The following is a 1,153,433-nucleotide window of genomic DNA, read 5'->3' as shown; positions in this document are numbered from 1 at the left end:
ATGCGGTAAAGGAGTCACGGTCATGGGCATGGCCGTGACAGAATTATTACTACTGGGGGGGGGGGGGGCATTATAGTGGGCTTTATTACTCCCCCATGGTATGACCCCCTAGTAGCAGCACCAGCCTCCCCCTGCTCTGCTATCCCTCTGCCCCTTCTCCAAATCCTTATTATGAAATATTTCTCATTAGGATAAAGCACAACATCAGCTCTGCCGAGCCCCCGGCCAAGTGTTGAAGTGGTGTCCGAGATCCCCAAGGGTCAAGTAACTGTAAGTTTTCATATGAAATATGTTTATGTTATACACACACAGCCTACACTGTGCCACACAATATACAGTATACCTCTACACTGTGCCACACAATATACAGTACACCTCTACACTGTGCCACACAATATACAATATACCTCTACACTGTGCCACACAATATACAGTATACCTCTACACTGTGCCACACAATATACAGTATACCTCTACACTGTGCCACACAATATACAGTATACCTCTACACTGTGCCACACAATATACAGTATACCGCTACACTGTGCCTCACAATATACAGTATACCGCTACACTGTGCCAAAGGAGTGGGGTTTACACAGGAGGAGGGTGGTGCAAAGCGCGCTGGAGGGGCCCTTACAAATATTTGCTGTGGGGCCAAGTCACTTCTAGTTACGCCCCTGCCTAGCTTATACCATACCATGAAACTCGGGATGTTGTGAAGAAGAGGCTGATATGAACAAAAAACTAAGGGAAAAATTTTATAAGGTTCATCAAGTGGGCTGGGATAGGCACTGATGTTTCATGATAAGGTCTGGTTTACAATCAGTGTTCCAATTCATCCCAAAGGTGTTTCATGGAGCTAAGGTCACTGTGTAGGACACTCGCATTTCTCCATTCTAAATTTGTCATACCATGGTTTTATGGACCTTGCTTTGTGCACAGGGGCACGGTCATACTGTTCTGTAATAGTAAAGGACCTTCGCCAAACTGTTGTCAGAAGGCTGGAAGCATATATGGTACTTGTATAAAATGTCTTTGTATGCTGTAGCATTACATTACCCTTTACTGGAAATAAGGGTTCTAGCCCACACCCTAAAAAACAGCCCCATACCGTCATATCAATATCCTTCTATTATACATTCCTATAGGTACATCTTTCTGGTCATCCCAAAAAAAAAACTTATTTGTCAATCTGACTGTCAGCTATTGCTTCATTTTATTAAGTGGATGTGAATAGTTGTGTTTACTTTATTGAGATGATGTTTCAGTTACTTCTTGCACCAGACAATATCACACCACAACTTAGTTTCTCAGGCTTTCTGACAGTATGTACTGTATGTTGCTACACTCAGGAGAACAGTCACAGGACTTTTACATAGTTTCATTTTATTTAATAAAGAATGATGCAAATTCCTAAATCACTTCATTTAAAAAATATGTCTGCATCCACCTGAAAAAGCTGTAAAGTCAAGGCCACTAGAGGTCTTACTTCCACCTAATTTTCACTGCCTGTTGTCGGGGAAGATCTGTCACTAGTAACAAAAACTCAGAAGATGACTCACAGGAAATTGGGTTGTGTTAGAGCTAGCTGAGATCCTGAGCCTCATAAAAGAACTGCTTCTACACTGCTTCTGAATTCACAGGAGTCTCCGGCCTTTCTGTAAATGTTATTTCCCCCTTCCTTATCTGTTCTGTCAGCTCCAGAGCGGAAAACACACATAGTGAGAAGTAAGGGAAAAGATGTCACAGCAGTACAGTGCTGGTAGATTCCACAGAAGGAATACGCCCCCTGTTTCTGAGTGAAATGCATCTAGCTGTGCAGTTAAAACAGCGAATAATATGGCATAAAAAGACTGTAGGGAAGACCCAAAAAAATGGTAGAGAAGATTGTTCCTTCACGGTTATGATTGTACAAAGAAGCAAAGCCATTATGTAAACTGTCTTTGAAAACTTTATTTCATGTCTTATGCTGCATCCGCACGTCTTTACTTTCCAGCACTTTCCTACTCTTGGTTCGTATTCACTCAGATTGGTCTCACATTCAAGCTGTGGGCACCTGTTGGCTGTTACATCTCATTCTGTACCCAGCCGACAGCCGGATCCGTATTACACGCCTGTTATTACTTGTTGTGTACTCGGCTTACAGCTGCTACTGTTACTCTATTTTTATTCTCGGGACGCACCACCCTGGTGTTCACACCTTGCTCCACTCTCAACCAGAGCTGCGTTCATGCGTCAACTGATATACCATGTTTGCTCTGCTCACTGTGAGAGCTGTGTTTACACGTCCGCTGTCACAACATGTTCATACTAGGCTTGTTTCAGAGCTGCATTCACTTTCACTGTTACATCATGTTTATGCTCCACTCACATTTAGAGCTTCTGTTCTACTAATTTCATTCTCGGCCACACCCAGAGGTGAATTCACACTACGCTGTCAAATCATTTTTTGCACTCCACCCTCGACAGGTTACTTCTGCTATTTATAATAAAATTTGGAAAAAATTCTGCTCCTGGATGACACTGAGGGAAAAAAATCCTCTACTCCCGAGTCTAGGAGACGTTCTAGATTTTCTCCAAGAAGGGTTCAATATGGGTCTTAAACCCAGTACCCTTAAGGTTCAGATAGCAGCCTTAAGCTGGTTCCTAAATTACTCTCTTTCAGAAAATCGATGGGTAAACACGTTTCTAAAGGCAACGACATGGATTAGACCAACACTAAAGTCCCCGGTTCCACTTTGGGATCTGTCGCTAGTTCTCAATGCCTTAATAAAGCCACCCTTTGAACCTTTACATGAATGCAGTTTAAGAAACTTAACCTTGAAAATTATATTTCTAGTAGCTATCACATCAGCTCGTAGACTAGGGGAAATCCAAGCTCTTACTATCCGTGAACCATACCTTACAATCTGTGAAGATAGTCATACTAAGACTAGATTTGAAATGAAACTAGCAAGATGTGCTTTAACTGCAGACTGGCATCTTTAATTTGAAGGTATTTACTTCCAAATCAGGTGAACGGTGTAGGAATTACAACAGTTTGCATATGTGCCTCCCACTTGTTAAGGAACCAAAAGTAATGGGACAATTGGCTTTTCAGCTGTTCCATGGCCAGGTGTGTGTTATTCCCTCATTATCCCAATTACAATGAGCAGATAAAAGGTCCAGCGTTCATTTCAAGTGTACTATTTGCATTTGGAATCTGTTGCTATCAACTCTCAAGATGAGATCCAAAAAGCTGTCCCTATCAGTGAAGCAAGCCATCATTAGGCTGAAAAAACAAAACAAACCCATCAGAGAGATAGCTAAAACATTAGGTGTGGCCAAAACAACTGTTTAGAACATTCTTAAAAAGAAGGAATGCACTGGTGAGCTCAGCAACACCAAAAGACCCTGAAGACCACTGAAAACAACTGTGGTGGATGACCAAATAATTATTTTCCTGGTGAAGAAAACACCCTTCACAACAGTTGGCCAGATCAAGAACACTCTCCAGGAGGTAGGTGTATGTGTCAAAGTCAACAATCAAGAGAAGACTTCACCAGAGTGAATACAGAGGGTTCACCACAAGATGTAAACCATTGGTGAGCCTCAAAAACAGGAAGGCCAGATTAGAGTTTGCCAAACAACATCTAAAAAAGCCTTCACAGTTCTGGAACAACATCCTATGGACAGATGAGACCAAGATCAACTTGTACCAGAGTGATGGGAAGAGAAGAGTATGGAGAAGGAAAGGAACTGCTCATGATCCTAAGCATACCACCTCATCAGTGAAGCATGGTGGTGGCAGTGTCATGGTGTGGGCATATATGGCTGCCAATGGAACTGGTTCTCTTGTATTTATTGATGATGTGACTTCTGACAAAAGCAGCAGGATGAATTCTTTAGTGTTTTGTGCAATATTATCTGCTCATATTCAGCCAAATGCTTCAGAACTCATTGGACGGCGCTTCACAGTGCAGATGGACAATGACCCAAAGCATACTGCAAAAGCAACCAAACAGTTTTTTAAGGGAAAGAAGTGGAATGTTATGCAATGGCCAAGTCAATCACCTGACCTGAATCGGATTGAGCATGCATTTCACTTGCTGAAGACAAAACTGAAGGGAAAATTCCCCAAGAACAAGCAGGAACTGAAGACAGTTGCAGTAGAGGCCTGGCAGAGCATCACCAGGGATGAAACCCAGTTTCTGGTGATGTCTATGCGTTCCAGACTTCAGGCTGTAATTGACTGCAAAGGATTTGCATCCAAGTATTACAAAGTGAAAGTTTGATTTATGAATATTATTTTGTCCCATTACTTAACAAGGGGGAGGCACATATGCAAACTGTTGTAATTCCTACACCGTTCACCTGATTTGGATGTAAATACCCTTAAATTAAAGCTGACAGTCTGCAGTTAAAGCACATCTTGTTTGTTTCATTTCAAATCCATTGTGGTGGTGTATAGAGCCAAAAATTTTATAATTGTGTCGATGTCCCAATATTTATGGACCTGACTGTGTGTGTGTATATATATATATATATATATATATATATGTGTATGTATATTTAAATTAAGATTAGCCTCTATTTATTTGTGACAGGATTTGAACTCACAGCTTCTGCATCACAGCCCAGAACTTTAACCAGTACACTATATAGCTGCATGGCCAGTCACAAAAAAATAAAATAAAATGAGACTTCTACTGTATAGGTCTCAGTAGAAGTACAGTGCAGTTAAAGTTTATTTTTTTAATAGTAACTGGCTATGCAGCTATTATAGAAAAGTGGTTAAGTGCCTTGCCTCTAGTACAGAAGGTTGTGAGTTTGAATCCTGGCAGAAACTTCTTTGAAATACAAGCTACATTTAAATACACTGGGGTGTCTCCAAGCACTGACTCCATATATGGACATAGCTGTATATGGAGTCAGAGCAGGGACTCCTAAGCCAAACTAGAATCCCGACACCCTCCCCTCTTCAGAGCAGGGGGTGCCTGGGGTTCTTCCATTGTGCTCGGTAGAACACCCGGGCATCGTGAAGTGTTCTGCTCGATTAACAGTCATGATAATCATTTATTCTTCCTCCATATACCGTAAATACTGTTTTCACAAAACTCCACCACAGGAAGTGTCATCATCATGATTATAATGTCCACAGTACGAGACACTACATGAAGAATGAAGAACAGTTTCTGTGGCTTAGGTGTTGCCTTCCTTTTGCCGATATTACCCAAGGAGTCTTCCTGTTGCATTAGTAACTTTTTTTTATGTCATTATTTGTCCTTGTAAAAACTAGAATTGCTATGCATAATACCATTTGAAAATTGACTATAGTTAACGGATCACAATGTTTTCAGAAATGTTATATTATAGACAAAAGTTTTGATCGGCTGATTAGCTCTTAGCTCTCATCCACATGGCTGGCACCCAGAGTCTTTTCAGCTTTGTACTATGCAGCTGTAAGCACTCATTATTCTGCTGTACTGTGTTTAGATGTTTAGCTGTTGACTTCCTTTTGCCGATATTACCCAAGGAGTCTTCCTGTTGCATTAGTAACTTTTTTACTGTCATTATTTGTCCTTGTAAAAACTAGAATTGCTATGCATAATACCATTTGAAAATTGACTATAGTTAACGGATCACGATTGTAACGGATCACCTGGCACCCCGACTGGGTACCTCCGTTGACGATGCTCCTAGCGTTTTCCTGAGGTCTCCAAGCACTCTGGCAGACACCACCATCACCGAACCGAAGAAGCAGATAAATCCTCTTCCAATATATGAATGCTGTAGCCAGTGGAATAGGAAACCATACGAATAGGTTTACGATCCTAGCAGTCAAACTGGAACAGCATACCATAAATCCTCCCCCCAAGAATGAGACGACACTTCACTTTGAGGGTTAAAACAGGAACTGACTGTACTTCACGTACAGCCTCTTTTATTCACAAACCAAAAACATAGTACTGCCCACAGGGGTTTGAAATACAACCAATCAATATATTACAACACATCCCCACAAAATCCTCCCCTCTGTCCGTGATAGAATTACCTCACACTGGGTTGATGCAATCACCACAGACAGACGAATACACAATATCCTCTGTCCTGGAGACAACCGAGAAGTAATTCAATTATCTCTCAGGACAAAGGACATCGCCAATACACACAGAGAGACAACAGGACAGGAATCCCCACCCAAATACACAAAATCCTCCCTTCTGTCTGGGATATAATTATGGATTAACATAACTATCACAGACAGTAAAAATACAGTTTTTAAACATACTCTATAACTTTAAAACCATACATTCCATCTCCATAAAAATTACATATTTAAACTCAGCATACATCAAATATAAACACTTCCAAAAATCACACAAATCCCTGCAGCGGATCAAAAGTTTAGTGGAAGTCCTTTATGACCGACCGCAAGCACAATTTCCTGCCCAAAACAGTTCCATAGATTTGGGCTGTGCGGTCGGTCAATTTCATGCAGAAAAACGACTAAGTCCCATCTTCGAACGGGACTTAGTCTCTGGAGCTGAAAGTTCCGTATGGAAGAAGGTAAGGGTCAGCGGTGTTCGTGTATTTGCGCATCCGATTTTAGTTCCACAGAATCTTTAGTATACACCGCTGACCGCGTTCGGTCCTATTAACAGTCCAGACATGCGGCATAGTTCTGTTACACTGTTCTTGAAGGGTAATATGTCCCGGGGCCATAGTCGTAAGGCAAGAGGCTGGTAAACAGGCCTCTCCAAAACCCAGTGGCGAGGTTGGTTTCGCCACAACGATGTTTTCAGAAATGTTATGTTATAGACAAAAGTTTTGATCGGCTGATCAGCTCTTAGCTCTCATCCACATGGCTGGCACCTAGAGTCTTTTCAGCTTTGTACTATGCAGCTGTAAGCACTCATTATTCTGCTGTACTGAAATGAAATCCCACAGAAATCTTTATGCTTCTAGAAAATTGAAGTAAAGTCTGTGAGTGTGTAAGGGGTGTCAGACCCTTACAATATGTATATTTGTGGTGATATATCAGTACAGTATGGTGGAAGTAATCAGGCAGACACAGTTGTACAGTAACTTAAACAAAGCGGTCTTTACTTGACTAACATGGGGAAATAAGCTTACGCTTTTTAGCAGGACGGATACGGACCCTTTCATTTCAATGGGGCCGCAAAAGATGCGAACAGTGCATGGTGTGCTGTCCACATCCGTTTTTCCATTCCATGGCCCCACAAAAAAAGAGCATGTCCTATTCTTGTACACAATTGCAGACAAGAATAGGCATTTCTATCATAAGGCTGGCTGGGTGCATTCCGCAAAATGACTTAAAGGATGGACGCGGGGATGTCATATAGGGGCCATGACTTTGGGGTCAGATTTAAGGGTTGGAGGGGTGGAGATTATAGGGGTTATGAATTTGGGGCTAATCTGGGGTCTGTATTTATTTTGGGGTCTGGTCTGGGTTTGATGCCTAAAGTCTGCACTGGGTCCTATTATTTTTGAATTTAATAGCTGCACCCTTTTATTTTGACAGTACAGTATTTTCAGGGCGGCAGCACTCACAATAATGGTGGATGCTACAGGATAGGGGCAGCTGGATAGGGCGTTCTTCACTTTAGAGCATGGATGCCCAACCTGCAGGCCCTCCAGCTGCCTACAGATATCAGCCTACAGCAGGACTTCACAAGCACTGTGCACACTGTTATAAATTGCCATATGACTTCCACATGACACACAGTATTACAAATAGTATTGCTTACATGCTGGTTGTTCTTTGTTACGGACTTGTCTCTTTTACAAGCCTTGGCTGTTTCTAGAATGCACAGACTAGGTGACTTCACTGTACCCCTTAGCTCTGGCAAAAGGATTTTTGCTTCAGTTTCCCTAGTTAATACCTGAGATGGTGTACATTTATTTCCAATATCGATCATCTCCTCTAGTTACATGTAGGAATATATACCGGATCTGTTTCCAGCTTCTTCCATTTCCTGACTGCTACTGAACACGTATACCGCTGAGGACAAAGGCTGGCTGTAGTGGTCATTAGTGTTGAGCGAGCATGCTCGGCCAAACACCAGTGTTCGGCCGAATATCTGGTGTGCTCCAGCACGATGCTCGAGTCAGTGTATTTAAATCCAATTTAGCCTCTATTTCTGAAAAGTTTCTGCCGGGATTTGAACTCACAACCTTCTACATCAGAGGATACAGGTACATGTTAACCTACTCTGAACTATGAAATTATGCTTCTGCTGTATAGGAATACTTACTAAATGACAAACTACTATGAGGTTTTTCTGACTTTTATCATTCAGCTTTATAGCCGAGTGGTTAAAGTCCTTGCCTCTAATGTAGAAGGTTGTGAGTTCAAATCCTGGCAGAAACTTTTCAGAAATAGAGGCTAAATTAGATTTAAATATACTGGGTGTCCCCAAGCACTGACTCCATATATGGACATAGCTACAGGAGAAACTTGAAAAATTTGAATATTGTGCAAAAGTCCATTTATTTCAGTAATGCAAATTAAAAGGAATTGCATTAATGCAGCTTAAAATTAAAATGTTGTGAAAAGGTTCAATATTCTAGGCTCAAAGTGTTACAACTCTAGTCAGCTAATTAATCCATATCTCCTGAGCAAAGTGTACCTGAGATTGTGACTTTGGGGTTTCATAAGGTGTAAGCCATAATCATCCAAATTATAACAAATAAAGGCTTGAAATATCTCGCTTTGCATGTAATGAGTCTATCTCATATATTAGTTTCACCTTTTAAGTTGCATTACTGAAATAAATTAACTTTGCACAATATTCTAATTTTTCGAGTTTCACCTGTATATATGGAGTCAGAGCAGGGACTCCTAAGCCGGGGATTCCCTCACTGTACAGCGATCTTCTGCATGGACCTCAGTGGAACCCGACACCCTCCCCTCTTCAGAGTAGGGGGTGCCTGTTTTAATGCTCGGTTTCTCCCATTGTAGAGCACCCGAGCATCGCAATGTGTTCTACCTGAGCACTTTGGTGCTCGATCAACACTAGTGGTCATATTTCATATCCTGACACTTTACCGCTGCTGTTTGTAAAGAAACAGCGTCTGGAAAACTGGACCAGTAATAAACAGACTGGAAAGTCTTTAAGCCATTTTAGAGATTGCCTGAGCTTTTACTACCTCAAGCAACCCTTTTAAGGACCTTACACTAATTAGTCATAGGTCTTTCACCTGCTGGTATTATCCAACTGTGATAATATCATTGGTCAGTAGATGTCAGTATAAGCTCAGTTTAGCTCCCAGCATTTACATTATACAACAGTTCCCATTCCCTTGCTGGCTTAAAGGCACACTACATGGTAAATCATATACAGTATATCTACATGGCACATTAAGTGCTGGGATATATAATACCATTTATAAATGTAACATTGCAAAGCTGAAGTGTTCCAGCAACAGTCACATTATAGTTCAACAGTTCATGTAGGTTTCATCTCTCTTAGGCTAGTTTCACATGTGTGGCAGGGCTCTTGGCAGGCTTTCCTACAGAGAATAGCCTGCCAGAGTTCTCCGGAACTGCCATTGTCGGATACCGCTGCCCGCCGGACCCTATTGACTATAATGGGGTCTGGCAGAGATCTGACCGCTACCAGGCAAATATGCAGAGAATCGACAAGACAAAAAACTCCACACGCAACATTTTTTTCCTGACATTACAAAACAGCAGATGTGAAAGTAGCCTTACAGGTGCCCTGTTATGTCTCCACTGAACTCAGAGGTTGTACAGAAGGATAATGCAGTTACATACCTCCCAACCATCCCAGATCTGGAGGGACAGTCCCGGATTTCAGTGGCTGTCCCGCAGGCCAGGAACGGCTGAGGTATGTCCCGCTCTCAGTTGTTACTGCATTGCATCCACAGGGCACAGAGACAGCTGATGGTGAAGCAGGGAGCCATCCCCTCTCCACTTCACCATTCAGCTCAGCTCCCCCACTTTCCATTAACCTAGTCCTTAGGAGAGGGAGAGCTGTGGAGTTCTGAGGAGGACTTGCTCTGTTTCAGTGTCCTCTGGTCTGTGGAGGAGAATTGGTGGAATCGGAGTGTGCTCCTCCTCATTCTCCTACGCAGCAGAACGATGTGAGAGGGCATATCGTGCTGCTGTAGAGCGCAGCTCATCGGCGGAACTAGGTGAGAATTTAGTTGCTTTTTTAAATTTCCAGTGAAGGCGGGACATATCTGTCATAAGTACTGTGAGGGAGCACATATCTGGCATAACCTGTGTGGGGGCACATATCTGGCCATAACTAGTGTGAAGGGGCACATATCTGGCATAACTACTCTGAGGGGGCACATATCTGGTCATAACTCCTGTGAAGGGGGCACATACTTGGGCATAATTACTGAGAAGGGGGCACAATGTGGGAAAAACTACTGTGAAGGGGACACAATGCGTGAATTACTACTGTGTGCTGGCACAAAGGGAGAATAATTACTATGTGGGAGCATTAAGAGACTAGATTTGTCAAGCTGCATGCCCATTAGACATTGTAATCTCCAAGCTGTGTATCAATACGTGTAACCATCAAGCTCTATGTGACTTTATAAGGCATGCTAAGTGTCCCTGTTTTGTAACCATTACACTTGTTGCCCCCAACCAGAGAAAGCTCTATTATTTTAAATGGTCTGTGCAGGGCCGGATTAAGAACATCATGGGCCTGGTGCTGAGGATTTTGCTGGGCCTTTTTATGGAACTGCACTCAGTGTCTTAATTACATATATATTTTATCGATACCATTAAAGTATTTTGTTCCTGCAACTACCCCTTCATTTGGCGTCTATCTTGGCAACATGGAGGGGGACCACGGGAGGGGGACCCTGAGGGTGGGGGCACCCTCAGGTCACTATAGTGTCAGGAAAACCGCTTTGTTTTCCTGACACTATAGTGATCATTTAACATGACTATGAAGATTACTGTTTTCTAGCTGCTGTGGACTGTGGACAACAGCAGCTAGAAACAGTAATTTTCATAGAGCTGTGTTATGATTTATGGACACAGCACTCAGCATGCTTAGCCAGTCAGATAGAAGGCTGGCTAAGCATGCTGAGAGCTGTGTCTAAATAACATAACACATTAAAGGGATTCTGTCACCAGGTTTCACCCCTGTCAGCTAAAAATATGCTGATGTTCAGGGCGTCTTTACGATTCCTAATGTGGGCTTATAAATGTCATCTGTGGGCTTATTTAGCTTTTACTAACCTGTCAGTCAAACAAATAAGGTGCCCAAGGGGATGTTAATGAATGCAAGGTGTCGGCCGCACCCGCCGCCGTTCGTGCCCAGCGCCGCCTTTCCGGACTTCTGCGCCACCTCCTAATCCTCTGTGCCGCCTCTCGCTCTCCCTCCCTCCCCCCTCCTCCTGCTGTAAGATCTCGCGCATACAGGGGTTGAGCGAAGTGCCGGCGCATGCGCACTTCGCTGTAAGAAGCCAAATGGAGAAGTCTGCACGGGCGCATCAGGCAGAGCCCTGTGCGCAAGCGCGAGATCTTACAGCAGAAGGAGGGGGGAGGGAGGGAGAGCGAGAGGCGGCACAGAGGATTAGGAGGCGGCGCAGAAGTCCGGAAAGGCGGCGCTGGGCACGAACGGCGGTGGGTGCGGCCGGCACCTTGCATCCATTAACATCCCCTTGGGCACCTTATTTGTTTGACTGACAGGTTAGTAAAAGCTGTTTTTTAGCTAAATAAGCCCACAGATGACATTTATAAGCCCACATTAGGAATCGTGAAGACGCCCTGAACATCAGCATATTTTTAGCTGACAGGGGTCAAACCTGGTGACAGAATCCCTTTAAAGAAATTACTGTTTCTAGCTGCTGTGGACTAGCAGCTAGAAACAGTAATTTCTTTATGTGTTATGTTATTTAGACTGAGCTCTCAGCATGCTTAGCCAGTCAGTAATTTTCATAGTGCTGTTATGATTTATGGACACAGCTCTCAGCATGCTTAGCCAGCCTTCTATCTGGCTGTGCTTCTTGAGAGTCACAGTCCACAGGCTCAGAAACAGCCTGTGGACTGTGACTCTCAAGATGCAAAGCCAGATAGAAGGCTGGCTAAGCATGCTGAGAACTGTGTCCATAAATCATAACAGCACTATGATTGCCCTCCCTTCCAACTGGATAAGTTTATCTGATACCTGCCCTGCTCCAGAAGCTCCTGCTGTCTCACGGGCTGGTGTGGCTGAGCGCTGTGGGCCGTGTGCTGGTCGAAACTGCTGAGTAGGTTGTACACAGCGCAGCGTGCAGGAGGGATAACCGCGGGCACACTGAGGTCATATCCGGCGGGCCGGCATTACAGGAACCGCACCAGCTGCTCTGACGTCCTGCCGCCGGATATCCTGTGACGTATATCCAGCGGCAGGACGTCAGAGCAGCTGGTGCTGTTCCTGTAATGCCGCGGCCCGCCGGATATGACCTTAGTAGTGATAGGAAGTTCGGATCTTTCAGATGAATCGGTTCATTTGAATCAGCTCATTCAAATGAACCGATTCATGAATCGGATCTTCGGTTCACTTGCTGAGTCACTGACTGCTGAGCTGACTCGCAAGTGAACCGAAGACTCTAGGTGCCGGTGCGCATGCGCAGATTCTATCCATTCGATTCACTTGCTGCTGCTGACTCAGTTTGCTCTTCAGCTCTCTAATGAGTGAGTCAGGATCAGGAAGAGTGATTGATTATAGTGATAGTGAAGGGAAGCTGAGGCTGACGCCGGACAGGAGTCAGGAGCTGTCACTGTGGTGTGCATTGTTGTCTGTTGTGCATTGTTACCCACAGTGACAACCGTCTGACACTGACAGTAGTACAGCGAACCAAGTGAAGTGAAATGTGAATGCACGCACAGGGAAAACTATGTGCTGAATTGATAACAGTATTACAGTAACACAGTCACTGGCTGATAATAAAATAGTCCCCACAGTCCCCACTTAACGGAATCCATAAAGGAGATATGAACCCACCCTTAGTTATATAGCTATTGAATGAGATGCCTTTAACATATATATCTCCTGAGAAGCCAATTTGATCCTAAAGGGTTAATTCAACCTGTAATCTAAACTCTGTGTCATCTGTCACTTCTCTTATCTCTCTGCTCCTGTCAAAGGCGTACATAGAAATCACTGGGCCCCATAGCAAGAATCTAAATTGGGCCCCCATTCCCCTTTTATAGCCCCTCCCACTACCCATTCCAGGCCTCTCTCTTTGTTCCATGAACTATGTTCGCTGCTGTTTTATAATTTATGCCATCAGGGCCGGATTGGGATTACAAAACAGGCCTGGCACACAAAAGAGGCATAATAGATACAGTGTGTACAGATGTATAGTGTATACAGCAGTGTACTGATATATGAGGAATAAATTACAGCTCGTACCTCACATATCAATCCAATACTGTATATACAATATACCTGTACACACCATCTATTATACCTCGTAACTAACATATCAGTACACTGCTGTATATACAATATATCTATACACACTGCATATATTATACCTTGTACCTCACATATCAGTACACTGCAATATATATTAGATATCTGTACATATTGCATCTATAATACTGTTTAATATATGCAGTGTGTGTGTGTGTATATATATATATATATATATAATATAGATGTGAGGCATACAAGGTATAATACTGTAGATGCAGTGTTTATAGAAATATGTCGTCAGTTATACAATTATGGTCACTGTGTGTGAGGTACATGAGGTTGTGGTCACTGTACCTGTCTGAAGTATTATACATGAGTGAGCAATGAGTAAAAACAGGGCATGGAGGGGGGGTAAATGATGAGAAGTGGAGGACCTCCTCTTACCACTCCATTCCAGTCTGTATGGATCAATGCAGAGCTGCTTGTGAACTTCTAATACTTGCTGTTAGGGGTTGAAGGACCTGTGATGATGTCATCACAGGTCCTGGCAGATGTACCTTTCAAATTTAGGAACTACACCATTTTTGGTGCAGTTCCTTTGCTAGATTCTGCAGGACCTGTGATGCTGAAGATGATGTCATCACAGGTCCTGGCAGATGCACTGTTCTAACCTGGGAACTACACTTTACACTGTGCAGTTCCCTTACAGGACCTGTGAAGACTCCCTGTACTACTCAGACGACTCAGAGCTGCTAGTGCTTGCCTTGCCTCAGCTCTGATTGGTTGATGGGCGGGGAGGGGTGGGGCTGTCAGAAGCAGCTTCCACTCTAGGATCAGATTACGCTCCTCCCGAGTCCCTCCCTCAGGCTCCTGCTGTGTGCTGTGTGACGCTGCGCTGTGTGTACAACAGAGGACTTTTAACCCTCCCGACGGCCTTTTGGCTGGCAGATGGGCCTATTTTATGGTAGGGGCCTGGAGCTGCAGCTCCATCAGCCCCTACGTTAATCCGGCCCTGGGTCTGTGTCTATAAAATATACTGTGGTTCCCAACTTTTTGTTTGATGTTGGAAAAGTGTTGATTAATCCTCTCCCTAACCGTTTGAGTGGTTCGGCCTATATACTGGAGTCCGCATGGGCATTGGAGCATGTAGACAATGTAAGTGGACCCACAGTCTATGTAGTGTTGTAGCTGAACCCTCTCACCCATATTTGAGATGAAAACTTCCTCACTTTGATGGGAAATTTTCTTGTAGCATTTACATAGTTTAGAGCCACATTTAAAGAACCCTTTCGTCTCCCTAATAGCTGATTGTTTGTTCTGTGGTGTTGTTTGTTATTGTTTTACATTAAATGGTTTTGGACAGGATGGAGCTAGCAAGTTTTTCAGGGTGCAGGCCCTCTGGAATGTGAGGTTGGGTTGTTCTGGAATAATGCTTCCCAATAGTGATGAGCGGCATAGGCAATATTTGAATTCGCAATATTTTGCAAATTTTTGGCCGAATATTCACCATAAATTTCCAAATTTGAGAATTAATAATTGCAGAAATTGGTAATGTAATGTAGGCATATTGCACGTACAATTTCATTACCTATAACATATAATAAACAGACAATCACACAAAGGCTGTATGCAAAAAGCCAGGTATGTACAAGCTAACACGCCTATCCATGAGACAGGTACAGTCAGCATACCTTACAATGGCAGCCTTGTGCACTATGAGATATTCAAGACCAGCTTTACATCTTTATTATAAAACAAAAAACGTACAAACAAACAATTTCATCAAAAGTTACTCAAGAAGCACATTCCACATGTTAATATTCCACAATGTAACAGCTCTAACACCTAAACATTTTCTGTCACGTAAATAGAAAACATAAATCTCATTTAAAGCAATTTTGATGCAATGTTTTTCATCAATCAAGTCTCTCCTGAATAACAAAATATTACGAACTTTCCATAATGCATTTTCAAGCAGTTCACCATAGTCCATAATAACTGCTTCTTACCTGTCTGCGTCACAGTACAAAGTTCTAGTTCGTGATTCAAGAAGACAAGATCACAAGTATGCTTCAGCAACACACCCACTCTCCTCCATAAGTTCTGTGCATACTTACAATTCCACATTACGTGGAGAGAGGTTTCATCCATAACACAGTCACTTCTTGGACACATTGCTGTTGACACCAGTCATCTCCTGTGCTGAAAGGCTTTAGTTGGTAGACAATCCTGCATTACCATCCAGGCTAAGGCCTCTTTCACACGGGCGTTGCGGAAAAAGGTGCGGGTGCGTTGCGGCAACATGCACGATTTTTCCGCGCGAGTGCAAAACATTGTAATGCGTTTTGCGCGCGCATGAGAAAAATCAGCATGTTTTGTACCCAAACCCGAACTCGAGCTTGGGATCGGTGTTCTGTAGATTGTATTATTTTCCTTATAACATGGTTAAAAGGAAAAATAATAGCATTCTGAATACAGAATGCATAGTACAATAGCTCTGGAGGGGTTAAAAAATAATAATAATAATTTAACTCACCTTAATCCACTTGCTCGTGCAGCCGGCATCTCTTCTGTCTTCTTCTTTGCTGTGTACAGCAAAAAAAGAACCGTGGTGACGTCACTCCGGTCATCACATGGTCCATGACATGATCTTTTACCATGGTGATGGATCATGTGATGGACCATGTGATGACCGGAGTGACGTCACCACAGGTTCTTTTCCTGTACACAGCAAAGAAGAAGACAGAAGAGAAGCCGGGCTGCGCGATCAAGTGGATTAAGGTGAGTTAAATTTTATTTATTTTTTTTAACCCCTCCAGCGCTATTGTACTATGCATTCTGTATTCAGAATGCTATTATTTTCCCTTATAACCATGTTATAAGGGAAAAAAATAAAGATCGGGTCCCCATCCCGATCGTCACCTAGCAACCGTGCGTGAAAATCGCACCGCATCCACACTTGCTTGCGGATGCTTGCGATTTTTACGCAGCCCTATTCACTTCTATGGGGCCTGCGTTGCGTGAAAAACGCACAAAATAGAGCTTGCTGCGATTTTCACGCAACGCACAAGTGATGCGTGAAAATCACCGCTCATGTGAACAGCCCCATAGAAATAAATGGGTCCTGATTCATTGCGGGTGTAATGCGTTCAACTCACGCATTGCACCCGCGCGGAAAACTCGCCCGTGTGAAAGTGGCCTAAGTCTTTTAAACATTTCGAGAGGTAAGCACAATTACACTGCTTCCAACATTCCACTGTATTCCACTTGGCTTCTGTATAATTTGAGACGGGACAGACTTATTCCTTATTATTCAGTCTCTTTCACAATTCTCTAGGGAGTATTGTTGAATGATCTTCTCAATTAATACATATTGCCTTGGTGGAACAAGCAACACTGGTATTGTTAAAGGAATTTGTATCGATTGGCGTTTCCGGAACAAATGTCCCGCTGCATACTTTAGGAAAAAAGACCAAATATTCTCAGTTCTTTTAATCATCCTGAAGTACAGGGAAAAGAAATGCAGGTACAGAATTTTCTTAATATTAGATATCCCTTTGCCTCCGAACTTTTTTTTGTTTATACATTGTCTCCGTGTTGACTTTCTCCATTTTCGAGCTCCAAATAAACTGAAAGATTACTCTCTGAAGATATTTCAGACACTGATACCTTGGAGGGAAGACTACATTCAAGTACAGTAGAATTGGGATTATTAAGGCTTTTAATGATCAAATTTTTCCCTTCTATTGTTAATTTGCACAGCTTCAAAAACTCCACTTTCTTTTGGACTTTTGCTTTGACTTCCTCCCAACTCCTTTGACCGTTATTGTCATCAAAAATGACTCCAAGTATTTTTATCTGCTATTTTTGTATTTTTAAATCCAGGATATTTGCTCTCTCCAATCTCCCATGGCTTCGTTCTATTAAGACGAAAGGCAGAAGCTTGTCAAAAGAATTCCGCAATTTGTACGGCTCTCCTCAATGCAGGTATTGTACACAAGATTGTGACATCATCCATGTAGGCCCCTGTTTTAACAGTAAGTCCATTACCACCAGGTATAGAGACACCCTTGATTACCTTATCTTTTCGTAGTAGCGAGAGTAGTGGCTCCAAAACACAAATAAACAGAATAGGTGACAAGGGGAACCTTGCTTGACTCCGGAAAACAAAGTGACTTTTCCAGACAGAAAACCATTAATAAGAATTTGGCTGAAGGATTCTTTGCAGAGCAATGATATCTCTTTTATTACAACATCGGGAAAGTTCATTTGCTTTAGCATTAACCACAGAAACTCATGTGACACTCTGTCATATGCTTTGAGAAAGTCCAAGGATAGTATGGCTAAGATCTTGTTTTCTCTCATTCTGATACCTAATACAGTCTCTTATTATGTTGAGATTTTCCCATACTCCTCTACCTGGGACTGCACATACTTGATCTTTATGTATTACTTTGCCAATTACTTTTTTAATCCGGTTCACAAACAACTTGGCCATAACTTTGTAATTCGTATTTAGGAGTGTGATTGGTCTCCAATTTTCTAATTGCCATTTGTCGCCTTTTTTGTATAGGTATGCCACGATACCTTTTATCCATGATTCTGGCAACACTTCTGTATTTAAAGGGTTTCTGTCACCTGAAAAATGGGTATTAATCTGGCTGACATTAGCATTGTCCTAATGTCAGCTGAACATAACTATATTAGTGCCATCTCACTGCCTAAAGCCTTTATTTAGAAAAAAAACAAACTTTTATATTATGCTAATTAGCCCATAGGAGGGGGCGTAGCCTAGCAGCAGAGCCGAATGCATGCACCCGCGTGAGCTCTGCAGAGGATCGCCGGTGTGAGGGCATAAAAGCGACTTTATACAGCCCCAACATGGGAAAAATCACCAGAGACAAGTCCAAGGACACCCCTGGGACCGGCAAGTCGTTGTCAGGGCAAGGAGATTTGGATCGCTTCGTCAAGAAAACGAATCCCTCGAGCGTGAGGCGGACAGACAAGATGGCGCCGAGAGCAGAGGTGCATGAAACTTACGATTCAGATGAAGAGGAAGGCAGTGAAGCGGCGGCCCCTGCTGTGAGGGAGGATTTGCCTGTCTCTAGAGCCTTCATGAGGCAGCTTTTAGTGGAGGCACTGGATCCACTGGTCCTGGAGCTTAAAGAGCTTAAACAAGACCTCAAGCAACAAAGCGACCGGGTGGAGGTGCTGGAAACCGCACAAGAGTCAATAGTGGACGTTAACACTGCGATTTCCCACAAAATGGATTATGCACAGGCCCATTTGAACTCTCTTTACAGCCAACTTGAAGATCAAGATAATCGGGGCAGACAAAATAATTTGAGACTCAGAGGTTTCCCAGAGTCCATACAGGCTGACGCCATTATGCCCACATTGATTGAATTCTTTAAAAGCCTTCTGCAGGAGGAGGAGAATTTGGACTTTACACTAGAGAGAGTCCACAGAGCCCTGCGTCCACCTACAGGCCCGACTGAGCCCCCAAGGGACATTGTAAAGAAAACGTGCTTAAAGCGGCCAGGTCAGCGCCACATGTCTCCTTTGCAGGATCCAATATCCTGATATACCAAGATCTTTCCCCAATGACCCTGAGAAAGAGGAAAGCACTCAAGCCATTACTGGATATTCTAAGGGACAGCAAGATAACATACCGTTGGCTTTATCCCTTTGGACTGCTAATCAACTTCCCGGACAGGAAGATTACAGTTAGATCACCAGCAGATCTCAGGAGGGTTTATGATAAATTGGACATTTGCGGATCTACAGATTAAAGATTGGAACCCGGTCCAAGAACTAACGCAGCTTCCAACTCTGCCACTGATCACCCCCTGGACACCGGTGAACTCGGGGCGACCCCGGCGTCAGAGGAGAAGACTGGAGAAACAACGTTCCCACAGCCCCACTGAGTATATTTGTATAGGCCTAAGGTTTGATATTATCTTTGCCTTTAGATATTTCAGCCTTTTATAACAGATGTTTGCCATATATTCCATTGCTGTTCCTATGTTACAGTAGCTGCCTGCACACCCAACTAGATCCTCTAGGTGGCAGCCTACGCCCACGATTCTTATAATCACCTTTGAGAATCACCAGTTGCTCCTGAAAGGAGCTATGTTAATGTTTACTTTAGTTTATGATTTGAAGATAACACCCGCACATATGAAAATTGTGTACGAGACAGAAATAGCCGCAATTATTAGGAGATGTGCGATTTTTCAGATGTCTGAATTGTTATGTTATGTTGATAGTGACGGAGATGACTTAGTAGTATATTGAGTGTCCTAAAATGTAAATGGCTGTGACTACTGTATGTTCCTTTAATGCGCGGGGGCTGAACGCACCCACTAAGAGAGGGCAGGTCTGTGCTTTGATGAAAAAGCAAAAGGTAGAAGTCCTGCTGTTACAGGAGACCCACTTTAGGACGAATCACGTGCCTAGACTTAACCACATGACGTATAATCAATGGTTCCACAGTACCTCGCCAAACTCTGCCTCAAAAGGCGTTAGTATAGCAATTCATAGACATGTCCCTCTAGAGGTGCGTTGTTCCCTTGTAGATACGGAGGGCAGATATATCTTCATTAAGGGGGTGATAGGACAACAAATGTATACATTTGGGAGCATATATGTTCCAAATACCGCACAGGCGGCCTGGCTGCGGGACACACTGGCATTACTCCAGGGGTTCGCAGAAGGCCCAACAATACTTGGTGGAGACCTACCGTATTTTTCGCTTTATAAGACGCACCTGATGATAAGACGCACCTAGGTTTTTGAGGAGGAAAATAAGAAAAAAATATTTTGAACCAAAAGGTGTGCTTTTGGTAGCTTTTGAACTAAAGGTGATCTGTGGATGACGCACTGTTATGGGGACCTGTGGATGACACTGTTATGGGGGATCTGTGGATGACCACTGTTATAGGGGGATCTGTGGATGACGCACTGTAATGGGGGGATCTGTGGATGACGCACTGTTATGGGGGGATCTGTGGATGATGCACTGTTATGGGGGATCTGTGGATGACACTGATGGGGATCTGTGGATGACACTGATGGGGGATCTGTGGATGACACTGATGGGGGGATCTGTGAATGACACTGAGGGGGGATCTGTGCATTACACTGAGGGGGGATCTGTGCATTACACTGAGGGGGGATCTGTGCATTACACTGAGGGTGGATCTGTGCATGACACTGATGGGGGATCTGTGGATGACACTGATGGGGGATCTGTGGATAACACTTATGGGGCTCTGTGGATGACACTTATGTCATCCACAGATCCCCATAAGTGTCATCTACAGATCCCCCATCAGATGCATCAGTGTGGAGGGAGGAGGCGGAGACACTCATGGCAGGGCCCGGTGCAGTGACTCTACTCTAATACACCGGGCCCCGCAACTGTTAAACATTCAATCTGATTTATATCTAATAGTATATGCTCTGTACGGCTCTTACTGTAGTACTGTAAGTATAGCGCAGACCGGCATCTCCATCGGTCATGCGCCGCTTGCCGCACCTCCTTCCTCATGCGCCGTCTGCTCCAGCTCCCTCTGTCATGTTCCGCCTGCCCCAGCTCCCTCCTCATGCGCCGCCTGCCTGCCTATCTCACTTTATTAATGAACGGGCAGGCGGCGCATGACAGGGAGCTGGAGCAGACGGCGCATGAGGAAGGAGGTGCGGCAAGCGGCGCATGACCGATGGTGATGCCGGTCTGCGCTATACTTACAGTACTACAGTAAGAGCCGTACAGAGCATATACTATTAGATATAGATCAGAATGAATGTTTAACAGTTGCGGGGCCCGGTGTATTAGAGTAGAGTCACTGCACCGGGCCCCGCCTCCTCCCTTCACACTGTCACTGATACTTCGCTGGCCACGCTGTGCAGCATAGCGGCCAGCGAAGTATTCGCTTTATAAGACGCACGGCCATTTCCCCCCCACTTTTGGGGGGGGAAAAGTGCGTCTTATAAAGCGAAAAATGCGGTAAATGTAGCTATGTTCCCTGATGTGGACTCTTCCCTTGGGAGGTCATCGGTTTTACATGCGGCATTGAGGTCTATAAGAAGAAACATTTCCAATATAGGTTTAACTGATAGTTGGAGGGCCCTCCACCCGGGGCAAAAGGATTATACTTACTATTCCCCGTCTCACAAAAACTACCAAAGACTAGATTATGTCTTTATGTCCGCCTCGCTGCTGTCCTATTGTAGTAAGGCTTCTATTGGCTCTATATTGCTGTCGGATCATGCGCCAGTTTTCATGAGCTTCCAATTGCCAAACATTCCAAAAAAAGAGATGATATGGAGACTCAATGAAACTCTTCTGCATGATCCGCAACATCTAGAGAACATGAAGGGGAAAATTGAGGAATACTTTGCTCTAAATGATTCACCGGAAGTTCCCCTTGGAACGGTATGGGAAGCACATAAGGCAGTGGTCAGGGGACACTTTATCTCACTAGGATCTTACTTAAGAGGCGTAGAGAGGCGGACATATTAGAATTACAAAGCCAAATACATAAGTTGGAATCTCTGCACAAAAGGCTACTCACACCTGATGTGCTATGTCAGTTAGATCTTCTTAGGTCACAGATGAAAAATCTGTTGAATACTAAATCGGCGAAATTATTCTTGTCCGCCAAGTTTAATTACTATGCCCATGGGGACAAGGCCTCTAAATTTATGCTGTCCCAATTAAAAAAGCGGAAAGCCCACTCTTATATTAAAAAAATGCAGCCCTCCCCGACGCAAACTGTCTACCAAACAGAACAAATCGCGGCTAGCTTCACGGATTATTACACCCAGCTATATAATCTAAACCCGGGGTTACCCCCCATGGAGCGCCAAGCGAAAATTTCAGACATGAAGCAATGGTTGTCAACACTTGAACTTCCTAAACTGACAGAAGAGCGGTCACACGTGTTGTCCCGTCCTTTTATGATTACAGAATTGAGAAAAGCTATTAAAGACTCCCCCCTCCATAAAAGCCCGGGTCCAGATGGCTTACCGATGAAATACTATGATTCCTTTAAAGCCACCCTCCTGCCTAATTTTTTACAGGTTTGCAACTCACTATGGGAGGGGAAACCCCTTCATCCATATATGCTTGCGGCCCAAATAACGATTATCCACAAAGAAGGAAAGGATCCCTCCTTGTGTGCTAGCTATAGGCCAATATCCTTGCTCAATACCGACCTGAAGCTGCTGGCTAAGATGTTAGTTTCTCGCCTTCAGTCACTCCTACCCCAATTGATCCATATGGAGCAAGTGGGTTTTGTGGGAGGACGGGAGGGGAGAATGAACATAAGCCGTCTGATAAATATTATATACCATGCCCACTCCACATCCACCCCACTAGTCCTTCTTGGCACAGATGCCGAGAAGGCTTTTGATAGGGTGGACTGGACTTTTATGTGTGAGGCCCTGACAATTTTTGGCATACCTAAAAACTTCATAGAAGTGGTAATGGCAATGTATAATAACCCTAGCGCAAGAGTCCTGGTTAATAATGTACTCTCCCCCTCATTCAAAATTAGCCACGGCACCAGGCAGGGCTGCCCCCTTTCCCCGCTCATTTTCATCCTTTCCGTGGAACCGTTATTACAAGCGGTACGGCGGGATCAAAAGATCCAGGGAATAACTATAAAAGGGAAAACCCATTCACTCGCAGCGTTTGCCGATGACCTCCTCCTCATTATTACAAACCCTCTCAAAGCTTTTCCAGCAGCTCATACTTTATTGGAGTTTTTTTGATCTCTCTCTAACTTTAAGGTGAATCTTTCCAAATCACAGGTCTTAAACGTATCTTTAGATGCACGAACGCAAACCATATTAGAGTCGATTACACCCTTCACGTGGTCACTCCACAGCATTCCCTTCCTGGGCGTTAATATCACCTCCCATTACTCAACTTTGTATGAAGAGAATTTTAAAAACTTACCGCGTAATATTAAGGACCTCATAGCTTCTTGGGATTTACCGTTTACCTCCTGGTTCGGCCGCAGAACCCTAATTAAATCAATTGTCCTCCCGAAGGTATTGTACTATCTGCAGGCACTACCAATATGTATACCAAGGCAAAATACAACCAGCACTCTCCCACATGTTGGTACTTGCATCCCTGGATCCGATGAAAGCTGTAATGGCACCGGACGGGGTTAAAAGCAGAGTGTGCTTGGCGTGTATGCTGTACCTGCACTCCCTGGACTTTGTGTGGCTGTCATGGCCCATAACAGGTAGGAACTAGTGTTAGGGACCACTCATAGAGGCGACCTTGATGTGGTGAGTGGCTTATTACGCTTTGGCCAAAATGTACACCAATGCCTCATTCAACATCCAGCATAGAGGCAGGGGAGAGTGCTGGTTGCAGTCATGCACACCTGACCAGTTAGTCTGCCCTGGAGGCTGGTTTTAAAGTCAGTATAAAACTGAGTCTGCTTATATAGCACCTACCAGTAGCCATTTGGCTCCAGGAGAAGTATATAGTGGGCTCAGCATGCGTGTTGGTACTTGCATCCCTGGATCCGATGAAAGCTGTAATGGCACCGGACGGGGTTAAAAGCAGAGTGTGCTTGGCGTGTATGCTGTACCTGCACTTCCTGGACTTTGTGTGGCTGTCACGGCCCATAACAGGTAGGAACTAGTGTTAGGGACCACTCATAGAGGCGACCTTGATGTGGTGAGTGGCTTATTACGCTTTGGCCAAAATGTTCACCAATGCCTCATTCAACATCCAGCATAGAGGCAGGGCAGAGTGCTGGTTGCAGAGTGTTATTGCATTTGTATTTTGCGTTTGTATTTGTATTTCGCCATAGTGATGTGCACCTGCATACAGGGTTGTGCTGACTGAATCCCCCACATTTTTTCTTTGTAGTATATATTGGAGGCGTGGCGATCTCCATGCAGTCATGCACACCTGACCAGTAAGTCTGCCCTGGAGGCTGGTTTTAAAGTCAGTATAAAACTGAGTCTGCTTATATAGCACCTACCAGTAGCCATTTGGCTCCAGGAGAAGTATATAGTGGGCTCAGCATGCATGTTGGTACTTGCATCCCTGGAGCCGATGAAAGCTGTAATGGCACCGGACGGGGTTAAAAGCAGAGTGTGCTTGGCGTGTATGCTGTACCTGCACTCCCTGGACTTTGTGTGGCTGTCATGGCCCATAACAGGTAGGAACTAGTGTTAGGGACCACTCATAGAGGCGACCTTGACGTGGTGAGTGGCTTATTACGCTTTGGCCAAAATGTTCACCAATGCCTCATTCAACATCCAGCATAGAGGCAGGGCAGAGTGCTGGTTGCAGAGTGCTATTGCATTTGTATTTTGCGCTTGTATATGTATTTTGCCATAGCGATGTGCACCTGCATACAGGGTTGGGCTGACTGAATCTCCCACATTTTTTCTTTGATGTATACCAAGAGCTTTCTTTCTGCAACTAAAGGGGTTACTGACGCGTTTCCTCTGGAGTAGTGCCAGACCTAGATTGCCTTATAGCCAAGTGGTTAAACCTCAGAAACTGGGAGGCTTGGGAGTACCAGACTATTTTCTTTATTATAAGTCAATTCAGGGGCTGAGGGTTTTAGAATGGTTACGGTACCCGCCAGAGAGATTAGATGTTGTGTTGGAACAAGACCTAGTGGGAATACCACTGCGCTCTTTAGCTTTAATTAACAGACATAGACAGGAAACTATGAAACAAGTATCCAATCCCCTTACACGTAACACTCTGAGAGTATGGTATACCGGGGTCTCGGAGAAAGTGCTAACAGATCAAATCACCCCATTATTGCAGGTCCGAGATAGTTTGTGGGACTCCACCCCCGAGTTTAGATTCACGCTGGGTGAAGGGCCTAAAGCAAACACAACTCCAATTCTAGATCTGGTTTCCAGTCCTCTTGAGGATGGAGAAGTAGCTCTGGAACACCCCCAATTAGCGAATCTGACCCAATTTCAATACGCCCACATTCTAAAGTCTATTGCAGGGAGGCGAATACATAGCCAGAGTACTCCTACACACTTTGAACAAATGGTTAGAGGGAAAAACGAACTGAGGAAAAAAATTTCCAACATCTACTCCTCCCTTCTCGAAGTCCCCAGTTTATCTACTCCGCCCTTTGTTAGGAGTTGGGAAACAGATCTAGATGTTACATTCTCTTCAGAGGAAATAAAAACACTTCTATCGCAAACTAACAAGATCTCTAGGTGTGTACGCCTTCAAGAGAATTATTACAAATTGATCACTAGATGGTACTATACTCCGTCAAGGTAGCATAGGATCTTTCCCTCCTCCTCATCAAAGTGTTGGAGATGTTTAGATACTGAGGGCTCGTTCCTACATATATGGTGGACGTGCCATTTAGTGATACCCTTTTGGAGAGGAGTCTGCGACATCATCTCCATACTGCAGAGTAATACTTTCTCACTCACACCACAATGTTGTCTTATAGGTTTGAAATCCCTGAGTTGTCACTCTTATCATGCAAATCGCCTCCAACAACAACTTTTAGCAGTGGCTAGACTCCTCATTGCCTCTAACTGGAAATCAAGAACAGTGCCGAGTGTTCCACAGTGGATCTCTCGTTGTGACCAGGTGTACAGGTTCGAACAAATAGCGCACTGGGAGATAAATAATTCCCCTCTGTTTGAAAAGGTTTGGGGGGTTTGGAAAAAATTTCGCAACTTTGCTTAAAGAGGAATTCATGCTGGGACACTGAGTTGCTTTTAGTACCTGAGCTACTTTAGTTTAATATACTACGAAAGATGTTTTGGAGGTAGATCAAAGATGGTTTACTATACAACAGCTAGGAAGTCATCTCTGTAGTTTACTTTGTTCCTATTGCTCTATAAAATTGTCGCTTTAATGTGTCAATGTATATGTCAGACTCCTATTTGCTGTGTGCATATGCACACTATAATATATCTCAAGTATGTATGAAGATGACATTTTTGTGTTTTCACAATAAAATATTTTAAAAACTAAACTAATTAGCCCATAGGAGCAGGGGGGGGGGGGGGGGGGGGGGGGTTGAACCTGCTCCTAGAGGTTCCGTTTGCCTGCTTCTTTTCACGCTCTTCTTCTCTTGATTGACAGGGCCAGGCAGCGCTGCTCTCCTCCCGCTGGCCATGTCTGCAGTGTAAATCTCACGCCATTCAGTATTCGGCGCAGGAGCAGTGACGAAGCCAGCAGCTGCTGAGCATCCTTCCTTTACTGCGCCTGCGCCAAATACTGAATGGTGCGAGATTTACACTGCAGACATGGCCAGCGGGAGGAGAGCAGCGCTGCCTGGTCCTGTCAATCAAGAGAAGAAGGACATGAAAAGAGGTGGGCAAACGGAGCCTCTAGGAGCAGGTTCAACTCCCCTCCCCCCTCGCTCCTAGAGGCTAAATAGCATATTATAAACATTTGTTTTTCTCAATAAAGGCTTTAGGCAGTGAGATGGCACTAATATACAGTAGTTATGTTCAGCTGACATTAGCACATCACTAATGTCAGCCAGCTTAATACCCATTTTTCAGGTGACAGAAACCCTTTAAAGCTCCTTGAAGATAGCCATCAGGTCTTCTTTCAATACATTCCAGAATGTTAAGTAAAATTCTACTGTAAGTCCATCAGATCCTGGTGTTTTGTTTCTTGCGAAACCTTTAAAGACAGCATGCAATTTTTCTAGCGAGATGTCCTTGCAGAGCATTTCTTGCTCCTCTTTTTCCAGCTTGTTTTCTAAAGAGTTTAAGGCATCTTCAACAAAGGCTTTATCTATTATTTTTTTTTATTAAACAGCTCTTGATAGAATTGTTTGACTTTTTTAAGCATTTCTTCTTTCTTTGTTCCACCACTGATATTTGAAAATTACAGTTTTTTGCCCAGTTGTTTTTTTGAAGAAGAATCTTGTACATTTTACATTTTTCGTCAGTTTCAAGCTGCTTCACTTTGGTATTAAATATTATTTCTTTGCCTTTCTGGCAAATTGCCTTTTTAATTTCTCCTTTTGTTTTCTCTATCAGGTCTGAGACATCGATGCCTCCATTTCTCAGCTCCAGGTAAGTCTGTAGTTTGGTATTAAGATTTTTGAACCACAGTTTTTGCCTTATTTAATTCCAATTTTGAGGAAAAAGTCTTTAGTTTTGGCTTTTACATATTCCCACTAATATTGACGTGAACTTTTCTTTACAACAAGTCAATTTCTTGTCGTTTTTAACTAATACTTTATTTACATCTTCATCATTCAATAGATCCACATTTAGCCTCCATACTTCTTTGCCTTTTCCACCTTCAGTTACTTGAATTTGCACTAGAAGCAACTTATGATCAGAGAAGATATTACCCTCCAGGGACATCGTCACAGGCTCCAGGACTTTTGAAATGAAGAAATAATCCAGTCTTGATTGAACTAAATAGTTACTCAATGTGTATCCTGGGTCATTGTCCTTTACATTACTCCAAATGTCAATTAAATTAAAGTCCAAAGTCATATTCTTAAGTTGCTGCACTGTTTTGTCCTTTCTTACTTGCTCACCAGTTCTGTCTTCCTCTTTTAGGGTACAATTAAAGTCTCCGGCCATGATCACTGGTGATTGACCAGCTAAGAAAGGTTGGATGTCCTCTAGCATCTCAGCTCTTTCATGAAGTTCAGGTGAAGTATATACATTTAGTAATTTGATTTCTCTGCCATTAAAGTTGATATTTACTAATAAAGCTCTAATCAATTGTATGTATTAAATGATTTGGCAACTATTTCCTTGAATAGTATTCCAACTCCAAAAGCTTTGTTATTGTTGTCTCCAGACCACAATGAAGGGCCCTGTGTCCAACTTTCCCTTAGGTCTGCGTAGTTTGGGGAGTATTCTATTCCACATTCTTGCAAAAAAAGATGATGTTGTCGCAGTTGACTGTCTCCAGATAAGCAAAAACAGCAGCTCTCTTAGGTGCTCCCTTAATACGCCTTAAGCCTCATGCACATGGCCGTTGTTTGGGTCCGCATCCGAGCCGCCGTTTTGGATTAGGACCCATTCACTTCAATGGGGCCGCAAAAGATGCGGACAGCACTCCGTGTGCTGTCCGCATCCGTTGCTCCATTCCGTGGCCCCGCTTAAAAAATATAACATGTCCTATTCTTGTCCTCGCTTTGCGGACAAGATTAGGCATTTATATTGAAGGTTGTCCGTACCGTTCCGCAAATTGCGGAACGCACACGGACGCCATCTGTGTTTTGCAGATCCGCGATTTGCGGACCGCAAAACACACCACGGTCGTGTGCATGAGGCCTGTGTGCATGAGATTTTTAGCAGATCAGACATTGTCCATTAAGAAATAACTTAAATTAACAGAAAGTCTCTTTGAATACAAAAACAGCTCTCTTTGTTGTGCTCATTAGGTCATTTCATCAGATGAACTACTTGACATAAATGGAACTAATGGATCTGTTGATGCTAAGCTCTCAAACTGAAGAATGTGCATAGGATCAGATAACGTCACGCTTGGTCTTAAAGGGAACCTGTCACCAGGATTTTGTGCATAGAGCTGGGTATATGGGCTGCTAGATGGCCACTAGCACATCTGCAATACCCAGTCCTCATAGCTCTCTGTGCTTTTATTGTGTTAAAAAACCGTTTTGATACATATGCAAATGACCTGATATGTGTCCTGTGTCCGGAGATGAGTCAAGCGGAAAGGAGCCCAGCACCGCCCCGCGTCCTCCGAATCTCCTCCTTGCTGGCTTACGTCACAGAGCTGGAGCGTCGAAATCTCGCGATGCAGGTTCATTTGCATATGGATCAAAACGTTTTTTTAACACAATAAAAGCACAGAGAGCTATGGGGACTGGGTATTGCAGATGTGCTAGCGGCCATCTAGCAGCCCACTAGGCGGCGCAGGCACGTGACGTCAGTGAGTGAGCGCCGCCCGCACTGCCTGCTGTTACCAGAGCTAAGAGTCAAGACAGAGTAAGATATCCAGTAAAGAGATTAGCAATGATTAAAGTTAAAGTTAATGATTCGTTTATAAATGTTCTCCTGTGAGTGGCGTGGCCCTGTATATTCTAACCCCCAGGCAAGCGTCCCTGTCACCATGGGAATGCCTGGGGGTTAGAATATACCATCGGATTTGAGTTTTTACGATCTCACTGAGATTGTGAAAACACAGATCCGATGGTATATTCTAACACCCAGGCAAGCGTCCCCGTCACCATGGGAACGCCTGGGGGTTAGAATATACCATCGGATCTTCTGAGTATACCGGCGGCAACATATAAGATGGATGGGACAGGGGCAAACAAGGCATTTTGCCGCCCCATTGGCAAGTGCCGCCCTAGACAAATGCCTTGTTTGCCTCGTGATAGATACGCCACTGGGTCCATGGCTCCATCTCCTGCGATCGTCCCCTTCACTCCTGCATCAGTAGCAGGTTCCCCTGCCACCTTTGCAGGAGAAGATTTTCCAGGAGCACTCTTCACGGGATCCACCATTTTCTCCTTCATCAGCAATCTGGATGTTCCAGATACGCTCATACTCTCAGGTTTCTCTGGTTCTTTCATAGCAGGTGCAGCTCCAGCCTTTTTGGGGGCCTCCGGTTCTTTTGTAGGTCCCTTGCCTACGGCAACATCCGCATAGGACTAAGCTCTACACCGCTTTGGAAAGTCTTTAAAGGCATGGCCTTCCATCCTGCACAGGGTACATATAATCACATTCTGACATTCGGCACATTTATGCCCTGCTTGTTGGCACTTCCAGCAAAATCCTGCCTCCTCTTTACAGTTGGCTTGTACATAGCCAAATTGATGACACTTTCGAAAAAAATTCCGGCATCCCTGGATAATAAATGTAACCTGTGCCTCTTCCAATTGTGAAGCTTAATGGGGGGAGATTTAATCCTCTAATTCCTCTAGGGTCTTCCCTGAAGGTGACAAATAATTTATACTTTCCGGTCCATAAGTCCGCTTTATTCATAAGCTTCCAGCCAGATTTCAAAGTTAAACAATATCTTGAAAGAAAAAATTCAATGTCATATAAGGAAACAAAGGGATCGTACATGAGTACAATTTGTGGAATTCCCCCGTCAAGTTGAGTAAAACAAAATTGACTCCATGTAGAATAGAATCAGCGTGATGGATTTTCATCTGCTCGTACAAGTTGTGACAGTCTGAAAGATTATCAAATGTGAGAATGTACACACCTTTCCTTGAATAGTTGAGAGCAAGAATGCTTCCCTTCTTCACGTTCAAAGTCTTAAGTAGAATGTTGTTCACAAAGAAAAATAGCTCGCCTTTCTTCTCTTCTTTCGAGATTTCAATATGCACGGAATTTTGGATCCTCATTTCGCCTTGGTTTGTGAAATGGACGTTCAGCATATATACTGCCATCCTTCAGCTATCAGCAATAAGTAATCGCCTTCCAAGTCGTCGCTATGAAGCTCTGACAACCCCTTGCCCAAGTCCACTCAAGCCAGAAATCTCAGACAAAAGGCAGAGGAGCGATCAGCCAGGCTAGACCTGCTTTCTATCCACATAGACTTGTGAGCCAGTGAGCCTGAAATTCGCTTGACTTTTGTTGGATGGCTTGGGGGACCTGCGCACCTAGATCATTATCATTAGGGTGACAAAAATAGTATATTTTTTTTATAAAAGTGGGTTCACGTGGATAGCTCACCACCTTTCTCAGAGTGGGAAAGGTGCTCTAGTCTAAACTGATCACCCAATCAGTAAAGAGTGCGTAATGAAGAAAATATATAAGACTGGCACTCACTATGTGTGTCACATCAGCACAATTTATTAAAGAAGCAGAAATACAATGCTAATCACACTATAAAAATTGCTAAAACAGCTCTATACAGCCACAGTTCCGGATCGATGCATATCTGTGGGAAGCATACAGTAAAAGCAATCACATTCAAATCACACCCTAAAATGTATAAGAAATATATAAAAAATGTAAAAAAAAACTCAATGCACTCACAGCATTCCTCTATATACAAGATAGGGCCCTGTAGAGGAAATCCCTTCAAATGCGATGCTGTAGGGTATAATGCTACACAGGTGCCAAATGTACCACAAGCCTGTTATTATGCAGCAGTATATTTCATCATGCTCCTTGACAAGGATTATTGATACTGTCCGTATGCCAATGTCCGTCTTAGTTCCTATAATAGAAAGTTCGCATTAAACATATAATAGGGCAATGAACGTAACTCAATTAAAACAGGCAAGGGACGCACTCGCGTAATCGAGCATATACGGTACCAACATGGAGGGGATGAAAGCGCCCTGCGATTTGCGGGTTTGGAGCATGTTCCCCCATTAATTCAGGGAGGTGATAGACACCGTACCCTGCTCCAGAAGGAAGCTCGGTTTATCATTAAAACCGATGCTACCGCTTATTTGGGTCTGAACGAGCGTAATGATCTATTGGTATTCATTGAATAGGGTGTTATATGAATGTGTCTCTTTTTGAAATATATTATTTACTATAGGGAATTAGCAGCGAATTTGTACTTAGCTCACCCTTTGTGGACATAGATATCATTCCTGGTATACATGTCAGCTTTGTGTCACTTCTTTGTAACTTTTGTTTCATTTATGTTATTACTGTTTTTAAATTTTGCACTAATGTATCTATGCACCTGTGTCTTGTGCGTGCGCTGCTGTTGCAGCGTTAAGGGTCATTGAGTGATGGGTCGGTTGAACCCTCCCCCATATGATGCTATAAGTCAGCGCACGCACGATTCTCAGAGTGGATTAAACAGCCGGAAGAAGCGGTCGCACCGCGAAACGGCCGTCGCTGTAAGTTGATGCTCTATGTGAGTCTGCCCCTGGAATATTCTCTGCAATAAAAGCGTGAACACGGATGGTGAGTGAGGCTTATCTTTTCATCTCGTATCTTGTTATAAATTCTGTTCAAGCCTCGCACCCCGCTTTCCCGGATGGTCGGAGGAGGCCAGGACTGTGTTCCCTGATATTTCAGGTGGGAGGACGGTGCCCTCAGTACCTCTCGTTATATTTTGCTGACTGTCATTTGCTGAGAGAGCACACCCTATCTTCAACACCTGTGTGAATTTTGGAACCATGGCCGAAGACACAACCCCAAGTGTTACGACAGGCAGAGTGGGGGCGGACTCATATTTTTTGGAGTGCAATTCCAAGGACTTGTTACAGTCTTGTAGTACAAGGACTTTAGAAAACAAAGTTACACAACTTGCTGACAAAGAAGTGCGGCTTTTTTGGACCATAAATTCACTAAGGTCCTACAACGAAAGTGGACGGGTTCGACGCGGACTCCGCATCTATAAAGAGCTGGCACAGTTTGAGGAGGATATATAGTTTGTGAATGAATGGAAAGAGCTGCACAAGGACTTTTCAATAAAAATCCTACAAGCTGTTATGAACAGAAATGAAAGAGAATATGATACAGTTAATACGGAGCTAAAAAGAGCAAAAGATGAATTAAAATCACGTCTATCTGAGATCCAACAATTTGTTGCATTTGAAAAACGCCTAAACAGAAAGCTCGTTGTAACACAGACCGAGATCAAAGAAAAGAGGAAGGACAAATTCCTACGAGACAAAGCGGATTATGACACGGGGCGAATTTTTGATTGGCATAAAAAGAGGTTTAAGAAACGTGTCCCATTCCGGAGACCTAAAAGTGACTATTGGACGACAGAATCAGAATCTAGTGCGTCCGACAATTCAACAAACCAACCCATGAAACCCTGCAGCAATCTCCCTTTAGGAGGAGAACTAGGAGAGGGGGGCGGGGAAGAAGAAGGCGTGCCCAGATCGACACGCAGAAAGAAACAGGTCTCGTGGAGGAGTTAATGGAAGGGAATAATGTTTCTTCTAACCTCGTAATCAATATTTGTGGTGTCGAGTTGCCCTCGGACTGCACCTCGGTCCTCAATTTGGGACTGGGGTTCAGTCCGACAGAGCAATTCGATAGGACCACATTCGAAATTGATTTGTTCAAAAATGTTTGTAAATTGTATCTAAAAAAGCATTTTAGCAATGCCTCGGTCTCCCATAATATTATAAGAGAAGGTGATAAACCTGTGATTTTAGATCCTTTAGGGTACATCATCTCCGAACACTTTAATATACAGGAAGTAGCCTGTTTGGAATTTTTGGCAGACATAGATTTGAGTCCCGACTCTGTACCAACCACCACACATAGCGACTTCAGAGGAGGTATTCCATCCTCCTTTTGTCCCCCTATGCCCGCCGGCTCGATAATTGATGAGTTCTATAAGAGGATTCTGAGAGATACAAAAGCCCTGTTATATCCGAAAGAGAAGGAGAATTTGAATAAAAGGCAATTTACTGCCATACAATGGCTATGGAACTCAGACCTCATTATCAAGCCGGCGGACAAGGGGGGTAACGTTGTTGTAATGTCACGCGACTTTTATGTCACTGAGGCGGAGAGGCAGCTGAATGATGCCTCCACATATGAGAAGTTAACCTCGGATCCGGTTCCTGAGATCAGGTTCAATCTGGTGGACCTGTTGCGGAGGTACATTGAGGCAGGTGTGCTCCATGGATCAACCATTGACAAATTGGTTCCTCTCTTCCCCAATAGACCCTCCTGGTATTTTCTCCCTAAGGTTCACAAGTCACTGACCCATCCCCCTGGACGACCTATTGTGTCGGGGGTTGGGTCAGTGACTGAACCCTTATTGAGATACCTGGACTGGTTACTGCGTCCTATTTTATTTAGATTCCCCACATACCTTGGTGACACCAACGACTTCCTCCTGGCCCTTGAGGGTTTCCAGTGGCAGGATGGTTGGAGTTTGGTGTCCCTCGATGTGGTCAATCTTTACACCCGGATTCCACAACGTGGAGGTGTGAACGCAGTTCTTGAACTCATTGAGCATTCAGGGAGAGGTCCTTTATTTAGTGAATTTGTAGAAGAGTCACTGCTGTTCATTTTGGAGAACAATACGTTTCTCTTCAATGATCAGTGGTATAGGCAAATTTTTGGGACTGCCATGGGCACACCTGTTTAATGTACCTTCGCTAACATATTTTTGGGCAGATTCGAGTATAGATACGTCTTCTCGACGTCTAACCCATTCCTCAGTTGCATACGTCTATTTTTGCGCTACGTGGATGATATCTTCATGGTGTGGTCGGGGACACAGGAGCAGTGCGAGGAATTTGTGGCCCATCTCAATGGCACGAACGACATGAACATGATGTTCACCCTCAATTTTGGAGGGTCTACCATCGAGTTCTTGGACATTCGCGTAGTTGTGTAAGATGGTGCCCTACATACCGAAGGGTATCGCAAACCCACTGCTACCAACACCCTACTGCACCATGAGAGCTATCATGCACATAGCGTAACAGAGTCAGTCCCTTATGGACAATTTTTAAGACTCACACGAATCAACAGCCAGGATACAGTATTCCTGAGACAGGCGAATGAACTAAGGGATAGACTGATTCAACGCGGGTACCCGCCAGAACAATTGGATACAGCTTTGGAAAGGGCGAGAACCCACACACAACGATCATTGATGAAACGCAGAAAATGTGAGGTGGAATATGATGCAGAGAAATAGGACAGATTCGTGTTTGTGTTTAAACATAGTCCTATGGCAAACTGTATAAAGAGAACAATATTGAACAACTGGGAGATTTTAAAAGCAGAAGGAGATCTGGGTAAACTTGTAGATCAGAAACCTATATTAGCTTTTAAAAGATGTCACACATTTAGGGACATTTTGGTGAGTAGCCGCTACAGCGAGCGGAAACCGCGCGATTGGTTGCCACTCGGTAAGCCGGTTGGCAACTATCGCTGCGGTGACTGTTCCCTGTGCGGCTATATGTTTCAAGGCCGCCATCTCTTCTTTGGAGGCATTGAACATTGCGTGCACCAATTCATCAATTGTAGAACAACATATGTAGTTTATGTATTGATCTGCGTGTGTGGATCCTTTTATGTAGGAAAGACCAAAAGATCCTTAATGGAGCGGGTACGAGAACACTGTAACTCAATTAAAACAGGCAAGGGACGCACTCGCCTAATCGAGCATATACGGTGCCAACATGGAGGGGATGCGAGCGCCCGATGCTACCGGTTATTTGGGTCTGAACGAGCGTAATGATCTATCGGTATTCATTGAATAGGGTGTTATATGAATGTGTCTCTTTTTGAAATATATTATTTACTATAGGGAATTAGCAGCGAATTTTGTACTTAGCTCACCCTTTGTGGGCATAGATATCATTCCTGGTATACATGTCAGCTTTGGCTCACTTCTTTGTAACTTTTGTTTCATTTATGTTATTACTGTTTTTAAATTTTGCACTATTGTATCTATGCACCTGTGTCTTGTGCGTGCGCTGCTGTTGCAGCGTTAAGGGTCATTGAGTGATGGGTCGGTTGAACCCTCCCCCATATGACGCTATAAGTCAGCGCACGCACGATTCTCAGAGTGGATTAAACAGCCGGAAGAAGCGGTCGCACCGCGAAACGGCCGTCGCTGTAAGTTGATGCTCTATGTGAGTCTGCCCCTGGAATGTACTCTGCAATAAAAGCGTGAACACGGATGGTGAGTGAGGCTTATCTTTTCATCTCGTATCTTGTTATAAATTCTGTTCAAGCCTCGCACCCCGCTTTCCCGGATGGTCGGAGGAGGCCAGGACTGATATTTCAGGTGGGAGGACGGTGCCCTCAGTACCTCTCGTTATATAATAGGGCAATGTAGCCACAGAAAGTCTTTTTCCTCCTAAGGTGCTAGAATTCACATATCTTTGGCTCAGTCTTGCTTTCCACATCCCCCACCTATTAGTAGAAAGCAAGACTGAGCCAAAGATATGTGAATTTTAGTGTATGACATAACTAACACATAATGGATGTAGTAGTATGTTTTTTTCCCTATGAATATGTATTTATCATATACTGCAGGTCAATACACCCCCACTTTTAACATTTTTAATGTTTTTTTGAGTTTTTTAATGAAAAGCAATGCCGCAGCGTTTGTTCCTTCATTGCCTCTCTTAGTTGCAACAATATGGAGACAGTAGGCGTAAAGCAACTGAGGAAGGGGAGTGAAGTCCCTGAAACGCGTTTGGCGTTATACCCCTGCACTGACAAGAAACTGGATACAGCTTGGACCACCTAAGAAAGTTCAAAAATTGGAGTGCTCCAAATCTCTTCACTTTGTGAGGAATACCTCACCTACGAAGCGGTGAGGTATACAGGCCCCAAAAATTAGGCAATAGGCATTCACCTGACAGCAAAGAACTTTGGATTCTGTGGCTGGAGGCACATTAGGCGGTCACAGGATAAATATGTAACTGTCGGCCAGTACAAGCCTAAAAAATTAGGCAATAGGCATTCACCTGACGGCAAAAAACTTTGGATTCTGTGGCTGGAGGTACAATAGGCAGTCACAGGATAAATATGTAATTGACGGCCAGTACAGGCCCCAAAAATTTGGCAACTGGCATCCACCTGACAGCAAAGAACTTTGGATTCTGTGGCTGGAGGTACATTAGGCGGTCACAGGATAAATATGTAACTGTCGGCCAGTACAAGCCTCAAAAACTAAGCAATAGGCATTCACCTGACAGCAAAAAACTTTGGATTCTGTGGCTGGAAGTACATTAGGGGGTCACAGGATGAATATGTAACTGTCGGCCAGTACAGGCCCCAAAAATTAGCCAATAGGCATTCACCTGACAGCACAGAATTTGGATTCTAAGGCTGGAGGTGCATTAGGCAGTCACAGGATAAATATGTAACTGTCGGCCAGCACAGGCCCCAAAAATTAGGCATTCACCTGACATAAAAGGCCTTTTATGCTGCTGTATATACATAAGGCAAGGACCATTCTTTGTTCTGGGTGGTGGCGGATATGTGTGGGCTGGCATGAGGAAATTCAATTACATGTGGTCATCACAGGTGTTGAATTCCTCTGAGGTCCATGCCTAAATAATTTTTAAAAATGTGAGGTAGTCCACAATGTCATGAGCTAGACGAGTGAGCTTATCGGTGACGATCCCCCCTGCTGCTCTGAACGTCCTTTCGGACAGGACACTCGACGAGGGGCAAGCCAAAAGTTCCATGGCAAATTGTGCCAACTCTGGCCACAGGTCAAGCCTGCACACCCAGTAGTCAAGGGGCTCCTCGCGTCTCAGAGTGTCCACATCGGCCGTTAACATGATGTAGTCGAACACATGTTGGTCTAGGCGTTCCCTGAGGCTGGATCCGGAGGGCGGCTGTCGATGGGGTGGTTGCAAGAATGATCTCATATCCGAAGTGACCAACACATCTTCAAACTGCCCTCTTTTTGCAGGCACGGTAGGATTGGTACCCGCACCTGTTTCGCTGTGGGTAGAAATTCCCCTGCCAGTGCCCGCAACAGCAGAATGCAGCATCTCTCGCAACAAGGCCTGGAAATGCTGCATTCTGACAGTCCTCTGTGATGCTGGTAACATGTCTGCCATTTTGTGTTTGTCTAAGTACGTTGCCACCCAGTACAGGTCCTTGACCTTTATGCTTTTTATACAGGGGTCCCTCTTCAAACACTGGAGCATGAAGGCCCCCATTTGCACTAAATTGGAAGTGGTGCTTATCGCCCAGGAGAATGTCATCCTCGGTCTCCTCCCCCCAAACACGGACAACACCAGGGATCCCCGAAAAGTTTAAAGCCTGCTCTTCTTGCTCCTCCTCCTCCTCCCCCCAGCCACCATCCTCCTCTGACTCCTCTTCAGACTCCTGCTGACTTGTCTCAGATGGAGTAGCTCCCCCTGGGAATTCATTCAGCATTGCGACTTCCTCATCTTCCAGCTCCTGCTCCTCGACAGCTTGATCAATGACACGACGCAATGCACGCTCCAGAAAGAAGGTGTAAGGTACGATGTCACTGATGGTGCCCTAGCTGCGACTGACCAGTTTGGTGATCTCATCAAATGAACGCAGAAGTCTGCATGAGCAGCCACTGGCGTGGTGAAAAGAAACCAAGCTCCCAGAACCTGTCCTGCCGCAGAGTTCTTACAGGTAGTTGTTAACTGCACGTTTCTGCTGGAGCAGCCTATCAAGTGTATACAAGGTGGAGTTCCAGCACGTCGGGCTGTCACAAATCAGACGTCTGAAGGGCAAGTGGTGTCGCCGCTGAACGTCAGCAAGGCAAGCCTGGCCATGTAAGATCTTCTAGAATGGCCAGAGATTTTCCTGGCCTGCCGCAAGACGTCCTGGACTCCGGGGTATTTGGCACCAAATAGCGGCATGACTAAGTTCAGGACGTGTACCGTGCACAGGATTTTTCCCTGTTTCAGTGCACTCAGCAGATTGGCACTGTTGTCGCACACCACTTTTCCTATGGCAGGTCTCAATCAGTTGTTAGATAAAGCTGGTAATTTTGTTCACAAAGGTATATGGAAAACCTCTATCACTATTTTGTGGAAGCTGATATATGGCAGGCCTCAATCAGTTGTTAGTTGAAGCAGGTATATCACCCTCAAGAAGTAATTTTGTTGACAAAGGTATATGGAAAACCTCTATCACTATTTTGCGGAAGCTGATATATGGCAGGCCTCAATCAGTTGTTAGTTGAAGCAGGTACTGTATATCAAAACCCGCAATCTATATTTTGTGGACGCAGGTATATGGAAAATCTCTATCCCTATTTTGTCAATAATCATGTGGATAATTGATTGATATTGATCACCCTATTTATATGCTTGGAGTACCCATTGTTTGTATCACTGCTTGAGAAAGATTTCAGTGTGTGGAACGAAACATTGCAACTGGTGAATAAATTACACTTTTTTACCTAAGTAAGTGCCGTGGACATTTTGGTATTTCGATTTTTGGAGTAAGGATTGCTCCATTAGCCGCTGGCACCCAATTACGGCATTTTCTGCTGTGCTGTTCACAAATTTTGGACTTTGTTATTTTGTGGAAGCTGATATATGGCAGGCCTCAATCAGTTGTTAGTTGAAGCTGGTATATCACCCTCAAGAAGTAATTTTGTTGACGCAGGTATATGGAAAACCTCTATCACTATTTTGTGGAAGCTGATATATGGCAGGCCTCAATCAGTTGTTAGTTGAAGCAGGTACTGTATATCAAAAACCGCAATCTATATTTTGTGGATGCAGGTATATGGAAAACCTCTATCCCTATTTTGTGGAAGCTGATATATGGAATGCCTCAATAAGATGTTAGTTGAAGCTGGTATATCACCCTCAAGCAGTAATTTTGGGGACGCAGGTATATTGAAAACTTCTATCACTATTTTGTGGAAGCTGATATATGGGAGGCCTCAATCACTTGTTAGTTGAAGCAGGTATATCAAAACCCGCAATCTGTATTTTGTGGACGCCGGGAATTATCATGATTTTTTTATATTTTTTATACACTATATATTGTCTTTTTCAATAATCATGTGGATAATTGATTGATATTGATCACCCTATTTATATGCTTGGAGTACCCATTGTTTGTATCACTGCTTGAGAAAGGTTCCAGTGTGTGGAACGAAACGTTGCAACTGGTGAATAAATTACACTTTTTTACCTAAGGAAGTGCCGTGGACATTTTGGTATTTAGATTTTTGGAGTAAGGATCGCTCCATTAGCCGCTGGCACCCAATTACGGCATTTTCTGCTGTGCTGTTCACAAATTTTGGACTTTGTTATTTTGTGGAAGCTGATATATGGCAGGCCTCAATCAGTTGTTAGTTGAAGCTGGTATATCACCCTCAAGCAGTAATTTTGTGGATGCAGGTATATGGAAAACCTCTATCACTATTTTGTGGAAGTTGATAGAGAGCAGACTTCAATCAGTATTTTCTGGAAGCATACAAATGCACTATAATATACTTTCTATGTTAGAAAGTATATTATAAGAATATCACACCCCTCTGTGTATCGCACCTATCGATAGCACAACGTTACCAGTCCTTAAAAGGACAATTGTGGCCCTATTAGCTAGCGTTTGGTGTCCCTAAGTTCCTAACAGCCTGTCCCTGCTCCAAAATGCAACCTCTCCCTACACTGGCAAAACACATAATGTAAAATGGCTGCTCGATCAGGTTCTGTTATAGGGTTGGGGTGTGTCATGTGCTGAAACATCTCAATTGGCTGTCCTGTCCCACCTAATGGATGTGTCATGGGTCAAAGTTTGACGCAATGCAAAAGACTATGGCGCGTGCAGACATCGCCATATGTTCGCATATTCAGCAGATCGCGAATGCGCAATGTTCGCCGCAAACCGACCGCCGGGCGAACCGCAAGGCCATCACTATTTAGGTGTAGTGTTGAAAGTGAATATTCGAATTGCAAATTTTAATCGCGAATATCACCACTTCGAGAATTCGAAAAGATTTTGAATATAGTGCTATATATTCGTATTTGTGAATATTCTAGATTTATTTTTCATCAGTAACCTCCCTTCTTGCTTGTGGGCCAATGAGAAGGCTGCAATGTCTTTGTCTGAGCTTAGCAACATCCCTAGCAACCAATAGGAAAGTTGTTTACCCTTTACTATATAAGAACCTCCCCAGCAGCCATTTTCCATAGTTTTATGGAGTTCTGAGAGAGACAGCAGTGTTATTGCTGTGTTCTGTGCTTTACTGTTTAATTGCATAAGTCAATTAGCTTTTTTTTATATATATATATATATATATATATATATATATAAAAATGGCAGCACCGTCACAGTTGAAAAATGGATGAAGGGTGCAAAAGCCCAATATGGATATAAGCCAATCCAGTTGCATACGAGTAATGAAAAGAAAGGCAGCACTCCAATAGATAAAAATAAAAATAACTTTATTTACCCATAAGGCTGTTGCGACGTTTCGGCTCTTACACAGGAGCCTTCCTCAAGCAGTGTGTACAAACCAAACTCTAGACATATATAGTGTTATAGCTGACCATAACCAATTACATGTCAAGTGAACATAATTAATAAATAATCCAAATACATGATACATTATAAATATAGAAACAAGTAAAACCAACCATGCAGCATTATCAAATCGTGATGCACATAATTACACAAAAATTATTACAGTGAATATAGGGTATAGTAGACTATCTATACAGATACATAATTAATAATATTATTGGTGCCAACTGTAGACAATTAAACAAAGTGCTAAGTGCTTACTCATACAGGTGATGTGTGCAGAGAATGCAGGAGGGAGGACGGTTGTCATCCATGTTGACATGTGCGATCCGGCGTACCCGAATCGCCACTGCGCATGTCCCTATGACGTGTAATGCGTGTTTCCGTCTTGCACTAACCTCATCACAGGGCGCATGCGCTCTCGAGCCACAGTATTGAATCGGCCATTTTGGATACGGGAAAAGACAGCCCATTATGTTGCGCTAACGCTCACAATAACAGTTATGTCCGGTACAATGCAGGATCAGGATGACAATGGCATAAGGAGATGCCAGAGTATCACGGTGGCCAAATGGGCTCGGGTGAGGGCTACACCTACATATGGAAGTGGAACCGCCAGCCATATATGAGTAGAACCCTCAGCCATCTCCTTATGGAACCGCCAGCCATATATGAGGAGAACCCTCAGAGTTGGGTGGTGATAGGTGGGTTTTGATCGCTGTAGCGGTGCGACCCTGCATTCACATGCAGATGCGCAGACGCTCTTTGGTCACGGCTGGCGATTCCACTTCCATATGTAGGTGTAGCCCTCACCCGAGCCCATTTGGCCACCGTGATACTCTGGCATCTCCTTATGCCATTGTCATCCTGATCCTGCATTGTACCGGACATAACTGTTATTGTGAGCGTTAGCGCACCATAATGGGCTGTCTTTGCCCCTATCCAAAATGGCCGATTCAATACTGTGGCTCGAGAGCGCATGCGCCATGTGATGAGGTTAGTGCAAGACGGAAACACGCATTACACGTCATAGGGACATGCGCAGTGGCGATTCGGGTACGCCGGATCGCACATGTCAACATGGATGACAACCGTCCTCCCTCCTGCCTTCTCTGCACACATCACCTGTATGAGTAAGCACTTAGCACTTTGTTTAATTGTCTACAGTTGGCACCAATAATATTATTAATTATGTATCTGTATAGATAGTCTACTATACCCTATATTCACGGAAATAATTTTTGTGTCATTATGTGCATCACGATTTGATAATGCTGCATGGTTGGTTTTACTTGTTTCTATATTTATAATGTATCATGTATTTGGATTATTTATTAATTATGTTCACTTGACATGTAATTGGTTATGGTCAGCTATAACACTATATATGTCTAGAGTTTGGTTTGTACACACTGCTTGAGGAAGGCTCCTGTGTAAGAGCCGAAACGTCGCAACAGCCTTATGGGTAAATAAAGTAATTTTTATTTTTATCTATTGGAGTGCTGCCCTTCTTTTCATTACATATATATATATATATATATATATATATATATATGAAGCAAAAGAAGGCAGCACTTCAGATAATCATGAAAAAAGTGGACGGTTTATTCACTCATTCAGCGACGTTTCAGCTCTCTCTATGGAGCCTTTTTCCAGCTGAGTAACATGTGCAAAATTACATATATAAATAGTGCAAGTAATTGCCAAAATACAAATTGGTACATCATATAATAAAGTGCAAATGCATACAAATTACAATCATATTACAGATACAATTAGTATAACGTCATGATTCAGTATAATAACAATATAAATAAAATCATAAAAATTCATAATGTGATAAATCCGATGTACAATCTCCGAAATACTATAATTGTCAATCAAACATGTGAAAGTGAACAAGGGTGTATAACATAATATAACAATCAAAAATTTAAAAACCTTTGAATGAATCACTTGCGGCTGAATAGGCATGGTGGAATCTGTTGGCGTCCGGAAAAGACAACGGCGCATGCGCCGCTTCATCCGCTATCGCGAGAATCACAAAGATAATGTGTGGTATGACAACCACATCTAAGATGGCCGCTTAAGAACTTTACTCTAGGGCGCATGCGCATGCCAGTAATGACGCCCATGTAGATTTAACAGACACTTGTACAGTGTCAGAGCGCCGCAGTATATAGCAGAAAAAGGCTGATCCATACATCGGAGACCGGCGAATCAACATCGGTCGCCAATGGGATATCTGTATCAGCAGGACGATATGGTATTCACACCGTTAGCATCCCGCTGTCCAGAATGACAGCAAATCCGCTCCATGTCCCATACAGCTGCACAATAGAAATGAATCCACTGTGAATCGACGGAAGGGACACAGACAAAACTGCATCAGGGCTCATCATATTAGTTTATTAACAATAAATGTGTCAGTACCAACCGTCTGTGTGGGTGCCGCTCAAGTCCCAATGGGGGGCTGGAGTCGCACCATCTCACAGACAGGGGCTGACCCCAAACACTAATTATACATATTACAAAAATAATTGAAAGAGGGATCGCCAACATAGTTCCTCCAGTATTCGCCTTACGTGAACATTCATACTTTTATGCTTCAAAATAATGTCCTATAAGGAAAAGAAAAAAAATGTTAATATATAGCACATGTTGTTTTCCATAAACGCCATCAAACTAGGGAAAGCATACATAAAATCAATGACTAGACGACCCTGAAATCCACATTTAGACCATGAGGCCTTAAAGTGCCAAGTGTGTAGATCCAGTAAAGCTCAAGTTTTTTCAATAATTTTATCCGGTCACCACCTCGCCTTGAAGGAGATATTTGTTCTAGAATTCTAAAACGTAAATCATCTTGTGTATGTTTGGCTTCAGTGAAGTGTTTGGACACTGGGAGATCCATTTTTTGTTTTCTGATCGAGTACCGGTGTTGGTTGAGACGGGTTTTGACGTCCCATGTGGTCTCACCAATGTATAGGAGACCACAGGGGCATACTAACAAGTAGATAACATAAGAAGAATCGCAGGTTAAATATTGTTTGATCTTGACCCTGTGACCCAAAGTAGGGTGCACAAAGGAGTCTCCCCTCAACATTAATTTACAGTTTATGCAATTATAACAAGGATAACATCCTTTACGTGTAGAGCCAAAATAGCTCTCACACGTCTCCCTAGTGGAACCAATATCTGATTTCACTAATTTGTCACCCAGGTTGGGGCTACGTCGATAGGAGCATAATGGTGGCAATTTAAACTCCTGTACTGTCTCAAAGTTACTGCTGAGGATACGCCAGTGTTTTTTAATTATAGCAGCAATCCTGCCACTATTGGTACTAAATTCCGACACGAAGGAGATTCTCGCCTGGGAACCCTTGTGATCACCTAATCCCTTTCTGATATTTTCAGTGGTGAATGGTTTGATTCTATTCAACTGTTCTTGAATCAGTTTTTTGGGGTACCCACGTGTCTGAAATTTAGACCCCATTTCCTGTAATCTATTTTCTGCTTTTACCGGATCCTGAACAATTTTTTTAACCCTAAGGAGCTGGCTGAAAGGGAGAGACCTAAACATAGGTTTAGGGTGGTGACTCTCATAGCGCAATAGAGTGTTTTTGTCTGTAGATTTTACATATAGGTCGGTCACTAACCTATCTTTCTGGATGGTGACTTGAGTGTCCAAAAATTGTAAGATGGCCTTAGAATGTATCAATGTGAATTTAACGCTAGGATCAATGGTATTAAGAAAACCATGGAAGGCGATGAGGTCCTCCGTGGCGCCGACCCAAATCAGGAAAATGTCATCAATGTAACGCCACCACCCCAGCACTTGGCTGAAGTGGTGGCTCCCATAGATGACAGACTCCTCAAGATGTGACATGTAAAGATTTGCATAGGTCAGCGCCACGTTGGACCCCATCGCGGTCCCCCGCAATTGTAAGAAAAAATCATCCTGAAACAGGAAGTAATTCCCGGTTAGGATGAATCTCAACAAAGTGCTCAAAAATCTCTGACAATCATAACTATAATCAGTTTTTTGTAAAACCTGTTCAATGGCCCGTATGCCCAATTCATGTTCAATCGAAGTGTACAGGCTTATTACATCGAAAGAAGCCAATAGTGCCCCCTTGGGGATGGAAAGACCATCAATCTTAGTCAAGAAGTCACTAGTGTCTCTAATGTAAGATCTTGAAGATAGCGCAAAGGGACGTAAAATCTTATCAAGAAAGATAGCTGCCTTGCAGAACAATGAGTCCATCCCCGAGACGATGGGCTGTCCCGGGGGTGAAGTCAAGGACTTGTGTATCTTGGGTATGGTGTATAGGATGGGGGTGGCAGGCTTATCACAATATAAAAAAGAAAAGATTTTCTCATCAATTATATTTTTATCTTTAGCCCCAATAAGCATTTCCTTAAGTTCCCTCAATAACCCAAACTTGGGATCATTGTAGATCCTCTCATATACATTTGTATCTGCAAGTTGCTGTCTGATTTCAGCTACATAGGATCTGGTATCCATGACCACAACCCCACCACCCTTGTCCGCAGATTTGATGGTGAGGTTGCGGTCCGAAGCCAGATCACTAAGTGCCTCCATCTCTGCTTTTGTCATATTCCCAAATTTGAGTGGTTGCTGTAGAGATTCTTGTTTGAGACCTTCAATCTCACGTTTGACCGCGAGACCGAAGGCCTCAATAGCAGGGTGATCAACAGCCGGAATAAAATCACTTTTAACATATAGATCCAAATTTTTCAAACTCAGCTCACTATTCCTTACATTTTCAGATATGGGCCTGTCCCCCTGTTCCGCAAACCATACCTTTAATTTCATATTGCGCAAGAATCGTTGCAAATCAATTTCTAAATCAAACCATTTAGTGGTATTTACGGGACAGTATGAAAGGCCCTTATTTAATACAGATAACTGTGCATTACTCAACGGTGTTGAAGAGATATTTACCACTATGTCTTGCGTCTTAGAGTCCTCCCCTGCTGGGGCTGCACATTTTTCCCTTTTCCTTTGTTTGTGATGTCTCCTCCCCCCTCGGCGTGTTCTGCCAATCGGGGGGTTCCCCCTAAAAAAGATGTGGATGACATAATAGGGTTAGTGTCCAACTGTGATGCCATGGCATTCTCCCGGGTATTATGTCCCTGTGGCTTCCTGGTGGTGGAGGGGGACCTGGATCCGTATTTCTCCCCTGTCGTCCTGCGATTCCTTCTTTGGTCACCTTGCCAATTATAGACGAAACCTGTAGCGTAGTCATCTACATCCCGCGTCCATTTGTGGCGTTTCTTGCTCTGTAGTTCTCCCCTGAATTTGTCAAGATGTGACACACTATTGGACATATAAATATCAAAGTCCTCAATGGGCAATATACTTTTCAATTTCTCTGTTAATGCAACCAGGGTCCCTTGTACTGCTGCTTTCTCCTTGCATATGCGTATTTGTTTGAAATTTGAACAAATCTTGCGCAAAAAATCTGTATTGTTGATGAATAGATCTGGTCTCAAATGAGAACGCATCCCTCTGGGAATCCTATGTGCAATATGATATTCACTTAAAGTGGCGAGATGTAATTCCAAACTAATGAGACGTTTACTTTCATTTTCCAATTTCCTTTTGATATCAGTAGCAGAGAATGTGGATAAAAAAGTAACGTCTCTCACCGAATCATGTAATATTCTCTCTTCATCTTCAGGCGTATAGGAAAACACATCTGAGTGTGTACATCCAGCGGTATGTTCCATGTTGTAGGTGCTAGGCTTTCTTGGGTCCAAAAATACAAGCGAAAAAGAAAAAAGCAGCACACAAGATGAACGGGTGCAAAAAATCCTCCTAGGGACCTGCGACCAAGATCCCAAATTGAATAGGAAGCAAAAGAAGGCAGCACTTCAGATAATCATGAAAAAAGTGGACGGTTTATTCACTCATTCAGCGACGTTTCAGCTCTCTCTATGGAGCCTTTTTCCAGCTGAGTAACATGTGCAAAATTACATATATAAATAGTGCAAGTAAGGGTACTTTCACACTAGCGTTTTTCTTTTCCGGCGCTGAGTTCCGTCCTAGGGGCTCAAATCCGGAAAAGAACTGATCAGTTTTATCCCCATGCATTCTGAATGGAGAGTCAGTCCTTCAGGATGCATCAGGATGTCTCCAGTTCAGTCTTTTTGACTGATCAGGCTTTTCAGAAAAACGTAGCATGCAGTATTTTTACCTCCGGCCAAAAAGCCTGAACACTTTGACTGAAACCGGATCAGGCTTTTTTCCCATTGACTTGCATTAACGCCGGATCTGGCACTGTGTGTTCAGTCAAAACGGATCCGGCTTTTGCATGTTAAACCCGAAAAATGTGAAAAAAAAGTTAAAGTCCATAAATGGCGGATCCGTTTTTTCCAATGCATTTTTTCATTGTGATCAAAATCCTGATCAGAATTCAAATGTAATCCGTTTTCACACGTTTTTCCGGATCCGGCGGGCAATTCCGGTGTCGGAATTGAACGCCGGATTAAAACAACGCTAGTGTGAAAGTAGCCTAATTGCCAAAATACAAATTGGTACATCATATAATAAAGTGCAAATGCATACAAATTACAATCATATTACAGATACAATTAGTATAACGTCATGATTCAGTATAATAACAATATAAATAAAATCATAAATGAGTGAATAAACCGTCCACTTTTTTCATGATTATCTGGAGTGCTGCCTTCTTTTGCTTCCTATTCAATTTGGGATCTTGGTCGCAGGTCCCTAGGAGGATTTTTTGCACCCGTTCATCTTGTGTGCTGCTTTTTTCTTTTTCGCTTGTATTTTTGGACCCAAGAAAGCCTAGCACCTACAACATGGAACATACCGCTGGATGTACACACTCAGATGTGTTTTCCTATACGCCTGAAGATGAAGAGAGAATATTACATGATTCGGTGAGAGACGTTACTTTTTTATCCACATTCTCTGCTACTGATATCAAAAGGAAATTGGAAAATGAAAGTAAACGTCTCATTAGTTTGGAATTACATCTCGCCACTTTAAGTGAATATCATATTGCACATAGGATTCCCAGAGGGATGCGTTCTCATTTGAGACCAGATCTATTCATCAACAATACAGATTTTTTGCTCAAGATTTGTTCAAATTTCAAACAAATACGCATATGCAAGGAGAAAGCAGCAGTACAAGGGACCCTGGTTGCATTAACAGAGAAATTTAAAAGTATATTGCCCATTGAGGACTTTGATATTTATATGTCCAATAGTGTGTCACATCTTGACAAATTCAGGGGAGAACTACAGAGCAAGAAACGCCGCAAATGGACACGGGATGTAGATGACTACGCTACAGGTTTCGTCTATAATTGGCAAGGTGACCAAAGAAGGAATCGCAGGACGACAGGGGAAAAATACGGATCCAGGTCCCCCTCCACCACCAGGAAGCCACAGGGACATAATACCCGGGAGAATGCCATGGCATCACAGTTGGACACTAACCCTATTATGTCATCCACATCTTTTTTAGGGGGAACCCCCTGATCGGCAGAACACGCCGAGGGGGGAGGAGACATCACAAACAAAGGAAAAGGGAAAAATGTGCAGCCCCAGCAGGGGAGGACTCTAAGACGCAAGACATAGTGGTAAATATCTCTTCAACACCGTTGAGTAATGCACAGTTATCTGTATTAAATAAGGGCCTTTCATACTGTCCCGTAAATACTACTAAATGGTTTGATTTAGAAATTGATTTGCAACGATTCTTGCACAATATTAAACTAAAGGTATGGTTTGCGGAACAGGGGGACAGGCCCATATCTGAAAATGTAAGGAATAGTGAGCTGAGTTTGAAAAATTTGGATCTATATGTTAAAAGTGATTTTATTCCGGCTGTTGATCACCCTGCTATTGAGGCCTTCGGTCTCGCGGTCAAACGTGAGATTGAAGGTCTCAAACAAGAATCTCTACAGCAACCACTCATATTTGGGAATATGACAAAAGCAGAGATGGAGGCACTTAGTGATCTGGCTTCGGACCGCAACCTCACCATCAAATCTGCGGACAAGGGTGGTGGGGTTGTGGTCATGGATACCAGATCCTATGTAGCTGAAATCAGACAGCAACTTGCAGATACAAATGTATATGAGAGGATCTACAATGATCCCAAGTTTGGGTTATTGAGGGAACTTAAGGAAATGCTTATTGGGGCTAAAGATAAAAATATAATTGATGAGAAAATCTTTTCTTTTTTATATTGTGATAAGCCTGCCACCCCCATCCTATACACCATACCCAAGATACACAAGTCCTTGACTTCACCCCCGGGACAGCCCATCGTCTCGGGGATGGACTCATTGTTCTGCAAGGCAGCTATCTTTCTTGATAAGATTTTACGTCCCTTTGCGCTATCTTCAAGATTATACATTAGAGACACTAGTGACTTCTTGACTAAGATTGATGGTCTTTCCATCCCCAAGGGGGCACTATTGGCTTCTTTTGATGTAATAAGCCTGTACACTTCGATTGAACATGAATTGGGCATACGGGCCATTGAACAGGTTTTACAAAAAACTGATTATAGTTATGATTGTCAGAGATTTTTGAGCACTTTGTTGAGATTCATCCTAACCGGGAATTACTTCCTGTTTCAGGATGATTTTTTCTTACAATTGCGGGGGACCGCGATGGGGTCCAACGAGGAGGAGTCTGTCATCTATGGGAGCCACCACTTCAGCCAAGTGCTGGGGTGGTGGCGTTACATTGATGACATTTTCCTGATTTGGGTCGGCGCCACGGAGGACCTCATCGCCTTCCATGGTTTTCTTAATACCATTGATCCTAGCGTTAAATTCACATTGATACATTCTGAGGCCACCTTACAATTTTTGGACACTCAAGTCACCATCCAGAAAGATAGGTTAGTGACCGACCTATATGTAAAATCTACAGACAAAAACACTCTATTGCGCTATGAGAGTCACCACCATAAACCTATGATTAGGTCTCTCCCTTTCAGCCAGCTCCTTAGGGTTAAAAAAATTGTTCAGGATCCGGTAAAAGCAGAAAATAGATTACAGGAAATGGGGTCTAAATTTCAGACATGTGGGTACCCCAAAAAACTGATTCAAAAACAGTTGAATAGAATCAAACCATTCACCACTGAAAATATCAGAAAGGGATTAGGTGATCACAAGGGTTCCCAGGCGAGAATCTCCTTCGTGTCGGAATTTAGTACCAATAGTGGCAGGATTGCTGCTATAATTAAAAAACACTGGCGTATCCTCAGCAGTAACTTTGAGACAGTACAGGAGTTTAAATTGCCACCATTATGCTCCTATCGACGTAGCCCCAACCTGGGTGACAAATTAGTGAAATCAGATATTGGTTCCACCAGGGAGACGTGTGAGAGCTATTTTGGCTCTACACGTAAAGGATGTTATCCTTGTTATAATTGCATAAACTGTAAATTAATGTTGAGGGGAGACTCCTTTGTGCACCCTACTTTGGGTCACAGGGTCAAGATCAAACAATATTTAACCTGCGATTCTTCTTATGTTATCTACTTGTTAGTATGCCCCTGTGGTCTCCTATACATTGGTGAGACCACATGGGACGTCAAAACCCGTCTCAACCAACACCGGTACTCGATCAGAAAACAAAAAATGGATCTCCCAGTGTCCAAACACTTCACTGAAGCCAAACATACACAAGATGATTTGCGTTTTAGAATTCTAGAACAAATATCTCCTTCAAGGCGAGGTGGTTACCGGATAAAATTATTGAAAAAACTTGAGCTTTACTGGATCTACACACTTGGCACTTTAAGGCCTCATGGTCTAAATGTGGATTTCAGGGTCGCCTAGTCATTGATTTTATGTATGCTTTTCCTAGTTTGATGGCGTTTATGGAAAACAACATGTGCTGTATATTAACATTTTTTTTCTTTTCCTTATAGGACATTATTTTGAAGCATAAAAGTATGAAAGTTCAAGTAAGGCGAATACTGGAGGAACTATGTTGGCGATCCCTCTTTCAATTATTTTTGTAATATGTATAATTAGTGTTTGGGTCAGCCCCTGTCTGTGAGATGGTGCGACTCCAGCCCCCCATTGGGACTTGAGCGGCACCCACACAGACGGTTGGTACTGACACATTTATTGTTAATAAACTAATATGATGAGCCCCGATGCAGTTTTGTCTGTGTCCCTTCCGTTGATTCACAGTGGATTCATTTCTATTGTGCAGCTGTAAGGGACATGGAGCGGATTTGCTGTCATTCTGGACAGCGGGATGCTAACGGTGTGAATACCGTATTGTCCTGCTGATACAGATATCCCATTGGCGACCGATGTTGATTCGCCGGTCTCCGATGTATGGATCAGCCTTTTTCTGCTATATACTGCGGCGCTCTGACACTGTACAAGTGTCTGTTAAATCTACATGGGCGTCATTACTGGCATGCGCATGCGCCCTAGAGTAAAGTTCTCAAGCGGCCATCTTAGATGTGGTTGTCATACCACACATTATCTTTGTTATTCTCGCGATAGCGGATGAAGCGACGCATGCGCCGTTGTCTTTTCCGGACGCCAACAGATTCCACCATGCCTATTCAGCCGCAAGTGATTCATTCAAAGGTTTTTAAATTTTTGATTGTTATATTATGTTATACACCCTTGTTCACTTTCACATGTTTGATTGACAATTATGGTATTTCGGAGATTGTACATCGGATTTATCACATTATGAATTTTTATGATTTTATTTATATTGTTATTATACTGAATCATGACGTTATACTAATTGTATCTGTAATATGATTGTAATTTGTATGCATTTGCACTTTATTATATGATGTACCAATTTGTATTTTGGCAATTACTTGCACTATTTATATATATTTTTATATATTATGTAATTTTGCACATGTTACTCAGCTGGAAAAAGGCTCCATAGAGAGAGCTGAAACGTCGCTGAATGAGTGAATAAACCGTCCACTTTTTTCATGATTATCTGAAGTGCTGCCTTCTTTTGCTTCCTATATATATATATATATATATATATATATATATATGTAATGAAAAGAAGGGCAGCACTCCAATAGATAAAAATAAAAATTACTTTATTTACCCATAAGGCTGTTGCGACGTTTCGGCTCTTACACAGGAGCCTTCCTCAAGCAGTGTGTACAAACTAAACTCTAGACATATATAGTGTTATAGCTGACCATAACCAATTACATGTCAAGTGAACATAATTGTGTGCTGCTTTTTTCTTTTTTGCTTATATATATATATATATATATATATATATACACTGCTCAAAAAAATAAAGGGAACACAAAAATAACACATCCTAGATCTGAATTAATTAAATATTCTTCTGAAATACTTTGTTCTTTACATAGTTGAATGTGCTGACAACAAAATCACACAAAAATAAAAAAATGGAAATCAAATTTTTCAACCCATGGAGGTCTGGATTTGGAGTCACACTCAAAATTAAAGTGGAAAAACACACTACAGGCTGATCCAACTTTGATGTAATGTCCTTAAAACAAGTCAAAATGAGGCTCAGTAGTGTGTGTGGCCTCCACGTGCCTGTATGACCTCCCTACATGCTCCTGATGAGGTGGCAGACGGTCTCCTGAGGGATCTCCTCCCAGACCTGGACTAAAGCATCTGCCAACTCCTGGAAAGTCTGTGGTGCAACGTGACGTTGGTGGATAGAGCGAGACATGATGTCCCAGATGTGCTCAATTGGATTCAGGTCTGGGGAACGGGCGGGCCAGTCCATAGCATCAATGCCTTCGTCTTGCAGGAACTGCTGACACACTCTAGCCACATGAGGTCTAGCATTGTCTTGCATTAGGAGGAACCCAGGGCCAACCGCACCAGCATATGGTCTCACAAGGGGTCTGAGGATCTCATCTCGGTACCTAATGGCAGTCAGGCTACCTCTGGCGAGCACATGGAGGGCTGTGGGTCCCTCCAAAGAAATGGCACCCCACACCATTACTGACCCAATGCCAAACCGGTCATGCTAGAGGATGTTGCAGGCAGCAGAACGTTCTCCACAGCATCTCAAGACTCTGTCACGTCTGTCACGTCTGTCACATGTGCTCAGTGTGAACCTGCTTTCATCTGTGAAGAGCACAGGGCGCCAGTGGCGAATTTGCCAATCTTGGTGTTCTCTGACAAATGCCAAACGTCCTGCACGGTGTTGGGCTGTAAGCACAACCGCCACCTGTGGATGTTGGGCCCTCATATCACCCTCATGGAGTCTGTTTCTGACCGTTTGAGCAGACACATGCACATTTGTGGCCTGCTGGAGGTCATTTTGCAGGGCTCTGGCAGTGCTCCTCCTGTTCCTCCTTGCACAAAGGCGGAGGTAGCGGTCCTGCTGCTGGGTTGTTGCCCTACTACGGCCTCCTCCACGTCTCCTGATGTACTGGCCTGTCTCCTGGTAGCGCCTCCATGCTCTGGACACTACGCTGACAGACACAGCAAACCTTCTTGCCACAGCTCGCATTGATGTGCCATCCTGGATAAGCTGCACTACCTGAGCCACTTGTGTGGGTTGTAGACTCCGTCTCATGCTACCACTAGAGTGAAAGCACCGCCAGCATTCAAAAGTGACCAAAACATCAGCCAGGAAGCATAGGAACTGAAAAGTGGTCTGTAGTCACCAACTGCAGAACCACTCCTTTATTGGGGGTGTCTTGCTAATTGCCTATAATTTCCACCTGTTGTCTATCCCATTTGCACAACAGCATGTGAAATTGATTGTCACTCAGTGTTGCTTCCTAAGTGGACAGTTTGATTTCACAGAAGTGTGATTGACTTGGAGTTACATTGTGTTGTTTAAGTGTTCCCTTTATTTTTTTGAGCAGTGTATATATTACAGATAGTTAGTGGGAGATAGTCAGTGTAGGTTAGATCATGATAGTGTAGCTGATAGGTTCCAGTACAGGGTGTTAGGTAGTGTAATAGGTTCTGCTGTCCATACATACATGCTACAGACATAGTGCTGTGATGTCACAAGTTCACATCACAACAATACTTAGTGCACCAAGCAGTAATATGTAGTGTGGGGGATTAGCTCTTCTCCAGGTGTCATTCACACAAGTATCTTCGCCAGAGACCAAGTTTAAGGTCCAAACATCGCTTTTATTTGGCACCTCAGCAAAACAAACATAATACAAAACAAACACCTGCCCGGCTGGGCTCTAACTAAACATATGGTAGAATCCCTGACTCACCTATACAGTGCTGTTCAGACACAGTGTCAGGTCCGGCTTTCTCAGCCAAGCGTATACCAGCCCCCTAGGCTGGAACACGGTCAGTCCAGGCTATGTTCCAGCCTTGTGGTTTCTCAGTCTAGCCTGGCTGGAACCACACACCCAGAGCCTCACCCGGCCTCTGTTTGCAACCACGCCCCTACTGACAGTCTGGGATGGGCTTTTACTCCCCAGTAATGATCCCAGGTGATTACACCTGAGGATCCCTCATGCTAGAGAAAACCTGTCCTGGAATGGGAGGGGTGGATTGGCAGCTTCCTCTACCAACCTAGTTCCCAATCCAAGTAAAATCCAGCCCTTAAATACTAAACAAAATAGCTCCAGCAACTATGCCTTGCTGAAGCCAGCACCACTCTGGAACATTACTCATCTCACCCAGTTGAGGACCCTGGGTGAGATATACCCTTCTTCCGGGATCCTTATTCACTTTAGCGTTCACATCACCACAGTAGTCAGACCTGCTAAAATGTGAAGTTGTACGTATTGCGCAAAAATATGCACATCATTAATTGCCGATTTGTGCAATCACGAATATATTGGAGCACTCTATCTGCATATAAAGCTACTGTATTGTAATGTTCTGCCGTGCCAACCATTTTCTCCAGTCTCAGGAAACTACTAGCAGCTTGAAAAATGTAGCAACAGTGACCCACGCCTGTATTGCGCACGCAATACGCGCATATTACATTGCTGATTTTCACAATCAAGAAAATAATCGCAAATTCTCGAATTCGCCCAAATATTCGCAAAATATCGCGAATTCGAATATTGCCCCTGCCGCTCATCACTACTTAGGAGTGCTGCATAAAAATTTTCAGTTTTCTAATTGTCCTAAAATTTATATTCAATAACTTTTCAATACTGTTTTGTCATGTAAACTAATTTACATAAACATGGGCATATGGGAAAGACATGCAAATTCAGTTGAAACAATATTTGCATGTCTTTCCCATATGCCCATGTTTATGCAAATGAGTTTACATGACAAAACAGTATAGAAAGGTTATTGAATATAAATGTTAGGACAATCAGAAAACTGAAAGTTTTTATGCAGCCCTCCTAAGGAGTGAGAGAAGAGTTAGCTGGCATCCAAAAAAAAAAAACATTTATAATTTTTGTCACCCTAATGATAATGATCTAGGTGTGCAGGTCCCCCAAGCCATCCAACAAATCAAAATCAAGCAACCTTGAGGCTCACTGGTTCTCAGTCAGATGAAAGCTGGTCTTGAATGTCTCATTGCACACAAGGCTGCCATTGTAAGGTATGATGACTGTACCTGTCTCATGGATAGGTTACTGGCTTTCACATACCAAGTTTTTGGCACACAGCCTTTGTGTGATTATCTGTTATATGTTGTCTATTGTATGTTATAGGAAATGATTTATTTAAAAAATAAATTAATATAGTATCTATAAAAAAAAAAAATAATAGGTAGGAAAATACTTATAATAAAAGTTTATTAATGATAGGTAAAATAATAAGTATAAAAAAGAAGGTTATGGATGATAGCATATAATACTTCCCGAATTCTCAAAATGCAGATATCCGCGATAAAAATTTGTGATTAGAATATTCGTGTTCAACACTACTGCCCAATATTTGGTCTTTCTTTAGTTTACAAATGCGGAAACATAACTTTATAACCACACGGTGGCACTATTCGCATAAAATAACTATATTAAGAAGCTTTTGGAGTTTTGAGTAGATATAAAAAGAAAGATGAGAAAGAAACAATGGCAACAGGTGTCAAAATTACGATATATATCTAGCTTCATATTTGCATTGTAAACTATAGCTTTAATTATCTGACACTTTGCTCAATGACTTTACATTTGTATAGTTCACTATAGCTTTTTTGCCTGAACAGTGCAGCATAGCCTATTATTAACCAATTTCACACGGACAAAAAAAAATTACATAACTACTATGCTCCTATAAAATCTAACAATAAATCAGATGCTTAATATACTGCAAATACATATATTGAATGACATGTTTATAGTTAGAGGTGTAGAGGAACTCAATAGTCATATTATATAATTTTTTCTCTTTGTGAAAGGTTATGCAACATGGTGAAACTGGTCAACAGTTACTAGCAGTCCCCACTCCAACTAATCTTGTTGCATAGTGGTCTGTAGATATACCTCTTAACTAGTGTTGAGCGAACTTGCAATTTGCAAGTTCGGCGTTCGGGTTATATAAGAATTCCGTAATGGATTCAGTTACCACGGACCATAACGGAATTCTATGACAGCATGCACCATGGAAGCCTATAAGCGGCATTCCATATTGCATTTCGTCATAATAGAAGTCTATGGCCAACATAGACTTCTAATAGTGTAAACATAATGTTCCCCCAAAATTATTGTGATAAATTGATAATGTGCCAGGGTGCCCCCCACAGAATAGTGCTCCCCAAAATCCCACCAATAGAAATAACTATCTCCCAGAGTGCATAGTGTTAACAGTGCCCCCAATAGTAATAATGCTCCCATTGTGCCCATACTAGTAATCATGTTCCCCATAGCCCCAGTAGTAATAATTCTCCTAGTGTGCCAGTAGAAAAATGCCCCTTAATAACTGCCAGTACAAAAATACCCCCTAATAATGTGTGTCAGTACTAGTGTTGAGCGAATCAAAGCACGTGAAGTGGAATTCGATCCAAAGTTTAGGGAACATTTGATTCACAACGAATCAGAATTTTCTAGCGCTTCATGGTAGCAAATTGGATTTTTCCTAAAATAGCAGCTACACATGTTACAAAGTGAAAGTAAGAAGCCCGGGAACGTGAGATCACCCATAATGCCATGCAGACAGCCAATCAGCAGCTAGCCAGCCCCTGTAATGTCACAACATCCCGTGCAGTCTCCGCCATTTCACTGTAAGCTGAGCATAGGAAGGAACATGACAAGCGCTAGAGACAGTGTTGCTAAAAGATTTTAATTGTGGAATATTGGATAGGGAGAGAGCAGAGGCAGTGCAGGGACAGTGTATGGAGATTGTAGGGAGAGTTTTTAAACACTGTAGGGAGAGAATAAGGAGAGCATGGGGAGACTGCAGGAACTGTAATCTGAAGCTTAAGGGATCCATAGGAGCCAGTGCAGTTTGCTTCAATCCTTATGTAGGGCACAGAGCTATCTAATTAAGCTGTTTAATAGATAAAAAATTCTATTATACCTTCATTTTCAAATTAGGGTGAATAAGCTTTCTAATTTTACTGTTATTGGGGTGTCCACCTTGTTTAACCCCTTAAGTACCAGGCCCATTTTTGTTTTTTCCTCCCCACATTCCATAACTTAAAAAAAAAAATTGTTCACATAGCATATGATAGCTTGTTTTTTGCATGACAAAATGCATTTTTAACGGCATCATTTAATTTACCATTTCTGTTATTAGAAAACAGGAAAAAATTATTTGGGGGGTTGAATAAAAAATAAACACACAATTCCACCAAGGTTTTTTGGGTTTTGATATCACAGCGTTCACGGTACGCTAAAAATGACATAATGTTTTTATTCTGCAACTTGATACGAATCCAGCTATACCAAACTTGTGTAGGTTTTTTATTTTTTTACTAGTTTTTTTTATTTTGGTTTACAAAGCTGTATAAGGGCTTGTTTTTGGTGTAATGAACTGTAGATTTATTGGTACAATTTTTTCGGTACATACGACTTTTTGATCACTGTTATTAAATTTTTTTGGGGTGGGAAAGGTGACTAAAAATGGTTTTAATTTTTTTTCTGTTTTGGCATTTACCAGACAGGAATTTTTAAATGTCTTTTTTTATTGTATATATGTTTTTATATGTAAAATTGGGAAAACAAGTCAAAATGAGGCTCAGTAGTGTGTGTGGCCTCCACGTGCCTGTATGACCTCCCTACATGCTCCTGATGAGGTGGCAGACGGTCTCCTGAGGGATCTCCTCCCAGACCTGGACTAAAGCATCTGCCAACTCCTGGAAAGTCTGTGGTGCAACGTGACGTTGGTGGATAGAGCGAGACATGATGTCCCAGATGTGCTCAATTGGATTCAGGTCTGGGGAACGGGCGGGCCAGTCCATAGCATCAATGCCTTCGTCTTGCAGGAACTGCTGACACACTCTAGCCACATGAGGTCTAGCATTGTCTTGCATTAGGAGGAACCCAGGGCCAACCGCACCAGCATATGGTCTCACAAGGGGTCTGAGGATCTCATCTCGGTACCTAATGGCAGTCAGGCTACCTCTGGCGAGCACATGGAGGGCTGTGGGTCCCTCCAAAGAAATGGCACCCCACACCATTACTGACCCAATGCCAAACCGGTCATGCTAGAGGATGTTGCAGGCAGCAGAACGTTCTCCACAGCATCTCAAGACTCTGTCACGTCTGTCACGTCTGTCACATGTGCTCAGTGTGAACCTGCTTTCATCTGTGAAGAGCACAGGGCGCCAGTGGCGAATTTGCCAATCTTGGTGTTCTCTGACAAATGCCAAACGTCCTGCACGGTGTTGGGCTGTAAGCACAACCGCCACCTGTGGATGTTGGGCCCTCATATCACCCTCATGGAGTCTGTTTCTGACCGTTTGAGCAGACACATGCACATTTGTGGCCTGCTGGAGGTCATTTTGCAGGGCTCTGGCAGTGCTCCTCCTGTTCCTCCTTGCACAAAGGCGGAGGTAGCGGTCCTGCTGCTGGGTTGTTGCCCTACTACGGCCTCCTCCACGTCTCCTGATGTACTGGCCTGTCTCCTGGTAGCGCCTCCATGCTCTGGACACTACGCTGACAGACACAGCAAACCTTCTTGCCACAGCTCGCATTGATGTGCCATCCTGGATAAGCTGCACTACCTGAGCCACTTGTGTGGGTTGTAGACTCCGTCTCATGCTACCACTAGAGTGAAAGCACCGCCAGCATTCAAAAGTGACCAAAACATCAGCCAGGAAGCATAGGAACTGAAAAGTGGTCTGTAGTCACCAACTGCAGAACCACTCCTTTATTGGGGGTGTCTTGCTAATTGCCTATAATTTCCACCTGTTGTCTATCCCATTTGCACAACAGCATGTGAAATTGATTGTCACTCAGTGTTGCTTCCTAAGTGGACAGTTTGATTTCACAGAAGTGTGATTGACTTGGAGTTACATTGTGTTGTTTAAGTGTTCCCTTTATTTTTTTGAGCAGTGTATATATTACAGATAGTTAGTGGGAGATAGTCAGTGTAGGTTAGATCATGATAGTGTAGCTGATAGGTTCCAGTACAGGGTGTTAGGTAGTGTAATAGGTTCTGCTGTCCATACATACATGCTACAGACATAGTGCTGTGATGTCACAAGTTCACATCACAACAATACTTAGTGCACCAAGCAGTAATATGTAGTGTGGGGGATTAGCTCTTCTCCAGGTGTCATTCACACAAGTATCTTCGCCAGAGACCAAGTTTAAGGTCCAAACATCGCTTTTATTTGGCACCTCAGCAAAACAAACATAATACAAAACAAACACCTGCCCGGCTGGGCTCTAACTAAACATATGGTAGAATCCCTGACTCACCTATACAGTGCTGTTCAGACACAGTGTCAGGTCCGGCTTTCTCAGCCAAGCGTATACCAGCCCCCTAGGCTGGAACACGGTCAGTCCAGGCTATGTTCCAGCCTTGTGGTTTCTCAGTCTAGCCTGGCTGGAACCACACACCCAGAGCCTCACCCGGCCTCTGTTTGCAACCACGCCCCTACTGACAGTCTGGGATGGGCTTTTACTCCCCAGTAATGATCCCAGGTGATTACACCTGAGGATCCCTCATGCTAGAGAAAACCTGTCCTGGAATGGGAGGGGTGGATTGGCAGCTTCCTCTACCAACCTAGTTCCCAATCCAAGTAAAATCCAGCCCTTAAATACTAAACAAAATAGCTCCAGCAACTATGCCTTGCTGAAGCCAGCACCACTCTGGAACATTACTCATCTCACCCAGTTGAGGACCCTGGGTGAGATATACCCTTCTTCCGGGATCCTTATTCACTTTAGCGTTCACATCACCACAGTAGTCAGACCTGCTAAAATGTGAAGTTGTACGTATTGCGCAAAAATATGCACATCATTAATTGCCGATTTGTGCAATCACGAATATATTGGAGCACTCTATCTGCATATAAAGCTACTGTATTGTAATGTTCTGCCGTGCCAACCATTTTCTCCAGTCTCAGGAAACTACTAGCAGCTTGAAAAATGTAGCAACAGTGACCCACGCCTGTATTGCGCACGCAATACGCGCATATTACATTGCTGATTTTCACAATCAAGAAAATAATCGCAAATTCTCGAATTCGCCCAAATATTCGCAAAATATCGCGAATTCGAATATTGCCCCTGCCGCTCATCACTACTTAGGAGTGCTGCATAAAAATTTTCAGTTTTCTAATTGTCCTAAAATTTATATTCAATAACTTTTCAATACTGTTTTGTCATGTAAACTAATTTACATAAACATGGGCATATGGGAAAGACATGCAAATTCAGTTGAAACAATATTTGCATGTCTTTCCCATATGCCCATGTTTATGCAAATGAGTTTACATGACAAAACAGTATAGAAAGGTTATTGAATATAAATGTTAGGACAATCAGAAAACTGAAAGTTTTTATGCAGCCCTCCTAAGGAGTGAGAGAAGAGTTAGCTGGCATCCAAAAAAAAAAAACATTTATAATTTTTGTCACCCTAATGATAATGATCTAGGTGTGCAGGTCCCCCAAGCCATCCAACAAATCAAAATCAAGCAACCTTGAGGCTCACTGGTTCTCAGTCAGATGAAAGCTGGTCTTGAATGTCTCATTGCACACAAGGCTGCCATTGTAAGGTATGATGACTGTACCTGTCTCATGGATAGGTTACTGGCTTTCACATACCAAGTTTTTGGCACACAGCCTTTGTGTGATTATCTGTTATATGTTGTCTATTGTATGTTATAGGAAATGATTTATTTAAAAAATAAATTAATATAGTATCTATAAAAAAAAAAAATAATAGGTAGGAAAATACTTATAATAAAAGTTTATTAATGATAGGTAAAATAATAAGTATAAAAAAGAAGGTTATGGATGATAGCATATAATACTTCCCGAATTCTCAAAATGCAGATATCCGCGATAAAAATTTGTGATTAGAATATTCGTGTTCAACACTACTGCCCAATATTTGGTCTTTCTTTAGTTTACAAATGCGGAAACATAACTTTATAACCACACGGTGGCACTATTCGCATAAAATAACTATATTAAGAAGCTTTTGGAGTTTTGAGTAGATATAAAAAGAAAGATGAGAAAGAAACAATGGCAACAGGTGTCAAAATTACGATATATATCTAGCTTCATATTTGCATTGTAAACTATAGCTTTAATTATCTGACACTTTGCTCAATGACTTTACATTTGTATAGTTCACTATAGCTTTTTTGCCTGAACAGTGCAGCATAGCCTATTATTAACCAATTTCACACGGACAAAAAAAAATTACATAACTACTATGCTCCTATAAAATCTAACAATAAATCAGATGCTTAATATACTGCAAATACATATATTGAATGACATGTTTATAGTTAGAGGTGTAGAGGAACTCAATAGTCATATTATATAATTTTTTCTCTTTGTGAAAGGTTATGCAACATGGTGAAACTGGTCAACAGTTACTAGCAGTCCCCACTCCAACTAATCTTGTTGCATAGTGGTCTGTAGATATACCTCTTAACTAGTGTTGAGCGAACTTGCAATTTGCAAGTTCGGCGTTCGGGTTATATAAGAATTCCGTAATGGATTCAGTTACCACGGACCATAACGGAATTCTATGACAGCATGCACCATGGAAGCCTATAAGCGGCATTCCATATTGCATTTCGTCATAATAGAAGTCTATGGCCAACATAGACTTCTAATAGTGTAAACATAATGTTCCCCCAAAATTATTGTGATAAATTGATAATGTGCCAGGGTGCCCCCCACAGAATAGTGCTCCCCAAAATCCCACCAATAGAAATAACTATCTCCCAGAGTGCATAGTGTTAACAGTGCCCCCAATAGTAATAATGCTCCCATTGTGCCCATACTAGTAATCATGTTCCCCATAGCCCCAGTAGTAATAATTCTCCTAGTGTGCCAGTAGAAAAATGCCCCTTAATAACTGCCAGTACAAAAATACCCCCTAATAATGTGTGTCAGTACTAGTGTTGAGCGAATCAAAGCACGTGAAGTGGAATTCGATCCAAAGTTTAGGGAACATTTGATTCACAACGAATCAGAATTTTCTAGCGCTTCATGGTAGCAAATTGGATTTTTCCTAAAATAGCAGCTACACATGTTACAAAGTGAAAGTAAGAAGCCCGGGAACGTGAGATCACCCATAATGCCATGCAGACAGCCAATCAGCAGCTAGCCAGCCCCTGTAATGTCACAACATCCCGTGCAGTCTCCGCCATTTCACTGTAAGCTGAGCATAGGAAGGAACATGACAAGCGCTAGAGACAGTGTTGCTAAAAGATTTTAATTGTGGAATATTGGATAGGGAGAGAGCAGAGGCAGTGCAGGGACAGTGTATGGAGATTGTAGGGAGAGTTTTTAAACACTGTAGGGAGAGAATAAGGAGAGCATGGGGAGACTGCAGGAACTGTAATCTGAAGCTTAAGGGATCCATAGGAGCCAGTGCAGTTTGCTTCAATCCTTATGTAGGGCACAGAGCTATCTAATTAAGCTGTTTAATAGATAAAAAATTCTATTATACCTTCATTTTCAAATTAGGGTGAATAAGCTTTCTAATTTTACTGTTATTGGGGTGTCCACCTTGTTTAACCCCTTAAGTACCAGGCCCATTTTTGTTTTTTCCTCCCCACATTCCATAACTTAAAAAAAAAAATTGTTCACATAGCATATGATAGCTTGTTTTTTGCATGACAAAATGCATTTTTAACGGCATCATTTAATTTACCATTTCTGTTATTAGAAAACAGGAAAAAATTATTTGGGGGGTTGAATAAAAAATAAACACACAATTCCACCAAGGTTTTTTGGGTTTTGATATCACAGCGTTCACGGTACGCTAAAAATGACATAATGTTTTTATTCTGCAACTTGATACGAATCCAGCTATACCAAACTTGTGTAGGTTTTTTATTTTTTTACTAGTTTTTTTTATTTTGGTTTACAAAGCTGTATAAGGGCTTGTTTTTGGTGTAATGAACTGTAGATTTATTGGTACAATTTTTTCGGTACATACGACTTTTTGATCACTGTTATTAAATTTTTTTGGGGTGGGAAAGGTGACTAAAAATGGTTTTAATTTTTTTTCTGTTTTGGCATTTACCAGACAGGAATTTTTAAATGTCTTTTTTTATTGTATATATGTTTTTATATGTAAAATTGGGAAAGGGGGTGATTTAGGCTTTTAACATTTTTTATGTCTTTTTTTTAAACTTTTTATTTTTTAACTATTAGCCCCCTTAGAGGGCTAGAACCTGGGATCCTTTGATCCCCTCTCCTATTTACCCTAATAGAGATCTATTAGGGTGAATAGGATTTCTACAGTGTCCGTTCTGAGCTATGCCTCATGCATAGCTCAGTATGGAGAAAGCCATGGCAGGCCTTGAACGCATTAGCAGTGTCCATGTTGCCATGCCAACCAATCGGAGCCCTGTTCATTTTACTGTTATTGGGGTTGTTTAATAGATAAGCAATTCTATTAGGCCTTGATTCTCAAGTTGGGATGAATAAGCTTTCTAATTTTCTGTTAGCGGGGTGTCCACCTTATTAAATAGATAAGCAAATCTATTACGCCTTGATTTCCAAATTGGGGTGAATAACCTGTCTAATTTTACTGTTATTGGGGTGTCAGCCTTGTTTAATAGATAAGCAATTCTATTAGGCCTTGATTCTCAAATTAGGGAAATAAATGTTCTAATTCTACTGTTATTAGGATGTCTACCTGCCTGTCACAGTAACTGTTTCACTACCAGAAAGGACTAGCTATGCATGTTGCTGCAATGCACAGTGATGTACTATACACCAAGATACACTCTTCCTGCAGGCCGGGATTTAGCTGATTTAAAAGGTTTTTTGAAAAGATTCGGCAAAGCATCCGAATCGAATTTTGAAAACGTCGCTCATCTCTAACCAGTACAAAAAATACCCCTATAAATTGCAAAAGTACAAAAACTGCCCCCTTACAATGTGCATCAGTGCAAATACCCCCTTACAATGTGCAAAATCAGACCTCACAAGTATCAGACCTCAAATCAGACCCCCCCAGTATCAGACTTCAAATCAGACCAACAATTATCAGACCTCAAATCAGACCCCCCCCCCAAGTATCAGACCTCAAATCAGACGCCCCCAAGTATCAGACCTTATATCAGAACCCCCCAAGTATCAGACCTCAAATCAGACCCCCCCCCCCCCCCCAAGTATCAGACCTCAGATCAGACTCAAAAAAAAATAAGTTAACTTACCTCTCCTGCTCCTCCACTCCTCTCCTAGTCCGATGGTCTCTCCTGCCTTCTCTTCTCTGGGCCTGCACTGCACTGTCACCTGACTGCATGCAGCATCAGGTCATAGTGTGCGCACAGGATACAGCAGCAAGGCCCGGAGGAGACCAGGGAGGAGGGTCGAGTACAACACTTCACTAATAGAACATTATGGCAACTCCAGTGTATGCCATATTACACAGCTATGACAGAGGAAAATACTTGCATTATCCAACATTGTAATTACCATAATTTGTAAGACTGCTATGCAGGGGCATAACTTGAAAATGCTGGGCCCCATAGCAAATTTTTGAAGGGGAGCCCCCACTCCCAAGCAGCTTCACAGCAACCCCCCCTTCCATGGCTAGTGAAGATAGTCTATGCTTGCCATACAACTCTCCATTTACTTAGTAGATATGCCCACTTGGTGCCCCCACACAGTAGTCAAGCCCCTTTTGTGACCCCCACAGTGATTATTCCTCTTAGTGCCCACACAGATTAGTTATGCCCCCTTAGTGCACGCTTCACTGTACTTTTTCCCCATAGTTCCCACTTCATTGTAGTTTTGCTACCTTAGTGCCCACACTGTAGTTTTGCCCTCTTTGTGCCCCCAGACAGTAATGCTCCCTCTTAGTGCCCCCAGACAGTAATGCTTCCCCTTTACATTAGTGCTGGCCTTGTGGTGTAAATAAAAAAAAAACATTTATGCTCACCCAACCCCATTCCCCCAATTAATGGAGCACATCTCACTCTCCCCAGCTGGCATGATGCAGTGACATCGTGCCTGCTGGTCTGAGAGAGTGCACAGGCCAAGGACAGACAGAGGAATGTGGCCCTGGCTGTAATGTATGATAGACATCCATTACAGCTTACTGCAGGCCGCTATGGCAGTAGTTCCACCACTAGGGCAATTACAGTTCTGACAAGGGGGCATTTACTTGTGCCCTTTCTTTCTGTGATTTTTGCTAAATTCCTTCCCCCTAAATAAATTTCACCCCCAGACCAGTCTCCAAAATATGACAGAAAAAACTAAATGGACAGAATTCACGAGGGGTATATGTGCATGCCTTCTAGTGGGTTTGGTCACAGTATTCCATGATAAAAAAAATATGTTGAGGCAACACCACAAAGTAGTTAAACTAATTTAAATTAAATAGGTAAACAAATTTAATACAGTGTAGTGGATTTTTGGTTTAGACAAAGCATCTTCAAGCATTTAGACCCCAAAACAAACTGAGACATCAGACCAGCCTAAAATAAAGATCCTAGACCTTACACTAAAACAGACCCATAAAAAATTGAGGTCCCAGACCAAACCATCTAAATCAGCAGTCCATATTCAGAATGGTGGTACCAGTTGTCTGAACCTCGCAAACCTGCCCATAGATGCATTGTCTCTATAAGGCCCCTTTCACACAGGCGAGTATTCCGTGCGGGTGCAATGCGTGAGTTGAACGCATTGCACCCGCACTGAATCCTGACCTATTCATTTCTATGGGGCTGTGCACATGAGTTGTGATTTTCGCGCATCACTTGTGCGTTGCGTGAACATCGCAGCATGCTCTATATTCTGCGTTTTTGACGCAACGCAGGCCCCATAGAAGTGAATGGGGCCGCGTGAAAATTGCAAGCATCCGCAAGCAAGTGCAGATGCTGTGCGATTTTCACGCATGGTTGCTAGGTGACGATCGGGCTGGGGACACGATCTGTATTATTTTCCCTTATAACATGGTTATAAGAGAAAATAATAGCATTCTGAATACAGAATGCAAAGTAAAATAGAGATGGAGGGGTTAAAAAATAAATAAATTAACTCATCGAGTCCACTTGATCGCGTAGTTGCCGATCTCTGTCTTCTTCTGTAATGTTGAGCTGCCGGCTAAGGACCTGTGGTGACGTCACATCACATGATCCAATCACATGGTCCCTCACCATGGTGATGAACCATGTGATTGGACCATGTGATGAGCACAGTGACGTCATCAAAGGTCCTATTCCTGTGCACAGCAAAGAAGAAGACAGAAGAGATGCCGGCTGCGCGATCAAGTGGATTAAGGTGAGTAAAAAATGTTTCTTTTTTTTAACCCCTCCAGCCCTATTGTACTATGCATTATGTATTCAGAATGCTATTATTTTCCCTTATAACCATGTTATAAGGGAAAATAATACAATCTACAGAACACCTAACCCAAACCCGAACTTCTGTGAAGAAGTTCGGGTTTGGGTACCAAACATGCCGATTTTTCTCACGCGCGTGCAAAACGCATTACAATGTTTTGAACTCGCGTGGAAAAATCGCGCATGTTCCCGCAACGCACCCGCACCTTTTCCCACAACGCCCGTGTGAAACCAGCCTAACACTACATCTACGGTCATGAGGCTTGTTAGCATTGTATGTCCAAAAAAATGAGGGTGCTTATTTGAGTGCATTCTATTACTTTGAAAACCCCGTTCATATTGTAGGTGGTTCATAGAGAAGCTGATCAAAGGGAATTTCACTGCTGGAAAACACCACAATCAGTAACTATCATTTAAAGAACCACTGAAAGATGAAATGAAGCATTTAAAAGAATTGATATAAAGTGTTTAAACCCTGCAAAGCCTACATTTGCTTAACCTGGCGATACACTTAACAAATCAAGCGCATCTCAAGCCAGTGCAGGGAGATTGTGACATTTGATAAATTTGGTGCAAATAATGGCAATGCGGACTCAAGCAAAACTGACCAATAATTTCCCTTACAAGTTTTTAAATAACACCTGCAAAAAAAGTACAATAAGCAAATTTTTGCAATACATTCCATTAGGCTACATTCACACGACCGTATATGTTTTGCAGTCCAAAAATTGCAGATCCGCAAAACACAGATACCGGCCGTGTGAATGTAGCCGGCCCTATGACAGAAATGCCTATTCTTGTCCGTGATTGTGTACAAGAATAGGACATGCTCTATCTTATTTGCAGGGGCCGTGGATCGGAACTACGGATGCGGATAACACAGTGTGCTGTCCGCATCTTTTGCAAAATTGCAGAACGGATGCGGACCCAAAAATACGGTCTTCTGAATGCACCCTTAAGCAAATAACCGTACCGAAAACAACCTGTACATATGGTGACAGATAAGCATACTAAATCACTAATGTAAAAAAAAAAAATTGTCAAAATTGGAGCCTCCACAGACTGCACCTGATCTGAGTTTAGACCCCCACCTGGTTTTGGCTCAAAATCACTGATGGAAATCACTGATGTGTGAATGAGGCCTCATGCACACGACAGTTCCGTTTTTTGCGGTCCGCAAACCGCAGATCTGCAAAAAACTGAAGCTGCCCGTGTGCCTTCCGCAATCTGCGGAACGGAACGGGCGGCCTATTGTAGAAATGCCTATTCTTGTCCGCAAAACGGACAAGAATAGAACATGCTTTATTATTTCCTTGGAACGGAGCAACAGATGCGGACAGATGCGCATCTTTTGCAGCCCGATTGAAGTGAATGGGTCCGCACCCAAGCCGCAAAAAATGCGGCACGGATGCGGACCACAACAACGGCCGTGTGCATGAGGCCTGAGGCATAATACTGCTAAGTTGCGTTAAAGTATAAAATGTCTGGCTACTGGAATTTCCAAGAGTAAATTACTGCCTTTCTCGGTCTTAGAATATTTAAATGAGTCATTATTTCATGTGCTTTTACTGCTATTTTCATAATTATGGGAGATGCTTAGGGCTATGATGAGGGGGAAGCGCTTCCCCTGACCTAAGCTGGCTGTGTTGTGCCGGGAGCCAGGAGCGAGGGTAAGCCTAGCAGTGGGCGTACCCTAAAGGGAGTGTTTGAGAACAGGGGGGGTGGGTGGGTACGACCAGAAGCGCCCTGAGGAGCTGGGGGCTGGAGCTTAAGAAGGTAAGATGCCCCTCCCACAAATTCAGGCTGACTTTTCAGCCTTCCATTTATGGGAGAGGCTTAGGGCTATGATGAGGGGGAAGCGCTTCCCCTGACCTAAGCTGGCTGTGTTGTGCCGGGAGCCAGGAGCAAGGGTAAGCCTAGCAGTGGGCAAAAATAGACGAGGAGAGCAGAGTATTGTCCAAAACATTTAATTCCTCTCCGAGAGCAAGGTTACAGAAAGCCTGGGAAATCTCTACATTTGGGTTCGGGATGTACCTCGTGAAGCAAGAAGAACGCCAGCGATCCATGCATTTGATCACATGGTCCCCATTTTTTGATGCTGAGGACGCGGCCCCGATTCGGAGCGAGTGTCCTGTGATGGCCGGCGGGTTGTAATCGAGACCTGAAGCCAGCGTTCTGATGTGGGACACGAACTGGATTGAAGTCAGGAAACTCCCATGCCAAGAAAGCAGCGGGCCATCTAGGGGGGCATCTTGCAACAGGGCTACCAATTGTTGGAGGACCATGACCGGGCACCAATCGTTCGAAGTTTTGAAGAACCTGACCTCCGAGGGAGGCCCATGCTGATTGGATTTCATGGAAGGGAGCCAGAGGACAAAAGGGTCATGGACCCAGGACAATTGCCGCACCTGCAATCCCTGACGTGTAGGGGAGGTGCTGGTGAACTCACCTGGCCTAAGGAACCCATAAAAACCCGAGGTACATGGCTGCCTTAATAACCAAACTAGGAGATTGCCCAAAAAGGATGTCTATCCAGCGCGGACGACAGTCTCCTAAACATCTCGCTGGAGACAGGCTTTCTACGGGCGGTAGGGGCATCCCCGCACCTCTGGATCCCCCTAAGGGCCGCCTTGACTGCCTGCACTGAAGAAATGGAACCTCCATTTGGATTATGAAGCATGGCGCAGTGCTGTATCCCCGCTAGGTACAGCCCGATGGTGTTAACTGACAGCCTGAGATTTGACAGTGGGCTATGAACGCCAGGGTGTAGGAGAAATCATCCAAGCCACCTTGCGGGTGGGACCTGGAAAAACTGTGGAAACCTTGATGCCGACTTAGTAGTTTCCTGATGGTATGGGAAAACCCCTGAGCCAGGGGCGTACATAGAAATCACTGGGCCCCATAGCAAGAATCTAAATTGGGCCCCCTAACCCCGCCCACTACCCGCCCCTGGCCCATCCCACCTTTTGTCATGGCTCCTCCCCTGCCACAACCTCATTTGCTAATAAAGAAATGTATGCATGACCTACTGAAACCGTTAGGGAAAAATCTTTTTCATTTTTTTTTTTATTAACCAACTTTGTTACAGTAATTTAAAAAAATGGATACGTATTTTCCAATAAGGATTTATTCTGTGAAATAAAACAGAAATCAAATATTATAGATAAGGGTACTTTCACAGTAGCAGTTTTCCGGTATTGAGATCCGTCATAGGGACTCAAAAGCGGGAAAAAAATGCTTCAGTTTTGTTCCCATTCATTGTCAATGGGGACAAAACTGAACAGAATGGAGCGCTCCAAAATTAATTCCGTTCCATTTAGTTGTGCTCCTATACCGGAGAGCAAACCGCAACATTGACTTTCAATGGAGTTAATGACGGATCCGTTATGGCTATGTTAAAGATAATACAACCAGATACGTTCAAACTGATGCAGACGGTTGTATTATCAGTAACGGAAGCGTTTTTGCTGAACCCTGCTGGATCCAGAAAAAACGCTAGTGTGAAAGTAGGCTAAGCTAGATTTATAATATTAAAAAAAAATATATAAAAAAAAAAAAATATATATATATATATATATACAGTATATATATATATATATATATATATATAAAAAAATATTAACTTACTTTGAAGGTGACATGGTTCTGCATCTAAAAGTCCAAGTCAAAAGAAGTAGCATGGCAGGGATCATAACTATAAAAAGAGTTATGGGGGTCAGAATATGGTGATGTAAAAAAGTTTTAATTAATTTTCACACTTTTTTTTTTTTTAATTCTACCCCATTTGGAATTTTTTTGCCCGCTTCCCACTACATTGTATGCCCTATTAAAGTTCGACTTCTCCCGCAAAAAATAAGCCCTCATACATCCATGTGAACGGAAAAAAAAAAAAAAGCTCAAGGAAACTAGGGAAGAACAAAGAAAATGCAAAAATGAAAAAACCTTTGGTATCCTAAGGGTAAAGGGGCTATCTAACCCCAAAATTCCAGGCACCACATACAGATAATACTTATGCCCAGTGGGGGGGGTGCAGCCAATAGCAGGCCGCGTCAGAAATGAGCCTCCGTAGCATCACCCGCAGTGCTAGGGAGGCTGGTTCCCATCGTGGCCTGCTATTGGCTGCCCCCCATGTCGCTGAATGTTTTAATCTGTGTGACGGGAGGGGTTGGCAGTGGGGAATTATAGGTATTGGATAACCCCTTTAACTCCATGCTGCTTATGCTGAGTGTGCACATAGCCACCAATCATATTCCCCCGCCCCCCAAAGGTGACTTCTGTGCTGGGGGAAAATATGATTGGTGGCTATGTGCACACTCAGGTGCACATAGTTAAAGGGGTTATCCAATCCCTAAAATGCCCCCCAAAATGCCCAGGGTGGGGGTGAGGAGTAGCAGGAAAGCACACTGCCCTCCTGAGTCCTTTATAAGCTTACAGCCCCCCCCCCCCCCAAAAAAAATCACCACTGCTTGCTGCTGCCCTCCCCCATCAAGACTTCTGACCTCTTACTGTGGCAGTGGCACACTACAGACAACAGTGTGTTTTGTCTGTGTTCACTGTCCGGACTCCAGAGCGGTGCTTTAGTCTCGGCGGCCGGGGGACGGGGGCGGCGTGTTGAGGGGGGCTGATCTGATGACAAGACTTGGGGCAGACGTGAGTGCACAGGACACTAAAGCGGTGCGCACCTCTGTATGTGCGCCTGCTCCTGCAGCCTTCCAGCGATACACTGGCCAATCAGCAGCAGCCTCCCTTGCGCTGCTAAATGCTGATTGGCCAGTGTGTAATTATGCAGCAGAGCAGACGCAGTGCCTGGCAGGGAGGGAGCCCGGATCAGGGAGGTTAGAAATGGAGCAGGGAGAGGAGGGGGGCCCGAGGGAGAACACAAGTGGGCGGGGCACAGGCCGCCTCAATGCCTGTAGTGTATTAATAAACAGTTTCTGCAGAGACATAGGGGGCGGGGCCTTCCATGTGCTCTGGGCCCCCCTGTGCCGCGGGCCCCATAGCAACGGCGTGGTCTGCCTATATTGGCGGTACGCCACTGCCCTGAGCGTTTCAGACAAATATATTGGATCCTGACCGATTCAGGCAAATGCATACAACTTGTGGGGAATAAGACCTGAGCGATCCAGGCAAATGCGTACAACCTGTGGGAACTAAGACCTGAGCGATTCAGGCAAATGCGTACAACCTGTGGGAAATTAGACCTGAGCGATTCAGGGAAATACGTGACCTGAGTGAATCGGGAAAATACATACAACCTGGAAATACCGTCAACCCGAAAGAGACAGGAAAATACAAACCTGAGCGATTCAGGGAAATACATAAACCTGAGTGATTCAGGAAAATGCATGACCTGAGTGATTTCAGGGAAAATACGTAAAACCTGAGTGATACGGGTAAATACATAAAACCTGGGTGATTCAGAGAAAACATGAAACCTGAGCGATTCAGGTAAATACATAAAACATGAGCGATTCAGGGAAATACATAAAACCCGAACAATTCAGGGAAATGAGACCTGGGTGAATCGTGGAAATACGTGAAAATTTGAGCTAATCATGGAAATATATGAAAACCTGAGATTCTGGAAAATACGCCCTGAGATATTCAGGAGAAAACACAACCTGAGTGCGTCAGAAAAGACACTCCCCCCCCCCCCTTGAAAAAACCAAAAAAAGATATATATATATTTTCCCTTTTTTTTTTATTCTATTTTATTTGTTTATTTATTTTTTAAGCGGTGGCCGAGTGACCGGGCGAGAGCGGAAAGGAAACAGGAATGACCATGGTATAAAAAGGATCGCCCCCTCCCCGAATCCACGGACAGCGCTGCCAACTCTCCGGCGATACTGAAGACCTAGGAATGGAGGCTCGTGATGAATGAAGGAAGGCTCTGAGCTGCGGAGGAGCGTAAAGCCGCCACACGGCTGGACCTTACCTGAAACCTGGCACCGTGGAATGACCGGACACGGAGAAGCCCTACGACACAATTGAGGATGGATCGAAATTCCGGTGGCCTGAGGCCCTGCTTACCTGAAAATAAGCTTGCATTGGTACGAGACCCGGAGAGAGGTGCGATCTGGTGGCACTGGAATGAAGCGACGGAGAACCAGGATGCAGCCTGGGCGTCATGGCCAACTGCTGGATGACCCTGAACTGCCAGAATCAGGGCCCGAAGTCACGCTGCATGCAACAACACCTGCGGGAAACAGAGATCCAGACATGCAGGACACAAACCGGGTAACCAGGAACCAGCCGGACCCTGCTGAGAAACCCCCGAGCGTTCCAGGCAGATGCACGGAACCTGAGCGATTCAGGCAAATACATTGAATCCTGAGCGGTTCAGGCAACATGGAATCCTGAGCGAATCAGGCGCTTACCTACACCTTTCGTGAAGATGACGGACCCTGGGTGCGTCGGGCATTACCCTGAACCTGGGTGGACCTGGCCACTACCTACCCACTGTGAGACCAGGGAAAATACAGAAGCCTGAGCGATTCAGGCCAATACCTAAACCTGAGTGATTCAGGGGAATACATAACCAGACTGTTCCAGGAAAAATATGCAATAACTATATGTGACCGGAACGTAGTACGACCGGTGCCTGCGAGAAGGCTTGTGTCGGTCTGAGTAACGTACCTGGGATTAGAGGCTACTACCTGTACTGATGTCTTGGGTCACCTGACCTTGGTCCAAATGTCGTACAAGTGAACGGTCAGAACACGTTCCTGAGAGGACAAATCCATAAAGTTCGGAAGGGAAAGAGAACATAACTGGGGGGGATGACAGGCCTGGGTGAACCAGGAGACAGAGGTAGTTGCGTGCCTGGGCGATCCAGGAGGCAGAGGTAGGTATGAGCCTGGGTGAACCAGGAGACAGAGGTAGTTGCGTGCCTAGGCGATCCAGGAGGCAGAGGTAGGTATGAGCCTGGGCGAACCAGGAGACAGAGGTAGATGAGAGCCTGGGCGAACCAGTAGAGCAGGGAGACAACAGCATATAACGTGAAAGCACATACATATATCATGTGGCCCTGTCGCCACCATAGAACAGATGACTGCAGTGAGCGTTTAGTGACCGCTGGTTGCTTATGGCGTGTGATGACGACCTAGCGTACTCGTGGTGATACCCCCAGCTCTCTTTGACCACCACACAGAAACTAGCGCCCTTCCAGCCCAGCGGGGACCCGGGAGCCCTCCCTCTATATGAGGGGACCGAGGATGACTTTGTCTTCCTCCCACCTGGCGCTGCGTGGCACGGCGGGAGTGCGTATGAGATGGCTGGTTGTTGGATAATCCTGCTGAGGGTTTTAAAATTTTCAATTATTTTTTTCATTTATTTAAAAATTATTATTATTATTTTTTATTTTTTTGGGCTGTTTGTAGACATGGGCCGTTGTTGCCCAGGGGCTAGATACCCCTATTTACTTTGTATATGGCCTGTTTTGACGTGTGTTCCACCCTGGAACGCACCGCCATCTAGCCCCGGAAGTAGATGGTTCGTAATGGAGTGTGCAGGGGGGTGACCGGGTAGCCTGGGGGACGGGGCCCACCCGTCCCGAGTAGTAAGTGGGGCGGGAGACCCGGGTGTGGGACAGAATTTGCAGCGGCGTCGGCAAAAGGGTTGTGTTTCCTTTTTAATGAAGGAAACTGCAGATTTGGTGCTAAGTGCAAATTTAAGCACGAGTGCACGGTGTGTGGGGGACCCCATGGAGCTAACCGCTGCTTCAGGGGGGGAAGGAATAAGGGGGTTGAGGGGGCTGGAAAAGGGACGGACGCCGGTTCGGGTGGAAGAGATGCAGGAGTTTCTAGATAAGTATTCTGATCGGGTTGCGGCTGGGTTGTTGGGGGATGAGTTTAGGTTCGGTTTTCGTATTCCATCGGTTGTCTCGGCGGGGCCTATTGTTCTTAAGAATCTTAGGTCCGCGCTTGTTCATGCGGGGGTAGTGGCGGAGAAATTGAGGAAGGAGGTGGAGTTGGGGCGGATGGCGGGTCCATTCAAGGAACCGCCGATCCCAGGGCTAATGGTGTCTCCTCTAGGAGTGGTGCCTAAGAAGGAGCCGAACAAGTTTCGGCTCATTCATCACTTGTCTTACCCAAAAGGTGCGTCGGTCAATGATGGTATAGATCCTGAACTTTGTTCGGTGGTCTATACTTCCTTTGACGCGGCTGTTAGATGGGTGAGGCGTGGGGACGGGGGACGTTGATGGCTAAGGTTGATGTGGAAGCGGCTTTCTGTTTGCTTCCGGTTCACGTGGAGAGCATGGGTTTGTTGGGTTGTTTTTGGGATGGGGAGTATTTTGTGGATAGGTGCTTGCCGATGGGGTGCTCTCTATCGTGTGCGTATTTTGAGACCTTTAGCTCGTTTTTAGAGTGGGTGGTGGTGGAAGATTCGGGTTGTTCGTCTATTATCCATTATTTAGACGATTTTTTGTGTTTGGGGCCGGCGAATTCACGGGTTTGTTCTTTGTTGCTGCACACGGTGCAGTCGGTTTTTGCGCGTTTTGGTGTACCGTTAGCGCGGGAGAAGACGGTGGGTCCGGTGACGGAGTTGTGTTTTTGGGGATCGTCATAAATACGGAGCGCATGGAGTGTAGGCTTCCTGAGGATAAGTTGGTGGATTTGCGCCAGGAGATTGATAGGGCCATAGGGAGGGAGAAGATTAGGTTCCGGGATTTGCAGTCATTGTTAGGTAAGCTGAATTTCGCTTGTCAAATTTGTCAATGGGTAGAATTTTCTGTAGAAGGTTGGCCGCGGCGACGGCGGGGGTGTCAGCGCCTTATCATTTTATTAGGTTGCGTAAGGAGTTGAAAGGGGATTTGAGGGTGTGGGTGGAATTTTTGGGTCAGTATAATGGCAGGTCTTTAGTGATGGTGGAGTTGTGTGATAGTGTGGATTTTGAGTTATTTACGGATGCGTCGGGGGGAGTGGGTTTTGGGGCTTATTGCCAGGGACAATGGTGTGCGGGCGGGTGGCCGGATTCGTGGGTAAGTCGCGGGTGGGTGAGGAACATGGCTTTGTTAGAACTTTTTCCCATTGTTATGGCGGTTGTGTTGTGGGGTGGGAAATTTGAGAACAGGAAGGTGCGGTTTCATTGTGATAATTTGGGGGTGGTGCAGGCTATCAACAGTTTGTCCGCGTCTTCCCCGCCGGTAGTTAGGCTCTTGCAGTTTCTGGTATTGCGATGTTTGTCGATCAATGTGTGGTTGGTGGCAGAGCATGTTGCTGGAGTGTCTAATTCTGTGGCGGATTCTCTTTCTCGTTTTCAGTGGGAGCGGTTCCGGCTTCTAGCGCCAGAAGCGGAGGTGGAGGGTCTGGAGTGTCCACCGTGGCTTTGGGGGATCCTGGAGGAGAAGTGATGGGGTTGTTGAGGGATTCACTGAGTCCGGGTACTTGGAGGGAGTACGGTAAGGCGTGGACGACCTGGAAAAACTGGAATGGGGCTTGGGGGGCTGGTGTGGGGGATGGGGATGTTAGGTTGTTGATGTTGCTGGATCAGTTGAAGAGTGATGGGTGGTCGGTGTCGAAGGTGAATCATTTTATTGCGGGCGTGGCGTTTGGGTTGAAGTTGCAGGGGTTACTGAATTTGACAAAGAGTTTTTTGGTGCGGCAGGTTTTGAAGGGATGGCGTAGGGGGGCAGGTAGGGTGTTGGATGGTAGGAGGCCGGTGTCTTTTGAGCTGTTGCTGCAGATGGGTGATAAGTTGAGTGTCATTTGTAGCTCCGCTTGGGAGATGGGGTTGTTTAGGGCGGCGTTTGCTCTAGCGTTTTTCGGTGCCTTCCGTTTGGGTGAGTTGGTGTGTGGCAGTGTTAACAGAGCGGGGGGGCTTAGGAGCAAGGATGTCGAGTTGGCAGGGGACAGAGTTTTGGTCCGGATTCGCAGGTCAAAAAGAGATCAGGAGGGCAGGGGGCAGCGGTTTACTCTGTTTTCGGTGCCAGGGTGTAGTATGTGCCCGGTGCGGTGTGCAGGGTCTTATGGTTCAGGTTTTCAGAGGGATGCGGTTCCATTTCTTAGGCATGAGGATGGTTCCTTTTTGTCTAGATTTCAATTTTTGGCAGTCTTTAAAAAATGTTTAAAGGCTTTGGGCGTGCCGGTCAAGGACTATTCTGGTCATTCGTTCAGAATTGGGGCGGCAACTGAGGCAGCCAGGTTAGGTGCCAGTGAGGACGTGATTAAGAAGATAGGGCGTTGGGAGTCGGTGCGTTTCAAATCGTATGTGCGGCCTGCATTGTTGTAGTGGTACTGCGGGGGGTAGGTTTTTTGTGTTAATTATGTTCTTTTGTTGTTCACAGGTCTGACGACGGCGGCTTTGGTGTGGATCTTAGGTCACTCCTATGTGTTTTGGGGGGCGATCAGAGCAGACGTGAGACCGAGCGGTCGCCAGTTGGGATTTAGTTCGGAGTTGGCTACGGTCAGGTGGTTAGGTGTGAGAGGTATGTTGTGGGGCGGAGTGTTGCGGGAGATTCATCATTTTGTGCGGTTGGATCGTCATTCGGGTGTGGTGGTTCTACATGTGGGTGGCAATGATTTGGGGAGGCGTCCTTTTAGGGAGTTGATTCGAGATGTTAAGTTCGACCTGCTGAGGATCTGGGCGTTGTTTCCGGGGGTGATCACAGTTTGGTCGGACATTGTTCCGCGGAAGGCTTGGAGGGGTGCGAGGTCGGTGGAGAGCCTTAATAAGGCACGGATTAAGGTGAATAGGGCAGTGGGCCGGTTTATGGCGAAGAAATGGGGGTGTTGTGGTGCGGCATGAGGTATTGGAGAAGGGCATTGGTGCATTTTGGAGAGCGGATGGAGTGCATCTCAATGCGGTGGGGACAGATTTGTGGTCTCTGGGGCTCCAGAGTGGAGTGGAAATAGCCTTACGTATGTGGAGGGACGCGCAGGTTTGAGGAAGTCAAGCTGCGCGTTCTTGGAGGTGGGGGAGGTCCTTGAAGTGGAAGAATATGGTGATACCTGAGGATGGGAGGGCCCCGCGGGAGGAGCTGGTAGTAACTAATTACGCGTCCATCAGTTGCTGCCTCCGAGCTGGGTTCAACGGCTCGGGGCAAGATGGAGACGCAGGTGTTCCAGTGTTTATGAGGTTATTGGGGCTTCTAGGACCTCCCTCGTCATTGGTTAATTTAAGTTATTATATTATGTATAAATTCAATAAACGGCTGCTGTGGCCGATTAAATCCAAGCAGTGGTGTTGTGTGTTTATTTTTATGGATTAGGTGGGGGTGGGGGTAAGGTGAAGGTTATTCTGGGGGCCCGAACCAATAGCCAATGCCCTCTTCAAGTCAGGCCGGACTAGGAGCGCAGCGGTGGGGGAGGCCGAGCATGAAGGGGCTTGGCGGTGAAGGGACAGGTGAGGCAAGGGTTAAGTGTGGGTGGGGGCGGGCTTGTAAGAAGAGGCGCGAGTTACTAGGGTAGCGGGGGGTGAAGCCAGCGTGGAGACGGAAGGAGGAGGCGGGAGTAGGAGCATTGCGGCCAGGGGAGAGAAACGCCCACCCTCCCGTCCCTTGTGTAGGTGGTATTTGAGGAAGAGTTGGGGTTTTTTATGTGTCGCGGCAGTCATGGAGGCGGGGGAGGTCCTTGAAGTGGAAGAATATGGTGGTACCTGAGGATGGGAGGGCCCCGCGGGAGGGGCTGGACTCTCATTGAGGAGCTGGTAGTAACTAATTACGCGTCCATCAGTTGCTGCCTCCGAGCTGGGTTCAACGGCTGGGGGCAAGATGGAGACGCAGGTGTTCCAGTGTTTATGAGGTTATTGGGGCTTCTAGGACCTCCCTCGTCATTGGTTAATTTAAGTTATTATATTATGTATTTATTTCATAAACGGCTGCTGTGGCCGATTAAATCCAAGCAGTGGTGTTGTGTGTTTATTTCTATGGATTAGGTGGGGGTGGGGGTAAGGTGAAGGTTATTCTGGGGGCCCGAACAAATAGCCAATGCCCTCTTCATGTATATCGGCGTGCGTTCCACGCTGGAACGCACGCTGACCCAGAGAGCCGGAAGTGTGTGACCGCCGCTGGAGGAGCCCTTGTGGAGCAGGGAGCATCATCGCACATTATTTACCTCTCCTGAAGATGTGAACGGCGGTGTATGGAAAACGAAACGAAGCAGATGAAGCAACTCACGACGTGCACGGATGCAGAGCAAGCGACTCCCTATCCAGCTATGACCAGAAGCGCCCTGAGGAGCTGGGGGCTGGAGCTTAAGAAGGTAAGATCCCCTCCCACAAATTCAGGCTGACTTTTCAGCCTTCCACTTGTAGCAAAATTGTTGACATTTTTTTCTCAGAAACAATCTCATTCATCTGCATTGGGGCCTTCGGAAATCTAAGAACTTACTACGAAAACAACCCCATTCTGATGTATGAAACTGATTTTGATTAGCTGAACTAAGTATATTACCCATAACCACTTCCCAAACAGCGATGCAGCGGGCACCATAGCCACTGGCTTTCTGCTGTTTTAAACAGCAGACACCTGGGCTAATGTCTGCGATCAGCGATAATGCAGGACTAACACAAGAGAATCACTGAAACAATAAATGGGTCATTTACTAATCAGAAATGAGCCTATATTAGGCGTATTTTTGGCACAGATTGTGGCACAAAGATCCTTTGCGACTTTTCTCCGCTCCTGCCAGGTCTTATAAAGACGTGTGGTGAGGAAGGGGAGGGGCCGGTAGGCTCATCTCATTTACCATTTTTTTTGCCTGGTTTTTGCCGTAGAAAATGGTCTAAATGTAAGACAGCTAGGAAGCTGTCTTACATTATAGAACAATGTAACAAATTGCTTTAAATACCCAGGGACCCCTAGCCCCGTTCACTTATAAAGACTTTATTACATTATGGGGTTTTACAAAGGAATTAAATGTTTTACAAAACAGCACCATTCACTTATAAAGACTATTACATTAACCTCTGTAGGAAGGCGCAAGGGTCCGTCATTTAATGAAGGTAGGTGTCACCAAGGTTCCTGGCCTCGGCGAGATAAGAACCGGAAATTTTGTGTGTCACCGGCAGCTAGTGCTCGCTGACACTGTTTTATTTAGTGTGGCTGTAAAGCCAATCCGGGACGGTTCTTATTGGGAGCAACCAAACAGAAGCGTGGGTGGATGTTCCCCACAACAAGGCCAGGTTTTGGGCTGGGGTTTAAAAATCCAGCCAGCAGCTCAGCTGGGTGTGGAATGAACCTCCAAGTGATAGTGGTGATGTGGGAGCTGAGGAGATCCGCCATACTGCACGGCTGAGAGCTGCATGAGAGCCGCCTGCTGGGAGTCAGGCGCCCTAAAGCCTGCTGTGGTCTGCCAGGTGATTTATGTTATTTTGGGAACTCTTGCTGTGTGAACTAACACCAGGACCCTGTAAAGTATTGTTTTTCTTTTCTGCCTTCTCTGTGTGAATAAACACTGGACTTTTGTTTTTTCAACCGTGGTCTTGCCTCTGTATTGCGTCCGCTTACCCTGCCTACCAGAGCAAATCCCTATAATTGGTGGCTTGGAGCGGGCAAGTGCAGTGAGGCTGTCGTGATCGCCAAAATATTTTTGGTTTGCACACGGGTGTATGTTGTTTATCAAACCTGCTAGATTTAAACCTGTGTCACGTGACAAAATGGAGGCTGTTGTGAAGGCCCTCATGGAGACTAATCTGCAGCAGCGAGAGACCAACCTGCAGCAATGCGAGGCTAATAAGCAGCAGCAAGAGACCAACCAGTTGCTGCTACAATACGTGATGGCTTTGCAAACAGCAGGAGAAACCCCAAGCATCCACGATGCCCAGAAAGCAGTCCGTGCAGCGATCCCTAAGATGACACCCACAGATGACATCGAAACATACCTGGCGATGTATGAGAAAGTGGCCACCAGGGATAGGATGCCCCCGGACCAGTGGGCTGAGGTCATTGCTCCTTTCCTGGCATCAGAGTCTCAGCGCGTGTATTTAGATTTGCTGGACGATCAAGCAGCCGCCGCTCCAGTGCTGCACTATACAAATGACCCCCCACTTTTAATATTACCGTACACCCTAACAGCTTCTGTAGAATGCAGGCAGGCTGGGCGGGCGGCAGCATAACTTTATGAATGAAGCAGGCGGTGCAGGCACGTGACGTCAGTAAGTGACGCGCCGGCTGCCCGGCCTGCCTGCGTTGTACAGAAGCTGTTAGGGTGTACGGTAATATTAGGAATGAGGGGGCATGTTTAATCACTTTTAATTGAATGAGACATTTTTATATTTGTATACTGGAGCGGGGGGGGAATCTGTGGATGACAGTTTTATGGGGGACATCTGTGGATGGCACTGTTAAGGGGTGGGGGGTCTGTGGATGGCTCTGTTATGGGCTGGGGGGTCTGTGGATGGCACTGTTATGGGCTGGGGGTCTGTGGGTGGCACTGTTATGGGCAGCGGGGTCTGTGGATGGCACATATATTACAGTGCCATCCACAGATCCCCCATAACAGTGCCATCCAAAGATCCCCCATAACAGTGCCATCCACAGATTCCCCATAACAGTGCCATCCACAGATCCCCCATAACAGTGCCATCCACAGATCCCCCATAACAGTGCCATCCACAGATCCCCCATAACAGTGTCAGCCACCGATCCCCCCTGTAACAGTATCCTTCACAGATCACCCCCCATAACAGTGTCTGTCACAGATCCCCCCATAACAGTGCATCATCCACAGATCCCCCCATAACAGTGCATCATCCACAGATCCCCCATAACAGTGCATCATCCACAGATCTCCATAACAGTGCGTCATCCACAGATCCCCCATAACAGTGCCATCCACAGATCCCCAGTAATAGTGCCATCCACAGACCACCATTAGTTCCAAACCCACCAAAAGCACACCTTTTGGTTAAAAATATATTTTTTATTATTTTCCTCCCCAAAAACCTAGGTGCGTCTTATTGGCCGGTGCATCTCAGAGCGAAAAATACGGTAAGAATAAATTAGCAATTCTGGGATAATTTACATTTATGTAGTCCAGGTCGTTACGGACGCGCAAATACCAAACATATAGGGAAGATTTTTTTTTTTTGTGCTATTTTTGTCATTGAAAAGCGTATTTTCAATTGAAAAAAAAGCAGAATATTTTATTTTTTTGGGGGGGGGGATTTTTTTTATTGAATAAATGTTTTTTTTTTGTTTTGTTATTTTTTTTTTTTTACTTTTTTTCCACTTAATAGTCCCACAAGGGGACTATAACAGACATATTTTTGATTGCTTTTAAAAATGCTATTCTAACATTGACCAGCAGTCTGCGCTAGAGAGGCTCAGCCTGCTGGAAATTACTGAAGGCTGGTCTGGGGCCTACATCAGACCCCAGGCAACCTTCACACACATCGTCACCCCGCGATCGCATTTGCGGGGTGCCGATGGGAGACAGAGGGAGTCCGCTCCCTCTGTCAGCACTTTACATGGGGCGGGCGCCATGTAAAATGTAATGTGAGAGCTGGGTCCCTGCTACCCGCTGCACGAGGGGACCCGTGCAGCGCTTAGACTGGGCCGCAGTAAAAAAGCAGCGGCCCAAAGGCCCCTTAGTAACCGCCATTAATACATGTATGGGTGGTCACTAAGGGGTTAAGGGTTTTTACAAAGGAATTAAATGTTTTACAAAACAGCACCATTTACTTATAAAGACTTTATTACATTAATGGGGTTTTACAAAGAAATGAAATGTTTACAAAACACCACAGCTCACTTAACCCCTTAAGGACCCTACCATATTTCACCTTAAATGGAACCTGTTACCTCCCAAAACCATCCCAAGCCGCCAGCAGTACCTGGGTGTAGCCAGCAGCGTGTTTCTGATGATGCCCTTCTTCCTGAAGGCAGATGCAGCAAAAGTACTGAAAACGTTGTTTTATCCCCTGCCCGGCGCGCTTCTCCACACATGCTTGAAGTCAAGGAGGCAGCGACCTCCTTGCTTCAAGTCACGGTAACTGCGCCCCCTTTCCTGCCCCTTCGCTGTGACTGACAGCCGGCTATTCGGCAAAGGCAGCCGAACTCTCATGCATAAGCGCTGTAAGTCGAAGGGGCAGGGAAAGGGGCGTGGTTACCGTGACTTGAAGCAAGGAGGCCGGTGCCTCCTTGACTTCAAGTATGTGTGGAGAAGCGCGCCAGGCAGGGGATAAAACAAAGTTCTCAGTACTTTTGTTGCATCTGCCTTCAGAAAGAAAGGCATCATCAGAAACTCACTGCTGGATACACGCAGGTACTGCTGGCGGCTTGGGATGGTTTTGGGAGGTGACAGGTTCCATTTAAGGACCAGGCCATTTTTTGAAAATCTGACATGTGTAAATTTATGTGGTGATAACTTTAAAATGCTTTTACTTATCCAGGCCATTCTGAGATTGTTTTCTCGTCACATATTGTACATCATGACAATAGTAAAATTGAGTCACAAAATTAAGCAAATTTCTACATTTACATTTCTCTACTTTTATAATAGTAATATATCCAAAAATTGTTATTACTTTACATTCCCCATATGTCTACTTCATGTTTGGATCATTTTGCGAATGCCATTTTATTTTTTGGGGAAGTTAGAAGGCTTAAAAGTTTAGAAGCAAATCTTGAAATTTAATAGAAAGAGAGAATCCAGCTTCTTGTGGAGTAAAAAATAGTTCTTTATTGGCTCATCGTATAAAATCCACCCAAATCACAGGAAAAAGATGTACAGTAACATGTTTCGGGCTACAGAATCCAGCCCTTCTTCAAGACATAACACACATATTAAAACTATTCCTTTTTATGTAGCACAAGGTCCTACCCCCTCTAATCAGCAAAGTGTCCGCACCTGGAGCCTGGAATGGGAACCATTCAGCGGTCCAGGGGAGGAGATCCAGCATCACAGGTGATGCATACATACACATAATGAACATGTATAGGCGCGGTAGACGCCGCATTTGTGTGAGGGGAGGCGCCAGCACCACTACAAAAGGTGGGAGCAGGGAGCTCCCGGGTGACGCGGTCTTCAGCTTCAGCTCGGCTGACGTCACTTCCGGGATTCTCCTGCTCCCATTCTTGCTCCGGCGTCGGCGTGGATACGCGATCCCCCGATACTTTCTCCGGTGGGTAAGTATAGGGCGTGCAGCCGAAGCGAGGGGCCGTACATCGGTACACACGGAGGGTAAGTGGGGCAGGGGGGCGGCACGGCGCTGACACCAGCCAGACAGGTTCACACTCACCAGCGGCAGCCGGATCACTGGCACGCACGCCCGATCCTTGCGCCGCATCCACCCGCCTCCTCACGTGTGTTCTTTCCACAGGTCGTCGCTAGTGGCAGTCCGGCATCCCTCACTATAGCAGCGCTTACTGTGGGTGTGTTACAGGTATTGTCTGGGGATGTTAGGGCCGTGGCACTGCAATTCTGGGATTTGATCATAAAGTACATCTTCCTTTACAGGGCGCCAGTCTCAGTAAAAAATGAAAAAAAAAAAAAAAAAAAAAGGGGGAGTATCTGCCTGTGGGGGAGGGGGGGGGGAAGAGGAAATATGGGCGAAGGTGACATTATCCTGCTGCATGATAGGTCGTGTAGGGGAAATATTCATAGGGGGCAGTACGGCCCGGGTATCTGCAACAATCAGCTGCGCCCCCCCATCGCTGGGGCGCCAGTCGCGCATCACCATGTATTGTCAGGCTCACGTGTCTGTCAGTCCCCTCTGAGTACCCAAATACGCTTAGCGCACGCGGGGCGCGTGTTGCAGTTGGCTCAAGCACGCATGCTGGGTCAAGTAATAGTAAACGTGGATCAACTGTCAATGGTTTAAAAGCGGTCCGTGACGTGTAGCGCTTTGGGGCGAAGGGGGTTGGGCTCCAATGGTCAAATGATCGTGGTTAGGATGGTTACCTTCAAAGCTACATCCGTGTGTCTGCATTTACTTTTGTCCTATACGCCATTCACTACTAGAGCAGCGTTCGCTGTTGCATTACATTAATACTCTGCTCACTTCAGATTGCATTCATACGGCTGCTCCATACCATGCTCCGCACATTCACTCAGAGCTGTGCCCATACTATGTTTTAGGCTCCACTCACATCCAGAGCTGCATTTACCCACTTGTTCTTACATCATGTGGTATACTCCGTTTCCACTTAAAGCTGCATTTCTTTCATTACTTCATAAGGGTTACTCCGTATTCTTACTAGGGCTATCAGCGCACTGCTCTGATACTGCTCTTCCAATAAACATAGCTGCTCTTTTCAGGCTTACGTTTCTTTCCTCTGTGGTTTGTTACATTCCTTTGCCTACCTTTTTCGGTGTGTTCTTTAAATCCTGGTTGGCATTCACTCAGACTGGTCTTCTTTACTTCTGGTTCGTATTCACTCAGATTGATCCCCCGCCCCAGTTAACCAAATAGCTCCCTAGCGGATAGTGGGCCAATAGGAGTAAGTTCCTACTATGTTTTCACAGCTGTTCATTTTGGTTGTCATGACAAGGGTCTTTGCTTAGCGAAACGCATGCCTCTGGCTCTTGGTTTCTCCCATCTGTTCAATCTTGCGGTCGGTTAATGTTTCGTTTATGCAAGTGGTTCGGATCACTAATGTCATGCATTTTCCAATAGGTCTGGCTCACGTTTTAAAGTACTTATCGTCACTGTAAAGTCATCCAGGTCAGTCTCTTGGCTTCAGGGGGCCTCGTGGCTTAGGGGGCCCGATGACCGTTCGTTAGGGGCACATATATGCGAGTCCCCAAGTCATACTGGAGCGGCATAAGTGGTCATAAAAAAAAAAAAAAAAAAAAAAGAAAATATAATTAAAAATCCGCCATTAGAATATCTCTCGCATGGCTCCGCCATAAGTCTCTCACGCATGACTTCTCCGTTGTAGTCTTGCACATATGGCTCCACCATTAGAGTCTCCCACGCATGGCTTCTCCGTTTCCAGGTTACACATATGACTCCGCCATGAGTCTCACGCTTGGCTCCGCCATTAGTCTCTCACGCATGGCTCTCCGGTTAGTTTCACACACATGACTCCGCCATTAGAGCCTCTCACGCATGACTTCGCCATTAGTTTCTCACCATGGCTTCTTCGGGTTTTTGATTACACATATGACACCGCCATTAGTCTCTCGCACAGCTTCCCAGTTTTAGGTTTACACATATGACTCCGGCATTAGTCTCTCACACATGGCTTAGCCATTAGTCTCTCACGTATGGCTTCTCCATTTTAGGTTTACACACATGACTCCGCCATCAGAGCCTCTCACGCATGGCTTCTCCGTTTAGGTTTACACATATGACTTCGCCACTAGTCTCTCACGAACGGCTTCTCCGTTTTAATGGTACACATATGACTCCGCCATTAGAGTCTCTCACGCATGGCTCCGCCATTAGAGTCTCTCACGTTTGGCTTTCCCCTTTTAGTGGTACATATGACTCCGCCATTAGAGTCTCTCACGCATGGCTTAGCCATTAGAGTCTCTCACGCATGGCTCCGCCATTAGAGTCTCTCACGTTTGGCTTTCCCCTTTTAGTGGTACATATGACTCCGCCATTAGAGTCTCTCACGCATGGCTTAGCCATTAGAGTCTCTCACGCATGGCTTCCCCCCTTTTAGTGTTACATATGACTCCGCCATTAGAGTCTCTCACGCATGGCTTAGCCTTTAGAGTCTCTCACGCATGGCTTCCCCCCTTTTAGTGTTACATATGACTCCGCCATTAGAGTCTCTCACGCATGGCTTAGCCATTAGAGTCTCTCACGCATGGCTTCCCCCCTTTTAGTGTTACATATGACTCCGCCATTAGAGTCTCTCACGCATGGCTTAGCCATTAGAGTCTCTCACGTATGGCTTCCCCCCTTTTAGTGTTACATATGACTCCGCCATTAGAGTCTCTCACGCATGGCTTAGCCATCTGAGTCTCTCACGCATGGCTTCCCCCCTTTAGTGTTACATATGGCTCAGCCTTTAGAGTCTCTCACGCATGGCTTAGCCATTAGAGTCTCTCACGCATGGCTTAGCCATTAGAGTCTCTCACGCATGGCTTCTCCATGTTAGTGTTACACGTATGACTCCGCCATTAGTCTCTCAAGCATGGCTTCTCCGTTTTAGTGTTACACATATGACTCCGCCATTAGTCTCTCACGCATGGCTTCTCCGGTTTAGTTTACACATATGACTCCGCCATTAGTCTCCCACGCTTGGCTTCTCCTTTTCAGTGTTACACATGTCTCCGCCATTAGAGTCTCTCACGCATGGCTCCGCCATTAGAGTCTCTCACGTATGGCTTCTCCGTTCAAATTTTACACACAACAACGCCATTCGAGGCCGGCTGCGCAGTCCCACAACAAGTAAGTCCCATGTCTTTTCTGCCTTCAGACCCGCTCGCATGGCTCGGCATTCTGTGGTTCGCAAAACAAATTTCTCGTGGTGGCTCGCACGTGTGACTCGTGCCAACAGAGTCTCACGCACGTTATTGTTTTCCCTGACTGTTATTTTCTAGGTTGTTGGGTTTCATTGTTTTCTTTATTAGCAGTCATCCCAAGCCTGCCTTTGCGGACATCATCTTCTCCCAGGCATGCTTACTTCAGCTACAAACTCGGGCTGAGGGTGTTGGTGTCTGGCCTAAGTCCTGAGTATCGGTCCATCTTCCAGTAGAAGGTACAGTAATAAGGCGCAGCTTACGAAGTCTGTCATGTCTTCTGACACGACCAGTCCTATCACGACTACAGGCGCAGCATACACAGTTCATCACGACCTTAAGCATTTTCTGTCACAACTGCAGGCATCGTGTACGTTCTGCCCTCATTACAGGCAACATTAGCTCGTTAATCAAATAGCCATGTATTCCGGTGGATGGTTCCCCAGGCCTGGTGGGTCACACATTTCACTTAAATTACTACTACAGTAAGACGGCAGACACCATGTTCTGACTCATGGGCCCTTAATAGGAAGTGTGGCCTGGGGAATAAGTAGAGGTAAAGTATTTTGCCACCAGGAACAGTGGGTGCCCGATCAGGGCCCTGGGCGGATGGTTGGAATTCATCTAGGCCCTACCAACAGATTCACCATTATTTGTTTCAGTCTGCAGCTCTCAGGATTCAGACCTTCTCGTAATATGGTCATACGTTAGTCAACATAGGAGTAAATTGTTTCTGGTTACTGGCCACTCTTTCAATTACATCGCATTAACCATCTCCAAGAACGAGGTGGCGGTTCACATGACAAAGAGGTAAGGTAGATGGTAGTCACTGTGATATATACGGTATATTCCGCACCTCCATCGTGAAAGGTCTTTTTCCGTTCAAAATCGGGTGTCGTAACGGTATGTATATATTTATTCTAAACAAGGGCTGCTCTTTTTGGCCCCTTAGGGCTGCCATACCGCGGCAGTCGTGGTGTGATTCTACTGCTTGTCATGGACTGGGGTAGATAGGTTGGGTTCACCTTTCTGACGGCCTGTCCGACCACAGGTATCAAGCAAATATATTGCTGCATTTGTGGGAGGGGAGGCGGATTACAGGGCTAATTTCACGCACCTGTGGGCCCAGGCTGGCTGACCGCTGGGCTGATTATACGTACCTGTGGGCCCAGGCTGGCTGATTACTAGGCTATTCATAGGCACCTGTGGGCCCAGACTGACGATGATTCAGCTGATCTCCCCTACTAGCTCTTGGCTCCATTCCCCTCTGCATTCAGGTCTTCCTAGAGCACGTCCGGAGCCTCCTCTCCAAGGTAAAGGTAAACCCGCAATCAATCGCGGGGCATTCCTTTAGGACGGGCGCGGCTTCCGCAGCTTCAAAATATAGCACCCTGGTTCACGTCGTAGAGAGACTAGGTCGGTGGCGGTCTTCTTTCTATACCGGGTACATTCCCAATCCAAGCTCCGAAATGTCTTGCGCTTTTCAGAAGGTAGTACTGTAAGTCCGTAACATGAGTCCTTTGTACCATCCGTGTCTCACGCGTCATTTTTGGCCCCTTTAGGCTTTCCTTACACAAGCAGTTCCGCCACACCCCCACTGCTAAGGTTAGGACTCATCATCTGCTAGCCGATCCGATCACAAGTATAGGCGCGGTAGACGCCGCATTTGTGTGAGGGGAGGCACCAGCACCACTACAAAAGGTGGGAGCAGGGAGCTCCCGGGTGACGCGGTCTTCAGCTTCAGCTCACCCTCCCACCCACAGCCCTCAACTCACACATCCTCCTTCCAAGGTGGCCCCCTTTAGGCTTTCCTTACACAAGCAGTTCCGCCACACCCCCACTGCTAAGGTTAGGACTCATCATCTGCTAGCCGATCCGATCACAAATCTTAGTTGTATTGCAGAGTGAGGTCATGTTTTCTATTTAACCCCTTTGGCATGCAGGTATCAAGTAAAAACATCCAAAACATTTAATATGTGTGTTATGTCTTGATGAAGGGCTGCATTCTGTAGCCTGAAACATGTTACTGTACACCTTTTTCCTGTGATTTTGGTGGATTTTATACAATGAGCCAATAAAGAACTATTTTTTACTCCACAAGAAGCTGGATTCTCTCTTTCTATTGGATATTCTTAGGCCCAGTTCTGGCCTTTTTTCCGTGCTTCGTGGATTAAAGTCAGAGGTGAGAGCAGCAGCCATTTCTATCATTGTTTTGGAAATCTTGAAATTTTTCAGAAAATTTCCAAAAGCCGCTTTTTAAGGACCAGTTTTTGGGCAGATTTTCAATTTTAATCAATTTTTTCCAGTAACAAAGCAAGGGTTAACAGCCAGACAAAACTCAATATTTAAACGGAGAATAGAAATGTGATCGCACTCTATATCCAGCATTCTGCCCTGCCTCCATGCTGGATGAGACATTGGTGTACATTTTGGCCAAAGCGTAATAAGCCACTCACCGCGTCAAGGTTGCCTCCATTTGAGTGGTCCCTATCACTAGTTCCTACCTGTTCATGGGCCATGACAGTCACACAAAATCCAGGGAATGCAGGTCAGCCTGCACGCCAAGCACACTCTGCTTTTAACCCCGTCCGGTGCCATTAGAGCTTTCATCGGATCCAGGGATGCAAGTACCAACATGCACGCTGAGCCCACCATATACTTCTCCTGGAGCCAAATGGCCACTGGTAGGTTCTATATAAGCAGACTCAGTTTTATACTGACTTTAAAACCAGCCTCCAGGACAGATTAACTGGTCAGGTGTGCATGACTCAAAGGAGATCGCCACGCCTCCAATACATACTACAAAGAAAAAATTTTGGGAATTGAGTCAGCACAACCTGTATATAGGTGCAGATCACTATGGCGAAATACATATACAAACGGAGAATACAAATGTGATCGCACTCTATATCCAGCATTCTGCCCTGCCTCCATGCTGGATGAGACATTGGTGTACATTTTGGCCAATATTTTTTGCCCTGATTCTGTAGTTTACAGAAACACCCCATTTGTGATAGTAAACCTCTGTATGGGCAAACAGCAGGGCGCAGAATGAAAGGAATGCCATATGGTTTTTGGAACTCAGATGTTGCTGGACTGTTTTTTTGGCACCATGTCCCATTTGAAGCCCCCCTGATGCACTCCTAGAGTAGAAACTCCAAAAAAGTTACCCCCATGTTAGAAACTACGAGATAGGGTGGCAGTTTTGTTGGTACTATTTTAGGGTACATATGATTTTTGGTTGCTCTATATTACACTTTTTGTGAGGCAAGGTAACAAAAAATAGATGTTTTGGCACCTTTTTTATTTTTTATTAATTACAACGTTTAACTGACAGGTTAGATCATGTGGTATTTTTATAGAGGTTGTTACGGATGCGATAATACCAAATATGACTACTTTTTTTGTTGTTTCAGTTTTACATAATAAAGCATTTTTGAAAAAAATTATTTTTTAGTGTCTCCACAATCTGAAAGCTGTAGTTTTTTTTTTTTTTTTTGGGTGAATGTCTTATGTAGGGGCAAATTTTTTTTGGGCATTAGATGACCGTTTTATTGGTACTATTGTTGGGTACGTATGACTTTTTGATTGCTTGGTATCACACTTTTTGTGATGTAAGGTGACAAAAAATGGCTTTTCTGACACACTTTTAATTTTTTTTACGGTGTTCATCTGAGGGGTTAGGTCATGTGATATTTATATAAAGCAGGTTCTTATGGATCTGGCGATACCTAATATGTATACTTTTTTTATTTATGTAAGTTTTACACAATGATATCATTTTTGAAACAAATAAAAATCATGTTTTAGTGTCTCCATAGTCTGAGAGTTAAGTAGGGTATAATATTTGCGGGATTTAATTACGGTTTGAATGGCACTATCTTGGGGTGCATATGACCTTTTGATCGCTTGCTATTATACTTTTTGTGATGTAAGGTGACAAAAAAGTGCTTTTGACACCGTTTTTGTCCGGTGTTCACCTGAGGGATTAGGTCATATGATATTTTTATAGAGCAGGTCGTTATGGACGTGGAAATACCTAATATGTATATATATATTTTTTATTTTATTTAAGTTTTACACAATAATATCATTCTTGAAAAAAAAAAATCATGTTTTAGTATCTCCATATTCTGAGAGTTATAGTTTTTTTTATGTTTTGGGTGATTATCTTAGGTAGGGTATCATTTTTGCGGGATGAGATGACGGTTTGATTGCCACTATTTTGGGGTGCATATGACTTTTTGATCGCTTGCTATAACACTTTTTGTGATGTGAGGTGATAGTAAATGGCTTTTTTGACACCGTTTATTTTAGTATTTTTTTTTACGGTGTTCACCTGAGGGGTTAGGTCATGTGGTATTTTCATAGAGCAGGTTGTTAAGGACGCAGCAATCCCAAATATGTATACTTTTATTATTTACTTAAGTTTTACACAATAACAGCATTTTTTAAACCCAAAAAATTATGTTTTAGTGTCTCCATAATCTGAGAGCCATAGTTTTTTTTTATTTTTTGGACAATTGTCTTAGGTAGGGGTTAATTTTTTGTGGGATGAGGTGACGGTTAGATTGGTACTATTTTGGAGGGCATACGCCCTTTTGATCGATTGGTGCTGCACTTTAAGTGATGTAAGGTGACAAAAAATGTTTTTTAGCACTTTTTTTATTTTTTTTACGGTGTTTATTTTAGGGGTTAGGTCATGTGATATTTTTATGCAGCCAGTCAATACGGACACGGGAATACCTAATATGTCTACTTTTCTTTTTTTCCGTATCTTTTACAAAAAAAATTTAACTTTATTTTGGGAGAAGGAAGCTTTTCTTTTTTCTTCAAACTGATTTTTTTTTTTGGGAGGGTCTGATTCCCTTTACAATGTATCACAATACTTCAGTATTGTGATGCATTAACTGTAAGTGTATTACACACTGTAATACACTTACAGCCTGCTTGCCTGTAAGATCCAGGGGGCTGGATCTCACAGGCTGTCACGGAAGGCAGCCACGATGCCTAAAGAAGGCATCGGGCTGCCTTCCCTGCCATTGGGTCCCCGTCACAGCAACGTGGGGACCCGATGGAAGCTCTCTCCCTCCCTCCACACATCGCACATGCCTAGGTCAGCGCTGACAGCGGAACATCAAGGGTTAATGCACCGTGCATGCAGCAGGGGTCCTTAAGTCACGCATATCTGCGTCGTACATGTATGGCACAGGTCATTAAGGGGTTAAGTCTGCGTGACTTTAAATGCTATGTACTCCTTTGGGGCATTTTTTTATTATTGCATTGAGCTAAAAATAATTTTTTCAATTGGTCTTTATTAACAATATGGAGCCCTTTTTGTGTACAGAGCTGAGATGCTCTACTAGCTACCTATGGATTTTCTATCTTCTCATTCATCTGGGGGGGGCAGATGGACTCATTATCTCTGCTTTCTGACCTTATAAACACTCATTATAGCTCAGTTCTTATCTTTCTCATAAGATCATCGCTTTAATAAGTGTTTATGACCTCTCAGTAGTTAAGAGATAAGGGTTATTGGATGAGTGGCACAAAGTGAAAGTGAAAGTACCAGTCACACAGTTAGAAAAACAGTTAACCCTTTGTGAAAGAACGGCTCAACATTTTTAATAAATGATTATTGAAAATATGATTTTTAGCCAAAAATTTAGTAAAATGCAATCATAAACAAAAATTGCCTCCAAAGGAGTACATAGCCTTTAAGGAGTTTTACAGCTCATACAACCAATGCCCATATGCCCTATTAATGACATACAGACTCCTTCATTTTTGACTCTCTATATCAGCTATAGCGCAGAGATGCAAGAAAGATTGTTTCTCTCTTTAGAGGACCCACTGGATCCAGGAATGACCCACTGATTTAAATAAGTGGTATGTAACCTATTCAGATGTGGCAGATATGTTGAGGATTTTCAGTGTGGAATTGGCGCCCGATACAATATAACACTCTATTTGAACATATAGATGTAGCAGGGGTAGCACTCAAACTCTTAATTCTAATTTCTCAAATCATCATGTTATCTTGAAACAAAAGCCATTGAAAAGCAATTGAAGGTGTTTGCTTAGTTTAGATAACACATCTCAGAAATCTCAGAAAGCATGAGTGTTAACTCTACTACATCGGTAGATAATTTTAAATCAGGCAGCAGATTTTACATCTACAGCCAGGTCCATAAATATTGGGACATCGTCACAATTCTAACATTTTTGGCTATATACACCACCACAATAGATTTGAAATGAAACAAACAAGATGTGCTTTAGCTGCAGACTGACAGCTTTAATTTGAGGGTAATTACATCCAAATCAGGTGAACGGTGTAGGAATTCCAACAGTTTGCATATGTGCCTCCCACTTGTTAAGGGACAAAAAGTAATGGGACAGAATAATAATCATAAATCAAACTTTCACTTTTTATTCTTGGTTGCAAATCCTTTGCAGTCAATTACAGACTGAAGTCTGGAATGCATAAGCATCACCAGATGTTGGGTTTCATCCCTGGTGATGCTCTGCCAGGCCTCTACTGCAACTGTCTTCAGTTCCTGCTTGTTCTTGGGGCATTTTCCCTTCAGTTTTGTCTTCAGCAAGTGAAATGTATGCTCAATCGGATTCAGGTCAGGTGATTGACTTGGCCATTGCATAACATTCCACTTCTTTCCCTTAAAAAACTCTTTGGTTGCTTTTGCAGTATGCTTTGGGTCATTGTCCATCTGCACTGTGAAGCGCTGTCCAATGAGTTCTGAAGCATTTGGCTGAATATGAGCAGATAATATTGCCCGAAACACTTCAGAATTCATCCTGCTGCTTTTGTCAGCAGTCACATCATCAATAAATACAAGAGAACCAGTTCCCTTGGCAACCATACATGCCAACGCCATGACACTACCACCACCATGCTTCATTGATGAGGTGGCATGCTTAGGATCATGAGCAGTTCCTTTCCTTCTCCATACTCTTCTCTTCCCATCAATGTGGTACAAGTTGATCTTGGTCTCATCTGTCCATAGGATGCTGTTCCAGAACTGTAAAGGCTTTTTTAGATGTCATTTGGCAAACTCTAATCTGGCCTGTTTTTGAGGCTCACCAATGGTTTACATCTTGTGGTGAACCCTCTGTATTTCACTCTGATGAAGTCTTCTCTTGATTGTTGAATTTGACACACATACACCTACCTCCTGGAGAGTGTTCTTGATCTGGCCAACTGTTGTGAAGGGTGTTTTTTTCACCAGTGAAAGAATTCTTCAGTCATCCATCAGTTGTTTTCCGTGGTCTTCCGGTTCTTTTGGTGTTGCTGAGCTCACCGGTGCATTCCTTCTTTTTAAGAATGTTCCAAACAGTTGTTTTGGCCACGCCTAATGTTTTTGCTATCTCTCTGATGGGTTTGTTTTGTTTTTTTCAGCCTAATGATGGCTTGCTTCACTGATAGTGACAGCTCTTTGGATCTCATCTTGAGAGTTGACAGTAACAGATTCCAAATGCAAATAGCACACTTGAAATTAACTCTGGACCTTTTATCTGCTGATTGTAATTGGGATAATGAGGGAATAACACACACCTGGCCATGGAACAGCCAAACAGCCAATTATCCCATTACTTTTGGTCCCTTAACAAGTAGGAGGCACATATGCAAAATATTGTAATTCCTATACCGTTCACATGATTTGAGTGTAAATACCCTCAAATTAAAGCTGACAGTCTGCAGTTAAAGCCCATCTTGTTTGTTTCATTTCAAATCCAATGTGGTGGTGTATAGAGTCAAAAATGTTAGAATTGTGTCGATGTCCCAATATTTATGGACCTGAATAAATGCTATACTTGTAGTCCAATGACACAAGTGGCTGGCACAACCATAGCTTCCTCCACTTATCTGCTGTTATGGAAATCCAAATATGAATGCTCCACCAAATCGCTCTTGGTGGTGCTCAATGCCAAAAAGTCACTTGTACCATTGCTTATGAACATAGTAACATAGTTTATAAGGTCGAAAAAAGACATCTGTCCATACAGTTCAGCCTGTTCTCCTGCAAGTTGATCCAGAGGAAGCCCAAAAAAAACCTGTGAGGTAGAAGCCAATTTTCCCCACTTAAGGGGAAAAAAATTCCTTCCCGACTCCAATCAGGCAATCAGAATAACTCCCTGGATCAATGACCCATCTCTAGTAGCTATAGCCTGTACTATTACACTCCAGAAATACATCCAGGCCCCTCTTGAACTCTTTTAGTGAACTCACCATCACCACCTCCTCAGGCAGAGAGTTCCATAGTCTCACTGCTCTTACCGTAAAGAACCCTCTTCTATGTTTGTGTACAAACCTTCTTTCCTCCAGACGCAGAGGATGTCCCCTCATCACAGTCAGTCCTGGGGATAAATAGATGATGGGAGAGATCTCTGTACTAACCCCTGATATATTTATACATAGAAATTAGATCTCCCCTCAGTCGTCTTTTTTCTAAAGTGAATAACCCTAATTTTAATAATCTTTCAGGGTACTGTAGTCCCCCCATTCCAGTTATAACTTTAGTTGCTCTCCTCTGAACTCTCTTCAGCTCTGCTGTGTCTGCCTTGTTCACAGGAGCCCAGAACTGTACACAGTACTCCATGTGTGGTCTGACTAGTGATTTGTAAAGTGGCAGGACTATGTTCTCATCACGGGCATCTATGACATTTTTTTATGCAACCCATTATCTTATTGGCCATGGCAGCAGCTTCCTGACACTGGTTTCTACAGCTTAGTTTGCTGTTAACAAAAATTCCTAGGTCCTTTTTTATGTCAGTGTTACCCAGTGTTTTACCATTTAGTATGTATGGGTGACTTGCATTATTCCTTCCCATGTGCATAACCTTACATTTGTCAGTGTTAAACCTCATCTGCCACTTCTCTGCCCAAGCCTCCAATCTAGCCAGATCCATTTTTAGCAGTATACTGTCCTCTTCCGTGTTAATTATTTTACACAGTTTAGTGTCATCTGCAAAAATTAATATTTTACTGTGCAAGCCTTCTACAAGATCATTAATCAATATATTAAAGAGAATAAGGCCCAATACTGACCCCTGAGGTACTTCACTAGTGACAGTGACCCAATCTGAGTGCATACCATTAATAACCACCCTTTGTTTTCTATCACTGAGCCAGTTACTTACCCACATACAGACATTTTCTCCCAGTCCGAACATTCTTATTTTATATTCTAACCTTTCATGCGGTACAGTGTCAAATGCTTTGGAGAAGTCCAGATATACGACTTCCATTGATTTGCCGCGGTCAATTTTAGAACTTACCTCCTCATAGAAACTAATTAAATTAGTTTGACATGACCGATCCCACATGAAGCCATGCTGATATGGCGTTATTTGCTTATTTTAATTGAGGTACTCCAAGATAGCATCTCTTAGAAAACATTCAAACAGTTTACCCACGACAGATGTGAAACTTACCGGCCTATAGTTTCTGTGCTCTGTTTTTGGACCTTTTTGAATATTGGCACCACATTGGCTATGCGCCAATCCTGTGGAACACTCCCTGTCAGTATAGAGTCCTTAAATATCAGAAATAAGGGTCTGGCTATGACATTACTAAATTCTCTTAGGATACGGGGGTGTATGCCATCTGGTCCTGGCGATTTGTCTAATTTAATGTTTTAAAGACACCACTGTACTTCTTCCTGGGTCAGACAGGGCACTTTTAATGGGGAATTTACTTTTACATTCTGCATTTCATCTGACAGTTTATTTTCCTCAGTGAATACAGTAAAGAAAAACATATTTATTAGCTTTGCTTTCTCCTCATCGCTCTCTGCAACTCCCCCCTCATTACTCTGTAGAGGGGCGACACCTTCAGATTTATACTTTTTACCATTTATATAATTGAAGAACATTTTAGGGTTAGTTTTGCTCTCTTTGGCAACCAATCTCTTGGTCTCTAGTTTGGCTGCTTTCATTTGTTTTTTACATATTACAAATTTTTCCTTATAGTTTTTCAGTGCTTCCTTGTTACCATCCTGTTTTAGTGATTTAAATGCTTTCTTTTTGTCATTTATTGCTTTCTCTACAGTTCTATTTATCCACATTGGTGTTTTCTTGTTCCTTAACCTTTTATTCCAATAAGGTATGTACCTCTCACAATTTGATTTTAGGATGCTTTTAAAAATATCCCAATTTGTGGCTGTATTTTTTTATTTTTGAGGACTTTGTCCCAGTTAGTTAGGCCTATGGCCTCTATTAGTTGGCTAAATTTAGCTTTTTTGAAGTTTGGTATTTTTGCTCCTCCCTGAAGAAACACTCTTTTGAATGATAATTGGAAGGTTATTACTTTATGGTCACTATTCTCCAGGTGTCCCCCAACCCGCACATCTGTTGTTCTGTCAGGTCTATTGGTAAATACTAAGTCCCAGTATGGCTCTCCCTCTAGTAGGGTCCTGAAACAGTTGGGAAAGTTAATTGCCTTTGATTATTCCTAAGAACCTGTTTCCTTTATGAGATACACAGGTTTCAGTTTCTCAGTCTATATTTAGGTAGTTGAAGTCCCCCATAATAACGACCTCATTATGATCTGCCGCCTCGTCTATCTCGTTTAGTAGCAGATTTTCTGTGGACTCTGGAATATTAGGTGGTTTATAATAAACTCCTATTAGTATTTTATTATTGTTTTTGCCTCCATGTATTTCTACCCACAGTGACTCCACATGATCATGTCCCTCACTTATATCTTCTAGGACTGTGGGCTTTAGACAGGACTTTACATAAAGGCAGACCCCTCCCCCTCTCCGGTTTTGGCGATCCTTTCTAAACAGACTGTAACCCTGTACATTAACTGCCCAGTCATAGCTATCATCCAGCCATGTCTCAGTTATTCCCACCAGGGGCGTAGCTAGAAATGCATGGGCCCCATAGCAAAAAAAAATTATGGGCCCCCCACATATCTATCGGGCCTCCCACCACCCCTTCAAGAGCTCCCACCCAAACACCCATCCTAGATCTCCCACCGCCATGAGCAGTTTCACACTTGCGGCAGGGCGGATCCGACAGGCTGTTCACCATGTCGGATCCGTCCTGCGGCTATTTCGCCGTGCCCGCGGACCGCCGCTCCGTCCCCATTGACTATAATGGGGACGGGGGCGGAGCTCCGGCGCAGCACGGCGGTGCATGGAGAAAGGCCGCCGGACTAAAATTACTGCATGTCAGGCTTTTTAGTCCGGCGGCTTTCTCCGTGCACCACCGTGCTGCGCTGGAGCTCCGCCCCTGTCCCCATTATAGTCAATGGGGACGGAGCGGCAGTCCGCGGGCACGGCGAAATAGCCGCAGGATGGATCCGACATGGTGAACAGCCTGTCGGATCCATCCTGCCGCAAGTGTGAAAGTACCCTTAAGAATTTAGATTATCTCAGAAATCATAAATTCTCAATAATCTCACTTCCTTGAATTCCAATGAATCACATATTCACATCACTTACTTGTAGTCACACAGACAGCAGGTGCCAGCCAGGCACAGACTGGAGTGGCACGACCGACGGCGTCACGGCGGGACTGAGTCTGTCACTGGACTGAAGAGTGGAGACCAGGCAGTGAGGCAGGCACTGACTCCACTGAGACTGAGGACTGGAGTGACTGTGAGGTCACGGGTGGGTTCCCCTCTCTCTCACTTTCTCTGAGTGTCTGAGGCTCTGAGCTGCGCCGCCGCCTGCTCTGCTCAGCCAGACTGGTTTCGGGCAGTCAGATTAGCATATCAGCCGCCAGCCGCATAGCGCCTAATCTGACTGGCGCCAGTGCGGCCAGCGGGACCCTCCATTCTCCACAACAGCCAACAGGTACCCCGGCCCGGCCCCGCCCCCTCCACCGCCTGAGTCCACCTCCTGAGTCCTCCCTCTAGTTACTAGGACTCTAGGAGGCGGAGCCGGAGGAAATCTTTCCTGCACGCACTGCGCTGGTGCCAGCCTGGCTCCGCCTCTGCTACGCCCCCGTTCCGGCCCCCTCCACCGCCTACCTCATGTTCTCCTTCCTTGTGTGTGCGGCAGACAGTGCGCCCCGGCCCGGGCCCGCCTGCTCCTACTACAGCTCCTCCTTCCTGTTGGCTTCCTTCCCCCCAGCCAGGCCCGAGCCGCGGACCGCCCGATCCTCGCCCAGTGGGCAGGCGGTCGGGCCTGGCTGGCTGTGCCTGCCTGTGTGTGTCGTGTTTGTATTAATAAAAAAAATAAAAATAGTTATGTGCTTTGGACGGGCCCCCAGTGGCGTAAGGCCCCATAGCCACTGCTATGGTTGCTATGGCGATCCCTACGCCACTGATTCCCACTATGTCATAGTCCTCCTTACACATCACTAATTCCAGATCACCAGTTTTATTAGTCAGGCTTCTGGCATTAGTATACATACAATTAAGATGTTTATGTATATTATGAAAGAAATTAAAACTGCATGGCACTCACCCAAAGGTTAAAACATCTTCTTTGTTAGGCTTGCAAGTACATCTAGAAATGTAGAAATTAGGCAACGGATGTTTTGTGCCTGCTCATACATAGTGATGGATGAACATCGGCCGGGACGATTCGCGTTTACAATCAAATGTTCGTGAAACCGCGCGTTCGCGGCGGGCCCCATTCACTTTAATTTAACTGAAAAACCTTCAGGTCATATTTGCACCCAGCAAACACTTACTAGAAGTACACAAATAGTCCCACAACATGGACAGTGATATAGCAGAGGGGGATCATTGGCAAAAATTCCCACAAAAAATATGTATTTTAATCAGGGGCCATTTTTATGCGTCTTAAAGGGAAACTCTCCAAAATGTGTCCTGCTGGAGCCTAGGAAATGTTTATTTCCTATCGGCTTTATGTATACAAATGTGCAGCACTCCACGTTTTTGTATCCTGCAGAGTCTATTAAAAAAATGCATACGTTAACGTAAATTTTTCTTCTACCATGGAACTGTATGGTGAACGTACGGCATCAGTCTGAGGCATCTGTTAACGCATACAAAAAAGGATGGCAAAAATAGGATGTGAACTTAGCCCTAGTGTCAGAATAAGCACCAGTACAGCGGAGCAGCGTGGCGGAGAGGGGAGGCCGCCATGTACTGACAGTGCGCTACCTGGTCCTGGTGGCCAGGGATGAGGACTGTGTTTCCCAAGGATCATTTTCTACTCGGAAATACAGGGCACAGTATAATACACTAGAATCTATATAATATAAAGATATTAGCCCTAACCACGAATAATAATACAATTAGATGGTCATTTATTATATCGAAATACGTATATGTTAGGCGTATTTCTGACACAGACTGTGACACAAAGGTCCTTAGCACCGCAATCTGCATATTTTTCCCGCTCATGCCAGTTCTAAAAAAGGATGGCGTGGGCAGGGAAAGGGATACAGTTATGGCCATCCAGTTATTGGATAACACCTCTGTACAGTGATAGGATAACACCGCCATACCGTCACTGGATAAAAGAGTATAAGAGGGCAAAGTACAGGGAATAACTAGGGGCACTGCACAGGGTGTAGTAAGAGGGCACAATGCAGGGTATAAGAGGGCACAGTACGGGGTGAGGGGCACAGTAACATGACATTAAAAGATCCTTATGGTGAATGCGGTTCATACGCCACCATAATGAGAGGCAGAGGAGTGAGACAGGGGTGTGATTATGTGGCTAGAGATAGCCAATAGGCATTCACCTGACAGCAAAGAACTTTGGATTCTGTGGCTGGAGGTACATTAGGCGGTCACAGGATAAATATGTAACTGTAGGCCAGTACAGGCCCCAATAATTTGCCAATAGACATTCACCTGACAGCAAAGAACTGTATTCTGTGGCTGGAGGTACATTAGGGTCCATTCACACGTCCGTAGAATGGGTCGCAATCTATTCCGCAAATTGAGGAACGCGTGCGGACCCATTGATTCTCTATGGGGACAGAATAAATGTGGAGAGCACTATGTGCTCTCTGCATCCGCATTTACGGAGCGCGCCCCCGATCTTCCGGTTCGCAGCTCCGGAAAAAAATAGAACATGTCCTATTCTTGTCTGCAATTGCGGACAAGAATAGGCAGTTCTATGGAGGTGCCGGCCTGGTGTATTGCAGATCCGCAATACACTACGGACGTGTGAATGGACCCTTAGGCCATTACAGGATAAATATGTAACTGTCTGCCAGTAAAGGCCCCAAAAATTAGGCAATAGGCATTCAACTGACAGCAAAGAACTTTGGATTCTGTGGCTGGAGGTGCATTAGGGTCAATTCACACATCCGTAGAATGGGTACGCATCCATTCCACAAATTGAGGAACGCGTGCGGACCCATTCATTCTCTAAGGGGACGGAATAAATGAGAAGAGCACACTATGTGCTCTCCGCATCCGCATTTCCGGACAAGAATAGGCAGGTCTATGGGGGTGCCGGCCTGGTGTATTGCGGATCCGCAATACACTACGGACGTGTGAATGGACCCTTAGGCCATCATAGGATAAATATGTAACTGTCGGCCAGTATAGGCCCCAAAAATGAGGCAATAGGCATTCACCTGACAGCAAATAACTTTGGATTCTGTGGCTGGAGGTACATTAGGCGGTCACAGGATAAATATGTTACCGTCGGCTAGTACAAGCCCCAAAAATTAGGCATTCACCTGGCATAAAAGGCCTTTTATGCCGCTGTATATACATAAGGCAAGGACCATTCTTTGTTCTGTGTGGTGGAGGATATGTGTGGGCTGGCATGAGGAAATTCAATTACATGCCTCATTCATTTTAAAAAAATGTGAGGTAGTCCACACTGTCGTGAGCTAGGCGAGTGCGCTTATCGGTCACGATCCCCCCTGCTGCGCTAAACGTCCTTTTGGACAGGACACTCGACGAGGGGCAAGTCAAGAGTTCCATGGCAAATTGTGCCAGCTCTGGCCACAGGTCAAGTCTGCACACCCAGTAGTCAAGGGATTCCTCGCTTCTCAGAGCCTCCACATCGGCCGTTAACCCAATGTAGTCGGACACCTGTTGGTCTACGTGTTCCCTGAGGCTGGATCCGGAGGGCAGCTGTCGATGAGTTGCCTGCAAGAATGATCTCATATCCAAAGTGACCAACACATCTTTAAACCGCCCTCTTTTTGCAGGCGCGGTAGGATTGGTATTCGCACCTGTTTCGCTGTGGGTGGAAATTCCTCTGCCAGTGCCCGCAACAGCAGAATGCAGCATCACTCTCAGCACGGCCTGGAAATGCTGCATTCTGACAGCCCTCTGTGATGCTGGTAACATGTCTGTCATTTTTTGTTTGTACCGGGGGTCTAAGTACGTTTCCACCTAGTACAGGTTCTTGACCTTTATGTTTTTTATACGGGGGTCCCTCTTCAAACACTGGAGCATGAAGGCCCTCATTTGCACTAAATTGGCAGTGGTGGAGAGCCCTGGCTCCTGCTCATCGCCCAGGAGAATGTCGTCCTCGGTCTCCACCCCCAGACACGAATAACACCAGGGATCCCTGAAAAGTTTAAAGCCTGCTCTTCTTGCTCCTCCTCCTCCCCCCAGCCACCATCCTCCTCTGACTCCTCTTCAGACTCCTGCTGACTTGTCTCAGATGGAGTAACCCCCCCTGGGAATTCATTCAGCATTGCGACTTCCTCATCTTTCAGCTCCTGCTCCTCGACGGCTTGATCAATGACACAATGCAATGCACGCTCCAGAAAGAAGGCGTAAGGTACATTGTCACTGATGGTGACTGACCAGTTTGGTGATCTCATCAAATGACCACAGAAGTCTGCATGCGTCACGCATGAGCAGCCACTGGCGCGGCGAAAAGAAACCAAGCTCCCCAGAACCTGTCCTGCCGCAGAGTTCGTACAGCTAGTCGTTAACGGCACTTTTCTGCTGGAGCAGCCTATCAAGCATATACAAGGTGGAGTTCCAGCGCATCGGGCAGTCAAAAATCAGACATCTAACAGGCAAGTGGTGTCGCCGCTGAATGTCAGCAAGGCGAGCCATGGCCGTGTAAGATCTTCTCTCCCTCTGAACTTCCCTTCTCTTCCTCTCTTGTGGGCACCCACGTGACGTCCATCGACACATCATCATCGTCACCTTCACCACCACTGACATTAGAGATCTCTGAGTAGGCAGCAACAGCGGGGACCACCCTCGGGCTGATCTGGGTACTGCTGGGTGGCGGCCTTTGCTACCTCCTCTTCCTCATCTGATGCCAAGAATGGCTGCGCATTGGTAAGGTCTGGGAATGGATGGGAAAATAATTCCTCTGACTCGGGTGGAGGCGCTATGGTGGTGGGGGTGGGGGGGTGTCTTTGGGGGTGCACATAGCAGAGAGTGAGGAGGATGCAGATACAGAGGATGCAGAAGCGGAAGTCTGAGTGAGCCGCTCAACCTACTCTGGTGTCTCCTTTGACATAATCGCACGCACCTTCTCCAACTTCCCACTTAGGCTCCGTCCTGGTGCACCTGCCTGACCCCTACCACCCCTGCGGAATGGCCTGCCTCTTCCTCTGCCTGTCATTTTCAAAATGACCCTGCGCCAAAGTCCCTAGAGAAGAGAAGTATTTGTGGAAGCTGATATATGGCAGGCCTCAATCAGTTGTTATTTGAAGCAGGTATATCAAAACCCGCAATCTGTATTTTGTGGACGCAGGTATATGGAAAAACCTCTATCACTATTTTGTAGAAGCTGATATATGGCAGGCCTCAATCAGTTGTTAGTTGAAGCTGGTATATCACCCTCAAGCAGTAATTTTGTGGACGCAGGTATATGGGAGACCTCTATCACTATTTTCTGGAAGCTGATAGATCGCAGCCCACAATCAGTATTTTCTAAAAGCATACAAATGCACTATAATATACTTTCTATGTTAGAAAGTATATTATAAGTATATCACACCGCTCTGTGTATCACACCTATCGATAGAACAACGTTACCAGTCCTTAAAAGGACTTTTGTGGCCCTATTAGTTAGCGTTTGGTGTCCCTAAATTCCTAACAGCCTTTCCCTGCTCCAAAATGCAACCTCTCTCTACACTGGCAAAACACATAATGTAAAACGGCTGCCAGATCAGGTTCTGTTATAGGGTTGGGGGGGTGTCCATGTGCTGACATGTCTCAATTGGCTTTCCTGTCCCACCTGATAGTAGTGTCATGGGTCAAAGTTCGGTGCAATGCAAAAGAATATGGTGCGCGCGGCCATCACAATATGTTCGGCGGATCGTGAACGCGCAAAGTTTGCCGCAAACCGACCGCCTGGAGAATTGCAAGGCCATCACTACTCATACTTTGTCTGGCCAGATGAAGCGGGAGCAGGCATGAAACGATTGTAGTGTTTGCCAGTAACCAATGAGGAAAATGTAAAAGTATAAAAGATATGTGTCTCCTGAGCTGTACAACACTGTGCAAGACTATGCAGGTTCAGTTGTACTCTGTGTGTGTGATGCAGAGCCTAATTTGTTGTTTTGCTTGTAGTTCTATACATATGGCATACAATAGAGGGTTAATGTACTCCCATTACGCCCTAATGCATTTTCATATAAAACATAGCCCTAATATAGCCAGAACTCTCCCTTATAATAATTTTTAGTGTCATAGACCTAATTGTCAGTTAATACCATTTTAAAATACCATTGACTTAGATCCCTTATTCAGGGCTTCCATCCATTAGAAAATAAGGTACCGTAAGAATCGATCCAGCTTTTATTATCCATTAAAAATGTACAGAATACACATGTAGAGATCACACTTCTGATGCAGTATACTGTATGCTCTTAATCAAAGCATGATTCAAGGTGCATATTGCGGCATGAACGCTATATGCATTAACATCGGAGATGGGTGCTGGACTGGTGATTACCTTTTCAGTGCATGACAACAAGGAATGATCTCTGGTGGTGATCTGGACTTTGTCTTTTTGCTTTTATGTACTTCCATCAATCTCTCAAAACAGAGAGCATCTGCAAATAACATATCTCTCACTGGGGGACCCAACATGTCCATGCATTAGAGCAGGCATCCTCAAACTGCGGCCCTCCAGCTGTTGCAAAACTACGAGTCCCAGCATGCCCGAACAGCCTACAGGTATCAGCCTACAGCAGGGCATTGTGGGTGTTGTAGTTTTACTTCAGCTGGAGGGCCGCAGTTTGAGGATGTCTGCATTAGAGAGTCCATTGATTCCAGATTACAGCTGATCACTGGGGTCTTCTGTTATCAGCATATTGTCAGGGATCATTCTAACAAAAAGTGATTCTTCAAAGTGAGCAATCCCTTTAATGGGGGTAAATTGTTCAGATTGTTAAAAATAATCTTTACATATGCGACTAAATGAATGGGGTTGCCTTCTTCACAAAAATATTTCCTAGTTGTGTGCTGTGGCACAAACTATATAGCTACTTATACCCCCACAGGTTGATAGATCTATACACTATGTAAACAGTGTAGGGCCATGGATTCAGCATCAATAGGTTGCAAGATGGTGGTTGTCACATGATATACCCATGTGACTTCTTTCTCAGATGACCTCAGCAGCATTATTTTCTGCACTGTAGCTGAAAGTGTTGGATACAGTTGGGAAAAGCAAAAAGAGCACTCACATGGGTAAATCAGGTAGCCACCACCATCTTGTTTCGTATGGATCCCAGGTGAGCACATAGGGATTTTCCAATGACTTGCTGGGGTAAAGTATGAGAATTTTGGAATTATTTTTAGGATGTGGCCAACCATTTTAATGTCTATTTCACACTACCATAGTGTTTTCCTTTGTTCTGCCCTGTTATAGAAGCAGAACAACAAAAATAACGGACTATAATGGGGTCCATTTGGAGTACACTTTTTCAGCGGAGATAAAATTATTCCTGCATGTGGGACTTTTCTCTCTGCTTTTTTTTTACTGAATCTGCAACAAAGCCCTATATGGAGCCTCCAACACAGATGTGAACAAGGCCTAACTTGAAAGAAATGGAAGATTTATGACTTGGGTATTACTTTGGAATATAAGGTAAAGAAAATGCTTAGATAATTTCATCATGTATCAAATGATATGAACTGAAATACTTTTCGGTAGTAAGTTTTTACCGCAAAGAAAAGGAAATCTAAACAACTGAGTGCAGTTATGCTCAAACAAATTTCATTGGCATAGAAGCATTCCTTTGTGTGGTTCACATAGTAGATCTTTAACATATGGAAAGGAAAGAAACACATTATCATCACTAAAATAAAGAAGAGACTTTTAAGTTGCACCCAGGTTTCCTGATAGGCAAGGATAGGTCTCTGGACTTGTTTTATGACCTCAACTATTATAAATATCTGCACAGCCAGAAGACAAGAAACCACTGTGAATATGATGGCTGAGGAGATATAGTTCACTATAACCACAGCCTGGCTCTCAAAGGCATCTTGAAATTGGAAACACTCTGTTTCATTGAAGTTAGCAGATTTACCATATTGTGTGAAAACCAAAGGTAGGATTATAATGGATGTAACAATCCACGTAGCCCCGCTGACTCCTAATGAATGGAGCATCCTGTAGAACTCAATCTTGTCCTTTTTCTTAAAGAAGCTGATGTACCTCATGGACAGCATGATGACGTAAAATATAAAAGAAATATAAATATGGATGTGTGTCATGGCACTAACTATTCTGCAGAAAAAAAGTCCATAGCTCCATTTCTTCTGAACATAGTATGCAATGCGAAAAGGAATAGAAATAAGAAAAATACCATGGACAAGCAAGAGATTGATGACTGATGTGGTTGTCACAGACAGTTTGTTTGCGCCTATTATCAAGAAAATCATAAGACTTATTCCAGTTAATCCTCCAATGAAAATCACAACGTAAATTGTAATCAGAATGGGATGTGCAACATTGGGGTCTATAAAGCAAGATGTTTGGTTGCTTTCTTCTTCCATATTTTTTTAATTATCTAGGGGAAAAAAAGAAAGAAAAAGAAAAAATGCAGCAAAACTGTAGCAAGATATAGACTGATAGAATAAATTTCAATTTCATATGAGAAATGTCGATTAATAGTCGCCGCGCTTTCTCTTCCACTCTCATGGGCAATTTTAAATTATCCCACTATTAGACATTCCACTATTTTAAATACTTTCCTTGGACTTTCTTAACTACAACTGGCGATTAGTTCTTTTTCTTGTGTTTTGTTCTATATACACTGAACAAAAATATAAACGCAACACTTTTGGTTTTGCTACCATTTTACATGAGCTGAACTCAAAGATCTGACACATTTTCTACATACACAAAAGACCTATTACTCTCAAATATTGTTCACAAATCAAGATAATCCATCCCACCTCACAGGTGTGGCATATGAAGGTGCTGATTAGACAGCATGAATATTGCACAGGTGTGCCTTAGACTGCCCACAATAAAAGGCCTCTCTGAAATGTGCAGTTTGATCACACAGTACAATGCAACAGATGTCGCAACGTTTGAGGGAGCGTGCAATTGACATGCTGACAACAGGAATGTCTACCAGAGCTGTTGCCCATGCAATGAATGTTCATTTCTCTACCATAAGCCATCTCCAAAGGCGTTTCAGAGAATTTGGCAGTACATCCAACCGGCCTCACAACCGCAGACCACGTGTAACCACCCCAGCCCAGGACCTCCATATCCAGCATGTTCACCTCCATGATCGTCTGAGACCAGCCACCCGGACAGCTGCAGCAACAATTAGTTTGCATAACCAAGGAATTTCTGCACAAACTGTCAGAAACCGTCTCAGGGAAGCTCATCTGCATGCTCGTCGTCCTAATCGGGGTCTGGACCTGACTGCAGTTCGTCATCGTAACCGACTTGAGTGGGCAAATGCTCACATTCGATGGCATGTGGCACTTTGGAGAGGCATTCTGTTAATGGATGAGTCCCGGTTTTCACTGTTCAGGGCAGATGGCAGACAGCGTGTGTGGCGTCATGTGGGTGAGCGGTTTGCTGACTTCAACGTTGTGGATCGAGTGGCCCATAGTGTCTGTGGGGTTATGGTATAGGCACTCATATGTTATGGACAACGAACACTGGTGCATTATATTGATGGCATTTTGAATGCACAGAGATACCGTGACGAGATCCTGAGGTCCATTGTTGTGCCATTCATCCACGACCATCACCTCATGTTGCAGCATGGTAATGCACGGCCCCATATTGCAAGGATCTGTACACAATTCCTGGAAGCTGAAAACATCCCAGTTCTTGCATCGCCAGCATACTCACCGGACATGTCACCCATTGATCATGTTCGGGATGCTCTGGATCGGCGTATACGACAGCGTGTTCCAGTTCCTGCCAATATTCTACAACTTCGCACAGCTATTGAAGAGGAGTGGACCAACATTCCACAGGCCACAAACAACAACCTAATCAACTCTATGTGACGGAGATGTGTTGCACTGCGTGATGCAAATGGTGGCCACACCAGATACTGACTGGTTTTCTGACCCAACCCAAGTAAGGCAAAACTGTGCACATTTCAGAGTGGCTTTTTATTGTGGGCAGTCTAAGGCACACCTGTGCAATATTCATGCTGTCTAATCAGCACCTTGATATGCCACACCTATGAGGTGGGATGGATTATCTCGATTTGTGAACAATATTTGAGAGTAATGGGTCTTTTGTGTATGTAGAAAATGTTCCAGATCTTTCAGTTCAGCTCATGCAAAATGGGAGCAAAACCAAAAGTGTTGTGTTTATATTTTTGTTCCGTGTATATTCTCTTAGATCCAGGCAGACATGCAAAATTACAGTCTCGATCCCCAAGGCTCACTTTTGCAGAAAGCACTAAGATTCAGGACTTTTAGACTGGGAGCACTGTAACTTACCACACTACCTACAAAGCATGTAGTTATGAGGTCATGGATGTATATTTCGCCTGGTCAATTTGTCAGTTTATTAATTTAGCATTTTCTTCTATGTTCTGACTTTCATCTGTTAAAAATCTTAATAAAAACAAATTTTACAAAAAAAGATATGAGTTCATCTTAATCTCTATCATGCTCCTCCTCTACTACTGTCTACAGGTTAACAATCAGATAGGGCAGAAAGAGTGGCGTAACATGATTCTTCCTCATTGGATTATATGGACATTGTCCTTTGTCTTATTGCTAAATATATAGGGTGGGCCATTTATATGGATACACCTTAATAAAATGGGAATGGTTGGTGATATTAACTTCCTGTTTGTGGCACATTAGTATATGTGAGGGGGGAAACTTTTCAAGATGGGTGGTGACCATGGCGGCCATTTTGAAGTCAGCCATTTTGAATCCAACTTTTGTTTTTTCAATAGGAAGAGGGTCATGTGACACATCAAACTTATTGGGAATTTCACACGAAAAACAATGGTGTGCTTGGTTTTAACGTAACTTTATTCTTTCAAAATGGCCACCATGGTCACCACCCATCTTGAAAAGTTTCCCCCCCTCACATATACTAATGTGCCACAAACAGGAAGTTAATATCACCAACCATTCCCATTTTATTAAGGTGTATCCATATAAATGGCCCACCACAATTGTGTGTTAAGCACATTGACACAATACATTGCGATATACAGCCAGGTCCATAAATATTGGGACATTGACACAATTCTAACATTTTTGGCTCTATACACCACCACAATGGATTTGAAATGAAATGAACAAGATGTGCTTTAACTGCAGACTGTCAGCTTTAATTTGAGGATATTTACATCCAAATCAGGTGAACGGTGTAGGGATTACAACAATTTGCAAATGTGCCTCCCACTTGTTAAGGAACCAAAAGTAATGGGACAGAATAATAATCCTAAATCAAACTTTCACTTTTTAATATTTGGTTGCAAATCCTTTGCAGTCAATTACAGACTGAAGTCTGGAACGCATAGACATCACCAGACGCTGGGTTTCATCCCTGGTGTAGAGATGTCGCGAACATAAAATTTTCCGTTCGCGAACGGAGAACGCGAATTTTCGCAAATGTTCGCGAACGGGCGAACCGCCATAGACTTCAATAGGCAGGCGAATTTTAAAACCCACAGGGACTCTTTCTGGCCACAATAGTGATGGAAAAGTTGTTTCAAGGGGACTAACACCTGGACTGTGGCATGCCGGAGGGGGATCCATGGCAAAACTCCCATGGAAAATTACGTAGTTGACCGAGTCGGGTTTTAATCCATAAAAGGCATAAATCACCTAATATTCCTAAATTGTTTGGAATAACGTGCTTTAAAACATCAGGTATGATGTTGTATTGATCAGGTAGTGTAAGGGTTACGCCCGCTTCACAGTGACAGACCAAACTATGACAGACCAAACTCCCTGTTTAACGCACCACAAACAACCGCAAACAGTCCATTTGCACAACCGCAAACTCCCCATTTGCACAAGGTTGGATACCAAGCTAGCCATGTCCCGTTCCTTGTCCTCACTGATGTCATTGAAGGTCTCTTCCTCCACCCAGCCACGTACAACACCAAGGGTCCCCGAAAGGTGACAACAAGCCCCCTGGGACGCCTGCTGTGTTTGGTCTTCCACCTCCTCAAAGCCACCTTCCTCCTCTGACTCCTCTTCTGCAGACTCCTCTCTCTCTGCGTTGCCTCTCTCTGCGTTATTATAAGGTGTGTTAAGTAGTACTATTCCTATCAGTTTAATCCCTGTTACGTACCCTATCAGGGGACGTGTATATGGAATCGATTTTAGGAACCGGGAGATGGAAAAAGATGCTTGTTCGGTCCTTCTACTTCCAATTTGGGGCACTGCGCGTGCAATCTACTGTGCCACCAGATAGGAGTGGTGTGTTAAGTAGTACTATTCCTATCAGTTTAATCCCTGTTACGTCCCCTATCAGGGGACGTGTATGGAATAGATTTTAGACAACCGCAAAGAGTTGTCAATAGTTGACACACTCATGACAAATTTTATTCCTCTATGCGTCAATCTTAGTGTAGTGATGACTGTGCTCGTGCGCACGTTTGGGAGATTGCAGGCGATGGGGGTTTTTCAAAGCCTATGGTCATGCTGAGGTAGTTCAGTGACAGTTAAGTGACCCAGAAAACAATGATTCTGCAGTGTGGGCCCATTGTTGGCCTAGTAGGCTTTAATGATCACTTTAGATGATCACAAAGAAAATTTATGTTTTTTCTATGCAAAATTATCTAGCCGATCGCTTTTGGTCTGTTCACAATGAAGCAACGACCTTATCATCTGGGGTGTGCCAACATTGCTATTGCCAACACACTCATAGAGGTGATTGCTTCATTGTGATATGCAAGCCCCTTCACCACAACAAGGTAACGATCACGAAGGGGAATTGACACATGTATGTGCCTTTTTTTTTGTTTTGTTTTTGCAGTCACAGTGCAGCACCAGAGGCCAGAAAAATTAGGCATGTACACATGCCTGAAAAATTAGGTATTGTTGCAGCCAGAAAAATTTATGTTTCCCAGGCAGAAAGTGCCCTAAAACTTTGCGGCTTGAACCCTAGTTGGTGGCGGATAAGTCACGAAAGTCATCCGGCATTCAGAGATAAAATACAGCAGCGTGTGGACCATTTTTAGCCCAAGGCAGCTCATCTCATCAGGCCTTTTTTAGTTGAATGTATCGCCCACTGTCAGTCCCTTCGGGATCCATGCCTCATTAATCTTAATAAAGGTGAGGTAATCTAGACTTTTTTGACCTAGGCGACTTCTCTTCTCAGTGACAATACCTCCTGCTGCACTGAAGGTCCTTTCTGACAGGACACTTGAAGCAGGGCAGGCCAGAAGTTCTATCGCAAATTGGGATAGCTCAGGCCACAGGTCAAGCCTGCACACCCAGTAGTCAAGGGGTTCATCGCTCCTCAGAGCGTCGATATCTGCAGTTAAGGCGAGGTAGTCTGCTACCTGTCGGTCGAGTCGTTCTCTGGGGGTGGACCCCGAAGGGCTGTGGCGATGCGTAGGACTTAAAAAGGTCTGCATGTCCTCCATCAACAACACCTCTGTAAAGCGCCCTGTCCTTGCCGGCGTGGTCGTGGTAGGAGGAGGATTACTTTCACCTCTTTCCCTGTTAGATTCCCGTTGTGCTGTGACATCACCCTTATACGCTGTGTAAAGCATACTTTTTAATTTATTTTGGAACTGCTGCATCCTTTCCGACTTGCGGTAATTCTGTAACATTTCAGGCACTTTCTGCTTATAATGGGGGTCTAGTAGCGTTGCCACCCAGTACAGGTCGTTCTCCTTCAGCCTTTTTATGCGAGGGTCCCTCAACAGGCACGACAGCATGAAAGACCCCATTTGCACAAGGTTGGATGCCGAGCTACTCATGTCCCGTTCCTCGTCCTCAGTGATCTCACTGAAGGTATGTTCTTCCCCCCAGCAACGTACAACACCACGGGTACCAGATAGGTGACAACGAGCACCCTGGGATGCCTGCTGTGGTTGGTCTTCCTCCTCAAAGCCACATTCCTCCTCTGACTCCTCTTCCTCATACTCCTCTTCCTCGCACTCCTCTTCCAGCGTTGCCGCAGGTCCAGCAAGCGATGCTGATAAGGCTGTTTCTGGTGGTGATGGTGACCACAACTCTTTCTCTTCCTCTTCATGCTCATCTACGGCCTGATCCAGCACTCTTCGCAGGGCACGCTCCAGGAAGAAAACAAATGGGATGATGTCGCTGATGGTGCCTTCGGTGCGACTGACTAGGTTTGTCACCTCCGCAAAAGGACGCATGAGCCTATAGGCATTGCGCCTGAGCGTCCAGTAATGTGGCAAAAAAATTCCCAGCTCCGCAGAGGCTGTCCTAGCACCCCGGTCATACAAATACTCGTTAACGGCTTTTTCTTGTTGGAGCAGGTGGTCGAACATTAGGAGTGTTGAATTCCAACGTGTCAGGCTGTCGCAAATCAAGCGCCTCACTGGTATGTTTCGCCGCTGGATATCTGAAAAGTGCTCCATGGCCGTGTAGGAATGCCTGAAATGGCCACACACCTTCCTGGCCTGCTTGAGGACGTCCTGTAAGCCTGGGTACTTATGCACAAAGCATTGTACGATCAGATTACACACATGTGCCATGCACGGCACATGTGTCAACTTGCCCAAATTTAATGCCGCCAACAAATTGCTTCCGTTGTCACACACCACTTTGCCGATCTCCAGTTGGTGCGGAGTCCGTCACTGATCCACCTGTGTGTTCAGGGCGGACAGGAGTGCTGGTCCGGTGTGACTCTCTGCTTTCAGGCAAGTCAACCTCAAGACGGCGTGACACTGTCGTATCCGGGATGTGGAATAGCCCCTGGGGAGCTGGAGGGGTGCCATTGATGTGGAGCAAGACGCAGCAGCAGAAGAGGACTCAGCCGAGGAGGTTATGGAAGAGGATGGAGTAGGAGGAGTAGAGGAGGTGGCAGCAGGCCTGCCTGCAAGTCGTGGTGGTGTCACCAACAACTCTACAGAGCCACGCATTCCATGCTTGGCAGCCGTCAGCAGGTTTACCCAATGCGCAGTGTAGGTGATATACCTGCCCTGACCGTGCTTTGCAGACCAGGTATCAGTGGTCAGATGGACCCTTGCCCCAACAGTGTGTGCCAGACATGCCATTACTTCCTTTTGCACAATCGAGTACAGGTTGGGGATTGCCTTTTGTGCAAAGAAATTTCGGCCGGGTACCTTCGACTGCGGTGTCCCAATAGCTACAAATTTTTGGAAGGCCTCAGACTCCACCAGCTTGTATGGTAAAAGCTGGCGGGCTAAGAGTTCCGACAAGCCAGCTGTCAGACACCGGGCAAGGGGGTGACTTTGTGACATTGGCTTCTTACGCTCAAACATGTCCTTGACAGACACCTGACTGTGGGTAGATGAGCAGGAACTTCTCAAGGCGAGACACGGAGTGGCGGATGGTTGAGAGGGGGCAAGGAGGACAGCAGTGGTTGACGTGGCTGAAGATGCTGGATCAGGAGGAGGATGGCGGCTTTGAGTTTGTGTGCTGCTTGTACTCATGTGTTGATCCCATAGGCGTTTGTGATGTGCAATCATGTGCCTTCGCAAAGCAGTTGTACCTAGGTGGGTGTTGGACTTCCCACGACTCCGTTTCTTTTGGCACAGGTTGCAAATGGCATCGCTGTTATCAGAGGCAGCAACACACAAAAAATGCCACACTGCTGAGCTCTGCAATGACGGCATTCTGGTGGTGGCAACAGCATGCGTTGATTGGCGTGCTGTCTGGCTGACCCCGGGTGCCAATGCATGCTGTCTGACTGTGCCACTAGCTCCTTGCGACGACCTCCCCCTGCTTCCAACTCGTCTCCTCCTCCTCTCTGTCTCTCCATCTGAACTTTCCCCCTGTTCTTCTTCTCTTCGAGCGGGCACCCACGTGACATCCACGGACACGTCGTCATCATCAACCGCTTCACTTGTATCTGACAACTCAGCAAAGGAAGCAGCAGCGGGTACAACATCATCATCATCACACCGTACGTCCATGTGTGTAATGCTGCCTGACTGAGACATATCCCTGTTATCTACATCCTTTGGCAATAATGGTTGCGCATCACTCATTTCTTCCAACTGATGTGTAAATAACTCCTCTGACAGATCAAGTGAAGCGGCTGTGGTGCTATTGTTGGTGGTGGCGGCAGGCGGGCGAGTGGTAACTTGAGAGGTGCCCGAAGCTGAGCTGGAGGATGGTGCGTCAAGGTTCCGAGCGGAAGCTGTAGAAGATTGGGTGTCCTGTGTTAGCCAGTCAACTATGTCCTCAGAACTTTTCGAGTTCAGGTTACGTGGCCTCTGAACACTGAGCATTATTCTAGGGCCAAAGGGAATCACAGCACCACGACCACGACGGCCCCTGCGGGGTGGCCTACCTCTGCCTGTCATTTTTTTTAGATTAGTTTAGTTGTACTATGCGTGCAAGCTACTGTGACACTAGATATGAGTTGCGCTGGTGACACTATGCACTTGCAGCAGGGCCTTAAACACACAAACACGTGTGTGCAACTGACTGCTATTTTTTTACAGTCAAAATTGTTGTTGTTTTTTTTAATGTAATCTACTGTGACACCAGATATGAGTTGCACTGGTGACACTATGCACTTGCAGCTGGGCCTTAAACACACAAACACGTGTGTGTAACTGACTGCTATTTATTCACAGTCAAAATTGTTGTTTTTCTTCAAATGTAATCTACTGTTACACCAGATATGAGTTGCGCTGGAGACACTGACACTATGCACTTGCAGCTGGGCCTTAAACACACAAACACGTGTGTGCAACTGACTGCTATTTATTCACAGTCAAAATTGTTGTTTTTCTTTAAATGTAATCTACTGTGACACCAGATATGAGTTGTGCTGGTGACACTATGCACTGGCAGCTGGGCCTTAAACACACAAACACATGTGTGCAACTGACTGCTATTTATTCACAGTCAAAATTGTTGTTTTTCTTTAAATGTAATCTACTGTGACACCAGATATGAGTTGCACTGGTGACACTGTGCACTTGCAGGGCATGAAACACAAGCGCGTGCCAGCAACTGACTGCTATTATATTACAGTCAAAAAAGTTTATTTTATTTCATAATAATAAACAATTCATAATTATTGGGATATTTAAAATAACAAAAAAAGGTTTGAAGAGTCAGCAGAAAACCCCGGATGCCGCAGTCTCCCAGCCGGTGTCTCTGTAACCCGCCAAAAGATGGAGCACATGTCAGGTGTGTATAAAGTGTGCAGTATGGTGATTCACAGAAAAAAAGAGGGTGTAAAATACAAACCACTAAAAAATAATAATAATAGCTGTGATCATCACCTTAGTGCATAGCCGCAGGATGAGTCAAAAACACTGGATCCTAATGTTTCACAAATGGAAACATAGACAGAGAGTAATATTCATATGGGATTCTCAAAATAAATGAGACCCCATACACCAAACCTTCAAATGAAGGCTGTGAGCAGAAATCATCCGTGGGTATCTGATGGACAATCACAACATACCATGAGACATGATGGAGGGCAGAGACAGCAGGCACAGGACAGGCAAAGGACCCCGACGCGCGTTTCGCCTCAGCTTCGTCAGGAGGTAGTGTAAATGTGGCCATAGGCTCCTATTTATATCCCCCATGTGGCTTCAGGGCATAACATAATCAGTTATAGTACAGCAGCTGATACTTATTATCGAGAGCTCCTGCCCGATGATGCACGCCGAGTCAGTCATGGCGGTGCCGCATTCGTCAGGAGGAGGGGTGGAACGCAAGCCATGCGTTCCAGCCCGCCTCCCAAGGAAACCTAGCGGCGTCCCCACGTAACCCGGCGCACAGCGCATCATAGCATAGCGCTGTATCATCCAATCAAAGTAGGAAGAGGTCAGAGCTGTAAAGGTATCAGAACCGCATCTACCATACTACGCAATATTATTCATATTAAGAAGCCCAGTATATGGAGTCCACATAGGGGATATTGTCAGTATAGGACAACAAATGGAAAGCTGAATACATCTGAGTACATATACATTACATTATAGGGAGAGAGAGGGCAATAACCAATATCTCAATAGGTCTGGGGCTGAATACATTAAGGCACATCTCAAATAGATATCATTTCAAAGAGACATATAAATATGATTAACACATATCGCCATTATACCGTCACGTGATGGAACATAGCACATATCACATATCATGTAATCCATCAAAGTCTGCAGAATAACCACCATCGCATATGTTCGCCTGCCGCGGCGAACGCGAACAAGCTATGTTCACCGGGAACTGTTCGCCGGCAAATAGTTCGGGACGTCTCTACCCTGGTGATGCTCTGCCAGGCCTCTACTGCAACTGTCTTCAGTTCCTGCTTGTTCTTGGGGCATTTTCCCTTCAGTTTTGTCTTCAGCAAGTGAAATGCATGATCAATCGGATTCAGGTCAGGTGATTGACTTGGCCATTGCATAACATTCCACTTCTTTCCCTTAAAAAACTCTTTGGTTGCTTTTGCAGTATGCTTTGGGTCATTGTCCATCTGCACTGTGAAGCGCCGTCCAATGAGTTCTGAAGCATTTGGCTGAATATGAGCAGATAATATTGCCCGAAACACTTCAGAATTCATCCTGCTGCTTTTGTCAGCAGTCACATCATCAATAAATACAAGAGAACCAGTTCCATTGGCAACCATACATGCCCACACGATGACACTACCACCACCATGCTTCACTGATGAGGTGGTATGCTTAGGATCATGAGCAGTTCCTTTCCTTCTCCATACTCTTCTCTTCCCATCACTCTGGTACAAGTTGATCTTGGTCTTATCAGTCCATAGGATGTTGTTCTAGAACTGTGAAGGCTTTTTTAGATGTCGTTTGGCAAACTCTAATCTTGCCTTCCTGTTTTTGAGGCTAATGGTTTACATCTTGTGGTGAACCCTCTGTATTCATTCTGGTGAAATCTTCTCTTTATTGTTGACTTTGACACACATACACCTATCTCCTGGAAAGTGTTTTTGATCTGGCCAACTGTTGTAAAGGGGTTTTTTTTCACCAGGGAAAGAATTCTTCGGTCATCCATCATTGTCTTCCGTAGTCTTCTGGGTCTTTTGGTGTTGCTGAGCTTACCGCTGCGTTCCTTCTTTTTAAGAATGTTCCAAACAGTTGTTTTGGCCACCCCTAATGTTTTTACTATCTCTCTGATGGGTTTGTTTTGTTTTTTCAGCCTAATGATGGCTTGCTTCACTGATAGTGACAGCTCTTTGGATCTCATCTTGAGAGTTGACAGCAACAGATTCCAAATGCGAATAGCACACTTGAAATGAACTCTGGACCTTTTATCTGCTCATTGTAATTGGGATAATGAGGGAATAACATACACCTGGCCATGGAACAGCTGAGAAGCCAATTGTCCCATTACTTTCAGTTCCTTTACAAGTCGGAGGCACATATGCAAACTGTTGTAATTCCTACACCGTTCACCTGATTTGGATGTAAATACCCTCAAATTTAAAGCTGACGGTCTGCAGTTAAAGCACATCTTGTCCGTTTCATTTCAAATCCATTGTGGTGGTGTATAGAGCCAAAAATGTTACAATTGTGTCGATGTCCCAATATTTATGGACCTGACTGTATATATCACCATAAGATGCAGGCAGGTGGGAGACAGACAGACTTTACTGTGGTAACTTTATCAGGAAAAGAATAACAATGACAACGCTCTCCATTATATGAACAGATGACACAAGTTACAAAAGTCAATGCTGAATGAGTTAACGACCCCTTTACATGGGGCGATGATCGGGGTAATTATTGGGAAGAAGTATTCCTCATTCATTGGGTGAAACCACTGTGGAATCAGACACCAAAATCTATGTTTCTGGACAGCAGAGTGTCTATATAAACAGATATCTGCTGCCGAGAAACAGCAAATCTGTATTGGGATGTGCAATGCAGTTGAATCCAGTTAATTGCTTGCTATTCTGACTCAGATTGTTGTAATAGCGATTTATCCCTAGTGAGATCTCTATGCCTGGCCTGTATGAGCATACATAATCACTGCGGACAATCCTTATCAGATAGCTTGAACTCACCAACACCGAGTTTATCTGTGTAAATTGCTTTATTCTGTAAGCCAGATAACAGAGTACAGCAGAACAGATGGATTCTGGTATTGTGCGGTCAGAAGATGATGCTTTTGTAAGATTACATGAGAATACATGTGTTACTGTTCAATGCCTGGAGCAGTATGGAGAAACAGGAAGTGAGGTACACAGAAGAAGAGGTGGATGAATGAAATTAATGACATATATATATATATATATATATATATATATATATATATGAAGAACAGAAAAAGAAGTGCATTACCAAAAACGACCACTAGATAGGTGCATATAACCAAATATAGAATACCATATGAATTATACTATATAGATTTTAACTGCGTAGCAGCACACTCCCCGTCTGGCATTGAAAATGTCACTATTTAAACCATAACGGTAGTTAAATAATTACAAATAAACAACTATTTGCTTGATGTCCGAGGATTTATGTCCTGAAAAACATAAAGAGAACAGGCATATAATGCAACAATTAAATGTAAGGCTTCAAGTGAATCAATTAAAGTTCAAACACTTCTTGCTTGAAGTTTCAGGCAGGATTCAGCAGCATAGGCAATAAGTTCACTCTCCAAAGGGTAAAAGCAGAATAAGTTCTGTGATAGGCCTGATGAAAGTCTTTACAGTCCCTTGTCTTGCAACTTTCACCTCCACCTTGCGTACCTTACCGTCATCACTAGGAACGCTCTTCACAATAAGTTCCATAGGCCACTCGATTCTTTTGGCATGCTGGTCCTTGAGCAGAACAAGATCTCCAACTTGTATGTTAGGGTACTGTCGTTGCCATTTCCTGCGTCCTTGCAGAGTGGAAAGATACTCCATCTTCCAACGATTCCAGAAGCGGTTGGCAAGGTTTTGTACTCGCTTCCATTGATCATAACACAGATTTCCGTCTTTAAAGTTTCCAGGTGGAACAGGAACGGACCCAAGCTTCTGGGTAAGCAGGGTAGCTTGGGAAAGGATAGTTGGGTTCTTGGGATCTTTGTCAGGTTCTAGAAGACCAAAGACGTCAGCCGTGGTCTCTTCTATGTGATCCAGCAGGAATTCAGGACCTGTTAAGCAGGAAGAATTTGCAAATACACTTGCAGACACTGGCCTAGTAGCATGATCTGCAGGATAAATTTCAAATGGGACATAATGCCATTGTTCAGGTTTAGATGATTTCCTGATTCTTTCTACACGGTTGCTGACGTAGATATGGAAACGTTTAGTCTGGTTGTATATGTAGCCAATAACAACCTTACTGTCTGTGTAGAATTTGGTGTCATCTATCTGAATGTCTAGCTCGTGTGATATGAAATCTGAGATTTCTACAGCTAGCACAGTCCCACAAAGTTCAAGTCTAGGTATTGTGTGCCCAGGCTTAGGTGCTAACTTAGCTTTCCTAAACAGAAACCCTATGTAGGTTTGATTAGAAGAGTCTCTCACCTTGAGGTAGGCAACAGCCGCAATGGCCTCAGTAGATGCATCTGAGAAGATGTGAAGCTCTTTTCTCCGGCTCGTAGCAAGGGAAGCTGAGGTGTAGCAGCGTGGTATATGGATTCCATCTAAGGTGTGTAGAGATTGCTTCCAGGACTCCCACTTTGAAAGCTTGTCAGGTGGCAGTGGAGCATCCCAATCTTTAATAGACTCTGAGAGCTGTCTAAGTAAGGCTTTAACTTGTATAGTGATGGGAGCCACAAATCCCATTGGATCGTATAGGCTGTTTACCACTGACAGATCACCACGCTTGGTAAATGGCTTGTCTGTAGAGCTGACTTGAAAGCTGAAAGTGTCCTTTAATAAGTCCCACCGTAGGCCTAGACTTCTCTGTATAGGTGGCATGTCCATTCCCAGATTTAAGTCCTTAAACCCTGTGGCATGATTTCCAGGTTGAAAGGCTTTCATAACAGCAACACTATTTGAGGCAATTTTGTGTCCTTTGGAGCAGGTCTATGGCTTCTTCATTTGTAGGTAAAGACTTAAGTCCATCATCAACATAAAAGTCTCTCTCAACGAAGTGTCAAGCATCCATGCCATAATCCTTTTCTCCATCAATGGCAGTCCTTCTTAAACCGTATGTTGCAACAGCGGGTAAGGGACTATTTCCGAAAACATGTACTTTCATGCAGTATTCAATAATCTCATTGTCCATGTTGTTGTCACCGTGCCACAGAAACCTTAGGAAGTTTCTATGATCTTTACGTACAATGAAGCAATGAAACATCTGTTCAATATCAGCAGTTATGGCAACTGCTTCTCTTCTAAATCTCATAAGTACGCCTACAAGGTTGTTGGTTAGATTCGGGATGGTGAGAAGAACATCGTTTGAGGGATACACCTTGATGCTTGGCACTGGAGTCAAATACTATCCTGATTTGTTTTGGCTTACTTGGATGATACACTCCGAAGAAAGGCAGATACCAGCACTCATCGTGTCTTTGAAGTGGTGGCACTGATTCGGCGTGATCATTGTCAAAGATCCTTTTCATAAAGGCGATGAAATGGCCCTTCATTTCTTGCCTGTTCCTTAGTGTTCGTTGAAGTGAGTTGAATCTGGATAAAGCCTGTTCATGATTTGGCCCTTGTAGCACGAAGAGGTAATGGTGCAACCCAGCTGTTAGACTCATCCACAGAGAATTCCTTATCCATTATTTTGATAAATTCTCTGTCTTCAAATGACAAGGCTATTTTGTTGTCCTCACTTGTAGTACAAAACACTGTAGTACCTAGGTTGTCATCACAAAGGACAGGAGTAACATCAGGTACTTGGATGATGTCAATAAGCTTCTCCTTTACTTCATAATAGGGAGGCCACTGTTTGAAGTGGGATGCACGTCCGTTTTCCAACACGTAAGTCTTGAAGGAGTGGATCTCAGATGGCGTACACATCCTGTCCAAGCATACATTGCCCACTATTACCCAGCCTAGGTCAAGTCTTTGTTAATAAGGGGCGTTGTCAGGCCCATTGCACTGATCGCGTACTTTATGTACTCTGAGAATGTCCCTTCCTAACAGGACTAAGATTTCAGCACTCTTGTCCATTGCAGGAATCTCATCAACAAGGTGCCTTAAATGAAGATGTTGATATGCAGCTTCTGGAGTCGGAATCTCTTCCCTTTCGTCTGGTATCTGGTAGCACTCAACTAACGTTGGTAGGGGTATGCCCTCCTCCTTATTGATATAAGAGACCAATAACCCGTCAACCCTTCTGCCGAAGGTCTCTACACGACCAGAACAGGTTCTAGGGGTATATGGTGTTGCGTGACCCTCTATGCCAAAGATCTCAAAGAATTTAGGCTTAACCAGGGATCTGTTTCTCTGTTCATCTATTATGGCATGCATCCTAGCAGCTTTCTCAGGATGGTCCCTTGGGTATATCTTGACTAGGCATATCTTGGCACAGCATTTGTGGTCCTTGCCTTCTCCACAGACTTCTGTACATGAAGAAGAGACATTATCTTTGGTTGAAGCATGACCTTGTCGCTCCCTGCCATGATTTGAGACAGGAGTGGAGGTAGGAAGCTGCTGTGGGTTGTCTGGAAGTGGAATAGGATGCATGACTGTAACATGTCTGTCGCTACCGCATTCTGTGCACTTTATGACAACTTTACAGTCTTTAGCAAAATGGCTATAAGAAGCACAGCACTTGTAGCATATGCCAAGTTTCTGGAGAATCTCCCTGCGCTCTTGTAAAGTCTTTGCCCTAAGCCCAAGACATTTCTTAAGAGGGTGAGGCTTCTTGTGAATAGGACACTGACGATTAGGGTCATTATCTCACAATGCCCTGATCAGTAGGTGAGGTTGTGGAGGGTGAGATGTCTGTCCTTTTAACAGATATAGCTCTATTTAAGTCTCTATGTTTAGCTGCTGTGTTATCATACCTTGATGATGGTGAGGATGAAGCAGGCAGGTTGGGTTCACTGAAGCTGAAGCTGGGATCGTTTTTCATCCAGGCTTGATCACTAATGAACCTGCAGAAATATGAGAATGGAGGAAAGGATACATTATAGTCTCTTTTGTATCTTGAGCCCTGTTGTGCCCATTTCTCTTGTAGGCCGTATGGCAGTTTAGAGACCACTGGGTTGACACCATGAGCGGTGTTGAGGTAGTTTAGTCCAGGTAGACGTGGGTCAGTCTTTGCCAACTCTAGCTCCATGAGGAGGTCACTTAGATCTTTGAGCTTGCGATAGACTTTGTTCCCTATTTTTGGGAAGTTTTGCAGTCTCTTGAATAGAGCGCTTTCTATGGCTTCAGAGCTACCATAGGCTTGCTCAAGTCTTGCCCATGCAGCAACAAGACCTGCATCTGGGTGATCAACATGTACTGTTCTGAGTCTTTTAATACGACCTGCAGATTCTGGTCCCAGACACTTTATGAGAAAATCAAGTTCTTCCTTAGCAGTAAGGTTGAGATTGGCAATAGTAGCCTTGAAGGTTGATCTCCAGGCCCTGTAGATATCTGGACAGTCGTCAAACCTTGAAAGGCTGGTGTTAACGAACTCACGGCGTACCATGTATCTGGCAAAGTCATTCATGTCTGGTCTCTCACTCCTTGGTGTCAAAGTAACTTGTGGAACCCCTTGGGTGTGAAAGTTCTATGGTAATGTAAGGTGAGGCTTAACAGGGTAAAATGATTTTGCATGAGCGTTTAACTGTGGTGTAGTCTCTAAGGCTTGTGCTGGCTTTGGTTTGAGCTGCGGCTTATTACCGGAAGTCACCTTGTTGTTGACATGCATTGATCCAGTTTGCTGCATATATGTATTTGTGTTGTAGGCTTGAAGAGGCTCAGACATATAGAGCTGAGAGGTCTCTGCGTTGGGAGTCAGAACAGTGTTGTTAGTAGGAGGTACAGGAGATGACTCTGTATCTTTGCAGATGTTATGCTTTAGAACGTATTCACTGGTGCGTTCAGCTGGATCTTCCAGTTCTGCTGGGATAAGGCAGTCTGAATTAGTACTTTGTCCCATTGCTTTCAGCCTTTCTAGGGAAGCTGCTCTCTGCTTGGAGAGCTTTGCTTTGTGCTTCCATCTTGGCTTGATGAGCTGCCATCTCTGCTTGTTGAGCTGCCCTTTGAGCTTCCATCTCTGCTTGACGAGCTGTCATCTCTACTTGACGAGCTGCCATCTCTGCTTGTTGAGCTGCCGTTTGAGCTTCCATGTCTGCTTGCTTTCTGGTAAAGGAGCCTCTATTAACTTGACTCTTAATTTTGATCTTCTGGAATGAGAGGATTTGGAAGAAAGTGCAGTGTGCTTGGTTGTGGTGGATCTGTGAGATCAGGTCTCCTGCAGTTGAGTAATTCGGAGTTCTGCCTTAAGTTTAGCATTTTGCACTGCGAGATCCCTTTGTTGGTTCAGTGCATCAGTCCTAGTCAGTTCTGCTGAAGACTCCTCTATATTAGAGTCCTGCAAGAAGGCTGAGTATTTTGCAGACAGCTGCTGGTAGCGTACATACACAGCAAATAGGTGATTTATAGAGTCTCTTATTTCAGCTGGTTGATCATTAGAGTGTGACAAAACTGACATGCGGTGTGAGGTTCTGTCCTAGAGGTCTGACAGATTACTGGAGAACTCATCTCTAGTGGTTTGATAGTTTTCTCTGAGATTCTGTGTTGGTTTTATTGTACGTTTGGGTCTTACACTCTGATTGGTAATATCTGCAGAATCTGCTCCCTGTACATCTGCGGGTTCAGAGGCATGATGTATCTGCATTGCTTCAGCCATAAAAGTGTTCAGAACCTTGTCTAGCCTTTTTTTTTGTTTTTTCAAAAAATTGTACTGTCTCTTTAATAAGACTAACAGCGGCTTAGACAGGTGAGGTAACACAGTGCAATGTAGAGAAACAGTTTTGAATATTCACTTGAAGTGCAGTAAGCTTGTGCGACCATGTGCTTTCACAAGATGGCGGATGGCACTGAGCTTGATTGCAGTTTAGGCACACAAATATACACAGCAGGCTGTAGGAATTATATGCATCTTTTGACTATTCTGACTCAGATTGTTGTAATAGCGATTTATCCCTAGTGAGACCTCTATGCCGGGCCTGTATGAGCATATTTAATCACTGCGGACAATCCTTATCAGATAGCTTGAACTCACCAACAACGAGTTTATCTGTGTAAGTTACTTTATTCTGTAAGCCAGATAATAGAGTACAGCAGAACAGATGTATTCTGGTATTGTGTGGTCAAAAGATGATGCTTTTGTAAGCTTACATGAGAATACATGTGTACCTGTTCAATGCCTGGAGCAGTATGGAGAAACAGGAAGTGAGGTACACAGAAGAAGGGGTGGAGCAGTAAAATGAATGACATATATATATGAAGAACAGAAAAACAAGTGTATTACCAAAAACGACCACTAGATGGGAGCATATTTCCAAATATAGAATATCGTATGAATTAAACTATATAGATTTTAACTGCGTAGCAGCACACTTGCTGTGTTAGCCTGTAAAAAGGAGCCTTTAGAGTCCACAACAATGAACCAGCAGGCCAGATCTTTTGTCTACCATTTGAATTAGTCCTTTTTTTTTGTCTCACTTAGTCTATAAGGCTGTAAAAAGGTTCCCTGCACACTCAGCTTCTGCCAGTCTCATTATCATCCACTGATCCGAGCACCAGACAGCTCTAGAGTTTGCGCAGCCAGATCTCTGCCGGTCCCCATTAAAGTCAATGGGGTTGGACAGAGACGTTCAAGCTTCCAGTATCGCATTCACTTGCTGTCCCCAGTGGAGTACAAAATCTAAGTATCCCTATCAGCATATCTTTGGAGTGTGGAAGGAAACCAGAGTAACCGGAGGGAAGCCACTGAAAAATGGGAGGAACATACAAACTCCATGCAAATATTGGCCAGAATTATGCTGCAAGGCACCAGTGCTAACCACTGAGCCATCTCGCTGCTTGTTGAAGTGCGTACTTCTGGTTGCTGTCACTGGGGGGGGGGGGGGGGGGGAGGTCCTTTTGGCTACTAACGTCAAAGATCTAATAATAAAAGATGTTATTAAATTATTAACATTTATCATATGTTTACAAAATACGTGATAGTGGGGTGCGGCCTATGGGACCATCATTTCAGTGGTGAGCAGTTGTATGAAGTGATAGCCAAGCATGTGTTTTACATGCTGCACACAACAGTACTGGAGATATAGAACAAGGTGTTGTTGTTGTCTTTTTTTTTTTTTTTGGGGGGGGGGGGGGGTTTAAAATTAGGGGAACCTTCTCTTTGTAGGCTGCTATCAAAGATAATCATAAAAAACAAAGGGTCAAACAACAGAGATCAGGGATTTCAGCGCTCTACCAGCTTAGTCCATGGTCAGTTAATATCGGGTGTGCGCTACCTTCTTTAACTGTATATAACACGTAATACTTTAACTTTATGTAATAAACACACAAACCCTAACCCTAAAGTAGGGAGGCACTGTGGTTAGTGGTCCTAACTGGCATGGATAACTGTCCCTAATTGGAGTGGGTAGTGTTCCTAGTTAGCATACAGGGCTGGCCTTAGTAGTGTGCGACCTCTGCAAGCTCACAGGGTACACAGTACTTGTAAAGTCAACGGAGCACTGTCATCTCTAGAACACGACTAAATGCTGATTACAGTGTGACTGACGACAGCATTAGAAGAGTTACTTGATCCCCAGTCTGCTTTATCTTCCCTTCATCCCTGTGTGTGCTGCTTTCTAAAGTCAGCAGTGGGTTTTCAATGCTCCACCACAGTGGCGTATATAGAGAAGTAAGGGCCCATAGCAAGGATCAAACTGCCCCCCCCCCCCCCCTCACCACTGCACAGGACAGGGTTTCTGCCTAAACCCCTTTCAATGACCCTTGGGCCAGTTTTCCACTGCCTCATTTGATAAAAGTTGTTCCTTTAGACGTTTGAGTCCTGACCAAGTTTTCACTTCCAGTAGAAGAGGGGATGATCCCAACTAAGACTGGGCCCCCTCTTACTCTGAACCCCATAGCAGTCACATGGTTTGCCGCTATGGTAGTTACGCCTCTGCTCCACCACACATCTATGATCCCAAGGAGTCACCCTGCATACACTTTGCAGTTTGTATTCTAAACATGCCTCTCCCTTACCCCTCCTAGCCTCCTGATATGTATACTAGCTGCGGAAGTATTATTATTATTATTATTTATTATTAACCCCTTAAGGACACAGCCTTTTTACACCTTAGGACCAGGCCATTTTTTGCAAATCTGACCAGTGTCACTTTAAGTGCTGATAACTTTAAAACGCTTTGACTTATCCAGGCCGTTCTGAGATTGTTTTTTCGTCACATATTGTACTTCATGACACTGGTAAAATGAGTCAAAAATTTTTTTTTTTTTGCACCAAAAAATACCTAATTTAACAAAAATTTGGAAAAATTTGCAAATTTCAAAGTTTCAGTTTCTCTACTTCTGTAATACATAGTAATACCCCCAAAAATTGTGATGACTTTACATTCCCCATATGTCTACTTTATGTTTGAATTATTTTGGGAATGATATTTTATTTTTTGGGGATGTTATGGCTTAGAAGTTTAGAAGCAAATCTTGAAATTTTTCAGCAATTTACAAAAACTAAATTTTTAAGGACCAGTTCAGGTCTGAAGTCACTTTGCGAGGTTTACATAATAGAAACCACCCAAAAATGACCCCATCTAAGAAACTACACCCCTCAAGGTATTCAAAACTGATTTTACATACGTTGTTAACCCTTTAGGTGTTGCACAAGAGTTATTGGCAAATGGGGATGAAATTTGAGAATTTCATTTTTTTGTCTAATTTTTAATTTTAACCCATTTTTTCCACTAACAAAGCAACAGTTAACAGCCAAACAAGACTGTATCTTTATTGCCCTGACTCTGCCGTTTACAGAAACACCCAATTTGTGGCCGTAAACTACTGTACGGCCACACAGCGGGGCGTAGAGTGAAAGGTGCGCCGTTTGGTTTTTGGAGGGCTTATTTTTATGGACTGGTTTATTTACACCATGTCCCATTTGAAGCCCCCTGATGCACCCCTAGAGTAGAAACTCCCTAAAAGTGACCCCATCTAAGAAACCACACCCCTCAAGGTATTCAAAAATGATTTTACATACGTCGTTAACACTTTAGGTGTTGCACAAGAGTTATTGGCAAATGGGGATGAAATTTGAAAATTTCATTTTTTTGCCTTATTTTCCATTTTAACCCATTTTTTCCACTAACAAAGCAAGGGTTAACAGCCAAACAAGACTGTATCTTTATTGCCCTGACTCTGCCGTTTACAGAAACACCCAATATGTGGCTGTAAACTACTGGTTTTGCGCATGGCATTATATGGCTTGAGGACTTGATCAGAGAGATCAACTCCTCCCATATACCGATTGTAGGCGACGATACAATCGGGCTTGAGGACCGTTGCCGCGGTACCTCGCACAGGGACAGGGGTGATGCCGTTACCATGAATTGTGGACAGCATAAGGACATCCCTCTTGTCCTTATACCTGACCAGCAACAGGTTTCCAGTGGTAAGGGCACGGGTCTCACCCCTGGGGATAGGTACCTGGAGGGGGTGGGCAGGGAGGCCGCGTTGATTTTTCCGCACGGTCCCACAAGCGGACATGGATCTGGCGGCAAGGGACTGGAACAAGGGGATACTGGTATAAAAGTTATCCACGTAAAGGTGGTAACCCTTATCCAGCAGTGGGTACATAAGGTCCCACACAAGTTTCCCGGTAACACCCAGAGTGGGGGGACATTCTGGGGGTTGAATCCGGGAATCTTGCCCCTCGTACACACGAAATTTGTAAGTGTACCCTGAGGTACTCTCACAAATTTTGTATAGCTTCACGCCATACCTCGCTCGCTTGGAGGGCACATACTGGCGGAAAATGAGTCTCCCCTTGAACGCAATGAGAGACTCATCAACCGCGACCTCCCTTCCAGGTACATAGGCCTCCATGAATTTGGCCCCAAAGTGATCGATGACCGGCCATATCTTATACAGACGATCATGGGCAGGATCACCTCGGGGGGGGACATGCTGCATTATCGGAATAATGCAGACATTTCCGGATGGCCTCAAACCGGGAGCGTGTCATGGCTGTACTGTAAAGTGGGGCCTGGTATAGGACGTCCCCACTCCAGTACAGCCTGACACTGGGTTTTTTGACCAGGCCCATATGCAGCACGAGGCCCCAAAATGTCCTCATTTCGGCTGCACTGACCGGCGTCCAGCCACCGGGCCTGGCCAAAAAGGAGCCCGGGTGTTGAGCGACGAACTGTTGGGCGTACAGATTCGTCTGCTCCACCATCAGATTTACCAGTGAGTCACTGAAAAAATGACAAAAAAAGTCATATTCAGTGTAGCCCACTGTGGAAATCTGGATTCCTGATTGGCCTACAAAATCAGGAATCACGGGCTCGTATCGCTCTGGGCTACACCAGACAAGTTCACCGGCAGGGGGCTCCGGTGGATTTAACTGGTGGGCCGGGAAACCAGTACGAGCCCCAGAGCTGCTCGTACTAGTGTGGGCCACAGGGTCCCTAACATGGCGGTCCCCTTGCTCCGCCTGGCGGCGTCTCCGCCGCCTTGGGGGCTCATCATCATCGCTAGATGATGAGGAGGATGCGGATGACCACAGGAATGTGGGGTCATCCTCATCCTCACTGGGACTCTCGGAGTCGGAGGCAAGCTGGGCGTATGCCTCCTCGGCCGCGAACCTCCGGCGGGCCATAGGGGAGTGTGTGTCTGCGTGTATATGTGCGTGTGTGTAACTCTTTATTTTGTGTGCGTGTGTGTGGGGGCACGGGTGTTCACGAACTCACCCTAAAACTAACAGAAAAAAATAATAATAATTTGATCAGCGGTGGGGTGTGCGATGCGCTAACAGTGGCCGGACACTAAGTGCCGGCCACAGTCAGCATACACCAAAAAAAAATATAAATGCACCCCAAAAAAGGTGGAGGGGGGCAGGGGGCTGCCTAAACCAAACTTTCCCTTTGCTGTCCCTATGTACCTGATGGGGGGTGCTGGGGCACAGATCGGGTCCTGGGGGCACAGATCGGGTCCTGGGGGTGCTGGCAGCGATGGTGGACACACGTGCAGTCCTCCGGCTCCGGAACACAAAAGGAGGAGGAGAGGAGCGCCTGCCTCTTTTGAATCTGCCGCCGGAACGCCCACAGACCAATCAGAAAGCGATCCTGAGTGGTGATGTCACCATCACCACTCAGGATCGCTGGATGGTGATTGGTGGGGTGAAATCACACCACCATCACCATCCTGTTCCGGGTTATCGGGTCTTCAGAGACCCGAACAACCCGGAAACGCAGAAAACCGCAGGTCTGAATTAACCTGCGGTTTTCTGCGATCGCATACATGGGGGGGTCAATGATTTGAGCAGGCACGGGGTTCCGATCACCGCCCGCCGCGCGGCGGTGATCGAAAATACACAGGGCGTACATGTACGCCCTGTGTCCTTAAGTACCAGGGCACAAGGGCGTACCTGTACGCCCTATGTCCTTAAGAGGTTAAAGCGCCATTCATTCCATAGCGCTGTACATATGATAAGTGGTGCACATACATAATACAGACAATTGCACTAATCATAAACAAGACAAGTTACAAACTGGTACAGAAGGAGAGAGGGCCCTGCCCGTGAGGGCTTACAATCTACAAGTATCTGCTACTTCTCACCTCCGACCTCTCCCACCTGCTCCCACACACACAAGGTACTGACATCACTGTTAGTTTTCAAATGATGACTCCTTCCCCCTATAAAGTTTGAATGGAGCAGTAGTGCGAATGTGATCAGTGTAGCATGGTCAAAACTGGCAACAGATTTCCTTTAATATGGCAAAAACATCTTATCAAACAGAAATAATATTTCACCTTCATCATAGAGTAGGTGTATGTGTTATATTAATACAGAGAGCAAGTTTAAAAATGAAAATAGAGCTGCTTTTTTACCATACAAATTTATAGGCCTCTACAATCTATCCACAGGCCACTTGGTGGTCTATGAACCCCCAAGCCAAAACACTGTCCCAGATATACTAATCCTAAAGATGGCTTAAGCATAGACAGGCTGTCTACACCTGCACTAGATTTTTCACAGTTGATCAGCCTGGATGATAAATGTGGCACGGGTAGGCATTTTTCTCTGATTCTTTACCAACTATTGTGGAGCATTTTAGGTCCATGACTACCCCCCTTCCCTACAAAGCTCCACCCCCTTTCTGCTAAGCCCCACTGTTTGTTGAGCATGTCAGGAAAAAGTGTAGAAACTCTAGGTCTGCCAATTTGTGCCACTTTTGATGGATTTTTGATGAGACACATTAGTAAATATGATATGGGTCGTTGTGCATTCAGATGTGGTGGTCAAAAAAAAACAGGAATACATTTTGCCTTTTGAAAATGAAATGTGTGCTGTTGCCTTCTTTACTTTCAAATGTCTATAGGAGATCAGCCCATTGTAATGCTGTACCATCAGGCTCGGACTGGCCCACAAGGGAACAGGTGAAGCCCCCCCCCCACCCCCGCGGGAGCCCCAGTCCCCCGGAAGCCCCAGTCCCCCACGTTTTGTACAAGTGGCATATGGCACAGTGCAACATACAGATAGGCAGTGTACAACATCTCAACTAGCTTATGTTAATGTAAAAAACTGGGTAGCTTATTTAACAAACTATTCGTTTTATTATTAGAGAAGCATCAGGTGGCTGAGATAACTGGTAGGTACAGGCCACTGGTATCATCTTTCCCCAGGGAGCCACTTTCTCAAAGTCGCTGCAGAGATCCCCATAATCAATCATCTTGTAGTGTCCTCCTGCTGCTGCTACCACTGTGTGAGCAGATAATATTTGCATGTAACTTTTTAGTGGGTCCCCAGAATAAATTTTACTGGTGGAGCCAAGGTGCCTCAGTTCGACACTGTGTACCTTCACTTTCTCCCTTTTAGTAAAACTTCTGATTTCTACAGGGGCATGTCTACAAAGATATTTACAAGCACTGTAATTCATGGCAGTAGTCTAATCCTAAAAACCCTCCTGACAGGTTCCTTTTAAACCTGACACCAGCTCTACACTGACAGATCTTCTCTTCGGAAAAATCTAAGTGCAGAAAAGCCAGTGGTGCACCAATAAGCATGACCTACATGTCTACAGCCTATTTTCTCCATTTTTTTTTCTCAGAGGCAACAATCATAGTACTGTATAAGTTATCATTATTTCCTGAGATACAGGCATTGGTTCAGCAGCAAGTTATTTGAGTTGGAAGAAATGTTATAACTTTATGTATACTGTATAGTGCACATCTTATGTAATCCTGACTTTCAAGCCCTGTCGCAAACATTATGTATTTGGCATCATATAAAGTAATATTTCACAGTACTGAATACCGTCTTCTAAACCATAATTGTTAACATTTCTAGCTAATATTATGAAAATATAATTTGGTCACACAAACCAGAGCTGCAGACATTGTGCACATTTTTAGAAAACGAGTGAAATGTTTCAGGAGTTATAACTATAAAAGGTGTACATTTATGCCAGTTTCCTAAAAGAGCTTCAGCCTTACCTTTGCAGTGCAGTACAGTCACTTAAGAATGTGTTTACACAGAATTCTCAGGTCAGTCTTATACTTCCTGAAGTAATGTGGTAATCCGTAGTCAACCACTCCAATAAACAGATTTGTTCAAGCAACAAAGGTCTATTACCAGTAATACCAGGGATAACAGAATTATATATATGCCACAGGCATGCCCAGGGACAGCAAAATAGCTTGCGATAGTGAGGATACCACCAAACAACTCCCTGGGGTATTCTATGTATGTAGATGGCATAAAGTTAGACAGGCTGTCTGGACCTGCATCAGATTTACCACAATGGCTCAGGCTGGATAATAAATGTGGTGCAAGTTTGTCTAGCTTTATACCAACTATTGCAGGCATGGCCAACCTGCGGCTCTACAGCTGTTGTAAAACTACAACTCCCACCATGCACTGCTGTAGGCTGATAGCTGTAGACTGTCCAGGCATGATGGAAGTTGTAGTTTTGCAACAGCTGGAGAGCCTCAGGTTGGCCATCCCTGAACTATTGGTTGGTTTAAAGGGGTTGTCGGGGTTCAGAGCTGCCGGGAGGGAACAATCAAAATCATTTTTGTTGATGATCCCTACAAAATTACTGAAGGATTCCTTAGTCCCCTTCCAAAGAATAAATATGTCTTCAATGAATCTCAGCCACAGGCAGATATGATCATGCCAGTGGCCGAGATCATCGGACCAGATGACATTGGCCTCCCACCAGCCAAGGAGCAAATTTGTGTAAGACGGTGCACAGGGGCTTCATATCGCGGTGCCCCTGAGCTGGTGGTAATAACTGTCATTAAACATAAAATAGTTCCTAGTAAGGTTGAATTCTATAAGGTCAATAACAAATCTATTATGTGTCACCAGAGCAGTATTTCTAGTGACCCAGACCTGAAGGAAGTCATCAGTCCCCAAGATTACATACAAGAAGGGATGGAGCCTGAGGGATAGGTTGGTTAATAGCCACTACCAAAACTCACTACAATCTGACACATGGTTATCACCGAGACCAAGAGGGTTGTTCCTATGCGGATAGGTGACAAACATATTCACTGTTTGAGACGTAGCCAATGTGCACTGCATGAAATCCCTGTCTCTTCCAATCCGGAACAGTTTCCTATAGAATTGTGTCACGAACCAGCGTGAGTGAACCCACTGTGGCACTGTCTAAGTGAACCCCTTGATCTTCATAGTACCCCTGATGGTGGGGATAGACTTTCTCGAGGGGAACACCAGGTCACTACCTCTTGAGGAGGATTGGCACACGAGGTAGCTGGTCCAGGCGGACCAGGAGGCACCTGAGCAAGGTACCAGAGGTAGGCCATGTTGTAACCAGGAGCAACAATGCAGTACCAAAGGATGAGGCAGAGGCGAAGTCAAACAAGCAATAGGTCTGGGCAGGCAGCACAGATACAGGTCAGGCAATCCGGATCGGCAGCAGGAGAGTAAAGGCAAGCAGGCAGGGATCAAACAGGTAGCAGAGTCCAGAAACACAAGCACGAGTCAGGTACAGAGGAACACAAGCAGAGATAACCGCAACCTTATCAGGACACAAGGACCTTGACGCTGACGCATCTGGGAAGGGGACTGAGCCACTTATATATGTGCAGGAAGGCTAGGATTGGTCAGCAAGGTCACATGATCTAACCCATTAAGCACAGGAAGTGACACGCGTCAGCCCTTAAGGAAGTGCTGCAGGGAAACAAGCAGCAAGCATACTGTGGCCAGGGCTGAAAGGAAACTGTGGAGTGGATCCCAGAACAACAGTACCTACACAGACAGAGCCCAGGACTGCAGCGGTGAATGGGGAAGCACTGAACACAACACCCGGGACCGCGGCGGTAAGCAGGGGAACAGCAGAGCACAGCAGATGCTGTTACAAATTGCCTTTGATTCTCATTAGTGATGGAAGAACATCTGCCGGGACGGTTCGCGAACGCGATCAAATGTTCGCGAACCGCAAGTTCGCGGCGGGTCCCATTCATTTTAATGGCAGGTGAACCTGAAAAACCTTCAGCTCATATTTGCAGCCAAGAAATAATTACTAGAAGTGCACAAATAGTCCCACAACATGGACAGTGACATGGCAGATGTATTATTCGAATTTGCGATCTCCATTCATTATTTTTTTCAATACAAAATATCGGCAATATAATTTTCGCGTACGCGCATTCGCAAATGCACTATACAGTACCCAAATGCACTATAAAGAAAGTATATTGGTATATAACACCCCGCTTCAATCAGTTTTTTGGGGGTACGACTGGTATATCACACCAGTAGAAATTATTTGTTCCAATAACGCTTGTCCCTCTATATACCTGCAGTATCGCAGCAGAACTGCACACAACTGCCGCACAATACAAATGCACTATAATATACTTTCTAACATAGAAAGTATATTATAACATTGTACAAGGAAGGCAATCCATTAGAATATGCATAAAGATAAAACATAACCTTTAATAATGTTACTATGAGGGTCCATTCACACATCCGTAAGTGTTTTGCGGATCCGCAAAACACGGACACCGGCAATGTGCATTCCGCAATTTGCAGACCGCACATCGCCGGCACTATAATAGTAATTGCCTAACCTTGTCTGCAATTGCGGACAAGAATAGGACATGTTCTATTTTTTTGCGGAAACGCAAGCAGGGATGCGGAGGTGTGGATCCGCAAATGCGTATGCGGACACACATTCCGGCCCTAAAAAAATGGGTCTGCATCGGTTCCGCAAAATTGTGGAACGGATGCGGACCCATTTTGCGGACGTGTGAATGGAAAAGATATCCCTCAAAATGAAAATAAATTACATTATTAAAGTTAAGCAAAAATCATAGATGTGGTAGGTAGGGATGAGCGAACCCGAACTGTATAGTTCGGGTTCGTACCGAATTTTGGGGTGTCCGTGACACGGACCCGAACCCGAACATTTTCGTAAAAGTCCGGGTTCGGTGTTCGGCTCTTTCTTGGCGCTTTTTGAAAGGCTGCAAAGCAGCCAATCAACAAGCGTCATACTACTTGCCCCAAGAGGCCATCACAGCCATGCCTACTATTGTCATGGCTGTGATTGGCCAGTGCAGCATGTGACCCAGCCTCTATTTAAGCTGGAGTCACGTAGCGCCGCACGTCACTCTGCTATGATCAGTATAGGGAGAGGTTGCAGCTGCGACGTTAGGGCGAGATTAGGCAGATTAACTCCTCCAAAAGACTTCATTCTGTGATCGATCTGCAGCTGTGGATCATTGAAGTGCTATTATTGACTTGCTCACTTTTTTGAGGCTGCCCAGAGCGTTTTTAGATCACTTTTTTTTCTGGGGTGATCGGCAGCCATTTTGTGACTTGTGTTGCGCCAGCACAAGCTATCACCAAGTGTATTTAACCATCGATAGTGTGGTTATTTTGTGCTATATCCTACATCAGCTGCAGGCTGAGCCTGTGTCACCGAAGTGCATTTAACCATCAACAGTCTGGTTATTTTTTGGCCATATACTACATCAGCTGCAGGCTGAGCCTGTGTCACCGAAGTGCATTTAACCATCGACAGTCTGATTATTTTTTGGCCATATACTACATCTGGTGCAGGCTGAGCCTGTGTCACCCAAGTGCATTTAACCATCAACAGTGTGGTTATTTTTTGGCCATATATTACATCAGGGGCAAGTTGAGCCTGTCACCCAGCGCCTAAAAAATAGACCTGACATTTCTATTCAACCAAATCTGTACTGTTTTAGCTGGTCAAGTTATTTGTAGTGACTGTAAAAGCACACTTTTTTTTCTGGGTTGAAAAACCATTCCCAAATTTGCCATTCTCAAAATAACTAGTTTCTGGTATTTGAGGCCTACTTGAAATCTATCCCAAAAAGAATATCTTACATTGAAGCTAGTGATAGTGTCATTCAGAAAAACCTAAGACACACGCTAGCGTGCTGATAGAAATCTGATTCTGTGATTAAACCTATACCTGTCACACAGCGCAAAAAAAAACAGGCCTCACATCTCTATTTAACCAAATCTGTACTGTTTTAGCTGGTCAAGTTATTTGTAGTGACCGTAAAAGCACACTTTTTTTTCTGGGTTGAAAAACCATTCCCAAATTTGCCATTCTCAAAATAACTAGTTTCTGGTATTTGAGGCCTACTTGAAATCTATCCCAAACAGAATATCTTACATTGAAGCTAGTGATAGTGTCATTCAGAAAAACCTAAGACACACGCTAGCGTGCTGATAGAAATCTGATTCTGTGATTAAACCTTTACCTGTCACACAGCGCAAAAAAAAACAGGCCTCACATCTCTATTTAACCAAATCTGTACTGTTTTAGCTGGTCAAGTTATTTGTAGTGACCGTAAAAGCACACTTTTTTTTCTGGGTTGAAAAACCATTCCCAAATTTGCCATTCTCAAAATAACTAGTTTCTGGTATTTGAGGCCTACTTGAAATCTATCCCAAAAAGAATATCTTACATTGAAGCTAGTGATAGTGTCATTCAGAAAAACCTAAGACACACGCTAGCGTGCTGATAGAAATCTGATTCTGTGATTAAACCTATACCTGTCACACAGCGCAAAAAAAAACAGGCCTCACATCTCTATTTAACCAAATCTGTACTGTTTTAGCTGGTCAAGTTATTTGTAGTGACCGTAAAAGCACACTTTTTTTTCTGGGTTGAAAAACCATTCCCAAATTTGCCATTCTCAAAATAACTAGTTTCTGGTATTTGAGGCCTACTTGAAATCTATCCCAAAAAGAATATCTTACATTGAAGCTAGTGATAGTGTCATTCAGAAAAACCTAAGACACACGCTAGCGTGCTGATAGAAATCTGATTCTGTGATTAAACCTATACCTGTCACACAGCGCAAAAAAAAACAGGCCTCACATCTCTATTTAACCAAATCTCTACTGTTTTAGCTGGTCAAGTTATTTGTAGTGACCGTAAAAGCACATTTTTTTTTCTGGGTTGAAAAACCATTCCCAAATATGCCATTCTCAAAATAACTAGTTTCTGGTATTTGAGGCCTACTTGAAATCTATCCCAAAAAGAATATCTTACATTGAAGCTAGTGATAGTGTCATTCAGAAAAACCTAAGACACACGCTAGCGTGCTTATAGAAATCTGATTCTGTGATTAAACCTATACCTGTCACACAGGGCAAAAAAAAACAGGCCTCACATCTCTATTTAACCAAATCTCTACTGTTTTAGCTGGTCAAGTTATTTGTAGTGACCGTAAAAGCACACTTTTTTTTCTGGGTTGAAAAACCATTCCCAAATTTGCCATTCTCAAAATAACTAGTTTCTGGTATTTGAGGCCTACTTGAAATCTATCCCAAAAAGAATATCTTACATTAAAGCTAGTGATAGTGTCATTCAGAAAAACCTAAGACACACGCTAGCGTGCTGATAGAAATCTGATTCTGTGATTAAACCTATACCTGTCACACAGCGCAAAAAAAAACAGGCCTCGCATCTCTATTTAACCAAATCTCTACTGTTTTAGCTGGTCAAGTTATTTGTAGTGACCGTAAAAGCACACTTTTTTTTCTGGGTTGAAAAAACATTCCCAAATTTGCCATTCTCAAAATAACTAGTTTCTGGTATTTGAGGCCTACTTGAAATCTATCCCAAACAGAATATCTTACATTGAAGGTACTGATAGTGTCATTCAGAAAAACCTAAGACACACGCTAGCGTGCTGATAGAAATCTGATTCTGTGATTAAACCTATACCTGTCACACAGCGCAAAAAAAAACAGGCCTCGCATCTCTATTTAACCAAATCTGTACTGTTTTAGCTGGTCAAGTTATTTGTAGTGACCGTAAAAGCACACTTTTTTTTCTGGGTTGAAAAACCATTCCCAAATTTGCCATTCTCAAAATTGTGGTGAACGGGAACAATGAGGAAAACATCTAATAAGGGACGCGGACGTGGACATGGTCGTGGTGGTGTTAGTGGACCCTCTGGTGCTGGGAGAGGACGTGGCCGTTCTGCCACAGCCACACGTCCTAGTGAACCAACTACCTCAGGTCCCAGTAGCCAGCAGAATTTACAGCGATATTTGGTGGGGCCCAATGCCGTTCTAAGGATGGTAAGGCCTGAGCAGGTGCAGGCATTAGTCAATTGGGTGGCCGACAGTGGATCCAGCACGTTCACATTATCTCCCACCCAGTCTTCTGCAGAAAGCGCACAGATGGCGCATGAAAACCAAGCCCATCGGTCTGTCACATCACCCCCATGCATATCAGGGAAACTGAGCCTCAAGTTATGCAGCAGTCTCTTATGCTGTTTGAAGACTCTGCTGCCAGGGTTTCCCAAGGGCATCCACCTAGCCCTTCCCCAGGGGTGGAAGAGATAGAATGCACTAACGCACAACCACTTATTTTTCCTGATGATGAGGACATGGGAATACCACCTCAGCACGTCTCTGATGATGACGAAACACAGGTGCCAACTGCTGCGTCTTTCTGCAGTGTGCAGACTGAACAGGAGGTCAGGGATCAAGACTGGGTGGAAGACAATGCAGGGGACGATGAGGTCCTAGACCCCACATGGAATGAAGGTCGTGCCACTGACTTTCACAGTTCGGAGGAAGAGGCAGTGGTGAGACCAAGCCAACAGCGTAGCAAAAGAGGGAGCAGTGGGCAAAATCAGAACACCCGCCGCCAAGAGACTCCGCCTGCTACTGACCGCCGCCATCTGGGACCGAGCACCCCAAAGGCAGCTTCAAGGAGTTCCCTGGCATGGCACTTCTTCAAACAATGGTTTGCACGCTGTGCCATCAGAGCCTGAAGCGAGGCATTAACGTTCTGAACCTTAGCACAACCTGCATGACCAGGCACCTGCATGCAAAGCATGAACTGCAGTGGAGTAAACACCTTAAAAACAAAGAAGTCACTCAGGCTCCCCCTGCTACCTCTTCTGCTGCTGCTGCCTCGGCCTCTTCTGCTGCTGCCGCCGCCTCGTCCTCTTCCTCCGCCTCTGGAGGAACGTTGGCACCTGCCGCCCAGCAAACATGGGATGTACCACCAACACCACCACCTGCGTCACCAAGCATCTCAACCATGTCACACGGCAGCGTTCAGCTCTCCATCTCACAAACATTTGAGAGAAAGCGTAAATTCCCACCTAGCCACCCTCGATCCCTGGCCCTGAATGCCAGCATTTCTAAACTACTGGCCTATGAAATGCTGTCATTTAGGCTGGTGGACACACACAGCTTCAAACAGCTCATGTCACTTGCTGTCCCACAGTATGTTGTTCCCAGCCGCCACTACTTCTCCAAGAGAGCCGTGCCTTCCCTGCACAAACAAGTGTCCGATAAAAACAAGTGTGCACTGCGCAACGCCATCTGTGGCAAGGTCCACCTAACCACAGATACGTGGACCAGTAAGCACGGCCAGGGACGCTATATCTCCCTAACTGCACACTGGGTAAATGTAGTGGCGGCTGGGCCCCAGGCGGAGAGCTGTTTGGCGCACGTCCTTCCGCCGCCAAGGATCGCAGGGCAACATTCTTTGCCTCCTGTCTCCTCCTCCTCCTACTCAGCTTCCTCCTCCTCTTCTTCCACCTGCTCATCCAGTCAGCCACACACCTTCACCATCAACTTCAGCACAGCACGGGGTAAACGTCAGCAGGCCATTCTGAAACTCATATGTTTGGGGTACAGGCCCCACACCGCACAGGAGTTGTGGCGGGGTATAGAACAACAGACCGACGAGTGGTTGCTGCCGGTGAGCCTCAAGCCCGGCCTGGTGGTGTGCGATAATGGGCGAAATCTCGTTGCAGCTCTGGGACTAGCCGGTTTGACGCACATCCCTTGCCTGGCGCATGTGCTGAATTTGGTGGTGCAGAAGTTCATTCGCAACTACCCCGACATGTCAGAGCTGCTGCATAAAGTGCGGGCCGTCTGTTCGCGCTTCCGGCGTTCACACCCTGCCGCCGCTCGCCTGTCTGCGCTACAGCGTAACTTCGGCCTTCCCGCTCACCCCCTCATATGCGACGTACCCACCAGGTGGAACTCCACCTTGCATATGCTGGACAGACTGTGCGAGCAGCAGCAGGCCATAGTGGAGTTTCAGCTGCAGCACGCACGGGTCAGTCGCACTGCGGATCAGACACACTTCACCACCAATGACTGGGCCTCCATGCGAGACCTGTGTGCCCTTTTGCGCTGTTTCGAGTACTTCACCAACATGGCCAGTGGCGATGACGCCGTTATCAGCGTTACAATACCACTTCTATGTCTCCTTGAGAAAACACTTAGGGCGATGATGGAAGAGGAGGTGGCCCAGGAGGAAGAGGAGGAAGAGGGGTCATTTTTAGCACTTTCAGGCCAGTCTCTTCGAAGTGACTCAGAGGGAGGTTTTTTGCAACACCAGAGGCCAGGTACAAATGTGGCCAGACAGGGCCCACTACTGGAGGACGAGGAGGACGAGGATGAGGAGGAGGTGGAGGAGGATGAGGATGAAGCATGTTCACAGCGGGGTGGCACCCAAAGCAGCTCGGGCCCATCACTGGTGCGTGGCTGGGGGGAAACACAGGACGATGACGATACGCCTCCCACAGAGGACAGCTTGTCCTTACCTCTGGGCAGCCTGGCACACATGAGCGACTACATGCTGCAGTGCCTGCGCAACGACAGCAGAGTTGCCCACATTTTAACGTGTGCGGAATACTGGGTTGCCACCCTGCTGGATCCCCGGTACAAAGACAATGTGCCCACCTTACTTCCTACACTGAAGCGTGATAGGAAGATGCGCGAGTACAAGCGCACGTTGGTAGACGCGCTACTGAGAGCATTCCCAAATGTCACAGGGGAACCAGTGGAAGCCCAAGGCGAAGGCAGAGGAGGAGCAAGAGGTCGCCAACGCAGCTGTGTCACGGCCAGCTCCTCTGAGGGCAGGGTTAGCATGGCAGAGATGTGGAAAAGTTTTGTCACCACGCCACAGCTAACTGCACCACCACCTGATACGGAACGTGTTAGCAGGAGGCAACATTTCACTAACATGGTGGAACAGTACCTGTGCACACCCCTCCACGTACTGACTGATGGTTCGGCCCCATTCAACTTCTGGGTCTCCAAATTGTCCACGTGGCCAGAGCTAGCCTTTTATGCCTTGGAGGTGCTGGCCTGCCCGGCAGCCAGCGTTTTGTCTGAACGTGTATTCAGCACGGCAGGGGGCGTCATTACAGACAAACGCAGCCGCCTGTCTACAGCCAATGTGGACAAGCTGACGTTCATAAAAGTGAACCAGGCATGGATCCCACAGGACCTGTCCATCCCTTGTGCAGATTAGATATTAACTACCTCCCCTTAACAATATATTATTCTACTCCAGGGCACTTCCTCATTCAATACTATTTTTAATTTCATTTTATCATTATATTGCAGGGCAACCCAAAGTTGAATAAACCTCTCCTCTGTCTGGGTGCCGGGGCCTAAATGTGTGACAGTGGCCTGTTCCAGTGGTGGGTGACGTGAAGCCTGATTCTCTGCTATGACATGAATACAGATTCTGCGCTGACATAAGGCCAGATTCTCTGTTACGGGACCTCTCTCCTCTGCCTGGGTGCCTGGGCCTAAATGTGTGACAGTGGCCTGTTCCAGTGGTGGGTGACGTGAAGCCTGATTCTCTGCTATGACATGAATACAGATTCTGCGCTGACATAAGGCCAGATTCTCTGTTACGGGACCTCTCTCCTCTGCCTGGGTGCCTGGTCCTAAATGTGTGACAGTGGCCTGTTCCAGTGGTGGGTGACGTGAAGCCTGATTCTCTGCTATGACATGAAGACAGATTCTGCGCTGACATAAGGCCAGAATCTCTGTTACGGGACCGCTCTCCTCTGTCTGGGTGCCGGGGCCTAAATGTGTGACAGTGGCCTGTTCCAGTGGTGGGTGACGTGAAGCCTGATTCTCTGCTATGACATGAAAACAGATTCTGCGCTGACATAAGGCCAGATTCTCTGTTACGGGACCTCTCTCCTCTGCCTGGGTGCCTGGGCCTAAATGTGTGACAGTGGCCTGTTCCAGTGGTGGGTGACGTGAAGCCTGATTCTCTGCTATGACATGAAGACAGATTCTGCGCTGACATAAGGCCAGATTCTCTGTTACGGGACCTCTCTCCTCTGCCTGGGTGCCTGGGCCTAAATGTGTGACAGTGGCCTGTTCCAGTGGTGGGTGACGTGAAGCCTGATTCTCTGCTATGACATGAATACAGATTCTGCGCTGACATAAGGCCAGATTCTCTGTTACGGGACTTCTCTCCTCTGCCTGGGTGCCTGGGCCTAAATGTGTGACAGTGGCCTGTTCCAGTGGTGGGTGACGTGAAGCCTGATTCTCTGCTATGACATGAAGACAGATTCTGCGCTGACATAAGGCCAGATTCTCTGTTACGGGACCTCTCTCCTCTGCCTGGGTGCCTGGGCCTAAATGTGTGACAGTGGCCTGTTCCAGTGGTGGGTGACGTGAAGCCTGATTCTCTGCTATGACATGAAGACAGATTCTGCGCTGACATAAGGCCAGATTCTCTGTTACGGGACCGCTCTCCTCTGTCTGGGTGCCGGGGCCTAAATGTGTGACAGTGGCCTGTTCCAGTGGTGGGTGACGTGAAGCCTGATTCTCTGCTATGACATGAATACAGATTCTGCGCTGACATAAGGCCAGATTCTCTGTTACGGGACCTCTCTCCTCTGCCTGGGTGCCTGGGCCTAAATGTGTGACAGTGGCCTGTTCCAGTGGTGGGTGACGTGAAGCCTGATTCTCTGCTATGACATGAAGACAGATTCTGCGCTGACATAAGGCCAGATTCTCTGTTACGGGACCTCTATCCTCTGCCTGGGTGCCTGGGCCTAAATGTGTGACAGTGGCCTGTTCCAGTGGTGGGTGACGTGAAGCCTGATTCTCTGCTATGACATGAATACAGATTCTGCGCTGACATAAGGCCAGATTCTCTGTTACGGGACCTCTCTCCTCTGCCTGGGTGCCTGGGCCTAAATGTGTGACAGTGGCCTGTTCCAGTGGTGGGTGACGTGAAGCCTGATTCTCTGCTATGACATGAAGACAGATTCTGCGCTGACATAAGGCCAGATTCTCTGTTACGGGACCGCTCTCCTCTGTTTGGGTGCCGGGGCCTAAATGTGTGACAGTGGCCTGTTCCAGTGGTGGGTGACGTGAAGCCTGATTCTCTGCTATGACATGAAGACAGATTCTGTGCTGACATCAGGCCAGATTCTCTGTTACGGGACCTCTCTCCTCTGCCTGGGTGCCGGGGCCTAAATGTGTGACAGTGGCCTGTTCCAGTGGTGGGTGACGTGAAGCCTGATTCTCTGCTATGACATGAAGACTGATTCTGCGCTGACATGAAGCCAGATTCTCTGCTATGGCATGAAGAGACTGATTCTCTGCTGACATGAAGCCAGATTCTTTGCTATGGCATGAAGAGACTGATTCTCTGCTGACGTGAAGCCAGATTCTCTGCTATGGGACCTCTGTCCAATTGATATTGGTTCATTTTAATTTTTTTAATTTTTATTTTAATTCATTTCCCTATCCACATTTGTTTGCAGGGGATTTACCTACATGTTGCTGCCTTTTGCAGCCCTCTAGCTGTTTCCTGGGCTGTTTTACAGCCTTTTTAGTGCCCAAAGGTTCGGGTCGCCATTGAATTCAATGGGGTTCGGGTTCGGGGCGAAGTTCGGATCGGGTTCGGATCCCGAACCCGAACATTTCCAGGAAGTTCGGCCGAACTTCTCGAACCCGAACATCCAGGTGTTCGCTCAACTCTAGTGGTAGGCAATAACAAGTGCTCGGCAGCACTAAATCAGGTGCTCGGCGGCACCAAATGAGAAACCATATGTCCTACCACAATCCGGGGGGTTCCAGTGCACATCCATGAATCCCGGAGGGAAAGCAAAAACCATCTATCCCTGGGCTAGATGATGATGTGGTATTGAAGGACAGGGTGGGAAAAGAACTGTCCCTGATAATGCCATACAGGGGGGTGTTATTCTGGCCCTGATAGACTAACCACAGAGCACCTGCCCTGATAAGAGTGACCCCGTCCGGAACCTTACCCTAAATAAAAATGACCCTAGTAAGCCCCTAGGCCCTAGGCCCCTGACTTCCAGGTGATCACTATATAGATCTATGTGTTTTGACTCATTATAAAAGTATATCATAAGTAATAAGTATATCGCACCCCTCTGTGTATCATACCTATCGATAGCACACCTATACTAGTGCTTAAAAAGACTTTTGTGGCCCTATTAACTAGCGTTTGGTGTCCCTAACAGCCTGTCCCTGCTCCACACAGCAACCTCTCCCTACACTGGCAAAAAACTGAATGTAAAATGGCGGCCAGATCAGGTTTATTTATAAGGTAGGGGGTATGTCCATGTGCTGAAATGTCTCAATTGGCTGTCCTGTACCACCTGATGGATGTGTCATGGGTCAAAGTTCTTCCCAATGTAAAAGAATATGGCGGGCGCGAATATCTCCATATGTTCGCATGTTCGGCGATTCGCGAACACGCAAAGTTCACCGCGAAACGCCTGCCAGGCGAACCGCAAGGCCATCTCTAATTCTAATATTATTCTAGAAAAGCAATGATCCTGATGTAGAAATCTTACAACATTCATGCATACGCATATAGGGCCACATTTATCATTTTTGTTGTGTGAAAAAGTTGCAAACTGCACACTTGCAATTTGCTCACCGGCACATAAAGGGTGCAAAAACAGACCCCGGAAACTATAGGCCAGTAAGTTTAACATCTGTTGTGGATAAACTGTTTGAAGATTTTCTGAGAGATGCTATCTTAGAGGATCTCAATGAAAACAAGCAAATAACATCATATCAGCATGGCTTCATGAGGGATTGGTCATGCCAAACTAATTTAATCAGTTTCTATGAGGAGGTAAGTTCTAGACTTGACAGTGGTGAATCAATGGAAGTTGTATATCTGGACTTCTCCAAAGCATTTGACACTGTACCACATAAAAGGTTAGTATATAAAATGAGAATGCTCGGACTGGGAGAAAACGTATGTATGTGGGTAAGTAACTGGCTCAATGATAGAAAACAGAGGGTGGTTATTAACGGTACACACTCAGATTGGGTCACTGTCACTAGTGGGGTACCTCAGGGGTCAGTATTGGGCCTTATTCTCTTCAATATACACTGCTCAAAAAATAAAGGGAACACAAAAATAACACATCCTAGATCTGAATTAATTAAATATTCTTCTGAAATACTTTGTTCTTTACATAGTTGAATGTGCTGACAACAAAATCACACAAAAATAAAAAAAATGGAAATCAAATTTTTCAACCCATGGAGCTCTGGATTTGGAGTCACACTCAAAATTAAAGTGGAAAAACACACTATAGGCTGATCCAACTTTGATGTAATGTCCTTAAAACAAGTCAAAATGAGGCTCAGTAGTGTGTGTGGCCTCCACGTGCCTGTATGACCTCCCTACAACGCCTGTGCATGCTCCTGATGAGGTGGCGGACGGTCTCCTGAGGGATCTCCTCCCAGACCTGGACTAAAGCATCTGCCAACTCCTGGACAGTCTGTGGTGCAACGTGACGTTGGTGGATAGAGCGAGACATGATGTCCCAGATGTGCTCAATTGGATTCAGGTCTGGGGAACGGGCGGGCCAGTTTATAGCATCAATGCCTTCGTCTTGCAGGAACTGCTGACACACTCCAGCCACATGAGGTCTAGCATTGTCTTGCATTAGGAGGAACCCAGGGCCAACCGCACCAGCATATGGTCTCACAAGGGGTCTGAGGATCTCCTCTCGGTACCTAATGGCAGTCAGGCTACCTCTGGCGAGCACATGGAGGGCTGTGCGGCCCTCCAAAGAAATGCCACCCCACACCATTACTGACCCAATGCCAAACCAGTCATGCTGGAGGATGTTGCAGGCAGCAGAACGTTCTCCACGGCGTCTCCAGACTCTGTCACGTCTGTCACATGTGCTCAGTGTGAACCTGCTTTCATCTGTGAAGAGCACAGGGCGCCAGTGGCGAATTTGTCAATCTTGGTGTTCTCTGGCAAATGCCAAACGTCCTGCTTGGTGTTGGGCTGTAAGCACAACCCCCACCTGTGGACGTCGGGCCCTCATATCACCCTCATGGAGTCTGTTTCTGACCGTTTGAGCAGACACATGCACATTTGTGGTCTGCTGGAGGTCATTTTGCAGGGCTCTGGCAGTGCTCCTCCTGTTCTTGCTTGCACAAAGGCGGAGGTAGCGGTCCTGCTGCTGTGTTGTTGCCCTCCTACGGCCTCCTCCACGTCTCCTGATGTACTGGCCTGTTTCCTGGTAGAGCCTCCATGCTCTGGACACTACGCTGACAGACACAGCAAACCTTCTTGCCACAGCTCGCATTGATGTGCCATCCTGGATAAGCTGCACTACCTGAGCCACTTGTGTGGGTTGTAGACTCCGTCTCATGCTACCACTAGAGTGAAAGCACCGCCAGCATTCAAAAGTGACCAAAACATCAGCCAGGAAGCATAGGAACTGAGAAGTGGTCTGTGGTCACCACCTGCAAAACCACTCCTTTATTGGGGGTGTCTTGCTAATTGCCTATAATTTCCACCTGTTGTCTATCCCATTTGCACAACAGCATGTGAAATTGATTGTCACTCAGTGTTGCTTCCTAAGTGGACAGTTTGATTTCACAGAAGTGTGATTGACTTGGAGTTACATTGTGTTGTTTAAGTGTTCCCTTTATTTTTTTGAGCAGTGTATTTATTAATGATCTTGTAGAAGGCTTGCATAGTAAAATATCCATTTTTGCAGCTGACACTAAACTGTATAAAGTAATTAACACTGAAGAGGACAGTATACTGCTACAGATGGATCTGGATAGATTGGAGGCTTGAGCAGAGAAGTGGCAGATGAGGTTTAACACTGACAATTGTAAGATTATGGACATGGGAAGGAATAATACAAGTCACCCGTACATACTAAATGGTAAAACACTGGGTAACACTGACATGGAAAAGGACTTAGGAATTTTAATAAACAGCAAACTAAGCAGTGTCATGCAGCTGCTGCCAAGGCCAATAAGATAATGGGTTGCATCAAAAGGGGCATAGATGCCCGTGATGAGAACATAGTCCTACCACTTTAAAAATCACTAGTCAGACCACACATGGAGTACTGTGTACAGTTCTGGGCTCCTGTGAACAAGGCAGACATAGCAGAGCTGGAGAGGGTTCAAAGGAGGACAACTAATGTAATAACTGGAATGGGTGGACTACAGTACCCTGAAAGATTATCAACATTAGGGTTATTCACTTTAGAAAAAAGACGACTGAGGGGAAATCTAATTACTATGAATAAATATATCAGGGGTCAGTACAGAGATCTATCCCATCATCTACTTATCCCCAGGACTGTGATTGTGACGAGGGGACATCCTCTGCGTCTGGAGGAAAGAAGGTTTGTACACAAACATAGAAAAGGATTCTTTACGGTAAGAGCAGTGAGACTATGGAACTCTCTGCCTGAGGAGGTGGTGATGGTGAGTACAATAAAGGAATTCAAGAGGGGCCTGGATGTATTTCTGGAGCGTAATAATATTACAGGCTATAGCTGCTAGAGAGGGGTCGTTGATCCAGGGAGTTATTCTGATTGCCTTATTGGAGTCGGGAAGGAATTTTTTCCCTCCTTAAGTGGGGAAAATTAGCTTCTACCTCAGTTTTTTTTTTTTCCTTCCTCTGGATCAACTAGCAGGATAACAGGCCGAACTGGATGGACAAATGAATTTTTTTGGCCTTATGTACTAGTTACTATGTTACTTGCACAAAAGTTTTTGCGCAAGTGCTTTTTTTTCCACCGGCCTTGCCACTTAACTGAAAAAGGGGGCGTGGTGAGGGTGAGGCCAGATTTCTGGTGCAGAACAAAGCTGAAATCTACGCCAGTCCCTGTCCAGACGCACAGACTGACGGATGTTGCGTCTAATTTATAACAAGGCGTACGCCTCATCATAAATCATATATCTGCCTCAATGTTCTTTCCTGGAGATTATCCGAAATGTGGAATAGTTGGGGCGGGTTCACATCACTGTTATGGATTCCGTTTTTGTTTTCCGTTATAATAAGGATATAGCGGAAAATAACAGAATCCATAAGACGGAAGTCAAAACGGAAGCCTTTAAGAGGCAGTCCGTTTTGATCCTTCATAATACAGGTCTATGGGCAGCATAATGGATCCATTACGGACGGATCCGTTATGCTGCGCTTAGACTTGTATTATGACGGAATGCAAAACGGAAGACTTTAAAAGACATTCCGTGAGGCTTACCGTCATAATAAAAGTCTATGGGAATCATAACGGATCCGTCTGGTTTGCGTTATGTAGAACAGAAGAAAAAGCCCTGTCGACAGAATTTTGTGTTCTGTCTTGCATAACGGGAACCAGATGGATCCGTTATGATTCCCATAGACTTCTATTATGACAGATCAAAACGGAATGCCTCTTAAAGGCTTCCGTTTTGACTTTCGTCTTATGGATTCCGTTATTTTCCGTTATAACCATGTTATAACGGGAAACAATGACGGAATCCATAATGGTGATGTGAACCCGCCCAAACTTTTGATACTCATTTGTTTCTCTATGCAGTCTGTGTTTCTAAAGATAATAGGAGAAATACTTGAAGTCAGTTTTGCATGAATCGCGTTGGAGTACTTTGCACCAAATTTATCAAACAGAGCACATTGATAAATTAGCTGCATCTTTAAATGTAATAATGCTACTCATGTTTTTCTCCGCAATCCCACTGTTGGTGTGAGTTTGTGACTTTTTGCGACTTTTATATTGGGCTGACTAGATGGACCAAATGGTTCTTATCTGCCGACACATTCTATGTTTCTATGCTTTGAAAAAAGTCCCAGTGATAAATCTGGAGTGAACCTCATTAACATAGCGAACCCAGCCTACTTCCCTAACCACTTTTCAAAACTGAAGTAAGTGCTGTATGTTTGCGACTTTTTGAAGCCAGACTTCTGGAGTGCAAGACGTGATAAATTCCACCCTTTGCCTTGTGTAATGTACAGTAATACTTGTGTATCTTCCAGGTTCCTAGGTCATCACTAAAGAAACCTGCTTTAATGTCATGTTTGCATAAGATTTAATACTTTATTGCAATACATTTGTATATCAACTATACTGTGTGTTCAGCTGCTAAGCAACCACCATTTGATAACATGTTATGAGGAAGTGCTGTGCATTTTTCTTTTATTACTATACAGTACTTTGGATAACAGTGAGGAAGGTATAAAATGTGCTTACATATGCTGTGTTATTCATACTATATACACAATTACAACTGGTTAAACATACACACATATGTCACATGATTATTTATATATTGCCTATTTTTTTGAAGTCTCAATAATCAACTACACTTTTTTTATTCCTGCAAGTGTAGTCCAGATATCCACTCCAAAGAAAGAACTAGTACTTTACTGTATATATTTTATTCAGTACTTGGATAGTTTGGAAGATAATTGAAAACTCAAAAAATTTGCTTAACAAATTTCCTATTACAAAGTTATGTAAGCAACATAAAAGACAGGGGTGGAGTGAGAACTTAAAGTTGCCCTGGAAAAAATAAATAAAAGTGGCCCCATATTGTAGGTGGGGCAATACTGATAAATGACAAGAAACACAAGTAGGTGGAGCCAACACGTGTAGGTAGGGACATGAGAAGTAGGCGGGGCCAGCAATGCCGTAGTGCAGAACAAAATACTGCCCCAGCAGAGCCAAATACCACAGGGCTGCACACAAGATTGGCTTAGCAGAACCAAATACCAGAGTGCAGAACAAAATATATACTGCCACCCCAGCTGCAGTGTTCAACTGGGAGGACAGCAATACAGTTAAATTCAGAGGGGCATCTACAGCTGCCAGCTAGGTGCATAAGTACCTCATGCTCTCATCAGTTAATGCTGAGTGCATCTGATCATTGTGTATCCAGCTGGTGGCCATAAGGAGGGCTGGTGTGGCCCACTGAATATCTGCCCACCAGGAAATTTCCCTGTAGGGTCTATGGCAGTCCACCCCTGATAAAAGACATGTTTCCTTATTTCAGCCTGGTTGTTGGCTGAAAACCATCTGTTGGAAAGTGTAGATTAGGCCTTGTTCACACATGCTTTGGAGGCTCTAATAGTGGCCTGTATTGCAAATTCCATCAATAATAAAGAAAATAATAGCATAGCATGTGCCACTATTGTGGCCAATAGTGTTAAGCAAAGTTATGAAAACTTTGATTCGGCTGCTTCCCCGAATTTCATAAAGAAGCGCATTTCTTTGTAAGCAAGAATTGAACCCGTCAGTTACCAGGGGAAAGAGGGGGGGGGGGGGGTTTAAAAAAAAATAATACTCACCTTATCCATTTGAGTGTGAAGAGGCCATGGCGTCCATCTTGAGTGAAGATCTTGAGCAAAATCTTACGAGATATTGCGCGGGATCTTCAATTAAGATCGCCGCAGCAGCCTCTTTGGGCTCAAATGGAGGTGATTTTTTTTTAATGGATTTCAGAGAAAATTTGTTACCATGAAGCATGAGGAAATTCAGCTTTGCAACTAATCAAATTTTCCCTGAAATTCGGATCAAAGTCCACTTCAGATACTTCGATTTTCTCAACCCTAGTGGCCAATAAAAGGCTTTCTAAAAGAAAACCAGACTGATCTCATTATAATTAATAGGATCTGCCCATCGCTGTTTGTCTCAGTTATGTGCCAGATCTGGCACTTCCGTTATTCTCTTTGTTCTGTTCCTATAATGTGAACCCAGCCTTAGCTCTACATACTTTTATTGCAACAGAAAAAATAATATTTAAAGAGTAAACATGTGGCCATATTTGCTACTGTGGCTGTGCCAGGATTCTTGAGTGAATTGTGCTAAAATTTGGCACATCTGTAGTGCAATCTGGTGTATTTCATTTTAGACATATTTATAAAGCAAGAAAGACAAAAAAGTCTTTGCCCTTCAAAGGGGCATGGGTTTGTGAGAAATGGGGCGTGGTTAAAGATGTGACATTTTGCATCAAAATTCTGTCACAGCGTTAGCAAACCCATTAGGTGGCATAGACAGTCTAAAGTAGCACTAGATTTATCATTCAGCATCAGCTGGATACATTAGATTTTTAGATTCTTAGGGTACTTTCACACTAGCGTTTTTCTTTTCCGGCATAGAGTTCCGTCCTAGGGGCTCTATACCGGAAAAGAACTGATCAGGTATATCTCCATGCATTCTGAATGGAGAGTAATCCATTCAGGATGCATCAGGATGTCTTCAGTTCAGTCGTTTTGACTGATCAGGCTACGGTTTTATCTCCGGTGAAAAATACTGAAGACTTGCCTGAAAGCCGGATATGGCATTTTTCCCTATAGGAATGTATTAGTACCGGATCCGGCTTTCAAAATACCGGAATGCCGGATCCGTCCTTCCGGCCTGCGCATGCGCAGACTGGTAAAAATGCAAAAAAAAAATACAAGACGGATCCGTCTGTCCGTATGACAAGCGGAGAGATGGATCCGTTCTTGCAATGCATTTGTGAAACAGATCCTTCGGAACTGCCCGCCGGATCACACTGCCGCAAGTGTGAAAGTAGCCTTAGACTGTCTAACCTTACACTGTCTTAATATTTGACAGGATTAGTAAGACTAGGGGTGCTGGGGTGAGCCTGCCACTAGTTAAACAGGTGTCATTTTTATCTGGCTGTAGGATTTGTTGGATGGTAGAGCACCCCCAATCCAGACTCCAAAAAAGGGTTGAGCCGCTGATATCAATTGCATTAGTAAGACTAGATGTTGATTGTTAAGATAAGAAACTTTGTAATATGGTATATCTTATGACCGAAAAAAAATTATCTTTCTTCACTTATGAGACTCCTCTTACCTCTTCCATGCCTCCTGTGTCAATTGCTCAATCTCAGTTCCATGGCAAAATAGCCTCACTGGGAGATTAGGTTACAGCTTCTGTCTATAAATTCCTATAAAAAGGAGGTAGAAGATGAGAAAGAAAGGTACTACAGAAGCAGAGAGACACACATAAACTCTGCCACAGTTTCTAGTAAAGTGTTCCTCTATGTCACACCATTCCTGGATTCACAGCAACCCTGCTCATTGGTGGGCATAATGTTATCTATGCTGCTACTGCTTATTATGTATCTATGTCAGAGAGACATAGGGAAGTAGGATCTCCTCTTCTCCTTCTGATATTCTTGGGAGACATCATTGAAGCTATTCTCTGCCCCTTTTCGAGCTGAGTCCAGAGAAACCTGACAATTAGAGATGAAACCTACAAAAGGAAACTGCTGCTTATTCTGAAACAACAGTTACTCTTTAAAGGAGGTTATAGGAACTTTAATATTGATGGCCTATACATAGGAAAGCTCATAAACATTTAACACCAAACTTACTACAGTGTTTATCCCAGCTCTGTTCAATCTATCACTAACTACCGGTGTCCCTGGAAGGAACTAAAAGTGGCCCCGTGTTGTAGATGAGTCCAAATTGACAGAAGGCAGGGCAACACACGTAGGCAGGGACAACACAAGTAGACGGGACCTGCAATAATGTAGTGCAGCACAAAATACTTCCCCAGCAGAACCAAATAGCACAGTGCAGAAGAATATAATGCCTGCTTCACCACAGTATTCATACACCATTCTGAGGATAGTGATAGAGTTCCTGATGCTCCTAGCATTAATTAATACTTAGTGCATCAGATCATTATGTACTAGGCACGGTGGACGAGAGGAGGGCTCAGGCAGCCCCCTGGGCATCAGCCCACCAGGTAATTTCCCTGTAGGGTCTATGGCCAATCCACCGCTGCTGGTGTTTTCCCTTCTTCAGTTATGCATGTGACCATAACACCTGTTATCAACTAGCCCTTTCCGTCCAGTTATTGCCCCATTAAAGTATTCCTATTCGCCTCAAAACTCAATGAAGAAATCCACCTTGAACTGTCCTCCCATCTGTCATCCAACGTTTTAGACGCTGGTCATAATTAGGCCCTGCGCTGGATGATCCGCTGAAGTTATGTAGAGGCGCCAGACGATCAACCGCCGCTTCTGAATCTATGACAGCTCCATTGCTGGTGTAGATTTAGACCATTTCCTATACACCATTGCTGGTGTAGATTTAGACCATTTCCTATGCCTAAAACAGGCGTAGAAATTGATGAATGTGACAGGCCTGCTGTCCTTTTTACCTGCCCACGCCATGCCCACTTTTTTAGACCTGGTATGAGCAGGGAAAAGTCGCAGATTGTGGTGCAAAGAACCTTTGCACCGCAATCTGTGCCAGAAATACGCCCAATATAGATGTATTTCTGTTAGTAAATAACCCCCTTAGCGTCTCCCACTAACACTATCAATTCATTTCACCCTTGGTTGGTGTCCTTCAAGGCTTTGTCCTTGGACTCCGGCACCTCTCGGTCTACACTTTTTGTTTAGGACAGCTCTCAGTACCTCTCTGGCCCAAATGTTACCTCTTTGCTATACAACGTTCCAAAATGTTTTTCAGCTGGCCGTCCAACTTCTTGTTCACACACACTGATCAGCTGAATGAAGGAGCCAAACCTGAATAAAGGGAAATCTCCTTTAGATGTCCACAAATTAGCATCAAAACTGATGTATATATAGATATATAGATATATAAATGTTTGCAATAAGAAACTTCCTATATTATATAGCTGACTATATAACCACATATTCTAATTTTCTGCTGGAGAGCTGGTAAATGTAGTCTTTCTGTAACTTCACACATGTTGCAGAGGAGGAGAGGAGGTGGTATTCTATTCAAAATAAATCTTGGCATATTATGCACCTGCTTTGCATATTTTACACTATGTATTTATAGTTTAAGTACACGGACCAAGTACCCAATAAAGTATTAGTAAATTTAATTTTGTACAAAAAATATTAAAGGGGTTGTCTCACTTCAGCAAATGGCAATTATTATGTAAACAAAGTTAATAAAATGCACTTACTAATGTATTGTTATTGTCCATATTGCCTCTTTTGCTGGCTTGATTAATTTTCCCATCACATTATACACTATTCATATTTAGGGGTTACAACCATCCTGCAATCCAGCAGAAGTGGCCGTGCTTGCACACTATAGGAAAATGCGCAAACCTCTCTGGTGGCCGAGACCGCGGGACTACACATAGGCCAGCACTTTTTCCTATAGTGTGCAAGCACTGCCACTGCTGCAACCGTTCACTGGACTCATAAATGACATGTCCCCAAGAAGCATGTGACCACTGAGACAAGTGAATGGCTACAGCAATACACATGATGTCGGACAGAACATCACACTTCTGGTGGAAGTAGCGGGGATGGGAACCCTGCGCTGGAACGGGGCATCTTTGAATATTTTTTTTTCTGTAGGCTGAGCACGCTTTTTTTACGTTTTCCCTCCAAGCCAGCAATACCTGCAAAGAAATCCATACTTGTTCCTCACCTCTCCTTTTTGCCTCCATAGCTCCTTGGCACTCTTTACTGGACTTAGAATCCCTATCTGTTAATTTCCACATATGTTACATGCCGCTTGGGGATGCAACACCGCTGAAGTCATGTATTGGCTGCAGTACCACATGTGACACAGTCCAGGACAATTCTGTAATGATGCCAGTTGTTCACAAGACCACGAGATATGCAGTACGCAGCCCTGCAGGGTATCGCGATGGTGAGGTCACGGTTAATAGGCAAACGAGGGTTGCTCTGGGTTACTCACAGTTTGTAGGGAAACCCTGGGCAGGCGTACAGCAGTAATAGAGAGGCTGGCACAGGGGTCCTCTGGGGCACTCTCTGTATATAGGGACCAGGCCTGATGGTGGGTGAGGTGCCCTGGATGTTGCAGATATTTAATGTGCCGGGGGCAAGGTCCCTTTAAGATTCGTGACGCCAGTGCCTGTAACGGTGGCACACCGGTTGATGATAGTGGTAATAAGTGAGGAACACGTTGTTGTGGTGAACCAAAACTTCCTTTACTGGAAACAGTTAACTTTATACAGTCTTTTGTAAGTTCCAGGTACAGCAGCAGTAATAAGCAGGCTTTATAAATATATGGCAGGCACAATGTTCTTGCAAGATACACAGAGGGTAAAACACTCACAGACCAGGCTGCACTTCTCCTCAGAAATCCTGTGCACTATTCCTCAGAACTCCTGTCTGTCTTTATCCCAAGGCCCGTATGCCCTAATGCTGGCTTTATCCTTGGTAGAAAACTTCCTCAGGTATATATCCTTGCTTTAGGTAAAATACTTCTGCCCTTCAGCTCTCTTGTCTAGCTGGAATACTGGCTCTGCTCTGCTTGGTTATGGGAACTTGGTTTCTCAGGAGGCAACTCTTCCCCTGGTGACAATCTTCAGAGCTAACTCTGGCTCAATATTCTCAGGCTGGCTAGTCTTCACTCACTAGCCTCCTGGACTACACTCCCCTTTTCCTGTCTGGGCCTAACTATATATATTAGGGATTCCCTATCTCCCTCTACTGTCTTGGAGGAGGAATTACACCCTAACAGGCCTGATACACAGATAAACAGGAAAATGCAAATAAAAATCATATACATTACAATGATCATATTAGCTCTGGTGTAGTGCCCACCTTTACCTAGTGGGACACTACATACAATGATGCTTTAATGTTGACCGTCCTCGGCGCAACATAAGGGGCCCGCCCAGCTGGAAACTGCAACCTGAAAGACAAAAAGTGCAAAGCAGGAACACACATCTACATTTGCAGTACATATATATATATCAGGCAGTTCCGCTGGCAAAGGAACAAGTCCGGTGAAAAGGGGCGTCGTTCTCTTCACTCAGGATAGTATAGGGAACAGGGGCGCTGACCTGGTACAGCGTATCAAGGATAACCAGGATAGTCCATAATAATAAAATGCAATAATAATATAAGTTCCTGGAGGCTCAGAAGAACAAAATGAGTCCGTACCCGGGTCTTGTAAATAGTTAAACAGAGGTTTCCCGGGAGGGGCTACTTGGGCCCACAATGTAGTCCCTGAATATCACAGGTGGGCGCCCCTTAGTAGACCGTGTGGACCTTCTTACTGGCAGAGGTTCTTCCTGCCTTGGTTCAGGAAGGTCAGAGGAGTCCACAGGCTATGGAGCTCTTTCTGGTACACTCTGGGACAGGTCATCCTGGGGTTGAGGACTAGCAGTAACTGAAGCTGGTTCATCCTGGGGTTGAGGACTAGCAGGAACTGGAGCTGGTACCACCAAGTTCAACCAGGGTGTGAGGAACCAATGAAGTGGCTCTTTATCATGTATCAGGTTCTCAACAGCCTGCATAGGATCAGCAGGCTGGGCTGGCAACTCGGGCTCAGAAGCCTCTGGCTTAATGTCCTCTGCTGCAATTTCTCCTTCTATACAGGGTTTTAAACGATTCCTGTTTACAATTTGGGAGCCTTTATCTTCTCTGGAAATTTGATAAATATGGGCCTCAGCATTAGGGATGGCAGAAATGACATAGGGAGTCCTCTCCCACGTACTGTCCAATTTACTGGTTCGGTGGTTATTTTTCAACCACACCATGTCTCCTATAGCTAGAGGCTCTACATGAGCAGCCAGGTCATAGTCTCTCTGCTGTCACTCTCGGGCATTTTCCATGCGCTCCTGAACAATCTCCTTAGCATCAAGGAGCCGTCTTTGATGCTCCTCCACCCAATCAGTCTTTGGTAGTGGATTGATGACATCAGGCACCTGTACATCCAGGGAGTGGTCAGCAGGTAGCCTCCCTTGACGGCCGAACATCAGATAGAAGGGCGTGTACCCGGTGGAGCAGTGAATTGTATTGTTATAGGTATACATGAGTTGTGGCAGCAGAGTAGGCCAATTACCCCTTGTCTCAGGGGGTACTGCTCTCAGCATTTCAATGAGAGTTTGATTCATCTTTTCACAGAGTCTGTTACCTTGCGGATGATAGGTGGTGGTCCGGACTGTCTGGCAATTATGTAGCAGGCACATCTCTTGGAACAACTGTGACTCAAACGCAGACCCCTGGTCAGTGAGGATCCTCTCTGGGAATCCGTAGGGCAGAAGGAAGTGCTTCCAGAACGCCTCCGCCGCAGTCCTGGCCGTCAGGTCTTTCACAGGCACTGCTACGACAAACTTAGTGAAGTGATCAATAATGGTCATGGCATAAGTATACAGCTTCACATGATCAATGGCAACAAGTTCTAAGGGAGTTTTACTTACGATAGGATGGAGAGGTGCCCTCTGGTCATGGCGTTCACTTCTCCCCACCATTTCTCAATGTCTTCTCTCATCCCGATCCAATAGAACCTCCTGCGAATGGTGGCCTCAGTTTTCTGCACGCCGAAGTGTCCGGACTGGTTGTGATACATCTCTAAAACCAGACTGGCGTCTCGACGTGGTATGAGAATCTGGTATACCCTATCGCAGGACACTGGATCCAGGCTCCTTCTAAGCAACAGGCCTTTTTGAAGGAAGATTTGGTGGCGATGTCTCCACAGTCTCAATAGTTCTGGGTCTGCACTCTTCCTGCGGACTCTCTCAGGAGTTCTCCCACTAGTAAGGAAGTCGAACAGTTCACCGAGGACTCTACTTTCTGACTGACTTTCTTGCTCGCCCCTGGACTCAGGGATGTTTGATGAAGAGGGATCAGCAGCCGAGTGATTTTCAGTGCGGACATTATCTTGCTGAGCAAATTTGTTGTAAAACGCCGGCATCTCCACTTCTTCCCAGTCATCCTTTGGTTCATCTGGTGCTTCTGTAGTGGGGAGCTGAGACAGGGCATCAGCATTATCATTGGAACGGCCTGCTCGGTATTTCACAGTGAAGTCATAGTTGGCAAGGCGGGAGGCCCATCTTTGCTCCAGTGCCCCTAACTTGGCCGTATTCAGATGCGCCAGGGGGTTATTGTCCGTGAAGGCAACAAATGGAGTGGCAGCAAGATAGTCTTTGAATTTTTCTGTCACAGCCCACACTAAGGCAAGGAACTCCAGCTTGAAGGAACTATAATTCTGATCGTTTTTCTCAGCTCCCTTCAGGGATCTGCTGGCATAGGCAACCACCCTCTCTTTGTTGTCTTGCACCTCAGCCAACACGGCTCCCAGGCCTCTTTTACTGGCATCCGTGTAGAGGTGAAACGGCTTCTGATAATCTGGGTAACCCAGGACAGGAGGTTCAGTCAGCTTCTTCTTTAGGAGCTGGAAGGCAATCTCCCATTCTTCATTCCATTCAACAGGGATAGGAGTCTTTGGACTCTTCTTGGGATGCCCCCTTAGTAGTTTCTGGATCGGATCCGCAATTTGTGCAAAATGCGGAATGAAGCGTCTATAATACCCTGCAAAGCTGAGGAAACTTCTCACCTCTTTCACGGTGGTGGGAGTAAGCCAATTACGGCCAGCAGCAAGTTTATCAGGATCAGGCTGGACTCCTTCGGCACTAACAACGTGCCCTAGGTATTTTACTGCTGGTTTCAGCAGATGGCACTTGGACGGCTTGATTTTAAGGCCATATTTAGCAAGGACTTGAAACACTTCAGCCAGGTGTTTTAAATGGTCCTCATACGTCTTGGAGTAGATAATGACGTCATCCAGGTATAGTAGTACAGTCTCCAAGTTCTTATGGCCTAAACAACGCTCCATAAACCGCTGAAACGTTCCTGGAGCGTTACACAGTCCGAAAGGCATATAATTAAATTCAAACAGACCCATAGGCGTAGTGAAAGCGGTCTTCTCTCGATCTTCCGGGGCCATGGGTACCTGCCAGTACCCACTAGTTAAGTCCAGAGTGGAGAAGTAGGCTGATGACCCCAGGGCAGTCAAGGACTCCTCAATGCGTGGCAACGGATAAGCGTCTTTGTGGGTGATTTGATTGATTTTTCTATAGTCCACGCAGAACCTAATGCTGCCATCTGTTTTTCGGACAAGAACTAGGGGCGCAGCCCAGGGACTATGACAGTCCCGGATTATATTAGAGTCCTTCATTTCCTGTATCATGTCTTTTACGGACTGATAGGAAGTAGGTGGTATGGGTCTGTATCTCTCCTTGATAGGAGGATGAGAGCCAGTGGGTATGGTGTGTTTGATTACACTGACCTCTCCGTAGTCCGTGGAGTGCTTGCTAAAGGCCTTGTGGTGTTCTTTCACCAGATTCAGGACTCCCTCTATTTGTTCCTTCGGGGTGGATTCGTTCCCCACATGAAGTTCCTCCCACCAGGTTACTGAAGAGGCGCTGGCAGGGGTGCTGCTGCTCTGTGCGGTCTGGAACGTCTCTGTGGCAGGCAGGCGGATAACATCCTGGAAAGACACCTGGAAAAGCTGAGCAATGGGGCAGTGCTTAGAAAGAGTAACAGGGTGATCACCGAAATTAATCAAACGGACAGGCACTTTACCTTGAGATACGGTCACCAGACTCTTGGCTGTTCGCACGAAGGGATGATTCTCAATCTGGATAGGTTCCACTAGGGCTTGATAGTCCTGGCCCTGGATCCCTAGCACAGCACAGCACCACAGGATGATCTGGGAATTCGGAGGCAGAATTACCAGCCGATTATCCCGGATCCGGGCAGTACAGATTTCCCCTTTTCCATTTGCAAATCTTTGCTGAGCACACAGCACACTGATAGTCTTTTGAATTACTCTTTTAGAAGCAGGTGAAGCTGAGGGTATGGACTGATTCAATGCTTCAAGCACCTCAGAGTAACAATTTTTAAAGACAGTAGTTCCTAGGATCACGGGGTGTCCCCCTTTATCTCCGGCTTGCACCACAATCACACCTTGCTGTGGTAAGGTGGCTTCTCCCACCTGAAGGGTGGGTTCCTAATACCCATGGACTTTCACTGGCTTACCGTTGCTGGCAATGATATCCAGGCAGGATTCTGGCGGCTGGGTGAGGAGACTTGAATCCCAGAATTTGTCAAAGGAGGGTCGTTGGATGGTGGTGACCTGAGACCCAGTATCCAGCAGGGCTTCAAAAGGTATCCCGTTGATGCATATGTTAATCTTTGGTCGAGATCCTACGTATCTGGGCATCCAGCTTGGATCCTTTGGACCTATTGTTCTACCTCCCGAGGGGCGGTCCTCGGCCTCGGGGGTGGCCCGTTTAACTGCCAACACGTTGATTCAGTATGTCCATACTTTTTGCAATAGTGGCAGACAGGCTGCTTGCGACTCTTAGACCGTAACTCTGTCACCCATCGGGTTCTTTGGGGTATACCTCTTTATATGCAGGCGGGAGCCTTGGAGGCAGGGGACTTTCATCTTCCAGTAACAATGGTCTCTCCCATTCCTCTATTTTCCTGCACACCTTCTCCAGGCTCTTAGTGAGGTGGTTTACCTGCTCCATTAGTGCCGCCACCACATCTGTTACTGGAGCCTGCGTGGCTTGACTGACTCCAGACGGCCTCACATTGACAGTTTTTGGCTGACAGGCTGGAGGTTCAAGGGAGGCTGCTGGCCCCGTGGGCGGGTTTTGGCCTAGGATACTGATGGCCACCTCTTTAAGTCCAAAAACGCACAATTGGGGTGTTGGGCCGACAGCATCCTCAGCTGGCCCTTTAAGTGCTCAGTGTTTATACCCGCAAGGAACTGCTCTCTCAGAGTCCGGTCCTGGTCCTCAGCCTCCTTGGAGTCCACCTGGACCACAGCCCTCAGGGTCTCTTGTAGGGACAAAGCAAAGTCACGGAGTGACTCACCAGGCTGTTGCTTCCTGCTGAAAAATCGCATCTTAACTTCGGTCACCGCTCTGGCCTCAAACGTGGTGCCGAGGCGATCAAAAATCTGTTCTAGGCTACTTTTTTAAGAATGAGGCCATGACATGACTTCCCTGCGGGCGGCCCCTTCTAACTGGGCTAAGAGGATTTCCATTTGTTGTTCAGCAGAAATAGGGTATAATTGGAATAGGGCCAGGATCTGGTCTCTAAAGTCCTTTAACTTATGGGCTTCCCCGGAATGTCGCGGGAACCAGGGGGCCCCAAAATAATATGGCATGGTCAGTGGCATCAGGCTTGAGGCTGCCGCAGCGGCAGGCGCCCTATCATCAGCTGTGGGCACTTCAGAGGGCACATCGGGGGCCGCCTGCCCCGCTTCTTCCGGTGCGGACATAGCGTTGCTAAGGGGGCTATGGAGTGAGTATGGCCCTTTAAGAAACAACGGAGCGGGCCGGATCTAAGGTGGACGTAATTCTCCCCCGGGTTAAGTCTCTTATCACTAGTGGGAGATCTTTCCCATTCTCTTTGCAGGGATCGGAACCTCCCCCCGGTGCTGATATATGAAGGGGGCCGGTGAATACGAAAGTTTTTACTTACTTCGGCGATGCGTGGTCCAAATCTCGCAAGGTACGTGGTTACGTCGTACGGGAGTCCCACGCGCAGCGTCAGAAGGTAGGCGTGGCCTCTTGGAGCTCCGAGATTCAAGGTAGGCGGTATCTTCTTTACCGACAGGGCGGTGTCTTTTTCTTCTTGCAGGCTGGGCGGACCTTTTCTTTGTCTTTTTCGCGCCAAACAGACGCAACGAGGCGCGCAAATAGTCCAAACCACTTAAGCGGACATCTTTTAGTATAACGCTGTCTATTCACTGACAAACCAGTCCACAAAATACAATATTCACACCGCAATTACAGTTCTTTGGCCGAGCAATTTTAAATAAACGGATGGGGCCTTTATCACTTTATGGAAAATAACGGCACACAGTTTATATTCCACAATGGCGTAGGAATGATCCTGTTTGTGATGCCAAAATATGCAGTACGCAGCCCTGCAGGGTATCGCGATGGTGAGGTCACGGTTAATAGGCAAACAAGGGTTGCTCTGGGTTACTCACAGTTTGTAGGGGAACCCTGGGCAGGCGTACAGCAGTGATAGAGAGGCTGGCACAGGGGTCCTCTGGGGCACTCTCTGTATATAGGGACCAGGCCTGATGGTGGGTGAGGTGCCCTGGATGTTGCAGATATTTAATGTGCCGGGGGCAAGGTCCCTTTAAGATTTGTGACGCCAGTGCCTGTAACGGTGGCACACCGGTTGATGATAGTGGTAATAAGTGAGGAACACGTTGTTGTGGTGAACCAAAACTTCCTTTACTGGAAACAGTTAACTTTATACAGTCTTTTGTAAGTTCCAGGTACAGCAGCAGTAATAAGCAGGCTTTATAAATATATGGCAGGCACAATGTTCTTGCAAGATACACAGAGGGTAAAACACTCACAGACCAGGCTGCACTTCTCCTCAGAAATCCTGTGCACTATTCCTCAGAACTCCTGTCTGTCTTTATCCCAAGGCCCGTATGCCCTAATGCTGGCTTTATCCTTGGTAGAAAACTTCCTCAGGTATATATCCTTGCTTTAGGTAAAATACTTCTTTCCTTCAGCTCTCTTGTCTAGCTGGAATACTGGCTCTGCTCTGCTTGGTTATGGGAACTTGGTTTCTCAGGAGGCAACTCTTCCCCTGGTGACAATCTTCTGAGCTAACTCTGGCTCAATATTCTCAAGCTGGCTAGTCTTCACTCACTAGCCTCCTGGACTACACTCCCCTTTTCCTGTCTGGGCCTAACTATATATATTAGGGGTTCCCTAGCTCCCTCTACTGTCTTGGAGGAGGAATTACACCCTAACAGGCCTGATACACAGATAAACAGGAAAATGCACATAAAAATCATATACATTACAATGGTCATATTAGCTCTGGTGTAGTGCCCACCTTTACCTAGTGGGACACTACAGATGGACTTCACCTATAGCAGTGGCATTTCCCAAGTACTAACAGTGTCTTTTGATTAACAACTACCCCCAGAACTTACAGTTGCATAACAACCATACGATCTCAAGAAAAATATATGAAACACGAAAGCACATATCAACACTGTCAGAAAGAAAATACACAGCATTAACAAAAACAACAGATGGCAGGAACCCAATGATGATGGCAGCTAGAGATGAGCGAATTTTTCAGAAATTAGATTCGGCCGGTTCGCCGAATTTCCTGAAAAAATTTGGTTCGATACGGATTTATTCGCTTTGAATCACGGTAAAAACTGGCTATTTCCTGCCTGCAGAGAGCCTTTATAGTGGTGTAGAACACCGTGCCTTGCAGTAACACACATAGGGAGTTTACTGTGGTAGTAAAATAATACTGTGAGTCAGTATGACATGCAGATGACAGGCGTCACTCTTAGAATCACTGCACACTTCACTTATTTGGGCAGTTACGGGGCCAAAACTGACCAAATAACTCAAGTATGAACTCAGCCTTACAAGTCGATGTTAGCATCAAGAAGAAGCGCACTCCTTTTACACCGTTGTCAGCTGATTCCACATAGACAGTTACAGAACCTGTTCTATTAAACACTTATACAAGTAGAGCCCCCCAACAGAGTAGAGTAAGTTTGTGTTGACGTCACTGATTATTTTAACCTTCCTCTGATCCGACAGAACAATAACCCCCAAAAAACGGATCCTGACTGTGGAGCATCCGCCTTCACTCCGTCAGCATTTAGTCAGTAATCTATCAGTATTGCTAATGCCAAAAAAAACAGGAGTGGATCCAAAACAGAGATGACACGTGAATGGAATATTTGCATGTCTTCTGTGTTTTGTACCCACTCCTTCCTTTGGCTACCACATCACAATCCAATTCTGATGGTACCATACAGGCCTTACAGCTGCTACACAGACAGGATCCGTTGTGCGTCTCATTTTATCTTCCTTCTGACAGATCAAAGGAAGGGTCAAATAAATGATGATGTCAGCAGGCCGAAAGGCAAAATAGTGCCCAGTCATTAAGTGAAGAGGGTGGGAACAGCCTGAGAAGTCCACAGAGTGGCATAGTGTTGAGGTGGAAGCAGCATAAGGAGGCCAAAGAGTGGCACAATGACAGTGTGGAGGTGGCGGCAGCAGCATCAGGAGGAGGCCACAGAGTGACACAATGACAGTGGGAAGGTGGAGGCAGCATCAGGAGGCCACAGAGTGGCAAGGTGACATAGTGTGGAGGTGGCAGCAGCATGAGGAGACCACAGAGTGGCAAGGTGACATAGTGTGGAGCTGGCAAAAGCATCAGGAGGCCACAGAGTGACCCGGTGACAGAGTGGGGAGGTGGGTGGCAATAACAGTACCCGCTGACAATGGTGGGTGTAAGAAGGAGCACATGGCATCAGATGTGTGGCATCAGGTGGGTGGCAGCATCAGAATAGTAGCTGAGGCAGGTAGCCAGAAGAAACCGGTCTCTTTTGTCAAAGTGTTGGTGTGGCACCATGGATGATCTAGTGTGATGCATCAGGCATTGGTGGGTGGAAATCCTGGCTGATCCACGCCTGATTCATCTTGACAAAGGTTAGTCTCTCCACATTTTGGGTGGACAGGTGAATTCTTCTTTGGGTAAATATGGCCCCCGCCACACTAAGCAACCGCTCTGATGCCACACTACATTCCAGGGTAAACTCGGCCAGTAGCAAATACAAATCCAGTTTAGCTGCCCAGTAGTCCAGCGTATCTTCAATGACGGCTGGCAGGGTGCACTCCATGTATGCCACCACATGCTGGTTTAGGTTCTGCTCTATGTCTAGCTGCCGGTGAGTAGTTTCTAGTGTTGAGCGCGAATATTCGAATTGCGAATTTTTTTCTCGAATATCGCAATTTCGAGATTTCGCGAATATTTAGAATATCGTTCTATATATTCGCGAAATCGAATATTCGTTTTTTTTCTTTTTTTTTTAATTATATTTTTTTCTTTCCCACTTCCCTAAAGTTGTTCTTACCTGTCCTTTGGATTCCTGGCTTCCTGGCTGCTCCAGTCAGTGGCGTTTTCAACTTACTGCTATATTCCATATTAGCTAAATTACAATCTAATCTATATGTGTATTTTACGAAATTTCGCAATAGTCGCAATTGCGATGCGAGTAATATAACACGAAATATTCGCATGAAGATTTCAACTTAGCACTGCTATACTCCATATTCTAGCCTAATATGGAATATAGCTGTGCTAAGTTAGCACTGCTATATTCCATATTAGGCTAGAATATGGAGTATAGCAGTGCTAAGTTGAAATCTTCATGCGAATATTTCGTGTTATATTAGTCGCATCGCAATTTCGACTTTTTCAAATGTTCTTAATATTGCTCTAACTTCGTCTTTTAGAAATTTCGTAATATTGCTCTAACTTCGTCTCTTAGAATATTACGAATATTCTAAAAGACGAAGTTAGAGCAATATTACGAAATTTCGTAAAATACACATATAGATTGTAATTTAGCTAATATAGTGCTATAATCCCTTTTTTTTCCTGTAATTTTTTTTTGCCTCTTCTGAACTTAAGTTTTGTAAAATATGTATACTATTAAAAATTATTACTATAGCAGTATATTAGCTTAAATACAATCTATGTGTATTTTACGAAATTTCGGAATATTGCTCTAACTTCGTCTTTTAGAATATTACGAATATTCTAAAAGACGAAGTTAGAGCAATATTAAGAACATTTGCAAAAGTCGAAATTGCGATGCGAGTAATATAACACGAAATAGTCGCATGAAGATTTCAACTTAGCACAACTATATTCCATATTCTAGCCTAATATGGAATATAGCAGTGCTAACTTAGCACAGCTATATTCCATATTAGGCTAGAATATGGAATATAGCAGTGCTAAGTTTAAATCTTCATGCGACTATTTCGTGTTATATTACTCGCATCGCAATTTCGACTTTTGCAAATGTTCTTAATATTGCTCTAACTTCGTCTTTTAGAATATTCATAATATTCTAAGAGACGAAGTTAGAGCAATATTACGAAATTTCGTAAAATACACATATTAGCCTAGCCATAGTCATTAGCATAGGAACGTTGCCTTATACTATCAAGATAAATTTTCGCAATATGCGAAAAAATAATTTCGCGATAATTGGAATAATTGCGAATATTTCATTTCGACGAATATAACACGAATATTCATGCGAATATTCGCGAAATATCGCGAAATCGAATATGGCACCTCCCGCTCATCACTAGTAGTTTCCTCACTATGCGGGTGAAGAAAGCTGCTCATCAGCGACTCTAGACTCAGGCTGCTGCTGATGGAGCTGGTACTGCTCCGGCCACCACACCCTTCCCAAGCAGTCATGGCAGTGGAACGTGAGCGCAGAGGGCCGCTCCGGTCAGTCCTGCGAGAGGATGGATGATGGCGCAGATAGGCGGCGGCAAACTGACTACATAGGATGTCTCTATAGTAGTTCAGTTTGTCCTCCCTCTCAGCAGGTGTAAAAAAGGCCCCTATTTTGGACCGGTAGCGAGAGTCCAACAAGGTGGAGAGCCAGAAGTCATCCCTCTGCCGAATGCTGACAATTCGTCTGTCACTACGTAAGCAATTAAGCATGCATCGGGCTATTTGTGCAAGTGACTCAGAGGAACTCCTTGCCTTAATCTCCACTGCATACTGCCACGGTGTGTCTGGGTCCTCTGCCTTCTCTTCCTCATCACCCAGTAGCTCCTCTGGCTGCTCCTGCTCCTCCTCTCCTGTCACCTGTGAATGAAAAACACCCATTTTGCTACACATTGCTTGTGTTCCAATGTCCTCCTCCTTCTCCAGCTCAGCGCCCACAGGGCACATGTGGCTTTGAGATCTAGGCACCATGTCTTCAGTCCCCTGACCAGCTAGATTTACCAGCATCTGTTCCAGGACATGAAGCAGTAGAATGATATCATTTATCCCGTAGTCCTGGCGACTGACAAATAACATAACCTCCTCAAAGGGCCTGAGCAAACGGCAGGTGTCACGCATGAGCTGCCACTGGCTGACATCGAAGTTACACAGGGGAGTACTCCTGTCCGCTTGGATCATCTCTGTTCATATAGTCCATCCAACATGTCACGGAAAGTGAAGGTAGAAGGAAGTGCACCCCCTAGACTGCCACCCTCAACCCTGTCCCTGCCTACTTTCACCACCCGCCCTAGGTGACGGGGCGCAACTGGGCGACGGTCCCTAACCTCTGTTAGTGCCGGGTAGGGGAGGAAGGAACAGAGAGGGTACTGGACAGCTAGGCAGAGAATAGTACGCGAGATGCAGGCAGACAAATGGACAAGGAAGTGGACAAGAGAGAGGTACCCTGTGAAGGAGAAGGCAAATGCGGGTCAGCTAGCCGAGGTCAGTCTGGGAGGTCACGTCAATACAAAGGGAAGAGGCAGGTGGCAAATCCGAGAACGAGCCGTGGTCAGAATCCGAGATGTAGCGTCAAAACCAAGGGAGCAGGCAAAGGGAGGTCAGGAAACGGTCAAGGTCAAATTCCAGAGGTCAATCAATAGAGCAGCTAACAATACACACAGCCTAAGAGACTAAAATCACAGGCAACCTGTAGCTAGCAGGCCATCTGTATTTATAGTGGGGAGTGAGGGTCATGTGACGTGGCCAGCGTCACATGACCGAACAGACAAGTCGAGCACCGAGTGATCAGCTCGGCGCTCAAGGCAGACCTAGGAGCAGGGAGCCTCCCAGCTAGCAAAGCCGCCTTGGGAACGAGGCCAAACACAGATCCTCGCTCCCGAATCTAAGCAGCAGGTCTGTGGCTGATAGGAGACCGAGTGCGCCTTTGGCGCCCCGTTACAGTACCCCCCCCCCTTCCACGAGGGGCCTCTGGACCCAACTATCGTGGAGAGGGCTTCTCAGGGTGTTCCCAGTGAAATTTAGCAATTAACTTGGAGGCATGCATCCTAGACACAGGAACCCAGGACCTCTCTTCAGGTCCAAAACCTTTCCAGTGGACCAGGTATTGAAAGGAGTTCCTAACCTTTCTAACATCAATAATTCTAGAGATGATGAATTCCTCCTGACCTTCAACCTCCACAGGTGGGGGAGGTTTTTTGGAAGGAGCCACTGGTGACACATTATGAGTAACGATTTATGGAACAAGTTATGTATACGAAGGGAGTCGGGTAGTTTCACTCTAAAAGACACCGGATTAATAACCTCAATAATATTATATGATCCTATGAAACGCGGAGAGAATTTCCTAGAACAATGTTTCAAAGAAAGATTTTTAGTCGACAACCACACTTTATCGCCGAGTACAAAATTTACTCCCTTAGAGCGTTTCTTATTGGCCTCTCTACGTTGAATCTCCTGGGCCTTTTCCAGGTTCGCTTGAACCTGTGCCCAGACTGTGCACAGTCTAGAGGTAAAAGAATCTGCCTGCGGGTTGAGTGAGAACACAGAAGAATTAGAGCAAAAACGAGGATGAAAACCACCATTACAAAAAAAAGGAGATACCCCCCGTGGATAAATTAACCCGATTGTTGATGGCAAATTCTGCCAACGGGAGGTATCTCACCCACAAGAGCTAATTGTGCGATACTTAACACCTTTGAAAAAGCTCCACTGCCTGGTTTAACCGTTCCGTCTGCCCATTAGTCTGTGGATGGAAGACAGACGAAAAGGATAAAGTGATGTCGCATCTTTGGCAAAAGGCTCTCAAAAATCCAGAGACAAACTGAACGCCCCTGTGGCGAAACCAACCTCGCCACTGGGTGGTGGAGAAGCCTGGTTGCCAGCCTCTTGCCCCAGGATTATGGGCCCTCTCATCAGCCCATGCTAAACTTAAACCCCATGGCAATTTGACTGTGTTTGTGGCATCTGAGCGCTGTTTGGATATATTGAGCGCTCAGATCCAAGCCATCTGGGGATATGTTAAATGTCTATGTTTACTGTAATGGTTGGGATGTCCTATTGTCTCCACGTGTGTATTGGCGATTTCCCTTTGTCCCGAGAGATAATTGAATTACTCATCGGTTGTCTCCAGGACAGAAGACATTGTGTATTCTCCTGCCTGTGATAATTACATCAACCCATTGTGTAAGGTAATTTTATCATAGGCAGAGGGGAGGATTTTGTGTGGGGGTGTTTTACTGTATTGTACGTGTTTATTGGTTGTTTTTACAAAACCCTGTGGGTGGTACTAGTGTGTAACAATGTTATATAAGAACAATAAACACACAGCTCTGGCTGTCCACTGCTTTACCCTCAACCCGGAGCTTGGTATCGTTCTTGGGGGGATTTACTGTATGCTGTTAGAGACTGATTGCTAGGAGTGTAAGCCGCTTGGGTGAGTTTCCTATTCGTCTGCTAGCAGCTATTAGTGAGGTTCCGTTCGGAAGTTTGGAGCATTCCCTTGTATCCTGTTATAGCCCCTATCAGAGACGATATTTTCAGGAACACCATGCAGGGGTACCACGTGTTCAATAAACAAGGATGCTAAGGTTTTTGCATCAGGGAGCTTACTTAAGGGAACAAAGTGCAGCATCTTGCTTAAACGGTCAACCACCACCCAAACCACTGACCTCCCCTCAGAGGGGGGCACGTCAGAGATAAAATCCATGGAAATGTGTGACCATGGCCTGCAGGGAATGGATAGTGGTTGTAGTTCACCAGCGGGATGTGACCTCAGGGTTTTAGATCTGGCACATACCTCACAAGCCAAAACATAAGATCGCACATCCTTAGATAAAGTGGGCCACCAGAAAGACCTCAGCAGTAATTCTTTAGTGGCAGCGATGCTTGGATGACCACACAGAACGGAGTCATGACACTCACCCAATAGTCGAAAACGAAAATGCTCGGGAACGAACAACTTATCTGAAGGTGTTTGTGGAGGAGCAAGTTGCTGAGCCCGTTGAATCTCCGAGGAAACATTCGAAGAAATCGCTGCCACAAAGATGCTTGCCGGCAAGATGGGTTCAGGAGGGGTGTCAGGAGGTTGGACGGCATTAAACTTCGGGACAAGGCATCTGCTTTAATATTTTTACTTCCTGGTCTGAAAGTAACAGAGAAGTTAAAACGAGTAAAAAACAGGGTCCACCTAGCTTATCTAGGATTAAGGCATTTGGCCGCCTCAAGAAACACAAAATTCTTATGATCTGTGAGAACAGTAACACAGTGTTTAGCCCCTTCTAAAAAATGTCTCCATTCCTCGAATGCCCACTTAATGGCCAGTAACTCACGGTTTCCAATATCGTAATTTCTCTCCGAGGGAGAGAACTTGCGAGAAAAGAAGGCACACGGTCTTAAATTTGTGAAGTTGGAAGACCCCTGGGAGAGGATGGCCCCCACTCCATCTTCCGAGGCATCCACGTCCACCACAAAAGGTTCCTCTGGATTAGGCTAAACAAAGACTGGGGCCTTTTGAAAACAAATTTTTAGAGTCTCAAAGGCCTGGCAGGCCTCCAACGACCCTTTCTCAGTCAAGGTGACATAGTGTGGAGGTGGCAGCAGCATGAGGAGACCACAGAGTGGCAAGGTGACATAGTGTGGAGCTGGCAGAAGCATCAGGAGGCCACAGAGTGACCCGGTGACAGAGTGGGGAGGTGGGTGGCAATAACAGTACTCGCTGACAATGGTGGGTGTAAGAAGGAGCACTTGGCATCAGATGTGTGGCATCAGGTGGGTGGCAGCATCAGAATAGTAGCTGAGGCAGGTAGCCAGAAGAAACCGGTCTCTTTTGTCAAAGTGTTGGTGTGGCACCATGGATGATCTAGTGTGATGCATCAGGCATTGGTGGGTGGAAATCCTGGCTGATCCACGCCTGATTCATTGTAAAGGGGGGATAATAATCACCAATATTTATGCAAATATCAATAATTAATATTCACAAATGGGAGGAGCTGTCTATTGATGACTCCGCCCATTTATACCTTTATATAACAATAATAATACAATACTTTGCCTTTACCTTACGCTAATCACTAAGCTAGCTGCATGCGCCTTACTAAACTAACAACGGATAGTTGTTCATAAAACACAGTATTTATTAACACCTAATACACTAAGCACGCAATACACTAACAATACAGTACTATAAATACAGCACTAAACTACACTACACGGTTCCCAATTCCACCCACAAACTAACTATACAATACACACACACATTTATAATCACCCCACCCCACCTGACTAATTCTATCCCTAAGAGTACGACGAAGGGTTATTGGTGGCACTGCAGGGGTGAATGCAGTCCACAGACATTGGGTAGGGGTCCAGAAATGTACAATGTGCTATGGGGTTTCAGGGTAGTACAAGTTATACGTCCCGAACCCTCACAGGAAACAAAGTGTGTCCATACAATATTTGGCTACAGGAACAATGTTTGAGTTATGTCCTGAGCCTCCTCCTTCGGTTAGTTCGGTAAAGTTCTGTCTGGTTCTGGTGTATTTGGTCAATAAGTCCCTTGACCCCCCAATACACAGTCTAATGTAGATGACGATGACCAGAACCAGAAGAAGTTTCACTGGGTGAAACAAGTGAAAATAAGCCCTTCCACCCGAACGTCTCCAAGTCTTCCTCCAGAGCCTGAGATAATGCTCCCGCTGGATTGTGGCACAGTCTTCCATCTCTAGAACACCTCTAGACAGAGGTCGCTTGATTGCCAAAATCCAGTGGGATCCTCTGGAGCCTCACAAGAGTGTCAGGGGGAATAGCTGGTCTCTTCTGTGGCATCTCCTGGGTTTTTCTTCCGCTTCATAATAAACACACCTATGGCAGAAGAAAATACCAGGCGCTCCCGGGGGAATCTCTCCCCTCACAGTGCAATTAAATGTCATAAATTCCCAGCACCAATGCCTTTGACCCATGGGTAGAGAAAGGTATTGGGCTGCCCTTTATCTCACAGGACCCCTCGTTATCCCAACACTGGTGTCTGAACACCCTACCTTCAGAGGATCGCGTCCTCTGCTACACATCCCTCTGCGCCAACAGATAAGGATGGCCATCCTACTAGGTTAGGATAACTGAAGTGCTGTGGACAAAGTACCATCTTGTTATTGATGGCACCGTATCCCCGTCCACTCATGTGTACCCAGGCCGATTTCCCCCTGTGATCCCGTCTTGTGGAGGCCCGCAGAACCAATGGCATCATAGGCGTGCGCACGGGGTGTGCCGGGTGTGCCTGGGCACACCCTAATCACACCCCTGTGCTCCACCTCCTGCATTGCCGCCTGCCGCTTGAGCCCCGGCTGCCAGCCCTGCACATTCAATGACATACATCTGCTCAGACTGCTCGACTGATGGCTCAATACTATATAGGACTGCTCACTGCTCCTGTGCTCCGTCTCCCGGTCACTCACTCCGACATCACGCACCTGCTCCGCCTACTTCATTAATAAAGTGGGAGAAGCAGGTGCGTGCGGCGTGACGGAGTGAGTGACGTCACGTTACGCTGCCGCCGGCCGGCTAGTTTGAATGTTTGAAGAGCCTGCTTGCCCGCCCAGTGCCCATGCCCAGGCAGCCCAAAAGGTGAATCCTAGCTGAAGTCCTGTCCCAGTAAGTTGGTAACAGATTAGATAGTAGTACGTACAACTTGGCACAAGTTTAATTACAACACTTTACATAAGGAACTCGGCGGGGTCTTTCAATAGTTGCCGGCCTCCACCCCCTGTTGGGGGTCACTGTCAGAGACACTGTTATGGGGGTAAGATCTGTGGATGATGACACATATATAGCACAAGATGCTGCTATATATGTGTCATCCACAGATCCCCCCCGGCCCCCCATAACAGTGTCATCCACAGATCCCCCCCGCATCTGTGTCAGATTCCACACAGATGCCCCCATAACAGTGCCATCCACAGATATCCCCTTAATAGACTGTTAAGGGGATATATGTGGATGACACTGTTATAGGGGCATCTGTGGAATATGACACTGTTATGGGGGATCTGTGGATGACACTGTTATGGGGGATCTGTGGATGACACTGTTATGGGGGATCTGTGGATGATACTGTTATGGGGTATCTGTGTGGAATATGTCACCTTTTATGGGGGATCTGTGGATGACACTGTTATGGGGGGGATCTGTGGATGATACTGTTATGGGGGGATCTGTGGATGACGCACTGTTAATAACAGTGCGTCATCCACAGATGCCTCATAACAGTGTGTTATCCACTGATGCCCATAACAGTGTCATCCACAGATGCCCATAACAGTGTGTCATCCACATATGTCCCCATAACAGTGTCATCCACAGATGCCTCATAACAGTGCATCATCCACTGATGCCAACAACAGTGTCATCCACAGATGCTCATAACAGTGCGTCATCCACAGATGCCCCCATAAGTGTTATCCACAGATGCCTCATAACAGTGTCATTCACTGATGCCCATAACAGTGTCATCCACAGATGCTCATAACAGTGCATCATCCACAGATGCCCCCATAATAGTGTCATCCACAGATGCCCCCATAACAGTGCGTCATCCACAGATGCCCCCATAACAGTGCGTCATCCACAGATGCCCCCATAACAGTGTCATCCACAGATGCCTCCATAACCGTGTGTCATCCACTGATGCCCATAAAAGTGTGTCATCCACAGGTCCCCCATAACAGTGTGTCCTCCACAGGTCCCCCATAACAGGTCCACAGGTCCCCCAATGTAGTTTAAAGTTTTTGTCTTTTATTATATTCTGGCTTTTCTTTTTTGTTATGTATGATGCTTTTTGATAATAAGTAAATGTAGTGGTGCTATAATGTGGACCACAGGCCTCTCTGATGTCCTGCAGGCTGGGCTGGCGCTGTGGCAGCATACGGTTGGTCAGGCAGCAGAAAGGCTCTGGGGTTGTCATTGTGTGCTCTGGAACTTTTCCCTTCACAGCCACTGCTATCTCTCTCGTACAGTGCAGACTCTGCAAGAGGCTTTCCGTTTGCTCTCCGTCCTCATAGAAGTCTATGGGAATCAAAACGGATCCATCTGGTTCCCGTTATGCAAGACGGAAAACAAAGTCCTGTCGACAGGGACCCAGACGGATCCGTTATGCTTTCTCAAACTTCTTTTAGGACAGAGCAAAACGGAATGCCTCTTAAAAGTTTCTGTTTTGCATTCCATCTGGCCATTCCGTTACATTCCGTTTGAAATGGAACCTATAACGGAATGGCATAACGCAGATGTGAACCCACCCTTAGGAATAGATTGTTTCTGAATACTCAAGCGTACTGAGGAAGAAAGGAAAACTCTTGAAAGCTTGTCTTTTAAGTATTAGGTTAGTACAATAAAAATTGACACAGTGTTATGGAGGATCTGTGGATATAATATATATATATATATATATATATATGTGTATATATACATACATACACACGCGCGTGTGTTTGTGCTTTAGGGTGCACAACCTAATGCAATAGGCTGCGCACGCCTATGAATGGCATAGTCATGCCCTGGCTCCCCAGGACCCCACAACACAAGAACACAGTCCACACTCTGCTGCCAAACACTGTGCTTCCAATCCCTATCAGAGCTGTGCTACCTGCTCGGACTAGAATTAAGTGCGCAGCACAACATTACACCAATGTTGTCTGTCCGCCCCAGTCCCCAGTGCAACACAGCCCTACCGAAAACCTTGAGCACAACAGTGTTATCTGTATCGATCTGAGACCCTGGTTGCCCAGAATAAAATCACATCATCCTTTGTGCAGGATTTCCCGTGTGAAATTATCTGCTCGCGAACCTATACGTTCTCGATCCACAGTATAACACTGTTCCACTCCAAGGGGACACAGAATGAAACACAAACAGAAGACGGGACTTACAACCAACTACATAAATCAGCATGGTGGAACACATTCGTAGACAAGGACTATCACCATCAACATCAAGAAAACTTACAAACAGATAACAAAAACACACAACATGGACATACACAGGGAACAAACTGTGTAACAAATAGTACAGGGGTGTCAAATGTTGCCTAGCCTAGCCTGGCCACTCTGACCCCTCAGCAGCTGGTGATGCTGCCGGGAGGTAACCCCTTTATGGCCAGGCTTACTAGACCCCACTGCACGATTTGTTACCTGAATCCCATCACTGGACACATTGCAATTACTTGCACAAGGGCAATTCCTTGCAATGTGTCCTTTGTTCCCACACCTGTAGCACCTGATTGGGCTTTCTGTTTTGTGTGTTTTGCAGTGTTTCGCTATATGACCCAAGCCACCACACGCAAAACATTTGATGTTTGCCCGGCATGGCTTAGGTCCGTCCACACTGCATCCGTGCTCCCTGAATTGTTCCATCTTCAGGGAGGCGCTTTTCACAATCTTACTTTTCCCCAAAGTCAGGGAAAAATCTCTGTTAGTCTGGACAAGCTTGGTCTGGTGATTTGGCCCGTCACAGACTACTCTCCCCCCTTTTTGCCCTGCATAGGGCAAAGTTTTGGGAGATTCCGACCCTGACTTTATGGGAAAAGAAAGGGCCGGCACCAACTTGGTGATGACCTGTTGCATGCCAGTCATTATCTGGGACCTTACAGCAACCTGAGCCTTCAATTTGGCTACCGTCACATTAGTAGAGGCAGTCTGCTCCTTGAAGGCCTTGACCTCAGTATAAGACTGAGTCAACTTAGTCTGAATTTCCTCCTTCTGCCTCTACAGCTCTACTAACTGTGACTCTATCCTAGCCACCTGCATATCTCGGTCAACAGTAGACTGCACATTCTCTGCCAGCTGTGCCTGCAATGCCGAAACCTGGTCCGAATTACTGGTACACACTGGCAGTGAATGGCCGGAGGAATTGTCTCTGTTGACTGAGACACCAGCGCAACTTCCTTTGGCTTGCAGATGGTAGCCTCAAATGTATGCACAAGTTTGGCTAGCATCCGAAGCCGTTTGGTGGCCTTGTTCAACACCGTCCGTTTGTTAACACATAGCTTGTCGTAACTACAAGCCTGTGCTAACAAATCGGACCACAGCATTTCTGCTGACTTGTAAGTGGTGGGGAGGATGGGGTTAAATGTGCTGTGTCTGCTCAAGTGTTGCAGTGTGGGGAAGTCCATACTCACCGTTTGCTGAGCGTCCATCTTCTCGCCAATGTAAAGGGGGAATATTAATCATTAATATTTATGCAAATATCAATAATTAATATTCATAAATGGGAGGAGCCATATATTGATGACTCCGCCCATTTATACCTTTATATAACAATATTACAATACTTTGCCTTTACCTTACGCTAATCACTAAGCTAGCTGCATGCGCCTTACTAAACTAACTATCGCTAATAACCCCACATTACACAGATAGTTATATATAAAACACAGTATTTATTATTACCAACAATACACTAGGCACGCAATACACTAACAATACAGTACTATAAATACAGTACTAAACTACACTACACGGTTCCCAAATTCCACCCACAAACTAACTATACAATACACACACACATTTATATTAGCAGCCCACCCACCTGGTTCTACTTACTGTCCCTATTGGGTACGACAAGGGAATAGGGGTGAGGTACAGTGGGGGGGTGATCAGGGCTTCAGGGATCGTTGGTGGGACAGGGTAGGTAAGGGTTGACAATGGGGGTGTTCAGGGCTGTACAGCAATGCAGGGGTTAATACCCTACAAGTGTACAGTGAGGAGGTATATGCAGGCCACAGAAATACCAAGGCTGCACAGCAATGCAAGGGTTAACCAGGGGGGGATATTCATCCAATTATGGCACTGCAGGAGTTAATACATACAGGCCAAGGAACACGGGGTAGTAACTATGCAGGGGTTAACCAGGGGGGGATATAGGGGTAAACCAGGGGGGATAATCTTAATCTAATTATACGCTATATCTACAAACCGGATTCCAAAAAAGTTGGGACACTAAACAAATTGTGAATAAAAACTGATTGCAATGATGTGGAGATGGCAAATGTCAATATTTTATTTCTAATAGAACGTAGATGACAGATCAAATGTTTAATCCGAGTAAATGTATCATTTTAAAGGAAAAATACGTTGATTCCAATTTTCACGGTGTCAACAAATCCCCAAAAAGTTGGGACAAGTAGCAATAAGAGGCTGGAAAAAGTAAATTTGAGCATAACGAAGAGCTGGAAGACCAATTAACACTAATTAGGTCAATTGGCAACATGATTGGGTATAAAAAGAGCTTTTCAGAGTGGCAGTGTCTCTCAGAAGCCAAGATGGGTAGAGGATCACCAATTCCCACAATGTTGCGCAGAAAGATAGTGGAGCAATATCAGAAAGGTGTTACCCAGCGAAAAATTGCAAAGACTTTGCATCTATCATCATCAACTGTGCATAACATCATCCGAAGATTCAGAGAATCTGGAACAATCTCTGTGCGTAAGGGTCAAGGCCGTAAAACCATACTGGATGCCCGTGATCTCCGGGCCCTTAAACGACACTGCACCACAAACAGGAATGCTACTGTAAAGGAAATCACAGAATGGGCTCAGGAATACTTCCAGAAACCATTGTCAGTGAACACAATCCACCATGCCATTCGCCGTTGCCAGCTGAAACTCTACAGTGCAAAGAAGAAGCCATTTCTAAGCAAGATCCACAAGCTCAGGCGTTTTCACTGGGCCAGGGATCATTTAAAATGGAGTGTGGCAAAATGGAAGACTGTTCTGTGGTCAGACGAGTCACGATTCGAAGTTTTTTTTGGAAATCTGAGACGCCATGTCATCCGGACCAAAGAGGACAAGGACAACCCAAGTTGTTATCAACGCTCAGTTCAGAAGCCTGCATCTCTGATGGTATGGGGTTACATGAGTGCGTGTGGCATGGGCAGCTTGCATGTCTGGAAAGGCACCATCAATGCAGAAAAATATATTCAGGTTCTAGAATAACATATGCTCCCATCCAGACGTCATCTCTTTCAGGGAAGACCCTGCATTTTTCAACAAGATAATGCCAGACCACATTCTGCATCAATCACAACATCATGGCTTCGTAGGAGAAGGATCCGGGTACTGAAATGGCCAGTCTGCAGTCCAGATCTTTCACCTATAGAGAACATTTGGCGCATCATAAAGAGGAAGGTGCAACAAAGAAGGCCCAAGACGATTGAACAATTAGAGGCCTGTATTAGACAAGAATGGGAGAGCATTCCTATTTCTAAACTTGAGAAACTGGTCTCCTCGGTCCCCAGACGTCTGTTGAGTGTTGTAAGAAGAAGGGGAGATGCCACACAGTGGTGAAAATGGCCTTGTCCCAACTTTTTGGGGATTTGTTGACACCATGAAATTCTGATTCAACATATTTTTCCCTTAAAATGGTACATTTTCTCAGTTTAAACTTTTGTTCCGTGATTTATGTTCTATTCTGAATAAAATATTAGAAGTTGGCACCTCCACATCATTGCATTCAGTTTTTATTCACGATTTGTATAGTGTCCCAACTTTTTTGGAATCCGGTTTGTATATATATTTATAGATCAATGGTTATAAATATATATACATATAGATGTACACACCACAATACAAACCTAGCTACACTAGACAATTCCCAATTCCACCCCACACTCTAGCTGTACATACATTCCTTAGCAGCCCAACCAAAACACACACTCAGCTGCTACTGGAGTAAGCAGGCAGCAGTGAAGGGATAGGATTACAGGGAGTTGGAGGCAGGGAAGGGGTGAATATGGTTGGCACTGCAAGGGCAGAGGTACAATGCCATGCCAGCGTATACTCAGCCATCTCCAGGGGCATATGGGCCTCTCTTCCTTCAGGGACCTGTTCCCATGTGTGGCTCTCTCTGTAGTCCAGTTCCAAAAGACCCTTGTTCCTGGCTTCGGGCTCATATATCAGCCTCAAGTACTCCAAAACATCTCTCCTCCCCCCTCCTCAGGGATGTGACATCATAGTGTCACCATAGGCGTGCGCACGGGGTGTGCCGAGTGTGCCCTAAGCACACCCTAATCATCACCTCCGTGCTGCACTGCCATCTGCCAACTCCTGATGCGATCCTTCACATAGGCTTCAGGCTAAGGGTCTGAAGCCTATGAGACAGTAGAGCTCTAGAATGGATTTGCTCTAGGGAGGTATGATGTCGGGAAAGAGGCGGAGTCTCGTCATACAGGGGCGGGGCCTCAAGATATGCAGGAAATTCAACAGAGCAAGTTGAAGAGAGAGGGTGAAGTGATATTATTTACCTGGGGACTGTATGCTGGAGGGGCTAAAGGCAGAGATAGTGATGTATTTTACATGGGACTGTATGCTGGAGGGGCTAAAGGCAGAGATAGTGATGTATTTTACATGGGACTGTATGCTGGAGGGGCTAAAGGCAGAGATAGTGATGTATTTTACATGGGACTGTATGCTGGAGGGGCTGAAGGCAGGAGGGGGTGATATTATTTTACATGGGACTGTATGCTGGAAGGGCTGAAGGCCGGGGGAGTTTTGTATTTTACATGGGACTGTATGTTGGAGGGGCTGAAGGCAGGGCGTGATGTATTTTACATGGGACTGTATGCTGAAGGGGCTCAAGGCAGGCAGCGAAGAGAGAAAGGGTGATATTATTTACATGGGACTGTATGTTGGAGGGGCTGAAGGCAAGGAGTGATGTATTTTACATGGGACTGTATGCTGGAGGGGCTGAAGAGCGCCATAATTATTACTATTAGGTTTCATTCACAAGTCCGCAGTGTTTTGCGGATCCACAACACACCCGCCTGGCACCCCCATAGAACAGCCTATTTTTGTCCACAGCTGCAGACAAGAATAGGACATGTTCTATTTTTTTCCAGAGCCGCGGACCGGAAGTTCGGCAGGCCGCTCCGGAAATGCGGATGCGAAGAGCACACTGTGTGCTTTCCACATCCATTCCGTCCCAATGGAGAATGCATGGGTCCGCACCCGTTCCGCACAATTGCGGAATGGATGCGGACACATTTTGCGGACGTGTGAATGGAGCCTAATACAGAGGGGGCCATTATAATATTAAGAATAATAACAACACAGAGGGGCCAGTATATATTATAATTATACAGAGGGCATTATATTTATGGGCACTATGGGTGGAGGGGGGGTCTGTTATCTGAGGAGGATAGTAAAGTGAGAAATCTAAACATTTTTCTGTGAAACTCTGCAGAGACGTGGCTGAAAGAAGGTATCATGGCGGTCTTATCTCCGAATGAAGACGTTGAGGAAGGTCTACATCACAGGAGACGTCACTGGATGTAACAGGTATAGTGCTGCTGTACTCTACTGTATATAATAATGTCCATCCACATATCTGTTTGGGGGGGGGGGGCTATAGGATTTAGCCCACACGGCCGCAGTCCGGTCCCAGACTTCAGGTCACACTGTGCGTGTTCTGAATTCTGGGGCCTCGCACCCATCTACTACATTATCTGTACTCAGAGAGTTACCACTGTGTCATCTGTGGTGTTACATAGGGCTGCAGGTGACATCTACTACATTGAGTTACCACTGTGTTATCTGTGTTGTTACATAGGACTGCAGGTGACATGTACTGCATTATTTGTAAAAAGATTGGGGGGAGAAATACTTGGCTTGCCCCGGGTGCTGGCAACCCACGCTACACCACTGGAACTCTGCCCTGTATGTTCCCTGCTGCTTGCTACCCCTCCTCAATTACACCCCTGTATAATGTACTCTGATACCCCTCAGTTATATGATACTGTATAACTGAGGGGTATCAGGGTAAATTACAGGGGGTAATTTAACTGAAGGATCAGGGTAAATTATACAGGGGGTAAAACTAAGGGGTATTAGGGTACATTATTATACAGGAGTAATATAACTGAGGAGGGCTATCTCAGGGGACATGATGAAGGGGTAATATAACTTATATAATATAAGTTATATCACCCCTGTATAATGTCCCTGATAGCCCTCCTCAGTTATATTACTCCTGTATAATTTACCCTGGTAGCCCTTAGTTATATTACCCCTGTATAATAATGTACCCTGATACCCCTTAGTGTATTACTGTGTGTGTATGTATGTGTGTATATGTATATGTATATATATGTATTAAGGCAGATTGCCTGGATTTGTGGGAGGGGCTGAGGTCCGCCTCCAGCCTATTTAGGGCACTCCCCTTACCTGGCTCCTGCATCATTGAGGTCTGAGCTTTTGAGAGAGGAGGTCGCTTGTGGAGTGTCTGGAGAGTTGCCTGCGAGTCGCTGAATTCCTGGGAGTTTTTTCGTTGCCATCAGTTCTGGATTTGGAGCATTTCGGTTCTATTTTTCCGGCTTTACTCAGGTTCACTGTGAGTCACGTTTGCCCGTTAAACTGTCATCTATACGGTGCAGCCGGGGCCTCACGGTTGCCCCTGTACCGGTTCAATTCATTTCACCAAACGCTGCACCAATGTCACTGTTTTCTCATACAAGTCACCTGTATTTCATTTCTGTCACGCCTTGTTCAGGCACAATTTGTCTACATGGTACCACCATTCCGGTCAGCACCCCTGCGGCAAGCATGCAGTCGGTTCCTGGGCAATCCCCCATTTCTGTTCATTTCGTTTCACCGAACGCTGCAAATGTCACAGCTTTCTCGCCCAGGTCACCAGCATTTCATTTCTGTCATGTCTTGTTCATGCGTAAATTTATCTACACCGTATCACCACTCCGGTCAACACCACTGCGGCATGCAGGCAGTGGTTTCTGAGTCATCCACACGGTACAGCCGGGGCCTCACGGTTGCCCCTGTACCGGTTCATTTCTTTTTCATCATACGCTGCACCAATGTCACGGTTTTCTTATACAAGTCACCAGTATTCATTTCTGTCACGCCTTGTTCATGCGCAATTTGTTCACACCGTACTACCATTCCGGTCAACACCTCTGCAGCATGCGGCATGGTTTCCGGCCTAATCCCCCATTTCTGTTTCATTTCATAGACGCTGCGCTAATGTCACGGCTTTCTCACAGTCACCAGCATCTCTTTTTGTCATGTCTCGTTCAGCAATCTTCCCACAGGCACAACACTGCGGTCAGCACCCCTGGGGTCCAGGCTCGTTCCCCATTTCTTTTTCAGTCCATATCACCCCACAATCATCCACATTCATGCCCCCCCCCCTCCTCATGTTCATGTGCACGGCTGCAGGAGCACAAATGCGTATGAGTCATTTCATACGGTACAGCAGGGCCTCACGGTTGCCCCTGTACCGGTTCATCTCACTTCATCAATGCGCACCAATGTCACGGTTTTCATGCAAGTCACCAGCATTCATTTCTGTCACACCTGTTTCATGCATATTCATTCACAAACCGCACCACCATTCCGGTCAACAGCTCTGGCAGCATGCGACCAATGGTTCGTGGATTAAATCCCCCCCTTTTTTTCCATGGTTCTTTTCACACACACTGCATCCATGTCACGGCTGCTCGCAGCAATCACCAGCAGCTCATTGCTCATGCCTATTCTGGCGTCTCCCCACAGGACCGTCACTCCGGTCAGCCCCCTGATGGTTCCAGCCCCATTCCCCATTTCTGGGTTTCACCCCTCAAACATCCAACATTCATGCCCCCCCCCCTCCCCCTCCCCTCCCCCTCCCCTCCCCTCCCCCTCCCCCTCCCCCTCCCCTCCCCTCCCTCCCCTCCCTCCCCTCCTCGTTTTCCAGGTACACAGCACAGGGGCCAGCTGCGGTACACCCGGCACACCCCCCATTCATTTCAAACTTCACTGGGCTTGCCGCGGCGCGGACATCCCCTCCCCACCGCCTCCTGCCTGTTTGCCACTCCTCCTGCCGCGCGGCCGATGGCGCCCGGCCGCGTCCTGGGGCCTGGTCTGCGCATGCGCGGTGTCCCGGCGGCCGTGGGGGGACTCGGGACGAATGGGTTCAAAAATAAATGGCTTTCATTTTTCCTATGCTCCAAAATGTCACTCCTTACAAACAGTCACATAATCCTCCAAGCATGTTCCACATGATTCATTTTCACTTCACCAACAACGTTCATGGCCCCCCCCCTGGTCATTTAGGTGCGCTGTCACGGGGGCCAGCGGCGGTGCAACCTGCACCCCCCCCCCCATTCATTTCACCTCCACTGGGCTTACCGCTGCCCTGACATCCCCTCCCCACCACCTCCTGCCTGGTTACCGCTCCTCCTGCCGCGCGGCCGATGACGCCCGGCCGCGTCCTGGTGCCTGGTCTGCGCATGCGCGGCCGGGGTTCTGCGCATGCGCGGCGATTCCGTCGGACGGCAGGGGAGCCTTCCAGCATGCCCTTTACAGTCATATAACACCCCAGCAGCCCACACAAAGAAAAGAAAAATAAATAAATAAAAAAAAACGCCATCAAACACCTTTTGGAATAAACATGAAGATTATAAGCCAGGCCCTCTTGTCCAAAATCAATGTATGATCTTATAAATGCTCTTCTGGCTGAAAGGGCATAACTTCCCATACACACACTCAGCTGCAAAGAGACTGTCTCAAAAGGGTTCTTCACCTTTTTGCTAACAATGATCTACCCTTTGGATAGGTCATCAGCTTAAAAAAAAAAAAAAAAAATTAATAATGGAAGCACTGAGGGGAGGAGTCATCGTCTGGTCATCCGGAAAAAATAAAAAATAAAAAAAATATATATATTATAATTGTTTCATCATAATCAATAAATAGGTGGGAATTGCAGGGACACGGTCCAAATGTTCCATTAAATTGCCGGCACGCGCTTTCCGCCTGGGCATGGCCACACGGCACGCACTGGTCTCTTTTCACACCAGGCGCAAGCTGTCGTTTCATGAACAACCGCCATGATCCGCCCGGTCGTGTATATGTACCATATGCATTTGCACATTTCATCACACTATTTTATGTCTACCCCCCCCCCCCCCTTTCTTTTTTCAGGCGGTCAACCTATATTGTATTTTGCACTACCATGTATCCGGAGAATTTTTCTTACCACCAGGTACGTTCACCTGCTCATTAACAAAAGTCTTCCTTACATTTCGAATGATCCCGTTAGGGTCAGCGTGCTGGCTTTAGGGGCACCATCATCCCACTAGGTTACCCCCTTCTTGGCTTCGCCAGCAGTTAGTGGTCCCGCGAGGCCGACACCCCGCCTCAAACGTACAGAGGCACCCGCCCAACGCGCCACCTCGTTAGTAAGCCGCCTCGCGTGTTGCATAGAGAGGGCCTCACCTGTCACTCCCTTCCCCTAGTCCTGTCTTACAGTCACCGAGAGGCCAACGCTCCTGCCACTACCACAAGTGGCCTCATTAACCCCTCGCGCCAAATCATAGGTAGAGCCTCTCAAGCCGCTTGGCAATTAGCAGGGCCTCATCTGTCACCATGCAAGTATAATTTTTTCGCCGTCCGGCCTAGCTAGCCAGCACGATCCTGTGTTTCCCCAAGCTAATCAACTGTTTTGTTTTACTATATCTCTGAAAGGGAAAGAGAACTTCTCCCTACCTGGCACCCCTGCTAGATCCGTCACTGCTACCCAGGGAGACGGTCTAGCCAGTCCAGCACCCGTCAGATCCTGGGCAATCCCGCGCATAACGACGGAGTCAAGGTGACTGCATGTTCCCTTCCCCGCCACGGCGAGGGAAGCAGAGCTTTTCCGGCTGCTGCGCACGCCAATCGATAACAGGGAGGCAGGGGAGGACCTAGCCAGTCCAGCACAGGGGATATACATGCCATGCTGTCCTCCCTAAATGTCATCCATGTCTAAAGTCAACGCCAGGTTGGAGAGGCTGGAATCGGTCACTGCGACCCTCTCCTTGGCAGGGCCACCACCGGCAGCGTCACCGGCCGGATTGCCAGTGATCACGTCGACCGTTAGCCTGGAGGACCAAGAAGTCAGCCCGACGCACATAATACCGGAGGAGGAACCGGGGGTACCCATCGCCACCAAGAAGACAGAAGGGCCAGACACGGTCATCACCTTTCCTGGGTACCCAGTTGGATTCAGCCAGTTTGCCATCCGGGAAGATCCAGGACATTCTCGCCCACATAGGCAACTACCTTCAACTCAGCACCGGCAACCGCAAAGAACTGCAGTCCCTGCTGGGCTCCCTGATCTTTGCCATGCGCATCCACCTCAGTGTCGCTCATTTATATCACGGCTCCTGCACCTCTCCCCTTTTCCTACACGACTCGCACAGGTTGTCCCTGGATGCCCACGCTGCAGGCAGGTCTGGGCATGTGGGGGAGATTTCTGTCCACCTGGAATGGCGGGAGCTTGTTTCTCCCTCAGCCGTCGGACTCTTCCCCCTCTATCTGGTCAGATGCGGCATCTACCACAGGCTTCGCGGCCATTTTTGGGAACGATTGGCTGTGGGGCAGCTGGCCTCCTGCGGTCCGGGGTTTGGAAGGATTCTCCACTGCCTCAGCGCTTTTCAAGATCTACCCCATCGTGGCGGCGGCCGTAGCATGGGGTCATTCATGGGCAACATGTCGGTCCGGTGCTATTCAGACAACCATACGACCTGCCAGTTCATCAACAGGATTGTTCCAAATCTCTCACAATCGTGAGGTTTCTGCGGAGACTTCCTCGGTTGGCCGCTTGCAATATTTTCTTCTTGCATTGTTTCCATGTCCCGGGGGTGGGCAATACGGCAGCTGACAGTCTGTCTCGCGTCAAATTTCAGGCATTTCATCAAGCTCTCCCATCAGCGTTACCCACGGCCTCCATCACTCCATCATTTCAAACAGCTCATTCTGGATTAGAAGGCATCATGCGGCATAGCCAGTCTTTGTCCCGCTTAGCACTATCAGACGATACACATAGAACATACGACAGAGCGTTCACACTATTCAACAGGTCCTGTTGGAACACAACATCACGCACCCTTTTTGTCATGACGTCTCTTCCGGGGTTGGCTTCTTTTTGCCACCTCAAACTCATGTCATACAACACCATCAAACCATATCTCACTGGCATTTCAACATCATATGCTAATCATACACCCCAATAACATCAGCTTCATGTCCTCGCACCAGATCAAATCCATACTCAGAGGTATTCAGGAAACGGAACCCGCACGTCCAGCCCAGAGGCTACCCATAATCAATCATATCTTCAAAGCATTATCAGACTTACTGGACGCCACGCCTCTGGAAACAGATACCAACTCCATCATCAATACGGCATTTACTTGACCTTTTACGGATTCCTGAGTTCCGGGAAATTCACTACAGCCTCCACGACCCGAACCTCACCTTGTCTTCTTGTCTCCCACTTGTCAAAACACATGGTTCACTACATCCTGTCCTTACCTCACTCCAAGAATAGTCAGCACTTACCCGTCAACATTTCATATTACCCCACGCACAACAGATGGTGTCCAGTCAGGGTCCTGGATGCTCACAATCAGCGTCACAAGTTCTACCCTCTCAACCGCTACTTCAACTACATGGTTCGGTACTCACCACCACCACCTTCATGACCCATGTCGGGTCATCCCTCACACAACCAGGCCTCAACGCAGCCAACTACTCAGGGCACTCCTTTCGCATTGGAGCCACGTCCACGGCCTCCAGTGCCAACATCCTCACTCATGGCATCAGGGGATTGGGGCGCTGGGAGTCATCCGCTTACGCGCAATACATTCCCCAATCCAACACAAGAGTTTAAGAGTGGCTTTCCAAAACATGTCGGGTTAAGCTATTGATACATCAATTGGCTACAATAAACTGGTTATTTCCATTTTTGCCCTCTTCTTTCTCAGGCCTACCTCATCCTCGGTTTCGGCACACCACAACCGACTGCACTCATTCCCTGCTTTCCCAGGGCTCTTCACTGTACTACCGTAAGCCCCTTACACAAGTATTAAGGCAGATTGCCTGGATTTGTGGGAGGGGCTGAGGTCCGCCTCCAGCCTATTTAGGGCACTCCCCTTACCTGGCTCCTGCATCATTGAGGTCTGAGCTTTGACCCTCCCACCACTCCACTCATTTACAACTCATTTCTTCCATATCTTTTCCTTGGGTAGGCCCTCTTCTTTCTCAGGCCTACCTCATCCTCGGTTTCGGCACACCACAACCGACTGCACTCATTCCCTGCTTTCCCAGGGCTCTTCACTGTACTACCGTAAGCCCCTTACACAAATATATATATATATATATAATTATACAATATACGCACGCGCGCGGCGTGTGTTTGTGCTTTAGGGTGCACACCCTAATGCAATAGGCTGCGCACACCTATGAGTGTCACTGTGACGTATGCCTGCCCTCAGAACAGCCAGTTGGCCCCCTGAGGCTAGCAGGACAACACGCCCAGCCATGTCACAAACACAAGGTGGGGGAGAGCATAGTAACTAGGCTGATAAACTCAACAAAAGGCCTCAGATCAATTGATTCCTTAGCCTTTGAGGTCACCAGCCACCTGGAGACATATCCACCCCACTGCAGGAACTGGCTAAACGCTGTCCCTATGGGGGGCATTTAAGTATATATATGTATATAGATACTTGGGGCGCATCTATATACACATACACTCATTATAAACCTGGGGCATACATGGTAGGTTGTAGGCCCATATATATATATATATACCTGGGGGAGAGCCATGGCAGATACACATATATAGATGTATGCACTGCTTACACACATCCCATATATATATATATATATCTACATGAGAGGGACAGGAAATATATAGTAACTATAAGGGGACACAGATCATATAAGGGGGCACAGATCAACCAGGGACCACATATTTCCCACAGGGCCCAACATGAGCCCCTGTGGGCCACTAAGGGCAGATGTGCGCAGATGCATGGCACATCTGCGCACATCACCCTATAGAGTGACCATTAATGCATGCATATATATCATATATGCATGCACGTGTTTGCATGCCTATATGTATATACACTGCTCAAAAAAATAAAGGGAACACAAAAATAACACATCCTAGATCTGAATTAATTAACTATTCTTCTGAAATACTTTGTTCTTTACATAGTTGAATGTGCTGACAACAAAATCACAAAAAAAAAAAAAAATGGAAATCACATTTTTCAACCCATGGAGGTCTGGATTTGGAGTCACCATCAAAATTAAAGTAGAAAAACACACTACAGGCTGATCCAACTTTGATGTAATGTCCTTAAAACAAGTCAAAATGAGGCTCAGTAGTGTGTGTGGCCTCCACGTGCCTGTATGACCTCCCTACAGCGCCTGTACATGCTCCTGATGAGGTGGCGGACGGTCTCCTGAGGGATCTCTTCCCAGACCTGGACTAAAGCATCTGCCAACTCCTGGACAGTCTGTGGTGCAATGTGACGTTGGTGGATAGAGCGAGACATGATGTCCCAGATGTGCTCAATTGGATTCAGGTCTAGGGAACGGGCGGGCCAGTCCATAGCATCAATGCCTTCGTCTTGCAGGAACTGCTGACACATTCCAGCCACATGAGGTCTACCATTGTCTTGCATTAGGAGGAACCCAGGGCCAACCGCACCAGCATATGGTCTCACAAGGGGTCTGAGGATCTCATCTCGGTACCTAATGGCAGTCAGGCTACCTCTGGCGAGCACATGGAGGGCTGTGCGGCCCTCCAAAGAAATGCCACCCCACACCATTACTGACCCAATGCCAAACCGGTCATGCTGGAGGATGTTGCAGGCAGCAGAACATTCTCCACGGTGTCTCAAGACTCTGTCACGTCTATCACATGTGCTCAGTGTGAACCTGCTTTCATCTGTGAAGAGCACAGGGCGCCAGTGGCGAATTTGCCAATATTGGTGTTCTCTGGAAAATGCCAAACGTCCTGCACGGTGTTGGGCTGTAAGCACAACCCCGACCTGTGGACGTCGGGCCCTCATATCACCCTCATGGAGTCTGTTTCGGACCGTTTGAGCAGACACATGCACATTTGTGGCCTGCTGGAGGTCATTTTGCAGGGCTCTGGCAGTGCTCCTCCTGTTCCTCCTTGCACAAAGGCGGAGGTAGCGGTCCTGCTGCTGGGTTGTTGCCCTCCTACGGCCTCCTCCACGTCTCCTGATGTACTGGCCTGTCTCCTGGTAGCGCATCCATGCTCTGGACACTACGCTGACAGACACAGCAAACCTTCTTGCCACAGCTTGCATTGATGTGCCATCCTGGATAAGCTGCACTACCTGAGCCACTTGTGTGGGTTGTAGACTCCGTCCCATGCTACCATTAGAGTGAAAGCACCACCAGCATTCAAAAGTGACCAAAACATCAGCCAGGAAGCATAGGAACTGAGAAGTGATCTGTGGTCACCACCTGCAGAACCACTCCTTTATTGGGGGTGTCTTGCTAATTGCCTATAATTTCCACCTGTTGTCTATCCCATTTGCACAACAGCATGTGAAATTGATTGTCACTCAGTGTTGCTTCCTAAGTGGACAGATTGATTTCACAGAAGTGTGATTGACTTGGAGTTACATTGTGTTGTTTAAGTGTTCCCTTTATTTTTTTGAGCAGTGTATATGTATGTGTCTCAACCCTTCCTCAACATTCATCTTGACAAAGGTTAGTCTCTCCACATTTTGGGTGGACAGGTGAATTCTTCTTTGGCTAAATATGGCCCCCGCCATACTAAGCACCCGCTCTGATGCCACACTACATTCCAGGGTAAACTCGGCCAGTAGCAAATACAAATCCAGTTTAGCTGCCCAGTATTTCAGCGTATCTTCAATGACGGCTGGCAGGGTGCACTCCAAGTATGCCACCACATGCTGGTTTAGGTTCTGCTTTATGTCTAGCTGCCGGTGAGTAGTTTCCTCACTATGCGGGTGAAGAAAGCTGCTCATCAGCGACTCTAGACTCAGGCTGCTGCTGATGGAGCTGGTACTGCTCCAGCCACCACACCCTTCCCAAGCAGTCATGGCAGTGGAACGTGAGCGCAGAGGGCCGCCCCGGTCAGTTCTGCGAGAGGATGGATGATGGCACAGATAGGCGGCGGCAAACTGACTACATAGGATGTCTCTATAGTAGTTCAGTTTGTCCTCCCTCTCAGCAGGTGTAAAAAAGGCCCCTATTTTGGACCGGTAGCGAGGGTCCAACAAGGTGGAGAGCCAGAAGTCATCCCTCTGCCGAATGCTGACAATTCGTCTGTCACTACGTAAGCAATTAAGCATGCATCGGGCTATTTGTGCAAGTGACTCAGAGGAACTCCTTGCCTTAATCTCCACTGCATACTGCCACGGTGTGTCTGGGTCCTCTGCCTTCTCTTCCTCATCACCCTGTAGCTCCTCTGGCTGCTCCTGCTCCTCCTCTCCTGTCACCTGTGATTGAAAAACACCCATTTTGCTACACATTGCTTGTGTTCCAATGTCCTCTTCCTTCTCCAGGTCAGCGCCCACAGGGCACATGTGGCTTTGGGATCTAGGCACCATTTCTTCAGTCCCCTGACCAGCTAGATTTACCAGCATCTGTTCCAGGACATGAAGCAGTAGAATGATATCATTTATCCCGTAGTCCTGGCGACTGACAAATAACATAACCTCCTCAAAGGACCTGAGCAAACAGCAGGTGTCACGCATGAGCTGCCACTGGCTGACATCGAAGTTACACAGGGGAGTACTCCTGTCCGCTTGGATCATCTCTGTTCATATAGTCCATCCAACATGTCACGGAAAGGGAAGGTAGAAGGAAGTGCACCCCCTAGACTGCCACCCTCAACTCTGTCCCTGCCTACTTTCAACACCCGCCCTAGGTGACGGGGCGCAACTGGGCGACGGTCCCTAACCTCCGTAAGTGCCGGGTAGGGGAGGAAGGAACAGAGAGGGTACCGGACAGCTAGGCAGAGAATAGTACGCGAGATGCAGGCAGACAAATGGACAAGGAAGTGGACAAGAGAGAGGTACCCTGTGAAGGAGAAGGCAAAGGCGGGTCAGCTAGCCGAGGTCAGTCTGGGAGGTCATGTCAATACAAAGGGAAGAGGCAGGTGGCAAATCCGAGAACGAGCCATGGTCAGAATCCGAGATGTAGCGTCAAAACCAAGGGAGCAGGCAAAGGGAGGTCAGGAAACGGTCAAGGTCAAATTCCAGAGGTCAATCAATAGAGCAGCTAACAATACACACAGCCTAAGAGACTAAAATCACAGGCAACCTGTAGCTAGCAGGCCATCTGTATTTATAGTGGGGAGTGAGAGTCATGTGACGTGGCCAGCGTCACATGACCGACAGACAGACAAGTCGAGCACCGAGTGATCAGCTCGGTGCTCAAGGCAGACCTAGGAGCAGGGAGCCTCCCAGCTAGCAAAGCCGCCCTGGGAACGAGGCCAAACACAGATCCTCGCTCCCGAAGCTAAGCAGCAGGTCTGTGGTTGATGGGAGACCGAGTGCGCCTTTGGCGCCCCGTTACAGTACCCCAACTTCCACAATGGGCCTCTGGACCCAACAATCGCGGAGAGGGCTTCTCAGGGTGTTCCTGGTGAAATTTAGCAATTAACTTGGAGGCATGCATCCTAGACACAGGAACCCAGGACCTCTCTTCAGGTCCAAAACCTTTCCAGTGGACCAGGTATTGAAAGGAGTTCCTAACCTTTCTAACATCAATAATTCTAGAGATGATGAATTCCTCCTGACCTTCAACCTCCACAGGTGGGGGAGGTTTTTTGGATGGAGCCACTGGTGACACATATTTCTTGAGTAACGATTTATGGAACACATTATGTATACGAAGGGAGTCGGGTAGTTTCACTCTAAAAGACACCGGATTAATAACCTCAATAATATTATATGGTCCTATGAAACGCGGAGAGAATTTCCTAGAACAATGTTTCAAAGAAAGATTTTTAGTCGACAACCACACTTTATCGCCGAGTACAAAATTTACTCCCTTAGAGCGTTTCTTATTGGCTTGTCTACGCTGAATCTCCTGGGCCTTTTCCAGGTTCGCTTGAACCTGTGCCCAGACTGTGCACAGTCTAGATGTAAAAGAATCTGCCTGCGGGTTGAGTGAGAACACAGAAGAATTAGAGCAAAAACGAGGATGAAAACCACCATTACAAAAAAAAGGAGATACCCCCGTGGATGAATTAACCCGATTGTTGATGGCAAATTCTGCCAACGGGAGGTATCTCACCCACAAGAGCTAATTGTGCGATACATAACACCTTCGAAAAAGCTCCACTGCCTGGTTTAACCGTTCCGTCTGCCCATTAGTCTGTGGATGGAAGACGGACGAAAAGGATAAAGTGATGTCGCATCTTTGGCAAAAGGCTCTCAAAAATCCAGAGACAAACTGAACGCCCCTGTGGCGAAACCAACCTCGCCACTGGGTGGTGGAGAAGCCTGGTTGCCAGCCTCTTGCCCCAGGATTATGGGCCCTCTCATCAGCCCATGCTAAACTTAAACCCCATGGCAATTTGACTGTGTTTGTGGCATCTGAGCGCTGTTTGGATATATTGAGCGCTCAGATCCAAGCCATCTGGGGATATGTTAAATGTCTATGTTTACTGTAATGGTTGGGATGTCCTATTGTCTCCATGTGTGTATTGGCGATTTCCCTTTGTCCCGAGAGAAAATTTAATTACTCATCGGTTGTCTCCAGGACAGAAGACATTGTGTATTCTCCTGCCTGTGATAATTACATCAACCCATTGTGTAAGGTAATTGTATCACAGGCAGAGGGGAGGATTTTGTGTGGGAGTGTTTTACTGTATTGTACGTGTTTATTGGTTGTTTTTACAAAACCCTGTGGGTGGTACTAGTGTGTAACAATGTTATATAAGAACAATAAACACACAGCTCTGGCTGTCCACTGCTTTACCCTCAACACGGAGCTTGGTCTCGTTCTTGGGGGGATTTACTGTATGCTGTTAGAGACTGATTGCTAGGAGTGTAAGCCGCTTGGGTGAGTTTCCTATTCGTCTGCTAGCAGCTATTAGTGAGGTTCCGTTCGGAAGTTTGGAGCATTCCCTTGTATGCTGTTATAGCCCCTATCAGAGAAGATATTTTCAGGAACACCATGCAGGGGTGCCACGTGTTCAATAAACAAGGATGCTAAGGTTTTCGCATCAGGGAGCTTACTTAAGGGAACAAAGTGCACCATCTTGCTAAAACGGTCAACCACCACCCAAACCACTGACCTCCCCTCAGAGGGGGGCAGGTCAGAGATAAAATCCATGGAAATGTGTGATCATGGCCTGCAGGGAATGGATAGTGGTTGTAGTTCACCAGCGGGATGTGACCTCAGGGTTTTAGATCTGGCACATACCTCACAAGCCAAAACATAAGATCGCACATCCTTAGATAAAGTGGACCACCAGAAAGACCTCAACAGTAATTCTTTAGTGGCAGCGATGCCTGGATGACCACACAGAACGGAGTCATGACACTCACCCAATAGTCGAAAACGAAAATGCTCGGGAACGAACAACTTATCTGAAGGTGTTTGTGGAGGAGCAAGTTGCTGAGCCCGTTGAATCTCCGAAGAAATCACTGCCACAAAGATGCTTGCCGGCAAGATGGGTTCAGGAGGGCGGTCAGGAGGTTGGACGGCATTAAAACTTCGGGACAAGGCATCTGCTTTAATATTTTTACTTCCTGGTCTGAAAGTAACAGAGAAGTTAAAACAAGTAAAAAACAGGGTCCACCTAGCTTGTCCAGGATTAAGGCGTTTGGCCACCTCAAGAAACACGAAATTCTTATGATCTGTGAGAACAGTAACACAGTGTTTAGCCCCTTCTAAAAAATGTCTCCATTCCTCGAATGCCCACTTAATGGCCAGTAACTCACGGTTTCCAATATCGTAATTTCTCTCCGAGGGAGAGAACTTGCGAGAAAAGAAGGCACACAGTCTTAAATTTGTGAAGTTGGAAGACCCCTGGGAGAGGATGGCCCCCACTCCATCTTCCGAGGCATCCACCTCCACAACAAAAGGTTCCTCTGGATTAGGCTAAACCAAGACTGGGGCCTTTTGAAAACAAATTTTTAGAGTCTCAAAGGCGTGGCAGGCCTCCAACGACCCTTTCTTAGTCAAATCAGTAAGGGGTTTGGCAATGACCGAATTTTTTTTAATGAATTTACGATAAAAGTTGAAGAATCCTAAAAAGCGTTGAAGTGCCTTTAAGGAGGATGGTCTTACCCAGTCTTGGATAGCCTGAACCTTACTGGGATTCATTTTAAATGAATGAGGAGTAAGAATATACCCGAGATAGGAAATCTCTTGAACTCCAAATACACATTTTTCCAATTTAACAGATAAAATCCTCAGAGAGAATCATCTAAGAACCAATCTGACGTGCGAAACATGGGTCTTCCAATCCGATGAAAAGACAAGGATATCATCAAGGTAAACAATCAAAACCTTGCTGATAAGCTCTCTGAAAATGTCGTTCATAAAGTTCTGAAACACAGCTGGGGCATTGCAGAGACCAAATGGCATAACAAGATACTCAAAGTGTCCCTCTGGAGTGTTAAAGGCAGTATTCCATTCCATACGAATCAGGTTATAAGCGCCCCTCAGATCGAGTTTAGAAAACCAAGAAGCACCCAAGACCTGGTTGAATAAATCAGGAATCAACGGGATGGAATATTGATTCCTAATAGTGATTTTATTCAAGTTTCTATAATCAATGCAGGATCTAAGACCACCGTCCTTCTTCTTAACGAAAAAGAACCCTGCTCCCAGAGGAGAGGTGAAGGGCCTAATATGCCCCTTTTTAAGACGTTCCTGGATATAATCTCTCATGGCACTGCGTTCAGGGCCATAAAGATTGTAATCCGCCCCTTAGGAAATTTAGACTCAGGAACCAACTCAATGGCGCAGTCATAATGTAGTCTCCCACTAGGTAGGCGTGGGCACTACACAAGGGTCAATTGGTTTGCGTGTAACTTCTACTCACAAGGGACAGTGATCTTATATTTGATTATGCATTTAATGTATTTTTCTATGTATTTTTATATGCAATGTTTCCCCTTTGTTAATGCTTAGCAGGCCTATTAGGGTGTACTTAGACATCCTAGACACTAGAGGGAGATAGGGAGCCCCTAGTATAAATGTCCAGGCCCAGACAGGGAGTGGGTGGTTCATAGTCAGGAGTCTGTGGAGACAGAAGTGAGAAGGCACCAGCCAGAGATATGCTGAGGGCCTCCTCCTGACATGCAGCTTGATAGCCCTGGCTGCTAGCTATGACCAGGAGGCTAGTGAAGAACCCTAGCCTGCCTGAAGTTTGAGTGAGCCTTAGTTAGCTCAGAAGACACCCCAGTAGTAGGACGGGACCTCCTGGGAGAAACCTGCAGTTACCTTCAAGCCAAGCAGAGACAGTGCAACAAACTAAGATAAGTAAGCTAATGGGCAGAGGAACTATAAAGTAAGAGCAAGAGTCAATACGGGAGGAAGATATAATTGCCAAGGATTAAAGCCAGCATTTAGGCATCCGGGCCTTGGGATAGAAACCAGACAGGAGTTCTAAAGAACAGCGTACACTATTTCTGAGGAGAAGGTACAACCTGATTCTGAGTGTGTTGTTGATTACCCTCTGAGTATCTTGCACGGAATTATACCTGCCAGTATTTGAAATAAGCCTGCTTGTGAAGCTTGTGATCTAAGGGACTGCATTACCCTCTTGTTGTACAAAGTTGGATTGTTATAAGTAAAGCAACGTTTGGCTCACTATACCACCTGTGTACCTCACTTATTGCTACTGGAAACCGGTGTGCCACCGTTACAGGCACTGGCGTCACGAATCTTAAATGGACCTTGCCCCAGGCACTCTAAACACCTGCAACATCCAGGGCACCTCACACAACATCAGGCCAGGTCTCTACATACAGAGTGTGCCCCAGAGGAACTTGTGTCTACCTCTCCTTCACTGCTGCATGCCTGCCCAGGGTTCTCCTTCAAACAGTGAGTAACCCTCGATTGCCCATAACCGTGACCTCACTTCGCAATACCCTGCAGGTCTGGCGTGCTGCAATAAGACCTATGGGAGGGAGAATATCTGTCTCAGCAGTGGAAAAAACATCATGAAAGACAGCATTAAAGTGAGGAATGACATCTAAAGAAACCCCAGCTTGAATTACAGTTAAGCAAGAACTACAGTTGGAACCCCATTTCTCTAACTCGCCCGAACTCCAGTTGATGACCGGGTTATGTTGCTGAAGCCAGGGCATGCCTAGTACTACCTGAGCAAGAAGATTCTCTAGAACAAAAAAGGAAAATTTCTCTGAGTGGCAGACCCCAACAGACAGGATTATCTCGGGAGTACGGAGCTTTACCGTCGATGGCGACCACCTTAATCGGGGTGGACAATTTTAGTATTGGGATCCCTACCCGTTCAACAAATTTGAGATCAATAAAACTAAATGCTGACCCTGAATCCACAAAAGCACTTCCTGACCCCTTTAAGACCCCAAAGGCAATTGAGACAGGCAGCAATAGTTTGCTTCTTACCACCTCCGGGAGTACCTTGTCCTTGGATCCCTCTGACTTGGAAGATCTTCCGGTAGGAGGAGCCTTGGGACACTGACGGAATCGCACAATAAAAACAAAAGCCCCGGCAACGTCGTAGTTCTCTTCGTGTCATCCTGAGCTGCATTGGTTAATCCATCTGAGTCTCCACCTTAGTTTCGATAGGAGAAACCTCAGACCTTGGAAGGCTATGAGGAGAAAACAAATACTCCCGCTGTCTCTCTCTAATCCGTCTGTCTAGTCTGATGGCTAACGTCATGGTTTCCTCTAAGGAGTCAGGACTAGGGTAACAGACCAGCATATCCTTTAACCTCTCTGTCAACCCTGCCCTAAACTGGCATTTAAGGGCTGGTTCGTTCCAACCCGAAGGAACGCACCACTTGCGGAACTGGGTACAATAATCCTCCACGGGACGATCCCCCTGGGTAAGGGCCTTTAGATTAGACTCAGCCACAGACTCTCAGTCAGGCTCATCGTAAAGGACCCCTAGGGCCTGGAAAAAGAGGTCAACAGAATTAAGACACGGGGAATCTGGCGGCAAGGAAAAGGCCCATTCCTGGGGGTCCCCTTGAAGTAGAGAGATGTTTATCCTAACCCTTTGTTGGTCAGGACCAGAGGAGTAAGGTCATAGTCGAAAATAGAGCTTGCAAATTTCTTTGAAAGCTAAAAAAATCCTGCGGTCACCCGAGAACCGATCAGGTAATTTAATATGCGGTTCCACCTGAATGGCGGCAGGAGTGAGAACGGGGGGTGTACGGGTGGTCTGTGCCTGTAACCTTTCCCCTAATTCTTGCACAATTTGAGCAAGACCCTGCACATGCTCGGTAAGACTCTGTAGAGGGTCCATGATAATTAGGCCTGTGATTCTGTCACGGGAAGGGAAGGTAGAAGGAAGTGCACCCCCTAGACTGCCTCCCACAACCCTGTCCCTGCCTACTTGCACCACCCGCCCTAGGTGACGGGGCGCAACTGGGCGACGGTCCCTAACCTCCGTAAGTGCCGGGTAGGGGAGGAATGAACAGAGAGGGTACCGGACAGCTAGGCAGAGAACGGTACGCGAGATGCAGGCAGAAAAATGGACAAGGAAGGGGACAAGAGAGAGGTACCCTGTGAAGGAGAAGGCAAAGGCAGGTCAACTAGCCGAGGTCAGTCCGGGAGGTCACGTCAATACAAAGGGAAGAGGCAGGTGGCAAATCCGAGAACGAGACGAGGTCAGAATCCGAGATGTAGCGTCAAAACCAAGGGAGCAGGCAAAGGGAGGTCAGGAAACAGTCAAAGTCAAGTTCCAGAGGTCAATCAATAGAGTAGCTAACAATACACACAGCCTAAGAGACTAAAATCACAGGCAACCTGGAGCCAGCAGGCCACCTGTATTTATAGTGGGGAGTGAGGGTCATGTGACGTGGCCAGCATCACATGACCGACAGAAAGTTAAGTAGAGCACCGAGTGATCAGCTCGGCGCTCAAGGCAGACCTAGGAGCAGGGAGCCTCCAAGCTAGCAAAGCCGCCCTGGGAATGAGGCCAAACACAGATCCTCGCTCCCGAAGCTAAGCAGCAGGTCTGCGGCTGATGGGAGACCGAGTGCGCCTTTGGCGCCCCGTTACACAACATATGGAGGGTGGAATTCCAATGGGTAGAAACGTCGAATATCAGCCTATGTTGGGGGATGCCGTTCTGCCGCTGCAGCTCAAGGAGGGTGTGCTTTGCGGTGTACGAGTGGCTGAAGTGCATGCAAAGTTTCCTGGCCACTTTTAGGATGTCTTACAGATGGGTGGAAGACTTCAGGAACCGCTTGACAACCAGATTGAACACGTGTGCCATGCAGGGCACATGGCTCAGCCCTCCCTGACGCAGCGCCGACACCATGTTCTTCCCGTTGTCAGTCACCATGGTTCCGATTTTGAGTTGTCGCGGAGAAAGCCGTGATTCGATTTCTTGATGAAGGACAAAGAGCAGTTCCTCCCCTGTGTGACTCTGTATGCCCAGACAAACGAGGTGCAGAACAGCGTGTCACACCGCTGTTCTGTCTTCATACACGTTCACACAGTGCGCAGTCTGACATTAAGCATAAACCATTCCTGTCTTCCAAATAATAGGACTGTTCTTTGTAGTCTAACTTGTTTATTGGTTAAACAGGAGTATTTGATTGATTGATTGATCAATTGGTAAAGCTATAAGAATACAAATAGCAAGTATAAGTACTAAGCATGAATAGCATGTACTGTAACATTTGCATAACACTGAAGCATATGGTAAAATGGCTGCCTATACATAGGGTTACATGTCTAGCTAACAGTAGTAAAAACTTCCTTGAGTAACAATTATAACTAACTAAACAGCTCAGGAATCAAAAAAAGGCCAACAGCACACCACGGATGTCAACGGAAAACGTGTAGTTTATTCACCCAGAGTCAGCAGCGACGTTTCAACAGCTTGTTGCTGTCTTTCTCAAGCTATGTGCACATGTGTTACAGGCATGCAATTTAAAGGTGCATCAATTAAAATTACAATCAGAGCAATTTATCCATACAGAAGAAAATACATAAATTCCATGGTTCATCATGTTCAACAAAATACATATATTGTGTCCCAAAGTTACAGAGTATAGTACATATATTAAGTGCCCAACAATACATATGTGATGTTTATAATATAGGGCACAAACTCTAAGTACCCTTCATTAGTGCAGGTGTATTATGCATAATCCCCACATTAAAAACTCACAATCAGCTGATGCTCAGTGCAGAGCCGGCATCATGATCCCGGCGGCGTCCCTGTTCACTCTCTGCGCATGCGCGAGAAGCTCAAATCGTGCGATGCTACGTGTGCAGAGAGACAGACCAAAAACCACAACCAAGATGGCCAGACCTGTCTCCCGGTCAGTGTGCGCATGTCCATGATTAAGTATCGGCCTCCCATGGATGGTCACATGAACCGAATCACATGATCGGGAATCGAGGTACTTAAACTGTATTCAAAAGATCCACATATTAGAATCCAGGTCTGGACTACTGTACACCCAGGCCCCCCACAAGAAAACAAATGTGGGGATCCAGGCCCCAGCGTCCTTACAACCTGATCACTGGCCATAATACCACCCTCACATGCGCATAATGGGGGAGCCTGGTGACCAGCGACAGCGACTGTCCGCTGCAGCGAACCACTCACCGTCAAGCTAAAGGGGTAGCGACGTCGCAAGGGGTCTCCCCGCGAACCGTCGCCCACCCCAATAGGTCACCCCTCCCCCCCAATAGAAGCGCACAGGGTTTATAAGCCAGAACTAAGTAAATGAAAAAAAGGAGGAAAACATTATCATTTTATAGGGAAAACCATAAGGATATAATATATGGGTAGGTACTGAACTAACATGGATCATGTCCCACATCTGCACTGGAGTTACAGTCGGCCCATCATGCGCTTGGATGAGGTCATGAAGAACTATGGGTGGCCACCCGGGTCGACGATGTACCCCTTACAGCACTGGGCATCAGTCTTGATCGCGATCAATGTATAAATCTAAAAACAAAAGAAAGAATTTTTTATAAAATATCCAAAATAGAATAACTTGGTTGTTATGTACATATGTACACTTAACCCACAGTGGAGGGTAAGGACCATGCGTGACACGAGACAGACAACACTAGTCGACCCTAAAGTCGACATTCAACCCATTGGGCTTCAAGGTATTTAATGTAAAGATCCAGAATAGCTCTCGCTTTTTAAGGAGGGCTTGTCTATCCCCCCCACTCCTTCCCAATTCTATCTGTTCCAATATACGGAACCTTAGATCTTTCTGTGTGTGTCCTGCTTCTTTAAAATGTTTAGACACCGGTAAGTCCATCTTTTCTTTTCTGATGGAATACCGGTGTTGGTTTAACCGTGTCTTCACATTCCACGTGGTCTCCCCAACGTACCACTTCCCACAGGGACAGGTCAGCTGGTAGACCACGTAGGATGAATCACACGTCAAATATTGGGTAATTTTAACCATTTTGTTCGTAGCTGGATTGAGGAACATGTTCCCTTTTATTATGAGGTTACAATTGATGCAGTGATAACAAGGGTAGCAGCCAGTCCGTGTGGAGCCACATAATGTTCTCACATTGGTCTTGGCACTACCCACGTCAGACTTCACCAACCTATCCCCCAAATTGCGTCCTCTACGGTAGGAAAATAAAGAAGGTGTATCGAACTCCTCGACCTGAGGGAAACTATTCCCTATCATCCTCCAGTGTTTCCGAATGACAGCCGCTATTTGCGGACTGTCAGCGGAAAACTGGGAGATGAATGGAATACGGGGTGTTTTGGGGACCAATTTAGAATTGGCTGTAATCACTTTATTGTGCACTCGCCGAATGCTATCTCTGATCAATTTTTTAGGATACCCTCGAGTGGCAAATCTCTGACCCATTTCTGTAAATCTTACATCTCTAGTATGTACATCCTTCACGATCCTCTGGACCCGGAGGAACTGACTGTAAGGTAATGACCGAATCATGGGGCGGGGATGATGACTGTCATAACGCAGCAGCGTATTTTTGTCGGTAGGTTTCACAAACAGGTCAGTCCTCAACCACCGTCCCATGATCCGGACCTCCGTATCAAGAAACTGTAGCCTCTCAGTTGAGTGGACCACAGTGAATTTAACTGTCGGATCGACTTCGTTGAGAAATGCGTGGAACGCGAGGAGGCCCAACGTGTCGCCCGTCCACACCAGGAAGATATCGTCAATATAGCGCCACCACCCCAGAACATGTTTGAAGTGGTGGCTGCCATATATAGACGACTCCTCAAGGTGGGCCATGTAGATGTTAGCATAAGTGGGCGCCACGTTGGACCCCATCGCTGTCCCACGCATCTGCACATAAAAGTCGTCCTGAAACAGAAAGTAATTTTTGGTTAAAACAAATCTCAATAAAGATAACATGAAAGTTTGGCAAACTTCAGTATAATCAGATGTTATAAGACATGCTTCCACAGCCTGGAGGCCCAACTCATGGTCAATCGACGTGTATAAACTACACACGTCAAATGATACCAGAGTGGCGCCCACAGGTATGTCAAGGTCATTGATCTTGGATAAAAAATCACCCATGTCTCTGATAAAAGACTTCGCAGAGATGGCATATTGACGCAACATCTTATCCAGAAAAATGGCCACATTACAGAATAGTGACCCCCTCCCGGAAACGATTGCAAATGTGCACATGCCTGTAACACATGTGCACATAGCTTGAGAAAGACAGCAACAAGCTGTTGAAACGTCGCTGCTGACTCTGGGTGAATAAACTACACGTTTTCCGCTGACATCCGTGGTGTGCTGCTGGCCTTTTTTTGATTCCTATACTACATTGGATCTTGGTGCTGATTCACATTGGCCTGATTTTGCACCCGCTATTTACAGTGTGCTGCATCCTCATTTTCTTCTATAACTAAACAGCTCTGCATAACATAATATCCCTGAAACAAAGATTTTCTAAATTACCAGCGGTAAAAGCATGTTTGCAGTGATTGCAACCTTTGCAGGGATTCTGGCTCACAGGTAATGTAGATTTGTAAGACTGAGCTATATGAACTACACAGGCTATAGCACAAACGAGCAACATCCAGGTGGAGAACCTGTTGAAACTATGGGATTTGAGTCGATGTTCCGAAGTCACTGTACATAGAAATGATACTTCAGGTCGGATTTCTTCATCGGCATCTGGGTCTACCAATTCAAACGTGTCGGATCCGATACTGCAAGACATCAAACGGTACAGGAATGCAGGACCCTTAAACCATGTAATCTCCTTAAGGTGGCTTGCTGCGACAGATCTAGTCGCGTGGTCCGCAGGATTATGCTGTGTAGGCACATAGTGCCACTGTTTAGGACAAGTGGATCTCCTGTGGTCTACCCTAGGCACGTTTGGCTTCAGACCTCCCACTGCTGCCACCCTGCTGACTCCCGGGCATGCTAGCAACTTGCTGGCTCTGCTGCTGCCTCACGGGCAAGCTGTCATCCTCTTCTCCCGATGATGATGAAGCTACCAAGTGTGATCAGCTACTTCCAGGGGTCAAGTCCTGGGGAAAAAAGTGTGGGAACTAACCCAAGATCCACTGCCACCCCGACCTCCCCCCACAAAAAAATAATAATATATATATTTCGCTGAAAATTCAGTGCAACATAAAACATATATGTATGGGAAGACTGAGCACTCACCAGCTAGACCAAGTGAAGACCAAGAGCAGATGTATATAATATAACAATAATTTATTATTAAATGTTAATAGATAACCCTAAACTTATATTTGCAATAAAATCTAAAATACAATGACAATATATAATGATGAAAATAGCCCTAAACTAATAATGCAATAGAATCTAAAATACAATGACAATATATAATGATGTAGTACCCAGATAACGAATAAAATTGTGATAATTAAATTTGTAGTAATGCAGTAATATATCATAGACAATACTAAAAAGTTAAAAAGGGCAACTGATATAATATAAAAAACCAAATGTAGAGGTGGTAATATATTCGATAAATATTCGGTATATTGTTCAATAGACCACTACTCAATCCAGTGAAGAAATATGCCAGGTATAATGTCCGATAATAAAAACGGATAAGGATCCCTGTATTCGAAGAAGTAAATTCGCTTATATAGAAGCAAGTAAGCGTACAGTCTAAGGATAAGAATGCACCTGTTATTTGCCGTCTGATGGGAGTATAACCGTGGCGTCCCACGAGACTCACTGAATCAGATTAGGCAGTACCTGGGTCTAGTTGCTTGCTCAGGGTGGTCGTGTAGCTCTCAGCACGAGAGATCTCTTGATAGTATTCCCCGATGTTGCAAGCCTGGACCTGGTTAGTAATTATCAAGGCGTCTTACTTCATTCGCATTTGCGAGATGTCGCTGTTCCGGCAAAGTTGAGATCCAATTGTCGGGATGTTGGGGTCTCATAAATGTTCATCAGCTGATGTCCAAGGTGTACAGAAACCAAACGCGTTTCGGGGTCCTTTCCTGGCCCCTTCCTCAGTGGTGGTCTGTAAGGGGGGTTTGATCCTCCTTTTATACCCAACATCCCTTAAGGTGAGATGGAACAAAAATACGGTTTTGGATCTGGTCATACGGAAACTCTGGCATGGAGTAATCCAGATAATTGTTCTTTTTATGCGGAAAAGTGTGTTCAGGTGTTATACTTGTAATCATTCTAAAACAGTCATATTGTCTGGCATATCTCAACTTTAGCGATCACATTGTCTGGCATATCTCAATTTTCAACTCAGTTATTAGCGAGTCATGTTATCTAGCATTTATCACACTTATTATGCAATATTTTCATATGCGTTAACAATGCGGTTTTCCGGTTTATATAACGCAGATGCGTTTTTTTCCGTGCATATGCGTTTTGTTCTCCTTTATATATGTGGGTACAAATTATATTATTTTTCGTTAGTTTTACATCATAAAATACAATTATACTAAGAATGAAAAAAATATATAAAAATGAAAATAAAATATATACAAACAATTATAATATGCATTTTTATAAAAATATAAACGTGTGTTAAAATATGGATATCTTTGCCTGTGTACATATATAAAAGCACAGACATTTTAGATATAATGTCACGAAGGCATTTTTATTATTAAAAAAGGATGTAGGCATGTATGCATACATGGCAAAATTTAGGCATGTATGCATACATGGCAAAATTTAAAAAGGTTAAAAGAATTGATATGGACTAACTATGTTGGAACTATATTAAATATATTTAATAATCCTTATTTTGTGAGCTTGGTTGTAGAGTCACCGGAGAGGAGAGTAGAGTACAGAAATGGTGGCCGCCCACCAGAGGCGGACCAGAGTGGGTATTAATTCCACCTCTGGGCCACATCGGGAGGGGGGCCACCACCTCTACGGAAATATGTTATAGAAAGCCGAACAGTTCAGATTCGGCATTCAGACCCATGGGTATAATTGAGTCAAAGTTGAATATAAACCGTGTCTCAACACGGGACATGTGTTTAATGTTGTCCCCTCCTCTCCAATGAGGTCTAACTTTTTCAATGGCAGCAAAGGAAAGACAGCCTGGGTCTTGATCATGGTATAATTTAAAATGTCTCGACACTGTGTGTTTGTCTGATCCACCCCTAATTTTGTAAAAGTGTTCAGAAATTCTTTCTTTTAAAGTTCTTTTCGTGCGTCCTATGTACTGTTTATTGCACGGGCATTGGAGAATATAAATTACATTTTTACTACTACATGTTAAAAAATCTTGTATTTCATGTTTAAAACCATTAGAGGTGGAAGTGACATTTGTTGTTTTTTTATTAAAACGTGTCTTTTTACAGTTTGGGCATGTATTGCATCTGAAGAAACCTTTTAAATGGAGCCATCCCTGTAAAGATGGATCCGACATAGGGATGCTAGATTTTACCGTAGGGGCAATTTTTAAACCCAAATTTGGGGCCTTCGTGTAGATTATAATTGGTTTGCTTGGTAATAATGCTCCAATTGTTTTGTCTTTCTGAATGAAATGCCAGTGTTTATTTAAGATTTTTTCAATTTTTTTATATTGTGTGTTAAAAGGGAGAACTATATTTGTACGTTCTAATCCTGGCGTTTTTTCTTGTTCTGTCAGATTATCTTTAGGGGTTTTATCAAAAAACGACTGTCTGTCCAATTTTTTTATTTTATTTAATGATTCTTCAATACATTTTAATGGGTAATTTTTATCTAAAAACTGTGATTTTAGGATTTCTGCTTCTTGTTCAAAAATTTTATTATGAGTGCAGTTCCTTTTCAGACGTCTAAATTGGCTGCTAGGGATGTTGAGTAGCCACCTACGTAAATGACAGCTGGAATACAGAATAAAGCTGTTTCTAGCTGTAGGTTTTTGGTATGTGGAACATAATAATCTATTCTGTTCGACTTTAATGTTGAGATCCAAAAATTCTAGGTGTGTCTTACTGATATTGGAGGAGAAGCGAAGGTTCAAATCATTTATATTAATTTGATCCAAAAAGGAATTCAATGCAGTTTCACTTCCTCTCCAGATGAAAATCACATCATCGATGTAGCGGTACCATAGCACCAGGTCCGACCCCAGCTTGTGGTCTATATTTAATGTTTCCCACTCAGCCATAAATAGATTGGCGTAGCTGGGGGCGAACCTGGTGCCCATCGCTGTTCCGTTGATTTGTAAATAATAGTCTGTATCAAAATAAAAATAATTATGTTTTAAAATTAATTCTACTCCCTCCGCTATAAACTCAATTTGTTCATTATGGAACATTTTACTATTTTTAAGTTGATTTTTCATCGCTAATACTCCTTGTGTATGGTCAATTGATGTATATAGTGTCTGTACATCTAGGGTACCTAGGATCCATTGAGGGTCATATTTTAATTTTTCAATGATATTCACAATTTGTGTTGTATCTTTGATGTAAGACCTAGTTTTTTTCACAACCGGTTGAAGTAGGTTGTCTATATACTGGGAGAGATTTGCAGTTAAAGAGCCAATGCCCGAGATGATAGGCCGGCCCGGTGGATTAATTGGGTTTTTGTGCACTTTAGGTAAGCAATAAAAAACTGGGAGTCTACATTGTGTGTCTAAAATGAATTTAGTTTCACGGTCTGATAAAATCTTGTTGTCTGTGCCTTTATTGCAATAATTTTTTTAAATATTTTTAAAATCATCTATGGGATCTTCATTTAATTTGATGTAGGTATTTATGTCCATTAGCTGTCTCCTACATTCATTAGTATATGATTCGGTATTCATAATTACAATAGCCCCGCCTTTGTCGGCGGGGCGTATTGTAATATTTTCCATCGATTGCAGATTTTTTATTGCTTGGACTTCTAGATTGGAAAGGTTAGATCTCATATTTGTAAGTTTTAATGACCTTAATTCCTGTTCTACATTTTTTCTAAATGTATTCATTTCAATACTAATTTCTTGTCTGGGGTATTTGAGAGACTTTGGTCTTAAATCTGTGTGCCTATATTTCAGGTTGTCCTCTAAATTTGGGGCAATCGGATTTTTAAGGAAATATTTTTTAAGACATAATTTTCGAATGTATTTTTCAATCCCTATATATATATCGAATTTATTAGTTTTAGGAGTAGGGGCAAATTTGAGACCTTTATTCAAAAGTTTAATTTGAGAATCGGTTAGATTGACATTGCTTAAGTTAATTATGGCATCCTGTTCTAGTTGTGTTTCCTGTTGTGATTGTGCTCCCTTTCGTTTACTTCTCCGTGTTTTCCTCTTCCTGTTTGATATGTGTGTTTTTTGTGAGTTTTCTGTTGTTGTCTCTCTGGTGACCAATTGTGTTCTTGGTATTCGTTGTGTCTCTGGGGTGATGTGTCTCGACGGGTTCTGTGATCCCAAATTGTGTTCTCCTGTCGATTCCTCAAATTGTATGGGTGTAGGCTGGGTGGGGGGGAATAATGTGACCTGTTGGGTGAGTGTCTGGTGTCTTTGTGATAGTGTCTCGTCCGTGCTCTGTGGTGTGGTGGTGTACGGTCTAAAAAATGATCATTCATTAAAGCCTCATATCTGTTGGAGGTAGGGATATTAGGCTTCACTGTTATGATGTCCTGTGTATGGTGATTTACATTAGTGTTGGTTAATTTTGAGTCTTTTGTGTTAGGGTGCGTGTCTGGAGATGACACGTTTCCTACAAATTGAGTTTGTGAATGATACATTTTTTTCCTGTCATAATTAATACATTTATTAAATTTTTTGTCTATAATGTCATGTTCTAGTTTATCCATACTTTTGCAAAGTCTTTCTTGCCAGATATTAAATTCCTCATTTATTGGGAATTTATCTATAATGTCCTTTACTCTAGAAATGTTAATCATAGTTTCCTCCAATATTTGGGTTCTCCTCTTAATGATAAGTTGGATCAGTGCCACTGACTGATCAAAGAAGAATTTGTCCCATTCTTTGGAGAAATCAGTATTAACAAGGTCCTGTGCTGGAATTTTTGAAAATGTCAGGCCTTTAGGGATATAGCCCTTCTCTATAAATTGGGTGAGGGATCTAATTTCCCATCTTTGTCTAAGTTGTTTATGGAGAAGGGTCTCAAGCTCTCTAAATACTTCTGTTGTAGTTTGATCCGTATTTATTCTTTCTTCCCCAGAATCAAAGTTGAATTTTTCAACTTTTTGACGTTTGGTCTACATATGGTTCCAGATGTCCATAGCTGGATGCAGAGGAGCTCACCAAATGGGTGACAAAATCAATAGAAGTATAATCAAAATATGGTGGCTCACTCTGTAAGCGGCTATGGAGATGGGTGCTGCTAAGTCTGGTATGACTCACCCAGTCATAAAAGGGTTATAATATATATGTATGGAAAGACTGAGCACTCACCAGCTAGACCAAGTGAAGACCAAGAGCAGATGTATATAATATAACAATAATTTATTATTAAATGTTAATAGATAACCCTAAACTTATATTTGCAATAAAATCTAAAATACAATGACAATATATAATGATGAAAATAGCCCTAAACTAATAATGCAATAGAATCTAAAATACAATGACAATATATAATGATGTAGTACCCAGATAACGAATAAAATTGTGATAATTAAATTTGTAGTAATGCAGTAATATATCATAGACAATACTAAAAAGTTAAAAAGGGCAACTGATATAATATAAAAAACCAAATGTAGAGGTGGTAATATATTCGATAAATATTCGGTATATTGTTCAATAGACCACTACTCAATCCAGTGAAGAAATATGCCAGGTATAATGTCCGATAATAAAAACGGATAAGGATCCCTGTATTCGAAGAAGTAAATTCGCTTATATAGAAGCAAGTAAGCGTACAGTCTAAGGATAAGAATGCACCTGTTATTTGCCGTCTGATGGGAGTATAACCGTGGCGTCCCACGAGACTCACTGAATCAGATTAGGCAGTACCTGGGTCTAGTTGCTTGCTCAGGGTGGTCGTGTAGCTCTCAGCACGAGAGATCTCTTGATAGTATTCCCCGATGTTGCAAGCCTGGACCTGGTTAGTAATTATCAAGGCGTCTTACTTCATTCGCATTTGCGAGATGTCGCTGTTCCGGCAAAGTTGAGATCCAATTGTCGGGATGTTGGGGTCTCATAAATGTTCATCAGCTGATGTCCAAGGTGTACAGAAACCAAACGCGTTTCGGGGTCCTTTCCTGGCCCCTTCCTCAGTGGTGGTCTGTAAGGGGGGTTTGATCCTCCTTTTATACCCAACATCCCTTAAGGTGAGATGGAACAAAAATACGGTTTTGGATCTGGTCATACGGAAACTCTGGCATGGAGTAATCCAGATAATTGTTCTTTTTATGTGGAAAAGTGTGTTCAGGTGTTATACTTGTAATCATTCTAAAACAGTCATATTGTCTGGCATATCTCAACTTTAGCGATCACATTGTCTGGCATATCTCAATTTTCAACTCAGTTATTAGCGAGTCATGTTATCTAGCATTTATCACACTTATTATGCAATATTTTCATATGCGTTAACAATGCGGTTTTCCGGTTTATATAACGCAGATGCGTTTTTTTTTCCGTGCATATGCGTTTTGTTCTCCTTTATATATGTGGGTACAAATTATATTATTTTTCGTTAGTTTTACATCATAAAATACAATTATACTAAGAATGAAAAAAATATATAAAAATGAAAATAAAATATATACAAACAATTATAATATGCATACATGCCTACATCCTTTTTTAATAATAAAAATGCCTTCGTGACATTATATCTAAAATGTCTGTGCTTTTATATATGTACACAGGCAAAGATATCCATATTTTAACACACGTTTATATTTTTATAAAAATGCATATTATAATTGTTTGTATATATTTTATTTTCATTTTTATATATTTTTTTCATTCTTAGTATAATTGTATTTTATGATGTAAAACTAACGAAAAATAATATAATTTGTACCCACATATATAAAGGAGAACAAAACGCATATGCACGGAAAAAAAACGCATCTGCGTTATATAAACCGGAAAACCGCATTGTTAACGCATATGAAAATATTGCATAATAAGTGTGATAAATGCTAGATAACATGACTCGCTAATAACTGAGTTGAAAATTGAGATATGCCAGACAATGTGATCGCTAAAGTTGAGATATGCCAGACAATATGACTGTTTTAGAATGATTACAAGTATAACACCTGAACACACTTTTCCGCATAAAAAGAACAATTATCTGGATTACTCCATGCCAGAGTTTCCGTATGACCAGATCCAAAACCGTATTTTTGTTCCATCTCACCTTAAGGGATGTTGGGTATAAAAGGAGGATCAAACCCCCCTTACAGACCACCACTGAGGAAGGGGCCAGGAAAGGACCCCGAAACGCGTTTGGTTTCTGTACACCTTGGACATCAGCTGATGAACATTTATGAGACCCCAACATCCCGACAATTGGATCTCAACTTTGCCGGAACAGCGACATCTCGCAAATGCGAATTAAGTAAGACGCCTTGATAATTACTAACCAGGTCCAGGCTTGCAACATCGGGGAATACTATCAAGAGATCTCTCGTGCTGAGAGCTACACGACCACCCTGAGCAAGCAACTAGACCCAGGTACTGCCTAATCTGATTCAGTGAGTCTCGTGGGACGCCATGGTTATACTCACATCAGACGGCAAATAACAGGTGCATTCTTATCCTTAGACTGTACGCTTACTTGCTTCTATATAAGCGAATTTACTTCTTCGAATACAGGGATCCTTATCCGTTTTTATTATCGGACATTATACCTGGCATATTTCTTCACTGGATTGAGTAGTGGTCTATTGAACAATATACCGAATATTTATCGAATATATTACCACCTCTACATTTGCTTTTTTATATTATATCAGTTGCCCTTTTTAACTTTTTAGTATTGTCTATGATATATTACTGCATTACTACAAATTTAATTATCACAATTTTATTCGTTATCTGGGTACTACATCATTATATATTGTCATTGTATTTTAGATTCTATTGCATTATTAGTTTAGGGCTATTTTCATCATTATATATTGTCATTGTATTTTAGATTTTATTGCAAATATAAGTTTAGGGTTATCTATTAACATTTAATAATAAATTATTGTTATATTATATACATCTGCTCTTGGTCTTCACTTGGTCTAGCTGGTGAGTGCTCAGTCTTTCCATACATATATATTATAACCCTTTTATGACTGGGTGAGTCATACCAGACTTAGCAGCACCCATCTCCATAGCCGCTTACAGAGTGAGCCACCATATTTTGATTATACAACATAAAACATAAACAAAAACTGGAATTTGCGCTATATGTCTGTTCAGACATAATTCGTCTCTTTCATATTATAAGCTCCCCTTATATATAATTTACTTACAGTTCTGAAGACTCAGGGGTGCTGACTGGCTTAGCCTCAGGGGTGCTGGCTGGCTTGGCCTCAGGGGTGTTGGCTGGCTTGGCCTCAGGGGTGCTGGCTGGCTTGGCCTCAGGGGTGCTGGCTGGCTTGGCCTCAGGGGTGCTGGCTGGCTTAGCCTTAGGGGTGCTGGCTTGCTTGGCCTCAGGGGTGCTGGCTTGCTTGGCCTCAGGGTTGCTGGCTGGCTTGGCCTCAGGGGTGCTGGCTCGTTTGGCCTCAGGGGTGCTGGCTCGCTTGGCCAGGCAGAAGGAGTGTGGGAGACTGTGAGGCCTTTTTCCTTTTTTCTCCAAGCTGCTCCAGAAAAAATGTATTTTCAGACCTCAGCTACAGCCCCAATAAGATCCCCAATGTTAATAAGACCCCAATAATACCTCAGATAACACCTTAGCTCAGACCCCAATATGAATTACCCCAATTAGACCTCAGATAAGAGCCCCATGCCTCATAGCAGCCCCCAGTAGCCTTATAGCAGCCCCAGTAGCCTCATAGCAGCCCCCAGTAGCCTCTCCATCAGCTCCCAGTGCCTCTCACCAGCCCCCAGTGCCTCTCCATCAGCCCCCAGTGCCTCTCCATCAGCCCCCAGTGCCACTCCATCAACCCCCAGTGCCGCTCCATCACCCCCCAGTGCCGCTCCATCAGCCCCCATTGCCTCTCACTAGCCCCCAGTGCCTCTCCATCGGCCCCCAGTGCCTCTCACCAGCCCCCAGTGCCTCTCCACCAGCTCCCGGTGCCTATCCATCAGACCCCAGTGCGCCCCTCCCTGGTATTAAAACCATTGGTGGGCAGTGCACCCTCCCCCCCTCCCCGGTATTAAAATCATTGGTGGGCAGTGCACCCTCCCCCCGGTATTAAAATCATTGGTGGGCAGTACACCCCCCCTCCCCGGTATTAAAATCATTGGTGGGCAGTGCACCCCCTCTCCCCTGTATTAAAATCATTGGTGGGCAGTGCACCCTCCCCAGTATTAAAATCATTGGTGGGCAGGGCGCCCTCCCTCCCTCCCCAGTATTAAAATCATTGGTGGGCAGGCGCCCTCCCCCCCCTCCATCATTGGTGGCAGCGGCAGTTCCGATCGGAGTCCCAGCTGGGGCTTCGATCGGTTACCTTGGCAGCCAGGACGCTACTAAAGTCCTGTCTGGCTGCCATGGTCAGTTAGTCAGCAGCATACTTACATGCGCTGTGGCCGCCCGGCACTCCTTCTTCTTGTAACTCAGAGGTCTGTGCGGTGCATTGCTTATGCTTATAGCAATGCGCCACACAGACCTGTGACGAGTTACAAGAAAAAGGAGCACCGGGCGGCCACAGCGCATGTAAGTATATTGCTGCAGAGTAACTGGCCATGGCAGACAGGACTTCAGTAGCGTCCTGGCTGCCATGGTAACTGATCGGAGCCCCAGCATTACACTGCTGGGACTCCGATCGTAACTGCCGCTGCCACCAATGATGGGGGGAGGGTGCACTGCCCACTAATGATTTTAATACTGGGGAGGGCGCACTGCCCACCAATGATTTTAATACTGGGAAGGGCGGGGGGAGGGCGCACTGCCCACCAATGATTTTAAAACCGGAATACCGGGAGGGGGGGAAGGGCGCACTGCCCACCAATGATGCAGCGTCCCCATCACCATGGGAACGCCTCAGATTTAGAATATACCATTGGATCTGAGTTTTCTCCAATCCGATGGTATATTTTAACTTCAAGCGTTACCTACAGAGGACCAGGAAGCAGTGAGTACAAAGCCTTCACCGCTTCCTGGTCCTTTTGCCCAGCGTTAAAGATGGGCAGCCCTGAAAGGGAACGGCGTTCCTGCTATGAAAGTGCAGGAATGCCATTTCCACACGTTCCCGCAGGACTCAAGCCCTGGCTACTTCATTATCATCATCGAGTACTGTCTGCACATCACTGATGTCCTCCTCAACTGTCTCTGGCTCCCACGCCACTCTCCTCATCACTACTTGCCCGCCTAGTGGAGGAAGCATCGGATGTCTCCTCCACATTTTGGCTTGCTAGTAGTCTTCTAGTAGCTTGTCCTCACTGTATAGTGGAGCTGAGCCCACAGCATGCAATACTTCTCTGGCTGAGGGAACAGAAAAGGACAGAGGCAGGATGAGGACAGTTGAGGGCACAGGGCCTGCTCCCGGGCCATGCCAGCTCAGGGTTGTGTCTGACGAACCCAGTGACTCTTGGATGGGGGTGTCTGATGTCCCTTGCGACGAAGTCGAAGATCGAGTCAACCATTCAAGACCTGCTGGGTTGCTGGTCAAGACACAACCGCTAGCTGACACTGGGAGCTCAGGTCTCTCGAAGTGACCCCTGCTGCCACGGCCCCTTACTCTGCTGCAACCTCTGCCTGCGCCAGAAACATTTAGGCCTCTGCCACTCCCCTGTGCAGGGCCTGGCACTTCTCTGTCTGACATACTGTTAGATCAGATAAATAAATAAAAAGAAAATTAAAACACCCCAAAAAGTCTGTAATTTTCTCACTTCACCACACAACAGCTAATAAGCACACTAATACACTTTTCACACTAATACACACCATAAAAGGCTTTAGAACATATAACTGCACCGCTGAACGGCAAATATATTTTTCTTTTGCCACTATTACACGACAAAAAGGGTTTTAGAACATATAACTGCACTGCTACATGGCAAATATATTTTTATTTTGCCACTAAAACACGCCACAAAAGGCTTTAGAACATATAACTGCACCGCTGAACGGCAAATATATTTTTCTTTTGCCACTATTACACGACGAAAAGGGTTTTAGAACATATAACTGCACTGCTACATGGCAAATATATTTTTATTTTGCCACTAAAACACGCCACAAAAGGCTTTAGAACATATAAATGCACCGCTGAACGGCAAATATATTTTTCTTTTGCCACTAATACATGACAAAAAGTGCTGTAATTTTCACCACACAATGGCTAAAAAGCCCTTTTTTTCCACTAATACAAGCCAAAAAATGCTTTCGAACATAACTGCACCACACAAGGGCAAATAAGACATATAAATATTTCCTTGTAATAAACCCTGTTCATGGCTGTATCAAACAGCACTTGCACCCCAATAACAAGAACGGTTTGCTGGAATTACAGAGCTGTATAATGGCAATTTGGATCCCCAGTCAGTGCAGCAATGTATAATAGGATTGTTCCTATTACCCAGGCTGCAACCTCCCCTACTGAACCCTGTTCAACATAAATGCTGTGGAATAATTCCTCCCTATCCTTTCCCTACACCTTGAATAATCTTTCCCTGCACTGGTAAATCGTTTTTTTAGCACAATGAAGTTTTTTCTAGCACTGTCCCTAGCGCCTGCTGACGTCACTGGAAAATGCAGAATCCAAGATGGCTGAGGCTATTTATAGGGCTATGACATCACAGGGCTGGCTGGCTGCTGATTGACTGCATGCATGGCATTGTGGGTGATCTCTCGTTCCCAGAGTTCCCTTTTCCATGTCCTCACACCTGCAAAAGCCATTTTAGGAAAAAAAGGTCCCAGGAGAGACTGACACAATATCAATAGAGTAGACCAGCGAACTGCAACCTTGAGCACTCCAGCTGTTGTGAAACTGTGATTCCCAGAATGAACACTTGCTTAGCTGTTCTCAGAACTCCCATAGAAGTAAATAAAGCATGTTGGGAGGTGTAGTTTTATAACAGCTGGGTACTGGAGGTCTCTGGACTAGACTATGATACAATTAGTTGGAAACAAACAAACAAACAAATGCACAGAGCTTTTGATTTACCTGGAAAAGAAGTATTCTCTTAAACTCTAAAGAAAGGCCAACCGATCTCAAAGGAGAAAATTCAAAATCTCCTGCACTGCCAGAGGATGCTCCTAATTTACAGCTATGAGGAGGCACAGACCTCACCATAAATTAGGTGGATCCACTGGCAGTCTGTGCGCCAGAATGAAATCTAGAGCAGCTCAGAGCTGCTGTAGACTTCTGTTATCATTTGCACCAGACAACAATTTGATTCAGGAGTAAGGCAGTTACGTAGTAGCTGCTTCAAACACTGTAGGTAAGGATGAGCAGGGAGCGAGAATTTCCCTATAGCTAGGAATAAATTAATCTTTTGGGTGTTCAGTGTTACCCTAGGCAATTCGTAAAGCATCATGCTGGACGTCCAGGATAGGTAGAATTCACTTTCACAATTCCTCTTTTCTGTAGTCCCCCTCCCCAAACACACACACTTTTCATTTACCGTATCTCATGTGATCTTGGAAAATAGACATTGAGGTGGGAGAGCTAAGGCCCTTATATAGGGTTGGTTCAAGTTTAATTAACCCTACATGTTGGCTGTCAAAAACATGTGCTAAGCGAATAAATACCCATATGTACAGTACAGACCAAAAGTTTGGACACACCTTCTCATTCAAAGAGTTTTCTTTATTTTCATGACTATGAAGGCATCAAAACTATGAATTAACACATGTGGAATTATATACATAACAAACAAGTGTGAAACAACTGAAAATATGTCATATTCTAGGTTCTTCAAAGTAGCCACCTTTTGCATTGATTACTGCTTTGCACACTCTTGGCATTCTCTTGATGAGCTTCAAGAGGTAGTCCCCTGAAATGGTCTTCCAACAGTCTTGAAGGAGTTCCCAGAGATGCTTAGCACTTGTTGGCCCTTTTGCCTTCACTCTGCGGTCCAGCTCACCCTAAACCATCTCGATTGGGTTCAGGTCCGGTGACTGTGGAGGCCAGTTCATCTGGCGCAGCACCCCATCACTCTCCTTCATGGTCAAATAGCCCTTACTTTCAAAGTTTTCCCAATTTTTCGGCTGACTGACTGACCTTCATTTCTTAAAGTAATGATGGCCACTAGTTTTTCTTTACTTAGCTGCTTTTTTCTTGCCATAATACAAATTCTAAAAGTCTATTCAGTAGGACTATCAGCTGTGTATCCACCTGACTTCTCCTCAACGCAACTGATGGTCCCAACCCCATTTATAAGGCAAGAAATCCCACTTATTAAACCTGACAGGGTACACCTGTGAAGTGAAAACCATTTCATGGGAATACCTCTTGAAGCTCATCAAGAGAATGCCAAGAGTGTGCAAAGCAGTATTCAAAGCAAAAGATGGCTACTTTGAAGAACCTAGAATATGACATATTTTCAGTTGTTTTACACTTGTTTGTTATGTATATAATTCCACATGTGTTAATTCATAGTTTTGATGCCTTCAGTGTGAATCTACAATTTTCATAGTCATGAAAATAAAGAAAACTCTTTGAATGAGAAGGTGTGTCCAAACTTTTGGTCTGTACTGTATGTGCTGTTTTTCTTGAAGTCAAAAGTAATTACAGAATGAGTAAAAAGTCATAAACCACTGAAATATGTATAACACATTTGATGTTACATTTATTATATTTATGTATAAAGCCAAATCTTTGGGATATTGATCATTTTCCAACCCTCCCTCCTACTCTATTAGCCTGCATAGTCAGGGTTGCCATCAGAAATATCTGTAGCGCTATATGGGCAAATAGTAAGAGCCCTGAATAACTAAAAGGCTATGTACACCTTTGGAGGCAATTTTTTTTATTATTGCATTCTACTAATATTTGGCTAAAAATTATTGTTTAAATTGGCCATTGTTAAAAATTTTGAGCCATTCTGTCACAAAGGGTTAACTGTTTTTCTAGCTGTGTGACTGGTACTTTCACTTTCATTTTGTGCCATCATCTAATAAACCTTATCTCTAAACTACTGAGAGGTCATAAACACTTATTTAAGCCACATTCTTATCAGTAAGATAAGAACTGAGCTTTAATGATTGTTTATAATGTCAGAGAGCAGAGATAAGGACTCTGTCAGCTCCTGGTCTGACGGAAAAGACAGAAAATTCAAAAGATGCTTCTAGAGCATCCCAGCTCTGTACAGAAAAAAGGATGCCATATTTTTAATAAAGACCAATTAAAAAAAATATTTTAGCTCAAAATGAGTACAGTGCAATAATAAAAAAAAAAATTGTCCCCAAATGTGTACATAGCCTTTAAGTGCAACAATTTACATCTTTTAACCTGTTGAGTAAATATCTTGGGCACCTAAGGAAGGCTGCTATACTTCTCTTAAGCACAATAACTCTTTGATTTTAAACTGTCATATATGAAGTACTGCATATTTAGCCATTCAATCTTATACCAAATATTTAGTCAGTCTATGAGGAGGGAGAACAGAATCCTAACTGAAGAAAAAAGCAGAAAGGAGCATGTGTAGGAGCATATCCAAATACCACACAGACTGCTAAAATCACAGATCTGAAACTCGTACAGGAAGTTGTGTACAAGTTTCAAATACATGAGGTAATTTAGATCGCCGGGTGCCGACGTGTGTAAAGTCTGCCTGGGGTCCGATGTAGGCCCCAAACCAGCCTTGAGTAGTTTCCAGCAGGCTGTGCCTCTCTGGCGCAGCCTGCTGGTCAATGTCAGTATAGCACTGACATTATAATGCAATACACTATAGGGGTATTTTAAAATCAATCAGAATATTGTCTGTTATACTCTCCCTGTGGGACTAGGGTACTTTCACACTAGTGTTTTTTTTTTTCCGGCATAGAGTTCCGTCACAGGGGCTCTATACCAGAAAGAACTGATCAGACATATCCCCATGCATTCTGAATGGAGAGTAATCTGTTTAGGATGCATCAGGATGTCTTCAGTTCAGTCATTTTGACTGATCAGGCAAAAGAGAAAACCGTAGCATGCTACGGTTTTGTCTCCGGCGAAAAAAACTGAAGACTTGCCTGAATGCCGGATCCGGCATTTCTCACCATAGGAATGTATTAGTGCCGGCATTCAAAATACTGGAATGCCGCAGACCGGTAAAAATGTGAAAAAAGATACAAGACGAATCCGGATGCGTCTCACAAATGCTTTCAGTCACATCCAGATCGGCGGATCCGGCAGGCATTTCCGACGACGGAACTGCTTGCCGGATCACACTGCCACAAGTGTGAAAGTAGCCTTAAGTGTTTAAAAAAAGTAAAAAAAAAAACATTTATTAAATTTAAAAAATTCCAGCAAAACTAAAAATATATTTTTTTTTCCATTGAATCAATAAAAAAAAAATTACAAAAAAAATCTCCCCCACATGTTTGGTATCGCCGCATCCGTAACGACCGGCACTACACAAATATTATGTAAATTATTCCCAACAGTGAACGCCGTAAGAAAAATGACAAAATTGCAAATTTATACTTAGTTGCCACAGAAAAAACTTAATAACAAGCGATCAAAAAGCGTCATTTAGTCCAAAATTATACCAATGAAAACTACAAGTCATCTCGCAAAAATAAAGCCCTCACACAACTCCATAGAAAGAAAAAAAAAAAGTTATGGGTCTTGAGAAGTGGCGTACGAAAAGATTTTATTCCTTTTAAACAAAGGGGTTTTATTGAACAAAAGTAGTAAAACAGAAAAAAAAACTATATGTATTTGGCATCGCTGTAATCGTAATGACCCAGAGAATAAATATATTATGTTACTTATACTGAAAAATTAACGCCGTTAAATTTATAATGTAAAAACTCAGTAGCAGTATTGCTGTTTTTCCCGTTTTTCCATCTCCCTCCCAGAAAGAGTTAATAAAAGTTAATCAGAGAGTTATGTGTACGACAAAATGGCGCCATTAAAAACTACAACTTGTTCTGCAAAAAACAAGCCCTTATACAGCTATATAGACAGAAACAGGCTGGTCACTAAGGGGTTAAGATCCTTTGTATTAATAGTGATGATAGAATCATTGGAAGAGTAAAATATAGGAGAAATTTTGAATGAAATAACCATTTGGTTAATTTTATTTAATTTTTTAATAATTAAATTAACCTAATAGCTATTATGAGTTATATCCAGGGTCGGACTGACGTACCTGAGTACCAGAAGATCGTCCAATAGGCCCAAGCTTGTTCACAATAATGAAGCCTAAATAAAAGGGGCCGAAAAGGTGACACTGAGCTGACTAGATATACTGTATGTGCAGTCTGTGCAGCTGCGCGGGGCCCAGTAGGAAAAGGGGCCCACCACCATCTAATTAATAAAACACCAATGCTTGCTAATGTCTATTCAATTGCTTGTAAAGTACCGTTAACTATTGCCACAGGTTTTAATTAGTGTTGAGCGAATCGAAGTATCTGAAGTGGACTTCGATCCGAATTTCAGGAAAAATTTGGCCATGAAGCTGAATTTCCTTTCGCTTCGTGGTAACTAATGAATTTTTCCAATAATGGTAGCTGAAAATGATAAAAAATTATACTCAACTCAATTTCTCACAGAGAGGCTGTCTGCTCCCCTCTTGATTCAAAGGACCTGCGGCGAGCATGATGACCTAAATAGGAGATCACACTGGCTGCACGCGGTGACATAACGTTCCCCGCAGGTCCTTTGGCAGGTTTACTTCAATCAAGACGGGAACAGACGGATGAGGTGAGTATAATTCTTTTTTTTTCTATTATTACTGATTAACCCCTGAACGGCTTAATATGAGTCACAGATGCTGCGATCAACGCTGAACACGGCATCTGAGGGGTTAAATGACGGGGCGGCACGATCGGCGTTCCTCGACATTGCGCCGACTCCATACAATGGAAAGCAATTTGTGACAAAGTAATTTGTAATGAGTCAAATTTCTTGTTGAAGTGCTGCGAAGCAGCCAAATTGAATATTTCAAAATTTCTTTCATCTCTATTTTTAATGCTATATAACTTACGGCACACATACTTTTCTGGCACAGGAACCCTCTGCAGTTTGTCTCTGAACCAGATGAAATCCTATTGATGATATATCCTGCATATGCAATGATAACAAAAATGACTGTGGATGTAGACATGTCCTGAACGCACAGAGGCTGGGACCTCAACATCATTTTCTCTTGTGGGCCCAAGGATCTTCAGTCTGACATTGGTTATATTGCTTCTTAAGGCTGGTTACTTGAGTCATTGTAATTCACAATGTGTTCACACCAGTATATTGAGCTCTAGTATTATAATCATTATCATTCATTTTGGTTTTTCAATATGTCCATAAAAGGTTGGCTATTCATTACTTTTCGATAAGTTGTCCAGAAAAAAAAAGAAAAGATCAGGTTGCCAACCCTGGTGTCCTGCTAGCAGATGTTAGTCTGCTGGTGCAGACATAAGTGGATAAGATTATATTAAAGCCTAAAAGTCATGGATGGAACATCTTGTGTAGCAAGCATTAAATTGAACCTCAAAGGGGTAGAGATTGCCCTGAAGTGCTGAAGCTTCCTTTTTCGAAGAAAGTAAGCCAATTCACATCATAACCACTGGTGGGCCACACATATATACAGTCCTGATCAAAAGTTTAAGACCACTTGAAAAATGGCAAAAAATCATATTTAGCATGGCTGGATCTTAACAAGTTAACAAAGAAGAAATGGGAGTGAGACAAAACATTTTTTGAGCATTCAATTTAATGAAAACAACGAATAAACTGAAACAGGCTGTTTTTCAGCTGATCAAAAGTTTAGGACCACACCTCCAAAAAAAAAACGAACCCCCCCCCCCAAAACAGAAATCCAAACATGAACTCAGTAATGAGTAGCTCCGCCATTATTGTTTATCACTTCAAAAATTTGTTTCGGCATGCTTGATGCAAGCATTTCCATGAGGTGAGTGGGAACATTTCTCCAAGTGGTGAAGACGGCCGCACGAAGGCCATCTACTGTCTGGAACTGTTGTCCATTTTTGTAAACTTCCCTTGCCATCCATCCCCAAAGGTTCTCAATTGGATTTCGATCAGGGGAACACGCAGGATGGGCCAAAAGAGTGATGTTATTCTCCTGGAAGAAGTCCCTTGTCCTGCGGGCATTGTGTACTGTAGCGTTGACGAGGGCCCTCAGTCATGAGGAATGCTCTCTGCAACATCTGGACATAGCCAGCGGCCGTTTGATGCCCCTGCACTTCCTGAAGCTCCATTGTTCCACTGAAGGAAGCACCCCAGACCATTATGGCGCCCCCTCCACTGTGGCGTGTAGAAAACATCTCAGGTGGGATCTGCTTGTCATGCCAGTAACGTTGGAAACCATCAGGACCATCAAGGTTACATTTTTTCTCATCAGAGAATAAAACTTTCTTCCACCTTTAAATGTCCCATGTTTGGTGCTCTCTTGCAAAGTCCAAACGAGCAGTTCTGTGGCGTTCAAGGAGACGAGGTCTTTGAAAACGTTTTTTGTTTTTGAAGCCCTTCAGACTCAGATGCCGTCTGATGGTTATGGGGCTGCAGTCAGCACCAGTAAGGGCCTTAATTTGGGTCGAGGATCGTCCAGTGTCTTGACGGACAGCCAATTGGATCCTCCGGCTTAGTGCTGATGAAATTTTTTGGGGTCTTCCACTTGACTTTTTTGTTCCATAACCCTCAGGATCATTTAAGAAATTCCAAATGACTGCCTTACTGTGTCCCACCTCAGCAGCGATGGCACGCTGTGAGAGACCCTGCTTATGCAGTTCAACAACCCGACCACGTTAAAAAAGGGAGTGTTTTTCTGCCTTTGCCATCACAACGTGTGACTACCTGACAGAAAAGGACAATGAATCCACATCTTTGCACAGATTTGGCCTTTTAAAGGCATGTGGTCCCAAAATTTGGATCAACTGAAAAACAGCCTGTTTCAGTTTAATCGTTATTTTCAATTAATTGAATGCTCAAAAAATGTTTTGTCTCACTCTCATTTCTTCTTGTTGCATGTTGAAGCTCTACTTGGAACCTTGTTTAGATCCAACAATGTAAAATATGAATTTTTGTCATTTTTCAAGTGGTTTTAAACTTTTGATCAGGACTGTAGTAGTGATGAGCGGTTTAGGCAATACTCAAATTCGCGAGATTTCCCGAATTATTGGCCGAATATTTGCCATAAATTCGCAAATTTGAGAATTCGTGATCTCCAGTCATTATTTACTAGATTGCAAAAATCGGCAAAGTAATATATTCGCAATAAAAATTCATGATTAGAATATTCGCGATCAACACTAAGGGGTAGGCAACTTTCCTATTGGTTGCTGGGGATGTTGTTAAGTGCCTATATTCACAATAAATTCATGATAAATTTGCGATTAGAATATTCGCGATCAACACTATTCGCAAATACGAATGTATAGCACTCTATTCTAAATATTTGCAAATTCTCGAAGTGGCGATATTCGCGATTAAAATTTGCAATTCGAATATTCGCGCTGAACACTGATATATAGTACAGTATATAGGATAGACATTTAGATTATACCTAGAGCCATATTCCTGCTCTTGCTTTAAAGCCAAGGATGCAGCTCTAGTATGAATTAGAGCAGGTTGAAGTGAGCTGCATATACTGTTTTTGCAGCGGTAACTGTGTGAAGGAGGAGAGGTGGGCTGGAGGTGGAGGAGCAGGCAGTCTAAGCCGTGTACCAGAGTGGGCTCCCCAGGATACAGCGAAGTCACGAACAAAGAAAACAACTCTAACACCAACTCTTGTAGAACAGACTTTGTTTTACTGTTACAGGATAATAAACACACTCCCAAATGCAGTGAACATAAAATCAGATTACATACACTCAGCCCGTAGGCTGAGACCCCTGTGTCGCACAGCACGGCGCCCTACAATGGTATCCGGAAAACACTTGCGCAATTTACCTACTGCGAGCAGAGCTAACTCTGCCTCGCCATACCTGTTATTCCCCTGAAGAACAGCAACAATCGTGTGTGTGTGAGATACAGGCTAGCCCGTGGTGTGACACAGCAGCTTACAATCTTACCAGACTATACAGTACTATCCCCCTCCCTTTTCCCAAACTGTAATGTGGCACGTGCCTAATATATATCACTCCTGATAAACACGCTGGGGTAACTGGAGATTATGGTGAAGTGCTCTCTGTTCTCCGAAGCGAACCAGATCTTTAACTGATAAGTCATTGTGACAAACAAGCAGCAATTCTTGATAGCCTGCAACTCAGCAACACTAACTAACTACCGGCAGGTGTGATCTCAGTCTCTAGAATTTAGGCTCTGTCTCCACTGATGACTGCGAACTAAACAAAGGCTTATCCAACACACGTGCGATACCGCAGGGTCCGTTGCTGTGCTTTTCAGCTCTCATCAGCGATTCTAACTGCTGTACTCCTTCTCCTGGACAAGATCCGGGTCCTTGACACGATCAGCTTCACTTGGCTGCAGTCCTGGTCGCAAAAGGGCGATTCCACGCTTGGATGTTAATGGATTTCTTCTCTCATACACTTTTCCAGTCGGCAACTAAGATGGACGCCAGCTTCCTTCCTCTAGACACACAGCTCCACCTCCTATGAATATTTAACCCCTTTAGGACACAGCCTTATTTCACCTAAAGGACCAGGCCATTTTTTGCAAATCTGACCAGTGTATATTAATATTCTTTATTATTTTCCACATAAATTATCATTTACATTTAATTTATCAATTTTACAACACTTTTCAGTCATTTCCGTTGCATTAAACAACTTATCTATGATATACTTAATTATAATATTTCCACCCTCCCCGATGCTTGTATAAAAAAAAAACAGAACAAAAATAAAGTGTCACTTTAAGTGGTGATAACTTTAAAACGCTTTGACTTATCCAGGCCATTCTGAGATAGTTTTTTCGTCACATATTGTACTTCATGACACTGGTAAAATGAAGTAAAAAAAATTCATTTTTATTTATAAAAAAATACCAAATTGACAAAAAATGTGAAAAAAATAGCAAATTTCCAAGTTTCAATTTCTCTACTCCTATAATACATAGTAATAACTCCAAAAATAGTTATTACTTTACATTCCCCATATGTCTACTTCATGTTTGGATCATTTTGGTAATGATATTTTATATTTTGGGGATGTTACAAGGCTTAGAAGTTTAGAAGCAAATCTTGAAATTTTTCAGAAATTTTCAAAAACCCAATTTTTAGGGACCAGTTCAGGTCTGAAGTCACTTTGTGAGGCTTACATAATAAAAAAAACCACCCAAAAATGACCCCATTCTAGAAACTACACCCCTCAAGGTATTCAAAACTGATTTTACAAACATTTCAGAATTTAGAATTTTTGGCAAATTTTCCATTTTTGTCAATTTTTTCCAGTAACAAAGCAAGGGTTAACAGCCAAACAAAATGCTATATTTATAGCCCCGATTCTGTAGTTTGCAGAAACACCCCAAATGTGGCCGTAAACTACTGCACGGGCACACAGTAGAGCGTAGAGGGAAAGGTGCGCCGTGTGGTTTTTGGAAGGCAGATTTTGCTGGACTGGTTTATTTACACCATGTCCCATTTGAAGCCCCCCTGATGCACCCCTAGAGTAGAAACTCCATAAAAGTGACCCCATCTAAGAAACTACACCCCTCAAGGTATTCAAAACTGATTTTACAAACATTGTTAACCCTTTAGGTGTTGCAGAAGAGTTATTGGCAAATGGGGATGATATTTGAGAATTTACATTTTTGGGCAAATTTTCGATTTTAATCCATTTATTCCAGAAACAAAGCAAGGGTTAACAGCCAAACAAAATGCAATATTTATTGCCCCGATTCTGTAGTTTGCAGAAACACCCCATATGTGGCCGTAAACTACTGTACGGGCACACAGTAGGGCGTAGAGGGAAAGGTGCGCCGTATGGTTTTTGGAAGGCAGATTTTGCTGGACTGGTTTATTTACACCATGTCCCATTTGAAACCCGCTGCTGCACCCCTACAGTAGAAACTCCATAAAAGTGACCCCATTTTGGAAACTACAGGACAAGGTGGCAGTTTTGTTGAGACTATTTTTAGGGTACATATGATTTTTGGTTTATCTATATTACATTTTTATGAGGCAAGGTTACCAGAAATAGAAATTCTGAAATTTCATCTCCATTTGCCAATACTCTTGTGGAACACCTAAAGGGTTAACGACGTTTGTAAAATCAGTTTTGAGGGGTGTAGTTTCTTAGATGGGGTCGCTTTTATGGAGTTTTTACTCTAGGGGTGCATCAGGGGGGCTTCAAATGGGACATGGTGCAAAAAAAAAAGTCCATCAAAATCTGCCTTCCAGAAACCATACGGCGTTCCTTTCCTTCTGCTCCCTGTCGTTTGGTCATACAGCAGTTTACGACTACGTATGGGGTGTTTCTGTAAACTGCAGTATGAGGTTAATAAATATTTAGTTTTGTTTGGCTGTTAACCCTTGCTTTGTTATTGGAAAAAAACTGATTCAAATGGAAAATTTGCCCAAAAATATATTTTTTTGGCACCATTTTTATTTTTTATTTTTTACCGTGTTTATCTGAGGGGTTAGGGGGGTATTTTTATAGAGCAGATTCTTACGGACGCGGCGATACCTAATATGTCTACTTTTTTGTTATTTATTTATGTTTTACACTATATTATCTTTTTATAAACAAAAAAAACTATTTTAGTATCTCCATAGTCTAAGAGTTATTTTGTTTTCTGTTTTTAGCCGATTATCTTATGTAGGGGCTCATTTTTTGCAAAATGAGAGGACAGTTTTATTGGCACTATTTTGGGGGGCATGTGACTTTTTGATTGCTTGCTATTACAATTTTTGTGATGTAAGGTGCACTTTCTTTGCACCGTTTTTTATTTTTTATTTTTTACCGTGTTCATCTGAGGGGTTGGGGGGGTATTTTTATAGAGCAGATTCTTACGGATGCGGTGATACCTAATATGTCTACTTTTTTATTTATTTTAGTTTTACAAAATAATATTTTTTGAAAAAATATTTTTTTGTTTTAGTGTCTCAAGTCTGAGAACCAGTTTCTTATCCGATTGTCAGTGGCTAAATTGGGATATAAATTTAGTACTCCATGGAAGTGTGGTACTCCCTGAAGCAACCAATAATGCAGAGGCCCGGATGATCGGGGGCATGTGTCACACTGAGTAGGGGTGTCCTTCCATATCCCCCTCCTGTGACACACTCTGCACCTTTTTTGGGTCCGTCCCTTCTTTCCAGTATGGGGGATCCCACCTGGAAAGTGTTGGCCAGGGACGATCTGGGCGACTCCAGTTCCCGAGGTACTCCGGCCTGCTCTTTCCCGGTCAGAAAAGATCAGGTCCTTGAGGACTGCCTCATTGAACTGAAGGAATGTCCCTGTGTTGCCAGCACTCCGGGACAGCACAAAAGAGTTGTACAAGGCAACCTGCACCAAGTAGACCGCAACTTTTTTATACCATGCCCGGGTTTTGCGCATTGCGTTATATGGCTTGAGGACTTGATCAGAGAGATAAACTCCTCCCATATACCGATTGTAGTCGACGATACAATCGGGCTTGAGGACCGTTGCCACGGTACCTCGCACAGGTCCTTATAACTGACCAGCAACAGGTTTCCAGTGGTAAGGGCACGGGTCTCACCCCTGGGGATAGGTACCTGGAGGGGGTGGGCAGGGAGGCCGTGCTGATTTTTCCGCACGGTCCCACGAGCGGACGTGGATCTGGTCGGCGAGGGACTGGAACAAGGGGATACTAGTATAAAAGTTATCCACGTACAGGTGGTAACCCTTATCTAGCAGTGGGTGCATAAGGTCCCACACAAGTTTCCCGCTAACACCCAGAGTGGAGGGACATTATGGGGGTTTAATATGGGAATCTCGCCCCTCGTACACACGAAACTTGTAAGTGTACCCTGAGGTACTCTCACAAAGTTTGTACAGCTTCACGCCATACCTCGCCCGCTTAGTGGGAACATACTGGCGGAAAATGAGTATCCCCTTGAACGCAACGAGAGACTCATCAACCGCGACCTCCCTTCTAGGTACATAGGCCTGTACAAATTTGGCCCCAAAGTGATCGATGACAGGCCTGATTTTGTACAGGCGGTCATAGGCAGGATCACCTCGGGGGGGACATGCTGCATTATCTGAATAATGCAGGCATTTCCGGATGGCCTCAAACCGGGAGCGTGTCATGGCCGTACTGTAAAGTGGGGTCTGGAAGAGGGTGTCCCCACTCCAGTAATGCCTGACACTACGTTTCTTGACTAGGCCCATGTGCAGCACGAGGCCCCAAAACGTCCTCATCTCGGCTGCACTGACCGGGGGCCAGCCACCGGGTCTAGCCAAAAAGAAGCCCGGGTGTTGAGCAACGTACTGTTGGGCGTACAGGTTCGTCTGCTCCACCATCAGATTTACAAAGTGGTCACTGAAAAAAAGACTAAAATAGTCATATTCAGTGAAGCCCACTGTGGAAATCTGGATTCCTGGTTGGCCTACAAAATCAGGAATCACGGGCTTAAATCGCTCTGGGGTACACCAGACAAGTTCACCGGCAGGGGGCTCCGGTGAATTTAACTGGTGGGCCGGAAAACTAGTACAAGCCCCAGAGCTGCTTGTACTAGGGTGGGCCACAGGGTCCCTAGCATGGCGGTCCTCTTGCACTGCCTGGTGGCGTCTCCACCGCCTTGGGGGCTCATCATCATCGCTAGATGATGAGGAGGACGCGGATGACAAACAGGAAAGTGGGGTCATCCTCGTCCTCACTGGGACTCTAGGACTCGGAGGCAAGCTGGGCGTATGCCTCTTCGGCCGAGAACATCCGTAGGGGAGTGTGTGCGTGTAAATCGTTATTCAGTGTGCGTGTGTGTGGGGGCAAGGGTGTTCGCGAACTCACCATAAACCTAACAGCCCAAAAAAAAAGACTAACTAAAAAAAGGGGAAAACATTTATTTTATTTATTTTTTTAAATCGCTGATCAACCGTCCTAAGTTGATCAGCGGTGGGGTGTGCGATGCGCGCTAACAGTGGCCGGATGCTAAGAGTGTCAGCCACAGTCAGCATATGCACACAAAAAAAAAAGCTTGCGCCCAAAATAATGTTGAGGGGGGGCAAGCTGCAGCACCCCTGGGGGGTCTAGGGTCACACAGCTGTGCTGTGGACCCCAGACACCTGATTTAGGGTGATGCAACAAAAATTTGCTGTTGTTTTTTCTCACTAACTTTCCCTGAATATCCCTGCCTAACCCAACCTTTCTCTAACCTTTCCCTAAATACCTGGGGGGTGCTGGGGCACAGATGGGGGTGCTGGGGTGTTAGGGTGCTGGCTGGAGATCAGTGCAGCTCTGGATCCAAGTGCAGCTCCTCTCTCCTCGGCTCCCGCACACAAAAGGAGGAGGAGAGGAGCGCTGCAATAATTTTAATGAACCGCCCACCCAGCCGACCAATGAGAGCGATCCTGAGAGGTGATGTCACCATCACCTCTCAGGATCGCAGGATGGTGATTGGTGGTGTATTATCACACCATCGATCACAATCCTGTTCCGGGTTATCAGGTCCCCAGAGACCCGAATAATCCGGAAACGCAGCAAACCGCAGGTCTGAATCGACCTGTGGTTTGCTGCGATTGCCGACATGGGTGGGTCACAGGACCCTCCGGCGCATTTAGCCAAGGTGCCTGCTCAATGATTTGAGCAGGTACCGAGTTCCAATCACCGCCCGCCGGGCGGCGGTGATCGGAATTATACATGAAGTACCAGTACGTCATGTATCCTTAAGTACCAGGACAACATCCCGTACCGTTACGTCATGTGTACGGAAGAGGTTAAATCTGAGCAGTCCGTTTAGCTGTGTGGGTAAACAGCTGCCTCTTGTGGCAAAACAGCAAAATTACAGTGTTCTTGCAATAAGAGCTGTTTCGCAATCTCACATGCCACCCCACTAGAGGTTGTTTCCTATGCAACCCTCCCCATACAAACTCTTGCTGTGCATAGCGCTGTGGGGGCAGACCTGCTTTGGCCCTGGTCGACCTTTGCAGAGAGGGAGGCTCAGAAGCACTGGGGACATCGGGCACATGTGATGGGGGAGGTGCTGCTGACTGTTCAGTCCTTCCTCTGGGTGGTAAACTTGCCACCACTGGGGCTTCTGGGATTACTGGGGAAGGGGCAACCCACCATTACTCCTCCTCCTCCTCCTCCTCAAAGGCGCTTTCCTCTGGACTCTGAGCAGGAGGAGGCATCTCCTCCACGCACTCTGGCTCATGAAAATTACAATGTCTCAACATGTAAGTTCTGTGAGGGTCCCCCAGTCCCTTTTGTCTCTACCTCATAGACCAGGATGGAAGGGTCTACCCTCCTCTTCACCATGTATGGGACCACCTCCTACCGCTCATCCAACTTCCCAGACGGACGTTTGGCCTTGACTATCACTCAATCACCCGGGGCATACCCATCCCTCTGCACTGGTCTTGGGTTAGGGTGCCCCAATTGTCTCAGGCGCTTCCCCACAACCTTGTGGACCGCTCTCATCCGGTGGCAGTGCACTTGCACCCATGCGGTGGTACTTCTTGGTGGTGGTTCCATCGGGTCCGTGGTGTGGAGGTCTTCCATCTCCTGTCCGGCTCTCCCAAACATGAGCATATGTGGGTAGTATCCAGTGGTACTGTGTACCCTGTTGTTATAGGCAAACATCAGTTCAGGTAGGTATTCGGGCCACCAAGCCTTTTGGCTATCCTCCAGAGTCTGCAGCATCTGGAGCAAAGTGCGGTTCAAGCGTTCACACGCCCCATTTCCTTGGGGGTGGTGCGGGAGCGATCAATCCCATACAGCTTGTACAGTTCGTTCATTAGAGTACCCTGGAAACATGCCCCCTGGTCTGAATGTATTCTCCGTGGACACCCGAACACATCTATAAAGTGTTAGCAGACCGATTCGGCGGCCGACTCTGCTGTCTGGTCTCTGGTGGGTACAGCCACCGCATCCTTTGTGAAATGGTCTGTCATGACTAGACAGTACGAATGTCCCGAGGTAGAATATCCAATCTGCACATAATCAATCATAAGAAGCTCTAGTGGCGCTGAAGTCCGGATGGCCTGGACAGTAGTATTGGGCGCAAATATTCAAATAGCGAATATTAATTGAGAATATCGGCACTTTGAGAATATTTAGAATATAGTGATATATATTCGTATTTTCGAATATTCTAGATTTTCTTTCATCTGAACCCATGATCTCTCCCTGCTTCTTGCTTGTGGGCCGATGAGAAGGCTGCAATGTCTTTGTCTGAGCTTAGCAACATCCCTAGCAACCAATAGGAAAGTTGTCTACCATTTACTATATATTAACCTCGCCAGCAGCCATTCTCTACAGTTTTTTAAAGTTCTGAGAGAGACAGCAGTGTCATCGCTGTGCTCTGTGCTTTCCACTCATTACATTAGATAGATAGATAGTTAGATAGCTTATATATATATATATATAATACAGATAGTTAGTGGGAGATATTCATTGTAGGTTATATCCTGATATAGTGTAGATGTTGCAGTGCAGTGTGTTAGGTAGTGTGATAGGTTCTGCTGTCCATACATACATGCTACAGACATAGTGCTGCGATGTCACAATAATACATAGTGCACCAATCAGTAATATGTAGTCAGACCTGCTAAAATGTGAAGTTTCACATATTGCGCCAAAATTTGCGCATCATTAATTGCCAATTAGCGCAATCGCGAATATATTGGAGCACTCTATCTGCATATAAAGCCATTTTTAATGTTCTGCCGTGCCAACCATTTTCTCCAGTCTCAGGAAACTTCTAGCAGCTTGGAAAATGTAGCAAAAGTGACCTACGCCTGTATTACGTGCGCTTTATGCGAATATTACATTGCCGATTTTATCAATCAAGAAATGAATAGCAAATTCTCGAATTCGCGAATATATGACGAATATTCTACAAAATATTAGCAAAATATCGTGAATTTGAATATTGCCCCTGCTGCTCATCACTACTGGACAGGAGCCCGCTGTTCAGCACTCTTGATCAGCCTGCAGGACCGACACTTAAGACAGGCCTCGGCCACCATGTCTGCCAGATCTGGACAGTATACCAGCCGTTGGAGCCACTTAAATGTTTTGTCACTCCTGAAATGGGTGCCCCCTCATGGGCTTCCTGAGCGGCCTCCGGTCCCAATGACATGAGGATGACAATCTGTTGCCGGTACTGCAGCTCTGACTGTAAGTATATGGTCCAACACAGGAAGCCCTGGGTAACAGTCAGCTTATCCCACTGCCTCAACAACTTTTGGCCCTCTGGAGTCATACGGACCCATTTTCTCACTTTCCACATGTCCGGGCAGCCATTTTGGACTCTCTCCCAATCAGCCAATGTCTTTCCCAACACCATGGATATCCCGGACGCCATCCCACTTGAATGTGTGACGTCCTGGAACATGGGTAATTGACCAAAGTCAGAAATTTCAGTATCCTCTAGCTCCTCATCGGCATTCTGAGTCGGCGCCCTTACAGGTACTTGGAAGAGTGCATCAGCGTTGCCGTTCTCCCTACCTTACCGGAACTTGATGCGATATTGGAACTTAGAAAGGCGAGCCAACCACCTCTGCTCAAGCGCACCAAGATGTGCTAACGGGTTGTTGTCCGTCATTACGGTCACCTCTGCACCTGTCAGGTACTCTGCGAACCTTTCGGTCATGGCCCACACAGCTGCCATAGGCAATTACTCTCTCACGTCCATCCTGGACTTGGGATAACAAGGCCCCCAGACCATGTAGACTTTCGTCAGCGTACACCAGGAATGGGGTGTCGAACTGCGCATAAGCCAGAATCGGGGCACTGGTCAGCGCCTCCTTCACTGCCTCAAAGTCCTCTTGTTGCCGGGGTCCCCAGTCGATGGGACGATTCTTCGGGCCTCCCGCAGTGCCCCTCAATAACTCGTTTAACGGGCCCACCAAGTGAGCAAATTTGGGTATAGACCTCCTGTAGTACCCAGCCAGTCCCACGAACGCCCGCACCTCTCGTAGTGTACTTGGCTGGGGACACTTCTGGGCAGCTTCCACCTTGCTGTGAGACGGTTTTACCCCCTCCGGGGTGACCACATGTCACAAATACTTTATCTGCTGTCTAAACAGTTGGCACTTCTTGGGCTTGATCTTGAGCCCATGGTCTCATAGCTGTCCTAAGACCTGTCGCAGTAGGCATTTCGTGTTCAATGGCGGAAGCACACCCGAAGTCCTCATCATGTTGCGAGAATGCCTCTTGAAATTCCCAGAGGGTGTCTTCCAGCAATTTCTGTTGTCCGGGAGTCAGAGTCCTGCAGTGCACCCCCATCCGGGCCAAGATCACTCGACCATTCCACTCCGCTGTCGGGGTCTCCCTTTGATGAACCTCTACAGCAGGGGTAGGCAACCTCCGGCACTCCAGCTGTTAAGAAACTACAACTCCCAGCATGCAAACTTGTTCTGCTCTTCTTAGAACTCACATCGAAATGAATGGAGCATGCTGGGAATTGTAGTTTCACAACAGCTGGAGTGCCAAAGGTTGCTGATCCCTGCTCTACAGCATAGGTCCAGGCTGATCTTCTATCAGGCTGCAGCATGAAGCTCCTTCGTCGAGAGATATCCCCCTCGGACACATAAACTTTGGCCAGCAAGGTGTTGCCGGGGACAGTTAACTTGCAGTCTTCAACATTTAGGCAGCATACAGGCACACATCCATTCTTCACAATGGCGAGGGCCCGGGCTACCAGTGGGTGAGCCTGCGTTTCCTCTTGATAAGCGGGCTCGATCAGGACCTCCAGTCTATTCAGTCATCGTCCAGCCCCCACCGACAGCATCAATATTCGTTCTTGTCAAGATGGGATCTTCACCGGGGTCCTCCGCGGCACCTTCATGTCTCTGATGGGCCGACCGGACATGTTACTCTTCTGCAGACTACAGCTTTTCACCATCTGTTGTAAAACCTTCTGGGTCGGCCGGTGTGTGGTGGCCCGTTGCCAATACTTCGGCCCTTCCTTGGCATAGTGTTGATGGTCTAGGTCTCTCAGTACATTCATACTTAGGGTCACATCCATTCCTTTCTGGGACGGATGGTCCATCAGCACGATCCCCTTCTTGTGGACGTCTTGTCCAAAAAGTCAGACCCGCATCCAGACTATCCCTCGAACGTCCATGTCTCTGTTATTGGCGTTCGTCAGCCTGATAACGCTCCCATCTTCTGGCTTAATCATTTGTCTAAAGTGTCTTTCGAAGAACTGCAGAGGCATAAGGGTGCACTCCGACCCTGTATCAACTAAGCAGCGTACCTTCTGGCCTTCCAACTCGGCTTCCATAATGGGGCTGCTGGCATACAGGTCATGTTCCTCACGCATAGGGCTTAGTTTCTGGTGTACCGCCGCAGGACGCCCAGCTACTGTGGTGGTCAGAAGTTTAACGTTTGCTCGGACTCCCTCTGTTCGGGGCACTCTTTGGCCATATGGTCGTACTGTTGACAAGCTCATTTCCGGAGACTGGGATGTTTCTGCCTTCATCTGGGACACTTCTAGCCAAAGTCCTATTAATTCTGTCCGCAGGGCCTGTACCATATCCTTTAGGGACTCAGATTCTTTAGAACCCTCCCTCTCCACGGCAGATTATATCTGTCCACAGGGCCTGTACCATATCCTTTAGGGACTCGGATTCTTTCGACCCCTCCCTCTCCACGGCAGCTTGGTAGACACTATAGAATATCATGTCGGCCGCTGTCCGGGGTAATCTCTTGCAGCTTGTCCTGTAGGAACTTGTTGGAGAGCCCCACTATGAACTGGTCTCTTAGTATCCGGTCCACCTCCCGGAAGGCTCCCATGGCCTCTGGGTCTCGCTGCTGTATCTTATTGAGCGTTTCCTGTAGGGCATTGGAGTACGGCATCAGTGTCTCGCCCTCTCGCTGTGGTTGGTTGAAGAAGTGGCTCCGCAACTGCCCCCCGCCCCCCCCCCCCCCCCCCCCGGTCTATCTCCAGCAGGGAGATTATTTTCTCTAGGGTGTCTGGACTTGCGTAGGTGCACCCTGAGCTGGGTCCGGATCCGGTGCCATTGGCGCCAGGGGAAGGTCTCCCGCCGCATTCCCATCCATAATGGTTGCTGCATCCTGCCGACTAAGTCAAGTTGTAAGCCGTGTACCGGGGTGGGTTCCCCAGGATACAGCGAGGTCACGAACAAGGAAAACAACTCTAACACCAGCTCTTGTAGAACAGACTTAGTTTTACTGTTACGGAAAATCAAACACACTCCCAAATGCAGTAAATATTAAAATCAGATTACATACAGTCAGCCCGGAGGCTGAGACCCCTGTGTCGCACAGCACGGCGTCCTACAATGGTATCCGGAAAACACTTGCACAATTTACCTACTGCGAGCAGAGCTAACTTTGCCTCGCCATACCTGTTATTCCCCTGAAGAACATGCACATGCCCACGTGCCTAATATATATCACTCCCGATAAACACGCTGGGGTAACTGGAGATTATGGTGAAGTGCTCTCTGTTCTCCGGAGCGAACCAGAACTTTAACTGATAAGTCCTTGTGATAAACAAGCAGCAATTCTGGGTCCGTTGCTTTGCTCTTCAGCTCTCGTCAGCGATCCTGGCAGCTGTACTCCTTCTCTTGGATGAGATCTGGGTCCTTGACACGATTAGCTTCACTTGGCTGCAGTCCTGGTCGCAAAAGGGTGATTCCACACTTGGATGTTAATGGATTTCTTTTCTCACACACTTTTCCAGTCTGCAACTAAGATGGACGCCAGCTTCCTTCCTCTAAACACACAGCTCCACCTCCTATGAATATTTAAATCTGAGCAGTCTGTTTAGCTGTGTGGGTAAACAGCGGCCTCTTGTGGCCAAACAGCAAAATAACAGTGTTCATGCATAAGAGCTGTTTCACAATCTCACAGCAGCATAGGGGGGAGGAGGAGGCTGACTTTATGAATAAATCCCCCTCCCCCCAAAAAATTGAAATTGCTATTTTTTTTCATTCCCCATCTACCCAAAAAATTATTTATCTCATATATTATGTGTATTACAAAATGTTTCCTATAAAATCTACAACTTGCCCTGCAAAAAATTGAAAGTCTTATACAGTGATATAGATGAAAAATAAAAAACGTTATGACACCCACTGAGGAGGTAAAAGTGCTACTGGTCCTTAAAGGGGTTCTCCAGGAATAATGAGTTTTTCCGCAAATGACAGTAGCCTGTCTCTCTAAACAGTAGATTCATACTTACATGCTTCTGCCACTCCGGCCCTCCATTCCACTTCCGGTGTCATTGTATTCCAATCCCCGCAGTGTTTACATCCTATGCAATATGGCCATGGTCTGCTGCAGCCAGTGAGAGGCTTCAGCAGTGATGTGACGGAGCAGTAGGGAACAGTTAAATATAAACCTTCTGCTTAGAGAGGCAGGCTGCTGCCACTTGCAAAAAACATTATTTCCGGAGAACCCTTTTAAGGGTAAAATGAGTTACGTCACTAAAGCTCGCCAATGACCATTTGAAAAAATAGTTGGAACAATCAACAGACTTATGAAAATGTGATTGACCAGGTTGTCAGCGGAATTTACATGTGTATGGCATGTTATGCTGGTTGGCTGATCATTTGCCATTCTGCTAAAGGACCAGGGAGTTTTTTAACCGGTTAGTTGTGTGAGCAATTCCACAGTCAACTGATCAGCCACAATGTGCATGATCATTCTCTTATACCTGCCTTTAGGGATTAACATGCACTTCATACATCTGAGTTGTGCACCCACAATATTTAAGCGAGACATAAATTCAAAATCTATTATTAAATAGGAACAATTTCTGGAGGGTTTTTCCGATTTTAATGTGACTGTTTTAGGCTGCTGACACACGTTCAGGCTTTTTGATGCCAAAATCAGTAATGGGTCAAAACAGGAGAGAAAGTATTAGGGGCAGATACAACTTCTCCACTCAATCCACACCTGTTTTTGGCTTCAAAAACTGCATAAAAACACCTGACCGTGTGGCAGCATGGTCATGCAAGATAAAGCGATCTAGCACTCTAGCTTCTTAATAAAATCCACAGGCTTTATTGAAAAGATAAAATAATAACATAGCATGGTTTCCTACGCGTTTTGAGCCCTGCTGTTCTTAATCAGGCATGGCATGTGGTGTTGTGCTACATGGTGTTATTTTATCTTTTCAATAAAGCCTGTGGATTTAACCAGAAGCTAGAGTGCTGGATCGCTTTATCTTGCATGTTCACCTGCTCCACTCGGGTTTTCCGTGCACCTAGTTGTCTGGGTGAAGCCACAGTGGTGAGGTGACCACCGCAGGGTGGCATGGTGCAGGAAGGAGTTAGTCACTTTAAAGTATCCCTCCATCCAGCAATACTTTTGGCATGGAGAGACACTACTGCATGTTGGGAGGTACTGTTGCTGAGGCAAGTATAGAAGAGATGCTATTCTAATGCACGATACTTTCTGGATGCCATATATTTGCCATACCAACTCTACCACTCAGCATGCAGTAGCTTCTCCCGAGTCAACACAACTCCATTCACTTTCACTGTGTTTCAATGTAGCATAGTAAAAGTGTGATTTTTGGTAGCACAATAGGTGTCGTGGCCAAGACCTCTGCGTAGCTCCAGCCTAAATGAAAAACAACAATAAAACCCTAAAGAGTTAATTCAGCTAATCTACATCTGTATATAACCAAGTAAACTATGACTGTCTTTTTTGGATGAACGTTTTAACTGGTTGTCATGTTGCTTGCATTGATACTTTCTTTTCACCACACCCAGGTATGACTCAATCTGTGTTTAGATTCTAGCTATAGCTATGGAGCCAAATTGTGTGTAAGAAACTGTGTTCTCGTGACGTCTTTTACTAAGCGAAACAGCGACTTACTAGACAACAATCCAAACATTTAATTCTACTGATGTCAACACATGATGCCTCGTAGTCAAGATACCAGCTGAACTAACAACTGCAGGGCTTCTTATTTTTGCATATCTGCCCGCAGTTACTATTGTGCCTGTATTGTAGTGTCATTTGCTCTAAAATTTAGCACATTTTTGGCGCAATTTAGCACATCTTATTTTAGACATATTAATGATGCATAAAAAAAAAAATTTGCAGGGCCTTGCTTGACAAGGGAGCATGACTTACCGCGACAGGGTGTGTGGCTTAAAATGCACCTTTTGCACCAAAAATTTTACAACAAAAAGTTAGACATAAGTGTCTAGCTGAGCATCAAATCTATCAACCAGCCAGAGCCACTGTAATAAATTTAGAGCATCTTTACAGTGCCCAAGTTTATTCTATAAAATAAACATATAACAAATTAATGCATTCAAGTAGCTCTCAAATGATGAACAAACCATTGGTAACAACACTCTGTGTTAAGCAACGCTCCTGAACCATATGCCACTTTTACCTAAACTGGGCCAGTGTTTCTTGTTAAGAAAGCTGGAAACCATAGATACTGTTTCACAGCTAAGACAATAACCCGTCAGAGGGTCCAGTTATTATGGGTAGTACATAACCAACTCATGACTCACAGACTACCACCCTTTAAAAATGTAGCCTTTAATATCAATCAATAAAAAATAACCCAAAATGATAAATCAATATAGTGAGAAAATAAAAACATTATAAACGATAATGGTACATAGGGCAGTTTTATAGGTATGGGTATAGGTGGATTGGTTAATGGGAAAGTATCCCTAATTCTCACTCTAAGCTGTAAACCTTGCCTATAAAATTGAATTGCCGCCCCGATAGGGGCGATCCCGTATCAGGAACCTCTTGCACGCCCTGGGATGGCCCTGATTGGGCATAATTGGCCAGCTATTATAAGATGGCCTCTAACTGTGTTTATAGTAACCTACCATTAGTACCAAAAATAACAAAATGATATCCAAAATAATATAGAAAAATGTAATTTATCAAATGATGAATAAATAGAGCATATCAACTCTCTCAACGCGGCACCATTAGCACAATTATCAAATTAAGTCATTGGTATAGTGGTAAGATAACAACTCAATTTAATGTCCCATTTCCAACGCGTTTTGCCCGGCTCAGTCTTGGGGCTCATCAGGGGACAAAAAATAAACTCACTAAAGATAGCGCTGCCCATATGTTAATGCAAACTATGCCCATCTGCTTTGGAGCTGCAGTAAAATAAGAAAATATTGGGATGAGGTTTTTTCTGCCCTACAAGAGGAGTCTTCAATGAATTATAACCCGGGGATTTTGATAGTGATCTTTGGAGATTATGGGTCAGAAGTGGAAGTCCCGCCCCAGGTCAGACGGATTTGGATGAGGGGATTGATGGTGGCTAAAGCTATATTGATAAAGTATTGGGGCTCTGTCTCCCCGCCCTCGATAAGGGAGTGGGGTTCATATCTTCAACAAATTAGAATATATGAGGATATTGAAAGGAAACGGAGAGTTGCACGCAGAACTACATAGCTATATTTAATACGGATAATACTCTATACTTGAATGAATGGAGTGGACGACAGCCAATGGGGGGGGGCTGATATAGTTATTTCTCTTATTATTGCAGGGGTGAACTTAGGATGATGTGTAGAATTTCTTTAAAATAATGTTTTTGATTGTCATACCGGGTACACCGTTGTGACTAATATTGGTTTATGTATTAATATTATGATTTGAAAAATGATTTTGATAAAAAAAAAAAAAGAAATGAATGAACAGAATAATACCAATAAGGAAACCGACACTGTTATATTAAGAAAAATAAATGTGGATTTATGACGTTGTAAAAAAAAAGATAGCGCTGCCATTTATGCCAATATTAAATCAATATAGAGTTTATGCTACACATAACAATATGGCCAGCTCTCCCCCTGGTGGCGCCACTCCATCACGAACACTACATCCCCGGCGGCCTCTCTCCGGACATCACCACGATGACTTCCTTACAAATGGAAAAAGTAGTATAGACAAACCGCTCACTCCCCTTACAATTCTGGATTGGGTGCTCTAGTCTCAAATTGATTCACTAAAATCAACAAAGTCGTAATAAAAAGTATATATTATGTAGTATGAGACTGCAAAACATACAAGATATCAAAATAGATGTGCTGCCTTAAATGAGTGGTAAGATAGTACTTGCGTGTCCTGCATTCAGGATAGCTCACGGTAGTCTAATAGATAAGGTGACCAAGTGTAAGGCAGTCATGGCACTCCCTTGCATGGAAATAGAGCAATAGTAATAGTGTTGTTACACAATATTTAATTGGCAAAATATATTGAAATACAACATCACAATACAATATTAAAATAACAATCGCTGCAGCGGAGACAATATCACTCCCTAAAAATACCTAAAATCTAAAACTTCAATAAAAACTCAAAAAAAGTCCAAAAAGAAGGGGACCATACGTCCTGAATGTGCAAAAATATTGCAAGCCAAAAGTGTCAGTCTATTATAAGGAAATAATAGTGCAAAAATATCGCAAGCCAAAAGTGTCAGTCTATTATAAGGAATAGACTGACACTTTTGGCTTGCGATATTTTTGCACATTCAGGACGTATGGTCCCCTTCTTTTTGGACTTTTTTTTTGTTTTTATTGAAGTTTTAGATTTTAGATATTTTTAGGGACTGATTTTGTCTCCGCTGCAGTGATTGTTATTTTAATATTGTATTGTGATGTTGTATTTCAATATATTTTGCCAATTAAATATTGTGTAACAACACTATTACTATTGCTCTATTTCCATGCAAGGGAGTGCCATGACTTCCTTACACTTGGTCACCTTATCTATTAGACTACCGTGAGCTATCCTGAATGCAGGACACGCAAGTACTATCTTACCACTCATTTAAGGCAGCACATCTATTTTGATATCTTGTATGTTTTGCAACCAGGGGGAAAATTTCCCATATTGTTATATGTACCATCAACTCTATATTGATTTAATATTGGCATAATTGGCAGCGCTATTTTTAGTGAGTTTATTTTTTGTCCCCTGATGAGCCCCAAAACTGAGCCACGTGAAACGCGTTGGAACTGGGACATCAAATTGAGTTGTTATCTTACCACTATACCAGGGGTCTGCAACCTTTAAGACATAAAGAGCCACTTGGACCCGTTTCCGAAGGAAAAAAAAAACTGGGAGCCGCAAAACCATTGCGACATTTAAAACAAATATAACACTGCATATATTGTTTCTTACCATAATGCTATATACAGGATCTCCTACGCGTTTTGAGCCCTGCTGTTCTTAATCAGGCATGGCATGTGGTGTTGTGCTACATGGTGTTATTTTATCTTTTCAATAAAGCCTGTGGATTTAACCAGAAGCTAGAGTGCTGGATCGCTTTATCTTGCATGTTCACCTGCTCCACTCGGGTTTTCCGTGCACCTAGTTGTCTGGGTGAAGCCACAGTGGTGAGGTGACCACCGCAGGGTGGCATGGTGCAGGAAGGAGTTAGTCACTTTAAAGTATCCCTCCATCCAGCAATACTTTTGGCATGGAGAGACACTACTGCATGTTGGGAGGTACTGTTGCTGAGGCAAGTATAGAAGAGATGCTATTCTAATGCACGATACTTTCTGGATGCCATATATTTGCCATACCAACTCTACCACTCAGCATGCAGTAGCTTCTCCCGAGTCAACACAACTCCATTCACTTTCACTGTGTTTCAATGTAGCATAGTAAAAGTGTGATTTTTGGTAGCACAATAGGTGTCGTGGCCAAGACCTCTGCGTAGCTCCAGCCTAAATGAAAAACAACAATAAAACCCTAAAGAGTTAATTCAGCTAATCTACATCTGTATATAACCAAGTAAACTATGACTGTCTTTTTTGGATGAACGTTTTAACTGGTTGTCATGTTGCTTGCATTGATACTTTCTTTTCACCACACCCAGGTATGACTCAATCTGTGTTTAGATTCTAGCTATAGCTATGGAGCCAAATTGTGTGGAAGAAACTGTGTTCTCGTGACGTCTTTTACTAAGCGAAACAGCGACTTACTAGACAACAATCCAAACATTTAATTCTACTGATGTCAACACATGATGCCTCGTAGTCAAGATACCAGCTGAACTAACAACTGCAGGGCTTCTTATTTTTGCATATCTGCCCGCAGTTACTATTGTGCCTGTATTGTAGTGTCATTTGCTCTAAAATTTAGCACATTTTTGGCGCAATTTAGCACATCTTATTTTAGACATATTAATGATGCATAAAAAAAAAAATTTGCAGGGCCTTGCTTGACAAGGGAGCATGACTTACCGCGACAGGGTGTGTGGCTTAAAATGCACCTTTTGCACCAAAAATTTTACAACAAAAAGTTAGACATAAGTGTCTAGCTGAGCATCAAATCTATCAACCAGCCAGAGCCACTGTAATAAATTTAGAGCATCTTTACAGTGCCCAAGTTTATTCTATAAAATAAACATATAACAAATTAATGCATTCAAGTAGCTCTCAAATGATGAACAAACCATTGGTAACAACACTCTGTGTTAAGCAACGCTCCTGAACCATATGCCACTTTTACCTAAACTGGGCCAGTGTTTCTTGTTAAGAAAGCTGGAAACCATAGATACTGTTTCACAGCTAAGACAATAACCCGTCAGAGGGTCCAGTTAGTATGGGTAGTACATAACCAACTCATGACTCACAGACTACCACCCTTTAAAAATGTAGCCTTTAATATCAATCAATAAAAAATAACCCAAAATGATAAATCAATATAGTGAGAAAATAAAAACATTATAAACGATAATGGTACATAGGGCAGTTTTATAGGTATGGGTATAGGTGGATTGGTTAATGGGAAAGTATCCCTAATTCTCACTCTAAGCTGTAAACCTTGCCTATAAAATTGAATTGCCGCCCCGATAGGGGCGATCCCGTATCAGGAACCTCTTGCACGCCCTGGGATGGCCCTGATTGGGCATAATTGGCCAGCTATTATAAGATGGCCTCTAACTGTGTTTATAGTAACCTACCATTAGTACCAAAAATAACAAAATGATATCCAAAATAATATAGAAAAATGTAATTTATCAAATGATGAATAAATAGAGCATATCAACTCTCTCAACGCGGCACCATTAGCACAATTATCAAATTAAGTCATTGGTATAGTGGTAAGATAACAACTCAATTTAATGTCCCATTTCCAACGCGTTTTGCCCGGCTCAGTCTTGGGGCTCATCAGGGGACAAAAAATAAACTCACTAAAGATAGCGCTGCCCATATGTTAATGCAAACTATGCCCATCTGCTTTGGAGCTGCAGTAAAATAAGAAAATATTGGGATGAGGTTTTTTCTGCCCTACAAGAGGAGTCTTCAATGAATTATAACCCGGGGATTTTGATAGTGATCTTTGGAGATTATGGGTCAGAAGTGGAAGTCCCGCCCCAGGTCAGACGGATTTGGATGAGGGGATTGATGGTGGCTAAAGCTATATTGATAAAGTATTGGGGCTCTGTCTCCCCGCCCTCGATAAGGGAGTGGGGTTCATATCTTCAACAAATTAGAATATATGAGGATATTGAAAGGAAACGGAGAGTTGCACGCAGAACTACATAGCTATATTTAATACGGATAATACTCTATACTTGAATGAATGGAGTGGACGACAGCCAATGGGGGGGGGCTGATATAGTTATTTCTCTTATTATTGCAGGGGTGAACTTAGGATGATGTGTAGAATTTCTTTAAAATAATGTTTTTGATTGTCATACCGGGTACACCGTTGTGACTAATATTGGTTTATGTATTAATATTATGATTTGAAAAATGATTTTGATAAAAAAAAAAAAAGAAATGAATGAACAGAATAATACCAATAAGGAAACCGACACTGTTATATTAAGAAAAATAAATGTGGATTTATGACGTTGTAAAAAAAAAGATAGCGCTGCCATTTATGCCAATATTAAATCAATATAGAGTTGATGCTACACATAACAATATGGCCAGCTCTCCCCCTGGTGGCGCCACTCCATCACGAACACTACATCCCCGGCGGCCTCTCTCCGGACATCACCACGATGACTTCCTTACAAATGGAAAAAGTAGTATAGACAAACCGCTCACTCCCCTTACAATTCTGGATTGGGTGCTCTAGTCTCAAATTGATTCACTAAAATCAACAAAGTCGTAATAAAAAGTATATATTATGTAGTATGAGACTGCAAAACATACAAGATATCAAAATAGATGTGCTGCCTTAAATGAGTGGTAAGATAGTACTTGCGTGTCCTGCATTCAGGATAGCTCACGGTAGTCTAATAGATAAGGTGACCAAGTGTAAGGCAGTCATGGCACTCCCTTGCATGGAAATAGAGCAATAGTAATAGTGTTGTTACACAATATTTAATTGGCAAAATATATTGAAATACAACATCACAATACAATATTAAAATAACAATCGCTGCAGCGGAGACAATATCACTCCCTAAAAATACCTAAAATCTAAAACTTCAATAAAAACTCAAAAAAAGTCCAAAAAGAAGGGGACCATACGTCCTGAATGTGCAAAAATATTGCAAGCCAAAAGTGTCAGTCTATTATAAGGAAATAATAGTGCAAAAATATCGCAAGCCAAAAGTGTCAGTCTATTATAAGGAATAGACTGACACTTTTGGCTTGCGATATTTTTGCACATTCAGGACGTATGGTCCCCTTCTTTTTGGACTTTTTTTTTGTTTTTATTGAAGTTTTAGATTTTAGATATTTTTAGGGACTGATTTTGTCTCCGCTGCAGTGATTGTTATTTTAATATTGTATTGTGATGTTGTATTTCAATATATTTTGCCAATTAAATATTGTGTAACAACACTATTACTATTGCTCTATTTCCATGCAAGGGAGTGCCATGACTTCCTTACACTTGGTCACCTTATCTATTAGACTACCGTGAGCTATCCTGAATGCAGGACACGCAAGTACTATCTTACCACTCATTTAAGGCAGCACATCTATTTTGATATCTTGTATGTTTTGCAACCAGGGGGAAAATTTCCCATATTGTTATATGTACCATCAACTCTATATTGATTTAATATTGGCATAATTGGCAGCGCTATCTTTAGTGAGTTTATTTTTTGTCCCCTGATGAGCCCCAAAACTGAGCCACGTGAAACGCGTTGGAACTGGGACATCAAATTGAGTTGTTATCTTACCACTATACCAGGGGTCTGCAACCTTTAAGACATAAAGAGCCACTTGGACCCGTTTCCGAAGGAAAAAAAAAACTGGGAGCCGCAAAACCATTGCGACATTTAAAACAAATATAACACTGCATATATTGTTTCTTACCATAATGCTATATACAGGATCTCCTACGCGTTTTGAGCCCTGCTGTTCTTAATCAGGCATGGCATGTGGTGTTGTGCTACATGGTGTTATTTTATCTTTTCAATAAAGCCTGTGGATTTAACCAGAAGCTAGAGTGCTGGATCGCTTTATCTTGCATGTTCACCTGCTCCACTCGGGTTTTCCGTGCACCTAGTTGTCTGGGTGAAGCCACAGTGGTGAGGTGACCACCGCAGGGTGGCATGGTGCAGGAAGGAGTTAGTCACTTTAAAGTATCCCTCCATCCAGCAATACTTTTGGCATGGAGAGACACTACTGCATGTTGGGAGGTACTGTTGCTGAGGCAAGTATAGAAGAGATGCTATTCTAATGCACGATACTTTCTGGATGCCATATATTTGCCATACCAACTCTACCACTCAGCATGCAGTAGCTTCTCCCGAGTCAACACAACTCCATTCACTTTCACTGTGTTTCAATGTAGCATAGTAAAAGTGTGATTTTTGGTAGCACAATAGGTGTCGTGGCCAAGACCTCTGCGTAGCTCCAGCCTAAATGAAAAACAACAATAAAACCCTAAAGAGTTAATTCAGCTAATCTACATCTGTATATAACCAAGTAAACTATGACTGTCTTTTTTGGATGAACGTTTTAACTGGTTGTCATGTTGCTTGCATTGATACTTTCTTTTCACCACACCCAGGTATGACTCAATCTGTGTTTAGATTCTAGCTATAGCTATGGAGCCAAATTGTGTGGAAGAAACTGTGTTCTCGTGACGTCTTTTACTAAGCGAAACAGCGACTTACTAGACAACAATCCAAACATTTAATTCTACTGATGTCAACACATGATGCCTCGTAGTCAAGATACCAGCTGAACTAACAACTGCAGGGCTTCTTATTTTTGCATATCTGCCCGCAGTTACTATTGTGCCTGTATTGTAGTGTCATTTGCTCTAAAATTTAGCACATTTTTGGCGCAATTTAGCACATCTTATTTTAGACATATTAATGATGCATAAAAAAAAAAATTTGCAGGGCCTTGCTTGACAAGGGAGCATGACTTACCGCGACAGGGTGTGTGGCTTAAAATGCACCTTTTGCACCAAAAATTTTACAACAAAAAGTTAGACATAAGTGTCTAGCTGAGCATCAAATCTATCAACCAGCCAGAGCCACTGTAATAAATTTAGAGCATCTTTACAGTGCCCAAGTTTATTCTATAAAATAAACATATAACAAATTAATGCATTCAAGTAGCTCTCAAATGATGAACAAACCATTGGTAACAACACTCTGTGTTAAGCAACGCTCCTGAACCATATGCCACTTTTACCTAAACTGGGCCAGTGTTTCTTGTTAAGAAAGCTGGAAACCATAGATACTGTTTCACAGCTAAGACAATAACCCGTCAGAGGGTCCAGTTAGTATGGGTAGTACATAACCAACTCATGACTCACAGACTACCACCCTTTAAAAATGTAGCCTTTAATATCAATCAATAAAAAATAACCCAAAATGATAAATCAATATAGTGAGAAAATAAAAACATTATAAACGATAATGGTACATAGGGCAGTTTTATAGGTATGGGTATAGGTGGATTGGTTAATGGGAAAGTATCCCTAATTCTCACTCTAAGCTGTAAACCTTGCCTATAAAATTGAATTGCCGCCCCGATAGGGGCGATCCCGTATCAGGAACCTCTTGCACGCCCTGGGATGGCCCTGATTGGGCATAATTGGCCAGCTATTATAAGATGGCCTCTAACTGTGTTTATAGTAACCTACCATTAGTACCAAAAATAACAAAATGATATCCAAAATAATATAGAAAAATGTAATTTATCAAATGATGAATAAATAGAGCATATCAACTCTCTCAACGCGGCACCATTAGCACAATTATCAAATTAAGTCATTGGTATAGTGGTAAGATAACAACTCAATTTAATGTCCCATTTCCAACGCGTTTTGCCCGGCTCAGTCTTGGGGCTCATCAGGGGACAAAAAATAAACTCACTAAAGATAGCGCTGCCCATATGTTAATGCAAACTATGCCCATCTGCTTTGGAGCTGCAGTAAAATAAGAAAATATTGGGATGAGGTTTTTTCTGCCCTACAAGAGGAGTCTTCAATGAATTATAACCCGGGGATTTTGATAGTGATCTTTGGAGATTATGGGTCAGAAGTGGAAGTCCCGCCCCAGGTCAGACGGATTTGGATGAGGGGATTGATGGTGGCTAAAGCTATATTGATAAAGTATTGGGGCTCTGTCTCCCCGCCCTCGATAAGGGAGTGGGGTTCATATCTTCAACAAATTAGAATATATGAGGATATTGAAAGGAAACGGAGAGTTGCACGCAGAACTACATAGCTATATTTAATACGGATAATACTCTATACTTGAATGAATGGAGTGGACGACAGCCAATGGGGGGGGGCTGATATAGTTATTTCTCTTATTATTGCAGGGGTGAACTTAGGATGATGTGTAGAATTTCTTTAAAATAATGTTTTTGATTGTCATACCGGGTACACCGTTGTGACTAATATTGGTTTATGTATTAATATTATGATTTGAAAAATGATTTTGATAAAAAAAAAAAAAGAAATGAATGAACAGAATAATACCAATAAGGAAACCGACACTGTTATATTAAGAAAAATAAATGTGGATTTATGACGTTGTAAAAAAAAAGATAGCGCTGCCATTTATGCCAATATTAAATCAATATAGAGTTGATGCTACACATAACAATATGGCCAGCTCTCCCCCTGGTGGCGCCACTCCATCACGAACACTACATCCCCGGCGGCCTCTCTCCGGACATCACCACGATGACTTCCTTACAAATGGAAAAAGTAGTATAGACAAACCGCTCACTCCCCTTACAATTCTGGATTGGGTGCTCTAGTCTCAAATTGATTCACTAAAATCAACAAAGTCGTAATAAAAAGTATATATTATGTAGTATGAGACTGCAAAACATACAAGATATCAAAATAGATGTGCTGCCTTAAATGAGTGGTAAGATAGTACTTGCGTGTCCTGCATTCAGGATAGCTCACGGTAGTCTAATAGATAAGGTGACCAAGTGTAAGGCAGTCATGGCACTCCCTTGCATGGAAATAGAGCAATAGTAATAGTGTTGTTACACAATATTTAATTGGCAAAATATATTGAAATACAACATCACAATACAATATTAAAATAACAATCGCTGCAGCGGAGACAATATCACTCCCTAAAAATACCTAAAATCTAAAACTTCAATAAAAACTCAAAAAAAGTCCAAAAAGAAGGGGACCATACGTCCTGAATGTGCAAAAATATTGCAAGCCAAAAGTGTCAGTCTATTATAAGGAAATAATAGTGCAAAAATATCGCAAGCCAAAAGTGTCAGTCTATTATAAGGAATAGACTGACACTTTTGGCTTGCGATATTTTTGCACATTCAGGACGTATGGTCCCCTTCTTTTTGGACTTTTTTTTTGTTTTTATTGAAGTTTTAGATTTTAGATATTTTTAGGGACTGATTTTGTCTCCGCTGCAGTGATTGTTATTTTAATATTGTATTGTGATGTTGTATTTCAATATATTTTGCCAATTAAATATTGTGTAACAACACTATTACTATTGCTCTATTTCCATGCAAGGGAGTGCCATGACTTCCTTACACTTGGTCACCTTATCTATTAGACTACCGTGAGCTATCCTGAATGCAGGACACGCAAGTACTATCTTACCACTCATTTAAGGCAGCACATCTATTTTGATATCTTGTATGTTTTGCAACCAGGGGGAAAATTTCCCATATTGTTATATGTACCATCAACTCTATATTGATTTAATATTGGCATAATTGGCAGCGCTATCTTTAGTGAGTTTATTTTTTGTCCCCTGATGAGCCCCAAAACTGAGCCACGTGAAACGCGTTGGAACTGGGACATCAAATTGAGTTGTTATCTTACCACTATACCAGGGGTCTGCAACCTTTAAGACATAAAGAGCCACTTGGACCCGTTTCCGAAGGAAAAAAAAAACTGGGAGCCGCAAAACCATTGCGACATTTAAAACAAATATAACACTGCATATATTGTTTCTTACCTTAATGCTATATACAGGATCTTGCAGTCAGCTGTCAATCTGAAGAAAAAAAGGACTTTTTCTCTTAACAATGTAAAATATATTTTTGCAAATTAATAGCTAATTAAAATATTTAATTCACCTTTACCAGACCCCCCCAATCATGTGCCAGTAATACCAGACCCCCCAATCATGTGCCAGTAATACCAGACCCCCCCCTCCAATCATGTGCCAGTAATACCAGACCCCCCCAATCATGTGCCAGTAATACCAGACCCCCCTCCAATCATGTGCCAGTAATACCAGACCCTCCTCCAATCATGTGCCAGTAAAACCAGACCCCCCTCCAATCATGTGCCAGTAATACCAGACCCCCCCAATCATGTGCCAGTAATACCAGACCCCCCCAATCATGTGCCAGTAGTAATACCAGACCCCCCCCAATCATGTGCCAGTAATTCCAGGGCCCCCCCCCCCAAATTCCCCAATCATGTGCCAGTATAATACCAGGGCCCCCCCCCATTATGTGCCAGACTGCCAGTTAAAAAAAAACAAAACTTAACACTTATACTTACCTCTTTGGAGCGATGCGATGCAGGCCTCTTCTGGCCTGTGTCCCGACTCCAGCGCTGTACGGCTCAGGCGGCGCGATGACGTCATCGCGCCGCCTACGCCGGCCTCTGATAGGCTGCCTAGTAGTGCCGGCAGCCTATCAGAGGAACAGGGAAGGGACACACCTCCCTGCCCTGCTCCTCCGCACAGCCTTCTGTTTGTATCGCTGTCCTGAGGACGGCGATACAAACAGATCACTATGGAGATGAGCGCTTCGCTTCCACAATGGAAGCGCTCATCTCAGTGCCTGCCTAGCCGCCGCCGCACAGTGCCTGCACCGCCGCCGCCGCACACACACTGCTCATGCCGCACACACACTGCTCATGCCCATGCCGGAGCCGCAGCAAAGGTTCAACAGAGCCGCATGCGGCGCGGGTTGCCGACATCTGCACTATACCAATGACTTATTTTATAATTGTGCTAATGGTGCCACGTTGAGGGAGTTGATATGCTCTATTTATTCATCATTTGATAAATTACGTTTTTCTATATTATTTTGGATATCATTTTGTTATTTTTGGTACTTATGGTATGTTACTATAAACACAATTTGTGGTCCGCAGCTTGGGCACAGCCGGCACATATTTGTGCGCATGAGCCCTTATGACCATTGGAACACAGAGGGGTAAAATGTTACTGATTCTTAGGCTGGGTTCACATCACATTTTTGTCTCATGTTAAACGTATACAAAAAACATATATGTTAAACGGATGCCTCCGCTTTATATCATAACGTACTGTATATTTTTTTTTATGGACTCTGCAGGATAGAAGAGTGCAGTATCATTTTTTCCAACTTAAGCATCATTTTCCCCCCCAATTTATACGTTAAAAGTAAGACAAAAACTTGATGTGAACCCAGCCTTAAAGACATTGTACCACCATTAAATGTTATTTTAACCCCTTAAGGACACATGACGTACCGGTACGGCATGTTTCCCGAGTCCTTAAGGACACATGACGTACCGGTACGTCATGGCTTTAAATCGCGATGCCGGCGCCGAGGGGGTTAATCGAAACGGGATGCCAGCTGAAATAATTCACCCCCCTCCCGTATCGGCGATCGCAGAAAACCGCAGGTCAATTCAGACCTGCAGTTTGCTGCGTTTCCGGTCCATTCGGGTCTCCGGTGACCCGATGAACCGGAAAAAGACTGCGATCGGTGGCGTGATTATACACCACCTATCGCAGTCCGAAGATTTGAAGAGGCAGTGCTGGCCCTGGTGCTGAACGCTGCTGTCCAGGGTGCTGATTGGTGCAGGGGAGAGAGGCGCGAGATTCAAACTTCCTGCGCTCCTCTCTCCCCTCCTCTTCCTGTTCTGCACGAGCACCCTGCAGCACCGTCCAGCACCAGCTCCTGAGTCCCCCTAATCGTAATCCATCACCCTCCTGCACCCATCACCCTCCAGGTAGGTTAGGGTCAGTGAGGGAGAGGCACCTTTAGGCAGGGATAGAAGGGAAAAGTTAGATTTTTTTTTTTTTAAAAAAAAGCACATTTATTCTAAACTTTTTTGTTTCAGCTTTCAGACCCCAGACCCCCCTGCCACTTGCCCCCCCCCCCCCCGCATCCCCCCCACCACCACCTTTTGTCATCCGCATCCTCCTCATCATCATCTGATGACGATGAGCCCCCAAGCCGGCGGAGACGCCGCCAGGCGGAGCCAGGGGCCCCACATGCTAGGGATCCTGTGGCCCACCCTAGTAAAAGCCCTGGGGTTCGTACTGGTTTCCCGGCCCACCAAATAAGCCCACCGGAGCCCCCTGCCGATGAACTTAGCTGGTGTCCCCCAGTGGACTTTGAGCCCGAGATTCTGGATTTTGCTGGCAATCCAGGAATCCAGAGTCCCACAGTGGGGTTTACTGAAATTGACTTTTTTTTTTTTCAGTAACCCACTGGTGAATCTGATGGTGGAGCAGATGAATCTGTACGCCCAACAGTTCGTCGCTCAAAACCCGGGCTCATTTTTGGCTAGACCCGGTGGCTGGACGCCGGTCAGTGCAGCCGAGATGAGGACATTTTGGGGCCTCGTGCTGCATATGGGTCTAGTGCAAAAACCCAGTGTCAGGCAATACTGGAGTGGGGACATCCTATACCCGACCCCACTGTATAGTACGGCCATGACACGCTCCCGGTTTGAGGCCATCCGGAAATGTCTGCATTATTCCGATAATGCAGCATGTCCCCCCCGAGCTGATCCTGCCTATGACCGGCTGTATAAGATACAGCCGGTCATCGATCACTTTGGGGCCACATTTCAGCAGGCCTACATACCTGGAAGGGAGGTAGCGGTTGATGAGTCTCTCGTTGAGTTCAAGGGGAGACTCAGTTTCCGCCAATACATTCCCACAAAGCGGGCAAGGTATGGCGTGAAGCTATACAAAATTTGTGAGAGTACCTCAGGGTACACTTACAAATTTTGTGTGTACGAGGGGCGAGATTCCCTGATTCAACCCCCAGAATGTCCCCCCACTCTGGGTGTTACCGGGAAACTCGTGTGGGACCTTATGTACCCACTGCTGGATAAGGGTTACCACTTGTACGTGGACAACTTTTATACCAGCATTCCCTTGTTCAGGTCCCTTGCCACCAGATCCACGTTCGCTTGTGGGACCGCGCGGAAAAATCAACGCGGCCTCCCTGCCCACCCCCTCCAGGTACCTATCCCCAGGGGTGAGACCCGTGCCCTTACCAGTGGAAGCCTGTTGCTGGTCAGGTATAAGGACAAGAGTGATGTCCTTATGCTGTCCACAATCCACCGTAACAGCACCACCCCAGGCCCATGTGCGAGGCACCGCGGCAACTGTCCTCAAGCCCGATTGTATCGTCGACTACAATCGGTATATGGGAGGAGTTGATCTCTCTGATCAAGTTCTCAAGCCATATAACGCAATGCGCAAAACCCGGGCATGGTACAAAAAAGTTGCGGTCTACTTGGTACAGGTTGCCATGTACAACTCTTTTGTACTATCCCGAAGCGCTGGCAGCACAGGGACATTCCTCCAATTCTATGAGGCAGTCCTCAAAGACCTGATCTTTTCGGACCGGGAAAGAGCAGGCCGGAGTACCTCGGGAATTGGAGGCGCCCGGATCGACCCTGGCCAACATTTTCCAGGTGTGGTCCCGCATACTGGAAAGAAGGGACGAACCCAAAAAAGATGCAAAGTGTGTCACAAGAGGGGGATACGGAAGGACACCACTACTCAATGTGACACTTGCCCCGATCATCCGGGCCTCTGCATTATCGATTGCTTCAGGGAGTATCACACTTCCATGGAGTACTAAATTTTTATAATCTCCAACAGTCCCCTAGAGAACATAAAAAACTATGTCTCTCAGACTTTGGAGACACAGAAACAATTTTTTTTTCCCCAAAAAATATTAGTTTTAGTGCAGGCATCCTCAAACTGCGGCCCTCCAGATGTTGTAAAACTATAACTCCCAGCATGCCCACAGCGTCAACTCACAGCGTTAAAAATATAAAATGAAAACGGTGCCAAAACACCAATTTTTGGGCAAAATTTCCATTTGAATCCTTTTTTTCCCGTAATAAAGCAAGGGTTAACAGCCAAACAAAACTCAATATTTATGGCCCTGATTCTGTAGTTTGCAGAAACACCCCATATGTGGTCGTAAATGGCTATATAGCCACACGGCAGGGCGTAGAACAAAGGGAACTCCATATGGTTTCTGGAAGGCAGATTTTGATGGACAGTTTTTTTTTACACCATGTCCCATTAGAAGCCCCCCCTGATGTAGCCTAGACTAGAAACTCCAAAAAAGTGACCCCATCTAAGAAACTACACCCCTCAAGGTATTAAAAAGTTACTTTACAAACTTTGTTAACCCTTTAGGTGTTCCACAAAACTAAATAGCGAATGTAGAAACAATTTTAGAATTTAAATTTTTTGTTACCTTGCCTCAAAAAAGTGTAATATAGAGCAACCAAAAATCATATTTACCCCTAAAATAGTCCCAAAACAACAACCACCTTATCCCGTAGTTTCCTAGATGGGGTCACTTTTATGGAGTTTCTACTCTAGGGGTGCATCAGGGGGCTTGAAAGGGTACATGGTGTAAATAAACCAGTCCAGCAAAATCTGCCTTCCAAAAACCATATGGTGTTCCCCTTCTTCTATGTCCTTCCGTTTAGCCAAATAGTAGTTTACGACCACATTTGGGGTGTTTCTGCAAACTAAAGAATCAGGGCAACCCATTTTGAGTTTTGTTTGGCTGTTAACCCATTTTTTTCGGTAATAAAGTAAGGGTTAAAATGGAAAATTTTCAAAAAACTAGAAATTTCTAAATTGTTTCTCCATCTGCCATTAACTCTTGTGGAACACCTAAAGGGTGCAACAGGGAGCTTCAAATGGGACATGGTATAAACAAAACCAGTCCTGCAAAATCTGCCTTCCAAAACCCATATGGCGTTCCCCTCTTTCTATGTCCTCCCGTTTGGCCAAACATTAGTTTACGACCACATATGGGGTGTTTTTGCAAACTACAGAATCAGGCCAACACATATTGAGTTTTGTTTGGCTGTTAACCCCTACTTTATTGCTGGAAAAAATGGGTTAAAATGGAAAATTTTCCAAAAAATAGAAATTTCTAAATTGTTTCTCCATCTGCCATTAACTCTTGTGGAACACCTAAAGGGATAACATAGTTTGTAAACCCAGTTTTGAATACCTTGAGTGGTGTACTTCCTTAGATGGAGTCACTTTTTTGGAATTTCTATTCTAGGGGTGCAAGGGGGGCTTGAAATGGGACATGGTATAAACAAAACCAGTCCTGCAAAATCTGCCTTGCAAAACCCATATGGTGTTCCCCTCCTTCTATGTCCTCCCGTTTGGCCAAACAGTAGTTTACGACCACATATGGGGTGTTTCTGCAAACTACAGAATCAGGGTAACCCATTTTGAGTTTTGTTTGGCAGTTAACCATTGTTTGTTTCCTGGAAAAAATTGATTATATTGGAAAATTTTCCAAAAAATCAAAATTCTTAAAATTTATGTCCATTTGCCATGAAGTCTTGTGGAAGACCTAAAGGGTTAACAAAGTTTGTAAAAACTGTTTTGAATACCTTGAGGGGTGTAGTTTCTAGAATGGGGTAATTTTTGGGTGGTTTCTATTATGTAAGCCTCACAAAGTGACTTCAAACCTGAACTGGTCCATAAAAAGTGGGATTTTGAAGATTTCTGAAAAATTTCAAAATTTGCTTCTAAACTTCTAAGTAGGGTTGTCCCGATACCACTTTTTTAGGACCGAGTACAAGTACCGATACTTTTTTTCAAGTAGTCACCGATACCGAATACCGATACTTTTTTTAAATGTCATGTGACCGTTTTGGGGGATCTGTGGATCTGTGGATGACGCACTGTCATGTGGGGGATCTGTGGATGGCACTGTTATGGGGGACCTGTGGATGGCACTGTTATGGGGGATCTGTGGATGGCACTGTTATGGGGATCTGTGGATGGCACTGTTATGGGGGATCTGTGGATGGCACTGTTATGGGGGATCTGTGGATGGCACTGTTATGGGGGATCTGTGGATGGCACTGTTATGGGGGACCTGTGGATGGCACTGTTATGGGGGATCTGTGGATGGCACTGTTATGGGGATCTGTGGATGGCACTGTTATGGGGGATCTGTGGATGGCACTGTTATGGGGGATCTGTGGATGGCACTGTTATGGGGGATCTGTGGATGGCACTGTTATGGGGGATCTGTGGATGGCACTGTTATGGGGGATCTGTGGATGGCGCTGTTATGGGGATCTGTGGATGGTGCTGTTATGGGGGATCTGTGGATGGCACTGTTATGGGGATCTGTGGATGGCACTGTTATGGGGATCTGTGGATGGCACTGTTATGGGGGATCTGTGGATGGCACTGTTATGGGGGATCTGTGGATGGCACTGTTATGGGGATCTGTGGATGGTGCTGTTATGGGGGATCTGTGGATGGCACTGTTATGGGGATCTGTGGATGGCACTGTTATGGGGGATCTGTGGATGGCACTGTTATGGGGGATCTGTGGATGGCACTGTTATGGGGGATCTGTGGATGGCACTGTTATGGGGATCTGTGGATGGTACTGCTATGGGGTGGGATATCTGTGGATGGCATTGTTATGGGGTGGGGGGATCTGAGGATGGCATTGTTATTTGGTGGGGGATCTGTGGATGGTGCTGTTATAGGGGATCTGTGGATGGAACTGTTATGGGGAGGATCTGTGGATGACACTGCTATATGTCATCCACAGATCCCCCTCATAACAGTGTCCCCCAATACACCGGGCCCCGCCGCTCACCGAAGTATTTATAAACGTGAATCCTTATCCTGTTGTTAAGTTGAACTAACGCTGCCCTCTCCCATGTTCCCCTGTATCCCCCTGTATCTCCACAGCACTTACTTAAGCTTCCATAGCAGGCAGAGCGGACGGCACCAGTAACCTCACTCACTGACGTCGCGCGCCTGCTCCGCCTGCTTCACTCATAAAGTGGGCGGAGCAGGCGCTCTACGTCAGTGAGTGACGTTACTGCTGCCGTCTGCTCTGCCTGCTATGGAAGCTTAAGTAAGTGCTGTGGGGATACAGGGGAACATGGGAGAGGGCAGCGTTAGTTCAACTTAACAACAGGATAAGGATTCACGTTTATAAATACTTCGGTGAGCGGCGGGGCCCGGTGTAAGAGTACAGTGACTGCACCGGGCCCCGCCCATAGTTACGCCCATAGTATTCTATTTATGTATCGGGGCGGGGTATCGGCGGCTGAGTACCGCCGAGAAAACTCGGAATCGGTCCCGATACCGATACTAGTATCGGTATCGGGACAACCCTACTTCTAAGCCTTGTAACATCCCCAAAAAATAAAATATCATTCCAAAAATGCTACAAACATGAAGTAGACATATGGGGATTGTAAAGTCATCACAATTTTTGGGGGTATTACTATGTATTACAGAAGTAGAAAAACTGAAACTTTGAAATTTGCAAATTTTTCCAAATTTTTGGTAAATATGGTATTTTCTTATGCAAAAAAATTTACTTTTTTGACCCAATTTTAGCAGTGTCATGAAGTACAATATGTGACGAAAAAACAATCTCAGAACGGCCTGGGTAAGTCAAAGCGTTTTAAAGTTATCAGCACTTAAAGTGACACTGGTCAGATTTGCAAAAAATGGCCTGGTCCTTAAGGTAAATAGGGCTGTGTCCTTAAGGGGTTAATATAATTCACCATGACATACTTACTTTTGTGATCTACTTTCTATTCCAAAAATGCTCCAGTCATATATTCTCTTCACAGTATAATGGTGCCACCTGGTGTTTAATTTGTATAGTAATTTGTGCATCCACTTACTAAGATGGATAAGTATGAAGGTGAGACAACAGGGAGAGAGCTGCAGCAGAAAGGACATGCGCCCTGAAAAAGGATACTTCCCTTGAGCTAACAGATATAATTAAAAATGCTGTAAAAAAAAAAGAAATGAGGACCATTGTTGGGTCCTCCTGCTGCTGCTTGTTTACAAACTGCAGTGGTGACGTGCTGGTACACATGTCACCACTTTAGTTTGCAAACAAGCAGTGGCAGGAGGATCAGAACAGCGGAATGGTGCAGGAGAAAGAGGTAATTATAACATCATCTTTTTTTCAGACTATTCATGGGCTTGTCTGAGATTTTTAATTACATGTATCTCGGACATCCCTTTAATATAAAACACACTGGATGGTGTTCTCTGCGGTCTTGCAGTTTGCACGCTGCGCATATGGCAGATTCAATGTGGATTTCTTTGCAGAATTCATATTGAAAGCCACACAGACAGGAAAATCCAGGTAAACATACCTGTGACACAGTTGTCAGAATTGTGACATTGTACTATATTAGCAGTGTCCAGAATCGATGTTTGAATATATTTAACAACGTTTTTTACAGATCACATTACTTGTTGCCTAACTTAGTAAAGATTCTTATCAGTTTTACTTTATTACATAAGGGACCTAAATTTGAATGACTTACCATAGTGATTTGCCAGGTTTACAACAGAACCCTTGAATCATGAAGAATAATCTAGTCCTTCATTATATATCTGTCATGCACAATGTAGTCCTTAGGACTTAGAACCTGGCAGTCATCTTAATAAAATGTGGCGCTGGAAACATGAAAATGTAAACTGCGGTTTTAAATGATCATTCATAGATCTCCCCAGTGCCAGCATCAATTGATTTTCCTTAGGTCTTGTTCACACTTCAGCATTTGATCAGTATGTTTCTTCTGTTTTTAACCCCTTCCCGACCAGCGCCGTAATAGTACGGTGCAGCGGGACGTGACTTGCCGCCCAGCGCAATACTATTACGGCGCGCTGATTGGGCGGGTGCAGGAGCTGCAGGGACCCAGCTGTTCCCGTGAGCCGGACCACTGCTGTATGTGCCGGCATCGGTGAAATTACCGATGCCGGCGCATTAACCCTTGCACTGCCGCGGTAAGCGCTGACCGCGGCAATTGCAATGTGTGGGGAGGGAGAGAGTTTACATCGGGTCCCTGCGCTGCTGTGACGGGGACCCGATGGCAGGGAAGGCAGCCTGATGCCTTCCTTAGGCATCGTGGCTGCCTTCCGGGAGAGCCTGTGAGATCCAGCTCCCTGAATCTCACAGGAAGCAGGCTGTAAGTGCATTACAGTGGTAAAAAAACACTTACAGCCAATGCATTACAATACAGAAGTATTGTAATGCATTGTAAAGAGGATCAGACTCCCGAAAGTTGTGAAAAAAAAGTTTAAAAAAAAGTTCAAAAATTAAGTTTTACAAAAAAAAATTAAAGTTTCAAGTAAAAAGAGTCCTTTTCCCAAAATAAAGTAAAAAAAATTGTAAAAAATAGGGAAAAAAGAAAAGTAGACATAATAGGTATCACTGGGTCCATATCGAACGGCTCTATAAAAATACCACATGACCTAACCCCTCAGGTGAACACCGTAAAAAAATAAAAAATAAAAATGGTGTACAAAATGCCATTATTTGTCATCTTACATCACAAAAAGTGTAATAGCAAGCGATCAAAAAGTCATATGTACCCCAAAATTGTACCTATCAAACCGTAATCTCATCACACAAAAATGATACCCTACCCAAGACAATCGCCCGAAAAACTAAAAAACTATGGCTCTGAGAATATATAGACGCTAAAACATGATTTTTTTGTTTAAAAAATGATATCATTGTGTAAAACTTAAATAAATAAAAAAAAGTATACATATTAGATATTGTCATGTCCGTAATTACCTGCTCTATAAAAATATCACATGAACTAACCCCTCAGGTGAACACTGTAAAAAAAATAAAACGGTGTCAAAAAAGACATTTTTTGTCACCTTATATCACAAAAAGTGTAATACCAAGAGATCAAAAAGTCATACGCACCCAAAATCATACCAATCAAACCAACTATGGCTCTCAGAATATGGAGACAATAAAACATGATTTTTTTGTTTTATGATTTTTTCTTGCTGTTATTGTGTAAAACTTAAATAAAAAAGTATACATATTAGGTATCGCCGGGTCCGTAATAACCTGCTGTATAAAAATATCACATGACCTAACCCCTGAGGTGAACACCGTAAAAAATATAAAAATAAAAAGTGTGTGAAAAAATATATTTTTTGTCACCTTACATCAGAAAAAGCATAATACCAAGCGATCAAAAAGTCATATGCACACTAAAATAGTACCAATCAAACCATGATCCCAAAAAAAATGATCCCAAAAAGAAATGATCCCAAAAAAAAAAAAATATATGGCTTTCAGAATATGGAGACACAAAATATATATTTTTTTAAATGCTTTATTATGTAAAACTGAAACAAACAACCAAAAAAAGTTGTCATATTTTGGTATTGTCACGTCCGTAACAACCTGCTCTATAAAAATACCACATGATCTAACATGTCAGATGTACATTGTAAATAACAAAAAATAAATGGTACCAAAATGGCAGTTTTTTCTTACCTTGCCTCACAAAAAGCGTAATATAGAGCAACCAAAAATCATATGTACCCTAAAATAGTACCAACAAAACTGCCACCTTATTCCGTAGTTTCCAAAATGGGGAATTTTTTGGGAGTTTCTGGGTGCATCAGGGGGTCTTCAAATGTGACATGGCAAGTTAAAATTATCCCAGTGAAATCTGCCCTCCAAAAACCATATGGCGTTCCTTTCCTTCTGTACCCTGCCGTGTGCCCGTACAGCAGTTTACAGAAACACCCCATATGTGGTCGTAAACTACAGAATCAAGGTAATAAATATTGAGTTTTAAATTGGAAAATCTGCCCAAAAAGTGAAATTCTGAAATTTCATCTACATTTTCCTAAAGGGTTAACAAAGTTTGTAAAATGAGTTTTGAATACCTTGAGGGGTGTAGTTTCTAAAATGGGGTAATTTTTGGGTGGTTTCTATTATCTAAGCCTCACAAAGTGACTTCAGACCTGAACTGGTCCTTAAAAAGTGGGTGTTGGAAATTTTCTGAAAACTTTTAAAATTTGCTTCTAAACTTCTAAGCCTTTTAACATCCCAAAAAAATTAAATGTCATTTTCAAGATGATCCAAACATGAAGTAGACATAAGGAAATGTAAAGTAATCTATTATAAAAGTCGAGAATTTGAAATTTGGAAATTTGCTAATTTTTCCAAATTTTGGGTAAATTTGATATTTTTTATAAATAAAAATGAAATATTTTGACTGAATTTTACCACTGTCATGAAGTACAATAAGTGACGAGAAAACAATCTCAGAATGGCCTGGATAAGTAAAAGCGTTTTAAGGTTATTACCACATAAAGTGACACGTCAGATTTGCAAATAATGGCCTGGGCAGGAAGGTGAAAACTGGCCCAGGGTTGAAAGGATCTGTGCACACGACTGTATGTATTTCGCAGTCCACAAATTGCAGATCCGCAAAATACAGATACATTCCGCTTTGCATCCACATTTTTTGCAGACATGTTGACTTCAATGGGCCTGTGGACCTCATTTTACAGCCAAGTATAGAAAATGTTCTATTTGTTAGGGCTCATGCCCACGACCGTTTGTATTTTGCGGTCAGCAAAAATGGATACGCAAAAAATACGGATGACGTCAGTGTGCATTCCTTATTTTGCGGAATGGAACAGCTGGCTCCTAATAGAACAGTCCTATCCTTGTCTGTAATGCGGATAATAATAGGACATGTTCTATTTTTTGCGGAACAGAGGTTAAAAATCTTGGACAACAACTAAAATGCCTTCAAATAAAGTAAAAAAAATTAAAACATGATAGACCATTGAGGACAGTTATTGGCAGCAGCCATGTGCTGTATCCAGACATGTCACCACTGCTGTTTGTAAACAGAGAACGGTGTTATAGAAATATGTATTTTTTAACCCCTTCTACACCAGGCTAGTTTTTTTTTTTTTTTTTTTTATTATCTTTTTATTTTCAATTTAAAAGCATAGACAGGTAGACAAGTTGACATCACTTATCATTTTTTACAAAATGCTTAACATTTACAAAAGACTATTTGTTATCAATAATCTTAGAGTATAGAGAACATAAGCAAATGTTGGTACAATTATATAATATCGTATCCAATTGTATAGGATTATGCATAGAATAAAAAAGAGAAAAAAAAATCAGCAGTAAAAGTAATCCTGACTTAGGCAAGTAAAGAAAAACAAATAAATAAATGACACAAACAATGGGGGAATTGACAAAGACACGACACAAGAGGAAAGGAAGTAAAACATAGATGCCATTCGCTCACTAGTTAAGCTCATGAACGTTGTCCCATAACTGCCATATTTTGTTGAACCTTTCCAAACTATTAGTTAGGCTAGCTGATAGATATTCCATCCTTCTAACCTCGGTGATATTGGTAAGAAGGTCTAGTTGGGTGGGGGAAGTTGTTTTCTTCCAGAATCTAGCTATAAGACGTCTGGCTGCGGTCAGAATGTGTAAAGTAAGAAATAAAACATGTCTCCTCAGTGATATCAACGGCATATTTAACAAATAAAAGAAAGGGTCTAATGGGAATCGGATATTGAGCAGACTGAAAAGAACCTCCTGTACCATATGCCAAAAAGACTGAATTAGGGGGCACTCCCAGAAAATATGTATATGAGAACCTTCTCCTGTAGCACATCTCCAACATCTATCTGAGATGTTAGGGTTAAGGTGCCTCAATAGTTTTGGGGTGTGATACCAAAACATAAGTATCTTGTAAGAGTTTTCCTTATGTGTAACGCAGGAGGAGGTCTTTGCAGTCCTTTCCCAAATCAGCCTCCATTCAGCAGGCGACACAGAGCGACCAAGGATAGATTCCCATTTAATCATATAAGGATGTTTCACAGTTGAAGACGACAATATACCATAAATCTCTGAAATGAGACCCCTAGTGGTGCTTGACAACTTGCATAATTTCTCAAATGTAGAAGGGGTGGAGACACTCGAGGATTTAAAGAGGCCAGAAAGCAGATGTTGAAGTTGTAGATATTGATATCCAGAAGATTCAGGTAACTTAAATGACATTCTTAACCTATCCAGTGGCAATAAACGAAGTGTTTTATGGTCAGTTATATCCACAAAGCGAAATAATTTATTGGAGAACCAAGGCTTAAGAAAAGAGGCGTGCATACCCATCGGGAACAGGGGATTAAATAAAAAGGAAGTCATTGAAGACTTTTCAGGTGCTAGAGAGAATTTGCGATTACAACTGCGCCAAATATTATATGTATGAGTGATTGGACCTAACATTTCCGGAACCAATGTGTTCGGAAGTGGTGTCCATAAAAGTGAATTGGGATGTATAGGGGCTAACCAGGCTAGTTTTTAGGCTAGTTTGGGTCAAAAAAAAATTCATTTATTTATAAAAATTTGAATTTCTCTACTTTTAAGACAGATAGTAATACCTCATAAAATAGAATTAATCAACATTACCCATATTAATTTGTGTTGGCATCATTTTGTAAATGCCATTTATTCTTTAGGACTTTTTTAGAAGCAATTTTTCTAACTTTCAAGAAAATTTCAAAACATTTTTTAAAGCACCAGTTCAGATATAAAGTGATTTTGAGGGGCTTGCATAATAGAAACCACCCATTTTAGAAACCACACAACTCAAATTATTCAAAACTGATGTTACAAAATGTGTTAACCCCTGAGGTACAAGAATTAAAGTGGTCAGAAGATAATGAGTGCCATATGGTTTTTGGAGGGCAGACTTTGTTGAAATGGTTTTTGGGCACCATGTTGTATTTGAAGAGACCCTGATGTATCCCTACAGTGCAATCCCTAAAAAGTTACCCCATTTTGGAAACTACACCCCTCAAGGAATTTAGTAAGGGGTGTGTGTACTGATCACTTTGATCCCACAGGTGTTTTACAAAATTTAGAAACACTTGGCTGTGAAAAAAAAAGGGCTAGCATGAGGTAAAAGCACCCCATAGTTTGTTACCCATTTTCTCCTGAATATGGCAACACCCCATATGTAGTTGTAAACTGCTGTAGGGGCAACCCCACAGGACTCAGACGGGAAGGAGTGTCATATGGCTTTTGCATTTTAGGCTGCACAGTGGTATTTGGTTATGTCGGGGTGTTATTGCTGACCCCCTCCACTTCTGTTGTCCCTGCCTACTTGTGTTGCCGTAACTTGTATCAGTTTGGACCCACCTACAACATGTGGCCAATTTTTTTTTTTTTTTTCCATAGACATTTTAAGTTCCCAGTCCACCCCTGGATGGACTCCTTTTAGTATTTATTTAGACAAATAAAGCTGGGTGGAGTTAAATAGCCAATACAAAAACTGAAGGAAGTAGAAATGAAATATCTTTATTGTTTTTCTTTAGAAAAAGTAAATAACATCTATGTTTAACCCCTTCCAGACATGTACGGCGGATGTTGGATCTTTAAAGATTGCGCCCACTCCAGAGAGAAGCGGGTGCCATAGCCGCCACGTGCCAGGAGAAACCCAGGGCTAATGTCTGTGATAATGCTGATCACAGAATTTATTCAGATGCCATCGTCACATGTGACCACGGCCCTTGAGAGGCTTTTCCCCAAGAGCGATGGAGAAATGCAATCTAAAGTAAAAAAAATATATAAATATATATATACACTCACCTAAAGAATTATTAGGAACACCTGTTCTATTTCTCATTAATGCAATTATCTAGTCAACCAATCACATGGCAGTTGCTTCAATGCATTTAGGGGTGTGGTCCTGGTCAAGACAATCTCCTGAACTCCAAACTGAATGTCAGAATGGGAAAGAAAGGTGATTTAAGCAATTTTGAGCGTGGCATGGTTGTTGGTGCCAGACAGCCCGGTCTGAGTATTTCACAATCTGCTCAGTTACTGGGATTTTCACGCACAACCATTTCTAGGGTTTACAAAGAATGGTGTGAAAAGGGAAAAACATCCAGTATGCGGCAGTCCTGTGGGGACTCAGAGGAGAATGGTCCGACTGATTCAAGCTGATAGAAGAGCAACGTTGACTGAAATAACCACTCGTTACAACCGAGGTATGCAGCAAAGCATTTGTGAAGCCACAACACGCACAACCTTGAGGCGGATGGGCTACAACAGCAGAAGACCCCACCGGGTACCACTCATCTCCACTACAAATAGGAAAAAGAGGCTACAATTTGCACGAGCTCACCAAAATTGGACTGTTGAAGACTGGAAAAATGTTGCCTGGTCTGATGAGTCTCGATTTCTGTTGAGACATTCAAATGGTAGAGTCCGAATTTGGCGTAAACAGAATGAGAACATGTATTCATCCTCTGATGGCTACTTCCAGCAGGATAATGCACCATGTCACAAAGCTCGAATCATTTCAAATTGGTTTGTTGAACATGACAATGAGTTCACTGTACTAAAATGGCCCCCACAGTCACCAGATCTCAACCCAATAGAGCATCTTTGGGATATGGTGGAATGGGAGCTTCGTGCCCTGGATGTGCATCCCTCAAATCTCCATCAACTGCAAGATGCTATCCTATCAATATGGGCCAACATTTCTAAAGAATGCTATCAGCACCTTGTTGAATCAATGCCACGTAGAATTAAGGCAGTTCTGAAGGCAAAAGGGGGTCCAACACCGAATTAGTATGGTGTTCCTAATAATTCTTTAGGTGAGTGTATATATATATATATATATATATATAAGTCAAAAAAGTGGGCAGCACTCCATAAGATAAAAAAGTACAAAAATCTTTATTTACCCAAACAGGACATGCAACGTTTCGGCTCTATACTGGAGCCTTGAGAACCGATGCATGTCCTGTTTGGGTAAATAAAGATTTTTGTACTTTTTTATCTTATGGAGTGCTGCCCACTTTTTTGACTTTTATGCATTGGGCTTGCTATATCCTTATTGGGCCAGTTGCACCCCCTTGTTTTCTTTAGAGACGGTGCTGCCACTTTTTTCTTTTTTCATATACAGGGAGTGCAGAATTATTAGGCAAATGAGTATTTTGACCACATCATCCTCTTTATGCATGTTGTCTTACTCCAAGCTGTATAGGCTCGAAAGCCTACTACCTATTAAGCATATTAGGTGATGTGCATCTCTGTAATGAGAAGGGGTGTGGTCTAATGACATCAACACCCTATATTAGGTGTGCATAATTATTAGGCAACTTCCTTTCCTTTGGCAAAATGGGTCAAAAGAAGAACTTGACAGGCTCAGAAAAGTCAAAAATAGTGAGATATCTTGCAGAGGGATGCAGCACTCTTAAAATTGCAAAGCTTCTAAAGCGTGATCATCGAACAATCAAGCGTTTCATTCAAAATAGTCAACAGGGTCGCAAGAAGCGTGTGGAAAAACCAAGGCGCAAAATAACTGCCCATGAACTGAGAAAAGTCAAGCGTGCAGCTGCCAAGATGCCACTTGCCACCAGTTTGGCCATATTTCAGAGTGCAACATCACTGGAGTGCCCAAAAGCACAAGGTGTGCAATACTCAGAGACATGGCCAAGGTAAGAAAGGCTGAAAGACGACCACCACTGAACAAGACACACAAGCTGAAACGTCAAGACTGGGCCAAGAAATATCTCAAGACTGATTTTTCTAAGGTTTTATGGACTGATGAAATGAGAGTGAGTCTTGATGGGCCAGATGGATGGGCCCGTGGCTGGATTGGTAAAGGGCAGAGAGCTCCAGTCCGACTCAGACGCCAGCAAGGTGGAGGTGGAGTACTGGTTTGGGCTGGTATCATCAAAGATGAGCTTGTGGGGCCTTTTCGGGTTGAGGATGGAGTCAAGCTCAACTCCCAGTCCTACTGCCAGTTTCTGGAAGACACCTTCTTCAAGCAGTGGTACAGGAAGAAGTCTGCATCCTTCAAGAAAAACATGATTTTCATGCAGGACAATGCTCCATCACACGCGTCCAAGTACTCCACAGCGTGGCTGGCAAGAAAGGGTATAAAAGAAGAAAATCTAATGACATGGCCTCCTTGTTCGCCTGATCTGAACCCCATTGACAACCTGTGGTCCATCATTAAATGTGAGATTTACAAGGAGGGAAAACAGTACAGCTCTCTGAACAGTGTCTGGGAGGCTGTGGTTGCTGCTGCACGCAATGTTGATGGTGAACAGATCAAAACACTGACAGAATCCATGGATGGCAGGCTTTTGAGTGTCCTTGCAAAGAAAGATGGCTATATTGGTCACTGATTTGTTTTTGTTTTGTTTTTGAATGTCAGAAATGTATATTTGTGAATGTTGAGATGTTATATTGGTTTCACTGGTAAAAAGCAAGCACTCTTTGGGGTAGATGAGGGGGAGGGTGACAGAGAGGAGGCTGAGGAAAGTGAGGTAGCTAGCTGGGTAAAAGTTAGAAAGCGGGGTAGAGGGAAGAGTGCCAGGGAGGCTAGCCCTGATCTGACACACCCCAACAAGTTTGCACGTTTAGCAGATGAGGGGGATGTCAGTCCGGGGACGGCACTGCTGCAGCCAGACACTTCCTCTGCCAGTCAGGGGAATGTCAGCTCCAGTAAGCAGGGAACCAGGAGAGCAGGGCAGGCCAGACAGGTGCTGGTAGTGGGAGACTCCATTATTAGGGGAACAGATAGGGAAATCTGTCACAAAGACCGTGATCGCCGAACAGTGTGCTGTCTTCCTGGCGCTAGAGTTCGACACATCGCGGATCGGGTTGACAGATTACTGGGAGGGGCTGGAGACGATCCAGCGGTCATGGTCCATATCGGAACCAATGACAAAGTTAGAGGTAGGTGGAGAGTCCTTAAAAATGATTTCAGGGATTTAGGTCAAAAGCTGAGGGCAAGGACCTCAAAGGTAGTATTTTCCGAAATACTGCCTGTACCACGAGCCACACAAGAAAGGCAATGGGAGATTAGGGAGATTAACAAGTGGCTCAAGAACTGGTGTAGGATGGAGGGGTTTGGGTTCCTGGAGAACTGGGCCGATTTTTCTATCGGCAACAGGCTCTATCGTAGGGACGGGCTGCACCTCAATGGGGAAGGGGCAGCTGTGCTGGGGAGAAAGATGGCTAGAAGGTTGGAGGAGTGTTTAAACTAGGGACTGGGGGGGAGGGTAATTACGTTATAGGAGGGGAAGATAGTGCAGATAGAGACCGGGGGCAAGGTAATAAGAATGGGGGAGGAATGGAAGGAGGGACTAGAACAATTCAGAAGGAAAGGTGTAGGGTAAAAAATATACATAAACCTCTCAAATGTATGTATACTAATGCCAGAAGCCTGACTAATAAAACTGGTGAACTGGAATTAGTGATGTGTGAGGAGGACTATGACATAGTGGGAATAACTGAGACATGGCTGGATGATAGCTATGACTGGGAGTTAATGTACAAGGTTACAGTCTGTTTAGAAAGGATCGTCAAAACCGGAGAGGGGGAGGGGTCTGCCTTTATATAAAGTCCTGTCTAAAGCCCACAGTCCGAGAAGATATAAGCGAGGGACATGAACATGTGGAGTCACTATGGGTAGAGATACATGGAGCTAAAAACAACAATAAATTACTAATAGGAGTTTACTATAAACCACCTAATATACCAGAGTCCACAGAAAATCTACTACTAAACGAGATAGACGAGGCGGCAAATCATAATGAGGTGGTTATTATGGGGGACTTCAACTACCCAGATATAGACTGGGAAACTGAAACTTGTATATCTCATAAGGGAAACAGGTTCGTGGCTATAACCAAAGACAATTACCTCTCCCAACTGGTTCAGGACCCGACTAGAGGGACGGCCATACTGGACTTAGTATTAACCAATAGACCTGACAGAACAACAGACGTGCAGGTCGGGGGACACCTGGGAAATAGTGACCATAAAGTAATAACCTTCCAATTATCATTCAAAAGAGCGTTTCTACAGGGAGGAACAAAAATACCAAACTTCAAAAAAGCTAAATTTAGCCAACTAAGAGAGGCCATAGGCCAAACTAACTGGGACAAAGTCCTCACAAATACAGACACAAAATGGGATATCTTTAAAAACATCCTAAAAACTCATTGTGAGAGGTACATACCGTATGGTAATAAAAGGTTAAGGAACAAAAAGAAACCAATGTGGATAAATAGAACTGTAAAGAAAGCAATAAATGACAAAAAGAAAGCATATAAAACACTAAAACAGGAGGGTTGCACGGAAGCACTGAAAAACTATAAGGAAAAAAATAGAACATGTAAAAAACAAATAAAAGCGGCCAAACTAGAGACCGAGAGATTAATTGCCAACGAGAGTAAAACTAACCCTAAAATGTTCTTCAATTATATAAATGTTAAAAAGTATAAATCTGAAGGTGTCGGCCCTTTAAAGAGTAATGAGGGGGGAGTCGCAGAGAGCGACGAGGAGAAAGCAAAGCTGTTAAATATTTTTTTCTCCAATGTATTCACTGAGGAATATAAACTGTCAGATGAAATGCTGAATGCAAAAATAAATTCCCCATTAAAAGTGTCCTGTCTGACCCAGGAAGAAGTACATCAGCGGCTTAAAAAGATTAAAATAGACAAATCGCCAGGACCGGATGGCATACACCCCCGTATCCTAAAGGAATTAAGTAATGTCATAGCCAGACCCTTATTTCTGATATTTGCAGACTCTACTGACAGGGAATGTCCCACAGGATTGGCGCGTGGCATATGTGGTGCCAATATTCAAAAAGGGGCCAAAAACAGAGCCTGGAAACTATAGGCCGGTAAGTTTAACATCTGTTGTGGGTAAACTGTTTGAAGGTTTTCTGAGAGATGCTATATTAGAGCATCTCAACGGAAATAAGCAAATAACGCCATATCAGCATGGCTTCGTGAGGGATCGGTCATGTCAAACTAATTTAATCAGTTTCTATGAGGAGGTAAGTTCTAGACTTGACAGCGGCGAATCAATGGATGTCGTATATCTGGACTTCTCCAAAGCATTTGACACTGTACCGCATAAAAGGTTAGTATATAAAATGAGAATGCTCGGACTGGGAGAAAACATCTGTATGTGGGTAAGTAACTGGCTGAGTGATAGAAAACAGAGGGTGGTTATTAACGGTACACACTCAGATTGGGTCACTGTCACTAGTGGGGTACCTCAGGGGTCAGTATTGGGCCCTATTCTCTTCAATATATTTATTAATGATCTTGTAGAAGGCTTGCATAGTAAAGTATCAATTTTCGCAGATGACACTAAACTGAAAGTAATTTTTACTAAAGTAATTTACACTGATGAGGACAGTATACTACTACAGAGGGATCTGGATAGATTGGAGGCTTGGGCAGATAAGTGGCAGATGAGGTTTAACACTGATAAATGTAAGGTTATGCACATGGGAAGGAAAAATGCAAGTCACCCGTACATACTAAATGGTAAAACACTCGGTAACACTGACATGGAAAAGGATCTAGGAATTTTAATAAACAGCAAACTAAGCAGCAAAAACCAGTGTCAGGCAGCTGCTGCCAAGGCCAACAAGATAATGGGTTGCATCAAAAGGGGCATAGATTCCCGTGATATGAACATACCACTTTACAAATCGCTAGTCAGACCACACATGGAGTACTGTGTACAGTTCTGGGCTCCTGTAAACAAGGCAGACATAGCAGAGCTAGAGAGGGTTCAGAGGAGGGCAACTAAAGTAATAACTGGAATGGGGCAACTACAGTACCCTGAAAGATTATCAAAATTAGGGTTATTCACTTTAGAAAAAAGACGACTGAGGGGAGATCTAATTAATATGTATAAATATATCAGGGGTCAGTACAGAGATCTATCCCATCAGCTATTTATCCCCAGGACTGTGACTGTGACGAGGGGACATCCTCTGCGTCTGGAGGAAAGAAGGTTTGTACACAAACATAAAAGAGGATTCTTTACGGTAAGAGCAGTGAGACTATGGAACTCTCTGCCTGAGGAGGTGGTGATGGTGAGTACAATAAAGGAATTCAAGAGGGGCCTGGATGTGTTTCTAGAGCGTAATAATATTACAGGCTATAGCTACTAGAGAGGGGTCGTTGATCCAGGGAGTTATTCTGATTGCATGATTGGAGTCGGGAAGAAATTTTTTATTTCCCTAAAGTGGAGAAAATTGGCTTCTACCTCACAGGGTTTTTTGCCTTCCTCTGGATCAACTTGCAGGATAACAGGCCGAACTGGATGGACAAATGTCTTTTTTCGGCCTTATGTACTATGTTACTATGTTACTAATTGAAATGGGTATATATTTGTTTTTTGTTAAGTTGCCTAATAATTATGCACAGAAATAGTCACCTGCACACACAGATATCCCCCTAAAATAGCTAAAACTAAAAACAAACTAAAAACTACTTCCAAAAATATTCAGCTTTGATATTAATGAGTTTTTTGGGTTCATTGAGAACATGGTTGTTGTTCAATAATAAAATTAATCCTCAAAAATACAACTTGCCTAATAATTCTGCACTCCCTGTATATATATATATATATATATATATATATATATATATATATATATAAAAAACACAGATAGTGCAGCAGCACAGTCAGACACGATGTACCAGGTGCAAAGTCCCCACAGAGGTCGGCTCTTCCTCCACGAAATATATCAACGAATGATGAGGCAGCACTTCCAGTATAGAGTGAACGGGTGAGGACCCCAAACTTTATTCAAGCGACGTTTCGGCCTGCTCAATGAGGCCTTTCTCAATACTTGAGAAAGGCCTCATTGAGCAGGCCGAAACGTCGCTTGAATAAAGTTTGGGGTCCTCACCCGTTCACTCTATACTGGAAGTGCTGCCTCATCATTCGTTGATATATATATATATATATATATATATATATATATACCAAAAAGAACAAAGGCAGCACACTTATATCCGTGAAAAAAAGTGGGTAATTTATTAACCCATGTGATAGCAATGTTTCAGCTCTCTCTATGGAGCCTTTGTCAAGCCAATATATATATATATATATATATATATATATATATATATAGTCAAAGCACCCCCCACTTTCCCCATAATAAAGATCAACAATAAAAAGGAAATAAACATAATAGACATTATTGTGTTAAAAAATTCCTTAACTATTAAAATATAAATATATTTATATTGTTCTAGCTGAAGGACCTGGCTTCGCACGGGATATATTTAATCTATTTAATTTAATGTTTGTGTGTGTCGTTAAAAGATATCGACAGTATCCACTATAAGGCCTCATGCACACGACCGTTCCGTTTTTTGTGGTCCGCAAACCGTGGATGCGCAAAAAACAGAAGCCGCCCGTGTTGCCTTCCGCAATTTGCGGAACGGAACAGGTGTCGGCAATATAAATGCCTATTCCTGTCCGCAAAGTGCGGACAAGAATAGGACATGTTATATTTTTTTAGCGGGGCCGCGGAACGGAGCCACGGATGCGGACCGCACACGGAGTGCTGTCCGCATTTTTTGCGGCCCCATTGAATTGAAACGGCGGCTCGGATGCAGACCCAAACAACGGTCGTGTGCATGGCGGACAACACATGGAGTGCTGTCCGCATCTTTTGCGGCCCCATTGAAGTGAAACGGCGGCTCGGATGCAGACCCAAACAACGGTCGTGTGCATGAGGCCTAACAGTGACATCCACAGCCCCCTACCCCTTAACACTGATCCCCCCCCACAGTGCCCCGTTTTCTTAAAATGGGACCTTCACAGCAGCCCACCCCCTTAACTTTGACCTTTACAGCAGCCTGCCCCTTTAACAGTGAGTTCCACAGTACCCTACTCCCTTTAACAGTGACCTCCACAGGGGCCCGCCCCTTAACAGTGACCTCTACAGCCCCCGCCCCTTAACACTGACCATAGGTTACAGTCCCCTTAACTGACCTCCACTAGAGATGATCGAATTTCATGTTATGAAATTTGTTCACGCTTCCTTTGGTGGTAAAAGCAGAATTGCGTTAAGGATTCCGTTACCACGGACCATAATGCAATTCTATTACGGAATGCACAATTCTGCTTTTACCACCAAACGAAGCGTGAACGAATTTCAAAATATGAAATTCACTCATCTCTAAACTCCACCATTCCCGGCCACATAACAGAGACCTCAACAGCGACTGCCCCTTTAACAGTGACTGCCTCAGTACCCCGCTCCCTTAACAGTGACCTCCACAGAGTTCTGTTTCATTAAAATGTGACTTCCACAACACCCCACCTCCTTAACAATGACCTCTACAGCACCCCGCCCCTTAACACTGACCTCCATAGCGGACTGTCCCCTAACAGTGACCTCCACCGTTCCATGCCCCTTAACAGAGACCTCCACAGTGTCCGCCCCTCTAGCAGTGACCTCCACAGCATCCCGCCCCCTTAACAATGACCTCCACAGCGGCCGCCCCTTTATTAGTGACCTGACAGTCCCCCATCTCCCAAACAATGATTTTCACAACACCCCGCTCCCTTAACAGTGGCCTCTAAGGCAATCTGCCCCTTTACACTGACCTCCATAGCAGACCGTCCCCTTAACTGTGACCTCCACAGCAGCCTGCGCCTAGGGTAGCCAGATGTCCTGTTTTAGGCTGGACAGTCCGACTTTCAGACTCCCTGTCCTCCCTCCGGGACAGGGCCTGGACGGACACAGGGATGTCCTTTTGAACAGTTCGCTCTCTGATAGCAGCACTGTGCTGTGTGAGCGTGAGCTGCAGGGAGAAAGTCACCGTCCCTCCCACCCCTGCAGCTGACAGAAGATGATTTTTACCTTCATTTTTTCAATCCCTGTCGGCTGTGTAGTGGGAGGGGCGTGGCCTAAACATATCGGGAGTGGCTTAGTGGGACCTTGGGGCGGGGTTTTTAAGTCCGTCTTTTGAGGGTGGCCTGAATGGCCACCCTACCTGCCCACTGAACTGTGACCTCCACAGCACTCCGCTACCTTAACAGTGTCATCCACAGCGCCCTGCCCCTTTAAAGCTGACCTGCAGCAGTGAAGAAAAATGGTTGGATTGTGATGGAAACCTGGTGTAAAACTGTGCATGCGGAGACTAAGGACCTTGCGGTTCGCCCGGCAGTCATTTCACGGCGAACTTTGCGCATTCGTGATTCGGCGAACATGCGAACAAATGCTGATGTCCACCGGCACCATATTCTTTTGCATTGCGCCGAACTTTGACCCATGACACTACCATCAGGTTGGACAGGACAGCCAATTGAGATGTTTCAGCACATGGACACACCCACACCCTATAAAAGAACCTGATCTGGCAGCCATTTTACATTCTGTGTTTCTCCAGTGTAGGGAGAGGTTGCTTTGTGGAGCAAGGACAGGCTGTTAGGGACACCAAACGCTAGCTAATAGGACCGCAAAAGTCTTTTTAAGGACTAGTATAGGTGTGCTATCGATAGGTGTGATATACTGAGGGTTGTGCTATACTTCTAATATACTTTCTAACATAGAAAGTATTTTATAGTGCGTTTGTATTGTGCAGCTGTTGTGTGCGATACCGCAGCTATATAAAGGGACAAACGCTATTGGAACAACTAATTGCAATGGGTGTGATATAACTGTTGCCCCCAAAAAAACTGATTGAGGGGTGTGATATACCTTCTTTCACAAAATACTGATTAAGGGCTGCGATATACCTGTTGCCGCAAATAAACAGGGTGGTGTGATATAACAGTTGGGGCAAAAAAAAATTATTGAGGGGTGTGATATACCTGCTTCCACAAAATACTGATTAAGGGGTTCCATATACCTACTTCTACCAAATATTGATTGAGGGATGTGATATACCTGCTTCCACAAAATACTGATTAAGGGGTTCCATATACCTACTTCTACCAAATATTGATTGAGGGGTGTGATATACCTGCTTCCACAAAATATTGATTGAAGGCTGCGATATACCTGCTTCCACAAAATACTGATTAAGGGGTTTGATATACCTGCTTCCACCAAATATTGATTGAGGCCTGTGATATACCTGCTTCCACAATATACTGATTAAGGGGTTCGATATACCTGTTTCCAGCAAATATTGATTGAGGCCTGCGATATACCTGCTTCCACAAAATACTGATTGAAGTCTGCAATATACCTGCTTCCACAAAATACTGATTAAGGTGTTCAATATACCTGTTTCTACCAAATATTGATTGAGGGGTGCGATATACCTGCTTCCACAAAATACTGATTAAGGGGTTTGATATACCTGCCTCCACCAAATTTTGATCGAGGCCTGCGATATACCTGCTTCCACAAAATACCGAATAATGGGTTCGATATATCTGTTTCCACCTAATATTGATTGAGGCCTGCGATATACCTGCTTCCACAAAATACTGATTAAGGGGTGTAACGGCATACAAGGAAATGCTCCAAACTCCAAACGGAACCTCACGAATAGCTGCTAGCAGACGCATAGGAAACGCACCCAAGAGGCTTACACTCCTAGCAATAAGTCTCTAACAGCATACAGTGAATCCCCCCAAGAACGAGACCAAGCTCCATGTTGAGGGTAAAGCAGTGGACAGCCAGAGCTGTGTGTTTATTGTTCTTATATAACATTGTTACACACTAGTACCACCCACAGGGTTTTGTAAAAACAACCAATAAACACGTACAATACAGTAAAACACTCCCACACAAAATCCTCCCCTCTGCCTGTGATACAATTACCTTACACAATAGGTTGATGTAATTATCACAGGCAGGAGAATACACAATGTCTTCTGTCCTGGAGACAACCAAGGAGTAATTCAATTATCTCTCAGGACAAAGGGAAATCGCCAATACACACATGGAAACAATAGGACAGACATCACTACTCAAATATACAATGTCCCAACCATTACAGTAAACATAGACATTTGACATATCGCCAGATGGCTTGGATCTCAATATATCCAAACAGCGCTCAGATGCCACAAACACAGTCAAATCGCCATGGGGTTTAAGTTTAGCATGGGCTGATGAGAGGGCCCATAATCCAGGGGCAAGAGGCTGGCGACCAGGCTTCTCCACCACCCAGTGGCAAGGTTGGTTTCGCCACAAGGAGTTTTATATACCTGCCTCCACCGAATATTGATTGAGGCCTGCGATATACCTGCTTCCACAAAATACAGAATAATAGGTTCGATATATCTGTTTCCACCAAATATTGATTGAGGGGTGCGATATACCTGCTTCCACAAAATACTGATTAATGGGTTTGATATTCCTGCTTCCAAAAAATACTGATTGAGGGCTGCGATATACCTGCTTCCACAAAATAATGATTAAGTTGTTTGATATACCTGCTTCCACAAAATATTGATTGAGGCCTGCAATATACCTGCTTCCACAAAATACTGATTAAGGTGTTCGATATTTCTGCTTCCATAAAATACTGATTGAGGGCTGCGATATACCTGCTTCCACAAAATACTGATTAAGTTGTTTGATATACCTGCTTCCACAAAATATTGATTGAGGCCTGCGATATACCTGCTTCCACAAAATACTGTTTAAGGGTTTGATATCAATGCTTCCACAAAATACTGATTGAGGGCTGCGATATACCTGCTTCCACAAAATACTGATTAAGGGGTTTGATATCAATGCTTCCACAAAATAAAGATTGAGGGCTGTGATATACCTGCTTCCACAAAATACTGATTAAGGGGTTTGATATACCTGCTTCCACAAAATATTGATTGAGGCCTGTGATATACCTGCTTCCACAAAATACTGATTAAGGGGTTCAATATACCTGTTCCACCAAATATTGATTGGGGCCTGCGATATACCTGCTTCCACAAAATACTAATTAAGGGGTTTGATATACCTGCTTCCACCAAATATTGATTGAGGTCCGCGATATACCTGCTTCCACAAAATACTGATTAAGGGGTTCGTTATACCTGTTTCCACCAAATATTGATTGAGGCCTGCGATATACCTGCTTCCACAAATACTGCTCTTCTCTAGGGACTTAGGCACAAGGTCATTTTGAAAATGACAGGCAGAGGAAGAGGCAGGCCGTTCCGCAGGGGTGGTAGGGGTCGGGCCGGTGCACCAGGTCGGAGCCTAAGTGGGAAGTTGGAGAAGGCGCGTGTGATTACTTCAAAGGGCGCACCAGAGTTGGTTGAGTGGCTCATTCAGCCTTCCGCTTCTGCACCCTTCTCACTCTCTGCTATGTTCATCCCCAAATACACCGTCACCACCACCACCATAGCCCCTCCACTCGAGTCAGAGGAATTATTTTCCCATCCATTCCCAGACCTTACTGATGCATAGCCATTCTTGACATTTGATAAGGAAGAGGAGGAAGCAATGGCCGCCACCCAGCGGTCTGACGACAGTACCCAGATCCTTGGTGCGAGAAATGCTGCATTCATCGACAGCCGCCCTCCGGATCCAGCCTCAGAGAATGCCGAGACCAACAGGTGTCTGACTACATCGGGTTAATGGCCAATGTGGACGCTCTGAGAAGCGAAGAACCCCTGGACTACTGGGTGTGCAGGCTTGACCTGTGGCCAGAGCTGGCACAATTTGCCATGGAACTCTTGGCTTGCCCCTCGTCGAGTGTCCTGTCCGAAAGGACGTTCAGCGTAGCAGGGGGGATCGTGACCAATAAGCACACTCGGCTAGCTCACGACAGTGTGAACTACCTCCCATTTCTAATGGATGGATCTCAGAGAAATTCAACACCTGTGACGACCACGTGTAATTGAATTTCCTCCCAGAACAAAGAATGGTCCTTGTCTTATGTATATACAGCGGCATAAACGGCCTTTTCTGTCAGGTGAATGCCTAATTTTTGGGGCCTGTACTCCAGTGGCCTACAGTAAAATTTTTATTCAGTGGCCGCCTAATGTACATCCAGCCACATCATTACAAGTTCTTTTCTGTCAGGTGAATGCCTAATTTTTGAGGCCTGTACTGGCCTACTGTAAAATTTTTAGCCAGTGACTGCCTAATGCACCTCCAGCCACATTATCACAAGTTCTTTTCTGTCAGGTTAATGCCTAATTTTTGGGGGCTATACTGGCCTACAGTAAAAATTTTATCCAGTGACTGCCTAATGTACCACCAGCCACATAATTACAAGTTCTTTTCTGTCAGATGAATGCCTAATTTTTGGGGCCTGTACTCCAGTGGCTTCCAGTAAAATTTTTATCTAGTTACCGCATAATGTACCTCCAGCCACGTCATCACAAGTTCTTTTCTGTCAGGTGAATGCCTAATTTTTGGGGCCTGTACTGGCCTACAGTAAATGTTTTATCCAGTGACCACCTAATGTACCTCCAGCCACATCATCACAAGTTATTTTCTGTCAGGTGAATGCCTAATTTTTGGGGCCTGTACTCCAGTGGCCTACAGTAAACTTTTTATCCAGTGACCGCCTAATGTACCTCCAGCCACATCATCACAAGCTTTTTTCTGTCAGGTGAATGCCTAATTTTTGGGGCCTGTACTGGCCTACAGTAAAAATTTTATCCAGTGACTGCATAATGTACCTCCAGCCACATCATCACAAGTTCTTTTCTGTCAGGTGAATGCCTAATTTTTGGGGCCTGTACTGGCCTACAGTAAAATTTGTATCCAGTGACCGCCTAATGTACCTCCAGCCACAAAATCACAAGTTCTTTTCTGTTAGGCTAAGTTCACACGAACGTGTGTGATCCGTGGCCGTATTGCGGCCCGCGATTTACACGGCCACAGTTCCGTGTGCATTCCGCATCACGGATGCGGACCCATTCACTTCAATGGGTCCGCAAATCCGGAATCGTGGAACGGGACGGGACCCCTCGGAAGCACTACGGATTGCTTCCGTGGGGTTACGTCCCGTACTTCTGTTCCGCAAAAAGATAAAACATGTCCTATCTTTTAGCGGAACGGGCGGATCGCGGACCAATTAAAGTGAATGGGTCCGCGATCCGATGCGGCTGACCTACGGCCGGCGATCGTGCATTGCGGCCCGCTATTTGCGGGCCGCAGCACAGGCACGGGTCACACACGTTCATGTGAACTCGGCCTTAGGTGAATGCCTAATTTTTGGGGCCTGTACTCCAGTGGCCTACAGTAAAAATTTTATCCAGTGACCGCCAAATGTACCTCCAGCCATTTCATCACAAGTTCTTTTCTGTCAGTTAAATGCCTAATTTTTGGGGCCTGTACTCCCGTGGCCTAAAATAAAAATTTCTTGAGAGTATACCTTTAAGACACATAAAAATGGCCCCTGATTAAAATACATATTTTTTGTGGGAATTTTTGCCAATGATCCCCCTCTGGTATGTCACTGCCCATGTTGTGGGACTATTTGTGCACTTCTAGTAAATATTTGGTGGCTGCAAATATGACTTGAAGGTTTTTCAGGTTCCCCTGCCATTAAAGTCAATGGGGCCAGCTGCTAATGAGCGGGTCGCGAACCTTTGATTTTGAACGCGCATTCACGTTCGCGAACCGTCCCGGACGATGTTCGTCCATCACTAATGACAACTGCTCATCCCATTCAAGTGAATAGAACGAGAAATTGAAGAGGACACAAAGCTCAGAAGAGTGCTGCAACCCCTTCAAGCAGCTGATTGGCTGGGGTGCTGAGAATCAGACCTGAGGATAGGTCTTCAATATCCTGACATTTCACAACCCCTTCAATGCTTTCTCCCTTTTAAGCTACTGTAGGCTCTGTTCATAATGTGGCCTGTTTTGGTCCATTGAGTGTACAGTTTTTGTAAAAGTTTCTATTTGTTTCTTCTAGAGGTTTTCTAATTTTAGCAATTCAGACGATTTGGAATTTCACTGCATTCCAAACAACACATGGGTTCAAAGAGGATTTCATTCTGAATAATGAATGTCAGTGACTGTGACACATTAAGTGCTCTTGGTCAGTCACGGCTTGTACAGATACAGTTAATACATGCGCCATAGGAGAAAGTCATCTGTTTTTTATTGCGGTCCGCCTAAGTAGGTTTGCAGGAAGTTTAAATAGAGCAGTTTTCTAGCTAAGATTACTGAAAAGTAGTACTTTTATCAAGCTAATGAAAAATACTGACACAAACCTATTATTTCTGTCATTTCACAGTAAACTAGGAATTAGAGTAAAAAAATAAAAAATATTGAATATTTTATGCGATTATCCTACAATTTTTTTTTCACAAATTTAAAATGCTGCTTTAGTAATCATTAATCTTGATATGGCAGCACTTTAAGCACTTTCCTTGAATTCTTATACATCGTCACTTTATAATTTTGACATTAAATGACTTGGATTGCTGTTATAATTGAAAGTCCAGCTTTGGGAGAACAATACATATTATACAGGGTGGGCGATTATCCAGTTTTCCATGTGTGGTCTGTACAGAATAATGAATAATGGAAGAATGGCGTACTTACCTGTTACAGGAGATGCAGAAGTGTACCCGTGGCCGCACATGAAACACAAATTTTTGGATCATGAAGTGGCTGTTGGTGTCACTACCTATTGTTCTGCGTATTAACACACCTGGTTAGATGGAACCACACTTCATTGGACATGATGTACTGTAACGGGTCCAAATGTCCACCTACTTTCATATCCAGTAGCCAACTGCAATATGCCACTGATTCTGTTAATCCCCTCCTCTTTCATAACTTGGTATGGCTTCAGGTGATGTGATTTGCTGGGGTAATTTTCACGTTGATTTTCCTCGGGTTTTTCATAATTCTTTCCTGTATGTCTCTATGAATGATGGGATTCCAAACAAATGGCTGTTTATTTTTTTAAGTTGTGTACATAGGCCTTCACTATCGCAATTCCTTCTATAATCATACACTGTATGGCTTGTTGGACACACTCATGCACAATACTACTGCACTCCGCAAAGAGTACCACTTGAAGGGCAAAGGACAGATATGATGGGCATCATTCATTTTTTAAATTGCTGTGGTAAAATGAAAGCCGTGCACTAATTGGTTGCTGTAGGCAAGTAAGTTGACATGAATGAGATCCAATAATCATTATCCCATACAAACCACACAAGTGAAACAGGTTTGGTTTTGTTGGCAGCGGATTAATCAGGCCTCCATCAGGCGGAGCACGATAAACAACAGGGTTTTATTCAGAAATAATAGCAAAACACTTCTCTCTCAGCTCTCTCTCTCTGTACATGTGCAGCAAGTCTCTGCCCCTTCCTGCCTTTTCTTTTAACAACTTAAGGACCCTGCCATTTTTCACCTTAAAGGGACACTGACAGGCCCAAAAAGCATATTTAGGTATATATATGACAGTACAGGTCTTATAAAGTGTATTAGAATCATCTAAGTATCCCCCCTGTCCACCTTATAAATACAGTAAAATGAAGTTTTATAACCTGCTTGAATCGTGTTAAATCTTCCCAACGGGCGGCGTTTCATCTCCACTTGTGCCCAGCCAGCCTCGCCACAACTGCCGTTTGAAGCGCCGCCCAGCTCATCAATATTCACTTCGCTGGGCGGCTACTCTGAAGCGCTGCTCTGAACTGTGCCCGGCGCATGCGCATAAAGCAGAGGCTGCATCGGCCTCTGAGAATCAGACGGTGTGCAGGCGCGATGCGATCCCGGCCAGTGAGGGTGCCGGGCGCATGCGCTGAAGATGGCCGGGGACACTAGTAGCCGCCCAGCGAAGTGAATATTAAAGAGCTGGGCGGCGCTTCAAACGGCAGTTGGGGCTAGGCTGGCAGGGGCGCAAGTTGAGATGAAACGCCGCCCCTTGGGCAGATTGAAGACGATTCAAGCAGGTTATAAAACTTCATTTTACTGTATTTATAAGGTGGACAGGGGGGATACTTAGATAATTCTAATACACTTTATAAGACCTGTACTGTCATATACACTGCGTGCAGAATTATTAGGCAAATGAGTATTTTGACCACATCATCCTCTTTATGCATGTTGTCTTACTCCAAGCTGTATAGGCTCGAAAGCTTACTACCAATTAAGCATATTAGGTGATGTGCATCTCTGTAATGAGAAGGGGTGTGGTCTAATGACATCAACACCCTATATTAGGTGTGCATAATTATTAGGCAACTTCCTTTCCTTTGGCAAAATGGGTCAAAAGAAGGACTTGACAGGCTCAGAAAAGTCAAAAATAGTGAGATATCTTGCAGAGGGATGCAGCACTCTTAAAATTGCAAAGCTTCTGAAGCGTGATCATCGAACAATCAAGCGTTTCATTCAAAATAGTCAACAGGGTCGCAAGAAGCGTGTGGAAAAACCAAGGCGCAAAATAACTGCCCATGAACTGAGAAAAGTCAAGCGTGCAGCTGCCAAGATGCCACTTGCCACCAGTTTGGCCATATTTCAGAGCTGCAACATCACTGGAGTGCCCAAAAGCACAAGGTGTGCAATACTCAGAGACATGGCCAAGGTAAGAAAGGCTGAAAGACGACCACCACTGAACAAGACACACAAGCTGAAACGTCAAGACTGGGCCAAGAAATATCTCAAGACTGATTTTTCTAAGGTTTTATGGACTGATGAAATGAGAGTGAGTCTTGATGGGCCAGATGGATGGGCCCGTGGCTGGATTGGTAAAGGGCAGAGAGCTCCAGTCCGACTCAGACGCCAGCAAGGTGGAGGTGGAGTACTGGTTTGGGCTGGTATCATCAAAGATGAGCTTGTGGGGCCTTTTCGGGTTGAGGATAGAGTCAAGCTCAACTCCCAGTCCTACTGCCAGTTTCTGGAAGACACCTTCTTCAAGCAGTGGTACAGGAAGAAGTCTGCATCCTTCAAAAAAAACATGATTTTCATGCAGGACAATGCTCCATCACACGCGTCCAAGTACTCCACAGCGTGGCTGGCAAGAAAGGGTATAAAAGTAGAAAATCTAATGACATGGCCTCCTTGTTCACCTGATCTGAACCCCATTGAGAACCTGTGGTCTATCATCAAATGTGAGATTTACAAGGAGGGAAAACAGTACACCTCTCTGAACAGTGTCTGGGAGGCTGTGGTTGCTGCTGCACGCAATGGTGATGGTGAACAGATCAAAATACTGACAGAATCCATGGATGGCAGGCTTTTGAGTGTCCTTGCAAAGAAAGGTGGCTATATTGGTCACTGATTTGTTTTGTTTTTGAATGTCAGAAATGTATATTTGTGAATGTTAAGATGTTATATTGGTTTCACTGGTAAAAATAAATAATTGAAATGGGTATATATTTGTTTTTTTGTTAAGTTGCCTAATAATTATGCACAGTAATAGTCACCTGCACACACAGATATCCCCCTAAAATAGCTAAAACTAAAAACAAACTAAAAACTACTTCCAAAAATATTCAGCTTTGATATTAATGAGTTTTTTGGGTTCATTGAGAGCATGGTTGTTGTTCAATAATAAAATTAATCCTCAAAAATACAACTTGCCTAATAATTCTGCACTCCCTGTATATACCTAAATATGCTTTTTGGGCCTGTCAGTGTCCCTTTAACCGCCTCACGTCCGCCCATAGGATATAAACGTCCTATGGGTGGACGTCTATTTCTGACAGCACGTTTTAAAACGTCCTGTCAGAAATAGCAGCTGCACGCTAATCGTGCAGCTGCTGATCGGGTTGCCCGCTGTCAGTGACAGCAGGGCAACCCTAAGACAAGGCAGGGACAGTTCCCAGGTGTCCCTGCCTTCACGATCGCTGCAGACACAGCGCTCACCGAGCGCTGTGTCTGCAGAGAAGGAAGCGCTGTGCGCTTCCTGTTCCGGCCCGGCGGTCATGTGACCGCCGTGACCGGAGAGTGCAGGGGCTGTGTGAGGTCTCTCAGAGACCTCGATCAGCCCTGCTGTGAGGCTGTACAGCGCAGGATTGCTGCTGTACAGCCTCTATAGGGGTGCATTTGTCCTGTAACTGGGGCTACTATCTCAGCCCCAGTTACAGGAGAAATCAACTGTGAAAAAAAAAAGAAAAAGTGAAGCAAATGTCCCCCAGAGGTCTTGTATGACCTTATGGGGGACGAAAAGTGTAAAAAAAAATAAAAAAAATAAAGGGTTGAAAAAATAAAATAAAATAAAGTTTCACATGTAAAAAAAAAAAAAGTTCCCAAGTTAGGAATAAAAAAAAAAAAATTAAAATAGAAAAAATAAAGTAAAATAGACATATTTAGTATTGCCGCGTCCGTAAAAACCAGCTCTATAAAAATATCACATGACCTAACCCCTCGGGTGAACACCGTAAAAAAAAAAAAAAAAAACGGTGTCAAAACAAGCAATTTTTGTCACCTTGCATCACAAAAGGTGCAACACCAAGTGATCAAAAACGCGTATGTCCCACAAAATGGTACCAATAAAACCGTCACCTCATCCCGCAAAAAATGAGCCCCTACATAAGAAAATCTCTCAAAAAATAAAAAAACTATAGCTCTCAGAACATGGACACATTAAAACATAATTTTTTTGTTTCAAAAATGCTATTATTGTGTAAAACTTTAATAAATGAGAAAAAGTATACATATTAGGTATCGCCACGTCCGTAACAATCTGCTCTATAAAAATGTCACTTGACTGAACCCCTAAGGTGAACGCTGTAAAAATAAATAAATAGAAACTGTGCTAAAACAACCAATTTTTTGGTCACCTTGCCCCATAAAGTGTTATATTGAATGATCAAAAAATCATATGTACCCAAAAATAGTACTAATAAAACTGGCACCTTATCCCCTAGTTTCCAAAATGGGGTCACTTCTTGGGAGTTTCTACTGTAAGGGTGCATCAGGGGGCTTCAAATGGGACATGGCATCTAAAAACCATGTGGAGTTCCTTTCCTTCTGCGCCCTGCCGTGTGCCCATACAGCAGTTTACGACCACATGTGGGGTGTTTCTGTAAACCGCAGAATCTGGGTAATAAATATTGAGTTTTGTTTGGCTGTTAACCATCGATGTGTTAGAGAAAAAAATTGATTAAAATGGAAAATCTGCCAAAAAAGTGAAATTTAAAAATTTGATCTCCATTTTCCTTTAATTCTTGTGGAACGCCTAAAGGGTTAACAAAGTTTGTAAAATCGGTTTTGAATACCTTGAGGGGTGTAGTTTCTACAATGGGGTCATTTATGGGGGTATCCACTATGTAGGCCCCACAAAGTGACTTCAGACCTGAACTTGTCCTTATAAAGTGGGTTTTGGCAATTTTCTTAAAAATTTGAAGAATTGCTTCTAAACTTCTAAGCCTTCTAACGTCCTAAAAAAATAAAATGACATTTCCAAAATGATGCCAACATAAAGTAGACATATGGGGAATGTTAAATAATAAATATTTTATGAGGTATCACTTTCTGTTTTAAAAGCAGAGAAATTGAAATTTAGAAAATTGCGATTTTTTTTAAATTTTTGGGTAAATTTGGGATTTTTTCATAAATAAAGGTGAAATATTTTGACTCAAATTTATGACTATCATGAAGTACAATGTGTCACGAGAAAACAATCTCTGAATGACTTGGATAAATAAAGGCGTTCCAAAGTTATTACCACATAAAGTGAGATATGTCCGTTTTGCAAAATTTGGCCTGGTCAGGAAGGGGGCAAAGGGCCCAGATGGGAAGTGGTTAAGGACCAGGCCGTTTTTGGGAAACTTGACATGTGTCCCTTTATGTGGTCATAACTTCGGAATGCTTTTACTTATCCAAACCATTCTGAGATTGTTTTCTTGCGATACATTGTACTTCATGATAGTGAAAAACTTTAGCCGATATTTATTAAAAAATCCCAAATTTTCAGAAAATGTGGAAAAATTTGCAAAATTAGCAATTTGAATTACTTTTAAGGCGAATAGTGATACATCATAAGAGAGTTATTACCTTACATTCCCCATATGTCCACTTTCATGTTTGCATCATTTTGTAAATGTAATTTTATTTTTTAGGATCTTATAAGGCTTAGAATTTTAGAAGCAAATTTCTTAATTTTTAAGAAAACTTCCGAAACCTATTTTTTTAAGGACCACTTTAGATATGAAGTCACATAGTGGAAACCACCCATTAATGACCCCATTGTAGAAACTACACCCTTTAAGTTATTCAAAACATAAAACTTTGTTAACCTTTAGATGTTCCGCATGTGCGGCCTCCACCCCCATTCATTTCTATGGGGCCGATGGAAATAGCCGAGCCCTGCTTCACTTGCGGGCTCCGTTCTCGATATAGGTGGGACCGCATCTATAAGACAATGGGGGCATATCCTACCGTTATGCCCCCATTGTCCATGATGAGACAACCCCTTGAAGTTTTATTTAGCTTCTATTTTTAAAAAGTTTCTGTGGGGATTCAAATTCACAACCATCTACATTGAAGGCAAGAATCTTAACCACTAGGCTATAGAGCTCATAGAAGTTTCTCGTGCATTAAAAACCTCATAGAAGTTTCTCTTGTATTATACAAGAGAAACTTCTATGAGGTTTTTCAGCAATCACTTAGTAGTGAGTTCTATAGCCCAGTGGTTAAGGTTCTTGTCTTTAATGTAGATGGTTGTGAGTTCAAATCCCCAAAGAAACATTTCAAAAGAAGAATCTAAATAGAAAGAGCTTTTTCAAGTTAGGAGGTACTGAGAGCTTGGTCAATCAATTTATCTCTTGCAAAACGCAATTTGTAGTTTATGCAATGTTTTGCCCCTGTGGGAGGTTAGATGTTTGTACATCAGATTAAGAGAACATAGGAGATCTATAGTGACAAGAATAGGGGCTACTAGATTGATTGATCACGTACATGAAATACATGGAGGTAATAGTAACGTTTTAAAATATGCAAGGATTGAAGTTGTCCAGCCCCTAATATGGGGTGGTGATAGAGGTCGTATTTTACTCCAGAAAGAAGCACCCTGGATTATAAAAAGTGGAGCCATGGGCCCTCTGTGGTTAAATGATAAAAACGACCTAGCAGTGTTTTTATAGTATTAGTAGTTTATGTGAGTGTTTTTTTGTTTGCCTTGTCTTCTGATTGGTCTTCATACATGTGTCATTTATTTAATCAGTGACGAAGGTGTGGGAGTATTTATGAACCACGCCGATTCAGTCACTGATGACTTGAAAAAGCGCAACGAGTGCGAAATGGCTGTTGCCTTCTAGCTGTGTTTTGCCCGCATGACGCTGACCTTTTTATGTGAATAAAGCTGCAAAGAGTATTTTTTGGTGAGTGCCGCATTCTCTCCTTTGTTGCAGAATCTAAATTATATTTGTATACACAGGGTGTCCCCAAGCAGAGTAAACATGCTTGGGAATACCCCTTTCATGTTCATAACACTGTCTCCATATATGGAGTCAGAGCAAGGACTCCTAATCCAGGAAACTCCCCACTCTGGAGTCCCAACTGTTGAATCATTTGTTTAGAGGATCGGGGCTAGGAGAATTGCCCAGTTTGCTGGCCCTGTGTACGAGAACAGGCAGGGCACACAAGGAAGGGAGCGCCATATGGATGTCACGGATGGTGTACAGGAAACAAGACAATACCATATAAACAATGTCTCTCTGGATCCACAACTAAGGAACAAAGGGAGACCCCTGCAATAGACCTGCCGCTCTCCCTCACTGCTCAGCCTATGCGAAAACCCCAAAGGTGGATGGCCGCATATCCACGTTCCTCGGCTATCTATTACCTGAAGACCCTACAATAGTGAAGGGACACGACCACCGGCTCCCTACACTGACATGGAGGGAGTCAGGGTCACCTGGATCCAGAAAAGACAAAATCATAAATACATAAACAGCACTTATCTTGCAGACGAATGACGACTGACGACTGGGAACAGGGAACTGGGAACTGGGAACAGCATGCACACACACTCCAGGAAGTTGTATTAGCCGCACACTACTGCATTATGGGGAGGAACTTAAAGGGTAGCGATCAGTCTAACTGCATGACAGCTGAGATAGACTAACGAGATGAGAAACTAAACCAAAACAAAGAAATTCAAGGAGGAGGATCTGAGAAGCTCCTGTGAGCGCTTCTCAGCTGTCTTGCTGTGACAGTACCCCTCCCTCTAGGAGTGGACTCCGGACACTCAGGGCCCACCTTCTCAGGATGGGACCTATGGAAAGCCCTGATGAAACGAGAGGCCTTAATGTCCGTCACTGGGACCCACATCCTCTCCTCAGGACCATAACCCTCCCAATGAACGAGGTACTGGAGAGAACCGCGGACAAGACGAGAATCCACAATCCTAGAGACCTGAAATTCAAGATTTCCATCAACCATAATCGGAGGAGGAGGCAAAGGCGAGGGTACAATAGGTTGAACATAAGGTTTCAATAAGGACTTATGAAAAACATTATGGATCTTCCAAGTCTGAGGAAGATCAAGACGGTAGGCAACAGGATTGATGACAGACAGGATCTTGTAAGGCCCAATAAACCTAGGACCCAACTTCCAGGAGGGAACCTTCAATTTGATATTCTTGGTAGACAACCACACCAGATCACCAACATTCAGGTCCGGACCAGGCACACGTCTCTTATCCGCCACACGCTTATATCTCTCACTCATGCTCTTTAGATTATCCTGAATCTTTTGCCAAATAGATGACAAAGACGAGGTGAATCTGTCCTCATCAGGCAAACCAGAAGAGCCCTCTCCAGAGAAAGTCCCAAACTGCGGATGGAACCCATATGCACCAAAAAATGGTGACTTATCAGAGGACTCCTGACGACGGTTATTTAAAGCAAACTCAGCAAGGGACAAAAAAGAACACCAATCCTCCTGATTCTCCGCCACAAAACAGCGCAGATATGTCTCCAGATTCTGATTGACGCGCTCTGTCTGGCCATTCGACTGCGGATGGAAAGCAGAAGAGAATGACAACCGAACCCCCAAGCGAGAACAGAAAGCCTTCCAGAATCTGGAAACAAACTGCGTGCCCCTATCAGAGACTATGTCTGAAGGAATCCCATGCAATTTGACAATGTGGTCAATAAATGCCTGCGCCAGCGTCTTAGCATTGGGCAAACCAGGAAAAGGGATAAAATGTACCATTTTGCTAAAACGGTCCACCACCACCAGAATCACAGACTTCCACGAGGAACGAGGCAAGTCCGTTATGAAGTCCATGGACAGATGTGTCCAAGGACGGGAAGGAATGGGCAAAGGAAGGAGAGGACCTGATGGCCGTGAATGAGGGACCTTGGCACGAGCGCAAGTCTCGCAAGCTGCCACAAAACCCTCAACCGACTTACGAAGCGCAGGCCACCAGAATCTCCGAGCGATGAGATCCAGTGTGGCTCTTGCCCCCGGGTGCCCAGCAAGGACCGTGTCGTGGTGTTCTTTAAAAATCTTGTGTCTCAAAGCGAGAGGCACAAACAACCTCCCAGGAGGACAAAGATCAGGAGCTTCTGACTGGGCTGCCTGCACCTCTGCCTCCAATTCAGGAAAAAGAGCAGAGACCACCACACCTTCAGCCAAAATGGGACCCGGGTCTTCAAAATTCCCACCTGCCGGAAAACAACGTGACAGGGCATCTGCCTTCACATTCTTAACCCCAGGGCGGAACGTAACAACAAAATTAAACCTTGAAAAGAACAAAGACCATCTGGCCTGTCTCGGGTTCAGACGCTTGGCTGACTCCAAGTAGGCCAGATTTTTATGGTCAGTAAACACGGTAATAGGGTGTCTGGCTCCCTCTAGCCAATGGCGCCATTCCTCAAAAGCCAACTTGATGGCCAACAATTCCCTATCTCCCACATCATAATTTCTCTCTGCGGAGGAGAGTTTCTTTGAGAAAAAGGCACACGGTTGCCATTTGGCAGGAGAGGAACCCTGAGACAAGACCGCACACACCCCTACCTCAGAAGCATCAACCTCAACTATGAAGGGTAACGAAATATCAGGTTGTACTAGGATGGGAGCGGAAGCAAACTCTCCTTGATATTAGAAAAGGCCTTACGCGCCTCTACCGACCAGGAAGAAAAATCTACCCCCTTTCTGGTCATATCAGTGAGTGGTTTAACAACAGAGGAATAATTCAAAATAAATTTCCTGTAATAATTGGCAAAGCCCAAAAAACGCATCAGCGCCTTCTGATTCTCAGGAAGCTCCCACTCAAGCACAGCGCGGACCTTCTCGGGGTCCATGCGAAAACCAGAAGCGGAGACAAGAAACCCCAGAAATTGGATTTCTGGAACCGCAAACACACATTTTTCCAGTTTCGCGTATAATTTATTCTCCCGCAGGATGAGCAAGACCTGACGTAAGTGTTCCTTATGAGTCTTGAAATCAGGAGAAAAAATCAAAATGTCATCCAAATACACTAATACAAATTTTCCCATTAAATGATAAAAAATGCTGTTGACAAAATGCTGAAAAACGGCTGGGGCATTCATCAAACCAAAAGGCATAACCAAATTCTCAAAATGGCCCTCAGGGGTATTGAAAGCCGTCTTCCATTCGTCTCCTTCTCTGACCCTAACCAGGTTGTATGCCCCTCTTAGGTCTAATTTGGAAAAGACTTTAGCCCCAACAACCTGGTTACAGGTCCGGGATCAGAGGAAGCGGATAAGGATCACGAATAGTGATACTGTTCAGCTCCCTGAAATCCAGACAAGGTCTTAAAGAACCATCTTTTTTCTTAACAAAGAAAAAACCAGCGGCAACAGGTGACTTCGAGGGTCGTATATGTCCTTTTCTCAGACTCTCAGAGATATAAGCCCGCATAGCGACCCTCTCAGGTTGGGAGAGATTGTATAAACGAGATTTAGGCAGCTTGGCGCCTGGGATGAGATTAATAGGGCAATCATACTCCCTGTGCGGAGGTAAATCCTGAACTCCACTCTCAGAGAAGACATCCAAAAATTCAGAGAGGAAAGGTGGTACAGTCTTAGTAGAAACCTCAGAAACAGATGTTATGAGGCAATTCTCTCTGCAAAAGTTACTCCAACCATTTATTTGCCTCGCTTGCCAATCAATGGTGGGGTTATGTTTAGTGAGCCAGGGTAGCCCCAACACTAGAGGAGTAGGCAAACCGCTAAGGACGAAACATGACACATCCTCAACATGAGCATCACTCACAATTAAACGGATATTGTGAACTATGCCCTTTAATGATTTCTGAGAAAGTGGAGCTGAATCAATAGCAAAAACAGGAATATCCTTTCCCAAAGTGCATACCTGGAAACCATGAGTTATTGCAAATTGATTATCAATGAGGTTGACAGCTGCTCCACTATCCACAAAAATCTCACAAAAAATGCTCTTGCTCTCTAGCGCCACCCTAGCAGGCAGGACAAAACGGGAACTACAAGCAAACGGAAAACCTTCAATTTCCGCCTCAACCCTGCCAATAGTAACAGACGGAACATTTTTAAAAGATTTTTTCCTTTTTGTCTCTTTATTACTCCCAGAAAACTGCCTGAATCTCCTAGAGGGACAAACATTTGCCAGATGATTTATACCTCCACAACAAAAACAAACCCTCCCCTGCGGGCTGAATCTTCTATTGTCAGAGGCAATCAACCCCAGCTGCATGGACTCCTGCTCAGAAGGGGCTGACAGCGACTGATACCCCTGCGCAAAGAAAGAGACCGCTGCACTGTCCCGGGACTGAGTATGACAGGAAGGAGAGATCTCTCCTCTCTCTCTAAGACGCCTGTCAATACGAACAGCCTGAGACATAGCAGAATCCAAGGAGGTAGGTCTTTCATGAAAGGCAAATGCATCTTTCAATCCCTCTGAAAGACCATAGCAAAATTGACTTCGGAGTGCAGCATCATTCCAACCCGTATCTGCTGCCCATCTCCGAAATTCTGAACAGTATATCTCTGCGGATTGTTTACCCTGGCATAACAGACGTAGTCTAGACTCAGCCAGAGCAATACGATCCGGATCATCATATATCTGACCCAGGGCTAAAAAGAATTCATCCACTGAACGAAGGGGCCGTGCCCCCTCCGGCAGCGAAAAGGCCCAGGACTGAGCGTTACCCCTGAGCAGCGATATAATGATCCCCACCCTCCGTTCTTCATCACCAGAAGAATGGGGAAGAAGGCGAAAATGGAGTTTGCAAGCCTCTCTAAAACGCACAAAATTCTCACTACCCCCGGAGAACGTATCCGGGAGCGAGATCTTAGGCTCAGCACAAACTCCATGAACGCAAGCTGAACCGGTCACTTGAAACTGAGAAAAAGTCTTACGGAGATCAGCTACCTCCAAAGAAAGACCCTGAAAGCGTTCAGCCAAAAGTGAAACCGGATCCATGCTTGAGACGGTTTTGGCGGCTGATAATGTCACGGATGGTGTACAGGAAACAAGACAATACCATATAAACAATGTCTCTCTGGATCCACAACTAAGGAACAAAGGGAGACCCCTGCAATAGACCTGCCGCTCTCCCTCACTGCTCAGCCTATGCGAACACCCCAAAGGTGGATGGCCGCATATCCACGTTCCTCGGCTATCTATTACCTGAAGACCCTACAATAGTGCAGGGACACGACCACCGGCTCCCTACACTGACACGGAGGGAGTCAGGGTCACCTGGATCCAGAAAAGACAAAATCATAAATACATAAACAGCACTTATCTTGCAGACGAATGACGACTGACGACTGGGAACAGGGAACTGGGAACTGGGAACTGGGAACAGCATGCACACACACTCCAGGAAGTTGTATCAGCCGCACACTACTGCATTATGGGGAGGAACTTAAAGGGTAGCGATCAGTCTAACTGCATGACAGCTGAGATAGACTAACGAGATGAGAAACTAAACCAAAACAAAGAAATTCAAGGAGGAGGATCTGAGAAGCTCCTGTGAGCGCTTCTCAGCTGTCTGGCTGTGACAATGGATTTTGGAGGGCAGATTTCACTAGGATAATTTTAAGTTGCCATATGACATTTAAAGACCCCTGATGCACCCCTAGAGTAGAAACTGCAAAAAAGTGACCCTATTTTGGAAATTACAGGATAAGGTGACACTTTTTTATTGGTACTATTTTGTGGTATATGTGACTTTTGATTGCTCTATATTATGCTTTTTGTGAGGCAAGGTACCCGAAAAACTGTGCTGTTCTGGCACAGTTTTTATTTAGTTTTTTACGGTGTTCACCTGACAGGTTAGATCATGTGCTATTTTTATAGAGCATGTTGTTATGGAGGCGACAATATCAGATATGTCTACTTTAATTTTCTTTTGTTTCAGTTTTACATAATAAAGCATTTAAAAAAAATATGTTTGTTTTTTTAATATATTTTGGTTTTAAACAATAAAGCATTTTTGAAACAAAAAAATGATGTTTTTATGTCTCCATTTTCTGAAAGCCATATCTTTTTTATTTTTTTGCCGATTATATTATGTAGAGTCTCATTTTCTGCAGCATGAGATGATGGTTTGATTAGAATTAAATTTAGGTACATACTACTTTTTGATCGCTTGGTATTATTTTTTTTTCAGATGTAAGGTGATAAAAAATGGCTTTTTTGGCACCGTTTTTTTTTTACGGTGTTCACCAGACAGGTTAGCTTATGTGCTATTTTTATATACCAGATCATTATGGACGCGGCGATACCTAATATGTCTGTTTTTTATATATATTTTGGTTTTAAACAATAAAAGCATTTTTGAAAGAAAAAATTAGTTTTTTATGTCTCCATTTTCTGAAAGCCATATCTTTTTAATTTTTTCGCCGATTGTCTTATGTAGGGACTCATTTTTTGCGGGATAAGATGACGGTTTTATTGGTATTATTTTTGGGTACAGATTACTTTTTGATCGCTTAGTATTACACTTTTTATGATGAAAGGTGACAAAAAATAGCTTTTTTTACCACAGTTTTTTTTTACGGTTGTTGAGGAAGGGTTGAAATATGTGCATATAGACTGCTCAAAAAAATAAAGGGAACACTTAAACAACACAATGTAACTCCAAGTCAATCACACTTCTGTGAAATCAAACTGTCCACTTAGGAAGCAACACTGAGTGACAATCAATTTCACATGATGTTGTGCAAATAGGATAGACAACAGGTGGAAATTATAGGCAATTAGCAAGACACCCCCAATAAAGAAGTGGTTCTGCAGGTGGTGATCACAGACCACTTCTCAGTTCCTATGCTTCCTGGCTGATGTTTTGGTCACTTTTGAATGCTGGCGGTGCTTTCACTCTAGTGGTAGCATGAGACGGAGTCTACAACCCACACAAGTGGCTCAGGTAGTGCAGCTTATCCAGGATGGCACATCAATGCGAGCTGTGGCAAGAAGGTTTGCTGTGTCTGTCAGCATAGTGTCCAGAGCATAGAAGCGCTACCAGGAGACAGGCCAGTACATCAGGAGACGTGGAGGAGGCCGTAGGAGGGCAACAACCTAGCAGCAAGACCGCTACCTCCGCTACCTCCTTTGTGCAAGGAGGAACAGGAGGAGCACTGCCAGAGCCCTGCAAAATGACCTCCAGCAGGTCACAAATGTGCATGTGTCTGCTCAAACGGTCAGAAACAGACTCCATGAGGGTGATATGAGGGCCCGACGTCCACAGGTGGGGGTTGTGCTTACAGCCCAACACCGTGCAGGACGTTTGGCATTTGCCAGAGAACACCAAGATTGGCAAATTCGCCACTGGCACCCTGTGCTCTTCACAGATGAAAGCAGGTTCACACTGAGCACATGTGACAGACGTGACAGAGTCTGGAGACGCCGTGGAGAACGTTCTGCTGCCTGCAACATCCTCCAGCATGACCGGTTTGGCATTTGGTCAGTAATGGTGTGGGGTGGCATTTCTTTGGAGGGCCGCCCAGCCCTCCATGTGCTCGCCAGAGGTAGCCTGACTGCCATTAGGTACCGAGATGAGATCCTCAGACCCCTTGTGAGACCATATGCTAGTGCGGTTGGCCCTGGGTTCCTCCTAATGCAAGACAATGCTAGACCTCATGTGGCTGAAGTGTGTTAGCAGTTCCTGCAAGACGAAGGCATTGATGCTATGGACTGGCCCGCCCGTTCCCCAGACCTGAATCCAATTGACCACATCTGGGACATCATGTCTCGCTCTATCCACCAACGTCACGTTGCACCACAGACTGTCCAGGAGTTGGCAGATGCTTTAGTCCAGGTCTGGGAGGAGATCCCTCAGGAGACCGTCCGCCACCTCATCAGGAGCATGCACAGGCGTTGTAGGGAGGTCATAAAGGCACGTGGGGGCCACACACACTACTGAGCCTCATTTTGACTTGTTTTAAGGACATTACATCAAAGTTGGATCAGCCTGTAGTGTGTTTTTCCACTTTAATTTTGAGTGTGACTCCAAATCCAGACCTCCATGGGTTGAAAAATTTGATTTCCATTTTTATTTTTGTGTGATTTTGTTGTCAGCACATTCAACTATGTAAAGAACAAAGTATTTCAGAAGAATATTTAATTAATTCAGATCTAGGATGTGTTATTTTTGTGTTCCCTTAATTTTTTTGAGCAGTGTATATGTATATATATACACTGCTCAAAAAAATAAAGGGAACACTTAAACAACACAATGTAACTCCAAGTCAATCACACTTCTGTGAAATCAAACTGTCCACTTAGGAAGCAACACTGAGTGACAATCAATTTCACATTCTGTTCTGCAAATGGGATAGACAACAGGTGGAAATTATAGGCAATTAGCAAGACACCCCTAATAAAGGAGTGGTTCTTCAGGTGGTGACAACAGACCACTTCTCAGTTCCTATGCATCCTGGCTGATGTTTTGGTCACTTTTGAATGCTGGCAGTGCTTTCACTCTAGTGGTAGCATGAGACGGAGTCTACAACCCACACAAGTGGCTCAGGTAGTGCAGCTTATCCAGGATGGCACATCAATGCGAGCTGTGGCAAGAAGGTTTGCTGTGTCTGTCAGCGTAGTGTCCAGAGCATGGAGGCGCTACCAGGAGACAGGCCAGTACATCAGGAGACGTGGAGGAGGCCGTAGGAGGGCAACAACCCAGCAGCAGGACCGCTACCTCCGCCTTTGTGCAAGGAGGAACAGGAGGAGCACTGCCAGAGCCCTGCAAAATGACCTCCAGCAGGCCACAAATGTGCATGTGTCTGCTCAAACGGTCAGAAACAGACTCCATGAGGGTGATATGAGGGCCCGAAGTCCATAGGTGGGGGTTGTGCTTACAGCCCAACACCATGCAGGACGTTTGGCATTTGCCAAAGAACACCAATATTGGCAAATTCGCCACTGGTGCCCTGTGCTCTTCACAGATGAAAGCAGGTTCACACTGAGCACATGTGACAGACGTGACAGAGTCTGGAGACGCCGTGGAGAATGTTCTGCTGCCTGCAACATCCTTCAACATGACCGGTTTGGCATTTGGTCAGTAATGGTGTGGGGTGGCATTTCGCCAGAGGTAGCCTGACTGCCATTAGGTACCGAGATGAGATCCTCAGACCCCTTTTGAGACCATATGCTAGTGCGGTTGGCCCTAGGTTCCTCCTAATGCAAGACAATGCTAGACCTCATGTGGCTGGAGTGTGTCAGCAGTTCCTGCAAGACAAAGGCATTGATGCTATGGACTGGCCCGCCTGTTCCCCAGACCTGAATCCAATTGAGCACATCTGGGACATCATGTCTCGCTCTATCCACCAACGTCACGTTGCACCACAGACTGTCCAGGAGTTGGCAGATGCTTTAGTCCAGGTCTGGGAGGAGATCCCTCAGGAGACCATCCGCCACCTCATCAGGAGCATGCACAGGCATTATAGGGAGGTCATACAGGCACGTGGAGGCCACACACACTACTGAGCCTCATTTTGACTTGTTTTAAGGACATTACATCAAAGTTGGATCAGCCTGTAGTGTGTTTTTCCACTTTAATTTTGAGTGTGACTCCAAATCCAGACCTCCATGGGTTGAAAAATTTGATTTCCATTTTTTTTATTTTTGTGTGATTTTGTTGTCAGCACATTCAGCTATGTAAAGAACAAAGTATTTCAGAAGAATATTTAATTAACTCAGATCTAGGATGTGTTATTTTTGTGTTCCCTTAATTTTTTTGAGCAGTGTATATATATATATATATATATATGCGCATGCGAACGCGTGCGCTCATGTATGATATATATATACATACATAGATAGGCACATTATAGGATGATGTGCACAGATGTGCCCAACATCTGCGCACATCTGTCCTTAATATTCCACAGGGGCTCATTGTGGCCCCTGTGGGGAATACGTGCCCCCTTATACATGTGCCCCCATATATGTGTCCCCTTATAGTGAGTATCCCCTTATAAATTATATACCCCCCATATCCATAGGACCCTTTATATGTCCCCAAATTGACCTGAAACCAGGTGCATCAGTGTGAATGTGCCCCAAGCATTCACACTGATGCAATCTGGTTGATTGCATCAGAATGACCGGACAAGGGTCCGGTCATCCTGATGACTACAAAGAACTCAGATTCAACAGAATCTGAGTCCTTTGTTTTAATTATCTCCAGCGCTGCTGGAGATAATTAGCATTGATAGAAGGAAGGGAGAAACCTCCCCTCCTTCTATTATGCGCATTCCGGCAGCGCGATTACTATCGTGCTGCCCGGAATGCAATGTGCTACAGGTGGGAGATCAAAGGCTTCTCCCGCCTGTCAGCAAGTGGCGCTTGTGCGGGGACGCGCGCGGTGGCGCAGTGACATCATTTTACTGCGCCAGCCCACGTGTCCCTGACAGTGGCGCGCGCCACAGTGTGGGCGGCAGTGCAGGCCATAAATGTCCGGCAGGCCCTGCACTAGGGGAGAAGAGCCGAGCCGCCCCCCAAAGATGACCCCTGGAAACGAGCATCCCAGGAGGGTTGAGTATCATCCCCGCTATCCCACCAACGATTATATATTTACCCCTACCTGCCCTATCCATACCCTATCCCACCAACGACCCCTACTTGCCCTATCCATACCCCTATCCCACCAACGTCCTACTCCCTATCCATACCCTATCCCACCAACGAACCCCTACTTGCCCTATTACCCCTATACCCTATCCCACCAATCCCCAGCCATCCTGATTACCCCTACCTGCCCATATTCCCACTTTAACTCCTGAATTGCCAATTCCCTGCAGGAGCATCCCTGCTCCCTATTCTGTACTAACCCCTGCTGTACCCCTGCCTGCATTTACCCCTATAACTCTGTGTCTGTGGCCTGCATTCACCCCTGCAGTGCCACCGTTAACCCTTCATTATTCCCTTAGGGATAGTTTTAGAGCCAAGTGGGGTGGGCTGCTATTGTGTGTGTGTGTATTAGGCCTCTTTCCCACTACAGTATGTCGATTTCAGTGTTTTGAGTTCCGTTTTTCACGGATCCGTTGTTCCGTTTTTTTGCTTCCGCTGTGTTTCCGTTCCGTCGTTCCGTTCCGTTTTTCCGTATGGCATATACAGTATACAGTAATTACATAGAAAAAATTGGGCTGGGCATAACATTTTCAATAGATGGTTCAGAAAAAACGGAACGGAAACGGAGGACATACGGATGCATTTCCGTGTGTGTTACTTTTTTTTGCGGACCCATTGACTTGAATGGAGCCACGGACCGTGATTTGCGGGCAATAATAGGACATGTTCTATCTTTCAACGGAACGGAAAAACGGAAATACGGAAACGGAATGCATACGGAACACATTCAATTTTTTTTGCGGAACCATTGAAATGAATGGTTCCGTATACAGACCGTATACGGAACGCAAAAAACGGACCGCAAAACGGAAAAGAAAAACGGTAGTGTGAAAGAGGCCTTAGTTTGTGGGTGGAACTTGGGATTGAATAGTGTATTTAGTGCTGTATTTTTGGTGCTGTATTGTGTGTATTGTGTACTGTAAGTCATAATAAATTTCTTGTATTATTTGTATTATACCTACTGTGTAACGTGTGGTTATTAGCGGTAGTTAGCTCAGTTAGGCGCTTGCAGCTAGTTTAGCGGGTAGTGTAAAGCAAAGGAATAGTGTGTTATCTTTATTTAAGGTATAAATAGGTGGTCATCAGTAGACGACTCCTCCTATTTATGAATATGAATTATTGATATTTGCATAAATATTGGTAATTAATATTCTCCCTTTACAACGGTGTTGACTGGACGGGGTGGATCGTGGGATATTTTTATAGAGCAGGATGTTACGGACACGGTGATACCTAAAATGTGTGATTTTAAATTTTTTTCTATTTTTAACATTGGGGAAGGGGCTTTTTTTAATTGAATCTTTAATTTTATTTTATTGTCAAAAAAACATTTATATTTCACTTTTATAATTTTTTACTTTTGTCCCTTTACATCTGTATTGTGCTGTATTGAACTGTCAGTGTCTTACACTGTAAGACGCTGACAGTTGCCTAGGAGACCCAGTCCTGGGGCTGGATCTCCTGGGCTTCCACAGCTGGCAGTCCCAATACCTGTGCAAGGCAACCATCGGGTCCCTTTTCACCGCAGCACGGGGACCCAATGGGGATGTACAAGCTGCCGCAAACCCACTGTATGCCTCGGTAAGCCGGACCGCGGCATACAGGAGGTTAATCTGCTGGCATTGGTGTTTTCACTGCTGGCGAATACAGCAGGGGACCGGCTGTCAGTATAAGCCAGGCCCCTGTTGCTGATTTCGGCAGCGCATATGGGGCAGCCAACATAACATAGGCAATCACATAACGTAGTTGTTTCAATACACAGAATAATAAGCATTATTCCAACACCCCCACTCAACAACTACTTATCCTGTTAGTCCCATAGCTGGCTTGAGTTTTTCAAACTAAAACTTAGGTAGTGGTTTCATCATAGCATCAGCTACCATTTTTTCAGTTTCACTGTAAGCAAACTGAATTATACCTCGTTCCACCAAATCACGCAGGTGATGATATTTTACATCAATATGCTTGTTTCTTGTGCTACTTTTCTCACTGCTTGCAAGTTTAATAAATGTTTGGTTGTCTTCATAGACTATTGTTGGTTGACTTAATGGTTCACCAAGATCTTTCAAGAGTTGATTCAACCAGATTACTTCTTGACTGGCGTAGGCTGCAGATACATATTCCGCTTCTGTAGAAGACATTTTAATTGATACAGTTTATTTGTAATTTTTTCACCTGCAAGTGTGTACCCTTGTTTTGAGATAAGGCAGCGAGCATACTTAAATTTGGCTTCATTGCCCTGTCCAGTGAGTTTCTTCACAGACAACAAATTGCTTTCAAAACTAGGGACATAGAGCACATCCTTTACTGGAATCCTTCTGCTTTGTGTGGGGGAGACTTGACATTTACTGTAGCCATCTCTTCTGTACTCCTTCTGAAGTCATATACTGACCATTAGATAGGATCACTTTCTCTGTTTTACTTTGATCAAGGTTAGAGAAGAAGTTTCTGTCATTTGTCATATGAGTAGTTGCTCCAGAGTCTATACACCAGGGATCAACAACCTTCGGCACTCCAGCTGCTGTGAAACTACAATTCCCAGCATGCAAACTTACTTGGATGTTCTTGTAGCAACCATGGAATTCAAAGGAGGATTCTGGGAGTTGTAGCTTCAGAACAGCTGGAGTGCCGGAGGTTGCTGATCCCTACTATACACCATGCATGTTTTGTTGTACTTGAATTAATAATAAATGCAGCTTCAGTACTTGGAGTGTTACTTTCTTCACTGACAGCACTTTTAACTCTTTGGTGATCACCTTGCCTTTTACCTGTTTGATTTTACCTTGCCACTCTACAGTCAGCTTTCAGATAACCTGTTTTCTTGCACACAAAACACTGTTGTGTCTCCTTTAAATGAGTTTTGTTTGTGACTAGATCCTGTGTATTAAATGCAGAAACAACAGCGCAACATATGAATATAACTTTCAGTAATATCAGAATCTCATCACATCTGCTTCTGGCCTTCTTCTCTCTCAGCTCTCTCAGCTCTCTCTCTGGACATGTTCAGCAAGTCTCCGTCTTTTTCTGTCTTTTCTTTTTAGCAGTACTTTATTAACAACATAACACTGTGTCTGGAAACAGGCAATCACATAATGTAGCTGTTGCAATACACAGTATAATAAGTATTATTCCAACAGTTTTTCATAGCCCACCTTGTATCATCATGTACACAGTAGTTCACTAAAAGGTACTGTATGTTTACTGAAGAAGGTGTAACTTGAAGAACTTTGACCCCAATGTGAAATCATTAACAGAGTGTAATGGGTTTTCTTAATTAGCTCATGTTTCTCCTGCGGACCTTGTCCACCGGCATCACTGTTCCCCTTCTCAGTCAGCACTGCCACCATAGCAGGGGTCAACCTGTCCAAAACTATTTTGCTCATTCTAAACACTATAATTTTTAATGTATTTATAGCAGACAACTGCTCAGTTCTGCTTCATTTCACATATTACAAAGCTGTCTGCCTGCAGCTACCATTAAGAGGAGCTCAGTGCACACGAGTTTAGACAGTTACCACTGTCTGTAATGGACACTGTAATCTTCTTTTTGCACTGAGTTCCCCCTACTGGCAAGTCAATAAAAATGCAGTGTTTTGGCATCAGGAACAGAAGTAGTTCAGTACCAGATTCATCCTCCCGCCAGGTCCCACAGAAGTAACGTGGTCTGCTTCAATTGATGGTACGCCACTGGCACTTAAATATAACCCTTGCCACGTGCAAAAGATAAGACGTCCTATTCTTTGTCATAGCTTGCAGACCACAGACCCATTGAAGTTAATGAGTCCATACCGCAATGCGGAGTGCACAGTGTCAGTGTCATTGTTCTTAGGGGAGTCTTTATGGTATAACATAGATGCCGTGAGGTTACACAATGCAGTTTTGTTAAAGTGCTTTGCTTTTGCAGTGTATGTTCTGTGTATGTGTTGGGAATTGCTGTTGGAGCCTACACTGAAGGATCCAATTGGGCACTAGCAAAAATGACAGTTTATGGGCATAGCATGCAGTTACATATATCTGGCAGATAAATTCAGCGTATATGTCAGCAGATTTTATATGCCGAGCATACACTGCAAACGTAGTCTGAATGGACTAAATAGACCTTCAAATTCATTTCTGGTTGACTAACTCTGAGAAATCTTAATATCCTTGGTTATTATCTATGGAACTAATTAACACAATGAATATCACAGCACAAAAAGGCTGTCTGATATGTTAAACATCAGAGAAAATGAAAATCAAATATTTCTTACAACCCCAGACTGAGATTTTAAAATAACTGCAGTTCCTTCAGGAGATATGAATACTCGCTATTTACATAGAACATTAGGGAACTCTAAGAAGAACCAAAATGCCACGTCTTCATTGTCTAAAATATAAACTTTATAAGCAACACAACAATATTATATTCCAGACAGAGTGCATACATTCATCAACCTAAGGCAAATAAATGACAATAACTTTTAGAGCTATGAAGACCCAAAACAGCTGAGTTAACAGGTAACATGAATGAATCACACTCAGTTCCGATATCTTTTCCAGATGTCTACATACTCTTTTTGGTCAATTAAATGTTCTCATCATGCAGCCATCCCATTCTTACTGCTGCAGAGCATCATTTATCAACATTCAGCATTCCTTGCCCCAGTTCCTTCATTAGAGCCAGAAAAACTCTACTAATATAGACTTCATTTTTGCTACTGAGTGTTTATATTGTTCATGTTATAAATTACGTGTGTGGTTTACGATAGTTCTTAGATGTTAAACCATGTCATGGGGCTAGTATATTAAGTCTTGTGAGAGTTTCTGAAGGCATCTGGACTTCATATTCTCATTAGTATGGATGCAGATAGAAGAATGAGCTAGCCTTTGGCTCATCAGAGCATTTATGCTTTCTTTTAGCTGATGAAGCATTTATGAGTAACTCCACACTGTAATCTCCAAGGACTCCATTGTATCAATTAACACACACTTTTCATAGCTAGAATTCTAATGAAGCTTTTAGTGATTTACAGTACAATGGTTTGATGATATTAATGATTACGTATTTAAAGGGTAACTGTCATGTTTTTATAAAAAAATCAATTCTAGCATATGTTACTGCTGCTGCAGCATTATGCATAAAGCAATCTTTAGTTTCTTCACATACCACTGTTTTCCTTGAGTTTTTCCCTTAGTTACGGCTGTTTAAACATTTACAATATGAGGACCTTCTCAAGATGGCTCCTCTGCCAGTTCTCTGAGGCCAAAACTGCTTTCCCTCACATCCTATACACACTTGCTGTAGCCAGCAGCTCCCTGCCAGCCAATCAGATTGGATTACTGAGAGACACGCCTCCTCACTCTGAAGCCTAATGCAGGCATGCAGTATAAAGGACCGTCCCTCTGTCTTCTGTTTATACTAAAGGGAAAACAGACAAGCCCTAGCAACGGTCTTTTAAAGGAGCAGTGGAAAGGGACAGAGGACATTAATGAAAGCTGTTATTATAAGGTAATTACAGATCTTTTGACAATCATTGACAGACTAACTCAGATATACATGCCTAGCTCTAATAAACTAGCAAATAAATAAAAAAATGACAGTTACCTTTAAATGTATAAACATGGTATAATTAACATGAATCTGCAGGAAATATTTGATGTTGTCTAGAAGTGTTTTTAAAAGAAGTTTTAAATATATCTTTATAGGGATCAGAACTTCATTATTTCAATACAGGACCTCAAAAATGCAGCTTCATCTCACACAGCCATAGAACTACATGATTATTCTCTATCTGCAGGAGCCACTAGGGAGCGCTCCCTTCATACGGTATATCAATGGGAGCTATATAAATATCTACCTGCTGTAGTAAGTTCTCCTAGTAGTGGTTGTAGTGCAATAAGACAGATCATAATTTTATAGGCAATCCTTGTATAGAAAATGCAATTTTCTCCATGATTTTCAGCTTTTTTGAGAACTACGGATGTATCAGGGTTAACACACATGCTTTATGAGACATGTTATCTAAACTAAATGCAACTAAATGCGTTAAGCAATTGCTTTTCAATGGCTTTTGTTTCAAGATAACGCAATAAGTTAAGAAATTTGAGTTAAGAGTGTGTGTGTTACCCCTGCTACATCTGTACTTATCAAACCTACTTATGATCTGTGATTAAAGGAGTTGTCCAATCAGGATCATGGGGGTCCAACTCCCTGCACCACTGCCAGTGAGTACTGTGGTCTCTTTCTAGGCTAGTAACATTACTTTCATCAGTCACATTGCCTAGGCACAGCTTAGTCCCTTCGATTGAGTGGGGCTGAGCCACAATAACAAGCACAGCTACTATACAATGGACGACTCTGTGCTAGGTAAGCTGTGAGTAGGCCGCAGCACTCACTGGAGCATTGCCTCCTCAAACAACTGATCGCTGGGGTGCTGGCCGTTGGACCCCCACCAATCTGATATTGATGACCTCTCCTGAGGATAGGTCATCAATATAAAAAACCTGGAAAACCTCTTTAAGTGCGTTGTAGAGTCACTTCATAGCAGAAAAGCTTCCAAACAGGTTTCATGGGTATATCTGGTAATGTTTAGGTTGTTTTAGTCTACTTATCAACTTTCGTGTTTGGTTTAGTTTCTTTTCAAGGATTTTTCATCTTCCTTCACCAGGAAATAGTATGATTGCATACAATCTCTGTGTCATCTAGTCTGCTTATCACCACTCCCTCCCTTCCTCCTTATGATTTTACATGAAATATGAAGGGAATTTTAGGGAAACCACAGCTGAAACAACTGCAGAATTTCAGACTAAAACTGTTCTTTAATATTCTAGCATTAAACATGATGTGTAAGCAAACTTAATTCATTCTTTATCTATTAACCCCTTAACGACTGCCTACTCTTTTGACGGCGAGCAGTGCAGTGCTTCAGTCTACAGAGACATCTTTTGGCATCGCTGTAGTAGAGGAGGGTTGCCGACTCTCACAACCAGCTCCAGTTCTTAGTCCAGGCTCCGACTTCACAGCTGGGGTTAGAGGAAGAGCCAACCCTGGCTTTTAACCCTTTGATTGTGGTCCATGAACATGGCATGATCAAAAGGGACTCCACCTGCGATTGGCTTTCCCAGTGACCTGATCTGAGACTGGGGTAGCCATCTGCTGTCAGCCCTTTGAACCTACAAAGGACCCCAGAGCTCCTTCTCCAGTTATCCTGCTTTTAGAGCACACTAGTCTTGCCCCAACAGCAGATTGTATCATAGAGACACAGAGTATAATGGCCCTGATTTGCGCTGATATCCTCTGGCAGTCCATGTGCCAAAATGAAATCTATGGCAGCTCGGAGCCGCTGTAGATTTCGGTCTTTTTTTCTGTATGCCACTTTCTGGTAAATAATAATGAATGTGCAAGAACCAACGGGCCAGCCCACATCCAACCCTAGCCACTCCCCATTTTTGTTAACCGGGCAAGGGCAACATAAAATGCCAGTTGTGACTTAAAAAGTCACAATGGAATTGTAAAAGTCGCAAAACAGTGTTTTTCTGACTCTTTTAAGCCAAAAAAGGTTTAGGTGGAAGGATGCATTTCCTCCAATGTATTAGCAAATAGGAGTATGCTAACATATTATACATTTAAAATATAGGTGTAACTATGGCAATCCCCAAATTGGATTTTTTAAAATATGTTAAATAATTTACTAAAAAAAACAACAACTTACATATATTTAAATATCCACACAACCATAATATCCTGAAGAATTTATTTATCAGGAAATTTTGGATATTTATTTTGAAACAGGAATGGTATAAAAAAAACATGAAAAATCATATTGTTTTATATTTACGATACAAAAATAATTATGGGCCCATCCTCTTTATCCAGCTATAGCCCCATTTGACTATTCCAGTTCGCATCAAAACTCCTAGAACTACATGTCCATCTCGAACTATCCTCACATCCAACTCACTTTTTGATCTGCTACCTGCTAAAGCTAAACATCATTACTCGGTGCCCTTCCTTCTTGTCCTGTCCTCTGCCTTTGACACTGTCGATCACTTCCTCCTATTGCAAACTCTCTAATCCCTTGTCATTAGAGACCAGGCCCTCTCCTAGATTGCCGCGTACTTCAGCAATAGAGTCTTCAGTGTTTCCCATTCATATACCACCTCCTCATCATGCCCTCTCTCTGTTGGTGTCCCTCAAGGCTCTGCCCTCCTCTCCTACTTGTCTCCATTTATACATTCAGCCTGGGCCAGCTCATAGAGTTCCATGACTTCCAATACCACCTCTGTGCTGATGACACTCAAATCTCTCTGTCCCAGAAGTAACTTCCCTTCTATCTAGAATCCCTTCTTGTCTATGAGCTCTTCATTATTCTCCTCCTGCTTCTTAAAACTCAACATGGATAAAACTGAATTCATCATCTTTCCCCATTTCACTCGGCCCCCCTACCAGACCTATGAATTACAGTTAACAGCACCAAGCTTTCTCCAGTTTCACAGCTTCACTGCCTGGGGATAACATTTGATTCAGCCCTGTCCTTCAAGCCACATATCCAAACCCTTACCCTCACCTGCCGATTTCAACTCAAGAACATATCTCATATTCCCTGAGTAAACTGAAATGCTACAGCATGTCCTCATCTCCTGAATGGACTACTGCAGCATTCTTTTCTGTGGCCTCCCAACTTGGGTGGCCAGACGTCCGGTTTTAGGGCGGACAGTCCGGTTTTTAGACTTCTGGTCCTCCGTCCGGCTCAAGGCCAGTCAAGTCAGGCACGGCAGGAAGGGAATACAGACTGTGAGGAGCGCTGCCTGCCAGCCAAATGCGAGCGCAGCGGCGCAGGTAGTAGTCGGCATAGTAGCTAAGCTTACTTACTGGGGAGTCGGCGACTGTGCTTTTGCTGTGGCCAGGTTGGGGAGGGTTTATGAAATGGATTGCAAACTGAAAGGGGTGGAAGTCTGCTGTGAAACTTCAAGTTGGGGAAAGACAGTATGTGAATGGCTACTGGGCTAGAACTGCTGAAAGGGGTTAATTATAATTACTGGAGCGAAGGGGGGAATAAATAACTACACTGAAGAGATACTGAAAGGGGTTAATATATACTGTGAAGGGGGGACTGCTGAAAGGGGTTAATAAGTACTGTGAAGGCCCTTCACAGTAGTTATTAACCCCTTTCCGCAGTCCCCCTTCACAGTAGTTATTAAACCCTTCAGCAGTCCCCCCTTCAGTGAATGGGGGACTGAAATGGGTTAATAAATACTGTGAAGGGGGGACTGCCTGAAAGGGGTTAATAAATACTGTGAAGGGGGGACTGCTGAAAGGGGTTAATAACTACTGTAAAGGGGGACTGCTGAAAGGGGTTAATAACTAATGTGAAGGGCCTTCACAGTAGTCTTTAACCCCTTTCAGCAGTCTCCCCTTCACAGTAGTTATTAGCCTCTTCAGCAGTCCCCCCTTCACAGTATTTATTAACCCCTTTCAGCAGTCCCCCCTTCACAGTATATATTAACCCCTTTCAGCAGTCCCCCCTTCACAGTATTTATTAACCCCTTTCAGCAGTCCCCCTTCAGTGAAAGGGGGACTGCTGGGGTTATCTGTGCAGAATCAGAGCCTCAACACAATATATAAAATGACAGCATGAAGTGTATATGGTATATATGACTAGTGCAGTGCATGGATTGTATTGATCTTTTCCTGTTTCTCTCCTTTAGAGAATCTATTAGTGGAGCCGCTTTCTGGAAGGACCTGTCCTGACTGCTGAAGAGACTGGATTTTGGCCACCCATCTAGTCACCACCAGCTATATCGCCTTGAATATTAAAGACCTGGAGGACACTGATGGTAAGTTTACATCTTGTAATTTTTGAACTTTAGTACATGAAGACTCATAGTAATAGGTAAACATATGTTTTCCCCTACAAACAGTATCACACCAGTCCATAGGTTGTGTGTGGCTTTGCAGTTTAGGGTACTTTCACACTTGCGGCAGAGTCATCCGGCAAGACGTATGCCAACTGATGGCATTTGTAAGACTGATCAGGATCCTGATCAGTCTTACAAATGCATTGAAATGCCGGATCCGTCTTTCCGGTGTCATCCGGAAAAATGGATCCAGCATTTATTTATTCCACATTTGATTCGGTCTGCGCATGAGCAGACCGGAAGAACGGATCCGGCATTGCGGTATTTTGAATGCCGAATCCGGCACTAATACATTCCTATGGAAAAAATGCCGGATCCGGCATTCAGGCAAGTGTTCCGTTTTTTGGGCCGGAGATAAAACCGTAGCATGCTGCGTATTATCTCCCTCCTGAAAAGTCAAAAAGACTGAACTGAAGACATCCTGATTCATCCTGAACGGAATGCTCTCCATTCAGAATGTATGGGGATAAAACTGATCAGTTCTTTTCCGGTATAGAGCCCCTAGGACGGAACTCTATGCCGGAAAAGAAAAAAGCTAGTGTGAAAGTACCCTTAGCCCTATTTAGTTAAAAGCCAAGCTGCAATACCAGACATAACCGATGGACAGGGTTGGTTCTGTTTCTGGGAGAAAAACTGCCATATTTTTCTAGTCCCCTTGGATCCCTTGATTTTTTTTTTTGTCTTTTTTTATCTCTGGTTTAATCCATAGCTTCCAACAGAATTTATATGCACCTTATCCTCTAGATTAGTCGTCCCTTGCAGACTGTCCATTTCTGGCCACAACCGCCACCTGACTAGTACCAACACTAACAAGGGGGATCCATTAGACTCTACAGCTTACTGTAGTCAGCACCATAACTGTGCTCTGCTGTTTCTAGGTAGGCCTTCTTAACAATTAAGTGAGAAAAAAAAAGATATGTTATCAGTGCCTGATTGGCCGGGGTGGCAAAATCACAATAGATATCTTTTCCTTCATTGTTTTAACAACATTACAAGTAGTGGTTAGCCACAGAAGATCCACTCTTCACTTACTTAGATTCTGCCACATACAACAATTCCAAAAAGAAAAACTAGTTACAGCTTTGAGTGGTCAGCACAGCATCCTTACATTTCAAAGAGCAGGAAAGAGGAATTTCATGCCTTCTGTACAGTATGCAGATGTGATGTAGACATTAGCAGCAGAGGAAAGGGAGCTATAGAATGGCATGCTGATACAGACAAGCACAGGCTGAATGTCTGGTGCAGGTGCATCCTCCCTAGCATCATTTTTTACTACTAATACCAAAATATGAATGACAAAATATCTGCTGCAGAACCTTGCAAAGTGCATCATGCAGTGAAGCAGCATCACTCTGTGGACTGTGGCATTAAAGTTGATAGAGAGATTTACAATGAATCCTCTATTGCTAAAAGTGCGACCTGTGGGAAAACCAAAGCAAAATCTCTATGTGAAAATGTTCTAGCTCCATATTCTGTGCAGATGCACATAGACTACATTAAAGAACACAACCTGGCATATTCATTGGCAACAGATGCTTCAAATAAAGGCACAACTAAGTGTTTTCCAGTTGTACTCATATATTTTCATTTTGAGAAAGAGGTGCAACATCTGCTGCTTGATTTTTACAGCGATAGTAATGAAACTTCTGAAGCTATAACCAACCAACTCCTCTCCAAGCTAGATCAGGCTGGTCTAGATTTGACCAAAAGGTCTGCTTACACAGCAGACAATGCCAGTGTCAACTATGGAAAGCACAACAGCGTGTTTCAGAAACTGAAACTGTCTCATAAGGGTGTTGTTGCAGCAAACTGTCTTGCTCACATAGTCCACAATACATCCAAGTATGCTGCAGGAAAATTGGATTTTGATGTTGAACATGTAGTGCTCAAGGTGTATAGCCATTTCAGTATCTCAGCTAGTAGGACAGCACAACTGAGGAAATTCTGTGACTTTCTTGAAGTTGATAAATGCAAACTGAGGAAACCCCTGACAAGTTATTTCCAGAGTTTAGATGAGGAGGAATGCCCTAAAGTTCTGCAGTCGTGCTTTGGAGAAAACACCGGTAATGTGTCAGAGGCTTATTTTCTATTCCTCAGCCATGTTCTGAAATTATTCTCTGACTGCATTGAAGCTCTGGAGGCCAAAACTTTCTGTATCACCTCAGTGTACAAGCTAATGACAGATACAAATAGCAAACTTGAGAGAGGACTTAGAGATCACTTTTTTGTCTTTGCTGTGAACTTCAGGTTGAAACAGCTTACTCCAGATCTAGCTAAAAAATGTAAAACTGATTTTGTTCTTTTTTACGAAAGGGCGAAGAAATACTTAAATAACATATATGATTTCTCTGAAAAGAGCTTTTATAGGCAAATATCTAAACTGAGTCTTGTAAGTCCAGTGCCATTTGGAGAGTTCTCTGAAGCAGTCCAAGCCTTTCTGCAAGGCATTGATATGGATAGCCTTTATGAGGAGTATGTCATTGTAGAGACTTTTATTACTTCTCCAGAGGCAGCTAAAAGCAGCAGTCAGGAAAGATATCTACTGTTGTTTGCCAAGTCTGAGGTGCCCCTCAAAAGTCTGAAGGTTGTCAGTGCTTATGTATTCTCCATCCCATGCAGTAATGCTCACACAGAGCGTGTGTTTTCTATGGTGTCTTCAGCGTGGAGAAATGAGAGAAACCGTCTGGAGGTGGACAGCGTAAAGGCAGAGCTTCAGATCTGTGTGAACCTTGTAGAACAGGCATGCTCAACCTTCGGCCCTCCAGCTGTTATAAATCAACAACTTCCACAATGCCCTGCTGTAGGCTGATAGCTGTAGTCTGTTCGGGCATGCTGGGAGTTGTAGTTTTGAAACAGCTGGAGTGCCGCAGGTTGAGCATGCCTGTGTAGAAGAATGTACAGAAATGTATAAGAAATTCCGGGCCAATGGCAAACTCTTGGAGGCAGCGAGGAAAGGAGTGAAATATCGAAAGTAGAAGCTAGGTTTAGTGAGCACAACATCTCTTACTGATTTCTTGTTTTATTTAGATGATACTGTAATGTACAGGGAGTGCAGAATTATTAGGCAAATGAGTATTTTGACCACATCATCCTCTTTATGCATGTTGTCTTACTCCAAGCTGTATAGGCTCGAAAGCCTACTACCAATTAAGCATATTAGGTGATGTGCATCTCTGTAATGAGAAGGGGTGTGGTCTAATGACATCAACACCCTATATCAGGTGTGCATAATTATTAGGCAACTTCCTTTCCTTTGGCAAAATGGGTCAAAAGAAGGACTTGACAGGCTCAGAAAAGTCAAAAATAGTGAGATATTTTGCAGAGGCATGCAGCACTCTTAAAATTGCAAAGCTTCTGAAGCGTGATCATCGAACAATCAAGCGTTTCATTCAAAATAGTCAACAGGGTCGCAAGAAGCGTGTGGAAAAACTAAGGCACAAAATAACTGCCCATTAACTGAGAAAAGTCAAGCGTGCAGCTGCCAAGATGCCAATTGCCACCAGTTTGGCCATATTTCAGAGCTGCAACATCACTGGAGTGCCCAAAAGCACAAGGTGTGCAATACTCAGAGACATGGCCAAGGTAAGAAAGGCTGAAAGACGACCACCACTGAACAAGACACACAAGCTGAAACGTCAGGACTGGGCCAAGAAATATCTCAAGACTGATTTTTCTAAGGTTTTATGGACTGATGAAATGAAAGTGAGTCTTGATGGGCCAGATGGATGGGCCCGTGGCTGGATTGGTAAAGGGCAGAGAGCTCCAGTCCGACTCAGACGCCAGCAAGGTGGAGGTGGAGTACTGGTTTGGGCTGGTATCATCAAAGATGAGCTTGTGGGGCCTTTTCGGGTTGAGGATGGAGTCAAGCTCAACTCCCAGTCCTACTGCCAGTTTCTGGAAGACACCTTCTTCAAGCAGTGGTACAGGAAGAAGTCTGCATCCTTCAAGAAAAACATGATTTTCATGCAGGACAATGCTCCATCACACGCGTCCAAGTACTCCACAGCGTGGCTGGCAAGAAAGGGTATAAAAGAAGAAAATCTAATGACATGGCCTCCTTGTTCACCTGATCTGAACCCCATTGAGAACCTGTGGTCCATCATCAAATGTGAGATTTACAAGGAGGGAAAACAGTACAGCTCTCTGAACAGTGTCTGGGAGGCTGTGGTTGCTGCTGCACGCAATGTTGATGGTGAACAGATCAAAACACTGACAGAATCCATGGATGGCAGGCTTTTGAGTGTCCTTGCAAAGAAAGGTGGCTATATTGGTCACTGATTTGTTTTTGTTTTGTTTTGGAATGTCAGAAATGTATATTTGTGAATGTTGAGATGTTATATTGGTTTCACTGGTAAAAATAAATAATTGAAATGGGTATATATTTGTTTTTTGTTAAGTTGCCTAATAATTATGCACAGTAATAGTCACCTGCACACACAGATATCCCCCTAAAATAGCTAAAACTAAAAACAAACTAAAAACTACTTCCAAAAATATTCAGCTTTGATATTAATGAGTTTTTTGGGTTCATTGAGAACATGGTTGTTGTTCAATAATAAAATTAATCCTCAAAAATACAACTTGCCTAATAATTCTGCACTCCCTGTAGATTAATGTTTACATTCTGTCATTCTGTTCTATGATGTCTTCAACGTGGAGAAATGTGAGAAACCGTCTGGAGGTAAACAGCGTAATGGCAGAGCTTCAGATCTGTGTGAACCTTGTAGAAGAATGTACAGAAATATATAAGAAATTCCTGGCCAATGGCAAACTCTTGGAGGCAGCGAGGAAAGGTGTGAAATATCGAAAGTAGAAGCTAAGTTTGGTGAGTACAACATTTCGTACTGATTTCTTGTTTTTTTAACTGATATTGTAATATAGATTAATGTTTACATTCTGTTCATAATAATATCTGTATAATGTAGTATCTTGCATGGTGTAGTATTGAACTACTGTGAGCCACTGTCCCTGTACGATGTCCTCCTTTTCGGGGTGTGGTGTCTTTCTTTTTGGGGTTCTGCAAGTGGCTACCCTACTCCCAACTAGTACTCTCACACCCCTTTATCTATCCTCAACTCTGCTGCCTGGTTAATCTACCTCTCCCCTCGTTTCTCTTCTGCTACTCCCCTCTGCCAGACATTTCACTGGCTCCCAACTGACCAGCAAATTCAGTCAAAGATACTAACAACAACATATAAGGCCATCTTTCCAGATAGATCTCCATACATAATCTTTGATCCTTATAGGAACTCCTTCTTTGTTCTCCTCTTGTCTGTTCCTCACACAGCCTAGAAGATTTCTCACGTGCATCTCTCCTACTCTGGGACTTGCTACCCCAGCTAATCAGACTGTCCCCCAACATACAAACCTTTAAAAGCAACCTGAAAACCCACTTCTTCAGGAAAGCCTACAACCTGTAATAAGCATGCTGCTATCACACAGCAAGATTGCAGCTTTGACCCTAACTTAATGTGTCTTTCCACTTTCCCTTGTAGATTGTAAGTTCATGTGGGCAGGGTCCACACCCCCTCTATACCAGTCTGTTAAAAGTTTTATGCTTATTTTATGCTTATTTTTTTATATTATGTATGTGTAACCCTTCTAAGATGTACAGCGCCATGGAATAAATTACATTTTCATTTCTCCAGTATAAAACAAGGCCTAAGATAGCTACGTCAATAAAAAAATAAAACAACTGCTAAAAGGCAAAAGCAAATACATTTTGCCAGTCAGTAAGGCCTTTTAAGGCCTGGTCATTAAGGTGTTAATTGTGTATATGCTCCTATTATTATTAGTTTCTTGTAATTTTACCTATAATTAAATTAATTAGATTATCAAATCCATTGTTCACCATTTATAATAAATTAGAAGGAGCTGAAAGTAACTCTTTGTCCGTGGAGTGGCTAGAACAATCACCAAAAATGACTCAGTACTCAGTAAGCCATTTGTTAATCTGAATACATGCTTCTATAGTAAATATTCAGATTCTTACATTGTAGATATAAGCAAACATATTTAAAAGGGTTGTCCCATCTGGACCACAGGATATAATTTATGTCATGTCCACAGGGTATACCATAAATGTCAGATTGACGTGGCTCACCTATTTTTGCAGTGAATGGAGAGATACACAACCTCCTCTCCATCCACAAAATTGTTAAATGTTGCCACATTCATGAGAGAGGCTCCCAGAGTGAGGTCACTTCTATTGGACATTTATGGCATATCCCATGGATAGGATGTGCCATACAGTAAATGCACAGATGAGAAAACTCCTTTAATAACATATTTGACATTATTTGGTATGAACCATCATGTCTCTACTATTATCTGCTTGCTAGAATGTTTGGCAATGATAGGCAATTATAGATCCTTTGCCTTTACTCTGACAGTTGGTCCATATGGTAGACAAGCATGTCTGGATAAATTATCATTATGGTTATTTCTTGACTTCAAGTAATGGCCGGACTGGGGGGCGGGAGCCTTTAGGGGAGGGGAGACCACTGGTGGTGATTGGTTATTTGAAGTAAGGGGGGCGGGAACCAAGGGGTTAAATAGTTGTAGTTTGGGGAGAGAAGGGGCCATTTTGCTCAGCAACGTGAGCTATCGGTTCAAACGCAGGCGGGGGGTTCGGTAGAGGAGGAAGCGGTATGGGTGGATGAAAAAGTGAAGGGAGAAGTATATGCTTGCTTCGAGGGGCCACTGGGGGCGCATCTAAAACACGACGTGAGGGAGCAGATTTGGAAAAGGGAGTATGTGGATATTTTTTCCTTTCTCCCCTTGAAAAAGTTCAATTTGAATAGGGCAAGGAAGGATGAGGGAAAGAAGGAAGACGAGGAAAAGCGTAGGCAGCGCTTGATACCGCGTTCGTTCCCGAATTGGCTGCAGGCGTTCGCGATATTGGCAAGCTTGATAGGGGAAAAATCGCCAGAGTGTTGCTCGGCACTTTTTTGTTATTTAGATGCCATTGGGGAGGCTTACCGGGTTTATGGGGGACTGGCTTGGCTGCGATATGATGAGCAGTTTAGACAGCGGAAGGCAGTTCGCCCGAATATTAGATGGGATCACAAAGACATTGCTTTGTGGTTGAAGGTGACGGCGCCAGTTCGGGCGGGTCAGCCCTTTCGGGCGAATCGGGAGGCAGGGGGCAATCCAGCTTTGCGACGGCATCCGCGAGGGGATTGTGCTTTTTATTTAATGAGGGGGATGTAAATTTGGAGCCAAGTGTAAGTTTAAACATGAGTGCTCCACTTGTGGTGGAACCCATGGAGCCACGCGGTGCTTCAGGGGGGGCAGGCAGAGAGGGGGTGAGGGCAATAGCAAAGGGGGAGACGCCGGTCCGTCTGGAAAGGATGGAACCGTTTCTCGGTAGATACCCAGATGAGAGGGCCGCAAATTTGTTACGGGAGGGGTTTGCGTTGGGTTTTCGGATCCCTTTGTTCCGTATGGGGTGGTGTTAGTTAAAAAGAATTTGAGGTTGGCCAGGGAGCACCCAGGCGTGGTTACGGAGAAGTTGGAAAAATAAGTTAAGTTAGGAAGGATGGCTGGCCTGTTTTTGGAGCCGCCTCTTGCGGATTTGAGGTTGTCACCATTGGGGGTGGTTCAAAAAAGGACGTGAATAAGTTTTGTCTTATTCACCATTTGTCTTTCCCGAAGGGATCGTCGGTCAATGATGGTATTGATCCGGGCTTATGTTCAGTGGTCTATACCTCATTTGATGCGGCAGTGGAGTGGGTTAAAAGGTTTGGGGAAGGGGCGTTAATGGCGAAGACGGATATTGAGTCTGCATTCAGGTTATTGCCAGTGCATCCGGATAGTTTGCATGTGCTGGGGTGTTTTTGGGACGGGGTTTTTTTCGTGGACTGTTGTTTGCCGATGGGTTTTTCTCTATAATGCGCATATTTTGAAACGTTCAGCTCTTTGCTGGAAGGGGCGGTGGTGGATTCATCGGGATGTGAATCCATCATTCAATATTTGGATGATTTTCTGTATATTGGCCCCCCGGCTTCGCGCGTTTGTTCGTTGTTGCTGCATACGTTGGGGGTGCTGTTTGAGTCGTTTGGAGTTCCCTTGGCGGCGGAAAAAATGGTGGGACCGACAATGGAATACATTTTTTAGGAATAGTAATTGATTCGGTGCGGATGGAATGTATGCTCCCCCTGGATAAGCTGGAAGACTTAAAAGGGGAGGTTGTGAGGGTGCAGCGGTTGAGGAAAATTAAGTTTCGTGCGAGCTCCAGTCACTTCTGGGAAAACGTCATTTTGCGTGCCGGATAATGCCCATGGGTAGGATTTTTAGCAGGAGGCTGGCGGGGGGCCACAGCGGGGATAGAGGCACCGCATCATTACATTAGGTTAGGGCGGGAATTGAGGGCGGATTTAAAAGTTTGGGGTTCATTTTTGGAGAGTTATAATGGTTGTTCGTTGTTTATGGGGGAGGTGGTAGATTCGTTCGATTTTAAGCTTTTTTCCGATGCGGCAGGGGGAGAAGGTTTTGGTGGTAACTGCGGGAGTCAATGGTGCGCGGGTAGATGGCCAGAGAGCTGGGTAGAAAAGGGTTGGGTTAAAAACTTACTGGAGCTGTTCTCGATTGTAGTGGCCGTAATGTTGTGGGGGGAGTTAATCCAAAACAAGAAGGTTCGCTTCCACTGTGACAACCTGGGAGTGGTTCAGGCAATCAATGGGTTGTTGGCCTCGTCGCCTATAGTGGTACGACTATTACAGTGGCTGGTATTGGAGTGCCTGTCACTCAATGCGTGGGTGGTAGCTGTGCATGTACCTGGGGTTGACAACTCCATTGCTGATGCTCTCTCTCATTCACAGTGGGAGCATTTCCGTCGGCTGGCTCCGGAGACGGAGGAGGTTGGGCTTGGCTGCCCGAGTTGCCTATGGGAACTTCTGGAGGCACCGTAGCGGGGCTTATCCGGTCATCATTGGCGCCCGGTACGTGGGAGACATACTTAAAAGCCTGGCGCTGTTGGGAAGAGTGGCGGTTTCGGTTGAGGGTTGAGTCGGATGATTTGGAAATACCGTTGTTGTTGTTCATAGGTCATTGTAGGGAAGAGGGGTGGTCAGTGTAAAAAATGAATTGTTATATTTCGGGGTTGTCTTTTGGTTTTAGGCTGCGTAAGTTGACGGATGTCACAAAGTCTTTTTTTAGTAATAAGGGCATTAAAAGGTTGGCGTCATTTGTGGGTGGGGGTAGATGACAGGAGGCCTGTTTCGTTTGCATTGCTCTTGAGGGTGGGGGAACAGCTGGGTAGTATTTGTAGGTCAGGGTGGGAGTTACGGCTGTTTCGTCTAGCTTTTTCGCTGGCATTTTTTGGAGCGTTGCGTTTGGGTGAACTGGTCTGTCCGACGTTTAGGAGACGGGGGGGTTGTTTGGGGACAATGTGGACCTTTTTCCAGATCGAGTGGAGTTTCTCATTAGACGATCAAAAACGGATGTGGAAGGGAAGGGGTGCAGGGTGTTGTTTGCGATCCCGGGTTGCTCAATGTGTCCAGTTTATTGTATGCGGGAGTATGGAGTGGGGGTTCGCGGGGAAGTCTCTTGGTTTTCTTGGTTCAGTTGGGCATAAGTCAGGCAGGTTATTTTGAGGCGGCGACGGAGGCGGTTCAGTGGGGGTTGGGTGATGATGTGATAAAACGGATCGGCAGATGGGAATCCATTCGGTTTAGGTCATATATCTGGCCAGAGCGTATGTAACAATGGTTTATATATAAAAAAAAAAAGTTGATCTTAAACTGTTTACTGCTGTGTAGGAAGGGGTTTATTCGGTAGAGTTGCTTCTTGGTGTTTTTGTTTGTCTCGTTACAGGTGCGGACCCAGCATTAGTTTGGATTCTAGGACATTTGCATGTCTTCTGGGGAGCCATTCGGCCAGCGGTTCGGCCGGATGGGCAGCAGTTGGGGTTTCCTCGTTCGGTAGCGGTGGTAAGATGGCTGGGTCACAGGGGAATTGTTTGGGGCTGGGTATTGCCTGAGGTCCACAGGTTTGTTAAGCAGGACAGGGCGATTTGGGGGTTTGACCTTTTCAGGAATTAGTCCGGGATATAAAATTCGACTTGCTTCTGTTGTGAAAGCTGTTCCCGAGGTTGGTAACCGTGTGGTCGGATTGAGGAGTATAGGTTATACATATGTTTTTGGTTATAGTATTAAAAGGGTTATTTATTTATATGTATGTTATGTTAATAAAAACGGCTGCTGTGGCCGATTTAATCCAACATTGATGTCCGTGTCTTCTTGGGGTTAGTTAACCTGGGTTGTGGGGATCAGGTGGGTGAGGCATGGGCCAATTAAGTAGTTGGAATGGTGGTGGGGGTCGAGTGACAGATAACTAATACCTCCATCAAGTAATGGCCGATTGGGGGGCGGGAGCCTTTAGGGGAGGCCGTCATGACGGGGGGTTGGTTTGAGGGAGACACCGGGTGGTGATTGGTTAGTTTAAGTAAGGGGGACGGCAACCAAGGGGTTAAATAGTTGTAGTTTGGTGAGAGAAGGGGCAATTTTGCTCAGCAACGTGAGCTCCCACCCACTCACCCTGGTTTTAAAGACGGAGGTTTAATGGCGGAGGCCAGGTTGGGGTCTTGATTGGGTAATGGGAGGGGGTTTGTGAGGCTGGCGCGGCAGTAAGTATGCATCTTGTCACGGCGGCTGGGGCAGGGGGAGATCGTCAGGTGGTGAGGATGGGAGGGCTCCACGGTTGGGGCTGGACTGCCATGGTTGGCGGACGGTTGTGACTGAATTTTGGGGGGCCGTCAGTGGTGCCTCCAAGCTGGCAGTCAACGGCTGGTGGCAAGATGGCTCAACACGGTGGGGTAACTCATTTATTTTGGGGCTTAAAGGACCTCCCCCTTTTGGATTGAAGAGTATAGGTTATACATACGTTTTTGGTTATACAGGGTGGGCCATTTATATGGATAAACCTTAATAAAATGGGAATGGTTGGTGATATTAACTTCCTGTTTGTGGCACATTAGTATATGTGAGGGGGGAAACTTTTCAAGATGGGTGGTGACCATGGCGGCCATTTTGAAGTCGGCCATTTTGAATCCAACTTTTGTTTTTTCAATAGGAAGAGGGTCATGTGACACATCAAACTTATTGGGAATTTCACAAGAAAAACAATATCACAGGCTTCCAGTATCCGTATGTCACGACTGCTATCCCAGCAGCAGTCGTGTCGCACCAGACGGAGGGGAAGGGGGACCCTTATCTACGGATGGGAATAGTATGGCCACCCCTGACTAACCCTAAGCTGGCACCTGTCTGCCCTGATACCCTAGACGGGGTGTGAACCCGTGCGGCGAGCAGTATGCCTAAACCCTCAGTCACCCTAACAAGCCTAGAGTGGGGAAAGGCCGATGGGAGCACTAGTCACCATCACTCATGTCTAGGAGAACAGCAGGGGAAGACAGCAACAAACAAACTATAGCAGAGATAGACTTATCCAGTCACGAGCAGAGAAGGCGATCCCAATCACGACAGTCCACGCCGGACAAGAGCTCCACAGCAACACCATCAAACGATCTCCTTCAAAGGTCAGAATAGAACTGGAAGTAAGGACTATATCTGGCAATGACTGCAAGTGAAACTGAAACTAATATAGTAGCTGGGAGTGGCAGACAGGACTCACCTGAGAAGGATGCCTACAAACCCCCAGTCAGGACAAAAAGGTTCACAAGGCAAAACCCGGATGACATACATTCTTGACGACGATTATTAATGGCAAATTCGGCTAACGGTAAATAAGATGACCATTCCTCCTGATTTTCGGAAACAAAGCATCTCAAATATGTCTCTAGGTTTTGATTGGTACGTTCAGTCTGACCGTTGGACTGTGGATGGAAAGATGAAGAAAACGACAGATGAACCCCTAAACGAGAACAAAAAGCTTTCCAAAATTTAGAAACGAATTGGGTACCACGATCCGAAACAATATCGGAAGGGACCCCATGAAGCTTCACGATGTGGTCAATAAAAACCTGAGCCAGTGTGTTAGCATTAGGCAATGCGGCAAGAGAAATAAAGTGCACCATTTTACTGAATCTGTTAACCACTACAAGAATAACAGTTTTCCCCGCTGATACTGGTAGATCCGTAATGAAATCCATTGATAGGTGCGTCCAAGGCCTGTTGGGGATGGCTAGAGGTAAAAGACGCCCTGCCGGACGAGTATGATCTACCTTAGAACGAGCACAGGTAGCACATGCAGACACAAAATTCAACACCTCCTGGCGCCACTTAGGCCACCAGAACCGACGAGACACTAATTCAGAGGTTGCCCTACTACCTGGGTGTCCTGCCAGTGTGGAGTTATGGTGTTCTTTTAGTATCTCCAGGCGTAAATTTTCTGGCACAAACAGTTTACCCGAGGGGCAGGTGTCACGAGGGTATCAAGAGCCACGTCTGACTCCGTTATACCCGGGGTCAGGAGGTTGCAGCGGGTGGCTGCGCGCTCTATATCTAAAGATCACGTTGTTTCTTAGTGATTGTTTTCTGTGTTTGCCTTGCTATCCTTTTTGTCTCAATCAGGGATCCGTAGCTTCTCCTCCTCAGCTGTTTCTTGTCTGCCACTCCCAACCTCCTTATATTCTCCCCTCACTCTTCTCTAGTTGCCAGTTATAGAGCTTCCTGCCTGGACATCTATCCTGACCCACTGGAGTTGTGAATCCTGGTTGTCGTTCCAGAGTGCTACCCTCCGGATCCCTGTTGGGCTTCTTGTTGTCTCCTGTTGTCGCCCACCTGGGATTATATTTTGAGTTTGTATTGTCTGTCCTTCCCTTGGTGTTTTCCTTTAGAGCTAGTGGTGCGGACTAGTGTTCCCACCGCCCTGTTCACTATCTAGGGCTCAGCTTAGGGAAAGCCAGGGCTTTAGGCACCTGATCGGCGTACGGGTGAGGAACCCGTCTAGGGACGTCAGGGCAGCCAGGTGCCAGCCGCTAGGTGAGTCAGGGGTCACCACCTTCCCTCTCACTTGGGCAGGGCCTTCCTTGTTCCCTCCCTCTGTGTCACGTATGTGATAGTCACGCCGACCGTGATATTATAACTGGCCTTTACTTTTTGAGAAAAAAAAATAAAATATTTTTTCTTTTTGTTGTTTTTTTTCTCTACTTAGAATCCAATATGGATCCTATTGCTGCCTTGGCAAAACAGCTTCAAGGCCTGTCTTTGGAGGTGGCAGGATTGAAGGCGTCTGTCCTCCAACAACAGCAGCAAATGCAGCAGACCGCACCCCCAGCGGTTGCTATGGGTAACCAGGTTGTTACAGAACCCAAGGTTGTTCTTCCTGACAGATTTTCTGGGGGAAGGGACAAATTTGCGACGTTCCGTGAGGCCTGCAAATTATACTTTAAGTTGCGCCCTTACTCCTCAGGTAATGAAGAACAGCGGGTTGGGATTGTCATTTCCCTGCTTCAGGGGGACCCACAATCCTGGGCGTTCTCGTTACCCCCTGGTTCCCAGGCTCTCCGGTCAGTGGAGGGATTTTTTGGGGCTTTGGGTCTCATATATGATGACCCTGACCGAGTCGCCCTGGCTGAGTCGAAGTTACGGAGACTCCTACAGGGAGATCGGTCAGCAGAGGAATATTGCTCAGAGTTCCGTAGGTGGGCTACGGCTACTCAGTGGAACGACCCGGCTCTCAGGAGTCAGTTCTGCTCTGGGTTATCTGAAAGGGTTAAGGATGCACTGGCGCTGTATGAGACCCCCCTTTCCCTTGATGCTGTTATGTCCCTCTCTATCAGAATAGATAGGCGTCTTAGGGAGAGATCGAAAATTCCTGAGCAATTGGTTACCTCTCCCAAGCAACAATTAGTCTGTACTGACTTAGATGAGCCTATGCAGCTAGGCGGAACTTCTCGTCAGGTCCGTCCTCCTGAGGTTCGCCGTAGGGGGGGGGGCTTGTTTTTTCTGTGGGGGGAAGGGTCATTTCCTTAATGTCTGTCCCTCCTTTCTCAAAAACAAAAGACCGTCGGAAAACTACTAACCCCAGGCTGTGCGGAGGATGTCAGCCGGGGGGTATACGTTTCCTCCATACGAACATCTCAATTTGTGTTACCAGCGGTTATTGTTTTTGGTGTTAAGACGGAGTCTATTTCTTTTTTTCTAGACAGTGGAGCAGGGGTAAATTTGATAGATGCCCATTTTGCCCGCACTATGGGTTTGTCTCTCTGTACGCTGCAGAGACCTATTCCCGTATTCGCTATAGATTCGGCTCCTCTGTCTCAGAGAAACCTCACCCACATTGTTCATAATTTACACCTTCGGGTAGGGGACCACCATAATGAGTGTCTTTCATGTTACGTTCTGGAGGGCCTTCCCTCTCCTGTGGTATTGGGTCTTCCCTGGTTGGTAGTGCACAATCCAGTGGTGGATTGGCAGGCCAGGGAGATATTGGAGTGGAGTGTGCATTGCAGAGAGAATTGCTTAAATAACAATTGCTTAATCGCCTCCATAGCTTCCCTACCTACATTTATTTCGGACTTTGAGGACGTTTTTTCTGAAAAGGGTTGTCAGAAGCTACCACCTCATCGTCCTTATGATTGCCCGGTTAACCTGATTCCCGGTGCAAAATTACCCAAGTCCAGGTTGTATAATCTTTCGGGTCCCGAGAGACAAGCCATGAAAGATTATATCTCTGAGAGTCTGGCTAAGGGACACATCAGACCCTCTTCTTCACCCGTGGCTGCAGGGTTTTTCTTTGTTAAAAAGAAAGATGGGGGCCTGCGTCCTTGCCTAGATTTCCGTGAGCTAAACCAGATAACCATCCGAGACCCATACCCTCTTCCTCTCATTCCTGACCTTTTTAATCAGATTGCGGGTGCTAGGTGGTTCTCCAAACTTGATCTTAGGGGGGCCTACAATCTGATTCGTATCAGGGAAGGGGATGAGTGGAAGACAGCTTTTAACACCCCTGAGGGGCATTATGAAAATCTAGTTATGCCTTTCGGTCTGACCAATGCCCCCGCTGTCTTCCAACATTTCGTTAATGATATTTTTAGTCATCTCATCGGCAGGTTTGTAGTCATATACCTAGATGATATCTTAATTTATTCGGCTGATCTGAAAACACATGAGGTGCATGTCAGGCAAGTACTGTAGGTCCTACGGACGAATAAATTATATGCGAAAATTGAAAAATGTGTCTTTGCCGTTCAGGAAATACAGTTCCTGGGATATCTATTATCTGCTTCAGGTTTCCGTATGGATCCTGGGAAGGTCCAGGCAATTTTAGATTGGGATCTTCCTGAGAACCTTAAAGCCCTACAACGGTTTTTGGGTTTCGCAAATTTCTATAGAAAGTTCATTAAAAATTATTCAGTGATCGTTAAACCCCTTACCGACATGACTAGGAAGGGGACTGATTTTTATAAATGGTCTGACGCCGCTAAAAATGCATTTTCCTCTCTAAAAGAGAGGTTTACCTCGGCACCTGTTCTAATTCAACCTGATGTCTCCCAGCCTTTTATTGTAGAGGTAGATGCGTCAGAGGTGGGAGTGGGGGCTGTATTGTCTCAGGGTCCGTCTCCTGGCAAATGGCGCCCTTGCGCTTTCTTTTCCAAAAAATTATCTTCTGCAGAGAAGAACTATGATGTTGGAAATAGGGAACTGTTGGCGATTAAGCTGGCGCTTGAAGAGTGGCGTCACTTCTTAGAGGGAGCAATCCACCCCGTCACGGTGATTACGGATCACAAAAACCTTCTGTACCTAGAATCGGCTAAGCGTCTCACCCCTAGACAAGCTAGGTGGTCGCTATTCTTTACCAGATTTAACTTTGTAATCACCTATCGTCCTGGGGCAAAAAATACCAAGGCAGACGCGTTATCTCGTAGTTTCCCTGGAGGGGGTAATGCTAGTGATCCGGTACCTATTTTACAAAGAGGAGTGGTTGTCTCTGCTGTACACTCTGTTCTAGAGGGAAAGGTGTTAGAGGCCCAGGGGGACGCCCCGGCCTCTTGCCCCTCAGAGAAATTGTTTGTACCGTTAAACCTGCGTCTTGAATTATTAAAAGAACATCATAATTCGGCACTTGCTGGGCACCCGGGTAGTAAAGCAACCTTGGAGCTATTATCTCGTCGTTTTTGGTGGCCAAGGTTGCGTCAGGATGTAATGGATTTCGTGTCTACTTGCTCTACTTGTGCACGCGCGAAAGTCTCTCATACACGTCCAGCAGGGTCTTTATTGCCTCTTTTTATCCCCAATAGGCCATGGACACATCTGTCGATGGATTTCATCACTGACTTACCGTTGTCTGCGGGTAAAACAGTTATTTTGGTAGTAGTAGACAGGTTTAGCAAAATGGTACACTTTATTGCGCTACCCGCACTTCCTAATGCTAAAACTCTTGCTCAGGTGTTTATCAGTGAAATCGTGAAGCTTCACGGGGTCCCTTCCGATGTGGTTTCGGATCGGGGAACCCAGTTTATTTCTAAGTTTTGGAAAGCTTTTTGTTCCCGTTTGGGGGTACACTTGTCCTTTTCCTCAGCTTTCCATCCTCAGTCGAATGGACAGACTGAGCGTACAAACCAAAACCTAGAAACATATTTAAGGTGTTTTGTGTCTGAAAACCAAGAGTTGTGGTCATCATATTTACCGTTAGCTGAGTTTGCCATAAATAATCATTATCAGGAGTCCACTGGCAAGTCACCATTCCTTGGTGCATACGGTTTTCATCCCCAATTTTGTACTTTCAAAGAGGGGGGGTCTTCTGGGGTTCCCGAAGAGGAAAGGTTTTCTTCATCTCTTTCTTCGGTATGGCAGAAGGTGCAAGTTAACTTGAAAAAGATGAGTGGTAAATACAGTATAAATGCATGGCCGATAAGAAACGGTCGCCAGGTCCGGACCTAGGGGTGAATGACTATGTGTGGTTGTCTACTAGGAATATTAAGTTGAAGGTTCCCTCTTGGAAACTGGGCCCTAGGTTCATTGGTCCTTATAAAATAGTAGCCGTCATTAACCCTGTGGCTTTTCGCCTGGAGCTACCTCAGACTTTTAAGATCCATAACGTCTTCCATAAATCGTTACTCAAGAAGTATGTTCCACCTCTAGAACCATCACCGCTGCCACCTCCTCCTGTTATTGTGGATGGTAATCTGGAGTTTCAAATAGCCAGAATTGTTGATTCTCGTCGGGTCCGCCGCTCTCTTCAGTATCTGGTGCATTGGAGGGGTTACGGTCCCGAGGAAAGAATGTGGGTTCCAGCGTCAGAGGTAAACGCCAACAGGTTAATTCAGGCTTTTCATGCCTCTCATCTGGAGAGACCTGGTCCTGAGTGTCCGGAGGCCCCTCGTGAAAGGGGGGGTACTGTCACGAGGGTATCAAGAGCCACGTCTGACTCCGTTATACCCGGGGTCAGGAGGTCGCAGCGGGTGGCTGCGCGCTCTATATCTAAAGATCACGTTGTTTCTTAGTGATTGTTTTCTGTGTTTGCCTTGCTATCCTTTTTGTCTCAATCAGGGATCCGTAGCTTCTCCTCCTCAGCTGTTTCTTGTCTGCCACTCCCAACCTCCTTATATTCTCCCCTCACTCTTCTCTAGTTGCCAGTTATAGAGCTTCCTGCCTGGACATCTATACTGACCCACTGGAGTTGTGAATCCTGGTTGTCGTTCCAGGGTGCTACCCTCCGGATCCCTGTTGGGCTTCTTGTTGTCTCCTGTTGTCGCCCACCTGGGATTATATTTTGAGTTTGTATTGTCTGTCCTTCCCTTGGTGTTTTCCTTTAGAGCTAGTGGTGCGGACTAGTGTTCCCACCGCCCTGTTCACTATCTAGGGCTCAGCTTAGGGAAAGCCAGGGCTTTAGGCACGTGATCGGCGTACGGGTGAGGAACCCGTCTAGGGACGTCAGGGCAGCCAGGTGCCAGCCGCTAGGTGAGTCAGGGGTCACCACCTTCCCTCTCACTTAGGCAGGGCCTTCCTTGTTCCCTCCCTCTGTGTCACGTATGTGATAGTCACGCCGACCGTGATAGCAGGAGGCCGGGGCGTCCCCCTGAGCCTCCAACACCCTCCCCTCTAAACCTGAGTGTGATGCAGAGACCACCACCCCCTTTTGCAAAATGGGCTCTGGTACCTCAACATCACCCCCTCCAGGAAAACTTCGAGACAATGCATCCGCCTTAGTATTTTTTGCCCCCGGGCGATAGGTTATTACAAAATTAAACCTAGTAAAAAATAACGACCACCGAGCCTGTCTAGGGGTGAGACGTTTAGCAGACTCCAGATATAATAAGTTTTTGTGATCAGTAATCACCGTGACGGGATGAACCGCCCCCTCCAAAAAATAACGCCACTCCTCAAAAGCCAACTTAATAGCCAAAAGTTCCCTGTTGCCAATATCATAGTTCCTTTCTGCAGTAGACAATTTCTTCGAAAAGAAAGCACACGGACGCCATTCACCAGGGGACGGGCCCTGAGATAGTACCGCTCCCACCCCCACCTCTGATGCGTCAACCTCTACAATAAAAAGAAGCGAGACATCTGTACGAGAATAGGGGCCGAGGTGAATCTCTCCTTCAGAGATGCAAAGGCAGTTTTGGCTGCATGTGACCATTTGGAAAAATCGGATCCCTTTCGGGTCATGTCCGTCAGTGGTTTGACCACCAAGGAATAGTTCTTTATAAACTTTCTATAAAAATTGGCAAACCCCAGGAAGCGTTGCAATGCCTTCAGGTTCTCAGGCAGATCCCAGTCTATAATCGCCCGGACTTTCTCTGGATCCATGCGGAAACCTGAATCTGACAACACATACCCCAGAAATGGCAGTTCTTTTACGGCGAACACACATTTTTCTAACTTAGCAAACAATTTGTTGGCCCTTAATATCTGCAGCACTTGTCTCACATGGATCTTATGTGTATCCAGATCCGGGGAATAGACCAGGATGTCATCAAGATATATCACAACAAATCTCCCGATAAGGTGACTAAAAATATCGTTGACAAAATGTTGGAATACCGCAGGCGCATTAGTAAGACCAAATGGCATGACCAGATTTTCATAATGCCCTTCCGGAGTATTAAAAGCCGTCTTCCACTCATCCCCCTCTTTGATGCGAACCAGGTTATAGGCTCCTCTGAGATCCATTTTGGAGAACCATTTAGCACCAGCAACCTGATTAAAGAGGTCGGGAATGAGAGGAAGAGGATAGGGATCTCGGATAGTTATCCGGTTTAATTCCCGGAAATCCAGGCAAGGACGTAGGCCCCCATCTTTCTTTTTAACGAAAAAGAACCCTGCAGCCACAGGTGAAGAAGAGGGTCTGATGTGTCCCTTAGCCAAACTCTCCGAAATATAATCTTTCATAGCCTTCCTCTCCGGCCCGGAAAGATTGTATAACCGGGTTTTAGGTAGTTTTGCCCCAGGTAATAGATTAATCGGGCAATCATATGCACGATGAGGTGGTAACCCCTGACAACCCTTCTCAGAGAACACATTCATAAAATCTGACAGAAAGGCAGGTAAAGATGTTACAGAGAGTGTAGAGCACCTACTACTCAAGCAGTTGTCCTTACAATGTTCACTCCACAATCTCCCCGGCCTGCCAATCCACCACTGGATTGTGAGTCACCAGCAAGGGAAGCCCCAATGCCATAGGAGCCGGAAGACCGTCCAGGACATAACAAGAGATATGCTCTTTATGGAGGTCCCCTACCTGCAGATGGATATTATGGATGATCTGAGTTAACTCTCTGAGTAAGAGGGGAGGAGTCGATGGCAAAAACAGGAATGGTTCTGCGTATCGGTTCCGGAGTAAAACCCAGAGCCTGAGCAAACCGTGCATCCACCAAGTTGACCCCCGCCCCACTGTCCAAAAAGACGGAACAGATCTCATTCTTATTGCCCGCCTCAACGGTAGCGGACAACAAAAACTGAGACATGCGTATGGAGGAAACGAATACGCCCAGACTGTTATCCTCCGCACAATCTGGGGACTCTAGTTTTCCGGCGGCTCCTTTGTTTGTGGTCTCTTGGGTTCTGAGGGACAAAATGACCCCTCCCCCCACAACGAAAACAAACCTCTGACCTACGGCGGAACTTAGGAGGATTCACCCGTCTAGTGGCGCCCCCCTATTTGCATTGGTTCGACTGGATCATAACAAACCGATCCCTGCCCTATAGAGGCCTCCGTAAAATTTAATAGTCTCTCCCTGAGTCGTCTGTCGATTCTTATGGACAGAGACATAGCAGTTTCCAGAGACCCAGGGACCTCGTATACCGCCAGCGCGTCTTTTAATTTTTCAGACAACCCCTGGCAGAACTGACTCCTAAGGGCCGAGTCGTTCCATAACGTATCAGTAGCCCACCTACCGAATTCGGAACAATATAGTTCAGCAGACCGGTTCTCTTGCTGAAGTCTACGTAGCTTAGACTCAGCCAGTGAGACCCTGTCCGGGTCGTCATATACGAGACCCAGGGCTTCAAAAAACTCCTCCACTGATCGTAAGGCCAGAGAGTCTGATGGTAGGGAGAAAGCCTGCGGATCTCCTTGCAGGAGAGAAATTACAATGCCCACCCGTTGTTCCTCACCGCCGGAGGATCTAGGGCGTAACCTGAAGAACAATTTGCAAGCTTCTCTGAAGGTTACAAATTGGTCTCTCCCTCCTGAGAACCTATCAGGTAAAGCCACTTTTGGCTCAGGAGTACCTTGGTTTCCCGTAGCAATGGTGGAACCCAAGGATTGCTGCTGCAGCACTGTTGCTTTTAATCCTGCCACTTCAAGGGATAATCCCTGTAATTATTTTGCCAAAACCGTAACCGGATCCATAGTGGAACAGAAAAATACAAAGCAAAAAAAAAAGAAATGTCACTTTTTTTTTTTTTTTTTAAAAGGCCAGATATACTGTCACGACTGCTATCCCAGCAGCAGTCGTGTCGCACCAGATGGAGGGGAAGGGGGACCCTTATCTACGGATGGGAATAGTATGGGCCACCCCTGACTAACCCTAAGCTGGCACCTGTCTGCCCTGATACCCTAGACGGGGTGTGAACCCGTGCGGCGAGCAGGATGCCTAAACCCTTAGTCACCCTAACAAGCCTAGAGTGGGGAAAGGCCGATGGGAGCACTAGTCACCATCACTCATGTCTAGGAGAACAGCAGGGGAAGACAGCAACAAACAAACTATAGCAGAGATAGACTTATCCAGTCACGAGCAGAGAAGGCGATCCCAATCACGACAGTCCACGCCGGACAAGAGCTCCACAGCAACACCATCAAACGATCTCCTTCAAAGGTCAGAATAGAACTGGAAGTAAGGACTATATCTGGCAATGACTGCAAGTGAAACTGAAACTAATATAGTAGCTGGGAGTGGCAGACAGGACTCACCTGAGAAGGATGCCTACAAACTCCCAGCCAGGACAAAAAGGTTCACAAGGCAAAACCCGGATGACATACCCTGAACCATGGAGATAACTCACAAGCTATCGCGAGTAGCAAGTCGCTGCGACCTTCTCCTCCCAGACCTGTCTGGATCAGTCACAGTCGTGACACCGTAGTTTCAGGTGCTGCACATCTCGTATCTTCACAGCATAGACAATTGCCTTCAGATGACTCCAAAGATAAAAGTCTAAGTGGGTCACTGGATATGCGAAATTGCTACATGATGATGTGTTTCCCTCTTTATGCACTGAAGCTGGCACGTTCCCTGAGTTTTTCCAGCAAGATGGTGCCCCCACCACCACATTATGGGTGTCAGGTCCGAGCATTCCTAGATGAACAGTTTCCTGGAAAGTGGATTGGTCGTCGTGGGCCAGTTGAATGGCCCCCAAGGTCTCCCGATCTGACCCCCTTAGACTTTTATCTTTGGGGTCATCAGAAGGCAATTGTCTATGCTGTGAAGATACGAGATGTGCAGCACCTGAAACTACGGATACTGGAAGCCTGTGCTAGCATTTCTCCTGCAGTGTTGCTATCAGTGTGTGAAGAGTGGGAGAAGAGGGTTGCATTGACATATCCAACACAATGGGCAGCACATTGAACACATTTTATAAGTGGTCATAAACTTGTAAATAACTCATGAAAGAATAAAGTTACGTTAAAACCAAGCACACCATTGTTTTTCTTGTGAAATTCCCAAGTTTGATGTGTCACATGACCCTCTTCCTATTGAAAAAACAAAAGTTGGATTCAAAATGGCCGACTTCAAAATGGCCGCCATGGTCACCACCCATCTTGAAAAGTTTCCCCCCTCACATATACTAATGTGCCACAAACAGGAAGTTAATATCACCAACCATTCCCATTTTATTAAGGTGTATCCATATAAATGGCCCACCCTGTAGTATTAAAAAGGTTATTTATTTATTTATATGTATGTTATGTTAATAAAAACAGCTGCTCTAGCCGATTTAATCCAACATGCGTGTCTGTGTCTTCTTGGGGTTAGTTAACCTGGGTTTTGGGGATCTGGTGGGGGAAGCATGGGCCAATTAAGTAGTTGGGATGGTTGGGGGAGTCGAACGACAGATAACCAATACCTCCGTCATGTATTTGACTAGTCAGAATCAACTGATGGTACTTCAAACACCTCTTTCTGAAACTCTGAGAAATAACCAAATTGGCCACAGCTCTCACTTCCTGCACCAGAAAAACTCCTCCTCAATGGAGTGGTGCTGGGGATGAAGGCGCCGAGGCCCAACAAAATAAACATCACTGATCTAATATTTACCACTAGAGATGAGTGAATTTCGGAAAAGTTTGTTTCGCCTGATTCGCCGAATTTCACAAAAAAATTTGCTTTGTGACTATGTATTTCGTTACGAAGCGCATTTTTTTGTAAGTAGCGGGTGCAATGACAGGGAGATCGCGCTGTCCCCCAGCATTGTACCCCTCAGATGCCGCGTTGATACATAAATGCGGGTGAAATTAACAAAAACACTTTTTTTTTTATCAAACTTACCGCTTCCATTTGCTTGCGATGGGCCAGCCGCCACCATCTTGCATAAAGATCTAGGGCGAAATCTCGCTCATTGCGAGATTACGTCATCACGCCGGCCGGCGTGGTGACGTCATATGTCATCACGCATGGGATTTTGGCCGAGATAAGTGATAAACATTATCAGACATAATACTCGCTTATATGTAATGCAGGAACTTCCAACTTATGATAAAGGGTTTTCCACAGGGCATACACAGAATTTATAGGGCCATCAATTTTTCCAGTATGTATGTATAAAACACTCCCAGGCAATGTAGAAAACAAAAAGCAATGCCTCATATTTCTGACAATTCAAATTTTATATTATGCCTTTATAGAAGGTTTTCCAGCAAGAAAAAAAATTGGTCTCAATCAAAAAATACAAGAATCAATTGGTCTCTCATTGGTCTGTTCTTCTTCGCCCTGTTTTGACATGCAGAAAATACCTGCTCATCACTTGCTGAGGTGGGTCAAAGAAGTGATTGGCTAAGCAAGCATTTCCTGGGAGACCAGGAGGTAGAGACCAGCAAGGACCTGGGCATCCAGTAGCATAGGGTCGTGAGATGAGTATCAGTTCTTTTATTTTTTTAACTTCCTCTCATAATCTCTTAATTACTGAATGAAATAGCTAGTTAATAAACAGGTAGATGATAAACAGCTTGAAGCTTGAACATTTTCTGGTGATTTAGACTTTATTCATCAAGTAGACCCCACACTAAGGGCTCTTTCACACCTGCGTCCTTTTCTTCCAGCATAGAGTTCCGTCGTCGGGGCTCTATGCCGGAAGAATCCTGATCAGTTTTATCCTAATGCATTCTGAATGGAGAGAAATCCGTTCAGGATGCATCAGGATGTCTTCAGTTCCGGAACGGAACGTTTTTTGGCCGGAGAAAATACCGCAGCATGCTGCGCTTTTTGCTCCGGCCAAAAATCCTAAAGACTTGCCGCAAGGCAGGATCCGGAATTAATGCCCATTGAAAGGCATTGATCCGGATCCGGCCTTAAGCTAAACGTCATTTCGGCGCATTGCCGGACCCGACATTTAGCTTTTTCAGAGTTGTTACCATGGCTGCCGGGACGCTAAAGTCCTGGCAGCCATGGTAAAGTGTAGCGGGGAGCAGCATACTTACCGTCCGTGCGGCTCCCCAGGCGCCCTGGAGTGACGTCAGGGCGCCCCAAGCGCATGGATCACGTGATCACATGGATCACGTCATCCATGCGCATGGGGCGCTCTGACGTCATTCTGGAGCGCCCCGGGAGCCGCACGGACTGTAAGTATACCGCTCAGGGCCGTCTTTAACGCAGGGCAAAAGGGGCAGCTGCCCCGGGCCCAGTTGCTCCTGGGGGGCCCAAGGCAGCTCCCTGTCCCGTCCCGATCCTAATCCTAGCCTTCACTATGCGAGCAGGAGCAGAGCGGCATGGCTCGCATAGTGAAGGACTTCTTGCTTATGTGACACTGACTGCTGCGCTAGTCTCACCAACCAATGTCACCATAATAATGAGAAAGTGCGGGGGGGGGGGGGCAGGCGGCTCGCGATGTCTGTGTAGTCAGAGCAGACAGGTCCACATTATCATCAGGTAGATGTCAGCAGCGCAGCAGGGTCACCATCAGGGCAGTAACTGAGCCCTGTCAGGGACCCTGCTGGCTGCTGCAAAGAGGCAAAATAGGGGCCACTCATAGCTGCCCCCAAGCCCCCCATCGGGCAGCCCATATTAATTTTACTGACCCCAAGAGAAGGCAGCTCCCCCTCCTCTCTGCAGTGTGATAGTCCGTGTGAGGAGGGGGCGGGGACTCCTCCAGACCTTCAGTGGCTGCAGGAAAAGATGAGAGCTGGCCTGCAGAGACTTCACCTCAGGTAACGTTAGTGCGCCTCATGTCACTGTGCGGTGCTGGAAGTTCAAGTATGAAGTCCCCTCACTGGCCCCTGCTTCCTTCTTACATACAGCAGCAGGGGGATAAGTTACTGTAGGGAGCGGTCAGTCCTAAAGGTGCTCCCTATTACCTGTGTTCAAGTCCAATTCTGTGCCCCCCTGACCTTACAGAGCCCCTGCAACTCTAGTGTTCCCCTGTGTCCCTTGCCCCATCACAGATCCCTGCCCACCAACCACCTCACCTTCTGACATCGCCCTCTGGAGTTTATATCAGCGCTGGAGCGTTATAAGAGGAGTGGCTGATATCAGTCACATATGATGTAATGTCTCTGGCGGTTATATCAGTGCTGGAGCGTTATAAGAGGAGCGGCTGATATCAGTCACATATGATGTAATGTCTCTGGAGGTTAAATCAGCGCTGGAGCATTATAACTGGAGCATCTGATATCAGTCACATATGATGTAATGTCTCTGGAGGTTATATCAGCGCTGGAGCGTTATAACTGGAGCGGCTGATATCAGTCACATATGATGTAATGTCTCTGGAGGTTATATCAGCGCTGGAGCGTTATAACTGGAGCGGCTGATATCAGTCACATATGATGTAATGTCTCTGGAGGTTATATCAGCGCTGGAGCGTTATAACTGGAGCGGCTGATATCAGTCACATATGATGTAATGTCTCTGGAGGTTATATCAGTGCTGGAGCGTGATAACTGGAGCATCTGATATCAGTCACATATGATGTAATGTCTCTGGAGGTTATATCAGTGCTGGAGCGTTATAAGAGGAGTGGCTGATATCAGTCACATATGATGTAATGTCTCTGGAGGTTATATCAGCGCTGGAGCGTTATAACTGGAGCGGCTGATATCAGTCACATATGATGTAATGTCTCTGGAGGTTATATCAGTGCTGGAGCGTTATAAGAGGAGCGGCTGATATCAGTCACATATGATGTAATGTCTCTGGCGGTATTTTTTACCTGGCTGTGACGCTCTGGCTGTGATTGGACATCGCTACAGCCAGGGAGAAGGAGACGCAAATTGAGAAACCCTGGCGTCTACTCCCTGTTCCGATGCTAGTAATTTGCATAACAGGTGCGATAATTAAACAGGGGCACAGCGGGCGAACGGAGCCGCGCCCAGGAATAATAGTAGGCTCTATTAGATCCCTGTTTGATGCCTACCTAACGTGCCACTTATTTTATAATGTCTGGACCCATAAAAGGTCCTCTTTAACCACCTCCGTACCGCCTAACGCAGGATCGCGTTCCGGAGGTGGCAGCGCTGCGCACAGTCACGCAAATATGCGTCATCTCGCGAGACGCGAGATTTCCTGTGAACGCGCGCACACAGGCGCGCACGCTCACAGGAACGGAAGGTAAGAGAGTTGATCTCCAGCCTGCCAGCGGCGATCGTTCGCTGGCAGGCTGGAGATGTGTTTTTTTTAACCCCTAACAGGTATATTAGACGCTGTTTTGATAACAGCGTCTAATATACCTGCTACCTGGTCCTCTGGTGGTCCCCTTTGTTTGGATCGACCACCAGAGGACACAGGTAGCTCAGTAAAGTAGCACCAAGCACCACTACACTACACTACACCCCCCCCCCGTCACTTATTAACCCCTTATTAGCCCCTGATCACCCCTGATCACCCCATATAGACTCCCTGATCACCCCCCTGTCATTGATTACCCCCCTGTCATTGATCAACCCCCTGTAAAGCTCCATTCAGACGTCCACATGATTTTTACGGATCCACTGATAGATGGATCGGATCCGCAAAACGCATCCGGACGTCTGAATGAAGCCTTACAGGGGCATGATCAATGACTGTGGTTATCACCCCATATAGACTCCCTGATCACCCCCCTGTCATTGATTACCCCCCTGTAAAGCTCCATTCAGATGTCCGCATGATTTTTACGGATGCACTGATAGATGGATCGGATCCGCAAAACACATACAGGCGTCTCCCTGGAGCCTTCCAGGGGGGGTGATCAATGACTGTGGTGATCACCCCATATAGACTCCCTGATCACCCCCCTGTCATTGATCACCCCCCTGTCATTGATCACTCCCCCTGTCATTGATCACCCCCCTGTCATTGATCACCCCTCTGTAAGGCTCCATTCAGACATTTTTTTGGCCCAAGTTAGCGGAATTATTATTTTTTTTTCTTACAAAGTCTCATATTCCACTAACTTGTGTCAAAAAATAAAATCTCACATGAACTCACCATACCCCTCACGGAAACCAAATGCGTAAAATGTTTTAGACATTTATATTCCAGACTTCTTCTCACGCTTTAGGGCCCCTAGAATGCCAGGGCAGTATAAATACCCCACATGTGACCCCATTTCGGAAAGAAGACACCCCCAGGTATTCCGTGAGGGGCATATTGAGTCCATGAAAGATTGAAATTTTTGTCCCAAGTTAGCGGAACGGGAGACTTTGTGAGAAAAAAATTAAAAATATCAATTTCCGCTAACTTGTGCCAAAAAAAAAAAATTTCTATGAACTCGCCATGCCCCTCATTGAATACCTTGGGGTGTCTTCTTTCCAAAATGGGGTCACATGTGGGGTATTTATACTGCCCTTGCATTCTAGGGGCCCCAAAGTGTGAGAAGAAGTCTGGTATCCAAATGTCTAAAAATGCCCTCCTAAAAGGAATTTGGGCACCTTTGCGCATCTAGGCTGCAAAAAAGTGTCACACATCTGGTATCGCCGTACTCAGGAGAAGTTGGGGAATGTGTTTTGGGGTGTCATTTTACATATACCCATGCTGGGTGAGAGAAATATCTTGGTCAAATGCCAACTTTGTATAAAAAAAATGGGAAAAGTTGTCTTTTGCCAAGATATTTCTCTCACCCAGCAAGGGTATATGTAAAATGACACCCCAAAACACATTCCCCAACTTCTCCTGAATACGGCGATACCAGATGTGTGACACTTTTTTGCAGCCTAGGTGGGCAAAGGGGCCCATATTCCAAAGAGCACCTTTCGGATTTCACAGGTCATTTTTTACAGAATTTGATTTCAAACTCCTTACCACACATTTGGGCCCCTAGAATGCCAGGGCAGTATAACTACCCCACAAGTGACCCCATTTTGGAAAGAAGAGACCCCAAGGTATTCGCTGATGGGCATAGTGAGTTCATGGAAGTTTTTATTTTTTGTCACAAGTTAGTGGAATATGAGACTTTGTATGAAAAAAAAAAAAATCATCATTTTCCACTAACTTGTGACAAAAAATAAAAAATTCTAAGAACTTGCCATGCCCCTCACGGAATACCTTGGGGTGTCTTCTTTCCAAAATGGGGTCACTTGTGGGGTAGTTATACTGCCCTGGCATTCTAGGGGCCCAAATGTGTGGTAAGGAGTTTGAAATCAAATTCTGTAAAAAATGACCTGTGAAATCCGAAAGGTGCTCTTTGGAATGTGGGCCCCTTTGCCCACCTAGGCTGCAAAAAAGTGTCACACATCTGGTATCTCCGTACTCAGGAGAAGTTGGGGAATGTGTTTTGGGGTGTCATTTTACATATACCCATGCTGGGTGAGAGAAATATCTTGGCAAAAGACAACTTTTCCCATTTTTTTATACAAAGTTGGCATTTGACCAAGATATTTATCTCACCCAGCATGGGTATATGTAAAATGACACCCCAAAACACATTCCTCAACTTCTCCTGAATACAGAGATACCAGATGTGTGACACTTTTTTGCAGCCTAGGTGGGCAAAGGGGCCCATATTCCAAAGAGCACCTTTCGGATTTCACAGGTCATTTTTTACAGAATTTAATTTCAAACTCCTTACCACACATTTGGGCCCCTAGAATGCCAGGGCAGTATAACTACCCCACAAGTGACCCCATTTTGGAAAGAAGAGACCCCAAGGTATTTCGTGATGGGCATAGTGAGTTCATAGAAGTTTTTATTTTTTGTCACAAGTTAGTGGAATATGAGACTTTGTAAGAAAAAAAAAAAAAATCATCATTTTCCGCTAACTTGTGACAAAAAATAAAAAGTTCTATGAACTCACTATGCCCATCAGCGAATACCTTAGGGTGTGTACTTTCCGAAATGGGGTCATTTGTGGGGTGTTTGTACTGTCTGGCCATTGTAGAACCTCAGGAAACATGACAGGTGCTCAGAAAGTCAGAGCTGCTTCAAAAAGCGGAAATTCACATTTTTGTACCATAGTTTGTAAACGCTATAACTTTTACCCAAAGCATTTTTTTTTTTACCCAAACATTTTTTTTTTTATCAAAGACATGTAGAACAATAAATTTAGAGCAAAATTTATATATGGATCTCGTTTTTTTTGCAAAATTTTACAACTGAAAGTGAAAAATGTCATTTTTTGGCAAAAAAATCGTTAAATTTCGATTAATAACAAAAAAAGTAAAAATGTCAGCAGCAATGAAATACCACCAAATGAAAGCTCTATTAGTGAGAAGAAAAGGAGGTAAAATTCATTTGGGTGGTAAGTTGCATGATCGAGCAATAAACGGTGAAAGTAGTGTAGGTCAGAAGTGTAAAAAGTGGCCTGGTCTTTCAGGGTGTTTAAGCACTGGGGGCTGAGGTGGTTAAATGGGTTAAAGGGGTTGTCTCACTTCAGTAAATGGCATTTATCATGCAGTTAATAAAAGGCACTTACTAATGTATTGTGATACTCCATATTGCCTCCTTTCCATCACATTATACACAGCACTTATCCGTGGTTATTACCATCATGTAATCCATCAGCGGTGGCCGTGCTTACACACTATAGGGAAAGGCTGGAAGTGCTTATAGGCGAACACCCTTACCTATAGTGTGCAAGCACGACCACCGCTGCTGGATTACACAGTGGTAATAATCACGAATACGTGCTGTGTATAATGTGATGGAAAAGACATACAGACACAGAATGCACACTGAGTCTTTTTATTTTTTTTTCAGCCCCATTGAAGTGAATTGAACGGTACAGACATGGGAAAAAAAAAATAAGTTAGTGTTCAGGAGCCCTAAGGTGGGCCCCCAGAATCAGTTACACTGGTGGGCCCTAAGTACCCCAGTCCCACACTGCACAGAGGCACTGCAACGCTAGGGTGACCTGAGCCCCGGTCTCCTTCCTGCAGAGCGGTGCCCACTTCCAGCCTGAGCCCAGCTGCCCAGAGCACTGATCCTGAGCCACTGGAGTCTTCAGTATTGACAGTCATTCACTGTAAGCTATATTATATATATTACTTGTTTTATGTGAGTAAGGGTACTGGGTGGTTGGAGAAGGTGGGTGAGGGGGGGGAGTGGATGGAGGGGTTAGTAGTACAGTATTATCTGAATATTGTAAAAAAAAAATACTATATATTTGTGTCAGAAGTTGTGCTTTTTAAATTTTTAGAAACATGATACAGCCATATTAGTTGATACTTTTGTGCTGATTCTTTTTTTTCCCTCTATATTAAGGGACACTACAGTCACCAGAACCACAACAGCTAAACGTAGTAGTTCCGGTGTCTATAGCATGTCTCTGCAAGCTTTTTAATGTAAACACTGCCTTTTCAGAACGGACTTGTGGACATACGGATATGGAATGCACACAAAGTCATTTCTGTATTTTTTTGCAACCCCATTGAAATGAATGGTTCTGCATGCGGGCCGCAAAAAACATGTTCGTGTGCATGAGTAATATTTCTTTAAAACATTTAATCTAGCACCATCTAAAGTCTTACCCTTCTTCACACAGCACAACAAGTTAATTATTTCTTTTGTTTTCATTTTTTACTCCCAGCCATCCCAAAGCCATAAGTTTTATATTTTTTCATTCACATAGCCGTGTGAGGGCTTGTTTTTTTGCGGGACAAGATGCACTTGCTAATGGCACCATATACGGTTGCGTAAAATGTGGAGGGAAGTGGGAAAAACATTCCAAATGGGGTGAAAAAAACAAAAACAAACACCATTCCACCAGAATTTTATGGGTTGTTTTTTTAAAACATTTCCTATGTGGTAAAACTGACCTGTTAATTTTATTCTCCAGGTGAGTACGATTATGACAATACCACATATGTGTAGTTTTTCTTGTGTTTTAATACTAAAAAAATAAAACCTTTATTTTCTTTTTATTGTCATATTCTGACCCCTGTAACTTTTTTGTACTTATGTGTACAGAGCTGTGTGAGGGCTCATTTTTTGCAGGGTGATCTGCACTTTTCAGTGATATCATATTGGGGTGTGTATGACTTTATCACTTTCTATAGAATTTTTTTGAGGGAGGTGAACCGATCAAAAAACTGCAAATCGCCCATTTTGACTTTTTTTTTCGCAGTTGGCAAGCAACAGACAACATAATCAACAGTCCATTATTTGCCAGCCATTTAGCTCAGAAATGCAAAATTCCTGGACTTCTTACCTTCTGCCTGTTGATGACTTTGCCTCTGACTGCTAATTCTGGTTCAGATGTTATCTCCTGGCTTTGACCCTACTTGGTATAGTATTCTGAATTTGTTTCTTCCTTGGTTATGATAGTATTCTCTTGTTTTCACTCAGCCTGTCTGACTTTCCCTTTTGTCTCTCTTAAGTAGGTCCTGTGCTTAGTCAGGTCATGGACCGTCGCCCAGTTGGGGGCCACTGTTTAGGGTGGATCATCCAAGTAGGTAGGGACAGTGGTGTGGGTGGAGGTCAGGTCTGCACTGGTCCCTACCTAATGTGACAGTTAACATTTGAATATGGCTTTCACACCAGAAATAAGCTAAAAATTGTATGCCCTGCATGTGCCCACTAACATCCTACACATATGAAAAAAATCTGTTAAAAAATAACTAAGGGTATCACTTTGACAGAAGACAATTATATTTTACAAGCATGGCTTAAATGTATTTAGGCTTGTTGATTAACTGGGATCCTGAAAGCATAATCAACATGTTTGTTCCTAAGCAAAGCAATGACTCCCACTCCACATATGTTTTTCTGTGCCACTTAAAGAAAAAAAATCTTTCCTTCATATGCTAAACTACAACAAATGATATTGTATTCCAGTTAACTAAAAGATTTCTTGCAATGGATGTCCTCTTAAAATTTGAAGGGTAATGCCCTCTTTTTAAAAGCTTACAGGCTAATAAATGTCAACATATGTAGTTTATGGAGGGTTCCCTCACTAAGAGAACTAACATCTTTCTTACTTCCTTAAAAGGGTTGGCTAACTTATTTTCACAAATGTGCCATAAGTATCATTATGTGCCACTTACTTATATAAAGCTGATAGTAGGGCATGTCACCCAACACATCCATCAGCAACCTTGATTGAAAAAAATTGTGCATGCGCAGTGTTAGGAGGCTGTTGGATATGTCAGGTCGCCTCCTCTGTCTTCTTCCATAACAGTGGAGACTTGCTAACACTGACTGTGTTATGTAAACAGAAGACAGACGAGCGTCGCTGAGGCTCAAAATGCTCCACTTTAGAGCTATTTTTCTAATAGAAATCTATGATTTCAGTAATTAAAGTATATTACAAAAATGGCCAGTATCACTGCACATTACACAAATAAAATTAAAACAGCAGTTACACTTTAAGTAGTACAAAGGAGCTTAGAAGGAGTTTATTTTAGCTAAAAAGTAATTATGTATCTGGAGGAAAATGCACATGGGAATACAAAACATGCTTAAAAGAAATCAGTCATAAATTTAATTGCCTTGCTTATGTTCTTGTTTATTGTGATGAGTTTTCATAATTAAAGTGGTTAAAGATATAAATATCTCTAAACTTGTCTTAGAGATATGAAAAGACAGAACACAAACAGTGACTACACAATTCACCTATAAAGCTTCTTTATAAATAGGTAGGAACCATGACAAAATAACACTCACCAGAGCAAGTGATTGCTGGTAGACAAGAGAAAAAACTGTAGTTTTGCGGTGTGGTCATCAATGATGGTAAGAGGTTGTCTCAGGAAGACAAACCTTGTTCATATGCCCAATTAAGGAATATTGGCCTTTCCCAACCTTCGTGAGCCTGTGTGAGTGGTTCCCACTCAAGTATTACATGGACAGACATTCATTTAAACATCACCAAGTGTACCCCTTGTAGTTAAAAGCCTGGGTGGCTATAGTTTTCCCTGGCAACATTTGGAAAGGTGCTGCCTCTTTAAGGCAAAATTTTAATTTAAAAGTCAGACAGGTGGAGTGCAGCAAACTAAGGCCACTTTCACATGTCCGTGCCTCTGGTAACATCCGTGACAAGATGGTCAGTGGTTCATCCGTGAAGTTGTCCGTGAAGAATCCGACACTACCAGGATGAAAAATAATTTCCAGAGCATATTCTAGCAATGGCCATGGACAAAACAAGGATGGCATTCATAGTTAATACAGTTGAAAAAAGACATAAGTCCATCAAGTTCAACCAAGGGATAGGTGGGGACGCGAATCCCAGAAGGAAATGAAACTAAGATTTCTACACATTTTCATAACCATTAATGTTGTTTACTTTTAAGAATTCACCTAAACCCTTTTTAAAACTGTCCACTGTTCCTGCTGTGACCACGTCCTCTGGAAGTCTATTCCACAGATTCACAGTTTTTATAGTAAAGAAGCTTTGACGCTTCTGGAGACTGAACTTTTTCTTCTCCAGTCGGAGGCAGTGCCCCCTTGTCTTTTGAGGGCATTTTACATGGAACAGTTTTTCACCGTATTTTTTGTATGGCCCATTTATATATTTGTATAGGCTAATCATGTCTCTCCTTAGACGTCTCTTCTCAAGACTAAATAAATGTCATTCTTTTAATCTATCTTCATAACTAAGACCCTCCATGCCCCTTATCAGTTTAGTCGCTCTCCTTTGTACTTTTTCCAGCTGCAGAGCGTTCTTTCTATGGACTGGTGCCCAGAACTGAACTGCATATTCCATGTGAGGCCGCACCAATGCTTTGTAAAGTGGTATTATTACATCCATGCCCCATGAGTCCATGCCTCGTTTAATGCATGACAATATCCTGGTGGCCTTAGAAGCAGCTAATTGACATTGTATGCTGTTATTCAATCTATGATCTACAAGGACACCCAAATCCTTCTCTATAAGTGACTCTCCCAGTGTTACATCACCTAGGACGTATGAAGCACAGAGATTATTACTACCCAGATGCATAACTTTACATTTATCCACATTGAACCTCATTTGCCAAGTTGATGCCCAATCACTCAGAGTGTTCAAGTCAGCTTGTAGTTTATGGACATCTTCCATAGACTGTACAGTACTATGCGGCTTAGTGTCATCAGCAAAAATAGATATGGTGCTATTAATCCTGTCCTCTATATCATTAATAAATAAATGAAATAATAGAGGACCCAGCACTGAACCTTGGGGTACACCACTTATAACCCGGGACCATTCTGAATAGGAATCATTGACCACAACTTTCTGGACACGGTCCTTCAGCCAGTTTTCAATCCAATTACAAACTATACTTTCCAAGCCTATAGACCTTACTTTAGCTATTAAAGTCTATGAGGGACACTATCAAAAGCCTTTTCAAAATCCAGAAACACTACATCGACAGCTGCCCCTCTGTCCAGGCTTCTACTTACCTCCTCATAAAAAGAAATCAGGTTAGTCTGACAACTTCTGTTCTTGGTAAACCCATGTTGGTTATCACTTATAAAAATATTTACAGTCACATACTCCTGTATATAGTCCCTTAAGAGTCCTTCAAACATTTTTCCCACAACAGGTCTATAATTACCTGTGGAGGGCCAAGATCCTTTTTTGAATATGGACACCACATTTGCCTTGCTCCAATCACTTGGCACTGTACCAGTACCTACAGAATCTTTAAGATGGCATTTGTGTCATGTCCGTGGTTTTCACAGATCCATAGACTATAATGTGCGTGAGGGATCCATAATAATGGACAAAAATAGGACATGCTTCCCTGGTGTCAATATAAGGCATCCTTCCCCAGGAAAATTCTAATTGCAAGTTTACATAATGCAGTTTTAATATTGATTTGCAAACATATTGTATCTAATGCACGTGTGCTGACCGTCATCCTGGCCAACCTATCTAGAAGCGCAAAAGCATAAGAGTTGTAATGATGGACAGACTAAGAGGATGACACAGGAAGACAGTGGATTTACTACAGTGCCAGGTAGCAAGTATTGAAATGGAAAATTCATTACAAAGCCTAGCAAACTATTTAAAGGTGTTGTAAGCTTTCATTAGGAGAGAGAATTTCTTGCTGGGGCTGAAGTTTTCTTACTAATCTCTCTTGTAAATGTCAAGCAAGCATTCTCACATTACATATTCCTGACATCACTATAGCTCAAATGATTGGATCAGATTTAAGTTGTGTTACCAAAGAAAGATGCATAAAGGAACATATAATCCTCTATGCACCTGGAGGTGTTTGATGAAACCATTATCCAAAGGAAATCACCATTAATATGATCCCACTGTTCTTTTTGTATAGTTTTAGAATTCTATTGATAAAAATTGTGTTGCAAACAACTGACTAAAATTCTAGAGAATAATAAAAACTGTAAAGTAATGTACTCAGATGACAGGATCCAAGACAATAATCATAAATGAAAGAAATATAAAAATATATACTATAATATATGTATAATATACTAGGTATTATAATAGAAAATAAAAATCTAAATATTAAAGTATAGCAATGCTTTATCACAGATATGCTCTGCTGGTATTTATTTGGTCAAATTTGACAAATAAAGAAAGGTTTCAAGTTTCAAAAGTTTGGATGAATTACAGGTTTGGATGAGATACAGGTGTTAGGCTCTGATTACATAAGGCCTCATTGACATGAATTTTTTTTTTGCTTTAGGCACTGCATCAGTTTTTTATAGAAACTATATAAAACTGATGAAAAGTTTGTATCAGTCTACATATATGTGTATTTTTTAAAAACGGATCCAATTTTACCATTTTTACCTGGAAACGAGGCAAGTGATCTGCGATTGGTGGAAATCTTGGACAAGGGGTGTATCAGTGGAAGGGCAGTCATGTTTCTTCAATTTTTTTTTTTCAAGGATCAGTTACAGTTCAACTGGATGCTATTGTATGCAATCAGTTTAACTGATTCTCCTACTGTTTTCAATTTTTTTTTTAGCTTTATTGCAACTGAAAGCATCATATCAGTTGTTTTTTTTGCCAGATGGAAAAACAGACATCCGTAATTTCCTATCCAGTAATAATAATAATCTTTATTTATATAGTGCCAACATATTCCACAGCGCTTTACAATTCAGGGGTTCATGTACAATAAATAACATAGCAACAGGCAAGTCAATAATTACAACAAGAGGAATGAGGGCCCTGCTCGCAAGAGCTTACAATCTATGAGGAGGTAGGGGTAACACAAAAGGTAAAAGTGCTTTTTTTGTACTATTGTCCAGCCATCTTAGTAAAATAGAGGAGTATATATAAAGCTGCATGAGCCAGTCCCCATCCAATATCTGTAGTGCTTTTGGGTGCATGGGTGCGGTGGAGAGTTTGGTGGAGGATCAGGATCAGGTTCAGGAAATGATGATAGATTATCTATATATGGAGAGGGGAGAGTAGAAGAAGTGGAGCCAGCAAATGATACACTGAAAGAGAAGATCCAAGTTTTAAAATGGTTTTCCAGTTTAAAAATAAAATACCAAAGTTATTCACCCAGACTTCCGGAATAACTGACTTCGCCTTGTCGGAGGCCATACATTTTAATGCTGTACGGAGATGGATCTCCATACAGCATTATACCGAAGTTTTGAGCGAAGCGATTTCGGCTCTAGCACACGAAGCTGTCTTCGCTCATCACTAACCCCTATAGATCAGTTAAACTGATCATTTTGTTAAGTTAAAACCTGATCAGTTTAGGTGAACAAAATATTCTCCTATGCTCAATAATTCTTTTGATTCACTCTTTTTAATTATCTACATTTAGAACATCTCCGACCAGGGCTGTGACACAAATTTGTAGGGCCCTATTTCAAAGACGAGGCCCACTGGCCCCACCTAGCTGTAAACCGAACGGCAGTAAGGAAAACATTACCGTTGTTATTTTATGTTTGCAGCAATTAAAGGATGGATAATAGTGTGATGTATCCCCCACAGAGGGGAAACCATATACAGTGGTCCCTCAAAATACAATGACCTCATGCTACAATATTTTCAACATACAATGGTCTTTCCTGGGTCATTGTAAGTTGAAACAAGAAACTAGACTCAACATACAATGCTTCAGACTCAGATCCAACTAATCAACATGGCCATTTGTCTAGTAAAACACCTGTATTGGTTATCTAATAGCTCCTTTTTACAGTACAGTCTTCCCTCTGCCTGTGCCAGGATGAGCTGCTTGATACAAAAGGTGAGGGCAGAGCACCATTTTATTTTTCTGGCACATTGTGGGCTATACAAGACCCTGAAGAAGCTCCTGTCATCATACAAAGTAACATAATAACATAGTACATAAGGCCGAAAAAAGACATTTGCCCATCCAGTTCGGCCTGTTATCCTGCAAGTTGATCCAGAGGAAGGCAAAAAAAAACAACCTGTGAGGTAGAAGTCAATTTTCCCAGCTTTAGGGGAATAAAAAAATTCCTTCCCGACTCCAATCAGGCAATCAGAATAACTCCTTGGATCAACGACCCCTCTCTAGTAGCTATAGCCTGTAATATTATTACGCTCCAGAAATACATCCAGGCCCCTCTTGAATTCCTTTATTGTACTCACCATCACCACCTCCTCAGGCAGAGAGTTCCATAGTCTCACTGCTCTTACCGTAAAGAATCCTTTTCTATGTTTGTGTACAAACCTTCAGTTTCCTCCAGACGCAGAGGATGTCCCCTCGTCACGGTCACAGTCCTGGGTATAAAAAGATGATGGGATAGATCTCTGTACTGACCCCTGATATATTTATACATATTAATTAGATCTCCCCTCAGTCGTCTTTTTTCTAAAGTGAATAACCCTAATTTTGATAATCTTTCAGGGTACTGTAGTTGCCCCATTCCAGTTATTACTTTAGTTGCCCTCCTCTGGACCTTCTCCAGCTCTGCTATGTCTGCCTTGTTTACAGAAGCCCAGAACTGTACACAGTACTCAATGTGTGATCTGACTAGCGATTTGTAAAGTGGTAGGACTATGTTCTTATCACGGGCATCTATGCCCCTTCTGATGCAACCCATTATCATATTGGCCTTGGCAGCAGCTGCCTGACACTGGTTTTTGCAGCTTAGTTTGCTGTTTATTAAAATTCCTAGATCCTTTTCCATGTCAGTGTTACCGAGTGTTTTATCATTTAGTATGTACGGGTGACTTGCATTATTCCTTCCCATGTGCATAACTTTACATTTGTCAGTGTTAAACCTCATCTGCCACTTATCTGCCCAAGCCTCCAATCTATCCAGATCCCTCTGTAGTAGTATACTGTCCTCTTCAGTGTAAATTACTTTACACAGTTTAGTGTCATCTGTGAAAATTGATACTTTACTATGCAAGCCTTCTACAAGATCATTAATAAATATATTCAAGAGAATAGGGCCCAATACTGACCCCTGAGGTACCCCACTAGTGACAGTGACCCAATCTGAGTGTGTACCGTTAATAACCACCCTCTGTTTTCTATCATTGAGCCAGTTACTTACCCACATACAGACGTTTTCTCCCAGTCCGAGCATTCTCATTTTATATACTAACCTTTTATGTGGTACAGTGTCAAATGCTTTGGAGAAGTCCAGATATACGACATCCATTGATTCACCGCTGTCAACTCTAGAACTTACCTCCTCATAGAAACTGATTAAATTAGTTTGGCATGACCGATCCCTCACGAAGCCATGCTGATATGGCGTTATTTGCTTATTTCCGTTGAGATGCTCTAAGATAGCATCTCTCAGAAAACCTTCAAACAGTTTACCCACAACAGATGTTAAACTTACTGGCCTATAGTTTCCAGGCTCTGTTTTTGGACCCTTTTTGAATATTGGCACCACATTTGCCATGCGCCAATCCTGTGGGACATTCCCTGTCAGTATAGAGTCCGCAAATATCAGAAATAAGGGTCTGGCTATGACATTACTTAATTCCCTTAGGATACGGGGGTGTATGCCATCCGGTCCTGGCGATTTGTCTATTTTAATCTTTTTAAGTCGCTGATGTACTTCTTCCTGGGTCAGACAGGACACTTTCAATGGGGAATTTATTTTTACATTCTGCATGACAGTTTACTTTCCAATACATTGGAGAAAAAAATATTTAACAGCTTTGCTTTCTCCTCGTCGCTCTCTGTGACTCCCCCCTCATTACTCTTTAAAGGGCCGACACCTTCAGATTTATACTTTTTAACATTTATATAATTGAAGAACATTTTAGGGTTAGTTTTACTCTCTTTGGCAATTAATCTCTCGGTCTCTAGTTTGGCCGCTTTTATTTGTTTTTTACATGTTCAATTTTTTTCCTTATAGTTTTTCAGTGCTTCCGTGCTACACTCCTGTTTTAGTGATTTATATGCTTTCTTTTTGTCATTTATTGCTTTCTTTACAGTTCTATTTATCCACATTGGTTTCTTTTTGTTCCTTAACCTTTTATTCCCATACGGTATGTACCTCTCACAATGAGATTTTAGGATGTTTTTAAAGATATCCCATTTTGTGGCTGTATTTTTATTTTTGAGGACTTTGTCCCAATTAGTTAGGCCTATGGCCTCTCTTAGTTGGCTAAATTTAGCTTTTTTGAAGTTTGGTATTTTTGTTCCTCCCTGTAGAAACGCTCTTTTGAATGATAATTGGAAGGTTATTACTTTATGGTCACTATTTCCGAGGTGTCCCCCAACCTGCGCGTCTGTTGTTCTGTCAGGCCTATTGGTTAATACTAAGTCCAGTATGGCTGTCCCATACCCAAAAACCTGTTTCCTTTATGAGATATACAAGTTTCAGTTTCCCAGTCTATATCTGGGTAGTTGAAGTCCCCCATAATAACCAGCTCATTATGATTTGCCGCCTCGCCTATCTCGTTTAGTAGTAGATTTTCTGTGGACTCGCGTATATTAGGTGGTTTATAGTAAACTCCTATTAGTAATTTATTGTTGTTTTTAGCTCCATGTATTTCTACCCACAGTGACTCCACATGTTCATGTCCCTCACTTATATCTTCACGGAGTGTGGGCTTTAGACAAGACTTTACATAAAGGCAAACCCCTCCCCCTCTCCGGTTTTGACGATCCTTTCTAAACAGACTGTGACCTTGTACATTAACTGCCCAGTCATAGCTATCATCCAGCCATGTCTCAGTTATTCCCACTATGTCCTAGTTCTCCTCACACATCACTAATTCCAGATCCCCAGTTTTATTAGTCAGGCTTCTGGCATTAGTATACATACATTTGAGAGGTTTATGTATATTTTTTACCCTACACCTTTCCTTCTGAACAGTTCTAGTCCCTCCTTCCATTCCTCCCCCAGTCCCTCCCCCAGTCCCAGTCCCACTACATTGCCCCAGGTCTCTATCTGCCCTATCTTCCCCTCCTATAATGTAATTTCCCTCCCCCCCCCAGTCCCTAGTTTAAACACTCCTCCAACCTTCTAATCATCTTTCTCCCCAGCACAGCTGCCCCTTCCCCATACGATAGAGCTTGTAACCGATAGAAAAGTCGGCCCAGTTCTCCAGGAACCCAAACCCATCCTTCCTACACCAGTTCTTGAGCCACTTGTTAATCTCCGGCTGCCTTTCTTGTGTGGCTCGTGGTACAGGCAGTATTTCGGAAAATACTATTTTTGAGGTCCTTGCCCTAAGCTTTTGACCTAAATCCCTGAAATCATTTTTAAGGACTCTCCACCTACCTCTAACTTTGTCATTGGTTCCGATGTGGACCATGACCGCTGGATCTTCTCCAGCCCTGTGATGTACTGCTTCCAGCACCTATTTCTGACTGTTATATGAAAGGATTTACATTGTCTTAGATATCTGCTTATTTTCCTTAAATCGTCATTATCTCTTATCTTAGGATGACATTTTGGGGCTTTGGAACTAGTTAGTTTTTTTTTTTCCAAAGAGTTACAGTTACAAGTTATGTTTTCCACAAAGTGGCTGACCAGAAACCAATTAATATTGTAACTTGAGGGACTAGTGTAGTAGAGCTAGAGAACAGGCTGTCACCATCTGTGTTTAACATAAGGATAGAAGACCTGAATGCCCCTTCTTGCCCAATACAAGTTCTTATGGCTCTTACGATTATGATTACATCCAAATGTATGCCTTTTAACCCCTTTTACCCCGGGCCAGTTTTCGCCCTTCTGCCCAGGTCATTTCTTTCAAATCTGACATGTGTAACTTTACTTGGTAATAACTTTGGAACACTTTTACTTATCCAAGCCATTCTGAGACTGTTTTCTCATGACACATTGTACTTCATGATAGTCATAAATTTGAGTCAATATATTATTTTACTTTCACTTATGAAAAAATCCCAAATTTACCCAAAAAATACACAATTTTCAAAATTTACATTTTTCTGCTTTTAAAACAGAAAGTGATATCTCATAAAATATTTATTACTTAACATTCCCCATATGTCTACTTTCTGTTGGCATCATTTTGTAAATGTCATTTTATTTTTTTAGGACGTTAGAAGGCTTAGAATTTTAGAAGCAAATCTTTTTAAGGACCATTTCAGGTCTGAAGTCACTTTGTGGAGCTTACATAGTAGAAAGCCCCCATAAATGACCCCATTGTAGAAACTACACCCCTCAAGTTACTAAAAACTGATTTTACAAACTTTATTAACCCTTTAGATGTTCCACAAGAATTAAAGTAAAATGGAGATTACATTTCTAAATTTCACTTTTTTAGCAGATTTTCCATTTTAATCCATTTTGTTCTTTAACACGTCAAGGGTTAACAGCCAAACAAAACTCAATATTTATTACCCTGATTCTGCGGTTTACAGCCCACCCCACATGTGGTCGTAAACTGATGTTAGGGCACACAGCAGGGTGCAGCAGAAAAGGAACGCCATATGATTTTTGGAAGGCAGATTTTGCTGGACTGGTTTTTAGATGCCATGTCCCATTTGAAGCCCCCCTGATGCACCCTTACAGTAGAAACTCCCAAAAAGTGACCCCATTTTGGAAACTAGGGATAAGGTGCCAGTTTTATTGGTACCATTTTTGGATACATATTTTTTGATTATTCATTATTACACTTTATGGGGCAAGGTGACCAAAAATTTTTTTATTTATTTATTTTTACAGCGTTCAGGTTGTTTAGGTCATGTGATATTTTTATAGAGCAGATCATTACGGATGTGGAAATACCTAATATGTATACTTTTTCTTATTTATTTAAGTTTTACCCAATAATAGCATTTTTGAAACCAAAAAATGATGTTTTAGTGTCTCCATAGTCTGAGTGCTATAGCTTTTTTTATTTTTTGATCAATTGTCTTAGGTAGGATCTCATTTTTTGTAGGATGAGGGGACAGTTTGAGTGGTACTATTTTAAAGGGCATACGCCTTTTTGATCGCTTGGTGTTGCAATTTTTGTGATGTAAGGTGACAAAAAATGGCTTTTTTGGCACGGTTTTAAAAAATTTTTTTTACGGTGTTCATCTGAGGGGTTAGGTCATGTGATATTTTTATAGAGCAGGTTGTTACAGATGCGGCAATACCTAATATGTCTACTTTTTATTTATTTCACTTTAGAACAATAATAGCAGTTTTGAAGCAAAAAAATAATCATATTTTAGTGTCTCCATTGTCTGAGAGTCATAGTTTATTTTTTTACTAATTGTCTGAGGTAGGGTTTCATTTTTTGCCGGATGAGGTGACGGTTTTATTGGTTCCATTTTGTACAACATACGCCTTTTTGATCACTTGGTGTTGCACTTTTCTTTATGTAAGGTGACAAAAATGGCTTTTTTTGACAGTTTTTAATTTTATTACGTCAAAATGCGGGAAGTCACTGACTTCTATGACGTAATAGTACCTCACTTGTCGGGAAGGGGTTAAGAAGCCACTAAAATTGTAATCCAGAGCACTCTAATCTAATCTTATGTAGTAAACACATTTGGACAGAGAACTCTCCACATGTGTCATGTTTTCTATGAATTTACTTAAAATATTTGAGGCCCTTTATCGTGCACAGTACCAACACAGAGACATACACAGAAATTATAGGGCACCATAGCAAAACATAGCATAGCCACTACACACTGAGAACTCTGACACATGTTCTTATTGTTAATGTTTACTGTAAACCAGATTGAACTCAGTGGAAACTGTAAAATGTCTATGCACCGAGCTCCCCCTTGTGTCAACTGCAGGAATATACTCTTGCTCTACGTCAAGAAGAAGAAGTCCCAAGGGTTGCCAACTGTCCAGAGGTTTCTGGACAGTCCATAAAAATAGACTGCTTTTTTCCTGTGTCTGTGAAAAAATAGATGTGCCCATGTTTTTTTTGAGGCTAGTGGTTCTTGACAATTTATTTTATCAGTATATTGAGCTATAGACATGTATTACTTATTATCTTTATCAATAGTTATGATTTTCCAATTTTTCATAAAAAAAAATGTCTGTGATTTTGGGATAAGATGTCCAAAAAAAAAAGAAAAATTCTGGTTTGGAATTCTGGCCAGCCTCTCTCACCACCTGTTCCTTAGCTGTGGCATGGTCTGCTTCAATTATCAGTATGTCACTAGGATGCACCTAGGAATTATAGGAAGAAAATAAGAAAAAATATATTTTTCATCAGACCCCCAATCCTCATCAGACCTCAAAGTGGACCCCCATTCCTCAGATCAGACCCCAATCATACCCCCATTAGACCTCAGATCAGACCCCCATTAGACCTCAGATCAGACCCCCATTCCTCATCAGACCCTCAGCTGACCTCAGATCAGATCCCAAATCAGACTCCCATTCCTCATTAGACCTCAAATCAGACCCCAAAATCAGACCACCAATCTTCATCAGACTTCAGATCATACACCCAATCCTCATCAGACCTCAGATCAAACCCCCATTCCTCATCACACCCTCGCCACACTTCAGATCAGACCCTCAAATCAGACCCCCATTCCTCATTACACCTCAGATCAAACCCCCAATAGACCTCAGATCAGACCACCAAATCAGACTGCCATTCCTCATTAGACTTCAACTTACACTCCCAAATCAGACCCCCTTGATTATTAGACCTCAGAACCCCATCAGACCTCAGATCAGACCCCCATCAAACCTTAAATCAGACCCCTATTGATCATTAGATTTCAGACCCCCATCACACCTCAGATCAAAACCCACGTTCCTCATTAGACCTAGATCAGACCCCATCAGAAATAAAATAAATAAACTAACTTATTTCTCCTGCTCTTCTGCCACTCTGCAAATCCTGCGATCTTTCCTACACTCATCGCTCCCTGGTTTTCTCCATGCCAGGGCTGCACTGTCGCACTGTGACCTGACTGCATCAGTTCATAGTGCGTGCAATGCCTGGAGGAAGACCAGGGAACAGCGAGTACAGGCAGGGTGAGAAGCGCTATGCTCATCGCTTACTGCATACTAGTGAGCAATTTCATAATGGCCCCCCTTCACTAGTATTAAGTCGATAAGATGCACTGCCATTTCCCCGTGCTTTTTTTGGGGGGGGGGGGGAGTGCGTATTATGCTGCGAAAAATACGGTATAATTATAAAAATAAAGTATGTACATACTAATGGTAGCATATAAAACTGATATACTGTTCATGGAGAGCATGTGAAACATGTGAAGCATAAATAATAGCTTTTTTCAGTCTATTGATCTATTACAAGCTTTGGCAAACTCTTTAATTCTCAAATTCCAATACTGAATTGCCTTGATGCTGTCATTATGGAATCATGGGTTCTTATAATAAAGTGGTTTCAAATCCCTATATCTCCAAAATGATTGTATTTTCTAGATCTGAAACACCTAAATAACATAACACTTATTGACATAGGTGGAGGAAGTCAGACCCTCACTGACCTGATATTGATGGACTGTATAATATTGTAGTCCTGAAACTCTTTATATACATTTGTTGATGACAGACCCTTAGATTATTTTCATCGTGATGGCAAAAGGCTCCTCATTGCTAGAGCTGACCCACATACAGTCCAAGGACAGTAGTAGTAGTAGTAGTTGAATCATCCTGATGTTGAGTTTTTAATTTTAACCCTAAATTAACTTAAATATGTCCCAGATCATGATCTTGTGAAACACATTTAAGTCTCCAAAGTGAAGAAGTATTCCTGGCTAGAGGTGTGGTCATGAATATGACAGATAAGAGGTTACAGTATATGGCTGTAGCATGATGTAAGAACGCTTCCCTCCTAAATAAAATAAAATGTCTATTCCCAATTTGGTTTTCTTTCTCTACTTTGAAGAATATAAGCTTCAAGATCTTTTCTGGTTATGAATGCTGACTTTCTCCACACTTTTTAGCGATGTCAACAGAAGATATCAACTGGATAATTTCAAAGGTTAGTTTCTATCAATAGTATTATAAATCTAGACAATCATAAAGAAATAAAGTCAGTTAAAAGGTACATACTCTACATCTTACTACTATATATGCAATAAATCAGAAATACTTATTTATGTATTTTGTAGATCTACTTATATTGTCTGTATAATTATGAAACTTGTAAGGACTCTATTACATGGCCCAATCACCAATCAAATCCAAAATAAGTTGATTGGTGCTCATTTGAACAACCTATACACAGGCTGATCAAAATTGTATGGTGGGTGACATTATCTCAGCAGCACTTCCCCTGCTGGCCCTGGGTGATAAGACAGGCCAATGATCAACCAAATGAAAGTTCCTAGGAACATATGTTCCTGCTCGTCACCCCATGTAAAAGCCCCTTTACACGTTGAATTTGTTAGGTACAAAGACATTGAATATAACTAGTGCCTATGTCCTAAAAGAATCAGAGTCGTTTATAATAGTACATAGCCAGAAAAGTTCAGCAAATTATACTGTAATGAGAACGTGGCATTCCATGTAAGTTGCCAAAAGAAAATCATTAGTTAGCTCACTCAAAATAGACAGAATCAGAGACGTTAATGATGGGTTTTAGTAATTTATACTGCCCAGTCAACACTTTTACGGAAAGACATCTTAACATTGCACATATTTATAAGGTTTCGCATCAACCAAATGACAGTATTATCTCATCAATCTCTTCAAAAATCCCACGCAAAAGATTTTTTTTTTCACAATAATTTTATTTATAGGCAAAACAATATAGAGATATTTTTTGCTTCTACAATACAAACTAACAAATAGTTTGTAATACTACCATCTCCTATTCTGTCATGTTTGCATTTAGGCATTCACATTTTGGGCCAGATTTATCATTAGCTCCAGTCAGAATAATGGAGTGAAAAAGTTGCAAATTTTTGCGCAATCGTTTAAACTGCGCAAAAATTTGTGACTTTTATTGGCTCTGCGCTATACTTGCCAGGTTTCTGAAAGTGGGCGTGTTTTCTTATGTAAATAAATCTCTAGACAGATTTATTTAAAAAGTCGCAAAACAAATGCGCAAAATCACTCCAGTGAGGACCATGCTTATCTTATGCGACTTTTTAAAAGGACTTGCGACTTTTTCGTAAAGACGTGCGACTTTTGTAAAGCTGCTTACTGACGGATAAACTGCTACCGTCAAACCACATTTATCACAGTCTTAAAGGGCCGATCATAAATCTGACTTAGCTAAAACTGACTTTAGCCATATGTGAAAGTGGAGTGAGCTGAGTAATAAAAATTTGTCCCTTTGTCTTTAAAAGTAATTAGGAACATGACCGTGGAGCGCTATTAGGATATTAATGACTCACAGGATATTAAATTGGATAACAGATTGAAATGGGAACAGGATTTAGGCCTCTTTCGCACGGGCGAGATTTTCGTGCGGGTGCAATGCGTGAGGTGAACGCATTGCACCCGCACTGAATCCGGACGCATTCATTTCTATGGGGCTGTGCACATGAGCGGTGATTTTCACGCATGACTTGTGCGTTGCGTGAAAATCGCAGCATGCTCTATATTGCAGGCCCCATAGAAGTGAATAGGGCTGCGTGAAAATCGTAAGCATCCGCAAGCAAGTGCGGATGAGGTGCGATTTTCACGCATGGTTGCTAGGAGATGATCAGAATGGGGACCCAATCATTATTATTTTCCCTTATAACATGGTTATAAGGGAAAATAATAGCATTCTTAATACAGAATGCTTAGTAAAATAGGGATGGAGGGATTTAAAAAGATAATAATAAATTTAACTCACCTCATCCACTTGTTCACGCAGGCGGGCTTCTCTTCTGTCTTCTTCTTTGATGACCAGGAGGGAATGGACCTGTGGTGACGTCACTGCGCTCATCGCATGGTATATCACCTATAATGCTCAAAAAGCTACCACACAAGTAAATATTATCAATTAATCCTTTATTAGACAACTGTCACGACCGCTATCCCAGCAGCAGTCGTGTCGCACCAGACGGAGGGGAAGGGGGACCCTTATCTACGGATGGGAAATAGAATGGCCACCCCTGACTAACCCTAAGCTGGCACCTGTCTGCCCTGATACCCTAGACGGGGTGTGAACCCGTGCGGCGAGCAGGATGCCTAAACCCTCAGTCACCCTAACAAGACTAGACTGGGGAAAGGCCGATGGGAGCACTAGTCACCATCACTCACGTCTAGGAGAACAACAGGGAAAGACAGCAACAAACAAACAATCTATAGCAGAGATAGACTTATCCAGTCACGAGCAGAGAAGGCGATCCCAAACACGACAGTCCACGCCGGACAAGAGCTCCACAGCAACACCGTCAAACGATCTCCTTCAAACGTCAGAATAGCACTGGAAGTAAGGACTATATCTGGCAATGACTGCAAGTGAAACTGAAACTAATATAGTAGCTGGGAGTGGCAGACAGGACTCACCTGAGAAGGATGCCTACAAACTCCCAGTCAGGACAAAAAGGTTCACAAGGCAAAACCCGGATGACATACCCTGAACCACGGAGCAAACTCACAAGCTATCGCGAGTAGCAAGTCGCTGCGACCTTCTCCTCCCAGACCTGTCTGGATCAGTCACAGTCGTGACAACATCCATTTACAATACATAAATAATATACTTAAAAAATACATAAAGCAGCAACCATGGGAACACAGAAGTGTTTCAGAAAATTAAAAACAGAGTGAGCTCCAGACCATGAGGGACTAGTATACCCACAAATTAGCAGCATCAGACAGGTGGGGCTCCTATAGCAAAGTGCACACAAAATGCAATGCACCGCACAGCACTAATCCGTGCAGGGCGGTGTATCCTCGTGCGCCCCTACAATGTGAGGCTGCTAAAGGGAAAAAATTCATAAAGTCACATATGTTACTGACCCAGTCTGGAGCAGCCTGGGTCCAGACTGGGTCAATAACATATGTGACTTTATGAATGGGAAGAGTGGGAGAAGAGGGTTGCATTGACAATCCAACACAATGGGCAGCACATTGAACACATTTTATAAGTGGTCAGAAACTTGTAAATAACTCATGAAAGAATAAAGTTACGTTAAAACCAAGCACACCATTGTTTTTCTTGTGAAATTCCCAATAAGTTTGATGTGTCACATGACCCTCTTCCTATTGAAAAAACTAAAGTTGGATTCAAAATGGCCGACTTCAAAATGGCCGCCATGGTCACCACCCATCTTGAAAAGTTTCCCCCCTCACATATACTAATGTGCCACAAACAGGAAGTTAATATCACCAACCATTCCCATTTTATTAAGGTGTAGCCATATAAATGGCCCACCCTGTATATTATTACTACAGTGAGACACAAAATAGTGCAGCAATCTAGCTCTGAGTGTTAACGTGAAATTGAGTATTAGGCCTGGCCCTTAATCCGTTTAGTTGATTTATTTCTCTGCACGGAATAAAATTTTTGGGGACTTGTTCAATTTAATTAAACCAGCATATAGGTGATCTGTACACCAATACACAGGCCAGCACACAAAAGTATCTTTGATGAGCGGCAGGGGCAATATTCGAATTTGCTATATTTTGCGAATATTTGGGCGAATGTTCGTCATATATTCGCGAACTCCAGTCATTATTTTCTTGATTGCAAAAAAAATTTACGATAAAAAATTCGATCAACACTACTCCTAAAGTCAAAGATATTGCAGCCTTCTCATTGGCCCACAAGCAAGAAGCAGTGAGGGATCATGGGTAATGATGAAAAAAAATCTAGAATATTCGCGATTACGAAGATATAGCACTATATTCTAGATATTCACGAATTCTCAAAGTGCCAATATTCGCAATAAAAATTTGGGATTACAATATTCGCAATCAACACTAATAGCAACTTTAGGCCTAAAGCTATTTCCCTTTATTTCTAATTCCCAATTGGGGTTGTTGATTATATTCAAACTAGCATATATACATGATTAATACACCATCAGTCTGGGTAGTGCAGAACATTATCTAAGAGGCTCAAAAATGTCCGGGCTATGGAAGGGTTCCAAACAAAAGACCCAGAGCCAAAATGTGGGTAGTAGCAGCACCAACTATCCGTTCAGAAGTAGTAGTAGGCCACAGTTGTACCTGCTGGCTTCAGAAAGGCGCAACATAACAGTTGAAGTAAAAGAGGATGAGATTGTGGATTGGATTAGTGATGAGCGGGAGGTGCCATATTCGGTTTCGCGATATTTCGCGAATATTCGCATGAATATTCGTGTTATATTCGTCGAAATCGAATATTCGCAATTATTCCAATTATCGCGAAATTATTTTTCGCATATTGCGAAAATTTATCTTGATAGTATAAGGCAACGTTCCTATGCTAATGACTATGGCTAGGCTAATATGTGTATATTACGAAATTTCGTAATATTGCTCTAACTTCGTCTCTTAGAATATTACGAATATTCTAAAAGACGAAGTTAGAGCAATATTAAGAACATTTGCAAAAGTCGAAATTGCGATGCGAGTAATATAACACGAAATAGTCGCATGAAGATTTAAACTTAGCACTGCTATATTCCATATTCTAGCCTAATATGGAATATAGCTGTGTTAAGTTAGCACTGCTATATTCCATATTAGGCTAGAATATGGAATATAGCTGTGCTAAATTGAAATCTTCATGCGACTATTTCGTGTTATATTACTCGCATCGCAATTTCGACTTTTGCAAATGTTCTTAATATTGCTCTAACTTCGTCTTTTAGAATATTCGTAATATTCTAAAAGATGAAGTTAGAGCAATATTACGAAATTTCGTAAAATACACATAGATTGTATTTAAGCTAATATACTGCTATAGTAATAATTTTTAATAGTGTACATATTTTACAAAACTTAAGTTCAGAAGAGGCAAAAAAAATTACAGGAAAAAAAAGGGATTATAGCACTATATTAGCTAAATTACAATCTATATGTGTATTTTACGACATTTCGTAATATTGCTCTAACTTCGTCTTTTAGAATATTCGTAATATTCTAAGAGACGAAGTTAGAGCAATATTACGAAATTTCTAAAAGACGAAGTTAGAGCAATATTAAGAACATTTGAAAAAGTCGAAATTGCGATGCGACTAATATAACACGAAATATTCGCATGAAGATTTCAACTTAGCACAGCTATACTCCATATTCTAGCCTAATATGGAATATAGCAGTACTAACTTAGCACAGCTATATTCCATATTAGGCTAGAATATGGAGTATAGCAGTGCTAAGTTGAAATCTTCATGCGAATATTTCGTGTTATATTACTCGATGCGTTATATTAAATTGCGATGCGACTAATATAACACGAAATATTCGCATGAAGATTTCAACTTAGCACAGCTATACTCCATATTCTAGCCTAATATGGAATATAGCAGTGCTAACTTAGCACAGCTATATTCCATATTAGGCTAGAATATGGAGTATAGCAGTGCTAAGTTGAAATCTTCATGCGAATATTTCGTGTTATATTACTCGCATCGCAATTGCGACTATTGCGAAATTTCGTAAAATACACATATAGATTAGATTGTAATTTAGCTAATATGGAATATAGCAGTAAGTTGAAAGCGCCACTGACTGGAGCAGCCAGGAAGCCAGGAATCCAAAGGACAGGTAAGAACAACTTTAGGGAAGTGGGAAAGAAAAAAATATAATAAAAAAAAAAAAGAAAAAAAACGAATATTCTATTTCGCGAATATATAGAACGATATTCTAAATATTCGCGAAATCTCGAAATTGCGATATTCGAGAAAAAAATTCGCAATTCGAATATTCGCGCTCAACACTAGATTGGATGTCTAAATCCCACTCTCAGTCGCAGCAGGATGATGTGGAGGTGACTTCAGAGTCTGACACCATGCTGTGGAGCCAGGGGTCACAGCGTTTGTCATGCTTCTCCACCTTGCATCCCCAAAGGCAGCTTTCAGGGGAGTCCTCTTAGTCTTCACTGCAACTTGCTAATGTGGCAGCAACAGTGGCAGTCAGGGCAGAGCAGGGGAGGGGGGCAAAGAACCCACCATGATATCCCACAGTCTGATAGAAGCAAAAGGGAGGGTGAGGACTCCGAAGACGATTGTATGCTGGACAGGACCTGGGAGCCGAATGAGGGTGCTGAGGAGGTGGCACCATCAAAGAAGGAGAGAGAGATGGTGGCAACAATAAAGAGCAGAGGCCATGTAGCTCCCAATGAACAGCCAGGGCCACCTCTACTTCAGGATTAGGTGATGCTTCTGATGCTGCTGGCGGGTTAGGCCCAAAACTTGCCAGACCTAAGTCAAGATTGGATGCATCTACAGTACCTCTGCTGCACAAGTATCTCCTATCTGACATTTTTTCTTCACATTGCCAGAGGATAAAAGCATTGCACTGTGCAAGCTGTGCAAGAACAAAATGAGAAAAATAAAGAGGGTGGTCCCTTAAGATAGCTACTCGTTAATTAGAACTATGTGAAAAAAGGGGTAGTAACGTATTAAAACCTAACTTTTATTAGGATAATTTAAAATCCCAATGATGGGAAGGAAACCCCTAACAAACAAACAAGACACACAACAACAGGGAACCTGGGGTGGCAGGTCGCCTGATGGTCAGGTCCACGTTCACGTCTCTAAGTGGGGCGGAGGGTGGACTGAATGACCTATAGACATAAACAAAAATGGAGACCGTGGCCGTATGCCGTGGTCTATAAACATGCCATAAGGCGAGATAAGGGTGGGTCTTACCGGTGGTGGATGAAAGGACCTTCCAGTCCAATACCCAGGGGGAGGTGTTCTCACGTTTTGATACGTCCTCCAGTTGGCGGTCGCTTTGTGCAAGAGGGCCACAGGGAAAAGTCTGTCCCTGTTAATGCCCTACTTAGCCTATTATGCCCTGAAGTGCCTCCTAAAACGGGGTCCTACCCCCGCAAGAGGTGGCCCCGTCCGGAACCTAGCCCTAAAATGGATAACCCTAGGTGACCCTGTGGGGACAGGGAAATGGCCCTATTGGGGCTTGTAGACCCGGGTTAACTATTTATATAGGGGTGAAGAACTAGTATGGAAATATGCTCAAAGTCCCTACGCATTTCGTTGGAGAATATATCCTACTATATATATCCTACTGTAAGGGAAATAAGGACTACTACCTATGACCCCTTAACTCGTCAGGGGACAAGGGTCTAGGGTAGAGTGCAAACCCGCGCTCACAGACCATCTGTGTGGTTATAACAGATGCAGGGAGGGGGTATGTATTGAAGTGGCGCAGACTTAACAGGACTTGGTAGTCCAAGACGACCCAGATTCTGTTTATCATGGAGATCGTATGGCCTTCATCATGGGATGCGGCAGGGCAGATAAGCGTGCCGACCGTCTGCCGGCGTCTGACCGCCATGTAGCTCCCAATGAACAGCCAGGGCCACCTCTACTTCAGGATTAGGTGATACTTCTGATGCTGCTGGCGGGTTAGGCCCAAAACTTGCCAGACCTAAGTCAAGATTGGATGCATCTACAGTACCTCTGCTGCACAAGTATCTCCCATCTGACATTTCTTCTTCACATTGCCGGATGATAAAAGCATTGCCCTGTGCAAGCTGTGCAAGAACAAAATGAGACATGACAGGCGAACACAAACGTTGGCACCACAGTTCTATTGAATCACATGAAGAGACATCACCCCATCCCGTGGGCAGGCAGAGGTGGCAGCCAGAGGCACTGCAGCAGGAGTTCCCTCCTCTCAGTCCCCCTTGCACCAGCCAGGCCACATCCACGAGTAGTACAGTGTCTTTCACATCATCATCTCTTTCTACTTCTCCCATTCAAACTCTTCCTCCTCCTTCGATCCAACGTCATTCATTGATAACTGAATGCATGGCCAGGAAACAACTCTACTCGCCCAGCAATCTGATGGTGCGCAAGCTTAATTCCAACCTAACCAAGTTGTTGGCGGTGGAGTTGCTTCCATAACATTTCGTTGAGTACGCTGCCTTTAGTGAGCTAATGGAGTGCGCTCATCCTCACTGGAAGATTCCTAGCCAGCATTATTCCTCCCAAAAGGTCATCCCTGCCTTGTACTCTCACGTGGCGGACTACGTGGGCCGCTCCCTGCTTCTCACTGTGCGGCATGGTTCATGCCACGGTGAACACCTGGAGCAGCTCTTACGGGCAGGGACAGTACATGTCTTTCACAGCCCACTGGATCAATGTTTTTTCCAGTGAGGCAGCACCCCGGAAATGAGGCCAGGTCATTTGAAGCCCCCCACCCAAGACTGTGCTGGCCTGGCTCTCACACCAGGCACTTATACACCTCCTCCATGGACATTTTCCCATCCCCAACAGCAGCAGCAGCGCACAGGGTCACTCGCACTACCCCTCCTTCCTATCACATGTGTCAAGTCAAGGGTTGCCATGCTGTGTTGGAGCTGATTAGTGATGAGCGGGAGGTGCCATATTCGATTTCGCGATATTTCGCGAATATTCGCATGAATATTCGTGTTATATTCGTCGAAATCGAATATTCGCAATTATTCCAATTATCGCGAAATTATTTTTTCGCATATTGCGAATATTTATCTTGATAGTATAAGGCAACGTTCATATGCTAATGACTATGGCTAGGCTAATATGTGTATTTTACGAAATTTCGTAATATTGCTCTAACTTCGTCTCTTAGAATATTACGAATATTCTAAAAGACGAAGTTAGAGCAATATTAAGAACATTTGCAAAAGTCGAAATTGTGATGCGAGTAATATAACACGAAATAGTCGCATGAAGATTTAAACTTAGCACTGCTATATATAAGTTGAAATCTTCATGCGACTATTTCGTGTTATATTACTCGCATCGCAATTTCGACTATTGCAAATGTTCTTAATATTGCTCTAACTTCGTCTTTTAGAATATTCGTAATATTCTAAAAGACGAAGTTAGAGCAATATTACGAAATTTCGTAAAATACTCATAGATTGTATTTAAGCTAATACACTGCTATAGTAATAATTTTTAATAGTGTACATATTTTACAAAACTTAAGTTCAGAAGAGGCAAAAAAAAATTACAGGAAAAAAAAGGGATTATAGCACTATATTAGCTAAATTACAATCTATATGTGTATTTTACGAAATTTCGTAATATTACTCTAACTTCGTCTTTTAGAATATTCGTAATATTCTAAGAGACGAAGTTAGAGCAATATTACGAAATTTCTAAAAGACGAAGTTAGAGCAATATTAAGAACATTTGAAAAAGTCGAAATTGCGATGCGACTAATATAACACGAAATATTTGCATGAAGATTTCAACTTAGCACTGCTATACTCCATATTCTAGCCTAATATGGAATATAGCAGTGCTAACTTAGCACAGCTATATTCCATATTAGGCTAGAATATGGAGTATAGCAGTGCTAAGTTGAAATCTTCATGCGAATATTTCGTGTTATATTACTCGCATCGCAATTGCGACTATTGCGAAATTTCGTAAAATACACATATAGATTAGATTGTAATTTAGCTAATATGGAATATAGCAGTAAGTTGAAAACGCCACTGACTGGAGCAGCCAGGAAGCCAGGAATCCAAAGGACAGGTAAGAACAACTTTAGGGAAGTGGGAAACAAAAAAATATAATAATAAAAAAAAAAGAAAAAAAAAGAATATTCGATTTCGCGGATATATAGAACGATATTCAAAATATTCGCGAAATCTCGAAATTGCGATATTCGAGAAAAAATTTCGCAATTCGAATATTCGCGCTCAACACTAGAGCTGATCAGCTTGGGAGACAGTAGCCACACTGGCGAGCAGCTGCTCAAGTACATCAAGCAGCAAACATCCCACTGCCTGTCACCCCAATGGCTCCGACTGGGCAAGGTGGTCAGTGACAATGCACGTAACATCCTGGCTGCCCTGAACTTTGGCAAAATAACATACTGTATGTTCCCTGGATGTCACACACCATCAACCTAGTGGTTCAGAACTTTCTAAATAAGTACACTGGCTTGCGCAAGGTGCTGGCAAAGTCCAGGAGACTGTCCAAGCACTTTGGCCACTCTTACGTCCTGGACCTGCAGCAACAGAACAGCTTGCTGCTACACCGCTTAATCTGCAACGTGCAAAATTGCTGGAACTCAACATTGTGCATGCTCGAGCGTCTGTACAAGCAGCAGAAAGCCATGAACGATTTTGAGGAGGAGGAGGATGAAGATGAGGAGTTGCCACTGCAAGAGGAGGAGGAGTCAAAAGTGGAGGAGCAAGAGGACGATGATGATGGTGACATTGGCCAAGACACCCAATCGTCTCAGTGGGAGATGCAGCCAGAAAGAATTGGCTCCTCCGGCACGCTGGCCAGAATGGCTACCTCTATACTTACTTGCTTATGAGTGAGAGGCGTATCGTTGACATCAAGCAGTCTGATGATTACTGGATAGCCATGCTTTTAGACCCTCACTACCAAGGCAAAATGGGGGAATGCTTTCCTCTCACAGAAAGGGGGGACAAATTACGTTATTACCCGGAAACACTGTGTACACAACTTGCTGCAGTTTATGACAAACAGACACCTGCTGCCAGCGTGTCTGAAAGAGAGGCTCTCTCCACCCACTCAGAAAGCCAACAGCTCATGCCTCAATGCCCAGGTTCAGGCCTACCTAAACTCTGACCAGTCTCTGATGCACAACCTGTTCCTTGACCCTATGGATTTCTGGCCAGGCAGTCTGGAACAGTGGCCTGAACTGACACAGCGCACTGTCTTTCTTCTTTCTTGCTCCTCCAGTGTCATCTTGGAGAGAGTTATCAGCACCGCGGGGGGAGGGGGGCGTGGTGACACCCAAACGGACCAAGTTGTCCTCCAGTGTCCAAAACATCACTTTTGTCAAAATAAACCAAGGCTGGATTCAGGAGGTTTTTCTCACTCCTTCTGATGAATATATCTAGCCTTGCTGGCGGTGCCCCATCTTGCCACTATTGTTGTAGGTCTGCCTGCCGCCATCATACCACTGTTGCGACCTGCCTACCATCACGTTCTATATGGCTGCTGCTGCCGCCTCCATCATGCCACTGCTGCGACTTGCCTACCATCACATCCCAAAAAGTGTCCCTTTTCGGAGCAGATGATGTTCAAACACACACAGTTGGGATAAAAAATAAATAAACAAGTGGCTGGGGAGAAATTATGCCTTGACAGGGTCGGAATGCCTGCCATATGACACGCACAAGTGTTGATTGTCAGAAGAAAAGGTGGCTCATTGTGAAAAAGACAAAAAGAAATTCTACCTTTTGATTGGCATAACATGGAACACAAGAGGCAGTATGGGTAGTAGTGGTGGTGGTAGTGGTGGTAATGGCAGTAGTGGCAAATACTTTGCATTAATAGCAGTGGCAGTAGATGTCGGCAGGGCGTAGCAGTGGCATGTTATATACCAACTTTTAGGCCAACAAGAGCAACTGCAATTCGGCCCAAAATTTGGCGAACCGAACCCAAAACAAATCTCGAGTGGTTCTCTCATCATTTGGATAGTCATATCTAGTTATGATGTTAGTAGTATAATTTCTGTTTTTGTTTATTTTTTTTTCATATATGATTGTCTTTTTGAAAATAATTAAGTTATATGGAACAAAAAATAAGTAATTAGGAACATTATGGTATTTCTGCAGGAAATTCGCAGCTGAAAAAAAATGCACCAAATGGTGTCTACGTTTTTTGTTCAGAATTTTGCTGCAGAAATGTTGCTCTTTTGATACAGGTTACACTTTTGGCATTGGAAAGGGTCAAATCCAAAATGAAAAATTGCAGCATAAATTGATATACTGCAGACTTTAGAGCTGTACCACAGGTTAATTTCCACTGCAGCTTTATCCAGAACTATGTGGATGAGATTAAGTAAAATTTCATGCGCTTTGCTACAGAAGCAGATGAGGCTCCACTGTGCCACTGAACAGATTTGACTTTGGGCTACTCCTGAGGGCTTTGTCTTCACCCTTTAACTCCTATACAGGGATCTGGAATCCACTTCTCAATTCATTGCTGATTCACAGAGGTTAAGAGACACAGGTGTGGAGCACCGAGGGATAAGGCAAACCGTACTCAACAAGCTGAGGTGAGGGAATAAATATTGCAAAAGTCAGGATGGGCAGCACAAGAGACCGACAGAGGTCAGGTCAGGCGACAAAGGTTGAAATCCAGATAACAGGTAGAAGTTGGCATGCAGGAGATCAAACAATACAATGGCACACATTCACAGGAAATTAACTACTAGAATGTTTTGCTCAGGCACCCTCCCACAAGGGCAGGTGGCTTAAATACCCTGAGGTGACCAGCCATAGGTTGGGTAAGATTAAGGTGCGCATTTAAATGCTGGAGAGAGTTATGCTGCTTTGTTTGCCAAAACCACCAGGAGGGAGCAGCAAGATGTCAGCAGGCATGGACTGCTGGAGAGACAGCAGGGGAGAGTAGATGAGCACTCCTGCAGCTGTATCCAACAGGAGACAAGAGGCATGGAGTGTCAGTATAAGGCTACCTTCACACTAGCGTTTCTATTTTACGGTAATGAGATCCGTCATAGGGTCTCAATCAAATTGTCACGTTCCTGCCCAACCCGGGTTTCGCTGCCTCGCTTCTTCTGAAGAAGCGAGGCAGCGAAACCCGGGTCGGGCAGGAACGTGACGATTTGATTGTGCTATATGCTTTTTGTCTACCGACTCTTGTGAGTAGAATAAAACCTTTTAAAAATAACTTGCAAAAGGGTGCTTCACTATTCTGCCAATCTTCTTTAACCCTATAGAGGAGGAGGTCTGTGGAAGATCGAATCCTTTGGGTGAAGAGGAGAGGGGCTGGTGCCCTGTGTTATTCACTGTTGATCGGGGGACATAGTCTCTAGCAGCGCGGTTCCAAAACCTTCATTCTTTATTTTCATGACTATGAAAATTGTAGATTCACACTGAAGGCATCAAAACTATGAATTAACACATGTGGAATTATATACATAACAAACAAGTGTGAAACAACTGAAAATATGTCATATTCTAGGTTCTTCAATATAGCCACCTTTTGCTTTGATTACTGCTTTGCACACTCTTGGCATTCTCTTGATGAGCTTCAAGAGGTAGTCCCCTGAAATGGTCTTCCAACAGTCTTGAAGGAGTTCCCAGAGAGGCTTAGCACTTGTTGGCCCTTTTGCCTTCACTCTGCGGTCCATCTCACCCCAATAAGAATGCTATTATTTTCCCTTATAACCATGTTATAAGGGAAAATAATAAAGATCAGGTCCCCATCCCTATCGTCACCTAGCAACCATGCGTGAAAAAAATCGCACTGCATCCGCACTTGCTTGCGGATGCTTGAGATTTTCACGCAGATCCATTCACTTCTATGGGACCTGCGTTGCGTGAAAAAACGCACAATATAGAGCATGCTGCGATTTTCAAGCAACGCACAAGTGATGCGTGAAAATCAGCGCTCATGTGCCCAGCCCCATAGAAATGAATGGGTCCAGATTCAGTGCGGCTGCAATGCGTTCACCTCACGCATTGCACCCGAGCGGAAAACTTGCCCGTGTGAAAAAGGCCTAAGGGAACCCTTATGTACTAAAGAAGTCTTTTTAGGGTACTCGCACACTTTGCGGATAATGTGTGGTTTTTCCACATGGATGAAAAACAACAATGAACATTGGACCTAAAACAGAATGACATATATTATCTACTGGATATCAGTTGTGCCCATGCTACTTGCTTTTCTGGGTGGAAGTGATCTATTTGGTGGTCTATTCAATTGAGATTTTAGCCCATATTGATTTTTGCTAAGGATGCTATAAATCCTCTATATATGACTGACTATGTTATCTGTATTGATGGACCTCACTTTGTGCACATGGGCATGCTGGAACAGGAAAGGTCTTTCCCAAAAGGTTGCCACAAGGTTGGATGCATACAATTGTATAATATGTATTTTTTTACTGTAGCATTATCATTACCCTTTATTGGAGCAAAAGGTTCTACTCCAAACCCTGAAAATAGTCCCATATCAATATGCCTTGTCCAATAAATTTTACATTAGACACTATGCATTTCGGTAGGTATCTTTCTCCTAGCAACCCAGGTTAGTTTATACCGCACTGTTGTATGCAGATTGTTTATTTTTTCTGAAAAATGGTTAAATGGCTTCGAAGTTTCAGCAAGGTTTTGGCAAAAATTAGCATCAAAAGCTGCGCTAAAACTGCTCTTTATGAACCCCAGCTTTATTAACCCAGTGCAGTTCTCATGAATTTTTTGTTGAATTAATATGTTACAGGCAGGACCAGCTTTAATATTGGATTCTGACCTTTGTGATCCCTTAAATTAGTGTAAGCCCCCCCCCAATTTGGTGTACCATACAGTATTCAAATAACCATGCCAAACAGTGCCAATTATAAGTATCATTAAATTCTATTCATTAGCCATATAGCTCTTCTATAGAGTTACCTACAGTAAATAACCATGCTCTATTGTATATGTACATGCCACAAACCTGGTGCCGTTGTAGAATGTGATCCAATACAACCCATCAATTTACATTAAAAAAATGTAACTAGCATTATAAAGACATTGATAAATAATTCATTGTCATAAATTAGGGAATTCTACTACCTGAAGTCTTATTTAACAAACTAAAAATAACATTGATTTGATTGCGGTAAATGAATTACTGATGAGCTTAATAAAACATACACTGAACAAAAATATAAACGCAACACTTTTGGTTTTGCTCCCATTTTGCATGAGCTGAACTCAAAGATCTGAAACATTTTCTACATACACAAAACGCCCATTACTCTCAAATATTGTTCACAAATCTGTCTGTCTAAATCTGTGTTAGTGAGCACTTCTCCTTTGCCGAGATAATCCATCCCACCTCACAGGTGTGGCATATCAATATGCTGATTAGAGAGCATGAATATTGCACAGGTGTGCCTTAGACTGCCCACAATAAAAAGCCACTCTGAAATGTGCACAGTTTTGCCTTAATGGTGGCGGGAGGGGGGGAGGTCAGACGTCAGAAAACCAGTCAGTATCTGGTGTGGCCACCATTTTCCTCGCACAGTGCAACACATCTCCATCGCATAGAGTTGTTCAGGTTGATGATTGTGGCCTGTGGAATGTTGGTCCACTCCTCTTCAATAGCTGTTGAAGAATATTGTCAGGAACTGGAATACGCTGTCGTATACGCCGATCCATAGCTCAATGGGTGACATGTCCGGTGAGTATGCTGGCCATGCAAGAACTAGGATGTTTTCAGCTTCAGGGAATTGTGTACAGATCCTTGCAATATGGAGCCATGCATTATCATGCTGCAACATGAGGAGATGGTCGTGGATGAATGGCACAACAATGGGCCTCAGGATCTCGTCACAGTATCTCTGTGCATTCAAAATGCCATCAATAAAATGCACCTGTGTTCGTTGTCCATAACATACGCCTGCCCATACCATAACCCCACAGCCACCATGGGCCACTCGACCCACAACATCGACATCAGCAAACCGCTCACCCACACACGCTGTCTGCCATTTGCCCTGAACAGTGAAAATCGGGACTCATCAGTGAAAAGAACGCCTCTCCAATGTGCCAGATGCCATCGAATGTGAGCATTTGCCCACTCAAGTCAGTTACGACGACGAACTGCCGTCAGGTCCAGACCCTGATGAGGACGACAAGTATGCAGATGAGCTTCCCTGAGACAGTTTCTGACAGTTTGTGCAGAAATTCTTTGGTTATGCAAACCGATTGTTGCTGCAGCTGTCCGGGTGGCTGGTCTCAGACGATCATGGAGTTGAACATGCTGGATGTGGAGGTCCTGGGCTGGTGTGTTTACACGTGGTCTGCGGTTGTGAGGCCGGTTGGATGTACTGCCAAATTCTCTGAAACGCCTTCCTGCAGTCAGCATGCCAATACACGCTCCCTCAAACGTTGTGAAATCTGTGGCATTGTGCTGTGTGATCAAACTGCACATTTCAGAGTGTCCTTTTATTGTGGGCAGTCTAAGGCACACCTGTGAAATATTCATGCTGTCTAATCAGCATATTGATATGCCACACCTGTGAGGTGGGATGGATTATCTTGGCCAAGGAGAAGTGCTCACTAACAAAGATTTAGACAGATTTGTGAACAATATTTGAGAGTAATGGGTCTTTTGTGTATGTGGAAAATGTTTCAGATCTTTGAGTTCAACTTAAAATAGGAGCAAAACCAAAAGTGCTACGTTTATATTTTTGTTAAGTGTATGTAAATTCAATGGTGACAGAACTGACGGGGAAAGATTTTCAGCTAATTATGTTGAAATCGTTTTAAGCTTTGGATTATTCCTTATCCTATTGAATGACTGAGGAACCACTAACTCTAGTTAAAAAGAGAAGTTTGTGAATGTGACTCCCATTATGTAGCCTTTATGCAAATGGTATTATTCTTAATACACATTATTACTGAATGTGTGGTACATCTGGTCTCAAGTCCCAACATAGTAGAGGTAATACATTTATTCCAAGAATATGATCCTTTCTTCTGGCATCATGTCCTTTGATCTGTGCAACAGATTGAAACATTATATAATAAAATGAAACAAATCAAAACTGGATTACTGTACTACGGGAGAGGGGTCAGACACTGTAACAATTTTTTTTTTTTTTAATCTTTGCCTTGTATCTTCAAATGTGAATCCACTGCATGAAAACAAACAAGAACACTCAACTGACCACTACTACCTCCAAACAGACTTTATACAGCCTTGAAAGACATTTTGAAGGGAGAAAAACATCTCCTTGAGAATGCAATTAAATAAATTTTGTTTAACCGCTTGCCGCCATGGCCTATTGGCGTCATCTCGTGAGACCTGAGATTTCCTGTGAACGCGCGCTCACAGGAGCGCGCGTTCACAGGATTGCGCAGTTCACAAGTTGAACTACAGCCTGCCAGCGCTGATCATTGGCTGGCAGGCTGTAGATTTTTAAAATAACCAATCAAATAGGTATATCAGACGCTATTTTGTAAATAGCGTCTGATATACCTGCTACCTGCTACTCTGGTGGTCCCTTTTGCTTGGATCGACCACCAGAGGACACAGGCAGCTCTGTAAGTAGCACCAAACACCACACACACACACATTACACCCCCCCTGTCATTATTAACCGCTTATTAACCCCTGATCACACCATATAGACTCCCTGATCACCCCCTGTCATTTATCACCCCCTGGAAGGGTCCCTTATCACCGCCAGTTACTTAGCTACTTGTTAGGTAGTTAGCGCCCAGCCCACCGCACCGCAGTCACTGATTAGTCGCTGATTAGCATCATCACTGTCGCTAATCAGCACTAGTACTATATAGTATCTGTAAGTGATCAAGACTGATCGCAATCAGATCTATATCAGTACATTAGGGTCACCTTAGGCTCTACAAAAAACTCAGTGTTCGCCCGATCAGGCCTGATCTTGTGCCCACACTTGCGTTCAGTCCGCCCCACCGCAGTGACAGAAATTTATTTTTTCTGATCACTGCAAAAACACCGTAAAATCGCTGCGGCGCTATAAAGATCACTTTTGAGCTTTCTGGATCTTTATTAGCGATCGCAGCTTTACTTCGCAAGCACTCCTTTTTACTAGGCAGGTGTGCTCTTTTTCCTGGGTAGTCTCAGAGGATAACCCCGTAAATTTAGTTAGCCCAAAATGTCAAACAAGGGGTATTCCGCTGAAGAGGCCTACAGGATTCTGGCCCTGATGGATGAAAGCGATGTAGACGCCTCACCCGCTGAATCCAGTGGTTCCGAATATGAACCTGTAGACAGCAGTGGCACTCTAACCGCTAGTGAAGATGACGAGGTTGAGGTCCCTGCTATGGTCAGGCGTACCCGATCCCATGTCAGTGTTCTGCATACCCCGCGTGATGAGCCTCATTTTCAGCAGAGTGGTGCTAGCGCTGATCTTTTTTATGGTGCGGCATACACCAGCAGCACATCCTGGACCTTCTACCAGCACTGCCGTATTCCCTGGTGAAGTGGCGAGCACCAGAAGGGCAGTTCAAGCTGGTACGGTGGTACGTGCAGTAACTCCCCCGTCGCAGCCACCACGTTCACAGGCCCGTAGAGCCCTTAGTCTCCCAGAGGTGCTGGCAAACCCGAATTGGCAATCCCCTGTTTCCGCCGCACCCGTATTGCCCCCTTTCACCGCCTAATCTGGAGTTCGCGTGGAGACAGCTCAATTAGGATCAGCCCTTGAGTTTTTTGAGCTGTTCTTCATCGCAGATCTCTATGACTTTTTTGTGGCAGAAACCAACCGCTACGCCACACAGTATATAACTGCCAATCCGGAAAGCTTCTATGCCCAGCCTTTCCAGTGGAAACCAGTCACAGTTTCCGAATTTAAAATATTTTGGGGCCTTATCCTCAGCATGGGTCTAACAAAAAAAAATGTATTGCGGTGCTATTGGTCTAAAGACCCAACACATTACATGCCCATGTTCTCTGCTGCTATGTCCAGGGCACGTTTTGAGGTCATCATGCGCTTTATGCATTTCACTGACAATAAAACCTGTCATCCAAGAGGCCACCCTGCTTATGACCACAAAATTCAGCCCCTCATAGAACGTTTGTCATCCAGGTTTGCAGATGTTTATACCCCCAATCAGAACATCTGCATAGACGAGTCCCTTGTACATTTTACCGGACACCTTGGCATCAAACAGTACATCCCCAGGAAGCGCGCCCGGTATGGGGTCAAACTGTATAAGCTCTGTGAAAGGGCCACAGGCTATACATATCGTTTTAGGGTCTATGAGGGAAAAGACTCAAAGCTGGAGCCGGTCGGATGCCCTGACTACCTGGGAAGCAGTGGCAAGATTGTCTGGGACTTGGTGTCACCCTTACTCCACAAGGGGTACCACTTATACGTGGACAATTTTTACACAAGCGTGGCCCTCTTTCGGCACTTACATATAGTCGGAATTCAATGCTGTGGCACCGCGCGATCTAGTCGCCAGGGCTTCCCCCAATGGCTCGTTAATACCCAACTTGCACGGGGGGAGAGGGCTGCCTTGTGTGACCAAGAACTGCTCACGGTGAAGTGGAGGGACAAGAGGGACGTTTACCTTCTGTCCACCATTCACGCAGACACGACAGTACAAATTGAAAGGGCAACTGGAGTCATTGAGAAACGCCTCTCTGTCCACGACTATAACCTTCACATGGGAGGGGTGGACTTCAATGACCAGATGTTGGCTCCCTATTTAGTGTCCCGCCGCACCAGACGCTGGTATAAGAAGGTGTCTGTTTATTTAATTAAATTGGCTGCCTATAATAGTTTTGTTCTCTACAGTAAGGCTGGGAGAACGGGATCCTTCCTAAAATTCCAGGAAGAGATCATTTCGGAACTCCTGTATCCAGGAGGGTCCGTGCCCCAAGTCCCTGATGTAGTTAGCCGGCTACATGACAGACACTTCCCGAGTGTCTATCCTGGTACCCCAACTCACCGTTCCCCAAGAAAAAGATGTTGTGTCTGTAGCAGGGCTGGAATAAGGCGTGACACCACAGTTTATTGTCCTGACTGTCCTGACTAGCCTTCCCTATGCATAGGGGAGTGTTTCCGCAAGTACCACACACAGGTACACTATTAGTGTAGGGATCGCGTGACACAGGACAGGCACACAGGGGTCTTAGGGCCCTTTCACACAGAGCTGCTACAAACCTCTCCTTTCACCTGGGACAAAGTGCATAATGTACTTAGCCACATCTCTGGGCGCTTTGCGCTTTGCATTTTGTCCCATGGGGAAGGAGAGGTTTGTCCTCTAAAGGTAAAAAAAAAAAAAAAAAAAATCACAGGTAAGCAAAAAAGTTAATGTTCTGTTTCAAATGTTATATAAAGTTTATAAAAGTTGATGTTAATAAATTTATTGCGTTGCTGCCTGTTTTTTGTTTTTTTTTAGCTTCTAGTTGGACCAAGCGATCAACCAGCTGCAGCACTGATGTGCATTCTGACAGAAGCATTGCGCTGCTGTCAGATTACACAAAGTCGGTGTATGCGGCGCTGCAAGACGAGATTTCTCCTCTGCAGTAAAAAAGATACGTTTGCCGAGGCTTATGAGATGAGGGGCGGTGTTCATATGCTTTGGCAAACACTTTGTATAAAAAAAAAAATAATTCTGGCAATGATTTATTCATCCACATCAATTGATGTGAATGGAGAAATCGGGTTTGCCAGGGCATACGAGCTGAAGTGGGTTTGGATGTTGGGCGGAGCTCCTATGTCCTGGCAGACGCCTTTCCCCTCTTTTTTTTTTGCACATTTTTTGGCAGAGATTTTTTCATCCACATTGATCGATGCGAATGAAGAAATCTGTGCCATTCATTTTTTCTTTAAGCCCAGAGGCTGAACGGAAAAAAAAATCTCATTACCCGTATGCTCAATATAAGGAGAATAGCAGAAATGCCTAATGCTGGCCATACATGTAATGATTGTGGAGACCCTCAAATGCCAGGGCAGTAGAAACACCCCACAAATGACCCCATTTTGGAAAGAAGATACCCCAAGGTATTCGCTGAGGGGCATATTGAGTCCATGAAAGATTGAACTTTTTGTCACAAGTTAGCGGAAAGGGAGACTTTGTGAGAAAAAAACTAAAAAATCAATTTCCGCTAACTTGTGCCAAAAAAAAAATCTTCTATGAACTCGCCATGCCCATCAAGGAATACCTTGGGTTGTCTTCTTTCCAAAATGGGGTCACATGTGGGGTATTTATACTGCCCTGGCATTTTAGGGGCCCTAAAGCGTGAGAAGTAGTTTGGAATCCAAATGCGTAAAAATGCCCTGTGAAATCCTAAAGGTACTCATTAGAATTTGGGCCCCTTTGTGCACCTAGGCTGCAAAAAAGTGTCACACTTGTGGTATTTCCATACTCAGAAGAAGTAGGGCAATGTGTTTTGGGGTGTATTTTTACATATACCCATACTGTGTGTGAGAAATATCTCTGTAAATGACAACTTTTAAAAAATTTTGATACAAAGTTGTCAATTTACAGAGATATTTCTCTCACCCAGCATGGGTATATGTAAAAATACACCCCAAAACACATTTCCCTACTTCTTATGAGTACGGCGATACCACATGTGTGACACTTTTTTGCAGCCTAGGTGCGTAAAGGGGCCGAAAGTCCAATGAGTACCTTTAGGCTTTACAGGGTTGCTCACAATTCAGCCCCGCCCAAAATGCCAGAACAGTAAACACACCCCACAAATGACCCCATTTCGGAAAGTAGACACCCCAAGGTATTCACTGAGGGGCATAGTGAGTCCGTGGGAGATTTTATTTTTTTTGCCAGAAGTTAGCAGAAATGGAAACTTTATTATTATTTTTTTTTCCTCAGAAAGTGTCATTTTCCGCTAACTTGTGAAAAAAAATTAAATCATACATAAACTCACCATGCCCCTACGCGAATACTTTGGGGTGTCTTCTTTCTAAAATGGGGTCATTTGGGAGGTATTTATACTATCCTGGCATTCTAGCACCTCAAGAAACATGACATGTGCTCAGAAAGTCAGAGCTGCTTCAAAATGCGGAAATTCACATTTTTGTACCATACACTTATTGGATTTTTTTCATCAAAGACATGTAGCACAATAAATTCTGACACAAGCTTGTATAGAAATGTAATTATATTTGAACAATTTTACCAGAAAAAAGTAAAAAATACACTTTTTTTGAGAAAATTGCGGTCTATTTTGATTAATATTAGAAAAATGAAAAATCTCAGTAGCAATCAAATACCACCAAAAGAAAGCTGTATTTGTGAGAAGAAAAGGAGGTAAAATTCATTTGGGTGCCAAGTTGCATGACCAAGCAATAAACCGTTAAAGTTGTGAAGTGCCGATTTGTAAAAAAGGGCCTGGTCACTAGGGGGGTATAAATCTGTGGTCCTTAAGTGGCTAAAGTATGGAAGTTCATGAAAAAAAAAAAAATGACTTGAAATATATAATGAAATTATATAAATACTTTACAACTATACAGTAAAAATTATTTTCAATAGAAGTTTCTACAATGATAAAAGCATGAAACAGCATGTGTGGAATGTAAAAGATGCATATACCAATTTCACATGTACTAAAGTAATTTAAGTAACTAAGTCATGAATATCACCCTCAAAATAGATAATAATAATCTTTATTTACAGTATATAGCAGGCATTCTCAACCTGCAGCCCTCCAGCTGTTGTAAAACTACAACTCCCACCATGCCTTTCTGTAGGCTGATAGCTGTAGGCTTTCCGGGAATGATGGGAGTTGTAGTTTTGCAACAGCTGGAGGGCCGCAGGTTGAGCATGCCTGGTATATAGTGTCAATGCCAACATACTCTGCAGCGCTTTACAATCAGAGGGATTAAGTATAGAGTTGAGCGAACACCTGGATGTTCGGGTTCGAGAAGTTCGGCCAAACTTCCCGGAAATGTTCGGGTTCGGGATCTGAACTCGACCCGAACCCGAACCCCATTGAAGTCAATGGGGACCCGAACTTAAAAAGGTTGTAAAATAGCCCAGGAAAGGGCTAGAGGGCTGCAAAAGGCAGCAAAATGTAGGTAAATCCCCTGCAAACAAATGTGGATAGGGAAAAGAATTAAAATAAAAATAAAATAAATTAAAATTAACCAATATCAATTGGACAGAGGTCTCATGGCAGAGAATCAGGCTTCACGTCACCCACCACTGGAACAGGTCATTGTCAGATATTTAGGCCCCAGCACCCAGACAGAGGAGAGAGGTCCCATAGCAGAGAATCAGGCTTCATGTCATAGCAGAGAATCAGGCTTCAAGTCATAGCAGAGAATCAGGCTTCATGGCATAGCAGAGAATCAGGCTTCACGTCACCCACCACTGGAACAGGCCATTGTCAGATATTTAGGCCCCGCCACCCAGACAGAGGAGAGAGGACCCATAGCAGAGAATCAGGCTTCATGTCATAGCAGAGAATCAGGCTTCAAGTCATAGCAGAGAATCAGGCTTCATGTCATAGCAGAGAATCAGGCTTCACGTCACCCACCACTGGAACAGGCCATTGTCAGATATTTAGGCCCCGGCACCCAGACAGAGGAGAGAGGTCCCATAGCAGAGAATCAGGCTTCATATCATAGCAGAGAATCAGGGGAGGTAGTTAATGTCTAATCTGCACAAGGGATGGACAGGTCCTGTGGGATCCATGCTTGGTTCATTTTTATGAACGTCAGCTTGTCCACATTGGCTGTAGACAGGCGGCTGCGTTTGTCTGTAATGACGCCCCTGCCATGCTGAATACACGTTCAGACAAAACGGGCAGGCCAGCACCTCCAAGGCATAAAAAGGCTAGCTCTGGCCACGTGGACAATTTGGAGACCCAGAAGCTGAATGGGGCCGAACCATCAGTCAGTACGTGGAGGGGTGTGCACACGTAATGTTCCACCATGTTAGTGAAATGTTGCCTCCTGCTAACACGTTCCGTATCAGGTGGTGGTGCAGTTAGCTGTGGCGTGGTGACAAAACTTTTCCACATCTCTGCCATGCTAACCCTGCCCTCAGAGGAGCTGGCCGTGACACAGCTGCGTTGGCGACCTCTTGCTCCTCCTCTGCCTACGCCTTGGGCTTCCACTTGTTCCCCTGTGACATTTGGGAATGCTCTCAGTAGCGCGTCTACCAACGTGCGCTTGCACTCGCGCATCTTCCTATCACGCTCCAGTGCAGGAAGTAAGGTGGGCACATTGTCTTTGTACTGGGGATCCAGCAGGGTGGCAACCCAGTAGTCCGCACACGTTAAAATGTGGGCAACTCTGCTGTCGTTGCGCAGGCACTGCAGCATGTAGTCGCTCATGTGTGCCAGGCTGCCCAGAGTTAAGGACAAGCTGTCCTCTGTGGGAGGCGTATCGTCATCGTCCTGCGTTTCCCCCCAGCCACGCACCAGTGATGGGCCCGAGCTGCGTTGGCTGCCACCCCGCTGTGAACATGCTTCATCCTCATCCTCCTCCACCTCCTCCTCATCCTCGTCCTCCTCGTCCTCCAGTAGTGGGCCCTGTCTGGCCACATTTGTACCTGGCCTCTGCTGTTGCAAAAAAACTCCCTCTGAGTCACTTCGAAGAGACTGGCCTGAAAGTGCTAAAAATTACCCCTCTTCCTCCTCCTCCTCCTGGGCCACCTCCTCTTGTTTTCTCAAGGAGACATAGAAGTGGTACTGTAACGCTGATAACGGCGTCATCGCCACTGTCCATGTTGGTGGAGTACTCGAAACAGCACAACAGGGCACACAGGTCTCGCATGGAGGCCCAGTCATTGGTGGTGAAGTGGTGCTGTTCCGCAGTGCGACTGACCCATGCTGCAGCTGAAACTCCACTATGGCCTGCTGCTTCTCGCACAGTCTGTCCAGCATGTGCAAGGTGGAGTTACACCTGGTGGGCACGTCGCATATAAGGCGGTGAGCGGGAAGGCCGAAGTTACGCTGTAGCGCAGACAGGCGAGCAGCGGCAGGATGTGAACGCCGGAAGCGCGCACAGACGGCCCGCACTTTATGCAGCAGCTCTGACATGTCGGGGTAGTTGTGAATGAACTTCTGCACCACCAAATTCAGCACATGCGCCAGGCAAGGGATGTGCGTCAAACCGGCTAGTCCCAGAGCTGCAACGAGATTTCGCCCATTATCGCACACCACCAGGCCGGGCTTGAGGCTCACCGGCAGCAACCACTCGTCGGTCTGTTGTTCTATACCCCACCACAACTCCTGTGCGGTGTGGGGCCTGTCCCCCAAACATATGAGTTTCAGAATGGCCTGCTGACGTTTACCCCGGGCTGTGCTGAAGTTGGTGGTGAAGGTGTGTGGCTGACTGGATGAGCAGGTGGAAAAAGAGGAGGAGGAAGCTGAGTAGGAGGAGGAGGAGACAGGAGGCAAAGAATGTTGCTCTGCGATCCTTGGCGGCGGAAGGACGTGCGCCAAACAGCTCTTCGCCTGGGGCCCAGCCGCCACTACATTTACCCAGTGTGCAGTTAGGGAGATATAGCGTCCCTGGCCGTGCTTACTGGTCCACGTATCTGTGGTTAGGTGGACCTTGCCACAGATGGCGTTGCGCAGTGTACACTTGATTTTATCGGATACTTGGTTGTGCAGGGAAGGCACGGCTCTCTTGGAGAAGTAGTGGCGGCTGGGAACAACATACTGTGGGACAGCAAGCGACATGAGCTGTTTGAAGCTGTCTGTGTCCACCAGCCTGAATGACAGCATTTCATAGGCCAGTAGTTTAGAAATGCAGGCATTCAGGGCCAGGGATCGAGGGTGGCTAGGTGGGAATTTACGATTTCTCTCAAATGTTTGTGAAATGGAGAGCTGAACGCTGCCGTGTGACATGGTTGAGATGCTTGGTGACGGAGGTGGTGGTGTTGGTGGTACATCCTCTGTTTGCTGGGCGGCAGGTGCCAACGTTCCTCCAGAGGCGGAGGAAGAGGCCGAGGCGGCAGCAGCAGAAGAGGTAGCAGGGGGAGCCTGAGTGAGTTCCTTGTTTTTAAGGTGTTTACTCCACTGCAGTTCATGCTTTGCATGCAGGTGCCTGGTCATGCAGGTTGTGCTAAGGTTCAGAACGTTAATGCCTCGCTTCAGGCTCTGATGGCACAGCGTGCAAACCACTCGGGTCTTGTCGTCAGCACATTGTTTGAAGAACTGCCACGCCAGGAAACTCCTTGAAGCTGCCTTTGGGGTGCTCGGTCCCAGATGGCGGTGGCCAGTAGCAGACAGACTCTCTTGGCGGCGGGTGTTCTGCTTTTGCCCACTGCTCTCTCTTTTGCTATGCTGTTGGCTCGGTCTCACCACTGCCTCTTCCTCCGAATTCTGAAAGTCAGTGGCACGACCTTCATTCCATGTGGGGTCTAGGACCTCATCGTCCCCTGCATCGTCTTCCACCCAGTCTTCCTCCCTGACCTCCTGTTCAGTCTGCACACTGCAGAAAGACGCAGCAGTTGGCACCTGTGTTTCGTCATCATCAGAGACGTGCTGAGGTGGTATTCCCATGTCCTCATCATCAGGAAACATAAGTGGTTGTGCGTCAGTGCATTCTATGTCTTCCACCGCTGGGGAAGGGCTAGGTGGTTGCCCTTGGGAAACCCTGCCAGCAGAGTCTTCAAACAGCATAAGAGACTGCTGCATAACTTGAGGCTCAGACAGTTTCCCTGATATGCATGGGGATGATGTGACAGACTGATGGGCTTGGTTTTCAGGCGCTATCTGTGCGCTTTCTGCAGAAGACTGGGTGGGAGATAATGTGAACGTGCTAGATCCACTGTCGGCCACCCAATTGACTAATGCCTGTACCTGCTCAGGCCTTACCATCCTTAGATCGGCATTGGGCCCCACCAAATATCGCTGTAAATTCTGGCTGCTACTGGGACCTGAGGTAGTTGGTTCACTAGGACGTGTGGCTGTGGCAGAACGGCCACGTCCTCTCCAGCACCAGAGGGTCCACTAACACCACCACGACCATGTCCGCGTCCGCGTCCCTTACTTTTCCTCATTGTTACCGTTCACCACAATAAGAAAATAATTATTTGGCCCAATGTATTGAATTCAAATTCAGGCCTTTTTTTACAGGCACCTAACACTATCTGGCTATCTATAAAGCGAAACGTGCGTCGAGGAGCACGCCAAACAGAACTCATCCCGATTGACACACCACTTTATACAGGGTAAGAACAAAGAGACTTTGACTGACTTGTGAATATAGATATGGTAGCACCTGCAGATGCACTTTATAAGTCATTCCATGTCGGCCACAGCACCTTAATACCACCAAGACCTGTAATACATTCATGCTGATGCACCTTAAAGCTCTGATAGCTGTGAGCACATCCAGAGCCAGCTGCTATATTCATATGCTGACCTGGGCGTTTTCACACAGCTCTCATATAGCTAGATAATTAATCAATCAGCAGCAATATTAGTGATGCCTATAAGGATAGTTTTTATGGCACTCTGTATGGTCTCTGCACTCATGTTTGTGTAAATGTGTTTTATGTACATGTCTTTTATGTCATTCAATAAAAATCACCAATTATTTTAATGGATATTATAGAGTACCGCTCCTCCTTAAAGTTGATATATATTTATATGGTATATCCCTGTTGATAACAGGCTGAGTTGATCTAGTTGAACTATCTATTTAGGTACCGTATTACACTAATACAGGCACAGCAGTAACGACAGATTTAGCTGAATATAAATTGTAGGCCTAGTATTTAGGCCCTGGATGAAAGGTTTCCCTTTTACGGACAGAATTAGACTTGGAAATGCACGGTAGCGTGTAAAGTTATTGAGGATGACCCTATCAGCACCTTCAATCTAATATACCCTTTTATGGATAGATTTAAACTTGGCCTGATACAGCAGAAAACAATTATTTAGGGAATTGCTAAGTTGGGAATTGTATTCAACCCAGAACAAAAACTGTGCTTCGGCAGACAGCAGACAGTATTACAATTGGCTAGCCACAGCTGAAACACCAGATTTAGGGTACTGCTATTTTGGCAATTGTATTTTACCCCTCAATAAAATAGCAAGCACAGCCAAGCCCCTGATGTAGGATATAGCAAAAAAAAAAAAACACACTATTGATGGTTAAAAATGGACTTGGTGGCAGCTTGTGCTGGCGCACCACAAGACACAAAATGGCCGCCGATCACCCCAGAAAAAAGTGACTGAAAAACGCTCTGGGAAGCCTTAAAACAGTGAGCAATTGAATAGCAGAGGTTGTATGATACACAGATGTATATCAATCACTTCAGTAAATAAATCACTGCCTAATCTCGCCCTAACAGCAGCAGCTGCATCCTATCCCTACACTGATCAGAGCAGAGTGACGTGCGGCGCTACGTGACTCCAGCTTAAATAGAGGCTGGGTCACATACTGCACTGGCCAATCACAGCCATGCCAATAGTACGCATGGCTGTGATGGCCTCTTGGGGCAAGTAGTATGACGCTTGTTGATTGGCTGCTTTGCAGCCTTTCAAAAAGTGCCAAGAAAGCACCGAACCTGAACCCAGACTTTTACGAAAATGTTCGGGTTCGGGTCCGTGTCACGGACACCCCAAAATTCGGTACGAACCCGAACTATACAGTTCGGGTTCACTCATCCCTAATCAAGTATATACAAAATCATACATTGCATAGCAACAAATAATTCAACAAATAAAGCAAAGAGACAGGGGTGACACAAAAGGATGTGGGTGTGGAACTATTGTGTCAACAAACGGATTTGCCTTTGGACTAATCCTAAAAGCATTAACCTGGTAGTCCACTGGTATTCATCTTTTGACTATTATACAAGGATCTGGACTTTGCTGCAGGGGAGCCCCAAGCTACTATCTCCTGGAGTAGTCTTTGTGTGGTTGACAGCTGGCCCATAGGCACTGTGGGGTCAGACATACTGTAGTCAGGGACAGGCCGGGGTCAGGACTGGTGGGGTACATGCAACAGGGTAAACAGTCTGAAGTCAGGTCAGGCAGCAAAATGTCAATGCGGAGGTCAGGCAGAGAAGGGTCAGAATACAGAAAAAAATGGGCAGATGTCAGTACAAGAAGAAGAAGTAGAGTCGGCGAACATTCTGGGTAAGAGTTGGTGGTCTGCAGGGTCAAATGCAGCAAAGAGATCCAGAAGAATGAGTACAGAGTTGTCACCCTAGCATTTAGCCATCAGGAGGTCATTTGTCACATTGGTAAGAGGGTAGAGTGCGGAAACCAGATTGTAAGGGGTCAAGGAGAGAGTTAACAGAGAGATAGCGGATAAGGACAGAGTAGACCAGGCATTCTAGAAGCTTAGAGATGAAGGCGGGATTAGAGACAGGTCTGTAGTTGGTTGTGCAGGATGGGTCAAGAGATGACTTTTTCAGTAATGGGGTTATGAGAGAATGTTTGAAAGAGAAGGGGATACCAGAAGAGAGACAGAGAGGTTGAAAATTTTAGTTATGTGAGTAGTAACAGCAGGGAGGAGAGGCTGGAGCAGGTGTGAGGGAATAGGGTCAGTAGTGCAAGTAGTAGTAGGTGAATAAGAGAAGACCAAGGACACTTTTTATGTGACTGGGTAAAACATAGAAAGAGGACGAGTTGCAGGAGGGAAGGGGATTGCTGATGCTTGAAGACTGGGAGATAATTTCATGGCAGATGTTTTAAATATATTACCATCTGTGTGCCATATGTAGACATACACTTTAGTTATGTCTCTGGAATCTGACTTTGTGGGTCTGTTCATGTGACATTTTTAGGGGACCCACTCATCTCTCCCCTTAACATAGAAACATAGAAACATAGAATGTGTCGGCAGATAAGAACCATTTGGCCCATCTAGTCTGCCTTAGTCACGTGACTAGAGGCTAGGTAATCATATAGCACAATCTAAAATTGGCATATAGCTGATGACTTTGTGCATATGATTACCCAACCACTAGACACATGACTAAGGGGAGAGCTAAGTGGGCCAGACCTATACACCAGACCCACAGAGTCAGACCCCAGAGATACCTAGATTGTAGTTCTAATCGACTTTCAGCTGTTCTCCCAGCGTGAATCCCATATCGATCTAATTGGTATACGATTCTCTATTTTACTTATGGTATCCGTATGTCTGTTTTTGTCATATACATGCAGTCACATATACCACCCCCAAGGTTTGACAATTAATGAATTTACATATTTATGTAATTATCCCCTGGGTTACTGAAAATTTTTATCTTTAGCATACGGTAAATATACAAAGCAGCATCTACCACCTGAGTGGGAGCCAATAACTATGGATTGCAGCTATGTCTGTGTAATAAATTACTTTTGGGTGAGAAGACTGTAGACCAAGAATTTACATAGATTTTTTACTGTGATGATTATTAATATGTGGCCTCTCTTCACACAAATCAGAATCCAATGTTTCCAAATATTATATTTAGCTATTTTTACACATACGATCAATTGTTTCTTTGTTTCAATTCACATCATCACATTTTATATGGTGGGTTATTAATGAATTTTCCCTTGTGTTATTCACTTTTCACTACATTTCATTTTGCACCTTGGTTTCACGTTTGTCTTCTTGGTTGCACTGTGGTTTCGGCATTCGGGTGTAGGGGCTTTAGAGGGCATTTGCCCACACTTAATATGGTGTCTTATGCTTCTGCACATGCGTAGCATGATAAGGCCGGTACGATGTGCTGCGCCTCCACCTGATCATGTGATCGGTGGAGGCGTGACACAAGGAGGCCGGACTGGGAATTAGGGAGACGCTGAATAGAGAATATTGTCACGGATGGTGTACAGGAAACAAGACAATGCAATATATTCAATGACTCACTGGATCCACAACTAAGGAACAAAAGGGAGACCCCTGCATGAGACCTGCCACTCTCCCTGACTGCTCAGCCTATGCGAACACCCCAAAGGTGGATGGGCGCATATCCACGTACCTCGGCTATCTAATACCTGAAGACCCTACAATAGTGAGGGGACACGACCACCGGCTCCCTACACTAGACACGGAGGGAGTCAGGGTCTCCTGAAATCCAGCAGACAGAAAATCACAAATAAAGGAACAGCACTTATCTTGCAGAGGACTGGGAAATAGGAACAGCATGCACACACACTCCAGGAAGTTGTATAAGCCGCACACTACTGCATTATGGGGAGGAACTTAAAGGGAAGCAATCAGTCCAACTGCATGACAGCTGAGATAGACTAACGAGATGAGGAACTGAAACCAAAACAAAGAAACTCAAGGAGGAGGATCTGGAAGGCTCCTGTCAGAGCTTCTCAGCTTCTCAGCTTAATGTCCGTCACTGGAACCCACATCCTCTCCTCAGGACCATAACCCTCCCAATGAACGAGGTACTGGAGGGAACCGCGGACAAGACGAGAATCCACAATCCTAGAGACCTGAAATTCAAGATTTCCATCAACCATAATCGGAGGAGGAGGCAAAGGCGAGGGTACAATAGGTTGAACATAAGGTTTCAATAAGGACTTATGAAAAACATTATGGATCTTCCAAGTCTGAGGAAGATCAAGACGGTAGGCAACAGGATTGATGACAGACAGGATCTTGTAAGGCCCAATAAACCTAGGACCCAACTTCCAGGAGGGAACCTTCAATTTGATATTTTTGGTAGACAACCACACCAGATCACCAACATTCAGGTCCGGACCAGGCACACGTCTCTTATCTGCCACACGCTTATATCTCTCACTCATGCTTTTTAGATTATCCTGAATCTTTTGCCAAATAGATGACAAAGACGAGGAGAATCTGTCCTCATCAGGTAAACCAGAAGACCCCTCTCCCGAGAAAGTCCCAAACTGCGGATGAAACCCATATGCACCAAAAAATGGTGACTTATCAGAGGACTCCTGACGACGGTTATTTAAAGCAAACTCAGCAAGGGGCAAAAAAGAACACCAATCCTCCTGATTCTCCGCCACAAAACAGCGCAGATATGTCTCCAGATTCTGATTAATGTGTTCTGTCTGGCCATTCGACTGCGGGTGGAAAGCAGAAGAGAATGACAACCGAACCCCCAAGCGAGAACAGAAAGCCTTCCAGAATCTGGAAACAAACTGCGTGCCCCTATCAGAGACTATGTCTGAAGGAATACCATGCAATTTGACAATGTGGTCAATAAATGCCTGCGCCAGCGTCTTAGCATTGGGCAAACCAGGAAAAGGGATGAAATGCACCATTTTGCTAAAACGGTCCACCACAACCAGAATCACAGTCTTCCCCGAGGAACGAGGCAAGTCCGTTATGAAGTCCATGGACAGATGTGTCCAAGGACAGGAAGGAATGGGTAAGGGAAGGAGAGGACCTGATGGCCGTGAATGAGGGACTTTGGCACGAGCGCAAGTCTCGCAAGCTGCCACAAAACCCTTAACCGACTTACGAAGCGCAGGCCACCAGAATCTCTGAGCGATGAGATCCAGTGTGGCTCTTGCCCCCGGGTGCCCAGCAAGGACCGTATCGTGGTGTTCCATAAAAATCTTGTGTCTCAAAGCGAGAGGCACAAACAACCTCCCAGGAGGACAAAGATCAGGAGCCTCTGACTGGGGTGCCTGCACCTCTGCCTCCAATTCAGGAAAAAGAGCAGAGACCACCACACCTTCAGCCAAAATGGGACCCGGGTCTTCAAAATTCCCACCTCCCGGAAAACAACGTGACAGGGCATCTGCCTTCACATTCTTAACCCCAGGGCGGAACGTGACAACAAAATTAAACCTTGAAAAGAACAAAGACCATCTGGCCTGTCTCGGGTTCAGACGCTTGGCTGACTCCAAGTAGGCCAGATTTTTATGGTCAGTAAACACGGTAATAGGGTGTCTGGCTCCCTCTAGCCAATGGCGCCATTCCTCAAAAGCCAACTTGATGGCCAACAATTCCCTATCTCCCACATCATAATTTCTCTCTGCGGAGGAGAGTTTCTTCGAGAAAAAGGCACACGGTTGCCATTTGGCAGGAGAGGAACCCTGAGACAAGACCGCACCCAGCCCTACCTCAGAAGCATCAACCTCAACTATGAAGGGTAACGAAATATCAGGTTGTACCAGGATGGGAGCGGAAGCAAAACTCTCCTTGATATTAGAAAAGGCCTTACGCGCCTCTACCGACCAGGAAGAAAAATCTACCCCCTTTCTGGTCATATCAGTGAGTAGTTTAACAACAGAGGAATAATTCTAAATAAATTTCCTGTAATAATTGGCAAAGCCCAAAAAACGCATCAGCGCCTTCTGATTCTCAGGAAGCTTCCACTCAAGCACAGCGCGGACCTTCTCGGGGTCCATGCGAAAACCAGAAGCGGAGAGAAGAAACCCCAGAAATTGAATTTCTGGAACCGCAAACACACATTTTTCCAGTTTCGCGTATAATTTATTCTCCCGCAGGATGAGCAAGACCTGACGTAAGTGTTCCTTATGAGTCTTGAAATCAGGAGAAAAAATCAAAATGTCATCCAAATACACTAATACAAATTTTCCCATTAAATGATAAAAAATGCTGTTCACGAAATGCTGAAAAACGGCTGGGGCATTCATCAAACCAAAAGGCATAACCAAATTCTCAAAGAAAAGACTTTAGCCCCAACAACCTGGTTAAACAGGTCCGGGATCAGAGGAAGCGGATAAGGGTCACGAATAGTGATACTGTTCAGCTCCCTGAAATCCAGACAAGGTCTTAAAGAACCATCTTTTTTCTTAACAAAGAAAAAACCAGCGGCAACAGGTGACTTCGAGGGTCGTATGTGTCCTTTTCTCAGACTCTCAGAGATATAAGCACGCATAGCGACCCTCTCAGGTTGGGAAAGATTGTATAAACGAGATTTAGGCAGCTTGGCGCCTGGGATGAGATTAATAGGGCAATCGTACTCCCTGTGCGGAGGCAAATCCTGAACTCCACTCTCAGAGAAGACATCCGAAAATTCAGAGAGGAAAGGTGGTACAGTCTTAGTAGAAACCTCAGAAACAGATGTCATGAGGCAATTCTCTCTGCAAAAGTCACTCCAACCATTTATTTGCCTCGCTTGCCAATCAATGGTGGGGTTATGTTTAGTGAGCCAGGGTAGCCCCAACACTAGAGGAGTAGGCAAACCGCTAAGGACGAAACATGACACATCCTCAACATGAGCATCACTCACAATTAAATGGATATTGTGAACTATGCCCTTTAATGATTTCTGAGAAAGTGGAGCGGAATCAATAGCAAAAACAGGAATATCCTTCCCCAAAGTGCATACCTGGAAACCATGAGTTATTGCAAATTGATTATCAATGAGATTGACAGCTGCTCCACTATCCACAAAAATCTCACAAAAAATGCTCTTGCTCTCTAGCGCCACCCTAGCAGGCAGGACAAAACGGGAACTACAAGCAAACGGAAAACCTTCAATTTCCGCCTCAACCCTGCCAATAGTAACAGACGGAACATTTTTAAAAGATTTTTTCCTTTTTGTTTCTTTATTACTCCCAGAAGACTGCCTGAATATCCTAGAGGGACAAACATTTGCCAAATGATTTATACCTCCACAACAAAAACAAACCCTCCCATGCGGGCTGAATCTTCTATTGTCAGAGGCAATCAACCCCAGCTGCATGGGCTCCTGCTCAGAAGGGGCTGACAGCGACTGAGACCCCTGCGCACAGAATGAGACCGCTGCACTGTCCCGGGACTGAGTATGACAGGAAGGAGAGATCTCTCCTCTCTCTCTAAGACGCCTGTCAATACGAACGGCCTGAGACATAGCAGAATCCAAGGAGGTAGGTCTCTCATGAAAGGAAAATGCATCTTTCAATCCCTCTGAAAGACCATGGCAAAATTGACTTCGGAGTGCAGCATCATTCCAACCAGTATCAGCTGCCCATCTCCGAAATTCTGAGCAGTATATCTCTGCGGATTGTTTACCCTGGCATAACAGACGTAGTCTAGACTCAGCCAGAGCAATACGATCCGGATTATCATATATCTGACCCAGGGCTAAAAAGAATTCATCCACTGAACGGAGGGGCCGTGCCCCCTCCGGCAGCGAAAAGGCCCAGGACTGAGCGTTACCCCTGAGCAGCGATATAATGATCCCCACCCTCCGTTCCTCATCACCAGAGGAATGGGGAAGAAGGCGAAAATGGAGTTTGCAAGCCTCTCTAAAACGCACTACCCCCGGAGAACATATCCGGGAGCGAGATCTTAGGCTCAGAACAAACTCCATGAACGCAAGCTGAACCGGTCATTTGAAACTGAGAAAAAGTCTTACGGAGATCAGCTACCTCCAATGAAAGACCCTGGAAGCGTTCAGCCAAAAGTGAAACCGGATCCATGCTTGAGACGGTTTTGGCGGCTTATAATGTCACGGATGGTGTACAGGAAACAAGACAATGCAATATATTCAATGACTCACTGGATCCACAACTAAGGAACAAAAGGGAGACCCCTGCATGAGACCTGCCACTCTCCCTGACTGCTCAGCCTATGCGAACACCCCAAAGGTGGATGGGCGCATATCCACGTACCTCGGCTATCTAATACCTGAAGACCCTACAATAGTGAGGGGACACGACCACCGGCTCCCTACACTAGACACGGAGGGAGTCAGGGTCTCCTGAAATCCAGCAGACAGAAAATCACAAATAAAGGAACAGCACTTATCTTGCAGAGGACTGGGAAATAGGAACAGCATGCACACACACTCCAGGAAGTTGTATAAGCCGCACACTACTGCATTATGGGGAGGAACTTAAAGGGAAGCAATCAGTCCAACTGCATGACAGCTGAGATAGACTAACGAGATGAACTGAAACCAAAACAAAGAAACTCAAGGAGGAGGATCTGGAAGGCTTCTGTCAGAGCTTCTCAGCTGTCTGGTTGTGACAAATATGTGCTGCTAGGTTATATGGAGTTACTATTACTATGGGGGATAACTGGAGGTTGCTGTGATCTGAATATCATTGATTGTGGCAACATATGGCGCACCACGTGAGCATTTGTCACGTGATGTGCATGTGATACGGCGTAACATCTTTGCCTTGACGTTCTCCGGTGATAGCGAATGGCAGTCTAGTATGATGGGAGGTTTGTCTTTGTGATTTAGTTTTAACCCCTTAAGGATGGGGCCATTTTTCACCTTAAGGACCAGACAGATTTTTGCAAATCTGACATGTGTCATTTTATGTGGTGATAACTTTAAAACGCTTTTACTTATCCAAGCCATTCTGAGATTGCTTTCTCATCACAAATTGTACTTCATGACGGTGGTATATTTGAATCAAAATATTTTATTTTTATTTATAAAAAAAAAAAAAAATTTACCAAAAATTTGTAAAAATTCGCAACTTTTCAAATTTCAATTTCTCTGCTTTTAAAACAGATAGTGATACCTCATACCTCATAGTTATTACTTTACATTTCACATATGTCTACTTCATGTTTGGATAATTTTGTGAATGCCATTTTATTTTTTGGGGACGTTAGAAGGCTTAGAAGTTTAGCAGCAAATCTTGAAATTTTTCAGAAAATTTCCAAAACCCACTTTTTAAGGACCAGTTCAGGTCTGAAGTCACTTTGTGAGGCTTACATAATAGAAACCACCCAAAAATTACACCCCTCAAGGTATTCAAAACTGATTTTACAAACGTTGTTAACCCTTTAGGTGTTCCACAAGAATTAATGGAAAATGGAGATGAAATTTCAGAATTTCACTTTTTTGTCAGATTTTCCATTTTAATATTTTTTTTCCGCTAACAAAGCCAGGATCAACAGCCAAACTAAACTCAATATTTATTGCCTTAATTCTGTAGTTTACAGAAACACCCCATATGTGGTTGTAAACTGTTGTATGGCCACACGGCAGGGAGCAGAAGGAAAGTAACGCCATATGGTTTTTGGAGGGCAGATATCACTGGGATAATTTTAACTTACCATGTCACATTTGAAGACCCCCTGATGCACCCTAGAGTAGAAACTCCAAAAAAGTGACCCCATTTTGGAAACTACAGGATAAAGTGGCAGTTTTGTTGGTACTATTTTAGGGTACAGATGATTTTTGGTTGCTCTATATTACACTTTTTGTGAGGCAAGGTAACAAAAAAATTGCTGTTTTGGCACAGTTTTTATTTTTTGTTATTTACAGTGTTCATCTGACAGGTTAGATCATGAGCTATTTTTATAGAGCAGGTTGTTATGGAAGCGACAATACCAAATATGACTACTTTTTTGGGATTGTTTGCTTCAGTTTTACATAATAAAGAATATTTGAAAAAAAGATATTTTTGTGTCTCCATATTCTGAAAGCCATAGTTTATTTTTATTTTTTGGGAGACTGTCTTATGTAGGGGCTCATTTTTATTCCGTATGAGATGACGGTTTGATTGGTACTATATTACACTTTTTGTGAAGTAAGGTGACAAAAAATGCCTTTTTTGACACCGTTTTATTTTTATTTTTTTACGGTGTTCAACTGAGGGGTTATGTCATGTGATATTTTTATAGAGCAGGTCGTTATGGACATGGAAATACCTAATATGTATACTTTTTTTATTTATTAAAATTTTATACACTAATATCATTTTTGAAAAAAAAAAAGCATGTTTTAGTGTCTCCATAGTCTGAGAGCCATAGTTTTTTTTATTTTTTGGGGCCATTGTCTTAGGTAGGGTATCATTTTTGCGAGATGACAGTTTGATTGGTACAATTTTGGGGTGCATATGACTTTTTGATCGCTTGCTATTACACTTTTAGTGATGTAAGATGACAAAATGGCTTTTTGACACCGTTTTTTTTTTTTACGGTGTTCACCTGAGGGGTTAGGTCATGTGGTATTTTTATAGAGCAGGTTGTTACGGATGCGGCGATACCTAATATGTATAATATTTTTTATTTTTTACATTTAACACAATAAAAGTATTTTTTAAACCCAAAAAATCATGTTTTAGTGTCTCCATAGTCTGAAAGCCATAGTTTGTTTTATTTTATGTAGGGGCTAATTTTTTTTTTATGGTGTCTATCGGACGGGGTGGATCATGTGATATATTTATAAAGCCAGTCGTTACGGACGCAACGTGTTTTTTCTTTTTTTATCTATTTTTTTAAAATAAAATCAGGGGAAAGGGGCGTTTTGAAACGTAATTTTTTTTATTGAAAACACTTTTTTACTTTTTTTTTTTTACTTTATTTCTGTCCCATTCTGGGACTTCAACTTTTGGGGGTCTGATACCCTCTGCAATGCATTACAATACATCTGTATTGTAATGCATTGCCTGTTAGTGTATTACACAGAGTAATACACTAACAGGTTGCCTAGGAGATGCAGCCTGAGGCTGTATCTCCTGGGCACCCGTAGAAGGCAGGTCCCAATGCCATGCAAGGCATTGGGCAGCCTCTGCACGGCATCGGGCTGCCTTGTCACACATCGGGTCCCACGCCACAGCAGCGCGGGGACCCGATGCGCTTCTTCACCCGTCAAACCACTTCTTTGTAGCGGTCAGCGCTGACCGCGGCATAGAAGGGGTTAATCCACCGGCATCGCTGTAAACAGCGATGTCGGCTGATATAGCAGTTGCCTGGCTACCAGGGACTGCTGGACCCCTGCAGTGATCGGGCTAGCGCAGTTCCTGCACCCGCCCGATCAGCCCACCGTGCATGCATGGCGGAATGCTTTCTGGCTCAGCTTCCCCCGCCGTACATGCATGGTATTTTGCGTTAAGGGGTTAATATACATCTGGTGTGGTCTGTGTGTGCCATTGGGCGATACTGGGTATATCTAGGGGCATCTGGTTCATTACTTTTAACTCCCCGGAGGAAGCTGACGCGAAACACGTGTCGGGGTGCTTTTGGAAGTGCCATTTTGGGTCTGTATTTTACTGTTCTGAAGTGTTTATTCTGTTGTAACTTTTGGGAGTGCCATTTGGCAATGGATTTCTATGTTATAAGTTATAACCATTCCTCCAATTCAGTGTATTTGTGGTTTGCCTATGAACATCTGACCCTAATATGACATACTCCTGTGGTGTAAGTTTGTTAATGCCAATCTATATATGTGTTTTATTATACCTATTTTAAACTTTAATAAAGATTATATTTTTGGAATATTTTCTATGTCTGTGTTTGCAGTGGGCTTTAGGTATTTCATATAGGTGGTAACAACCCTAGAAATACAGTAAATTAGCAAAAATAGGTGCATACACTGTGCCCATTGCAGTTCCCTTACTTTGATGATTGAATTTACCATTAAAAAATACACTGCTCAAAAAAATAAAGGGAACACTTAAACAACACAATGTAACTCCAAGTCAATCACACTTCTGTGAAATCAAACTGTCCCCTTAGGAAGCAACACTGAGTGACAATCAATTTCACATGCTGTTGTGCAAATGGGATGGACAACAGGTGGAAATTATAGGCAATTAGCAAGACACCCCCAATAAAGGAGTGGTTCTGCAGGTGGTGACCTGACCACTTCTCAGTTCCTATGCTTCCTGGCTGATGTTTTGGTCACTTTTGAATGCTGGCGGTGCTTTCACTCTAGTGGTAGCATGAGACAGAGTCTACAACCCACACAAGTAGCTCAGGTAGTGCAGCTTATCCAGGATGGCACATCAATGCGAGCTGTGGCAAGAAGGTTTGCTGTGTCTGTCAGCGTAGTGTCCAGAGCATGGAGGCGCTACCAGGAGACAGGCCAGTACATCAGGAGACGTGGAGGAGGCCGTAGAAGGGCAACAACCCAGCAGCAGGACCGCTACCTCCGCCTTTGTGCAAGGAGGAACAGGAGGAGCACTGCCAAAGCCCTGCAAAATGACCTCCAGCAGGCCACAAATGTGCATGTGTCTGCTCAAACGATCAGAAACAGACTCCATGAGGGTGATATGAGGGCCCGACGTACACAGGTGGGGGTTGTGCTTACAGCCAAACACCGTGCAGGACGTTTGGCATTTGCCAGAAAACACCAAGATTGGCAAATTCGCCACTGGCGCCCTGTGCTCTTCACAGATGAAAGCAGGTTTACACTGAGCACGTGACAGACGTGACAGAGTCTGGAGACGCCGTGGAGAACGTTCTGCTGCCTGCAACATCCTCCAGCATGACCGGTTTGGCATTGGGTCAGTAATGGTGTGGGGTGGCATTTCTTTGGAGGGCCGCACAGCCCTCCATGTGCTCGCCAGAGGTAGCCTGACTGCCATTAGGTACCGAGATGAGATCCTCAGACCCCTTGTGAGACCATATGCTGGTGCGGTTGGGTTCCTCCTAAAGCAAGATAATGCTAGACCTCATGTGGCTGGAGTGTGTCAGCAGTTCCTGCAAGACGATGGCATTGATGCTATGGACTGACCCGCCCGTTCCCCAGACCTGAATCCAATTGAGCACATCTGGGACATCATGTCTCGCTCTATCCACCAACGTCACGTCACAGACTGTCCAGGAGTTGGCAGATGCTTTAGTCCAGGTCTGGGAGGAGATCCCTCAGGAGACCGTCCGCCACCTCATCAGGAGCATGCACAGGCGTTGTAGGGAGGTCATACAGGCACGTGGAGGCCACACACACTACTGAGCCTCATTTTGACTTGTTTTAAGGACATTACATCAAAGTTGGATCAGCCTGTAGTGTGTTTTTCCACTTTAATTTTGAGGGTGACTCCAAATCCAGACCTCCATGGGTTAAAAAATTTGATTTCCATATTTTTTTTTTGTATGATTTTGTTGTCAGCACATTCAACTATGTAAAGAACAAAGTATTTCAGAAGAATATTTAATTAATTCAGATCTAGGATGTGTTATTTTTGTGTTCCCTTTATTTTTTTGAGCAGTGTAATTGTGCAGCAGAAGGAATTCAAGAAGAGACAAGACCAAAATAATGGGGCAGATTTACTAATTCTATAAAACCATGTCCAATTCGCACTAAGCCATGCCGAGGAGTAAAAAAGTGAGAAAAGTCTCTAGAACAAATAATAAATTCATGATTCAAAAAAGAAAAAATAGAATTAGATCGAACATCCACAAGCTTAGCTTTGATCTATAATAAAAATTAACATCGTTTCTCAGCGCAATAATTAGTGTACGGCCCCCTGTACTGCATGCTATATAAGAGGCATTAGTGTGCTTTTTGATCAAAAGGCATAAGCCCACTCACAGCGCCAAGGTTGCTTCTTGGAGTGGGACCTACTCTAAATTTGCCGCGGCACTGCCTGGCGACCGCCTGCGCCACAGCTCCGCACCAGCAGGAGGCAGGACCCAGCTGCCAAACAGCACCCCTGCTGCCTGGCAATGCCACCCTGGCACCGGGTCTCACCAACCCTCCAGCGCAGCGCCACAGCAACAACAGCCGCCACCCAGCACCGCACCGTGTGAACAGTTGTCAAAGCTCACATTGTTACCTGCTCTTAGAGACTCAGACTGACGGCTGGTAGGTCACTTTACACTTATATTCAGGCTACTGCTTAAAAGCACCTGTACCAAATGGGAGGCGGTCTAAAAGCAAAATAAAAATAAAATAAACACTATTATTATTTTATTTTTTTGGTATGCATTTTACCCATTTAACTTTATTACAGTTTAGCATTACTTTTATAGTTGTATTGGCAGCAGGAAGAGAGACCTCAGAACTCAGAAACTGGCTTGTCAGTTTGGAGCCAGTAAGTATTTTTCCGCTCTTAAGGCAAAATGTATTGTTTTGATGTATTGATCTCTTGACATACTCATTTATAATTCAGTCTAAAGAGCCTGTCTTTCCTATATTGCAGGAAAAATTATAATCCAAAAAGCTTGTGGTAAAATCAAGAATTGCAACTTCGCCACTAAGAAAACATACATTGGCACTAAAAGTATAAAGCAGTATAAAAAATCTAAAGCAAAAAACAAGATAGTTGAATTCTGGTTGGTCAGTAATCCAGTTCCCAACAGAGGTCCCCTGATTTTCTGATCAGAGATGGTGTGGTTTGCCTGGTCTTTGCAGCTATTCCAGTGCTGTGGGTGTTGCTGAGCAGGGCGGCAGCTGCTATGTGCCATGCTCACACCTCCTGTTGCCTTGTACCATGCATAATAAAGTACTTGCTCACCCAAATGATCTTTATTATGCAGGGGAGCAGGAGGTGAGGATGTAACACAAAGCCACCGCAGCCTGCTTAATATTACTAACAGGACTGATTTAGCCTCATGGAGAGGACCAACCGGCCACTTCTATTCTCAGAAACAATCAAGATTAAAGTGTGCCATAATCTACACTGCAAATGTGAAAGGGGTGTAATATTTCTGTAGAGGTGAACATGCACATTACTGAATGACATGAATAGTTTCTTTATGTAACGGTAGTTAGAATTCAGCTTCAGAAGTCCTTTAATAAATAAAGATTAATAATAGCTGTCCTCTTGATTGATAGCGGATCTTTCCTTTGAACCTCTATGATGATCCTTGGCTCTTCCCATCAGTAAAACTAGTTGTGTTGTCAGACGATCAGACAGTATTCTTACTTATTTATAGAAACTGGTCCACAGCACAGATTTCTGATTATATGTGTGTATGTTTGTGGAGTATTTACATATCTATACAGTATGTATGTGCATGTACATGTGTGTGTGTATGTGTGTGTCTCACATACTAACTTTAATTCTTTAGCTCTGGCCTCTTTGACCTCTCCCATCTATTTTCTGCTCTCCGCTAAGCTTCTTTAAACCACTTTCACGCCACATTACATCTTCCTTTCATTGCATGTGTGTCATTTAACCTTAAAGACCTTTATATTCTTTTAACTCTGCCACCTACATTGCAGTGCTTAGCTAGAACGACTGCCATCTAATGACATCAACAAGACTAATGTAAGATAAAACTCCTATAATTTACATTGTGTCCCTTTAGGAATGTAAAGCAAATTATAAGAAAAGGCTAGGCAGGAAGATCTGCTGATAAAAGCACTGTCCTGGTTACAAGCATGCAATTAATACTTTAATGTGTCACTAGCTATGTGTATAACATTTATTCAATTAAATTTGTATCTTTATTGTGTCACCATCTGCCACATTTGCTGTTTGAATTGGGGGATGTTGGGAATGTTGGGCAGTGGACATGACTACAAAATGATTTGATCAACTGCTCCATCTCCCTAGGTTCCATGTGCCACCCTTCTTCTGTCCCAGTCCAATTTAGCTATAAGGCTGTTAGTATTATCTGTAATAAAAAAAGTTTAAGAACTATTTATTGCTCTCATGTTCTCAACTTCCAACAATAAGACAATCATGTCCTAATCATGTCTCAAACAAGGGTCTACAGTTCCGAATATTGTGTGGTCCTCTTAAAGAGCATCTGGCAACAAGATCAACACTATTAAACCAGCCAAAATGCCTAGTATGGCTGATCGTGCAAATTAATAGCATACCTTTCTTCCTGTGATCTGTTGCTATGTTTAAGATATTTAAAATATGCAAATTAGGGCTCAAGTGCACAGAGAATGGGCCCTAGCCACTCCTCCTCCCTGGACTCCACTTGACTAATGGGGCCAGGTTTCAAGGTGGTGGGAGAGGCATATCCAGGGATTTTTTATTTTTATTTTGTTTATATAATAGGAAATCATGCAATTTTTATTCCATAAAACTTTTTTCCATGTAACTATATTTTCTCATACAAAAGAAACAAAAATACTGTATGGTGGTAGTTGATAGGCCACTTTAATTAACAGTACACCAGTTTTTGAAGACAAAATCTCTTCCACTTTTGCAAGACTTTTTGTTCTATAGAACAACATGAAATTCTCTTGAAAATACCATGAACATGTGACTTTCAAGCGCCTTTCACTCAGAGAAAAGTAGCTTAACCCTTTCCTGACACAGCGTTTTTCTGTTTTTGCTTTTTCATTTTTTGTTCCCTGCCTTCCCAGAGCCATAATATTTTTTATTTTTCTGTTCACATAGCTACATGAGGGCTTTTTTTTCCTGGGACATGTACTTTCTAATGCCACCATTTAATATTGCTTAGGATGAAGTGGTAAGCAGAAAAAAATTCCAAATGGGTTTGAATTTTTTTTAAGGCGTGCACTATGCAGTAAAACTGACTTGTGCTCTTCATTCTTCAGGTCAGTACAAATCCGGTGATGTGATATGTATAGTTTTTCTTGCATTTTAATACTGAAAAAAAGAAAAAAAACTTTTGAACTTTTTATTTTTCTTTTCACTGCCATATTTTGACCCCCATAACTTTTTTTAGTTATGTCTATGGAGATGTGTGGTGGCTCATTTTTTTTTTGGGGGGGGGGGGGGACTATCTGCAGTTTTTGACAATACCCTGTATGAGTTTTTGCTCACTTTTATTAAGTTTTTTTGGGAGATAAAGTCATGTATTATTTTTCCCATTATGCCATTCACCGTATGAGATTTTGGTTGAGGTGCCTTTTGAGGTATGGTTTTAGGTGCAGGAAAGGCAGGGTCCCTGGGGTTCGTGACATCAGCACCCTTGGGTGCAAAGGAGGTGTGGTAATAAAGAGAAGTCTGTTTAAATAAATAACTGGAACATTTACTGAGAATCACTTGCCTTAAAGGGGTTGTCCGAGTTCTGGAAAAAAAATATAGCACTGTAAATCTGATGGGCAGCAATATATAACTGAGCTAAGCAAGTTTTAGGTAAAAAAAAAATATATATATATATATATATATATTTTCTCATTTCCCGGTTCTCTTCTGGCTCTTTGTTTACCTGCAATAACAACAAATCTCTGCCCCTCCCCGTGCTCTGCAAAGGGAGTGAATATAGTGAATATAAGTGCTGCCCTGAGTGACATGTCTGCCTGCTGGGAGACTCAGCAGCATGTTGTATGTGTAGGACTATAAGTCCCAGCTGTACAATGACACTGCTAAGCAGGGCCGTCTTTAACAAGGGGCAAAAGTGGCAGCTGCCCCGGGCCCAGTTGCTCCTGGGGCGCCCAAGGCAGCTGCCTCTTGAGCCCTGCTGGCCACTGCCCCGAGTATCAGGCTATCAGCTACACAGGGGGGTGCTGCCATGCCTGCCTGCCGGCACTCCAGGCAGCGTACTGTGAGAGCTGTGATTTTCTAGGACTTTAGATGACATCATCACCATGTGACCAGTAACCTAGCAATATTACTTGTCACATGGCTATGAGGTCATCACAGGTCCTGTCTACCAGGAGTGTTACTGCAGGAGAAGTTTCCCATAATTGTGGAGCTTTTTTTGAGAAGATTACATCAGGAAAAGGTGACAGGGGCTGTAATGCTAATATACTGTAAGGTACTGTATAGTGGGGTGCTATACTGCTCTACTGTATACTATGGGGGTGCTGTATACTGTATATTGTGGGGTGCTTTAAACTGTGGGGGGGCTGTATATTTTGGGGTGCTGTATACTGTGGGGTACTGTATACTGTGGGGGGCTGTATACTGTGGGTGCTGTATATTGTGGCGTGCTATACTGCTGTACTGTATAGTGTGGGGGGCTGTATAGTGTGGGGTGCTGTATAGTTTGTGGTGCTGTATACTGTGAGGTGCGGTATTCTGTATAGTTTTGGGTGCTGTATGCAGTGACGTGCTGTATACTGTGGGGGGCTGTATACTGTATACTGTGGGTGCTGTATATTGTGGAGTGCTATACTGCTGTACTGTATAGTGTGGGGGGCTGTATAGTGTGGGGTGCTGTATAGTTTGGGGTGCTGTATACTGTGAGGTGCGGTATGCTGTATAGTTTGGGGTGCTGTATACCGTGAGGTGCTGTATACTGTGGGTGCTGTATATTGTGGAGTGCTATACTGCTGTACTGTATAGTGTGGGGGGGCTGTATAGTGTGGGGTGCTGTATAGTGTATAGTTTGGGGTGCTGTATACTGTGAGGTGCTGTATATTGTGGGGTGCTATACTGCTCTACTGTATACTGGGAGGTGTTGTATACTGTAGGGTGCTATACTGCATACTCTGGGGTGCACTGTAACGCTAGGGTGAACCGAGCCCCGGTCTCCCTCCTGCAGAGCGGTGCTCACTTCCAGCCTGAGCCCAGCTGCCCAGAGCACTGATCCTGAGCCGCTGGAGTCTTCAGAACTGGAAGTATTTATATCACTGTACTCTACCAGGTGTGTGGATTTTTTGTGTGTGTGTGTTGTGGTGGAGGCCGTGATTGCATTCTAGGGTGTGGGAAGGCGGGATCCAGGGGGCCGAAGTAAATTTTTGCCCAGGGTCCAATCAATATTAAAGACGGCCCTGCTGCTAAGGGCGTGAATACAAGTACTGCCCTGAGTGACATGTCTGCCTGCTGGGAGACTCAGCAGTATGTTGTATGTGTAGGACTACAAGTCCCAGCTGTACAATGACACTGCTGATACACACAGGATCTTCCCCCTACCTGTTCTTGTGCAGAACTCCTCTAGTCTGTGAGCTCCTATGCCCAGCATTTGTCTTCTCACTGCCTGCAGATACTCAGTAAAGCCTTCAGCCCTGAGTCTGTGAAGCTGAAAGGGTTAAGAATCCAGGGAGAGAGCAGTGAAGGGGGTGTGGCCAGCACAGTTACTCTTGTGTACAGACACACATCTGCTCTTTCAGGCTTGTGCACAAATCATCATCAGAGCAGGGAGAGAAGCTGACATCACAGGTTATATGACCCTCAGTGAGATCTGAGAAACCAGCAACTTGAAATAAAGTAAGTGAATTATAAAGCCCTTTTATTTGTCTAGTTAGAAACATACAAAGAACATAAAAATAACTCGGACAACCCCTTTAAGGTAGATGTACAGGTTCAGTTATGATGGAGGTATTCATATACACTTCTGATCTTCATTGTGCTGTAATCCCAGGTAACAGGCTCAGTTATGGTACTACAGGCTTCAGTGTGCTAATGACACTATTATACTTCCTTATGCTGGTATCAGAGACCTTTATCTGTGCTCACTGGGCAACTGGTCCACTTCCTAACAGCCAGGTAGTAGATATAATATAATCTTATCTTCTAGGTCTTTCTTCCTTTCTGCAACCTACAGGGCAGTTCTCCCTAACAGCAGGCATACAACTTCTGCTCCATTCTTTGTACTGTTTGCCACCAGAAATGGTCCCACACCATCCATAGAGGAATATGGTAAAACACAACTTTGCGCTTAGTTGCAATGGTGCTTGAGATTTCTCCCGGTCACTAGGTGCTATGGAGTCCATAAGCAAGAGAATGCTGCTATCTCCATTAGACTTGCTCTATATCCATGCTTACTCTGGTCTGTGCTGGGTAGCTTCTGATGATTCCTCCTGTAATCTGGCCATTGCCAAGGGGGCTAAAGTGGTAGCTACATGGTGGACTTTCATCGGACTCACCTTACTGCACACTTCCTCATGACTCCTCTCACCTACTACCTCTCCTGAGTCTAGCCTGTGCTTTTTATAGGGGAATGGAACAGCACCATCTAGTAGTGACTAATGTAAAGTGGTGGTTTACCAGCCTGTTAATAGGAATTTACAGCTGTATACATACACAACATAAAATGACATTCTGCAAATTCCCTTAAACATACAGGGACTACAGATATGGAGGGAGATACTGCATTAGAACAGGGCGCTTTCCCCTATCTCTGCTGGAGGAAAGCACGCCTGACCCAGAAGCGCACGCTTCCAGGATTTAGCCTTCTCAGACGGCATGGTCACATTTGATTATGGCATCTGAAGGATTAACCGCCTCCGGACCGCCTAACGCAGGATCGCGTTCCGGAGGCGGCAGCCCTGCGCAGAGTCACGCATATACGCGTCATCTCGCGAGACGCGAGATTTCGCTCAAAGCCGGCCCGTGCATGCGCATCACGGGCCGGCAAAAGTTAGAGGGGGGTCGGGTCATCAGCTTGCCAGCCAATGGTCGTCGCTGGCAAGCTGATGATTTTTAAAAAATCGAATGAAAAGCCAGATAACACATTATATTTGTAAATATGATGTGTTAAATGGCTTCTCTGCTCCTCTGCTGGTCCTTTTCGTCGGTTGGTTCCAGCAGAGGAGCAGACATCACAGTGAGTAGCACCAAACACTACACCTTAGCCCCAGATCACCCCCATCACCCGAATTAACCCCTTGATCACCCCTTGATCGCCCCTGTCAATCACCTAGTGAAAGGAAAAAAGTGATCAGTGTAAACTGTCACTTTTTTTTTTCACTGGTATTGACTGATAGGTTTTAGGATAGTTTAGGTCCCTTGGTTAGGTAGTTTAGCGTCAGTTAGCGCCCAACCCACACGTGCGTCCACGCCCGCCCCGCCGCAGTGACAAAAAATATTATATTTTTTGATCACTGCACAATCACTTTCCAAGCGCTGCGGCGATAAAAAAATCAGTTTTGATATTTTTTATCAATCGCAGCGGCCTCCGGTACTTTGCTAGCCTCCCCTTTGTAAGACAGGCTTGCTTTTTTTCTTGGGTAGTCTCAGGGAATACCCCTAAATTTAGTTGTCCAAATGTCAAACAGGGGGTATTCTTCTGAAGAGGCCTACAGGCTTTTGACCCAGTCGGATGAGGAATGGGAACCCTCATCTGACGAATCTAGCGGGTCAGAATATGAACCTGTAGAAAGCAGTGGCAGTCTGACCCAAAGTTCGGACGAGGAGGTTGAGGTCCCTGATAGCACCAGGCATACCCGGCCCCATGTCGCTAGACCACAGGTTGTGCAGGATCCGTTTCAAGGGCAGCAGAGTGGGGCTGGCGCTGTCGGATCACGTGGTGAGGCATACACCAGCAGCGCAGCCCTCCCTGGACCTAGTACCAGCACTGCCGTACAACATGGTGAAGTGGCGAGCACCAGAAGGGCAGTTGAAGCTGGTACGGTGGCACGTGCAATAGTTACCCCGTCGCAGCCACCGCAAAGACAGGCCCGTAGAGCCCCTAGAGTCCCTGAGGTGCTGGCAAACCCTGATTGGCAGTCACCAACTTCAGCCGCACCTTTAGTTCCCCCTTTCACCGCCCAGTCTGGAGTTCGGGTTGAGACAGCTCAGATCGGTTCGGCCCTGGGATTTTTTGAGCTGTTCTTGACTGCGGAGCTCTTGGACTTAGTCGTGGCAGAAACAAATCGGTATGCCACACAATTTATATCCGCCAACCCGGGAAGCTATTATGCCCAGCCTTTCCGGTGGAAACCAGTCCAAGTTTCCGAAATTAAAATTTTTCTGGGCCTTCTCCTGAACATGGGTCTAACCAAAAAGCATGAATTGCGGTCATATTGGTCCACGAACCCTATTCATCACATGCCCATGTTCTCTGCTGCTATGTCCAGGGCACGTTTTGAGACCATCCTGCGTTTCCTGCACTTTAGCGACAACAGCACCTCCCGTCCCAGATGCCACCCAGCTTTTGACCGGCTCCACAAAATTCGGCCCCTCATAGACCACTTCAACCAGAAATTTGCAGATTTGTATACCTCCGAGCAAAACATCTGCATAGACGAGTCCCTAATACATTTTACCGGGCGCCTTGTCTTCAAACAATACATCCCAAGCAAGCGCGCCCGGTATGGGGTCAAATTGTATAAGCTCTGTGAAAGGGCCACAGGCTATACCCACAAATTTCGGATCTATGAGGGAAAAGATCAGACCCTGGAGCCGGTCGGTTGCCCTGACTACCTGGGGAGCAGTGGAAAGACAGTCTGGGACTTGGTGTCACCCTTATTTGGCAAGGGGTACCATCTTTATGTGGACAATTTTTACACAAGTATGCCCCTCTTCAGGCATTTGTTCCTAGAACAGATTGGCTGCTGTGGCACCGTGCGACCTAGTCGCCGGGGCTTCCCCCAACGGCTTGTTACCACCCGTCTTGCAATGGGGGAGAGGGCTGCCTTGTGTAACAAAGAACTGCTCGCGGTGAAATGGAGAGACAAGCGTGACGTTTACATGCTCTCCTCCATTCACGCAGACACGACAATACAAATTGAAAGGGCAACCCGTGTCATTGAAAAGCCCCTCTCAGTCCACGACTATAATGCGCTCATGGGAGGGGTGGACTTCAATGACCAGATGTTGGCTCCCTATTTAGTTTCCCGACGCTCCAGACGCTGGTATAAGAAGGTGTCTGTATATTTGATTCAATTGGCGATGTACAATAGTTTTGTTCTCTACAGTAAGGCTGGGAGAACGGGAACCTTCCTCAAATTTCAGGAAGAGATCATCGCGAACCTCCTGTATCCAGGAGGTTCCGTGGCCCCAACCACCAGTGTAGTTAGCCGTCTACACGAGCGACATTTCCCCAGTGTCGTTCCTGGTACCTCAACCCAACCGTCACCCCGAAAAAGATGTTGTGTCTGTAGCAGGAGTGGAATAAGGCGTGACACCCGCTATTTCTGTCCTGACTGCCCTGACCACCCTGCCCTATGCTTTGGAGAGTGTTTCCGGAAGTACCACACACAGGTACACTTAGCATAGGGATTGCATCTCACAGGACAGGCACACAGGGCTATTAGGGCCCTTTTACTCACAGCTGCTGCAAACCTCTCCTTTCACATGGGATAAAGTGCATAATGTACTTCGCCACATATTTGGGCGATTTGCGCTTAAGACATTGTCCCATGGGGAAGGAGAGGTTTGTCCTATAAAGGTAAAAAAAAAAAAAAAAAATTAAAAAAAATCACCGGTAAGCAAAAAAGTTAACGTTCAGTTCAAAAGTTTATATGTTCTGTTCAAAAGTTATTATAAAGTTAATAAATTTATTGCGTTGCGGCCTGGTTTTTTCTTTTTTGTTTTGTTTTTTTTACCTTCCAGGTGGACCAACCGATCGACTAGCTGCAGCACTGATGTGCATTCTGACAGAAGCATTGCGCTGCTGTCAGATTACACAAAAGTCAGTGTATGCGGCGCTGCAAGACGAGATTTCTCCTCTGCAGTAAAAGATACGTTTGCCGAGGCATATGAGCTGAGGAGGCGGCAGTGTTCATATACTTTGGCAAACACTTTGTATATAAAAAAATAAAAAAATCCCGGCAATGATTTATTCATCCACATCGATTGATGTGAATGGAGAAATCGGGTTTGCCAGGGCATATGAGCTAAGTGGGTATGGATGTTGGGCGGAGCTCCTATGTCCTGGCAGACGCCTTTCCCCTCCTTTTTTTTTTTTGGCAGAGATTTTTCCATCCACATTGATCGATGTGAATAAAGAAATCTGTGCCGTTAATTTTTTCTTTCAGCCCAGAGGCTGAACGAAAAAAAAAAAAAAACATTACCCGTATGCTTAATATAAGGAGAATAGCAGAAACTCCTAATGCTGGCCATACATGTAATGATTGCGGAGACCCTCAAATGCCAGGGCAGTACAAATACCCCACAAATGACCCCATTTTGGAAAGAAGACACCCCAAGGTATTCTGTGAGGGGCATATTGAGTCCATGAAAGATTGAAATTTTTGTCCCAAGTTAGCGGAAAGGGAGACTTTGTGAGAAAAAAACAAAAAAAATCAATTTCCGCTAACTTGTGGCAAAATTTTTTTTTTCTATGAACTCGCCATGCCCCTCATTGAATACCTTGGTGTGTCTTCTTTCCAAAATGGGGTCACATGTGGGGTATTTATACTGTCCTGGCATTTTAGGGGCCCCAAAGCGTGAGAAGAAGTCTGGTATCCAAATGTCTAAAAATGCCCTCATAAAAGGAATGTGGGCCCCTTTGCGCATCTAGGCTGCAAAAAAGTGTCACACTTGTGGTATCGCTGTACTCAGGAGAAGTTGGGCAATGTGTTTTGGGGTGTCATTTTACATATACCCATGCTGGGTGAGAGAAATATCTCGGTCAAAAGCCAACTTTGTATAAAAAAAATGGGAAAAGTTGTCTTTTGCCGAGATATTTATCTCACCCAGCATGGGTATATGTAAAATGACACCCCAAAACACATTGCCCAACTTCTCCTGAGTACGGCAATACCAGATGTGTGACACTTTTTTGCAGCCTAGGTGGGCAGAGTTTGATTTCAAACTACTTACCACACATTAGGGCCCCTAGAATGCCAGGGCAGTATAATTACCCCACAAGTGACCCCATTTTGGAAAGAAGACACCCCAAGGTATTCGCTGATGGGCATAGTGAGTTCATGGAAGTTTTTATTTTTTGTCACAAGTTAGTGGAATATGAGACTTTGTAAGAAAAAATAAATAAATAAAAAATCATCATTTTCCGCTAACTTGTGACAAAAAATAAAAAAGTCTAGGAACTCGCCATGCCCTTCACGGAATACCTTGGGGTGTCTTCTTTCCAAAATGGGGTCACTTGTGGGGTAGTTATACTGCCCTGGCATTCTAGGGGCCCTAATGTGTGGTAAGTAGTTTGAAATCAAAATCTGTAAAAAATGGCCGGTGAAATCCGAAAGGTGCTCTTTGGAATGTGGGCCCCTTTGCCCACCTAGGCTGCAAAAAAGTGTCACACATGTGGTATCTCCGTACTCAGGAGAAGTTGGGCAATGTGTTTTGGGGTGTCATTTTACATATACCCATGCTGGGTGAGAGAAATATCTTGGCAAAAGACAACTTTTCCCATTTTTTTATACAAAGTTGGCATTTGACCAAGATATTTATCTCACCCAGCATGGGTATATGTAAAATGACACCCCAAAACACATTGCCCAACTTCTCCTGAGTACGGAGATACCACATGTGTGACACTTTTTTGCAGCCTAGGTGGGCAAAGGGGCCCACATTCCAAAGAGCACCTTTCGGATTTCACCGGCCATTTTTTACAGATTTTGATTTCAAACTACTTACCACACATTAGGGCCCCTAGAATGCCAGGGCAGTATAACTACCCCACAAGTGCCACCATTTTGGAAAGAAGACACCCCAAGGTATTCGCTGATGGGCATAGTGAGTTTATGGAAGTTTTTATTTTTTGTCACAAGTTAGTGGAATATGAGACTTTGTAAGAAAAAAAGAAAAGAAAAAAAAATCATAATTTTCCGCTAACTTGTGACAAAAAATAAAAAGTTCTATGAACTCACTATGCCCATCAGCGAATACCTTAGGGTGTCTACTTTCCAAAATGGGGTCATTTGTGGGGTGTTTGTACTGTCTGGCCATTGTAGAACCTCAGGAAACATGACAGGTGCTCAGAAAGTCAGAGCTGCTTCAAAAAGCGGAAATTCACATTTTTGTACCATAGTTTGTAAACGCTATAACTTTTACCCAAACCATTTTTTTTTTACCCAAACATTTTTTTTTATCAAAGACATGTAGAACAATAAATTTAGAGAAAAATTTATATATGGATGTCGTTTTTTTTGCAAAATTTTACAACTGAAAGTGAAAAATGTAATTTCTTTGCAAAAAAATCGTTAAATTTCGATTAATAACAAAAAAAAGTAAAAATGTCAGCAGCAATGAAATACCACCAAATGAAAGCTCTATTAGTGAGAAGAAAAGGAGGTAAAATTCATTTGGGTGGTAAGTTGCATGACCGAGCAATAAACGCTGAAAGTAGGGTAGGTCAGAAGTGTAAAAAGTGGCCTGGTCATTAAGGGTGTTTAAGGTAGGGGGGCTGAAGTGGTTAAATACCCACAGTTGACATCACTAATGATAGCGGACATTAGCTGCGGGTGCCTGCTGTATGAAATAGCAGGCACCCAGCGGCTATGGTGCTGGCTCCACTCCGGAGCGGGCAGCATCTTTAAAGACCAGATATCCGCTGTACATGTACAGCAGATGTTGGGAAGGGGTTAAACAAGTCAAGAGACTAATCGGAAATGTATCAAAGGATTTATGCCAGAAACAGGCATACAAAAAGGTACAAATTTTTGTGCATAATGTTACACAAAAAACATATGTATATTTCATTGTTATGCCATTCTTACCACATTTTAAAAAGTAGGAGGAGCTTAACAGAGGCGGTGTGGAATCCAGATACAGATTTACTATACTTGAAATCAAAATCTATACTAGCTGTTCTTGCACACGGACTGGCAGAAAATATGCTATATTATTTATGAGACCGGCATCTTTTAATAAATTTGTTGCATCTTACTCCAGTACATGTCTTATTAACTATTTCATATGAAATGCCACTTTTAATAAATTACCCACTATATGTCAGTGTATAGCTGCATCTTAACCCAGCTACTCTGTGCAAATAAATCACATGGTTAATTGGACCAGAAAGTTGTGGTTGTTAATATTGTAATCATTGCACTGTCATTGCACCTTCCAGAATATATCTACTCTCATGACATTAAAGTATAAACATGTGTGTATTCAGTACCACAGGAGCAAAGAACCCATTTAGTTAGGTTGTATACTGTGAGAAGAGTGTTGCGTGATGTGCCTTACATCCTGCATCTAAAAGGGAATGTGTCATCTAGTGTTGGTCGAGCACCAAAGTGCTCGGGTGCTTCGGTAGAACACCTCGGGATGCTCGGGTGCTCTATCCAGCACAATGGAAGTCAATGGGAGAACCCGAGCATTAAACCAGACACCCCCTGCTCTGAAGAGGGGAGGGTGTCTGGTTCACATGAAAAGGTCAGAAATTTATGGAAACACCAATAAAAAATGGTTCAGGAACAGCATGGGGAAGATGTCTGGATGCATCTTGGACTCCCAGGTCGCTGCTGGGAACGATGTTGTCCGAGTAGTACAACACTTTTACAGACTGACAATAATACGCACCAAACCAAAGATAAAATCGATTTTAGAGGAAAAATTGTTAGGAAACATTCTTTCCTGTATATTTACTTCTATATAAAGTGAAAGTGCTGCCAAAAATTACAAGGAAGAGGCACTCCGACACAACCTGTATATCACATAAAGGAGGGCCTCATTCACATTGTGGTACAATTGTGCAGGTAATGGGACTCCTACACTCAAAGCCTATGCACTAAGGGAAAGGGCTGGCAAAAATTACAAGGAACCAGCACTCCAATAAACCCTTTATTACACATAAAGGAGGGCATCATACACACCCTTGAAAAATTATGATTGATGGCCTGCTGGTGACCTGCAAAAACATTAGGGGCGAGGGCCTGCTGCTGATCTGACCATCTAAAACATTAGAGGTGAGGGTCTGCTGCTGAGCTGACCATCTAAAACATTAGGGGCGAGGACCTGCTGCCGAGCTGACCATCTAAAAAAAATTGTGTGCGAGGGCCTGCTGCCGAGCTGACCATCTAAAAAATTTTGTGGGCGAGGGCCTGCTGCCAAGCTGACCGTCTAAAAAGTTTTTTGGGCGAGGGCCTGCTGCCGAGCTGACCATCTAAAACATTATGGGCGAGGGCCTGCTGCCGAGCTGACCATCTAAAACATTTTGTGGGCGAGGGCCTGCTGCCGAGTTGACCATCTAAAAAATGTTGTGGGCGAGGGCCTGCTGCCGAGCTGACCATCTAAAAGATTTTGTGGGCGAGGGCCTGCTGCCGAGCTGACCATATAAAAAATGTTGTGGGCGAGGGCCTGCTGCCGAGCTGACCATCTAAAAATTTAGGGGTCAAGGTCTGCTGCTGAGCTGACACTCTAAAACATTATGGTTGATGGCCTGCTGGTGACCCTCAAAAAAATTATAGGTGAGGGATTGCTGATGACCCTCTAAAACATTATGGGTGAGGACCCGCTGCTGAGCTGACCCTCTAAAACATTAGGAGCGAGGGCAGCCTAATAATCATTTTGATATGACGGAGGACTAGGATGAGAAAAGGGAGATTGAACCATTTACCCTTTTTAGTGGTGGAAGGGGTGCATGGGAATACAGACGCTTTCCTCTGGTGGAGTAGAGAAGTCAGGGGCAATCCAGGCCTTATAGGCCTTATTCATTTTAATAAGAATCAACCGGTCAGCATTTTCAGTTGACAGGCGGATGTGCTTATCAGTTATTATGCCCCCAACAGCACTAAATACATGCTCTGACAAAACACTGGCAGCGGGGCAGGCCAGCACCTCCAAGGTGTAGAGTTCGTGCCACGTGTCCAGCTTGGACACCCAATAGTTGTAAGGCACAGAGGGATCACTGTGGATGCTGATATGGTCTGCTACGTACTCCTTCACCATCTTAACCATCTTCCAAAATTTTTCCCTCCTTGTGACACTAGGCCGCGCATCAGGTTGAGGGTGCTGGCGGTGTGTCATAAAACTGTCCCAGGCATTGGAGAGTGTTGCCCTGCCTCTGTTGGAATTGCTGTGTGTTTCCCTCATCTCCCCTCCTCGGTTGGCCAAGGAACTACATACTCTGCAGCCAGCCTTGTCAGCTCGAAATTTTTGGAGCAATATTTCCACCAGGACCTTCTGGTATTGCACCATTTTGCTCGTCCTCTCCACCACAGGAAAGAGAGATGAGAAGTTCTCTTTGTAGCAGGGGTCGAGAAGGGTGAACAACCAGTAATCTGTGTTGGCCAAAATGCGTACAATGCGAGGGTCACAGGAAAGGCAGACTAACATAAAGTCAGCCATGTGTGCCAGAGTCCCAACAGACAAGACTTCGGTTTTTAAAGACCTTATTCCTGTTTGGAGATATCACTTCTTGGAATTCAAGGTCCAATACCTGCAGCTTCTCTGTTCCAGAGAACCTATGACAATACTTCCTGTCTAATATACGGATATTAGACAGGAGACTGTCACCAGCAGCGAAAAAAAATGACACTGAATGTCACTGATATTTCGGATACGCTAATGTTATACTGGAGATGTAGCGCAGGTAATGTCGCTGCCACCAGCAGCAAAAAAATTAGACTGAATGTCACTGATATTTCGGATACGCAAACGTTATACAGGCGATGTAGCGCAGGTAATGTAACTGTCCACAGCGGACACCGTTTACGGAAAAAGTACACTGGATGTCACAGATATTTTTAGGCTGCGCACGCGTTAGACAGGAGATGTAGCGCAGATAATGTAGCTGTCTGCAGCGGCCAAGCAATTGCAAGCTATTTAGTGCAGGTTGTGCTAAAAATATATATTGCTGCCAGATACAACAATAATCCTTAAAAGGACTTTTGGGTCTCTAACAAGTTTTAGCAATTTACCGCAGGTTGCGCAAAAAATATATATTGCTGCCACACACAATAGTCCTTAAAAGGACTTTTGGGGCTATAACAAGTATAAAAACTAAAATATTGCTATTTCAATCTCTACACTATCTATTCCTCTTGCTCTCCATCTCTCCCTGACTAATACTGAGCCAAACACGTGTCATCGGGTGCTATATACCAACATGGCTACGGCATTACAGTGAATGGCAATACTAACCTGCACGTTTATTGGCTGTGCATGCTCACCCCACAATAGGGTCATCAGAAAATGACCTATTGTTTAAATCACATTTTAATGTTAAACTTATGAATTTTTGATAATTTTATTTTTATCACAGATTGGATAGTGTGTTCATTTTACTGCACTGTAATAACAAGTACTCACTCGATTCGCTTGTAATTACACTACGCCGCCACTGCAAGGGGGACAACACGTAGTGTAATGAAGAGGAAGCAGTGCCTACTCCTCTTTGAACAGCAGATTTTCAGGGTCTGACGGGTGTTGGACCCCCACCGATCAGATATTGATCACCTATTCTACATAACCCCTTTAACTGCACTGTTAAAATGTATTTGTAAGATGGCTACCGGTCTCATGAGAGCATGTTAATCTTGCACATGCACCATTACTGTGAATAACGGCAAATGCGCATATATACTTTATTATGAATCTAAATCCAGTTTTTTTATGATTGTGGCACATGTCACTAATCCCGGATTCGGATTTGTAATTAAGTATATTCTTGCATGTAGCTCACAATAGCGATGTATGTGCGAGATCTCGCAAGTCTGGCGGCCATCTTATTCTGCCCTCATCATTACAAATACATTTTAACAGCGCAGTTAAGGTATTTTCTGGGCAACAATAACAATAATATGATGAACAAATTGGGTTTATCCATAATGGGAGGAACCGATTCTCTCATCTTTACCTGTAACCTGTAATCCTGCTAGAAGTTATGCATGAATTACTAGCAGCTTTCAGTGAAGGTTTAGATGGGTGTTACTAGTTGGGGGGGTGTTGTCTCACACTGGCAACACAGATTGGATAGCGTGAGACTGTGCAGGGACATCACCTCTCCTAAAAAAAATATGGAACAAAAACAAACTGTCATATGTTCCCCCAAAATCTCTAAAAATAAGCCCTCATATAGCTCTGTTGATGAAAATCAAAAAGCTATGGCTCCCACAATATGGCGACATAAAAACAAATGATTTTTAGAAAAATATTTTATTGTGCACAAGTATTAGAAAATAAAAAACTGCCACTGTTATCATACTGAATCGCAAAGCAAAGGCCCCAAAATTGGAGAGTTGCTGTTTTTTTCTACCTCCCCTCCCAAAAAAATATGTTTTTTAATACCACAAAAATAGTGACATACAAAAATACATCTCATCCCTCTAACAACTGGCACTCATACGACTACATCACTGGAAAGATAGAAAAAAAAAAAAGTTATGGCTCTTGGAAAGCAGGGATAGTAAAAAAAAAACGTTGTGATGAAAAAAACAGAACTGGTTGTGTTGGTCAGGTGTTTAAATGTGTTTTTTTGTGCTTTTATATTGATAGCAGGGAACAGGAGTTCTGTAGTTATTAGCTCCATCCACTACACAACAGTCAGAGCTGACTTTTGGTACCGGATCTACTCAGGAAATGGCTGATCGACAGGTGTGCATGGCGTCAGACCCATGCTGACCAGATATATGTGGCCTATCCTGAGGATAAGTCATGAATACAAAAGGACTGGAAAACCTAGATGTAAATATAAACCAGGAGCAAGGGAGGGAGCGGATTTTATATACAAAAATGGCATTGCAAAGCTCTGTTGTTCTTCAAGAATAATAGGGCTAAATAAAATAAAAACATAATGGCATTTATGGGAACCATAAACAGGGGAACAGCCTGCCGGATCCGTCTAATGCTAGCCTATGTGTGCCGCTGGAAGTCAGTTCCAGCCCCATTCATTATAATGGGGATGGGCCCGAGCATGCTGCAGTTTTGTCCGGTCACCTCTCGGAATGTTTGCCATGCTGTGGCTGGACCTCCGGCCCATCCCCATTAGAGTTAATGGGACCAGAACGAACTTCCGGCTAGCATTACCCTGCCAGAACGGCCTGCCAGACCCTGCTAGCGCAAGTGTGAAATGTAGCCTAAACTTAAATTGAAACTCTACTTCTGTGTTAGCCAGTCTTATTCTAACTACTATGGGCATGAGCCATTGATGACATCTATGTAAATGGATGGACCTTTTTGAACTAGTAGCCACTTGAAGCTAGGTGATGCTACTTGAAGACAGAAAAAGATAGGCTGGATATGTCATCACAAGCCACTTTCAGTGATATCCAATGCATCGTGAACCCAGATTTAATGTGCAAGTACCAAATGCAAATGAAGATGGCTTGTGATCACATACTTGGCCTGCCAGATGTCAATCAATCCAGAAGAAAGATCAGCCAGTGTGACTTTTACAAGGAGCAATTCCCTCAAGTATCCTTTTATGCATTGGAACACAACCTTCATACTTACTCCTGTGTATTCCAAATTGCTCAGAACATACAAGATCATCATTGTGAAGCTGTCACCGTCCTGGGTAACAGGTTGTTGGCAGTTTGGTGGCCTAAATCCTGATGACAGGTTCCCTTAACATACATAAAAAAGGTTTTTAAAGACCTTATTCCTGTTTGGAGATATCACTTCTTGGAATTCAAGGTCCAATACCTGCAGCTTCTCTGTTCCAGAGAACCCATGACAATACTTCCTGTCTAATATACGGATATTACATGGACATATTAATATTAATTAATTTACATAGTATTTGTCTTGTAAATATGCTCTTTTGTTCTAATGGTAAGTTCTCCTGGAGGGATGATATTGAATGCACAAGGTTTTACACTATGATTACTTATACTACAGCTTATGCTCGTGGACATCTTGCCTAAACCTACATTTATCTTGTTACAATAATGATTAATGACAGTTTTTCAATTATACACTGTTGCACATAGAATGGCTCTTTACACCTTGTCCTCAAGGACTCCATTGGCAAAAACTTGTTGCAGTTTTTAGAAGTTATGTAGGGTACAACAGGCACCTGGAATGGAAAAGAATCTAGAACTGCTAATACTTTTTACTGCACTAAAAACATTAAAGGGGTTACCCACAAAACATTCGTATGACATATTCACTAACTAGTAGATTGAGGTTCAAATTCGGATCACTAAAATAAGAGGTGCCTGGGCAATATACAATATGATACAATCGCGCATACCGAGCGCTCCTTCGGTACGCTCAGGTCTGAACCCAGTGTTACTGAAGGCTAATTGCGATTCATTCATAACTTCTAGTAGAAATAATAAAGGAATGGCACAACAAAGTCATAAGAATGATAGGGGATTGGCCTGAATAGGCTTTGCACCTCATGGTGCCATTGAAACATATGGCACTTATGGTTTTGGGTTTTCTGCCCTTTTCCCCTTTTCTCTGTTCCCTTGTGTTTCTGTTTATCTTCCTCAGGTGAAGTAAGCCAGTTGGATACCGGGCAGCTTCAGGATTGGTCAGTTTGGCTGAAGGGTCAGTGATTATTATTGGTTAAATCTGTTGCTGTCCGGTTGCTGGGCCTTGTTCTATTTTTATCTAGGTCCTGGATTGGTTTGCGGTGCGGTTCGGCGGGAAAGCTAACTATTTAAGAAGGTATCGTACCTGTGGAGATCAGTCGCCGTGTCAAGAACAGAGAAGAGGCTTGTCCACGTCGGTTGAAGAGGTCCGGCAGCAGCGGTGTTCGGCGTCGGCGGTGAAGAAGGAGCTCCGGTGGGTCGGCATCTAGAAGAGAAAGCGGCGGTGTGAAGCGGCGCCTAAAGCGGAGCAGTGGTGCGGAGTTGGCGATCTGGTAGCAGCGGCGTCTGAAGTAAAGAAGACCGGCGGGGGAAGAAAAAACTTTCGGCCGAAGATGGACCCTAGCAGTACTGAGGCTCTCCTCGGCCACATTCGCAATAGAGCTTTTACCTGTGGCGGCGACGAGTGGCTGCGCAGGTTGTTGGCCGGGGAGGTGCTGATGTCTCAGGGTTCCGGTATGCAGCGGAGTGAAGGAATCGGGACGGCGCATGCGCCGGCAGAGGCGGAACCAAGTTTTCATCATGACGCAGCGGCCGGAAGTTCGTCATCACTGGTGGCGAACCAAGAAGTGGAGATTTCGCCGCAGAGGACCAGTAATCTGGGCAGGCACCAGCAGTCTCCTCCCAGGCCGGCGGTCTCGCAGCCTGGTTTAGAGGGGATAGCTGTGTTGCCTTCTGAAGACCCTATCCAGCCTCCCAGGGGTGAGAATTCAGACAGACAGTTATTGCTGTCTGTTAACCCTAACATGTCTTTTTTACAGGATTTAGCAGTATTGTTTTCTGATTTAGCTAAAGGAAGTAGAGTGAGAGCAGTGCAGCCAGTGGAGTCGCCATCTGTGGCGTGGACTGATCCCCCTTTGCCAGCGGCTAGTTTGGCTCCTGGCGGAGGGGGTCCGGTTTTTGAAAACGCAGTGGGGGTTAACGGAGTTTGATCAAAAGAAGCACTGTCGTGTGAAGCTTCTCCTCTGGGTTTTCATATGTCTAATGTAGTAAAAGAAAAAATTTGGCGACGTGAGTATGTGGATATCTTGTCTTTACTACCGTCGGCCAAAGAGGTTTTTAAAGTAGATAAAAAGACAGATGAAAAGTCAGATGAAGAAAGGCGAAGAGGTATTGTTAAATCCTTTAACAATTGGTTGCAGGCTTTTTCAATTTATTCTTCTATTTAAGTTACTAAATATCCGCAGCTGGGAGTGGGTCTATTTCAGCATATTGATACTATTTTGGAAGCTTATCGTAATTTCGGTGGGCTTTCATGGTTTCATTATGATGGAACTTTTAGGCAAAAGCTAGCTGTACATCCGGGTTTGAAATGGTGCAACAAGGACGTGGGGTTATGGTTAAGCTTGATGCTACCTCAAAGGACGGTTGCAATCAATAGGCAGCAGGTTGTAGGTTCACAGAATTCTTTTAAGAAGGGCTTGTGTTTTGCTTTTAACGAGTCAGCGTGCAAATGGTTAAGTTCGTGCAGGTATAGGCATGAATGTTCCATTTGTGCAGGTCCGCATCCAATGTTTAGATGTTTTAAAAGGCCCTTTGGATCTCAGTAGGTTGGCATTAACCGGGAGTATTCAAAAGGCACGGACCCCAGTGATCTTGCAAAACATGCTGCCATGGCTAGAAATGTACCCAAACAGGGAGAAAGCCGAGCTGTTAATTAAAGGTTTTTCTGTTGGTTTTTTCGTTCCTAGATTTAAAGGGCCAGGTTGTCTTTTAAGTGAGAATTTGAATTCAGTTTCAGCAAATATGGGAATTGTTAGAGAGAAAATTGATAAAGAAGTGTTAGCAGGTAGAGTGGCAGGGCCCTTTATTGATCCCCCTTTTGAAGATTTTCGTGTTTCCCCTCTAGGTTTAGTGCCTAAGAAAGCTAGTAATGAGTTTAGAATCATTCATCATTTATCTTTTCTGGAAAAATTTTCATTGAATGATGAAATTGATGATCAGCTATGATCAGTTTCTTACAGTTCTTTTGACGATGCTATAAAATTATTAAATTTGTTTGGTAAAATTGTTTAGTGGCGAAAGCTGATATTAAATGTGCTTTTCGTTTATTACCAGTATGCCCTGAGGGTTTTAATTCTTTAGGTTTTAAATTTGAGGAGAGATTTTACTATGATATGTGTTTGCCCATGGGTTTTTCATTGTCATGTTCTTATATTGAATCATTTTCTTAATTTATTCATTGAGTGTGCATGTATAATGTTAAAATTGGTGGTTTGCTGCACTATTTAGATGATTTTTTGTTTATTGGTCCAGCAGGTTCTGAGGTTTGCTCTAGTTTGTTAAGTCGTTTTTATGAAGTTTGTAGGTGTTTCGGTGTTCCGTTGGCTGAGGAGAAGACTGTTTTACCCTGTTGTTCTATTGAGTTTTTAGGCATAACTATTGACACTGTTGAAATGGAGTTTAGGTTGCCAGGGGAGAAAATTGATAGGTTATTGTCATTAATTAAAAGAATGTTGATTTCCAAAAAGACGACGTTAAGGGAATTACAAAGTTTGTTGGGGTTGTTTGCTTTTGCGTCTAGAGTAATTCCTGTTGGTAGGATTTTTTCTAGGAGATTGTATATGGCTACGAGTGGTTTGAAGTCTCCGGGAGCTCATGTTCGTTTGAATAAAGAACTTAAAGATGACCTTAGAGTTTGGGAGGAATTTTTGGTTAATTTTAATGGAGCTAGTATTTGGCAGGGTGAATTTGTGGAGGCAACGGAGTTGGGGCTGTTTACAGACGCATCAGGTTCTTGGGGTTATGGGGCGTTTCTGGATGGTCAGTGGTCAGCGGGGTCGTGGCCTGAGTCATGGAGAACTGCTGGGCTCACAAAGAATTTAGTTTTATTGGAGTTATTTCCGGTTGTAGTGTCTTTAGTAATTTGGGGTTGCGAGTTGGCTAACAAGAGGGTCTTATTACATACTGATAATAAAGGTGTGTTGTTTGCGGTAAATTGCTTGTCATCTAATAATAAATTAGTAGTTAAGTTGTTACAGGTTTTGGTTAGATGTTGCCTTGCTAGAAATATTTGGTTGAAGGCTAAGTATTTACCAAGTAAAGAAAATGTTATAGCTGATTCTCTTTCTCGTGCACAGTGGAAGGAGTTTCAAACGCTGGTTCCAGACGCGAGGAAAGAAGGCATCCCTTGTCCGGCCTACTTGTGGGAAATAATTTGGCATTGATGAGTGAACTCATTCGGAATTCGTTGGCACCTAATACGTGGAGTGGGTATGATTTAGCTTGGAATAAATGGTTAGTTTTTTGTAATGATTGGAATTTAGGGGTTTTTGAGGGAGACATAGGATCAGTATTAGATTTTAGTTGTAGTTTAGTTAGGATGGGTTTGGGATATTCTGCTATTCAGAAGACATTGGCTGGTATATCTTTCTTTTTTAAGTTGGCAGGTCTTGCTCCGATCAATAGTTCATTTATTGTGAAGCAGTTGTTGAAGGGTGTTCGGAAAGATAAGGTTGTAGCTGATACGCGTAGGCCTGTTACGTTTGAGCTGTTAGGGAGGTTGGTGTCGGTGTTAAATCAGGTAGCGTCTTCGTTTTTTGAGTTTCGGCTGTTTAAATTGGCGTTTGTTTTAGCATTCTTTGGTGCTTTTAGGTTGAGTGAGTTAGTAGCAGCAAATACGCGGTCAGTTTCTCAGTTGCGTTTGTCGGACGTTAAGTTAGGTGTTGATTCAGTTTTAATCTCAGTTTCTAAGTCAAAAACGGATCAATTGGGGAAGGGTTTGGTTATTTCCTTGAATAGGTTGGGGAATCCGGAAGTTTGTCCCGTCCAGGCAGTTAAAGAATTTTTTATGGTTCGCCCAGTTGGCAGTAATTCTTTTTTGATTCATGAGAATGGTTCTTCTTTATCTAAATTTCAGTTTAATGCAGTTTTTAAGAAATGTTTATGTCTGCTGGGTTTAGGTTCAGAGCGTTATTCATCCCATTTTTTTCGTATTGGAGCAGCTACGGAAGCTTCGCGAATGGGTTTGGATAAAGCTCTGATAAAAAGAATTGGTAGGTGGGAGTCGGACTGTTATAGATTATATGTTAGACCTAATTTAGTGTGATGATTAATTCTTTTTCAGATTCTGAGGAGATTAGAGTTTGGATTATGGGACATTCGTTCATTTTCTGGGCCGAAAGGAGATCTTCGGTTCGTAATTATTCCCAACAAGTATTTTTTAATATTCTGTCTGTTTGTTTATATTGGTTTGGTTTTAGAGGTATGAAATGGAGGCAGGTAGTTCCTATCTTAAAAGGGGAGTTACAGTCACATCTTCCTCCGCAGGTGATTATTTTCCACGTTGGTGGGAATGATTTAGGTAGAAATAAAACGTTAGATTTATTAGCTGAAATAAAAAAAGATTTAGTTTATATTAGTGAGCTCATCCCGGGGGTGGTATTGATTTTTTCAGAGATTATCTGTCGTTTTTTGTGGAACAATCCTCAGCTGAGATTTTTGGATAAGATTCGTAGGAGGATAAATCGAGGCTTGGAGAAATTTATGCCAGTTGTAAATGGCTGGTCTCATCGTCATTTGGAGTTGGAGGGGTCAATTCGGGGGTTATATATCGAGAGGATTTGGTTCATCTCTCGGATATTGGGCTCGATATTTTTATCAATGGTTTACAAGTAATGATTGAAAGGGCTGCGGTTTTGTTGGTGGGGGGGGCAAGTTCGGATGAATCCTCACTTGCCTGTTGGGGTTAGTCGCTCAGAATTCTGGGTGGATTTAAATTAATTCAGTAAATGGACTTTAATATTATTAATATGGTTTTATATTGGTTTAAAATGGTTAAGTTTTGTAACCCCCAATAATTTAATAAAGACCGCGGCCTTTTCATCCATTTGAAGTTTTTGTTGTATTATTAATTATTTAAAAGGTTATTGTTGAATATGGCACCATGATAGGGGCTTGGCCTGAATAGGCTTTGCACCTCATGGTGCCATTGAAACATATGGTACTATGGGTTTTGGGTTTTCTGCCCTTTTCCCCTTTTCTCTGTTCCCTTGTGTTTCTGTTTATCTTCCTCAGGTGAAGTAAGCCAGTTGGATACCGGGCAGCTTCAGGATTGGTCAGTTTGGCTGAAGGGTCAGTGATTATTATTGGTTAAATCTGTTGCTGTCCGGTTGCTGGGCCTTGTTCTTTTTTTATCTAGGTCCTGGATTGGTTTGCGGTGCGGTTCGGCGGGAAAGCTAACTATTTAAGAAGGTATCGTACCAGTGGAGATCAGTCGCCGTGTCAAGAACAGAGAAGAGGCTTGTCCCGCCCGCCCTCCCTGAATATTGTTGCGGTCTTTGTTTCATTTAAGGGGGGGGGTTAGTCGCTCAGAATTCTGGGTGGATTTAAATTAATTCAGTAAATGGACTTTATTATTATTAATATGGTTTTATATTGGTTTAAAATGGTTGAGTTATGTAACCCCCAATAATTTAATAAAGACCGCGGCCTTTTCATCCATTTGAAGTTTTTGTTGTATTATTAATTATTTAAAAGGTTATTGTTGAATATGGCACCATAGATGTTACAGAATTGTTATTACATGGGGAATACATAAAGCTATTTAAACAAACATATCAGGAGCGGTGAAAGGTCCTCTTTAAAATTCCGAATTGCCCCATGAATGAGAGTTTGCTCGTTCATCCGCCAATCGGTGGCAGTATTACACTGCAAGATGTGCATGGCATCATGGAAACGCTAGCAATTATCGGACGAAAAATCGGCCAGTGTAATACAGCCTTAAATGACATGTAGCTGACACTACACATAGAGCAGTTGCGTCCTGTATTACAAGGCTCCACTATAGGACATAACAGACATAACCAACAACTGAAATCGAAACTGATTTGCCACAGGGTGTAATGGTTGGCTAATAACTATAGAATAAGGCAGTCTTGATAAATGGTGATATTTGGGGAAAGTGATATACAGTAACAGTGATATCTGTTAGGCGGGGTACATTTATATTAGTGTAGTTGTTTCTTTGAATTACTGCATGTAGATAAAGATGGTATACCAGAGTTCAAAAGCAGATTATTAAAGGAAACCTGTCACCAGGATTTTGTGTATAGAGCTGAGGACATGGGTTGCTAGATGGCCGCTAGCACATCCGCAATACCCAGTCCCCATAGTTCTGTGTGCTTTTATTGTGTAAAAAAAACGATTTTATACATATGCAAATTTACCTGAGATGAGTCCTGTCCCTGACTCATCTCACATACAGGACTCATATCAGGTTAATTTGCATATGTATAAAATCGTTTTTATTACACAATAAAAGCACACAGAGCTATGGGGACTGGATATTGCGGATGTGCTAGCGGCCATCTAGCAACCCATGTCCTCAGCTCTATACACAAAATCCCGGTGACAGGTTCCCTTTAACCAAATTTTAAAAATGTCCTCATTCTGTGGCGTGGGAATTACATCAGGGTGGTACTAATTTACTTATCACATGAACTTATCAAGAGCATTCATTCTGTAATACTAGCAACAATGGCTACCAGATGGTTATGGTGGCATAAACCAGCCACAGGAGAGGACACCTTTTTGATTATTGCTACAGAACATCTCCTTTGCCACCTCCAAATGAACGCAAAGGCTGGAGGTTATCATTTGGTATTGTACTGTATGTAGGAACAGTATGTACCATACAGAAGTAAGTGATGCCTGCAAAAAAAATGCAGATGTACTGTTGTGACATTAAATGAAGTGTTGTGACATTAAATGTACTGTTGTGACATAACACACACACCCTCAGTATTTGTACGGTAAAAAGAGAACTTTAAACACTTGTCAAGTGTGTCTCTAGCCCCTGCAAACTGCTTGTGAAGTGTGCAATCTTAATTATATAGAAAGGAGAGGGGTGGGTGTTCTTTCATGCGCTGGAATACTGACGACAACATGATATTAAATATTTCTTACAATAAGATCATTCATTGTCAGTAGCCTACACATGTGAATTACACATTGTTATATTAAGACGGATTTTCATAAATTATAATGGGTTAAAGGAAACTTTGGAGCAAAAATGTGGAGCATAAAAAAAACAAATATGTGTTTGTAAAATCCATTGTCCTCCCCTCACCAATGCATGAAATTGAAACGCACATTTTACCCCAGCACTTTGTTGTACATAAATTATCAAGGCAGAGCATTGTCTTTTTTTAAATCCACAAATTGCTCCCCTACCCCCACTGTTGCCCTACACACAGTTTTCAGTATATTACAAAGGCCAATAGCTAATGGCTGTCAGTCATGCGCGATGGAGGGAGAAGGTTGGTGTAACTGTGGGCCCCTTTCTTGAATATAATTGCTGTTATGCCAGGGGCCAGATTTATCAGTCATTTACTGTAGCTTTCTTCAGGACAGTAACTACTAAGAAAATCATGCAGACCAGTGCTAGGAAACATTTATACATAAAAGACACACAAAAACATCTTGTCTGCAGATGTTCTATAATGTTATGGAGGAATAAACATTACAAGCTGAGACAGATCAAGAGGAGAGAATGGATCACTGGCATTTTCCTCCTACTACAATCCTAATGTGTTTATTAACTAACTCTCCGGTCTACAGTAATTAGATGTTAAAGCAAGACTATTCGTAAACAGGTTTTTGGTTCACGTAAAAAAAAAAATTAAAACTAAGGAACACACAAATGTACTGCATCTGTCACAAGTAATATAACCACTATATAAGACCTGATTCAGAATATGGTGTATGTTCTCACAATCCTACAATTGGTGCATACAATGAAATTCCTAGAAGTCCTTTGTAAAAAGGTTTAGGGTACGGCCAAACCGTCAGGTTTCCTGATGCAGTTTTGGAAGCCAAAATCAGAAGTGGATCATAAACAGAGAGAAAGTATGAAGGACGGATACAACTTCTCCCCATTTTCAAATCACTCCTGATTTTGGTTTCTAAAACCACATGCAGAATCCTGACCAGGTGGCCGTACCCTAAGGTTACTTGAACACGTTACTTTTTCTGCGCAGATTTTGGTGCAGAAAAACCACAGTGTAATACTGTACGATATTACACTGTGGTTTTTCTGCACCAAAATCTGCGCAGATTTCCCAACTTTCATGTACACTTTGCGTATATTTCCTGTGTAGAAATTGACCTTCTGTGCAGAATTTAAAATCTGCCATATGTCAATTGTTTCTGTGGAAATGGGGAGGAGCAATCGCTAATGCCATCGCTCGTCCCCATACAGAATCATTATTTGCCGGCAGCAGACCATGATTAGATGGCACAATCTGCTGCTGGCAAACAATGATTTTTGTGACTGCATAAAAGATGCGATTACCCCCATGAACGAGTTTGCTTGTTCATCGGGTAATCCACTGTACTTTTAAACAGGCAGATCATTGTTAACAAACGTTCCTACAAGTACTTATTAATACAGCCCTAAGTGCGTATACAGAGATAGCGGTCAGTCACTTATTGCAAGGAAGCGTTCCTTCCTGACAACTGCCTCCTCGTCAGTGGAGGCGAAAGTTGCCTTTACATCCAGCGATCTCCTCCACTGCATGGGAACGAGTGATCGCTAGTGCCATCATTCATCCCCATACAGCTGCATTGCTTCTTGGCAGAAGAGTGCTGTTTAGACAGTACGATTTGCTGCCCACAAGCAATGATTCAGCTGTCTATTATTGTTTGAAAAGAAGTTGGCCTTTTTTTAATATTTCCATTAGTTAATGAACAGAACATCTTTCTTTGAAAGAACGTTCCCGTGAAGCTCTTTAGTCCATCACCCAGTTTCATCAAACATATATGATTAGTAGTGATGAGCGGCAGGAGCAATATTCGAATTCGCGATATTTCGCGAATATTTTGTAGAATATTCATCATATATTGGTGAATTCTCTATTATTTTCTTGATTGAGAAAATCGGCAATGTAATATTCGCGTAAAGCGTGCGTAATACAGGTGTGGGTCACTTTTGCTACATTTTCCAAGCTGCTAGAAGTTTCCTGAGACTGGAGAAAATGGTTGGCACGGCAGAACATTACATCAGCTTTATATGCAGATAGAGTGCTCCAATATATTTGCGATTGCGCTAATCGTCAATTAATTATACGCATATTTTGGTGCAATACGTGAAACTTCACATTTTAGCAGGTCTGACTACATATTACTGATTGGTGCACTATGTATTATTGTGACATAACAGCACTATGTCTGTAACATGTATGTATGGACAGCAGAACCTATCACACTACCTAACACCCTGCACTGCAACAGCTACACTATATCAGGATATAACCTACACTGACTATCTGTCACACCGGTGACAGGTTTGAGAAGATCTGAAAGATTATCTGCTCATTAGTGATCTGACAGCGTCTTTTGGTTTCACTTTGTCTGTGTGTTGCTTGTATGTCCACACCTCCTGTTCAGGTGTGGATCATGTGACCTTTACCTTCCCCTATTTAGTTTGACTCCACCCATCATTCCTTGCTCTGGATAGCTTCATTTGGTATTGGAAGAGCTGGAGTGTGGTTCTAGTTGAAGTCCTGATCATCCATCATCCTTAGAAGTTAAGTGCTCCTCTGTTGTTTACTAGGCCTCAGTGAGACGCTGGTTCCTTTACCAGGGAAGGAGCGGGTTGTTTCTACCCTGTCATAAGTCTAGGGCATCTGAGGGCTACCAGGGTTTTCTAGGTTCCTGTGTATGGGCATCTCTACCATCGAGAGGTGCCCATACGGATAGGAGTTAGGGCCAGGAGCAGGGTTTCATAGGGTCTTTTCCGTTCCATCTTGTTCCACCTTCCAACAGGGTCTTTTCCCTTCCATCTTGTTGTCTTTTGGTGTTCTCCCCTACAACATCCGTGACACTATCTCCCACTAACTATCTGTATTATATATATATATATATATATATATATATATATATGCTAACTATCTAATGTAATTAAACAGTAAAGGACAAAGCACAGCAATGACACGGCTGTCTCTCTCAGAACATTAAAAAAAACTGTAGAAAATGGCTGCTGGGGAGGTTCTTATATAGTAAGGGGTAGACAACTTTCCTATTGGTTGCTAGGGATGTTGCTAAGCTCAGACAAAGACATTGCAGCCTTCTCATTGGCCCACAAGCAAGAAGCAGGGAGGGATCATGGGTTCAGATGAAAACAAAATCTAGAATATTCGAAAATACGAATATATAGCACTATATACTAAATATTTGCGAATTCTCGAAGTGCCAATATTCGCGACTAATATTCGCTATTCGAATATTCGCGCCCAACACTAATGATTAGTACTTTGAACAACTGTAGCAACCAGTATGGACTAAAATGTGTATGGTGATGTCTGTGAAATGAATGTTCTCTAGATGTTTGTTTGTTCAAGATTCTCCTTATAGAGTACCTTTCATGTGTTTTTTTTTTTTATTCTAGATAAATACCTTTACTTGCGGGGTACCCCCCACTGATGCTGCCACCCTGCCTGATTTTTTTAAAATATCGCTGCTGCGCCCCCCCTGTAGTTTTCTTGCTCAGTATGCCAATATTGAGCATCGGTACAGGGAGGAGGAGACGCCAGGGTTTTTCAATGGGCGTGTCCTTCTCCCTGGCTGTGACGCTATCCAATCACAGCGGAGGGCGTCACAGCCAGGAAGAAGGTGAGTTTTTTTTTTCTCCCTGGCTGTGACGCTCTCCGCTGTGATTGGATCGCGGCACAGCCAGAGAGAAGGAGACGCCCATTCAAAAACCCTGGTGTCTCCTCCTCCCTGTACGATGCGCAGTATTAACATACTGATCGGGGAAAACTATAGGGGGGCACAGCGGGGCATAGGAGCGATATTTTAAATAATCAGGCAGGGTGGCAGCATCAGTGGGGGGTACCCCGCAAGTAAAGGCATTTATCTTGAATTTAAAAAAACACATGAAAGGTCCTCTTTAAATATGTCTACCAATAATTCTAGATGCACAAGTTGGTGTGTCCAAAATAAAATAACAGAAATATGTGGAAACATTCTGACTAGGAAGATGTGGTTGATGTGGATGATTTCTTTACAGACATAGCTGCTGAAGCAGCAGATTGTAGTAGCAAAGAGCAGTTAGCGCTTGTCATTGGCTTTGCTAGCAAACAATTTGGCGGTATAAGGGCTTATGCACAAGGCCGTAGTTTACGTCCGCATCCGATCTGAATTGTTTCAATGGGGCTGCAAAAGATGCCGACAGCACACGGTATTTACATTTTTTAACTGCAATGCTAAATGACAGACTGTTGTTGAGAGGGCTATTGCAGTTCAGTGTCCTGAAGCTAAAAAAAAAAAAAATTGCTCTTTTGCAGACCCGTTGGATAGAACAGCATCATGCATTGGAGATATTCCTTGACTTATGCCCTGCAATAGTCATATGTTTCATGGATATTTATGATTCATTATCTGAAAATACTATATGACGGATCATCCATAGTGTGTTTAATGCTAAAACCCCATGCCTTTGCTTAAATAATGTATGTAATTACTTTGGTAGTTGTACAACATTTAAAGTAGAACTTCGGCAAAATGTTTCTTCTCTGACCTGCTAGAAAGAGATGTCATGTGGCCAACTCTCTGATCTCCAACTGACACAGGACAGGAAGTCCGTTACATCTCTATTCATTCCTATGAGACCGAGAGTGAGACTTCCATAGGAATAGATAGAGAAACGGACTTCCTGTCCACACATAAGATACTGTGTCAGTAGGTGAGTCTGATTGCTGGTCACATGACACAGATGAGAAGCATTAGGGAGGTATAGCTCACAAATACAGCCACTGATGAGAAGATTACATTCACTACAGATTACATCATGCACCTTTCTAACAGGTCAGAAAAGAAAAATTTTGGCGGGAGTTCTTTAATGTCCTTTTTGAAAGGCCTTACTGTATTTTTGCAAGCTCAAACAATTATGTTGTAAAAATAACACTGTCAAATATCAGTGAAGATGTTGAGAATCAGCATGCATTCTTATTTAAAGAGGACCTTTCATCGGTCCAAACATTGCAAGATAATTATCAGGCTATGAGATCTGCGCTGCGATTGGACAGCGCTACAGCCTGGGAGAACGAACGCCCAGGGTGAAACAGGGCAGACTTCGCCTAATCGAACCAATTCAGTGAAGATACCGGAGGACACAGCGGGCGAACGGAGCGACGCCCAGGGATAACAGTAAGTGCAGTGAGATCCCTGGGCGCCACTCTATGTAGCCTGATAATTATCTTGCAATGTTTGGACCGATGAAAGGTCCTCTTTAAGAAGGCTACTGATCTATGAATATGATTCTACCTAGGATCCCAAGTCAATGTGGTCAGCTGAGTGCTAGAAATAATGTGCCAGCTGAATTTCCTGAAATTTATTACAGGTGTGTTTTGACTGTACCATTTCTTGAAGATCCTATGGAAAAGTCATTGAAAGGCTCAGGAGAAAACAATTCTCTACTCAGCTCTTTCAGAAAGGTTTTGCCAAGCAAATCAGCCTTTAGCTCCAATGCTAAATGATAGACTGCTCTTGAGATAGCTTTTGAGTGTCTTGAAGCTAAAATTAAAAATGACAATATTAATACCTTTTTCTCAAAATGTTGTGTGTCCTTCCTGTAGCTACATGCGAGGCTGAGCACTTTAGCTCTCTAAGGCTAGTTTCAAATTAACATTAAAATCTTCTGGCAGGCTGTTCCTCTGCCAGAACAGCCTGCTGGAGATTTTAATGCTATAATATGAAGCTAGCCTTAGAGATGTCATGTGGCCAACTCTCTGATCTCCAACTGCTCAGCCTCACAGATAGATGCACAATACTTTCTGAGCACAGCTTTAGCTCTCTAAGGCTAGTTTCACATTAGTGATAAAATCTTCTGGCAGGCTGTTCTGCCAGAATTCATCGTATCGGGCATAGTCAGTAAAAGCCGAAACGCCACCAGGCCCCATTGACTATAATGGGACCCAGCGGGGATCCAGGATATTTTCAGCATTACTGGGGCTTGCAGTGCTTTTTGCTGGCCAAATACCGGCACTATTGTTGGAAATAGGTTGGATTCCCACCAGGTCCCATTCTAGTCAATGGGCACAGGGGTGCAGGCAGTATCCGGCTATGCCAGATACAATGAACTCCAGCAGGCTGTTCCTTTTCAGTACAGTCTGCTGGAAGTTTTTAATGCTAAAACTCATAAAAACATTGCACAGCACTATGGAGAAAAAAACACCTGAATTCTTTGGTATTATCAGAGTTCCTTGTGTTCCATAAGTGTACAATGGAATTTGTTCAAACCTTAAAAAAATTTATTAAACTTTACTCAGTGCCAAGAAAATGTTGCCCTTTGGATGGGCTGATCTGCATGTTCATAAAAGATCTCTCAATATTATGCAGATTTATTTGCCAAGAACCCATTTTGATCTGTGCGTGCCATAGATCTAATAATCTTAGTCAGTCTCCTTGCCAGCAGTCCTGTCAATAGTCTTGCATACTTTAAAGATTAATCATAGGGAATCCTCTATAGAATTCATAAAAAAAAAAAAAAAAAAAAAAACATTCTTAACATGCAAGCATACCTCATACAACTTAGTGCCATAAATGTATGGCACCAAGTGTGATAGGGTTTATCATTTTCATTTTGGAAACTCCCCTTTCATAATCCTACTCCTGCCTAGTGTCATCAGTGTCAATGTGACCAAAGATTGGCCAGCTGGGCTGAAAGGAGCATGAGATGTAAGTTATCTGTCGGTGAAAGTAGTAATCAAGTCCAAAAGTCTTTACATTACAGAGCCAGACAGGTCAGACCTACAGCAGGTGGTTGATACCTCACATGGTTAATAATGCCTGGAGATGTCTACATAGCAACTGGATTGAAGGAATGGCAAGCTACACTTCAGGAACTTGGTCCATACCAACAGATTTTTTAAAAAAATGGGTATAATCTAAGGGAGTCCGTAGAAAACGGTAGTATTTGGAGGTATGGCCTATGAAGTTGGTGGATGGATCACAGCATTCCAAAGGGCAGGGATCCATTTCATGGTCAACAGGCAGGGTAGCATCTTAGATACACAGCAGTGGGCATGCATGTATGTGAAGAAGTAGAAAGGCATATTTGCATTTTCAAGTTTAATTCTGAAACATACAGTACATGATAGGTCACTATATCTTCTGTATACCCAATATTTAAGATTCCACTTCTGTGCCAAAGTTTAACCCCTTGACGACATCAACCTTACATGAACGGCTGATGTCTCTTTAACCACCTCAGCCCCCAGTGCTTAAACACCCTGAAAGACCAGGCCACTTTTTACACTTCTGACCTACACTACTTTCACCGTTTATTGCTCGGTCATGCAACTTACCACCCAAATGAATTTTACCTCCTTTTCTTCTCACTAATAGAGCTTTCATTTGGTGGTATTTCATTGCTGCTGACATTTTTACTTTTTTTGTTATTAATCGAAATTTAACGATTTTTTTGCAAAAAAATGACATTTTTCACTTTCAGTTGTAAAATTTTGCAAAAAAAACGAGATCCATATAGAAATTTTGCTCTAAATTTATTGTTCTACATGTCTTTGATAAAAAAAAAATGTTTGGGTAAAAAAAAAATGGTTTGGGTAAAAGTTATAGCGTTTACAAACTATGGTACAAAAATGTGAATTTCCGCTTTTTGAAGCAGCTCTGACTTTCTGAGCGCCTGTCATGTTTCCTGAGGTTCTACAATGCCCAGACAGTACAAACACCCCACAAATGACCCCATTTCGGAAAGTACACACCCTAAGGTATTCGCTGATGGGCATAGTGAGTTCATAGAACTTTTTATTTTTTGTCACAAGTTAGCGGAAAATGATGCTTTTTTTTTTTTTTTTTCTTATAAAGTCTCAAATTCCACTAACTTGTGACAAAAAATAAAAACTTCCATGAACTCACTATGCCCATCACGAAATACCTTGGGGTCTCTTCTTTCCAAAATGGGGTCACTTGTGGGGTAGTTATACTGCCCTGGCATTCTAGGGGCCCAAATGTGTGGTAAGGAGTTTGAAATCAAATTCTGTAAAAAATGACCTGTGAAATCCGAAAGGTGCTCTTTGGAATATGGGCCCCTTTGCCCACCTAGGCTGCAAAAAAGTGTCACACATCTGGTATCTCTGTATTCAGGAGAAGTTGAGGAATGTGTTTTGGGGTGTCTTTTTACATATACCCATGCTGGGTGAGATAAATATCTTGGTCAAATGCCAACTTTGTATAAAAAAAATGGGAAAAGTTGTCTTTTGCCAAGATATTTCTCTCACCCAGCATGGGTATATGTAAAATGACACCCCAAAACACATTCCCCACCTTCTCCTGAGTACGGAGATACCAGATGTGTGACACTTTTTCGCAGCCTAGGTGGGCAAAGGGGCCCATATTCCAAAGAGCACCTTTAGGATTTCACAGGTCATTTTTTACAGAATTTGATTTCAAACTCCTTACAACACATTTGGGCCCCTAGAATGCCAGGGCAGTATAACTACCCCACAAGTGACCCCATTTTGGAAAGAAGAGACCCCAAGGTATTCGCTGATGGGCATAGTGAGTTCATGGAAGTTTTTATTTTTTGTCACAAGTTAGTGGAATATGAGACTTTGTATGAAAATAAAAAATCATCATTTTCCACTAACTTGTGACAAAAAATAAAAAATTCTAGGAACTTGCCATGCCCCTCACGGAATACCTTGGGGTGTCTTCTTTCCAAAATGGGGTCACTTGTGGGGTAGTTATACTGCCCTGGCATTTTCCAGGGGCCCTAATGTGTGGTAAGTAGGTAAATGACCTGTGAAATCCGAAAGGTGCTCTTTGGAATGTGGGCCCCTTTGCCCACCTAGGCTGCAAAAAAGTGTCACACATCTGGTATCTCCGTACTCAGGAGAAGGTGGGGAATGTGTTTTGTGGTGTCATTTTACATATACCCATGCTGGGTGAGAGAAATATCTTGGCAAAAGACAACTTTTCCCATTTTTTTTATACAAAGTTGGCATTTGACCAAGATATTTATCTCACCCAGCATGGGTATATGTAAAAAGACACCCCAAAACACATTCCTCAACTTCTCCTGAATACAGAGATACCAGATGTGTGACACTTTTTTGCAGCCTAGGTGGGCAAAGGTGCCCAAATTCCTTTTAGGAGGGCATTTTTAGACATTTGGATCCCAGACTTCTTCTCACGCTTTGGGGCCCCTAAAATGCCAGGGCAGTATAAATACCCCACATGTGACCCCATTTTGGAAAGAAGACACCCCAAGGTATTCAATGAGGGGCATGGCGAGTTCATATAAAAAAAAAAATTTTGGCACAATTTAGCGGAAATTGATTTTTTTGATTTTGTTCTCACAAAGTCTCCTTTTCCGCTAACTTGGGACAAAAATTTCAATCTTTCATGGACTCAATATGCCCCTCAGCTAATACCTTGGGGTGTCTTCTTTCCAAAATGGTGTTATTTGTGGGGTGTTTGTACTGCCCTGGCATTTGAGGGTCTCCACAATCATTACATGTATGCCCAGCATTAGGAGTTTCTGCTATTCTCCTTATATTGAGCATACGGGTAATGAGATTTTTTTTTTCCGTTCAGCCTCTGGGCTGAAAGAAAAAAATGAACGGCACAGATTTCTTCATTCGCATCGATCAATGTGGATGAAAAAATCTCTGCCAAAAAAAAAAAAGGATGGGAAAGGCGTCTGCCAGGACATAGGAGCTCCGCCCAACATCCATACCCACTTAGCTCGTATGCCCTGGCAAACCCGATTTCTCCATTCACATTAATCGATGTGGATGAATAAATCATTGCCGGGATTTTTTTTTTTTTTATATATACAAAGTGTTTGCCAAAGTATATGAACACCGCCACCTCCTCAGCTCATATGCCTCGGCAAACGTATCTTTTACTGCAGAGGAGAAATCTCGTCTTGCAGCGCCGCATACACCGACTTGCGTGTAATCTGACAGCAGCGCAATGCTTCTGTCAGAATGCACATCAGTGCTGCAGCTAGTCGATCGGTTGGTCCACCTGAAAGGTAAAAAAAACAAAACAAAAAAGAAAAAACCAGGCCGCAACGCAATAAATTTATTAACTGTTGAACAGAACATAGAAACTTTTTTTTAACTTTTTTAACTGAACGTTTAACTTTTTTACTTACCGGTAATTTTTTTTTTGTTTAGTTTTTTTTACCTTTATAGAACAAACCTCTCCTTCCCCATGGGACAATGTGCAAAGCGCAAATCGCCCAAAGTTGTGGCGAAGTACGTTATGCACTTTATCCCAGGTGAAAGGAGAGGTTTGCAGCAGCTGTGAGTAAAAGGGCCCTAATAGCCCTGTGTGCCTGTCCTGTGAGATGCAATCCCTATGCTAGGTGTAACTGTTTGTGGTACTTCCGGAAACACTCACCAAAGCATAGGGCAGGGTGGTCAGGGCAGTCAGGACAGAAATAGCGGGTGTCACGCCTTATTCCACTCCTGCTACAGACACGACATCTTTTTCGGGGTGACGGTTGGGTTGAGGTACCAGGAATGACACTGGGGAAATGTCGCTCGTGTAGACGGCTAACTACACTGGTGGATGGGGCCACGGAACCTCCTGGGTAAAGGAGGTTCTCGATGATCTCTTCCTGGAATTTGAGGAAGGATCGTGTTCTCCCAGCCTTACTGTAGAGAACAAAACTATTGTACAGCGCCAATTGAATTAAATATACAGACACCTTCTTATACCAGCGTCTGGTTCTGCGGGAAACTAAATACGGAGACAACATCTGGTCATTGAAGTCCACCCCTCCCATGAGCGCATTATAGTCGTGGACACAGAGGGGCTTTTCAATGACACGGGTTGCTCGCTCAATTTGGATTGTCGTGTCTGCGTGAATGGAGGAGAGCATGTAAACGTCACGCTTGTCTCTCCATTTCACCGCGAGCAGTTCTTCGTTACACAAGGCAGCCCTCTCCCCCCTTGCAAGACGGGTGGTTACAAGCCGTTGGGGGAAGCCCACGCGACTAGTTCGCGCGGTGCCACAGGCGCAAATCCGTTCTAGAAACAAATGCCTAAAGAGGGCCACACTTGTGTAAAAATTGTCCACATAAAGATGGTACCCCTTGCCGAATAAGGGTGACACCAAGTCCCAGACTGTCTTCCCACTGCTCCCCAGGTAGTCAGGGCAACCGACCGGCTCCAGGGTCTGATCTTTTCCCTCATAGATCCGAAATTTGTGGGTATAGCCTGTGGCCCTTTCACAGAGCTTATACAATTTGACCCCATACCGGGCACGCTTGCTTGGGATGTATTGTTTGAAGCCAAGGCGCCCGGTAAAATGTTTTTAGTTAGACCCATGTTGAGGAGAAGGCCCAAAAAAATTTTAAGTTCGGAAACTTGGACTGGTTTCCACCGGAAAGGCTGGGCATAAAAGCTTCCCGGGTTGGCGGATATAAATTGTGTGGCATACCGGTTTGTCTCTGCCACGACTAAGTCCAAGAGCTCCGCAGTCAAGAACAGCTCAAAAAATCCCAGGGCCGAACCGATTTGAGCCGTCTCAACCCGAACTCCAGACTGGGCGGTGAAAGGGGGAACTACAGGTGCGGCTGAAGTTGGTGACTGCCAATCAGGGTTTGCCAGCACCTCAGGGATTCTAGGGGCTCTACGGGCCTGTCTGTGCGGTGGCTGCGACGGGGTAACTACTGCACGTGCCACCGTACCAGCTTCAACTGCCCTTTTGGTGCTCGCCACGTCACCATGTTGTACGGCAGTGCTGGTACTAGGTCCAGGGAGGGCTGCGCTGCTGGTGTATGCCTCACCACGTGATCCGGCAGCGACAGCCCCACTCTGCTGCTCTTGAAGCGGATCCTGCGTAACCTGTGGTCTAGCGACACGGGGCCGGGTACGCCTGGTGCTGCCAGGGACCTCAACCTCCTCGTCCGAACTTTGGGTCAGAGAGCCACTGCTTTCCACAGGTTCATATTCTGACCCGCTAGATTCGTCAGATGAGGGTTCCCACTCCTCATCTGACTGGGTCAGAATCCTGTAGGCCTCTTCAGAAGAATACCCCCTGTTTGACATTTTGGACTACTAAATTTAGGGGTATTCCCTGAGACTACCCAAGAAAAAAAGCAAACCTGTCTTACAAAGGGGAGGCTAGCGAAGTACCAGAGGCCGCTGTGGTTGATAAAAAATATCAAAACTGATTTTTTTATCGCCGCAGTGCGTGTAAAATGAATGTGCAGTGATCAAAAAAATATATTTTTTTTGTCACTGCGGTGGGGCGGGCGTGGGTGAACGCACGTGTGGGCGACCGATCAGGCCTGATCGGGCAAACACTGCGTTTTGGGTGGAGGGCGAGCTAAGGTGACACTAATACTATTATAGATCTGACCGTGATCAGTTTTGATCACTTACAGATACTATAAAAGTACAAATGCTGATTAGCGATACGCTAATCAGCGAATAAAAGTGACTGCGGTGCGGTGGGGTGGGCGCTAACTGACGCTAACTACCTAACCAAGGGGCCTAAACTATCCCTAAAACCTAACAGTCAATACCAGTGAAAAAAAAAAAGTGACACTTTACACTGATCACTTTTTTTCCTTTCACTAGTGATTGACAGGGGCGATCAAAGGGGTGATCAAAGGGTTAATTGGGGTGCAGGGGGGTGATCTGGGGCTAAGGTGTAGTGTTTGGTGTACTCACAGTTCAGTCTGCTCCTGTGCTGGATCCAACCGACGAAAAGGACCAGCACAGGAGCAGACAAGCCAGATAACAGATCATATTTACTAATATGATCTGTTATATGACTTGTGATTGGATTTTTTGAAAATCGCCAGCCTGCCAGCCAATGATCGTTGCTGGCAGGCTGGTGACGAACTTGTTCTTTTAATTTTGCCGGCCCGCGATGCGCATGCGCGGGCCGGCTTTCAGCGAAATCTCGCGTCTCGCGAGATGGCGCGTATATGCGTGATTGTGCGCAGCGCTGCCACCTCCGGAACGCGAATCTGCGTACAGCGGTCCGGAGGTGGTTAAAGGTGGCCCCGATAATAGAAATGTAACCCCTCAAATGCCATGGTAAAAAAATGTAAGAGCATTTGAGTGTTGAATGGCATGAATGGCTCCCCTAGTAGTGATGGAGGAGCCTTCCATTCCCTGCAGCAACCTCAGACCCCCTGACAAACCCAAGGCTGCAACAGTTATCCCCAAAATGAAAAAAATAAATAAAAATAAATAAATCATAGCCATCAAAAGTCCCAAAATGCATGTACTATTAAAATGTAAAAATATTTATCCCATATGGCGTAACAGAAAAAATCTAAATGGCCAATTAGCCATTTTTTCATTGCTTCACCTCCTTCTCAAAAATGTAATAAAAGTTATTTAAAAAAAATCACACACCCTATAATGGTATTAATAAAAAGTACAGTTCCGTAGATTATGGGGGTCAGTTATGGCGCTAAAAAGAAAAAAAAATATTTACAAGTTTATATTTTTTTAAGTATTAAAACACAAGAAAAACTATACAAATATGGTATCGCTGAAATTGTACTGACCCAGAGAATGAAGGACACAGGTTAGTTTTACTCCATAGGGAACACTGTAAAATCAAAACCCATAAAAGTGTGTTGTTTTTTTTCTCAACTCCACCCCGTTTGGAGTGGTTTTTCAGCTTCCCACAACATTGTATGCAACAGGTAAATGGTGCCATTAGTACAACTTGTCCCGTTAAAAACAAGCCCTCATGTGGCTATGTGAATGGAAAAATAAAAAAGGTTTGGCTCCGGGAAGGTTGGAAGTAAAAAACAGAAACACAAAAACAGAAAATTGCCATATAGATTTTATATTCTACATCTGGACTGTATGACATTCATTCCCTAAGATTGGCAGCCCGAGTCCTTTATTTTTCACCTCACAATTACATTAGGTATCAAATAATAATCTGAATACCTGGGGTTCAGTGAATGAGGTGATATAATAGTTGAATACTGTGCTACTCTTACTATTAGATCTGACAAAACTGCTGAACATAGCCTTTGATGCAAGTATAAAATGTCCTTAAAGGGATATTCCAGTTTCATGATCTTGATGACCTATTCTCAGGATAGGTCATCAATATCAGATTGGTGGGGGTTTGAACAGAACTCTTCAATGTGTTCTCTTCAGTTTTACCTGCACTCCCTCTATATCGTTGTGGAGGTGCAGTGTAATTACAGCTTTCACTTGAATTGAAGAGGAAGTTGTAATTACCTTGCACTGCCACTACAATCTAGACAGCATCCAGATAAACAGTGAAGAGGATGCAGAACTCGCATGAGCGCCAGTGCCTCTTCAAAGAGCTGATCAGCAGAGTGCTGGGAGTTGGATCCCCACTGATATGATAATAATGACCTATCCTGAGGAAAAGTCATCAAGATCATGACCATATACGCTGGCTGCCAAACATTCAATCAAATGAACAACTATCCTTCCTTTCTGTAAGTGTGATTTCCCCCTTGTTATATGTTCTGTGAGCTTTGGAGCAGAAAAAAACTGTGGGAAGTAAGAGAAACAAACTCACAGCAGTACAGTGCTGGCACATTTCACAGATGGGAGACAACTCGTGCTTGTGAGAAAAATGCATCTAGCTGTGCAGCTGAAACAGCAAAGAATATGGCTGAAAAGACATTAGGGAAGCCCAAAAGAGATGAGTTCCTTCGCAGTTATGATTGTACAAAGAAGCACAGCTATTATGCAAACTTTTTATTTTTTTTGGAAACTCAGGTACCCTTTACGAAAGAATGTCTTCAGTTTCTACTTAATCTTCTGCTATTCTATCAACATTCTTTGTATGGTCCTAACAAATCACTTATTTTAGTTATGAACATTTTATTTAGAAATAGTTTTAAAAAAAAATTCTGATAGGCTATATACAGTATTATACTTTTTGTTTTCAATTATTTGTTGTATTACTGGTATGTGTGGATCTCATTTTGGATTAGTAATAATGATTAGAGAGTATGTGACTGACAGCGCTTATGCAGAGATTTCGACAAAGCCAACCAAACTGCCGGCTGTCAGTCACAGCGAAGGGGCAGGGAAGGGGGCGTGGTTACCTTGACTTGAAGCAAGGAGGTCGCTGCCCCCTTGACTTCAAACATGTCTAGAGAAGCGCGCCGGCAGGGGATAAAGGAATGTTTTCAGAGCTTTTGACGCATCTGCCTTCAGGAACAAAACAGTCGTCAGAAACACACTGCTCGCTACTCTCAGGTACTGCTGACAGCTTCAGATGTTTTTTGGAGGTGACAGGTTCCCTTTAAAGGGGTTCTCCCGGATATGATAAAAATGAAAATACTTAAATATTACTTCATTATAAAGATATTTTCCGAAATACCTTTTATTAGTTATAACGGCTTGTTTTGTCTAGAGAACAATCATTAGGAGAAATAAAATGGCCGCCGTACTATTAGTCCACACAAAACCTGTCCTAATCACACAGAAGGACGGGTTACTTCACAGCACTGAGGTAAAGAGCTGCCTCATCTGCCTCTCTGCCCGTCAGGGATCATGATCCCAAATACAGTTTAATATGATCTCCAGCTGAATCTCTGTAGGAATGGAGTCCATGAGGACTTCAAAACACTGAGCTGAAGAGCAGCCTCATCCTTATCTCTGCTTTGCTTGTCAGGGATAATGGTCCTGAATACAGATGATAAGATCTTCAGCTGAATCTTTGTAGAAATGGGGTTCATGAGGAGACAAGAAGCACAGAGAGGACAGACTGTGGTAATGGAGACTGCATACAACTGCTGCTGCTCCATAGCCCCATCCCCACCTCCTTTCTGTATTTCATGTCTCCTCATGAGCTGCATTCCTGCAGAGATTTAGTTTCAGATTTTATCATCTGTATTCAGGATCATAATCCTTGACAAGCAGAGCAGAGAGGAGGATGAGGCAGCTCAGTGCTGTGAAGTAACCTGTCCTGCTGTCTGATTAGGACAGGTTTTGTGTGGACTAATAGGACGGCGGCCATTTTATTTCCCCTTATGATTGCTCTCTACACAAAACTAGCCATTAAAATAATGAAAGGTATGTGGAAATATATTTATAATAAAATAATGTTTAAATGTTTTCATTTTCTTAATTCCCAGAGAACCCCTTTAAGGAAGTTAGCATTCTGGGAAACTTTATGACTGTAAAACACCCTGAATGCATGTTTTACAGCAAGAAACCAACAGAACAACCATTCTGAATTATTTCTAATTGCTGGCTTATAAATATATACTATTCACAGTTTTAGTCAGATCTTTGCACATCACTACTTAATATTTTATCTGGCTTCTGTCTAAACTTTAAATATGAATCACAGTTTGAGTGAGAAGCGAAACTTTCAAACAGTGCTATGTTCCCTGAATACATTTTATGCAAAACCCCAGGGAGAAAGTTGATGTCTACATCCTTTTCAGGTGCATGTACTTTAATTTAATTGTTATTAAGCACTGATTTCACTTTTGAGTTGAAATCAGAAGTAAATTTTTGCTCTATAAAAAATAATTGAAGCAAACTGCAAAAAAGCCCTGTTTAATGTTATGGAAAATAGAAGCCTGTAATGCCGTGGGCTCCTATGAACAGTTTTGAAGAAAGGCAGTGACACAACAAAGTCACTTCAACACTGTTTGTGGTCGGATCGGCTATCAGAAAGGGTTAGATAGGATGGGTACACCCATCTACAACAAGCAGTAGAATTGTGCCATAACTGCTGCGGTAGGGCAGCCTAAAGGGGGCCACCCTAATATGAAGTGACTGTAAGATGGTGTGGGTGGGTGGGTGAAATCAGCTGAATCGGCGTCAGTCTGGACCCACAGGTGCCTATAAATAGCCTAGTAACCAGCCAGCCTGGGCTCACAGGTGCATGTAAGTAGCCTTGTAATCAGCCTCCCCTCCCACAAACTCAGCAAAGTTCTTTGCTTAACACTTGTGGTCGGATCGGCTATCAGAAAGGGTTAGATAGGATGGGTACACCCATCTACAACAAGCAGTAGAATTGTGCCATAATGCGGTAGGGCAGCCTAAAGGGGCCAAAAAGCGTAGACCTTAGTTTAGAGTAAAACATATACATACCATTACGACACCCGCTTTGCATGCAAAAGACACTACACGATGAAGGTGTGGAATATACCGTACATATCAGAGACTTCTATATACGTTACCTCTTTGTCACGTGCGACGGCACATTGTTCTTGGAGGTAGCTAAAGTTGATGCTTTTGAAAGAGTGGTCGGTAATCAGGAACGATTTACTCCTATGTTGACCAACATATGAACATATTACGAGAAGGTCTGAATCCCGAGAGCTGCAGACTGAAACAACAATGGTGAATCTGATGGAAGGGCTTAAATGAAGTCCAACCATTCGCTAAGGGCCCTGCTTGGACACCAACTGTTACTGGTGGCAAATACTTCACCTATACTTATTCCCCAGGCCACCGCTTTAATTATTATTATTTTATAAAGGACCCAAAAAGTTAGAAGATGGCGTATGCCATTTAACTCTAGTAATGGATCAAGTGAAATGTGTAGACTCACCAGGCCTGGGGAACTATAAGCACGAATACATGGCTGGTTGAAATTAACGAGCTAATGTTGCCTGCAATGAGGAAAAAAACGTACCCACTATACTAGCAGTTGTGACAGGAAATAAGCTTAAGGTCGTGATAAACTATGTATGCTGCGCCTGTGATAGTGATAGGACTTGTCGTGTCCGTAGACTTGACAGACTACATATATTGCGCCTTATTATTGTACCTCCCACTTGAAGATGGACCGGTACCCGGAACAAGGTGCAACACTAACACCCTCAGCCCGAGTTTGAAGATGAAGTAAGCGTGCCTATAATGAAGACATAATGTACACACAATGCCTACTGCTATGACAGGACGAGCTTAAGGTCATGATAGACTACCTATGCTGCGCCTGTAGTCGTGCTAGGACTTATCGTGTCAGTAAACGTGACAAACTTCGTAAATCGCCTGTAGTCGTGACAGGACTTATTAGTCTGTAGTCGTGACAGACTTCGTAAATCGCCTGTAGTGGTGAGACAGGACTTAGTCTGTAGACGTGACAGACTTCGTAAATCACCTGTAGTCGTGACAGGACTTATTAGTCTGTAGTCGTGACAGACTTCGTAAATCGCCTGTAGTCGTGACAGGACTTATTAGTCTGTAGTCGTGACAGACTTCGTAAATCGCCTGTAGTCGTGACAGGACTTATTAGTCTGTAGTCGTGACAGACTTCGTAAATCGCCTGTAGTGGTGAGACAGGACTTAGTCTGTAGTCGTGACAGACTTCGTAAATCACCTGTAGTGGTGACCGGACTCCCTGTGGACGAACCTGATGCCATAGTATAGTTGTTTCCTTTTTTTTTTTTTTTCAAACAACCCCTTGAGAAGCGGAATTGTGAGACCACAGGGTCATCTCCCTGGGAGAATAGAATAGGTCTATAATGCAAGAACCTAGAGAGGTTAAATGGGAGAAAATGCGAACCCGGGAGAAGGTGATGTCCGAAGGCTTGGGATGACTGCTTGAAAAGAAACAATGAAGACCCAACGACCTACAACAATAATGTGAGTAAGGTTCTAATGGCAAAGCCGCGCCTACGAGCCACCACGAGAAGAATTGTAACGCGAGCCACAGCTGACCGAGGCATGCGAGCGGGCCTGAATGCAGAAAAGACATGAACCTACTGTGGCGGGACCACGCAGCCAACCTCGAATGGCGGAGTTGTGTGAGTAAAATGTAAACTGAGAAGACATGCGTGAGAGACTAATGGCGGAACCAAGCGCGAAAGGGACTAAAGACACTAATGGCGGAACCAAGCGCGAAAGGAACTAAAGACACTAATGGCGGAACCAAGCGCGAAAGGGACTAAAGACACTAATGGCGGGGCCATGCGCGAGAGACACTAATGGCGGGGCCATGCGCGAGAGACACTAATGGCGGGGCCATGAGCGAGAGACACTAATGGCGGGGCCACGCGCTAGAGACACTAATGGCGGGGCCACGCGCTAGAGACACTAATGGCGGGGCCACGCGCTAGAGACACTAATGGCGGGGCCACGCGCTAGAGACACTAATGGCGGGGCCACGCGCTAGAGACACTAATGGCGGGGCCATGCGCTAGAGACACTAATGGCGGGGCCACGCGCTAGAGACACTAATGGCGGGGCCACACGCAAGAGACACTAATGGCGGGGCCACGCGCAAGAGACACTAATGGCGGGGCCACGCGCAAGAGACACTAATGGCGGGGCCACGCGCAAGAGACACTAATGGCGGGGTCATGCGCGTCAAACTTAAACGGAGAAGCAATGCGTCAGAGACTCTAATGGCGTAGCCATGAATGCGAAACGAATGGCGATTTTTTTATTATTATTTATTTTTAATATATATATATATTTTTTTTTTTAACCACTTATGCAGCACCAGTATGACTTGGGGACTTGCATAACCATGACCCCCTTCGACAATAAACCTAGGACACTAACCAGCTTATAACCATATCGTACCCCTAACAAACATGAAGACCGGTCATAGGCCCCACAGAGCCATGAGGCTGAAGAGATCATCAGGCCCCCGACGCCAGGACTGAACTAGATGACATCGCAGTGACGATAAGTAATTAAAATGTGAGCTAGACCTGATGGGATATGCATCGACGTTAGTGAACCGAACCACGTGCCTAAATAAAACATTAAACCAACCGTGAATAAACAGATGGGAGAAAAGCGCCAGAGGCATTACAGTTCGCTAAGAGAAGACCCTTATCGTGATAACAAATGAACTACTTGTGAAACATAGTAGGAAACTTACTCCTATTAGCCCACTAACCGCTGAGGACTGCATGGTGAACTGGGGCAGGAGGCCAATCCGAGTGATTGCGAACCAGAAGTAAAGGAGACCGGTCTGAGTGAATGCGAACCAGGACTAAAGAACAGCACACAATCTTTTTTTTTTTTTTTTTGCCGAAGTGAAACAGAAAAAGTAGGCCTATAATGTAACCACCAGCGAGGAAAGAAACGTAAACCTGAAAGAAAGCAGCTATGTTTATCGGGAGAACGGTATCAGAGCGGTGCACTGACTGCCCTAGAGAAAATACTCAGTAACCATGATGTAGCAACGAAAAGGAAAATGCAGCTTTAAGTGGAAGCCGAATATGGAACAACTGATGTAAGAACAGGTGGTGAATGCAGCTCTGGATGTGAGTAGTGCCTAAAAACATGGTATGGGCCCAGCTCTGAGCATGAAGAGCAAGGTATAACGCAGCTGTATGAATGCAATCTGAAGTGACAGGGTATTGATGTGATGCAACAGCAACGCATAAACGCAGCTCTAGTAGTAAATGGAGTATAAAATTGTAAATGCAGACACATGGACGTAGCTTTTGAAGGTAACGAACCTAACCATGATCATTCGACCATTAGCGCCCCCACCCCCCTCGCCCCAGAGCACTACAAGTCACCAATGGTGTATCCAAGTCCGATCCTACCGTGAATGCCAGTACTCGCCTGGCACCTTCTGCCATTACCCAGGTGCGAATGAACCTCCACATAATGCTGCAGGTTTTTTTTTTTTTTAAAAGATGGTCGCCACAACTAGAGTTGTTGCGATACCAAATTTTTGATTCGGTTTCGATACCATGAAAAAGTATTGCGATACTCGATACCATTCGATACCACGCGAAAAAAATAAACAAAAAAAGCCACGTGCATTCCTCATTTTTAAAAATGGCGAATCGCGCAGTTTTTATTTTATTTTTTCTGTTCCGGCATTCACCACCTAGATTTTTTTTTTATATTTTAATAGTTTGGACTTTTCTGACGTGGCGATGTAATATGTTTATTTATATATTTTATATGTGAAATTGGGAAAAGGGGGGTGATTTATACTTCATATTTTAGTGTTTTTTTTTTTTTTCACTTTTTATTTAATAACTATTTCCCCCCTTAGGGGCTAGAACCTGGGATCTTTCATCCCTTTTCCTATTCACCCTGATAGATCTCTATCAGGGTGAATAGGACTCCACACTGTCCCTGCTGCTCTGTGCTTTGTGCACACAGCATCAGGGATGTTACCATGGCAACCAGGGCTTCTGTAGCGTCCTGGCTGCCATGGTAACCGATCGGAGCCCCAGGCTTACACAGCTGGGGCTCCGATCAGAAGCTGCCACTGCACCACCAATGAGGGGGAGTGGAGAGGTCCCTGTGGCCACTGCCACCAATGATTTTAATACTGGAGGGTTGAGAGGGGCCGGCGCACTGTGCCACCAATGATTTTAATGGGATGGGGGGATTGAGGGGGGGGGGCACACTGCACCACCAATGATTTTACCCCTTTATACAGGAGGCGGGTACTAGCAGATCAGCGGCAGTTAACTGCCGCTGATCGCAGCTCCCTGTCAGGGGCAGGGTGCCGGCAATGCGATTCTGCTGCCGGCACCCGCCTCCTGTATGTGTTAAAGACTGACTACTGTATATGAGTCCAGACTTTCACTATTAGGCCACACAGAGCGGCGCCCAGCGATGTCTCAGCACTCACCATTTAGTCCTGGGCGCCGCTCCGTTCGCCCGCAGTGCCCCATTACTGTCTCCTCTCCTGCTCCACATGCTGCTGATTACTATCGGAGCGATGGGAGGAGACATCAGCTTCACTAGTGGGCGTTCCTTCTCCCTGGCTGTAGCGCTGTCCAATCGCAGCGCAGGGAAAAGGAACGCCCACTAGTGAAGCTGATGTCTCCTCCCATCGCTCCGATAGTAATCCTATCATTGGGGGCCCAGTGCGCCCGCCCCTCCTCCGCCCCTCTCTTCTCATTGCCGCCCCTCCTCCACCCCCTCTCTTCTCATTGCCACCCCTCCTCCGCCCCTCTCTTCTCATTGCCGCCCCTCCTCCGCCCCTCTCTTCTCATTGGTGGCAGCGGCAGCAGCACAGGGGGAGGGAGGACAGCTTCCTTCTCCCCGTGCTGCTGAGAGAGAACATGAGCGCGCCGATAGCAGCGCGCTCATGTTCAGAGATACTAGACTGCGCAGAAGCGCAGCCCAGTATCGAAAAAACGGAAATCCCGGTATCGTATCGATACCGGGACAAAAGTATCGATTGGGTATCGAAATTTCGATACCCGCAACAACCCTAGCCACAACACCACCCAAGAAAACATAAATGTGTTTGAGCATAAACCCTGATGCAACGCCAATTAATCAACATATAGTGCACCTATGACCTAGCACAAAACCGCTGACACATGCGTGCCCATAACATACAGTTTATAGATTAAACACACTTCCATACAAGAGCATCAGAACTCAAATACAGGCACCTAGACCGATCTGCTCGAGTACCCATATACAGACCACTGATATACAATCCCCCACACCAAGCATGTCTGGCGTTAACTGCGGATGTGCCCCCACATGTAAAACAGGTAACAGAAAACACACACTTTTTTTTTTTTTAAGCAGATATCAGAAAACATGCGACCATACCTACTCTAGGCACATGCTACACCAAAAACTATATGCACTGGCCCCCAGCAAGCCCCTAAACAGCCGGACAAAATACTAACAACAGTCACTTGACCATTAGCACCCAACTCTGCTTTGAACCAGAGTACTGCGAATCGCATACCGCACTGTGGGTCCCGTGCCAACAAGTGCAATTCTACAGCGTTTTTTTATTTATTTATTTATTTATTTTTAAATTATTGACACATGAAACACAGCGAGCATAACTTGAACTAACTAACAACCATCGCTCAACCATTTAGCGCCCGACTCTGCTACATCCCAGAGTGCTACATGTCGCAGACCGCAGCGTTGGTCCCGTGCAAACCATTCCGATCCTACCATGAATACCAGCGCCCTCCTGAGACATTCTGCCATCGCCCAGCCGTAAGGAGCCTCCACACCATGCTGCCGTATCCTAGAGCTGTCCCAGAGGTAGTGAAATCAGCTGAGTCGGCGTCAGTCTGGACCCACAGGTGCCTATAAATAGCCTAGTAACCAGCCAGCCTGGGCTCACAGGTGCATGTAAGTAGCCTTGTAATCAGCCTCCCCTCCCACAAACTCAGCAAAGTTCTTTGCTTAACACTTATTGCTTGTTCCAGCCAACTTACAGTTCAGTTACAGCCGGATCGTAGCCGGGTCAGGTAATCAGTCCACAGGCCAGTGTTTCCTTCACATGTATCTTGCAATGTGTGATCTGCAGCCTCTCACTCCACAGACACACCCTGCTTCCTTACTTTTAAAACACAGTTGTGGACATGAGCCACGTATAAACCCTGAAGTGGATCGTGGGGAGTAAGCACCCATCCATCTCTTTGCTTACTCCCAGTAAAAGTCAGGCCCTGATTAGCTGTTTCCAGCTATACTAGGTAACAACAGTGTCCACTATCTAGCTTAGTAGACACTCTAGCTTCTGGCTTCCACTCCACCAAGGCCGGGTACCTTGGTGGCACGTCTCAGGTGCACCACAGCAAACCACAATATGCATCTCCTTAATAGGTTTCTTACACCATTCTTGGAGATACATACTGTCCTTCATATATGAGCCCTGTCACTGTCTCACAAGCCATAATGTTGTAATGGATAAGCCGTCCAACAGATCCAAATGGTCATTTGTGGTCCTAGTTGACTTTTGTGGCGACCACCAAGGTGCTGTCATTGTTACCAGAAAGAATAGAGATCCAAACTGCATTATTTTTTCCATCGAAAATACAAGAAGTCTTACAATAACCCCTTACTGAGGTTCACAACACAAGTGAGAAATTGAGGGTCTATCCATGAGTGACCTCCAGATTTAGATTGTGGGGGTCTGACTCTCCAGTCAGCTGACTGAAGGGTTTGCAGCACATGGCAATGCGCATTCATTGTTCAGGAGGCAAAGACTGTACTGGTAGTTGTGGCTGTGTATTTGTTTGAACTATAATACCAAGCACAGCCGGGTAAATGATGAACGCACAGACAGCTGATCGGCAGGGGTGCCAAGAGTCCCAGTGATCTAATATAATTGGCCTACCCTTTGGCCTACATTATTCTTTGACAGGTCATTGCCCATAAAACCCCAAAGACACCAGAGATCTGGTGAGACATTTTAGAGGGCAATGTTTGAAGCTATTTTAATAGAGAGCTATCATGTATGACCTGTCAAAGAATAATTGATACCGTGCAAACTTCCCTTTGATTGCTAGGGTTTACAAGCAATATACAGTACAGACCAAAAGTTTGGACACACCTTCTCATTCAAAGAGTTTTCTTTATTTTCATGACTATGAAAATTGTAGATTCACACTGAAGGCATCAAAACTATAAATTAACACATATGGAATTATATACATAACAAACAAGTGTGAAACAACTGAAAATATGTCATATTCTAGGTTCTTCAAAGTAGCCACCTTTTGCTTTGATTACTGCTTTGCACACTCTTGGCATTCTCTTGATGAGCTTCAAGAGGTAGTCCCCTGAAATGGTTTTCACTTCACAGGTGTGCCCTGTCAGGTTTAATAAGTGGGATTTCTTGCCTTATAAATGGGGTTGGGACCATCAGTTGCGTTGAGGAGAAGTCAGGTGGATACACAGCTGATAGTCCTACTGAATAGACTGTTAGAATTTGTATTATGGCAAGAAAAAAGCAGCTAAGTAAAGAAAAACGAGTAGGGAATCATTACTTTAAGAAATGAAGGTCAGTCAGTCAGCCGAAAAATTGGGAAAACTTTGAAAGTAAGGGCTATTTGACCATGAAGGAGAGTGATGGGGTGCTGCGCCAGATGACCTGGCCTCCACAGTCACCGGACCTGAACCCAATCGAGATGGTTTGGGGTGAGCTGGACCGCAGAGTGAAGGCAAAAGGGCCAACAAGTGCTAAGCATCTCTGGGAACTCCTTCAAGACTGTTGGAAGACCATTTCAGGTGACTACCTCTTGAAGCTCATCAAAAGAATGCCAAGAGTGTGCAAAGCAGTAATCAAAGCAATAGGTGGCTACTTTGAAGAACCTAGAATATGACATAATTTCAGTTGTTTCACACTTGTTTGTTATGTATATAATTCCACATGTGTTAATTCATAGTTTTGATGCCTTCATAGTCATGAAAATAAAGAAAACTCTTTGAATGAGAAGGTGTGTCCAAACTTTTGGTCTGTACTGTATATATACTATCTACAGTGATACAATACACTGTGATAGTGAGCTGGGTTTTTAATGCAGTTTCAACAAGCGTTAATAAAAGTTTTGGTTTTACATCACTCACCTAGTTAGTTGATAAATGGAAATGGGGTACTGTTAGCCAGATGGCTATGTGTATGTAATAGAAGAATCTAATACCCTACATTTTTCAGGATCTACATTTCATAAGGCCCATTGATGGTGCAGGCTCAGGAACTATGCCCATGCCAACAATTGCAGGTGCCAGCTGTATTATGCAGTTAGGAAATGTTAGGTAATGTGAAGATGAAAGAACAAAAAAAAACATCTCTGTATCATTAACCCTATCACACTTCTGGCTGTAACTGTACATCCAATGTGAATAAGGGGTGTATAGGACAGAGTGTATAAAAAGAGCTGCAATACAGCACATACACACCCACAGTGACTGGGATTGGAGATAACTCCTAAAGTATTGCAGTCTATGGTATCACATGTCCAAGTCTCCTAGAGGGACTAAAAAAATAAAATAAAATAAAATAGCTTTTAAAAATATTTAGAAAAGGATTTAAATTCAAATCTCTACCCTTTCCCAATTTTATAAAAATAAACAAAAAAATTACATAATTGGTATTGGCTTGTCCAAAAATGTTCAAACTACACGTATTAAAATATGAAAGTATTTATCCTATGAAGTGAATGCCATAACAAAAAAAATTCTAAATTGCCAAATCAGTTTTTTGGTCACTCCTGAAATAAATCGAATAAAAATTTATCAAAAAGTTATATCTACCCAAAAATGGTAACAAAAAACTCCAGTTCACCTCACAAGAAAGATAGCGCTCACAAAGCTCTGTAGACAGAAATATAAAAAAGTTTTGGGCGTCAGAATATGGTACTGCAAAGAACAATTTAATTGAAGTAGTAAAACATAACAAAAACTATATAAATTTGGTACTGCTGTAATTGTAATGATCCCCCAAATGCTGTTGTCATGTCATTTTTAGAACATAGTAAACTTAGTAAAAACAAAATAAAAAATGGCCAAATTGCTTTTTTTCAATTCACCCTACAAAGAACTTTTTCCCAGTCTTCAAGATATGATAAATTAAATTGTGCCATTAAAAATACAACTTGTCCCACAAAACAACAAGGTCTGGTTCTGAAGGAAGTCTACCACCAGGAAATTCATTATTAACCACCTTCGGACCGCCTAACGCAGGATCGCGTTCCGGAGGTGGCAGCGCTGCGCACAGTCACGCATATATGCGTCATCTCGCGAGACGCGAGACTTCCTGTGAACGCGCGCACACTTACGGAAGGTAAGAGAGTTGATCTCCAGCCTGCCAGCGGCGATCGTTCGCTGGCAGGCTGGAGATGTGTTTTTTTTTAACCCCTAACAGGTATATTAGACGCTGTTTTGATAACAGCGTCTAATATACCTGCTACCTGGTCCTCTGGTGGTCCCCTTTGTTTGGATCGACCACCAGAGGACACAGGTAGCTCAGTAAAGTACCACCAAGCACCACTACACTACACCCCCCCCCCCCGTCACTTATTAACCCCTTATTAGCCCCTGATCACCCCTGATCACCCCATATAGACTCCCTGATCACCCCCCTGTCATTGATTACCCCCTGTCATTGATCAACCCCCTGTAAAGCTCCATTCAGACGTCCGCATGATTTTTACGGATCCACTGATAGATGGATCGGATCCGCAAAACGCATCCGGACGTCTGAATGAAGCCTTACAGGGGCGTGATCAATGACTGTGGTGATCACCCCATATAGACTCCCTGATCACCCCCCTGTCATTGATTACCCCCCTGTCATTGATTACCCCCCTGTAAAGCTCCATTCAGATGTCCGCATGATTTTTACGGATGCACTGATAGATGGATCGCATCCGCAAAACGCATCCGGACGTCTGAATGAAGCCTTACAGGGGCATGATCAATGACTGTGGTTATCACCCCATATAGACTCCCTGATCACCCCCCTGTCATTGATTACCCCCCTGTAAAGCTCCATTCAGATGTCCGCATGATTTTTACGGATGCACTGATAGATGGATCGGATCCGCAAAACGCATACGGACGTCTGAATGAAGCCTTACACGGGCGTGATCAATGACTGTGGTTATCACCCCATATAGACTCCCTGATCACCCCCCTGTCATTGATCAACCCCCTGTCATTGATCACCCCCCCTGTCATTGATCACCCCCTGTAAGGCTCCATTCAGACATTTTTTTGGCCCAAGTTAGCGGAATTTTTTTTTTTTTTTCTTGCAAAGTCTCATATTCCACTAACTTGTGTCAAAAAATAAAATCTCACATGAACTCACCATACCCCTCACGGAATCCAAATGTGTAAAATTTTTTAGACATTTATATTCCAGACTTCTTCTCACGCTTTAGGGCCCCTAGAATGCCAGGGCAGTATAAATACCCCACATGTGACCCCATTTCGGAAAGAAGACACCCCCAGGTATTCCGTGAGGTGCATATTGAGTCCATGAAAGATTGAAATTTTTGTCCAAAGTTAGCGGAAAGGGAGACTTTGTGAGAAAAAAATTAAAAATATCAATTTCCGCTAACTTGTGCCAAAAAAAAAAAAAATTCTATGAACTCGCCATGCCCCTCATTGAATACCTTGGGGTGTCTTCTTTCCAAAATGGGGTCACATGTGGGGTATTTATACTGCCCTGGCATTCTAGGGGCCCCAAAGCGTGAGAAGAAGTCTGGGATCCAAATGTCTAAAAATGCCCTCCTAAAAGGAATTTGGGCACCTTTGCGCATCTAGGCTGCAAAAAATTGTCACACATCTGGTATCTCCGTACTCAGGAGAAGTTGGGGAATGTGTTTTGGGGTGTCATTTTACATATACCCATGCTGGGTGAGAGAAATATCTTGGTCAAATGCCAACTTTGTATAAAAAAAATGGGAAAAGTTGTCTTTTGCCAAGATATTTCTCTCACCCAGCAAGGGTATATGTAAAATGACACCCCAAAACACATTCCCCACCTTCTCCTGAATACGGAGATACCACATGTGTGACACTTTTTTGCAGCCTAGGTGGGCAAAGGGGCCCATATTCCAAAGAGCACCTTTCGGATTTCACAGGTCATTTACCTACTTACCACACATTAGGGCCCCTGGAAAATGCCAGGGCAGTATAACTACCCCACAAGTGACCCCATTTTGGAAAGAAGACACCCCAAGGTATTCCGTGAGGGGCATGGCGAGTTCCTAGAATTTTTTATTTTTTGTCACAAGTTAGTGGAAAATGATGATTTTTTTTATTTTATTTTTTATTTTCATACAAAGTCTCATATTCCACTAACTTGTGACAAAAAATAAAAACTTCCATGAACTCACTATGCCCATCAGCGAATACCTTGGGGTCTCTTCTTTCCAAAATGGGGTCACTTGTGGGGTAGTTATACTGCCCTGGCATTCTAGGGGCCCAAATGTGTGGTAAGGAGTTTGAAATCAAATTCTGTAAAAAATGACCTGTGAAATCCGAAAGGTGCTCTTTGGAATATTGGCCCCTTTGCCCACCTAGGCTGCAAAAAAGTGTCACACATCTGGTATCTCCGTACTCAGGAGAAGTTGGGGAATGTGTTTTGGGGTGTCATTTTACATATACCCATGCTGGGTGAGAGAAATATCTTGGCAAAAGACAACTTTTCCCATTTTTTTTATACAAAGTTGGCATTTGACCAAGATATTTATCTCACCCAGCATGGGTATATGTAAAAAGACACCCCAAAACACATTCCTCAACTTCTCCTGAATTCAGAGATACCAGATGTGTGACACTTTTTTGCAGCCTAGGTGGGCAAAGGGGCCCATATTCCAAAGAGCACCTTTCGGATTTCACAGGTCATTTTTTACAGAATTTGATTTCAAACTCCTTACCACACATTTGGGCCCCTAGAATGCCAGGGCAGTATAACTACCCCACAAGTGACCCCATTTTGGAAAGAAGAGACCCCAAGGTATTTCGTGATGGGCATAGTGAGTTCATAGAAGTTTTTATTTTTTGTCACAAGTTAGTGGAATATGAGACTTTGTAAGAAAAGAAAAAAAAAAGAAAAAATCATCATTTTCCGCTAACTTGTGACAAAAAATAAAAAGTTCTATGAACTCACTATGCCCATCAGCGAATACCTTAGGGTGTGTACTTTCCGAAATGGGGTCATTTGTGGGGTGTTTGTACTGTCTGGCCATTGTAGAACCTCAGGAAACATGACAGGTGCTCAGAAAGTCAGAGCTGCTTCAAAAAGCGGAAATTCACATTTTTGTACCATAGTTTGTAAACGCTATAACTTTTACCCAAACCATTTTTTTTTACCCAAACATTTTTTTTTTTATCAAAGACATGTAGAACAATAAATTTAGAGCAAAATTTCTATATGGATGTCGTTTTTTTTGCAAAATTTTACAACGGAAAGTGAAAAATGTCATTTTTTTGCAAAAAAATCGTTAAATTTCGATTAATAACAAAATAAGTAAAAATGTCAGCAGCAATGAAATACCACCAAATGAAAGCTCTATTAGTGAGAAGAAAAGGAGGTAAAATTCATTTGGGTGGTAAGTTGCATGACCGAGCATTAAACGGTGAAAGTAGTGTAGGTCAGAAGTGTAAAAAGTGGCCTGGTCTTTCAGGGTGTTTAAGCACTGGGGGCTGAGGTGGTTAAACCAGGCACAATGGAGGAGATTTATCAAATGAAAACTGGCTTAGTTGCCCATAGCAACCAATCACATTGATCCTTTCATTTCCAGGGTACACTGTGATAGTGAGCTGGGTTTTTAATGCAGTTTCAACAAGCGTTAATAAAAGTTTTGGTTTTACATCACTCACCTAGTTAGTTGATAAATGGAAATGGGGTACTGTTAGCCAGATGGCTATGTGTATGTAATAGAAGAATCTAATACCCTACATTTTTCAGGATCTACATTTCATAAGGCCCATTGATGGTGCAGGCTCAGGAACTATGCCCATGCCAACAATTGCAGGTGCCAGCTGTATTATGCAGTTAGGAAATGTTAGGTAATGTGAAGATGAAAGAACAAAAAAAAACATCTCTGTATCATTAACCCTATCACACTTCTGGCTGTAACTGTACATCCAATGTGAATAAGGGGTGTATAGGACAGAGTGTATAAAAAGAGCTGCAATACAGCACATACACACCCACAGTGACTGGGATTGGAGATAACTCCTAAAGTATTGCAGTCTATGGTATCACATGTCCAAGTCTCCTAGAGGGACTAAAAAAATAAAATAAAATAAAATAGCTTTTAAAAATATTTAGAAAAGGATTTAAATTCAAATCTCTACCCTTTCCCAATTTTATAAAAATAAACAAAAAAATTACATAATTGGTATTGGCTTGTCCAAAAATGTTCAAACTACACGTATTAAAATATGAAAGTATTTATCCTATGAAGTGAATGCCATAACAAAAAAAATTCTAAATTGCCAAATCAGTTTTTTGGTCACTCCTGAAATAAATCGAATAAAAATTTATCAAAAAGTTATATCTACCCAAAAATGGTAACAAAAAACTCCAGTTCACCTCACAAGAAAGATAGCGCTCACAAAGCTCTGTAGACAGAAATATAAAAAAGTTTTGGGCGTCAGAATATGGTACTGCAAAGAACAATTTAATTGAAGTAGTAAAACATAACAAAAACTATATAAATTTGGTACTGCTGTAATTGTAATGATCCCCCAAATGCTGTTGTCATGTCATTTTTAGAACATAGTAAACTTAGTAAAAACAAAATAAAAAATGGCCAAATTGCTTTTTTTCAATTCACCCTACAAAGAACTTTTTCCCAGTCTTCAAGATATGATAAATTAAATTGTGCCATTAAAAATACAACTTGTCCCACAAAACAACAAGGTCTGGTTCTGAAGGAAGTCTACCACCAGGAAATTCATTATTAACCACCTTCGGACCGCCTAACGCAGGATCGCGTTCCGGAGGTGGCAGCGCTGCGCACAGTCACGCATATATGCGTCATCTCGCGAGACGCGAGACTTCCTGTGAACGCGCGCACACTTACGGAAGGTAAGAGAGTTGATCTCCAGCCTGCCAGCGGCGATCGTTCGCTGGCAGGCTGGAGATGTGTTTTTTTTAACCCCTAACAGGTATATTAGACGCTGTTTTGATAACAGCGTCTAATATACCTGCTACCTGGTCCTCTGGTGGTCCCCTTTGTTTGGATCGACCACCAGAGGACACAGGTAGCTCAGTAAAGTACCACCAAGCACCACTACACTACACTACACCCCCCCGTCACTTATTAACCCCTTATTAGCCCCTGATCACCCCTGATCACCCCATATAGACTCCCTGATCACCCCCCTGTCATTGATTACCCCCTGTCATTGATCAACCCCCTGTAAAGCTCCATTCAGACGTCCGCATTATTTTTACGGATGCACTGATAGATGGATCGGATCCGCAAAACGCATCCGGACGTCTGAATGAAGCCTTACAGGGGCGTGATCAATGACTGTGGTGATCACCCCATATAGACTCCCTGATCACCCCCCTGTCATTGATTACCCCCCTGTCATTGATTACCCCCCTGTAAAGCTCCATTCAGATGTCCGCATGATTTTTACGGATGCACTGATAGATGGATCGCATCCGCAAAACGCATCCGGACGTCTGAATGAAGCCTTACAGGGGCATGATCAATGACTGTGGTTATCACCCCATATAGACTCCCTGATCACCCCCCTGTCATTGATTACCCCCCTGTAAAGCTCCATTCAGATGTCCGCATGATTTTTACGGATGCACTGATAGATGGATCGGATCCGCAAAACGCATACGGACGTCTGAATGAAGCCTTACACGGGCGTGATCAATGACTGTGGTTATCACCCCATATAGACTCCCTGATCACCCCCCTGTCATTGATCAACCCCCTGTCATTGATCACCCCCCCTGTCATTGATCACCCCCTGTAAGGCTCCATTCAGACATTTTTTTGGCCCAAGTTAGCGGAATTATTATTTTTTTTTCTTGCAAAGTCTCATATTCCACTAACTTGTGTCAAAAAATAAAATCTCACATGAACTCACCATACCCCTCACGGAATCCAAATGTGTAAAATTTTTTAGACATTTATATTCCAGACTTCTTCTCACGCTTTAGGGCCCCTAGAATGCCAGGGCAGTATAAATACCCCACATGTGACCCCATTTCGGAAAGAAGACACCCCCAGGTATTCCGTGAGGTGCATATTGAGTCCATGAAAGATTGAAATTTTTGTCCAAAGTTAGCGGAAAGGGAGACTTTGTGAGAAAAAAATTAAAAATATCAATTTCCGCTAACTTGTGCCAAAAAAAAAAAAAATTCTATGAACTCGCCATGCCCCTCATTGAATACCTTGGGGTGTCTTCTTTCCAAAATGGGGTCACATGTGGGGTATTTATACTGCCCTGGCATTCTAGGGGCCCCAAAGCGTGAGAAGAAGTCTGGGATCCAAATGTCTAAAAATGCCCTCCTAAAAGGAATTTGGGCACCTTTGCGCATCTAGGCTGCAAAAAAGTGTCACACATCTAGTATCTCCGTACTCAGGAGAAGTTGGGGAATGTGTTTTGGGGTGTCATTTTACATATACCCATGCTGGGTGAGAGAAATATCTTGGTCAAATGCCAACTTTGTATAAAAAAAATGGGAAAAGTTGTCTTTTGCCAAGATATTTATCTCACCCAGCAAGGGTATATGTAAAATGACACCCCAAAACACATTCCCCACCTTCTCCTGAATACGGCGATACCACATGTGTGACACTTTTTTGCAGCCTAGGTGGGCAAAGGGGCCCATATTCCAAAGAGCACCTTTCGGATTTCACAGGTCATTTACCTACTTACCACACATTAGGGCCCCTGGAAAATGCCAGGGCAGTATAACTACCCCACAAGTGACCCCATTTTGGAAAGAAGACACCCCAAGGTATTCCGTGAGGGGCATGGCGAGTTCCTAGAATTTTTTATTTTTTGTCACAAGTTAGTGGAAAATGATGATTTTTTTTTTTTTTTTTTCATACAAAGTCTCATATTCCACTAACTTGTGACAAAAAATAAAAACTTCCATGAACTCACTATGCCCATCAGCGAATACCTTGGGGTCTCTTCTTTCCAAAATGGGGTCACTTGTGGGGTAGTTATACTGCCCTGGCATTCTAGGGGCCCAAATGTGTGGTAAGGAGTTTGAAATCAAATTCTGTAAAAAATGACCTGTGAAATCCGAAAGGTGCTCTTTGGAATATTGGCCCCTTTGCCCACCTAGGCTGCAAAAAAGTGTCACACATCTGGTATCTCCGTACTCAGGAGAAGTTGGGGAATGTGTTTTGGGGTGTCATTTTACATATACCCATGCTGGGTGAGAGAAATATCTTGGCAAAAGACAACTTTTCCCATTTTTTTTATACAAAGTTGGCATTTGACCAAGATATTTATCTCACCCAGCATGGGTATATGTAAAAAGACACCCCAAAACACATTCCTCAACTTCTCCTGAATTCAGAGATACCAGATGTGTGACACTTTTTTGCAGCCTAGGTGGGCAAAGGGGCCCATATTCCAAAGAGCACCTTTCGGATTTCACAGGTCATTTTTTACAGAATTTGATTTCAAACTCCTTACCACACATTTGGGCCCCTAGAATGCCAGGGCAGTATAACTACCCCACAAGTGACCCCATTTTGGAAAGAAGAGACCCCAAGGTATTTCGTGATGGGCATAGTGAGTTCATAGAAGTTTTTATTTTTTGTCACAAGTTAGTGGAATATGAGACTTTGTAAGAAAAGAAAAAAAAAAGAAAAAATCATCATTTTCCGCTAACTTGTGACAAAAAATAAAAAGTTCTATGAACTCACTATGCCCATCAGCGAATACCTTAGGGTGTGTACTTTCCGAAATGGGGTCATTTGTGGGGTGTTTGTACTGTCTGGCCATTGTAGAACCTCAGGAAACATGACAGGTGCTCAGAAAGTCAGAGCTGCTTCAAAAAGCGGAAATTCACATTTTTGTACCATAGTTTGTAAACGCTATAACTTTTACCCAAACCATTTTTTTTTTACCCAAACATTTTTTTTTTATCAAAGACATGTAGAACAATAAATTTAGAGCAAAATTTCTATATGGATGTCGTTTTTTTTGCAAAATTTTACAACTGAAAGTGAAAAATGTCATTTTTTTGCAAAAAAATCGTTAAATTTCGATTAATAACAAAATAAGTAAAAATGTCAGCAGCAATGAAATACCACCAAATGAAAGCTCTATTAGTGAGAAGAAAAGGAGGTAAAATTCATTTGGGTGGTAAGTTGCATGACCGAGCATTAAACGGTGAAAGTAGTGTAGGTCAGAAGTGTAAAAAGTGGCCTGGTCTTTCAGGGTGTTTAAGCACTGGGGGCTGAGGTGGTTAAACCAGGCACAATGGAGGAGATTTATCAAATGAAAACTGGCTTAGTTGCCCATAGCAACCAATCACATTGATCCTTTCATTTCCAGGGTAGCTATTAAAAATTGTATAGTGGAATCTGACTGGTTGCTATGGGCAACTAAGCCAGTTTACTTTTGCACCAGTTCTGACAAATGTACCCCATTAATGTCTTGTAGGACTAGCTGAGCTGATTGTAATGATGCCTTTCGCCATCTGTTGATTCATTCTTGAGAAAAAGTACTATATGCAATATCTGAACGCATATGTATTATCTGAACGCATCGGTCTGTGCAGATCCATGACGGATCCACACCAAACGCGAGTGTGAATATAGCCTAAGATGGCTGGCTGTCGGAGACTTATCAGTAGTGTTGCAGTTTGTCAAAAATGTTGAATATTGCAACAAATGTAACAAAATGAACATAATATATCAACTTAGGCATGTTAGACACTTTTCCTCATGCCACTTAATGACTGGAGTACTGATCAACTTCTCAGTTACATCTTAGCTATACCCACCCTTCTGACTTGACACTTTCCAAAGATATTAAGGTAGGTGCAAAAGTATCTAAAATCACATACTGCAATTAGGGGGAATGGGTCATCGATATTCTACTCCCAAAGAAAAACTTTTAGTGACATTGTTATTTTTTGTTTCAGAAGAAATTATTTTTTCTGCTTTATTTTAGTTGCTTGACATATACAGAATATTAAAGGGGACTTGTCACCATGCAATCTGCAAACAGCATGTCATAGAGTAGGAAGAGCTGAGCAGATTGATATATAGTGTTGTGGGAAAAGATTCGGTACAACCTGTATTTCATTGGTTTAAATTCCTGCTCATTCTGGGCTTTAAAGCAAAGGAGACATCCTATCAGTGATTGACAGCCTTGCCTCTTTGACTGTGTATACAGAGATAGCTGTCAGTCACTGATAGGACCTACTCCTTGTCTTCAAACCCTAAATGAATGAAATACAAGTTATACTGAATGTTTTACCACAAAACTACAGTATCTCACAAAAGGGAGTACACTCCTCACATTTTTGTAAATATTTTATTATTTCTTTTTCCTGGGACAACACTGAAGATATGACACTTTGATACAATGTACAGTAGTCAGGTAACAGCTTGTATAACAGTGTACATTCGGTGTGCCCCCAAAATAACTCAACACACAGCCATTAATGTCTAAACCGCTGGCAACAAAAGTGAGTACACCCCTAATTGAAAATGGCCAAATTGTGCCCAATTAGCCTTTTTCCCTCCCCGGTGTTATGCGACTCATTAGTGTTACAATGTCTCAGGTGTGAATGGGGAGCAGGTGTGTTAAATTTGGTGTTATTGCTCTCATATTCTCTCATACTGGTCACAGGAAGTTCAACATGGCACCTCATAGCAAAGAACTCTTTGAGGATCCGAAAAAAGAATTGTTGCTCTACATAAAGATGGCCTAAGCTATAAGAAGATTGCCAACACCCTGAAACTGAGCTGCAGCAGGGTTGTCAACCGTCCATAAATTTCTAGACAGTCCGTAAAAATAGGCAACTTTTTTCCTGTGTCCATGAAAAAAAACTGGTGTGTCCAGGATTTTTTTTGGACGCTGGTGGCACTTGACTAGATTATTTTGGTGGTAATTATCACCATTTTACAGCTCGCAGTAAAAGCTGGTAACAAGTTCTTATTAGGAAAATGAGCTACAGACATGGATTACAAACCGGATTCCCAAAAAGTTGGGACACTGAACAAATTGTGAATAAAAACTGAATGCAATGATGTGGAGATGGCAAATGTCAATATTTTATTTGTAATAGAACGTAGATGACAGATCAAACATTTAATCCGAGTAAATGTATCATTTTAAAGGAAAAATACGTTGATTCCAATTTTCACGGTGTCAACAAATCCCAAAAAAGTTGGGATAAGTAGCAATAAGAGGCTGGAAAAAGTAAATTTGAGCATAACGAAGAGCTGGAAGACCAATTAAAACTAATTAGGTCAATTGGCAACATGAATGGGTATAAAAAGAGCTTCTCAGAGTGGCAGTGTCTCTCAGAAGCCAAGATGGGTAGAGGATCACCAATTCTCACAATGTTGCGCAGAAAGATAGTGGAGCAATATCAGAAAGGTGTTACCTAGCGAAAAATTGCAAAGACTTTGCATCTATCATCAACTGTGCATAACATCATCCGAAGATTCAGAGAATCTGGAACAATCTCTGTGCATAAGGGTCAAGGCTGTAAAACCATACTGGATGCCCGTGATCTCCGGGCCCTTAAACGACACTGCACCACAAACAGGAATGCTACTGTAAAGGAAATCACAGAATGGGCTCAGGAATACTTCCAGAAACCATTGTCAGTGAACACAATCCACCGTGCCATCCGCCGTTGCCAGCTGAAACTCTACAGTGCAAAGAAGAAGCCATTTCTAAGCAAGATCCACAAGCTCAGGCGTTTTCACTGGGCCAGGGATCATTTAAAATGGAGTGTGGCAAAATGGAAGACTGTTCTGTGGTCAGACGAGTCACGATTCGAAGTTCTTTTTGGAAATCTGGGACGCCATGTCATCCGGACCAATATATTCAGGTTCTAGAACAACATATGCTCCCATCCAGATGTCATCTCTTTCAGGGAAGACCCTGCATTTTTCAACAAGATAATGCCAGACCACATTCTGCATCAATCACAACATCATGGCTGCGTAGGAGAAGGATCCGGGTACTGAAATGGCCAGTCTGCAGTCCAGATCTTTCACCTATAGAGAACATTTGGCACATCATAAAGAGGAAGGTGCAACAAAGAAGGCCCAAGACGATTGAACAGTTAGAGGCCTGTATTAGACAAGAATGGGAGAGCATTCCTATTTCTAAACTTGAGAAACTGGTCTCCTCGGTCCCCAGACGTCTGTTGAGTGTTGTAAGAAGAAGGGGAGATGCCACACAGTGGTGAAAATGGCCTTGTCCCAACTTTTTGGGGATTTGTTGACACCATGAAATTCTGATTTAACATACAGGGAGTGCAGAATTATTAGGCAAATGAGTATTTTGACCACATCATCCTCTTTATGCATGTTGTCTTACTCCAAGCTGTATATGCTCGAAAGCCTACTACCAATTAAGCATATTAGGTGATGTGCATCTCTGTAATGAGAAGGGGTGTGGTCTAATGACATCAACACCCTATATTAGGTGTGCATAATTATTAGGCAACTTCCTTTCCTTTGGCAAAATGGGTCAAAAGAAGGACTTGACAGGCTCAGAAAAGTCAAAAATAGTGAGATATCTTGCAAGGGGGCTGCACTCTTAAAATTGCAAAGCTTCTGAAGCGTGATCATCGAACAATCAAGCGTTTCATTCAAAATAGTCAACAGGGTCGCAAGAAGCGTGTGGAAAAACCAAGGCGCAAAATAACTGCCCATGAACTGAGAAAAGTCAAGCGTGCAGCTGCCAAGATGCCACTTGCCACCAGTTTGGCCATATTTCAGAGCTGCAACATCACTGGAGTGCCCAAAAGCACAAGGTGTGCAATACTCAGAGACATGGCCAAGGTAAGAAAGGCTGAAAGACGACCACCACTGAACAAGACACACAAGCTGAAACGTCAAGACTGGGCCAAGAAATATCTCAAGACTCAAGAGAGAGATTTTTCTAAGGTTTTATGGACTGATGAAATGAGAGTGAGTCTTGATGGGCCAGATGGATGGGCCCGTGGCTGGATTGGTAAAGGGCAGAGAGCTCCAGTCCGACTCAGACGCCAGCAAGGTGGAGGTGGAGTACTGGTTTGGGCTGGTATCATCAAAGATGAGCTTGTGGGGCCTTTTCGGGTTGAGGATGGAGTCAAGCTCAACTCCCAGTCCTACTGCCAGTTTCTGGGAGACACCTTCTTCAAGCAGTGGTACAGGAAGAAGTCTGCATCCTTCAAGAAAAACATGATTTTCATGCAGGACAATGCTCCATCACACGCGTCCAAGTACTCCACAGTGTGGCTGGCAAGAAAGGGTATAAAAGAAGAAAATCTAATGACATGGCCTCCTTGTTCACCTGATCTGAACCCCATTGAGAACCTGTGGTCCATCATCAAATGTGAGATTTACAAGCAGGGAAAACAGTACACCTCTCTGAACAGTGTCTGGGAGGCTGTGGTTGCTGCTGCACGCAATGTTGATGGTGAACAGATCAAAACACTGACAGAATCCATGGATGGCAGGCTTTTGAGTGTACTTGCAAAGAAAGGTGGCTATATTGGTCACTGGTTTGTTTTTGTTTTGTTTTTGAATGTCAGAAATGTATATTTGTGAATGTTGAGATGTTATATTGGTTTCACTGGTAAAAATAAATAATTGAAATGGGTATATATTTGTTTTTGTTAAGTTGCCTAATAATTATGCACAGTAATAGTCACCTGCACACACAGATATCCCCCTAAAATAGCTAAAACTAAAAACAAACTAAAAACTATATCCAAAAATATTCAGCTTTGATATTAATGAGTTTTTTGGGTTCATTGAGAACATGGTTGTTGTTCAATAATAAAATTAATCCTCAAAAATACAACTTGCCTAATAATTCTGCACTCCCTGTATTTTTCCCTTAAAATGGTACATTTTCTCAGTTTAACCACCTCCGGACCGCCTAACGCAGGATCGCGTTCCGGAGGTGGCAGCCCTGCGCAGAGTCACGCATATATGCGTCATCTCGCGATGGGCGAGATTTCCTGTGAACGCGCGCACACAGGCGCGCGCGCTCACAGGAACGGAAGGTAAGAGAGTTGATCTCCAGCCTGCCAGCGGCGATCGTTCGCTGGCAGGCTGGAGATGTGTTTTTTTTAACCCCTAACAGGTATATTAGACGCTGTTTTGATAACAGCGTCTAATATACCTGCTACCTGGTCCTCTGGTGGTCCCCTTTGTTTGGATCGACCACCAGAGGACACAGGTAGCTCAGTAAAGTCCCACCAAGCACCACTACACTACACTACACCCCCCCCCCGTCACTTATTAACCCCTTATTAGCCCCTGATCACCCCTGATCACCCCATATAGACTCCCTGATCACCCCCCTGTCATTGATCACCCCCCTGTCATTGATTACCCCCCTGTAAAGCTCCATTCAGATGTCCGCATGATTTTTACGGATCCACTGATAGATGGATCGGATCCGCAAAACGCATCCGGACGTCTGAATGAAGCCTTACAGGGGCATGATCAATGACTGTGGTTATCACCCCATATAGACTCCCTGATCACCCCCCTGTCATTGATTACCCCCCTGTCATTGATTACCCCCCTGTAAAGCTCCATTCAGACGTCCGCATGATTTTTACGGATCCACTGATAGATAGATCGGATCCGCAAAACGCATCCGGACGTCTGAATGAAGCCTTACAGGGGCGTGATCAATGACTGTGGTGATCACCCCATATAGACTCCCTGATCACCCCCCTGTAAAGCTCCATTCAGATGTCCGCATGATTTTTACGGATGCACTGATAGATGGATCCGATCCTCAAAACGCATCCGGACGTCTGAATGAAGCCTTACAGGGGCATGATCAATGACTGTGGTGATCACCCCATATAGACTCCCTGATCACCCCCCTGTAAAGCTCCATTCAGATGTCCGCATGATTTTTACGGATGCACTGATAGATGGATCCGATCCGCAAAACGCATCCGGACGTCTGAATGAAGCCTTACAGGGGCATGATCAATGACTGTGGTGATCACCCCATATAGACTCCCTGATCACCCCCCTGTCATTGATCACCCCCCTGTAAAGCTCCATTCAGATGTCCGCATGATTTTTACGGATCCACTGATAGATGGATCGGATCCGCAAAACGCATCCGGACGTCTGAATGAAGCCTTACAGGGGCATGATCAATGACTGTGGTGATCACCCCATATAGACTCCCTGATCACCCCCCTGTCATTGATCACCCCCCTGTCATTGATTACCCCCCTGTAAAGCTCCATTCAGATGTCCGCATGATTTTTACGGATGCACTGATAGATGGATCGGATCCGCAAAACGCATCCGGACGTCTGAATGAAGCCTTACAGGGGCGTGATCAATGACTGTGGTGATCACCCCATATAGACTCCCTGATCAACCCCCCTGTCATTGATCAACCCCCCTGTCATTGATCAACCCCCCTGTCATTGATCAACCCCCCTGTCATTGATCAACCCCCCTGTCATTGATCAACCCCCCTGTCATTGATCACCCCTCTGTAAGGCTCCATTCAGATATTTTTTTGGCCCAAGTTAGCAGAATTTTTTTTTTTTTTTCTTACAAAGTCTCATATTCCACTAACTTGTGTCAAAAAATAAAATCTCACATGAACTCACCATACCCCTCACGGAATCCAAATGCGTAAAATTTTTTAGACATTTATATTCCAGACTTCTTCTCACGCTTTAGGGCCCCTAGAATGCCAGGGCAGTATAAATACCCCACATGTGACCCCATTTCGGAAAGAAGACACCCCCAGGTATTCCGTGAGGGGCATATTGAGTCCATGAAAGATAGAATTTTTTGTCCCAAGTTAGCGGAACGGGAGACTTTGTGAGAAAAAAATTAAAAATATCAATTTCCGCTAACTTTTGCCAAAAAAAAAAAATTTCTATGAACTCGCCATGCCCCTCATTGAATACCTTGGGGTGTCTTCTTTCCAAAATGGGGTCACATGTGGGGTATTTATACTGCTCTGGCATTCTAGGGGCCCCAAAGCGTGAGAAGAAGTCTGGTATCCAAATGTCTAAAAATGCCCTCCTAAAAGGAATTTGGGCACCTTTGCGCATCTAGGCTGCAAAAAAGTGTCACACATCTGGTATCGCCGTACTCAGGAGAAGTTGGGGAATGTGTTTTGGGGTGTCATTTTACATATACCCATGCTGGGTGAGAGAAATATCTTGGTCAAATGCCAACTTTGTATAAAAAAATGGGAAAAGTTGTCTTTTGCCAAGATATTTCTCTCACCCAGCATGGGTATATGTAAAATGACACCCCAAAACACATTCCCCAACTTCTCCTGAATACGGCGATACCACATGTGTGACACTTTTTTGCAGCCTAGGTGGGCAAAGGGGCCCATATTCCAAAGAGCACCTTTAGGATTTCACAGGTCATTTACCTACTTACCACACATTAGGGCCCCTGGAAAATGCCAGGGCAGTATAACTACCCCACAAGTGACCCCATTTTGGAAAGAAGACACCCCAAGGTATTCCGTGAGGGGCATGGCGAGTTCCTAGAATTTTTTATTTTTTGTCACAAGTTAGTGGAAAATGCTTATTTTTTATTTTTTTATTTTTTTCATACAAAGTCTCATATTCCACTAACTTGTGACAAAAAATAAAAAGTTCCATGAACTCACTATGCCCATCAGCGAATACCTTGGGGTCTCTTCTTTCCAAAATGGGGTCACTTGTGGGGTAGTTATACTGCCCTGGCATTCTAGGGGCCCAAATGTGTGGTAAGGAGTTTGAAATCAAATTCTGTAAAAAATGACCTGTGAAATCCGAAAGGTGCTCTTTTGAATATGGGCCCCTTTGCCCACCTAGGCTGCAAAAAAGTGTCACACATCTGGTATCTCCGTAATCGGGAGAAGTTGGGGAATGTGTTTTGGGGTGTCATTTTACATATACCCATGCTGGGTGAGAGAAATATCTTGGCAAAAGACAACTTTTCCCATTTTTTTTATACAAAGTTGGCATTTGACCAAGATATTTATCTCACCCAGCATGGGTATATGTAAAAAGACACCCCAAAACACATTCCTCAACTTCTCCTGAATACAGAGATACCAGATGTGTGACACTTTTTTGCAGCCTAGGTGGGCAAAGGGGCCCACATTCCAAAGAGCACCTTTCGGATTTCACAGGTCATTTACCTACTTACCACACATTTGGGCCCCTAGAATGCCAGGGCAGTATAACTACCCCACAAGTGACCCCATTTTGGAAAGAAGAGACCCCAAGGTATTCGCTGATGGGCATAGTGAGTTCATGGAACTTTTTATTTTTTGTCACAAGTTTGTGGAATATGAGACTTTGTATGAAAAAAAAAATAAAAAAAAAAATCATCATTTTCCACTAACTTGTGACAAAAAATAAAAAATTCTAGGAACTCGCCATGCCCCTCACGGAATACCTTGGGGTGTCTTCTTTCCAAAATGGGGTCACTTGTGGGGTAGTTATACTGCCCTGGTATTCTAGGGGCCCAAATGTGTGGTAAGGAGTTTGAAATCAAATTCTGTAAAAAATGAGGAGTGAAATCCGAAAGGTGCTCTTTGGAATATGGGCCCCTTTGCCCACCTAGGCTGCAAAAAGGTGTCACACATCTAGTATCCCCGTACTCAGGAGAAGTTGAGGAATGTGTTTTGGGGTGTCTTTTTACATATACCCATGCTGGGTGAGATAAATATCTTGGTCAAATGACAACTTTGTATAAAAAAATGGGAAAAGTTGTCTTTTGCCAAGATATTTCTCTCACCCAGCATGGGTATATATAAAATGACACCCCAAAACACATTCCCCACCTTCTCCTGAGTACGGAGATACCAGATGTGTGACACTTTTTTGCAGCCTAGGTGGGCAAAGGGGCCCATATTCCAAAGAGCACCTTTCGGATTTCACAGGTCATTTTTTACAGAATTTGATTTCAAACTCCTTACCACACATTTGGGCCCCTAGAATGCCAGGGCAGTATAACTACCCCACAAGTGACCCCATTTTGGAAAGAAGAGACCCCAAGGTATTCGCTGATGGGCATAGTGAGTTCATAGAACTTTTTATTTTTTGTCACAAGTTAGTGGAATATGAGACTTTGTAAGAAAAAAAAAAAATAAATCATAATTTTCCGCTAACTTGTGACAAAAAATAAAAAGTTCTATGAACTCACTATGCCCATCAGCGAATACCTTAGGGTGTGTACTTTCAGAAATGGGGTCATTTGTGGGGTGTTTGTACTGTCTGGGCATTGTAGAACCTCAGGAAACATGACAGGTGCTCAGAAAGTCAGAGCTGCTTCAAAAAGCGGAAATTCACATTTTTGTACCATAGTTTGTAAACGCTATAACTTTTACCCAAACCATTTTTTTTTTTACCCAAACATTTTTTTTTATCAAAGACATGTAGAACTATAATTTTAGAGCAAAATTTCTATATGGATGTCGTTTTTTTTTTGCAAAATTTTACTACTGAAAGTGAAAAATGTCATTTTTTTGCAAAAAAATCGTTAAATTTCGATTAATAACAAAAAAAGTAAAAATGTCAGCAGCAATGAAATACCACCAAATGAAAGCTCTATTAGTGAGAAGAAAAGGAGGTAAAATTCATTTGGGTGGTAAGTTGCATGACCGAGCAATAAACGGTGAAAGTAGTGTAGGTCAGAAGTGTAAAAAGTGGCCTGGTCTTTCAGGGTGTTTAAGCACTGGGGGCTGAAGTGGTTAAACTTTTGTTCCGTGATTTATGTTCTATTCTGAATAAAATATTAGAAGTTGGCACCTTCACATCATTGCATTCAGTTTTTATTCACGATTTGTATAGTGTCCCAACTTTTTTGGAATCCGGTTTGTATTTGACCCTCCATCACATAAACCCTTACATCCAGGAACTGCAATTCACTAGTTGAAGATGTCACCGTGAACTGCAATCCTGGTACACCCGCATTCAAATGTGAATGGAACTCTTCCAATTCATTCGTTGTACCAGTCCAGATCATGAAGATGTCGTCGATGTAGCGCCACCAACACAGGACCCTCCCATAAAATGGGGAATGGTACACCAGCCTGTCCTCCACCTCGGCCATGACTGGTTTTCTTTAGAACTAGATTTGCAAAGATTTTTTAGGAATTTACGCCTGAAAAGTTTTTTTGCTTTAAGAAACACCGATAACAAAGTTTCTGTAACTGGTAAAAATGATAATGTGGCTGTTTTAACATGTAATAAACTAGAACTCAGGAAACCCAGTACCTTTTCACCTCCACATACTAATCATGTGGTAGAGTCCTATATACACATTGTGCACAAGCAGATTGAAACCTTGAAATCCACCTGTCAGGGTAGGAGTAACCTCTCTAAATTAGAACGTCAGGCCATCATGTCATTGGAAAGGGACACCAGCATCACCATAAAACCAGCCGATAAGGGTGGGGCGGTGGTCGTCATGGATACTGCGATGTATGTCTGTGAAATAAATAGACAACTACAAGACTTTGAAGTCTATATGCAATTATCTGGGATCCCAAGTAGGATATTTTGCGTGACATCGGTGTGATATTAGGGGAAGCACTACAAAACTCAATCATTGATGATGGGTTGTGTCAATATCTTACGGTGCTTCACCTTCTCACCCCGATGTTATACATACTTCCCAAGATACATAAGAGATTAAATGACCCACCGGGCCGACCTATCGTTTCCGGTAGGGACTCGTGTCCCTATACACATCTATCGATCATACATATGGGATTGGTGTCGTCGATGTGGCCCTGGCCGACATGGGACTCTCCCCGGGGGTGTGCCAGTTTGTCCTCCGCCTCTTGGAGGTGGTCCTGAGGAGGAGTTATTTCCTCTTCGGGAACACCTTCTATCAGCAACAGCGGGGTGTGGCCATGGGGTCCAATATGGCCCCAACCTACGCTAACATCTTCATGGCCGAGGTGGAGGACAGGCTGGTGTACCATTCCCCATTTTATGGGAGGGTCCTGTGTTGGTGGCACTACATCGACGACATCTTCATGATCTGGACTGGTACAACGAATGAATTGGAAGAGTTCCATTCACATTTGAATGCGGGTGTACCAGGATTGCAGTTCACGGTGACATCTTCAACTAGTGAATTGCAGTTCCTGGATGTACGGGTTTATGTGATGGAGGGTCAAATAGCTACGGACCTCTATCAGAAACCCACTGATAGAAACACCCTTCTTATGCATGATAGCTATCACCCACATAAAATGCTTGACTCCATACCTTGGAGCCAACTATTAAGGGTCAGAAGAATTGTTTCTGATGACCATATATGTACACAGAGGGTTGATGCCATGTGTAATCGTTTTATTGAACGTGGCTACCCCAAGACGCTACTTAATAGGACTAAACATAGAGTGACGTTGATTGACAGAGACTCTGCACTTCAAAAATCCACAAAAACTAGATCCGTGGCTAGGGTTCCTTTTGTCTCCATCTTCGGCTGGGACAGTGGCGACATAGCTCATGTCCTCAGGAAGGAATGGCATATACTCCAAAGGGGGTTGCCAGAGATAGAAGAATTTAAATCCCCGCCGATGATGGCATACAGGAGGAACCCTAGCCTATGTGATAGATTGGTAAAAACTGATGTTGGTGACCAATCTAGGACTGTACAAAAATTGCTTGCTCCACGTAAGAATGGCACTTATCCATGTTTGTCTTGCTGTAATTGTGGCAATATCCTCAAAGGGGACCATTTTTTTCACCCTTATAGTGGTAAAAAATATAAGATAAATGGTTATTTCACCTGTAGATCTTGTGACGTAATTTATGCCATCCAGTGCCCCTGTAGCCTCACCTATGTAGGGGAGACTACTATGGAAATCCGTGAACGGATCAATAAACATAAGAGCACTATTCGCAAGAAAAACATGGACAAGCCTGTAGCTAAGCATTTTGTTGAGGCCGGACACTCTGTGAATCAACTACGCTTTAGGGTGATAGACAGTGTAGGTTTCCTACGTAGAGGGGGAGATAAGGACGCTATACTGAGAAAAAAAGAACTCAAATGGATTTATACGCTGAGGTCCCTACAGCCATTTGGACTCAACCTTGAGTTCAATGTGGCAGGAATCAGCTAGACTCTCATCTGTTATGTAATATATGTTTTTATGTTTTCTCACAACAATTTGAACATACCACTTTAAAATAATTGTCCATTAGTGATTGCACACCCATATATTTGCCCATTCAAATGAGGGGATTTACAACATGATGATTCCTTATAATATATGCAGTATAATTTGCTATACATCTATATCCGTTTATTTTTATTTTTATATGACTTGATCAAGACCGCTTATTGTTGGACTCTGGCTACACATCGGCATGGCAGTATCCTAGTATAGCCACATGACGCGATACAAAACATTAGGGCTATGTGGTTGTGTATTGGATGTCGTCCCGATCACATGGCCTGCACGCCGATCTGTGACGTCGGTGGTGCGGGCGTACACTGATGGTTGCCACGCTGCCTGCTTTGTCTCGCATCATCTGGCTACGTCACATGTGGTCGCGGCTGAATGACGTGAGCCGGCCGCTGCCTGATGACGCATATGGACATGCGCACTTTCAACATTGGAACGCCAGACGCCGTGCCGATGCTTACTCTCGATTCCTCCATACAGGTGAATGTGCTTTACTTGCATATGCCCATTTGAAACAGCTGGGTAGTTAGTTATAGCCTCATTGTGATTTGAGTGTGTGTAGGTGTGTCAACCAATCTGACTGTTGATTGGGCAATTATGATTGTGGGAGTTGCTAGTTTTTATATTTATATGTTGGTGGTCACATTTGTAACATATGCTTGACAAAGGCTACACTTAGCCGAAACGTTGCCATTTTGGTGTACACTATGCTGTGGAATTTACGATAATAAAGAAGAACCTGTTGGATATGCTGCTGTGGCCTTCTATTTCTACTATTTACTTGTGGACCGCGTTGGATCTGTGGTCTCTTGCCCAGCTGTTGCATGGTCTCCACCATCGCTCTGCATAAGCCGTATGTAGTGCTGCTCCTGAACCCATTTTTTTCCATCACAGCACAGATGTCAGCCGTTTATACCAGAGTGTCAGCAATGTGCTGACACTCTGGTATACCCACTGGCCACCAATGAATATTCAAGAGGAGGCGGGCGGTGCGGCAGGCAGGATCGCGCACCGCCCGCAACCCCCCCCTGCACCACCCGCCGCCATAAAATCACTCAGGGGTGCAGGGGGGGTGAAAATCTATATTTTGGTCATGTTAAAGTTTCTGACCGCGGGGATCAGAAACTGCAGAAAGCGCAGCAAACCGCAGTTCTGAATTGACCTGCGGTTTGCTGCGATCGCCGACACAGGGGGGGTCATGGGACCCCCCCGCGCATTTAGCCGAGGTGCTTGCTCAATGATTTGAGCAGGCACCTTGTTCCGATCACCGCCCGCCGGGCGGCAGTGATCGGAACAACACATGACGTACCGGTATGTCATGTGTCCTTAAGTACCAGGACAACATGACGTACCGGTAGGTCATGTGTCCTTAAGAGGTTAAGTCTACTTTCACACTCGCGTTCTGGCTTTCCGTTTGTGAGATCCATCATAGGCTCTCACAAGCGGTCCAAAACGGATCAGTTTTGCCCTAATGCATTCTGAATGGAAAAGGATCGGCTCAGATTGCATCAGTCTCCATTCCGCTCTGGAGGCGGACACCAAAACGCTGCCTGCATCGTTTTGGTGTCCGTCTGACGAAACTGAACCAAACGGATCCTTCCTGGCACACAATGTAAGTCAATTGGGACGGATCCGTTTTCTCTGACACAATCTGGCACAATTGAAAACAGATCCGTCTCCCATTGACTTTTAATGGATTTCATGACGGATCCGTCTTGGCTATGTTACAGATAACACAAACGGATCCGTTCATGACGGATGCATGCGGTTGTATTATTGTAATGGATCCGTTTTTGCAGGTCCATGACGGATCCACCCAAAACGCAAGTGTGAAAGTAGCCTTAACTAAAACCCAAAATCCTGCAGTTTTGCACTGGCCCTTATTTCTAATTATTGCCGCCATTTCTTGGTTTGTACAGATCACTTTACTGCAGTTAACTCATTCTAATCCTACCTGTAATGTTAGAATCCCTGTGTATAGATAAGACAGGATCCACCATTCACAATAGGTGATTGTCACAGGTTCTCTATTCTTTCCTTGCACAATGCCCTCTGCACAGGTCACAGAGCATGCCCAGAAAACTCAACCATAGAAGTCAATGAGGTCCCCTCCTGACCATTGTGTCTATGGCCCATGGGGCAGCCGTAAATTAATTTTTTAATGCTATGTAAATGCTGTTAAGAACAGCTCAGGTAAGATGGCAGCCTCCATAATAATGTTCAGGAAATAAAAAAATAAAATCTACAATCAGAAAATAAAAACAGATTAGAAAAAAGGATGTGTGTAAGGCCTCTTTCACACTACCGTATGGCTATTTCAGTGTTTTGCGGTCCGTTTTTCACAGATCCGTTGTTCCGTTTTTTTGTTTCCGTTGTGTTTCCGTTTCGGTTCAGTTTTTCAGTTCCGTTTTTCCATATGGCATATACAGTATACAGTAATTACATAGAACAAATTGGGCTGGACATAACATTTTTCAATAGATAGTTCCGCAAAAAACGGAACGGATACGGAAGACATACGGATGCATTTCCGTATGCATTCAGTTTTTTTGCTGACCCATTGACTTTAATGGAGCCACGGAACGTGATTTGCGGCCAAATATAGGACATGTTCTATCTTTGCACGGAACGGAGATACGGAAATACGGAAACAGAATACATACGGAGTACATTCCGTTTTTTTTGCGGAACCATTGAAATGAATGGTTCTGCATACGGACCGTATACGGAATGCAAAAAACGGCCCGCAAAACGGAAAAAAACGGTAGTGTGAAAGAGGCCTTAAAGGGAACCTGTCACCGGGATTTTGGGTATAGAGCTGAGGACATGGGTTGCTAGATGGCCGCTAGCACATCCGCAATACCCAGTCCCTATAGCTCTGTGTGCTTTTATTATGTAAAAAAAACGATTTGATACATATGCAAATGAACCTGAGATGAGTCCTGTCCCTGACTCATCTCACGTACAGGACTCATCTCAGGTTCATTTGCATATGTATCAAATCGGGATTTTTGCACAATAAAAGCACATCGAGCTATGGGGACTGGATATTGCGGATGCGCTAGCGGCCATCTAGCAACCCATGTCCTTAGCTCTATACACAAAATCCTGGTGACAAGTTCCCTTTAATATCTAGTTTTAAATGGCAGATAAAATTTTGGTGACACCTTTCCTTTAATTTACCATGTCTTGTATTGAAAAAAATCCACAATTGTGTCAAGGTTTTTTGGGTTTTGATATTATGGCATTCACTATGAGCAGAACATGACATGATATCTTTATTCCGTGGGTCAAAACGATTACTGCAATACTAGATTTGTATAGTTTTTATTTTGTTTTACTACTTTTGAAAAAATAAGAACCTTAGCAGTATGAGAGCTTGTATTTTGCGGGATGTATATTACATACTATATGTTAAATTGGGAAAAGGAGGGTGATTTGAATTTTTCATATTTTTTTATATATATATTTTTTAACATAGAGGGCTAGAAACTTGGATCTTTTGATCACATGTCCCATACACTATAAGGCCTCTTGCACACGAACGTGTGCTGGCCGTGCACGTGCTGTGAACCGCAAATTGCGGTCCGCAATGCACGGGCACCAACCGTAGTCCAGCCGCATGCAGATCGCGACCCCATTCACTTGAATGGGGTCTGTGATCCGCCCATTTCGCTAAAAGATAGGACAAGTTCTATCTTTTTGCGGAACGGAACTCCACGAAAGCACTCCGTAGTGCTTCCGTAGGATTCAGATCCGTGCTTCCGCACCGCATCTCCGGATTTGCGGACCCATTCAAGTGAATGGGTCCGCATGCGGAATGTACACGGCCGGTGTCCCATGTATTGCAGACCCGCCGTATGCAGGCCGCAATACGGCTACGGGGGACACACGGCCGTATGTAAGAGGTCTAATAGAGAACTATTATGGTGAATAGGATTCAGGTGCTCTGCCTGCTGAGCCATTGCAGGCCCCAGGCTGTCATGGTAAGCTGGTAACCAATCAAAGCCCTGTGATTTCGCTGTGGAGGCTCTGATCGTAAGGAAGAAGGTGCCGCATCTCTCTGCCTAACCTCACAGATACCATGTTTGGCATCATCGCTCATCCTGGTCATTTTGGCCGGGGACCTGCTGTATTATACAGCCAGCACCCGCCGGGTATAAAGTGGGCTCAGCGCAGCAGCCTGCTCCATACTACAGCTCACATATTATCACGTACATATTGCTAGTATATGCCACCAATGTCCAAATTGCAGTGGTCCAACCACTTTAATCCCAATCAACTGCTGGAAAGCTATGCAAGAAAAATATTGTACCACATAATTTCAGGCAGTTGTAGGGAGTCGGGACCATCATTATACCCGTTACCTTCAAGGCAACCATCTGAAGAGAGCAGACCAAAGCTCCACTGCCACTTTGTTCTAGTGATCAGCTAGGAGCACGTTAAGAGCATGTCCTAGCTAGAGTGCACCAATGTGTATGTGAAAATAAGTGGCAACTGAGAAGACCTCTTTACAGCATTTTATAATGTATGCATTGAACTAAATGTATTTTCACAAGCACTGTGGCACTCTTGTAAAGCCTGCACACTCATTGTATACACGGCATCACAGCTGAAGAAGGAGCTGCAGTAATATTTTTCTTAAGAAACATACAGCAACACAGTCTTCATTTCATTAAATATGACTTCCGCACTGAAAAGAAAAAACAATTCATCAGTCCGGACCGTAAATCCATGGGCAGTAGACAGACAGCCGAGGCTGACCACGGTAATAGCAGAAGTTGCAGGACTTGTATGCATTGCCTAATTTTCAAAGTCTCTCCTTGGAGACTCGGTTAGAGACAAAACACTTCTAAACATAGTTACCTTCTTATACCATACAGCCCTCACTCTTCTTCATGGTTACCTTCTTATACCATACAGCCCTCACTCTTCTTCATGGTTACCTTCTTATACCATACAGCCCTCACTCTTCTTCATGGTTACCTTCTTATACCATACAGCCCTCACTCTTCTTCATGGTTACCTTCTTATACCATACAGCCCTCACTCTTCTTCATGGTTACCTTCTTATACCATACAGCCCTCACTCTTCTTCATGGTTACCTTCTTATACCATACAGCCCTCACTCTTCTTCATGGTTACCTTCTTATACCATACAGCCCTCACTCTTCTTCATGGTTACCTTCTTATACCATACAGCCCTCACTCTTCTTCATGGTTACCTTCTTATACCATACAGCCCTCACTCTTCTTCATGGTTACCTTCTTATACCATACAGCCCTCACTCTTCTTCATGGTTACCTTCTTATACCATACAGCCCTCACTCTTCTTCATGGTTACCTTCTTATACCATACAGCCCTCACTCTTCTTCATGGTTACCTTCTTATACCATACAGCCCTCACTCTTCTTCATGGTTACCTTCTTATACCATACAGCCCTCACTCTTCTTCATGGTTACCTTCTTATACCATACAGCCCTCACTCTTCTTCATGCTTAAAAGGAATCTCTTACCTGGATTTTATTTCACAAATGAAAATTATATATTGAATTAAATATTTTTCTCATCTGTTTCTATTTTTTTGCTGTTTTTTCAGTAAATGATTTTGGGGGCAGCTATCGTATCTGAGCTGCCACTCTAAGCTCTGAGCAGCCACTCGGAAAAATGAAAATTACCTATCGACTTCTATGAGAGATGATTGTGGTTATGTTCTGTGACCTGTGCAATGGTCATGTATAGGGAGGGGGAGGATATGAACTGTGACCACCAAATTTTGTCTATGGTATTATCTGTCTACACCCTTATAATATAGGTTTCCACTTCCATTGTAATCCTATCTGTGATCATAATAAGATGACTACTAGCGCCCGAGTACAAAGGCTAAAGAATGAGGGTTCACTGGCCAGCAGGACAATTTCACTATTACAAGAATTTTTTTAAAAAAATGCACCAAAATGTATTTTAAAAATGTTTAACATGAAAGACTGGATTTAAACAATATGGCATTTTCTGACAATCGATTTCTTCTGATTATAATGAAAATTGATCTCTATGGTAAAACATCATCCTATGTGAGGATTATGTGAAAAACGCACATTTGTAATGCTGAAAGGCATCCTATTAGGTGTGCTAAGATGGGAGACCTGGGAGCCATTGTTAGACCCCTGGCTATGATAGCAACACATTGGCACTCCATGATTGGGTGACAAGGGAGCCGTCGTGGTGCCAAAGTGTGGCCCTAGTATTGACTGTGTCATTTAAAGAGGATCGGTAACCTCTCCTGACATGTCTAATGTCATCCCTCATTGTATAACAATTCTGAAGCATCTATTCTTATGACTCTATGTTGTACCACTTGTCCTTATAGTAGTTATGAATGATTTACTAGCAGTTTGCTGTGAAGGTCCAGATGGGTGTTACCAGTTGTGGCTTTGTCTTTGCACAGTCTGACACAATCCAATCAGTGCTGCCAGTGTCAGACTGTGAATGGCACACTCACAACTGGCAACACCCATCTGGATCTTCACTGCATATTGCTAGTAATTCATTAATAACTTCCAGAAGGAATAATAAATGAATGGTTTAAAATACAGTAATAAAAATTGACGCTCTAGAATTGTTATTACATGGTGAATGCAAGTAGTTACTAAAACAGACATTTTAGGAAAGGGGTTAAATGGCCTGGATAAGATTCACAGTAGCTGGCAGAGAGAATGCGGGTTTCTCAGCGAACGGAGAGAGGGGGGGAAGGGGGGTTAGAATCACAGTCCACAAGTACAAAACTACCCAAGATTGCAAAGAGCATGGTACACCATAACACAAGGTAATGAGTATAACAGAACATACATACATATACACATATACTTTAGTTACTGCAATAACAATGAAACGAGCAAAGAGCAGTGAAACATATAAGGGGAGATCTATCAAATGGTGTAAGGAAAGCTGGTTTAGTTGCCTATACCAACCAATCAGATATTGCATTTCATTTTCAGGGCTGATTGGTTGTTAGGGGTAACTAAGCCAGTTTTCCTTTACACCATTTCTGATATACCTTCTCCCATGGTTTTTTCCAATTTTTTTTTTATCCGGGAAAAGATATTTGTGACTTATCTTCAAGGTAAGTCATCAGTATCAAATCTACAGGGGTGCAACACCCAGGATCCCCACCGATCAGCTGTTAGAGGTGTTGAGAGCTGCGGCCTCTTCCTAGGTCAGTGACATCACTGTAAGGCCTCTTGCACACGACCGTATGGCTTTTTCAGTATTTTGTAGTCCATTTCAAACGGATCAGTTCTTCCTTTTTTTTTGTTTCAGTAGTGTTTCCGCTTCTGTTCCGTTTTTCCGTTCTGTTTTTCTGTTTGGTTTCCGTTTGTGATCCGTTTTTTGCGGATCGCAAACAGAAACGGAAGCATACAGTAGTGTTTAAACAGTAAGTACATAAAAAAATTGGGCTGGGCATAAAATTTTCGATAGATGGTTCCGCAAAAACGGAATGGAAACAGAAGACATACAGATGCATTCCGTATGCATTCAGTTTTTTTGCGGAACCATTGACTTGAATGGAGCCACGGAACGTGATTTGCGGGCAATAATAGGACATGTTCTATCTTTGAACGGAACGGAAATACAGAAACGGAATGCATACGGAGTACCTTCCGTTGTTTTTGTGGACTCATTCAAGTGAATGGTTCCGCATACGGACCGCAAACAGAACACAAAAAAATGGAACGGAAATGGAAAAAAAAAAGTTTGTGTGCAAGAGACCTAAATCAGTCATATGGCCAAGTTGCAGCTCAGCCCTATTCAAGTCAATGGGGCTGAGCTGCAATACCAAGCATTGCCACTATATGATGTAAGGCGCTGTCCTTGGAAAGCTGCTGGGAGCTTTGGTAACCGCAGCGGCTCCCTGAAACAGCTGATCAGCGGGGGTGCCGAGACTTGGACCCCCGCTGATGTCATATTGATGACCTATCCTGAGGATAAGTCATCATTATATATTACTGGATAACCCCTATAAGAGGGGAGCATGCCAGTAACCCTTCCTTTCATTTCTGTAGACCCTTCCCCTCTGTGCCACACGGACAGCTGCTTTCAAAGCAGAATAGCTAAGATTTTACACTGAAATGGCAGCACTATGCTGCTCTCAATCAAGCTCTGGTTTCAGATGTCTAACGCTTACAAGAAGATGATTTGTTTAGCAGACAAAAGGGCGACCATCATAATCATCATCAAGGACTCCTTTCAAATTTCAACCACCACGGGGCACATCCAGCAGATGCTACATGGTAACCTTTCCATTCAGAAGAACAGCTATCTATGTAATACATGAACGGCTTATGTCCACCACAGAAGCTTTATGTACTGGCTCACAGAGTGGACTCTGAGCAGTAAACCTCCAAAAAGAACCTCTTAAACTTGACAAGATTTAAAAGTAAGAACAGGGCAAACTAACTCATCCCCAGCCCTGCACATAATTCCATTTATTCTAACCCAGGCAGAATAATAGGGCCGCCATAATTACATGATTTAAACATGGTAGAAAGGAGTTAGAAAGTGCCACAATTATATTAACCACCTCCGGACCGCTGTACGCAGATTTGCGTTCCGGAGGTGGCAGCGCTGCGCACAGTCACGCATATACGCGTCATCTCGCGAGACGCGAGATTTCGCTCCAAGCCGGCCCGCGCATGCGCATCGCGGGCCGGCAAAAGTTAAAGAACAAGTTCGTCACCAGCCTGCCAGCAATGATCATTGGCTGGCAGGCTGGCGATTTTTTAAAAATCCAATCACAAGCCATATAACAGATCATATTAGTAAATATGATCTGTTATATGGCTTCTCTGCTCCTCTGCTGGTCCTTTTCGTCGGTTGGATCCAGCAGAGAAGCAGACATCACTGTGAGTACACCAAACACTTCACTGTAGCCCCTGATCACCCCCCTGCACCCCAATTAACCCTTTGATCACCCCTTTGATCGCCCCTGTCAATCACCAGTGAAAGGAAAAAAAGTGATCAGTGTAAACTGTCACTTTTTTTTTTTCACTAGTATTGGCTGTTAGGTTTTAGGGATAGTTTAGGCCCCTTGGTTAGGTAGTTAGCGTCAGTTAGCGCCCACCCCACCGCACCGCAGTCACTTTTATCCGCTGAATAGCGTATCGCTAATCAGCATTTGTACTTTTATAGTATCTGTAAGTGATCAAAACTGATCACGGTCAGATCTATAATAGTATTAGTGTCACTTTAGTTCGCCCTCCACCCAAAACGCAGTGTTTGCCCGATCAGGCCTGATTGGTCGCCCACACGTGCGTTCACCCACGCCCGCCCCACCGCAGTGACAAAAAATATATATTTTTTGATCACTGCACATTCATTTTACACGCACTGCGGCGATAAAAAAATCAGTTTTGATATTTTTTATCAACCGCAGCGGCCTCTGGTACTTCGCTAGCCTCCCCTTTGTAAGACAGGTTTGCTTTTTTTCTTGGGTAGTCTCAGGGAATACCCCTAAATTTAGTAGTCCAAAATGTCAAACAGGGGGTATTCTTCTGAAGAGGCCTACAGGATTCTGACCCAGTCGGATGAGGAGTGGGAACCCTCATCTGACGAATCTAGCGGGTCAGAATATGAACCTGTGGAAAGCAGTGGCTCTCTGACCCAAAGTTCGGACGAGGAGGTGGAGGTCCCTGGCAGCACCAGGCGTACCCGGCCCCGTGTCGCTAGACCACAGGTTATGCAGGATCCGCTTCAAGAGCAGCAGAGTGGGGCTGTCGCTGCCGGATCACGTGGTGAGGCATAGACCAGCAGCGCAGCCCTCCCTGGACCTAGTACCAGCAATGCCGTACAACATGGTGACGTGGCGAGCACCAGAAGGGCAGTTGAAGCTGGTACGGTGGCACGTGCAGTAGTTACCCCGTCGCAGCCACCGCACAGACAGGCCCGTAGAGCCCCTAGAATCCCTGAGGTGCTGGCAAACCCCAAACCAGTCACCAACTTCAGCCGCACCTGTAGTTCCCCCTTTCACCGCCCAGTCTGGAGTTCGGGTTGAGACGGCTCAAATCGGTTCGGCCCTGGGATTTTTTGAGCTGTTCTTGACTGCGGAGCTCTTGGACTTAGTCGTGGCAGAGACCAACCAGTATGCCACACAATTTATATCCGCCAACTCGGGAAGCTTTTATGCCCAGCCTTTCCGGTGGAAACCAGTCCAAGTTTCCGAAATTAAAATTTTTTTGGGCCTTCTCCTCAACATGGGCCTGACAAAAAAGCATGAATTGCGGTCATATTGGTCAACGCACCCGATTCATCACATGCCCATGTTCTCTGCTGCTATGTCCAGGGCACGATTTGAGGCCATCCTCCGTTTCCTGCATTTTAGCGACAACACCACCTCCCGTCCCAGATGCCACCCAGCTTTTGACCGGCTCCACAAAATTCGGCCCCTCATAGACCATTTCAACCAGAAATTTGCAGATTTGTATACCCCCGAGCAAAACATCTGCGTAGACGAGTCCCTAATACATTTTACCGGGCGCCTTGGCTTCAAACAGTACATCCCAAGCAAGCGTGCCCGGTATGGGGTCAAATTGTATAAGCTCTGTGAAAGGGCCACAGGCTATACCCACAAATTTCGGATCTATGAGGGAAAAGATCAGACCCTGGAGCCGGTCGGTTGCCCTGACTACCTGGGGAGCAGTGGGAAGACAGTCTGGGACTTGGTGTCACCCTTATTCGGCAAGGGGTACCATCTTTATGTGGACAATTTTTACACAAGTGTGGCCCTCTTTAGGCATTTGTTTCTAGAACGGATTTGCGCCTGTGGCACCGCGCGAACTAGTCGCGTGGGCTTCCCCCAACGGCTTGTAACCACCCGTCTTGCAAGGGGGGAGAGGGCTGCCTTGTGTAATGAAGAACTGCTCGCGGTGAAATGGAGAGACAAGCGTGACGTTTACATGCTCTCCTCCATTCACGCAGACACGACAATCCAAATTGAGCGAGCAACCCGTGTCATTGAAAAGCCCCTCTGTGTTCACGACTATAATGCGCTCATGGGAGGGGTGGACTTCAATGACCAGATGTTGTCTCCGTATTTAGTTTCCCGCAGAACCAGACGCTGGTATAAGAAGGTGTCTGTATATTTAATTCAATTGGCGCTCTACAATAGTTTTGTTCTCTACAGTAAGGCTGGGAGAACACGATCTTTCCTCAAATTCCAGGAAGAGATCATCGAGAACCTCCTTTACCCAGGAGGTTCCGTGGCCCCATCCCCCAGTGTAGTTAGCCGTCTACACGAGCGACATTTCCCCAGTGTCGTTCCTGGTACCTCAACCCAACCGTCACCCCGAAAAAGATGTCGTGTCTGTAGCAGGAGTGGAATAAGGCGTGACACCCGCTATTTCTGTCCTGACTGTCCGGACCACCCTGCCCTATGCTATGGAGAGTGTTTCCGGAAGTACCACACACAGGTACACTTAGCATAGGGATTGCATCTCACAGGACAGGCACACAGGGCTATTAGGGCCCTTTTACTCTCAGCTGCTGCAAACCTCTCCTTTCACCTGGGATAAAGTGCATAACGTACTTCGCCACATCTTTGGGCGATTTGCGCTTTGCACATTGTCCCATGGGGAAGGAGAGGTTTGTTCTATAAAGGTAAAAAAAACTAAACAAAAAAAAAATTACCGGTAAGTAAAAAAGTTAAAAAAGTTTAAAAAAGTTAATATGTTCTGTTCTAAAGTTAATAAAGTTATTGCTTTGCGGCCTGGTTTTTTCTTTTTTGTTTTGTTTTTTTTACCTTCCAGGTGGACCAACCGATCGACCAGCTGCAGCACTGATGTGCATTCGGACAGAAGCATTGCGCTGCTGTCAGATTACACGCAAGTCGGTGTATGCGGCGCTGCAAGACGAGATTTCTCCTCTGCAGTAAAAGATATGTTTGCCGAGGCATATGAGCTGAGGAGGTGGCGGTGTTCATATACTTTGGCAAACACTTTGTATATATAAAAAAAAAAAAATCCCGGCAATGATTTATTCATCCACATCGATTGATGTGAATGGAGAAATCGGGTTTGCCAGGGCATACGAGCTGAAGTGGGTATGGATGTTGGGCGGAGCTCCTATGTCCTGGCAGACGCCTTTCCCCTCCTTTTTCTTTTTTTGGCAGAGACTTTTTCATCCACATTGATCGATGCGAATGAAGAAATCTGTGCCGTTCATTTTTTTCTTTCAGCCCAGAGGCTGAACGGAAAAAAAAAATCTCATTACCCGTATGCTCAATATAAGGAGAATAGCAGAAACTCCTAATGCTGGGCATACATGTAATGATTGCGGAGACCCTCAAATGCCAGGGCAGTACAAACACCCCACAAATAACACCATTTTGGAAAGAAGACACCCCAAGGTATTCGCTGAGGGGCATATTGAGTCCATGAAAGATTGAAATTTTTGTCCCAAGTTAGCGGAAAGGGAGACTTTGTGAGAACAAAATCAAAAAAATCAATTTCCGCTAACTTGTGCCAAAATTTTTTTTTTTCAATGAACTCGCCATGCCCCTCATTGAATACCTTGGGGTGTCTTCTTTCCAAAATGGGGTCACATGTGGGGTATTTATACTGCCCTGGCATTCTAGGGGCCCCAAAGCGTGAGAAGAAGTCTGGTATCCAAATGTCTAAAAATGCCCTCCTAAAAGGAATTTGGGCACCTTTGCCCACCTAGGCTGCAAAAAAGTGTCACACATGTGGTATCTCCGTATTCAGCAGAAGTTGGGGAATATGTTTTGGGGTGTCATTTTACATATACCCATGCTGGGTGAGATAAATATCTTGGTCAAATGCCAACTTTGTATAAAAAAAATGGGAAAAGTTGTCTTTTGCCAAGATATTTCTCTCACCCAGCATGGGTATATGTAAAATAACACCCCAAAACACATTCCCCACCTTCTCCTGAGTACGGAGATACCAGATGTGTGACACTTTTTTGCAGCCTAGGTGGGCAAAGGGGCCCACATTCCAAAGAGCACCTTTCGGATTTCACAGGTCATTTACCTACTTACCACACATTAGGGCCCCTGGAAAATGCCAGGGCAGTATAACTACCCCACAAGTGACCCCATTTTGGAAAGAAGACACCCCAAGGTATTCCGTGAGGGGCATGGCAAGTTCCTAGAATTTTTTATTTTTTGTCACAAGTTAGTGGAAAATGATGTTTTTTTTTTTTTTTTTTTTTTTTTTCTTACAAAGTCTCATATTCCACTAACTTGTGACAAAAAATAAAAAGTTCTATGAACTCACTATGCCCATCAGCGAATACCTTGGGGTCTCTTCTTTCCAAAATGGGGTCACTTGTGGGGTAGTTATACTGCCCTGGCATTCTAGGGGCCCAAATGTGTGGTAAGGAGTTTGAAATCAAATTCTGTAAAAAATGACCTGTGAAATCCGAAAGGTGCTCTTTGGAATATGGGCCCCTTTGCCCACCTAGGCTGCAAAAAAGTGTCACACATCTGGTATCTCCGTACTCAGGAGAAGGTGGGGAATGTGTTTTGGGGTGTCATTTTATATATACCCATGCTGGGTGAGAGAAATATCTTGGCAAAAGACAACTTTTCCCATTTTTTTATACAAAGTTGTCATTTGACCAATATATTTATCTCACCCAGCATGGGTATATGTAAAAAGACACCCCAAAACACATTCCTCAACTTCTCCTGAGTACGGGGATACCAGATGTGTGACACTTTTTTGCAGCCTAGGTGGGCAAAGGGGCCCATATTCCAAAGAGCACCTTTCGGATTTCACAGGTCATTTTTTACAGAATTTGATTTCAAACTCCTTACCACACATTTGGGCCCCTAGAATGCCAGGGCAGTATAACTACCCCACAAGTGACCCCATTTTGGAAAGAAGAGACCCCAAGGTATTCGCTGATGGGCATAGTGAGTTCATGGAAGTTTTTATTTTTTGTCACAAGTTTGTGGAATATGAGACTTTGTATGAAAAAAAAAAAAAAAAAAATCATCATTTTCCACTAACTTGTGACAAAAAATAAAAAATTCTAGGAACTCGCCATGCCCCTCACGGAATACCTTGGGGTGTCTTCTTTCCAAAATGGGGTCACTTGTGGGGTGGTTATACTGCCCTGGCATTCTAGGGGCCCAAATGTGTGGAAAGAAGACACCCCAAGGTATTCCGTGAGGGGCATGGCGAGTTCCTAGAATTTTTTATTTTTTGTCACAAGTTAGTGGAAAATGATGATTTTTTTTTTTTTTTTTCATACAAAGTCTCATATTCCACAAACTTGTGACAAAAAATAAAAACTTCCATGAACTCACTATGCCCATCAGCGAATACCTTGGGGTCTCTTCTTTCCAAAATAGGGGCCACTTGTGGGGTAGTTATACTGCCCTGGCATTCTAGGGGCCCAAATGTGTGGTAAGGAGTTTGAAATCAAATTCTGTAAAAAATGACCTGTGAAATCCGAAAGGTGCTCTTTGGAATATGGGCCCCTTTGCCCACCTAGGCTGCAAAAAAGTGTCACACATCTGGTATCCCCGTACTCAGGAGAAGTTGAGGAATGTGTTTTGGGGTGTCTTTTTACATATACCCATGCTGGGTGAGATAAATATATTGGTCAAATGACAACTTTGTATAAAAAAATGGGAAAAGTTGTCTTTTGCCAAGATATTTCTCTCACCCAGCATGGGTATATATAAAATGACACCCAAAAACACATTCCCCACCTTCTCCTGAGTACGGAGATACCAGATGTGTGACACTTTTTTGCAGCCTAGGTGGGCAAAGGGGCCCATATTCCAAAGAGCACCTTTCGGATTTCACAGGTCATTTTTTACAGAATTTGATTTCAAACTCCTTACCACACATTTGGGCCCCTAGAATGCCAGGGCAGTATAACTACCCCACAAGTGACCCCATTTTGGAAAGAAGAGACCCCAAGGTATTCGCTGATGGGCATAGTGAGTTCATAGAACTTTTTATTTTTTGTCACAAGTTAGTGGAATATGAGACTTTGTAAGAAAAAAAAAAAAAAAATCATCATTTTCCGCTAACTTGTGACAAAAAATAAAAAGTTCTATGAACTCACTATGCCCATCAGCGAATACCTTAGGGTGTCTACTTTCCGAAATGGGGTCATTTGTGGGGTGTTTGTACTGTCTGGCCATTGTAGAACCTCAGGAAACATGACAGGTGCTCAGAAAGTCAGAGCTGCTTCAAAAAGCGGAAATTCACATTTTTGTACCATAGTTTGTAAACGCTATAACTTTTACCCAAACCATTTTTTTTTTACCCAAACATTTTTTTTTTATCAAAGACATGTAGAACTATAAATTTAGAGCAAAATTTCTATATGGATCTCGTTTTTTTTGCAAAATTTTACAACTGAAAGTGAAAAATTTCATTTTTTTGCAAAAAAATCGTTAAATTTTGATTAATAACAAAAAAAGTAAAAATGTCAGCAGCAATGAAATACCACCAAATGAAAGCTCTATTAGTGAGAAGAAAAGGAGGTAAAATTCATTTGGGTGGTAAGTTGCATGACCGAGCAATAAACGGTGAAAGTAGTGTAGGTCAGAAGTGTAAAAAGTGGCCTGGTCTTTCAGGGTGTTTAAGCACTGGGGGCTGAGGTGGTTAATGGACATGAAATGCATGCAGAAAGCATTTAAAGTAATGATGGCCACTCGTTTCTCTACTTAGCTGCTTTTTCCTTGCCATAACACAAATTCTAACAGTCTATTCAGTAGGACTATCAGCTGTGTATCCACCTGACTTCTCCTCAACGCAACTGATGGTTCCAACCCCATTTATAAGGCAAGAAATCCCACTTATTAAACCTGACAGGGCACACCTGTGAAGTGAAAACCATTTCAGGGGACTACCTCTTGAAGCTCATCAAGAGAATGGCAAGAGTGTGCAAAGCAGTAATCAAAGCAAAAGGTGGCTACTTTGAAGAACCTAGAATATGACATATTTTTAGTTGTTTCACACTTGTTTGTTATGTATATAATTCCACATGTGTTAATTCATAGTTTTGATGCCTTCAGTGTGAATCTACAATTTTCATAGTCATGAAAATAAAGAAAACTCTTTGAATGAGAAGGTGTGTCCAAACTTTTGGTCTGTACTGTATATAGTAGCGTTAGGTGGGCCCTGTGTATGGCAGCGTCAGGCGGGCCCTGTGTATGGCAGCGTCAGACGGCCCCTGTGTATGGCAGCATCAGACGGGCCCTGTGTATGGCAGCGTCAGACGGGCCCTGTGTATGGCAGCGTCAGACGGGCCCTGTGTATGGCAGCGTCAGACGGGCTCTGTGTATGGCAGCGTCAGACGGGCCCTGTGTATGGCAGCATCAGACGGGCCCTGTGTATGGCAGTGTCAGGTGGGCCCTGTGTATGGCAGCGTCAGGTAGGCGCAGTGTATGGCAGCGTCAGGTGGGCGAAGTGTGTGGCAGCGTCATGTGGGTGCAATATGTGGCAGCGTCAGGTGGGCGCTGTGTATGGGAGTGTCAGGTGGGTGCTGTGTATGGCAGCAGAGGTCTTATGTTTAGTGTATGATGTTGGATAAATGTAAAACTGTCTACATTTATTTCTGCATGGGAGACTATCAATGGTTTCCCTGCAGAAATATCAGCCTCATAATGCTATGTGAGCATATGCATTATATATGTGAATTACCGCAAAATTTGTACTCCTCCTCGGCTAAAAATACTCCACAAAATTGTTAAGAGGAGTATTTTTACTCTTCTGGAAAAAATGTAGTGTGACCTCTGGTCTACATATTAATCAGCAGTGGCAGGCAGCCCCAGCTTTCTGCTGGCAAGCGCCGATGCCTGCTGCTTCAATAGGAAGAGCAGAGCTGCACAGACATACGGAAGGTGGCGAGATGATCTTGATCATCTCGCCACTTAACTTGCCCAGCAGTGATGCTGGCGGCTGGCATCTTTCAGTGGGCGGCAGGACCCGCCTCTTGATGCATGTGGCGCTTCCTTCACACACGCTGCGTCCTCATAGAGCCCTGCCACCCGCCAGAGTCTGCAAAGCGCGGCGGCAGGCTTTTACTGTGCTCTTGAGTGTGCAGACGTGATGGTGGTGCTGCTGTGTCCCCAATGAAACAGAAGCTGCCTGTGACTGAGTGGTGGACATTGACAGCATAATATTATATAGGTAAATCTATGCAGAAAAAAGGGTTGAAGGAATCCAGCTTCACTTTGATAAAGGAATCTTTTATTTTGCTTGCGGTAAAATCTCATCCATTAGTTACAAAAAATAGTATTCATCTTGTCTACGCGTTTCGGGCTACCAGAGACAATTCCAGCCCTTCCTCATGATACAGTAAGACCTTTTAAAGGGGATAATGCACCTGTTTTCACTGATTGTGTTCACATGACTGCAACCGCCCCTAAAAAGGTACCACACCTTTAAACAACTCTTCTCATGAAAATAGGAATAAAAAAAGAAAAACCATATATAACATAGTGACAAAACTATGCAGAAAACACACATAAGGTATATGCTGGATAGAAAGATACTAAGATATAATAAGATATAATAAAATTAGAGGGGAAGCGAGGATATCCCACATGTGTTCCTAAAAATGAAAACTGCATGGATTATAAAAGTGTGGATTATTGCTGCAAAATTAAATCTAGACGTTTATTTAAACCATCTGGATGGCGCGTATTCAGTGCAAAGATCCAGAAGGACTCTCTATTTAATAGTTTTCTTCTGTGGTCTCCTCCACGTTTAGGCAGAAAAACTCTTTCTATGCCTTGTACCACCATATCTGATGTGTCCCCACCATGGCAAACAGCAAAATGCAGACTAGCTGCAGATACATTGCGATTGCCATGGTGGGGCACATCAGAAATGTGTTTACGTATTCTAGCTTTGATGGCATTGATGGCGCACCCCACATATTGCAGATTACACTTTTTACATGTAATTAAACTGCATGGGTTGTGTTACAGTTGAGGTACGATTTCACTTGAAATACTCTGTCATTTGATGCTGAAACAAAAGTCTTGGAGATCAACATATGTGTGCAACAAATACACCTATGGTGTCCACACCTGTAGCTCCCTTTGGTCTTAAACCAGACTGGTTGCGATTTTTTTTCTCTTCTTGGTACAGGCTAGGGCTGACATAGTTTGCGATTGTGGGCGCTCTTCTAGCTGCACATTGAACCCCATCCGCAACTATATCAGTCCATTCCTTGTCATATGTGTCATGGTCTTACCTTCTTGCTGTTCTCCTTCGTTTGACATGTGCTGGCGGCCATCTTGGTTTCTGGGTTTCTTGTAGCCTTCCACCCTGCGGCTCCTCCTTCCCACTGGGAGGAGCTGGATGCCTAGCTCATATATATAGGAGGTCTGTGGCTTCAGTTCCTTGCTTGGTCCTCTTGTGTTCACATGCTTCTAAGACTGCTGCTGCTTCTGGTTCCTGATCCTGGCTTCGTCTGACTACCCTGCTGGTTCCTGATCCTGGCTTCGTCTGACTACCCTGCTGGTTCCTGATCCTGGCTTCGTCTGACTACCCTTCTGGTTCCTGACCTCTGGCTTCGCAAAGACTCTGCTCGGTTTCACCATCCGTTTGGACTTTTGCTTTACAGCTTTATTTTCAATAAAGCCTTCTTATTTTCACTTATCTCTTGTTGTACGTCTGGTTCATGGTTCCGTGACATTAGGACCAAGCCATGAATTCTGACGGTACAGGGGCATCCTCGCTACCCACGCTGGTTGCCAGACTTGATCAGCAGGATCACCTGTTGGGTCGGTTCGCTGTGGCGTTGCAAACCCTGCTTGAACGCACGGCTCATTTCGCTCCCGTTGCCGATGGGTCGGTTGTCGCTCCTGGGCTCGCTCCTACTGCCGCTCCGGTTGTTGCGCCAGAGTCTACCCCGACACCTGTTGTTGCGCCTGCGGTGTTTCGGGGTATGACCGGTTCTGCCCCTCTTCCACAGCGCTTTGGGGGAGAGCCAACTCAGTGCCGAGGTTTCCTTAACCAGGTGGGCATTTATTTTGAGTTGCTGCCACATGCCTTTCCCACTGAGAGATCAAAGGTGGGCTTCTTGATCTCGCTGCTCTCGGACAAGGCCTTGGCCTGGGCCAGCCCTTTATGGGAGAACAACAATCCGGTGGTTGCAGAGTTTTCCGGTTTTGTTGCTTCTCTTCGGAAGGTATTCGATGTGCCGGCTCGTGCCGCCTCTGCTGCGAGGCTCCTTATGTCCATCAGACAGGGTTCACGATCCGTAGCTGAATACGCCATTGAGTTTCGTACCCTGGCAGCAGAGGTGGGCTGGAATAATGAGGCTCTGGTCGCTGCTTTCTCTCATGGTCTCTCGGATGCCTTGAAGGATGAGGTTGCAGCTAAGGACCTACCAGTTGAGCTCGAGTCTCTTATTTCTTTCCTGATTTTGATTGACACCAGACTCAGGGAGAGACCTTCCTTTAAGGAGAACCTGCGGAGGTCTTCTAACAGATTGGTGCCTACGTTTGCTGTCCCACCCGTGCCTCCCTCTCCTCCCACGCCTCCTGGGGATGACTTGTCTGGGGGTGAACCCATGCAGCTGGGGTTTGCTCGCCTGTCCGAGGGGGAGAGGGCACTCCAGAGACGCGAGGGCCGATGCATGTACTGTGGTCTCGGTGGGCATTTTCGGTTGGCATGTCCGAACCGTCCGGGAAAACGCTCGTACCTGAGATCCTGTCGGGGGCAGATCTTGGGTGGAGTCTCCTCGTCCCCGGTTTTCCGTGTTGACAAACCACTGATCACTGTTGTCCTCTCCTGGGTCGGGGGCTCGGTGACGACCCAGGCGTTGGTGGACTCTGGTGCTGGTGGTTTGTTCATTGATAGTGTGTTCGCTGCCGCCAATTCCATTCCTCTGCAGGCTCGAGGTTCCCCACTGGCTCTTGAGGCGATAGACGGCAGACCCCTTCTGCCGCCACACGTGACTCATGAGACCCTTCCAGTGGGGATAGCCATTGGTGCCGTTCACAGAGAGTCGGTCTGCCTCCAGGTTATTTCGTCTCCACACTACTCGGTGGTCTTGGGGTACCCCTGGCTCCAGAAGCATAATCCGACTTTCGATTGGAGATCGGTCGAGATCCTCTCGTGGTCACCGCAGTGTGGGGCTAGTTGCATCCATGGGTCTGTCAAGTTGCTGTGTACTTCCTCAGACTCTCTGTTGCCTCCTGAATACGAGGAGTACCGGGATGTATTCGATAAGGTGCGCGCGGTTGCCCTACCTCCGCACCGCCCATACGATTGTGCCATAGAGTTACAATCTGGTGCCGTTCCTCCTCGTGGCAAAGTCTATCCACTGTCGGTAGCGGAGAATGAGGCCATGGAGGAGTACGTGAGGGAGGCGCTTTCACGCGGACACATTCGCAAATCTTCGTCCCCGGCAGGGGCTGGATTTTTCTTTGTGAAAAAGAAGGGCGGTGAGTTGAGGCCTTGCATCGATTACAGGGGTCTCAATCGCATCACGATCAAGAACGCTTACCCGATACCCTTGATTTCCGAGCTGTTCGATCGCCTTAAAGGGGCCACGGTCTTTACCAAACTCGACCTGAGGGCGGCATATAACCTGGTAAGGATCAAGGCGGGCGATGAGTGGAAGACCGCGTTTAACACCAGGACCGGTCATTACGAATCCTTGGTTATGCCCTTTGGGTTGTGCAATGCGCCCGCAGTCTTTCAGGAATTCATCAACGATGTTTTCCGTGACCTGTTGCAGCAGTGTGTGGTGGTCTATTTGGATGACATCTTGGTATATTCTGAATCCATGGAGGCCCACATTCTGGATGTCAGACGAGTGTTGCAACGGTTACGAGAGAACAAGCTGTTCGGTAAGCTTGAGAAATGCGAATTTCACCGATCCCAGGTAACCTTCTTAGGTTACATCATTTCCGCTGAGGGGTTCTCCATGGATCCTGAGAAGGTTTCGGCTGTCTTACAGTGGCCCCAGCCCAGTGGTCTTCGTTCCCTGCAGCGCTTTTTGGGCTTCGCCAATTATTATCGGAAGTTCATCAGGGACTTTTCCATGCTGGCCAAGCCTCTCACGGATCTGACCAGGAAGGGCAGTAATTCCCAGGTCTGGCCGCTCGAGGCCATCCGAGCTTTTGAGGCCCTAAAGTCCGCCTTTGTGTCGGCTCCGATTCTGTCGCATCCCAACCCTGGGTTGCCCTTTGTCCTCGAGGTGGACGCGTCTGAGACGGGAGTAGGCGCCCTTCTGTCTCAGCGTAGAACACCAGAGGGTCCTCTGCTTCCTTGTGGGTTTTACTCCCGGAAACTGTCTTCCGCGGAGTGCAACTATCAGATTGGTGACAGGGAGTTATTGGCCATCGTGCAGGCCCTTAAAGAATGGAGGCACTTGCTCGAGGGTTCGGTGGTTCCGGTTCTCATCCTGACGGATTACAAGAATCTGACCTACCTTTCTGAGGCCAAGAGATTGACACCACGTCAGGCCAGATGGGCTCTGTTCTTGTCACGTTTTAATTACGTGGTCTCCTACCTACCCGGTTCCAAGAACATCAGGGCGGATGCCTTATCACGGCAGTACTCCGAGCTGTCCAGGGAGGAGTCGATTCCGACTTCGGTCATACCTCCGAATCAGATCCTGGCCGCCATTCGCACCAGCCTGACCTCTCCCCTGGGTGAGCAGATTTTGGCGGCTCAATCTGGTGCTCCCTCTGGGAGACCCAACGGCAGATGTTTTGTGCCTGAGGAGTTGCGCACTCGGTTGTTGCGAACCTACCATAACTCCAAGACCGCGGGGCATCCTGGAAAGAATCAGCTGTCCTGGGCTGTTTCACGTCTGTTCTGGTGGCCTTCCCTACGTTCCGACATCGCCGCATATGTAGCGGCATGCTCCGTTTGTGCCCAGAGTAAGTCCCCTCGGCACCTTCCGTTGGGCCTTCTGCAACCCATAGCCACCGGGGAGCGCCCATGGTCACACCTGGGGATGGATTTCATTGTGGACCTCCCTGCATCCCGAGGCCATACGGTCATTCTCATGATTGTGGATCGGTTTTCCAAAATGTGCCACTGTGTTCCTCTCAAGAAGTTACCCTCTGCACAAGAGTTGGCCACGATTTTTGCCAGGGAGGTCTTCCGGTTGCACGGTTTGCCCAAGGAGATTGTGTCGGATCGGGGGAGTCAGTTTGTGTCCAGGTTCTGGCGCGCCTTTTGCTCCCAGTTGGGGATTCATCTCTCCTTCTCCTCGGCCTACCACCCGCAGTCCAATGGGGCCGCAGAACGATCCAATCAGGCCTTGGAGCAATTCCTTCGTTGCTATGTCTCCGATCACCAAGACAATTGGGTTGACCTCCTGCCTTGGGCTGAGTTTGCCAGGAACACGGCGGTGAACTCTTCCTCTGGGACGTCTCCCTTCATGGCCAATTATGGGTTCCAACCTGCCGTGTTACCGGAGGTATTCTCTCCCCAGGATATTCCGGCTGTGGAGGATCACCTTTCCGTCCTACGTGCTTCTTGGGTACAGATCCAGAAGTCCCTTGAGGTCTCTGCGCAGCGCCAGAGACTCCAGGCTGATCGCAGACGAGCGCCTGCTCCTTCCTACCAGGTCGGAGACCGTGTATGGTTGTCCACCCGCAACCTCAACCTTCGAGTGCCCACTCCCAAGCTGGCGCCTCGCTTTGTTGGTCCCTTCCGAGTGCTTCGCAGGGTAAACCCGGTAGCCTATGCCCTTGTGCTTCCTCCTGGCATGCGGATCTCCAACGTGTTTCATGTCTCCCTGTTGAAGCCACTGGTGTGTAATCGTTTCACTTCCTCGGTTCCTCGGCCTCGTCCGGTCCAAGTGGGCAATCGTGAGGAATATGAGGTGAGCAATATCCTGGACTCACGCCTGGTCCGCGGTCGGTTGCAGTTTTTGGTCCATTGGCGTGGTTATGGTCCAGAGGAGCGTTCCTAGGTTCCCTCCGCAGATGTCCATGCTCCTGCCTTGCTCCGAGCCTTCTACGCACGCTTCCCTCAGAAACCGTTTTGTGCTCCGCGGAGGAGGGGCCCTTGAGGGGGAGGTACTGTCATGGTCTTACCTTCTTGCTGTTCTCCTTCGTTTGACATGTGCTGGCGGCCATCTTGGTTTCTGGGTTTCTTGTAGCCTTCCACCCTGCGGCTCCTCCTTCCCACTGGGAGGAGCTGGATGCCTAGCTCATATATATAGGAGGTCTGTGGCTTCAGTTCCTTGCTTGGTCCTCTTGTGTTCACATGCTTCTAAGACTGCTGCTGCTTCTGGTTCCTGATCCTGGCTTCGTCTGACTACCCTGCTGGTTCCTGATCCTGGCTTCGTCTGACTACCCTGCTGGTTCCTGATCCTGGCTTCGTCTGACTACCCTTCTGGTTCCTGACCTCTGGCTTCGCAAAGACTCTGCTCGGTTTCACCATCCGTTTGGACTTTTGCTTTACAGCTTTATTTTCAATAAAGCCTTCTTATTTTCACTTATCTCTTGTTGTACGTCTGGTTCATGGTTCCGTGACAATATGCCAGGACAGGAAAATGTTTTTTTTATAATACAACATATTTGTTTAAACTCTGTACTATATTGAGTGACAAAAAGGTTATTCCTCCTACTACTAATGTTGTTGGAGTTTGTATTGTCATTTTTATTCCTGTTGGTAACTGCATTGCAGGATTCACCCCCCTTTGATACATTTTCCTGGTTAGGATGAAATAGGGATCCTCTTTCAATGGTTGAGACCTGTCGTATAGCATCCTCAGCCTGCTTTATGCCATAAGCTCTTTTATGTAATCTGTGAGAAATATTTACAGCCTCATTCATGAAGCTTTTTTCATCCATGCAATTTCTTCTTGCACGTGTTATCTCACCCCTAGGTATATTGGCTATTACATGTTTGCGATGGCAAGATGTAGCATGCAGTGTGGTGTTCCCTGCCATAGGTTTTCTGTAAGTGCATGTGGAAACTTGGTTGGTGGAGGGATCCCCCCCCAGGCGCAAATCCAAGAATGAAACCTCCCGTGTGTCATAATGGACGCTAAAGGAAATAGCGTCCACACAGGTGTTGATGTAGCTGCAAAAAGGTGGTATGGCCGCCACATCGCCCGTCCAAATTAGGATCAGGTCATCGATGTAATGGCCATACCACCTGATGCAGTGCCAGAATGGGTGGGTGTCGATGAGGAGAAAACTCCTCTCCCACCATGCCATAAAAATATTGGCTATGGAGGGAGAGAATTTGGCCCCCATCGACACCCCCGATATCTGGAGATAAAACTTGTTGTTGAACATAAAGAAATTGCGCCTGAGGAGGAAGTCCACCACCAAAAGAACATATTCCTGCAAGCCTGCAGTAATGTTCCCATATGTTTTTAGGAACCAGGCTAGGGATCGTATGGCCAATTCATGTGGGATATTAGTGTATAAAGACACAACGTCCGCTGCAATCCATATGTAATTTGAGGACCATTAAATTTTCTCAACTGTTTGTAAAACGGACGCTGTGTCTTTAAGGAAACCAGGTATGAGTGGTATAAGAGGTTGAAGTATAGAATCAACCCATTGTGAAATTCTTTCGGAGAATGATCCAATGCCCGCTACAATTGGCCTAAGGGGAGGTGGAAAAATATTTTTATGTGTCTTAGGAAGTGCATGAAACACCGGAATGACGGGGGACATAATATAAATATATTCAGATTCCTTATTAGTCAGGAACCCTGATTTAATTCCTAAATCCAGAATATCTTTCAATTCCCTCTGGAAAGAGGAGAGGGGGTTGTCGCTGAGAGTGACATACACTGTGGTGTCACTGAGCATAGACTCAATTTGGGTCCTGTAAAGACCACTATCCAATACGACCACCCCACCCCCTTTATCAGATTGTTTTATCACGATGTCCCCCCTCGATTTCATTTCCTGTAATGCCTTCATTTCATTTTTAGTTGCATTGTTGCAGCTAGCAGGATTCAAATTAATTTGATCATGCAACAGGACTAAATCTCGTTCCACCAATTCTTGGTATCGATCCAGTGCTGGGAATCTGGATTGGATCGGATAAAAATCCCGATTTTTTGTATAAAAGTACAATGACCTATTATTTAATTCCAGATCACCCAGGACTGTGTTCGATTCGTGAAGTTCGCATGCATGCATCATTTCATAGAAACTCATGTTTCTTATGCTATGGGAACTTACATCATCATAAATAGAAGGATCACTCGTGGACGTCACAGGGTGATCCGCGACCCTAGTCTCCGCAGCACAGGCATCATCACCTCCCACCTGAAAATGCAGTCGGAGAGTGAGGGCGCGGGGCAGCCTGTTGACGTCCAGGAGCGTCCTGTATAAATCAAATTGGCAGGTGGGAGAAAAAGTTAAGCCTCTTTTAAGTACATTAATGTCATCAGCTGATAATATAGAGGCGGACAAGTTAATCACTTGGAGTTCATCCTGTCCTTTTTGTATCTCACTGGATATCGGCGGTTTTCTGTGTTTTCGACCCGCCCTCCGTTTTTTGAAGCCGCTTTGTGTGAACCAGTCTCTTGGACTTGTGAGGTATGCGTCAACGAGGAGGTAAGATCCTGTTCAAAATTGACGGAATCCAAGTCCGTTGAGCTAAAAGAGACCCTTTGAGGGTATCTTCTTTTCTTTTTGTTGCGCAGCTTTTTTAAGATGGAACGAGGTGTATTCTGTTTAGAATCTGTCCATGTATACACCTGATTAGACTCATAGTCAAGCAGATCACGATTGTATTTCCTTTGCTTAATCTTTATGAGGTCATCCTCCATCTTTTGAAGATCATCCTTCAATTTGTTATCCAGGTTGGTGAATTCAGGATTATTTATGTGTACACACAAGGTTTCTTTATTTGTTTTTTTTATATTTTCCCTAAATTCCACCAATGCTTGACTTTCATTGGATATGATTAAGTCCATCAGTTTCAGAGAACACTCCGATAAAATAGCTTCCCACTCTTTTAAAAAGCTATCCGAATATATGGTAGTTGGTTTTTTCTTTAGTCTGAGCCCTCTAGGAATCATTCCTTTGTCTGTATACTTCTTCAGTGAGGTAAGATCCCACCATGTACGGAGCTCTCTAGACATAAGATTCTCAAGTGAAGACATTGACCTAGTTAATTGTAGATTCTCCTGGATGGATTTGTTGGGTGTATCATAAATGGCATTCATTCGCTGTAATCTATAGTTTAATAAAAATATAATTTCACATTTTACTGCATTCCCCTCTGGAAATTACAACTCCTAGCATGCCCTGTGAGATGCAAACCTTCAAGACCTGCTGGGAGTTGCAGTTTTCCTGCAACATGCTGTAGTTTTATATCACAATTATGATAACATGCTACAAAAATTTGAATAAACATTGCTAAAAAAGTCATACACACTCCAACATATGGTATCAATATAGTACAGATCAGTCCCTCAAAAAATGATTCCTCACACAGCTCCGTAGACATAAATGTAAAAAAATACAGTATTTTTTGTTTCATTTTGTGCTTTAGTTGTTTTTTTTAGTATTAACCTGTAGGATACCTAGGTTTCAAGTAAAAAAAAACCACAGCTTTCCCATAATAAAGTCATATAAAATTATAAATAACAGAAAAAAAAGAAAAACAGATATATATTGGGTATGGCTGCGTCTGTAATGACCTGCTCTATAAAAATATCACACGATCTATCTCCTCAGGTGAATGCCATAAAAAAAAACTAAATAAAAACAGTGTCAAAACAAAGTCTAATGCAAGCAATCTAAAAATCATATGTACTCCGAAATGGTACCAATCAAACTGTTTCCTCATCCTGCAAAAAACAAGCTGCTACATAAGACAATCGCCCCAAATTTTATTTTAAATATGGCTTTCAGAAAATGTTAACACAAAAAGATATTTTTCACTGTGTAAAACTTAAAGGGATTGTCTTATCTCAGACAATGGGGGCATATGCAGGCTCGGACTGGCCCACAGGTGTACAGGGGAATCCCCCCATGGGCCCCTAAGCAAGGTGGGCCCCTAGTCTCCCACCCCCTGCACAAGTGGCACATAACACAGTAGACTTACTGCACTACATACATATATTCAATGTACAGCAGCACCTCAACCAACCGATGTTCATATAAAAAACTTGTTAGATTATTTATTATACCTAAATGTATCCGTACGGTGGGCCCCCAAAATAAAGTTTACTGGTGGGCCCTAGGTACCCCAGTCCGACACTGGGCATATAGCTTGTCTTATAAATGTGGGTCCCACCTATATCAGTAACGGAGCCCCGCAAGGTGGTGGCTGGAGGACTCTGGTCTGGCCACCACCAAGCGGTCTCCCCATAGTAGTGAATGGGAGCACACTGCTCATCACCAGCCACTGCTCCCATTCACTTCTATGGGCCCGGCGGAAATAGCCGAGCCAGCGTACGGCTATTTGTGGAGGCCCCATAGAAAATAAATGGAGAGCAGCTGTGTATGCGCAGTGCGCCCTCCACCACTCTCAGGGCTCCGTTCTCAATTTAGGTGTGGGTCTTAGCATAGGTGTGACCAGCACCTATAAGACAATGGGGGCATATCCTAGCAATATGTACCCATTGTCTGAGATTAGACATTCCCTTTAATAGAAATAAAAAAAATAGACATATTAGGCATCGCTGCGTCTGTAACGACCTGCTCTATAAAAATGACATGACCTATCCCCTCAGGTGAATGCCATAAAAAAAATTAAAAGAATGCAATTTTTTGGTCCCCTTGCCCCAAAAAATGTAATATTGAACGATCAAAAAATCATATGCACCCAAAAAATGCAACAATAAATATGTCAACTCTCCCTGCAAAAAAAGGAGCCCTACACAAGATCATTGGCAGAAAAATAAAAAATACATGGCTTTCAGAAATGGATACATGATTTTAAAAAAATGCTTTATTATGTAAAAAAATTCAGATAGACATATTGTCACAGTGTAGTTCACTGTGACACAGGTTACTGTGTTGCTCACTTTAGTAGTTCTTGGGTGTACTGGCTGCGGTGGATGCCGTGTAGGCTGATTACCTGATGAACGAATGAAACGCTCATCGGGTACCGTAATTCGATCCTTTGTGCGCACATAAAAATAATCATTTACTGGAAGTAGATTGTGCTGTGTAATTGCATGATTTTCCTAACTTATGACGTAAAGTCATGATTTTATTAAGGACACGGAGGCGAGTATTGCTATCTCTTTCTTTACTGAATCAAACAATAGCAGCAAAGAAAAACATATCCATTACAAGTAACCATGCTGACAAGACCCTCCCCTATGTGACCCAGTATAATAGTCCTGGTCCCCTTAGACTCTTCCTCTTTCTTTGAAGATGACGCCTCTTCGGGACTGTTGAACGGATAAGAACCAATCTCTAACCGAAAACTAACTGCAATGTAACCTCAATGGAACATGAACTTTCCAAACTGAAGAACGAAGCTGGAAAAAATACAACTGTCGATTTCAGGCTCCCCATGATGGTGATCTTTCATCCTGAGAACACAGAAGAGAAGAAAAAGAAACAAACAGGAATGCATTTTTTATATATTAGATAAATTATATATTTTTGATAACTTTTATCCACCAGTCTATTATTTGCCAGATACTGAGTGACCCCCAAACCCCCCTTTCAAGGAATGCATTACTGTTAGGAGCGTGGACAAGGCACAAGAAAGCGTACAAAAAAAAACTGCATACAAAGGACAGGCAACCTGATGACGAATAAATAGGCAGTACAAGTTTAAATAACATACAAGATCATAGGTAAAACGTATAGACAAAAAAAGGGGGACGACGACAGGGAGGGGCAATACTCGCCTCCGTGTCCTTAATAAAATCATGACTTTACGTCATAAGTTAGGAAAATCATGCAATTTTATTACATGTCACGGAGGCTCCTATTGCGAGTTTAAAGCTGACTCACAACGGAGAAAAAGGCATGAGTAGGGGGACGAAAATAGAACTCACGAAAAGTGGACACTCGGGACCAATCAGCCAAACGCATAATATCTTCCAACCGCGCTCCCGCAACCGCCATAGAGGTCGCCGAAACCCCTCTTGTGGAGTGCGCAGTAAAAACAGAAGTATCCACTCCCGCTAAGGTCATAGTCCACTTTACCCATCTGGCCAGAGTGACGCTGGTGACAGGGGCAAAGGGACGACGGTACGAAAGGAAGAAACATAGAAACATAGAATGTGTCGGCAGATAAGAACCATTTGGCCCATCTAGTCTGCCCAATATACTGAATACTATGGATAGCCCCCGGCCCTATCTTATATGAAGGATGGCCTTATGCCTATCCCATGCATGCTTAAACCCCTTCACTGTATTTGCAGCTACCACTTCTGCAGGAAGGCTATTCCATGCATCCACTACTCTCTCAGTAAAGTAATACTTCCTTATATTACTTTTAAACCTTTGCCCCTCTAATTTAAAACTGTGTCCTCTTGTGGTAGTTTTTCTTCTTTTAAATATGCTCTCTTCCTTTACCGAGTTGATTCCCTTTATGTATTTAAAAGTTTCTATCATATCCCCTCTGTCTCTTCTTTCTTCCAAGCTATACATATTAAGGTCCTTTAACCTTTCCTGGTAAGTTTTATCCTGCAATCCATGTACTAGTTTAGTAGCTCTTCTCTGAACTCTCTCTAGAGTATCTATATCCTTCTGGAGATATGGCCTCCAGTACTGCGCACAATACTCCAAGTGAGGTCTCACCAGTGTTCTGTACAGCGGCATAAGCACTTCACTCTTTCTACTGCTTATACCTCTCCCTATACTTCCAAGCATTCTGCTGGCATTTCGTGCTGCTCTATTACATTGTCTTCCCACCTTTAAGTCTTCTGAAATAATTACTCCTAAATCCCTTTCCTCAGATACTGAGGTCAGGACTGTGTCAAATATTCTATATTCTGCCCTTGGGTTTTTACGCCCCAGGTGCATTATCTTGCACTTATCCACATTAAATTTCAGTTTCCAGAGTTCTGACCATTCTTCTAGTTTTCCTAAATCCTTTTCCATTTGGCGTTTCCCTCCAGGAACATCAACCCTGTTACATATCTTTGTGTCATCAGCAAAAAGACAAACCTTACCAGCGAGGCCTTTTGCAATATCACTTATGAAGATATTAAACAAAATCGGTCCCAGTACAGATCCCTGTGGAACCCCACTGGTAACATTACCTTGTTTTGAATGTTCTCCATTGACTACAACCCTCTGTTGTCTGTCACTCAGCCACTGCCTAATCCACTCAACAATATGGGAGTCCATGCTCAATGACTGCAGTTTATTGATAAGTCTTCTATGTGGGACAGTGTCAAAAGCCTTACTAAAATCTAGATATGCGATGTCTACTGCACCTCCACCGTCTATTATTTTATTCACCCAGTCAAAAAAATTGTTTGACATGATCTCCCTGAAGTAAACCCATGTTGTTTTTCATCTTGCAATCCATGGGATTTTAGATGTTCCACAATCCTATCCTTTAATAGGGTTTCCATTAATTTTCCTACTATTGATGTCAGACTCACTGGTCTATAGTTGCTCGATTCCTCCCTACTACCTTTCTGAAGAGCTGAGGACACGCTGAAGAGCGATGCAGAGATGTGCGAGACTCATACTTCCGCAGACAGGCGACAGGGCAGAGAGCTGGAAAATCAGGGAAACTAGGGTACGACACAGAATGAATGTTGGTTTTGGTATGACGCGAAATATTGAACACAACGCCCTCTGGGGTAAAAGACCGCGCGTCGTAGTCCAAAGCTCGGACATCCGAGACTCTTTTGCAAGAGATCAAGCAGAAAAGTGAGACCAACTTAGCCGAAAGTTCCTGCAAGGAAAGGTCCGAGTTCGACGGCCAAGATGAAAATAGAGACAAGACCGAAGTAACGTCCCAGGTAGCGGAAAAATGGGGTCTAGGTGGTCGAGAAAGACGGGAGCCATGAAGGAGGCGACACACCAGAGGATGCTGACCCACGGGGCATCCATCAAATCCTTGGTGAGAGGAAGAGATGGCAGACCTAAACAAATTGATTGTACGATATGCTTTCCCATCCTCAAATAAGGAGGTGAGAAACTGAAGGATCTTGGTCACAGGCGCCGAAACGGGATCCACGTGCCTAGCCAAGCACCAGCCAGCCCAAGATTTCCAGGCTGCCCGATAGGAGGGTCTGGTGCCGGGAGCCCATGCTTCTTCCAAAAGGCGTCTAGTTGAGTCCGAAACTCCCGGGATGCCCCAGGACTCCCCGAAACCCTGCAGGCTAAGAGTTGCAGAGACTCCGATAGGACGAGAGGGTGTTGCAGACCCGACGAGTCTAGTAAGAGGTCCGGGAAGACCTCCATTTTGACCTCCATTTTGAAGTGGCGATAATGAACGAAAGAGTTTAGCGCCCGTAGATTGATCACCGGCCGGGCCAGGAGCTCGCTCTATTGCACCTTCTCCAAACAGTGCCAACAATTCTCTGTGTAGAAGGCGTTGCTTTGGGATGGGAAGGACCACGGGGTGGGGGTGCGGGATGCGGATTGGAGAACTCACGAGTTCTATGTGGAAACTGCGGACAGTAGAGAGGACCCACGGATCCGACGTGATGGTCGACCAGACATGGGAAAAAAGTCGGAGTCTTTCCCCTACCCAAGCAGTTGAAGAAAGCAATGGAGGAGGTAGACTTGCCAAATGGGCGTCAGGAAGATGAGGATCCTCTGGCACCTCGGGATCGCCATGAAGTACCACGGGTGGGCAAGAAAGCCGGAGGCTGCCTGGATTCCTGGTTGAAAGCTCTGTAGGAGAAGGAGCCTCGACCCGCGCCACAGGTCTGGTAAGCTGACCGGCCGGACAGAAGGCCCCTGGAGCTGCCGGCTCTGGTAGAGACCCGCCCCTGAAAGACTCGTCTCATGGATGATTGAGCCTTGTCTAGGGCGGTGAAGGCACCCCCAAACGACTAAGGTCTTTAATAAAAAAATCTCCGAAAAGGAGGCCCTGGGCGTCATTACCCACCTCTGTTAAAGCCAAATTGGATAGTTTGGGCTCAGTCTTAAAAAGGATCGCCTTCCTTCTCTCAATAGAGAGGGAAGTGTTGACATTGCTCGTAACACATACTGCCCGCTGAACCCAACCACGGAGCTCCTCTGGGTTCACCAACGTATTTTGGGCCCCGGCGGATTCAGCCAATTCAAAAATCTTGGTCAGAGGACCTAGAATGTCCAAGAGTTTATCTTGGCAGGCCTTTAAGGCCGATTCAAGACCCTTACGGGGGTTCCACCCCGACTTAGCCAGGAATTGGGACATCTTGGGGTCCACAATCAGGGTCTCACAGACCTTGTTCGGAATTATGGGTCTGGGGAACTCCGCCCTCAATTTATTGCGAGCCTCTTTGCTGAGTGGCTGGCATATACGGGCCTCTAGGTACTTGGCAATATGATCAGACGGGAGCCATTCCGCGGACCTCGGATGGTGGAGAGCATCAGGGTCAAAGAGTGGCTCTCCAGAGGGATCTAACAGCGAACCCGAGGGGTCCAAAAGCACCGCCGCGGCGGTGGCAGTGGATATGGTTGGGCAGGAAGATGGCCCGGGTGGGTCCGCCTCCATCATATCTAGTTACTCCTCTGAACTATTTATTGTTTTGGTCTGAGCCTCCTCCTCTGACCCAAGGTCGGATTCAGAATCTGTAAAATGCTGCGCTCTGGCGCATTTCCACTGCCTCGCCTTTTCTGCCTGGCGGGCATAGGCTCTCTTGCGCGATCGAGGCGCGCCATCTTGGGTGGATGACTTCACACCAGCGACCATAATTCTGGAGGCTTGTAGTTCAGAGGTAATTTTGTGAGAACTCAGAGGCCTGGGAAGGCCTTGGGTCCTGGATGAGGATGAATGGGCCATAAGGGCCTCAGAAATGGAATGGGAAATGGCAGTGGACATAGATCCCATAGCCACTTGAATTGCGACAGCAACAGAGCGCTGGAGCACCAATGACTGCGCATCATCTATAATGGAGCCTGAATCCTAGCCATGGGGAAGATCCTCCATGTCTTCAGGAATTGAGGGGTTAATGGGCAGATTATCCTTAGACATGTCTGCTGACTCTGGGTAACTAAAAAACTAATTGAGGGTCGCTGGCCAACCGGATCCTGGATCCCTCCTGCAGCAAGGGGCAGTAAAATAGCCCAAGGGTGGGAACAGAAACAATAAGGGTACCAGAGGCCTGAGGCAGAACCAGGAGCGATGGTGTCCGTGATTGCCGGCAGGGATGAAAAGCGGGGCGCCCGAAGTCTCGTGAGACTACGGGCGCGACGTCCGCAACTGCCGGCCGGAATGAAGAGAGTTGCGCCCGAAGTCTTGCGAGACTACGCACCGTCAGTAGAGGCGGGACCAGAATCAGAGCGGCCAGAGAGCGCGCAGAAAAGGAGAAGAAGGGAGACGGAGGAGTGGCCAAGGGAGAGTAGGTAAGAGAAGATGGCGGACAAACGGAGAAGGAGAGGGGAAAAGGCAGATAAAAGACACCGGAAGGAGGAAAAAAAAACCACACCAGTCCCTAAGCAGAGGCTGGTGTAGAAGCGATGGCGACAGGGGGAAAATACAAGAATGTACAGAATTAACCAGCCTATAAAGAATAAGTAATAACTATAGGCGACTTGTGAGGGAAGAAAAACCCCAATAATCAAAACTAAAAACCAAAAATCACCAATAAAGAACAAAAAACACCGAAATAGGTACAAACAAGGAAAAAATAACTGATATGGAGTGCACTTATCTTGGTGGCAGCAGCAAAGAAAGAGGAAGAGTCTAAGGGAACCAGAACTATTATACTGGGTCACATAGTGGAGGGTCTTGTCACCAACTTGTGATGGATATGTTTTTCTTTGCTACTATTGGTTGATTCAGTAAAGAAAGAGATAGCAATACTCGCCTCCGTGTCATGTAATAAAATCACGATCTGCTGCCGGCAAACAAGTAGTCAGTATGGGGAAGAACATTGACAGTAGTGATCTCTGCTCCCCATACAATGGAGATGACTACATGTAAATACAGCATTCCCCTCTGTTAAAGATCAGCCAATTGTCGGGAAGGAACGCTTCCTTCCCAACAATCTCCTGCTCTGTCGCCCTGTCTAAAGGAAAATTCCAAATCAGACAGCTCACGACCTTTGTATCAATGTCTGCACGGGAAAGGAGCAATCCCCATACGATTCATAGAAGATAATCCCAGCAGACGTGCTTGCTCTTAATGGTATACTTTATTCCAAAAACAACCGTTTACAGAACGCGTTTCGGCTTGTCCAGCCTTCCTCAACTGCACGGGGCCCTGTTTAAAAGGACCTTAACAGGTTTTCAACTACAATGAGCTGCTTAATGAGAAACAATCTGATATAGAGCAGTGCACAATACCATTCTGTTCTGCACACTGTATTGTGCGCTAAACTGCAAATATTCATGTAGCTGTAGGGTGGTCCTCTAGAATAATTTCCACTGGTGGGCCCTAGGCACCCCAGTCCGACACTGCAATGTTATATTAGGGAATTATTCTTACAGCAATTTCCTAATAATTCCTGTAAAATACCTAAAAAGCAGCATCATACTGTCCCATCATTTTCCTGTCTAGAGCCACTGTCTAGCCTCTAGGACATTATTTCATTATGTAGAAGGACGAAGGACCCTTTAACTTGTATTCAAGATGGCTGGAGTAGAACACGTCGTAGATAAAAGAATTAGGAGGTCATTTATCAAACTGGTGTTAAGTAGAACTGGCTTAGTTGCCCATAGCAACCAATCAGATACCACCTTTCATTTTTTACAGCTCTTTTGGAAAATGAAAGGTGGAATCTTATTAGTTGCTTTGGGCAACTAAGCCAGTTCTGCTTTACACCAGTTTGATAAATGACTCCATTAGTCTATATATTAGTATTATATATTTAAAGGATTGTCGGACATTGAATAACATTGACTTGGCAACTGGACAATGTTTAAAAGCCAAAGAAAAAGCATTCACCTTTTCACGATGTCCTCATTGTAGAATAGAGAGGCTCTTGTTTGCACTGCGTCCAGTCCGCCCTGAGTAATGATGTGCCTTATACATGCATGTTTTAAACATAAACACTCATTATAGCTAAAATGTTATCAAACTGATAAGAATGTGGCTTAAATTAGTGTTTATTAGGTCAGGAGATCAGAGATAAGAGCTATTCATGTCAACAGAAACTGACAGTGTGCAAATAGACTGCAAAAGCCCAACTGCAAAAATGATTTAGCCCAAAACTAGTAGAAAGCAATAATATAGAAAAATGCCCCCAAAGGTGTTCATACCACCCTTGGATGCATATGTTTTAATAACCATAGTATTTTAGCATTGTAGTTTGCAATGATTTGAGATTTTTTTGTGTATAGTTTAAGGCAGAACTAGAGGTATTATTTGTCTATCCATTCTGTGTATGCATATTATACATATGTGTACAGTATATGGTGGTATTTTTGGTTTTCCTATAGTGTCAACATTTATATCTACAACAAATAGAGGTACTGACTATATGTACAGTGTATGGCGACATTATTTATGTTCCTCAGAAGAAGCGACTGCAAAACAGCGTTGGGGTCTCAGGAGCCATTATGGTCAGTATACTGTTTATGTGCTGTTTTGGTCTATGTGCATATGGTGTCCTAATACTTAGCCATTATTGTGGCATCTATAATAGGTTACTGTGTGCGAGCATTGCCTTTTAGTACTTCATATGTAAAGATATCTTGACGTGGTCTCCTGCATTTGAGTGGGTATGGGTCTAATTTAAACTTTTTTTTTCTGTGATTTTACATGCTATAATAAAGATGATTCAGCTTTTATCTTTCAAACTATTGTGTGGTGTTGTAATTTTCAAAGGACATTATGTGTACAGAATATGGTATGTAGTACTTGTTTGTATTTGGAACTTCTTTATACAGCTGCCCCATGTATAACCAATGTAATCCCGCAGGACAACCCCTTTAAAATTTCTATTGCATGTACATTTTCTTTTTTTTATGTAACGATTTCTGAATATGACATTTGGAACGGCACCCCGGGCATCAAAGGGGGTAAAAGCCGTTCAAGAGATATTCCCTTTCCAGATGCAAAGGCAGCTACTAAAGACACCAATCTCCCGAACTGGAAACCATATGAATGCTGCATACAGCCGAATAGGAAAAAACATATGAAAGGTTTACACTCCTAGCAGACAGACTGGAACAGCATACAATCCCCCCAAGAACGAGACCAAGCTCTGTGTTGAGGGTAAAGCAGTGGACAGCCAGAGCTGTGGGTTTATTGTTCTAATATATACACATTAGTACCACCCACAGGGTTTTGTAAAACAACTAGTAAACATGTACAATACACTCAGACACTCCCACACAAAATCCTCCCCTCTGCCTGTGATACAATTACCTTACACAATGGGTTAATGTAATTATCACAGGCAGGAAAATACACAGTTTTATACAATATTCATAACTTTAAAAGTATGCATCACATTCACATAAAACTTATGTTTTAAGAATCAATCCATTCATGGGAACAACATATCCAAAAATGGCACGAATTAGACCAGGGGTTCAAAAGTTAGTAAAAGTCCTTTGTGACCAAAGGAAGCATGACTTTTCTTCCCTAAACCAGTTTTTACAGAGTTAGGCCTCTTTCACACGACCGTTTTTTCCCCCCCCGTTTACGGGCCGTTTTTTGCGTTCCGTATACGGTACCATTGATTTCAATGGTTCCGCAGAAAAAACGGAATGTACTCCGTATGCATCCCGTTTCCGAATTTCCGTTCCGTTAAAAGATAGAACATGTCCTATTATTGCCCGCAAATCACGTTCCGTGGCTCCATTCAAGTCAATAGGTCCACAAAAAAAACGGAACACATACGGAAATGCATCCGTATGTCTTCCGTATCCGTTCCGTTTTTTGCGGAACCATCTATTGAAAATGTTATGCCCAGCCAAATTTTTTCTATGAAATTACTGTATACTGTATATGCCATACGGAAAAACGGAACGGAAAAACGGAACGGAAATGGAAACACAATGGAAACAAAAAACGGAACAACGGATCCGTTTGAAACGGACCGCAAAACACTGAAAAAGCCATTCGGTCGTGTGAAAGAGGCCTTAGGCTGTGTGAGATAATTGGCTTAACTGGGTGTGGTAAGCCAACTAGGTACACAAAATACCTCTATTCACAACAACAGCAAAACTACACAAAAATACATAACTCCTATCAAACTGAACAGAACCCCCACATTCAACTTATCCCCAGATGGCTTGGATCTGAGCGCTCAATATATCCGAACAGCGCTCAGATGCCACAAACACAGTCAAATCGCCATGGGGTTTAAGTTTAGCATTTGCTGATGACAGGGCCCATAATCCTGGGGCAAGAGGCTGGCAACCAGGCTTCTCCAGCACCCAGTGGCGAGGTTGGTTTCGCCACAACATTCTAATGACTGGATTTACATTCAGTTCAGTAATTAAACCATTTTTATGCAGGTCACACAAAATAGAGAATAAAATAGATTGTAATGAATTTAACTAAGAATACCTGACACCAAGAAATTGTCATGGTCCCTCCAATGACACAGGTTAGAAGATCTGAAAGACTGGCTGCACATTAGCATTAGGTCATCTGACAGCCTATCTGTTTTCACTTGTTGCAGTGTTGTTGTTGGTAATGACCACACCTCTTGTTTCAGGTGTAGCTTGTGGTCGTTACTGTTCCTCTATTTAGTTTGGACTCACACTTCATACCATGTGGTTGATATTTTCTGCCTGGAGTTGGAAGAGCTGGTGTGTGATCCTGTCATGTCCTGCTCTGACTATGTGCAGAGGTCGGCCAGAATAGCAGCACGTGTTTAGTATTTTGTTTTGGAGCCGTGCTGGATCCGCCTCCCATCAGGTGCACTGGGTGGGGTCATTAGTTTAAATAGCACTCCACCCCAGTGCTCTGAGCGGGTTATAGACATCACTTTGGTCTTGGCAGCAAGGAAGGTTGGTTGTCAGTTCCAGCTCAGAAAAGATAAGTGTGGTTTCTAGTTTTGTTGTTTGCTGTCTTCGTTGTTTTTGTGTCATCTCTCCCATCCAGGTTCTGTGCGAGCAGGCTGCTCCTATTTCCCCTCTTCACCATCTCAGGGAATCTAGGGTGTTTCAGCCCAGGCACGGGGACACATCATTCCTACCACCAAGGTCTGAATGTGGGCTGAGCAGTGCAGGGAGAGAGGTCAGGGATTAGCTAGGAGGTGACCCTTCCCCTGCTTCTCGCCTAGAGCCTGGTTGTTGGTTTATCTGTGAGTCTGAGTGCACGTCCGTCGTGACAGATTCTCATCTGAGTTCCTGCTCATCCATTTTCTATTGAAGATAAGTGTACTTTTCTTGGTATTTTAATGTTCCTATTTGCTTGTCGCTTACTAGGCCTCAGGGAGACGCTGGTTCGTTTATCTGAGAAGGAACCAGTAGTCTCAGACCCTATCACTAAGCCTAGGGCTTTTCAGGGTTACTAAGGCCTAGGTTTGCAGTGTATGAATATTTTCACCTTCAGGGTCTTTTCATACTGACAGGAGTCAGGGCTAGGTTTAGGGTTTCCGTAGGTGGTCACCATTTCCCTTTCCCTAGCCTTGAGGCCTAATTCCTGGTCATTTTCCTTCTGTTGTCATTCTGGTGTTCCTCCTCTTCCCCTGCACTATGACAGAAACAAAAACAATGACAAAATGTTCAGCTGTCAGAAGAAGTTCACATCATGTCCTCCTGATCTACCAATCTCACAGACAGATCAGGCTCACTTGACTACCCCTATCTATTCATGATTTATCCTCTTTTACATCATCATTTTTTCATATTTGCAGTATTGTAAACCAATGTAGAGACTAAACATGTCTTTATCCACTGTCACATCAGGATTCATGCTACTCTCAGTCTGCATAATTTAGGCGCATCAGCTTATGTTGTGCCGCTATACAGTGCATGGGTGCATGGAATACTACTACTAAATAGGGGAAAAGATCTCATGTACAAAATATAGACAGCCCTAAGTTGTAGTGTCTGGACAGAGTCTCAGGAAAAGACCAGGGAGATGCAATTCCCTTGCAGTGCTGTATATTGTATCACTCCCTCAGTTAAGGTAGCCTGCCTTACTGAATGTATATTAGTAAGGGCCCATGCCCATGAACATGTGCCACCCGGGCCTGTATTATGGCCCGCAAACAGCGGGTCAGCAATATACGGACCCCGACCGTTTGTGCCCCACATCACGAATGCGGACCATTCACAATTTGAATGGGTCTGCATCCATCTGCGGAAACCACACGGATGGTGCCTGTGCATTGGGGACCGCAAATTGTGGTCCCCAATGAACGGAATGGCCGACACATGTTCGTGTGCATGAGTCCCAAGGCTACTTCTGTGCTTTGGTTTCCAGTTTTGAGATCCGGCAAAGGATCAGATCAGGATGCATCCGTTCCATTAGGATGCAATTGTGTTAAATAAAAATGGAACAAACCAGATCCATCACTAAAAACAATGTAAGTCAATGGCTGACAGATCTGGCACCATTGACTTATATTGTATTTAGTTACGGATCCAGTTTAAGTTTCGATGACTGGACCCAAAACCGTAGTGTGCAGCGGTTTTGTGTCCGGTCACAAAATGGAAGGCTACTGGAACTAAATGCATACTGATCCATCCTGAACACAGTATACCCCATTCACAATACACTGGCCCTAAACGGAACTGTTTTGGCCTGGTTTTGACATCCACTGCCGGATCTCAAAACTGGAATGCCAAAACGCTGATGTGAAAGTATTCTAAGAAGAAGGGGACAGACAGTAGGGCATATGACTGCAGTACCAGACTATACAGGGTATCTTAATAGTCTAACATGGGAACACATAGGTCTGTATATGAGCTGCATACACAAAATGGTTAAATATCTGTAGTCAATTCATTCATTCTTTTAGATTCAATGGTGTAATATAACAATATAACAAAATAATAGCAAAGACAGGTGCACGCTGCAATCTTACTAAACCCTCAAACTGATTTTAAAATTGAGAGATTAGTCAACATATCCTACGGTGTAATACAAGAAAAGAATAAATAGGGGGAAATTTATCATCCCCCCCATGCTGTGTTTTATGTTAAAAACTTGGTTTTAGAGTTGAGTATAACTTGTGACCACAGACCAAAAGTTGAACCGGCAACAAGCACATCGCAGTTGTAGCAGTTTGCATATAGCATCGTGGTTCGCCCACGCTCTAATCATCGAGTTTACAGTATATCTAACACAGCTATTGGCTATCTGACCTTCAATACATCTATCAACGACAGAAAACGCTACTCCTTGCTCTTTCATCGGTTTTCAGACAGTACATGTGCCATCAGACAGCGAATTCATTTCCCTATGCCTTCATTTCCCATATGTCCCAAACATCCAAAATCGATTCGCATAAAAATTGGTTTGAATACTGTACGGAGCAAGTTCTATCTTTTTGAGGTGCGGAAGCACGGAATGGAACCCCAGAAAGCCCTCTGTAGTGCTCCGTTCCATATCTCCGGATTTGCGGACCCATTGAAATGAATAGGTCCGCATCCATGATGTGGAATGGCCACGGAACGGTGCCCGTGTATTGCGGATCCGCAAATGCGGTCCGCAATACGGCAATGGGCAGCATACGTTTGTGTGAATAAGCCCTAATAGTGGAGCTTCGGTAGTCATACCTATTAGCTATTGAATGTTATACTTAGGAGACATATATCACTACATCAAGGTATAAACCGAGTATACTTCCTGTTGGAGATCAGTGATTGGTCACTTCTTACAATGATCAGTGATGTGGGCATCGCAGTTCCATAGACAAACATTACATGTGATGCTGCAATTCATCATTGAGATCTTTATGTCGTGCGACACGTCACCATGTACATTTACTGTGCTGTGTTGGTGCAGGCTCATGAGCTGTGCACTCTGCTCTCACTGACTGCAGCATCTAAGGGGTTAGAGAGAGGTAGGGGGCTCCTTCTCTCACCCCTTTACAAGCTACATTGTAAGTTAGAAGGAAATTAGTGTCACATTGTGCAGAAATATTCATCGTAAGAATCTATATTGATTCCTCCAAAGATTTCAAAAAGCTGCATTCTGGTGACAGGATCAATCATCTGAAAACTACAATCTACAAGTCTTAATACATTCTACATTTTAAAGCATAGGGTGAAGTCTGCTGATGTTGCGGGGGGAACTTAGCATTACATGCCTGCCTCCAAATTAATATCCAGCCATTTAACACATGGTGCGCCATAGGGCTGAAACGATTACTCGAATTAATCGATTAACTCGACACAAAAAATTCCTCGACGCTAATTTTTTGCATCGATGATTCGTTTGTGCCATGTGACCACGGAGTGTGAGTGAAGAGCTTGCTATTACTCGCGCTCCGTGGTCACCCGCCTGCCCGCACAGCGCTGCACTGGATCCTGGCGTACACACGTAAGCACGCACTATGATCTGACGCTGTGTGACATCAGGTCCCAGTGCAGCACGTGAAGAAGAGGATGGAAGATCTCTGGAGTGTCTGCAGTGCCCCTACAGGAAAGGTTGGGCACTGATGGCTAGGAGGGGGAGTGGGGATACTGATGGCAGTGGGGGCAGATGGTGGCATTGGGAGGAGCTGATGGCACTGGGGGCGAGCTGATGGCATGGGGGGAGCAACTGATGGCACTAGGGGGAGCTGATGACACTGGGGGGAGGAGACTGATGGCAGGGGGCTGATGAGTTTTTATAGAAAGCGTTCTTTTAATTCGTTTTTTCTTATTAGAGTACTCAATTAATTGTTGGATCAATCAGTAGAATATTCTATTACTAAAATAATCGATAGCTGCAGCCCTAGTGCGCCAGGTCCATCAGAGGGCCGGCAGCTCTTAAATATTACCACTTTATGAAAACCTAAAAAAGTTTTAAGCTTCCTAATGACCATGACCTCTTATTATGAAAGCCGTATCCTTGGTTGCTCCCATCCCATAACATGGCCACAGAAGTCATCATGACAGTGTGGGTCAGATGGAGAAGTAAAGGAAAGAGAGAAGTCACCGGTGAGACACGTCTGTTATAGTAAATAACCCATGAGATAACAGTTGTGGAGCATCCTTCCTTAGAGCTCTATGTTGTGCCATTGCTCTGTTATTCCTGCTGGAAATGTATGAATAAGGCCTGGCCTACCTGGAGACTTGTTTTTAATGCAGCTGATCCTTACTATGGAGCTACAGTTGCATTGGCATCATTTTTGCTAATTGAGTTTCATGCAATCTTGTAGCCTGCAGCTGTCAATCAAGCAGTGCCACAGGTCTAACTGACAGCGGGTGTGACCATTTCCCTTGTCTATAGGCTGTCAGTAGTCAGCGGTATAGACAGGAGTATGCGACTGGTCCTCTTTATATCACACTTGGCAGAAGAATCTCTGGGCGGATTCCTGTGCATTTCCACACCAAGAGCTTCGATACATAACAGCGGTTTTTGGTGTGGATTTGGTTTTGCCGCAGATTTTACTCTTTCATTTCATAATTGACATACTGCTGATTCCTAAATCCTCACGGCAGGTCAAGAAGAAACAAAGTGCACCTGACATTAGTGTAATCTCATTCACTTTGCTGGTACTGTGTTACTCACACTTACTATTCACATGTAAGGGCCAGTTCACACTGAGTATTTTGGAGCATTTTCTAGTGAAATGAATAGGAAGCTGAAAAAAAAACTGCTCCAAATAAGTCCATGCGTTTTTGTGTATTTTCCGCCCTTTTTTTTTTGGGCACAGATCTGTTTTAAAAACCTCAAACTGAAAATTTTAAGTGAACACCCATTGGTTAAAAGAGCAGAGTTTTTTCACGCTGAAAAACATGAGTATTTCACTCCGCTTTTTAAAGCATGTTTTTTTAAATCAGTCGTCCTGGCCCTAAATCCGCACAGAAAAACCGAGCGAAATCTGCATCGTGTGCAGGCACCCTAAGGCCTCATGCACACGAACGTATTTTGTTTCCGTGTCCGTTCCGTTTTTTTTGCGGATAGGATGCAGACCTATTCATTTGAATGTGGACAGCACACAGTGTGATCTCCGCATCCGTATGTCCGTTCCGTAGACCCGCAAAAAAAATATAACATGTCCTATTCCTGTCCGTTTTAGGCATTGTTACAATAGATCCGCAAAAAAAAAAAACGGATGGCATACGGATGTCATCCGTTTTTTTTTGCAGATCCGCAATTTGCAGACCGCAAAACACATACGGTCGTGTGCATGTACCCTAAAGGACAGATTCACACAAGTGTAAGGCCTCTTTCACACGAACGATACGGATTGTGTCCGGATACGTTCAGGGAAACTCGCACCCTTTCGCAAGCAAGTTCAGTCAGTTTTGTCTGATTGCGTTCAGTGTTTCTGTTTTTTTCCGCGCGGGTGCAATCAGCTTTGATGCATTTTTCAAGCGCATGAAAAAAAAGGAAGATTTACAAACATCTCTTAGCAACCATCAGTGAAAAATGCATTCTACACAGACTGCATCCGGATGCAATGCGTTTTTCACTGAAGCCCTATTCACTTCTTTGGGGCCAGGGCCGCGTGAAAAACGCAGAATATAGAACATGCTGCGATTCTCACACAAACGTAGAACTGATGTGTGAAAAAAAAACGCTCATGTACACAGACCTGTTGAAATGAATGGGTCAGGATTCAGTGCGGGTGCTATGCGTTCCCTTCACGCATCGCACCTGCGCAGAAAACTCGCTCGTGTGAAAGGGCCTAATGCAAGCACATTTTTATATCCATATTACAGTCCCAATCCAAACTGGGATCTACGATGCTGATACTTTTGGTCATTACATCCGCGCTCAGGTTTGGATTCGGTGCGCTGTCTGCATCTTTTGCAGCCTCTTTGAAATAAATGGATCCATATCGGATGCAGACCAAAAGTACTATGAACTCCCCTAAGGGCTCTGCACGCGGCCTGCGCGTCGCCCACTTCTCCTGGGCTGATGGGGCTCCTCACTGTGATGCAGCGAGTTCTTGTCTGACTGCGGCTCTATTGTACGATGTAGCGGTTGCCACCTAGGTAAGTGGCAGCACTAATTTGAAAGGAATACCTACTGTACGTTAACCTGTAAATTTGGGAGGGAAAGGTGGTGGCTACCACATCAAGGCTGCCCATTGGGGGCCCCGGCAATTTTGCATGTTGCTGCATAACCAAACAGCTTGAAAATATGACTGCAGCCATTTTGACCATCACCCAGCTTTCTCAGGAACAGATATAACTTGATAAAACCACTTGACACAGGAAAACTCTGAGGGACTGTTATTAACTGCAGAGTTGGGGGCACATTTGGTTACGGTAGGGACACAGCTTGCAGTGCAGCCTGATGTAATAGGGAAACTGAGAGCTTGCAGCACAGGATGTGGGGGAAGAGATGTGACAAGGGCGGATGTCCCATCACCGTGTGTCGCACAGGGTATCAGCTCAATCTGTGACAGGAGCCGAGGGACCTCCTCACAGCACTAGGCGGGCAACCAGCAGGATACTATCTGCGGAGGCCCCGCCCTTCCTCTCTGGCCCCTCCCACTCCCAGTTAGAGCGCAGAGTCTGCAGCTGCTGAGCCCAGGGAAGAGGAGGCAGAGGCTAGAACCCTGTGCCCGGGAAGGAGCGCTGTCTGCGCTGAGGTAGGAGGCTGGCACGTTCCGCTGCCCGTTATCTGTATGTGCTGCTGTGCTGGAGAACACCCTGACATGCTGGGGAAGGTGACCGTAATATGACAGTTACTTAGAGTGCGGTGTGTACGCGGCACCGCTGCGGTGTGATGTGTGCTACAGCCGCGGGTATGCGGCACGACGTGTGGAGGCTCCGGCTGTGTGCCCGCTGCTGAGAGGCTGGGGTGCAGCTGGCACCTCTCACTGACTGGCGACCGTGGAAATGAACTTTGTTGTTCTGTGCGGTTTATGGAGGAGACAAGTTACTGAGCTCTTCACAGCAGCCCACCTGGTGCGCCGGGGTGCCCACCTGTGTGCCAGTGCCATGCTGCTCACCTATCTGTGCCAGGCTGCCCACCTATGTCTGCCAGTGCCATTCCGCTCACTTGATTTGCATCTGTCTGAAAGTGCAAGGCTGCCCACCTTGTGTACATCTGTCTGCCAGTGACATGCTGCCCACCTTTTGTACATCTGTATGCCGTTGCCAGGGTGCCCACCTATGCCTGCCAGTGCCCTGCTTCCCACCTATGTCTGCCAGTGCCATGTTGCCCACCTATGCATCTGTCAGTGCCGTTCGGTCCACCAGTGCCATGCTGTCCTCCTGTGCATCTGCCGATGCCATGCTGTCCACCTTTGGGTCTGCTGGTGCCACGCTGTCCACCTGTGTGTCTACCAGTGCGACACTGTCCTTCTTTTTGTCTGCCGATGCCATGCTGTCCTCCTGTGTCTCTGCCGGTGCCATGCTGTCCTCCTGTGTCTCTGCCAGTGCCATGCTGCCCACCACTTTGGAACTTGATGCCATGCTCCACACCTCACTGGAGCTCAGTGCCATGCTGCCAACCATGTTTGTCATCTCATTAATAAGATACTGAAAGTTATAGTTTTGCGAAAGATTGCAGAGCACTATTATGTTTTCTGGGAGTTATAGTTGCCACAGATGGAGATACAGGTTATATCCTTTCATGGCATGCTGGGGGTTGCAGTTCTTCCATGGCTTACAGGTTATACCCCCACTGGTCAGGTGTTTGAAGAGTTTGTGGTGAACACCACAGCATCTTCCTTGGCCAATGACATTGCGTACATCGGTCACATGACCTAGATGCAGCATTCAAGTGAATGGGTCTGAGCTGCAATACCAAGTACAGCCACTATCCCTTGGGAGCGCCGCGGTCTCCTCAAACTGCTGGTCGATGGAGGTCCTGGGTGTCGGACCCCCACGACCACATAATGATGACGTATCCTGAGTATAGGTCATCAGTATGAAACACTGGGAAAACCTCTTTAAATCGGTTGACCAATTCTTACCAATTTTTCCTAAATGCTCCTAAGTGTCACTAGCAGCCTTACAGGGGCGTCTCACCTCATCGCTGGTTAGAAGGCTGCCGAACCATCCGTCCATGGTAACTAAGATGGTGGCAGTCATCTGATTTACTTGTGTGACCACATTTCTGGCTGTCCCCAGCTGCGTCGTCTTCTGCACAGGCTCTGAACTGGTTTAGCGACCGCCTGCGCAGAATCTGTAGCTGGTGACCACTGTCATCTTGGTCGGCGCAGACTGGGCTGCTGCGGCTCAACTCTGCTTACATAGGCCAGGTACTGGCATCCGGGGGCCTTTTAAACAGTGATGATGTGAGAGGAACGCCTCTGTATAGCTGCTAAGAATTGAGCAAACCCTTTAATTCTTACCAAGCAGGGTTGATTGCAAGGAGTAGTGCATGTGAGACCAGCCTGGTGAGCACAGCACTCGGCTATCTCCTTCAGTTCCTTACAATGGAATATTGAATGGGGCACTGGTCACACTTGGGCACTACCACTCCATTCAGGCTCGGACTGGCCCACAGGGGAGCAGTAGGATGCTGTGGTGGGCCCCTAGTCTCCCACCCCTGCACTCTGACTACACTATATACTGCTGGGCGATGTAGAGCATCTCAAGCAGCCTATACATCCATATCTGACACATCCGGTGGCTGCCATCATCTGTCAGCGTGCAGTATCGTGCTGCTATGCATGCAGGTGTTCCCGACTCACTAAGAGGGTCTAGTCCAAGATGCGAGCCAGTCAGCGGGCTACTAACAGGGGCAACAGGGCAGAACAGTCTGAGGTACAGCCTAGGCAGCAGGCTACTACGGGAAAATTTGTTTGGTGCAGTTTTATGGATTTGAGAATGGGGTCAGGTGGGGCTGAAACGATTACTCCTATTAATCGATGAACCCAACACAAAAAAATCCTTGACGCATATCTTCTTGCATCGATGATTTGTTTGTGCCATGTGACCACGGAGTGTGAGTGAAGAGCTTGCTATTACTCGTGCTCCGTGGTCACCCGCCTGCCCGCTGCACTGGATCCTGGCGTACACACGTAAGCACGCACTATTACCTGACGCTGTGTGACATCAGGTCCCAGTGCAGCGCGTGAAAAAGAGGATGGAAGATCTCTGGAGTGTCGGCAGTGCCCCTACAGGAAAGGTTGGGCACTGATGGCTAGGAGGGGGAGTGGGGGAACTGGTGGCACTGGGGGGAGCTGATGGCATTGGGGGGGAGCTGGTGGCACTGCTGGAGGAACTAATTGCATTGGAGGGAGAATTGCTGGCATTGGAGGGGGAACTGGGGGGGAGCAACTGATGGCAGTGGGGAGGAGACTGATGGCAGTGGGGCTGATAGGTTTTTATAGAAAACGTTCTTTTAATGAGTTTTTTCTTATTCGAGTACTCGATTAATCAGTAGAATACTTGATTACTAAAATAACTGATAGCTGCAGCCCTAGGGTCAGGTAAGGCTACTTTCACACCTGCGTTTGGTGCGGATCCGTCTGGTATCTGCACGGACGGATCCGCACCTATAATGCAAACGCTTGGATCCGTTCAGAACGGATCCGTTTGCATTACCATGAACGAAAAAAAAAAAAAAAAAAATATATATTTTTTTTTTTTTGTTCATGATAATGCAAACGGATCCGTTCAGACTTTACATTGAAAGTCAATGGGGGACGGATCCGTTTGAAGATTGAGCCATATAGTGTCATCTTCAAACGGATCCGTCCCCATTGACTTACATTGTAAGTCTGGACGGATCCGTTCGCCTCCGCACGGCCAGGCGGACACCCGAACGCTGCAAGCTGCGTTCAGGTGTCCGCCTGCTGAGCAGAGCGGAGGACAAACGGTGCCAGACTGATGCATTCTGAGCGGATCCGCATCCACTCAGAATGCATTAGGGCTGGACGGATCCGTTCGGGGCCGCTTGTGAGAGCCTTCAAACGGAACTCACAAGCGGAGCCCCGAACGCTAGTGTGAAAGTAGCCTAAGATTGACATGTGGCTAATGAGCCCCCAGGAAAAATGTATCTAAAAATGATTCTATAGATTATTGGGGTCATTTATCGAACTGGTGTAAAGTAGAACTGGCTTAGTTGCCCATGGCAACCAATCAGATTCCTCATTTAATTTTGGACAGCTCCTTTGGAAAATGAAATGTGGAATCTGGTTGCTATGGGCAACTAAGCCAGTTCTACTTTACACCAACTTGATAAATGACCCCAAATATGCATCCCAGGATGGTGCTAATAATAACTTCAGCTCATCCCGCTAAAGAGTGGCGCTCCTAGGACTATGTCGATGGAAAATTAAAAGAGCTGTAGCCCTGGGAAGGTGAGAAGATAAAAACAAAAATGTTGCCAGAATTGACTTGTTCCTGAAGAAGTTAAGGCCCCTTGCAGACGAGCGTGTCTGGATTAGGTCCGGATGCGTTGCCTCTGCAATAAGGGAAAATTGTGCGAGTAGGTACGCAATTGCAGTCAGATTTGACTACAATTGCGTTCCGACGTTCAGTTTTTATTGTGCGGGTGCAATGCGTTTTGCACGTGTGTGATAAAAAACTGACTGTGGTACCCAGACCCGAACCCAGACTTCTTCACAGAAGTTCGGGTTTAGGTTCGGTGTTCTGTAGATTTTATTATTTTCCCTTCTAACATGGTTATAATGGAAAATAATAGCATTCTTAATACAGAATGCAAAGTAAAATGTCCATTGTGGGGTTAAAAAAATAAAAATTATCTCACCTCATCCACTTGATCGCGCAGCCGGGCTCGTCTTTTTTCTTCTTCTTGCAGGACCTGGCTGGAAAAGGACCTTTGATGACGTAATTACGCTCACCACGTGGTGAGCGCGGTGACGTCAGCGCAGGTCCTGGTGAATGATGATAGAAGAACCTTCTATCTTCATTCACATCTGTGCGCGTAAGGCCTCATGCACACGACCGTTGTTTGGCTCCGCATCCGAGCCACCGTTTTGGCGGCTCGGATGCGGACCCATTCACTTCAATGGGGCTGCAAAAAATGCGGACAGCCCTCCGTGTGCTGTCCGCATCCGTGCCTCCGTTACGCGGCCCCGCTAAAAAAATATACCATGTCCTATTCTTGTCCGCGCTTTGCGGACAAGAATAGGCATTTATATTGCCGGCGCCCGTTTCGTTCCGCAAATTGCGAATGGCAACACGGGCGGCCTCCGTTTTTTGCAGATCCGCGGTTTGCGTGCCGCAGAAAACGGCACGGTCGTGTGCATGAGGCCTAAGGTTTGATGTGATAAAGTAGAGCCGTGGTAAAGCCGCTTACGTTCCGTTTTTTGCGTTCCGTATACGGTCCGTATCTGGAACCATTTATTGGGTCCGCAAAAAAACGGAATTTACTCCGTATGCATTCCGTTTCCGTATTTCCGTTTTTCCGCTCCGTTCAAAGATAGATGTCCTATTAACCACCTCCGGACCGCTGTACGCACAGACGCGTCCTGGAGGTGGTTGATTCATTCCTCCTGGACGCGCCGGCGCGTCCTCTCGCGAGACGCGAGATTTCCTGTGAACGCGCGCACACAGGCGCGCGCGCTCACAGGAACGGAAGGTAAGAGAGTTGATCTCCAGCCTGCCAGCGGCGATCGTTCGCTGGCAGGCTGGAGATGTGTTTTTTTTAACCCCTAACAGGTATATTAGACGCTGTTTTGATAACAGCGTCTAATATACCTGCTACCTGGTCCTCTGGTGGTCCCATTTGTTTGGATCGACCACCAGAGGACACAGGTAGCTCAGTAAAGTCCCACCAAGCACCACTACACTACACTACACCCCCCCCCCGTCACTTGTTAACCCCTTATTAGCCACTGATCACCCCTAATCACCCCTGATCACCCCATATAGACTCCCTGATCACCCCCCTGTCATTGATTACCCCCCTGTCATTGATCAACCCCCTGTAAAGCTCCATTCAGATGTCCGCATGATTTTTACGGATCCACTGATAGATGGATCGGATCCGCAAAACGCATCCGGACGTCTGAATGAAGCCTTACAGGGGCATGATCAATGACTGTGGTTATCACCCCATATAGACTCCCTGATCACCCCCCTGTCATTGATCACCCCCCTGTCATTGATTACCCCCCTGTAAAGCTCCATTCAGACGTCCGCATGATTTTTACGGATCCACTGATAGATGGATCGGATCCGCAAAACGCATCCGGACGTCTGAATGAAGCCTTACAGGGGCATGATCAATGACTGTGGTGATCACCCCATATAGACTCCCTGATCACCCCCCTGTAAAGCTCCATTCAGATGTCCGCATGATTTTTACGGATCCACTGATAGATGGATCGGATCCGCAAAACGCATCCGGACGTCTGAATGAAGCCTTACAGGGGCATGATCAATGACTGTGGTTATCACCCCCCCCTGTCATTGATCACCCCCCTGTCATTGATTACCCCCCTGTAAAGCTCCATTCAGACGTCCGCATGATTTTTACGGATCCACTGATAGATGGATCGGATCCGCAAAACGCATCCGGACGTCTGAATGAAGCCTTACAGGGGCATGATCAATGACTGTGGTGATCACCCCATATAGACTCCCTGATCACCCCCCTGTCATTGATTACCCCCCTGTCATTGATCACCCCCCTGTAAAGCTCCATTCAGACGTCCGCATGATTTTTACGGATCCACTGATAGATGGATCGGATCCGCAAAACGCATCCGGACGTCTGAATGAAGCCTTACAGGGGCATGATCAATGACTGTGGTTATCACCCCATATAGACTCCCTGATCACCCCCCTGTCATTGATTACCCCCCTGTAAAGCTCCATTCAGACGTCCGCATGATTTTTACGGATCCACTGATAGATGGATCGGATCCGCAAAACGCATCCGGACGTCTGAATGAAGTCTTACAGGGGCATGATCAATGACTGTGGTGATCACCCCATATAGACTCCCTGATCACCCCCCTGTCATTGATTACCCCCCTGTCATTGATCACCCCCCTGTAAAGCTCCATTCAGACGTCCGCATGATTTTTACGGATCCACTGATGGATGGATCGGATCCGCAAAACGCATCCGGACGTCTGAATGAAGCCTTACACGGGCGTGATAAATGACTGTGGTTATCACCCCATATAGACTCCCTGATCACCCCCCTGTCATTGATCACCACCCCTGTCATTGATCACCCCCCCTGTCATTGATCACCCCCCCTGTCATTGATCACCCCCCCTGTCATTGATCACCCCCCCTGTCATTGATCACCCCCCCTGTCATTGATCACCCCCCCTGTCATTGATCACCCCCCCTGTCATTGATCACCCCCCCTGTCATTGATCACCCCCCCTGTCATTGATCACCCCCCTGTCATTGATCAACCCCCTGTCATTGATCAACCCCCCTGTCATTGATCACCCCCCTGTCATTGATCACCCCCCTGTGAGGCTCCATTCAGACATTTTTTTGGCCCAAGTTAGCGGAATTATTATTTTTTTTTCTTACAAAGTCTCATATTCCACTAACTTGTGTCAAAAAATAAAATCTCACATGAAGTCACCATACCCCTCACGGAATCCAAATGCGTAAAATTTTTTAGACATTTATATTCCAGACTTCTTCTCACGCTTTAGGGCCCCTAGAATGCCAGGGCAGTATAAATACCCCACATGTGACCCCATTTCGGAAAGAAGACACCCCCAGGTATTCCGTGAGGGGCATATTGAGTCCATGAAAGATTGAAATTTTTGTCCCAAGTTAGCGGAACGGGAGACTTTGTGAGAAAAAAATAAAAAATATCAATTTCCGCTAACTTGTGCCAAAAAAAAAAAATTTCTATGAACTCGCCATGCCCCTCATTGAATACCTTGGGGTGTCTTCTTTCCAAAATGGGGTCACATGTGGGGTATTTATACTGCCCTGGCATTCTAGGGGCCCCAAAGCGTGAGAAGAAGTCTGGTATCCAAATGTCTAAAAATGCCCTCCTAAAAGGAATTTGGGCCCCTTTGCGCATCTAGGCTGCAAAAAAGTGTCACACATCTGGTATCGCCGTACTCAGGAGAAGTTGGGGAATGTGTTTTGGGGTGTCTTTTTACATATACCCATGCTGGGTGAGATAAATATCTTGGTCAAATGCCAACTTTGTATAAAAAAATGGGAAAAGTTGTCTTTTGCCAAGATATTTCTCTCACCCAGCATGGGTATATGTAAAATGACACCCCAAAACACATTCCCCAACTTCTCCCGAGTATGGAGATACCAGATGTGTGACACTTTTTTGCAGCCTAGGTGGGCAAAGGGGCCCATATTCCAAAGAGCACCTTTCGGATTTCACTGGTCATTTACCTACTTACCACACATTAGGGCCCCTGGAAAATGCCAGGGCAGTATAACTACCCCACAAGTGACCCCATTTTGGAAAGAAGACACCCCAAGGTATTCCGTGAGGGGCATGGCGAGTTCCTAGAATTTTTTATTTTTTGTCACAAGTTAGTGGAAAATGATGATTTTTTTTTTTTTTTTTTCATACAAAGTCTCATATTCCACTAACTTGTGACAAAAAATAAAAACTTCCATGAACTCACTATGCCCATCAGCGAATACCTTGGGGTCTATTCTTTCCAAAATGGGGTCACTTGTGGGGTAGGTATAATGCCCTGGTATTTTAGGGGCCCAAATGTGTGGTAAGGAGTTTGAAATCAAATTCTGTAAAAAATGACCAGTGAAATCCGAAAGGTGCTCTTTGGAATATGGGCCCCTTTGCCCACCTAGGCTGCAAAAAAGTGTCACACATCTGGTATCTCCGTACTCAGGAGAAGGTGGGGAATGTGTTTTGGGGTGTCATTTTACATATACCCATGCTGGGTGAGATAAATATCTTGGTCAAATGCCAACTTTGTATAAAAAAATGGGAAAAGTTGTCTTTTGCCAAGATATTTCTCTCACCCAGCATGGGTATATGTAAAAAGACACCCCAAAACACATTCCCCAACTTCTCCTGAGTACGGAGATACCACATGTGTGGCACTTTTTTGCAGCCTAGGTGGGCAAAGGGGCCCATATTCCAAAGAGCACCTTTTGGATTTCACTGGTCATTTACCTACTTACCACACATTAGGGCCCCTGGAAAATGCCAGGGCAGTATAACTACCCCACAAGTGACCCCATTTTGGAAAGAAGACACCCCAAGGTATTCCGTGAGGGGCATGGCGAGTTCCTAGAATTTTTTATTTTTTGTCACAAGTTAGTGGAAAATGATGATTTTTTTTATATATTTTTTTTTTTCATACAAAGTCTCATATTCCACTAACTTGTGACAAAAAATAAAAACTTCCATGAACTCACTATGCCCATCAGCGAATACCTTGGGGTCTCTTCTTTCCAAAATGGGGTCACTTGTGGGGTAGTTATACTGCCCTGGCATTCTAGGGGCCCAAATGTGTGGTAAGGAGTTTGAAATCAAATTCTGTAAAAAATGACGAGTGAAATCCGAAAGGTGCTCTTTGGAATATGGGCCCCTTTGCCCACCTAGGCTGCAAAAAAGTGTCACACATCTGGTATCTCCGTATTCAGGAGAAGTTGGGGAATGTGTTTTGGGGTGTCTTTTTACATATACCCATGCTGGGTGAGAGAAATATCTTGGCAAAAGACAACTTTTCCCATTTTTTTATACAAAGTTGGCATTTGACCAAGATATTTATCTCACCCAGCATGGGTATATGTAAAATGACACCCCAAAACACATTCCCCAACTTCTACTGAATACGGAGATACCAGATGTGTGACACTTTTTTGCAGCCTAGGTGGGCAAAGGGGCCCACATTCCAAAGAGCACCTTTCGGATTTCACTGGTCAGTTTTTACAGAATTTGATTTCAAACTCCTTACCACACATTTGGGCCCCTAGAATGCCAGGGCAGTATAACTACCCCACAAGTGACCCCATTTTGGAAAGAAGAGACCCCAAGGTATTTCGTGATGGGCATAGTGAGTTCATGGAAGTTTTTATTTTTTGTCACAAGTTAGTGGAATATGAGACTTTGTAAGAAAAAAAAAAAAATAAAAAAAAAAATCATCATTTTCCGCTAACTTGTGACAAAAAATAAAAAGTTCTATGAACTCACTATGCCCATCAGCGAATACCTTAGGGTGTGTACTTTCCGAAATGGGGTCATTTGTGGGGTGTTTGTACTGTCTGGGCATTGTAGAACCTCAGGAAACATGACAGGTGCTCAGAAAGTCAGAGCTGCTTCAAAAAGCGGAAATTCACATTTTTGTACCATAGTTTGTAAACGCTATAACTTTTACCCAAACCATTTTTTTTTTACCCAAACATTTTTTTTTTATCAAAGACATGTAGAACAATAAATTTAGAGCAAAATTTATATATGGATGTCATTTTTTTTGCAAAATTTTACAACTGAAAGTGAAAAATGTCATTTTTTTGCAAAAAAATCGTTAAATTTCGATTAATAACAAAAAAAGTAAAAATGTCAGCAGCAATGAAATACCACCAAATGAAAGCTCTATTAGTGAGAAGAAAAGGAGGTAAAATTCATTTGGGTGGTAAGTTGCATGACCGAGCAATAAACGGTGAAAGTAGTGTAGGTCAGAAGTGTAAAAAGTGGCCTGGTCTTTCAGGGTGTTTAAGCACTGGGGGCTGAGGTGGTTAAAGTGCATTCACACGTTCGTATGTGTTTTGCGGATCCGCAAAACTTGGACACCGGCAATGTGCGTTGCGCATTTTGCGGACCGCACATCGCTGGCACTCACAGAAAATGCCTTTTCTTGTCCGCAATTGTGGACAAGAATAGGACAGGGTTTATTTTTTTGCGGATCTGCAAATGCGGATGCGGACAGCACATTCTGGCCCGATTGAAAATGAATGGGTCCGCACCTGTTTCGCAAAATTGCGGAAAGGATGCGGACCCATTTTGCGGACGTGTGAATGGACCCTTATTGCCCGCAAATCACGTTCCATGGCTCCATTCAAGTCAATGGGGCTGTAAAAAAAAACGGAACGGATACGGAATGCATCCGTATGTCTTGCGTATCCGTTCCGCTTTTGCGGTACCATCATTTGAAAATGTTATGCCCAGCCCAATTTTTCCATGTATTTACTTTATATGCCATTTTTCCGTTTCCGTTTGCAATCCGCAAAAAACGGAGAACAAACGGAAAAACGAAATGGCAAAGCAGAACAGAAACACTACTGAAACAAAAATGGAAAAACAGATCCGTTTAAAACGGACTGCAAAATACTGAAAAAGCCATACTGTCGTGTGCAAGAGGCCTAATGTGAATATACCCTTGAACACAGCGGTGAGCCGGCTCTCAGCAGTGAGGAGTGTGGATCATCAGAGACTCCTGCGGGATCTGAGTTTGTGTCGGCAGAGACCTGTTGGTGCGGCTGTGAATTGGCACAGGTAACGTGCGCACTGGATTACAGTGGATTAGGTTTAGGTTTTTTGGATTTTGGCCATACGCTGCAGACTTTTTCTGCGTTGAAGCTGACAGAATATATTAAATTCTGCTGCAGTTTTTTATTGAGATTAGAGACGAGCGAATCAATTTGTCTCATCAGTCAGAGTTCTGCACCTGTGACAGGGTGTCCCCGAAGCAGAGGAGACCCCTCCTCCCCCCCCCCCCCCCCCGCCACTTGACTGGCACTGCCAGATAATAACCTGGCGGGCTCTAACAATCTCACATCTGCACCGCTGCTCCTAGTAGAGGCGCAAGCGCAGAGGCTCTGCTTCTGCTACTGCATGTGTGCCGCTAACTGAATTTTCGGATTGCACGCAAACCCATTTATTTCTATGGGGCCACAAAAAGTCTGGACAGTACACGGATGCTATCCGTGTGCTGTCAGCGACTGTGCCGCAAATGATAGAACATAGCCTGTTCTTGTCCATTTTGTGGACAAGAATAGGCATTTTGACAGTGGGGCCCATGGAAATTGCAGGATGCACACGGCCAGGATTCGTGGTTTGTGGACTGCAAAACGGACACCGCCGTGTGAATGTAATCTGAAGGAGCGTTCATGGCTTGGAAATTTATGGAATATCCGTAGCATATACTGTATGCCGTATATGTGTGATAGATTCAGATCCCACCTCTGCCCTTGACTGACCAGTGAGCTGCCCTATCTCCGCTGGTGGGTCAGGGTATCCCTGTTGTCCAAATAGGTTCATAGATATGCCATAGATGTTCAAGCTGAAAATACCCCTTTAATGTATGCAGCCAAAAAACAGTGGGGGAGATTTATCAAAACTGGTGTACAATAGAACTGGCTTAGTTGCCCATAGCAACCAATCAGATTCTGCCTTTCATTCCTCAGAGATCCTTCGGAAAATGAAAGGTGGAATCTCATTGGTTAGTATACCAGTTTCCCTTTACACCAGTTTTGATAAATCTCCCTGTGTTCTTTGATCTGTATGCTGGACGTGTCCTCTCATTTCACTGAAGCTAGAAGCTCACCTGGGATGCACTTTCCCTAGAGATAAGTGACCTCTGTCACGCAACGTTTTTTTTAAATGATAGTCAATGGTGTCGCACTGCGACATGCAACATAGTGCGACGCAACAGTCACGAAAAAATCCATCCAAATTGGATTTTTGTGCGACTCTTGCGTCGTAGTCGCAGCTTGTCACAGTGCAACACCATTGTCATTACAAAAAGTGTAGTTGTGCCCTTTTTGTCGCGCGACACATGTCGCAGTGTAGTTGTGCCCTTTTTGTCGCGCGACACATGTCGCAGTGTAGTTGTGCCCTTTTTGTCGCGCGACACATGTCGCAGTGTAGTTGTGCCCTTTTTGTCGCGCGACACATGTCGCAGTGTAGTTGTGCCCTTTTTGTCGCGCGGCACATGTCGCAGTGTAGTTGTTCCCTTTTTGTCGCGCGGCACATGTCGCAGTGTAGTTGTTCCCTTTTTGTCGCGCGACACATGTCGCAGTGTAGTTGTGCCCTTTTTGTCGCGCGGCACATGTCGCAGTGTAGCCCATCCACAGTTGTTTTACCTGCTGGGCATTCATCATGGCGTTTGTTATAGCTGGGCATGAAGGGCAGTAGTCTGCTCTGTTACATTGGAATGCTGCGGCCATATAACAGGAAAACGCTCTGGACCTTCACACATACATTTTTTGTCTGGTGACTTTCCCTCTGCTGCTGACTACCTCTGTAGACGCAGGATGGTTAGCCGGCTATGTGTGTGGTTTCAGTATTTAGGTTGTCAGTGTTCCTGCACAGCGAGACACTGTGAAAATGCAAATCAGCAAGTTTTCATGAAGAGAGTGAAGGGCGATTGTGAGCTGTGCGCTTGGGGACAGGTGCGCGTACAGGAAGAATGGCTGAGAAGTCATCTCCTCTCACTTTACTACATTTACTGCATCGATTTCCTCTATTACTACTACTTTCATGATATAAAATGAATCTGCCGTCTGTGTTAATCCCTGTATTTTGCCTGCAGTTGTTCGTGTGGAACAGACCTCCCATTTAGAAAGCTTAGGAATGGTTCATTAAGCTCTAGTCCTCGCAGGCTGATGGCCGCGCTTCAGGGCACAAGCACCTGCTAAAGTCACGTACAGGGCCGGTGTGATGGGCCACGGGGCTATGTTCTGGGTACATAGGCGCTCTGTTTACGGCCGTATAGTTACTCTGTTAGCACTGGATCCTCAATTGGTGCCCGTGCTTCTTGGGGGTGCGGGCAGCTCCGTTTATATGGCATGCGATGGAAAATGGCATCATTTTGTTCTCACAGGGTTACCTCTAAAATTTCCAATCCCCCTTTTTATTTTATTTTTTTGGGCGGCTTGCACACGGACCCATTAGTTTCCGTGGGTCTACAAAAAATATGGACAGCACACGGATGTCATCCCTTTGCTGTCCGCATCCATGTGGCCATGTTCTGCGAACAAGAATAGCCATATAGAATTTTGGGCTGTTTTACATTTAAGGAGTACCATGCCATTGAACATTAAATACAAACTATTGTAACTATTGTGTCAGCACAAAGGAATAAACAGTGTCACAGCTCTGTTGTTCTCTTGATAGGTCTAGAAAAAAATGTCCACAGAGGAACATTGCACTTATCAGTGTGATGCCTTCTAGTTCAGACGGAAAATTCTGAAGCAGATTAGTAGCTGAAAACAGGAAAATGCACCGTTTTGCAGACGCATCCGTGATCCGTGTTTCCTGTCCGTCAAAAAAATAGGACCTGTCCTATTTTTTTGACGGACAACGGTTCACGGACCCATTCAAGTCAATGGGTCCGTGAAAGAACACGGATGCACACAAGATTGGCATCTGCGTCCGTGATCTGTGGCCGTAGGTTACTTTTATACAGACTGATCCGAAAACTCATATCCGACAGTATATTCTAACAGAGAGGCGTTCCCATAGTGATGGGGACGCTTCTAGTTAGAATATACTACGAACTGTGTACATGACTGCTGCCTGGCAGCACCCGATCTCTTACAGGACATCTATTTTTATGCAGAACGGAAATATGGACATATGGAAACGGAATGGACATGGAAAGAAAATACGTTTGTGTACATGAGCCCTTATTACGTTTTTTGGGAGGTGAATCTGCCATTATGTTGTTTTTTTTTTCTGTTCTGGTAGTCACTGCACAGGGTAATGTTTTTATTTTAATAGTATTGGCATTTTGGGATGTGATGGTGCAAACGATTTTTCTTTTTTTCTTTATTGTTTATTTTTAATATAGAGAAATTGGGTAATTTTAAATTTTTATATTTTTTATTTTGTTTATATTTTTATAAACTTTTTCATTTTTACACATTTTTTCTGATTACTTCTCCCATAGACTGCAAGAAATTACCACTGCAGTCTATGGGTAGATTCGTTCTGTTCCTATGGAGCTCCATAGGAACATTGATGTGGCAAGCCTGTGGTCCTTTGGAGGGTTAAAGGCTGCGATAGCAACCAAACGGCTCCTTTAGGCCCCTTTCACACGGGCGAGTATTCCGCGCGGATGCGATGCGTGAGTTGAACGCATTGCACCGGCACTGAATACCGACCCATTCATTTCTATGGGGCTGTTCACATCACTTGTGCGTTGCGCGAAAATCGCAGCATGCTCTATATTCTGCGTTTTTCACGCAACGCAGGCCCCATAGAAGTGAATGGGGTTGCGTGAAAATCGCAAGCACCCGCAAGCAAGTGCGGATGCGGTGCGATTTTCACGCACGGTTGCTAGGAGACGATCGGGATGGAGACCCGATCATTATTATTTTTCCTTATAACTGTCACGAGGGTATCAAGAGCCACGTCTGACTCCGTTATACCCGGGGTCAGGAAGTCGCAGCGGGTGGCTGCGCGCTCTATATCTAAAGATCATGGTGTTTCTTAGTTATTGTTTTCTGTGTTTGCCTTGCTATCCTTTTTGTCTCTCTCAGGGATCCGTAGCTTCTCCTCCTCAGCTGTTTCTTGTCTGCCACTCCCTACCTCCTTATATTCTCCCCTCACACTTCTCTAGTTGCCAGTTATAGAGCTTCCTGCCTGGCCATCTATACTGACCCACTGGAGTGGTTAATCCTGGTTGTTGTTCCTGTGTGCTACCCTCCGGATCCCTGTTTGGCTTATTGTTGTCTCCTGTTGTCGCCCACCTGGGAATATATGTTGAGTCTGTGTTGTCTGTCCTCCCCTTGGTGTTTTCCCTTAGAGTTAGTGGTGCGGACTAGTGTTCCCATCGCCCTGTTCACTACCTAGGGCTCAGCTCAGGGAAAGCCAGGGCTTTAGGCACGTGATCGGCGTACGGGTGAGGAACCCGTCTAGGGACGTCAGGGCAGCCAGGTGCCAGCCGCCAGGTGAGTCAGGGGTCACCATCTTCCCTCTCACTTGGGCAGGGCCTTCCTCGTTCCCTCCCTCTGTGTCACGTATGTGATAGCCACGCCGACCGTGATAATAACATGGTTATAAGGAAAAATAATAGCATTCTGAATACAGAATGCATAGTAAAATAGCGCTGGAGGGGTTAAAAAAATAATAATAATAATTTAACTCACCTTAGTCCACTTGATCGCGATGCCCGGCATCTCCTTCTGTCTCCTTTACTGAACAGGACCTGTGGTGAGCATTCATTACAGGTCAAGGACCTGTGGTGACGTCACTCCGGTCATCACATGATCCATCACATGATCTTTTACCATGGTGATGGATCATGTGATGACCGGAGTGACGTCACCACAGGTCCTTGACCTGTAATGAATGCTCACCACAGGTCCTGTTCAGTAAAGGAGACAGAAGGAGATGCCGGGCATCGCGATCAAGTGGATTAAGGTGAGTTAAATTATTATTATTATTATTTTTTTAACCCCTCCAGCGCTATTTTACTATGCATTCTGTATTCAGAATGCTATTATTTTCCCTCATAACCATGTTATAAGGGGAAATAATACAATCTACAGAACACTGATACCAAGCCCGAACTTCTGTGAAGAAGTTCGGGTTTGGGTACCAAACATGCGCGATTTTTCTCACGCGAGTGCAAAACGCATTACAATGTTTTGCACTCGCGTGGAAAAATCGCGGGTGTTCCCGTAACGCACCCGCACATTTTCCCGCAACGCCAGTGTGAAAGAGGCCTTAAGGGCTCTTTCACGGGAACAAGCTTTTCTTTCGAATGCAATATATGAATGCATGACATCCAGGCTGAATCCTGACTGATTTAGTGCGTCTGTGTACACGAGCATCGTTTTTCATTCATCATCTCTGTGTTCAGGAAAAATCATAGCATGGTCTGTATTGTGTGTTTTTCACCCAGCCCTAGCTCCATGAGGCTTGTGTGAAAAAATGGTGAATGGGGCTTGTGTGAAGAAAACGGAAGGCATCCGGGTGCAATGTGTTTTTTGCTGGGAGATGTAGATTCTTATTCTTCCGTTTTTCTACACCGGCGTGAAAAACGCATGCAATCTGGATACAATCCGAACGGACAAAAATGATTCAACTTGCATGCAAAACCATTAGTTTCTCCCTGAACAGATCCTGACACAATCTGTATTACTCATTTGAAAGAGGCCTTAATCTCTGCACAGGAGAGCTGTTTATGCCCCAAGGAGCCCCCTCAGGACCTGTGGTCGCAATTGACCAGGACATCTGAGGGGTTAAAAGTCTGTGATCGGCATTATTGCTGATTGCGGTCTTTTCCTCCGGGTGTCTATTATGAAAACAGCAGAAACCTGGCGGCAATTTGCCCACTCAGCTCCTGAGCGGGCGCCATCTTTAAAGTCCCAACATGTGCGTACATGTACAGTGGATGTCGGTAAAGGGTGAATAGACTTTTAGGGGATTTATGATTTAGGGATGAGCGAATCGACTTCGGATAAAACATCTGAAGTCGATTCGCGCCTTGGAACCGAACCCGAGTTCGGGAAATGTTTTTTTTACAGTAGAAATTAATTTATGAAGTTATTATACGAAGTCTCACGAGTAATAACAAGCAATAACTTCAGCTCATCTGAACCAATACATTCTAATACTGTACGGAGCGCTTGTTCCGTACCAGGGTGGATTTGATTTAAATCAAACTGAGGCATGTGATCTCTGCTGAGTCAAATTCAGTTTTGAGAACTGCAAAAGTAAACCAAGAATCTGTGATAATATCTTGTAGGCAGAGAAACTGCCCAATAATCTTACAAAAACCTCTGGAAGAGCATGACATTGTGAATGGATTAATGGAATTTATTTACCAAAAAAATTACACATATACAGCCTTATTCTACATTCTATATTAAAAAAAAAATCCGATTTAAATCAGAAAAATCTTTATTTTTTATTTTTAAATCATTGATTTTTATCCACCCTGCTCCGTACAGTATTCAAACGAAGTATTATGTGAATCGACTTTGGGTGTTTCATCCGAAGTCGATTCGCTCATCCCTATTTATGATGCTTTGTGACCTTTGGGGACTCCTTGTGCAAACAGTGATTTTATAGCACGCATTCCAGTTCTGAAAAGTGGACGTGGTTAGTGAGAAATAAAAAGATGCACAAATGTCGCAGGTTCACTCCGGCAGGGGACTGGTATATAAACTGGAGTAACATTTCTAGACATGGCTAAAGATACACCAAGCAACTTAATAGCAATGCAGACTCAAGCATAACTAACTTCAGTAATTCCCCCGTTCATGTGTAAAAATAGTGCAAAAAAAAAGTATACTTCAAGTTGTAACATATTGGGGGAGATTTCTGGAAAAAACTGCCTTTTTTCCCTATAGCCACCAATCACAGCACAGCTTCCAGTTCATATTCTGCTCTTGATGGTGAAAGGCTGTGATATGCTTGTATTTTGCAGTGGATTCCCCCCTGCAGTGAAGATCCACTGTAGAAATTGACACGCTATGGATTTTAAAATCTGCGCAGCAGGTTCATTTCCATGCTGAAGACTTCTGCAGCATGTGGATGAGACTGTAATCCGCTGCAGAATTTACCTGCGCAAATATGCAGGTAATTCCCCCAGCAATTCTATCCCGTATGGACTTACCATAGAAATATGGCTTACATTTGCCACTACCAGCAGCATTCTGGGGGGCATTTATCAAGACATAGACTTCAGCTATAACTTCCGCCAGTTTCTGGAGAAAGTTCGAACAACTTCCAACGGGCCGCGTGGAGCCCTGCCCCTCCCCCTAAGCCCCATCCAATTTCCCCAACACTTCAGGAAGCTTAAAAAGTAGCAAATTATGGTACACCTATTACATGCACCAGAATTTGAAACTTTTTTACGCCATTATTGTAAATGTCGCCCAGTGTGTGTTGCCTGGACCAAAGTACTTTATATTGGGGTACACCACAAGCCAGTCTTTGAAATTTAGGACATTGTAATAGCAGATCCAGCAAGTATAATGAATGACGTTTTAATTCACAGAATAGCGTCATTATACAGTACGTGTTTAATGCACAGCAGACACGTCAAGCAAATGGCAGAGTAAGTGGTTGTATATGCGCCAGTTTGCTCTGACCTGCCATTGGCTGGATAGCATGTTGCATATGTTTTATAAGTGTCTCATGCCTAAATTTAGGCCCCATGTGCACAACCGTATTTTTCATCCGCATCTAATTCACACTTTTAGAGGATTGGATGTGGACCCATTCATTTCAATGGGGCGGCAAAAGATGTGGACAGTGCTATCTGCATCCGTATGTCCATTCCATGGCCCCAGAAAAACGATTGCATGTGTGCTATTCTTATCCATTTTGCAGACAAGGATAGGACATTTCTACAGCGGTTAAAAAAATGGCGGCATGCACACAGTCAGATCCTATTCTGCAGATACACGGTTTGCAGACTGCAAAAGATATACGGTCGTGTGCGTGAGGCCTAAGGCTACTTTCACATATGTGATATTTTTTCCGGTTTTGAGATCAGGCAGAGATTCTCAAAACCAGATGAAAACTCTTCAGTTTTTTTCCCTGTTCATTGTCAATTTGGACAAGGGCTCGTTCACATGAACATGTGAAGCCTGTGCCCGTGCTGTGGACCGCAATGCACGGGCACTGTCCGTGGGGCAGGTGCATGGGGATCGCAGACCCATTCACTTGAATGGGTTTGCGATCCTTCTGTTCCACAAAAAGGTAGAGCAAGTTCTATCTTTTTGCAGTGTGGAAGCACAGAACGGAACCCCAGAAAGTACTCCGTAGTGTTCCGTTCCGTTCTTCCGATCCACATCTCCGGATTTGCGGACCCATTGAAATGAATGGGTCCGCATCCGTGATGCGGAATGGCCACAGAACGGTGCCCGTGTATGGCAGATCCACAAATGCGGTCTGCAATACGGCAGCGGGCATCGTGTGAACGAGCCCCAAGACTGAACAAACCGGAACAGAGTGACAGGAATGCTTTCTGTGTCGGGACACAAAACCTCTGAAAACTGAGTTTTTTTTTGTCCAGTTGGTGAAACTGAAAAAGCCAATGTAAGGCTACTTTCACACCTGCGTTAGGTGTGGATCAGTCTGGTATCTGCACAGACGGATCCGCACCTATAATGCAAACGCTTAGATCCGTTCAGAACGGATCCGTTTGCATTACCATGAACAAAAAAAAAAAAAAAAAAAAAATTATTTTTTTTTTGTTCATGATAATGCAAACTGATCCGTTTTGACTTTACATTGAAAGTCAATGGGGGACGGATCCGTTTGAAAATTGAGCCATACTGTGTCAACTTCAAACGGATCCGTCCCCATTGACTTACATTGTAAGTCTGGACGGATCCGTTTGCCTCCGCACGGCCAGGCGGACACCCGAACGCTGCAGCGTTCAGGTGTCCGTCTGCTGAGCGGAGCGGAGGACAAATGGTGCCAAACTGATGCATTCTGAGCGGATCCGCCTCCACTCAGAATGCATTAGGACTGGACGGATGCGTTCGGGGCCGCTTGTGAGCCCCTTCAAACGGAGCTCACAAGCGGACACCCGAACGCTAGTGTGAAAGTAGCCTAAGTCGATGGTGGCAGATAATGTTTTTTTTTTTTTTAACGGTTTGTTCACTTTCGATACAACCGCATCCAAATAGAACAGATGCAGCCAGTTGTAAAATCAAGCTGAAGCGTTTAAGATCCTCTGCCGTATCTCACAACTGGAAAATAAATTGGATATGTGAAAGTAGCCTAAGTCACACCCCAAAAAACGGTCAGTGACTGTGAAAACAGGCAAAAAATGTTGGCGAGATGCCCGATGAATATGCAGCGTTTGTGCATCTATTCCAGATCAGTCCCGACTTTTATAAATGTCCCTCTGAATATTTGCGTCGGATACCCGTTTGGGTGATGGGCATCTTCACTATTCTGGAAATACAGAACTATCTTCCATCTGCAACCAGCCGTTTCATGGATTTAATTTCCTTGTTGTAAAATCATGAAAAACGGTGCGGTTGCATTCCTTGCCGTCACCATGAGGATGTTTGAAAGCATTTTAGTGCTTGTATATGTGACGCATGAATAAACACTGCTCAAACGTAAATTGTGTACGAGGCTTATACAGTATATTTCAGGTTACGTGGAGCAGAGCACAACATTCTGCTCGGAGTGAAGACAGGGAAGCGCTGAATGTATGCATGCTTGAAAGGACGGCACTACGATAAACAGTTTATAGAAAGTTGGGAGAAGCAAACAGTGTCCTGATGAAACATCCGGAATGTCCTGCAGGTGCTGAAACAGCTGGCAGTCACCCCAAACACAGAATTTGTCATTCCCAGAAAGAGAAAAAAATAGGTTTCAAAGGGTAAGGGACAAGTATCTGATCTGCAGGGGTTCGACCATTAAGGGCCCCTGTCCATCGTGATGATAGGCAGGGGTGCACCACCAATGAGTCCAGGTGAGGTGATCACCTCAGGCAGCACCAGGTAAGGGCAAGAGGGGGGGGGGGGGCAGCGGAAGTGCCACAGGCAATGAGCGCTTTCATTGTGACGAAGGGGTTTGGTTAGGAAATTGGCGTTGGGGGTTGGGGTCGCAGTTTCAGTTTTCACCTTAGGCAGCAGAAAAGCTAGCTGCACCCCTGATAATGGGGGACTAGGGGACCCCTGTTCCCCTCTATGGAGTGGCGGTCTTGCATGCCCACTACTGCTATATTCAAATGTATGGCACCTTGCAGAGATAGCTAAGTACATACCCATAGAGTTGAATGGAGTGGACTTTGCTCCATTCAAATGGGGAACAATGGACCCCTGTTCTTGTGATTGGCAGGGGCACTAAGTAGTTGGACCCCTGCCGCTCAGATGCTTGTTCCCCATCATATGGATAGTGGATTTTATTTTTATTTTTTTATTAGAAAATCGAAAAATGGTAGTGATGAAAAAATGCCACTAGAATAATGCATATTTTTGCTGAGTTAAAAAATTACCATAGACATTGGTTACCATAAGTACAAAACTCCTAAAAAATGCAAAAAAAAAAAAGGCCATGAAATCGCCATACGTACATCAGTATTTTAAAAAGGTTGGGGGAGATTTATCAAACTGGTGTAAAGTAGAACTGGCTTAGTTGCCCATAGCAACCAATCAGATTCCACCTTTCATTTTCCAAAGGAGCACTGAAACCTGAAAGGTGGAATCTGATTGGTTGCTATGGGAAACTAAGCCAGTTCTATTTTATACCACTTATAAATCTCCCCCAAAGTCTACTTCTTTTAGGTCTTTGGGCAGTAAGCTGCTATACTCCACAGTAGAATCGGAGTAGATAGCCTTGGTTTCTTGGCAAGAACAGGTGAGGCACAAGTTGTTTTTTTATGCCTGGGCTACACTATGTGGACACATGGCCTTACTGTTTTTTTGTTTTAGTTTTTTTATTCAGTGGAATTTTCTAATTTGCGGTTTTAGGTGTGTTCTGATTCTGATCTTGTGGTATTTTGCATTATATTACTAAGATTGTCAGACGTTCTGCATTATGGGATGATGGATTAATGATCTCATATCTGTATCCAGCTTTCCTTGTAGCTGCTCTGACTTTCTTTTTGTCACTTCTTGTAGATAGATGCAGGAAGCTGATCTTGCAAACCTTGTATGAAGAAGCACCCACCCACATGCAAGATGCTGGAACCTGTTTGTTTTAACAAGGGGAAGTTGTGCTGCTTTCTTTAGGATAGTTGCCAAATGTTTTTTTAGTTGGCTTTAGTAATGTTTTTTTAGTCTATTTTTGTTGTTTTGGTATCTCATATTTTTTCATCTTCTTGTAAAAACTATTTGAGGCCAGTACCTATCAATACATGTATGTAATTTTTTTTGTCAATGCTTCATTCTTTACTTCTCTTAAAAGGGTTGTCCGGGTTCAGAGTTGAACCCGGACATACTCTTATTTTCACCCAGGCAGCCCCTTTGGTCAGATTAAGAATTGTGCAGGGCAAGAGCCTTTTTAGGAGATTCGGTGACGTACCGGGCTCGCCATGGGGAAAGCTAGACGTAAGCGTCCGCCTAGCAGTGAGCCCGGTGACGTCACCGGCACTAATGGGCAGGCTTTACCGCTGCCCTAGGGCAGCACTAAAGCCCACCCATCAGTGCCGGTGACATCACCGGCCACACTGCTAGCCGGAAGCCTCCGCCTAGTAGTGTTAAAAACATAATCAAACACCCCTTGCCTTGCGCGATCCAGCACAGGGCAAGTGAGAGCATTGGAGCATGATTTGCTCATATCAGGTCGGTCAGAGGGGTGAAAACGGTGGTATGTCTGGGTTCAGCTCTGAACCCGGACAACCCCTTTAAGTATGTATGGTTTTTCTTGGAGTACAAATATGTGGTTATATTGTTTGGTATATGTCCACAATCCTCTGTGTAGTTGGTATGATTACCAAGAATGACCTGTATGGACTGTAAATGCTGTACATGGCTTAGTATGTACAGTTGAAGTTGTCTGCTTTCTCTAGCACAGAGTTAAAGGGCCTCTAGGAGCGGAATGCCCCCCGTCATTTTTCTCGGCAATGCGGCCTTGTGTTATGTTCCACAATCAGCCCAATGTGTTTCTACCATCAAAACTGGATTGGAAAATGTCAGTTGGAGGATTACTGGGATCTAGAGTTGGGCGATATCAAAAATATTCCCATGATAACGATATTAAGAAATTTATTGCGATAACGATATATATCACGATAAATGCCCATTTAGAATAAAAAACACTGAAAACATGCACTGGCGTTTCCTTGTTGCCCCCATACAGTATAATGTCTCCTTAATGCCCCATACAGTAATATCTGTTAGTTGCCCAACCAAGGACAGGGTCACTGTTCCCCCCCCCCCCCCAATCTGATGGAGCAGCCGGTCGGGCATGCGCCCTGCTGCTCCATTCATTCTCTATGGGAGTGCTGGAGCTAACAGCGATCAGCTATCTCTGGCACTTCCATAGACAATGGGACATGCTACCGGAAAACCCTGATAAGTGGGTTGTTCAGAGTGCGCCCATCATAGGTGCACATTGTCAGAAAGGGCACACTGGCATCATAAACGTGTCTTTCAGCCAGATAAAACATTGGGGGTCTCCTGGCACCCCGACCGGGTACCTCCGTCGCTGGATGCTCCTAGCGCTTCCCGAGGACTCCAAGCACTTCACTTGACACCATAACCGCCACAGACCCCACGAACCGCCGAAGCTTGGTTGAGGTCTCGCCGTCTCCTTCCCACTCTGGACCTACGACAATGCTCCAGGCTCCAGTGGGTGAACCTCTCCTAAATCCAGAGAGCAGGAACAGCTCTTACAAGAGCTAATAGTATAGCCAGGGAAGTATAGCAAATCTTCAGCGTATAGCAATCCCCAGTGTCGATCAGTTACCCAAACACCAGCCTCAACATGATGAAGGGTAAAACAGGAACTCTTTATTGAACACGCAAGCATTGACTTATACACATTTTCCAACAAGGTTGCCATCCACAGGGTTTTGTAAAAACAACCAATAAACACGTACAATACAGTAAAACACTCCCACACAAAATCCTCCCCTCTGCCTGTGATACAATTACCTTACACGGGTTAATGTAATCATCACAGGCAGGAGAATACACAATGTCTTCTGTCCTGGAGACAACCGAGGAGTAATTCAATTATCTCTCAGGACAAAGGTAAATCGCCAATACACACGTGGAGACAATAGGACAGACATCACTACTCAAATATACAATGTCCCACCCTTTACAGTACACATAGACATTTAACATATCCCAAAATGGCACGAATTAGACCAGGGGTTCAAAAGTTTAGCATGGGCTGATGAGAGGGCCCATAATCCTGGGGCAAGAGGCTGGCAAACAGACCTCTCCAAAACCCAGTGGCGAGGTTGGTTTCGCCACACATCTCCCCCTCCCAGGGAAGACTAACCAGATACCTGACCTCACGCCGGTCGGTATCTGAGTTAGTCTGGCAGTCCACCCACCACCAAATACTGGACCTGTTGAATTTGGTAGCCTGTCTCTGTCCAGTGAGTCCACCAAGGTTATGTTGGTAACTGGTACTCCCGGTCTCTGTGTTGCTCCCTGGCTTGGAGTGGATGTTGCCTTGTGGGCAGGGATCAGGGGTACTCTGCCCTGGTGCCAGCGCTACCACAGAGACAGACTGTCTCCCCTTTGGATACCCAGCTCTGCTGCTGGAGGGGGAGACCGACTGTCTCCCCTTTGGCTAAACAGCCCTGTTGCTGGGGGACAGGACCGACTGTCCCTACCCCCTGTGCTGTAAGTGCAGAGACCGCGGTCCCATCTGCACGGTTGTGGGGCTTACTGTCTCCCCCTGGTAAGTTAAGCTGCCACTGGGGAATGGAGACTGGGCTCTCAATTCCCAATAAATCTCACGGCCGATGGGGAATGGAGACTGGGCTCCCAATTCCCTGTAAATCACACTGCCAATAGGGAGAGGGGGTAGCAAGCTCCTCTCCCATACATATTTCCAGCCTCTGGGGAGGGAGACCGACTGTCTCCGCTCCCAATGCAGTGTCCTGTTGATGGGGAAAGGAGACTGTGCTCTCTATTCCCTGTAGGACACTCTGCCGCTGAGGAATGGAGACTGGGCTCCCAATTCCCTGTAAATCACACAGCCGCTGGGGGACAGGACCGACTGTCTCTGCCCCCTGTAACTCAGCCTGCCGCTGGGGAATGGAGACTGGGCTCCCAATTCCCTGCAGGACCGGTGGAGAGACCTCGGTCCCATCTCCACCGGCCACCTGGGTTTCTTCCCAGTAAACATCCACAATATCCTCCCAGCTGAAGGGCTCTGGACCTGGGTCTGACTTCTTGCTGTCCTGCTGAGCCTTCCCAATGGAGCTGAAGAAATCTCGGTAGTCCTGCTCCAGTTCCCACTCCAGGGTTGCTAGGTGAGCCAGGTCTTTCTCTACCTCATGGGGGTCATCCCAATCCTGCCTAGCCTCCCTCTCGTAGAAAATGTCCTGAATCTTGACTGTGCAGGGCTCCCGAAGTCAGGCTCTGCAAAGGACTCCCATAACAAGCCAGGACCATCAAACTCCTCTCCCTCTGGCTTGTCATGCTCAGCTGTCCAGGGTATATACTGTGCCATATACCACCAGAGCGCCTGGTAGGCATCCTCCAGCCATAGCTCCTGCCATACCCGGTGCTCTAGTTCCTTCACCCATTCCTCCAGGGGCTGCTCTCCCAGGAAGGGCATCCGCAGGGCCACTTGCTTCTGCAATCGCTGCTCTCCACTGGGGAGACTCTCGCCTCGCTGGTATTGTACATTATCCAGGGCCTGGTACCAGATGCCTTTCCTTAATGCATCCCGGCCATCCAGGTCTTCCTCATCTGTATCCCCAAAGGATTTGAAGGCTGCATAATTTACCTTCCGTGAGCGGCTCTCTGTACCTCCAGGGGAATGTAAAACGTCTCCTTGTAAAGATCCTGTTCTGGATCCCTGCGCCAAGTGAGCCCTGTTGATATCATTTATGATTTGAATCCGGTGCAGGATTTGGCCCCAACAGGCTGATGAATAATCTTAGTTTCCTCTCCAACTCACTGTGCTCTGCGTCTTCTCCTTCCATGCTGCTGTAGCCAGGGGCGCTGTACGGATACTAGTGATGCCCTCAATATACTCCACGAACGTTGTCTCCGAGCTGCTTCTCCTCACACTAGGACGCCATCCCACTGCTTGCCACCAATGTAACGGATCTCCTGGCACCCCGACCGGGTACCTCCGTTGATAGAAGCTCCTAGTGCTTCCCGAGGACACCAAGCACTCCGCTCTACACCAAAACCACCACAGGAACCAGGAACAGGAACAATTCAGTAAAACACTCCCACACAAAATCCTCCCCTCTGCCTGTGATACAATTACCTTACACGGGTTAATGTAATCATCACAGGCAGGAGAATACACAAGGTCTTCTGTCCTGGAGACAACCGAGGAGTAATTCAATTATCTCTCAGGACAAAGGGAAATCGCCAATACACACGTGGAGACAATAGGACAGACATCACTACTGAAATACACAATGTCCCACCCTTTACAGTACACATAGACATTTAACATATCCCAAAATGGCACGAATTAGACCAGGGGTTCAAAAGTTTAGCATGGGCTGATGAGAGGGCCCATAATCCTGGGGCAAGAGGCTGGTTTCGCCACAGGGTCATTTACTAAAGACCAGTGCTTCCCATATGGGTCTTAGTCCCTACACACTACAGCCATATTACCGCAACCCCAGAACGCAGTGCCTGTTATCTCAGCCCTGCCTCTCTGCGCAGCAGCCCCCGGAGCACAGGGACTGTTATCCAGCGCCAGTCTCCTGGCTCTGGGGGTTTACAGCCGCTAGATGCCATTTCTTTGTGACCTAATGGACTTTGACGTGGAGATGACGTTATTCCCCCGTGACTAGGGTTGTCACAATATAAAAATTTTGATTTAATTTCTGTCCCATAAAAAAGTATTTCAATACTCTATACCATGCGAAAGAATAATAAAACTCCATAAAAGCTGTGTGCTTTCTGCATTTTATGGAACGTCTGGCCCATAATAGAACAGTCCTATCCTATTTTGAGGGGACAAGGTGAGTAAAAAAAATGGCGAACTGCATTTAAAACATTTTTTTTTTCAGTTACGGCGTTCCCCGCATAGGAGATATTTTTTAATAGTTTGTACTTTTTCGGACGTGGTCATATGTAATATGTTGTTTTTTATTTGTTTATATATTTTTATATGTAAAATTGGGAAAGGGGATGATTTAATATTTATTTATTTATTTTTTCTTTTTTTTTCTTTTTATTTAATAAATGTAAGCCCCTTTAGGCTACTTTCACACTTGCGTTTGGTGCGGATCCGTCATGGATCTGCACAAACGCATCCGTTTAGATAATACAACCGCATGCATCCGTTCAGAACGGATCCGTTTGTATTATCTTTAACATAGCCAAAACGTTTTTTATTGTGTCAGTGAAAACTGATCCGTCCCCATTGACTTACATTGTGTGTTAGGACGGATCCGTTTGGCTCAGTTTCGTCAAGCGGACAGCAAAACAGCGTTTGGATGTCCGCCTCCAAAGCGGAATGGAGACGGAACGGAGCCAAACTAAGCCAAACTGATGCATTCTGAGCGGATCCGTATCCATTCAGAATGCATTAAGGGCAAAACTGATCTGTTTTGGACCGCTTGTAAGATCCCTAAACGGATCTCCCAAACGGAAACCAAAACACCAGTGTGAAAGTAGCCTTAGGTGCTAGAATCCTTGTCCTAATAGAGGTCTATTAGGGTGAATAAGACCTCACACACTCCCTGCTGCCCTCTGCTTTGTGCACACAGCAGTAGGGAGCTTACCATGGCAGCCAAGGCTTCAGCAGCGCCCTGGCTGCCATGGTAACCGATTTCACTGCTGGGACTCCGATCAGAAGCTACCACTGCACCACCGGGGAGGAGGGGACTCTGACCACTGGGCCACCAATGAATATATCCATGAGCGGGGGGGATGCCTGTGGCCATCAATGATTCTAATACCAGGGGGTTGGGGGGGCGCACTGCGCCACCAATGATTATAATTTATAATAATGAGGGGGCCCGCACTGCAGGTGCCGGCCATATCACACAGTTGGCACCCGGCCTCAATGACAGGGATCCCGCTGAGCCGCACCTATTAACCCCTCAGGTGCCGCCCCTGGGAGTTTAATTGCCGCGGTCCGCGGGATCGCTGCTTCCTGTTATTGAGACCGGGGGCCGGGTATGTGACAGGCCATTTAGACCATTTTCTTCACTGAAACCAGGCGTAGAGAATAGAAAATGAGATGGGCCTGCCGGCCCGCCCCCTCACGGACGTGGGAATGGACCCTAATGTAGGTGGGAAATTCCAGGATGGACAGAGTTGCAGTAACAGGGTTCACAAGGTAAGCCATACGCCTCCTAGGGTGCCCACTGTGGAATACCGGATTTATGTAATTATGCTTTAGATGTTTATGATGGGATAAGAGACCATATTTAATCATCCAATTGTGAGGCCCATAGGGAGAAAAACAGTAGATATATTTTATTACTGTGGAAGCGGTAATGACGTACCTCAAAGTGATGTAGCAGTGGATAAAAGCCTGGTTTCCCAAAGGCTGTGGGAGCACACATACAATCACCCTGGTATTCCGTCTGAAAGTGGTCCACAAAGAGCAGTGTCCTGGCTATGAGTAAATCGCCAAGGGGCACAGATCGTGCCTGATGCCAGGTGGATGTGAGTGCCATTGTGCAGGACGCTGTCCTAATGTTGCACACGGCTGGAGGCACACATCAGATACAAGCACCAAGTGAGTGATTCCTAGCCAAGATGGAGGCAAGGGCTTGTGGTTTACACATTAAATGTGTTTGGTTTGATGACTGACTAGTGGTGCCTCTATGTTTATCCACTCGTTCGGGCCTCCTACTCTACGGACCCCTGTACCTGTTTTATTATTATTATTTGTCGTGATAGTCATTATGTGCAGTTTACTCCCTTCATCAGTGATCTGTTATTCTGTAAAAGATATGATCAAGATCAGTGATTTGTGCCACATGTTCAGGCCTAGTAATATAGTAATGTCAGCATAATAGCGACCGCTCTGGTAAATCTTGGGTAAATTGTATAGGTGTAAATGTAGGACTGTGCAGAAGCATTGCTGGACGTCTTGTTTCTGTAGCCCCATAGACTGTGTTACCACCAGAAGCAGGATGTGACTTCTCGCAGGGCAGTGTGAACAAGTGCTGCCGAGGCCTAGCTACCACATTCAGCTTTATTGGCCTGTGCTTACTTATGGGCTTAGGAATAATTTGAGCTCGCGGTTTGGTTGAAATTGATGATTTGATTTTATTGGCCTTCTATGACTAAAGACATTGTGGAACTATTCCATGTTATTCCTTCACATACCTTTCTGTCAGTGGTTGTATGGGCTCAGAATATCCATGAACAGACTGGCTCTGTCACCACCTTATTCTGTCCAGTGAATAGGAGGACTGCCTTATGTATCCTTCCTGCATGCACTGCTGCTGTATATTGTGCTATATATATATATATATATATATATATATATATATATCACACACACTATTGGGGAAGGAACATACGGCAGCTCAGAGAAGCGTCTAGATATCATTACTATTAGTTATATTACCTTGGAGGAACCTAACTTCAATCTATAGTGTATTGGTGCAGCTGGATTAGGGGGGGGGGGGGGGGGGGGAACAACTTGCTCAGTCTGCTGCCCCCCTTCTAGCTGATCCGAGCATCCGTATGCGTGGGGCAGTCGGGTGAGCTAGCTGCCTGCCTCACACATGAGTGCCAGCATTATTGTAGGTAAAATCTGAAGTCTCCTTGCCCATGGAACATTACTTATTCAGTATAATGTTCCTTTCCACGAGCCATGAGCTGCTGCACTGGTCCAGGATCATATCAGAAAAGCAGCGGTGTTACCAATTACCATACAAGTAAGTACATTAGAAGAATGAAAGTTTACTGCAACTATGTAATAGTTATGAGATGGTGCCACTTTTAAAGATGCGTACACTGTGATATCTGATCCTGGCACAGCCAAACAAAGCCTTTTTCTAGACTGAAAGTAGGAACTAACATGCAATTGCTCTTTCCACCATTTATCACATTTAAAGGGCATCTGTCCGCAGATTTGTACCCATGACACTGGCTGACCTTTTACATGTGTACTTAGCAGCTGAAGGCATCTGTGTTGGTCCCATGTTCATATTTGCCCGATTTGCTGAGAAAAATTATGTTTTAATATATGCAAATGAGCCTCTAGGAGCAACGGGGGCGTTGCCATTACACCTAGAGGCTTTTCTCTCTCTGCAGCTGCCACTGCATTTTGTTTGCCAGGGCCAGGCGTGATGATGTTTTCACTGCCAGGCCTGTGACATTGAAATGACACCCCATATATTTTTATATATTTTTTTTCTGCTGTTCTTCTTCATCATCAGAAACCATATACCTGTGTTTTACATCTTGAATTGCTAGTGATAGAACTCCTATCTGGAAGGCAAGGAAGCAGGCGATGAAAATGTGACTTAGAAAACATAGGTTTCCTGCATGGGTTGGTTTTAGTAGCATTTCCTATAAGTCATTGTAAGTATGCAAGAACCTACCTACTTGTCAGCCCGGCATGCAACAGGATTTCCTGACCATTACTTGTCCTTTTGCTATTTTTTTTAAAGCTATGTACACAATGGACTCACATTTGGCTCAGCTCAAACAGAAAATATAGGGTGTGGTTTGTGTTTTTAGCATGAGATTGTCACATTGTGCACCAGACGACAGAAGGATAATTGCTACTGTGAGAAAAACACTGTGAAATATAAAGAATTATGGGTTACATATTGAAGCCTAGATTAAAGAGATGGCAGACTGCGGATAACAGGGCACAGCTGTAGCTATGCCTGTTCTGTTTCACTATAAATAGGAATGAATTCATTTTTTATGTGTTTTGTAATATATACTGTATTATTGACACATCCCTACATCTCGCTTGGGGTCTATGGGACCCTTCAGGTAAGCCCACTCTTTTTCCGCAGCATATTTTGTCTTAAAGGGGTTATCCAAGACCTATAATGCCCCCCCCCCCATATGCCCAGGCCCCTCACAGAGATTGTACTTAACTTGCTTCCCGGCACCTGCATCACTTTTGATGCCGGCACAGTCGCTGTATCACCCTGTTGCGCGGATCAAAACATTCGGAGGTGGGGTGGGGGCGGGTGACAGCCAATAGCAGGCCCCCTGTGCGACGGCCGTGCCGGCATCAGAAGTGATGCGGGTGCTAGGAAGCGAGGTAAGTACAACCTCTGTGAGGGGCCCGGGCATATGGGGGGGCATTTTAGGTCTTGGATAACCCCTTTAAGTTCAGTTGAATCCTTGTATGTTACATGCAGATTTTTCAGTCACATTTAGAGTGACATTTATCAAGACTGGCATTTTTGTCGCAGGTCTCGATTCCCCCTGTGCAGCTGGAGGATGTGCCAAATTTATGCAGTGGCACAGGCCTCTCATGTATTTGGCACTTTTGTTCCGCTTGTCGTGCAACAGAATAAATTCTATGCCAGCCTCCTAGCTTCTGTAGATTTCTGTCTTTAAAACTGGCGTGAATAAAGATAAATGTGCCGGACCTGCTGGCCTAGCCCTCACCTCGCCCTCTTGCCACTTCAGAAAAGTAGTGAGAAGGGGGAAATGTCAAAAATTTTGCTGCAAATATGACGTGCAAAAAAAGTAAGACTTTTTAACACTTCTAGCGTGGTGCAAATAGATGTCCCCCTTAGTGTGGATTTCACCATATGCCAAGCAAAGGGGGGAATCTTTGGTGACCATTTGCAACATCTCTACAAAAGAACGAACACACCGCAGCATGCTGTGATTTCCGCACAGATTTTTCCCAGCTACCTGTTAATGGGGCATTGGAAATCCCATCCACACCTACAGAATTGTACTGTAAATTACCACGTAATTCGCAAAGAAAATCTGCGGGAATCACACAAAGCCTGGACGTCTTATATAATTGACTTAAGAGTTTCTTTTATCATTGCTTGGAAGATTCCTGCTTGCTGTCAGTGAATATTCTGATTTATAATGACAGCCTGAAAATCCCTACATATGATGGCTAAAAGCTTCCTACAGCAGATGTAGTCTAGGTAATCCTTTGCCAGTCTGGGGTACAGTTTGGTACTTTTAGGGCTGGGTTCGCACCAGCGTTGTTTTTTATATAGAACGGAACAAGAAAAAAATTCCAAAAGAGCTATATCCGGCACATAACTAAAACTAACTGCTTTAGTGGACTATAATGGGGTCCGTTAGGTTTCTGTTAGGCAGTCTAGGATTTTACCAGGTTCCTGCATGTTAGGCCTCATGCACACAACCGTTTTTTTTTGCGGTCCGCAAAACGGATTTCCGTGATCTGTGACCGTTTTTTCTTCCGTGGGTCTTCCTTGATTTTTGGAGGATCCACGGACATGAAAAGTGAAAAAAAAAAAAACAGTCAAGTTTGCATTGAAAATGATAGGAAAAACGGACACGGATCATGGACGCGGATGACTATCTTGTGTGCATCCGTGATTTTTCACGGACCCATTGACTTAAATGGGTCCGTGAACCGTTGTCCGTGAAAAAAATAGGACAGGTCATATTTTTTTCACGGACTGGAAAAACGGATCACGGACGCGGATGCCAAACGGTACATTTTCCGATTTTTCCACGGACCCATTGAAAGTCACAACGGCCGCGGATGCACACAACAGTCGTGTGCATGAGGCCTTAGGCTTAATGCACACGGCCGTTGTTGTGGCCCGCATCCGAGCTGCATTTTTTGCAGCTCGGGTGCGGACCCATTCACTTCAATGGGGCCGCAAAATTTGCGGACAGCACTCGGTGTGCTGTCCGCATCCGTTGCTCCGTTCCGTGGCCCCGCAAAAAAAAAATAGCATGTCCTATTCTTGTCCGTTTTTTACGGACAAGAATAGGCATTTCTACAATGGGCCGCCTGTTTTTTGCAGATCCGTGGTTTGCAGACCGCAAAAAACGGAACGGTCGTGTGCATGAGGCCTTAAAGAGGTTTTAGAAGATTAACATTGATGACCTATATAAATTTGGCGGGAGTCCGACTCCCAGGATCCACACTGATCAGCTATTTGAGGAGACCTCAGTGCTTACCATCCATTTGATAGCAGTAGTGCTTGATATCGCAGCTGAGCCCATTGTCCATGACCTATCCTGTGGACACCGTTAAAAGTAATTGAATTACAATGCCAAAAGTGCAGGTTTTTTTTTTCAGCCTGCCTCCCAAAAACGCAATAAAAACTGTATCAATTTCAGAATCCTGGACACCCCCTTTAAAGGGTTTACAATGTAGCAGTTAAATATTTAATTACTTAGTATACTTCCTGCTTTCTATGTTTCTGTGCATTCTAGGGATTTACCTGAGGACATGTTAAGTTGGCGCCATTGATGACATTGCAGAGTATCCTGTTTCTAAATACAGCGTGTCTTGGTGCCAGAGTTTATATAAACCATCATTAGTGAGACGCAGACAATTTACATTACATACATAATTAATGTTCCACTGGATTTCCACACAAGATGTTATAATAAACACTTTATCACCCCTAGGAATAATTGTAAGGCTTTATTCACATGTTGTGATTTCTGCCGTGATGCTCTGACGACTTGCTTTTCCATAGTCCTTAGGGCTCAATCATGCAGCTGTTTTAGTCCGCATCAGAGCGGCTCGGATGTGGACCCATTCACTACAATGGGGCTGCAAAAGATGTGGACAGCGCACTGTGTCCTCCTAGCGGATTACTACTAGCCCGTGGTCTCCAACCTTTTACTCTGGGGTTGCATGCATGGCTTTTTGGGGAACAACTTTTTATAAATGACTCCTGAAATTAGTTTCAAAGACAGCATAAAAAACAGCATTATGTTAAAGTGTGCCAAGTGGCATGCAATGAAAGTGTTGTAGGATCCAAGTGTAGCACAATGGTTGAAAATGGAAGTTGTGTTCCATGTAGTTCTAGGCTTAATAGTAGAGTCTTCAATTTAAACAGAAGAATGACGCTTCATTTACGAGGTGTAATTGTTTCCAGTCTATTTATTTTAACATTGACGTACTAGAAATAATGAAAGGAAAAGCACAGTTTATTCAGCTATCATGCTTGGTTGCAGGGTTAAATTTTGCTAGAAGTTCCAAGCCAAGAAATTGCTACAAGGAGACAGTAATTACTGTAATTAATGAGATAGGAAATGAGAACAGTAGACCACAAAGTAGCGGCGCTCACTGTTGTCTGCTGGAGCACACCCTATGTACGTACATGTGGAGTTCAGTAGATCTCCCGGACTGCACAGTTGCTGCTATACTATGTGTTACAGCTCTAAAAGTGCTGAAACTTTTCAGAACGACCTGTACGTATTTATAGACCTGCTGCTTTCATCTACCGGTAGTCTGTGCGGCGTGTCCATGTTTTATAGAGGTTTGTGGGGTAAGCGCGTCTCCATTCAGGACGTTCCCTGAAATCTCTGCTTAGCAACTGAATTGCAGCAGCATTGAAATTAGAACATTTCAGAGCTGGAAATTTGTGCTCAGAACGGTCATAGCTTTTAAATATCGTACGCATCAAAGGAAAAATCAAGCAGTCTGTTTTTCTACCAATCCGCATTTCAAATTTGAAAGAAGATAAGTTTGATTGCTGTGGTCCCCAGTGCTAGGAGCCTAGACCAGGAGTCCTGAGCCCCTCGCTCCTCTTCATCTGCCCTGAAGAGCAATCGGTAGTTTGAAAAGTTGTGGAACGAGGATCCGCTGCTACTTTCCATGAGGACGATTCCTGCCAAGCAAATGGCATCTTTGTGAGCAATTCTAGCAATGACAATTTTTCATTTTTGCAGATCTTTATTTAAACTGTCCACTTACCGTTAGGGCTCATTCAGACGGCCGTATGCTGTCCGCAAAAATGTGGATCCATTTTTTTGCGGACAGTTCAGCATGTCCGCAAAAAAACGGATTGCATTCCGTTTTTTTGCTGATCCGTAGACTTCAATAGGGCCATGTCCTGATTTTCACTGACAAGTATAGGACATGTTTCATTTTTTTGCTGAGCCGTGCAATGGAAGAAAAGGGCCCCATAGAAGTGAATGGGACAGCATCTAATCCGCAAAAAAAACGGATCCGCATTTTTGCAGCATACGGCCGTCTGAATGAGCCCTTATCATGAGAACTGGCCAAAATACACTAGATCAGGCATCCTCAAACTGCGGCCCTCCAGCTGTTGCAAAACTACAACTCCCAGCATGCCCGAACAGCCTACAGGTATCAGTCTACAGCAGGGCATTGTGGGAGTTGTAGTTTTACAACAGCTGGAGGGCCGCAGTTTGAGGATGCCTGCATTAGATGGAAATACAGAATTTCTATTGTACAGTTCGTGTCATTGCATTACATTTAACGTATATGCTGGGAAAAGCTCTTGGTAGTTATGCCACTTCCCTATCCAGTATACTGTACATGTTTAAAGTCGTGTCCTTATTTGTTTCTGAATGTGTTGTTTGTAGATGCACTTTTACTATAGACGCTGGAGAACGGTTTTGTAGTGTAAGTGCAGTTTGTTCAGTTTGTGTATGCTCTGAGTCTGCAGTGTATTGTGACTCATTACTCTCGTTTTTGCACATATATATTATTTGGGAACACGTTGCAAACAGTTTGGAAGTTCTATAGCAAGAACTGTAGGATCCTTACGTGGTTAACAGAGCAGGAACATGTCAGAGGAATGCGCCTTGTGGGTACTTGTGGGTTTGACCAGTCAGCAGTGTGGTATATGATGTAACAGTTTTGGATATATTTTTTCTCTGCTTTGCTGGCTGAAAACCATATGCAATGATGAGATCTTTCACTTGCCGCATGTAAACGCCAGAGAAATGAGCTTTACCCAGCAAGCGTTTAGAGCTTCAAAGCTGCTTTATAGTTTTGTGCCTTTCAAGTTGTAAACAACCATAGCATTGTGGAGAATGATAGCCGTGCCGGAAAATAAATTGTATGTTTTACAGGCAGCTGAGCTAAGGTTTGTTACCGAAAGAGATTACAAAAGTTAAGAAATGTACACAAACGTGTTATCTCGCATGTTAACAGGACTCAGTAGAGGTTTTGATTGTTTATAGCGATGGCGGCGTATGGCACTGCGAGGATACGTTTGCATCTGCGGCAGCAGATCCAATAGGCTCTTCCGACAGCCTGCTGGTTCCGACATTGCCAGATTCTGCAATTCACTGCCGGAACCCCATTGACTATAATGACATCCGACACTCATCCGGCCGTTTTCCATCATAAATGCCAGGTTTTCGACATGACCGAAACCGTTGCATGCAATGGTTATTGTCTAGCCAACAGCTGGCATTTGTGCCGGATCAGGCATGCTGCAGATGCGAATGTGCCCTAATATTAAAGGGGATGTGTCATCCGAAAATGAGCCTATTGTTTAAATCCTGATATACACTGCTCAAAAAAATAAAGGGAACACAAAAATAACACATCCTAGATCTGAATTAATTAAATATTCTTCTGAAATACTTTATTCTTTACATAGTTGAATGTGCTGACAACAAAATCACACAAAAAAAATAATGGCAATCAAATTTTTTAACCCATGGAGGTCTGGATTTGGAGTCACCCTCAAAATTAAAGTGGAAAAACACACTACAGGCTGATCCAACTTTGATGTAATGTCCTTAAAACAAGTCAAAATGAGGCTCAGTAGTGTGTGTGGCCTCCACGTGCCTGTATGAACTCCCTACAACGGCTGTGCATGCTCCTGATGAGGTGGCGGACGGTCTCCTGAGGGATCTCCTCCCAGACCTGGACTAAAGCATCTGCCAACTCCTGGACAGTCTGTGGTGCAACGTGACGTTGGTGGATAGAGCGAGAAATGATGTCCCAGATGTGCTTAATTGGATTCAGGTCTGGGGAACGGGCGGGCCAGTCCATAGCATCAATGCCTTCGTCTTGCAGGAACTGCTGACACACTCCAGCCACATGAGGTCTAGCATTGTCTTGCATTAGGAGGAACCCAGGGCCAACCGCACCAGCATATGGTCTCACAAGGGGTCTGAGGATCTCATCTCGGTACCTAATGGCAGTCAGGCTACCTCTGGCGAGCACATGGAGGGCTGTGCGGCCCTCCAAAGAAATGCCACCCCACACCATTACTGATCTAATGCCAAACCGGTCATGCTGGAGGATGTTGCAGGCAGCAGAACGTTCTCCACGGCGTCTCCAGACTCTGTCACGTCTGTCACATGTGCTCAGTGTGAACCTGCTTTCATCTGTGAAGAGCACAGGGCGCCAGTGGCGAATTTGCCAATCTTGGTGTTTTCTGGCAAATGCCAAACGTCCTGCATGGTGTTGGGCTGTAAGCACAACCCCCACCTGTGGATGTTGGGCCCTCATATCACCCTCATGGAGTCTGTTTCTGACCGTTTGAGCAGACACATGCGCATTTGTGGCCTGCTGGAGGTCATTTTGCAGGGCTCTGGCAGTGCTCCTCCTGTTCCTCCTTGCACAAAGGCGGAGGTAGCAGTCCTGCTGCTGGGTTGTTGCCCTCCTACGGCCTCCTCCACGTCTCCTGATGTACTGGCCTGTCTCCTGGTAGCGCCTCCATGCTCTGGACACTACGCTGACAGACACAGCAAACCTTCTTGCCATAGCTCGCATTGATGTGCCATCCTGGATAAGCTGCACTACCTGAGCCACTTGTGTGGGTTGTAGACTCCGTCTCATGCTACCACTAGAGTGAAAGCACCGCCAGCATTCAAAAGTGACCAAAACATCAGCCAGGAAGCATAGGAACTGAGAAGTGGTCAGGTCACCACCTGCAGAACCACTCCTTTATTGGGGGTGTCTTGCTAATTGCCTATAATTTCCACCTGTTGTCTATCCCATTTGCACAACAGCATGTGAAATTGATTGTCACTCAGTGTTGCTTCCTAAGTGGACAGTTTGATTTCACAGAAGTGTGATTGACTTGGAGTTACATTGTGTTGTTTAAGTGTTCCCTTTATTTTTTTGAGCAGTGTATATTTATTTTGTAATTTATGTTTTAATTTCCATGTCACTATCTATAAAAAACAAACAAAAAAAAAACCTTACATACTGCCATTTTTACTATGGCTGCTAGGTCTAATATGCCGAGTCATTCTGTACAGGTAACTTTTTAGTATGCATCTCATTATCATCACAGACAGGAGTACAATGGCAGGTATCACTTTTTTTTTTATAGATGACACAGAATTCACCATTCACAATTGGTGATATCACAGCTTATCTAGGCAGTAGGCATGCCAAGAAAAATCTCTCATAGAAGTCATTGACGTCCACTCCAGTCTATTGTGTCTATGACCCATGTGTCTGCTTTCAAAGAACATCAATTCTTCACCATATTTATATAGTGCCACCATATTCCGCAGCGCTTTACAAATTCATAGGGTTCATATACAAAACAAAAGTAACCGACTAATATACAACTGAAACACTAGGAGTCAGGGCCCTGCTCGCAAGAGCTTACAATCTGAGTCTGTATTTTTGTGTATTCTGTGTATACACAGAGTTAAATATTACACTATAGGCTCAGATTGTCATAGGTAGGGAACATTGAGCCCTGAGATCCTGCCTAAGCACTGGCCCTACCTATTTGCACGATGCTCCCTAACCAGCAGCCACAACTGGTAGTCAGCCCCATTCTATGTAAGTGTGGAGTCCGGATAGGGACGGTCCAAAAGTTGACAAAATAACAAACAACTAGTGATAGAAAAACACGAAATACAGAAGGCAAATCCAGAAGCGTATCAAGCCGAGGTCAATACCAGGAAAACCCAATCAGTACCAAATCACAACCAGAAGGCAGAAACCAAGAATAGCTAGGGAACAATACCAAGATAGCACAGCATGTCTGAAGAGGGTCAAGCAAGCTCAAAGTCAGGGTCCATATCAAGGGGTCAGATATCCAGAAATCAGCATTACAATCCAAGGGCTAGTGCGGCTTTAGTAGAATACAATACAATTCACAGGCAGCCTGTGGCCAGCAGGTTGCCTGTTTTAAATAGGTCGTGCTTCTTAGGCCTCCTGCACACAGCCGTTTTTTTTCCCCGTTTACTGGCCGTTTTTTGTGTTCCGTATACGGAACCATTCATTTCAATGGTTCCGCAAAAAAAACGGAATGTACTCCATATGCATTCAGTTTCCGTATTTCCATTTTTCCGTTCTGTTTTAACATAGAACATGTCCTATTATTGCCCGCAAATCACGGTTCGTGGCTCCATTCAAGTCAATGGGTCCGCAAAAAAAACGGAACACATACGGAAATGCATCCGTATGTTTTCCGTTTCCGTTCCGTTTTTTGCTGAACCATCTATTGAAAATGTTATGCCCAGCCCAATTTTATCTATGTAATTACTGTATACTGTATATGCCATATGGAAAAACGGAACAGAAACGGAAACAAAAAACGGAACAACGGATCCGTGAAAAACGGACCACAAAACACTGAAAAAGCCATACGGTCATGTGCAATAGGCCTTAGTCACATGATGCCCCTGATTGGCCGGCTCTGTTTCACAGGGGGAACCAGACGCAAGCAGCACTGCAGAGGTGTGCGTCTTCCGGCGTCGGAGCATAACACAGATTGACAGAAAACACTAAAATACAGATATGCTATATGTACCTTTTTATATCCCCCTTTAAGGTACAAATTAAAGGGGTTTTCCAGGATTTTACCACTTATGATCTATCCTCAGGATAGGGCATCAGTACATGATCGGTGGGGGTCTGACACCTGGGACCCTGCCGGTCAGCTGAGAAGGCATCAGCGCTACTGTGAGTGCCACAGCCTTCTCTGTGCTTACCAAGCACAGCGCTGTACATTGTATAGCAGCTATGCTTGGTATTCCGATTTTTTTTTTTTTTTTTTTTAAGCCTAGAACCAATGAAGAGCCACATATGCTGAAGAGTAATCTTGAGTGATGAGTGTTAAATAAATATAAGGGTTTGAATTGTGGGGTCTGGTCTGGGGTTTGAATTGGGGTCCATTCACACGTCCGCAACTTGGGTCCGGATCCATTTCTCAATTTTGTGGAACGGGTGCGGACCCATTCATTTTCAATGGGGCCAGAACGCATTCGAACAGCACACTACGTGCTGTCTGCATCCGCATTTCCGGATCCGCAATTCCGTTCCTGAAAAAAATTAATAAATAGGACATGTCCTATTCTTGTTTGCAACTGCGGACAAGAAAGGGCATTTTCTATTATAGTGCCAGCGATGTGCGGTACGCAAAATGCGGAACACACATTGCCGGTTTCAGTGTTTTGCGGACTGCAAAACACCTACAGACGTGTGAATAAGACTCATGTCTAATTAATGGGGTCTATGCTCTGTTCTGAGGTCTGAATTATGGGGGTCTTTTCTGGCATCTGAACTATTAGAATCTGGTCTGGTGTCTGACATTTTGTGTGTAATCCCCTTTCTGTATTCTCTTCATTTGAAAGGACCTTGTACTGTGGAATGTGTACAAGCGAAGTAAGGCCTCATGCACACGACCGTTGTTTTGGTTTGCATCCGAGCCGTACTTTTGGCGGCTCGGATGCGGACCCATTCACTTTAATGGGGCCGCAAAAGATGCGAACAGCACTCCATGTGCTGTCCGCATCCGTTGTTTTGTTCCGTGGCCCCACTAAAAAAATATAACATGTCCTTTTCTTGTCCGCGCTTTGCGGACAAGAATAGGCATTTATAATAAAGGCTGTCCGTGCCTGTTCTGCAAATTGCGGAACACGCACGGACGCAATCCGTGTTTTGCGGACCGCAAAACACACCTCGGTCGTGTGCATGAGGCCTAAGTCTGACAAACTCTGCTCAATGGAAAACCCTGCCCCAGCAAATTTATTTCTGGTTGAATCCTAGAAGAAAATTTAAAGTGTGATCAAGTATGGATACGGTGGGCAACAAATACACTTTTTCTGTTACTTTTTTTTTTATAAAGCTACCTCAACGTCTTTACCTCATTACAGCGTCTGTGGTCATGCACAGTCCGGTTTGGAGGACGGTCAGAGGTGGGTGGAGTGACCTCAATATTCATAGTCCATTTGTGGAAAACCTTGTTCTCCTGTCCACAGAGGGCAAAGAGGAACCCTCGTCCCGTTAGAGGACAAAGGCCTATCTCTTGTTGTAGAGTACGCTTAAAAAGGACTGGTAGAAGTCTTAGGGCTGTTTCACACGAGCGAGTCCATTGTGGGAATCGCGCTTCGTGTGGGAGTGTGATCCTCCGCTCTGGACTTGCAGGAGTGCACGCCATTGTCCTGATTTATAATGCTATGTGTGTCTGCATGGCCTTATTTCTACAGAATCATAGTGACATAAAGCTGTCAGTATGATTCTGTAGAAGTAAGTCAAGCAGAGACACATGGCATTATAAATCAGGATAATGCCGTGCGCTTCTGCAAGTCCAGAGCGGAGGATCACACTCCCACACGGAGCGCGAATCCCACAATGGACTCGCTCGTGTGAAACAGCCCTTAAGGTGGCACCTTGGTATAACAAGGGAAACCAGATTGGCTAAGACACAGCAAATCCTGTTAATCTCTAAAAGGAAAGGCTGATGAAATCTCAGCTTTGGTCCAGAACAAGCGGTTATCCAGGTGGAAGGAAGCGGATAGTTCTTGATAAGGTAACTCCAGCACCGTTTTCGCGTTTTGCTATGTTAGTGAAAAAGTCAAAAGAGGGCTAACTTCAGGATGAAGTTAGAGCTCAATCCTCCATTCAAAAGGTGAGATTTATCATCTTGGTCTTCCGGGCATTGTTCCATACATTAGAGTAACCTCAACAGATAGACAGAGGTCTGCTTATATGATGTAGTTTGAGTCTCAGAGGAGACAACAACTTTCTCTTCTAGATGGCCCATTCTACAGTTGTGAGATTCAAGTCCTTTTTCACCCCCAATATCTCTGCTTTGCAAGCTTTTTCCATAACAACAATAATAGAGACCAAGTCTTCCTTAGTTTGGAAATAATACAGCATTTTTTTTTTATCGGCCAATTCTCCATTGAGTCAGATGCAGACTCTCGCTCCTTCTCTGCAGTCTCCTGCTGCAGCAATAGTTTGTAGCAATGGTAAAGGAGGGGAAAAGGCATCAAAAGCCTTTGCCAATGGAACGAGCAGAGTGTCTGGTCTGGATGGCTGATGACTCGCCCAGTTATCTTGGCATCTGAGTTGGTGGTAAGTCCAAATTGGGTGGCACCCTATTGCACACATGTAGACAGTAGAATAGTCTGGGTTCTTCCATCTACCTCTGAAATAGATGACATCGTGAAGGCTTTGTCATTCGGGTGTGTACAGTCGTGGCCAAAAGTTTTGAGAATGACAAAAATATTAGTTTTCACAAAGTTTGCTGCTAAACTGCTTTTAGATCTTTGTTTCAGTTGTTTCTGTGATGTAGTGAAATATAATTACACGCACTTCATACGTTTCAAAGGCTTTTATCGACAATTACATGACATTTATGCAAAGAATCAGTATTTGCAGTGTTGGCCATTCTTTTTCAGGACCTCTGAAATTCGACTGGGCATGCTCTCAATCAACTTCTGGGCCAATTCCTGACTGATAGCAACCCATTCTTTCATAATCACTTCTTGGAGTTTGTCAGAATTAGTGGGTTTTTGTTTGTCCACCCGCCTATTGAGGATTGACCACAAGTTCTCAATGGGATTAAGATCTGGGGAGTTTCCAGGCCATGGACCCAAAATGTCAACGTTTTGGTCCCCGAGCCACTTAGTTATCACTTTTGCCTTATGGCACAGTGCTCCATCGTGCTGGAAAATGCATTGTTCTTCACCAAACTGGTTTTGGATTGTTGGAAGAAGTTGCTGTTGGAGGGTGTTTTGGTACCATTCTTTATTCATGGCTGTGTTTTTGGGCAAAATTGTGAGTGAGCCCACTGCCTTGGATGAGAAACAACCCCACACATGAATGGTCTCAGGATGCTTTACTGTTGGCATGACACAGGACTGATGGTAGCGCTCACCTTTTCTTCTCCGGACAAGCCTTTTTCCAGATGCCCCAAACAATCGGAAAGAGGCTTCATCAGAGAATATGACTTTGCCCCAGTCCTCAGCAGTCCATTCACCATACTTTCTGCAGAAGATCAATCTGTCTCTGATGTTTTTTTGGAAAGAAGTGGCTTCTTTGCTGCCCTTCTTGACACCAGGCCATCTTCCAAAAGTCTTCGCCTCACTGTGCGTGCAGATGCGCTCACATCTGCCTGCTGCCATCCCTGAGCAAGCTCTGCACTGGTGGCACTCCGATCCCGCAGCTAAATCCTCTTTAGGAGACGATCCTGGCGCTTGCTGGACTTTCTTGGACGCCCTGAAGCCTTCTTAACAAGAATTGGACCTCTTTTCTTGAAGTTCTTGATGATCCCTATAAATTGTTGATTGAGGTGCAATCTTAGTAGCCACAATATCCTTGCCTGTGAAGCCATTTTTATGCAACGCAATGATGGCTGCACGCGTTTCTTTGCAGGTCACCATGGTTAACAATGGAAGAACAATGATTTCAAGCATCACCCTCCTTTTAACATGTCAAGTCTGCCATTTTAACCCAATCAGCCTGACATAATGATCTCCAGCCTTGTGCTCGTCAACATTCTCACCTGAGTTAACAAGACTATTACTGAAATGATCTCAGCAGGTCCTTTAATGACAGCAATGAAATGCAGTGGAAAGGTTTTTTTGGGATTAAGTTAATTTTCATGGCAAAGAAGGACTATGCAATTCATCTGATTACTCTTCATAACATTCTGGAGTATATGCAAATTTTCCAATTTCCAATATTTATCTAATTCTCAAAACTTTTGGCCACGACTGTAGATGACTTCAGTGGCTAATACTCTGGATCCTTTAGAGAACAGTTGGTTGTAGGTGGTGGACCCTCATCTGAATTGGGGGCCAAGCCTTGAAGAAGTTGCCTCATTACCTGAACTTAAAGCGGTTGGTTCTGTGGTGCGGATGAATGTCAGGGCATCATGTGTGAGCTGAGCGGCACACCTGCAGTAGTCCCATGGAGGCTTTAGATTACTCCCCAAATTGAGGGAAATGTGTCTCCAGCCATTAGAGGGTGGAAATTGGAGGTCCTGGGACCCTTTTCTTCCCTTTTGCAAGTTCTGCCCATGATCTTAATGTCAGTAAATCAGGCTTCAACTGAGCGGAGCTCCTCGTAGATGCATGTTCTAAGGCAGTCAAACCATACTCCCTGGAGTATAATTTTACATAGATTATCGGTATGTGAATGGGAGAAAATCAATATTGTCTTTACAATGAAATGTTAACGGGGTTGTTTCACTTCAGTAAGGCCTCTTTCACACTTGCGTTGTCCGGATCCGGCGTGTACTCCACTTGCCGGAATTACACGCCGGATCCGGAAAAACGCAAGTGTACTGAAAGCATTTGAAGACGGAACCGTCTTCCAAATGCGTTCAGTGTTACTATGGCACCCAGGACGCTATTAAAGTCCTGGTTGCCATAGTAGTAGGGGGGAGCGGTATACTTACAGTCCGTGCGGCTCCCGGGGCGCTCCAGAGTGACGTCAGAGCGCCCCATGCGCATGGATGACGTGATCCATGTGATCACATGATCCATGCGCTTGGGGCGCCCTGACGTCACTCTGGAGCGCCCGGGGAGCCGCACGGACGGTAAGTATGCTGCTCCCCCGCTCCCCGCTACACTTTACCATGGCTGCCAGGACTTTAGCGTCTTGGCAGCCATGGTAACCACTCTGAAAAAGCTAAATGTCGGCTCCGGCAATGCGCCGAAACGACGTTTAGCTTAAGGCCGGATCCGGATCAATGCCTTTCAATGGGCATTAATTCCGGATCCGGCCTTGCGGCAAGTGTTCCGGATTTTTGGCCGGAGCAAAAAGCGCAGCATGCTGCGGTATTTTCTCCGGCCAAAAAACGTTCCGTTCCGGAACTGAAGACATCCTGATGCATCCTGAACGGATTTCTCTCCATTCAGAATGCATTAGGATAATCCTGATCAGGATTCTTCCGGCATAGAGCCCCGACGACGGAACTCTATGCCGGAAGACAAGAACGCAAGTGTGAAAGAGCCCTAAGTGGCATTTATTATGTAGAGAAAGTTAATACAAGCCACTTACTAATGTATTGTTATTATCCATATTGTTTCCTTTGCTGGCTGGATTCATTTTTCCATCACATTATACACTGCTTGTTTCCATGGTTACAGACCACCCTGTAATCCTTTAGTGGCTGTTGTGCATGCACACTATAGGAAAACGCATCAGCCTCTCTGGTGGCCGGGACCATGGGAGTGCACATAGGCAGATGCTTTTTCCTATATTGTGCAAGCGCAACCACCACTGATGGATTGCAGGGTGGTCTGTAACCATGGAAACGAGCAGTGTATAATGTGATAGAAAAATTAATCTAGCCAGCAAAGGAAGCAATATGGACAATCACAATACATTAAGTGCCTGCCTTGTATGATACATTTTCTGAAGCGAGACAACCCCTTCAAGAAATTGCCCATGGTTGAGTGAAACATATTTTAAAAGTAAGAATTCTGCTTAGATATTTGTTGCCAATTTAGATTATTTTTTTTTTTATCCGTTTGGCACCTGATATGACACATGACACAAGAAGAGACTCAGATTTTGCCAAGCATTACAAATGTTCAACACTGTTAGATTTACATAATGTTAACAGACTGTACTGACTGAATGTGCAGATATTTTCTATTCTGAAATCCACCTTGCTCATTTCTCAAATACACCTTTTTCATTAGCAAGCCCTGGGATCAGTGGTTGGGAACTAAATTCTCACATAAGGTGCTGTATGTTGGGAATTGGTCATTTGTGTACATGAGAGATTTCAGACGTTGATTTTTTTTTTTGTTCTTGAGAAATTAGAGAATCTTCAGTTGTGTTCTCAACCTTTTTGAAAACTGTGTGTATGGTTTTTCTTTCTTTTGTAACTTAATACTTTTGACCTATAAGAGACCTGTGGGATTTCTTTAGGTATAATCCTAGATCAAAACCTTGTAGTAGCCTGAGGCAGTGAACCATGCTACAAACCACTGCTTTGTCAAAGCTTATTGGTACACTGTGCTTTGTATGGTTATGTTGGCCACGATTGGTTGTAATACAAACAAAACTACATCTATTGTGCCTGTTTTTGATGTATTTGAGCTCTGCACTGTCATTACATGTTATGATTAGTTAGGGTACTTTCACACGGGCGAGTATTCCACGCGGATGCGATGCGTGAGGTGAACGCATTGCACCCGCACTGAATACCGACCCATTCATTTCTATGGGGCTGTTCACATGAGCGGTGATTTTCACGCATCACTTGTGCGTTGCGTGAAAATCGCAGGATGCTCTATATTCTGCGTTTTTCACGCAACGCAGGCCCCATAGAAGTGAATGGGGTTGCGTGAAAATCGCAAGCATCCGCAAGCAAGTGCGGATGCGGTGCGATTTTCACGCATGGTTGCTAGGTGACAGTCTATTCACTGTATTATTTTCCCTTATAACATGGTTATAAGGGAAAATAATAGCATTCTGAATACAGAATGCTTACTAGGTGATCAATTAAGGGTTAAAAAAAATAAAAAAAATTAACTCACCTTCTCCTCTTGTTCGTGTAGCTCCCGGTCTCTTCTTTACTTCTCAAAAGATGAACTATCGGCTAGGACCTGTGGTGACGTCAGATCACATGCTCCAATCACATGGTCCTTCCTTCTGTGAAGAAGTTCGGGTTTGGGTACCAAACATGCGTGATTTTTCTCACGCGAGTGCAAAACGCATTACAATGTTTTGCACTCGCGCGGAAAAATCGCTGGTGTTCCCGCAACGCACCCGCACATTTTCCCGCAACGCCCGTGTGAAAGGGGCCTTAGGGTACTTTCACACTTGCGGCAGAGTGATCCGGCAGGCAGTTCCGTCACCTGCCTGCTGGATCAGGCAATCTGCATGCAAACGGAAAGCATTTGTAGACTGATCCGGATGCGGATCTGTCTTACAAATGCATTGCAATAACTGATCCATCTCTCCGTTTTTCATCCGGAGAAACCGATCCGACATTGCGGTATTTTGAATGCCGGATCCGGCACTAATACATTCCTATGGAAAAAAGTGCCGGATCCGCCATTCAGGCAAGTGTTCAGTTTTTTTGGGCAGAGGAGATAAAACCGCAGCATGCTACGGTTTTATCTCTGTCCTGATCAGTCTAAAAGACTGAACTGAAGACATCCTGATGCATCCTGAACGGAATGCTCTCCATTTAGAATGCATGGGGATAAAACTGATCAGTTCTTTTCCGGTATAGAACCCCTGTGACGGAACTCTATGCCGGAAAAGAAAAACGCTAGTGTGAAAGTAGCCTTAAATGTTGCATTTGATGCAGTGTTTCGAGATGAAAATGTATTAGGCTACTTTCACACTTGCTTTTTGGGCGGATCCCTCATGGACCTGCAAAAATGGATCCATTACAATAAGGGTCCATTCACACGTCCGTGTGTGTTTTACAGATCCACGGATCTGCAAAACACGAACATCGGCGATGTGCGTTCCGCATTTTGCGGACCGCACATCGCCGGCACTTAATAGAAAATGCCTATTCTTGTCCGAAATTGCGGACAAGAATAGGACATGTTCTATTTTTTTGGGGATCGGAATTGCGGACCCGGAAGTGCGGATCCGCAATTCTGGATCTGGGCAGCACATCGTGCTGCCCCATAGAAATGAATGGGTCCGCAATTCTGTTCCGCAAAATGCGGAACGAAATTGCGGACGTGTGAATAGACCCGAATACAACCGCATGCATCTGTCATGAGCAGATCCGTTTGTATTATCTGTAACGTTGCCAAGACTGATCCGTCATGAACTCCATTGAAATTCAATAGAGGACAGATCCGTTTTCTATTGTGCCAGATTTTGTCAGAGAAAACTGATCCGTCCCCGTTGACTTGCATTGTGTGCCAGGACGGATCTGTTTGGCTCAGTTTCATCAAGCGGACAGCAAAACGCTGCAGGCATCGTTTTGGTGTCCGCCTCCAGAGCGGAATAGAGACTGATCGGAGCAAAGTCAGCAAACTGATGCATTCTGAGCGGATCCTTTTCCATTTTGAATGCATTAGGCTACTTTCACACTCGCGTTTGGTGCGGATCCGTCATGGATCTGCACAGACGGATCCGCACTGATAATGCATCCGTTCAGAACGGATCAGTTTGTATTATCTTTAACATAGCCAAAACGGATCCGTCTTGAACACCATTGAAAGTCAATGGGGGGCGGATCCTTTTTCTATTGTGCCATATTGTGTCAGTCAGGCATCGTCAGGCGGACACCAAAATGCTGCAAGCAGCTTTTTGGTGTCCGCCTCCAGAGCGGAATGGAGACTGAACGGAGGCAAACTGATGCATTCTGAACGGATCCTTTTCCATTCAGAATGCATTGGGGCTAAACTGATCCGCTTGTGAGAACCCTGAAACGGATCTCGCAAACGGAAAACAAAAAGCGAGTGTGAAAGTAGCCTTACATATGCACTAGTTTAGTGTTTACCTGCAGATATTTTTCAAGAATATCACCATTGTACAGATATACATACTAAATGGGAGGCAATTTCTCATTCTGATGTACCGTATATGTAGTTAAATGTAAAAAAGAAGCAACAGGTGCTGCGCAATTCCTTGTGGGAGATGTACCTATGATGGAAGCAGACCTTTTGTACTTACAGGTGGCGAAAAATTCACCAAAAAATACGCAGCATAAAGACTTTCCCATGCTATCCAATGGGATTGAAAGTGTTAGTTTCTGCCATTGGCGTACTTAAAAATGATTGGGCCCCATAACAAGAATCTGAATTGGGCCCCGATGTCTGGATGTGTCAGGTCCGGCGCTACCGTGATTTTCCACTTCTATGCCTTTCTGTGACTCTTCCAGTCTCTTTGTATCTCTATTGCAAACTGCTGATGACACTCTAAGGCCTCATGCACACGGCCGTTGTTGTGTTCCGTTCCGCAAAATGGGGTTCCGTGATCCGTTTCCGTTTTTGTTATCGTGTGTCTTCCTTTATTTTTGGAGGATCACCAGACATGAAGGAAATTAAAAAAAAAAATCTAAGACAGGTTTGCCATGCAAATGATATGAAAAAAACGGACGCGGATGACAATCTTGTGTGCCTCCGTGTTTTTTAGCGGTCCCATTGACTTAAATGGGTCCGCGAACCGTTTTCCGCGAAAATAGGACAGGTTATATATTTTTGACGGACTGGAACCACGGATCACGGACGCGGATGACAAGCGGTGCATTAGCCGACTTTTCAACGGACCCATTGAAAAAATCACGAAAAACGGCACAACGGACACGGAATAAAACAACGGTCGTGTGCATGAGGCCTAAGGCTACTTTCACACTGGCGTTTTGGCTTTCTATTTGTGAGATCCTTTCAGGGCTCTCACGAGCGGTCCAAAATGGATCAGTTTGCATTCTAATGCATTCTGAATGGAAAAGGATCGGCTCAGAATGCTTCAGTTTGCATCAGTTCAGATCCGTCATGGGCTATCACAAGCGGTCCAAAACTGATCAATTTTGCCCTAATGCATTCTAAATGGAAAATGATCCACTCAGAATGCATCAGTTTGCCCCCGTTCCGTCTCCATTCCGCTTTGGAGGCGGACACAGCGTTTTGGTGTCCGTCTGATGAAACTGAGACAAAGTGATCCGTCCTGGCACACAATGTAAGTCAATGGGGACGGATCCGTTTTCACTGGCACAATAGAAAACGGATCCATCCTCCATTGGTCTTGGATATGTTAAAAATTATACAAACGGATCCATTCTGAACGGATGCAGACGGTTGTATTATCTGAGTGGATCCGTCCATGACTGGTCCACACAAAACGCAAGTGTGAAAGTAGCCTAAGCTCAGTGGCTACTTCCGTCTGAGAACATCCTGCCTGAAGCCTCGCAATGGCGAGGTACTTTTAGTCAATTGTTAGGCGTCGTCTTGGTCTCATGATGTCAAAATGTGAACAGCATGATGAGGAGGACTGTTTAAATACCAATTCTAATTGAACCAGGAAATGTATTGGGTGATTCATGGATCGAACAGCAAGTTGTTCAACAAGTACTGAAACATTGAACAGTTGGACGTGTGCTTTCAGAAGTTTAGAGAAGGTCACATTAAATTGACCTGTAAAGGTTAGAGTGCATTTTAGGTTCATCCTGAAACTTCACCCACAAGCCAAATATCCCTAACTTTTTGTGAGTAGTGTATGTACCCTTAGGGTATGTTGACATGGCTAGCCTTTGGATTTCTGCAGTGTTATTGCATTTTGTATGCTGCAGATCTGCCTGTGATTTAGCCTCAATCAGTGGGACTAATCAGCCTGTAGACACTTGTCATGGTTTCCAAACATTTTCCACATGGAAAGAGTGACAAGAAAGTCCCTTTTTGAGGAGAAAAAAATTCTCAGCTGCATGAATGGCAATGTTGGATTCCCGTTGAACATGGATTTGCCATGCTAAAATCCATTGGAAAAAAAATGTGTACAAGGCCTTGCTGTATTTAGACATTGTAGCATTTTGGCAGAAATCACGGCAAGAAAAGAACAAAAACAAAACTGAACAGGAGAACTGGTCGAAATCTTTCCATTATTGCCTATCTCTGTGTAAGCTTCACTATATGGCCAGGCTTAGCCACAGTTGGTACATGGCCACCATGCGGTCTGGTATCAGTTTCAGTGTCTGATCGGTGGTGGCCCAACTTCAAGGACCCTCGCAGATCAGCTGTTTAAAAAGGCATTGGTGCTTCTGTGAGCACCTTGGCCTTCTCGCAGCTTAGGACTGTATATTGGCCAGTATAGACGTCGAGGCTTTATACAGTTCAATCCCACACAATAAGGGGCTTTTTGCCGCAGAGTACTATCTAAAGACAAGGGATATTCATTGTGGAGCGCATAACATCTTCACCCTCAGACTCCTGGAGTTCACTCTGACCCACAATTTCTTTCTTTTCAATTCACGGTTCTACCACCAGCTCAGGGGGACGGCAATGGGGAGCCCCTGTGCCCCAACGTATGCCAACCTCTTCCTGGGCTGGTGGGAGGACACTTGCGTGTTTCCGGATGCTGTGACCTGGTGGTCTGATAAGATCACCTTCTGGACACGCTATATAGATGACATTTTTCGTGATTTGGAAAGGTGGGTCAGAGGAACTCCGGGAGTTTGTCGGGTCTCTCAATTGCAACGATGTTGGTTTGCGGTTCACCTTCGAGTTCAATCTTTACTCTATCCCTTTCCTTGACGTGCGGGTAACCAGGGAGGGAGAAAAACTGATTGCCAACATGTTCAGAAAGGACACCGCAACCAACTCGTTGCTACATTGGGAGAGCCACCACACGACACCGCTCAAATGCGGTATACCAAGGGGCCAGTATTTGAGGACCCGGAGAAATTGTTCTGAGGGTGAAGCGTTCCACATTGAAGCCAAGAGGCTACAGATGAGATTCAGGGAGAGGGGTTATCCCCAAACGGTTCTTGGGGGTGCGTTCCATAACGCCCTCAGCAGGGAGCTTACTGAGCTCCTTGTCCCCAAACCTAAGGCGCAGAGCGGACAACAACCGATACGCCTGATATCTGTATTTGACTGTGCAAATATGGAGGTAATGTCAGTTCTGAAAAGATACTGGCCAATCCTTCACATGGACCCCGACCTGAAGGATGTACTGACGAAGCAGCCTAGTGTCACCTATAGGCGGGGGAGGAGCCTAAGAGACCGCTTGGTCCACAGCCATTACACCACACCAAGTGGGGTAGGGACCTTGTTGGACCGCAAACCTTGCGGCATGTTCAAGTGTGGCTCCTGTAAAGCATGTGCTTTTATCTCCACTGAAAAATCAATTATATGCTCAGTCACTGGTCAAGCCTATCAAATTAGGGATTTCTACAACTGTAGGAGCAAGGGTGTGGTATATATATGCCAATGCCCTTGCCCTATGGACTATATAGGCAAAACCATAAGAGAGGTCAGGCGTCGGATCTGTGAACATGTGAACGACGTGGTTAAGAAAAAAATCACACCCGTCGCATCACATGTAATTGACGTCCATGGTGGCGATCCCAGCTGTCTGCGATTTTCGGTCCTTGAAACCATCCCACTATCACCAAGGGGTGGAGACTGGGACCGGAAAATCCTTCAGAAAGAGTGCGTCTGGATTCACCGCTTTAGATCCCAGGCACCACTCGGGATTAACGAGAGACTCACTTTCTCCTGTTTTTTGTGATCTGCGGGGGGGTGGCTCTATGTTCATGGTTCCCTTATCTCTATGGTCAAGAATCACGCGAATTCGGTAAATCCATCAAGGCCAAGACAAAAATAAATAGGATACACTTTGTATCCAGTCTGCACATATGTCTTATGTGCCCTAGGTGTCACCTTTATCACAGGGAATACACCCAAGTAAAAATCTTTATCAAAGGGATTAAATCCAAGTGAAAAATACGATAATGAATATTCATGTATCACCCTTCACACCCTATTCCCCTGCCCCTTACCAAGAGTATGTGTGATTGCTGCTACAAATATATGTTCACACAGCGTCGCCTGGGCTCTGGGGGCCGTCCCCTGTGACATAGTACTCTGATGCACTGTTAATGGGACGCCTTGTGGAGCGGATGTGATGCGGCCATGCGTTCCACAGGACCGGATGTGGCCGTTCCGTGCGTTTCACCTAACACAGGCGTCGCACGGAACGGAAGTGAAGCGATGATGCGTTCCACCTGACCGGATGTGGACGCTCGGTGCGTTCCATCTATACCAGGTGATGTACTGAGGCGGAAGAAATGCCTCCATGTATTACAGGGATTGGTGGCCACAGATGCATGCGGCGCATGGACCGGCAGTGACGCCGGCTGTGACGCCTTACCCCCTGTTACGATCTGCTGGACGCGCTAATTAGCGCGAAATCTGAACAGCTGGTAAGTGGATATATAGGGAAACTAGAGGGAGTGTGAATGTTAGGAGGAACAGGACGCCACAGGGACGCAGCTCAAATGTAAGTAAGGACCATGTACCAACAGCTGAAAATGATTATCATGGCATGCAATGTGCTTGATAGTATATGTAAATTTCTTGCCTACAGCTTCTTGGGTGAAGTACTGGCCCCTATCTCTCTGGGCCCTCTAGCCTCCTGAATGCACAGGACAATAAGTAAGTGCTGATCTACAGGAGGTCTAGGATATACTTCAGTTGTAGTACCCATATTTATACTGTTTTTATTTTCTACATATCAAATTGGTCCCTTGGTCCTATGTCTATCATCATCTGCGTCTCTGGTCCTGTGTCCTCTAACATATTCTAAGTATATCTGATATATCTTGTTATGTATGATGGTTGTATCCCTGACCGTGAATGCCCCCTGATGAACCTAGGAATAGGGGAAACGCGTAGGAGCTTATGCGAACCAGCCTGGGAACGCACCGTATGATGCCCCTGTGCTTGGTTTTGCATTAATATAGGTGATACCTATCATGTTCACCTTTTAATGAATTGGTCTATGACTATCTATCAGTGTCCCTTAGGGTAATCTATTACCAGGGACGCATTATTACACCCGTCAGCTTCCTGGGGAGAATTTTTTCTATTGTTAGAGAGGAGGGTAAACGCAGGGCAGTCAGCCCAGGCACGAGGACAGGGAGTCTCCACCATCAGGGGACGTCCCTGGGCTGAGGTTTCAGTCAGGGTGAGCATAGGGAGAGGATAGTTCCACCCACTGCTCCCTTTAGCTGCCTTGTGTTCACTCACCACCTGACCAGTGTATCGAGAGCTGGCTCCCAGGAGCATTTTATATCGTATATTATTGTTGTTTGTTTCACTATTTTTCACTGGTGAACCACCACGGTGGTAGTATTTTATAATTTATGAAGTAAAAGTTAAGTTTTAAAGGGATCAATACTGCTGGACACTACTTCTCGCAGCTTACCCTAGACCAGTGACGTCACATTCATCAGTCACGTGGCCTAAGTGCAGTTCAGTCCCATTCAAGTGAATGTGGCTGAGCTTGCTATACCAGGCACAGCCGCTATATAATGTATGCCTATTTGCATAGTAAGCTGTGAGAAGGACTGCCTCTGCCTTCTAAAGCAGCTGATTGGTGTGGGTACCAGGTGTCGGACCACCACCGATCAGATACTGATGACCTATTCAGAGGATAGGTGAACAGTTAGGTTCGGAAAAACCCTTTAATATGATCTTGTGGTGGCTTAGGCTACTTTCACACTAGCGTTCGGAGCGGATCCGTCTGATGTTTCATCAGACGGATCCGCTCCGATAATGCAGACGTTCGCATCCGTTCAGAACGGATGCGTCTGCATTAAAACTTAGAAAATTTTCTAAGTGTGAAAGTTGTCTGAGCGGATCCGTTCAGACTTTACATTGTAAGTCAATGGGGAACGGATCCGCTTGAAGATTGAGCCATATGGTGTCATCTTCAAGCGGATCCGCCCCCATTGACTTACATTGTAAGTCTGGACGGATCCGCTCGCCTCCGCACGGCCAGGCGGACACCCGAACGCTGCAAGCAGCGTTCAGGTGTCCGCTCACTGAGCGGAGCGGAGGCTGAACGCTGGCAGGCGGATGCATTCTCAGTGGATCCGCCTCCACTGAGAATGCATTGGGGCCAGACGGATGCGTTCGGGGCCGCTCGTGAGCCCCTTCAAACGGTGCGCACGAGCGGACACCCGAACGCTAGTGTGAAAGTAGCCTTACATGACCACAAGGTACTTGGCCACATGACAACTGCCTCCCATCGGTGATATGACCGTGCCATGTGACCTTACTCTAACAGTTTCTGATGGAAATCAGTAATGTGTAAATTAGGCCTCATCCTGTAGGCCCAGTGCCCCAGACAAAAAAAAAATAACTAGGAGCCAAAAATAAATTTTTAGTTGCCAAATTTAAAATACATAGAATTGCTAACTGTCATAGAAATGCCCCCTACAGTGCCTCCAGCATTAATATCCCCTATTTTACCCCAGTACAAATGCCATTATAGTGCCCCCAGTATTAATAATGTCCACTATAGTGCCCCCAGTAGTAATGCCCCTGTACAAAAAATCCTGCTATAGAACCCCAGTATTAAAATGCCCCCAATTCCTCCAGTAATGCCCCATAATATAGTGCCCTCATATTAAAAAAATGCCCCGGTAATGCCACCTATAGTGCCTCAGTATTAAGTCTCCAGTGCCACCAGTAATTGCCCTTTATACTGTTCCCTGTTTTAAAAATTCCCCACAGTGCCCCTACTAGGGTTGTTTCGGGTATCGAACTTTTAATACCTAATCAATACTTTTAGCCGGGATTTGCCTTTTATCGATACTAGGCTGTGCTACTGCACAGCCCAGTATCAGAGAACATGAGCATGCTGCTCTCAGCGCGGCCATGTTCCCTCAGCAGCACGGGGAGAAGGAAGCAGTTTCTCCCTCCTCTGTGCTGCCACCAATGAGAGCGCAGAGGGGCGGAGGAGGGGAGTGGCTGTGGCCACTGCGCCACCAATGATAACTAACGTTTAATACATTACAAATGCAAGCGGCAGAAACACATTGCCGGCACCCGACCTCTGACAGGGTGCTGCGATCCCTGACAATTAACTGCCGCTGTTCGCAGTGCCCTGTCAGAGGTTGGGTGTCGGCAATGTGTTTCTGCCGCGGGCTGTATTTGTATATTAAATGTTAAGTATCATTGGGGGTGCAGTGTGCCCCTCCCCCACAGTATTAAAATCGTTGGTGGCAGTGGCCACAGAGTCCCCTCACCTCCTCTCATTGGTGGCAGTGGCAGTTCTGATCGGAGCCCCAGCAGTGGGGTTCCGATTGGTTACCATGGCAGCCAGGACGCTACTGAAGCCCTGGCTGCCATAGTCAGCTCCCTGCTGCTGTGTGTACTATGCACAGGGCAGCAGGGAGAGTGTAAGATCCTATTAGGGTAAATAGAGATCTATTAGAGTGAATAGGACAAGGGATTAAAAGATCCCAGGTTCTAGCCCCTAAGGGGGGAAATAGTTATTAAATAAACTGTAAAAAAAAAAAAATACACCAAAATAGTATAAATCACCCCCTTTCCCAATTTTATATATAAACTATAAATAAATAAAATATTACATATCGCCACATCAGAAAAGTCCAAAATATTAAAAAATCTCTCTTATGCGGTGAACACTGTAAAAGAAAAGGAAAAACTGCGCGATTCGCCATTTTTATTATTATTTTTTAAGTCAAATTGTCCCCCCCAAAAATAGGATAGGACTGTTCTATAATGGCCCGGACGTTCCATAAAATGCGGAATGCACTCAATGGCGTTTTTATTTTTTTCGCGTGGTATCGAGTATCGCAATACTTTTTTTATGGTATCGAAATTGAATCAAAATTTTGGTATCGAAACAATCCTAGCCCCTACATTAGTAATGTCCCCCCACGGTGCCCCTTCAGTAGCAAAGTCCCCCACGGTGCCCCTTCAGTAGCAAAGTCCCCCACGGTGCCCCTTCAGTAGCAAAGTCCCCCACGGTGCCCCTTCCTTTCTCTCTCCTCAGTAGCAAAGTCCCCCACGGTGCCCCTTCCTTTCTCTCTCCTCAGTAGCAAAGTCCCCCACGGTGCCCCTTCCTTTCTCTCTCCTCAGTAGTATCCCCCACATTGTGCTCATACCCCCCTAGAGTAATGTCCCCCTTCAGTAGCAAATTCCTTTCACACAGGCAAGTATTCCGCGCGGATGCGATGCGTGAGGTGAATGCATTGCACCTGCACTGAATACCGACCCATTCATTTTTATGGGGCTGTTCAGATGAGCGGTGATTTTCACGTATCACTTATGCGTTGCGTGAAAATCGCAGCATGCTCTATATTCTGCGTTTTTCACACAACGCAGGCCCCATAGAAGTGAATGGGGTTGCGTGAAAATCGCAAGCAAGTGCGGATGCGGTGCGATTTTCACGCATGGTTGCTAGGAGACTATCGGGATGGAGACCCGATCATTATTTTCCCTTATAACATGGTTATAAGGGAAAATAATAGCATTCTGAATACAGAATGCAAAGTAAAATAGGGCTGGAGGGGTTAAAAAATAAATAAATAATAATTTAACTCACCTTAGTCCACTTGATCGCGATGCCCGGCATCTCCTTCTGTCTCCTTTGTTGAATAGGACCTGTGGTGAGCACTAAATACAGTTACAGGACCTTTGATGACATCACTCCGGTCATCACATGGTCCGTCACATGATCTTTTACCATGGTGATGGATCATGTGATGACCGGAGTGACGTCATCAAAGGTCCTGTAACTGTATTTAATGCTCACCACAGGTCCTATTCAACAAAGGAGACAGAAGGAGATGCCGGGCCGCGATCAAGTGGACTAAGGTGAGTTAAATTATTTTTATTTTTTAACCCCTCCAGCGCTGTTTTACTTTGCATTCTGTATTCAGAATGTATTATTTTCCCTTATAACATGGTTATAAGGGAAAATAATAGCAATCTACAGAACATTGATCCCAAGCCCGAACTTCTGTGAAGTTTGGGTACCAAACATGCGCAATTTTTCTCACACGCGTGCAAAACGCATTAAAATGTTTTGCACTCGCGCGGAAAAATCGCGGGTGTTCCCACAACGCACCCGCACATTTTCCCGCAACGCCCGTGTGAAAGGGGCGTTCTGAAAGGAGCGCTCTGTATGCGCGATTGTACGGGCGTTTACAAGCGCGCATACAGAGACAAGTGAACACACATTGTCGCGCGTTCCCGAAAGTCTATGTACGGGAACGCGTGACAAACGCCCAAAAAAACGCTCATGTACTTGTTTGAGCGTCGGGCGTTTTACAGCGCGATCGTACGCGCTGTAAAACGCCCAGGTGAGAACCATTCCCATTGGGAAGCATTGGTTTCTCCTTGTTCCTACGCGCTGTAAAACGCTCAGGTCTGAACTGAGAGTTATACTCACTTGACTTTCTGCACCAGCGTTCACGATGCAGGCTGCAACCTCTCCTGGTCTATGGACTGGAATGGTGGGACGCAGGCCAGCAAAGGTAAGCACATTTGTTTTCTGTGTCCCGACACAAGTGTGCGTGATGACGTCATCACACACACGCCGGCCATGTTGATGCCATCACGCATGCCTGTGCGGGTATTTACTGCCTCATAGACTTCAGGCCTACTAAGACCTATGAGGGTGATAGGCGAGGCAGGGAACTATCAGCTCCCGTTTCCCGCCGTATTATTCAACTGCAGAGCAAAAAGTCTTGTCGCCGATTGCAAATTCTAAGTCTCATTTGTGACCATTTTGGTCGCTGTCTGGAGCATTGTAGGCTCCATGCTGACTGCTATATTATTCCTCCAGGTGAAAGCCATAAATGGCACCAAACATATACATGTGTTTTTAAGGCAAATGTTTGAGCCCAAATACAGCATTGTAAAATTGGGTGATAAAAATCATAGAAATGTAGCTTAGAAAAATAGGGCAAGGAGCTATAATATGAAATGTGCATGGGTGATGCCTGTCTCCAAGGTTAAACACTGTACATCATTTTCACATTTGCCAAAAAATTAGCAATGATTCAAAAATTCTGGTCAAAGCCAACAATGCAGCTGAGATATACACTTGAGGTAGATGTTGGAATCCAATGTGCCTTTCACCAACACTTGTCATGGGTGGGAACAGCCTCCCTCCATACACATAGAATCAACAGGTTCAGCCAACTTTGAGCTCGTCACGTATGGGCAGCTTTTCAATAAAAAATGTGTTCTGACCAAGTATTGGTCCCATCAAATATTTTATCATAGAATCTGTTTGTTCCATTAGTGTGTGCAAAGGAAAAGGCTGCTTCATAGTTAAAATGTATCGAGAATGTGGGTAAATGTCTTATTGGAAAATCCTGACCGTGGTTAAAGCAGTGTTTGTTCAGTACTAAGAATAGACCGCATCTTCTGGAATTGAAAGTGGACACATGTACAACATTCATTTCCATGATTATGTAACCAGGTCTCTAATGCCAGCGGAGTATTGCACCAGACTAAGTGTCAAGGCTTAAAGGGAACCTGTCACGTTGTCCATATAGAGCAGGAGGAGCTGAGCAGATTGATATATAGTTTGTGGGAAAAGACTTCTATTCATTTAAATCTCCGGTTACTATAGGCTGAAGAGCCCAACTAACCATTCTGCTCTCAGGGATATACGCCACTTTCTCCTCTCTCCCCATTCATTCATTTTCAGCCCGGCCGAGCATGCATCTGCATGGAGTATGTCAAAAAACCTTATCTAATGTGTATGGCCTACAGAACTCATCAGTCTTTTTTTTTTCTTTTCACATGACCAGTTGTCTTCTGTTTCTTGCTTCTAGCCGTTAATGATGGATTAATCTAATCAGATAAACCAAAGTTTAGCTGGCAATGAAGCCTGACCTGAAGAGTGAAACTCATTCGTTCTATAACCCCGTTGGATATGCGTGCAGTTATCTGCCCTTCATTTTTGTCCCTTTTGAGTGACGTTTAGTCTTTCATGTGTCCGCTCACCTGCACTCGGTCGTAACTGTATGTGATTACTGCTTTACTTATCTTCCATTTCTACTGAGGAGCAGTGGAAGAGCAGAATACAAAGGTGAAGATATATATGTTTAAAGAGATCTAAGAACCTGCGGTGAAGGGCCCGAACGTCTCCATCTTCATTCCAAGCATTTAACCTTGGCATTAAGTTCTGTAGAGGAACGCTAGTCCCTGCATTATGTGAGAGAATTGCTTTGTAAAATATGTTGCAGTGTTAGCCACACAGAGCTGGCCAAGTCAATTCTGTCTCCACTAAGTGGACCACAAGAACTTTCATTCCTGGTCCTTCTTTTTTTCATTCTTCATAGTGACGTCGTAATTTGTCATCCTTCCGTTAGATACAACTATGGGTTGGCTTAGTTTGTGGCAAAATTTTGGCGCACTTTTGGCACACATTCTTGCATCTTAAAGAGGACATCCAACCACTAAAATGCATCTTAAAGGGATTATCCAACCTCTATAATGACCCCCCTAATGTCACTCCTGATGCCTGATTGGCCACCGCTGCATCAACCCATCTCGAGAATCAAAACATCCGGCGACGGTGGGGTGTAGGGTTAGTGGGCGCAGAGGACAATGTCAGCCAATAGCAGGCCGCGACAGGGATGAGCCTCCTTAGCATCGCGAGTGACGCTAGGGAGGCTCATCCCTTTTGCGGCCCTCTATTGTGGACAGCGGAGGAATGCAGCAGCGGCCGTGCGGGGATCAGGAGCGACACGGGTGCCGGGGAGCAGGGCAAGTATCCCCTATATGAGGTCGTTATAGTGGTTGGATAACCCCTTTTAAAGTGCTTTTCTACCCTTTAGATATTGATGATCCATCCTGAGGATAGGTCATCAATATCAGATGAATGTAGATTCGACACACGGCACCTTTAATGATCAGCTGTGTTTGGCAGCTGCTAGCGTTGGAAATAAAACAGTAGACTGAGCCAGAATCCGAAGGCTCCATCTACTGTGTAGTGGCTCTGCCAAGTTACTGTTCCCATTCAAGCGAATGGGCACTGAGCTGCAGTATTGTGGCACAGCCTTCTGCTTCTGGCTCCATCCACTGTCTTGTTTGGGCAGCCATGATGCCCAAAAATATACTATGGGGTACAGCTCTGTACACAGTGTAGTGGCCATTCCGCGGTACTGCAACTCGGTTCACATTCAAGTGAATGGAAGCTGCACTGCAGTACGCAGGGTATGAAGCCTTCTGTTTCCACTCTGTACACTGTATAGTTTCCAGAGCCGCTGCTGTCGAAAACAGCTGGCACCCCCCACTGATTGATATAAATGAACCTATTCTCTGGATAGGTCATGATTATCTAAAGTTGTGGAAAACTCCTTTAAAGGGCATCTGTCAGCAGATTTGTACCCATGACACTGGCTGACCTGTTGCTTGGCAGCTGAAGGCACCTGTGTTGGTCTCATGTTCATATTAGCCTGCATTGCTGAGAATTTTATGAATATATGCAAATGAGCTTGTAGGAGCAACAGAGATGTTGCTCTGCTCTGTCTGACACACCCTTTGCACTTTGACAGGACCAGCATGATGACATATTTTCTGCCTTGCCCTGCCAATCAAAGTGCAGAGGGCACGGCAGTTGCAGAGAGAGCAGAGTCTTTAGCTGTAATGGCAATGCACCCGTTGCTCCTAGAGGCTCATTTGTATATATTAAAACATAATTTTTCTCAGCAATGCGGGCACATATGAACATGGGACCAACAAAGATGCCTTTAGCTGCCAAGCACACATGTAACAGATCAGCCAGCTTCAGGGGTACAAATCTGCTGACAGATGCCCTTTAAGACACCGTTGGGGAAATTTTGTTTTATGATTAAATGTTTTTTCAATTGGTCTTTATTAAAACTTCTCAGCAGTTTTTGAGATACAAGGATTAAACATCAGCCTGTTTGCAGACAATCCTTTTCAGCTGACAGCTCATGTGAAGCCTTATCTCTGATCTTCATACCTCAAACTCTCATTTAAGCCATAGTCTTATCAGTGTGATAAGAGTTCAGCTATAATGAGTGTTTGAGGTGAGGAGATCAGAGATGAGGTTTCACGTGAGCCATCAGCTGACGGGACTCAGAAGGGAAAGTCTGCAAACAGGCTGATTTATAACACTGTGTCTCAAAAGCAGCTGAGAAGTTTTAATAAAGACCAAATGAAAAAATATATAGTTTTTTTTTAGCCTAAAATGAGTAAAATGCCATAAAAAAACTGCCCCAAAGATGTCCATAGCCTTTAAGCTGTGCTCCCTTCCGCTAAGCCATTTCCCTAGTCGTGCTGAAAAATGAAAACATGCGAGCTAGGCTCAATTGATTATTGTTTCTGGCACATTTGCTTCATAAATGGGTCCAAAGCTTGATACAACATTATGGCGCATTTTACAAGGTCTGTGTGCTGTTCTATTATTAAATTTGCCACATTATATAGAAAAGAGAACTCAAATGGCAGAATTTAGTAGGGGGTAACATATGAGGGTGCACCGCTATGTGTCTACTTTGTGTCAAATGATAAATACATCAACTTCACCAGTAGATATGCCACATAAAAACGTCCCCTATGCTATCCTATGACGTTGGAAAGCACCCTGTGTTCTGCTGCGACGTAACCTATTGCTGTGTAAATAATGATGTGTTGCGGATTTTCTAAAGCAGAATGTCTCCATTTATTTCAATCAGGGATGTAATCCACACAGAAAGCTGCATCTTAGGCCTCTTGCACACAAACCTTTTTTTTCCGTTTCCGTTCCGTTTTTTTGCGTTCAGTATTCACAACCATTAATTTCAATGGATCCGCAAAAAAAAAAACGGAAGGTACTAGGTATGCCTTGTATTTCCGTTTTTCCGTTCAAAGATAGAACATGTGCTATTATTGTCCGCATAACGGACAAGGATAGTACTGTTCTATCAGGGACCAGCTGTTCCGTTCCACAAAAAAAACTGAATGCACACGGACGTCATCCGTATTTTTTGCGGACTGCAAAATACTGAAAAAGCCATACGGTCGTGTGCAAGAGGCCTTAATCTGCGCTTAAAAATCTGCAACAAAACCTGCAACTTTTGTAAGAATTGCACCGGTGTATTTTCTGGTAAATTTTTCCGCTATGTGTGAAGGCACCCTAAGGCCACCTGCACACATTGCAGAGTACAGCAAAGTGTAGGAGATTAAACAAATCTCATGTAAACTTTTCAGATTTTCTGCTGTGCTGAAATTGACCTTCTGTGTGGATTTCCAAATCCGCAGCATGTCAATTATGTCTGCGGTTTTAGTTGTGGATTTCAGCCTTTTCTAATGAAAGGTGAGATCTACTGATTTTGGTGCAGATATTTTGCAGAAACGCACATAAATCTGCACTGAACATCTTGTGGATCTTATGCTTGTTCATCCGCACTCGCGTTCAGGAGGCCGAATTGTGCTTTCAGACTCCATCTATTTTTTATTTCTTTTTCTGTACTGCTGTTTTAAGATAGTTTCCTGGTGCCTTTTTTTTTTTATCCGTTGGCATCTTTTTTCAAATCGCAGCGTGCTCTGGGTGTGGTGTTGATTTCAGGCATTTTCCCTTAGATTTCTCTGTAAAGTCTGAAGAAAACACACAAGAAAACCTTTTGTGACAAAAAGAAACACCCATCTCGAAAAAATGTTGTAAAAGATGCCATGAAATTCATGCATTTTTCTACAAGTAAAAAATAATAATCCCCCCCCACTCCCCAAGAAATGTGTATTTTCGTTCTCATGCAGTACGTATAATCTGGTGTGCAGAGGTAATGTTGTTGGAAAATGGAGCATACTTTCCTCACAAGCTAAATTGTGCTATTTTTGAGTACTTTGTAGTATGAGTCACTTTGTGAGTATAGCTGCAGCTGAGTAACATTAGGCATACAAAAGGACCTTGTGTTTTCTTCAGACCTTCGGCTTGTTCACACGACTGTGTGCTGCCCGTGCTGTGGACCGCAAATTGCGGATGCAATTCGATTTTCACGGATGGTTGCTAAGGAGATGATCAGATGAGCCCCGGGACCCTTATTAAAGTCCATTTACTGTACTATTTTCCATTATAACATGGTTATAATGGAAAATAATAGCATTCTTTAATACAGAATGCTAAGTAAAATGTCCATTAAGGATAAAAAAAATTATAAAAAAATTACTCGCCTCATCCACTTGATCATGCAGCCGTTATCATCTTCTTTATTCTTCTTGCAGGTCCTGCTGAATGAAGATAGAAGGACCTTCTATCTTCATTCAGCAGGACCTGCGCTGACTTCACCGCAGATCCTTTTGCAGGTCCTGCAAAAAGAAGAAAGAAGACGATAATGGCTGCACGATCAAGTGGATGAGGTGAGTAATTTTTTAAATCCTTAATTGACATTTTACTTTGCATTCTGTATTCAGAATGCTATTATTTTCCCTTATAACCATGTTATAATGGAAAATAATAAAATCTACAGAACACCGATCCCAAACCCGAACTTCTGTGAAGAAGTCCGGGTTCAGGTCTGGGTACCACAGTCAGTTTTTTTATCATGCGCGTGCAAAACGCATTAAAACGCTTTGCACTCGCGTTAAAAAAAAAAAAAAAAAGAACAACGCAATCGCAGACGAAACTGACTGAAATTGCTTTCGCAGTCGTGCGGGTTTCCCGCAATGCATCAGGACAAAATCTGTGACGCCCGTGTGAAAGGGGACTTAGTCTTAAGGTCATAATTCTCCATGAGGAATTTTGAGTTTTCTTGAGGGATTTTGCTATACTAATTTGTAATGTCATCAGTACAGTTCAGTACAGCCGCAACACACCGGATTGTAAATCATTATAATGCCATGAGTTCCTGTCACAGAAGCAGCGTTCAGTCTGGGAAATACATCTGGCACATAGTGTATTTCATAGACTGAATATCCCACCATGCCCTGCTGTAGGCTGTTTGGGCATGCTGGGAGTTGTAGTTTTGCAACAGCTGGAGGGCCGCAGGTTGAGCATGCCTGCTCTAGTGTGAAACTGGCCTTAGTGTATTTTGTTGTTTATTGGAAATAGTTCTAATGAATCTGCCCCTCATAGCGTGGCGTTTTATCTATGGCTCTGATGGCATTTATTGGTGGGGCCTAACTCCCACTGGTGTATGATCTGTGATGTATTGTGGAGGTAAGCCATCACACTTCTGTTTATGTGGGTATTCTGCATAAAAAATAAGTTTATCTGTACATTTTTCCAAGTTAACCTCTGTTCACATCTCTGTCTATATATCTGTTTCTCTGTTCCATTATCATAACAAAAAAATGAAAGTCAGGGCAATGACCGATCCGTTACATGGCAAACATGGCTGGGGAAAATATTGCAGCATGTGGTGGTATTTTTTTCCCCCTGTATGTGTGACAAGACATGTTCCATGAATGGAACCTAATGAATAGATGTGCACTTCTTCCACATGCAGGTTCCATTTCTAGTTTTGGCTTAAAAACAATGTTGTTATAAACAAAATTATCAACAAAATAATAATCATTCTAATGTATTTCAGCTTCTTTTTTCTTTTTGGTGTAGCCCATGACTTCTACCTTCTTCATGACTTCTAGTGACTATTCCCCCAGTGTGTCCTGTAGTAGTTTTATAAGGTACATGTTTGAGGACACACTATAGGTTTAGACTATATAAGCACGCTTTCCTTCAGCCAGTCAATGAGGGAGAAGTTGACATGGTTTCCAGTATGTCAGTGAGATGTGAGGAAGTGCTTGGAGCAGCGTGGTGTTCCTGAATACAGCGGAGGCATTATGCACGTTGTGTATTCGCAGGCAGCGTCCTGCATTCTGAAACAATGAATCACATGGAATTGTTGTTTGTTCTCCGTTGTACATAAAGCTCCATTATCTTATGAGCAGGTCCCGAGCTGACGGTCTGCATATAGAAAGCAGTATAAAACTATCAAGATGTCGTAAAAATGTATTTGCCGTTACACATTTATCAGCTGATTTTCATCCATTGTAATGTAATATCTGTTGGGTTCTGCCCTGAAGTATTTTTTTTAAGCTAATGTAAACCCCAAAAGCTTTAATACCCCCAGGAAGAGCTGTTGGGCTGGGGGCTGTCTTCTGTTAGATTCGGGTCATTCATTTGTTTTTCTGGTTTGGTAAAAGCTGTTACAGGCATTCCAGCCTCCACTGAGCTTCTACAGGGTCTTCACAGGTTTCCCAGACTCTTTACTAGCAAACTGTTCTGGTACAAAGTGATATACCCCCTGTCCAGCTAAAAAAAATAAATATATAAATATAATATATATATATTAGTCCAGAAAATGAACGGCACCCCTTTAAATAGTGGAAAAATAACTCCTTTATTCACCCGTGCGGTGCAACGTTTTGGCTCAGCACTAGAGCCTTTTTCAGGCAAAGAACACATACATGTAGTGAGTATATATAGGTAAAACGACACACATCAGGATCATGTGATCCAATCAAATCAGTGGATGTTGGTATAATTAGCATACAAAGCAAAACAAGAAAAATTGTGTAAAAAATACAATACATATTGCATGGTAAAGACAGTCATATACAGTAATCGTGATATATATTTTGCCATAATATTCTTATAATAAAACCTGTGAAACCATGATGATCGACATCATCCATCAATACTGACCATGTTGCATGTTGAAACAAAAACAAGTGTAAGGGGAGGAGTCAAAGGACAAGTAATGCACCCTATCAATCCACCATCACTGCGTTGTGTACCTTCTAATGCGCCTGTTTAGGGGAGTGCCAGTCAGGTGATACACAGACGGCTGAGTGCGTCATGCGTCAAACTAATGGCGCATGTGCATTCCCATTCCACCGTTCCGTTCTCGTGCCTGGTGTGTACGATGTTCAGCGCATGCCCAGTGTAATCCAGGCACACACGCGCCATCTTGGTTGTTGGTAAACTGCCCAAACTCCACATATCATTACTAATACCATCAAAAACCAGCTCTATAATCGAGTATTATGCCGCAAAAATATAAACTCAACACTTTCGGTTTTGCTCCTTTTTTGCATGAGCTGAACTCAAAGATCTGAAACATTTTCTACATTCACAAAAGACCCATTACTCTCAAATATCGTTCACAAATCGGTCTTAATCTGTGTTAGTGAGCACTTTTTCTTTGCCGGGATAATCCATCCCACCTCACAGGTGTGGCATATCAAGGTGCTGATTAGACAGCATGAATATTGCACAGATGTGCCTTAGACTGCCCACAATAAAAGGCCACTCTGAAATGTGCAGTTTGATCACACAGCACAATGCCACAGATGTCGCAATGTTTGAGGGAGTGTGCAATTGACATGCTGACTGCAGGAATGTCTACCAGAGCTGTTGCCCGTGCAATGAATGTTCATTTCTCTACCATAAGCCGTCTCCAAAGGCGTTTCAGAGAATTTGGCAGTACATCCAACTGGCCTCACAACTGCAGACCACGTTTAACCACACCAGCCCAGGACCTCCACATCCAGCATGTTCACCTCCATGATCGTCTGTGATCAGCCACCGGGACAGCTGCAGCAACAATCGGTTTGCATAGCCAAAGAGACCAAACTGTCAGAAACCGTCTCAGGGAAGCTCATCTGCATGGTCGTCGTCGCCCTCATCAGGGTCTGGACTGCAGTTCGTCGTCATAACCGACCAGGGTGGATTTGATTTAAATCACGATTTAAATCACTAGTCAGTAAGGCTTGATTTAAATCATAGTTTTCTGCATAAAGACTAATTCTTGCTGGTATAACTTATAATATGCAAGTAGATGAAGATTTAAACAACTTTTCATATTAGTTTGATTAGGTTGATTCTGCATTCATAGGTTTGTAGAAGTTCGGATTAAGGTATTTTTCTCAACTCTGTTCATGGTATAACATTTTTGCTGTGAGGAAGAGGCATGTGATCTCTGCTGAGTCAAATTCAGTTTTGAGAACTGCAAAAGTAAACCAAGCATCTGTGATAATATCTTGTAGGCAGAGAAACTGCCCAATAATCTTACAAAAACCTCTGGAAGAGCATGACATTGTGAATGGATTAATGGAATTTATTTACCAAAAAAATTACACATATAGAAACATAGAATGTGTCGGCAGATAAGAACCTTTTGGCCCATCTAGTCTGCCCAATATATCTGAATCCTATGAATAGTCCCTGGCCCTATCTTATATGAAGGATGGCCTTATGCCTATCCCATGCATGCTTAAACTCCTTCACTGTATTTGCAGCTACCACTTCTGCAGGAAGGCTATTCCATGCATCCACTACTCTCTCAGTAAAGTAATACTTCCTGATATTAGTTTTAAACCTTTGCCCCTCTAATTTAAAACTATGTCCTCTTGTAGCAGTTTTTTTTCTTTTAAATATTCTCTCCTCTTTTACCTTGTTGATTCCCTTTATGTATTTAGCAGTTTCTATCATATCCCCTCTGTCTCATCTTCCAAGCTATACATGTTAAGGTCCTTTAATCTTTCCTGGTAAGTTTTATTCTGCAATCCATGTATCAGTTTAGTAGCTCTTCTCTGAACTCTCTCCAAAGTATCAATATCCTTCTGGAGATATGGTCTCCAGTACTGAGCACAATACTCCAGATGAGGTCTGTAGAGCGGCATGAGTACCTCCCTCTTTCTACTGGTAATGCCTCTCCCTATACACCCAAGAATTCTGCTAGCATTTCCTGCTGCTCTATGACATTGTCTGCCTACCTTTAAGTCTTCTGAAATAATGACCCCTAAATCCCTTTCCTCAGATACTGAGGTTAGGACTGTATCACTGATTTTATATTCTGCTCTTGGGTTTTTACGCCCCAGGTGCATTATCTTGCACTTATCAACATTAAATTTTAGTTGCCAGATTTTTGACCATTCCTCTAGCTTTCGTAAGTCCTTTTCCATTGGGTGTATTCCTCCAGGAACATCAACCCTGTTACAAATCTTTGTGTCATCAGCAAAAAGACACACCTTACCATCGAGGCCTTCTGCAATTTCGCTGATAAAGATATTAAACAATATGGGTCCCAGAACAGATCCCTGAGGTACCCCACTGGTAACAAGACCATGGTCTGAATATACTCCATTGACTACAACCCTCTGTTGTCTGTCCCTCAGCCACTGCCTAATCCATTCAACAATATGGGAGTCTACATACAGCCTTATTCTACATAATTAAAAAACTAATCTTTATTTCATGATGGAATAACCTTTGGATGGTAATATATTTTCCTCAAAAAGCATTTTATATAAAAAAAAATCCGATTTTAAATAAAAAAAAAATCCGATTTAAATAAAAAAAAATCCGATTTAAATCAAAAAAATCCGATTTAAATAAAAAAAAATCCTTTTTTTTTTTTTTTTTTTTAAATCATAGATTTTTATCCACCCTGTAACAGACTTTAGTGGGCAAATGCTCATTCGATGGCGTCTGGCACGTTGGAGAGGCATTCTGTTCACGGATGAGTCCCGGTTTTTACTGTTCAGGGCAGATGGCAGACAGCGTGTGTGGGTGAGCGGTTTGATTGGCCCATGGTAGCGGTGGGGTTATGGTATGGGCAGGCATATGTTATCGACAACGAACACAGGTGCATTTTATTGATGGCGTTTTGAATGCACAGAGATACCGTGATGAAATCCTGAGGCCCATTGTTGTGCTATTCATCCACGACAATCTCCTCATGTTGCAGCATGATAATGCACGGCCCCATATTGCAAGGATCTGTACACAATTCCTGGAAGCTGAAAACATCCCAGTTCTTGCATGGCCAACATACTCACCAGACATGTCACCTATTGAGCTCTGGATTGGCGTATACGACAGCGTGTTCCAGTTCCTGATAATATTCTGCAACTTTGCACAGCTATTGAAGAGGAGTGGACCAACATTCCACAGGCCACAATCAACAACCTGATCAACTCTATGCGACGGAGATGTGTTGCACTGCGTGAGGCAAATGGTACCCCCCCCCCATAACACAGATATTGCACAATATAATATTATAACCGAGCTAAGGCTACTTTCACACTTGCGGCAGGACGGATCCGACAGGCTGTTTACCATGTCGGATCCGTCCTTCCGCTATTTCGCCGTGCCGCCGGACCGCCACTCCGTCCCCATTGACTATAATGGGGACGGGGGCGGAGCTCCAGCACGGCGAAAGCCGCCGGACTAAAAAGTCGGACATGCAGGACTTTTTAGCCCAGCGGCTTTCGCCGTGCCGGAGCTACGCCCCCGTCCCCATTATAGTCAATGGGGACGGAGCAGCGGCAGCGGCACGGCGAAATAGCGGAAGGACGGATTCGTCCTGGTGAACAGCCTGTCGGATCCGTCCTTCCGCAAGTGTGAAAGTAGCCTAACAGTAAGTGGTACAGCTAACACAAATAATACAAATATCAAAAATAAAATGCATAAAAACTCCTAATTAGGGATGAGTGAACTTCAAGTTTTGAAGTTTAAGTTCGGGTATATGCTGAATTGCGTGGTAACGGAATCCATAACACAATACAGCATATACCGGAACACGAAATTCAAAACTTGAAATTCGCTCATCCCTATCCCTAATAAAATACCAATAAAAACTGGTCTCACTGTGCTCATTAATATGTATACAGTATGTATGTTTGTATTTTTTATATTTTTTTTATTGTTTGTGTTATTGTCTATGAATAAGGCTACATGCCCACGACCAGGCGTGTTTTTGCAGATCTGCGGCTGCAATTTACGCAACGGGCGACCCATTATAGAAATGCCTATTCTTGTTCGCAAAACGGACAAGAATAGGACAGGTTCTATTATTTTTGTGGAGCAACAGATGCGGACAGCACACAGAGTGCTGTCCTCATCTTTTGCGGACGCAAACGGTCGTGTGCATGAGGTCTAACTCTACCACTTATTATTATCATTTTACACTGTGCAATATCTGTTATTCATACCTTTGGTGATAAATGTTAAAATACTTCATAGACTTTTTAAAATTATTACTTTCCTAATTATTGACCATATATATATATTGAGAAACACAGTTTTTAACATCCCACTATGTGTTTGACTTGACACACAGGGGGATATTCCTCCTTTCATATAAAAGGTGGGATCTGATTATGGTATGGACAACTAAGGGTACTTTCACACTTGCGTTGTTTGATTCTGGCAGGCAGTTCCGTTACCCGAACTGCCTGATCGGCAAACTGTATGCAAACGCATGTCATTTTTTCTGACTGATCAGGCATTTTTCAGACTTATGGATTAGGATCCTGATCAGTCTGAAAAATGCCCTATCAGTCAGAAAAATGCATTGCAATACTGGATCCGTTTTTCCGGTGTCATCCGGCAAAACGGATCCGGTATTTATTTTTTTTCACATTTTTAAAGGTCTGCGCAAGTGCAGACCGGAGAACCGGATCAGTCAATGCGGAAATTTGAATGCCGGATCCGGCATTCAGGCAAGTGTTCCGTTTTTTGGGCCGGAATTAAGACCGCAGCATGCTGTGGTATTATCTCCGTCCTGAAAAGTCAAAAAGACTGAGCTGAAGACATCCTGATGCATCCTGAACGGATTGCTCTCCATTCAGAATGCATTAGGATAAAACTGATCAGTTCCAGTATTGAGTCCCTAGGACGGAACTCTATGCCGGAAAAGAAAAACGCTAGTGTGAAAGTACCGTAAGCCAGTTTTCCTTTGCACCAATTTTGATAAATCTCCCCCATATTCGAAGCCAGGGGTCTGTAACCTCTAGCACTTTAGCTGTTTTAAAACTAAAACTCCCAGAATACTCCTTTCACTCCTATGGGAGTTACAAGAACAACACAGTAAGTGTACATGCTGGGAGTTGTAGTTTCACAGCAGCTGGAGTGCCAAAGGTTGCTAATACCTGGTGTAGGCTATTTAAGTATTATCCATTCAAGGGCTCATACGCATTTAATATAGAAATCGAAAGAGCCATGCCATACTTGTGTGCGCCTCCACGTCCACTGCATGCTGTGTTGTAGTGGTATTTGCTCCTAGAAGCATTGGTGCAGTGTGCAGGGCAGCACATGGAGTACCTACAGCCCTGTAACATGGAACCTCTGCCCATGGAGTGCCTACAGGCCTGTAACACTGAACTTCTGCCCATGGAGTGCCTACAGTCCCAGTAACACAGAACCCCTGCCCATGGAGTGCCTACAGTCCCAGTAACACAGAACCCCTGCCCATGGAGTGCCTACAGTCCCAGTAACACTGAACCCCTGCCCATGGAGTGCCTACAGCCCCAGTAACACGGAACCCCTGCCCATGGAGTGCCTACAGTCCCAGTAACACAGAACCCCTGCCCATGGAGTGCCTACAGTCCCAGTAACACTGAACCCCTGCCCATGGAGTGCCTACAGCCCCAGTAACACGGAACCCCTGCCCATGGAGTGCCTACAGCCCCAGTAACACGGAACCCCTGCCCATGGAGTGCCTACAGCCCCAGTAACACGGAACCCCTGCCCATGGAGTGCCTACAGCCCCAGTAACACTGAACCTCTGCCCATGGAGTGCCTACAGCCCCAGTAACACTGAACCTCTGCCCATGGAGTGCCAACATCTCCGTAACACGGAACCCCTGCCCATGGAGTGCCTACAGCCCCAGTAACACGGAACCTCTGCCATGCACATGATGCCATAGGACCTGTTCACTTGTCTGTTCTGTCAGATTTCCATTGCTTTCTGATGCACTATTGTGACCCGTAAAAAGAACAAAGGCCTGGATGATACTGTGATGCCTATTATGACTTTTATATTTCACTTCTTCATACTATCAAATGTGTCCTTACTGGAAAGACAACTTGATGGTTAATAGATATATTGTGTGTCTGTTAGATCGCTGTTGTATGGATTCCAGTAAATGAAGTCCTTCCATTGTGGTCGTATGTTCACAGTGTATTTCCAGCACAGGTTTCTAGGAATATAAAAGCCCTCAATATCATCATCATCGTGTCGTTTATGACTTATAAAACACATAATAACTGCTTTCAGACATCCCCAAAAAATGTTCTGTTAGGAGTTGAGATAAATTGTGACAAAATTCCCATTATATCTCAATATATTGACGCAGATAAAGAGAAGACAACGAATTAGATTTTCTCTTGGTGCACAAAGCTTCCATGTGCTATTACAATAAATGGATCTGGACGTGGTCATGTCTGCTTTCTGACAGTAAAAATCTAAGTTGGTTATAAAGTTACTACTCCTGTTCATTAACCAGGTCACCAGGTTTGTTCAGCAGGACCTAAATAAATTTGAATGACTAGCTGGAAACCTGAGGGGGCCACCACCGTTCACTCCTGAGACCAATGGTAGTCGCCTACTTTTCATAAGTTCTGGTTGCACAGATTGGAGGAGAGGTGAATATTTAAAGTCAGTTTTGCAGATATCTGTGCTGCCATGATTTGTGCCACGTTTATGAAATTCAGCATGATGTTTGATAAATTTTGGTGCATCTAACAGATGTTGCTCCACTTTTCACGCCACCCCTTCACTGGAGTAAGATAGCGCTAGAGAGTGGTGTAAAAAATATAAAATATCTCCAGAAATCTGGAGTGCAGGACTTGCTAAATCCCCCTCCCCTAATGTTACACCCCCCCCAGCACTGCTAGTCCTTATGTTTTTTCAGGAGAACATGACTTCTGGTATGTAGCAATAAATCCATTGGGGAGGATTTATCATGCCCTGCACCCCATATCAATATGGCTTCAAAACTTTGCTTCGCTTTGTGATTATTATTATTATTTTTATTTCTTTGAGCTGGCTTGCACGCAAGTTTTGTGACATTTTGAATTTGTACACCACACACTCCAGTTTTGAAAAGTGGGTGGAAAAGTGGATGTGGCTACCCATGTCAATGAGTTTCACTCTACGTTCATCACTGTGACGTTTTAAAAGAATTGCTTAAAAAGGTCACAAGTCACTCCAATGGGGGCATAAAAAAACTGTTAGGTTTAAAGATGGGCCAAATTTCTTTAATAACATGCAATATTTGATACATTTGGTGTAAAGTACATCAATCCAAACTCAAGCAAAACTGACTTCAAATGTTACTCTCAAGATAAATTTCCTCCATTTACTTTAATGGGTCAGTTTCCAGTCTGGGTGCTGTCTGTTCTAAACACGACTCGAGTACATGAGACCTGTAGCTTAATTTTACATGTTTAATATACTCTTCCCCATCTCTTTATTTCTAGGTGTGGATGATCCTGAGTGCGTTCTCTGAGTAACTTCCAGCTCTTCTATTCACCGTCACAATGCCACCTCCTTCAGACACCGTGAAGGTGGCCATTCAGTGGCCTGGAGCTTTCCCAAAGTTAATGGAAATAGATCAGGTAGGTCTTGAAATGATATGTATGATATATGAAATGTATGTGCTATCTGAATTCAGGAAATAAGTCTCACCCCACAAAAACGTTATTTCCGGTTTTACAACTTGGAGAGGTGGCACCAGAGGCACAGCTTTCTTTTCTCTAAAAGAGAGCTTATTTGCATACTTTTTTCCCTGAAAAGCATTGCATGGTGCATACAGTGCCTTGAAAAAATATTTATACCCCTTGAACTTTTCCACCATTTTTTCACGTTACACCCACAAACCTAAATGTACTGTATTTTTCGCTTTATAAGACGCACCCCAGATTTTAGAGGAAAATAAATAAAAAATATTTTTCATCAGACCTCGTATCAGATCCTCGGATCAGACCCCCATAAATATCAGGACATCACAGAAGACCCCCATATCAGCCCTCCATGTCAGACCCCCAACAGACCTCATAACAGCCCTTTTCTTTCAAACCACCATCAGAGCTCAGATCAGCCGTTTTCTTTCAGACCCTATCAGACCTCAGATCAGCCCTTTTCTTTTAGACCCCCATCAGCCCTTTTCTTTCAGACCCCCATCAGACCTCAGATCAGCCCTTTTCTTTCAGACCCCCATCAGACTAAAATAAAAAACTTCTCTTACCTCTCCTGCACCGCGGCTCCGCTCTGGGTCCGGCGTTGTGCTCCCCTGTCTTCTCTGGCCCACGCTGCACTGTCACCTGACTGCATGCAGCGTCAGGTCATAGTTTGCTCACCACGTCCTGGCGCTGTACGGGGTCAGTGAAGCGCGGGCCCTAGCAAGGAGACCAGGGAGGGTGAGTATTGGAAGCCCTTGCAGCACTTCTTCACCGCTCCCGACACCTAATGCATACTAGTGAGCGCTTTCATAATGGAAACGCTCACTAGTATTTGCTTTATAAGATGCACAGCCATTTTCCCCCTACTCTTGGGGGAAAACGTGCGTCTTATAAAGCGTAAATACAGTATTTTATTGGGATTTTATTTGTTAAACCAGCACAGAGTACCAAGTATATGTGAAGTAAAAATAAAAAGATACATTTTTAATAAATAAAAATCTGGAGAGTGTGGTGTGTATTTGTATTCAGCCCCTGAGTCAGTACTTTGTAGGACCACCTTTCACTGCAATTACAGCAGTCTAGACATCAAGAGGCAAAAATTGTTGCCCATTCTTTTTTGCAAAATAGCTCCCTGTCCCAGCTAAAGAAAAGCATCTCCACAGCATGATGCTACCACCACCATGTTTCACAGTGGGGATGGTGTGTTCAAGATGATGTGCAGTGTTCGTTTTCTGCCACATATAGCGTTTTGTATTTAGGCCAAAAAGTTCAACTTTGGTCTCATCTGACCCAAGCACCTTCTTCAACATGTTTGCTTTGACCCCTACATGGCTTGTGGCATACTGCAAATGGGACTTCTTGTGGCTTGCTTTCAAAAATGGCTTTCTTCTTGCCATAAAGGCCAGATTTGTGGAGTGCATAACTAATGGTTGTCCTGTGGACAGATTCTCCTACCTGTCCTCCAGAGTGACCATTGGCCTCTTTACTACTTCTCTAATTAGTGCCCTTGCCTGGGCTGTAAGTTTAGATGGATGGCCATGTCTTGGGAGGTTTGCAGTTGTGCCATACTCCTTCCATTTTTGGATGATTGATTGAACAGTGCTCTGTGAGATAGAGCTTTGGATATTTTTTTTATACCCTAAGCCTGCTTTACACTTTGCCACAACTTTATCCCTGACCTGTATGGTGTGTTCCTTGGTTTTCATTAAACTGCTTGATCACTAATGTTCTCTAACAAACTTCTGAGGCCTTTACAGAAGAGCTGTAGTTATACTGAGAATAAATTACACTCAGGTGGACTCTATTTACTAATTAGGTGACTTCTAAAGACATCTGGTCACATTGGATTTTATTTAAGGGTATCAGAGTACAGGGGGCTGAATACAAATGCATGCCACATAAAATACCAATAAAATACATTTAAGTTTGAGGGAGTAACTTGAAGAATGTGGAAGAGATCAAGGGTTATGAATACTTCAGGGCGCTGTAAGACTCCTCACGAAGAGAAATACTGTAGTACCTTCCCAGAAGTCCATTGCCTGATAAAGAGACAGCAATCCTAATGCATATGACCTTGTTTGTCAGTCCAGCTGCTTACAGAGCTGTATTCAAAATGATTGCACATGTGACGCCAACACAAAAGTGAACAGATGCTGAAAAGTACTTGCCCTTACATTTCTTTTGTGCAAAGAAACTGCTATCCAAGTGTGTAGACTTGGACCATTTACTTCTTTGTTTTCTACTCATTCTCTCTCTTGTGATGTAATTTCTTAAATTACATACTGGGAAAATGTGCCTCTCTGCTTCTATAAGAGCTCCCAAATACAATGCATAACACCTGCACCTGACCAGGTGGCCAAACAACGACAAATAGGAATTTTTCTTTTATGTTAGTTGTTATGTGTATATATATATTATATATATATATATATATATATATATTTTATTTTTTAATTTTATGTGTGTATTTTTTATTTTTGAAACTTTATTAAAAATGTTTTAAATATGTTTTTACATAGCAGTCGGGACATGTCAGGCCTTGGGCCCTTCAGAAGACCCCCAGCTGCCATGCCAAATACTCAGTTCCATGCTGTTGCGTTTGCAGGTTGCTGATGGGAAGACAGTGATCTCCCCTCCCTCTGCCTAGCCGCTCAGATGCTACAGTCTACATTGACCTTTGCATCTTAGGGGTTAATCTACCACGATCGGAATTATCTCCAATCCTAGCAGTGGGTGTCGGGCGCCTCATGTATAATAAAGCCGGCGCCCACGAACAATGGCACGCTTCATGGGAGCGCTGCATCCTCTTCATTACACTGCTGCCCTTGCAGCGACGGTGCAGTGTAATTATAAGTACTCGCTCCATTCCAGTGAATGGAGTGAGTACTTGTAATTACATTGCACCGCCGAGACTTCCAAGACGATGGGTAGTGTAATGAAGAGGAAGTAGCACTCGCATGGAGAACCACCTCCTCTTCAAACAGCTGGTGGGGCTGCTTGGTGTCGACCCCTGCGATATAGATGACCTCAATATACAGGTACCCCCTCCCCCGTTATTTGTCTATCCTGTTAATGGTTGATAAATAATTTTCCTGGGATTAACTGCTTGATAAAGTCATAACTAGAGATGGTTTGTTATAATGCAACATTCATCTCATGCACACGAGCTTAATGGCTCAGTGCCCATGCCACGGACCACAAATAGCAGTCCACAATGCATGGGACCGCTATCTTTTTGCGGTGCGAAGGAATGGTGCTTCCGTGGGCTTCCGATCCGTTCCTCTGCTTCGCAAAAGATAGGTGACGTCCTATCTTCGGTTGTATGTTGCGGATCATGGACACATTCAAGTCAGTGAATCGGCATCTGCAGTACGAAGTGCTCACGGCTGGTGCCGTATAATGCGGTCCCGCCGTTTTGTGGTCTGCAATACGAGCACCACGGCCATACGGTCGTGTGTATGAGCCCTGAATCTTGAACTATGAGTGATTAGCTGTGTAAAATAATGTTATGATCCATGAATGTTTTACATACCTGTCCTAAAAATTGCCTGTATTTATTTGCCTTCTAGAAAAAGCCTTTATCTGCAATAATAAAGGAAGTGAGTGATGGGTAAGTGCGAATGGCTTCTTAAAGAAGACAACAATTATTTATTTCACAATATATAGAAAATGAGATCCCTGTATATTACACAATTACGATAATTTACCCTCTTATTTTCAAAAAAGGAAGTGGTTCAGTTTATTTAAATGTGAAGTGCATGTGTATACTGTCTACTTGTGCAGCCTCCACTCCTGCTGCCTTGTAATACATTGCTTTGAGGAATGAAGTACAGAACCCTGTCAGGGTTTTAAAAACACTTTATGGGTCCATTCACACGTCCATAGTGTATATCAGATCCACAATACATTCGGCCCGCACCCCCATAGAACTGCCTATTCTTGTCTGCAATTGCGGACAAGAATAGGACATGTTCTATTTTTTTCCGGAGCCGCAGACCGGAAGATCGGGGGCGCGCTCCAGAAATTTGGATGCAGACAGCACACTGTGTGCTGTCCGCATCCATTCCTGCCCTATAGAGAATAAATGGGTCCACACACAATTTGCAGAACGGATGCGGACACATTTACGGACGTGTGAATGTACCCTTAGGGCAGGTTCACACATGAATGATTCACTGCAGATTTGCTGTTGCAGATTTCCATGCAGCAAATCTGCAGCATTGTACAGTGCCAGCAAAGTGAATGCATTTTTAGCATCTCTTATTCACACGTGGCAGATAAAAATCCTCAGGAGAAACTGACCTGTGGTGCGGATTTTAAATCTGCAGCATGTCATTTTATACAGCACATGTCATTGTGGATTTTACCCTTTCCATTGCAAACTATGAAACTGCGTCTAATCTGCAGCATTTTAGCTGCAAAATCAGCATTTTTTTTTTCTGCTGCAGATTACAAACAGAAACACTGCAGATTTTCTGTTGCAGAAAAACATTAGCTAATCAGTCACGTGTGAACCTACCCTAAGGCCAGGAGTTTTGATAATTTCACCAGTGGGAAGAGCCAGACCAGGAAGAGGAGAAATGTGAGTTTTTATTAAAGATGTATATGCATATGTGCATAAGCATAGCTGTGTGTGTGCATGCATATGCAGCAGAGCTGTGTGTGTGTGCAACAGAGCTGTCTATGCAGCAGACTGTATATATGTACGTAGCAGGGCTGTGTGTTTATAATGTGTGTATTGCAGAGTTGTGTGCATTATGTGCGTGCTGTAGAGCCGTATGTGTGTATCTGCGTGGAGTTTGTATGTTCTCCTCGTGTTTGAGCAGGTTTCTTCTGGGTCCTCTGGTTTCCTCCCACACTCCAAAGACATATGTACTGATAGGGAACTCAGATCGAAAGCCCCATTGGGGATGATAATGTCTATAAACTGCTATGGAATATGTCAGCGCTATATATATATATATATATATATGAGTAATAAAAAATCCGTTCTTGTAACTTCCAACATCACCAACGAGAACATTCATTTGCACAATTCACTCCTGATCCACTGAACTTATCCACACAAAGAGAACTTTGTTTTTAGTTCTTTTAGTGATGTCAGTTCTTGATTTCATTTTTGGATCAGTAGTTTATAACATATAAATCTCCCTTCTAAAAAAGAAAATAGTTTTTAGGGCCATAGTGTCAAAGTGCAGGTTTGTATTTGGCAATGCTTCTGCTCTAGGTCAGGCCAATGTGGGTGTTTCAGTGTTACACCCATACAGCAGCTAGAAAAGAAAGAAGAAACAATCTATTGGATACTTTAAAACAGTTTCACAGCCTTGCAATAGGATGTACTGTATTTTTCGCCCCCATAAGACACATTTTTTCCTCCTGAAAGTGGGGGGAAAATGTCCCTGAGTCTTAAAGGGCTTCTGTCACCCCCCAACCCCCAATTTTCAGTTTTTGACTTATTATATTTGTTAATGTAAGCAGATTCCATATATGCCCCTCTTACCTCGGGCTGTGCAGTAATTACAGTAAAAAACGTACTTTTATTATATGTAAATTTCTTTACTACCAGCATCAGCGCAGGCGCACTGAGGAAGGAGCGGCCGTCCTTCTCTCAGAGCACCTGAGCCGAATGACGACTGGTACGGCGCAGGCGTGGGATTTGAGGCTGCAGGCAGGGCCAGCGAGAGGAGGAGAGCGCTCGTTGGCCCTGTCTACCGCGCAACTTGCTGGTAGTGAAGAAATTTACATATAATAAAAGTACGTTTTTTACTGTAATTACTGCACAGCCCAAGATAAGAGGGGCATAAATGGAATCTACTTACATTAACAAATATAATAAGTCAAAAACTGAAAATTGGGGGTTGGGGGGGTGACAGAAGCCCTTTAAATTAAGGGCTGTGCAGTGGTTGCGCACAGCGTGAGGGTGCTCTGTGACCTTACGCTGTGCGCGCCAGTTCACAGAACAGCCGTCATCAGGAGGAAGAAGAGCGCAGGCGGTGAGGAGCGGCGGTGTCCAGGAGCCGGAGAGGTAAGTGTTTTTTTTATTTTATAAAACATGAGGCTGCTTGGGGCTGATCTGAGGCAATGGGGGTGATGAGAGGCATAATAGCTCATAATGGGGGCTGATGAGAGGCATAATGGCTGATAATGGGGGCTGATGAGAGGCATGAGGGCTGATAAAGGGGGCTGATGAGAGGCATAAGAGCTGATAATGGGGGCTGATGAGAGGCATAAGGGCTGATAATGGGGGCTGATAGGCATAAGGGCTGATAATGGGGGCTGATGAGAGGCATAAGGTCTGATAATGGGGGCCGATGAGAGGCATAAGGGCTGATAATGGGGGCCGATGAGAGGCATAAGGGCTGATAATGGGGGCCGATGAGAGGCATAAGGGCTGATAATGGGGGCCGATGAGAGGCATAAGGGCTGATAAAGGGGGGCTGATAATGGGGGCTGATGGGCATAATGGCTGATAATGGGGGCTGATGAGAGGCATAATGGCTGATAATGGGGGCTAATGAGAGGCATAATGGCTGAAAATGGGGCTGATGAGAGGCATAAGGGCTGATATGGGGGCTGATGAGAGGCATAAGGGCTGATATGGGGGCTGATAAGAGGCATAATAGATGATAATGGGGGCTGATGAGAGGCATAAGGGATGATAATGGGGGCTGATGAGACATAAGGCTGATAAGAGGCATAAGGACTGATATGGGGGCTCATGAGAGGCATAAGGGCTGATATAGGGTTGATGAGAGGCATAGGGGCTGATATGGGGGCTGATGAGAAGCATGGGGCTCTTATCTGAGGTCTGATTGGGGGTAATTTGCATTGGGGTCTGAGCTGACGTCTGATGGGGGTCTGATCTGAGGTCTTATTGGGGTCTTATTAACATTGTGGGTCTGATTGGGGCTGTCAGCTGAGGTCTGATTAACATTGGGGGTCTGATTTGTGGTCTGACCTGAGGTGTAATGACAATTATTTTTTTTTCTAATTGTCCTCCTCTAAAACCTAGGTGCGTCTTATGGGCCAGTGTGTCTTATAGGGCGAAAAATACGGTAATATCTTAAAGTAAGAAGTAAATATAATAAGTAAAATGTTAGGGGGGTCATTTATCAAACTGGTGTAAAGTAGAAGTGGCTTAGTTGCCCATAGCAACCAATCAGATTCCACCTTTTCATTTTTGACAGCTCCTTTGGACAATGAAAGGTTGAATCTGAAGCTGCTATGGGCAACTAAGCCAGTTCTACTTTATACCAGCTTGATAAATCTCCCCCTTATTGTCCTACTTGTAGAATTCCAAACTATCGCAGTGTTTCAATAGGGAGTAATATCATAAGTAAAATAATAACGTCTTCTCCATATCTATCCTGCCACTGATGCTGCTCAGATGAAAAAGCTGACAATTTATGTTTTGTCACAGTGTAATGTCCATGTCGCTGATGAGGCATAGAATAGTCTGCACTATGTATACATATCAGACATAATAAAACTTATTCTCACTGCCATTATATGGAGACCTCCAATTGCTTAACTATTTAACCCTGCCCTGGGCCCATTTTTGGTTTTCCATTCTCATTTTTGCATACCAGTGCTCCAATAGCTGTTGTTTATGTATTTTTATATGTAAAATTGGGAAAGAGAATGATTAAAACTTTGAATATTTTCATGTTTCATGTATAGTAATAACTTTAAACCCCCTTAGGGGCTAGAACCTGGGATCTTTTGATCCATTGTCCTATTCACCCTAATAGAGATCTATTAGGGTGAATAGGATTTTGACATGTTCCCTCTAGAGCTGTGCTTTGTGCACAGTTCAGCAGGGAGCTTACCATGACAGGCCTGGGAAGCTTCAGAAGCGTCCAGGCTTCCATGGTAACCAATTGGAGCCCTGCGATTTCACTGCGTGGGCTCTGATCGGAAGGCAGAGGAAGTCACATTCTTTACAGTTGCCGCAATCACTGTTGATCATGGTATCTGAGGGGTTAAATGACAGGGTTCGGCGCGATCACCATCCCTCGTAATTGCGGCCGGATGTCTGCTGTATTATACAGCCTGCACCCACTGCGTATTGATCGGGCTAAATTTTGAGTTTTATTTTGCTGTTAACCCTTGATGTGTTAAAGGAAAAAATGAATTAAAATGGAGAATCTGCCAAAAAAGTAAAATTTTAAAATGTCATCTCCTTTTCTTTTAATTCTTGTGGAACACTTAAAGGATTAAAAAAGTTAGTAAAATCAGTTTTGAATAACTTGACGGGTGTAGTTTCAACAATGGGGTCAATGGGGTACAATGTGTCGCAAGAAAACAATCTCAGAATGGTTTGGATAAGTAAAAGTATTCCGAAGTTATCACCACATAAAGTGACATATGTCAAGTTTCCAAAAAACGGCCTGGTCCTTAAGGTGAAAGATGGCAGGGTCTTTAAGGTGTTAAAATAAATCTATGGGGAGATCTCTGGATCCATGTGAGGTACAGGGCTGGGTCTAGCTTTGTTAGAAAGAGATTGTTGTGTACTATATCATGTCTGATCTTCATTTTTGCATTCATCTTGGGATAACCTATTTTAGTTGTCCAGAAAAGTGAAGATTTTTGTAAAGACCCAAATGATTTTACATTTTTTTTTTTAAATTCTGGTATGGATTTCTAAGAAACATCATTGAATTTATAACTTGTTTAACAAAACATTGGAGCTTTGTTAAAACCAGGGTGGATTTGATTTAAATTAAACTGATTTAAATCGCGATTTAAATCACAATTTAAATCACTAGTCAGGCTTGATTTAAATCATAGTAGATGAAGATTTTTAGAATAGCAACTTTTCATATTAGTTTTTTTATCCCTAGTTTAATAGGTTAATCATTCATATTTGGACAATTTTTCTGTTGTAGGAAGGAGAAAATAATAATTACCTTAATAATAACAATTTAAATAGATTTATTCAACTGAAACAAGAACATTACAGCATATGTTATTTGCTTAAACGTCTTCTTGTGCAGATCTATTCCACTCCAAACAATCAGAAAAATATTGTTTCTATTCTATTCACTGAACTTCTTTAAACTTAGCACTGAAGGAGTTGATTCTGCATTCATAGGTTTGTAGAAGTTAGGATTAAAGGGTTTCTGTCACCCCACAAAACTCTTTTTTTTTTTTTTTGGATAGTTAGATTCCTTATAGGGCGATATAGGAGAATATAATAAAAACACAAACTTTATATACCACACAAATGGGTAACTCCTCCTTCTTAGTTAATTGGAGACTGTGTCCCAGACCCAGGTGCTCCTGGATTAGTGGATCCTCCCTGGAGCATGTGGGTGGGGACGCAGTGCTTCACAGTATTAACCGCTCAGAGACCACATATAAACATATAAACATATTGATGCACTACATATATTGCAGAGTTAAATCATGTTTCTTGTTCAGACCTTTTGGTATGCAAGTATCTAGAATGAACATCCAATATGTTTCCCTACTTAGAAGCTTCTGTTTGCGATCGCCCCCCCTGATAGGTGTGGAAACCACTTCCACTCCCTGTACAGAAAACGCAGAAACATCACCTTTGTGAACAGTGGCAAAATGTCTGGTAGCCGCTGAAACATTACGGGACATAAAATGGGGGACATCACTCAGGTGTTTTCTTATACGCACCTTAAGTTCATTAGTGGTGCAGCCCACGTATTGAAGGTTACATATTTTGCATGTTATAACATAAACTACATGATCTGTTTTACAATTTATATATTGCTTAAGCACGTGTTGTTTATTATTGGCCACAGATGTGACCTCTTTTGAAATAAGCATATGTCGACAGCATATACATTTATTGCTGCCGCATTTGTAATTACCGTTTGTTTTGGGCCAGCTAGTCGTTTTGGGGAAATTTTCCCTATATAGACTGGGGCTGATTTTTTGCCCTACTGTGGGGGCTTTTTTTGCTACACATCTAATCCCTGTTGAAACTACATTTTTCCATTCTTCATTATAGTTCAAAATATGGAGATGTTTACGTATAATTTTGCAAACCTTAAAATAGTCTCTACTATAGTTAGTGATAAAGGTGATGGGTTCTTCTTTTTTAATAGTGGTGTCCTTAGTCATGATATTTTTATTACTATTCTTGTTTTTATTTTTATTTTTATTTTCATGTCCCTTATCATTAATGTCCCGCTCAGAATTTTTATTTTCATTATCTATGTTCTTATTTTTATGATTTTTTGGAAAAATAAGGGTTTCTCTATCTTTAGATCTGGCAAAATTAATTCCTCTCTCAATATTAGTTTGGGTGTAGCCCCTCACTTTAAGTCTGGCTGCAATGTTTTTTGCTTCTTTTTCAAAGAGCTCTGGGGTGGAGCAATTTCTCTTTGCCCTAATCATTTCTCCCTTAGGGATGTTTTTTATGACGTGTGGTGGATGGCAGGAGGAGGCAGAGAGAATGGTATTACCAGCTGTAGATTTTCTATGGGTGTATGTGACCACCCTGCTGGTATCTTTGACACCTTCCAGGCATAAATCCAGAAAAACAATTCTCTCTGGATCGCTGGAAAAAGTGAATTTTATTGATGTAGTGCAATTGTTGAGATATTCTATACAGTCAGCTATCCTCTCTGCGTCCCCCTGCCACACCCACAGCATATCGTCGATATAACGACCAAACCATTTGAAATCTTCTCTATAGGGATTGTTGTCAGAAAAGAGGAAGTTATTTTCCCACCACGCCATATATATATTTGCTATTGACGGTGAGTATTTAGCTCCCATAGGGATTCCTGATTGCTGTAGATAGTATTTTCTGTTGAACATAAAATAATTATGTCTCATCAAAAAATCCAGAACCAAACATAAAAATTCCTGCAGTTCTAAAGTATAATTGCTATAACATTCCAGAAACCATTTCAGAGCAACAATAGCGGATTCGTGGGGGATGTTAGTATATAATGAGGAGATGTCTGCTGTCACCCATGTATAGTTTTCATGCCATTCAAAAGAGAGAAAATTAACCAAAACAGTGCTGGTATCTCTCAAATATCCTGGTATTAATGGCACAAGAGATTGTAGCAGGGAGTCGGCCCACTCCGATAAATTTTCGGAGTATGAGCCTATGCCTGCCACAATTGGACGTAGTGGGGGAGGAAAACCTGGTTTATGGATTTTGGGGAGCGCATGAAATATAGGTGTAATAGCATGTTCTACATACATAAACTCAACTTCTCTCTTGGACAGAATGCCCAAGGAATGACCCTTATCCAAATTTTTTGATGAGACATAATTATTTTATGTTCAACAGAAAATACTATCTACAGCAATCAGGAATCCCTATGGGAGCTAAATACTCACCGTCAATAGCAAATATATATATGGCGTGGTGGGAAAATAACTTCCTCTTTTCTGACAACAATCCCTATAGAGAAGATTTCAAATGGTTTGGTCGTTATATCGACGATATGCTGTGGGTGTGGCAGGGGGACGCAGAGAGGATAGCTGACTGTATAGAATATCTCAACAATTGCACTACATCAATAAAATTCACTTTTTCCAGCGATCCAGAGAGAATTGTTTTTCTGGATTTATGCCTGGAAGGTGTCAAAGATACCAGCAGGGTGGTCACATACACCCATAGAAAATCTACAGCTGGTAATACCATTCTCTCTGCCTCCTCCTGCCATCCACCACACGTCATAAAAAACATCCCTAAGGGAGAAATGATTAGGGCAAAGAGAAATTGCTCCACCCCAGAGCTCTTTGAAAAAGAAGCAAAAAACATTGCAGCCAGACTTAAAGTGAGGGGCTACACCCAAACTAATATTGAGAGAGGAATTAATTTTGCCAGATCTAAAGATAGAGAAACCCTTATTTTTCCAAAAAATCATAAAAATAAGAACATAGATAATGAAAATAAAAATTCTGAGCGGGACATTAATGATAAGGGACATGAAAATAAAAATAAAAATAAAAACAAGAATAGTAATAAAAATATCATGACTAAGGACACCACTATTAAAAAAGAAGAACCCATCACCTTTATCACTAACTATAGTAGAGACTATTTTAAGGTTTGCAAAATTATACGTAAACATCTCCATATTTTGAACTATAATGAAGAATGGAAAAATGTAGTTTCAACAGGGATTAGATGTGTAGCAAAAAAAGCCCCCACAGTAGGGCAAAAAATCAGCCCCAGTCTATATAGGGAAAATTTCCCCAAAACGACTAGCTGGCCCAAAACAAACGGTAATTACAAATGCGGCAGCAATAAATGTATATGCTGTCGACATATGCTTATTTCAAAAGAGGTCACATCTGTGGCCAATAATAAACAACACGTGCTTAAGCAATATATAAATTGTAAAACAGATCATGTAGTTTATGTTATAACATGCAAAATATGTAACCTTCAATACGTGGGCTGCACCACTAATGAACTTAAGGTGCGTATAAGAAAACACCTGAGTGATGTCCCCCATTTTATGTCCCGTAATGTTTCAGCGGCTACCAGACATTTTGCCACTGTTCACAAAGGTGATGTTTCTGCGTTTTCTGTACAGGGAGTGGAAGTGGTTTCCACACCTATCAGGGGGGGCGATCGCAAACAGAAGCTTCTAAGTAGGGAAACATATTGGATGTTCATTCTAGATACTTGCATACCAAAAGGTCTGAACAAGAAACATGATTTAACTCTGCAATATATGTAGTGCATCAATATGTTTATATGTTTATATGTGGTCTCTGAGCGGTTAATACTGTGAAGCACTGCGTCCCCACCCACATGCTCCAGGGAGGATCCACTAATCCAGGAGCACCTGGGTCTGGGACACAGTCTCCAATTAACTAAGAAGGAGGAGTTACCCATTTGTGTGGTATATAAAGTTTGTGTTTTTAGTACACCTTTGTATTGTCTTGAAGAAGGGCTCAATACCACAGCCCGAAACGCGTCACAATCTTGTGTCTCTCCATGTGACATCTTTGTTGGATTTTATTACAAGCCGAATAAAGAAAACTTTTTATATGCTGAAGCTGGAATCAACCTTTCTCTTTGTTCTTGGACTTATCAAGTGTGGCTAGGTTCAAGCCACTTTCCTTTTCCGTGCTTCAGGCAGGTGACCAGAGGTGAGAGCTGCTAAAATCCTTTCCTTTATCAGGAGAATATAATAGTCTTACTTACTTTCATGCGGCCGATTCTTTATAAAACTAAGTTTTATAATATGTAAATGAGGGCTCTACCAGCAAGTAGGGCATCTACTTGCTGGTAGCCGCAGCAGCAATCCGCCCCCTCGCCATGTTGATTGACAGGGCCAGCCGGGATCTCCTCCTCCGGCCGGCCCTGTCAGTAATTCAAAAATCGCGCGCCTCTGGTCATTCGGCGCAGGCGCTCTGAGATGAGGAGGCTCGTCTCCTCAGTGCGCCTGCGCCGATGACATCACCGAAAGAGAAGACGTCATCGGCGCAGGCGCACTGAGGGAGTGCTGAGGAGACGAGCCTCCTCATCTCAGAGCGCCTGCGCCGAATGACGCGAGGCGCGCGATTTTTGAAATACTGACAGGGCCGGCCGGAGGAGGAGATCCCGGCTGGCCCTGTCAATCAACACGGCGAGGGGGCGGATTGCTGCTGCGGCTACCAGCAAGTAGACTTCCTACTTGCTGGTAGAGCCCTCATTTACATATTATAAAACTTCGTTTTATAAAGAATCGGCCGCATGAAAGTAAGTAAGACTATTATATTCTCCTATATCGCCCTATAAAGAATCTAATTATCCAAAAAAAAAGAGTTTTGTGGGGTGACAGAAACCCTTTAAGGTCTTTTTCTCAACTCTGTTCACGTTATAACATTTTTGCTGTGAAGAGGCGGCATGTGATCTCTGCTGAGTCAAATTCAGTTTTGAGAACTGCAAAAGTAAACCAAGCATCTGTGATAATATCTTGTAGGCAGAGAAACTGCCCAATAATCTTACAAAAACCTCTGGAAGAGCATGACATTGTGAATGGATTAATGGAATTTATTTACCCAAAAAATTAAACATATATACAGCCTTATTCTACATAATTTAAAAAACGAATCTTCATTTCATGATGGAATAACCTTTGGATGGTAATATATTTTCCTCCAAAAAGCATTTTATATAAAAAAATCTGATTTAAATAAAAAAAAATCTGATTTTTGGGATTTTTAAAAAAAAAATCATAGATTTTTATCCACCCTGGTTAAAACTAGGGATGTCCCGATACCGGGCATTTGCACGAGTACATGTACTCGTGCAAATGTCCCCGATACCACTGCCGATACCTGTGCACCGCTTTTATGTGTCCGTCCGCGGCCCCTGCATCTCCCACAGCTAACAGCTTCACAGGCAGCAGCAGGCAGTGTAATTGGAGCCTAGAGTGGAAGCTAGGCCCGCCCCTCCCCGCCCTCCAACCAATCAGAGGCAACCAGCACTGACTCACAGCACAGGGAGCGTAGTGCAGAGACTCAGAGAATCGTCTGACAGTTTATTAGTTAAAAGAATCCAATGAGTCACAGACCGTGTCACCGAGTCCCTGCCAGGCTTCCTGCTCTGCGGCTCCCTGTAAGTCCGTCCGGGGGGAAGGGGGGGCATTATTAGCATAGCATGTAGTGGAGCTGTGTGTGTACAGGGTGCATGTAGCAGAGCAGGAAGTCTGGGGTGACACAGTCTCTGACTCATTCGATTCGTTTTAACTAATAAACTCTCAGACGATTCTCTGAGTCCCTGCAATAACTATAATTACATCACAGTCTGCTCCACTGCATTCACTGCAGCAGAGCTGTGTTTGCCAGGAGCGAGTCCCTCTAAAAGTGATAGTGTCTGTCTTCTATGGCCCTGGTCATTCCCTTCCTGCCTGCAAGCTGCACATTGATCTCTAAAAGCAGGCATTAGGGCAAGAAGAAATATACATTACTGTATGATGGCCACAAGACTATTATACTGAGGAGGGGGGGCTTCAAAAATTGTTGTCCTGACTCCTTACAGTAACGTCTCCTTGTGGCTGCCCCCCATACAGTATAACGTCTCCTTGTGGCTGCCCCCATACAGTATAACGTCTCCTTGTGGCTGCCCCCATACAGTATAACGTCTCCTTGTGGCCCCCCCATACAGTATAACGTCTCCTTGTGGCCCCCCCATACAGTATAACGTCTCCTTGTGGCTGCCCCCATACAGTGTAACGTCTCCTTGTGGCTGCCCCCATACAGTGTAACGTCTCCTTGTGGCTGCCCCCATACAGTGTAACGTCTCCTTGTGGCCGCCCCCATACAGTGTAACGTCTCCTTGTGGCCGCCCCCATACAGTGTAACGTCTCCTTGTGGCCGCCCCCATACAGTGTAACGTCTCCTTGTGGCTGCCCCCATACAGTGTAACGTCTCCTTGTGGCTGCCCCCATACAGTGTAACGTCTCCTTGTGGCTGCCCCCATACAGTGTAACGTCTCCTTGTGGCTGCCCCCATACAGTGTAACGTCTCCTTGTGGCTGCCCCATACAGTATAACGTCTCCTTGTGGCTGCCCCATACAGTGTAACGTCTCCTTGTGGCTGCCCTATACAGTGTAACGTCTCCTTGTGGCTGCCCCATACAGTATAACGTCTCCTTGTGGCTGCCCTATACAGTGTAACGTCTCCTTGTGGCTGCCCTATACAGTGTAACGTCTCCTTGTGGCTGCCCCATACAGTATAATGTCTCCTTGTGGCTGCCCCCATACAGTATAACGTCTCCTTGTGGCCCCCATACAGTATAACGTCTCCTTGTGGCCGCCCCATACAGTAACGTCTCCTTGTGGCTGCCCCCCATACAGTATAACGTCTCCTTGTGGCTGCCCCCCATACAGTATAACGTCTCCTTGTGGCTGCCCCCATACAGTATAACGTCTCCTTGTGGCCCCCCCATACAGTATAACGTCTCCTTGTGGCCCCCCCATACAGTATAACGTCTCCTTGTGGCCCCCCCATACAGTATAACGTCTCCTTGTGGCTGACCCCAATACAGTATAGTGTCTCCTTGTGGCTGCCCCCATACAGTGTAACGTCTCCTTGTGGCCGCCCCCATACAGTGTAACGTCTCCTTGTGGCCGCCCCCATACAGTGTAACGTCTCCTTGTGGCTGCCCCCATACAGTGTAACGTCTCCTTGTGGCTGCCCCATACAGTATAACGTCTCCTTGTGGCTGCCCCCATACAGTGTAACGTCTCCTTGTGGCTGCCCCCATACAGTGTAACGTCTCCTTGTGGCTGCCCCCATACAGTGTAACGTCTCCTTGTGGCTGCCCCATACAGTATAACGTCTCCTTGTGGCTGCCCCATACAGTGTAACGTCTCCTTGTGGCTGCCCTATACAGTGTAACGTCTCCTTGTGGCTGCCCCATACAGTATAACGTCTCCTTGTGGCTGCCCTATACAGTGTAACGTCTCCTTGTGGCTGCCCTATACAGTGTAACGTCTCCTTGTGGCTGCCCCATACAGTATAACGTCTCCTTGTGGCTGCCCCCATACAGTATAACGTCTCCTTGTGGCCCCCATACAGTATAATGTCTCCTTGGAATGTTATAGTTCTGTTTTTGGGCCTTTTGGTTGGTCAGTGGTCAGAAAATACATGTGTGTGTATTTTATTGTTAAAATTAGTATCGGTAATTGGTATCGGTGAGTACCTAAATAAAAGTATCGGTACTCGTACTCTGTCTTAAAAAAATGGTATCGGGACATCCCTAGTTAAAACCCTATTGTTCACCATCATAGTCAAAACTCTTGAATGGGACTAGTCGGCACTATTTTAAACCCAACATAAAATTCACAATTTTACATTTTAGGTGGTCAATTATTGAGAATCATGAAGACCTGGCACTTCAGTATGCTGATGGCTCTGGATTTTATATCACCGAAAAAGTAAGTGACTTTTTGACTATCTACAAGCAGTTTGATAGTTGGAATGATCTTTTCAGAATAGCTTCATACTCATAAAGTGATAAAGTTTGTACCATTTTGTATTATCCTGTATGTATATACTTGCTTTGGACATTGATGAATAGGTAGAAATAAGTGACTCTACATTTGTGTCTTATACTTTTCAATGTATCCATCCATCTATCATTATGCATTTCATCCAGCCATCTATCTATATGTCCATTTATCTGTTTATTGATAATGATTCTAGGTGGGTTGACCTTTTATTTCATATATATTATTTTTTTTTAAACACTCTGAGATTCTACCAGAAAACATGAGTTCTAATATGCATATAATCGTTTTATATTGAAAAGCAGTGCCTCATGAGTATCATTGTATCAGTGTAATAAACATTGCTGCCCTGCAGGTCCCTGGTCTCCCTGCATCAACATTCTGCTTGGCAAGGGTCACGTGACCACTGTAGCAGCAATGTGTCACTCATGTGTCACGTGAACCAGTAACATAATGCATAAGTGACACGTCACCGCCACGGACAGTCATTAGCTGCAGCGGTCACATGATTCTTGTCAAACAGAATGTCTAAGCCTGCATACATGGGACCTGCAGAGCCGGCTCGGCAGCAATAGATCCAGAACCCTGTGTCAGTGTAAGTATGATTACCACCTTGGGTCTGGCCATACTGGGAGGTCTGTATAAAAGGTCCTGAGGGGTGAACAACCCATCACTGACATCCGTCGTAAATGTGCGGCAGATGTTTGTTCTTTAAAGACGCTGGGTTTCTACTGTTTTACTCAGTAGACACCCAGAGGCATAGTCCATGATTGATGACAATGCCAGTGAAGGACTTTTAACACCTCAGATGCCATGGCTGACTGCAACCACAGCATCTGAGGTCTTTTTCCTGGGAGCAGCGTGCTTCCAGGGCTTGAACGGCTCACCCTCGCTGAGATTGAAGGAGTCATTCAGTTGCTTTGGCAACCTCAGGCCCTCTGAAGGAGCCCTTTGTTCCTATGAAGCCCTGCCACCTTTGGAACAGAGCAATTCTTTCATACACTTTTGTGATTCATTGAATATGGGAAAGGTGATCAGATGATCACATTAGGTCCTAAGGGGATTCAAAAGTTAAGAAAAAAGTTTGTAAAAATGTAAAAAAAATTCAAAAATATAAACATTTAAATCACCCCCTTTTCTTATATAAAAAAAATAAACTGTGAAAAATGATAATCGTAGGCATCACTGCATCCCAGAATGCCCAAAGTATTCAAATATAGTATATAGTATTTCTCCTGTATGATGAATGCTGTAATGGAAAAAAAAAATTTCTAAATGACTGATCTGCCATTTTTTCATTGCTTCACCTTCCAAAGAATTGAATAAAAAGTGATCAAAATATCATACATAGCCCAAATAAAATCACAATAAAAACAGTTTTACTCACGAGGAACCACAATAAAAATGAAATCCATAAAAACTGTGGCAGAATTAAGTTTTTTCCCCAATTCCCCCCTATTTGGAATTCATTACCAGCAATATTAGATGGTACAATTAGAAAATACAACCATCAAAAAACGAAATGAAAAAGTTATGGCCCTGGGAAGGCAGGGAGTGAAAAATTAAAATGAAAAATCGCTCTGTCTGGAAGGGGTTAAGGTACAGGAACTGAACAACTGTGTTCATCATGTATAGGAATTGATTCTCAGAGAAAAGAGTGATCCAGTTTTTTATTTCTTAAGAATCAAACCATAGCAATATGTTTTGCATAAATAATGTATCATTATCGATTAGTTATTCTGTAGTAGGAAAAATCTTTGCAATGTCTAGAGTAAAATGCATTTAGGAAAAAATGTGTTAAACTTTGTGACTAGAGATGAGCGAAGCGAGCTTCGGATGTTACATCCGAAGTCACTTTGTTTAAAACTTCGGAATAATACTGTATGGAGATCCGTTTCCGTACAGTATTAGAATGTATGGGCTCCGATGAGCCAAAGTTAGTTATTCGCGAATTCATGCGTGACTTCATTAAAGGGTTTCTGTCACCCCGCAAAACTCATTATTTTTTTTTTTTGGATAGTTACATTCCTCATAGTGCGATATAGTAGAATATAATGCTCTTACTTACTTTCATGCGGCCGATTCTTTATAAAACAAACTTTTATAATATGTAAATGAGGGTTCTACCAGCAAGTAGGGCGTCTACTTGCTGGTAGCTGCTGCAGAAATCCGCCCCCTCGCCGTGTTGATTGACAGGGCCCGCCGTGATCTCCTCCTCCGGCCGGCCCTGTCAGTAATTCAAAAATCACGCGCCTCGCGTCATTCGGCGCAGGCGCTCTGAGATGAGGAGGCTCGTATCCTCAGCACTCCCTCAGTGCGCCTGCGCCGATGACATCACCGAAAGAGAAGACGTCATCGGCGCAGGCGCACTGAGGGAGTGCTGAGGAGACGAGCCTCCTCATCTCAGAGCGCCTGCGCCGAATGACGCGAGGCGCGCGATTTTTGAATTACTGACAGGGCCAGCCGGAGGAGGAGATCACGGCTGGCCCTGTCAATCAACACGGCGAGGGGGCGGATTTCTGCAGCAGCTACCAGCAAGTAGACGCCCTACTTGCTGGTAGAGCCCTGATTTACATATTATAAAAGTTCGTTTTATAAAGAATCGGCCGCATGAAAGTAAGTAAGAGCATTATATTCTGCTATATCGCACTATGAGGAATCTAACTATCCAAAAAAAAAAAAATGAGTTTTGCGGGGTGACAGAAACCCTTTAAATAACTTTGGTAATTGATTTTTTTAAAGTGGAAAACCACTTTAAAACTTGAAACCGAACTCCGCTTTGGTTTCGACTAGCACCTCTACTTTTAAAATCAGTTACCAAAGTTATTCAACAAAGTCACGCACGACTTCGCGAATAACTAACTTGGGCTCATCGGATCTCCGTACAGTATTAATGCAAAGTTTTAAATGAAACGACTTCAGATGTAACATCCAAAGCTCACTTCGCTCATCTATATTTATGACTATAGCCTGTTCTGGTTTCTACTCCTCTTTGGGGGAATAATTTGATTTAGTTAAGGCTATGTCGTCATTTGCATCCATTTTTTTATTACGTCAGTACATCAAAAATATAATACGAAACAAATTTGTGATTTGCCGTTATTAAAAATCTCCTATCGTTTTGTGTATACAGCACCTATGGAGGGTTATGTATCTATATTACTGAAGTTGTGCAGTGCAAAGATTATCAGATTGGCGCGGGTCCAACTCTCGCTGCCTGAAAGGGCAGTGATGCTCATGCGACTGCTGCTTCCACTTCAAAATAACAGTGTCATTACTATTGCTCATCCGACTCAAGTGAATTGGACAAGCTGTTGTAATCACATGACATGGCGGCTGCAAATGAGAGGACGCACAGGTAGTATGGAGGATAGTTCATCAATATCTTTGCACTGCACAAATATTCTGCAGTTTTATCACTTGATGAATAGAAAAGTTTCGACAAACTATGCCTTGACTTGCCTGGTGTTGCCTGGAACCCCGATTGGACATTGTGCGAATTTAGATTACAGGGCTCACCATGAAACTCTGTGCAATCTACAGGAAGCATGTTATAGATTGAAATATAGTTTTGTGGGAAAAGATTTATCAAAAGCTTGTAATTTATTTTTTTAAGTCTCTGCTTTTTCTGAGCTCAGTATTAGGCTACAATCTCATGCCATGTCATGTCCTTTTTTTTTTTTTTTTTTTTTAACAGCCATCATATTGACTGTGTGTTGGTGTATTCATATGTTTTTTTTTTTTAAGACCCATTGAATACTGGTAATCAGTAACGTCGGTATTCACTGTCTGGCAGCCCCCATACAATTGAAAGGGACTTTTAATGCCCATTTTTCAGAAAGGCATCTGTGAAAAACTGACAGTTTGACCATATTTAATGCCCTTTTTTTTCAGTGTCATATGAATATATCCTTACACAGGGCGGTCTTATCAGTGATTGACAGCTATCTCTGTATACACACAGAATGCTATCATTCACCGATAATTGCTGAATAGACTCTCTTGAGCGCAGAAAGAGAAATTACAAGTTTTACTGAATCTTTTCCCACAAAACTCTATATCAATCTGCTCAGCTCTTCCTGCTCTGTAACATTCTACATGCAGATTACACTGACCGTTTCCCTTTAAGTTCCCCTGTAAGTTTGTTACACAGTGTGAAAGGTTTCCCACTAACTGATCTTGGGGACTGCTTTGTTTTAGGATCATTTTGCATAGTAAACATAGTAACATAGTAAAATAGTATATAAGGCCGAAAAAACATTTGTCCATCCAGTTCGGCCTGTTATCCTGCAAGTTGATTCAGAGGAAGGCAAAAAAAAAACTGTGAGGTGGAAGCCAATTTCCCTCACTTAAGGGGAAAAAAATTCCTTCCCGACTCCAATCAGGCAATCAGAATAACTCCCTGGATCAACGAACCAGCTTTAGTAGCTATAGCCTGTAATATTATTACACTCCAGAAATACATCCAGGCCCCTCTTGAACTCTTTTAGTGAACTCTCCATCACCACCTCCTCAGGCAGAGAGTAGTTCCATAGTCTCACTGCTCTTACCGTAAAGAATCCTTTTCTATGTTTGTGTACAAACCTTCTTTCCTCCAGACGCAGAGGATGTCCCCTCATCACAGTCACAGTCCTGGGGATAAATAGATGATGGGATAGATCTCTGTACTGACCCCTGATATATTTATACATAGTAATTAGATCTCCCCTCATTCGTCTTTTTTCTAATGTGAATAACCCTAATGTTGATAATCTTTCAGGGTACTGTAGTCTGTCCCCCCCATTCCAGTTATTACTTTAGTTGCTCTCCTCTGAACCCTCTCCAGCTCTGCTATGTCTGCCTTGTTCACAGGAGGCCAGAACTGTACACAGTACTCCATGTGTGGTCTGACTAGCGATTTGTAAAGTGGTAGGACTATGTTCTTATCACAGGCATCTATGCCCCTTTTGATGCAACTCATTATCTTATTGGCCTTGGCAGCAGCTGCCTGACACTGTTTTTTACAGCTTAGTTTGCTGTTCACTAAAATTCCTAGTTCCTTTTCCATGTCAGTGTTACTGAGTGTTTTACCATTTAGTATGTACGGGTGACTTGCATTATTCCCTCCCATGTGCATAACCTTATATTAGTCTGTGTTAAACCTCATCTGCCACTTATCTGCCCAAGCCTCCAATCTATCTAGATCCCTCTGTAGTAGTATACTGTCCTCTTCCGTGTCAATTACTTTACACAGTTTAGTGTCATCTGTAAAAATTTATATTTTACTGTGCAAGCCTTCTACAAGATCATTAATAAATATATTGAAGAGAATAGGGTCCAATACTGACCCCTGAGGTACTCCACTAGTGACAGTGACCCAATCTGAGTGTGTACCGTTAATAACCACCCTCTGTTTTCTATCACTAAGCCAGTTACTTACCCACATACAGACATTTTCTCCCATTCCAAGCATTCTCATTTTATATACTAACCTTTCATGCGGTAAAATGCTTTGGAGAAGTCCAGATATACAACATCCATTGATTTGCTGCTGTCAAGTCTAGAACTTACCTCCTCATAGAAACGGATTAACTTAGTTTGACATGACCGATCCCTCATAAAGCCATGCTGATATGGCGTTATTTGCTTATTTTCCTTGAGGTACTGCAAGATAGCATCTTATAGAAAACCTTCAAACAGTTTACCAATGACAGATGTTAAACTTGCCGTCCTATAGTTTCCAGGCTTTGTTTTTGGACCCTCTTTGAATATTGGCACTACATTTCCTATGCGCCAATCCTGTGGAACACTCCCTGTCAGTATAGAGTCCTTAAATATCAGAAATAAGGGTCTGGCTATGACCTTACTTAATTATCTTAGGATACGGGGGTGTACACCATCTGGTCCTGGCGATTTGTCTATTTTAATCTTTTTAAGACGCCGCTGTACTTCTTCCTGGGTCAGACAGGGGACTTTTAATGGGGAATTAACTTTTACATTCTGCATTTCATCTGACCGTTTATTTTCTTCAGTGAATACAGTGGAGAAAAATAAATTTATTAGCTTTGCTTTCTCCTCATCGCTCTGCAATTCCTTCCTCATTACTCTGTAGAGGGACTACACTTTCAGATTTATACTTTTTTACCATTTATATAATTGAAAAACATTTTAGGGTTAGTTTTGCTCTCTTTGGCAATTAATCTCTCGGTCTCTAGTTTGGCTGCTTTTATTTGTTTTTTAAATTTTTTTCCTTATAGTTTTTCAGTGCTTCCTCGCCACCCTCCTTTACAGTTCTATTTATCCACATTGTTTTTTTTCTTTTTCCTTAACCTTTTATTCCCATAAGGTATGTACCTCTCACAATTAGATTTTAGGATGCTTTTAAAAATATCAAATTTTGTGGCTGTATTTTTATTTTTCAGGACTTTGTCCCAGTTAATTAGGCCTATGGCCTCTCTTCGTTGGCAAAATTGAGCTTTTTTGAAGTTTGGTATTTTTGTTCCTCCCTTATCTTTTGAATGATAATTGGAAGGTTATTACTTTATGGTCACTATTTCCCAGGTGTCCCCCCGACCTGCACATCTGTTGTTCTGTCAGGTCTATTGGTTAATACTAAGTCCAGTATGGCAGTCCCTCTAGTCGGGTCCTGAACCAGTTGGGAAAGGTAATTGTCTTTAGTTATTGCCAAGAACCTGTTTCCTTTATGAGATATACAAGTTTCAGTTTCCCAGTCTATATCTGGGTAGTTGAAGTCCCCCATAATAACCACCTTATTATGATTTGCTGCTTCTTCTGTCTCGTTTAGTAGCAGATTTTCTGTGGACTCTGGTATATTAGGTGGTTTATAGTAAACTCCTATTAGTAATTTATTGTTGTTTTTGCCTCCATGTATTTCTACTCAGTGACTCCACATGTTCATGTCCCTCACTTATATCTTCTCTGACCGAGGGCTTTAGACCCCCCTCCCCGGTATTGGCGATCCTTTCTAAACAGACTGTAACCTTGTACATTAACCGCCCAGTCATAGCTATCATCCAGCCATGTCTCAGTTATTACCACTATGTCATATTCCTCCTCACACATCACTAATTCCAGTTCCCCAGTTTTATTAGTCAGGCTTCTGGCATTAGTATACATACATTTAAGAGGTTTATGTATATTTTGTACCCTATACTTTTCCTTCTGAGCTGTTCTAGTCCCTCCTTCCATTTCTCTCCCAGTCCTATTGCCCTCAGTCTCTATCTGCACTATCTTCCCCTCCTATAATGTAATTACCCTCCCCCAGTCCCTAGTTTAAACACTCCTCCAACCTTCTAGCCATCTTCTCCCCCAACACAGCTGCCCCTTCCCTATTGAGGTGTAGCCCTACAGGTAAAAAGTACAGGGAAGCAGTGTAAGCAAACCATGCTTCCCCACAAGCAGTGCTCTAAAAATCAACCTTCAGGGACCAAGTTTATTCACATTAGATTATGCTACTGCCAAATGTGTGTTGCTCTAATATGACACTAAATAATCCTTTTAAAACTAATTTATGGTCTTCCAAGTAATGTGTATGTATTCAGCAGGGCTGGGATATACACTGCTCAAAAAAATAAAGGGAACACTTAAACAACACAATGTAACTCCAAGTCAATCACACTTCTGTGAAATCAAACTGTCCACTTAGGAAGAAACACTGAGTGACAATCAATTTCACATGCTGTTGTGCAAATGGGATAGACAACAGGTGGAAATTATAGGCAATTAGCAAGACACCCCCAATAAAGGAGTGGTTCTGCAGGTGGTGACCACAGACCACTTCTCAGTTCCTATGCTTCCTGGCTGATGTTTTGGTCACTTTTGAATGCTGGCGGTGCTTTCACTCTAGTGGTAGCATGAGACTGAGTCTACAACCCACACAAGTGGCTCAGGTAGTGCAGCTTATCCAGGATGGCAGATCAATGCGAGCTGTGGCAAGAAGGTTTGCTGTGTCTGTCAGCGTAGTGTCCAGAGCATGGAGGCGCTACCAGGAGACAGGCCAGTACATCAGGAGACGTGGAGGAGGCCGTAGGAGGGCAACAACCCAGAAGCAGGACCGCTACCTCTGCCTTTGTGCAAGGAGGAACAGGAGGAGCACTGCCAGAGCCCTGCAAAATGACCTCCAGCAGGCCACAAATGTGCATGTGTCTGCTCAAACGGTCAGAAACAGACTCCATGAGGGTGATATGAGGGCCTGACGTCCACAGGTGGGGGTTGTGCTTACAGCCCAACACCGTGCAGGACGTTTGGAATTTGCCAGAGAACACCAAGATTGGCAAATTCGCCACTGGCGCCCTGTGCTCTTCACAGATGAAAGCAGGTTCACACTGCGCACATGTGACAGAGTCTGGAGACGCCGTGGAGAACATTCTGCTGCCTGCAACATCCTCCAGCATAACCGGTTGACTGGCCCGCCCGTTCCCCAGACCTGAATCCAATTGAGCACATCTGGGACATCATGTCTCGCTCTATCCACCAACGTCACGTTGCACCACAGACTGTCCAGGAGTTGGCAGATGCTTTAGTCCAGGTCGGGGAGGAGATCCCTCAGGAGACCGTCCGCCACCTCATCAGGAGCATGCACAGGCGTTGTTGGGAGGTCATACAGGCACGTGGAGGCCACACACACTACTGAGCCTCATTTTGACTTGTTTTAAGGACATTACATCAAAGTTGGATCAGCCTGTAGTGTGTTTTTCCACTTTAATTTTGAGTGTGACTCCAAATCCAGACCTCCATGGGTTGAAAAATTTGATTTCCATTTTTTTGTGTGATTTTGTTGTCAGCACATTCAACTATGTAAAGAACAAAGTATTTCAGAAGAATATTTAATTAACTCAGATCTAGGATGTTATTTTTGTGTTCCCTTTATTTTTTTGATCAGTGTATTTCACTTGCATGTCTTTTAAGCATACTGTGCTGTTGCTTTTTTAGACAGTATATAGTTTTAACAAATGTACAGAATGATGGAATCCTTTCTGTTACTCTTTTAATCTAAAAAAAAGGTACTATTTGGTGCAGGCTGTTTTTATTTAATTAAGTTAATAAGTATTTTTATCTGCGGCGTCTGCTCTGATTAAACTGTGAAATACATTTTTCCAGCCAACTGGATAAATGTGTTCAAGGTAAACATAGGAAAAGGAACTTGTGGCCTAGTCTGGTTAGGAAATGTTGTTTTTCCACAGATAATGACAGTAGTAACGTCATCGCTTTCTGGAATTTATAATTCCCTGAGCCTGTGCTGTGGTTGCTTTTTCAGGACTTCTCCAGCCATTGCTTCGCACTATGTTAGTAATGTTCTTTAGGCTGTCAGTGATGACACCCATAAAAAGCTATAGACAAAGATAATCTCCTGTCAATTTCAAGAGGATTCAGGTGCCATGAATGTCTGAGAGAGGGGCTATTTCAATTTCTTGATGGCTATTGGGACAACCCCTCTACTTTCTCCACTGACTATATTCCTCTGATGGTACCAGCTTTTCCCACATACTACATGGATCTCTTGGTCCCTGATACTCGACCTGTGTTAAAGTGCAGCCGATCACCTGATTGCTTATTCATAAGGTGAAGAGTTCATGGATGTGGACATCTACATCATTGTTTCTGGGCAGCAGATTTCCTGTGTAAGCTGTGATCTGCTGCCCAGAAACAATGTATCTGTATGAGGATGAGAACAGAGGAAATGATTGCTGCATGTAAATGCAGCTCTCACCTCATCTGACGATCAGATGATTTTGAGGAACGAACTGTTTATTCACAATAATTGGTAACTCAGTCAGGATTTTACAGGTGATGGTCTATCCTCGGAATAGACCAGCAGTAACTGATCGTCCAGGGTCTTACAGACTAGACCCCACCAATCAGCTGTTCTGCAGTAGCCCCAGTGCTGGAACTACACAGCTCTGTCCATCGAGTAGTGAACAGAGTTGGTAACTGCAGGAGAGAAATGAAAGGAAGGAGCGCTGCATTTACCAGCTCTGTCCACTGCACTTCATACAGAGCTGTAGTTCCAGCGGTGGAGCTACTGCAGAACAGCTGATTGGTGGGGTGGTGGACCTCTGCTGATCAGATAGTTAAGAGAAAGAACGCACTCATTTTTTAAAAGAACTGTGAAAAACTGTGAAAGGCTCATTGTAGTAGTGCTTACGCTGGTGTAGTGGGCCTGTATGATTGGAAGGTTTCTACAAAGCAGTTATCTGTCAGAAATAGGGAAGAGCGAACTTCTGCTTTCAATTTCGGCGTACAAGGTTCGGGTTATCTAAGTATTTATGCTCCGTGGTAGCGAAATCCATAATGGAATTCTTCGATAACCCAAACCTTGTACACTGAACTTAAAAACAGAAGTTTGCTCAACACTAGTCAGAACTCTTATTGTAAAGGTGGATTTAGACTGCCAGATAATCGTGCAGATTATTGGGAACAAACTTTCCTGCGAGTGCTCATTCCCGACCATCTGCCTGTGTAAAGGTGCAGCCGATCACCCTATGAACGAGCGAGTGGCTTGTTCATCAGGAGAAACTGATGCTCGTGCAGGCACCTAAATTATTGTTTCTGGGCAGCAGGTCGTGCTGTCTAAACCGCGATCTGCTGCCCAGAAACAATGCAGCTGTTTGGGGACGAGGAATTGCAATAGTGATCCCTCGCCTTCATACTGTAGAGGCGTTCGCACTTAACCTCCACTGAATGAGCAGCCGACTGTCGGGAAGGAGTGCTTGCTGCTCCTTGGCCTGTCTAAATGCTCCTTTATTCTAGGCGTTGTTTAAAGATTCTGGATACTCAACCTAAAATTATGTAGGGAGTTCTATTCAAAGGAAGCTTATTATTATTTTATTTATGAAAAAGAAGCAGTCTAGGTACTAAATAAAATATATTGAAATTATAGGTTTCCTCTGTGGTTAAAATAGGCATGGAAAAGCCACCGTTTTACCATTAAGTCCTATAAACGTTATGCCACTAATATTTTAAAGGGAGTCTGTAAGTTTTATAAGATTTTATTGAGTTTTCAAAACTAAACAATATTCGAAAAGTCAGCAGTATACCTTATAATTATACTAGCAGAAGGACCCGGCTTTGCACGGGTATATTTAATCTATTTCATTTAATGTGTGCGTGTGTCGTTAAAAATATCGACAGTATCCTTCATAACAGTGACCTCTACAGCACCCCGCCCCCTTAACACTGACCCCCCCCCCCCCCCACAGCACCCCACCTTCTTAAAATGGGATCTCTACAGCAAGCAGCTCATCACCTTAACTTTAACCTTCACAGCGCCCTTAGCAGTTAGTTTCACAGCATCCTACTCCCTTGACAGTGACCTCCTCAGGGGCATGCCCCTTAACAGTGACCTCCACAGTACCCCTCTGCCTTAACAGTGACCTCGCAGTACCCTGCTGCCTTAACAGTGACCTCCACAGCAGTGGCCCCTGCCCCCTTAACAGTGACCTCCACAGTGTTTGCCTCGTAACAGTGACCTCCACAGCGGCCTGCCCCCGTAACAGTGACCTCCACAGTGCCCGCCCCTTTAACAGTGACCTCCACAGTGCCCTGCCCCTTTATTGCTAGAGCTACACGAGGACAAGTGTCGCGCAACATTTTGTCTCAACAGCTTTTATAATGATAGGCTATGGTGTCGCACTGCGACATACCGTGACACGACAGTCGGAAAAAATCCATCCAAGATGGATGGATGTAACAGCTTTGTAGTGCCCTATGTGTTGTGCGAAACCTGGAGTAAAACGGTGTGTCTGTGGAGACTAAGGGCCTGCGAGCTTCTATTGGCTGATAAGGGACATGTGATCGTTTGTGTGGCAGTTGGGATATGAAGAGAAAGGCTTGCATTGGCCAATGCAGGTCATTTTTTGGGAATATCTCGGGAACGGTACGTCCTAGAGAGCTTCCCGGACACCTGATGTACCTGTTTGCCAAATTTGGTGAAGATCGGTTTAGTCATTTGGTCGCGCATAAAGAACAGATAGACAGAAACTCATTTTTATATATATAAGAGATAATTTAGATACGCTTACCAAGGAAAATGGACATTGATTGGGTGTCCCCCTCTCAACATGATGTACCATTGTACAGTCACAACCTGTGAATCTGTGAGTCTGTCTGGCTTTGGAGTGGTTTTTGTATGGCATTGAAGTGTATGGGGAAAACTACTACACAAACAATTCACATGCTGGGGATTTTAAAAACGGCAGTTCAATTTTCGCATGTAAAACATATGCAAAGTGTATATGAGATTTTGCAAGTTGGTTTCACTCCTGACTTATCAGCTGTGACTTTTTTTTTAAGTTACAAAATTGTCCCTACTCCAGTAGTTGGAGTGTGGGGGTGTTGTAGAAAGTGGAAGAACATTTCAAGACAGAAATGTTACTTAAGATACAAGAATTGTGCAACATTTGCTATATTTGATTCAGCAAGCAGACTCCTGCAAAAAAGTTTCAGAATTCCCCTTCATGATAAATCCCCGCCGCCCCCCCCTTCCCCATCATCACCTTCTGTATGAATGGTATAATGTTCATTTATTGGTATAGCTTCTCTTCAAAGCCATAAGAGGAAAATCATTTTCCCCCTATGCTTTTTTTGGGGTAGAAAAGTCACAAATGCTCCATTTTTTTTGCCACTGTTACCAATTGTATGAAAAGGAGGTGTGGCAAGGACAGAGTGTGGATGGGGCCATTGGCCCAGGAACATTCATCATTATTTATGCCAGAAAATGACACAAAAATTGCCAGAGGAGGCGTGCAATCTATGATAAAACCTGCGCCATAAATTACAGCGCAGGCCCTGTAAAGACTGGTGTAGCAGCCATCTTGGTGAATCAGGGTCCTAGTGTTTTACATGAAAAAGTAACATGCTCATAGCTGCCAATCAAGACAAGACTTCCATTTTCCATTGAGCTTTAGGCCCCTTTCACACGGGCGAGATTTCCGCGCGGATGCAATGCGTGAGGTGAACGCATTGCACCCGCACTGAATCTGGACCCATTCATTTCTATGGGGCTGTGCACATGAGCGGTGATTTTCACGCATCACTTGTGCGTTGCGTGAAAATCGCAGCATGTTCTATATTGTGCGTTTTTCACGCAACGCAGGCCCCATAGAAGTGAATGCGTGAAAATCGCAAGCAAGTGTGGATGCGGTGCGATTTTCACGCACGGTTGCTAGGAGACTATCGAGATGGGGACCCGATCATTATTATTTTCCCTTATAACATGGTTATAAGGGAAAATAATAGCATTCTGAATATAGAATGCATAGTACAATAGGGCTGGAGGGGTTAAAAAATAAATAAATAATAATTTAACTCACCTTAATCCACTTGTTCGCGTAGCCTGGCTTCTCTTCTGTCTTCATCTTTGCTGTGCACAGGAAAAGGACCTGTGGTGACGTCACTGCGCTCATCACATGGTCCATCACATGATCTATCACCATGGTGATGGATCATGTGATGGACCATGTGATGAGCGCAGTGACGTCATCAAAGTTCCTATTCCTCAAAGAAGAAGACAGAAGAGAAGCCGGGCTGCGCGAACAAGTGGATTAAGGTGAGTTAAATTATTATTTACATTTTTTTAAACCCCTCCAGCCCTGTGTACTGTGCATTCTGTATTAAGAATGCTATTATTCTCCCTTATAACCATGTTATAAGGGAAAATAATACAATCTACACAACACCTAACCCAAACCCGAACTTCTGTGAAGAAGTTCGGGTTTGGGTACCAAACATGCCGATTTTTCTCACGCGCGTGCAAAACGCATTACAATATTTTGCACTTGCGCGGAAAAATCGCTCATGTTCCCGCAACGCACCCGCATCTTTTTCCAAAAACAATCCTAAAATCATGCACTAGGTTTAATATGTCAAGACTTTCTGTTCTTTGAGAGCAGCCACATGAACCAAAGACAGTGAACAGGAGTGGACCTCATTGACCTCTGTGGGAGATTTTTCTAGACATGCTCTGTGACCCGTACAGAGGTCATGAGGCAGCAGAGAAGGTGTGATATCACCTATTGTGAATGCTGAATCCAGTGTTATCTGTCGTTGTAATCCTGCCTGTGATAATGCACATTGGTATACCTGTACGTAACTGGAAGTTTCTACATGTCGTGAGGCCTGGTGGTCACTGTGAACATTGCATGGTTTTAGGTATTTTTTAATATAGACAGTGACTTGGAAAATCAAAAATTACCAATGTTTAGCATAAAAACATGATTTAAACAATAGGTCATTTTCTGATTACACTTTCCCTGTAACACAAATCCAGCATATACTAAAAGAACTAAAGGCAGATGTACCAGATCTCAGGTTGTCTGCACCAGAGGTATTATATTGAAGATATAAATGACTTGTCCCACAAAGGACCTTTTATAAGTGATAAATATCTGATTGCTGGGGGCCCCATCATTGGAATACTACATTGAGGGGAATGTTGAATGGACTAATGTTTGACCATGCCCTGTACTGCTCTAACTAATGGAAGTACAGGGCTTGTCCTGAGTGGGCATGATCACTGCTTCATTCAAATTCCTCCTCACAGCAGTGGTGTGGTGAAGAGGAGTGGGTGGTCTAGGACCCTCATTTTAGTGATTGAGAGGATCCTAGCGGTGGGGCCCGCAGAAATCAATCTCACAAAGGGGATGCAATCCCTTTAACCGCCTCCGGACCGCCTAACGCAGGATTGCGTTCCGGAGGCGGTCGATTCATTCCTCCGAGAGGCGAGATTTCCTGTGAACGCGCGCACACAGGAGCGCGCATTCACAGGAACCCAAGGTAAATGAATAGATCTGCAGCCTGCCAGCGGCGATCGTTCGCTGGCAGGCTGTAGATGCGATTTTTTTTTTTAACCCCTTAAAGGTATACTAGACGCTGTTTTGATAACAGCGTCTAATATACCTGCTACCTGGTCCTCTGCTGGTCCCTTTTGCTTGGATCGACCACCAGAGGACACAGGCAGCTCTGTAATAAGTAACACCAATCACCACTACACTACACTTATTAACCCCTTATTAACCCCTGATCACCCCATATAGACTCCCTGATCACCCCTCTGTCATTGATCACCCCCCTGTAAGGCTCCATTCAGACGTCAGTATGTGTTTTGCGGATCCGAGGATCCGCAAAACACACATACGGACGTCTGAATGGAGTCTTACAGGGGGGTGATCAATGACAGGGGGGTGATCACCCCATATTAGACTCCCTGATCACCCCCCTGTAAGGTTCCATTCAGACGTCAGTATGTGTTTTGCGGACCCACGGATCCGCGGATCCATGGATCCGCAAAATACATACGGACGTCTGAATGGAGCCTTACAGGGGGGTGATCACCCCATATAGACTCCCTGATCACCCCCCTGTAAGGCTCCATTCAGACGTCCGTATGTGTTTTGCGGACCCGCGGATCCGCAAAACACATACGGACGTCTGAATGGAGCCTTACAGGGGGGTGATCACCCCATATAGACTCCCTGATCATCCCCCTGTCATTGATCACCCCCCTGTAAGGCTCCATTCAGACGTCCGTATGTGTTTTGCGGATCCGCAAAACACGGACGCGGCGGATCCGCAAAACACTGACACCGGCAATGTGCTTTCCGCATTTTGCCAGAACTATATAGAAAATGCCTTTTCTTGTCTGCAATTGCGGACAAGAATAGGACATGTTCTATAGGCTCTACAAACAAACGCAGTGTTCGCCCGATCAGGCCTGATCTTGTGCGCACACTTTTTTGTTCAGTCCGCCCCACCGCAGTGACAGAAATTTATTTTTTCTGATCACTGCAAAAACACCGTAAAATCGCTGCGGCGCTATAAAAAGATCACTTTTGAGGGGCATGGCGAGTTCATAGAAGATTTTTATTTTTTGTTGTCACAAGTTAGCGGAAATTATTATTTTTTTTCCTTACAAAGTCTCATATTCCACTAACTTGTGACAAAAAATAAAATCTCACATGAACCCCTCACGGAATCCAAATGCATAAAAATTTTTTGACATTTATATTCCAGACTTCTTCTCACGCTTTAGGGCCCCTAAAATGCCAGGGCAGTATAAATACCCCACAAGTGACCCCATTTCGGAAAGAAGACACCCCAAGGTATTTCGTGAGGGGCATGGCGAGTTCATGTAAAATTAAATTTTTTGTCGCAAGTTAGTGGAATATGAGACTTTGTAAGAGAAAAAATATATAAAAAAATCAATTTCCGCTAACTTGTGCAAAAAAAAAAATATTCTAGGAACTCGCCATGCCCCTCACGGAATACCTTGGGGTGTCTTCTTTCCAAAATGGGGTCACTTGTGGAGTATTTATACTGCCCTGGCACTTTAGGGGACCTAAAGCGTGAGAAGTAGTTTGGAATCCAAATGCGTAAAAAATGCCCTGTGAAATCGTAAAGATTCTCATTGTAATTTGGGCCCCTTTGCACACCTAGGCTGCAAAAGTGTCACACGTGGTATCGCCGTGCTTAGGAGAAGTAGGGCAATGTGTTTTGGGGTGTATTTTTACATATACCCATGCTGGGTGAGAGGAATATCTCTGTAAATTGACAACTTTGTATAAATTTTTTTAAAAAGTTGTCATTTACAGAGATATTTCTCTCACCCAGCATGGGTATATGTAAAAATACACCCCAAAACACATTGCCCTACTAATCCTGAATACGGCGATACCACATGTGTGACACTTTTTTGCAGCCTAGGTGCGTAAAGGGGCCGAAAGTCCAACGAGTACCTTTAGGCTTTACAGGGTTGCTCACAATTTAGCCTTGCCCAAAATGCCAGAACAGTAAACACACCCCACAAATTACCCCATTTCGGAAAGTAGACACCCCAAGGTATTCACTGAGGGGCATATTGAGTCCATGAAAGATTGAACTTTTTGTCACAAGTTAGCGGAAAGGGAGACTTTGTGAGAAAAAAATAATCAATTTCCGCTAACTTGTGCCAAAAGAAAAACTTCTATGAACTCGCCATGCCCCTCACGGAATACCTTAAGGTGTCTTCTTTCCAAAATGGGGTCACATGTGGGGTATTTATACTGCCCTGGCATTTGAGGGGCCCTAAAGCGTGAGAAGAAGCCTGGAATCCAAATGTCTAAAAATGCCCTCCTAAAAGGAATTTGGGCACCTTTGCGCACCTAGGCTGCAAAAAAGTGTCACACATGTGGTATCGCCGTACTCCGGAGAAGTAGGGCTATGTGTTTTGGGGGTGTCTTTTTACATATACCCATGCTGGGTGAGATAAATATCTGTCAAATGACAACTTTGTATAAAAAAATGGGAAAAGTTGTCTTTTAGAGAGATATTTCTCTCACCCAGCATGGGTATATGTAAAAAGACACCCCAAAACACATTGCCCAACTTCTCCTGAGTACGGCGATACCACATGTGTGACACTTATTTGCAGCCTAGGTGGGCAAAGGGGCCCAATTTCTAAAGAGCACCTTTAGGATTTCACAGGACATTTTTTACACATTTTAAACTACTTCTCACGCATTAGAGCCCCTAAAATGCCAGGGCAGTATAACTACCCCACAAGTGACCCCATTTTGGAAAGAAGACACCCCAAGGTATTTCGTGATGGGCATAGTGAGTTCATGGAAGTTTTTATTTTTTGTCACAAGTTAGTGGAATATGAGACTTTGTAAGAAAAAATATAAAAAATCATCATATTCCACTAACTTGTGACAAAAAATAAAAAGTTCTATGAACTCACTATGCCCATCAGCGAATACCTTAGGGTGTCTACTTTCCGAAATGGGGTCATTTGTGGGGTTTTTCTACTGTCTAGGCATTGTAGAACCTCAGGAAACATGACAGGTGCTCAGAAAGTCAGAGCTGCTTCAAAATGCGGAAATTCACATTTTTGTACCATAGTTTGTAAACGCTATAACTTTTACCCAAACCAATAAACATACACTTATTGCGTTTTTTTTTATCAAAGGCATGTAGAACAATAAATTTAGAGAAAAATTTATATAGAAATGTAGTTTTTTTTAAAAAAAATTTACAACAAAGTGAAAAATGTCATTTTTTTGCAAAAATTTAGGTAAATTTTGATTAATAACAACAAAAAAAGTTAAAATGTCAGCAGCAATGAAATACCACCAAATGAAAGCTCTATTAGTGAGAAGTGAAGGAGGTAAAATTCATTTGGGTGGTAAGTTGTATGACCGAGCAATAAACGGTGAAAGTAGTGTAGTGCAGAATTGTAAAAAGTGGTCTGGTCATTAAGGGTGTTTAAGCTAGGGGAGCTGAGGTGGTTAAAGAGGATCTGCCAACTCTCTTGACTTTTACGTTTAAAAAAAAGATTTGTGTTTATCATAAGGGTCCATTCACACGTAACGGAATTGCGGACCCATTCATTTCTATGGCGCAGCACAATGTGCTACCCGGACACTGAATTGCGAATCCGCACTTCTGGGTCCGCAATTCCGTTCCCGAAAAAAGTAGAACATGTCCTATTCTTGTCCGCAATTGCGGACAAGAAAAGGCATTTTCTATTAAGTGCCGGCGATGTGTGGTCCGCAAAATGCGGAACCCACATCGCCGATGTCCGTGTTTTGCGGATCCACAGATCAGTGGATCCGCAAAACACACACGGACGTGTGAATGGATCCTAAAAGAACAACTCCATACATCATTCCTTCACACTCTGTGTTGTTCCTTCTGTAATTCCTCCTGAAAATGTATGAATGAGTTAGGGTCCATTCACACGTCCGCATCCTTTTCGCAATTTGGCGGAACGGGTGCAGGCCCATTCATTTTCAATGGGGCTGTAATGTGCTGTCCACATCCGCATTTGCGGATCCGCACTTCCGCATCCGTGCTTCCGTTTCCACAGAAAAAATAGAACATGTCCTATTCTTGTCCGCAATTGTGGACAAGGTTAGGCATTTTCTATTATAGTGCCTGCAATGTGCGGTCCACAAATTGCGGAATGCACATTGCCGTTGTCCGTGTTTTGCGGATCCGAAAAACACTTATGGACGTGTGAATGGGCCCTTAACTGTCCCTCGTCAGCGGAGCGTGTCTCTGCACATTCTGGTACTTTCTAGTCGCACTGTGTGAGCCATTCTATTGTCAAGAAAAATGGTTGTGCTAAATTTTCAATTCATTCATACATTTCCAGGAGGGTTAACGGAGGGACAGCCCCACACAGAGTTCTAACAGAAGGCATTCCACAGGTAATAGGAGCCTGTACTGGACTTTCTTAGGGTGCTGATCTTTGACCACAGGATTTTTTTGGCACATTTGTCTGTATCTGATGAATCCTGCACTCAGGGACAGATTTCTAACATTGCAGTCGTAGAAAGTATTGTTTTTCTTAAGTTATTTTGTATCTTCTCTGGCATAAATGGAGCATCATTATCAAGTCTAAAATCAATGTTCTTAGTTCTTAATTAAGTGACATGAAATAAGCTGTGATGAATGGCTAAGGCTACTTTCACACTAGCGTTCGGGTGTCCGCTTGTGAGCTCCGTTTAAAGGGGCTCACAAGCAGCCCCGAACGCATCCGTACTGCCCTAATGCATTCTGAGTGGACGCGGATCCGCTCAGAATGCATCAGTCTGGCAGCGTTCAGCCTCCGCTCCGCTCAGCAAGCGGACACCTGAGCGCTGCTTGCAGCGTTCGGGTGTCTGCCTGGCCGTGCGGAGGCAAGCGGATCCGTCCAGACTTACAATGTAAGTCAATGGGGACGGATCCGTTTGAAGATGACACCATATGGCTCAATCTTCAAACTGATCCATCCCCCATTGACTTTCAATGTAAAGTCTGGACGGATCCGTTCAGGCTACTTTCACACTTAGAAATTTTTTTAAACTATAATGCAGACGCATCCGTTCTGAACGGATCCAAACGTCTGCATTATAGGAGCGGATCCGTCTGTGCAGACATCAGACGGACCCGTTCTGAACGCTAGTGTGAAAGTAGCCTAAGCAAGTAGATTTATGGATAATCTGCAGTAAATCAGTAGATCAGCAGGTCCGGAGTGATTTGTAGTATTCTGCTTTTATACAGTTGTGTTCAAAATAATAGCAGTGTGTTGAAAAAATTGAATAAAGCTCAAAATCCTTCTAATAGCTTCTATTTCCATACACACAAATGCATTGGGAACACTACACATTCTATTCCAAATCAAAACATGAAGAAAAATACACTGCTCAAAAAAATAAAGGGAACACAAAAATAACACATCCTAGATCTGAATTAATTAAATATTCTTCTGAAATACTTTGTTCTTTACATAGTTGAATGTGCTGACAACAAAATCACACAAAAATTTTAAAATGGAAATCACATTTTTCAACCCATGGAGGTCTGGATTTGGAGTCACCCTCAAAATTAAAGTGGAAAAACACACTACAGGCTGATCAAACTTTGATGTAATGTCCTTAAAACAAGTCAAAATGAGGCTCAGTAGTGTGTGTGGCCTCCACGTGCCTGTATGACCTCCCTACAATGCCTGTGCATGCTCCTGATGAGGTGGCGGACGGTCTCTTGAGGGATCTGCTCCCAGACCTGGACTGAAGCATCTGCCAACTCCTGGACAGTCTGTGGTGCAACGTGACGTTGGTGGATAGATCGAGACATGATGTCCCAGATGTGCTCAATTGGATTCAGGTCTGGGGAACGGGCGGGCCAGTCCATAGCATCAATGCCTTCGTCTTGCAGGAACTGCTGACACACTCCAGCCACATGAGGTCTAGCATTGTCTTGCATTAGGAGGAACCCAGGGCCAACCGCACCAGCATATGGTCTCACAAGGGGTCTGAGGATCTCATCTCGGTACCTAATGGCAGTCAGGCTACCTCTGGCGAGCACATGGAGGGCTGTGTGGCCCTCCAAAGAAATGCCACCCCACACCATTACTGACCCAATGCCAAACCGGTCATGCTGGAGGATGTTGCAGGCAGCAGAACGTTCTTCACGGCATCTCAAGACTCTGTCACGTCTGTCACATGTGCTCAGTGTGAACCTGCTTTCATCTGTGAAGAGCACAGGGCGCCAGTGGCGAATTTGCCAATCTTGGTGTTCTCTGGCAAATGCCAAACGTCCTGCACGGTGTTGGGCTGTAAGCACAACCCCCACCTGTGGACGTCAGGCCCTCATATCACCCTCATGGAGTCTGTTTCTGACCGTTTGAGCAGACACATGCACATTTGTGGCCTGCTGGAGGTCATTTTGCAGGGCTCTGGCAGTGCTCCTCCTGTTCCTCCTTGCACAAAGGCGGAGGTAGCGGTCCTGCTGCTGGGTTGTTTCCCTCCTACGGCCTCCTCCATGTCTCTGGACATGATGTACTGGCCTGTCTCCTGGTAGTGCCTCCATGCTCTGGACACTACGCTGACAGACCCAGCAAACCTTCTTGCCACAGCTCGCATTGATGTGCCATCCTGGACAAGCTGCACTACCTGAGCCACTTGTGTGGGTTGTAGACTCCGTCTCATGCTACCACTAGAGTGAAAGCACCGCCAGCATTCAAAAGTGACCAAAACATCAGCCAGGAAGCATAGGAACTGAGAAGTGGTCTGTGGTCACCACCTGCAGAACCACTCCTTTATTGGGGGTGTCTTGCTAATTGCCTATAATTTCCACCTGTTGTCTATCCCATTTGCACAACAGCATGTGAAATTGATTGTCACTCAGTGTTGCTTCCTAAGTGGACAGTTTGATTTCACAGAAGTGTGATTGACTTGGAGTTACATTGTGTTGTTTAAGTGTTCCCTTTATTTTTTTGAGCAGTGTATATCAAATTTGTGTTGTTCGTCTAAAAGAAATTGAAGAAAAGTGAATATTTTGACTCTTCAACAAAATAGCAGTTTGTATTTTTCTTTACAAACTCAGACATTCACTATAAAAACAGAAAAATGTTTGAAGATTTTGCTTTCCTTTGAATCACTGAACTAATATTTAGTTGTATAACCACTGTTTCTGAGAACTTCTGTGCATCTGTGTTGCATGAAGTCAACCAACTTCTGGCACCTGTGAACAGGTATTCCAGACCAGGATGATTGGACTACATTCCACAGTTCTTCTCTATTTCTTGGTTTTGCCTCAGAAACTGCATTTTTGATGTCACCCCACAAGTTTTCTATTGGATTGAGATCTGGGGATTGGGCTGACCACTCCATAATGTAAATCTTGTTGGTCTGGAACCAAGACGTTGCACGTTTACTGGTGTGTTTGGGGTCGTTATCTTGTTGGAACACCCATTTCAAGGGAATTTCCTCTTCAGCATAAGGCAGCATGACCTCTTCAAGTATTCTGATGTATTCAAACTGATCCATGATCCCTGGTATGCGATAAATAGGCCCAACACCGTAGTATGAGAAACATCCCCATATCATGATGCTTGCTCCACCATGCTTCACTGTCTTCACAGTCTACTGTGGCTTGAATTCAGTGTTTGGGGGTCGTCTGACAAACTGTCTCCAGCCACTAGACCCAAAAAGAACAATCTTAGGCTACTTTCACACTAGCGTTCGGGTGTCCGCTTGTGAGCTCCGTTTGAAGGGGTTCACAAGCAGCCCCGAACGCATCCGTCCAGCCCTAATGCATTCTGAGTGGACGCGGATCCGCTGAGAATGCATCAGTCTGGCGGCGTTCAGCCTCCGCTCCGCTCAGCAGGCGGACACCTGAACGCTGCTTGCAGCGTTCGGGTGTCCGCCTGGCCGTGCGGAGGCAAGCGGATCCGTCCAGACTTACAATGTAAGTCAATAGGGACGGATCTGTTTGAAGATGACACTATATGGCTCAATCTTCAAACGGATCCGTTCCCCATTGACTTTCAATGTAAAGTCTGGACGGATCCGTTCAGGCTACTTTCACACTTAGAAATTTTTCTAAGTTATAATGCAGACGGATCCGTTCTGAACGGATGCAAACGTCTGCATTATAGGAGCGGATCCGTCTGATGAAACATCAGATGGACCCGCTCCGAACGCTAGTGTGAAAGTAGCCTTACTTTCATCAGTCCACAAAATGTCTCATTAGGCAAATTGTAACCTCTTTTTTTCAACAGTGGGACTTTGCGGGGGCTTCTTGCAGATAACTTGGCTTCACATAGGCATCTTCTAATTGTAACAGTACTCACAGGTAACTTTAGACCTTCTTTGATCTTCCTGGAGCTGATTGTTGGCTGAGTCCTTGTCATTTTACCTATTCTTCTATCCATTTCAATGGTAGTTTTTCGTTTTCTTTCACGTCTTTCAGGTTTTGGTTGCCATTTTAAAGCAATTGCGATCATTTTAGCTGAACAGCCTTTCATTTTCTGCACTTTATATATTTTCCCCTCTCCAATCAACTTTTTATCAAGGTACTCTGTTCTTCTGAACAATGATTTTGAACGACCCGTTTTACCCAGAATTTCAGAGAGAAATGCACTGTAACTAGCACGTACAACATTTGCTGCCTTCCTTCCTTGAATAAGGGCAATAATTACCACCTGTTTTTCAAAGAATGAATGACCTCATTGAACTCCACACTGCTATTATTTTGAACATGCCCCTTTCAATTAATGATTCAATTACACAGAATCAGCAGCATGCATGGCATGACTGTTGGGTCTGTTGGGTTTCTATTACTCTACTACAACTGCTTGTAAATTATTTGCCACATAGAAATATAATTTCTACCAAAAACAGTGATTGATCAGGTTAGTGATGTCTGACTGCTATTATTTTGAACACAACTGTATACTTATGTTACCATTTCATGTCTGCTCAGCTAATGTATATGAATATACAAGCCATTCATTCCACTACTGACTTTTTTATTGTTATTGAGCTGCCCCATAGCAGTATATAGGCACAGTGACTTACCATCCATTACGGTATTTATTTGTCCTATGCTATCTGCCATTGTGCAGGAAATCACTCAAGTAACTCTTGTGATCAGTTATTTTACGGTATCTTCAAAGCCAGTATCTTTGATCTTTAGATCCATTATCATACTTAACAGTTGGTGCAGATGGAGTCACTGTTCATGTGAGTGTGTCATATCAGATGTGGGATGCAGTAACACATTAAAGGAGTTGTCCCACAAAATATTCTACAGTTTTAAAACCAGCACTTGGATCTGAATACTTTTGTAATTGCATGTAATTTAAAATTTTGCATAGCCACCGAGTTATTCAATAAAATGTATCTGTATAGCGCCACCTGTGGTTTGAGAGATCCAGCAGGAAAGACCCTCCCCTTGAGCTGTCAGCTTGATATAAATCTAGCAGATCAATGAATGTGGAGATCTCTGGATCCATGTGAGGTACAGGGCTGGTTCTAGCTTTGTTAGAAAGAGGTTATGTACTATATGATGTCTGATTTTTATTTTATACATTAGTCATGGGATAACTTCTCTAACCTGTCACCTCTCCGACATCTCTGTTTTAGTGGCTACTTGTGTTCCCCATGTAATAACTACTCTGGTGTATCTATTCTTATGACTCTATGTTATGCCATTCCTCTGTTATTCCTATTAGAAGTTTATACATGAATTGAAGTGTTCCAGCAAAATAAACCCCTATAAAACGTAACTTTTATTCATAAACAATTGATACGACGAACCCACCACAGTGGTTCACAAGTGGAATCTGTGAAGGGAAGATAGTGCTCAGATGAAATAGATATCTACAAAGGGTACCCAACCGTTAAGACGGTCATGCAGATAAGCGTAACAAGGGCAAAAATTGGGGGGAGTGTCAGTTTCACCTGTCCCTGCACTCTCCCTAAGTTAAATCTCAGCCCAGGGACGTCCCCTGATGGTGGGGACTCCCTGTCCTCGAACCTGGACTGAGTGCCCTTAGCACACCCTGCTGCTAACATGCGATATAAAGGTACCCTATGATAAGGTTACTTTCACACTTGCGGCAGGACGGATCCGACAGGCTGTTCAACATGTCGGATCCGTCCTTCTGCTATTTCGCTGGACCGCCGCTCCGTCCTAATTGACTATAATGGGGACGGGGGCGGAGCTCAGGCGCAGCACGGCGGTGCGCCGCGAAAGCCGCTGGACTAAAAAGTCGGACATGCAGGACTTTTTGGTCCGGCAGCTTTCGCCGTGCTGCGCCGGAGCTCCGCCCCGTCCCCATTATAGTCAATGGGGACGGAGTGGCGGCACGGTGAAATAGCGGAAGGACGGATCCGACATGGTGAACAGCCTGTCGGATCCGTCCTGCCGCAAGTGTGAAAGTACCCTAAGACAGAAACCGTATCACGGGTTCAAAATGTCACCCGTAATAAACAACAGCCCATGTAGATAAATAAATAAACAGGTGCTAGGGTGTATAGTCTCACCTACAGCACCATATACAAGCCCCTAACAGGGCGCCAAGGTATCTAATATCTCCCTCGGCTTTTAGTAGACACAACTCTGACGCGTTTCCCCTACTCATAGGTTCATCAGGGGGTAGGTATATAACCAGTCATGGGTGAAAAACTGTCAAAAAACAATCAAGTGAGATATACTCATGATACAAACGGGGGATCCGCAGCCAGATAGCGAGGATACTGGTGTGAACACAGGACCAAGGGGAACAACAGATAAGTCCCACCTGTGAACAAAAGGTACACATGTATCAGGGGGAGAGATCCTGGAGATAATTACCCCCGATACAGCACTTACTTAGCTCAAAGCATGAGGTCAGATAAACCAGAAACCCACAAGGATGAGGGGCCAACAGTCTGCCCAAAGCTGTGAAGGAATAATGAATCACTCCAATGTCGACATGAGATACGCCTTGCTACACCAAGTAAAGGTCCACTACTCACAGTGCCTCGCGTTCTAGTGCCGTCCTGCTCCTCCAGATCGTCACACAATGTAGTGTCTACTTGATCCCTATAAATATCCCCATGTTCAAGAGTCACTTTCGGTCCATGGTGCCTCACAATGGGTCACACCCGGTCATTGGAACGCAAGACTTAGGTACAAGTAAATAACTACACCGCAGCAATGAAAGACAGCGCAAACTGCGCTAAGATGTCCCAGAACATTCAGACTAATGGGCATCCTGTCAAAATAACCAAACAGCAGTGAAAGGAGCTATAACATGAGGGATAAAGTAGTTAACAAGTGTGACCCAAAATAATGAAAACCTCCTACACGCAATTTCACTTAGGTGCAAGCCTTAGATCATAGGCAGCACCAAGCGTCTGTTATATAATCAGCACAAACCAGTCAATAATCGGATACTTCCCGTATCCAGCCAATTACCCAGACTCTACAACGTTACCAAGTAGGCTAGTCATAAACCAGGGTGATCAAGTTGAGCTCATCCGAACCATCAGACTATAAAAAACAAGAGAAAGTGAGTCTCTCATTAATGCCAAGGGGTGCCTGGGATTTAAACCGATGAATCCAGACACATTCTTTCTGAAGGATTTTCCGGTCCCAGTCACCACCCCTTGGGGAAGGTGGAATAGTCTCTAGGATTGAAAATTTCAGACACCTTGGGTCTCCACCATGGATCTCATTTACATGTGACGCGACCGGTGTAATGTTCTTTTTCACAACGTCATTAACATGTTTGCAAATTCTCCGCCTAACTTCTCTGATTGTCTTTCCTATATACATGAATTGCCAGCAGTCTGCTGTAAAGGTCCATCTGGATGTTACTAGTTGGAGCTCCCTGACACTGGTAGATTTAATTGGATAGTGTCAGACTGCGCAGGGACATACCCCTAACAGGCTGGTTTCACACGGGCGATGCGGGTGCGTTGCGGGAACATGCGTGATTTTTTTTTGAGTGCAAAATATTGTAATGCGTTTTGCACGCGCGTGAGAAAAATCGGCATGTTTGGTACCCAAACCCGAACTTCTTCACAGAAGTTCGGGCTTGGGTTAGGTGTTGTGTAGATTGTATTATTTTCCCTTATAACATAGTTATAAGGGAAAATAATAGCATTCTTAATACAGAATGCATAGTACAATAGCGCTGGCGGGGTTAAAAATAAATAAATAATAATTTAACTCGCCTCATCCACTTGTTCGCGCAGCCCAGCTTCTCTTCTGTCGTCTTCTTTGAGGAATAGGACCTTTTGATGACGTCACTGCGCTCATCACATGATCTTTTTCTGTGCACAGCAAAGATGAAGACAGAAAAGAAGCCGGGCTGCGCGAACAAGTGGATTAAGGTGAGTTAAATTATTATTATTATTTTTTTTTTAACCCCTCCAGCCCTATTGTACTATGCATTCTGTATTAAGAATGCTATTATTTTCCCTTATAACCATGTAATAAGGGAAATAATAATGATCGGGTCCCCATCCTGATCGTCTCCTAGCAACTGTGCGTGAAAATCGCACCACATCTGCACTTGCTTGCGGATGCTTGCGATTTTCACGCAGCCCCATTCACTTCTATGGGGCCTGCATTGCGTGAAAAACACACAATATAGACCATGCTGCGATTTTCACGCAACGCACAAGTGATGCGTGAAAATCACTGCTCATGTGCACAGCCCCATAGAAATGAATGGGTCCGGATTCAGTGCGGGTGCAATGCGTTCACCTCACGCATTGCATCCGTGTGGAAATCTCGCCCGTGTGAAAGGGGCCTTAGGGTACCTTCACACATTGCAGATTTTGCTGTAGAAATTTCTGTGACTGAAAATCATTTTCATTCACATTAATGGGGTTGTTTTCACAGCAAGCACGCTGATTTCTACAGGCCCCATTCAAATGAATGGATCCCTTATTGCAGACTGCTGGCATTTCATTTATAAGTGTCTGGAAAACATTAAAAATGCATGTTATTAGTAGTTACTGAAGCAGACATGTAAGGAGAGGTTATGGGTCCTCTTTAACTATTTAAGGCTCTGTAATATACTGTTACATCACAGACCGCTGATACTTAATACTATCTACTGCACATGATGTGGTTTTTGCATATACAAAAAACATATACATTAAACAAGTGCCTCTGATGGATGTTGTACAGTGGCATCCATCATCATAGAGTTCCACGTATACATTAATGTATATGTTTCTTTACCGGACTCTGCAGGATGTAAAAGCGAGGTGAGCTACGCTTTTGTATCCCTTTTTCTTCCCAATGTATACAAAACAGGCATGCTCAACCTGCGGCCCTCCAGCTGTTTTAAAACTACAACTCCCACAATGCCCTGCTGTCGGATGATAGCTGTAGGCTGTTCGGGCATGCTGGGAGTTGTAGTTTTGCAAAAGCTGGAGGGCCGCAGGTTGAGCATGCCTGTGTTAAACGGATGTAAAAAACATGATGTGAACTCAGCCTTAGGGCTGTTTCACACAAGCGTGTACTTTCTAGAAGTTGCAAACCGTGTGTGAGTGTGATCCTCCATTCTGGACACTGCTCGTCTTGCAGGAGCGCGCAGCATTATACTGCTTTATAATACTGTGTGCCTCTGCTTGACCTTACTTCCACAGAATTATACTGACCGCTTTATTTCAGTATGCTCCTGTAGAAGGAAGGTCACACAGATGCACACAGCATTATAAATCAGTATAATGCCATGCGCTCCTTCAGGGTGAGCAGTGTCCAGAACAGAGGATCACGCTCGCACACTGAGTGTGATTTCCGGACTACACACACTCGTCTGATACAGCCCTTATTGCTAGCTTTCTTTAATGTTTGCTGGAGGTGATTGCTGCTAAATGGTATCCACAGGTTATTAAGCACCCCAGGACCGCCGTACGCACGATTGCGTCCTGGCGGCGGCCCTGTTATTCCTCCTGGACGCGCGAGATTTCCTGTGAACGCGCGCACACAGGAGCGCGCGTTCACAGGAACCGGAGGTAAACGAGTGGATCTGCAGCCTGCCAGCGGCGATCATTCGCTGGCAGGCTGTAGATGCGAATTATTTATTTTTTTAACCCCAAAAAGGTATATTAGACGCTATTTTGATAACAGCGTCTAATATACCTGCTACCTGGTCCTCTGGTGGTCCCTTTTGCTTGGATCGACCACCAGAGGACACAGGCAGCTCTGTAAAGTAGCACCAAACACCACTACACTACACTACACCCCCCCCCGTCACTTGTTAACCCCTTATTAACCCCATATCACCCCATATAGACTCCCTGATCACCCCCCTGTCATTGATCACCCCCCTGTAAGGCTCCATTCAGACGTCCGTATGTGTTTTGCGGATCCTCAAAACACGGACACTGCGGATCCGCAAAACACGGACACCGGCAATGTACTTTCCGCATTTTGCGGATCCGCACAGTGCCAGAACTATATAGAAAATGCCTTTTCTTGTCCGCAATTGCGGACAAGAATAGGACATGTTCCATAGGCTCTACAAAAAACGCAGTGTTCGCCCGATCAGGCTTGATCTTGTGCGCACACTTGCGTTCAGTCCGCCCCACTGCAGTGACAGAAATTGTTTTTTTTCTGATCACTGCAAAAACACCGTAAAATCGCTGCGGCGCTATAAAAAGATCACTTTTGAGGGGCATGGCGAGTTCAAGATTTTATATTTTTTTTTGGCACAAGTTAGCGGAAATTGATTTATTTATTTTTTTGTTTTTTCATACAAAGTCTCATATTCCACTAACTTGTGACAAAAAATAAAATCTCACATGAACTCACCATACCCCTCACGGAATCCAAATGCGTAAAATTTTTTAGACATTTATATTCCAGACTTCTTCTCGGGCTTTAGGGCCCCTAAAATGCCAGGGCAGTATAAATACCCCACATGTGACCCCATTTTGGAAAGAAGACACCCCAAGGTATTCCGTGAGGGGCATGGCGAGTTCATGTAAAAAAATTTTTTTTTTCACAAGTTAGTGGAATATGAGACTTTGTAAGAGAAAAAAAATATATATATAATTTTCCGCTAACTTGTGCCAAAAAAAAAATATTCTAGGAACTCGCCATGCCCCTCACAGAATACCTTGGGGTGTCTTCTTTCCAAAATAGGGTCACTTGTGGGGTATTTATACTGCCCTGGCATTTTAAGGGACCTAAAGCGTGAGAAGTAGTTTGGAATCCAAATGCGTAAAAAGTGCCCTGTGAAATCGTAAAGATTCTCATTGGAATTTGGGCCCCTTTGCGCACCTAGGCTGCAAAAAAGTGTCACACATGTGGTATCGCCATACTCAAAAGAAGTAGGGCAATGTGTTTTGGGGTGTCTTTTTACATATACCCATACTGTGTGTGAGAAATATCTCTGTAAATGACAACTTAAAAAAAAAAAAAATTATACAAAGTTGTCAATTTACTGAGATATTTCTCACCCAGCATGGGTATATGTAAAAAGACACCCCAAAACACATTGCCCTACTTCTCCTGAGTACGGCGATACCACATATGTGACACTTTTTTGCAGCCTAGGTGCGCAAAGGGGCCGAAAGTCCAACGAGTACCTTTAGGCCTCTTTCACACGGGCGTTGCGGGAAAATGTGCGGGTGCGTTACAGGAACACCCGCGATTTTTCCGCGCGAGTGCAAAACATTGTAATGCGTTTTGCACTCGTGTGAGAAAAATCGCGCATGTTTGGTACCCGAACTTCTTCACAGAAGTTCGGGCTTGGGATCGGTGTTCTGTAGATTGTATTATTTTCCCTTATAACATGGTTATAAGGGAAAATAATAGCATTCTGAATACAGAATGCTTAGTAAAACAGCGCTGGAGGGGTTAAAAAAAATAAAAAAATAATTTAACTCTCCTTAGTCCACTTATTCGCGATGCCGGCATCTCCTTCGGTCTCCTTTGCTGAACAGGTCCTGTGGTGAGCATCCATTACAGGTCAAGGACCTTTTGATGACGTCACTCCGGTCATCACATGATCCATCACCATGGTAAAAGATCATGTGATGGATCATGTGATGACCGGAGTGACGTCATCAAAGGTCCTGTTCCTGTATTTAATGCTCACCACAGGTCCTATTCAACAAAGGAGACAGAAGAAGATGCCGGGCTACGCGATCAAGTGGACTAAGGTGAGTCAAATTATTATTTTTTTAACCCCTCCAGCGCTGTTTTACTATGCATTCTGTATTCAGAATGCTATTATTTTCCCTTATGACCATGTTATAAGGGAAAATAATAATGATCGGGTCTCCATCCCGATCGTCTCCTAGCAACCGTGCGTGAAAATCGCACCGCATCCACACTTGCTTGCGGATGCTTGCGATTTTCACGCAACCCCATTCACTTCTATGGGGCCTGCGTTGCGTGAAAAACAGAATATAGAGCATGCTGCGATTTTCACGCAACGCATAAGTGATGCGTGAAAATCACTGCTCATGTGAACAGCCCCATAGAAATGAATGGGTCGGTATTCAGTGCGGGTGCAATGCGTTCACCTCATGCATCGCATCCGCGCGGAATACTCGCCCGTGTGAAAGGGGCCTTAGGCTTTAAAGGGTTGCTCACAATTTAGCCTCGCCCAAAATGCCAGAACAGTAAACACACCCCACAAATGACCCCATTTCGGAAGGTAGACACTCCAAGGTATTCGCTGAGGGGCATATTGAGTCCATGAAAGATTGAACTTTTTGTCACAAGCTAGCGGAAAGGGAGACTTTGTGAGAAAAAAAAAAAAATAATAATAATTTCCGCTAACTTGTGCCAAAAAAAATAAATTCGATGAACTCACCATGCCCCTCACGGAATACCTTGGGGTGTCTTCTTTCCAAAATAAGGTCACTTGTGGGGAATATATGCTGCCCTGGCATTTTAGGGGCCCTAAAGTGTGAGAAGAAGTCTGGAATCCAAATGTCTAAAAATGCCCTCCTAAAAGGAATTTGGGCCCCTTTGCGAACCTAGGCTGCAAAAAAGTGTCACACATGTGGTGGGCAATGTGTTTTGGGGTGTCTTTTTACATATACCCATGCTGGGTGAGAGAAATATCTCTCTAAAATGACAACTTTGTATAAAAAAATGGGAAAAGTTGACTTTTAGAGAGATATTTCTCTCACCCAGCATGGGTATATGTAAAAATACACCCCAAAACACATTGCCCTACTTCTTCTGAGTACGGCGATACCACATGTGTGACACATTTTTGCAGCCTAGGTGCCCAAAGGGGCCCAAATTCTAAAGAGCACCTTTAGGATTTCACAGGGTATTTTTTAGGCATTTGGATTCCAGACTTCTTCTCACGCTTTAGGTCCCCTAAAATGCCAGGGCAGTATAAATACCCCACAAGTGACCCCATTTTGGAAAAAAGACACCCCAAGGTATTTCGTGATGGGCATAGTTAGTTCATGGAAGTTTTTATTTTTTGTCACAAGTTAGTGGAATATGAGACTTTGTAAGAAAAAAATTATTAAAATAAAAAATCATCATTTTCCGCTAACTTGTGACAAAAAATAAAAACTTCTATGAACTCACTATGCCCATCAACGAATACCTTAGGGTGTCTACTTTCCGAAATGGGGTCATTTGTGGGGTGTTTTTACTGTCTGGGCATTGTAGAACCTCAGGAAACATGACAGGTGCTCAGAAAGTCAGAGCTGCTTAAAAATGCGGAAATTCACATTTTTGTACCATAGTTTGTAAACGCTATAACTTTTACCCAAACCAATAAATATACACTTATTGCATTTTTTTTTATCAAAGACATGTAGAACAATGAATTTAGAGAAAAATTTATATAGAAATGTAGTTTTATTTGAATAATTTTACAACCAAAAGTGAAAAATGTCATTTTTTTGCAAAAATTTCGGTAAATTTCGATTAATATAAAAAAAAAGTTAAAATCTCAGCAGCAATGAAATTCCACCAAATGAAAGCTCGATTAGTGAGAAGAAAAGGAGGTAAAATTCATTTGGGTGGTAAGTTGCATGACCGCGCAATAAACCGTGAAAGTAGTGTAGTGCAGAATTGTAAAAAGTGGTCTGGTCTTTAAGGGGGTTTAACCACTTCAGCCCCCAGTGCTTAAACACCCTGAAAGACCAGGCCACTTTTTACACTTCTGACCTACACTACTTTCACCGTTTATTGCTCGGTCATGCAACTTACCACCCAAATGAATTTTACCTCCTTTTCTTCTCACTAATAGAGCTTTCATTTGGTGGTATTTCATTGCTGCTGACATTTTTACTTTTTTTGTTATTAATCGAAATTTAACGATTTTTTTTCAAAAAAATGACATTTTTCACTTTCAGTTGTAAAATTTTGCAAAAAAAACGAGATCCATATAGAAATTTTGCTCTAAATTTATAGTTCTACATGTCTTTGATAAAAAAAAAATGTTTGGGTAAAAAAAAAATGGTTTGGGTAAAAGTTATAGCGTTTACAAACTATGATACAAAAATATGAATTTCCGCTTTTTGAAGCAGCTCTGACTTTCTGAGCACCTGTCATGTTTCCTGAGGTTCTACAATGGCCAGACAGTACAAACACCCCACAAATGACCCCATTTCGGAAAGTACACACCCTAAGGTATTCGCTGATGGGCATAGTGATTTCATAGAACTTTTTATTTTTTGTCACAAGTTAGCGGAAAATGATGATTTTAATTTTTTTTTTCTTACAAAGTCTCATATTCCACTAACTTGTGACAAAAAATAAAAACTTCTATGAACTCACTATGCCCATCACGAAATACCTTGGGGTCTCTTCTTTCCAAAATGGGGTCACTTGTGGGGTAGTTATACTGCCCTGGCATTCTAGGGGCCCAAATGTGTGGTAAGGAGTTTGAAATCAAATTCTGTAAAAAATGACGAGTGAAATCCGAAAGGTGTTCTTTGGAATGTGGGCCCCTTTGCCCACCTAGGCTGCAAAAAAGTGTCACACATCTGGTATCTCCGTACTCAGGAGAAGGTGGGGAATGTGTTTTGGGGTGTCTTTTTACATATACCCATGCTGGGTGAGATAAATATCTTGGTCAAATGCCAACTTTGTATAAAAAAATGGGAAAAGTTGTCTTTTGCCAAGATATTTCTCTCACCCAGCATGGGTATATGTAAAATGACACCCCAAAACACATTCCCCACCTTCTCCTGAGTACGGAGATACCAGATGTGTGACACTTTTTTGCAGCCTAGGTGGGCAAAGGGGCCCATATTCCAAAGAGCACCTTTCGGATTTCACAGGTCATTTTTTACAGAATTTGATTTCAAACTCCTTACCACACATTTGGGCCCCTAGAATGCCAGGGCAGTATAACTACCCCACAAGTGACCCCATTTTGGAAAGAAGAGACCCCAAGGTATTTGCTGATGGGCATAGTGAGTTCATGGAAGTTTTTATTTTTTGTCACAAGTTAGTGGAATATGAGACTTTGTATGAAAAAAAAAAAAAAAATCATAATTTTCCACTAACTTGTGACAAAAAATAAAAAATTCTAGGAACTTGCCATGCCCCTCACGGAATACCTTGGGGTGTCTTCTTTCCAAAATGGGGTCACTTGTGGGGTAGTTATACTGCCCTGGCATTTTCCAGGGGCCCTAATGTGTGGTAAGTAGGTAAATGACCTGTGAAATCCTAAAGGTGCTCTTTGGAATATGGGCCCCTTTGCCCACCTAGGCTGCAAAAAAGTGTCACACATGTGGTATCTCCATACTCGGGAGAAGTTGGGGAATGTGTTTTGGGGTGTCATTTTACATATACCCATGCTGGGTGAGAGAAATATCTTGGCAAAAGACAACTTTTCCCATTTTTTTATACAAAGTTGGCATTTGACCAAGATATTTCTCTCACCCAGCATGGGTATATGTAAAATGACACCCCAAAACACATTCCCCAACTTCTCCTGAGTACGGCGATACCAGATGTGTGACACTTTTTTGCAGCCTAGATGCGCAAAGGTGCCCAAATTCCTTTTAGGAGGGCATTTTTAGACATTTGGATACCAGACTTCTTCTCACGCTTTGGGGCCCCTAGAATGCCAGGGCAGTATAAATACCCCACAAGTGACCCCATTTTGGAAATAAGACACCCCAAGGTATTCAATGAGGGGCATGGCGAGTTCATAGAAATTTTTTTTTTTTGGCACAAGTTAGCGGAAATTGATATTTTTAATTTTTTTCTCACAAAGTCTCCCATTCCGCTAACTTGGGACAAAAATTTCAATCTTTCATGGACTCAATATGCCCCTCACGGAATACCTTGGGGTGTCTTCTTTCCGAAATGGGGTCACATGTGGGGTATTTATACTGCCCTGGCATTCTAGGGGCCCTAAAGCGTGAGAAGAAGTCTGGAATATAAATGTCTAAAAAATTTTACGCATTTGGATTCCGTGAGGGGTATGGGGAGTTCATGTGAGATTTTATTTTTTGACACAAGTTAGTGGAATATGAGACTTTGTAAGAAGAAAAAAAAATTATTCCGCTAACTTGGGCCAAAAAAATGTCTGAATGGAGCCTTACAGAGGGTGATCAATGACAGTGGTGGTGATCAATGACAGGGGGAGTGATCAATGACAGGGGGAGTGATCAATGACAGGGGGAGTGATCAATGACAGGGGGAGTGATCAATGACAGGGGGAGTGATCAATGACAGGGGGAGTGATCAATGACAGGGGGAGTGATCAATGACAGGGGGAGTGATCAATGACAGGGGGAGTGATCAATGACAGGGGGGTGATCAATGACAGGGGTGGTGATCAATGACAGGGGGGGTGATCAATGACAGGGGGGGTGATCAATGACAGGGGGGTGATCAGGGAGTCTATATGGGGTGATCACCACAGACATTGATCATGCCCCTGTAAGGCTTCATTCAGACGTCCGGATGCGTTTTGCGGATCGGATCCATCTATCAGTGCATCCGTAAAAATCATGCGGACATCTGAATGGAGCTTTACAGGGGGGTGATCAGGGAGTCTATATGGGGTGATCACCACAGTCATTGATCATGCCCCTGTAAGGCTTCATTCAGACGTCCGGATGCGTTTTGCGGATCCGATCCATCTATCAGTGCATCCGTAAAAATCATGCGGACATCTGAATGGAGCTTTACAGGGGGGTAATCAATGACAGGGGGGTGATCAGGGAGTGTATATGGGGTGATCACCACAGTCATTGATCATGCCCCTGTAAGGCTTCATTCAGACGTCCGGATGCGTTTTGCGGATCGGATCCATCTATCAGTGCATCCGTAAAAATCATGCGGACATCTGAATGGAGCTTTACAGGGGGGTAATCAATGACAGGGGGGTGATCAGGGAGTCTATATGGGGTGATCACCACAGTCATTGATCATGCCCCTGTAAGGCTTCATTCAGATGTCCGGATGCGTTTTGTGGATCCGATCCATCTATCAGTGCATCCGTAAAAATCATGCGGACATCTGAATGGAGCTTTACAGGGGGGTAATCAATGACAGGGGGGTAATCAATGACAGGGGGGTGATCAGGGAGTCTATATGGGGTGATCACCACAGTCATTGATCACGCCCCTGTAAGGCTTAATTCAGACGTCCGGATGCGTTTTGCGGATCCGATCCATCTATCAGTGGATCCGTAAAAATCATGCGGACGTCTGAATGGAGCTTTACAGGGGGTTGGTCAATGACAGGGGGGTAATCAATGACAGGGGGGTGATCAGGGAGTCTATATGGGGTGATCAGGGGCTAATAAGGGGTTAATAAGTGACGGGGGGGGGGGGGTGTAGTGTAGTGTAGTGGTGCTTGGTGCTACTTTACTGAGCTACCTGTGTCCTCTGGTGGTCGATCCAAACAAAGGGGACCACCAGAGGACCAGGTAGCAGGTATATTAGACGCTGTTATCAAAACAGCGTCTAATATACCTGTTAGGGGTTAAAAAAAACACATCTCCAGGCTGCCAGCGAACGATCGCCGCTGGCAGGCTGGAGATCAACTCTCTTACCTTCCGTTCCTGTGAGCGCGCGCGCCTGTGTGCGCGCGTTCACAGGAAATCTCGGCCATCGCGAGATGACGCATTTATGCGTGACTCTGCACAGGGCTGCCACCTCCGGAACGCGATCCTGCGTTAGGCGGTCCGGAGGTGGTTAAAGGATAACTGTCACACTTAGACCCTAATTTCAATTTTCATATTTGTAATTACTAATAACATGATATTCCAGAATCAGTTACTATTAGACTGACTTACCCCATATTTAATAAGATTCAGCCCTTAGCAACCAGTCTGCATAAAACTGCAATTTCACTATTCAGTTAAGATGGCCGCCACTGCCCTCACTCTGAGGCTAATCCCACCTGCCCTCACTAGCCAGTAACAATAGCCCCCCAAAAGTGTCAGTAACCAGAGCCCTCCCCCTAAAGGGTTAATCTCCTGCAGCACAAAGGGGTCCTCTTACCACATGTTGCTTTCATTTATACACTGAGCAGATGGCAGATGCCCCTTACCTGGTCTGCGCTGCTTCAACTCTACTTCTCCAGCTCTGCTGAGTGAGGGAGCGTCTGCCAAGCGCATGGACAGGGAGAAGTACACACAGCCCAGGCACTGTCATCAGCTGCTGGGGAGGACCTGGCTTTAATCATTTACTTACAGTCCCTGGCTGTCAGTAATCTGACCTTGCACGCAGCCTGCTTCTGCGTCCTTCAACAGATAGACGGACCATGCCTAGCAACCCTATTAGGCAGTGCATGGAACAAAACTGTGGAATTAAGGGGTAATTGAATACACAGTGAAAAGTTGAAATAGGGCCACCAAGGAGATATTAATCACCACAATCCAATACTCCCAAAAAAATATATATGACAGTTATACTTTAAGCTAGGGGAGCTGAGGTGGTTAAAGTCACGGGTTTACTTGCTTTTTCTTCCTGCACTGTTGGTGTTTACTCAGTATGCTCAATAAAAGACATGGACAGTACTAAGAGTTGATGGTTGTTTTTTGTTGTTTTTATTTTATATCAGTTATATTTTAAATCATCCTTGCTGTGTTTCCAATGAAAAAATTTTGTACCCTGACCATAACCCTATGAAACGTTACTTCATGTACTGGGACACTAATTGCCAGCCAGGCCTTGTACAATGTCAGTGTCCAACCTCACTAGTGCTATTTTGGCTGTTTTGATATGAATGAAAATCTAGTTAAAAGCCTTTTCACAAAGGATGGTTGGTGATATTAAGGAGACGGGCTCTATAACGGTTCTGGAATGAAGGTGATCTTATGTGTTTGTGTGTACACAGAGGTGTTATATTAACATGACTTTATTGTTTTAGAATCGTAATGAGATAAAAAATGGAGCCATTCTGCGGCTGACATCATCACCAGTAAGTATTGATTTAGCAGTGATTCTTAGGCCAGGTTCACAGCAGTATTTTTCAGAAAAAAAATGGATCCTGTATTTTAAGCTTCCGTTATGCTCATTTATGCACATTTGGATGCAGGACTTTTTTTTCCATCTAAAATAACGGATCTCAGACGGAAATGGCTAAAACTGATGCTGAATGTGCATAAAAGAGCATAACGCATGCTTAAAGAAAAAAATTGAACCTGTACTTTATTTTTCTGTTCTTCTGATGGATCAGAAGAACAGAAAAGTAAGCGGCGATGTGAACCTGGCCTTAAGGCTGGTTTCACACGGGCGTTGCAGGAAAAGGTACGGTGCGTTGCGGGAACATGCGCGATTTTTCCCCGCGAGTGCAAAACATTGTAATGCGTTTTGCACTCGCGTGAGAAAAATCGTGCATGTTTGGTACCCAAACCCGAACTTCTTCACAGAATTTCGGGCTTGGGATCGGTGTTCTGTAGATTGTATTATTTTCCCTTTTATAACATGGTTATAAGGGAAAATAATAGCATTCTTAATACAGAATGCATAGTACAATAGTGCTGGAGGGGTTAAAAAATAAATAATTAAACACACCTTAATCCACTTGCTCGCGCAGCCCGGCATCACTTCTGTCTTCTTTTTTGCTGTGTGCAGGAAAAGGACCTGTGGTGACGTCACTCCAGTCATCACATGATCCATCACCATGGTAAAAGATCATGTGACGGACCATGTGATGAGTCACCACAGGTCCTTTTCCTGCAATCAGCAAAGAAGGAGACAGAAGAGAAGCTGGGCTGCGCAAGCAAGTGGATTAAGGTGAGTTAAATTATTATATTTTTTTTTTAACCCCTCCAGCGCTATTGTACTATGCATTCTGTATTAAGAATGCTATTATTTTCCCTTTATAACCATGTTATAAGGGAAAATTATAAAATGATCGGGTCCCCATCCCGATCGTCTCCTAGCAACCGTGCGTGAAAATCGCACCGCATCCGCACTTGCTTGCGGATGCTTGCAATTTTCACGCACCCCCATTCACTTCTATGGAGCCTGCGTTGCGTGGAAATCGATCAATATAGCGCATGCTGCGATTTACACACAACGCAGAAGTGATGCGTGAAAATCAACGCTCATGTACACAGCCCCATAGAAATGAATGGGTCCGGATTCAGTGCGGGTGCAATACGTTCACCTCACGCATTGCACCCGCGCGGAATACTCGCCCGTGTGAAAGGGGCCTAACTTGTTCCAATCTGATTTCACCTTTATCTCCTATCCACTGGACATTGATGTGGTGTGTGTGTGTGTGGGGGGGGGGGGGGGGGGGAAGGAATATGAACAGTGGGACCCCCTTCGGTTTCCAAAATGATCAAGCAAAACAGCGCCAATCAAAGTCTCTGGGACTCCCATAGAGATAAATAAGGAGGCCAATTATATACTTGCCTCTCGATGCATATTGGGGCATGAGACCTCCGTTCTCATGTTCAGTGGGGATCACAGTGGTCAGACCCCCACCAGTCTAACAGTTCTCCCCTTTCAGGTGAATAGAGGATAATTTTTTTTAAACTTTTAACATCTAGCATTAGGGTCCATTCACACGTCCGCAAATAGGTCCGCATCCGTTCCGCAATATCGGTAACAGGTGCGGACCCATTTATTCTCAATGGGGCAGAAATGGATGCGGATAGCACACTATGTGCTCTCTGCATCCGCATTTCCAGAGCACGGCCCCGAACTTCCGGGCCGCGGTGCCGCAAAAAAATAAAACATGTCCTATTCTTGTCCGCAATTGCGGACAAAAATAGGCAGTTCTATGGTGGGTGCCGGCCAGGTGTATTGCGTATCCGGAATACACTACGGACGTGTGAATGAACCCTTAGTCAGTGAACTTGTTGGAAACCGGACTGAAACCATTATAGTGAATGGGGAACCAGTGGGCCCTAGCAGTGTCTGGTTATGCCGGATAGTCTGCTCTTCTGTTGGAACAGACTACCGGATTTACTGACCACAGATGTGGGTGTAGCCTAAAACTGTAAGAAGTACTCTAAGTATGCTATGTTTTGGTATTATTTAAGTGGTAGTCGATTTCACCTTTTTTATTTGTATTATTGCATGGCTCCTGTGATTTGTCTCCAGCAATCACCTATGAAGTGTAAAAAAATAAAATAAAATCATAGTTCTCCACTTTTTTTTTTATATCAGGTTTTATATGTGTACCTTCATATGGTTGTGTGTGATAAAGAAATTGTATTTACCAATCCACTGTTTTTTTGTGTCTATGCTTAGACTCACACTGCTCATAAGCTCCATGAGAGGATCCAGTCTTCAAGTATGGACGTCAAGCTAGAAGCGTTAAAGGATTTGGCCAGATTTTCACGAGATATTACTTTTGCTCAAGAATTCATAAACCTGGATGGTATTTATTTACTTACACAAATGGTGGAAAGTGGTACAGAGTAAGTTTCACCTGCTATCCATACATTCAGAAATTCTATAGGGAGGCCGGTGTACAAAACTAGATCCAGTAGGCCTACTGCATAAAAACTCTTCTAACAAATGGTGTTATATCTTGCTTTGTTCAACTTTGGCACTTTTGGCTAGAATAGTTTTGTGCATGAGGTCTGATTTGTTCAGGTACTACAAAATTCTTGGTACTCCTAAGCACATTCTGGTTTTGTGGTATGCTTTCAATTTTGCACCTCATATAAGACGCATCAAAGTATGTTCTATTTAAAATGATATACCATATTTTCGCCCTATAAGATGCACCTGCCCATAAGACGCACCTTGGTTTTAGAGGAGGAAAATAAGAAAAAAAAAATGTTCATTAGACCTCAGATCAGACTACCAATCAAACCCCCTATGTTAATCAGACCTTAGATCAGACCCCCAGTGTTAAAAGGGTTTTCTGAGATTTTTAAACTGATGACCTATCCTCTGTATAGGCCATCAGTATCTTATTGGTGGGGGGCCGAAACCCGGGACCCCCCGCCAATCAGCTGTTTGAGAAGGCACAGGAGTGCTGGTGCCTTCTCGCAGCTTACCAAGCACAGTACCGTACATTGTATTGCAGCTGTGCTTGGTGTCACAATCAGGCCTATTCATTTGAATAAGGCTAAGCTGCTCCTAGGCCATGTGACTAGTGTTGAGCGAACTTGTGTTTTAAGTTCGGCTTCTAAAGTTCGGGTTATCGAAGAATCGCCTTATGGATTCCGCTACCACGGACCATAACGGAATTTAGAATCTATAACGCGATTCTTCGATAACCCGAACTTTAGACGCCGAACTTACGGTAAAACACAAGTTCGCTCAACACTACATGTGACCAATGAACGTGTCATCACTGGCCTAGGGAAAGCTGGAGAAGGGTGCAGTGTGCCTGCGAATGCTGCTGCCTTCTCAATTAGTATTCACCCCATGAGATGCACTGACATTTTCCCCCCACTCTGGACACCGGTTCACTCCCCATAAAATGGCGTACTGCTAGTTTTACAGACACAGGTCATAAATAAGGGCACAGATAACGACCAGTTCAGAGCTAATATGCTGTACTTTATAAAGTATATTCTAGCTTTGCATCTCATCTCAACTTGGTACCTCTCCAGATGTGACCATTTCACCACGCCAGTTTTGACGTTCTATAAGGGTGGGTTCACATAACGTTTTTGCCATCCGTTTAATGTATATGTTGGGGGAAAAAAAATACAATACAGTCCAGTATAAAATAAATTTATACTTTTTTATTTTTTTACAGTGTAACTCGGAATGCCACTGTATGGCATGAGTCTGAAGGCATCTGTTAACGTATACGTTTTTTCTATATGTTAAACGAATGACAAACACATGATGTGAACCCAGCCTCAGTTTGAAGAATATATTCCATTTTGCCAATTTATTGCTTCTTGTGTTGACATAAAATGTGACTAAAATCCTTTCAAAGTTTTAAGACCTATTGAATCGGATGAATCTTTTGCATGATCCTAGCTAATGCCAGACCAGGCATTTCCATACCCATTGAGTTGATAAAGGATTAAAAACCTGCTCATAGGATTTGTAATAATAGGCAGGAAAGATGGGTAAGTACGAGAGGATATGAAGCTGATTACCTGCTAAGAAGACAAGGACAATGTTTGCAGTGCAGCTTAGTTTACAACAGACGCATATAGCATTAAAAAGATGGCCTTCTAGTGCGGGAGCGAGATGAGAGTTGTATCTGACATTATCCTTTTTCCAAAATTATACCTTTGAGGAAATGTAATTAAAAGAAAAGTGAACCACAGCCAAATCCCATTTACTGCAAGGGTATAAAGGGAATACTCAGGAGCCTGTGCCTTCAATTAATCTTAGCTTCTTTGCTCTGTAAGTTATGAGACTGTGGGGCATTGTTAACATCGATTGTTCTGTAGTACGGAAACGCACGACTTGCTTAGAACAAATCTGAAGAACTCCTTTTCTAATAAAGATTTGAGTTCATTAAGTCAATTCCCCTTTCTTAAAGGGGTTGTCTCATTTCAGTAATCACAATTTAATCACTTCCTTGTAGTCCTAGGATGGTTTCTGTAATATACCGTAGATCCATTTTCCAATTAGCCTCTGTCACCTTATTCCTCTTTATAGTGCCCCAAATTTGATGCTCGTTTCTAGGGGTTACGGCCACCGCTGTAATGTTATCAGAGGTGGCTGCGCAGGTGAACAGAAACCCTATCGGCTGGCTGATCTGGTAGCCGGGTATCGCATATTATTGTGCATGTGCAGTCACTCCCGGTCCGGCCACCTCGTCTGAGCTTTATTACAAGCTCATAGGAATTACAAGGTGCGCGCACGCACAAGCAAGGGGCCCTGCTTACTGTGCCTTCAGCTCCGCCCCCAAGCAAGCAGGGAACGGAGGCCCCGAGATCCGCAAGGGAACCTGCAAATAAGGTAATCTTGCATTTTTCCTTCTAGATTAAAACATTCACTACTTTTAATTTGTATGCTTGCATGTGAATGTTTAGGATGTGCTTTCCCATTCATGAAAAAATATTTAGAAACTTTGGCGGGAAATTTATCATTCTTCCCCCACGCCACTTTTTTGACGTAAAAAAGGCATAAACTTGTGTTTTAAAAAAAAATGCCACTGCAACAAAATATTGATGCAAGTGGAGTTTTTACGTCCTTTGTCACTTTCCTGAAAAGAAAGGAGGACAAGTGGGCTCGGCTTATTTATCTTTATTTACGCCAGTTTTCTGCCGTAAATGAAGACGGAATCTACAACAGTTCAGAGCTGCCATAGACTTCTGTATAGGCGCCCGGACTGCCGAATGATGCATTAAACATAAATTAGCGGCTCAGGAGATAGACGTAAAAAAGCTGGTCTTTGATAAATTCCCCCCAAATTTTAGATTCAAACCCTACAGTGTAAAAATCTGATAATCCATTAATTTCAAGATTAAGGTCATCCTATAATTAGAATTTTTTCTTCTGAAATGAAGAAGAAAAAAAGCCGATCATTCTTAAACAATGTGTTCTATGTCCCCTTTTATGTGCCTGTGGCTTGTGTCACACATAGATTTCTTCTGGTGTTTGCATGCAGCGTTTTATGTTGGGCCAAAACCAGGCATTTCTGTGAAGCAGAGGATCCGGCAGGCTGCTCTGTGCCGCAACAGCCTGCCAGATCACCGGAGATGTGAACAAAGCCTAAAAAGGTTTTTCTTTTCTTTTTTTTTATTGATGGCCTATTCTCAGGATAGGTCATCAATATCAGATCAGCTGTTCATGAGCAGCACTTGAACCGGAGCAGCGCTGCTGTAACAGTCATCATCCATGGACAGAGCTACATGGTTTAAGTACCTACTTCCAGTCCCAGAGCTACTCCAAACAGCTGATTGGCGAGAGTACAGGGTTTGGACTTTCCTACAATCTGATATTGAAGACTATGTTCACACATGGCAAACAGCCACACGAAAGAGAATAAAAAACAATTGATTATGGCAAAGCAATTGGTAGTGTATGTGATGTTATACAGGGTGGCCCACAAAAAAGCAGCCCCCCTCCAATATCTCCAAATCAAACTGCCTAATAGTAAATCTGTCTTAGTTGTCCATAGCAACCAACCAGAGCTCAGCTTTTATTCTTTCAGAGCCCTGTAGAAACTGAAAGCTGAGCTCTGATTAGTTGCTATGGGCAACTAAGACTGATTTATTATTCAGTTTAATAAAAGTGACTTAATTTGTCAGAAAGATGGTGTTCTCCCTGGAACAGCAAATAGTGATTGTGGAAGGCTATGTGTGAAGCAGATCGATTAAGGAAAGGCAGGAGACCTTTGCTGACAAGAACCCAGGAACAAAACCACCAGCTAAATATTGTATTCTAGTCTAGTCTAAATATTGAGTCTAGTTCGGAAATGGCATCAAACTGGCTCTGTTGCAAACATGAAGAAACCAAGGCCTCCATCAATCAAGATGGCTGAAGTTGTGCATGAAATTCAGCAGCGGATAGCAAGTAGCCCCCAAAAATCAACTTGAAGATTGTCTCAGCAAGGTGGTGTATAGAGATGAGCGAATTTCATATTATGAAATTTGTTCACGCTTCGTTTGGTGGTAAAAGCAGAATTGCATTATGGAATCCGTTACCACGGACCATAACGCAATTCTATAATGGAATGCCTTTAGAGGCATTTCGTTATTCATTCCGTCATAATAGAATTCTATGGCCTGCATAACGGATCCGTCCCATTTCTGTTATGCAGGAGAGGGCAACCCTGCATAACTGAAATGGGACGGATCCGTTTTGCAGCCCATAGACTTCTATTATGACGGAATACCTCTAAAGGCATTCCGTCATAGAATTGCGTTATGGTCCGTGGTAACGGAATCCATAACGCAATTCTGCTTTTACCACCAATCGAAGAGTGAACCAATTTCAAAATATGAAATTCGCTCATCTCTAGTGGTGTATCATAAACGACGTGTCAGTAAGTGCTGAAATCTCTGATCCTGAAACCATATCGAATAACGTGTGTGCAGGAACTGAAAGTCTGACAAAGCTACGCGCGTAAATTACTGGACTTGATTGCTGACAGACATTTGGACCCATTGCTGTACTTCATGACAGATGAAGCTTGGTTTCATTTATCAGGTCACGTAAATTCCCAGAATATAAGGTACGGTCTGCTGAAAATCTCCATTTGACTCATGAAACACCACGTCACGACCAGAAAATTGGCAATTGGTGTTCAGTGTTAGGAACTCGATTGGTGTGGGCAATTTTCTTCAGATCAACTGTGAATAGTGCAACTTACCTGGACATCTTTGAACAGTTCTACAATCAACACCAGTAGAAAAAAAATGTCCTGCTTTTTCCAACAAGATGGGGCAACATGCCAAACCTTGCAGAGCTCACTGGCACGGGTTCTTAGCAAACTGTGAGCAAGGGGTTACGGCCACCACGTTTCTCAGATTTGTCCACATGCGATTTTTATCTGTGTCCACTAACAATCCACATCACCTGGCTGAACTCAAGGAAAACATCACAAACACTATCTGCAGTATCGGCCAACATAATCCGACGATGCATAGGTGTGTACGGGGACCACTGCCAGCATCTTTTGTGACTTTTGTGGGTAATAAAAAAAACAAAAACAAAAAAAACAACAATCCACTTTCTTGTTCATCTCATCATTGCTGGAGGCAGGCTACGTTTTCGTGGGCCACCCTGTATAACATGTGTTTTAATTGACACAAACATAAAAATTAAAAAAATCAGCAAGTGTTTTTTCCAAGTTCAAAAGGGAAATGAGATTTTAACAATTCTGTTTCACTTTTTATGTGACATTTGGATTTTGTAGTTTATTTCTGCTGCAAAGTCAGCCAGAAAACAAATGGTACACATTTAAACAGTTTAATATTAATTACAGCATGCGTCTGGTAACGTACTCTTTACATGATGTCTAGATATTGCTTTAACATAAATCTGATGGACGGCTGAGTAAAAGAAAATAGAAAATATGCAGGTTGGTAGACTGAAGAATATTGGCTATTTCAGTGTAAAAAATCTACAGGTTGCCAAGCACCAGCACAAATGCCAATATGGGCCAATAAACAGAGCGTTCCTTTGTGTATCACTTGTAAGCCAGCACACTTGGTGTCCTTGGCAGTATCTGAGATGTGAGTTCTCGAAGTTCAGCGTCTATAATTTCCCTTGTGGCTCCCTTTTAATAATTTAAGAAGGATTTGTGTGTCTGCATGTATCTCCTTTATATCATACCAGTTCATAGGACATACATTATAATTTAAATCATGAATCTAATTATGACATACAATGCTATTTTCTCTGTAAAGTTTTTATTTTTTATTTGTACTATAACTCCCATGATCATCTTGTAACTACATTTTTTTAAGATACAGTTGCTTTGTCTAGAGCTGCAGGACGTTCCTCAGACAATTTCTGTAGACAAAAGTACATGTGAATTAAAGAGTAACGGTTTCATTTATTTTTTTACAAATGAGTAGTACAAGCAGATATAAAAAACTTTATATATCTTATCAGAGAAAGATGCTTCCTTCTCCTCTTATCAGACTCTTCTCCTGCTGTCCCCCTCTTCTTCACGAAGTCTCAATTCACAGCTTAGGTCTGTCTTCACCAAAGACAGGCTTTTCCAAACAGTCATCTCCGGTCTGATTCGTATCAAAACGACCACCAGATTCGATTTGGTCTAAACCAAAAGTGCCTCAGTTGCCCTGAAAAGTCATGTATGACAGTCTGAGTTCTCCTAGGGCTGTATCCAACCCCTTTCGAGCTCTTGCACAAAGACAGCATTAGTAATGTCAAAGTGACAGCAATATATATCGCTGTGGGTAAATGGATGCTAGCCGGAGGTAACAGCCCGACTGCTTGCTTGTGTTTTAATTAAAAGAAAAGGTCCCAAAAATATCACTTCTCTCTCTTCTGATTTGTAAAATGGTGGATTCCATTTCGAGCAATTCATGTGGCACAATTCACAAGAGTTTCGGATTTGCCAAAATTAGGGAGATTTTGGGAGATTCATAACAAGTTTGATTTGCTTCTAATTGTTTCACTCATTTCTACTGGTTGCCTGCTCACTGATGGATCAGCTTACAGAGAAGTCTGTGGAGAGGGGACGGGGAGGAGGAGAAAGGAGGGGCTGCTGCAGAAAGAGGCAGAGATACAGATGCAAAGACTACTGCTGGAGTGTAATTAGTGATTTACTGTCTTAGTTAACTGCTAGGTTCACACTCCAGGGAACAGCTGGACGGATCCAATGCATTCCGGCAGAGCATTGGCCGGAAGAGAACCGCTGGCGGCGGCTTCTGAAAAATTATCATAGTAAATCCACACATGCTGAACATTTGTCAAAATGTGAAGTTGTGTGTTTGTTGATACTCACACTTGACTGTGATAGGCAAACAATACATGTATATATTTGGTGTAGATTGACTATGTTTTTGCTCACTTTCCCCCATATTATTCTTTTTTTTTGCAGTAAATATCAAAAATTGCAGAAGATTATGAAGCCTTGGTAAGTATTTTCCTGGATCTCCATTTACTTGCCCTTTCTAATGCTGTATTTTGATGCATAGATATACTACTGCTTTGTATAAGAAGCCCCATATTAGGGTACTTTCACGCCAGTGTTTTTCTTTTCCGGCGCTGAGTTCCGTCCTAGGGGCTCTATACGGGAAAAGAACTGATCAGTTTTATCCTTATGCATTCTGAATGGAGAGAAATCCATTCAGGATGCATCAGGATGTCTTCAGTTCAGTCTTTTTGACTTTTCAGAAAGGAGATAATACCGCAGCATGCTACGGTTTTATCTCCGGCCAAAAACACTGCACACTTTGCCTGAATGCCGGCATTTTTTTCCATAGGAATGTATTAGTGCTGGATCCGGCATTCAAAATGCCGGATCCATCTGCGCAGACCGAAAAAAATAAATGCCGGATCCGTTTTCCCAGATAACACCGGAAAGACGGATCCGGCATTTCAATGCATTTGTAAGACGGATCAGGATCCTGATCCGTCTTACAAATGCCATCAGTTGGCATACGTTTTGACGGATCCGGCAGGCAGTTCCGGCGACTGAATTGCTTGCCGGATCACTGACGCAAGTGTGAAAGTACCCTTAAAGGAATTGTCCCAGAACATGAACCCCTGTCCATAGGGCCTAAGCTTGTGTCAGAATGGAGAGCCTGGTCTTGTAGATTTAGCTTGCCCATATGTTGCATGGATGGTCGTTCATTTGAGGAAATGTTTGCCTGGACACTGTTTCAGCGATCAGCTGATTACCATCCCAGCCTTTCTATAAAAAGGGGTTTGTCTGACCATTTAATTGCCATGAACTTTTCCCAAAACGTAACTTTTGGTAAAAGTTCTCTCCTTTGTTCTGCAGGATTTGATACTGTTCTTGGGACTGAATATATGTCTCCTGTATCGAACTATACAATGGCTGTGTGAATGTAACCACATTGACGCTAGTATCCAAAAATAATGATACCCGGCATAAAATCTGTTTGGGGTTTTTATTCCCTTCTACAGGGTTGCCCACTAAAAAGTATCCCACCTGCAGCCATAGTATGACAAGATGAACAAGCAAGTGGATTTTTTTTTTTTTTTTTTTTGTAATTACCTACAATTTGACAGTTAGTGCCTGTTCACATCTATGCCTCTGATTATGTTGGCACAAGCAGTATTAGCCAACATAATCCGACTTGCCCGAAGATGCATGGACGTGATCGGAACCACATTCAGAATCTTTTGTGACTTGTGGGTAATGAAAAAAATAAATAAAATCCACTTGCTCGTTCATCTTGTCATACTATTGCTGGCGGCGGGCTACGTTTTTGTTGGCCACCCTGTATAAGATGTACTGGAGGAGGGCTACTTTTTCATGTGCCAGCCTAGTATACAGTCAGGTCCATAAATATTGGGACATCGACACAATTCTAACATTTTTGGCTCTATACACCACCACAATGGATTTGAAATGAAACACACAAGATGTGCTGTAACTGCAGACTGTCAGCTTTAATTTGAGAGTATTTACATCCAATTCAGGTGAACGGTGTAGGAATTACAACAGTTTGCATATGTGCCTCCCACTTGTTAAGGGACCAAAAGTAATGGGACAATTGGCTTCTCAGCTGTTCCATGGCCAGGTGTGTGTTATTCCCTCATTATCCCAATTACAATGAGCAGATAAAAGATCCAGAGTTCATTTCACAAGTGCTATTTGCATTTGGAATCTGTTGCTGTCAACTCTCAAGATGAGATCCAAAGAGCTGTCACTATCAGTGAAGCAAGCCATCATTAGGCTGAATAAACAAAACAAACCCATCAGAGAGATAGCAAAAACATTGGGCCTGGCCAAAACAACTGTTTGGAACATTCTTAAAAAAAAAAGGAACGCACCGGTGAGCTCAGCAACACCAAAAGACCCGGAAAACCACGGAAAACAACTGTGGTGGATGACCAAAGAATTCTTCCCCTGGTGAAGAAAACACCCTTCACAACAGTTGGCCAGATCAAAAACACTCTCCAGGAGGTAGGTGTATGTGTGTCAAAGTCAACAATTAAGAGAAGACTTCACCAGAGTGAATACAAAGGGTTCACCACAAGATGTAAACCATTGGTGAGCTTCAAAAACAGGATGGCCAGATTAGAGTTTGCCAAACAACATCTAAAAAAGCCTTCACAGTTCTGGAACAACATCCTATGGACAGATGAGACCAGGATCAACTTGTACCAGAGTGATGGGAAGAGAAGAGTATGGAGAAGGAAAGGAACTGCTCATGATCCTAAGCATACCACCTCATCAGTGAAGCATGGTGGTGGTAGTGTCATGGCATGGGCATGTATGGCTGCCAATGGAACTGGTTCTCTTGTTTTTATTGATGATGTGACTGCTGACAAAAGCAGCAGGATGAATTCTGAAGTGTTTCGGGCAATATTATCTGCTCATATTCAGCCAAATGCTTCAAAACTCATTGGATGGCGCTTCACAGTGCATATGGACAATGACCCAAAGCATACTGCAAAAGCAACTAAAGAGTTTTTTAACCACTTCAGCCCCCCAAGCTTAAACACCCTTAATGACCAGGCCACTTTTTACACTTCTGACCTACCCTACTTTCACTGTTTATTGCTCGGTCATGCAACTTACCACCCAAATGAATTTTACCTCCTTTTCTTCTCACTAATAGAGCTTTCATTTGGTGGTATCTCATTGCTGCTGACATTTTTACTTTTTTTGTTATTAATCGAAATTTAACGATTTTCTTTGCAAAAAAATGACATTTTTCACTTTCAGTTGTAAAATTTAGCAAAAAAAACGACATCCATATATAAATTTTTCTCTAAATTTATTGTTCTACATGTCTTTGATAAAAAAAAAATGTTTCGGTAAAAAAAAAAAATGGTTTGGGTAAAAGTTATAGCGTTTACAAACTATGGTACAAAAATGTGAATTTCCGCTTTTTGAAGCAGCTCTGACTTTCTGAGCACCTGTCATGTTTCCTGAGGTTCTACAATGGCCAGACAGTACAAACACCCCACAAATGACCCCATTTCGGAAAGTAGACACCCTAAGGTATTCGCTGATGGGCATAGTGAGTTCATAGAACGTTTTATTTTTTGTCACAAGTTAGCGGAAAATGATGATGATTTTTTTTTTTTTTTTCTTACAAAGTCTCATATTCCACTAACTTGTGACAAAAAATAAAAACTTCTATGAACTCACTATGCCCATCAGCGAATACCTTGGGGTGTCTTCTTTCCAAAATGGGGTCACTTGTGGTGTAGTTATACTGCCCTGGCATTCTAGGGGCCCTAATGTGTGGTAAGTAGTTTGAAATCAAAGTCTGTAAAAAATGGCCGGTGAAATCCGAAAGGTGCTCTTTGGAATGTGGGCCCCTTTGCCCACCTAGGCTGCAAAAAAGTGTCACACATGTGGTATCTCTGTACTCAGGAGAAGTTGGGCAATGTGTTTTGGGGTGTCATTTTACATATACCCATGCTGGGTGAGAAAAATATCTCGGCAAAAGAGAACTTTTCCCATTTGTTTATACAAAGTTGGCATTTGACCAAGATATTTCTCTCACCCAGCATGGGTATATGTAAAAAGACACCCCAAAACACATTCCCCAACTTTTCCTGAGTACGGCGATACCACATGTGTGACACTTTTTTGCAGCCTAGATGAGCAAAGGTGCCCAAATTCCTTTTAGGAGGGCATTTTTAGACATTTGGATCCCAGACTTCTTCTCACGCTTTAGGGCCCCTAAAAAGCCAGGGCAGTATAAATACCCCACATGTGACCCCATTTTGGAAAGAAGACACCCCAAGGTATTCAATGAGGGGCATGGCGAGTTCATAGAAAAAAAAAAATTTGGCACAAGTTAGCGGAAATTGATTTTTTTGGTTTTTTTCTCACAAAGTCTCCCTTTCCGCTAACTTAAGACAAAAATTTCAATCTTTCATGGACTCAATATGCCCCTCAGCGAATACCTTGGGGTGTCTTCTTTCCAAAATGGTGTTTTTTGTGGGGTGTTTGTACTGCCCTGGCATTTGAGGGTTTCCGCAATCATTACATGTATGGCCAGCATTAGGAGTTTCTGCTATTCTCCTTATATTGAGCATACGGGTAATGAGATTTTTTTTTTTCGTTCAGCCTCTGGGCTGAAAGAAAAAATGAACGGCACAGATTTCTTCATTCGCATCGATCAATGTGGATGAAAAAAATCTCTGCCAAAAAAAAAAAAAGGAGGGGAAAGGCGTCTGCCAGGACATAGGAGCTCCGCCCAACAACCATACCCACTTAGCCCGTATGCCCTGGCAAACCAGATTTATCCATTCACATCAATCGATGTGGATGAATAAATCATTGCAGGGATTTTTTTTTTTTTTTATATATACAAAGTGTTTGCCAAAGCATATGAACACCGCCGCCTCCTCAGCTCATATGCCTCGGCAAACGTATCTTTTACTGCAGAGGAGAAATCTCGTCTTGCAGCGCCGCATACACCGACTTGTGTGTAATCTGACAGCAGCGCAATGCTTCTGTCAGAATGCACATCAGTGCTGCAGCTAGTCGATCGGTTGGTCCACCTGGAAGGTAAAAAAAACAAAACAAAAAAGAAAAAACCAGGCCGCAACGCAATAAATTTTATTAACTTTATAATAACTTTTGAACAGAACATATAAACTTTTTTTTTAACTTTTTGAACTGAAGTTAACTTTTTAGCTTACTGGTGTTTTTTTTTTTTTTTTTTTCCTTTATAGGACAAACCTCTCCTTCCCCATGGGACAATGTGCAAAGCGCAAATCGCCCAAAGATGTGGCGAAGTACATTATGCACTTTATCCCAGGTGAAAGGAGAGGTTTGCAGTAGCTGTGAGTGTAAGGGCCCTAATAGCCCTGTGTGCCTGTCCTGTGAGATGCAATCCCTATGCTAAGTGTACCTGTGTGTGGTACTTCCGGAAACACTCTCCAAAGCATAGGGCAGGGTAGTCAGGACAGAAATAGCGGGTGTCACGCCTTATTCCACTCCTGCTACAGACACAACATCTTTTTCGGGGTGACGGTTGGGTTGAGGTACCAGGAACGACACTGGGGAAATGTCGCTCGTGTAGACGGCTAACTACACTGGTGGATGGGGCCATGGAACCTCCTGGATACAGGAGGTTCGCGATGATCTCTTCCTGAAATTTGAGGAAGGATCCCGTTCTCCCAGCCTTACTGTAGAGAACAAAACTATTGTACATCGCCAATTGAATCAAATATACGGACACCTTCTTATACCAGCGTCTGGTGCGTCGGGAAACTAAATAGGGAGCCAACATCTGGTCATTGAAGTCCACCCCTCCCATGAGCGCATTATAGTCGTGGACTGAGAGGGGCTTTTCAATGACACGGGTTGCCCTTTCAATTTGTATTGTCGTGTCTGCGTGAATGGAGTAGAGCATGTAAACGTCACGCTTGTCTCTCCATTTCACCGCGAGCAGTTCTTCATTACACAAGGCAGCCCTCTCCCGCCTTGCAAGACGGGTGGTAACGAGCCGTTGGGGGAAGCCCACACGACTAGGTCGCACGGTGCCACAACAGCCAATCTGTTCTAGAAACAAATGCCTAAAGAGGGGCACACTTGTGTAAAAATTGTCCACATAAAGATGGTACCCCTTGCCAAATAAGGGTGACACCAAGTACCAGACTGTCTTCCCACTGCTCCCCAGGTAGTCAGGGCAACCGACCGGCTCCAGGGTCTGATCTTTTCCCTCATAGATCCGAAATTTGTGGGTATAGCCTGTGGCCCTTTCACAGAGCTTATACAATTTGACCCCATACCGGGCACGCTTGCTTGGGATGTATTGTTTGAAGCCAAGGCGCCTGGTAAAATGTATTAGGGACTCGTCTATGCAGATGTTTTGCTCGATGGTATACAAATCTGCAAATTTCTGGTTGAAGTGGTCTATGAGGGGCCGAATTTTGTGGAGCCGGTCAAAAGCTGGGTGGCATCTGGGACGGGAGGTGCTGTTGTCGCTAAAGGGCAGGAAACGCAGGATGGTCTCAAAACGTGCCCTGGACATAGCAGCAGAGAACATGGGCATGTGATGAATCGGGTTCGTGGACCAATATGACCGCAATTCATGCTTTTTGGTTAGACCCATGTTCAGGAGAAGGCCCAAAAAAAATTTAATTTCGGAAACTTGGACTGGTTTCCACCTGAAAGGCTGGGCATAATGGCTTCCCGGGTTGGCGGATATAAATTGAGTGGCATACCGATTTGTTTCTGCCACGACTAAGTCCAAGAGCTCCGCAGTCAAGAACAGCTCAAAAAATCCCAGGGCCGAACCGATCTGAGCTGTCTCAACCCGAACTCCAGACTGGGCGGTGAAAGGGGGAACTACAGGTGCGGCTGAAGTTGGTGACTGCCAATCAGGGTTTTTCCAGCACCTCAGGGACTCTAGGGGCTCTACGGGCCTGTCTTTGCGGTGGCTGCGACAGGGTAACTATTGCACGTGCCACCGTACCAGCTTCAACTGCCCTTCTGGTGCTCGCCACTTCACCATGTTGTACGGCAGTGCTGGTACTAGGTCCAGGGAGGGCTGTGCTGCTGGTGTATGCCTCAACACGTGATCCGACAGCGCCAGCCCCACTCTGCTGCCCTTGAAACGGATCCTGCACAACCTGTGGTCTAGCGACACGGGGCCGGGTACGCCTGGTTCTATCAGGGACCTCCACCTCCTCGTCCGAACTTTGGGTCAGACTGCCACTGCTTTCTACAGGTTCATATTCTGACCCGCTAGATTCATCAGATGAGGGTTCCCATCAGGGCCGGCGCCACCAGTAAGGCGACTTAGGCAGTCGCCTAGGGCGCCATCTAGCAGGGGGCGCCCTTTTGCGGTGTAAAAAAAAAAAAGTTGGTAATATAAGTTCGGGCGGCCGGCCAGCGGCGCCCGTCATGCTGCCCCTCCTGAGCGCTTGCCGCTCTAAAGAATCTCCGGCTCAGTGCTGCGCAGCCTGCTGTGTCTGCCCTGTGCTACTGCTGTTGTTAGTGTAGCGTGGCCGAGCTCTGTCCGGTCCGCGGTACAGGAGCTTTTTTCCTGTACCCGGCCGGACTGACAGGAAGTGCTCACTTAGTGTGCACTTCCTGTCAGTCCGGCCGGGTAGTGGGTACAAGAAACAAATGCTGCTGTACCGCGGACCGGACAGAGCTCGGCCACGCTACACTAGAGGTGACAAGGGAGAAGGGAGGAGGGAGGGAGGGGGGGGGGGTGTAAAATGACATTGACAAGGGGGGGTGCAAAATGAGTGACAAGGGGGGGGTGTAAAATGACAGTGACAAGGGGGGGTGCAAAATGACAGTGACAAGGGGGGGGGGTGCAAAATGAGAGTGACAAGGGGGGGGGGGGAGTGTAAAATGAGAGTGACAAGGGGGGGGTGTAAAATGACAGTGACAAGGGGGGTGTAAAATGACAGTGACAAGGGGGGGTGCAAAATGAGAGTGACAAGGGGGGGGGGAGTGTAAAATGAGAGTGACAAGGGGGGGTGCAAAATGACAGTGACAAGGGGGGGGTGCAAAATGACAGTGACAAGGGGGGGTGTAAAATGAGAGTGACAAGGGGGGTTGTAAAATGAGAGTGACAAGGGGGGGGGGGGGAGTGTAAAATGAGAGTGACAAGGGGGGGGTGTAAAATGACAGTGACAAGGGGGGGGTGTAAAATGACAGTGACAAGGGGGGGTGCAAAATGAGAGTGACAAGGGGGGGGAGTGTAAAATGAGAGTGACAAGGGGGGGGGTGCAAAATGATAGTGACAAGGGGGGGTGCAAAATGAGAGTGACAAGGGGGGGAGTGTAAAATGAGAGTGACAAGGGGGGGGGGTAAAATGAGAATGACAAGGGAGGAGGGGGGGTGTAAAATGAGAGTGACAAGGGGGGTAGAATGAGAGTGACAAGGGAGGGGGGTAGAATGAGAGTGACAGGGGGGGTAGAATGAGAGTGACAAGGAGGGGGGGAGAAGAGAGTGACAAGGAGGGGGGGAGGAGAAGAGAGTGACAAGGGAGGGAGGGGGGAGAAGAGAGTGACAAGGGAGGGAGGGGGGAGAAGAGAGTGACAAGGGAGGGAGGGGGGGAGAAGAGAGTGACAAGGGAGGGAGGGGGGGAGAAGAGAGTGACAAGGGAGGGAGGGGGGGAGAAGAGAGTGACAAGGGAGGGAGGGGGGAGAAGAGAGTGACAAGGGAGGGAGGGGGGAGAAGAGAGTGACAAGGGAGGGAGGGGGGAGAAGAGAGTGACAAGGGAGGGAGGGGGGAGAAGAGAGTGACAAGGGAGGGAGGGGGGAGAAGAGAGTGACAAGGGAGGGAGGGGGGAGAAGAGAGTGACAAGGGAGGGAGGGGGGAGAAGAGAGTGACAAGGGAGGGAGGGGGGAGAAGAGAGTGACAAGGGAGGGAGGGGGGAGAAGAGAGTGACAAGGGAGGGAGGGGGGAGAAGAGAGTGACAAGGGAGGGAGGGGGGAGAAGAGAGTGACAAGGGAGGGAGGGGGGAGAAGAGAGTGACGAGGGAGGGAGGGGGGGAGAGTGACAAGGGAGGGGGGGCAGAGTGACAAGGGAGGAGGGGGGGAGAAGAGAGTGACAAGGGATGGAGGGGGGGGGGGGGGGGGAGAAGAGAGTGACAAGGGAGTCCCCAGAGCCAGACTGCAGCCAGAGACCAGATCATCTTATTGTCCTGGTGGTAAGTAGACAATGCAATATGTTTATTATGTAGTTGTTTAGTTATTAATTCTACATTGGAAACTAATTTACCTCACATTTAGGGTCCATTCACACATCCGTGTGTGTTTTGCGGATCCACAAAACACGGGCAGCGGCAATGTGCGTTCCACATTTTGCGGACCGCACATTGCTGGCACTAAGAGAATATGCCTGTTCTTGTCCGCTATTGCGGACAAGAATAGGACATGTTCTATTTTTTTCAGGATCGGAATTGCGGATCCGGGTCCGCAATTCCGTTCCGCAAAAAGGGACAGCTACAAGAAGCTAGATTAACCGTAAGGGAAACATAGCAGTTCTTTTAATTTAAAAGCTGAGAAAGGGGTGGAACATATGTGATGTCATGATATGGGCAGATCATCTGATGAGGGGGGGGGGGGGGGGCGGCAATTTTTATCTTGCCTAGGGCGGCAAAAATCCTTGCACCGGCCCTGGTTCCCATTCCCCATCCGACTGGGTCAGAATCCTGTAGGCCTCTTCAGAAGAATACCCCCTGTTTGACATTTGGACTACTAAATTTAGGGGTATTCCCTGAGACTACCCAAGAAAAAAAGCAAGCCTGTCTTACAAAGGGGAGGCTAGCGAAGTACCGGAGGCCGCTGCGATTGATAAAAAATATCGAAACTGATTTTTTTTATCGCCGCAGCGCTTGGAAAGTGATTGTGCAGTGATCAAAAAATATTATATTTTTTGTCACTGCGGCGGGGCGGGCGTGGGTGAATGCACGTGTGGGCGACCGATCAGGCCTGAACGGGCAAACACTGCGTTTTGGGTGGAGGGCGAGCTAAGGTGACACTAATACAATTATAGATCTGACTGTGATCAGTTTTGATCACTTACAGATATTATAAAAGTACAAATGCTGATTAGCGATACGCTAATCAGCGAATCAGTGACTGCGGTACGGTGGGCTGGGCGCTAACTGACGCTAACTACCTAACCAAGGGGCCTAAACTATCCTAAAACATAACAGTCAATACCAGTGGAAAAAAAAAGTGACAGTTTACACTGATCACTTTTTTCCTTTCACTAGGTGATTGACAGCGGTGATCAAGGGGTTAATTCGGGTGATGGGGGTGATCTGGGGCTAAGGTGTAGTGTTTGGTGCTACTCACTGTGATGTCTGCTCCTCTGCTGGAACCAACCGACGAAAAGGACCAGCAGAAGAGCAGACAAGCCATTTAACACATCATATTTACTAATATGATGTGTTATCTGGCTTTTCATTCGTTTTTTTAAAAATCATCAGCTTGCCAGCGACTATCATTGGCTGGCAAGCTGATGACCCGTCCCCCCTCTAACTTTTGCCGGCCCGCGATGCGCATGCGCGGGCTGGCTTTGAGCGAAATTTCGCGTCTCGCGAGATGACGCGTATATGCGTGACTCTGCGCAGGGCTGCCGCCTTCGGAACGCGATCCTGTGTTAGGCGGTCCGGAGGCGGTTAAGGGAAAGAAGTGGAATGTTATGCAATGGCCAAGTCAATCACCTGACCTGAATCCGATTGAGCATGCATTTCACTTGCTGAAGACAAAACTGAAGGGAAAATGCCCCAAGAACAAGCAGGAACTGAAGACAGTTGCAGTAGAGGCCTGGCAGAGCATCACCAGGGATGAAACCCAGCGTCTGGTGATGTCTATGCGTTCCAGACTTCAGGCTGTAATTGACTTCAAAGGATTTGCAACCAAGTATTAAAAAGTGAAAGTTTAATTTATGATTATTATTCTGTCCCATTACTTTTGGTCCCTTAACAAGTGGAGGCACATATGTAAACTGTTGTAATTCCTACACCATTCACCTGATTTGGATGTAAATACCCTCAAATTAAAGCTGACAGTCTGCAGTTAAAGCACATCTTGTTTGTTTCATTTCAAATCCATTGTGGTGGTGTATAGAGCCAAAAATGTTAGAATTGTGTTGATGTCCCAATATTTATGGACCTGACTGTATTTGCAATTATTTAAATTTCTTTTTTATTTGGGGGGGTGGAGCAGCCAATGGCAGGCAGGGTCATAGGCTATATCACAGCCCTACAGCGTCTGTATTGTCACGACAACCTGGAAGTCACAAAGTGACTCCATTCACTTTTACTATATTGCAATGTAGCTTAATTGTTAATGCCAAGATCGCCAAGTAGCTCCAGCCTAAATCACAGGGATACAGATGACAACATTCAGATTGGTGTGATCAACTTTACTCACTGTGGAGGACCTATCCTCTTCTGTATTACACTGGTAACCATTGATTTGACTATCAATGGATTCATTCTTAATTTCCCAGTGGCAAAACTGCTGGGAAGTAAAACACACTATAGGGGTTGGCTGGAAGAATAGCCGTCAGCTGAAAAAGTGTTTGTCTGAGACCTGTTGAAGCTGTATGGACACCTTAATACTGGCTGACAATTCCTAGACCAGATACAGCTGCTCACCCCTGCCTCTACGTGAGTGTGTTCGCTAAGCACAGCCATGTTTGACCAGCTTATTAGCTGACGTCACCTACCACCCTTCAGAAAAGTTGTAATAATTCCTTTTTCTTCTTCTCTTATGTGGGCTATTTTGTAGACTGGCTGGAGAATTTGTGACCCATATTGGAGATAATTTATAGTAAAGATCTGTACTTTCTTAGCTACAGCTTAAATCTGTTAGTGATAACCTTGGAATAGCTGATCTTATTCTCTGAGGGAGACATAACACAGCATAGCTTTTAGTATTTTAAAGCACGAAAGGCTGTATAACATAAAGATTCTGTGTGAGGAATGGCAATAGAAAAAGTTAATATTGGTATGTGGTTGATATTGTTATGGACTGGCTATAACAATGTTCCACAGTCATTCTCAATTAAGAAACGAAAATCCAGGTCACCCATTCACACTGACACGAAAACTACAGCATTGAAGGGAATCTGTCACCAGTTTTCTGCTGCCCTCACTTTTATATCCTAAAAGCTTCAGCGCCTCCCCATGAGTCCCCATATTTATGAGCTCCCGCCTCTCCCCGCCCACTTGCCTGATTGACATATCAGGACTCATTGGCATGCACTGTAGCTATTCAATACAAGATTTTGGCAAAATGGTTGGGTCAATTAAAGACGGCGACACCATAAAACTGGTGACAGATTCCCTATAATGCTTCATTCCCATGGGTGTATTGTGGCTCTGTACGACCTCCTAATTGTACAGAGCCATGATACAGCACACACAGGGAGGAATCTATCATAGATCAGCAGTTTACCCTGGTCTGTGCTCTCCCTTGCACTGCTGGAAGATTTGCCTAATTTATGATGAGACGCAGGCCATACATCTTAACTACATTTTTGGGTTTATAGGGGAAAATATATTGATGACCTGTCCTCAGGGTAGATCATCAATATCAGATCTGTGGTGGTGTGACACACGGGACCCCTCCAATCAGCTATTAGAAGAGTCCGGGAGCTCTGTGAGCACTGCTGCCTCTTCCTAGGCTAGTGACTTCAATGAACATCAGTCACATGGTCTAGTTGCAGGTAAGCTCCATTTAAGTCAATGGGGCTGAGCTGCAATACCAAACACAGCTGTGCTTAGAAAGCCGTGGGGGTCCAACTTCCTTTCCAAGATAACCCCTTTAATTGAAATCAGATTTTACAAAATCTGTTCCACGCACTGTAGATCTCCTCTATGAATTTCACTGTTTGCAATGCAGTGGGAATCCATGTCCATTCCTTTTTATTCATGTGTTGTTTTTTTTACTTTATTTTTGCATTTCACATCCCCTGTGGGTGTAAACAGAGTTTCTACGGCTCCATAGAATTGTTCTACTATGATATTGTGCCTCCGGGCTGCTTTCAATTTAGGCTGCTTTCACATTAGCGTTTTTTGCGGATCCGTCATGGATCTGCAAAAACGCTTCCATTACCATAATACAACCGCATGCATCCGTCATGAACGGATCCGGTTGTATTAAGACTTATATAGCCATGACGGATCAGTCATGAACACCTTTGAAAGTCAATGGGGGACAGATCCGTTTTCTATTGTGTCAGAGAAAACGGATCTGTCCCCATTGACTTACATTGTGTGCCAGGATGGATCTGTCACCACATGGCGGACAGAAAAACGGTGCAGGCAGCGTTTTAGTGCACGCCTCCAGAGCGGAATGGAGACGGAACGGAGGCAAACTGATGCATTGTGAGCGGATCATTTTCCATTCGGAATGCATTAGGGCAAAACTGAACCGCTTGTGAGAGCCCTGAATGGATCTCCGAAACGGAAAGCCAAAACGTTAGTGTGAAAGTAGCCTAACCTTTTATTTAACCATTTAAAAATGTTCGCCTATTCATCTGGGTCCTTCAGAACTTTTATATGGAAACTCAGGTATTGTGAATTTTGAGGAAGGGTATACTGGTTGTCAGATCTTTAGACAGTTTCATAATATATGTTAAGAATTATTTGTTATATACGGTAATTTGTGAGCATTTAGTTTAGTGGCTTTTATTCTCAGTTTTCTAGCGACCTCTAGTGTCATAAGCTAAAATATAAATTTTTATACCAAATCGCTTTGCCGTACTTTGCTTTTGTATTGTAAAATTGGTACAAGAAAAGTAAAAAAATATATAATGATCATGAATGCTGACAACAAATTAATCCTTTTGGCGGATTTCTGGTACTTGTTGTCTGACACATTTCTCAGTCTAAAGTCTTGTTCAGTATTTAAAATAGGCTTCTTTTCTGCTCATTTATTCTTCTTTTTTTAATTGTTTTTACAGTTTTGGAGAAATGCTTTCCTATACGTTGACAGCATTTGTTGAATTGATGGATCATGGTATTGTGTCCTGGGATACGTTCTCAGTGGCATTTATTAAAAAAGTGAGTAAATGTTTAATTTCTCATGTGTGCCACAGAATCCCAGAAATACATCTTCATTCTAGAGATCTTGGTGGTCATAGCACTCAGACTCCCACCAATCAAAACTTTTTATATGTCTCTCTGACTTATCAAAAGTTTTACAAAAACGAAGTGACTCTTTAATGCAATTGTCTGGTTATATTTTAATGTAGTGGCTCCTGGAATGTATTAGAAATGTAATACCATAGAAGCTGCTCCACTCGTCATTGGGGTCCTGAAGCCACTACTACCTCCTCTGGACAAGAAGAAAATATGATACACATGTCTTTGCTTATAGATTGTAAATTCTTTTCAGTAAATAATTTGCCAACGTTGAGTTGTAGCTCCAGGGGAGAGAAGAGTTGAAGCATGCAATAGCATTCATATTTTCTGTTTCTCACATATAATGTACAATACTTCTTCCTTTGATTGCATTAATGTTTGAATATTACAAGTTTCTTTTCTTTTTATTGATCTCAGTTCCCCTTGGCCAAATGTTGAAGGGTTTTTCCAGGACCCAGCATGTCCAGCAAAACCACCTGTATTATTAGAGTAGGAAAATAAGAAAAAAAAATATTATTAGACCATCATATCAGACATCAGATCCCATAACAAACGTTAGATCAGACCCCCATATTAGACCTCAGATCAGACCCCCATGTCAGATAAAAGTAAAAAAATTAACTTACCTCTCCTGCTCCACCGCAACTCTGCAGATCTGCTAGTCTCTTCTGCACTCACTGCTCCCTGTTCTTCTCTGGGCCCACACTGCACTGTGACCTGACTACATACAGCGTCAGGTCATAGATGCACACTAGGTCTTGATGCTGAGCGGTGCCCAGAGGAAGACCAGGGAACGGTGAGCACAGGCAGTGCTACAGTCAGGTCCATAAATATTGGGACATTGACACAATTCTAACATTTTTGGCTCTATACACCACCACAATGGATCTGAAATGAAACAAACAATATGTGCTTTAACTGCAGACTGTCAGCTTTAATTTGAGGGAATTTACATCCAAATCAGGTGAACAGTGTAGGAATTACAACAGTTTGCATATATGCCTCCCACTTGTTAAGGGGCCAAAAGTAATGGGACTGAATAATAATCATAAATCAAACTTTCACTTTTTAATACTTGGTTGCAAATCCTTTGCAGTCAATTATAGCCTGAAGTCTGGAACGCTTAGACATCACCAGACGCTGGGTTTCATCCCTGGTAATGCTCTGCCAGGCCTCTACTGCAACTGTCTTCAGTTCCTGCTTGTTCTTGGGGCATTTTCACTTCAGTTTTGTCTTCAGCAAGTGAAATGCATGCTCAATCGGATTCAGGTCAGGTGATTGACTTAGCCATTGCATAACATTCCACTTCTTTCCCTTAAAAAACTCTTTGGTTGCTTTTTCAGTATGCTTTGGGTCATTGTCCATCTGCACTGTGAAGCGCCGTCCAATGAGTTCTGAAGCATTTGGCTGAATATGAGCAGATAATATTGCCCAAAACACTTCAGAATTCATCCTGCTGCTTTTGTCAGCAGTCACATCATCAATAAATACAAGAGAACCAGTTCCATTGGCAGCCATACATGCCCACGCCATGACACTACCACCACCATGCTTCACTGATGAGGTGGTATGCTTAGATCATGAGCAGTTTCTTTCCTTCTCCATACTCTTCTCTTCCCATTACTCTGGTACAAGTTGATCTTGGTCTCATCTGTCCATAGGATGTTGTTCCAGAACTGTGAAGGCTTTTCTAGATGTTGTTTGACAAACTCTAATCTGGCCTTCCTGTTTGAGGCTCACCAATGGTTTACATCTTGTGGTGAACCCTCTGTATTCACTCTGGTGAAGTCTTCTCTTGATTGTTGACTTTGACACACATACACCTACCTCCTGGAGAGTGTTATTGATCTGGCCAACTGTTCTGAAGTATGTTTTCTTTACCAGGGAAAGAATTCTTTGGTCATCCACCACAGTTGTTTTCCGTTGTCTTCCGGGTCTTTTGGTGTTGCTGAGCTCACCGGTGCATTCCTTCTTTTTAAGAATGTTCCAAACAGTTATTTTGGCCACGCCTAATGTTTTTGCTATCTCTCTGATGGGTTTGTTTTGTTTTTTTCAGCCTAATGATGGCTTGCTTCACTGATAGTGACAGCTCTTTGGATCTCATCTTGAGAGTTGACAGCAACAGATTCCAAATACAAATAGCAAACTTGAAATTAACTCTGGACCTTTTATCTGCTCATTGTAATTGGGATAATGAGGGAATAACACACACCTGGCCATGGAACAGCTGAGAAGCCAACTGTCCCATTACTTTTGGTTCTTTAACAAGTGGGAGGCACATATGCAAATTGTTGCAATTCCTACACCGTTCACCTGATTTGGATGTCAATACCCTCAAATTAAAGCTGACAGTCTGCAGTTAAAGCACATCTTGTTAGTTTTATTTCAAATCCATTGTGGTGGTGTATAGAGCCAAAAATGTTAGAATTGTGTCGATGTCCCAATATTTATGGACCTGGCTGTATACTCCCCGCGCCTCCTGCATAATACTGAGCGCATCCATAATGAAAGCACTCACCTTGGGGGGGGAAGGGGGGTGCATCTTATTAAGGGAAAAATATGGTACATTTAACTCTCCTGTACAAGAAAGTTTGTATAAATGTCCAAAAATAATAGTTAAAAAAAAAAAAAATATATATATATTTGAGATATTAGTATTGTAGGATATATATATATATATATATATATATATATATATACAGTACAGACCAAAAGTTTGGACACACCTTCTCATTCAAAGAGTTTTCTTTATTTTCATGACTATGAAGGCATCAAAACTATGAATTAACACATGTGGAATTATATACATAACAAACGTGTGAAACAACTGAAAATATGTCATATTCTAGGTTCTTCAAAGTACCACCTTTTGCTTTGATTACTGCTTTGCACACTCTTGGCATTCTCTTGATGAGCTTCAAGAGGTAGTCCCCTGAAATGGTCTTCAAACAGTCTTGAAGGAGTTCCCAGAGATGATTAGCACTTGTTGGCCCTTTTGCCTTCACTCTGCGGTTCAGCTCACCCCAAACCATCTCGATTGGGTTCAGGTCCGGTGACTGTGGAGGCCAGGTCATCTGGCGCAGCACCCCATCACTCTCCTTCATGGTCAAATAGCCCTTACTTTCAAAGTTTTCCCAATTTTTCAGCTGACTGACTGACTGACCTTCATTTCTTAAAGTAATGATGACCACTCGTTTTTCTTTACTTAGCTGCTTTGTTCTTGCCATAATACAAATTCTAACAGTCTATTCAGTAGGACTATCAGCTGTGTATCCACCTGACTTCTCCTCAACGCAACTGATGGTCCCAACCCCATTTATAAGGCAAGAAATCCCACTTATTAAACCTGACAGGGCACACCTGTGAAGTGAAAACCATTTCAGGGGACTACCTCTTGAAGCTCATCAAGAGAATGCCAAGAGTGTGCAAAGCAGTAATAAAAGCAAAAGGTGGCTACTTTGAAGAACCTAGAATATGACACATTTTCAGTTGTTTCACACTTGTTTGTTATGTATATAATTCCACATGTGTTAACTCATAGTTTTGATGCCTTCTGTGTGAATCTACAATTTTCATAGTCATGAAAATAAAGAAAACTCTTTGAATGAGAAAGTGTGTCCAAACTTTTGGTCTGTACTGTATGTATGTATATAATATATATATATATATATATATATATATATATATATGAGAGATACAGGTAGTTGGTTAGGTAGTGTATGTGTGTATGTATGTATGTATGTATGTATGTATGTATATATATATATATATATATAAATAAGCGAGAGAGAGATGTACACACATACACGTAGATCTCGGTAAAGGCGTTTGAACATCCCCCAGCACTAACATTTTAGACACTATTTTTGGTTTTGTCAAAACATAGCATACTATCTTATTCTTAGTATATGGCTGAAAAGATGTATTCTGTGGAGGAGGCCTATGCCTTCCTATGTTCAGACAGACTCCGCCAGTGAGGATGGGGAACTCTTCTTAATAATGTCATCCTCTAGTGACAGTGACGAGCCTCCAGTTGGATGACCCCAAATTTGCTTACACCCAAAATTCCAGAATTCTCTGCCCCATGAATAAAAATTAATATGGCTGGGTACAGGGCACTAGATTTTTTTTTCAAATTTTCTCTACAGATGATTTGGTAAATGTAATGGTTACAAATCTGTATGCAAAACAATTTCTGGCCAGTCACTCCACATCTTATTATTCAAGAGCCCAGAAGTGGCATCCCACCACTGCCACAGAAAGGCAAAAATTTGGGGGACTCCTTCTAAATATAGGGCTTATTAAGAAACCCATGATACGGTCCTACTGGTCAACCGACATATCTGATACACCAGGGTACAGGGCTCTGATGGTGAGAACGCACTTTGAAGCGATGCCAAAATTTCTCTATTACAACGATAACAGCAAGCGCCCTGCCCCTGGCAGAATTTTTGAAGAGAACCTTTCATCAGGTTAGCTCTAGTCTTATTATTATCCTACCTTAGGATCCATTCACACATCCGTATGTGTTTTGCGTTCCGCAATTTTGCGGGCCGCACATCGCCTGCACTATAATAGAAAATGCTTTATCTTGTCGGCAATTGCGGACAAGAATAGGACATGTTCTATTTTTTTCGGGAAAGGAATTGCAGACCTGGAAGTGCGGATCCGGATCCATTTCCGGATCCGGACAGCACATAGAGTTGCCCTATAGAAATGAATGGGTCCGCAATTCTGTTCCGCAAAATGCGGAACATAATTGCGCACGTGTGAATGGACCCTTATAGGGCGGCCCCTACCGATGCCATGGCACTTTTCTTTTTTCTGCAGAACCCTCCGTTTGTCTGCTGTTGGCCCCGTATATTTTTGCGCATTATAATGAGGGGACTCGGTTATACTAGGCGGAGACTTGTATTTTCCCTGGCTGTGAGCGCATCCAATCAGAGCACCCCGCTCTTAGCCAGGGAGAATGAGCTCCAGGATGTCTACATGCTCAAGTACTTGCAATTCTCGCGAGAACTTGAGCTCATTCTCTCTGGTAAGAGTGGGGAGCTCTGATTGGATACACTCACAGCCAGATAGAAGAAAACCACTCCCAGGAAAAATGGGTGGCACCATGGCCATGTGAAGGTGGCCAAACTAGGCCCAGAAAACGACAAGGCATTTTATGGACCCATTTAATTCCAACTAAAAAAATATATTTAAATTACAATTAACAATATACCCCTAGATGAATACCTTAAGGGGTGTAGTTTCCAAAATGGTGCGATTTTTTAATGATTTTCTCTTTGGGGGTGTGGCAGGTGGTCTTCAAATGTGACGTGGGCGAGAAAATTATTCCAGTGAAATGTCCTCCAAAAGCCATATGGCACTCCTTCCCTTCTGATCCCTGCTGTGCATCTATACAGCAGTTTATGAGCACATATAGGGTATTTCTGTAAATAACAGAATCAGTGTAACAAATGTTGAGATTTGTTTTAATGTTAACCCTTGTTGTGTTACAGGAAAATGGATTCAAATGGAAAATTTGCCAAAAAGTAAAATTTCTAAATTTTACCTTTTAATTTCCTTTAACTCTTTTGTAATACCTAAAGGGTTAACAAAGTTTGTAAAATCAGTTTTGAGTAACTTGGGTGGTGTAGTTTCTAAAATGGGCTCATTTCTGGGTGGTTTCTAGTATGTAAGCCCCACAAAGTGACTTCATAACGGAATTGGTCTGTTAAAAAGTGGGTTTTTGAAATTTACAGGAAAATTTGAAAAAGGCTTCTAAAATTGAAAGCCTTCTAACGTCCTAAAAAAAAAAAGTTTACATATGGAGAATGTTAAGTAAGAACTATTTTATGAGTTATATCACTGTGTTAAAAGCAGAGAAATTCAAAAATTCAGGCTAAACTTTCTGTAAAATTTTGGTTTCTTTTTATAAATAAAGGCGAAACATATCAACTCAAATGTACCAGTATCATGAAGTACAATGTAAAGAAAACATTCTCAGAATGGCTTGAATAAAGAAAAAGTACTCCAAAATTATTACCACATAAAGTGACACATGTCAAATTTCCAAGAAATTGTCTGGCCCTTAAAGGGGTTCTCTGGGAATTAAGAAAATGAAAGTTTGTAAATATTACTTTGTTATAAATATATTCCCAAATACTTTTCATTAGTTATAATGGCTCGTTTTGTCTAGGGAGCAATGATTAGGAGAAACAAAATGGCCGCTGTCCTATTTGTACACACAAAACCTGTCCTAATCACACAGGAGGACAGGTTACTTGTAAGGGATTATGATCCTGAATACAGTTTAAAATGATATTTAGCTGAATCTCTGTAGGAGTGGAGTTCATGAGGAGACATGAAGTACAGAAGGGATGGACAGGACAGGCTGTGGTAATGGAGACTGCATACAAGTGCTGCTGCTCATCACCACATCTGCTCATGAACTCAATTCTAACAGATTCAGCTAAAGATCTTATCATCTGTATTGAGGATCATAATCCCTGACAGAGCAAAGAAGAGGACGAGGCAGCTCTTTACCTCAGCGTTGTGAAGTAACTTGTCCTGCTGTGTGATTAGGACAGGTTTTGTGTGTACTAATTGGACAGCGGCCATTTTGTTTTTTCCTAATCATTGCTCCCCAGACAAAACGAGCCATTATAACTAATGTAAGGTATTTGGGAATATATTCATAATGAAGTAATATTTAAGTATTTACATTTTCATGATTCCCGGAGAACCGCTTTAAGGTGAAAAATGGTGTTAACGTAGTCTGTATACAAAGAGGGACTTTCCAATAGGTATGTAGGTAGAAAATTCTATAAAAATTTATATTAATGTTCCTTGCTCTAAAAAGTATGATTATGACATGATCTCTAAATAACTCTTTCTTATCCTCAGATTGCCAGCTTTGTGAACAAGTCAGGCATGGATGTCTCTATTTTACAGCGGTCTCTAGCAATTCTTGAATCCATGGTTTTGAACAGTCATGATCTTTATCAGAAGGTTGCTCAGGAAATTTCAATTGGACAGTTAATTCCACATCTTCAAGGGTAAACAAAAATTGTACCATTCTCCTATTATAGTCATCATTTCATCTTTTTAACGTTTTAATTTAGTTTTTCTATTCGCTTTGCCTTTAGTCTCATTGGCAGAGTTCCAACTATTGGGATTGATCCTAAGAAAGGGTGTGCTAGGCCTTGAAGAATAGGAGAAGCTGTTTATTTTCCTTTATTTTGCCATTTTCTTTCATTAGCCTTTACTTTCATTTACTTTAATGTTGCTTCTAGACTGAAACATGGATTGGGTATCCTACTGTGCTGACTCTACTGAAGATAGGAGCCGGATACTCTTGCTTCTGCACCTGTCCTGCAACAAAATCTGTTCTCCTATATAACTGGAGCTACAGTAGATTTTAAGCTGAGAAATATGGCTCTGCTACATCTCATGTTTATTATAAGCTTGCAGTTTATTGCATTTTAATGGTTTGTATCTATTTTGCCCCAAGGACAGATCAAGAGATTCAGACATATGCTATTGCAGTAATCAATGCACTCTTCCTCAAAGCCCCAGATGCAACGAGACAGGTATGTATTTATGGGAACACATAGCTATGAGTGGGGAATTGGGTGATCAAGATCAAAGAGGTATTTTGTATATTGGTATTTTTTTGTGTGTATTAACCACATTGAATGGTTTCTGATTGATCTGACCTTTTAAACAAAATGTATTATTAGACAAAGAGAGAACAAAAATTTCACTCCTAATCAATCCCTATTATTACAGAAACCCTAATCTGAAAGGAAGTCTATAGTTGGAGCAGACCCCTTTTAAATTAGGAAAACCAAAAAAAGCAAGAAACTCTGTAAACTGTTCTTCCAAACTTTTTTTTGGGAATGTGCAGCATTTTAGTATGCAGGATGCTGTGGATGCGGCCATATGGCCATGCATGCCCAATGTGCCAAGAAGTATGTTTTTATTTTTATTTTTATAAGGCCCCAATCAGATGACTGTATCCGTTTTTGCGGATCCGCAACACATGTATACCCGGCTGTGTGCGTTCTGCATTTTGCGGAACGGAACTGCCAGCCCTATGATAGAAATATTTATTCCTGTCCGCAGCCCACGGACTCTCTTTAATAACAGACCATGCAGTATTTTCACATCACTTTTGAAGAATATTCTCATACCTTTTTGGTCCTGTTCTAAAGGAGTTGGCCACTTTCTAGTGATTGTTCACCTGTGTGTATGTAAGATGATAATATGACACTTACTAATATTGACTTTGTTGGTATTCTGCACCATTTTCGATATTTCATAAGGTATGCCCCCTTGTTTGCCAAGTCTTTTGTGCTGTCTGTCCATAGGTCCTGTCCATAAAATGCTGATGGAGGGTCATGTGACCAGGCAACTCGCCCCTCTTCACATATGTACACCTGTCCTCTGCATTTGCACTGTTGGAAGTTTACTGCAGGTGCATTGTATTTCTATGGAGGAGACATCATATAGAGGTGGTTTGCTTGGTCATATGACCCTCCATCAGCGGTCATTTTATGGACAGGACCTCCATGTGGACTGCACGAAAGACTCTGTAAAAAAAAAAAACTGGGCATATCTTATGAAATATAGAAAATGGCACAGAATTTCAACAAAAGCTATACTAGTAAGTGTCATATTGTCATCTTGCATACATATTGGTCATCAGGAAACAGAAGATGATCAACCCCTTTGAATGATATATATGTATTACATTATTTGATGTGTGATTGTTCAACAATTCTCCCCTTCCTCCATCTTGCTGACCTACAGTCTGATGGACAGATGAAAGGCAGCGTGACTGCATGTTAGGGACAACACAGGGTTTGTTTGTGGTCTGTAACCACTGGGGCACAAGTTAGGCCTCTTTCACACTTGCATTGTCCGGATCCGGCGTGTACTCCACTTGCCGGAATTACACCCCGGATCCGGAAAAACGCAAGTGTACTGAAAGCATTTGAAGACGGATCCGTCTTCAAAATGCGTTCAGTGTTACTATGGCAGCCAGGACGCTATTAAAGTCCTGGTTGCGATAGTAGGAGCGGGGAGCGGGGGAGCGGTATACTTACAGTCCGTGCGGCTCCCGGGGCGCTCCAGAATGACGTCAGAGTGCCCCATGCGCATGGATGACGTGCCATGCGATCACGTGATCCATGCGCTTGGGGTGCCCTGACGTCACTCTGGAGCGCCCCGGGAGCCGCACGGACGGTAAGTATGCTGCTCCCCCGCTACACTTTACCATGGCTGACAGGACTTTAGCGTCTTGGCAGCCATGGTAACCATTCAGAAAAAGCTAAACGTCGGATCCGGCAATGCGCCGAAACGACGTTTAGCTTAAGGCCGGATCCGGATCAATGCCTTTCAATGGGCATTAATTCCGGATCCGGCCTTGCGGCAAGTCTTCAGGATTTTTGGCCGGAGCAAAAAGCGCAGCATGCTGCGGTATTTTCTCCGGCCAAAAAACGTTCCGTTCCGGAACTGAAGACATCCTGATGCATCCTGAACGGATTTCTCTCCATTCAGAATGCATGGGGATAATCCTGATCAGGATTCTTCCGGCATAGAGCCCCGACGACGGAACTCTATGCCGGAAGAAAAGAACGCAAGTGTGAAAGAGCCCTTATATGGTCAAACCTATGTGGACACCCTCCGAATGTCTGTGTTCAGGAACATAAAATCTATCACACAGCCATGTATTCTCTAGCTATTTCTCCATATAACTCATGCTCTATTGCAGGCATCCTCAAACTGCGGCCCTCCAGCTGTTGTAAAACTACAACTCCCACAATGCCCTGCTGTAGGCTGATACCTGTAGGCTGTTCGGGCATGCTGGGAGTTGTAGTTTTGCAACAGCTGGAGGGCCGTAGTTTGAGGATGCCTGCTCTATTGGTAGTAGTATAGGTCATAGTAGTATAGTCAGTTTCTGAGACTTCTGATTTTCTAAACCTGATCATTTGTTTCAAGATGCGGATCCGTCTGACAAATGCATTGAAATACCGGATCCGTCTCTCCGGTGTAATCCGGAAAAAACGGATCCGGTGTTTATTTTTTTCACATATTTGAAGGTCTGCGCAGACCGGAATACAGGATCTGTCAATGCGGAGATTTCCTGAACACTTGGTACCGGATCTGGCATTAATACATTTCAATGGAAATTAATGCTGGATCCTGCATTCCGGCAAGTGTTCCGGAATTTTGGCTGGAGAAAATACCGCAGCATGCTGCCGTATTTTCTCCGGCCAAATACCGTAAAAGGGACTGAACTGAAGGCATCCTGATGCATACTGAACGGATTGCTTTCCATTCAGAAGGCATTAGTACAAAACGGAAGCGTTTTTTTCCGGTATTGAGCCCCTATGACGGAACTCAATACCGGAAAATAACGCTAGTGTGAAAGTACCCTTAGTGCTGTTACCCTTACTAATGTTACTAGGTCAGATTAACTTTTTGTTTCTTACTGTGGAACATGTAAGCCTTGAAATGATATACACTGCCTCATCTCTTAATGCTGCACTTGGCTGTAACCTTCTCAGCATTACATAGAAGACAGCATTGACATTCTTGATTTCCCACTGAGTGTGAGTCTCCTAAATCTTGAATATTGAAGTTTTTGTATGCATGCTTGTCTTTTTTTTCTATGTGAGTGTTTTTAAATATGTATCTTTGCTACAGTATTTCTGTAACAGATTGCCATTCTTAGCGTTGCTTGCTTGACAAGTTAGTAACATAGTAACTAGTACATAAGGCCGAAAAAAGACATTTGTCCATCCAGTTCGGCCTGTCATCCTGCAAGTTGATGCAGAGGAAGGCAAAAAAACCCTGTGAGGTAGAAGCCAATTTTCCCCACTTTAGGGGAATAAAAAATTCCTTCCCGACTCCAATCAGGCAATCAGAATAACTCCCTGGATCAACGACCCCTCTCTAGTTGCTATAGCCTGTAATATTATTACGCTCCAGAAATACATCCAGGCCCCTCTTGAATTCCTTTATTGTACTCACCATCACCACCTCCTCAGGCAGAGAGTTCCATAGTCTCACTGCTCTTACCGTAAAGAACCCTTTTCTATGTTTGTGTACAAACCTTCTTTCCTCCAAACGCAGAGGATGTCCCCTCGTCACAGTCACAGTCCTGGGGATAAATAGATGATGGGATAGATCTCTGTACTGCCCCCTGATATATTTATACATAGTAATTAGATCTCCCCTCAGTCGTCTTTTTTCTAACGTGAATAACCCTAATTTTGATAATCTTTCAGGGTACTGTAGTTGCCCCATTCCAGTTATTACTTTAGTTGCCCTCCTCTGGACCCTCTCCAGCTCTGCTATGTCTGCCTTGTTCACAGGAGCCCAGAACTGTACACAGTACTCCATGTTTGGTCTGACCAGTGATTTGTAAAGTAGTAGGAATATGTTCTCATCACGGGCATCTATGGCCTTGGCAGCAGCTGCCTGACACTGTTTTTTGCAGCTTAGTTTGCTGTTTATTAAAATTCCTAGATCCTTTTCCATGTCAGTGTTACCGAGTGTTTTACCATTTAGTATGTACGGGTGACTTGCATTATTCCTTCCCATGTGCATAACTTTACATTTATCAGTGTTAAACCTCATCTGCCACTTATCTGCCCAAGCCTCCAATCTATCCAGATCCCTCTGTAGTAGTATACTGTCCTCTTCAGTGTTAATTACTTTACACAGTTTAGTGTCATCTGTGAAAATTGATATTTTACTATGCAAGCCTTCTACGAGATCATTAATAAATATATTCAAGAGAATAGGGCCCAATACTGACCCCTGAGGTACCCCACTAGTGACAGTGACCCAATCTGAATGTGTACCACTAATAACCACCCTCTGTTTTCTATCCCTCAGCCAGTTACTTACCCACATACAGACGTTTTCTCCCAGTCCGAGCATTCTCATTTTATATACTAACCTTTTATGTGGTACAGTGTCTAAATGCTTTGGAGAAGTCCAGATACACGACATCCATTGATTCGCCGCTGTCAAGTCTAGAACTTACCTCCTCAAGTTATTGTTGTTTTTTTTGTTAAAATGTTTTACTACTTTCTCGCTCATATCATTGGGGGACACAGGCCCGTGGGTATAGCTTGCTGCTGCCACTAGGAGGCGACACTAGGCTGAAAGCTGTTAGCTCCTCCCCTGCAGGCTATACCCCCTCCAGCCTGGAGAGAGCATATCAGTTTTTATCTTTAATTCACAGACTACTGGAAGGGGGCACAGGGTCGCCTGCGTCCCTGTATCCCCGGGAGGCTGGCCGGTGTATCTAAGTCACCGCCTTGCCTCCCCCAAGAAGGCAAAGTGGGCCAGGGCAGCCTCGCTCCCCTGCTTCCCCCCAGCAAGAGGGCCACCCTCTCTTCAGCCCTTCTCTGCCCGGACCCCTGTCGCATGGTGCCAGCGGTCATAGGGTGGCCCTGCTGGTGTTGCATCATAGGGTGAAGAACACAGATGAAGACAGGTAAGTAATCTGCTTCATCCCCCTAGCTGCAGGAGAACTCCTCCAGGGAGGGGGCGTGGCTTGCCGTTCCCGGGCTGGGAGGGGCGTGGCTTGTCGGTCCCACGCTGGAAGGGGGCGTGGCTAGCAGGTCCAGGCTGGAAGGGGCGTGGCTTATTCTCCCGCCCTGTTTCAGCTTCCTGATTCTTCCTCGGCGCTGTGTGGGTAGGACACAGGACCTGGGACCTCCATACTGGTAGGCAATCGATACCCCCATCCAGCAGGAGATTTGACCATGTCTGACCCCGCCACTGACCCCCACCAGGCACCCTGTAGGACCACTTACTATGCCTGCTCCTTATGTTCGGAGAAATTCCCTCGTGGTCAGTCACTATCACTGTGCTCTGCATGTCAGAAACCTGCACAGAGCCATCCCCCTAGGGCACAACAGCCCACAGAAGCCCTGGAGCGGCCTGTCCAGGGGGAACCAGACTGGGCAAGGTCCCTGTCACGGGCAGTGGAAGACCTCTCAAAAATCTCCCATTCCACCCTTTCATTGCTGGGTCGTTTGGTAGAGAAATCACCACCGGCGCAACCCGCACAGTCGCATAGCGCACAAACCAAAGGCAGACTTCCTAGTAAGCGCCCCAGAGCAGGCACCCATTCCTCCTCTGACACCTCAGCATCCCCCCCCTGCTCCTGGATCCCATTCACAGGCGTCCTCCCTTTTAGGCGACGCACTGTCAGAAGGAGAGCTTGGGGATTCGGATGCAGATATGGATCCGGAGCACTCTTCTCAGATTGCATCCATGGTGGATAGCCTGATATCGGCAATAAGGGACACCTTCCAGGTTCAGGAGGACCTTCCCTCCACTAGCCAACAAGGGGTGTCATTTCTGCGTACAAAGCAGAACCCCAAATCGTTCCCATTACACGACGATTTTTCTATCGTTGTCACGAAGGCTTGGGACCAGCCAGGTTTGCGTTTCATTATTCTGAAACGCCTAGACCTACTCTACCCTTTTCCACGTGAGTCCGTGGACAAATGGTTCTCCCACCGAAGGTGGACCCACCGGTTGCTCGCTTGGCAAAATTCACTACCATCCCGGTGGCGGATGGCTCGTCCCTCCAGGATCCAGTGGACCGCCGCATAGAGTCACTCTCTAAGTCGATCTTTACGGCGAGCGGTTCGGCATTGCGGCCGATTTTCGCCTCTGCCTGGGTAGCCAAAGCAGTTTCGGAGTGGTCCCTCCGTTTGAACCAGGACATAGCGTCCGACCTCCCTCCCGCTGAACTTCAATCGTCAGCGCTCCAAATTTCTCAGGCAGGGAAATATCTCTGTGAAGCGGCTCTGGATGCTGGGACTATGATCGCCCGTTCCTCAGCTCTCGCCACTTCCATCCGCCGGGAGTTGTGGCTCAAGACCTGGAAAGCCGATTCCTCATCTAAGCGCTCCCTGTTGAGGCTTCCGTTCTCGGGGTCTCGGCTATTTGGGTCCAAATTAGATGAGATTATTTCGGAGGCTACGGGTGGAAAAAGCACCCATCTGCCCCAACCCATGGCAAAGCGGCCTTTTCAGTTCAGAACTTCATCTTCTCGCTTTCAGTCCTTTCGCCGCTTTTCGGGCACCCGTTCAGCACCCACCTCAGCAGCGGGGCCGCCCAATCAGGATCGGCGGAAAGGACCGTCCTTTAAGCCCCAGCAGGCCTGGCGTCCGCGGCCTCAGCAGCTTCTAACAGCCCCAGGTAAGCAGCCTTCAGCATGACGGTTTGTCCCCACCCTCACAGGTGGGGGGGCGTCTTCTCCTGTTTCAGGAGATTTGGCACGCCCATATCCTGGACGCATGGGCGCTCGAGGTTGTCTCCTCGGGCTACAAAATAGAGTTCAGGTCTCTTCCCCCCAACCGCTTCTTCCTCTCCCATCCCTCCAGGGATCCCATCCGGGCCGCGGCTCTTTTGAACGCAGTCCAGTCACTTCTCTCACGGGGGGTGATTTCCCCTGTTCCCTTGGAGGAGCGGTTTACGGGTTTTTATTCCAACCTGTTTGTGGTCCCCAAAAAGGAGGGCGATGTGAGGCCAGTGCTGGACCTAAAACTGTTGAACCGTTATCTGCGGGTTCAAAGGTTCAGGATGGAGTCCCTCCGTTCCGTGGTTGCTTCACTGGTGAAAGGGGAGCACATGGTGTCCTTAGACATCCAGGATGCATATCTCCACATCCCCATCGCCACAGCCCACCAACGGTTCCTTCGATTTGCCATCCAGGCAGCTCATTACCAGTTCGTCGCTCTGCCGTTCGGTCTGGCGACGGCTCCGCGAGTATTTACAAAAGTTCTTGCCCCTCTTCTGGGGATTCTGCGGTCCAGAGGCATTACTCTTCTCCCGTATCTGGACGACATCTTAATCAAGGCACCTACAGCGGCTCAATGCGAAGAGAGTCTTCAGATTACGATGAGCCCCCTTACTCGCTTCGGGTGGATTATCAACCTGAGGAAGTCATGCCTGTCTCCCACCACTCAGATCAGATTCTTGGGCATGACACTGGACTCCGAGGCTGCAGTGGTGCGTCTACCACTGGACAAGAGATCGGACATTCAGAGGACGTGCGTCTGCTCATTCAGCGCCGCAGGGTGTCGATTCGCAGCTGCATGCGAGTACTGGGCCTGATGGTGGCCTCCTTCGAGGCGATTCCATTCGCCCAGTTCCACACCAGGGTTTTTTTAGAGGCTTATTTTGTCCTCCTGGGACAAGTCCCGGGATTCTCTGGACCTCAGGATCTCTCTGTCCCACCCAGTGCGCGCGGCTCTTGGCTGGTGGATGGTACCGGACCACCTGTCCTCGGGGAAGTCCTTCCTTCCAGTGTCATGGACGGTGGTCACGACCGACGCCAGCCTCAGCGGCTGGGGAGGGGTCTTCGGTACCCGGACAGCCCAAGGCGTTTGGTCTCCGTCGGAGTCCAAACTACCTATCAATATACTGGAGCTCCGGGCCATCTACCTCTCCCTCTGCCATTGGACCCCCTACTTGCAGGGCCGTCCGGTCAGGATACAGTCGGACAACGCTACAGCGGTTGCCTATATCAACCACCAAGGCGGGACTCGCAGCGGGACGGTGATGAACGAGGCCGCAAGGATTCTGCAGTGGGCGGAAGCCCATGTTCCGGTGATCTCTGCTATATTCATCCCGGGTGTGGACAATTGGACAGCGGACTTCCTCAGCCGAACGACGGTGGACTCGGGGGAGTGGTCTCTCCATCCGGAGGTGTTCGAGGACCTTTGTCTCCGGTGGGGACGCCCAAAAGTGGATCTGATGGCGTCCAGGCTAAATCACAAACTCCCGTGCTTTCTGTCTCGCGCAAGAGAGCCGATGGCGTACGACGTGGACGCCCTCGTGGCTCCGTGGGACAACTTTACGTTTCTGTACGTGTTCCCTCCGTTACCGCTCCTACCTCGGATCCTACGCAGAATCAGGATGGAGGGCATTCAGACGCTTCTGATCGCCCCAGACTGGCCTCGTCGAGCTTGGTACTCAGAGCTCATTCTTCTTCTGGGAGACGTGCCGTGGCCCCTTCCACTCAGGCCCGACCTGCTCTCACAGGGCCCAGTCGTCCACCAGGGTTTAAATACGCTACGTTTAACGGCGTGGCTATTGAAACCTTCCTGTTGAAGCAAAGAGGTTTCTCCGATGCGGTTGTTCGCACGATGATTAGGGCTAGGAAGCCCTCCTCCGCCAAGATCTATTATCGGACGTGGAAATCTTTCCTCAAATTCTGTGAGGACAGGAATCTTCCTCCCAGGCAGTTTTCCCTCCCTACGGTGCTGGCTTTCCTTCAGGCGGGTTTAGAGCTGGGACTAGCTCTGAGTTCGCTGAAAGGTCAGGTTTCTGCTCTTTCCATTTTTTTCCAGCGTACACTGGCGGTGTTGGGTCCGGTCAAGACTTTCATACAGGGAGTGGCTCACACCGCAGTCCCTTATCGGCCACCGTTGCATTCCTGGGACCTGAATCTGGTGCTGGTAGCGCTCCAGTCCGAGCCATTTGAACCTCTGCGATCAGTCTCCCTTCGCATGCTTTCATGGAAGGTTGCGTTTCTGGTTGCAATTACCTCCATCCGGCGGGTGTCGGAACTGGCGGCTCTCTCGTCCAAAGAGCCCTTCTTGGTGTTTCATCAAGACAAGGTAGTACTCCGGAGGGTGCCGTCCTTCCTGCCGAAGGTGGTGTCGGCGTTTCATGTTAATGAGGACATTGTTCTGCCCTCTTTTTTCCCTGAGCCTTCTCATCCTAGGGAGGTGGCTCTCCACCGTCTGGATGTGGTACGGGCCTTGCGGATCTACCTGGCAGTGGTGGCCCCTTTTAGATGTACGGACTCCCTGTTCGTAATCTCGGAAGGTCCTCGTAAAGGTTTGGCAGCCTCGAAGGTGACGATTGCTCGGTGGATTAGATCGGCCATTGCAGAGGCCTACCGCTCTAAGGGCAAGGTTCCTCCTCCCGGTATCACGGCTCACTCTACCAGGGCGGTCGGGGCTTCTTGGGCTCACCTTCACCACGCTTCGGCGTCTCAATTGTGTAAGGCAGCGACTTGGTCCTCTTTACACACCTTCACGATATTTTACCGAGTGCATTCTTTCGCCTCGGCGGATGCTGCTCTTGGCCGCAGAGTTTTGCAGGCCGCAGTGTAGTGTCTTACCGGAGGGAGTTGGTTTTGTTCTGGGCCAGTGGTTGTTTCCCGCCCCGGGGACTGCTTTAGGACGTCCCACGGTCCTGTGTCCCCCAATGATATGAGCGAGAAAACAAGATTTTTGTGAACTCACCTGTAAAATCTCTTTCTCGCTTTATTCATTGGGGGACACAGCACCCACCCATTTTTTCTTTTATTATGAGGCCAGTGGGTCCGAGTTGCCGTTTGGGGCTGGTGTCCGGTTTGGTTTTTTTGTTGGGCAGTGGTCCTTACTGGTTGTGTTTTGTTTCGGTACTGTTTCTCCTACTGCTGAAGCACAAACTGATATGCTCTCTCCAGGCTGGAGGGGGTATAGCCTGCAGGGGAGGAGCTAACAGCTTTCAGCCTAGTGTCGCCTCCTAGTGGCAGCAGCAAGCTATACCCACGGTCCTGTGTCCCCCAATGAATAAAGCGAGAAAGAGATTTTACAGGTGAGTTCACAAAAATCTCGTTTTTGCTGATAAGGCCGAGTTTCCATCTGCATTGGGTGCTCTGTTCCGTCCCATATTCCATCAAAAAGGCTGGGCAAAAAAGTCCTGCATGCATGGTTTGAACGCAAACTGAACAGACTCTATTGTAGTCGGTGGAGTCTGTTCAGATCTGTTATATGCCCTCTTCAGGGCTTCCATTACATATATTGTTCTGCTCCTGTAATGGAGCAGAACAACGGGAAATATTTAGTGTTGATGTGAACTAGTCTCGGCCTAGGTTTGTTTAAAGTGCAACATACTCTTTTAGTATTGCAACCTGTGCCGATTGTAATTGTCCTTTATAGCGGTTGGAGCTCCAAATCTCCTGCGTCCCATAACATACCCGTTAACCATTTCCCTGTGTCTCCTCTTTTTTTCCTCCTTTTGCTTTTGTCTGACCAGCACATTCTCGGACTACAGCTATTTAGCTCCGACATAATAATAAGCATGAATGTCGGACTAGGGCTATATGATGATCTTGGTCACATTACTCGTCGCCTGACCAAAGAGCGCACTTTCACAATACTATATAGAAGCATAGTGAAAGTGAGTAGAGTCTGATTTCTGTAGTGCCAACCCGTGAGTCGTAACGCATCTCCACCTACACTATGTGGCGCTGTAGCATAGTGAAAGTTTGATCTTCAGTCCTGCAATGGGTGTTGCGGACAACATCGCCACATAGCCGTTACCTTAATTATAAGGGGAGCTCACTGCATATATAGTTTACAGGTCCTATTGAACTTAAAGGCATTTTATACCCAAGCAGATTCACATGGGTAAAAACAGCAAATGGTAATTTACTTACCTCTGCTGCTGTTCTTACATTACATCATATGTCAAACACAACATATGATCACACCAGCTAATTGCTGTCTGCAACAAGGATGTTCATGTGAATGACATTTCATCATTGTGGTCAGCGACTGGCTGCCATGCTCACACATTTTACAACACTTCATCGGAGACTGTCAGAGATAATTAAAAATCTCAGAAAACCCCTAAAATGTCTCAGAATAAAAAAAAACAAACATTATATGCTCACTTACTTCTCCAGCGCCGATGGTAGTCAGTGACATGCATAGTAACATGCCAGGATTAGGCCGCTGATCACTGTCCTTACCTGTAGGCCGCTGAGTACAGTCATTGGCTGTAGCAGGCACATCACCGCTCCAGAGGAGCGTAATTATATAATTTTTATTTATTTATTTTCATTTTTAGGGGTTGTCCAAGTTTTTTTTTCTTCTGACAACCCCCTCAGGTGGCCGACCTGCGGTGGCAATTATATTTACCTGATCCTTGCTCCTTCGCTTCCCATCGTGTGCTGCATGTCTTGGGTCTCCCTGCATAAGCTTCCAGTTTGACATGGAAATATAGATTTTAAGATAAAGAAAGTGCACCCCCTTAGGCCACCTGCTAGGGTCCGGCTACACTGCCACATGGCACTTTATTTTGTAATGATAGTCAATGGTGTCGTAACGCGACATACTGCAACGCGACATTAGTGCAGGATGGTGATTATCAATTACAGTGACCCTTCAGTAGGTGATCACATGTTTACACTTCTTGTGGGATGAGGTAAAAGAAAAATTATAGTCTCCAAAACAAAACGTTTAACAGAAAACGACTACAGTGTATCCCAGCTCCTTTCTGCGTTCGGATCTGCATTCGGATCTGATTGCAGTTTTGTTACTGCTGTTCACATTATCAGTTCCCCATGATCCACAGCATTGTGATTGTGGGAGCTGACTGTTTATAGATGACAACCTGGGACTTATGCGAAGGCAATGATATAATGGCATACAAACATTACCTTATAGTAAAAATAAAACATGTTTGACAGTACTAGTCCCCTAATAGGAAAAATAAATAAACAATTATTAAAAGAAGTGCCACAAAATAAAAAAGGGTATCTGCATACTCCTGTCCAAATCCCAATAATAACTTTCTCAACTGATGGGAATTGTAAACCTCATAAAAACAATGGTGTAATTACTTTATTTAATGCATTGTGCTATTATAAAAAATAATATTTGGCGTGGTATACGATGATTGCAATTGATGACTCATTTCTGGGACTTTGTTTCAAGTAAAATGACATTTTCACGTCGGGGTTCTTTGTATTCTAATAGCTTGTTTCTGTACTATCCTATAATATAGGTGACTTAAAGGGGTTATCCAAAGTGTAAAACATGCCCCCCAAAGCCCGGGCCCTTGATATAGATTATACTTACCCCGGCACCCACGTCGCTCGTGATCCCCGCACGGCCGTCTCTGCATGTCCCTATTGCGCGGATGAAAATATTCTGCGACGGGGGGCAGCCCATAGCAGGCCACCATGGGGACGAGACTCCTTAGCATCGCGGGTGATGCTAGGGAGGTTTTTGCTATGCTTTTTCTGGTGGGTTTTCTGAAGTCTTTTGCAAATGTATGTTTCACTACTTGCATTTTTTAAATAGTCTTTTTCACCTATAGAATATGTGTTATCAAAGTGCTTGAAAAAATGTCGAGATACAGCATGCTGTATTAAAAAAACAAAAATTACCAAAACTGCTAGTAGCAAAAAAACTGCTTGTTTGTCCGGCATTTCATATTTCCTATAAACATTCAGCTAACTTCAAGAACTGGTACTTTTACAACAAAAACTGCTGAAAAAAATGCAGGTGCCAAAAACACCACTAAAAACATATGTGTAAAATCGGCCTAAATAAAATATTTATACCTTTTTTCTAAACAGGAGATGGCCAACATATTAACACAGAAGCAGCTACGCTCTATAATTCTTACAGTAAGTATTTATACTGCTTTAGATGCCCCCTTTTCTTATATCAAATTAGGGAATAAGGATAGAATGAAGAGAGGTCTCCTCTTTTTGGCTCCGCTTTTAACCATGGCAAAGAGGTGCTGCAGTGACCACCTGTCCCTCTGGAGGACCCAGGTGATCCTTACTTTACACAGACTATCCTTTGATTTAGGCTACATTCACACGAACGTATTTTGTTTCCGTATCCGTTCCGTTTTTTTTTGTGGATAGGATGTGGACCCATTCATTTCAATGGGTCTGCAAAAAATGAGGACAGCACACCGTATGCTATCCGCATCCTTATGTGTGTTCCGTAGCCCCGCAAAAAAGAACATGTCCTATTCTTGTCCGTTTTGTTGGCGAGGATAGGCATTGTTACAATGGATCCGCAAAAAAAAAATGGATGCCATACGGAAAGTCATTGGTTTTTTTTTGCGGGTCCGCAATTTGCAGACCGCAAAACACATACGGTCGTGTGAATGTAGCCTTATGCCGTGAAATACTTTATTTTCCCACTCACTGGCTGCTTTGCTGGTGATGACAGGAGGTAACATCAGCAGGACTCCCAGCAACTGGTTCATTATCGACAGATTTTTTTGCATAGGTAAGGATTGTCCAAGCCATGCAAATTGGGCTGTATTGAAAAAAGTAAAAACAAGTGGTAGTTTTGCATGGACTTTTGCTGTAATTAGAAATAGAATAGAAAGGTTTTTTTTTAAACGAACATAACTGTATAAAAATTAAATGCAGCAGCATGTTCTAGAGCAGGAGGAGCTGAGCAGATTAATATGTAGTTTTCTGGCCCGAATTATTTTATTAAAGGGTTTTTCTCATCTCAGACAATGGGGGCATATTGCTAGGATATGCCCCCATTGTCTTATAGGTGCAGGTCGCACCACTGGGACCCGCACCTATATTGAGAACGGAGCCCAGAAAGCGAAGGAGAGCGCACTGCGCATGCGCAGCCACCCTCTATTAATTTCTATGGGGCCACCGACAATAGCTGAGCGCTGGCTCGGCTATTGCTGTCTGCCCCATAGAAATGAATGGGAGCATAGGCCGTGCATGCGCGGCACGCTCCCATTCACTTCTATGGGAGAGTCAGGGATTAGCGCTTGGTAGTGGATGGACCCCGGGAAATCTGGGGTCCTCCGGCCACATCGCTCCCCGCATCGTTCTCGATATAGGTGCGGGTCCCAGCGGTGGGACCCGCACCTATCAGACAATGGGGGCATATCCTAGCAATATGCCCCCATTGTCTAAGATGGGAATACCCCTTCCCTACTCTTTGGAAGTCCAGTGGGCAATAAACCTAAGTTACTAGAAGCCTTTCCTGTATGAGTGTACATAGTCAGTTACTGAAAGGACCATCCACAAGACTATAAATTCGGAATGAGCAGAGATTTCAATGAATAAATTAAATGTTATGATTAATCTTTTCCCACTACACTATAAATCAGTGTAACATCTTACCTGTAGATTGCACGGCATTTTGTCTGTGACAGGTTCACTTTAAACGGCAACACATTTTATGTAACGTATCCTGTCCGGGGATTACTTTAAATTGAAATTCCCACATATGTAATATAGGAAAAACATTATAACCGTATAAGGCCTCGTGCACACGATTATATTTTATATCTGTGTCTAATTTGTATTTTGGGTCCGCAAAAAAATAAAAAGGACAACACACGGACGTCACCTGTGTGTCCGCATCTGTGTGCCTGTTTTGCTAATTATAGAACATAGCCTACTCTTGTCTGTATTACGGACAAGAATAGTAATTTTTTAGTAATAGAAGTAGAAAAATGCGGATTGGACAAAGAAAGTGTCTGCATTTTGCGGATCCGTGGTTTGTGGACTGCAGTAACGGAACAGTTGTGTGCATGAGGCCTAATACTGAGATTTTATTTTTCATACCTTTGGAAGGAGTAGACCCCCAGCCAAGGAAGAGCACTTGAATTGATGTGGCCTTCTACTTGATGGACATTATACATCAGCAGAATATAGGACAGAGTGCAGTGAATATCTTTACATATAGAACATTATTGTCCTTATTCTTTTTCCTTATGTATTTTCATTATTCTTTCCAGCATGTAATCAGAGCACAGAATGCTATTAATAATGAGATGGCTCACCAGTTGTATGTGCTTCAAGTATTGACCTTCAATTTACTGGAAGATAGAATGATGACGAAAATGGATCCCCAAGACCAAGTAAGTATTTTATCTATGTCCACTATCAATAAGGAACGAATATATGCAGTGTGTCTTTTGTGATCTGAGGACTAGATAATGGCTTTGTGCTTAAAAAAAAACAAAACGCAATTCTAACAAGTGTCTGGAATGTGAGTGTGTTGCCCAGAGCACCGGGTGAGGTATCTTCTTTCTCTCTCAAGACAGTTCTTTTAAAAATTAAAGCTGGAATCTGATCAGTTGTTATGAGCAACACTAAGGATATGTTAACCTGCTACCTTTCACGTTGCTAGCAAGCCTCCAATGAATACAGGGAGAGCAGTTTCATCTCTGTAGTTAGTCAGCACATCCTAAAATGCAGGTGCACATCACCATGGCTAAACATGCTAAATCAAATGCAATGCAGCGGAACTCTGCATGACAAAATACATACTAATGCTATACTGACTATATAAATGAATGTGAGGTTCTTAACAAATTTCGATCAAAATTATTTGTGCCGATCCACCACGGCAAGGTGACCTCTGCTAAATGCTACCTTTTCTGGTGCCAGTCAGCCTCCAGTGAATTCAGGGCGAGCCCATTCCACTCTGTATACTACCTTTTTCTGTTGCTAGAAAGCCACTAGTGAATACAGGGAGAGCAGGTTTCAGCTCTGTAGCTAGTCAGCACATCTAAGACGCAGGTGTGCATCACCATGGCTAAAAATACTAAATCAAATGTAATGCAACAGCACTTTGTATGCACAACATACATGATCACAAAATATATAAATTAATGCTATACTGGCTATATAAATAAATGTGAGTTGTTTTTTTTTTTGTGCCCATCCACCATGGCAAGGTGACCTCTGCTGGATGGGAACCTGCTATCTTTTTAGATGCACCTTTTCTGGTGCTAATGTTCACGTTATGGATTCAGAGGTTGATTTTGCTGATAGAAAATTTGCACAGAGATTTGTCTCATTCCATGGGCCTGAACCACATGCCCATTCTTCTCACAGATTTATTTTCCTCAGTGCAAACAAGAATCTATGATTATTATTTTTTTTTTTTATGCTGCATGTGACTGGAATAAAATTCACTATTTACTTGCCTCAGGTGCAGAATGTTAGAAAATTTGCTGAGGAGTTTGTTGCAGAATCTGCCACAAAATCCTCTTCAAATGACAAATTTATTAATAGATCTCACTACTTTGTATAAGAACATTGGGTACTAGTTTTGGTTTAAAATGATGGCAAAAAATATGGCTTGTGTACCAGATTTTCTTTTTTGCTTAGACAGACAGACCACTACAGATGGCATTAACACTTTTAGAAGTGTATGTTCTCCTGGTAAAAATTACACATTGGGGAAAGTCCACAGTGTATTTGCTTTGGAATCCAAGGTTGAAATCTGAGGCTGACAGTGAATTCCCCTATGGATTTAGTCCCATTCATTGAGGCTAATCCATGTCGTGGTCAGCTGCCAAAAAAGTGACTGCGCAATTTTTTATTCTATGGTGTGGCTTTCCTATTGAAAACAATGGGAGACAGTTTCTGCATGGATTAACTGGCAAAATCTGAATGGAACAAACAGCTGTGTGAACCTACCAACCTACTCCAGTGGTCAAGTTAATACCGATATAAGACCAACGTTGGCCCCCATGCCAAAACTACAATGAGTCCATACAACACATGTCGCGTCAAAGTAGAGGGGGTCAACAACTAGAAAATACAAAAGAGAGAAGCTGGGCGTATTCCAACTTTACAACTTATGAGGAAGGTTTGGGCTAAGGCAAAGGATATTGTAGGAATATCAGGTTTGGTCAATATTTCGCCTTTATGGAACAACCCGGCGCTCCATGAACTGGTTGGCTTAAATGGGTATTTGCAATGGGAAAATAAAGGGATTTGGAATTTAGGCCATATCTACTCAAATGGAATCCTAAAGCAGTACCAGCAGCTATGTTCTGAATTTAGCTTACCTTCCACACCGTTTTATAAATATCTGCAGCTCAGACATGCTTTGGAAGCTCAGTCCAAAATAGCTACGGTGACGTTTGAATCTAGTCAGCTGCTGAACACAACGGTTAGTGCAGGGCCGGTAAAGGGAGCAATTTCCACGGTATATCACGCCTTGCTTCGAATACTTTTTAAAAAAATATCCTCTTAACATTAGACAACACTGGGAAAGAGATGTGGGTTGCATTACAGATGCGCAATGGGAGGAGGTATTAGACCTCACCCCAAATTTATCCCTCAGTGAGGCGGCGCGTCTATCTCACCTATTTTTAATCCATAGAGTCTATAAGACCCCAGTGTTTCTATTCAAAGTTGGCTATAGAGACAGTCCGGAATGTCCTAACTGTAGGAATGCTGAGGCAGACTTGTTCCATATGATTTGGACATGTCCCTTATTGACCGCATATTGGAAAGCGGTGGTACACTTAGTAAACAAGGTATATAGTGCCCATTTTGCTCCTGACCCTAAGTTGTGCTTATTGGGTATAATACCAGAGGATAATTTACAATCAGTGGTAACTACTGGAATAAATAGAATGTTATACCAGGCACGTAAAACGTTAGCGGCAAAATGGATACAACCGATACCTCCGGATATCTCGGAATATGTAAGCAGACTGAATGTAGTGGTTCGCCTGGAGAGAGGAGTATACCAAAAAAGAAATAGTCTATCTAAATTTGAGGCAATATGGGGAGCCTGGATCGATAATTCTAGATGTTGTAGACCTTGGTTGGCGCTCACAAGAGGACTGTTGCGCTCTGTGTAAATGCACTGATTGAGGAGAATAGATATGGGCCAGGAACATGAGCGGGGGGAGGGTACTGTGGAAATTGCTAGAGTGGTGTGAATGTCGACGTTATTAGTATAGCAACCAAAATGGAGTTATGGTACAGTTCACAGTTTGCATGGATGCTTGCTTGGGATGCATTGTGTTTATATGCGCTTATGAGAAACAGTGCTGTTTGATGGTTTACAACTAGAGCTTGTAGTGCCGACACCCCGGGGGAAGAAATAATATTCTACTATTAGTGGAGGGCCTTGTGCTATCTGCATTACACATCTCCAATTCTCATAGGAGGAATCTCCATGTGAATATTGTCACTCTGACAATATTATCTGAATTAAAAAGAAAATACAAAAGAGTACCAGCTCCTATAACAAAACAACGACCTACAAATAGCGAAGCCCACAGGTACAGATGCAAAAAATATGTACTTTATTAAATAACATAATTTGATACATAAAAGACGTTATATTTACAAAGAAGTAGCAGCAGGAAAAACCACCATCCCAGTGGTGCACTGCGCTATAAATGATGACCTAATAAGCGACACTAATAAAGCTCTTTAACATGTGGCAGAGTCTCCTATGTTATATACAATCAATATCTCTGTGTAGGACAATAGAATCACTACTAGAGATGGCACAAGCAGTCAGACATACAGATATAACAAAGACATGTAAAGCCCAAGTGGAACCATAACATCTTGCAGACTGCTGACCATAAAGAACAAATAGTAATCATGCGTGGAGGAGACTCACCAGAGAAGCTAGTGTATCCAAACCGGGGCGGGGCTGCCAGACTTTGATGGTCCACCGTGAAAGTACACTGTTGAATGTAGCATTCTTAGTGGAGAGGTTCGGGAGTCAAAAAGTAGATTTGGAGATTTGAAAGTAAACACAGAACAGGTGCAGATCTTTCCCTTTATACCTTGTCTGTGGAGGCTCCAATCCTGGTTTTGGCTCACAGTCACTGATGGAAACCACTGACCAAAACACTGACTTGTGAATGAGGCTTTATATATAATTTCAGTAGATGTTCAAGAATTGCATCAGAAGTTTTCCATGCTGAAATTCCAATGCATGAGTTGCATACAGCAGCTCACATCGCATTTGTTAAATTGCTCCCCTCCTTCCCCACCATGTACAGTCGTGGCCAAAAGTTTTGAGAATGACACAAATATTAGTTTTCACAAAGTTTGCTGCTAAACTGCTTTTAGATCTTTGTTTCAGTTGTATCTGTGATGTAGTGAAATATAATTACACGCACTTCATGCGTTTCAAAGGCTTTTATCGACAATTACATGACATTTATGCAAAGAGTCAGTATTTGCAGTGTTGGCTCTTCTTTTTCAGGACCTCTGCAATTCGACTGGGCATGCTCTCAATCAACTTCTGGGCCAATTCCTGACTGATAGCAACCCATTCTTTCATAATCACTTCTTGGAGTTTGTCATAATTAGTGGGTTTTTGTTTGTCCACCCGCCTCTTGAGGATTGACCACAAGTTCTCAATGGGATTAAGATCTGGGGAGTTTCCAGGCCATGGACCCAAAATGTCAACGTTTTGGTCCCCGAGCCACTTAGTTATCACTTTTGCCTTATGGCACGGTGCTCCATCGTGCTGGAAAATGCATTGTTATTCACCAAACTGTTGTTGGATTGTTGGAAGAAGTTGCTGTTGGAGGGTATTTTGGTACCATTCTTTATTCATGGCTGTGTTTTGGGGCAAAATTGTGAGTGAGCCCACTCCCTTGGATGAGAAGCAACCCCACACATGAATGGTCTCTGGACGCTTTACTGTTGGCATGACACAGGACTGATGATGGCGCTCACCTTTTCTTCTCCGGACAAGCCTTTTTCCAGATGCCCCAAACAATCGGAAAGAGGCTTCATCGAAGAATATGACTCAATCCTCAGCAGTCTATTCACCATACTTTCTGCAGAAGATCAATCTGTCCCTGATTTTTTATTTGGAGAGAAGTGGCTTCTTTGCTGCCCTTCTGGACACCAGGCCATCTTCCAAAAGTCTTTGCCTCGCTGTGCGTGCAGATGCGCTCACACCTGCCTGCTGCCATTCCTGAGCAAGCTCTGCACTGGTGGCACTCCGATCCCGCAGATGAATCCTCTTTAGGAGACGATCCTGGTGCTTGCTGGACTTTCTTGGACGCCCTGAAGCCTTCTTAACAAGAATTGAACCTCTTTCCTTGAAGTTCTTGATGATCCTATAAATTGTTGATTGAGATGCAATCTTAGTAGCCACAATATCCTTGCCTGTGAAGCCATTTTTATGCAACGCAATGATGGCTGCACGCGTTTCTTTGCAGGTCACCATGGTTAACAATGGAAGAACAATGATTTCAAGCATCACCCTCCTTTTAACATGTCAAGTCTGCCATTTTAACCCAATCAGCCTGACATAATGATCTCCAGCCTTGTGCTTGTCAACATTCTCACCTGAGTTAACAAGACGATTACTGAAATGATCTCAGCAGGTCCTTTAATGACAGCAATGAAATGCAGTGGAAAGTCTTTTTTGGGATTAAGTTAATTTCCATGGCAAAGAAGGACTATGCAATTCATCTGATCACTCTTCATAACATTCTGGAGTATATGCAAATTGCTATTATAAAAACTTAAGCAGCAACTTTTCCAATTTTCAATATTTATGTAATTCTCAAAACTTTTGGCCACGACTGTAGAATCAATTCAGAACTACCTTTCTTGCTAGTAAAATAGCTAAAAAAACACATATTAAAAGCACATTTAATTACAAAGAAATAAACAGATCACGTAATAAACATCTAATTATTGTCACTCTTGTCAAATATTTAAAGAGGACCTTTTACCGATTCTTACCCTATCAACTAACTATACAGATATGTAGAGCGGCGCTCGGGGATCTCACTGCACTTACTATTATCCCCGGGCGCCGCTCCGTTCTCCTGCTATGTCCTCCGGTATCTCCGCTCACTAAGTTATAGTAGGCGGAGATACCAGTCCCTAAGTTATGGTAGGCGGAGTCTGCCCTAGCGCTGGCCAATCGCAGCGCAGAGCTCACAGCCTGGGAGGTTATTTTCTCCCAGGCTGTGAGCTCTGCAATGCGATTGGCCAGCGCTAGGGCAGACTCCGCCTACCATAACTTAGGGAACGGAGATACCGGAGGGCATAGCAGGAGAACGGAGCGGCGCCCGGGGATAATAGTAAGTGCAGAGAGATCCCCAGGCGCCGCTCCACATGTCTGTATACTTAGTTCATAGGGCAAGAATCGGTGAAAGGTCCTCTTTAAGCCACACCGTCAACATTAATATGACCAGTGACATTGCCATACAGTGGCCATATCAGTTTTACACGGGTCTTTGGAGTATTATTGTGCCACAGATTATACAAGAGATACAGTGCTGATCAGATGCAGTCATGGACAGTAGGTGTGACTCTCAGGTGTTCATCCTGTCCAGACATTATTGCCTCCCTTTTTTTTGCAGCCCATTTCCAGCTCTGCAACAACGCAACCACACACCATCATGTAACACCGCCGTCCTGCTGCTACCACCAATACTGTGCCTGCAGTGCCTCATATGTCATATTGCTGTACCTAGTGAATAATAGTGATATACTGTACTGCAAAAGTAATAGTACCCAAGGATGCGGCTACAGATAAAACTAGGGGCTTAACTAGAACATTCTGGGCCCTATAGTAGTTTTTTTACCAAATAAATTCAGGCAAAACCCCTAAATTATTTCAGACCACAGACCTCATCCCAAAACTAGTCCTTCCCCCGAAGCAGACCCTAGGTTAGGCATCTAAATTAAATTAGACTGGAGAATACATTCCTAAGTTAATTCAGACCCCAGACCAGAATCCAAAAATGAGCCAGTCTCCAGACCAGAGCCCAAAATTCAGACCTCAGACTAAAGAAAAAAAATATTCAAACCGCAGACTAGACTCCTACATATATTCTCACAGCTCCTAGTAGCAAGCTAGACTGTAATGTGTTCTCAGGATAGCACCAGTAAACTTTTGCATGGCACATTTACACTATCAAGTGACACAACACTACAAGATTTTTTTTTTTTTTACTTTCAATAAAACTGCATCTTCATCTCCCTGTGCCCTCCTCAAATTTGGGACCCTAGGCAGCTGAACCAGCTGTTCAGGCAGTAAGTTCTCCCTGGGCATACATTTATCGAAAGGAGGTGAATTGCGAGATGCAGCCATTTCAAAATTTATATTCTCAAAATCTCAAAAGTTTTTTAAAATAATTTTTACGACAAAATCTTTTATAGAATTGTTCACAATATTTGATCACTTTATGGCGTGGTTTAGTAAATCTTAGCAAAGTTGCTGAACTATGTCTTGATTGTTAAATCATTTATTGGTGCTGTTATTCCTTCAGGTCTAAATGTTATTGATTGCAAAAGACATACTATAGCCTCTACTGAAATGTATTTTTATGACATTGCTGTCATGTTCTGTCTGTCCAGGCCCAGAGGGATATTATATTTGAACTACGTAGGATTGCATTTGATGTAGAACCAGACCAAAACAACCTTGGTGGTAGCATTGAAAAACGGAAGTCTATGTACACCAGGGACTATAAAAAGCTTGGCTTTACTGTGAGTATTTGTAATGGTGTAATTTTCCTTTTCAATAATCTCCAAATGTTCCACCGGTTACATACTAGAAAATAAAATGTATTTTATTTGCATTAAATTAATTGCACGATTTGAGTAATGATTATTGTTTTTCACAGTTGTATTATAATTTTCATTGAATGCAAGCAATGGCTTTAAAGGAAATGTCACCGTTTTTTTCCCCTACCAGTTAAAACCAGATAGTAATTCTATTCCCTAAACTTGATTATGGGGGCTGCTATTTTGCCTGCGCTGTTCGTAACATCATTTAGAAATCATTTAAAGAATTGCTTTACAGCCGCTACATGGGCCGTAGACACAATGGTCTGGAGGGGACCTCACTGTCTTCTATGGGAGAGTTATTTTACAAGCAAGGAGTAGATATGCTTTAACAGGTATTGTGAAAAGAGGATCCTCCATTATCTATACACAGATGAGCTATTTGTCGTTCTAAACCTGCCTGTGATGATAAGCAGGTAACTGCAGTAAAATGATCTGTACAGACTAAGAAGTGGCACCTATTAGGCCTAGTGGTCAGTGTGAAAACTGCAGAATTTTATGGTTCTTTTAAATATAGTGACATGGAAAATTAAAAATAACATCACCAAAAATTATTTCAAAACGTGCTTAACTTAAAAACGTGATTTAAACAATAGGTCATTTTCTGATGACAAGAAGGTATCTGGTCCTACTGTGTACCATTATGGATGTGCTCACTAGTATTCGCTCCTTAAGACGCACTGCCATTTTCAAAAACTTTGGGGGGGTGCATCTTATGGAGTGAAAAATACGGTAAGTCTACAATGTGCTGCTGACTTTCTGTGAACTACATCATCATCTGTCAAATCCCTCCTGGCAGCTCTCAGATACTCCCTCTCACCAACAAGTTCTACCCCCCTGGTTCCTCTTTATGCTCAACCCTTGTGATTTAGTAGGTGAGTTCCCACAATGTGTAGCTGTTGAGTTGTAAATACCCATCTCAAACTGCCTGTCTCTGCTATCTATGTGTGCTGTGTAAAGAGCCCTTGTATTCTATGAGATGCGGCTTCACACTGCCCTCCCCTGGATTCTGCTTATAAAGCTGAAAGGGAAAAACCTCTCAGTAAGGCCCCATTCACACGACCGTATTTTTGGATCTGATGCAGATCCATTCATTTCATGGAGCCTGCAAAAAATGGCCCAGTCATTAAGGCAGGGCTGGGTATTTGCCCCTGCTTGAAAATAGGCCCAGCACACCAGCAGCCGGGCGCAGCCACTGGAGGGTTAAGACCACGAGGCTAACAATGTGACAGGCGGTGCACATGACGGGTTAGGCCGAGTGACATCACTCCCTCTCCCCGCTGGCTGTCAGTGTCAGCTGGCCGCGGAGTGACACGACATGTACGTGGCAGCGCTCACCTGCCTGCTAGGCGCTCTCCACCGCACGCCTCATGCAGGTGACTACGGCAGGGTTTCCGTTTTCCTGTACGAAGACTCTTCCAGCGTTTCCCGGAGAGGAGCCCCTCCGGAGTGACATCATGTTTATTTTTAGTGGGTGACTTCCCGCAGATAAGAGTTAGCTGCACGCTGCCCGGGCTCAGAGTGTGAGAGAGCGGAGCTCCCAGCAGCTCAGCCCGGGACCGGCCAGCGGCAGCCTGATTGCAAGTAAGAACGGGGACTCTGCTGTGGATGGGGGAGAACTTACACAACTTCCCAGGGAGGGGCAGAGCGAGAGCCTGGAGTTGTGAGAAGTTCTGACATGAGTCACCGAGGAAGAAGTGGGGTGCGGGAGGGAGGTGAAGGGTGCACCGAGACCCGGGGGTGCAGGAGGTGGGTGAAGGGTGCACCGAGACCCGGGGGTGCAGGAGGGGGGTAAAGGGTGCACCGAGACCCGGGGGTGCACAACAACTCCCAGGGTGTCATGAAGAAGTCTGAAAGTTTAGACTCATGGTGAGGGGGAGGTAAAAAGTACAGGTTGAGAATATTATAGGGGTGCAGTAGAGAAGTCCAGTTATTGGGGTGCATTAATAGGGTCTAATAGAGAGGGAAAGTTATTGGGGTGCATTAAAGGGTTGAAGAAGTCCAGTTACTGGGGTGCACTATAGGGGTGTAATAGAGAGGGGAAGTTATTGGGGAGCATTATCAGGGTGTCAGAGAAGTCCGGTTATTGTGGTGTGCTCCGAGATCTCTCCGACAAACAGGACCGCAGCCCCACCCCACCCCATCACAGCACGGGATGTAGATCCGGCAAGAGCTGGAACCAAATCCCGGCCTGGACTCAGTGCTGGTCCACAGCGGAGGGAGCACAAGGACGGCCCTGGAGACGCCGACAACAGCGACTCCATTATCCCCCGGACAGGACAAATAATCCGGGACAGCAGAAGGGCAGTGATCCCGCAGTGACGGCGGATACAGGCGGCAACGAGGGACATTTCTTTTCAAACCCAGCCCTGCTTCAGTTTTATCCAGTCACAAAATAAGTTTACAAGAGAAGAACTATGAGATGAATAATGAGCCCGGACCAAACATCCTGGGGAAGTGATCTAAATTCTGTCAGCTGCAGCACAGGGATTATACACACACTGACGTCACAGCGCAGGGATTATACACACAGTGACGTCGCAGCGCAGGGATTATACATACAGTGACGTCACAGTACACTGATAAACAATGAAGAGATGCTGCACACAGTGACATCACAATACACTGATAAACAATGCCCATGTTGTTTGGTTTTAGACTTCTTTATATGTTAATTTAAGAGGTGTTATTTTTGTCGCTGAAAATAAGGCTTTATAAGGTAAAAAAAAAACGGCTCCTAACATTTTTAGCTGGCTCCTAGATTCCAAGGAAATTTGTCAAGCCCTGCATTAAGGGATTAAATATACCTTCTTTACCTTCTCTCTCACTTACAGTAATTCCCCATGGAAAAAATGCAGTGTACTCTACATCACAGTTCTACAGGCCTGCTCCAGGAGCTTTGCAGGTTAAGGCTACGTATGTTCTTATGGTGAAAAAATGGGGCTGGAAAATCAGTGTCAGATCAAAATAGAGATTTGTCTCTGAAAACACCTTAGAAAAACTCAGAGGCAGACTTTACATTTTTCCCATTAAAATACACTTCAAAGAAGTGACATGCTATTTCTGAAGTAATTACATCTGCATAAAAATATATTGGACGTGGGCATAAGGCATGTATTTACCGTTGGAATCAATAGGAAGCTGTTGGCAGTGTTTTGAGTAAGGGCTTATTCATACTTTACTGAATCATGGATGTTCTACATGGACAGCACATAGATCCATTTATTTTCATGTGTTTACGGAGACATGCCCTAGCTTGGTCTGTTTTGTGGACCAAGGACGCCCCTTCAAGTCTATTGGTCAATGAAAACCACAGACCAATGCGAATGCCATCTTATATCTGTCTGTTTTCCCTAATCCATTGTATAGTAAAATGTAAAGAAAATAAAGTTATCAGTTTTTTTGCAGATGCAAAAAGAGCATTAATCATGGTTCAAAAACAAACAAACAAGCAAACAAACAAAATACCTAAACTTTGCATCTGCAAGACAGACACAGACCTGTGAATAAAGGCTCATTTGTGTGTAGAACTTTAGAACAATAATTAGATGGCATTCACTTTGAACATACAGAAATGATTTTGTAAATATAGCTAGTACCCTACTTTTCGCTCAATAAAATGCACTTTTTCCCCCACAATAGTGGGAGAAAAATGGCAGTGCGTCTTATAAAGTGAATACTAATGAGCGCTTCCATTATGGAATCGCTCATTAGTACACAGGAGGTGCGGGGACTGGTGAGTGTAGCGTTATTAGCACTAGTATTACTCTCCGCTCCCTGGTCTTCTGCCGGGCGCCTGCTGTGCCATGTTAGGATGTAGTGCACGTAATCGCGCACTTTGACCTGACGCTGTACATGGTCAGGTCTCAGTGCAGCTCTGCAGGAAGAGCATGCTGGATCACCTGAGTGGCGATGCCATCCAGAACAGGGGAGATAAGTTGTTTGGTTTAACATTGGGGGTCTGATCAGAGGTCTGATTAACATTGGGGGTCAGATCTGAGGTCTGATTAACATTGGGGGTCTGATATGAGGTCTGATTAACATTGGGGGTCTGATCTGAGGTCTGATATACCTTTGGAGGTCAAATCTGAGGTCTGATTAACATTGGGGGTCTGATGAAGATTGGAGGTCTGATCTGAGGTCTGATGAAGACGGGGCGTCTCATGAAAAATACATTATTATTCTCCTCTAAAACCTTGTTGTGTCTTATGGTCAGGTTATAAAGTATGTTGTTATTGCTTACAGTATATATGCAGCAGTTCTAATCTACTTTATATACTTTTTGTGACTACAAGAAACAGTTTGTGTACATTTACAAAAATTTTTTTTGTTTGTGTTGCATTGCAGTACGTACACTAATGCAAGTTAATGTGGTCCATGGGAGAGGCAATAACATGCAGTGTGATATGTGATTGCCAGTGTCAGTAATTCCAATTTTTTTTACATGCAGTCACAGTCTGGAAGGCTCATCTAAAGCACTGTGAAATGTTCAAGGAACAAAAGCACTAGCTATGTTTTAGAGCTTTGAATAGCATTTGTTTGACTTTCCACTGGTCCCAGAGACTCCAGCAGTGCGTGCTCCCAGGCTCAGCTCATTTTGACATGTCGGAGACAAGAGACATTAGAACAAAGTCAAATTATAATGGTTCATGGGACAGGACAGCTGGAGAAAGGTGGTGCTGGGGAAACGGCTAATTGCCAGCTGGATTTTGGAAGTGGCACCAGTGGTTTTGGCAGTGGAAGTATCTCCAGAGTATGAACAGCTGAATATCTCATGGGTTCACCCTTTTTTTCGGCTTTAGCACCAGCTGTAAACAAGATGAATTCTTTTGTGTCTGATATGGCGCACTACAGGAGATAACTGACCTGGTGGACATCTGCAGAATTTTCACACCATCTAGTGTTTCTGGGTCTAGTTCCTTAACTCTTATGGGTTTTATTACAATTTTCAATAATGCTCAAATCTATTGAACCTGTCTGGTCTTAGTTATTCCTCTTTAGCATCCAGACTTCTAGACTATCTGCCAACTGTTTCACCTTTCTTTTTCTCCCAGAAAAGACTAATCCTAATTATTCCACTACGTCAAATTTGTAATGTAAACCTTTTCAACACCATTTTTCTTTTTTAATCTACCAGTAACCTGGTCAAAATAAATAAATAAAAAAAAATAATATATATATATATATATATATATATATATATACATACATACATACACACACAGTACAGACCAAAAGTTTGGACACACCTTCTCATTCAAAGAGTTTTATTTTCATTTCAGGGGACTACCTCTTGAAGCTCATCAAGAGAATGCCAAGAGTGTGCAAAGCAGTAATCAAAGCAAATCGGCCTGAGTTCCATTATTCTGATACAAAACTCCAAATACACTGAGTAGGCACATCGCAGAAAGATTACATTTATATCTAGTTGGCTATCATACAGTGCAGTGTCTATATATAAAGAATAAGAAAAAATTCTGAGATATACACCAGGGGCGTTGCTAGGGTCTCAAAAGATCCGGGCCCAAGCCCCAATGCATATGGCCCAATTCTCTAAGTCGGGCTAACCGACCCCTTAGGCCACTATAGCTATACAGCAGCACGTACCTCACATCCAGTTCCTCCCAGGTGACGTCTCCTCTGATGTAGATCTTCTCTGTCATCATCTTCTCTATTCCGTCCGGACAACTTCTCTCAGCCGTGCCTCATCTCTACAGAGTGTGACACGCAGACATCTTAGCTTCCTCATTTTTCTGTACCCCCAAATACTATCCTGAAGAAAAATAAGTGCCCCCCATAGTAATAGTGCTCCTCATAGTCCCACCAATAGTAATTCCCTTCTAGAATGCCCTCATTAGTAATACTGCCGTCTACAGTGCCCCCAACTGTGATAATGCTCCCCAAGAGTGCCCCCATTAGTTGAAGAGCACTCCAGTATTAATAATGCCCTTACAGAGCCCTTAGTAGAAATAAGGCCCCCTATTGTTCCCCCAGTGGTAATTAAGCTCTCTCCAGACCCCTCAGTAGTAATAAGACCCCCACAGTGCTCTTAGTAGAAATAATGCAGATCTATAAGTCCCTCCTATAGAGCCCCCAGTAGTAATAAGGGCCTAATGTCTCCTGGATTTAAAATGCCCCCCCCCCCGTGCCCCCAGTATTTATAATGCCCCCTACTGTTATAATGCTCGCTCTAAAGCCCTCCCAGTATTTATAATGCCGCCTACTGTTATAATGCTCGCCCTGAAGCCCTCCCAGTATTTATAGTGCCCCCTGTAGTTATATTCCTCTGTTTACTGTCCTCAAAAATTATAATTCCTCAGCCCCTCCACAGTACAGTCCCATGTAAATAGCATTATTTCCCTTCTCCGCCAGAGTGCCATGTAAATACCACCGCACCATCTCTCCAGCCCCCTCCAATGTACAGTCCAATGTAAATAGAATCCCTTTCTATCTACAGCCCCCTCTAAAATACAGTCCCATTTAAATACCATCACACCATCCCTCTGCTCCCCTCAATATACAGTCCTACGTAAATAACATTACCCTCTCCCCAGCCGCCTTCAACATAGTCTCATGTAAATAACATGACTTCCTCCCCCAGTCACTTTTAACATACAGTCCCATGTAAATAAAATCACCCCCTCCCCAGCCACCTCCAACATGCAGTCCCATGCAAATCACATTACCCCTCTACATTCAGTCCCATGTAAATAATCACTCCCTCCTACAGCCGCCTTCAACATATAGTCCCATGTAAATAACATCACCCTGCCCCAGCCACCTCCAACATGCATTCCCATGTAAATAACATCACTCCCTCAACTTTCAGTCCCATGTAAATAACATCACTCCACCCCACTGTCCCATGTAAATAACTTCCCGCCCTTCAGCCCTAACATACAGTGCCAGTTAAATGACTACAACTCCCAACATTGCTCTGCCTCTCACACTGAGTAATCTACCCCTTCACTTACCTCTCCTCCTGTAGCAGACCTCACCACAGCTTCTTCCCAGGACTTCTCTTCACTGCTGAGCCGTCCTCTCCTGCACTGGTCACATGACTGTGACATCATCGCAGGTCCTTTTCAGCTACTGCTGGGACAAAACATCAGGGGCCCAGGCCCCAAATGTTTTAACCTGGCAAAGCCCCTGATATACACCCAGTATACAGGACAGGAGAAATGGTACTGTGTAGTGTCCATATATACAGTACAGAATAAGAGCAGATACTGAAAATGACACCTAGTATGCAGTACAAGAGAAGTGGTACTGTGCAGTGTCATATATATATATACAGAATAAGAACAGATACTGAGATTTACACATAGCATACAAGAGAAGTGGTACTCTGCAGGGTACAAATATACAGAATAAGCAGATATTGAGATTTTCACTCAGTATACAAGATACGAGAAATGGTACTGTGCAGTGTCCAGTTTCTGCTCACCTCTGGGAACTGCGCATATCAGACAATGGGGGTGTTTCCTAGTGATATGCTCCCATTGTCTAAGATGGGAATACCCCATTAACGACAGATGGTCATGTGATATGCTTCTGACAATATTCTAAAGGTCTTTCAACATCACCTTTATACATCTATGTCTAGGTTATTTTTTTGTTTTTTGCTGCAAAAACCATGAAAGAACTGCAATGTACAATAATCCCAGAACACAGAGGGTTTCAGAGCTGTGCAGGGCTGGAGCCTAACTTATTGACCCACTACAGTCCTGGAATCAGGCAGGAAGCTCAGTTTGCCTCAAGGATGGTGCATTTATATGGAGCCTTGGAAGCTTATGGGGGTCATTTATTATACTAAAATTAAGCTTATATTAGGCGTATTTCAGGCGCAGATGGCTATCTGTGACTTCTGCTCTCTTACTCCAGATCTAAAATTGTGGGCGGGGAAGGGGATGGGCCGGCAGGCCTGTCTCATTCATCAGTTTCTACGCCTGTTTTAGGCGTACAAAATGGTCTAAATGTAAGACAGCTCGGAAGCTATCTTACATTTAGAACTGGCGCTGGATGCGCCAATGTCGGGGAGAGGCCCCTGCCTCTTCATAACTTCAGCGGAACCTCAGCTATGAGGCTTTATTAAGACCGATGTCTAAAACACTCGTCTTAATATAAGTGCCCCATGACATTAAAGACATAAACACTCATAAAAGAATTACTCCCTCTACAAACCATAGTTTAGAATTAATAATACTAGTATTAGAAAAAAATGAAAGGTGGAATTTGATTGGTTGCTATGGGCAACTAAGCCTGTTCTACTTTATACCAGTTTTGATAAATCTCCTATATGTATTTGATTTAGATGCACTTCATTTGTAACACAATTCATAAACATCACCGAAACAGAACAATTGCACAAGGAAATCTTTACTCTGATATTTCATAATCCATCATGGGAAGCAATGTCAAGTATCTTCTCCCAATTCTCATGTACTTAAAAAGCAGGATTCAGTTCACCCAGGTCTAAGCCTAAACTGAAAGAAATAATCATTAAACCGTAAAAGTAAAATTCAGGTCACAGAGAGGGTTTGATTTTCAATTTTAAAATGAATTGAGAACTATGATGATTATTATTGATTTTGTTTTAAATGTTATACGCCCTTTAACATACAACGATAAGCTTTTATACACAGAAAAAAGCAGATAATTATTTTCTTTGACTAATTTCATCGCCATTCATATTGAAGAACACCAGGGGGCAGCAAACACTCATTTGTGTTATTTTTATTTTTTTTGCATTTGTGCCAATATATGATTGATTTTTAAAAATATAATTTTATATTGGAGTTTGCTAAAGATTGCAAAGTTGTGCTTGATGGATTCCTAAATGAATATCCAAAATATATATTTTCAGATTTTCTAGTACTTTAATTACTGTCTTTGTCAGTTTCCAACATGAATCACTGTATTGTGGTGCTGTGCTGTAGCATATATCTTGGTAGATTTATAGTTATAAATACATATTTCATATTCTCCTCTTTTATTGAAAATATCTTTGTTCCAGTAGGATGCATTGGAATACATTTTGATTTTAAAGGAGGAATGATAACTGGCTCATATCCTGGCTGGCTCAAATACATTAGATTAACATAAAAATCGTACATTTTTACATGACTAGCCAGCCATCTAATGTGTTTGGGGACATCCAGAATTTACCAAGACGGCAGGCGGGGAAGAAGGATTGGGCATGTTGGATCTCAACATGCCTGATCCATGGAAGGAATAGCTGTCGACTGAACGAGCTGACAGCAGTCCAAGGTGTGTGGCCAGTGGCCACCTAATAGATTATGCACCCAGGATATAGGTCATCTCTGTTCTCGACTGTACCTGCAATGATCTAGTTTGCTTCATACCAGGTAAAATAATGGCTGCACCCTGTCAGGGCTTTGTTTTTCTTTGTTTGATTGGATGTTGTATGCAAAATTAGTGGAATTTAAGGCAGATTTTCTAATACCGATCAGTTGAAAATGTGAACTACTGTGGATGCAAATTTCACTTTCTTCCCTTGAATTATTAATTGTGCTATTGATTCTGCCATTGGAAACCTGCACAGGTCAGACTATTTAATGTGCTCCTCTCTGGGGTCCTGTCTAGCATTCTCCATGTGGTCTTAGTAGTTATGTCAAGTTATATGGATGAGCTTATAACTGCCATATTTCATGGTTGGCAAAAGTGACGGCCTTATCCTAAATCAATGTAATGTGTTCTTGTTCCAATGTGATCTTTGTACGCATCCTCACAACATTATACCTATACTGCGTACTACAGGGATGGCTAACCTGCGGCCCTCCAGCTGTTGCAAAACTACAACTCCCAGCATGCAGACTGCCTACAGCTATCAGCCTACAGCAGGGCATGCTGGGAGTTGTAGGTTTGCAACAGCGGGGGAGCCGCAGGTTGGCCATCCCTTTAGTACTATATATGCCATGTTTTAGAAAAAGATCAGTGCTTACAGCTGTACGTACTTCCCATTCAATGAGCCTGAATGGTGGTATGCGGTAATCACAATGAACAGACTATTTGCTATTTAAGTGCTACTGCTATAATTTGTGACACTGGGAGTGCTTATGTGTCTCTAGAAAGCAGAGTTTATTAGTGCACGTTTTTTCTGTGTGGCTTTTCCTGCTTTCAACTTTTCTGGAGTGCCTGGTGTGTTTGTACCCCCACAATAAAAAAATAAAAATGTAAAAAAATCACTGACCCTTGTGTGAAAAAATAAATATATAGTTTAATGCACCCTGTGAACCCATATAGGCAAAGATGAGGGTTAGGGCTCATGCACATGACCATATGTACTGATATTTTGCAGTCCGCAAAACACGGATGCAAAAAAAATACGGATGATGTCCGTGTGCATTCCGTATTTTGTGGAACGAATAGCTGGCCCCTAATAGAACAGTCCTATCCTTGTAAATTATGTGGACAATAATAGGACATGTTCTATTTTTATGTGAAACGGACATACCAAAACGGAATGCACACGGAGTGACTTACGTTTTTTTTTTTGGGGGGGGGGGGGGGGGTTTGCGGACCCATTGAAATGAATGGTTCCACAGACAAAAAACATCACAGTTTAGTTTTCCAATCTGATCTGTCAGAAGAACAGGAAAAAGAAAAAAAACATCCTTTATTTTGAGCATCCATTATTTTAGATGGGAGAAAAGTCCTGCATGGAGGACTTATTCTCCTGTCAAAAATAAGGGATCTCTGACTGAGCCGACCAAACGGATGCAAAATGTGCACAATGGATGCTCAAAATATAGGATCCATTTTTTTTTTTTTCTGTTCTTGACAGATTAGAATGGAAAAATAAAACCTGGCTTTAGTCCGTTTTTGAGCCCTGTCACCTTCATTTGTGGCCATACACCTAAACCATGTATTAATGGAATGTGTTTGGTTGTTAACTCATATGTGTAAAATATTATGTACCCTGGTGATCCAGGAGAGGACCAAAAATTGGATGACATAGCATGCATTTTCTGCATGAACCTATCATTTTACAGGATTATGTAGAACTCCAAATTAATGAAACACTTGGTAATTGTCACATGTTGGAAGTAACAGTGTGTTAGGGTATGCACAATATTGGCTAAGTAGTTGCAAATAGTAGTTTTTAATAATCCCTCTCTTTTAGGTTTATGACTCTAAATCACCCCCTCTTGGTTTTATTATTCTTCATTCCACATCAATATATTACATTGATGACTGTTAAAAAATGAGTTTCAATCAAAGGAGTCTTCTCTTACAGTGGATGTTAGTCATGTCTACCTGGTACCACCAGTCCACATGTTTGTTCTCAAGCAGATACAGTGGTATGCCTTAGGGGCCCCTTCATGCATACATTTTTCAACATTTTAAAACTCACCTTTTAACAAGTGTTTTGCTGGCTTTGTTTTTTTTAAAGGGCATTTTGTACACGTTTTTTCTGCCATTTTGAAGCATATGATAAAATGGCATACCTACTGCAGATTATACTGCATTTTTGAAAAAAACACACTACTGACTACAAAAATGGCAAAAAATAGCACTATGTGAGCAGTTTGTCATGATGAGAATTTTTAGACAATTTGGCAGGGGTCTTCTTTGCCGTAATATAACTGAAATGTATTAAATGTCCCATGATGTTTGATAAATATAGTACATCTTCAGTCTGACCCTTCTGTCTTGAGATGTTACTTCACTTTCTATGCCTCCCCTTTACTGCAATAAGATTGAGACATTTTTTCCCATCTCCTTCCCAGAAAGAGTTAATAAAAGTTAATCAGTAAGTTTTGTTTACCCCAAAATAGTACCATTAAAAACTACAACTTGTCCCGCAAAAACAACCTCTTGTACGGCTGCAAAGACGGAAAAATTAAAAAGTTATAGCTCTTAAAAGGGGATGATAATGACCAGGTGATTTTCAAAACAGGCCCAAAACAGGCTGGTCACTTAAGGGTGAAAAAAACACCCACAATAAAAACACCATGGAAAAACACTTCAGAACATACTGTATGTGAATTCAACGCCTTATGATTTCCTTTTGTGGAGTGTGACTATTCAAAGTGAAGATAGGGTTTGGTACTGTACGTTAGGGGTGGGCGATATGGCCTAAAATCTATATTGCAATATAATTTGAAGCATGTGCAATATGCGATATATATTGCGATATATTATTTTCTTCTGTATGTATACAAAAAATACAAATTTATATACTTTGCAAGAAATTTCATCAGCCCCATGCCATTTGCCATCAGTCAGCGTCAGCCCCATGCCATTTGCCATCAGTCAGCGTCAGCCCCATGCCATTTGCCATCAGTCAGCGTCAGTCCCATGGCATTTGCCAATTGCCATCATCAGACATTTCCCCCAGAGCCAGTGCCATCAGCCCCATGGCATTTGCCATCATCTATCAGACTGTCTGATGATGGCAAATGCCATGGGGCGCTGATCTGATGGCACTGGCTCACTGCTGGGGGACACATGTCTGATGATGGCAAATGCCATGGGGCGCTGATCTGATGGCACTGGCTCACTGGGGGACACATGTCTGAATAAGACGTGTCCCCCAGTGAGCCAGTGCCATCAGATCAGCGCCCCACGGCATTTGCCATCATCAGACATGTCCCCCAGCAGTGAGACAGTGCCATCAGATCAGCGCCCCATGGCATTTGCCATCATCAGACATGTGTCCCCCAGCAGTGAGCCAGTGCCATCAGATCAGCCCCATGTGGACAGTACAGCGTGGTGCGGAGTCGGGAGGCCAAGGAGCGGTGAGCCAGAAGCTTCTGCGCAATCATTCACTACCGCTCCGTGGTCATATCGCGGGGCGGCGATATACACAAAATCCATATCGTGGCACATATCATATCGCCAATATCGCCCACCCCTTCTGTACGTTACAAATTATGTCTTAACACATTGACAAACCCAAATGCATTTATAACAGAATATGGCTACAAAACCAAATCTTTAGTAATTTCTAGGGCTACTAGATGATACTAGAATTTAAGCACTTCTCAAACATTTATATAAGAGTTAGCTACTGCTGCTCACTGAAACCTCTCCAAGGGGATTCTCTTTCACTCTCTGCAGATTCAACCAAGCAAGTGCATCCAATGACTTTATATAATCAGAAGATATTTCAGGGACCCAAAGATTTTACATCAGAGCCCGGGAGTGTCAGTTTTTAGTCTCTGGCTTACTGGCTACTCCCATGATCTTATACCTTGGAACTGGCTCATCAGTGGATTGTGAAGGTAAGTTGGAGGATGTGGTACGTTGGAGATCTACTGTAGAAGATCTTTGGCTAAAAAACAGCTTTCCAGATAAAAAAATTACTGAGCCTCAAATTAGGACAAAAACACAGGGGTGTGTGCACATCTCTAAAAATTACTCCTGGGGTAGTAAAGTAGGCTTGACAATATAAAGTAATATGACCACTGCTGTGCCAAATAACAATACATGTCTACAGTCTCCTCCCCATAGACTCATTCAGAGGTAGAGAAATCCATTTGACTCATTTTTTTACTAAATAAAACAGGACTTTAAAGAAGCACTTCTGCATGCGATGGATAATTTTAACTCACCAGAAATATTCCAACATTGTAATTTCATCCGAACTCAGTTACATCTATACATTCTGTATTATTTAATTATAGCTATCTGTCATGTGACCCCTAGTTTGACCGCCAGGCCAGACCATGGTCTCCTAGACAGAAATATAGACAGAAATTCTCCCCTGTGTGGCTGGCTTCCATTAACCCAAAGAATTGCATCTTCATTTAGCTTATCCCTTCTGGCAGAAATCAGGGTGTTCGACTGACATAGATCTAATGTGTATGGTCAGTTTAACTGTCTATGCCATGTGTGTTCTGTGTGCAGAATCTCCGGTGTATTTCTATGAGATTCCACTTCACACTGGTCTCTCCTCCGTCCTGCTTGTTAGAGTTGACAGGGAGAAACCTATCAAAAGCAGGAGGCAGGTGAGATGTGCTGAATCTGCATCACATAGGAATATACTGATAATCTGCAGTGCGAGTTAGGGCTCATGCACACGTCCGGTGTTTTAGTCCACATCCGATCCGCATTTTTTGCGGGTGGAATGCGGACCCATTCACTTCAGACCCATTCACCATGTGCTGTCTGTATCCGTAAATCCATTCTGCTGGTCTGCAAAAATGATAGAACATGTTCTATTCTTGTCCATAATACGGACAAGGATAGGATAGTTCCTTTAGGGGCCGGACATTGTTGTGCAAAATGTGGAATAAAAATGGCTGCAGCCGTATGCATGAGCCCTTAGGAACAGTTGTATGTGGGTTATTTATCAAAACCGGCGCTTTCTGAACAACTCTTGATATCTCCTGCGCCACCGGAGGATGCGTCTAATTAATGACTAGGTGCATGCCTCGTTATAAATTAGGCGCATCCTCCTGCAGTCCATCACCGAAACAGAAATCTATCAGCTCAAAGCTACCATAGATTCCTGGCTTCATTTGCACCAGAAAATTGGTAAATTTGTTGGAGTAGCTGGTCACGCCGTCTTTCCATGCTTACCACCTCCACTTTCGGGAAAGTCCCATAAGATATACCGTGTTTCTCTGAAAATAAGACAGGGTCTTATACTGTGTTTCTCCGAAAATAAGATAGGGTCTTATATTATTTTTTTCTCCGAAAAAAGGGTTAGGGCTTATCGGGGTAGGGCTTATTTTGGCTCCATGAACAACAATCACATATTTATGCTTGAACAAAAAAACTGGGAAATCCAGCGCGAGAGATGACAGGGTGCTGATTGGTGGAGGCGGGGGAGGGAGCAGGACGCGCTCACCACCAATCAGCACCTCCAGCTCCAGGCAGCAGAGAGGAGAATAACATCCTCCTGCTGCCTCATTGTTAGAACTTGCAGGCTGGCGGCAGTACAGGGTAGAGAAGCTGTCCAGCCCGCCCAGAGATGTACACGTACGGTAGATGGAAGCGCGGCTGCCGGCATAATTTTGCATTTAGTAAAGCCCCCAGCCGCGATGTATGCACGGGATAGCGGCTTCACTGAAGGCTAAGTGCTGGCAGCCTGCGTTGCTGTAACTCCTGCCCGCCTCCGATCAGCTGGGAGAGCAGAGATTTCTGGCGCTGAGGCCTGCCCGCCCGCCCTGGCAGCTCAGGAGCCATTAGTGAGCGCTCCTGAGCTGCTGACTCACCCACACTTCCATAAATATAAAATTTATCTAGGGCTTATATTTATGCCCTACTCCCAAAACCTAGGGCTAGGGCTAGGTCTTATTTTCGGGTAGGGCTTAATTTCGGGGAAACACTGTAGGTAAACCATTTTTTCCTGGAGTTCTTATTTAGGGTCCATTCACACGTCCGCAAAATGGGTCCGCATCCGTTCCGCAATTTTGTAGAACAGGTGCAGACCTATCCATTTTCAATGGGGCCGGAATTTGCTGTCCGCATCAACATTTGCGAATCCGCACTTCCGCATCCGTGCTTCCGTTTCTGCAAAAAAAAAAAATAGAACATGTCCTATTCTTGTCCGCAAATGCGGACAAGATTAGGCATTTTCTATTATAGTGCCGGCGATGTGCGGTCAAATTGCGGAATGCACAATGCCGGTGCCCGTGTTTTGCAGATCCGCAAAACACTTACGGACGTGTGAATGGACCCTTACAAAGTACAGTAATATATTTAAAGGGGTTGTCACTTCAGCAAGTGGCATTTATCATGTAGAGAAAGTTAAAGAGGACCTTTCATCGGTCCAAACATTGTGAACCAAGTATCATGACCTATACAGCGGCGCCCAGGGATCTCACTGCACTTACTAGTATACCTGGGCGCCGCTCGGTTCTCCTGCTATGCCCTCCGGTATGTTCGGGGACTTGGTTATAGTAGGCGGAGACTTAGGGGACTTGGTTATAGTAGGCGGAGTCTGCCCTTGTTCTGCTGGGCGTCTCCTTCTCCTAGGCTGTAGCGCTGGCCAATCGCAGCGCAGAGCTCACAGCCTGGGAGGTTTTTTCTCCCAGGCAGTGAGCTCTGCGATGCGATTGGCCAGCACTACAGCCTAGGAGAAGGAGACGCCCAGCAGAACAAGGGCAGTCTCCTCCTACTAGAACCAAGTCCCCGAACATACCGGAGGACATAACGGGAGAACGGAGCGGCGCCCAGGGGTAATAGTAAGTGCAGTGAGATCCCTGGGCGCTGCTGTATATGTCATGATACTTAGTTCACAATGTTTGGACCGATGAAAGGTCCTCTTTAATACAAGGCACTTGCTAATATATTATTACCCATATTTCTTCCTTTTGGTGGCTGGCTTCATTTTTCCATCACATTATACACTGCTCGTTTCCATGGTTACGACCACCCTGCAACCCAGCAGTGATGGCTGTGCTTGCACGCTATAGGAAAAAGTACATAGGCTGTCCCTTTTTTCTATAGTGTACAAGCATGGCCACTGCTGCTGGATTGCAGGGTGGTCATAACCATGGAAACGAGTAGTGCCTAATGTTACATAATAAATACTATTTGCTGAAGTGACACAACCCCTTTAATTGAATACTTCCAAAACAATACAAACTGAAAGATCTGGAAATATATAAAAAAGATAAGTATCCTATTGGTAGTTTATATTCTGTACTGCAGGTATTTATGTGCATTCATAGTACCATGTAAAGCTCTGTCATACAAATGCAAGTAATGAAAAAATAATAATTTGACCATTTTTGTTAAGAGCAGGTAGTTAATTTATTAACCTTATCTCGCCTTTAAAAAAAAAAAAGACAGGTTGTTTATCCTTCAGTAGTGAAGAACCTTTCTGCGTATGGACCTTGGAGACCTTGGCTTTTCTATGTTAAATAATAGATGACATTCACTTGTGCTTTAATAGTGCAGAATATGGGCAGCTGTGGTTTGTGTGGCTGAGACCAGATGATTAATCCAGATGGATGATAAATTCTCATTTGAAGTAGTCACAGATCCAAGCTGATTATACATCCAGGAGCACTTTGTTTGGACAAATGTAATCAATCTGTTGCTTGGCATATGATGTTAGGGCAGTAAAAAATAACTCTCCTATTAAAAAAAGCTGTTCTCACTACAACAAGGACATTTAGATTGAGTATCCGTGTTTCTTAATTTCCTATATGTATAATTCTGATTGAGTTGCATATTGTTTCCTATTTAGTAATGTTGTGGGAGAATTATCAAAACTGGTGCAAAAGAAAAGGAAATTAGTTGCACAAAGCAACCAGATTCCAAATGTTATTTTCCTTAGGCCTCTTGCACACGGCTGTTTGCGGGCCGCAATACGGGCAACAGCTGTGTGCCTGAGGTCCTGTTTTAGGGCGTGGTAGGAGTGATTCCATGTTTCTCTTGTTTGTTTTTTTAAGTTGTTCTCCTGACTTTTACTAAAATCCCTCGGTCTTCTAACCTGTTCAAGCAAGATCATTTCAGTAGTACTTACCCTCTGTCATGCTGCCGATTCCGCAATCTCTTTTGTGTTCACCTGACTGCCTGGAGTGGCTGCGGGCTCTTCCAAAGTGAACCCAACTGGATGTGCTCCTGAGTTTTCACGTTCAGCTGCATAATGTAAATGCTGCTGAACAGGAAAACACAGGGGTACATCCAGTCGGAACCTCAGAGGAAGAGACAACAGCCAGTCCAGGTGGTCACTTAAGCGAGTGGACATGACCGAATCAGCAGTGCAACAGAGGGGTAAGTCCTGCACAAACTGTCTTGCTTCCATGGGTTAGAAGACAGGGGGATTTTAGTCAAAGCCCGGACAAACTCTTTAATGAGTGACTTCAGATATAATCTTGACATCAATCTGACTAAATAAAATGTTACTAAATTCTAACATTTCCATGATGCCTCAAACCTAGGCATGCGTTAACCTGAAAGACCTGTTCGTCGGTCTTCACTACACCAGCACTCACTGGTAATACAGCAGCTTATGGTGATCCTCTGTTCCGCAGGCCATAGACTACTATTATGACAGAATAAATAACGGAATTCCTCTAAAGGCATTCTGTTATGCATTCCGTCATGGAATTGCGTTATGGTCCGTTGTAACTGAATCCATAACTCAATTCAGTAAATACCACAACACAAATATTTTGACCCACAAGTTAGGCTACTTTCACACTGGAGTTTTGGCTTTCCGTTTGTGAGATCCATCATGGGCTCTCACAAGCGGTCCAAAACGGATCAGTTTTGTCCTAATGCATTCTGAATAGAGAATCAGCTCAGAATCCATCAGTTTGCCTCCGTTCCGTCTCCATTCTGCTTTGGAGACGGACACCAAAACGCTGCTTGCAGCGTTTTGGTGTCCGTCTGACGAAACTGAGCCAAACGGATCCGTCCTGGCACACAATGTAAGTCAATGGGGACGGATCCGTTTTCAATGACACAATCTGACACAATAGAAAACTGATCCGTCCTCCATTGACTTTCAATGGTGTTCAAGACGGATCCGTTTTGGCTATGTTACAGATAATACAAACGGATCCGTTCTGAACAGATGCAGACGGTTGTATTATCTGAACGGATCAGTCTGTGCAGATCCATGACGGATCCGCACCAAACGCGAGTGTGAAAGTAGCCTAAGGAAGTTCAGTGGCAAATGAATAGTTTATATGCCTTTTACAGAGCAGTATAATTTTCCAGTGATGTTTTATCATAACGCAGCTGCGATTATTTCTTACAATTCTTCCTATTGTATTAGATGACCTGTGATATTAGTTATATACAGTTTATACAGTTACGTTTGGTTTTTATTTGGTGTTATAAAAAGTGTGTAGAAGCAGCTATTTCTTTGTTAAATCTAACAGCATTTTGAAAAGAGCAGTAATAATCACGACTGAGGAAGCATAAGGGCAAGTGCTATGGCCATAAATTGAAGTGTTCTACATAGCTCTCGATATTCTGGAAATAATCATTTATCACCTTAATGAGTTTGAACTGAACTTGACTGTACAAACAATATTGATTTTATTTCCAGTTTTTATATAGGCTGTTGCCCATTTAGGTGAGATCAGCAAGTTTTAAGATGTGCTGCAGGTCTTATGAACTATAAAAGAACATTATAGTGAAATTTCTTAAGAAAAACGGCAATGGATCAAGAGCAGTTTATCTGCTGTCCTTTCATGCAGCCATATACACATTTCATCGGCGCCTAATGTTTAGGTTACATGTAAATTTCGATGGCTCTGGCCATAAATTTGAAATATTCCAGGGGGTCTAAATGCTGAAAGTTCAGCCTGTCATCCAAATGTGGAGCCCGCAGTTCTGTTAAAGCACTGCTGTGCCTACAGAGTTTTTTTGTTTTTCACAGTTGAGGCTCAAACTAAATACAATTTCCAATTGAATGTGCAGTAAGTTCAGGCTTGTCAAATTTCATTGTGTTACTCACCGATACACCAGACAGAGCCTTGGCAAAGGCATTTGGTAGCCTGAAGAACGAGGGGCCTTGGCCTTGTCACACCTCCATCAGCCTGCTAAGCTCCACTCTCAGCATATAATGCGTCAGGGCACCATGTATTGGCACACTAACAGTCTTTGGTCATAGCAGTATCCTAAGGTTTGATTCACATGACCACGCTCAGTCCGGCAAGCACAGCCCATGTGTCAGTTCTGTTGAACTGTACTAACATAGTGATGCAAGTACAATAGACCTGCTATGCAGTTGACACATAGGCCATGTTTTTTGAACTGAGCATGGACATTTGAACCAGGGCTTAGGGGGATTCCTTAGCCCACTGTAGAGACGCTGTCCATGAAATGGTCCAGAGCTGCTCGAAATGTTTCCAGGTCCACCTCTGGTCAACAGTTCTCCATAGGCATTGCAGTCCCAAGCATGGCCACATCCAGCAGGATCTCAAAATTAACAGCTTGTGGCTCATTGCCTGGACCAACTCCTCTGTCCCCAATGCACGGGCAACATCCGTGCGGCGGCCGGGACGGATCGAGACCCATTCGACTTGAATGGGTGTGTGATCCGTCTGCACAGAACATGTTCTATTTGTTTGCGGTGCGGAGGCACAGACAAAAAACAACACAGAAGCACTCTGTAGTGCTTCGGTGGGCTTCTGATCCGTGCTTCCGTTCCGCACCACACCGGATCTCCCGAGTTGCGGACACATTCAAGTGAATGGGTTCGCATCCGTGATGCCGGGTGCACACAGCCGGTGCCCGTGTATTGCGGACCCGCTGTATGCAGGCTGCAATACGGCCACAGCCGGGAAATGGCCGTGTGCATGAGCCCTAAGGCTGAGTTCACACTTTAGTTATCTGGTCAGTTATTTCCAACAGTTATTTCCATCAGTGAGCCAAAACCAGTAGTGAAGCCTACACAGAGATCAGGTGTAATGATGTGATTTGCACCTTTTATGTGTTTTTGGCTCACAATAACTGGGCAAAATAACTGACCAAAGAACTAAAGTGTGAATTTAGCCTTAACTCTCACAGTGCTAAAAAGAAGTCCACTGAGCACTAGTCCCAATACACAGGGAGAGAATAGTGACACCCGTGCCTGCCCAGGGTGGCAGGACAGCGATCGGCACGGAGCAATAATATGACAACAAGGATGGTTTGATGCTTTCCCTCACTACTGTGCAGCCTTTTACAGTTATACAGAGCTGAGGACATGGGTTACTAGATCACCGCTAGCACATTCACAATATCCAGTCCCCATAGCTCTGTGTGCTTTTATTGTGTAAAAAAACCCGATTTGATACATATGCAAATTAACCTGAGATAAGTCCTGTATGCGAGATGAGTCAGGGACAGGACACATCTCAGGTTAATTTGCATATGTATCAAATCGGTTTTTTGACACAATAAAAGCACACAGAGCTATGGGGACTGGATATTGTGAATGTGCTAGCGGCCATCTAGCAGATAAAAAAAACACTCTTTTTGCACCTTTTTTTTTTGTTTTGTTTTTTTAAAGTTTTTTTTAGTTTTACCATGTTAATCTGGGGGGTTATGAGGTATATTTACAGAGGAGATTATTACCAACGCTGCGCTACCTAGTAAGTTTATTTTTTTTAGTTCTACAAAATTTTTTGTAGTACTGAGAACCATAGTTTTTTTGAATAGTCAGTGGCTAAGTTGGTGAAGGGGATTAAAAATTTAGAACTCCATGGAAGTGTGGTACTCCCTGAAGCAACCAATACTGCAGAGGCCCGGATGATTGGGGCACGTGTCACATTAAGTGGGGGTGTCCTTCCGTATCCCCCTCCTGCGACACACTCTGCATTTTTTTTTGGGTTCGTCCCTTCTTTCCAGTATGGGGGACCACACCTGGAAAGTGTTGGCCAGGGACGATCCGGGCGCCTCCAATTCTCGAGGTACTCCCACCTGCTCTTTCCCAGTCAGAAAAGATCAGGGTCTTGAGGACTGCCTCATAGAACTGGAGGAATGTCCCTGTGTTGTCAGCGCTCTGGAACAGTACAAAAGAGTTGTACATGGCAACCTGCACCAAGTAGACCGAAACTTTTTTGTACCATGCCTTGGTTTTGCGCATGGCGTTATATGGCTTGAGGACTTGATCAGAGAGATCAACTCCTCCCATATACCGATTGTAGTCGACGATACAATTGGGCTTGAGGACCGTTGCCGCGGTACCTCGCACAGGGACAGGGGTGATGCCGTTACCATGAATTGTGGACAGTACAAGGACATCCCTCTTGTCCTTATATCTGACCAGCAGCAGGTTTCCAGTGGTAAGGGCACGGGTCTCACCCCTGGGGATAGGTACCTGGAGGGGTTAGGCAGGGAGGCCGCGTTGATTTTGCCGCACGGTCCCACAAGCAAACGTGGATCTGGCGGCGAGGGACTGGAACAAGGGGATACTAGTATAAAAGTTATCCACGTATAGGTGGTAACCCTTATCTAGCAGTGGATGCATAAGGTCCCAAAAAAGTTTCCCGCTAACACCCAGAGTGGGGGGACATTCTGGGGGTTGAATACGGGAATCTCGCCCCTCGTACACACGAAACTTGTTAGTGTACCCTGAGGTACTCTCACAAAGTTTGTACAGCTTCACGCCATACCTCGCCCGCTTTGAGGGAACATACTGGCAGAAAATGAGTCTCCCATTGAAAGCAACGAGAGACTCATCAACCGCGACCTCCCTTCCAGGTACATAGGCCTCCATGAATTTGGCCCCAAAGTGATCGATGACCGGCCGTATCTTATACAGACGGTCATAGGCAGGATCACCTTGGGGGGGACATGCTGCATTATCTGAATAATGCAGGCATTTCCGGATGACCTCAAATCGGGAACGTGTCATGGCCATACTGTAGAGTGGGGTCTGGTAGAGGACGTCCCCACGCCAGTACAGCCTGACACTGGGCTTTTTGACTAGGCCCATATGCAGCACGAGGCCCCAAAACGTCCTCATCTCGGCTGCACTGACCGGGGTCCAGCCACCGGGCCTAGCCAAAAACGAGCCGGGTGTTGAGCGACGAACTGTTGGGGCGTACAGGTTCGTCTGCTCCACCATCAGATTTACCAGTTCCTCACTGAAAAAAAGACTGAAAAAGTTGTATTCAGTGAAGCCCACTGTGTAAATCTGGATTCCTGATTCACCAACAAAATCAGGAATTGCGGGCTCAAAGTTCTCTGGGGTACACCAGACAAGTCCACCTGCAGGGGGCTCAGGTGGACTGACCTGGTGGGCCGGAAAACTAGTACGAGCCCCAGAGCTGCTCGTACTAGGCTGGGCCACAGGGTTCCTAGCATGGGGGTCCCCTCTATCCGCCTGGCGGTGTCTCCGCCGCCTTGGGGGCTCATCATCGCTTGATGATGAGGAGGATGCGGATGACAACAGGAACGTGGGGTCATCCTCATCCTCACTGGGGCTCTCTGACTCGGAGGCAAGGAGGGCGTATGCCTCCTCGGCCGAGAAGGTCCGGCGGGCCATAGGGTAGTATGTGTCTGCGTGTGTATGTGCGTGTGTGTAAATCTTTATTAGGTGTGCGTGTGTGTGGGACACAGGTGTTCACGCACTTACCCTATAGCTATAAAAAAAAAAAAAGATCTCTAACTAAAAAAAGTTTTAAAAAAGTGTAAAAAAAAAAAACAAATGCGCTGTGGGGCGGGTTGGGCCCGCATCGCTAACAGTGGCCGGACGCAAAGAGTGCCGGCCACAGATAGCGCATGCAAAGAAAAAAAAAAGAAAAAACACTTGCACCCCCAAAAAGTGTGTGTGGGGGAAGGGGGGGGGGGCAAGCTGCAGCACCCCTGTTGGGGGTCTAGGGTCACACAGCTAACTACTGTGGACCCCAGACAACCGATCAGGGGGCTCACAGACAAAAAAACTTACCTAATCTAACCCTAAACTTGCCCTAACTACACCTGCCTACACCTCCCACTACCTGCCTGCCCCTGCCTCCTAAGGTGCCTCACAAGATGGTGGGCAGCGTGATCTCCTGCTGCTCTCCCCGCTCCACGGACCGGAATGAGGGAGGAGAGCAGCGGCGGAGATTCAAACTTGCCGCGCTCCGCCCACATGCCGCATGTGGACCAATCGGGGCGATCCTGAGAGGTGACGTGATCGCCACCTCACAGGATCGCAGGACGGTGATTGGTGGTGTATAATCACACCACCGATCACCGTCCTTTCCAGGTTATCGGGTCATCAAAGACCCGAATAACCCGGAAACGCAGAAAACCGCAGGTCTGAATTGACTTGCGGTTTTCTGCGATCGCCGACATGGGGGGGGGGGGGGGGGGGGGGGGTCACAAGACCCTCCCCTGGGCATTGGTACAGAGTGCCTGCCGAATGATTTCGGCAGGCATTTGGTTTCGATCACCGCAGGCGGAGCTACGGTGATCGAAAATTCTCAGGACGTACCGGTTCGCCCTGATGTCCTGAAGAGGTTAAGGGCTCATGCCCATGAACGTAAGGGCTCCGTGCCTGTGCTGCGGACCTCAAATTGCTGTCTGCAATGCACGGCCACCGACCGCGGGGCAGCCGCATGCGGATCGTGGACCCATTCACTTGAATGTGGTCCGCAATCTGCATCCAACGGTCCGAACCGCCGAAAAGTAGTGCATGCACTACTTTTTTGCGGTGCGGAGGCATGGCCAGAAACACCACGGAAGCACATCGTAGTGCTTCCGTGGGGTTCTGATCCGTGCTTCCGCACCACATCTCCGGATTCGCGGACCCATTTAAGTGAATGGTTCCGCATCAGTCATGCGGAATCGCCATATGCGATACGCAGCACGGGCACGGAGCCCTTACGTTCGTGGGCATGAGCCCTAGCTTACACTACTCTCCACAAGATTACTTATATTGTTGCACCTCCTTCAATTAAACCTTTGCAATGACATGCTGTAGTGTCCACACAAGTGGCCTTAACCAGTGAAGCTCCTCTTCCTACATGCAATATCATATGTAAATGGAGAAGACATTATAAGGTAAATTGATAGAAACACAGCAAACATAACATGGCCATGCTCAGCTGCCATCTTCGACATATTATTTTTTTCTTTCTTTCATAGATTGGGGTAATAGTCCACATAAATAATTTTTTATAGATTTTTGCAGGTGACTGTTACAATTGTCCCTGAAATAATGAAAATTCCAAGGCACCAAATCTCCAATAAAAGAATATATTTATCAATATCTTCATTAAAAAATTCTTGCAATGTTTTGGCCACAATCATATTTTATCAAGCCAAAATCTCACTGAAGTATACATCCACGCAGAGTAATTATTGTAACCTTCAACATGAGTATTCAGACTCCTATGGTAATATAAATGTTCCCGTAGATACTAGAGATACTAATTAAAATTCAACAACATATTACTGTCATATGGAAAGAAGGTTCAAACAGCTAATTTATATATAGTGCCATTTACCTCAAAATTTGTAATTATATAGATGTAAATATCATTCAAAATAAATTATTTCACTCCATACCAGCACACATGGTACTGGAACTTTAAGATGGTGATCATATTAGATATAGAATCAAAATGATAACCCTCATAAAAGGTCTGCCAATAGAACAATTCTGCAGTATGGTGTCTCCATTTTAATCCCTCTCACTCTTGTTGTTATGAATGGTATTTACATCTATGTAAGTACTATTTATGAGGAAGGTTGCACTAAAATTGTACCTGTATATGAAGTAGATGGAACATTCTTTCCATTTGACATTAATATATGTTGTTGAATTTTAATTAGTAGATTTTGTTTTGTCTATAGTATCTACAGGGACATTTATATGACCACGGGAGTCCGAAAACTCCATTTGAGGATTACAATAATTAATTTGCATGAATGCATACATGTGAGATTTTGGCTTGATAAGCACTTATTAGCCGAAATGTCGTAAGAATGTTTTAACAGAAGATATCGATAAATGTATAATTTTATTACAGTTTTCTTGCTTTTGTTTTTTTCATTATTTAGGGCATATCTGAGTACTTCCACGCTCAGCATGGACAATAGGATGTGGTGCAGAGGGATGTGATTGTTGTTTCCTGAAGCCATTTAGGGTGTTTCAACAACAAACTTTATTCAGACACATACTACATAACAAAGGTTATATACTATTATATCTGTATAGCCCACAGGTGGCAGTAAACATTTTAACATGTAGAACTCCTAACATCCTCCCTTTCTTGTGAAATCAAGTAATATATCACATAAGATATTTGGATCACACAATACATTCCAAAGGTGACAATGTTTTATATAATGTATCTAGCATACAAAATCCTTATATCTTGTTGGTGTCCTAATAACCCTAGTTCTAGTACGTCTTGGTGTGTTTGGAGCTTCACATTGTTGAATATGATCATCCATCCCTGTTTCTTCGGGAGTTGTCTCAGCTGGAGATGTACGTGGTGTAATGACTTCACTTATTTCAATGTCAGATTTGTCATCCACAGTCCTTAGAAACTTCCTGTTTCTTCTGTACAACTGTCCACTTACTTCCACTTTATAAGATCATGGAGCAACTTTCTCCAAATAGCTTGTCGCCAAATTCCATCTGTTGATGACGGCAATGGTTGTATGCGCATTGGCTGACCAATGCTTAGTTAGGGAAGTTCCTTGGCTCCTTTATAATAGTATGCCTTTGCTTTTTTGCGTCTTTCAGTTGTGTTCTCGACCACTCCTTTTACAGTCATGGCCGTAAATGTCGTCACTCCTGAAATTTTTCAAGAAAATGAAGTATTTCTCACAGAAAAGTATTGCAGTAACACATGTTTTGCTATACACCTGTTTATTCCCTTTGTGTGTATTGGAACGAAACCCAAAAAGGGAGGAAAAAAAAGCTAATGTCACACCAAACTCCAAAAATGGGCTGGACAAAATGATTGGCACCCTTAACTTAATATTTGGTTGCACACCCTTTGGAAAAAAATAACTGAAATCAGTCGCTTCCTATAACTATCAAGAAGCTTCTGACACCTCTCACCCGGAATTTTGGACCACTCTTCCTTAGCAAACTGCTCTAGGTCTCTCTTATTGGAAGAGCGCCTTTTCCCAACAGCAATTTTAAGATCTCTCCACAGGTGTTCAATGGGATTTAGATCTGGACTCATTGCTGGCCACTTCAGAACTCTCCAGCGCTTTGTTGTCATCCATTTCTGGGTGCTTTATGACTTATGTTTGGGGTCATTGTCCTGCTGAAAGACCCAAGATCTCGGACGCAAACCCAGCTTTCTGACACTGGGCTCTACAGTGCGACCAAAAATCCGTTGGTAATCCTCAGATTTCATGATGCCTTGTGTGGCAAACCACCCGCCAATCCCGTCGTACTATGCCACAGTTGCCATACAGGTCTCGTCCACTTTAGACTTCTGGATGCGAATCCACTGTGAGCACCGTAGACGTTTAAGATTGGTTGGTGTGCCCATACATGATACAATCAGAAAATTTAAATTATCGATGTCACGCTGGAAATCAGATTTATTTGCTGCCACCACTCTTCATATTGAATTGGGGCGAAGAGACCCCGGCTAGCTAATCCTAAAGGGAAGAAATGTTTATTTGCAACCTAGCTAACCAATTAACAATTTCGAAAAATAAGACAATGCGGTAGTATGTCTCCTCTGGGGACAGAGTTCTTAGCATAAACCAAATAATCAAGGAACAAGAGCAAAACTGGAACAATGCAATCGTTAGTTTTATTCTAAAAACTATACACAAAAAATATATACATTAAAACTGACAGATAAATATACCTGCCAGTCGAACAGATTGGTTGGATAGAAATAGGTAAGAGGTGGAAGGGAATAGAATGTCTGTAAGTTCAGTATTACCGTGGTATAGTCCAGTAAAAGATAGTCTTTGTAAGGAATAATCCAAGATGGTGGGGTGCCCATGTCCAGCGGGCGGTCGTGATGTTAGTCGACGTCAGATGGTAGGTGAAGGACCCAGGACCTGAGTGTGTCATTGTTTTTACCCACTCTGAAGCGAGGAGTGGTTATGACACGTACAGGTCCAGCCTTGTGTAATTGGAACAGGGGCAGTCCTTTTGCCCCATAGGGAGAAAATCTGGCAGAATCTTTGCTTTGCCCGTTTCTCCATATCCCGTAAGTCCAATCAAGAAATTGATATTGATAATCAGTACAATTTTACGCATCATCTGATACCAAATATGACTGGAAGATAATACAGGGTGCCTTAGAACCTTTATATCTCAGAGCGGGAATCTCTGATTTACCGGCGGTTTTCCTGAAAGGTGGGTTAGAAGAACCGAAACCATCTCTGAAGAGATGGTTCCTTTCATATTTCCATAACCCATGAAATATTAGGAAAATATGGGAAAAATATGAAGTCTATGGATTGAAGGTGACTTTCAGGTCATCTTCCTTCCTGTACCAACCAGCTGTGTGATAAGGATCTGTCCTTTTCTTCTGAAGCTCGCTGCCCAGGCTAAAGGTGTGAGACCTCCTGCGATGCTGGAGCCACACAGACTGGGGAGATGCAAGTTTTATGAGGTTTTGTCATGATATCATCTGATTGATAGATGTATCCTGGCATGGGGGCAGGAAGATTCTTTTAGCACGGATGTGCTAAATTTCATCTGATCTCTGAGCTGTGCTAGCAAGGTGAATCACTTCTGGGTTAAAAAAAAAAGATTTTAACTCTTTGTGTGCAGGCAACGGCTCTGGTGATTTTAAAACTGTATGCATTCGCGATTTCTTTGTGTTGCTGAGATCGCAAATCGTCACATCCTTGCACACATTCAAGGCACCCAGTGCCAGAGGCAGCAAAACAACCCCAAAACATCAATGAACCTCCATCATTTTTCACTGTAGGTACTGTGTTCTTTTCTTTGTAGGCCTCATTCCGTTTTCGGTAAACAGTAGAATGATGTGCTTTACCAAAAAGCTGTATCTTGGTCTCAGCTGTCCACAAGACCTTTTCTCAGAAGGATTTTGGCTTACTCAAGTTCATTTTTGCAAAATGTAGTCTTGCTTTTTTATGTCTGTCAGCAGTGGGGTCCTCCTGGGTCTCTTGCCATAACGTTTCATTTCATTTAAATGTCGACGGATAGTTCATGCTGACACTGATGCTCCCTTAGTCTGCAGGACAGGTTGAATATCTTTTGGAACTTGTTTGGGGCTGCTTATCCACCATCCGGACTATCCTTCGTTGACACCTTTCAGCAATTTTTCTCTTTCGTTAACACCCAAGGAGATTAGCTACAGTGCCATGGGTTGCAAACTTCTTGATAATGTTGCGCACTGTGGACAAAAGCAAATCTAGATCTCTGAAGATGGACTTGTAACCTTGAGATTGTTGATATTTTTCCACAATTTTGGTTCTCAAGTCCTCAGACAGTTCTCTTTCTGTTGATCTTGCTTAGTGTGGCACACATAGACACACAATTCAAAGACTAAGTGAACTTCTCTCCTTTTTATCTGCTTTCATGTGTGATTTTTATATTGCCCACACCTGTTACTTGCCCCAGGTGAGTTTAACCACCTCAGCCCCCAGTGCTTAAACACCCTGAAAGACCAGGCCACTTTTTACACTTCTGACCTACACTACTTTCACCGTTTATTGCTCGGTCATGCAACTTACCACCCAAATGAATTTTACCTCCTTTTCTTCTCACTAATAGAGCTTTCATTTGGTGGTATTTCATTGCTGCTGACATTTTTTTACTTTTTTTGTTATTAATCGAAATTTAACGATTTTTTTGCAAAAAAATGACTTTTCACTTTCAGTTGTAAAATTTTGCAAAAAAAACGAGATCCATATATAAATTTTGCTCTAAATGTATTGTTCTACATGTCTTTGATTAAAAAAAAAATGTTTGGGTAAAAAAAAAAAATGGTTTTGGTAAAAGTTATAGCGTTTACAAACTATGGTACAAAAATGTGAATTTCCGCTTTTTGAAGCAGCTCTGACTTTCTGAGCACCTGTCATGTTTCCTGAGGTTCTACAATGCCCAGACAGTACAAACACCCCACAAATGACCCCATTTCAGAAAGTAGACACCCTAAGGTATTCGCTGATGGGCATAGTGAGTTCATAGAACTTTTTATTTTTTGTCACAAGTTAGCGGAAAATGATGATTATTTTTATTTTTTTCTTACAAAGTCTCATATTCCACTAACTTGTGACAAAAAATAAAAACTTCTATGAACTCACTATGCCCATCAGCGAATACCTTGGGGTGTCTTCTTTCCAAAATGGGGTCACTTGTGGGGTAGTTATACTGCCCTGGCATTCTAGGGGCCCAAATGTGTGGTAAGGAGTTTGAAATCAAATTCTGTAAAAAATGACCAGTGAAATCCTAAAGGTGCTCTTTGGAATGTGGGCCCCTTTGCCCACCTAGGCTGCAAAAAAGTGTCACACATGTGGTATCTCCGTATTCAGGAGAAGTTGGGCAATGTGTTTTGGGGTGTCTTTTTACATATACCCATGCTGGGTGAAAGAAATATCTCGGCAAAAGACAACTTTTCCCATTTTTTTATACAAAGTTGGCATTTGACCAATATATTTATCTCACCCAGCATGGGTATATGTAAAATGACACCCCAAAACACATTGCCCAACTTCTCCTGAATACGGCGATACCACATGAGTGACACTTTTTTGCAGCCTAGATGCGCAAAGGGGCCCACATTCATTTTATAAGGGCATTTTTAGATATTTGGATCCCAGACTTCTTCTCACGCTTTAGGACCCCTAGAATGCCAGGGCAGTATAAATACCCCACATGTGACCCCATTTTGGAAAGAAGACACCCCAAGGTATTCAATGAGGGGCATGGCGAGTTCATCGAATTTTTTCTTTTGGCACAAGTTAGCAGAAATTGATATTTTTTTTTTTTTTTTCTCACAAAGTCTCCCTTTCCGCTAACTTGGGACAAAAATTTCAATCTTTCATGGACTCATTATGCCCCTCACGGAATATCTTGGGGTGTCTTCTTTCCGAAATGGGGTCAGATGTGGGGTATTTATACTGCCCTGGCATTCTAGGGGCCCTAAAGCGTGAGAAGAAGTCTTGAATATAAATGTCTAAAAAATTTTACGCATTTGGATTCCGTGAGGGGTATGGTGAGTTCATGTGAGATTTTATTTTTTGACACAAGTGAGTGGAATATGAGACTTTGTAAGAAAAAAATATATAATTTCCGCTAACTTGGGCCAAATAAATGTCTGAATGGAGCCTTACAGGGGGGTGATCAATGACAGGGGGGTGATCAGAGAGTCTATATGGGGTGATCACCCCCCTGTCATTGATCACCCGCCTGTAAGGCTCCATTCAGATGTCCGTATGTGTTTTGCGGATCCGATCCATGTATCCGTGGATCCGTAAAAATCATACGGACATCTGAATGCAGCCTGACAGGGGGGGTGATCAATGACAGGGGGGGTGATCAATGACAGGGGTGGTGATCAATGACAGGGGGGGTGATCAATGACAGGGGGGTGATCAGGGAGTCTATATGGGGTGATCACCCCCCCTGGAAGGCTCCAGGGAGACGCCTGTATGTGTTTTGCGGATCCGATCCATCTATCAGTGGATCCGTAAAAATCATGCGGACATCTGAATGGAGCTTTACAGGGGTGTGATCAATGACAGGGGGGTAATCAATGACAGGGGGGGTGATGAGAGAGTCTATATGGGGTGATCACCACAGTCATTGATCACGCCCCTGTAAGGCTCCATTCAGACGTCCGTATGCGTTTTGCGGATCCGATCCATCTATCAGTGGATCCGTAAAAATCATGCGGACGTCTGAATGGAGCTTTACAGGGGTGTGTTCAATGACAGGGGGGTAATCAATGACAGGGGGGTGATGAGGGAGTCTATATGGGGTGATCACCACAGTCATTGATCACGCCCCTGTAAGGCTCCATTCAGACGTCCGTATGCGTTTAGTGGATCCGTAAAAATCATGCGGACATCTGAATGGAGCTTTACAGGGGGGTGATCAATGACAGGGGGGTAATCAATGACAGGGGGGTGATCAGGGAGTCTATATGGGGTGATCAGGGGTGATCAAGGGTGATCAAGGGGTTAATAAGTGACCGGGGGGGGGGGGGGGGGGTAGTGTAGTGGTGCTTGGTGCAACATATTACTGAGCTACCTGTGTCCTCCGGTGGTCGATCCAAACAAAGGGGACCACCAGAGGACCAGGTAGCAGGTATATTAGACGCTGTTATCAAAACAGCGTCTAATATACCTGTTAGGGGTTAAAAAAATCACATCTCCAGCCTGCCAGCGAACGATCGCCGCTGGCAGGCTGGAGATCCACTCTCTTACCTTCCGTTCCTGTGAACGCGCACGCCTGTGTGCGCGCGTTCACAGGAAATCTCGCGTCTCGCGAGAGGACGCGCCGGCGCGTCCACCCAGAAGAGCAGGGCCGCCGCAAAGACGCAATCCTGCGTACGGCGGTCCTGAGGAGGTTAAAGGAGCATCAGATGCTTGAAACAATCTTATTTATCCACAATTTTGAAAGGGTGCCAATAATTTTTTCCAGCCCATTTTTGGAGTTTGGTGGGACATTATGTCCAATTTGCTTTATTTCCTCCATTTTTTGGTTTTGTTCCAATACACACAAAGTGAATAAACATGTGTATAGCAAAACATGTGTTTCTGCAATACTTTTCTGTGAGAAATACTTCATTTTCTTGAAAAATTTCAGGGGTGCCAACATTTACGGCCATGACTGTATATACGGCGATGGGAAGTGTGTCTAAAATTCCAGCACCGTACAGCTACGGCGCGCTGATCGGGCGGGCGCAGGAGCTGTGCCTGTCTGATCAACTGCAGGGTCCAGCAGTCACTGATAGCCCGACCCCTACTGTATGCGTCGGCAACGGTGAAAACACCAATGCCGGGGCATTAGCCCTCGCAATGCTGCAGTCAGCATTGACTGCAGCATGTGCGGTATCCTGACGGGTCCCGGGTGTCAATTGGGTCCCCGTGCTGCTGTGACGGAGTCCCGATGGCTGGGAATGTAGCCCGATGCCTTCCTTAGGCATCGTGGCTGCCTTCCCTGTTAGCCTGTGAGATGCAGACTCCTGGATCTCACAAAAAGCAAGCAGCCGGTGTATTACAATGAGTAATACACTTACAGCCACTGCATTACAATACAGATGTAATGCATTGTACAGGGGATCAGATCCCCAAAAGTTGAAGTTTTCTGGTCTCCTTGCCTCATAAAAAGTGTAATACCAAGCGATCAAAAAGGTGTATGTAGCCCAAAATGGTACCAATCAAACCGTCATCTCATCCCGCCAAAAATGAGCCCCTATCTAAGACAATCGCTGAAAAAATAAAAAAAATATGGCTCTCAGAAAATCGCAACACAAAAACAAGATTTTATGCTATTCAAAAATGCTTTCACTGTGTAAAACTTAACAAAAATAAAAATGCTAGACATATTATGTATTGCCGCGTCCGTAACAACCTGCTGTGTGGTAGGCAATTAAGAGTGCCGTATTTGTGTGAGGGGAGGCGGGGCGTTCACTATTTAAACCTGGCCCTCCTCCCCCCACTTGTCGGTTCGAACGATTTCGAATCGGCTTGTGGGTTGGTGCCAGAGAAGGGCATGCGTCACTGGAGGATCGGGGGATCGGCTGCGTCGAGCTCGTCGCTACGGTGATTAGGTAGGCAGGGTGGCTTGCACACCCGTCTCGCTATGTATAACATGTGGGGCTGCCGAGCGTGCCGCCGGTCCCCAGCTGCGCTGGAGACTGCCCGCACTCCCGATCGCTTCCGGCACCCCGAGACAGGCACCCCGATCCGCTCCAGGCCCTGCGCTAAGCACCCCCGCTCCCACATGCAGCGTCCCCCAGGCAGGCACCCCTCACCTGTGGCTCAGCAGCGACGGGTCACGACGTCCGCTCGCATACCCTGAGCATCGGTCACGCCGGCCGTCGGCTCCACGACGCAGCGTTATATATCACTCACTCCCGTATCAGAACGTTCCGCCGTAGAGGAAAACGCCGTCCGCTCACACAGGGATCTATTCATTAGCTGCAATCAGTAAGCGGAGGTTCAGCTGCAGGATCAGGGGACGGAAGCCGAAAACCTATAGGCGATTAATACGCCGCGGCTTTCCCTGTACAAATAGTCGATAGCGGTGGGCACGGGATGCAATGTTCCACATGGTGGAGCGCAAATCCCTCACAGCCTCTCCTGATGCACGTTCTCCTGGTAATTACAATTAGCGAGGCTGTGAAGGTGGACATGCTTATTCATGTCTAGGAATCCGCTGCAGAATAAACTCGTCTTCTTTACTGCGCCAAACTCAGGCAAGACGAGATAAGCAGATACTCAGACATGTGCACTGTATAACAAGTTATGATTTCAATGGTTAATTCTAACCTAGAAGGGAATCACTGGCTTGCTGCGCTCCAGCAGGTCCTGGCTTGAGAGAGGGCGGGGGATGGTCGACACCTACAGGCCCATACTGGTACTGCAGTCTTGGTGCAGGGCTCCTCTGCTCAGGCACAGTGGCTAGGTACTAAGGCAGGAGTAAAAAAAAAAAAAAAAATATTAAAAAAAAAAAAATTTGGAATATGTTCAAGGATCAAATATAAAGAGGGCTTCAAGGAGGGGGGCTGGCCACGTCACTTTGCGCACGCAGCCGGGCTGCCCATAAGCCCATACGGTCAGTCAGGGGGTTGGTTCGGGCGCAGTCACAATAATCCGGTGGTTAGCTAGGGAGCGGTGGCATGAGTGAAGTGTCGCCCAGCTGGCGTGCGCTCACTCACACGTCTGTCCTTGGTTATTCAGGTCCACAGGTGGTGGGCTAACTTACGATACTGTGGGGTTCGTGGCTGTCATGGCCACCAGGTGAGTCAGGGGTGGTGCATGCGGGGGCCAACCCCCTCTTTTCTCCTGCATAGGCTTTGGGGACAGGGGATGGTGGTCTATTATGTCCAGGCCTCTGGCGCATCTCTTACAGGGTGGCGCCTACAGTCGTGGCCTTTGGTGGGGGGGAAAAGAAAAAAAAAAAAAAAAAAAAAAAAAAAAAAGAAAAAATTATAATAATGGTATAGATAGGAATGTTGCTTTGCCAGGTCTGTCACGACTACAGACTCCTTATAAAGCCCTGCCACGACTGCAGGCATCAGTCTGTCACGACTACAGACCCGCTCTAAAGCCCTGCCACGACTGCAGGCAACAGTCTGTCACGACTACAGACCCGTTATAAAGCCCTGCCACGACTGCAGGCATCAGTCTGTCACGACTACAGACTCGTTATAAAGTCCTGCCACGACTGCAGGCATCAGTCTGTCACGACTACAGACCCGTTATAAAGCCCTGCCACGACTGCAGGCATCAGTCTGTCACGACTACAGACTCGTTATAAAGTCCTGCCACGACTGCAGGCATCAGTCTGTCACGACTACAGACCCGCTCTAAAGCCCTGCCACGACTGCAGGCACAAATCCGTTACGACTGCAGACTCATTATTAAGACCGGCCACGACTGCAGGCATTAGTCTCATGTCAACAGACTCATGAGGTAATACTACCACGTCTACAGGCGATGGTCCGTTACCGCTACTCTCGATGTAGGGTCCCCTCACGACTATAGGGGCTAGTCGGTCACATCCACAGACTCGGTCGCACTCCCGTTAACTACAGGCACTGGGTGGGCATCTACGGGTAGTTGCGTCACGACTACGCACGTGGGTCAGCCACGGCCTGGGAGGTCAGCCTTCACGGTCACAGGTAGGTCCAGTTAGGCTTCAGTCTCCCAGCGGGTTCCAGTCACAATAACCAGCCCCTAGGTGAGGGGGGGCACTCCCGCATCGGCGCACAATGCCAGGGAGCTGTGCGGCTCCTCACGCGGCACACGGTTCAAACCAGCGGGGGCCGGGGCCCACGGTAAAGGAAGGGCTCCCTCTGATCCGGTGCACATTGCCAGGGAGTGGCGCTGCTCCCCACGCGGTACGAGTGTCCAGCCGGCGGTGGGTCGGCCCTCCCGCACTGGTGCATTCTGCCAGGGAGCAGCGTGAGCTCCCCACGCGGCTGGGGGGTAAGGCTCCTCATCTTCAATAAAGTCTGGCACGGGCCGCCGTGCCGTTAGGTAGGCAGGGATCAGGGGAAGGAGTACTAGGCTCGGTCAGGGGGAGCAGATCATAGGCGGTGGCTGGCTTCCTGCTGCCGGCCGTACATTAGGTTCCAAGGGGGTTATTTAGGCACAAGATGTTAGTTAGTCCGTGCAGGTGATCTGCGTTATACCATGCTCTTCATGCTCGTACTCAGAGCTGTGCCCATACGGGAGCTGCTTAAGTGGTTGATAGTGAAAAAAAAAAAAAAAAAAAGTATGTGTATATATATATATAAAAAATATATATATAATATATACATTTTTGAGTCTCTCACGCATGGCTTCTCCGTGTTAGTTTTACACATACAGATCTGCCATTAGAGTCTCTCACGCATGGCTTCTCCGTGTGAGTTTTACACATATGACTCCGCCATTAGTCTCTCACGCATGGCTTCTCCGTTTTAGGTTTACACATATGACTCCGCCATTAGTCTCTCACGCATGGCTTCTCCGTGTGAGTTTTACACATATGACTCCGCCATTAGTCTCTCACGCATGGCTTCTCCGTTTTAGGTTTACACATATGACTCCGCCATTAGTCTCTCACGCATGGCTTCTCCGTTTTAGGTTTACACATATGACTCCACCATTAGTCTCTCACGCATGGCTGCTCCGTTTTAGGTTTACACATATGACTTCGCCATTAGTCTCTCACGCATGGCTGCTCCGTTTTAGGTTACACATATGTCTCCGCCATTAGAGTCTCTCACGCATGGCTTCCCCGTTTTAGGTTACACATTTGACTCCACCATCTGAGTCTCTCATGCATGACTTCTCCGTTTAGGTTCACACATATGACTCCGCCATTAGTCTCTCACGCATGGCTGCTCCGTTTTAGGTTACACATATGACTCCGCCATTAGAGTCTCTCACGCATGGCTTCTCCGTTTTAGGTTTACACATATGTCTCCGCCATTAGAGTCTCTCACGCATGGCTGCTCCGTTTTAGGTTTACACATATGACTCCGCCATTAGAGTCTCTCACGCATGGCTTCTCCGTTTTAGGTTACACATTTGACTCCGCCATCTGAGTCTCTCATGCATGACTTCTCCGTTTAGGTTTACACATATGACTCCGCCATTAGAGTCTCTCACGCATGGCTTCTCCGTTTTAGGTTACACGTATGACTCCGCCATTAGAGTCTCTCACGCATGGTTTCTCCGTTTTAGGTTACACATATGACTCCGCCATCTGAGTCTCTCACGCATGGCTTCTCCGTTTTAGTTTTACACATATGACTCCGCCATTAGAGTCCCTCACGCAGAGCTTCTCCGTTTTAGTTTTACACATATGACTCCGCCATTAGAGTCTCTCACGCATGGCTTCTCCGTTTTAGGTTTACACATAGGACTCCGCCATTAGAGTCTCTCACGCATGGCTTCTCCGTTTTAGGTTACACATATGACTCCGCCATTAGAGTCTCAAACGCATGGTTTCTCCGTTTTAGGTTACACATATGACTCCGCCATCTGAGTCTCTCACGCATGGCTTCTCCGTTTTAGTTTTACACATATGACTCCGCCATTAGAGTCCCTCACGCAGAGCTTCTCCGTTTTAGTTTTACACATAGGACTCCGCCATTAGAGTCTCTCACGCATGGCTTCTCCGTTTTAGGTTACACATATGACTCCGCCATTAGAGTCTCTCACGCATGGTTTCTCCGTTTTAGGTTACACATATGACTCCGCCATCTGAGTCTCTCACGCATGGCTTCTCCGTTTTAGTTTTACACATATGACTCCGCCATTAGAGTCCCTCACGCAGAGCTTCTCCATTTTAGTTTTACACATATGACTCCGCCATTAGAGTCTCTCACGCATGGAGATTAAAAAAAATAAAAATAAAAAATAAAAAAAAAATTTCCTCACCAGGCCCAGCTGCGCTGGGACTAGTCTCCCATCTCACCATAGCTAAGAGACTGATGGCCAATTCCTTGGCCAGTAATACTCTGAGGGCTTACAAGACAGCTTGGCACCTGTTTCAGAGATATGAGAACACCTACCCGGCCGCTGGCCGGGGACCTATCACTCACCTATTGGGCTTCGTCTGGGTTTTGCCACTCTCAATTAAACTTGTCCTATAGCATTGTTAACTATACATGGCAGGTATTCAGCACCATTGGTGCAGGCTACATCCGGACCTACCGTCACTCTTCTCCGCCCACCCGATCAAAGCGGCGTTGAAGGGTTTGCGCAAGATGTCTGTTGTGAAACGACATGGGCGTCAGCCATTTACCGGTAGCTTGTTCAGGCCGTGACAGGCAAACTGCAGGGGCAAACCGTTCGGGCCACAGGTTAGCGCTCTGGTAGAAACAGCCTTGTACCTGGCTTTCCATGGATTCCTCAGGTCAGGCGAGCTCATGGGCACCAATACGCTGGCTGGGTGCCTGCGGAAAGGTCAGCTCATCCGGCGCGGGTCCATCTATGTCCTCACCTTGGCCTCGTCCAAGACGTCACGGCCGGGGCAACCAGTGGCGGTCAGATACTTTCCCACGGACAGCAGATGGTGTCCGGTGCAGGCCTTGGAGGCTTGGCTGCGTAGTATTTAGTCCAAGCGGCATGTTCTCCCGTACTCGAACTAGTCAATGCCCGGCTAACCACCGCGGCCTTTCTTACGTACTTTCAGGTTAGTTGACAGGTCCAGGGGTCGGTCCTCGCTGGATCACAGGACATTCCTTCCGCATGGGCGCGGCAGCGGCGGCGTCCATGCATAAGGTGCCAGTACATGTCATCAAACGGTTGGGTCGTCGCAGTTCCGTGTGTTCCATACGTAATATCCCGGATCCTTATACGAAATATCATTGGCTTTCGAGTTTTGGTCTGTAGTTTCTGTTATCAAGTTTTCTAACTCCTATGCATGGTTCTTTTGGCCCCTTTAGGCTACCCTTCGATAAGCAGTTCCGGCATAACTCTGCTGCTTCTAGGTTGGGGGGGTGGAGTATAGGCGTAGGTAGGGGACCCTCTCAGCATGAGCCGATCCGAGCACAAGTGGTAGGCAATTAAGAGTGCCGTATTTGTGTGAGGGGAGGCGGGGCGTTCACTATTTAAACCTGGCCCTCCTCCCCCCACTTGTCGGTTCGAACGATTTCAACCCACCCAGGAGCCCTCCCTTCTTTCAGGTCTCATCATTGGGGTAGCCCCCTTTAGGCTACCCTTCGATAAGCAGTTCCGGCATAACTCTGCTGCTTCTAGGTTGGGGGGGTGGAGTATAGGCGTAGGTAGGGGACCCTCTCAGCATGAGCCGATCCGAGCACAAATAAGAATATATCATGATATCCCCCTCAGGTGAATTCTGTAAAAAAAAAAATTAAAAACTATGCCAAAATGTAATACCAAGCGATCAAAAAGTCTTATGTACCCTAAAATAGTACCAATAAAAACATCACCTCATCCCGCAAAAATTTAACCCGCACATAAGACAATCACTCAAAAAATAAAAACCAATGGCACCCGCAAACCAATCTATCAAAATCTGCGCTGCAAAAGCCATATGGTGCTCTTTCCGTTCTGAATCCTGCCATGTGCCCCCACTGCAGTTTACCACTACATATGGGGTGTTGCCGTATTCAGGAGAAAATAGGTAACAAATTATAGGGTAGTTTTTCTCCTGTTACCCCTTGTGAAAATGAAAAATTTGGGACTAAAGCAACATTTTGTAGTATACACTTGAGGGAGTACCACATTTAAGTGTGAATGCGCTCCTATTATCTGGGGGGGTAGCATTCTTATGCACTTTTGCTCTTCCTATCAAACAGACCGCCTTAATTAGGTGGTACTACTAGCTGTGCTTGCTCCTTCTCTCATCGGTTGCTGGATGCACATAGAGGTGACTAGGAGCAGCTCACTATATGTGCAGGGTCTGCTCTCTTGCACATAGATGCCAAACGGCATAGGTAGGGTACTGATATGCCGTGCGCATGCGCCAGTTACGTACACCAGCGGTAAAGCGCTCAGGCTCTGGATTATGAATGGAGATGAAAATGACCCAGCAAGGATACAGGGCTGGCCGGACGATACAAAGGGGAGGAGTCAGGAGCAAGTAAGGCGGGGAGCACTGGGCACTTGCAGCACACTCTCCGCCCCTGGGCACTTGCGATAGGTAATTTGCATATTTTTAAAACTTTATTTTAGGTACTTTGGAGGCTCTGAATAACTAAACATGGGTACCATCAGTGTTATGGATCTGCCTCCCACAGAGCTATATTATCAGTTTAAAACATGTTATGTAGGTGACAGACTCCCTTTAAAGCACATCTTGTTCGTTTCATTTCAAATCCATTGTGGTGGTGTATAGAGCCAAAAATGTTAGAATTGTGTCGGTGTCTCAATATTTATGGACCTGACTGTATGTGAACGGAAATATAAAAAAAAGTTATGGCTCAACGAAGATAGAGAAGAAAAATAAAAATGCAAAAACTAAAATAATCTCCAGCATCGTAAAGGTTAAAAGCAAAAGTGATCAAGTTTGAAAAATGTTACACACCGTATGTTTGTAGTTCTAACATGTTGGGTTTTCTATTCTTCAACCATAACATGTTGAGTTGAGCTTAAAGGGGTATTCCAATTAGATTCAGTTATGCCCTATTGACAGGACAGGGGATAACTATAAGATCGGTGGGGGTCCTACCACTGGGACCCCCACCAATCATGAGAACAGGTGCCCCACAGCCCCCTGAAATGAACAGCTTCACTAATTTTCCTATAAAAAATGAATAGAGCAATGAAACAGCCCCTTAAATTCAGGGTGCTTCCTTCATTTCAGGAGGTCTGCAGGGGGTACAGGGCCCCCATTCTCGTGATCCTGTGGATAGGGGATACATTTATCTACCCAGATCACCCCTTTAATCGCTGTGTATATGAATCAATATACAGTTTTCTAATCCACTCTGGCAGTATTCGGGCTTTAAAAAGTCGCAAGTTGCACAAACTGTTTGCTTATACTATGCTTGGCAAAGGTTGAAATAGTGGTTGTGGGTTGCCTGGAGGAGTGGTGGCTTATAATTGTAGCATATTTATTAATACTAAATTCAGAAAATGGCACACATCTATGGCTGAAAAGTAAAAGAGGGACTGCAGCACTCCGTAATCCACATCTATGGCTGCTAATTGCAGGTGTAGATCTCATTCTCTGCGCTGTTTTTTTTAATGGACTGTGCATCTTTTAATAAATTTGGCACAATTCACTCCGATTAATCATGTCTGCATGGTGACCATCATCAGCCAGTGATTGACGAAGCAGGTGGTCCAATCCATTTCTGGTGTATTGAGCCCAAGATGAGGATGTAGGGAGGAGTGAGGTACAGAGCAGCTGCTGAACAGCAGTGGTGGGGAATTGGTAAGGTGAGTAAAGATTATTATTTATCTATCAGTGAAGCAAGCCATCATTAGGCTGAAAAAACACAACAAACCCATCAGAGAGATAGCAAAAACATTAGGCGTGGCCAAAACAACTGTTTGGAACATTCTTATAAAGAAGAAACGCACCGGTGAACTCAGCAAAACCAAAAGACCCGAAAGACCACGCAAAACAACTGTGGCGGATGACCGAAGAATTCTTTCCCTGGTGAAGAAAACACCCTTCACAACAGTTTGCCAGATCAAGAACACTCTTCAGGAGGTAGGTGTATGTGTGTCAAAGTCAACAATCAAGAGAAGATTTCACCAGAGTGAATACAGAGGGTTCACCACAAGATGCAAACCATTGGTGAGCCTCAAAAACAGGAATGCCAGATTAGATTTTGCCAAACGACATCAAAAAAGCCTTCACAGTTCTGAAACAACATCCTATGGACAGATGAGACCAAGATCAACTTGTACCAAAGTGATGGGAAGAGAAGAGTATGGAGAAGGAAAGGAACTGCTCATGACCCTAAGCATACCACCTCATCAGTGAAGCATGGTGGTGGTAGTGTCATGGCGTGGGCATGTGTGGCTGCCAATGGAACTGGTTCTCTTGTATTTATTGATGATGTCACTGCTGACAAAAACAGCAGGATGAATGCTGAAGTGTTTCGGGCAATATTATCTGCTCATATTCAGCCAAATGCTTCAGAACTCATTGGATGGCGCTTCATAGTGCAGATGGACAATGACCCAAAGCTTACTGCAAAAGCAACCAAAGAGTTTTTTAAGGGAAAGAAGTGGAATGTTATGCAATGGCCAAGTCAATCGCCTTACCTGAATCCGATTGAGCATGCATTTCACTTGCTGAAGACAAAACTGAAGGGAAAATGCCCCAAGAACAAGCAGGAACTGAAGACAGTTGCAGAGGAGGCCTGGCAGAGCATCACCAGGGATGAAACCCAGCGTCTGGAGATGCCTATGCGTTCCAGACTTCAGGCTGTAATTGACTTCAAAGGATTTGCAACCAAGTATTAAAAAGTGAAAGTTTGATTTATGATTATTATTCTGTCCCATTACTTTTGGTCCCTTAACAAGTGGGAGGCCCATATGAAAACTGTTGTAATTCCTACACCGTTCACCTGATTTAGATGTAAATACCCTCAAATTAAGGCTGACAGTCTGCAGTTAAAGCACATCTTGTTTGTTTCATTTCAAATCCATTGTGGTGGTGTATAGAGCCAAAAATGTTAGAATTGTGTCGGTGTCCCAATATTTATGGACCTGACTGTACCAGGTCGAACGCTGCTCCTGTGACACAAAATCATGGCATTATAATGATTTATAATGCTGTGTGTTCCAGCCCGGCCTCGGCTGTACTGAATGCACATGGCCGGTATTCGTGTTTTGTAGTTTCGCAATTTGAATGAGCACTAAATATGAACCTTCTAACCTTTTTGTTTCTCGGTGTTTAACATTTGTAACCTCAATTGCAGAACAATGTAAATCCGGCACTGGATTTTACCCACACTCCTCCAGGGATGCTGGCCCTTGACAACATGCTGTACTTTGCAAAGCATCAGCAGGATGCTTATATACGGGTAAGGATCTTTTCAACTTTTTTATTCTAGCTTTTATTAAAATACCTTCATTTTGCCCCTTTTTTAGCGTTTGTTGTAAGTGTCCATCTGCATATGATATTATAATACTGTAGTAATCAATGTTTGTTTTTTACACCAAAACATTAATTTGAACTAATATGGCGTTGATTTATTAAGAAATGTACACCACTTATTGGCGTATTTAAGGCACAGATTTTGTCACAAAGGGGTTTTGCGGCAAAATTTGCAAATATTCCCCCTTTTCCGAGGTTGCGGGGAGAGTCTTGTTTACCATTTTCCACGCCAGTTTATGACATGGAAAATGGTCTTGAACTACGCCAGCAAGGGAGCTGGCGTAGTTTAAATCATGTCGCATGGCTGGCGGAACCAAGCGTCAAGGTTTAGAGGCATGCACCTCTACATAACTGTGGCACACCCGCATAAATCACCAGTCTTAGGCCGAATGCACATAGCCGTGGAACACGGACGTGAGCGGTCCGTGGTATCCCGGCCTGGCATCCTGCTGACAGCAGGAGTGCACAGCGCCATTGGTTGCTATGACGCCGTGCGCTTCATGCCGCCGCTGCACTACAGTAATACACTCATATGATCTATACGAGTGTATTACTGTAGTGCAGTGGCGGCACGAAGCGCATGGCGTCATAGCAAAAAATTACGCCGTGCGCTCCTGCTGTCAGCAGGATCCCAGGCCGGGATACCACGCACCGTTCACGTCCGTGTTCCACGGCTATGTGCATTCGGCCTTAATAAATGATCCCACTATGAGTTTAAGTGGATTTTCCGAGATAACAATATAAGATGGGTCATTAATATTATGTTGTTGAGGGGCTTACTCTCCCCCGCCGATCACATGTTTGAAGAGTCGGGGGCTGCATACTGCAACCTCTTGATTGTTTATATTGAAGCTGAACATTATTGATTTCAAAGCATAAAAATGTCCTCACAGGCATTCTACAAACAAGCGACCTCTTTTTATCTCTAACACGCCCTGGATTTAATCTCTTCAGCTGGTCCATTCATCAAAATAAATTACCTGTTGAAAAATATACATATGTCTGTTATATTAAACTACCTTGACTGTAGGTGTGTGCAGGTCACCTATGGCATGAAGCATACGGCATATTTACTGCAGCCCCCCTCCCTTTTCCAGTCTATTTTAAGCATTTTGTCAGTGGGATTGAAATGCACAGCACTGTTCCTAAAATGCCTGGTGTGAGCAGCACATAAGAGCGGAGATATGCTATATTATTTTTTTTCCCTTCCTTTTCTCTGTAACTGGCATTGAACTCCCGCAGTTACCTTTCAATCTAAGTGAAGCTTTTTGAACTGCGGAAAAGCTAGAGGGTGCATTTATAGCTGAATAGCATCAATAAAAATAGGCTATGTTCTGCTTTCTGAGGATGACTGAAGAATGTCACACACAAAAGGTCTTTTTATATTCTAATAATAGCAGGTCTATGAACTGCATGGAGTGTGGGGATTGTTATTTAAAGTGTGGGGATGCTGTATATTCTGCATAAGTAATAAAGCTCTAGTCAGGTTCACTTACTTTTACCAGATTCACATGTGCACTGGCCCAACATGTTTCATTTATTTCTGTGTTTTTCCGCTTATCTCTCCTTCCATGTTGTGACAGTTATTTGCCGAAAGCGAATTGTATCAGCAACGGAAAATTATATGGGTTTAAATCAAGAAGCTGAAAATGTTTTCCAGTTACACATATAGGCTTTGTGTCCCTTATCTGGTGTGTGAGGTTATTGCATCAAAGAATTTTGCTCATTAGAAAAGGGATAAGTTGTGTTCAGCCACTAGATGACTGACAGTAAACTGGATAATTCATCTAACCGGGTAGTGCCAAATTTCCAATTCCTTATCTGAAAAAATTGCCTCAGTGCTGAATTACATCCTATACAATGAAGTCTGGGACATTCTGGTTGGGATTATCTTTAGCAGGAGTTTGTAGGGCCTGGATGGGGCTGGGAGCTTTGCTGCTGTGATTAAAGTAAGAGTTAATAGGCGGGTTTTGCACACAGACACTCACTCACTCACACACTTGGCTAGACTTTCTGGCGCTGGCTCACCACTCTTTGTCCTCCAGGCCTGTGATGTTCCGCTGGGCTCTCTCACTGTAAACATCCAGTTTGACATTGTCTGCAGCCAATCACTAGCTGCAACGGCTCCCGGCTCCCCTTTACATCATGACAGATGGTCACATGATGCAAGGGGGTCCGGTCTCTGTCGCGGCCAGTGATTGGCTGTTGAGATGTCATACTGGATGTTTCCAGCAAGTGAGCCCAGTGGGGCAGCCCAGACCTAGAAGAGAAGTAGCAGGGAGACAGCAGGTAAGTGAGCTACCCAATAGAGGTCTAACCAAGTCGAGAGGGTTGCAAACCCCCCCACCACCACCACCACCACAATTCTTGCATTACCCTTTTAAGGATATTTAGGCCACATGTACACTTGGAGGTGCCGGGCTGTGGTTTCTTAGATAGTTACATAGTTAATACGGTTGAAAAAAGACGTAAGTCCATCAAGTTCAACCAAGGAACAGGGGGGACACGAATCCCAGAAGGGAGTGAGACTCAGATTTCTACACATTTTCATAAGCATTAATGTCATTTACTTTTAAGAATTCATCTAAACTCTTTTTAAAACTGTCCACTGTTCCTGCTATGACCATGTCCTGAGGAAGTCTATTCCACAGATTCACAGTTCTTACAGTAAAGAAGCTTTGACGCTTCTAGATACTGAACTTTTTCTTCTCCAGTCGGAGGCAGTGCCCCCTTGTCTTTTGAGGGCATTTTACATGGAACTATTTTTCACTGTATTTTTTGTATGTCCCATTTATATACTTGTATAGGTTAATCATGTCCCCCTTTAGACATCTCTTATCAAGACTAAATAAATGTAATTCTTTTAATCTTTCTTTATAACTAAGATCTTCCATGCCCTTATCCGTTTAGTCGCTCTCCTCTGTACTTTTTCCAGCTACATTGCGTCCTTTCTATGGACTGGTGCCCAGAACTGAATTGCATATTCTTGATGATGCCGCACCAACGCTTTGTAAATATTACATCCCTGCCCTGCGAGTCCATGCCTCGTTTAATGCATGACAATATCTTGGTGGCCTTTAGAAGCAGCTGATTGACATTGTATGCTGTTAATCAATCTACCATCTACAAGGACACCCAAATCCTTCTCTATAAGTGACTCTCCCAGTGCTACATCACCTAGGACATATGAAGCACAGAGATTATTACTACCAAGATGCATAACTTTACATTTATCCACATTGAGTGATTGGGCATCAACTTGGTAAATGAGGTTCAGAGTGTGCAAGTCAGCTTGTAGTTTATGGACATCTTCCATAGACTGTACAGTACTACATAGCTTAGTGTCATCTGCAAAAATAGAAATGGTGCTATTAATCCCGTCCTCGATATCATTAATAAATGAAATAATAGAGGACCCAGCACTGAATCTTGGGGTACACTACTTATAACCTGGGACCATTCTGAATAGGAATCATTGACCACAACTCTCTGGACACTGTCCTTCAGCCAGTTTTCAATCCAGTTACAAACTATACTTTCTAAGCCTATAGACCTTACTTTACCTATTAAGCGTCTGAGGGACAGTATCAAAAGCCTTTGCAAAATCCAGAAACACTATATCCACAGCCGCCCCTTTGTCCATGCTTCTACTCACCTCCTCATAAAAAGAAATCGGGTTAGTCTAACAACTTCTGTCCTTGGTAAACCCATGTTGGTTATTACTTACAATATTATTTACAGTCACATAATCCTGTATAAAGTCCCTTAAGAGTCCTTCAAACATTCTTCCCACGACAGAAGTTAAACTAACTGGTCTATAATTACCTATGGAGGACCTTGATCCTTTTTTAAATATGGGAACCACATTTGTCCTTGCGCCAATCAATAGAGAATCTTTAAAAATTATAAACGGGCACAGCAACGACTGAACTGAGCTCTTTAAGCACCCTGTGTAATCCATCTGGACGTGGAGTTTTGTTCACATTTACCTTATTTAACTTAGCTTGGACCATATCTATACTTGGCCAATTGAGTGTATTGCTGGATGTACTAACAGCCCAAGCACCACAGGTATCGGCTCCTTTCTATTTTGTATATACAGAGCTAAAAACCCATTTAGTAACTCTGCCTTTTCCTTATGTTCCATTACTAAACCCCCCTTTACCATTATTTAGGGGACCTACTGGGTCAGACCATGGTTTTTTAGCATTTATATAGTTAAAGATTTTTGGGGCTTTATTTTGCTCTCTTTTGCCACCTGCTGTTAATCTTATATTTTTTGCTAATTTTATTTCCTTTTTACAGATTTTGTTAAGCCTTTTGTAAACTTCAAAGGCTACAGCTGACCCCACAGATTTGTGTTTTTTAAATGCCCTTTTTTGTCATTTATTTCCCTTTTTACAGTAGCTGTAAACCATGGGGGTTTAATTTTAGCTGTTTATGCTTGTTGCTTGAAGGAATACATTTTAAGTGCAATTACTCAATGTGGATTTGAAGCTCTCCCATTTATCCTCAGTATTATTATTTGACAGTAGCTGCTCCCAGTCTGTGCCCTGAAATGCTGCCCTCAAGCCAGGGAAATTAGCCTTTTTAAAATTCTGTGTTTTTGCTCTGCCTGACAGAGTTTGCTTCCTATAGTTTATATTATATTATATTGTGGTCACTATTACCTAGTGTTTCTCGAACAGTAACAATTCCAACAAGGTCAGAATATCAAATAAAAACCTCCGATACGTTGCCTGGACTCGAAAAGCTGCAGGTCCCAGTAAGTGACGTGGGTCAAGTTCACACAGTAAAATGCTGCGTTTTGGATAGGACCGCACTATTGACTTCTCTGTTTCACGTAAAGACATTTATTATACTCAAACATAAACTTGTGTACAGCATATCAGATATAGTAAAAAGAGATCTTTCTATTGCCCGTCCCGGGTTTCGCTTAGTCAGGGGCGATTATCTTTCCTTCTACAAGGCTTCTTTTAACCTACAAATCAAACCCACCCCAGGGGTGGGATGCCCTGGGGGTGGGTTTGATTTGTAGATTAAAGAGGACCTTTCACCGATTCTTACCCTATGAACTAACTATACAGATATGTAGAGCGGCGCCCGGGGATCTCACTGCACTTACTATTATCCCCGGGCGCCGCTCCGTTCTGCCGCTATGCCCTCCGGTATCTCCGCTCACTAAGTTATAGTAGGCGGAGATACCAGTCCCTAAGTTATGGTAGGCGGAGTCTGCCCTAGCGCTGGCCAATCGCAGCGCAAAGCTCACAGCCTGGGAGGTTATTTTCTCCCAGGCTGTGAGCTCTGCAATGCGATTGGCCAGCGCTAGCGCAGACTCCGCCTACCATAACTTAGGGAACGGAGATACCGGAGGGCATAGCAGGAGAACGGAGCGGCGCCCGGGGATAATAGTAAGTGCAGTGAGATCCCCGGGTGCCGCTCCACATGTCTGTATACTTAGTTCATAGGGTAAGAATCGGTGAAAGGTCCTCTTTAAAAGCAGCCTTGCAGAAGGCAAGATAATTGCCCCTGATGATGCGCAAAGGCGAAACCCGGGTTGGGCAATAGAAAGATCACTTTTTACTATATCTGATATGCTGTAAACAAGTTTATGTTTGGGAGTATAATAAATGTTTTTACGTGAAACAGAGTCAATACTTCACTATTAGTGCGACCTCTTGGTTCCCATAGGCTGTGTTGGAGGAGGAAAGCCTATTGGTGAAGATTGATTGTTCTCCATGTATACATCTGCTGCACAAGTGTGTGTTTGACGTGGTGGAGGAAGGAAGCACACTGTTGGAGATTGAGTGTCCTCTATGTCCGTATCCACTGATGAAAAATCCCGTAATTGAAAGATGGTGTCTGGGAATCTTGTAATAGCGCGGTCCTATCCAAAACGCAACAATTCCAACAAGCTCTGCATCATTAGAAATGACCAGATCCAACAGATCATTGCCCCTAGTGGGAGCATTTTCAAACTGGCCCATAAAGTGACCCTGCAGCAAGCTGAGGAATTGTCTCTCCTTTGCGGCTGAGGTGGAATCATGACCCCAGTCAATGTCTGGGAAGTTAAAATCTCCCATTATGACCACTGTACCAGTCTGTGCGGCCCACTCTATTTGGTTATAAAGTTGTATTTCTATCTCTTCTGTGATGTTAAGGGGTCTATAGATGATACCAAGTATTATTTTTTCTGTGTTTATATCCCTTTGAACTTCCACCCATAAGGTTTCAACAACTTAGCAAGTTCAGGTCAAGCACATAAAAATAATGGCTGATTTACGCTGTTCTATGATATCTAACTGAAGCCCTATGCTAGCCCCTGGTTGGTGTACATTTCAGTTTTCTTATACACCAGAAAACTGGCTTAATAGAAGATACATGTGTCAGGCCTGCTGGCCCCACCCCTTTTTTTGGGAAAGTGACTAAGGCAGTGGCGAAACACCACTTGCACATATACTTTTGCACAAGTGGCAGGAAAAAAGTCACAAACGCGTGTTTTTCTACCAGAAAACTGGCTTGGGACAAATAATACATTTCCCCCAATGTGCTTTACTTGTTCTTGCCAAAAAAACTGCAGCAATATATGGCAAACTACTGCAGTATTTCCATTCCAAGTGGCACACTGTCTCCCGCGGCAGCTAGAAGGAAACCTGGCTAAGGCTGAATTTCCAAATGCAGGGTTTTTTATGCAGTTTTTGAAGTGAAACTCAGGAACATACTATGAATGGTGACATACAGTATATAAAGGAGGTTCCGTATGTTTCGCCCTATAAGATGCACCGGCCCATAAGACGCACCTAGGTTTTAGAGGAGGACCATAAGAAAAATAAAATTCTTTAGACCTCAGGTCAGGCCACCAATCAGACCCCCATGTTAATTAGAACTCAGCTGACAGCCCCAATCAGACCCCCAATGTTAATAAGACCCCAATAAGACCTCAGATCAGATCCCAATGTGAATGACTCCCAATCAGACCTCAGATAAGAGCCCTAATCTAAATAAGACCCCCATTCAGACCTCAGATCAGCCCCCCATGCCTCTTATCAGCCCCCCATGCCTCTTATCAGCCCTCATACCTCTTATCAGCCCTTATACCTCTTATCAGCTTCCATGCCACGGCATGTACAAAGGAGCAGGCATGTGTGTAGACTTAGAGGCGGAGCAGGCATGTGTGGCAGGAAAGCCTGCTCCGCCCCTCACCTGCCTGCTCCCACCAACGTTTTCAAATCTGCCAGCCGTTCCCTGCCAACCTCCACCAGACGGGGCCAGTTGTTCTCGATCACCGTGCACCAGCCACACCACCTGAACCTACCACCCAGCGGCCGTCCCGATCAACAAGCACGCGCTGCGGCCGCTGGGCTCCCCCTCTCCAGGTACACAGATGTCTGGTACATCGCAGGCTGCTGTTTCTATGCAGCGCAGCCTGCGATGTACTGTGCAATGCGCTGCACATTTAATATTTTTTTGCTCTGTATTCACCCTATAAGATGCACTAGTGTTTCCCCCCCCCCCCATTTATTTTGGGGGGGGGTGCGTCTTATGGGGCGAAAAATATTGCTTTATCGCTTTATAAATCCATTCCTGGATTTGGACTCAAAAACTTTATTAAAAACAGTCTAAATACATTCAAACTTCTACATGTATTGTGATCCTTACGATAGTTGCTTTCATTACAGATTGTGTTAGAAAACAGCAGCAGAGAAGACAAGCATGAATGTCCCTTTGGTCGTAGTAGCATTGAGCTTACTAAAATGCTTTGTGAAATCCTCAAAGTGGGGGAGCTACGTGAGTACCGTTTCTGTTGTCTTTTTCTGTTGCAGTCACAAGTTGTATTCACAAAATGATAGAAAATATCATATTGCAACCATTTGAAAATTAGGGGGGTGGCCACTTTCTGGCTACTGTTGACCAATATTTTTTTAAGAGGTCTCTACAGCACTTGCTAATATAGTCTTCGTTAAAATTCTGTGCCATTTTTTTATATTTTATAAGGTATGACCCATTGTTTGCCAAGTGTTTTGTGCTGTCCACAGAGCGATTCTGCCCATAGAATGGCTACTGATGGAGAGTGATGTGACCAGACAAATCACTCACTGAACCTGCTATCTGCAGTAAACTCCTAACAGTGCAAGTGCAGATGGAAAGTGCAGTGTATTTGTATGGACAAAACTGAATGATGTGCCATGGAGGTTATTTGCCTTGTCACATGATCCGCATTGGCCGGGGCTTTAATGATGGCGCCCGCTCTTGAGCGGAGCGGGTGCCATAGCCGCGGGTGGCTTGCTGTTTTATAGCAGATACCCACGGCTAATGTCCGCAACCGTCAGTAATGCCGATCGCGGACATTTAACCCCTCAGATGCCGTGGTCAACCCTGACCACAGCATCTGAACGCATGAAACACCGGAAGTGCAAGCTTCCGGTGACGTTCCGGCTCCCCCGTGCGGCGATCGGAGGAGCTGGGGCTTGTGTGCAGCAGCCCCTGTCTTTGTGAATGACAAGAGGCTGCTGCATAGTATTTCCTATGGAGCCCTTGCCTGTAAAAGGAACTAGAAAAAAGTGTAAAAAATAATTAAAGTTTTTAAAAACACAAAAAAAAAAATCTAAATTCTAATCACTCCCCTTTTCCCAAAATAAAAATAAAAGAACTGAAAAAAATAAAATAAAATACACATCATGGGTGTCGCGATGTGCGAAAACACCCATAGTATAAAAAATATTCCTTATACCGCAAACGGTAAAAAGGTCAAAATGGCCGATTCGCCGTTTTTGGGCGCTTCATTTTCTACAAGAAAAAGTAATAAAAAGTGATCAAAAAGTCATACACACCCCAAAGAAAAATTTCAGATCGCCCCGCAAAAAATTTGCCCCCCACACAGCTCGGTACACATAATTACAAAAAAGTTATAGGGGTCAAAATATGGCGACGAAAAATTAAAACAAATTTTTTCCTACTTTATTATTTTATCACTATCAAATCGCAAGAAACACTATACATATAAGGTATCGCCGGATTCGTACTGACCTGTAGAATAAAAGTAAGTGGTCAGTTTTATCACACATAGAACGTAGTAAATAAAAAAAACTGTAAAACTGTGTTGGAATTGCTTTTTTTTGCAATTTCACCCCATTTGGATTTTTTCTACCTGCTTCCCACTACATCATATGCAATATTAAATGGTGGCGTTGGAAAGTACAACTTGTCCTGCAAAAAACAAGCCCTCATATGGCTATGTGAACAGACAAATAAAAAAGTTATGGCTCTGGGAAGGCAGGGAGCGTAAAACGAAAAGGCAAAAACAAAAAAACCTCCGGGGTAGAAAGGGTTAAAGAGTTGCCTCACTTCAGCAAATGGCATTTATCATGTAGACAAGGTTAATACAAGACACTTATTAATTATTATTATTATTATTGTCCATATTGTTTCCTATGATGGCTGGATTCCTTTTCCCATCACATTATACACTGCTCATTTCCGTGGTTACGACCATCCTGCAATCCATCAGCGGTGGTCGTACTTGCACACTATAGGAAAAAGCACTAGCCTGTGTCCAGTGCCATGAGCTTTTTCCTATAGCGTGCAAGCACGACCACCACTGATGGATTGCAGGATGGTCGTAACTTTGAAAACTAGCAGTGTATAATGTGATGGAAAAAATAATCCAACCAGCAAAAGAGACAATATTGATAATAACGATACATTAGTAAGTGCCTTGTTTTAACTTCCTCTACATAATAAAACTATTAACTGAAGAGAGACAACCACTTTTATACACTCAGTGAGAATTGAAAAGCATAAAACCAGACAAGATTTGGAGGCAAATCATAAGACTGTAGAGAATTTTTTCCACAACGGATTAACTGCAAATTTGAAGTGCAAAGTTGAAAATCTGCAGCATTTTCGCAACATAATGATCATGCTGTGAAATGCCCTTAATTCCATGCAAATTTTTCTCCTCTACACATTGATGGGGTTTGGAAATTACCTTTCATTTATTTTGTACTGTAGATTTCACAGATTTATAAGGCGGAATCCACATCCACAATCCATTGAGAATTTTACCTCTCAGGATTAATCCTTGTAACTAGAGTTGAGCGGACACCTGGGTGTTCTGGTTCGCCGGGTTCGGCCTAACTTCTCAAAAAAGTTCGAGTTTAGGACCCGAACTTGACCCTGAACCCCATTGAAGTCAATGGGGACCCGAACTTTGGAACACTAAAATGGCTCTAAAAAAGTAATAGAAAGGGCTAGAGGGTTGCATGCCATGTGCCCAATTTGGAGATCCAAAAGTTGAAGGGGGCAGACCCGTCATTCAGTACATGAAGCCGTGTGCACACATACTGCTCCACCATGTTGCTGAAATGCTGCCTCCTGCTAAGACGTTCCATATCAGCTGGTGGTGCTGGTTGTTGTGGCGTGCTGACAAAGCTTTTCCACATTTCGGCCATGCTAACCCTGCCTTCTGAGGTGCTGGCGGTGCCCCAGCTGCGTTGGCGACCTCTTCCTCCTCATCAGCCTTCGACTTGTGCTTCTACTGAGCCCCCGCTGTCAGGTGGGAATGCCATCAGCAGGGCGTCGACCAGCGTGCTTTTGTATTCGCGATCAGTATTCGCATCTTCTGATCAATAACAGACGTTTTTACAAAATTTTTGTAAAACAGCCAAAAATTGGTTAATGTCACCCAACAATGTAACAGACGAATTAGTGAAATGTATTTCCCTGTCCACTATGTGGAGCAGGGGTATATCACAGCCAAAAATTGGTGAATGTCACCCAACAATGTAACAGACGAATTAGTGAAATGACTTCAAATAACATAAAATACATAAAAATAAAAAATAATCTTGATCTAGGAGGTGGAGGTCCATATGAAGTTAGGGGGTTGAGGAGACGGTCGGTGGACGTGGCTGTGTAGGTGCAAGCGGCGGCGGTGGAGGAGGAGGTAGCCAACACTGTTTTTTATTTTATTTCTTTATTTATTTTTGTTGTGTAAATTAGGGTAGACCCCAGAACATTGGGAAATATAAAAAATAAAACAATGAGAAAGTGGTCTGGAGTATAACAATGGCTGGGTGAGGTCTGTATACATGTCTATTCTGCACAAGGTACAGACAAGTCCTGTGTGATCCAGAGGTCGTGCTACATGTTTTCTGGAAGAGTAAAAATACTCCTCTTACCATTTTTGAGGAGTATTTTTAGCCGATGAGGAGTACGAAAGTTACAGTAATTCAGATAGTTAATACGAAGGCCTACATAACATTAAGGGGTTGCTATTTATGCAGGGAAACAATTACTAGTACTCTAGAACTGTCTTCCATGCATAAATAGCAAATTTAGACAATTTTTTATTTAGCTGAGGTCACTGTTGCTCTGAGGGGGTCGACACCACTGAGGTCACTGTTGCTCTGAGGGGGTCGGCACCACTGAGGTCACTGTTGCTCTGAGGGGGTCGGCACCACTGAGGTCACTGTTGCTCTGAGGGGGTCGGTACCACTGAGGTCACTGTTGCGCTGAGGGGTCGGCACCACTGGAGTCACTGTTGCTCTGAGGGGGTCGGCACCACTGGGGTCACTGTTGCTCTGAGGGGGTCGGCACCACTGGGGTCACTGTTGCTCTGAGGGGGTCGGCACCACTGGGGTCACTGTTGCTCTGAGGGGGTCGGCACCACTGGGGTCACTGTTGCTCTGAGGGGGTCGGTACCACTGAGGTCACTGTTGCTCTGAGGGGGTCGGTACCACTGAGATCACTGTTGCTCTGAGGGGGTCTGTACCACTGAGGTCACTGTTGCTCTGAGGGGTTGGCACCACTGAGGTCACTGTTGCTCTGAGGGGGTCGGTACCACTGAGGTCACTGTTGCTCTGAGTGGGTCTGTACCACTGAGGTCATTGTTGCAGTGATTTTATGAGGTTTAAAGGGTTTGTCCTAAGATTGATATTTATCACCTGTCATTAAAAGGACCCCTCACCTCTCCTGATTTGTCTGTTTTGGTAACTACTTGCACCCCTTCATGTAATAGCAATCCTGGAGCATCAATTCTTATGACCTTATGTTGCACAATTCCTGTTATTAGTTATGAATGACTTGCTAGCAGTTTGCAGTGAATGTCCAGATGGGGGTGTCCCTGCACAGCCTGACATTATTCAATCAGTGCTGTCAACTGGTAACCTCCAGCTGGACCTTTTATTGCAGACTACTAGCAATTCGTTCATAAGTTCTAGTAGGAATAATAGAGGAATGGTACAATATAGAGTCACAAGAATTGACTCCCCAGAATTGTTATTGCATGGGAAATGCAAGTCACTACTAAAACAGACGTGTCCCCTTCAAGTACATGATCGCTGGGGGTCCCACCTTGGTTACCATGTTCTAGTGTTCTCTGGGTCAAGTATGGATAGGTAAATAGTGTTGATCTTGGTACAATCCCTTTAATTTTTGCTGATGTTTCTGTGCCGCTGGTCACTGGGGTATGCCATCTATCACGTGGCCATTGCTGCCCACCAAAGTTACGTCCTTGTAGATGAGCTCTCAGGTGGGTATGTCTGTGCCACCGGGGCTGTTGGTAGACTCTGAAGAGACCTGAGGCACTGGAAGAACAGGACACAGGCACAATGGATGGTGGTGCATGCTGGTTCCAAGGGCACAAGCGAAAGACGCGGGCACATACCTTGCACCGCCACAGTCACATGTTGTAGATCTGGATGATGTCATCACGCAGTGATAACCACTGATCTAGGGAGCAGCAACCTTTGGCACTACAGCGCTGCTGTGAAACTACAACTCCCAGCATGCACACTTGCTCAGCTGTTCTTGTAACTCCCAAAGAAGTGAAAGGAGGATACTGGGAGTTGTAGTTTCAGAACAGCTGGAGTGCCAGAGGTTACTGATCCCTGATCTAGAAGCTGTCATTTTGTGTTATGCTTGATCTTGCAATAAAGGGGAGTTTGTCTTCCATGACCCTGTTGCCCTATCTCATGCCACAAAATTGCCACCATCGCTGTGGTTATTGGATTATACAGTCTTACAGCGAAGACTTCATGCACTTGGCAGAGGGACTATGTCCTGTAGGCTGTAAAAAGCCACATGCAGTGCTTGTAGCACCACATGCCGCCATGCGGCGCTACATTACAGAAGAAATCCTTATAGCACACAATATGTCTAGTTCAGCGTCTGATGGAACATGCTGCAATGAATCCTTGATGGATTCATAAGAAAGCTGACAAGTGACATAGAGGTCTACGGGTGACAGGTCTGTCTGTTATGGAGGTTGTATGGAGGTCTCCTGGTCCAGCGCTGGGACCCTCGCTGACTTCTATAAGCAGGAGTCTGAAGCACTCTGAGCCACTTTTCCTCACTGCTGAGCGCAGTAGTAATGACGGTCCCCTAGACCTTCTATTGAGGCAGTCTTCAATACCGCGCTCAGCAGGGAGGAGAGACAGCGCTCGGCTGAGCGCTTCAGACTCATCACTATAGGGTAAAAACAAGGCGCTCAGATCCCCACTAAATTTCACAGTCCCCACTTAACCCGCCAGTGAGGATCGCGCGCCTCCTTCCTCCCTTCAGAGCGGTGTGCCAGAAGCTCCGGCACCCCTCTCAAACTGACCAATAACAAAGCTCCTTACTGTAAGGAGCCTTGTTATTGGTTGTTTCAGGCAGCAGCAGCATTGCTGCACTGCATGTGCCGTTCACAGCGCTCACTGCACTGATGAATAGCAGGGAAAAGTCTAAGGCGTATCGGTACGCCTTAGACTTTTTCCACAGAGTAAAATGTCCTGAACAGGCATTTATGACGCTTGTACAGGCGAGGCGCTATTGCGACCTTTGGTGGGATTCATGCCTGGTTCATTTTAATGAACGTGAGCTTGTCCACATTGGCTGTGGACAGGTGGCTGCGCTTGTCTGTGATAATGCCCCTTGCCGTGCTGAATACAGGTTCAGACAATACACTGGCTGCAGGGAAGGCTTGCACCTCCAAGGCGTAAAGGGCAAGCTCAGTCCATGTGCCCAATTTGGAGACCCAGAAGTTGAAGGGGGCAGACCCATCAGTCAGTACGTGTAGGCGTGTGCACACATACTACTCTACCATGTTGCTGAAATGCTGCCTCCTGCTAAGACGTTCCATATCAGCTAGTGGTGCTGGTTGTTGTGGCGTGCTGACAAAGCTTTTCCACATTTCAGCCAAGCTAACCCTGCCTTCTGAGGTGCTGGCGGTGCCCCAGCCGCGTTGGCGACGGTACGTTGTCCTTGTAACGGGGATCCAGCAGCGTGGCCACCCAGTAATCAGCACAAGTTAGAATGTGGCCAACTCGGCGGTCGTTGTAGAGACACTGCAGCATGTAATCGCTCATGTATGCCAGGCTGTCCAACGAAAAGCTGTCATCTGTGGGAGGTGTATCGTCTGTGTCCTATGTATCCCCCCATCCACGCACTAGTGATGTCCATGAGCTGGTTTGGGTGCCACCCTGCTGTGAACACTGTTCCTCCTCCTCCATCTCCTCATCTTCCAGAACTGTGCCCTGGCTGGACAATTGTGTACCTGGCGTATGTTGGTGCCGGAACCCACCCTCGGAGTCACTTGTGAATGACTGGCTGGAAGCCCTTGTAAATGATCCCTCTTCCTCCTCCTCCTGTGCCACATCCTCTTCCAACATCGCCCGAAGAGTTTTTTCAAAGAGGCATAGAAGTGGGATAGTAACGCTGAGAACTGCGCCATCGGCACTGGCCATGTTGGTAGAGTACTAGAAACAGTGCAACAAGGCACACAGGTCTCGCATGGAGGCCCACTCATTGGTGGTGAAGTGCTGCTGTTCCGCAGAGCGACTCACTGTGCGTGCTGCAGCTGAAACTCCACTATCACCTGCTGCTGCTCGCACAGTCTGGCCAGAATGTGCAAAGTGGAGTTCCACCTTGTGGGTATGTCGCATATGAGGCGGTGAGCGGGAAGGCCGAAGTTATGCTGTAGCAATGACAGGCGAGCAGCAGCAGGGGGAGAACGCCGAAAACGTTTACCCCGGACTGTGCTGAAGTTGGTGGTGAAGGTGTTACTCTGACCGGATGAGGAGGCGGTAGAGGATGTGGAAGCGGAGTAGGAGGAGGAAGCAACAGGAGGCAAAGAGAAACACTCTGCTATCCTCGGTGGTGAAAGGACATGCTCCAAACTGCTATCCCCCTCAGGCCCAGCCGCCACTGCATTTACCCAGTGTGCTGTTAGGGAAATATAACGTCCCTGACTGTGCTTACTGGTTTACGTATCCGTAGTTAGGTGGACCTTGCCACAGATGGCGTTGCGCAGTGCACACCTGATTTTGTCCCCCACTTGGTTGTGCAGGGAAGGGATGGCTCGCTTGGAAAAGTAGTGGCGGCTGGGCACAACGTACTGTGGGACAGCCACCGCCATAAAATTCTTAAAACTGTGCACCAAACGGAATGACGGCATTTTAAAGGCCAGGAATTTTGAAATGTTGCCATTCAGGGCCAGGGATCGCGGGTGGTTAGGGGGGTACTTCCTCTTTCGCTCCAGTATTTGGGAGATAAACAGCTGAACGCTTCCATGGGACATTGTGGAGATGCTTGGAGCAGCCAGGGACCTTTCTTGGTTTTTGAGGTGTCTACTCCACTACAGCTCGTGCTTTGCCCTTAGGATGCCTGGCCATGCAGGTTGTGCTCAGGTTTAGAACGTGTATGCCTCGCTTTAGGCTCTGATTGCACAGCGTGCAAACCACTCGTGTCTTGTCATCAGCACATTGTCTGAAGAACTGCCACACCAGGGAACTCCTTGGAGCTGGCTTTGGTGTGCTCGGTCCTTTGGTGCCGTCTGCAGTAGCAGGCGTACTGTCTAGCGGACGGCCGCTCTGCTTTTGCACCCTGCTCCCTCTTTTGCTGTGCTGGTGGCTCTGTGCAACCACCGCCTCTTCCTCCGAACTACCAAGGTCACTCGCATCTCTCGACCCTTGATTCCATGTTGGGTCGAGGACCTCATCGTCCTCCACATCATCTTCCACCCAGTCTTCACCCCTGCCCTCCTTGTCGGTCTGGACACTGCAGAAAGCCACACTAATTGGCACCTGTGTTTCGTAATCATCCGAGATGTGCTGCGGGGGTCCTCCCATGTTCTCGTCCTGAAACATAAGTGGTTGGGCATCGGTGCATTTCTGGGGCAGGGTTATGTGGCTGGCCCTGGGAAAACCTGCTAGCAGAGTCATCAAAAAGCAGAAGAGACTGCTGCATGACTTGGGGCTCAGACTGCTTGGCTGATTTCCAAAGGGGTGTGGTGAAAGACTGATGACCATGGACTGCAGGTGCCAACTCTGATCTTTCAGCAGGGAACTGGGTGGGAGACATTGTGAAGGAACTGGAGGCACTGTCAGCCACCCAATCTACTATCGCCTGTACTTGTTCTGGACTCACCATTCGTAGAGCGGCATTCGGGCTTACCAAATACCGCTGATATCAGAACTTGTTGTTAACTCTGATCTACAGCAATTTTATTTTTATTTTTTAGAAGGTGCAATGCAACATTTTTGTACCCTGCCCTGAGCCCAGTGGCACAGAAAAATACGTTTTATCTGTCTGTTAGGTGGGCGGCGGCAGACATTTTGTGCAAGTTCAGTGCACCAGCACTGCATATGTGCCAGGGACAATATTTGAATCCAGTTCTTTTAGTTCAGTGGGAAACATATAACCATTTTTTAAGTGCACCTGCACTGCATATGTGCCAGGGGAAGGGAAAATAATATAGATAATCCGTCTGTGAGTTCAGGGACCCAGGGGGTGACATTCAAATTTTTTTCTGTGCTGCATATGTGAGTGTAATCAATTCAGTAAATCCATCTGTTAGATTCTGGGGGGAAAAATGTATTTCTTTTTGCTAAAAAGTACATTTGCGCCCTGCACTGCATTTGTGATAGTGAAAGAAAATCAGTTAAATCCATCTGTTGCCTACTCGCACCTGAGGAAGCCGGTGTCATAAAGATTTTTTTTTTCTTGAGGTCATACAACAGTGTGACAGGCGAATTTAATACATTACTTCACGGTCACAAAATTTTTTAATTTATCAACCAACAATGTAACAGCAGTATTGACTGGTTTTATTGGAGTGTCAGATAGGAGTGCAGGCCGCAAATGTAGTATCTAGCACAAAAATTGTGTTTTTTTTCAAACAACAATATAACAGCAGTATTTAACGGTTTTATTGGACTGTCAGAAATGCAGCGCAGGCAGCAAAGGTACTTTATGGAAAAAAAAATATGATTTTTTTTACCCACAATTCAACAGATGGATTTAACCGATTTTCTTTCACTATCACAAATGCAGTGCAGGGCGCAAATGTACTTTTTAGCAAAAATAAATAAATTTGTCCCCCCCAGAATCTAACAGATGGATTTACTGAATTGATTACACTCACATATGCAGCACAGGGGTACTTTACAGAAAAAAATGTGAATATGTCACCCCCTGGGTCCCTGAACTCACAGACGGATTATCTATATTATTTTCCCTTCCCCTGGCACATATGCAGTGCAGGTGCACTTAAAAAAATGGTTATATGTTTCCCACTGAACTAAAAGAACTGGATTCAAATATTGTCCCTGGCACATATGCAGTGCTGGTGCACTGAACTTGCACAAAATGGCTGCCGACGCCCCCCTAACTAACAGACAGATAAAACGTATTTTTCTGTGTCACTGGGCTCAGGACAGGGTACAAAAATGTTGCATTGCACCCTCTAAAAAATAAAAATAAAATTGCTATAGATCAGAGTTAACAACAAGTTCTGATATCAGATTATTTCCTATTCTCTTCCTCACAGCAGCAGCATCCTATCCCTACACTAATCAGAGCAGAGTGACGTGCAGCGCTACGTGACTCCAGCTTATATAGAGGCTGGGTCACATGCTGCACTGGCCAATCACAGAAATACCATTAGTAGGCATGGCTGTGATGGCTTCTAAGGGCACACGAGTTAAACGCTTGTTGATTGGCTGCCCTGCAGCCTTTCAAAAAGAGCCATTAAATTGCTGAACACCGAACTCGAACTTTTACTGAAATGTTCGGGTCCGGGGTCAAAAATCCTAAAGTTCGGTACAAACCCGAGCTTTACCGTTTGGGTTTGCTCAACCATACTTGTAACCATTCACAAAGTCTATGCATGGAAATGTTTTGAAAATGGATGTGTTAAAGGGGTTGTGCAGCCAGTACATATTGATGACCTATCCTCAGGATAGATCATCAATATCTGATTGGTGTGGGTCTGACCCCTGGCACTCCTGCTGATCAGCTGTTTGAAGAGGAGGTGGTGCCACTTCCTCTTGAAGATTACACTGTGAGTTGTCTCAGTGGCGCAGTGTAATTTAGAATGCTTGTACCATTCACTTGAATGTGGCGAGCACTTATAATTACATTGCTTCGTCGCTGCATGTGACACGACGCGCAGTGCAGTCTTGAGGAGGACTTAGTGCTCACACGAATGCCACCTACTCTTCACACAGCTGGTCGGGGGAAATGCTGGGAGTCAGACCCCCACCAATTAGATATTAATGACCTATCCTGAGGATAGGTCATCAATATGTACTGGCTGCACAACCCCTTTATAAATCCTTATATTATTACATGGCATTTTATGAGTTAGATAATGTATTTTATTGTTGGATCCATGGGCGTAACTATAGCTATAACACTTACTATGGCGCCCAGAGTTTGGGGGGCCCTATCGGGTGCAAGAACATTGTACCTGTTTGAGGGGAATAACATTATGGTGGCTTTTTGCTATAATGTGGGTTTTCTGATATATGGTGTTATTATACACACCTTTATTATTGTTGCTTATGCTGCTGTTTTAATTTCCTTACACTGGGTGGTGGGGCCCCATCTTATTTTACTATGGGGCCCTGTGAATTATAAATAAACCCCTGGTTGGATCAATTACAGAATTGCTGTTATGAAGCTTGTAATTGCACTTGGGAAATGGTGAACTTTGTCAGTCCTTGGTAATAGTATTACTGTCCTTGTTTGTTTTTTCTGAACGTGTATTGGAATGCTTCTCCGCTTTAATCATTTGGGCTCCAAAATAAATGTTATTCATATCACTATGTAATCAGATAATTAATATTCATGCATGCTCAAAAAAAACAACAGCTGCTTTTGTGTCTTTTTTTGTGCTCTTTTTTTAGTCAGCTGTCAGAATTCTGTGCAATGTTATGTAATGACATTTTTGTTTAACTCATTTGCTTTGTGCTTTTTGTTTTCTATAATTGTGTTTTAAAATAATTAATGCAACAAATTTCATACATTTGAATTTACTTACCATATATTTCAGACTATAAGACTCACTTTTTCCCTCCTCAAAAGTGAGTGAAAAGTGGCAGTGTGTGTTATAGTCTGAATGCTAATAACCGCATCCATTATCGAAGCAGTCATCAACGTGTGGGAGGCACGGGGAGCAGTGAGGGCAGCGCTGCACTGGCTGTACTCGCCCTCCCTGGTCGTCTTCGAGGTACTGCGATGCACTTTATTCTGACTGCACACAGCATCAGGACACAATAAACGAGTAGACTAGAACGCTATCCTGTCTGTATGATGTCACACTTGGATTTTATTAGTCAAGATTTTTCAAGATTAAAGATGCAGTGCTTTTTATTGGAAGCTGGACTTTTTTCACCTTTTTTATGGAGAACACCTCTGTACACAGTGTTGTGGTCATGCGGTACACCTGCACTGGAAACTATATTGTAGTTTCAGGTGCTGCGGCTACTGAAACAGATGATCAGTGGGGGTGTTGGACTCACACCATTCTGATATTGATGGCCTATCAATACCTGTAACCTGGACAACCCCTATAACCACCTAACTGGTTTGCCTGAGCTGAGCTAGTTCTCTGGGAAAAGTACTTAACTGTTTTGCCCGAGTCCAGCTCTGGCAGAAAGGGAAGCGGGGCTCTGTTTTAGCTGCTTATATCTTCTACTATAGTTGGTAGTAGCTAAAGACATGGGTCTGGTCTTGTTTCAAAGCTTTCAGGCTTTCATACAAGAACAATATGACAGCACTAGCAGAGCATCAACAGGAGATATTGCTGTTAGAAATAGAGTCTGGAATATACCCAATAAAACCTGCTTTCCCGATTTCTAACAGCGATATCTTTCCCATGTGCTGAAGATAATATTGTGATTTTGGTATTGTTTTAAAATAAGTTATTTCATGCACTATATATACTCCAAAATGGTTTTTAAAAACCTACATCTCATCCCCCAAAATAAAAAAATAAAATTACAAGGAAAAATTAAAACGTTTTACTGCTGGAACACAAAGGGGGAACATGTTAGTGGTTCTTAATGCTAAAATGAATTGTCACTAAGAGGTTAAAAATGCAATTGTGTTCCCAAGATTTACTTCAGACACATTAAATATCTTCAATAAAAAACTGATATTTTTTGGAGGGTTTTTCCAATTTTAATGTGACTGTGAGGAGATTAAACTGAGAAATTACAGCATTTCCACAAGTAGCCACATCTGGAGTTTTCTTCCAACCTGTGCAGCCAAGGAAGATGACTACAGTACAACATTACTTTATTAAGCAGTTAGCTTTGTTTAATGTGAGTCAGTGTCCGATTTTGCATTTTTTTTTATCTGCACATTAGGTCGGTTGTGAAAAGCAATATTCATTTCTGACACAAATTTTTTTTCTTTGGAACCAAGTTATGAATATAATATAGTACGGCAAACGTGCATGCAATTGAAATGCTGCCTTGTAGCAAGCTTTCACTTTTAATCATCTTAGCCTAAAATCTGCATGTTAATCAGGAAGTTGAGAAAGTATTATGCAAATTGCATCGAGTGCAGAATGCAATATTAATTCAAACAGCCTCCGAGCATAATTACAGGAAGGTATGATTTTCATCGGATGATTTAAAGGATCATCGTTTCCACTAGCATGTCATGTTTGCGCTCAGTTGCTGAGTAAGGAAGGGGAGTTTTAATGAAGTCTCTTGGGTCTTGGCATAAGCCTGTAGTCAGTTTTAGAGTGAAAGTGGTAAACAATTGTTCCTCGGTCCTCTCCATACACCCACTTCTATTAATAGCAGACGCCCTAAGCGCCTCTAATTGCATGTGTACCTAGAGCGACGCTGAAGCAGCGGTATTCTGTGTCCTAGCAGCCAGCACTTCCCATTAGCGTGCTATTCAATCTTTAAATGTAGAAAATATAATGGTGTCTTGTTTGCTCATATATCTAAAGTTACATAATCAGTCAAAAGTTTTTCAATTTGTCGCACAGTTTCAAATGAAACTACTTCATCAGGGTACACTCCCTCTGCCTGCTTCGTGACATGTCAGATCTGGCATTGCAGGATCGATGCACACAATAGGTCATCATTCCCTGCTTCACAAACAGTCTGAATAATTGCTTAGATGTCTGTTTTTGAAGGCATTTGCCTTTTAATTCATAAGCGACTTATCTTAGACACTTCATTCAAGGCCAATCCAGGGAAATTTTTCTTTGATCTCAGATTATTTTTGATTTACTTGGAATACATGCTGCATCTATAGCTTATTGTGCGTAGAGATTTTATGATAGACTTCTATGATTGTTATTGACAATGAGTAGATTTTGGCAGATTTCCATGGAGCAATAATCACAAGAGAACATTTGTATGCAAATTTGTATACTAAGGAGCATAATGCTGACAAGCCACTACTTCTTATGGGTAATTTTACTTTTCTCTATTGAAAAACTGAGGGTAGGCCATCGCTGGATGATAGGCGTGGGCCCGATATACAACTCCTCTGCTGATCTGTAGTAGCTCTGGTGCTGAAAGCAAACAACTCCGTCTACTTTGTAGCATTTGGTTGCGTTGCAAGCAGCATTTTTGTGTGCATCCTGGGTGGGACATGAAACACAATGTAAGTCAATGGTGCCTGATCCGTTTTCTTGGACACAAAAGAAAACCGATCCGTCCCCCATTGGCTTACAATGGTTTTATTGCCGGATCCGTCTTGGTCATTTTACAGATAATACAACAGAATCCATTCAGAACGGATGCAGACGGTTGTATTATCCTAACGGAAGCATTTTTTGCTGGACCATAACGGATCCAGCAAAAACGCTGATGTGAAAGTAGCCTTGAGCAAGGATCGACACTTGGTTCCATACAAATACTGTGCCTGTATGCAGCAAATAGTACGGATATAAAAAATCTACACACCCCTGTTAAAATGTCAGGTTTCTATGATGTAAAAAAATTAGACAAAAATAAATAATTTCAGAACTTTTTCCACCTTTAATGTGACCTATAAACCGTACCACTTAATTGAAAAACAAACTGAAATCTTTTAGGTGGAGGGAAGAAAACAAAAAAAACTAAATGTGGTTGCATAAATGTGCATGCCCTCTTATAACTGGGGATGTAGCTGTGTTCAGAATTAACCAATCGCATTCAAAATCATGTTAAATAGGAGTCAGCATACACCTGCCATCATTTAAAGTGCCTCTGATTAACCCCAAATAAAGTTCAGCTGCTCTAGTTGGTCTTTCCATGGTCCACAGAGAGCTTCCAAAGCATCAGAGGGATCTCATGTTTAAAAGTTCAGTCAGGAGAAGGGTACAAAAGAATTTCCAAGGCATTAAATATACCATGGAACACAGTGAAGACAGTCATCATCAAGTGGAAAAAATATGGCACAACAGTGACATTACCAAGAACTGGACGTCCCTCCAAAATTGATGAAAAGACGAGAAGAAAACTGGTCTGGGAGGCTACCAAGAGGTCTACAGCAACATTAAAGGAGCTGCAATATCTGGCAAGTACTGGCTGTGTGGTACATGTGACAACAATCTCCCGTATTCTTCATATGTCTGGGCTATGGGGTAGAGGGGCAAGATGAAAGCCTTTTCTTACGAAGAAAAACCTTTTTCAAAAACGCATCTGAAGTCTTCCAAAAGCATGTGGGAAAAGGCGTTATGGTCTGATGAAACCAAGGTTGAACTTTTTGACCATAATTCCAAAAGATATGTTTGGCCCAAAAACAACACATCACCAAAAGAACACCATACCCACAGTGAAGAATGGTGGTGGCAGCATCATGCTTTGGGGCTGTTTTTCTACAGCTGGAACTGGGTCCTTCGTTAAGCTAGAGGGAATTATGAACCGTTCCAAATACCAGTCAATATTGGCACAAAACCTTCAGGCTTCTGCTAGAAAGCTGAACATGAAGAGGAACTTCATCTTTCAGCATGACAACGACCCAAAGCATACATCCAAGTCAACAAATGAATGGCTTCACCAGAAGAAGATTAAAGTTTTGAAATGGCCCAGCTAGAGCCCAGACCTGAATCCGATTGAAAATCTGTGGGGTGATCTGAAGAGGGCTGTGCACAGGAGATGCCCTCGCAATCTGACAGATTTGGAGTGTTTTTGCAAAGAACAGTGGGCAAATCTTGCCAAGTCAAAATGTGCCATGCTGATACTGCTTTTTATATTTTTTCTTCCCTCTACCTAAAAGATTTCAGTTTGTTTTTCAATTGAGTTGTACAGTTTATAGATCACATTAAAGGTGGAAAAAGTTCTGAAATGATTTATCTTTGTTTAATCTTTTTTTACATCACAGAAATGACAATTCAAGCCGTTGTCCCACAAGACATACGCCCTCTATTGTTCTTGTAAATTTATCTCAGATTGCTCACTTGATGTGTAGCACAATTTAATTGGCTAGCCTGTGCAATAACTCTGCTACCTGTGTACAAAAGGATACATGTAGTGGGACTACATGCTGAGCATGTAATAACATCGGCAAATTAAGAGTATGCTCACATAGAACTTTGTCTAAGTGGATTTTGGTGGGGATTCTGCACCCAAAAATGTGCTTAAAACGCTTGCAAACCATCTCCATTAATTTGAATGGGAAAACTGCTTGTTACTGTACATGGTGCTGTTTGTTCTATGGTTTTAAAACCACAGTGTGTGTGTGGGGGGGGGGGGGGGGGGAGGGGAATGACGTTCATTCTTAAAGGCTACTTTCACATTCTGGTTTGGTGCGGATCCGTCATGGATCTGCACAAACGCATCCGTTCAGAACGGATCCGTTTGTATTATCTTTAACATAGCCAAAACAGATCAGTTTTGAATACTATTGAAAGTCAATGGGGGACGGATCCGTTTTCTATTGTGTCAGTGAAAACGGATCCGTCCCATCGACTTACATTGTGTGTCAGTACGGATCCATTTGGCTCAGTTTTGTCAGACTGACACAAAACGCTGCAAGCAGCGTTTTGGTGTCCGCCTCCAAAGCGGAATGGAGGTGGAACGGAGCTAAACTGAGCCAAACAAATGCATTCTGAGCGGATCCTTATCCATTCAGAAAGCATTAAGTGCAAAACTGATCTGTTTTGGACCGCTTGTGAGAGCCCTGAACGGATCTCACAAACTTAAACCAAAACGCCAGTGTGAACTTAGCCGTAGTGCAGATTCTGCGCTATATCAACATCCAAACATTGAAATGGAAAGGATAAGAAAAAAGAAAAAAAAAAGCATCAAAAACCATGTAAAAGCCACATCCAGAAACCCATGACCTGTGTTATGCAAGCAGGTGTGGACCCACTGTGCTACTGACTGGGTTTACTCTGGAGGGGCATAACTAAGCAACTACCTGGTCTTCACTAGAGCCTCTGATGGTGAGGATAGGCTTGGGCTGTTAGGGTAGTTGCCAGGTGCCACTCCAGAGCAGTCCCTGAGTCAGTGGCAGCTGACCAGGGGGTCAGAGATACCGGTACAAGCACCGAAGGGACGTATGTGATCAGAAAGTCCGGGTTGAGGCCTGGCAGCGATCAAGCAAGGTCCGTAAACTAAGTCCAAGTTCAGAGGCAGGCGGCAAACAAGCAAAGTCCATAAACGAAGTACGAGGTCAGAGGCAGGCAGCAAACCATGGCTACTGACCATGAGTTCTCAGACATCTTCCTGTGGGAGGAAGCGCCTTTGAATACTTCCTGCAATCCAGCCATAGGCTGGTGAGACAGAGGGTGTATACATGCTGCCTCACAAGTGGGGAGAGCCACACCCATGCATGCCCTAACAAACAGTACAGGTCTCCAGCCGGAAATAAGCTCTGGTATGGAGCAACAGTTAAGCTGCCCACGCTTGTCAGCACGGCGCATGGCAGCAGGAGGGAAAGAGGGAGCCCGGCGGCCGTTCCCGCTTGTAGGGGCAGCAGCGCTGGCACGGACGGCTGGGCTAACAAGCTGAAGTGGATTCCGCATCAGTTTATTTTTTTCAGCACACAAAATACTGTCTGAACATGCCATAAGTTGTTCTTCTGAAAAAGAATAACAGGAACACCAGGTGGCGCTATGCCAAATAAGAGCAGGTGCAGCTTTTAAAATCCAATTACAAATTGTTCCGTTTTGCTTGAACTAAATTTAAAGATGTAATATTTAATAATTGAGCCATTGATTAATGGTTAATTAATTGAAATTATCTTTTAAATTGAAAATTGTGTTAGATTTCCAGTATTAGATTCAGCACAAAGTCCATTTCATCTTAGACTGTATATTCACAATAATTCTCCTACACTTGGAGTTCCTCTTCACGTCTGTCCACCATCAAAAACACGTGCAGCTATAGTAAATGCTGTAGATGAGTAGAGGTAATACAACTCGCTTGTCATCTGTCATTTTCCACAGGGGTGTGGACCTTCAGCATATCCTCATCCTGCACAATGTTTTGCATCTTGCTGATCCTGCCCTCACCACACCCCGCATCAAAATGTGGAGCAAGTGATGTTAGAAAAAGCTTCTTTTTTTCCGCCGTAGAGAGATAAGAAGATTGTAAATCTCCTCCTATGACTGTAAGCGACAAATACTCATGCTACTTTATATTCTTCCAACCAAACACAATCGTCATTTCTCATGAAACACTGGCATACTGCCTGTAAACGTTTTTATAAATTCAAGTATGTGTCGTGCTTTAGCCAGAATTAGAATAAAGACCTGTGGAGGTCATGTCATTCCCATGCTGTAGTGTTGCGGGAAGCAGACAATTAAAATGCTGCTTTGCAAAGCTCTGTTGGCCTCTTATCTGCAAACAACATTAAATTGCATCACATGGCTGTTTTCTATGAAGCACTTGGTACATCAGACCCAGATCATCTGATTAATCTTCTTGGAAATGTTGTTAGGAGACAGATCTAATGTTGGGTATATTTACTGCTGGCTAGAGGCATAGACATTATTCCCTGAGTAATGTGCTGTGTTATTCTAGTATCTATTATTTATTAAGTACTGCAGTCATCAATATCGGAAAGTAATATTGTGCCAGGTTGTTGATATTAGGTTTGATCTTGGTGATGGATAAAATCTGTGAGACCTATAGTCCTATACGATATGGGAAAGTTCTCCTAACATTTTATGCTCCTTGCAGCATCTACTGTATTTTGTGTTCTCATTCTCACATTAATGGTAATATATTTATAATGTGTTTGCTGTATTTCTATTTCTGTTGTCTTTTGCTGCCTACCAGTCATACAGTAAATCATCCCTGTGTATCATAAGTAAATGGCACTACTAATAACATGGTGAATTACTTTGTGGGCGATTTTCATATCTTGTCCTGTCATTATTCATTAGAGTGCTGTTGGCTTCCATAAAACTTGTCAAAGGAATGTTTTATCGCTCTGCACAAAAAACATTGGGTTCTGCAATAACTGTCATGGTTTCTTAGTAAGCAAATTTTTCACATTTATTGATTTTACTTTGTAGCTGCTCATAAACTTTGTGATAAATAACAATATTACTTTTCTAAATTTTATATGTATAATGTAATTAAATAAAAAACATATTAAGATTAATTCTAATTTTGCCAAGCTCATTTGGGGGGTGGATGAGATAGCTATTTAACTTTTTTGTTGTAGATAATACCAAGCACATTAAATGTTCAGCAGCCTGGGGATGGTGTGGTCGTATCAATTCCACAGTAAAGAAAGGCGGACATGTCCCAATATTTAAATTGAAGCCTTGTACCTAAATTGTTGCTACTCCCTAAACAGGAAAATATATGAAAAAAAGTGAGGATGAACCAATTGTGTCCATCAATGTGCAGTCTTTATTAGGAATCACAAACCAGACAAACGCTTACACAGTTCAAAACAGTACGAAGAAGAGTAAAAATGTGCTGTATTTTTCACTTTATAAGATGCAATTGATTTGAAGATGCACCTGGGTTTTAGAGAGGGAAAATCAGAAGAAAATATTTTTCATCAGACCTCAGATTAAACCCCCAATATTCATTAGATCTCAGATCAGACACCAAACTTCTTTAGACCCCCAATCTCAGGCTACTTTCACACTTGCGCTAGTAGGTTTTGGCAGGCAAGCAGCCTGCCGGATTTGTACTATTGCTAGCCCATGTGTGCCGCTGGAAATCCGCTCTGGCCCCATTCACTATAATTGTGACGGGCCAGACCAAAACTGCTGTAGTTTTTGTCCGGCTGACTCTCTGCATGTTTGCCGTGCTGCGGCCGGACCTCCATCCCGTCCCCATTATAGTGAATGGGGTCGGTGCGGACTTCCAGCGGCACACATGGGCTAGCGTTAGTACGGATCCGACAGGCTGTTCCCCTGCTGGAACAGCCCGCCGGACCCTGCTATTTATTGCAAGTCTGATAGCCTTAATTATCAGACCCTAATCTTTATCAGACCTCAGATCAGGCTCCCAATCTTTTTTAGACCAAACATCAGACCCCCAATCTGTATCAGACCACCCAATCTGACCCCTAGTCTCTATCAGATCTCAGATCAGACCCCAAATCTGTACTAATGTCGGTTAAGGCTACTTTCACACTTCCTGCATAGAGTTCCGTCCTAGGGGCTCTATACTGGAAAAGAACTGATCAGTTTTATCCCTATACATTCTGAATGGAGAGCAATCCGTTCAGGATGAATCAGGATGTCTTCAGTTCAGTCTTTTTGACTGATCAGGATGGAGATAAAACCACAGCATGCTACGGTTTTTATCTCCGGCCAAAAAAACTGAACACTTGCCTGAATGCCGGATCCGGCATTTTTTCCCATAGGAATGTATTAGTGCCGGATCCGGCATTCAAAATATGACAAACGGACAGACGGATAAGTTCTTGCAATGCATTTGTGAGACGGATCAGGATTCTGATCAGTCTTAAATGCAATCAGTTGGCATACGTTTTGCCGGACTGACTGCCTGCCGGATTCCTCTTCTGCAACTGTGAAAGTACCCTTAGACCCCCAATCAGGCCCTCAAACTTCTTCAGACCCCCAAACTTTATCACGCCTAAGATCAGACCTCCCAATCAGGCTCCCAATCTTTATTAGGCCAAAGATCATACCACCCAATCAGACCCCAAACTTTATCAGACCTCAAATCAGACACTGAATCTGTATTAGACCTCGGATCTGACCCCCAAACGTCATCAGACCTCAGAAAAGACATATACGGTAATACATAATTGAATTTACCTCTCCTGTTACGGATTGCGCCACCACTTTGAAGATCCAGTGGTCTCTTCCTTCACTCACTGCTTCCTGTTCTTCTGCTGACCCTGTGCTGATGTTGCACAGTATCAGGTCATAGCACACAGCTACATGCAATATGTGCTAATGCTATATGCACCCGGAAGACCAGGGAACAGTGAGTACAGCCACCACTAGCAGCCCTACACTCACAGCTCCCTGCGCCTACTGTAAACTAGTGAGCACTTCCTTAATGCATCTTATAAAACAAAATATAGGGCATATAAATCGTACAGCGCGTATTAACACTAGATGGACAAAATAAAAAATATTATGAAGAATATCACCACTATTCTAGAAAGGTGAAAGGGGAGAAGGGTGAATGAATATCGCCACATGCAGCGGAAGCAACTACCTGCAAAATATATGGTGTTGAGTGAATTTCTGTTTTCAAGTTCGGCGTACAAGGTTCGGGTTATCTAAGAATTGCGTTATGGATTCCGCTACTACGGACCATAACTTATCCCTACATATGGGGCATCCTTTGACCCACCAACCAGGCCATTCTTCTGCTGAAGTGGTGATATTCTCCATTATATTTTTCTGGTTTCCTCCCTAGTAGTCTTGTGTATTGTTTATATATCTTTACCCTTTCTCTGAGACATTTCACAGACCCTTTTCCTCTTTGTGTTTCTGTATGTATGGTACTTTGGAGTGTTGGATTGTCACCTTGAAGGGAATCTGTCACCAGTGACCCCTTTCAGGCTCCATTCCTGAGTTATGATACTTTTTCCTAATATAATTAATTGTCTGTTGCAACGAGAGCATTACCATTGCTCTCATTGCACCCACCGCTCCATTCTGTGGCCAGCCCCTCTCCCACTGCTTTGATTGACATGGTCAGGCATTGGCAAAGCAGCGAGGGAGGGCTGCATGGTTATGGGGTTTTACGGCATCTGGGCACCCTGGTTTGCCTTCTTTGTATGCCATTTAGGGCACTGTACTCTGACAGGCATAATAAAATACATTTACAGAAGTATTGCAGTGTAATATTGAAATAACAGATGGGGAGGGGTTGTGAGGGCTGATGATTTTTAGTTATTAAACTTTGACCTTTTAATTTTTTTTCTTTATATTTCTAATATATTTTATTGAAACTTCAATAAATGTGAAATAACAAAGTCTACATGATTGGTATCTACACAACTGTAATAATCAGTACCATAAAACTGACGCATTCATTATCCTTCACTGTAAAGATTATGGAAATGGAAATCATATAAATAATGAGGTGTCCAATAATCGTTCATGAATAATGCTAAGCTGAGAGAAAGCAGCAATACACATGGGGATTAATCTATAGCATTGATTACCAGGCACCTTCTATTTATGATTGTGGTTATTATCGGCTGTTTTCATCAATTAATATATTCTTTGGATGTCACGTTATTTTTGAGCTATTATCAGACACCTCATTATTTACTGTAGTAAATACCATTTATTTCCCATCTTTTTCATTTTTTTAGTTTTTTTTTTTTACTATGTTTAGATCAGTTTGTATATTAGTACTGTAGAATGGATCTTTTGCATTTATGTAGAAATCTTTGTTGAATTATTTCCAGACCATTTTGTACCCTCTTATATGCGAGTATTCGAGTGGGATCACAAAGCTTGGACGATCCCCATGTGTCGGGATTCGAACCCGTGACCAGCCACATCCCAGGCGGTAGCCCTGCTTACTAGGCTACCGTCCTCTCTGGACATTCCTCCCTGAAGCCTATTAGTTAACCTCAGTCTTGCCAAGCCTTGCTCATTACCCTTGATTCCCCACACCTGGTACTTCCCTATTTAAGTCCAGCCCCTTGCACTCCAGTTTGCTGATTATTGAGCTCCTGAGCCTTGATCAAGCTTCTCCTCATCCGCTGCTCCTGCTACAACTGAAGTCCACTGCTGACCAGGAATTGCCTACCGACTACTCTTCTGCTTGACCCTACCTACTGAACTGCTACCACCGTTGCCATCCGGATTGTCTGACTACGCTTACTGCCGCCTGCCCTGACCCACCGCCTGCCTACCGACTACTCTTCTGCTTGACCCTACCTACTGAACTGCTACCACCGTTGCCATCCGGATTGTCTGACTACGCTTACTGCCGCCTGCCCTGACCCACTGCCTGCCTACCGACTACGCCTCTGCCAGACTTCTTGCACCTACTACCTGCCTGCGGTCCTTGCCACTGGGCTCCACTCCTACCTCCAGCCAGCGGTCCTCTGACTCAGGTGAGCCTGTAGGACTGTTACAGAATAATCAGCCATACCATGGAGTCCGCAATGGCCACTCTGCGTAAGCAGGTCTCCGAACTTCAAGATTTTGGTACTACATTTCAGGAGAAATTTGCCCAGCTCCAAGGCGTAGTCCAAAGCCAACAGAGGGAGATTATTGAACTACAGAGGCAACTCCTGGACGTTCGCGGCGCGCCCGCAGACACCCGCATGCCACTCCCATCAAGATTCAGCGGCGACAGACGCCAGTATCGGGGGTTTCTAAACCAATGCCGCATCTATTTTCAGATGTACCCGGCCCCCTTCACCACCGAGAAAAAGAAGGTGCTATTCGTGGTCAATCTCCTGACGGATGAAGCATTAGCATGGGCATCACCATACGTGGAGACTAACAGTCAGCTCCTGGACAACCTAAACAACTTTATCACCGCCATGAGCCAAGTCTTCGATGACCCCAACCGCTGTGCGACAGCCGAGGCGCGACTACATGGTCTGCGGCAAGGGAGACGCTCCGTCGCCGAATACACCGCCGAGTTTCGCCGTTGGGTCACGGACACCACCTGGAACCCAGCGGCACAGAGAAGCCAATTCCGGCGAGGCCTGTCAGAATTAATAAAGGACGAACTCGCCAGAGTTGAGGCCCCGGACGATCTGGATGACTTCATTCAGTTATGCATCCGGATAGATCAAAGACTCTCCGAGAGGAAGAAAGAAAGACTCTGGTCCTCGGACCACAGACCCACTTACTCCTTCTCTTCCACCGCCCAGCGCGACCCCCAGTCAGTAACTGAACCTATGCAGGTTGACGCCCTACGTAGGTCTCTATCCACAGCTGAGAAGGAGAGAAGGCTGGCCGAAAACCTCTGCCTCTACTGTGGGGAGCCGGGTCATTTTGCCATCAAATGTCCTCATAAGATCCGAAAGACTATTGCCGTCACGGAGCTAAAGGAGCAACCACAGACTCCAACCCCGCCAGCAGCCCCGGAAAATAACAACACGGCGGCTCATGGATCCCACTTCATCGTCCCCATCCTCATCGACATTGAGGGGCGACAACTCCCCTGTTCAGCGATGTTAGACTCCGGGGCGGGAGGCAACTTCATGGACCTAACCTTCGCCCGCGAAAAGAACATTCCACTGACAATCAAGGCAGCCCCCGTTGACCTGGAAACCGTCGACGGATCCCCACTCTCCTCGGGGCCGGCCACTCACGAGACCACCGAACTACAACTCCTCATTGAACCTGATCACCGTGAAAAGATCCACTTCTCTCTGATCGCCTCCCCGAAGTTCCCAGTGATCTTGGGCATCCCATGGTTGACCACCCACAACCCCTCGGTGGACTGGGAAACCCGCTGCATACGATTCCCATCCGAGTTCTGCACGCTAAATTGCTCCCACAAACCCGTCCTTCCACCCGAAGACACCACCATCTCAAAACTATCCGTCAAGGATCTGCTACCCCCTCAATACCGTGAGTTCCAGGATGTCTGCGACAAGAAAAACGCAGACAAGCTGCCACCACACCGACCCTATGACTGCCCTATAGAACTGTTGCCCGGGGCCGAAATACCCTTTGGCAGTATCTACTCCCTCTCAGAGCCTGAACTCAAGGCCCTGAAAGAGTACCTGGACGAGGACCTGAGGAAGGGGTTCATCCGGCCCTCCACCTCCCCCGCGGGAGCCCCCTTTTTCTTCGTAGAGAAAAAAGACTCCTCCCTGCGTCCCTGCATAGACTACAGAAAGCTTAATGACATAACCGTAAAAAACCGGTACCCACTCCCACTGATTTCCGAACTCCTTGAGAGACTCCGGGAAGCGAAGATCTTCACCAAACTCGACCTTCGAGGGGCCTACAACCTCGTCCGAATCCGCCCTGGGGACGAATGGAAGACCGCCTTCCGGACACGTTATGGTCATTTCGAGTACCTGGTCATGCCTTTCGGACTCTGCAATGCTCCCGCCACCTTCCAGCACTTCATTAACGACGTCCTCAGGGACATGCTGGATCTGTTTGTAGTCGTTTACCTGGACGACATCTTGATCTTCTCTGAAGACCTCGAGCAGCACCGCGAACACGTCCGCAGGGTACTGCAGAGACTCAGACAGAACTCTCTCTATATCAAGCTAGAGAAATGCGAGTTTGAGCGAACCACCACTCAGTTCCTCGGATACATCATCTCCCCAGAGGGCCTAAGTATGGACCCGGGGAAGGTCCAGGCTGTGATGAACTGGCCCATTCCGAAAAATGAGAAGGAGATACAAAGATTCATTGGCTTCGCCAACTTCTATCGGAAGTTTATCCGGAACTTCTCCAAGGTCATATCACCAATCACCCAACTCACCAAGAAGGCAGTCCCCTTCTCCTGGACACCCGAGGCCCAGGAGGCCTTCACCAAGTTGAAACTCCTCTTTACTTCTGCCCCAATCCTAATCCACCCGAACCCCGAGCTCCCATTTACAGTTGAAGTGGATGCATCAGACTCTGCGGTGGGGGCAGTTTTGTCACAACGGACAGGGGAGAGGATGCTATTACACCCGTGCGCATATTTCTCCCGCCAGATGTCCCCCTCCGAGAAGAACTATGACATCGGGAACAAAGAACTGCTGGCGATCAAGGATGCCTTCTCCGAGTGGAGACACCTGCTGGAGGGAGCCACCAACCCCATAATTGTACTAACTGACCACAAGAACCTCGAGTTCATCCGCAGCGCTAAGAGACTCTCAGCCAGACAGGCCAGATGGAGCCTATTCTTTTCCCGCTTCAACTATCTCATCACCTATCGCCCTGGATCAAAAAACGGCAAGGCTGACGCCCTCTCCAGAATGTTTTCCGAGCCCTCACAGAGTAACAAGGGCCAAAATAACATCTTACCCGAGAGAAGGGTCGTAGGGGCCACCTACTCTAAAGAACTCCTGGGCACAATCAAAGAAGGATACGAAAATGACCCCTTCCTCGCCCACCCCACAAGGAATATCAGCCTTACGTTTAAGAACGGTCATTGGTTTCATCAGGACCTACAACTATATGTACCAGAAATCGCACGGCTCGAAGTGCTCAAATTCAACCATGACTCCAAGCTGGCCGGCCATTTTGGCATAAAAAAAACCCAGGAGCTTCTCTCCCGCTCCTTCTGGTGGCCAACATACAAGGAGGACATCAAGAGGTACATCTCCTCGTGCGCGGTCTGTGCCCGCAATAAGACTCTTCGTTCCTCCCCTGTGGGCCTGTTACAACCCCTCCCTATTCCCTCCCGCCCCTGGGGCTCGATCTCCATGGACTTTGTGGTAGACCTTCCTCCTTCAAAAGGGATGAACACTATCCTGGTCGTGGTCGACCGTCTCACCAAGATGGCCCATTTCATCCCCTACAAAGGCCTACCCACAGCCAAACAGACGGCCGATCTTATTCTCAGAGAGATCTTCAGGCTGCATGGGATCCCGGACGACGTGGTCTCCGACCGAGGCGTACAATTTGCCTCAAAGTTCTGGAAGAACTTCTGCCTGGCGCTCGGGGTTAAAGTGAACCTGTCCTCTGCTTTCCACCCTCAGTCAAACGGGCAGACGGAGAGAACTAATCAGACCCTAGAGCAATACCTACGCTGTTTCAGCTCCCACCTGCAGGATGACTGGCTGGATCATCTCCCCACGGCCGAGTTCGCCTACAACAATGCTGAGCACAGCTCAACCAAGCACAGCCCCTTCTTTGCTAACACAGGCTCGCACCCGGTGTTCATTCCCCACCTACCCGTCGCCTCCACCCTCCCAGCAGTGGCCGAACGCCTAACAACCCTACAGGAGGCACAAAAGAACATTATTGATAACCTCCAGCTTGCCCAGAGGCGCTTTAAACAGGGAGCAGACAGACGTCGCAAACCCACCCCGGGCTTCCATGTGGGAGACAAGGTGTGGCTGTCCACCAGGAACCTCAGATTGAAGGTCCCCTCCAAAAAATTTGCCCAAAAATACATGGGTCCGTTCCGGATCACTGCACAAATCAACGAGGTCACTTTCCGTCTCGACCTTCCGGACTCCATTAGGGTGCACCCTGTCTTCCATTGCTCTCTCCTCAAGCCATACGTGGAGAACACCTTCACAGGCCGCCACTCTCCCCCTCCACCACCCGTGAGGGTACAGGGTGAAGAAGAATATGTTGTCGCAAAGATTCTCGACTCCAGGATCCACCGGGGAAGACTACAATACCTAATTGGGTGGAAGGGTACCCTCCTGAGGATAACTCCTGGGAGCGAGAAGAAAATGTCCACGCCCCCAGACTGGTAAAAGAGTTCCACCAACGGCACCCCGGTAAGCCTGCCCCTGCGGTGCCCGGAGGTCACCTTGGAAGGGGGGGAGTACTGTCGGGATTCGAACCCGTGACCAGCCACATCCCAGGCGGTAGCCCTGCTTACTAGGCTACCGTCCTCTCTGGACATTCCTCCCTGAAGCCTATTAGTTAACCTCAGTCTTGCCAAGCCTTGCTCATTACCCTTGATTCCCCACACCTGGTACTTCCCTATTTAAGTCCAGCCCCTTGCACTCCAGTTTGCTGATTATTGAGCTCCTGAGCCTTGATCAAGCTTCTCCTCATCCGCTGCTCCTGCTACAACTGAAGTCCACTGCTGACCAGGAATTGCCTACCGACTACTCTTCTGCTTGACCCTACCTACTGAACTGCTACCACCGTTGCCATCCGGATTGTCTGACTACGCTTACTGCCGCCTGCCCTGACCCACCGCCTGCCTACCGACTACTCTTCTGCTTGACCCTACCTACTGAACTGCTACCACCGTTGCCATCCGGATTGTCTGACTACGCTTACTGCCGCCTGCCCTGACCCACTGCCTGCCTACCGACTACGCCTCTGCCAGACTTCTTGCACCTACTACCTGCCTGCGGTCCTTGCCACTGGGCTCCACTCCTACCTCCAGCCAGCGGTCCTCTGACTCAGGTGAGCCTGTAGGACTGTTACACCATGAGCATTTTAACCTGCCTTTCTTGCTGTACAAAATGTGTTTTTTTTGTGTTTTTTTGCAATAAAATTTTCATCTTCATGCATCCGTTCTTGTTGGTTGTACCCCCTTTTTTCGTTACTTCTCTTAGGCTAACTACTCATGTTGCGGATTACAAGCGTTTTTTCCATGCGGATTCTCATGCAGAAAAACACTCAGCATAATACAGTATCAAGAAAGTGCATGAGATTAGACAACTCTCATGTCCACTTTGCATTTTCATCTGTGCAGAAATTGACCTGCTGTGCAGATTTAGAAATCTGCAGCATGTCAATTATGTTTGCAGTTTTTGGTGCAGATTTCACTCCTTTCAATGGAAGGGCAAAACCACATTAAATCTGCACCAAAAACTGCAAATAACACATGCAGTTTTTGGTGCGGAAATGCACAGAAATCTGCATGGAAATATGTGCGCATTTTCTGTATGTTTACCCAAACCTGTGTATGTTTACCGGAACCTAGTGTTATATACTGTACACATAAGATCAGTCAGACAATTTCTCCAGGATAGTCCAGGTATGTAGTGTTCATAGTAGAAGCCCAAAATTCCACTGATGCTTGATTGAAACATGCCTGGTCCTTTTTTTCTTTGTGACACTTTGTTTACCTAATTTTGGGTTCCAGAGATCCCCTTTAAGGCTGGGTTCACACTTGAGCGTTTTACAGCGCGTTCAAACGCGCTGTAAAACGCTCAACACATGAAAACCAATGCTTCCCTATGGCCCTGGTTCTCACTTGAGCGTTTTACAGCGCTGAAAAACGCGCTGTAAAACGCCCTACGCTCAAACAAGTACTTGAGCTTCTTTGGGGCGTTTTGACGCGCGTTTGTGGCCATAGGACATTGCAGTCAATCACACAAACGCGCGTCAAACGCGCGTTTACTATTGCAAAAAACGCTCGTCAAAAACGCGCGTTAAACTCGCATATCAAAGACGCTCAGGTCTGAACCCAGCCTTAGGGTGAGTTCACACTACCATTATAACTAAAGTTTATAATGGTAGCCACAACCCTCTGCCTGTTATTTGGTAGATAACACACTTGCTTGATGGCCTTCATTGACCAGTTAAGGGTGTGTCAGGTTCGGTTGCAGTATCAGACATTTTGGTGGGAAGAACCTGAACCTTTGACAGCACTATAAACAGAACATTTTATTAAGTATTTATTAAAAATTGGTTCTCCACCAAATCTAGCAATCAGGCTGGTGGTGCAAGTCGAAGTATAGAAAATGGATATATATATATACTATCTCCACAGCTCACCCCACCATAAAAATGTCTCCCTTGAAGTATGTGGGAGCTACATAAAGCCCACAGGGATAGTGGGGTGGTTCGGTCCAAACCAGTACATGTGTGGTCTATCCTTTAAAAAAAACTCCAATCTCCTCTGTCGATTCCGGAGTAAAGGATATGACCCCTAGTAATATTATTTGAATGGACCGCCTCTCCAGTAAATTAGCGGCTTTGCACTGGTATTGCTCTGTTAAAACTGAACATGGAAAGGCCCTCTATATTGCTTGACGCGTTTCCCTGCCGGGTCCCTAAAAAACCTCTCTGATATCCTCTCTCCCTAGTGCCACGTCCACGGCCCCTACCATTGCCTCTTCCTCTATTTTTGAAACTTGTCCCTGTGCCAGTCTCCAGGTCTGTTTCGTATTCTGAGGAGGATAAGTCAGTCTCACTTTCTATAGGATTCTGTGTTAGTCTGCTACCTGCAAGTTCAAGGATGTTCCCCTCTCTAAAATCCTTGCTGTCTCTAACAAACTGATTGTGTTTACTCTCTTTAAGATAGCCGGTAAATCTCTCAACCGATTGTTGCCAAAGTGTTTCTCTTTTAGTGAAATTCCGCTAGAGTAGAGAATTTCTTGGCCACCTCAATACATTCTTGTAGCTCCACTGTATTTTTTAGTTAGTAACTCTTTTTCTTCCTCTAGCAGAAATTTCATCGGAGTGAGGAATCAACAGACTCCTCCCATTTTTTCATTAATGTTTCCGATCTAAGTCTGATGTTAGGTAAAACTGGATTTCTGAGGCCCCTTGGTACTATTTTATTTTTGAGATAAGTGTCCAAGGTTTGTACTTCCCACCACGAGCATACTTGATTTTTGTACACCCTTGTTAGGTTCTTAAATGCTGCATTGATATTAGGTGTGTAGGTCTGTGTGGGGAGCTCTTGCTCTGAGAAAACTTCCTTAGGGTTCCCCAGCCATGTATCTGAAGAAATGTCCCCTGAAAGGAAACCTACCATCACACTAAGGCCTCATGCACACGACCGTTGTTTTATTCCGTGTCCGTTATTCCGTTTTTCGTGATTTTCTGCGGACCCATTGACTTTCAATAAGTCAGTTGAAAACTCGGCTAATGCACCCTTTGTCATCCGTGTCCGTGGTTCCAGTCCGTCAAAAAATATATAACCTGTCCTATTTTTTTCGCGGAAAACGGTTTGCGGACCCATTCAAGTCAATGGGACCGCTAAAAAACACGGAGGCACACAAGATTGTCGTCCGCGTCCGTTTTTTTCCTATCATTTCCATGGCAAACCTGTCTTAGATTTTTTTTTTTTTACTTTCCTTCATGTCTGGTGATCCTCCAAAAATAAAGGAAGACACACGGAAACTGAAACGGATCACGGAACAACAGAACCCCATTTTGCGGAAAGGAACACAACAACGGTCGTGTGCATGAGGCCTAAGTCGCACTAACACTGATTAACTACTTCTTAGTAACCAATTAGTGAACTAAAAGTACAAACTATTAACTGCCTGAATAAAGTATGTTAAGAACATTTTTATTAAAGTATAACTGTCGTTTTTTGTTTTTTTTTGGAGTATTGGATTGTGGTGATTAATATCTCCTTGGTGGCCGTATTTCAACTTTTCACTGTGTATTCAATTACCCCTTAATTCCACATTTTTGTTCCCTGTACTGGCTACTTTTACCTGTGCTTAAAATAGGGTTGCTAGGCATGGTCCGTCTATCTGTTGATGGACGGAGCACGCAGAAGCACGCAGCGTGCAAGGTCAGATTACTGACAGCCAGGGACTGTAAGTAAATGATTAAAGCCAGGTCCTCCCCAGCAGCTGATGACAGTGCCTGGGCTGTGTGCACTTCTCCCTGTCCCTGCGCTTGGCAGACGCTCCCTCACTCAGCAGAGCTGGAGAATGCAGAGTTGAACCAGCACAGACCAGGGAAGGGAGATCTGCCATCTGCTCAGTGTATAAATGAAAGCAACATGTGGTAAGAGGACCCCTTTGTGCTGCAGGAGATTAACCCTTTAGGGGGAGGGCTCTGGTTACTGACACTTTTGGGGGGCTATTGTTACTGGCTAGTGAGGGCAGGTGGGATTAGCCTCAGAGTGAGGGCAGTGGCGGCCATCTTAACTGAATAGTGAAATTGCAGTTTTATGCAACTGGTTGCTAAGGGCTGAATCTTATTAAATATGGGGTAAGTCAGTCTAATAGTAACTGATTATGGAATATGTTATTAGTAACTACATATATGAAAATTGAAATTACGGTCTAAGGCTACTTTCACACTAGCGTTCGGGTGTCCGCTTGTAAGCTCCGTTTGAAGGCTCTCACAAGCGGCCCCGAACGCATCCGTACTGCCCTAATGCATTCTGAGCGGACGCGGATCCGCTCAGAATGCATCCGCCTGCCAGCGTTCAGCCTCCGCTCCGCTCAGCAAGCTGACACCTGAACGCTGCTTGCAGCGTTCGGGTGTCCGCCTGGCCGTGCGGAGGCAAGCGGATCCGTCCAGACTTACAATGTAAGTCAATGGGGACGGATCCGTTTGAAGATGACACAATATGGCTCAATCTTCAAACTGATCCATCCCCCATTGACTTTCAATGTAAAGTCTGGACGGATCCGTTCAGGCTACTTTCACACTTAGAATTTTTTTTAAACTATAATGCAGACGGATCAGTTCTGAACGGATCCAAACGTCTGCATTATAGGAGCGGATCCGTCTGTGCAGACATCAGACGGACCCACTCTGAATGGTAGTGTGAAAGTACCCTAAGTGTGACAGTTATCCTTTAAGTATTTATTAAAAATTGGTTCTCCACCAAATCTAACATCAGCTCCCACATACTTCAAGGGAGATGTTTTTATGGTGGGGTGAGCTGTGGAGATAGTGTGTGTGTGTGTGTGTGTGTGTATGTATGTATATATATATATATATATATATATGTATATATATATATATATATATATATATATATATATCCATTTTCTATACTCCGACTTTCACCACCAGCCTGATTGTTAGATTTAGTGGAGACCCAATTTTGAATAAATACTTAATAAAATGTTTTTAACATTCTTTATTCAGGCAGTTAATAGTTTGTACGTTTAGTACGCTAATTGGTTACCAAGAAGTAGTTGTAGTTAATCAGCACTATGAACAGAGCCTAGGAGGGTTATAAATAGTCTTCAATGCAGTCATATACACAGACCAGGGTAGAGATACTGCTGTAACATCTCATCTTTCCTCCCTCATATTCAGTGTGAACCTGTCGGGTGATTTCTGCTGACCTTTCTGAGAGCAGCATATGATAGAGGGAGAGAAACTGAACTTGTTATGTATAGGTTTATTTGAAGTAGGATTTCTGAGTGCAATGTATAAGTAAATCCTCACAGGGCTCCTAGGAGAGACAGTGAGTGTTATGATTACCGCACCCATAGTGATTGACAGCTTTCCCTGTATCAGCGTGTGTACACAGAAGTCATTTAGGGTGAGGGCGGGGTAATCAGGACTCTCACGGTCTCCTAGGAGTCCTGTCAGGAATCTCCCAGGTACTTACATACAAGAATCCTAATGTACAGCGTCGGACTGACCCACCAGACTGCCAGAAGATCCTCTTGTGGGCCCCAAAGGTCCAGGAGAAAAAAATAAAAACATTCAGAGCTACCTTTGGAGCCAATCACTGGGGTCTATTTCTTTTAAAATCTATTAGAATTTTATTGATATATAGCAGTTGGGCTAGAATAATTTTCTCTGGGCCCAAGGAACCCCAGTCCGCCACTGCTAATGGGCAGTGAAGGTTTTATTTCAAAGTGTGTGCATTATGTAATGTTTAGATACATTTCTTTCAAGTTTACCTTTATGTGTGAATGTTATTAGTAACTTGTATACAACGCTTTTGATTTTTTTTTTTTGGCCGCATTCCTAGTTTGTTATTGAATAGTTCCCTAAGCTTCCCCATACTTCTGTACCCATCCTTTTTTAATCTCTCTTTCTAGCTATAGCTCTGATTCCTAATTTCCCAAAGGATTCAGCAACAATGCTCTCACACTGCTAATGGTCGGTGTTACATCCAAGTTGCAAAGATTTTCCAGTATGCAGTAACTTGATAAATGCTGAGAAGAGTTAAATAAAAAAATAAATAAAAAAAACAATAAAACAAAGGTTAGGCCTGTTACCTTGGTAATTTATTAAGAACTCATAAACATATAGGCGTTATTTTATCTGGAGGCTTTTTAATCAAAAACAGACTTTGGAGCAGCAAGCAAAAGTGTCTAGAAAAAGCCTAAAGGGGTCAGTTATACACAAATTCAGAGATCAAAAAAGACTTGTACATATTTGTCTTCAATGTGTGCACATATATTGAATAGAGACTAACATGATCTGGGATGAAACGGAGATGATGAACAAACATAGGAAAAATTCATATTATTGCTTTAGAGTAGAAAAAGATCATATCAGGTGAGGGGAAGCACATTCTGTTATTGCCATGCAAGTACTGTGGTTTACTTATCTTAATGAAATTTACTAAAAGGAATACTATATCATAAATACATATCATGGACTAATATGTGATTATTCATAGTCCATTTAAAGTCTGATTTCTCATATTTTGCCCTGGGAGGTGTTAAATAGTCCTCTTTCAGTTATTTGAGCTATGCATAAGATTACTTTATAGTTCATTCTTGATATAGTCTCGAGTTCTGCATATGTGCTCTTTGTTGACAATTTTAGAGTTGGCTGACCGGGCCTCCCTCTAGAAGTCCCTTCTATATATGTGTGTTATCGATAATGCAGTCAGCCATCACTCATATGTACTATATGCTTTGTTGCCAGCTTTCCAACATTTGCAGGTACAGTCCCTAGCTTTCAGAGAAAGTCCCTGCATATTTGGGCTGTCATGGGCCGAAAATGGGTGAAGCTTATGTAAGCTCTGCCCATCCATGAGTGGTCCCGCATGGTTCTAGGGCATTCCCATGGGGGTCTATTTATCCCTAATTTACCGACTACAATGTGGTAAGTATGGTATTTATATCAATAATGCGGTCAGCCACGTCTCATGTATGTTGTTTGCACCTCGTTATTTTCCCCTGCTCGAATTAACCCCGCAGCCAGACTGCTAAAGACTTTCGATCACATTACCTAATTAGCTCCCCCCCTACATATCACAATAAGAACCAGATATGTCACCCTGTTATCACAAGTAATGAGGCATACAGTATGTCATTGTCTCATCTCTTGCTCATATTCTCCATTCTTGATAATGCTATTCACCTCTTTTGAGAACCCCCCCCCCCCAAATTTAAGCCTACCTCAGAAGCCATTCACCAGTGCCATGCATCATAATGTGCTGCTGAGAGAAGGAGGAAGATGTACTATACAAGACAAGCAGACCTATGTACGGAATGAATAAGGGGGCAGCAGCCCTCTGTAAGGTATAGAGGGGGAGGCAGCCACTGTGCTCCAGAATAGTGGCTTTAAAAAGTTGTAAAAGAGAGCACAAACATTTGTGTTTTGTGGTTTTACACTACTCACTCCAGTTTTGAAAAGTGAATGTGGTTGGCTATGTTAATGATGCCTGAACTAAGAAATTAAGTATTAGCATAAATGTCACAAGGTCAGTCCAGCAAAGGGAGTGGCAAAAAAAACTGTAGACTAACATCTGTAGACATATTTAAAGGTGCACTAAATAAACAACTTGCAACGTCTGTTCACTTTGGGGGATAGGAGGGGGTCCCAGACACTTCACCCAAACCTATCTGACATTGATGGTGTATTCTAGCAAAACTCCACCAGATGAAAATACCCCTTTAACCCCTTTGGGACATAGCCTTATTTCACCTTAAGGACCAGGCCATTTTTTGCAAATCTGACCAGTGTCACTTAAAGTGCTGATAACTTTAAAACGCTTTGACTTATCCAGGCCATTCTGAGATTGTTTTTTCATCACATATTGTACTTCATGACACTGGTAAAATGAAGTAAAAAAATAATAATTTTTATTTATAAAAAAAATACCAAATTTACCAAAAATTTGTAAAAAATTGCAAATTTCAAAGTTTAAATTTCTCTACTTCTGTAATACATAGTAATACCTCCAAAAATAGTTATTACTTTACATTCCCCATATCTCTACTTAATGTTTGGATCATTTTGGGAATGATATTTTATTTTTTGGGATGTTACAAGGCTTAGAAGTTTAGAAGCAAATCTTGAAATTTTTCAGAAATTTTCAAAAACCCAATTTTTATGGACCAGTTCAGGTCTGAAGTCACTTTGCGAGGCTTACATAATAGAAACCACACAAAAATGACCCCATTCTATAAACTACACCCCTCAAGGTATTCAAAACTGATTTTACAAACTTTGTTAACCCTTTAGGTGTTCCACAAGAATTAATGGAAAATAGAGATACAATTTCAAAATTTCAGTTTTTTGGCAGATTTTCCATTTTAATATTTTTTTTACTTTTACAAAGCAAGGGTTAACAGCCAAACAAAACTCAATATTTATTGCCCGGATTCTGTAGTTTACAGAAACACCTCATATGTGGTCGTAAACTGCTGTACGGGCACACGATAGGGTGCAGAAGGAAAGGAATGCAATGCGGTTTTTTGGAAGCCAGATTTTGCTGGACTGTTTTTTTTTTTACACCCTCTCCCATTTGAAGCCCCCCTGATGCACCCCTAGAGTAGAAACTCCATAAAAGTGACCCCATTTTATAAACTACACCCCTCAAGGTATTCAAAACTGATTTTACAAATGTCATTAACCCTTTAGGTGTTCAACAAGAGTTATTGGCAAATGAAGATGAAATTTCAGAATTTTAATTTTTGGGCAAATTTTCCATTTTAATCCATTTTTTCCAGTAACAAAGCAAGGGTTAACAGCCAAACAAAATTCAATATTTATTGCCCGGATTCTGTAGTTTACAGAAACACCTCATATGTGGTCGTAAACTGCTGTACGGGCACACGGTTTTTGGAAGGCAGATTTTGCTGGACTGTTTTTTTTGACACCATGTCCCATTTGAAGCCCCCCTGATGCACCCCTAGAGTAGAAACTCCAAAAAAGTGACCCCATTTTAGAAACTACGGGATAGGGTGGCAGTATTGTTGGTACTAGTTTAGGGTACATATGATTTTTGGTTGCTCTATATTACACTTTTTGTGAGGCAAGGTAACAAGAAATAGCTGTTTTGGCACATTTTTTTTTTTTTTTGTTACTTACAACATTCATCTGACAGGTTAGATCATGTGGTATATTTATAGACCAGGTTGTCACAGATGCGGCGATACCTAATATGTATACTTTTTATTTATTTATGTAAGTTTTACACAATAATATCATTTTTGAAACAAAAAAAAAAATCATGTTTTAGTGTCTCCATGTTCTGAAAGCCATAGTTTTTTCAGTTTTTGGGCTATTATCTTAGGTAGGGTCAAATTTTTTTGTGGGATGAGATGACTGATTGCCACTATTTTGGGGTGCATATGACTTTTTGATCGCTTGCTATTACACTTTTTGTGATGTAAGGTGACTAAAAATTGTTTATTTAGCACAGTTTTTATTCTTTATTTTTTACGGTGTTCATCTGAGTGGTTAGGTCATGTGATATTTTTATAGAGCGCGGCGATACCTAATATGTATACTTTTTTATTTTTGTAAGTTTTACACAATAACAGCTTTTTAAAAACAAAAAAAATTATGTTTTAGTGTCTCCATATTCTGAGCCATATTTTTTTTAATTTTTTTGGCGATTGTCTCAGGTAGGGGATCATTTTTTACAGTGAGTATTACTCATACAGCTTCCGGCCTGTGAGATCCAGGTGGCTGGATCTCACAGGCTCGTCACCGGCATCGCGCTGCCTTCCATGCCATCGGGTCCCACCTACAGCCGCATGGGGACCCGATGGCACCGCCCGCCGCAACCGCAGGTAAAAGCCGCAAACTGCAGGTCTGAATTGACCTGCGGTTTGCGCGATCGCCGACACGGGGGGGGGTCACGCACAGGCCAGGTAGCCGTGATCGGAAATACACATGACGTACCGGTACGTCATGTGTCCTTAAGTACCAGGACAACATGCCGTACCGGTACGTCATGTGTCCTGAAGAGGTTAAATGCCATGTTAGTGTAGTCTTTTTTTCATGGTGTTTTTGGCAGAATTATTTTTTTCTGTAGCCAGTTGTTACATTCAAATCTATAATGAAATATTCAATTTACTATGAACAATGTATGTGAACTTTAGGTGGCTTTTTTGCCTTTTTTGAATTACTGTCAAGTTCCAAATTTTTGTACAAATGAAACAGCTGTAAAAAAAAAAACTTATGATGATTTATTACAGAGGTCAGCAACCTTCAGCTCTCCAGCTGGGAGTTCTGGGAAAAGGATGTTAGGTTAGGTTGCTTATTTGACATTTTAAAGGGGATATTTCACTTCAGAAAATGGCATTTATCATGTAGAGAAAGTTAATATTAGGTACTTACTAATGTATTGTGATTGTCCATATTGCCTCCTTTGCTGGCTTATTTCTTTTTTCGGCATCGGTGGATGTGCTTGCACACTATGGGAAAAATGTGTGCACTCCTGCGGTCCCGGCCAGCGACATTTCTTATAGTGTGCATGCACAGTCACTTGCCACGGGATTGCAGGGTGGTCAAACCCCCTGGATACGAGCAGTGTGTAATGCGATGGAAAAATGAATCATGCCAGCAAAGGAGGCAATATGGACAATCACAATACATTAAGTGTCTTGTATTAAAGGGCATCTGTCAGCAGATTTTTACCTATGACACTGGCTGACCTGTTGCATCTGTGCTTGGCAGCTGAAGAATGTGTTGTTCTCATGTTCATATGTGCCCGCATTGCTGAGAAAAATGAAGTACTAATATAATATATGCAAATGAGCCTCTAGGAGCAATGGGGGCGTTGCTCTTACACCTGGAGGCTCTGCTCTCTCTGCATGTTGCACCTGTAACGTTACATTACCCTACTTCATGAGATTTCCCTACCTCGTAACTTCTGATCGCACCGAAAATGACGTGGGGAGGCATGCCGGAGTTGTGCCGATCTGCGCATGCGCAAAACGACGGTTTAGGGAAATCTCACAGCGGAGTTCAGCTGGACACCGCGCATGCGCCAGAGAGCCTAACCAGCCTTTGGGTAGGGAAAGATTACGGCCCAGTGCGCAAGCGTGGCTAACTACAGAACATCCATCCGATCTCCGCGCTTGCGCAGTGTGGGAGTAGGGAGATCTGATGGCCATTTTTTCTGTTAAAAAAAATATATATATATATATATATATATATATATATACACTGCTCAAAAAAATAAAGGGAACACAAAAATAACACATCCTAGATCTGAATTAATTAAATATTCTTCTGAAATACTTTGTTCTTTACATAGTTGAATGTGCTGACAACAAAATCACACAAAAATTAAAAAAATGGAAATCAAATTTTTCAATCCATGGAGGTCTGGATTTGGAGTCGCACTCAAAATTCAAGTGGAAAAACACACTACAGGCTGATCCAACTTTGATGTAATGTCCTTAAAACAAGTCAAAATGAGGCTCAGTAGTGTGTGTGGCCTCCATGTGCCTGTATGACCTCCCTACAACGCCTGTGCATGCTCCTGATGAGGTGGCGGACGGTCTCCTGAGGAATCTCCTCCCAGACCTGGACAAAAGCATCTGCCAACTCCTGGACAGTCTGTGGTGGATAGAGCGAGACATGATGTCCCAGATGTGCTCAATTGGATTCAGGTCTGGGGAACGGGCGGGCCAGTCCATAGCATCAATGCCTTCGTCTTGCAGGAACTGCTGACACACTCCAGCCACATGAGGTCTAGCATTGTCTTGCACTAGGAGGAACCCAGGGCCAACCGCACCAGCATATGGTCTCACAAGGGGTCTGAGGATCTCATCTCGGTACCTAATGGCAGTCAGGCTACCTCTGGCGAGCACATGGAGGGCTGTGCGGCCCTCCAAAGAAATGCCACCCCACACCATTACTGACCCAATGCCAAACCGGTCATGCTGGAGGATGTCGCAGGCAGCAGAACGTTCTCCACGGCGTCTCCAGACTCTGTTACGTCTGTCACATGTGCTCAGTGTGAACCTGCTTTCATCTGTGAAGAGCACAGAGCGCCAGTGGCGAATTTGCCATTCTTGGTGTCCTCTGGCAAATGCCAAACGTCCTGCACGGTGTTGGGCTGTAAGCACAACCCCCACCTGTGGACGTCGGGCCCTCATATCACCCTCATGGAGTCTGTTTCTGACCGTTTGAGCAGACACATGCACATTTGTGGCCTGCTGGAGGTCATTTTGCAGGGCTCTGGCAGTGCTCCTCCTGTTCCTCCTTGCACAAAGGCGGGGGTAGCGGTCCTGCTGCTGGGTTGTTGCCCTCCTACGGCCTCCTCCACGTCTCCTGATGTACTGGCCTGTCTCCTGGTAGCGCCTCCATGCTCTGGACACTACGCTGACAGACACAGCAAACCTTCTTGCCACAGCTCGCATTGATGTGCCATCCTGGATAAGCTTCACTACCTGAGCCACTTGTGTGGGTTGTAGACTCCGTCTCATGCTACCACTAGAGTGAAAGCACCGCCAGCATTTAAAAGTGACCAAAACATCAGCCAGGAAGCATGGGAACTGAGAAGTGGTCTGTAGTCACCACCTGCAGAACCATTCCTTTATTGGGGGTGTCTTGCTAATTGCCTATAATTTCCACCTGTTGTCTATCCCATTTGCACAACAGCATGTGAAATTGATTGTCACTCAGTGTTGCTTCCTAAGTGGAAAGTTTGATTTCACAGAAGTGTGATTGACTTGGAGTTACATTGTGTTGTTTAAGTGTTCCTTTTATTTTTTTTGAGCAGTGTGTATGTATGTATGTGTGTGTGTATATGTATGTATATATATATATATATATATATATATATATATATATATATATATATATACACAGTACAGACCAAAAGTAGTTTTCTTTATTTTCATGACTATGAAGGCATCAAAACTATGAATTAACACATGTGGAATTATATACATAACAAACAAGTGTGAAACAACTGAAAATGTCATATTCTAGGTTCTTCAAAGTAGCCACCTTTTGCTTTGATTACTGCTTTGCACACTCTTGGCATTCTCTTGATGAGCTTCAAGAGGTAGTCCCCTGAAATGGTCTTCCAACAGTCTTGAAGGAGTTCCCAGAGATGCTTAGCACTTGTTGGCCCTTTTGCCTTCACTCTGCGGTCCAGCTCACCCCAAACCATCTCGATTGGGTTCAGGTCCGGTGACTGTGGAGGCCAGGTAATGATGGCCACTCGTTTTCTTTACTTAGCTGCTTTTTTCTTGCCATAATACAAATTCTAACAGTCTATTCAGTAGGACTATCAGCTGTGTATCCACCTGACTTCTCCTCAACGCAACTGATGGTCCCAACCCCATTTGTAAGGCAAGAAATCCCACTTATTAAACCTGACAGGGCACACCTGTGAAGTGAAAACCATTTCAGGGGACTACCTCTTGAAGCTTATCAAGAGAATGCCAAGAGTGTCCAAAGCAGTAATCAAAGCAAAAGGTGGCTACTTTGAAGAACCTAGAATATGACATATTTTCAGTTGTTTCACACTTGTTTGTTAGGTATATAATTCCACATGTGTTAATTCATAGTTTTGATGCCTTCAGTGTGAATCTACAATTTTCATAGTCATGAAAATAAAGAAAACTCTTTGAATGAGAAGGTGTGTCCAAACTTTTGGTCTGTACTGTATATATATTTAAATATATATCTATTTTTAAATATATATTTATTTAACAGAAAAAATGGCCATCAGATCTCCCTACCCCAACACTGTGTAAGCGCGGAGATCGGATGGATGTTCTGTAGTTAGCCGCGCTTGCGCACTGGTCCGTAATCTTTCCCTACCCTAAGGCTGGTGAGGCTCTCCGGCGCATGTGCAGTGTCCCGGTGTCCAGCTGAACTCCGCTGTGAGATTTCCCTAAACCATCGTTTTGCGCATGTGCAGATCGGCACAACTCCGGCACGCCTCCTCACGTCCTTTCCGGTGCGACCAGAAGTTACGAGGTAGGGAAATCTCACGAAGTAGGGTAATGTAACGTTACACACCCTCTCCACTTTGATTGACCGAGACAGGCATTATAGTGTTTTTACTGCTTGGCCCTGTGAAAGTGCAGAGGTTGCTGCAGTTGCAGAGAGAGCAGAGCCTCTAGGTGTAACAACAGTGCTCCCGGTAATGCTAGAGGTTCATTTGCATATTTTAAAACATTATTTTTCTTAACAATGCGGGCACATATGAAAATGAGACCAACACAGATGCCTTCAGCTGCTAAGCTCACATGCAACAGGTCAGCCAGTGTGATGGGTACAAATCTGCTGACAGATGCCCTTTTAATTTTGTCTGCATGATAAATACCATTTGCTGAAGAGAAACAACCCCTTTAATATGTATATTAACTGCAATTCATGCATGTGGCCATTAAAATATTTTCCTTACAGAGGTTGTTTTACCTTATTTCTACTTAGTATATCAGCAGGAAATGCAACTTGACAACTGGACTTATGGAATTCTGTGTTGCATTTTTTACTTTCAAGAAACAATGTAGCTGTACTACATGGCATATAGTATAGAATCAAATCATGCCTTTATTCTGGTTTATTACATGGTTTTGTATTGTTTAATATAGATATAATTTTTTTGTATTGTGAATTGTGCAGTAGCATTATCATTATACTACTTCCCCTGAGAAATATCCATCATAAATCCTTCCTTGGAATGCCAAGTCTAGATGGATGCATTGTGACAAATTGCCAACATTAATATCTCCATTTGCCTTCCACACTCCACTTGCCAGAAGGCGTGTTCAAGGTCATGTACAAAATGCTCTTGCACATCTTTCAAGTGTTGGAGGGGAGTACAGTACTATGGCAAGTTATTTTCACACTTTTATGCAAAAATATGTATTTTATAAAACCATAAGAAACAACTTTTAGGGAAATATGCATTATTTTATTGCTTCAATATGTGCAAACTAATTAAACACATTTTAAAGCATACCTGTTGTTTAAGGTGACTTTTCAGAATAAACTGTTGTGTGTGCATGAGGAATAACAAATATGTCTGGCCATTGTACACTATATGGACAAAGTATTGAGGCACGCTTCGCAATCATTCACTTAAGAAGTTTCTTTCACCACCATTGCCACAGGTGTATAAAATCTAGCCCCTAGCTATGTAGTCTGCCATTATAAACATTTGTGAAACCCATTGGGGTACATTTATCAAAACTGGTGTAAAGGAAAACTGGCTTAGTTGCCCATAGCAACCAATCAGATTCCATCTTTTATTTTCCAAAGGAGCTCTGAAAAATGAACAGAGGAATCTGATTGGTTGCTGTGGGCAACTAAGTCAGTTTTCCTTCACGCCAATTTAAAAAATCATAATGGTTCAACATACAAAAGCATTTTATGCTTCATACTTTGCGGGATCAGTATGGAGAGGGGACTTTTCTTTTCCTGTATGACTGTGCCCGTATATGCAAAGCAAGGTCCATAAAGACATAGTTGGATGAGTTTGGTGTGGAAGAACTTGACTGGCCTACACAGAGCCCTGACCTCAACCCCATCAAACTCTTTTTGGATAAACCATAACAGAGATTGCTAGCCAGGCCTTCTTGTTCAACATCAGTATCTGACCTCACAAATGATGTTTTGGGTGAATGGGCAAAAATTGCAACAAACACACTCCAAAATCATGTAGAAACCCTTCCAAGAAGAGTGAAAGCTGTGCTTGCTACAAATTGGGGAGAAACCTTATATTAATGCCTATGGATTTAGAATGGGATGTCATAAAATCTTCTGTAGATGTAATGTGTAGGTAGGTGTCACAATACTTTTTTCCATATAGTGTATAGATAATTTTTCTTCCCTGTCTTCCTGGAACCATAACTTTATTTTTCAGTTTACATAGCCGTGCGATGGCTTGTTTTTTGTGGGACACAAAAACGCTACCTCATACCCTGATGCCACCATTTAATATGGCATATAATGTAATGGGAAGGAAGAAAAAATATTCCAAACGGGGTAGAATTGGAAAAAATTGCTATTCTGCCACAGTTTTACGGGTTTTGTCCCTGCGGCGTTCGCTATGCAGCAAAACTAACCAATGCCCTTCATTCTCTGGGTCAGTACGGGGATATTTGGCTTGTAAGTGAAATTTTAGGATGAACTGAAAATGCACTGCAAACTTTTCAGGTAAACTTAATGTGATCTTCTCTAAACCTTTGAATGCACATGTCCAACTGTTCAATGTTTCACTATCTTTGCACAACTTGCTGTTCTCTAGCAAGGAGCTTAATGGCAAAATTCACAACATGTGATCCATGAATCGCCCAATAAATTTCCTGATTCAATTAGAATTGGTATTGAAACAGTCCTCCTCGTCATGCTGTTTACATTTTGACATCATGAGACCAAGACAACACCTAACAATTGATCAACAGTACCTCGCCATTGTGAGGCTTCAAGCAGGATGTTCTCAGACGGAAGTGTCCACTGAGCTTAGAGTGTCAGTGTCATCAGCAGGTTGCAACTGACATACAGAGAGACTGGAATAGTCGCAGAAAGGCATAGAAGTGGACTTCCTTTGACCACATCCCACACTGATGACCGCTTCATTGTGAACATTGCCCTGTGGAACCGGATGATGAATGCCAGACAACTCCAGGCACATTTAAGGGTGGTGAGAGGCACCTAAGTGTCACGTCAGACCATTCGAAACTGTTTACATCAGCGTGGCCTTCGTGCTAGACGACCTGCACACCAACAGGCACAGGCGTCAACGTCTTGGGCCAGGGAGAATCTACTCTGGACAAGGCTACATAGATTTAAAAATAAAATTACAACAACAACAAAAAGGCACAAGTCTTTAAATCCCAAGTCAATGTTACACTTGGAGCGCTGCAGGTTCGTTGTGAGGTGGGTATTGTTCACACTCCGTCCATATAAAGTAGTAAATACGTGCTGCTCCAGCAGTAAAAAAGTACACCTTTTTCAGACACACAGAAAGTTCATCTGATATGGTCAAATCCGACAAAGTGACTTCAACTTCCACAAGAATCGGTGCTCTTAATCCCTATAATATTAAAGGAAACGGCCCAACATAGTAAAGTCCCGCAAGTTCTTTATCTTATAAAATCATTTATTATACTCACAAATTCCATAAAATATCAGTCATATAAAATAAGTGGCACTCCTCTCGCCGATTGCCCAACCCAGGTTTCACCTCTGCTTCTTCAGGGGCATCTGCAAATCCTATTTAGTTCCTCCTTTTAATGGCAATGTGGGTGTTAACCCAACAGGTCTTTTTACAATTAGTAATTTCCACAATTTTAAAAAACATTCAGTATTATCATACTTTTAGTACAGGGTGGGCCATTTATATGGATACACCTTAATAAAATGGAAATGGTTGGTGATATTAACTTCCTGTTTGTGGCACATTAGTATATGTGAGGGGGGAAACTTTTCAAGATGGGTGGTGACCATGGCGGCCATTTTGAAGTCGGCCATTTTGAATCCAACTTTTGTTTTTTCAATAGGAAGAGGGTCATTTGACACATCAAACTTATTGGGAATTTCACAAGAAAAACAATGGTGTGCTTGGTTTTAACGTAACTTTATTCTTTCATGAGTTATTGACACGTTTCCGACCACTTACAAAATGTGTTCAATGTGCTGCCCATTGTGTTGGATTGTCAATGCAACCCTTTTCTCCCACTCTTCACACACTGATAGCAACACCGCAGGAGAAATGCTAGCACAGGCTTCCAGTATCCATAGTTTCAGGTGCTGCACATCTCGTATCATCTGAAGGCAATCGTCTATGGTGTGAAGATACGAGATGTGCAGCACCTGAAACTACGGATACTGGAAGCCTGTGCTAGCATTTCTCCTGCGGTGTTGCTATCAGTGTGTGAAGAGTGGGAGAAGAGGGTTGCATTGACAATCCAACACAATGGGCAGCACATTGAACACATTTTATAAGTGGTCAGAAACTTGTAAATAACTCATGAAAGAATAAAGTTACATTAAAACCAAGCACACCATTGTTTTTCTTGTGAAATTCTCAATAAGTTTGATGTGTCAAATGACCCTCTTCCTATTGAAAAAACAAAAGTTGGATTCAAAATGGCCGACTTCAAAATGGCCACCATGGTCACCACCCATCTTGAAAAGTTTCCCCCCTCACATATACTAATGTGCCACAAACAGGAAGTTAATATCACCAACCATTCCCATTTTATTAAGGTGTATCCATACAAATGGCCCACCCTGTATATCATAATATCACTACAATTCATATTGCACAATGATCACATACCACATAATTATCCTTCTCCATAAAACGACACACAATTATCCTTCCCATAAAATCAACATATTGATCCAGCTAATATCCCTATCTCCACCTCTTTATTCCAATCACATGGTTCCTAATATCCAATCCACATCAACTACCCCATTTTCTCAATGAGTTAACTACCACGTGTCTAATAGTTCCCACGATCACGTTCCTCTCTCAATTACTAGCCACACATTTCATTCATTGCTAATGACTCTCCCGATTACATGCTAATGCCAGCCAATACAGAAACATCTAAAACCATAATAAAATATCTGCAATCCTCTCTAACTCCCTACTACGCAAGTCTTGATGTCAAACTCTACATTCAATCCATCTGGTTGCAAGGTACCAAGTCTATATATCCACTCGATTTCCTTTCTATTTATTTTCCCCACCAGATTTCCTCCTCTCCATTTCCCACAGACACATTCCAGCCCTACAAAACACAATCCATCCGGGTTTTTATTATGCACCTTTTTAAAATGGGCTGAAACACTATGTGTTTCTAGTCCTTTCTTAATATTGCGAATATGCTCTTGAATTCTTATCTTTAATTTTCTCGTCGTACGTCCTACATACTGGAGTCCACATGGGCACTCCAGCATGTAGACTATTCCCATATGTTCACATGTGAGCTCTCCCATAATTCTACATGTAGCCCCATTGCTTCTAGACACCACTTCTTCAATCCTGGGCAACCTTTTCTTTCTAGCACAATTTTTACAGGGTAGACAGAAGCCGCACTATGTAAATAGGTGATTTTCCACTTTATCCTATTTTAATGGTAATTGACTATGCACTATTTTGTCTTTCATACTTGGTGCCCCTTTAAAAATAATATCTGAATTCTTTGGAATAATCCCCCCCTAACACAGGGTCATTCTTCAATACCGACCAATTCTTTTTAATTGCACTTTTTATTTGGCCGGCATTATTATTATATTGAGTAATGAAGCTCAATCGAAACTTTCTTATTCTTTCCTTTACAGTTACTTTCCTGATCTGCTCCTCTTTTCATCTTCTCCCCTTCCCTTGCTACTACTTTCCGTACAGTCTAATAGATCTTCTTTTCTATAGCCCTTTTCAAGAAATCTATTATATATCAAGATGCTCTGCTCTTCATAATCTTGTAAATCTGTACAATTTCTATATATCCTTTTAAATTGCCCTTTAGGGGAATTTTTAATCAAAGGCTTGTGGTGGCAACTAGAAGTTTGAATATAAGCATTTACATCCGTGGGTTTAAAAAAGGTTCTAGTTTTCAATTTTTCCCCTTCAGCAAAGATGGTTAAATCCAAAAAATCTATGGAATCATGGCTGACATTCTCAGTGAATCGTAAGTTCCATTCATTCGTATTTATATATTTAAGGAATTTCTCTAGTCCTAGACGATCCCCTTTCCATATAAGCAAACAGTCATCTATAAATCTCTTCCAGAGAATTTGTTCTCCATCCCCATTTACAGTTTGCATTCTTGGCTCAATAAACTCATCCTCCCATAAAGCCATAAAAAAAATTTGCAAAACTGGGGGTGAATTTCACCCCCATCGCTGTCCCAGTACACTGTAAGTAAAAATTCACATCAAACCAAAAATAATTATGGCACAAACAAAAATCAAGACATTCAATTAAACTCTTTGTTCAAATGTCATTTCTAGATCATTAGTAAAAAAAAATGTCTAATTGCGCTAATTCCTTTTTCTTTCGGGATTACTGTGTAGACGGATGTAACATCCCCTGTAGCAAGAAGCATATTTTCAGTATATGGCCCAAAATTTCTTATCAAGCTTATCACATCTTCCGTGTCTTTATGATATGACGTGGTGCTTACTACATATTTTTGTAGAATGAAATCTACATATTCGGTCAAGCGGCTGGTTAGAGAATTAATTTCAGATACTATTAGTCTCCCAGAGGATCTGTTAAACTTTTGTGTATTTTAGGAAGATAGTATATCACAGGGATTTCTGGGTATTTAACCCATAAGAATTCATACTCCTCTATATTTAAAATCCCTTTCTCTTTCTCCTTCCGCAGAAGTACTTCCAATTCTTTTTCATAATCAATTGTTGGATCTTTCTTGAGCCTTCCATAGGTTTTCTCATCCTGTAATAATTTCAACATAACCTGTTCATATTTTTCTTTATCTAAAATGACTACCCCTCCCCCTTTGTCAGCCAGTTTGACTACAATACGTTCATTTCTTTCCAATGACTTTAAAGCCTGTCTTTCCTCATATGTCAGATTGAAAACTCTAGGTTTCGTATTCATAATGTCTATCTCCTTCAATAAGCCCCTTTTAAAGAGAGTCTGTCACCAGATTGTGTCCTTATAGACCGCTTACATAGAGCTCTAGCATAGCAGTCTATGATTCTAATGGTACTTTTGATGTTTTCTTGTGAAGTTCCCCCAAGGCAAAAACGGACTTTTATTCATATGTAAATTAGGGCTCGCAAGTGCCCAGGGCGGCGTTCACTTCGTTGGTGCCCAGGCTGTTCTGCCTCTTTTCGTCATATCCCCGCCCCAGCCTCTTCCTCTGCCCGCCCTGCTCTTCCTTTGTGTCCTCCTTCTCTGCAGCGAGATCCCGCGCCTGCGCTATCCATTGTTGGCCGGGGCATGCCCACTGCGATGCCCATTGTGGGTGTCTCTGGTCCGCCTCCTCGCCGCTGTTTCTCGCCGTTGGTCGGCGCATGCGCAGTAGCTACTGCGATTCCGTGCCCACAATGGGCATCGCAGTGCGCATGCCCCGGCCAAGCAATGGATAGTGCAGGCGCGGGATCTCGCTGCAGAGAAGGAGGACGCAAAGGAAGAGCGGGGCGGGCAGAGGAAGAGGCTGGGGCGGGGATATGACGAAAAGAGGCAGAACAGCCTGGGCACCAACGAAGTGAACGCCGCCCTGGGCACTTGCGAGCCCTAATTTACATATGAATAAAAGTCCGTTTTTGCCTTGGGGGAACTTCACAAGAAAACATCAAAAGTACCATTAGAATCATAGACTGCTATGCTAGAGCGCTATGTAAGCGGTCTATAAGGTCACAATCTGGTGACAGACTCCCTTTAAAGGCCTCAATACACTCGTTATTTTTCGATTGTGGGAAAAAAAATGCTAGACTTTTATCTTGTAAGATAGTATGTTTAATCCCCTTAGTAGCTTATACTCCAGATTTTTGCCTTAGATTGGAGATCATATATTTAGCTATATTCAGCTTTCTGATAAATGTGTAGAAAGGTTTAAAATGTATTTATTTGTTTAGTGGGTTCATATTTTAACCCCTTCATCAAGTCTGCATTTTCACTATCGCTCAAGGAATGAGAACTAACATTATAAATCCCCTTTACTTCTCTTTTACTTTTTTGTTCTTGGGGCTGTTTCTTTCCCCCTTCTTTCAATAAGTTTTTCTGGCATGCCTGTAACAGTTCCCCGTAATTATCCAACCCTTTAAAAGGTATATATTTCTTTAATAACCCTATTTATCGGTTTTAATTTATTTTTCTTATATCGATAATCAATTGCATGGCATTAAAACCACATTCATTCATTATTTTTTTTCCCACTCATCTAAATCTTTCTCATCTTCCGAACTCAAGAGTAACTGCCACCTTAGGCCTTCTGGGATTTTTCTTTCAGCTAGATATCTTTCCAGGGCAATTACATCCCAGGTAGTTTTAACCTTCTTCACCATGTGTTTCTCCAGCTCAAGAAAGACCCCATCCAGATCATTTGTTTTTTTCTTTTCATATTCTAATGAAAAGACTTAATCCATATTGCATCTAAAATTGGCTCTAAAATCTAAAATATCCATTCAGTAACACAATATGGCAATGCTATATAGATTTAAAAATAAAATTAAAACAAAAAGGCACAAGTCAATGTTACACTTGGAGCGCTGCAGGTTCGTCATGAGATGGGTATTGTTCACACACAGTCCATATAAAGTAGTAAAACCGGGCTGCTCCAGCAGTGAAAAAGTACACCTTTCAGACACACAGAAAGTTCATCTGATATGGTTGAATCCGACAAAGTGACTTTGACTTCCACAAGAATCGGTGCTCTTAATCCCTATAATATAAAAGGAAACGGCCCGACATAGTTAAGTCCCGCAAGTTTTTAATCTTATAAAATCATTTATTATACTCATAAATTCCATAAAATATCAGTCATATAAAATAAGTGGCACTCCTCTCGCCGATTGCCCAACCCGGGTTTCGCCTCCACTTAGTCAGTGGCATATGCAAATGGGGTAGTTGATGTGGATTGGATATTAGATACATGTGATCGGAATAAGGATGTGGAGATAGGGATATTAGCTGGATCAATATGTTAATTTTATGGGAAGGATAATAATTGTGTGTTTTATGAAGAAGGATAATAACTATGTGGTATGTGATTATTGTGCAATATGAATTGTAGTGATATTATGTTTTAATACTGAATGTTTTTTAAAATTGTGGAAATGACTTTAATTGTAAAAAGACCTTTTGGGTTAACGCCCACATCGCCATTAAAATGAGGAACCGAATAGGATTTGCAGATGCCCCTGACGAAGCGGAGGCGAAACCCGGGTTGGGCAATCGGCGAGAGGAGTGCCACTTATTTTATATGACTGATATTGAATTTGTGAGTATAATAAATTATTTTATAGGATAAAGGACTTGCACTATGTTGGGCCGTTTTCTTTAAAATATAGGAATTAAGAGCACCGATTCTTGTGGAAGTCGAAGTCACTTTGTCGGATTCGACCATATCAGATGAACTTTCTGTGTGTCTGAAAGGTGCACTTTTTCTCTGCTGGAGCAGACCAGTTTTGCTACTTTACACTCACCTAAAGAATTATTAGGAACACCTGTTCTATTTCTCATTAATGCGATTATCTAGTCAACCAATCACATGGAAGTTGCTTCAATGCATTTAGGGTTGTGGTCCTGGTCAAGACAATCTCCTGAACTCCAAACTGAATGTCAGAATGGGAAAGAAAGGTGATTTAAGCAATTTTGAGCGTGGCATGGTTGTTGGTGCCAGACGGGCCGGTCTGAGTATTTCACAATCTGCTCAGTTACTGGGATTTTCACGCACAACCATTTCTAGGGTTTACAAAGGATGGTGTGAAAAGGGAAAAACATCTAGTATGCGGCAGTCTTGTGGGCAAAAATGCCTTGTGGATGCTGTAGGTCAGAGGAGAATGGGCCGACTGATTCAAGCTGATAGAAGAGCAATGTTGACTGAAATAACCACTCGTTACAACCGAGGTATGCAGCAAAGCATTTGTGAAGCCACAACACGCACAACCTTGAGGCGGATGGGCTACAACAGCAGAAGACCCCACCGGGTACCACTCATCTCCACTACAAATAGGAAAAAGAGGCTACAATTTGCACGAGCTCACCAAAATTGGACTGTTGAAGACTGGAAAAATGTTGCCTGGTCTGATGAGTCTCGATTTCTGTTGAGACATTCAAATGGTAGAGTCCGAATTTGGCGTAAACAGAATGAGAACATGTATCCATTATGCCTTGTTACCACTGTGCAGGCTGTTGGTGGTGGTGTAATGCTGTGGGGGATGTTTTCTGGGCACACTTTAGGCCCCTTAGTGCCAATTGGCCATCGTTTAAATGCCACGGGCTACCTGAGCATTGTTTCTGACCATGTCCATCCCTTCATGACCACCATGTACCCATCCTCTGATGGCTACTTCCAGCAGGATAATGCACCATGTCACAAAGCTTGAATCATTTCAAATTGGTTTCTTGAACATGACAATGAGTTCACTGTACTAAAATGGCCCCCACAGTCATCAGATCTCAACCCAATAGAGCATCTTTGGGATGTGGTGGAACGGGAGCTTCGTGCCCTGGATGTGCATCCCTCAAATCTCCATCAACTGCAAGATGCTATCCTATCAATATGGGCCAACATTTCTAAAGAATGCTATCAGCACCTTGTTGAATCAATGCCACGTAGAATTAAGGCAGTTCTGAAGGCAAAAGGGAGTCCAACACCGTATTAGTATGGTGTTCCTAATAATTCTTTAGGTGAGTGTATATACTCTGGACCAGTGGGCCTCAGAGCTGTTCACTAATGAAAAGTTGATTTGTGCTGAGCAGAAATGATGGCTGCCAACGATTTTGGAGATATCAAGGAGAGCGCTATACATTAGCCACTGTTGTCATCAGATGAGCTTTTGGTGGTGGTGGTCTTACAGTGTGGGCAGGTGTGTCTAGTCAATACAGAACAGCCCTACACTTTGTTAATGATACAGTAACAAGCCCATACTACTTGAATAACTTGAATGAATCCAGTCATTGTGCCTCTGCATGAACAACACAGGCCTAATTTCATCTTCATGGACGACAATGCGCCAGCTCATCGAGGTTGCATCATTAGGGAATTGCTGCTGGAGACTGGGGTACCTCAAATGGAGTGGCCTGCACTTACTCCAGACCTGAACCTCATTGAAAACCGATGGGATCAGCTGAGTCGCTGTGTAGAGGCTCGTAACTCTGTACCCCAGAACCTCAATGACCTGAGGGCCGCCCTTCAAGGACAGTGGGATGCCATGCCTCAGCAGACAATAAGTCGACTTGTGAACAGCATCAGATGTTGTCAAGCTGTAATTGATGCTCAAGACCACATTATGTAAAAGCGGCTGCTGTCTGCCGCCGATATTCCTCTGCTTACTGCCGCCGTTCCGGGCTACGTGTTCAGCAGTGATCTGCTACCAGTATTTCCCCATTCATCTTGCTCAGGTACCTTCTGGTCCATCTGGATCAGCTGCCTCGTGTGCCAATCCTACTCAAGAGGGTAGCAACCTGGTGTTCCCCGTCGGGAAAGTGTATTCCCACCATCAGGGGTGTTGTGAGGAACGAGATCTCACTTAGACAACGCTCTTAGAGGTAGGACACGTGGCACAGTGGGTTCACACCTGCTGGTTCATGACAAGTTATTGAGACACTGACATTTTTTGTTGGGGTTATACCCACCAACAATAAATTGTTTGAGATGAGGAAATCGCCATTGCATGCTTCTACTTAAATGCCCTACTTTCATGATATAATATCACTGTAGCGTGAACTTTTTACATTTTCCATAAATTTCACCTGAAAGCCAATTATCCCTAACTTTTTGTGAGTAGTGTACGGTATGTGTTGTTTTTTTGTATTTTAATACTGAAAAAAAAAATTTGTTTGTGTCTTTTTGATCATATTTTATTACATTTTTTGGGTAAGTGAAGCGATGAAAAAATGGCAAATCGGCCATTCTGATTTGTTTCCCCCCATTACACCATTCGCTGAATGCGACAAATATGTTTATATTTTAATAGTACAGGCATTTGAATTTTTATACTTCTTTTTTTTTTTTTTTTTTTTTTACTCTTTTTTTACTCTTTTTTTTTTAGCCCCTCTTGGAGGCTACAGTATTCAGTAACTAGAATTTGTTTTAATAAAACTACAGTATAATCTTCATTTGTGGTTATCCTATGTTTTTTTAGCAGGTCACTGGGCATATTATTGAAGTTCAACAGAGAGTAGGACTACAGTATAATAGTTTTTACTGCAGCAGTGGAAACATCAATGAAGGATTTAAAAGTGACATAATTTGTTCATATGCTGTGTCATTTCTACACATGTATAAAACCACATAATTAGCTGTAAAGGATGCTAGATAATACCAGTACTCTACATTTCAAAACACTATTTCATGTTCTCCAGGAGGCCGTTGCCATCCTATTGTCCTCAGTACTTCAATCAGCGTTTTAAACTGTAGACCTTAATTGGAACATTAAGAATGTGTCACCCTTGCTGATATTGTAAAAAAAAAATCCTACAGCTTCCATTTTGTACAATTAAGTTACACCAATTCTTTTTTGGTCCTTAACAATAGACTATATAGCAACCATTATACTTTTCACTATTTCCATTTCTCTATTGTGTGATTGTCATAGTAAGTGCTAATATGATACCTGCCAGCTATTTAAAAGCAAAATTTTTTAAATGGAAATGTAATTTACATATTCTCGTTTACCAAATGCCTTTAAAAATTGAAAAAATTACAAAAGTAGTAAACTGTATAATTCTTCAGACTACATGAGCTGTCTTTTGTCCCTGCTACATTAGATAGACTATAACTTAAATTTTTAATCAGACAAGTTCATAAGATATTGGTGCATAATTGCAAAGGTCACACTTTTAAGGAAGACATTTGCGATTCATATTTCTGCTCTCAGTATTAGCCGGTAAATGCAGTCATTTTTGTAGTTCTCTAAATATTATACCCTTTACAAAACTTCTTGTGTTCTTTTTTATTTATTTTTTTGTATGTCACAGTAAGCCTGTAAGGGGATGATTCTGTGTAGATTCTGTATAACACTAACCAGCACTCCTTACAAAATGGTGAACCTAGGTTTGTCCAGTGGAGCTAAATTCTTAGTGAAGTGCACAGTATGGTGTAAAAAAAAAAATACTTGGTCCCCTCTGGTCTCCGTTTCCTAGTCCTTTGACTGCTGAGCCAATCAATGACCACAGGAGTGGTTGGCTAAGCAGGCATGCCCTACCATTTCATGTATGTCAAGCCCACATCGGGAAGTTGAGACTTTGTAGCCCTTGTAAAGTTGGAAAGCTGCGGAAGGGGAATCAGAGAGGGTGAGTATTATTCAATTTTTCTTTTATACCATTTTGAGCACTTTGCCTTGCTTGACATCCCTTTTAACTGGACGCTGATGTTTTGTTGCTGTTATTTCATGTGCCGTGGTAACATGGTGGACACAGTGAGCTGGCATGTTTTCTGGTCATGTATGCAGTTGCAGAAGCTTTTCGCCACACAGGCTCAATGATGGGGTGGAGCCATAGTATGTAATGAGGCGTTTTGACTAGTCAGCGGTGATGACTAGTTAGTTTATTGCAAGGTACAGACAAAGAGAGCTGTTAAAGGGGTTCTCCGGGAATTAAGAAAATGAAAATGCTTACTATATTTTTCGCTTTATAAGATGCACCTGATAGTAAGACGCACCTAGGTTTTTGAGGAAGAAAATAAGAAAAAAATATTTTGAAACAAAAGGTGTGCTTTTGGTGGGTTTTGAACTAATGGTGGTCTGTGGATGACGCACTGTTATGGGGGCATCTGTGGATGACGCACTGTTATGGGGCATATGTGGATGACGCACTGTTATGGGGGGCATATGTGGATGACGCACTGTTATGGGGCCATATGTGGATGACGCACTGTTATGGGGCCATATGTGGATGACGCACTGTTATGGGGATATCTGTGGATGACACTGTTATGGGGGGGATCTGTAGATGACACTGTTATGGGGAGGATCTGTGGATGACACATATATAGCATCTTATGATATATACACTGCGTGCAGAATTATTAGGCAAATGAGTATTTTGACCACATCATCCTCTTTATGCATGTTGTCTTACTCCAAGCTGTATAGGCTCGAAAGCCTACTACCAATTAAGCATATTAGGTGATGTGCATCTCTGTAATGAGAAGGGGTGTGGTTTAATGACATCAACACCCTATATTAGGTGTGCATAATTATTAGGCAACTTCCTTTCCTTTGGCAAAATGGGTCAAAAGAAGGACTTGACAGGCTCAGAAAAGTCAAAAATAGTGAGATATCTTGCAGAGGGATGCAGCACTCTTAAAATTGCAAAGCTTCTGAAGCGTGATCATCGAACAATCAAGCGTTTCATTCAAAATAGTCAACAGGGTCGCAAGAAGCGTGTGGAAAAACCAAGGCGCAAAATAACTGCCCATGAACTGAGAAAAGTCAAGCGTGCAGCTGCCAAGATGCCACTTGCCACCAGTTTGGCCATATTTCAGAGCTGCAACATCACTGGAGTGCCCAAAAGCACAAGGTGTGCAATACTCAGAGACATGGCCAAGGTAAGAAAGGCTGAAAGACGACCACCACTGAACAAGACACACAAGCTGAAACGTCAAGACTGGGCCAAGAAATATCTCAAGACTGATTTTTCTAAGGTTTTATGGACTGATGAAATGAGAGTGAGTCTTGATGGGCCAGATGGATGGGCCCGTGGCTGGATTGGTAAAGGGCAGAGAGCTCCAGTCCGACTCAGACGCCAGCAAGGTGGAGGTGGAGTACTGGTTTGGGCTGGTATCATCAAAGATGAGCTTGTGGGGCCTTTTCGGGTTGAGGATGGAGTCAAGCTCAACTCCCAGTTTCTGGAAGACACCTTCTTCAAGCAGTGGTACAGGAAGAAGTCTGCATCCTTCAAGAAAAACATGATTTTCATGCAGGACAATGCTCCATCACAGGCGCCCAAGTACTCCACAGCGTGGCTGGCAAGAAAGGGTATGAAAGAAGAAAATCTAATGACATGGCCTCCTTGTTTACCTGATCTGAACCCCATTGAGAACCTGTGGTCCATCATCAAATGTGAGATTTACAAGGAGGGAAAACAGTACACCTCTCTGAACAGTGTCTGGGAGGCTGTGGTTGCTGCTGCACGCAATGTTGATGGTGAACAGATCAAAACACTGACAGAATCCATGGATGGCAGGCTTTTGAGTGTCCTTGCAAAGAAAGGTGGCTATATTGGTCACTGATTTGTTTTTGAATGTCAGAAATGTATATTTGTGAATGTTGAGATGTTATATTGGTTTCACTGGTAAAAATAAATAATTGAAATGGGTATATATTTGTTTTTTGTTAAGTTGCCTAATAATTATGCACAGTAATAGTCACCTGCACACACAGATATCCCCCTAAAATAGCTAAAACTAAAAACAAACTAAAAACTACTTCCAAAAATATTCAGCTTTGATATTAATGAGTTTTTTGGGTTCATTGAGAACATGGTTGTTGTTCAATAATAAAATTAATCCTCAAAAATACAACTTGCCTAATAATTCTGCACTCCCTGTATATGTGTCATCCACAGATCCCCCCCCCCATAACAGTGTCCCTGTGTAAATAGTGACCCCCAATACACCTGGCCGCCCTCACAGCAGTCTTCATATCTAAACTGTAGTCATGTAATCCTTAACCTCTTGGTTAGCTTTGTTAAAGTAGCGTAATGGTCTGTAGTAGTACTCACTATCAAACTACCGTAGCAGGCCAGCAGGCAGCGTAACGTCACTCACTCCTTCATGCGCCTACTTCTCCGACTTTATTAATGAAGCAGGCGGAGCAGGCGCGTGGCGGAGTGAGTGACGTTACGCTGCCGGCCGGCCTGCTACGGTAGTTTGATAGTGAGTACTACTACAGAGAATTGAGCTACTTTAACAAAGCTAACCCACTGGTTAAGGATTAAATGACTACACTTTACATAGGAAGACTGCTGTGTGCGTGGCCCGGTGTGATAGAGTACAGTGACTGCACCGGGCCCTGCCACGATCGCAACATAAGTTGCTGGCCTCCAGCCCCTCCTTCCTTCCCGCTGATACATTGCAGGCTGTGCTGTGTAGCATAGTAGCCGGCGATGTATCAGTGTCAGCACAGCATTCACTTTATAAGACACACTGCCATTTCCCCCCCACTTTTGGGGGGGAAAAGTGCATCTTATAAAGCGAAAAATACTGTAAATATTAGTTTTTATTATAAATATTTTATCAAATACCTTTTATTATTTATAATGGCTCTTTTTGTCTGGGGAGCAATCATCAGGGGAAACCAAATGGCCGTTGTCCCATTAGTTCACACAAAACCTGTCCTGATCACACATGAGGACAAGTTACTTTACAACACTGAGGTAAAGAGCTGCCTCCTCCTCCTCCTCCTCTCTACTTGTCTTCTGTGAAGTGGGAGTTGCCAGTGTTCTTTGCTGCAAATGCATAGATGCTCCAAATCCTACTAAGTGATTACAGACTGCTTCCAGAACTTTGACCCTACCAGACTGTTGCTGTCACCTGGGTCTGCTGGGGGGAAGGGAGTCTTCTGTGACTAGTGAAGAATGCCATGTGTATGCTAGAAGTGGTCGGAGAACACTTACAATGTATTCCAGTTCCTCAGCTGCCACATCCTCTAAGTGTGACTGGAGACCGAGATATTGCCATGCCGATGGAGGCCCCATTGAACGTAACAGAGACTGCACCACCAAGCTGTGTGCCATAATGTGTAACCACCAGGAGACATCACATGGAAGTGATTTGCCTGGTCACATGACTCTTCATCAGCAGCCATCTTATGGACAGGACCTCCATGTGGGCAGCAAAAGACAGACTTGACAAACAAGGGGGAGACCTTATGAAATATAGAAAATAGTACAGAATTTCAACAAAGACTATATTAGTAAGTGCCATAAAATCATCTCACAAACACATTGGTCACCAGTAACCAGAAAATGGCCAAACGCTTTAAGTTCAGACCATGGAGAGGTGTGTGTATCATGGATTGATTGTTCCTACAGCCTCCTGAGTAATTGGAATGAAGCTACTCATGAATGATTGATTACATTCAATATATATTTTGGGATCTGCCGCTGGTAGATTATTTGCATTACTTGCTTTACTTTTTCCCTACATAATTTCCATATCAAGAAACCTGTGAAGTCGCAGTTTTGCATTTAAATGATAACAATACCAGTTATTTCTCATCTACGTCACCCGCAGCTTGGTAACAGAAGGGTACATGTCATTATCTGACACAATTTTCTTTTAATAGTGTGCTTTTATAAAAAAAAATATATATAATCTCAATGTAGAGCTTATTAAACAGCTCCTGCAGCACTGTAATTATTTCCATTTCACATAAGGACATTTTGTTCGCTTCTTATAGCTCTTGTGTCTGTACAAATTAAACACTGGCAATGAAAGGTGATCCTCCTGTATAGTTATCATTACTTTTTATGATTACATGATTACAGTATCTCTTGGTGTGTTTTTGCTTCCACTGCTCCAGTTTCCTCACAAAGCAAAAATATTCAGAGATGTGGTTTAACTTTCAGCTAAACTGGACTTAAAGGGGTTTTGTGTCACAAAACATATTTTACATTTTTCAAACTAGCACCTGAATCTGAATACTTTTCTAATTGTATGTAATAAAAAATTTAATATAGCCAGTGAGCTATTCAATAAAATGTATCGTATAGCTCCACCTGCTGTTTGTTCTCTTCCTTATTTTTTGTCCGTCTCACTGACCTAGTCGAACATGCTCAGTGTAAATTTTCAAAAGCCACCTGCCATATGTTCTGTTAAAAGCTGTGGCAGTAACAGGGAGAGAGCTATGGCAGAAAGGACACGCTCCCTGAGCTGCCAGGCTGACGATAGACTAACGGAGCAATCGAGCAGTGAATGGGGAGCTCTCTGGACCTATGTGCAGTACAGGGCTGGTTCTAGCTTTGTTAGAAAGGTATTGTCAAGTACTATATGATGGCATAGGATGCCATGGTATAACCCCTTTAGGCTACTTTCACACTAGCGTTCGGGTGTCCGCTCGTGCGCTCCGTTTGAAGGGGCTCACGAGCGGCCCCGAACGCATCCGTCTGGCCCTAATGCATTCTCAGTGGAGGCGGATCCACTGAGCATGCATCCGCCTGCCAGTGCTCAGCCTCCGCTCAGTGAGCGGACACCTGAACGCTGCTTGCAGCGTTCGGGTGTCCGCCTGGCCGTGCGGAGGCGAGCGGATCCGTCCAGACTTATAATGGAAGTCAATAGGGACGGATCCGCTTGAAGATGACACTATATGCCTCAATCTTCAAGCGGATCCGTTCCCCATTGACTTTTAATGTAAAGTCTGAACGGATCCGCTCATGCTACTTTCAGACTTAGAAAATTTTCTAAGTAATAATGCAGACGGATCCGTTCTGAACGGATGCAAACGTCTGCATTATCGGAGCGGATCCGTCTGATGAAACATCAGACGGATCCGCTCCGAACGCTAGTGTGAAAGTAGCCTTAATGTGGTAGTTTTAATTACGCTAAATGCAGCAGCGTTCTAGGTTAATTTGCACCAGAGAAAGCATACACACCATACACTGTGTTTATTTTCTGTTTTAATAACTTTTTGCACCCCACTTGCACAACAAGGGCTTAGCAGGAAAATAATGTGACTTAAAGGCAATCTGTCAGCGGCAAAAACACCCCAAACCGCCAGCAGTACCTTCAAGTAGCCGGCATTGTGTTTCTAAAGATGATTTTCTTCCTGCAGTCAGATGTGGTAAAAGCAGGAAAAAAATGTCCTTTTATCCCCTTAGCGTGCTATTTTAGAGTCACGCTTGAAGTCAAGGGGGCAGCGGCCACCTTGCTTCAAGTCAAGGTAACCGCTCCACTTCCCTGCCCCTTCGCCTTTGACTGACAGCTCTTATGCAGAGAGTTCGAACAGCCGTCTGTCAGTCAAAGGCGAAGGGGCAGGGAAGGGGCGCGGTTACCTTGACTTGAAGCAAGGAGGCCGCTGCCCCCTTGACTTCAAGCGTGACTCGAAAATAGCGCGGACGGGGATAGAAGGAAGTTTTTTCCTGCTTTTACCGCATCTGACTGCAGGAAGAAAATCCTAATTAGAAACACACTGTCGGCTACATGAAGGTACTGCTGGCGGTTTGGGGTGGTTTTTGCCACTGACAGGTTCCCTTTAAGTCACATAACTTTCAATAGAGTTCATGACGGATCCATCTTGACTATATAAGACATAATACAACCGGATCCGTTCATGGCGGATGCATGCGATTGTATTAGGCCTCATGCACACGACCGTGGTGTGTTTTGCAGATCCGCAAAACACGGATGGCGTCCGTGCGCGTTCCGCAATTTGCGGAACGGCACGGACAGCCTTCAATATAAATGCCTATTCTTCTCCGCAAAGCGCGGACAAGAATAGAACATGTTATATTTTTTTAGCGGGGCCACGGAACGGAGCAACGGATGCGGACTGCACACGGAGTGCTGTCCGCATCTTTTGCCGCCCCATTGAAGTGAATGGGTCCGCATCCGAGCCGCCAAAATGGCGGCTCGGATGCGGACAAAATCAGCGAGTTCCTAGAATATTTTGTTTTTTGGGACAAGTTAGCGGAAAATTGATTTTTTTTTTTTCTTACAAAGTCTCATATTCCACTAACTTGTGACAAAAAATAAAATTTTACATGAACTCACCATACCCCTCACGGAATACCCTTGGGGTGTCTTCTTCCCAAAATGGGGTCACTTGTGGGGTATTTATACTGCCCTGGCATTTTAGGGGCCCTAAAGCGTGAGAAGAAGTTTGGAATCCAAATGCGTAAAAAATGCCCTGTGAAATCGCAAAGATATTCTTTGGAATTTGGGCCCCTTTGCGCACCTAGGCTGCAAAAAAGTGTCACACATGTGGTATCGCCGTACTCAGGAGAAGTAGGGCACAGTGTTTTGGGGTGTATTTTTACATATACCCATGCTGGGTGAGATAAATATCTCTGTAAAAGACAACTTTTCCCATTTTTTTTATACAAAGTTGTCATTTTACAGAGATATTTCTCTCACCCAGCATGGGTATATGTAAAAAGACACCCCAAAACACATTGCCCTACTTCTCCTGAGTACGGCGTTATTACATGTGTGACACTTTTTTACAGCCTAGGTGCGCAAAGGGGCCCAAATTCCAATGAGTACCTTTTAGGCCTCGTTCACATGGGCGTTGCAGGAAAATGTGCGGGTGCGTTACGGGAACACCCGCAATTTTTCCGCGCGAGTGCAAAACATTGTAATGCGTTTTGCACTCGCGTGAGAAAAATCACGCATGTTTGGTACCCAAACCCAAACTTCTTCACAGAAGTTCGGGCTTGGGATCGGTGTTCTGTAGATTGTATTATTTTCCCTTATAACATGGTTATAAGGGAAAATAATAGCATTCTGAATACAGAATGCATGGTACAATAGGGCTGGAGGGGTTAAAAAAAATAAAAAATTTAACTCCCCTTAATCCACTTGCTGGCGCTGCCGGCATCTCCTTCTGTCTCCTTCTTTGCTGAACAGGACCTGTGGTGAGCATTCATTCCAGGACCTGTGGTGACGTCACTCCGGTCATCACATGACCCATCACCATGGTAAAAGATCATGTGATGGATCGTGTGATGACCGGAGTGACGTCACCACAGGTCCTGGAATGAATGCTCACCACAGGTCCTGTTCAGCAAAGAAGGAGACAGACGAGATGCCGGCAGCGCGAGCAAGTGGATTAAGGTGAGTTAAAAAAGTTATTTTTTTTAACCCCTCCAGCGCTATTGTACTATGCATTCTGTATTCAGAATGCTATTATTTTCCCTTATAACCATGTTATAAGGGAAAATAATAATGATCGGGTCTCCATCCCGATAGTCTCCTAGCAACCGTGCGTGAAAATCGCAACGCATTCGCACTTGCTTGCGGATGCTTGCGATTTTCACGCAACCCCATTCACTTCTATGGGGCATGCGTTGCGTGAAAAACGCACAAAGAGGAGCATGCTGCGATTTTCACGCAACGCACAAGTAATGTGTTAAAATCACCGCTCAAGTGAACAGCCCCATACTTGTTAAAAATTTTTTTTTTTTACATGAACTCGCCATGCCCCTCAGGAAATACCTTGGGGTGTCTTCTTTCCAAAATGGGGTCACATGTGGGGTATTTATACTGCCCTGGCATTTTAGGGGCCCTAAAGCGTGAGAAGAAGTCTGAAATATAAATGTCAAAATTTTTTTACGCATTTGCATTCCGTGAGGGGTATGGTGAGTTCATGTGAGATTTTATTTTTTGTCACAAGTTAGTGGAATATGAGACCTTGTAATAAATTTTAAAAAAAAATTCCGCTAACTTGTGCCGCAGCGATTTTACGGTGTTTTTGCAGTGATCAGAAAAAAAAAAATTCTGACACTGCGGTGGGGCGGACTGAACACAAGTGTGTGCACAAGATCAGGCCTGATTGGGTGAACACTGCGTTTTTTGTAGAGCCTATAGAACAATCGCGGACAAGAAAAGGCATTTTCTATATAGTTCTGGCAATGTGCGGATCCGCAAAATGCGGAAAGCACATTGCCGGTGTCCGTGTTTTGCGGATCCGCGGTGTCCATGTTTTGTGGATCCGCTGATCCGCAAAACACATACGGACGTCTGAATGGAGCCTTACAGGGGGGTGATCAATGACAGGGGAGTGATCAGAGAGTCTATATGGGGTGATCACCCCCCTGTAAGGCTCCATTCAGGCATCCGTATGTGTTTTGCGGATCCGTGGATCCGCAAAACACATACTGACGTCTGAATGGAGCCTTACAGGGGGGTGATCAGGGAGTCTATATGGGGTGATCACCCCCCTGTCATTGATCACCCCCCTGTAAGGCTCCATTCAGACGTCCGTATGTGTTTTGCGGATCCGCGGATCTGCAAAATGCATACGGAGGTCTGAATGGAGCCTTACAGGGGGGTGATGAATGACGGGGGTGATCAGGGAGTCTATATGGGGTGATCAGGGGTTAATAAGGGGTTAATAAGTGACGGGGGGTGTGTAGTGTAGTGGTGTTTGGTGCTACTTACAGTGCTGCCTGTGTCCTCTGGTGGTCGATCCAAGCAAAAGGGACCACCAGAGGACCAGGTAGCAGGTATATTAGACGCTGTTAACAAAATAGAGTCTAATATACCTTTTTGGGATTATAAAAATCGCATCTACAGCCTGCTAGCGAATGATTGCCGCTGGCAGGCTGTAGATGTACTCGTTTACCTTCCGATCCTGTGAATACGCGCTCCTGTGTGCGCGCTTTCACAGGAAATCTCGCCTCTCGCGAGATGACGTGCTGGCGCGTCCAGGAGGAATAACAGGGCCTCCACCAGGACGCAATCCTGCGTTCGGCGGTCCTGAGGTGGTTAAACTCACTGCTTTGTAAACCACTATGTCACCATGAGTTTGGGTCAGCTGAGCTGCATTCGGTCCAGGAAATGTGGCTGTCGCACAGAAAATATTTCCTGGATCACACATGCCCATATGAGACTGGCCATAGATTCTGCTCTCAGAGTTTTGAGGTATATGTGGATGCGTTAACACCAAATTAAAAACTAATCCAAACTCTAGTGTCCTTGGGAAAAAGCCACCAAGCATGGTACATACAGTGGTGCATGAAAATTTGTGAACTCTTCAAAATTTTCTATATTTCTGTATAAATTTGACCTTAAACTAGATCAGATTTTCGCAAGTCCTAAAAGTGGATAAAGATGACCAAATCAAACCAATGAATCAAAAATTTTAGGTCTTTTTTTTATTGAGGAAAATTATCCAATATCAGATGTCTGTGAGTGGCAAAAGTATGTGAACCTTTACTGTAGGATTAACATAAGTTGAATGTGAAATTAGAGTCTGGTGTTTTGAATCAATAGGGTGACCATCAGGAGTGGAAGAACAGGGATCTATGAAAGTCTGATCTTTACAACATTTTTGTAGAAGTATATCATGGCACAAACAAAGGTGATTTCTGAGGACCTCAGAAGAAGGGTTGTTGATACTCCTCAGCAGTGATAGTCAGTTTGCAGTGTTCGCCAGCGAACACATTTGGGCTGCTATCTTTAGTAAGGTAGACTCACCCGTCCGGCGATGCACAGGTAAGCCCTTACCTGTGTCGGGAGCCGGTCTGAAATCAAATGCAGTCACTGGGAGCAGGCAGTTCCAAGAAAAGGCCCCGGCTGGTGTTCTATATTATGTATATTCCATTTTAAAAAGACTAAACCAGAAGATACTGTTGTCATCTGCCCATCATCACATCAAGGTCACTTCTCTTTAATACAGTACAGTATTCATACTGACTCTGTCAGAGGAGACCCGAACATTGCCTTGCAAGGATTACTGGTAATGTGAGTATGGAGATGAAAAGATCAACCTATCTATTATTTTGGAAGTGATTGCTTTTACCTGGATGTTAAATATTCAACTGTCATGATTAACTTTTTATACATGGCTTATCCATTATTTACTGTAAACTAAAAGCATGACTGACCACTTTAACTACCAGAGGCGAAACACAAATAGTCATATACAGTCCTAGGTGTGTTTATTTATATTGTTTTCCCCCTGATTTTTTAGTTTATAGTATAGGATTATCCATCCACGATTGTAAAAGTATTTTTCTCATGCAGGTTTACATAGCCTGTACAAAAGGTCGTTTAACTTTAGCCTTAGCTAGGTCCCTTTTCTGCAGAAAAATAGCATATGTATATATATATATATATATATATATATATATATACACACTCACCTAAAGAATTATTAGGAACACCTGTTCTATTTCTCATTAATGCAATTATCTAGTCAACCAATCACATGCCAGTTGCTTCAATGCATTTAGGGGTGTGGTCCTGGTCAAGACAATCTCCTGAACTCCAAACTGAATGTCAGAATGGGAAAGAAAGGTGATTTAAGCAATTTTGAGCGTGGCATGGTTGTTGGTGCCAGACGGGCCGGTCTGAGTATTTCACAATCTGCTCAGTTACTGGGATTTTCACGCACAACCATTTCTAGGGTTTACTAAGAATGGTGTGAAAAGGGAAAAACATCCAGTATGCGGCAGTCCTGTGGGCAAATATGCCTTGTGGATGCTAGAAGTCAGAGGAGAATGGGCCGACTGATTGATTCAAGCTGAGAGAAGAGCAACGTTGACTGAAATAACCACTCGTTACAATCGAGGTATGCAGCAAAGCATTTGTGAAGCCACAACACGCACAACCTTGAGGCGGATGGGCTACAACAGCAGAAGACCCCACCGGGTACCACTCATCTCCACTACAAATAGGAAAAAGAGGCTACAATTTGCACGAGCTCACCAAAATTGGACTGTTGAAGACTGGAAAAATGTTGCCTGGTCTGATGAGTCTCGATTTCTGTTGAGACATTCAAATGGTAGAGTCCGAATTTGGCGTAAACTGAATGAGAACATGTATCCATCCTCTGATGGCTACTTCCAGCAGGATAATGCACCATGTCACAAAGCTCAAATCATTTCAAATTGGTTTCTTGAACATGACAATGAGTTCACTGTACTAAAATGGCCCCCACAGTCACCAGATCTCAACCAAATAGAGCATCTTTGGGATGTGGTGGAACGGGAGCTTCGTGCCCTGGATGTGCATCCCTCAAATCTCCATCAACTGCAAGATGCTATCCTATCAATATGGGCCAACATTTCTAAAGAATGCTATCAGCACCTTGTGGAATCAATGCCACGTAGAATTAAGGCAGTTCTGAAGGCAAAAGGGGGTCCAACACCGTATTAGTATGGTGTTCCTAATAATTCTTTAGGTGAGTGTGTATATAATATATATATATATATATAATATATATATATATATATATATATATGTTGGCTCATTGATGGAATGACTAGCTATAAAAATCCATCTTCAGCGATCCCTAATTCATTCAGAAGCACAATGCTGCTACTGAGGGGGCGGGGGGGCCCTCAGTAGCAGCATTGTGCTTCTGAATGAATTAGGGATCGACCGATTATCGGTTTTACCGATATTATCGGCCGATATTGAGGATTTTGACCGTTATCGGTATCTGCATCTATTTTGCCAATATTCCGATAACGTATGGGGAACACAGAACGCGCTGCTCTCAGCGCTCTCTGTGTTCCCTCCGCAGCACAGGGGAGAAGGAAGCAGTGTCTCCCTCCCCCTGTGCTGCTGCTGCCGCTGCCGCCAATGAGAGGAGAGAAGATAAGAGGAGGGGAGGGGCTGTGGCCACCGCTCCACCAATGAAGAGAAGTCTTTCATTAATTCATATACAGGAGGCGGGAGCTGGCTGCAGAATCACATAGCCGGCTCCCGACCTCTATGAACTGTAGCTGCGGTCCGCGGTAGTTAGCCCCTTAGGTGCCGCGGATCGCAGCTACCGCTTATAGAGGTCGGGAGCCGGCTATGTGATTCTGCAGCCAGCTCCCGCCTCCTGTATTTGAATGATTGAGAGACTTATCTTCATTAGTGGCGCAGTGCGCCCCCCCAAGCCCCCCAGTATTAATCATTGGTGGCGCACTGCGCCCCCCATCCCAATAGTAAAAACATTGGTGGCGCAGTGCGCCCCCCCCAAGCCCCCCAGTATTAATCATTGGTGGCGCAGTGCGCCCCCCATCCCAATCGTAAAAGCATTGGTGGCGCAGTGCGCCCCCCCACCCAGTATTAATCATTGGTGGCAGTGGCCACAGGATCCCCTCTCCCCTGCTCCTCCGATCGGAGCCCCAGCAGTGTAATCCTGGGGCTCCGATCGGTTACCATGGCAGCCAGGATGCTATTGAAGCCCTGGCTGCCATGTTTAGCTCCATGCTGCTGTGTGCACAAAGCACAGAGCAGCAGGGACAGTGTGAGCTCCTATTCACCCTGATAGAGATCTATCAGGGTGAATGGGACAAGGGTTCTAGTCCCTAAGGGGGCTAAAAGTTAGTAAAAAAAAAAAAAACACAAAATATTAAGTATAAATGAAAAAGATTTACAAAAAAAAAAAAAATACACGTTAACAATAAACATTAATTTTCTGCAGATTTGTGTAGGAAATTTTTTTTTTCTCAAAAATAAAAATACCCAGAATATCGGTATAAATTATCGGCTATCGGCCTGAAAGTTCACAAATTATCGGTATCGGCCCTAAAAAATCAATATCGGTCGATCCCTAGAATGAATGCATTTATAAGGGATATCTAGGTTGTAACTAAAGACCTCCAACTGTAAAATGTAGCACTTTTATAATGCTCTTACCTTAACATTTCTATTCTGTTCCAGTGACTTTTATCGCTGTGACATTAAAGTTGGTCCCCTAGTAAACAATGCCTTTTTTTTTTTTACATAGATATTGCTCACCTAAGTGCAAAGCAGTTTTTATTTAAAAAGTAAAGTTTTCTGATTTTAAGATTTTTTTTGTTTTTGAAAATATGGAATTTAGTCTTTCCCTGCATAGAGGGCAGAGTCATCTGCATCCTCTATAAATGAATAATCCCCTCCTCCTGCCTCCCAGCCCCTCCCTTTTAATGCCTGCCTGTCCTCTCGCACAAGCACCTTGCAATGAGACCAGCACATGCGCAGTAGAACAGTTCTCTGCCCGTCCGATATTGATGGCCTATCCTGAGTTGGTGTAAACAACTTTTCCTAACTACACATCTTTTCATACAAGAAAAGAAGCATTGGCAAGCAGATGATCAACAGAGTAGGATTCACTGTGGAAAACCATAGAGCTTAGATGATTTTCGTGGGCAGCCACACATTCAAACAAAATACGGCCACCCCCATGGTCTGCTGTAGTGTGGCCACCTCTTTGCGTTACTCTATTCAGGCTAATAAAATGTCTATATACCCCTAACAGTGCACATGGACAAGTTTTGTCCAGTTAGAGCATCCTCGATAAATTTTATAGATTCAAATGTAGCTCTTATACTTCAGTTCTAAACTGTGCAACCTACAAGCCTATATTGATGCCTCCTATATACTTTCCTTCAGATTTCTGCATGTTACAGACCTTTCAGTTCATGGTCATATAATAAATACATGTTTGGTGTGGAATCTTAGGTTTTAGAATAAACCCAAACATTTGAAAAAATAAATAAAAAATTGTTGGATTTTAGTAATTGCCTTAAGTGCTTTCAATAAATAATCAGTATTGATGTAACATAAAAAGCATGCACTATTTAGCTACTTTTTTTTATGGATGACTTGCTCTTTAATGGACATTAATGGGTTTCTTACCCTTAAAGCTGACCGCCTCATTACGGCTAGGATAGTGTATGCCTTCACGAGCTGGACCGAAGCCATCTCAGATGTAGAGAAGCTGAGCTCCAGTATATTAAAACTGCTCCTTTAGTGATCCAGATCCACACAACATCTGTATCTTTATATATTCATATAAAAAGTTTTATGTTCAATTGCAAAAATGCTAATCTTTTACCTCAATGCTTTGTGATTTATGAAAATTACGAAAAGCAAAGCGGCATAGAAAAAGACTTTAAGCATTTAACAACGAAACTACTGTATCACTATAGTATATCTGTAAAGGTAGGAATATAGGGGGTCATTTATTTGCTGTTGTCTTTGAGTCAGCTTTAACTGCTTGCCGCCACTGTAACGCCGATAGGCGTCCGGGTGGCAGCGCTCTCAGGTCTCAGCGACGCCTATTGGCGTCATCTCGTGAGATCCGAGATTTCGGAAGTGTCACACATGTGGTATCACCGTACTCCGGAGAAGTAGGGCAATGTGTTTTGGGGTGTATTTTTACATATAACCATACTGTGTGTGAAAAATATCTATGTAAATGACAACTTTTTAAAAAAATTGTATACAAAGTTGTCAATTTACAGAGATATTTCTCTCACCCAGCATGGGTATATGTAAAAATACACCCCAAAACATATTCCCCTACTACTTCTGAGTACGGCGATACCACACTTTTTTGCAGCCTAGGTGCGTAAAGGGGCCGCAAGTCCGAGTACCTTTAGGCTTTACAGGGTTGCTCACAATTTAGCCCCGCCCAAAATGGCAGAACAGTAAACACACCCCACAAATGACCCCATTTCGGAAAGTAGACACCCCAAGTTATTCACTGAGGGGCATAGTGAGTCCGTGGGAGATTTTATTTATTTTTTTGCCAGAAGTTAGCAGAAATGGAAGCTATTATATATTTGTTTTCCTCAAAGTGTCATTTTCCGCTAACTCGTGAAAAAAAAAAAATCATACATAAACTCACTATGCCCCTTTGCGAATACTTTGGGGTGTCTTCTTTCTAAAATGGGGTCATTTGGGAGTATTTATACTATCCTGGCATTCTAGCACCTCAAGAAACATGACAGGTGCTCAGAAAGTCAGAGCTGCTTTAAAATGCGGAAATTCACATTTTTGTACCATAGTTTGTAAACGCTATAACTTTTGCGCAAACCAATAAATATACACTTATTGGATTTTTTTTATCAAAGACATGTAGCACAATAAATTCTGACACAAACTTGTATAGAAATGTAATTATATTTGAACAATTTTACAAGAAAAAGTTAAAAATACACTTTTTTGGAGAAAATTGCGGTCTATTTTGATTAATATCAGAAAAACAAAAAATCTCAGCAGCAATCAAATACCATCAAAAGAAAGCTGTATTTGTGAGAAGAAAAGGAGGTAAAATTCATTTGGGTGCCAAGTTGCATGACCGAGCAATAAACCGTTAAAGTTGTAAAGTGCCGATTTGTAAAAAAGGGCCTGGTCACTAGTGGGCTATAAACCTGTGGTCCTTAAGTGGTTAAACATAGAACACTGTGAAAAGTGACGAGTATCACAAAATGGCACAAAAATGAGTTGCTATGATCTGCGACTTTTTTACACCACAAAAGTGACGTATCTGATTTCATAAATGACTTCCATAGTGTACATATAAGCAGTGCCATTTTATGATGATCAGGACTGGTTGATCAATAAATGTAGCATTTTACAGAAAGCAGAAACAAAGTAGACTGAGTTGTCAGATTTGATCATTTATTTGCATTCTTCTGATATCACACAAGGCATTTTTTATGAAGGATGCAGCAGGAGCATAAAAGATGGGGTTAACAGATTTGCTTGGTCTCCCAGTTTTTGTGGCTTAGGGCTCTTTCACACTTGCGTTGTCCGGATCCGGCGTGTACTCCATTTGCCGGAATTGCTCGTTGGATCCGGAAAAACGCAAGTGAACTGAAAGCATTTGAAGACGGATCCGTCTTCAAAATGCGTTCAGTGTTACTATGGCAGCCAGGACGCTATTAACCACCTCAGCCCCCAGTGCTTAAACACCCTGAAAGACCAGGCCACTTTTTACACTTCTGACCTACACTACTTTCACCGTTTATTGCTCGGTCATGCAACTTACCACCCAAATGAATTTTACCTCCTTTTCTTCTCACTAATAGAGCTTTCATTTGGTGGTATTTCATTGCTGCTGACATTTTTACTTTTTTTGTTATTAATCGAAATTTAACGATTTTTTTGCAAAAAAATGACATTTTTCACTTTCAGTTGTAAAATTTTGCAAAAAAAAACGAGATCCATATAGAAATTTTTCTCTAAATTTATTGTTCTACATGTCTTTGATAAAAAAAAAATGTTTGGGTAAAAAAAAATGGTTTGGGTAAAAGTTATAGCGTTTACAAACTATGGTACAAAAATGTGAATTTCCGCTTTTTGAAGCAGCTCTGACTTTCTGAGCACCTGTCATGTTTCCTGAGGTTCTACAATGGCCAGACAGTACAAACACCCCACAAATGACCCCATTTCGGAAAGTACACACCCTAAGGTATTCGCTGATGGGCATAGTGAGTTCATAGAACTTTTTATTTTTTGTCACAAGTTAGCGGAAAATGATGATTTTTTTTTTTTTTTTCTTACAAAGTCTCATATTCCACTAACTTGTGACAAAAAATAAAAAGTTCTATGAACTCACTATGCCCATCACGAAATACCTTGGGGTCTCTTCTTTCCAAAATGGGGTCACTTGTGGGGTAGTTATACTGCCCTGGCATTCTAGGGGCCCAAATGTGTGGTAAGGAGTTTGAAATCAAATTCTGTAAAAAATGACCAGTGAAATCCGAAAGGTGCTCTTTGGAATATGGGCCCCTTTGCCCACCTAGGCTGCAAAAAAGTGTCACACATCTGGTATCTCTGTATTCAGGAGAAGTTGAGGAATGTGTTTTGGGGTGTCTTTTTACATATGCCCATGCTGGGTGAGAGAAATATCTTGATCAAATGCCAACTTTGTATTAAAAAATGGGAAAAGTTGTCTTTTGCCAAGATATTTCTCTCACCCAGCATGGGTATATGTAAAATGACACCCCAAAACACATTCCCCAACTTCTCCTGAGTACGGAGATACCAGATGTGTGACACTTTTTTGCAGCCTAGGTGGGCAAAGGGGCCCATATTCCAAAGAGCACCTTTCGGATTTCACTGGTCATTTTTTACAGAATTTGATTTCAAACTCCTTACCACACATTTGGGCCCCTAGAATGCCAGGGCAGTATAACTACCCTACAAGTGACCCCATTTTGGAAAGAAGAGACCCCAAGGTATTCGCTGATGGGCATAGTGAGTTCATGGAAGTTTTTATTTTTTGTCACAAGTTAGTGGAATATGAGACTTTGTATGAAAAAAAAAAAAAAAAAAAATCATCATTTTCCACTAACTTGTGACAAAAAATAAAAAATTCTAGGAACTCGCCATGCCCCTCACGGAATACCTTGGGGTGTCTTCTTTCCAAAATGGGGTCACTTGTGGGGTAGTTATACTGCCCTGGCATTTTCCAGGGGCCCTAATGTGTGGTAAGTAGGTAAATGACCTGTGAAATCTGAAAGGTGCTCTTTGGAATATGGGCCCCTTTGCCCACCTAGGCTGCAAAAAAGTGTCACACATCTGGTATCTCCGTACTCAGGAGAAGTTGGGGAATGTGTTTTGTGGTGTCATTTTACATATACCCATGCTGGGTGAGAGAAATATCTTGGCAAAAGACAACTTTTCCCATTTTTTTATACAAAGTTGGCATTTGACCAAGATATTTATCTCACCCAGCATGGGTATATGTAAAATGACACCCCAAAACACATTCCCCAACTTCTCCTGAGTACGGCGATACCAGATGTGTGACACTTTTTTGCAGCCTAGGTGGGCAAAGGTGCCCAAATTCCTTTTAGGAGGGTATTTTTAGACATTTGGATACCAGACTTCTTCTCACGCTTTGGGCCCCTAGAATGCCAGGGCAGTATAAATACCCCACATGTGACCCCATTTTGGAAAGAAGACACCCCAAGGTATTCAATGAGGGGCATGGCGAGTTCATAGAAAATTTTTTTTTTTGGCACAAGTTAGCGGAAATTGATATTTTTATTTTTTTCTCACAAAGTCTCCCTTTCCGCTAACTTGGGACAAAAATTTCAATCTTTCATGGACTCAATATTCCCCTCACGGAATACCTGGGGGTGTCTTCTTTCCGAAATGGGGTCACATGTGGGGTATTTATACTGCCCTGGCATTCTAGGGGCCCTAAAGCGTGAGAAGAAGTCTGGAATATAAATGTCTAAAAAGTTTTACGCATTTGGATTCCGTGAGGGGTATGGTGAGTTCATGTGAGATTTTATTTTTTGACACAAGTTAGTGGAATATGAGACTTTGTAAGAAAAAAAAAAAATAATTCCGCTAACTTGGGCCAAAAAAATGTCTGAATGGAGCCTTACAGAGGGTGATCAATGACAGGGGGGTGATCAATGACAGGGGGGGTGATCAATGACAGGGGGGTGATCACCCCCCTTTCATTGATCACCCCCCTGTAAGGCTCCATTCAGATGTCCGTATGTGTTTTGCGGATCCGATCCATGTATCTGTGGATCCGTAAAAATCATACGGACATCTGAATGCAGCATGACAGGAAGGGGGGGTGATCAATGACAGGGGGGTGATCAGGGAGTCTATATGGGGTGATCACCCCCCCTGGAAGGCTCCAGGGAGACGCCTGTATGTGTTTTGCGGATCCGATCCATCTATCAGTGGATCCGTAAAAATCATGCGGACATCTGAATGGAGCTTTACAGGGGGTTGATCAATGACAGGGGTGTAATCAATGACAGGGGGGTGATCAGGGAGTCTATATGGGGTGATCACCTCAGTCATTGATCACGCCCCTGTAAGGCTTCATTCAGACGTCCGTATGCGTTTTGCGGATCCGATCCATCTATCATTGGATCCGTAAAAATCATGCGGACATCTGAATGGAGCTTTACAGGGGGTTGATCAATGACAGGGGTGTAATCAATGACAGGGGGGTGATCAGGGAGTCTATATGGGGTGATAACCACAGTCATTGATCACGCCCCTGTAAGGCTTCATTCAGACGCCTGTATGTGTTTTGCGGATCCGATCCATCTATCAGTGGATCCGTAAAAATCATGCGGACATCTGAATGGAGCTTTACAGGGGGTTGATCAATGACAGGGGTGTAATCAATGACAGGGGGGTGATCAGGGAGTCTATATGGGGTGATCACCACAGTCATTGATCACGCCCCTGTAAGGCTTCATTCAGACGTCCGTATGCGTTTTGCGGATCTGATCCATCTATCAGTGGATCCGTAAAAATCATGCGGACATCTGAATGGAGCTTTACAGGGGGTTGATCAATGACAGGGGGGTGATCAGGGAGTCTATATGGGGTGATAACCACAGTCATTGATCACGCCCCTGTAAGGCTTCATTCAGACGCCTGTATGTGTTTTGCGGATCCGATCCATCTATCAGTGGATCCGTAAAAATCATGCGGACATCTGAATGGAGCTTTACAGGGGGTTGATCAATGACAGGGGGGTGATCAATGACAGGGGGGTGATCAGGGAGTCTATATGGGGTGATCACCACAGTCATTGATCACGCCCCTGTAAGGCTTCATTCAGACGTCCGTATGCGTTTTGCGGATCTGATCCATCTATCAGTGGATCCGTAAAAATCATGCGGACATCTGAATGGAGCTTTACAGGGGGTTGATCAATGACAGGGGGGTGATCAGGGAGTCTATATGGGGTGATCACCACAGTCATTGATAACGCCCCTGTAAGGCTTCATTCAGACGCCTGTATGTGTTTTGCGGAACCGATCCATCTATCAGTGGATCCGTAAAAATCATGCGGACATCTGAATGGAGCTTTACAGGGGGTTGATCAATGACAGGGGTGTAATCAATGACAGGGGGGTGATCAGGGAGTCTATATGGGGTGATCAGGGGCTAATAAGGGGTTAATAAGTGACGGAGGGGGGGTGTAGTGTAGTGGTGCTTGGTGCTACTTTACTGAGCTACCTGTGTCCTCTGGTGGTCGATCCAAACAAAGGGGACCACCAGAGGACCAGGTAGCAGGTATATTAGACGCTGTTATCAAAACAGCGTCTAATATACCTGTTAGGGGTTAAAAAAAACACATCTCCAGCCTGCCAGCGAACGATCGCCGCTGGCAGGCTGGAGATCAACTCTCTTACCTTCCGTTCCTGTGAGCGCGCGCGCCTGTGTGCGCGCGTTCACAGGAAATCTCGCGTCTCGCGAGATGACGCGTAGATGCGTGATTGTGCGCAGCGCTGCCACCTCCGGAACGCGAATCTGCGTTAGGCGGTCCGGAGGTGGCTTCAGTCCTGGTTGCCATAGTAGTAGTGGGGAGCGGGGGAGCAGTATACTTACAGTCCGTGCGGCTCCCGGGGCGCTCCAGAATGACGTCAGAGCGCCCCATGCGCATGGATGACGTGTCCATGCGATCACGTCATCCATGCGCGTGGGGCGCCCTGACGTCACATTGAAGCGCCCCGCGAGCCGCACGGACGGTAAGTATACTACTCCCCCGCTCCCCACTACACTTTACCATGGCAAACAGGACTTTAGCGTCTTGGCAGCCATGGTAACCATTCAGAAAAAGCTAAACGTTGGATCCGGCAATGCGCCGAAACGACGTTTAGCTTAAGGCCGGATCCGGATTATTGCCTTTCAATGGGCATTAATTCCGGATCCGGCCTTGCAGCAAGTGTTCAGGATTTTTGGCAGGAGCAAAAAGTGCAGCATGCTGCGGTATTTTCTCCGGCCAAAAAACGTTCCGGTCCGGAACTGAAGACATCCTGATGCATCCTGAACGGATTTCTCTCCATTCAGAATGCATTAGGATAAAACTGATCAGGATTCTTCCGGCATAGAGCCCCGACGACGGAACTCTATGCCGGAAGAAAAGAACGTGTGAAAGGGCCCTTACAATGTGATTTTGTACAGTTTAGTCTAATTGCTTTGAAAGATTGATACATTTTCCTCAATGTCGTTAAAGGAAATGTGTCATCAGAAAATGGCGTATTGTTTAAATCAAATTTTTATGCTTAACATATTTTAAAGAATTTTTGGTGATGTTACTTTTAATTTTCCATGTCATTTTCTATTTTTAAACAAAAACCATAAAATCCTGCAGTTTCCACAGTGGCCACTAAGCCTAATTATAGGCACCACTTCTTGGTCTGTAGAGATTACTTTACTGCAGTTACCTGCTTATCTATCATTCCAATCCTGTCTGTAATGATATCACCTCTGTGTATAGATATGACAGGATACACCATTCACAATAGGTGATTGTCAAATCGTTTCTATTCCTTCCTTGCACAATGACCTCTGCACAGGTCACAGAGCGTGCCTAGAAAACCCTCCCATGGAAGTCAATGAGGCTCCCCCCAGAACATTTGGGGTCATTTATCAAATTGGTGTAAATTAGAACTGGCTAATTTGCCTATAGCAACCAATCAGATTCCACCTTTAATTTTCCAAAGGAGTTGTGAAAAATTAAAGGTGGAATCTGTTTGGTTGCTATGGGCAACTAAGCCAGTTTTACTTTACACCAGTTTTATAAATGACCCCAATTGTGTCTATGGCCCATGTGGCTGCCATAAAGCAATTCTCCTAATGGTTTCTAAATGTCATTAAAGGGATTCTCACTTCTGCAAATAACATTTATTAAGTAGAGAAAGTGAATACAAGCCACTTACTAATGTATTATTATTATCCATATTGCTTTATTTGCTGGCTGTATTCATTTTTCCATCACATTGTACCCTGCTCGTTTCCATGGTTATGACCACCCTCCAATCCATCAGTGGTGGTTGCACTAGCCTACGTGTGCACCTGTTGTCTCAGCCACCAGAGAGACCGGCGCTTTTTCCTACAGTGTGCAAGCACGACCACAGCTGATGGATTGAAGGGTGGTCATAACCATGGAGACAAGCAGTGTATAATACGATGGAAAAATTTATCAAGCCAGAAAAGAAAGCAATATGGACAATCACAATACATTGGTAAGTGGCTTCTGTTAACTTTCTCTACATAATAAATGCCACTTGCCAAAGTGAGACAACCCCTTTAAGAACAGCTCAGGCAAGATGGAAGCCCCCATTATCATGTTCAGGAAATAAAATAAAAAAATAAAAATGTAATTAAAAAAAATCAGAAAATAATAATTAGAAAAAATTCAAAATCGCTATATGGTTTTAACTGGCAGAAAACATTTCCTTTAAATTCAGCTCTGTTTGTATACAGTAGATGCAGATGAAGTTTGCCTGGCCTGGTGCCCTACCGGGTTATTGTAAGGCGCCTACACTACTTATAAGCATGACAGCTATTGCAAAGCAATCGTCTATGATGGAGGCTGCACAGGTACAAAATACCACTCACATCATTTATAAGGGGGTGGATGTTTCTTATTCTAAATGCACACATACAGGTTTCTGTAAGGTGCCAGTCACATGCTTACCTATTCTGCATCATTCTAGTTAAAGAGGACCTTTCATCGGTCCAAACATTGTAAGATAATTATCAGGCTACATAGAGTGGCGCCCAGGGATCTCACTGCACTTACTGTTATCCCTGGGCGTCACTCCGTTCGCCCGCTGTGTCCTCCGGTATCTTCACTGAATTGGTTCGACTAGGCGGAGTCTGCCCTGTTTCACCCTGGGCGTTCCTTCTCCCAGGCTGTAGCGCTGTCCAATCGCAGCGCAGAGCTCACAGCCTGGGATAAGGAACGCCCAGGGTGAAACAGGGCAGACTCCGCCTAGTAGCACCAATTCAGTGAAGATACCGGAGGACACAGCGGGTGAACGGAGTGGCGCTCAGGGATAATAGTAAGTGCAGTGAGATCCCGGGGCGCCGCTCTATGTAGCCTGATAATTATCTTACAATGTTTGGACCGATGAAAGGTCCTCCTTAACATCCTATTGGTCATGACCATACTATTAGATCGTTCCGGCAGCACATACGTGAGGACATCCCATTATCCCCAAACATTACAAGGCATGCTAAACTTGAGGTAGTAGTTGATGTTTTGGCCAAAATACTCAAGCTTGCAACTCGTGTTGAAGATCTTCCTTGTCTTGCAAATCCCTACACTAAAATCAAAAGAAGCAGAGGTTTAAATTTATAAATTGCACAAATTCACACAAAACTATATATCAATCTGCTCAGCTACTCCTGTTCTATAACATGCTGCCTGCAGATTGCACTGCATTTTATGGTGACCGGTCCTCTTTAAAACACTAGTTAACTACAAGACTAGGCCACGTCCCAATGGTTGATGATGAGGGCTATACAGGTGCAGAACACTGATACACATCTATTCACACACCTTCCGTCCATGACTATCCGTGGTGGTAGTTTAGAGTACAGCCACAGATGGTATTGACATCTGCATTGTTCACAGTAGCAACATAAAGAGTCTCATCCACACACTGTGGAGATTGTCTACTCCGGAATCAAGACATAACTTGACACGTGGTGTGGATTGTAAATGTTGTGGTTATCTACCAGAAATTTTAACCTTTGCAATGCTGAGGATGATATCTGCAGCAAATCAGCAGTAATCTGCTGGAAAATATTCACTATTTGGTGTGGATTTCACTTCTGCAGATTTTGTCTAGATACCCCATGGATTTTACGCTGCATGTGGCTGTACCCTTAGGTTGCCTTCACACGTGATAGAGTTGGCTGCAGAAATTTCTGTGACTGAAAATTTGTTCTATTCATCTGAATAGGACTTGAAGAAATCCACGTGCTCGCAGGCAAAATAGCTCCATTCAGATGAATAGATTTTTGGTCTTAGAAATTCAATGAGATCTGCCGTGTCAACGCAACCTTCGTATTGTGAATGCCCACCGTCCAGTCATCTTTAAGGTACCAGTCACACAGTTAAGTGAGATGCACCATGCTAGCTACTGCTGTAGAGAACTGCACGGTTATGCCACATTCCCATGACCATATTTATTTTATGGTATGGAAAGCAAAGACATCCGTGTGCTTTCTGCATCCGTTTGTCTGTTTCGCAAAAGATCGACTATGTCGTTTTCTTGGCCGCAATTGCAGACCACAGACTCATGGAAGTCACACGGGCGTCATCTGTATTCTGCCGATCCCTGTTTTGTGGGAGCAAAATACATACGTTTGTGTGAATGTACCCTTCAGTTATATGGGTTTTCCAAGATTTTATAACTGATGACCTATCCTCTAGTAAGTCCTATCCTCAGTATCTGATCAGTGGGGGTACGACACTCCAGATCCCTGCCGATCGCCGCAACCTTCTCCGTGCCCACCATTCACAGCGCCGTACAGTGGCTGTGCTTGGCATTTTGCCCAGCCCCATTCACTTCTTTGGGGCTAAGCTGCGCCTAGGTCATGTGACCGATGAAAGTGATGTGACTCGCCTAGGAAGAGCTGAAAGAAGGCTGTGGTACTACTGCCAGTGCCTTCTTAAACAGCTAATGGTCCGTGGGGTCCTGGGTGTCTGAGCCCCACCGATCAGAGGATAGGTCATCCGTTATAAAGTCTTAAGTCTTGGAAAACCCCTTTAAGGCTGGTTTCACATCACAGTTTCTTCTTCCTTTCTTCTGATCCGTTATGCACATTTGGCATCCGTTTGAGTCATTTTTGTCTGAGTTCCGTTTTTTAAGACAGAAAAAAGTACTGCACGCACTTTCCTATGGTTACATGCTCAAAGCTTAGTAATATACAGATTGATATGCTTTTTCTGCCATTCAGTCCATGAGGTATTTGTACAGTAATAATCCACAGAATGGCAGACAAGTTGGTTGCTAATATAGGGCAGTTGTACTTTATAGTGAAAGGCAGTTGATTAAAGTGCTGATGTTTTGAAAGCAGAATTACTATACCCCTAATCTGATGGCCAAAGGTGGTTTGAGGTCTTCTATTTTTAGCCATGTGACTATGAAAGCCGCAGGTTTGTGGGTGATGCATGCACAGTATGTTTCCACTAATAAATCGCTCTGCAGTCACAAGGAGGACCAACAGATTGCATCTTACTGCCTGCAGGCCTTTGCCGTGTCTCATGTTTATTCATTTTTGACATGCTGTTGCAGGCTGGATTTCTGTTCTGTAGAGATTACAGTTAAAAGCTAAAGCTCATATGTGTATTAAAGTATGGACTGCAAAATCCATTTCAGATATTAGCGAAATATATATCTTAATTAAAATAAAATTAAATACTACAGTACATCCCCAATTCCAAAAGAAAGTTGGCATGCCGTGTAAAATGTAAATAAGTACAGAGTGCAATGATTTGTAAATCTCACAGACCTATCATTTACTCACAGTAGACCACCTATCAGATGTTGCAAGTGAGACATTTTACCCTTTCATGAAAAAATTACCGGCAATCATTTAGAACTTAATCATTACAATGAATCATTTAGAACCTGATGGAAGCAACGCATCTCTAAAAACTTGGCACATGGCCATGTCTACCATTACGTAGCATCCCCTCTTCTTTTAACCAGTCTGTAAACGTGAAGAAGTGAAGAGATCAATTGCTGGAGTTTTGGGAGAGAAGTGTTGCCCCATTGTTTTCCGATTTAGCATTTTAGCTGCTCAACAGTTGTGGGTCTTGTTTCATGATGCGCCAAATGTTTTCTAATAAGGAAAGGTCGGGACTGCAGGCAGGCCAGTTGAGCACCCGGACTCCTCTTCTGTGAAGCCATGTTGTTGTGATGGATGCAGTATGTGCTTTAGCTTGGTCTTGCTGAAATATGCAAGACCTTCCCTGAAAGAGACATCTGGATGGGAGCTTTTCAGCATTGATCGTGCCTCTCCAGGTATGTAAGCTGTCCGGGCCATAGGCACAAAGGCAATCCCATGCCATACCAGTATCTGTGGTTTCCAAAAATAATTTTAAATTTTTATTCATCTGATCACAGGACAATAAAAAAGAAATTTGGATCAGCTCACTTCCATGCAGGTATGGTGCACGCGATCTGGGCTGGAAACCCGGAACAATGCAGGAAAAACGTGGCACCCAAATAAAAACAAATTCCTTTATTAACTTAGACCATAGTAGAAAAATATTAAAACCACTGTCGCTTACGCGTTTCGGGCATGCAAGCCCTTCCTCATAGCATACAAGACATAGAAAATGCTTAAAATTTATATACTAACAGGCATGCTGAAAAAGCAAATCTGGCATGGATGGAATAGGAGCTGGTCTGGAAATATCTTAATCAAAGATTAATATAGTATAATATATCGAGCCTCGTACAGACACATACTGTAAAATATGCATTTAACAAGAAGGCAAAATGCAGTGTGAATAAGGTTATCAATATAGGTATGACAAATCGGTCTTAAGCTTCATTCCATTAGGAGACCTGCTTGCCATTGTGAGGATCCAGTACGCCTCACCCATCAGCAGGGCATGTCTCCAATTGCCTTTTCTTTTGGGCAGATTAACCCTTTCAATGGCTTTAAAGGGGTTGTCCGGGTTCAGGGCTGAACACGGACATATCCCCATTTTCACCCAGGCAGCTCCCCTGACTTGAGCATCGGAGCAGTTCATGCTCCGATGCTATCCTTTGCCCTGCGCTGAATCGCACAGGGCAAAGGTTTCTAGAGTTCCGGTGACGAATCGGACTTCCGCCCAGCAGTGATCCCAGTGACGTCACCGGCACTGATGGGTGGGCTTTAGCTAAAGCCTGCCCATCAGAGCCGGTGATGTCACCGAACACACTGCTGGGTTATTGTAAATAAAAGAGCCCTTGCCCTGCGCGATCCAGCACAGAGCAAGGAAGAGCATCAGCGGGGCTGCCTGGGTGAAATTATGGGTATGTCCGGGTTCAGCTCTGAACCCGGACAACCCCTTTAACCTGAAAGGTCTGAGTGTTGTCTTAGTGGCTGTTCACATAATGTGCAGCTGCACCTGACAGGTTTTTCAGTTGAGGATTTTTGATACTATTGAGGTGTTCAGCAATGCGTTTTTTAAGGCATGCGGGTGATGACCCAACATACTGGATCCTGCATTCAATACATTCAATAACATAAATAATATAGTTGGTGTTGCAGTTAATAAAAGTTTTGATATTATGACAATAGTTATTTGCTGTGGAGGTCACAGACTTAGAGCTTGTTCACACGACCGCGCTGTGTTTTGTTGTCCGCAAATTACGGATGCCGCCTGTGTGCCGAACGGACGGCCCTTTATAGAAATGCCTATTCTTGTCCGCAAAATGGACAAGAATAGGACATGACTTATAATTTTTGTGGGGCCACGGAATGGAGCAACGGATGCGGACAGCACACGGAGTGCTGTCCGCATCTTTTGTGGCTTTATTGAAGTGAATGGGTCCGCACCTGAGCCGCAAAAAATGCATCTTGAATGCGGAACCAAACGACGGTCGTGTGCATGAGCCCTTACAAGGTTTGATGTATTTGCATATACTACATCTGTTATGACCACATTTATACAGGCCTTTGCATGTGAGCCAGTGTTGTGTATTTTTGCCAATGTGACTGTTTGGAGACACATACATGGAGGGAGCTAAAGTATTACCTAGTGTGATACCCCGTTTGGCTACAAATCTGCAGCCATTTTTGAGAATATTTTTAATTTGGGGGTCATCATCCAAAATAGGTAAATATTTTTTGAGGAGATGAACAATCTAATCATATTCTAAAAAATAATTGGTAGATAAAGTAACCAAATCAGTATTACAATCAGTAGTGTTACGTTTTTGGGGAAATTTTTTGAGACAATGCCATCGCTGAGTAAAGATTCTCTATTTTTAGTGATCGCAATAATTTTGGCACGATTGAGAGACCAAATAGGGTAGCTTCTTTCTTTGAGGCGGTTACCAATGATGACGCATTCCTTATAAAAATCCTTGATGTCTGAACAAGCACGTAACGCCCTGATGTACTCCCCTGCCGGGATGAATTATATGCTTGGGATGGCAGCTGCTTGCGGCCAAAAAAGTGTTACGTACTGTAGGTTTTCGATACAACTTGGTAATAACCCGGTTATGACAGGAATATCCAATCAGAGTTAGATCCAGAAAATAAATTTCATATGGGTGGCTATTGTAAGTGAAAATAAGCGAAAAACTATTGTTATTTCGATATTCAATAAAGGCTGGCATGGACACCACAGGGCCCCTCCAAACGAGGAGTAGATCATCAATATAACGTCTGTACCAGCCTATATGAGATAAATAAGGATTATATTTGGAAAATATTTGACATTCCTCAAACCATGCCATAAACATCATGGCGAGAGTAGGGGAGAACCTCGCCCCATTGGGCAACCTTTAACCTGTAAGAAAAAATTATCAAACGAAAAATAATTCCTAGATAATAAAAAACTGATAACATCAATGATATATTCTTTCAATTCAGCTGGATAGCCACTGTATTTATTTAAATGGAAAGTCAAGGCTGTCAGGGCTCTTGGGTGTGGTATAGAAGGATACAGCACTTGAATGTCGCAGGAAACGAAGGTTGAGTGTGAATCCCACCATATATTATTCATGTTGTTTAGTACATCTTTGCTGTCCTTCAAATATCCTGGGATTCGGGTGGCCAGAGGTTGTAGATGATGATCTACCCAGTCACAAAGTCTTTCAAACATGGATCCAGAGCAGGAGACAATAGTTCTATATGTAATAGGGGTATCTTAGGTAAGCCATACATGATAGGTGTACAGGGACAATCCATTTTCAGGTACTCTTTTTCTTTATCACTTAAGACACCCAATCTGAGAGCTTTGTCTAGTATAGAATCAAGGGCCCTAGCAAATTCTGGAGTGGGGTCTTTAATTAATAGGCACCAGTGTCCTGTAAAATGTTATTAATAGCTGCTTCATAATCCTTACAATTTATGACCACTACTGCGCCTCCCTTATCAGAATTGCGAATAATGATGTCTTTGTTATTTTGAAGTTCTTTAAGTGCCAGAGTTTGGGCAGCGGTCATATTATATTTTTTTCTTGTATTTTGTTGTAATAATCCCTCCTTTCCATGATAATTTGGAACTTATCCATGGAGTTGGTTCTTGACTGTACCGGATAAAAACCAGGATTGGTGATATTAATAGGTGTCATCATAGTTTCACTAATTTTAGGTATAGATTCCTCACTTAAATAATAAAGATGTTTAATTGCTAATTGTTCCTGGAAGGACAATCCACGAAATATGTTGGTAGATACAATAGATGGTACATCAAGATCTTTATTACGCTGTTTATCAGCGGCATACTCCTCCTGGAAAAAAACATTTTTACGGTAATTGCACGTACTAATTTATTTATATCAAGTAAAGTAGAATAAAAATAAAAATGATTCTCATGAACAAGTTAAGTCCTTTGGATAGAAACATAGAATGTGTCGGCAGATAAGAACCATTTGGCCCATCTAGTCTGCCCAATATATCTGAATACTATGGATAGCCCCTGGCCCTATCTTATATGAAGGATAGCCATATGCCTATCCCATGCACGCTTAAACCCCTTCACTGTATTTGCAGCTACCACTTCTGCAGGAAGGCTATTCCATGCATCCACTACTCTCTCAGTAAAGTAATACTTCCTTATATTACTTTTAAACCTTTGCCCCTCTAATTTAAAACTGTGTCCTCTTGTGGTAGTTTTTCTTCTTTTAAATATGCTCTCCTCCTTTACCGAGTTGATTCCCTTTATGTATTTAAAAGTTTCTATCATATCCCCTCTGTCTCTTCTTTCTTCCAAGCTATACATGTTAAGGTCCTTTAACCTTTCCTGGTAAGTTTTATCCTGCAATCCATGTACTAGTTTAGTAGCTCTTCTCTGAACTCTCTCTAGAGTATCTATATCCTTCTGGAGATATGGCCTCCAGTACTGCGCACAATACTCCAAGTGAGGTCTCACCAGTGTTCTGTACAGCGGCATAAGCACTTCACTCTTTCTTCTGCTTATACCTCTCCCTATACATCCAAGCATTCTGCTGGCATTTCGTGCTGCCCTATTACATTGTCTTCCCACCTTTAAGTCTTCTGAAATAATTACTCCTAAATCCCTTTCCTCAGATACTGAGGTCAGGACTGTGTCAAATATTCTATATTCTGCCCTTGGGTTTTTACGCCCTAGGTGCATTATCTTGCACTTATCCACATTAAATTTCAGTTGCCAGAGTTCTGACCATTCTTCTAGTTTTCCTAAATCCTTTTCCATTTGGCGTTTCCCTCCAGGAACATCCACCCTGTTACATATCTTTGTGTCATCAGCAAAAAGACACACCTTCCCATCGAGGCCTTTTGCAATATCACTTATGAAGATATTAATAGATAGAACACTGATTTGTTGTTCGGTAAGCCTAGTAGATCACAGATTGATCACATGATGTCTTTGTTCAGACTGCTGCAGTACCGTGTCTTTTTCTTGGGATACCTTGGAGTAGGATCTTTTGTGTTTTGTTGATAATTATATTGTAGCTTGGTAGTACGATTATAAGGAGTATTCACATCAGCCTCAGAAAAATCCGATAGTCCCTCTGAAGTTTCTGCCTCAGTAGATCTGGAGCCGACATTCATTTTTGATTTCCTATATTTCTTTGATCTATTTTTGAGAATAGACTTCAGTGTTTGGGGGTCATCCTCCACTATGTTTCCAGGTATAAACCATGTTGTGATCATAGTCATGACGATCGTGAAGACGTTTGAATCTTTTTACGCTTGTTATTCCAATTTTGCCAGGTTATCCTTCATTTTTTCCTCCGTTTCCAAATATTCGTTTTAAAAACCTATTTTTTTAAATCTGTGTTGACAATGCAATAATTTAGCTGCATGTCTCGGTGAGTTGTACGCCTTCATGGGTCACTATCCACTCCATCAAGCGAATGGAGCAGTTCGATAAAATAGCATTCCAGTTGGACATGAAATCTTCATTATGTAAATTTTTATCATTTTCTATGTCTTGTATGCTATGAGGGAGGGCTTGTATGCCCGAAACGCGTAAGTGGTTTTAATATTTTTCTACTATGTTCTGAGTTAATAAAGGAATTAGTTTTTATTTGGGGGCTGGATCTATCCACGTTTTTCCTGATCACAGGACAGTTTTCCGTTTTGCCTCAGTCCATTTTAAATGAACTTTGGTCCAGAGAAGACGGTGGCGTTTTCTGAATCATGTTGACATATGGCTTCTTACCTTGCATTTGTGGATTGCATGGCAAAATGTATTCACAGACAATTATTTGTGGAGGTGTTCCTGAGCCCATGCAGTGATTTCCAGTACAGAATCATTCCCGTTTTTAATGCAGTGCTGCCTGAGGGTCCCTAAGTCACGAGCATCCAATATTGATCATCTCTTGTGCACATGGATTTCTTGGATTTCTCCAGATTCTCTGAATATTTTGATGATATTATGTACTGTAGATGGTTGGACTTTAAAAGTCTTTTTGCAATTTTACATTGAGGAACATTTTTCTGAAATTGTTCCGCAGTTTTTCGCAAACTGGTGAGCCTCTGTCCATTTGTCCATCTTTGCTTCTGATAGACTCTGCCTCTCTAACGTGATCTTTTTTACCTAGATGCCTAGCTGCCATCGCATTCTAAACAAGTTGATTTTTTTTGTGAAATGGTAAAATGCTTCACCTTTAACATCAGATTTTTTTTTTGCGATCTATTCGGAGTAAAATATGGGTCTGAGATTTGGAAATCATTGCATTCTGTTTTTATTTATATTTATTAATATTTTACACAACGTCCCAACTTTTTTAGAATTGGGGTTGTATTAGCTACTAGACAGAATGTATTTGATATTGATAGAATTCTGTGACTTTACTATATTCTGACTGTAGATCTAAGAACACCCAAAAATGAGTACTGTGTTTACAAAATGTATTTCCTGTCATATATTCCCTAAAACCTCTGCTCATTCTGGGTTTAGGGGTTCAGTGGGAAGTTGTAATCAATAAATAACAGCATGAGTATACATACAGATGGCTGTCAGTCACTGAGTAGGGCCTTCCACTGGACTTTAAACTAAGCACTAAGACATGGTACCTGCATATTGAACTGAATTTTTAACGTGATGGGTTCCATTTTTTTATAAAAGCAATTCCTCACACTGTAGTCCAGGTTCAGGAGATGCCATCACGCATTTTTTTCCATGATCCACTCCTCCTTTGCGTTGCTATAACGCCCGCTTGGTTTTGGCTCCCGATATGCTAATTAATGGCATCAGTACAGGGAGGAGGAGACCTCAGCTTATGAGAACAGCTCATCTTCTCCCTGGTTGTGAAGCGGTCTGCATCGATTGGACAGCATCACAGCCAAGGAGATGCCCACTGAGAAAAGCTGATGTCTCCTCCTCCCTGTACTGATGCTATTAATTAGCATATTGCTCACCAAAACCAAACAGGGGGCATAGTGGTGCAACGGAGGAGCGGATCATGAAAAAAAAAAATTTGCGAGATGGCATCTGCTTAACCTGGACTGCAGTATGAAGTATTGCTTTTATAAAGGAAAAAACTGGGTGAAAGGTCCTCTTTAAGTGATGGCTTATCCACATTATAGGCCATCACTAGCTGATCGGTGGGGGAGTACAACACCCTGCTGATCAGCAGTTTGATGTAGCTCCTCTGGCATTGGCAATACGTAGCACCGTCAACTATGTAGTGGAGGGAGCATGTTACTACAGTGGTGCACTCATTGAAGTGAATGGGAACAGCACTGCAATAAAAAGCTCTGTAAACTACACAATTGATAGAGCTATGTAGTTCCAGCATTGATTAGGCCACACTGAAACAGCTAATTGGCAGGACGTTCTACTCTGCCATCTCCAGTACTCCCATAGAAATGAATGGAGATGGAATGGCCACACACATGCCCGACTTGCCGCTCCATTCATTCCACGGGGCTGCAGGGGAAACGGGGCCCTCATTCTCATGATCTTGGGGGTCCCAGCAGTAGGACACTCACCGATCTAATTGTTATACCCATCCTTAATGTAACTGGAATGCCCTTTTAGGGACAGTCCATGCAAGTTCAAACATAAAAAATCTTTATACTCTGCTGTTTTGTTTACTTTCAGCCAGTGAAACCTGCAATGACTTTCACCCTATGTTCTTCACACATGATCGATCTTTTGAGGAATTCTTTTGTATCTGCATCCAGCTGTTTAACAAGACTTGGAAAGAAATGAGGGCAACTTCTGAAGACTTCAACAAGGTAAGAAAAAAAAGATACATATCATATAATTCTTTTTATTTCCTTTACCTCCCAAAAGTAGTCAGATACTAACAATCTGCCTTTTACAGTCTATGCCACCTTTTTTGGTATTTTTATATATAAAATATCTCACATATACATATGAATAAAATGGTGTTCAGCTAAAGATTCCTGGTAGATAACTTTACATTCTTATTCTTGATGCTGTCAAATATGTAAACAGTGGCTGATGGTGGATGTTAAATCTGGTGCGATATTAGACTGTCTAGTCTACGTTTATACCCCCTATTGGCAGGCTAACTCTGGGACAGAATTTTGCACTAGCATTTTGGCCACAGTGTTGCAAGTTGAGCTATGGCAGTTCCCAATGATCCCACTACCACTTAGGCTGAAAAAGTGTCTAAGGTACATGCATGCTGGAATTCTGGCTCATTTTCATCAATACATCTGCCATTATACAGTTGCAAGAAAAAGTATGTGAACCCTTTGGAATGATATGGATTTCTGCACAAATTGGTCATAAAATGTGATCTGATCTTCATCTAAGTCACAACAATAGACAATCACAGTCTGCTTAAACTAATAACACACGAAGAATTAAATGTTACCATGTTTTTATTGAACACACCATGTAAACATTCACAGTGCAGGTGGAAAAAGTATGTGAACCCCTAGACTAATGACATCTCCAAGAGCTAATTGGAGTGAGGTGTCAGCCAACTGGAGTCCAAGATGAGATTGGAGGTGTTGGTTACAGCTGCCCTGCCCTATAAAAAACACACACCAGTTCTGGGTTTGCTTTTCACAAGAAGCATTGCCTGATGTGAAGGATGCCTCGCACAAAAGAGCTTACAGAAGACCTACGATTAAGAATTGTTGACTTGTATAAAGCTGGAAAGGGTTATAAATGTATCTCCAAAAGCCTTGCCTTTCATCAGTCCACGGTAAGACAAATTGTCTATAAATGGAGAAAGTTCAGCAATGCTGCTACTCTCCCTAGGAGTGGCCGTCCTGTAAAGATGACTGCAAGAGCACAGTGCAGACTGCTCAATGAGGTGAAGAAGAATCCTAGAGTGTCAGCTAAAGACTTACAAAAGTCTCTGGCATATGCTAACATCCCTGTAAGCGAATCTACGATAGGTAAAACACTAAACAAGAATGGATTTCATGGGAGGATACCACAGAGGAAGCCACTGCTGTCCAAAAAAAAAACATTGCTGCACGTTTACAGTTTGCACAAGAGCACCTGGATGTTCTACAGCAGTACTGGCAAAATATTCTGTGGACAGATGAAACCAAAGTAGAGTTGTTTGGAAGAAACACACAACACTATGTGTGGAGAAAAAGAGGCACAGCACACCAACATCAAAACCTCATCCCAACTATGAAGTATGGTGATGGGGGCATCATGGTTTGGGGCTGCTTTGCTGCGTCAGGGCCTGGAAGGATTCCTATCATCGAAGGAAAAATGAATTCCTAAGTTTATCAAGCCATTTTGCAGGAGAACTTAAAGAAGACCTTTCACCAGAATAAAGTATCTAAACTGACTATACAGACGTGTAGAGCGGCGCCCAGGGATCCCCCTGCACTTACTGTTATCCCCGGGCGCCGCTCCATTCTCCGGTTATAGCCTCCGGTATGTTCATAGTTAGGCTCCACCCAGGGGAACCTGCCGCGGTCTCCTTCTCCTATTCTGTAGCGCTGGCCAATCGCAGCGCTCAGCTCATAGCCTGGCTATGAGCTGAGCGCTGTGATTGGCCAGTGCTACAGCATAGGAGAAAGAGACGCCGGCAGGTTCCCCTGGGTGGAGCCTAACTATGAACATATGGGAGGCTATAACCGGAGAACGGAGCGGCGCCCGGGGATAACAGTAAGTGCAGGGGGATCCCTGGGCGCCGCTCTACACGTCTGTATAGTCAGTTTAGACACTTTATTCTGGTGAAAGGTCCTCTTTAAGGCCATCTGTCCACCAGCTGAAGCTCAACAGAAGATGGGTGTTGCAACAGGACAACGACCCAAAGCATAGAAGTAAATCAACAACAGAATGGCTTAAACAGAAGAAAATACACCTTCTGGAGTGGCCCAGTCAGAGTCCTGACCTCAACCCGATTGAGATGCTGTGACATGACCTCAAGAAAGCGATTCACACCAGGCATCCCAAGAATATTGCTGAACTGAAACAGTTCTGTAAAGACGAATGGTCAAGAATTACTCCTGACCTTTGATCACGTCTGATCTGCAACTACAGGAAATGTTTGGTTGAAGTTATTGCTGCCAAAGGCGGTTCAACCAGTTATTAAATCCAAGGGTTCACATACTTTTTCCACCTGCACTGTGAATGTTTACATGGTGTGTTCAATAAAAACATGGTAACATTTAATTCTTTGTGTATTATTAGTTTAAGCAGACTGTGATTGTCTATTGTTGTGACTTAGATGAAGATCAGATCACATTTTATGACCAATTTGTGCAGAAATCCATATCATTCCAAAGGGTTCACATACTTTTTCTTGCAACTGTAGATGGTCTCTACTTTGACACTAAACAAAACGTTTAGGTAAAAGATCCTCCAGGATTTAACAATTGATGAACTATCCCTGGTATAGACCAAAATATATTGAATTGGCGAGGATCCGACACCCCACACCCTATCTGCTGTTATGCAGTAGCTTTATAGGCACACCTATACAGTTGAATCCATTGTGTAGTGGATGGTTACTGCAGCGCTTCCATTGATGGGAGCAGTGCTCCTATACAGCTAGCTTCATCCACTACACAATGGATAGAGCTGTGTAGTTACGGCAGTAGAACTACTCCCTAATTGCTGATCGGTGGGGGCATGGGGTGTATCTGATATATTTTTTATAGGCCATTATCAACAGTATCCTATTTTTTTTAAAACTATTATTGGTGTGTTTTCCTATTTTCATTACATTTCCAAAAGCAATGCCTTAAATGGGTTTTCCCGAGGTGTTAATACTGATAACTTATCCTCTGGGTCGATCATCAGTATCTGTTCGGTGGGTGTCTGACACCTGGAACCCCCACTGATCAGCTGTTCGAGAAGGCAGTGTGGCCTACAGTAGCACTGCGGCCTTCTTGCTGCTTTCCTTAGCCGAGTGACAACACATTTGTCGGTCATGTGGCCTAGGCGCAGCTCAACACCATAGAAGTAAATGGGGCTTAGCTGCGATACCAAGTACAGCCACTATACTATGTGTGACGCTGTGCTTGGTAAGCACGGAGAAGACGCCGGCACTCACAGGGGTGCTGGTGCCTTCTCAAACAGCTGATTGGCAGGGGTCCTGGGTGTCGGACCCCCAGCGATCAGATACTGATGACCTATCCTGAGAATAAGTCATCAGTTGTAAAATCTCAGAAAACACTCTTAAACCACATTTGTGTTTTTTTTTTTAAAGACCTTGACAAAAGTTTCAAGTTTAGTAACTTTCATACCCGAACAGTCTTCGGCCTGTAGTAAAATGTTATTGCCTATTACTGAGGTGCTTTACAGCCAAAATATTCATTAGGACTGGAGTTTTTCATTTCTTTTGATCAGATGGAAAATGGGCACAAAGCATTGCTGCTGAATTTCTATTCACGTTCATAAATCTCTAGGCTGTATAACGAGAATCTGCATCTCTCAGTAAATCACTCAACTGGCAATGAAATGTAAAATACACTTAATACGAGATGAAAGGTGCTACAAAATGATTACCAGCTCCATCCTGCCTCACACTTATTCCCTCGAGGTGCCTCTACAATAGAAATTAAAGCTAAATTTCAAACCCATGAAATTCACATTGTTCTTTAACAGTTTGGAAAGGAACCAGTTTTTGTTTTTTTTCGATAATTTTCTTTTTCTTTTTTTCAATTGCCAGGATTGCGCTTGTTGCTTTTTTCTTAATTTTTTTTTTTTTTTTTTTATCTCTTTAACCTTGAAATCAGACATTCATGGCAGTTTAGCAATCACAGCACACACACATTTTAATCAGTAATAGAGATAATATTTTCCTTATAGGCAACCTAAATCTAGTAAGGGCATTGGAGGATTTGCTCGGTGTTCCAATCTGTAGCCTGTCAGTTTAGTATGTAATGTTTATAGGGCTTGTAATAAACTAAAAATGTACGCTTTACCCAACTCGTGCATCAGCGGCAAGCAATGCTGTAAACAACATTAAAAAAAGGTTATGCCGGGTGTAATATATAAAAGGCCCTTTAATGAAAAATGTCTCACAGGCTTAAATCCTGAAGGCACTCTCTGCCCGTGCCCCTGTGACAAAACGTGCTGTCAGCTATACAGCACTGAAAAAGAAAATTAAGGTTAAATAAGGAAACACTTTATTATAGAAAAAAATTTAACGTTATAATTCAGTATAGCAAAAACACTTATGAGGCAATCACACCCGTGACCCAAGAACAGATCACTTCATAAATATGGAGCCTACAACAGTCTATTATATTCACTCACAATCTAAAAAGTATGTCCACTAACAATATAAAAGCATACAGTATGTGCCAGTACGGCATTATTATATGTTCATATGTTATATATTTAAACACATAGGTTAAAGGGGTTTCCAGGGTTTGAATACTGATTGATAGGCCATTAATATCTGATCGGTGGGGGACCAACACCGTGCACCCTCGCCATCGTTATGTAGTGGAGAGAGCTGGTTGCTGCATTGCCGCTCCCATTAAAGTGGATAGGAGAAGCGCTGCAGTTACCAGCTTAGTCCAATACACAATGGACGGCGCTGAAGCGGTTGGTTGGTGGGTATTTAGCCCCCACTGATCAGATATTGATGGCCTATCCTGAGAATAGGCATCTACCGGTATATTAAAATCTCAGAGAACCTCTTTAAGGCTTGAAGCCACATGTTAGTGACAACAAAAATGAACCTATCCTAATTAGCATACCCTATGAAAGCAGAAGATAAGAATTATTAATATGATGTAATAAAAGGAAAGAGAAGTGAAACCAGGAGCATTCAATAAATCAAAGACATAGAAATAATGACAGTCAGTGTAGAGGTATCTATTCTATACCCAGCCCCACACGAATGTCCAGGTGTCCTGCTCTGACCTCTTCACTAGTGTCTTTTATAATGGCGGAACCTCTTTAATATAGTTTACTTTTTCAAGTTATCCTCTATCCAACAGGCTAGGGGACAATTAAGTGATCAATGTGGGTCCGACCACTAGGACTCCAACCCATCCCGAGAATGTCCTCCATCCAGGGGAAGGGAACCCCTCTTTTCGGGATATGTAGAGTTGGACCCTTAAAGATCAGTTAGATATCCCCTATTCTGTGGATAGTATATAAGTAGAAAACTTGGCACAGCCCCTTTAATAATAGAAATTATAATCCCAAATGTAATTTCAGGGCAATTGTGAATGGATGAATTTAAACAATGACACAACAGGTACATTTTTAGAAATAAAAGTACAAGCTCGTATTAAACAATATGTAGCAGTATATCAGTAAAGACTTCAGGAACAAATGCAATACAAGCAGCAGTACAGCACATACCCAGCAATGCCGTAATCAACACTCAAGCCTATAAAACCCCATGGTTTCAGAGGTGTACGTAGCCTTTATGTAGGACCTGTCATCGCTCCTGACATGTCTATGTTAGTAAATAATTGTCTTCTACAGTAAATGACCATTTTGGAACGTATATTTGACCATATTTTGTTTACAAATGAATTGCACTGTATTTGTCAGGTCGATTCTCGACATATTTGCGGGTTGCATCCGATTCTCCTCCAGTCCAGACAGCATTCATGTAGCTTCAGCCAATGCCGGATCCAGACAGACGGGCAGGCTGTTCTCTGCTGGATCTCCCGAACACTAGTGTAAAACTAGCCTCAGGGTATGACCACATGGCGCGGTTATGTTGTGGTCATGCTGCATGTGGCCAACCACTTGAGGTTCCCACATAATCATGCTATTAGGGAGCGTTTTATGTCTGAGATCATTTATGGACTGCTAATAGAGCTGTTAAGAATGTTTGTGGTTCTTTAACATTTTAATAAACTTCAAATAGTGATGCATATGTGAAATATGTTAAACATACCGCAAGCGGCTGATCAGCTGTGTAGCAAATGCGGTCAGCAGGTGCAATAGGGTGGGCATGTTTTACGTGTGGCCGACCGCATGTACAATAAAGTGCCAGGTCAGGAACCGATTTCCTCCTCTTTGACTTTTACTAGGAAATGAGATGATTCAGTTCCTAACCGCAGCATGGCCACATCACAACTGCACTGTGTGCTCATACCCTCAGGCCTTTCACACGAGCGATACAGATTGTATCAGGATCTGTTCAGGGAAAAACTGATGGTGTTGCACGCAAGTTCAGTCAGGTTATCCTGCGAGTTTCTTCTGTCCAGATTGTATCCAGATTGTATGCGTTTTTTACCATTCTGAAGAATAACAAGCTACAATCTAGCAACCATCAGTGAAAAACACATTGCATACGATGTCTTCCATTCTTCAGACAACCCCTCATTCACTTCTATGGAGCCAGGGCTGCGTGAAAAACATACAATATAGAACATGTTGTGATTTTTTTCTGAATCTGCATGATGCTTGAAAAACCTATTGAAATGAACTGGTCAGGATTCAGTCTGGAGTCTGTGCATTTGCTACACGCATCGCATCCGGAGAGAGAACTCGCTCATGTGAAAGAGCCCTAACGTTGTCCAATCAATGCTGCCAGTAGCAGACTGTTTAGGGACATGCCATTGCTGCTAACACCCAGTTGGCAATAATAGGGGAATGGTTCAACACAGAGTTATATGAAAAGGTGCTCTCAAATAATTGCATGGACATGTTGGGAAAGGTGACAGGTGCTCCTTTACTCTTGCTTCATTCTTTGGAACAAACAAAAATATATATTTTGTCTTTGTTCAAACTTTCTGTAGAAATGTAATGGCACCTAAATATATTTTTATATACAGTAGCTTTTCTCGGATTGGTACAAAAACTGCAGATGCAGCTGAGCTAAACTTGATGGTTAACACTGTGACATGAGTCAAGTTTATCTTTGCTACATCTGTAATTTTTTATTAAAATACAGTTAATACCCCATAAATGGTTTCGGTCACTTCTGGATGAAGATCATTGTGTATTTTATCTACGATTGCCTTTGTACTCATAGAAAGCTATTATTTATTTTTAGATTTTTAGTGCTTATTGTTAGATTTATGATTATTAGAATTTACTTATGATGCTGAAAAGTAGCTATATTAACTGTATGTGACCGGTTCCAGCATGTCATAATTGAATATGCAGTAACATTTTGATAATTTAAAGGTTTTACTCCTTTAGGTCCTTGAAACGGTTTTCTAGGTTACAGATGCTTATGCCTTATCCTTAGGATAGGCCTGTGATGGCTAACCTCCGGCACTCCAGCTGTGGTAAAACTACAACTCCCAAGATGCACACTTGCTTGGCTGTTCTCAGAACTCCAATGAAATGAATGCAGGATGCTGGTAGTTGTAGTTTCACCACAGCAGGAGTGCCAGAGGTTAGCCATCACTGGGACAGGTCATCAGTATCACATCTGTGGGGGTCCTACGTCTTGCATCTCTCCCAGATCAGCTGTGTGAGAAGTGCCTAAACTAACACAGAGAATGTAGCCGGAAGTACAACTCTGGGTCGTGGCCATGTCGGGTTACTGTAGCTCAGCTTTTATTCAAGTTGCATTTCAAAAATAACAAGAATGGTAAAACAAAAAAAAAAACGCACCATTTATAGTACAGTATGGTTCATAATTCCCTATTGACTTACCACAAATCTCTGACTGCATTGAAAACACCACCATTCCCCTAAAGATGCTATATGTGAAACCACCCAAAATGTGTTACGTTTATAGTGATAATTCCAAATGTCACCTTCTTAGTTTTATAGAAACAATCTTCTTGAAGATGTGCAAAAAGGACCTAATCATCTGTGTCGAAATGACTTTTAACACCTCTGAACAGCACACTGATTTGTCAAGGTGATTCCACTTCATTGTAAGCGTTCTTCTAGCCACCAAATTCAGTCTTATTTTACTGTACATTCGCCGCAAATCCCTAATGTGAAAGATTCTTATAAAAAATACATCATGGTGCAAAATAAATATTTGAACACGACCCTTTAGCCTACATTTTAGATGAACACGGCTTTGGATTTTTCTTAGCACAAAGAAATGCAAATATCATAGAGCTTAGTCTTGTAATTCTTCTGGCATTTCCACTGAGAGAGCAGAAGGCTAGATAAGGTTAGATAGGTGTTAGCTAGCCGAACTTTTCACCACTGTGCATTTGAAGTGAAGGTTAGAAATAAAATCTATATAAAAGTAGACTGTACTCTCATCATGCTTAGTACAAATATAATACCGTATAAAATATTAAGTATTGTATAGTACAGCTACATTCACACGGCAGTGAAAAACAGACATCGCACGTCCATTTTAAGAACAATGGTAGTTATTTACACAACCGTTTTTTTTTGGACGGCCAGTGAATAACGGATGTCAAAATATAGGACATGTCCTATTTTGTCTGTTTTCATGAACCAACAGCCCTCATACATTTAAAGGGGGCAGTTTTTAACGTCCATTTCTTAAAAAGGCATTAGTATAAAAACAGACCTTTTAGCAGTTTATGTGATTGTTGCCTTAAATGTACGTCTAACTTCTACAGGGCCACAAAAGTTAAAAGTAATTTTAATTCTGTTTGTTTGAGAATGGTCCAAATTTCAGCCTCCTTTCATTAAAGAATTTCACCCCTCCGGGCCCCCCTGATTTCATGCTCCGATGCTCTCCCTTGCCCTGCGCAGGATTGTGCAAGGCAAGGGCTCTTTTATTTATCATAACACACTGCTTTTCTCCAAAAAAAGACCTTTGCCCTGCACAATTCAGCGCAGGGCAAAGGAGAGTATCGGAGCATGAAATGCCTGGGTGAAAATATGAGTATGTCTGGTTTCAGCTCTGAACCCGGACAACCCCTTTAAGTGCTTGTGTTTGCCCTTTGCAGCTGTATCTTCTTCTCTGTATCCCCAGGCGCAAAATAACATTAATATGTAGTTCCTAAAGTGGATTTTGTTTTACTCAGATATCGCCATTTAAAGAGGCTGTCAGAGTATTAAAAAAAAATCTAAATGAAAACAAAGCAGGTAAGGCATCAAAACAATAAAAGAATTTACACTGTCCCAAAAAAAAGTTGCCACCTGGATTTAACTAAGCAAATAGTTATGAGCCTCCTATTGGATAATTACTACATGGGCGATTATCTTTCAGCTGGCAATAAGTTACTTAACCCCAACTGGTTTCTTCTAATTTCTTAAACAACCATGTCGAAAGACGCATCTTGTGGTCGTGGAAAAGATGTTAGTCTGTTTGAGAAGGGTTAAATGATTGGCATGCATCAAGCAGAGAAAACGTCTAAGGAGATTGCAGAAACTACTAAAATTGGGTTAAGAACTGTCCAACGCATTATTAAAAACTGGAAGGATAGTGGGGACCCACCGTATTCGAGGAAAAAATGTGGCCGGAAAAAAATCCTGAATGATCGTGATCGGCGATCACTTAAACGTTTGGTGAAATCAAATTGAAGAAAAACAACAGTAGAACTCAGGGCTATGTTTAATAGTGAAAGTAAGAGCATTTCCACATGCACAATGCGAAGGGAACTCAAGGGATTGGGATTGAACAGATGTGTAGCCGTAAGAAAACAACTAATCAGTGAGGCAAACCAGAAAAAAGAGCTTCAATTTGTTAGGGAGCATAAAGATTGGACTCTGGAGCAATGGAAGAAGGTCATGTGGTCTGATGAGTCCAGATTTACTCTGTTCCAGAGTGATGGGCACATCAGGGTAAGAAGAGAGGCAGATGAAGTGATGCACCCATCATGCCTAGTGCCTACTTTACAAGCCTGTGGGGGCAGTGCTATGATCTGGGGTTGCTGCAGTTGGTCAGGTCTAGGTTCAGCAACAGTATGTGCTCCAAGAATGAGGTCAGCTGACTACCTGAACATACTGAATGACCAGGTTATTCCATCAATGGATTTTTTCTTCCCTGATGGCACGGGCATATTCCAAGATGACAATGCCAGGATTCATCGGGCTCAAATTGTGAAAGAGTGGTTCAGGGAGCATGAGACCTCATTTTCACACATGGATTGGCCACCACAGGGTCCAGACCTTAACCCCATTGAGAATCATTTTTTTTTTTTTTTAATTTTTTTTTGGTGGCGACTCTTTTTTTGGACAGGCAGTGTATAGTCATTGGCTCAAACCCAGCAGTGGCACGCCGTCATCATGTTCTTGGCTGCAGCGTTTATGTGCCACTGAGGAAAGTGATTGTGTGCACTGGTCACCTGCAGTATGAGGATACATCGCTTCATGTAAACTAATCCTGGCCACAAGCATCAGAGTGTTGGTGCAGGAGTTGGAGGGGTTGAACTGGTGACTTTATGTTATTTTATTGCTTTAACACCATCCCTGCCTTTTTTCCCCATTTTTTTAAATAACAAAATACCTTATGCCGTAATGCAAAATACCTTAAATGCACAGCATTTGCTCACAGGGGAAGTATGGAGCAGGCTTAGAAGCTGAGCCCAATCCATAGACAGTGGGTGCCATCTGTGTAATACAGCGGACACCCGCCCAGATTGGAAGATAACTCCTATCCTGGTTGTTTTAACTCCCTCAGATGGCGTGGTTAATAGCGACTGTACCATCTGAGCGGTTAGACAGAGAGCAGGGCCTTCCGATAACAAATAGCGGGGCTCCGATCTATTGGTATGAGAGCTTGGGGCCCTATGAAGGCCTTCAGACCTGTCAAAGTACTGTTAGTTGCCTGTTAAGCCAGGCCTGTTGCACGACCTATAAAACTTCCATGGACTCCATAGTATTCTATTGTAGTCTATGGTGCAAGCGAACAAAGTTCTAAGGCAGGCATGTCCAAACTGCGGCCCTCCAGCTGTTCCAAAACTACAACTCCCAGCATGCCTGGATAGCTTACAGCTATTAGGGCATGCTGGGAGTTGTAGTTTTGCAACAACTGGAGGGCCGCAGTTTGGACATGCCTGTTCTAAGGGGACAAAAAATTACTGTAAAAAATTGTTGTTAAAAAATAAGACAGAAAAATCTTAAAAATTCTAATCACCCACTGTCCCAATTTTAAAAATAATTAAAAAATTTACATCATTGGTGTTGCTGAATCCAAAAATGTCCGACATATAAACATATTTACAGTATCCTGTTTGCTGAATGACATAACAGAAAAATAAAAAATAAAGAATGTATAATTTGCAATATTTTAGTCAACTCACTCCCCCCCAAAAAAAAATAATAAAAAGTGCTCAAAAGTCGTATACCAGTATATCCCAGAATGGTGCCATTAAAAGCTACAGCTCGTCCTACAAAAAAGAAAAAAAGCTCCCACTCAGCTGTGTAGCCTGAATTAAGTGTCACAATATGGCGATGTAAAGCACATTTTTTCAAAGTCTTTTAGAAAAATAAAAAATAAACATAATGAGAATTGTATAAATTTGGTATCACTGTATTCATACTGACCTGCAGAATAAGGTGGTCATGTCATTTTTAATGCACATTGGTAAAAACGGAACCCAAACAAAATCCCCCTTAATTTTACCCCCAATTTTTTTTTCCTTTTGTCGTTTACCAAGATATGGTAAATTAAATTGTGCCATTAAAAAAAACTACTTGTCCTGCAAAAAAATAAGCCTTCATATGGCCATGTGAAAGGAAAATTTAAAAATGTATGACTCTTGCAAGGTGGGGTAGAAAAAACAAAAAATACAAAAAAAAAAAAATGCAGTTGCTGCAGCCATGTGTGCAAGTAAGCAGGTATGTGGAGGAGAAGATATTGGATGATGTGACTGAAAACTCTTAGAATGTCATGGTAAAGATGATTGAAGGGATGGCACAAGCAGGGTGCCACCAGGCTCGACACCTCATGCTGGGGAAATTATTAGATAGATGGTGACGGCTATGGAGCACACTGAAACAATTGTCCCCGGTAAAATGCTTGTGACTGCTTGATCCTGAAATTTTTCAGCAACCCTTTATCACAACCTAATGTCAGCCAGCAGCTCGTCTTCTGATGTTTCTTACCTACCTCTAACGCATAATAGAAAGTATTAAGATATGTGTAGCACTTTCCTTTTTTGCCTGTTGCTGATGAAAATGTCAGTGGGCAGGATGCCAGATGTTTATTCTGTTAACCTGTTTTATTATGAATTTCGATGAATTGTAAGCTCCCTCTGAGTTATCAGAAAGCTAAGAGCTGGTTTTATGACAGATTGAAAGGTAGACTCTTCCCAGCAATCAGATGTCATGGCAATGGTAAGCTATGGTCAGCCATATATTTTCCCTGTCAGTAGATGGCCAGGTCTGCCAGAGGGATAGCTGCTTTTTGGTCTGGCTAATAGACAAGCTTCCCGAGCAGTGATTGCCCTCGATGGTGTCCAACGCCTTACAGGGCATATGGAAAATGGTTGTCTTGTTGACACCACCGCTTAACTTGGCATTAGGGGTATTCCTTTCCCCCATTTCCTTGTACCTTAAAGTGTTTTTGTTTGTTTTTTGTCGTGGGCTTGATGTCTATGCAAAGACTTTTTTATATTGCATCAATCGACATTTTATGTTCTTTCACACTTTCGAATTGGAAACCTCATACTTTGATTACTTTCATAAATATATGGCCATAAACTCATTACTTCGATTCACTAGCCTCTAAAAATAAGTTTACAATATATTTTTAGGGTCCGTGCATGTATAGGAATAAATATCACTAATATGTAAGTTGGTACCAATGGTCAGGAGGTTGGGGTCCATCTGAAAACTACATGGGGACTTCATTGTGAAATGCTTCATTGTGAAAGTATAAGGCAAAGAATGATTCTTTTGTAGCAGTTACAGAGTACCAGTTCATCTTGGGTCCCATTCACACGGCAGCTTCTGACAACAGAATTAGGTGTAGATTCCATGCCAAAAAACCAACTGCGGCTGCATGAAGTCCTGTTTTCAATTGGAGGCCACGCTGCTGTTCATTCAGCTGCCACAACCCATTCTTGGCTTGGCTATAAACCATGGCCTCCCATTGAAAGCAGATCATCATCGAAGCCCAACGGCTTCTTGGTGCGGAATCTTCAACAAATTTCTCCTGATAATGATGCTGTATGAACAGTGGGTTTAATTTTCACTTTAGTTCACAAGTTTATTAATAATGAATAGTTGACTATGCTCTCCATAAATATGTGCCAGCCTTTAATTTCCTGCAGGATATGAGAAGTGCTGTTTTGCAATTCATATTTTAAACCTCGTAAGAGCTAATCTTTAGTTTTGCAGGACACGCTAGTACAAAGCAGTTGTACTACAAAGTCAGAATGTGCCATTTCTGTACTTTACTACAGATAGTGGGGAGAAGAAAAACGCTTTTTAGTTTTTAATTAATTCTGCAATTAGTTTTCTGCTGCTTACAACATATATTTCAAAGAACACACAGTAAATCCTCTTGCCTTATTGAGATAGTACAATTATTTTTTGTAGTAAATTAGCATTTCAAAGAATTTTATACACAGTCATTTCACCAGGACAAAGTTCTGTTTTCTGTACAAATTTCAGTGTATACATATATTAAAGCAGAAACAACAAAGTGATATTAATTGGCCCCAAGAAACATTAGGGGGTCATTTATAACCCCTGCGCTGGCGGTGGATCCGCCCAAGTTCTGTAGAGGCAGCGGCCACTACATAACTTTGGCGCATCCACCACCTTTCTAAATCTACGCCAGCTTCATTGCTGACGTAGATGTGGAACATTTTCTACTTGTAAAACAGGCATAGAAAATGATAAATGAGACGAGCCCTACGGCTGGCCCCCTTCCCTGCCCACACAACGCCCCCTTATTTTAGAACTGGCGTGAGGCTGGGAAAAGTCACAGATTGCAACGCAAATAAACTGTATGCACGAAAGGGGTTGTCCCAGTTTCAGTAAAAAAAAAAAAAAAAAAGTACAGCAATGGAAACTAAGCTGAAATAAACGTGTGCGTTGTATTTACTTAGTGGATTAAGTGCTGCTGCTCTGGTTCTCCCTGGCTGGGCTCCGTATACCCTGCTGTAGCAGTGAAATCACATCGACAACACATGACCGCTGCAGCCAAACACTGTCCTCCTTAGTGCACTGCCGAGGCTAGTGATTGGCTGCAGTGGTCACATGTTGTTGACATGACGTCACTGCTGCAGCTGATAAACAGAGCTCGGCCCGGAGAACCTCAGTGGTGGTGCTGGGTCCTCTGAGTAAGTACAGCTCACTTCTTTATATTATAGACCTTTCCCAAGTGTTGCCCGGTTTCTTACTGAAACCAGACAATAATTTTTAAGGAACTGTATACATTGCAATTATATTTCAAATACCAATACCTGGCTATAGGGCTCTGCAGGCTGCATGTTAGAGGTTGAGCATGTTTAGGGGGTACCCTCCTTCCTGTGCAGACCTAAAAAGGGAAGCCTACTTACCTGCTTCCCGTGAATTTTCAATTTGACGCTGCTGCAGCGGTGACCTGCTCCCCTTGCATCATATGACCATTTTTTATAACACAAAATGAAAGTTTACATCTAGGAGTTCAAGCGGAGCAGAGGCCGATTCACTAGCAATTACCTGATTGTTGATTACCTGATTACATGCAGCAATCATCCCCTCTGTATGGGGACACATGATCAGTACTGTGATCGCTCATCACCAGATTTACACTGGACAATGTGCTGTTGGCAATTTCAATTTTTTTTTTTTTTTTATTTTTTTTCTAATTTTTTTTGGTTTTAAAAGTTTTTATTTTTCTCTTCAGAAAATATACAGAGTAACAGTACACCAAAACAGTGGTGTAAATCAGTACCATACACAAAATCATATATGAGCATTACGTGTGTTATAGCACATGAAGGATTACGGATAAGGACCATTGCCGAGAGATACAGGAGATATTCAGCATGTATAGGTTATGGACAATAAACTAGAGCAAAAAAGAGGAGAGATTTATGGTCAAACATGCATCAGTGACAGGTTATCCACTCCCAAACTGTGTAGAGTATGCGTGGTACGCGTGGGGATTGGGAATGAGGTGAGGATTGAAAATACCTAAGCTCATCTTCTCAATCAAACCACTCTGATCATGCTCCCAGACCATTGGCATTACCCATGAAACATAAAAACAATAATAATACCCATAATATGGTCAGAGGGTGGATCAGGGCAAATTTAATGTTGTTGGAATCTGTATTTAGTCCAGGGGGCCCACTTTTTCAGGTATGTCAAGTGTGAGCGTGACTCCCAGGAGGCCATTTCCTCGAAACGGTGGATTTGGTCTACTTTGAGTTTCCATTGCTCTAGTGAGGGTAGGCTAGGTTGTAGCCAATGTTTAGGTACCAGTAGGCGGGCTGCTAACAAGAGCTGCTTAAAAAGGTAGGAAGGGGGCAGTGACGTTTTGTTGTTAAAGAAGGAGAGCAACGCTCCATAGGGGGAGTTGGCTATATTTGAAGCGCATATTTGGTTGCTGATCCGAAAAATTTCTGTCCACCATTTGTTGATAGCTGGGCATGTCCACCAGATGTGTAGGAAAGTGCCTAACTCACTTTGACATCTCCAGCATAAATTAGATGTGGGTCTAGAGAAGTGCGAAGACTTGATTGGGGTAATATACCACTGCGATAGGATCTTGTATCCATTCTCCTGAACTCTAACACATCTAGATGACTTGTGTGGGATTTCAAATATCGTGGGCAATATTTGAAGAGGGAGGTCAACACCGGTTTCTAGTTCCCAGGCGCGGATAAAAGCTGGCTTAATAGTTAACGGAGGGGATCTTAGTTTGTTATATATCAGAGAGATAGTTTTTTTTGGGGGAATGGGATTAATATTAAGGCTTCAAACCATGTAATGGGGCGAAGGAGTTCACCATTCATGTTATTTTTATGAACAAATGATTTAACAAGTGAAATGAGGTTGAAATCGCATGGTTGTGGATTTAGGATAGTTCTGATGGTATCATTAGTTGGAACTAAGCCCTGTGGTTCCAGGAGATGGGAGATTGGCATGGAGGAGGAACTGATTGACTTAGAGGAGGAACTTCTAGGACCGCTGGAGGATGAGCCAAGGATATCGCTAATTGTAGCAAGGGGAGAAGGGAAAGGAATGGAGCAGTGATTAAGATTCCACCACTTCCAGGCTTCAACTGTGGCTTTGATGATTGGGAAAGGTTGTAGGTTTGTTGGGGGAGGAATGGGATGGCCCAGACATAGGGCTCGAGTTGGCATTCCTATAATACTTTGTTCCATGGCCACCCAAGATTTGCTGTCTGTGTTTCTCAACCAGTCAATGACACGTGACATAAGGATAGCCTTCCCATATAGTTCCGGGTCTGGAAGCCCTATTCCACCCGACGTACGTGATCGGGATAGGAGAGAGTAGGCAAGTCTCGCTTTCTTACCATTCCATATAAAAGTTCTAAATCTCTGTTTTAAGGCAGAGTAATACGATTTGGGAATGGGGATTGGGAGAACTTGTTGGAGGTATGTAAGGTTTGGAATAATGAGAGCAGATAGGATATTTTTCCTTCCAAACCATGAAAGGGTTGGAGCTGATTTGGTGAGTTTGTCTAGGGCTGAAAATAAAGCGGTCTTTAAGGGGATGTAGTTGAGTGTATACAAGTCAGAAATAGTAGGACTGAGTTTCACCCCTAGGTAGGTAATGGTTGGAGAGGACCAATTGAAAGGGGAGTTTTTCATTAAGGAAAGTCTACGCTGTGGTGAAATTCCTATGCTAATGATAGTGGACTTGCTCTCATTGATCTTAAAATCTGAAACTATACTGTAGTTCTTTAGGTGTTCCTGAATTATGGGGAGGGAAGTTTTGGGGTTGGATGTCATTATCATGACATCATCTGCAAATGCCGCAATTTTGTGGTTCCTACCCCCTAGGAATAAACCTTTGATATCCGTATCCATTCTAAGCCTAGATAGAAGGGGCTCCATAGCCAGAATGAATAATAGGGGGGAAAGGGGACAACCTTGATGGGTTCCATTTTGGATTTGGAAGGGAGAGGAAAGGTCACCATTGACCATTACTCTAGCGGTAGCCTGGTTATACATAGCAAATACAGCCTTGATATATGGATCAGGCAGGCCGAAGAATGCTAAAACATGTCGTAAATAATTCCAATTTATGCGATCAAACGCTTTTTCAGCGTCAGTGCTGAGAAGAACAAGAGGAGTGGAGGTATGTCTAGCAAAACACAGAGCATTAATGACTCTAGTAGTGTTGTCTCTACCTTCCCTGTTGCGCACGAAGCCTACCTGATCCATATGTACCAGCAGAGGGAGAAGGACTGCCAAGCGATTGGCCAGTAATTTCGCTAGAATTTTAAGGTCAATATTCAGAAGAGATATTGGCCTATAGTTTGCGCATATCTTAGGGTCCTTCCCCTCCTTTGGAATCAAGGCTATATGAGCAGACGCCATATCCCTTGATAATGGGATACCCTGCATAGACTGATTGCATACCTTTAGTAGGTGGGGTAGAAGGTGTTTTTTAAATGTTTTATAATAGAATGCAGGGAGTCCATCTGGACCTGGGCTTTTTCCCTGAGGCATTTGGGCCAAGGCTATAGCTATTTCATCCATGGTGAATGGCGCTTCAAGCGATTGTTTTTGGTTAACAGATAAAGTCGGACAAGACGTTGATTTGAGAAACGCATCAACTAGTGAGGGGTGAGATGTTGGAGGAATGGAGGCTGGGAGGTTATATAGGTTTTCGTAAAAGTCCCTAAATTGTTTGGCTATCTTGAATGAAGCAAATACTGGATCGCCCTTGGGGGAGGACAGTTGGTGAATGTAATTGTCTGCCCTTCTGGCTTTTATTCTATTTATGAGGAATTTGGTGGCTTTGTCCCCATGTGCAAAGAACTTATATTGGGAGTTAAGGTAGTATTTAGCCGAATTGGTCTTCATTAGAACTTTTAATTCAGCTCTTGCTTTGGAGAGCTCTTGTAATTGGGATTCCAAGTGGGTATTCTTATGGGTAGATTCCAGCTTATTAATTTTAGAGAGGAGGTTATTAATGTTACATTCTCTAGTTTTTTTTAGGTGTGACCCTAAGCTAATAAACTCACCCCTGATGAAGGGTTTGTGAGCGTCCCATATGATTTGGGGTGAAAGTTCTGGAAGAGAATTTAAGTTAAAGTATTCTTCCAGTAGTGACCCAATTTTCTTTATGGAGTCTGAGTTCCCGAGAATAAACTCATTAAGTCTCCAATTAAAGTTTTTAGGTTTGCGGGTAGGAGAGGATACCTTTATAAAGATTGGGGCATGATCAGATAGATGTATCGATCCAATCTTAGCCGTCGGGCAAAGTTGCAGATGCTCTTTTGAGATAAAAAGGTAATCTATACGGTGGTAGTTGTTGTGTATATGGGAATAGAATGTATAGTCTAGGGTGCTGGGGTTATGAGTACGCCAGACGTCTATCAAGTGGAGGTCCCATAGAGTGTTTCTGATAAATTTTAGGGAGCGTTTTGAGTGGAAGGTTTTGTGTGCTGATGAGTCCAATTGGGGGTTAAGGGCTATATTGAGATCCCCACCCAGAACTACGATACCTTCCTTAAAAGACGTAATCACTGGGGATATGGAAGAAAGCCATGTAGCCTGTTTAGTGTTTGGGGCGTATAAATTTATGAAGGTATATTTCTGAATCCCTATATTTCCCTTAACCATAATGAATCTACCTTCTGGGTCTAGCATTTGGTCAATGTATTTGAAAGGAACTCTCCTCTTAAATCCTATACTTACTCCCCCGGACGAGGCAGAGCACCCCCCACAGTGGAACCAGAGTGGGTAGTGAGAGAATTCCATATTGGGATAATGGTTGAACCTGAAATGCGTCTCCTGAAGAAGCAGCACATCCGAGCCCTCCTTGCGTAAGATAGAGAAGATCTGGCTTCTTTTGGAGGGTGAGTTGAAACCCTTTACGTTATAGGAAGCTATGTGAATATCAGCCATGGGTATGGGTTATTGTGGCTAGGGTGGTGCAAGGTGTGCTGGTCCCCCAGGAGAGGACACTCACGGTTTCAGGTATCTCCACCCCGTCCAGGAGAGAAGCCGGATCTCTCAGGTCTTGTCTGTCTCCCGTAAAATTCAGGTATATTTGTGTCAGGGACCTAGAACTGAACAAGAGGGAAAGGGAAAAAGTGAGAACATAACATATAACTAGAAAATTAACCATTCTGTGGGGTAACCCACTAGTGTAAAGCATGGGGGAAAGGTTGGTCGGTGACCGGTTAACATACCGTTTTGCACGTAAAATTACAGCCAGATAGTAATCTTGTGTTAGTTTAAACTATCATCGGGAATTCAATGAAAGGAAGAAGCTGGTTAAGCCCTCCTCAAGAAGTAATAAGAAGGAAGGAATATAGAGGGGGGGGGGGGGAAGGAGTCAGACAAATGAAGCATATGATAATGGGTACAATAGGTAGTATCCTAACAGATTAGACTCATTCCTGGCTCCACTAGCAGTAAATAAAGCTATATGGGTAAACTTTAACCAAAGTTCCCATATTAAGATAAGCATATTATCTGGATGGATCCAGGTGAGTCCAGAACAGAAAGGAAAAAGAAAAATACTGCCTCTGTGATGGGTGCTTGTAGCAGAATATATCTACAGATTAATCTTGAGACAGTCTCTTTGGAGTAAGTTGTCGAACTCTCTTCCCCGCTTTGTGGTTCTTTGGAGTATGCTGTAGGGTGAAGGCCTCTACTGTAGGTACTTCAGGGAGAGCACCAAGATCTTGGAATAGGTCCCAATTTTCTATTTGCATAGGAGGGATTTGTAGGTGGTCGTACACCGCATCCAGATCAGCAAAAGCAGTAATATTCATGCGACGGCCTCCTTGAAGAAAGGAAAGTCCAAAGGGAAAGTTCCATTTGTATAGGATCCTATTTGCCCTTAGCCAATCCGTCAGAGGGTTGAGAAATTTTCGTTTCCTTAAAGTGGAAGGTGCTAAATCTTGGTAAATTGAGATTTGGGCGCCTTCGAATAGTATATCCTGTTTATTTCTAACAGCTTCTTGGACCGCAGATTTTACTTGAAAGTTTAAAAACTTGCAAATAATATCCCTTGGGGGTTCCTCCGCTTTGGGTTTAGGGCGCAGTGCTCTGTGTGCCCTTTCCAACACGATCTCTGAGGCGAAATCTGGGCCTAGGAGTGAGGAGCACAGGGAGATAACTGCAGCCGGGACGTCACCAGGAAGTACTGCTTCAGGGATCCCTCTTATACGCAGGTTATTTCTTCGACCTCTATTTTCTTGGTCTTCTAGGGCGTTTTGTAGCTGGTTCAGATAAGTCCCACATTTCTGGAGCGAGTTGGAAGTGGCCCTCTGGTGATCCGTTATCTGAGCCTGATGGTTCTCAAGGGCTTCCACTCTATCCCCTATGTGGCGCATGTCCTGGCGCATGGCCGCAAATTCGCTCAAAAGGGGTTCGAGGGGTTTACCCAGGGTGTTTTTTAGGTAATTCCTGGTAATCGGGAGGGACCCCTTACCTTGCGGTTCTTCACCATCGCTCTCTTCTTCCGATCTGGCCCTTTGAGATTGAGCGGGCGCCATTTTGGAATCACGAGCCACATATGAAGCGGCCGCTTTCTTCAGGAACTTGTCCATATCTCCCCCTGCAATCTGATTTTTATTGGTGCTGGGGTGTTCCCCGGCTTTAGGGTTCCCGATTTTTACCATTCTGCAATCGATTCGCTAAAGATAGCTAGTGCATTGGACGGTCTGTAGAGCAGAGCTCCGGATCAAGCTGCCATCTCAGTCCGGCGCTAGCTCCGCCCCCCGGCAATTTATAATTTTAGATGCCACATAAAAGATGCAATCAACTTACAACAGGCGTTTGCCCATTAGTCAGGTAATTGATGGCACCTTTACTCAAGGCAATTAAAAGCAATCCTCAGCCTTTGTGAAATGACTTTAAAGGGGTTGTCCCACGATAAATATTCTGCAGTTTTCAAACCAGCACCTGGAACAGTATACTTCAATAAAATGTATCTGTATAGCGCCACCTGCTGTTTGTTCTTTTTCTTATTTTTTTTACCTGCTTACTGGGAAGGCCGCACATGCTCAGTTTCATCCTTTAACTGCCTCCTGAGCTGTGATAGGGAGAGATGAGACAGTTTGATATAAATCCAGCAGAGCAATTGGAGCAATGAATGGGGAGATCTCTGGATCCATGTGAGGTACAGGGCTGGTTCTAGCTTTGTTAGAAAGAGGTTGTCATGTACTATATGACGTCGGATTAAATTTTTTTACATTAGTCATAAGATAATCCCTTTAAGTGGCTTGAACTGCCCATGGCTTCTCTGTTGCATTTTAGAGTACTGAATCAGGGCAACCACTATGCAGCACTAATACTGGCCATACACAAGAGAAAACTTGGTTGAACCCATTTATATTGGTGCGATTGTCCAACAGATTCATGTGTATTAGAGCCTGGCAATTTCAACCTCCCGAATTCTTTGTTTCCTCAAGAGAGACACCACTTCTTCAGAGGCTTCTGTGTGAATTATTCTCTCATTTTGATGAAGCCTTGTTTAAATGCATTTGAGACGTGTTGCTTTGCTGCTCATTCAGGTACTCCTGTAATTGGCCAGTTTGATGCTACAACACAGTTTATAAGCCTAAGGCCCCATTCACACGGGCGAGAACTCTGCGCAGGTGCAATGCGTGAGGGGATATTCACGCATCACTTGTGTGTTGCGTGAAAATCACAGCATGTTCTATATTCTGCATTTTTCACGCAACGCAGGCCCCCTAGAAATGAATAGGGATGCGTGAAAATCACATAGCATCCGCAAGCAAGTGCGGATGCAATGCGATTTTCACTCTTTTTTGCTAGGAGATTATGTTAGTAAATTGCTAAAATTCAACATAACTAACATGGTTATAAAGGAAAATAATAGCATTCTTAATACAAAATGCTTAGTAAAATGTTGCTTGAGGGGTTAAAAACCAAAACAAAAAAAATTAACTCTCCTCATCCTCTTGTTCGCGCTGCCGACATAGTCTTTCTTCATCTTTCAGGACCTGCAAAAGGACCTTTGATGACGTTAGCGCAGGTCCTGCTGAATGAAGATAGATTCTATCTTCATTCAGCAGGACCTGTGCTGACGTCACCTGAGCACGATTACGTCATCAAAGGTCCTTTTGGAGGTCCTGAAAGATGAAGAAAGACTATGTCGGCTGCGCGAACAAGAGGATGAGGTGAGTTAATTTTTATTTAATTTTTTTAACCCCTCAAGCAACATTTTACTAAGCATTCTATATTAAGAATGCTATTATTTTCCCTTATAACCATGTTATAAGGGAAAATAATAAAATATACAGAACGCCTAACCCAAACCCGAACTTCTGTGAAGAAGTCCGGGTTCGGGTCTGGGCACCACATTCAGTTTTTTATCAGACGCAGAAAAAACAACATCAAAACTGACTGAAATTGCGTGCCTACTTGCGTGGTTTTCCCGCAATGCACACGTGACGCATCCCGAGCAAATCTGGGACGCCCGTGTGACAGAGGCCTAATGTGCTTTCCTGTGGCTACGTGGCAGCTACATAATTGTGCCTGAATAGTCTAATAATGTCAGAAAAAGTATTCTGCTTATTACTTAAATGTGATCTAAAGGATGCCGACAGCCAACCCCAATCATGCAGAGAATAAAGCTTTCATCTTTCTGCTTGACGTGCTGAGATATGATGAGCTACGAGAAAAGACGAAAGGAGAAGCGCAGGGCTGGCAGCCCTTATTATCATGTAATGCATTATCTCCTCGACGCAGCCGGTATGATTAGACGCTCCATGCTGCAAAGTTAGAATGCTGTGTGTAAGTGCTGGGGTTATTCTAAGCACGTCTCATGAAATGCTTGCTGCAGAAAATCACCATCCAGGCAATAAGGATGGAAATGATCTATGCCACGTCAGTTATATGCTTATAAAATAATGGAAATGTCCTAGTAAATGCATACCAAAATTAAACATTGAATTTTAGTTAAAAAAATTCAAATAAATCCAGAGCAGATGCTTGTGCTGTACATAACCTGTGACGATCCATTTGGAAAGTAAGAGCTGTTGGACTAATTATATGTGTGGCAATAATTTGTTTTTGTCCTACTGGCGGTTTAGTAATCTGTATTTCATAATCATTCTGCCTTTGCTGTGATAGAAATCAGTTCTCCATCAGTGAACTTGTGCTGGACATTTGTTAAAACACAGCCGCCATCTGAAGAGGCAGAGCTTCCGCCCGAACTAATAAGGTAAGAGGTAAGACGAGCCTTGTAGAAGCAGCAGGGTCTTTCCCCACTTAGTTTCTAGCAGACTAAGGCCTCATGCACACAAACATTTTTTTTCTTCCGTTTACGGGCCGTTTTTGCGTTCCGTATACGGAACCATTCATTTCAATGGTTCCGCCAAGAAAACGGAATGTACTCCGTATGCATTCCGTTTCCGTATTTCCGTTCCGTTGAAAGATAGAATATGTCCTATTATTGCCCGCAAATCACGTTCTGTGGCTCCATTTAAGTCAATAGGTCCGCCAAAAAAATGGAACACATACGGAATTGCATCCGTATGTCTTCCGTATCTGTTCCGTTTTTGCGGAACCATCTATTAAAAATGTTATGCCCAGCCCAATTTTTCTATGTAATTACAGTATACTGTATATGGCATACGGAAAAACGGAACGGAAATACAGAACAGAAACTGAAACACAATGTAAACAAAAAACGGAACAACGGTTCCGTGAAAAACGGACCGCAAAACCCTGAAAAAGCCATGCGGGCGTGTGCAATGAGCCTAAGGCCTCCTGCACTCAACCGTATGGCTTTTTCAGTGTTTTGAGGTCCGTTTTTCACTGATCCGTTTTTTGTTTCCATTGTTTTTCCGTTCCGTTTTTCCGTATGGCATATACAGTAAACAGTAATTACATAGAAAAAATTGGTCTGGGCATAACATTTTCAATAGATGGTTCCGCAAAAACGGAACGGATACGGAGGACATACGGAGTACATTGCGTATGTGTTCCGTTTTTTTTGCGGACCCATTGACTTGAATGGAGCCATTGAAAGTGATTTGCGGGCAATAACAGGACATGTTCTATCTTTCAACGGAACAAAAATACGGAAACTGAATGCATACGTAGTACATTCAGTTTTTTTTTTTTTGCGGAAACATTTAAATTAATGGAAACGAAAAAAAAAAAACGATCGTGTGCAGGAGGCCTAATAGACGGCAAGCAGATATTATCACAGAAGGAGGATTTGGACTGGGGTTTTTATTCATTTTTTTTTACAGCAAAGTCTCTCGGCGTGTTATGTACTCTAAAGATTGATTCACCGAAACCAACAAGTAAGGGTGTCCGCCCCATTGATCAAGTATAACACAAATGTCTACAATCAACTATGGGTCCGTTACACAGGCAATAATTGGCACTAGTGGAAAGGAACTTTTACTGTGGGCAATTGGAGGTGAACAGCCGCGCAGAAGATCGTTGATAACTTTTTTTCCGGCCACATAAAAGTTGCAATCAGATGACAAATCAATTGCTCTTTTGTCTGATTGCAGGGTCTTTTACACTAGATAATGACCAGGCATGGATGTTCATTTAGCTGATAATGTGTCCCCTATATTTTTTTTCTGCTAGTTAAAATCAGAAAAAACATACTTTTTTCTAAGCTGTGTTCATTTTCTGATTGTAGATTTTTTTTAATTCTATTTGCTGAACTTGATTATGGGGACTGCCATCTTGCATTCCAAAATATGCTTTAAAGTGACAAGCATTGGCCATACACGCAGTAGTCTACAGGGGATTCGATAACTTCTATGGAAGAGTTTTCTAGGCACGCTCTGTGACCTGTGCAGAGGTCATCGTACAAGGAAAGAATAGATAAGTTATGCCCATCACCTATTGTGAATAGTGGATTTACTTCTGCCTATGATGAAAAGTGATCTGTACAGACACTTCCGGTCTGAATTCTGGCAGGCTGATCCGGCAGAGAACTGCCTCCCAGAATTCATCGGAATGTCTGCCGGCCCCATTAAGTATGTGTCCGGCCGATTCTTCACTTGTCTGCCGGTACAGCCTTGCCGTAGCTTAGTGGACAGTGTGACAACTGCAGAGCTTATATATATATATATAAATATAGATAGTGACATTAAAATGAAAATAACATCATTACAAATTCTTTTAAAATGTTTAACGTCAGAATTTGAGTAAAATAATAGGTTATTTTCTGATGACCCTTTCCCTTTGCCACAAGAATCATTAGAGAGATGCTTTGAGATGCATATATTAATGTTCTGATTTATTCCCTTTATACAATTTACATGGACAAATATTTCCCTTTGTAGTAATGAAGTATCGTTTGTTTGATATTCCTGGCATATCTAGCCAGGCAATGTACTACATGATTTAGACCTCGGGCCTTAGGTCACAAAGCAGTGTATGACTTCTTCAGGGTGGAACTCAACAGGCTCACGATAAAATTGGCGGACAATTAGAATTGTTCACGTTGGAAGTTTTTGCCCTGACGGTATTTTCAAGGGCATCTTTGCTCAGTTTTTTAATCATAATGTAGATTGATATTTTTTAACTACTTTTTCATATATTTTGATTAGGGATGAGCTAATCAATACATGAGAATCAATTCAGTTCTTCAGCTACGAGAGCCTGTCCCTGCTGCTGAAGAAGCTCCCCTACTGCTTGATTGAGAAGGCCAGAAATCTTGCCGGCCCTGGCAATCTTGCGCCTGCAGTGACTTAAGCTGCCAATGCTGGAGCAGCGACTGTGCATGCACCGCTACACTTCAGAGCATGAACAGTCTCTGCTCCGAGTCAATCAAATGGCAAGGGGGAAGCTTCTTCAACAGCTGGGGCCGCCCCTCACAGCTCCAGAACTCTATTTCATGAACATAATGATTCATTCATCCCTAGTTGTATCTATAGAGAAAAGCACAATATATTCAATATTTAGAGCCCCTTTAGATGTTAATGTTGAAAAATAACCTACCAAATATGTTGTAAAAATGATATCAAGGTTATATTTAAAAAGCTCCATAAACAATAATGATGCTGCGTGTTAGACAGAAGTGGTTTACATTCAGATCAGTTAAAGAAAAAAATGCCGGGATGTCTTCAATTCAAGACAAAACAACACAGAATACAGATCGCCAGAGCTGCTGCGTGTGCTCAGAATGTAAAATGGAAGCCTTTACATCATTGTGCTTTTTAGATATTGATCTGGGACTGTAACTAACACTTACCATTACTATATTCAGTACGTTTTATGATTTTAACCTGTAAATATTTTTTACTCTTTATGTGATAAAAAAAATATACAAAATATTGCACACGTATGCAGCATGTTGTATGTCTAGAATTTTATTTTCTTCTCTTATAATACTCACTGAAAAGTGAGCTACATGAATGAAAATGTAACATTTACTAGATCATATATAACTCTCAGCTAAAGCCACAAATAGGCTAAAAAATCTGTCAGAGGACTGCAAAAACTGATTTGTGAACTCTCTCTAGCTGCCACAGACAATACAGTAACCTGCCACACGTCAGAGTAATATCACTCCTGTCTGTGGCAGTTCAATAGATGTGGCTAATAGCGTCTGTAGAATATGTCAACCCTATAGCAACAAACAGTTGTGGTTAATACTGAGATGATATTATGGACTTTTGCCCAAACACTCACTAGCCACACTGTTAGATCACTATTATAGTTTCAGGAGTTCCTGGATGATCTCCACTTCTCAGTGTGAAGGTTGGAGGTAGCTGTAGGAAAGAGATAGACAGGTGGTCATGGCCTTCATGTCGAAACACACCTTTTGGAATAGTTGCAAAGGTGGTCACACCATCCCTAAGCCAATGTCTAGCTGTGGTAAAACCACGACTAACCAAGATGTACACTTGCTTGGCTGTTCTCAGAACTCCAAAGAAATGAAGGGAACATGCTGGGAGTTGTAGTTTTACCACAGCTGGAGACGTTTTGGTTGGCTCTTCTTCAGTGGGTCCTCATACAGGGTAGAGTACAGTAATGGTTAAGGGTATGTTGCCATGGCAGATGTCCTATAAATATATAGGCAGATATGAATTGAGGTTCATATATAATACTAGCCCAGCCCACATCTTATTGATGTCCAATAGTGAACTAGCACATACGTGCCAATTAGTTTAGAAAGCACTGCACTACAGTTTTTGTCCAAGTATGGTACTTTCAAGCCCGGTCCTGATGCCGCCTGAATCAAAAAAGGTGCACACTGTGCTCTTCCATTTAACCCTTATAAACCTAACCTGGGAGGCATATTTTTATGCTGCTTCCTCTAAAATCGCATTCTCTATCCTTTATTATCTAGTTCTATGTTTTTCTTTCTCGCATCAAGGATTTTATTAGTGTTGAACAAAGCGACTTCTTCGGATGACGCATCCGAAGCTCACTTCGCTCAACATTGAATCTTGCCACCAGTTTAATGCGAACTGCAGTTGATCACTATGATTATTAAATATATTTCTTCACACCATTTAATATCTTGTGAATTTGCAAGGTATATGGTAAGGCCCTTTTTGCATACGATTGGAGAGATCTGTTCCCTGTACAGTATGCCTTTTCATCCACAGGATGGGTCTGACTTTGGCATTTGGAAGAGGTGACACGTTCCTAAAAGAAAATTTTTCCAAGTCTGCTGTGCCAAACTTTGATCTCCCTTTTGATAAAAAATGTTTTATAATAATCATAAGGGGGCAGAAAGTATATACCCACCCATAGCTTCTATTAGTAGATACCAGAAATCACAAATGCCAAAGTTAAGAACTAAAGTTCACCTTTGAGCTCTTCTGCATATTGGCAAATGTAATTCCCTTGTGTGTTATGATTGTATGATCCCTTTAGATTAATGTGTATTCTATTAAAATAGCAGGGTAGCTAGAGAACATGGGACAGGGATAACATTATCTTGCTGCATTACTTGAAGGGCCACAATAATTCTTTTAAATATTTTACATTTCTTAATTTCTAGTTAAAGCAAACCTCCATGTGTCCCTCACTAAGAGGCAGTTACGTGGTAATCTGTTTTATTGATGGTTTGGTGGTTTAGTTGCTTACAGTTTATAGTCATTCTGCATGCATTGACTTCCTTGTGAGTTGATGATGAAGTTGTGCTTATTGATGGGACCCTCACTGATTACAAGAACGGGGGCCCCGTACCCCTGCAGACTCTCTGAAATGAACGGAGCGGCCGATTGGGCATGCATGAGGACGGTCCATCAATTTCTATGGGAGTTCTGGAGATAGACAAGCGCTGTACTAACCTATCTCTGGAAGTCCCATAGAAATTAATGGAGCGGCCATGTGCATGTGCGACCGGCCGCTCCCTTTATTTTAGGGGGCTGTAGGTGGTACGGTGCCCCCATTCTTATGATCGGTGGGGGTCCCAATGGTAGGACTCCCACAGATATAATAGTTATCCTCTATCCTGTGGACAGGGTATAACTTAATTTAACTGGAATACCTATTTAGCCCCTGCAGGACTGCGTGATATTCAATTTTATTTTATTTTATTTATCATTTTTTTACTCCCAGCCTTCCCAAAGCCATAACTGTTTTTTTCCCCATTTACATAGCCTTATGAGAGCTTGTTTTTTGTTGTACTTACTAATGACAACATTTATTTTTGCATGCAATTGAAGTGGGAAGCGGTTTCATGGGTTTTGTTTTTACAGTGTTTCATATGCAGTAAAACTGACCTGTTACATTCGTTTTCCAGGTCAGTACGATTACAAAGATACCACACGTATATTGTTTCTTGCTTTAATTACTGAAAAAAAAATAATGCTTTGAAAAAAACTTTTCTTTGCATTGCCATATCCTGACCCCTCTAACTTTTTTATGTTTATGGAGCTGTGTGAGGGCTCATTATTTGTGGGGTGATCTGTACTTTTTATTGATACCATATTGGGGCACCATGTTTAAATACCCGACCACCGACGTATATATACGCTAGGCGGTCAGGAAGGGGCTAAGCGTCATATAAACCTTCATGCAAAGCACAGAAGGTGCAGTGGCACTTCTCAGAGCGATCCTCACCTTCTGCTTGCGTTGGCTCTGCTCTGCTTTTGCAGCATGTGGAGTACAGATCCATAGAAAATATACAGGATCCGTACTCCACATGTTGCGAAATCAAGCAGAGCCAACCCAAGCAGAAGGTGCAGATTGCTGTGAGACGTGCCGCTGCACCTTCCATGCTTTGCATAAAGGTTTAGATATTCTATAATTGTTACACATCCAGTTAGTTTATTCCTTGAAGTAGCTGTGGTGCTGTAAATCTAGAGCTCAAAAAATATGTAAGTTAGTACCTACAAGGGGTGATCTTGCTGCTTGGGTGTTTTAGTTCTGCGTCATTATGGCTGAGCTGTGATCGGTGACTACAGTTTAGCTACAGTGCCTACAGGGAGTTTGGATAGTCTGTTACACACCTCCTGTCTCTTTGGTTCAGGCTGCTCTTTCTCATCCTTCAGCTCCGCCTGCTGTATATAAACCTAAGAGAGCAAAGGCGGTATCATTATGAAGTACAGTCAGAAAAGGGTGATTATTACAAAGTCGGTACACACAGACAGAGGGGTAAGAGCCTTATTAAGAGGGAGCCTGATGGGTCACTAGAAGTACATCTATCATAAATAGATTGAATAGTATACATTGAAATGAATATGACCGCAGTCGAAAAGAATGGAGACAACTTTACCTTCTGCAGTCCTTGTACTACTACTACTACAGTTAACAGATTAGAGTTTACACTTTTAATGTGTTCTCATACATATTATATTTGAAATGAAACGAAAAGGAGTTTGTCATTGATGTCACATCTTGTATCTTTTTTTTCCGAAAGAGTCTTAACTTGGACAGCACTTCCTAGAACCGAAGTCAAGTCTGGTAGGTGCACGCAAGTGGTGCATCACTTTACACCATTATGGAGTAGACCTTTATTTCACTTTTTTTCTGCCTTCCTCCTTTCTGACTTTCTGGACATTGTTATGACTTTGGTTATTGCTTTCATCTCCATTGAGTTGTGATTATTTTTTTTTTGGAGTATTATCTGTGGACCCAGGCATGATTCATAATTTCTAGAGGGCAGTAGGATGTCTTATATTACTCTCTCTTGTTCCTCATGTTTGATTTGAAGTGGCATTACATTTTTATTAAGCTTAGAACCTGTTTTCTGTTACTATGGTGGTGATCGTTCCTATGTCACTTAATAGTTCATTTTTATCCCGTGGAAATATCCAGCATGGCAGACTGCTGGACTTAATAATCACTGTTAATGTATTTCCTATGTTCTTTATTTTACAGCCTGACAGTAACAACTTATGAATTATTGTACATTGCAGGAGGATAATGAATAAATCACTTTCTAATAAGGCATAGCTTTATTATGGGACCACTTGTTCCTCTAGAAGATGATCATTTAATCTGTAAATTGGTTTAAAAATCTTTCAGAGACGAAGGAAGGCAGTTGTAATGTTCTCATTTCAGTACATGCTTCAGCACATCCTTGGGAGTTTTCTCATGAACAACATTAATCATCTTTTTACAAGATAAAGTGATAAAGATATGATTTCCAGGGAGTGACCATTGGGATCCCTATTAATCACCAGAACGAGGGTCCCCAATTTCCCTGTATGAATGGAGCGGTAGCGGGCATACGTGACCATGGCTGCCTTCATTCTCTTTGGAGCCGAGAACAATACTGTTTATGGTATAATTCAATTTAGCATCAAATGGTTTCCAACAGCAAATATTGATGGCGTATCCACTTATTGGAAGTATTTCTTTCCAAAAATGTAATACAGCTAAAAGCTGTTATATGATTACACTTTCTGGAAAATTTGAGTTATATAAAAATCTACATGTTATGTTTTGCAGTGCAGAAAAGGAGAAATAGTAGATTTTATAATGATTTTTTCTGTGTTAGGATTTCTCTCTAGGTCCTTAGAAATACAATTTTGTGGTAATTTTCCCTGATGCTTTCCACATCTGCAACATTATATCTCCCTCTTTTCCATGGGCAGTATACCATCTGGTCGTTATTAGAGCTGTCCCGAACTATTCACCGGCGAACATAGCTTGTTCGGTCCGCCCCCTATACATCATCATTGAGCAAACTTTGACCCTGTACCTCACAGTCAGCAGACACATTCCAGCCAATCAGCAGACCCTCCCTCCCAGACCCTCCCACCTCCTATCAAAAAGCAAGGACAGCATCCATCTTAGATTCATTCGGAAGCTGCAGTGTCACAAATTTGACTAAGTTGTAATCGCAATGCGATTAATACAGGTTTTATTAATCACATTGCAAATTCAACTTAGAGCTGGGTTCCTAATGGTTGTATTGCTAGGATATAACGAAGATTGAGAATATAGTGCTATATTCATTATATTCGTCAATTCTAGCAATACAACCATTAGGAACTCAGATCTAAGTTGTAATCGCAATGCGATTAATACAGGTTATATTAATCGCATTGCGAATTCAACTTAGAGCTGGGTTCCTAATGGTTGCATTGCTAGAATATAACGAAGATTGAGAATATAGTTCTATATTCGTTATATTCGTCAATTCTAGCAATACAACCATTAGGAACTCAGAGTTCACACGGGCGAGATTTCCGTGCGGGTGCAATGCGTGAGGTGAACACATTGCACCCGCACTGAATCCGGACCCATTCACTTCTATGGGGCTGTGCACATGAGCGGTGATTTTCACGCATCACTTGAAAATCGCAGCATGCTCTATATTGTGCGTTTTTCACGCAACGCAGGCCCCATAGAAGTGAAAGGGGCAGAGAGAAAATCGCAAGCATCCGCAATCAAGTGCGGATGCGGTGCGATTTTCACGCACGGTTGCTAGATGACAGTCTATTCACTGTATTATTTTCCCTTATAACATGGTTATAAGGGAAAATAATAGCATTCTTTAATACAGAATGCTTAGTAGGTGGTCAATTGAGGGTTAAAAAATAATTAACTCACCTTCTCCTCTTGATCGCGTAGCTGCCGGTCTCTTCTTACTTCTTTAATCATGAGCTGCCGGCTAAAGGACCTGTGGTGACGTCAGATCACATGGTCCAATCACATGGCCCATCACTGTGGTGATGGACCATGTGATTGGACCATGTGACTTGACGTCACCACAGGTCCTTTAGCCGGAATCTCATGATTAAAGAAGTAAGAAGAAGTAGTTCGGGTCTGGGTACCACAGTCAGTTTTTTATCACGCGCGTGCAAAATGCATTGCACCCGCGCAATAAAAACTGAACAACGGAACGCAATCGCTGTCAAAACTGACTGCTAGAATATAATGAAGATTGAGAATATAGTGCTATATTCGTCAATTCTAGCAATACAACCATTAGGAACTTAGCTCTAAGTTGAATTCGCAATGCGATTATTGCAGGTTATATTAATCGCATTGCGAATTCAACTTACCACACTCTGCGTCAACTACGAAATTTTCCATGGGAGTTTTGCCATGGATCCCCCTCCGGCATGCCACAGTCCAGGTGTTAGTCCCCTTGAAACAACTTTTCCATCACTATTGTGGCCAGAAAGAGTCCCTGTGGGTTTTAAAATTCGCCTGTCTATGGCGGTTCGCCCGTTCGCGAACATTTGCGGAAGTTCGCCGTTCGCAAACTGAAAATTTTATGTTCGCGACATCTCTAGTCGTTATTTGATAACACCTATTTTTCTTTTCATCCAGCTTTTTGATGTTTGACCAGATGTCTTCTTCCCGATTGTCTCGGTGGATATTTAGGTTCTATCTGATTAGATTAGCATTGTTTTTCAAACAGTATTCCTTTTCTCACAGCACCTTATATCAGTTGCCTTCTTGGCATTTCATAGCGTGTGCTTCTAGAAATGGCTTATAGTTTTTCTTTTTTTATCTATGTAATTTGTCCCAGTAAAGTGGAAAGGAATGCAGAAATCCTTTTACTGCCTCTCATCTATACAGGCATAATAATATTTAAAGGGATTATTTTTCTTCCATGCAAAGAAGGAAACAATAGCTACAAATTATCCCAAAAGAAGAATAAAAAATTACAAAATACAAGAATTAAAAAAATAGAGCTTTACAGGTTTTCTGCGAACTGCAGTCCTGGAACACGTATTTCCGCGCTGCTGAGTGGGCATGCGGGTGTATACAGTAAGCCAGACCATGGATCTGAATGATTAAACGTCTCACAGATATTTGGCTGGAACTTGAGTCTTTATTAAAAAAAAAAAACGTTATTTTTTGTTTTCCTATTTCATATGTTTGTGTTCAAGCATAATTTATTAAATTATACACATCATACATAATATTAAAGAGGTTTTCCAGGCTCCTGATATTGATGACCTACCCTCAGGATAGAATATGAATATTCTATCAATGAGGGCACCCCACACCTGCACCAATAAGCTGTTTCCTACAGCCTCCATCACTGGAACTACCACTGTGAATGGAACAGGAAGCACCGCTCCATTCAACGTGTAGTAGCGTGTATTCACTTCAATGGCAGCTGAGCTGCAGTACCCCAACACTGCCACTACACTTTTGATGTTGCTGTGGTTCCCTCTCCATTCACAGTGCTAGTTCCAGTGACGGAGACTGTAGGAAACAACTTATCGGTGGGAGTGTGGGGTGCTAGACCCTCGTTGATAGGATATTAATGACCTATGCTGAGGAAAGGTCATGAATATCAGGAGTCTGGAAAAACCATAAGTAGATTCAAAAAGAAGCAAGGTAGTAACAGTCCTTTATTCCTCTTTTATGATCCGGTGCAGTAGATGCAGTCCTCTGTTTGTATGCAAGGCTGCATCTGACATGCAGGTATATGGTACGTGAACACTGCAGCCAATCACTGTCTTAGCTGTATACAGCAAGAGACTGCTCAGGACAGTGATTGGCTACAGTGGTCATGCGTCGTATACTTCTGCAGCCTTATATACAAACAGTGGCAGGGAAAAAAGAGATGCATATATAATATTTTTTTATTTTAATGTTTTAGGTAGCATGGGGGAAGTTTATAATTCACTTTTATAACCTTTTTTTTTTTACATTCTCAATAACTTTTTTGTTTCATCTGATAGGCTCCCGTTAGACACAAAATAATAACTTTTTACCAGTTGACTATGACATCAGCAAAGGTCTATTCACTTGTGATTGTTTTGTCACAAATCACTGACCTTCCCTATCCGTACAGTGAAATCAGTAATTGAAAATGATGTGGACCATACTCCAAAAATAAAGCTGCATTTACATACAACAAACCACTTGGCAACACTGCGTGGTTTGAAGAATCATGACGAGTACGCCTCTATCAGAGCAGAGAGTACATGTGCTGCCGTTTTTTAAAACAAGTTCATCATGATCAACATTTGTAGTGTAAATGTGGAGTGACATTTACATTTCCCGCTACAGCTAAAGATAACTTCTTTTAATACATGATGTTATCTTTGATCTTTTTGGTTGTTCAGGCTTGGCAGTAATTACTGTATTATGATTGCTCGGAAACAAATGTATCAATTATTCAGACATTTAGTGGCTATACTAAAAGGGTATCAGGTTCAGTTGCTGACATAAGAGAATACAGCAACCCACTGTAGCCATATTTCTTCACCACTCAGCCTTAGGGGGCAAAAGGATGTGCAACTCATGGCAGAAAACAACTTGGGGTACTTTCACACTTGCGGCAGAGGACGTATGCAAACTGATGGCATTTGTCAGACTGATCAGGGTCCTGATCCGTATGACAAATGCATTGAAATGCCGGATCCGTCTCTCCAGTGTCATCTGGAAAAAACGGATCTGGCATTTATTTTTTTCGCATTTTTTGCAGTCTGAGCATGTGCAGACCGCAATGCCGGATCCGTTTTGCCGGAACACTCGCTGCCGGAAAAAATGTGTTCCGGAATTTTGGACGGAGATAAAACCACAGCATGCTGCAGTATTATCTCCGTCCTGAAAAGTCAAAAAGACTAAACTGAAGACATCCTGATGCATCCTGAACGGATTGCTCTCCATTCAGAATGCATTAGGATAAAACTGATCTGATATTGAGCCCCTAGGACGGAACTCAATGCCAGAAAAGAATAACGCTAGTGTGAAAGTACCCTTATAAAGTCATGAGAAAATCAAAGAATAACAATTAAACCTGCATTGCTCTCCTCCAAAAAAGCTGTCAGAAATGTTCAAAAGAATCACAGTTTATCCTGTACCTGCTAGTTCATGGAAAGCTTGTATTGTGTCTCCGCTGCTGTCAATCAGATCATGCTGTTGCTAGAGGTAACACCCATCTCTTGCAATCCTGTAGAGATGGCATGCGCCTTCAATAGTGAGAGTCCACTGCAGCAGGATACGTTCTCCACGCAATGGCTTTATGACAAGCATTAAAGACATATAAAATTTAGTGCACACTGACACCATCAACATATAGCTGGTCCCACCCAACTCAAATTTTTCAGTCCTGCTTCTTCCAGGCCATAGTCACCTCACTTCCCACAGATCAATTAAACCCTGAGAGCTCCACCATACATAACTCAACTAAAAACATCAGTATGTGCCAATTCACAATTTGCAGTTTACATAGATACATGAAACAGTTTAAATGCTGTGGCGGGACCTTAAGCGAGCTGTGCGTAAAAGAATTCCCACAAACTTCAGTGAACTGAAGCAACATTGTAAAGAGGAGTGGGCCAAAATTACTCCAGGCTGATGTGAGAGACTGATAAAGGTTAGGGTCAGACAAGCGTATTCATTCGGGGAAACGCACTCTGTGAGTGAGCAGTATTTGCCACTGTATGCTGCTCCTGTGAAGTAAACTTGCACAATTATAATGATTTATAATGTAGTGAATTCCAGTCTCACTGCTGATCTACTGAACTGTAGTCACTGCATTTTGTGATAACAGTTCAGTAGATCGATGGTGAGACTTGAATTCACAACATCATAAATCATAATTTTGAGAGTTCACTTCACAGGAGCAGCTTTTGGGCTGAGAAATACTGCTCCCACACGGAGTGCGTTTCCCAGAATGAATGAACATGCCAAAGCCATTACTTCAAGTTATTGCGGCTAAAGGTGGTTCTACAAGCTATTAACTTATTGGGTGTACTTAGTTATTCACACACGTTTTTCCCAATTTGGCATCATTTTTTATTTTTTTTAATAATGAAATGATTTGTTGTGTCTTCTTGTATTTGCCTAATTTTAAGACCTTTTAAGGACTAGATTTTTTTAAAGGGGTTCTGCAGTTCTTTTTTTACTGATGATCTATGCTCTGGATAGATCATGAGCATCTGATTGGCAGGGGTCCGACACCGGGACCCTTGCTGAATGGCTGTTTCAGAAGGCAACGGCACTCCAGGAGTGCCACAGCCTTTTCTCGGTTTCCCTCAGGCCCAGCAATATCACGACTAGTTTCACTGGCCTGGACAAGGCTAAGCTTCATTAAAGTGAATGAGCTTAGCCGCACCCAGGCCAGTGATACTAGTCGTGACGTAACTGGGCCTACGGTAAACATACAGAAGGCCGTGGTGCTGCTGGAGCCCCACTGCCTTCTCAAACAGCTTATCGCCAGGGGGCCTGGGTGTCAGACCCCGCTGATCAGATGATGATGATGATGATCTATCCAGAGGATAGATAATCAGTTAAAAAGAACCCTTTAATTATGTTCTAAATCTTGATCTGTAAACCCATATAATTCAAAGAGGGTGTACTTTGTTTTTCTCATGACTGTAAGGTTTTACAGTATTTATTTGGTTTTGTAGAGTCATGATATTGATGACCTGTCTATGTCAGATTGGCAGGGAGAATGGGAGAGCGAGCTGTAATTACACTGCATTGCCCCTACAATCTATACCAGGGGTACACAATCTTTTTTTGGTGTGATGGCCACATTGTCATACTGAACCACTTTGAAGGGCCGCATTAAGACTGGATCTATACGACAACTTATATAGCTCAACCGCAAGTTTTAGAAAAGTCACCAAAACAAGTTGAATTTTAGTTTAGCTGAATCAGTGTCTGGTTTTTATGACTGTCATGTGACAGTAGGTTGCATGCAATGTAATATCAAAATCACCTTGCTGCCTGCCACATGTCACTATTTAGCCCCGGCCTACAGTGAAGTGAACTGCATGTATAGACCTCTAACTCGTATAGTGCTTGCTGGAGTGCCAAACAGGGGGCCAGACGACCCCCATTCTCTTGATGTATGAGGGTCCTAAAGATGGATATATGATGCACCTGTAGTACTTGCCTTTCCCTTCTCCTGAGCTGTGTGCTGTTAATTTTCTCTATAACATGGAAACTACATGTGAGTATCCACACACAAACAGGTTTTTCTGTGTGTAGATTGTTGGGGGCTGCATATGGCCCCCAGGTCTCGGGGTGTATACGTTATGCAGGTAAATATAAGAGGATACAGCACTCACACGAGCACCACGGCCTCTTCAATCATCTGATGGACAGATGTGCTAGGGTCAAACCCCTGCTGAGGATATGTCATCAATATCGCAACCCTGCACAACCCCTTTATTGTTCACCATAATTTCATACCTATCTTTAAAGGGGTTTGCTCTCCATTTTTCACACAGAGAGACCTCCAGTTTTGTACTTCCATTCACAAAGCCATAAAATTATAATTATACCATTTTGGCTGCCTGTAGCTACTACTTGTGGTAGCTCAATGCATATGGACTTAGACTGAGGCTAATGGAGATGCCTGTGATGTACAACTGAGGATCGCTGTGTAGCACTGCAACGTATGAACTGAGTGGAGTCACAGTGCGACTCACAAGTTCCAGTGACTGTGACCCAATTCTGTTCAATGAGAGCAGTGCTCCTTGGTCACACTACCAGTGTCATGGCCAAGATGACCATGTAGCCCCAGCCTCATACAGCTACAATTTAATTAAAGGGTTTGTCCGGGTTCAGAGGGGAACCCAGACATATCCTCATTTTTACCCAGGCAGCTCCCCCCCCCCCCCCCCCCCCCGATGCTCTTCTTTGCCCTCTGCTAAATTGCACAGAGCAAAGACTTTGTTTTTTGATCCAGTGGGCGGACTTTAGCGATGTCCTAGCCTGTCCTAGCCTAGTGCTAAAGCCCGCCCGTCAGTACCGGCAACACTGGCAGTATAAAAATATAAACAAACAAGCCCTTGCTCTGCACGATCCAGCGCAGGGCATGGGAGAGCATCGAAGCATGAAATGCTCCGATGCTCATGTCAGGGGGGCTGGAGGGGTGAAAATGGGTTCAGCTCTGAAATCGGACAACCCCTTTAACTGTAAAAATCTCTTTGTCTATAGATTGAGCTCTTGCTAGTGGTGGCCGCAGGAAATATGGTAATATCATGTGTCCGGAAGCAGGAGACACTGTTCAGTGTAAGGCCCCTTTTTCCCAGTTCCCACTAGATGTCATGTAGCCTTTGTCTGTAAGGACATGTTCACATCTATGTGGGAGGCTCTGTTTGGGTCCTCCATTGCAAATTTTGCCAAAAAGGGAGTACAAAAAAATCATGCATGCAGGCCTTTTTTCCATTTAAAAAGTGGACACCCAAATGGTATCCGAATGGACCCCATTATGACCAATGGCATCTGTTCAGCTCTAACAGAAATAACTATCGTTGATGTGAACATGGCCTTAAAGGTATACCACTAGTCTAAGAGTTTTTACTGACTGTAAAAGAGACTGAAAATGGCACTGTACTTTGAACAAACTTTTGATATGTTGTAGGGATATAGCAAAAGTTTAGGTTGGTAGGAGTCTGAGTGCTAGGATCCTCACCGATCTCTAGAATGAGGTGAGAGAAACGTGCTTATCGCACTCTCTCCTCTTGCTTCCTGACAGGAAGTGAGATGGACTCAATAGAAAGTACTGCATGTCCGACTTTTTAGTCCGGCGGCTTCTCACTGCACACTGCCGTGCTGCGGCGGAGCTCCGCCCCCGTCCCCATTATAGTCAATGGGGACGGAGCGGTAGTCCGACAGCACGGCGAAATAGCGGCAGGACGGATCCGACAGGGCAAACAGCCTGTCGGATCCATCCTGCTGCTAGTGTGAAAGTACCCCAAGTCTAAAAAATGAGATGCTTTTGCATACAGTTTGCCTGACAGACAGGCAGTTTAGGCAACCGAACTGCTTGCCGGAATCAAACAACGCAAGTGTGAAAGCACCCTTAGGGTACTTTCACACTTGCGACAGAGTGATCTGGCAAGCCGTTTCGTCGACGGAACTGCCTGCCGGATCCGGTAATCTGCATACAAACAGACAGCATTTGTAGATGGATCCGGATGCGGATCCGTCTCACAAATGCATTGTAAGAACAGATCCGTCTGTCCGTTTGTCATACGGACAAACTGATCCGTTGCAATTTTTTTTCACATTTTTACGGATCCGGCATTCCGGTATTTTTAATGCCGGATCCGGCACTAATACACTCCTGATCCGGCATTCAGGCAAGTGTTTAGTTTTGTTGGCCGGAGATAAAACCGCAGCATGCTGCGGTTTTACCTCTGTCCTGATCAGTCAAAAAGACTGAACTGAAGACATCCTGATGCGTCCTGAACGGATTGCTCTCCATTCAGGATGCATGGGGATAAAACTGATCAGTTCTTTTCCAGTATAGAGCCCCTAGGACAGAACTCTATGCCGGAAAAGAAAAACGCTAGTGTAAAAGTACCCTTACTGTTCTGAGGTTTGTTTTTCTTCTGGTAAAAGAATCCCAATTTCTCTGTACAGATACAGTAGAATCTGTCTGTCCACCACTAGAGGGCAGTTACTGAATACGGTTTTATTATTCAACTTGAGGCAAAAAAAAAGGGATGCATTAATCTCCTAAACTGCCCCTAAGGCCTCATGCACACGACCGTGGTGTGTTTTGCGGCCCGCAAATCGCGGATCCGCTAAACACGAATGGCGTCCGTGCGCGTTCCGCAATTTGCGGAACGGCATGGACAGTCTTCAATATAAATGCCTATTCTTGTCCACAAAGCGCGGACAAGAATAGGACATGTTATATTTTTTTTGCGGGGCCACAGAACGGAGCAACGGATGCAGACAGCACATCTTTTGCGGCCCCATCGAAGTGAATGGGTCCGCACCTGAGCCGCCAAAACTGCGGCTCGGATGCGGACCAAAACAGCCGTGTACATGAGGCCTAAGATTGTATCATTTGCTTCTGTCAATGGAGTTTAGAGCTGTGAGATCTAGATCTATACCTGTACATTATCCCCCATGCTCATACTCCTGCATCAATAGCAGGAACCTGGAAAACCTCTTTAAAAAACTTCTCCGGGACTGATGTATTATTTGATTCAAGTGAATGGGAGCAATGCCGCAGTGAGCCTCTGTTCATAGTGGGATTTTAATAATGTACACCCTTAAATACAATTTCCCAAATATATATTGAAAAATACATCTGGAAGTGTAAATGCAGTTTGAGACTTTGCAAGATTTTGAGTTATATAGTACTAGCTGAAGGACCCGGCTTCTCTCTGGTATATTTAATTAATTTGATTTAATGTTTGTGTGTGTCGTGTGTGACATCTACAGCACTTTGCCCCTTTAACAGTAACCTCCACAGCCCCCACCCCTTAATACTAACCCCCCTCACAGTGCCCCGTCCCTTAAAATTGGACCTCCACAGCAGCCCACCCCCTTAACTTTGACCTTTACAGCAGCCTTCCCCTTAACACTGACCTCCATAGTGGACCATCCCCTTAACTGTGACCTTCATAGCAGCCTGCCCCTAGGGTAGCCAGAGGTCCAGTTTTAGGCCGGACAGTCCGGCTTTCAGACTCACAGGCCTCCGTCTGGTGCAGGGCCTGGACGGACACAAGGATGTCTTCTTGAACAGCTCACTCTCAGACAGCAGCACTGTGCTGTCTGAGTGTGAGCTGCAGGAAGAAAGTCACCGTCCCTCCCACCCCTGCAGCTGAAAGAAGTTGATTTCTAACTTCATTTTTTCAATCCCTGTCAGCTGAGTGGAAGGGGGTGTGGCCTAACTGGATCACGGGCGTGTCCTTTTTGAATAGCTCACTCTAACACACATCCGTGTGTGTTTTGCGGACAAGAATAGGACATGTTCTATTTTTTTCAGGATCGGAATTGCGGACCCGGAAGTGTGGGTCCGCAATTCCGTTCCGCAAAATGCGGAATGGAATTGCGAATGTGTGAATGGAGCCTAAGAGAGCAGCACTGTACTGTCTGATTGTGAGCTGCAGGGAGAAAGTCACCCTGCCTCCCACCTCTGCAGCTGACAGACATTGATTTTTACCTACATTTTTTCAATCCCTGTTGGCTGAGGAGTAGGAAGGGACGTGGCCTAACAAGATCGGGCGTGGTTTAGCGGGACCTGGGGGCGGGGTTTTAAGTCTTTTGAGGGTGGACACATTGTGGCAGGGGGCGTGTCTGGGCTCCTTCCTGCAAGAGTGACGCCCCTCTGGGCACCTTACTGGCTTCATTTGCATACCAAATAAACTGGATTTTCAGAGGATAAAAACATCTATTGCTGGAACAAAAGCACATCTTGAAATGAGGTACTAAGTGCTATTAGGCCATGGCTTTACTTCAATAGCAATTATCCTGGTGACAGATTTCCTTTAAAGCTCTCCTACAGCAGTGAAGAAAAATAGCTGGATTGTTATGGAAACCTGGAGTAAAACTGTGTATGTGGAGGCTGGAGGACCTGCGAGCCTCTATTGGCTGATAAGTGTCATGTGACCAAGCTTCTATTGGCTAATGCATTTTTTTTTTAATATCTCAGGAACGGTACATCCTAGAGAGCCGAGACCTGGTCTAAAACCTTCCCAGACACCTGATGTACCTGTGTGCCAAATTTCATGATTGTAAATGCGACGGTACGGATTCCTTTAGCAGATATACACACACATACACTCAGCTTTATATATTAGATTATACTTTTATTTTTAAATTGTATCATATGTTTAGATATTTCTATATAATATAAAGTGTACACTAAGATTATAAAGCCTTTTTCATAAAATAATGACACACCCAGTTAATAATCATGGTCCATGTAGCGATATTACTGCCCCACAGGTTTCCTGTTTGAAGCCAGCAGCAAAGTTTTCAGCCTCAAGGTGATTTACTTTTATTTTGCATTTTTTAATGGGTCACAGTAATGTGCTGTGCTGTACCATTAGTTATAATTGGGTTAACAGCATGAACCAGTCTTATCAAACAAATGTTAGAGATTGTTGGAAATGTTGGTAATTCTATAAATTAGAAAGTAATAGGCTGTGCTGTGGAAAAAAAAATGTTTTGTGGATTATTACCGTATGTCCTGGCTTCCAAAGTATTGTTTTAGAACAGAGCACTACACTGCAGGTCCAGACACACATCTGCAACGTGGGGTAGAACTATCAGAATATTTAGGGTTAAATATAGTTTAGCCTTATTATTTCCCAAGATTTATGGATATTTGCATTAGCAGATGAACAGATTGTTAAATCATTGCTTCAAATTATATAAAAGATCAGATAGATTTGAGGTTAGACAGATAGGAGGAAGCTAGGAGGATGGATAGATACCGTATATACTCGAGTATAAGACGAGTTTTTTGGCACATATTTTTGTGCTCAAAAAGCCTCCTCGTCTTATACTCGAGTCTAGTCTAGCTCCGGTAATACAGGCAGTGCGGGGGGCGGCGCTCACTCACTGACGTCACGCGCATGCGCCGCCTAGTGTGAGAAGGCGCGTGACGTCAGTGAGTGAGCGCCGCTCCCCGCACTGCCTGTATTACCGGAGCAAAGACAAAGTAAGAATACTGCTGTGAGCGTCGGGGAGGGGGATATGTGTATGGCACTGTAGGGGGATCTGTGTATGGCACTGTAGGGGGATCTGTGTATGGCACTGTAGGGGGATCTGTGTATGGCACTGTAGGGGGATCTGTGTATGGCACTGTAGGGGGATCTGTGGATGGCACTGTAGGGGGATCTGTGGATGGCACTGTAGGGGGATCTGTGGATGGCACTGTAGGGGGATCTGTGGATGGCACTGTAGGGGGATCTGTGGATGGCACTGTAGGGGGATCTGTGGATGGCACTGTTTAGGGGGGAGATCTGTGGATGGCACTGTTTAGGGGGGAGATCTGTGGATGGCTCCCTGTATTTAATGCAGAGTGTGTGTGTATATAATGCACACACTCTGCATTAAATACAGGGAGTCACCCTCTTGCAGATGTGTGTATATAATGTAGAGTGTGTGCATTATATACACATACACTCTGCATTATAGCTGCATTTCCCACCCTAGTCTTATACTCGAGTCAATAATTTTTCCCATTTTTTTGGGGTAAAATTAGGGGCTCGGCTTATACTCGGGTCGGCTTATACTCGAGTATATACGGTACATCTATATTAAATAGATATTAGATAAAAAGATTTAGATGAGTAGATAGATATGAGGTAGGTAGATTACATATGAGACCAATTATATATGAGACAAATAGATCATAAAAGTATGTGAACCCTTTGGAATGATATGGATTTCTGCACAATATGGTCATTAAATTTTATCCAATCTTCTTCTAAGTCACAACAATAGACAATCACAGTCTGCTTAAACCAGTGCTTCTCAATTATTTTCTGTCATGCCCCCCGCGCGACTGTAAATAGTATCATTTGTCTATAAAATTGTAATAAGTACACCTCTGCATAACACTGTATCCTTATTAACGTATAAGAGAATAAAAAAAGAAGTTTGTAAAATACAAAGATTAAAAGCATAAAAATGAGCCACACTTACATCAGTTGTGGAGCAACTTTTCTGTACAGAGGACCGATTTCCGGGTCTAAAAGTCACACGGGCGGGTTTAGCCAATCAGGATAGAGCATCATCCAGGGTACTGCCTTCTAGTTCGTATACTTTTTCCTCCTCCATCCCCTGATTACTATTTCTTTTCCCCTTTTCAGTTTTATTATCAGATTTTGTGTTTGTCCTACCTCCTCTCCTTGACCCCTGCTCTTTATGTTCTTTCTGTGCTTCAGCTCTTGTTTTCCCACCTGGTGATGATGCGGATATATCTTTGCGACTCTGCCTTGATGACATGCCGGCGTCCTGCTCTTTCTCCTCTGTGAGTGGCACTAGGAACCGGCGTATTGATTCCTGTATGTCTCCACATCCAATATGACGGTGTTTGCCGAGTCAAACGAGCCCCCCTTTACAAAGCCTCGCGCCCCACTATTTGAGAAGCACTGGCTTAAACTAATAACACACAAAGAATTAAATGTTACCATGTTTTTATTGAACACACCATGTAAACATTCACAGTGCAGGTGGAAAAAGTATGTGAACCCTTGGATTTAATAACTGGTTGAACCTCTTTGGCAGCAATAACTTCAACCAAACGTTTCCTGTAGTTGCAGATCAGACGTGCACAACGGTCAGGAGTAAATCTTGACCATTCCTCTTTACAGAACTGTTTCGGTTCAACAATATTCTTGGGATGTCTGGTGTGAATCGCTTTCTTGAGGTCATGCCACAGCATCTCAATCAGGTTGAGGTCAGGACTCTGACTGGGCCACTCCAGAAGGCGTATTTTCTTCTGTTTAAGCCATTCTGTTGTTGATTTACTTCTATGCTTTGGGTCGTTGTCCTGTTGCAACACCCATCTTCTGTTGAGCTTCAGCTGGTGGACAGATGGCCTTAAAGGGATTCTGTCACCAGGTTTGACCCCTGTCAGCTAAACATATGCTGATGTTCAGGGCGTCTTCACGATTCCTAATGTGGGCTTATAAATGTCATCTGTGGGCTTATTTAGCTAAAAAACAGCTATTACTAACCTGTCAGTCAAACAAATAAGGTGCCCAAGGGGATGTTAATGGGTGCAAGATGCCCACCGCCGTTCGTGCCCAGCGCCGCCTTTCTGGACTTCTGCGCCGCCTCCTAATCCTCTGTGCCGCCTCTAGCTCTCCCTCCCTCCCCTCCTTCTGTTGTAAGATCTCGCGCTTGCGCACAGGGCTCTGCCTGATGCGCCCGTGCGGACTTCTCCATTTGGCTTCTTACAGCGAAGTGCGCATGCGCCGGCACTTCACTCAACCCCTGTATGCGCGAGATCTTACAGCAGGAGGAGGGGGGTGGAGGGAGAGTGAGAGGCGGCACAGAGGATTAGGAGGCGGCGCAGAAGTCCGGAAAGGCGGCGCTGGGCACGAACGGCGGTGGGTGCGGTGTGCATCTTGCACCCATTAACATCCCCTTGGGCACCTTATTTGTTTGACTGACAGGTTAGTAATAGCTGTTTTTTAGCTAAATAAGCCCACAGATGACATTTATAAGCCCACATTTGGAATCGTGAAGACGCCCTGAACATCAGCATATGTTTAGCTGACAGGGGTCAAACCTGGTGACAGAATCCCTTTAAGTTCTCCTGCAAAATGTCTTGATAAACTTGGGAATTAATTTTTCCTTCAATGATAGCAATCCGTCCAGGCCCTGACGCAGCAAAGCAGCCCCAAACCATGATGCCCCCACCACCATACTTCACAGTTGGGATGAGGTTTTGATGTTGGTGTGCTGTGCCTCTTTTTCTCCACACATAGTGTTGTGTGTTTTTTCCAAACAACTCAACCTTGGTTTCATCTGTCCACAGAATATTTTGCCAGTACTGCTGTGAAACATCCAGGTGCTCTTGTGCAAACTGTAAACGTGCAGCAATGGTTTTTTTGGACAGCAGTGGCTTCCTCTGTGGTATCCTCCCATGAAATCCATTCTTGTTTAGAATTTTACGTATCGTAGATTCGCTAACAGGGATGTTAGCATATGCCAGAGACTTTTGTAAGTCTTTAGCTGACACTCTAGGATTCTTCTTCACCTCATTGAGCAGTCTGCACTGTGCTCTTGCAGTCATCTTTACAGGACGGCCACTCCTAGGGAGAGTAGCAGCAGTGCTGAACTTTCTCCATTTATAGACCATTTGTCTTACCGTGGACTGATGAACAGCAAGGCTTTTGGAGATACTTTTATAACCCTTTCCAACTTTATGCAATTTAACAGATCTTAATCGTAAGTCTTCTGAGAGCTCTTTTGTGCGAGGCATCATTCACATCAGGCAATGCTTCTTGTGAAAAGTAAACCCAGAACTGGTTTGTGTTTTTTATAGGGCAGGGCAGCTGTAACCAACACCTCCAATTTCATCTCATTGATTAGACTCCAGTTGGCTGACACCTCACTCCAATTAGCTTTCGGAGATGTCATTAGTCTAGGGGTTCACATACTTTTTCCACCTGCACTGTGAATGTTTACATGGCGTGTTCAATAAAAACATGGTAACATTTAATTCTTTGTGTGTTATTAGTTTAAGCAGACTGTGATTGTCTATTGTTGTGACTTAGATGAAGATCAGATCACATTTTATGACCAATTTGTGCAGAAATCCATATCATTCCAAAGGGTTCACATACTTTTTCTTGCAACTGTAGATACTACAAATAGACAGATACTGTAGATAGATATGAACAACACGGTGGCTCTGTGGTTAGCACTGTTGCCTTGCATCCAACCAAGGACAACATCTGCATGGAGTTTGTATGTTTCCCACACTCCAACGACACACTAATAGGGAACTTAGGTTGTGATGATGCAAATGTCTGTAAAGCATAAAATAAATAATATAGATTCTTTATATATAAATATATACTGTAGATAGATACTGTACTATAGATCGATACTATAGGTAACTATTATATATACTACAGATAGACACTGTACATGGATATAATAGATACCATGGATAGATACTGTAGATAGATATGACAGATACTGTAGAGATACTATATATATGTGTGTGTGTGTGTGTGTGTGTGTGTGTGTATATATATATATATATATATATATATATATATATATATTAGACAAAATAGGTGGATAGATACAATAGGTACCCTAGCTAGATATGTGAGATCTAGATATTAGGTCTATAGATATTTATAGTCCGTTGTGTGATAAGACCTAGTTACATAGTTAATACGGTTGAAAAAAGACAAACATCCATCAAGTTCAACCAAGGGATAGGTGGGGACGCGAATCCCAGAAGGACATATCTTCCATTTTCTCATTGCTACTAATATATAAAAACATGGATAGACAGAGAGGACAGATATGCTAGATTGATACGATATGATAGATACTGAACCTATATATGAGAGAGATTTATATATTAGGTAGTTAGAGATTTCTTTCTAGTCAGTTGTGTAATGAGATGTATATTCCTCAATAACATTTCCTATTGTAACTAATATATAATAACTAGATAGATATGATAGGCGGATAGATAGGATGTATATGCTAGATGGATGGTATAAGTTGTGTAATGAGATGTATATTCCTGAGTAACTTTCCTCATTGTTACTAATGTAGACCCCTTTCTCAGCTGAGTGTGGTTACGTGCGATACAAGCTGTCAGACAGAATGATAAACGGGTGATACTGTATGTGCTTTTTGCTGCTAGGATTTCGGGTTCATGCTTGCAAAGGTGATAATACATGCATTCTCTTCTTTTCTCATCTAATTCTAGTAAATGAAATAAAGCAATTGATCAGTGTGCTAAGTGCTGGAGAAGTTAGCACCTAAGAAATGAACTGATTTGCACGTTTGTACGCTGTGTATTGCTTTGTGGCTTAGGGAAATCATATACAGCTTTAGCAATGATTTGCAGATTACTGTGGGACCAGAGCAATTCTAGTCACAATTGGCTTGTACATCAATAAAGCTGTGAACGTAGTGAAGTTAGAATGGAAATTAAAGGAAAAAATAGTTTCCCAGATACCTCAGGGTAGACATAAACTTAAATTGTATTTACCCGATCAGGTTCTTTTTCATGTCCATTCTGTTTAATGTTCTTCATTCGAACGGAGTGCTTGGAAGGAAAGTGATAACAGCTCTGAAGGAAAATCTCTGTGGATGTCCCAGTCTATATGGAGTTTAATATGGTTATTTTCCCTAATTTCTATGCACTACCCTACAGGCTAGTTTATGGACAAGAAGGACATTCTTCCAGCTGGCAGGTGCTGCTTGGGGTTGTTGCAATTTCAATTGGGATCATTTGCATGCAGCTCAATTTATTCACCTCGGCAGATGCTGCCAAACTGTATTATGTAGTATTAAGTCAGTGGGGTGCGTTGGGTGCCACTGCAGGTCATGTGACAGATCCGTCAGTGCATTGTGCCAACTGTGTGGGTCTATTCCTTCATTCAGTTTTTGATTCCCAGGTTGTTGCCACCTGTGGTTGTGTAGGCCAATGGGAAGCAGAGTTTGAACATCATGGCTGTACTGATGTTGGGCTACACAAACATGCCTTATCATTTTGATTGATATGAGGAAAAAACTATCTGAATATATAAAGTGAATTAAAGATGTTGTCCCACGAAACATATTCTACATTTCACAAACGAGCACCAATAATATAGAATAGCCACTGAGTTAATCAATAAAATCATCTGTAGAGTGCGGCCTGCTATTGGTTCTGTTCTATATTACTCTGTCCTCCTTGTTGAGCTGGTCGCACGTGCTCAGTTCCATCCTTCAATTGCCATATCTTCTATTAGAAGCCATGGCAGTTACTGGGAGAGAAGAACCCTCCCCCTGAGAAAGGACATGCCCCCTGGGTAACTAGCTTGAAATAAATCCAGCAAAGCAAATAGAGCAATGAATGGGTGAACTCTGTATCCACGTAAGACACAAAGCTGGTTCTTAATCTGTTAGGAAGTGATTCTCATGTTCTATGCAATGTATCATAGGATAACCCCTTTATACGCTATATAAATGTTGATCTCGATTAGAATATCTGGTTTGTCAGTCTGATGAAATCACTATTTGTTAGGCATTGAACTTTGTCATTGACACTTGTTACCAGGGTTAGTGTATGTGACGCTAGATTTTGCACATAGCTCTATTTGTCAGCATAGCCTTACAGACACCTGTCTCCGGTGTTAGCACAGTAACAGTACCAGATATCACCTTGTGGTGCAGCATACCAGTGTACCTACACAGGATCATCGCTACCGGTGTTAAATACTGCATCGGTGCTGCAGTAGTAAAATTAGATTTTGGGAACATCAACCCAAATTTGGTTCTCAAACATGAGAAGATTAACTAGCTAGTCCTGTAGCATTGTCAAAATGGCATTAACCCAGTTAGCTCAAATTTTGACAACAAAGGGTTTTTGGATCTGTAGGCTGAAATAATCTGTAGTAAAAGCAATATAGTCACCAATGTAAGGTAGACTCATTTTCCCAGCAGGTCATGTCTACAGTTTACCCAGTTTAAGGCATCAATAACTTTTCACACAACTTTTCTTATTGTACAGAGACCTATCAAAAGTTATGATCAGTGTGGGTCTAAGTGTGAGGGGAGAAAAGCACACATATTGCTCTCTCTCTCTCTTCTCTCTGGGTGAGGACAGAATTTCGATGGACCCATAGACTTCTATAGAGCCAGTCTTGTGAAGCGAGGAGAGAGACTGCGAGTGATATGTGTGCACTTGTCGCCCCTCATTCTAGAGAACGTTGGGGATCTCAGCACTGAGACCCACACTAATCACAACTTTTGATATGTCTCTGTAACATGTGAAAAGTTAGTGACACTTTAACTAAAGGAATTGTTATATCTCCTGCCCATTTGTCTATTTACTTTATTCGCTATGGCTACTTACTGTATAAGACCATGCACATTAGTGGACTACTCTACTTCAATGTCATCAGATTCCCAGCAGTTCCAATGTGTTCCCATAAAATGATGGTGGAACAAAAGGTCAAATTTTACCCTTTATTATTATTTATTCTGTACTGCATAATGTAAAATCAAATTCCAATCCTCGTGGGTTTCAATCCACAGCTTGTGTGAAAAAGCTGTATATTTTGCCCTATGCAATCCTGTACATTGTTGTAGGAAGAAATCCATGGTGAATCTGTGCCAAAATCGTCTTGTAAATATTAGAATTTTGTTGCGGAATCACTGTAGAATTATGAAGAGATCTGTGGTACATTTCTTTCGCTACAGGTGGTCTGAGCCTAAATGTACATTTTTATTTAACATAACTGCATAACATCTCCAATGTAGGTAACCCTAAACCACAAATGGATCTTGAAGGAAGGGAACTTAGAAAGGAAAGACCTTGGATTTACCAATGTGTCTATGTCTAAAATCTGTCTAAAAGTGGCGCAGATTGGCGCATCTAGGGTTTCTACATTTTTTCCGACATGCTTGAGAAAGGGGCAGGCAATTACAGTAAGGGGTGGGGACCTAAAAGGCGCCATTTTGCTCCAAGTTGCGGAACAATTTTGGAGTAAATATCTCTCTCAAAATAAGCCAACCAATAGTTGGTACGAGGTCAGAGAAAGGGGTCTATCCCTGCACCAGATCAATCATCTAGCCTGAGCCCCTATGATAAAACTGGTGCAGGTCTAGACGGCCTAAGCTTATGCCTTCTTTCGGATTAGTAAATCTGGGCCGCTGTTTATGAAATCCACATGTTTGAGGAAAAAAATGCAAACTGCATTGTGTGAACCTTATATTGTGTCCTAAGACCGTAGCTAATATTTGTTCACTGTGTCATTCAAGGTAGTTTTTAGGTGTGAGTTCTATTTCTTCTCAATCACAGACTTCTTTTAGTTTCCATCACACACTGTCGGTTCTGGTTTCTGCTTCAAGTGAATCAGACACCGTGTAAATTGGAAGAATAATGCAGATCTCCTACTGGCACAATCATGATTGATGGCGTGCTTGCCTTGATGCAGCAACACCTGAAAGGTTCTTGGTAGTTCTAAAATAAATGTGGTATCCATGTGCAATAAAGACCATTTACTCAGAAAAGTAAAACCTATGAATACAAATAACAGTTACTCTTTTTTTTTGTTGTCTTCCTACTGCATTATCAGATTGTACCACTTCCAACGGTCGCAATAAAACTCAGTACATCTGAGACATGTTTGGCAATTGGCTACATCTTCTCCTTCTCTCTGGTGTGCCAGATATGTCAAAATAAAGCTCACACAGCCCCACAGTTGTACCATAACATTAACCCCCTATAACTGTTTCATACACAACAGTACCATCTAAACCGTTCCCCCTCATAGCAGTGCCAGTCACACATTGCCCCATAACAGTGCCAGATACATGTGGACCAGTGCTCTGGCTTAATCTGTGCAAAAAGCTGGCATACATGCTTTTTATGTGTTTTAGACACTTTTTGTGCCTCACTCGTAAGTGGGGCATGGTTTAACGGGAAGGAGACATGACTTATCGGGAAAGGGTTGAGTTTAATATGCAAACCAAAAGATGGTGTTAAATTAGACGCAAGTGTCTAAAGATGCACCAAAATTATCATGCAGTGGGGGCCAGTTTGATACATGTTTCATCTTTGGTCTTTCTGGGTTACAGTTTCTAACTATTAGACAGGATTGGTAAATTCTACCCCTAGTGTTTTCTATAACAGTGCATCATTAGCTCTTATCTTATGTCTGCTCCAACGCTTTTCCTCTACTCTCTAACAGGGATGATATATATGAGCAGCCACTAGAGGGCCCTGATGTGTATCTTCCAAGTCTTACAATCTCTATGTTGATTGCAGGGAAGAAAGGATGGAGCCACCATCTATTAAAGGGGTTGTCCGGGTGTTTAATATTGATGACGTATCCTCTGGATCGGTCATCAGAATCTAATTATTGGTCCAAGGCCAGTGACCTCACCATTGGTCACATGCTTAGGCTTGCAATACCAAGCACAGCTGCTATCTAATGGATGGAGGTCTGACAGCCAATGGGCAGGGATGCCAGGTGTCGGACCCCCATCAATCATGTATTGATGACATGACCTATCCTGATCATAAGCCATCAATAGTAAACTCCCAGAAAACCACTTTAAAAACACAAAAAAAAATTGACACAGAAAAGTATGGAGGAGATTTATCAAACTGGTGTAAAGTAGAACTGGCTTAGTTGCCCATAGCAACCAATCAGATTCCACCTTTCATTTTTCACAGCTGCTTTGGAAAATTAAATGTGGAATCTGGTTGCTATGGGCAACCTAGCCAGTTTTACTTTACACCAGTTTGATAAATCTCTCCCCATGTATTTTTCTTGATGATTAGGGCTGCATTGTGTGCCGCATATGGCCCCCAAGCTGCAGGGTGTGCACCTCTTCTCCAAAAGGACCAATATACGCAGTGCCTTGTTCAGAATATGGTATGTTACTAATCTACTGGAGATCAATACAGCATGTGGGATCTAATTGTTCACGCGGAATAAGCATTACAGGTGGTGAACTAATAAATTGAATAGGATTTCCTTCTTAGATATGCGTTTAAAGACTATACATGCAGATCTGTCTCATTTTTATCACAGATGCGTCCTTGACTGATCTGACTTTTTTGCATGATGTCTTTTTATACTTGTCCATGCTGCCATTTATGCGCCTGGCTTTTATAACCACGACCATGGCAAGAAAGGACATATTGCAGCCATAAATTGTGGGATCCCACATTGTAGAGTTAGTTTAGGGTACTTTGACACTTGTGTCAAAGTTTTCCGGTATTGAGTTCCGTCCTAGGGGCTCAATACTGGAAAAGAACCGATCAGTTTTATTCTAATGCATTCTGAATGGAAAGCAATCCGTTCAGGATGCATCAGGATGTCTTCAGTTCAGTCCTTTTACAGTATTTGGACGGAGAAAATATAGCAGCATGCAGCATTTTTCTTTCCGGCCAAAAATCCTGAACACTTGCCGGAATGCATTAGTGCCGGATCCGGCATTAAAATTGACGGATCCGGTCTGCGCATGTGCAGACCTTTAAAAATGTAAAAATAAATAAATACTGGATCCATTTTTCCGAATGACACTGGAGAGACGGATCCGGTATTGCAATGCATTTGTGAGACGGATCCGGATCCGTCTATAAATGGTTTCCGTTTGCATACAGATTGCCGGATCCACTGACGGAACTGTCTGCCGGAATCCAGCAACACAAATATGAAAGTACCCTTAGTTATCTATTTAGTACCTCCTCCATGGTGGGAAATAAGTAGTTTGTTGTGATTTTCTTGACCTGCAAGGAGACCTCCTATGTTATGCTGTATTCCTCTAATTCTGACCTATTTTCTAGCCCATTTTTTTTCCTTTATTTGGTGGCGTTCTTTAGCTGACATTTTGTGCACATACATAGGGTCATTTGGGCATTTCCAGAGCACTCTCCTCCAACCAGCTATCATCTTGTAATCCTGATCACCAGAAATGGTTCCTCACCATGGTATCCTGGTCGGAGGAGAGAGCTGTAAGAAGAAGAATTTGCCATGGTTTTATTATTTAAAAGGATTGTATTATCTATATTTTATTACTTAGGAAACACATTCATTTTAATCTGTTTTTCTTTTGTAATTGTAGATTTTATATTCTACAGTATTTTCTGGATATGATTATGGGGGCAGCCAGCTTGGTTGAGTTGCTGTTAACCGCATTTTGATATGATTTACAGCAGCCATGTGGACCCTAGGGCACAATAGACAGGAGATGTTCAGTGACTTCCTTGCTCTGTGACCTGTGCAGATGTCTCCGTGCAAAGATGTGACCATCACTTATTGTGAATGGTGGATCCTCTGTTACCTATACAGAAAGGTTATCTGTAATGATAATGAGATGACTGCTGAAAAGTGGCCTGTACAGACCCGAAATTATTGACATATTATTAGTGTTAGTGGCCAGTGCGAAGACTGCAGGATTTTTTTATTTTATTTTTAACTGTAGATAGTGACATGGGATATAAAAAATACCATCTCCAAAAATATGTTTAACATAAAAACTTGATCATTTCTGGTGTAATATTCCCCTTTAATACCACCCGTAGTGACCTGGAGAATATCCTAAAGTGATCTGCCTGTCTGCCTTTGTACATGAGGTGTCATTTCCTCTGCTTTCCCTGTGAGGACACCCAGGTTGTTTCGGAAGTGCTTCACAGCATTTAGAGGATGTGATGGGAAAGCATTGCCGCCACATGAAATTTAAGTAATGAGGGGAGGGGAAAGATGAGATTGTAGTTGATTATGAATCTGGCAGCAGATGTTCTATACAAATCTAGCTCACTACATCCCGTCTGTTTCCATGGTGACAGAATAAGTAATTATTGAGCCCAGACGCTCCCTCTTCTTCCCCTCTCTCCAACAAGGTGAAAACTGAAAATGAATTTGAACTCTCCCCCTCTAAGCCGCTGTAGGTCACATCAGGAGGGGGGAGTGCAGAATGGCAGAGACCCAGATGTAATTTAGTGTGGTGTGATCAGGGGGAAGAACAGTTTTTTTCTGCATTATTATGGAGAGGAAAAGGTCTCTGGATCCTAAAGAAATAGGCAGGAATTTCCCTGGAATGGAAATTGCTTGTGATTGGGCGGTGTAAGCGTGCCCCTGCCTATCGCATCCCAGTACAATAAACAGAAGCACGGCTGCACGCTTAGCTTTCTGTACTTGAACTGTACGCCAGTTCTAGATGCACATAAAAGGGACTCCAGGCTTCATCAGGGATATTATACGGCATTGCTAGAAGGAGGATTTCCATCACACTATGGATCAATGGGAGATGTGTAAGTACAGGAGGTGAGGAGACAAGCCCTTGCACTGGGATGAAGCCACAAAGTACTGGCCACTTATGCTACTTGTGTGTTTTGAGCCATAAAGAGATTGTGTTCAGTATATTGCTGTGCCAGGGAGCAAGCGGTAAGCGGAATCGGCAGATTTGGCAGAGGCTATTGATTATGGATATGTCGCTCACAGTCCCATTTTAGAACAGGTGGGGTGGCTCTCGGTACTACTAAGATGTTGCTTGAAAATGAAGGCAAAGACAAGTGAGAAATGAAATAGAAAAATAAAATGACAATTTTATTCTTCTTATATACACATTGCCTTGTAGTTTGCCTACCGTAGCTAATGCTAATGTCATCTTCTGCAGTGGACATCTATGCAGAGCAGGGTCTCTTTGTCTAGTCAGTAAAGCATTGCTGGGGCATTGTTGCCAGATCACCTAATGCTGATGTTCCTCGTATGCCCCTTTCCGTGCTTTTGTCATGCCAGCGGAGCTGTTAACCCTTGCCACTACTGTCTAGTCCAATTTATTTCCTTCCTGTTATGATGTTATCCTTACAAATACATTTGCTCGGAAGCAATTCCAGATGATAATGTAGAATGGTGCTAGAGGTTTGCAGTGACTAATGATGCCATAATGACAGTTATCCAAAGATCTAGCAGGTAAAAAGAGGTAGAAAGGTTTGCATGAAGGGAGTTCAGTTGAGTACCTGGATTATTACCTTGTAGTTTTGTGTGCTTCATTTGAAGTATCCTTCACGTTGTGTCGAGAGCTTTTTGTGGTTCTTCTGCTTGTGTGTTTTTGTTGCTTCTGCTAGTTTTTTTGTCAATGTCCCAAGATACCTTCTTAAGTTCCACTTTCAGAGAGCTTAGTGATATTCACAGTATTATTGTGTCCAATTAACACATCATATGCATATTATAATGTTCATGGAGTAGTAGACATAGACTGTGCCTGTGATCACATTGGGTAGGAATATGTCAGCACTCTGAATCCTCTCTTGTTTTGTAGGTTCCTCTCTCTTAGGGCTCATTCAGACGGCCGTATGCTGTCCGCAAAAATACTGAATGCTATCCGTTTTTTTGCGGATCTGCAAAAAAACGGATAGCATTCAGTATATTTGCGGACCTATAGACTTCAATGGGGCCATCTCCTGATTTTCACGGACAAGTATAGGACATGTTTCATTTGTTTTGCGGAACCGTGGAATAGAAAAGGGCCCCATAGAAGTTAATGGGTCAGTATCTAATCCGCAAAAAAACGGATCCGCATTTTTGCGGATAGCATACGGCCGTCTGAATGAGCCCTTACTGTCTTATGAGACAGTACATCATGTTTAAATGTTTCTTTGCAAGCATTGTTTTACAATCCTCGAATGTAATATTCTCTTGATGTCATCCCAATGTGAAAACATGGTTGGAAGCAACTTCCCGCACATCCAGGTGTTGAAACTATTTTTAAAGCTATGCAAACGCAAGCTTTCTTATGATGTGCAGACATGGTTTTCCATGTGCCTTGTAAGTGTGTCCCTTCCTTGGAAGTCCTGTTGAATTACCTGTGTAAGCTCTGAGTGAGCTGCTTAAGATCGTCTAGTCCCCAGGTTGCTACACGGATTTGGTTTGGTGGTCTCTCCACCCATGGAGCCTTCAATTATAATTTCCTGTCTCCTCAATTTCGAAATTAGATGAAAGTATTCAATAAATCCATGTGTATTTTTCACTCCTGTAAAGACACATAACTATGGGATTTCTAAATACACCAGTTATAATGAATTTACTGAAGTCTGTGCCACAAGGCTTTAAGATGCCCACACCCAAACAATTGACAGTTTGTGCTGCTTTTAGCTTCCTACTGCACTCAAAAGTTTTGAGATGCTGTCCTTAAGGGAATAATCCAATAAAGTAAATTAATTATTGCATTGGTGTTTTCATTTAATTTTGTCAGTGCTTTCATAACTCATCAACTTGTCTTTTGGTTGGGAAAGATCTAATATTGCCCTAGCATTTCAAGGAATGTTACACATCATGCAAGGGTTTTCTATGACTGTTGGATTGTGATTATCTTCCATAGTTGCCTCAAAATTAAGAAAATTTGCTCAACTGGTGATACGTTTTTATTACCAATTGCAATCACAAATTAAATCCTATTTTTATTTCCATTGTACTAGAGGGGGATCTGGCGGTGGTGGCTGATCTTGCAATTTATACATGCAATTTGTATATTGTTCATATATCTCAAGATTGTCCAAGTGGGCCAGCTATTTTGTAGAACCTAGTATCCCCCAACTCCACTTGGTAGATGATGGATTTTACACCTTATATGCTGATTACACCTGCATGTCTTATTCCGCTCAATACATTTTCTCCTTAGCCGATCAAACCACAGCTCAATCTGATGGACCTAGATTTTAGTCCACATTTCTAACACCTCGTGGTGTTAAGAAATCCTCCACTACTACACAAAATCAATCAATACTTTGATGCTGCAAAGTCACTATTGCAGGGAGAGATTATTTCCCTTAAATCTTGCCATAGACTATCCCAAAATGCCTGCTTCACCTTCCTCCCTGTCCAGGTGTCACAGGCGTAAATGGGATATAGAGTAGATCGAGGTTGGTGTTTCATTTGGCACTGCAGTTTTGAAAAATTAAGGTTGAATTCTGGCTACTATAGGCAACATGCTACAAACTGGTTGCCAGAGGACCCCATATGACCCTTGTGTGCCTGACGTGATTCCCTTGGTGGAGGGATAATTCAGATGTTGCTACCCTCTGGATAATGATCAGGTATAAGCACACTGAGTGCCCTGCTCAACCATAAAGCTTAGAAGAGTAATTCTTTTTTCTCCTCTATTATGGGACAGTTTGGTGTCTTTCTCTAAACATTATCTTGTGTATATGTATCTATAGATGGACTGTTTTATACCTGTGGTCTGTTTTCCCAGTATATGTAGTGTTCCAATAAACCAGAACAGATCATTTGTTTTAAAGAGGTTGTCCAGGATTTGAAAAGTCCTCAGGATAGGCCATCACTATCTGATCAGCGGGGTCTGACAGTCCACACCCTCACCGATTAGTCGGCATGGGAACAGCAGAACTCCACTGTGGGGTGGACGCAGGCAGTTACTGCAGTGCTACTCCACTTGACTTGAATGGAGGAAGCACTGCAATAACCATAGGAGCCTAACATTGAAATGACAGCAGTGATGGATGTGGACCAATGGACCATATTGCTGCATGCTGTGCTATTTGGTCTGACACTTTAAAGGGGTTATCTGGGATTTACATATTGATGACCTAATCATAGGATAGATAATCAATATGAGGTTCCCCCTGCCGATCAGATGTTTGAGGACACTGCAGCGCTCACCAGATGTCTCCATGCAGCTTACCATGCAAAGCGCCATCTACTCGATAGCGGCTGTGCTTGGTATCCCAGTATAGCCCCATTCACTTGAATGGGGCTTAGCGGCACTTAAGCCATGTGACTGATGAACGTGATGTCACATGGTCTAAAAAGAGGCCTAAGGCCTCTTTCACACAGGCGTCACGTTTTGGCTCCGGATGCATCCCGGGTGCATTGCAGCAAACCCGCGCGAGTAGGTACGCAATTGCAGTCAGTTTTGACTGCGATTGCGTTCCGTTGTTCAGTTTTTATCGCGCGGGTGCAATGTGTTTTGCACGCGCGTAATAAAAAACTGAATGTGGTACCCAGACCTGAAATTCTTCACTAAAGTTCAGGTTTGGGTTCAAGGTAGTGTAGATTGTATTATTTTCCCTTATAACATGGTTATAAGGGAAAATAATAGCATTCTGAATACAGAATGCTTAGTAAAATAGGGCTGGAGGGGTTAAAAAAATAAATAAAAATAATTTAACTGCACAGCCCCGTAGAAATGAATGGGTCCGGATTCAGTGCGGGTGCAATGCGTTCACCTCACGCATCGCACCTGCGCGGAAATCTCGCCCGTCTGAAAGAGGCCTAAGAGCTCACTCAGCTCCACAGCCTCTTTGGACAGCTGATTGTTGGGGTCTCGAGAGTTGAACCCCCAACGATCTCATATTGATGACCTGTCCTAAGAATATGCCATCCGTATGTAAATCCAGGAAAACCCCATTTAATAACAAGTTGTAGTATTAGAGGCACCTGAAATGAACCTGCCTTATACCTGCCACAATATTGATAGTCAATAGACAATTGGAAAATCATTTCACCTCTTTACTCCTTTCTTCCATCACGTGACGAGCCTAAGATAAGCAGATGCCTCCGAATGACCACGAGCTGTAAAGGGTTTAGATCAGTGGTGGTCCAAGTCCTGATACCCCTGCTGTTCAGCTGTTCGAAGAGGCCCGGGTGCTCTTCAGTGTCTACCTGGACCACATCTACCTGCGGTACAGTGTAATTACAGCTTCCTGTCCCATTTACTTGAATAGGAGAAAAAGCAGTGATTACAATGCACTGCCACAACAGTCAAGGTGGCGTGCAAGTAAACACTGAAGAGGTTTCAGTTCTCACACGAGCGCAGTGGCCTCTTCAAACACCTGAACAGTGGGATTGCCGGCTGTCGGACCCCCACCAATCTAATATTGATCTCTCCTACGTCTGACATTGGCAGCACTGATTGGATAGTATAAGATTTGCAGGGACACCCCCCAACTGGTAACACCCAGCTGGACCTACATTGCAAACTGCTGGTAATTAAGTCATAACTTCTATGAGGCATAATAAATAAGAACAGGTTACATGTTCTCTTTAATCCACGTCTCGCCATAGACCTGTATGCAGGCACAATTCACTTTGGTTTTTTAAATGTATTTCTGACTAGTTATCTGAAATTTCAGAAACCATACCCAGACTCATTTACATATACAGACCACATATTCTAAAGACACATTTTAATTCCTACAACATCATCTTATTCTGATTCATACTGTTTTCTCTTGTCAGGCTTTACAGAAAGACTAATTAATAAGATAAAAGTAGCTGTCAGACATCCCCATTGTATATCATTTCATGTGCTGTTATTATTTGATTAAGTAGATGTGGTTTATAATAATGTAAGCCGTCATAAAAGTATGTGATCATGTACTGTACATATATTGTCAGACTTGGCATATTTTGTTTGCTTCTGGTAATATTTTCTACCTTTTTTTTTTAATAGTTCACTGTTGTATGTAATGTTATAATATTACCACATTTTTATTAAAGGGGAAGACTGAACGCCCCCCTACAATGCCCGAACCTGCGACACTAAACATACTTACCTGGTCTCCAATGCCATTTTCTCCCATAACGTTCCACGGCCGTCTTCGCATCCCCCTTGCTCGCAGAAAACAACATCCATCAACAGGGGCAGTGCAGCCAATAGCAGGCTGCGGCGTTGACCTGCTCCTTGCATCACGTGGGTCTGGACATTGTAGGGAGGGGGTTATTTAGTCTTGGATAACCCCTTTAAGTAATAATGTTAAAAAGTACCTCTGCCCACAATTCATTCTTCTTTAGCACTTTCCAAGGTTTAGCTACATGGGCATAACTACCAGGGTAGCATGCAAAGCAGCTGCTATGGAGCCCAACAATAAAGAAGGGGCTCATTCCCAATCAGGGGGGATTTAGGCTACTCGTGTTTTGTGCGGATCCGTCATGGACGGATCCGTTCAGATAATACAACCGTCTGCATCCATTCTGAATGGATCCATTTGTATTATCTGTAACATAGCCAAGACGGATCAGTCTTGAACACCATTGAAAATCAATAGAGGACGGATCCGTGTTCTATTGTCAGTGAAAACGAATCCGTCCCCATTGACTTACATTGTGTGCCAAGACGGAGCCGTTTGGCTCAGTTTCATCAGACGGACACCAAAACGCTGCAAGCAGCGTTTTGGTGTCCGTCTCCAAAGCGGAATGGAGACTGAACTGATGCATTCTGAGCTGATCCTTTTCCATTCAGAATGCATTAGGGCAAAACTGATCCGTTTTCAATCGTTTGTGAAAGCCCTGAACGGATCTCACAAACGGAAACAAAAACGCCAGTGTGAAAGTAGACTGAGTATCAGATTGTCGGGAAGGAAGCGCTCCTTCCTAACAACTGGCTGCTTGTTCAGTGGGGGTGAAGCGCTGAATTTACATGCAGCGATCACCTCCACAGTTTGAGGATGAGGGATCACTATTTCAAGGTACCACTTGGAACCGAATCAGAGTTCGGAAAAAGGTTTTTTTACAGTACAAATTAATTTATGAAGTTGGACTTCACAAAGCAATAACTTCGTCTCATTGGAGCCAATACATTCTAATACTGTACGGAGCTCCTGCTTCGTACAGTATTAGAACAAAGTTTTATGTGAATAGACTTCGGATGTTACATCTGAAGTCAATTCGCTCATCCCTAATTGTGGACAATATTTGGGGCCACATTCATTTTTTCCCATCACTTTTTATAGTTCAATCGTTACCCCTGCTGGGTACATCCTCACTTTACAGAATAAATTTTTTCATCATTCGTATGCCTCTGTGACATCTTTTTCTTTTTTGTGTGATGTCACACTGTATATGGTAATTATTTTTCTGTGTGAGTTCTTTGCAGTGATATCATGGTACACTTTATACCCGTTCTGAAACTAGGAACTTTATACTTGTAATGACTATAATTCAATGAACTTGTAATGTGGCATTACTGTTTGCATTACACCATACTTTGTGCATTAAGGAGACTAAAGTAATCAGTTTATTGTGAATTTACCTCTGAAGCTGGCCATGGTGGAATGAGGCCCCATTACAGGTTTTGCTATGGAGCCCCATGGTTTATCTAGGGAGCCTTCAAAAATGAAAGAATATAGCTTCACATAATAGTAACATAGTCTCAACAGTTTATCAAATATATATATATATATATATATATATATTTGTGGTCAAGGCTAAATACGAAACTTGGGCAGCGTGCCTGCCTGGAACCTAACCGGCTGAGGTGTGCCTGGAGCCGGGTATGAGAGTAGCCTAAAAGGGGGCTACCCTAAGGAGGACCCTTGAAATGAAGGGAATGGGTGGGTGGGACCAAGAACCAGAACGCCCACTGTGATGAGGTAAGTGGGGGTTTAAATAGGCTCAAGCCCCTCCCACAAATGCAGGCTGAACCTCAGCCTTACCAACTTGTGGTCAAGGCTAAATACGAAACTTGGGCAGCGTGCCTGCCTGGAACCTAACCGGCTGAGGTGTGCCTGGAGCCGGCTATGAGAGTAGCCTAAAAGGGGGCAAAATGACAACAAAATAGTTAAGGTGTAAGACTTTATTACCTTATAACACCAAAGACCGAAATGCCTGCGAAATCTCCACCTGCGGGTTAGGTATGTATCTGGTGAAGCAAGACGAACGCCATCTCCCCATCTTTCGGATGACGTGGGCGGGGACCCCCTGCCGGGAAGCCGCGGAGGCTGCCCCAATGCGGAAGGAATGACCGGATATTGCTCCTGAGTCCAACCCTAAGCCAGCAGCCACCGTGCGGATGTGGCTGATGAATTGCGCCGTGGTGAGAGCTCCCTTCAGATGGGGTAGCAGAGGGCTGTGAGGTGGCGCATCCCGGAGGGCGAGGATGAGCTGGTCAAATACCTGTAACGGGCACCATTCATTCCTAGTGGGAAAAAACTGGACCTCCACCGGGGGGCCTGTTTGACTGGTTTTGGAGATAATTATCTTCAGCGCGTAATGGTCAACCACCCTCACCAGCTGCTCTCGGTGCAGGCTGCACCGTCCCGCCGTGCTGCACGTGAACTCGCCTGGCCTAAGGAAGCCGTAAAAAGCTAAGTACATGGCAGCTTTGATGATTAAGCTGGAAAAGGGCCCAAAAGGAGCACCATCCAGGGCTGAAGATAATTTCCGGAACATCTCTCCCGTGACGCCCTGCCTGCGGGACGAGGGATTGGACCCACCCTTCTGGACCCCTCGTAAGGTGGCCTTGACTGCATGCGCAGAAAAAATGGATCCGCCCCCTGGGTTGCGGAGCATGGTGTGGTGTTGGACGCCTGCTAGGTACAACTTAATGGTGTTGTAGGAGAGGTGTAACTGGTGGTGGCAATGGGCGATGAAGGCCATGATGTAAGGAATGTCCGCCAGGCCCGCCTGCGGTTGCAGACGTGAAAACTCCTGGAAGGTTTTCAGGCCTGAAAGGTAGTTCCTGGCCGTGTTTGGGGCAAGGGACTGCTGCTCCAGGTCCCTTGCTGACGAGACGAGCAAGCCTAGTCCATTGACAGGGAACTGAAAGGCGGGGTGGGATATCTGCGTGGCTCGGCCTCCGTCATGACCTGGAAGAAGAGTTCAAAATTAAACCTAGACAGTGCGTCGGCTGCTACATTCCTCTCCCCCGGGATGTGGCTACAATGCACATGGAAGTTATGTGACAGGGCCAGCCAAACCAGCTGGCGCAACAGCGCCATGATCTTGGGGGACTTGGCCCTGCCCTTGGCCAAGATGTCGACCAAGGCCTGGTTATCTGTCACAAACATCACCGGCAAGTTAGCCCAGAGGTGGCCCCATGCCTGAGCAGCTGCCACGATGGGGTATAATTCCAACAGAGAGAAGGTGCGGATGGATTCAGCCTCCTCTAAGATGGTACTGGGCCAACGATCCGCTAGCCACTGGGAACCCCAAATGGCAGCGTAGCCGCAAGATGCAGCTGCGTCTGAAAAAATGGTCGGGCAGGAGGAAGACCAAGGTGACACGAAAAAGGAGACGCCGTTCCATCGGGACAGGAACAACTCCCACATGGCCAGGTCTGCCATGGCCTGGCCGTCCAAACGGATGATGCTGTCCTGTTCGGGTGCTGAGGGAAGAAGCTGGAGCAGCCTTGACACAAAGGTTCTTCCCTGGGGCATAATCCTGGAGGCAAAGTTGAGCCGCCCCAGAAGAGACTGCAACTCGACTCTAGTGAGGCATCCCGTGGCTGCCGCATGGGAAATGACCTCCCGACACTGAGTGAGTTTCTCCTCCGGTAGGCTGGCTTGCAACAGAACCGAATCCAGGACGATGCCCAAGAATGAGACCCTCGTGGCAGGACCCTCAGTCTTTGACTCCGCGATCGGAACAGCCAGACTGGCGAACAATCCGAGGAGGATGGTGAGTATGCTGGACCCGCCCTGCGGATCCTCGACAACCAGAAAATCGTCGAGGTAGTGGATGACCGACCGGAGGCCCCCGTGATGGATCAGGATCCAATGCAGCGCCTTGGCCAGCTGGTCGAATAACCACGGGCTACTCTTGGATCCAAACGTGAGCCTGTTGGCGAAAAAATACTGGCCGGCCCACTCAATGCCGTAGAATTGCCATAACTGCGGCAGGATGGGCAGGAGTTTAAATGCATCCGCAATGTCAACCTTTGCCAGCCAAGCGCCCCTACCATGTGACAGGATGGCCTGGATGGCGTCGTCCACCGAGGAATAACGCATGGAAAATTCCTCTGAGGGAATCAGAGAATTAAGGCTTGGAATACCGGACACATGAGGGGCGGACAGATCATAAATTAATCTTTTTTTATTAGTGTTCTTTTTTGCCACTAAGCCGATGGGGTTAATGCGCCATGAGGAAAACGGGATGCGTGGGAACGGGCCTATGAGGAACCCCTTGGAAACTTCCGACTGGAGCAACTCGCTAGTTGCTGGAGGGTCCAGGGTGGCGGACAGCAGATTCCTGCCCTGCCAGGGCACCTGCGGCAGGGTGATGAGCCCTGTGTGGAACCCCTGGCGGAAGCCTGCCAACAGGAACGCCACGAAGTCTTGATCGTGGTGATCGTGAAGGAGTGCCGCCAAGAGGTCCACGTTGATGTCCGCTAGTCAGGAACCTTTGGTAGATTTCTTTGGGCAGGCGGACCGTGGGTGAGCCCTGAAGCACAGGGAGCAGACGTGGAGTGACCTGCAGCTGGCATATGAGCACCCCCCTGAATTAAAGTTATTACAGACCTGGCTCTTCCCCAGGTAGACAATAGGTCTGCCGAGCTTGTCTGTGGAGGGGTTGGATGGAAATGACCCGGAGGTCCCCGGGATGGCCCTGTCCTGAGGCGGGTGCGCGGTATTGGGGCACCACTCTGAGGAGTGGAAAATCGACTGACACGTCGCACAGTTGGGAGCCCTGAGGCCAGCGAAGTGACGGCAGAAGAGCTCGGTGTCAATCAAGGACCAGCTGGTGACATACTGGAACTGGGCCAGAGCTGCCGCCGCCTTAGCTGCAAAGGAACGGTGGTAGTCATAGAAGGCCGACCCACCATACTTGTGCCCTAGGTCAGTGACCAGGTACAAATAGCTGTCAAGCTCCTCTCTTCTCTCCGGCTGTGCGGTGCAGACGATGTCCCTGAAGAGGCTAAAGGCCAGAACAAATTCCGGAATGGACAACTTGCGGTTGAGCCGCGAATCCTTGGCCCGAAGGACCACCGACACATCGCCACAGTTGATGACCCGGTTCTCGGGAACATCTTGAGCGGCAATGAGGATTGATGCCAGATTGACATCTTTCCCTGCCAGGATGTCTCTCTTAAGGTTATCAGGAATGAAGTGAGAGGGGGACACATGTGGAATGGGTCTTGGCGTACCTGTAGCCAGCCAGCCTGATGTAGAGGGAGTCATCAGCGGAACGGGAGCCGGGGGTACAACGGGTGGCCGGGATTCAAGCTCCGAAACCCTTGCCCGCACATCCGCCACCGAGTCCACCAAGGAATTCAGGGTCGCCTGTAGCTGCACCAGGGACAAATGGATGGCCGACGCCTCTGGCTGCACTGTTGCGGTGCTGGGGCTGGTCATGAGCAGTTTGTATAGCTCTGCCTTTCTTGCGGTGGCCGGATGTGGAATGCCTCTTCGGTTCAACTCGGCCAACAGTTTTGGGATGGTCCAACTCCGAAGGGATGAGGGACCCGCTTGGCTTGACACGATTGAGCCGGAGATGGAAAGGCCGTCCTCCATGTCCGAGGCTCGAGACATGGCAGAGCAGCTAAACAAAAATACAAGGCATAACAAAATAAAAGGAGAAAAAAAAAAACGAGGGTGACGATGTACTGGAATTTGGACTGGTGCACGACAGAGAGACACGTACCGGTAACGGAATTCACGAGACGGCTCAGTCGAACCTGGCCTAACCGAACAGACGAAGACAATTAACGCGTGGTTATGACTTGACTGGGACCGAGGTGGTGCCAGTGCGAACTTACCTGAACAGGACCGAAAGGAACGGAAAACTGGGAACAAACTTCTGTAAATAAAGCACAGGCAAAAAAAAAAAAAAAACATTTGAAAGTGCAGAGGACACGGGTGCCCACCAACCTGCGGAACCAGGCGAACTGGCCAGGCTGGGGCTCACCCTAAGGCCAAGTGACCATCCGAGCGCATCGGATCGAACACCTGACCGAAAAGAGAGCCGCCTGAGCGTACCAGGCGGTTTGACAGGAGAGAAGGCGCGTAGCCATGAAATAGAGGCTGCGCGTAGCAGCGGCCCGCGAAGGGCAGTGGTAAGCCATAACCTAGGAGTTACGGAAAGCAAGAATGACCCGGGGAGAAGCCGAGGACGGCCCCTTTGGAAGACTTGAAAGCCGAAGGACAGGTGCGTGAACCCGTGTGATAGACAAGAAAAACATGAAGACCTGGGCGTACCAGGAGTGAACCGAGCCCCGGGCGTACCAGGGAAGAAGGAGGTGCCACCAACCGCGACCGGACACCTGACTGTGACCGGCCGACAATGACTTGGCAACAAGACAAACCCGGTGGCCTGGGCGAAACCAGGAAGACCAGACACCCTGGCTGTAACCAGGTGCCCGAGGTGGGGCCAGATCGGTCCTACGTGGGACACCTATCCTTGTCCAACCGAGAAAATTAAATAATTTTTTTTTTTTTTTTTTTTTTAAAGGGGGTTAGTCGGTGTCGACTATATGGCGGGTTTGTGCCGCAAATACATATATATTTATATTATATATTTTTTTTTTTTTTTTTTTTTTTTTTTTTTTTTCGGGTTGATGACCCGACTATATGGCGGGTTTGTGCTGTAAATACTCACATATACCTTTTTTTTTTTTTTTTTTTTAAATTATTTATTACAAATTTTTTTTTTTTTTTTTTTTTTTTTGCGGACTATATGGCAGGTTTACCAACGTACTTATCCCCTTTTTTTTTTTTTTTTTTATATAGACCCTGTGGCGGGTTTACTGCACACACTGATACCAATTGCTTATTTCATTTATGTGAAATATTCCTTTACTATCCCCTCCTTCCCGTCTGGCCTGGCTGCCCGTGAGCCCGCGCCCAGCGTGGAACGCAAGCTGACATTGCAGCCAGGGAGACCGGCAGGGGGCGGGTGACGTCACAGAAGCGCCGGAAGAGGAGTGCGTTCCAGGCTGGAACGCACGCCTATGTGCACCGGCTTCCATGCCGCACCCGGGGTGCAGCCTTGCCCAGGAACCCAACCCCCCCCCCCCTCCCCGATGAACGGGTATCCGCCGGCAGGCACTGATTTGTCCCTGCTGCCGCCAGAAAGCAAGTGGAGCGGGCGGGGACCGGAACCAGGAAGTGCGTGCGTTCCACCCTGGAACGCACGCCTTCCTGCGCCGTGCCGGGAACCAGGTGAGCCGGCCAGACCAGGGAAAAGCACCCCCCCCCCGTCTCCAGCATGACGAGCCGACCGGCTGCCGGGTGCCCTACCTGACGCCATACCGCCAGGAACACAGGGAGACGAGTGGAGGAGGAGGGGAGCCGGAAGCCTGTGCGCTCCACGCTGGAACGCACCGGCAGCATGAGGCGGAGGGAGGGTGCCAGACCGCCGCAGTCCTTGCCCTGCGAAAGAGCCCCCCCCTCCCCTACTTACCACCAGGAGACACGAACTCTGCAAGAGGCGACCGTAGGTACCAGGAAACACACGAACACTAGCCAGTGAATAACCAAGAACCGGAACGCCCCTACCAAGAACCGGAACGCCCACTGTGATGAGGTAAGTGGGGGTTTAAATAGGCTCAAGCCCCTCCCACAAATGCAGGCTGAACCTCAGCCTTACCAACATATAAAAATACATAATATATATATAGAGAGAGAGCAATTCGATTCATTTTTTACTGTTCTCCTTTGCTATTTTGTTGTCCCACGCCCTTCATGAAGAATAACAAACTCATATACCAGGTATCCTCAAACTGCGGCCCTCCAGCTGTTGCAAAACTACAACTCCCAGCATGCCCGAACAGCCTACAGGTATCAGCCTACAGCAGGGCTTTGTGGAAGTTGTAGTTTTACAACAGCTGGAGGGCCGCAGTTTGAGGATGCCTGTCATATACCATATAGAAACCATTGAGTAGGTAAATATTGTCCCACAGATAGTATGAAGTCTCTGATGGCAAAACTGGATGTATAACTTTTATTGTTGAGCTGAATTATGCTGTCAATAAAAAACGCAGCATTAGGCTACATGCACACGACCGTGCCGTTTTTTGCTGTCCGCAAACCGCGGATCCACAAAAAACAGAAGCCGCCCGTGTGCCTTCCGCAATTTGCGGAACGGAACGGGTGGCCCATTGTAGACATGCCTATTCTTGTCCGCAAAACGGACAAGAATAGGACATGCTATATTTTCTTTTGCGGGGCCTTGGAACGGGGAAAGGGATGCGAACAGCACACGGAGTGCTGTCTGCATTTTTGCGGCCCCATTGAAGTGAATGGGTCCGCACCCGAGCCGCAAAAACTGCGGCTCGGATGCGGACCTGAAAAACGGTTGTGTGCATGAGGCCTTAGCTTATTCCATCAGAAATAGAAAACTATCCAACAAGCCAAGAAAACATTTTTTCTGCACCAGCTCTTCATCTAAAGCTGTTGGTGTATAGCAGAGATGCAGCCATCTTGCATGGAGCTGTTTGAGGCTGTGCATGTGGAAAGCGTAAGTGAGAGGAGCAATGAGTAGTGTAAGAACATGGTGCAGGATGAAAGATACCAAAAGGCCCTCTCCTGAAAATATGTGAATGAATAATGTCAAACACCACATGCAGACCTACTACACGGTATGCCTTCATGTCCCCATATTAAAAGATTTTGGAAACAATTTGTAGCCTTTGACACTCATGATTTATTAAAGGTATTTTTTTCCACACTACAGACACAGGAGACAGGATAAATAGGTGATCTCTAGGAGTCCAAACACTTGGGACCCCCACTGATCACGGTAACATTCCGCCTCATTCACTCTCTATGGTACTTCTGGAGATAGCCGAGTGCTGCTCTTGGCTACCCTAGTCAGTCCCATACAGAGATGATAACATTAAAGCCAAAAAGCAATGTTCTGACCTAACTATGTGGTACCTAAAGCTAGCTCTAAATTGCTCTGAGATTCTGGGATCCTTCTGTAAGCTGACTGAACATGTGGCTATAGCCCTCACCTTTTCAGGGACATTCAGGTGTCCAAAGTCCCATCCTTCTTTTGTTTCTCCCTTATCCCCGTCTTCTGTTTCTTATGATTAACACAAATTTATGACCGTATTTAGATAGTATATATTATATACGCTATCTTGATTTAATTCAATCTGCTATTAAGACTTTCTGCCATTATGTTTTCAACATAACTTCATCACCGCAACTTTCAAACCTATATCAACCCAGATGAAAAAATATTTTATGTAACCCATTGCCAAAAATGGCAAAAACTTAACATATCAATTATTATAAAAGTATATCCATCATTCTATATTACTCATGACATATTTATAGTTAAATCATCGATGATAAATATATAAGTAGGTTGTAGGATTGTGGTATTGATCTGCCTCCATTTGCATATCCAAACAATTCATCATATATGAGTGCTCAACATCCACTTGTACGCCATCTCTTTATCCTGGTCAGATCACTTTTTAGCTCCTATATATTCCTTTTATCCGAATAATGTATCTCTTGATTGTAACATATACTTTGCACTCATATTGGGATATTAAAATGTATATATTGCCTTATGATGGCATCAGTATTTAGATCAATATGAATATGTCCTTAGGTCCCGATACTACAGTTTACCCAAATTAAATCTTGATTATATCATATCCGGTACGCCTCATTATTTGGGGCTATCTGATCTCGCATATTAACTCAGCAACGATGTCTTTCTGATAAGCAAAATGAGTATATGATGACATTTACCACTGCATATCACCTAAGAAGTATCCCATTATGTTCGTGGTCCTCTGATTATACACTGCTCCAAAAAATAAAGGGAACACTTAAACAACACAATGTAACTCCAAGTCAATCACACTTCTGTGAAATCAAACTGTCCACTTAGGAAGCAACACTGAGTGACAATCAATTTCACATGCTGTTGTGCAAATGGGATAGACAACAGGTGGAAATTATAGGCAATTAGCAAGACACCCCCAATAAAGGAGTGGTTCTGCAGGTGGTAACCACAGACCACTTCTCAGTTCCTATGCTTCCTGCCTGATGTTTTGGTCACTTTTGAATGCTGGCGGTGCTTTCACTCTAGTGGTAGCATGAGACGGAGTCTACAACCCACACAAGTGGCTCAGGTAGTGCAGCTTATCCAGGATGGCACATCAATGCGAGCTGTGGCAAGAAGGTTTGCTGTGTCTGTCAGTGTAGTGTCCAGAGCATGGAGGCGCTACCAGGAGACAGGCCAGTACATCAGGAGACGTGGAGGAGGCCGTAGGAAGGCAACAACCCAGCAGCAGGACCGCTACCTCCGCCTTTGTGCAAGGAGGAACAGGAGGAGCACTGCCAGAGCCCTGCAAAATGACTTCCAGCAGGCCACAAATGTGCATGTGTCTGCTCAAACGGTCAGAAACAGACTCCATGAGGGTGATATGAGGGCCCGACGTCCACAGATGGGGGTTGTGCTTACAGCCCAACACCGTGCAGGACGTTTGGCATTTGTCAGAGAACACCAAGATTGGCAAATTCGCCACTGGCACCCTGTGCTCTTCACAGATGAAAGCAGGTTCACGCTGAGCACATGTGAGAGATGTGACAGAGTTTGGAGACGCCGTGGAGAATGTTCTGCTGCCTGCAACATCCTCCAGCATGACCGTTTTGGCATTGTGTCAGTAATGGTGTAGGATGGCATTTCTTTGGAGGGCTGCACAGCCCTCAATGTGCTCGCCAGAGGTAGCCTGACTGACATTAGGTACCGAGATAAGATCCTCAGACCCCTTGTGAGACCATATGCTGGTGCGGTTGGCCCTGGGTTCCTCCTAATGCAAGACAATGCTAGACCTCATGTGGCTGGAGTGTGTCAGCAGTTCCTGCAAGACGAAGGCATTGATGCTATGGACTGGCCCGCCCGTTCCCCAGACCTGAATCCAATTGAGCACATCTGGGACATCATGTCTCGCTCTATCCACCAATGTCACGTTGCACCACAGACTGTCCAGGAGTTGGCAGATGCTTTAGTCCAGGTCTGGGAGGAGATCCCTCAGGAAACCGTCCGCCACCTCATCAGGAGCATGCACATGCGTTGTAGGGAGGTCATACACACTACTGAGCCTCATTTTGACTTGTTTTAAGGACATTACATCAAAGTTGGATCAGCCTGTAGTGTGTTTTTCCACTTTAATTTTGAGTGTGACTCCAAATCCAGACCTCCATGGGTTAAAAAAATTTATTTCCATTTTTTTATTTTTGTGTGATTTTGTTGTCAGCACATTCAACTATGTAAAGAACAAAGTATTTCAGAAAAATATTTAATTAACTCAGATCTAGGATGTGTTATTTTTGTGTTCCCTTTATTTTTTTGAGCAGTGTATATACAGTAGTGTCTCATGATGTGAACAATTTTCTTCCATATTAACCCCTCCTCTCCTCCTCCTTCCTTTGTTGTACCACTTGTTAGCTTTTCAAAATTCTATAAAAACACAGTTGAAATGTAAATACTGTGAAATTTTGCATTGATCAGTTAATAACAGATGGTGTTTGCATGCCATCACTTCCATTATGAGCCTCAGATTCAAAAAAATGTAGCGGATAGAAACAAGACAATCGGCAAGATTTGCTCTTTTGAAAGTAATATGTGGGTACTACGTCTAAGGGCTGTATTAGACTGACAGATGAGCCTTACGGTTGTCGGGGAGGAAGCGTTCCTTCCTGACAATCGCCTGCTCGTCCATACCCTGTGCCACTACACTGTAGATGGCTTGTAGGTACACATTGAAGAGCATGCAGCACTCACACAAGCTGTGCAGCTCCTTCCAACAGCTGATTGTGGGGGTGTCGGAGTTAGAACCCCAACAATTTGTTATTGATCAGGTATCTTGAGGGTCGGTCATCATTACCATGAAACCGGAAAACACCTTTGAAGCAGTTGCATAGAATTATAAACTCAACCAGTCTTTTCCATGAGCTGTGTGTAAATATTGCAGTTTAGCTAATTATAAAGGGGTTTTCTGCTTTCTAGATATTGATGACCTATCCTCAGGAACTGGAAGAGCTGTTTAAGTGAATTTGGTAGGCATTTGCAAAGGGAGCTGCCAGCAGAAGATGGTAATGATTTGCATGTTGTTGATTTGCATAAAGTTCATTTAGCGTGGCAAAGCATTCCTTAGAAAATCATTAATAAACTCATTCATAGCATGCCAAGGCGTGCAAGTGCGTTCTTTTTCTTTACATGGTGCTCATATTCAATACTGAATTAATCAAGATGGTTTGAATATTTTGTTTCCATTTTCTATGATTTGAATATCATTAGCATTAGGGTTGTTTCGATACCAAAATTTTGATTCGGTTTCGATACCATAAAGTATTGCGATACTCCATACCATTCGATACCACGCCAAAAAAATCCACGTGCATCACGCATTTTATGGATCGTCTGGCCCATAACAGATCAGTCCGATCCTATTTTTTGGGGGGATAAGGTGACTAAAATCGCTCAGTGTTTTTTTTTTTTTTTTTTTTTTGTTTTTTTTGTTACAGCGTTCACCGCATAGGACTTTTTTTTATATTTCAATAGTTTTGACTTTTCAGACGCGGCGATATGTAATATGTTTATTTATTGTTTATATATTTTATATGTAATATTGGGAAAGGGGGTGATTTATACTTAATATTTTATTTATTTTTTTACTTTTTATTTAATAACTATTTTCCCCCTTGGGGGTTAGAACCTGGGATCTTTTAATTCCTTGTCCTATTCACTCTAATAGAGCTCTATTAGGGTGAATAGGACTTCACACACTCCCTGCTGCCCTGTGCATAGTGCACACAGCAGCAGGAACCTTACCATGGCAGCCAGGGCTTCAGTAGTGTCCTGGCTGCCATGGTAACTGATCGGAGCCCCAGGATTACACTGTTGGGGCTCCGATCGTAACTGCCACTGCCACCAATGAGGGGAGGGGACCCTGTGGCCACTGCCACCAATGATTTTATTACTGGGGGGCGCACTGCACCACCAATGATTTTAATATTGGGGGGGGTTGAGGGGAGGGGGCGCACTCCGCCACTAATGATAATATAATTAAAATGTAATACATGAGGCGGGTGCGGCACCTGAGGGGTTAACTGCCACTAATCGCAGCTCCTTGCCAGCATCCGCCTCTGGGATTTGTATTAAAGAGGACTTTTCATCTGGCAAAAAATTCTCAACTAAGTATCATGATGTGTACAGTGGTGCCCAGGGATCTCACTGCACGTACTATTATCCCTGGGCGCCGCTCCATTCTCCCGCTATGTCCTCCGGTATCTTCGGGGGCTTGGTTAAACTGGGCAGAGACTGCCCTTGTTCTCCTGGGCATCTCCTCCCAGGCTGTAGTGCTGGACAATCTCAGCGCAGAGCTCACAGCCTGGGAGTTGTTTTTTTTTCTCCCAGACCGAAGATACCGGAGGACATAGCGGGAGAACGGAGCAGCGCCCAGGGATAATAGTAAGTGCAGTGAGATCCCTGGGCGCCGTTGTACATATCATGATACTTAGTTCAGAATTTTTTGCCAGAGGAAAGGTCTTTAGACATTTACATTCATTGGTGGCGCAGTGCGCCCGCCCCTCCCCTCTCATTGGTGGCAGCGGCACAGGGGGGAGGGAGAGACTGCTTCATTCTCCCCTCTGCTGCTGAGGAGAACACGGAGCACGCTGAGAGCAGCGAGCGCCTTGTTCTCTGATACTAGACTGCGCAATAGCGAAGCCTAGTATAGAAAAAAGGCAAATCCTGGTATCGATGTCGATACCAGGCAAAAGTATTGATTGGGTATAGAAAATTTGATACCCGAAACAACCCTAATTAGCATATATATTGATCCTGCAATTTCCATAATTCCACGACTTACAGTATCCTTCTTGGTGTTGCAATTTCAATATTAAATTGTGACTTTGTAGATCTCTCTTGGAAATGTGTATAGAGCACTGCAGGAGCATGCTAGAAGTGGGAAATAAATGGAAACAGTGGGGCACATTTATTAAGACGCCGGTCTTAATAAACCCCTGCACTGACAGTGGATTATCAAAGTTATGTAGAGGCCCCAGCGCCTTTACATAACTTCGGCGTGTCCACGACCGATTCTAAATTTAAGTCCGCTTCCTTGCTGTCTTACATTTAGACCATTTTCTACACCTATACCAGGCGTAGAAAATGATGAATGAGACGGGCCTGATGGCCCACCCCCTTTTGTAGGCACAGATTCTGTGGTGTGTATCTGTTTGTAAATGACCCCCAATATATCCATACACTTTTTAGCCTTTCCTCAATGTTGAAAAGTGGAATGGTTCCTGTTCCTTTTAAATCTTTTATTAGATTAAAAATCCAGTTAGAGGACGAAAGAGCAAGCATGGTAAATACATAGGATTATGAACTGTTCTTTTTAATATAACCGTCATATGACGCCAGATTGTTCACCAAGATACACTAAAATGTGTAAATGAAGGGTTGAGGCTGCCTTTTAACCTGTTGCATATTGTAAGCTGACTTTGATAAGAATGAAACACTCGTAGAGTGCGTTATTGTGAAATTCGAATAACATAGTATTATAAATGCTTGGGTTGAGTGAGTCATATGGCATTGTGTGTTAATCTAAGGGATGCATTCAAAAAGAATGGATCTTATTTCATTTCAGCTGTGCTGGCATAGAATCCCGGGCAGCTAGAAGAGAGATACCGCAATTCTGGATGATAGAAGTATAAATGATCCTAGGAGTGAAAGTGAGTGGGTCACCTTTTACTGTGACTCACATACACCATAAATTAACGTTTATGACAGTCAGCTAGGCTGACAAAGAAATTGGAATGTGCCGTTGCCAGCGCTCACAGAACAAATGAATCAAAAATGACTACGGGACAATGGATTTGCTGATTTGTGTAGTTAATGGAAAAAGCCAGATGATGCTCTGGGCTCATGCAGTCACACACACTCTGTACTGATAGAGCAGCAGCAGACAGCATGAGCATAATGGAAATGAAACAGCAAGCAGCCTCCTGGAATCAGCCAGACCTATTGATTAGCAGTAATGTAAGCCTAGGTCACGTGTTAAAGATGTGGCTAACTTGAAAACTGTCAGACAACTTAGAATTTACACTTATTTGTTTGCTGTAGAAGTGGTGAATACACACAAAGCAAATGTGCTCTGTAAATGCCATATGCTCATTCATTGTTGTACACATGAAACATTTCTATTTGACAGTATTCTACTAGTGCATTATGCACATGCCTGTTCGAAACTACTGTGGTGACCACAAATGTTCAACTGCTAGATCTGTTGGACAACATCAAACAAGCTGTGCGCAAACTCTAGTTAAACCCTTTGGATCCACCTTTGCAGCGCCAGACAGGATCAGTTAAGGAATAATTTTAAGAATTACTGCGCTTTCTTGAAACATTTGATGTCATGGCGACAAATGAAAGGTTTGGATCATGGGGGTCCGAGTGCTGAGACCTCCATGCTAGCAAGAATGAGGAGTTAGGCCTCTTTCAGACGGGCGTTGCGGGAACATGCGTGATTTTTCCGCGCGAGTGCAAAACATTGTAATGCGTTTTGCACGCACGTGAGAAAAATCGTGCATGTTTGGTACCCGAACTTCTTCACAGAAGTTCAAGCTTGGGATCGGTGTTCTGTAGATTGTATTATTTTCCCTTATAACAAGTGGATAAAGGTGAGTTAAATTATTTTTATTTATTTTTTAACCCCTCCAGCGCTATTTTACTATGCATTCTGTATTCAGAATGCTATTATTTTCCCTTATAACCATGTGATAAGGGAAAATAATAATGATCGGGTCTCCATCCCGATCGTCTCCTAGCAACCATGCGCGAAAATAGTACCGCATCCTTACTTGCTTATGAATGATTTTCATGCAACCCCATTCATTTCTATGGGGCTTGCATTATGTGAAAAACGCACAAAATAGAGCATTCTGTGATTTTCACGCAACGCACAAGTGATGCGTGAAAATCACCGCTCATGTGAACAGCCCTATAGAAATGAATAGGTCGCTATTCAGTGCGGGTGCAATGCGTTCAACTCACGCATCACATCCGCGCGGAATACTCGCCCGTGTGAAAGGGGCCTTAGAAACTCTTAGTTGCGCGCTGTTTCTCCTTTCTGTTGAGCATCGAAGTGAAGACAGCTCAGTAGAATGTCTATGAGGCCATCTTCTCTTCCCTGCTTACCAGCAGTGAGAACCAGTGCTCAGATGAGCACTTCTAACTCCTGGTTCTGGCGATAAGCAGGCGTCTCAGCACTCGGACCCCCACGAACAAAATCTTTGATATATCATTATGTAGTTATGCTTCAAAGGGGTATTCCCATCTCAGACAATGGGGGCATATCGCTAGGATATGCCCCCATTGTCTGATAGGTGCAAGTCCCAGCGCTGGGACCCGCACCTACAACGAGAACAGAGCAGGGAGAGCTGTGGCTGGAGGACTCCAGATTTCCCGGTCTCCGCCCACCACCAAGCGCTGCTCCTATAGAAGTAAATGGGAGTGTGCTGCTCACGCGCGGCCCCAGCTCCTCTTCATTTCTATGGGGCAGACGGAAATAGCCAAGCCAGCGCTCGGTTCATTTTACCACTCCATTATCATTGTAGGTGCGGGTCCCAGCGGTGGGACCTGCACCTATCAGACAATGGGGGCATATCCTAGCGATATGCCCCCCTTGTCTGAGATGGGACAACCCCTTTAAATATAAAACAAGGTATTCCAGGTTTCCCGCTGTTGTGCAGCACTTTACTGTAATTTAAAGTCTATGTACAGACTTGGAGGTTGTTGTAAACAGTAGCCTGTAGTGTCCTGATAGGTTCACAGAATGGTCCTGCAGGTTCATGAAGCCATCTCACAGCTAAAGGGAATTATGATGTAAACATGTCACAAATAAGCTGTCTAATGGTAAACTGTATTATTCCTATAGTTTTTAAAAACTAAAGCGGTTTGCAAAACCTATTTTTAAATTTGAGTCGTGACTCCCAACACCCCAACGACTCCCTGAGCTTCCTGGTCATGTCAGATGCAGTTTAAAAATAGATTTTAGACATGGAGGCAATACTTTTGAGTGTAAACAAAGCCAGTATATGAATGATGGGTGGATGAACAGTAGGAACCAGTAAGTAGCTCTATAGGTCAATTCTCATGACCTCTTCCCTTCAAACTATGTAGAATGTCATAAATGAATTCAGCACATTCATTCGTGTTCATAGTTTGTCAACGGTTGTCCTGAGATTGTACTCCTAGACTCTTCTGCCTCTTGGGGATATGACAGAAACTAGGGTTAGATTTCATAGGAAGTCAATTAACCTATCAGTGCGTCTAAAAGATCTGCCAAAAAATGCTTTCTTTTCAATGTCTTATTCCCATGTTTTTTGAAATTACAGATATAGCTCTCTGCCTTTGTCCCCACAAAAATGCTCCCTCCCTCTGTGCACCAGTAGTTGATGGTTATCTCAGGAGAATGTGGCCTTATCGCAACCAGTCACGTCCCTTCTTTCATTATTGGAACTTTCGTTAGAAAAATTGAAGCTGGTCTCTGGTTGAACTGAAGGCTGAGAATAATGAGTTTTGTCATGAACAGAGCACAGAAGGCGCTCTAAGAAGCAGCCTGTAACTCCAACTCTGATAATGTCAGATGGGGACAAGATGGCAAAAACACCCCTTAGGCTCCATTCACACGTCCGCAAAATGTGTCCGCATCCTTTCCGCAATTTTGCGGAAAGGGTGCGGACCCATTCATTCTCTATGGGGACGGAATGTGCTGTCCGCATCCACATTTGCGGATCCGCACTTCCGCATCCGTGCTTCCGTTTCCGCCAAAAATAGAACATGTCCTATTCTTGTCCGCAATTGCGGACAAGAACAGGCATATTCTATTATGTCGGCAATGTGCGGTCCGCAAAATGCGGAACACACATTGCCGCTTTCCGTGTTTTGCGGATCCGTGTCTCCGTGTATCCGCAAAACACATTGCGGACGTGTGAATGGAGCCTTAGTGCTCCTTGATGTAAAGCCCTTACGTCTGGACATACAAGTTGTGCTTGAGAGGTTAACAGAGGGAGCTGGGCTCCTGCAGTACTAGCTAAAATCAGAGAAGCCTCTGATCCCGGCCTCTTGGGACCCCCGCAGATCAGCTGTTTGAAGGGGCCATGATGCTTGTGTGTCATCTTCATTGGTTACATCAGTCCAGCTACTTTCAGGCTGTCTACTTATTAACATTGATGCAAAGTATTGTACCCTTGTACCATTCACTCAAATGGGATGAAGCTGAACTGACACAATATGGCGCAATTGAAAACGGATCCGCCTCCCATTGACTTTCAATGTAAGTCAAAACGGATCCGTTTTTATTATTATTATATTTTTTTTCATGGTAATGGAAATGGATAAGTTCTGATAAGTACTGTACAATGGCGGGGATCCCATGTGTCGGGAGGATAAGTCATCAGTATAAAAATGTTAGAAAAACCCTAAAATGGGTTAACACGCACAGGCTGGAAAATGTAGCGCATTTTTTTAGTTTTACCAATCATACCATGTCCGAATTTTTTTTTTAAATGAAATAAAACCTAATGGAACATCTGCTGTTGCAAGTGTACATACAGGATTTGCGTAATTATATGCAACCTTATTCTTGTGGAGGCCAATATGTATAAATTTACATCGTTACAGAGTATTTGCTTGCTCCATTTTCATCCCCTCTTCTCCGTTTGTCCCAGTTAGGCCTCATGCACACGAACGTATTTGGTTTCCGTGCCCATGCTGTTTTTTTTGCGGATAGGTTGCGGACCCATTCATTTCAATGGGTCCACAAAAAATGCGGACAGCACGCCGTGTGCTATTCGTATGTCCGTTTCGTAGCCCTGCAAAAAAAAATAGAACATGTCCTATTCTTGTCCGTTTTAGGAACTGTTACAATGGATCCACAAAAAAAAAAGATGGTATACGGATGTCATCCGTTTTTTTTATTTTTTTTAGGATCCGCAATTTGTGGAGCTCAAGACACATATGGTCGTGTGCATGTAGCCTTAGGCTACTTTCACACTCGCGTTTTGTGCGGATCCGTCATGGACGGATCCATTCAGATAATACAACAGTCTGCATCCGTTCAGAACGGATCCGTTTGTATTATCTTTAACATAGCCAAAACGGATCCATCATGAACACCATTAAAAGTCAAAGGAGGACGGATCCATTTTCTATTGTGCCAGATTGTGTCATAGAAAACGGATCCGTCCCCGTTGACTTACATTGTGTGTCCATTTGGCTGAGTTTCATAAGACTGACGCCAAAACGCTGGAAGCAGCTTTTAAAGCGGAATGGAGGCAGAACGGAGCCAAACTGATGCATTCTCAGCGGATCCTCTTCCATTCAGAATGCATTAGAATGCAAAGTGATCCGTTTTGGACCGCTTGTGAGAGACCTGAACAGATCTCACAAACGGAAAGTCAAAACGCGAGTGTGAAAGTAGACTCAGGCTACTTTCACACTGCCATTTTTATGGGTCCGCCTGTGAGATCCGTTTCAAGGCTCTCGCAAGTGGCCCAAAACGGATCAGTTCAGCCCCAATGCATTCTGAATGGATAAGGATCCGTTCAGAATGCATCAGTTTGCCTCCGTTCAGCCTCCATTCCGCTTTGAAGGCGGACACCAAAACGCTGCTTGCAGCGTTTTGATGTCCGTCTGACGAAACTGAGCCAAACGGATCCGTCCTGACACACAATGTAAGTCAATGGGGACGGATCCGTTTTTACTGACACAATATGGTGCAATTGAAAACGGATCCGTCCCCCATTGACTTTCAATGTAAGTCAAAACGGATCCGTTTGCATTATTTATTTATTTTTTTCATGGTAATGGAAATGGATAAGTTCTGAACGGATACAAGCGTTTGCATTATAGGTGCGGATCCGTCTGTGCAGATACCAGACGGATCCGCACCTAAACGCAGGTGTGAAAGTAGCCTCAGATGTATAAAAGTATGTTAAAGAGCTGACTTAACATTTAGAAAAGGAACCAGCTCAGCATAAAAACAAGCATAGAGAGAGAGCCAGAAGTGAAGCAAAGGAGACAATATGGACAATAACAATTCTTTAGTAAGTGGCTTGTATTAACTTTCTCTACATGATAAATGCCACTTTCTGAAGGGACACAGGAAGATTTTTTTTGTGTATAAGTATGTTGAATTGGCTAGAGTTGTGCTGCATAGTTAAAATGACAGGCCATTTGTAAAATATTAAAATAAAATTGAATTAATTGGTATTTGTATACAATATTTTGCAAATCGTAGATGACATTCCCCAGGAGCAATGGTTTCTGCTTAGTGTTCATGGATTCAGATGGTTTTGGTGGTGGATGGTAGCGGCAGTATGCAGTTTGTATGTTTTGCACTAGGTTCTAGTCTTTTGTGATACGCTTCTTAACTTTCCAAGTGTAAAGCTCATTGTTGTGTCTGACTTATGTAACAGGGTGGCATTAGCCTCCTAGTATGTACGGTATATTTATCTTCATCTCCATGGGAAAGACTATGGGCTGTAAAATCCACCACTGTTGTCAATATATTTTCTATAAAGCCCTGTAGATAATAATTTGAGTTAGATAAAGGTGAAACGCTGTGTTTAGCTAGTTGCGCTTTATGAAGCACATTTCTTTTAACCCCTTAAGGACCCAGAGATTTTAATTTTTTATTTTTTTTTCGTTGAGCCATTACTTTTTTATTCTTCAGTTCACATCACCATATAAGATCTTGCGGGACAAGTTGTACTTTCTAATGGCTCAATTTTCTATTTCATAAGATGGAGTGGGAAGCTGGAAAAAAATTCCAAATGGGGTAAAATTTGAAAAAAAAACACAGTTCTGCCTTATGTTTATGGGTTTCGTTTTTATAGCATACTCTGTGGTAAAACTGGCCTGTTACCTTTATTCTCTAGGTCAGTATGATTGCAACAATACCACATTTGTATTGTTTTTCCTGTGTTTTAATACTTTAAAAAAATTTAAACTTTAAAAACATTTTTTTTCTTTGCAGTCAAACTCTGACCCCTATAACTTTTTTATATTTTTATTACATTTTTTGTGGGAGGTAAAGCAATTAAAAACAGCAAAACAACCATTTTTTTTCCCAGTGTTCACCAGGATAAATATTTTTATAATGTAATAGTTCAGGCCTTTATTTATTTTAATATAGGGAAAGGGAGTGGTTTGAATTTTTATATTTTAAAAAAAAACTTTTCTTTTCACCTATTATAAGTCCCCTTGGGGGAATTGAACATGCTATCATCTGATCGCTTCTCCTATAGATTGTAATAATTTAACATGCAGCCTATGGAAGATTCACTTATTTCCTATGGTGCCCTGCCACAGGCATAGCTGCATAGGAACTTCACTATGGCAGGCCTCGGAGCTTTCAGAATGCCAAAGGCTGCCATATTAACCAAACTGTTTCCTCTATCTCAGCACAGGGTTTCCAGTGGGGCCCAGGGAGCACAGCACCCCCAGGATTTCACTGCTCAGATGCCATGGTCACAATTTACCACAGCATCTAAAGGGTTAAAAGTCTGTGATCTGCATTATCGGGACTCGCAGACAATGCCTCTGGGTGTTTGCTGTGTAAAACAGTAGGCACCAGCAGTTACGGCGCCCAAGGAGGTCCTTAAGGAGTTAAAGAGAAACTGTCACCTTTTTATACTAAACTTTGCATATGTGAAGATTAAAACGATTTGCCCTACCTCATGACTGTTAGACAGCCTCTGTCCAACAACATAACTGGTAAACAGCCTCTATCCATCCACATGACTTTCCAGGCACATACTTGGCAGGCAGTCTGTGTCCAACAATTTGACAGGCATGCAGCCTCTGTATAACCACATAACTGATAGTCAGCCACTTTGAAACCACATGACTGGTTGGCAGCCATTGTCCACCCATGTGACATGCAGCCACTGTTTAACCACATAACAGGTAGACAGCCACCGTCCAACCACATGACCGATAGGCATCGGCCCCCCCAACCAAAACTGGTGAGCATCACCTATTGAACCACATGACTGGTAGCAAGCCCAAATCCAGCCACGTGACTGGTGGGAAGCTACTGTTCAACCATGTGACAGGTAGGCTGCCTCTGTCCAACCACTTGACAAGTATGTACTGTAGCTGTTGTCCAATCATGACAATAAGGCTAATGTCTTGAGCCCCTGTAATTCTTGGAAAGTTTGTCAACTCTTGCGTGTTCATTTTTTCATATGACAGCTAGTAGTACTAGTAGTAACAATTGCTATTCCATCAAATTTCAGAAGCTGCTTTAATACAGTCCTGATCAAAAGTTTAAGACCACTTGAAAAATGGCAAAAAATCATATTTAGCATGGCTGGATCTTAACAAGGTTCCAAGTAGAGCTTCAACATGCAACAAGAAGAAATGGCAGTGAGACAAAACATTTTTTGAGCATTCAATTTAATGAAAACAACGAATAAACTGAAACAGGCTGTTTTTCAGCTAATCAAAAGTTTAGGACCACACCTCCAAAAAAAAACTAAACCTCCCCCAAAACAGAAATCCAACTTCCAAACATGAACTCAGTAATGAGTAGCTCTGCCGTTATTGTTTATCACTTCAAAAATTCGTTTCGTCATGCTTGTCCATTTTTGTAAACTTCCCTTGCCATCCATCCCCAAAGGTTCTCAATTATATCTAGATCAGGGGAACACGCAGGATGGGCCAAAAGAGTAACGTTATTCTCCTGGAAGAAGTCCCTTGTCCTGCGGGCATTGTGTACTGTAGCGTTGTCCTGTTGAAAAACCCAGTCGTTACCACACAGACGAAGGCCCTCAGTCATGAGGAATGCTCATTGCAACATCTGGACATAGCCAGCGGCCGTTTGACGCCCCTGCACTTCCTGAAGCTTCATTGTTCCACTGAAGGAAAAAGCACCCCAGACCATTATGGTGCCCCCTCCACTGTGGCGCGTAGAAAACATCTCAGGTGGGATCTGCTTGTCATGCCAGTAACGTTGGAAACCATCAGGACCATCAAGGTTAAAAAAAATTCTCATCAGAGAATAAAACTTTCTTCCACCTTTTGAATGTCCCATGTTTGGTGCTCTCTTGCAAAGTCCAAATGAGCAGTTCTGTGGCGTTCAAGGAGACGAGGTCTTTGAAGACGTTTTTTGTTTTTGAAGCCCTTCAGTCTCAGATGCCGTCTGATGGTTATGGGGCTGCAGTCAGCACCAGTAAGGGCCTTAATTTGGGTCGAGGATCGTCCAGTGTCTTGACGGACAGCCAATTGGATCCTCCGGCTCAGTGCTGATGAAATTTTTTTGGGTCTTCTACTTTACTTTTTTGTTCCATAACCCTCAGGATCATTTAAGAAATTCCAAATGACTGTCTTACTGCGTCCCACCTCAGCAGCGATGGCGCGCTGTGAGAGACCCTGCTTATGCAGTTCAACAACCCGACCATGTTCAAAAAGGGAGAGTTTTTTTGCCTTTGCCATCACAACGTCTGACGACCTGACAGAAAATTACAATGAATCCACATCTTTGCACAGATTTGGCCTTTTAAAGGCATGTGGAAAATTTGGATCAGCTAAAAAACAGCCTGTTTCAGTTTAATCGTTATTTTCAATTAATTGAATGCTCAAAAAATGTTTTGTCTCACTCTCATTTCTTCTTGTTGCATGTTGAGGCTCTACTTGGAACCTTGTTAAGATCCGACAATGTAAAATATGATTTTATGCCATTTTTCAAGTGGTCTTAAACGTTTGATCAGGACTGTATTAGCAATAATTGCTTTTCAGTGACTGGCATAAGCACAAAGTAGATGTTTGTACCGATTCATTGGGCAGATGATAATAGGAAAAATGTTTTGCTCTGACTGCTATGGGAAATCCTACTATTGGTAAGTAGGTTAGTTTTTAAGTAAAATATTATGCAGTGACTATATAATTATTAAAGAGTTATCCCCTATTCAACCTCATAGACCATGAATGGAGCAGTGATGTGTATGCTTCACCATTTCTCCATTTAAATGGAGAACATGGGACCCGTGATTAGTGGGGATCCCAGAGGTTTGTCACTCATTTACCTAAGGGCTGTTTCACCTGAACGTGATCGGCCCAGGAAAAACGGTCCATGTGTCTGCCAGATCTCCCGGGCCAACCATGCTCTCCTAAACTGAACTGAGTGTATCATGATGCCGTCCTTTCATACTATCCTTTTAAATACAAGTTAGTGTACTCCAGGCATTAATTAACTGGTAAAGCCTGTTGTAGGAGGGCTTTTTTCTGTAGTAATGTCCATGCATCACCAGACTCCATAATTCTCATTTTATTAGAGTCCATCTGTCAGATTTCTTCCTATTTGACAGCATGGAAAATGAAGTGTAATAGAATAGGAAAATTTCAGTAAAATTTGCTGGTTATTTTCCTCTGACCTTAGTTCACCTGCAGTATTTTTTCTGTAAATCAGGAATGAAGCCAGCACTGCCCGTATAGCCTCCCATGCTAGGACCCGGTCCAGTCTGTAAACAATCCAAGAAAAAAGGAAAAAGATGTTCAACACTGAGATGAAAACAAAATCTTCAGTCTTTATTTAGCTTCATGTAAAAATACCACATGGAAAGCGGTAATGCAACCAACGCATTTTGATCTAGCAGATCTTAGTCATGGTATGAGTTAGATGCAGGCATACTGGATTTACATATCAAAATAAGGCATTACTGCAGCAATCAAGTTGGAGCTGTCTTTACCATGCAGGTGGTTATAATTAAAGCATTAAAGCATTTTCTTTGCCTCTATCCTGTTTCATCTTTAGCGCTTAAATTGCCATCTCTATAACATGATATGTAGTCCACATTTTCCTATTCTATCTTACCTTAGCAATCTACTGTAATTCTGGCACGTGATACATATCCCAATCTGTGACTTATTATTCATGACACACTACTGCCACAGAATACCAGTCTTTGTTTTGAAGTACAGAAGTAGTTTCAAAATTCATGACATGTTTCCCTCGAAGGAGAATTTGCTGCTGAAAATCTAACCGTGTTTGCCATGGGTGACGGCGCGCTCACTGGCTGCTTAAAATTCAGCACTATATTCCATTCCTCATATGTGGATTACTGTCTATCTGCCCATCCATTGATACCCCATTACTTAGTATTTTAAGAACATTGTTGGGATTATTATTCTACTATTAAAATACTTTGTTTCTCATAGTATTTAGAAAACGAACAGTTTACAAGAAAGGTCTGCATATAAATAAGTAGGAATATGCAAATCTATACAGAACTTGGGAATGAATGGGAAAGTAGCAAATGCTTAAAGAGGACCTTTCATGGTTTTTTATTAATGGAGATGAATACCTTTACTTGCAGGGCACCCCCCACTGATGCTGCCACCCTGCCTGATTTTTTTAAATATCGCTCCTATGCCCTGCTGTGCCCCCTGTAGTTTTCGAGCTCAGTATGCTAATATTGAGCATCGGTACAGGGAGGAGGGAGACGCCAGGGTTTCTCAATGGGTGTCTCCTTCTCCCTTGTTGTGCCCCGATCCAATCACAGCGGAGGGCGTCACAGCCAGGGAGAAGGTGAGCTTTTTTTCCTCCCTGGCTGTGACGCTCTCCGCTGTGATTGGATCGCTGCACAGCCAGGGAGAAGGACACACCCATTGAGAAACCCTAGCGTCTCCTCCTTCCTGTACCGATGCTCAGTATTAACATACTGAGCGGGAAAACTACAGGGGGCACAGCAGGGCATAGGAGCGATATTTAAAAAAATCTGGCAGGGTGGCAGCATCAGTGGGGGGTGCTCCATCTCAATTATTAAAAATCCATGAAAGGTCCTCTTTCATGCTTCTTTTCAAGATATGAATTTAGTTAAGTCAATGGGGCCTGGCGGCGCTCCGGCCATTTTCAGCTATGCCGAATACGGTGAACTCCAGCAGGAAAGCAGTCTTAAAGAATTCTGTGTAAATGGAATCTGAATTAATCTGAATGGAGAGTGAATTCAAAGAGAAACTCTCTATAAATGCATCCTCAAAGCCTGTTGACTTCAATGAAAAATAAGTAATGCTTTTCCTGCTCCTGGGTCGTTCTACATTGCAAAGAATGCTTCCTTCAGGGTGCCACAGACTACAGTTGGCCACTGGAGTCCCTGTGATCATGATCAGCATGTCATCGGGGAACGCTTAGGGTACTTTCACACTTGCGTTAAACTTTTCTGGTATTGCGCTCCGTCCTAGGGGCTCATACCGGAAAAAAAACTGATCAGTTTCATCCCAATGCATTCTGAATGGAGAGCAATCCGTTCAGTATGCATCAGGATGTCTTCAGTTCAGTCACTGTACGGTTTTTGGATGGAGAAAATACAGCAGCATGCTGCAATATTTTCCCTGTCCAAAATTCTGGAACACTTGCTGGATCCGGCATTATTTTCCATTGAAATGCATTAATCCCGGATCCGGCCCAAAGTGTTCCGGAAAAACTGATCCGGTTTTGTGGACTGCGCATGCGCAGACCTTTAAAAATGTGAAAGATAAATACTGGATCCATTTTTCCGGATGACAATCGGAGAGACGGATCCGGTATTGCAATGCATTTGTGAGACGGATCCGTCTACAAATGCTATCCGTTTGCATACAGATTGCTAGATGCGGCAGGCAGTTCCAGTGACGGAACGCCTGCCTGAATCCAACAACGCAAGTGTGAAAGTACCCTTAAATATTTCAAGAGTGAATGTTAATGTGTAGTCGATCTTTCTCTTATTGCAGCCAGGCCCACGTTGTACCTTTTCCTAGTAGGTCTGTTGAGGAGTAAATATATTTTACAGCTGTTCATAAAGCATACTTAATTTTATTAGCCATTTTCCTACTAGACCGAGTAAATGAGTCTTTTTTACCTGAATGCTAAGTATGGGCATAAACTTTATCTGCAGCAAGAGGATAAGTCTGTTAATTGCCTCCGTGTGTGTTGCTGTTATTTTAGTGCACATCTGTAGAACCAAAGGAATCAGTGTAGGGATAGGAATACAAAGAGATGAGGGGGTAAGGCCTCATGCACACGACAGTGTTTTTTCACTGTCAGTGATTTGGCTTCAGTGGTCCGTGTCCGATTTTGCTTCAGTTGTGTTTCCTTGTGTCTTCCTTTTTTTTTGTCTGACAGGGGAAAATAAAGGAAGGTTAATGAAAAGTGTAATTTTATTGCACCAAGGTCTTGTAGAAAAAAAACGGACACGGACGCAGACACGGATGTCATACCAATTGTGCATCCGTTTTTTTGGACGGACCCATTGACTTGAATGGGTCCGTCCTCCGTTTTCCACTGAGAAGAGTAGGACAGGTTATATTTTTTGGACGGACTGGGATCACGGACGCGGAGAAAAAACCGAGGACTATCAGTTTTTTTTCACAGCTCCATAGAAATGAATGGGACTTCCGCTAAACTGTGAAAAATGACGGAACGGACGCGGATGCACACAACGGTCGTGTGCATGAGGCCTTAGGTAGAAATATGTCCATTGCTGCATATGCTGAAAATAAAGTGCAGTTTACATGCAGTATTACGGTACAAAACAAGTGTAAATAAATGTATTAAATTATTTCTATACATTGCATTTCTTAGTGAATATTGCTTTTCCATACATCATAAAGAGGGTTTCTATTAACTGTTATAATAGAGATTTCCTATTAGGGTAAAGGGCCAACCACACTTAGGCTCCATTCACACGTCCGCAAAATGGGTCCGCATCCTTTCCGCAATTTTGCGGAAAGTGTGCGGACCCATTCATTCTCTATGGGGACGGAATGGATGCGGACAGCACACAGTGTGCTGTCTGCAGCCGCAATTGCGGAGCGCGCCCCCGATTTTGGGTACGCAGCTCCGCAAAAAGATAGAGCATGTCCTATTCTTGTCCGCAGCTTGCGGACAAGAATAGGCATTTCAATGGGGGTGACGGGCTGGTGTGTTGCGGACCCGCAATTTGCGGGTCCGCAACACATCACGGACGTGTGAATAGAGCCTAACCACACGAACGTTTTTTTTCACGGTCCGCAAAAACAGGGTCCGTAGGTCCGTGATCCGTGACCGTTTTTTCGTCCGTGGGTCTTCCTTGATTTTTGGCGGATCCACGGACATGAAAAAAAAAGTCATTTTGGTGTCCGCCTGGCCGTGCGGAGCCAAACGGATCCGTCCTGAATTACAATGCAAGTCAATGGGGACGGATCCGTTTGACGTTGACACAATATGGTGCCATTTCAAACGGATCCGTCCCCATTGACTTTCAATGTAAAGTCCGGAGTCCCTTTTATACCATCAGATCGGAGTTTTCTCCAATCCGATGGTATATTTTAACTTGAAGCGTCCCCATCACCATGGGAACGCCTCTATGTTAGAATATACTGTCGGATATGAGTTAGATCGTGAAACCTCATTTCCGACAGTATATTCTAACACAGAGGCGTTCCCATGGTGATGGGGACGCTTCTAGTTAGAATATACTACAAACTGTGTACATGACTGCCCCCTGCTGCCTAGCAGCATCCGATCTCTTACAGGGGGCCGTGATCAGCACAATTAACCCCTCAGGTGCCGCACCTGAAAGGGTTAATTGTACTATCATATCCCCCTGTAAGAGATCAGGGCTGCCAGGCAGCAGGGGGCAGACCCCCCCCCCCCCCTCCCCAGTTTGAATATCATTGGTGGCCAGTGCGGCCCCCCCCCCCTTCCTCCCTCCATTGTAATAAATCGTTGGTGGCACAGTGTGCGCCCCCCCCCCTTCCTCCCTCTATTGTAATAATTCGTTGGTGGCACAGTGTGCCCCGCCCCCCCCTTCCTCCCTCTATTGTAATAATTCGTTGGTGGCACAGTGTGCGCCCCCCCCCCCCCCCCCCCTTCCTCCCTCTATTGTACTAAATCGTTGGTGGCAATTATTGGCCCCCCTCCCTCTATAGCATTAACAACATTGGTGGCCAGTGTGCGGCCTCCCATCTTGCGCCCCCCCCCCCCCCCGATCATTGGTGGCAGCGGGTTACTAGCAATAGTACAAGATTCATACTTACCTGGGAGCTGTGATGTTCGTGTCCGGCCGGGAGCTCCTCCTACTGGTAAGTGACGGTTCATTTAGCAATGCGCCGCACAGACCTGTCACTGTCACTTACCAGTAGGTGGAGCTCCCGGCCGGACACGAACATCGCAGCAGCAGGTAAGTATGACTCTTCAACTATTGTACTATTGCTAAGTAACCATGGCAACGAGGACTGTAGTAGCGTCCTGGTTGCCATGGTTACCGATCGGAGCCCCAGCGATTAAACTGGGACTCCGATCGGAACTCCGCTGCCACCAATGATGGGGGGGGGAGATGGGAGGCCGCACACTGGCCACCAACGTTGTTAATGCTATAGAGGGAGGGGGGGGCAATGGGGGGCGCACACTGTGCCACCAACGATTTATTACAATAGAGGGAGGAAGGGGGGGGGGCGCACACTGTGCCACCAACGAATTATTACAATGGAGGGAGGGAGGGAGGGGGGGGCTCACACTGTGCCACCAACGAATTATTACAATGGAGGGAGGGAGGGGGGGGGCGCACACTGTGCCACCAACGAATTATTACAATAGAGGGAGGGGGGGGGGGCGCACTGGCCACCAATGATATTCAAACTGGGGAGGGGGGGAGGGTCTGCCCCCTGCTGCCTGGCAGCCCTGATCTCTTACAGGGGGATATGATAGTACAATTAACCCTTTCAGGTGCCGCACCTGAAGGGGTTAATTGTGCTGATCACGGCCCCCTGTAAGAGATCGGGTGCTGCCAGGCAGCAGGGGGCAGTCTTGTACACAGTTTGTAGTGTATTCTAACTAGAAGCGTCCCCATCACCATGGGAACGCTTCTGTGTTAGAATATACTGTCGGTTCTGAGTTTTCACGAAGTGAAAACTCAGCTTTGAAAAAGCTTTATGCAGACGGATCTTCGGATCCGTCTGTATAAAAACTAAACTACGGCCACGGATCACGGACACGGATGCCAATCTTGTGTGCATCCGTGTTCTTTCACGGACCCATTGACTTGAATGGGTCCGTGAACTGTTGGCCGTGAAAAAAATAGGACAGGTCATATTTTTTTTACGGCCAGGAAACACTGATCACGGATGCGGCTGCAAAACGGTGCATTTTCCGATTTTTCCACGGACCCATTGAAAGTCAATGGGTCCGCGAAAAAAAACGGAAAACGGCACAACGGCCACGGGTGCACACAACGGTCGTGTGCATGAGGCCTAAGGCTGCAAGATTGTGCGGTAAAATTGTGCACCCATTGGTATCGGCTGTATGTGGCATCTGAATGTGTGGCCTTGCCCTTAGATTGTTTCTATACAGCAGCTGAGAATACTCACAAATCTAAGGGTACATTCAAACAGTGAAAATAAATGGCTATTGAAAACCAATGAACTGTCAGTTTTTCATGGCCATTTTGCATTAGGCCTTATTCACACAGTCAGTTACAGTATTTCCATCAATTAATGTGAGCTAGTGTGTGCATCCATTTTGCATTCATTTTTAACGGCCATTAAAAATGGATGAATTTCGTAGGCTTGTTTATAAATTGCTAAGGGTACTTTCACACTAGCGTTTTTCTTTTCCGGTATTGAGTTCCATCACAGGGGCTCAATACCGGAAAAAAAACAGATCAGTTTTATCCTAATGCATTATGAATGGAGAGCATTCCGTTCAGGATGCATCAGTTCAGTCCCTCTTACGTTTTTTGGCCGGAGAAAATACCGCAGCATGCTGTATTTTTCTCTCCGGCCAAAAACACTTGCCGGAATGCCGGATCCAGCATTAATTTCCATTGAAATGTACTAGTGCCATTAAAATTGCCGCATTGACGGATCCGTTCTTCTTGTCCGCGCATGCGCAGACCTTTAAATCTGTGAAAAAAATTAATACCGGATCCCTTTTTCCGGATGACACCGGAGAGATAGATTCAGTATTCCAAGGCATTTGTCAGATGGATCCGTCTGACAAATGCCATCCGTTTGCGTCCGGATTGCCGTATCCGGCAGGCAGTTCCAGTTCCGGAATCCTCTGCCGCAAGTGTGAAAGTACCCTAAACCCTGCAGTGCTTTCTGTATAATGCCCCCCTGGACTTCCAATCGCCCCCATAGTGCCTCCTTTATAAAGAATAGGCCCCACAGTGCTCCCTAGTATAAGTAACTGTCCCCCAGTATAAGTAATGGCCCCCTTACTGTCCCCCAGTGTAAGTAATGGCACCCCTTGTGCCCACAGTATATTGCCCCTCCCCAGTTCCCTCTCGTATGTTAGCATGCCACCCATGGCAGAATGGGATGTGCCTTTTGATGAGGTTAAGAGCCGCATTTGCGCTCCCCAAAATATAGGAGGCCGACCAACACATACTTTTATAGTCAAAATATGTCCATTACAGATCCAAGCACTTCTGACATGTCTGTTTTAATAAACACTTACATGCCCCATCAAAAAATATTCTGGAAAATCTTTTCTTAGAACTCTCCTTCATCCTATCAGAGAGTCACTTTTCTGAAAATATTGAGGATAGAATAGTTGTCTTGGCACCTACGGAATAGTGCATGCAGCAACTGATAATGTCATTTAGCAGTGTCTGCGGAGGGCCAGAACTATGCCCCACATAACACACACAATAAAACAGAACTGCAGTTCAGGGGAATGAAGATCTACTTTACTAGTCTGGTCTTCACATTAGCACACTTCATTGATAGTTCCTAACCTTCCTGCGGTCTCTTCATAATGCATAGAGTAGAGTCAGAACCAGACACTGTCTATTAGGGCTCATGCACACAACCGTTGTTGTTTTGCGGTCCGTTTTTCACAAATCCGTTTTTCCGTATCGGAGGTCTTTTTTTCTCTTATTTAAGTCCTCCTCCGTTCCGTTATTTCACAAAACATATCCGTATGGTTTCCTAATGTGATCCGTTTTTTGCGGAACGGAAACAGTAACTTATTAATCACCAAACACATGAGCAATATGGGCTGGGCATAGCATTTCTACAGTATGGATCCGCAAAATACGGATGAAATACGGATGACATACAGATGTGTTCCGTGTGCGTTCCGTATTTTTTTTGCGGACCCATTGACTTGAATGGGGCCTTGAACCGTGAATTGCGGACAATAATAGGACATGCACTACTTTTTTGCGGAATGGAAATACAGAAACGGAATGCACACTGAGTACTTTCCGTTGTTTTTGCGGACCCATTGAAGTGAATGGTTCCACATACGGGCCACACAAAAAACGGAACGTAAGCGGAAAGAAAATACGTTCATGTGCATGAGCCCTTAAGTAGAATTTTTTTCAGTATTCAGTATGGGGTCCAAAGTAGTGCAGCCTCTACTATAGAGGTATTCAATACAATAATTTTTTCGCTAATATATTTGCAATTATAACAAAAGGTTCAAATCTTCACATTTGGAAATAATGACAAAAATGTGTACGCTACAATACCTGCATTTTTTTTTCTTACTTCATTTATTATTCATTGCAGCATTCCTGACATTTCAAGTGAATTTCTAAAATAATCTGTCATGTTTGTGTACAGGAGGAATATCAGTATCACTACCATTATATGACTTGTATTCTGTATAGGCTTTAGCTCTAATTGTAGATGGAGACCAGCTGCAATGATGTATCCCATACACAGCACACACAGAGGAGATCCTGCTCCCCTTGTCTCCCTGTACCACAACGTCAGAAGCAGCAGCAGCATGGAAGACATTATGCAGCATTACTGAGCAGTGTAACTGTGAACCTGGCACTGGGGTGAGATAGAAAACTCTCTAGAGCCAGCACCATTATTTCTCAAGACGAAATTTAGTTGTGAACTGAGAGTAAATAATCAGTTCACTGGGAGGAGGAGACGTAGCTTGATAGTGGCAAAAGAGGCATTTTCTCTTATAAGACATACTGCAAAGTTTATTATTTACTTGTATTATTGAGTTCCTGTATATAAAGTTTCTATAGTACAGTGCCTATTTAAATTGTATATTGTAGTGGCATAAAAATATGGGTGCATTACAACAACCGAAGGCTTTTTAGTGACAGAATTATTCTTTGTCCAACAATCATACCTGCTGCTTCCCAGCACTGTAATCTATAGTCTTCTAAAAGACATCTATTTGTAGCAAAGAAATACGCTGACCGCTTAGAATACTGATCAGCCGTTTCAGCTAAAATAAGTGGCACCTACTGTAGCCATTAATCTGCCTCACTAGAGCACCAATCAGTCAGACTATTCCATCCTTATAATTACTTTCAAAGTGATGGTCATCCGACCTTTCTGTTACTGGAAGTAAAATTGTGGATTTATTTTTTATTCTATTTTTTAACCTTAAATAAATTTTTTACAGGTTTTAAGCTTTGATTTCGCTTGCATTGGTTTAGCATAAAAACGATGAAAGAGAACATAGTGTGGCAAATCTGAATTATTGTATCAAAAACCTTGTTTAACTCTTTAAGTCTACTTTCACACTCGCGTTTCATTTTTGGCTTTTCATTTGTGAGATCCGTTTCAGGGCTCTCACAAGCGGTCCAAAACGGATCAGTTTTTGCCCTAATGCATTCTGAATGGATAAGGATCAGCTCAGATTGCATCAGTTTGCCTCCGATCAGTCTCCATTCCGCTTTGGAGACTGACACCAAAACGCTGCTTGCAGTGTTTTGGTGTCCATCTGATGAAACTGAGCCAAACGGATCCGTCCTGGCACACAATGTAAGTCAATGGGGACAGATCAGTTTTCACTGACACAATCTGACACAATAGAAAACGGATCCGTCCCCCATTGACTTTCAATTGTGTTCAAGACTGATCCGTCTTGGCTATGTTACAGATAATACAAACGGATCCGTTCTGAACGGATGCAGACGGTTGTATTATCTGAACGCATCCGTCCAAAACGCGAGTGTGAAAGTAGCCTAAGATTCCGTGCACACTGACCTGTAGGCATTGCACTCACCTTTGTGTTGTGGTTCCTCAGTGAGGCATTGTATTCTCACTTAAAGGGGTTGTCCAGGATTCTTGAAGTGTTGACCTATGCCTTATTCCTGTGCAGGAGGATCATATTACACATGTCTATGCAAGTCTTTGGTGAGGGAGAAGGATTAAGCATGAGGTAAGGAGACAGGCCCAGACAAAGATAAACTGCATAGCTACCTCGGAAAGTTATAGCTCAGCACAAGTGATTTAATCATAAAATCATAGAAATTAATGGGTCTGCCAAAAAATGTGGATTGGACGAGGACCGAAAATACAGTCGTGTGAATGTAGCTTAAGACAGTATTTTATTTTAAGCAGTTGTAGGGACTGTCCGAGACTTTTAGTTATATCGGACAACCTCTTTAAAGTGTATCTGTATCATGTGCCTCAGAATTTGTATTCCATCTGCCAGTCTTCGAGGCTATTTATGGTGAACCCAATAAGAATACATGGCAAAGTGTTGACTGTCTGAGTCCATGGGGAAATCATTTGCTACTTTAAGTATCCTCTTCCTACAATATGTGTGACTTTGCTGTACATAGTACAACCAAGTTCATGTGATCCTAATGCCACTTAGATGGCAGATGGACTGGCTTGGTATTGATTTACAGTTTGTGCTCGGGGGGCACTGACATCTTCTCTTTTTTCTGCCAGATCAGTCGTTCTACTCCACATGTATTAGAGAGGTTAGAAGAAATTGCATTTCACATAGAATTTCAAATTCACATAGAATTAAATGCAGTGTCTTGTAGTGTTGGCGAGTCCAGGACTATTTATGATAGCTGACTAAATGGCTTCTTCATAGATGTGATTAGTATCATTCTGTATAACAATGTGACGAGTGTGTTGTAGTTGTCCGTTATTTGCATTAAACTTTATGAATACAAATTCACGTTACAGCAGGGTGCATGTGGGCAAACCACACCGCCTACCCGCAGCAGCCACACCGCCTACCCGCAGCCGCCAATGGCTGCACGATTCTACCGTAAAAGGGGAGTGCTTTGGCCGCATGTGGCAAGCTGCACTGTGGGATCAATTCTCTTTTTCAGTCTTTTGTCAGTGGATCTGCATTCGGATTAGTCTCATTGAACTTCAGTGGGGCTAATCCATAGCTTTTTTTGTATGGAATCCACAGATTGATCCAGTGGATATGTGGGCGGTTTTAAAATCCACAGCCTGTGCATTATTCTCTGCGGATTTGTTCTGCTGCATGTGAATGGAGTATAAAATACCCCATTCATTTGCATTGCTGACGGATTTGAAATGTTTGAACATGCCATTCAAATAAAGTTCAGGATGTCTTTCTTAGTATTAATTGTGTCACTATGTCATCTGTACATGGCTGAGATCCGAGTGGCCGGCATCCGAGGCTTCCAACGGTGGTCTGTTCTACCCCATTTCTATAAGGCCTCATGCACACGGCCGTTGTTTGGGTCCGTATCCGAGCTGTCGTTTTGCGGAAGGCACACAGGCGGCTTCCGTTTTTTGCGGATCGCAAAAAACGGAATGGTCGTGTGCATGAGGCCTAACTCTGTCAAAGTGTATAGGAGCTACAGAAACAGAGTAGCACAGCTGCTTGTCTCCATAACCTCTGCCACTGCTTTCCTGAGATGGGAATAACACTTTTAAAGGGAATGTGTCATCAGAAAATGACCTGCTGTTTAACATATTTTACATAATTTTTTTATTTAAAATTTTCCATGTCACTTTTCATATTTAAGCTAAAACTAAAAATACTGCATTTTTCGCGCTGGCGACTGACTAATTATTGGAGCCACTTCTTGGTTTGTGCAGATCACTTTACTGCAGTTAACAGATTGTAATCCTGCCTATAATGTTAGAATCCCTGTGTATAGATAAGACAGGATCCACCATTCACAATAGGTGATTGTCACAGGTTCTCTATTCTTTCCTTGCACAATGCCCTCTGCACAGGTCACAGAGCATGCCCAGAAAACTCAACCATAGAAGTCAGTGAGGTCCCCTCCTGACCATTGTGTCTATGGCCCATGGGGCAGCCGTAAAACAATTTTCTTAATGCTTTCTAAATGCTGTTAAGAATAGCTCAGGCAAGATGTCCAGGAAATAGAATAAAAAATCTGCAATCAGAAAATAAAAACAGGTTAGGAAAAAGGAGATGTGTTACTACCTGGTTTTAACTGGCAGATAGCATTTTTGGTGACACATTTCCTTTAAGCATTCCAGATTTATCTATACCTGCACTTGGCCTTAAAGGGGTTGCCCAGCAATTTTTCAAATTTCAACCCCAGTTTTCTGTACCTGTTCAAGCTCCTTGGCTCCCTTCACTGGTCTTGGTCACGTGTGCTGCCTCAGCATTGGCATATCCCCAAGCTGCACGTGACCCATGTTAACAGGCCAGTAAGCCATAGCAGAGCAGTGGAGGGGAGGTGGGTATGTTTTTTTTTCACAGGTACATCAGGTTGGAGTTGAAATTTAAAAAAGTTAAAAAAGTTCTGGACAACCCATTTAAAGAGGACTTGTCTCTACTACTAACATGTCTGTTTTAGTAACTACTTGCATTCCGCATGTAATTGTCCTGGAGCATCTTTTGAGTTTTCTGTCCTAGTCCATATCTAAATATACAGAACAAGGTAGAGAGGCCTGTTGTCTCTCTGGCTCATGGATGAGGGTCATTAAAGATTATTGAGTATAAGATTTAGGACAATCCAAGAATGAATGTTCTATTTAGACAACTGTGTTCCTTCATATCCTAACTGCAGCAGTTCTTAGTTATTGGACATGTGCTTTATTTTAATGTTTTAGGGTACCTTTACATGCAGATGATTTTATTGCAGAAATTTCTGCAACTAAAAATCTATTCCATTCATCGGAATGGGGTTGTTTTGACGGCAAGCACATGGATTGCTGAAGGCCCATTCAGGTGAATGGAAATGATTTTCAATCGTAGAAATGTCTGCAACAAAATCTCCCGCGTGTAAAGACATCCTTAGAGATCAGTTCATATGGGATAAATAAAGAGCCATCAAGAATGATGGTCCTCTCAAATCATTTCAAAGACTTTTATGCTTAAAGGAGTATATGACTAGAAATCTAAATCATTGTAACCTGGAAAGTGTTTTTAAATAGTTGTAACGATTTGGAAAGGCTTTTCTTACTTCTATAGTTCCATAGTAGAGGAAAGTAAGACCCCGAAGGTAAACTCAATATCTCATTGAGCAAGTCAGACCAACAATCAATGCAGTGCAAATATGTACATTCAAACTACCACATAGATATATCCTGGAAACTAGTGTTACCCTGGTTTGTAGTTCCAGTTAATCTTTTTCTTATTGGACTTTATTCATACTAAAACATCTGGTGACAATGGGTGGATTTCTGCATTAAACACTTAAAGATTTATCTTTTATTAAGCTTTCAACATACAAAGCAAAATTAAAACATCAAAAGGAAAAGACCCCTTCCCCCTTTCTGTGTTGCAGTCCAAATGAATATCTCTTCTTCTTGGACTCCGTCACGAGAAACAAAGGTTTTTGATATTTGTATTGAACAATTTGCTACATTAAAACATAATGCAATTTTCGTGGACCCTATTAACTCTATTTTGAGCCATTGAAAGTCTGAAAAAGTATTTGCCATGCATTTACGGTTTCTGAAAGCCAATAACATTTTTGAAATTAGATTTATCAAGATCCGTCACCAGCAGCTGGCCTACAAGCTGACAACTGACACTATCATGGACAGTGTAAAGGGAATTGAAATACATGCAAAACAGATTTTAAAAAATCTGTGAAAAGCGAATATTCATAGCGTTTGTCTGGTCTTTGAGCTGACAACCCCTGGGGTCCTAACTTTTGCCCTGAATATAAAAATAAACCACTGACCTGTCTACAGTCCCGCCGCTGCTTCATTCCTGGCCATTCCAGGAAGTTACCTGGTGCCATGACTGTTGCAGCCAATCACAGGCCTCAGCAGTCACATAGGCTTAAATGCTACATTAAAGCTGTGAGGGCTGGGAACAGAGTAGCAGCAGGAACGCAGACAAGTGAATGGGGGTTTTTATGTTCAGGGACATGGGTTAGGACCCCAGGGGTTGTTGGCTAGACATCCCTTCAATTTGTTTGAATTATTGGTGCAGATGACATGGGATGTCATATAAGATAATATACTAAGATCATCCCAGCTTCTAGAAAGTAGTTTGCTGATGCTGGCAGAATATGTGCGCAGGTATATTTATAGGCACTGAGACATATCCCTATCATTTTGTTGCCGTGCACCACTGCAATAATAAATCTCTACAATATTTCGTTTTTACATGAGACAAGCGAAAGCCCAGAGGGAGGAACATATTTTGTTGTTGATTAGACACGACTTCTAGATGAAAATGTTTGCAAACAGTCGCTGTCGAATTGTTAAAATGTATTTGCCAACTGTATAACTGTTACTTCTGCAAGTAATTGCCCAAAGCACGTAGCTAGCGGTTTAAAATAAGCCTGTGCCTTTTTGGATTCTGTATAATGTACATTCTTGAAGACAGCAGACCAGGTAAAACACTGTCCTTCAAACACGAAAAAGCCAAGAAAAAAATCCTTTCTCTTCCTCAGTTGGAACCTGTGTAGGCAGAGCTTCCATTAAGGAAGCTCAATCAGTCTTGTATAGAATTGATGCTGACATTATCTCATTGTTACAAGGCATATCCTCAACGTCCTCTGTGTTCACATTACTGTCAAGAATGAGATTCCATATTATGCATTCCCTATCAGCTGTCCAATTATTTTAAAGATCCTGTCTACATGACCTGAGATGTACCTATCTGCAGAATTGTTTTTTTTCTTGGTAATGACTTGTTTCGTCCATTTTCTTTTGGGTTTGAGTTATCGCGTATTTGTGTAATCACTGACTCATATAAGATTGGCTTGCCCATTACATTTTGTTGCATACATTTTGAGATTTTCTTGCTTCTACATAATTGTACTGCATCACTTCATCACTGGAATTACTGGGTCTTACAAATCATATATCACTGCCTGCCGCTTGGTCAAATTGAACTTGAGGAACAGGTATTTTGGTCAACTTCAGTATCTAGGTAAATATTTTAGGCCTCTTTCACATCTGCGGCACAGCTATCTGGATCTGGCATTCCCAGATAGTGCCGCATACCTGCTGGCCCTATTGACTATAATGGGATTAGGTGGAGATATGGCCGCTACAGACAAATACTTATGTATGCCAGGATTCAGCCAGACAAAAAACGTTCCTGTGCCGGAGCTAGCCCGAAACAGTGGCAGCGGGGTATTGAACCCCCAATGATCAGATATTGATGGCCTATCCTGAGGAAAGCTCATCAGTCGTAAATTCCTGGACAAGCCCTTTAGAGGGTTGATGCAGTGATTGATGTGAAAAATGAAGATCAGACCTCAAACAGTACATGACAATCTCTTTCTAACAAAGCTAGAACCAGCCCTGTACCTCACATGGATCCAGAGATCTCCCCATTCACTGGTCCGATTGTTCTGCTAGATTTCAGGCTGGCAGCACAGTAGGTGGGCCGTTTCTGTTGTAGTTCTCTCCCTGTAACTGCACAGCCTCTAGCAACATATATGGCTGGTGGCAGTGCGACCACCTGTCAGGTAGACAGAGAAATAATGAAAAGAACAAACAGCAGGATACCTTCTATTGCTAAATATTTTATGACATGCAATTACAAAAGTATTCAGATGCAGGTGCTGGTTTGAAAATGTAGAATCTTTTTCATGGCACAGTCCCTTTAATAATAAATAAAAATCATAGTGGCAAAACAAGGCAAGTGAGCAGTACACTATAAATGAGCTAACAGACTATAGTGCAAATGTACTACCATCACTACTTTGGTGTAACCTAAGGCAATACACTGCAGAATATTGAGTTTAAGAAATCAGCAGGTTTGTAAGGCTCCTTGTCCAGTTCCAAGGGAATTTAAAGTTATCCATAGGCCGCTTTCAGACGAGTTGCATACTGCGGACTCACAGCGTATAAGGGCACTTGCACATGACCGTATGCCCTCCGAGATATACGGTCCGTGAGTGGGCCATATGTCCCGGAGCACCATTGATCGTGCGCACGGGAGCACACAGTATCATAGATTACAATGATGCTGTGCACGTCGGGGCACCCGCGGTGCTATTGTCCCGCACTCATTTAAAGAAAAGGCTTCTGTCTTGCCACCTTACCCCACAGCCCAGATATATGAAGAAAATGGGATATTGTTGTCATGCAGTACAAAACCAGAAATAGCCATAAATTATTTCACCTATTGTAATGTTGCTGTAGTTCTATTGGCAACCTCCCAGACCAATTTTTTATTGTATTTTATAAATTTTTGAGGGACATCCAGTTCTTGGTAATGTCGTTGTCATGCAATTTTATCCACTTTCTGATGACCATCTTTACTGTGTTCCATGTTATATCTAATGTCTTGGAATTTTTTTGTACCCTTCTTCTGACTGATACCTTTCAACCCTTTGATGTATTGTAAACTGTTTATGGACCATGGCTTTTTATGTAAAATGCAACTAAGAAAATGTCAAGAAAATCCCACTAGAACAGCTGAACTTTAAATGGGGTTAATCAGAATCACTTTAAGGGATACCGGAGGTTTTTTCGTTTTTGCGTCCTTATTTTTCTTCCCTATTTTCCGTGAGCCATAACTTTTTTATTTTTCTGGCTGTATGAGGGCTTATTTTTTGTGGGGAAAGTTGTACTTTCTAATGCCACCATTAATTGTGGCATAAAAAATTGTGAGAATGGGGTGGAATTTGCAAAAAAACGCAATCCCTCCACCGTTTTACGGGTTTTGTTCCTACGGCATTTTGTTTACGGCAAAACTGACCCATGCCCTTCATTCTGAGTCAGTACGATTACAATGGTACTCCATAATGTATAGGTTCTTTATGTCTAAATAGTGTAAAAATTAATTTTAACTTTGAGAATTTTTATTTTTATTTTTTTATATCACCATATTCTGACCCCCATAACTTTTTATACTTATGTCTACTGAGCTGTTTAGGGGCTAATTTTTTGCGGAACAATCTGTACTTTTAATTGATACCATTTTGGAGTATGCGTGACTTTTTGATCACATTTTATAAAAATTTTGTGGTAAGAGAAGCAATGAAAAAATTGCAAATCTGCTATTTTGACCCTTTTTTTCCGTTACACCATTTGCCGTATTGGAATTTTAGTATGGGCATTTTCGGTCGGGGTGATACATTTTTTTAACATTTTTTTTTTTTTGTGATGATTATTTGCCTCATATATGAGCTTATTACATTATTATTATTATTATTATTATTATAATATTTATTTTTTTGTTTATCAGGTATTTATTATTAGCTTATTTTGCTCACTTTTGCTCATTTTTTATCCTGGCCTGAATCTGGTGGCTAAAATAAGAATTGCAGTTTGAATACTGTTAGCTTACTCAGTAAACCTACCAGTATTCAATGCAACTACCTATGCCCGGATTAGACACACGGGGCATAGGTAGCAAGTACGGAAGCGCGAGCATTTAAATGAGCAAAAACCCAGAAGCTTGCGCTTCCGTACTTGCTACCTATGCCCCGTGTGTCTAATCCGGGCATAGGTAGCAAGTACGGAAGGGCGAGCTTCCGGGTTTTTGCGCATTTAAATGCTTTAGATGCCATGATCAAGTGAGATCACGGCATCTAAAGCATTTAATTACCGTTATCGGCATTATTGCCGGTCACGGTAATTAGCCGCAGGTCTCTGCTGTATGAAACAGCAGAGATCTGCCAGCCATGACGTCCGCTGCACGTGCCAGCGGGCGTCATGTTTACACATCGCACCAGCGCCGTACATGTACGGTGCTGGTAGCCTAAGGGATAAATGATGACAGCTGTGTACTGACTGCTGTTTATTAAATGTGATTGGCTAATTCTTAACACAAAACATCCCCACTTATAAGAGGGTGTTCACACTTATGCAGCTACATTATTTTAGTTTTGTTGTTTTTATTTCCTCCCACTTCATTATTCCAGCTTGTTTTTCAATGGAATTGTACAGATTATGGGTCACATTAATGCATAAGAAGCCCTAACACAAGTTGTAGGTCTGAACTTTAAATGGTTTACCAAGTCCCTTGAGGTATTTACTGTTATTTCACACTGTGCAAACCCATCATTTTCCTAGAAATGTAGTGGCTAACAAGTGGGCAAAAACTTCACAGGAACGTGACGTATACAGGTGAAACTCGAAAAATTTGAATATTGTGCAAAAGTCCATTTATTTCAGTAATGCAAATTAAAAAGAATTGCATTAATGCAGCTTAGAATTTGAATTTTGTGAAAAGGTTGAATATTCTAGGCTCAAAGTGTCACACTGTAGTCAGCTAATTAATCCATATCCCCTGAGCAAAGGGTACCTCAAAATTGTGACTTTGGGGTTTCATAAGCTGTAAGCCGTAATCATCCAAATTATAACAAATAAAGGCTTGAAATATCTCGCTTTGCATGTAATGAGTCTCTCATATGTTAGTTTCACCTTTTAAGTTGCATTACTGAAATAAATGAACTTTGCATGATATTCAAATTTTTTGACTTTCACCTGTAGAATACAGCCACTTGTAGCTTCAACTACCAATCTGGTAATATTTTTCATTCACGGTTTTATTTAATATTGGTCTGTACGTATCCTCTTTCCTGAAAAAGTCTAGATGCTAAAACTGTAACTAGGAACATTTGGGGAATGTATTTTAAGTAGGTATTAAAACATAGATGCATTATTAATCGTATGATTATGTTTCACACCATCTGTTTATATAACCAAGAGTTTCTATGTCACAGATTGGCATATTTTAATTTATTCATTGCTTAGTTTTACAGTAGCAAAATGTACGAACTAGCATACTTAAAGTGTGACTGTGATTTCAGTTTATTTTTAATATGGTACATGGATGTTAAAGGATAACTGTCATATTTTCACTCAAAATTAAATTTTTATATATGTTGTTGCTGCTGTGGTGATAATCCATAATCACTAATTATTGTGTTCACATACCACTTGTTTAATAAGATTCTGTCCATAGCAACCGCTCCTCACAAGACTTCTTTCTAACTATCTTCTCAAGACGGCTGCCGATGCTCTTACCCTGAGGCTAAGACCTCCCTCCATAACTACCCAGAATTCATTCGGCTCATCTCGGGAACGCGCAGCCTCACTCCAGCCAATCGGCTTCTTCCAGACTTAAACACGCCCTCTTCCTCCTGAGTAGTTATTTGCAAATTTTTATCACGAATATCTGCACTATGCCGGTCCGACGGGAGCGCGCACGCAGTGTCCGGGACTGCCCACTACTACGTCCTTTGTCTTCTGTTTATAGAAGATAGGAGACAGAGGACACCTGGCAACGCTGTTTTAGCCGCACCACTGAAATGCCTGGGGGAGGAAAGAACATGCTGCAATTACTAGGTAATTCAATACCTATACGAAATACATGAAAAATATGACAGTTATCCTTTAAGCATTTTTATGATATACTTTATTAGGGAAAATTATAATTTTTTACTAGAAAACGAGGTGTAACTAAAAGGGAAGAGAAAAAAGAACTAGATTGTCAGCACTTAACCCACAGTAGGTATACATCAACATAGTACACTTATTGTCATCAGTAAGCGCTGCCTCCCTCTTCCATGTTAGTTACTGAGGAGAGAGCAGAACAGGACTGGCAGTACATATTTAGAAATGTAGTACAATTCCTGTCAGCACTAAGCTAAGCCTCTCGGCCCATTCCTCTTTCCTGCACTCAGTAACTAACAAAGAAGCACAGGGAAGAGAGAAATTCACAGAGATGCCAGCGGTCAGCTCTGACTGCAAGTGACATAGGCAAGGAGCACATATAGGGAGGCAGGAACTGAGGTAGTGAGATAAGAGACGGGCTGGGGAGCCTGCATTTGTATGTTCTACAGTCATCTTCAGTGGTCAGTACGACGCTGAAGACAAACTGCTTAGCAACATTAAGTTGCAGCATTGCTAAGGAGACTCTTTACATTGTGTTTTCTAGTATATATAAGTACCTTTCCGTAATAAAGCATGTTGCAAAAATGCTTAACATCCCTGTCCCTAAACAATATTGTAAATAATCCTGAGTGACAGTTACAGTTTAAAAATAGGCAACACATGGCACTTGGTAGAGCTGTTTAACTTTTTGAGGCATGTGACATTAATATACTGTGTGTGTATATAATATACTCCAAAACGAAATTCACTGCACTCTAAGGAATACAGTGCAGGTTGCGTCCCGGCAACAGCGAGTGGCAGGAGATCTGTGAGACTGACAACACGTGGTTTGATCTGACAGGTTTTCCTTGTGGATCAATAGGTGTCTGTGTTGTGTCTGGTAATGGCCACACCCCTTGCCTCCAGGTGTTGCTTATGTGGTCATTTAACCTTCCTTAGTTATAGTTGCTTCTCCCACTATGCTGTGCGGCTTATAGCTTCTGTGCCTGTGGATTGTTTGGGGTTGGATCTCGGCTGAGTTCCTGGTGCTTCCATAGCCTCTTTGAAGTTAAGTCTTTCCTTTCCCTTTTGTATTTTATTTGGGTTCTGTGTGTTGCATTTCCCTATTGTTTATATTAGGCCCGAAGTAGACTCCTGTTCGTCCTTCCTTTTGGAAGAACGGATAGTCTCGTCCCTGCCATTAGTACCTATAGAGCTAGATAGGACTCTAGGTATTCCTGCGTATGAACTCACCTACCTTTGGGGTCTGTTCATACTGGTAGTCAGTCAGGATTTTGTTTAGGGTTTTCTCTAGGAGCTGTCCATCTGATTCCCTGTTTTCCCCTTCCCTTCTATGCTTGGTGTGGTGTTTCCCTCCCACACCGAAGTGTGACAATCTGTTTCCACAACACCTAAAGCACTGAACTCTGTTCTACTTAACTACAGACATCTTGGGAGAGGACACACACTGAGCACTCCCCCTAGGGTTAGTTGAGAAGGAACTCAGGCTTTTGAACCCTCTTAATAATGGGGAACCACATCATGAACATATGCATCATAACACTCTAGGTCCATCTATCTATATAAGATATAAAGAAAATATTTTGTCCGATATATAGGGGAAATAACACATTTTTAGTATATTAAAGGGTTTCTACCACTTCGTTTTCACATAATTAGCTTTCAGACACTAGCGATCCGCTAGTGTCTGCTCTACCAAACCATCCTAATATAATAGCTTATTGTGCAGCCGTTTCGCTAAAAAACTAACTTATATTGATATGCTAATGAGCCTCTAGGTGCTATGGGGGCGTCATTAGCACCTAGAGGCTCGGTCTACCTTCACAAAATGCCGTTGCCCAGCGCATCCCTACAGCCCGCCCATCTCCTCCGGAATGCGATCCTCCCTGTGAGCCAGCGGACGAATTCTCGCGCATGCGACGTGCGCGTCTGTCTTCGGCGCATGCGCAGTGAATGTCTGACCGCTCCCTGCTCAGACATCTCCACTGCGCCTGTGCCGATGACGTCATAGTGCTCCGAGGAACAGGCGCAGTGGAGATGTCTGTGCAGGGAGCGGTCAGACATTAACTGCGCATGCGTCGAAGACAGACACGCACGGCGCATGCGCGAGAATTCGTCCGCTGGCTCACAGGAAGGATCGCATTCCGGAGGAGATGGGCGGGCTGGAGGGACGCGCTGGGCGGCGGCATTTTGTGAAGGTAGACCGAGCCTCTAGGTGCTAATGACGCCCCCATAGCACCTAGAGGCTCATTAGCATATCAATATAAGTTAGTTTTTTTGCGAAACGGCTGCACAATAAGCTATTATATTAGGATTGTTTGGTAGAGCAGACACTAGCGGAAAGCTAATTATGTGAAAACGAAGTGGTAGAAACCCTTTAAGTCAAGAATTCAGAATTTCAGGTTCCAATTTGTCTTATGTGTGCCTTATTTTTTGTCTAGTGAAACAAAAATTAACAACATACCTATTATGACTCACAAATAAACTTCCCTTCACTGAACAAGGCTGTCATGTTCAATTCTAAATTGGGTTTTCTTAACACAGTCCACTGACTTTACGCGGACGCTATATTTTGCCTGGGGCTTTGTCAGAAATCAGAGAAATAATTAAATGCTAGCTAACCATGGATTCAATTAACCAATAAGAAAGTTTATATAGATTGTCACAGAAAATCTCTCTGCACAGGAAGAGGGCTTTGTGTAGTACAGTCACTTTTGCACTGGCTTATCTCACCCCAGGGCTATACAGTGCTGCAAAATAAAACTATACGAATACGTATGACTCATTATTGTGGCTGGGTTTAAATGATCGAGTTACACTCTACACTAATCAAAGTTAGGGATATTTGGGTTTCAGGTGAAATTTATGGAAAATGTAAAAAGTTCATGCTACAGTGATATTATATCATGAAAGTAGGGCATTTAAGTAGTAGCATGCAATGGTGATTTCCTCATCTCAAACAACTTATTGAAACAAAAGCCAACAACAGTGGTGGGTATAACCCCAACAAAAAATGTCAATGTCTCAATAACTTGTCATGTGGCCTTGAGCATCAATTACAGCTTGACAATAACATCTCATAATGTGCACAAGTCGACTTATTGTCTGCTGAGGCATGGCATCCCACGCTTCTTGAAGGGCGGCCCTCAGGTCTTTGAGGTTCTGGGATACAGAGTTACGAGCCTCTACATGGCAACTCAGCTGATCCCATAGGTTTTCAATGGTATTCAGGTCTAGAGAAAGTGCAGGCCACTCCATTTGAGGTACCCCAGTCTCCAGCAGCCGTTCCCTAATGATGCAACCTTGATGAGCTGGTGCATTGTCGCCCATGAAGTTGAAATTAGGCCTGTGTTGTTCATGCAGAGGCACAATGACTGGATTATTGATGTTTTTCAAGTAGTATGGGCTTGTCACTGTACCATTCATAAAGTGTAGGGTAGTTCTATATTGACTAGACACACCTGGCCACACTATAACACCACCACCACCAAATAATCGTCTTGTGACAACAGTGGCTGATGCATAGCGCTCTCCTTGACATCTCCAACATTGTTGGTGGCCATAATTTCTGCTCAGCGTGAATTGACTTTCATTAGTGAACAGCACTGAGGGCCACTGGTCCCTCGTCCAACGTAGATGCTCCCTGGCCCATGTGCAAGGCAATGACGTCTGTGTCTGGTGGTATTGTCAGGAACCCTTGCAGGTCATCTAGCACGCAGAGTACACTGATGTAAACGGTTTTGAATGGTCAGTGTGACACCTGGGTGCCTTTCACCTCCCTTAAATGTGCCTGGAGTTGTGTGGCATTCATCATCCAGTTCTGCAGGGCATTGTTCACAATGAAGCGGTCATCAGTGTGGGATGTGGCCAAAGGACATCCACTTTTATTCCTTTCTATGACTATTCTAGTCTCTCTGTATCTCTGTTGCAACCTGCTGATGACACTCTGTGACACTCTAAGCTCAGCAGCCACTTCTGTCTGAGAACATCCTGCCTGTTGATCAGTTGTTAGGTGTCATCTTGGTCTCATGATGTCAAAATGTGAACAGCATGATGAGGAGGACTGTTTAAATACCAATTCTAATTGAACCAAGAAATTTATTGTTTTATGGATCAAACACCTGTTGTGAATTTTGCAATTAATCTCTTTGTTAGAGAACAGCAAGTTGTGCAAAAAGTACTGAAACATTGAACAGTTGGAGATTTGGATTCACAAGTTTAGAGAAGTTCACATTAAAGGGAACCTGTCACCGGGATTTTGGGTATAGAGCTGAGGACATGGGTTGCTTGATGGCCGCTAGCACATCCGCAATACCCAGTACGCAAAGCTCTGTGTGCTTTTATTGTGTAAAAAAAACTATTTGATACATATGCAAATTAACATAAAAGAGTCATATCTTACTTGTGTGACCAGAGAAAAGTCATATTTTCAAGCTCTGACTCATCTCAGGTTAATTTGCATATGTATCAAATCAGTTTTTTTACACAATAAAAGCACACAGAGCTATGGGGACTGGGTATTGCGGATGTGCTAGCGGCCATCGAGCAACCCATGTCCTCAGCTCTATACCCAAAATCCCGGTAACAGGTTCCCTTTAAGTTCACCTGTAAAGGTTAGGTTTCACCCACAAGCCAAATATCGATAACTTTTTGGGAGTAGTGTATGTCGGATGAGATTGTTGTCTACCTTAGGAATACATCCCAAATGGTTTTTTCTCAAAAATTGTTGGAATTCGGAGAGCATTAAGTAACCAATAACAGAATATGACATGTTGGTTGGATAAAAAATATATTTTAAAGTTTTAGTTTTAATATCACATTATCAAATTGCATGATTATAAAAGTCATTGCACCCAGAGCTCACTTGCAGATAGTCTACAAAGAAGATCATTAGAGATCTGTATGTCATATCAGTAAGTATACTATACGGTTTAGAGGCACATCCTGGGTAGGTTCTCTATTAACCTGAATTTTCATGTACTACATGTGAAACATTGGATGGGTTATGCACCTGGATTGCTAAAAGCAATCTTAGAATAATTTTCACAGTGGATGTTATCTTTTGTTATTATGTATTGTTCTTAAAGTGAGTCTGTCACCTCCAAAATTGGTTTTACATTAAGCATAACGCCACATAGGGTAGGTTATAACCAAATGTATCTAAAATCTGTTCCTCTTATCCTGAGAAATGCTTTTTTTTATTTTATGAAAATAATGTTGTTGGTGCACCAGTAACGCCCCCTAGTGACTCTCCCTCTTGGCTGATTGACAGTTCCTGCGAGTTCAGAGCTGTTACCGATGATGCAGGGAAAGGCAGGTGCCTGAAATGAAGTGGCCATACCCATGCTGACCTAAAACCATACTTCCATAAAAATTAAACAAACCATTTCTCAGGATTAAAAGTCCCTTTAGACGGGACAATACAGCAGGCGATTGTTGGGAAGGAAGCATTCCTTCCTGGCAATCACCTGCTCCTCAACAGAGGAAACCGCTGCATTTACATGCAACAATGTCCTCCACACTATGGGTAGGAGCAATCGCTAATGCCATCACTCTTCACCATACAGACTTGTTTACACAGCACGATCTGCTGCTGGCAAACAACGATTTTTGTGTCCACACAAATGGTCTATAACCCGAATTGGGTTAATCGGGTCTTTTCGGCCCCTTTACACCACCAGATAATTGCTAATGAGTGTTCCTATGAATGCTCGCTAGCAATCTGACAGATTCTAGACCCTTGTAAAGATTTTCATGAGAAAGGTTTGGTTATGTTTTGAGACACCTCCCTACATGGCAGTCTACTTACTTTGAAACTGCTTTTGGGGATGACAGATTCCCTTTAAAGAAAGAAATGTAGAAATGCATACATAAAATTCTCAGGATTTCCTTTCCCAGTATGTATAATTTGAATTCTGATGTTTTAGTCAAATAGGTCTTAGGAGATTAGCCATTGCCTTACACCTTCTTGCAAACCGTTTCTAGCTGTTAGGCACAGATATTTAGCAGTACCTCTTTCTGGAAGGCATTCCAGAAATAGGTACTGCACCCATTCCTGATTGGTCATACCTTCTTATCATACGAGACACTAAAGACAGTCTGTCACCACATTTTGACGTCCCCAGCTAATATCAGTGTTGTATAGCTGGCAGAATCCTTAGGCCTCCTGCACATGACATTTTTTTTTCCCCGTTTACTGGCCGTTTTTTGCATTCCGTATACGGTCCGTATACGGAACAATTCATTTCAATGGTTCCGCAAAAAAAAAAACAGAATGTACTCCGTGTGCATTCCATTTCCGTTTTCCCGTTCCGTTTAAACATAGAACATGTCCTATTATTGCCCAGCAAATCACGTTCCGTGGCTCCATTCAAGTCAATGGGTCCTCAAAAAAAACGGAACACATACGGAAATGCATCCGTATGTCTTCTGTTTCCGTTCCGTTTTTTGCGGAACCATCTATTGAAAATGTTATGCCCAGCCCAATTTTATCTATGTAATTACTGTATACTGTATATGACATACGGAAAAACGGAACAGAAACGGAAATACAACGGAAACAAAAAACGGAACAACGGATCCGTGAAAAACGGACCGCAAAACACTGAAAAAGCCATACGGTCGTGTGCAGGAGGCCTTATTCTGAAGATGTAATCACCTTTGTGAAACCCACCTTCTAAGAGGAAGTCCTGATGCTTCCTCCTAATAATGTGCATATGCAGATAGAAAGTACTGGTATACACCATCTCAGCCAGCGTGGGGCATAGTGCTGAAAAAGTGTGCTTACATGTACAACTCAGAACCTTCTCAAACAAATAGCTGAGGAATGCAAGTTTTACTAAACCAACAGATATTTGTAATCAGTGTCTACACACAATTCATTATTTTTGGCAGTTTGATGGAATGGTTACAGGTGGTGACAGATTCACTTTAATGTGGTACAAGACACGTGCACCAGAATTATGGTGTATTTTGATAAGTAATTCTCCCCCATTATATAAAGCAGACATGGATATAATACTATTAGAGTAGATAAAGATGAAATGACGCATACATATTTAACATTAGGAATAAATTAATATTTATTAATCTGTCATCTCCAAAATCTGTTTACATATCCTTATTGTACAACTCCGGCCCGCTAATCATGAGAAATGCTTTTCAGTGCACCTTAAGCACGGCCGCTCCATTTGGGGCACCATTGCTCAGCTGCATCTCTGCCCAGCATCTTAGAGTTCAGAGCCAGTAGCAATGGCGCAGGGGAAGCAAGGTGAAGTAATCAGCTCTGTCTACTACACATTGGATGGAGCGGTATGGTTCTGGCACCAGAGCTTATTGTATATTGATGGCCCACTATGATCAAGTTCATCAAGTCCAGACAAATGGCTATCCCCATTGCCCACTACTTTAGCTCATATATCTCCAGTTACAAAGGCCGTTCTATACTAAGAAGTATTGTTCCCGATAAAGCATCACACAGCTGTACAATGAGTCTTTGCAGTCCAAAAGTACTGAGCTATCAAGGACTTTGTGTGCAGCTTTACATCCTCCTGCACATGGCTCTAGTATGACCACTGTAAATGCTGGGCGGACTTCAGTTGACAAAGAAGGGAGAAATGTTTTCTCTTCTTCTTTAATGTTTTTTTTTTTTATCAATAGTTCCACCTAAATGGGCATCAAGAAAACATTGTTAATGACATTAGGTGTTTATTACCTTTAACCAGCATCCACTGATTACTAGTTATATTGGTATAGTATCAGTAGGCACCATAAGGTAAACCAGTGGTGACTACATGCGGTATGTAGTAGAACTTTGCGTGTCACAATTGTTAAATGACATTTAACGAGGACCTGTTACCAAAAAATGCAGAGCAATCTGACAGCACCATGTTATAGAGCAGGAGAAGCCGAGCAGATTGATATATAGTTTTGGGGGAAAATATTTATTGATACTGTAATTTCTACATTAATATCTATGCTTTTTCTACCTTCTGTGAACCCCATCGGTACAGGAGGGAGGAGTTATCAGTGTGTGTATAAGTGTACATAGCGAGATAGCTGTCAGTCACTGATAACACCTCCCTCCTGTACCGATAGCACCTCACAGGGCTGCAGATGTAAATGTAAAATGTATATTTCAATCGGCTCAGCTTCTCCTGCTCTGTAACATGGTACTTTCAGATTGTATTAAATTTTTTAGTGACAGGTTCTCTTTTAAACTATTCCATTGGTAGACCGAAGATTTGGAATGATGATTTCTGTAGAGCGGACAGAGTTTTTAAATTCAACCTTTAAAATAGTTAAAGCTTTGTTCACTAACATCATGGGGTAAAGGGGTATTCCCATCTTAATGATCACTGTTAAATCTGTTAATGATTTGACAGTGATAATTTTTCTAAATACATTTTATTAACCAATTCCCACCCTTTTTGAGAAAATAAGTCCCCTCTTACCTGATGTTGTCTTTCGTCTCCCCTGGTTACGGCCACCTCTCCTGTCGAATGCAGCCAGGCCGCGCTTGCGCAGAAGACTGAAGATTCTCTCCCGGCCAGGCCGCGCAATGTCCTGAACGCCGCCGCGCATGCGCCATGATGACTTCTTCCTGGCCAGTATAGTACAGAGCCGCGAACGCGTACGCCGGCTTTGTACTATGCAGGCCAGGAATAAGTCACCATGGCGCATGCGCGGCGTGCGTGCGCGTTCAGGACATTGCGCGGCCCAGCCGGGAGAAAAACTTCAGTCTTCTGCGCAAGCGCGGCCTGGACGGGAGAAGATGTCACTCAAGCCCAGCCGAATCCAGGAAGTGGACGTCGTGCTGGACGAAGGTAAGTATTAAAACTGAAGATGGGAATACCCCTTTAAGTATACAGCATCAATGACAGTGCCTTCATGATCATTTGTGATCTTCGACTGAGCTTTCCTGGTCTACTTTTCCAATTTTTTTATGATGACATTGACAGGTTTCCGTCAGATATCTATTTTCTTTTTACTGGATAGATGCCAACACTATTTAAATATTGTGGTTGAATTGTGCATTGGGGGCATCTAGTGGAACTGGCCAGTGGTAATTAAACTAGCATTTCCATATATAGATACAGCCCATGGAGTTGTGTTGTTTCTGGAAAATCTGATACATTTTTCTAATCTGAAACAATCCTTTCTTGTTTGAGATCACCCACTGCATAGTCACCATCTGCTAGGTGTTTGGTCTCCAAATCCGGAATGTACATTGTTTCCTAATCATGTGGTTTTAAATCTAGAATTGACACTCGAACAAAATAATGCTAAACTGAGAAACTGAAGGGACCGCTTTTAAAAATCTGGTCGACATGCTCGATGTAATCGAATTCATACAGTAAACCACATGTGTTTGACTGAGGACAACCACCTGGTACTTATCATTTGTCAATTATTTGTTTCTAATAGGTTATGCAAGTTGTAAAAGAACAAATCATGAGAGCACTCACAAACAAACCAAGTTCTCTGGACCAGTTCAAGAGTAGACTTCAGAACCTCAGCTACACAGAAATCTTGAAAATACGTCAATCGGAGAGAATGAATCAGGAGGATTTCCAGTCTCGTCCTATACTGTAAGTAATCCGTTTCTGTAATGCTGATAGCCTGTAGAGCATGAACAGTGCAAATGTATAATTACATTCAGTACGACTTGTTAAACCAGGCACTATGCCATGTAGGATTAGCTCAGATGAATGTAGTGATACCTTTAACTTGATGATCAGTTGCTTCATTATGAATAAAAAGTGTTCAATCCTTATGCAAATGAGCAGTTAAGTGCACTGAGGATGGACCCAAGCCACTCTGTGCACTCCTGCTTCCTCTTCCAGTCCCTTCTTCTCGTTTTTCTCCTTTTCTGAAATTATGCTCCTGGCATGTTGTCAAAATGCGGAATATAAATTTCTAATTAAACGGGGGACCTGTTCATAGGTATTTACACAAAAAATATATTTATTCAGCGCCAATCCTCTATATTGGGTTATATTGTTCCCCAAGGTAATTCTATGTCGCTACTGGTTATGGACAATGGTTGTTAAACAGATGGTCCTTTAAGTGCGTATTTATACTTGAGTATTTAGTAAACAAGTCTAAAAATATTATATAGATTATAAATTAAAACCAAAGGTAGCAATATTGACTCTTTTTTTTCTCACTCATGTAAAAATGCCATTCAACATTTTATACACAGTCACCTTCATTCAGTTTCGCAGCCAAGTACAGTTTTTCAGTTGAAAATATAAAAATTGCATGAAAAGTCAGTATTAGTGAGTAAAAATATGCTCTAGGCAGAAAGTGATATACTCCACACTTCCTAAAATAAAATTTTAGCATCTATAGTCTTGGTGGGCTGTTGATGGCTATGTTCACCTTCATGTTACTTTGTGTCAAACAGGAATTATAAAAAAAATATAGAATGCATCAAAACAAACATTGCACCTGAAACTCACATCCAGGCAGAGGTTTATACTCAAAAACAATGTAAAGTAATATATCATGGTTTGCAAAGCTCATATATACATCGATTAAAACATTACTAAAATGACGGTAAAGAATGAAAATCACTAAGGTTTGGGATGACTAATTAATCATATATTAATCACATATGCCTGACAGTATATAAGCACTTGGTATGTCCACCACCATAAAACCTGGTTATCGATTATAATAATCGCCTTAACCGGGTTTTCAATTGAAACAATCACCGGATATTCGATTCGTACAATCGCCAAACGTTGGTACTGTAATACACTAGTGTAATTTTCGCAAAAGAAATCGGCTGATCTCAGTTCGATTATTACCTGTGAGTTGCAGGTGCTATGAGTCCACGCCGTACGTTCGAGCGACTAACAAAGTCAATATTTCATAATGGAAACTCTGTGCAATAGATCGCAAATTGATCACAATTAAAGTTATTCGGGAATTCAGCTCTAGGTGGCGTCCCACCTGTTTTTGAGCTGTACTAATCCCTTCCCTCCAAATCAAAGTGCGGCTTTTTCCTCTGGTCTCCGCTACTTCGGCGTCCCTCGTGCTCGAGTCCTGGCTTGTTCCAGTCAAGGTAGGAATGGAACAATATCACTCCAGGAAGTTCCACAACGGGCACTGATTCATGTATGGGACGGGTCCGTTTCTCAGACGGCTGATGATAAGGAGGTAAATATATAGGTATTCTCCAGCGTACGCAAGAATGGTGGTGTTAAAGAGTCCAGATTCCTCCCAGACGCGTTTCGAAGTCCCATAGGTTACTGACTTCTTCCTCAGTGGCCCACTGAGGAAGACGTCAGTAACCTATGGGACAGCTCAAAAACAGGTGGGACGCCACCTAGAGCTGAATTCCCGAATAACTTTAATTGTGATCAATTTGCGATCTATTGCACAGAGTTTCCATTATGAAATATTGACTTTGTTAGTCGCTCGAACGTACGGCGTGGACTCATATAGCACCTGCAACTCACAGGTAATAATCGAACTGAGATCAGCCGATTTCTTTTGCAAAAATTACACAAGTGTATTAACGTTTGGCGATTGTACGAATCGAATATCCGGCGATTGTTTCAATTGAAAACCCGGTTTAGGCGATTATTATAATCGATAACCAGGTTTTATGGTGGTGGACATACCAAGTGCTTATATACTGTCAGGCATATGTGATTAATATATGATTAATTAGTCATCCCAAACCTTAGTGATTTTCATTCTTTACCGTCATTTTAGTGATGTTTTAATCAATTTGTTTTTTAATTTCTGTACAATTTACGTATCTTGTATGCTTTTTTTAAATAATATGACCTTTTTAAATATTGTGACTTATGAAATATTGTAACAATTAAACTCAATTAAAGTCGAGTGTTTAGGCAGTCCTCCAGGTATATGAGTGCCATATCTTTTACTACTATCCATTTATAACTTTCTGGTGTGTTGGAGTTAACACTAAGATATTGAGCACCACTCCATCCTACTGACTAGTAGAGCCACCCCATTCTGCCAACATGCAATATTTGATCATCCACAAATATGTACTGTATAAATATGAAAGATACCGCGCACTCCTTTCCCTAAACCAGTAAGATGCCACTGCTGAGAGTAGATAGCAGACACAAAGTTTGCTACTCGCAACTATCCGTAGTTTGTATAGTGACATCACTATTCGCTCCTTGAGAGCGCGAGGTACAACTTATATGCACAATATCGTGCCACCGGCCGGGGAGCGTCCCGCATCTTAGATACCAGAACCATACTAAGCTTGATCCCCATACTGCATACAGAGGAAGATAGACGCCGCAGAACGAGAACCACTAGTGAGGTAACTTATGTTACAATTGGTTATAAGTGTCTGCGACCTACTTTCAGCAGGGGCATTTTACTGGTTTAGGGAAAGGAGTGTGCGGTATCTTTCATATTTATTCAGTTTTACTTAGTGTGCAGTAGTTTGTGCGGTCCTACTGCGATACCGCAGCCAAGTGTAGAGAAGGAGGGTATAAGTGCCAATGCGACAGTATAGCATATTGGAAATATGTACTGTACATAGCAAACAGTTACTATGTTACCAAAATCTACATTCTCTGTAAGTGCACAGCATATAATATATGTATAAAAATACTACTCAGTAATTAATACACAACCACCTTTATGCAATTTTTCAGAAAACAGTGAATATGAGCATAAATTGCACAAATTCAAATTAGTGACTAAAATGCATACTCTATCAGTCGTTAAAGGGGTTCTGCAGTTTTTTTAAACTAATGATCTATCCTCTGGATAGATCGTCAGCATCCCGACACCCGGGACCCCTGCCAATCAGCTGTTTGAGAAGGCAGAGGCACTGGCAGTAGCGCCGCAGCCTTCTCGCTGTTTACCGCAGGCCCACTGATGTCACGACTAGTATCAATGGCCTGGGCGGGGCTAAGCTCTATTCACTTGAATGGAGCTTAGCCGCTCCCAGGCCAGTGATACTAGTTGTGACATTACTGCGGCTGCGGTAAACAGCGAGAAGGCCGCGGCACTACTGCCAGCGCCGCTGCCTTCCTTCTCAAACAGCTGATCGGCAGGGGTCCCGGGTGTCGGACCCCCGACGATCATCAGTTTAAAAAAACTGCAGAACCCCCTTTAAGCAAATAAAATATATTCTTCAAAAACTTGTAAAATAGGAAGAGCTCATTCATAACATGTCTACAATCACGGCTGCATGTTAAAGAAATCCAGAAACCACAGGAATGCTCAACCAACTTTTGCATACTAATGTTGGAAATTATATAGGTATGTCATTTTCTATCCCCTTATATAAACTGTAATTTTAATAAAAAAATTATAAATCCCTAAACCTAATATGATATGTTAATTAAGGCCGCTTTTAGACAGGCATAATGCAAATGCTCTATTGCTCCCATATTATGGACAAAAAACCTGAACCTCCTATGGTTCATCAGAAAATGAATTAGAGTGTCATAACTGTGGTGTTGGGTCCATATCATGGAAACAAGCATTTGTATAAGGCCTCATGCACACGACCGTTGTGTGCACCCGTGGCCGTTGTGCCGTTTTCAGTTTTTTTTCGCGGACCCATCGACTTTCAATGGGTCCGTGGAAAAATCGGAAAATGCACCGTTTTGCAGCCGCATCCGTTATCCGTGTTTCCTGGCCGTGAAAAAAATAGGACCTGTCCTATTTTTTTCACGGCCAACGGTTCACGGACCCATTCAAGTCAATGGGTCCGTGAAAGAACACGGATGAACACAAGATTGGCATCCGTGTCCGTGATCCGTGGCCGTAGGTTAGTTTTTATACAGACGGATCCGAAGATCCGTCTGCATAAAAGCTTTTTCAGAGCTGAGTTTTCACTTTGTGAAAACTCAGAACCGACAGTATATTCTAACACAGAGGCGTTCCCATGGTGATGGGGACGCTTCAGGTTAGAATATACTAACAGAACTGTGTACATGACTGCCCCCTGCTGCCTGGTAGGTGCTGCCAGGCAGCAGGGGGCAGCCCCCCCCCCCCTATAGTTAACACATTGGTGGCCAGTGTGGCCGGCCCCCCCCCTCCCTCCCCTGTAGTTAACTCATTGGTGGCCAGCGCGGCCGCCCCCCCCCCCTCCCCTGTAGTTAACTCATTGGTGGCCAGGGCGGCCGGCCCCCCTCCCTCCCCTATAGTTAACTCGTTGGCGGCCAGTGGGCCCCCCCCTCCCTCCCCTGTAGTTAACTCATTGGTGGCCAGTGGGCCTTCTCCCCTCCCTCCCCCTCCTAATTAAAATCTCCCCCCTATCATTGGTGGCAGCGGAGTGTACCGATCGGAGTCCCAGTTTAATCGCTGGGGCTCCGATCGGTAACCATGGCAACCAGGACGCTACTGCAGTCCCGGTTGCCATGGTTACTTAGCAATTTGTAGAACCATTATACTTACCTGCGAGCTGCGATCTCTGCGTCAGGCCGGGAGCTCCTCCTACTGGTAAGTGACAGGTCCGGCCGGGAGCTCCTCCTACTGGTAAGTGTCATGTCATGTCACTTACCAGTAGGAGGAGCTCCCGGCCGGACCTGTCACTTACCAGTAGGAGGAGCTCCCGGCCGGACGCAGAGATCGCAGCTCGCAGGTAAGTATAATGGTTCTACAAATTGCTAAGTAACCATGGCAACCGGGACTGCAGTAGCGTCCTGGTTGCCATGGTTACCGATCGGAGCCCCAGCGATTAAACTGGGACTCCGATCGGTACACTCCGCTGCCACCAATGATAGGGGGGAGATTTTAATTAGGAGGGGGAGGGAGGGGAGAAGGCCCACTGGCCACCAATGAGTTAACTACAGGGGAGGGAGGGGGGGGCCCACTGGCCGCCAACGAGTTAACTATAGGGGAGGGAGGGGGGCCGGCCGCCCTGGCCACCAATGAGTTAACTACAGGGGAGGGGGGGGGGCGGCCGCGCTGGCCACCAATGAGTTAACTACAGGGGAGGGAGGGGGGGGGGCGGCCACACTGGCCACCAATGTGTTAACTATAGGGGGGGGGGGGCTGCCCCCTGCTGCCTGGCAGCACCTACCAGGCAGCAGGGGGCAGTCATGTACACAGTTCTGTTAGTATATTCTAACCTGAAGCGTCCCCATCACCATGGGAACGCCTCTGTGTTAGAATATACTGTCGGATTTGAGTTTCACGATGTAACTCAAATCCGACAGTATATTCTAACATAGAGGCGTTCCCATGGTGATGGGGAAGCTTCAAGTTAAAATATACCATCGGATTGGAGAAAACTCAGATCCGATGGTATATTAACTCCTGACTTTACATTGAAAGTCAATGGGGGACGGATCCGTTTGAAATTGCACCATATTGTGTCAACGTCAAACGGATCCGTCCCCATTGACTTGCATTGTAATTCAGGACGGATCCGTTTGGCTCCGCACGGCCAGGCGGACACCAAAACGACTTTTTTTTCATGTCCGTGGATCCTCCAAAAATCAAGGAAGACCCACGGACGAAAAAACGGTCACGGATCACGGGAAAACGGAACCCCGTTTTGCGGACCGCAAAAAAATACGGACGTGTGCATGAGGCCTTACACTCATCTGAAAAGCTGGAGTAGAGGTGTGTTTGTTTGTTTTAAACTAATTGAAAATTATTGTTTATGGTGACAGTTTGAGGTCAAAAATTAATTTTTTGACTAAGGCTACTTTCACACAGGCGTTTTGAATTCCGTTTGTGAGATCCGTTTCAGGGATCTCACAAACAGTTCAAAACGGATCAGTTTAGCCCCAATGCATTCTGAATGGATAAGGATCCGTTCAGAATGTATCAGTTTGGCTCCGTTCCACCTCCATTCCGCTCTGGATGCGGACACCAAAACGCTGCTTGCAGCGTTTTGATGTCCGCCTGATGATGCGGAGCAAAACGGATCCGTCCTGACTTACAATGTAAGTCAATGGGGACGGATCCGTTTTCACTGACACAATATGGTGCAATTGAAAACGGATCCGTCCCCCATTGACTTTCAATGTAAGTCAGGACGGATCCGTTTTGACTTTGTTCTTCATAATGCAAACTGACCCGTTCTGAACGGATACAAGCGTTTGCATTATAGGTGCGGATCCGTCTGTGCAGATACCAGACAGATCTGCACCTAACGCAGGTGTGAAAGTAGCCTAACAGAAATCTGTTCCGTTTGTCAGGAATATATTAGATATTCCTATTACTGTAGTATGTAAATGATATTGCTAAAGGTTGCGTATGCACAGGATAAGAATAGTGTTAAATGGAAACATTGTTGATGTTTGTGTGTCTGAGTCTGGTGCTTTCTATGAGTGTTTTCTATGACTAATTAGATGCCACAATCCTGACGCCTGTAAATGTCGGAGCATCAATTAAAGGCCTAATTAGATGCAGAGGGGTGATTAGATGAGCAAGTGCTTATTTTCTCGCTCCTTTTCTGGAAAAAAATAGACCTCTTGTATGTGACAATCAGAAAGAAACTTTGCTGATTAATGGAGGAATTTGTAACATGCATATACGTTCTTGTTGCCTCTTCCCCTGGGAGTAGAGGGTACAGAGAGAGGAGAATGTGTGTCTCCTCCTACCCTGCAGCCTGTTTACACATCCCCTACAACAACCACTTACCTGAAGGTGAAGGGGGGTACTTCGGTCTGGTTTATTTCAGACTGTATAGCAGTATGGACAACTCTTTTAACCCATTCTCTGCCAAGCACATATCTCATAAGTCCTTGCAAGATGGAACGTCCTTGCTACTGATACAGTACTTTGCCATTTGATACCTGCTGACAATCAAAGCTTTAAAACCAGCTGCTGTACAGTCAGAGATAGAAGCTTTAGAGCCCGGATCAGGAGTGAGAGCTGCAGTCAATTACAGCTGCCTCTTCACAAGACTTTATTTCCAGATGTATCAAAGCTAGCACCCAGCTTTCTTATAAAGCGTAGATTTTTAGCCTTAAAACAAGACCTGGCCATCAGTAGCAAGGTCATGCCACTGTCCTTGGCAGAGAAAGGGTTAAAGGGGTTGTCCAGTGAGACAATTTTTTTAAATAAAGTACGCATGTGGACCCCCAGAGCCATGGTTTGCGGCCATCATCCTGCTGGGCAGAAACACAGCTGACTTTCTGCCCGGAGCGCCACCCAATTGCAGGATTACAGCTCCTGCACTGTGACAGTAGCTGGACAGGTCCCTGGCTGTCAGAGACAGCACAAGACCCGAGGAGTAGGCAGAAGCAGTGTATCAGTGCTTCTGCCTTCTCCTAAGATAGGTGAGCGGCGCGCTGTGCAGTTTAAACCCGGTGATCACCGGGTGTCAGCTGTCAGAGGCAGAGGAGTACAGAGCTTTACCAACTCTGCCCTGTACAAAGCCTCCCCAGAAGGCTGGTTTTCCCTGTAAAACTGTGGCTCCTTTGGATGCTCCAGTTACAGTTGAAATAGTGCAAAAAAAATCTGTGTCCCCAAAGGTCTTTATGGACCTTTTGGGGACAATTTATGTGGCAAATGTATATAAACAGTTTAAAATAAAATTAAAAAAATAAAAACACAATAAAGAAATAAAAGGGAAAAAAGTGCAAAAAAAAAAAAGTCTGTGTCCCCAGAGGACACCTCTTGGGGGACATACAGTGTACTGCAAAAATATATATGAAAAAAAGAAAACAATAAAAAGGAAAAAGTGCAAAATAAAACTGTTCACTGTCATATTATGTGGCAAAAATATATTTTAAAAATAAATAATAAAGTGATGATAAATTTAAAAATACTAAATAAATAAAATACAAATAAAAGGAAAAAAAGTAAATGTGTAAAATAGTCAGTGTCTTCCAAAGGTCTTTTTGTAGCAGAAATATTATTAAAAAAAAATAAGTTACAAAACAAGAAAAAATAATAAATTATATAAAAGAAAAAAACACCCACACCAACCAAAACCATTACAATTATTCATGTGAAACTATACATATTGTATAATAAAACGATCCAACACATATAGGTAACTAATTATAATAATTTGCATATTTAAATAATGAGCTATAGTTTGAATAAAAATGACTTAAATTTTTTTTTAAAGTTTCCCCTAATAAAACAAAAAAATATTTTAAAAAGCCCTGTGTTATGTAATAAAAAGCTGCAAAAGTTATTTTGGTAGTCCAACAAATAAAAAAGTTACAAGTGTTTGAACCATGTGCGCTAAATCACAAAATAGTGACTGGTCATTAAGGCTGTTTCAGGCCTGGTCATTAAAGGGTTAACCAATGAGAGCTTTCCCGGCTAGTAAGGCCTCATACACACAATCATACTGTGTTTTTGGTCTGCAAAACACAGATACCAGCCATGTGTGTTCTGCATTTTGCAGAACGGAGTAACAGATGCAGACAGCACACGGAGTGCTTTTGCGGCCCCATTGAAGAGAATGGGTCTGCATCCAAGCCCCAAAAAATGCTGCTCGGATGCGGACTAAAACAATGGCCAGGTGCGTGAGCCTTCAGGATAAACGCTTACTGGTTATTACAGGGCACCTACAGTATATCTGGGGGTGCAGAAGGTGGTAATAACCAGTGAGTGCAGTCCTCTGCAGTGTAAAGCACTCATTTTAGAATAGGAGGCAGGAAGGAAATGTCGCCACTTAAAGGGGTCTCTCAGTAAAAAAAATTTTTTAACAAGTTCCTGCAGCATGGTCCCTGAAATAGAGGATTTATACTTACCTGCTCCATGCTGCTCTCGCTGTCTCCATCTTCCGCAGTGAAAGGCTGCTTGTGGCCACATCACCACTGAGGCCAATCATTGGCTGGAGCGGTACAAGTGACTATGCCCACAGCCAGCCGGATGTAAACAGCGCCGGAACCAGAAAATGGAGACAGCGGGAGCGGCAGGGAGCAGGAGAGTATGATTCTTCTGTTTCAGGGCCATGCGGCAGGAACGTGTTAAAATTTTTTTTTTTTACAGGAACATCTGTACGTTCCTATTATACTGCACAATCTTCGGGACAATTACTGGAAGCAAGTCTTTATAGATATGCTCATTCCTGATATCGGTCCGGTATAATTGTGCCACTGATCAGCCGATAAACAAGGAATCTGATGATTTGCATATTTTATCAGGATGAAAGATGTACGATAATCGTGAGCACATCTCCCTGTGTAATCAGGAATGTGTTACCGATGATCAATAGAACAGAATGAAGAACCAACGACGAGCACAGATTTTTTTTTTAATTTTTTTTTTTTGCGACCCCTTGAAATAGTGATGTGACAATGCGAACCCCAGACCAAAAAAAGGTTGTGCACCCCTGTTGTAAAGAAACAAAAAAAGATACTGTCTCCCTAAGTGATCCCATGCTTCTTAACACCTGACACCTACCAGGTCACTGCTGCTTTCTAGTCTGGACTTGGCACGCAGTAAATTGCAGAAGATCACGAAGCAAATCACTAGTTGACTGTGGTTACCACTGGCATTTCCTGTGTGACCAGGGACTGGGACCAGTGACGACCCTGCAAGTTTCGGAATGGTAGCAGTAGAGAATTGGTCAGGATGAGTGTCAATCGTTTTACTTTTTAGCACCAGTCTGAGTACTTGGACAGCCCCTTTAACATACAGGGTGCCTTTATTTAATAGCATTACCAGTGGTAGTTTTGGAGCATTCCTCTTTTCTAACTTTAACCGGTCTGTTTTGGTGACCGCGCTTTCTCACCATAAACAATTTTAATAAGGAAACCTCTGTTACAGTCACCTTACCTCCAGGTCTGGACACATCTGGCAAACAGCTGTTTTTGCCGGCTTTAGGTGGACAGAGCAAGATCCACTGCTTGTTGATGGCTCTCTCAACTGTGGATTATAGTAGAGGTGGACGGAGCTGTAAACCCCTTCTATGAAGTCCACAGGCCATAATAGAGCACATAACAGGAGTTGTCCTAATGGAGCATGCCCTCTGTAGCCATTTTCATATGTCAGTTCTTTTGCCTGCTTTTACAAACCCTATAGATACATGTATTGACCAAGTGATTTATGCTGACAGAATGGCCATTTTATACGTGGAAATGTGGGTATGAATATTTATATTTAGTGTAAACTATCAAAATACATTTAGTTAATTAAATATTCCCGGCTCTGAGCCCTCTGCCTTTTTGTCTGACGTGACCTTTATAGAGATCTGTGTAAGCTTGAAATCTTATTTGAAATACCATCTATTTTTCTCTGAGGCGAGTAGAACAGATATTAAACTCATGTATAAATCTACTGTAGCCAGAGCTGCAAATAAAGGTCTACAGCAAAATGTGTCGTCATTTTTTAACCTGACCACTGTAGTTTCATCCGTTTGAAATGATGTAATATTGCTTTCTACATTTATCTGTGCTGGGCTTAAGTTATAGCATATGACTAGTATAAATATTCTGTAAACTACCAAGTGTAAAGGTCCAACCACTGGGACTTCTATGGATCTTTAAATTGTCAGGGGGAACATTTCAGAATCAACCACTGTGCGTTACTGATGCTGCGGCCCATTTATTACTTGGATTGGGAGGGGGGGGTGGAGGTTACATCTCCAATAGGTTATAGTACCTTACTATTCATTTTGTACAAAATGTTACACTTTGGTGCAAAATTGCACGGAGATGCCTCTGATTGTGAAATTGTCCCCCCAACATTTTACAATGTGGTAAGACAAATTTCCAATGAGCATTAACATCTTAAAGGGGTTATCCGTCTCTTTGAAACTGATGACATATCCTCTAGAAGGGTCATCAGCATCTACCCCCGCCAATCCGTTGTTTGAGAACACCTTGGTGCTCCTGAGAGCGCTACGGTCTTCTCGCTGCTTACCCTAGGCCGGTGACGTCACGACCAGGCGTAGCTCAACCCCATGTAAAGACCTTTTCAAACGGCTGAGGTCCTGGGTGTCAGACCTCCACCAATCAGATGCTGATGACCAATCCAGAGAAGAGGTCATCAGTTTCAAAGAGCCAGATAGTCCCTTTAACCCCTTAAGGACACAGCCCTATTTCACCTTAAGGACCAGGCCATTTTTTGCAAATCTGACCAGTGTCACTTTAAGTGCTGATAACTTTAAAACGCTTTGACTTACCCAGGCTGTTCTGAGATTGTTTTTTCGTCACATATTGTACTTCATGACACTGCTAAAATTGGGTCAAAAAAGTAAATTTTTTTGCATAAAAAAATACCATATTTAACAACAATTGGGAAAAATTAGCAAATTTCAAAGTTTCAGTTTCTCTACTTCTGTAATACATAGTAATACCCCAATAAATTGTGATGACTTTACATTCCCCATATGTCTACTTCATGATTGTAGCATTTTGGGAATGATATTTTATTTTTTGGGGATGTTACATAGCTTAGAAGTTTAGAAGCAAATTTTGAAATTTTTCAGAAATCTTCAAAATCCCACTTTTTATGGACCAGTTTAGGTTTGAAGTCACTTTGTGAGGCTTACATAATAGAAACCACCCAAAAATGACCCCATTATAGAAACTACACCCCTCAAGGTATTCAAAACTGTTTTTACAAACTTTGTTAACCCTTTAGGTCTTCCACAAGACTTCATGGCAAATGGACATAAAATTTAAGAATTTAGATTTTTTTGGAAAATTTTCCAATATAATCAATTTTTTTTAGGAAAAAAAACAAGGGTTAACTGACAAATAAAACTCAAAATGGGTTGCCCTGATTCTTTAGTTTGCAGAAACACCCCATATGTGGTCGTAAACTACTGTTTGGACAAACGGGAGGACATAGAAGGAGGGGAACACCATATGGGTTTTGCAAGGCAGATTTTGCAGGACTGGTTTTGTTTATACCATGTCCCATTTCAAGCCCCCCCTTGCACCCCTAGAATAGAAATTTCAAAAATGTGACTCCATCTAAGAAAGTACACCCCTCAAGGTATTCAAAACTGGGTTTACAAACTTTGTTAACCCTTTAGGTGTTCCACAAGAGTTAATGGCAGATGGAGAACCAATTTAGAAATTTCAATTTTTTTTTAAAATTTGCCATTTTAACCCATTTTTTCCAACAATAAAGTAAGGGTTAACAGCCAAACAAAACTCAATATGGGTTGCCCTGATTCTATAGTTTGCAAAAACACCCCATATGTGGTCGTAAACTACTGTTTGGCCAAACGGGAGGACATAGAAAGAGGGGAACGCCATATGGGTTTTGGAAGGCAGATTTTGCAGAACTGGTTTTGTTTATACCATGTCCCATTTGAAGCCCCCCCTTGCACCCCTAGAATAGAAATTCCAAAAAAGTGACTCCATCTAAGAAAGTACACCCCTCAAGGTATTCAAAACTGGGTTTACAAACTTTATTAACCCTTTAGGTGTTCCACAAGAGTTAATGGCAGATGGAGAACCAATTTAGAAATTTATATTTTATGGAAAATTTTCCATTTTAACCCATTTTTTCCAACAATAAAGTAAGGGTTAACAGCCAAACAAAACTCAATATGGGTTTCCCTGATTCTGTAGTTTGCAAAAACACCCCATATGTGGTCATAAACTACTGTTTGGCCAAACAGGAGGACATAGAAAGAGGGGAATGCCATATGGGTTTTGGAAGGCAGATTTTGCAGGACAGATTTTGCAGTCTGCGTCCTTATCGCATGAAGATATCTTCTGACTTAGGAGGATCAATTTAATGTATGCGGCACATGGAAGGGTAACGTACTGAATATACGTACCGAATATATCCATAACTGTTTGCCTCGAATTTAATTATATACATCGAATTTATGTATAGCGTATTGAATATACGCACCGAATTTATTGATACATTCATCTGTTGATGCCTCGATCCGAATTATAAGTGACGAATTTGGGTGCTTATCTACAACTGTAGGGGCTATCCGTTGACATTCACCAATCTTATAGTGCTGCTAACTTTTGTTACCTAGCTTGCACTATTAACCCCTCGTGAATCAGCCGCTTGTGTTTTTGAGGACTGGAATACATTGGTATATCTTGGCCAAAGTTGGAGTATAGTCATAACAATCCTCCACCTACAAATCAGCGCTTCTCTATTAGGAGTTCTTTGAACAGTCCCAACCCAAGACTGTGCATCCATATGTGTATATTGTTCATTTCTAATATAATCACATTTTTTATATATTAGTGTTTTATCTAGAGATTAACTTGGAGTTTTATGTTTGGATTGTGTATGTAACTTTTTTTGGCGCCTTTTATAATTGTGAAAGGTTATTGTTTTCTAATGTGGATGATATTATAATTGTAATTTTATTTACACATATAGTTATATTGAATAAATCTATTACATTATAATTCTAATATTGTATTGAACATCCATTGGTTCCAGATAGCCGAGTGCCCCCTAACTATTTATTTCATCTGGTTTTGTTTATACCATGTCCCATTTCAAGCCTCCCCTTGCACCCCTAGAATAGAAATTCCAAAAAAGCAACTCCATCTAAGAAAGTACACCCCTCAAGGTATTCAAAACTGGGTTTACAAACTTTGTTAATCCTTTAGGTGTTCCACAAGAGTTAATGGCAGATGGAGAAACAATTTTGGAATTTCAATTTTTGGGAAAATTTTCCATTTTAACCCTTACTTTATTACTGGAAAAAATGGGTTAACAGCCAAACAAAACTCAATATGGGTTGCCCTGATTCTGTAGTTTGCAGAAACACCTCATATGTGGTCGTAAACTACTATTTGGCTAAACGGCAGGACATAGAAGAAGGGGGACACCATATGGTTTTTGGAAGGCAGATTTTGCTGGACTGGTTTATTTACACCATGTACCCTTTCAAGCCCCCTGATGCACCCCTAGAGTAGAAACTCCATAAAAGTGACCCCGACTATCTAATGTAGGGATGAGATGGCGGTTTTATTGGCACTAATTGCGGGTGCATATGACATTTTGATCACTCGCTATTACACTTTTTGTGATGTTAGGTGTCCAAAAATTTCATTTTTTTACACTTTTTTTTTAATTTTTTTAACGCTGTTCATCCGGGGGGGTTGGGTTACATGTTACTTTTATAGAGAATATTTTTACGGACGCGGCGATGCCCAATATGTATGGCTCTCAGACTTTGGAAACAATAAGCAGGCATCCTAAAACTGCGGCCCTCCAGATGTTGTAAAACTACAATTCCCACCATGCCCTGCTGATGGCTGTAGGTTGTCTGGGCATGCTGGGAGTTATAGTTTTACAACATCTGGAGGGCCGCAGTTTGAGGATGCCTGCACTAAAACTAATATTTTTGGAAAAAAAATATATTGTTTCTGTGTCTCCAAAGTCTGAGAGACATAGTTTTTTATGTTCTCTAGGGGACTGTTGGGGATTATAAAAATTTTGTACTCCATGGAAGTGTGATCTGCATCTTTTTTGGGTTCGTCCCTTCTTTCCAGTATGGGGGACCACACCTGGAAAATGTTGGCCAGGGACGATCCGGGCACCTCCAGTTCCCGAGGTACTCCGGCCTGCTCTTTCCCGGTCCGAAAAGATCAGGTCCTTGAGGACTGCCTCATAGAATTGGAGGAATGTCCCTGTGCTACCAGCGCTTCGGGATAGTACAAAAGAGTTGTACATGGCAACCTGTACCAAGTAGACCGCAACTTTTTTGTACCATGCCCGGGTTTTGCGCATGGCGTTATATGGCTTGAGGACTTGATCAGAGAGATCAACTCCTCCCATATACCGATTATAGTTGACGATACAATCGTGCTTGAGGACCGTTGCTGCGGTACCTCGCACAGGGACAGGGGTGATGCCATTACCGTGGATTGTGGACATCATAAGGACATCCCTCTTGTCCTTATACCTGACCAGCAACAGGTTTCCACTGGTAAGTGCACGGGTCTCACCCCTGGGGGAAAGGTACCTGGAGGGGGTGGGCAGGGAGGCCGTGCTGATTTTTCCGCACAGTCCCACAAGCGAACGTGGATCTGGCAGCAAGGGACCTGAACAAGGGAATGCTAGTATAAAAGTTGTCCACGTACAAGTGATAACCCTTATCTAGCAGTGGGTACATAAGGTCCCACACAAGTTTCCCGCTAACACCCAGAGTGGGGGGACATTCTGGGGGTTGAATACAGGAATCTCGCCCCTCGTACACACGATATTTGTAAGTGTACCCTGAGGCACTCTCACAAATTTTGTATAGCTTCACGCCATACCTCTCCCGCTTTGTGGGAATGTATTGGCGGAAACTGAGTCTCCCCTTGAACGCAAAGAGAGACTCATCAACCGCGACCTCCCTTCCAGGTACGTAGGCCTGCTCAAATTTGGCCCCAAGGTGATCGATGACCGGCCGACGGTCATAGGCAGGATCATTTCGGGGGAGACATGCTGCATTATCGGAATAATGCAGACATTCCCGGATGGCCTCAAACCTGGAGCGTGTCATGGCCATACTGTAGAGTGGGGTCTGGTAGAGGATGTCCCCACTCCAGTATTGCCTGACACTGGGTTTTTGCACTAGACCCATATGCAGCACGAGGCCCCAAAATGTCCTCATCTCGGCTGCACTGACCGGCGTCCAGCCACCGGGTCTAGCCAAAAATGAGCCCGGGTGCTGAGCAACGAACTGTTGGGCGTACAGGTTCGTCTGCTCCACCATCAGATTCACAAATGGGCTACTGAAAAACAAACTAAAAAAGTCCATTTCAGTAAACCCCACTGTGGGAATCTGGATTCCTGGATTGCCAGCAAAATCCGGAATCTCAGGCTCAAAATCCACTGGGGGACACCAGCTAAGTTCATCGGCAGGGGGCTCCGGTGGGCTTATTTGGTGGGCCGGGAAACCAGTACGAACCCAAGGGCGACTCGTACTAGGGTGGGCCACAGGATTCCTAGCATGTGGGGCCCCTGGCTCCACCTGGCGGCGTCTCCGCCGCCTTGGGGGCTCATCGTCATCAGATGATGAGGAGGAGGATGCGGATGACAAAAGGAACGTGGGGTCATCCTCATCCTCACTGGGGCTCTCGGAGTCGGAGGCAATCTGGGCGTATGCCTCCTCCACCGAGAACATCCGGCGGGCCATGGGTATGTGTGTGTGCGCGTGTGTATGTGCGTGTGTGCAAACCTTTATTGTGTGTGTGGGGGCACGGGTGTTCGCGTACTAAAAAGTCCAAGCAAAAAAATGGGCAAGTGTTAGGAAAAAATTAAAGTTCAAACTTGCTGATCAGCAGTACAATGCTGATCAGCGGTGGGGCGGGCGATGCGCTAACAGTGGCCGGACGCTAAGAGTGCCGGCCAGTCAGCGCACGCAGAAAAAAAAAAAAAAGAGGTGGGGGGGGGCGGGACAAGTGGCAGGGGGGTCTAGGGTCTGAGAGCTTAAACAAAAAAGTTTCGAATAAAAGTGCTTTTTTTTTCCCTAACTAACTTTTCCCTTCTATCCCTGTTTAACGGTGCCTCTCCCTCACTGACCCTAACCTACCTGGAGGGCGATGGGTGCAGGAGGGTGATGGATTACGATTAGGGGGGACTCAGGAGCTGGTGCTGGACGGTGCTGCAGGGTGCTCGTGCAGAAAAGGAAGAGGAGGGGAGAGAGGAGCGCAGGAAGTTTGAATCTCTCTCCCCTGCACCAATCAGCACCCTGGACAGCAGCATTCAGCACCAGTGCCAGCACCGCCTCTTCAAATCTTCGGACTGTGATTGGTGGTGTATAATCACGCCACCGATCGCAGTCTTTTTCCGGTTCATCGGGTCACCGGGAAACGCAGCAAACCGCAGGTCTGAATTGACCTGCGGTTTTCTGCGATCACCGATACGGGGGGGGGGTCATTTGATGGCGTTGTTACAGGATGCCGGCTGAATGATTTCAGCCGGCATCCTGCTCCGATTAACCCCCGCGGCACCGGAATCGCGATTTAAAGCCATGACGTACCGGTATGTCATGTGTCCTTAAGTACTCGGGAAACATGCCGTACCGGTACGTCATGTGTCCTTAAGGGGTTAAGGACACTATTTATCCTGTTATTCTGGACCACAGGATTTTTTTTCCTTTGACAAAGTCGTACAAGAGAGTAATTCTGGTGGACAAGGTGTACATTTAGACTGGGTTCACACTTGAGCGTTTTACAGCGCGTTCAAACGCGCTGTAAAACGCTCAACACATGAAAACCAATGCTTCCCTATGGCCCTGGTCCTTATTTGAGCGTTTTACAGCGCGTTTGAACGCGCTGAAAAATGCCCTACGCTCAAAAAAGTTCTTGAGCTTCTTTGGGGCGTTTTGTCGCGCGTTTGCGGCCATAGGACACTGCTGTCAATCACACAAACATGCGTAATACGCGCGTTGACTATGGACAAAAACACGCACAAAAACGCGCATATCAAATACGCTCAAGTGTGAACCCAGCCTTAAAGTGTAACTGTCATTATTTTTTTTATTTTTGTAATGAATAGGGGAAGTGATACTGATCATTTTTAAATATACTTTAATTACTGAAATCGTACAGTATATTTCTATTACAAAAATACCTCTAAAGTGGCCCATTTTGAGCCTTAGAAACGCTCCTCTATCTTCTGTTTATATAACAGTGGAGACTTGCTCAACATTGACTGTGTTATGTAAACAGAAGACAGACGAGCGTCGCTAAGGCTAAGAATGGGCCACGTTAGAGCAAATTTTCTAATAAAAATGTATGATTTCAGTAAATAAAGTATATCACAAAATGGTCAGTATCACTGCCCCTATCCATTACAAAAATAAAAAAAGAATGACAGTTATACTTTAAGTAACACAGTTTTGGCAAACATATCACCAATGATCAACCAGGGTTTAGAGAAGTGAATCTGCCAGATTTCATTCTGTTTATGAGACAACCCCTTTAACCCCTTAAGGACCCTTGCCGTACGTCACAGCTGGACATGACTTATGTACCAGAGACGTAAATGTACGGCAGGCTGATCGGGCGGGTGCAAGAGCTGCACCCGCCCGATCAGTGGCACGGAACCAGCAGTCACTGACAGCCGGGACCCTGCTGCATACGCCAGCATCGGGGAAGACACCGATGGCGGCGTATTAACCCCTTGTATGCCACGGTCAAAGCTGACTGCGACATGCGAAGGGTACGGGTGCCCTCCACATCTCCATCGGGTCCCTGCACTGCAGTGGCGGGGACTTGATGGCAGGAAGACAAGCCCAATGCCCTCCATAGGCATCGGGGCTTGCCTTCTACGGAAGCCTGTGAGATCCAGCCCTTAGGCTGGGTCTCATAGGCAGGCTGTCAACATAAAAGCTGACAGTTAATGCATTACAATACAGATTGTATTGTAATGCATTGCAGAGGGGATCAGACCACAGAAGTTGAAGTCGCAAAGTGGAACAAAAATAAAAAGTAAAAAAAAGTGTTTTTCATAATAAAAATAATAAAAATTTCAAGTAAAAAAAAAGTTTTAAATCCTAAAATAAAACACATAAAATTGTGGAAAAAAAAAAGAAATACAGACATATTGGGTATTGACACGCCATAACAACGCTCTATAAAATATCACATGATCCACGACCTCACCTGAAAGCCGTAGAAAAAAATAAAATAAAAACTGTGCTAAAACAATTTTTTTGTCACAAAAAGTACAACACCAAGCGATCAAAAAAGCATATGCCCCCCAAAATAGTACCAATCAAACCGTCACCTCAGCCCACAAAAAATTAGCCCCTACCTAAGACAATCGCCCAAAAAAAAAAAAAGCTATGGCACTCAGAATATGGAGACACTAAAACATTATTTTTTTTTATTTCAAAAAGGTTTTTATTTTGTTAAAAGTGAAAAAAAAAAAAAAAAAGTTGACATATTAGGTATCACCTTGTCCGTAACAACCAGGTCTATTAAAATATTACATGACCTAAGCCCCGCTCAGGTGAACACCTTAAATTTTTTTTTTAGAAAAAAGAGTGTAATACCAAGCGATCAAAATGTCATATGCACCCTAAAATAGTACCAATCAAACCGTCATCTTATACCTAAAAAAGTTAGCCCCTACATAAGACAGTCGCCCAAAAATAAAAATAAACTATGCCTTTCTGAATATGGAGACACTAAAAAATATTTTTTTTTCAAAAATGCTTTATTATGTAAAACTGAAGCAACCAAAAAAAGTCATATTTGGTATTGTCACGTCAGTAACAACCTGCTTTATAAAAATAGCACATGATCTAACCTGTCAGATGAACATTGTAAAAAACAAAAAATAAAAATGGTGCCAAAACAGCTATTTTTTGTTACCTTACCTCACAAAAAGTGTAATATAAAGCAACCAAAAATCATATGTACTCTAAAATAGTACCAACAAAACTGCCACCTTATCCCGTAGCTTCCAAAATGGGGTTACTTTTTTGGAGTTTCTACTCTAGGGCTGCATCAGGGGGTCTTCAAATGTGACATGGCATCTAAAAACCATGTGGAGTTCCTTTTCTTCTGCGCCCTGCCATGTGCCCATACAGCAGTTTATGACCACATGTGGGGTGTTTCTGTAAACCGCAGAATCTGGGTAATAAATTTTGAGTTTTGTTTGGCTGTTAACCATCGATGTGTTAAAGAAAAAGTTGGATTAAAATGGAAAATCTGCCAAAAAAGTAAAATTTTAAAATTTGATCTCCATTTTTCTTTTATTCTTGTGGAACGCCTAAAGGGTTAACAAGGTTTGTAAAATCGGTTTTAATTAACTTGAGGGGTGTAGTTTCTACAATGGGGTCATTTATGGGGGTTTCCACTATGTAGGCCCCACAAAGTGACTTCAGACCTGAACTGGTCCTTAAAAAGTGGGTTTTGGCAATTTTCTTAAAAATTTGAAGAATTGCTTCTAAACTTCTAAGGCCCCTTTCACACGAGCGAGTTTTCCGCGCGGATGCGTTGCGGGAGGTCAACGCACAGTATCCGCACGGAATCCTGACCCATTCATTTCTATGGGGCTGTTCACATGAGCGGAGATTTTCACGCATCACTTGTGCGTTGCGTGAAAATCGCAGCATGCTCCTGTTTGTGCGTTTTTCACGTAACGCAAGCCCCAAAGAAATGAATGGGGTTGCGTGAAAATCGCAAGCAAGTGCGGATGCGGTGCGATTTTCACGCATGGTTGCTAGGAGACGATCGGGATGGAGACCCGATCATTATTATTTTCCCTTATAACATGGTTATAAGGGAAAATAATAGCATTCTGCTCTGGAGGGGTTAAAAAAAAATAAAAAATCATTTAACTCACCTTAGTCCACTTGTTCGCGATGCCGGCATCTGCTTCTGTCCCCTTTACTGAATAGGACCTGTGGTGAGAATTAATTATAGGTCAAGGACCTTTGATGACGTCACTCCGGTCATCACATGGTATGTCACATGATCTTTTACCATGGTGAAAAATCGCGGGTGTTCCCACAACGCACCCGCACATTTTCCCACAACGCCCGTGTGAAAGAGTCCTAAGCCTTCTAACGTCCTAAAAAAATAAAATGACATTTTCAAAATGATGCCAACATAAAGTAGACATATGGGGAATGTTAAGTAATAAATATTTTATGAGGTATCACTTTCTGTTTTAAAAGCAGAGAAATAGAAATTTAGAAAATTGCGAAGTTTTCAAATTTTTGGGTAAATTTGGGATTTGTTCATAAATAAAGGTGAAATATATTGACTCAAATTTATGACCATCATGAAGTACAATGTGTCACGAGAAAATAGTCTCTGAATGACTTTGATAAGTAAAGGTGTTCCAAAGTTATTACCACATAAAGTGAGATATGTCAGTTTTGCTAAATTAGGCCTGGTCAGGAAGGGGGCAAATGGCCCAGATGGGAAGTGGTTAATAAATAAAAATGAAATATTTTGACTCAAATTTACCACTATCATGAAGTACAATATGTGACAAGAGAACAATCCCAGAATGGCTTGGATAAGTAAAAGCGTTTTAAAGTTATCACCACATAAAGTGACACATTTTAGATATGCAAAAAATGGACTGGTCCTTAAAGAGGACCTTTCACCAGGATACATGTATTGAAATAGTTATATTACCTTACAGTGCAGCCCCCAGTGATGTCTTTCCACTGTGGTCCCCGTTTGTTTTGGCGCCTTATATGCTAATGAGGCGATTCGGTTCAACTAGGCGGGTCTTAGCTAGGGAGAAGGAGCTCAAGTTCTCGCGGGAGAAGGAGCTGTTGTTTTGCTTATGACTGTATAAAGCTGTATAATACACGCTACAGCTGGTGAACTGTGAAAATGATTGTATAAGGCCTCATGCACACGACCGTTATTTTATTCCGTGTCCATTGTGCCGTTTTTCGTGATTTGCATGGCAAATGATAGGAAAAAAACGGACGCGGATGACAATCTTGTGTGCCTCCGTGTTTTTTAGCGGTCCCATTGACTTGAATGGGTCCGCGAACCGTTTTCCGCGAAAATAATAGGACAGGTTATATTTTTTTGACGGACTGGAACCACGGAGCACGGACGCAGATGACAAACGGTGCATTAGCCAAGTTTTCAACGGACCCATTGAAAGTCAAGGGGTCCGCAGAAAATCACGAAAAACGGCACAACGGACACAGAATAAAACGGTCGTGTGCATGAGGCCTAAAGCTGTACACGCTACAGCTGGTGAAAAATTCTAAAACAATTGTGATCTTTTTCATCATGAATGTCCTTTTTATCACTTTGTAGGGAGCTGAAAGAGAAGATTCAGCCAGAAATCTTAGAACTTGTAAAACAGCAGCGACTTAACCGGCTGGTTGAAGGAACTTGCTTTAGAAAACTGAACAGTCGGAGAAGACAAGGTATGTCTATAAAATTTGTTCAAGTATAGACCTCTGTTTCAATCATGTTTTTCCAGCCAGTAGACCTTTACTAAGGGTTTGCTACAATTCATCAATGAATCAGTAGAGGCAAACAACACCACTGCTTTGGGGCCCATAGTGAGATGGGGGCCTGGCACTGAACACCTTTTTCTACTTCTTGATGGCTACAGCATTTTCCTGCATCTGCTGCTATGGGGTACATACAGATTTTTACCATGGGGGGTGGGGGGAGTGAAGCTTTACTATGGGGCCCTATAATTTCTGTGTATGTCCCCCAACCTCCCTTCAGTTGAGAGACTAAGTCTCGGCAGGTTTTCTGCTTCAGGTTGCAATTAAGAATGTTCTTATTGATTGACAGCAAGATGGGATGTAGAATTTAGTGAAGAATTGAAATGCAATTTTACCATGATCGAACTTTTCCTAGAACCAGAAGACCCCTTTATGAGATATCAAACTGAAATGCCGTATTTTTCGCTTTATAAGAGGAGGAAAATAATTTTAAAAAAAATCATCAGACCCCGATATCAGACTTCAAATCAGACCCCGATATCAGACTTCAAATCAGACCCCGATATCAGACTTCAAATCAGACCCCGATATCAGACTTCAAATCAGACCCGCATATCAGACTTCAAATCAAACCCTCATATCAGACTTCAAATCAAACCCCCATATCAGACTTCAAATCAAACCCCGATATCAGACTTCAAATCAGACCCCGATATCAGACTTCAAATCAGACCCCGATATCAGACTTCAAATCAGACCCCGATATCAGACTTCAAATCAGACCCCGATATCAGACTTCAAATCAGACCCCCATATCAGACTTCAAATCAGACCCCCATATCAGACTTCAAATCAGACCCCCATATCAGACTTCAAATCAGACCCCCATATCAGACTTCAAATCAGACCCCCATATCAGACTTCAAATCAGACCCCCATATCAGACTTCAAATCAGACCCCGATATCAGACTTCAAATCAGACCCCCATATCAGACTTCAAATCAGACCCCGATATCAGACTTCAAATCAGACCCCCATATCAGACTTCAAATCAGACCCCCATATCAGACTTCAAATCAGACCCCCATATCAGATCCTCAGATCAGACCCCTATATTCGATCCTCAGATCAGACACCCATATCAGACCTCAGATCAGACCCCCATCAGAGCTAAAATAAATTAAGTTACCTGTCCTGCTCTGCTACTACACTGCAGGAACGGTGTTCACTCCTGCAGTCACGCTCCCTCGTCTTCCCTGGGCCTCACAGCACTGTGACCTGGCTCTGTACAGTGTCAGGTCATAGTGCATGCACTATGTCCTGAAACTGTCCACAATCAGCACAGTGTAGCATGGGCCCGGAGAAGACCAGGGAGGGGTGAGTACAGGCAGTGCCAGCAGCGCATGACTGACCACTTCTCGCGCCTCTGCATACTAATAAGCGCTTCCAGAATGAAAGTGCTCAATAGTATTCCCTTCATAGGACACACTGCCCTTTTCCTCCCACTTTTACAGGAAATAAAGTGTGTTTATAAAGCGAAAAATACAGTATGTATGTATGTATCTATCATTCAAGTATGCTAAAAGATATACAACAGCTTTGTTACATTTCTTTTTGTAAAATACATTTTTTATGACCTTGAATGAGTCTCCCAAGGCAGAAGAGTGATTCTAATAGTACACTATATATGACTTATTTAACAGCATATTTAACCCCTATTACAGTATATGACATTATAAGGCACAGTGTAAACAAAGAAGTACAAATAAATTTAGTATAGTTTGATGTTTCTTTGTGCTGGCATCATGCTGTTTCCCCAGAGTCCTCTTTACATTCAAGGAAAGCTAGAAATTTCAAAGGCTTTCTGCATTGTGCGTTTTCTTATTATAAACAGCAGTCATTCTGAAATATTTTTTAGTTGTGTGGCATGATTAGAAGACCTTAGATATGAGGTCACTGTAGTGGACTGTTTTACAACATCTGCTAGTTCACTTGCAATTAGTATAAGTGTATAAAGAATATCCGATTTAAAGGGCTCTGCCAATTCATAACAGTATTCCCAAATGTCCAAAGACTGCATGCCGTGGCACAATAAACTGAATACATGCTTTGATTTCACCTCAACTACTGGTGAGAAGGATCCCAATTGGCAGTCAGAAGGCGCACATGCAGTGATGTGAAGTTCTTGAATATGTGACTGCTGAGGCCAGTGAGTGGCTGCAGTAGTCTAATGACCAAGAAAAGATTACCTGCCATTAGTTTTTTTAAATAGGCTGGATAGCCTGTTTAACCCAATCATCGGCATTTAACCATAGTCAGTTGTCTGAGAGGTCGTTTACCGGGTGCGGGCTGCTCCCATTTCCCAAATGGTCACTTCGCGACTAGATGGTAGGAGTTGTTTGGTTCATATGGCAGACATATAACTTGTGAAGGCTCCAGACCTGCCATGGTAACGTTTCTATTGAGCCCTACCTCAGGCAGGGCTGAATAGAAATACAATACAGCCATTTTCCATGGTAAACCATTGCAGTCCATTCTAGAAACGATTTGATGATCGAAGTCCCATAGGGAGAATAAAAATAAAGTTAAAAAGTTTTTAAAAATATAAAAAAACATATTCTCCCTATTTTACATATAAACATCATTGGTATTGCAGCATCCGAAAATGCCCTTTTAAAATATGAAAGTATTTATCATGTATACGAAATACCATAATGGGGGGAAAAATCAAGATGGCTGACTCACAGTTCTTTTTAATTAGTTCATCTGCGGTAAAATTCTGAGTGGTTTTAAAATGGTATAAGTAAAAGCTACAGATTGCCCTATAAAAAAGAGCCCCTACACAGTTCTGGAATGGAAAGCAAAAATGTTTTTCAAGTTTTAATGTATTGAAACATAATATGAATTTGGTATCACTGTAACTGTACTGACCCTCATAATAAAGGTAATGTGTTTTACTGCCCAGTGAACAGCAACAAAACCCCTAAAGCATTAATAATTTTTTCCCAACATCCAAATACATTGTATGGAAAATTAAGTGGTGCTGTTGGAAAGGACAATTTGTCTTGCAAGAAGCAAGCCTTCATGCGGCTATGTGAATGAAAAAAAAAAAAAAAGTTATGGCTTTTGGAAGACAGGAAAAGGGTTAATTGAAATATATCAGAAAGTATCAAACACAGAAACTGTCTTAGCTATACATATAGAGAAATCATCCCCTGACCAGATTAGACTTACAGTATAAATAGTATAATAATTCTGCTTCCTGCACGTTCCAATGCAAGAGTTGTCTGTGGGCTACAGTAAAGGTGGAAACACAGGCCAGGAACCCCAGGACTAAGTCTTAACCTACAGTAGAATGGCATTAAATGAGTAGTCTTGTAACAACTACTTATTGTTTATTCACTGGATAAGGCATAACTCTTGGATCAGTGGGCATCCAACCAATTAAGTTATTGGGTCCTCAATATGAATGGACTATTGAAGATAGCCGAGTACAGTGCCAAGCTATTTCTGGCAGTCCCATAGAGATTGAATGGAGCGGCAATGTGCTCCATTCTCATGATCGGTGGGGGGCCTAGTGGTTGAAAGCCAGCCCACCGATCTAACAGCTGTTCTGTATCCATTAGATAGGGGACAGTCTGATGTTACTGGAATACCCCTTTAAACATGTGAAGATCAGTTATAAGGTGATGCTGAACAACACTGGCCTATTAGACTAATTGCAGGGTATTATATTTATTATAAACAAGTACTGCCATGGATGTACCGTTTGTGATGGCAGACTCTTGGGAGTGATGGCAATCTCTGTACAGCGTTGTGGCATAGGTAAGAGTTTAAAATGAATATTTTCTATAGCTCCAGTGGCATAAATGGGCGCAACAGATGATCAACGATAACTCATACATGAACACTTTCATGGCATGAATCCAAGTGTCTTATTATTTTCTGCTAGTAGGGTACAGTAAATGCCCTTAATACAGCCACAGCAGTCATGCGGCTTTCCTTTCTTTGCTGCCCACATTACAGCTTACGAACACAATGCACTTAAAATAATCCTCCAAAAAGTGTTTCAGACAAGGATAGGAGGCTTGAGATTTCAAAGACTGTATCACAGAATCAGAACTCCTCTTTTTCTTTTCACTGCAGTTGCAGGATAAAAAGAAAATAGAATGGTGTAGAAGATAATGCGCGTTTTAGTCTGTGACATGGTAAAGCCAAGATGTCTTTTTTCTTTTCTTCTTTCTCCCAAGTACAAGGACTGTTTCTCTTTAATTAGAAACGGCTTGCTGCTACTGCTGCTGACTGGCATGTATACAGCCAGTGAGCAGATAAGGAAGAAAAAAAAGAATATCCCATAAACTCAAAATAATAAAGAAAGCATCCGCCTGAAAAGAGGCATTATGTAGCTCCAAATTGATATGTCACTCTTGTCAACTGCTTGTATTCCCTTGTGCTGCAAATTGCTCAAAAGGATACAGACTCACACATCTGGACTGAGTTGGATATATTATAAAGTCAGTCCTGTGTATTCACTTCCAAACTCTGAACTGATGAATGGTTGGGAATGGCATTTATTTTATTAAATAAATGACAGCGTGGAACATCAGGTCTGTCTCAAAAGGGTGATACGAACAATTGATTGAAAAAATGAAGGGTTGGTTTCAGATGTGATTTTTAAAGCAGTCTTTTTTCTGCATAAACATATGGGTACAGGGTATACATAGTATATGCCACAAATGGCAGGTTAGGCTAGCTTCAAATATATCAGTTGTGTCCGGCCAGGTTTTCTTTGGCCGAGAGCTGGACACAACTGATATATGTGCACAGATCCGGTGTCTATATACTGAAAGCACCAGACACAAAAACGCTGCATACTGCATTTCTCTGTTCGCCGTTGTTTGGCATCCAGCATCACAACTGATGCATCGGATTTATGAGAACAATCCCATAAAAAAAACTATGGGATCAATTCTGGCTTAGTTCTTCTCAGATGTTTTCTGCTTCATGTAGGGGGGGGAACTGAGCTGGATAGCTGGACAAATGTTTAGGGGCCCTTCACATCGAGGACCCACACTTGTTTCCACTTATTGCAGCTGTAGCAACTGTTGGAAAGGAGACCCCTGTTCTAAATATTGTTGAGGGTCCTTGGAGTGGCATCCTGTGGATATGCCCTAAATGTTTGTGATGAGAATCCCCATTTAACGAGCTTCTCCACTGTTTCTTTTTTTATAACTGAGTAGTACAAGCAAACACAAGAAACTTTGTAATATATCTTATCAGACAAAGATGCTTCCTTCTCCTCTTCTCAGGCTCCTCCTTTACTGCTCCCCCCTCCTGTTCTGTAAATGTCTGTTCATTGCTTAGATAGATCTTCAGTGAAGACTGTTGAAGACAGCATACCTGCGCACTGAAGAAGCAGATCACTTTGAAGTCTATGGAGAGGGGACAAGGGAAAGGGGGGAAGGGGGCTGCTGCATGCAGACACAAGCAGAAAGACTTGACAGTGATTTCCTGTCTTATCTCACTGTGGTATTCACACCTAAACTGCTCAGTTCTGCTGTGTAATGTCCCATATCTGCTGCTGCTTCTGAAGGTGTTTTACAGATAGAGAGCAGGTAATTCTCTTTATCCATGTCCTCTGTTGGGACAGACATGATCAGCTAGTCTTCACTTAGGAGCGCTAAAAGAAAGTGGAGAATTACAGACAAATTACAGAGGGTAAAATACTTTTTTACATGGTGGATACAAGTTATATAATGACCAGAGTTATATCTCATCTACAGTACATACACAGCAACTTATGCTGAGAAATTACCTGAAATTACAGTTACACTTTAATATACAATTACCTAATAGAATATATGTAAATAGGGGTCTCTAAACCAGTGAATCCCTCTAATGTATCACTTTGGTTGTATATGCATTTTATACTAAAGTCTTGAATAGTTTCTTGGTTTAGAAATTCAGAACTATTAAACAGTTCAGACTGTCAATGTCTCTAAATGTACACTATTTCTCTATAATTTTTTATATCCATACAGTGAAGTATATATAATTCGGTCTTTCTGCAGCCACGACTTAAGAAGCTTACTAAAGACATTAATTATATTGCATTCATTGGGAGCCATATGCATATTGATCCCTGAAGTTCAGCATGATATGCTGTCAAATGCAGAATCATTAGTCTCCCTTTCCACTAGTCCCCACCATTCTCTGGGGTTCTTATTTATATGTGGGGAAAAGTCTGGACACACCATTTTAACTGGTGTAATTTGTAGACAATTGACTTCCAGCTTGTGCAAGTATTTGGGAGGGAGGCTGCATTATTTGGTGGAGGAAACTTTTTCGGCCGCCTTATTGAATTTAATACAGGACCTATATACAATATATGTAGATTTAAGAAAAATAGGCAGATAACCTAGACAAAATTCCTTACATATAAGAGTCAGTAATGTCTGCTGGAAGCTATAAATAACTACCTATGGTTAGAATAGAAACTTTTTCAGGGTCGTGTACAGTACACACATGTACCAGAAAAATAACCTGGAGCTGCCCTCTCCTGGTGTACATAGGAGCAGCTCATCCTTACATAGGTAAAGAGCACTACAGGATATGTATGTGGAAGTTGCTTTTGATTAAAGCATTTAAGAAACGCTCTGGTGCTCCAAATCAAGGTACCCCAAGGGGTTAATATCCACGTGTGGTAGAGACATACACTGACACACAGGTGGGTCAAAAACTATCTCATTGTTTATTACAATGATTAAAGCAGTTTTTACATCTTCAGAGGGGGGCGTCCCCCTCTGATGCTCATGCCATTATTTCATTGGCTAAGAAGGAAAAAGAGATAACAAGAAAAGAGATAACACTTGGAGTCTTACAAACTTTGGTATGTGAACTGGTGTAAACATCTGTGCACCGGCGCCATCTTATAATGGTGTCTTACTGACATGAATACTGCTTATGTCATATATGACACTTCAAGAAGGTGCTTTTTTATAGGCACTAAATATATATGTGAATCATCTAGCTAAGTAATTGGCTCAAGCATTCTTCTACAGTCTATACATCACTCTTGGCACATTTGTAGGCAGAGGAGAGGACAAGCACTGCCCACAGCTGTGTGCCCCCCTTCTTCTATCTTCATACAGCTTGGCTAGTCAAGGGGGGATGGGAGGCACTTGAGATAAGGAACAAGCAGCTTAAAGCAACTACTAAAAAAATCATAGTTACACAGTCCTAGAGATACAAAATATAGAATGATAGTCACACATCAGCCCCCCCTTGAATCTCATTCTTTCCCTAAACCTAAACATCGGTCCCAATGCTCAGACTCGTCTTCACAAGCTTCCATGACAAGCTTATTCCTAATGAATAGCCCATGACACTGGATTTGAGCACGGGGAAGTCAGATGATCTTTCCCTAATTTGCGCTGACATCATATGGGGGGGGAGACTGGAGGTCATCAGTGCTTCTGATTTTTCTGGATCGAAGTCTTCATACAACTCACCCATCATCATCTCTGGTACGGCCTCGTCAACTGCCTTGCTGAACAATTTCTTTACACAAGGAATAATACAGCAGATAATTAGTACAAGCAAAACTAAAACAACGATGATGATATCAATTCTCTCGCCTTCTGCCCATTGACTGTTGTGAACATATGTCACGTCTGTATGTGAGCAACAAGAGCATACACCGTGAATAGCTACTGACCGGACCCAAACTAGGGAGGATAAAGGGTGACCCCTGTCAGACCCTAAAAGCTCTCCCTATGCTGCTAAGCACATGTCCAGATCTAAATGGTGGATCGAGACATGCCCGCATACCTAAGGCTGATGACCACTGCAACCCCTACAATAGTGGAAGGGGCACGGCCACCGGTGCCCTGCTCAGAATATCGACGGAACCGGGGTCGCCTCGGATCCAGTCAGAAAACAAACAGAAACACACAATGTCTGCACACTTAACTGAAGGAGCTGCAGCAGCAGTGAAAACAGATCCAAAGTCAGCAGACACTATCCGAAGTACTTGCTTCAGCAGAACTCAGGTCCATAGAAAGATATCACACAAGTGAAGATACTCAAGCGAAAGATACAGCTCAAATGAGAAGTATAATCCACACTCTACAAAGGAGGAGGGGTGATTTAAAGGCAGAGAAATCAAACACAGGAGGAACAGCTGGGAGGAAGGAAACAGAAAGTAAAGACCTCAACACAGGGGCGGAGAAAACAGAGCAGAGGGAACTCCTCCAAGCTCTAGTAGTGACATCATCACAGGGGTGGAGAAAACAGAGCTGTGAGAACGTCTCAAAGCTCTGGTAGTGACAACATAGGAACTATTAATCCTGAGACTCTTTGGGCAATACTATCAATGGATCACTGGGCTAGAAGTATCGTACTGTAACAACTTTGTTCTTCCTTTTGCACAACCTTTTCACAGCCCAGAAACCTATTTTTACTATCTCATTTAAAATCCATATTCTTTTGAGTCAGGATCAGCAGTCACACAAGGGGGAACAAGAAACATCATCCTTTCAAGTCTCCAGACTCAACACTTTCTTGAAATGACTCCAATTATGCTTTCCTCTGAGCTTCACTTTGTTTGTGGTCAGCAACACTCGGAATGGACCATCAAACCAGGGTTTGAGGACTTTTCTAACGTGTCTTTCTACTACCACCTGAAAGGATTTGGATCTTTCTGGACCTCTACGACCACCTTGGTTTGATGTCACTGACGTCAGGAGAGATATTTCTCAGCTAGCAATAACATGACACACACACAGGTATCACTGAGAAATACTCTAACTTTATTATGCTATCGCTTGGCCTTATATAGGCAGTAGAAAAGTTTGCATAACAACAGCGTTAAACCAATCATAAAAGATAAACATTGGTGCTCATACACATACTACCGGAACATCCTTATATAGTATGTGTACGTGCAGTAAGCAAAAAGAATAGGTTTTAATCAGTCATATATAAGAATGTACGCAGTTGTGCCGAATGACCCTGAATAAGGCAAGAACGTTTGTACTAGTTCTGGGAGATTCCCAGAATCTGTCCTGGGACAGATAAGCGAACCTAACTCACAGCAGGGGAACTTGAAACAGTGCGTGGGTGAGATGTTATAACAATTCTTTACATATTTAGAAGAAACAATATGGAGTCACATTTCTCTTCACCACCCAATCTCTGGACACAAGTGGGTGGGTTCCTGGTACTTTATCAAGATCTGGAAATGAAGCAAAAACTTGAGAATATATTTTTATCAAATTCTTGTGCAAACTGATCACATAATCTGTCAGACAACCATGTTGCATCTGGAGCTGCTGTGCAAAATACAATCCTGTACCAGGGCCTGAACCAAAAATGACCTTATAGGGACTAAGGCCTGCCTTATGGTTAGGGATTTACGTTATTGAAAAGAGGGAGGGCTACCAGCAGGCACTATGTTCATCACTTTTTGAATTTTTTACTTTAGTGTCCCGTTCAGTTTCTTTTTTCCCTACCATACCGCTGCTTTGTGGATGGTACGAAGCATGTAAGGCCTGTTCTACACCCAAAACCTTCATTATCGCCTGTATCACTTCACCTGTGAAGTGAACACCTCTTTCACTTTCAATGGTCTCAGGTACCCCATACCTGCATACAACTTCGGCCATAATCTTCTTTGCTTCTTTGGGTATGCTTTTGGCCATCCTGAAAACAAGTAATCACACTCAATACATACTCCTATACGCCCACCTTGGGTAGTTGAAGGTAGTCTGCAAGCGTTGAAACAGATACAAAGGGCAAGACGTTTGTTTCTGGGGTACCTTGACCACCTTGCCCACATTGTTCTGGGCACAAATCATACATCCTTGAGTATATCTGACTGCTACAGTGCTAAACCCTGGGGAATACCATGCGCTATGTACTAAATCACTCATTGTAGTTTTTGACTGGTGCGTCACTACAAGGGTTGCCTGTGCCATCGTGAGGTAGAGGGACCTGGGAAGGCAGAGTTTCTCTTGGAACTGTATAAGTCCTTCCTCATTTGTAGTCCCTCCTTTTTTCATCCACCAGTCCCTTTCTTCCTTTCCCATCTGGTTCTGTAAGGTCTTAAGAACTTCCGGCAGACAGAAGGAGTTATTTCAGGGACCTGAGCTGTGGCCACTTAAAGCAGGGGTCTGCCTAGGCAATTTGGCAGCCATTTTTGCTGCCTGATCTGCCGTGGATTTTCCTTTTGCCTCCTCTGAGTCTGTTTTACAGTGACCTTTTGTTGTTATAACCGCCACTCAAGTTAAAGACATGAGGGCTTCCATCAGAGACCTCACTGCTTCCCCATTTTTGATGGGTTTACCTGAAGCGGTCAGGAAGTCTCTGGCTTTCCAAATGAGCCCATAGTCATGGGCCATCCCAAAAGGCATACCTGGAATCAGTGTAAATGTTGGCTGTTTTTCCATCTGCATATCTGCAAGCCATCTTCAGAGTATTTAGATCCACTTCTTGAGCAGACATGTGTGGTGGTAAGGACTATGCTTTTTTAGAATGTCATGTTTAGTTACCACTGCCCAACCTGTGTAGTACTTGCCATTCTGGTCATACTTCGATCCATTCACAAAGAGCACGTGATCTGGATTACCTAATGGCTGATTTACCACATCCCGCTGTCTCTTGTGACATCATCTGCAAACAACCGTGAGCCTCTTCCTTTGGATCTGGAAGAAAGGTTTAAGTGCCCTAACTCTTCCCTCCCCCCTTGTTCCAGAGGCAACAGTGTGGCTGGATTCATAGTATTACATCTTTTGGACAGCAACATTGTCAGGCAACAAAATGGAACACTGCATTCTAAAATAGCGGTCAACAAAAATATTTTTGAGTTGTACTTTTCATGAGGATAAGGCCTCATGCACACGACCGTTGTGTGCATCCGTGGCCGTTGTGCCGTTTTTCCGTTTTTTTTCGCGGACCATTGACTTTCAATGGGTCCGTGGAAAAATCGGAAAATGCCACCGTTTGGCAGCCGCATCCGTGAGCCGTGTTAACTGGCCGTGAAAAAAATATGACCTGTCCTATTTTTTTTCACGGCCAACGGTTCACGGACCCATTCAAGTCAATGGGTCCGTGAAAGAACACGGATGCACACAAGATTGGCATCCGTGTCCGTGATCCGTGGCCGTAGGTTAGTTTTTATACAGACGGATCCGAAGATCCGTCTGCATAAAAGCTATTTCAGAGATGAGTTTTCACTTCGTGAAACTCAAATCCGACAGTATATTCTAACACAGAGGCGTTCCCATGGTGATGGGGACGCTTCAGGTTAGAATATACTAACAGAACTGTGTACATGACTGCCCCCTGCTGTCTGGCAGGTGCTGCCAGGCAGCAGGGGGCAGCCCCCCCCCCCTGTAGTTAACACATTGGTGGCCAGTGCGGCCGGCCCCCCCCCTCCCCTGTAGTTAACTCATTGGTGGCCAGTGCGGCCCCTCCCCTCCCCCTGTAGTTAACTCATTGGTGGCCAGTGGGCCCCTCCCCTGTAGTTAACTCATTGGTGGCCAGTGCGGCCGGCCCCCCTCCCTCCCCCTGTAGTTAACTCGTTGGTGGGCAGTGGGCCCCCCCCCCTCCCTCCCCTGTAGTTAACTCGTTGGTGGCCAGTGGGCCTTCTCCCCTCCCTCCCCCTCCTAATTAAAATCTCCCCCCTATCATTGGTGGCAGCGGAGTGTACGATCGGAGTCCCAGTTTAATCACTGGGGCTCCGATCGGTAACCATGGCAACCAGGACGCTACTGCAGTCCCGGTTGCCATGGTTACTTAGCAATTTGTAGAACCATTATACTTACCTGCAAGCTGCGATCTCTGCGTCCGGCCGGGAGCTCCTCCTACTGGTAAGTGACAGGTCTGTGCGGGAGCTCCTCCTACTGGTAAGTGACAGGTCTGCGATAAGAAACAGAGCCCAAAATGTCCTCAGTGCATTCATGTTTCTGGGCAAAGGGTTGTCCTCCACAGCCTTCTTACATTCAGGGATGAGATGTTTCACCCCAGGAAGGTAGCAGTAATGCAACAAAACTGAAGTTTCTCTCTTTTTTTTTTTTTTTTCTCACTTGCAGCCATAATCAGCTAAAAAAGGACAGGAGTGACATGGCTGCAGTATACATCCTGGGTGAGTTCTAGGCTCCCTGTCGCAGCAACACCCAGGTATACTGTTTACCCTCATCTGTAAAGGCAAACAAATACCAACTGTCTGGGTGTAGTGGTACTGAAAAGAAAACATTTGCCAAATCAATTACAGTGGAGTGGATAGAGGTAATGGGAACCTGAGTCAACAATGTGTGTGGATTTGGCACATTGGGGGTGTTAAAACCTGTGGCTTTATTAACAGCATGTAGGTCATGTACCACTGGGTGGGTTTGCTCTTCTAATTTTTCTTTTTCACAAAGTACAAAAAAGTGTTAAAAGAGGATATAATCTCCCTTTTTTCAAAAAGTCACGGACTGTTGAGATATGGCATCTGTCTGTCGCCCAACTCAAGAGATACTTCCTGGGAAGTGCGGGGCATCAGTTTTCATTTCCACTTCCAAAGGAGGGACTGAGAGCTTGCCAAACATCAGTGGTCCAGTAGCCCATAGGATGGTCCCGAAATTCCCTCAAGCAGGGCTTCCTTCTCATCTTCTGGGGTTGCTAACACAAACATGGACCATGGAGTTCTTATTACTAACTGGCCAACAAACAAACAAAGTTCCTGTTCATTGAGGGCACCTGTAAGATTCACTGTGCCGTCCCCCTGATACAAGATGCTAGCATGTACTTTTGCAAGCAAGTCTGTACCAGGAGGCAATCAAGGGGCGTACCACACACAGCACAACTCTTTCTCGGTTCTAGGTCCCGCAAACTCTGTAGGTCCATCTCCCAGGACCATATATGGTGGCAAACTTACTTTTTTCTCACTTTAATGAGGCGTTTGGCATCAGGGCTGAGGCAATGCCCGATGGAACACTACCAATGCTGCTTTGCTGTTACTCTGCATTTTGGTTTTGTTGAAATTATCTTCTTATAAAATTAATCTTCATATAAAAGAGAAGATCTTAGAAAAAATAAATATAAAAATGATCGGATCTAGGGATGAGCGAACCCGAACTGTATAGTTCGGGTTCGTACCGAATTTTGGGGTGTCCGTGACACGGACCCGAACATTTTCGTAAAAGTTCGGGTCAGGGTTCGGCGCTTTCTTGGCGCTTTTTTGAAAGGCTGCAAATCAGCCAATCAACAAGCGTCTACTACTTGCCCCAAGAGGCCATCACAGCCTTGCCTACTATTGGCATGGCTGTGATTGGCCAGTGCAGCATGTGACCCAGCCTCTATATAAGCTTGGGTCACGTATGCGCTGCACGTCACTCTGCTGATTCAAGCATAGGGAGAGGTTGCTGCTGCGAACGTTAGGGCGAGATTAGGCAGATTAACACCTCCAAAAGACTTCATTCTGTGATCGATCTGCAGCTGTGGATCATTGAAGTGCTAATATCGACTTGCTCACTTTTTTGAGGTCTGCCCAGAGCGTTTTTAGATCACTTTTTTTCTGTGGTGATCGGCAGGCCATTTTGTGGCTTGTGGTGCGCCAGCACAAGCTATCACCAAGTGTATTTAACCATCAATAGTGTGGTTATTTTTTGCTATATCCTACATCAGCTGCAGGCTGAGCCTGTGTCACCCAAGTGCATTTAACCATCAATAGTGTGGTTATTTTTTGGCCATATACTACATCAGGGGCAAGTTGAGCCTGTCACCCGCGACGCCTAAAAAATAGACCTGATATTTCTATTCAACCAAATTTGTACTGTTTTAGCTGGTCAAGTTATTTGTAGTGACCGTAAAAGCACACTTTTTGTTCTGGGTTGAAAAACTATTCCCAAATTTGCCATTGTCAAAATAACTAGTTTCTGCTATATGAGGCCTACTTGAAATCTATCCCAAAAAAGGAATATCTACATTGAAGGTGCTGATAGTGTCATTCAGAAAATTTAACACACACGCTACCGTGCAGATACAAGTCTAATTCTGTGATTAAACCTATACCTGTCACACAGCGCAAAAAAAAAACAGGCCTCACATTTCTATTCAACCAAATCTGTACTGTTTTAGCTGGTCAAGTTATTTGTTGTGACCGTAAAAGCACATTTTTTGTTCTGGGTTGAAAAACCTATTCCCAAATTTGCCATTCTCAAAATAACTAGTTTCTGCTATATGAGGCCTACTTGAAATCTATCCCATAAAGGATATCTTACATTGAAGGTGCTGATAGTGTCATTCAGAAAAACCTAACACACACGCTACCGTGCAGATACAAGTCTAATTCTGTGATTAACCTATACCTGTCACACAGCCGCAAAAAAAAACAGGCCTCAACATTTCTATTCAACCAAATCTGTACTGTTTTAGCTGGTCAAGTTATTTTTAGTGACCGTAAAAGCACATTTTTTGTTCTGGGTTGAAAACTATTCCCAAATTTGCCATTCTCAAAATAACTAGTTTCTGCTATATGAGGCCTACTTGAAATCTATCCCAAAAAGGATATCTTACATTGAAGGTGCTGATAGTGTCATTCAGAAAAACTAACACACACGCTACCGTGCAGATACAAGTCTAATTCTGTGATTAAACCTATACCTGTCACACAGCGCAAAAAAAAACAGGCCTCACATTTCTATTCAACCAAATCTGTACTGTTTTAGCTGGTCAAGTTATTTGTAGTGACCGTATAAAAGCACATTTTTTGTTCTGGGTTGAAAAACTATCCCAAATTTGCCATTCTCAAAATAAACTAGTTTCTGCTATATGAGGGCCTACTTGAAATCTATCCCAAAAAGGATATCTTACATTGAAGGTGCTGATAGTGTCATTCAGAAAAATTTAACACACACGCTACCGTGCAGATACAAGTCTAATTCTGTGATTAAACCTATACCTGTCACACATGCGCAAAAAAAAAACAGGCCTCACATTTCTATTCAACCAAATCTGTACTGTTTTAGCTGGTCAAGTTATTTGTAGTGGACCGTAAAAGCACACTTTTTGTTCTGGGGTGAAAAAACTATTCCAAATTTGCCATTCTCAATATAAACTAGTTTATGCTATATGAGGCCTACTTGAAATCTATCCCAAAAAGGATTATCTTACATTGAAGGTGCTGATAGTGTCATTCAGAAAAACCTAACACACACGCTAACCGTGCAGATACAAGTCTAATTCTGTGATTAAACCTATACCTGTCACACAGCGCAAAAAAAACAGGCCTCACATTTCTATTCAACCAAATCTGTACTGTTTTTAGCTGGTCAAGTATTTGTAGTGACCATAAAAGCACACTTTTTGTTCTGGGTTGAAAAACTATTCCCAAATTTGCCATTCTCAAAATTGTGGTGAACGGGAACAATGAGGAAAACATCTAATAAGGGGACGTGGACATGGTCGTGGTGGTGTTAGTGGACCCCTCTGGTGCTGGGAGAGGACGTGGTCCGTTCTGCCACAGCCACACGTCCTAGTGAACCAACTACCTCAGGTCCCAGTAGCCAGCAGAATTTACAGCGATATTTGGTGGGGCCCAATGCCGTTATAAGGATGGTAAGGCCTGGCAGGTACAGGCATTAGTCAATTGGGTGGCGACAGTGGATCCAGCACGTTCACATTATCTCCCACCCAGTCTTCTGCAGAAAGCGCACAGATGGCGCATGAAAACCAAGCCCATCGGTCTGTCACATCACCCCCATGCATATCAGAGAAACTGTCTGAGCCTCAAGTTAATACAGCAGTCTCTTATGCTGTTTGAAGGACTCTGCTGCCAGGGTTTCCCAAGGCATCCACCTAGCTCTTCCCCAGGGGTGGAAGAGATAGAATGCACTAACGCCACAACCACTTATTTTTCCTGATGATGAGGACATGGGAATACCACCTCAGCACGTCTCTGATGATGACGAAACACAGGTGCCAACTGCTGCGTCTTTTTGCAGTGTGCAGACTGAACAGGAGGTCAGGGATCAGACTGGGTGGAAGACGATGCAGTGGGACGATGAGGTCCCTAGACCCCACATGGAATGAAGGTCGTGCCACTGACTTCAGAGTTCGGAGGAAGAGGCAGTGGTGAGACCGAGCCAACAGTGTAGCAAAAGAGGGAGCAGTGGGCAAAATCAGAAACCCGCCGCCAAGAGACTCCGCCTGCTACTGACCGCCGCCATCTGGGACCGAGCAACCCCAAAGGCAGCTTCAAGGAGTTCTTCAAACAATGTGCTGACGACAAGACCCGAGTGCTTTGCACGCTGTGCCATCAGAGCCTGAAGCGAGGCATTAACGTTCTGAACCTTAGCACAACCTGCATGACCAGGCACCTGCATGCAAAGCATGAACTGCAGTGGAGTAAACACCTTAAAAACAAGGAACTCATCAGGCTCCCCCCTGCATACCATCTTCTGCTGCTGCCGCCGCGTCGGCCTCTTCTGCCTGCTGCCGCCGCCTCGGCCTCTTCCTCCGCCTCTGGAGGAACGTTGGCACCTGCCGCCCAGCAACATTGGGATGTACCACCAACACCACCACCTGCGTCACCAAGCATCTCAACCATGTTCACGGCAGCGTTCAGCTCTCCATCTCACAAACATTTGAGAGAAAAGCGTAAATTCCCACCTAGCCACCCTCGATCCCTGGCCCTGAATGCCAGCATTTCTAAACTACTGGCCTATGAAATGCTGTCATTTAGGCTGGTGGACACACACAGCTTCAAACAGCTCATGTCGCTTGCTGTCCCACAGTATGTTGTCCCAGCTGGCACTACTTCTCCAAGAGAGCCGTGCCTTCCCTGCACAACCAAGTGTCCGATAAAATCAAGTGTGCACTGCGCAACGCCATCTGTGGCAAGGTCCACCTAACCACAGATACGTGGACCAGTAAGCACGGCCAGGGACGCTATATCTCCCTAACTGCACACTGGTACATGTAGTGGCGGCTGGGCCCCAGGCGGAGAGCTGTTTGGCGCACGTCCTTCCGCCGCCAAGGATCGCAGGGCAACATTTTTTGCCTCCTGTCTCCTCCTCCTCCTGCTCAGCTTCCTCCTCCTCTTCCACCTGCTCATAAAGTCAGCTACACACCTTCACCACCAACTTCAGCACAGCCCGGGGTAAACGTCAGCAGGCCGTTCTGAAACTCATATGTTTGGGGGACAGGCCCCACACCGCACAGGAGTTGTGGCGGGGTATAGAACAACAGACCGACGAGTGGTTGCTGCCGGTGAGCCTCAAGCCCGGCCTGGTGGTGTGCGATAATGGGCGAAATCTCGTTGCAGCTCTGGGACTAGCCGGTTTGACGCACATCCCTTGCCTGGCGCATGTGCTGAATTTGGTGGTGCAGAAGTTCATTCGCAACTACCCCGACATGTCAGAGCTGCTGCATAAAGTGCGGGCCGTCTGTTCGCGCTTCCGGCGTTCACACCCTGCCGCTGCTCGCCTGTCTGCGCTACAGCGTAACTTCGGCCTTCCCGCTCACCGCCTCATATGCGACGTGCCCACCAGGTGGAACTCCACCTTGCATTTGCTGGACAGACTGTGCGAGCAGCAGCAGGCCATAGTGGAGTTTCAGCTGCAGCACGCACGGGTCAGTCGCACTGCGGATCAGACCCACTTCACCACCAATGACTGGGCCTCCATGCGAGACCTGTGTGCCCTGTTGCGCTGTTTCTGAGTTACTCCACCACATGGCCAGTGGCGATGACGCCAGTTACTCAGCGTTACAATCACTTCTATGTCTCCTTGAGAAAACACTTAGGGCGATGATGGAAGAGGAGGTGGCCCAGGAGGAAGAGGGGTCATTTTTAGCACTTTACAGGCCCTGTCTCTTCGAAGTGACTCAGAGGAGGTTTTTTGCAACACCAGAGGCCAGGTACAAATGTGGCCAGACAGGGCCCACTACTGGAGGACGAGGATGAGGAGGAGGATGAGGATGAAGCATGTTCACAGCGGGGTGGCACCCAAAGCAGCTCGGGCCCATCACTGGTGCGTGGCTGGGGGGAAACACAGGACGATGACGATACGCCTCCCACAGAGGACAGCTTGTCCTTACCTCTGGGCAGCCTGGCACCAATGAGCGACTACATGCTGCAGTGCCTGCGCAACGACAGCAGAGTTGCCCACATTTTAACATGTGCGGACTACTGGGTTGCCACCCTGCTGGATCCCCGGTACAAAGACAATGTGCCCACCTTACTTCCTACACCTGGAGCGTGATAGGAAGATGCGCGTAAGTACAAGCGCACGTTGGTAGACGCGCTACTGAGAGCATTCCCAAATGTCACAGGGGAACCAGTGGAAGCCCCAAGGCGAAGCCAGAGGAGGAGCAAGAGGTCGCCAACGCAGCTGTGTCTCAGGCCAGCTCTCTGAGGGCAGGGTTAGCATGGCAGAGATGTGGAAAAGTTTTGTCACCACGCCACAGCTAACTGCACCCACCACCTGATACGGAACGTGTTAGCAGGAGCAACATTTCACTAACATGGTGGAACAGTACCTGTGCACACCCCTCCACGTTTACTGACTGATAGTTCCGGCCCCATTCAACTTCTGGGTCTCCAAATTGTCCACGTGGCCAGAGCTAGCCTTTTATGCCTTGGAGGTGCTGGCCTGCCCGGCGGCCAGCGTTTTTGTCTGAATGTGTATTCAGCACGGGCAGGGGGGGCGTCATTACAGACAAACGCAGCCGCCTGTCTACAGCCAATGTGACAAGCTGACGTTCATAAAATGAACCAGGCATGGATCCCACAGGGACCTGTCCATCCCTTGTGCAGATTATATATTAACTACCTCCCCTTAACAATATATTATTCTACTCCAGGGCACTTCCTCATTCAATTCAATTTTTATTTCATTTTACCATTATATTGCGGGGCAACCAAAGTTGAATGAACCTCTCCTCCTGCCTGGGTGCCGGGCCTAAATGTGTGACAGTGGCCTGTTCCAGTGGTGGGTGATGTGAAGCCTGATTCTCTGCTATGACATGAAGACGGGTTCTGTGCTGACATAAGGCCAGATTCTCTGTTACGGGACCTCTCTCCTCTGTCTGGGTGCCGGGGCCTAAATATGTGACAGTGGCCTGTTCCAGTGGTGGGTGACGTGAAGCCTGATTCTCTGCTATGACATGAAGACAGATTCTGTGCTGACATAAGGCCAGATTCTCTGTTACGGGACCTCTCTCCTCTGCCTGGGTGCCTGGGCCTAAATATGTGACAGTGGCCTGTTCCAGTGGTGGGTGACGTGAAGCCTGATTCTCTGCTATGACATGAAGACTGATTCTGCGCTGACATAAGGCCAGATTCTCTGTTACGGGACCTCTCTTCTCTGTCTGGGTGCCGGGGCCTAAATATGTGACAGTGGCCTGTTCCAGTGGTGGGTGACGTGAAGCCTGATTCTCTGCTATGAGATGAAGACAGATTCTGTGCTGACATAAGGCCAGATTCTCTGTTACGGGACCTCTCTCCTCTGCCTGGGTGCCTGGGCCTAAATATGTGACAGTGGCCTGTTCCAGTGGTGGGTGACGTGACGCCTGATTCTCTGCTATGACATGAAGACAGATTCTGTGCTGACATAAGGCCAGATTCTCTGTTACGGGACTTCTCTCCTCTGCCTGGGTGCCTGGGCCTAAATATGTGACATTGGCCTGTTCCAGTGGTGGGTGACGTGAAGCCTGATTTTCTGCTATGACATGAAGACTGATTCTGCGCTGACATAAGGCCAAATTCTCTGTTACGGGACCTCTCTCCTCTGTCTGGGTGCCGGGGCCTAAATATGTGACAGTGGCCTGTTCCAGTGGTGGGTGACGTGAAGCCTGATTCTCTGCTATGACATGAAGACTGATTCTGTGCTGACATAAGGCCAGATTCTCTGTTACGGGACCTCTCTCCTCTGCCTGGGTGCCTGGGCCTAAATATGTGACAGTGGCCTGTTCCAGTGGTGGGTGACGTGAAGCCTGATTCTCTGCTATGACATGAAGAGACTGATTCTCTGCTGACATGAAGCCAGATTCTTTGCTATGGCATGAAGAGACTGATTCTCTGCTGAGGTCAAGCCGATTCTCTGCTATGGGACCTCTGTCCAATTGATATTGGTTAATTTTTATTTTTTTAATTTTTATTTTAATTCTTTCCCTATCCACATTTGTTTGCAGGGGATGTACCTACATGTTGCTGCCTTTTGCAGCCCTCTAGCTCTTTCCTGGGCTGTTTTACGCCTTTTTAGTGCCCAAAAGTTCGGGTCCCCATTGACTTCAATGGGGTTCGGGTTCGGGACGAAGTTCGGGTCGGGTTCGGATCCCGAACCGAATTTCCGGGAAGTTCGGCCCGAACTTCTCGAACCCGAACATCCAGGTGTTCGCACAACTCTTAATCGATCCTCTAGGCTGACATATCACCTCTAAGTTCTTTGATAAGAAATCGTTTTGTGCAATCAGTGAAACAAGGGACAGATATTTATGTAAAAATATATGTAATAATTTATTTATAAATGTTTAAAATCCAATACAAAGCAGACATAAGATAAATGGATAGATAAATTGACACAGTACCAACAAACCACCACTAGATGGTGGTGTAACCCATTATTGCTTTCTCACCAGCACAAAATTGTCCAAAGACCAATGAAATATATATCATACAAAATTGAACATAAAAGGGATAAACGCGAATTAATACTGGAAGCATAACTGATCCACTGTCTCCTTATGACCAATCAAAAATATATACAGTACAGACCAAAAGTTTGGACACACCTTCTCATTCAAAGAGTTTTCTTTATTTTCATGACTATGAAAATTGTAGATTCACACTGAAGGCATCAAAATTATGAATTAACACATGTGGAATTATATACATAACAAACAAGTGTGAAACAACTGAAAATATGTCATATTCTAGGTTCTTCAAAGTAGCCACCTTTTGCTTTGATTACTGCTTTGCACACTCTTGGCATTCTCTTGATGAGCTTCAAGAGGTAGTCCCCTGAAATGGTTTTCACTTCACAGGTGTGCTCTGTCAGGTTTAATAAGTGGGATTTCTTGCCTTATAAATGGGGTTGGAAACATCAGTGGCGTTGAGGAGAAGTCAGGTGGATACACAGCTGATAGTCCTACTGAATAGACTGTTAGAATTTGTATTATGGCAAGAAAAAAGCAGCTAAGTAAAGAAAAACGAGTGGCCATCATTACTTTAAGAAATGAAGGTCAGTCAGTCAGCAGAAAACTTTGAAAGTAAGGGCTATTTGACCATGAAGGAGAGTGATGTGGTGCTGCGCCAGATGACCTGGCCTCCACAGTCACCGGACCTGAACCCAATCGAGATGGTTTGGGGTGAGCTGGACCGCAGAGTGAAGGCAAAAGGGCCAACAAGTGCTAAGCATCTCTGGGAACTCCTTCAAGACTGTTGGAAGACTATTTCAGGGGACTACCTCTTGAAGCTCATCAAAAGAATGCCAAGAGTGTGCAAAGCAGTAATCAAAGCAAAAGGTGGCTACTTTAAAGAACCTAGAATATGACATATTTTCAGTTGTTTCACACTTGTTTGTTATGTGTATAATTCCACATGTGTTAATTCATAGTTTTGATGCCTTCATAGTCATGAAAATAAAGAAAACTCTTTGAATGAGAAGGTGTGTCCAAACTTTTGGTCTGTACTTTATATGATATTAATATGATATTATACCCCTCTCGGCAATCATACTATGGAAGTATAATTTCCCAAGGATTTTTCCTCTACTCAGATAATGTCCAATCTCCAATTAGCAATATGCATATTTGCTAAGAGGACAACTAGCATTAGGGAGGTGTTTAACACTATATGTTCCCTCAGTATGGGGACTCTTGACTATATGCCGAGAGGAATATCTTATTAATACCACAATCAGTGAGTATAAATATACGTTACCGGGTCAAGGATGAACAGGGTTTCGGGTGTGATCAGTTCTCAAAAACTCTTCCAGTAGACAAAAATTAATCCAAGTTTCTTTGTGATGAATCCTTCTTATGGGCAATTTTCTCTGTGCCAATGTTTCTTTGTAGCAAGATTTTCTTGTGTTGTAGTTGTATTTTAGTTGTAGAAGTAAGCTGTTATTCGAAGTTCTGTCAGTTGGGAAAAAAAAGTCCTGTCTAACCTCTTACATGCATACTTTATACCCCATGTTATCTAAGAACTCATCCCCTTCTAGATTAGGGATCTCCAATCAGACAAGGTGGGTGTATTCGTATGCAGATAATAATTGTCATTTTAACCCCTGAAATACTGGTGAAAATGACCTACTATTATCCATCTACCTCTAGATGGCACTGATGTACCACATAACAATTTCAAACGTGAATTCTAAATACCTAATAATACGTTCACATGACCTTCTTAACCTCTCCAATATACATCAGTAATGAGGGTTTCTTCCTGACATTTTAATTACCCGTAATCTAGACATGTTGGGAGTCACTAACTTCTACTATCTTTTTAAATTAATGATAATGGACAACGGGACAATGGGCCCTTCTTATTTAGCATCCGGGTTCATATATTTAACTTGTCCACATGCATAACTAATAACATTCAGCTCTCCTCATGGAATTCAATTAGTAGGAAGACAACTTCAATACTTCCTAGATCTTCTAAGGCTATATTCAGTCAGTGAGATACACACGGCATAAAATATATATTCAAAATGATACATACATGGTGCAATATATATATATATATATACACTGCTCAAAAAAAATAAAGGGAACACTTAAACAACACAATGTAACTCCAAGTCAATCACACTTCTGTGAAATCAAACTGTCCACTTAGGAAGCAACACTGAGTGACAATCAATTTCACATGCTGTTGTGCAAATGGGATAGACAACAGGTGGAAATTATAGGCAATTAGCAAGACACCCCCAATAAAGGAGTGGGTTTGCAGGTGGTGACCACAGACCACTTCTCAGTTCCTATGCTTCCTGGCTGATGTTTTGGTCACTTTTGAATGCTGGCGGTGCTTTCACTCTAGTGGTAGCATGAGATGGAGTCTACAACCCACACAAGTGGCTCAGGTAGTGCAGCTTATCCAGGATGGCACATCAATGCGAGCTGTGGCAAGAAGGTTTGCTGTGTCTGTCAGCGTAGTGTCCAGAGCATGGAGGCGCTACCAGGAGACAGGCCAGTACATCAGGAGACGTGGAGGAGGCCGTAGGAGGGCAACAACCCAGCAGCAGGATCGCTACCTCCGCCTTTGTGCAAGGAGGAACAGGAGGAGCACTGCCAGAGCCCTGCAAAATGACCTCCAGCAGGCCACAAATGTGCATGTGTCTGCTCAAACGGTCAGAAACAGACTCCATGAGGGTGATATGAGGGCCCGACGTCCACAGGTGGGGGTTGTGCTTACAGCCCAACACCGTGCAGGACGTTTGGCATTTGCCAGAGAACACCAAGATTGGCAAATTCGCCACTGGCGCCCTGTGCTCTTCACAGATGAAAGCAGGTTCACACTGAGCACATGTGACAGACGTGACAGAGTCTGGAGACGCCGTGGAGAATGTTCTGCTGCCTGCAACATCCTCCAGCATGACCAGTTTGGCATTGGGTCAGTAATGGTGTGGGGTGGCATTTCTTTGGAGGGCCGCACAGCCCTCCATGTGCTCGCCAGAGGTAGCCTGACTGCCATTAGGTACCGAGATGAGATCTTCAGACCCCTTGTGAGACCATATGCTGGTGCGGTTGACCCTGGGTTCCTCCTAATGCAGAACAATGCTAGACCTCATGTGGCTGGAGTTTGTCAGCAGTTCCTGCAAGACGAAGGCATTGATGCTATGGACTGGCCCGCCCGTTCCCCAGACCTGAATCCAATTGAGCACATCTGGGACATCATGTCTTGCTCTATCCACCAACGTCACGTTGCACCACAGACTGTCCAGGAGTTTGCAGATGCTTTAGTCCAGGTCTGGGAGGAGATCCCTCAGGAGACCGTCCGCCACCTCATCAGGAGCATGCACAGGCGTTGTAGGGAGGTCATACAGGCACGTGGAGGCCACACACACTACTGAGCCTCATTTTGACTTGTTTTAAGGACATTACATCAAAGTTGGATCAGCCTGTAGTGTGTTTTTCCACTTTAATTTTGAGTGTGACTCCAAATCCAGACCTCCATGGGTTGAAAACTTTGATTTCCATTTTTTTATTTTTGTGTGATTTTGTTGTCAGCCCATTCAACTATGTAAAGAACAAAGTATTTCAGAAGAATATTTAATTAACTCAGATCTAGGATGTTATTTTTGTGTTCCCTTTATTTTTTTTTAGCATTGTATATATATATATATATATATATATATATATATATATATCGACAAACTGTTATACATAAATGACACATTATATAAATTATTGGTTAACCGCCTCACGTCCGCCCATAGGATATAAACGTCCTATGGGTGGATGTCTATTTCTGACAGCACGTTTTAAAACGTCCTGTCAAGAAATAGCAGCTGCACGCTAATCGTGCAGCTGCTGATCGGGTTGCCCGCTGTCAGTGACAGCAGGGCAACCCTAAGACAAGGCAGGGACAGTTCCCAGGTGTCCCCTGCCTTCACGATCGCTGCAGACACAGCGCTCACCGAGCGCTGTGTCTGCAGAGCAGGAAGCGCTGTGCGCTTCCTGTTCCGGCCCGGCGGTCATGTGACCGGAGAGTGTGCAGGAGCTGTGGAGGTTCTCTCAGAGACCTCGATCAGCCCTGCTGTGAGGCTGTACAGCGCAGGATTGCTGCTGTACAGCCTCTATAGGGGTGCATTTGTCCTGTAATGGGGCTACTATGTCAGCCCCAGTTACAGGAGAAATCAACAGTGAAAAAATAAAAAGTGAGTAAATGTCCCCCAGAGGTCTTGTATGACCTTATGGGGGACGAAAAGTGTAAAATAAAATAAAAATAAAATAAAGGGTTTGAAAAAATAAAATAAAAAAAAGTTTCACATGTTAAAAAAAAAAAAATCCAAGTAAGAATAAAAAAAAAATTAAAAATAGAAAAAATAAAATAAAATAGACATATTTAGTATTGCCGCGTCCGTAAAAAACCAGCTCTATAAAAATATCACATGACCTAACCCTCTCGGTGAACACCGTAAAAAAAAAAAAAAAAACTGATGTCAAAACAAGCAACTTTTTGTCACCTTGCATCACAAAAGGTTGGCAACACCAAGTGATCAAAAACGCGTATGTCCCACAAAATGGTACCAATAAAACCGTCACCTCATCCGCAAAAAATGAGCCCCTACATAAGAAAATCTCTCAAAAAATAAAAAAACTATAGCTCTTAGAACATGGAGACACTAAAAACATCATTTTTTTTTGGTTTCAAAATTGCTATTATTGTGTTAAAGTGAAACAAATAAAAAAAAGTATACATATTAGGTATTGCCGCGTCCGTATAAAAAACCAGCTCTTAAAAATATTACATGACCTAACCTCTCGGGTGTGAACACCGTAAAAAAAATAAAAAAAAAAACTGTGTCAAACAAGCAACTTTTTGTCACCTTGCATCACAAAGGTGCAACACCAAGTGATCAAAAACGCGTATGTCCCACAAAATGGTACCAATAAACCCGTCACCTCATCCCGCAAAAAATGAGCCCCTACATAAGAAAATCTCTCAAAAAATAAAAAAAACTATAGCTCTTAGAACATGGAGACACCTAAAACATCATTTTTTTGGTTTTCAAAAATGCTATTATTGTGTAAGGAAACAAATAAAAAAAAGTATACATATTAGGTATTGCCGCGTCCGTAAAAGACCAGCTCTATAAAAATATAACATGACCTAACCCCTCGGGTGAACACCGTAAAAAAAAAAAAAAAAAAACTGTGTCAAAACAAGCAATTTTTGTCACCTTGCATCACAAAAGGTGCAACACCAAGTGATCAAAAACGCGTATGTCCCACAAAATGGTACCAATAAAACCGTCACCTCATCCCGCAAAAAATGAGCCCCTACATAAGGAAAATCTCATCAAAAATAAAAAAACTATAGCTCTCAGAACATGGACACATTAAAACATAATTTTTTGGTTTCAAAAATGCTATTATTGTGTTAAAACTTTAATAAATGAGAAAAAGTATACATATTAGGTATGCCACGTCCGTAACAATCTGCTCTATAAAATGTCCTTGACTGAACCCCTCTGGTGAACGCTGTAAAAATAAATAAATAGAAACTGCTAAAACAACCAATTTTTTGGTCACCTTGCCCCATAAAGTGTTATAATGACTGATCAAAAATCTATGTACCCAAAAATAGTACTAACTAAAACTGGCACCTTATCCCCTAGTTTCCAAAATGGGGTCACTTCTTGGGAGTTTCTACTGTAAGGGTGCAATCAGGGGGCTTCAATGGGACATGGCATCTAAAAACCATGTGGAGTTCCTTATCTTCTGCGCCCTGCCGTGTGCCCATACAGCAGTTTACGACCACATGTGGGTGTGTTTCTGTAAACCGCAGAATCTGGGTAATAAATATTGAGTTTTGTTTGGCTGTTAACCATCGATGTGTTAAAGAAAAAAATTGATTAAAATGGAAAATCTGCCAAAAAAGTGAAATTTTAAAAATTGATCTCCATTTTCCTTTAATTTCTTGTGGACGCCTGAAGGGTTAACAAAGTTTGTAAAAATCGGTTTTTGAATACCTTGAGGGTGGTTGTAGTTTCTACAAATGGGGTCATTTATGGGGTATCCACTATGTAGGCCCCACAAAGTGACTTCAGACCCTGAACCTGGTTCTTATAAAGTGGGTTTTGGCAATTTTCTTAAAAATTTGAAGAATTGCTTCTAAACTTCTAAGCCTTCTAACATCCTAAAAAAATAAAATGACATTTCCAAAATGATGCCAACATAAAGTAGACATATGGGGAATGTTAAATAATAAATATTTTTTTTGAGGTATCACTTTCTGTTTTAAAAGCAGAGAAATTGATATTTAGAAAATGCGAATTTTTCAAATTTTTGGGGTAAATTTGGGATTTTTTCATAAATAAAGGTGAAATATTTTGACTCAAATTTATGACTATCATGAAGTACAATGTGTCACGAGAAAACAATCTCTGAATGACTTGGATAAATAAAGGCGTTCCAAAGTTATTACCACATAAAGTGAGATATGTCAGTTTTGCAAAATTTGGCCTGGTCAGGAAGGGGGCAAAGGGCCCAGATGGGAAGTGGTTAAGATATGTTGCAAATCTAAATATACCACACAGAAATATATAGAATATATTTATAAATACATGAATGAGACATTCACACACCAAATGTTTCCCATAAGGCGTGACTTCCTTAACCCTTTCATGACCACGGGTCATTGATGCCCCAGTGTCCAGGTCAAAATTTACAAATCTGACATGCGTCACTTTAAGTGGTAATATCTTTGAAACACTTTTACTTATCCACGCCATTCTGAGATTGTTTTCTCGTGACATATTGTACTTCATGACAGTCATAAATTTGAGTCAATATATATCACCTTTATTTATGAAAAATCCCAAATTTACCAAAAATAAATAAAAATTTGGAGTTTTCTAAAATTTCCAAAACCCACTTTATAAGGACTAGTTCAGGTCTGAAGTCACTTTGTGGGGCCTATATAGTAGATACCCCCATAAATGACCCCATTGTAGAAACTAGACCCCTCAAGTTACTTAAAACCAATTTTACAAACGGTATTAACCCTTTAGGTGTTCCACAAGAATTAAAGGAAAATGGAGAGGAAATTTCTAAATTTCACTTTTTTAGCAGATTTTCTATTTTATAAAAAAAATTTCTTTAACACATTAAGGGTTAACAGCCAAACAAAACTCAATCTTCATTACTCTGATTCTGCGGTTTACAGAAACACCCCACATGTGGTCGTAAACTGATGTAAGGGCGCACGGCAGGGCGCAGAAGGAAAGAAACACCGTATGGTTTTTGGAAGGCAGATTTTGCTGGATTGGTTTTCTGAACGCCATATGTTTTTTATTTTTCTACCGATCGTCTTGTTCAGGGGCTCATTTTTTGCAGAAAGAGTTGAGGTTTTTATTGGTACCATTTTTGGGTACATAGGATTTTTTGATCATTCATTATTACACTTTATGGGACAAGGTGGCCAAAAAATTGGCTGTTTTGGAACAGTTTATTTATTTATTTTTTTACAGCGTTCATCTGAGGGGTTAGGTCATGTGACAGTTTTATAGAGCAGATCGTTACGGACGTGGCAATACCCAATATGTATACTTTTTCTTATTTATTTAGGTTTTACACAAGAATAGCATTTCTGAAACCAAAAAAATGATGTTTTAGTGTCTCTATAGTCTGAGAGCCATAGCTTTTTTATTTTTTGGGCGATTGTCTTAAATAGGGTATCATTTTTTGCGGGACGAGGTGACGGTTTGATTGGCATTATTTTGGGGGTCATTTTGGGGGCCTTTTTGATCGCTTGCTGTTGCACTTTTTGTGATGTAAGGTGACAAAAATAGCTTTTTTGGCACTGTTTTTTTAATTTAATTTTTATGGTGTTTATCGGACGGGGTCTATCATGTGATATATTTATAGAGACGGTCGTTACGGACGCGGTGACACCTATTATGTGTATTTTATTTTTTCATTTTTTTAATAGGAAAAGGCAATTTCTTTTTTTAATTTACATTTTTATTTATTTATTTTTACTTTTATTATTTTCACTTTTTTTTTATCAGTTCCCTCTTGGATCTTGAAGATCCAGTGGGGCTGATAGTTGTACTATACTTTGCAATGCTCTTGCATTCCAAAGTATAATACTTCCAGATGTCCTGTAGGTGGCAGCACTGGACGCCTTTGCCATGGCAACCTGGACGCTTTTGCAAAGCGTCCGGTTGCCATGGCAACCATCGGGTGCTGCAATCACAGCGCTGCAGCCCCGATGGTTGAGAGAGGGAGCTCCCTCCCTCTGTTAACCCCATGGATGCCGCAACCGCAGCATCTATGGGGTTACAGGAGAGTGTCAGCATAGAGCTGACACTCTCTGCTGATGGCGGCGGCTCAGTAATGGAGCCGCCGCCATCACACACAGCAGGGGGATCGGGGGCAGCGCTGGAAAGGGGGGGGGGATCGGGGGTACGGCCGCCAATATTGAGAGAGGCTGGGGCAGGAGAGACTGAATGCGTGGGGCGGGGAGGGGGCGGACCGCATCAGGGCAGCTGCCTCTAGGAATTAGCTGCAGGCAGACACAAGGGGGGGGCACAGCCACAGATTGGGGGCACAGATCGGGGGGGGGGGGGGATTACGAAGACCCTACCTGGTTTCATGCTCTGATCTGCAGAGCGCAGATCAGAGCATGAAACCGGCATTTTTTTCACTGCCGCGATCCGATTGGTTAGTCTGCACAGACTAACCAATCGGATCGATTGTCGGCAAGGGGCCACTGTGATTGGTCCCTTGCCGGAATTACTGGCCTGTATGCTGTCCGTGACAGCAGCAGGACACGGGCAGAAGCTTTAATCCAAGCGCTTTGCAGCGCTTGGATTAAAGAGCTGGCTTGACGTCTATATACGTGGTAGCTGCACGGGGTATGTGCAGCTATCACGTATATATACAGATTGCGGTCGGGAAGGGGTTAATGACCTTGTAAGGAAGTAAAATAATACATTGCTATTTAAATGGTTATCTCTCACAGACACGTGTCTGTAGGACCCATTATAGTATTAACAGATACACCACATCTGCTCACAATAATTTTCAAGAGACAATACACTCTATGTCCGCTATAAACATTTTACCCAAACTGAACTCAGCATGAACTTATCTCGGCCTATTTCAATACTACAGAAAGATTTTAGACTCTGGTTCAGTCTGACTTTACACTTAAAGGCAATGAGCATTGATATTTAGACTATAATATCTTCAGATAAGACTGTACACTTATGAAAATGCATGACAGTTTACTGAAGTACCCAGCTTTCCCTAATGTGGAATTTAATAGAATGAAACACAGGACTTCTCATCTTTTATGGGGGTGTCTTGTAACTAGGGGATGGGCACAAGGGCTGTCATCTGTGATGTCCACCCTGTCCTCCTCCCTCTCTCCTCTAAGTCATCTAAGTCCACCCCTTCCAGTCGGACGGTGTGATCCTCCTTCTCTCCGTCAGTATCGCCTCGACTGTTCATGAGGACAGATCTCTGATGTTAGCACAACATTTAACATATAACATATAACTACAAACATCGTAACGAACAGATATGACAATACAGACATGAACTCATGAAGGGCCCATAACAAACATTTCATTGACTTCGAATTAAAAAATGTAGAGCTCAATCAACACTTTTGGCACCAATAAAAAACACACAATCTTCCAAGAAAAATAAAATTAAAATCCCCAATGCGCATATTATATAAAAACAAATATCGTACTCCATACACATTTTCATTTGTGCATTTCTTACTGCAGCATCATTTATTCATTTTCACAAACAGCTCATAACCACGCCCTTATTCCTGCAGTACAAACTGCACACACATTTCTGCTAAGCATCCATCAGGCTTCACACATATTCGATTAAACTACAACTTAAAGCCACACCCATTCACATTCCACTGGATAATTTATGTCTTCCATACCATCCACACAGTTTTCTTTGTTTCATCGTAAAACTTGCAGCACAAACACTGCTTTCCTGGAAACAGATAGACACACCACACCCAGAATTGCTGCTGATCTCGGTTGTTCTGCCATTTTTTCCAACGCCTTCTGGTCTTCAATCTGTGATTAATCAAAAATCTTATAACATGACAGCATACAAGTTATAATCCTAAAATAATTTTTGTTAAACCCAAATCATCTTATATGCCACACGGTCTTAATTGGTGTTGTACATATATAATAAGTTTTGTTCAAGGCTGGAAGTTAGCTGCTTGGGAAAGAAGAAAGAAAATTATTAAGCAATCTTCACCTTTTTTCGTTTTGCAAAAGGTTATTACACATATCACATTACTCTGCATAGCATATTCCTTTCCCTCTTCTTCATAGTTACTTTTGCATTGCCTGCATCTCTTATCTAAGGAATGTTTTCCTAGCAGACTATATGCTTATCAGTTAAAGCTGGAGGATGAAATTAGCCCTCCACAACCGTCAGCCGACTTCGAGAATTTGTTTGTTTGCAGACACTACAGATCCACCCCTCAGGTCTCTGTTGGGGGAGGACACTTTTCAATGGGGGCTGCGAAACCTTTTGTTTCTTGAGTGCCATTTTAGGGTGGTGGCTCATCTTGTCCCACAGTGTACATGTACATCTTTATTCCTTCATCACTCAACTTTCTCTGACATCGCTGTACCACTCTTTTCCATATTTCAGTTCTCCATTAATATCACATCCTGCAATCTTCACTTAGTTTTTCACATGTTTTGTTCCCTCCTCTCTGGCTACTAGCTGAGGAGCTGTATATTCTCCTCCTTCATGAGACTGGGACCGGCCCAATTCAACAGCAATGTTTCGGACTGAAGCACACAAAACAAAGGAGTGAGCAGGCATCTTTAACCCTTTCCTCCCCAGACAAAGGCTTCACCCCCCTTCCCCCTCTGGTTGGCTCAATCTGACTATCCATGTGTGGTAGAGACAAACACTGACACACAGGTGGGTCAAAAACTATCTCTCTGTTTATTACAATGAGTAAAGCAGTTTTTACATCTACAGAGGCGGAAGGGGGGGCATCCCCCTCTGAGGCTCATGCCCTTATTTCATTGGCTAAGAAGTAAAAACAGATAACACTTGGAGTGTGCGCATTGTGCACTTACAAACTTTGGTATGTGAACTAGTATAAACATCTGTGCCCCGGCGCCATCTTATAATGGCGTCTTACTTACATTAATACTGCTTATGTCATATATGACACTTCAAGGAGGTGCTTTTTTTTATAGGCACTGAATATATATGTGAATCTTCTAGCTAAGTAATTGGCTCAAGCATTCTTCTACAGTCTATATATCACTCTTGGCACATTTGTAGGCAGAGGAGAGGACAAGCACTGCCCACAGCTGTGTGCCCCCCTTCTTCTCTCTTCAGACAGCTTGGCTAGTCAAGGGGGGATGAGAGGCACTTGAGATAAGGAACAAGCAGTTTAAAGCAACTACCGTATTTTTCGCCCTATAAGACGCCCTTTTTTTTTTTTTTTAAAGTGGGGGGGGTGGCAGTGCGTCTTATGGGGCAAATGCTGTCATTTACACTGATACACCGCTGACCGCATGCTGCATCTTGTTTTGTAATGGCAGCGGGGCCCAGTGCAGTTACTGTATTCTATTGCACCGGGCCCCGCTCATTGTACTAATCGTATCTAACTGCAGGCAATGTTTAACTATAGAAAATCTTCAATCCAGCAGCCTGTAATTACGACCATAGCAGGCAGGAGGCTGGGCGAGCGGGCACTGGCAGCATAACTCACTACGTCACGCGTCTGCTCCGCCCACTTTATGAATGAAGCAGGCGGCGCGGGCACGTGACGTAGTGAGTTACGCTGCCAGTGCCCGCCCGCCCAGCCTCCTGCCGGCTATGGTCGTAAGTACAGGCTGCTGGATTGAAGATTTTCTATAGTTAAACATTGCCTGCAGTTAGATACGATTAGTACAGTGAGCGGGTCTGGTGCAATAAAATACAATGACTGCACTGGGCCCCACTGCCATTACAAAACTACTGTAGATGCCAGCCCCCACCCCCTGTATTGGGGGTCATTCACAGGGACACTGTTATGAGGGGGGGGGGGGATCTGTGGATGACACATAACATAAGATGCTATTTATCTCCCATCCACAGATCCCCCCCCATAGCAATGTCATGCCAGCCACAGACGCCCCCATAACAGTGCCAGCCACAGACGCCCCCATAACAGTGCCAGCCACAGACGCCCCCATAACAGTGCCAGCCACAGACGCCCCATAACAGTGCCAGCCACAGACGCCCCCATAACAGTGCCAGCCACAGACGCCCCCATAACAGTGCCAGCCACAGACGCCCCCATAACAGTGCCAGCCACAGACGCCCCCATAACAGTGTCATTCACAGGCTACCGTTAGTTCAAAGCCCACCAAAAGCCCACTTTTTGGTTCAAAATATATTTTTTCTTATTTTCCTCCTCAAAAACCTAGGTGCGTTTTATGGGCTGGTGCGTCTTATAGGGCGAAAAATACGGTACTAAAAAAATCATTCAGTTACACAGTCCTAGAGATACAAAATATAGAATGATATTCACACATCTCTATCATGTATTAGACAGCTAATACAAGAGTTTTACCAGAGAAGTTGCCATGTTGTTTGTTTGGGGCATTGTATTTTGAGTCTAGTTTCAACTTCTGATGGCCCAAAAAAGACCATTGTATGTCGAAAATATTGTATACTAAGGGAACACCAATCAAACTGGCCATTTTGCTGGTAAAACACCTTTATTTGTTGCCTAGTAGCTCTTCTGCAGTTCTACATGTTCTGTACTGACCCCATCTGTGCCTGGATGAGCTTCATCTTTGGAAATCAGGTGAATGACGACTTTTTATTTTTCTGGTACATGTATGTACTATGCAAGACCCTGAAGAAACTCCTGCCCTTACCATAGAAAGTGATTGACAGTTTCCAGCATCTATTCCTGACTGTTATATGTAAGGACTTGCTTGATCTGTCTTGGGCTATCTGTTTATTTTCCTTAAAACTTCACTTTTTTGTGTTTTGAGATGCCATTTTTGAGCTTTGGAACCAATTGCTGGTTTTCCATAGAGTTATGACCTCAAATTACAGTAGTTTACAATGGTCATCCTGGAACCAATTAACATTGTAACATGAAGGCCCATGACCCACCATATAGATGTTTGTATATATATATATTTATATATATTTCACAAATAACGAGGCAGCACTTCCAGCTTTAGGTGGCAGGGTGAAGACCCCAAAACTTTAATCCCAGCAACGTTTCGGCCTGCTCAATGAGGCCTTTATCATATATATATATATATATATATATATATATATAAATTCATCCACCCCTTTCGGTCCTGTGGTGCTCAGGACAATTGTTTTCTTTACTTAGGCTACTTTCACACTGGCATTTCTGGGTCCGCTTGTGAGATCCGTTTCAGGGCTCTCACAAGCGGCCCAAAACGGATCAGTTTAGCCCCAATGCATTCTTAATGGATAAGGATCCATTCAGAATGCATCAGTTTGCCTCCATCCAGCCTCCATTCTGCTCTGGAGGCGGACACCAAAACGCTGCTTGCAGCGTTCTGATGTCCGCCTGATGATGCGGAGCCAAACTGATCCGTCCTGACTTACAATGTAAGTCAATGGGGACGGATCCGTTTTCACTGACACAATATGGTGAAATTGAAAATGGATCCGCCTCTCATTGACTTTCAGTGTAAGTCAAAACGGATCAGTTTGCATTATCATGAACAAAAAAAAAAAAATTTTTTTTTTGTTGTTTCGTTTTTTTGTTTTGTTTATGGTAATGCAAACGGATCTGTTCTGAATGGATACAAGCGTTTGCATTATAGGTGCGGATCCGTCTGTGCAGATACCAGACGGATCCGCACCTAAGGCAGGTGTGAAAGTAGCCTTACTCTCCATACCTGTTACGTTAATTGGATGTGGAATCACTGTGTTAACCAACCAGTGCATTATCCTGGCAGTCCCCTGGCAGTGATGGCCAGCCGCCGGGGGCCTTCATCGGGCTGTTCTCGGAACTGCCTGCTCCCGGTGACCACATTTGTTTCAGACCGGCTCGGCGCAGGCACAGATAAGGGCTTACCTGTGCATCGCCGGACTTGTGATTTAAGATGGCAGCTCGCATGTGTTCGCGGGCGAACACTGCGAACTGGCCATCACTATCCCCTGGTAGTCGCCCTATAACCCTTATACAGTGATCTGGACTTTGCTGGCCACAACCTCCTGGAGTAGTCCTGGTGTGGTTGGCAGCTGATCCATGGGGTCAGAGACACTGCACCAAGGGATGAGACGAAACTCAGTAATAGGCCGAGGGCAGGGCAGGCAGAGTTCATGCAAATCTGTGAAGTAAGGGTGAGCAGCAAATTATTTACATGGTAATCAGGCACAAGTCAGGTTAGACAACAGAGGTCCAAAATCAGGCAGAAATCGATACATGGGCAGACAATCGGATACAGAACATCTTAGCAGGAACTATCAGACTAGTGAATCCATTGCTCAGGCATGCATTAGCTTGCGCATCGCGAGATTATAGCGCTCTAGCTTTCTGACGTCGGGGAGCAAGGAGGAGATTCTGAGGATGCCGGGCGGTGCTGAGCTCCTTCACGCTGGACTCCTCTCAGGGACAGGACTCATCTCAGGTTAATTTGCATATGTATCAAATCGTGTTTTTTACACAACAAAAACACACAGAGCTATGGGGACTGGGTATTGCGGATGTGCTAGCGGTGATCTAACAACCCATGTCCTCAGCTCTATACACAAAATCCCAGTGACAGGTTCCGTTTAATTTCAGTGCCTGATCCTTTTGTTCTCCCAGGAGGTAAGACTCCACCAGAGGTGCCTGGCTGTGGTTTTCTTCTCCTTCCAGATATACACTTGACCAGCAGCTATTGAAGGAGTAACGACACCTTTAGTTTTACTATATGACAGAGATGCCCTTGAGGTCAGCAGATGTAGGTGACACATACAGTAAATACATAGAAATATAAAATCGTTGCCAGTAACTTGTGGTTCCTAGCTAGCCGGTATACTGAAAATCCATTTTAGCTGGCTCATGCTATCATAGTTTGTGTCTTAAGACATCATGATTTATAAAGAAAACCATTATTTTAAAAAAAAGTACACGATTCTTTAAAAAAACTGACATTTTGCAGTATATAAATTTAAACACATAATTTATATCATTTTGCGTTCACTTAGCATAGGAGCTTGTGAATACTCATTCGGTCCTGCTTTAAATATACATGTGTGGTGCTATCTGGAGCATGAAATGTATCCCAAAATGATTACTGTCTGTTAGTCATATAGAAGGCAAGATGTATTTCTTCTATTCTCACACAGAAGTGCTTGAATGTTTTTCATCAGGCATTGTACTTGCTGCCTTTCTCTAACATCATCTAGTGAAAATCTATTTTTTAACCAGCCCTTGACATGGTTTTAGCTAGCAGCATCCAAGGTTCTTGTTTCAATTCTTTTCTTCTGATACTCTACTAAGGCCTCATGCACACGACCGGTTTTTTTTGCGGTCCGCAAAAACGGGTTCCGTTTTTCCGTGATCCTTGACTGTTTTTTTGTCCGTGGGTCTTCCTTGATTTTTTGCGACGCACAGACCTGTCACTTACCAGTAGGAGGAGCTCCCGGCCGGACACAGACAGCGCAGCAGCCAGCAGGTAAGTATGATGCTTCTAATATTGTAATATTGCTAAGTAACCATGGCAACCAGGCCTGCAGTAGCGTCCTGGTTGCCATGGTTACCGATCGGAATCTCCGCTGCCACCAATGATCGGGGGAAGGGGGGGGGGGCGCACACTGGCCACCAATGATATTAATACAATAGAGGGGGGGGCCTCACACTGGCCACCAATGATATTACAATAGAGGGGGGGGGCCGGGGGAGGCCGCACACTGGCCACCAATGATATTACAATAGGGGGGGGGGGGGGGGGCCGCACACTGGCCACCAATGATATTCAAACTGGGGAGGGAGGGGGGTCTGCCCCCTGCTGCCTGGCAGTCCCTGATCTCTTATAGGGGGCTATGATATGCACAATTAACCCCTCAGGTGCAGCACCCGAGGGGTTAATTGTGTGGATCACAGCCCCCTGTAAGAGATCGGGTGCTGCCAGGCAGCAGGGGGCAGTCATGTACACAGTTCGTAGTATATTCTAACTAGAAGCGTCCCCATCACTATGGGAACGCCTCTGTGTTAGAATACACTGTCAGATATGAGTTTTCACAAAGTGAAAACTCATCTCTGAAAAAGCTTTTATGCAGACGGATCTTCGGATCCGTCTGTATGAAAGTAACCTACGGACGCGGATGCGAATCTTGTGTGCATCCGTGTTCTTTCACGGACCCATTGGCTTGAATGGGTCCGTGAACCGTTGTCCGTCAAAAAAATAGGACAGGTCATATTTTTTGGACGGACAGTAAACACGGATCACGGATGCGGCTGCAAAACGGTGCATTTTCCGATTTTTCCACGGACCCATTGAAAGTCAAAAAACGGAAAACGGCACAACGGCCACGGATGCACACAACAGTCGTGTGCATGAGGCCTTAGGCTTGTAGTAAAAGAGACGGCAGACTTGTGATCAGTGGTTGGTCAATGTTTGGACAGATTCAGTTTTCTAATATTGCTGATTTGTTTGGCCGTGACGGACACCTGGCTATGTTTATGGCCATTTATAGCACGTACATTGCTATGTGTAGACTGCATATCTGTTTTTGCATTTCGAGGGGGTCAGACATACTGTCAATACAAATCCACACGCCATCTGGTGAGACAAATTATTAGTTTCCATCTTTTGCAAAAGCGCAATTGAGGTATTTCTGTTCGGTGTAATAAGTCGCACGACATATAGGGCACAACTACACTGCTACATGCATCCATCTTGGATGGATTTTTTTGCGACTGTCGTGTCACAGCGCGACACCATAGCCTATCATTATAAAAATTGTTGCACAACATTGGTACGACCAAATGTCGCGCGACACATGTCATCATGTTGCCCTAGCCTTAAAGGGGCAGGGCACTGTGGAGGTCACTGTTAAGGGGGCAGGGGCCACTATTAAAGGGGCAGCTGCTGTGGAAGTCACTGTTAAAGGGGCAGGCACTGTGGAGGTCACTGTTTAAGGGGCGTTCACTGTGGATGTTGCTGTTAAGGTGACAGGCCACTGTGGAGGTCATTGTTAAAGGGGCGGGCACTGTGGAGGTTACTCTTATTAACCACCTCAGCCCCCATAGCTTAAACACCCAGGCCACTTTTTACACTTCTGACCTACAGTACTTTCACCGTTTATTGCTCGGTCATGCAACTTACCACCCAAATGAATTTTACCTCCTTTTCTTTTCACTAATAGAGCTTTCATTTGGTGGTATTTCATTGCTGCTGACATTTTTACTTATTTTTGTTATTAATCGAAATTTAACGATTTTTTTTGCAAAAAAATGACATTTTTCACTTTCAGTTGTAAAATTTTGCAAAAAAAAACGACATCCATATATAAATTTTTCTCAAAATTTATTGTTCTACATGTCTTTGATAAAAAAAAAAATGGTTTGGGTAAAAGTTATAGCGTTTACAAACTATGGTACAAAAATGTGAATTTCCGCTTTTTGAAGCAGCTCTGACTTTCTGAGCACCTGTCATGTTTCCTGAGGTTCTACAATGGCCAGACAGTACAAACACCCCACAAATGACCCCATTTCGGAAAGTAGACACCCTAAGGTATTCGCTGATGGGCATAGTGAGTTCATAGAACTTTTTATTTTTTGTCACAAGTTAGTGGAAAATGATGATTATTTATTTTTTATTTTTTTCTTACAAAGTCTCATATTCCACTAACTTGTGACAAAAAATAAAAACTTCTATGAACTCACTATGCCCATCAGCGAATACCTTGGGGTGTCTTGTTTCCAAAATGGGGTCACTTGTGGGGTAGTTATACTGCCCTGGCATTCTAGGGGCCCAAATGTGTGGTAAGTAGTTTGAAATCAAAATCTGTAAAAAATGGCCGGTGAAATCCGAAAGGTGCTCTTTGGAATGTGGCCCCCTTTGCCCACCTAGGCTGCAAAAAAGTGTCACACATGTGGTATCTCCGTACTCAGGAGAAGTTGGGCAATGTGTTTTGGGGTGTCATTTTACATATACCCATGATGGGTGAGAGAAATATCTCGGCAAAAGACAACTTTTCCCATTTTTTTTATACAAAGTTGGCATTTGACCAAGATATTTATCTCACCCAGCATGGGTATATGTAAAATGACACCCCAAAACACATTCCCCAACTTCTCCTGAGTACGGCGATACCACATGTGTGACACTTTTTTGCAGCCTAGATGCGCAAAGGTGCCCAAATTCCTTTTAGGAGGGCATTTTTAGACATTTGGATCCCAGACTTCTTCTCACGCTTTAGGGCCCCTAAAAAGCCAGGGCAGTATAAATACCCCACATGTGACCCCATTTTGGAAAGAAGACACCCCAAGGTATTCAATGAGGGGCATGGCGAGTTCATATAAAAATTTTGGCACAAGTGTAGCGGAAATTGTTCTTTTGGGGTTTTTTCTCACAAAGTCTCCCTTTCCGCTAACTTGAGACAAAAATTTCAATCTTTCATGGACTCAATATGCCCCTCAGTGAATACCTTGGGGTGTCTTCTTTCCAAAATGGTGTTATTTGTGGGGTGTTTGTACTGCCCTGGCATTTGAGGGTCTCCGCAATCATTACATGTATGGCCAGCATTAGGAGTTTCTGCTATTCTCCTTATATTGAGCATACGGGTAATGAGATTTTTTTTTTTCCGTTCAGCCTCTGGGCTGAAAGAAAAAAATGAACAGCACAGATTTCTTTATTCGCATCGATCAATGTGGATGAAAAAATCTCTGCCAAAAAAAAAAAAAAGGAGGGGAAAGGCGTCTGCCAGGATATAGGAGCTCCGCCCAACATCCATACCCACTTAGCCCGTATGCCCTGGCAAACCAGATTTATCCATTCACATCAATCGATGTGGATGAATAAATCATTGCCGGGATTTTTTATTTTTTTTATATATATATATACAAAGTGTTTGCCAAAGCATATGAACACCGCCGCCTCCTCAGCTCATATGCCTCGGCAAACGTATCTTTTACTGCAGAGGAGAAATCTCGTCTTGCAGCGCCGCATACACCGACTTGTGTGTAATCTGACAGCAGCGCAATGCTTCTGTCAGAATGCACATCAGTGCTGCAGCTAGTCGATCGGTTGGTCCACCTGGAAGGTAAAAAAAACAAAACAAAAAAGAAAAAACCAGGCCGCAACGCAATAAATTTTATTAACTTTATAATAACTTTTGAACAGAACATATAAACTTTTTTTTTACTTTTTGAACTGAAGTTAACTTTTTTGCTTACTGGTGTTTTTTTTTTTGTTTTTTGTTTTTAACCTTTTATAGGACAAACCTCTCCTTCCCCATGGGACAATGTGCAAAGCGCAAATCGCCCAAAGATGTGGCGAAGTACATTATGCACTTTATCCCAGGTGAAAGGAGCAGTTCTTCGTTACACAAGGCAGCCCTCTCCCCCTTGCAAGACGGGTGGTAACGAGCCGTTGGGGGAAGCCCACGCGACTAGTTTGCGCGGTGCCACAGCAGCCAATCTGTTCTAGGAACAAATGCCTGAAGAGGGCCACACTTGTGTAGAAATTGTCCACATAAAGATGGTACCCCTTGCCAAATAAGGGTGACACAAAGTCCCAGACTGTCTTCCCACTGCTCCCCAGGTAGTCAGGGCAACCGACCGGCTCCAGGGTCTGATCTTTTTCCTCATAGATCCGAAATTTGTGGGTATAGCCTGTGTCCCTTTCACAGAGCTTTTACAATTTGACCCCATACCGGGCGCGCTTGCTTGGGAGGTATTGTTTGAAGCCAAGGCGCCCGGTAAAATGTATTAGGGACTCGTCTACGCAGATGTTTTGCTCTGGGGTATACAAATCTGCAAATTTCTGGTTGAAGTGGTCTATGAGGGGCCGAATTTTGTGGAGCCGGTCAAAAGCTGGGTGGCCTCTGGGACGGGAGGTGGTGTTGTCGCTAAAGTGCAGGAAACGCAGGATGGCCTCAAAACGTGCCCTGGACATAGCAGCAGAGAACATGGGCATGTGATGAATCCGGTTCGTGGACCAATATGACCGCAATTCATGCTTTTTGGTTAGACCCATGTTGAGGAGAAGGCCCAGAAAAATTTTAATTTCGGAAACTTGGACTGGTTTCCGCCGGAAAGGCTGGGCATAAAAGCTTCCTGGGTTGGCGGATATAAATTGAGTGGCATACCGATTTGTTTCTGCCACGACTAAGTCCAAGAGCTCCGCAGTCAAGAACAGCTCAAAAAATCCCAGGGCCGAACCGATCTGAGCTGTCTCAACCCGAACTCCAGACTGGGCGGTGAAAGGGGGAACTAATGGTGCGGCTGAAGTTGGTGACTGCCAATCAGGATTTTCCAGCACCTCAGGGATTCTAGGGGCTCTACGGGCCTGTCTGTGCGGTGGGTGCGACGGGGTAACTACTGCACGTGCCACCGTACCAGCTTCAACTGCCCTTCTGGTGCTCGCCACTTCACCATGTTGTACGGCAGTGCTGGTACTAGGTCCAGGGAGGGCTGCGCTGCTGGTGTATGCCTCACCACGTGATCCGACAGCGCCAGCCCCACTCTGCTGCTCTTGAAGCGGATCCTGCGCAACCTGTGGTCTAGCGACACGGGGCCGGGTACGCCTGGTTCTATCAGGGACCTCCTCGTCCGAACTTTGGGTCAGACTGCCACTGCTTTCTACAGGTTCATATTCTGACCCGCTAGATTCGTCAGATGAGGGTTCCCATTCCTCATCCGACTGGGTCAGAATCCTGTAGGCCTCTTCAGAAGAATACCCCCTGTTTGACATTTGGACTACTAAATTTAGGGGTATTCCCTGAGACTACCCAAGAAAAAAAGCAAGCCTGTCTTACAAAGGGGAGGCTAGCGAAGTACTGGAGGCCGCTGCGGTTGATAAAAAATATCAAAACTGATTTTTTTATCGCCGCAGCGCTTGGAAAGTGATTGTGCAGTGATCAAAAAAATATATATTTTTTGCCACTGCGGAGGGGCGGGTGTGGGTGAACGCACGTGTGGGCGACCGATCAGGCCTGATCGGGCAAACACTGCATTTTGGGTGGAGGGCGAGCTAAGGTGACACTAATACAATTATAGATCTGACTGTGATCAGTTTTGTTCACTTACAGATACTATAAAAGTACAAATGTTGATTAGCGATACGCTAATCAGCGAATCAGTGACTGCGGTGCGGTGGGCTGGGCGCTAACTGACGCTAAACTACCTAACCAAGGGGCCTAAACTATCCTAAAACCTAACAGTCAATACCAGTGGAAAAAAAAAATTGACAGTTTACACTGATCACTTTTTTCCTTTCACTAGGTGATTGACAGGGGCGATCAAGGGGTGATCAAGGGGTTAATTCGGGTGATGGGGGTGATCTGGGGCTAAGGTGAAGTGTTTGGTGCTACTCACTGTGATGTCTGATCCTCTGCTGGAACCAACCGACGAAAAGGACCAGCAGAGGAGCAGACAAGCCATTTAACACATCATATTTACTAATATAATGTGTTAGATGGCTTTTCATTAGTTTTTTTAAAAATAATCGCCAGCCTGCCAGCCACGATCATTGGCTGGCAGGCTGATGACGAACTTGTCCTCTAACTTTTGCCGGCCCGCGATGCGCGGGCCGGCTTTGAGCGAAATCTCGCGTCTCGCGAGATGACGCATATATGCGTGACTGTGCGCAGGGCTGCCGCCTCCGGAACGCGATCCTGCGTTAGGCGGTCCGGAGGCGGTTAAAGGGACAGCTGCTGTGGAGGTCACTATTAAGTCAGCAGGGTACTGTGAGGTCACTGTTAAGGGAGCGGGGTACCGTGGAGGTCACTGTTAAGGAAGCGGGGTACTGTGGAGGTCACTGTTAAGGGAAAGGGGTACTGTGGCAGTCACTGTTAAAAGGACGGGTACTGTGGAGGTCTGTTAAGTGGGCAGGGAACCGTGGAGGTCACAGATAAGCTGACGGTCCCCTATGGAGCTCAATGTTAAGGCACAGAGTGCTGTATAGGTCACTGTTAAAGGGGCGGGCTGCTGTGAAGGTCAAAGTTAAGGGGATAAGCTGCTGGGGAGGTCTTATTTTAAGGAGGCGGGGCACTGTGGGGGGGTCAGTGTTAAGGGGTGAGGGGCTGTGGAGTTCACTGTTAAGGGGGCGGGGTACTGTAAAGGTCACTGTTATGGGGGATATTGTCAATATCTTTTAACGACACAGAGAAACATGAAATGAAATAGATTAAATATACCCGTGCGAAGCCTGGTCCTTCTGCGTGTGTGTGTGTGTGTACACTCACCTAAAGAATTATTAGGAACACCTGTTCTATTTCTCATTAATGCAATTATCTAGTCAACCAATCACATGGCAGTTGCTTCAATGCATTTAGGGGTGTGTTCCTGGTCAAGACAATCTCCTGAACTCCAAACTGAATGTCAGAATGGGAAAGAAAGGTGATTTAAGCAATTTTGAGCGTGGCATGGTTGTTGGTGCCAGACGGGCCGGTCTGAGTATTTCACAATCTGCTCAGTTACTGGGATTTTCACGCACAACCATTTCTAGGGTTTACAAAGAATTGTGTGAAAAGGGAAAAACATCCAGTATGCGGCAGTCCTGTGGGCAAAAATGCCTTGTGGATGCTAGAGGTCAGAGGAGAATGGGCCGACTGATTCAAGCTGATAGAAGAGCAACGTTGACTGAAATAACCACTCGTTACAACCGAGGTATGCAGCAAAGCATTTGTGAAGCCACAACACGCACAACCTTGAGGCGGATGGGCTACAACAGCAGAAGACCCCACCGGGTACCACTCATCTCCACTACAAATAGGAAAAAGAGGCTACAATTTGCACGAGCTCACCAAAATTGAACTGTTGAAGACTGGAAAAATTTTGCCTGGTCTGATGAGTCTCGATTTCTGTTGAGACATTTAAATGGTAGAGTCCGAATTTGGCGTAAACAGAATGAGAACATGAATCCATCCTCTGATGGCTACTTCCAGCAGGATAATGCACCATGTCACAAAGCTCGAATCATTTCAAATTGGTTTCTTGAACATGACAATGAGTTCACTGTACTAAAATGGCCCCCACAGTCACCAGATCTCAACCCAATAGAGCATCTTTGGGATGTGGTGGAACGGGAGCTTCGTGCCCTGGATGTGCATCACTCAAATCTCCCATCAACTGCAAAATGCTATCCTATCAATATGGGCCAACATTTCTAAAGAATGCTATCAGCACCTTGTTGAATCAATGCCACGTAGAATTAAAGCAGTTCTGAAGGCAAAAGGGGGTCCAACACCGTATTAGTATGGTGTTCCTAATAATTCTTTAGGTGAGTGTGTGTATGTATATATATATATATATATATATATATATATATAGGCTGCACATGCAGTGTAATAGGTAATAGAAGTGATGTGAACAAACAGTTATAGTAGGTTATGCTTGTCATGCAATGATGGCCGGTCAAATATTTGAGATAATTGTAACTTACTAATGTATATCTTCCAGTGTCAGCGTCTGTCAGTCTTCTAAAAAGTATTTTGTGTATGCCACATTTCCTATTCAAGAAAAAAATGCTGAAGCACTGTTCACTTGTCAGTCAGATTTCCTCCCTTGACAGCTTGTCAGTAAATGTGACCCTGTGTGTGGAAGTATACAGAAATAAATGCAAGGAAAGGACCGAGCAGGTTTATGGGTTTGCGCTTTCCGAATATCGCCAGTTCCGTATTTATTGATTCATACAGTAGCTTCAGAAAATAGTGGGGTTATTTGTGGGTTTTCTTCCTTTATTCTCCAGTGTCTGGAATATCTACACTAGGAAAAAACACATTGAAAGAAATCATTATGTAAATAATTCAGTTTTGCAGATGCTTGAAGCTGGCATCAAATGCAATTATAGTGAACACAGCGATGTGAATTACAATGAACACGCTGCATGAGCGTTTATTATGGGCTCTATCATTAAAATAACTTAATTCATGGCTTGCATTATTTATTGAGAAATGTTCAGTCTCTTTGGCTGGGTGAAGCCCCTTCATTTATCTGGGATATGCCAACCTTTGTCGCATCATTAAAATGTGTGCAAATAATGTTTTGGGCCCTCTCCAGAAGACGAATATAGACGCTTTTGCATCCTTAAAGCTGGTGCCACACACAGGTTTTTTTTTTATTGCTTTTGTGGGTTTTAGTGCATTTTTTCTAATTTTTTCCCTTGTTTTAGGCGAAAAAAGACAGCCCCAGATGTTGCATTTAAGTCTATGGGAAATATTAAATCCAGGACAGACATTTTTCGTCGCAATTTTTTCAACTGCTTTCTTTGCATCAATTGCGTGCCTTTTTCCCCCCGCCCCCAACATTGCAGCATGCTATGGATGTGGTCTTTTTTGTGGTTTTTTTATGGAGTTTTTGCATGCTTTGTTTTATTTTTTTTACCCATGCTGTCTAGAAAAAGAGACATCATACTCTCCTCTAAAATAATTACGAAGCATGCAGTCTGTGCACCTAAACCTCAGGGCTGCCATAGATTTCTGGCTCCATTTGCACCAGAAAGCTAATGGGCATAAATGAAGATAAATTTGTTGTGGCACTTAGTCATGACCCCTTTCCAACCTTGCCATGGCCCCTTTTGGAAATAAGGCAAGGGCCGTGTAAAAAAAAAAAAGCCACTTGTGACTATTTAAAAAAAAAGTTGCATGTAAAAAGTTACAAACACACAGTTTGAGACTTTTTTACGCCACTTTTGTGGCACAGGCAGATGATAAATCTCCCCCATTATATGGACAAAAACACCTCATAAAAAGCCGATCAAGTCAGATGATTTTTTTTTGGCCTTTTGTTTGTTGCCCAAAAAAAACAGGGACAAAACTGTGTAAAGAAGCCCTAAAGAACAAATCTCCCAAAAGTATCTGTGAAGATGTTTTTTGGCTTCATTTTTCCTCTAAGCGCTTTAATTTCTGTGGTAGGTGCCAAGATTACTCTTCATATTTGATCAATGTTACCCATTACACAGAATGACCTCACTTACATAAAGTTTATTAGATAAAAGTACTGGAAGACATAATTTACCACTGTAAGATCAGCGTTGTCCTGTGATAAGAGCTAGACCCTACCCTGTATCATCCTGTGCAGGCTTACTCACTATCTGGACTGTGTCCATGTATTCCCTTCTCATAAATCAGATGAACAGAATTGGGTGTGTTCCTGCCCAGATTTCATTATCGAGTCCACTTCAGTTTCTAAATCTATCAGGGCTAATGTCTGATACAGGGTTGAGATTGGCCTCAGATGTTTTCTAGACCTTGGTGTCTCCTTGAGCAGATAGCCTACAAATCTTGACTCTTTTCACTGTTAATTCACTGTTTGATTGGCTTCTTTGTTCTGATAGTCAGTATGAAGAATAATTACTGTTCCCCCAAAGCTCCTTTTGATGTGTGTAATAAAAGAAAAACAGGGTATCTTTAAAGAGATCTCCATTTTGTCTGCATTTCTAATGCTGTACAGCAATTCCGAAGGTTATATTTCATAAATACAGTATTATTGAAGTGCTAGTTTCAGTCAAAATAGTGCCTGCACCCTCTGCAGTTAGATTTTCATAGAAAACACTTAGGGGGAGAGTTATCATCTCCCTTGTGCCTGAAGAGTGACGTTGCAAAGTCACAAACTATGGGCGTCATCTATTAAGACCGGAGTTTTAGACTCCGGTCTTAATAAGTCTCTTAGCTGGCTGTGGATCTGCCGATGGTTATGAACAGGTTATAAATAAAAGCCATCTTCCTAGCTATCTTACGTTTAGACCATTTTCTACGGCTAAAACAGGCGTAGAATAATGAATGAGTAGGGTCTGCAGGCCCGTCTCTTTCCCTGTCCGCGCCACGCCCACTCTTTTAGACCTGGCATGAGCTGGAAAAACTCAAAGATTGCAGCGCAAATAACCATGGCGCCGCAATCTACGCCAAACATACGCCGAATATAGGCACATTTCTGATCACACTTGATCACGGCATCTAAAGGCTTTAATGACAATGATGCTGATCGCGGTCATTAGCTGCGGGTCTCTGCTGCTTGAAACAGGGGAGACCTTCCGGCCATGACGCCTGCTGCACGAGTGGGCATCATTTTTTCATTTTGCTCCAGCGCCGTACATGTACAGCGCTAGTAGCGAACGCTTTAAAGGTTTTATCCCACTAAGACAACTTATCCACTATAATCTGTATAGGGGGTGTATCTGATTGGCAGGCAGGGATCCAACCGATGGGGGCCCTGCCAAACGAGAGAATGGGGGCTTGTTCTCCCTGTTTAATGGAGCAGCAGTCACGCCTGCAATGCAGCTCAGTTCAGCTATATAGGGCTGCCGGAGATAGCCGAGTACAAGCTCTTGACTATCTTCAGCAGCCTCATAGAGCTGAATGGAGTGGTGGACACTCATGCGACTGGGACTCTAGTGAACCTCAATGAGAGCAATTATACACAAATGCAGAAAATTTGGAACAATGGTGAATCTTCCCAGGACTGACTGGACTACCAAGATTCCACAAAGAGTTAATTGACGACTTGTCTGGCAGGTCGCAAATGATCCCAGACAAATATCTAGAGTACTGCAGGCTTTGCTTTCCTCAGTTAACATCTGTACACGATTCTGCCACCATAAGAACATCATACCAATAATCAGATTTGGTGGTGGTAGTGCTATGTTCTAGGGGTGCTTTGTTTCTTCAGGACCTGGCTGACTTGTAATTGATGGAACCATAAATTCTGCTTTCGATCAGAAAATCCTGGAGGAGAATGTCTCTCCGTCCGTTCATGACCTGAAGCTCAGATGCAGTTGGAGCACACAAGCAAATCCACCTCTGAGTGGCTTGAAAGAAAGAAAATGTATAATTTCAATTAAGGTTTTGTAGTCAAAGTCCTGACTTGAATCCCATTGAGATTCTGTGGCAAGACCTTAAACGGCCATGCCTGAAAATCCTCCATTGTAGCCATATTAAAATAATTCTTGAGAGGGAGTACGAAATTCCTTCTAGTGAGATAAAAAATGTATTGTTGCCAAGGGTGGCACTACAAGTTATTAGGTATAGGGGGTAATTACTTTTTCACATGGATAATATAGCTTTTGAATAAATCTTTATCTTCAATAAATATAATGATCATTTAAAAACTGCATTTTGTGTTTTCTCCTGTTGACTTTATAATATATATTAAAATTAGACTGGATGATCTAAAACATTTTAAAACGGTTGTCCTAGATATTTATACTGAATGCCTATCCTTAGGCCTCATGCACACGACCGTTGTTTTGGTCCGCATCCGAGCCGCAGTTTTGGCCGCTCGGATGCGGACCCATTCACTTCAATGGGGCCACAAAAGATGCGGACAGCACTCCGTGTGCTGTCCGCATCCGTTACGTAGCCCCGCAAAAAAAATATAACATGTCCTATTCTTGTCTCTTTTGCGGACAAGAATAGGCATTTCTACAATGGGCCGCCTGTTCCGTTCCGCAAATTGCAAAAAACGGAACGGTCGTGTGCATGAGGCCTTAAGATGGGTCATCCATATCAGCGGGGATCCGACTACTGATACTCCCACCCGATAAGCTGCTCTGCAGTAGTTCTGGCACCGGCACAACACAGCTTTGTCCACTGTTTAGTAGATGAAGCTGGCTACTACAGCATTGCTCCCACTCAAAATTTATTTAAATTCTTGTACAAAACAATATTTTTACTAAATCATTTATGTTCTAGTTATATAGTCATTAGGATTACTGTATTAAATTTTATTTTATTTTTTGCAGATAAGTTTTGGTATTGTCGTCTGTCACCAAATCACAAAGTATTACACTATGGAGACTTGGAGGAGAGTCCTCAAGGAGAGGTTCCCCATGATAATTTGCAGGACAAATGTAAGTAACTTTAAATTTCATTGTTACAAAACCAAACAAGGGGTTATAGACATGACCAATTGAAACATGGGTTTTGTCTATTTTTTTGTGTAGATTAGCAAGGGTGAGTCAGGATTGTCTAGATTAGCAAGGCAGGCACTTAATAATGTATTGTTATTATCCATATTACTTCCTTTGCTGGCTGATTCATTTTATACACTGCCTTTATTCACATTATACACTGCTTGTATTGATGGGTTATGACCACCCTGCAATCCAGCAGTGGTGGACGTGCTTCCACACTATAGGAAAAGGTGCCAGCCTCTCTCGTCGCCAGGACCATGGGAGTATGCATAGGCCGCCACTTTTTCCTGTAGTTTGCTAGCATGGCCACCACTGCTGGATTGCAGGGTGGTCGTAACCCCTGGATAGGCGCAGTGTATAATGTGATGGAAAAAAGAATCAAGCCAGCCGTTGCTGGAACTGCCTGCCAGATCCGGAAATTTGTGCGCAAATGGATAGCATTTGTAGACGGATCTGGATGCGTATCCGTCTCAAATGCATTGCAATAACGGATCCGTCTCTCTGGTGTCATCCGGAAAAACGGATCCAGTATTTATTTATTTTTTCACATTTTTAAAGGTCTGCTCATACCGGAAAACTGGGTCAGTTTTTTCCAGAATACTTGGTGCCGGCTAGCATTAATGCATTTCAATGGAAAATAATGCTGGATCCGGCATTCCGGCAAGTGTTACGGAATTTTGGCCGGAGAAAATTCTGCAGCTTGCTGCAGTATTTTCTCCGGCCAAATACCGTAAGAGTGACTGAACTGAAGACATCCTGATGCATCCTGAACGGATTGCTCTCCATTCAGAATGCATTAGGATAAAACTGAAGCGTTTTTTTCGGTATCGAGCTCCTAGGACAGAACTCAATACCGGAAAACTTTAACGCTACTGTGAAAGTACCCTAACTGTGTAAAGGGATGCGGTTCCTATGATTCCTTTCCCCTCTCACAGACATTCCCTCTATTTACAGCTGCCCGCACACTCTTCTATTACAAGGTTTATGGCAGTGCTGTAATGACACACTGCACAGTTCTGTTACTGAGATGGCTTTATGCTGCTCACTGCTGCCCAGGATGAGAGTCATGGTCTCTCTAACCTCTCATGCACATGACTGTATTTTTAGTCCATATCCAATTCTCATTTTTTGCGGATCACACATGAACCCATTCATTTATATGAGTCCGCAAAACAAATTGACAGCACACAGATGTCATCCCTGTGCTTTCTGCATCCTTGTGGCCAGGCCACAAATGATACAACCTATCCTATTTGTGTCCTTTGTGCAGACAGGAATATTAATTTTTATAGTGGGTCTTGTGAAAATTGTGGGAAGCACACAGACCATATCCATTTTTTGAAGGTCTGAGATTTGTGGACCACAAACTGGACATGGTCACCTACAGTGGGCCTAATAGATTGCAAAGGGCAATGAAGTAGTGGAGATAAGTGGATCCACTAAGTAGATGCATCTAGCTGCAGTGGAGGCAGGAAGGATGTGAATAGTACTCGTGGTGGCAGTCCTTGCTATGTCTCTCACTGGGCCGTGCTGTGACCAGAAGAGTGCACCTGCCACGCCTTCGGGGCACTCCCTGGCTTTGGCAGTTCTCCTGCCTGATGATAGTTTGGGCTGCCAATGGTGGGTCACACAGGCATTGCACTCATGAAATACAGTCTTTACAGTCCCCAAGGCTGTGTATAGGAGGCTGGTCTTTCTCTTTTCAGTCAGGCTGTACTATATCTCCGTTCCCGGCCTAAGGAGTGCCCTTTCTCTCTATAAATATAGATAGATAATTCACTGCAGTTAAACCATTTGCATGCAATTTTGAAATATCAGAAAACCCCTTTGAACACATTTTTATTTCATTGCTAAATGGATCTGACGTGTTACAAAAGTTCTTATCATGCTCCATCTCTACTACTTTTGTAATATATATTACTACTACAACAGGCAATTTATTTGTTATATCACCCATTGAGACACTCTGATAGTATCATTGCAGTTTTTGCAGAAAAAATGTGCAGCCATTAACATTTGGTTTGAGAACCACAAAGACTTGCAGTAAAATTGCATGTCATATTATGGCCACTACATGCATACTTGCTTTGTCATAATGTATTTCAGATTCAATCCTGAGTGGTACCCTATGTTTTCGAAGTTAATAATTCACCTGTAATAGCAGTAGTTGGTGGGTACAATGGTCGGTTATTTACAGTGCCTTGCAAAAGTATTCAACCCCCCCCCCCCCCCCCCCCCTTGACTTTTTTCATGTTTTGGTGCCTCACAACCTGGAATTAACATGGATTGTTTGAGGATTTGCATCATTTCATTTACAGAACATGCCCACAACTTTGAAGATTTATTTTTTATTTTTTTTTTATTGTGAAGCCAACAACAAATAGGACAAAATAACAATACAATGTGCATAACTATTCACCCCCCTAAAGTCAATACTTTGTAGAGCCACCTTTTGCGGCAATCACAGCTCCAAGTCGCTTTGGATAAGTCTCTATGAGCTTGCCACATCTTACCACTGGGATTTTTGCCCATTCCTCCTTGCAAAACTGCTCCAGCTCCTTCAAGTTGGATGGTTTGCGCTTGTGAACAGCAATATTTTAGTCTGACCACAGATTTTCTATTGGATTGAGATCTGGGCTTTGACTAGGCTATTCCAACACATTTACATGTTTCCCCTTAAACCACTCAAGTGTTGCTTTAGCCGTGTGTTTGGGGTCATTGTCCTGCTGGAAGGCTCCGTCCTAGCCTCAGATCACGCACAGAGTGGGACAGGTTTTGCTCAAGAATATCCCTGCATTTAGCACCATCCATCTTTCCCATAACTCTGAACAGTTTCCCAGTCCCAGCTGCTGAAAAACATCCCCACAGCATGATGCTGCCACCACCATGTTTCATTGTGGGGTTGGTGTTCTTTGGGTGATGTGATGTGTTGGGTTTGTGCCAGACATAGCGTTTTCTTTGATGGCCGAAAAGTTCAATTTTAGTCTCATCAGACCATAGCACCTTCCTCCATACATTTTGGGGGTCTCCCACACATAACCAATCCCTGACTTGTACTTCTCAACAACATTTTCCCTTACTTGTTTGGAGAGTTCCTTGGTCTTCATGGCAGTGTTTGGTTAGTGATGCCTCTTGCTTAGGTGTTGCAGCCTCTGGGGCCTTTAAAAAAAGGTGTGTATATTAATTGACAGATCATGTGACACTTAGATTGTACACAGGTGGACATCATTTCACTAATTATGTGACTTTTGAAGGTAATTGGTTGCACCAGAGCTTTTTATGGTCTCTCTAACAAAGGGGGTGAATACATACGCACATGCCAATTTTCTGTTTTCTATTTCTAAACAATAGTTTTATTTATGTTTTTCTCATTTCACTTCACCAACTTAGACTATTGTGTTCTGATCCATCACATGAAATTCAGATTAACAAAACATTGAACTTATGGCTGCAATGTATCAAAACACAAAAAAAGTCAAGGGGGGTGAATACTTTTGCAAGGCACTGTATATGTTAATGTGATAAATACTTTCAGTTTAACGGTTCAGTGTATTTACAGTATGTGGATAAAGCAAGATCTTATTACCTGACAGCATAACACCACATGTACAGTACCTCTTGAAAAAGCAAGGGAGAGAACGGCATGAACTATAAATATGGATATAATATATCCTAACCTAATAGACTGATGTTACTATTTTCTGCAACGGCGCCTCCATTTAATTGTTCCTGAGAAATCTCATTGGTGTGTGGCAAAATAAATAAATGTAGGGAAAAGCTTTAATATGCTGATGAAAGATGGCATTACCAATTTCCTATAGAATAGTGTAAAGGAGCAAAGACCAATCAGAAAGCTTTTCAATTACTATAATATAAATCTACCACAGAGCAAACAGAATGAGCTATCCTTTTGGGTTAGTGTCTACAAAACTGAAGTCGTGTGCTACAAGATTTTTTTAGACAGGGCAGACACGTAGTTTTTTGCAATATAAATAATTTTGCCATATGCATTTAGTTTGCTTCAAATGAAAATCACACTGTAGTTATACCTCAAAATATGTAAGACCTCACCCTCAAAAATATAGTAGCATCTTAGGAGGAGCTTTCCTGCACATTTAGTTACAGTATAAAATCGGTAAATGATTTTAAAGCTGGCAATACCCATAAGATTATTATCAGCAAGAATGTGGCCAATCAGTCGTACAATCCGGCCATTACCATGTCAGACTACAGTGGCAGATTAGGCCAATAGGATACAAACAATGTAAGATAACAGAGTACTTGTACAAAGTAACAAATCATACCATGCACGTGTAGTATCAGCTGACAGCCTCCGAAAAAATCTGAAAGATCAAATTTTTGGTAAACAGTAATCTCCCCTAAGTCATTGCCAACAATTGTATATGCATAATTTTCAAACAATGGTCGGCCAAAACTGTAAAATCATTTCAGAAAGTTTATATTTTATGTGTATAGCAAGCTAAAAGGGGTTGCGCCACTTTAAACTTTTATTTTATTTAACAGACCTCACAGAGTAGCTGGAGCCACAGTTGCCTGCATACGTATCTCTTATCTCTCATTGTTTACCAGGTATAGCGCCATAGTTTTAGCAGTGGCTGTGTTTGATATTACAACTTGGAACATCTCAATCCCATTCAAGTGAGCTTCATTACCAGGCACAACCACAAGTAAAATGATGGAGCAATGCCTGGTAAACCGCAGCTGTTCTTGGTACTGCGCTCAGCCCCATTGAAGTGTATTGCACTGTGCTGCGATAAAAGGTCCGGTCCCTTCTCAAACAGCTGATTGGAGGGGGGTGTCGGATTACCACCAATCAGATTCTGATGACCTATCCTGAGATAGGCCATCAGTATCAAAATCTTGGAAAACCCCCTTAACTTCTTTTAACCTTCTATCATGCATACAGTAGTTTGCAATATTAGTAACATATTTGGTCCACATTCTTGAACAGATAAGCTAAAATAAAGCAGTCGTTACATTTTATGTAGCTCACAAATTTTAAAACTAGCACATATGCCCTGCTTAAAGGGGTTGTCTGGGCTCTAGATATTGATGCCCTATCCTTAGGATAGCAAAACAATTTAGACTAGAACATCCAAAGTCACAGGTGCACATCCATAAAGATAACCTGCAGACCGCAAACAAAATATGGCAGCACACTGTCACACATGCAAACAATGGAACTAACGATTACAGATTATTCTGGATTACATTGTTACTATTCCTATTATACATGAAAATGGAAGCTCTTTGCGCACATTTTTCATCATACGTGTGTCAGGCACGTCTTCCAACATCATGGTGGCTTCTGCAGACGGGTACCTAACACTAACAGAACTGCCTCTCCTGGGCCTAATTTAAGCCTACAATGTTAAGGGCGTGGTAGGAACAGCAGATGGGCGAAGAGTGCTCAATCTAAAGGAGGGAGCTACTCTCCAAACATACTGCAAACATTTTTTAGACTACCACATCCAAAGTCACAGATGCACATACATAAAGCTAACAGACAGACAGCAAAGGCAGTCCTGCTAGTGTTAGGTACCCTTCAGCAGAAGCCCCCTTGACGTTGGTAGATGGGCCCAACACACATTTGATCAAAAATGTCCGCAGAGAGCTTCCACTTTTCATGTATAATAGTTCCATTGCTTGCATGTGTAACAGTGTGCTGCCATATTTTGTTTGCTGTCTCTCCTTAGGGTAGTTAATGAATATCATATTGGTGGGAGTCGACACCCGGCACCCCCACCAATCAGCTGTTGTCAGCAACTGCCAGTGCCAGAAATAACAGTGAATGGATCCATAAGCACAGCTCCCTTCAGTGTGTAGTGGCCGTGAGGGTTTGCTGCATCTCACCTTTCCTACTTGAATAGGATAGGTCATCAATATCTACAGCTTTTACAACCCCTTCAATTTCATTTTATACAGTCGTGTGCGAAAATATGTATACACTGACAAAATGAAAATGTTGACACAGCTAGAGAATGTTGCTTTTAGCTGGTCTTTGTTTTATGCATGATGCATAATTCATTCTTGTTGCAATAACATGTAAATAGACTTGCTGTACTGTTTTATTATTCTGCATATAATCTTTCTCTAGTTAAAACATGTCGGGGCTTATGAGGATAGAAATAAGAGATTTTCAATGGATTTCCAGCCTAATGTAATTACTGCTGGGAACTTGGCATCTGCTGTAAACATAAATGTAGGTCCTTGTGCATGTAAAATTAATCTGGCTGTTTTTGTTGATTGAAACTATAGTGCTCTGGATCTTAAATCTCGGAAACAAATAATAGAAGAATATAGAATATTGCGCTATATCCTCTGTGGCCATGCAAATCAGTGCCATTATTCTTTCGGATTAATAGTTGTGAAAGAGGCTTATCGGCAATTAGTTCACAATGACAAATAATATAAGGTTTTGTAGATCCCCTGCCTTCTACATGGTTACATACTTTATTCTGTAGTTATGTCTTACTCCCAAAAAATGTATCGTTGCCACAAAGGTTGTTCTCCCAATATGGTAAAATGCAGCACTTTGCCTTTAGAACTGTTGGTAAAAGGGGTTATCCAGGAAAAGATATGTATGGCTTATCTTCAGGATAGGTCATCAGTAGAGATGGTCTTGCGGTTCGCCCGGCTGTCGTTTCGCGGCGAACTTTGCTCGTTCGCGATTCGCCAAACATATGGCGCCATATTCCTTTGCATTGCGCCGAACTTTGATCCATGACACATCCATCAGGTGGGACAGGACAGCCAATTGAGATGTTTCAGCACATGGAGACACCCCCACCCTATCACAGAACCCGATCTGGCAGCCATTTTACATTGTGTGTTTTGCCAGTGTAGGGAAAGGTTGCTGTGTGGCGCAGGGACAGGCTGTTAGGGACACCAAACACTAGCTAATAGGGCCACAAAAGTCCTTTTTCGGACTGGTATAGGTGTGCTATCGATAGGTGTGATATACCGAGGGATGTGATATACTTATAATATACTTTCTAACATAGAAAGTATATTATAGTGCATTTGTATTGTGCAGCAGTTGTGTGCGGTTCTGCTGCGATACCTCAGGTATATAGAGGGACAAGCGTTATTGGAATAACTATTTGCAACTGGTGTGATATACCTGTTGCCCCCCAAAAAACTGAGGGGTGCCATATACCTGCTTCCACCAAATATTGATTCAGGGGTTCTATATACCTGTTTCCACAAAATACTGATTGAGGGGTGCGATAAACCTGCTTCCACCAAATATTGATTCAGGTGTTTTATATACCTATTTACACATGATACTGATTGAGGGGTGCAATATACCTGCTTCTTCAAAATACTGATTAAGGGGTACTATACAGTGATGGCCAGTTCGCATTGTTCACCCGCGAACACATGCAGGCTGCCATCTTTTCTCACAAATCCGGTGAGGCACAGGTAAGCCCTTACCAGTGCCTGTGCACGAGCCGGTCTGAAATCAAATGCGGTCACCGGAAGCAGGCAGTTCCGAGAACAGCCGCCGGGGCCTTCATCGGGCTGTTCTCGGAACTGCCTGCTCCCGCTGACCACATTTGTTTCAGACCGGCTCGCGGCACAGGTAAGGGCTTACCTGTGCCTCGCCGGACTTGTGAGGAAAAGATGGCAGCCTGCATGTGTTCGCGGGCGAACAATGCGAACTGGCTATCACTGGTTCTATATACCTGCTTCCACAAAATACTGATCGAGGGGTGCAATATACCTGCTTCCACCAAATATTGATTGAAGCCTGCGATACACCAGCTTCCACAGAATACTGATTGAGGGGTGCGATATACCCAGTGGTGGATTATAATTGGGGCATTTGGGTCTGTAGCCCCTAGCCCAGCATCGCTGTGGGGCCCAACACCGACCCAAACGCCCACAAACTATGGCGGGGCACGGGAGCGCATAGTTCCCTGCCCCGCCGCCTATCACCGCCATAGGCTTGAAGCCTAGTAGGCCTGAGGCCTATGTGGTGGTAAAAGCCCGGCGCGGCATGCGTGATGACGTCACCATCTAGGAGTAGGAGGTTGAGGAGACGGTGGATGTGGCGGTGAAGGAGGAATAGGTAGCCAACACTGATTTGTGTTATTTTTTATTTTTAAATTGGGGTATCCCCCAAAATATTGGGACATATAACAAAAAAAAAACAAGAATGTGCACTTGAGTACAAGAATGGATGGTTGAGGCTGGTATAAATGTCTATTCTGCACAAGGTACGGACAAGTCCTGTGGGATCCATGCCTGGTTCATTTTAATAAACGTAAGCATGTCCACATTGGCTGCGGCCTGTGATAATGCTCTCTGCCGTGCTAAACACACGTTCACACTATACACTGGCTGCAGGGCAGGTCAGCACCTGCAAGACTGACAAAGCTTTTCCACATTTTGGCCATGCTAACCCTGCCTTCTCAAGTGCTGGCGGTGCCCCAGCTGCGTTGGCGACCTCTTCCTCCTCCTCTGCCTTCGCCTTGTGCTTCCACTGTGCCCCCGCTGTCAGGTGGGAATGCCATCAGCAGCATGCGCTTGTAGTCTCGCATCTTCCGATCAATAACAGATGTTTTCACTAAATTTAGTTCCCTGTCAGCAATGCAGAGCAGGGGTTCATTCACGGCAAAAGGGGGTTCATGTCACCCAGCAATAGAACAGACGATTTTGAGAGATTTAGGCCCCTGTCACCCAGGCACAGCAGGGGTTCATTCACGGCAAAAGGGAGTTCATGTCACCCAGCAATAGAACAGACGATTTTGAGAGATTTAGGCCCCTGTCACCCAGGCACAGCAGGGGTTTGTATACGCCAAAAATGGTAAAATGTCACCGACAATTAAAAATAAGAATTTTTTCAATTTAGGGCGCTAAAATTGGCACTTTTTTGCATTAAAATGACTCTAAAATAGTCCTAGGCTAGAGGGATGTAAAAGGCAGTAAAATGTGCTTAAGAGCATGGCAACTGCTCTACAAACAAATGTGGATAGGGAAATTACTTAAAATATAATAACTAAAAATTACAAATTATTAACCTGCAACTCAGAGAAGGAGGTGGATATGGAGTCTGAGGTTGAGGAGGGGGTGAATGTGGTGTTGTAGGTGGAGGCAGCAATAAAGGAGGAGGAGGTAGCCAACAATGTTTATTTTTTATTGGGGTAGGTAGCCCCCAAAATATTGGGACAAATTAAAAAAAAAGAAAGAATCATTGCACTTGACTTGAGTACAAGAATGTATGTTTGATGGTGGTATAAATGTCTATTCTGCACAAGGTACAGACAAGTCTTGTGGGATCCAAGCCTGGTTCATTTTAATGAACGTGAGCTTGTCCACGTTGGCTATGGACAGGCGGCTGCGTCTGTCTGTAATGACGCCTCCTGCCGTGCTAAATACACGTTCAGAGAGTACACTGGCTGCAGGGCAGGCCAGCACCTCCAAGGCATACAGGGCAAGCTCTGGCCATGTGGACAATTTGGAGACCCAGAAGTTGAATGGGGCAGAACTATCAGTCAGTACGTGAAGGCGTGTGCACAGGTACTGTTCCACAATGTTGTTCAAATGCTTCCTCCTGCTAACACGCTCCATATCAGCAGTTGGGGCCGGTTGTTGCGGCGAGGTGACATATCTTTTCCACATGTCGGCCATGCTAACCCTGCCTTCTGAGGTGCTGGCGTTGACACAGCTGCGTTGGCGACCTCATCCTCCTCCCCTGCCTTCGCCTTGTGCTTCCACTTGTCCCCCGGCGTCAGTCGGGAATGCTCTCAGGAGCGCGTCTACCAGCGTGCGCACTCTCCAGTGAAGGAATTAAGGACGGCACATTGTCTTTGTAACGGGGATCCAGCAGGGTGGCCACCCAGTAGTCAGCACACGTTAAAATGTGGGCAACTCTGCAGTCGTTGCGCAGGCACTGCAGCATGTAGTCGCTCATGTGTGCTAGGCTGCCCAGAGGTAAGGACAAGCTGTCCTCTGTGGGAGGCGCATCGTCTGCGTCCTCCGTATCCCCACAGCCACGCACCAGTGATGGGCCCGAGCTGCGTTGGGTGCCACCCCGTTGTGAACATGCTTCATCCCCATCCTCATCCTCCTCCTCTTCGTCCTCCAGTAGTGGGCCCTGGCTGGCCAAATTTGTACCTGGCCTCTGCTGTTGCAAAAAACCTCCCTCTGAGCCACTTCTAAAAGACTGGCCTGAAAGTGTTAGAGATGACCCCTCTTCCTTGTCCTGGGCCACATCCTCTTCCATCATCGCCCTAAGTGTTTTCTCAAGGAGACATTGAAGTGGTATTGTAACGCTGATAACGGCGTCATCGCCACTGGCCATGTTGGTGGAGTACTCGAAACAGCGCAACAGGGCACCCAGGTCTTGCATGGAGGCCCAGTCATTGGTGGTTAAGTGGTGCTGTTCCGCAGTGCAACTCACCCGTGCGTGCTGCAGCTGAAACTCCACTATGGCCTGCTGCTGCTCGCACAGTCTCTCCAGCATGTGCAAGGTGGAGTTCCACCTGGTGGGCACGTCGCATATGAGGCGGTGAGCGGGAAGGCCGAAGTTACGCTGTAGAGCAGACAGCCGAGCGGCGGCAGGATGAGAACGCTGGAAGCGCGCACAGACGGCCCGCACTTTACGCAGCAGCTCTGACATGTCGGGGTAGTTGTGAATGAATTTCTGCACCACCAAATTCAGCACATGCGCCAGGTAAGGGATGTGCGTCAAACCGGCTAGTCCCAGAGCTGCAACGAGATTTCGCCCATTATCGTACACCACCAGGCCGGGCTTGAGGCTCACTGGCAGCAACCACTCGTCGGTCTGTTGTTCTATACCCCGCCACAACTCCTGCGCGGTGTGGGGCCTGTCCCCCAAGCACATCAGTTTCAGAACGGCCTGCTGACGTTTACCCCTGGCTGTGCTGAAGTTGGTGGTGAAGGTCTGTCGCTGACCGGATGAGGAGGTGGTAGAAGAGGAGGAGGAAGCCGAGTAGGAAGAGGAGGCAACAGGAGGCAAAGTATAATGCCCTGCGATCCTTGGCGGCGGAAGGACGTGCGCCAAACAGCTCTCCGCCTGGGGCCCAGCCTCTACTACATTTACCCAGTGTGCAGTTAGGGAGATATAGCGTCCCTGGCCGTGCTTACTGGTCCATGTTTTTGTGGTTAGGTGGACCTTGCCACAGATGGCGTTGCGCAGTGCACACTTGATTTTATCCGATACTTGGTTGTGCAGGGAGGGCACGGCTCTCCTGGAGAAGTAGTGGAGGCTGGGAACGAAGTACTGTGGGACAGCAAGCAACATGAGCTGTTTGAAGCTGTCTGTCTCCACCATCCTGAATGACAGCATTTCAAAGGCCAGTAGTTTAGAATTGCTGGCATTCAGGGCTAGGGATCGAGGGTGGGTAGGTGGGAATTTACGCTTTCTCTCAAAGGTTTGTGAGATGGAGAGCTGAACGCTTCCGTGTGACATGGTGGAGATGCTTGGTGACGGAGGTGGTGTTGTTGGTGGCACATCCTCTGTTTGCTGGGCGGCAGGTGCCAACGTTCCTCCAGAGGCGGAGGAAGAGGCCGAGGCAGCAGCAGAAGAGGGAGCAGGAGGTGCCTGAGCCCTTTCTTGGTTTTGAAGGTGCTTACTCCACTGCAGCCTGTGTCTCGCATGTAGATGCCTGGTCATGCAGGTTGTGCTAAGGTTCAGAACGTTAATGCCTCGCTTCACGCTCTAATGGCACAGCGTGCAAACCACTCGGGTCTTGTCGTCAGCACATTGTGTGAAGAAGTGCCATGCCAGGGAACTCCTTGAAGCTGCCTTTGGTGTGCTCGGTCCCTGGTGACGGTGGCCAGTAGCAGGCGAACTGTTTTGGCGCTCCCGCTTTTGCTACGCTGTTGGCTCGGTCTCACCACTGCCTCTTTCTCCGAACTCTGAAAGTCAGTGGCACGACCTTCATTCCATGTGGGGTCTAGGACCTCATCGTCTCCTGCATCGTCTTCCACCCAGTCTTCCTCCCTAACCTCCTTTTCGGTCTGCACACTGCAGAAAGACGCAGCAGTTGGCACCTGTGTTTCGTCATCATCAAAGACGTGTTGAGGTGGTATTCCCATGTCCTCATCAGGAAACATAAGTGGTTGTGCGTCAGTGCATTCTATGTCTTCCACCCCTGGGGAAGGGCTAGGTGGATGCCCTTGGGAAACCCTGCCAGCAGAGTCTTTAAACAGCATAAGAGACTGCTGCATGACTTGAGGCTCAGACAGGTTCCCCGATATGCACGGGGGTGATGTGACAGACTGATGGGCATGGGTTTCAGGCGCCACCTGTGCGCTTTCTGCAGAAGACTGGGAGGGAGATAATGTCAACGTGCTGGATCCACTGTCAGCCACCCAATTGACTAGCGCCTGTACTTGCTCAGGCCTTACCATCCTTAGAACGGCATTAGGCCCGACCAAATATCGCTGTAGATTCTGGCTGCTACTGGGACCTGAGGTAGTAGGTTCAGTAGGACGTGTAGCTGTGGCAGAACGGCCACGTCCTCTCCCTGCACCAGAGACTCTCCCAACACCATGACCGCGTGCCTTATTAGATGTTTGCCTCATAGTTAGCGTTCACAAAGCAAAGTAAAAAGTGGTTAAGTATGTTAAAAATAATTAACCGAGAATATAAACCCTGATGTAGGGTATTGCACTCTATTTTCTTTTTTTTAACTCTATATGACAGCGGTATTTGTGGCCTAAATGTGACAGTCACCTATGCACGTGTAATCACAGATGTGCACTATACAGAGGGTTTTTTCACCACAGTATCCTAAAAGCCTTATTTGTGGCCTAAATGTGACAGTCACTGTAAATGATCTCCTGACACCCCCCGACTGAGTACCTCCATTGATCGATGCTCCCAGTGCCTCCTGAGGACTCCAAGCACTCCGCTCGACACCGATACCACCACAGGAACCAGGAACAGGAACAGCTCTTACAAGAGCTAGGAGTAATAGCCAGGGGAGTATACACGTATAGCAATCCCCACACACATGAGACGAGGCTCTATGTTGAATGTAAAACAGGAACTCTTTATTGAACACACAGCATTGACTTATATACACATGACATACTAAGGACATGACATAGCAGCCAATCCTGTACAGTTTAAACACAAAACTAACCCTATTCAACAAACACAATGGCATTGTCTGTGACGCAATTAACAAACACACTGGCATTGTCTTTGACGCAATTAACTAACACAATGGCATGGTCTGTGACGCAATTAACAAAATACAATTACCAAAACACATTGGGCTCTGCCTGTGATACAATTACCAAACATAATGGGCTAACTTAATCACTCACAGGCAGAAAACACGCATTTTTCTCAAAACCCCACATATCCCCATAATGTATACATCCATGGATAGCTCTGATCTGGGTGAACAACATATCCAAAAATCACCCATATCCGAGCAGGGGTTCCCGAATTCCATGGAAGTCACATTTGGCCGACCGCAAGCATGGCTTTCCTGCCCAAAACAGTTCCACAGATTAAGCTGTGCGGCCGGTCTGTCTTCTCCTTCAAAGTTAGTATATGGGCCATAATCCTGAGGCAAGAGGCTGGCAAACAGGCCCCTCCAAAACCCAGTGGCGAGGTTAGTTTCACCACAGTCACCTATGCACGTGTAATCACAGATGTGCAGTATATTAAAAAAAAGGGTTTTTTTAACAACAGTAACCTAATAGCAGTATTTGTGGCCTAAATGTGACAGTCCCTTATGCACTTGTAATCCCAGATGTGCAGTATATCAGAGGGATTTTTCACCACAGTATCCTAAAAGCCTTATTTGTGTCCTAAATGTGACAGTCACCTATGCACGTGTAATCACAGATGTGCAGTATATGAAAAAAAGTTTTTTTTTAACAACAGTAACCTAATAGCCGTATTTGTGGCCTAAATGTGACTGTCACCTATGCACGTGTAATCCCAGATGTACAGTATATGAAAAAAAGGTTTCTTTTTACAACAGTAATCTAATAGCCGTATTTGTGGCCTAAATGTGACAGTCACCTATGCACGTATAATTACAGATGTGCAGTATATGAAAAAAAGTTTTTTTTTTAACAACAGTAACCTAATAGCCGTATTTGTGGCCTAAATGTGACAGTCACCTATGCACGTGTAATCACAGATGTGCACTATATCAGAGGGTTTTTTCACCACAGTATCCTAAAAGCCTTATTTGTGGCCTTAATGTGACAGTCACCTATGCAAGTGTAATTACAGATGTGCAATATATGAAAAAAAGTGTTTTTTTCACCACAGTATCCTAAAAGCCTTATTTGTGGCCTAAATGTGACAGTCACCTATGCAAGTGTAATTACAGATGTGCAGTATATGAAAAAAAGTTTTTTATTAACAACAGTAACTTAATAGCCGTATTTGTGGCCTAAACGTGACAGTCCCTTATGCACTTGTAATCCCAGATGTGCAGTTTATCAGAGGGATTTTTCACCACAGTATCCTAAAAGCCTTATTTGTGACCTAAATGTGACAGTCGCCTATGCAAGTGTAATCACAGATGTGCAATATATGAAAAAAAGGTTTTTTTAAGCACAGTAAGCAAAACGCTGTATTTCTGGACTAGCAGACATGCAGGTAGATAGTGCTGGTGCACTATCGGTGCATAAAATGGCTGTATTGATATTGACAAACTGAAGTAAAAAAAAGTTCTTTTTCAGCAGTAGTTGGCTCAGTGCAGGCTTAAAAAAATTGTGCACTGCACCCACAAAACACATTTGATGTAGATCGCTGAGTAAAAGGCAGTTCTTCATAATATTTCTCCCGATCTATCCCTGACAGCAGCTGCAGCCTCTCCCTACACTAATCCGAGCAGAGTGACGGGCGGCGCTATGTGACTCCAGCTTAAATAGAGACTGGGTCACATGCTGCAGTTGGCCAATTACAGCCATTCCAACAGTAGGCATGGCTGTGATGGCCTTTTGGGGCAAGTAGTATGACGCTTGTTGATTGGCTGCTGCGCAGCCTTTCAAAAAGCGCCAAGAAAGCGCCAAACACCGAACCCGAACTTTTACGGAAATGTTCGGGTTCGGGTACGGATGCCGAAAAACCTATAGTTCGGTACGAACCCCAACTTTACAGTTCGGGTTCGCTCAACTCTAGCCAGCAGCCTATCAGAGGCCGGCGCAGTTGGCGTGATGACGTCATCGCGCCGCCTGAGCTGTTCGGTGCGAGACACAGGCCGGAAGAGGCCTGCATCGCATCGCTGACACTGAGGTAAGTATAAGTGTTTTGTTTTAGTTTTTTTTTCATATATGCAATATTTTTACTGGCACATGAAGGGGGGGCTGTTTGTTTTAAAATTTGTTTTTATTGGATTTTTCATTTACAAGGAAAGTATATATATATGACATATGATACAGAGCTGTCACAGATATATCGAGAATGAATACAAGTTCACTCAAATAAAGGCTTATACATAGCTGTACACAGTTCACGTATGGCGCGTCTTAAAGAAATATCTATTACAATTGTAGTCTAACTCTACTGAATGATTGGCAGAGAGTTTCTTTGCTCAATAAGGAGTACCCAAAACAGGTAAGAACAAATAAACACCAAAAATTAAACACGTACGCAAACGGAGGAGGGGGGGGGGGGGTAGAAGGAAAGTGAGGGGGGGTGGACTGGTCGATCCTGCGGCACCCTAGCTGTATGCGAAACATTTTCATTGTGAAGGAACATCAAATGTGATCTATAAAAAGGCTACGTGGTTCCATGCTCAGGTATAGTCGTACCTCGACTGATGCGCATTATGGCTATGACTTTGAAGAGAGAGATCACTTTGAGTTGTGCCGAGAACACAATATGCACAGTGTAATGATCCCTGGATCCAGTATAGAGCTCTTAACAAGTTACCCAGCGGAAAAATTTCGAAATGCTTTCCAGGGGGTCCAAATAGCCTCGAACAAAAGTTTAGAAAGTCCTTTAGAAAATGAAAGGTGGAATCTGATTGATTGCTATGGGTACCTAAGCTAGTTCTACTTTACACCAGTTTGATATATGACCCTAATTATGAGAACTCTAACGTGTCTGTGTAACAAACTCTGTAGAGACGAGATGCGGCTGAAACAATTTGTCATGGTGTTCTGGGTCAAACGGAGGAGAAGAGGAAAGAGAAGGTCTACATGACAGGAGATGTCACTGGATGTAACAAGTATGTTTAGGTGAAACCCCCCCGGTTCACCTAAACATACACAAAGAGGAAAACAATCTTTGTAACAAATAGTTTTTCACACAATCTCGGGCCGGCCTGCTGTAAGAGTCCGACTGCGAGCTGTGTCCAGTGGCGGATTCAGAGCCTGGTCTCGGGAGGGGCACTTCCAGATTATTTTCTGTCTGCCACCACAAAACAATGGTGCTTATAGAACAGACTACACAGTGTAGAGGTATACTGTATATTGTGTGGCACAGTGTATGCTATATGTGTATAACAAACATATTTCACATGAAAACTTACAATTACTTGGCTTGGCCCTTGGGGATCTCGGACACCACTTCAACACTTTGGCCGGGGGCTCGGTGGAACTGATGTTGTGTTTTATCCTAATGAGAAAGATTTCATAATAAGAATTTGGAAGGGCAGAGGGATAGCAGTGCAGGGAGAGGCTGGTGCTGCTACTAGGGAACTCATACCATGGGGGAGTAATAAAGCCCACCATAATGCCCCCCGGTAGAAATAATGCTTCTTATAATGTGACAGTGCAAAAAATACCCCCTTTTAATGCCCCCAGTTGAGCTAATGTCCCCATAGTGCCCCATAATGTACTAGTATAAAATGCCCCAGTAGATGCCCTCAGTGTCCCCCTTAATTTGCAAGTATAAAATACCCCTTCTTAGTGCCCCTCGTAGATGACCCCATAGTACTCCTCTCCCCTCCTTCCCCATAGTGCCCACCATAATGTGTCCCAATATAAAATTCTACTGTACAGAGCCCCCATATAAAATACTCCTTCTTTGTGGCCTCAGTAGATGCCCCTATAGTGCCCCCAATAATGTGCCAGTAACAAGAGCAACCCCCCATCATGTGCCAGTAATAAGAGCCCCTCCATCATGTGCCAGTAATAACAGCCCCCCCATCATGTGCCAGTAATAACAGCTCCCCATCATGTGCCAGTAATAACAGCCCCCCCATCATCTGCCAGTAATAACAGCCCCCTCATCATGTTCCAGTAATAACAGCCCCCTCATCATGTGCCAGTAATAACAGCCCCCCATCATGTGCCAGTAATAACAGCCCCCCATCAATGTGCCAGTAATAACAGCCCCCCAATGTGCCAGTAATAACAGCCCCCCTAATGTGCCAGTAAAAGTATTGCATATAAAAAATAAAAAAAAACACTTATACTTACCTTAGTGTCAGCGATGCGATGCAGGCCTCTTCCGGCCAGTGTCCCACTCTCTACGGCTCAGGCGGCGTGATGACGTCATCGCGCCGCCTGTGCCGGCCTTTGATAGGCTGCCGACCTAGTGCCTGCAGCCTATCAGAGGAAGGGAAAGGGACACGGAAGGGGCGTTCATCTCCCTGTGCCCCCCCCGCCGCCCCCTACCGCGCCCCTGGATCCACCAGCGGCTGTGTCGGCCGCCGGGCGACCCTTTTGCCATGGCGCCCTGTTCGGCCACTCAGCTCGCACACCCCAAAGGCTGGCTCGGGATGTTGTATTCCCCTATATGTAGAGCTGGCTCAATACTGTGAACTGTGTCTCATCTTCTCCTCCAAGTCTTTTTTTATCATTAAATTTTGCAGCTAAAATTTTAATTTGTCACCTGCAGAACAGTGATAACTTTCTGTATGCAGATAATGTAGTAGATGTTCCATGCTGTCCTATGTAACACCCCACATAACACAATAGTTTACAGTGTTATGTGGGGTGTTACATAGGACTGCAGGTAACATCTATGACATCTGTACTCAGAGAGTACAATCAGCTGTTTGAGGAGACCGTGATGTCCCAGTGAGCGCCGCAGCCTCTTTGCTCCTTACCAAGCACAGCGCTGTCTATTTGAGTTGGGTAGACAGCCCCGGGCCTATCATGCACTTAATCCGCCCTTGGATATACCTGCTTCCACCAAATATTGATTCAGGGGTTCTATATACCTGTTTCCACTAAATACTGATTGAGGGGTGCGATATACCTGTATCCACCAAATATTGATTGAGGCCTGCGATACACCGGCTTCCAGAAAATACTGATTGAGGGGTGCGATATACCTGCTTCCACCAAAGATTGATTAAGGGGTTTGATATACCTGCTTCCACAAAATACTGATTGAGCGGTACGATATACCTGCTTCCACCAAATATTGATTCGGGTGTTCTATATACCTGTTTCCACAAAATACTGATTGAGGGTTGCGACATACCTGCTTCTACAAAATACTGATACAGGGGTTCTATATACCTGCTTCCACAAATTACTGATTGAGGGGTGCGATATACCTGCTTCCACCAAATATTGATTGAGGCCTGCGATAGACCGGCTTCCACCAAGTACTCATTTAGGACCAGTGATATATCTGCTTCCACAAATGCTGCTCTTCTCTAGGGACTTTGGCACAGGGTCATTTTGAAAATGACAGGCAGTGGAAGAGGCAGGCTGTTCCGCAGAGGTGGTAGCGGTCGGGCAGGTGCTCCAGGCTGGAACCTAAGTGGGAAGTTGGAGAAGGTGCAAGCGATTTCGTCAAAGGACGCACCAGAGTTGGTTGAGTGGCTCACTCAATCTTACGCTTCTGCACCCTCCTCCTTCTCTGTATCTTCACCCTCCTCACTCTCTGCTGTGTGCACCCCCAAAGACACCACCACCACCCTAGCCCCTCCACTTGAGTGAGAGGAATTATTTTCCAATCCATTCCCAGCCCTTACCGATGCGTAGCCATTCTTGGCATCGGATGAGGAAAAGGATGTAGCAAAGGCCGCCACCCAGCGGTCTGACGACAGTATCCAAATCAGCCCAAGTAGGGTGGTCCCCGATGTTGCTGTCTACTCATAGATATCTAATGTCAGTGGTGGTGAATATGACGATGATGACGTGTCGATGGACATCACGTGGGTGCCCACAAGAGAGGAAGAGGAGGGGAGTTCAGAGGGAGAGACAGAGCAGCAGATAGGGAGGAGAAGCAGGCAAAACTCGCAGTGCACATGAGGCAAAAAGCAGACTGCAAATGTATCTGGAGGGAGATATCCACCATGCACGGTCACATCTGGCGCTCCCAGGACGCCGGCACATGGCTCCACAGTGTGGGCTTTTTTTAACGTGTCAGCTGCTGACAATAGTGTTGCCATCTGCAGCCTGTGCTGTCAACGCATAAGTCATGGTAAGCCCAACACTAACCTAGGGATGACTGTCTTAAGAAGGCACCTGGCCTCCCATCTCCTAGCCCAGTGGGACCAACACCGTCAGAACCCACAAAACCACACTCCCGGTGCTCCACATCCTGCCTCTTCTCCTTCTCCTCACTCCTCCCATTTGTCCTCCACTCCAGCTTCCACCGTGCCGTCGTCGTGTTCATTTGGCAGAAGGCAGGCTTCCGTGGCCCAAATGTTCGAGCGTAAAAAGTTGATGACGCCAGATAACCCTCTTGCCCAACAGCTGACCGCTGGCTTGTCGGAACTGCTAGCTTGCCAACAACTGCCATATAAACTGGTGGACTCTGAGGCCTTTAGAAAATTTGTGACCATTGGCACACTGTTTAGTTTCCCCTGAAGACGCCGACAGGCTCGGCGAAACATGTAGGGACACAGGGTGTTGTATTTTAGGCAGGAGTAAGTCAGGGTGGTCTCTGGTACAAGAGAATCTATACTACTAGTTGATTAAAATCATTAGGAAAGTCCAAGTATATTAGATACAATATGTGCACATGAATACTGGCCACTGACCCTGGAATTGTTACTCCTGAAGGTTTTAACATGTTCCCAAGTAATATGGTGGTTTTAAAAGGATTATAATAAAATTGAGTTTTAATATAACTAGTCGGAGGAGTTGCATAAATACGCTTGGTCCTAGTGACCGTTAAAAAATAAAAAATTGGTAAATAGTTGCGTAGCAACTCCTTTGAGGGATTTCTTTGTTTGTTATTTTTGATTGATTCATTGGCACACTGGTCCCTGGAAGGAAATATTTCTCCCGGAAGGGCATCCCAGAGCTATATGGCCACATTCAGCGATAAGTAAATATATATCTCTGCCACACAGTCTCGGTGCCAGGATACATCTGACCACAGACACGTGGTCTATCAAACACAGGCAGGGAAGGTTCATAACTTTTACTGCCCACTGGGTGAACCTTCTGACAGCCGTCAAGCATGTAACCTGTGGCACCCGTATGGATTTGGTGTTTCCGCCATGGATTGCATGTAGGTCTGCCTCTTCTTCTCCTCCTCCTCCTACTCCATCCTCTGTCTCCTCCTTTTCCACTGCTACTGCCTCTTTCGCTGCACCCCCCAAGCTCCCCAGAACCTATTTGACGTGCCAGGTCAGTCGTTGTCAAGCTGTGCTGCGGCTGTTGTGCCTGGAAGCCAAGAGCCACACCGGTCCTGCACTGCTTTCAGCTCTGCAGTCACAGGCCGATCAGTGGCTAACCCCGCTCAATTTTACAGTTGGTAAAATAGTGTGCGACAACGGTGCCAATCTGCTGAGAGAGCTGAAACAGGGCAAAATGGCACACATCCTGAACTTAGTCGTGCTGTGATTCATTGCCAAATACCCCGGGGTCCAGGACGTTTTGCGGCAGGCCAGGAAAATCTCTGCCATTTTAGAAGATCTTACACGGCCATGGCTCGCCTTGCTGACGTTTAGCGGGGACACCACCTGCCGTCAGACGTCTGATTTGTGACAGCCCAATGCGCTGGAACTCTACCCTGTATATGCTTGATAGGCTGCTCCAGCAGCAACATGCCGTTAACGACCACTTGTACGAATTCTGCAGCAGGACAGGTTCTGGGGAGCTTGGTTTCTTTTCACCATGCCAGTGGCTGCTCATGCGCGATGCATGCAGACTTCTGCGGCCATTTGATGAGATCACCAAACTGGTCAGTCGCAGCCGGGTGCCATCAGTGACATCGTACCTTACGCCTTTTTTCGGGAGCGTGCATTGCGTCGTGTCACTGATCAAGCCGTCGAGGAGCAGAAGCTGGAAGATGAGGAAGTCACAATGCTGAATGAATTCCGGGGGGGGGGCTACTCCAACTGAGACAATTCAGCAGGAGTCTGAAGAGGAGTCAGAGGAGGATGGTGGCTGGGGGGAGGAGGAGGAGCAAGAAGAGCAGGCTTTGAGGGAGACTTTAAACTTTTCGGGGATCCCTGGTGTTGTCCGTGGCTGGGGGGAGGAGACAGAGGGCAACATTCTCCTGGGCGACGAGCAGGAGCCAGGGCGCTCCACCGCTTCCAATTTAGTGCAAATGGGGGGCTTCATGCTCCAGTGTTTGAAGAGGGACCCCCATATAAAAAGCATAAAGGGCAAGGACCAGTACTGGGTGTCAACATACTTAGACCCCTGGTACAAACACAAAATGGCGGACATTTTACCATCATCACAGAAGGCTGTCAGAATGCAGCATTTCCAGGCCTTGCTGCGAGAGATGCTGCACTTCGAATATGAGATCATTCTTGCAGCCAACCTATAGACAGCCGCCCTCCGGATCCAGCCTCAGGGAACGCCTAGACCGATAGGTGTCCGACTACATCGGGTTAACGGCCGATGTGGACGCTCTGAGAAGCGAGGAACCCCTGGACTACTGGGTGTGCAGGCTTGACCTGTGGCTAGAGCTGGCACAATTTGCCATGGAACTATTGGCTTGCCCCTCATCGAGTGTCCTGTCCGAAAGGACATTCAGCGCAGCAGGGGAGATTGTGACCAATAAGTGCACTCTCCTAGCTCATGACAGTGTGGACTACCTCACATTTCTAAAAATGAATGAGGCATGGATCTCAGAGGAATTCAACACCTGTGACAACCACGTGTAATTGAATTTCCTCATGACAGCCCACACATATCCGCCACTACCCAGAACAAAGAATGGTCCTTGTCTTATGTATATACAGCGGCATAAAAGGCCTTTTCTCCACTGGCCTACAGTAAAATTGTTATTCAGTGACCGCCTAATGTACCTCCAGCCACATAATCACTTGTTATTTTCTGTCAGGTGAATGCCTAATTGTTGGGGCCTGTACTGGCCTACAGTAAAATAGTTATCCAGTAACCGTCTAATATACCTCCAGCCACATAATCACTTGTTCTTTTCTGTCCGGTGAATGCATAATGTTTGGGGCCTGTACTCCACTGGCCTGCAGTAAAATTGTTATCCACTGGACGCCTAATATACCTCCAGCCACATAATCACTTGTTCTTTTCTGTCAGGTGAATGCCAAATTTTTAGGGCCCGTACTCTCGTGCCGAAAAAAAATAAATTCTAGGCTCCAGCAGGTCACATTCTGAGAGTTTCCCTTGCGGAACGGGTGCGGACCCATTCATTCTCTATGGGGACGGAATGGATGCGGACAGCACGCAGTGTGCTGTCCGCATTTCCGGAGTGCGCCCCCGATCTTCCGGTCCGCGGCTCTGGAAAAAATGTAATATGTCCTATTCTTGTTCGCAATTGCGGACAAGAATAAGCAGTTCTATGGGGGTGCCGGCCGGGTGTTGTGCGGATCCGCAATATACTACGGACATGTGAATGGACCCCAAGACGCATAAAATTAGCCCCTGATTAAAATACATAGTTTTTGTGTGAATTTTTGCCATTGATACCCCTCTGGTATGTCGCTGTCCATGTTGTGGGACTATTTGTGCACTTCTAGTAAGAAGTGGCTGCATATATGACCTGAAGGTTTTTCAGGTTCACCTGCCATTAAAGTGAATGGGGCCCGCCGCGTTCGCGAAATTTCCCGGCCGATGATCACCAATCAGTATCAGATCTGCATGGGTGCGACACCTGGGACAACTGCTGATCATCTGTTAGAAGAGGCATGAGCACTGCAGCCTTTTCCTAGGCCAGTGACATCACTGTACATCAGACCTAGTTGTAGCTCAGCCCCATTGACTTGAATACCAAGTACTACCTTTGTATGATGTTCGGCGCTGTCCTTGGAAAGCGGACGTGAGTCTGCATTGCTCACCAAACTTCCGGTGAGCACAGCGGCTTCCTGAAACAGCTGATCGGAGTAGATGCCGGGAGTTGGACCCTCGCTGATATGTTAATGATGATGTATCCTTTGGCCAATGCTAGAGATTCCTTAACTATTGTCATGGATGTGTTCAGTACTTTTGGGCAATACTCCAGTTTAGTTATAAATTGGACTAAATCAGTTCTTCTACCTTTGGTGGATGACTTGGGACTATGCCCAGGCAGGACTTCAAGGGCTTAGTGAGTTAAAGTATTTGGGGATGGTTGTATCACGTCAACTGACGGAGTATGAAAAACTAAATCTGTCACATCTTATTGATAGATTCAAGGAGAAGCTACATGTATAGTCTAAGTTACCACTGTCTGTGGTGGAAAGGATCAATCTTATTAAGATTATCTGGATTCCTCATTTGCTTTTTCTTCTGCATAATTCCCCCTGTGCATAACCCTCAGATATTTCTACTCGAATAATAGGATCTTTAGAGAGTTCATATGGCCGGGAGGCTTGGCACATATGCGGCTGGAGACCCTTCAGAGGGGTAAGATGGATGGGTGACTAGCCCTTCCCAACTCCTCGGTGTCCTACTTAGGGTACTTTCACACTAGCGTTATTCCTTTCCAGTATTGAAATCCGATAAAGGGTCTCAATACCGGAAAAAAACGCATCAGTTTTGTCCTAATGCATTCTGAATGGAAAGCAATCCGATCAGTCCCTTGTACTGTATTTGACCCGACAAAATACCGGAACACTAGCGCACTTGCCAGATCCGGTATTAATTTCAATAGAGATGTATTAATGCCGGATCCAGTACCAAGTGTTCTGGAAATTGCCGCGTTGGATCCGGTTTTCCATTCTGCGCCAGGATATAGGATGAGCTAGTTTCGCCTTTGATCTTTGAAAAAATTTAAATACCGGATCTGTTATTTCAGATGATAACGGATGAGACTGATCCAGTATATCACCAGATCCATATAACTGATCCGGAAAAAAACTATATCCGTTACATACTGTTTGCCGGATCCTTACAACACTAGTGTGAAAGTACCCTTATCAGCTCTGCTTCAGCATATTTGGGGCTGGGAGGAGGACGATCCTCAGAATCGTTTACTGTGGTGCTTCCTTACGGCGCCCAATTTGTATGAAGCCTTAGAGGCTAATAAGATGAAAGTGTCGGGTTAGCTGTCCCCCCCCCCCCTATACTTCTCCTACATAAAGGTTGGTGGAAAGTGAGGGAATTACAAGGTATAAAAGGGGTCACAAAGTATACTCTATATTGGATACTTCTTGGTTATTGTATTTGTGCTCTCTGCAGGGTATGGGGGGGATAGTGACAAAGGGCCTTACTGAGTCCATCAGCTTCTTGATAGCACAGTACTAAAAACGTATGAGCATGCTTCAGATAGATTATGGTTTGTCTACTTTAGATTTTTATAGGTTTCTGCAGCTGCCCCATGCCTTCCGAATTGACCACGATGGTGGTATCATAAGCAAAGTGGTTGGGCTAATAGACTGGCTGGATTCTTCGTCTGGGGTTATTTCCCTACTTTATAGGTCTATATTGGATCTGGGTCTGAAAGACTACCCGATGCGAAGTAGGGAGTTGTGGGAGATAGAGGTAGGGTCCCTAGAGGAGAATCAAGTGAAAACACACAGGTTATCACATTTGTATTTAATTCACAGGGTTTATAAAACCCCTCAGTTCCTATTTGACAAAGGACTCTTCTTGGATTCTCGATGTTCCCAGTGTGGGGGGGGAGGGATGGGTATGCTGCATATGCTGTGGTTGAGGTCAGCTCTAGGGGGCTTTTGGCACTGTGTAGTACAGCTTAAGTCTGTTTATTCTGTTATACTTGGTATGAACCCTTTGTGTGTGTGTTGGGATATATGTAGGATTTGCCAATCAACGAGCCCAGTAAGTTGGAGGTGGCCAGAATGCTATATATGTCATGGAAGTTAATTGCTCGGCACTGGCTAGATGAGTGCAGTCCTAGCAGAACTGAATATATAGCCAAGATTAACTGGCTAATTACCTGGAACAGGTGTTTATAGGAAGAGGTGTGCCCTAGCTGAATTTGAGAAACTTTGGGCACCAGGATCGATTCCTGTGAACTTTCAGATTATCGTCCAGGGCCTGGTGTGATATGTAAATGAAGTGGCTCTATGCATTTAAAACAATGATGAGATCAGGATCGGTGGTTGGCAGTTTCTATTAGGCTCTCTATCGATAGTCCACCTATTAGGTCAGGGTGCAATTGAGGCATGTTCTTAATCCACGGAGGTTACAAATGTTAACATGGATTATCATTTTATTGTGGGGTGCTGTATGTGGTGGCAATATTCTATACTGATCTGAGGCAGATGGAGAGCATAATTTGGCCACTGTCAGGGGGGTGGCGGTTTGAAGGGTTATGTGGGTGGTTTGGTTTGTTATGTTACTAGGTCAAAATGTTAATAAAAAGACATAGGGTGTCATTTATTAAGACCGGCATTTTTTTACGCCGGTCTTAATAACCCCTACAGCTGGCGGTGGATCCCCCGAAGTTATGAAGAGGCGTCGCCCTCTACATGACTTTGACATATCCAGCGCAGTTTTAAAATGTAAGCCAGCTTCCTTGCTGGGCTTACATTTAGACAATTTTCTGAGGGAGGATCCATAGAGTGAACATGACAATCAAGGTGATTCCACAGAGGCTCAGTTGGATTCAAGTCTGGGGATATCGGGGCCAGGGTGGTACTTGGAAGTCTTGGTCATGTTTCTTCCAACGAATGTCGGACATTTCTAGCCATGTGACATGTCACATTGTCTTGCTAGAAGATCCCATCCGCCCCTGGCAAGACAATCAACATGTATGTGTGTACATGATTTGCAAGGATGGATTCATACTCAAATCGGTTGAGAGTGCCATTCACATGGATGAGTGGGCCCAGAGAATGCTACAAAAACATTCCCCAGACCATAAAGCTGCCACACCATCTTGTGTTCTTCCAGCAGTGGTTGCAGGGTGTTTGTTCTCTGATGTTTCTCAGCTGACACACCAACATCCGTCTGTTTTGATAAAGCAAAAAAATATGACTCTTTAGAGAAGCCAACTCTTTGCCAATCAGAGGAGGTCCAATTCAGACTCTGATATGAAAATTGAATCCTTTTCTGCTGATACAACTTCTTTAGCAGAGGTGCAGTGACCATCCATCTGCTTTGGAGCCCCATACGCAGTAGGGTTCATTGAACCCTGGTAGTCCCCTGGATTCATTTTAGAGATGAGCTGCTCCTCTGTAGCATGTCGGTCCACCCTCATGCACATTTGAAGCCGATGTTCATCTCTCACATCAATGGTACGAACGTGGTGCTCCACAGTTTTCACGTCTCTAATTGACTATGTCAAAAGAAGGAAGTGGTCATAATAATGTAAATTTGCTATGTATTTGCCTTGTTCATGAGGCTTGTTTGAAAGCATTATAGTGATAAACAAAAATATCTGCATTTGTGCTTTGTTATGCTTGTCTCATCTTGCCCTCTTTTAGGCTAAGGTGGGTTGGATGGTGCCCTATGCAGTACATGTTTTCTAAATCCTCCCTCATATAATGCCCAAAATATGATTAAATAATTATACCAAAAAGTTCCCAAATAACGTTTTCAATAAGGTCCTTAAAAAATAAAGTACTTAAAAAAAGCCAAACAGTTGTTGAAATAATTCTGTCAAATCAATAAACTAGGAAATAAAGCAACATTCTATAACAAGAATCACTCAAAAGCAAAAAGAAGGAAGAGACCACTGTGGTACTCAACAGAAGTGGACAAAATCATTAAAAACAAAAAGATAGCATTTAGTAATTATAAAAAATAAAAAAAAAACTAGGATAACAGGTAAATTTTGAAGATTAGGCAGAGAGAGGCCAAGCAAGTTATACGACCTTCTAAAGCACAGGCAGAAGATAAATTAGCTCAGTCAGTGAAAAAAGGTGATAAGACATTCTTCAGATACATAAATGAAAAAAGGAAAATAAAACAAGGAATTACCAAATTAAAAACAAAAGAAGGAAGGTATATGGAAGAAGATAAAGAACTAGCTGACTGCCTCAATGAATACTTCTGTTTAGTTTTTACAAAGGAAAATGAAGGAAAAGGACCTCAGTTAGGGAGGAAGACTAATGAATCTTCACCAAAACAGAAGAAAAATTCAGGCGGCACTACACCCAATAAATAGCTGATAAGCACATGAGTCCTCTGTGTACACCGGGATATACTTAAGTATATTTTCGATAGAGCCTTCACAACAAACAGCCGCCTGAGCGGCAAGGGGCTGCCCCTCGCCGCTCAGGCGGCTGTTGTTTGTTGTGAAGGCTCGTCCGCCTCAGCCCTGCTATGTCTGCATGTTTTTTGCTACTGCAATAAAGAAAGAAATAAAGACACCCTGCAGCTGGTGAGTGCCGCTGATTTTTATATTTTTTCTTCTGGTCTAATGAATCTTCAGCTGTCTAAAATTAATACAAATAAGTCACAGGGGCCTGATGGTTTACACCCAAGCTATTAAAAGAGCTTAGCGGTTGTACTAACAAAACCATTAACAGTCGTCCCAGAAGATTGGAAATTAGCAAATGTTGTGCCCATTCACAAGAAAGGTAGTAGGGAGGAATCGGGCAACTATAGGCCAGTAAGCCTGACATCAATAGTGATGTATATAGAAATTAATGGGAACCATACTTAAGGAGAGGATTGAGGAACATCTAAAATCCCATGGCTTGAAAGATGATAAACAGCATGGGCTTCAGGGAGATCATGTAAAACTAATCTTATAGATTTTTTTGATTGGGTGACTAAAATAATAGATGGCGGAGGTGCAGTAGACATCGCTTATCTAGACTTTGGTAAGGCTTTTGATACTGTCCCACATAGAAGGCTTATAAATAAATTGCAGTCTTTGAGCTTGGACTCCCATATTGTTGAATGGAATTAGGCAGTGGCTGAGGGATAGACAGAGGGTTGTAGTCAATGGAGTATATTCAGACCATGGTCTTGTTACCAGTGGGGTACCTCAGGGATTGTTCTGGGACCCATATTGTTTAATATCTTTATCAGCGAAATGCAGAAGGCCTCGATGGTAAGGTGTGTCTTTTTGCTGATGACACAAAGATTTGTAACAGGGTTGATGTTCCTGGAGGAATACACCAAATGGAAAAGGATTTAGGAAAACTGGCAACAAAAATGTAATGTTGATAAATGCAAGATAATGCACATGGGGCGTACAAACCCAAGAGCAGAATATAAAATCAGTGATACAGTCATAACCTCGGTATCTGAGGAAAGGGATTTAGGGGTCATTATTTCAGAAGACTTAAAGGTAAGCAGACAATGTCATAGAGCAGCAGGAAATGCTAGCAGAATGCTTGGGTGTATAGGGAGAGGCATTACCAGTAGAAAGAGGGAGGTGCTCATGCCGCTCTACAGAGCACTAGTGAGACCTCATTTGGAGTATTGTGCGCAGTACTGGAGACCATATCTCCAGAAGGATATTGATACTTTGGAGAGAGTTCAGAGAAGAGCTACTAAACTAGTACATGGATTGCAGGATAAAACTTACCAGGAAAGATTAAAGGACCTTAACATGTATAGCTTGGAAGAAAGACGAGACAGAGGGGATATAATAGAAACTTTTAAATACATTAAGGGAATCAACAAGGTAAAAGAGGAGAGAATATTTAAAAGAAGAAAAACTGCTACAAGAGGACATAGTTTTAAATTAAAGGGACAAAGGTTTAAAAGTAATAGCAGGAAGTATTACTTTACTGAGAGAGTAGTGGATGCATGGAATAGCCTTCCTGCAGAAGTGGTAGCTGCAAATACAGTGAAGGAGTTTAAGCATGCATGGGATAGGCAGAAGGCCATCCTTCATATAAGATAGGGCCAAGGGCTATTCATAGTATTCAGTATATTGGCAGACCTAGATGGGCCAAATAGTTAGTATCCGCTGACACATTCTATGTTTCAGTGAATTGTGGTTAAAGTGGTTCTCCAGGAATTAAGAAAATAAAATTACTGAAAATACTTAATTATTACTTTATTATAAATATATTCCCAAATACCTTTCCTTAGTTACTGTATAATGGCTCTTTTTGTCTTGGGTGCAATCATTAGGAGAAATAAAATGGCCACCCTCCTATAGTACACATAGAACCTGGCCTAATCACACAGGAGAACAAGTTATTTTACAACACTAAGCTAAAGAATTGCTTCATCCTCATCTCTGCTCTACATGTCAGGGATTATGATCCTGAATACAGTTTAATATGATCTTCAGCTGAATCTTTGTAGGAATGGAAATCATGGGGAGACATGAAGTACAGAGAGGAGGATGGAGGTGGGGCTAAGTTGCAGGACTTTTATGCAGTCTCCATTACCACATCAACACATTACCACAGTCTGTCCTGTCCATCCTTTCTGTACTTCATGTCTCCTCATGAACTTCACTTCCACAGAGATTCATCTTACCAGCTGTATTCAGGATCATAATCCCTGACAAAGCAGAGAGGAGGATGAGGCAGCTCTTTAGCTCAGTGTTGGGAAGTAACTTGTCCTCCTGTGTGATTAGACAGATCAGCAGACATTTTATTGTTCTTAATTAATGCTCCCTAGTTAAAATGAGCCATTATAACTAATGAAAGGTATTTGGGAATATACTTATGATAAAATTATATTTAAGTATTTTCATTTTCTTAATTCCTCGAGAACCCCTTTAATGACGCTACACAATAGTGACTGATATATACACTCCGGAATATGTCTCACTTATGCACACACGGGATATAAGATTTATTTTATTTTGTAAGAATTTACAGTGTGAAATATGATGTATATAAGGAAAATCAGTGCAAATAAGATTTCTGTGAAGCCCTTCAATTTAATTTTCAACAAGCACTGTGGTTGATGGTAACATTTCAAGCATTGAAATTACCGGTATTCTCTACAGTATTTTCTCAGGAGTGTACAGTATAGGCTACCTAGGCTGACTGTAAAATTACCTAGGCACATCCATAATACATTCAAACTTGTGAGTCTCTGTTCAGCTTTTTATTTTAGCTTTTTAAAGGGACAGTTCCACCAGAAAGGGTATTTTAACTCAATATTGATAGAAAACTAAAATTAGAATTGTTTATCATACATTTCATTTTGGAACTGTTCACATCATGCTTTGAGCCTTCCATCAGAGGTTCACTCCAGGAGGATTCCCAGCGTGTACCTTTGACCAAAGACTGTAACTTACCTCACTGTATAGGCATACCGTCTTAAATGTTGTCCATACATCCCCTCCCCCTTTTTAGCAGTCCTATCAGCAGCAGGCTGTATACTTTCTCTTGTGTCCCCTCCCCTAAATGCACTGTGTGTCTGGCTACTTGCCAGCAGGGTGGTCATTTTAATGAGGGTTACAGTGCTCTCTGTGCTGTCTGCCTTGGGGAGCTCCTTTGACAACTGTCCATATATGGGTAGTGAGTGACAGGAGTTCTCTGAGGCATCCGTTTAGGGGTCATTCACACGTCCATAGTGTATTGCGTATTCGCAATACACCCGGCCGGCACCCTCAAAAAACTGCCTATTGTCCGCAATTGCGGACAAGAATAGCACATGTTATATTTTTTTCCAGAGCCACGGACCGGAAGATCGGGGGCACGCTCCGGAAATGCGGATGCGGAGAGCACACTGTGTGCTCTCCGCATCCATTCCATCCCTATAGAGAATGAATGGGTCCGCACCCATTCCGCAATTTGCGGAATGGATGCGGACCCATTATACGGACATGTGAATGGAGCCTAATGGAGGCTAGTGACCAATGCCATACAGAGGCATCTGTCACCCATATGCTATTATGGCCTCCATTAAACGGATGTATTTTTTACAGGACACTGCAGGATTTAATAATGTGTATACCAGACGGGGAGCAAAGGGATATGGTTTTAGCCACCGTCTAATTAAGGGAGCCTTATAGACACTTTTAGCGTTTACAGTCGTGGACAAAAGTTTTGAGAATTAGATAAATATTGGAAATTGGGAAAAGTTGCTGCTTAAGTTTTTATAATTTGCATATACTCCAGAATGTTATGAAGAGTGATCAGATGAATTGCATAGTCCTTCTTTGCCATGAAAATTAACTTAATACCAAAAAAAACTTTCCACTGCATTTCATTGCTGTCATTAAAGGACCTGCTGAGATCATTTCAGTAATCGTCTTGTTAACTCAGGTGAGAATGTTGACGAGCACAAGGCTCGAGATCATTATGTCAGGCTGATTGGGTTAAAATGGCAGACTTGACATGTTAAAAAGGAGGGTGATGCTTGAAATCATTGTTCTTCCCATTGTTAACCATGGTGACCTGCAAAGAAACGCGTGCAGCCATCATTGCATTGCATAAAAATGGCTTCACAGGCAAGGATATTGTGGCTACTAAGATTGCACCTCAATCAACAATTTATAGGATCATCAAGAACTTCAAGGAAAGAGGTTCAATTCTTGTTAAGAAGGCTTCAGGGCTCCAAGAAAGTCCAGCAAGCGCCAGGATCGTTTCCTAAAGAGGATTCAGCTGCGGGATCGGAGTGCCACCAGTGCAGAGCTTGCTCAGGAATGGCAGCAGGCAGGTGTGAGCGCATCTGCACGCACAGTGAGGCGAAGACTTTTTGGAAGATGGCCTGGTGTCAAGAAGGGCAGCAAAGAAGCCACTTCTCTCCAAAAAAAACATCAGGGACAGATTGATCTTCTGCAGAAAGTATGGTGAATGGACTGCTGAGGACTGGGGCAAAGTCATATTCTCCGATGAAGCCTCTTTCCGATTGTTTGGGGCATCTGGAAAAAGGCTTGTCCGGAGAAGAAAAGGTGAGCGCTACCATCAGTCCTGTGTCATGCCAACAGTAAAGCATCCTGAGACCATTCATGTGTGGGGTTGTTTCTCATCCAAGGGAGTGGGCTCACTCACAATTTTGCCCAAAAACACAGCCATGATAAAGAATGGTACCAAAACACCCTCCAACAGCAACTTCTTCCAACAATCCAACAACAGTTTGGTGAAGAACAATGCATTTTCCAGCACGATGGAGCACCGTGCCATAAGGCAAAAGTGATAACTAAGTTGCTCGGGGACCAAAACGTTGACATTTTGGGTCCATGGCCTGGAAACTCCCCAGATCTTAATCCCATTGAGAACTTGTGGTCAATCCTCAAGAGAAGGGTGGACAAACAAAAACCCACTAATTCTGACAAACTCCAAGAAGTGATTATGAAAGAATGGGTTGCTATCAGTCAGGAATTGGCCCAGAAGTTGATTGAGAGCATGCCCAGTCGAATTGCAGAGGTCCTGAAAAAGAAGGGCCAACACTGCAAATACTGACTCTTTGCATAAATGTCATGTAATTGTCGATAAAAGCCTTTGAAACGTATGAAGTGCGTGTAATTATATTTCACTACATCACAGAAACAACTGAAACAAAGATCTAAAAGCAGTTTAGCAGCAAACTTTGTGAAAACTAATATTTGTGTCATTCTCAAAACTTTTGGCCACGACTGTACATCGGGAGGTTTCCTGACATTCATGTAGAGCAAAATGCGATGTGAACAGCCCCTTTACTATACCATTAAATACTAAATATTGTCCTTTTGTAGCAGTCAGCACAGAGAGACAAAACTCTTATTTAGGTTGGAAACCTGCTGGCTGTTACCTGCTGCTGTGAGGGGAAGATGTAATGTGCTAGTATACTGGTAGATTAGTAGAACTGGGATAAGAGTATTACAGCTCCATTGTTCTCTTGATAGGTCTTGAAAGAAGAGCATTGCACTTATCAGTGTAACGTGTGATACTCGAATTCAGCCACTGACCCCCCTATCCCTCTCTGGCTGCAGCAAATGGTCTGACTGAGAAAGTCAAGTGAGGCAGCTTTCAGTGCTAAAAGTCCAAGCAAAGGAGGAAGTTAAAGAGCCAGGACAGGAAGTAGAATACATGGAGTGACTTAAAATACATATATATTCGCATATAGGCTGCTTAATATGTGATTTAAAAAATGAATGATAGTTTCTCTCAAAATTTCAACCCTACCCGGTTGTACCTGTGGGGAAAAAATTACTCACCTGCTCTGTTCCAGCTCCCTTTACTGGTCTTCCAACATCTCTCTGTAAACCTCTGGACGTACAGGCCAAGTATGCCACTACAGCCAATGACTGGCCACAGTGGTGACATGTCTCCAAGCAGCACGCAAGCCAGCAGTGATGTGCCACTTGGGAACATGTTACCGCTGAGGCCAATCATTGACTGCAGTGGCGCATGTAAACCCGTCATTCCAAAAGCTTACAGACAGGGGCTAGAAGATCAATGAAGGGAGTCAGGAAGCTGGTTTTTCCACACGTACAGCGCGCTTGTGTTTAAACTTAAAGCAAAGCCGGAAAACCCTTTAGAGTTAAATATTGATGACCTGTGCTTTGTATACAATGAAAGGGCACATCATACATACAGCCTCTCTAAACAGCTGATCATGGGTGTCGTGAGTCAGACCCCCACCGATTTGATACTTATGACCTGTCCTGAGGATCGTTACTCAATATTTAAAGAGTTATTCCCATCTGTTTATGCCAAAGGATATGCCTCTGGGACATGTTCCTATCTCAAAAACAGGGCCACTTCGCAAGCCACTTCACTGCTATCAGACTTCTGAAATAGCCAAGTAAATATGGTCATTTTTCTTTTTTTTAACAATGGGACCCAGTGGGTGATTTATTCCACTACATGGCGTAAACCATAAACGGGATTTAATCAGACCCTAAGCTGTAAGTGGGGTTGTGTCCGTCCAAAATGGCACCTACCTGTGAATTTTAATATGTGGCTTTGATAATATGTATCCTTTATATTTTTTTTGTGTACATATAGTGCCTGTAGCGGACATTAAAGCAATATTGACTGGAAAGGACTGTCCTCACATGAAGGAGAAAGGAGCCAAGCAAAACAAGGTGAGACGTCTTAAAAGTATATGACTATTCAGTAGACTGCATTTTCCTACCTCTCTTTAGTGATTCATTATATGGTAGCTGCTTGCATCTTCCCAGTGGCACAATCGGTGTCACTTTGTTAGGCAAGCCTATAATTAACATATGACATGTATTCTTGCAATGAAGCTTTCATAGTCAGATAATTATACCATGGGCCTTTGAAGTGTCAGGATCCATATTACTAATGGAGAGAGTGTTGTTTTTTTTGTTTTTTTTTCTTGTATAACCAATCACTTTGCAAAATAAAACTAACAAATTCAGGTAAAGATGAAATTGGTTCAGCCTGTTAACTATATGGATGGATTATAGATGGTAGACTACATTGATTTGGTTAGAATGGTTCATTACTGATGTGCTGCCAGGCAAAGAGGACCAATGATTTTGGATCTCATGACTTGATAGGCCTATGTGTGGCTACTGTTTAGTTATATAGGTGAGAAAACTGTTTTACAGCCCAACCACCTTCTATCTGTAACTGATATTCAGTGTCTGAATCAGTGTTTCTGTCTCCCTTTACAGCACTATTATTGCTGTTAAAAATAAAGTTAAAGGAGTATTTCAATTTTTATTTATTTGTGTATATAATAGGAAATCATACAATGTTCTAATATACATGTATTTAAAATTCTGCATACATACATTTCATATATTAGGCAGTTGACCCCTATATGCAGTAGAATGGTATTGCCCATGTATGAGTCCAGGGTAATTTATCCATGGCGTATCTGAAACATGGCATCAGTCATGTGACACTCTTCACATCATATAATCCCTGACATTCAGTAAACAGCAGTGTTACATGACATACTGTACACGTGCTGCATCAGCACACAGGACACATTCATGTATTAAGTAAATAGGACTAGTGGTGGAATCATGATTTTTATCATGGTTATTACAGTAACTTCATCACTGTCTGTAGGTGATTTGTAAAATAGCTGCTTGTCTCTAGGTGATGTCATGTTCTTATTAAAGTTTAATGTAAAAAACAAACACCGCATACACAGATCTGTTTCTACACAGATACTGACAAACATGGTGCTGCTACAGGTAGTAATACTATATATGCTCTGCTCCTCAATACACAACTCTTCACCCATTAGATACCTGGCCAGGTCATGATATTTGTGAGGGTCACATAATAGCTCACATGACTGATGCCATGTTTAGTCCTGTGTAGCTGTCTTATGGATGCATTTTACTTTTTCTTTAGGGCGAGGCTACTATATGGCACAAATATGAACAAAGCTATGTGAATAGTAGATAAGAAATGTAATCAGCAAATCTCTTCCTTTTTAATGTATAGCCAGTTTCTCTATGTATTCCTGTGTTATCCTCAATGTCAGTCTAATAGGAATGAATAGAGAAACTGACTTCCTGTCCTGTGTCAGTTGGAGAGTGTTGGTCATATGACACCGATAAGTATCAGAAGGGAGGTTATAGCTCACAAATAGTCACCAGTAAGAAGATTACCTTCACTACAATTTACATCATGTACCTTTCTAATGGACCTGAGAATAAAGATTGTTGTGGGAGTGCTTCTTTAAGAATCAGAGCTACACCAAAATTTAAAGATACCTGAGACTATTCAAGGGTGTAAATTGCCCTAGAAAGTAGCATGCATTGTTGATAGGACGATAGGACATGAGAATTTTAGGAAGTGTATCCATAATACACGTCTGCCCTTCATAGTGTTTTACAGTTTTGTAATACCAATTTACTACAATCTTGTGCCATCCAGTAAAAAAGCAAATATAAATGTTAAATTATATTTTTGTGTAGCTGTTCAGCGACAGGTGTCCGAAAGCTGGCATTTGTATACTTATGGGGTGGAATTTATCATGAGGGGAATGTTTAAAATTGGTTTTGCTTGAGTCTGTGTTGGCGTACTTTATGCCAGATTTAGCAAATATCACAGATTTGATACATTTGTCTTAGGCCGAATGCACACGGCCGTGAGCGGTCCATGGTAACACGGCCTGGATTTCATGCTGAGAGCAGGAGCGCACGGCGTCATTGGTTGCTATGACGCAGTGCGCTTCATGCCGCCGCTGCACTACAGTAATACACTGGTATGATCTATACGAGTGTATTACTGTACAGCAGCGGCGGCATGAAGCGCACGGTGTCATAGCAACCAATGACGCTATGCACTCCTGCTCTCAGCAGGAATCCAGGCCGTGTTACCACGGACCGCTCACAGCCGCGTGCATTCGGCCTTATCCTCAAACCTAATACTTTTGTCTAGAAAAGCTGCTCCAGTTTTCCTACTTCACCCTCCTATCGAAGTGAGATTTCAACTTTTTTTTAAAGTCTCAGTGATGAGGCCTTACTTACACATCAGTGTTTTGGTTTGTGGTTTCCATCAGTGATTTTGACCCAAAGCCAGAAGTAGAGCCTGCACAGAAATAAGGTATAATAAAGAGATTTTCACCTGTTTTGAGTTTAGGCCCGCACCTGATTTTAGCTCACAATCACTGATAAAAATTTATTGACCGAGCACTGACTGTGTGATTAAGGTCTATATCTGGAGTGAGACTCATTAACATAGCCAACCATACCCACTTTCCCACCCATATTTGAAAACTGAAGTGAGTGGTGTAAAAATGCAAAACGTCGCAAAATGTTTGCACAAATGAGCCTAAAAAGTCACAAAAGCCCCACTTAGTGACTTTTTTAAGCCAGAGTTCTGCAATGAAGGCATGATAAATCAGGCCATTGTTTCATGCTTAACATTTAGCTTCGTACATATCTGGATATGGCATGACAAGTAGAGACACATCTGAACCAGATATACTGTAAGTACCTACTTTTTCTGGATTCTTCTCACATATACTTGTATTATTCTTTATTTAGGAGGTGCTTGAGTTGGCATTTTCAATCATGTATGATTCCAATGGGCAATTGAATTTCATTGCTCCCGATAAACATGAGGTAAGTGAATGACAAAATTACGATATCTCATGCCAACTTACTAACGTGCAACTTTCTTGATATGTCTGCGTAATTAAATCATTGTATTCCCCACAATATAACATTTATACAGCATAAATTCTAAGTACAATGGGGTAGACTTATCACTCTAAGTATGGCACTTTTTGTGTTGTAAAAAAGTTGTGTCGACATGTTATAAATTAGACACAGCATCCAGCAGTGCCCCTGGTTATCATAGGGCAGCGTATAAGAAAAGATACCCCTAAGCTGCTATTTCATGAGGCACACGAGTATTTACTAGAACAGGCATGGTGATGCCTCTTTAATCAGATTTCAGCTGGATTATTAAACTTGCCTTTAACTTTCATTCACCCCGGATATATAGCAATAATGTTCATTTTGCAGGTTTTCAGCTTGTGTTCTTTCAGTGGCTAAAACATTGTAGGATTCTATTTCTGCTTCTTTGCCAGGAGGTTAAATAATTTATTCACTATACTGTCAGTAAAGTGTTTTATCACAGCCCCTTGTGACTACACTGCTTCAGTGCATGACCCCTCATTCATGGCTCTTCGATAATGCATCTCCCCAGGGTAGTCAGCTCTAAAAATCTGCCGTCCATATTTACAGTACAAAGATGATCAGTACTGTAGTTACTTTTCCAAAGGGAAATTGGCAAAGATTTAGACCATATCTTGGAGCATATGTGATCAACTTAGGTGACATTGAGGGCTGAACTGTTGTATTGGCTATCCGGAAACTGTACATTAGATTTACAACAGATCCAGATATTGGAACTAGAGGTCATAGTTGAGGTCAACTGGTGGTAAAAGAGTAGAAGCTCTAAAATCATGTAATGTGCCGTTTACCATTAGTAAATCCAAATGATAAAATGAGCCATATATCAGTAAATAAATTTTTTATACTTTTTTTGTAAAATTGACATCAGGAAGTACAGCCATATTGGTTTTCACCTTTTGAATTAGTGCCTCTTAACAACACTTTTTTTGCTCTGCTCCAAGCGTATACATTTGAATATGATAAAAGGGACTTGAATGTATTCTTGTGCCTATCCATAAACTTTAATGGTTCACAGGTGGTCCAAAGAGTATACGTTTGACTTCCTTCATGTCTGAATGCGTTTTTTGGAGAATATAATAGCATAGTCTATCACACTATTCTGTCCTCAAAAAAAAAAAAAAAAAGACAATGGCCAACATTTACTAATGTGAGTGCACCTAGACATTGTCATAATTTAGGTGGATTTTGGTGCAAATTGTCACAATTTTTGTGATTTGGTGCATCTAGGGGGCGTGGCTTGGAAGTAAAGACATGTGGCCTCCAAAGAAGGGGCATAGCCTAAGATGCTCCATTTTGCACCAAAATTGTGCCACAATTCTGGCATAAAATGCTATCATACAGTAAGCCAGTCAATATTCGGTATAGAGTTAGACAAAAATGTCTAGCCATGCTCCACATTTGTCATCAAGGCTGAGCCCCTGTGATAAATCTGGTATAGATCTAAACAGCCTGTTTAAAATAAAGTTTTCGCCATCTACAGAATTAGTAAATCTGCCCCAATGTGCATGGCATACAAATGTAGTAAAAGTTAACTTGACACTTAACCTGTAAAATACACTGTTGCAGTAAACTTTAAGTTGACATTTAACACAACAACAGCAATGAAAATAAAATATTTTTGGGTAGGAAACCCCCACATATGACCCTTCCACTTCTTACTTTTTTAACAAACTTGAGACAAATGGTTCACTTATAATATATATTTTTTTAAAAGCACACTATGTTATTTCACTTAAAAATTCATACAAATATATGCCTATCAAGTTTTCTCCCTTCTCTCTCTCTGTGTGTGTGTGTGTGTGTGTGTGTGTGTGTATATATATATATATATATATATATATATATACAGTTGCAAGAAAAAGTATGTGAACCCTTTGGAATGATATGGATTTCTGCACAAATTGGTCATAAAATGTGATCTGATCTTCATCGAAGTCACAACAATAGACAATCACAGTCTGCTTAAACTAATAACACACAAAGAATTAAATGTTACCATGTTTTTATTGAACACACCATGTAAACATTCACAGTGCAGGTGGAAAAAGTATGTGAACCCCTAGACTAATGACATCTCCAAGAGCTAATTGGAGTGAGGTGTCAGCCAACTGGAGTCCAATCAATGAGATGAGATTGGAGGTGTTGGTTACAGCTGCCCTGCCCTATAAAAAACACACACCAATTCTGGGTTTGCTTTTCACAAGAAGCATTGCCTGATGTGATGGATGCCTCGCACAAAAGAGCTTTCAGAAGACCTACGATTAAGAATTGTTGACTTGTATAAAGCTGGAAAGGGTTATAAATGTATCTCCAAAAGCCTTGCTGTTCATCAGTCATGGTAAGACAAATTGTCTATAAATGGAGAAAGTTCAGCAATGCTGCTAATCTCCCTAGGAGTGGCCGTCCTGTAAAGATGACTGCAAGAGCACAGCGCAGACTGCTCAATGAGGTGAAGAAGAATCCTAGAGTGTCAGCTAAAGACTTACAAAAGTCTCTGGCATATGCTAACATCCCTGTAAGCGAATCTACGATAGGTAAAACACTAAAAAAGAATGGATTTCATGGGAAGATACCAGAGGAAGCCACTGCTGTCCAAAAAACAACATTGCTGCACGTTTACAGTTTGCACAAGAGCACCTGGATGTTCCACAGCAGTACTGGCAAAATATTCTGTGGACAGATGAAACCAAAGTTGAGTTGTTTGGAAGAAACACACAACACTACGTGTGGAGAAAAAGAGGTACAGCACACCAACATCAAAACCTCATCCCAACTGTGAAGTATGGTGGTGGGGGCATCATGGTTTGGGGCTGCTTTGCTGCGTCAGGGCCTGGACGGATTCCTATCATCGAAGGAAAAATGAATTCCCGAGTTTATCAAGACATTTTGCAGGAGAACTTAAGGCCATCTGTCCACCAGCTGAAGCTCAACAGAAGATGGGTGTTGCAACAGGACAACGACCCAAAGCATAGAAGTAAATCAACAACAGAATGGCTTAAACAGAAGAAAATATGCCTTCTGGAGTGGCCCAGTCAGAGTCCTGACCTCAACCCGATTGAGATGCTGTGGCATGACCTCAAGAAAGCGATTCACACCAGACATCCCAAGAATACTGCTGAACTGAAACAGTTCTGTAAAGAGGAATGGTCATGAATTACTCCTGACCGTTGTGCACGTCTGATCTGCAACTACAGGAAACGTTTGGTTGAAGTTATTGCTGCCAAAGGCGGTTCAACCCGTTATTAAATCCAAGGGTTCACATACTTTTCCCACCTGCACTGTGAATGTTTACATGGTGTGTTCAATAAAAACATGGTAACATTTAATTCTTTGTGTATTGTTAGTTTAAGCAGACTGTGATTGTCTATTGTTGTGACTTAGATGAAGATCAGATCACATTTTATGACCAATTTGTGCAGAAATCCATATCATTCCAAAGGGTACACATACTTTTTCTTGCAACTGTATATATATATATCTTACATTATACAGTATTCTAAAAGATGTGGTTGAAAAATTGGCATACTAATATCTAGTGTATACTTCAAATGTATATGCCAAATGTAGAAACAAAACATGATATATCGACAGGGCCTCAATTTTACAGAAACAGATGTTAATCTAGAAGCCACTATTAATATAAAGTTTACTTAATTTCTGTACTAGGTATGTGTGTTAGTTTTGTATCGTATTAGGCTACTTTCACACTAGCGTTGTTTGAATCCGGCGTGCAATTCCGTCGCCGGAACTACCCGCCGGATCCGGAAAAACATGTGAAAACGGATTACATTTGAATCCTGATCAGGATTTTGATCACAATGAAAAAATGCATTGGAAAAAACGGATCCGCCATTTATGAACTTTAACTTTTTTTTCACATTTTTCGGGTTTAACATGCAAAAGCCGGATCCGGTTTGACAGAACACACGGCGCCGGATCCGGCATTAATGCAAGTCAATGGGGAAAAAGGCCGGATCTGGTGTTCAGTCAAAGTGTTCCGGATTTTTGGCCGGAGGTAAAAATACAACATGCTACGGTTTTCTGAAAAGCCTGATCAGTCAAAAAGACTGAACTGAAGACATCCTGATGCATCCTGAATAGATTGCTCTCCATTCAGAATGCATGGGGATAAAACTGAACAGTTCTTTTCCGGATTTGAGCCCCTAGGACGGAACTCAGCGCCGGAAAAGAAAAACGCTAGTGTGAAAGTACCCTTAAAAGCTATCAAGAGCTATCACTACTACGGTCTGTCAGAGCCATGCTGGGAGTTGATGGTAGGTCACCACTGTTTGAAAACCACTGCAGTAAAGAATAGACAATTGACCTACCAGTATTTCCATTACTGATCCATGATATCTTTCATTCCTCGACAGTATTGTATTTGGACAGATGGACTTAATGCATTACTTGGAAAAGACATGATCAGTGACCAATCACGCCATGACATGGACACTTTGCTTAGTATGGAAATAAAGCTCCGCCTGCTAGACCTGGAAAATATACAAATTCCTGATGCACCACCTCCTATTCCAAAGGAACCTAGCAACTACGATTTTGTTTATGACTGCAACTAATCATAATTGCCTGGAACTTATATTTCAACTGGAATTTCTACAACTGGAGACTGAAACAAGACATATTTCACTATGTGTTTAATTAATTTAACTTGAGACATTCCTTCACTGAAGTATTTCCAAATATGAGGGCTTTTTATCTGGGCGGTGTACTGGGCATATTAATTCAAGATGACTTAGTTTACACATTATAAAAAGACTAATGCTATAAGAGCTCTCAAAAGAGCATGTCCATGTTTCTAATGCTTTAAATAACACAAGGACAATGACTCAGCTTTACGTTCTGGAGCCGTAGAATGAACAGACATTGTTGTTGATGCTGCTTCTCAGTCTGATCAGAGATACAGGAGGCACTAGTGAAGGCTACTAATGTTCTCAAAACTGCTCCATTGCAATTTCCACTCTTTTCTCTATTAACCCCCACACTAGTTAGGTAGATATCTAGTCAAATGGCCAGCTAGTGCAGTTACTGTGTCAGAGAGAGAAACTATTTCCCTCTGGAGAGCTAGGACTACATATCATAGATTACTAAGATGTCTAGTAAAAAAAAATCAGTATTAGAAGTATTAATTACTTCCTGACTGTCCTAAATGTTTACATTGTGAATTTATTTCTAAGAGATGCTGGTAAAGGTTATAGAGCAGGTGGAGGCTTCTACTACTGGTCACTACGGGCATGTAGTTTATAGGTGGCAATATCCACTTTCTAGCAGTAGATAGCATTATTGATGAGAATTCCACCCCACCATCCTAACCATATATTGTTCATAGCAGGTTTGTATGGTTTCTAGCTCCGGAATCTGAAGTGTTTTATCTCAGTATCTCAGTGTATAGTAGGCTTTGATTTCAGGAAAGTATATTGCAGGCTATTTTAATAAAATATGAACTAACAGTAAATATGATAGTGAAGAATAAGATCACTGTGATTTTTTTCTTACACACATCACATATAACAATCAAGCCATGAAAGGACTTAAGTGGAGCTGCAAAAGATGCTGACGGCACACTGTGTGCTATCTGCATCCAAATGTCTGTTCCACTGTCCCACAAAAAAGAGAGAACATATCTTATTGTCTGTTTTGCAGACAAGGATGGGACAATTCTTCAGGAGTTAATAAAAAAAAAAAGGCGGTATGCACTTGGCCGCTATCTGTGTTTTACAGATCTGCGATTTGCAAACCATAGAACACATTCAGCTGTGGGCATGGGACCTTAGGCTCGGTTCCCATATAGCACAAAGGAATGCTGATTTACAAAACCCCATTCCCACACTGCAGACTTTAAGCTATACTGTAGATTTTCAAATCTGCCGCATTCTCTATATGTGGCCTATTTGTGCTGCAGATTGCACAATGCAGATTCTGCCATAGATTTGCCCACGAAGAAAGATAGTTTTCTGCCAAGTGTGAACCCAACATTAAAGGTTTTGTAAATGATAAGAAATCTATTCAGAAACAGTACTACACATGTTCTGTATCGGGTGTTGCACCTAAGCCCCATTCAAATGAATGCTATTCCAGGCACAGCCTATTGACAGGAGTGCCACTATTTTGGGGACAAAAAAAGTAGACCTTTTTAAAATCTCGTACAACTCTGCTGAGGCATTAGGGTGGATTGTTATGTGGTCAACTAAATGTTCTGCAAAAGTTATGACTTTGCTTTAAATCATCAAATAATATGTAATCCAATGCCTTTTTCCTCATATATAAATCCCATACAGTTTTTTTTCCATTGATTTTATAGAAATGTTGAGTAGTTTACTAACTGTTTTTTCCAACACAAGACAGTGTATCAATGCACAGAGGATTTATAAGTTGTGTTAAGTGTGAAGATGAACGTTCACTGTACATTTCACTGTGTAACTTCAAGGATTTTCTATTTATTTAATATATGCGAGAAATGTCCTCCGGTGACATGGAAATGATGTACATATTTATTTCAATTCATAATAAACTGTTTGTGGCTTTTCCTCTGTTTCTGCTCTTGCCTGGTGTGTACTTCACCTATATAATATAAAGAAGCATAACTTTTTCTAACCATTCCATGAATCATCTGTACTCTTGCATTTGCCCACAGTTCTTCTGTGCAGCTTGACTTTTTTACCTATAGCATCATATGTTGTACATACCCATGGCATTGTCACCTGAAAAGGTTTTGCATTGAGACATGACACATTAACTGGGCCTCCTTGATTTGCATTAAATTACTTAATCCTTAACAAACAGGAAGGGTTCAAATCTGAGTGGTGAATTAGATTTTTGCAGATTATCTTGGAAAGGTAAATAATTCATCAGGCACCAAGACAGCAACAGACCTGAAAAAAAAGAAAGCATGGGGAAAAAACATGTTAATGGCCAAAACAAGAATGCACTTTCTGTTGCCAAAAAATCCTGTTTTAAGTTTGGAAAATAAAGATAAAGAATTACCGTTAGCCTTTCATTTATGATGTGCAAAATTTAAAAAAGTTACGTCTGTGTCAGGAAATCCCCTGGTGCAGGGGCGTACTGGTACTTAAAGTGGCCCTGGAAAAAAAAAGCCTAAAAGTGGCTCCATGTTGTACGTGTGTCCAAAGTGACATAAAACGGGGCAACAAAAGTAGACAAGGGCAAACATATGTAGGTAGGGACAACAAAAGTAGGCTGGCCCAGCAATACCATAATGCAGAACAAAATACCGCCCTAGCATAAACACAGCACAGAATATTGCTGCCCACACCACAGTATTCAAGTGTATCAACCTCTTGAGGACAACGAAAGTAATTTACACTGAAGAGGACAGTATACTACTACAGAGGGATCTGGATAGATTGGAGGCTTGGGCAGATAAGTGGCAGATGAGTTTAACACTGACAAATGTAAAGTTATGCACATGGGAAAGAATAAATCAAGTCACCCGTACATACTAAATGGTAAAACACTGGGTAACACTGACATGGAAAAGGATCTAGGAATTTTAATAAACAGCAAACTAAGCTGCAAAAACCAGTGTGAGGCAGCTGCTGCCAAGGCCAATAAGATAATGGGTTGCAACTAAAGTAATAACTGGAATGGGGCAACTACAGTACCCTGAAAGATTATCAAAATTAGGGTTATTCACTTTAGAAAAAAGATGACTGAGGGAAGATCTAATTAATATGTATAAATATATCAGGGTTCAGTACAGAGATCTATCCCATCATCTATTTATCCCCAGGACTGTGACTGTGATGAGGGGACATCCTCTGCGTCTGGAGGAAAGAAGGTTTGTACACAAACATAGAAAAGGATTCTTTACGGTAAGAGCAGTGAGACTATGGAACTCTCTGCCTGAGGAGGTGGTGATGGTGAGTACAATAAAGGAATTCAAGAGGGGCCTGGATGTATTTCTGGAGCTTAATAATATTACAGGCTATAGCTACTAGAGAGGGGTCGTTGATCCAGGGAGTTATTCTGATTGCCTGATTGGAGTCGGGAAGGAATTTTTTATTCCCCTAAAGTGGGGAGAATTGGCTTCTACCTCACAGTTTTTTTTTTGCCTTCCTCTGGATCAACTTGCAGGATAACAGGCCGAACTGGATGGACAAATGTTTTTTTTATGTACTATGTTACTATGTGATACAGTTGAGTTCAGAAGGGCACCTGTGGCCACTGGCCAGGTGCATAGGAGAAAATCAGATTTTTATGTACCTAGCTGGAAGCCATGAAGATGGCTTTGGCAGCCCCCTAGGCATCGGCCCACCAGGAAATTTCCCTGTAGGGTCTATAGCCAGTCCGCCCCTGCCCTGGTGTACTTTTATAGACACAGGCGTACACCACAATGCACTTGCACCAAATACATTATTATTGTATTCCATTTTATAAACTTGGCAAAACCTCACAAAGCAAAAACAGACTTAAAACTAACACCAAAACCATCACAAGTAATAAGTTCCCCCCTAAGTGCTTAATTAACCTAGCAAGCAAGTTAATATTCAAAACTTCATACTTACCATGATTGTACACCTAACCTCAACAAAACAGAGAACGCCCAAGTGACATCACAGCTGAGGCATTGTTTGCAGAGGTGCATGTGGCAATGTCCGCTCCCATGTCCAAGTTGGGGACCTGAAGATGGAGGAACGGGAGCAAGTGCGCAGGACTGGAGCAGCGGGAGCAGGTACATGTGTTTTTTTTTTTTTAGGAGGTAGTGCAAGTGAGGGCCTTCCCTTGATAGCGAATATTGACAAAAAACTCCATTTATCTCTATAAATTAGAAAGGGAACAAAAAAAATGATTTGTGCATCACAATTATCCATTTAATATTTTGATCCCATTGAATTGAAGCCGCTAGGAAGTCAATAATAGTATTAAAGATATGAACACATATAATATATCTAATGTTTAGCAGTCATGTTGTTTGTAAAAAAAAAAAAAAAGAAGAAAATTGCCTGACAAACACCAGTATGTACTAATGCGTGCTATCAATGTAATGTAAAGTCAATTACATTCTCATAATCAAATGATATTACTTGCTACTTCAGTCCTCTAGTACCTCTAGTCTCCACCTTGGAACTATGTCATTTTTGGGACCAGCATTTTTCCCTAACGCCTCCACAACGGCACTTATTGGAGGAGTGTCCCCGCCTCGGACAGGAAACAACGACGTAGAAGCAGAAGATTTAAGAACCTCCTCCCCTTTACCTAGTCAGTCGTTGTTTCCTGTCCAACGGAAGACGTGGAAGCCGCTCCTGTAGCAGGAGTAACTTTTCTTCCGCCCAGCCTCACCTCGATCCTGGGGTTCTCCCCACTTCATGTGGGAGGGCTGGAGCAGGGAACGGGCCCGCGGGGACGCATTGCCTCCCTTCCTGTTCCTTGGAGTAAGTCCTGGTTGCAGGCGTCCCCGGGCGCATGTGCGGCAGTTGCCAGAACTATCACGGGATCCGGCGTGTGACGTCAGCGGGTGAGATTCTCCTTGGGCAAGAGAATCTCGCGAGAAGGCGGAGCTCCAGCGGCGCAGATTTTAAAAAGATTTCCTCAAACACAGCGTCCTCGTGCTACGAGGACGATGCAAAGCCCTGGAGATATGGACACCGCCAGAAAACCCGTGGATCCTTCAGCCTCTGCCCTCAGCCCGGTAAGCCTCCTCCCAGAGGAGAGATATGCTTAATAGCGTGTGTTTCTGTTCTTACCTAGAGAGTATGTACACACTTGGTGCTTGCTGCTTCCACCACCGGTGAAGGGTCTGGCCTCTTAAATAATTTCTAAAGCCACTGGTCTCTAAGTATGCCCCATTCTTTTGTGTAATTGATCTTAGGCCAGAGAGACCGCGACCCTGAAGCCGCCTGGTGGAGATTTGGCACGGAAAAAATGTGGCATTTGTCGCAAAGCACTCTCCTCCAAGTCAAAAAAACCTCTGTGCCCCAAGTGAACAGAAAAAATTGTCTCAGAGGAATCCCCTTCCCTGCTCGAGTCCATGAGGTCAATAATTAAGGAAGAAGTGAATGCGGCAGTAGACCTAAGAATGCCGTCATCCCCAAGACCATCCACCTCTCAAAGATCCCTAGCCTCTGACGCCGGGTTTGAATGGGATGAAGGGGAAGTCTTTTCTGAGGTAGTCTCCTCCTCTGAAGACGACTCAGGTAAACCCCTCTTTCTGCCGGAAGAGACAGATGGATTCTTAAAAATCATCCGAGCAACTATGAACATCGAGGAGGTGAAGGAGGCTCACTCTGTACAAGACCGGATGTACCAGGGGTTAGGGGAAAGGAAGAAAAGAACCTTCCCCATTCACAATAATGTCAAGTCCCTCATTGCTAGGGAATGGAAAGATCCAGAAAAAAGGGTGGCTATATCGGGTGCCTTTAAACGCAAATACCCCTTTGATGATGCTGATTCTAACCTGTGGGAAAAACCCCCAAAGGTAGATGCACCAGTAGCCCGGATCTCTAAAAGAACCTCGCTACCCTTTGAGGATACTGGCCTCCTCAGAGACCCCATGGACAAAAAGTGTGAGAGCCTCCTAAAGAAATCATGGGAGACTAACACAGCTATGCTGCGACCAAGTATAGCTTCCACCTGTACTGCAAGAACACTCTCAGTATGGCTGAACCAGCTAGAGGATCATCTGGCGGCGGGTACCCCGCGGGAAGAAATCCTAGCTTCCCTACCAGCCCTAAAGAAGGCGTCTAATTTTCTTGCCGATGCATCTGCAGACTTGGTAAAGTTTTCTGCCCGGTCAGCGGCCTTATCGAATGCCACAAGAAGAGCTGTCTGGCTCCGCACCTGGTCAGGGGACGCGAGCTCAAAGAATTGCCTATGCTCCATCCCGTGTGAAGGCGATAGACTATTTGGGTCCACCTTGGATGATATTCTGGATCAGGCGGCGGACAGGAAGAAGGGCTTCCCTATAGAGAACCTCTATTTCCATCAGAGGCGTTCCTTTCGGAATCAAAGAAAGCCCAAAGGAGATCCTAAGAAAAAAGAGGGTTCAAAGAGGTGGCAGCCCTCCAGAGGTAGGGGTAGAGGGTTTCTCTTTAACCCCGAGAATGCTTCATCCTCAAAACAATGAAGCTATACATCAAGTGGGGGGCAGACTAATCTACTTTGCTGCCGTCTGGGAAAATATAGGAGCATCTCCCTGGGTAGTGGACACCCTAAGTCATGGCCTAAAGTTAGAGTTTCTGTCAATACCCACAGATCATTTCATGATCAACAAAATCCTACCCCATCAAGAAAAACAATCCTGCCTAGAGTCAGAAATTACATCACTCATTCAGAAAGGAGTAATCTGTCAGGTTCCTGCGGAAGAACAGGGAAAAGGGTTTTACTCCCCTGTCTTCTTAATCCAAAAACCCAACAAGACCTATCGACTAATAATTAACTTAAAAGGTTTAAACAAGTTTATCATTTACAAACGCTTCAAGATGGAGTCAGTGAGATCCACCATAAATGTCCTGCCCCAAGACTGCTTCATGGCGACCATGGACCTTCAGGACGCCTATTACCACGTCCCGATTGCTGTGGCCCATCAAAAGTATTTGAGAATCGCTATCTATATAAATAACCGGCTCTGTCATTTTCAGTTCATAGCCCTTCCCTTTGGGCTTTTCTCAGCCCCAAGGGTGTTTTCAAAAGTTATGTCTGATGTCGTCAAAGCCCTTCACCTAAGAGGCATCCAAATTATACCATACCTGGACGACTTTCTGGTAGTTGCTCCCTGTGAAGAGACCCTTCTGTCGCACCTAGCAGATGTTCAGAAATTTTTTACCACCCTAGGGTGGATAATAAATTTCAAAAAGTCAGACTTAAATCCAGCACAAAGCAAAACCTTTTTATTGGTAACATTAGATTCCCATCGATTAATGTCTTTTCTTCCACAGATCAAACAGATCGAGCTCCAGGAAAAAGTCTCGCTTTTCTGCAGCCAAAAATCCACAACGATAAGGAACCTCATGACCATTCTAGGTATCCTTACGTCCACGATCCAGTCAGTAAGGTGGGCCCAACACCACACAAGACCACTTCAGGCGTTCCTCCTATCTTTCTGGGATGGCACCTCCTCGGCCCTAGAAAAGCGAGTATTGATTCCGAAATCGGTAAAAACATCTCTTCTGTGGTGGAGAATCAGAAAACACCTTCAGACGGGTGTTTCCTGGAGACAAGGAGATCAAATGATCATAACCACAGACGCCAGCAGCATCGGCTGGGGGGGTCACTGAGGCGGGAAAGTGGTCCAAGGCACTTGGGGAGCGGATCTACTACAAGCCTCCTCCAACTTAAAAGAACTCTCAGCGGTATACAAAGTCATAGTCGCTCTCTTTACGCCTACATCACCAAAAAGTATAAAAGTCTTCTCAGACAATACTACCGCGGTCGCCTATTTAAACAAACAGGGAGGAACCAGGAGTCGCTCCCTAGCAGCCGTAAGCAAAAAAATCTTCTCCTGGGCAGAGAGCAACCTGATTTCCCTTACAGCCTTACATGTCAGAGGAGAAGAAAATACTTTAGCCGACTTCCTCAGCCGTCAAACTCTGAAAGAGGGAGAGTGGTCCCTAAATCCACAAATATTTCACCAATTGTGTCTCAAGTGGGGGACTCCAGAAATAGATCTGTTTGCGACAAAGTCCAACAAACAGACCAAACAGTTCTGTTCCCTCTCCCAAAAGGACCAGCCATTATGGATAGATGCCCTATCCCGACCATGGCCAAACTGCCTTCTCTATGCCTTTCCTCCCTTCAGCCTAATACCGAAGTCTCTGATAAAAGTACAGGAAGAGAAGGCCAAGGTAATCTTTATAGCCCCTCACTGGCCGAGAAGATCCTGGTTCCCCTTACTACTTCACCTTTCAGCAGGGGAATCCTGGGTCCTCCCATCCATTCCGAATCTCCTTCATCAAGGCCCAGTAGATCACCCAAGCGTCAAAAACTTGAACTTGAGGGCCTGGAGACTGAACGCAACACTTTAAGAAAAAAGGGACTCTCGGATTCAGTTATTTCTACTCTTATGCTCAGCCGGAAACCCATAACATCCAGAATTTATATGCGGACCTGGAAAGCCTTTCAGAAATTCGCGGGTGACGCGAGTTTGCCCAACATTCCTCAAATTCTGCAGTTCCTTCAAGCCGGACTTGACAAAGGCCTCAGGCCAGCAACCCTTAGAGTGCAGGTATCAGCCCTTAGTGTGTTTTTGGACGTCAAGTTGTCAGAATCCTCTTTTAATAAAGCGTTTTCTCAAGGGCGCAACGAGAAAGACTCCTGTAGCCCGTCCTACCATTGCTCCCTGGGATCTTAATTTAGTACTGTCTGTACTAATGTCTCCCTCGTTCGAACCTATAGAAGATATATCCCTGAGACTTCTGACGTTGAAGACAGTATTCCTTACGGCCATTACAACGGCTAGAAGAGTCGGGGAGATCCAAGCCTTTTCATATAAACCTCCTTATCTGACAATCTTCGATGATCGCATAATTCTGAAACATTGCCCAGCCTTCCTACCTAAGGTAGTGTCTAGATTTCACTGCGAACAAGAAATATCACTGCCCTCGTTCTGTCCTTCACCAACCTCGGAAAAGGAGAAGAATTACCACAACTTGGATGTAAGAAGGGTGGTAATCTGCTACCTCAACAGAACTTCATCGTTCAGGCACTCAGACCAACTGTTCTTACAGTACCAAGTGCCCAACAAAGGTCACGGGGCAAGCAAACCTACGATATCCAGATGGATAAAAAATATGATCCAGTTAGCTTACCTGCAGAAAGACCTCCAACCCCCGGTTGGAATAAGGGCTCACTCCACCAGAGCGGTATCATCCTCATGGGCGGAGGCAGCATCTGTATCATTAGAACAGATATGTAGAGCCGCAACCTGGGCCAATCCTATGACTTTTTTCAATCACTATAGGCTGGATATCCTTAAGAACCAGGACCATTTGGGCGCAGGGTACTTTCTGCTGCTGTCCCTCCCTAGATCCTCTCTGTTAATCCTCCAATAAGTGCCGTTGTGGAGGCGTTAGGGAAAATAAATAATTACTCTTACCGGTAATTGGTTTTTCCAATAGCCTCCACAACGGCACTGGGATTCCCTCCCTAAAATATTATTACATGGGTTTAAGTTTGTAAAGACTTATTGTTTTCCTTCTAATGATGTAATTGTCCTTGGTTATTAATACATAATTTATCTTGGCATCACTTCCGTGTCCTCTCTTATTGACGGACTAGGTAAAGGGGAGGAGGTTCTTAAATCTTCTGCTTCTACGTCGTTGTTTCCTGTCCGAGGCGGGGACACTCCTCCAATAAGTGCCGTTGTGGAGGCTATTGGAAAAACCAATTACCAGTAAGAGTAATTATTTATTTGTGCATATCAATTTACAAATCTTTATAGGCCCGACTGCATAAAGCTCCCTTTATTGAGTTCAGAGCTCTTTAATATACATCTGAAGATCCTCCATAAACAGATATTATGAAATTAGTCATATGAAGCCAGTCCTTCTCTTCTCTAGTCAGGCTTGAAGTCACGTGGGCAGCGGCCTCCTTGCTTCAAGTCACGGTAACCACGCCCCCTTCCCTGCCCCTTCACTGTGACTGACAGCGCTTATGCAGAGAGTTCGGCTGGCTTTGCCGAACTGCCGGCTGTCAGTCACAGCGAAGGGGCAGGGAAGGGGGCGTGGTTACCGTGACTTGAAGCAAGGAGGCCGCTGCCTCCGTGACTTCAAGCCTGACTAGAAAAGCGCGCGGGCAGATGATTAAAGATCATTTTTACAGCTTTTGCTTCATCTGCCTGCAGGAAGAAAATGATTGTTACAAACCTGCTGCTGGCTACTCTCAGGTACTGCTGCCGGCTTGGGATGTTTGTTGGAGGTGACAGGTTCCCTTTAAACCTCAAACTCGAACCTGCCAAAAGGCAGGTTTGCTCAATTCTAGTGCTGTCATCTGACTGTCCTAAACACCTCTCCCACATATGATTGTTGAGTGCTGAGAGGTTGGCATGGCAGCAAGGGGCTGAGTAAAGGGTTATTATCTTAGTATGTCTATGACACTATAGACACAGTACACTCCAATACAACGTATTGTAAAACTGCTATTAAAATAAATTATAAAATAATATGAAACGGCAACCACAGACTGAAGTTAATATGTCATACAAATGAGACCCAAGAAAAAGTGGTAGAATTGCTGCTCTGTTTCCATTTAATCACAAAAAAAAAATTATATTCATTTAAATGTTACATTATAGTGTACCATTACAAAATACAACTCATCCTGCAAAAAAGTCCTTATATGTCAATGGAAAAAATTACAACTAGCTGCATTGTTAAAAGGAAAGTGACATCAAAAAATTACCTATTGTTTACATCAGGTTTTTGTTAAACAATGTTGATCCGTTCAAATATTTAGATGTTAATGCTGTTTCCGTAAAGCATTAAAATGTATTGGCTCCATGGAGCCAAAGTTTTTCTTGCCTGAAGTCGCGCGAGACTTCGGTGATTTCCCACTGTATTCATACCTCTGTATTTAAAAACAATTTAAAATGGCAATACGAACTGGGCTTTGGTACCAAGATACCAGTCAGTACCAAAGCCCACTTCGGATTGCGTTTTTAAATTGTTTTTCAATACGCAGATCTGAATACAGTAGGAATTTACTAAAGTCTTGTGCGACTTCTGGCGAAACGAATTTTGGCTCCACGGTGCCAAAACATTTTAATGATGTACGGAAACCGCATTAAAATCAAAGTATTTTAATAAATCAACTTTGAATCTATGATCCGAAGGTCGATTCGCTCAAGTCTAATATATAACATGGAAAAAACATACGTATGTAAATCCTGCAGTTTTCACACAGGCCACTACGCCTAATAATAGGCGCTAATTCCTGTTCTGTAGAGATTACTTTCCAGCAATACAGGATTACAAAGAGATAACGCAGCATTCATAATAGGTGATGGTCACAGCTTATCTACTCCCCCTCTCTGCACAGGTCACATCTTAGAAAACTCTCACCCTGACGTCAATTAATAGTCCATGTCTATTGTGTCTATGGTCCTTGAGGCTGCTTTAAATCTCTAAATGCTGTTAACATCAGCTCAGTCAAGATGGCTGCCCCCATAATAATGTAAAGACATTTTTAAAATCTACAATAAGAAAATAAAAACTGAAAAGAAAGTAATATGGTTTTAATTGGTAAATAAGTTGTTACATTTTCTTTAAGGGGTTGATAAAAAAAACACCAATCACATTGTGTACTTTAACTGCACATTGTAAGATACTTGGTCCCTGTTTTCCTTTTTCCAGTATGGTTTCTGTATTGTAACAACTAGTGACTGTTATATCCATGACAACTTTGGGTCCTCCAGTAAATGTGCCTCATGTTACATATCCTTAAATGGGTATTATATAGGTGCCCCCTATTGTAAAATAAATAATAAATGTCAATGTCTTCTGTCATCCCCTAAAATGCCAAATGGTATTTTGTTTTTGTCTCGTTTCAAGTAGATATGTCCTGCTGTAATTCTAGTTTCTGTAGGAGGAGCACATGCAGTATGTTTGTTTTTGCTTTCTTTCTGTAATGTATCTCTCTATTTGTGCAGTGAGCCTGCGGATGCAGAGTTTCTCTGATCTCACTATCTAAGTGAACAGGGAGTAGCAGGGAAGAGACACAGGACGGTTCTGGAAAATCTAGTTTTTCAATGAGAGGTGGCGGTCACATGCAATGCAGGAGACTGTCAAGATAGATAACAAAATGGAGGATCCAGGGGGATAAAATATATAAAAAAAATTCTATGGGCATGTTAGACTATGATTTCTAAAGTTGTAAAGGTACAGGGCTTTTGGAAAAATGTTCGATTTTGTAATAACCCATTTAAACAGATACCCATTTGCAGGTACAGGTGTACTCTAAGGGTCCATTCACACGTCCGTGTGTGTTTTGCGGATCCGCAAAACACGGACATCAGCGATGTGCGTTCCGCATTTTGCGGACCGCACATCGCCGGCACTTAATAGAAAATGCCTAATCTTGTCCGCAATTATGGACAAGAATAGGACATGTTCTATTTTTTTCGGGAACGGAATTGCGGTCGTGTGAATGGACCCTAAAAGTGATGTATCATATGACCCAACTAATCTAACCTATATAAATAATGGCAGTGGACCTGCATATATCCTGTGTATTATCCTCTGTATATCCCATGAATAAGTTGCTGTACGCGTGTATGTGTTTGCTAGAGCAAATCCATAGAAGAGTAAATTATGTCAGTTATAATTAGAAAATATTGCCATCGTAAAGGTGCTAGCCAGTGAGTTGTAATGTATTACACATTTAATCTCCGTTTACTTGATTCCATTTTTTTTAGGGCTGCACCTTTATCTGACTCTAACCACAGGGGTTTTCTTTCAAGTCTGATTCACCAGAGATATAGGATGTTGCATGAACTGAATTCTAATGCAGCGTTTCGTCAGCCCAGACTGAATAACCTTCTATTGCCAGATATTTATATTGGTGAACAACTGCATTTCCTTCCCTCTTTCTGCTCCATAAATGAATAGCTCAGAATTTAGTAATACAATTCTCAAAAATATTCTATTACATTTAAGTTCTTTGTGCTTTGTAGTTTTATTTTTTAAAGAAATTACTTTCCACTAAGGGCTCTTTCACACGAGCGGATGCCGTGCGTGGAATCTGCTGCGTGAAAGAAGGCCAAACCCCTTTCCGGACAGCAGAGACACGGAGGATTAACATGATTGATAATGCTCCGTGCCTCAATGTGATCTTTTTACTACAAAGTCACAGTGAGATAAAGTGGTCACTGTGATTTTGTAGTAAAAAGTTCACAATGAGGCACGGAGCATCATCAATCATGTTAATGCTCCGTGTCTCTGCTGTCCGGAAAGGGGCTTGGCATTCTTTCACGCATCGGATTCCACACATGATATCCGCTCATGTGAAAGAGCCCTAAGGATGAGCCAATTTTTTTAAATTAGTTTCTTGCTCAATTAGTCGAATATAAAAAAAAAAATTTGGGTTCATACTGAATCAATTTGTCACAAATCAAAGTTTCTCCAATTGCCCTGGAAAATGGTATATAAAACCCTCTGATCTCCTGTGACTCAGAAATTTTAGGAAAAGATATGTTTTTGTAAATTTGTTTATGAATTTTTGCACTCTCCCCCCTCCCTAAGCTCTTGAATGTAATGACAGCAATAGGAAATGATATCTAAGTGACACTGTTATACCTATGGAACATAATGGTAGGCAGGCAGACAGCACAGTGGAATGATGGCATAGGCAGCATCACCATTAGGGTACAGCACATGATGGTAGGTTGGGACCATGGGTCCAAAAATTATGCCTCAACAATAAGACACGTGTTATTGTCAGAAGAAAGATTGTCTTGTTCTGCACAAGCATCTAAAAATTATGCAATAACAGGGTCAGAATGCCTGCCCATATTTATGCACACACAAGTGTTAATTGTCAGAAGAAAGAGTGGATTATTCTGAAGAATTCTCCTTTTAAATTGTGAACAGCAGCAGTACAGTGTGGATGTGGAAAGGGTAGGGTAATAGTGGACTGTGGCAGCAGTAATAGCACAGCATGGAACAGACAAGGCAGATGTGTGTATGAGTAGTAGTGGTGACTGTGTAGCGGTAATGGAATTGGGCGTAGAGAATTAGCAGCTGAAGCGATGGTGGCAGCAGCCGTACAGTATAAAACATGATGGTAGGAAGGCAGACAGCACAGTGGCATAGCAGCCATGTGGTACAGAACATGATGGTATTCAAGCAGATGGCACAGTGGCATGATGGAGGCAGCAACCATACCTATGGAACATAATGGTAGGCAGACAGACAGCACTGTGGAATGATGACATTGGCAGCAGCAATCATAGGGTACAGAACATGATGGTAGGTAGGCTGTAGAAAAATGGGGCACCATCAGCGAGGGCAGATCTATTCATCGGCCTCAGCCGGAGGAGTGTGAAAATCTTAATGGAGTCCTGCTTCATTCATTTTTACAAAAGTGAAGTTTTGGACAGTGATGGAGGGCAAATTTGTCCATTTGGGTGTTACAATGGCCCCTGCTGCGCTGAAAACCCTCTCTGAGATGACTCTGTAGGCTGGGCAAGGGAGAACAGAGAGGATACTGGGCCACTTTAAGGGCCAGACTAGGACTTAGCACACTGGCCCACCAGAGGCTATATGTAGCTAAATTGCATTATTATACTACATTAAGCTATCTGGATAGAATGCTTAACACACTAGACACATGCAACACATCCCATTGACACACTGAACACATACAACAGACCCCACTGATACAATGGGCACATACAACACACCCCACTGTCACAATGGACACATACAACACAGCCCATTGACACTGTGCACATATAACACACCCCACTGACACACTGGACACATACAACACACACCACTGACACACTGGACACATACAAGACACACCACTGACACACTGGACACATACAACACAGCCCATTGACACACTGGACACATACAACAGACCCCACTGACACACTGGGTACATACAGCACACCCCACTGACCCACTGGACACATACAACACACCCCACTGACACACTGGACACATACAGCACACACCACTGACACACTGGACACATACAACACACACCACTGACACTCAGGACACCTACAACATAAATCACTGACACACTGGACTCATACAGCACACTCCACTGACACTCAGGACACCTACAACATATACCACTGACACAGGACACATACAGCACACTCCACTGACACATGCTGCACATGCCACTGATACACTGGATACATACAACAATCCCCACTGACACACATGCCACTGATACACATATAACACATGCTGCACACACCCTTGACATAAACAACACACCCCAACTTGCACACCGGACATGTTGCACATGCCACTAATACACTGGACACATGCTGCACATGCCACTGATACACTGGACACATGTACTGTATAGGTACTTTTACCAATACACCACAGTTCTACAAGAATCAGTTACACACATCACTTCAATCACATTGGTATAGTTATTGATAACTTGTGGCTAGTGTTGAGCAAATTGAGTTTCGGATCAGAGATCAGAAGATGATTCGTTCAAACACTTCAGTTTTAATGCTGTTTCCTTGTACAGCGTTAAAAAATATTGCCTCCATGTGCCCGCCCGATCAGCGGCAGTGGTCCGGCAGTCACTGATAGCCAGACCCCTGCTGTATGCGCCGACATTGGTGAAAACCGATGCCGGCGCATTAACACTCGCAATACAGATGTATTATAATGCATTGTACAGGGGATCAGAACCCCAAAAGTAGTCCCAGAGTGTGACAAAAAAAAGTAAAAAAAAAGTTTTACACAATAAAAAAATAAACATTTTAAGTAAAAATAAATAAAAAAGTATCCTTTTCCCAAAATTTATAAAAATAAGAAATGTGAAAAAAAGAAAAGTATTCATATTAGGTATTGCCATGTCTGTATCGACCGGCTCTATATCACATGATCCACCCCATCAGGTGAACGCCATAAAAAAAAAAAAAGTGCCTCACAAAAAATGAAATATCAAACGATCAAAAAGGTGTGTGTGTATATATATATATATATATATATATATATATATATATATATATATATATATATATACACATATATATATATATATACCAATCAAACCCTCATCTCATCCTGCAAAAAATGAGACCCTACCTAAGAATCGCCTGAAAAAAAATATGGCTCAGAAAATGGCAACACAAAAACAAGATTTTATTCTGTTCAAAAATGATTTGACATATTATGTATCGCCACATCCGTAACACCCTGCTCTATAAAAAATATCACATTATATGCCCCCTCAGGTGAATGCTGTAAAAATAAAAAAATAAACTATGCCAAAACAGCCAATTTGTGTCACCCTGCCTCACAAAAAGTGTAATACCAAGTGATCAAAAAGTCTTATGTACCCCAAAATGGTACCAATCAAGCCATCATCTCATCCCGCAAAAAAACTCCTACATAAGATAGTCGCTCAAAAAATAAAAGCCAATGGCCCCCGTAAACCAATCCATCAAAATCTTTACTGCAAAAGCCATATGGGGTTTCTTCCCGGAGTCCTGCCATGTACCCCCACAGCAGTTTACCACTACATATGGGCTGTTGCTGTATTCAGGAGAAAATGGGCAACAAATTATGGGGTGCGTTTTCTCCTGTTACCCCTTGTGAAAATGAAACCTGTGTGTCTAAAGCAACATTTTATTGGAAGAACCCCGTAAAAGACTTAAGGGGGCAAAGTGCTCAGTACACCCCTTAATATATTCTTTGAGGGGAGTAGTTTCCAAAATGGGGTCTTTTTTGAGGGTTTTCACTGTAGGGGTACGTCAGGGTCTCTTGATATTCAAAATGGTGCGCAAAAAACATTCTAGCAAAATCTACCTTCAAAAACCATATGGTGCTCCTTTCCTTCAGACCACTGCCACGCGCCCATAGAGCAGTTTACCACCACATATAGGATATTTCTGTAAACTGCAGAACCAGAGTAATGTATATTGAGGTTTATTTTGCTGTTAACCATTGTTGTGTTGCAAGAAAAAAATTGATTAACATAAAAAATCTACCAAAAAAATGAAATTTTCAAATCTCACCTCCATTTTCCTTTAATTCTTGTGGAAAACTTCAAGGGCTAACAAAGTTTGTAACATCAGTTTTGAATAATTTGAGGGTGTGGTTTCTAAAATGGGGTCATTTATGGGTGGTTTCCATTACGTAAGCCCCTCAAAATCACTTTAACTGAATTGGTGCTTAAAAAAAGGTTTTGGAAATTTTGTCGAAAATTTGAAAATGGCTTCTAAAATTCGAAGCCTTCTAACGTCCTAAAAAAATTAAATGACATTTACAAAATTATGCCAACATAAAACAGGCATATGGGGAACGTTGACTGATAGTAATTAGTGATGATCGAGCACGCTCGGCCGAGTACCGGTTTGGCTCGAGCATCGCTATGCTCGGCAGATCCGAGCGCTCTGCCGAGTACCACATGTGCTCAAGCGCCATGCTCGAGTCTCCTCCCCGGACATTTGGCGCCTTCTAAGCAGCCAATAAACATGCTGGTAAGTATTGCCATCACTGTAATGCCATTAGACATGTTTTCTACTGGCATTACAGTGATTGGCTGGCCGGAACACGTCATCGGGTGCTATATAGCACACGGTCACGCTGGTTTGACTCATTGCGAGTCAGGGAGAGCTGCTGTTAGGAAGGGACAGAGCGAGTGTAGAGCGAATTTGATCTCAAACCTTTCAGAGACCCGAAAGTCCTTTTAAGGACTATTGTTAGAGGTGGCAGCAAAATTTATTTTGGGGGAATTATTTTTTTGTGTGAGGGCGACCGTTAGTGACATTCATTTTCTGCATTCTACAAATGCTGCTTGCTGTGACCAGTGAGAAGAAAACCAGCACTGATATCTAGGCTGTGTGTGACGCCTATATTTAATCCAAATTGCAGTTAGTCAGTTTCTGTATTATAAAAACTCTGCTTGCTGTGACCAGTGAGAAGCAAATCAGCACTGATATCTAGGCCGTGTGTGACGCCTATATTTAATCCAAATTGCAGTTACAGTAAGTTTCTGTATTATACAAACTCTGCTTGCTGTGACCAGTGAGAAGCAAATCAGCACTGATATCTAGGCAGTGTGAGACGCCTATATTTAATCCAAATAGCAGTTACAGTCAGTTTCTGTATTGTTCAAACGCTGCTTGCTGTGACCAGTGAGAAGCAAATCTACATTTATTTCTAAACAGTGTGTGAGGCCTATATTTAATCCAAATAGCAGTTAGTCAGTTTCTGTATTGTTCAAAATCTGCTTGCTGTGACCAGTGAGAAGCAAATATACACTTATTTCTAGGCCGTGTGTGAGGCCTATATTTAATCCAAATAGCAGTTACAGTTAGTTTCTGTATTATACAAACTCTGCTTTCTGTGACCAGTGAGAAGCAAATCTACACTTATTTCTAGACAGTGTGTGAGGCCTTTATTTAATCCAAATATCAGTGACATCCAGTGTCAATATGAAGAAGGCGAGTATTAAGGGACGGGGAAGTGGACGTTTTTCTGATGGTTCACGCAGATGCCGTGGCTCAGGGCACGTTGCAACTGTGCCTGCTGCCAGGGCACAAGGAAAACAGTCATCCACGATACCTAGCTTCATGTCCCAGTTTGCAGGGCGTCGCAAGACAACATTCCTGAAGTCAGACCAGTGCGACCAGGTGGTCGGTTGGATTGCAGCAGATAATGCTTCCACTGGGTTAAGCACCACCCTGTCTTCCACCAAGTCCAGTCTCAGTAGCCAACAGTCTGGTCAACAACACAATCCTCACCCTGATCATCCTTCCTCCCACCATGTAGAGTCTGGCCAAACAAGCGATCCGGTACTCGGATGTTCCGAGGAGCTATTTTCACCCCCATCACTTAATTTGGTCCTCTCCCCAAGCACTCTTGAAGAGGGACATGAGATCTTGTTCCCTGATTCTCAACCTCTAGAGCCTTCGCACTCACAAGATAATGTGTTTAAAGAGGACCTTTCACTAGAATAAAAAATGTAAACTAGGTATAAGGACATGGAGAGCGGCGCCCAGGGATCTCCCTGCACTTACTATTATCCCTGGGCGCCGCCCCGTTCTCCCGGTATAGGCTCCGGTATCTTCATATGTTCGGCTCAACTGGGTGGAGCCTGCCGGCGTCTCCTTCTCCCAGGCTGTAGCGCTGGCCAATCGCAGCGCTCAGCTCATAGCCTGAGAGTTTTTTTTTTCTCTCAGGCTATGAGCTGAGCACTGCGATTGGCCAGCACTACAGCCTGGGAGAAGGAGACGCCGGCAGGCTCCACCCAGTTGAGCCGAACATATGAAGATACCGGAGCCTATACCGGGAGAACAGAGCGGCGCCCAGGGATAATAGTAAGTGCAGGGAGATCCCTGGGCGCCGCTCTCCATGTCTGTATACTTAGTTTACATTTTTTATTTTAGTGAAAGGTCCTCTTTAAGGAGGTGGATGATGACGAGACACAGTTGCCATCAAGTCAACCACAATTACTGTCTGCAGAGGTTGATGAAGAGGATGATATACCATTGTCAATCACTGAATTTGTGTTGGGGTCAGCAAATGAGGAGGGTGATCGGAGTGGGGAAGTTGAAGAGGATTTGGTGGAAGATGAGGTCACTGACCCAACATGGGAAGGCGGAAACGCGAGCGAGGACAGCAGTCCCGAGGGGGAGCGATCTGCAGCACCGCAACAGGCTAGAAGAGGCAGTGGGGTGGCAACAGGGAGAAGGCGGGCCACGCCAAACAGGCCCACAAGTGTTCCACGGAGCACCCCCTTGCGGAAATCTCCTTTGCCAAGGGGTAGGTGTTCCGCGGTATGGCGCTTTTTTGCGGAAAGTGCAGATGACAAAAGAATAGTAGTTTGAAACCTGTGCCACACCAAAATGAGCTGAGGTGTGAACAGTAGCAACCTCACCACCACCAGCATGATCCGCCACATGGCAGCCAAGCACCGCAATAAGTGGTAGGAACGCCGGGGTCCACAATCTGTGTCCCCGGGTCACACCACTGCCTCCTCTTCCCCTATGTTGGGTGACAACCAATCGCCTGTCGAAGGCGCAGGCCTGGATGCCTCCCGCGCTGCACCTGTACCGTCGCAAGCACCATCAGCGACCACATCCACTTCCCTGTCCCAGCGCAGCGTCCAAATGTCTTTACCCCAGGCATTTGAACACAAGCGCAAATACCCAGCCACCCACCCACCGACAGGCCATGACACTAACCACCCAACTTTCTAAGTTACTGGCGGTTGAAATGTTGCCTTTAGGCTTGTGGACACCGAGGCCATTCGCGGCCTGATGTCGGTGGCCGTCCCTCGTACTCAGTCCCCAGCCGCCACTATTTTTCCTGGTGTGCCGTCCTTGCCTTACACCAGCATGTGTCTGCTAACATCACCCGTGCCCTGACCAACGCAGTTACTGCTAAGGTCCACCTAACGACTGAGACATGGAGAAGTGCTTGTGGCCAGGGACGCTACATTTCCCTGACGGCACACTGGGTGAACGTAGTGGAGGCTGGGAGCGACTTGTACCCTGGCATTGCAGAGGTGCTACCGACGCCCAGGATTGCAGGCCCTACTTCCATCAGGGTTACCGCCAGCACCTATGTAAGTGGCTCCGCCTCCTCCTCCGAATTCTCTGCGTGCAGCACCAGTCAGCCATCAGCTGGTAGCTGGAAGCAGTCTAGCACTGCTGTGGGGATGCGTCAACAGGCCGTGCTGAAGATGATATGCTTACGGGATAAACAGCACACCGCCGCAGAGCTGTGGCAGGGGATAAGAGACCAGACTGAGCTGTGGCTCTCGCCACTCAACCTGCAACCAGGCATGTTTGTTTGTGATAATAGGAGTAACTTTGTGGCGGCTTTGGAGCTCGGCAAGCTCGCACACATCCCATGCCTAGCCCACGTCTTTAACTTAGGGGTTCAGCGGTTTCTGAAAACCTACCCCAATTTGCCCGAGCTACTGGCGAAGGTGCGTCGCGTGTGTGCACATTTCCGCAAGTCATCAACAGCTTCAGCCGGTCTGTTGACGCTGCAGCAGCGCTTGAAATTGCCAGCTCACCGGCTGTTGTGCGACGTGAGCATGCGCTGGAACTCCACGTTACACAGGCTTTGTGAGCAGCGAAGGGCAGTAATGGAATACCAGCTGCAGCACTGTCGTCGCCTTTCCAGTCAGCTTCCGCTCTTCACAAGCGAGGACTGGGCATGGATGTCTGACCTCTGTGAGGTGTCGACACAGATGGTGAGCAGCGATAACGCTATTGTCAGTGTAACCATCCCACTTCTGTGTCTACTCAAACACTCGCTGCTCACAATTAAGGCCGACGCTGTTCGTGGGGAAGAGTTGGAAATGGGGGAAGAAGACATGACCCTGGGGTGATAGCCAGAACACCCTCAGTTTGTCTTCTCAGCGCGTATTGGAGGGGGAGCAGGGGACGGTTGCCTCCGCTACACAGGGTAGTAGCCATGGAACTTTAATTCCATCTGTTCAGCGTGGGTGGACATAAGAGGAGGAAAAGGATGAGGAGATGGACAGTCATCCTCCTGATGACGACAGCGAAGTCTTGCCCACTGGTACTCTGGCACACATGGCTGACTTCATGTTAGGCTGCCTTTCCCGTGACCCCGTGTTATACGCATTTTAGATAACAGGGATTACTTGGTGTTCACCCTTCTGGACCCCCGCTACAAAGAGAACTTCTCATCTCTCATTCCTCCGGTGGAGAGGACGAGCAAAATGGTGCTATACCAGAAGTTCCTTGTTGACAGATTGCTGCAAAAATTTCCATCTGACAGCGCTGGCAGCAGAGTCCGTACTTCCTTGGGCAACTGAGGTGGGGAGACAAGGGGAACACACAGAACTTCCTGCAAAGGCAGGGTAACACTCTCCAAAGCCTGGGACAGTTTTATGACACCCCGCCAACACCCTCAACATGATGCACATCCTGGTGTCACAAGGAGGGAAAAGTTTTGGAAGATGGTAAAGGAGTACGTAGCAGACCGTGTCAGCGTCCTCAGTGATCCCTTAGTGCCTTACAACTACTGGGTGTCCAAGCGGGACACGTGGCACGAACTGGCGCTCTACGCCTTGGAGGTGCTGGCCTGCCCTGCCGCCAGCGTTTTGTCTGAGCGGGTATTTAGTGCTGCTGGTGGTATTATAACAGATAAGCGTATCCGGCTGTCAACTGAAAATGCTGACAGGTTGACTCTTATAAAATTGAACAAGGCCTGGATTGCCCCTGACTTCTCCACTCCACCAGAGGAAAGCCACGACTGAACATAAAGGCACTTTAAATGTGTTGTTTAGAATGTACTGAATACTCTGTATTTCCATGCACCCCTTCCGCCGCAAAAATGGTATATGGTTGAATCTTCCTTTTCTCATCCTCCTCGTCCATCACGTATATGCCTTCTCATATAATTTTTCGGATGGTCAGCTCACCAGCAGGCCCTCACCCATAATGTTTTAGATGGTCAGCTCACCAGCAGGCCCTCACCCATAATGTTTTAGATGGTCATCTCACCAGCAGGCCCTCACCCATAATGTTTTAGATGGTCAGCTCAGCTGAAGACCCTCACCCCTAATGTTTTAGTGGGTCACCAGCAGGCCATCAATCATACTTTACCTCTCCTGTATAACGTTTCCTCATCCTAAATACCTATGACATTCCCTGTAATTTTTTTGTACTCGTTCCAATGAAAGGCTCTCTTAAGAGTCCTGTATTGTTATTTATCGTCACTACCTCCCTGAGTCGGTATTGGGAAATTTGCGCGCCCCCGCCTGCCTTTCTTCGAAGTGGTAGCCGTGGCCATCCCTCAGGCTCCCTCTCCGGAAGCAAACCCTGATTCCCCATTACCCGTGGTCACCATGGTAGGCGCAAAAAAGAACATCGAAAGTTGATAGAGCAGACATCCGAATAGATCGTCAACATCACAGGGACGTGCGATCAGCTTAGCAGTTATCTAGAGTTAACAAAGCGGCAGCAGGCCCTCACCTACAATTTTTTACACATTCAGCTCAACGTCCGTTTCTCTTCCAAGTTTATTATCATCAGATGATAGTCTGGTCAACACAATCATATCACCGGGGGTCACGTAACTAATTAGTATGGAGGAGTGTCTTTGGTTATCGGAATGAACTACACAAATCGACTCGATCCACACGCTCAAAACGGCCATGCACCACCACCCACAGAATCGCAAAATAGGTATCAATCTGTCAATCTACGCTGGGTGAGGCTTCCCGTGCGTAGTCAAATTAAGCCGCAGGCTCCACTCCTGGTGGTGCCATTCCATCAATTAGTTTAAGTTTCAGCTTTGTAACCATACTCCCCCCGGAACCTAAAGACTTTAGTTTCCCAGAAAATGCTTGGCAGGAAATGGGAATAACACTCTTCGAGCCTCCAACTTAAGTTGTTGATTAATGAAAACGTTCATGGCAACAAAGGTTTCGGCTGTGGTTCGGCTTGCGCTGGTACAATAATTTCACCTCTACAGGTACAATACGGATGCCACCGGCCATTCCTCTTCCAATGAGTTCAGTTTGATTGTCCAAGAGTCCAGTCAACACAATCGAAACCACGGCCGTCCCTCTTAGTTATGGCCCCAGTTCCGAAAATCTCGGGAAAATTTTTTTGAACTTGCTCTTTATATAAAAGAAAATGTACAGGAAAGAATGTTTCCTAACAATTTTTCATCTAAAATCGCTTTTATCTTCGGTTTTGTGAGTTTTATGGTCAGTCTGTAAAAGTGGCGTACAACTCGGGCAATATCGTTACCAGCAGCAACATTGTAGTCCAAGATGCATCCAGACATCCTCCCCATGCTGTCCTCGACCCATTTCGGTGGTGTTTCCATCAATTTCTGACCTTTTCCTATGAACCAGGCACCCTCCCCTCTTCAGAGCAGGCGGTGCCTGGTTTAATGCTCAGGTCCTCCCATTGACTTCTACCGAGCACCCGAGCATCATAAAATAGTTATGTCTTAAAAGTAGAGAAATTTTAATTTAGAAAATTGAAAATTTTGGATTATTTTATAAATAAAGGTAAAATATATAGACTCAAATTTACCACTGTCATGAAGTACAATGTGTCACAAGAAAACAATCTCAGAATGGCTTAGATAAGTAAAAGTGTTCCAAAGTTATTAGCACATAAAATAACGCATGTCAGATTTGCAAGAATCGGCCTGGGATTTAAAGGGGTTGTCCGGGTTCAGAGCTGAACCCGGACATACCCATTTTTTCACCCAGGCAGCCTTCCTGAGGCTAGCATCAGAGCATCTCATGCTCCGATGCGCTCCCGTGCCCTGCGCTAAATCGCGCAGGGCACAGGCTTTTTTGTTTTCAATAACACACTGCAGGGCAGTAACTTCCGCCCGGCAGTGTGTTCGGTGACGTCACCGGCTCTGAGGGGCGGGCTTTAGCTCTGCCCTAGCCATTTTACTGGCTAGGGCAGAGCTAAATCCCGCCCATCAGTGCCGGTGACGTCACCGGGGTTCCTGTCAGCCCCATGGAGAGCCCCGATACGTCACCGGAACTCCTAAAAATGCCTTTGCCCTGCGCAATTTAGCGAAGGGCAAAGGAGAGCATCGGAGCATGAACTGCTCCGATGCTCATGTCAGGGGGTCTGCCGGGGTGAAAATGGAGGGATGTCCGGGTTCAGCTCTGAACCCGGACAACCCCTTTAAGGTGAAAAATGGCCCGGTAGTGAAAGGGTTAAAAACAAAGTGTTTGAACGAATAATCTTCTGATCTCTGATCTGAAGGTCAATTCGCTCAAAACTAATATTGGCATAGACCTGAAGCACCCCTCCAATATTAACCTCGAGTACCCACTAGATAGACCATGCCTCTTTTCACAAAACTTAACCCATTAAATAAACTTAATCCTCCTCCTCAATTCTCTAACCTTCCAGTTCCTGCTATGTAAATAAGATACTACAACTGCCCCCTCCCCCCACCGTTTCCGCATGCATAAATATGCTGGTGTGTCTGCCTCTAGTATCATACCTTGCAAGGGCCAGTTCATGAGCCTTCTTCTCTGTAGCCAGACTGCAGCTGTCTTCTTGTAAACGTGCAGAAAGAAAACCTAGCTCTGATTGGCTGAGGCTCAGGGATTGGTTCTCCTCTGCACTCATGAGCTGGGTAATGGTACAGAAAACAAGTCTAGTGCTGTTTGGCTGTGGCTCTGCTAAACAGCACTATGCTCGATTTCTGCACCGCTCCATAGCATTATTGCAGAGTGCACAGCCTTTTCTAGTAAGATGTAATTTTAAACACAAGGGGGCAGCAGCCACTCTGATGTTGACACCAACTACTGTTTGATGCTGATTGTGCGGGCATCCATCACTGCTCACCGACCCATCTGGTATATGTCAGAACTGCCAGATGGCCAGTCTGCCAGGAAGTCCATAAGGTCAGTGAACATGGTATGTGCTGGGGAAAGTCCACAGTCTTTTAGAGAATGAGTTTTTTGCTAAACCGTTTTTTCAATAAAAAGAAATTAACAGCTGGACAGAAGTACAAATATCATACAGCAAAATTACATTTGGGTGTGTGGAAGTGCAAAACGATGAGACAATTTATGGTTTTGCTTGCCTGGCCGGAAGTCCAACACACGGCACATGCCAAAAAAAATTAATTTTGGTAAAGGTATGGAAGTGCTCCATATTTGTGGAATGATGAGACAGTTTATACTTTTGCTTGCCTGGCCAAAAGTCTAACACAAAACACGGGCCAGAAAAATCAAGTTTGGGTGAAGGCACGGAAGTGCTCCTTATTTGCGAAACAACAAGACAATTTATACTTTTGCTTGCCTGGCCAGGAGTCCAACACACGGCAGGGGCCATAAGAATTAAATTTTGGGTGAAGGCGCGGAAGTGCACCACAATTCCCACAACTAAGTTTTACTGCATCAGCTGCACAGCCAGCAACTTGGCCAGATGAGGGTTCAGCTTGCACACAAGCTACCGTATTTTTCGCCCTATAGGACGCACCTAGGTTTTTGAGGAGGAAAATAATAAAAAAAAATATTTTGAACCAAAAGGTGTGCTTTTGGTGGGTGGTCTGTGGATGACACTGTTATGGGGGGATCTGTGGCTGACACTGTTATGGGGGGATCTGTGGCTGACACTGTTATGGGGGGATCTGTGGCTGACACTGTTATGGGGGATCTGTGGCTGACACTGTTATGGGGGGATCTGTGGATGACACTGTTATGGGGGCATCTGGATGGCACTGTTATGGGGGCATTTGTGGATGGCACTGTTATGGGGGATCTGTGGATGACACATATAGCATCTTATGCTATGTGTCATCCACAGATCCCCCCCCATAACTGTGTCCCTGTGTAGTGTGAATGACCCCCAATACAGAGGGTGGGGCTGGCATCTAGTTTTGTAATGGCAGCGGGGCCCGGTGCAGTCACTGTATTCTATTGCAACGGGCCCCGCTCACTGTAGTAATCCTATCTATAACTGTAGGCATTGTTTAACTATAATAATCTTCAATACAATCCATTAATCTTCACTTACTAACGTCCATATCAGGCAGGACGGCAGGCACTGGCAGCGTAACTCACTACGTCACGCGCCTGCGCCGCCTGTTTCATTCATAAAGTGGGCGGAGCAGGCACGTGACGTAGTGAGTTACGCTACCAGTGACCGCCCGCCCACCCTCCTGCCTGATATGGAAGTTAGTAAGTGAAGATTAATGGATTGTATTGAAGAATATAGTTAAACAATGCCTACAGTTATAGATAGGATTACTACAGTGAGCAGGGCCCGGTGCAATAGAATACAGTGACTGCACTGGGCCCCGCTGCCATTCAAAACTAGATGCCGGCCCCCAGCCCCTCCTCCCTCCCCACTGATACACCCGTCGACTGCGCTGTGCAGCATGCGGTCGGCGGTGTATCAGTGTAAACTGCAGCATTCGCCCCATAAGACGCTCTTTTGGGGGGGGGGGCGTCTTATAGGGCGAAAAATACGGTATTTGCTGGTGGAGAATAGTTTTCCGATGGCCACTAATTCCGTTATGGATGTCTCACAAGGGAAGGGATGACATAGAGGAGGGAGTCTGAGAAGGAGAAGAAGGAGCTGATGATAATGATGATGACAAAGACACTGTACCTCTAGGGGATGCCGGCTGGCTGGATGGCTTCCACAAGGAAGACGAGAAGAAGGACAGACTTGTTCTGATTGGGAATGCTGGCCAGTTTTATTTTCCCACAGGATCTGATAATGCCACCTCATATTCTGCAATAGAACCCTGGTACCTATGTTTGTGTTTGAACGCCCACAGTTTATTTTAATCCTGCAGATCTTGCACATAGCTGTGGTTTTGTGTGCCAGCCTTGAGGAGAAAAAAACGCCATATGTGAGATACTCTTACAGACCTAGAGGCAGACGAGCTTGGCCTAGGTCTGGCAGGTTTTAAGTCTGCGCCCACAGTATCAATGGCATCTTCAGTTCCTGAGCCGACCACAAGAGAAGTAGATCTGGCCTTGTTAGTTTTTTTGGGAGGTTCTGGCTGTAAATTGCCTCTGCTCTTTATTGCTATCGCTGCCACCACCCTCCTCCTCTGATGTCACCTCCTACTCAACTACCTGATCCAGGTCCTGTCCAACATGCAGTAATAGTCCTTACCCTCCCCACCAATTTTATCAGACTCTGATATGCCATTGTGGGTTTCTTGGCCCCCCTCCCAATTCCCTGTATGGTATTTATGCCACTGTTGCTACAACTGCCTCTACTGCCACCACTGTGGCTACAAGTGTCACAACTACTACTACTGGCTGGTACTGGACCTACCCACATTCTGACTGTGGCATGATAATTCATGGTCTTTCATTATGCACTCTTCCGTTTTCCATACATTTTATTATGAGGCCTATGAAAAGTTGCAGGTTTCAGATTAAACGGGACTAGCAAAATTGCACGTGTTTTTTCTGTAATTTAAAGACAGAAGTGCAATTAAATCTCCCGAAGCCCTCCCCTTCGACAAACACACTACGCACTGGTATGGACAATTTACTATTGTAATAATGCAATTTTTACAGTGGACCATGTTTGAACCACATGCTGTGACGCCGTAATACTGGCTCGTCACTCAATCTTGGATGTGACTGCGATTTTTTGGCAGTGATGCCAGATGTCTTTTGAACTAGACACTTTGATGCAGTTACCTTCAGTAACATGGTTATGATAAGATGCCCAATTTTAAATGTTAAATAAGAACTGGTTTATAGAAAAAAAAAAAGTGCAATTCCTCGGTGCTTGCAAGAATGAAATGCCACTTCTCCCCCCAATTTTTTTTTTTTGTTCTTGTTTTTACAGGAATGTAATGTAGAACCAGTTTCCAGAAGCTGAGCTGACAGCAGCCTGCCAGCAAATAAACCTAATTGTGATCAGTTCTCACTCCCTCTCCCTGATTACACATCTCATTATACCCCAAATTCTTATACTGAGCCTATCGCCTATTCTCTCACTATAATCTTTTTATAATGTCCCTAGCTCAGTATATCAGTCGGCAGAGGCAGAGCCACAGCACAGCTTCCTGCCAGGTTGCAAGCACAAAGCAGAATGACGTTCTGCACAAACTCCTTCCTGCCTGCTGCCCCCCCTTATTGGTTGATACAGGCTGTATAACAGCCTCTGATCCAATCATGGCAAGCCCTCTCCTCCACTTCCTCCAAGTGTCAAGTCACCATCTGTCTTCTTTCTCCCTCATGGTTTGGTTTTTCCTACCGACATGGACAGTAAAATGGTGCAGCTCTGTTTTATTCGATTAGTCTGAAACAAATCAGAAATGTTTCAGATTCATTTGTCCTTAAAGGGTAACCTACTGCTTGAGCAAAAGAATATGTGATATATAGGGTGGCACACAGCAGCCCATATTTACTAGTCCTAAAGATGACGTAAACTTAGACAGGCTGTCTAGACGGGCACCAGATTTATCACAGGGGTTCAGGCTGGATGATACATCTGGTGCAGGGATTGGCACTTTTGTATAGCTCTATACCAGCTAGGCTTCCTTTGGGACTGAATTTTACGCCAGAATTGTGTCATAATGGCACACCTTCGGCTCTCTCTCCCCAAGTGAAGCTCCATGCCTTTCCACTTAGCCCTAACCCCTGCCAGGAAAAGCATGCCAGAAAAAGTGTAAAAACCCTAGATGCACCACTTTTTAGATAGATTTTTGGCACAGACACAATAATAAATCTGGGTCAGCAGTTTTTATGTGCAGTTTTTGAGTCAAAGCCAGAATAGGATTTAAAAGGAAAGGAAGCAGATATGGGAATAAGCAACAGTCCACTTGGCTATGATTACAACTGTAGCTGGCTCTATTCATGTGTGTATTTCTCAGCTGAGATCTGGCTCCCAATCAGTACTCTCCAACGATTGCATTTCTATATAATTTTGACTCGATTTTGACATTCCTTGTTGAATCTTCTAATGGTCAGAAATAAGCACAAGGGAGACCCTTGAGGAATGGTATTGAGTAACAAGACAACTCTGACTGCTCAGTACAATAAATGGTACATGCCTATACTTTTTACCCAAAAGCTAATCTGTATATACTGTATTTTTACACATCTTGTGTTATAGCCATGACCCACTATTAAGATGGGGGAGGAGGGTAATTAAAAAAACATCCTGAACAACCCCTTTAAGGATGTCATATTAATTGCTATTAAAATCTAAGGGGAACTGATCATTTCCTTCATCACTGATGTCTAGGGTGGCGACTTGCATAACGCCAAAAAGGAGAACATCATAGACCATGCTTTCAACCCTGCTAAGCTACACAACAACCCCACTAAGCCCCTCTTGCTGGCTAGGGTCACTTGATGCAGGGTCTTTTGGGGCTGTCTCTCTCCAGGCTGCAGCAAGTGGGTGAGTAAGTAGCAGCTCTTTTACTGAGTACGTACCACCTGCCATTATGTTCTGTACGTCACACAGTTTGTCATTGTCACTGTGACACTCTGTGCTTCACTCGAGCCAGCCTAGGAATGTACTGAGGTCAGCAACCACTAAAAAGCCAGATTCACTAGTGAGCCCCAGAAGCCAGAAAACCAGACTGTCCAACCCAAAGCTAGACATCTGGCCACCCTACTGATGTTACCATTGAACTGCATTCCTCTAGTATGTCTGACGGTGAAGGTGAAATAATTATTTAGCCTATGAAACAGATCATATTTCACATTCTATAGATGCCATCAATCATGTCTGTACACTGGGAGGAATGAGAAGGGGTTTTTAATGTGGCTAATTTCTTGGAATCAGGGAGCAGTTGATACACTGGTAAACAAGCAGATTATTGCATATTTGTAGGATCTAGCAAGCTAGCGAAATCAATTGCTCAGGCAGATAGTGGGACAAACAGCATAGCATACATAGCAGTGCCCACTAGTCAAGCACCTGCACACAGAGCAAAAGGGGAATTTACCCTTGCAGTTCTGCAGGGTGAGGTTCAATAAATAGTATCCCTAATACACATAGGAAACCTGCACCCCGGATTACTGACAGACACATGGTGAGTGGAACCGTCTTCCAAATGCTTTCAGTGTTACTATGGCACCCAGAGCGCTATTAAAGTCCTGGTTGCCATAGTAGGAGCGGGGAGCGGGGGAGCGGTATACTTACAGTCCGTGCGGCTCCCGGGGCGCTCCAGAATGACGTCAGAGCGCCCCATGCGCATGGATGACGTGATCCATGCGATCACGTGATCCATGCGCTTGGGGCGCCCTGACGTCACACTGGAGCGCCCGGGGAGCCGCACGGACGGTAAGTACACTGCTCCCCCGCTCCCCGCTACACTTACCATGGCTGTCAGGACTTTAGCGTCCCAGCAGCCATGGTAACCACTCTGAAAAAGCTAAATGTCGGCTCCGGCAATGCGCCGAAACGACGTTTAGCTTAAGGCCGGATCCGGATCAATGCCTTCCAATGGGCATTAATTCCGGATCCGGCCTTGCGGCAAGTGTTCCGGATTTTTGGCCGGAGCAAAAAGCGCAGCATGCTGCGGTATTTTCTCCGGCCAACAAACGTTCCGTACCGGAACTGAAGACATCCTGATGCATCCTGAACGGATTACTCTCCATTCAGAATGCATTAGGATAATCCTGATCAGGATTCTTCCGGCATAGAGCCCCGACGACGGAACTCTATGCCGGAAGACAATAACGCAGGTGTGAAAGAGCCCTTATTTGGGCAGTCACGGGACCAAAACTGACCAAATAACTCAAGTATGAACTCAGCCTTACAAGTAGATGTTAGAGCCAAGAAGACGTGCACTCCTTTAACACCGTCGTCAGCTGATTCCATATAGATGTCTACAGAACCTGTTCTATTAAACACGTATACAAGTAGAGCCCCCCTACAGAGTAGAGAGGGTGTCAGCAGTAAGTTTGTAAATTCAGGTGTATATAAGATAAAGATCGGACTGCACTGCCTAAACCTCAGAAGCATGAACAAATTGGCAATCCTGTATACATGTGTATATAAATCATGTGGTGCTCAGCCGAAATAGTCTTCAATGAATCTCAAAACATAGAACAAATTGTAAGGCGACACTCCCCATTTGTTGAATATAACTCGTTTATTCGTCTAAAAATACATATTCATACATGGCAGGGGTGGACAAACTTTCATGCAGTTCAAAGCGGCGACGGCCGTTTCGCACAAATGCGCTTCTTCTGGCCACTGACATAATCACATCTCATGAATGCTCGTTTATATGCTTCCTGGCGATGTTGCCATGACAACAAAAACTGCTGGCTTATCGCAGCATACCATCAATAAAAAGGTTAAAAACAAGCAACATTAATCAAAAAGATCGCTATATCAATCTAAGTTGTTTCTCAAAGGAAGACACTGAGGTCGTTCTTATCGTTCTGGCCTAATGGACCCAAGGCTTTCGAGCGAATAGTCCACCTTGGCTCTTTCTGTAATAGCAGGCGATGCCTATCACCTCCTTGTGGGGGATTACGGTAGTTACATGTTCTATGCCTGACAACCTTAAACAATCTGAATTACTTCCCGTACATGGTCAATTAGTCTAGGACATCCTTTTCCTGATTTGATGGAATTTACATGCTCCCTGAATCTTTCATAAATACATCTGATGGTTTTACCTACTGTATATAAAAGCGTCCACACATTATCAGATACACAATATACATGCTTTTACAAGATATAAAGCTATCCACCTTGTGAAAGATGCCTCAGAAGTGTAGGATTTTATTTTGAGCGTTATATCTACAAAAAGCGCAATTCCCACACTTAAAGTTCCCTTTTGGACTTCTTTCCTGTAGCCAATTGTTACTCTTCTTCTCTACATATCTGGTTCTCACCAGCATATCTTTTATAGTGTGACTTCTTCTGAATGTTATTATCGGTCTATATTTAGTATACTGTTCCAGGCTACTATCCCCTTTTAAAATGTCCCAATTATTTTGTATTATCTTCCGTATACTGCCCGTATATCGGGCTATATCTGAAGGATATACAAATCTCTTACCACCTTTTTTTGTTGTTATTCCCTCTTTTTTTTTTTTTCCTTTTAATAAATCCTATTGGGAGTATTCTCCAGATTTTTCATGGCTATTTCAAGGGCTTAATTTAGATAACCTCTATCTCTCTTTTAAGTCGAGAGCTTGTGTCCTGTATCCAGTTTCGGTACTGTAAATACTTTTTAACCTGATAAATTGTCTATATGGGACCGATTTTCTTACACTTCTTGGATGGAAGCTATCGTGGTGCAGCAAGGAGTTAGGCGCTGTGGGCTTGCGATAGCCCTCTGTGACCAGCTCATCGACCCTCACCACCACAGCCACGTCCAAGAACTGCAAGCTCTGGTTGCCATAATTAAAGGTGAACTTCAAATTCATATTGTTCTTCTCATTCAGATAAGTTGCAAATTATATACATTGTGATTCATTCCTTGACCAGACTAAGAAAATGTTATCGACATATCTCAGGAATGTTTTTATATGGCATGGAAATGGGTTATCTAGTGAAAAAATTAACTTATCCTCAAATCTGGCCAGATATACAGTATATTAGCCAATGATACTGGTGTCCCCATGGCCGTACCATTTTTTTTGTCTGTACCACTGCTCTCCAAATCTGAATACATTGTTGCTAAGCACAAACTCCAAGTCCTCTCTGATAAATTGGCAAAAAAGATAACTTTTTCCAGTATTGCTTAATATATCCATTACCGCAGTTATACCTGCCCCATGCAGTATGCGGGTGTATAAATTTTCCACGTCAATCCGAAAGAAAAAAACAAGTGTCATGGAGACAATAAGTTTAGTCACCGGAGATGAGCTGAAAGAAAGCTCTGTTGTTAATCTCACCAACTGCGAGTTGACACTAGACTGTGTGTCTGTCCTTGAGAAAGTGTTCACAGGCGTTGTTTACTAAATAAACAAAGTATACAACCGCATTTCTATGTTAGAAAGTATATTATAGTGCATTTGTATTGTGCGGCAGTTGTGTGCGCTTCTGCTGCGATACTGCAGGTATATAGAGGGACAAGCGCTAGTGGAACAAATAATTTCTACTGGTGTGATATACCAGTCGTCCCTCAAAAAAACTGATTGAAGCGGGGTGTTATATATAGTGATGTCGCGAACATAAAATTTTCAGTTCGCGAACAGCGAACGAGAACTTCCGCAAATGTTCGCGAACTGGCGAACCGGGCGAACCGCCATAGACTTCAATAGACAGGCGAATTTTAAAACCCACAGGGACTCTTTCTGGCCACAATAGTGATGAGAAAGTTGTTTCAAGGGGTCTAACACCTGGACTGTGGCATGCCGGAGGGGGATCTATGGCAAAACTCCCATGGAAAATTACGTAGTGGACGCAGAGTCGGGTTTTAATCCATAAAGGGCATAAATCAACTAACATTCCTAAATTGTTTGGAATAACGTGCTTTAAAACATCCAGTGTGTGTATACGATCAGGTATGATGTTGTATCGATCAGGTAGTGTAAGGGTTACGCCCGCATCACAGACATTGACAGACCAAACTCCCCTTTTAATGCACCGCAAACAGTTCATTTGCACAACCGCAAACTCCCCATTTGCACAAGGTTGGATACCAAGCTAGCCACGTCCCGGTGATGTCATTGAAGGTTTCTTCCTCCACCCAGCCACGTACAACACCAAGGGTCCCCGAAAGGTCAATTGAATTGATTTTTCGAACGGGGAGATGGTTAAAAAACGCTGGCTCCCTCCCTTTGTTTTTATCCACGGTGACTGCGTCTGCGCCGTGCAATTTACTGTCACACCCGATATGAGTGGTATTTTCTGTAGTACTATTCTCATCAGTTTAATCCCTCTAACGTCCCCAATCTGGGTGCCATTTATTGAATAGATTTTTCGAACGGGGAGATGGTATCAGTGGTTGGCACTGGCAGTGGGCACACTACAGTCAGTAGAAGCGGGCCTGACACACACTGGCAGCAGGCAAGCAACTGAAATTACACTAAAGTGTAAAAATTAAATGCCTTATTTATCGGCAAGCTACTGTGCCACCCGGTATGAGTGGTTGGCACTGGCAGTGGGCACACTACAGTCAGTGGAAGAGGGCCTGACACACACTGGCAGCAGGCAAGCAACTGAATTTAGACTACTGTCTAAAAATTAAATGCCTTATTTATCGGCAAGCTACTGTGCCACCCGGTATCAGTGGTTGGCACTGGCAGTGGGCACACTACAGTCAGTGGAAGTCGGCCTGACACACACTGGCAGCAGGCAAGCAACTGAATTTACACTACTGTCTAAAAATTAAATGCCTTATTTATCGGCAAGCTACTGTGCCACCCGGTATCAGTGGTTGGCACTGGCAGTGGGCACACTACAGTCAGTTGAAGTCGGCCTGACACACACTAGCAGCAGGCAAGCAGCTGAAATTACACTAAAGTGTAAAAATTAAATGCCTTTTTTATGCAAAGTCCTGTGCCAGCCGGTATGAGTGGTGGGCACTGGCAGTGGGCACACTACAGTCAGTGGAAGTCAGCCTGACACACACTGGCAGGCACTAACCTTAGATTAAAGTGTAAAAATTAAGTGCCTATTTTTTAAGCAAAGTCCTGTGCCACTCGGTATGACAGGGGTGGGCACTGGCAGTGGGCACACTACAGTCAGTTGAAGTCGGCCTGACACACACTAGCAGCAGGCAAGCAGCTGAAATTACATTAAAGTGTAAAAATTAAATGCCTTTTTTAAGCAAAGTCCTGTGCCAGCCGGTATGAGTGGTGGGCACTGGCAGTGGGCACACTACAGTCAGTGGAAGTCAGCCTGACACACACTGGCAGGCAACTAACCTTAGATTAAAGTGTAAAAATTAAGTGCCTATTTTTTAAGCAAAGTCCTGTGCCACTCGGTATGACAGGGGTGGGCACTGGCAGTGGGCACACTACAGTCAGTGGAAGTCAGCCTGACACACACTGGCAGGCAACTAACCTTAGATTAAAGTGTAAAAATTAAGTGCCTATTTTTTAAGCAAAGTCCTGTGCCACTCGGTATGACAGGGGTGGGCACTGGCAGTGGGCACACTACAGTCAGTTGAAGTCGGCCTGACACACACTAGCAGCAGGCAAGCAGCTGAAATTACATTAAAGTGTAAAAATTAAATGCCTTTTTTAAGCAAAGTCCTGTGCCAGCCGGTATGAGTGGTGGGCACTGGCAGTGGGCACACTACAGTCAGTGGAAGTCAGCCTGACACACACTGGCAGGCAACTAACCTTAGATTAAAGTGTAAAAATTAAGTGCCTATTTTTTAAGCAAAGTCCTGTGCCACTCGGGATGACAGGGGTGGGCACTGGCAGTGGGCACACTACAGTCAGTTGAAGTCGGCCTGACACACACTGGCAGGCAACTAACCTTAGATTAAAGTGTAAAAATGAAGTGCCTTTTTTTTAAGCAAAGTCCTGTGCCACACGGGATGACAGGGGTGGGCACTGGCAGTGGGCACACTACAGTCAGTTGAAGTCGGCCTGACACACACTAGCAGCAGGCAAGCAGCTGAAATTACACTAAAGTGTAAAATTAAATGCCTTTTTTATGCAAAGTCCTGTGCCAGCCGGTATGAGTGGTGGGCACTGGCAGTGGGCACACTACAGTCAGTGGAAGTCAGCCTGACACACACTGGCAGGCAACTAACCTTAGATTAAAGTGTAAAAATTAAGTGCCTATTTTTTAAGCAAAGTCCTGTGCCACTCGGGATGACAGGGGTGGGCACTGGCAGTGGGCACACTACAGTCAGTTGAAGTCGGCCTGACACACACTGGCAGGCAACTAACCTTAGATCAAAGTGTAAAAATGAAGTGCCTTTTTTTTAAGCAAAGTCCTGTGCCACACGGGTGATGACAGGGGTGGGCACTGGCAGTGGGCACACTACAGTCAGTTGAAGTCGGCCTGACACACACTAGCAGCAGGCAAGCAGCTGAAATTACACTAAAGTGTAAAAATTAAATGCCTTTTTTATGCAAAGTCCTGTGCCAGCCGGTATGAGTGGTGGGCACTGGCAGTGGGCACACTACAGTCAGTGGAAGTCAGCCTGACACACACTGGCAGGCAACTAACCTTAGATTAAAGTGTAAAAATTAAGTGCCTTTTTTTTAAGCAAAGTCCTGTGCCACACGGGATGACAGGGGTGGGCACTGGCAGTGGGCACACTACAGTCAGTTGAAGTCGGCCTGACACACACTAGCAGCAGGCAAGCAGCTGAAATTACACTAAAGTGTAAAAATTAAATGCCTTTTTTATGCAAAGTCCTGTGCCAGCCGGTATGAGTGGTGGGCACTGGCAGTGGGCACACTACAGTCAGTGGAAGTCAGCCTGACACACACTGGCAGGCAACTAACCTTAGATTAAAGTGTAAAAATTAAGTGCCTTTTTTTAAGCAAAGTCCTGTGCCACACGGAATGACAGGGGTGAGCACTGGCAGTGGGCACACTACAGTCTGTGGGCCTGCAGCTCCTCACACACAGGCAGGCCAGGCAACTGCAATATGTATATAAAGGAAAAAAAAAAAGCAGACTAATGTTGCAGCCCTAAAAAGGGCTTTTTGGGGTGCTGTCAGGACGCTGTCCTTACAGCAGAGATCAGATGAGTCTTTCAGGACTGGAGTGGACACTGAATTCACTAGCCTAGCTATCGATTTCCCAATTAAATCAGCAGCAGTTACAGTCTCCCTCCTCTCACTAAGACTGCAGCTTCAGAATGAATCTAAAATGGATGCTGTGCAGGAGGTGGGAGGGTCTGGGAGGGAGGGTATGCTGCTGATTGGCTGGAATGTGTCTGCTGACTGTGAGGTACAGGGTCAAAGTTTGCTCAATGATGATGTATAGGGGGCGGACCGAACATCGCATGTGTTCGCCCGGCAGAGGCGAACGCGAACAAGCTATGTTCGCCGGGAACTGTTCGCCGTCGGATAGTTCGGGCCATCTCTAGTTATATACCAATATACTTTCTTTATAGTGCATTTGGGTACTGTATAGTGCATTTGCGCATGAACGTACGCAAAAATTATATTGCCGATATTTTGTATTAAAAACAAAAATGAATGGAGATCGCAAATTCGAATAATACATCTGGTATGTCACTGTCCATGTTGTGGGACTATTTGTACACTTCTAGTAATTATTTCTTGGCTGCAAATATGAGCTGAAGGTTTTTCAGGTTCGCCTGCCATTAAAATGAATGGGACCGGCCGCGAACTTGCGGTTCGCGAACATTTGATCGCATTCACGAACCGCCCCGGCAGATGATCGTCCATCACTAGACATGAGATCTTGCGCCCTGATTCCCAAACTCTTGATCATCCACAGTCACAAGAAGATGACGGTGGGGAGCGGCAATTCGTTTTTCACAAGGTGGATGATGATGATGAGACACAGTTGCCAATAAGTCAACAGCAATTAGTGTCTCAAGAGGTTGATGGTGAGGATGAGACACAGTTTTCAATAACTGAGGTTGTTAGGTCAACAAGTCAGGGGGATGAGCAGAGTGAGGAAGAGGAGGTGGTGGACGATGAAGTCACTGACCCAACCTGGGAAGGTGGCAAGCCGAGCGAAAACAGCAGTACAGAGGGGGAGGTATCCGCAGCACCGCAACAGGCTGGAAGAAGCAGTGGGGTGGCAAATGGGAGAAGGCGGGCCACACCAAACAGGCCTGCAACTGCCACACCTTTGCAGAAATCTCCCTTGCCAAGGGGTAGGTGTTCCGCAGTCTGGCGCTTTTTTGAGGAAAGTGCAGACGACAAAAGAATTGTAATTTGCAACCTGTGCCATACAAATATGAGCAGGGGCGTGAACACTAGCAACTAGTGTTGAGCGAACAGTTCGAGCATAGTTCGGGTCCGTACCGAATTTTGGGGTGTTCGTGACACGGACCCGAACCCGAACTTTTTCGTGAAAGTTCGGGTTCGTCGTTCGGCATGTATTTTGGCGCATTTTGAAAGGCTGCAAAGCAGCCAATCAACATGCATCATACTACTTGCCCTAAGATGCCATCGCAGCCATGCCTACTATTGGCAAGGCTGTGATTGGCCAAGTGCAGCATGTGACTCAGCCTCTTTATAAGCTTGTGCGCACGTCGGGACGTGCTCACTCCCGATGTGAATAGAACAGGGATAGACGCAGCTGATGCTAGGGCGAGAATAGGCAGGGATAATTGAATAACTGGAAGCAAATTTCTCTCCTCCACCTGTGATTCATCTGAACAACTGCAGCTGAGCTGCTTTTTTGATAGGGATTGGCTATTTTTAGAGTGGCCAGAGTGATTTTTCCATCCACATGTACCTGGGCTGACCGCCGGCCGCCATTTTGCGACTTGTAGTGCTGCAGCAGAAGCTGCCACAGTGTGCATTCCAAAGCTCCAAACAAGTCAGACATCTACACCTGGGATTCAGACCAATAGCGATTTAGCAGCACAGTCCAAGGCTATTTTTTTTAAAGGTTGTGCAGACCATTTTGTGGCACATGTTACTGGGCTGATAGGCGGCGGCCATCTTGGGACTAGTGCTGCAGCACAATCTCTCCCAACGTCCATTAATCACTTGTAATAGTGGTCTGTGCCATAGAAATCCTACATCAGGGACTTGGGTGTGCTTGTGTCACCCCTACTAATACCAGTCCACCTGTAATCCATACAGTGAAAAGCCATAAGTATTCCAGTGAGGGAATTTTTTTTTTATTTAAAAAAGGCCAAGTTAGTTTATCTGGCGTTCAATATACTAGATACAGTTAGGCCTGCGTTTCATACATCTGGAATTAGCAAACTAATGTGCTGGGGTTGGGAAAACATATATGTACCCATACTAGAATCTGTCAAAGAAAGCGGTACTCACATATAACAGTCATTCCATCTGTAATCCATACAGTCAAAAGACTGAAAGTATTCCAGTGAGGGAATTTTTTTTATTTAAAAAAGGCCAAGTTAGTTTATCTGGCGTTCAATATACTAGATACAGTTAGGCCTGCGTTTCATACATCTGGAATTAGCAAACTAATGTGCTGGGGTTGGGAAAACATATATGTACCCATACTAGAATCTGTCAAAGAAAGCGGTACTCACATATAACAGTCATTCCATCTGTAATCCATACAGTCAAAAGACTGAAAGTATTCCAGTGAGGGAATTTTTTTTATTTAAAAAAGGCCAAGTTAGTTTATCTGGCGTTCAATATACTAGATACAGTTAGGCCTGCGTTTCATACATCTGGAATTAGCAAACTAATGTGCTGGGGTTGGGAAAACATATATGTACCCATACTAGAATCTGTCAAAGAAAGCGGTACTCACATATAACAGTCATTCCATCTGTAATCCATACAGTCAAAAGACTGAAAGTATTCCAGTGAGGGAATTTTTTTTTTATTTAAAAAAGGCCAAGTTAGTTTATCTGGCGTTCAATATACTAGATACAGTTAGGCCTGCGTTTCATACATCTGGAATTAGCAAACTAATGTGCTGGGGTTGGGAAAACATATATGTACCCATACTAGAATCTGTCAAAGAAAGCGGTACTCACATATAACAGTCATTCCATCTGTAATCCATACAGTCAAAAGACTGAAAGTATTCCAGTGAGGGGATTTTTTTTATTTAAAAAAGGCCAAGTTAGTTTATCTGGCGTTCAATATACTAGATACAGTTAGGCCCTGCGTTTCATACATCTGGAATTAGCAAACTAATGTGCTGGGGTTGGGAAACATATATGTACCCATACTAGAATCTGTCAAAGAAAGCGGTACTCACATATAACAGTCATTCCATCTGTAATCCATACAGTCAAAAGACTGAAAGTATTCCAGTGAGGGGATTTTTTTTAATTTAAAAAAGGCCAAGTTAGTTTATCTGGCGTTCAATATACTAGATACAGTTAGGCCTGCGTTTCATACATCTGGAATTAGCAAACTAATGTGCTGGGCTTGGGAAAACATATATGTACCCATACTAGAATCTGTCAAAGAAAGCGGTACTCACATATAACAGTCATTCCATCTGTAATCCATACAGTCAAAAGACTGAAAGTATTCCAGTGAGGGGATTTTTTTAATTTAAAAAAGGCCAAGTTAGTTTATCTGGCGTTCAATATACTAGATACAGTTAGGCCTGCGTTTCATACATCTGGAATTAGCAAACTAATGTGCTGGGGTTGGGAAAACATATATGTACCCATACTAGAATCTGTCAAAGAAAGCGGGTACTCACATATAACAGTCATTCCATCTGTAATCCATACAGTCAAAAGACTGAAAGTATTCCAGTGAGGGAATTTTTTTTTTATTTAAAAAAGGCCAAGTTAGTTTATCTGGCGTTCAATATACTAGATACAGTTAGGCCTGCGTTTCATACATCTGGAATTAGCAAACTAATGTGCTGGGGTTGGGAAAACATATATGTACCCATACTAGAATCTGTCAAAGAAAGCGGTACTCACATATAACAGTCATTCCATCTGTAATCCATACAGTCAAAAGACTGAAAGTATTCCAGTGAGGGAATTTTTTTTTTATTTAAAAAAGGCCAAGTTAGTTTATCTGGCGTTCAATATACTAGATACAGTTAGGCCTGCGTTTCATACATCTGGAATTAGCAAACTAATGTGCTGGGGTTGGGAAAACATATATGTTACCCATACTAGAATCTGTCAAAGAAAGCGGTACTCACATATAACAGTCATTCCATCTGTAATCCATACAGTCAAAAGACTGAAAGTATTCCAGTGAGGGGATTTTGCTTATAAAAAATAATATATTTCATTGTGGTGCGAGTTGAATCGCAACAATGAAGAAAAATACTATTAAGGGACGAGGACGCGGTCGTGGTGGTGTCCGTGGAGCCTCTGTTGCTGGTAGAGGACGTGGCCGTTCGGCCCAGGCGCACACAGTAGGGAACGAACTCCCTCAACTAGCCGGCAGAATGTACCGCAATATCTCGTGGGGCCCAATGCCGCTCTTAGGATGGTAAGGCCTGAGCAGGTACAGGCATTAATCGATTGGGTGGCCGACAGTGCTTCCAGCACGTTCACCACATGGTCTTCCACCCAGTCTTCTGCGGAAAGCACACAGGTGGCACCTGAAAACCAAGCCCATCAGTCTGTCACATCACCCCCAAGCATATCAGGGAAACGGTCTGAGCCACAAGTTATGCAGCAGTCTCTTCTTCTGTTTGAAGACTCTGCTTCCAGGGTTTCCCAGGGGCGTCCACCTAGCCCTTCCCCAGTGGAGGAGACATACCATGCACTGACGCACAGCCACTTATGTCCTCCAGATGAAGAGGACATGGAATACCACCACAGCAGAGTCACCGACTCTCTGATGATGACGAAACACAGGTGCCCACTGCCGCGTCTTTTTGCAGTGTGCAGACTGAACAGGAGGAGGTCAGGGAGGGAGACTGGGTGGAAGACGATGCAGAGGACGATGAGGTCTTAGACCCCACATGGACTGAAGGTCGTGGCGATGACTTTCACAGTTCAGAGGAAGAGGTAGTGGTGAGACCGAGACAACAGCGAAGCCAAAGAGGGAGCAGGGGCCAAAGCAGACGAGCCGCTGCCCCCAGAGTTCGCCTGCTACTGGACATCGCCAACAGGGACCCAGCCCCACAAAGGCAGCTTCAAAGAGTTCCCTGGCATGGCACTTCTTTAAACAATGTCCTACCGACAAGACCCGAGTGACTTGCACGCTCTGCCATCAGAGCCTGAGGCGAGGCATTAACGTTCTGAACCTCAGCACAACCTGCATGACCAGGCATCTACATGCAAAGCATGAACTGCAGTGGGGTACACACCTTAAAAACCAGGCACTCGCTGAGGCTCCCCCTGCTCCCTCTACCGCTGCTGCCTCGGCTTCCGCCTCGAGAGGAATGTTGCCACCTGCCGAGCAGCAAACAGAGGATGTGCCACCGACACCACCACCACCGCCACCGTCAACTAGCGTCTCCACTATATCACACAGCAGCGTTCAGCTCTCAATATCTCAAACCTTAGAGAGGAAGCGCAAATTCCCCCCGAGTCACCCTCGAGCCCTTGGCCTGAACGCCAGCATTTCTAACTGCTGGCCTTTGAAATGCTGTCATTCCGGCTGGTGGACACAGACAGCTTCAAACAGCTGATGGCCATGGCTGTCCCGCAGTATGTGGTTCCCAGCCGCCACTACTTCTCCAAGACAGCCGTGCCTTCCCTGCACATGCAAGTGTCCGATAAAATCAAGTGTGCACTGCGCAACGCCATTTGTGGCAAGGTCCACCTAACCACAGATACGTGGACCAGTAAGCACGGCCAGGGACGCTATATCTCACTAACTGCACACTGGATGAATGTAGTGGCGGCTGGGCCCCCGGCGGACAGTTCCTTGGCGCACGTCCTTCCGCCCCCTAGGATCGCAGGGCATCATTCTCTGCCTCCTGTAGCCTCCTCCTCCTACTCGGCTTACTCCTCCACTGCTTCCACCAGCTCATCCGGTCAGCCACACACCTTCACCACCAACTTCAGCACAGCCCGGGGTAAACGTCAGCAGGCCATTCTGAAACTCATATGTTTGGGGGACAGGCCCCACAGCGCAAAGAAGTTGTGGCGGGGTATTGAACAACAGACCGACGAGTGGTTTCTGCCGGTGGGCCTCAAGCCAGGCCTGGTGGTATGCGATAATGGGCGAAATCTCGTGGCAGCTCTGGACTAGCCGGTTTGACGCATATTCCTTGCCTGGCGCATGTGCTGAACTTGGGTGGTGCAGAGGTTCATTCACCACTACCCCAACATGTCAGAGCTGCTGCATAAAGTGCGGGCCGTCTGTGCGCGCTTCCGCCGTTCACATCCTGCCGCTGCTCGCCTGTCTGCGCTACAGCGAACTTCGGCCTTCCCGCTCACCGCCTCATATGCGACGTGCCCACCCGGTGAACTCCACCTTGCACATGCTGGAGAGACTGTGCCGAGCAGCAGCAGGCCATAGTGGAGTTTCAGCTGCAGCACGCTCGCGTCAGTCGTACTGCCGAACAGCACCACTTCACCACCAATGATTGGGCCTCCATGCGAGACCTGTGTGCCCTGCTGCGCTGTTTCGAGTACTCCACAACATGGCCTGTGGCGATGACACTGTTATCAGCGTTACAATACCACTTCTATGTCTCCTTGAGAAAACACTTAGGGCAATGAGTTAGAGGAGGTGGCCCAGGTGGAGGAGGAGGAGGAGGATGAGGGCTCGTTTCTAACACTTTCGGGCCAGTCTGTTCGAAGTGGCTCAGAGGGAGGTTTGTTTAAGCAGCAGAGGACAGGTTCACAAGTCGCCAGCCAAGGCACTGTACTGGAGGACGAGGAGGATGAGGAGGGAGGAGGTGGAGGGGGACGAGGATGACGCAAGTTCACAGCGGGGTGGCAGCCCAGGCCCATCACTGGTGCGTGGCTGGGGGGATACGGTGGACGATGACGATACGCCTCCCACAGAGGACAGCTTGTCCTTACCCATGGGTAGCCTGGCCCACATGAGCGAAATATATGCTCCAATGCCTGCGCAACGACAGCAGAGTTGCCCACGTTTTAACGTGTGCAGACTACTGGGTGGCCACCCTGCTGGATCCCCGGTATAAAGGACAATGTGCCCACTTTAATTCCTGAACTGGAGCGCGACCGTAAGATGCGCGAGTACAAGCGCACGCTGATAGAGGCGCTCTTGAGAGCATTCCCACATGTCACAGGGAACAGGTGGAAGGTGAAGGCAGAGGAGTGGCAAGAGGTCGCCAACGCAGCTGTGTCACGGCCAGCTCATCTGAGGGCAGGGTTAGCATGGCAGAAATGTGGAAAAGTTTTGTCTCCACGCCACAGCTATCTGCACCGACACCTGATACGGAACGTAGTTAGGCAGGAGGCAGCATTTCACTAACATGGTTGAACAGTATGTCTGCACACCCTCCACATCCTGACGGATGGTGTCGGCCCCATTCAACTACTGGGTTTCGAAATTGTCCACGTGGCCAGAGTTAGCATGTTATGCCTTGGAGGTGCTTTCCTGCCCGGCGGCCAGCGTTTTATCTAAAACGCGTATTCAGCACGGCAGGGGGCGTCATTACTGACAAGCGCAGCCGCCTGTCCACAGCCAACGTGGACAAGCTGACCTTCATAAAGATGAACCAGGCATGGATCCCACAGGACCTGTCCCTCCCTTGTGCAGAGTAGTCCTTATTAACTGCCTAAAACATGTCTTGTTGTGCTACGGGCCACTTCTTTATTTGATACAAATTTTATGAAACCCACAGTTGAATGAAACTCTTCTCTGTCTGGGCGCCGGGGCCTAACCAGATGAAAGTGGCCGGTTAAACTAACGGGTGACATGAAGCCATAACCTCTGCCATGCTACCTCTGTCTTCTGTCTGGGTGCTGAGGCCTAAGTCAAATAAAGCGGTCTTCTGCTGTGCTGGGGGATATGAAGCTAATCTCTGACCTCTCTCCTCTGTCTGGGTCCAAAGGCCTAAATCACTGAAAGAGGCCTTCTCCTGTGGTGTGTGATATGATGCCAGAATATGTGCTGTGGGGCCTCTCTCCTCTTCCTGGGTGCAGGGGTCAAATAAACTAAATTGTGGCCTACTCCTGTGGTGGTTGATATGATGCCTGATTCTCTGATGTGGAACCTCTCTCCTCTGTTTGGGTGAAGGGGTCAAAGTAACTAAATGGTGGCTTCTCCTGTGGTGGCTGATATGATGCCAGAATATGTGCTGTGGTGCCTCTCTCCTCTTCCTGGGTGCAGGGGTCAAAGTAACTAAATGGTGGCTTCTCCTGTGGTGGCTGATATGATGCCAGAATATGTGCTGTGGGGCCTCTCTCCTCTTCCTGGGTGCAGGGGTCAAAGTAACTCAATGGTGGCTTCTCCTGTGGTGGCTGATATGATGCCAGAATATGTGCTGTGGTGCCTCTCTCCTCTGTCTGGGTCCAAAGGCCTAAATCACTGAAAGAGGCCTTCTCCTGTGGTGTGTGATATGATGCCTGAATATGTGCTGTGGTGCCTTTCTCCTCTTCCTGGGTGCGGGGGTCAAAGTAACTCAATGGTGGCTTCTCCTGTGGTGGCTGATATGATGCCAGAATATGTGCTGTGGTGCCTCTCTCCTCTTCCTGGGTGCGGGGGTCAAAGTAACTCAATGGTGGCTTCTCCTGTGGTGTCTGATATGATGCCAGAATATGTGCTGTGGGGCCTCTCTCCTCTTCCTGGGTGCAGGGGTCAAAGTAACTCAATGGTGGCTTCTCCTGTGGTGGTTAGTATGATGCCAGAATATGTGCTGTGGGGCCTCTCTCCTCTTGCTGGGTGCAGGGGTCAAAGTAACTCAATGGTGGCTTCTCCTGTGGTGGCTGATATGATGCCAGAATATGTGCTGTGGGGCCTCTCTCCTCTTCCTGGGTGCAGGGGTCAAAGTAACTCAATGGTGGCTTCTCCTGTGGTGGCTGATATGATGCCAGAATATGTGCTGTGGTGCCTCTCTCCTCTGTCTGGGTCCAAAGGCCTAAATCACTGAAAGAGGCCTTCTCCTGTGGTGTGTGATATGATGCCTGAATATGTGCTGTGGTGCCTCTCTCCTCTTCCTGGGTGCGGGGGTCAAAGTAACTCAATGGTGGCTTCTCCTGTGGTGGCTGATATGATGCCAGAATATGTGCTGTGGTGCCTCTCTCCTCTTCCTGGGTGCGGGGGTCAAAGTAACTCAATGGTGGCTTCTCCTGTGGTGGCTGATATGATGCCAGAATATGTGCTGTGGGGCCTCTCTCCTCTTCCTGGGTGCAGGGGTCAAAGTAACTCAATGGTGGCTTCTCCTGTGGTGGTTAGTATGATGCCAGAATATGTGCTGTGGGGCCTCTCTCCTCTTCCTGGGTGCAGGGGTCAAAGTAACTCAATGGTGGCTTCTCCTGTGGTGGCTGATATGATGCCAGAATATGTGCTGTGGTGCCTCTCTCCTCTTCCTGGGTGCGGGGGTCAAAGTAACTCAATGGTGGCTTCTCCTGTGGTGGCTGATATGATGCCAGAATATGTGCTGTGGGGCCTCTCTCCTCTTCCTGGGTGCAGGGGTCAAAGTAACTCAATGGTGGCTTCTCCTGTGCTGATTGATATAAAGCTGATGGTTGTGCCATCTGACATGGTTGCCAGGGTCTGATTCAATGGGGGCCTACTCCTGTGGTGGGTGATCTAAATGCCTGATTCTCTGCTGTGAAACCTCTCTCCTCCGTCTGGGTGTAGGGGTCAAAGTCTTTCAAAGTCGCCTTCTCCTGTGCTGATTGATATGAAGCTGATGGTTGTGCCATCTGACATGGTTGCCGGGGTCCCATTAAATTGTGGCCTACTCCTGTGGTGGTTGATATGATGCCTGATTCTCTGATGTGGAACCTCTCTCCTCTGTTTGGGTGAAGGGGTCAAAGTAACTAAATGGTGGCTTCTCCTGTGGTGGCTGATATGATGCCAGAATATGTGCTGTGGGGCCTCTCTCCTCTTCCTGGGTGCAGGGGTCAAAGTAACTCAATGGTGGCTTCTCCTGTGGTGGCTGATATGATGCCAGAATATGTGCTGTGGTGTCTCTCTCCTCTTCCTGGGTGCGGGGGTCAAAGTAACTCAATGGTGGCTTCTCCTGTGGTGGCTGATATGATGCCAGAATATGTGCTGTGGGGCCTCTCTCCTCTTCCTGGGTGCAGGGGTCAAAGTAACTCAATGGTGGCTTCTCCTGTGCTGATTGATATAAAGCTGATGGTTGTGCCATCTGACATGGTTGCCAGGGTCTGATTCAATGGGGGCCTACTCCTGTGGTGGGTGATCTAAATGCCTGATTCTCTGCTGTGAAACCTCTCTCCTCCGTCTGGGTGTAGGGGTCAAAGTCTTTCAAAGTCGCCTTCTCCTGTGCTGATTGATATGAAGCTGATGGTTGTGCCATCTGACATGGTTGCCGGGGTCCCATTAAATTGTGGCCTACTCCTGTGGTGGTTGATATGATGCCTGATTCTCTGATGTGGAACCTCTCTCCTCTGTTTGGGTGAAGGGGTCAAAGTAACTAAATGGTGGCTTCTCCTGTGGTGGCTGATATGATGCCAGAATATGTGCTGTGGGGCCTCTCTCCTCTTCCTGGGTGCAGGGGTCAAAGTAACTCAATGGTGGCTTCTCCTGTGGTGGCTGATATGATGCCAGAATATGTGCTGTGGTGCCTCTCTCCTCTTCCTGGGTGCGGGGGTCAAAGTAACTCAATGGTGGCTTCTCCTGTGGTGGCTGATATGATGCCAGAATATGTGCTGTGGTGCCTCTCTCCTCTTCCTGGGTGCGGGGGTCAAAGTAACTCAATGGTGGCTTCTCCTGTGGTGGCTGATATGATGCCAGAATATGTGCTGTGGTGCCTCTCTCCTCTTCCTGGGTGCAGGGGTCAAAGTAACTAAATGGTGGCTTCTCCTGTGGTGGTTGATATGATGCCTGATTCTCTGCTGTGAAACCTCTCTCCTCCATCTGGGTGTAGGGGTCAAAGTCTTTCAAAGTCGCCTTCTCCTGTGCTGATTGATATAAAGCTGATGGTTGTGCCATCTGACATGGTTGCCAGGGTCTGATTCAATGGGGGCCTACTCCTGTGGTGGGTGATCTAAATGCCTGATTCTCTGCTGTGAAACCTCTCTCCTCCGTCTGGGTGTAGGGGTCAAAGTCTTTCAAAGTCGCCTTCTCCTGTGCTGATTGATATGAAGCTGATGGTTGTGCCATCTGACATGGTTGCCGGGGTCCCATTAAATTGGGGCCTACTCCTGTGGTGGGTGATCTAAATGCCTGATTCTCTGCTTTGAAACCTCTCTCCTCCGTCCGGGTGTAGGGGTCAAAGTCTGTCAAAGTCGCCTTCTCCTGTGCTGATTGATATAAAGCTTATGCTTGTGCCATCTGACATGGTTGCCGGGGTCTGATTCAATGGTGGCCTACTCCTGTGGTGGGTGATCTAAATGCCTGATTCTCTGCTGTGTAACCTCTCTCCTCCGTCTGGGTGTAGGGGTCAAAGTAACTAAATGGTGGCCTACTCCTGTGGTGGGTGATATGATGCCTGGTTCTCTGCTGTGGGACCTCTCTCCTTTGTCTGGGTGCTGTGGTCAAAATAATAGTAAGTGACCTTCTCCATTGGTGGGTGACTTGAAGCCTGATTCTGTGCTATGGGACCTCACTCCAATTAATATTGTTTAATTTTTATTTATTTTATGTTAACTCATCATTTCCCTATCTACATTTGTTTGCAGGGGATTTAACTACATTTTGCTGCCTTTTGCAGCCCTCTAGCCCTTTCCGGGTGTGTTTTACAGCCTTTTTAGTGCCCAAAAGTTCGGGTCCCCATTGACTTCTATGGGGTTCGGGTTCGGGATGAAGTTCGGGTCGAGTTCGGATCCCGAACCCGAACATTTTTCGAAAGTTCGGCCGAACTCGTCGAACCCGAACATCCAGGTGTTCGCTCAACTCTACTAGCAACCTCACCACCACCAGCATGATCCGACATATGGCATCAAAGCACTGTAATAGGTGGGCTGAATGCCTGGGTCCACAATCCGTGTCTGCGGTTCACACCACTGCCTCCTCTTCCCCTGTGTTACGTGCTGGCCAATCCCATGTCAAAGGCACAGGCCCGGATGCCTTCTGCCCTGCACCTGGACCTTCGCAAGCCCCATCAGCGACAACATCCACTTCCGTGTCCCAGCGCAGCGTACAAATGTCCTTACCCCAGGCATTTGAATGCAAGAGCAAATACCCAGCCACCCACCCATAGGCCATAGCACCAAATGCGCAACTTTCCAAATTACTGGCCCTGGAAATGTTGCCATTTAGGCTTGTGGACACGGAGGTCTTCCGCATCCTGGTCTCGGTGGCCGTCCCTCGTTACGCAGTCCCCAGCCGCCACTATTTTTCACGGTGTTCCGTGCCCGCCTTACACCAGCATGTGTCCCGTAACATCACCCGTGCCCTGACCAACGAAGTTACTGGGAAGGTCCACTTAATCACTGACAAGTGCTTTCGGCCAGGGAATCTACATTTCCCTGACGGCACACTGGGTGAACATTGTGGAGGCCGGGAGCGACTCGTACCCTGGGATGGCACAGGGGCCCTAATTCCATCAAGGTTTCAGCCACCACCTACATTAGTGGCTCCAACCCCCACTTGCACCTCAGAATTATCCTCTTGCAGCACCAGTCAGCCATCAGTTGGTAGCTGGAAGCAGTGTAGCACTAAAGTGGGGAAGCATCAACAGGCGGTGCTTAAGCTGATCTGCTTAGGTGACAAATAGCACACCGCCGCAGAGCTGTGGCAGGGGATAAGAGACCAGACTGAGCTGTGGCTCTCACCACTTAACCTAGAACCAGGCATGGTTGTGTCTGATAATGGCCGTAACTTGGTGGCGGCTTTGGAGCTCGTCAATGTCACACACATCCCATGCCTAGCCCACGTCTTCAACTTAGTGGTTCAGCGATTTCTCAAAACCTACCCCAATTTACCTGAGCCACTGGTGAAAGTGCGCCACATGTGTGCCCATTTCCGCAAGTCATCGACAGCTTCCGCCGGTCTGTCAACACTGCAGTAGCACTTACAATTGCCAGCTCACCGACTGTTGTGCAACGTGAGCACGAGCTGGAACTCGACATTCCACATGTTGGCCAGGCTTTGTGAGCAGTAGAGGGCAGTAGTGGAATACCAGCTGCAACATGGTCGTCGACTTTCCAGTCAGCTTCCGTTCTTCACAAGCGAGGAGTAGGCATGGATGTCTGACCTCTGTGAGGTTTTAAGAAACTTATAACGTATACAACCGCATACCGCATGGGGAGGTATAACTGCGGTAATGGATGTATTAAGCAATACTGGAAAAAGTAATCTTTTTTGCCAATTTATCAGAGAGGGCTTGGAGTTTGTCCTTAGCAACAATGTATTTAGATTTGGGGAGCAGTGGTACAGACAAAAAAATGGTACGGCCATAGGGACACCAGTATCTTGCACATTGGCTAATATATACAGTCCTGATCAAAAGATTAAGATCACTTGAAAAATGGCAAAAAAATCATATTTTACATTGTTGGAGGTTCCAAGTAGAGCTTCAACATGCAACAAGAAGAAATGAGAGTGAGACAAAACATTTTTTGAGCATTAATTGAAAATAACGATTAAACTGAAACAGGCTGTTTTTTAGCTGATCCAAATTTTAGGACCACATTCCTTTAAAAGGCCAAATCTGTGCAAAGATGTGGATTCATTGTCATTTTCTGTCAGGTAGTCACACGTTGTGATGGCAAAGGCAAAAAAAACTCTCCCTTTTTGAACGTGGTCGGGTTGTTGAACTGCATAAGCAGGGTCTCCCACAGCGCGCCATCGCTGCTGAGGTGGGACGCAGTAAGACAGTCATTTGGAATTTCTTAAATGATCCTGAGGGTTATGGAACAAAAAAGTAAAGTGGAAGACCCAAAAAAAATTCATCAGCACTGACCCGGAGGATCCAATTGGCTGTCCGTCAAGACACTGGACGATCCTCGACCCAAATTAAGGCCTTACTGGTGCTGACTGCAGCCCTATAACCATCAGACGGCATCTGAGACTGAAGGGCTTCAAAAACAAAAAACGTCTTCAAAGACCTCGTCTTCTTGAACGCCACAGAACTGCTCGTTTTGACTTTGCAAGAGAGCACCAAACATGGGACATGTTTCTCATGTTTCCACAAAGGTGGAAGAAAGTTTGATTCTCTGATGAGAAAAAATGTAACCTTGATGGTCCTGATGGTTTCCAACATTACTGGCATGACAAGCAGATCCCACCTGAGATATTTTCTACGCGCCACAGTGGAGGGGGCGCCATAATGGTCTGGGGTGCTTTTTCCTTCAGTGGAACAATGGAGCTTCAGGAAGTGTAGGGGTGTCAAACGGCCGCTGGCTATGTCCAGATGTTGCAGAGAGCATTCCTCATGACTGAGGGCCCTCATCTGTGTGGTAACGACTGGGTTTTTCAACAGGACAACACTACAGTACACAATGCCCGCAGGACATGGGGCTTCTTCCAGGAGAATAACATCACTCTTTTGGCACATCCTGCGTGTTCCCCTGATCGAAATCCAATTGAGAACCTTTGGGGATGGATGGCAAGGGAACTTTACAAAAATGGACAACAGTTCCAGACAGTAGATGGCCTTCGTGCGGCTGTCTTCACCACTTGGAGAAATGTTCCCACTCACCTCATGAAAAAACACTTGCATCAAGCATGCCGAAACGAATTTTTGAAGTGATAAACAATAACGGCGGAGCTACTCATTACTGAGTTCATGTTTGGATTTCTGTTTTGGGGGCGTTTAGTTTTTTTTGTGGAGGTGTGGTCCTAAACTTTTGATCAGCTGAAAAACAGCCTGTTTCAGTTTATTGGTTGTTTTCATTAAATTGAATGCTCAAAAAATGTTTTGTCTCACTCCCATTTCTTCTTGTTGCATGTTGAAGCTCTACTTGGAACCTTGTTAAGATCCAGCCATGCTAAATATGATTTTTTGCCATTTTTCAAGTGGTCTTAAACTTTTGATCAGGACTGTATCTGGCCAGATTTCATTTTTTTACTAGATAACCCATTTGTATGCCATATAAAAACATTCCTAAGATATGTCGAATTGTCAATGACATTTTCTTAGTCTGGTCAGGGAATGAATCACAATGTATAGAATTTGTAACTTATCTGAATGACAAGAACGATAAGAATATGAAGTTCACCTTTATTATGGCAACCAGAGCTTGCAGTTCTTGGATGTGGCTGTGGTGATGAGGGGCGAGTTCACGGAGGGCTATCGCAAGCCCACGGCGACTAACTCCTTGCTGCACCACGATAGCTTCCATCCAAGAAGTGTAAAAAAAAAAAAACGGTCCCATATAGACAATTTATCAGGTTAAAAAGAATTTACAGTACTGAAACTGGATACAGGACACAAGCTCTCGACTTAAAAGAGAGATTATTAAATAGAGGTTATCTAAATGAAGTCCTTGAAATAGCCATGCAAAAAAGCTGGAGAATTCCCCCAATGGGATTTGTTAAAAGGAAAAAATAAAAAAGAGGGAATAACAACAAAAAATAAGTGATTAGAGATTTGTGTTATAGCCCGATGGCAGACAGTATACGGAGGATAATACAAAATAATTGGGACATTTTAAAAGGGGATAGTAGCCTGGAGCAGTATAATAAAATAGACCGATAGTAACATTCAGAATAAGTCACACTATAAAAGATATGCTGGTGAGAAGCAGGTATGTAGGGAAGAAGAGTAAGAATTGGCTACAGGAAAGAAGACCAAAAGGGAACTTTAAGTGTGGGAATTGCGCTTTTTGTAGATATAACACTCAAAATAAAATCCTACACTTCGGAGACATCTTTCACAAGGTGGATAGCTTTATAACTTGTAAAAGCACGTATATTGTGTATCTGATAATGTGTCAGTGTGGACACTTTTATATAGGTAAAAACATCATATGTATGTATGAAAGATTTAGGGAGCATGTAAATTCCATCAAATCAGGAAAAGGATGTCCTAGACTGATTGACCATGTACGGGAAGTACACAGAGATAATTCAGATGTTGCTTGTTTTTAACCTTTTAATTGATGTAGGCATTTATTATGGTATTTTTGTTGTCATGGCAACATCATCAGGAAGCATATAAACAAGCATTCATGAGACGTGATTACGTCAGTGGCCAAAAGAAGCGCATTTGTGCGAAACAGCCATCGCCATTTTGAACTGCATGAAAGTTTGTCCACCCCTGCCATGTATGTATATGTCTTTTTAGACGAATAAAGGAGTTATATTCAACAAATGGTGAGTGCCGCCTTACAATTTGCTCTATGTTTTGAGAGCAGTAAGTTGACATAACTGATTATTTTGCTCTTCCTCTAATACGTCAGAACAATAACCCACAAAAGACGGATCCTGTCTGTGGAGCATCCGCCTTCACTCGGTCAGCATTTGGCAGTAATCCATCAGTATTGCTAATGCCCAAAAAAACAGGAGTGGATCCAAACAGAGATGACCTAGTCAACCATTCAAGAACCGCTGGGTTGCTGGTCAAGACACGACCACTAGATGACACTGGGAGCTCAGGCCTCTCACTGCGACCCCTGCTGCCACACCCCCCTACTATGCTGCGACTTGTGCCTGCGCCAGAAACATTTAGACCGCTGCCACTCCCCTGTGCAGGGCCTGGCACTTCTCTGTCTGACATACTGTTAGATCAGATAAATAAATAAAAAGGAAATTAAAACACCCCAAAAAAGTCTGTAATTTTCTCACTTCAGCACACAACCGCAAATACTTTTTTGTGCCACTAATACACACCAAAAAGGGCTTTATAACATATAACTGCACCGCTGAACGGCAAATAGGCCCTTATTTTTTTCCACTAATACACACCAAAAAGGGCTTTATAACATATAACTGCTCCACTGACCGGCAAATATATTTTTTCTTTTTCCACTAATAACCCCAACAAAAGGCTTTAGAACAGATTACTACACAGCTGAACGGCAAATATATTTTTATTTTGCCACTAATACATGCCACAAAAGGCATTAGAACAGATAACTGCACCGCTGAGCGGCAAATATACACTGCTCAAAAAAATAAAGGGAACACAAAAATAACACATCCTAGATCTGAGTTAATTAAATATTCTTCTGAAATACTTTGTTCTTTACATAGTTGAATGTGCTGACAACAAAATCACACAAAAATAAAAAAAATGGAAATCAAAATTTTCAACCCATGGAGGTCTGGATTTGGAGTCACACTCAAAATTAAAGTGGAAAAACACACTACAGGCTGATCCAACTTTGATGTAATGTCCTTAAAACAAGTCAAAATGAGGCTCAGTAGTGTGTGTGGCCTCCACGTGCCTGTATGACCTCCCTACAATGCCTGTGCATGCTCCTGATGAGGTGGCGGACGGTCTCCTGAGGGATCTCCTCCCAGACCTGGACTAAAGCATCTGCCAACTCCTGGACAGTCTGTGGTGCAACGTGACGTTGGTGGATAGAGCGAGACATGATGTCCCAGATGTGCTCAATTGGATTCAGGTCTGGGGAACAGGCAGGCCAGTCCATAGCATCAATGCCTTCGTCTTGCAGGAACTGCTGACACACTCCAGCCACATGAGGTCTAGCATTGTCTTGCATTAGGAGGAACCCAGGGCCAACCGCACCAGCATATGGTCTCACAAGGGGTCTGAGGATCTCATCTCGGTACCTAATGGCAGTCAGGCTACCTCTGGCAAGCACATGGAGGGCTGTGCGGCCCTCCAAAGAAATGCCACCCCACACCATTACTGACCCAATGCCAAACCGGTCATGCTGGAGGATGTTGCAGGCAGCAGAACATTCTCCACGGCGTCTCCAGACTCTGTCACATCTGTCACATGTGCTTAGTGTGAACCTGCTTTCATCTGTGAAGAGCACAGGGCGCCAGTGGCGAATTTGCCAATCTTGGTGTTCTCTGGCAAATGCCAAACGTCCTGCACGGTGTTGGGCTGTAAGCACAACCCCCACCTGTTCGTCTCAGTTATGTGCCGAATCCGTCCTTTCCTATAACGGAGCAGGAGAACGGAAAGGCTAAACGCTGATGTGAACAAGGCCTAAATGGCAGAATCTAAGATGGCTGAGGCTATTTATAGGGCTGTGACATCACAGGGCTGGCTGCTGATTGGCTGTATGCATGGCATTATGGGTGATCCCGCCTTCCCAGAGTTCCTTGCTCCATGTCCTCACACGTGCAACAGTCATTTTAGGAAAAAATGTGATTCGTTACCACGAAGCGCAAGGAAATTCGGCTTCGGTGTGAAGTGAATTTTTCCTGAAATTCGGATCGAATATCACATCGTCGGCTTCGATTCGCTCATCTCTAACAGTATAACTTTGGTTACTGTAAAACATATGTGATTAGAACATGACTATAAAATTATTTTGACTTGCACATCTAAAGAAGATTAGATGAGAGGGATCTCAGACATATTTACATTCCTTCCTGCCCAAAACCCTGTTTAGTTAATTTTTGTGCAACCCACTCAGAAATTATATACCCAAAACATGAAAAAATAATCTGACATGTAATATTGTGCATTATGTATCAGAATAAAATTGCCTAAATTAACACAAATGTGTTTATAGGCACAGATAGATGAGAGGAGGTAAAAAAGCGAACATGAAGCTGGGAATGCTGTGCTGCCAACCTACCCCAGAGAGGTAAACGTGACTCCGCCATCTGGCCAAATTTCCATCTCAAATGAGCTTTAACTAAAGAGCGTCCTTCTGCAGTGACATTACCACTCTCTGGAAATCCAGTACAATCATCTAACAGTTTGGGAAATTTCATTTTCTAAACCTAAAGAGAGGTCATTGCAAGGATAACGGATGTTCATCTGTCACTATCTGTCACATCAAAAACTTACACAGCTGAATGCCAGATATGCAGAGGAGGTAATTGAAATTTAGAAAATAGCAATGAACACTAAATGGATTTTTATTAAAGGATTGATAACTCCAACATAGGTTCATAAGATGTTAAATTCAATCCACTTCCATCAAAAAGGGGATTTTTTTTAAAACTCAACATTTATAGAAAACACATTTGAGAGGAAATGTTTAGCTGTTCTTCTTTTTTATTTTACCAAAAATTAAATACAACATATTGCCAGTCTTCAGCAGTCAGCACAAATGTTATGTTCTATAAAGATAGGAGATGATGGTATCTGAAGGGTAATCCTCATGATATAGTATGAAGGGAAATGGGATAACAGTATTACAGCTCTATTGGTCTCCTGATAGGCCTAGATAAAGATGTCCACAGAAGAGCATTGCATTGGTTAGTGTAGTGTGTGATGTGCTGTTTGAATAGCCTGGCTGAAAAGTGTGAGACTGGTGTACTAGAAGTCCAAACAAAGGAGGAAGTTAAAGATCCAGGGTAGGAAGTAGGATATGTTACAGGAAAATATGGTTCCCAGCCAGAGCCTCAGTCGGATGACCACACAAATATATTGTATATACTGATATTATTCTGTGAGATTCACCCATTGAGTGATATCAGTATGGCCAGAAGCCATTTGGTCATTGTGTCCCTTGTTAGCATATCAAAGACAGGAAGGACACATTGTAAAGTGGGGGGAAAGCAGCTGGACAACATTCACTTGGCGAACAGATTGGGTGGTCATAGGGTGGAGTCGATGGTGGGGGCTGGGACACAGGAACATATAGGTGATGTGAAACTTGGGGGTGCGCTCTCTTCCTGCAACCATCTAACAGTACTTCAGGAGTTATATATGAGGGGGAGAAAAACAGAACTGGATCGCACATCCACAATGCTATGCTTTGATCTAATTAAACTCGCTTTTCATGTTTTTCTACTCCTAAGGCCTCATGCACACGACCAATGTTCTGGTCCGCATCGGAGCCGCAGTTTTTGCGGCTCAGGTGCGGACCCATTCACTTCAATAGGGCCGCAAAAGATGCGGAGAGCACTCCGTGTGCTATCTGCATCCGTTGCTCCATTCCGTGGGCCCGCAAAAAAAATATAACATGTCCTATTCTTGTCCGTTTTGCAGACAAGAATAGGCATTTCTACAATGGGCCGCCTGTTCCGTTCCGCAAATTGCGGAAGGCACACGGGCGGCTTCCGTGTTTTGTGGATCCGCAATTTGCTGACCTCAAAAAACGGAACGGTCGTGTGCATGAGGCCTAAAACATTGAAGATTTTATTTACCATACAGAGTGCTGGGGTTTTTACAAGTTGTTTCAAATTCCCTGGCATGTTCTGGGCACCTGTCAGGATCCATTCACATGGAAGGGGTGAGCGTATTATTCATTGACTATATACTTGGAGATTTCTTTTAAGGGAATTTTTTTTATTACACTAGACACAATGCCTTGTTGAGCTGAATATAATGATACATTTCATTTAGACATCCATTGCTGGAGAAAAAGTACTTTTAATTCATATACAAATGAGCTGCTAAGTGCACATAGGGCAGGCCCAAGCCACTCTGTACACCTTTGCTCCTCCACCTTCCTTTGCCAGCAACTCCATCTCCTTTTTGAATGGCAGACCCAGGCGAGATGACTATGCACAAACCTAGCCCTGTCAAACAAGGAGAGGGTATTGCGTACTCACCTATCTACACTTCCACTTTGAGCTTGGTTTCCTCCCTGCAGGGGGATTCAGCCTATCAAAACTCACTTATGTGAAAGAGGCCTTAGCCTGCCTACAATCTAGTCTCTCTAATTTGTGGTTTGGATTCTGATGTGCCCTCCTGGTTTTGGACTTTTAGCTTGGAATTGTGACTACATTTATTTTTTATGCTCTGATCGTGACCTGTCTTCCTGGTGTTTGACCTTGGCCACTTTCTCTTTGTGTATATCTGTCCAAATAGTTTTTTCTTTAATGCACCTGCACTTATTAACCTGATCCAGTTGGGTGGCCTCATTTAGGGCAGATCATCAAGTAGGTAGAGAGAGTGATATGTTTGGAGACTAGGGGATGCACTGTTTCCTACCAGGACGTGACAGAGGGAGGGAATGGTAAATGAAGGAGCAAGGGTGCAAAGTGGCTTTTGGCCCACCCTTGGTGCACTTAACTGCTCATTTATATATGGATTAAAAAAAACTTTTCTCTAGAATGAAGCCACGGATCTCAAAATGAAAGGTATCATTGCATTGTGGTTGTGGTACTCCTTCTCTCTGTCTAAAGTCTCTCGGCAGAACCTTAAGCGTGCAACTGAGGCTCTGGATATATGTCCTGTAATTCCTGGGCTGTGGGGGTACAGAATAATATTATGGACCTTCTAATTTCTTTTGTCTCTGAATCACTTTTGTAGCAGAGTAGCTTGCTTGGGTGGCTGTAGTCTCAGAGATGATGGTTCTCTTAAATTCAGGCCTAGTTCTGAGGAGCTCATACAACAGAGGTCCTTTCTCTTCCTCAGCTAAGCACAGACCCTTGATTGAGGTGGACCCAGTCCCACCTCCTGCCAACCTAGTAGGGTTGAGTCAAGCTGTTAGATATACAAATTCAAGGAATCAGATTATCAGGAACGAACGTTCATATGATCATTTATTGAATGCTATTTGCCCCATGTAAATGTGCTGCCGATCACCAGAGAACTGCTCTTTTGTCAGCTGATCCAATTGGTTATGCAGTACAAAAATCATCATTTCTTGGCAGAACATCATCCTATGTAAACAGGGATGCACTGTCAACAAACAATTAAATTGGGGGACGAATGAGAGTTGTAGTGATCATTTCCTCCCATACAGTAGCAATCATTGCTGCATGTAAATGTAGCTAATGAGTGGCCACTGGTTTGTAATAAATCATGACTTGCTCTATTGTCCCATGCAAAAGTACTATTAGATCATGACAATCTTAGAATTTGAGAAATGCCATCTTTAAAGAACCTCTGTCAGCATGATCACAAGCATATATTGTTCCTGTGAAGAAACTATTATGTATCGTCAACATGGTAGGTCTACATCATGGAGGTAAGTATTCTGCATTCCATACAGAGGATATCATGTTCAAATTCCAAAAGAGACTTGTAATTTTTTCATCAGTTAGGCCCCTTTCAGATGAGTTTTCCACACGGGTGCAATGCGTGATGCGAGCGCATTTCACCCGCACTGAATCTGGACCCATTCATTTCAATGGGTCTGTATACATAAGCGTTGTTTTTCACGCATCACTTGTGCGTTTTGTGAAAATCGCTGCATTTTTCACTCAGCTCTGGCCCCATAGAAGTGAATGGCGCTGTGTGAAAAACTCATCGCATCCGCAAGCAAGTGCGGATGTGATGCGTTTTTCACTGATGGTTGCTAAGAGATGTTGTTTGTAAACCTTCAGTTTTTTATCACACGCGTGAAAAACGCATAAATGCTAATTTCAAAACAACTGAACGCAATCAAAGACAAAACTGACTGAACTTGCTTGCGAAATGGTGTGAGTTTTCTTGAACGCATCCGGACCTAATGCGTATCGTTCGTGTGCAGGAGGCCTTAATGTTTTTCTATCTCATTTAACCCATAATTAATGTTAATAGAATTTAAAATCTTATGTGTATGGCAAAATGATTTGATGCAAGTAATACTGTACTTGCTAGGCTGTTAGTAGCGTGGCACTGACCCACCAAAGTACCAGATCCTTTGTTTGCCTAGGCTTTGATACCATAGTGGGCCTCAAAGATCTAGGAGAAAACAAATATTTATTTGAATCAAAACCTATTAGACTTTATTGATGATATGGTAATCGAACGGCTCCTGGGGGGTGTTCAATCAGTTGTAAAAGCCTCTTTAAATGACCTCTCAGATGACGTGGCCGCAATTGTCCAAGGCATTTGTGAAATTAAAAGGTTAAAAGGGTATTTTCTAAACCCAGTGTTCACAAAAATAAATTTTTTAGAATATTTGGCATTTTCTTTTTCATTTTGGCAGTAAAATACCATCGAAAATGAAATACAAAAATTGTCCTTTTATAGAAGTCAGGGCAGAGAGAAAAAACTCCTATACAGATATGTGATTAATTGTTTAGTTTACTGCTGCTGTCAAATGGAAGATGTTATCTGCAAGTATAATAGTAGATTTTAGAATTGAGGTAACTATAACTGTTCTATAGTTTTCTTGATAGGAGCATTGCACTTATCAGTGTAATTTGTGAGTCAGTCATCCCCCTTCCTTCTCTACCCATAGTAAAATGTGTGACTGAGAAAGACTTGTGCTATAAGTCCAAAGAAAAGAGGAAGTAAAAGAGCCAGGACAGAAAGCAGAGTTGAGTGAATCAATTCATACAAATCAATTTGTTCCTCAAACAGACTTTCTGAGCAGCAAGGAGCTGGCCCTGCTGCTGAGGAGGCTTCCCCTTTAATTGACAGGGCAGTACAGTCGTGGCCAAAAGTTTTGAGAATGACACAAATATTAGTTTTCACAAAGTTTACTGCTAAACTGCTTTTAGATCTTTGTTTCAGTTGTTTCTGTGATGTAGTGAAATATAATTACACGCACTTCATACGTTTCAAAGGCTTTTATCGACAATTAGATGATATTTATGCAAAGAGTCAGTATTTGCAGTGTTGGCCCTTCTTTTTCAGGACCTCTGCAATTCGACTGGGCATGCTCTCAATCAACTTCTGGGCCAATTCCTGACTGATAGCAACCCATTCTTTCATAATCACTTCTTGGAGTTTGTCACAATTAGTGGGTTTTTGTTTGTCCACCCGCCTCTTGAGGATTGACCACAAGTTCTCAATGGGATTAAGATCTGGGGAGTTTCCAGGCCATGGACCCAAAATGTCAACGTTTTGGTCCCCGAGCCACTTAGTCATCCCTTTTGCCTTATGGCACAGTGCTCCATCGTGCTGGAAAATGCATTGTACTTCACCAAACTGTTGTTGGATTGTTGGAAGAAGTTGCTGTTGGAGGGTTTTTTGGTACCATTCTTTATTCATGGCTGTGTTTTTGGGCAAAATTGTGAGTGAGCCCACTCCCTTGGATGAGAAGCAACCCAACACATGAATGGTCTCAGGATGCTTTACTGTTGGCATGACATAGGACTGATGGTAGTGCTCACCTTTTCTTCTCCGGACAAGCCTTTTTCCAGATGCCCCAAACAATCGGAAAGAGGCTTTATCGGAGAATATGACTTTGCCCCAGTCCTCAGCAGTCGATTCACCAAACTTTCTGCAGAAGATCAATCTGTCCCTGATGTTTTTTTTGGAGAGAAGTGGCTTCTTTGCTGCCCTTCTTGACACCAGGCCATCTTCCAAAAGTCTTCGCCTCACTGTGCGCGCAGATGCGATCACACCTGCCTGCTGCTATTCCTGAGCAAGCTCTGCACTGGTGGCACTCCGATCCCGCAGCTGAATCCTCTTTAGGAGACGATCCTGGAGCTTGCTGGAATTTCTTAGATGCCCTGAAGCCTTTTTAACAAGAATTGAACCTCTTTCCTTGAAGTTCTTGATGATCCTATAAATTGTTGATTGAGGTGCAATCTTAGTAGCCACAATATCCTTGCCTGTGAAGCCATTTTTATGCAATGCAATGATGGCTGCACGCGTTTCTTTGCAGGTCACCATGGTTAACAATGGAAGAACAATGATTTCAAGCATCACCCTCCTTTTAACATGTTAAGTCTGCCATTTTAACCCAATCAGCCTGACATAATGATCTCCAGCCTTGTGCTCGTCAACATTCTCACCTGAGTTAACAAGACGATTACTAAAATGATCTCAGCAGGTCCTTTAATGACAGCAATGAAATGCAGTGGAAAGTTTTTTTTGGTATTAAGTAAATTTTCATGGCAAAGAAGGACTATGCAATTCATCTGATCACTCTTCATAACATTCTGGAGTATATGCAAATTGCTATTATAAAAACTTAAGCAGCAACTTTTCCAATTTCCAGTATTTATGTAATTCTCAAAACTTTTGGCCACGACTGTACATCTCACCTGGCCCTATCAATCTTCCACCTGGGAAATGTAGAGGCACATGCACAGTCAGCATCTGCGCTGCTCCGGCAGCAGTATCAAAGCCTCTGCAATTATGCCACTGCTCGGAGCAACAGTGCAAGCACACGTTTGACAGGGCCCTTGCTACTCAAGAAGTCTGTTTGATGAATGAATTGATTTATTCATCTTTAATGGAGTGACTTCAAAAAATTATATCCAGAAAACCATCCACCTTTTTTTTGTAAAAATAATTACATAGAAACTTCATGTATAGGTTGTTAATATGTACCATATTTTCTGGACTACAAGAAAAAACCTTGCTAAAAAGTGTCAGCGTTTTATAGTCCACAGTCAGTGTGGTCCAGCAGTGCCAGCACTCCCTGACTGCTTTCTTGATGCTCTAGTAGAGCACTCATACAGCGCTTTGCCTGATCAGTGAGAGAGCTGTGAATCGGCATACTTCTCTCTCTTACTGCCCGTCACTGATCTGTGTGTGATCAGTGCAGGCAGGAGAGAAGGCTAAACGATCATTCAGCACATGCAGCATGAGGACTGTGATAGTAAAAGAAAACAAAAAACGACGGTCCACCCCAAGCTCTCAGATGAAAGCTCTGTACTGCAAGAACCTTTCATGATGTCACCATTGGGTGGGGCCAGATGGGAAGTGTAGAAAATTGAGTAAAGCTGTACCATATGTTTATTACTAGTGTTGAGCGATTCGCTGCAAAGCCGAATTTCCTCGTGCTTCATGGTAGCAAATCGATTTTTCCTGAATGGCAGTAAAAAACAAAACAAAAATCATACTTGCCTCATCCATTTGTTTGCGACAGGCCAGCCACGCCATCTTGATTGAAGATCTCACACGAAATCCCATGCGCAGTGAAGTCTGACGTCACCACACCGGCCGACGTGATGATGTCATCACAGGCCGCTTTAGATTTCACGCTAGATCTTCAATGAAAATGACGGTGGCCGGTCCATCGCAAGCAAATAGATGAGGTAAGTATGATTTTTTTATTTTTATTTTACACTGTGTTATTACTGTCAGATTAGCTACTTACAGCTAATTTACTTTTTTTTTTGTAAAATTCCTCGAAGCAGCCAAATCAAATTTTTAAATACTTCACTCATCTCTATTTATTACTAAAAATGTACTCTAACAGGTATGTCTATTACTAGTGTTGGTCGATCACCGAGTAGAACACTTCCCGTTGCTCGGGTGCTCTACAGAGCACCCGAGCACAATGGAAGTCAATAGGAGAACCCGAGCATTAAACCAGGCACCACCTGCTCTGAAGAGGGGAGGACGTCGGGACTCTAGTTCAGCTTAGGAGTCCCTGCTCTGACTCCATATATGGAGTCAGTGCTTGGGGACACCCAGTGTATTTAAATCTAATTTAGCCTCTATTTCTGTCAGGATTAGAACTCACAACCTTCTACATTACAGCCAAGAATCTTAACCACTACACTATAGAGCTGCATGGCCAGTTAAAAAAAAAAGAGAGAGACTTCTGCTGTATAGGAACAGTGATGGCCAGTTCGCCGTTTTCGCCCACGAACACATGCGGGCTGCCATCTTAACTCACAAGTCCGGCGATGCACAGGTAAGCCCTTACCTGTGCCTGCGCCGCGAGCCGGTCTGAAACAAATGCGGTAACCGGGAGCAGGCAGTTCCGAGAACAGCCCGATGAAGGCCCCCGGCGGCTGCTCCCGACTGCCTGCTCCCGGTGACTGCATTTGTTTCAGACCGGCTCGCGGCGCAGGCACAGGTGAGGGCTTACCTGTGCATCGCCGGACTTGTGAGTTAAGATGGCAGCCCGCATGTGTTCGCGTGTTCATATTTTAAATAATCGAATCAATATATGTTACATGGATATTGATTCCATTAGGTTATATCTTCCAATACCTCCACTCAGCTGGTTTCAACTATACCACCTCCGCATCATTTAGTTGTCACCAGCATCAAGGTGAAAAGGAAGTTTCAATCATCGACTACTAATATCCTTTCATCCGTGATCACCACTTTATCATACCCGGGTACCGTGAGTAACTAGCACATGGCTGCTAACAGTTATATCAATTCTGTTTATTTTTAGCCGTTCTGTTACCAAAGGTTATTAACCCCTAATATACGGTATCTGTTTATTATGTAATTGATGCCCTGCCTCCTCCTATTTATCCACATTTACCTCTATGTAACCGGTTATCAATGTTAGAGGTATTTTGGATCGACCACTAAATCACGCCTATGTAGGCTGATTTTTCTTTATATCTGTGTATATATATATATATATATATATATATATATATATATGCATTACTTGTTTGAGGGAATATCTATTTTATTATCGTATCTAATCATTCAGCAGGCACTCTGTGACAATGCCGAGGGGGTCCTGTGACCCCCCCGTATTGGCGATCGCAGCAAACAGCAAACCGCAGACCTGCGGTTTGCTGCCTTTCCGGGTCATTCGGGTCTCCGGTGACCTGATAACCCGGAATAAGATGGTGATCCTTAGAACCTGAGAGGTGGACGGTGACATCACCTCTCAGGATCGCATCCTATTGGCTGGATGGGTGGGCGGGGGGTTAACTTCCCCCAGCTCTGCTTTCCTCCTCCACACTGCTTTCGTGGAGAGAGGAGAGAGGAGCGTCCGTCCACCTCTGAGCCCAGCATCCCCAGCACCCCCACTCAAAAGTTCGCAGGGACAGGTTTAGGGAAAGGTTATATTAGGCAGAGAGACTGAGGGATAGTTTTAGGGAAAAAAAAAAAGGGTTATTTTTGTGCTTCACCCTGATCGGGTGTCTGGGGTCCACAGCACACTCAGCTGTGCAACCCTAGACCCCCCAGGGGTGCTGCAGCTTGCCCCCCTGCCCCCTTACACATGTTTTTGGGTGCAAGCGCTTTTTTTTTTTGTGCGTGCGCTGACTGTGGCCGCCACTCTTAGCGTCCGGCCATTGTTAGCGCATTGCCCACCCCACCGCTGATCAGCTTTGGACCGCTGATCAGTGAGTTTGAATCGTTTGTTTGTTTTTTTCACATTTTTGGGGCTTTCATTTTTTTTAATTAAAAAAAATAAAAAATTCTGTTAGGTTTAGGGTGGGTTAGGGTAGTGAACGTGAACACCCGTCCCCCCATACACACGCACACTAAATAAAGTTTTACACACACGCACTTACACACACACACACACACACACACACACACACTCCCCTATGGCCCCTCCAGACGTTCTCGGCCGAGGAGGCATACGCCCTGCTTGTCTCCGACTCCGAGAGCCCCAGTGAGGACGAGAATGACCCCACTTTCCTCTTGTCATCCGCGTCCTCCTCATCATCTAGTGATGATGACGAGCCCCGAAGGCGGAGCCAGGGGACCCCCATGCCCTGGGGCTCATACCAGTTTCCCGGTCCACCAGATAAGTCTACCTGAGCCCCCTACCGGGGAACTTGTCTGGTGTACCCCAGAGGATTTTGAGCCCGTGATTCCTGATTTTGTTGGCCAACCAGGAATCCAGATTCCCACAGTGGGCTTCACTGAATATGACTTTTTTAGTTTTTTTTTCAGTTACTACTTTGGTCAAACAAACTTGTTCGCTCAACAGATCATTGCTCAACACCCGGGCTCCTTTTTGGCTAGGTCCGGTGGCTGGACTCCGGTCAGTGCAGCCAAGATGAGGACATTTTGGGGCCTCGTGCTGCACATGGGCCTAGTCAAAAAACCCAGTGTCAGGCAGTAATGGAGTAGGGACGTCCTCTACCAGGGCCCACTCTACTGTATGGGTATGACACTTTCCCGTTTTGAGGCCATTCGGAAATGCCTGCATTATGCAGATAATGCAGCATGTTCACCCCCTCAGGAGATCCTGCCTATGACCGCCTGTACAAAATCAGGCCGGTCATCGATCACTTCAGGGCCAAATTTTTGGAGGCCTATGTACCTAGAAGGGAGGTCGTTGTTGATGAGTCTATCATTACTTTCAAAGGAAGACTCATTTTCTGCCAGTATGTTCCCTCTAAGCGGGCGAGGTATGTACAAACTTTGTGAGAGTACCTCAGGGTACACTTACAAGTTTCGTGTGTACGAAGGGCGAGATTCCCATATTAAACCCCCAGAATGTCCCCCCACTCTGGGTGTTAGCAGGAAACTTGTGTGGGACCTTATGAACCCACTGCTAGATAAGGGTTACCACCTGTACGTGGATAACTTTTATACTAGTATCCCCTTGTTCCAGTCCCTCGCCGTCAGATCCACATCCGCTTGTAGGACCGTGCGGAAAAATCAACGCGGCCTCCCTACCCATCCCCTCCAGGTACCTATCCCCAGGGGTGAGACCCGTGCCCTTACCAGTGGAAACATGTTGCTGGTCAGATATAAGGACAAGAGGGATGTCCTTGTACTGTCCACAATTCACCTGTCCCTGTGCGAGGTACCGCAGCAACGGTCCTCAAGCCCAATTGTATTGTGGACTACAATTGGTATATGGGAGGAGTTGATCTCTCTGATCAAGTCCTCAAGCCATATAATGCCATGCGCAAAACCCGGGCATGCACAAAACATGGTTGCTGTCTACTTGGTACAGGTTGCCTTGTACAACTCTTTTGTGCTGTCCTGGAGCGCTGGCAACACAGGGAAATTCCTGCAGTTCTATGAGGCAGTCCTCAAGGTCCTGATCTTTTCTGACCGAGAAAGAGCAGGCCGGAGTACCTAGGGAACTGGAGGCGCCTGGATCGTCCCTGGCCAACACTTTCCAGGTGTGGTCACCCACACTGGAAGGAAACGACGGTCCCGAAAAAAGTGCAGAGTGTGTCAAAGGAGGGGGATACGGAAGGACACCACCACTCAGTGTGACACGTGCCCCGATCATCCGGGCCTCTGCATTGACGGTTGCTTCAGGGAGTACCACACTTCCATGGAGTACTACATTTATTATCCCCTTCCCCAATTTTAATTCTATTTGGCCACAGACAATCGCCCAGAAAAAAAAAAAATATGGCTCTCAGACTTTGGAGACACTAAAACAATTAATTATTTTTTTTAATGATATTTTTTGTAAAACTAAAATAAATAAAAAAAAGTATACATATTAGGTCTCGCCACATGACCTAACCCCTCAAATGAACACAGTCAGAAAAATAAAATAAAAACTGTGTAAAAAAAAGCTATTTTTTTGTCACCTTACATCACAAAAAGTGTAATAGCAAGCGATCAAAAAGTCATATGCACCCCAAAATAGTGCCAATAAAACCGTCCTTTCATCCCGCAAAAAATGAGCCCCTAACTAAGACAATTGGCTAAAAAAAAAAATATGACTTTCAGACTATGGAGATACTAAAATGTTTTTTTTTGTTTAAAAAAGGATATTATAGTGTAAAACCTTAATAAATTTATAAAAGTAGACATATTAGGTATTGCCGCGTCCGTAAAAATCCGTTCTATAAAAATAACACATGACCTAACCCCTCAAAGGAATAAAAACTGTGCCAAAACAGCACTTTTTTGCCAAATTTTCCATTTCCAATCAGTTTTTTTCCGTTAACAAAGCAAGGGTTAACAGTAAAAAAAAACTCTATATTTATTGCCCTGATTCTGTAGTTTACAGAAACATCCCATATGTGGTCGTAAAATGCTGTATGGCCAAACGGCAGGGCGCACAAGGAAAGGAGCGCCATATGGTTTTTGGAAGGCAGATTTTGCTGGACTGGTTTTTTGACACCATGTCCCATTTGAAGCCCCCCTGATGCACCCCTAGAGTAGAAACTCCATAAAAGTGACCCCATCTAATAAACTACACCCCTCAAGGTATTCAAAACTGATTTTACAAACTTTGTTAACCCTTTAGGTGTTCCACAAGAGTTATTGGCAAATGGAGATGAAATTTCAATTTTATGGCAAATTTTCCATTTTAATCCATTTTTCCCAGTAGCAAAGCAAGGGTTAACAGCCAAACAAAACTCAATATTTATGGCCCTGATTCTGTAGTTTACAGAAACACCCCATATGTTGTCGTAAACAGCTGTATGGGCACACGGCAGGGCGCAGAATGAAAGGAATGCCATACGGTTTTTGGAAGGCAGATTTTGCTGGACTGGTTTTTTTGACACCATGTCACATTTGAAGCCCCCCTGATGCACCCCTAGAGTAGAAACTCTAAAAAAGTGGCCCCATTTTAGAAACTACGGGATAGGGTGGCAGTATTGTTGGTACTAGTTTAGGGTACATATGATTTTTGGTTGTTCTATATTACACTTTTTGTGAGGCAAGATAACAAGAAATAGCTGTTTTGGCACCGTTTTTATTTTTTGTTATTTACAACATTCATCTGAGAGGTTAGATCATGTGATATTTTTATAGATCAGGTTGTCACATATGCGGCGATACCTAATATGTATACTTTTTTTTATTTATGTAAGTTTTACACAATGATTTCATTTTTGAAGCAAAAAAAAATCATGTTTTAGTGTTTCCATAGTCTGAGAGCCATAATTTTTTCAGTTTTTGGGCGATTACCTTGGGTAGGGTATGATTTTTGCGGGATGAGATGATGGTTTTATTGGTACTATTTTGGGGTGCGTGTGACTTTTTGATCGCTTGCTATTACACTTTTTGTGATGTAAGGTGACAAAAAATGGTTTATTTAGCACAGTTTTTATTTTACATTTTTTACTGTGTTCATCTGAGGGGTTAGGTCATGTGATATTTTTATAGAGACGGTCGATACGGACGCGGCGATACCTAATATGTATACTTTTTTTTATTTATGTAAGTTTTACACAATAACAGCTTTTTTCGAAACAAAAAAAAATCATGTTTTAGTGTCTCCATATTCTGAGAGCCATAGTTTTTTCAGTTTTTGGGCGATTATCTTAGGTAGGGTCTCATTTTTTGCGGGATGAGATGACGGTTTGATTGGAACTATTTTGGGGTGCATATGACTTTTTGATCGCTTGCTGTTGTACTTTTTGTGATGTAAGGTGACAAAAAAATGGTTTATTTAGCACAGTTTTTATTTTTTATTTTTTACGGTGTTCATCTGAGGGGTTAGGTCATAAGATATGTTTATAGAGTCGGTCGATACGGACGCGGCGATACCTAATATGTATAAATATTATTTTTTCCCTATTTTTTCCCTATTTTTTTTTTACTTTATTTGGGGAAAATGAAGTTTTTGTTTATTTTTACTTGAAACTTTTAATTTTTTGGGGGAAAACTTTATTTTTTCAACTTTTTTTCACTTTATTTTTTGTCCCACTTTGGGACTTGAACTTTTGGGGGTATATTCCTTTACAATGCATTCCAATACTTCTGTATTGGAATGCATTGGCTGTATGAGTAATAATGTGTGTATTACTCATACAGCTTCTGGGGCCTGTGAGATCCAGGGGGCTGGATCTCACAGGCTCTTCACTGGAAGGCAGTGCAGATGCCTCAGGAAGTCATCACGCTGCCTTCCATGCGATCGGGTCCCCCCCACAGCCCCATGGGGACCCGATGGCACCACCGCCGCACCAGGTAAAAGCCGCAAACCGCAGGTCTGAATTGACCTGGGGTTTGCGGCGATCGCCGACACGGGGGGGGGGTCACGGGACCCCCCCGCGCATTTAGCCGAGGTGCCTGCTCAATGATTTGAGGAGGCACCTTGTTCCGATCACCGCCCGCCGGGCGGCGGTGATCGGAACAACACATGACGTACGGGTACGTCATGTGTCCTTAAGGACTCTGGAAACATGCCGTACCGGTACGTCATGTGTCCCTAAGGGGTTAAGGTAAAAATGAGCCCGGTCCTTAAGGGGTTAAATACACTGACTCAAGCATCTCGCTGTAGCACGCGCGATATTCGGCCGTACACCGCAATGTGCTGAGCATAGCGATGCTCGAGCTGAAATGGTGTTCGGCCGAGCATGCTCGCCCAAAACTATCTATTACTAAAAATTTGTAAAAAGCCCTTAACCTAGTATTCTTAGTATACCTATTTTTGCAAGTGACATTGAAAAAGATTTGGTAGGTAAGATTTTCCTATTTACTGATGATATATAAGTATATCATATTGGTAGTGGTAGTTCTGTGTTAGCCAAGACCTCAGAAGAAGACTTACAGGCTCTGATTTCTGACAGTACTGTGTTCAGTTCTAAAGATCTCACTAACAGAAAGACATTGATAAAATAGAATGAGTTTAATGACAGGTTACAAAGATGGTGTGGATCTGAAAGGGGTTTTCTCACTTTAGCAAATGGAATTTTTCATGTAGAGAAAGTTAATACAGGGAACTTACTAATGTATTGTGAGTATCCATATTACTTCCTTTACTGGCTTGATTCATTTTTCATTCACATTATACACTGCTAGTTTCCATGGTTATGACCACCCTGCAATCCATCAGCGATGGTCGTGCTTGCACACTATAGGAAAAAGCCTTGCCCTCTCTGATGGCCGGGACCGTGGTAGTGTGCATAGGACAATGTTTTTTCCTATAGTGTGCAAGCATGGCCATGGCAGCTGAACTGCAGGGTGGTCATTTTCTCTGGAAACAAGCAATGTATAATGCGATGGAAAAATGAATGAAGCTAGCAAAGGAGACAATATGGACAATCAATGCCTTGTAAATGCCTTGTATTAACTTTCTCTGCATGATAAATGTAATTTGCTGAAGTGAGAGAAACCCTTTAAGCATAAAAGTTATCAGAGACTTCAGTGGCTTGTGGTCCATGAGAGTGAACAGTGAGACATGTGCTACAGTGCCCTGACACAACATTGAACTGTATCACAGTAATACATTTAAATGCTGAAAAGCCCTAGCAACCAGCAATGAAACATTGCTGGATGCTAGGGCAGCCCCACTTACCCCCTCACCCTGCAGCACATACCCCAAGGGGTACGCGTAACTCAGGTTGAAAACCACTGATTTAAAGATTACATTGGGTTCCTTTTAAACCGCTTGGACTATTACTTGCTTTACTGTTGGCAGGATCTTTGTTGGTCAACCACTTCTGGAGAGGGTAATGATGGTCTTGAATTTCCTCCATTTGTACACAGTCTGTCCAACTGTGGATTGGTGTAGTCCAAACTCTTTATAGATGGCTTTATAATCTTTTCCAGCCTGATGAGCATCAACAACTCTTTTTTTAAGGTCCGCAGAAATCTTCTTTGCTCTTGTCATAAAACACGTTTATAAACAATATGCTGTGAAGCTCAGACTTTGATAAATCCTTGTTCTTAAAATAAAACAGGTTACACTTTCACACCTGATTGTCATCCCATTGATCGAAAACTACTAACTTTAAATTCACCTTTAAATTATCTGCTATTCCTCATGGTTCACATACTTTTGCCACTCACATGTGCTTTAGGATGATTGTCCTCAATAAATAAAAAAATTTACTATTTTTTATTAATTTGTTTCATTTGGTTATTTTTATCTACATTTAAGGGTACTTTCACACTTGGTTAAACTTTTCCGGTATTGAGTTCCGTCCTATGGGCTCAATACCGAAAAAAAAAAAAAACTGTTTTATCCTAATGCATTCTGAATGGAGAGCAATCCGTTCAGTATGCTCAGGATGTCTTCAGTTCAGTCACTGTACATTTTTTGTACGGAGAAAATACCGCAGCATGCTGCAGTATTTTCTCTGTCCAAAATTCTGGTACACTTGCCGGAATGCCGGATCCTGCATTATTTTACATTGAAATGCATTAATGCCAGATCCGGCAACAAGTGTTCTGGAAAAACGGATCCGCGCAGACCTTTAAAAATGTGAAATAAATAAATACCGGATCCATTTTTCTAGATGACAACCAGAGAGACGGATCCGGTATTGCAATGCATTTTGTGAGATGGATCCGTATTGTCTACAAATAGAATCCGTTTGCATACAGATTGGCGCATCTGGCAGGCAGTTCCGGCGACGGAACTGCCTGCCGGAATCCAGCAACACAAGTATGAAAGTACCCTAAGACGTGTGAAATGTAAAATATGTATATACTACATAGGTATTTGTTTTCTGATTGATATTTTAAATAGCACCAAAAATGTGATCTCTAATACTACTCTTTCAATACCTTCATTAGTCTTAGGGCTCATGCACACGACCACGCTGTGTTTTGCGGTCCTCAAATTGCGGATCCGCAAAACACGGGTGCCGCCCATGTGCTTTCCGCAATTTTCAGAACGGAACGTGCAGCCCATAATAGAAATGCCTATTCTTGTCCGCAAAGTCTTGTCAGCACACGGAGTGCTGTTCGCATCTTTTGCAGCCCCATTGAAGTGAATAGGTCCACATCCGAGCCGCGAAAAATGCGGCTTGGATGCGGAACCAAACCACGTTCGTGTGCTTGAGCCCTTAGTTTGATATTCAGGTTTACTTAGTGACATGTTTTCACTATCTAAGAAACCTGTGTACTACCTCTCTCTGCCTTGATATTCGATTGGTAATGATTTTCATATATGCAATACCACAATTTGTCTTGTAATGATTATACTGTTTGTAATGCAAATGCAATGTACCACTTGGAACCAAACCCGAGTTTGGGAAATGTTTTTTACAGTAGAAATTGATTTACGAAGTTATTATGAGAAGTCTTGCGAGACTTCGCGAAGTAACTTCAGCTCATAGGAGCCAATACATTCTAATACTGTATGGAGCGCTCGCTCCGTACAGTATTCAAACAAAGTATTATGCAAATCTACTTCGGATGTAAGTCGATTGGCTCATCCCTACCTATCACCTCCAAGAGCTCCAGAGGATGAAAGGTAGGAAGAACTACAGAAGGAGGATTTTCATGGCTATAGCAAGAGAGAGAAAAATCAAGATACCCAGCTTAAAGCATTCCAGACCCTGCTTCTGCAAAGGGGAAACAAGTTACAACACCTTATGCACCACCAGAATAGTGGACACTACAACCACGTTGCCAATACACAGATATTAACAAGAGATTCCTGTAGCAGATATTTTAGCCACAGTAATTTGCAGTTCAATGCCGTAATGCTTAGCTCATGCTTGGACATCTGAGAGATTTGCTGGGTGTACTTCAACTTCTATGTTTACTCCACATGGTCTCACGACTTATACCTACCCTTGTCAACACTGCCCCAGCAGTATCAGCTTACAGAGGATGAATAGGCTGCCTTCTTAAAAAGAACAGCACTACACTTGTTCACAGGTTGTGTGTAGTATTGCAGCCCAATTCACTGCAATAGAGCTTAGCTGCTATATTAAAGGGATTTTTCTGGGATTACTATGATTTTTTAACAGATACGTTCATGTAGTTGATTATTTCATGTGCAACTTCCCCATGCTTTTTCTTTTTCAATTTGGACTCTCCTGACCTGTTATCACCATGTAAACCAATCATTGCACCATCCTGTATGTAACATTTTCTGTTGCTGTATCCAACCAAACCCAAGATGCGTTTCTCCTTTCTTTGCTACAGCCCCAGCACCGCCCCTAACACCACCCAGCTATTTCATAGCTCCTCCAACCCAACTACCTTCATAAATGATTATTTTAAAGAATATTGATGTAAACCACCAAAACCCTTTTAAGGCATTGCATTTTTTATCAAATAATACAACAAAGATAAATGATGTGCTGATGACTGCACCACATAGCGCTACAATCTGGATTTGCAAGTTACCACTTTGAAAATATCTGAGCCAACCTACCCTAGCTAGGTGACCTCATTTTCGTTATATTTTATATTTATTTTTTCTGTTTGTAGACTTGGTTGCCTCCAAGTCTGAATGCACTTCCATTATCCAACCTATTCCACAGGCTGCTTTTAATTTGATGATGTATATAGCTGTGTTTGATTCCTCTCATTGGATGCTTAAAAGCATGAGGTATGTAACAAGTAGCAAGACACTATATGTGCAAGTTCTAATTTCCTGAATGTAGATGCCCACTGGCATAGGTTTTACATAGAGTAGGTTCCTGCCTGTAATGAAGTCATCTTGCACGGTTAGGTGGATATTTTTGATCAAAGTATATTTGCTAAGAACCTCAATTTTTTTTAAAATCATATCAGATGTGGTATTAGTTAATATATACATTTTGCATTTAGAGTTTTGAGAGTGCTTTTGTGTTCTTTCAACAATTGTTCATCCAAAAATAATTTTGTTATAAATGTTTATCCAGTAAAGACTAAATAAAAGTTTATAAAAAATATGTTTTATTAAAAGGCCCTTCATCTATTCAACTTTTCCTGACTTATGAGTATATTCCATCTAAACGGATATACTGTATATAGCCTCCACTGACTGTGGCATAGTGGTAGCAGTTTTCCCCAGGCTGGTGATTTAGGCGATCCAAAAGCTTCTCTGTGGCATAAGGAAGCACCAGTTTCCAGGTAGAGGTGCTGTTACAGATTTTGCATTGGAACCCAGTCATACATCCTATTATCTTCTTTACCCTCAATCTCTATTCATTGCTGGCTCTCCCCTTCTTCCTTTCTCTGGAAGGGATGTGTTTCACATGCTGGGCAGCAGGTCATGCACTGTCATTTAGTAGCAGAGCAGCAGGGGTGTGTCTTTTAAGACAGGAAGTAATTCCAGCAATACCTTACACCTAGTAGTTGAGGAGCCTAGATTCAGCTGTAGATAGGGGCAATGTCTGTATGAGAGAAATGTCATGGATCAGTAGTCTTTAAAGAGGACCTTTCACCTTAAAATGTAATGCAATTTGAAAGCACCATGTTATTGGAACACTGAGCAGATTGATATACAGTTTTGTGGGAATAGAGTCAGTAAAATCTGTAAATTATACATTGATATCTTTGCTTTTTCACTTTCTGTGAAGAGCTATTGGTACAGGGAGGAGGTGTTACCAGGGACTGACAGCTATCTCTCATACACACATACACTACTCACAAAATGTTAGGGATATTTGGCTTGTAGGTGAAATTTCATGATGAACCTAAAATTAACCTAAAATTATGGCTGCCAACGATGTTGGAGACGTCAAGGAGAGCGCTATGCATCAGCCACTGTTACAGTGGTGTTACAATGTAGGCAGGTGTGTCTAGTAAATACAGAACTGCCCTACACTTTGAGTGACAAGCCCATACTACTTGAATAACATCATTAACCCCTTCCTGACACAATAGTACGTCATGGCGGCAGGTCACTTGCTGCATTTTAACGTACTATTATGTCATAGTGATCGGGCGGGCACTGCAGCGGTGCCTGCCCAATCACATAAGGGGCCTGGCAGTCACTGATAGCCGGGCCCCTGCTGACCGCGGCATAGAAAAGGTTTGCGGTCAGTGAAGGAGCCCATCGGGTCCCCGCTCTGCGGGGAGAAGGCAGCCCGATGCCTTGCAGAGGCTGGCCAATGCCATGCCTTGCACGGCATCAGGACCTGCCTTCTACGGAAGCCTATGAGATCCAGACCCAGGCTGGGTCTCCTAGGCAACCTGTTAGTATACTATTCAGTGTAATACACTAACAGGCAATGTATTACAATACAGATGTATTGTAATGCATTGCAGAGGGGATCAGATCCCCAAAAATAAAAAAATTAGTAAAAAATAAAGTAAAAAATAAAAAAATAAAAAAAGCGTTTTTAATAATAAAAAAGAAAGTTTCCCCTGATTGTATAATAAAAAATAGAAAAAAAAAGAAAACCACACATATTAGGTATCGCCGCGTCCATAACGACCGGCTCTATAAATATATCACATGATCCACCCCGTCCGATAAACACGGTAAAAAAGAATTTATTAAATAAAAACTGTTTTAAAAAAAAGCCATTTTTGTCACCTTACATCACAAAAAGTGCAACACCAAGTGATCAAAAAGGCGTATGACCCCCAAAATGGTACCAATAAAACCATCACCTTATCCCTCAAAAAATGAGCCTCTACATAAGACAATCGCTCAAAAAAAAAAAATTGCTCTCAGAATATGGAGACACTAAAACATCATTTTTTTTAATTCAAAAATGCTTTTATTGTGTAAAACTTAAATAAATATTAAAAAGCATACATATTAAGTATTGCCACGTCCGTAACGACCTGCTCTATAAAAATATCACATGACCTAATAAATAAATAAAAACTTTTTTTTGGTCACCTTGCCCCATAAAGTGAAATAGTGATTAAAAAAATCATATGTACCCAAAAATGGTACCAATAAAAACATCAACTCTTCCTGCAAAAAACGAGCCCCTACAAGGTGACCAAAAAATTTTTATTTTCAGAACGCAATCGTCATGATCATCAGAAAAATAAAAAAATATTGCGTTTAGAATTTTTTTTTTTGCAAAAATGCTTTATTATGTAAAACTGAAGCAAACAAAGAAAGTAGACATATTTGATATCATCGCATCCGTAACAACCTGCTCTATAAACGTTGCAAAAAACAAAAAATAAAAACTGTGCCAAAATAGCAATTTTTTTGTTACCTTGCCTCAAATTTTTTTTTTATATAGAGCAATTAAAAATCATATCTACCACAAAATAGTACCAATAAAACTGGTACCTTATCCCGTAGTTTCCAAAATGGGGTCACTTTTTGGGAGTTTCTTCTGTAGGGGTGCATCAGAGGTCTTCAAATGGGACATGGTGTCTAAAAACCAGTCCAACAAAATCTGCCTTCCTAAAACCATATGGCTCTTAGTTTCTTCTGAACCCTGCCGTGTGCCCTTACATCAGTTTATCACCACATATGAGGTGTTTCTGTAAACCGCAGAATCAGCGTAATAAATATAGAGTTTTGTTTGGCTGTTGACCCTCGATGTGTCAAAGAAAAAAATAGATTAAAATGGAAAATCTGCCAAAAAAAGTGAAATTTAGAAATTTTATCTCCATTTTCCTTTAATTCTAGTGGAACACCTAAAGGGTTAACAAAGTTAGTAAAATCAGTTTTGAGTAATGTGAGGGGTGTAGTTTTAAAAATGGGGTCATTTATGGGTAGTTTCTACTATGTAAGCCCCACAAAGTGACTTCAGACCTGAACTGGTCCTTGAAAAGTGGGTTTTGGAAATGTTAAACATTTTAAGAATTTCTTCTAAAATTCTAAGCCTTCTAACATCTTAAAAAATAAAATGACATTTACAAAATGATGCCAACATAAAATAGACATATAGGGAATAAATATTTTATGAGGTATCACTTTCTGTTTTAAAAGCAGAGAAATTGAAATGTTGAAATTTGCAAACTTTTTAAAAGTTTTGGTAAATTTGGGATTTTTTCATAAATAAAGGTGAAATATTTTAAACCTTAAAAGGATAAAAGAAGAGAAAACAATAATGAAAGATTAATAAATAACTAATTAAAAAACATATGTATAATCATATACACACACATATATATATATATATATATATATATATGTGTATATGATTATACATGTTTTTTAATTAGTTATTTATTAATCTTTCATTATTGTTTTCTCTTCTTTTATCCTTTTAAGGTTTTATTACTTCAATATGCCACTCTTATATGTATTTATTGCAATTGGATATATGCATATGTTTTTGTACATGTATATATGCAGGTTTATACATGTGTATATATGCATTTCACTTTAGGAGTCACATCCCTCTGTCTTTAGTGCATTAGTATAAACTATTCCAATCCCGCCCCCTTAGCACGAGTCAGACTGCTTCCGCAAACAGTAGATCGCTCTATACAGCTAGAGCGTCCCTGTTGCCTAGTAACGGCCTTCACGTGATCTGGCCTGACACCACGTGATGAAGCCGGAACACACAACACACCCCTATGCAGTAGACAGCTCCTCTGCCACCGGAGCGTCTCTGCAACCTGGACAACGGCCCCCACGTGACCCGGCCCCGCTCCCTCGCCATCGGAGCGTTTGTGTAACCATGACAATGGCCCTCACGTGATTCGACTCTGCTCATGTGATGTGGGTCCGGAACACCCAGTATCATCACAACATTATATCATCAGTAAGCGCGGATTTGGGCACATTGTATGCGCACTTTGATGCGCCTCTAATTACTTTCCACCCCAGGGCCGGTCCTCTTAGTGGGCGCCGTCATATCATGTGATTATAAAAGTTTTATCAAATAAGTATATAGCAATGTGAATTTCCGTTCTACAATGTGTGAGTACATTTGGTTTGTGTACACCAGCAGTCAGTTTTGTGGACTTGCTGATTTACACATCACATTTGCCGTATATTCATTTAGGCAACACCCCTTCTGACCTTGTGACCCCTCTATAGGCGGTACCTTGTATGTATAAATATGTGCAGCATTGTGCTGTTTAAGTTGTGCAGCTTTTTTGTACCTGATGAAGGGGAGTGATTCCCCGAAACGCGTTGTATCACTGCAATAAAAGATTCTTATTCTGATCCTGGCGACTGGTTGATGGTATTTCGCGCCGTGGGACGTATTTGTATTTTCATGAAGTACAATGTGTCACGAGAAAACAATCTCAGAATGGCTTGGATAAGTAAAAGTATTCCAAAGTTTTTACCACATAAAGTGACATGTCAGATTTGGAAAAAATGGCCTGGGCAGAAGGGTGAAAACTGACCCGGGGTAGAAGGCCTTATTTCATCTTCATGGACGACAATGCTGGCACCATATATATATGTATGTATATATATATATATATATATATGTGTAAAAAAGGCCAAGGCAGCACTCAAATATCCGTGAAAAAAAGGGGTATTTAATCACCCATGTGGTAACAGCAACGTCTCAGCTCACTCCATGGAGCCTTTGTCAAGCCCTGGTCAAGACAATCTCCTGAACTCCAAACTGAATGTCAGAATGGGAAAGAAAGGTGATTTAAGCAATTTTGAGCGTGGCATGGTTGTTGGTGCCAGACGGGCCGGTCTGAGTATTTCGTAATCTGCTCAGTTACTGGGATTTTCACGCACAAACATTTCTAGGGTTTACAAAGAATGGTGTGAAAAGGGAAAAACATCCAATATGCAGCAGTCCTGTGGGCAAAAATGCCTTGTGGATGCTAGAGGTCAGAGGAGAATGGGCCGACTGATTCAAGCTGATAGAAGAGCAACGTTGACTGAAATAACCACTCGTTACAACCGATGTATGCAGCAAAGCATTTGTGGAGCCACAACACGCACAACCTTGAGGCGGATGGGCTACAATAGCAGAAGACCCCACCGAGTACCACTCATCTTTACTACAAATAGGAAAAAGAGACTACAATTTGCACGAGCTCACCAAAATTGGACTGTTGAAGACTGGAAAAATGTTGCCTAGTCTGATGAGTCTCGATTTCTGTTGAGACATTCAAATGGTAGAGTCCGAATTTGGCGTAAACAGAATGAGAACATGTATCCATCATGTCTTATTACCACTGTGCAGGCTGGTGGTGGTGGTGTAATGGTGTGGGGGATGTTTTCTGGGCACACTTTAGGCCCCTTAGTGCCAATTGGGCATCGTTTAAATGCCATGGGGTACCTGAGCATTGTTTCTGACCATGTCCATCTCTTCATGACCACCATGTAACCATCCTCTTATGGCTACTTCCAGCAGGATAATGCACCATGTCACAAAGCTCGAATCATTTCAAATTGGTTTCTTGAGCATGACAATGAGTTCACTGTACTAAAATGGCCCCCACAGTCACCAGATCTCAACCCAATAGAGAATCTTTGGGATGTGGTGGAACGGAGCTTCGTGCCCTGGATGTGCATCCCTCAAATCTCCATCAACTGCAAGATGCTATCCTATCAATATGGGGCAACATTTCTAAAGAATGCTATCAGCACCTTGTTGAATCAATGCCACGTAGAATTAAGGCAGTTCTGAAGGCAAAAGGGGGTCCAACACCGTATTAGTATGGTGTTCCTAATAATTCTTTAGGTGAGTGTATATATATATAGATCCATGGAAAAAAGGTCTGGCAGCACTCCCTTCTGGTTCTTTTAGAGGTGCAGGGTACCCGCGGTAATCCCTCGATTCAGGACGGTAGGTAAATAATGAAAATCTGCAGCACTCCTTAAAAATAAAAATGTGCTCTTTATTCACACATATCAAGTGACAACGTTTCGGTTCTCTCACAGAACCTTTCTCAAGTCAGGTGAAACATAAAGTGCAATAGTGCCAGTATAAATACATAGTAAGCTTGTAATTAATTAATTAACCAATACAAAAACATACACTCCCCTTTATGGGGATGTTACAAATTTATAGATTAACACCACATGTCAAAGTGAGTAAGGACTGCACAAGATTCAGTCATATATACTATGTCATTGTAGCTGTGATATTAATTACAAACATTCCATAATCATAGTGCATATGATAAAGTGCATAGTGCTTTAAAATCAAACATACAACTGTACCTCGCTGGAGGGTTGTGGAGTGAACGAGGAGGATGGCGTCTTAGTCCACGGAGATACACGCTGGTTCTGCGCATCTATGCCTCACTACTGCGCATGTGTCGGACCTTACCCCTCCTATTAGGCGGTGCATAACAGCAGTACGTCACCAGAGACGGAGACCAAATGACCGCGCTCTCTGATGTCAATGCAGCGTCGGCACGCTCAGCGCGCATCACGTGCATGCGAGCCTGTCGTCACCGCTCCCAACAGTACTTCACTTGCCTTTTCCACCATTTTACATGAGGGCATTCTTTTGGGCAATATATATACCTGTCATCCTCCTCGTTTCCCCCACTTTCTGTACAACCAATCTCTAAACCAGCGGGGTGAATACCTGATTATTTACTTAAATCATACAACAATACATCAAATCACATTGTGGTATAATTAATCCATGTAACTTCCCCTGGATCCACCTAATACAGAGTTCTGGACACACAAAGAGCCATGAGCAACAGAGGGGAGGGGGCACTAACCCACCATTCCCCCAGTCACCCTAAACTCAACATTAAGACCTTTAGGTTTCAATGAATCCAAACGAAAAATCCATCTTAGCTCATTTTTCTTAAGTATAGTTAACCTATCACCCCCTCTTTCTAACGGTTTTACATGATCTAAGATCATAAATCACAACTCATTTTCTTTATGGTTTTTTTCCACGAAGTGTTTTGACACCGGCAGGTCTTTTCTTTTATTTCTGATGGATTGTCTATGGTTGTTTAACCTGGTTTTCAGGTCACATGTAGTTTCGCCTATGATTATGGAATGTTTGTAACTAATATCACAGCTACAATGACATAGTATATATGACTGAATCTTGTGCAGTCCTTACTCACTTTGACATGTGGTGTTAATCTATAAATTTGTAACATCCCCATAAAGGGGAGTGTATGTTTTTGTATTGGTTAATTAATTAATTGATAACAACCTTACTATGTATTTATACTGGCACTATTGCACTTTATGTTTCACCTGACTTGAGAAAGGTTCTGTGAGAGAACCGAAACGTTGTCACTTGATATGTGTGAATAAAGAGCACATTTTTATTTTTAAGGAGTGCTGCGGATTTTCATTATTTACCTACCGTCCTGAATCGAGGGATTACCGCGGACAGCCTGCACCTCTAAAAGAACCAGAAGGGAGTGCTGCCAGACTTTTTTCCATGGATCTAACTACGATTGAAGGCTCTGCACCCAACCCTACCATTATACAAGGTATTATACCTCAACAAATGGACATTGACACACATGTCTTTTCATACAGCAGTATGGATATACAGAGGATTATGGGCAATGTGGAGGGGGACGCTGCCTTCCTCAATCTTCCCTCTGCTATCAACATTAAGAGGGTTTATGAAAGTATTACCAAGAAGCTGTTATCCATTGAGCTACACTCGCTTACATTAGCGCAATATTATAAAAACAAACGCATACCAAGAGGGATGCGATCCCGTCTGAAACCGAACATGTTTTCACAGGATGGTGATTTTAGAACACGGTTTGAAGCTATTTCTAATAAATATGCGATGGATGTCATGTTACTAAACATTCAATTTTCGCTGAAGAAAATGATGGCATTAAAGAACAAGCTGCAGGTCACTGAACATCAGCTTAAATCTACTCTGTCCACCAGTGAAATTGATGCGTTCTTGGCCAAACAACAGGCATTTTTAGACAAAATGCGCAAAGATCTTGAGGAAACCAAAAGATCCAAGTGGCACAGAGATCAAAGTGATTATGTCTCTGGGCATATCTACACCTGGGAACAACCGTGGAATATGGAGCGGAATACCATGCCAAAAAAGACACCCAGACAGAATTAGGAAATGAATAAATGGGTGAGAAATAAAGAAACAAATGATGATGCCAATGTTACTTTGCCAGGAACTTTTTTAGGAGCACACAACGACCTGAGAGACACCCCACAAGAAGGGGAGGTCGAAGACACAGAAGATATGGGAAAAACCAGGGCACAAAGATTAATGAGGACCAACAATTCCAGACAAGTGAATGCAACAAAGAAGAAATAGAGACGAATGTAGTGGTAAACATTTCTTCTCATATATTGTCTGAGTGTGAATTGAAGGTATTGAACAAAGGACTGTCCTTTTGTCCACAGCTAAGCCTGATTGGTTTCGGTTGGAACTGGACTTGAACCCCCTCTTCAGGAATCTTAGACTGAGGGTGTGGTTAGACTCCAGTTCCTCTGAAACCTTGATTGCAAACAAGGTCTCTACATTAGATACCGGGTTAACATTGAAACAATTTGGTTTACATTTAAAAAGTAATTTTTTTCCTCTTGTAAATTCACATGCCCTAGAATGTTTTGTTGAAGCTGTGAAAAGAGATATTGCATTACTAAGACAAAAAACCAAATCAGATTTGTTGGTAAGACCCAATATTACTGCTCAGGAAATGTCTGCTTTGGAGAGTTTGTCCAGAAACCCCGATCTCACCATAGAACCCGCCGATAAGGGTGGTGGAATCGTGGTTATGGACACCTCTCAATATGTTAAGGAGATTGTTAGACAGTTAGGAGAACCGGGCATTTACAGACTATTGGGGAAGGATCCCAAGTTTGATATTGCCAGAAAAATTGAGGAACATTTGAATGTAGCAGAGAAAAAGGTATTATAAACAAACAACTTAAAGACTTTTTGGTGGTGAAGTCTCCAGTTACCCCAACTATATATACATTACCTAAGATACACAAAAGGCTGATAGACCCCCCGGGATGGCCTATAATATCAGGCAGGAATTCTATTTTCTCAAATATTAATATCTTTTTGGATAAAATATTGAGAGAATATGCTATAGGTGCAAAATCGTATATCAGGGACACTGGAGACTTCATCAGCAAAATTAGAGGGATACAGATCCTGAAGGGGGCGATTCTGGCATCTTTTGACATTGTATCATTGTATACTTCGATCAATCATGAAAAGGGGTTACTGGCGGTGGCGGAGATGTTGCAGGGTTCGGATTTTCCCACTCCAACCTGCCAGTTTATTTTGACATTACTAGAGCTGTCACATAGGAACAATTATTTTGTGTTCCAGGGACAGTTCTATTTGCAGATGGTGGGCGCGGCGATGGGGTCCAACGCTGCGCCCACATATGCAAATATATTTGTACGGTCATTTGAGGAACGTCTTGTCTATGTATCTCCCCACTTCAATCAGGTTTTGATGTGGTGGAGATACATAGACGACATTTTCCTCATCTGGACAGGCACCATGGAGGCACTGATGGATTTTCATGGATTTTTGAACTCCATTGATAAGTAGATCCAATTTACATTAACGGCATCAGAAGAGAGGGTGCAGTATTTAGACACCCAGGTATATATAGAGGATGAACAATTACATATGGATTTGAATATTAAGCCAACTGATAAGAACACATTATTGCATTTTGCAAGTGGACATCCAAGGAGGATGGTAAATTCTTTACCATTCAGTCAAATGCTCAGAGTGAGGAGGATAGTGGATAAGGAGGATAATATGAATCAGGCTTTAGAAAACATGGAGCAATCATTTGTGAATAGAGGTTATCCTAGGAATTTGGTCAAAAGACATGCTGACAAAGTAAGAAAAATGCCCAGAGATACACTGTTAGTTACAAAACAGAAACAGGCAAGTGAAAGGTTACCTTTTGTGTCCTCCTATACTGAGTTGAGTCCAAGTATAGAATGAATAGTGAGGCGGCATTGGGGGCTACTAAGTAGTGGCCACCCTACCATTGCGGCCTTCAGAGACCCTCCTATGATGGCATATAAAAGAGCAGGGAATGTTAGAGATAAAGTGGTGCATTCAAGATTGCCTGAAAAAGGCCAGTTGAGGCAAACTTTTTTGAAAACAAGGCGCACAGGGTGTTTCCCATGTTTGGGATGCGTGAATTGTAAACTGATGCACAAGAGATCAGTATTCACGCATCCGGACACAGGAGAAACCTTTAATATTAAATATTACCTGACATGCGATTCAGCATGGGTAATATATGTACTTTGGTGTCCATGCCAGAAGCTTTATGTAGGCAAAACTACATGTGACCTGAAAACCAGGTTAAACAACCATAGACAATCCAGAAATAAAATAAAAGACCTGCCGGTTTCAAAACACTTCGTGGAAAAAAACCATAAAGAAAATGAGTTGCGATTCATGATCTTAGATCATGTAAAACCGTTAGAAAGAGGGGGTGATAGGTTAACTATACTTAAGAAAAATGAGCTAAGATGGATTTTTCGTTTGGATTCATTGAAACCTAAAGGTCTTGATGTTGAGTTTAGGGTGACTGGGGGAATGGTGGGTTAGTGCCCCCCCCCCCCCCTCTGTTGCTCATGGCTCTTTGTGTGTCCAGAATGCTGTATTAGGTGGATCCAGGGGAAGTTACATGGATTAATTATACCACAATGTGATTTGATGTATTGTTGTATGATTTAAGTAAATAATCAGGTATTCACCCTGCTGGTTTAGAGATTGGTTGTACAGAAAGTGGGGGAGACGAGGAGGATGACAGGTATATATATTGCCCAAAAGAATGCCCTCATGTAAAATGGTGGAAAAGGCAAGTGAAGTACTGCTGGGAGCGGTGACGACAGGCTCGCATACACGTGATGCGCGCTGAGCGTGCCGACGCTGCATTGACATCAGAGAGCGCGGTCATTTGGTCTCCGTCTCTGGTGACGTACTGCTGTTATGCACCGCCTAATAGGAGGGGTAAGGGCCGACACATGCGCAGTAGTGAGGCATAGACGCGCAGAACCAGCGTGTATCTCCGTGGACTAAGACGCCATCCTCCTCGTTCACTCCACAACCCTCCAGCGAGGTACAGTTGTATGTTTGATTTTAAAGCACTATGCACTTTATCATATGCACTATAATTATGGAATGTTTGTAATTAATATCACAGCTACAATGACATAGTATATATGACTGAATCTTGTGCAGTCCTTACTCACTTTGACATGTGGTGTTAATCTATAAATTTGTAACATCCCCATAAAGGGGAGTGTATGTTTTTGTATTGGTTAATTAATTAATTGATAACAACCTTACTATGTATTTATACTGGCACTATTGCACTTTATGTTTCACCTGACTTGAGAAAGGTTCTGTAAGAGAACCGAAACGTTGTCACTTGATGTGTGAATAAAGAGCACATTTTTATTTTTAAGGAGTGCTGCGGATTTTCATTATTTATATATATATATATATATATATATATATATATATATATATGTAGGAAAAAGGGAGCACTCCAAAAATAAAATTAAAAACACTCTTTATTCACCTCAGTGGCAATGGCGACGTTTCGGCTCTGCACTAGAGCCTTTCTCAAGGGTTGAGAAAGGCTCTAGTGCAGAGCCGAAACATCGCCATTGCCACTAATTTGAATAATGAGTTTTTTTTAATTTTATTTTTGGAGTGCTGCCTTTTTCCTACTTATTATTGTGGGATGGGCTTTTCCCAGCGGGCTGTGCACCCATATTTTGCTTCAGGTTGTGCTGCCTTTTTTTCAATTGTGTATATATATATATATATATATATATATATATATATATATACAAACAAAAAAGAAAAGAAGCAGCACACAAAAAAAGGGACGGGTGCAAAAGAATCCTCCTAAGAGACCTGCGACCAAGATCCCAAATGTAGACAATGTAGCAAAAGAAGGCAGCACTCCAGATTGCAGTAAAAAAGTGGACGGTTTATTCACTCATCAGCAACGTTTCAGCTCTCTCATTGGAGCCTTTTTCCAGCTGAGTAACATGTGCAGAATTACATACATATATAGTGCAAGTAATTACCAAGGTACAAATTGACACATCATATAATAAAGTGCAAATGCATAGATATAACCATTACATTACAAATATAATCAGTGTATTGTCATAATTTAGTGTAGCAGCAGTACAGACATAATCGTAGAAAAATTCATAATGTAGTGGATGTGATATAAAATCACCAAACTGTCATAATGACCAATCAAATGTGAGGGTGAACAGGTGTGTTTAAACATGATATAACAATCAAAAAGATTAAAAACCTTTGAATGAGTCACTTTCGGCTGACCAGGCATGCGCCGCTCCAACCACTATCGCGAGATTCACTGAGGTAATGTGTGGTAAAACAACCACATCAAAGATGGCCACTTTGAAACAATACTTTAGGGCGCATGCGCATGCCAATGCTACCGCCCATACGAGTTTGACAGACACAGGTACAGTGTCCGAGCGCCGCAGTATATAGCAGAAACAGCTGATCCATTCATCGGGGGCCGACGGGTCAACGTTGGTCACCAATAGGATATCTGTATCTGTAGGATGATACGGTTGTCACACCATTGGCATCCTACTGCCCAGACTACCAGCAAATCCGCTCCATGTCCCTTGCAGCTATACAGTAGACAATGTCCACTTTAAATCAGCCAAAAGGACACAGATGAAACTGCATCGGAGCTCATAGTATATATATATATATATATTTAGAATAAGTCAACTGTACCCGTCTGTGTAGGTGTCACCCAAGTCCCAAAGGGGGCTTTAGTCACACCATCGCACAGACAGGTACCGACCGTGAATATTAATAAAACTTATTACAAGATCATAAGAAAGGGGATCGCCAACAGATTCCTCCAGGCTTCGCCATACGTGAACATTCGAACTTTATGCTTCAGAATAATTTCCTATAAAAAAGAAAAAAATATTTAATATATAGCACATGTTGTTTTCCATATACGTCATCAAATTGGGAGAGAACACACATAAATTTAATGACTAGACAACCCTAAACTCCACATTTAAACCTTGTGGCCTTAAAGTGCCAAGTGTGTAGATCCAATAAAGTTCACGCTTTTTCAATAACTTTATTCGATCCCCACCTCGCCTTGACGGAGATATTTGCTCCAAGATTCTAAACCATAGGTCATCTTGTGTATGCTTAGCTTCAGTGAAGTGTTTGGACACTGGGAGATCCATTTTTTGTTTTCTAATTGAGTACCTGTGTTGGTTGAGGCGGGTTTTGATGTCCCAATTTGTCTCACCAATATATAGCAGACCACAGGGGCACACCAACAAATAGATAACATAAGACGAATCACATGTTAAATATTGTCTGATCTTAACCCTGTGACCCAGGGTAGGGTGCAAAAAAGAATCCCCTCTCAACATTAATTTACAATTGATGCAGTTATAACAAGGATAGCAGCCTTTACGTGTGGAGCCAAAATAGCTCTCACATGTTTCCCTTGTAGATCCAATATCTGACTTCACCAGTCTATCACCTAAATTAGGGCTACGTCGGTATGAGCATAGAGGTGGCGATTTGAACTCCTGCACTTTCTCAAAATTGCTATTGAGAATTCGCCAATGTTTTTTAATTATGGCAGCAATCCTACCACTATTGTTACTGAATTCTGATACAAAGGGGATTCTAGCCTGGGTGGACCTGTGCTCACCTAAACCCTCTCTAATGGTTTCTCTAGTAAGTGAATTGATTCTGTTCAACTGTTCTCGAATCAATTTTTTGGGATACCCACGTGTTTGAAATTTGGACCCCATTTCTTGTAATCTATTCTCCGCTGTTTCTGGATCTTGAACAATTTTTTTGACCCTGAGGAGCTGACTGAAAGGAAGAAACCTTATCATAGGTTTGGGATGGTGGCTCTCATAACGTAACAGGGTGTTTTTATCTGTGGGTTTCACATATATATCCGTCACTAACCTGTCCTTGTGAATGCCAACTTGTGTGTCCAGAAATTGCAAAGATGTCTCTGAATAGGTCAATGTAAACTTTACACTGGGATCAATGGTGTTTAAAAAACTATCGAAAGCGATGAGGTCCTCCGTGGCGCCGACCCAAATCAGGAAAATGTCATCAATGTAACGCCACCACCCCAGCACATGGCTGAAGTGGTGGCTCACATAGACGACAGATTCCTCAAGATGTGACATGTAGAGATTTGCGTAGGTCGGCGCCACGTTGGACCCCATCGCAGTCCCCCGTAACTGTAAAAAGAAGTCATCCTGAAACAGAAAGTAATTTCTGGTTAGGATGAACCTCAACAAGGTGCTCAAAAATCGTTGACAGTCCTGACAGTAGTTTGTTTTATGTAAAACCTGTTCAATAGCTTGTATGCCCAATTCGTGTTCAATCGAGGTATAAAGGCTTACTACATCGAAAGAGGCCACTAGTGCCCCCTTGGGGATGGAAAGACCATCAATCTTAGTCAAGAAGTCACTAGTGTCTTTAATGTATGATCTTGAGGATAGAGCAAACGGACGCAAAATTTTATCAAGAAAAATGGCTGCCTTGCAGAACAGTGAGTCCATCCCCGAGACGATAGGACGTCCAGGGGGTGAAGTCAAAGACTTATGTATCTTAGGCAAGGTGTATAGGATAGGCGTGGCGGGCTTATCACTATATAAAAAGGCAAAGATTTTTTCATCAATTATATCTTTCTCTTTAGCTGCAATTAATATCTCCTTGAGCTCCCTCAATAGCACAAATTTAGGATCATTATAAATTCTTTCATATACATCAGTGTCTGCGAGCTGTTGTCTGATTTCAGCTACATAGGATCTGGTGTCCATGACCATGTCAGCAGACCTTGTCAGCAGACTTGATGGTGAGGTTGCGGTCCGAAGCCAGATCACTAAGTGCCTCCATCTCCATTTTTGTCATATTAGCAAATTTAAGTGATTGCTGAGAGGTTTCTTGTTTGAGACTTTCAATATCGCGTTTGACCGCCAAACCAAAAGCCTCAATAGCAGGATGATCAATGGCTGGAGAAAAATCACTTTTAACATATAAATCCAAACTTTTCAAAGACAGCTCACTAACCCTTGTATTTTCAGATGTAGGTCTGTCATGTTGTTCAGCAAACCATACTTTCAATTTAATGTTACGCAGAAATCTCTGCAGATCAATTTCTAGGTCAAACCATTTGGTTGCATTTACAGGACAATATGACAGACCCTTATTCAATACAGATAGTTGTGCAGTGCTCAAAGGTGTTGAAGAGATATTTACCACTATATCTTGCGTCTTAAAGTCCTGCCCTGCTGGGGCTGCACATTTTTCCCTTTTCCTTTGTTTGTGTTGTCTCCTACCCCCTCGGCGGGTTCTGCCGATCCGGGGGTCCCCCCTAAAAAAGACGTAGATGACGAAGCGGAATTAATGTCCAACTGTGACACTATAGCATTTTCCCGGGTGTTATATCCCTGTGGTTTCCTGGTAGTAGAAGGGGACCTGGATCCAAACTTCTCCCCTGGCATCCTCTGATTCCTCCTTTGGTCTCCTTGCCAATTATACACGAAGCCCGTGGCATAATCGTCCACATCACGTGTCCATTTGCGACGTTTTTTGCTCTGTAGTTCTCCCCGAAAGATACAGATATCCCATTGGTGACCAACGTTGACCCGTCGGCCCCCGATGAATGGATCAGCTGTTTCTGCTATATACTGCGGCGCTCGGACACTGTACCTGTGTCTGTCAAACTCGTATGGGCGGTAGCATTGGCATGCGCATGCGCCCTAAAGTATTGTTTTAAAGTGGCCATCTTTGATGTGGTTGTTTTACCACACATTACCTCAGTGGATCTCGCAATAGTGGTTGGAGCGGCGCATGCGCCGTGCTCCTTTCCGGACGCCAACAGTTCCTACCATGCCTGGTCAGCCGAAAGTGACTCATTCAAAGGTTTTTAATCTTTTTGATTGTTATATCATGTTTAAACACACCTGTTCACCCTCACATTTGATTGGTCATTATGACAGTTTGGTGATTTTATATCACATCCACTACATTATGAATTTTTCTACGATTATGTCTGTACTGCTGCTACACTAAATTATGACAATACACTGATTATATTTGTAATGTGATGGTTATATCTATGCATTTGCACTTTATTATATGATGTGTCAATTTGTACCTTGGTAATTACTTGCACTATATATGTATGTAATTCTGCACATGTTACTCAGCTGGAAAAAGGCTCCAATGAGAGAGCTGAAACGTTGCTGATGAGTGAATAAACCGTCCACTTTTTTACTGCAATCTGGAGTGCTGCCTTCTTTTGCTACATTATATATATCAATCATAAGAAGTGTGGAGCTTAAAGAAAATGGTTTTGTGAGATGTCTCCCTGGGGCTACTGCTAGAAGAGATAGAAGACGTATTATTAATATTGTTAAGCAAGCAAAGCAGGAAGGGGACGTGGATGTTCTTGTCCATCTAGGGACAAATGACCTGGCTTGCAATGAAGTGTCAGAGGTGAAAAAATCTTTTATCACACTTGGTAATGACGTACAGGATTTTGCATCCACCATTTCATTTTCTGAAGTTCTGCCTGTGCATAATGTTCAGAATGATAGGCAGAGGCGCATAAAGGAGTTCAACATATGGCTTGGTAAATGGTGTCAAGAGCAAGGATTTGGCTTTGTTTCTCATGATAGCTCTACTTGGAATAGAAAAGAACTGTACAAAAAAGATGGTTTGCATCTTTCTCTCAAAGGAACAAATGTACTTAGTGAACAACTCCAAGAATTTGCGGAAGAGTATTTAAACTAGCAAGGGGGGGCAAAAGAGGGAAAATAAAAGAGTCCAATTGCCCCCCGAAACAATGCCAGAACAGGTCAGAAGCACAGAGGTTAAGAAATGATAAGCTCAGAGTCCTGTCTACAAATGCTCGCAGTTTAGGTAAAAAAATCAATGAACTTGGGTCAATAATGGCATCTGAGAATGTAGATTTAGTGGCTGTTACGGAGACATGGTTTAATGAAAGAAATGACTGGGACATAACCATACCAGGGTACTCTTTATACAGAAGAGACAGAGAAGGCAAGAAAGGAGGAGGAGTGGCCCTGTATGTGAAAGATAGCATTAAATCTAACCTAATACAAGTTGGTGAGGCCAACATAGAATCAGTTTGGGTTACGTTGCAGTTTGCTAACCATGCAGTAACTCGTGTAGGTGTGATATATAGACCACCTGGTCAAGTTAAAGAACTAGATGATCTACTAGTTGAAGAAATAGCTAAAATGACAATGAAAGGAGAAGTTATCATTATGGGAGATTTCAATCTTCCAGATATAAACTGGAAAACCAAAATAGCAAGTTCTACCAGGAGTACAGATATTCTAAATTCCCTACTGGGGTTATCTCTACAACAAGTGGTTGAGGAGCCAACCCGGAGGGAGGCCATTTTGGATTTGGTATTCACAAACGGGGATTCGGTATATGATGTCATTGTAGGCGAAACCTTGGGATCTAGTGATCACCAGTCAGTGTGGTTTAATATAAGAACTGTGAAAGAGTCCCACCACACAAAAACAAAAGTTTTAGATTTTAGAAAAACAGACTTTTCAAAAATGAAATTAGTCATAAATGAGTCCTTATCAGACTGGAACGGATTACATGGAGTCCAGGAGAAATGGGACTACTTAAAAGGTGCATTATTGAAGGCAACTGAAAATTGCATTAGACTTGTCAGTAAAAGCAAAAAAAGGAGGAGACCAATGTGGTACTCAGCAGAAGTGGCCCAAATCATTAAAAATAAAAAGCTAGCATTTTGTAATTATAAAAAAACCCAGAGCAATGAAGATAAGGAAATCTACAAGATTAGGCAGAGAGAGGCCAAGCAAGTTATAAGAACTTCTAAAGCGCAGGCAGAAGAAAAACTAGCTCAGTCTATGAAAAAAGGGGATAAGACATTCTTCAGATATATAAATGAAAAAAGGAAATTAAAACAAGGAATAACTAAATTAAAAACAAAGGATGGAAGGTATGTAGAAGAGAATAAAGGGCTAGCCGACTGCCTTAATGAATACTTCTGTTCAGTTTTTACAAAAGAAAAAGGAGAAGGACCTCCACTAGAAAGAATGACTATTAAATCGTTTGATGCATGTATCTTTACAGAGGAAGATGTTCTAAGTTTGCTGTCTTAGGTGAAGACAGATAAGTCACAGGGGCCTGATGAGATACACCCAAAATTATTAAAAGAGCTTAGTGGTGAGCTGGCAAAACCGTTAACAGATTTATTTAACCAATCATTAGTAACAGGAGTCGTCCCGGAAGATTGGAAATTGGCAAATGTCGTGCCCATTCACAAGAAAGGTAGTAGGGAGGAATCGAGCAACTATAGACCAGTAAGTCTGACATCAATAGTAGGCAAATTAATGGAAACCCTATTAAAGGATAGGATTGTGGAACATCTAAAATCCCATGGATTGCAAGATGAAAAACAACATGGGTTTACTTCAGGGAGATCATGTCAAACAAATCTTATAGATTTTTTTGACTGGGTGAATAAAATAATAGACGGTGGAGGTGCAGTAGACATCGCATATCTAGATTTTAGTAAGGCTTTTGACACTGTCCCACATAGAAGACTTATCAATAAACTGCAGTCATTGAGCATGGACTCCCATATTGTTGAGTGGATTAGGCAGTGGCTGAGTGACAGACAACAGAGGGTTGTAGTCAATGGAGAACATTCAAAACAAGGTAATGTTACCAGTGGGGTTCCACAGGGATCTGTACTGGGACCGATTTTGTTTAATATCTTCATAAGTGATATTGCAAAAGGCCTCGCTGGTAAGGTTTGTCTTTTTGCTGATGACACAAAGATATGTAACAGGGTTGATGTTCCTGGAGGGAAACGCCAAATGGAAAAGGATTTAGGAAAACTAGAAGAATGGTCAGAACTCTGGAAACTGAAATTTAATGTGGATAAGTGCAAGATAATGCACCTGGGGCGTAAAAACCCAAGGGCAGAATATAGAATATTTGACACAGTCCTGACCTCAGTATCTGAGGAAAGGGATTTAGGAGTAATTATTTCAGAAGACTTAAAGGTGGGAAGACAATGTAATAGAGCAGCACGAAATGCCAGCAGAATGCTTGGATGTATAGGGAGAGGTATAAGCAGTAGAAAGAGTGAAGTGCTTATGCCGCTGTACAGAACACTGGTGAGACCTCACTTGGAGTATTGTGCGCAGTACTGGAGGCCATATCTCCAGAAGGATATAGATACTCTAGAGAGAGTTCAGAGAAGAGCTACTAAACTAGTACATGGATTGCAGGATAAAACTTACCAGGAAAGGTTAAAGGACCTTAATATGTATAGCTTGGAAGAAAGAAGAGACAGAGGGGATATGATAGAAACTTTTAAATACATAAAGGGAATCAACTCGGTAAAGGAAGAGAGCATATTTAAAAGAAGAAAAACTACCACACGAGGACACAGTTTTAAATTAGAGGGGCAAAGGTTTAAAAGTAATATAAGGAAGTATTATTTTACTGAGAGAGTAGTGGATGCATGGAATAGCCTTCCTGCAGAAGTGGTAGCTGCAAATACAGTGAAGGGGTTTAAGCATGCATGGGATAGGCATAAGGCCATCCTTCATATAAGATAGGGCCGGGGGCTATCCATAGTATTCAGTATATTGGGCAGACTAGATGGGCCAAATGGTTCTTATCTGCCGACACATTCTATGTTTCTATGTTTCTATGTTTCTATATATATATAACATAGAAAAACAGGCAGCAGCACTGTTTGCCAGGTATTACTCCTGTTTTTCTTTGCCACACATGATGATGGTTACCATGGTCATTGATGACAACAATGTCAGATCCCGTTCTGCTGGACATGTGCAGTGGTTGATTACCACACAAGCCGACATATTCAGTGCGGGCGGATAAGGTCACATGGGGCGCATGCACGGGACGTGAGGAAATTTCGCGTTCCTAGGATAGATGTCGGCGCCTGCGCAGTATCCAACATGGGACGCTGAAGTTATGTTACACATGTGAGGATTCATGACCTGGGTTTGTCCTCTTTTTTAATTGATATATGATTTAGCACAGATGCACTTTATATATGAATTATTGGCAATTATGAATTTAACACGGAATCATGGATATAGAGGAATTGTTTACTGTAATCACGATCACTATGTAATAATGCTGTATTTTGTGCATATGTAACACATGGAAATTATGTTTTTAATCATGTTTTTCACTGTATATTTATATTTATTAATTGATGACCAATTATGTAACACTGATGAGACCTACCTGTTTAAATATGTTGAGAGCACTGTATTCACTAGCTTGACAAAGGCTCCATTGAGAGAGCTGAAATGTTGTATTGCTGTTGGGTGTAATAAAATCCACCTTTTTCATCACAAGACCGGAGTGCTGCCCTCATTTCATCGATTTTTTTCTACTGTTCCTGGTCCAGGGATTAAAAGTGGGATTTGCACCTGGCAATTTATAGAGTGCTGCTGCCTGTTTTTCTTTTTTTGTAACTGGGCTAATCAGCTGAGCACCTTCATCTATAATGGATCAAGTCACAGGATGTTCACACCCGGACGTCTTTTCATATACACAGGAGGATGAGGCACGTATCCTACAGGGCACTGTAAGAGATGTCACCTTTTTATCAACTCCATCCATACTGGATCTCAAGAGAAGGTATGATCTTTACTCCAAGAGATTGAATAATCTAGATCTGCACCTGATTACCCTCAGTGAGTACCATTATGCACACCGGATTCCGAAGGTATGCGTTCTATTTTAAGGCCTGACTTTTTTCGTAACAATGTGGACTTTTGTGCGCGGTTCGCGCAAATATCAAATAAATATTCCCTAGATATCATCCTATTGAATGTGGAGTATTTGCAAAAAGAGATCTGTAATCTAAAGCTGAGTTTGGAACAAACGGAAGGGGAGCTCAAGTCATTGTTAACACAAGATGATATGGAAAAGTACTTTACTAATTGTAACACCCATTTGGACAAACTTAAACATGTCCACAAAAAGGAAGAAATGGCAGAGGGATATGGAGGATTACACTACTGGATTTATATACAGCTGGCAAGGAGAACAGAGAAACATCAAAAAGGGTTTTAGGAAAATGGAACGGACCCCCCCTAAGAATAAAAGAATGGGACTGTCAAATCAAAGGGACAGTTTGGCCACTGCAACAATGGATGCCCCTTCAGATGTAGCCACAACATCTAATGATAATGTTTCCACCCCTACAACTCATTTTTTAGGTCGTGATCCGGATCCCACTGGACCAAACGAGGCGGCAGGAGGCAGCAGAAATGACGAAAGAGGAAAACAGATGAAACCTCAAAGAACCATGCGGAAGAGACAATAGTGGTAAATATCTCATCCACTATATTAACTCCTGTACAACTGTCTGTCTTAGAAAGAGGACTGTCTTTTTGTCCATTTAGGAATATTGATTGGTTCCAACTTGAGCTTGACTTACACAAGTTTTTTAGAGCAATAAGATTGAAACTATGGTTTGATAAGCAATCTACTGAGGTCATTTCTGCAGGGCCTGTGAGTGGTTCAGAGCTCACACTTAATAATGTTCAGCTACACTTGAAAAGTGAGTTTACACCATCTGTTAACCATGCTGCTCTTGACACTTTTATGAATGCAGTTAGACTAGACTTAGATGCCTTAAAGGCGTCTGGATATCATGGGATGTGTTTGAAAAGAAATATGACATCCAGTGAGACCAATGCCCTGAAGGAGCTTTCCAACAACCCTTGTATGACCATTAAACCGTCAGACAAGGGTGGAGAAGTGGTCGTCATGGATACGACTGACTATGTGGGTGAAATTAATCGCCAATTAAATGATGGAGAGGTATATCGCAAATTATCAGGTGATCCCAAGTTTGAATTTTTGAGAAAGATTCAGACGGTCCTGGATTCTGCTAAGGAGGAGGGTGTAATTGATGACAAATTACACTCCTTTCTTTATGTGGATCGCCCGAGAACTTCGGTAATATATATATTGCCGAAAATCCACAAGTCACTTGTGTCCCCACCAGGCCGCCCCATAGTGTCGGGCATTGGTTCCCTTTTTTCTCAGATTGCCATCTTTTTGGACCGAATTCTGTCACCGTACGTGCAGAGGGCAAAGTCATATATAAGGGATACTACACATTTCCTTAATGAAGTCAGCAAAATACACCTTTCAGCACATGTAATTTTGGCATCCTTTGATGTAGTCAGTTTATATACATCGATTTCACATGTCAGGGGCACTGATGTGGTGAGAGGGTGTCTACTTGATTCATCTTACTCCATACAATGTAGGGAGTTTTTGATTACACTCCTACAGATTGTGCTCACTTGTAATTATTTTATGTTCCAGGATGAGTATTTTATTCAATTACGCAGGACCGCAATAGGTTCAAATGTAGCGCCAAATTATGCTAACATCTTTATGACACACTTGGAGGAGAAGTACGTCTATGCTAGCCACCACTTCAGACTTGTTCTGGGGTGGTGGCGCTACATAGACGACATCGTCCTCCTATGGACAAGCATATGGGGGAATTACACCAATTTGGTGACTTCCTCAATAATATTGACCCAGAAGTTAAGTTTACACTTGTTGCTTCAGAGACAGATATCCAATTTTTGGATGTGACAGTGAGTAGATCAGGTGATCACCTGTATACTGATCTATTCACTAAGGTGACTGATAAGAACACTCTGCTCAGGTATGACAGTTGCCACCCCAGGAGTATGGTTAGGTCATTACCATATAGCCAGTTGCTCAGAGTTAAGAGCATAGTACAAGGGGAGGAAAATGTTGTGGATAGACTGACAGAGATGGGGGCAAAATTCATCAGGAGAGGCTATCCCAGAAAGCTTATACAACAACATACAGCGAGGGCCCTAATGCGGTCCAGGAAGTCTTTATTAGAAAAAGAGGTAACAAAGGTAGATGGTATTAAACGCATTCCCTTTGTTACACGGTTTTCACCTCTGAGTAACAGGATTAGTGGTATCCTGAAGAGACACTGGCCCATTTTAGGCAGTAATTTTAAACATATTCCCGAGTTTGTCAATCCTCCAATGATGTCCTATAGGTGCACATGTAACATCAAGGATCGGTTGGTGCGAGCGGACATTGGCACGAACAAGGTCTCGTTTAGTTCTTATTGTGGTGCGTCGAGAAAAGGTTGCTTTCCCTGTCATGGATGTGTGAATTGCCCATTGATGTTAAATTGTGATACTTTTTCACATCCACGGACAGGAGTTGAATATGTGATCAAACATTATTTGACTTGTGACTCCTCATACAATGTGTATTTATTAGAATGCCCGTGTCATCTTTTTTATGTGGGTGAAACCACATGGGATGTCAAAACAAGACTGAATCAGCACAGGTACACCATTAGGAAAAAGAAACTGGATTTAACAGTGTCTAAGCACTTTACGGAAGTAAAACATACTAAGAGGGATTTACGTTTCAGGATCATTGACCAGGTCGCAATGCCACATCGGGGTGGTGATAGGTCAATCATGCTGAAACAACGTGAACTTTACTGGATTTATCAGTTGCAGACTTTAAAACCCAACGGACTAAATGTTGAGTTTAGGGTGGTGTGATCATATGCGTGTGGGGTCCCTTTCTTATATCTGAATGTATATGTTAAGATTGGTGCTCTCTATTTACTGTT

At 43.8% G+C, this 1,153,433-nt stretch overlaps 2 protein-coding genes across 4 annotated transcripts; one reads left to right on the top strand and one right to left on the bottom strand.

Annotated features, from left to right (window-relative positions):
• Window positions 1-106,538: 106,538 nt before the first annotated feature.
• Window positions 106,539-107,423, bottom strand: LOC121002477 (probable G-protein coupled receptor 141). The gene has a single exon (XM_040433928.1). The coding sequence runs from the start codon at window positions 107,421-107,423 to the stop codon at window positions 106,539-106,541; it is 885 nt and encodes a 294-aa protein (XP_040289862.1).
• A 402,047-nt stretch (window positions 107,424-509,470) lies between these two features.
• Window positions 509,471-1,057,542, top strand: ELMO1 (engulfment and cell motility 1). Of its 3 annotated transcripts, XM_040433269.1 has the most exons (22): window positions 509,471-509,575; window positions 583,138-583,275; window positions 586,908-586,948; window positions 600,143-600,218; window positions 638,367-638,417; window positions 640,706-640,875; window positions 647,901-647,936; window positions 661,413-661,512; window positions 668,485-668,636; window positions 669,092-669,170; window positions 681,986-682,036; window positions 684,145-684,267; window positions 691,514-691,645; window positions 734,113-734,217; window positions 741,971-742,079; window positions 829,491-829,627; window positions 942,694-942,857; window positions 964,881-964,993; window positions 1,013,633-1,013,740; window positions 1,047,871-1,047,950; window positions 1,050,846-1,050,923; window positions 1,055,375-1,057,542. In XM_040433269.1, exons 2-22 carry the CDS (start codon window positions 583,198-583,200, stop codon window positions 1,055,573-1,055,575), a joined length of 2,184 nt encoding a protein of 727 aa, XP_040289203.1. In that variant the 5' UTR covers window positions 509,471-509,575; window positions 583,138-583,197; the 3' UTR covers window positions 1,055,576-1,057,542. The 3 variants fall into 3 exon arrangements, with proteins under 3 accessions (XP_040289203.1, XP_040289204.1, XP_040289205.1); XM_040433270.1 differs by lacking the exons at window positions 509,471-509,575; window positions 583,138-583,275 and having other exon boundaries at window positions 586,906-586,948; window positions 600,143-600,222; XM_040433271.1 differs by lacking the exons at window positions 509,471-509,575; window positions 583,138-583,275; window positions 586,908-586,948; ... (11 more) ...; window positions 741,971-742,079; window positions 829,491-829,627 and adding an exon at window positions 852,893-852,992.
• The last annotated feature ends 95,891 nt before the right edge of the window (window positions 1,057,543-1,153,433 follow it).

The sequence above is a fragment of the Bufo bufo genome, chromosome 5 (assembly GCF_905171765.1).
Source record: "Bufo bufo chromosome 5, aBufBuf1.1, whole genome shotgun sequence".
Lineage (NCBI taxonomy): Eukaryota > Metazoa > Chordata > Amphibia > Anura > Bufonidae > Bufo > Bufo bufo.
The sequence above is the reverse complement of the archived record's forward strand: the minus strand, read 5'-3'. Positions and strand labels throughout refer to the sequence as shown.

What these genes read in the sequence shown, in the direction of transcription:
- LOC121002477 (XM_040433928.1), bottom strand. Translation starts at nt 107,423, where the DNA reads ATGGAAGAAGAAAGCAACCAAACATCTTGCTTTATAGACCCCAATGTT.
- ELMO1 (XM_040433269.1), top strand. Translation starts at nt 583,198, where the DNA reads ATGCCACCTCCTTCAGACACCGTGAAGGTGGCCATTCAGTGGCCTGGA. An exon ending in AGTTAATGGAAATAGATCAG is followed by an intron (nt 583,276 to 586,907) that starts GTAGGTCTTGAA and finishes TTTGCCTTCTAG; the next exon opens with AAAAAGCCTTTATCTGCAAT. An exon ending in TTCCAGTCTCGTCCTATACT is followed by an intron (nt 942,858 to 964,880) that starts GTAAGTAATCCG and finishes ATCACTTTGTAG; the next exon opens with GGAGCTGAAAGAGAAGATTC.